At 40.8% G+C, this 826447-nt stretch overlaps 7 protein-coding genes, 5 long non-coding RNA genes, 1 other non-coding gene and 13 pseudogenes across 136 annotated transcripts, besides 42 other annotated features; 12 read left to right on the top strand and 14 right to left on the bottom strand.

Moving 5' to 3' along the window:
• Positions 30078–30278: a silencer, noted in NCBI's record as "peak4610 fragment used in MPRA reporter construct". NCBI's record gives its function as "represses an SCP1 promoter by STARR-seq MPRAs in K562 erythroleukemia cells {active_cell/tissue: K562}" and the evidence as "EXISTENCE:reporter gene assay evidence [ECO:0000049][PMID:32103011]".
• NBPF21P (NBPF member 21, pseudogene) lies at positions 67603–89391 on the bottom strand (annotated as a pseudogene).
• On the top strand, positions 136634–136964 carry RN7SKP227 (RN7SK pseudogene 227; annotated as a pseudogene).
• Positions 149663–150317: an enhancer, noted in NCBI's record as "NANOG hESC enhancer chr3:36739560-36740214 (GRCh37/hg19 assembly coordinates)". NCBI's record gives its function as "activates a minimal SCP1, AML or CMV promoter by ChIP-STARR-seq in naive H9 embryonic stem cells {active_cell/tissue: H9 hESC(naive)}" and the evidence as "EXISTENCE:reporter gene assay evidence [ECO:0000049][PMID:30033119]".
• Positions 152572–152866: an enhancer, noted in NCBI's record as "tiled region #13437; K562 Activating DNase matched - State 12:CtcfO". NCBI's record gives its function as "activates a minimal TATA promoter and a strong SV40 promoter by Sharpr-MPRA in K562 cells {active_cell/tissue: K562}" and the evidence as "EXISTENCE:reporter gene assay evidence [ECO:0000049][PMID:27701403]".
• On the bottom strand, positions 164015–216147 carry DCLK3 (doublecortin like kinase 3). 3 transcript variants are annotated; one of them, NM_001394672.2, is made up of 5 exons: positions 215776–216147; positions 188802–190678; positions 173121–173253; positions 169604–169771; positions 164015–167115 (listed from the first exon to the last, which is right to left on the bottom strand). In NM_001394672.2, exons 1-5 carry the CDS (start codon positions 215855–215857, stop codon positions 166922–166924), a joined length of 2454 nt encoding a protein of 817 aa, NP_001381601.1. In that variant the 5' UTR covers positions 215858–216147; the 3' UTR covers positions 164015–166921. The 3 variants fall into 3 exon arrangements, with proteins under 3 accessions (NP_001381601.1, XP_047305046.1, NP_208382.1); NM_033403.1 differs by lacking the exon at positions 215776–216147 and adding an exon at positions 191390–191455 and having other exon boundaries at positions 164016–167115; XM_047449090.1 differs by lacking the exon at positions 169604–169771.
• HSPD1P6 (heat shock protein family D (Hsp60) member 1 pseudogene 6) lies at positions 218240–220481 on the bottom strand (annotated as a pseudogene).
• LOC105377029 (uncharacterized) lies at positions 220582–224179 on the bottom strand. Of its 2 annotated transcripts, none has more exons than XR_940721.2 (3): positions 224140–224179; positions 223656–223764; positions 220582–220854 (listed from the first exon to the last, which is right to left on the bottom strand). It is a non-coding gene; the product is annotated as an uncharacterized LOC105377029 (long non-coding RNA). The 2 variants fall into 2 exon arrangements; XR_001740654.1 differs by having other exon boundaries at positions 223526–223764.
• Positions 224180–227420: 3241 nt separating this feature from the next.
• LOC105377030 (uncharacterized) lies at positions 227421–235879 on the bottom strand. Its single transcript, XR_940722.2, has 3 exons — positions 235727–235879; positions 229166–229373; positions 227421–227753 (listed from the first exon to the last, which is right to left on the bottom strand). It is a non-coding gene; the product is annotated as an uncharacterized LOC105377030 (long non-coding RNA).
• A 36264-nt stretch (positions 235880–272143) lies between these two features.
• LINC02033 (long intergenic non-protein coding RNA 2033) lies at positions 272144–274094 on the bottom strand. The gene is made up of 2 exons (NR_147141.1): positions 273990–274094; positions 272144–273011 (listed from the first exon to the last, which is right to left on the bottom strand). It is a non-coding gene; the product is annotated as a long intergenic non-protein coding RNA 2033 (long non-coding RNA).
• Positions 274091–274266: a silencer, noted in NCBI's record as "fragment chr3:36863988-36864163 (GRCh37/hg19 assembly coordinates)". NCBI's record gives its function as "represses an EF-1alpha promoter that drives an FKBP-Casp9 reporter gene in an ReSE screen in phorbol 12-myristate 13-acetate-treated (for megakaryocytic differentiation) K562 erythroleukemia cells {active_cell/tissue: K562(+PMA)}" and the evidence as "EXISTENCE:reporter gene assay evidence [ECO:0000049][PMID:32094911]".
• Positions 278413–397338, bottom strand: TRANK1 (tetratricopeptide repeat and ankyrin repeat containing 1). Of its 13 annotated transcripts, XM_047449325.1 has the most exons (25): positions 396381–396648; positions 381923–382066; positions 359917–360048; positions 354743–354869; positions 350703–350853; positions 347234–347352; positions 344495–344578; positions 343796–343934; positions 341423–341554; positions 325720–325890; positions 315913–316074; positions 312500–312754; positions 310312–310488; positions 306767–309643; positions 303740–303939; positions 303313–303450; positions 298794–298940; positions 297842–297998; positions 294216–294304; positions 290207–290310; positions 289966–290098; positions 286356–286501; positions 282467–285513; positions 281158–281256; positions 278413–279969 (listed from the first exon to the last, which is right to left on the bottom strand). In XM_047449325.1, the coding sequence occupies exons 2-25, from the start codon at positions 381946–381948 to the stop codon at positions 279869–279871; spliced, it is 8913 nt and encodes a 2970-aa protein (XP_047305281.1). In that variant the 5' UTR covers positions 381949–382066; positions 396381–396648; the 3' UTR covers positions 278413–279868. The 13 variants fall into 13 exon arrangements, with proteins under 13 accessions (XP_047305281.1, NP_001316927.1, XP_047305282.1 ...); NM_001329998.2 differs by lacking the exon at positions 381923–382066; XM_047449326.1 differs by lacking the exon at positions 381923–382066 and having other exon boundaries at positions 359917–360125.
• Positions 309395–309578: a silencer, noted in NCBI's record as "fragment chr3:36899292-36899475 (GRCh37/hg19 assembly coordinates)". NCBI's record gives its function as "represses an EF-1alpha promoter that drives an FKBP-Casp9 reporter gene in an ReSE screen in phorbol 12-myristate 13-acetate-treated (for megakaryocytic differentiation) K562 erythroleukemia cells {active_cell/tissue: K562(+PMA)}" and the evidence as "EXISTENCE:reporter gene assay evidence [ECO:0000049][PMID:32094911]".
• Positions 317290–317465: a silencer, noted in NCBI's record as "fragment chr3:36907187-36907362 (GRCh37/hg19 assembly coordinates)". NCBI's record gives its function as "represses an EF-1alpha promoter that drives an FKBP-Casp9 reporter gene in an ReSE screen in K562 erythroleukemia cells {active_cell/tissue: K562}" and the evidence as "EXISTENCE:reporter gene assay evidence [ECO:0000049][PMID:32094911]".
• Positions 320696–320755: an enhancer, noted in NCBI's record as "active region_19660". NCBI's record gives its function as "activates an Ori minimal core promoter by ATAC-STARR-seq in GM12878 lymphoblastoid cells {active_cell/tissue: GM12878}" and the evidence as "EXISTENCE:reporter gene assay evidence [ECO:0000049][PMID:35858748]".
• Positions 328203–328372: an enhancer, noted in NCBI's record as "active region_19661". NCBI's record gives its function as "activates an Ori minimal core promoter by ATAC-STARR-seq in GM12878 lymphoblastoid cells {active_cell/tissue: GM12878}" and the evidence as "EXISTENCE:reporter gene assay evidence [ECO:0000049][PMID:35858748]".
• On the bottom strand, positions 329991–332323 carry CBX3P10 (CBX3 pseudogene 10; annotated as a pseudogene).
• Positions 359488–359537: an enhancer, noted in NCBI's record as "active region_19662". NCBI's record gives its function as "activates an Ori minimal core promoter by ATAC-STARR-seq in GM12878 lymphoblastoid cells {active_cell/tissue: GM12878}" and the evidence as "EXISTENCE:reporter gene assay evidence [ECO:0000049][PMID:35858748]".
• Positions 359558–359877: an enhancer, noted in NCBI's record as "active region_19663". NCBI's record gives its function as "activates an Ori minimal core promoter by ATAC-STARR-seq in GM12878 lymphoblastoid cells {active_cell/tissue: GM12878}" and the evidence as "EXISTENCE:reporter gene assay evidence [ECO:0000049][PMID:35858748]".
• Positions 359888–360037: an enhancer, noted in NCBI's record as "active region_19664". NCBI's record gives its function as "activates an Ori minimal core promoter by ATAC-STARR-seq in GM12878 lymphoblastoid cells {active_cell/tissue: GM12878}" and the evidence as "EXISTENCE:reporter gene assay evidence [ECO:0000049][PMID:35858748]".
• Positions 362207–362375: a silencer, noted in NCBI's record as "fragment chr3:36952104-36952272 (GRCh37/hg19 assembly coordinates)". NCBI's record gives its function as "represses an EF-1alpha promoter that drives an FKBP-Casp9 reporter gene in an ReSE screen in phorbol 12-myristate 13-acetate-treated (for megakaryocytic differentiation) K562 erythroleukemia cells {active_cell/tissue: K562(+PMA)}" and the evidence as "EXISTENCE:reporter gene assay evidence [ECO:0000049][PMID:32094911]".
• Positions 364121–364170: an enhancer, noted in NCBI's record as "active region_19665". NCBI's record gives its function as "activates an Ori minimal core promoter by ATAC-STARR-seq in GM12878 lymphoblastoid cells {active_cell/tissue: GM12878}" and the evidence as "EXISTENCE:reporter gene assay evidence [ECO:0000049][PMID:35858748]".
• Positions 375092–375593: an enhancer, noted in NCBI's record as "H3K27ac hESC enhancer chr3:36964989-36965490 (GRCh37/hg19 assembly coordinates)". NCBI's record gives its function as "activates a minimal SCP1, AML or CMV promoter by ChIP-STARR-seq in primed H9 embryonic stem cells {active_cell/tissue: H9 hESC(primed)}" and the evidence as "EXISTENCE:reporter gene assay evidence [ECO:0000049][PMID:30033119]".
• Positions 375594–376093: an enhancer, noted in NCBI's record as "H3K27ac hESC enhancer chr3:36965491-36965990 (GRCh37/hg19 assembly coordinates)". NCBI's record gives its function as "activates a minimal SCP1, AML or CMV promoter by ChIP-STARR-seq in primed H9 embryonic stem cells {active_cell/tissue: H9 hESC(primed)}" and the evidence as "EXISTENCE:reporter gene assay evidence [ECO:0000049][PMID:30033119]".
• Positions 390052–390346: a silencer, noted in NCBI's record as "tiled region #3248; K562 Repressive non-DNase unmatched - State 8:EnhW". NCBI's record gives its function as "represses a minimal TATA promoter and a strong SV40 promoter by Sharpr-MPRA in K562 cells {active_cell/tissue: K562}" and the evidence as "EXISTENCE:reporter gene assay evidence [ECO:0000049][PMID:27701403]".
• Positions 396296–396515: a silencer, noted in NCBI's record as "silent region_14195". NCBI's record gives its function as "represses an Ori minimal core promoter by ATAC-STARR-seq in GM12878 lymphoblastoid cells {active_cell/tissue: GM12878}" and the evidence as "EXISTENCE:reporter gene assay evidence [ECO:0000049][PMID:35858748]".
• Positions 396746–396815: an enhancer, noted in NCBI's record as "active region_19666". NCBI's record gives its function as "activates an Ori minimal core promoter by ATAC-STARR-seq in GM12878 lymphoblastoid cells {active_cell/tissue: GM12878}" and the evidence as "EXISTENCE:reporter gene assay evidence [ECO:0000049][PMID:35858748]".
• Positions 406481–406690: a transcriptional cis regulatory region, noted in NCBI's record as "candidate enhancer chr3.1267 targeted for multiplex CRISPR interference". NCBI's record gives its function as "positively regulates TRANK1 gene expression with high confidence in K562 cells {active_cell/tissue: K562}" and the evidence as "EXISTENCE:mutant phenotype evidence [ECO:0000015][PMID:30612741]".
• Positions 419786–419910, bottom strand: RNU6ATAC4P (RNA, U6atac small nuclear 4, pseudogene; annotated as a pseudogene).
• Positions 421343–421392: an enhancer, noted in NCBI's record as "active region_19667". NCBI's record gives its function as "activates an Ori minimal core promoter by ATAC-STARR-seq in GM12878 lymphoblastoid cells {active_cell/tissue: GM12878}" and the evidence as "EXISTENCE:reporter gene assay evidence [ECO:0000049][PMID:35858748]".
• Positions 421483–421542: an enhancer, noted in NCBI's record as "active region_19668". NCBI's record gives its function as "activates an Ori minimal core promoter by ATAC-STARR-seq in GM12878 lymphoblastoid cells {active_cell/tissue: GM12878}" and the evidence as "EXISTENCE:reporter gene assay evidence [ECO:0000049][PMID:35858748]".
• On the top strand, positions 427816–428833 carry PRADC1P1 (protease associated domain containing 1 pseudogene 1; annotated as a pseudogene).
• Positions 436637–444725, bottom strand: EPM2AIP1 (EPM2A interacting protein 1). The gene has a single exon (NM_014805.4). The coding sequence runs from the start codon at positions 444669–444671 to the stop codon at positions 442848–442850; it is 1824 nt and encodes a 607-aa protein (NP_055620.1). The 5' UTR covers positions 444672–444725; the 3' UTR covers positions 436637–442847.
• Positions 442840–442889: a silencer, noted in NCBI's record as "silent region_14196". NCBI's record gives its function as "represses an Ori minimal core promoter by ATAC-STARR-seq in GM12878 lymphoblastoid cells {active_cell/tissue: GM12878}" and the evidence as "EXISTENCE:reporter gene assay evidence [ECO:0000049][PMID:35858748]".
• Positions 443896–443975: an enhancer, noted in NCBI's record as "active region_19669". NCBI's record gives its function as "activates an Ori minimal core promoter by ATAC-STARR-seq in GM12878 lymphoblastoid cells {active_cell/tissue: GM12878}" and the evidence as "EXISTENCE:reporter gene assay evidence [ECO:0000049][PMID:35858748]".
• Positions 444006–444325: an enhancer, noted in NCBI's record as "active region_19670". NCBI's record gives its function as "activates an Ori minimal core promoter by ATAC-STARR-seq in GM12878 lymphoblastoid cells {active_cell/tissue: GM12878}" and the evidence as "EXISTENCE:reporter gene assay evidence [ECO:0000049][PMID:35858748]".
• Positions 444446–444795: an enhancer, noted in NCBI's record as "active region_19671". NCBI's record gives its function as "activates an Ori minimal core promoter by ATAC-STARR-seq in GM12878 lymphoblastoid cells {active_cell/tissue: GM12878}" and the evidence as "EXISTENCE:reporter gene assay evidence [ECO:0000049][PMID:35858748]".
• MLH1 (mutL homolog 1) lies at positions 445060–502440 on the top strand. Of its 28 annotated transcripts, none has more exons than NM_001354619.2 (20): positions 445112–445484; positions 446424–446547; positions 448213–448303; positions 452549–452647; positions 455995–456068; positions 458585–458657; positions 460408–460499; positions 463414–463456; positions 463605–463693; positions 466026–466138; positions 469100–469193; positions 471904–472057; positions 477231–477601; positions 480378–480526; positions 491780–491888; positions 493862–493925; positions 499113–499277; positions 500111–500203; positions 500498–500611; positions 502080–502440. In NM_001354619.2, exons 10-20 carry the CDS (start codon positions 466072–466074, stop codon positions 502245–502247), a joined length of 1548 nt encoding a protein of 515 aa, NP_001341548.1. In that variant the 5' UTR covers positions 445112–445484; positions 446424–446547; positions 448213–448303; positions 452549–452647; positions 455995–456068; positions 458585–458657; positions 460408–460499; positions 463414–463456; positions 463605–463693; positions 466026–466071; the 3' UTR covers positions 502248–502440. The 28 variants fall into 28 exon arrangements, with proteins under 28 accessions (XP_047304111.1, NP_001341548.1, NP_001245203.1 ...); NM_001258274.3 differs by lacking the exon at positions 446424–446547 and adding an exon at positions 448750–448894; XM_047448155.1 differs by lacking the exons at positions 445112–445484; positions 446424–446547 and adding an exon at positions 445060–445078 and having other exon boundaries at positions 448218–448303.
• Positions 445166–445385: an enhancer, noted in NCBI's record as "active region_19672". NCBI's record gives its function as "activates an Ori minimal core promoter by ATAC-STARR-seq in GM12878 lymphoblastoid cells {active_cell/tissue: GM12878}" and the evidence as "EXISTENCE:reporter gene assay evidence [ECO:0000049][PMID:35858748]".
• Positions 445166–445813: a biological region, named in NCBI's record as "H3K27ac hESC enhancer GRCh37_chr3:37035199-37035710".
• Positions 445302–445813: an enhancer, noted in NCBI's record as "H3K27ac hESC enhancer chr3:37035199-37035710 (GRCh37/hg19 assembly coordinates)". NCBI's record gives its function as "activates a minimal SCP1, AML or CMV promoter by ChIP-STARR-seq in primed H9 embryonic stem cells {active_cell/tissue: H9 hESC(primed)}" and the evidence as "EXISTENCE:reporter gene assay evidence [ECO:0000049][PMID:30033119]".
• RPL29P11 (ribosomal protein L29 pseudogene 11) lies at positions 467995–468628 on the bottom strand (annotated as a pseudogene).
• On the bottom strand, positions 504220–627954 carry LRRFIP2 (LRR binding FLII interacting protein 2). 56 transcript variants are annotated; one of them, XM_011534218.2, is made up of 30 exons: positions 627654–627954; positions 626133–626199; positions 606208–606250; positions 600488–600632; positions 580657–580743; positions 579224–579274; positions 573229–573285; positions 573086–573130; positions 566648–566689; positions 564509–564574; positions 562585–562659; positions 561247–561297; positions 561121–561165; positions 560231–560278; positions 559667–559723; positions 557049–557117; positions 554518–554607; positions 548210–548254; positions 546386–546502; positions 543061–543132; positions 535230–535400; positions 526618–526710; positions 524384–524476; positions 517818–517919; positions 517404–517536; positions 515336–515385; positions 510384–510504; positions 506680–506759; positions 506005–506109; positions 504220–505555 (listed from the first exon to the last, which is right to left on the bottom strand). In XM_011534218.2, the coding sequence occupies exons 4-30, from the start codon at positions 600575–600577 to the stop codon at positions 505445–505447; spliced, it is 2166 nt and encodes a 721-aa protein (XP_011532520.1). In that variant the 5' UTR covers positions 600578–600632; positions 606208–606250; positions 626133–626199; positions 627654–627954; the 3' UTR covers positions 504220–505444. The 56 variants fall into 56 exon arrangements, 55 of the variants coding, with proteins under 55 accessions (XP_011532520.1, XP_011532521.1, XP_005265597.1 ...); XM_011534219.2 differs by having other exon boundaries at positions 606208–606318; XM_005265540.2 differs by having other exon boundaries at positions 627412–627954.
• On the top strand, positions 585945–586758 carry UBE2D3P2 (ubiquitin conjugating enzyme E2 D3 pseudogene 2; annotated as a pseudogene).
• Positions 588716–588869: a silencer, noted in NCBI's record as "fragment chr3:37178613-37178766 (GRCh37/hg19 assembly coordinates)". NCBI's record gives its function as "represses an EF-1alpha promoter that drives an FKBP-Casp9 reporter gene in an ReSE screen in HepG2 liver carcinoma cells {active_cell/tissue: HepG2}" and the evidence as "EXISTENCE:reporter gene assay evidence [ECO:0000049][PMID:32094911]".
• RNU6-1301P (RNA, U6 small nuclear 1301, pseudogene) lies at positions 591921–592024 on the top strand (annotated as a pseudogene).
• UBE2FP1 (UBE2F pseudogene 1) lies at positions 593139–595776 on the bottom strand (annotated as a pseudogene). The gene has a single exon (NR_168330.1). The product of NR_168330.1 is annotated as a UBE2F pseudogene 1 (transcript).
• Positions 627395–627984: a silencer, noted in NCBI's record as "silent region_14197". NCBI's record gives its function as "represses an Ori minimal core promoter by ATAC-STARR-seq in GM12878 lymphoblastoid cells {active_cell/tissue: GM12878}" and the evidence as "EXISTENCE:reporter gene assay evidence [ECO:0000049][PMID:35858748]".
• Positions 627436–627937: an enhancer, noted in NCBI's record as "H3K27ac hESC enhancer chr3:37217333-37217834 (GRCh37/hg19 assembly coordinates)". NCBI's record gives its function as "activates a minimal SCP1, AML or CMV promoter by ChIP-STARR-seq in naive H9 embryonic stem cells {active_cell/tissue: H9 hESC(naive)}" and the evidence as "EXISTENCE:reporter gene assay evidence [ECO:0000049][PMID:30033119]".
• Positions 627938–628437: an enhancer, noted in NCBI's record as "H3K27ac hESC enhancer chr3:37217835-37218334 (GRCh37/hg19 assembly coordinates)". NCBI's record gives its function as "activates a minimal SCP1, AML or CMV promoter by ChIP-STARR-seq in naive H9 embryonic stem cells {active_cell/tissue: H9 hESC(naive)}" and the evidence as "EXISTENCE:reporter gene assay evidence [ECO:0000049][PMID:30033119]".
• Positions 627971–661418, top strand: LOC105377642 (uncharacterized). Of its 4 annotated transcripts, none has more exons than XR_002959625.2 (4): positions 627971–628177; positions 656269–656356; positions 657422–657578; positions 661102–661141. It is a non-coding gene; the product is annotated as an uncharacterized LOC105377642 (long non-coding RNA). The 4 variants fall into 4 exon arrangements; XR_007095871.1 differs by having other exon boundaries at positions 627971–628080; XR_007095870.1 differs by having other exon boundaries at positions 661106–661139.
• Positions 628105–628324: a silencer, noted in NCBI's record as "silent region_14198". NCBI's record gives its function as "represses an Ori minimal core promoter by ATAC-STARR-seq in GM12878 lymphoblastoid cells {active_cell/tissue: GM12878}" and the evidence as "EXISTENCE:reporter gene assay evidence [ECO:0000049][PMID:35858748]".
• On the top strand, positions 647828–648263 carry RPS16P4 (ribosomal protein S16 pseudogene 4; annotated as a pseudogene).
• Positions 648335–648438, top strand: LOC124906354 (small nucleolar RNA U13). The gene has a single exon (XR_007096321.1). It is a non-coding gene; the product is annotated as a small nucleolar RNA U13 (small nucleolar RNA).
• A 6690-nt stretch (positions 661419–668108) lies between the features above and the next one.
• Positions 668109–669583, top strand: LOC124909483 (uncharacterized). The gene is made up of 2 exons (XM_047449431.1): positions 668109–668178; positions 668716–669583. The coding sequence occupies exons 1-2, from the start codon at positions 668109–668111 to the stop codon at positions 669405–669407; spliced, it is 762 nt and encodes a 253-aa protein (XP_047305387.1). The 3' UTR covers positions 669408–669583.
• Positions 681279–681734: a transcriptional cis regulatory region, noted in NCBI's record as "candidate enhancer chr3.1280 targeted for multiplex CRISPR interference". NCBI's record gives its function as "positively regulates GOLGA4 gene expression with high confidence in K562 cells {active_cell/tissue: K562}" and the evidence as "EXISTENCE:mutant phenotype evidence [ECO:0000015][PMID:30612741]".
• GOLGA4-AS1 (GOLGA4 antisense RNA 1) lies at positions 693385–695789 on the bottom strand. The gene has a single exon (NR_149029.1). It is a non-coding gene; the product is annotated as a GOLGA4 antisense RNA 1 (long non-coding RNA).
• Positions 694064–694683: an enhancer, noted in NCBI's record as "H3K27ac hESC enhancer chr3:37283961-37284580 (GRCh37/hg19 assembly coordinates)". NCBI's record gives its function as "activates a minimal SCP1, AML or CMV promoter by ChIP-STARR-seq in naive H9 embryonic stem cells {active_cell/tissue: H9 hESC(naive)}" and the evidence as "EXISTENCE:reporter gene assay evidence [ECO:0000049][PMID:30033119]".
• Positions 694064–695303: a biological region, named in NCBI's record as "H3K27ac hESC enhancers GRCh37_chr3:37283961-37284580 and GRCh37_chr3:37284581-37285200".
• Positions 694492–695286: a silencer, noted in NCBI's record as "fragment chr3:37284389-37285183 (GRCh37/hg19 assembly coordinates)". NCBI's record gives its function as "represses an EF-1alpha promoter that drives an FKBP-Casp9 reporter gene in an ReSE screen in K562 erythroleukemia cells {active_cell/tissue: K562}" and the evidence as "EXISTENCE:reporter gene assay evidence [ECO:0000049][PMID:32094911]".
• Positions 694595–694964: an enhancer, noted in NCBI's record as "active region_19673". NCBI's record gives its function as "activates an Ori minimal core promoter by ATAC-STARR-seq in GM12878 lymphoblastoid cells {active_cell/tissue: GM12878}" and the evidence as "EXISTENCE:reporter gene assay evidence [ECO:0000049][PMID:35858748]".
• Positions 694684–695303: an enhancer, noted in NCBI's record as "H3K27ac hESC enhancer chr3:37284581-37285200 (GRCh37/hg19 assembly coordinates)". NCBI's record gives its function as "activates a minimal SCP1, AML or CMV promoter by ChIP-STARR-seq in naive H9 embryonic stem cells {active_cell/tissue: H9 hESC(naive)}" and the evidence as "EXISTENCE:reporter gene assay evidence [ECO:0000049][PMID:30033119]".
• On the top strand, positions 694865–818473 carry GOLGA4 (golgin A4). Of its 23 annotated transcripts, XM_047447981.1 has the most exons (28): positions 694865–695216; positions 696897–697015; positions 701292–701336; positions 702989–703078; positions 718436–718534; positions 725130–725195; positions 733552–733866; positions 737608–737655; positions 740829–740885; positions 746573–746671; positions 747681–747813; positions 750427–750614; positions 750882–750965; positions 753779–753926; positions 767014–767192; positions 770657–770788; positions 773325–773480; positions 775182–779419; positions 780010–780131; positions 780557–780687; positions 786647–786760; positions 788737–788757; positions 789260–789328; positions 791718–791793; positions 798787–798890; positions 806695–806781; positions 812837–812899; positions 817674–818473. In XM_047447981.1, the coding sequence occupies exons 4-27, from the start codon at positions 703019–703021 to the stop codon at positions 812864–812866; spliced, it is 6756 nt and encodes a 2251-aa protein (XP_047303937.1). In that variant the 5' UTR covers positions 694865–695216; positions 696897–697015; positions 701292–701336; positions 702989–703018; the 3' UTR covers positions 812867–812899; positions 817674–818473. The 23 variants fall into 23 exon arrangements, with proteins under 23 accessions (XP_047303937.1, XP_047303936.1, XP_024309225.1 ...); XM_047447980.1 differs by lacking the exon at positions 696897–697015; XM_024453457.2 differs by lacking the exons at positions 696897–697015; positions 718436–718534 and adding an exon at positions 718822–718849.
• TCEA1P2 (transcription elongation factor A1 pseudogene 2) lies at positions 727131–729746 on the top strand (annotated as a pseudogene).
• Positions 749760–750959: an enhancer, noted in NCBI's record as "BRD4-independent group 4 enhancer chr3:37339657-37340856 (GRCh37/hg19 assembly coordinates)". NCBI's record gives its function as "activates an origin of replication core promoter dependent on BRD2, P300/CBP, MED14 and CDK7 cofactors, and independent of BRD4, by STARR-seq in HCT116 cells {active_cell/tissue: HCT116}" and the evidence as "EXISTENCE:reporter gene assay evidence [ECO:0000049][PMID:35650434]".
• Positions 753474–754135: an enhancer, noted in NCBI's record as "OCT4-NANOG hESC enhancer chr3:37343371-37344032 (GRCh37/hg19 assembly coordinates)". NCBI's record gives its function as "activates a minimal SCP1, AML or CMV promoter by ChIP-STARR-seq in naive and primed H9 embryonic stem cells {active_cell/tissue: H9 hESC(naive and primed)}" and the evidence as "EXISTENCE:reporter gene assay evidence [ECO:0000049][PMID:30033119]".
• Positions 778118–778318: a silencer, noted in NCBI's record as "peak4611 fragment used in MPRA reporter construct". NCBI's record gives its function as "represses an SCP1 promoter by STARR-seq MPRAs in K562 erythroleukemia cells {active_cell/tissue: K562}" and the evidence as "EXISTENCE:reporter gene assay evidence [ECO:0000049][PMID:32103011]".
• RNA5SP129 (RNA, 5S ribosomal pseudogene 129) lies at positions 793243–793360 on the top strand (annotated as a pseudogene).

Below are 826447 nucleotides of genomic sequence, written 5' to 3' on the forward strand. Positions count from 1 at the left end.
TTGGCTTCTGGTGGTGGCCATGTGCTGTATCATAACACGGCAGAGAAGCAGAATAGAAAGTAGGCATGTGCAAAGAAATAGAGAGAGACCAAACACAAGGAGCAGCCTTGATTTTTAACAACTCACTCTTGAAGTAACAAACCCAGTCCCAAGAGAGCAAGAACTCACTCACACCCGTGGGATAGCATTATCTATTCATTATGGATTCTCCCCATGACCCAAACACCTCCCATTCAGCCCACCTCCCAATATAGCCACAATGGCAATCAAATTTCAACATGAGTTTCAGAGGGGACAAACTATATTCAAAACATAGTAATGACCCCATCTCAAATTGCATCTGAGGTTAAGTTTTAAAAGCAGCTTTAGCCTTGATCTCTTGGAACACTCACTGTTGGAACCTTGAGATACCATAAGAATTTCAACTACCCTGAGGCCACCATGCAGGAAAGACCCTGTGGAAAGACTACATATTTCATCATCTGAGGTGGCAGACATCACAGAGCAGAGATGAGTCGTCCCTGCTGAGCCCTGCCCAAGTTACAGATTTATGAGCAAGATAACTATGTGGGGATTTTTTAAGTCACTATGTTTTGGAGTGATTTGTTATACAGAAACAGATAACAGAAGCAGGGGTTTTGTAATTTAAGTCAATGTTAGAAGAGAAAAATGCTCTTTCTACACAATCAGGCCCAAAAGCGTTGCAAACATCAAGTGTTAGCAGGCAATTATCCCTCTAAATACAAGATATGTAGTATTCCCTAAAGATCTGGAGTCATCCAGACCTAAGGGAAAAAGCAAGATGTTCCTCATAGTATAGATTTCCATGAGTGCTTACACAAACACAGAGATTTTAGGAGCCACAGCTTTTTTTTTCTTGCCTGTCTGCAGAAATTAAAAGCACAAGGATAGCTACGGCCTACCAAAGTCTTAAAGGTTTGCAAGACTCAGAAAATGGCTAAAAGAAGGACCATAATTTTTGAGTGGAGAAGAGATGAAGATCTCAGGAGATACTCTGGTGAGGAGACAGGGAAGGAGGGGAAGTGTCCATATGAAGAATAAAAAGGGGACCTGAGGGATATGCTTTGTAGTGTACGAAAACAGCCTTGTACCCCCTTACCTCTGCCCCTGCCTATAGCCAAGGGATGGTACATACCTAGCTGCACCAGGGAAGATATGCCCTATACTTCATCACTAGTGCCATAAGACTTTACTTCTATTATAGTAAATTTGAAATGAAGAACTGAGTGAACCTTCCTCAGGGCTCCAGAAGGTGGAGAATAGAACTCCCTTTACTTCCCATCACTAGCAGACATCTACAGCACCTCTCACATGGGCAGCAGGGTGGCAAAGAGAGCCCATGTGTAGATATCCAGATTGCTAGATTTCACAGACAGATACCCACATGGCTAGATTTCACAGATGGTTGATTTCACAGACCACTTTTCCTTCCCAAATACACAACAAACACCACCACCACCACGACCACCCATACACACACACTAATTCACTCCCATTAAGAGGAAGGGTCCAGCATTTGGGTTGCATATTTAGAGCAGGTAGTGGAGAGAATATGGCAGGATCTATTAGAGTTAGTGTTCTTTGCTATTAAAGAGAGAAAAAACCAGTGGGAAGATCACAACACCTTGGTGCCAAGTACTGTTAAAAGACAAAAGAGCCAGTTGTCCAGGAAATTGGCTACTCCAAGGAGGAGAGAGCCAAGAAGGAAATCTACTGGCCAGCCTAAGCCTAGAGCCAGGTCCAGTCAGAAATGCAGCTGTGAAAAAGTGGTGTGTGGGAGAAAAAAGCTGAGATTTAAATAAAGTGAACTTGACTTCTTTACTCAGGACTTCTCAGAGCCTTTAATTTGCTAATTCTCATAGTAAATCTCCAAAAAGGAGATTTAAAACTGTGGATCACCTATAAGACTCTCCTAAAACAACATTCCAAGGAACATACTTTGGGAAATTCTGCAGTAAAGCATTCTCATATCAGATCACCCAATAGCCCCTATGCTTCTACTATCCCCTCTCTTCCTACATCTCACTGAAATACTTACAAAGGGCAAAAGCACTCAATCCTAATGATAAGAATGAAGACAATCTATTCTGGGATCTGAGTTGGTAGGAGAATAAGCTAAAGTATGAATCTGTATACTCCAAGAGTGAAAAACTCCAGAGAAAGATTAGTTTTATCACACTGATAGCTGTAGCAAACACCAGCATGGAGTAGGCTGTATAAATCTGGGAATAAAAGAAAATTCATCATTGCCCAAAATAGCATCCCCAGGAAACTGAGTGAGCAGGTGTGCTCCACAGATTTATCACAAAACAGAAATTATTAAAAATAACTCAGACAGAAAATTAAAACTAGTTTAATGACATCCTGTAACTATCTCCTAGATTTTGCTAAGTTGCCACTCTGTTGTGTGTTTCATACAACACCTGGTGTTTTGACCCTTAGAGCATGTTTTTTCTTAGATTTCAATGAGAAGTTTTAAATAGTCTTTAATCTTCCTGTGGATAATACAAATTTATCCATACCTTGAAATTTTAACAAGATAATAGCCATTTATTTTAACAGTCCCCTTTTGCAAATGAAAAGATGGCAGGGTTTTTTTTGTCAGCTCATTGTCAAGCTTACACAATTATTGAACATCCTCCGTGTCTTCATGGAAGTAAGGACATACCAAAGTCCTGGAAACACACCTAGGAAAAGTACAAGACCTATTTCCAAGATCATGGATCATCTTTAGAATTCCTCCACTGGCATTATTTACTCAGGTTTTCAGGTTATTGCCTGAATCCATCTTTTTCTATACATGGCAAAATTTTTCTTTGTCTTTATCAGCTATTTGAAAATTATGTGCTTAGTTTATTTACTTTTACTCCTTCTTTAGGTAAGAAAAAGCATCCAAGGTTATAAATTTTCCTCTGAGTTCAGCTTCGACCACATTAGATAGCTGTTTCTATTTTCATTCACTTATAAATTATCTTTAACTGTAGTTTTTATTTTTTATTTGATTTTTAGTGTGTGTTAATTAAAACATTGTGCACTATAGTCGGAAAATATGGTACATATGATTTCTGCTTTGAGGAATTTATTGGCATGTTGTTTTGTGCTCTAATATATTATTCATCTTTATAAATGTTCAATGGATGCTGAGGGAAAAGTCATATCTTTAATATACAGAGTTCAACATGTATCTATTAAACAAATCCTTTAAGTATTCATATTCTTTTTTTTTTCTTTTCTTTTGATATAGAGTTTCACTCTGTCACCCAGGCTGGAGTGCAATCGTGTGATCTCGGCTCACTGCAACCTCCACCTCCTGGGTTCAAGAAATTCTCCTGCCTCAGCCTCCTGAGTAATTGGCATTACAGGCACCTACCACCACGCCTGGCTAACTTTTTTTAGTAGAGATGGGGTTTCACCATGTTGGTCAGGCTGGTCTTGAACTCCTGACCTCAGGTGATCCGCCCACCTCAGCCTCCCAAAGTGCTGGGATTACAGGTGTGAGCCACCGTGCCCAGCCTAAATATCTATATTCTTATTTATTTTTGCTCATGTGCTCCGTCAAAGACAAGGACAAGCAACAGTGGGGTTGCAATAAAAGATATTCTACAAGGCCCTCCAATCACTTCCTTAGAGCCAGCCTTGCAGGGAGGAAATAGCAGCCAGTTCTTTCTGCCACAGTCTCCCTTTCTATAATACATGTAGGATGAATCGCTCAGGTCATTTCCTAAGTAAATATTCTCTTTAGCTCCCTGGAGCAAACTGTAAAGGAACCACTTTTAAATGAAGATGTTCCAAAGATATTCTTAGAAAACTTCAATTTCAAATGAAGAGTATTTGGGTCATGGAATCTTTACAGAAAGATAAATTACAATGAAACCCACCATCACTATTGAAAAGCTGTTAAGGGTTTTTCTGATAAACTCAAAGAAACTTACAAGTTCCTAATTTTAAGGTATTGGGGTGCTTTTCTTTCCTTCATGTTAGGCATATAACAAATGAAGTACCGAAATATATCTTCTACTGGAGTGGTATTCCTAGAAGCACATAGCTAAAGAGTGCATAAAGTAGGTTTGGGATAATCAATCTTATCCTAATATAAATACTTGCTGCATCGTAAGAATTCATTTATTCCTGACAATAATCCTGATAGCTGAGTTTTATTGTCTCCATTTTTCAGATGGAGAAACTGAGACTCATAAATATTAGATCCCTTGCCCAAGGTCACACAACTGATAAAAGTTGGAATGAGGTTTTGCACCTGTAACAGCATCCCTAGTGCTCCTAAGTGGCTGGCTTCTGAGAGCATTTGGTTGCAAAATTAAATGTTGGAGTTGCAGAATAACACGCAGGCAATAATTATTATTGGTGCCATGCCTTACTATATAGTTTATTGTAATTATTTCCTTGATGATAATAATAGTTTCAAGTTAATGGATTTATAGATGATTATAGCAAAAAGCATACAATGATGTAGAGGTGGTGCCAGAAGAGTCTGCATTACACTTATGAATTTCCAAGGATCCATGAGACACACCCTCAGCCTTGCAGACTGAGGAAACTGAAGTGTTGGTGCATGGAGGAGAAATTCACTTCTCAGAGTAGGACTTACATTTACCAACCTCAAAAAGTCACATAGTCCCAAAAATAATAATTTATGAGCTCACATTGAAAATAATACAGTCACTATGTTGAGGGACAAACTTTACTGGCATATCTATACTACTTGGTCTCCCTGAGGGCAACTGCATTAAATCTCCTCTGTACTTGGAAGGGCACTCAATGACTATGGAGGTTAGAGATGTGTTTGGTAGCCTCCAACTGACATAACCTGAAAGAGCCACATGCATGATAAGAATAATCTTGACAATGGTACCCATCATATTGGATAATTGGATAAGAGTTCCTCTCTTCACCAAGTGCTTAAAATGGCCAATGCTCACTTTTGCATTAGTGATCTCACTTTGTCTATGCTTTCATAGCATAGAAATATGTCCCCTTCTCAGAGGCACATTTCTTACTTTCAGGTAAGTCTTGCCCTAACCAGGGAGTGCCTCTTTTCAAAGAGAGTTTTAATCTCTCCAATTTTATCTAGTCTGTGCTTAACTTTCTGAAATTTTAACTTTCAAAAGGCAAGTATGCCCTTATTTCCAGGTTCTCAAAGATTGAGTCTTTGGATGGGGTTCATATCACAGCTCCAATGCATGCCACCTACAAGACTGGTAAGGGTGAAAATCACATAATGAACTGATTAAATATATTCATACCTAAGAGTATCTAAATCTGGACATGGTGAATCACAAGCTGCTGGTTTCAAGACATGGACTTTTCTTTGGTCATGACAATGTATTATGGTTTGAATGTGTCTTCCAAAGTTCAAATGTTGGAAACTTGATCCCCAATGCAGTAGTGTTGGGAGGTGGGACCTAATAGGAAGTGTTTGGGTCACGGGGGCACTGCCTTCATGAATGGGTTAATGTCTTTATCTTGGGAGTGGATTCATTCTCTCTTTTGCCCTTTGTCCTTCTGCCTTTCATCATGGGATGATGCAGCAAGAAGTTCTTCACAAGATACTAACACCTTAATATTGGACTTCCCAGCCTCCAGGATTGTGAGCCAATAAATTTCTGTTTATTATAAATCATCCAGTCTGTGGTATTCTGTTATAGCAGCACAAAATGAACTAAGACACAATGGTTGTTCTTTTTGTGGTAAAATCAACAGGTATTTGTAGTTTACTGGGAAAGATGGTAATCAATCAAACAAGTAATACTAAAAATGTGTGATTAGTGCTACAATAGAGAAAGTACAGTGAACCATAAGAGCATGCTGGGATTTACTGGTTTCATTAGGAATAGGACCTACAAAGCTCAAAGCTCTCATGCTAAAAATGTTCTCACTTTCCAAAAAGGCAATTTTATATTGGAAGTATGGTAAGGCAGCCTTCTTTCAGCTCTTTCTCATATAATTTCCTAACACTTGAAGCACTTTAATTTCACTAGAACTTACGGATGATGAAGGAGGGTATTTTGTGGATATTGGGCAGAGTTAGATTTTGTGGGCTAAGGGTTTTTTTGTGGGTTTTTTTTTTTTTTTTTACTTTTTAACACAAATATTTCCAATTGTGTGGGCCCTTCATGCTGGAGTGTTTGAGTATTTGAGCAATATTAGCAGTATTACCAGAAGATTGGGAGAGGGATAGAGGAGCTGGTGAGGAAGAGGGGATGGGATTAGGTAGAGGCATGATGGAGGCCACAGGAGAAAGAGGCTGCTGACTTATGCAACATATAATTCCAAAGAGGGTTTAGGTTCATGTCTCATCTCTAGAGAAATGTCCTAAGAAGAATAATCCATCCAGGTAAGGCCCCATCCTTCCCACATCTGTCCTGATGTTTAGGACCCCAGAAGAAAATTATTTATAGAATAATAAGGGTTAAAACATCACCAAAATGGAAACAAATATATATGCTTCTTCACAACCAAGGGAACCAGGTTTGTCTGTTTTTTTAAATCACAGGCATCTTGTGATTTGGGCCAAATTCCTGTCATTCATGATGGATCTCACAAGAGCCTTCGTGGTATAGAGAGATCCCAAACATGAAACTGCTCACCCCTAGTGCTGCCAAAGTTGTTTTTCTCCCTTTCAATCACAGGCAGCTGGGGGATGGGGGGAGAGCCAAGACATTAAATACTAAGAAATTAGTTTACAACTTTTGCAGATGTGATATTAAAAACATAAAATTCAATGCAATGAAGCAGTGCAGGGCAAATTGTGTTGATCCAGTGCTGGGAATAAATCTATGAGCTTTCAAGACCAAGAAACATCTATTGCACTCACAGGAGAATCAGCCATCTGAGGAGTATAGTGTACTCTGCAGAAAAAGAGTGGAACAAGGAGGTTAGGCCGGGCATGATGGCATGCACCTGTAGTCCTAGCCACTTGGAAGGCTGAGGCAGGAGGGTCACTTGAGCCCAGGAGTTTGAGGCTGCAATGAGTTATGATTGGTCCACTGCATTCCAGCCTAGACAACATAGTGAGACCTTGCCTCTAAAGTAAAATAAAAAGAATGGGACAATGAGGGTCCAAGGACTCAGCCAAGAGGGCAGTAGCAGGATTCAGATGAGGTTCCAGATACAGCAAGCTGTCGTGTGGGGATGGGGCAGCACCAGGCAATGAAGAATCACCAAAAATGTAGCAAGACTGAGCAGATTGTACTCAGCTCTGTGTCTACTGAAGGAAGAAATACTTGAAGAGCCCTTGGTTTGAAGTGTGAGACCCTCAATGCACCAGCTGAAGTAACAGCAGATTGATGCTAACCTGACTTCTAGAAAGGGTAGTTCCTGTTACCTCTAGGGCTTTGGTTTTGCTGAGGAGCCTGCAAGCTGGACCACAGCTGAACTTTCTTGAAACTTTGAAGAGAGCCCCCTGTACCCCTAGTCCAATGAGACTCATTAAGGACCTCTGATCTCCATTGTTCTAAGATAACACACTTGGATTGTTTAAGCCACTAAGTTTGTAGTCATTTGTTACAGCACCAACAGGAAACATACAGCATTGCACTGCCACTTGGAAAGGTGGAGAGATAACAAGAGAAATTTAACTGAACCCCATTGTTATGCCTAAAGAATATTGAGCTCCCAAAGCTCAGAAAAAGCCAGCTAAGGAGAATGGAAAAAATCCAATAGCATGGTGGTAATGTGTAACCAGTGTAGGAAAGTTATCATCTCCTTGGCCAAGGTAGCCTCGGATGAGAGAAGTGGGGAAAGATTCCTCAGTTTGGCCACTAGGACTATATCCAAGGGCACACTGTCCCTGCCACCTTGGAGCCTACACTGAGGATGCTACTGCAGTGCATGTTCTAATCAGAAGGCAAGGAATTCCAGCATGTGTGTCTACACACATACATGCACACACGCGTACACGCACGCGCACACACACACACTCAGATGGAATTTATACTGCACTCTGATAAAGATTTAAGCAGTTATTTCTTCTTTGAGTCAGTTGATTGATTTCAAAGCCAGTCCCTACCTGTTTTTTACACAAGAAGCAGTCTCAGTGCCTAGGCCTCTCTTTTCTTACCTCTCTCTTTAACCCTTCTGTCCCCACCTCCACCACCATCCAGAGACTACCACACTCAGAAATATTCCACCTCCTTGAGGAAATAATACCTTTCTTATGTCTTGTAAACTTCATAGCCTCCAGAGATGAATATTAAAAATCTGTTTTTCTCCTCCCAGTTCTTGTTTTTCTCAGCAGGGAAGGCGTAAATTTTGGTCGCAGTGACCGCTGGCTTTGTGTGACCTGGGAAAGCAAAGCAGCGCCGAAGATAAGCTCTGGTCTGATGATAAGGAGATGATGACATATGAGCATTTCCACCTTAGCCTGTAATTTATTTCTCGAATACATTATATATTTATATCTCAACACAGATCAATCATTACCAGCAATGAGTAACTGATAAAGCATGAGAGAAAGAGGTCTCTAAGCAAGAGAAGACTGCGGGAAACAAGAATATAACATGCTTGGGGTGATATAGGTAGGTGAAGGAACCCAAGAAGAAGTTTATGGGACATCATGAAGTATAGGTGAAAGTGACATTCAGTAAGGGTTCTAACTGGTGTTGGGGGGAAGACAGAGTTGGTATTGGGAGAGCTGAAACAGAAGGGAAGACACTTTTAGGAACAAGAGAGGAGCAGGCTAGCAATGAGGGAGGCTGTGACTGAGTGGCAGTCTGTAGCCATATAGGGCAACAACAAGAGACCCATGGCAGCACAGCAAGGTCAGGCAGCCTGTTTGGCAGCAACCTGCTGGCACCGTGTGCTCATAGCTCCTCCACCATTGCAATGCCTTTTTTGGTGGTGGTTCTTCCCCAGAGCCAACCTCAAAGCCAGAATCATCCTCCTAAAGTATCACTTTGATCCTGTTGTCACCCTGTTAAAAACCCTCCAAGGGCTTCCCCAGGGATACAGAAGCAAGTCCAGCCTCTGCAGTGGAGGTTTCTCCAGAGGCCTCAGACCAAACTCAGCTCTTCTGAAACTGCATAGCCCTGCTCTGAACTGCTCAAGCGGCATCTATCACTTCCTGTTTGACTAGTGATGATTTTAAAAGTAGATTTCAGTGAGTAGACTTTTTGAGGGCAGAATGCTAGGCTTGATTGCCTTGCAGGTGGGAGTCAAGGGAAACTATCTCTGTGATCATTTCAGAATGCCATGGAGTATTGACATCATCAGAAAAATCCCTGTTACCAGTACACTCTCTCACCTCTTACATATCCAGGTCATGGTACTAGATGACCATGACTTTTGTCTATAGGAGGTTAAATCAGTCAACAAAGCCCACTAAGATAGAGATCAAATCCAAGACCCTGGGCTAGAGATATGATTATATTCTATTCCTTGGCAAGAAACTCCAGCTTTAGCCCCAGTCACAAGGTGTGGGTGTGATGTTGCAGATCCATCGCCACCTCCACAAAAGCAACTTAAAGAGCACTCGCTGACAGGCTGCTCCACAAGGTCCCCTTGTGCATCCACCCCCTCCAATCTCTAGTGCTCTTAGAGACAGCTCAGCTCAGGTAGGGATTGGGGGAAAAGGATAGGAATTATTTGCATGTTATGATTTTTAAGTCTCAAACTACAAGTAGTCTTAAAAGTAAAGAGCATTGAGCAAATCTGTGTCTTAGATTAACTGTAGGACTTTTGCGAGCACACAGAAGGAGGAACTGCAAGCTGTTTCTGAGCTGCGCTAGCTCAAGCTGGAAGCAAAACTCAGTCTTCTCACCATTGTTTACGAGAAATCCACTCCCATAAATCATGTGTTGAGTTTAGTAGACTTGACCTGATGATATCAACAAAGAGTCTCAGGAGGAGTCCTGGCACTTGGCTTTTCACTATCTCCCTGCCCTTCTTTCCTGATCCCTTCTGATTCCTCCCACCATGCTCCCAGGAGCTCCAAACTCCTCTCACTCTTTTAAACAATGTGTTTCTCTCCAGCTCCTTCCTTCCCTTTGCACAATCAAACACACTACAGTGCTCAACAGGACTAGAAATCTCCCTTTTGACAAGACTTACTCTCTGCAGAAGAACTTAGATTACAGTTAAAATTATACAAATACCATGTTTAATTACCAAGGAAAGCCTCCATTTAAAACTGACTTAGAGGAGCTCCAAGGGTTTCTCCCATCCAGACCCCTTCCCTGGTTCCTGCCCTAGAGGACACATCTCCATGCCGAGCATCTCAGTATACTTCTTCATACACTATCAATCTCTGTGACATGGCAAAACAACTGGGATTGTCTTTCACTGTATCCATGTCATGTTTCTGACACCTACTTCTGAAAGTTTCACTATTTCAACTCAGCTGTCTGCTCACGTGAATACAATGTGTGCTTATTTATTTATGCCTTCCCTTCATGCTGAACACAAAATGATTTTTATTGGGCTCATGGTTTGAGATTTGGATAATTAAAGCAAATAGATTTCTTTTGGAAAGTCACTTTTCCAACACATCACAGACGAGAAACAATGAGGGATTCTTAGTGATTGTTCACTCTTGGAAAAATAGAAATCATACCCCACACCAAACAGCAGAAACAGAATGACCCAAAATGCCATGATTTCACTGCACTAGTCAGTAGTTTTTTAATAATGCTTCTGCTTTCTCTGAAATATTCACCTGCTTCGGTTCCCTAGAGCTTCCCAGCACTGAATGCATTTGGCCTTCCCTTCGCATGATTTCAGCTGTTATTTGTTTCCCACTTACACAATCATTCTTTGAAGGAGTCTAATCTGTTTCCTAAGTGCACAAGAACAGTAACAACATTATTTGCTCTTGCATAAGTTTAGATATACTACAAATGTAATAGTGTGCTCTAAAATATAATAGCTATAGTATTTACAAGCTTATTTTATATTTATTTTACTTATATTGCCACTGCATCACAAGAAAGAACATAAATAGTAAATCTTAAATAATACAGCTGTTAAGCTAGAAAGCAACTATTAGCGTTTGATAAGATAGTGAGAAGAGCATAGTTTTTTTTTTTTTTTAATACAAGCAACCTAATTTAGTTCCTTACTAGCTGGTGGCCTCGGACAAATTATTTAACCTTTCTGATCCTCAGAGATAATAATATCCACCTGAAAAGATGTTGAGCAAATTAAAGGAGATATTTATGTGAAAGCGTATATTGTAATGTGTGGCACATAGAAGGGTCACTTTTTGTTTTTTTTTTTTTTTACTATTTTTGTCCCCCAAGAGTGGTATTATCCTATTAAGAGGCAGTTGCACTGTAGTAATTTTTTGAATATAAATAATAATAATAAAAATTCTTACTGCACAAGTAAGTAGTTTTTTGATAGTGACTTAGTCTCCTATGGTAAATATTTTCAGAATATCTTTTGTTCAGTATGTGAATAGTTAATAAACCAGCATAGTACATGCTGATCACCTCCAATTCCCCACTTAACTTGCCTGAGCACAGTGCAAAGCAGGGTAAACCAAGGATTGACCCATGCCTCTGTTGACTGACTGCCATCTCCTTCAAAAGCTATGGGCAAAATTCTTTATGCTTATATGGTCCCTGTGTCTGAAACACTCAAAGCATTTTTCCAGAGATTAAATTGGGGCTTTCATATGACCCTGGTTAATAAATGTCAAGTCTTCAATGTGAAGTCTCAGAATGTCCTTTTGAGGAAGGTGGTTGACAACCTTATCTTCCATACAAATAAACTGAGGCATGGAGCAGATAAATCAGAGGACTTGTTATGGATTCTTCATTCCTTATGTGTACACTTTTAGTTTATATATGAAGACCAATGTTTCACAGGGGTGCACAGAAAGCCAGCAGGAATCCCCAGAGAGAATGGCTGTGGTTTCTTGGAGAAGGCAGCCCACCATTCTAATGTAGCTGAGAGGATTACAGTACTGGGGTCGAGGGGTGCTGAGGCAGGGTCTGCCTGAACTGGGTAAACAGTCTGAGTCAGTGAGGTTAGGACAAGTAGATAAGCTGGAACTCCAAAGGTGTGCAGTGTGATACCTCTCATGGGAAACAAAAAGTTCCCGTTTTGGACCAAGTTTCCATGGCTACAGTAAACCTCTTGTCAGGAGGAAAGAATAGCTCCAGCAGGGCCTAAGAAGAAGGGCCTTTGTGCATGGGGAGGACTAGAGGGCTCTGATCAGCAGCTGTGAGAGGACAGAGCTCCAACCTACCAGCTTGAAACACTGTCGGTAACCGTGACAGGAAGAAGCAGAAAGATTTCCACCTCATGGCAACCACCTCCACCACAAACACAGTGGGCCTTGGGGACCATCACCCTCCTTTACACCATGACAACATAGCTAAGCTCAAAATGCTTTTCCCAGAATTCCCATCCCCAAATGATTCCATGTCAGTGAAGGTCACAAGATAAATATTGCATGAGATTTAAAAAGCAGAAAGGAAGCCCCAGGCATGTTTTTGATGCTCTGAAGATAAACAGGAGGCACGAGGCACTTTGACAGTTCACTCACGTTGTCACTGGCTGTTCTTCCAATTCCTGCTCTATCTCCTCCTTCAGCTTCTTCACACATGTACACAGCGTCTTGTTAAGGGGCACAGCTGCTCCTGCATGTTAGTCATGGCATCGAATTTGCTGGTGGGAAGAGACAGACTTGAGTTCCAGTTCATCCTCATGGGGTCCAGCTTGTCTTTGCTTTTTCTCATACCCACCTTTCTATCTAGCTGCCGGCCTGGGTACCCTCATGCTACTTTAGGCCCAACACCAGATGAAGAGATACACAGTCTGTGTAACATAGGCTCCTCCCCCAATCTCTACAAAATCACATCCTTATAATAAATTTTGTTTTCTTTATTATTTAGAGTAGCCTTGCTTTTCTGATGGAACCCCAAGTGATACACACATACTGTCTTATTTAATCCTCACAACAGTCCTAGAAGGCAGGCACTATTATTATCCTCGTTTCACAGGTGAAGAACTTGAGAAACAAGAAGATTATCCTATATTAATTAGCTGGTATGTGGTGATGCTGGGATTTAAACCCAGGCAGTCAGATTCCAGAGCCTGAGTTTCAGCTCTGTACTGATTTCTTCCTTAATTCCATGAAGTCTAGCTTTTGTTCTCACCAGTTTTCTTTTTTTCTTAAGAAAAGAATGCCCTTAATACTTTAAAAAATTATTCTCAGAAAACTTTCTTCCATCCTTCTTCTTCTAGACCTCCCTAAAGCCCCTGATATGTTTCCTTATTCCTTTCCTTTGGCTGTGCTGAAGTTTCTTTTCTGTTTTATTTCCCAGCTTTTCTGCTTTCCACTGTCTGCCATACACATATGCACATATACATGCATACATGCACACACATACATACACACACGCACACACAGGTTTGACCATGTCATTCTAGCTCCAAATTGCATGCTCTTTCTTTATACCACACTGTCTGCCTGACAGTGATTCATCATCAGTCTCCTTTGCTAACCCAGATCTCTGCCATCTCCCACTGGGGGCTGCCAGGGCTCTACGCCTGCTACCCTGTAATAGTAAAATAAGTGATCAAACTGATCAACTGTAAAGCACACAGAAGGACACAGGCCAGATGGGAAAGAAATAGGACAAGGGAGGGAAGCTGAGCAAACAAGCCAAAGTAAGTTTAACTGAGGAGCAGGGCAGAACCCAGTGAACGCTTATAAGGCAGAAATAAACTCCCACGGGGGGGAAATGCTTTTGTGACTTTTATACAGAGAGAAGAGAAAGGGCCAGGTCATAAAACAGGGAGATAAGAGAGGGAAAAAATATGGATTTCTTGGAGAAGAGGAACCAGAAGGACCAGAGCAGAGTTATTCGTTGAGTCAACTGAGCAGTAAAAACTGTTCCAATGCAAAGCTAATCAGCAGATATAGGACCAAGAGAGAAGTTCTTACACTTCCTGAAACCAGGATCTGAGGCTGAGGACAGCCAGAAGCCCAAGGGATATACCTAGTGTCAGGACCTGCAAACTCAAGAGAATTGTCCAGCCAGAAAGGAATTGATAAGTTTTTTGAAACTTTTCTAAATTAAGAAGCATAAATTGTGTGTATGAATGACCTTAACACTACCGACTTCTCCCCTTGCAGAGCACAGTCCAGGATGACTGACCCAGGGATCTGCCTTTTATTAGAGAATCTCCTGAGAATGAGAAATTGCAATTTTCCAAGAATGAGACAGTGTCTTGTCCCTATTTTTCCACATACATACTAACATGAGAAACCTGAACACCAAAAAGTAAAATAAAACTCAAACCAAATCCAGAAATAAAATTTGGCTTTTTGAACTCAGTAAATTTGGTAAACCTTTGCAGAGGAAAACTTAGCTGACAAACACATGAAGGTATCCAAAAAAAGAGACAAGACTTTAAAAAATGAAACTTGCAGGCCTTTTACCCAGTGGTCTTGGGCCCAGGAATTTGTTCTATTTCTGAATCTCATAATTGGAAAAATACTAAACTGAGAAACAGCTTTTTACCCAAACTTTAACTAAATGCTACTTATAGTAGCATAAAATTAGAAACAGTCTATATATGGGGCAAAAGGTAATGGTTCTATAGTAATATAAATAATCTGTGCAATACATCTCTACCATGGATATAATAGAAGCATTTCTTTAAAATGAAGTGTGTGTGTGTCTGTATGGGTAGAGACAGAGAGGCAGTGACAGAGAACAATAGAAATATTGGTAAGTGAAAGAGAAAGTTGTTCAATGTTATGTAGAGCACGCACTCATTTTGGTGAGTCTGCCTGTGGGGGCTCTTTATCTATGAATACATGTGTAGATGCCTAGGAAAAGTCTGAAAAGAAATACTGCAAACCCTAACAGTGGTGACCTCTGGGAGTAGAGAGAATGGAACAGGAAAGCCAGGGCATTTGTTTTCTTCTTTTTTATTCTTTCAAATTCCTTGAATTTTTTTAGATTTCAAGCAGAAATCTGTCCATTAAAATCTGTTCTCCCTGTTCATGGTTGTATCTCAGAAGCTGCTTTTTTGACAGGGACTACATTCACCAGTTTTCCTTGGAGCTAGATGTGGCCAAATTTCAACAAAATGTGCGCAGAAATATGAACCACTTTCAGGTCAAGGTTTCGCACACACGGAGGGCCAATCTACTCTTGTACTCTCTCCTTCTACCAGTGGGACCATGGATATGACATTGGAGCCTCAATCATTGATAGCAAGACTCTAGTGGATGTTGGAATCACACCCTTGTCTCTGAATTATCACATGGGGAAGAACCCACGACTTCCCTTGAACACTTACCTGGGATAGTTACATTAACAAGAAATTAACCTTGATGTCTTTAAGACATTACATTTAGGTCTGTATCCTTTCACTTTAGGTTAACCTGGTGAAAATTACATTATTGCTTTTTCATAAGGAATTTTTAAAACTATACGTATTTTGAGAAAATTATAGATTTACATGCACTTGTAAGAAATAGTAGAAAGAAATCACACATACTCTTTACCCAGTTTCCCCCAGTGGTAACATCTTGCAAAACCACAGCACAATGTCACAACAGAATATTGATATGGAGTCAAAATAAAAAACATTTCCATCACAACAAGCATCTCTCATGTTCCCCTTTATAACCACATCCAATTCCCTTCAGCCCAAATCCCCACCTTAACTCCTAGCAATCACTAATCCATTTCTAGAATTTGTCATCTAGGAAATGTTGTATAAATGAAATAATATAGTATATAACCTTTTAGAGTTGGTGTTCTTTCACTCAGCATAATCCTTTGGAGATTCATCCAGGTTGTGGCATGGATCAACAGTTGGTTCCTTTTTATTACTCAGTGGTATTTTATGGTCTGGATGTACCACAGTTTGTTTCACCATTCATCCATTGAAAGACGTTTGGTTTGTTTCCAGTTTTGTATTATTGCGAATAACACCTCTATAAACATTCATGTAAAGGCTTTCATGCAACCATAAGGTTTTATCTCTCAGATAGATGCCTAAGAGCATGATTACTGAATCATATGGTAGTTGTATTTTTAGTTTTTTAAGAAACTGATAAATTGTTTTTCACACTGATGGTACCATGCTACGTTCCCCCTAGTAATTAATAAGTGATGGGATTTCTCTGCATTCTTGTCAGTATTTGGTGTGAGCACTACTTTCTATTTTACCCATTTTTATACGTGTCTAGTGATTTTCTTTTATATTTACTTTTTTGATATATTATATTTGTACATATTTTTGGAGTACATGTGAAATTTCATTACATGCATAGAATGTAAAATGTTATATACACAATGTGACATTTCATTGTGGCTTTTATTGGCATTTCCCCAATAGCTAAAGATATTGAATATGTTTTCATGTGTTTGCTATCTGTGTATACTCTGATGAAATGTCTCTTCATGTCTTTTGCCCATGTTCTAATTGGATTGTTTGTTTTTTCATTGTTTGGTTTTGAGAGTTCTTTAAATATTTTAGATACTAGTCCTTTGTTGGATTTGTGATTTGCAAATATTTTGTGATTTGCTTGTCTTTTTATCCTCTTAACAGGGTCTTTCTCAGAGCAAAAGATTTTAAATTGTAGTAATGCCCAATTTGTCAACTTTTCCTTTTCTGGATCATGTTTTTCATGTCAAATCAAAAACTCTTTGTCCAGCCTCAGATCTCAAAGATTTTCTCTTGTGTTTTTCTAAAAATTTTATAGTTTAACATTGTACATTTAAGTTCGTGCTCCTTTTTCAGTCAATTTTTGTGTAAGATGTGAGATTTACGTTTTAAGGTTCATTTTTTTTTAACTTATGGATGTCTAAATGCTCCAGCACCATTTGTTGAAAAGGCTCTCTTTCTTCCATTGAATTTTGTGCCTTTTATACCTTTGTGAAAAAAACACTTGGGCATAATTTTAGATTATTTTTGTGGGTTATTTTGTTAATTGATCTATGTGTCTACACTTCTACCAATACTGCACTGCCTTGATTACTATAACTATATAATAAGTCTTACAACTGAGTAGACCAAGTTCCCTCATTTTATTCTGCTTTTTCAAAATCATTTTGGATACTCTAGCTTTATCTCATATAAGTTTTAGAATAATCTTGTCTATACTATATATCTGTAAAAATCTTTCTGGTGTTCTGATAAGAATAGCATTCAGCCTTTATATCAATTTGGGGAGAATTAACACCTTTACCATGTTGAGTCTTCCAAACCATAAACACAGTATGGCTTTCCATTTATTAGATCTCATTTGATTTCTTTAATCAATGTTGTATCTGATCCAAAAATTTTACATGTTTTGTGAGATTTCCACTAAATATTTTATTTGAAGTGGTTTTAAATAGTATCATATTTTTTAATTTTAGTGTCTTTGTGTTAATTGCTAGTATGTAGAAATACAAATGGTTTTTATATGTTTGTCTCTAATCCTGTAACCTTGCTGAACTTGTTTAGTATTAGAATCCATAGGGTTTTCTATGTAGAAAATCATGTTATTTACAAATATGGACAGTTTTATTTTTTCCTTTCTGATCTATATGCATTTGGTTTTCGTTTCTTACCATATTTTACTGGCAAGAACTTCCAGCTCTATGTTGAATAAGAGTACTTAGAGTAGATATCATTGCCTAGATAGAAAGCATTCAGTTTTTCACCATTAAGTATAAAGTTAGGTGTTTTTTGTGAATCTCTCTTTATGATGTAGCAAGTTCCCCTCTATTTCTACTTTTCTGAGAGTTTTTGTCATGAATGGATGTTGAATTTTTTCAAGTGCTTTTTCTGCATCAATTGATATTAGCATGTTAATATGGTGGATTATAATGATTGGTTTTCATGTATTTCAAATATTGAACCATCCTTGCATCCTTTGTATAAAACTACTTGGACATAGTGTATAATTATTTTACATATTGCTAAATCCTATTGATTTATCTAAAGATTTTTATAAAGATTTTTGCATCTATATTCACAAGGTATATTGGTCTGTAGTCTTCCTTCTTTGTACTACCTTTGTCTAGTTTTGGTATCAGGATAAGACTGGCTTCATAAAATTGCATTTGTTATTTTATTTTCTTTATTTTAGACATGGGGTCTCACTCTGTCACCCAACCTAGAGTACAGTGGAGTGATCATAGCTCACTGCAGTTTCAAGCTCCTGGGCTCAAGCAATCCTCTCTTCTCAGCCTCCCAAGTAGCTGGGACTAGAGACATGCACCATCATGCTTATTTTGTTTGTTTGTTTGTTTTTGTAGAGACGAGGTCTTGCTATGTTGCCCAGGCTGGGCTCAAGCAACCCTCCTGCCTCAGCCTCCCAAAGTGCTGGAATTATAGGCATCAGCCACCATACCTACTTTGCATTTGTGAGCTATTTTATGAAGCTAGGCTTATACAAAGGATGTAAGGATGATTCAATATTTGAACCATACCTTGGAAGGATGGAAGACACAAGCACTTCCATCCTTGGAAGGAGGGAAGACACAAATTTCTAATATCAGGAAAAAAACAAGGGATATCATTATAGACCTGGCAGACATCAAAAGGATATGATAACATTACAAATAACTCTATACACATAACTCTATACACAGAAGGATAAGAGAACATTACAAATAACCCTATACACATAAGTTTGACAAATTAGATAAAATGAACCAATTCCTCAAAAAGCACAAACTACCATCAAAGATTTATAGCCAATTCTACACAATCTCTTTCAGAATATGGAAGCAGAGAGAGCACTTCCCAATTCATTTTATTAAGCTAGTATTAACACATTATCTATTTCAAGTTGAGTGAGTTGTAGGAGCTTGTGCTTTTAGAGGAATTGGCTCATTGTGTATTCCCTCCTTTTCTCTGTCAATCTTTCCAGAATTTCATCAATTGTATTAATCTTCTCAAAAAATCAACTCTTTATTTTATTTATTTTCTTTATTATTATTATTATTATTATACTTTAAGTTCTGGGGTACATGTGCAGAACGTGCAGGTTTGTTACATAGGTATACATGTGCCATGGTGGTTTGCTACACTCATCAACCCGTCATCTACATTAGGTATTTCTCATAATGCTATCCCTCCCCCAGCCCCCCAGCCCCTGACAGGCCCCAGTGTGTGATGTTCCCCTCCCTGTGTCCACGTGTTCTCATTGTTCAACTCCCACTTATGAGTGAGAACATGCGGTGTTTGGTTTTCTGTTCTTGTGTTAGTTTGCTGAGAATGATGGTTTCCAGCTTCATCCATGTGCCTGCAAAGGACATGAACTCATCCTTTTTTGTGGCTGCATAGTATTCCATTGTGTATATGTGCCACATTTTCTTTATCCAGTCTATCATTGATGGGCATTTGGGTTACTTCCAAGTCTTTGATATTGTGAACAGTGCTGCAATAAGCACAAGTGCGCATGTGTCTTTAGAGTAGCATGATTTATAATCCTTTGGGCGTATACCCAGTAATGGGATCACTGGGTCAAATGGTATTTCTAGTTCTAGTTCCTTGAGGAATCACCACACTGTCTTCCACAATGGTTGAACTAATTTACACTCCCACCAACAGTATAAAAGTGTTCCTATTTCTCCACAACATCTCCAGCATATGTTGTTTCCTAACTTTTTAATAATTGCCATTCTAACTGGCATGAGATGGTATCTCATTGTGGTTTTGATTTGCATTTCTCTGATGACCGGTGATAATGAGCATTTTTTCATGTGTCTGTTGGCTGCATAAATGTCTTCTTTTGAGAACTGTTTGTTCTTCCACTTTTTGATGAGGTTGTTTGTTTTGTTCTTATTAATTTGTTTAACTTATTTGTAGATTCTGGATATTAGCCGTTTGTCAGATGGATAGATTGCAAAAATTTTCTTCCATTCTGTAGGTTGCCTGTTCACTCTGATGGTAGTTTCTTTTGCTGTGCAGAAACTCTTTAGTTTAACTAGATCCCATTTGTTAATTTTGACTTTTGTTGCCATTGCTTTTGGTATTTGAGTCCTGAAGTCTTTGCTCATACCTACGTCCTGAATGGTATTGCCTATGTTTTCTTCTAGGGTTTTTATGGTTTTAGGTCTTACATTTCAGTTTTTAATCCATCTTGAGTTAATTATTGTATAAGGTGTAAGGAAGGGATCCTGAAAGTGATGGAACCAAGTTGGAAAACACTCTTCAGGATATTATCCAGGAGAACTTCGCCAACCTAGCAAGGCAGGCCAACATTCAAATTCAAGAAATACAGAGAACACCAAAAAGATACTCCTCGAGAAGAGCAACCCCAAGACACATAATTGTCAGATTCACCAAGGTTGAAATGAAGGAAAAAATGTTAATGGCATCCAGAGAGAAAGGTTGGGTTACACACAAAGGGAAGTCCATCCGACTAATAGTGGATCTCTCTGCAGAAACCCTACAAGCCAGAAGAGAATGGGGGCCAATATTCAACATTCTTAAAGAAAAGAATTTTCAACCCAGAAATTCATATCCAGCCAAACTAAGCTTCATAAGTGAAGGTGAAATAAAATCCTTTACAGACAAGCAAATGCTGACAGATTTTGTCACCACCAGGCCTGCCTTACAAGAGCTCCTGAAAGAAGCACTGAACATGGAAAGGAACAACTGGTACCAGCCACTGCAAAAACACACCAAATTGTAAAGACCATCGATGCTATGAAGAAACTGCATCAACTAACAAGCAAAATAACCAGCTAACATCATAATGACAGGATCAAATTCACACATAACAATATTAACACATTCAGGAGACCCATCTCATGTGCAAAGACACACATAGGCTCAAAATAAAGGGATGGAGGAAGATCTACCAGGCAAATGGAAAGCAAAAAAAAGCAGGGGTTGCAATCCTAGTCTCTGATAAAACAGGCTTTACATCAACAATGATCAAGAGAGACAATGAATGGCATTACATAATGGTAAAGGGGTCAATGCAACGAGAAGAGCTAACTAGCCTAAATATATATGCACCCAATACAGGAGCACCCAGATTCATAAAGCAAGTTCTTAGAGACCTACAAAGAGACTTAGACTCTCATACAATAATACTGGGCGACTTTAACAACCCACTGTCAATATTAGACAGATCAACAAGACAGAAGATTAACAAGAACATTCAGGACTTGAACTCAGCTCTGGACCAAGCAGACCTAATAGACATCTGCAGAACTCTCCACCCCAAATCAACAGAATACACACTCTTCTCAGCACAACATCTCACTTATTCAATGATTGATCACATAATTGGAAGTGAAACACTCCTCAGAAAATGCAGAAGACTGGAAATGATTTTCCTTAATGTGTTTCTATTTTCAGTTTCATGAGTTTCTGCTCTTATCTTTATTATTTCCTTCCTTTTATTTGGGTTTATTTTTCTCTTCATTCTTTAGATTCTTGAGGCGAGAATTGGATTATTGACTTGAGATTTCCTTTTTTTTTTTTTCCTTTGAGACGGAGTCTCACTCTGTCACCAGGCTGGAGTGAAGTGGCATGATCTCGGCTCACTGCAACCTCCGCCTCCCAGGTTCAAGTGATTCTCCTGCCTCAGGCCCCAGAATAGGTAGGACTACAGGTGAGCACCACCACACCCAACTAATATTTGTATTTTTAGTAGAGACAGGGTTTCACCACCTTGGCCAGGATGGTCTTGATCTCTTGACCTCGTGATCCACCCCCACCTCAGCCTCTCAAAGTGCTGGGATTATAGGCATGACCCACCATGCCCACCTCTCCCCTTCTTTTTTTAAATAAATTTTGCATTTAGTGCCATAAATTTCCATCTGACATTGCTTTAGCTGTGTCCAACATTTGTTGCTGCATTGTGTTTTCATTTTCATTAGTTCAATGTATTTTGTTTTGTTTTCTTGAGACTTCTTTGGCCCATGGATGATTTAGAAATGTGCTGTTTAGTTTTCCAGTAATTGAAAATTTTCCTGTTATCTTAAAGTGATTAATTTCTAGTTTGATTCCATTATAGCTAGAGAACACATTCTGTATGATTTTAATTACTTTTAATTTGTTGAGGTTTGTTTTATAGTCTAGGATAGGGCCTACTTTGGTATATGTTGTATGGGCACTTGAAAAGAATGTTTATTCTGGTATTGTTGGGTGGAGTACTCTATAAATACCCATTTGATTCTGTTGGTTGATAATGATGTTGAGTTATTCTCTATTCTTGGTGATTTTCTGTATGTTTGTCCTATCAATTGTTGAGAGAGAGATTTGAAGTCCACAACTATAATTATATATATTTGATAGAGATAGATGGATAAAGGTAGAAACAGAGATATGTATACAGTTTATATATTTAGTTTATATGCATTTGGGGTTGCTGTATCTTCTTGATGGATTGATCATTTTATCATTGTATGATGTCCTTCTCTATTTCTGGTAATTTTCTTTGTTCTACAGTCTACTTTGTCCTATACTAATATAATCCAACTTTCCTTTGAATAATGTTTGCATGATATACCTTTTTCCATTCTTTTACTTTCAACTTCCCTGTATCATTATATTTGAAGTGAGTTTCTTGTAGACAACATATAGTTGAGTTATATCTTCTATTTCTGAGGTTTTTTCACTTCTTTGCTGAGTCTAATTTTTTGACTTGTTTCAATTATATTCATAATTGCTCATTGAAGAATTTTATCGTGGCTGTTTTAAAATATTTCTCAGATAATTCTAACATTTGTTTTCTTTGTGTTGGCATCTATTCATTGTCTTTTTTATTCAGTTTGAGATATTCCTGATTCTTGGTATGACAAAAGATTTTCAGTTGAAACCTGGACATTTTTGTATTACGTTATGAGACTCTAGATTTTATTTAAACCTCTGTTTAAGCTGTTTTCTTTCTGACCCTGGCAGGGGAAAATAGAGCATCACCTCATTGCTGACAAATGAAAGTAGAAAGCTGGGTTCCCCACTCAGCTTCCATTGGCTCCTTGTTATTTCTTGGCAAGGCTAAGTATTCCAACTCCCCACTTGATCCACTGATGCCACAGTGCTTGTGGTGTCTCTTTCTGGGTGATAGTTAAAGTCCTGACTCTTCACTAGGCTTCCTCTAACACCATCCCAGCAGGAAAAGGAAAAGACAAGTCATCATGGCCAGGTTAGGGTGGAAGTCCAGGATCCCCAATTAGTCTTAACTGATATTGTGATTGAAGGAATGGGCCTCATTACAGGCTAGAAGGAATGAAAGTCCCACCTCCATACTTGGTCTTCTCTTACACTACCCAGACAGGGGTATTGGAGTTCTTTATTACAGGCTCACATATGGAAAAGTATAGCCTACCCACTCAGCCTTTGCTGGTGGAAATGGAGGTTGAGCCACAGTTTTTTCTGTGAAATTTGGCTGGAGTATAACAGTTATTATCTAAAAAGTGCTCTATCTTGCTGGGATGCCTCTTGTCTTTTGGATATAGAGAGAAGACATTCATTTGGGTAAATATGAACCCATTGGTGTTTCCAGGTTGCCAGATTCTTCATCTCCAAGTTATAGATATGTGAGGCAAAAATGAGACCCAAATAACTTACTACAACATTGTTTCTCAGGTGCTGAGGTCTCTAGCTATTCTACCTTCTCCTATTTTCCAGTACCTTCTTATGTTTATTTTATATAAATGTGCAGTGTTTTATTTGTACTTGGTGAGAGCAACAGAGAGAAGTATGTCTACTTCATCTTCCCAGAAGCATAAATCTAGGGATTTTCATGGTATTATTAACATAGTATCAATTTTTTTAAAAGACCAATAAGAACATTTGTCACTTTGAGAGTATCTGATCCCCTACTTCATCTCAATCATTTTTCTAATTTTTTGAGTGTCTTTGTCCATTTTGGCTGCTATAACAAAATACCTTACACTAAGTAATTTAAAAGCAACAGGATTTGTTGCTTACAGTTCTGAAGGCTGGCAAGTCCAAGATTAATGCACAAGTAGATTCAGTATCTAGTGAGGGCCTGTTTCTTATAGATGGCACTTTCTTGTTGTGTCTTCACATGGTAGAGAAAGCAAATAGGCTCTCTCAAGTCTCTTTTATGAAATAAGTAATCCCACTTATGAGGACTCCACCCTCATGACCTAATTTCCTCCTTTTAACAGTTCTACCTCTTAAGACTATTGAACTGTGGATTGGGTATCAAAGTATAATTTTGTTTGGGGAGCACAAACATTCAGACCATACATTTATGTATTTCTCATGTGCAAAATACATCCATTACATCCTAAAAGTTCCCAAAGCACCAACTCAAAAGTCTAAAAGCCCAGAGTCTCATTTAAATATTATATAAATCTTATATGAGTGAGACTCAAGGGTGTGATTCATCCTGAGGCAAATTCCACTCCAGCTATGAGCCTGTGAAATCAAACAAGTTACGTCCTTCCAAAATACAATGGTGGGGCAGGCATAGGTTAGACATTGTCATTCCAAAATAGAGAAATAGGAAAGAAGAATGGAATACCAAGTATGGAGGTAGGACTTGTATTCCCTCCAACCTGTAATGAGGCCTACCACTCCAACCAATGTGTCAGTTAAGACTAAATGGGGAACTTGGACTTCTACCCACTACCTGACCAAATCTAAAGCCCACTAGGGAAAACATTTAATCCTAACCCTTGACAATAATCTTCTTTAATTCCATATTCTTCCTTCAGGACACAATAAAGAAAGGAGTGGGCTCCTGTGAACTATAGATGATCCCACTACCATGGTTTTGCCAGGTGACATCCACACTGCATCTATCACAGGTTGAAATCAAGTACTATATTAGTCTGTTCTCATGCTTCTAATAAAGACATACCTAAGACTGGGTAATTTATAAAGGAAAGAAGTTTAATTGACACACAGTTTCACATGGCTGGGGAGGCCTCACAATCATGGCAGAAGGTGACTGAGGAGCAAAGTCACGTTTTACATGGTGGCAGGCAAGAGAGCTTGTGCAGAGGAACTCCCATTTATAAAACCATCAGACCTCATGAGACTTATTCACTACCACAAGAATAGTACGAGATAAACTGCCTCCATTATTTAATTATCTCCACCTGGCCCCACCCTTGATATGTGGGGATTATTAGAATTCAAGGTGAGATTTGGGTAGGGACACAGCCAAACCATATCAAGTACCCATGATTCTCCCAGGCTGGAATCACACTTTAGTGGTTCTAACAGTCTGAGATATTGAAAGCTGCCACACCCTGACAGCGCCACAAGGCATTGCCCTAGTGGGAGCTTTCTTCAGTTGCCCCACCCTCATGTTCCAGTAGGTATTGCTCCAGTGGTGCAATGGTGTGGTGGCCCCATCCCAGCAGAAGTTCTCTGCCTGGGACCCAAGGCTCTCCCAAGCATTCTTTGAAATCTAGGTGGAGGAAGCCATGCCCCCACAGCTCATGCACTCTGCACACTTATGGAAATGGCACTGCTTGGACACCTATGGTAAACATAGATTTGCCACCTATGCCATCCAGAGGGGCAATCTGAGCCATATCTGGACCTGCTTGAGCCACACCTGGGGTGGTCAGAGTGCTGTGCCAAAATGTGGGGAGCAGAGACTTGAGGTTGCATAGGGCAGCAAGCTATGAGGTGCCTTGGGCACCTGAGATACCTCTTTTAACATCATTCTGTCCCCCAGGTTTTGGTAATCTGGGCCTGTGATGGGAGTAACAGGCCTGATGATCTTTGAAATGCCTTCATGGCCATCATTCCATTGAATTGATGAATAATATCTGACTTCCTTCTATTCATACTAATTTTAGCAAAGGGTAGCTTGGCCACATCCTTGGTGTTCTCTCCCAAGCATGTTTTTTATTCTTTAAAACATAGCCAGGCTAAGAAATTTCCAAATCTTTAAGTTCTACTTCCCTTAATTTTAAGTTCTGTCTTTAACTTGTTTCTCTCTTCTTGCGTTTTACTTGAAGAGGTCAAGAAAAGCCATGCCACACCCTCCACACTTAGTTTAGACATTTCTTCCACCAAATACCTTATTTTGTTTCTCTGAGGTTCTACCTTCCACAAAACACTAGGACATGAATACAGTTCAGCCAAGTTTTTTGCCACTTTATAACAAAGATCACCTTTCCTTCACTATCCAGTAACACATTCCTCATTTTTATCTGAAACTTCATTGGAATGGACTCTGTGTCCATATTTCTATGAACACTGTTTACAACATCTTACATAACCTCTAAGAAGATTAAGGCTTTCTCCACAGCTCTCCTCTCTTCTGAGCCCTCACCAGAATTGTTCTTTATGATCCATTCACAGGAATATAGGCTTTTTCTAGCATGCATCTCAGAACTCTTCCGGCATCTATCCATTAACATTTCTAAAGCTGCTTCCACATTTTTAGGTATTTGTTACAGAAGCACCTCACTCCTCAGCATCAATTTCTGTATTAGCATGTTCAGACTGCTATAACAAAATACCTTAGACTGGATAATTTATAAACAACGGAATTTATTGCTTATAGTTTTGGAGGCTGTGCAGCCTAAGACCAAAGCACCACTAGATTCAGTGTCTGGTGATGGGCCCATTCCTCACAGATGGCACCTTTTTGCTGTGTCCTCATGTGGTAGAAAGGGTAAACAGTCTCCCTCAAGCCTCTTTTATAAGGACACTCATTCCATTCATGAGGGAAGATCCCTCATGACCTAATTGACTCCTAAAGGCTCCACCTCTTAATATATTACATTGCGGATCAGGTATCACCATATGAATTTGAAGGAGATACAAACATTCAGACCATAGCCTTGAGTTTCAAATCTATTCATAGGCACAGACAGCTCGGTAATTACAAGGTTGAAGATCGGGCTGAGGAACTCATCACTTTTATGCCATGTTAGACATCCTCTGAAGAATGAGGTCAGCATGAAGGAGTGACTGTGAAGGGGCTATGGCTGATGAGAGAAAAAGCCCCCAGGCAGGCCCACTGGATATTGCTCAGTGGGCCTAGGCAATGTTTACAAGTGTTGGCAGGAGTGCTTACCCACCACCCAACATCGTTAGTCTCATACAGCTTTTTCCAGAAGGGAGGACTGCCAGGAGGCTAGGGCTCTGCCAACACCATTTCTGATCCTGGCAATGAAAACTCCAGAAATAAGCCTTTTGGATGCTGGGTTCTTAAATATAAAAAATCAGATCAGAACGAAGGAGGGAATATTGATGCAAGGGGAAGAAACTCTTTGTTCTCATTCACACATTTAATGACTCCAAAGTGAAATGGGGACATCAAAAATACCTTTCTTAGAAGGTTGATATGGGATAAATTAGGGCTATGATATGAATGTGTCCCCCAAGATTTATATGTTGAAACTTAAGTGTCAATGTGACAATATTATGAAATAGGCCTTTGAGAGCTGATTAAGCCATGAGGATAGAGCCTTCATTAATGGGATTAATGACCTTATAAAATGGCTGAAGGGAATCAGTCCTTTTGCCTTCTGCCTTCATGTAAGGACACAGCATTTGTCCCCTCCAGAGGATGTAACAACAAGGCAACATCTTGGAGACAAAGAGATCAGGCCCTCACCAGACACGGAATCTTCTGGTGCCATAATCTTGGACTTCCCAGCTCCTAAACTGTAAGAAAATAAATTTCTGTTCTTTATAAATTACTCAGTCTCCGATCTAGGGTATTTTGTTATAGCAGCACAAATGTACTAGAACAATTAGGATAATATATATTAAGTGCTTGACATAATACTGTACAATGGCAAGCTTTCTATAAATGGTGACTGCTAAAATTAATATTATTTATATTCACAGTTAGATACATCTTACCACACATGCAAATTTGCATGGCAGTATAAATTATAGCCATAAGGTTGTATAATACAAAGAAAAGCAGGGAAAATAGAATTGGGATTTGGAACCAATCCCAATTCCTGATGCTCACATCTCTAAGAGCAGCAGAGTAGCCAAGCAGACTAGAACACTTGTGCTTAGACAAAGCTTCCTCTCAGAACCCCTCTTCCAGACCTTGCAGATGCTTTCTAGCTCTCTGACTGCCTCTTTAGATGTGTTAATACTAGAAGATAGGCCAATGTTTAAGCTACTTTTTGTAGAGAGCTCATTACATTCATGCCCTTTAGATTTACTCTAATCCATCAGAGCATCCTAGTATTCAAGGGTTGTGAAGATTCCTCACTGATCTCCCAATACTGAGTCAACATAGCTTAGGGGTTATTTTTGTCCATAGCCATGTCCTCACTTCTCTATTTGATCAACCCACAATTTCATTAAAAATTAATCATCTTTCTGAAAAATAGTGCATAATAAAAAACAGGTGTTTTATAACTCATCCTCTGGTCTAAAGGAACACATCAGTTTACATTTGTGCTATGAATGATTTTATAACATTATAGAAGTATGAAGGTTTGTTTGCTCTGTAATGAAGATGAAAATTCAAGAGGCTTGGAATTCTTCTTTTCTTTTCTGTCTACATTTCTGAAGTATTCTTAACTATTCTTGGAAAAAACTGATTACCTGTTCCTTTGATGAGTAATAATATAAGCCAGATGCTTAGAAAACCAGGATGATTTCCTTTGTTTTATAACTAATGTAGCTAGTGAAAGAAAAGTGAATTTGTAAAATGAGAAAGAATATTTACAATAAAACCTAACTATTTGGAATCTCCCAAGAAAGCCTCTAAAACATAAAAGATGCAGCACAAGCTCAATAATTATAAACTGTTACAATTATTACTCTTTAAAAATGAGTCTTCTATAAGAATTTTGACAGGGATTAATACACAAAATTACAAATATACAGAATAAGTAAACTTTTAAGTCTTTATCTTTACAGTATATTTTTCAAATAAAGCTTTAAGAGAATTTCCAGCAATTCAGATAGAGCTCACCCACACTTATAGTACAATCTATTTGCTCCAAAACATATAATCATATGATAACCTGAGTAGCAAATGCAGAGAAAGGTCTGCCTTCTCAATACATTTTTGATTTACGACATTTTAAACTTACATTGGCTTTTAGAAGTTTATTTTTCAAAACAGTTTAAAGCTATATGGAAATTGAAACCTGGTAAACAGATCACATTTCTATTTTCTTTCCTAAAAGTTGTAATACACAATTTAAGAACATTTCATATGTGATAACTGATTATTTCTGTCTTCTTGCCTTTCAAAAAGGCTGTATCTATAGATGCAAAATCACTCTTATGTTCCCATTTATATGTATTTGCCTTCAAATTGACTTCTTGAAACAGAAGTTACTTCTATTTCTATAAGCAGAAATATAGTATCATGTTTAACTTTGCTTCAACATTGAACTAAAGTGATAAAACATCCAAGCTAGAAGAGAAAACACTCTGGGCTGTGAAGAAGAAGGAGGTGACTGAGGAGAAAAGGCAAAAAGATGGAGTTCTCTTTCCAGTTCTACCATTAACAAATGGACTCTCATTTACCGATACAAAGAGTCCCCAACTTCCAATAACTCAACTATGCAACTTTACAATGACATGAAAGTGATACACATTCAGTAGAGCCTGAACATTGAATTTGGAATTTTGCTATTTTCCCAGGCTGCAGTATAATATTTCCTGGTAATGTGGGGCAGCACCACTGACGCCAGTTAACCATGCTAAGGATGTAACGTTCTGAGCACATTTAAGGTAGGCTGGGCAGAGCTATGATATTCAGTAGGTTAGACATACTAAATACATTTTTGGCTTATGATATTTTCAAGTTATAAACTTATTGTGTATCGGGGGAAACCAGCCCCCAATATTCAAAGTGAGTCCTTTTCTATTTTCCCTAAGCGTCGGCTGGTCTGAGAAATAAAGGGAAAAGGTACAAAAGAGAGAAATTTTAAAGCTGGATGTCCAGGTCAGACATCACATGTCAGCAGGTTCCGTGATGCCCCCAAAGCCACAAAACCAGCAAGTTTTTATTAGTGATTTTCAAAAGGGGAGGGAGTGTACAAATAGGGTGTGGGTCACAGAGATCACATGCTTCACAAGGTAATAAAATATCACAAGGCAAATGGAGGCAGGACGAGATCACAGGACTGGGGCGAAATTAAAATTGCTAATGAAGTTTTGGGCATGCATTGTTATTGATAACATCTTATCAGGAGACAGGGTTTGAGAGCAGACAACCTGTCTGACCAAAATTTATTAGGAGAGAATTTCCTCGTCCTAATAAACCTGGGAGCACTCTGGGAGACCGGGGCTTATTTCATCCCTTATATCCCTTATCTACAACCATAAAAGACAGACGTTCCCAAAGCAGCCATTTTGGAGACCTCCCCTTGGGAAAGCATTCTCCTCAGGGATGTTCTTTGCTGAGAAAAAGAATTCAGTGATATTTCTCCTATTTGCTTTTGAAAGAAGAGATATATGGCTCTGTTCTGCCCAGCTCTCAGGCAGCCAGACCTAGTGGTTATCTCCTTTGTTCCCTGAACATCGCTGTTATCCTGTTCTTTTTTCAAGATGCCCAGATTTCATATTGCTTAAACAATTTGTACAGTTAATGCAATCATCACAGGATCCTGAGGTGACATACATCCTCCTCATCTTATGAAGATGACAGGATTAAGAGATTAAAGTAAAGACAGGCAGAGGAAATCATAAGAGTATTGATTGGGGAAGTGATAAATGTCCATGAAATCTTCACAATTTATGTTCAGAGATTGCAGTAAAGACAGGCATAAGAAATCATAAAAGTATTAATTTGGGGAACTAATAAATGTCCATGAAATCTTCACAATTTATGTTCTTCTGCCATGACTTCAGCCAGTCCCTCTGTTCAGGGTCCCTGACTTCCCACAACAATTGGATTTATAAGGACATAATCCCATCATAAGTCAAGGAGCATCTGAACATAAATAGGGTTTACTAGGGTTGCTTTTAACTCATTCTAATGGTCTATGACTCTAAATTATTTCTTAAAGGAGGTTCATACAAAACTGAGACCCTTGCCACAGTATGTTTTAGAGCAATCAAGACCACAGAAGAAAAAAAAAAGTTGCTATTTTCCCATAAACTGCATTTTTAGTGAAAGTCAGTTTTCTAGAAATTTCTACTTTCATTTGAGAGTTTACTATACTGGGAACCCTGGTCTGAAAGGCATAATGCCTGTCATTTAGTCCTTCTACCCAAGAGCCTTTTATTATTGGTAAATTCTATTTCATTCCTATTCATGATGTACTATAACACCAAGAGCATTGTCCTGAATGTTTACTTTGTGTTTTATGTGTGAGCTCATCTCACTTTGTAAAGCAATCAAGTCATTATTGGGCCAACTCTCTGAAGTTGAGTAGTTTTCTAGAATTAAAGGAATGGTAGGGTTTCCTGTGGTACCATATTGAAAATCTGTCTCATATTTCTGTTCCACTTTAGCTCCCAAGCTGTCCTTCATTGAAGGGAGTGAGATTGAATTGGGGATACCAGGAACCTGGTTTTGTTTTGGATGATTTTTAGTAAGTTATTTCTATTGAAGAAACTTCTTCAATAAGAAAATACAAACTACATAAGTGCCCATGATTTTCTAATTAAGCAAGTTCTGCTGTTACTGTGGGGTCACTGATGACTAACAATCTCATTCAGTCTCTGGGGCCCACAACTATTCTGATATTTCAACAACTAGAAGGAAAACCCGTAGCCTATGGACATGTGAATGCCAATTATTCTCTTGAACATGACCCAGAAAAACCTGCAGCACACCTGCCAACTCTCACAAGCAGGTGCTAGCCTTGTGTCTGTGTCCCTGTAGGACACTGATCCTTTTTCTTACCATTTACAGGGATTCTCAAACTTTCAACATTTCTGTGTGATTGAATTGCAATGTTACAAAAAAAGGAAAAGAAAGGATATATAGGCCAAAACTTGATGTTTAAAAAAACTGGCTTCCCCCAAAAAAATAGAAATTAAAATGCTTTAGTTCTAATACTTTTTCAGAAAATAAAATCAATACGCATTTGATGTAAAAGTTACATTCTAACAAAAATAAAAACCTCTAAGTGAATATATGTATATATATATTCATATATGTATTCGTATATGTATACATGTATATATATATATGAATATATAAAATACATATTCATATATGTATATATGCACATATATATGCATATATATATGCAAGAGTCTTCAATATGATAGAGGAGTAATTCTCTTTTGAACATTCACTCAAAACAACTCTAATTTAGGCTTTTCATCATGGATAAAAAGAGTTCCTGGAAATTTGTACAACTAATAAGTTGGTGCCTTAGACCTGATGTCTGTATCTTTATCAACATTTTTTGATAACTGGAAATTGTAGCTGTTCCATATTAAAATGGATTTAATATTCTATTTCAATTTTGTGGCAAGTGCCAAACTAGGAGAAACTGTTAACATTATGGGAAAGTTACGGGCTAAAGTTTCATTCAGCTTCTTGTACCAGCTGACACCTGGCTGAACCCAAGGACACTGCTTCTTTTCCTGTCCTCTCATGAGACTGCTGTTTTTATCCCACAGCTTAAGTGACTCTGTATGAGCAGAATGAGGTTGACACATGTCCTTCCAGATCCTCATTGCTATTTCCAGAACTTTTTCCTCTCTTCACTTCCAAAAACCTCAGCTCCTTTGAGATGCATGCTCAAAGCCTATGTCATCTGCTGTTCCCACATCCTACAGCCACCTCCTAACTCCTCAGACATCGTTCTTATTTCATTGTTTTCCTCTCAATTCTTGTCATTGTTCTTGGTTATTTCAACATGACTGAAAATCCGGTCAATGTCATAGACACACTGTTCCTTGCCTTACTTTCAATTATCTTTTCCTCTACCACTTTACCTCCCTCAGCAACTTATTTTTGCTCATCTCCAAAATATCAGTGTCAACCTTCTCATTCTTTATGCACCCTCTCACTAATTCTTATTGAAAATGACCACCTAAGATTGCTGGCCTAACCAGATTATAACACAAGAATGCCCTCAATAAGAAGGCATGTATTAGAGTCCTGGAAGTGAAGAAGAATGAAAGATAGTAGTGGCAATCAGAAGTTATTTCAAAATAAAAAGAGAAAACCCTAAGAGGAAAAAACAAAGATGGCAAATGCTACTAAAAAAAAATCAGATTCCCTCTACTGACATGCCCTATTTATCAATAGCATTCGTATGTGTGAACCTTGGTCAAGAGTTTATTAGGAAGAGGAAGTGGAGCAAGATGACCAAATAGAAGCCTTCACCAATCATGCTCCCCCATAGAAACACCAAATTTGACAACTATCTACACAAAAAAAGCACCTTCATAAGAATCAAAAATCATGTGAACAAGTACAGTACCTGGTTTTAACTTTATATTGCTGAAAGAGGTACTGAAAAGGATAGGAACGACAGTCTTGAATTGCTGATGCCACCCTTCTCCATCCCTCCAGCAGCAGCCGTGTGATGTGGAGAATCTATGTGCTTGGGGAAGGGAGAGTACAGTAATTGTGGGACCCTGCATTGAACTCAGTGCTGCCCTGTCACAACTATTAATAAAAGCAAAACCAGGCTAAACTCAGCTGACACCCATCCATGGTGGAAGTATTTAGACCAGCCCTAGCCAGAGGGGAATCACCCATCCCAGTGGTCAGAACTCAGAGTACCAGCAAGCCTCACCACTGTGGGCCACAGGGCTCTGGGGTCCTAAATAAACTTGAAAGGCAATCTAAGCCACAAGGACGAAAATTCCTATGCAAGTCTTTGTGCTGTGCTGGGCTCAGACCCAGTGGACTTGGAGGGCACATGACCTTCTGAGATACCAGCCAGATGGCTAATGGAGTGCTTGTGCCACCTCGCTCCCAATACCAGGGAGTGCAATTTGCAGCAATAAAAAAAGCAACTCCTTACTTCTGCTCGAAGAGAGGAGAGAAAAGAGTAAAGTGGACTTTGCCTTGCATCTTGGATATAGGGCACTAGACAGAGTTGTGAGGCCCTCATTCCAGGCCCAAGTTCCTGGATTACACATGTAAACACACCCTAGGCCAAAAGGAAACAGACGTCTTAAAGGGAGGACCTAGTCCTTGCAGGATTCACCACCTGCTGACTAAAGAAACCTTGGATAACCAGCAGCAATACCCAGGTAGTATGCCATAGGCCTTGGATGAGACTGAGAAGACCTGACTTCATGTGAGAACCAGCACACTCCCAGCTATGGTTGCTGCAGGGAGAGACTCCTTCTGTTTGACAAAAGTGGAAGGAAAAGTAAATAGGACTTTGTTTTGTACCTTAAGTACCAGCTCAATCATAGAGCAACCATTGGGCTCTTGAGGTCCCCAAATCAAAGCCTAGGGTCTTGAATGCTATTTCTGGACTTGTCCTGGACCAGAGGAGCAGACTTCCTGAAGGGTGACTCCCAGGCCAGGGAGCATTCACCACAAGCTGACTTAAGAGGTATTGGGCCTGAAGATAACATCAGCTGTAGTCTGGCAGTACTCCCCATGGGCCTGTGGTGGTGGCGGCCATGGGTTGAGGCTCCTCTGCCTATGGAAAAGGAAGGGAATAGTGGAAAGGACTTTGTCCCATGGTTACAGTGCCAGCTTAGCCACAATATAATAGAACATCAGGAATATTTTTAAGGTTTTTGACTCCAGTCGCTGGTTCCCAGATGGCAGCTCTGAACCCACCTAGAGGCTGGGAAAACTTGCTGCCCTGAAGGGAAGTGCAAAAATCTGACTGGCTTTGCCACCTCCTGATTGTAGAGCCTTAGAGCCTTAACCAAACAAAGGTTACAGTCAGATAGTTGTTACACTGGGCCTTGGGCAAAACCAAATGATGTGCTGGCCTCAGGTCTGAACCACTGAGGTCCCAGTGGTGGTGACCAAAGGAGTGCTTGGGTCCCCATGACCTCAGCTCCAGGCAGCTCAGCACAGAGAGAGAGAGACTCCATTTGTTTGAGAGAAAGTAGGGGAAGAGAACAAGAGTCTTTGCCCAGTAATTCATAGAATTTTTCTGTATCTTATTCAAGACCACCAAAGTGGTATCTCTACAACTTTGCAAGAACCACAGCATTACTGGGCTTCAAGTGTCCCTAAAGCAGAAACTGTTTAGATAAAACAACACGTAAGTCCATTCAAATATCTGAAAAGCCTTCCCAAGAAGGATGGGTACAAACAAGCCCAGACAGTGAAGACTACAATAAACACCTAACTCTTCAATGCCCACACACCAAAGAACATCTACTAGCACCAAGACCACCCAGAAAAACATGACCTCACCAAATGAACTAAATAAGGCACCAGGACCAGTCCTGGAGAAACCGAGATATGTGACCTTTCAGACAGATTATTCAAACCAGCTGTTTTGAAGAATCAAAGAAATTCAAGATAATATAGAGAAGAAAATCAGAATTTTATCAGATAAATTTTTAAAATAGATTGAAATAATTAAAAGGAATCAAACAGAAATTCTGGTGTTGAAAAATGTGATTGACATACTGAAGAATGCATCAGAGTCTCTGAATAGCAGAATTGATCAAGCAGAAGAATTACTGAGCTTGAAAAAATGCTATTTGAAAATACAGTCAGAGGAAACAAAAGAAAAACAATAAAAAACAAAAAAGCATGCCTACAAGATCTAGAAAATAGCCTCAAAAGGGCATATCTAAGAGTTATTAGGCTGAAAGTGGAGGCAGAGAAAGATATAGGGGGTAGAAAATTTATTCAAAGGGATAATAAAAGAGAACTTCCTAAACCTAGAGAATGATATCAATATTTGAGTTCAAGAAGGTTATAGAATACCAAGCAGATTTAACCCAAAGAAGACTACCTCAAGGTATTTGATGATCAAACTCCCAAATGTCAAAGATAAAAAAGGGATCTTAAAAGCACACAGAGAAATAAAACAAATAACATAAAATGGAGCTCTAATACATCTGGAAGCAGACTTTCAGTGGAAATATTACAGGCCAAGAGAGAGTGGCATGACATATTTAAAGTGCTGAAGAAAAAAACTTTTACACTGGAATACTATATCCAGCAAAAATATCCTTCAAGCATGAAGAAGAAATAAAAACTTTCCCAAACAAACAAAAGCTGAGGGATTTCATTAACACCAGACCTATCCTACACAAGAAGTGTTGAAGGAGTTCTTCAATCAGAAAGAAAAAGACATTAATGAGTAGTAAGAAATAATCTGAAGGCACAAAACTCACTGGTAATAGCAAGTACGCAGAAAACACAGAATATTATAACACTGTAACTGTGGCGTGTAAGCCACTCATTTTAAGCAGAAAGACTAAATGATGAACCAATGAAAAATAATGACTACAACAGCTTTTTAAGACAAAGAGAGTACAATGACTGGCTAGGCATGGTGGCTCATACCTGTATTCCCAGCACTTTGGTAGGCTGAGTCAGGTGGATCATGTGAGTCCAGAAGTTCAAGACTAGCCTGGGCAACATGGTGAAACCCTGTCCCTACCAAAAATACAAAAATTAGCCAGTCTTTTAACACAATCTCCAAATAAATAAATACATAAATAGATTAAAATTTTAAAGTAAAATTTAAAAAATTGGAAACAAAGAGTACAATGAGATATAAATTAAAAAATAAAAATTTAAAAATTGGGGGATAAAGTGCAGAATTTTTACCAGTTATCTTTTTGCTTGTTTATTTATACAATGAGTATTAAGTTGTCATTAATTTAAAATAATGGGTTATATGATAGTATTTGCAAGCCTCATGGTAACCTCAAATTTTAAAACATACAATGAATCCATAAAAATAATAATAAAAAATTAAATCATAACACAAGAGAAAGTCACTTTCACTAAAAAGAAGACAGGGGCCAGGAACAGTGGCTCACACCTCTAATCCCAGCATTTTGGGAGGCCGAGGCAGGTGGGATCACCTGAGGTCAGGATTTCGAGACCAGCCCGGTCTTTACTAAAAATACAAAAATTAGCTGGGTGCGGTGGCAGGCACCTGTAATCTCAGCTACTGAGGCTGAGGCAGTAGAATCGCTTGAACCTGGGAGACGGAGGTTGCAGTGAGCCGAGATTGCACCACTGCACTCCAGCCTGGGCACAAGAGCGAAACTCTGTCAAAAAAAAAAAAAAAAAAAAAAAAGACAGGAAGGGAAGAAATAAGGAAGAGAAGACCATAAAACAACCAGAAAACAAATAACAAAATGGTAGACGTCCTTACTTATCAATAATAACATTGAATATCAATGGACTAAACTCTCCAATCAATCAAAAGATATGGAGTGGCCAAATGGATTAAAATAATAAACAAAACCCAATGATTATTAAAAACACACTTCACTTATAAAGATACACACAGACTGAAAATAAAGGGATGGAATAAAGGGAAAAAAAAAAGAGCAGGAATAGCTATACTTATATCAGACAAAATACATTTCAAGATAAGAACTGTAAGAAGAGACAAAGAAGGTCGCTATATAATGATAAAGGAGTCAATCCAGCAAGAGGATATAACAATTTTAAATATATATCCCCTCAATACTGGAGCACTCAGGTATGTAAAGCAATATTATCAGAGCTAAAGAGAGAGAGAGAGATCCCAATACAGTAGTAGCTGGAGACTTCAACACCCTACTTTAAGCATTAAACAGATCTTCCAGACAGTAAATCAAAAAAGAAACCTCAAACTTAATCTGCACTATAGACCAAATAGATCTAATAGCTAGCTACAGAACATTTCATTCAGCAGCTTCAGAATACACATTATTTTCTCAGCATGTGGATCATTCTCAAGGACAGACTATATATTAGGTCACAAAACAAGTTTTAAAGTATTAAAAAAAATACCAAGCATCTTCTCCAACCACAAAGAAATAAACCTAGAAACCAATAACAATATACATTTTGGAAACTATACACGTAATCAAAATTAAACAATACGCTCCTGAATGACCAGTAGGTCAATAAAGAAATTAAGGAGAAAATGGAAAAGTTTATTGAAACAATGATAATGGAAACACAACATACCAACACCTATGGTATGCTGTGTTTGTGTATATTGAACCATCCTTGCATCCCAGGGATAAATTTATCCCAAGGATAAACACTCCCTTGCCAGTAATAAGAAGCAAATTTACAGCCATAAATACCTACATTAGAAAAGAAGGAAAACTTCAAATAAACAACCTAACAATGCATCTTAAAGAACTAGAAAAGCAAGAGCAAGCCAAACACAAAATTGAAGAAAATAGAGAATAAAGATCAGAGCAGAAATAAATGAAATTGAAATGAAGAAAACAATACAAAAAATCGATGAAACAAAAAGTTGGTTTTTTGAAAAGTTAAACAAAATTGACAGACCTTTAGCCTGACTAAGAAAAAAGGGAGAAGATACAAATAAAGAAAATCAGAGATGACAAAGGAGACATTACAACTGATACTTCAAAAATTCAAAGGATCATTAGTGGCTACAATGAGCAACTATGTGCCAATAAATTGGAAAATCTAGAGGAAATGGACAAACTCCTAGAAACATACAACCTAACAAGATTGAACCAGGAAGAAATCAAAAATCCGAACAGACCAATAACAAATAATGAGATTAAAGCTGTAACAAAAAGTCCTTGAGTACACAAAAGCCCAGGACCTGATGGCTTCACTGCTGAATTCTATTAAACATTTAAAGAAGTACTAACACCAATCCTACTCAAACTATTCAGAAAAATATCGTGAGGAGGGAATACTTCCAAACTCATCCTACAAGGCCAGTGTTACCCTACCACCAAAACCAGACAAAGACCCATCAAAAAAAGAAAACCACATTCCAATATCCCTGATGAATGTTGGTGCAAAAATCCTCAACAAAATATTCACAAACCAAATTCAACAATACATTTAAAAAACCATTCATCACAATCAAGTGAAATTTATCCCTGGGATGCAAGGATGGTTCAACATACACAAATCAATCAATGTGATACATTATATCAACAGAATGAAAGACCAAAAAAAGATTATCTCAATTGATGCTGAGAAAACATTTGAAAATATTCAACATCCCTTCATGATAAAACCCTCAAAACCTGAGTATAGAAGGAATATACCTCAACACAATAAAAGCTGCATATGACCTACTCACAGCTAGTATCATATTAAATGGGGAAAAAGCTGAAAGCCTTTCCTCTAAGATCTGGAGCATGACAAGGATTCCCATTTTCACCACTGTTATTCAATATAATACTTGAAGTCCTAGCTAGAGCAATCAGAAAAGATAAAGATAAAAAGAGCATCCAAACTGGAAAAGAAGAAGTCAAATTATCCTTGTTTGCAGATGATATAATCTTATATTTCGGAAAACCTAAAGACTCCACAAAAAACTCTTAGAACGGATAAACAAATTCAGTCAAGTTGCAGGATACAAAATCAACATACAAAAATCAGCAGCATTTCTATATGCCAATAGTGAACAATCTGAAAAACAAATCAAAAAACTAATACCATTCACAATAGCCACAAACAATTAAATAGCTAGGAATTAATCAAAAGAGTGAAAGATCTCTATAATGAAAACTACAAAACACTGACAAAAGAAAATGAAGAGGACACCAAAAATGGAAAAATATTCCATGATCATGGAATAGAAAAATCAATATTGTTAAAATGTCCATACTACCCAAAACGATCTACAAATTCAATGAAATCCCTATCAAAATACTAATGACATTCTTCACAGAAATACAAAAATACAATTCTGAAATTTATATAGAACCATAAAAGACTCAGGATAGCCAAAGCTATCCTAAGCAAAAAGAACAAAACTGGATGAATCACTTTACCTGACTTCAAAGTATACTGCAAAGATATAGTAACCAAAACAGCATGATACTGGCATAAAAATAGACACATAGACCAATGCAACGGAATAGAGAACCCAGAAACAAATCCACACACCTATAGTGAACTCATTTTTGACAAAGGTGCCAAGAACATACACTGGGAAAAAGACAGTCTCTTCAATAAATGGTACTTGGAAAACTGGATATCCATATGCAGAAGAATGAAACTAGACCCCTATGTCTCACCATATACAAAAAATCAAATCAATATGGATTAAGGACTTAAATATAAAACCTCAAACTATGAAGCTACTTCACAAAAACATTGGGGAAAATCTCCAGGACATTGGTCTGGGCAAAGATTTCTTGAGTAATACCCCATAAGCACAAGCAATCAAAGTAAAAATGGACACATGTGATCACAACAAGTCAAAAACTCCTGCACAGCAAAGGAAACAATCAATAAAATAAAGAGACAAACAATTTCTCCTATTCTTGGAGAAAATATTCACAAACTACACATCTGACAAGGGATTAATAACCAGACTACTATAAGAAGCTCAAACAACTCTATAGGAAAATATCTGATAATCCAATTTAAACAATGGATAAAACATTTGAACAGACATTTCTCAAAAGAATACATACCAATGGCAAAGAGACACATGAAAAGGTGCTCAACATCATTGATCATCATGGAAATGCGAATCAAAACTACAATGAGATATCATTTCACTCCAGTTAAAATGGCTTATATCCAAAAGACTGGCGATAATAAATGCTGATGAGGACATGAAGGAAAGAGAACCCTAGTACACTGCTGGGAATGTACATTTAATTATAACCACTATGAAGAACAGTTTGGAGGTTTCTCAAAAAACTAAAAATATGACGACCCAGCAATTCCCCTGCTAGGTATATACCCAAAAGAAAGGAAATCAGTATATCGAAGAGATATCTGCACTCCCATGTTTGTTGCAGCTCTGTCCACAATAGCCAAGTTTTGGGAGCAACTTGAGTGTCCATCAATAGATGAATGGATAAAGAAAATGTGGTACATATACACAATGGACTACTATTTAGCCATTAAAAAGAATGAGATTCAGTCATTTGCAACAACATGGATGGAACTGGGGGTCATTATGTTAAGTGAAATAAGCCAGACACAGAAAGACAAATATCACATGGTCTCATTTATTTGTGGGATCTAAAAATCAAAACAATTGCACTCATGGAGATAGAGAGTAGAAGGGGAGTTATCAGATACTGGGAAGGGTAGTGAGGGGGGTGGTGGACAGATGGGGATGGTTAAAGGGTACAACAAAAAGAGTTAGAATTGATGAGTAAGGTCCAGTATTTGATAGAACAGCAGCATAACTATAGTCATTATAATTTCATTGTACATTTTAAAATAACTAAGAATATAATTGGATTGTTTGTGACATAAGGATAAATGCTTAAGGGGATGGATATCCCATTTTCCATGATGTGATTATTACACATTGCATGCCTGTATCAAAACATCTCATGCACACCATAAATATGTACACTTACTATGTAACCATAAAAATAAAAATTTAAAAATAACAATACATTTTTAAAAGTTATACATAAACACATACATTAGCCTAGGCCTACACAGCATCAGGATCATCAATGTCATTGTCTTCTACCCCTATTCTTATTTCACCCTGAAATAAGGTCTTCTGGGGCAATAACATGCATGGAGCCATCATTCCCTTGGATAACAATGCCTTCTTCTGGAATACTTCTGAAGGACCTACCTGAGGCTGTTTTACACTTTTTTGGTAAGTAGAAAAAGTATACTTAATAATAATGATAAAATGTATAGTACAGTAAATATAGAAACCAGTAACATAGTCATTTATTATAATTATCAGTTATGTACTGTACATAATTGTATGTGCTATACCTTTATATGACTGCTAGCACAGTAGGTTTGTTTATACCAGCATCACCACAAACACATAAGTAATGTGTTGCTCTATGATGTTACAATGGCTACGATGTGGCTAGGCAATGAAAATTTTTCAGCTTCATTATAATCTCATGAGACCACCATCATATATTTGGTTAGAGAGAGAGAGAGGCAGAGAGAGAGAGATCCTGTTGGTTTGGTTTCTCTGGAGAACTTCTAATATATTCTTCCTTTTTCAAGAAAGGCTTCTATCCTACATCATGTAGTCTTTTATCTCCCAACAACAGACAGCTTCCCACCTAAGTCTTATACAAGCAGCTTCTGTTTCTCTCCCAGTTGTCTTTAGATCTATTTCATCTCACCTATTTCACATAACAGCATTTGAAGTCAACATCATTAGATTATAGATAATGAAGCTGAGGCTCAGAAAAGATCAGTAACTTCCCCAGGCTTCTACAATTAGTTATACTGCCAGATGTGAATCCGTAATAATGAAGTGTCAGACCCATACTCTTTCTAATTACTGTCGAACTATTCATTTTTGTAAGTATGCAATGTGTGGCACAATGCCTGACACCTATTAGACACTTTATATGTGTACCTTTTGGCTTTCAATTACAATAAAAATTGTACTGTTAATTCCTTCACTGGAAGATGTCATTCTAAAAACTTGTCTTTATAGTCTATTGGGCTTCTCAAGCTGCTGAATGAGTCTGAAAATTACCCTCAGGTAAATTCTATACTTTCCACTAGTGATCACATGCTGATTGCTGTCACACAATTTTCTGATTTTTTTTCATTATAAATAAACCAAGTGTTGAGGTCCAGGACTTGGTAATAACTATTCTACTTATTCACCTCCGAAGAAATGGAAATCCCTATGGTACGTCAGAAACTTCAGAAATGTTTTGAAAGTTAAACAAATAGATCGTTCATTCATATATTGACCCTTGTTCTAAGTTGTTTAATGAATTTGGACTTTGAATATATGCTCGTTTTCTTCCCTTAATGACGCAAACTCTTCTAGGATTTAGATTTAGTGGGGAAATATGTTCCCAATCTGGAAAGTTTTGCATGTTTATGGATATGTATTTAATAAAGATATAATTCATAATTAGTTTTCCATGAAAGGATCCAACTTAAGTTTTAAGCCCACTTTAATAAGGGGGTTTCCTTTTGAAAATAATTGTTTGCAATGGAAAATTTTTAAAAACAAAAATTCCCACAGGTAAATGAAAGGGTGTTTTTAGTGTTTCTAAGTCAAATGGAGCTTCACCTTCTTTCTCTCAATTTTAATTGTGAAACCATGTTTCATGCCTATGATTCTTTGAATTGTGCATTTCCACCTGGTTTTAAGTTAAGCACTCAAGAGAAGCTCCAAGAGGAGTTCTTAACTATCTGAAGAACAATGAAGCTGCCGGAGCCTATAGATATTATTTGTGTGGTACAAATCATTAATGGTTCATTATGACAAATACCTTCTGTGTGAGAAGCTAAGCTCTGTGGCTATAGAGAAGTAGATGGTCCACTTGCTCAGTGAATGTGCAATCTAGCTAGAGAGATAGATTATGTTTCTAAACGATAACTTTAAAAATTGTTATATGAACGGTATAAAACAAGTATGTCAAACATAGGGCCACTCCTACCATTGATATCTATGGGAGACATTCCCAATCAATCATACTTTTTGTCTTAGTTAGGACTGCTGTATCAGAAATACCATAGACTGGGCAGCTTAAACAACAGACATTTATTTCTCATAGTTCTGGAGGCTGGGAAGTCCAAGATCAAAGTGCCAGCAGATCCAGTGTCTCGGAAGGGTCATTTCCTGGCTTGTAAACAGGCTCTCCCCTGTCTCTTTTTATAAGAGCTCTAATCCCTTATGATCTAATTACCCGCCCCCACCCCCAAAAGCCCACTTCCTAACATCATCACATTGGGGATTAGGCTTCAACATACGAATTTGAGGTGGTCACAACCATTTAGTTTATACCACTTCCTTTTCCCAATGAGCCTGGATAGAGCCTGAGTTTAATATCTTCTCAACACAATATAGTTGGTAGCCACCAGGAGTCAGAGTATGCATATGCAATGACATCTATTTGCCATTCATGTACAAGTAATGCTTTAGGAGTTCAAAAGACAGTAAAGTCATGTAAGAATGGGACAGTACAGTTAAAAAAGACTTTTTAAGGACAGTGGGACATGATCTTGAAACACGAATGAAATGTAGCTTAGTAGACAGAAAGCTGAAAGCATTCAAGCAGAGGGAATGGTGTGAACAAAGGTATGCCAGTGAGTATCGGTTGAGTGGATATGGGATGGTGAAGAGACCTTGCAAATAAGAAGTTTTCCAACCTATTGCCTAACTCAATAATTGCTTTCCTATATCAAAAAGAAGATACAATAAATAGTAGTTTCTGATTCTACTCTTTTCCCCCTCCTTGAAGGATTTTAAGGCCCACTTTGTAAAACTCAGAACGACATATTCAGAAGGAAAACTGACTTAAAAACCTTTATGGGCAACATTATCAGAAACCACAAACTTCAAAGAATATATGTCAGACTAAATCATTTACTCAAAGTATATTGGACATGAAGTAACTCAACAGTTAGAGCCTCTAATCTGCAACAAGAGTGGATGTTTGGTGAGGTTACACAGGAATTGTCGTGGTGCCCTGATTCATCCCCAAAAGGGATTTGTTTTCAGCTCAGACACTGATCAGAATCATTTCAGGAAAAAGGCAGGGTATAATGAAGAGCAAAATAACAGAGTTGCAGCACACAGATGCAGGCCCTAGGCAGACAGCAAAAGACCTCAAAACAAAGAAGCATTTCCACAACATTAAATATTTAGGACTTAGCACTTAAAAATATTTAAAATAAGCTTCAAACAAGTATGTAAGGAGAGACTGAGACTCAGCATTCTGAAATGAAAACCCCACTTTCCTTGCATGCCAGCAAAAAATAAAAATAGTGTGAGACAAGAGTAGCAATTTACTCACAGCAAAACACAGACAAATGGAAGAAAAGAAAGTGCAGACTGGATGACAAGAGAGAATAAGCCCTTGGGGAAAATCTATCTGGTCAAGGGGGAAAATCTATCTAGTCAAGGGGGAAAAGGTCAGAAATTAGTACACGGACCCATTACATGGTATCCATAGTTGTTGGATTACTTATGTTTGAGTCAACTTTCTTGAAAAGTCTATACGGTTGTTACTTTATAAGTGGGTTCAGTTGTTCTCAAATAGCCTTTTTAGTGTCTCCAAAATCTATTAAATAACTCCTTCAAATACAATTAGGGATAGCTGTTGGAAATAAAATAGATCTTGCTTAGCTATCAAATTCAAGATTCTGTGCTGAGAGTAGACCAGACTGATATCAGCAGCCTATTTTAGGTCAACATCTCTAGAAGCAGAGCCTGAGACAAGAATCAAGTACATGTGGTTTGCTGGGAAAGCACTCTTATGAGAAACCTGTGAAGGAAGGATGGTAGGAAGAGCAAGAGGAAGATGCTGAGCAAGAATGTGGTCTCAGGCATAGTCTGGTCTAGCCCTGATATATAGAGGGGTCTGGAGAGAAATCCACACCTCAGAGGCATCCCTTCTGAAGGAAAAGAAGCTTATACCCCATAACTTTGCAGGCCAGATAGTTTCCCTCATTCCAGGGTAACTTTCCAGAAAAGATGGGTGTCTGTGAAACATGAGCAGCTGACGTTCACAGAAGCTGAGAAGATGGGTGCACAACACAGGGGAACTGGGGGAGGCACTAAAGTGTCTACTACGCAGTCTCTTTGCAGAGTATTGTCTTACTTGGCCTAATTTTTGTCTAGCAAAACTGTATAAGAACCAATGCTAGAAAAATCTTATTCCAGCACCTCCAGACCCTTGCAAGGCTCTTTGGGAATAGCTCCTCTACATGGAACTAACCTCCAAATCCTAATTTCAGAAATGCCGTCTAAAAAAGAAACAACAGCAGCAATGTAACATTATAAACAAACGCTGTCAGATCTGGGTTTGACATGCTAGAGGATCACATAGGACCTATCACTGAACGCTGGGGACAAGAGAAAATGAACCAAAAGAAAAATGGGACATGAAAAAAAAAGACCTTGGAAATTTCATAATGATGCAGGCTAGCCTTCTGATGTTATCAGAAAGATCACATGTTCCAGAGTCAGACATATCCAATTGCATTCTCAGGCCTGGGAATTTACTGGTACATTCAGATTCACAATCTCCTCATTGGTTAAAATGGAATAGTAATATGCATCTTTCCTATTTGTTGGAGGAGAAAATGTTTGAAGAGTCACTTATGCAGTGTTTGGCTCATTGTGTGCACAGCTCAATAAATAGTATGTTATTGCAGTGGCATATATTTCTAAGAATTAATCTATGCCGCCTACTTGCAGCCACTGAACTTCATTCCCCAAGTCCAAACAACTGGATTGGGCCTACGCACTACAGAACTTCCCCCAAAAAAACTATAAATACTCACATGTTAGCCAAAAAATCCATGCACCAGAGCACAGGTCAGAAAAGTGGGGTTGCATTCTTATAGAGGGCAACATTCTCTTCCTAAAAGACAATTTTAAAAGACACACAGCATTGGGGAAAGGAGGAGGAAGAAAACTTTTGGAATAGAGAGGATAAAATGGAGAATTTGTAAACCACAGCAAGCTATTGCTTGCATTACCAGCAAAGAAGAGCTTTGAGTAAACCAAGATGGTGCTAAGTTGTTATCCTTCCCATTGCCTTCTGATGAGGACCACAAATTACCTACAGCCAATCCATTACTCTTTGTCATCTGTGTGGAGTAATACTTGTCAGATCTTGGAAATTCTGTCCAGCCTCCATCCAAACAATTCTATGTGGACTACCACAATCTGATAGCCTGGGTTCCTTATAAGTCTTTTTCACCCCTGTCCCCATCATGGATGATAGGGATGAATATTGGGGACCATGGTGACATGAGTGGAAGGTATGAAATACACTCCCCCCACATGTTCTTCTGTCTTGCCTATGATCAGCCCGTTTGAATTCTACATTTACACAAGACTCCAAGAAACACTAGATGCTGTTTAGGACTGCACAAGTCCACCACCTAGAGGGAACTCAGCCAATGTGCCCACTCTACTCTGCCCACAGAGTTGTTTGGGAGACGAGCAGTGGGATGTAACAATTTATACTTGAATTTTTTCTTTATTTGTGTAGAATGTGGTGTCCCCTTCCCTTTCTCCTTCTCCTTTCACCCCAGCTCCAATTAGAAAATTTTATTGTACAAAATTCCACTCCAGAGGAATCTATTTCAAATTTAGGAAGCCATTGGTGCGTAAAGAACACTTATTCTAAGAGGGCAGGACAGAGTGTGCCATGTAATCAAAGGCAATTAAAGACATTCATGCAATTGTGAATATACATCCTCTGCATATACAATTGTTCAAAAAGCCTACATACTGTGGCACTGGATGGTTTTCAAAAGACATTTAAGGCACAATAAGCATTTATTTGGGGCTTGGGAACATGAGTTTTGTTTGTGTTCTTATGCATGTTTGGCAAATACAATGCAAGCTCTGCTTTCAGAACATTTGGCCCTAAATAAAAAGAAATGTGTCAGCAAATCCACCAAGGAGTACAGTAAACCCAAAACTTCTTCTGTTGGATCCAGAGAGAGACCGAGGTAAATTTTGTTTGTTTTCTAGCTAAAAGCAACATCTGGATGCAATTGCTAGGAGTTCTGGCTGCTTTGGCCACATCTAGCCAAGAAGCAGAAAAATCCTACCAAAGGTCCAGTATTCACTGCAACATTTGTAGCACACCCAAAGCACAGGTTCAAGGCAAATGTTTATGTGAGCTGACTGATCAATGACATCAAACGTTTACCATCTGCTCCAGTACATGCAAGATACCACCTACATGCCTATTGGATTTATTGGAGGTACAGGGTAGCGGGAGTGGGCGAAAGGAGGTGTTCCTATCACCTTTATCTAGTAAATAAGAAACAAATCAAGACTTTACAGTCCATCCACTAGGCTTAAATACCAACTTTGTCACTCACTTGCTCTATGACTAGGCAAGTTATATATTATCAGCCTCATTGTCCTCATTGCTAAAATAGAAATAATGACAGTACCTGCCTCATGAAGTTCTTGAAGACTGTTGACAAATGTAAAGTGACCACACAGAGTAATCTCTCAATGAATGTAGGCTAAAAGTATTAAGTTATTATATTCTCTCTTGTGGCTTCTCTTGCACCTCTGTGCAGAAAATTCTCCACTGGGGGAAAAATACGCCACTTTGATCTACCACCCTCACAATTTACCACAACTCCATTTCCTTAAGTGCCAAGTTATTTTAAAGTCTCCATGCGTTGTCCTGCCCTTACTCCCATTAACTCACACCTCCTGCTCCCTCCCCTGTAATGAATAATGACGATCACTCATCAACAACCTTTGCCACATGACATTGAGTGCTCCCAAGTTGGCAGGATACACTTCTTTACTCTACTTGCAGTCCTCCTGGGCCCCTCCCCTCATGTTGGCCACATGACTGCTGTGGGACAGTGGAATGTGGACAAACATGAGATTTGCCACATGTGAGCAGAAACTTTAAATGTGCTTATTCAGCCAGATTAGCCTCTTGCATTTTTGCCTTTTTCTACAAGAGCAGTATGAAAAATAGGGGCTACTCCTTTAGCCTGAGTCCTGGGATGAGAAGATGCCTGGAAGCCAGGAAAGGTCTCCACAATCACAGCCAATTTGTGGATTTCATGTAATGTCAGAAAGAAATAAGTGTTTAGTTTTATTCTGTTGATAATTGAGTTGTTTGTTACTGCAGCAAAAGATGACTAATATCTAGCACCTGTTTTCCTGCCAATCTAAAAGTTTATCACTATAATGATCAATAAGGGATGATCTGCCAAGGACCATCTCCCTTCTTCACAGAACTCCCCCCTTCTCCTCCCTCTCTCACATACATGATTCCCACGGGTATTGCCATATTTGAAACTGTCAGCTTCCCTGACCACCAACTACTGGCTCATAGGTGGATATCTAACCCAGTCTGCCATGGGGAAAAATAGCATGAAATGATCATACACAGAGTAGCAGGCGTGAAAGGGAGGATCCAAGGGAACTGGAGCCACTGGTTAAGGTTGTTCTATGTCTATAGCTGAACGTTTATGCCCAGGACAGAGTTCCCAGCTAAGAGGGGAAGGGCCAGGATGACCACAAGTGGACAGAAAGGCAAGAGGTCCTCTGTTCAGACAGGAGGGGCTTCCCACAAGTCATATGGTGGCTGGGGGGCAGCAGCTTGAAGGGACAAATCCAGGCCGAACAGGTCAGTGTTAAAGTGGTTTAAAGTAAGTTCAGACACGGGCTAGACCAAAAACTTGAGGCACTATCCAAATTCCTCCATGTTGTGAAGTTATGTCTAAAGGAAGAATAAATACAAGGGCTGTAGCAAAGCTGATCAAACAATGGCACTGGGAAGAGGATTACCAGGCGGACCTGAGCCACTAGAGGAGAGATTACATCATCAGTGTTCTGACAAGTCATCCCAGGAGAGTGAGTAAGAGACTTTTTCAACCCAAAGGGCACCTTGTTAAAGCCAGCCTGGGGCCAGCCCTCCATTTGTTTCCAGTGTAGCAAGCCTGATCACAACTAGAATTGCTGGGCCCCAACCCCAGACCCCCCAACTCTGATATTTCACAAGAAGAGATTCCAGAACAAACACAGGATTGTTCTGGGCTTTAAAGGTAAAATGGCCTTTCACTCCACACCCCAATTATGTTTTTTCAGTTGTGGCGAAAAAGAGAACTCTGTACCAATGAGAAAAGTATTCACAAACACACCGTATTTCTCCTTTTACAAAGAAAGAGGCTAATGCAAGCAAGGCACCCACCTAATACTTATCCTTCCAGGGTATAAGTTCGGAAATCTGTGGGTTGTTGGGTTGGGAAATGGAAAAATCATGATAGGGAACTGACTGGGGAGTTATCCTATTGGCTCAGTCTCTGTTGACTCTTGTGAGGCTGAGGTATGTCCCATAACAGTCACAACTTCCCCAGATCTCCCTCTTCAGGCCTCTGAAGACCTTGGACTTACTTGGACTTACACAGGACAAGGCTAAATTTGGCACAGAAAATGGCCTTGTGGGAGAGAGGGCCAGTGCAGCTGACCTGCTGCTGAAGAACCAGGTAAATCAAGAGAATGATGAGCACAGCCAGGCAGGATTACAAATTACGAAGTGTGGCAATAAAATAATAATCACCAACACCTCCTGAGTGATGAGTAAGTGCTAGGCAGTGATCTAAACATACACACAGAATACTTATTTGAACCCTCATTATCAGCTCTCTGAGAGAGATGCTATTAGAAGTTCCATTTTACAGTTGACAAAACTGAAGAATGACAAAGTTTAATTAATTTCCCCAAGATTTATCCTAAAGATGTTCTTAAGGACATATGTAAAGACCTAGCAACAGGAATGTTTATTATAGCCACTGTTTTTAACACTGGTAAGATTTTAATAGTCACAATGCAGGCAAATATTCAACACTATGGAATGAATTAAATAAATTACATCTAAACAATAATTAAAAATAATCTACTGGGTGTATGGTTTTGAAATAAAAACCTATCATAGATTATTCAGTGAAAAATCAGGACACAAAATAAAGTATAATCTCATATTTTGGTAATTATAAATATATATGTTTTTTAAATTTCTGAAAGAATTTGCATCAAAGTGTTAATGGTGATCTGCAAACGTAAGGTTGTAGGTTCTTTTTGACTACCCTTTTATTTATGCAAATTAGAAAATAAAAATGAATTGCTTTTCCATAAAAGAATAGCTATATTATTTTGTAAATAATAAAGTAGACGTAGGATTATCTACATATTGATATCATGTTTCTGGAGGGCTCTTAATTCCATGTACATAAAAGCAAGTGGAATTAGTGTAACCCAGCATTTCCCAAAAGCGTATTGCTAAGAAAAAGGGTGTTTCATGGTCAAATAAATTGGGACATTCTGCATGCTCCTCTTGAAGATTCACAATGCATAAATTCTGTTTAAAAAGAAAAAACAGTTTAATGGGTTTAACCCAGCATTTCCCAATCTTATTTAAATGAAACTCCTTTATTTATACTTACAAAGTATAAATAAATACTGATTTATAGTTCAAGAAATGCTCACACATTTTGGAAACCATAGTTTTATTCATCACTAATTCTTCTATCAAGCATACAACCCTTATACAGCAATGTATTACATATATATATAAAAACTCTAATAGAACATTATATATATAATGCTCTCTATATATAATTATAGATATATATAAGTTATATATTATACAATTAATATGTATAATTATAGTTAATTTTTATATAAATATACAATCCTTATAGAGCATTTATATATACATACACACATATGTATACATATATACATATATACACACATATGTATACATATATACATATATACACACATATGTATACATATATACATATATACACACATATGTATACATATATACATATATACACATATATATGTATAAAATGGGATTTGGAAATTTCACAGATTTTGAATCTTTCTTGCTCCAGTATTCACTGACTGTGTGACCCCTAAGCAACCTCCTTTTTAAAACGGAGCTCCCACTAAATACATTTCAAGCTCTGTAATAGAGTGTGACTCCATTTTTGATGTTTGACTACTGACTTTTTGTTAAGCGTCACCCACTCCTCCTTTTGCCCCACATATGGTCAGGCTGGTAAGAAAGCACCTGCATGCAACTCCTCCTATAGAATTGGCAGAAAATTTACCCCAGTCCCACCTGCTAGCCACTATAATGGCCCAATCCACTCTTACTTTTCTTAAGCCAGCCCAGACCTGCTTGTGCCTTTCAAGTTTCCTCTAGGAGTCCCCCATTTCTCTCAAGTGTTCTTGGTATTCCGTGTCATCAGCCTCAATATTCAAACCAAATTCCAGGTGAGAATTTATTCTGATTCTTCAAGGTGAACACAAAACAGCCTCCTTATGAGAACCAAGTTAATTGTTTTTGCCTCATAATAGGTGCTCAATAAATGTTTGTTATTTTCTTTCTCTAAAATTGTACTATCCTAGAAGACTAGCTGCTAATTGGGCACAGGAAATGCAATAAATACCTCTGACTGCTGCTGTTAGAAGAATGCTAATTTCAGAGTTTGTTTTCTAGTTGAGCCGCTAAAAGATTTTTTTAAAATATTAAGCATAAAATAAGTTTTTGAAATTACCCTTTTGCTGCAACTAACAACAGGGACTTCTGAAAACATAAGCCATTCTTATCCAAGTAAAAGCTAACTTCTCAGCCTAAAGTTTAAAATTTCAAAATTTTCCAAACATTACAACAACAATCAGGAATGTTTTCGAGCTAATGATGATGTTATTAATGGAGTAGGAAAGTGACATGTGAGTGGAGATCACATGACCTCAATTCTGTAATAAGAAAGAGGAGTCCCAGAAAGTTTCTCTAAGCATCATGCCACCCACTGGTCAGTCTAGAATACGAATTGAACACCTGAATACAGAGCAGTAAGACATATTAAATTGTTAGGTGGCGCTAAAATTTAGGTACCACATTGACCTACTCAATTCTCATTGGTGTGACAGCAAGCAAGAAAAAAAGAAGAGAAACTTGCTGATTATACCACTGCAGATAAGTCCTCCAATGTTTTTGTTCTGATTAAACAAGAACTTTGACATTCCTTCCTAGTCTTGATGGACTACTTGCAGCTATGCACTATAAATTGCTTATATAATCTGTATAAGCAGATTTATTTTGATAGACTGTAGAGGATTCTGTGGTACACTGTCAAGATCTCCCCTGTAGAACCAAGGTACATTCCCCACTCCCAACCCAACTGTCAGGAGTGTTGGCTGTTGACAGCTCATTTATGTCCCTTGAGAGGAACTGCCCTCAGCCACAGGGAATGACCACTCCCAAAGTTGTGCCAAAGTTCTTCCTTCCAAGAGAACCACCAGAAAACCTCCAGCACTCAAATTACCATCTCAGAGTCCATTCCAGACAGTGACATTTTAAAAAACTAAATAAAAGAAGCAAATGCACATAAGGCAAGTTAGAAAAAACAAGACTCATGCTTATTTATTATTCTCAAGTTCTTAGAAAAATCAAACTTTAGAAATTAATGTTTTTCTTTCTTTTTAGCAAGATAGAGCCTAGTTTCAAAATCTCATGAGGGGAAACATCACAAAATGATTACAGAACTGCATCAGGACCTATTTTCTTAAGCAGTCTTTAGTTTTCCCACAATTGAAGCTTTAGGTGACCTTATTAGGGTTCACTCTACTTTCTATATTTGTCATATCTATGGATTTCCAGAATCTTTTGAACACCCATCCTGTACTTTGGTAATTCTTCAGACTGTGAGACCCACCTGTGCAAGATAGAAACCAGAGAACTTGCTTCCCCCACCTCCCTTACAATCAGGGCACAAGGAGGCAAAACAGACACAGATTTCAATGAAGAAAACAAGACAAGAAAAGATGCAGCACTGAATCCATCTTATTGAAAAGGGAGAGAGAGCTTGGAAGAGAAAAAGTAAGCTTTCAGAATCCGGAATGCTGGGGGATTTCGAAGCCATGTAGGTCACTGTGCTCAGTGAAAACTATGGGGCGTGTGCCCATCATCACAGAAATTGTGCCTGAAGGAGTCCTAGAAAATACCATTTTGGTTTTTCTTCCTATTTATCCCCCAAGCCTGATTCTCTGAGCATTCAATAACTTTCTTTTCTCTAAACTAGCTTAAAGCATGAGCCATACATTGTTCAAGAGTAGAAGTTGTTTGGACACAATATAAAGTCTTTTAAATCCTTATCGCAACTGCTCTACCCTTCAGTCCAAAAACATGATGCTGCCTGTTCTCACAGGATGAATGACGAATTCTGGAAATAAGGCAGGTTAATTTTTTTCCTGCTATTCCAACATCAACTAGATGGCTGTTCACTTTATTCCAGCAAGCTTATGTTCAATTTTATATGTGGCTCAGTGAATTTGACTTACTCTAGCAAATCTATATTATCTAAATGGCTAATTTAATGATACACCTAAATGAATAAGAGTAGCCTTTAACAGAAACCTATTATAGAATCTTTTTCAGATTCCTTGAATCTTTGGAAAATCCTTTCTTGGATTCTGTAATATATCATCTCCTCATTTTCTTCCTACATTATTGGCTCCTTCTCTGCTTCTTTGTACACCCTTCCTCTTCTACCCCAAATCTAAATGTTGGCATTCCTCAGGACCAGATCTTTACTTCTCTCTTTATACCCTCCCCTGATAAACTCAAGTCTTGTTGTTTCTAGTAGGACCTACATATAGGTGACAACTACATTTACATCTCCAGCTTTGAACTCTTGTGAGCTTTAAACTTTAGATGGCACTAGAAGATTATCTAAGAGATATCAGGAATTTAACGTGTCCAAAATGGAATGTTCTAACGGCAAAACAGTCCACTAGATTACCCCCACCAAATACCTAGGAGCCATCTTTCATTCATCTTTTCCTCTATTACCTACATGATTCAGAAGCATAGCAAACACTTGGAAGAAGCTGATAAAAAATGTAAAAAAAAAATTTATATAAGTCTGATTTGTGCTTTAAAATATAAGAATGTATCAACTCTGTTTTAAAAGTGCAAAATCAACTTGAAAATTAATAGGCTAAAATATGGGCTGGAATTAAAAGCTAACTGGAAAAATGAAGAAGCCATTGTTTCATGTGAGAAAATAGGCCAAGGAACCAAAAACACAAAGTCAGAGTTGATTTCTGTTTTGATGTTCATAAAGAACAGGATCAAATCTATCGACAGTGTAATATTAAAATATGATTAAACAGTACTAATAGTCTGACTTATAATACCAAATTAGAGTGTCAAAAATCAGGAAATGGTATGATAAATGAGATAAATATAAGCAATTTTAATTCCAAGAATAACTTAGGAAAGACATAATCATTGAACTGATCTCAAATTTTAAAGAAAAAATAGAGATTAATGTGTCTTAGAAAAGATGAACTACAAAAGCAAAACTGAAAGCATGACATATTATTAACAAGTGATGGGGGAAATTAAAAGTAAAGAAAGTATGTAGATGAACAAGCAGATAAGAAAGCTGTTAAAAGACTAAATACTTTGATTAGAACAAAAATGGCCTGAGCTATCTTCTTCAACAAAAGTGCCAAAAACATGCACTGGGGCAAGGACAGTCTCTTCAGTCAATGGTGCTGGGAAAGCTGTATATCCATAAGCAGAAGAATGAAACTAGACCCCTATCTCTTGCCATATACAAAAATGAAAGAAAAATTGATTAAAGACTTAAATCTAAGACGTCAAACTATGAATCTACAAAAAGAAAACATTGGGGAAACTCTCCAGGACGTTGGTCTAGGCAAAGATTTATTGAGTAATACCCAACAAGCATAGGCAACCAAAGCAAAAATGGACATGTGGCATCATATCAAGTTAAAAAGTGTCTGCTCAGCAAAATCAACAAACGGAAGAGACAACCCACAGAATGGAAGAAAATATTTGCAAACTACCCATCTGATAAGGGATTAATAATCAGAATATATAAGGAGCTCAAACAAATCAATGGGAAAAAAAGAATCATCTGACTTTAAAATGAGGACAAAATTTGAGTAGACATTTCTCAAAAGAAGACATACAAATGGCAAACAAGCATATAAAAAGGTGTGCAACATCATTGATCATCAGCGAAGTGCAGATTAAAACTACAATGAGATATGATCTTATCCCAATTAAAATGACTGACTTTCATCCAGCAATAACAAATGCTGGCAAGGATGTAGAGAAAAGAGAATCTTCATACACCGTTGGTGGGAGTGTAAATTAGTACACCACTATGAAGAACAGTTTGGAGGTTGCTCAAAATATTAAAAATGGAACTACCATATGACCCAGCACTCTCACTACTGGGTATACACCCAAAAGAAAGGAAATCAGTAATTCAAAGAGCTATCTGCACTCTTCATGTTTATTGTAGCACTGTTTACAATAGCTAAGATTTTGAAGCAACCTAAGTGTCTGCCAACAGATGAATGGATAAAGAAAATCTGGTACATATACACAATGGAATACTATTCAGCCATAAAAAAGAATGAGATCCTGACATTGCAACAACATAGATGGAACTGGAGAAATAAGCCGAGCACAGAAAGACAAACTTCTCATGTTCTCACTTACTTGTGGGAGCTAGAAATTAAAACAATTGAACTCATGGAAATAGAGAGTAGAAGTATGGTAACCAGACACTGGGAAGGGTAGTTGAGGTGGGGGGAACAGAAATGGTTAATGGGTACAAAAATACAGTTAGATAGAATGAGTAAGATCTAGAGTTTGATAGTACAACAGGGTGACTGTAGTCGACAATAATTTATTGTACATTTTAAAGTAAGAGAGTATAAGTGGAATGTTTGTAACATAAAGAAAGAATAAGTACTTGAGGTGATGACAACCCATTTACCCTGATGGGATTATTATCATTGTATGCCTATATCAAAATATTTTATGTTCCACATAAATATATAGACCTACTAGGTACCTATAAAAATAAATAATAATTTTGAAAAATAAATTGCTGTGTTAAATTCCCCTATCAAAGGGGAAAAATTCTCGGATTGTTTTAGAAAGTAAACCCAACTATGTCCTACATATAAGGAAGAACACCTGAAACAAAATGGCACAAAGAGACTAAAAGTTAAACTATTGACAAAACAATAATAATAAAGAAAAATGTTGGTAATATAAACATCTAATTGAACAGAATTAAAGGCATGAAAGCGTCATTTTATGAAGCAGTCTCTATAATTAAAATTAAACCAAATTGGGAAACTTTATCTGTTAATAGCCTCAAAGTTTACAAAACAAAACTTCTGTTATTGCTGTAGCTGGTTTTGTGGCAATCAGGGTGCTGTACCCACCCACTCTCACAACTCCCACATCCCTCCGAATCTTTATTTCTATACCTAATTGCACCTGCAACTCCAAGAAAACAACCCTAGAGGAAAAGAGGGGGAAACTGACAGTCTGCAGAGAAAGGGTCCCCAAAAAGGAAGCCCTGTATGCTCTAATAGCAGTAGATAATGCAGACTAAAGATTGTTATGAACCCCATTTGTTTAAGAAAAAAAAAGACAGTGGAAGTTAAAAAAAAATATTCCATGATTCCATGTTTCCCCTGCCAAGGGACCCAGAATGAACCAGGCTGAGAATTATTCACATTCATCCACCTTCAAAGAAAATTCCAGCAGAACCTGCATGGACTTAGAACAGGACCAACGGCATCAGTTCCCACTCCAACAAGTGGCAAAGATCATATTCAGAAAGGGCTTTCCTTATTCCAGCAGCAAAAAGGAAAAAAAGAGGGGGGGTGCACTATAAAAAATAACCCTATAGATCTACATGAGAAGCCTAAGTGAATGCTATGAAAAAAAAACACCATGATATCCTTTTAAAAGGAAAAGAAAAAAAGCATATATATGTATATGAATGTGTGTGTATACTTTGTGTGTGTGTTTACATATACATACTTTATTTGTTTCAGAATATATATTTATAATATATGTTTATATGTGTACATACATATGTATATCCTCTGTGTGTGAGTGCGTATGTGTATGTGTATTTATATCTTGAAACAAATAAAGCCCTCACCTCATTCTGCCAACACTGAAGTGTATCACCTGGCATTCCATAGATTCTGTGGATTGAACTGAATTAAAGACAGCCCTGGAGCTGAAACTCAGCTTCCCAGCTCTTGAGCACAGGGCAGCAGGTGGGATGATTTGAAGATCATGATGCAGTTGCCTCCGATTTACCCTTGCTTATAAGAGCTTATATCAGAAGCCGGGTGAGCCTCTGGAATTACATACAAGAGTGAGTGTCCATTGGGAACAGGAAACAAGATTGGGAATGGGAGATGAAGGGACAATAAATAAAATAATACAAGAGAGACTGTGCAGTAAATAAGGATAACCATGTACTACAAACTGAGGAATGGGGATGATCATTCCCATTCTCCATACCTAGGTAGAAAAAATATTCTTCACTGAAAGCCAGGATATTATCTCTTTTAATCCTTACAAGACTGAGATATACATTATCCTCATTTTATTAGGGAGCAGAAAAGGTGAACTCAAGATAGGTACTTGTGTAAGTTCACTCCATTGACAAATAGGGATGAAAACCCATCCCTATTGGCTCCACAGCCTGTGTTTCCACCATAATACAACTTTCTTTTCTGAAGTTTATGCTGCATGTGGTTTTCTATTGATGTGCAATATTATGGTTATGTTGTAGTAAAGCGCTCTTCCCATGGGCCACATACATTTCATTTTTTCTCTGAATCTTACTTGAGTTTTCTTCATTCTAGAGGCAGACTGCAAACATGTGGCTTTTGAAGCTGGAAAGAGGCTACTTTTGGTGGTGTCTATGTAAACATATAGAAAAAATATATAACTAACATTCATATCCTTCAAAAAGAATATCTGGATAATTCAAGTGACTGTAATAAAACTTTCACATTCTACCACCATTTTGATACATAAAAAGAGCTGCAAAAACTCCAATCACAGAGTCTTTGTCAAATATCCTTACTATGTCTACAACTCACCAGCGTTCTTTAAAAAAAAAAAAAGACATTTGAAAAGTCTCCAGGTAAGCCACAATGAACGAGCCCCACTCCTTCTTCATAAATCACTCTATTGTGTAGCGATGCACCATCAAGACAGGCCACATTTATCTCCCCAAAGCAAGCCTGGCAAGAATGTGTTCAGAAAATATTGGTCATGTTATCTTTACAAAGGTTAAGAGAAGGATTTGCTTATCTATAATGATTTATGGAACTGACAAGTGGGTGTACAAATGTGGCCAGGAAATGCACAAGAGTAGACAGAATGGCTTAGAACAAAATTACAGTGTCAGGGCACAAAGCAGATAGCTCCATCCTATAATGGGACAAGAGATCTGGGATTCATAAATCACGTTTGTCAAGAATAAATAAAAAGAGAACCAGATGAGGCCAGTAGCCCTTGTTGTTTTCTATCTCTCTCATAATTTGTTGAACTGCCCTGCCAAGCTTCTGTCAGAGATAAGAGCCTCTATTGCTTCCTTGCTATCTCCAGATTAGGTCTAAACACCAATAAATAAGACACACTGGCTTCTGTTTGTGTGTCCTGTCCAGATTGGACTTTCCTTGTGACTGTTAAATGCTTTTCTGTGACTTGACAATTTAAGCAGTGAACAGGTGTATCTGTGCAAGACCCCGTGTCAAACCCATCCAATGAATAAATCCTCAGTGGCTACAACAGGAATGCCTGAATTCTAGTTCTAGTTCTGCCAATATCTATCTGAGTGACTTTGGACAAGTTTCTTGTTTTCATTTCTTCCGTTTTGCAACACCATTTAAAAAAGAAACATCATCCATCAGGTAGAAAAGCTGAGATAATAATACAGTCAGGCCAAGAAAAACTAAATGAAGTAATTCCCATGCCCTAGCCCCATGGCTATTTCATTACCAAGTATGTTGGAGGGTTTGGAGGATGAGGGGGGAGGACAAGTGGCAAATATTTATTAAATAGACTTAAAGACAAGTCTCATATATTTAGATGAAGAAATGGAATAGATGTGTGCTCAATTTGTCAGCCTTTTAATTCTGAAATTACATAATTGACCTTAGAAAGGATAGCTAACCATCTGCTGATTTAATTGACATTTTAACACCAACTGAACTGTTCTGGAATAAAAATACTTTCTGACTTCCTGGTTTTTGCAAAACATTCTCTTGCGTTTTATTCTGACCCTAACAAAATTCAAAGACAAACAAAGTTCAATACAACTCCCACTCCTGCCCCTTCTGCTATTTTAAGCTCTAACTGTACCATGGGTAGCAATTGATATAAGCACCTTGCCAGAAAACCTTTATTTTAATTCCCTAGAGAAGACAGCTAACCTCCAGGTGTTCCATTCAACGGATACTGTGCATGCTGTCATGAGCATACGCTTGTTTTTATAAATTTTGAAGTCTGAGCTTAGAACAAATATTGTTTCAAGACCATTTGCAGATTAAAATACGGAAGGTGTCACTGCTCAGGTGCTTGTCCCCTGCATCCTCTCCCAGCCTGCTCCCTGAATGGTCTGTGTACCTACAAGGAGGCAGAGTGAGTGCCTCAATCAATCCTCACCCTCATGCTTTACCCTTGTACTCAACCGCAGCTCTATCTGTTCTGGCTCCTGACTTGCTGGCTTCATTTCCCATGTTCAGATTAGTACCCACTCTTTATACCTGACTGAGCCACTCCAATTTGGAGTTTGTCGCTGTTTCTGCACAAAAATTGTACCTGCTCTGAAGATCTGTCTAATTTTCAATGAGTCCACCCAGTCAACTTCTGGCCCTATTATCCTAAACTACATGGCCCTCCCAGAGCTACTAGGAGGGAAGATGTGGCAGATCATCTGTATGGGGCTGCAGCATCCATACTCAGCCATCTCAGAGTGTGGACACAGAGCCCTCCACTTTCTCAGTTCCTTAAGCAGAAAACACAAGAGAGTAAGAGTCAAAAGAGTTGCAAAAGAAGGCTGATCTTCCCAGGACAGGGAAAATCCAACAGATATGGGAGCCCAGGATTTTTTCAAATGTTCTTTTTGTTGAACTATAGCATATGTATAGAAGAGTTCAAAATTACACACGTACAGGTTGATGGCTCATCACAGAAAAACACACCCATCTATCAACCACCCAGATTCAGAAATACAACATTACCAGCATTCCAGAAATCCCCCTCAAGTGCCCCCAATTAGCAGCCTTTCCTCCTCCTCGAAAGAAACCTGACTTCTTTCCCCAGGCATTAGTTTGTCTATGTTTGAATTCTATATAAATAAAATTACACAGAACATATTATTTTGGGTCACATTTCTCTAGCTCAACATTGTGAGACTTTTCCATATTGTCACATGTATCTCATTCATTTTTATTTCTGTATAGTATTCCATTTAATGAATGAATTAATAAATGAGTATTCCATAATTTATTTATTCATTCTAATGCCGATGGATTTTTGGTGTATTTGCAGTTTGGAACTACTATGAACAAAAATGCTACAAATATTATTGTACTGACTTTTAGCACATATATGTATACAGTTCTGTTGGGTAGATACCTAGAGTTGAATTTCTGTCACAGACTTCATTGGATGCTGCCAAAGAGTTTTCCAAAGTGTTTATATCAATTTACATACCAATTTACTATCAGCAGTGTTTGGAGTTCCAGAAGCCCTGCCTTATCACCCATACTTTATATTGTCAGTCTTTAACTCTTCCGATGTGTGGATGACAGTACTATCCTAGACCCAGGCAAAACAATAAGCTACTCTACGCCATAGGCTTTGGAAGGCCCTGGTCTGACCCTCCTACTGTACCACCCCACAAAATTCTTCTGGGCCAAAGACAAATGGAGCCAAAGAGGACTGACTGACAGAATTAACAAGATAGGCCTGACTGTGACAGATCTAACTCTATACTCTGAAGATAGAGAATATATTTAATAAAAATTATAAAAACTTTGTAAACATTTTTATTACAAAAATAGCTTTACCAAAAAAAAGAAATAAAAAAGGGTAAATAAACAAAGAAAGTGAAAAAATTTAAAGGATAACACTAGACTTCATTGCTTAACTCTATGAAACGATGAATGAAATATGTATTTTCCTAAGAGAGTATAATTTATAAAAACTGGTGTCAGGAAATGAAAAAATTCTATATAGACTGATTTTCAAAGAAAATTTTGGAAAAAAATAAACAACTAATTTACCAGCTCTGAAAAGAGTCCTAAGTCCAGGCCATTTACAGAGATTGTTTCAAAATATGAAAAAGATAAAAAACAAAAGAGAAAGAAATAATATATTCACATTTTTTTTAAATTATGTGATTATAATATTAATAGCAAAATTTGATACAGATCATAAAGATGGCCCAAAACAGAGAAACTTAGCTGGCTTTACTTATGTGTATCAGTATAAAAATTGTTATTAAAATATTAGGAAAGACAATCTAGCAGCACAAGGAACAATACATACTGACTATGTAGGTTTTTTCAAGGACGGTTCAGTATTAGGATCTGTTAGTATATTCTACCATATTTGTATAAGTAAAGAGAAAAAACATACGATTCTCTCTGTAGACAATGAAATGGCATTTGACAAAATTTGGCAACCATTCTTGATATGCATAAATGAATAAATAACAAAAATATTCCATACAAATGTCTAAATGTATACTACTCTAACATGATTAAAGATGTTCTTTTCAACCCACATGCCAGCCTCAAGCTTATAGAGAAACACCAAGTCAGAATGACGTGAGGACATTTACTATAACCACTAGCACATTACATCATACTCTAGGTCCTGCCCAGTGTGATCAAACAACAAAAGATACTGCAGGATTAAAATTGGAAAGAATGATGTAACACTTTCACTGTGTACAAATCATTTTATTGTATACCTGGAGTATCTTCTGCCTTAAATTGACTGAAAAACTATGACAATGAATTTTACTAAGTTAACAAGGAACAATTTAAAATATAGAAATCAATGGCTTTCAGGTACATAAATACTCAACAGTTAGAAGATATAATGAAAGACATTACTCCATTTACATGAGAAATAATATAAAATAGCTACTCATAGTCTTAGCAAGCAATATTCTATAACTACAATAAGAAAATCTTCAAATTCTAGTAACTAACCCAAAAGAAAATTTGAAAAAATTGAAAGGCATACCATTTTACTGTATGGGAAGATTCAACATCATAATGATGTCAAATCTCTCTGAATTAATTTGTAAATTTAACAGTATTTTTATAAAAATATCAATAGGTAGTTTTAGAAGTATATATGCTTATTTTAATTTTTATATAGAAAAAAGATATACAAGCAAACAAAATCCACTGCACATCAAAAAGTTAATTCACCCTGATCAACTAAAGTAGGCTTTATTCCTGGGATGCAAGTTTGGTTCAACATATGCAAATCAATAATTCACCACATAAACAAAATTAAAAACAAAAATCATATGATCATCTCAATTGACACAGAAAAAGCATTTGATAAAATCTAACATTCCTTCATGATAATAACTCACAACAAACTAGGCATCAAAGGAACATACCTCAAAATAATAAAAGCCATCTATGACAAACCCATAGCCAACATCATACTGAATGGGTAAAAGTTGCAAGCATTCCCCCTAAGAACTGGAACAAAACAAAGATGCACACATGGATGAAATTGGAAATCATCATTCTCAGTAAACTATCGCAAGAACAAAAAACCAAACACCGCATATTCTCACTCATAGGTGGGAATTGAACAATGAGAACACATGGACACAGGAAAGGGAACATCACACTCTGGGGACTGTTGTGGGGTGGGGAGAGGGGGAAGGGATAGCTTTAGGAGATATACCTAATGCTAAATGATGAGTTAATGGGTGCAGCACACCAGCATAGCACATGCATACATATGTAACTAACCTGCACATTGTGCACATGTACCCTAAAACTTAAAGTATAATAATAATAAAATTAAAAAAAACAAAGATGCACACTTTTATCATTCCTGTTCAACACAGCATTGGGAGTCCTAGCCAGAGTAATCAGGCAAGAGAAAGAAACAAAAGGCATCCAAATAGGAAAAAAGGAAGTCGAATTATCTCTCTTCACTGATAATATGACTCCACACCTAGAAAACCCTTAAGACTCTGTCAAAAGGCTCTTAGATCTGATAAACAACTTTAGTAAACTTTAAACAACTTTAGTAAAGTTTCAGGATACAAAATCAATGTACAAAATCAGTGGCATCTTTATATACCATGTTATATCTTTATAACATTGAAGCTGATAGCCAAATCAAGAACATAATTATATTTACAATAGCCACAAAAAACTAAAATACCTGGGATTTTAGTTTTTACCAAAAAGGTAAAAGATCTCTACAGGAAGAACTACAAAACACTGCTGAAAGAAATTAGAGACAACACAAACAAATAGAAAAACATTCCATTCTCAGATATTGGAAGAATCAATATTGTTAAAATGTCCATATTTCCAAAAGATATTTACAAATCCAACACTATTCCTATCAAACTGCCAACATCATTTTTCACATAATTAGAAAACACTATTCAAAAATTTATATGAAGATCCCCCAAAAATAAAGCAGTCCTAAGCAAAAAGAACAAATCTAGAGGCATCACATTACCCAACTTCAAACTATACCACAAGCCTACAGCAACCAAAACAGCATGGTACTGGTACAAAACTACACACATAGACCAACGGAACAGAATAGAGAACCCAGAAATAAAGCTACATACCTACAACCAACTGATCTTTGGCAAAGTTGACAAAAATCAGCAATGGGGAAAGGACTTCCGATTCAATAAATGGTGCTGTTATAACTGGCTAACCATATGCAGAAGAATGAAACTGGACCCCAGAGCTTTACAATACACAAAAATTAACTGGATAGAATGGCGATCATTAAAAAGTCAGGAAACAACAGGTGCTGGAGAGGATGTGGAGAAATAGGAAGACTTTTACACTGTTGGTGGGACTGTAAACTAGTTCAACCATTGTGGAAGTCTGTGTGGCAATTCCTCAGGGATCTAGAACTAGAAATACCATTTGACCCAGCCATCCCATTACTGAGTATATACCCAAAGGATTATAAATCATGCTGCTATAAAGACACATGCACACGTATGTTTACTGCGGCACTATTCACAATAGCAAAGACTTGGAACCAACCCAAATGTCCAACAGTGATAGACTGGATTAAGAGAATGTGGCACATATACACCATGGAATACTATGCAGCCATAAAAAATGATGAGTTCATGTCCTTTGTAGGGATACGGATGAAGCTGGAAACCATCATTCTCAGCAAACTATCGCAAGGACAAAAAACCAAACACTGCATGTTCTCACTCATAGGTGGGAATTGAACAATGAAAACACATGGACACAGGAAGGGAAACATCACACACCGGGGACTGTTGTGGGGTGGGGGGAGGGGGGAGGGATAGCCTTAGGAGATATACCTAATGCTAAATGACAAGTTAATGGGTGCAGCACACCAACATGGCACATGTATACATACATAACATACCTGCACATTGTGCACATGTACCCTAAAACTTAAAGTATAATAATAATAAAATTTTTTAAAAAAAAGATTATAGGGACCCTGCCCTCGCCCCACCAGCAGCTTGTAACATCAACCACTTTCCTCCTCATCCCTTTTGTCTGGAGCAAAGTGATGTCTTTTTACACCTCCCAGTGAGGATGTGCTCAGAATCAATCATGCACACTCAGGAACAGAGGGCTGCAGGAAGGAGAGGAGCCTCTACAGAGAAACCCACCCCCTTATAACTTATGTATCAGCCTTTTAGAGAGAAGTGGGTAGTCTATGAGAAGAGCCCTACATGTGAGAGCCAGCAGGGACCTCAGACAACATCTAAGTCCAGTTCTGCCTTTAACAATAAAGAAGCCACTGATGCCATGTGGCTAACATTTAACTAATGTGACATGACTTGCCTACTGACAAGCCTGGAACTAGAACCCAGGCCTCAGGTTCTTTTCATAAATTTTGGAGGAAGAGAGAGGAGATGCTTCAATCTAGAGGTCTCAACAGTCATTAGAGCCTGTTGGGTGACCTTGGCTAAGACAGGAATAAGGTTTAACAAAGAAATATTGTAAGTGTTATTCCAAAGGGGACAAGGAAAGAAAGGAAAAAGTAGAGACTCAAAGTGGAATTAACAAAGAGAGAGAGCAGGTATTGTAACCAAGGCCCAACTTATTTTCCCTAATTCTGGGAAACTGATTCCACACCTACTTACACCTTAAGACATTTCTAGAAATATTCTCAATATTTAGACCAATGAATTTCAAAAGCAGAAATTGAAAAGGATTATATTTTTACTACGTTCGCCTTCCCCTCCCAGTCTTTTTTTTCCCAATGTACTTTTTTGGGAAAGATTTCTTTTTAGTATTTTATGCCAGTTTCAAGAGTGGCATAAGGAAGTACATATATACAATCACTTCCTGAGTTTCAGTTTGGATTTATTATTATACTCTCTTCAGGGGAATAAGACTTAAGAGTTCTCTTTAAGGATTTTACTGAATTACAATAATTGACCAAAATAAAGTTTTCATATTGTAGTGCTAGACCAATTAGTGGACTGTGAAATCAATGTGGGGAAATATAAACTGCAAGTTTTATTTTACAAGTTAAAAGGAAAATACTAAGTTTCATTATGTGTGATAAAAGGAGAAATTGTTTTCTGCATGCTTCATTTAAATGTATTAATTATTTCTTACTTTATCTTGTATTCAAAAGAGTTTGAGCAAAAGTGCTTCAAGTAGAGAGGTCTAATTCATCCATTTTCTCTTGGGATTTTTTCTCATTTTTTTTTAACCACGTTATACAAATGGTATTATGGAGATGGGAACACAAATCTCATCAATGACTGATGGATTAGCCTTTTCTAAGAAGTAGTCACACATCTGGGGCACTTCCACATTGATAGCCTGAGATCATAGTAGACCAAAAGTCCTTGTCATCTTTAGCTGCATATTAGAATCACATGGGAGCTTTTGAAAGCTAGTGACACCCAAACCATGCTGCAGACCAGTTAAGTGAGAATCTCAAGGTGTGAGTTCAAGGATTTTATGTTAAATGAAATCTCACCAGGTGCTTATTGCATGGCAGCACGATTTAGAGATACCAAATGCACCAAACCAATTCCCCATCATTTTCTTTCCATTCTCCATTTCTCTCAAAATTGGCTTCACTCCCAGCAGCTCTATGGATTTTATTCTTCCTTCTAATGATTTCAGTTAAATTACTGTCTTGTCAACTGGGCTAGTCCAAGGCACAGATTGTCCTCTATTATTGTCTATCATCCTGGGTATTCATAAAGCTGGGCCCTAGACTCACTTTCCCAAAGTTAGATCATAAAATGCTCTTTTATGTTCTCTGGCCTCAAAATTCACCTGAGTTGAATTTAAATCAGAAATTTTTAAAGAGAGATTAGGATGCACCTCATGATCTGTGCAGTTCTGAAGTACTGCCCTCTGCATCTACTTTTGGACTGATTTCCCCTTAGGGTGCCATAAATGTCCTCCAGTTTATGTCAGGTCAAATGAGTCCATGAGGTGCAGACACTGAGTCCCTGAAAACTCCATCCACCTTGGCACTAGGCTGCACATCTGACTAAAGGGTGAAGACAAATGTGACTCCAGGCCAGTAGGGAATGCCCACCTGTCACCCAGGTTCTAATTTAATTTCTAATTGGACTTCCTTGTGCTCAGTTTTAACACTTCTCATTCACTTGTATAAGGTGAGGATTAAGGGTTGATTTTATTGGGTTGCTCAGAATCAGACCCAAGAGGAAAGTCTACATGTAAATGATGTATTAAGGCAATGCTCCCTCTAGAAAGAGGTAATGGAGTTTGGGGAAGGAAAAGCAAATACGCCAAAAAAAAAGAAATTTGTGATTTCAGGGAAAGAACTGCTGTTCAGGAGTTTAAAATATGCTCTTTGGGTCAGGAGAGTGGAGCCAGTCTCTCCTGTTGCCAGGAGAGGGACTATCAGGACAACAGTAGGAACAGAGTAGAGCTCAGAGAGCAAACAGGAGATGAGGATGGGAGGGCTTGGCAGGGTGGCAGCCCATGGGACACAGAAGTAAGACCAAAAAAATGTATTGGGAGAATGAGCTGTCATCATAGACAGAAATAAATAAGGAATTAGTGCATCTAAGAGCCATTGATGTGATTACCTCTGTACCTTAAGCTTGAAGGCAAGGAAATCTGCATGCCAGTCTGAACTTGCTCAACAGCAGTTTTCTTTTGATAATCTGTTTCAGAACACTTGAGGCATGAATGTGGCCAATGACTTGACACTCATGCATGTTGTCAGCTGGACCTTCAAGATCATCATCCTCCAGTTGGGGAGGGTTCTTCATTCTAAGGGAAGGCTCCAAACCCAGCTCTGAAAATAAAACCACAGCCATCAGGATCCACTATTATCCATGATCTTACTGTAACTTACTCTTTTACCCAAGAGTAATATCAAAGAAAGTGGCTTTAGATGTAAAAGTCCAAGAGGTGAGGTGAAGCCAGTAGGGACACTTTGATTTTTTATTTGTTGATTTTTCTTACATTAATGATAAGATTATTGGAAGACAAAAGTGCCCCCAACTGATAAAAATATTCAAGAAAAATTAAATTAGTGAACACAAATAGCTCCCAAGAGTATAAGGCAAAGGCAAGGAAATTATACTGGATATAGGCCGTGCTTTTTTAAAGGGGGGATTATAAAAATCAAGCAAAATCAAAACTGAAGGAACATCTCATGAAAGAAAAGAACTAGGGAAGACTAAACCTGGTGAATTTATAAAACTTGCAAAAATATATATTTCATATATATACACTCCATATAATATACAAACCAAATATATATAATGTATATGACAAATGATGTAAGTGTACATACCAATATATATTAATCTAATTGAATAATTACATAATTATGTTCAATATCTTAGGAGATATTGAACATAACATTATAATCATTATCCTGCTCTGTTGAAGTTGGAAAAACCAATTAGAAACATAAGAAGAATGAGATAGAAGGTGTGCTGAAAAACAAATGACCTGTTAGACAGCAAGAAGAAATCACCAGGTGAAGGAGAATAAAACAGAAAGCATTCATTCTATCTTCTTGCCTAGAGCTTGGTTCATGCTCAGGACTCTGGAAAAAAGTGAGCAGGAGAAACAGTGTCTGAAGCAGTAAGGTTAGTTCCGGTTGGAGCTGTTGGAATATATGGAGAAGTAAAAGAGAGACAGGAAGAAAGAAAAGAGGATTAAATACTACAAGTTATCATAGCACATGTCAGGAACTATGCACCCCTGACACTCACTGAGCACTTTCCATGAAACCTCTCCTTGGAGCCAGACTGGTACTCATCACTTCACATGACCCTCACCGGCTCCTGAGAACATGCATCTCCTGATGTCTCAGATGGGGGCATCACCTGACAGAGGAGCATCAGGCAGCCCCAGAGGCTCCAGAAGGAGAGAGTGAGAGGGACAGAGAGTGAGGATGCACATGACCCAGAATGATGAAAATCTGAGCAGAAGTGGATCCTCGTGAGAAGAAAACAGAGGACATAGCTGTGGAGATGGTGAATTAAATGGAGTATCATGAAAGAAACTGATTTGCACTCTTTACATATGAAAGTTACCCTTTATTTCAAAGAGAGTGTAAAAACAGAAAAAAAAATAAGCTGGATATGTCAGGAGACTGACTTGTGGGACCAGAATTTCTATTTTTATTAAATGTGGCTAATACATTGTTATTGAAAGTGCCTAATGGGGGGAAATTAGCTTAATAAGGGATGGTGAAGGAGAGGGAGGAAATTGGCAAATGAGACTTACTGAGAAAGCAAAGGAAGAGGGGTCCCTTAAAAGCAGAGATGTTAAAAATCGTTCTACCTCAGATGAAAAAACACATGTGAAGTCACATTCTAAGTGTTAATTTGCCAGAAAGATAAAAGAATTAGATAACATCTATTCATAGGTTTATGAGCAATTCTTATTGAACACAGCACTCTGGAAATTCTCATAATTAATTCTCTCAACAATGATTACAGGTAGATATAATTTCTGAGGAAACGAGATATAAATACCAAAAAGACAAATAACTTGGCCAAGGTGAACAACTGTAAGTGGCAAATCCAGGACCTGAGAGCAGATTTGTTCATAAATCCCAGGTCCTTACTCACTTCACTACATTAGAGCAATGTGGATTTCAAGTTGATCCTCAGTGAGCATGCAGAGGCCCCCTTGTCTCCTCCACCCACAACACCATGACAGCCAGCACCTGGATTAGAGTTTCCTATTCCCCTTTCCTTCCCTACCTTGGAAGGGCCATTGGTTCCCAGAATCAGATTTGGCTGTGAAGGTCCGGGTGGTGGAGGAAATGCACCACCTGACTATGCCATAGCCATAATCAAACCGTTGATCCAGCTGCAATTGCATACAACTGAGCACCAGGGTACTTGGCTCCAGCTGTGCATGTGAAGATTGCACCTCTGACAGGCGGTGGCTCAAGTCTCCACTCCAAGACCCTTGGGGACAGACCTCCTGCATGGGAACTGAAAGGAGAAGGGGGTTCAGTAGGAACAATTTCAGTTTCCCCTTTGCTAAGCATTCCCAAAATGCCCATCTCTGATGTCCCTGCCTCTCCATAAAACCACCCAGTACACCAGGCCACAAAGACAGACATGTAAACGAAGACGATGTCACCTTTCATGTCTGTGACTGGAGATGCTGAGACCACAGGTGCCCAGGCTAGAGTATCCATTTACTGAAAAACCCCCACTTGACCCCTGAGGGCTTGCATTGTCTAACAAGGTCATGCCTATTATTCATTATTATTTATCTTTTTCCTGTGTCCTACAGTGAAAGTTCTAGAGAGCCTCCAGAACACAGGAGAGGAAGAGTTGTTTATCTAAACACATAGGAGAATAAGAACAGGGGAAGATTTAGAGCCTCAAGGCTTTGGGAAGGAGTGGTGAAAAAGGGAGTTGGAATATTATAGACCAAATACTAAGTGAGGTGAACTTTTCAGGGTCCTAGGGCATTTTGAATTTCCTGTTGCCTATAATAGTTTTATCACCTCCCCACACATATACATTCTATTGTCATACAGTGGTTATTAGCAGCCTTAAGCAATGTAGTAGAGGAATCAGTCTCTTTATGAAAATTTAGGTGCCAGAAGTGCTACAGATCAGAATTTGTTGTCCTTTATGGAGGTAACACAAGGCTCAATCTTCATATTACCCACTCCTCCAGTGGGGTCTGGGCTGCATTCCCTAATAAAAATTATTTATATTTCCATAGGGAGAAAAACACACATTCTCAGAAGGTGACCTAATGAGAGACTTCGAATGGCCTCCGCCAATCCAAGGTCAGCTCAGGAAGGGGACGGAGCCTTCAGGACCTGCTCCACATTGCTGTGGAGCTCCTCCCTCTCCTCCCTCTACACATCCTCATTCTCACCAAGATTTCCTTAAGTTTTTCGTAAAATGTCTTTCACGTATCTACTCTACTTCACCTTCCTGAGAGCAGTTATATCAGACTCTCATCACTCATGCCTGGCTTCATACAGTCTCCCTAACTGCCTTCTCTGATTCTGCCATCTCTGTACTGGCAGTTGTCTCACCAGTTTTATCACCCTGTTCTTATCACATTCCCACTCACTTCTGAAAACTTTCTCTCCACTGCCCACTACATGACTCTCACCCCCCACCCTGCCTTTGTGCTCCTTCTAACTTCTGGCTGATATTCTCATCCAATACCCCTTCCTACCACTCCCTCATACAAATTATCTGCTGGAGTCAGGATGGCCCCTCACTGGCCCCAGCCCTGCACTGGGTGCCTTCCAGCCTCTGGTCTTTGTCCACAAGCCCTACTCTCGGCTTGGTGTGACCTCCATAGTTACTCAGGACACAGTTTACTAATCATCACCCATCAGTCACTGAGGACATCAGTAAGATTTAATGATAGTTTATATTGGGCTGACAGGGAAAACATCTTGAAACAGCAAATCTGGTTGGTAAAGACTGTTCAAACGCAGGTCTCCCCATTCTTGTCCTCTGCATTTGGACAAAAATCAAGCTCTAGGAATGTTATTAATCATCACTACTTAATTTCATCATGTCATTTTATCACTATTTTTCAGACTACTGAGTCTTATTAAACTTATACTTTGAATATTCCTAGAATTTGCACAAGAAAAGATAAAATATTTTCTCAAACTTCTGAAGTACTGTACATTTTATTAGTTGGGCAGGTAGGGAAAAGCCCCCAATAAAAGATCAAGTTATAATTTAGGTTGTCTTCTCACTGATTCTACCAATGTTTTCCCTGCCGAGAGAGGATGCGGCAGAGCTGACCTCCTGTGTCACTGCTGCTGGGGTCAAGGCTGTGCCCTATACACACTATTCACACATAGTGTGTGAACCCACACACAGGATACATCCTTGTACAGTCTGCATGGTGCATTCATTCATCCCAATCATCTGAAAAGAAGCATTTGGCCTCTCTAGCCCATGTTTCATGATGCCCTGGCAGGGCCGTCCCACACTGCACACATCACACTTCTGAGACATGTGTCTGAGCATTTCCCTTCCTCCTCAGAGGAGCCCCATCTTGGCTGCGGTGTTTCTGAGGCAGAGCCCCACAGCCTTACCAGAACAGCCCAATTCAGAGCAGAACCTCTGAGGACAGGGGGTGGAGGACAGCAGGACCTTTCTGCTCCTGACTTTCCAGGGAGAGCCTACTGGAGCTGGATTTCCCCGTGGAGGGACTGGAGGAGGTGCTGGCTCTGGGGACAGACAAAGTGCACAAGGTTTTCTTTTTGTTTGTTTTAATTATACTTTAAGTTATAGGGTACATGTGAACAACGTGCAGGTTTGTTACATATGTATACATGTGCCATGTTGGTGTGCTGCACCAATTAACTGGTCATTTACATTAGGTATATCTCCTAATGCTATCCGTCCCCCCTCTCCCCACCCCACGACCGACCCCAGTGTGTGATATTCCTCTTCCTGTGACCAGGTGTTCTCATTGTTCAATTCCCACCTATGAGTGAGAACATGCAGTGTTTGGTTTTTTTTTTTGTTTGTTTGTGTTTTTTTTAGTGCCATATTGTCTTTATTGTGGTGGTCTGGAATCCAACCTGCGATGTCTCCCAGGTTATGCCTGTAATGGAATGATCACCCTCAGAAACTGAGTCAAAGATTGGGAAGGCTACCTCTGATCATTTCTCGATGCAGTAAGTGAAGGTGATTCAAGATGAAGCTAGGAATTAAATTCCTCTTTCTTCTTATCCTGCACTTTCAGCTTCTTCTCCATGCAAAGCTGTCTTTAGGGGCCCAGTGCATAGAAGGCCACATAAGAGAGTTCACACAGGCCCCGGCACTGGATGAGGGTTCTCAGGTCAAGACAGGCAACAGATGCGGATAAGTCCATATTGGGGCAAGTGGATGGACGACCACTAAAGAGGGGTGAGTCAGTACCAAATGGCTGGGAATGAGTGGTTCACAGTGGGTCTCATTCCCTCCATGCGTCCTTTGCACACCATCGTGGGCTCCATGAGAACGCAAAGGAGCCTTTTGCACTCCCCAGGTCCGTCCTCCGTCCTTCCCTTGCTGTTGTCATGGTGTCCTCTTTTTTTTTCTTTATTTATTTTTATTATTATACTTTAAGTTTTAGGGTACATGTGCACATTGTGCAGGTTAGTTACATATGTATACATGTGCCATGCTGGTGCGCTGCACCCATTAACTCGTCATCTAGCATTAGGTATACCTCCCAATGCTATCCCTCCCCCCTCCCCCCACCCCACAACAGTCCCCAGAGTGTGATGTTCCCCTTCCTGTGTCCATGTGATCTCACTGTTCAATTCCCACCTATGAGTGAGAATATGTGGTGTTTGGTTTTTTGTTCTTGCGATAGTTTACTGCAGTGTTTGGTTTTTTGTCCCTGCAATAGTTTGCTGAGAATGATAGTTTCAAGCTTCATCCATGTCCCTACAAAGGACATGAACTCATCATTTTTTATGGCTGCATAGTATTCCATGGTGTATATGTGCCACATTCTCTTAATCCAGTCTATCATTGATGGACATTTGGGTTGGTTCCAAGTCTTTGCTATTGTGAATAGTGCTGCAATAAACATAAGTGTGCATGTGTCTTTATAGCAGCATGATTTATAATCCTTTGGGTATACACCCAGTAATGGGATGGCTGGGTCAAATGGTATTTCTAGTTCTAGATCCTTGAGGAATTGCCACACTATCTTCCACAATGGTTGAACCAGTTTACAGTCCCACCAACAGTGTAAAAGTCTTCCTATTTCTCCACATCCTCTCCAGCACCTGTTGTTTCCTCACTTTTTAATGATTGCCATTCTAACTGGTGTGAGATGGTATCTCATTGTGGTTTTGATTTGCATTTCTCTGATGGCCAGTGATGATGAGCATTTTTTCATGTGTCTGTTGGCTGCATAAATGTCTTCTTTTGAGAAGTATCTGTTCATATCCTTGGGCCACTTTTTGATGGGGTTGTTTTTTTCTTGTAAATTTGTTTGATTTCATTGTAGATTCTGGATATTAGCCCTTTGTCAGATGAGTAGATTGCAAAAATTTTCTCCCATTCTGTAGTTTGCCTGTTCACTCTGATGGTAGTTTCTTTTGCTGTGCAGAAGCTCTTTAGTTTAATTAGATCCCATTTGTCAATTTTGGCTTTTGTTGCCATTGCTTTTGGTGTTTTAGACATGAAGTCCTTACCCATGCCTATGTCCTGAATGGTATTGCCTAGGTTTTCTACTAGGGTTTTTATGGTTTTAGGTCTAACATTTAAGTCTTTAATCCATCTTGAAATAATTTTTGTATAAGGTGTAAGGAAGGGATCCAGTTTCAGCTTTCTACACATGGCTAGCCAGTTTTCCCAGCACCATTTATTAAATAGGGAATCCTTTCCCCATTTCTTGTTTTTGTCAGGTTTGTCAAAGACCAGATGTTTGTAGATGTGTGGCATTTCTGAGGGCTCTGTTCTTTTCCATTGGTCTACATCTCTGTTTTGGTACCAGTACCATGCTGTTTTGGTTACTATAGCATTGTAGTATTGTTTGAAGTCAGGTAGCATGATGCCTCCAGCTTTGTTCTTTTGGCTTAGTATTGTCTTGGCAATGCGGGCTCTTTTTTGGTTCCATATGAACTTTAGTTTTTTCCAATTCTGTGAAGAAAGTCATTGGTAGCTTGAAGGGGATGGCACGAATCTATAAATTACCTTAGGCAGTATGGCCATTTTCCGGTATTGATTCTTCCTATCCATGAGCATGGAATGTTCTTCCATTTGTTTGTGTCCTCTTTTATTTTGTTGAGCAGTAGTTTGTAGTTCTCCTTGAAGAGGTCCTTCACATCCCTTGTAAGTTGGATTCCTAGGTATTTTATTCTCTTTGAAGCAATTGTGAATGGGAGTTCACTCATGATTTGGCTCTCTGTTTGTCTGTTTTTGGTATATAAGAATGCTTGTGATTTTTGCACATTGATTTTGTATCCTGAGATTTTGCTGCAGGTGCTTATCAGCTTAAGGAGATTTTGGGCTGAGGCGATGGTGTTTTCTAAACATACAATCATGTCATCTGCAAACAGGGACAATTTGACTTCCTCTTTTCCTAATTGAATACCCTTTCTTTCTTTTTCCTGCCTGATTGCCCTGGCCAGAACTTCCAACACTATGTTGAATAGGAGTGGTGAGAGAGGGCATCCCTGTCTTGTGCCAGTTTTCAAAGGGAATGCTTCCAGTTTTTGCGCATTCAGTATGATACTGGCTGTGGGTTTGTCATAAATAGCTCTTATAATTTTGAGATATGTCCCATCAATACCTAATTTATTGAGAGTTTTTAGCATGAAGGGCTGTTGAATTTTGTCAAAGGCCTTTTCTGCATCTATTGAGATAATCATGTGGTTTTTGTCTTTGGTTCTGTTTATATGCTGGATTACACTTATTGATTTGTGTATGTTGAACCAGCCTTGCATCCCAGGGATGAAGCCCACTTGATCATGGTGGATAAGCTTTTTGATGTGCTGCTGGATTCGGTTTGCAATATTTTATTGAGGATTTTTGCATCGATGTTCATCAGGGATATCCGTCTAAAATTCTCTTTTTTTGTTGTGTCTCTGTCAGGCTTTGGTATCAGGATGATGCTGGCCTCATAAAATGAGTTAGGGAGGATTCCCTCTTTTTCTATTGATTGGAATAGTTTCAGAAGGAATGGTACCAGCTCCTCCTTGCACCTCTGGTAGAATTCGGCTGTGAATCCATCTGGTCCTGGACTTTTTTTGGTTGGTAGGCTATTAATTATTGCCTTAATTTCAGAGCCTGTTATTGGTCTATTCAGGGATTCAACTTCTTCCTGGTTTAGTCTTGGGAGGGTGTATGTGTCGAGGAATTTATCCATTTCTTCTAGATTTTCTAGTTCATTTGTGTAGAGGTGTTCTAGTGTTCTCTGATGGTAGTTTGTATTTCTGTGGGATCAGTGGCGATATCCCCTTTATCATTTTTTATTGCATCTATTTGATTCTTCTCTCTTTTCTTCTTTATTAGTCTTGCTAGCGGTCTATCAATTTTGTTGATCTTTTCAAAGACCCAGCTCCTGGATTCACTGATTTTTTGAAGGGTTTTTTGTGTCTCTATCTCCTTCGGTTCTGCTCTGATCTTAGTTATTTCTTGCCTTCTGCTAGCTTTTGAATTTGTTTGCTCTTGCTTCTCTAGTTCTTTTAATTGGATGTTAGGGTGTCAATTTTAGGTCTTTCCTGCTTTCTCTTGTGGGCATTTAGTGCTGTAAATTTCCCTCTACACACTGCTTTGAATGTGTCCCAGAGATTCTGGTATGTTGTGTCTTTGTTCTCATTGGTTGCAAAGAACATCTTTATTTCTGCCTTCATTTCGTTGTGTACCCAGTAGTCATTCAGAAGCAGGTTGTTCAGTTTCCATGTAGTTGAGTGGTTTTGAGTGAGTTTCTTACTCCCGAGTTCTAGTTTGTTGGCACTGTGGTCTGAGAGACAGTTGGTTATAATCTCTGTTCTTTCACATTTGCTGAGGAGTGCTTTACTTCCAACTATGTGGTCAATTTTGGAATAAGTGTGATGTGGTGCTGAGAAGAATGTATATTCTGTTGATTTGGGGTGGAGAGTTCTGTAGATGTCTATAGGTCCTCTTGGCGCAGAGGAGGAAGTTCGAACCCATTGCACGAGGTTTTCCTTCTTAGGGAATCTGTATCAGGGCTACAGGAGCTCTTTGTACCAGACTGGATGCTTTTCTGTTTAACTTGAAATTATTTCAAAATGATTTGAAATAATTTTGAAATCAGGAAAAGGAAAAAGGGTGAGCACCCATCCAAGCTCAGCCCCTGAAAGAAGCCACTGCAGAGAAGTAGATGGAGACCGCGCTGTGAGACCAATACTAGTCAGGCCATCACCTATGAGGCAAGTTAGGGATCTTGCTGAGCCTCAACACAGCCTTCAGCTCTAACATGGTGATGCCACCACCTACTTGGGAGTGTCCCTTGAGCACTGAATGGGCCAGAGACAAGCATAGACAGAGCTCACTTGGCAAGGGGCATGGCACACAACAGAGACAAGGTAAATGCGTATTTTCTCTGTATCATGAATCCCTGTGATCCTGAGAAAAGCCTTTGCTTCTTTGAACCTCAAGGAGAAACGGAAAACAGGAAACAGAATGATCCTAGCACAAAAGACACTTACCCACGAAAACACAATCCAGGACCAATATGTTAATTGCTAATTTCATTAGAACATAGTGAGATATATTGGAGAGCATGACAGAGTTACTTGCTCCTACCGCAAGATGATTTGATGGGTAAAATGCTCAAAAATCCACATGCAACTCTCAGAACTCAAAAATATCGAATGAGTGAGAAGAAATGAAAATTGGATTTTTTCTCCACACAACCTGTGAAGCTGCTGCCCCATAGGGTGCCCACTCAACAGGAAGGATCTTCTGGAGATCATGGGGATGGGAACCACATGGTTCCAACCACATGATGGGCTTTGCTCATCAGTTAGGCCAGCACCTCATCAGGGACACTCATTGGTGATGGTTTACGTGACACTATGACACTGAGACCAGATACATGATTGAAATTATAAACCCACACATGGAAAAAAATCACTGGTGCTCCACAGAGAATGAAAGCCGTGGCCATGCAGGCAGGATGGGACACTAGCCTGCTTCAGCTGGAGGGAAGTCACCTCAGAAGAAGTTAAGAATCTGGCCTGGGACATAGGAATCATGAAAACAGACCTCCAAAATAATTGGGCAAAACTGCCAGCACAACTGGATGACCAGAGAATAGTGGAGGGTACTGTCCAGGAAATGCAATTAGCAACATACTTTCATCAAAGAGAGATGTCTTATCTTAAAGAAGGAGGTCTTTCATACAAATGTCTTCAGCTGAGCTACAGGTGGCTGAACATTTGCAATTGCCCCTCACCATTCCCCCTCTCAGGCCTATCTTGATACCCACATCCCACTCTTGTGAGAAAGTGCCTGGTGACAACGGAGTCACCTAGGACAAGAGAAGAGGAAAGTTCCACCCATTGGATGTCTGTGTTTAAAACTGGATCCAAGAGCCAGACTCAAGACAATCTAAGTACAAGGATGTCATGTCTTAGCCTGCACAAATTGCAGGAAACAAAAAAATAAACAGGCTGCCTGGAAGGGAGACAAGTAGAGCTTTATGACCTTTGGGATGAAGTACTCACAGACTACATCCATAGCAAAGCAGGTGAGCTGTTCCTCCAATAAGCACAAGGTGCTACTTACTGTAAGCCTGGTGGCAGTCACATAGGTCATATTCAATTGAAGGAGTCAAGTAACTTTCATCCAGTGCGTCCTCTGAGACATCGAGTTCTTCCATCTCCAGCAGCTGCCTGCTGGGCCTGGTGGATGAAGAAGACTGAAGATAAACACCAGAGGGAAGCAAAACCACAGTGCTCAGCTGGCTCTAAAGGGAGGCCTACAGGAGGGGCCAGAGGAAGGAAAGGGCAGGCCTCTCAGGGAGATAGAACAATCCTTCCCCGTATGGGGCAGAAGAGAGAGAGCAGCAGGTGCTCGGTGCACTGAGCAGACAATGAGCTAAGGATGAAGGAGATGGAACGATCCCTGTACAAAACAGCCATGACACACAGTGCATGCAGAAGGACATCATGGTGCATTGAGCACTTTTGCATAAATTGTATTCATAGCAGCATGCAGTGGCCAAATGAACATGGGCTCTTGAGTCTTCCTAGACTCTTAGAGATATTGTATCCCCCACATCTCTTTTTCTCAATATTGTAGCAAGATATGAATTTTTTCATTCACTTTCATGCTATCAAATACTTGCACATATGGTAATGCCAAAGCACAGACATCAGATGTGCATTAAACAAAAATTATTCAAAACAACTCATGTCTATGATTCCTGGGCACATTGATGACATCTCTAAGCCCCACTCTGGGGCTCAGGGTGCAAGGATTATGAGGTCTACCTGAGACATCATTTGGATGTTTATCACATTCACAGTGGAGTACTCCTCCCCCATCAAGAGCCAAGCAAACTTGCTGTTTCTCAAATGAGTACAAGGTGCTTCTGTAAGACAGATGGGAGTCAGACAGGTCAGCAGGAATCAAAGGAGTCAAACAACATTCATCCCGTGGCTCTCAGGGGACTTCATGCTCTGCCACCTGTGGCACCTCCCAGCTGAGACTGGAGGGGTAGGAAGGTCTAAGGTTGATTCAAGGGGGTCAGGGACCACAGAGTCCTAGATGGATTTGACAGAAGGCATAAGGCAACGGTTGCAGAAAGCAAAAGGGCTGACCTAATAAAAGGTACAAATTATTCTCTTCTTGGTGGGACAGAGTGTGGCTGCCGTGAGATAGTGAGAGAAAGAGAAAGATAGAGAGATAGAGATGGCTCATGTTCAGCGAATTGCCCAGATTAGAAGTTCATGAGAAAAAAGAAGCAACATATTTTGACATAATATGGAGTTGGGGTTTTACTCAATTTTCTTCTCTTGTGGTCAAATACTTGCCAACATGCTGACACCTAACAGGTATCTCACCCTGGATTTAACCACACAGAAGAGGACAAGTGATATCAAAAAATCCATGAGTTTGGTGAGTTCACTTGGGTCAACTGATTGTAGGTTACTATGCTTGAGAGGGATTAAGCAATGGAAACCAGGCTAAGCAGGAGGATCACTTGAGCCAGGAAGGTCAAAGCTGCAGTGAACCATGATAGTAGCACTGTACTCCACCTGGATGACTGAGTGAAACCCTGTCAGGAAAGAAAGAAAAGAAAGGAAGGAGAAAAGAAAAGAAAAGAAAAGGAAGAAGGAAGGAAGGAGAAAGAAAGAAAGAGAGAGAGAGATTGAAATGCATATGAGTACCACAAGAAAAAAGAGATTGAAATGTATATGAGTACCACAAGAAAAAAGAAAACATTGTTCAAAAGAATAACTTGTAGTTAACTGAATGGATAAAATAGTCCTATTCATAAACTCCTATTTTTCCCTGATGTCATCCTAGAGATGTCACTATTGAACAACCAGCTCAAAAATCAGAGTTACCTGGGGGACACTGGCTGTTTCCCGTCCTCTTCCTCATTATCATTTTGATTTTCTGCAAATAAATTCAGAAGAGAGGATCACATTAAGCAAATCATACTCCACACATGACCAAATTAGTGTCCAATCATAACACAAGGGCATTAACATTCTCAGCATAAGAATATGGTATTCTTAGAGAAAAGGTCTAGGATGCCCTAGGTTAAGTCTTGGAAGAAGTAGATGAACCTGCTTTCCAGGCCCATGGGGCAGAATCTTCCTCTTCTGGTACATCATAATTGCATATTCTCTGGGCTGTGTCTGTTAAGCAGTTAAACAAAACATTTCCCCAAGATCTTCAGGAACTGGATTAACTACTTTCTAGAAGTGTTGCTACAATATTGACTTGTCTCTGTGGATGTCATGGTTGTTGAATGTTTAGAGGAATTTATACACAAGACTGAAATGAAGGATAAATTCTAAAAATCCTCGCATAATAAAAAATATTCTACAGTGTTACACAGAAAAATTGGCCATTAGTAGGGTGGAGAACTCAGGCCTCAGCTTGCTTTACGGGAACTTATAAGCAAGGCAAAGATAGAAGGGTTTATGTTCAGGTTTTGAGGTGAATGCTAAGCTAAGATTAGCCAATTTAAAGATAAGCCAACTTAAAGGAGAATGGAGACTGCAGCTGAGAGCAATAAAACCAAGGTAATGACGTCCCCAAATCTAAAGGCAAGGCTGCCAATGACCTTTGACAGGCATACTCCAAGGACATTGTTCAGGGACACAAATTACATCACTGCAGGAGACAAAAGACATTGGATCCAAGATAGGAGGTCTGACAGATGCCTCCTGTATACCTCCTGTACACAGGTGGGTATGAGTTTATCACACCTACTTGAGGTCCAATAACCTGATACTGGGGCCAGAGAGACTAAGGCATGACATGGGCTGAGGAGGAGAGGGAAGCCCCCTGACCCACCTGATATCTGTGTTTAATATTTAATCCTACACTTCCTGATTCAAACCAACATGTATCTATAGGCCCTGTCCTCAGAGTTGAACTTTCTTAGCCTAGGCAGAGGTACAAAGGACAAAGAATATAGAGGCTACATGGGAGAATGTTTAGCACTTCCTCCTCCCCTTCATAATGTGAAGATTCACTGCCTACATCCAGAGCAGAGTCGACTTTCTCTTCCTCAGGTGTGATTTTGGCACACCTCTGAGGCTGGTGGGAATCCGAAGAGTCATGGCAAATTGAGCAAGTGGCAGAATATTCCTCCAGTGAGTTCTAAGGGACTTCCTTTTCTTCAGCCTCCTGTACCTCCACCGATGAGCCAGGTGGGATAGAGATAACAGAGATGACAGAAGATTAAACCTGTTTTGACAGGAGGCATAAGTGAGTGGTCCCAAAAAGCAAAGGGGTGGTTCCCTTGAAGAGGGAACAGGCAATCCTCCTCTCTGCAACAGAGTGTGGCTGCCACAGGGGCCTGAGAAGAAGAGAGCAGCTGGAGCTCATTGCACTGGGCAGGTAGGATCTGAGGAGGGAGGAGACTCAGCTATCCCTGTATGGTGTAGATGTAACACACAGCACATGAAGAACCCTAACAGCTGCTACACCATGTGGCTCAGTTGGGTTGAATGTAACATACTATGGCCAAGAAAATACATGCTGAGCCATTGTAGACTCCAGAAATGGTGTGACTTCTAGGCCTTCTTCTTCTAATATTGTGATTTGAAAAGCGAGTACTTTTGGTCTAGGTACTTTTCTTGGTACTTAACTTTGCCAGTTACTTCCTAATTCCTGTCCTTGTTAACTCTTTGCTGTTTATCTTAACTAATAAGAACCTAATGACAACTATGTAGGAAGCAGATATGAAACTCCTCCTGGTTTTCACTACAGAAGAGAACGGGTCTCATCTGTGTGTGCAGGAAATCCCTAAGGCTGGTAAGTTCTCCTCAGGTCATGCTTCCAAGTACCACAAAGAAAACAGACAACCATGTCAACAGGGCTATTTCACTGTTGAGTGAGTGCACTAAATCAATACAATCTGCAATTTTTTCCTTGCATCTAGAATCCATGACAACCTACACCTCTCTTGTCTTCTTTCTGAGGCCTTTTCCATATTTTACCTACCCATTACCAGCTCCTGATTATTCATTGTTACCTGGAGGCAAGTGGTCCTTGGACTTTTTCAACTTTCTCATCTTTAGCATCTTCATTTCCAACTTCATCATTTTCTGCAAACAAATGCAGTAGTGTCCATTCAGATATTTCCCACTTCACCCACTGCAAACACAGTCAGATATATGAGCACTGAGACATGAACATCTATGTACAAGTCAGTGTTGCACTGAAAGCCCTCGTGTTTCATCCTTAGCTCTCACGTTTTTTGCCCTGGCAATGTGGTTCTAATCTGGAGAACCACCATCATGACATGGGAACAAATTAAAAAGGCCTTTTTCCCCTCATATCACTGGAGCCTTGTCCATCTTCTCTCTGGACTTCAGCAGCTGTCTTCCCCTTCTGGCCGCAGATCTGATTCCCAGGCACAGACTCCACATCCCCTCACAGCTCTCACTAAAACCTATTTCTTTCTCTTAGGAAATGACAAACAACCCTGTCACCCACCACTCCATACATCAGGGGACTTCAAAGACCCTTCAAGTAGCTTCTGCTGTGTTGTCCCGGAAAATTCTCTCTATGAAGAGTGTTCCAGTCTTAACAACTTTCCTAACACCACATGCTACCACATCAACTACCTTATCTAACATCACACAGTGAGGGTCTTTGCCTTATTCTGAAATTCATTCATGTGTGTTCCCACATTTGAATGCTGTATCTACCATGCAGGAGATAATTTGTCCCCATTTCCAGTTAGACACAGACATTCAGGAAGGATAAATCACTGGCCCACAGTTACTAAGACATTGCTGCGAATAGAGCCTGGGAACTTCCATTCTTAGTCCAGGGCTCGCTCCACTCTTACAAGCTGCTTCCTGTCACATCCTCCTTCCTGTCCTTTAAAACTGGATGGATGATGCTTCTTGCTCCAAAGGCCAGTTCCATCAAGGAGGAAGGAGGATTTTGCCATACTGTGACCTCCAACCCATGGGTTTCTCATCTCTCTTCCTACACAGGAAGTCCTGGTCATGTCATGGTACTAATGCCTAGTGGAAAGAAAGACCACCAATAAAATTGTCATTATGCAGGTGTGGAGGTCTGGAGTCTTCTCATAAGCCTAGGATTTTGCATCATCAGGGCCTGTGACTGCCTTACCTGGGCTGAGCTTGCGGACAAGGCACTCTGCCAGCCTGCGCCCCTCGCCCCTCAGCCAGCTGCTCTCGGAGGTCCTGCCCCTGGTGGTTGTCAGGGTCATCATCAGTGAGAAGGGCCTTCAGATGCTGATTGAGTAAGAGGGAGGCATCTCTCCCTTCCCATAACTTCTTCCTTAACTGGGTCAGCTCTCACACCTGAGAGTGAACTAGGGCTTTGTATCACCTAAGGTAGGATAGTAGAGAAAATATAAGAGTGGAGAGGGATCAGTGATCAGTTCTAAGAATTGCAACAGAGATTTATGTGAGAATATCCTCAAGAAGCCCTCCAAGCAGAATTTTAGCACAGTTTTGGGGAAATGGCTCTGACAAACAGAAAAAGTTTTTTTTGAGACAGATCTCACTCTGTCCCACAGGCTAGAGTACAGTGATGCAGTCTCGGCTCACTGCAACTTTGACTTCCCAGGTTCAAGATATCCTCCTGCCTCAGCCTCCCATGTAGCTAGGACTACAGGCACATGCCACCACGCCGGGCTAATTTTTGTATTTTTATTAGAGACAGGGTTTCTGACATGTTGGCCAGGCTGGTCTCGAAATCCTGACCTCAGGTGATCCACCCTCCTCAGCCTACCAAAGTGCCAGGATTACAGGGGTGAGCCACCACGCCCAGCCAAAATATAATTTTTTACTAAAAGCCCTCCTCTGTATTAGAGTGTTCCTATAAGATTCCTCAACATTCAACTTTTTCCTGTGTAAAGAAAACTAGATTTCTTCCCAAATTTGTTTCAGAAAATTGTCCCTTTAGTTCCTCATTACATGGACATTTCCATGTAAAAATAGCACACATAGCACAATATGCAGTGACTGGACACAAAGCCACACATAGAAATGTGGCCAAGTACAGCTGAGGTTATTCAGAGAGATGAAAGAATGAAAGAATGACAGGGTCAAGATAATAACATTCAAATGAATGAAAGAATGAGAAGCCAGTAAGTCAGGAGGTGATTCTAACTAAGGATAAAGAAAATATGGTACTTATTTACAATGGAGTGCTATGCAGCCATAAAAAAGAATAAGAGCCTGTTATTTGCAGCAACATGGATGAAACTGGAGGTCATTATGCAAAGTGAAATTAGCCAGGCAAAGAAAGACAAACATCGCATGGTGTCACTTATTTGTGGGATCTAAAAATCAAAACAATTGAACTCATGGTGATAGAGAGTAGAGGGATAGTCACCCGAGGCGGGGAAGCATAGTGGGAGCTGAGGTTATGGGGGTGGTTAATGTGTACAAAAAAAATAGAATGAATGAGACCTAGTATTTGATAGCACAACAGTGTGATGATAGCTAATAATATAATTGTACATTTAAAAATAACTAAGAGTATAATCAATTGTAACATAAACAACAAATTCTTGAGGGGATAGACACTCCATTTTATGCGATGTCATTATTATCCATTGTATGCCTATACCAAAATATCTCAGGCACTCCATAAATATGTACTCCTACTATGTACCCACAAACATTAAAATAAAACATTTAGAAAGAGAAAATGTAGTGGTGATTGCACAATATTTTGAATGTACTAAATGCTGCTGAGTTGTTCACTTTCCTTTGGTTAATTTTGTGTTTTACAAATTTTGCCTCGATAATTACTTGTTCCGAGTAACAACTGTAGCCCATAATTTACTAGCATTGTTGTTCTGTAATTGTTTTATAAATGTTTGCACGACATGTGCCTGCTACGTAAATTCCTGCCCTTCTCCTGGCCCAGGTTAGCTCTTATTTCTCCAGCTGAGCTGCCCCGCTTCCGAGACTCACACACCTTTCACCTGCCTGCCCCACCACACAGAGCCTCCCTCACCTGAGCTCCTCAGCTTGTGTCGACTTCTCTGCCAGCTTCTCCTCCTTGAACTGCATCTTCTCCCCCAGCTGAGATTCTGTGATGCCTTTGTGCTCCTCACACTCTAAGAAAAGACACACCTGTCTCGGTGGGAGGTTGGACATGCTGCTGCGGTCGTTGCCTACAGGGGAGTGAGAGGTGACAGCGTGCTGGCAGTCCTCACAGCCCTCGCTCGCTCTCTGCGCCTCCTCTGCCTGGGCTCCCACTTTGACGGCACTTGAGGAGCCCTTCAGCCCACCGCTGCACTGTGGGAGCCCCTTTCTGGGCTGGCCAAGGCCGGAGCCGGCTCCCTCAGCTTGCAGGGAGGTGTGGAGGGAGAGGCGCGAGCGGGAACCGGGTCTGTGCGCGGCGCTTGCGGGCCAGCTGGAGTTCCGGGTGGGCGTGGGCTTGGCGGGCCCCGCACTCGGAGCGGCCGGCCGGCCCTGCCGACCCCGGGCAATGAGGGGCTTAGCACCCCGGCCAGCGGCTGCGGAGGGTGTACTGGGTCCCCCAGCAGTGCTAGCCCACCAGCGCTGAGCTCGATTTCTCGCCGGGCCTTAGCTGCCTTCCCGCGGGGCAGGGCTCGGGACCTGCAGCCCGCCATGCCTGAGCCTCCCACCCCGTCCTTGGGCTCCTGTGCGGCCCAAGCCTCCCCGATGAGCGCCGCCCCCTGCTCCAGGGCGCCCGGTCCCATCGACCACCCAAGGGCTGAGGAGTGCGGGCGCAGGGCGCGGGACTGGCAGGCAGCTCCATCTGCAGCCCCGGTGCGGGATCCACTGGGTGAAGCCAGGTGGGCTCCTGAGTCTGGTGGGGGCCTGGAGAACCTTTATGGCGGCGCGTCTGGAGTTGTTCGTTCCTCCCGGTGGGTTCGTGGTCTCGCTGGCCTCAGGATTAAAGCTGCAGACCTTCGCGGTGAGTGTTACAGCTCACAAAGGCAGTGTGGACCCAAAGAGTGAGCAGCAGCAAGATTTATTGCAAAGAGTGAAAGAACAAAGCTTCCACAGTGTGGAAGGGGACCCGAGTGGGTTGCCACTGCTAGCTCAGGCAGCCTGCTTTTATTCTCTTATCTGGCCCCACCCACATCCTGCTGATTGTCCACACTCTGTATCTAGCTAATCTGGTGGGGATGTGGAGAACCTTTGTGTCTAGCTCAAGGTTTGTAAACATACCAATCAGCACCCTGTGACTAGCTCAGGGTTTGTGAATGCACCAATCGACACTCTGTATCTAGCTACTCTGGTGGGGCCTTGGAGAACCTTTATGTCTAGTTCAAGGATTGTAAATACACCAATCGGCACTCTGTATCTAGCTCAAGGTTTGTAAACACACCAATCAGCACCCTGTGTCTAGCTCAGGGTTTGTGAATGCACCAATCGACACTCTGTATCTAGCTACTCTGGTGGGGACTTGTAGAACCTTTGTGTCCACACTCTGTATCTAGCTAATCTGGTGGGGATGTGGAGAACCTTTGTGTCTAGCTCAGGGATTGTAAACACACCAATCAGCGCCCTGTCAAAACAGACCACTCGGCTCTACCAATCAGCAGGATGCGGCTAGGGCCAGATAAGAGAATAAAGCAGGCTGCCCGAGCTAGCAGTGGCAACCCACTCGGGTCTCCTTCCACACTGTGGAAGCTTTGTTCTTTCACTCTTTGCAATAAATCTTGCTGCTGCTCACTCTTTGGGTCCACACTGCCTTTGTGAGCTGTAACACTCACCACGAAGGTTTGCAGCTTCACTCCTGAAGCCAGCGACACCATGAACCCACCGGGAGGAACGAACAACTCCAGACGTGCCGCCTTAAGAGCTGTAACACTCACCGCGAAGGTCTGCAGCTTCACTCCTGAGCCGGCGAGACCGCGAACCCCACCAGAAGGAAGAAACTCCGAACACATCCGAACATCAGAAGGAACAAACTCCAGATGCGCCACCTTAAGAGCTGTAACACTCACCGCGAGGGTCCGAGGCTTCATTCTTGAAGTCAGTGAGACCAAGAACCCACCAATTCCGGACACAGGAGGAGTCAGGGTCCACCCCAAGGACACAAGGATCCCCAGTACCAAGCTCTCGGTGGCACTTGATGCCGTCACTTACGGGTACCACAGTTTCTGGCAGGAGCAGCCTCCTCTTTAGGCTCCTTTAAAGCAGGTGCTCTGTGCTACCATCACTTCTCCCAGTGCAGCTGGCACAGAGCTTTGCCTATTGGGCCTCCATATCTTTACCAACCTCCCAAATACAAGGCCGCTGATACTCCCCAATTTGTGAATGAGGAAAGAGAAACTCAAAGGCACATGAAATAACTAGAAAACATGACTCAATTGGAATGAGGCAGAGTCAGAATTCACATCCACTAAGGTGTGACTCAAAATCATGGGCCACTTTACCAAGCCTTGCAGCCTCCTGTAAAACACTAGGCTGGAACATAAAGCAGTGATTTCCTGTACAGTCAGGAAGGCCTCTAGAACTATGGGACTGGTGGTTCCCTTGTATTGGGAATTTCAAGCACAAATACCACAGAGATTTTTAAAATCATATCTGGACACAAGTAAAATATGAGGCATAAGACCATAAGGCCCTGAAAAAAATATGCCCAAATGCTAATAAAGTTTGTGTTAAATTAGAAATAGTAGCACAAATAACTAATAAATAGTTTTTACTCTGTGCCAAGGACTCTTCCAGGAGATTTACAAGAACAAGTTCCGGTAATTCATTGCAGCAATTTACAGAGGTAGGAATTATTATAGGACCCTATTAACAGATAAGGAAACTGAGACAAAGAGAAGACAAACAACTTGGATTGGAGCCCAGGAGACTAGCCCAGGGTCCCTCCTCTCCACACTGCACTGTTACCTCAGCAGAGTCTTGGGCACTCCCTTTCTTCCTCTTTAGGAATAAGAGCCTGTGCTCCAGGAAGCAGGACTTCCCTCTCATCAGGGTCGTCCCTGCTCCTGATGCTGTCACGTATGGATACCACAGGTTCTATTCAGAGCATACTCCTCATTAAGCTCCTGGAAAGCAGGGACTGTGAACTATCACCATCTTTCCCCCAGTGCGGACAGCACGGGGCTTTGCCTATTGGGCCTCAATAGACGCTTAAATTGAATAAAAGTTCATTAGTTCCAGACATTTACACCAACAGGCTAAACGTTATTTGCCTGCAGGATTTTATATGGTACAGAGAGGATCCTGGTAAAAATGGTTTAGGCTGTTACTGAGAAAAACAGGAAGTTTTGTGTCTGCATCAGGCATCAATAATTGGGATTTTAACTCTAACCCCACCCTACACTTCACTGCAAATGCGGAAACGTTGCTAAACACTTTGTGTCCAGTTTTTCAGTCCTCAGCAAAATGAGATTAAAATATCTACTTCTACCTTTCTGGGAGTAAGGGAAGGATGAAATTTATTTTGATGTAGAGAAGAGAGGAATCGGGTCTAAAGAGTGTTTAGTTTCTGAGAGAGAAGACAGTGATCACTCATCACTTTGGTGATAGTGAACCTGCAGAACTTACACGGTGAAACCCCATCTCTACTAAAAATACAAAAAATTAGCCCGGTGTGGTGGTGGGCGCCTGTAGTCCCAGCTACTCAGGAGGCTGAGAAAGGAGAATGGCATGAACCCAGGAGGTGGAGCTTGCAGTGAGCCGAGATCGCGCCACTGCACTCCAGCCTGGGCTACAGAGCGAGACTCCGTCTCAAAAAAAAAAAAAAAAAAAAAAAAAAAAAAAGAACTTACTGTATTTCTGTAGCTGGCAGAAGCTTCAGAGACAAGAAATTTCTCTTTGAGGTCTCGGAACTGCTGTTCGCTCATTTTCAGCTGTGAGAGCAATTCCTGGTTGATTTCTAGGATGTTCATTTCTGCTCTCTCACTGGACAAAGGGCTGACAGATTCTGCTATGCTGACATTTGTGGCAGAAGAGGTAGAGCCAGGGACTGGGGAGAAGAAACCCAACCCAAGATGGGTTAAAAACTAGTGAAATCAAACAGATTTGACCAAGACTGAGGGATGACTATAACTGGAATTCTTACCTTACTGTTCAGAAAAACTTGATCAGCACCCCACAACACCTGAAAGTCCTTAACCACAAAAACAAAGTTTAAGGAGCCAGAGCTTGGAGCAGAAGGCACTGCCTGTAGCTTAGACTCTGAAGGGAGTGAGGGAAGTAGTGCCCAGTGGGTCAGGTAACGGTCTGCCGTCGCTATTACAGAATTAGAAGGTGGGGATGTCATGGCATCTTGGAGCCCCTGCCTTCTACTTGCCTAGGCCATGCTGAAACACAAGGCCTCCTGATCTCCCCTGAGGGTCACCACCGATGGGGACCACTCCCTCAGCTGTCATTCTGGGTATTTGTGTACCCTTGTGACAGTACCGCAGACCTATCTCTTTCCCAATAAATCTAAGCATATTTCTCATTGTTCATCCTTTATGTGTATAAAATCATCATGGCAGAAATAATTTCCCAACAGGTTTTATTTTCAATTGTTGTGATGAAGTTGCCCCCCTTCTCTTTAAGTAAAAACAGATCTGAAGGCTTTTCTACAAGTGAAAGATGTGGAAGTTTTAGACTGCCATGATGTGCTTTTCTGGGTCTTCTGCAGTTTTTTCTGTGTCTTCTAAAAAGTGTAGGACTAAAAGCAGAATATAATACTATGTGAGTGAATAATTCATTTTCAAAATGTTTTCTTTATTGTCTCAATATTCTTCTTGCGGCATCCCATTGTTATGTTGATTTCTTTTCACTTACTGGGGCAGTATGTTGGCTTTTCACTACACTTACAACCAGTTTGACATCCTTATTGCTGAAGCTCTTCCACTATCTGTAGGCTGATTTGTATTTTAATGTCTCTAAATACTCCATTTCATACATCTCAGTTATGGATGTCATTCTAGATTCACAATTGCTGTTTTCAAGATTTCAAGTGATCAAAATCATTTACGCATACCTCCTGAAAATATGCAGAGACCACCTATCTTGGGAAATCTTATAAAACTGAGGCTATTTTGTTGTTTTCATTTAGTTCCCCTATATATTAAACAGAACAGGGCCCATGAGCAGTTTTTATGGAATATTGCTTGTTAGATGTTTTTTTGAGTTGGCCTAATACCATTGATCTGTGATTGTCTTCCACTAAAAGAACATGGTGAGATCAGTCATGGTCAGTGGTGGTTGGTGATCTGCTGGGTACATGTGTAATACCCTAGAGGAAGGTGCAGGTCATAATCCATTGTGGTTTTTATAGCACAATGTATGTTTTATGGAGTTTTTACTCTGTTCTGTTTACAAAGATTAAATTGAAGCTATGGTTTAGGGTTTTACACCTGAACTTAAAATTTTTCTGATTTCTTTCTTTTTTTGTTTTTATTGAGGCGGAGTTTCGCTCTTATTGCCCAGGCTGGAGTACAATGGCACAATCTCAGCTCACTGCAACATCTGCCTCCCGGGTTCAAGCAATTCTCCTGCCTCAGCCTCTAGAGTAGGTGGGATTACAGGCACGTGCCACCATGCCCAGCTAATTTTGTATTTTTGGTAGAGACAGGGTTTCTCCATGTTGGTCAAGCTGGTCTCGAACTCCCAACCTCAGGTGATCCTCCTGCTTCAGCCTCCCAAAGTGCTGGGCTTACAGGTGTGAGCCACCACGCCTGGACTTAAAGTTTTTCTGATTTCTACATTGCAACTAAATTCTCCTGTAAATAGAAAAATACTTTTTATTACTTATAAGAACAAATAATTGGTTTGAGTTTTAAAGATGAAGCACTAACTTTTGTTTTCATCGTGCACTTGTCCCTATTTGTGCTGCTCACTGTCTCTCAGCATGTCCTGGTCTTTCTCCTTGCACTTACCCTCCTCCTGCTGAACAATCTCCATGCACTGTCCAACACCACCAGCAATTCCAGCTCTCCCTTGGCCTCCCCAAAATGGGTGCAGGTGTCAGGATGTCAAACACATCCTAAATGCAAAAGCGACCCATGCTCTAGAGCAGGCAGCTGTGATCCCACCTGCCTGAAGTTGGAGATAATGTCCTAGTACAGGAAGGAATTACTTCTCTTTTACTAAGGGGTCTTTTCTTCATGTCTGAATGCCTCTGTTCTAGTGAGCACAACTGTCCGAAATATGAATGCACTTGCTAACTTTCTAGTTTCTTCTTAGGCAGCTAGATTATTTATAAGTCCTCTTTACTTACATATCTCTACTGAAGTTTGAATTCTTAGCCGAACGATTCCTTTTCTTGTAAGGTGAGAGGCTTGGAGAAGACCGGTCTTGTCACTGTGCAGAAAAGGTAAAAAAAAATTCTATTCAAAGCAAGTTTGAATTTGAAACTAGGGCTTTCACTGTTTCCAACGTGGAAGGTCAGTGTCTCAAGCACATGTCTCCAAGGGCTTGTGTCTCTGCTGTACTCCAGATAAAGCTAAAATGGGGCCGAAGGATCCAGGTCTCTTAGAGTCCCCCAGTTTCTCTGGGCTTTAGAGGCTGCAATGAACATATCCTGTTGTTCTGCTCTGGCTTACTTTTGTATTGTGGCTTTGGGATGATGTGATGCAGCTTAGTGGTTCCTACCCCCAAGCTGATCAGAGTAAGAAACAACACCTGGGAAAGTTAGTGCAACTACAAGTCCATCAACCCCATTGCAGTGATTCTGATTCAGTGGCCTTACCTGGTGCCTGGAATGCATTTGTCAATGTTACTCAGATGTGCAGGCAGTTTGGGCACCCACTGATATCATCAATCTTACAGTTTGTGAGATGATTTTTCTTACATATTATCACTTGTGATCTTCACAATCGACTTGTGAGGAAAGCTTTACTTTGCCCTGTTTTGTTGATGAAGTAACCAAGGCACAGAGTCTGTAACCTGTCCAAGTTCTCCTCACTGTAAGTACTGCAGCCAGATCTCAGGTAGTCCCCTCTCCCCCACACCCTTTTCCACATTTTCCAATTCAATTGTGTCAGTTCTTTCTGAGTAGGTGTTTCTCTCACCTATACCTTATTTCTGCAAAAACAAAAACAAAAAAAAAAAACGCTTTTTTTAATCTAATGTATTTCCTCACAACAGGCTGTCAGCATCATATTCTGGCCACTGACTGTGAAAGCGAGATGCAATTTTTCCATGAAAATACTGGGCAGAGAAACGTGGAAGGACAACTTGCGTTATTATGTTGTTATTATTATTACTAAAGTATAATTCATATATCATAAAAGTCACCATTTTTAGGCATACCATTCAGTGTCTGTTACTATATTTAAAAGGTTTTGCAATCATCACCACTACCTAATTCCAGAACATTTTTGTAACGTTAAAAAGAATGCCCGTACTTATTGGCAGTCATTCTCCATTCTCCACTTCTTGCAATCCATAACTTTATAGCAACCACTAATCTACTTTCTCTATATATAAATTTAATTGCTCTGGAAATTTCACATATATGGAATAATACATTATATGGCCTTTTGCATCTGGCTTCTTTCACTTAGCATAATGTTCTCAAGGTTCATCCTTGATGTGGCATGTGTCAGTACTTCCATCCTTTTCATGGCCAAATAATATTCCATTTTTTATGGACCATATACCACATTTTTTATCTATTCATCAAGTGATCATTGTTTGGGATGTTTCCCCTTTCTAACTATTATGAATAATGCTCCTTTGAATATTTTTACATGTTTTTGAGTGAGCATCTGTTTTCAATTCTCTTGGTTATATACCTAGGCATGTAATTGCTGCATCCTATACAACTTTATATTGAACTTTTTGAGGAACTAATGAACTGTATTCCAAGCTCAGTGGCCACACCATATTATATTCCTGCTAGCAATTACAGGAATTCCATTTTCTCCACAATCTCCCCAATGTGTGTTGTCTTTTTTTGTTTGTTTTAGTCATACTAGTGTGTATGAAGTGGTATCTTATTTTGGTTTAGCTTTACATTTTCCTACTGACAAATAACATTAAACATCTTTGCATGTGCTTATTGGCCATTTATATGTATCCTTTAGAGAAATGTCTATTCAAACCCCTTTTCCCAATGTTAAATTGAGTTATTTGGTTTTTTTGTTGCTCAGTTATAAGAATTCTTTGTATGTTCTGGATACAGGACCCTTGTCAGATATATGATTTGCAAATATTTCTCCCATTATGTGTATTATCTTTTCACTTCCTTGATAATGTCCCTTGAAGTATAAAATTTTTTAATCTTAATAAAGTTGAATTTATCTACTTCGGGTTGTTTGTGTATATCTAAGAAATCAGTGTCTAATCCAAAGTCATAAAGATTTATACCTGGGTTTTCTTTAAAATATCAGTTTTTGAATGAGAACTTTCCTGGGTTTTAGTGAAAGGTGGACATTATTTAATTATGCCTTGGGTCCATTGTCTGATGTTTCTTCTGATTGATATTCCTATGCCCACCACCCCCTCTCTGGAGCATCCAATGTCCTGCAACAGAGCTCTGGGGAATGGTACCCTTTCACTGACTTTGATTCAGGTGAGTGGCCTGGTCATGTAGTTCAGCCCGGCCTTCAACCAAACCAGTTTGACATATTCCTCCATACCTTCAGAGCTGAACAGTTGAGTGCGTCTCTGAGGAATGCTTGGAAACCCATGTTTTTCTAAGGCTAGAGTGGACTTCCTCAGTCAGTGCTAGACAAAGGGGACTGGAGGGGTTGGATCTAGTCAAGACTTTCATCTCTGGTGTTAGATAGAGATTACAGCTGCTTCAGGGTTTGAGGAAGGTTGCTCAGTAAAACTAGGTCCTCTCTAACTCTTTTTAGTGTATTGTGACTTTTTTCTAGAAATAATGGAAGAATATTTATTTTTGAACATTTTTCTGTTTTTCTTCCATTGTTTGTCTACATTTTTAAGTGGGTAAAAGAGAACTCAGAGTAAATATATTCTTACGCTTATTATTTTTTTCCTTTTTCTGGAGAACGGGGTCTCGCTATATTGCCCAGGCAGGTCTCGAACTCCTGGGCTCAAGCTATCCTCCCACCTCTTGCCTCCCTGAGAGCTGGGATTACAGGCGTGAGCCACCGTGCCCGGCCATATATTCTTAACTAATTATGGCTCATGTACACTGTCATGTGATCATATTTCTTTCTGTTATATAAACTATTTTATTACAGTTATTATCCTTCTCCTGATGAGGAAAAAACTCAGAAAAGTTACAAAATTTTCCTAGGTCACAAATTTAGCGAGTTGAGGAATAAGCATTAGAAACCAGTTCTGTTTGGCCTTCAAAACTAACCTTGTACCATTAGATCAAATTGAGTGACAGTACTTCTGTGGGAAGAAGTCTCAGTTTGTGGTTCTAGATTGATTTTCCCAGGGAAATAATGTGTCATTTTAATATTGTTTCAAACCTTCAAATTTCAAAATCTTTTTCCATTATGCTTTTTTGTGTTTCTTCTATTCCATTGCTTTTGGTTTCTTCTTAAGGAATCCCTGTTATTTATATACTGAATATTTGTTACCTAACTTCTCTCAATTGTCACTTTTCAAGAGTCTTTATCATCTTTTTTTTCTAAGAACAGTTCTTAATTGAGGTATAATTTGCATAAAACAAAATGCAAAAAGCTTAAGAATACAGCTTAATTAATTTTAACATAATTATGCATTGTGTAATACCACCGAGATCAAGGTAGAGAACATTTTCCACCATGCCCAAAAGTTCTGACATTCTCCTTGCTAGTCGATACTCATCCCCTGAATAAAGAATGTATTCTGAATTTTCCAAGTCTTTAATCCATTTGTGTTGCCGTAAAGGAACACCTGAGGTTGGGCAGTTTATAAAGAAAAGACGGTTAGTTGGCTCACCATTCTGCAGGTTGCGCAAGAAGTATGGAGCCAACATCTGCTTCCGATGAGGGCCGCAGGCTCCTTCCATTCATGGTGAAAAACAAAGGGGAGTTGGTATGGGCAGAGATCACACGGTGAGAGAGGAAGCATGAGGGAGACAGGAAGTACCAGGCTCTTTAACAACCAGTTTTCATGGGAACTAAAAGAGGAAGAACTTACTACCCCCTTCCAGGGAAGGCCTTAACCTATTCCTGCAGGATCCCCATGACCCAAAGACCTCCCATTGGGCCACCTCCAACATTGGGGATCAAACTTCAACACAAGATTTGGAGGGCACAAATATCTAAACTATAGCAGGGACCATAATTTTGTTTATTATGCATCATAAACATGGAATCATATCATATGCTCTCTTTTGTTTTGACTTCTCTTACTCAGCATCTGCAATTGAGATTCAATCTCTGGGGGGTTATGTATGCCATGAATTTGTTTGTTTGTGTTTTTCTTTTGTTTAATTTTATTTTGACAAAGTAATACTTTATTGTATGATTGGCACACAATTTTATTATCATTTTTTCAGATGGCAGACAGGTTTACTTTTTGGCTATTATGCACAAAATAACTTTGAATATTCTTGTATAATTCTTTTAGTGAAGATATGCACTCTTTTCTCCTGGGTATACACAGCTAAGAGTGGAATTGCTTGGTTGAAAGAATGAAAAGCTGAAACAGAGTTTTGCAGAGTAGTTTTACTATTTTACATTTCTATGAAAAATGTAGGTCATTTCTAGTTGGTCTGCATTCTCACACACTTACTATTTTTAGTCTTTTTCATTTTAGCCATTCTGCTACATATGTAGTAATATACCACTTTGGTTTTCATATGCCTATTGGTCATTTAAATATTTTTAAAGATTTTCTACTATTTTTCTTCTAGAAGGTTTAAAGTTTCAAGGTTTATACTTAAGTCTATTATCTAACTTGAGAGGTTTTGGGCTCTTTTATTTTTATTATATACATTTAAGGTATATGACATGATATTTTGATATCCATATACTAGTGAAATGATAACTACAGATAAACAATTTTGAATATACATCAACTCACATAGTTACCTTATGTGTGTATAGTAAGAGCACCTAAAATATACTCTCTTAAAAATTTCCTGGTATACAGTACACTATTATTAACTGTATTCCTCAAGCTGTACTTTATATCTTGAGGTTTAGTCATCCTACATAATAACTACTTTATACTCTTTAACCAACATCTCTTCATTTACCCCCCCCCACCCCATGTCTCCAATCTAGGCTCTGATAACTAGTCTTTTTATTCTCAGTTTCTATATATTTGACTTTTTATTTTCTTTTTTAGATTCCATACATAAGAGAGATTATTCAATATTTTTCTTTCTGTGTCTGGTTTATTTCACTTAACATAATGTCCTCCAGCTTCAATTTTGGTGCAAATTACAGGATCTTCTTCTTGTAAAAGTTGAATAACATTTCACTTTATATTCTACAATGTCTTTACCCAGTCATCTGTTGATGGGCATTTAGGTTGTTTCCATGTCTTCACTATTGTGAGTAATGCTGCAGTGAACATAGCAGTGAAGATATCTTTACTAGGTATTGATATCATTTCCTATGGATATATGCCCAGAAGAGGGATTGCTGGGTCATATTTTCAATATTTTGAGGATTTGCCTAGGCTGGTCTCAAACTCCTGGGCTCAAGTGATTCCTCAGCCTTGGCTTCCCAAAGTGCTGGGATTACAGACATGAGCCACAGTGCCCAGCCCATTGTGTTTTTCTTCTAGGAGCTAAGGATCCAATTTTATTATTTTGCATCTGGATATCCAGTTTCTTTACATCATTTATTAAAGAGATTATCTTTTCCCCATTGTGTGTTCTTGGGGACATGGTCAAAAAGTAGTTGACTGTATCTACTTGGGTTTATTTCTCGGCTCTTTGGTCCCCTGGTCTCTTTTAACGCCAATCCCACATAGTTTTGATTACTACAGCTCTGTAACATAAGTTTTAACTAGACAGTGTGATACCTTCAACTTCCTTTTTCTTTCTCGGGATTGCTGGGTCTATTCTGGGCTTTTGGTGGTTCCATTCTAATTTTAGAGTTGTTTTTTTCTGTTTCTGTGAAAAATGCTATTGAAATTTTGATAGGGACATATTGAATTTATAGACCATTTTGAGCAGCATAAATATTTTAACAATAATTATTCTTCCATTTATTAGATACAGGATATCTCTCCATTTATTTATGTCTTCAATTTCTTTCAATAACATTTTATAGTTTTCAATGGACAAGAATTTTTCCTTCTTGAATAAATTTATTTTGGGTATATTATTCTTATGGGTGCTATTGTAAATAAAATTGCTTTATTAATTTTATTTTCAGATTGTTCATTTCTAGTGTATAGTAATTTTGTCTGTTTATCTTGCATGCTGCAAATTTGCTGAATTAATTGATTGACTCTAGTAGTTTTTGTGTGTATGTGGATTATTTGGAATTTTCTATGTATAGAACCACGTCATCTGGAAATAAAGATAGTTTATATTCTTTCTTTACTATTTCCTTTTTAAATTTCCTCTTTCTCTCTCTGAATTGTGAATGTCAAAATTCCCCAGGTCAGTCCTAGATGTGCAAAAGAAATGAAGAACAAAGGTCAATACATGAAGTTAAGACATACATCTAAAACACACAGTGTTTTAGCCTATAATGCCCCCTGGAAAGTAGAGCCTGAAACACAGGCTTGCATGCAATTTATTTTCAGGGGAGGAGAGTAGGAGACTAGGGAGAGCAAAACAGGAAAGGAGAGAAAGCCAAAAGATGGATTCTTCTTGACCAGGTTTCTTCTGTGAAAAACTGTATCTCAATCTCACCAGGCTTTCTGAGAAGCGAAGTAAAATGAATGCACCACAGAATTGTGCAAGTGAAGGGCAGAAAACAGGAGTAATAATTCAGTAGCTTCTGTCCCTAAATGATCATTAGCCTCCTCACACTCATGCATTCAGACTATGAGTGCATGAGTGCTGAGCCGGTTCCCACAAGAAGGAGGTGAGAGGATTAAGAAAATGTGCAATGAGGGATGAGAAGTGTTCAATATTTCTTATAACACTATCAGTCAGGTAAGCAGAGTTAAAGTTTTCTCAGGTTCTTGTTTTTTCTGGAATAAGCTAACAGTATTGTTTAGAATTTGATAAAGTAATGATTTTTAGAGTGACCACCAAAAGAACAGAAACACTCTATCACTTTTAAGTAAGAGAAAATGGAATTTTAAATATTCTTAAAGAAAAAATAGGGGATAGGACAATGATTATAACAAATAAAAAATACAAAATATGATAGCACATTTAAACTCAGATACATCCGTACATATAGTAAATGTAAATGAATTAAATTTCCAGTTTAAAAACAAAGATTATCAATTTCAAGTATAAAATAAATAAGCAGAAAAATTGTATCATTAGATATAAAAGTGATCAATATGTCATGTTACTAAATTAAAACACTTATTGTGGTCAAGATGTCAATCCTTCCCAAATTAACATACAAATTTAACATACTCTAATGTAGAAACAAATATTTTGGAAAAATTAACCAAATAATTTCAAATTAATCTGGAGAATATTCAAGAAAATTTTTAAGTGGAATAATAAGGAATGTTAAAAATATCTATCTACCAGAATAGACAAATAATTATGTGTGAATACTCATGTGTGAATACTGTTTGAGATTTCCAAATGCTTTACATTTTGTATCTCATTTGATCCACGTAATCAACCCTATAAACCAAACAGTAATTGTATACAGGAAGAATCTGAGGCTCAGAAAGATTACCTTGTGAAAAGCTATGCAGCAAATGACTGTGTTAAAGCTCAATTCTAGCTAAAACTCACTCCTGGTACAGTACTCAGGTCACATCTTATTTATAGGAGAGCAAGACAAATTGAAATTGAAGTGTGGGAAGTAGCTTTGGTTTATTAAAAGATGGCTTTCTTTTGAGCATGGAAATAGCAAAATATTGACACAATGAAAATATCAGCAACAATCTCAGGCAGAATTATTCTTTGGGTTTTTTAAATGTGACATTAATCAGCTACTTAGCAAAAACTTTAAGAGTTGGTTTCCCCCACATAATATTATGAAACTGTCACCTTTCCTATCTCTGTTAGAACCCTGGGTTGTTTTTTGTTTTGTTTTGTTTTGTTTTTGTACATCTCGTGCTACTATGACTCTTGTTTGTTTGCTTGTATTTATCCGCTTATGTTTAGAAAGCATTTGAGCTGGCTCAAGACTTCTGCCTTGCGCCAATCATATTTCTCTTGGTGTGCTTGCAGAATTGCCTGACACTTTCATCATCCCTATGATGTCAGCAACTACTTAAAGCTGATTTTGTGACCAGTCAACATATATCACAAGACTACATCAATATATAAACATATGAGTAAACAAATCTGTCCAGTTTTTAAAATTATGAAGGTTGATGTTATGATCACAATAATGACAATGATGATGCCTCTCCCCACAACATCAGAGCAGAACAAGCAATTTACTGGCTTCCTACAGAAAGCAAAAAGAGGAAACTATATAATTTGAACCTTTCTTTAGGGAATATGGTTCATACTCTCCAAATTTAAGCCAGCCCTGAGAGAGGTGAGCTGGAAAGTCTGTACATCCAGCAGACGTCTCTTGCAGAGGAGAATGAAAGCTGTTTCAGGACCATCAAATATTTCTGCTCAATAAAGGTTACAGTGTTTATCCTGGAATCAGATGCTAGATTTCTAAAGAATGAAATGTGAAAACACAGAAAATTGTTCAGTTAGACATTCACAATGAGCATCAAGGAACTTATGTACAATTTTTTTTCATGCTTGTCTCAAAAAAAATCCCATTTTTAGTTAAATGAATCTTTTACATAAGACTTAGAAACAAAATATACTATTTTACGTAGTGTCATATACAGTATTTGAATGTTTATCTTACATCTAAAAAACTTCAGAATTCTCGCATCTTTTTGCATAGCCAGTTTTCTTATGTAATATTGAGAAATGCAATTATGAGACTTCAAAGGAATTTCACGAAATCATGAATTCCTAAGACTCTGACTGCCTACCTCATGCATCTCATTTTTTCTCATCATTAGTTGTCTAAATATGTTTTATGTTAAAAATTATAGCAATAAGGGATGGGAACTTAAAAAGGAACCCACATTTTTCTTCTTATTAAAAAAAAAGTGAAGAATTATCTACCTCCTTGAAAGATCAAGCCATTCTATGAACTATCAACATCTGAAAAATCCTAAACCCCTTTTCAAACTCATTCATTTGTGTGTGACTCATTCACAGTAAATCTATGCCCGAACAGTTTTAGTCTTAACCAAATGTTGACCAAGCTGAAAGTATGCTAAAAGCTCTGCCAACTCGCACATATTTTTGACAACACAGACAGCCACAAATGTCACTTATGAGTAATCTTTTTATTACTTCTTGGCTAGTGATTACTCTCAAACTCCTTTGCCTATAAGATTGTGCTCATGCTTTTAATATTGGTTCTCTCCTCTTCCCCTTTCTGTTGGCCCTCATTAGTCCTTGCACACAGCATCAGTTCCTGATCTCAGTCCTAATGCCATCCTGATTAGTTCTCCTAACATCAGACAAATCCAGAGGCTGTCAACAGCCAATGGAGTTGGGAAATCATCTTTTCCAGATCTTCATTTTAAAGTAGGAAACCCTGATTTTACACAAAAAATGGATGGTATCCCATCCTCCAGCAAAGGCCAGCCTGCCCATCTGGTCCCCTGTGTAAGGGTCTCCTGAGTGCTTCGGTTTTTCTATTCCATTGAGGTATCCAGAACCAAGAGAGAAATTCTTCTCTGGCCCCAAGTGACACACAGACTGAGCCCTGCTTTCTTACTGCCTTCAAGACAGCCCTACATACCTGGACTATGTCCTGTTTCTGCTCATTCCATATGTTATTACAGAAGTCCTGTTTCTCCTCATTCCATCTGTTATTACAGCCAGAATGGTGAACTGATCCTTACATATTATCTGTGCTGCACCCACCTCATTTCCCAGAATCAGATTCTCTTCCAAGGTCCATGCCTGGCTTCAGTGAGAGTGGCCATGTTCTTGCTATGGCAGAGCTGAGTAGGCTGGACCTCAACAGGACCCAGGCCACTGTGTGTATGACATGTTGCCTCCGTGCTCCTGAGAGCAACCCCCATCCTCCCTCTTCATCTCTTCATCTACTCTTGGGGGCTCCCCTTCACCTCCAAGGAAGCTGCATATCTGGCATTACCTCCTCATCAGGAGCTACCATTTCCTCAGGAATCATCAGAGCACCTATTTCTAAGATAAAGTGACAGAGAGTATGTCTAACAAAAGAGAAATTGCACCCAACTTCAGGTATTAAACTTTAAGGTAATAGGCTCCTTAAAGCCCAAAATAAACAGCAGAGTTTCTTGGGGCATCAAATTCACTTAAAAGCAGTAACTTCAAATTTCTTATATATTAGAATAAAGGATGGATTACTGTGGAGTAAAATACAGAATGTATATTAATATTTAAAGATAAAATCTAAGACCTCTAGGAAATCTTTAAATTCAGGTGGAAAATATCAGCTTGACTCTAGACCACCCTCACATTACCTCCTCAACACGTAGGTGTAGACATTTATTCTTGCAGTTATTACTGAGAACGTCAGAGAGACATGCCTCTATGGTTGTTTTCTATCATTAAAGGGGGTTACTATTGGGCCAGGAGTAACTTTCATACTCTATAGATGCAGCCCTTTCTCCTCTGCCCCTTCCACTGACCATTTTCATGAGGTATTCCAGATGTTGTGCCTGCCAGAAGTTTGCAGGGCTGATGTGGTTTCACAGGATTTTCTTCTAGACTGACAAGGAGAAGTGGAATAATTTTTCTTGCATAGGTTCCAAAGAGATTGATATCTCAATAACAATTATGCATAACTACAATCTTTGTTGTTGTTATTATAAACAGAGCTACAATGAACATATTTATCATACTATCTGTGCTGACATCATAGTTATTTCTCTAAGAATAACAGAGGAAGTGGCTCTTTCTAAAAATATCAATTGACCTAATATTTTTATAAACTCCAGAACTAGGTCATGACTATTAGACATTATCTTATGCTGGAATGAAAAGTATTCATGAATACTGAGGTCATACTAAAGTTTATTAAGTGTTATCTCCAAGCCAGGCATGGTGGCTCATGCCTGTAATCCCAACACTTTGGGAGGTTGAGGTTGGAGGATCACTTGAACTCAGGAGTTCAAGACCAGCCTGGGCAACATAGAAGACCTCATCTCTACAAAAACTTAAAAAATTAGCCAGGCATGGTGTTGCACGACTATAGTCCCAGCTACTTGGGAAGCTGAGGTGGGAGGATTGACTGAGCCTGGGAGGTTGAAGCTGCAGTGAACTATAATAGCGTCACTGCACTCCAGCCTGGGTGACAGAGAGATACCCTGTTTCAAAAAAAAAAAAATGCGTTATCTGCAGATCGCCTGGCCACATGTGATCCAGCCCAAATCACTCAAACATCCCCCAAATAGACAATTAGAGAATGGTGAGGCAGGTGTAGAAGAAACAGATTTGGTTTCCAGTGCCAAGCCTACCACCCCTATGAATTCTGGCTACCCACAGACAGCATCTTTAATACACACATCTTAGCTCTAATACTAAAATCTAGCAGAATCATATAGATAAAATGCAAAGAGCAGTGTACCTGAGGGCCATAAGAGTAGCTGAAATTCAACAGACAAAATTATAACTTTCTTCCTCAAAATGTGGATTTTTAAAGAATATGAAATATTAATAGAAAATGTGTACGTAACCCATACAACAATGATAGTCAGCTAATACTTGTCTGGTTCTGTTGATGCTCAATGTACAAGTTCACAGTCTTGGTTTGATTAAGTCTGGGCATCACCCCACACCCATAAAAACCAAGGGAGTCTCAGTTACATGCAGGACCCCTTCCCTGCCCTGAGAGGACCTGCCGGATATGTACAGTGATGGAAAGAAGGCACTCAAGCTGACAGTGACTAAGCATCAATGTGCTGGTGCTTCACACTTGCTGACCATTTAATCCTCATGACCACCGTAAGTATTAATACTATTATCATCGCCTTCCAAATAAAAACACCAAAGGTCATGGTAAACATGAATTTGTTAAATATATATTGACTTGTAAACCCAAACATAACACATACCTGTGATTATAAAGGCTGACACATGAGGGCTTTCTAAGGTGCTCAAAAAGGAATAAATAGCTTGTGAGCACAGTTAATGACCCACTGAAACAGAGATCAATGCAGCAAGAGTTCAGAGAGGGGTTGCATTCTACCATGAAAAGTGATAGAAAAACCTAGAGTTCATAGAAATCTCACAGACGCTCTGTCTGCAGTCTTATTTAGGGCCAAATTGTGGCTCTAGACTTAACCAATAAAAGGTAACTCAAGTAATTTTTCAAAGTCAGTGCAAGCAGTACACTCAAAGCCCTGGCTCTGTTGTCTCTGAATTGCAACAGAAAAATAATTGTACCACATCTGTCACATCTTTGCAAATTAACAAATTTATAATCAGCAAAACTGAAGAGTGTTGCCCCCTCTGTTTCTCAAATCCCTGAGGAAATGCTAAGGAACAGAGGAATATGACACTAACTAATATATTTTGCAGAACAGCAAAATAACTCAATAGTATAATTTTTATTTTTGGATTGATTAAAGACATTACTCTTGCCTCAACAAGTTTCAGAAACTGGCCAGATGGATCATTTTCTCTCATTGCTCATAAACTACACACATTGCTGAATCTGTAATTCATAGAAACATATCATGGTGACCATCTTGTAAATGCCAATGCCAAGCTACCAGTCCCTTTCATTACATGCCGTAATTATGGATTAAATGATTTCATAAACATATTGGTTGTTTCAAAGTTGGCATGAGGCTGTCTTAGAGCCCCTGCAATCTGTCATCACTGTTAATGAGATATCAACCTTCTTGTAACCCAAGCAAAAAAAAAAAAAAAATTCTCTTTGAATGTCAGCCAGGGGAGAAAAAACCCTCCAGAACTTCTGCAAACTCTGCAACCTCCTCTCAAACACCATATCCAGAAAGTCTTCAGGAAAAGGGCCAGTGACATGATCAAATGACAAGGGCAACATCTGTGCAATATAAAATGTAGGCATTGATGATGTCTGGGATTCTTTCTTTCCTCACAGCAGCAAGGACCACCTTAAACAGGTGAAGCTCTTTGAAGAGGCTTCTTAATTTTCACTGAAGACCTTCTAATAGTAAAGAATAAACTCATACACTCAAGGATCTTGGAGGCATGGCTTCTAGATCTTACTATGATTTCAAAATGTCCTAGAAATCTTGTATAATATCTTTTGATTTTTATTATACACCTTGCATCCTATTTTACAATATGTCTAGGCTTAATTTAGTATTTAGGAAGCTTTGGAGATCTATTGGAAGATGGCAGATAGGAGGAAGAACTAGCTTGCAGATCCCACTTGGACAGACAAAGCAGTGTGCGGAGACTCACATAGTGAACTTTTGCTCTAAGAATGACACCAACATACCAGGAAAACTGAGAGAACCCATAACCCTTTGAAGGAACTGTATCACCACTGCAGATTCCTTGAGACATTGAAAAATGGTGAGTTGGCTTGCTTTCTCAGTGGGGAGGCTGGTGGCCTGCAGCAAGTTCTCAGCCCTGGTCACTGGCTGCCCTACTAGACTCAGTGCTGTTGTGGGGGCATGGTGGGAGTGAGACTAGCCTTTAGGACTGCAGGACACATGGAAGCACAGCAAGGCCTGTGACTACCAGCTTTCTCCAACTTCCCTGGTGACCTGTGTGACTCAGCAGAGGCAGCCATAAATCCTGTGAGAACATAACTCCACTGGACTGGGAACCACACCCCCATCCCTCACAGCAGCTGCAGCAAGCCCTGCCCAAGGAGAAACTGAGCTCAGACACAACTATCCCTGCCCCCACCTGGTGGTCTTTCTCTAGCTGCCCTGGTAGCTGAAGACAAAGGACATAATAGAGCTCTCTTGGGAGCTCTATGGCCCTACCCACCACCTGAGAAACTTGAATACTTAACCAGGTGACCCTAGGGCAAGTTTACTTCCTTCCTATAGTACCACAGGTGCTGCACTCTTGAAAGTGCCACCTCCTGGCTGGAAGCCAACCAATACAAAACCAGCACACTAAACAAAAATACAACCAAGGACCCTCACAGAGTCCATCCACTTCACTCCCCTGCTACCTCCACCAGAGTAGATGCTGGTATCCACTGCTGCAAGACCTGAAGACAGCTCACATCACAGGACTCTTTGCAGACACTCTCCAGTACCAGCCCAGAGACCAGTAGCTCCATTGGATGGCTAGACCCAGAAGAACAAAAACAATCACTGCAATTCAGCTCTCAGGAAGCTCCATTCCAAGGGGAAGGAGGAGAACACCACATCAAGGGAGCACCCTGTGGGACTAAAGAATCTGAACAGCAGCCCTTGAGTCCCATAACCTCCCTCTGACATAGCCGACCTAAATGAGAAGGAACCAGAAAAACAATACTGGTAATATGACAAAACAAGGTGCTTCAACACCCCCAAAAGATCACACCAGTTCACCAGCAATGGATCCAAACCAAGATGAAATTTCTGAATTGCCAGAAAAAAAATTTAGAAGGTCAATTATTAAGCTAATCGAGAAGGCACCAGAGAGTTAACTCCAACTTAAAGAAATCAAAAGCATCATATAGGGTATGAAAGGAAAATTCTTCAGTGAAATACCATAAATAAAAAACAATCACAACTTCTGGAAGTAAAAGACATGCTTAGACAAATGCAAAATGCACTGGAAAGACTCAGCAATAGAAGTGAATAAGCAGAAGAAAGAACTTCAGAGCTGGAAGACGAGGCTTTTGAATTAGCCCAATTCATCAAAGACAAGGAAAAAAGAATTTTAAAAAATGAACAAAGGCTCCAAGAATTTTAGGACTATGTTAAGCATCCTACCTAAGAATAATTGGTGTTCCCAGGGAAGAAGAGAAATCCAAAAGTCTGGAAAACATATTTGAGGGAATAATTGAAGAGAACTTCCCTGGCCTCGCTAGATATCTAGACATCCAAATACAAGAATCTCAAAGAATGCCTGGGAAATTCACTGCAAAAAGATCATTGCCTAGGCACATAGTCATCGGGTTATCTAAAGTCAAAATGAAGAAAAGAATCTTAAGAGCTGTGAGGCAAAAGCATCAGGTAACCTATAAAGGAAAACCTATAAAGGTAACCTATAAAGGAAAACCTATAAAGGTAACCTATAAAGGAAAATCAGAGAAACAGAAGATTTCTCAGTTGAAACCCTACAGCTAGAAAGGTTTAGGGTCCTATTTTTAGCCTCCTTAAACAAAACAATTATCAGCCAAGAATTTTGTATCCAGCGAAACTAAGCTCCATAAATGAAGGGAAGACACAGTCTTTTCCAGACAAACAAATGCTGAGAGAATTTGTCACTACCAAGCCAGCACTATGAGAACTACTAAAAGAAGCTCTAAATCTTGAAACAACTCCTCAAAATACACCAAAATAGAACCTCCTTAAGGCATAAATCTCACAGGACCTACATAACAATAACACAATAAAAAAAAAGCCAAGGTATTCAGGTAACAAATAGCACATGAAAAGAATAGTACCTCATATCTCAATACTAACGTTGAATGTTAATGGCCTAAATGCCCCACCTTAAAAAATACAGTATGGCGGAATGGATAAGAATTCACCAACCAGTTTCTCCCGTCTTCAGGAGACTCACCTAACACACAAGAACTCACATAAATTTAAGGTAAAGGGGTGGAAAAAGATATCTCATGCAAATAGGCACCAAAGCAAACAGGAGTAGCTATTCTTATATCACACACAACAGACTTTAAAGCAACAGCAGTTTATAAAGACAAAGAGGGACATTATATATTGATAAAAGGACTAGTCCAACAGGAAAATATTACAATCCTAAATATGTATGCACCTAACACTGGAGCTCCCAAATTTATAAAACAATTAATACTATACCTAAGAAATGAGACAGTTGGCAACACAATAATAGTGGGGGACTGCAACACTCTACTGACAGCACTAAACAGGTCATCAAGACAGAAAGTCAACAAAGAAAGAATGGACTTAAACTATACCCTAGAACAAATGGACTTAATAGATATTTACAGAACATTCTACCCAACAACTGCAGGATATACATTCTATTCGTGACTACATGAAACATTCTCCAATATAGACTGTATTAGAGGTCACAAAACAAATCTCAGTAAATTTAAGAAAATCAAAATTATATCAAGTACTCTCACAGATCACAGTGGAATAAAATTGGAAGTTAACTCCAAAAGGAACCCTCAAAACTATGCCAATACATAGAAATTAAATAACCTGCTCCTGAATGATCATTGGGTCAACAATGAAATCAAGATGGAAATTAAAAAATTGTTTGAACTGAACAATAATAGTGACACAACTTAGCAAAACCTCTGGGATACAGCAAAAGCAGTGTTAAGAGGAAAGTTCATTGCATTAAATGCCTACATCAAAAAGTCTGAAAGAGCAAAAATAGACAACCTAAGGTCATACCTCACAGAAGTGAAGAAACAAGAACAATCTAAACCCAAACTCAGTGGAAGAAGAGAAATAACAAACATTAGAGCAGAACTAAATGAAACTGAAACAAAAAAATACAAAAGATAAATTAAACAAAAAGCTGATTCTTTGAAAAGATAAATAAAATTGATAGACCATTAGTGAGAAAAACAAGGAGAAGATCCAAATAACCTCAATTAGAAACAAAATGAGAGATGTTACTACTGATACCACAAAAATAAAAAGGATTATTCAAGGCTAATATGAACACCTTTATGTGCATAAACTAGAAAATCCAGAGAAGATGGTTAAATTCTTGGAAATATACAAACATCCTAGATTAAACCAGGGAGATATAGAATCTCTGAACAAATCAATAACAAGTAGCAAGATTGAAATGATAATTTAAAAATTGCCAACCCATCTCTACTAAAAGTACAAAAATTAGCTGGGCATGGTGGTGGGCACCTGTACCAGCTACTCAGAGGCTGAGGCAGGAGAATCACTTGAACCTGGAAGTGGAGGTTGCAGTGAGCCAAGATCGTGCCATTGCACTCCAGCCTGAATGACAAGAGTGAAACTCTGTCTCAAAAAAAATTAATTAATTAATTAAAATTAAATAAAAAATAAAATTTTCAAAAAAAAGAGTCTAGGGCCAGACAGATTCACAGCTGAATTCTATCAGACATTCAAAGAAGAATTGGTACCAATCCTATTGACACCATTCCACAGGATGGAGTAGGAGGGAATCCTCCCTAAATCATTCTGTGAAACCAGAATCACCCTAATACCCAAACCAGGAAAGGACATAACCAAAAAAGAAAACTACAGACCAATATCCCTGATAAAAACAGATGAAAAATTCTCAACAAAATACTTCCTAACTGAATCCAACAGCATATTGAAAAAATAATCCATCATGATCAACTGGGTTTCATGCCAGTGATGCAGGGATCTTTTAACATCCACAAGTCAATAAATGTGATACACCACATAAACAGGATTAAAAACAAAAATCACGTGATCATCCCAATAGATGAAGAAAAAGCATTTGACAAAATCCAGCATCCTTTATGATTAAAACCCTCAGCAAAATCGGCATAGAAGAGTCATAACTTAAGGTAATAAAACCCATCTATGAGAAAGCTACAGCCAACATTACACTGAACAGGGAAAAGTTGAAAGCATCTCCACTGAGAACTGGAACAAGACAAGGATGCCCACTTTCACCACTTCTATTCAACATAGTACTGGAAGTCCTAGCCAGAGCAATCAGACAAGTGAAAAAAAATCAAGTCCATCCCAATTGATAAAGAGGAAGACAAACTGTCACTGTTTGCTGATGATATGATTGTATACCTAGAAAATCCTAAAGACTCATCCACAAAGCTCCGAGAACTGGCGAATAAATTCAGCAAAGTTTGAGGATACAAAATTAATGTAAACAAATCAGAAGCTCTGCTATACACCAAAAGAAATCAACATGAGAATCAAATCAAGAACCCAACCCCTTTTATAATAGCTGCAAAAAAAAGTGAAATACTTAGGAATATACCTAACCAAAGAGGTGAAAGGCCTCTACAAGGAAAACTACACAACACTGCTGAAAGAAATCATAGATGACACAAACAAATGAAAACACATCTTATGCTCATGGATGGGTAGAATTAATATTGTGAAAATGACCATCCTGCCAAAAGCAATCTACAAATTCCATGCAATTCCCATCAAAATACCATCATTTTTCACAAAACTAGAAAAAAAATTCTAAAATTCATACGAAACCAAAAAGAGCCCTCACAGCCAAAGCAAGACTAAGCAAAAAGAACAAATCTAGAGGTATCACATTACCTGACTTCAAACTATACTAGAAGTCCATAGTCACCAAAACAGCATGGTACTGGTATAAAAATAGACACATCAATGAATGGAACAGAATACAGAACCCAGAAATAAAGCCAAACACTTACAGCCAACTGATCTTTGACAAAGCAAACAAAAACATAAACTGGGGAAATGACACCCTATTCAACAAATGATGCTGGGGTATATTAGCTAGCCACATGTAGAAGAATAAAACTGGACTGTCATCTCTCACCTTATACAAAAAATCAACTCAAGATGAATCAAAGACTTAAATTTAAGACCAGAAACCGTGAAAATTCTAGAAGATAACACTGGAAAAACCCTTCTAGATATTGCCTTCAGCAAAGATTTCATGACCAAGAACCCAAAAGCGAATGCAACAAAAACAAAGATAAGTGGATGGGACTTAATTAAACTAAAAAGCTTCTGCACAGCAAAATAAATAATCATCAGAGTTAACAGACAACCACAGAGTGGGAGAAATCTTCACAATCTATACATCTGACAAAGGACTAATATCCAGAATCTACAAAGAACTGAAACAAATCAGCAAGAAAGAACCAAATGAGCCCATTAACGAGTGAGCTAAGGACATGAATAGACAATTTTCAAAAGAAGATACGCAAATGGCCAACAATCATAAGGAAAAACGCTCCACATCACTCATTATCAGGGAAATGAAAATCAAAATCGCAATGTGATACCACCTCACTCCTGCAAGAATGGCCATAATAAAAAAGTAATAGATATTGGCATGGATGTGGTGAAAAGGGAACACTTTTACACTGTTGATGGTAATGTAAACTAGCACAACTACTGTGGAAAACAGTGTGGCAACCCTTAAAGAACTAAAAGCAGATCTACCATTTGATCCAGCAATCCCACTACTAGGTATCTACCCAGAGGAAAAGAAAACATTGTACAAAAAAGATACTTGCACACGCATGTTTATAGCAGCACAATTTGCAATTGCAAAAATATGGAACCAGCCCAAATGCCCATCAATCAATGAGTGGATAAAGAAAACGTGGTGTATATATATACCATGGAATAATATTCAGCCATAAAAAAATATTGAAATAATGGCATTTAGAGCAACATGGTTGGAATTGGAAACTATTCTTCTAAATGAAATATCTCAAGAATGGAAAACCAAACATTGTAGGTTCCCACTTATAATTGAGAGCTAAGTTATAAGGACGCAAAAGCACAAGAATGATTCAATGGACTTTGGGGACTCGGAGGGAAGGTGGGGAGGGAGGTGAGGGATAAAAGATGACATATTGGGGTATGGGGTACACTGCTTGGGTGATGGGTGCACCAAAATCTCAGAAATCACCACTAAATAACTTGTTCATGTAACCAAATAACACCTGTTCCCAAAAAACCTATTAAAATAAAAATTAATTTTAAAAGAAAGATCTTTTGATTTCATGTCCTGACTTCTCTGAAATAGGCATGCATTATTTGTGGTAAGTTGAAAAATAATGAAAAAATCGAGTTACTTATTAAACAAAATAAAAGTAAAGAGATTGAAGCATTAAAACAAAAACAGAAGCTTTGCGTCAAGTGAAATTGATACACCAGGAAGAAGAATCATATTTATCCTGGACATTGAGAAGCCCTAAGGGTTTATATGGCCAACTTTAACATTCTCAGTTTTAGGGAATTCTCTAAATAGAGACAGTTTCATTTAATCAAAAATGGGAGAAATTGATAAAATGTCTCCTTTCTTAGGTAAATTAAGCCATTCCCCTATATTCTTGCCAAGTTCCATAAGAAACGTTGCCTTTTTGTTACTGTTAGTAAATCATGGGTCAAATATGTAGATAATTGGAGTTTTATTTATATCTCTTTCTTAACAGTGGAACTAAAGGTTGGAAGGGACATTGTGGAGTAAGCCCAGAAAGTAGACCAGATGCCTCATATGTAGGACAAAATTTGGACTTGGGACTTTAGGGTCTTCAAGGGTCTTTTATTAACTGAAGGGTCTTTAAGATACCATCCGGCTGTATTTATATATGGTGATGGTCTTCAAACTTATTTTTCACATATACCTTAACAGAAATTTGAAAAACAACGTACCCAGTCATACATTTTTCTGCAGAAGTTTAAATAGTGCAAAAGATACAACATCCAGCATATAAGTATTGATATTTTTTAAAATCAGACTTGTTAACTATCACTCATTTAAATATTTATAAGGGAAATTAAGTATCATGGTAGTTTGATATCAACTATCATCTCATATTAAAAAAATATTGACCATTTGAATGGTATCATCCAATGGTCCATGCAAAATGTGAATTAACTTTTGGAAACCAAAGTTTTTTTGTAAATAAAATGGTGTTCCCAACTCCAAGGAGGATTAAAACCACAGACATTAACACTAAAGCTGATGTTTGCCCAGTTATTGAAACAGCTTGTGAGTAGAAAAACTTACATACTATTCCCAACAAAAGCCCAAAACAACTCATTGGTAGGACTGGGCATGTGCTGAGTAACCAAAAAGAATAACTCAAATCACACTGAGAAGAATCAGTGGCTCTATAAATGTAAAAATGGTATACAAGAATTTTGCTAAGCCTCCATTGGCAGTGTAAACCTCTGATTATCTTATAAATGTCTGACCAGAGATCAGCAAATTACTTTTTTTAATCCCCTCCCCTATCTTCATGGATCTTCAGCCTTCCAGAGTTCCAACTAAGAAAACAAAAAATGAAAATTAAACAGAATGATTGAAAGCTGGCAAGAAGGATGAGGAAGCAGACAGTTTAAAACTGAAGGAACTGAAAGGAGTGTGGCAAGAGAGACTGGGAGTCTTGAGGAGGAAAGCTCCTCTAGGGGCTGAGAAAAAGAAAGCTGGTAACAAGGGGGACGAAAGGAGGGAAAGCCAAAGCCCACCTCCTCTCCCAATTCTCCACTCCAGGAGGATTCTCTGTGGGGATTACAGAAGATGATTGAAGTTTGAAATAATTAAGTGCTTTGAACATTCTTCTGGAACTCCTGTATCACGGATGGACTAAGAAAAGTCTTCTTCCTCTATGCGACCTTGCTATCCTACCCATCACATATTAATGGCTTTGTAAATAGACTTGCATTTAGGTTCTGCTTCCAACATACATATGATTTGGAAAGAGACGAAAATTTTTAGTTAAGTCTGAAGTTTTCCCTTTTCCAGATGGAGGAGGGAGAAGGGCCTGCCACCCATAGAAACTGCCTGAGATCCAACAACAGTCCAGAGAGCCAGTCAGTTTCCTGGACTAGAGAAGACCCTGAGAGGAAATACAATATGCATCTGTTAAACACCTCAAACCACACGTCTTCCATCCTGCACAAGTGAGTGGATCCTTCACATCTCAGTCACATCTAAGTACCTACATCCTAGAGTGAGACAGGTCCTCAAGGTTGCTATCTTTAAGAAAGTGAACTACAATTATCTTCATGAACCAAATGAAGACCAGGCTGTCCAGGGTCTCTAAGTTCAGGTAAGAGCCAAGAGACCAGAGTTCAAGTTACCTGTCTCAGCTCAAAGAGGTAAGCACAAAGAGTACAAAGTAGACATGCATTATTTTTGTAAGCTCCAAGATCATAAAATTAATATAGAAAAATCACACATCAGAAGTTTATCACTCCTTCAGCAATTTTTTTTTCTTTGATCTTGCCTTTCTCTAGTTCTCTCTCTTATTCTATGGAGAGAATGTAATGGTGCCTTTCTACTTTATAAAAATTAAACATTTTATTCCTATTACCATATTCTGAACAGCTGATCTCTATACTCAAGAGATTTATTTCAATGCACAAGAAACTGATCATCATTTTTAATCATTATCACCAGCTGGGGCTGGCAGACTTCTAAGATGACCCTGCAATAACATTCGCCCTTCTATAAGCCCTGCCCTTTGGAAAGGGTGGAATTTGTGATATGATGAAATATTACTCTCACAATTAAGTTTTGTTATATGGCACAGTTAAGTTTAAGAAAAGGAGATGGTCCAGATGGGGCTAACTTAATCAGAATTTTCTCCAGCTGATGGGAGAAGAAGTCAGAGATTCAAACATAAGAAGGACTCAATGTACTGCCACTGCTGGCTTTGAAGGTAGAAGAGGTCATGTGAAAGGAAACTAAAAGCAACCTCTAGAAGCTGAGAGTGACCTCCAGCCGACAGCCAGTGAGAAAACAAGACCTCAGTCCTACTGCCACAGGGAACTGGATTCTACCAACAACTTGAATGAGCTTGGAAACCGATTCTTCCCAAAACATCCCAATAGGAAGGCACTTTAGACCCTGTGCAGAGAACCCAGCCATGCTTTGCTAGACTTTTGACCTACAGAACCACGAGCTAATTAATGGTGGTGTTTTAACCTTCTAAATTTGTGGAAATTTGTTACACAGCAATAGAAAATGAATATGCCAGTCTTGGATTTAAAATAAAAATATTCACAAACACTAAATAATAAGATTAAGGACAAATTTTGTTTCATCCCACAATTAAATGACTGGACACAAATTTATGTGTGCAGAACATGCTGTGATTGGCTTGGTGAAGGGTTTATCTATTGAGAAAACAAAGTTGCTTTCAAATAGTACATGTAGTTCATAGTCACCCCCATCTGACTCTTAAAGTTACAAATACTGAACTTTTGAATGGAGAATAAAAGTCTCAAAAAGGAGTAGTAAATGTTTCTAGAGCCAAAGAGAACAAAGGAAAGGGTTTTCTATATATCAAATTTGCATTTGAAAAATGGGTCATTAGGAGCATCCCTCTTGTCATGATTGCATCCAAAACTCATATAGTATCTCCTCTGGAAGACGCTCGCCTGCTAAAAGAGAAAGCTAAATATGTAAAAGCCAGAAACACAAGATGCCAAATGTAAATCTACAGTTTTAGCAGTTGGGCACGAATGACAGGAAGGATGAATATCCCCTGAAAAATATCTTTAACTGTCGCTGCTGGGATAATACATTCAACTAACTGTAAAAATGTGCCTCTTAAAGAAATGGCTTTATAAAATTATTCTCTAGGAAGTGTGAAACTTCATACACTTATTCCATTGGAGGAGAATTTAAAACCACTCATACATTACTAGCATACAGCTGATGAGAGAGATGAAGGTTCCTTATCAGTAACAACAGATATACTGCTATAGTCAAGATGCTTTCACAATGGCAATAGAAAAAGGAGCCTGTACCAGCTTCCCAGATCCAGAAACAGCATAACAAGAGCAAGCTTGCTGGATCACAGGCAGATAACCCAGCTGTGCCTTCCTCAAAGGCGGGGAAGAGGATATTTACCACTGAGGTTGAAGAACTTTCCAAAATTTTCATTCTAATCTTTCTTGGTTTTCACTTTCTTCTACTAGAGCTACTCAGTAATAAAACACCAGCAAAAAAAAATATGTCTTTGTACCACGTTGTTATATTTATATTTGAATTTGGCCCAAGAGCAAAGATGTATACCGACACATTGAATATGAAAAATTTATCCTGGCACAATGAATGAATATAAGTTTAACTTTTCTAAATATTTTCTGATTCATGTCCTCTTAGCAGTAAGCCAGTTTCTCTGCCTGCACTGTATTTATCACAGCCTGAGAAGAGACCAGGGCAAATGCTGTCTCAGCCAAGAGGAGAACATAATGGAGAGGAGTCTGTGCCCAACAAGAGAAAAAATAAGCCAACCCAATTAGCCCTGGAAGACCCAGGTATTTCTTAGTCCCTAGTAGGGGTGGAAGCTCTGGAGAAAAGTTGGATCTATTACTTTAGATAATAGGTAAGCAAAGTAAAGAAGTTAATTTTTCACATCTGAATCTGCTGGAGGTAAATTTGGAACCCGCTTGCACAAAGATTTCACAGTAGTTTGAACAGTGGAAAATGAGGAAAGAGTTGAGTCATCCACTGGCCCACAGCAGTGGAGTCAGAATGAATTCAGAAACCTGCCTCTTTGGCTTTGTGCTACAAATCAATGTACTGTGTAATCTGGTGTTGCCAACAAGTCCTGGTTTACCTGGGAATTTCCCAGTTTTAGCACTGAAAGTCTCAAGTCTAGGGAAACCCCTCAATCCTCCATCAATCCTGTCTTTGTATACATCAGCTTGCAACCATTCATTACAAGTAAGTGTAGGAGTAAACGTAAAGCAGAATAATTTAATTGGATTAGATATCCACTTAACACAGCTTTTAATATTGTGGCATAACTCATGTTATCTTCAAGGAAACACAATGATTTATAGTTATCAATGGACACATTTAAACTGCCTTTTGAGAATCACTTACTGGCAGAGTTTGGGCATGAGGTCTGATTTCTTGAAGAAGAAGAAAATGTTAAACTGATCCATAATGTCTTGGACAAGTACTTAAGAGAACAATCATTCTTTGCATTGAAATTACCCCAGGATATTATACACATATGTTAATTTGTGTTTGTTCTAGTTGCTGAAAAACACCTGAAGCATCCAAAATGATAGAAGCACTGATATAATTTGGCTCTGTGTCCCCACCCAAATCTCATGTTGAATTATAATCCCCAACGTTGGGGGAGGAACCTGGTGGGAGGTGATTGGATCATGGGGCGATTTCCCCCTTGATCTCATGATAGTGAGTGAATTCTCAAGACATCTAGCTGTTCGACAGTGTGTAGCACTTCCACATTTGCTCTCTCTCTCCTGCTCCACCATGTGAAAATGTGCCTGCTTCCCCTTCCCCTTCCGTCATGTTTGCAAGTTTCCTGAGGCCTCCCCAACCATGCTTCCTGTCAGCCTGCAGAACCATGAGCCAATTAAACCTCTTTTCTTTATAAATTACCCAGTCCTCTGGTGGTTCTTTATAGCAAGGTGAGAATGGACTAATACAGGCATAGTAGGCAGTAACATGGCAAAGACGGTGGCTACAAATGTATCACCAATATAAATTATGTTGAGCAGAAGTGGAGAGTGGAATTGATGGATCAGCCCAGCCCGCCCTGTCAACATCTTGCCTACCTGCAGGAGGGAAGAGCCGAAGGAGGCAAAAATGAGAGAAGGTCTGAAGGTCCTGCCACCTCCTTACCCTTACTCCCAACAGAAAAGGAGTCATTTGTCCACTCCCTTCAGCTACTAATTTTAGCTTCTAGAATTGATCAATAATGTGCTTTGGCTCTCATCATCCAAAATCAATAAGAAAATTGCTAATAACATCACTGCAAATTATAACTACTTTTAGGGAAATGTGTCCTGTAAAAATGAGTCATATTAATGCAAACACCATGGAGAAGGGGTCAACATATAATAATAAGGGGGCATTACTAACCTGGCTCATTGGAATTTTAGGTCCCTTTGAGTGTCAGCTTCTCACTTTTCACTTCCCAGTTTCCCTATGGATGAGATAATTAAAAGTAAAATGGTATCAAACTGCATGGATAATTGAAAAACTAAATCCTCACCTTCCAGTAAAAAGAGAAGTGGCTATATATTTTTGGAAATATGCTCACTTGCTACAACTTTGGGCTGTGATACAGTGAGTGTGCAGCCCTATGACCTTATAAAGAAAAGGAAGCAGGGTTCGAGTGCGGTCGCTCATGCCTGTAATCCCAGCACTTTGTGAGGCCGAGGAGGGAAGATCACTTGAAGCCAGGAGTTCAAGGCCAACCTAGGCAACATAACAAGACCTCGTCTCTACAAAAAATTTAAAGATCAGCCAAGACTGGTGGCACACACCTTCAGTCCCAGCTATACTGGAGGCTGAGGTGGGAGGATCACTTGAACCCAAAAGTTTGAGGCTGCAGTAAGCTATGATCACGCCACTGCACTTTAGTGCACTCCAGCCTCAATGACAGAGATAGATTCTGTCTCAAAAAAAAAAAAAAAGGAAATATGGACCGATGGTCTGTCTCCAGAGTAAACATGCAAAGGAACACATAGTAAACGTATCTTTTCTATATCAGACAATCGGAGGAGAAAGGCTGTGGGCACAGCCTCAGATCAGAAGGGAGAAATGAAAATGGAAAGGACTATCAAATGGCAAACCCTGTTTTAACTGCTCAACCCACCATGCACTCTCTATATGTAAGACTTAAAGGAGGCATTTGCTGTCAATGTTCTGCCCATATCCCCTGGATCTTCTCACTGATTAAGCATGCCCTGCCCCCAGCCTCTTCATTCCTCATTCCTAACAGCTCACACCTGCAATCTCTTCAGAGCAGTATATTTAGGCTTCTAGAGCTGCCAGAAGCTCCTAGGAGCTTACGTCCTCCTGAGGTGGTCCATGGCCAGTGATTGGCATGTGCAGGAGCATCAAAGTCTAGTTCTCTGTCTTCAGGCTGGATAAACTCTGCTGTGTGGTTTACACCCCAGAATTAGGCTTAAGTGAGGAGTTGCCCTGAAATCCCATCCTTGGTTGGCTTCCCCCACTCCCTCTCCTGCTTGACCTGGGAACAGTTTCTTCATAAATCACTTATACACAAATCCTTGTCTGGAGGTCTGTTTCTGGGGAACGTGACATAGCTCCCATTCCAATATTTTTTTGGAGAAAGAAATGTAAAGTTAAACTTTATGAACCAGCATAAATCTCAGTGTCACTTCTAGTGGAAAGCCACGCCAATTTTTTATGTGCAAAATGTGGGGTCTGAGAAAAGAACTCAGACATAGGCACTGAGCCAGCTGCTACCTTCCATGTAGTGCTAATGTTGTGTGTCACTGAGAAATGTTAACAAGAAAAAATATCTCTACAAGTGCAGATCACAAGGTGATAAGAGACCCAGTCCTCTGCAAAGGTGAACTCAAGGACCAAAGCCAAGCTGCCTTCCAAAAGCTTAGAGGAAGAGGGTGCCAGCCTTTCTCTTACTCTAATAGCATTGAAAATATCAAATGTTATTTTCGTATTTAAGAACATAGGGTCTTTTTCCTCCTGATGCTGTCCAGATATCAAGCTTCAATGGAAAAATCATGAGATGGGCTGAAATCAAAAGCTATGTTGCATACCAGAAATAAACAATTTGGAATTTAGAATAAATAAATAATACTATTTACATTGGCACCCAACAAAATTAAATACTTAAGTATAAGTCTAACAAAATATCTACTACACATGCAGGCTTATAAAACTGCTGAAAGAAATCAAGGAAGATTTAAATAAATGGAAAGAGATTCGTGTTCACGCACTGGAAGACTCAATATTGTTAAGAGGTCAATTCTTCTCAACTTGATATATAGATTAAATGAAACCCAATCAAAATCCCATCTCATTATTGGCCAGGCACAGTGGCTCACACCTGTAATCCCAGCACTTTGGGAGGCCGAGGTGGGTGGATCACTTGAGGTCAGGAGGTTGAAACCAGCCTAGCCAACATGGTGAAACTCTGTATCTACTAAAAATACAAAAATTATCTGGGTGTGGTGGCAGGTGCCTATAATCCCAGCTACTCGAGAGGCTGAGACACGAGAATCACTTGAACCCAGGGTGTGGAGGTTGCAGTGAGCCATTGTGCCACTGCACTCCAGCCTGGACAATGGAGCGAGACTATCTCAAAAAAAAAAATCCCAACTCATTATTTTGTAGATATCCACAAACTTATTCCAAAGTTTATATAGAAAAGCAAAATATCTAGAATAGCAATACAATTCTGAAGAAAAAAGTTGAAAAACTCACACTGCTAGACTCCAAGAAGTATTATAAAACTACAGTAATCAAGACAGCATGGTATTGGTAAAAGAATACAGACATTGAGAGTCCAAAAACAGACCCACATCGATTATACTGTGAGGAGACATGAATAGATAAAGTATAGGAGATTTTTAGGATGTCATCGACTATTCTGTACAATGCTGTCATGGTAGATGTATTAGTCCATTCTCACACTGCTAATAAAGACATACCCAAGGCTGGGTAATTTATAAAGGAAAGAGTTTTAATGGACTCACAGTTCCACATGGCTGGGGAGGCCTCACAATCATGGTGGAAGTCAAAGGAGGAGCAAAGGCATGTCTTACATGGTGGCGGGCTGAAAGAGCCTGTGCAGAGGAACTGCCCTGTATAAAACCATCAGATCTTGTGAGACTTATTCACTATCAAGAGAACAGCATGGGAAAACACAACCCCCATGACTCAATTACCTTCCACCAGGTCCCTCCCATGACATGTGGGGATTATGGGAGCTACGGTGGACATATAACACTATGCGTTTGTCAAAACCTATTGAACATTACAGCACAAAGAGCGGACTTTAATGTAAGCAAATTAAAAAAAAAGAAAAACAATCACTTAGGAAGTCAGGAAAATCCTAGGACAGAATGTAGAACATAGTTTTAAAATATATATATATATATGAAATAACCTTACTAAAGTGGATGCGAGGAAATAATATTGACCCAATATTTTTGCAAATGAATAGTGTCTATAAAACTAAAGGCAGAAAAAACTATACATAGGCACTGTACTGTGGTTTATAAAGTTGTTTCTCAATGAGGTAGCAAGTAAACAAACAAGGAAGTAGCAAATAAACAATTCTGGTACTGCTATACATGGGTGCTGGAATTAAACAATTAAGTAAACGGGTGGCAGATGATGGGAGCCAGGTTTCTCACTGTTGGAATGGAAAGTTACAGTTAAGTAAGGGAGGAGGTTAGAATGACTTATGTGGCAATAGATTAGAGCTGGAGACATCAATATGAGCTTAGGTTTAGCTTATATAGATACAGATGGTTACATATAGAAATATTTATAAATATGTGTATATACATGGGTTAGTATATAAACATATATGTTCTTGCTCTGTCAGCTGATAGGGCCTAGAAGCAATAATACCTCAGTAGCAACAAACATGCCCAGATCTTGGTTTATGTATTAGCCAGTGTTCTTCAGAGAAATAGATCCAACAGAAGATATATATGCGTGTGTACACATACACACACACACACACGAGATGATGTATTATGGGAATTGACTCATACAAACATGGAAGCCAAGAAGTCCCACAATATGCCCCCTGCAAGCTGAAGACCCAGGAAAGCCAGTTCAAGTCCAAAGGCCTGAGAACAGGAACTCTGATGTCCAAAGACAGAAGAAGATGTATGTCCCAGCTTAAAGACAGAGGGAGAATTAACCCTTCCTCTGCCTTTTTGTCCTATCCAGGCCCTCAATGGATTGGATGATGCCCATCCACACTGGTAAGGGTGGATCTTCTTCACTTAGCCTATTGACTCAAATGCTAATCTCTTCCAAAAACACCCTCACAGACACATCCAGAAATAATGTTTTATTAGCTATTGTGGCATCCCTTGACCAAATCAGGTTGACACATAAAATTAACCATCACAGTTCCTAATATCATTCTCCAATAATAGGAACCAGGACTCCTTGGGAAAATAGCTAATTGTAAGAATGAGGCAGGAAATATACATGATGAGCCTGGATCATCTTAAAGTGCCAGAATGTCAATACTCAAAATAAAAAAGCTCACAATGATGGGGGTGTGTCAAAGGGTTACAGGAGCCAACTGAAAGAGCTCCGAATATTCAAAGCAAAAACAATTTGAGCAACAAGAAATAAAGTAGCATTGGATTATAACCCAAAATATAAAATAAACATTCATGAATCCATACTATCAGTAAATGACTGACTAAATAAATAAATGAGTAAAAGGCGACAAATCTCCCATGCAGAAGTAGTCCAAAGAATTAATGTAGACTCTCCACCCTCAAGGAGGTGGAGCATAACATCCCACTCCTTAAGTGTAGGCTGCACATGATATTCTTACAAACAGTACAGTATAAAAGGAAGGGGGACAGTGGTGAGGAAGTGTAACTTTACAGGAGAGAAACCTGACAACAAACACTATCTCAGCCAGGTGCAAGGTCAGGTTGATCTCAGCCAGGTGATCAAGGATAAGTCAGGTTGATAGTAGGTATACCCCTATATAAAATGATGAAAATGGCACATTACTTCTGTGGACTTCCTTCCCAATCTATTCAAGAAAAAAAAAATCGGAGAAATCCCAATAGAGAGATATTCTACAAAACACTTGGACAGTACTCCTGTACTCCTCAAATTTGTCGAGATCATCAAAAATAAGAAAAGTCTGAGAAACTGTCTCAGCAAAGAGGAGACAAAGGAGACATGATGATTAAATGTTATGTGACATTTTGGAAGGGATCCTGGGACAAAATAATAACATTTGGTAAAAACTAAGAAAATCCAAATAAGATATGGCCTTTATTTAATAATAATATATCAATATTGATTCACAACACCATGATCGAGTGAGTTTTATTCCTGGGTTGCAAGGATGGTTCAACATATGCACATTCAATAGGTGTGATTTACCACATAAACAAAATTAAAAACTGAAATCATATGATCATCTCAACAGATGTGGAAAAAGCAATTGATAAAATTCAGCATCCCTTTGTAATAAAAACTCTCAACAAACTAGGCTTTGAAGGAACATACCTGAAAATAATAAATCCATGCATGACAAACTCACAGTCAACATCATACTGAATGGGGAAAAGCTGAAAGCATTACACTTAAGAACTGGAATAAGACAAGGATGCCCACTTTCACCGCTTTTATTCAACATAGTATTGGAAGTCCTAGCTAGAGCAATCAGACAGGAGAAAGAAATAAAAGGCATTCGAATTGGAAAAGAGGAAGTCAAATCATCTCTGCTGATAATATAATCTTGTACCTAGGAAACCCTAAAATCTCTATCAAAAGACTCCTAATTTTGAGAAATGAATACAGTAAAGTTTCAGGGTACAAAATCAACATACAAAAATCAATAGCATTTCTCTCTCTCTCTCTTTTTTTTTTTTTTTTTTTGAGATGGAGTTTCACTCTTGTTGCCCAGGCTGGAGTGCAATGGCACGATCTTGGCTCACTGCAACCTCCATCTCTCAGGCTCAAGTGATTCTCCTGCTTTAGCCTCCCGAGTAGCTGGGATTACAGGCATGCGCCACCACATCCCGCTAATTTTGTATTTTTAGTAGAGACGGGGTTTCTCCATGTTGGTCAGGCTGCTCTCAAACTCCTGACCTCAGGTGATCCGCCTGCCTTGGCCTCCCAAACTGTTGGGATTACAGGCATGAGTCACTGCACCCGTCAAAAATCAGTAGCATTTCTATACACCAACCAACAGTCAAGCTGAGGACAAAATCAAGAGGTGAATCTCATTTAGAATAGCTATAAAAAAAATTAGATACCTAAGAATATTTTTAACCAAGATAAAAGATCTCTGCAAGGAAAACTACAAACCACTGATGAAAGAAATTGTAGATGACAGAAACAAATGGAAAAATATCCTATGTTTGTGGATCAGAGGAGAAAAATATTGTTAAAATGACCATTCTTCCCAAAGTAAGCTATAGATTCAATGCAATTCCTATAAAAATACCAAAATCATATTTCACAGAGCTAGAAAAAAACTATCCTAAAGTTTATATGGAACTAAAAAAGAGCCTGACTAGCCAAAGCCATCTAAAGCAAAAAGGACAAAATTAGAGGCATTTGTACTTTAAATTGTACAACATGGCTATAGTAAACAAAATAACCTGGTGCTGGTATAAAAATAGACACACTCAATCAATGGAACAGAAGAGCGATGCAGAAAGAAAGCCACATACCTACTGATCTTCAACAAAGTTGACAGAAATATGCACTGAGGAAAGGACACCCTATTCAATAAATGATGCTGGAAAAATTGAATTACCATACACAGAACAATGAAACCAGACCCCTTTCTCCCAACATACACAAAAATTAACTCAAGATGTATTGAAACTGAAACTATAAAAATACTGGAAGAAAACCTAGGAAAAATTCTTCTGAACACTGGCCTATGCAAAGCGTTCATTACTAAGACCTTAAAAGCAAATGCAATAAAAACAAAAAAGGACAAAGTGACTTAATTAAACTAAAAATCTTCTGCACTGCAAAATAAATAAATAAAAATAATCAACAGAGTGAACAGATAACCTGCAGAATTCAGAAAAAATTTGCAAACTCTGCACTTGTTAAAGGACTAATATCCAGAATCTACAAGGAACTCAAACAACTCACCACCAACAACAAAAGCAACAACAAATAGCCCCACTAAAAAGTGGACAAATGACACGAACAGACATTTTTCAAAAGAATACATACAAATGTTCAACAAGCATATGAAAAAAATCTCAATGTCATTAATCATCAGAGAAACGCAAATTACCACCACAATGAGATACCATCCCATGTCAGAAAGAATGACTATTATTAAAAAGTCAAAAAGTAACAGATGTTGGTGGGGATGCAGAGAAAAGGCAATGCTTATACACCATTGGTGGCAATGTAAAGTAGTACAACCTCTATGGAAAACAGTATGGAGATTTCTCAAAGAAATAAAAATTGAACTACCATTAAATCCAGCAATCCCACTACTGGGTATCTACCTGAAGGAAAAGAAATCATTTTATTAAAAAGATACCTGAACTGGTATGTTTATTTCACCCCTATTCACGACAGCAAATATATGAAATCAACCTAAGTGTACATCAACAGATGACTGGATAAAGAAAATGTGATATACATATTTATGTGTCTATATACATACAATGAAATATATATAATTTCATTTATATATATATATACAAACACACACAATGAAATAGTACTAAGCCATAAAAAAACAATGAAATCATGTCTTTTGCAACAACATGGATGGATGGAACTGGACGCCATTATCTTAAGAAATAAAAATAATCAACAGGGTGAACAGATAACCTGCAGAATGGAGAAGATATTTGCAAACTCTGCATCTGTCAAAGGACTAATATCCAGAATCTACAAGTATAATCCCATTAAAAAGTGGACAAAGGACATGAAAAGATATTTTTCAAAAGAACAAATACAAATATCTTCTTTGCTTCTTCACTGGTAATTTTTGCTTAAATAACTCAGAAACAGAAAGTCAAATACTGCATATTCTCATGTATAAGTGGTAGCTAATAATGTGTACACATGGACATAGACAGTGAAATAATAGACCTTGGAGACCCAGAAAGTTAGCAGAGTAGGAGGAGGGTGAGGGATGAGAAATTACTTCATGGGTGATGGCTACACTAAAGCCTAGACTTCACCACTACACAAAATATAAAATTTTTAAAGTTTGTTTTTATAGATTTAGGGGGTACAAGTGCAGTAACAAGTAACAAAACTGCACTTGTACCCCCTAAATCTATAAAAACAAACTTTAGGCCTGGCGCAGTGGCTCACGACTGTAATCCCAGCACTTTGGGAGGCCGAGGTGGGCAGATCACCTGAGGTCAGGAGTTTGAGACCAGCCTGGCCAACATGGCGAAAACCCGTCTCTAATAAAAATACAAAAATTAGTGGGGCATGGTGGCAAGTGACTGTAATCACAGCTACTTGAGAGGCTGAGGCTGGAGAATCACTTGAACCTGGAAGGTGGTGGTTGCAGTGAGCCGAGATTGTGCCACTGCACTCCAGTCTGGGTGACAGAGCGAGACTCCGTCTCAAAAAAAAAACAAAAAACAAAACTTTAAAAATAAAAGAATGTGTTTCTTTCTCCCTTGGTTGGTACCTATTGGGAGAAGGTGAGAAACCCAGCAATAACAAGCAACTGTAATACTGTTTTTGTAGTTTTTCTGTAAATCTAAAACTGTTCTCAAACTTTTTTTTTTTTTAGAAAGCATGTATTCTGCTTCCAGCATCACTGATGAATCAAGTGATGTGGCAAGACCCAGGTAATTCTCTGGGTATTAGCTTCCCCCCTTCTATAAAATGATATTCTAGGTTCAGCCTTGGTTAATTAAGTCCATAAGGGGGTGAAAAAAAAGAAAAGAAAAGTTACTGTGTATAAAACAGTGCTGCAGATTCCTTTCCTCTGTGGTATTCTGGATCCTTGCTATTCAAAATACGTTCTGTGGACCAGCAGCATCCACACTTGGAGCTTGTTAGAGAGGTAGAATCTCAGGACCTGCTGCAGGCCTGCTGCAGAATCTGCATTTTAACAAGATCCCGGGTAAATAGTGTACAGGTAGGAAGCATTCTTCTAGATAGCAGTAAGGACATGGGCTCCATGCAAATGGGTCATATACCAAGAGTCCATTTGGGATCCCATTCAAAGCTGTGTATCCCCATTTAACTGCACTGGCCACTGCCATCCACCTTACAAACTTCTTTTACCCAACACCTCAAGTTCAAAATCCAAACAAGGGCCTTCATTTTTAGGTGAACTACTGTATACCACAGTTTTTGTAGCAGGAGAAATCATGTAGCTATAACTGAATTTATGCATCATCCCCACTAACCCAAAAAACACATGGTGTGACTGTAAGCACCCAACTTGTTCACTGTGCCCACAGCCTAGAAAGAAGCCGATTTATCAAGGTAGGGGAATTGCAAAGGAGAAAGATTAATTCATGCAGGACCAGCTACGTGGGAGACCAGAGTTTTATTATTACTCAAATTAGTTTCCCCAAGCATTAGGGGATCAGAGTTTTTAAGGACAACTTGGCGGATGGGGGAAAGCCAGTGAGCTGGGAGTACAGATTGGTCAGGTCAGAGAAGAAATCATAGGGAGTCAAAGTTATCTTCTTGCATTGAGTCAGTTCCTGGGTCGGGGCCACAAGATTAGAAGAGTCATTTTACCAATCTGGGTGGTGCAGGGTCTGCAAAATATCTCAAGCACTGATCTTAGGTTTTACAATAAGTGATTTTATCCCCAGGAGCAATTTGAGAAGGGTCAGAATCTTGTCACTTCTACCTTCATGACTTCTAAACCATAATTTCTAATCTTGTGGCTAATTTATTAGGCCTAGAAAGGTAATCTAGTCCCCAGGCAAGGAGGTTTGTTTTGAGTGAGGGAAGAGAGAGGCCCTCTCATATTGTTTTATATTGTTTTATACTCAGTACCTGTTTTAAAAAAACAACAAGGAAGTAAAACCAAAGACAGGCAGCCCGTCACTAGGCCCGAAACCAGGCCTGGGCCTGCCTGGTCTAAACCCAGTAGTTAAAAATCAACTCATAACTCAAAAACCAATGTGATTCATAGATTTCCAACATTGTATAGAAGAACATCGTGAAACTCCCTGCCCTGTTCTGTTTCTCTCTGACCACCGGTGCATGCAGCCGTTGTCACGTACCCCTTGCTTTCTCAAATCAATCACGACCCTTTCATGTGAAATCCTTGGAGTTGTGAGCCCTTAAAAGGGACAGGAATTGCTCACTCAGGGAGCTCGGATTTTAAAGCTGTAGCTTGCCGATGCTCCCAGCTGAATAAAGCCCTTCCTTCTGCAACTCGGCGTCTGAGAGGTTTTGTCTGCGGCTCATCCTGGTACATGGGGAAAGGCTGTTATTGTCTTTGTTTTAAACTATAAACTAAGTTCCTCCCATAGTTCAGCCTACTTTCAGGAATGAACAAGGACAGCTTGGAGGTTAGAAGCAAGTTGGAGTTGGTTAGGTCAGATCTCTTTCACTGTCTCAATTACAATTTTGTAATGGCAGTTTTATGACCAAATTTACAATATACAGACCAAAATGCCTTCATGAGAACTCCAGAAAGCAGTCCTCTAAGCTTTAAGACTGTTGTTTATTGACACCCAAAGGTCATCATAAAATGTATCTTGCTACAGCTGTTGCCACTTCACTAAAGCCTGCTGAGGTCTTGCCCAGGAACTTTCTTCTTAGCCCTGCAAGAGTATCAGGTCTGCTTCTATAAACTCATGCCATCAGCTGGCCTCTCCTGTGTCACCCAAGCTACACACTCCTTCCTGCTTTTACTTACTTGAAAAGCTGGCCTCCCATCAAAACTCACGGTCTTCTTATGTGTTACTACTCTATAAATCCAGAACCGACTTACCCTTTTCCAAGGGAGTCAAGCTTAAAAGTGTCCCAAGCCCACCAAGCAATCTCAGACTATTACATTACATTCACCAAAGACATAAGCTCTCATTAAGCATGTCATGGAATGCTGAACACACCAAGGGCAGGTTCAACCATGTATCCTGTCTGCTGTTTTGAAATGTTTTGTGTGTTCCTTAGATATTATTGAATGCTGTAGGAAGAAAAAGAAAAGGGTTTCCACAATCAAATAGGGTTGTGAAACTACTTGCTCTCTCGGAGAGTCACAGTGCTCATTAGCATATTAAAGGTTCTGGGTCTTCTTTCAAAATGGAAATCGATTTAACCATGTTTAAACCAGCATTTCCCAAATTTACTTGGTCATTTAACCTTCTTTGGTTAAAATAGCTCAAAAAACTAGTTCAGGGACAACTGGCTTAAAAGAAATTAAAGTATAGTATTATTTTAAAATACTCATCTGACAAAGGGCTAATATCCAGAATCTACAATGAACTCAAAGGAATTTACAAGAAAAAAACAAACCCCCATCAAAAAGTGGGCGAAGGACATGAACAGACACTTCTCAAAAGAAGACATTTATGCAGCCAAAAAACACATGAAAAAATGCTCACCATCACTGGCCATCAGAGAAATGCAAATCAAAACCACAATGAGATACCATCTCACACCAGTGAGAATGGCGATCATTAAAAAGTCAGGAAACAACAGGTGCTGGAGAGGATGTGCATAAATAGGAACATTTTTACACTGTTGGCGGGACTGTAAACTAGTTCAACCATTGTGGAAGTCAGTGTGGCGATTCCTCAGGGATCTAGAACTAGAAATACCATTTGACCCAGCCATCCCATTACTGGGTATATACCCAAAGGATTATAAATCATGCTGCTATAAAGACACATGCACACGTATGTTTATTGCGGCACTATTCACAATAGCAAAGACTTGGAACCATCCCAAATGTCCAACAATGACAGACTGGATTAAGAAAATGTGGCACATATACACCATGGAATACTATGCAGCCATAAAAAATGATGAGTTCATGTCCTTTGTAGGGACATGGATGAAATTGGAAATCATCATTCTCAGTAAACTATCGCAAGAACAAAAAACCAAACACTGCATATTCTCACTCATAGGTGGGAACTGAACAATGAGAACACATGGACACAGGAAGGGGAACATCACACTCTGGGGACTGTTGTGGGGTGGGGGAAGGGGGGAGGGATAGCATTAGGAGATATACCTAATGCTAAATGACGAGTTAATGGGTGCAGCACCCCAGCATGGCACATGTATACATATGTAACTAACCTGCACATTGTGCACATGTACCCTAAAACTTAAAGTATAATAATAATAAAATAAAATAAAATAAAGTCTCAAATTAAATAAAATCTTGGCATAAAAGTAGTTGTTTCAGAGACAAATGGCAGAATAGAAAGTCCCAGCCCTTATTCCCCAGGGAAAATACAATTTAACAATATGCAGACAAAAATGCTTTTATGAGAACTCCGGAAACCAATGAAGACATGCAGCAGCCCCAAGGGAGTGAAAGGCTTTGGATAATAAGAGCCTGTTTCACTTTATTCCTAATTTCCCCTCCCCGAAACCAACAAAGCTCAGCTTGTCTCACAGCTTCTGGGGAGTGGGTAAGAAGAGTAGAACGTGTATCCAATGTTCTAATATTTTCAGAGAGCTTCCTGAAGGACAGGTTTCAGTCTTGACTAACTTGGGGCACTAACAGAACTGACATAGTTTGCATGCCTGGGAGCCACTGAAGCAAGGAAAAGATGAGGCAGCTTGCTGCAGCACCAAAGAGCCTACATGACCACATAGAGAAGCTGAGTCATCTCAAAACAATCAGAAGAAGGCACCAAACTCATGGCTTCTCCCTAGGGATGTAGTGAGAAGAATGAGCATATGTTTGGCATTCCAACTTTGCAGAGAGCTACCTAAAAGATTAGTGTCTATCTCACCTGATTCTATGTGCATACAGGGAGCTGTCATACTTTGGATGCTTGGGGACCTGAGAACAAAGGAGAAGAGAGTGGCTCATTGCTGCACCACAGAACCTGCAGTACTGGAGACAGACACTAGAAAAAGTAAGAGATTACAAGCTCCTGAAAAACAAACTAGCAAACCTCTCTAATTGGGAAACTATGTGTACAAGCCCAGAAAAGTTGCATCCCCCCAAAAAAGTTTTCAGAGGTCCCCAGAATCTATAGCCAGGATGATTAGTGAGTTCTTCCCTCAATGAAGCCAGTCCATAAAGACTGGGAAGTGTCACTGTTTTTTCAAATGCATAAAAGTCAGCTCCCATGTCCCCCCCCCACCCCAAAAATCACAAGGCATACAAAGAAACAGGGAAACATAGCCAAATCAAGAAAAAAGATAAATTTTCAGGAACCAACCCAAAGGAAATAGAGATCTATTGATTACTTGACAAATAATACAAAATAACTGTCTTAAAGAGGCTCAATTATTTATAAGACAGCACAGATAAATACCTAAACAAAATCAGAAAAACAATTCATAAACAAAATGAAAATATCAACAAAGAAGTAGAAACTATACAAAACAACCAAGCAAAAATTATAGAGCTGAAAAGTACAATAACTGAATTGAAAAATATACTAGAGACATACAACAACAGACTTGATCAAGTAGGAAGAATTAGCAAATGTGAGAATAGATCATAAAAAATTATTGAGTCACAGAAGAAGAAAGAATAAAGAAAAATGAATAACTCCTAAGAAACTTATGGGACATCATCAAGCAGAACACCATCTGCATTATGGGAATTCAAGGAGAAGAGAAAGAGAGAAAAGAACAGAGTTTATTCAAAGAAATAACTGCTGAAAATCTCCAAAATCTAAGGTAGGAAATGGACATCCAAATGCAAGAAACATAAAGAAATAGGATCGTGACTAACATAAACCCAAAGAGGTCCCCACCAGGATGCATTATAATCACATTGTCAAAAGTCAAAGATAAAGAGAGATTCTTGAAAGCAGCAAGCGAAAAGTGACTCATGATGTTCAATGAAAATTCTATTAAGATTAGCAATGGATTTCTCAGCAGACACCTCACAGGAAAGCAGGGAGTGAGATAATATATTCAAAGAGCTGAAAGAAAAAAAATGCAGGCAATATACTATATCCAGCAAAACTGTCAAGTGGAAATGAAGAATAAAGATTTTTTCCAGATAAATAAAATGTGAGGAGGTTTATTATCCTAGATCTGCCTTAGAAGAAATGCTACAGGAAGTCCTACTAGTTTAAATATAAGATTTCTACAGTAGTCCCCCCTTTTCTGTGGGGAATACATTTCAAGACTCCCAGGGGACATGTGAAACCATAGATAGTAACAAATCTGATTGCTGTTGATCGAACACATTTCTGTTCATGTCCTCTACCTACAAATTTAATGCCTTATGCATCTCAATTAAGTACTTCTCATGAACTGTGGCTACGATTTTGGCAATTTAAGGTGCTACAGTAAAACTAGCACAGATTTGATTTTCCTTCTTCACAATTTCATGAATAGAAGTTTTGTTCTTACTATAGATCTTAGCAATCTCAGTGTACAATATTTTTCTTATTAAGTTGAGAACTTTCACCTTTTCACTTAAAGAAAGCATTTTACAGCTTTTTTGGCAAATCTGAATTGCCAGCATAACTACTCTTGTTCTTCAGGTGATTATTAAGTAAAATAAGAATTACTTGAACATAAGCACTGCAATACAACAGTCATTATCACAACTGAGACAGCTTCTAAATGACTAAGCAGTAGGGAGCATATACAGTGTAGATATGCTGAAAAAAGGAATGATTCATACCCCAAGCAGGACTGAACAAGATGACACAATATTTCATCATGCTACTCAAAACAGAGTGAAATTTAAAACTTATGAATTGTTCGTTTCTAAAATATTCCATTTAATATTTTGGGGCTGTGGTTGACTGCAGGTAACTAAAACTGTAGAGAGTGAAACTGTGGGTAATGGGGGACTACTGTAGAGAGCAACATGAAGGTATATTAAAATATAAAGCTTCTTGGTAAAGATAAATATATTTTAAAAATACAGAATGCTGTAATACTTTATTAGTGGTTGTATTAGTTCATTCTTGCACTGCTCTAAAGAAATACCTAAGACTGGCTAATTTATAAAGAAAACATGTTTAGTTGGCTCACAGTTCCACAGGCTCTACAGGAAGCATGGTTAGGGAGACTGCAGGAAACTCCACCATGGCAGAAGGCTAAGGGGAAGCAGGCAAATCTTACATGATGAGAACAAGAGGAAGAGAGAGATGGGGGAGGTGCCACACACTTTTAAATAACCAAATCTTATGAGCACTCACTCACTACTATGAGAGCAACACTGAGGGGAAACCAACACCCAGATCCAATCACCTCCCACAATGCCCCACCTCCCACATTGGGGATTACAATTTGACATGAGATTTGGGTGGGAACACAGACCAAACCTATATCTTTCTGCCCCTGACTCCTCCAAAATCTCAGGTCCTACTCACATTTGAAAATATAATCATGTCTTCCCAACAGTTCCCCAATGAGTTAATTCATTCCAGCATTAACTCAAAAGTCCAAAGTCTCATCTGAGACAAAACTAGTCCCTTCCTGTAAAATCAAAAACAAGTTAGTTATTTCCAAGATAGAATTAGGGTATAGATAGTTGGTAAATACTCCCTTTCCAAAAGGAAGAAATTGGAAAAAAGTCAGTCATTACAGGCCCCATGCAAGTCCAATTCAAAGCAGGGCAGTCATTAAATCTTAAAGCTCCAAAATAATCTCCTTTGACTCCATGTCTCACATCTAGGGCACACTGATGCAAGGGGTGGGCTCCCAAGGCCTTGGACAGCCCCTGTGGCTCTGCAGGGTACACCCCCCCATGGCTGCTTTCATGGGCTTCTGTTGAGTGCCTGCAGCTTTTCCAGGCACAGGGTGTAAGCTGTCAATGAATCTACCATTCTGGGGCCTGGAGGATAGCGGCCCTCTTCTCACAGATTCACCAGGCAGTATGCCCCCATGGGGACTCTGTGTGGGAACTCCCACCCCACATTTCCCCTCTGCACTTCTGTAGCAGAGATTCAAAATGAGGGCTCCACTCCTACAGGAGGCTTCTACCTGAACATCCAGGCTTTTCCATGCATCTTCTGAAATACAGGCAGAGGCTCCCAAGCCTCAACTCTTGGACTCTGAACAACTGCAGGCTTAAAACCACATGAAAGCCACCAAGGCTTATGTCATTCACCTTCTGAAGCAGCAGCCCAAGTACTTGGGCCCCCTTGAGCCACAGCTGGAGCTGGAGCAGCCAAGATGCAAAGAGCAATGTCCCAAGGCTGCTCAGGGCAGCAGGGCAGTGCCCTGGCTCACAAAATCATTCTCCCCACCGTAGGCCCCTGGGCCTGTGATGGCAGGCTGCCATGAAGTTCTCTGAAATGCCTCCAGGGCCTTTTTCCCATTGTCTTGGCTATTAGTACTTCCCTTCCTTTTAGTTATGCGAATTTCTACAGCCTGCTTCAATTCCACCTCTGAAAATGGGGTTTTTTTTCTACCGTATGGCTAGGCTACAAATTTTCCAAACTTTTACTCTCTTCTTCCCTTTTAAATATAATTTCCAGTTTCAGGTCATTTCTTTGTTCATGCATATGAGAATAGGCTTTTAGAAGCAGCCAGGCTACTGTTTGAACACTTTGCTGCTTAGAAATTTCTTCTGCCAAATACCCTAAATCATCTCTCTCAAGCTCAAAGTTCTGCACATCCGTAGAGCAGGGGCACAATGCTGCCAGGTTCTTTGTTAATGCATAACAAAAGAGACCTTTGCTCCAGTTCCCAATAAGTTCCTCATCTCCATCTGAGGCTCCATAAGCCTGGCCATCTCTGTTCATATCACTATCAGCATTTTGTTTGAAACCATTCAACAAGGTTCTAGGAAGTTCCAAACTTTCCCTCATCTTCCTGTCTTCTTCTGAGCCCTCCAAACTGTTCTGACTTCTGCCTGTTACCCAATTCCAAAGCTGCTTTCACATTTTCAGGTATCTTTATATCAATGCCCCTATCCTAGGTACCAATTTTCTGTATTAGCTTGTTCTCACACTGCTATAAAGAAATACCTGAGACTGGGTAATTTATAAAGAAAAAATATTTAATTGGCTCATGGTACCACAAGCTCTACAGGAAGCATGGCTGGGGAGACTTCAGGAAACTTACAATCATAGCAAAAGGGGAAGTAGGCGCATCTTAAATGGCCAGAGCAGGAGAAAAGAGAGAGGGGGAGGTGCTGCACACTTTTAAACAGCCAAATCTCATGAGCACTCACTCACTGTCACAACAGCAGCACTGAGGGGGAAATCCAGCCCCATGATCCAATCACCTCTCAATAGGCCCCACCTCTCACATGGAGACTACAACTTGACATGAGATTTGGGTGGGGACACAGACCCAAACCATATCAGTGATGCCTAAAGCACTTTTAATTCTGGTATAGAAGTTAAAAAACAATAACATTTTTTAAATTATGTTATAAAATTATATTAATGGGTACACAATACATAAAGATGTAATTTATGACATTAATTACATAAAGTGAGGGTAGAGAGATGTGAAAGAGTAGTTTTTGTACACAATTGGAGTTGTTACCAGCTTAAAATAAGAATGTTATAACTATAAGATGTTTTATTTAAAGCCCATGGTAACCACAGAGAAAATGCCTATAGAAAATACACAAAATAAAATGAAAAAGAAATCAAAGCATGACAATCAGAAAATCAACAAAACACAAAGTGTAGTATCAAGAGAGGAAAAGAGGAACAGAACAGCTACAAGACAGATAGAAACAATAGTAATAGTAAGTTTTACTTTCTCAATAGTTTCTTCAAATGTAAATTATTAAACTCCACAATCAAAAGACAGAATAACTGAATGAATTAAAGAAAAACAACAAGATCCATCTATATGCGGTCTACAAGAGACTTACCTTAAATGTAGACATAGGCTGAAAGTGAAAAGTCGAAAAATGATAGTCCATGCAAATAGTAACCACAAGAGAGCAAGGGTAATCATACTTATATCAGACAAAATAGAACTTAAGTCAAAAACTGTCACAAGAGACAATGAAGAACACTATATTATTATTTTATTATATAAGAATTAAAGTCTTTCAACAGGAAAATAAAACAATTATAAATATACAGACAACTAATATTACGACATCCAAATATATGAAGCAAAAATTGATGAAAATTTAAGGAAGAAATAGACAGCAACACAGTAATAGTAGGAAATTTCAATACCCCACAACTTTTGACAATGACTCAAATAATCAGGTGGATAATCAATAAGGAAACACAAGACTTAAATAAAACTACAGATCAATTGGACCTAACAGACATATATAGAACAGTCCATCCAGCAGCAGAAGAATATACATTCTTGTGAAGCACACATGGAATATTTTCCAGGTTAGATTATATGTCAGACCACAAAGCAAGTCTTAACAAATTAAAGAAGATTGATATCAAATTAAGTATCTTTTCTGACTACAACAAAATAAAACTAGAAATAAAAAGTAGTAGGAAAACTGGAAAATTTACAAATATGTGGAAATTAAGCAATATACTTTAACAACCAAAGGGTCAAAGAAATTACAAGAAAATATCTTGAGGCCAGTGACAACAAAAACACAACGTACAAAACAAGATACAGCAAAAGCGGCACTAAAAGGGAAGTTTATAACATGTCTACTTTAAACTAGAAAAAAATCTCAAATCAAAAATTTAACTTTACATCTCAAGAAACTAGAAAAAAAAGAACAAACTAAACCCAAAGTTAGCAAAAGAAAGAAAATGATAAAAATTAGAGCAGAAATAAAGGAGCAAACAGAAAAACAATAGGAAAGAACAAGAAAACTAAGAGTTGGACTTTTATAAGACCAAAAAATTGATAAGTCTTTAGCTAGATTAGCTAAGAAAAGCAGAGAGAGATTCAAATAACTAAAATTAGAAATAAAGAAGGAAACATTACAACTGATACCACAGCAATAAAAAAGATTATAAAGGCTTACTATCAATAATTATACACCAACAAATTGGATAACCTAGAAGAAATGAATAAATTTCTAGAATATACAATCTACCAGGACTGATTTATGAATAAATAAAAAATCTGAACAGAGCTATAACTAATAAGGAAATTTAATCAATAATCGAAAACCTCCAAACATAAAGCCCCGAACCAGATGGCTTCACTGGAAAATTCTATGAAACATTCAAAGAATCAATGTCAATTTTTTTCAAACTCTTCTTGAAAATAAGGAGAAGGGAAGATTTCCAAACTCATTTTATGAGACCAGCATTACCCTGATGCCAAAGTCAGACAAAGATACCACAAGAAAGAAAATTATAGAGCAATATTTCTGATGGATATTAATGCAGAAACTTCAGCAAAATACTAGCAAACTCATCACCTCAATTGATGAATAAAAAGCATTTAACAAAATTAAAAATTATTTCATGATAAAAAATAACCATCAAACTAGGAATAGAAGAAAATTACATCAACATAATAAAGATCATATATGAAAAGCCCACAGCTAACATCATATGCAATGGTGAAAAACATAGCTTTTCCTCTAAGATTAGGAACAAGGCAAGGATGCCCACTTTCACCACTTCTATTTAGCACAGTACTGGAAGTTCTAGCCAGAGCAATTAGACAGAAAAAAGAAATAAAAGACACAGAAATTGGAAAGAAAGAAGTAAATTATCTCTGTTCATAGATGACACGATCTTATATGCAGAAAATCCTAAAGATTCCACACAAAAATACTGTTAGAATTAAAAATAAAAAAATTCAGCAAAGTTGCAGGATACGAAATCAACACTCAATAATCAATTGTGTTTCTATACACTAAAAACGAGCAATTAAAAAAATAAATTTAAAAAGAAATTAGGAAATAAGCACTTCAAAAATGAAATTAGTAAACAGTGTGGACATTCCTCAAAAAATTACAAATAAAACTATCACACGACTAGCAATGCCACCTCTAGGGCACACATCCAAAATTTGATGCAATCAGGTGCAGCAAAATCTCACAAATCACCACTAAAGGACGTACTCATGCAACCAAATACCACCTGTACCCCAACAACTTATGAAAAAACTAAATAAATAAATAAATAAATTTTTTAAAAATCGATGCAATCCCATTTACAACAGCATCAAAAAGAAATAAAGTTAACAAGGAGACAAAAAGGATGTGAGGGTGATCTCACTGCAACATCTGTCACCCCATTGATTGCCAGCGTTGATTTGGCTGATCCAGCTGGATAGGCAGGTGTCTCTTTTCTCCCTCACTGCTCCATGTGCATCTCTCTTGAAGCTGCGCACTGGTCGAAGGGGACGACCATCACCCATAGAGAAGTACTGGTCTTCAGTCAAGGGTATACAAGAAGCTGCATTCTCCTGTTAGAACCTCCAAACAAGCTCTCAAGGTCCATTTGTAGGAGAATGTAGGGTAGTCAAGCTTCCAAGACTCCAGACACTTCCAAATGAGGTGCTGCATATAGCAGTCTGCCTTTCTTTTGAAAAAACAAAAAAACACAAGGAGACAAAAGACTTGCACAATGAAAACTATAAAACGATGCTAAAATAAATAAAAGAAGACATAAATAAATGGAAAGACATCCTATGTTCATGAATTGGAAGACTTCATTTTGTGAAAATGTCTGTACTGCCCAAAGTAATCTACAGATTCAATCCAATCCCTATTGAAAGCTTAATCACATTTTTTGCAGAAATAAAAGGAATATCCCAAAATTTCTATGGAATCTCAAAGGACCCCAAATAGCCAAAATAATCTTGAGAAAGAAGAACAAAGCTGAAGGCTTCACACTTCCTCACTTCAAAGCATATTACAAAGCTACAGTAATCAAATATTTACATAATATTTTAAGTGTATATTATCATAATAACATAATCAAATATTTACATAAAGCCAAACATATAGACCAATGGAACAGAAAAGAAAGCCCAAAAATAAATCCATAGGTCAAATCATAGCAAGGGTGCCAAGACAACACAACAGAGAAAGCATATTGTCTTCAACAAATAGTAGTTAAAAAATACTTAGTTAGCCAGGCTAACTAAGAAAAAAAAAAATGGAGTGAACACAAGTCACTAATAACAGAAATGAAAGAAAGACATTACTAAAAATCCTATGAACATTAAAATAATAATAAAAGAGTACTATTAATGACTCTATGTCCACAAATTTGATAACCTAATTGAAGTGGATCAATTCGTAGAAAGACACAATCTGTCAAAACTTACACAAGAAGAAATAGACCATTGGAATAGGCGTTTATCTATTAAAGAAATTAAATCAATAATTTATAACCTTCCAAAACAGAAAGAACCAGGCCTAGATGGGTTCACTGGTGAATTCTAGCAAGGATTTAGGAAGAAATACCAATTCTCTACAATCTCTTTCAGAAGACAGAAGCAGAGGGAATACTTCCTAGTTCATTTTATGAGGTCAGTGTTACCTTAATGCAAAAACCAAAGATATAAGAAAATAAAACTACAGACCAATATCTGTTATGAACATAGATGCAAAATTCCTCAACAAAATATTAAGAAATCAAACCTAACAATGTATGAAAAGAATTATACACCACAACCAAGTGAGATTTATTGTAAGTATGCAAACATTGTTTGGCAGTAGAAAACCAATTAATGCAATACATCATATCAACAGGCTAAAGAAGAAAAAACACACAATAGATGTAGAAAAAGCATTTGACAAAACCCAACACCCATTCATGATTTTTTGAAATCTCTCAGTGAATTAGGAATAGAACTTCCTCAAAAACTCTACAGCTAACATACTTAATGGTGAGAAAATGTCAGTTTTCTCACTAAGATCAGGAACAAGCCAAGGAAGTCCCCTCTCATCATTCTGTTTCAACATTGTACTTAAAGTCCTAACTAGTGTAATAAGAAAAGGAAATAACTAACTACAAATAGCAGTTTAAAAATTCAATTTCTATATTAAAAAGAATGAAGATGAACTCTTACCTTACACCAGGAAATAAAAGCTACACTGATTAAGAGTAAATAAATAAAACTGTCTTGCTGAAATAAATAAAAGAAGACATAAATTAATAGAAAGACATCATATGTTCATGAATTGGAAGACTTAATTTTGTTAAAATGTCCATACTACCCAAAGTAACCTACAGATTCAATGCAATCCCTATCAAAAGTTCAATCATAATTTTTGCAGGAAAAAAAAGGAATATCCTAAAATTAATATGAACTCTCAAAGGACCCCAAATATCCAAAATAATCTTGAGAAAGAAGAAAAGCTGGAGGCCTCACACTTCCTGTCTTCAAAGCATGTTACAAAGCTACAGTAGTCAAACCAGTTCACAGGTAACATGACTGTCTATGAAGAAAATCCAAAAAAACTCACAAAAAAAAAAAAAAACCCTGGAACCAAAAGGCAATTTTAACAAGGTGGCAGGATACAAGGTTAATACAAAAAAGTCAATCACTTTCCTTTATGTCAGCAATGAACAAGTAAAATTAAAAATTAAAAAATAATGCCATTTACATAAGCACCTCTTAAAAATAAAATACGTAGGTATAAATCTAATAAAATATGTATACGATCTATATGAGGAAAACTTCCAAACTCTGATCAAACAAATCAAAAGAGCTAAAGAAGTGAAGAGATATTTTTGTTTTGGAGGGTAGGAAGACCCAATAGTGTCATGATGTCAGTTCTTCTCAAGTTGATCTATAGATTTAATGAAATCACAGTCAAAATTCCAGCAAGTTATTTTGTAGCTATTAACAAACTTATTCTAAAGTTTACATATAGAGGCGAAAGGCACAGAATAACCAACACAATATTAAAGGAAGACTGATACTACCTGACCTCATGACATTATAAAGATTCTGTAATCAAGACAGTGTGGTACTGGTGACAGAATAGATAAATATATCAATTTAACAGAATGGAAAGCCTAGAAATAAGCCCACATAAATATAAGTAACTAATCTTTGACAAAGGAGAAAAGACAGTACAGTGGAGCAAAGATAGTCTTTTCAATAAATGGTGCTGGAAAAATTGAACATCCAAATGCAAAAAATAAAATAAAATGAATCTACAGACACACCTTACACCCGTCACAAAAATTAACTCAAGATGCCTCATAGACCTAGATTTAAAATGCAAAACTATAAAACTCCTACAAGATTATATAGGAGAAAATCTAGATAACCTTGGGTTTGGTGATGACTTTTTAGATACATCAAAGGCATGATCCATGAAAGGAAGAATTTATAAGCTGGACTTTATTAAAGTTAAAAAATTTTGATATGAAGGACACTGTCAAGAGAATGAAAAAACAAGCCAAAAGACTGGGAGAAATATTTACAAAAGACGTAGTTGATAAAGGACTGTCGTTCAAAACATAACAAAGATACTCAACAGTAAGAACACAAACAACCCAATTTAAAAATATTGCAAAGACTCTAATAGACACTTCACCAAAGAAGATGCACAGATGGCAAATAAGCATATGAAACGATCCACATCATAAGTCATCAGGGAAATAGAAATTAAAACAACAATGAGATATCCCAATTTAAAAAATAGTTGTTTCCCTGGTAATAGGGGAAGAGATGGTAAAGAGGTGGGGCCTTGAGAAGTTTAGATTCACAACTTATTCTTCCTTGAGTATTTTAATACTTAGTGGCTTTTAGGTAGAAAAATCCAGTTATTTATTTGAACTGAAAATATTTATCATAATCTTATAGCATGTACCAGAAAATAATAAGTTTATTTATTTTGACATCATTCTTTTTGTCCTTTAAAAAAAAAACAGGAAAATAAAATCCAGGAAAAAAATATACCACAACTTGATATTCCCTTAAATGATTGAGTAGGAGAAAACACTGGGGTGGGGGGTGGCACCTAATAAGTTTTTTTCACAGTTACATCGTATAGCTGCAAAATCAAACATCAGTGAGCACGTGGAAGATTTGATTCCACCTGGCTATTATACAAGACTACTGCATGTTTTCCTTTCACTACTGGCACATTTATTAGGCCTGATCTCCCACACATTCTTATCACCTTTATCCTGCTTATAATCTACTTTGTGCTGCTCCACTTACTCCTCTCCAGCTGTTGTCCACCCTTCTCTGTCCTGCTCTGGGCCCCAGCAGGCTGGACTTTGTGGAATGCATTTCCCAGGTTCGTTTGCCCTCTGGCTTCTGATTGGATTTGACAAATGGAGTTACCAGCAAGCAACTGAAGGGCAGAGGGAAGAAATTATGTGTTTATTCCCTGGCTCCATCCCCACTGGACAATAGTTAGACATGGTCTCTGTTTTTCTACCCAAGGTCACATTGCCTTTTGGGAAGGTCCTCTCCAGCAGCTATAGCTCTTGCCAACTTCACATCACCACTAACCCTTTGCCTGTCAGGAAAGGCAATGTCTTCCCACTGATTTTGATCCTATAGTGCCTTGCTACTCTTTGTTAGTGCCCTTCACCCTATCTACATCTTTGCAAACACCTCTTCGTTAAATTCTCCTAAATTATAATTGCTTGCACCATCTGTTCCCTGCAGGACTCTGACCAATCCACCACTGTTAAGATAAACTGAGCACAAAGCCACTTCAACAAAGTATTTGAGTAGCAAACAACAACTTTTTTCATATGTTCATGGAGCAAGCTCCAAGTTAGAATGAATATCTGTCTCCACATTGCATACTAGGCTTCCTAATTAATCTATCGCATCATTTCCAATTTGTATTATGAAAGCTTGTGCTAAACAGAAACTTTAAAGAGATCTGTGTTGTGAGATCCTGCCACAGACGGCAGAGTCTGCATAAAAGAAGAGCTATTCCAACATAAAAACAGAATAGGGGTGGCAGAGAGGCCCCACTGGAGGGAGCCAGCCTTCAGCAGGTGGTGTCAGGGAGGGTCAGAACCAATTGCGAGAGGTTAATTTGGGTTGCTCTGAATGGCCGACCCCAAGAAGATAGTTCAGGATAGGTGATGCCCACAAGTAATTGGGCAGAGGAGGATTCTCATGGTGATTAATTAAAGTCTTGGCCCCTGACTCCTGTAAACTCACAAGGAAAATTAAATTTCCCACTAGATTCCTCCCCTGCCTGGGGACAGAAAAGCCCGTTGTTCAGCCCCTCAGGATGCAGGCAGGCAAAAGAATTATTACAAAAAAATATTCAATTACCTGGGTTCCAAGGGCTGCCTCAACTTTCTCTCCAACTTCAGAGCCTCCGCTAGCCTGCAATAGAGGCAGGGGGAAGAGGGGTGACCTGCACCAAGCCTCCTGCCTCATGCTGGGCACTTTACACACCTTCTTTCGTGAAAGATGACACTCTATATTACCCCGAAGGATAGATATACACAGAGGGAGCCACTGACCTTCCTGATGAAACAGGCATCAAGAGGCAAAGCCATCCTGGTTAATATTCCAGGGTCATAGAAGGTTATCCTGCCTTACTTAATTTATTTAACAAAATACAGCAAGGAGGTTTGGGGGACGGAAGCGGGGAAAGGATAAATAGGTGAATAGGTGAAGCACAGGGGATATTAAGGGCAGTGAAACTATTCTCTATGAAACTGTAATGGGAGATACATGTCTTTATGCATTTGTCAAAACCCATAGAACTATACAACTCAAAGAGTCAACCTTAATGTAATCTATGGGTTATAGTCAATAGTAATGTATTAATAATGGTTTAATTGTAACATATGTACCACACTAATGCAAGGTGTTTCTAGTAGGGAAATTGTGTTCTTTGGGTGGAGGGGAGTGGAAGGATGAGTATATGGAACTCTCTATACTATCTGCTCAATTGTCCTGTAAATCTAAAACTGTACTTAAAAACAGCCTATTGGTTATAAAATATGATGATGGTGATGATAATGCCACCCACTGAGCACCTACCCATCTTTATTGCCTTGGAGTGCATCTTGCCCTTCTCCCATCGGAGGTATAGGAGGCATTGTAGCTAGGTCTATTTGGCTGATCTGGACATGCCAAGCATGGGGATGGCCCAATGTTAAAGTGTCCAGCTACAGTTCAGTGTCACAATATACTAAGAACTCAATGAAAAAGGGGGCAGTAAACCTCCTGATGAAACACCTCTAAATTAAGGGCAAAGGCCATGGTAGCAAGAAGACTCCTCCCTGACAATATCACTAGCAGTCAGCAGAAATTGGGAAGGGCTGTGACATGCTCACAGTTATTTTTTTTTTTTTGTCTTTTAATGTGTATGCGTATCATCATGAGTGAATACTTCTGAGGTAAGAAGGAGGTAACTATATCCAGACTTCCATGATGTAATGCTTATCACGGCATTCTAAAAATGCCTTAAGATACTAGGAACCTAAGATTTTCTACGCCATTCCAAGAACCCAAGGAATCAAGCTTCTGAAAAGGGTGTGGGATTACTGTGGGTTCTCAGGAGGGCAAAGCGTGAGACCTGGGAGCATAGTGTTTTAGGGAGGTGATCCCAGGAAGCAGAAGTGAGGGAGCGAGGGAGGCAGGAGAAGGAGGAAGGCCAACAGCAGCAGGGTAAAAGGGCCTGATAGCTGGCAACTGGTAGCTGATGACAATCTCCACGGAATATCAAAAATAATCAGACCAGCCACTTATAGTGGAACAAAATAAAAGGAAAGCACCCACAATCATGACTGAACACAAAGACAAGGACACCGAGGAGCCACAGAAATAATCAAATATCTCCTTCTTTCTAATATGAATGTGTTCGGCCTCTTTATCAACAACAACCCTAGCTCCACTTCATCAGTCCTGCCTCTTAGATAAAAATTATTAAAATATCCAGTCATCAAATTCCCCTAATACCCCATTCAGCACTCAATTCAGGGAATAAAAAAACTTACTGCCTACAATCCTCTTCAAAATCACCCAGCACAAGTCTACCTTAACTCTTTATTACAACTCCCCATGGTATGGTTCTCCCTCATTGCAGCAAACTGTAAACCCTTACCTTGTTTGACTTCAGATAGGTCCTGTGGCCTTTGGCTGATGGACGTTTATACTACTGTGTATTTGTGAGTATATTAGTGAGTTAATCACCAATGCGGGCAACTGGGGATCAATCCCATGTGGACCACGGAGAAACTGCCTAGAACACATCCCAGAATTGTGCTACCAGAAGATGGAGAGACTGAAGAATCCATCTGGGACTCCCATTCTCCTTTACTTGAAAGTTTCTCCTGGGGCATTAACTCCTCTACATTTTTGGATTGTGCCTGCCTGAGGCTGAGTGACCTTTCACAGCATCAGAGGACTCCCAGGGACAGGAACACAGAGAAACACCTTGAGTTGTGCTCCTAGTACACTCATTGTGGGTCTTATGAAGTGCATGGAATTGTCCACCAGACATGTCCCAATACTAGGTGGTCCAAGGGGGTATGGTGCCATGCAAACTTCTGCCACAGGTGTCCTGGTACTCATGATAATCATGATTTTACTGATACAAAAAACAAGACTCAAAGAGATTAGAAGTGTTGAACTAGGCCACATAGCTGTTTGCTCAATATTAAAAAAAACCAGCATTGCTGAGGTTAGGCATGGTGGCTCACACTTGTAATCCCAGCACATTGGGAGGCAGAAGCAGAAAGATCACTTCAGCCCAGGAGTTTGAGACCAGCCTGGGAAAGATGGCAAAACCCTGTCTCTACAAAAAACATAAAAATTAGCCAGGTGGCTACATGGTGGCATGCACCTGTAGTTCCAGCTACTCCAGAGGCTGAGTGGGGTGGATCACTTGAGCCTGAGAGGTAAAGTCTCCAGCAAGCCATAATCATGCCACTTCACTCCAACCTGGGCAACGGAGTGAAACCCTCTCTTGAAAAAAAAAATTATTTGCTAAAATTTTTCTGTCAGAGACACATTTTTGCTCTTTTTGTTAGATGCATTTCTATGATATTGTAAATAAGAGGGAATGTGTTAAGTCCCACTTCTCACCCTGTCAAGTAGTAGAATGGGGTTTGTGAGTTACCTGCTACTGCAAGCCATCTTAAGGAATATGCAGAATCACATGGAGCAATGGTTTGCAAACTCTTTTTTAGTCGCGGAACCCTTTTCTTCTTCAGGGGAAATCTTATGAGAAACACATAGCACAGATGAAAGTCCAGAGCTTCCCCTACTTGAGACGTACCCCATGGCCTCAGTCAGCTTCTGAGGCCCCTCCAGGAATGCCCAGGACTCTATAGAGCACAGAAGTAAATCAGGAGTAAATAACAGAATATTGGAGTTCTAGGCACCTACACCAGGCTGACCTCTATCAGCCTGTTACACTGAGCTATTCATGTCACCATTCAGGGTTTTGCTGCCTTATCTATGAGATGGTGCTCCTTTGGCGCTAGGATTCCAGTTTCTTTATTACATTGTAGAAATACTTCATATATCAACCTTTGATTGAAGGTTAGCCCCAACCCTGCTAACATGATTCACAGCTAATCCTACTCATCCTTCAAATACAAAACTCAACTGTTTCCATAGTCCCCATGCATCAGTAGCACCTGCTGTAACAACTACTCTCCTTTATTGTTTATTTGTTGAAACACATTTTCTTGTCCCCCTGCTACCAGCAGGGGTGCATGGTCCTTGATCCTGGGAGATTTGGGAGAAAGAATTCAGCCAAGAGACAATTAGTAATGCAAGCAAAAGGTTTATTAAAGACATAAGAGTACACTCCCAAAGAGGATTGGGCTGATGCAGCTGGAAAACAGCTTCAGGCTGGCCCAGCTGGAAAAATAACAGTAGCAGTGTCATCAAGAAAGTGTTTAAAGAGACAGTACGAGAAGAAGTCAGAGTGGGCTGCCTGAAAGAGAGACTGAGCCAGTAGCAGCTAGTGCCACAGGACTCTCTTTATGAGAATCCTACATGATTATTCATGTAAGGGCATGAGAGGGTGTCACTTGCAAGCACGTTTTAGGAAGTCCCCTTGGACATGCATGCTCTGTGGTTGTCCGTGCTAGTACACACATCGCATGTCTCTCCAGCATTTAAAATCTCCACCAAGGGGTGTGTTTTTACTACTCTAATGGGCAAAAGGGTACTCTATGTTGAGTTACTGGAGGAGTGTGCATGCTTGACAGCAGGGAAAGTCCCTACCATGGTTATCTCCAGCAAGGGCCAAATAAGTCCCCTTCGGGGTCAGAGGAGCCCAACCACAAGGCCAGAAGCAGCCAGTGTAGCCACTGTCTTTTTTTGCTGTCAGTGGGCAGCATCTCTAGGACTTATTTTCCCAGGGACTCCCTTGCCTGCTCATTTCTGGCTGTCTGCCTATTCTAACACCCCCATGACTCTTATCACATAGCTGAACATAAGGACAAGGCTAAGCAAAATCTTCTGCTCTTGCTTTCAATTTTCCTTGGGAAACAAAGGAAAATCATGGCAAAGCTACATGATTAATTGCTAAGTATACCGAGCAGAAACTAGAGAGCTTTAGGAGCCCAAAGACCCACGGACACTGGAAAATATAAGGGGAACATTTTTCAACAGTCTACTACATGGATTTAAGGGTAAAATGATATAATGTTTGGGGTTTGCTTAAAAACTCTCCAAAAACATAAAAAGCGGGAGGACTGATGTAACAAGATTGGCAAAATGTTGCTAGCTATTAAAGCTGGGTCTTAGGTACCTAGAAGTTTATAATGTTCTCTACTTTGGAATATATCTGAAATTTTTCATTATAAAAGGGTAGATTTTTACATACACTGTGTATGATGCCCATCTTAAACATTTGGCACGTTATATTGTTTAATCTTTAAAAATGAAGAATCCAAGAGTCAGAGTGATTAAGTAATTTACTTAAAGAGTGATGAAGATAGGATTTCCCTTGAGCTCTCTGACTCTAAAAAAGGCCCCAAGAGATGGAATTTGAATTTTTCTTTGACTTCTAGGAAGGTAAAAATATTCCAGGAGGATAGCAACATGAACAAACCCCAGGATAAGACCCACAAGATGGGACCAACAGTATAAGGAGATGGTTTCACAGCTCATAAATATATATATTTTATTATCCAGTTAATACAAGCCAATTGTCTCATCACCTAATCAACCCTGAATAAACTAATAGAGGCAGATCAATGAGGCTGAAAATCAGGTATTGGAATAGAAGAACAATCAGTTTGAGTATCCAGGGAAATGAAAGTAGGACTTGAAAATACCCCATGAATTGCTCTGTCTCAGCTGTGTCCTAACTCCAATGTGAGAATGACAGGGACAGGGTACCCTGAAGCTGGATGAGGCAGAGGCTCTGGATCCTCTTAACTTTCCTTTCTCCTTCCTTTTTCACTCCCAGCTCCTGGGCAAAAATAAAAATAAAAAATAACTTACTAAGCACTCGACAGCATGCTAGGTGCCAGGCTGGATGCCAGAGATTTGGAGGTACAATAGACCTGTCCAGCCCTCCAAGAGCTGCAAGGAGGAAGCAGACCCTACATTTCACTATGAAGCAAGAATGGAGCTTAGGTAAACAACTAGAGAGGGCTGCCCAAGGAAACGTAGGCATGTTTAAGATGTGTTTGGCTGGGAGGTGAAGGTGGGAGGTATTACTGAAAGGTGATAGAAAAGAAGGTTATAAAGGAAGGTAAAGGATTGCCTTTAGACTTCAGTGCCAGGCAAAGGGTATTGCAAAGCCATTGAGGTTTTTTGAGCAATACAGAGAAGTATCTCATATGCACTGTGGTAGATTACATTTTGAAGGCCAATTTTTTACACCTCCCTATGTCCACACCCTTTCCCACGTGATTTTCCAGTTCCCTGTGTTGACACCAGTGGAGTGTATTTCACCACCCCTTGATTTTGGGATCAGCTCTCAAAGTTACCAATGGGATCTGAGCAGATATGTCATGAAGCTGAGGCTTGAAATATGCTTTTGTAGTGGAGTATTCCTGTGTACTTCTGCCATTGCCATAATAAGGACATGCCCTGGATAGACTGCTGGCCCAGGAAGCATGAGAGACACTGCCCAAGAGACCTACAGACTTGCAGTGAGAAGTAGAGCTTCCCCAGCTATTGCAGTCAAAGCAGATCCACTCAGCTGTGTTACATCAGTCAATCCTCAGCCAACTCATGATACATGGGCAAACCCAGCTGAGATCAACAGACACATCCACTAACCTGCAGATGAATGTTCCTGTTGTATATTCCTGAGATTTTTGTGGTTGCTCATTACATGTAATAGCTGACTAACACACTACCATATTTCCCTCCAAAAAAATTTAAAAATACTTTGTCAAGGAAACTAATCACTCCGTGATCAACCGTGGGTACTTGTGAGGTTAAGGCTAGGAAGTATTTCCCTCCTTTTTTTGTGGAAGGAAGGGCAGGAGAGTGCTGGAAACAACTGTGGAGAAGTCATGGTTCTGGGTAAGACAATGTGCTCATACGCCTCCTATGTATCTGACCTAGCCTAACTCTCCCAAACCTTCTAGAAAAAAACAAATTCTTAGAAGTTAGGAGTATTCTAGAAGGTTCTAGGAAATGTTCAACCAATCCTGGAGAGTTGACAAGCAAACTGCCCTAGAAAAGTAAATATTGTAAGTCACCAAAACATTGACAACCTTCCACACAACTTTCAAACCTAAATATTGCTGAGGTTTTGCAGTTTGCATCCATAAAAAACACACTTTCATCATATCAATGGAAATTTGGTTTATAACAAATTGATCTTTTTCAGCATCTGAAAACCCACATATCTGAAGTCATAATCAACATGCCCAACATGTCCTGGGTATGTCTAACTCATTTTAGTTCTCTGATTTTAAAATGTTGGCTGACCTCAACTATTTTAAAAGGTTAAAATGGTATAGTCCTCACAACTGTCAGCAACTCTGTTATTAGAAAAAAAAATTGTACAATTTGAACATTTCAGTCCCAAGACCTTATCTTCTTTTCACGACAGCTAGTTCCAGGCAAGCTTGGGCAAAGCAGCCCTATGCATTTATTACTACCCTGATCGAGAAATTGAGGCTTTTAGCTGGTGAGAGAAAGAGAGAGAGAGAGAGAGAATTAGTTGTCCCCAGGACTGACATTCAAACCCTAACAAACTTTCTCTTTCTCACAGACAGAGATGGGGCAGAAATGTACCTTGAGTGCTTTGCAACCCTCAAGTGTGGCCACAGCCTCACAGCTGTCTCCAGGCCCCCAGGCCCTGTCCTTCCAGACATCCCTTTACAGCAGATGCAGCTCAGCTCAGCTCACATCCTGGTTAATCCCGGAAAACATGCTCTCCATGGCTGGCACTGTCCATAGGAAGAATCAGAAGATCTCAAAGCAGCAATTTAACAAACCCCTTCTGACTTTCAGGACTTTTAATCTAGCTTTTTATAGCATCTATAACAAAATAGACCTTATCAAAGTGTAAAAAGCACTCTTATGCTTTTTTGTAAATGTGCATAAGCCCCTCCCACAACCCCACAGCTTCCCCCAGCGTCACTCAGCTTCTGAGCCCTTTCCTATCAACAACCCCATCCTCTGACCCCCGACAGCCTCAGCTTATCCCTCTCCTGCTCCCTGTCAAAGCATCAGTCCATCCCTGAGCCTGGTCCACCCACACTCTCCCTCGCTGACCTCTGGGATGGAGGGAAGCTAAGCCAAGGAGATTGGGTGAGGATCAGGGACCAGGTCTGCACATTTAGAGTTTATCCATGAAGCTTGTCATTGCCATGAGCAAGAATATCTTGTTATGATGACATAACCCTTATCTCGTCAGACAGAAATATCCCATTTTGAGAGACTAAACGTAGCATGGCAGAAAATGAGAAAGATACCAAACACAGATTGTCAGGGAAAGCATTTATCAGAAGCCAATATAGTTCCAATCCCTCAGGTTTAGGGTCAGGGAGCAGGATGCAGGCCCAGGCATTGCTGCACCTAACTAAAGTCAGTCGCTCCCTGATCACAGCCAAGCTAGCTCCCCAGGCCAGACACACAGTGTCCCCTGGTGACAAGGATAGATTCTCTCCTCGCCTGGCGTAAAAGGAACATGATACTGCCCACAGCACCATATCCTGGTTCCTTGATGATGTGCCAAAATGCAGAGCCTGAAGACACCAGCAAAACCTAAACCAAAAGGGTATACCCTAAAAGTCAAAGCTTCACCCTGCTTTTAATTCTTTCTCTCACCTGCTCACTCTTGTTCAACTGCCAATATTTATCCAGTCCTGGTAATGAGTATAATAAGGAAAAACTCAGACATACCCAAGTTCAATTTGAAATAAAGCAATTTATTTATTTTCTTTGTTGGGTTGCATTAGACATCAAATCAGCCAGGACCACTGTTGGAATGTGCCAAGAGGTGTTCTTTCAGCCCAGCTGGGTACAGAAAATGACTATTTCCAGGTAAAAGTATCATGAAGTCCCTGCCATGATAACTCTTAGTCTTACAGGGGAACTCCAGCAGACAAAGGGGACACAGAATGTTCTGAAAGTGAGCAGGAAAGAGAACCGTGGAGCATCATAAGCAAAGCAGGCCATCAAGGTACTATAAACACTTGAAAGAGAATACTTCCTTTGAGATATTAACCTGTGTTCTGCTCAGCACTGTTTTCCTCTCATTGGATTTCATGCAAGCAGCCTTTGTAATTCTTTACCTCAGGGCATTTTTGCAGAGCCAGGGACAGAAGCTACTTGAGGTCAGAAACCTGTTCTGTTCTCTGTAACAACCCTCTGATGAGGAAATACTGGGTGTCCCATAAACAATGGAAAGAGGGCTCTTATGCTGGCAACGAGAGAGTGCAGGGCAGAACTCCTGATGGTAAAAATGTCTATGAGCCCCATGAGTTTATGGGGACAGTATTCCAAGTAGGTCCTAAGACCTCGAGGGGATACTGGGGTCAGGGGGCTGGACCAGTGACCCAAAGCACCAGGCCTCCTGGCCTCACCAAAGATTATGGTGTCTCAAGTGAAACATAAACAGGCCTCAGCACTAGCCAGTGTGGACCCATGGCTCATGACTGGAGAGGTTTTCCCCTTTGTGTATCTCCATGAAGGACCCCCAGGACCTTGGCACAACCCCAGGGTGAAGAGATGCCCACAGTTATACCAGAGGTGAAACTTCCTGTCAGCCTAGCAGCATGGGGCTTCTATATTACAACATAAAAAGGCTGGGCACGGTGGCTCATGCCTGTAATACCAGCATTTTGAGAGGCCAAGGCGGGTGGATCACCAGAGGTCAGGAGTTCAAGACCAGCCTGACCAATATGGTGAAACCCTGTCTCTACTAAAAATACAAAAAATTAGCTGGGCGTGATGGCACATGCCTGTAATCCCAGCTACTCGGGAGGCTGAGGCAGGAGCATCGCTCGAACCCAGGAGGCAAAAGTTGCAGTGAGCCAAAATTGTGCCATTGTACTCCAGTCTGGGCAACAAGAGCGAAACTCCATCACAAAAAAACAAAAAACAAAACAATATTACAACATAAAAGAGGTGATCCTTCCCGCCCACCCTACATTAAAGACTCAGGTTTATACCACCCCAAACACTTGGGCAGGACCAGACTTTGCAAAACCTGCTACTAGAATTATAGGGACCTAGGAGGAAATATAAGATGGAGACTGAGGACAAAGACTCAGAAGTAAGGAATTAAAATCCAAGCATTTAAAACCCATAGCCACACACAGTCCCCATAGTGGACCAAGACAAACCTAGTATTTGACCTGCATTAGTGAAGAGTGACTGGATCCTTAGTGAGGGGCACCTGGAAACACAAATCAGAGCCTCTGATTAGCAGCTACAGCTGTTGTGTGTGGTCACTTTGCCCTTTGAGTTCTAAATAAAATTGGCTCAGGCATATTTCTCACAAGGTATAGGAGGTTTGGTGAATTTCTGGGAATGCATAATCAGAATATTTTTCTTAAGAAGACCAGGAGAACTGGCAGGGTCTCTAAGATTTTTGTCTTCCTTTCCAGACAGGCCTTATGTGAGACTTAGATGTATAGTCAGTTTTGTTCTCAAAAGGCAATTACTCAATTGTCAAAACTCATCAAACTAAACACTTAAGATCAGTGTGTTTTATTATATGTTAATTAGCCCTCAACTTAAAAAAAAGCCACACTTGTTATGGGAGTCCCTAAAATCTGGAAGCATAGATATATGTATGTCATCAAAGATATCTTCAATCTGATGTTATAATGTCTACAAGTCCCACACTTGACGATGCCCTAGATTGAGTTACATTATTGGAGACTGAATGTATATAATATTGTCAGTCTACAGCATGAGTTCAATCTATTTCAACAATAGGGATTACCTGGGCCAGACAGACCCAGGTGAACAGCCCCTAGTACAATGCCAGCATGACAATGTACATAGGTTTTGCACTATGGTTGGGGGGAAATTCTGGTGTTTTTAAAAACTGGATTGGAAGAGAAAGACCTAAGCTGTGTTACTCATCCACTCGGCTCCCTTGAGCAAGTTTATTTCCCCTTCCTGGGCATTAGATATCCAGATGTAAGAGGAGTAAGGTGAACAAGATGATAGCTACATCTTAAACTTTATGACTCTATGTTGAATATCTCCAGAAAAACTCCGGGTGACTTTCATTATAAATCATATAAGTGAGACATCCTATAAATGAACATCCTTAAGAAGATGCTGTTATTCCAAGATTCCAAATAGAAAAACAAGCCTTAGCGTGGTTGAGGCCACATAGCAAATTGAAAACAAAGTGTCTTATGATCCCACACAATTGAAGAGAAATGTATACTGGGATTTTCATGTTGCTAAGGGTAAAATCACCAGATTTGCATTTTAAAGACCCTTTTGACTGTTTGCAGACTAGAGCAGAAAGGACTTATACCTCTGCCTTAGCATGAGAATTGACCAGCTAGCCTGCAAGTGTGGGGCTCTGGAGTGGACTAGCTTAGAAAGATCCAGTCTGCCTGTATCTAGGGAGGTACAAAGGTCTCCCCAGCAAACCACTGGCTATCAGGCTGGGGCCAGCATTGCTTTTACAGCCCAGGAAAAAAAAAAAAAAAAAAAAAAAAAAAAATATATATATATATATATATATATATGTGTATATATATATATATATATATGTATGTATATATATATAGAACATAGCCCAAGGACCAAACTGCAGCCCAGCAGTCACTTGCCTGTGCTTTATTAGGCTAAGCTTGGCTGACTCGGCCCAGATAAGGTCATCACATAGAGGGTATTTTTTAAAGATTAAAAAGCAACAAACCCACTGCAATGCAACACCAGTAAATTATATCTCATAGACGACCAACGCACCCAGGACTGCAGGCCCTGTGTGATTCCAATGTCAAGAGCACCACCTGCTGCCCAGGCTGTGCAAAGCCTGGTTTGTCTTTCCTTTCTCTTCAACATCAACAAAATGTGCTTCAATGGAGAGGGTCTCAAACTGAATGAGTATGCTATCAAAGTCCAAGATGTGTGATCTGTTGCATTATTTTTCACTTTTATAATAAATTTTTAAAGTTAATCCAAACATATGCCAGGTTGTCAGACTGATAAAGTAAAGGAAAATCATAAAACCAGATTCCAGACCTTTATTTTGCATTGTTAGGATATTGCTAGGAGGTCGTGGCAGGTGCTGTTATTTTAATTGTTGAAGGTTAATGAAACAGAACAGAAGTGGACTAACTCATTAAGGAAGCATTTATACTAACAAAAGCCAAAGGACTCAGCTGCAAGCTCCACAGTGATTACGGAAAAGTGATGTGAGACTTAAGTGATGCAGGGTTCACAAGGGTGTAAGCACACCTAACTCAAAAGAACCTGAGACAGAGCAGTTAGGAGCTTGTTTGTAGCATGAAAAATAAGAAAGAAAAGCATCATCTACCCCATTAAGTTGACATAGATTATTGATGTAGTTTTATTTTAACTTAATTTGCAATGTTATTTTGCTTTATGATTATTGATTACAAGGGTAAGAAATGTATACCTAGTATTGTTTGAAATATTTAAGTTTCATTGTATAAAATGATTTAATTACTTCTAACTGGTCTTCCTCTCTCTCTCTCTCTCTCTCTCTCTCTCTCTCTCTCTCTCTCTCTCTCTCTCGCTGTCTCTCTCTCTCACTCACACACACAGTATTATTTGTTAAATGAATTAGTAAGTAATATCAACACAGAGAGTTTGCCAGAATTTCTTTCCTCTAAAAAAGATCCATACGTGACTCAGTATTAGTCAGGTTTTGGCTGAGATAGTGCCATGCTGTGTAACAACCCCAATGTTTCAATGACTTACAGTAACAACGATTTGTTTTCCTCATTCACGTGTCTGCAGGTCACTTAGGGCCACTCTGCATCAGTCTACAGGCCAGGTTCATGTCTGCTCCATGTGTCTCTCATCTGTGAACCAGAAGTTCTCAGGACATGCAGACGGCAGAAGCACGAGAGGCCAAACAGGCAAATATATGTAAAGCCTCTGCTCATATCTCATTGGCCAAAGCCAGTCACATGGCTAACATCAATGGAGGAGAGAAGCACATTCCCTCCCACGAAGGTTGCCTAGGATGAGGGAGAGGTGGAAAGGTAGAATTATGGCTAAATAATACATCTATTGCAGATCCACATTTTAGAAGCACTGCTTTCAAGGAAAGGAATAATTTACTTTCCCACTACTTCCTTTAAAAAAATGTAGCACCTCCAATCCAAGTGGTAAATTAAGTCCATGTAATTTATTCTCTTCCCCCATCAAATCTCCATCAAAATAACAAAATAAACTTCAGGGTAAGAAATTCTAAGTCAGCCGGGCGCAGTGGCTCACGCCTGTAACCCCAGCACTTTGGGAGGCCGAGGCGGGAGGATCACAAGATCAGGAGATCGAGACCATCCTGGCTAACACCGTGAACCCCCGTCAGTACTAAAAATACAAAAAAATTAGCCCGGCGTGATGGCAGGCACCTGCAGTCCCAGCTACCCGGGAGGCTGAGGCAGGAGAATGGCGTGAACCCGGAAGGCGGAGCTTGCAGTGAGCCGAGATGGCACCAACGCACTCCAGCCTGGGCGACAGAGCGAGACTCTGTCTCAAAAAAAAAACAACGTTCTAAATCCTAACAGGTTTCTTAACAGGAAGCCAGAGAAGGGCTTTAAGCCTAAAACTTAAAAACTGAAATAGGGGTTAAACTGATAAAGGGAACCTGGAAGAAGTGCTGTCCTTTTCACCATCTGCTACATGGACGTCTAAGAAGGGCTCAACTGGGCATGAAGTGATGGGATGCCAGGAACCTGGCTTTCACCTGAGCTTGGGACCAAAGAAGTTAGAGATGGAGGTGGATGGTGCTTGCAGTCAGTGGAGAACAATGCCTTGCAGGAGTGGCCCTGTGGCCTGTTGCCAAGGTCCCAAGGAATGGAATTGAGGGTGACCTCAGCTCTCATTGGTGATCATCCTGCATACACTGTACATGGGGATAGTCAGCCCTAGGGTACATAGGCCCTGCTGGTAATGACTCCTGCCATTGGCCACTGGGCTGGGTGGTGAGAAGACCTTGCTCTTGGCAGCCTTGGGCTGCTGACATGGACATGGAAGAGAAAATGCTCAAAGGTGGCACTCCTATGGTAAGATGCCTCCCTCCATGGAGAGGAAGCCCTCCACTGACCCTCAATGGACCTGCCCGAGTGTCCAGTATTATGCAAATGAGACCAGTCTTGTCTATGAAAATAAACAATGGGAATAATCACAGGATGTGAGAAATGACTCCACAGTTTAAAAGAAGCAGCCCATCTGGGCACGGTGGCTCACTCCTATAATCCCAGCACTTTGAGAGGCTGAGGCAGGAGAATCACTTGAGCCCAGGAGTTTGAGCCCAGCCTGGGCAGTGTGGTGTAACCCCATCTCTACAAAAAATACAAAACTTAGCCGGGCATGATGGTGTGTACCTGTAGTCCCAGCTACTGGGGAGACCAAGGCGGGAGGATTGATTGAGTCCAGGTGGTCAGGGCTAGAGTGAGCAGTGATTGTGCCACTGTACTCCAGCCTGAGTGACAAAGTGAGACCCTGTTTCAAAAAAAAAAAAAGAAGAAGAAGCCCATACTAACTAAACTATTGCAACTCTGGCACATGGATTCGCAGGCTAATGAAACAGAATATGGCCTAGATATAGACTTAATGCATAAGAAAATGTAGTATATAATAAATGAGGTATTCTTGAAATTTTTTTTAAAAATGAATAGATAAATAAGAATTGTGTCAGAACAAGTGATTAGCTCCTGGAGGAGAAAAATAGAGCTGGATTCCCTATTTAACTCCTTGCACCAAAAAAAATTCTGGATGGATGAAATATTTACTGTTTAAATATTTAATAAGTGTATACACAGGAGGGTGTCTTAATATTTAATCTTGGTGTGAGGAAGACCTCTCTAAGCAATCTACCAACATCAGAACCCAAAACAGAAGGCCAGGGAGTGAGACTATCAGAAGATCATGTTTCCTTGAAAGGAAAGCTTACCGGGCTGTGCTCCAGAGTGATGGGCAGAAAGTAGGGAAGTAGCACTTAGGGATGGCACTAGACACTCTAACCATTTCCTACACACCCAAGACCCTCCTCTTCTTTGAAATCTACCCACACTCATTCTCCTCTAAAAAGGCCAGCCCATGTACCATGTGACCTGCCGCCACTAGCTGACACAGCTAATTGGACTGGAGGTGGACACCTGACCCAGGCTGAGTCAGTTTCTTCCCCAGGAATTCGGATATGGAACCCTGAGAATTTCTTTCCTCTAAAAAAGATCCATACATGACTCAGTATCAATCAGATTAGCTCTAAGGAGACAAGCTGTAAGGTAATGGAGGCTTGGGGGCCAGAGCGGGCTCCAAGACACCCATAAATGTGAGTGAGCAAGACCCAGGAAGCCGGTGTGAAGTGCACTGGAGTGCAGCAGAGAAAAGAGAGAACACCCTGTTCCAAGGCCTTGCCGAGAGCTCACTGAGCCTCAGAGGGACAGCAAGACTGGAGAAGCCAAGCAGGTGACTGTCTTATTCTCAGGAAGATCTTTTCCTGGAGATTCCCCCCACGACCCTTCAATAAGCCCTCTTTCCACCTGAGTTGTTTGGGCTGTTCATCTTCCTGGCAAATCCCTGATTCCCGATGAAGATGCAGCTCATAAGGCATGGATCCATTGTCAAGAACAGTGTAATAAGCAGGAAGGAACAAAGCAGAGGTAAGAGGAACCCATCTGCGAGGGACGAGACCCAGCTGCTGTCTCTGTTCTGTTTGAGAGGGATGTGAGCCAGCCATGAAAGCACAACCTGGGAAAACAGAACCATGGAAAACAACACTCAGTCACTCAGAGATTATGGAAGGGAAGAAGTCTGTGTTGGGAAGCCTGGTAAAGGAAAAAACCCTCAGAAGCAGCAAATGTGGGACAAAATGTCCCATGGTGCTTCTGTTTATTTTCAAGGGAGTAGACAAAGCGGAGAAACAGAGTGATGTTCAGCCCTTCAACGATTTTTATGAGGGCTGAACGAGTCAAGCCAGGTAGCTTGAAAGTGGCTGCCTCGCAGGTACAAAGACCCAGAATCCTCTGATTCCAGGAGGGAGAGCAGCTCCGCCGACTTTTCACAACCTTATATTGTTTCTCTGATTTTGATTTCTTCCTCCCTGAGGGGAAGTTTGAAGTGAGAAGCACAATAAAAGGAATCACCCTCACGTTTGAAGCCTCCTCTCTCCCTACTTAATGATAGTGCTGAGCTGGAGCTACTGGGCAGAAGTTGAGCCTTTTATAAAAATAGAATCCAACTTCACTGATCTCAATTTGGAGAATGGAGGCTCTTCTTGAAAAACTGTTTTTGGTTTTGTTTCTTAACAAGTCCAAAAGTACAAATCAGCCTAGGGCCACAGCCAGAAAGTGAAGAGTTGAGCCTCAAAGAAATAAGGAAAATTGAAACTAAGAGACATCAACAGGTCATGGGCCACCGTCATTTCTTTTTTCTTTTTTACTTTTTGGGATGGAGTCTCGCTCTGTCGCCTAGGCTGGAGTGCAGTGGCATGATCTCAAATCACTGCAACCTCCGCCTCCCAGGTTCAAGCAATTCTCCTGCCTCAATCTCCTGAGTAGCTGGGATTACAGGCACCTGCCACCACGCCCAGGTAATTTTTGTATTTTTAGTAGAGATGGGGTGTCACCATGCTGGCCAGGTTGGTCTCGAACTCCTGACCTTGTGATCTGCCCACCTCGGCCTCAAAGTGCTGGGATTACAGGCGTGAGCCACCACGCCTGGCCCCACTGTCATTTCTGTTGTAACTTTAGTAGTAGTGAGACTGTGTCAGTTGGTTATGTCTCCGCAGCCATGAATCTGAGCTGAAAAGCAACTTTAATTCCTGCTGATGATTGAGGTGAATGGGGGAGCAAGTGTCTTCCTTTTTACATACCTATCCAAGATATCAGACATGGCCTCGTCCTCCCCCTGGTATTAGAAGCATAGGCAGGAGAGCACTATATATATATATACTCTTGAGGAATGAGCTCTTGAGATAAAGCCCATCCCTCTAATTCTATTTGTGGCTAAATAACATCCCTAGATAGTAATTATACAGTTTTTCCACCTTAAATTTCCCCTCTTTCTCTCATTTCAAGCTGGTTCTTAGGATACATGGCAAGAGAGAAAGAAGACGTGTATTAGTCCATTTGCATTGCTATGAAGGAATACCTGACACTGAATAATTTATAAAGAAAAGAGGTTTACTTTGACTCACAGTTCTGCAGGCTATCCAGAAAATGTTGTGTGGGCATCTTCTTCTGGTGAGGCCTCAGGAAGATTACAATAATGGCAGAAGGCAAGGGGAAACAGCATATCACATGGTGAGAGAGGGAGCAAGAAAGAGAGAAAAAAAAAAACAAAAGAAGCAAGAGAGAGAGGCAGCGGATTCTTTTCAGCAACCAGATCTCACATGAACTCATTACCAAGTGGAGAGCACCAAGCCATTCATGAGGGATCCACCCCATTACCCAAACACCTCCCATCAGGCCCCATCTCCAACACCAGTAATCACATTTCAACATGAGATTTGGAAGGGACAAACATCCAAACTATATCAATACATAAGCCATAGGATCACTGTGTTTGTTCCCAAAATCCACAACCAGAATTAGGGTGAGGTGAGTGAGGCACTATCCTCAGTTGCAAATTTTTTTTTCAGACTGGATCAGGCTCTGTTGCCCAGGCTGGAGTGTAGTGGCATGATCTCAGCTCACTGCAACCTTCACCTCCCAGGGTCAAGCCATCCTCCCACCTCAGCCTCCCGAGTAGCTGGGACTATAGGCACATGCCACCATGCCTGGCTAATTTTTTACTTTTTTATAGAGATGAGGTCTCACTAAGTTTCCCAGGCTGGTCCCAAACTCCTGAGCTTAAGCAATCCTCCTGCCTCAGCCTCCCAAAGTGTTAGGATTACAGATGGGAGCCACTGCACCTAGCCTCCTCAGCTGCAAAATTTAAGGAGCTACCAAAACACTCAGTAATCAAGATAAGTAATTTTTTCATGCAATAGTTTAGAAAAACAAAATAGATACCAAAAGAAATCTGATTTTTGAGGCACAGACTTAAATGTAGCGGGTGAGGAGGATACCTGATCCACCTCACCTGATCCCAGCCCTGCCCAGAGTAGGATTTGGAGGTCTGTGGAGCATGTAGGAAGAGAGAAAGGGGTTTACAGACAGAAAAGAAGAAAAGGTTCTTCCGAAATCATACAAAGAGAGCCTTCCTAGCTCAAGGAAATTGAGAAAAAGAATTCTATAGGCTCTGGAAACCCCGGGAACCAAGTGGTGACACTGCAAGGGGTCAGGACGGCAAGGAGGAATCATCAGTGTGGCCATGGAAAGAGGGCCACGGGCAGTTGTACAGAGTATTCTTTGGCCCTAGAGTGACAAGGAAGCAGCAGGGAACCACTGGGCAGGGACGGTGAGTGAGTCAGTAGTAACCCCAGGGGAACTAGTGACTAAAGGATGCACCCCATGACTTAGCACTTCATAAGATGCAGGGACTGCAGTCCAATGTGAAGTGACAGCTAAGATCACCGCCTGCTGGCCAGCAGGATGGAGGTACACACTGAAAACATAATTAGATTTACAGAAAATAAAATTAGGCAATAATTGTTGCATACCTGTGGCTTCAGACAAATTTTAACACCTGCTGTATCCAGATAGGGAAACCAAGGTCAATGGGCTAATTAAGCAGCTTGAATTAAGACTGCATGAATCTATATTTGCTGGAAAAACATAAAAATTTAAACATGTCAGTTAAAAATGACATCCGAGGTTTAGGAAGAATTCCTATTTAAATCATACTTTCTGTTTCCAGAGTTACCTCCGTGATGCTCATGCATAAATCTCTCACTGTCAAATGCCTGGGAGCCTTGGTGATGACTGACAGGAAATGAGAGCAATCTGAGAGCCATCTGTCTTCCCCTAACCTCACCTCCCACCAAAGTTCTTTTGGGAAGTTAGAGTTGAGAATGTATAGAGCATGCTTCTTTCTATCAGATCAGGAGAGAGCCCAAGATCTCACAAGTGAAATTTACTTTCAGATCATGATGAAGTTATTGGCTTCCTGTTGACATAAATTACACAGGTACCACAATAGAAGACACATCATTTTCTCTTTGCTGAATGGCTTTTCTAATAGCAGCTGGATTTCTCAATGTAATTTTTCTTAAGGTCAAGTTTTCCTCTCTGAGTATATTCAGAGATATGAAACTTGTCAGAACAAATCTAGATATATCTTTATGTTCTTTTATTATTTGATTCCAAGATTCTATCAGGAAGATAGACATGGAAAAAAAATAATATACCATTAACAACAAAATAAATATCTGATGCTACTCTGTACAGTACCTGTGTAAACAGAAAGAATACAACCCAAGGGAAAGAGAGAAATTTCCACTATTTATCTCAACTACCATTGCTTTCTGGAAAATAACTACAGGGTTTTCACCACAATATATTTCCAGATTCTAGGATGTCGTCACTGTAAGATACACCCTAGGGTTAATACGGTCTTTCAAGGTGAAAAGGAAACAATATTAAGCATTCATCAACAGTAAAATGCACTCCAATTGAAGGAATTCTAAAATGTGAAAAAATATTCATTCAGTTAAGGAAAAACAGCAATGGAGATTCTATCTCAGAAACTCAGCCATTAGTATCTGCCATAGAGGAATGACCCTGGGGATTTTACATCGGGACTAATGGCAGGATGCTAAAACTTAGGATCAAGATACAGGAATGGAGAGACGTGAGTTTTCCAGGTTTCCTAGGCAGGGTGGCAAGGAGAGAAGATCCACAGCCTTTGATAATTATGAGTTCAGATCTCAGCTCTGCCAGTTATGACATGTGTGACTTAGAGCCTCAGTTCCCTCACTGATACATTGGGAATTGCTTCATGCATACAACAAATATTTATTGTGAGCCTACATTTTTCTAGGCATTGACAATACAAAAGGAACAAGACAGAGAAGATTCCTTCCTGTCCTCCTGAAGCTTACATTCTGAAAGGGGGTGGTGGGGAGCAAACAGGTAGACAAACAAAATAAACGAGATTATTTCAGAGGCTGAGGAGTGCACTGGAGGAAACGAAACAAGGGGATGGGACAGCATCTGAGGGAGGCCGCCTCTCAGGGGAGGCAGTATTTGTGCTGAGACCTCAAAGAGCTGGAGGAAAATCATTCTAGAGAAAGGAAATGATCAGTACAAAGGCCCCAAAAGGAGATGGCTGTGTTTGAGAAGCCACAGAAGCATCTGTGGGACTACAGCAGAGCTAGCATGTGGAGAGGGTTGGAGATGAAATCATTGAGGTAGGGAGAGCCAGGCCATTTTTCTCCTCTAGGCCACGGTGAGGAGGTAGCCTGAGTTCTAAAATGTAATGGAAAGCCATCTTAAGCTGAGGACGACATGATTAAATTTCTGTTTAAAATTCACTCTAATGATGGTCATTCATGCAAGAGATGCTGGGGTGGGATAATAACACCTATACAATGAGGTTGTTTGAGGATTCTCTGAGAAAATGTCAAGGACCTGGCATATACTGGAAGCTTGCCTGGCTTGAAACAGGACAGAAGTGGCAGGGAGTTCATACACCAAGAGAAACTCTCAAAGAACAAAGGACAGTAGTTGGTGGATACAACTCCAGTTTTCTTGCCCAGTATGAGACAGTTCTGAAGTGTGTTCAAGAGCGCTCTCAGTGGACGTGAGCTCCAGTTGCCCACAGCGGCCCTCACACGTGAATGCACTCTTTCTTGGCCTTCCTCTCTTCCTGGACTCATTTCCCCATTTCTTCTCCACACTTCTTGGTTTTGCCTCCCAAATAAACTATCCACCTATGTCCTTGTCTCAGGGTCTGCTTGGGAGAACCCCGTGTCCCCAGATTTCTCCAGGTAGGCTCAGCTTCCTCCCACTCTGGCCAGCAGCATCCAGCACCACCTGGGTGAGCTGCTCTCCACTCCTCAGCACAGCTATAGAGCTGGACCCTCGTTACTCACACAGGCCCAGCCAGTCTTGCTCACACACTGGAACTCATTCTAATCCCTCTTTTGAATAAAGAAAACCAGAATTATTTCTGCAAACCCTCTGAGTTTGCTGGTACCCTGGATTACATGGCTAAAAGCTTCCTCAAAGCCAGCAGGGTGCACTCACTCAGAGAGCCCTGGACCCAGAGCCGATCTGTGCCCTGGTCCTCTGGGATCAGCCTCAGTCTGGGCAGCCAAGCATTAGGCAGGTCCATTCCAGTCAAGAGGGGCTAGATGGTCCCCAAGCTCAGTGGCCTCCTGCTCATTCTCACTGGCTATGAGAAAGTCACAGGCTGGTTTCCCTGGGAAGCAGACACTGAAAGAGAGGCATGTGTGCAGGAAGTTTACTGGGGACTGTTCTGTGTCAGCACTTGCTGGGGAAGAAGGTATGAATAGCGTGGGACTGAGCAGAAGAAGGAGCTAACTGTGGTCTAGTTGAAACCAAGGCCATGTCTGATCCCACATGGAGCTACAGCATGGCCCTGTGAGCTGTCCTGAGTTGAAGCAAGGGGACTGGACCTTTTTAACCCAGATCAACCTGTTATCGGATGTGAGCTTCCCTGGAGAAAGATATGACTGAGTGAGGAGACTCAATTCAGCCCAGGGCAGGATCAGAATAGTGGGTGCTTCAGGGATCAATAAGGCAACCAGAGCCTCCACATCAGTGTCATGAGTTTTCAGGGGAAGAGAGAATCAGAAACTCCCGTGCCACCTGGAGCAGGTAAGAAACACAAAGCTGTTGCCTTATGATTGCCCAACTCAAGAGGCACTGGAGCCAAGCCCTAGAAAGAACACAAGTCACTTGACAGTCACCCCTGGGGCTTCTCCACTGGAAGTGTCCCCCTTGGAAGGACCAACCATGACTCCTAAGCCACCTCCACATTCACCATCAACTCCCAACAAATCTGTAGGTGATTGGGTTGCATGTGATGCCCCTGGCCCCACAGTACTGGCCACTGGTTTCAAACACAGCCTTCCAGGTCTCATGAAGTGGAAGGACTGGGGCTGGAGTTAAAGGAGCCTCTAGAAAAAGTACCTCTGTTGCAGAAAGGAGTCTTTTTAGTATTGCTTATCCATGGGTATTTGGGATCTGGCCTTGCAGGATCAGACACAGAGCAGAGGCCGGGAACGGAAGGGATGGTGCCACTCTGCACTGCAGGGCTTATCTGGCAGCTGGCATTTTTTGTAAACCAAGTGATGACAGGCAAGTCAGGTTATTTCTCTGAGCCTCAGTCTCCCCATCTGTAAAGCAGGGCTGAGAATCATAGCCAGTGGTGCCATTGTTCTGGGTGGAAATGAGATACACACTGGAATTCACTCCAAGAGCTATATATTAAGTGCTACACAATTGTCAAAGTTTTGAACACAGCTTTGTTGTAATAACAACACAGCTTCTGTGTTATTTCTCAATTATGTTCAAATATTATCATTTGAGTAATAAAAAGCAAAACCATGTGGTAAACCATGAGAGAAAAGAAGCTTTCATCACTCTTTATGGGAGGATAAATTAAAAAATCAAGTTGGCAATATCTGATCAAGTTGGAGATTTTCTATCTAAGAAAAGAAATTCTCCTACACATGTGCAAAGGATGCATATAGGATGGATGGTAAATACAGCATGTTTGTAAGAATAAATAATTACTGAGAAACAGCCTAAACGTCCAATGGAAGAGAAACTAAGAAAGTTTAGTGGACAGATCCAAGCAACACTGAGGAAGTAAATCAATGGGGAGGGACTGATTCAGGAGTCAGAGAGTGAGGTATCAAGGGTGATGCCTGTGTTTTGAACTTGCTGAACAACACCATTCCCTGAGATAGGGAGAAATAGAGGAAGGACAGGTTTGGAGGTGATAATTGTGCATTCTGCTGTAGAGGAACCTCTGATGGCTGTGCAGGGATATGTTCTGTAGGCAGTTGGAAAGGTGGGCCTAGAACTTAGAGAAGCCTTGGATGGAAACATAACTGGGGGCAGGGAAGGAGAAGCTCATCTGCAAATAGACAGTGAGTGTAAATGAAGTTGCCAGGTGAAATAGAGTGAAAATAGAGTCTAGGACTGAACTTTGAGGACCTGCAACTATATTTTTAACAACTTTATTGAGGTATAATTGACACACAATAAACTGCACATAACAAAAGTGTACAATTTGGTAAGTTTTGACATATATACCCCCATAAATCCATTATTACATTCAAGAAAATGAACACGTCCCTCTTCCCCAAAGTTACCAAGTGTTCCCTTGCAATCCTTCTGTCCCTCCTCTCCCCATTTCCATCTCCAGCAAACCCCCTGATCACTTTCTGTCACTATAGATTCACTTGTATTTTCTGGAATAGTATGTAAATGAAATAATCAAAATGTAGTCTTTTTTTTCTTCTTTCATTCAGCCTAATTCTTTGGCAGTCCATCCATGTTGTTCGTGTATGAATAGTTCATCCCTTTTTTGTGGCTGTTATTCATTGTGTGGATATACAATCTGTTTATCCATGCACCAAATCATGCCCATTCAAGATGTTTCCACTTTGGGGCTACTACAAATAAAGCACCTATAAATATTGTGAAGTCTTCATAGGACATATGCTTGAATTTCTGCTGGGTAAACATCTAGAAGTGGAATATCATATGGTAGGTACATGTTTAACTTTTAAAGGAACTACCAAACCATTCTCCAAAGGAGAAGTCCCATTTTATACTCCCAGCAGCAATGTACGGGAAGTTCCAGTCACTCTGCATCCTCGCTAGTAGTTGGTAAGGTCAGTCTTCTCATTTTAGCCATTTAATTTTAGCTATTCTAATGGGTGTATAGTGATATTTCATTGTGATTTTAATTTGCATTTCCCTAGCCACTAAGGATGCAACTACAGCTTTTAGCAACTGGAAGAAGACTGAATCTATACAAGAGATCCAAAGGTATAGGAGAAAAAAAAACCAGAAAAATGTGACATCATGGTAGTCAACAGGAGAAATTATTCAAAGAGAAAGTGGTCAATAGGGTCAAGTGATGCTAATTTGAGGATTGAAAATTCTCTTTTGGATTTAGTGAAATGAAGGTTACTGGTGTCTTTATCAAAATATGTTCTAGTAGCAACTGAATCCAGCTTCCAGCCTCTTTCACGTGTTCAGAATGAGTCCCATTACACTGCCTGCTGGGCAGCACCCACTCCTCAGGGGTCTGAGTCCCTGCTCCACAGGGCCCCTTCTCCAAGCTTCTGAGGTTAAAGCACCAGCTGGTACTTCTTTGATGTGGTTTCAAGTTTCTAGGGGGTGTCAACGGTTTGGTTTCCCGAGAAGCCAACTCTAAAATCCAGATTAGCATCCAAAAGGCTTATTAGGGAGTGGTCTCAGGATCATTACCTCTGGAAGGGAAAGGAAAGAAGCAGGATTGGGCAAGGGAGAAAGTGGGCTATGATGCAGTCTCAACCAACAGTTCAGCCAACCCCCATGGGCAGGTCCGTAGTTGGATGGCCCTTCAGTATTGTCCCTGTTTGGGACAAAGGAGCTGAGCCACCATACCCTACAGGGACTAGTCATTTGATATAGCCTGCTTCAGGAGGGAGCTGAAAGGTGTCTCTTCCAGTGGAGGGTAATTCCTGTAGAGGGCTGAAAGCTGAGAGCCATCATCCAGCAGCACCCCAAGGAGCTTATTCCCTTCAGTCTTGGAGGACCTGAGTGGCATACTACAGTGTCCACTACAAGAAATTTCTCCTTCAATAGGTTCTAATAACCCCAACTTCTTCCCTTGGTTCTCCAAAGAACAGGAGCCACTTCCTGCAGTTACTATCTCTAAATTATACCAGAGCCTCCTTTGTGCTTCTTCCATTTTCCAAAACCTGATTAAGCAATTCCTTATGTTGAATTCTCTAGTACTATTCCGGTTTTCCTAACTAACACACGCCTCCGCCCAGATGGCTCCAAAACTGTTAGGGAAGGTAGACGTGAAAAAGCCACACTCTTGACTAGATTTTGTGGCCTACTAACCAGGTCATTCATAATCTAGGAAGGTCAATTTGGGAAATATTAGGATATGTCTTGCTGTCAGCTCACACAGACTCCCAGAATCATCTGCAAAGACCAATATTTCAGCACAGAAATCTGGAATGTGTCCTGGGTGTATGCCCTGCAGGTAGGAATGTGCTTGAACTCTGAGCTCCTTCGAGCCCCAGTGTAATCCATTTACTGCATTTCTGACATATTAATGTACTAAATGGCTCCCTCGTGATCTGAAAATGTTAACACGGTCACAGCCTGAGCGCCTGACTTCACATAGAAATGACTCAGGCTCAGGGATAATTGGGGCTGAAAAGCAGTATAACGGTATTGCAGGAGCAAGAATGATTCAATGGTTTGTTTTTTTTCTTTCCATGTCTCAGACTGCACCAAAACTGATTTTTGGTAAGACTGAAATGCAAGAGACCAAGATTAGTGCATCCTAAATAAACAGGTCTTGTCAACTAATCAAGTGTCCTTCACATCTATATGTAGTCATATCAGCTTCAGGAGATATGCCTGAACTATAATTCATTTTTGAATTTTTGTGCTGTCATCACCAGCACAAAGAAGTAATCAGAATACAGGCCCACTTCTGTTATTCAGAGCACATTTTATTAACACAGAAAGACCACAATGCACCTTATTAATCTCACAGGGGGAGTTTAGACCCTGGTAAGCACCACTCCTGTAGTACAGAATAAACTTGGTTACAAAGGGGAAGCAAAACACATCATTATTACCAAAATTCCTCACTGATGACAATGCTTACCCCCCAAAAATGTATTAAAGGCTTTAAATATACAAATCTAAAAATATGTTGTGACATTTAACATTGACTTAATTTTTTTAATATGCTTTAAAATATACTCAGTGTCTCTCCCTCTGATTCACCAATTATGTGAAGAAGCCTCTTTCATTGTTTTTCTCTCAAACTTCTATCCTTTTCTCTGTCCTTGAGCAGAACTGGGGGCTGGACAGATTCCCAAGGTGGTGACTATGATACCTGCTCCACAACCCTCTTGTGCTGGCTCCGGAAGTGACCCTCGCTGCTGGGGGACACCTGCTTCTGTCGTTTCACTGTATTGGTCTTGCCAGCTGTTTCGATCCAGGGGTGCTGAAGAACCTGATGAGCTGTGTAGCGCTTTTTGGGGTCTACCACCAGCAACCGGCTCACCAGATCTTTAGCAGCTGTTGGAATGAGAGAAGGGGAAAATGTGATGAATGCAGGTGGTTCTGAATTTTTCTTCCCCACACATGAAATAAGAACATAAACATTCACGTCAGCACCACGGCTGGCTGAAAGCCTCCTTCATATTCTAGAGCAGCACAGTCCAATAGAAGACAGGAACATTCTCTATCTGCACTATCTACCTGCGATTATTGAGCATTTGAAATCTGGCGTGTGAAACTGAGGAAGTGAATATTTATATGATTTACTTTGAGTTAATTTACATTTGCATTTAAATAGCCACGTGTGGCAGCAGGGAGGGGGGTTACCATGTTGGACAGCACAGCTCGAGAGGACGTTCCTTCATTTCTCTGGAATCGCAGGGCCAGACCCACTCTTAACATCCCTGGCACTCAGGGCAAAGGAACAAATGGAGAACACATGCTATACATCTACATACTTTAAGGTTTCAAATCGAAACTAACACATTGTTAAATAAAATATGTTCAATCTTTCCAAGTCAATACATATGCCTTCACATTGACAAAACTGAAAACCGTGTAAAGAAATCTAAAAAGTAAATAGTGCAAATTCAAAAATAATTTTATTTTCTGCCCAAGACCATGACTGATTTTAGAGAAATGAGGGCCCAACTGGTGGGCCCAGCAGCAGGCAGAAAGCAGAAGAGATTTCCCCCTGGCTTGCTGGCTCTCCCAGCCTGGCTCATTGAGACTGCTCTTCCAATCACTCAAGATATGCACAAGAAGAAAACATCCACTTTTTGTTGTTGTTATTTTTTGCCTTTATTGAAGGCTGTCTCTTACTCAAGACCAGCTGCTTACCCACCAATCACCGCTCCCCTCCCCCGATGTCCAGCCACCTCCTGAGCACAGAAGGCCCAGATTCCTCCTACACCACCCAATTCAAGCTGGGAAAATTCTGCCCCAAAAAGCCCCAGCCCCACCACTGCCACATCACTCCCTCAGGGTCCTCAAATGACTCAGAGGCTGGAAGGCCAGATTTAAGTTGAGAATCCTCAGACTCTTGTGTACAAGTGTGGACAACCAGACACCCCAGGCAACATGTCCAAGCTCTGTCTAACCCCTCCAGATGGCCACTCCTTGGCCACTTTATGGCATAGTGGGAAGAGGCTGGAAAGAGGTCTCACAAACCTTGGATGTGGGCTTGGGCCATTTGGACAGGGAATTCAGGGGCCCTAAGGAAGTGATCTAGAAGAGGGGACCTGGGCTCTGGGGGCACATCCCCTAGGCCCCATACTCTCCTCACTCTGTAGAGAAGGGTGTGACTACAGCAGGGCCCAGGACAGGGGCCACCCATGCCCAAATCTAAGGAGTGCTGCATAGAACTTTCTAAAATGATTTTTAGTCCCTCAATTCCCAGTTGCCACTGCCTTGTCAGCTCAAGATCCTCATCTACTGTGACAAGCCACCCTCTCCCTACCTTATTTAAAGGGGGGAAAATGAAGATTTTCCCTTCCCTCATCCTCCAATCCCAGTGAGGAAATAGAGGCTAGGGATGGAGGCAGTTCAATAACTAAAATTCAATAGCATGTTTAGGGAAAATTGAAAAACAAAATGTTATCACTCCTATTCTACTTTATTTTTATTTTTATTTTGAACCAGGGTCTCTGTCACCCAGGCTGGAGTGTGGTGGCACAATCATAGCTCACTGCAGCCTCAAACTCCTGGGCTTAAGTGGTCCTCCTGCCTCAGCCTCCAGAGCAACTGGGACCACCCCTGGCTAATTTGTTTCATTTTTTGTAGAGAAGGGGTATCGCCAGTTGCCCAGGCTGGTCTCAAACTCCTGGTCTCAAGCAATCCTCCCACCTGGGCCTCCCAAAGTGCTAGGATTATAGGTATGAGCCACCACACCCAGCCTCCTATTCTACTTTTTAAGCTAAAGACTCAAAATCCCCAATTATCTAGTTCCCAGTTTTACAAGGACAGTGAGTAGTACAGACAAATCAGTAGAGACAAGGGGAAGGATTTCATTTGGAATCAAATGGAACAGAGGGCCAAAAGCAGGGAGGACCATGCATGCTCCAAGTCACTAAAAAATAACTGAGATCTTCATTGCAGAGCCCCTGTGCTTCAAGTGTGCTGCTATAGGACCCTTGATTATGCATGTGTAAAATAAGCATTTTCAGTCTGTTCCATTCACAAACACTTCTGCATATAAGATGGCCTTTCTCTTTCCAAAGGGGAGTTACAATGTTTCTGATATTTTTCTGTTCTGAGGTTCTTGAATTGCCTTAAGGAAAAGTACTTGGTGACTGTAACTGGTGGTTGGGCTTTTTCACTAAATCTGAAAGCAAGCCATGTTTTCAGAGTGCTACACAAACCTACATGAAGCTACTGAGGAAGTAAAGGCTGAGACATGACATGTTGACAGTCCAACTCTGCACCAGGCACAGTGGTGGGTCCTCTACACATCTGACCTGAAAAACCCATCCGCTCCTCTGCTGTGTGAGGAAGCCCCAAATCTCACCATCAGAGATATTGTCCCAGTAAGGGGGGAGGAACTCAAAGTGGCCCAGCTGGATGATGTTAAAGAGCTCGTCCTGGTCCCTCTCAGGGCTGCGGAATGGGGGAAAGCCACACAGCAGGATATAGAGGATCACGCCAGCAGCCCACATGTCCACCTCCAGTCCATAACCTGCGCAGACAGAGGCAGAGACACAAGCAAACCTGAGACCAGGCAGGGTCAAAGGTGATGAAATAAATGATGGAGTATTGTGGTTCTAAATAGATCTAAGTCATAGAGGATCCCAGCTCTCAGCAACCAAGAGCCACTTCCAAACACAGCTCCCTGCTAACTCCTATACATAAGGACTCTACACCATCATTACTCAAAGTGTGGTCCATGGATCACTGCCACTTTGCAATGCCTTATTACTGGTCTGTAATAGAATGAGCAGAGAAATTGAAAGCAAGTGTTTGGAAACTCTTATAGCAATTTAACAAGACTGTGACGCTCAGTTGCATGATTGAAGGGCACATCTTGTTGAACAGCACATACATCAGTTCAGGCGTTGTCAAACACATGTAGTGAGTCACATGTGGCATGAGATGTGTTCTAGTCACATGCAGCAGGACCGTGAGTCCACACTGTACTGGAAACTTTAAAACTTGACCCTTCACTGGAGGTAGTTAGAGAAGCCCCAGTCTACACTAGCAATCTCTGCTTCCTATATATCCATTGTCTTCTCTCTCACTTAAAAAATATCATTTACTGGCTTTTTAAATGATTTTTAAAAGACTGATGTTTACTAGCTGTATCCCCATGTGTGCACACACTGGTATACAACACACACACACACGCGCACACACCTATATAGAGACATGTATACTTTTCTAAATAAAATGTTTATTTACTTTTCTAAATAAAAATAGGATCACATTGCACCTATACTCTATTTTATTTACTGAATATTATACAATGACATTTCCAACATAAGAATTTCCTATGAAAAATACCAAAAATATTTTTTACAAAAATGATTTCTAATAACTATTAGTATCCCCTTTACATAATAAATCCCTATGTTGTAATTTAAGTTTTTACTAATTTTTTTACAGCTGTAAGGAATTTTCTGATGAGCATTTATTAAATATTTGTGCACATGTCTGATTATATTCCTAAAATAACCTTCCAGCAATGAAATAGACAAAGCAATATACAGTAAAGGTTTTTGATACATATTACACATTGTCCTCCCAAAACTTATCACAGCAATATAGACATTTTCAAACACTTTCTAACTAACTTTTTACAGTTAGAAAAAGAAAACACTTGACCACTGTAATTTAGAAGTTAGATATTCATAATTAAGCCCCAGAGTAAGTTTGTCAAAATACAAATCTGCAGGAAAATATTAAAAGAATAAGTCACTAATGACCTCTTTTGGTCTTTTCTCAGTTCTCAACCATCTCACTGTTGAGAGGGATTGATTTTCCTGGACCTCATCAATCCTAGAAATGTCCCTTGGCCTCTGTGACAATGCACTTTTCAGATCCTCTCTGGGCTGCTCAGCCTTTTCTCTGCTGATCCCTCCTTCCTTCTCTCATCCCTGAGCTCTTGGCCTCCTCAAGAATCTGTCCTTGGCTCTCATTCCTGGCATCACCAAGGAGCCCATTATCAACCATCTCTGTGTTGAGGAGTCTCAAAGCCACATGTTCAGCTCACAGCTTCACCTCCTTGCCAAGTGGACAACTCCATTATCCATCCTGATATCGCTACAAAGTCAGTGTATTCAAAATTAAACTCAGCCCATCCCCCTATCTCCCAAAAGAGCTATCCTTTCCAACACCCTGTTTTAGTTGGTGCTACCACCAATATGTGGTTTTCCCAAGAGTTTGTGTTGCCTATTTGCTTTCTTTTCTTCTCTTATCCAGTTCATCGATGCCACACCAAGTCTAAACATCTCTAACCAGTCTTCCCATTTGTGGAGAATTTAAGCTCAACCTACCCAACTGATACGGTTTGGATATTTGTCCCCTCCAAATCTCATGTTGAAATGTGATTCCCAATGTTGGAGGTGGGGCCTGGCGGGAAGTGATTAGATCATGGGGGTGGATCCTTCATGAATGGTTTAGTACCATCCCCTTGGTGACAAGTGAGTTCTCACTCAGGTAGTTCACTTAGGATCTGGTTGTTTAGAAGTCTGGGACCTCCCTCTCTCTCTCTTGCTCCCAGTCCCACCATGTAACATGCCGGTTCCCTGTCACCTTCCACCATGAGTGTAAGCTTCTTAAGCCCTTATCAGAAGCAGAGCAGATGGCTGGCACCATGCTTGTACAGCCTGCAGAACCCTGAACCAACTAAACCTCTTTTCTTTATAAATTACCCAGCCTTCGTTATTTCTATAGCAACAGAAAAACCTGACTAATATACCAACCAATTGTGTTTCTCTCTGGTCCATTGAGGCTAGTCTTCTCCATGTCTCTAACACCTGACCTCATGCATGTTGTCATCTCCTCATCTTTTTTTTTTTTTTTTTGAGATGAAGTTTCACTCTTGTTGCCCAGGCTGGAGTGCAATGGCACGATCTTGGCTCACTGCAAACTCCACCTCCCCGGTTCAAGCAATTCTCCTGCCTCAGCCTCCCGAGTAGCTCAGATTACAGGCATGTGCCACCACGCCCAGCTAATTTTTTTGTAGTTTTAGTACAGACAGGGTTTCACCATGTTGGCCAGGATGGTTTCAAATGCCTGACCTCAGGTGATCCACCTGCCTCAGCCTCCCAAAGAGCTGGGATTACAGGCATGAGCCACCATCCCTGGCCATCTCCTCATCTTAATTATCCTGATGCTTCTGCTGCTGGGAAACTATCCGTCCATCCCTTCTCCCTGTCACCAACCCTGCAACCCAATGAGAGTCTTCCCATCTTACCAATGGTGGGTAAATTGGTTTCTCCTGGAGTGCCACAGTAGTCAAATAGTCATTCATATATTTAGAGCCATATCATAACTATTATTTCCTTTTTAAATGTTTTAGAAAGTTTGTCACTAAAACAGCTCATTGGATCCTTGCATAATATACAAGTAGGTAATAAATATTCATAGAGTTCATGGAGGAAAATGGGATCCTTTTCCTTTAAATGCAAGGTTGGTGAAGAAATTTTTAAACCAAGTACCATAAGGACTGCTTCAATTCTCTCCTATTAGAGATAGCCTTGGGTCAAGTAGCCTTGCTTGCTTGAGTTCCCCACCCAATTCTCCATCATCTTTCATCTCACTGTCCTGCCTAAACACAATAAACACACACACACACACACACACATGCACACACACTGATCCATTGACTGTAACAAGGGCAGCCCTAATGAGGAGAAAGCTCTCATGCTTTGGTCAAGCCTACTTCAAATATTTTCATTGAAGTCCAAATCCAAGCCTAAGTGTCAGTTCTCTGAGATTTATTCCATATTGAAAACTAGTAAATATGACAAATGAAACATTTGTTAGTAAGGGAACTAGAGTCCCACAGATCGATGTGTAACACTTACCTTTCTCAGAAAGAATTTCGGGAGCTACGTAAGTTGGGGTCCCACACACAGTAAATATAGGTCTCACCACATGCTTTGCAAGTCCAAAATCAGCCAATTTCAAGGTAGTAGATTTGTCCTCATTTCGCTGAACCTGTAAGAAACCAAAATCCCCAAACCACCAAAATTGTGATTAGAACAAAGAAGGGATACTAATGAAACAACAGCCATGCAAGGTCAAGAAAAGCAAACCATAAACCTATATGAGATTACAGCTTAGCCCAACACTGACAAAGCTAACTTGACCTCAATGACAAGGGCTCACATTTTCAACTTAAGAACCAATGAGTTAGATTTACTAGGCCGTCCAATATGGTAGCACCATATTGTCACAAGTGGCTACTTAAGTTTATTAAGTAAAATTAAATTTAAAATTTAGCTTCTCAGCTGCATTAGGCACATTTCAAGTGCTCAAAAGCCACTTGTGGCTTGTGGCTACTATATTGGGAAACACAGATAGACACACTTCCATTGTTGCAGAAAGGGCTATTAGACAGCATTGACTTAGAACAAGGATCAAGGATACTTTGAGCACAGACTAGCTTTCATGAGCATTAGAAAATGCCTCTGGGCAATGCAGAGGCTGGGCAGAGGGAAAAAAGAAAGGAAAAAGACTGGGAATTAAAATGAAGAAGTATGGGGCAGGGGTGAGGGGGAGATAGGGACGGTTAATTGGTACAAAAAGAATACTTAGAAAGAATGAATATGACCTATTATTTGATAGAAAAACAGGGTGACTATAGTCAATGATAATTCAATTGTACATTTTTAAATAACTAAAAGGGTATAATTGGATTGCTTGTATTAGGTTGGTGCAAAAGTAATCACACAAGGATAAATGCTTGAGGGGATGAATACCCCATTCTCCATGATGTAATGATTATGCATTGCATGCCTGTATCAAAACATCTCATGTACCCCAAAAATATATGCACCTAGTATGTACCCTGATATGGTTTGGCTGTGTCCCTACCCAAATCTCATCTTGAATTGTAACTCCCACAATTCCCACATGTTGTGAGGGGAACCCGGTGGGCAGTAATTGAATCATGGGAGTGGGTCTTTCCCATGCTGTTCTCATGATAGTGAATCAATCTCATGAGATCTGACAGTTTTAAAAATGGGAGTTTGCCTGCACAAGCTCTCTCTTTGCCTGATGCCATCCATGTAAGATGTGACTTGCTCCTCCTTGCCTTCCACCATAATTGTGGGAAGGCCTCCCCAGCCATGTGGAACCATAGTCCATTAAACTCCTTTTTTTCCTGGTCTCAGGTATGTCTTTATCAGCAGCATGAAAATGGACTAATACAGTAAACTGGTACCAGTAGAGTGGGGCACTGCTGGAAAGATACCCAAAAATGTGGAAGTGACTTTGGAACTTGGTAACAGGCAGAGACTGGTACAGTTTGGAGGGCTCAGAAGAAGACAGAAAAATGTGGGAAAGTTTGTAACTTCCTAGAGACTTGTTGAATGGCTTTGCCCAAAATGCTGATAGTGATATGGACAATAAAGTCCAGACTGAGGTGGTCTCAGATGGAAATGAGGAACTTGTTGGGAACTGGGACAAAGGTGACTCTTGCTACATTTTAGCAGAGACTGGTGGCATTTTGCCCCTGCCCTAGAGATTTATGGAACTTTGAACTTGAGAGAGATGATTTAGGATATCTGGTGGAAGAAATTTCTAAGCAGTAAAGCATTCAAGAGGTGACTTGGGTGCTGTTAAAGACATTCAGTTTTATAAGGGAAACAGAGCACAAAAGTTTGGAAAATTTGCAGCCTGACAATGCAATAGAAAAGAAAATCCCATTTTCCAAGGATAAATTAAAGCCGGCTGCAGAAATTTGCCTAAGTAATGAGGACCCAAATGTTAATCCCCAAGACAATGGGGAAAATGTCTCCAGGGCATGTCAGAGGTCTTCATGGCACCCCATCCTATCACAGGTGTAGAGACCTACAAGGAAAAAGTGGTTTTGTGGACTGGGCCCAGGATCCCCATGCTGTGTGCAGCCTAGGGACTTGGTACCCTGCCTCCCAGCCGCTCCAGCCATGGCTGAAAGGGGCAAACGTAGAGCTCGAGTTGTGGCTTCAGAGGAAGCAAGCCTTGGTCAATTCCAAGTGGTAGTGAGCCTGCCATTGCACAGAAGTCAAGAATTGGGGTTTAGGAACCTCTGCCAGATTTCAGAGGATGTATGCAAACGCCTGGATGTCCAGGCAAAAGTTTGCTGCAGGGGAGGGGTTCTCATGGAGACTCTCTGCTAGGGCAGTGCAGAAGGGAAATGTGGGGTCGGATCCCCCAAACAGAGTCCCTACTGGGGCACTGCCTAATGGAGCTGTGAGAAGAAGGCCACTGTCCTCCAGCCTTCAGAATGGTAGACCAATGACAACTTGTACCATGCACCTAGAAAAGCCACAGACTTTCAATGCCAGCCTGTGAAAGAAGCCAGGAGAGAGGCTGTACCCTGCAAAACCACAGGAGCGGAGCTGCCCAAGACCATGGGAACCCACCTCTTGCATTAGCGTGACCTGGATGTGAGACCTGGAGTCAAAAGAGATCATTTTGGAGCTTTAAGATTTGACTGCCCCGCTAGATTTCAGACTTTCATGGGGCCTGTGGCCCCTTTGTTTTGGCCAATTCCTCCCAGTTGAAATGGCTGTATTTACCCAACACCTGTACCCCGACTGTATCTAGGAAGTAACTAACTTGCTTTTGATTCTACAGGCTCACAGGAGGAAGGGACTTTACTTGTCTTGGATGAGACTTTGGACTGTGGACTCTTAAGTTAATGCTGAAATGAGTTAAGACTTTGGGGAACTATTGAGAAGACATGATTGGTTTTGAAATGTGAGGACATGAGATTTGGGAGGGGCCAGGGCAGAATGATATGGTTTGGCTGTGTCCCCACCCAAATCTCATCTTGAATTGTAACTCCCACAATTCCCACATGTTGTGGGAGGAACCCAGTAGGAGGTAATTGAATTATGGGGGCGGGTCTTTCCTGTGCTGTTCTCATGATAGCGAATCAGTCTCACGAGATCTGACAGTTTCAAAAATGGGAGTTTGCCTGCACAAGCTCTCTATTTGCCTGCTGCCATCCATGTAAGATATGACTTGCTCCTCCTTGCCTTCCACCATGATTGTGGGAAGGCCTCCCCAGCCATGTGGAACCATAAGTCTATTAAACCTCTTTTTCTTCCCAGTCTCAGGTATCTCTTTATCAGCAGCATAAAAACAGACTAATACATACCCACAAAAATTAAAAATTATGAAAAATGAGGAAGTAAACTAATAAGCAGGAGAGAGATGTTAAATACAGGCCCTCATTTGGAGGGGTGGGGGATTAAGAATCAAACAGGCCAGGAGTCTTTGAACAATTCCAACTCCAAGACTTGAGGCTGGATGGTCTTGGACAAATTTCTTTACTCATCTGAGCCTCTGTTTTCTCATTTGTTAAAAAAAAAAAAAAATGGGCCGGGCTCGGTGGCTCATGCCTGTAATCCCAGCACTTTGGGAGGCCAAGACGGGCGGATCATGAGGTCAGGAGATCAAGACCATCCTGGCTAACACGGTGAAACCCATCTCTACTAAAAATACAAAAAATTAGCCAGCCTGATGGCGGGCGCCTGTAGTCCCAGCTACTCTGAAGGCTGAGGCAGAAGAATAGCGTGAACCCAGGAGGCGGAGCTTGAAGTGAGCTGAGCTCGCGCCACTGCACTCCAGCCTGGGCGACAGAGCGAGACTCCGTCTCAAAAAAAAAAAAAACGGGGGGTGGGGCAGGTGCAGTGGCTTACATCTGTAATCCCAGCTCTTTGGGAGGCCAAGGTGGAAGGATCACTTGAGGCCAGGAGTTCAAGACCAGCCTGGGCAACACGAGGAGACCCCACCTCTACAAATAGTAAAAATATTAGCCAGGCATGGTGGTGCATGCCTGTGGTCCCAGCTACTTGGGAGGCTGAGGTAGGAGGATCACTAGAGCCTGAGAAGTCGAGGCTGCAGTGTGCCATGATTGCACCACTGCACTCCATCCTGAGCAACAGAGTAAGACCCTGTCTCAAAATAAAAGAGGGGAGAATGGGAGTGACAGTTTCCAGCAAATAGGCTTATGTCACAAGTTTCATTCAATGTCTGTAATCTGCCTAGCAAAGTAATAGCTCTAGAGTGACCAAAAGGCCCAGTTTGCCTTGGACCTCCACCAGGTTTTAGAAAAGGGTAGAATTGGTCAATTTTTAAAATAGAGAAAAGGCACACTCACCTTCACTCTGAATGAATACAGAATCTCAAATGCTCCTTCCTTTTTCCCATTCAAAACTTATCCCACCTGTCTCACTCTTTCAAACAAGTCCAAGTGACTGGCTTTCTCATCTCTGGTAAGCCAAATCCCATTGCCAAGTTAGTATGTCCTGTCCTCCTCCCCCAACAAGGGATTTGATACAAGATTATGACTGTTGGATCTTAACCTAAAAGAAACTAATCACAAGAGGTAAGTGTGGCAAGTATTTAGGTCACTATGCTAGAAAAAATAAAACTAAATTTCACATGAAAAACCAAACCATGAGGGCGCAAACCCAGCATATCTTGCAGCAAGTAAAAGATGCATCGGTGCCGCCTGCCATTAAATAAGTTTTCCAGTTTGAGGGAAGGTTAAATAATCAGACACAAGTCAATACTCCAGCCTCCTTCCAAACTAGCTTGTACCCACACACGTAAGGCCCTGTTTCTCATGGTAGAAGCTGATTGCTCAGACCAAAGGTGAACTAAGCAGTTAATTAGACCACTGTGTGAAAACTTACTAGAATAAATTTGGGCAATCTTATCCAAGCAGGAGACTCATTAGTGCCACCACAGCTGTAGGAGAAATTATCAACTTGTCTGCAGGCATACACCCTCACATCTCTCCTGGAACTGGGGCAAAGGCTCTCAATGCTCCTACCAGTGCCTGGACAGGTGGGCAGTAGAGGAACTCTGCCTCTCCCTGGGACCCATCACAGCCATGGGCAACACCTAGAATGGCAGGGTGGAGCGGCCTTTCCCCTGTCTCTCCAGACCAGAATAAATTCTCCCCACTTGCTTTGGTTTCTGCCAGTGAGCTTACATCTCCATAAGCAGCATGTGTCTTAATTGCTGAGCCCCAGTCACCACCAGACAATCTAATCAATGTCTCCATAATTAACCTCACCAAATGGAAAGTCATAAATTTAGAACTAAAATGAAATTCTGCTCAGTCTGCATATAGAAACTGACATAGCCCAAAAGGAGACAACAGGGTAATTACCAGAATAATTTAAGAAAACCTTGTTTGGAAGGGAAGGAAAACAAAATAATGTGATACCAAAATGACCAGATGGATCATATACATTAATCGTAGTTGCTGGGTGACTGCTGGAAAAATATGTCTCTCACAAATATTTATAAATTAGTGGCATAAAAGCATTTGGCTGACTGGCCAGGCACAGTGGCTCATGTAATCCCAGTACTTTGGGAGGCTTAGGCATGTGGATCACTTGAGGTCAGGAGTTTGAGACCAGCCCGGCCAACATGGTGAAACCCCATCTCTACTAAAAATACAACAAAAAAAAACAGCTGGGCATGGTGGCGGGCCCCTGTAATCCCAGCTACTCAGGAGGCTGAGGCAGGAGAATCACTTGAACCCCGGAGATGGAGGTTGCAGTGAGCTGAGGTCGAGCCACTGCACTCCAGCCTGGGTGAAAGGATGAAGCTCCATCTTAAAATAATTAGTCTTAAAAACAAATAAAGCATTTGGCTGACTTAGTATACCAAAGTAAGAAGTGTGTTCCTATTGTGAAATAAGTGAAACATTACCTTCCTCATGGAAGCCCCCAATTCCAAAACCTGGCTCCACTGAGCTTGTAGCAGATTAAATGTTTTGGAAACTCACACTTTACTTTGAAAATTTATTATGTTAACTATCCAGAGACTGAAGGATATATTTTCAAAATGCCAAATCTGTTTTTAGAGTATGATATGGACCTATGTGAGATATATTATGCCTCTTCTAGTTTCTTCACACTAGAGCTTTTCTCTTTCAATCTCAGGATCATCCCCTGAGCATCAACAATTGCATAAGCAGAACTTGGTGGGGGGCAGCGGTTAAGATCAGTGGTGCCACTTGTCTCTTCCAGAAAGTGGCCCCAGATGGCCCGATGTTTTTAATTATTCTGTCTCCAGCTTCTGCTGTCAAGAGTTATTTAATATTCTTCAGTGTTGTCATTTATTTCCTCTACCTAAGCAGCTTAATTACATTTAAGGTCGCACACTGTCTGCAAGTTTTTTGGCTTATTTTTGCAACAAGCACCTCACATATTTGGCTTCAGAACAGTTCCTATCTTAAACCTTGAAATTAAATGAGTGATGTTGTCCTAGAATAATTCTTCTTCCCAGAATCTGTGGGACATCTGATACCATCAAACTCAAACCTCCACCCAAACAAAAAACGTGTCTCAAACATCCTCCCACCAGACTATCGTTCATGTCTGAATGAAATCTCAAAATGGAAAAGACTCCACAACTCTGTGCTGTAGTGCATCCCATTTATGGCAAGCTTAGCTTGTGAGGAGATTCACCCCTATGTTGATTCAGAATTCCTTTCCCACTCCTGTTTTCTAAATCTGCCCTCTCCAGTGATGCTGAATAAGAACGCATCCCTCCAAAGACGGGAAGCAAGTATCGTGATCCCCAGCTCGCCTCTGGCTTCTCCAAGCTAGCATCTGTGATGATTAATTTTAGATGACAACTTGACTGGATTAAGGAATACCTAGTACTGATAAAGTATCATTGGTGGGGGGTGGGGGGACGGTGTCTGTTAGGTATTTCCAGAGGAGATTGGTGTGTGAATCCAGGTGGACCAAGTGCAGAAGATCTGCCCTCAATATGGATGAGCAGCATCCAGCCGGCTGGGGGCTTGGATAGAACGAAAGTAGGGAAAAGGCAATTGGTGTCTCTCTGTCTCTCTCTCTCTGCACTCCCTCCTCCCCCTCCTCCTGGGACATCAGAACTGCAGGCTTTCTAGCCTTTGGGCTCCAAGACTTATACCAGTAACCCCTGGGTTCTCAGGCCTTCAGACTTGGGCTGAGCCACGCTACTGGTATCCCAGGGTCTCCAGCTTGTGGACAGCCAGTCATGGGACTCCTCAGTCTCCATAATCATGTGAGCCAAGTCCCCTAATAAATCCCCTCTCATACATCTCTATAAACATATATCCTATTGGTTCTGTCTCTCTAGAGAACTCTGGCTAATACAACAACCAAGGATGCTCTGGTGAATCCTTACAGGACCTGTTCTCCTGGTCACCCTCCCTCACTCATCCCTATTCCAAGTGCAGCCCCTGGACCCTGGACCAGCACCATCAGCATCTCCTGTGAGCTGGTTACAGCTCTCAGCTGCCCCAGAGCCCCTGAAACAGAATCTGCATTTCCTCACAACCTCAGAGAGGTCTGTGTCCACAGTAAAGTTCTGGATGGCCCCCATGATGCCTTTCTTAACCAAGAATGCCCAGCACCAAACGCCACACACCAGGTGTGATTCGATCAGAGCAGAGGACCTCAGGACTCTCGGCTGACCAGGCACTGGGTGGTCATCAAGACAGCCAAAGACCCCATCAAATGACCCACTTCAGTGTCCCTGCCTGAGAAAACCTTTCAGGGTTTTCCCGGGTTGTGTGTGTGTGTGGGGGGGGGGGGTACAAAAGCCCCCTTTACACACATCTCACTTTGCCCTCACCCCACATCTCCCTGTATCTCTTTTGCAGCCTAGCTAAACTCGCTGCTCTGGGCCATGTTCTTGCTGGGGCTCATTTTCGGTTGTTCCCTAACTGAAAGGGTGTAAGAGGTTGCTTTACATGGCACTGTAATGACTGTTATCTGTCTGCATCTATCATCCTTTTCCAGCCACACCAAAGTGTCATGCTTGGAATTCAAGTGGTCTACATTATTTACGTAGGCATTCAGATAGCATCTGGATAATCTGAAAGCTTCAAGAAGAATCTTTATTTTTCTGAACAATTAACTCTGCTCTCTCCTTCAATGGTACCTCAATTTAAATGTGATCTTGCAATTCTCATCTCTGAACAGAAGATGGAAGCAGAGTACAGACCAAACAACAAGTGGCTCCCTTAAGGATTAAGACATGGATAAAGTTTATTTATCTTTGCCACCTTCTTACTTGATCCTTCATGGTTTCTCGTACTTTTTCCCTCCAAGGTCCATTTTCAACTGGCTGTGAAGAATGAAATGATCTTAGAAACCAATTCACATTAAAATGCCAATACCTAAAATCCGTTTATATTTCAACGACAGCAAAATATACCATAACACAGGCCAGGTGCAGTGGCTCAGGCCTGTAATTCCAGCACTTTGGGAGGCCAAGGCAGGTGGATCACTTGAGTCCAGGAGTTTGAAGTGAGCCTACACAACATGGCGAAACCTCATCTCTACAAAAAATACCAAAATATTAGCCACGTGTGGTGGTTTATACCTGTGGTCCCAGCTACTTGGGAGGCTAAGGTGGGGGGAGTCTGGAAGGCGGAGGTTGCAGTGAGCTGAGATCACACCACTGCACCCAGCCTGGGTGACAGAGTCAGACTGTCTCAAAATATATGTACATACACCATATATACACACACACACACACACACACACACACACACACAAACACATAAACATACCATAATACAAAAGTATGACTGAAAAAAAAAATCAGTGAGGACAAAGTCTTCCCTGGGACTTGTCACATGGCATGCTCACAAGATAAGATGCTTTTGGTGTCTGTTTATTGCATCTGCTTATTTCTACTTAATTAAAATCTCATGTTCATTCAACAAATATTTACACACTTACCATCTGCCAGGCAGTGTTTGAAATATTAAGAATAAAGTAGTGAAGGAAACAGACAAAGTTCTTTTTCTTATGAAGCCTCCTTTCTATTAATGAACAATATTCAAATAAATATGTAATCTCAGGCAGTGATAAGCGTTATGAAAAAGTAAAAGTGGGATAAGGGCTGCGTTGTCTAGTACAGTATCCACTAAGTACACATGGCTATTGGTTTTTACATGAAACTTAAAATGCAGTTCCTTAGACAGGAGGAACTGCCCATGTGGCTAGAGACTACCACATTGGGCTATGCAGATACAGGAAATCTGTATCTCCATCATCACAGAAAATTCTACTGGCAATGCTGGCACAGTGGCAGGAGTTCTTTTTTTTTTAATAAGGTGGTTAAGGAAGGACTCACTGAGGAAGCAACATCTGAAAGAAGGCAAGGGTGAGCCATATTAAGATGTGAGGAGCAAGTTTTCAGGTAGAAGAAACAGCAAATGTGAAGGCCGAGGGGCATGCATGGTTTGATGTAGCAAGCAGGGGCAGGAGCAGGGCGAGTGAGGAGCTGAATGGCTGGAGAGTGGCTTTGAGAGGAAGATGGAGTCCACATCATATAAGACCTTCCAGGCCATGGAAATGACCTTGGCTTTTATTCTGAATGTGAATGCGAAGGGAAGCTAATGGCAGCTCTGAGCAAAGAAGTCACTGTAATGCACTGTCTTTTTAACCCAGTGTCTGGTCAGAGGTGGCCAGCCCAGCTGATGAAGGAATGGACTTTGGACTGTAGGTGTTTCCTGAACTTGATAGCCTCATATTTCACAGTACACTTTACTTCACCACCTAGTCATCCAATCAGATGATCATCTCAAATTCAACATGCCGGAAACTGATTTCACCTCGACCCTGCTTCTCTCCCACAGTTCCCCAACCCAGAGAATGGCTCCATCATCACATAAAGATGCTGTCATATCTCCCAACTTAAAAAAAAGACAACCCTTATTTTCTCTGCATCCCTCTTTAGCTACTGTCCATTCTATGATCTCCTTCGTGCGTGCACACACACACACACACACACACACACACACCCTTGAAAGAGGTGTCTATACACACTGTCTACAGTATTCCACCTTCCATTCTATCCTAACTCAGTCAGTCTCTTATCCCCATAACTACACAGAAACCACCCTCCTCCATTAGAAAGATGGGGCCACGACTGATCCAGCTTCAGGTCATAAACATCTGTTACCCTTGAGTCTTCTCTTTCCTCATCCACAGCATTCAATCCACTCACAAGTCTTGTCTTTACCCTTAGGATGACCACTTCTCCCCATCTTTACTGCGGTCCCCAAGACCAAGCCACCATCATCTCTTGCTGGGACCATGGCTGCGGACTCCTCACTCCTTCTTTTCTCCCTCCCCTCACATAAACCCTAACATGTGGGACTTCCACAAGATGAACCAGAACCTGAGGGTTTCTGTTGCAATTAGACAACTAGACCTGAGACCTCAGAAACTTGAGATTTACTAAGCTGTTTCCTTAGCTTAAGAGCATTTTCCGAATGCCCTTAAAGACTTTTAAGAAAGTTAATCTTAGACCCTCAAATGGCTCACAAGAATATACTCTTTTAGACAGGTGATAACATACATGAACACAGGGATTAAGCGGACTAAAGGAAGGTGCTGTTATGTTCATTTACCAAATGACCTGAACTTCAGGCCTCCTTGATGAAATGAGGTCACAGTTTTAGAAGATATCCACCAAGTTGATAAATAGGAACCATGCTTTAAAATTGTTTTTGTTGCTGAAAATTTACTACAGACAGTAACTTATTAGACGCCTATCCTTTTAGGTGGATGTTTCGAAAGTAACTTACAGAGGAAAGAAAACCTCAGTCCTCAAGATGATCCAGTATCTATAATTTTGAAGACTTTGAGAAATTTCCTGTAACCTCTGCCTATGTGGCCAAACCCTGGAAATACATAAGTTCACTGAGTGTACAGATACTATTATTGTCCTGGAAATTGCTGAAATGGATACTGAGAGCCTGTCTTACCAATGTAAACCTACAGTCATAACTGCAATGATTTCTGACAAGAATATACCCCGCAGTTCTCCAGAGGAGTTCAATCTCTTACATAACAGCATTCTCACTGACTCGATCAAAATTGGCCAATGACCTAAAGACTTGTGTCACTGTACTTTTTCTTTGGTAATTTCATGTTATTGCTGAAATTCACATTTATTTATTTTATTAAGTAGAGCTTAAGTATACTTCATAGTTGTTACTAGTTTTTTAAATTAATGTGATTGGGGTATAAATGCATTCATGAATACTTGGACTATTAATGAGAAGACATGAATACCTCTGTCTTGGAAGCTAAGGGAAAGGAGATTGAAAATGAAGCTGTTAGAAGAGAAATCTTGCTGATCAAGGAGAATTATGCATTGCAGAACCAGTGACTACCATAGCAATAATCAGTGACTCCTTCTTGTATAGCAAAATAGAAGAGAAAAAGAACTTACAGAATTCAGACCAAGAAAGTGATTGAACAGGTTCATGGTAAAGGGAGAATGAGCAGGAAGTGTGGCCGGCTACTCTTTATCCTTCTGGATTTTCCCTGCCACCCTTAGGGACACCAGTCACTGCCCTGTCCTAGTCATATTCACCAGTAAATATACAGACAAGCCCGTTTCTTCCTAGAACCAGCAGGAGGCCAGAAAGAGGGTACAACCTTTGTCCTTGACCAAGCTGAGACCTGTTCCCACCATCACCACCACCATCTCTCCTGGATTTCAGGGATCTCTGCTCCCAGCACTCCAGGGCTGTAACAGCTAGTCTGGGGGCAGTAGCAGAATTGGAGACATGAACATCCTATATGCTAGTGGAGGTGTAGCAGCATGCCCACCCTGCTCATTCCTTTCCACTCTGTTTCCAGTGCAGGAACACATCCTTCTCTTCCCCTTATTCTGGAAGAAATGTTCTCAAATGACCGTGCTCAATGTTCATGTCTGACACCTCTTCAGTCCCTTCCCCCATCCTGCTCACCCAGCTTTCTTTGCTGGATATAATCTCTCAGCCATCAGCTATAAATAACCTGGCCTTTGCCCTTCCACCCTCTGTGAGCTGGTCTAATCATCATCATCACTACTCCAGCTCCTGTTTGCTTCCCCACTTCCTTCCCCAGAGCCCAGCCAACACCACCCAGCATATTCCAACTCCTCCAAGGAGCACACACTGGCAGAAGCAGCAATTAACACTGGTATTTCTGCAAGCTGGAAATTCTTATAATTAAAACTTCTTTTGTAAGATCTCAGGAGTCTAAATAACCCTAAGGGAAGAAGAGCACCATCATCTTATCAGGAAATGTAATCAGTAGAAATAGATAAACTCAGGAATATAGGCCTAAAATTTTACTCTAGGGCACAATTATCAGATATAAATATTTCTGTTGATTAAAACATGAAAGCTTACTATATTCATTAGGAGCTTTTAGCACATACAGATAGTCTCTAAAAGCAGCAACACTTACAATCAGCCATGTAATCAAAAGTTAGTTCTGACATAATCACTTCCCGAAGCTTAACAAAGACAGGTCTTAATGGACACAGCAGCCATCCATTAAAGGAAGAAACAATTAGTTTGACAATATAAAGCTTATCACAAGTGTAAAACATTAAATTAAAGGCAACTGAAGAACACCAACTTATGGACAGCAGTCACCAATGTGATATTTATGAATATTTTAAATCTTAGAAGGCCAAACAAATTTGCAATGTAATTATATCAGCAACTTTAGAGATAACACCTTGCTAAACCCAGACAATGAGTCAACTGTCAATCCAACATTATCTCTACCTCTGTCTGAAAAACCAAAAAGCGCTGACATCAGATAGCATTTAGACTTCTGACATAACAATATGTTAAACTTTACTCACCCAGAAAAAGGATAAACATGTTTTATAAATGTGCCAGACCTGTCCACTTTGATAAATGCAAGCTGACAAATTATCCACAGGAAAACAAATATATTAACCTATTCCACATAAGATGGCTCAAATATGCAGCTTTCTACAGTTTCTGAAGAAGCCATACCACCACAAAAAAAGTTATTTTATTTGAAATATATATATATGGACTATATACATATATATGTATGTATACACATATACACATATATATATGGACTTTCTTCAAAATCACAAAAAAGAAAGGGTCTACATATCAATTGGGATCAATTCCAATAAACAAAAGCTCATGCATTTAGGCTGAAAAAATTATAACCACTCTGTAGTTTGCCTTCTCTCCCTCTCTTTCTCTCTCTGTCTCTCTCTCTCTCTCACACACACACAATTCCATTGCCCCAGAGCACTAAAACATGCATGTACTGACATTTAAACCATGAAGAACTACCCAGAGGCAAGTAGCTTGTCCATATTAAACATATTCCTTGCTGTTTTCCTACTTCCTCAAACCACCCTCCATGTGATCTATAACAGTGCTGACTTTCTCCATCTCAAAAATAACTGATAAATCCCTTCACACAAATGAGAGCTTCTATTGCCCAAGAGATGGGTGGACTCAACCAACTGGTTCCAGGATCTTGTTAGAAAATGCAAACTAAGCTAACTGTCTCCAAAAGAAAATCATCTCATTCCACATAGCTGAGAACTTGTATAACTGTTTTAATGCTATAGTAGGCACATGACTGAAATGTTCAGCTCGTGGGACCTCCTCAGGCCTCGAAAGGGATCTCTCCTGCTTAGACAATTCGGTGAAAGAAGCAGAGAGTTGTTAAAGAACACTGCTCTGTTGCAATTGCAAAGTGTCCATAATAAAGAGTGTACAGTACATTGCACATGGAAGACATCTGGGCTCAGACCCAAAAGACGGGAAGAATCAAAAAGCGAGTAGAGAAAGGAAAAAGACATCCAGCTAATGCAAAAAATGAAATTGTTCAAAGAGAGTTATTTGATGGTAATTCAGACCCCTCATCCAACCAGTCAAACTGCTTCTGTAATTCTATGAGTTAGGACAAAAACACAAAAACAAGGTTGCTCGACTTAGTGGTCAATGTAGACCTCATTTCACTGGATAATTAGCTTGACTCACTCAGTGTTTCACCTGCTTGTGAGACCAGTTTACAGACAGGCAAATGCAACTGGGATGGTGTCCCCAGGCTGAGTTTACAGCCATGGAAATTAAAGAAAACAGTGTAAATCCCTTCCCCCACCTTCCCAGCTTCCTGCCAAAATATGGCCCATCAAAATCACTGTGCTCATTCACTATTGCTTTGTCTGCAATGATGTGACTTTGAATGCTTACTCATGATACTCACCTTGATATCAGGGTTGTTTTTAATGTAATAATAGTGATAGTCTCTGCCACTGATGGAGTTCTTGCTGTTTCCCAGGCAGCATGGTATGGCCTTTAGGCATTCATACAACTCACATGTATTAAATGTCGACCAAGTGACAGAACTGTTCTAGGTTTGGGAGCACAATCTGAATGAAACAAAGTCCATGCTGTCATGGAACTTTCTCTCCAATAAGAGGAGGGAGACAGAAAGGCAAATATAGACTCTATCAAGTGGTGATTGGGGCGATAAAGAAGAAAGTGGGTGAACGTGCCAGAGGGTGACAGTGTCATCCTGACAAAGACCTCCTGGCACACACTTGTACTCAAACACACTAAGTTTACCGACTCATTGTCATAAGGGAGAACACGTACTGTTGGAATCTGGGAATCAAAGTAAGAGAGTGTTTAAAGGACTCATGATAATATGTGGGCTGTGTTAGATGATTTTGGGGGAGGATTCATGAAAGCAGGGTTTTGCTCTGGGCTGGATAGTGTCAGCACGTGGGGGTAATTCTATAATCAGGTATCTTAATAATTCTTACATGAAGGTAGGAAGGATGAAGCAACGCAGTCAGTCACTCACAGCAGCCACAAAGGGGACATGTGACCTTATATGTGGTTTGGACAATATTCTTATTTTTATCTGCATTTGGACATCAGTATAAAGGGGTTTTGCTTTTGTCTTGATCCATTATGGTCAGAGTGGCCTTATCTGATGTTGTGATCTGTGAAATTGCTTATGCTCAACAGAAGAATGGCATAGCTGAGATAAGGGTGTCAGGCCAGCTCCCAGCTGTCAAGGGTTGCTTTTCTTTTTCCCATACTCAAACTGCAGGCATCCTTCCAAAACAGGCACCATTACCATCTCTCTTTTACAAAATGATGAAACTAAGGTCCAGCAAGATAAAGGACTTATCTAAGAGCAAGCAACTAAGAAAGCCAGGATTCAAACCCAAGTTATCTGACCACAGAGCCAGCCTCATCGGCACTCCTTACACAGACCCTTACAGTGCTGCACCTTTTCACCTTTTGAGCTGCTTAGCAAAGCATTATCTTCAAAAAGACCAAAGTGGCATCTCAGTGGGAGGGTGGATGATGCACACAAAGCCTCGAGGGGAAGCTGCCATCAGTAGGCATCCCAGTACCTAAGTGCCAAGAAATTAAGTCCACGTAGTCACTATCAAGACAAAAGCATTTTTCTCCCAGAGATGAAGAGACATTTTCCATTTTATTTAAATTGGAAGGTTTCTTTTTCTGTAAGTTAATCAAAACTAATTTATCTCAGCAACTTATGACCTATAACCATAGTTTTAAATACTGGAACAAGTATGTTATAATAACATAAAAGTAAAATTCTAGTGTGTAAAGGTGACAGAGTATAAAACAATTAATATCAATTTTATCCCATATTCTAAAAACACCCTCTCCCATATCATCAAAAGTCAAGGCTTACCAAAAGGTTTTCCGGCTTGAGGTCCCGGTGGACAATGCTCTTGTCGTGCATGTGGACGAGGGCTTTGCATAAGTCCATGATCATGAGGGCAGCATCGGGCTCCGGGAACTTCACACTTTCTATGATGGCGTCAAAAAGGTCTCCTCCCTGCACGTACTCCAGGATCAGGTAGATTTCCATGTCTGTTTCGTAGACTTCATGCAATTTCACGATGTTGGGGTGAGAGAGGCTCTGGATGATCAAGATCTCACTGTCCACCATGTCCTCCTTGCCCTTGAGTCTGGACTTGTCAATGATCTTCATCGCATAGGCCTGCCTGGTCTCGCGGTGTCTGCACTCCTTCACGACAGCAAAGTTCCCATCCCCAATGACCCGGCCAGTCTCATAATGCTTTTCCACATTGGCGGCAATGATGCCCATGGGCCGTGGCTTCCGACCGCTGGGCCGCTCTGGCTTGTTCTCTTCTGGCCTCGTCTTGGGCTCCTTTTCTAGCTTTGCAGGTTGGTCATCTCTGAGAGTCATCCTTCTGCCTCCAGACATACATGGCTTTTTCTCCTTCTCTGCCTCCTTCTCTTCTCCTCGGGTCCTGCGGAGCTTCTCAAAGCCCGCCTGGTGCTCTCTCAGGAGCCAGCCACCATGTTTGCTCCTGCTCATGGGCCTGGTGTCCTTCTTCACCTCCCTCAGCCCCTCCTCTGTGACAGGAAGAACTTCCACAAGGTCCTTCTTGGCCTTGGCTGCTCCCTGAGCATGGCTTTCTTGATCCTCTGGGCCTCTGTCCTCTTTCTTGTCCATGCTCTTGCTGGGTCTCCTCAGCTCTTGAGTGGGATTCCTGGGGCTGCTCCTGTGGCTGTCACCCTTCCACCCTTCCTCCCCACTTGCAGGATTTGCCTCGGGAGACCTCCTGCAGCTTCTGGTCCTCACCAGCTTCTCCACATCATACATTGGGCCCTTCCCCATATCCAGCTCACTGGTCCCCAGAGAAAGCCTCTCACGCTCCAGGCTCTGCTGGAGCTCCCTCTCTCTCTTGCACTTCTCGCATCTGATAATTTCACCCGAGGTCTTTTCAATCTCCACCCCAAGATGCTTCTCTCCCCTTGCGTGCCTCTCTTCCAGAGTGGCTTCCCTGGGGGGCTTGCTACTGGGTTCTGGCTCCCATTTCCCCCTCCCCCACTTCTTCTGGGTCCTCGCTCTGTCATCTAGTGAAAGCTCCTCGGGGATCTTCCCCTGGTGCCTCATGGCTGCCTTGCATCCTGCAACTTCGCTGCAGCTCTTGGGGGTCTCGGTCTCCCCACAGCGGTGGTCTCCTTTCAGAGCCTTGCTAAACAGCCTGCTCCTCAGCCTTGGAGAAGGGGCACGGCTGTGCTGGGCCAGTGTCAGGGCCCGGGCTTTGTTGGGGTACAGTTCTTCTACAGCCACCTGAATGCTCTTCAGTGTCAGTGGTTCTTTGCCCATAGCTATGAAAGCATCCCCTTCCCTGAAGAAATCAGAGACGCTCCTGATTTCCCTGCCCTTGAGGTTAAACAGTTTCCTCACACGGTCATTCTTCCATCTGGGAGAGCCCAAGGCTTCTGAGATGTCAGCTAAGAGCTGCTCGAACGTCTGCACTGATCGCCTGTTGAGGAGCAGAGTGATCTTTCGGGGGCGCTGCCCACCCAGCTTCACTACGGTCACGACCCTGGGCTTCAGAGGGCTGTTCTCAGGATGTGCTGAGTGAAGGCCATTCCGAGGGCAGAACAAGGGCACGACGGGGCCACGCGGCCCCAGGAATGGTTTCTCCAGATTCCCTCGGCTGGCAGGCAGCCAGGAGCCTTGCAGCTTCCGCTCTGTGATTCTCGAGCTTAAATATTTTAGAGAATGGTCACATAGGCCTTGCTGTCCTGCAACAAGAAAAGGACAACAGAGTATTAGTTAAGATGGGTTCAGAGAGCCCTCAGCCTTCACCAAAACTTTACTAAAGATGACTGACTCTAGCATTACAGTTTATAAGTGTGGTTCCTGAGAGTCTGTTAGAAATGACAGAGCCTTTATACTTAGGTCTAATTCCCAGTCTCCTCTACACCAGGAGTGCAGAACAGAGTAAGCATTGGGCTTGCAGTGATTCCTGTAGGCCTCACAGGGGCCCCCAGGATGGGCCACACCTCAGGAGCTGATACAGTTTGGCTCTGTGTCCCCACCCAAATCTCATCTTGAATTGTACTCCCATAATTCCCATGTATTGTGGGAGAAACCTAGTGGGAGATAATTGAATCATGGGGGCAGTTTCCCCCATACTGTTCCATGGTAGTGAATAAATCTCATAAGATCTGATGGTTACATCAGGGGTTTCCGCTTTTGCATCTTCCTCATTCTCTCTTTGCCTGCTGCCATCCATGTAAGATGGGACTTGCCCTTCCTTGCCTTCCGCCATGATTGTGAGGCTTCCCCAGCCACGTGGAACTAACTGTAAGTCCAAGAAAACCTTTCTCTGCAAATTGCCCAGTCTCAGGTATGTCTCTATAAGCAGCATGAAAAGGGACTAATACAGGAGCCCTCTCACGGTGAGGCCTGACTCTGTAAACACAACTCCAGCTACCCCAAAGTGAACTGACCTTCAAGGATCTACAGCTGAGATAAAAAGGGCCAGTTTTGCTGCCCATGAAACACCAACAAGAGTCAGGAACATTCTAGAACTTTGAAGGGCCAGGTTTGCTGCCCATGAAACACCAACAAGAGGCAGGAACATTCCAGAATTTTGAAAAACCCAATCTTACCCATCTCTTTGCCAAGAACATTTTTTTTCAGCTTGACTTTGAACTCACTCAAGGTGGAGCAGTATGCGAAGAGGTTATGGTCACAGGATTTGAGACAGATCTGGATTTAAATCCTGGCATGGCCATGGACTGCTTGTGTGAACCTGGACAAATTATTTGCATTTCTTTTTTTTTTTTTTTTTTTTTCATTTATAAAGTAAGAATGCTACACCTCCCTCCCAGGGTTTTTGTGAAGAATAAATGATCAAATTACAACTTACCTAAGAGAGTGCCTGACACATAGTAAGGACATAATAGTTGCTAGTTATTAACACTGTCCTTGTGATCTTAATATCTATTTTATATTATAATTTCACTGTATTAGTAGTATAATCTATCAATAAGGTAGAAGTCTACTGTGCACAGCTTCTTCTGGCATCACAAGAACTCATGGACCCACATGATGTGGTAGGTATTTCTTAAAGCTCTGACTGAGATTCACTTGCATTAGAGTTAGTATAGGAAAATTGAAGAAGGTTTCAATCTAGGTGTAAAAACTTCCTTGTCCAGATGGTTTTCCCTCTTCTTATTTAAAAAATGTAAAGAAACCAAGGTTCAGAGCTTAAATAATGAGAATGTACATGAATAAAACAAGACTTTTGTATTTCCTAATTGACTATACCCAGCCAGAGTAAAACAGGTGAGGCAGGAGTGGTTTAATTTCCTCAATTTCTATCCAGGTCAGGAAGAGAAATTGGAAAAGAACAGAAAGTATAACTCAGTTAAGCCACAATGGTAGGATGACAATTATTAAAGTTACCCTGCAGGACCCATATGTCATATCCTACATGGAAGAATCTGCTGTTTATGCTTCCTTTAAAAAGAAATTTAAAATAATCATTTATACGTGTATTTGAATCAACTGTAGCAGAAACTCCAGTTGTGCCAGGATGAGATTTTGGCCCAGCAAATCTACACAGAATGTTTTTTGTTTTTTAATTATAATGTACAATCTGTTCTGAGATGATTTCCATCTAGACGCAGGTGTCAGATGAGATGACAAGGTAGTGGCTGATACTGATCTTCCCACACACCACAAATTTATGAGCTTAACAATCACATTTACAGTTAAACTACATATGGACATCTGTTATCCCTTTCTTCTCACAGCCTCTTTAATTAATCTGCCTCCATTTTTGTCTGAGATAGCTGATGTTGAGAGAAAGAAAGAGAGCTACAGAAGGAATACTAGTTTGTATTTCCTGCATTGGGGAACTGAGGAAGGGTGTCAGGAAGGTGACTGTCAAACGCATGTGCACAAAAGGGCTGGTGTTCTTGTTGGTTTTTCTTATGTGCTTCACACACAGTAGGATCCTTGATACATACTGTCAGACTAAGTAAATGAAGTCCTGATTATTTTCTCAGAAGACCCTGTATAGGGACAGAGAAAGAGATTTTAGCCTATATCCTGGACTGAGGCTTTTCCAAGCAGATGTGGGAAAAGGATAGGCAGGCCCAAAGGATCAACTGCTGGCTGTGGTCACAAGAGGGCAGACCTACCAGGAAAACCTAGAGGCATAAAGAGGATGTAATGAAATCCAATGGAAGTACCAGGAGAATGAGCAACCAAGAGTGCTAGGAAGACAAGATTTGAGTTGGGTTTTCAACACCTAATGAGGTAGAGGCCACCCAGTACATAGCAAAGGAACCATGACATAGGGCTGGACCAGTTGTCCACACGGCCGCTGAGGTCAGCACAGATGAAGGTAAGACTCAATGTGGAGAGGAAGACACTGGTAACATGGAGAAATGAATGGTCAGCCACTATATGACAGTGGCAAAGCAAGGGTGTATATTGTATCATGGGATGATATAAGCCTCAGCTAAGGAAAGGTGTTATAGGAGGGAAGAAAAATAATAGCTCTGAAGCAGACCTGGGGAGCTAAATTCTGAGCTCTACCTTCAAAATCTATAGTCCCTGGAAAGGAAGAATTATCCATTACAGGGAAGAAATAGGAGAGGGATCCTCAGGGGAGAACCAATAGGACAAAGGAACATTCAGTGAATACCTTAAGGATGTTTGAACATTTAGCATAGAAGGAGGTTCAGGAAAGCCCCTGAACCCTCCTAAAAGGTCCAAGATGGGATGTCAGGGAGGCATAAAGCAGTGTTCATGAAACAGGACTGACAGTAATGGGCTTTATGTATTGAGTGTTGACATAGAGTGACAAAGAGGCCCAAATTACAATAGGACCAGTGGCCTCAAGTTCCCAAACATTGGAACTGTAGAATCTGAGTGTGGTAATGGATGACTTGGCACAATGGTACCCAGAGCTGGGTAGGGAGAAGAGGGGATGTGTTCTCTGGGATTTCTGTGCTCAGCCAATTTCAGCAGACCCTACCTCAAAACTTGCCCTGATCCCTAGTGGTTAGGAGAACAATCTGGGAACATCCCATCCCTGAACAAAGAATAAGCTCCATAAGAACAGCCTCCATCCCAGGGCATGGCGTAAAAGGATGTAAAGAGAGAACAGCTCAGCCTCCATCACACCAACATCAGACATGCTCATTCCACTGCCTGGGCATTCACAAGCTTATTCAAAAGCTCCTTGGTCTGCAGCAAAAGTGACAATTCAGTCTCCACCTCCTCAGCATAACTGGGTCCTACTGAAATTGCACTTCTTCTAGCTATGACTGCTTCAAGCTACTGGGAAGCACCAGGAAAATGCAACCTTCGGATGCACTGATTTTTATCTTCTCTTCCACAAGACCTCTTTCCTCTTTTAAAGTAGTCTAGAGCAAAATTTTCTTCTTTACAGGTAAGAGGAAAAAAATAAGAAGACTATGAATGCCTGGTCCATGGGCAGGGAGAGCAAACAGCAGAAAGAGCACAGCATATCCTTTAGGCCTGGGGCTCAGTCTCCGGGAACGTGCTCATGCCCCAGGACAACTGCACACAGAGTACTTTCAGTCTCCCACTAAGCACCACTGTCCAGAACCTAACCCAATCAACCTTACTAGAAAGCCACAGGCCTGCCCGAGTCCACTCAGCTCCAGCAACACCTTTACTTACAAAATCAGTAAAATGGAACCATATGAAATTGCTGGTAGTTCTACCAATTTTGAACCATAAAAAAACAAATTTCATGTGGCTCACCCTCATACCGGTTGAGTATCCCAAAACCAAAAATACAAAATCTAAAATGCTCCAAAGCCTGCAAACTTTTTGAGCACTGACATTCCTACCAAAGGAAATGATCATTGGAGCATTTCAGACTTCAGATTTTCAGAGCTGGGATGCTCAACTGGTAAGTATAATGCAAATATCCCAAAATCCAAAAAAAAAAAAAAAAACTCCTTGAAATAAAAAAATAAAACAAAATAAAATAAAATAAAATAATAAAAAACCACTTTTGGTCCCAAGCATTTTGGATAAGGGAGACTCACTCAACCTGTATAATCTAGGATAATAATCCATATTCTGTCCCTATATCAACAGTAAATTGTTTATGAAGCCATAGATAGTAAAAATTAAACATGCTAATTCTGTCTTCAGCCACCAAGGCAACCATGTCCCAGGAAGTAACACAGGGAAAATATGTTCTTATTAACATCTTATTTTTTTCTTATTAACACCTTATTTTTCTGTTAACTTGCTACAGCAAAATAAATTGACCTGGACTTGACAAAACTGCTGCTTCTACTTCATTACACCAAAATACAAATGTTTACAGGGTCTCTCCTCAATGCCAATCTAACCCCACATATACAGAAGAGCAAGCACTACTTTTGATAAGCCATCCATCTGCTCAATAACCTACAGTAGCTCCTTATTAGCCTCCTTGAGTTCCAAACCCAAATTCCTCTGCTTGACACATAAGGCCCTTCACAATTCCAACCCACTCCACCTCCACTCCCCCACCAATCCAAGCCTCACCATCTTGTAAAGCCTAAGACCCATCTCTACTCCCAAACCTTCTCTGTCCTCGTAAGTTCGCAGTGATAGCTCCCTCCCCTGAAGACCTGCTCATTCATTAAAGCAAAATTTAGCACAAATGCCTGAGACCAATACCTAGCACAGAATGTGGAACATATGGTTTTGCCTGCTGCACATCTCAGCTAATTGTTACTTCATCTTAGTAGGTGTAAACATTCTCCCTCTCAACTAAACTGTAAGCTCTCCAAAAGCAGAGACCAGGGTTTATGCAAACCCCCCAACTCTGCCCCAGTACAGAGAGCAAGCACACAAGATTTGGAGAACAAATTCCCAACCCTAACATCAAACACAAATATCTAGCTTCAGTCTTCCAGCTCTCACTGTAAATAACTGAGCATTGCTAATTGCAGCTCCAGCAAACATCACACAAAAGACCTCCTGAATACATTAGATAAGTGAGGTGAAAAGAAAATATAATCACAAACATCCATCTGCGACAGGAAATTTGACAAAGTAGCATTTCTGAAGAACAACTCATAGAGGTAGGGGACAGCAGTACGTTGCTTCAGGTTGAGAAAGCTTTGTTTTAGCGCAAAGAACACTGACCATGGGTCAGAGGACTTCTGCCAAGCTGTTATTAGCTGTGTGACCATGGGAACATTAATTAATCCCTATGAACCTCAGTTTCACCACCTGCCAAATGGCATTAATGTCTTACTTATTGCTGAGGATGTCCAGTGCATTGCTCTGCCTAGAGTGAGCACTCAACTTGTGCTTATTTTTCACATGTTCATAAAGAAAATAAGTCCTGTAACCTTGAGTTTCCTCCAAGTACATGTACATCTCAAGGCCAAAGAGAATATGATGCTAAATGTGACCCAGCAGGATGCATTTGTCATTCACACAGTGATTGAAATAAAAAACCAGTAGGGACGGGATCATAAAAGAAACACTCCAGCAAACCTAAGCAAACAGGTCTGCTGGGGAGATAAACGGAATTTCTGCTCATCGACCCTAGGATGCTCTGATTCTGGGGTGAGCCAATAAACTCAGTAACTGCACCGGCATGGCATGCCGTTATTGCCTCTAATAGGTTTGATGCTCAGAAAGTGGGTCTCTTATCTGCTGCCACAATTCAGATAAAGTAACATAACCTGATTCCACGATGATCAGCTCTCCACCTTATTAGGCTGGAAAGGCTACCAGAGTGACTGTAAGTCACATTAACCAAGTTTCCTGTCTAATTTACTTATAATTACTTTTCTCTGTTATAAGATTAGCTGCTAATCAAGTTTAGCATCAAGAAAAAAATAAAAGATTTCTCTTTTATATTGTCTTTTTAAATCACAATTAAAGAGATTTTACCTTTTCCAAGTCATTTTAAAATAACTCACGTGTCTAATTAAAATGCAAAGAAACCTATGTCTGTGGTCAGTATTAACGTCAGAATTTTCATCTTGGCTCCTAGAAAGCTATAATAACACAAGAAAAATAATGACAGATAATCAAAATTGCTATAGGACTCAAGTAATACATACTTTCTCTATAAACATTTACAAATTATGTGTACTCAACAAAATGAATTCGGTGTTTTAAACTATCTGGTCATATTCAATACAACAAAAAGATGACTAAAAAAGAAAGGTCAATGCATCTAACACCACATTATTAACCCCCTCCTCCTAGCAGAAAGGTGCCCCTGAAAATATTTTCCTTTTTATCAACTTTTTATTTCTTTGTGGTTTCAGCAGATTAATCACTTGTGGCCTCAGTATGCAGTGCTGAGAGAGTATTCATGTCTATTCTTCTGTGGAAGATAGAGAAAGACTGGCTGAAATAATTTTACTTTTCACTGCATAATCATTTGTCCTGGGCATTTTCCAGGGGCTGTTTGGGAATAAACTCATTTTGCTCATATGCAGAGATGAGGCAGGAGAAACATTTGTGAACTTACATTTGATTATGCCAACACCCCAAGGAAGGTTTTGTAAACGAATAAAAAATTGGAATGAAGCCTCTCTCACTAAGCCTCAAAAATGCTACTGTTTCGTAACTCAGAAGCCTGGCCAATGTCTATATTGATCAGAGCTGTAGAAATTAATAAGAGCAAGGTAATAAAATGAAACTGCCATGCTGTTTATTGGCTGTCATCACTGATGACACTCCAATCTCTAATTAACATCCTCACTACCTATCCTCTTTATTACCAACATGACATTGACTGAGACATCAGAAACAAAGTAATTAAAGAGACTTTTTCCTGCTCTTATCTCAGAAGTGCCTCTGTCCAGGGTTGGCTTTTATCTGCTGACTTACCCATGACAATTTCCCTTAGTGCCTCCCAGCATACTGGCTCAGAACTCTGTATGGTCTCTGACTGAGAGATATTGGCCAGGCCTTGTTCTAACCCACCTAACAGATGCCTGATACTTTTTTCTAAGCTACTCGCAAATTTAAAGATGGGATTGACTGCTCCATCTCATGATAACTTTGGAGTTATCATGAGTTTTACGTACTGCATCAGTTGTTTACAAGAGTGTTTTTAAGTGGACATTCCTTTTCTCACTTTTAAAGCTTATCCCTGACCACACGATAATCCTCATCCCTCATCCCTCAGTTTTCCTACTTACCCTTGTCTAGTATATGCCACCCATCTCATCATTGTATCACAGTTCACACTTCCTCCACTGCTGGCTTTATTATGTCTGAAAAACCCTCATGCTTCATGCAAACCAGAGAGCATTTTCCTCTCTTTCCAGAGATCCCAGGACATTGGGTTATACCCTACAGACACCCCATGACAACAAAGAGGACTAACAGACAAGGTCTGAGTTTTTCCCTGCTGTCACTGACGTGTCTCCTTAGAGGATCCTGCTGAAGTGGTTAAACTGGAAGTCCCATTTCCAATTTACTATGTGCTACAGAGCAGAGCTTCTCAAATGTTCATGTGCACACAAATCACTTGTAAGTCCTGTTGAAGTGCGGGTCCTGATTCAGACAGTCTGGGTGGGGCCTGACAGTCTGTATTTCTAACCAGGTCCCAGATGATGCTGATGCTGATGCTGTTGGGCCCTGGATGCACTCTGAGCACCAAAGATATACAGTGAAATTCCAGAGTATCCTTTTGGGAGTGCAAGTTGCCTATAAGTAGTTATTTTCATAAAGTTAATAAGTAATTTGTGATATGTTATAAAAACATGGCATCAGTGCAGTGAAACACAAAGTCCAGCCACGGTTCCTTTGACAAAAGATTTTCTGTACAGTATATAGAAGTGGCAAAGGAAATGATCTAGAATTTGCCCACTGTTAGAGAGGGGAAAAACCTTTTTTCCTCTACTCTTTAGGTTAAATGATTGGGGTCCTGCAAAATAAATTGACAAAAGACAGATTGACAGGAGAAAAATGTTTCTTTCATATGCATATAAGGGCCTCACAGAAATGAAGTGAAAATCCCAAAAAGGTAGTCAGACTCAGAGACTTATATACCATTTTAACAAAGAATGATAAACTTGTAGAAGTAATAAAACAAAGGGAAAAGGTTTGAGCTTATATGGGGGAAAAAAGGTATATATATATATTTCTCATATATATATATTTCTCATATATGTATATATATGAGAAACTAGTGGAAGATAAAGATTATTTTAGTAAGGTTTGTTATGCATATTCCTCTCAGAGCCATCTCTGGGCTGATATGAGTCTAGAGTCCTCTCTGGTGATTAACGGTTGTTCAGCCCTTCCTGTTACAAGGCAAGTGAAAGGAACAACTTCACAAAGGGAAATTTATGTCCGCTTTTACATAAATAGGGGGAGGATAGAGATCTTTTCTTGCATCTGCTGTTCCTCAAATACCTTCAGCTTAAAATAATTCTTGTGACAAAGTGTCATATTTGGGGGTAGCATATTTTGATCCCCTTTACGACCCAAAGTGGACCAGCAGCATCAGTATCACCTGGGAGCATCTTAGAAATGCAGAATTTCAGGCCCCACCCCCAATTTACAAAAACAGATTCTGCATTTTAACAAGACCCTCAGGTGGTGTGATGCACGTTTGCTTGAAATGCACTGCCATAGAATATCTCTTGCTTTGCCAAAGTGGTTAGTGAAACCAAAATATGCAGCCCTCAGTGGGGGTGAGGGGATCATAAAGCCCTTGGACTTGTATGTATCTATTTCATTAGCCCTTAAAGTATGGCAGCATGACCCAACTAAACCCAAACTGAGACCCAGGATCACATTCAGCTCAGCAGTGGGTTTATTTTTCCAAGATCTGTTTATCTGTACAAGTTGCCAAATAGGCAGACAAGGGTGTGGGTGAATGGGGAAGGAGGTGTTTTGTGCACAGGCATTTGCAGCTCCCAAGGAGGAGATAACAGGCCTGGGGAGCAATGAGAAAGAGGGGACAGTATGGCCTCTCCCCCTGTGCTCCCAATCCCAGAACAGCTGGTTTAAGTGTTGTTGGAACACAGGGTTGAGTGAGAATGCTGAAGGAGCTGTGTTTCAAAGACTGTGTGAAGCTCTGGGACCCAGGTGACAAGGCACAGCAGAGTGAGAGGAGGACCAGCCACCTGCCTTCCCCAGAACAGGCCCCAGGACCCAGGGCAGCCTCAGCAGAGGAGGTTGATGAGGGGCCTTGGGGAGACAGCAACAGCAGGAGGGCCGCAGGGGCAGGGAACAGGAGGAAGGATTCAGAACAGGAGCCACAGTGCACATGAGCACAGATAACATCCTGCCCTGGGGACTCTGAGGACACTGGCGGAGGGCACACCAGGCATTAATATTAACATGGCCTCATTTGCTCCCAGGGTCCGTGAGGCCTCGGACCTGCCAGCGACCATAACACTAACCTTTCTCTCTAACCACCTGACCACTTTTCCTCCAGGTGAACCCTTCTGCTTTCCAGTCATTTTGTCACATTGTGCCTTTGGGCTTTTCTTTTCTTCCATAAATTCTGAAGCAGGTTGACCCTCTTTCCTTTTCCAACAGGATTCTCTTCACACGCAGCTCTTTGTGCCAATGCATGGGGAGCCTCTCCAGATGCTGCCACCCTGTCCCTGCGTTGTCTTTCTCTGAGACATCCGATGCTGGTTGGCTTTGACCAGACCTCCCCCTGGGGACAGCTTCTCTTTCAGTCTCACCCTAGGTTTCATGTTTCCTCCCAACTCTCCCAACTCACCCATGATCACATCCCTGGGGCTTCATCGCTCACTCAGTAAAATCCCAAGAGGGCATGGCTCCCAGGCCAGGCTGCTGTTTCCTACGGCCTGAATATTTAATCCCAATTGTCTGTTGCGGTGAGGAGATTCATAGTAACCTTGATTGGGGCTGAGTTTCGCTTTTCTCAGTGCTATATACAGGGCGGCTCTTCGGATGTGCTCATTTGGAAGGGGAGCCTTCAAGTACTCTGGGGCTACTTTCCCTTCAGCTGACTGGATGCTCACAAGACTTCATAGTTTCCTTTCCCTCCTTGGTTATCAAACCCTAGGGGCCCTCCCCGCCCCACTAATGTCCACTGACCTGTGTCATGCAATACTTTAAAACACACTAGGCTAGACAGACCCTCACCACATTCCATTCCTACTGGTGAGGTTGCAGAAATCATTCTAAAAGCATACTCCATCTCCTTTTTTCTAGAGATGAAGCAGATCGATCTCATTTCTACATCTTCATGCTTTGGCTTCAATGGATCTTAGATAGGTGTAAGGATACTTGGAATATCTAAACCATCTGTCAGTGCCTGGATCTGAAGACTCTCACACCTCGTTTACCAGATGAGGGGTCAGTCTAATAAATGAGATCTGAGGTGGAAACTTCCACGATCCATTCATCTACAGGAACGAGGAGGCAAACAGCCTGCAGATTCTTCAGAAAGTGGTTTTTAAATGATTTTGACTTCTTGATAAGACAACCTCCATGTCCAACACATAATTAAATGGCAAGCCAGTAAAATAATTTGAAAAGAAATGTTTTTTAAAATATATAGCCTTCATTCATATTCAGGAGAGATGATACAGTTGCAAAACACTGGAGCTGTTTATGTAAAATAATAATAAGGGAATAGTATGATTAATTTTATGCCATCAAAGGAGACAACTTAAATGAAATGGATGGATCCCATGAAAGACACATTACCCAAGTTTCTCAAGAAGAAATAAATTTCTTTTACTTCTTAATTTAATTATTTTAACGTTTAATTCTTCTTTGTTTCTTTTCATTTACTTATTTGAGACAGAGTCTTGATCTGTCACTCAGGCTGAAGTGCAGTGGCGCAATCTTGGCTCACTGCAACCTCTGCTTCCCGGGTTCAAGCGACTCTCCTGCCTCACCCTCCCGAGTAGCTAGGATTACAGGCATGTACTACCACGCCCAGTTAATTTTTTGTATTTTTAGTCAAGACAGGGTTCTGCTGTGTTGGCCAGCCTGGTCTCAAACTCCTGTCCTCAAGTGATCCACCCACCTGGGCCTCCCAAAGCGCTGGGATTACAGGCATGAGCCACCACACCCGGCCTTCTTAAGTTCTTTTCAATTTATTTCTCAAGAAGAAATAAATAAGCTAAATAGCTCCACTGTGCTGTTTATTGGAGGTTTACATCCACCAGACTAAGAAAGGACTTTCCATAAATAGTTAAGACATGATCATTTATACGATGATTAGACTTGCTGGTAAAAATTCTCACAAACTGCTTGTGTTGAAATATGCATCTTTTGTAAACAAAAGTAACACCACAGATCCAATCTAAAGAGGACATGTGTGTGGGATGCAAAAGCTGTGTGGGCGCAGATCTTTGCATTTTAGAACTGCAAGGATAGTAGCCCAGTTTCCGCAACTGTAAGATATAACTGTAGGCCAGAGAAGGTAAGTAACTAGCCCAAGGCCACACAGCTAGTTAGTAAGAACTGAAACAGACCTTCCGCAGATCGTGAATGTTTTTGAACAATGACATGGACAGATTTAGAGGTGTCATTTATAACATGGAATGTTAAACTCATGGAGTCATCCAGAGAAAACAGAGCAGCACTCAGAGGCGTCAACAGGCACCAACACTGAAGCAAAGCAGCCTCAGCTTAGTTCTGCCCTAGTTGTTAAGCCAGCCAACATCCAACTGGGCAAAATTAAGTCACACAGTGTTCCTGCAGCTGGCAATAAACAGATGAGCTTTTCCCTGATATCCCTGTAGACGGGATGATCTAAAAAAAAAAAAAAAAAAAAAAACTCCCCGAAGTGTATTAAGATTCCAAACGAAGAAGAGTGATGTTTGGGTAAAGCACATTAAAGTGAAAACTTTTCTTCTTTTTGGGAATTCAGACTGGGTTTGGTTTTCCCCTAATTCAAAAGAAGAGAAGGCATGGTACCAACACCCTGATGAAGCCAGGCATCCAATCGGACCCACAAAGCTTCAGCAGTGGCCCTAATACCCACCCTGAGTACAACACATCTCTGCTGGTGGAGCACCAAGCAGTCCTCACTGCTGTGGGAATCTGCATGGCCCCCACTAGCCCGTCCTCCCAGGATAGCTGTAAAGATTGTAATGAGATGACAGGCATAAGGTTGCCCACATATGGTCAGCACTCAGATTAAACCAGATTGACAGTGGTGGCACTAAAGCAGAACTGCTTCTCTGCTGAGAAGCCAACCTCCTGGGCAGAAACTGACACAGTTCCCTCTAACAGCCCAACTGCTGCATCTAAGCCTTTTGAAAGCATCAGACACAAATGTTTCAACACAGACTGTTGCCTTCAGAGGCTTTATAAGGATAAACCTTAGCAGCTTTTAGCTTCTGCAGGAGTTGTGGTTAAGCTTCTTTGGGATTTCTTATGATGTTATATCATGGCATTTGCCAAATATATACAATTTGTTGGGATGGAGTCTACTAAATAAATGGGCCTTGCGTGGCAAGATTCTAAACACAGAGCCCTAGTGCCAGGTATGTGGTAGGCTGGCAATGAACAGGTGTTGCACGGAAGAACCCAATAAATCCACAGTAGTGTTCAATGAAAACAGACTATTGGTTGGGTCATCAGAATGCGCTGGGTGATCATCCAAGCATGCAGTCAGGATTTTTCATCTATTTCTGCCCCCAAATTTATCTAAAGCTACACAGCTGTCAACATTCTGTAGGGCCAGCACACTGTCATGGATTCCATTGGTACCCACCCAGATTCCTTTACCAGGGCTGCCCCTCTCCTCCAGCTCTTACACGTGTTGGCAGCTGATCGCTGCCCAAGTCTCCCAAGAGTTACTTTGGCTGACTGGAGCCACTTTACCCAGGAGGTCACACATCCAACTCTGCCTTCACAAGGACAGCCCATAATCAATGACTGATGGACAGGGGTGTGGGGAGGGGTACCAAAGACCCAGCCTTTACCCCATGGTGGGACAATCCATGGTACAATGCATGTTCCAGAGCTTCTCATGGCTGGGGCTGAGATGTGACTCCAGCTGAGACCACTTCCTTGCTTGGCCGCACTCCCCACCCACCTGACTCCCTTCTCCTGAGAGCTGTCCCGGAATAATTACATGCACAAGAATCCACATCTCAGGTTCTGCTTCTAGGGAAACCAGACCCTCACCATTGCCCAAAATTATGAAAGGTCTTTATATTTTACAGTAAGAATGAGCACTGATGGTTTTGTGGAATTTTTAGAATTCATAAGTAGAAGACATTCCTTCTCTCCTGTTTCATTAAAAACAAAAGGCATATAATTACCCAGAGGTGGCTGGAGTGTCTTGAAACTATTTCCCTCATGAACATCCTTCCTGCCTTTGTTCAGGTCTGTGATGGATCTAATATCATTACTCCAAGAGGCCTTACCTGAAAGACCCTCAAATTGCTCCATCCCCCTCCCTCACCAGTCTGGTTTCTTTCTGCATAGCACATATCACCATTGATATGACAATTTACTTGAAGCTTTAACCTGTTTCCCCAACTCTCTAGAGCTCTGCAATGCTTAATACCATAACCACTAGACACATACGGCTATTTTCCATTTAAATTTAAATTAATTAAAAGTATTGAGCCTACCACAGTGGCATGTAGCAGACAACAAATATATGTGAGCCAATGAACAAATAGTTCATGGTAATCATCAGTGATGTCCCTGGTATCTAATTTTGTAGCTTTTATACTAAAAATTGATATTGTCAAGGGTAGGAAAAGAACTGTAAGAACATTTAAGAAAAACTTCTTAAGAAGCTATGAAAGGATATGACTATTACTGGCTGAATTTTTAGTGGATGGTAGTTAATTGTAGGTTAAAAAAACACAATGCCAACCTCCAGATGGAGACAGCTAGCTAGCCAGAAACTGCTGAGAGTTTTTTGACAGTTATTCAAGGCAGCATAGAAAATATAAAACTTTCCTTTTTTTCCCCTCTGAGATGGGCAGATATTTAAAGTCCCACTCCCTCCTCCCAATAGAATAAAAATCCAACATGTATGTTTTTTCTTTGATTGTTAACATGCTCACTTAAGACTAAAAGCCCACACATCGCGTTTGTGGCCAGGTGAACATGTTGGAAGCAAAATACAAAGACCCCAGTCTGTCTCCTTACCTAGCCCTCTGCACCTCAACACTAACACCACTTTCCTTTCTAAGGAAACAGCTTAATAAAGACATCACTTTGTACTCACGATGAAAAAAGAGCAAGAAAGGAAACATAAAGAGAACCAAGAAGCCTCTGCCGTTTTTGCCTTGTAATGCAGACAAAGCAATTGGAAAAAAGCAAGTAACTAACAAGCATTCCTGAGAACACAGGAATTCCAGAGGTCTTTCAGTTGATTCTCAGATGCTTTATTTTATTTTATTTATTTATTTATTTTGAGATAGGGTCTTCTGCCTAGACTGGAGTACAGTGGTGCCATCATGGCTCACTGCAGCTTCAAACTCTCCAGCTCAAGCAATTCTCCCACCTCTGCCTCCCAAGTGGCTGACACTACAGGCATGAGCCACCACACTCAGCTAATTTTTGTTGTTATTGTTGTTGTTAAAGAAATAGGGTCTCACTATGTTGCCCAGGGTGGTCTCAAGCTCCTGGGCTCAAGTGACCTCTCGCGCCTCGGCCTCCCAAATTGCTGGGATTATAGGTGTGAGTCACGATGCCCAGCCTGTTCCCCACTTCTTAATATGAGTATGTATTCCTGTCTTTCATTCATGTTACAGAATGTCTTTGGAAAATATAATCTTCAAAACCAGTAAAACATCTTCAGTTATGCAGTCTTTGTAGAAAATGGTCAGTTCTTTGGATTCTAAGTTAATATTATCAATGGCATTAAAGAAAAAGCACTAAAAGTTCCCAGCAGCCAATGCATGGCTTTTATGCTTATAGCAAACTTATATGCTAATACTAGGAGCTTCCTTATAAATCAGATGACTTGGAGATCTACAATCCTTGGACATCAGTTGACTCCAAGAAAAAGGAGCTTCAACCTAATGTATTTCATTTCTTTCTGTTTCTCTTTTCTTTTTAAATTAATAAGCCCACTGATTTTGGTTTTCTTAACTTGAACACAAGGTAAGACCCCTGTTAGGGACGTAGTCACCTTTTATTTTACATTAAACAGTCTGACCTGCCAGGCCTGTCTTTAACATTACTGAAGAGGTGGCATCCTCTGACATCATCTTTTCTTATCCAGACCGAAAACGTAAACACATTATTACTGACAAGTTTCAATCATCTAGGAGAAGACTTTGATTTGGTGCTAGTAGTGTCTAGGACCAGTCAGAGACACTTACAGGTAAGTTTTAAATGTGTGAGAGATTATATCTCAAAGAGAAAACCCACAATGAACCCAAGCTATTTGTTTTCATGGCTCCTGTAACTCTGCACATGTTCTGTGATGGAGAAAACCTATGATTGCTACCACATAGCCAACTCCTTCATGTATCTTTTCTCTCCATCTTTCCCTGTCTCCATGAACTTATTTCAATTCTAGGACATACCTATGTGTTTGTTCTGAGCCACCTGGAAAGGCAATTAGAGTACATGGACTCTCATGAAATAGTTTTTATATGTTTTTACTTCCAAATATAATTAGAAAGTAGTCAGCTATAAGGCAAAAAAAATCATTAATTACATATATTAACTATCTATGAATTTTCTATATGTATAGTGAAGCTTATATGTACATACAAGCTTTTGACATAACTGCAATAAATTGAAAAACACATGAAAAAATTTATACATTTATATGTCAACATATAGAAAATTGCTAGGAATAACTAACAAAAAATGTGTATGAGCAACATAAGGAAAACTACAAAACTGTGAGAGGAATTAGAAAAGCCGTTTAAATGACTGTCCATTCCAGAATGTAAAAGCCTAATAGACATATCAGTTCTTCCCATTTGTAATTTGTAGGTTTTGTGCAACTGAAACACTAATACAATTTTTGAGGGAGGACAGGAAGGAGATGAGTAGTGAGTAATGAAGATAGTAAAATATATTACAGAGCTACAATTACAATGTCTTGGTACTTGCACAAGAATTTAAGAAAAAAAACTATAGTTCCAAAATAGATACTACTTTATATGAGAATTTAACGTATAATGAAAGGTGATTACAAACTAGCCAGGAAGGTTAGAATGATTCTTATTCAATATTGGAACAACTGGTTAATAATTTGGAAATAAAATGAATTTAGATTCTTATTTTACAAATAATAACAAAATAACTTCCAGATGAATTAAAAACCATAGAGAAACATAAATTTTACTTTAATATTAATCAAACTACTGAAGAGGAGGGGAGTTTGGAAATGAGAAGCATTAAAGGAGGTCATGGGTAGCAGATCCCAAGAGTTCTTATGGACCAGTGTAGGATGGAGAAGTGGAGGATGGGCTGACATCAGTGGTGGCACCCAAAAAACGACAGTGTGACACTGTTTATCAGATAGATAGGTGCCCCAACTGATAAATATCAAAAAGCTCTAGGGCTACCACAATAAAAGACTCTTGCTTGTATGAATCCCAGTGTAAACCTAGCAGCTTTCTCCATCTCTGATCCTCCATTCAAAGCACATGGCCTCCAAGGTGGCCCCAGCAGCAGACGAGAAAGACAATAGTGGTATCCTGGCTTTCAACTGCCTGGAATGAGAAGTGACACATGGCACTTCCACCTACAGTCCAGTGGCCAGAGCTGGTCACATAACCCCAACCACCCCAAAAGATTCCTGGGTTGGTCTCTCTCAAAAGCACAGCCTAGGGCAAGGATATGGGTTGATTTGGGAGGTGATCTCAGACAGCACTAGAGGAGAGTGGAAAAGTGAAGTAGGACAGTGGCATGAAAGAGTAGGTTACTGCTATGGCCAACCTGGGCTCAGTTCTGCTGGGAACCTCTGGAGAGATTGAGTAGAACATGCCTCAGAGTTATCCTTCCAGAGGGGCAAGGAAACTGTGATATTCACCCATCCATTCCCTTCCATTGGTGGTTGAGGGCTGCTCCCAGGACATTAGCTGCCCAGCACTTCTGGGTGTGTGCACCAGATGGGGGCCAACCATGCCCCTGCAACCAAAGAAAGTCATCCAACAGTGTTGCAGTGGCTTGCAGTGGGAACCACCAGAACAGGAAAGATGTGTGCTCAGGGACCATGGACAGGGACTGATAGCATCTGCTAAAGAAGGGGAGCACATGGGTTATCTGGCAAGAACCACTGCCTCTGGCACAAATGGAGAGACCCAAGCTCCAGGGGACTTTGGTTGTAGCCCTCTGAAACCGAAACAACATCTGAACTAAAATGAATAACCAGCCTTGTCTAACCCATTCCTGGAAGAGACATTCCCAAAAAGTTATGGCTGTTATTGCTAGGAAATCTGCTGCTCCAACCAACCCTGAGACCCAAAGATACTTCCTGTAGGGTGCCTTGGACTAGCTTGTGGGTATGGAAACTGCTGTTAGGGGAAATGCCCTGCTAGTCTGGGGGGATTCTGGGATGAAAAAACATGGTGCCATCCTCAAGTGGCATGTGGTGTCTGGGGGTGACAGGTATGCCTTCGCTCACAGAACCTTTATCACAAGTTCCAGATAGACTCAGAGGCCCTCCAGGGGAGGCTACACATCTCCCTGGAGGGCCTCAGAGGCTCTGCTATGAAAACAATGCCTGAGACCAGGAGAGAGCATAAGTTTCTCAAGTGGGAACAGGAAAGTAAAAGCCACTTCTGGCAATCTGCTCATGTTGCTTCCCTCCATCAGTTGGTGCATTAGGTTAATTATTTATACAAAAAGTAAATACCAAGTTACATTTTAAAATATGTAATGCCAAAATTTTAATTAACATGAGATTTTACTCTAGAAACCACAGGGGTTTATTTTCGGTTTGTGAAATTTTTGTCTGTTTGTGTGGCTTTGTGTTCTCTGCCCTCCACTTCCCCAAAGTGCAGTGTTTCCATTTTACTTCTTATGTAATTACCTAGAGATCATTTAACCTCTACTCATTCCTCAAAGAATTTTCAGTATCTCCATCCAAAAACACAGAGTGGAAAGTTGATCGTTTGTGCTCTTAAAATAAAAACTGAAGGCAGAAAACTAATCTCACATTATATGGCATGACAGCTTCTAGCTCAGAACCATCCACAATTTTCTCAATTTTTTTCACCTCCTTTGAACATACAGAAAACAAAAAAAAAGTATGTGCTTAATCAGGTAATATTGCCAGAATCTGCTCCTACAGGACAGAAGCAGCAAGCACAATAGAAAAGCTAATAAAGCCATTCAAATCATCTTAATGAGCACTAATTAATGTCCCATAGAAGAAAAATAGACACTGCAAGATGTAGCAGTTTCTCAGAAACTGGTTCAGGAAAAGTCACATCAGTGAGAAAAGATGGGATGGTGAATACGGCAGAACACAGTTCTGGTCTTGAGCTCTTCTGTTCTTGCCATGGACATCTGACACCTGCGGTCCTCATCCTGGTCGGTGGTACCACCAACCACCCTCGACCTCCAAGACCAAGAGTCATCCCTGACTCCTCTTCCCTTCCATCCCCTCCCACATCGCAGTCAACCTCAAAGTCCTGTGGATTCCAGCTCCTGCGTGTCTCTCAAATCCATGCTTCCTCTCTCCCATTACCTTAACTACATCTGAGCACCTGCCCTCATCACATCTTAGCTCAGCTACCTGCAAGCCTCCCCAGATTCTGCTGTCTCAGCCTTCCTCTCTCCCCCTCAGCCACCCCATACACCCTGGGAAAAGTGATGTCTCTGAACCATAAAGCTGGTCATCTATGTCCCCTTCATTAAACACTCCAGTAGTTTTCCAGCTGTTTCTCAAATTCCAGGAGATCCTCAAACCTATCTTAGGAGGGTCCATGAGTTCTCAAAATTGTGTTTTGTTTAACTTTCTGTTTTCACTTTCATGATCACCTTTTTTTAAGAATCAATAGAAACATATTCTGGATCATCTGAATGGCCATGTTATGACTAAGTGCTACCACATAATTTCACCATATATACTCTTGCATTTATACTGTAGTTGATGCTATGGTCTGAATATCCCGGAAAATTCATATGTTAAAACTTAGTCCCCATTGTGGTGATATTGAAGGGTGGGGGCTTTGGGGAAGTGATTAAGTCACGAGGGCTCTACCTTAAAGAATGGATGAGTGACTGACAAAAGGGCTGAAAAGAAATAGCTTAGGCCCTTTGTTGGTTCCTGTTCCTTCCACTGTGTGAAGACACAAGGTCCATCCCCTTTGGAGTGTGTAGCAACAAGCAGAGAATAAGCCTTCACCACACATTAAGCTTGCAGGTGCCCTAATCATGGCCTGCCAGTCTCCAGAACTGTTGGGAAAGAATCTCTGTTCTTTACAAATTACCCAGGCTCAGGTGTTTTCCTATGGCAGCACAAACAGACTGAGACAGTTGGCATCAAGAAACATTATTTTAATTATCACAGGCCAATGAGAAAATAACAAATCAGGTTTAGTGTATAGAAAGGAAACTGATGAGAAAATTGAGCCATCATAAAACCTTGTGGCATGGCACACTGCACACCAAATTCATAAGAACCTGAACAACAGCTGTTATAACCAGAAATAGGGATTTCATTTTAGCAAAAATAACTTCATCCAGAACATTAAATTCATGAGGTTAATCCAAATGTATTTGACTTGTAGCTGTGTTGATATTTTATTTATATATTTGTTTTGGTTATGTGGTCATATGAAAGCTCTAAGTATAAAGAGTTTAGACCCATGTAAAACTACTACATATCTGAACTGCACTATAATAAAAATAATTTAAGCAACACTAGGAATCTACAAGAATTTTTTTCCTTTAAAGGAATTCCCATATTACTCTTATTTGAGAAACTGTGGCCTCAGAATGAGGCTTAAGCTTCATAACAAGACATATGTGGGAGAGTTGATATTCTCTGACTTTTTCTTCCATCCCAGCCGCCATCCCCTATTTCCCAGCCCCCTGCGCCCACAATTAGTTCTGACCAATGGGCTGTGGACAAAAGCAACATTGCATTCATTCCAGACGAGCCAGAGAGACACTCTCCCTCTATCTCTTCCTGCACTGGTGACTACAGTGGCCACATTTTCCAGATGGCAAGGCTGAAAACTGGGAGAAGCTCTGTCTACTTGGCTATCAATTGACCTGTGAGGGACACACATTGTGTGTGAGAAGTAACCTTCGTTGAGTTAAACTACCAAGATGATGAAGTTGATTTGTTACTGCAGCAAAGCTTAGAAAACCCTCCTGACTAATACACTTCATGAACTGAGCTCTGCTCCCTGATCAAGTCCTCCCCATCACACTCCATGCTCCAAACAACTCTTAGTTCAGTGACCTGAACACACCAAGCTGTTTCATCATGGCAGCCTACTTTTGCACATGCTGTTCCTCAGTCTTAGAATACTATTCCACACACTCTTCTGCCCTCCTCCAATCCCAGACACAGTGATTTATCCATCAAAACCCAGTTCAGATTTAATTACCACCAGGAAGGGTTCCTCCCTTTCTTAACTCTCTTACCTGCCTCTCCATTACCCTAACGCCACAGAGTGCTCATCTCACCATATCATAATCGTACATTTCTATGTCTCACACCTCCTCACCCACTCCCCGCAATCACACTGTGGCAGGGGCAGTGATGGGCCAATGGCTTATTCATCTCTACATCCTCAGGGCCAGCATGCAAGAGCAGGCAGTATTTGGCCATTTGGCCAGGAAGAATTTCCTCCAGGAGGCTGGTCCTAGGGCATTTGAAGGAAGCTGGGTTTGATCCATTATCTACCCAGTAGGAACATCCTACTCAACAGCAGCAATTCCTAGCTCTCTCTACCCCAGCTCCAGGCCAGACCTGCCTAGGAGGCCTGAACCCTCCCCATCATCTCTCCAAACACAGTGCTCTTCAGGTCCCACAAAGGACTCAGGCTTTACCCAAGAGGGAGTAGCCTAGGGCCTTGTACTCAAAATGTGGTCCCTAAAGAAACAACATCTACATAGTATTCCATGGTGTATATGTGCCACATTTTCATTCTCAGCAAACTATCGCAAGGACAAAAAACCAAACACCGCATTTTCTCACTCATAGGTGGGAATTGAACAATGAGAATACATGGACACAGGAAGGGGAACATCACACACCGGGACCTGTTGTGGGGTTGGGGGAGGGGGGAGGGATAGCATTAGGAGATATACCTAATGTTAAATAACGAGTTAATGGGTGCAGCACACCAACATGGCACATGTATACATATGTAACTAACCTGCATGTTGTGCACATGTACCCTAAAACTTAAAGTATAATTAAAAAAAGAAAGAAACAACATCTACAGAACTTAGGAGCTAGGGAGAAAAGCAGAATCTTAGGCCCCACCCTAGACCTCCTGAATCAGAATCTATATTTTAATAAGATCCCCAGATGATTCATATGTCCAGCAATATTCAAAAAGTACTGGCCCCAGGCAGCCAAACAGAATCCATTCAGCTAAAAGGTAACTTTAATAACAATACTTTTCATTTGTAATAATATCTGGTAATTGCTTTACATCACTAAATCCTCAGAGCAATTTGAATATGCCCATTTTACCAATAAGGAAACCGAGGCTCAGAGTAGTTGGGTATCTCGCTCAGGATCACATGGGTTTGAGGGGCCAGAGCCCAAATGTGAAAGCAATTCTGATGGACTCACCTCCATAACTACACACTACATGACACCCTGCCCTTTGCAAATTCTGTCAACATTTAGCCTTCAAAACCAGCCCAAGCAGCTCTGGAGACTTCCCTGTCCCTTCATGCAGCCACTGATCTGGTGATTATCTCTATTCTACCACTTGCTATCCACATCATGATGCCTCTACATACACCACTGTCCCCAAGAGATTGCCAGTTGTCTCTGTATAAAGATTTTATGGGCTTCCCCTATAATCACTGGATGAGTCCATGAAAATATTTCCCCTTTGACCATCAAAGAACACTCTGAGGCTGGCTGAACAATTGCTATTAAATGAATGGTGAAGATACTGAGGTTCCTAGAGAAGTTCAGTGACTTGCCCCAGGTCACCAGGAGGCTTCAGAACTCTGAGGATGGAGCCAAACTCCCCTCCCCAATTCCCAGTACAGATGTCTTCTTCCCACTCTTTCACTTTCCCTAGATTTCTCTCTTCTGACCTACATTACCAAGCAGTTAACAAAAACATTCTTTTCAAAGAACTCCCCCACGTATGCATCTTCAAAAGGGGCTCTGCTCCACCAGCAGACGGGCAAAATTTAGACATTATCAAGAGGCCACCAAAGGAAAAGGTGAGGAAACTCAGGATGCCAGATCAGATACAATGACCCTCCTGGATCCAAGGAAAGGAAAACGTCTTCAAGCAAGAGCCTCCAACTAAAGCAGCCCATCCAAGCCCCTACCCAGTAACCTCACCGTCAAGACAAGACCCCTCTGAGAACTTCTGGAGGCTGGTGGAGACCTACCCACCCTCCCTGACCAGGCACCACCACCCGCCTGCAGGCTGCAGGATTGAGATTCCACCAGCCAAAGCAGCCCTTTTCCTCCCCTTTGTTGGCTTTAGAAAGAAACTAAGACTGGCTTGTCCAAAGAAAACCAAAACATCTGCCTGAAATATTCAAATATTTAGGGGAAAAAAGGGGAAAATCCCTCTTTGGGGGATTTTTTCTTGGGAAAAAAGAGAAGCCAGAAATGAGATCCTGGGACAACTAAGCAACTCTGTTTTTTGCTTTTCTGAGCACCACGCCACCATGATCATTGAGTACTGTGTGCACTGCCAAAGAAGCACTGATCAGGGGGCTAGTGGACACTGAACACCTGTCTGCCAATCCGTTGCCTGGGCATGGGGATCCATCTGCCCAGAAGGGAACACCTTTTGTGAATTCATACAAAGGCACCCTACAGGTTAGCATGGGCTACCTATTACCGATGTTAGTCATGTTTGGATAACATAGGAAGAATAAAAACATTGACAGTGAGAAGGGTCCATGTTTTTATCTGGATTCCTTAGAATCAGATCCTGAGATAAGAATTCCTATGAAAGTGTATTAGGAGATATTCCTAGGAAAAAATGGTAGGGATGTGAAGAAGTAAAACAAGAAAAAGTAGCAAGCCAAGCGAGGGAAACAAGCCAAGCAAAGAACCATAGAGGTCAATTTGACACAACTCCACATTGGATCTCTGGAAACAAAGGATGTCATGCTTCAGAGTGTCCCAATCAAGGGCAAAGAAGCTGGACTATTTATACTCCAGCACCCATCAGTCATTGAGGAGGGGCTGCCCCAGGGGAGATGTAAATTCCCAGGCACTCCCTGTTCTGAGTCCCTACAAACATAGGCTCTGCCGCCCAAGGGTCATCCTCCAACAAAGAGATGGAGGGACTGGCAATTGGAAGTGAAGGCACCCAGGGTACCAATACGCACCAAGATGGCAAAGCTCACCATAAAAGAACATGACTCAAAAATCTTTCAAACCTAAATGAAAGGAGTTACAGAACATCTTTCAGAAAACACTTTCTGCCCCTCTTTGTTCTTTCTTCAGTGAAGCAATTTAAATATTAAATTGAAATGCTTTTCTAAAGTTGGGCTGTGAGGCAAACCCAATACTCTTTTCTTTTTTTTTTTCTTCCTGAGGGTCTTGCTTCTTGCTACTTTATCCTAAGGATAAGCACAATGCTTGCCTATTGCTGTAGATGCCTCATTGATCAAGATCATTAGCTCAACATCAGCCCAACAGATCTCCACTGTAAGCAGTTACACAGACACTTCACAGCTCCTAATACAATCATCAAAGTGCAGGGCCACCTAATTAATGCCAAGAGGTTTTATGACAGCCAATGATGAAGGTGGGACCCTGCTTCAATTTAACAGCTGTCATCTTGGACAATACATCAAGGAAAGGAAATGGAATCAACTAGGAGGGGGTGAGGTGGAGGAATGACTAACTGTTAGGATTGAATAACAACGGAGTTCCCTCCACAACTTCTCACACACTTCCCCCCTCCCAGCAGGCAGATACTCTGAAAAGGTGTCCCCAGACGCCTCTGCCAAGGACTGGCACAGCCTTCTCCCTTCCTCACCACACCTCGCCCCCAGGGCCAGACATGGAAAGGAGTGTAAATGTGATCCTATATTTGAAATTAATTGATAGGATATTTCACGAGCTCAGATTTTTTTATATTAATTCCCAAATGCTCTGCCTGTATCCTTTTTCCTAATCATCTTTGGTTCTTCTGTGTTTCTTTAGTTCTAAGGAGGGTTTCTTGTCATTTAGATGGGTCAGAGACCTCTAGAGACCTGGATCCAACTCCAGCTCCGCTGCTATGGAGCCGTGTGACCCTGGGCAAGGCACGAGCTCTGTGGGCCTCAGTTTTCTCATCTGAGAAATGGGGATAATTCCATTCTTTACAGATTTGTGGAGAGGATGAAATACGCTTAACTCTAGGTGAAGCGCTTGGCATGTTGAGTTGCACAATAAATGTCAGCTCCCTCCCTGCGCCTTCTCCCTTCTGCAGCCTCACCGCACCTGCACCTTGAAAGACACCCAGTGCGTTTCCCAGGAAGGGCCCCCCTGCTGGCGAGGGAAATAAAATCAGCTCCGGAGAGCGTTATTCCCCTAGAAAGCAGGTTTCAGGTGGTGTACACCCGCACGCGCGCGCGTTTACACACACGTACACACACATACACACGTACACACACATACACACACACAGTCCTCCGTACACCCACGCGGGGTCTGGCACTGCTGCTACATCCCGCACGGAGCGGGGTCCAGAGTTAGGGCGAATGAGTCCTCCCGCCCCCGCCAAGGTGGCGCCCAGAACGGGTCGGTGCCGGAGCGCACGGTACTCACCCGGGGCAGGCCGCGCCGGGCAGGCTGGGGCTGGCCGGGCCGGGGGCGGCGGCGGCTGCGGGGCTGGAGTGGCGGCGGGCATGGCGCGGCGGCGGGCTCGGGGAGAGCCTGGAGCAGAGGTGGCAGCGCGGGGACGCGGCTCGACGGTCGAGCAGGCGCGGGAAGGCGGGGCGAGACGAGCAGCCACGAGCCCGCGCCGACTCTCCCTCTTCTCTCCCTCCCGCCGCCCGCCGCCCGCCTGCCAGCCCCGCGCCGCGCAGCGCCCGGCGACAGCCACCGGGAACGTCTCCGGGGGCGCGGGACTTAGCAACCGCGCACCAGCTGCAGCCGCCCTCTCTGCGCCGGTCCCGCCATGCGCGCCGCTCCTGGCCCTGGAGGCCGGGCGGGGCCGGGCTTTGAACTTGCTCCCACACCCCCTGCTTCTCCAGTGAGCGCCCAAAGGCGGTCCCGCCTCTCCCCGGTCAGCGGAGTCCAGCCTTTCTGCTCTCCTTCCCCGCGCAGTTCCGCGGTGGAACCTGGCTGCGCTGGGTTTTGAACGTGCGCTTTGCCCCTGTTCTCTGTGGGTGGGTGGCAGCCCAAAGGCGACCCCAGGACCACCAGCCATCCTCGTGCCTCCCTGCAGGGCAGGGGCCAGACTTTCCACACCACTTCCTTCCTCCTATCCCATTCCCGCTCCTTGGATACACTGACCGTAGGTCCCAGGGCCGTTCTACTCTAACACCCTTGTTGCCCCCCAGATTCAGAGACCTGCTTACACTCTGGTCCACACCCATGGTCTCAAAGACTTAGGCTGCAAAACGTTCCTCCAGCCTAGTGGCTTCTTGGTACCATCTGAAGGCAGCTCGATGGCCCCTTGCTTTGTTGTACCTCTTCCCAGCACCACACACCTGTTCCTCATATTTGCAGGTCCCTCAGGTCTGCAGTGCGGGGTCTGGGGACCCATATTCCCGGGTACTGACTCCCAGATCTCTCCTGCGTCAGATAATAAATTCACTGGATCAGCCATACCCTTCTCTCCACAGGGCCGTTGACATGATTACAGAGTGGTCTGGCTTTTGCCTTTATCAATCAAGTCACAAAGTGGTCTTGTCTGTTGGGTCTGATGTTGCTGTTCTGTGAAATTGTTTATGCTCAACAGAACGCCAAGGCCGAGCTGATAGAACCAGACCAGCTCCCAGATGGCAGGGGCTGTCTTTCTCTTTATCACACATAACAAGAAGCCTGGAAGAAGGCTCCTCTGTGTGTGTTCAGCTGCTCAGGGATGACGTTAAGGACTCAGTCTCTTTCCATGATTCCACATGGCCACCTTCAACATCTTGCCTTTTCTCCTCAGACTTGTTGCCTCAAGGTTCCAAAATGGCTGCAACAGCCATGCCATGATGCTGCTGTGCAAAAAATAACTCCTGGTTCTAGCTGGTTTGTTGGCCAGGTACTCTGAAGTCATCATCAAGGACAGTTTTCAGCAATCCAGTTCACCAATGGTGAACACAACAAATGCCCTGCCTTCAAGTCACTCACCTTCTAGTAGGGGGAGACAGATAATAAAATACACAAGTATGGTGATAAATAGTATGAAGAAAAATGAACCAAGAAAAAGGGAATGTGATTATGTAAGTTGAGTGGTTGGGAAAGGTAACATTTGAGTAAAAACCCGAAGGAAGAACCTATTGGAAATCTCTCTGGGAGACAAGTGTCCTTGAGATACTTACACACTTTCTTTTTAAAATCACTTACTTTTCTCTTTAACAGCCACTCTTCCTGGCCCTATCACCTATATTTTAGGAGAAAATAAAAGTTAAATAAACTGAGTTTTAGTAAAAAGGTTTAAGCTTTGTAAAGGAGAGATCAGATGACTTGTGTTTTCTTCCTTGCAAAAGCAGCAATCTCACAGTGTTTAATTATTGGCTGGATTATCATGATTTAAATACGAACTAGATATACACATATCAAGCAATCACAATGAACACCTTAAGTTATCAGATTACTTCACAAGAGTGAGGGATATATCTTGTTGAATATTGGCAAAGAAATTGCTAATTGCCTACTCAACACCTATTTTCATTTCTGATCCGGTATTTTAAAAAAAATGTTTTTTAGCTAAGCATACTACCACCTGCAATTTAAAAAAAATACATTTTCTAGCCTCCCTTGCAGCAAGGAGTGATGATATGAAAAGTTTCTGGCCAATGAAATATAATTGTAAGTGTTGTATTGGATTTTCAGTAGATGCCTTAAAGATGCTGATTTGGCTGACAGATGCACTCCTTTGTCCCTTTTCCTTCGTCCTGGAATCCAGGTATAATGATGTGGTAGGTGAGATTATTAATTTCAGTTATTCACTCCATTCCTCAATTGAATTGGACAATCCACCCTTTATGGTACTTGGAGTGTGTTTCCCTGTACCTTGACTTTAGGCTTGGCCATCTTTCTTTTTCTTTCTTTTCTTTTTTGTTTTGTTTTGTTTTTAACTTTAAACAATTTTTTATTACACAAAGGTTGTCACATAATTGGATATTTCTCTACTTTGTACATAATTATTCTCACCCTCCACAGAAAGTCTGCTTAACTTCTCATCTGGTGGTGGCAAGCACTAAAATCCTGATTTTAACAGAATAGTAGTAAAAATGCCTCAGTTATTTAAGTTGAAGGCAGTACATTGGTACATGACTCTTGTACCCAATATCAGGAATGTACAAATGTCTTTTTATTCAAAAATACAAAATAAAGTATTGATAGGCATGGACAATGACAGCAGTAAACCATTATATATTTTGTCAACTGAACCAGTAACTGATGGTTATAATGATTTCTTAAACATCAGCCAGCCTTTTCTTCATTTTCTCCAACTGACTTCTCTGAAGTTATTGGTGAGGAACACTGCCTTGACTTCCTGTCACAGTTCATTAATAAAAGTAAAGCACTATTCTAGGAGTTACAACATGCCCCCTCCCATACCACATCCCATTCCACCCATTGCACCCATTCCAGGGTCCTTCTCTTCTTTAGGAATTTCTGTGACTACAACTTCTGCTGTAGTTAACAGAGAGGCCACACCAGCAGCATCCAATAAAGCAGTTCTCACAACCTTTCTTGGGTCAATAATTCCTTTTCCCACCATATTCACAAAATCTCCGACCCTAGTAGCATCATAACCAACTTCTGAGGAACGTTGCATAATTTTCTCAACTATCGAAGATCCTTCAACACCTGCATTCTTAGCAATGGTCATTGCTGGAATTTTGAGTGTTGTTTTGATTGTTTATATACCAATTAGTTTATCTTCATTAGCTGGAGTCAATGAGTCCAAGGCTGGAATGCACCAAAGCAGGGCACAACCCCCTCCCAAAACAATGCCTTCTTCAACAGCAGCTCTGGTAGCATTAAGGGCATCTGTAACTCTGTCTTTCTTTTCATTCGCTTCAACATCACTTGTCCCACCAACCTTTGGCATAGCTATCCCATCTGAAAGTTTTGCCAGTCATTCAGTTTTTCCTTTTCATATTCACTAGTTGTGACATCTAACTGCTCAATGATTTCTTGAATATGTTTTTCAATTTGAGCATTGCCACCTTTTCCTTTTAAGAGCATGGCATCATCTTTGGTCACAATGACCTCTCCAACTTTTCCTAAGTCATGAGGCTGAACATCTTCAAAATGTAGGATCAACCCCTCTTCTCCAAACACTGCACCAACAGTAGTAACAGCCATATCTTTGAGCTGGTTCTTTGTCACAAAACCCTGGAGCCTTGACTGCCACAACCTGAAAATCAATCTTTAGGCTGTTCAAGACAAGTGTACTTAGAGCTTCTCCACCAACATCTTCAGTGATTATGACCAAAGGCTTACGGTGAGCACTGGCAGTTTCAAGAGCAGGTACAATGGACTGGACACTAGAAATTTTCTTTTCACTCAACAGAACATATGCCTCCTGGAATTCACATTTCTGACCTTTTGATGTATTAATAAAGTATGGAGAAACATAGCCTCGATCAAACTTCAAGCTTTCAATAATTTCTAATCCATCATTCAGTGTTTTCCCATCCTTTACTGTTATGACACCCTTTCTTCCCACCTTTTTCACTGCATCAGAGAGGATATGGCCAATTTCTTTGTCTCCACTTGCAGAAATTGTAGCAACCTGCGCAATTTCTTCAGGGGTGGTCACAGGTTTAGACTGCTTTTTAGGTTCAGCTATTACAGCATCAACAGCTAACATCACACCTCTCCTGATTTCCACTGGATTAGCACCTTTGCTAATCTTCTCAAAGCCTTCCTTGGCAATAGAGCATGCCAGTACAGTAGCAGTGGTAGGGCCATCCCCAGCCTCTTCATTTGTGTTATTGGCAACATCTTGAACGAGTTTAGCTTCAATATTTTTATATTTATTCTTTAAGTCAATTGACTTTGCAACAGTCACACCATCTTTTGTTACTTTGGGACTTCCCCAGCTCTGCTCAATAATCACTGTTCTTCCCTTTGGCCCCATTGTAATGGCTACAGCATCGACTAAAAGGTCTACACCTTGAAGCATTAAGGCTCAGGCATCTGCACTGAATTTTACATCTTTGGCATAAGCCCGAGTGAGATGAGGAACCAATACCCTGGACAATGGTCTTATCTAAAGACAGTGGGGAACCGAAGCATTTCTGTGAGGTGGTGGCAGGGCATGCCCGGGGCGTGGCGAGGCAGGTCGGCAGTGAGTGAGGCCTTTTTTTTTTTAAGACTTAGTTTCGCTCTTGTTGCCCGGGCTGAAGTCCAATGGCGCAATCTCGGCTTGCTGCAACCTCTGCCTCCCAGGTTCAAGTGATTCTCCTGCCTCAGCCTCCTGAGTAGCTGGGACTACAGGCGCACACCACGACACCTGGCTAAGTGACCATCGTTCTTACTTAGGCCAGTAGGATGTTATTGAACATAATGTGAACAGGGGGTTAGAAAGTACTCCCATGGTTTGGTTTGCCCGGGTATGCTTCTGCCAATAGCCTAAATATCTGCTGGTCCGAGATAAATGTGGAGAAATATGATGCAGACCTAAACTTCAACAGGTAGCTAAGTTCGGCCAACCTGCAGCCTGAAGCAGACCTGTAGGAAGGAGACAAAAAAAAATGCCCATTATTGTAAGCTACTGAGTTTTGGGCTGGTTTGTTACTCAGGATTATTGCAGCAAAAGTTAGCTAACATGATGGTTGATGATGATTGAAGCCCCAGCAGCCTACTTAGGTCATGTGGTGGCCTTAAAAGTGGAAGCCAAGCCCTAAGGATCACTGAGCAGAAACGTAGAATAACCCGTAGTCCCTTGACATCATGAAGCCACCACACCACCCCAAAGTATTAAATTTGCACTTCCTTTTTAAGAGAGAATAAATCCCTATATGATTAAGCTGCTATAGTAGGAGTCATCCCTTGTTATTACCTGTCAAATGATGATTTGTATCAATTCACTCAAAAAAGAAAACACTTTGTTTCATATTAAGAGAAACATTGAACACACACAGTATCAACATTTAAATGTAAAATAGAAGAAGAAAAGGACCATCATGCTTACAGTAAGCCACTTAACTAGGAACTCATTTAGCATAGCTAAAAAGAATGGAACAATAGCCATTGTGGTCTAGCCAAGGTGTCAGGGCTATTTTGGTTGCAGGTGAGCAAAATTCACTCAAGCAGCTTATTTTAAGTGGCAGGGAGCACAGGGCATTTTAAAGATATCTGAAAAAATCTCAAACACATCCAAGAGCTGATTGGTGACCACCTCAGGACCTTACTCTCAAATGTCCCCCACAATAGCTGTTTCAGAATCCAGTTTCTCCAAGGAGAGAATATAGTTGGCCCAGACTATTTATTCTAACCAGGCCACTTAAATCATTAGCCAGCACTGGATTGGCTGCTTTGGGATGGGTGTTCATCCCTGGTCCAAACAATTGTGGCTCAGTGGGAAAGAAGATAGAGGAAGAAGCATTGAATGACAGTCATTCTGAAGCTCTGCATGGGACATTTTAAGCCAGGAGGGGAAGTTACATATGGCAGGCAAATTGACTGGCATATCCAAGACACCCAGCAAGCTTTGTTGAGGAAAGAAAGAAAACGTTTCCAGGAATTCAAGCCTGGGTAGGATACCATTGTGTTTGTAGGAGTGGTTGGAGGAGAGAGCTAGACAAGAGGCATGATGAAGCCTCTAAGAAAAATGTCCCTACCTCATGGCATCAGCCAGGATGACTCCAGATTGAAATTCAAGAAAAGAGAAAAATTCTTAATTTTCTATAAATTGATATTCTAACAAATTTGCAATGTGTTTCTTCACTCTTGTCATCATGTTGATAGAACATCTTTACGTGCCTCCCCACCCCAAGATGTCACCATCTCTTTCCTTCCCTCCCCAGGTAAACTTCTTGAGAGATTACTTTATGTTCCCCAACTATACTCCCTAACCTCTGTTGAGCTCCTCAGACCAGCTACAATGTGACAAATTTCCCTATCTCTCCACATTGCTGCGTTAACTGGATTGCTAAAGACCTTTCATCTGCCAAACTCAGTAAACACAATTCAGTCTTATTTTATTTCATCTCACTGCAGCTGTGACCAGTCTTGAAACTCTCTCCTGTCCTGATCTTTATAGCACCAGTCATTTTTGATTCTACCCCTTTTTCCCAAGGCAACCATTTTTCCTGCTTTGTGGTTCTTCCTCCATTTGTCCTTACATGTTACCTCTCAGTTTTATTCTTGACTTTGCTAGACTCAACCTGGGTGATCTTATCTAATCCCTCAGCTGTAAATTCAGAGGGATCTCATCTCATCTCTCCCAAATCCAATTCAGTTGCCTACTAGAAAATTCCCATAGATATCTCATAGCTACCCTTTACAATACAGCCAAAACAAAACTCATCATCTTTCCCCCATATCCGTCCCTCCTACTGGATTCTCAGTCTTATATAACTTAGTTTCCCAAGCCACAAATCCAGGAATTACTGTCAACCCCACATTCAGTCACCAAATCCTCTGTTTTCTACTCTTCCTTCCTACCTCCCCCCATTGCCTTGTTGAAACTCCCATTGCATCCCTCTAGACCACCCCAAGCATCTCCTCTCTTACATTGCTGCATCCTCTCCATCCTTTTTTCCAGATTATCAGCCCTACTAGAGTCAAGGAAATCTTTCTCCATACTGATCTATATAATTATATAATTTCCCTGTTTAAAAATCCTCCAGTGGCCTTATGTCTCCTGAGAGTTAAAAGCTAGACTCCTTAGTAGGATCTTCAAGGCTTTTCCACCTCGAGTCCTATCTACCACTCAACCTTCATCTCCTGCCATTTTCCCACAGATACTCTGGGCTCCAGCTAGTACAAATTCCTTGCTTGATCTTGGCCACTATCTCTTCCATACCCTGCTCCATACTCTGCCGCTGTGCAGCCCTCACTCAAGCATTACTTCCTCTAGGTAAGTAAACTGCCAAGCCATGATTCAAGCTCATGATCTTCACCATTAACTATTCTGTCCCCCTGCCCCACCACCACCACCAGCAGAAGGATGGGAAAATAGGGTGGGCCAATGTGCTTAAAATGTCTACATCATGGCCAATCTGATCTCTCCCCAATGCTGACAACTGACCCAGACAGTGGTACATTCTCTCCAGCAGTGATTCTTACCTACCTTGAAGTCAGCCAAAATCTCTCAGTCTGGTTTGGCAGACTCTTCATGTTTGACTTGAGTTTACTCTAGTGAAAGGTTTCAAAAGGAAAAAGTCAAATCTCCTACCTGAGATAAAATGTGGGATTTCCTGTGGATATCACTGATCCATGTAATCTCTCTTCTTACTTTTTTTTCAGATAACTGTGTGTCAGCCTGTGTGTAGATGTGGTTTATGAAATATATCTAAAAATGTTACCACTTTTCCTGGATGCAAGCTCCTGCTTTTAAACAAATCAGTTTATCTCCAGTGTCTGGTAAAGTTGCCATCTGGACCCTCCTGATGCCCACAAATATGGCACTCCATGCTGTAAAAGCAAGAGGCAGATAATTGTTTCTGTATTATAGCAATAAAAACAAAATCCTTTGCAAAACTACTGATCAATTTTCAAATGCAGAATAGTAATAAGAGGAAAGTCTGAAATATTCTCAAGTCCTTAAGTACAGTAATAGATTCAAGGCAAGATTTCAAGTATCATAGGATATTATAACACTTTAAAAACTGCATAAGCATTTCTCAAAACACTTCCTATACTTAGACATACAGTTAGAAAACTGAACTGGACTTAAATATGAAAAAGCTAGACCATAGTATAACAATATATGTGATCTCCATTGAATTACCAAGCCTGCCTTCAAAAAAAAAAAAAAAAAAGAAGAGGGCCAGGTATGGTGGCTGTCACCTGAAATCCTAGTGCTTTGAGAGGCCAAGGCAGGAGGATCACTTGAGGAGTTTGAGGCTACAGTGAGCTGTGATCCCGCCTGGGCAACAGAGGCTGTCTCTAAAACAAAACACAAAACAAAGAAGAGATAATAAGTAAACAATAAGAATAAGGCATGTGTGCATACAAAGTTAAGAGTCATGCATATGTACATGCCCATTTTCAAAATATATATGTATGGTTCATGACTATATATGGGACACACTGAAACTGAAAGTGCTATGAAGAAATGTTTATCTTAGGGGCTCAAATTCTCTTATATAAAAATTCAAAATAAATTTATCTATGATTCAGTTGGCCTTGGACAAATTCTTTCTGTTCATCTTAATGTCAAAGGATAGGAAGTCACCTCAGATATGGGTGGTGTTCTCAACAACAGAGAGAAAGTGAACAGAGCTTTCCTGGTTCTTGAATTTAGCTTTAGGACTTGCTGCTCTAGGGCAGGGGTCTGCAAACTGTATGACCCTTGCAGCCAAATCTGGCTCACTGACAATTTTGAGAAATAAAGTTTTATTGGAATACAGTGCTCCTTATTTGCTGGAATGCCCACGCTTCTTCTACCACACCTTGCTGCCTGATCAGTTATTCATTTATTCATCAAATAAATAATTATTGAGGGCTTCAGGAGCATCTTCTATGTTCTAGATGCTATGCCAGGCACCAAGGACATAAAGATCATTAAAAATAATGGAGACTGACACCAGAGTAAGATCAATTTTTTTTTTTTTTTTTTTTTGAGACAGGGTCTTACTCTGTCACCCAGGCTGGTAGCTCACTGCAACCTCGACCTTCTGGGCTCCAGCAATCCTTCCGCTTCAGCCTCCCAAGTAGCTTGTAGCACAGGTGCACACCACTGCACATAGCTAATTTTTGTATTTTTTGTAGATATAGGGTTCCATCACGGCGCTGCACAGGCCGGTCTTGGAATTCCTAGGCTCAAGCAATCTGCCTGCCTCCGCCTCCCAAAGTGCTGGGATTACAGGCATGAGCCACCATGCCCAGCCAGATAAATTTTAAATAAGATTGATGTGACCCCCACCCCAGAAATCCTTACTCACAAACTAATTAAAAAATTAAGAATAAGCTGGGCACGGTGGCTCATGCCTGTAATCCCAGAACTTTGGGAGGCTGAGGCGGACGGATCATGAGTTCAAGAGATAGAGACCATCCTAGCTAACATGGTGAAACCCCATCTCTACTAAAAATACAAAAATTAGATGGGCATGGTGGTGCGTGCCTGTAGTCCCAGCTACTCGGGAGGCTGAGGCAGGAGGATCACTTGAACCTGGGAGGCAGAGGCTGCAGTGAGCCGAGATTGTGCCACTGCAATCCAGCCTGGTGACAGAGCGAGACTCTGTCTCAAAAAAAAAAAAAATTAAGAATAACAGTATCTTTATGAAAGATTATTCTATGATTTTATTTTTCTAAAAGATGTAGTGTTGATTAATTAGACTATAACCTTAAAGTATATGTGTGATATATAGAATGTTGATATGATATCAGAGAAGTTACCTGGCTCATAAAATTTAAGGCAATTTCTCAAGCCAATTTAGTTTTTATTTTATCTTTATTATATTTTTAAATTCTGTTAGCCACCATACCAGACATAATTCCGGCGTCACATTGACGTGGAACCCACAGATTGTGATTAGTCACACTCAGTCACTATGCTGTAGTCTCTAACTTGGATGTTATGACTTTTTAATATAATCTTGAGTAATCTTTTTTGCCTAAGTTTTAAAAATTGGAAGTTTGCCATCTTGACAGAGCATCTCAAATTTCCAACAGAGCTCTGTTTATTTAAGGGATGATTATATTATTATTTCCACTAAATTTTCACAGCCACATGAAGTCTTTTCTAGAAACCTGAAAGTAGTAAAGAAAATAGTATTATAAACATTGCAACTCTAAATAATGTTTTAAATGTACATAGTGAAGAAGATTCCAGTAGAAGTAGTAAATATTAATCTGTCTGTGCCAGAACAAGTGAATAATGCTAGAACTAATGTGTGATTTCACATAGTTATAAGATTTTGTTTTTGTTTTTGTTTTTTTTTAAAGCCAACTGGAAGTTCAACAGATAAGAAATAAAATCTGACAATCCCTGGATCAGCAGTCTCCTAACCCTGATCCTCAAGAGCTGTCTATCTTGAAACTCTGTCAAAAACTTGCAGGAAATCACCTATACTTTTTGTCATTTTTCAAACTAAGCACATTGACACAGCCATAGTTATAGACAATCCAATGACTTCCCCAACCCCCAGAATAAAGCATGTGTTCCAGCATAAAACTGATAAATTAATAATTAATGGACAAAAAAAAAAAAGACTAAAGCAATGGGTGCATCACTCCAAGTTATACTCCTCACAGCAAAAACAGAAGAAAGTATCCCATAAAACCAGTCACAACCATCATGAAAGAATCACGCGTGGAGAGAAAGCAGAAAATGCTATTGGCAAAAGTCCCCTGTGACTTCCAATGACAATATGGAGAGTCACATAAAATCAGTGGAATACAATAGGAAAGAGCAATCTGTATTATGAGTGTGTGTGACAGAAGTGACTTCAGCTTAGATTTGAACGAAGCATTGCAAAATATAATCCTACACTTGACATGTATGCCACAGGTATAAGGGAGAAGTGCTGAATGACTTTTGTGCTCCACAAGAAAAGATTGGGGTGTTGTGTTGTAAACTGGAAAATAAGTGTTAACATCAGGGCTGATGGAACATCAGCCACACAAAAAGCAAAAAAGAATATTCCTATACAGTTAAGAGTCTGCTCCTGCAGGCCCACCCATATACAGCTTTAGTGACAGAGAACAGTCAGTGGTCAAAAGTGTGACCTCTTGGCCATAGTATAATATCAAAGGAGCCAGTGAAAATCCTGGATCAAATCACAGCAAGTGTCTGCCTTCTCAGTTGCTCCAAGAAGAAATGGGCAACAAGAATAGCTCTGGTTTCCCCACACTCGAGTATGATTACAGTCAGAAGTGTGTTTACATAAACTATGGAGACAAAGATGAGCTTATAAAAATGGTGTTCCCATGCCATAAGAAAAGACTTCTTTTATGATTCCAAGTGGCAAGTGTCAGTGATATATTCAGTATCTTAGAGAGGCTAAGCTTTTAACTTCAGGGCTAAAATATCACAGTTGTAAATATCAAAGATAAGTTATCAGAATTTCATAAGGAGGTTGAGCTGTGGTGCAAATGAATCTATCACTGAGTAGAATTTTTTTTCTAACACTTTATTTTCTCCATTCATCACAGAAAGAAGTCAATATCATATTATTGGGCATGTTTAAAAGTCACATTCAAACACCGTACCAGACCATGAAGAAATTCTTTCCCAGGCCAAATTAATCAAGTACAAGATAAGGGAAGCAAGTAGTATTCTCTTCCAAAATCAAACATTCACCCTTCTGAACTCTGAGTGCAATGCAACTGTCGATCTAACAGACTTTGAGTGAGTGTGGTCTTCAGCAAGAAATTGCTCCATAACTTCTATGTGATAGTGCAATTCCAATATCCAAACCAAATAGCAGAGCTAGATCCTGGACCTGTGTCCTGAGTGCCTAAAAAGAGTAGGAAGAAAACAGCTAGTCAGATAGCCTGATCTGTTGCTCAAGCTGACAGATATAGATAGCTTAGAAAACAAAAAACAAAAAAAAATATGTATACTCTTTTCCCTCTTGGTGCTGATCTATTTTATTTATTATCAGTCTTGATTTTAATATCATGCTTTGTAATATTTAAAAATTGTGATTATTTATTTAACTAAAGTTGGTAAATTGCTTGGTCCAAATCCCCATGAGTGGTTTAAATTGAAAAACAGAATAAATTCCTGAATAAGCATGTTAAAAAGAAAAACAACTGAAGCACAGCTCTTTTTGCAATCTGAGAGCAAGGCAGTCATGGCTCCGTCTTAATATCCATTGTCTTTTGTATGAGTCCTTGTCTTTGTCTTTTACACTTGCATAGAATCTTCCTAGTTTGAAATTTCAAAAATTCTGCAAGTGTTGCATGAATCTTTAGACCATCCCACTTACACTGAGAGTGGGTGGAGAACATGAGACCCAGGGAAATGAAACAGCCTCTTCTGTGTCAGAGAAGAGAATAAGGAAGAAAAAAAAATGTCCTAACTTTTTTCTGGTTCACTTTTAGTAATGTCGTTTTTCACAGTATTTTAGCAATAAGAAAATGTGGACAAACCCCCTTGAATTATACTTAAGTCAGAGAAGGTAGCAAATGTAGATTTTAAAGGGCTATTTTCAGGAAAGCATTTAAAAAGCACAATTATCTAACAAGCAAAACTGATAATTATGTAATTCCACAGCATTTGGCAAGATGATAACTTTTGTTTTAAAGAATGGGTAGGATTTACTTTATGCCTTTGTGCATACAGAACTTTGTGCCCCAGATCTCTAGAGATCTCTGGTGCAGAACAACAAGGTTATCGTCAATCAAATGTCTTGCAGAGATAGTCACTATTTATCTTAGTCTTTAGGAAAACAGAAGTTGAAGAGTGCAAAGTGAAATTGCTGGTAATGAAAATAGTCAAGGTATAGTTTAAAGAATATTTTCTCTGACAAATGAAAGCAAATGACACACAATCAGTGACAGAAGACTTGGTTCCCAGAAGAATGGTACCTCCTACACCTTGAATTTTAAGAAGGTATCACCTTGGTTCTTAGACAGAACCTCAATTATACAGCATCTATTATGTGCTAAGCTCTGTGTTGCTAGCTTTATTCGAATTGTCTTAGTTATTCTGATCTTTGTGTAGAAATTGTTATGCCCATTTCAAAAATGAATCAGATGGAGTGAGTCCCCCAAAGCACACAGCTAATAACAAAGGTAGGTCTGCTTGACACCAAAGTCTATGTTCATTTACTACACCATACTGTTGCAGGCTGGAATGCAAGTGTATTCGTTTTTGCTGTGTAATAACCCCAGAACTTAGTGACTTATAATCAAAACCACTTACTTAGGTAATGAGTTGGTGTTAATGATTTAGGCAGGGCTCAGATGGGCAGTTCTTCATGTCTTGACTGTGTTCACTCACGCACCTGCAGTCAGCTGATAGGTTGGCTGGGGGTTGTCTGGTCTAAGACAGCCTTGGCTGGCAGACTTGCCTCTGCTCCAAGCAGTCTCTAGTCATTTAACAGGTGAGCCCAAGCCTGAGCACATGGTAGCTGGGCAGTATCCCAAGAGAACAAGCAGCAGTGTGTAAGACCATTTGAGATCTAGGCTCTGAATTAACACAACATCCTTTCCATCACATTCTATTGTCCAAAGCAAGTCTCAATTCTAGCTCAGATTTAAGTAGAAGATACAGACTTCACTTCTTGAAGAGAGGAACTGCAAACCACATTGCAATTACCTCTGTGATTTTCTTCCTGAAACCCATGGTCTCTCTTTAACCATGAGAAAGCACCAGAGAAACCCAATTTGAGACATATTCTACAAGGTACCTGCCAGTGCTCTTCAAAAGTGTCAAGGTCATGAAAGACAAAGAAAGCCTGAGGAACTGTTACAGATTGAAGGGGAAAACCAAGCAGACATGACAACTAATGCAGCATAAGGTTATGAATTGAATCCTGAAACAGAAGGACACTGGTAGAAAGACTGGCTAAATCTAAACCAAGTCTATAGTTTTATTAAAAAATAAAGTGCCCTGGTTTGGATAAATTATAAGGTTACTTTACTCCTGTCTAACCGAAAGGAATGCTTTCCACATTACATTTTTAAGCATGATATTTGCTGTAGTTTTAATTGATGACATTTATTGAGGTTAAATAAATTCCTGTCTATTCTTAGTTTGCTAAGAGCTTTGCATAATACATTTATGTTGATTTTTAGTAAATTTTTTTCTTTATCTGCTGGAACAATCATATGGTTTTCATCCCTTGATATGGTAATAATTAACCATATGTCAATGTATGTAATTGGTTTTCTGGAATTAAAACAATCTTATGTTCTTAGAGTAACCGAACTGGATTATAATTTATTGTGGTTTTCATGCATTGCTGAATTTGGTTTGATAATATTTTCTTTAGGATGTTTGAATCTCTATTTATGAGTAAAAGTGGTCTATAATTTACCTTACTCATCCTCTCCTTTTATATTAAGTTTTTAATATGTTGAGATTTTTATATCAAATTTATGACAGGCTGCTTCTTAAAATAAACTATTACATTTTCTTATATTGTTTGGAACAGTAAATTTAAGATTAAAATTAGTTGTTCTATGTTTTATAAAACTTACCTGTAAAGCCGTCTGGGCCTAGTATTTTCTTAGTGGGAAGATTTCGAACACCTGATTCAATTTATTATGTCACTATAAGACTACTCAGTTCAAGCAATTTGGAAGGCTGAGGAGGGCGGATCACTTGAGGTCAGGAGTTCGAGACCAGCCTGACCAACATGGCAAAACCCCACCTCTACTAAAAATACAAAACTTAGCTGGGCATGGTGGTTCACGGCTGTAATCCCAGCTACTCGGGAGGCTGAGGCAGGAGAATCACTTGAACCCTGGAGGCATAGGTTGCAGATCAATGCAAGGTCACACCACCACACTCCAGCCTGGGCAACAGAGGGAGACTTCATCTCAAAACAAAACAAAAGAAAACAAACAAACAAACAAAAAACTATTCAGACTCTCTGGTTCTTCTAGAGTTGATTTTCACAAGCTATGTGTCTCCAAGAATTCTCTCATTCATCTAAATTTTAAATTTTATTGACGAAAAGTAATTCATAATGTCCTTTTAGTTTCTGTTTAATTTCTGCAGCACAATAATCTATTGATTATTGAGAGTTATATTTTTAATGTCTCACTGTAATAGATTTGCCTACTTTTCCTTATTGATCTGTCCATTTTTACTTTATATATTCTGATATCATGTTATTAGCTGCATACAAGTTTTTTTATTTATTTGTTTGTTTGTTTGTTTGTTTGTTTGTTTTGAGATGGAGTCTCGCACTGTCGCCCGGGCTGGAGTTCAGCGGCGCGATCTCGGCTCACTGCAACCTCTACCTCCCAGGTTCAAGCGATTCTCCTGCCTCAGCCTCCCAAGTAGCTGGAATTACAGGTGCCCACCACCATGCCCAGCTAATTTTTTGTATTTTTAGTAGAGACAGGGTTTCACTATGTTGGTCAGGCTGGTCTCAAACTCCTGACTTCGTGATCCACCCGCCTCGGCCTCCCAAAGTGCTGGAACTACAGGTGTGAGCCACTGTGCCTGGCCTAGCTGCATACAAGTTTTAAAGGATTGTTTTCCTAGTGAATTATACATTTTGCCATTACATAGTGGCTCCTTTTATCTGTGATAGTGCTTTTAATTTAAAGTGTATTTTTGCCTGATATTAACACACCTATTACAGCTTTCTTTTGATCAATATTTGCTTTTTACTATCCTTGACTTTAAATTTCTCTATGTTCCTATGTTTCAAAGTTTATTATAAATATCAGACAGCCAAGTTTTGAGATTTTTATTTGATCTGAAAATCTTTTAAACTATAAAATACACTGTGTTTCCTCTTATATTTAAATCTATTTCCACTTTCTCATTATGTGTTTTCTACTTGTCCCATTTTAAGTTTATTTTTCCCTCCTTTCTTGCTCTATTTGGATTGATGTCTTCTTTTTTTTCTTTTTCTTATTCCATTTTCTCTGTACTTGTTTGTGAGTTATGGGCTTTATGCTTACACTTAAAGCTTATACTTTAGTATTTTCAAGTTATCCTTATAACTTGAATATGCATGCATTTTTAACAGCCTAAATTTAATCAATACTTTACCTTTCTCCTGATTAATATAAAGAATTTAGACTGCTTTAACTCTGATCAACCGCTTTTGGCTTACATTGTTTTCCAGTATTTTAGTTATAGCCTATTGTCCCTATGATTTAGTCAATATTGTTATTTTACACGGTCACATCTAGATAGATAGATAGATAGATAGATAGATAGATAGATAGATAGATAGATAGATGATAGATAGACGATAGACAGATAGATGATAGATAGATAGATAGATAGATAGATAGATAGATAGATAGATAGATGATAGATAGATAGATGATAGATAGATGATAGATAGATAATAGATAGATAGATAGATAGATAGATGATAGATAGAAAATAGATAGATGATAGATAGATAGATAGATAGATGATAGATAGATAATAGGTAGATAGATGATAGATTGATAGATAGATAATAGATAGATAGATGATAGATAGATAGATAATAGATAGATGATAGATAGATAGATGACAGATGATAGATAATAGATAGATAGATAGATGATAGATAGATGATAGATGGATAGATAGATAGATAGATAGATAGATAGATAGATATACTAGTATCTTGGTTTACTTTTGTTGGGGTTATAGACCTTCTTTCTGGTTTTTTTTTTCTTTGGACCTTCTTTCTGAAGTACATCCTTTAGGATTTCCTTCAACAAACGTCTTTTAGTTACAAAGTCATCTGCTTTTGTTTTTCAGAAGTGTCATATTTTATTCTCATTTTGAATAATAGTTTCACTGGGTAAAATTTTAGGTTGATAGTTTTTCTCCCTCAGTATATTGAATACAAAGATATTAGTATGTTTGTTTGGTGTCTTCTGGCTTCATTGTTGCTACTGAAAAGTCAGTAGTCATACTAATTGCCATTATTTTAAGATAATTTACTTTCTTTCTCTGACTATAAGATCTATTTTTCTTCAATGTTCAGTAGTTTCACTATGATGGGTCTAGGCATGAATTTCTTTTTAATTGTCTTGCTTGAGATCCATTGGTCTTCTTAGAGAAGTAAAAGGAAGATGATATCCAGCCAACATACCCCTAAACCATAAGCTCTGAGTCAGGGCCATATCCAACCAAAGAAAATTATTATTTCTTGCACATAAATGTTTAATGAGCTGACCCAACTATGAGCTCTTGGGCTGCATCTGCTCAGTGTCTTCTTCTAATTCATCTTCTTAGAAGGAGGATCTTTTTGTAAACACACTAAGACATCGTAATGTTCCAAACTGCTAGAGGTGAGTATTCATCAATACGTATAGGGCACACAGCAGTGGTTTAGTGGTTTAGATGTCACTTTACCATTCTCTTTGCCACAAAGAATTTGTATGCAAAACTGGGTCTCTTTAGAAAGAAATAAATATGCATTTTTGACTTTCAGTTAAATTTGGCAAAATTAAGCCTTTTCTATCCCACTCTCTCTTCTGAAGCCAAAAAAAAAAAATAGTAAGTAAAATAGCTCTGCCTTTGGTGAAACTAGGAAACAATAAATATCAAAATTCTCAATCTAAAAAGATCAGCTGCCAAGTGCAACGAAAGCTGAACCAAAAAGAGGGGAGCTACTGGAAAATGACTTATGTCTTTGCAGACCCATAGCAGAAAACAGGGAAATGGTCTGAAAAACTAAACCATTATGCCCTTGCTTAGAGCAGAGGGGGCTGGGAACATCCCTGTGCTATACTCTTCACGGAGTGGTTGGAGAGGAAGGGAGCTGACAAGAAGGCTCACAGACCATTATCTTTGTAGGATCTTTGGAGTCAATGTGACAGGGTAAAAATTAGCTCTGCAAGTGCTGATATTCAACAGCTAAAATTGAAGGCAAATGCTAAATCTCTATACATGAGTTTCTAAATGAGCCAAGTAGGCCCGCTGCTCAGCCCTGGCGGAAGTATTTCCTTGGGGTATGGTAAGGTTTGTGAAAAAAATGTTCTAAGCCAGTATCTTCAATCTAAGGTGCATACAGTTTTAGTTCACTTCTCAAATCTCTTAGCCTTGCTCTTCTTTAGAGGGTAGAAACCAGAAAAGAACAGTCTACATTCACAGATGAGCAATAATGAGAAACAAACCACTTTAGGATCTAGCCTAGGTAATATAGGAGAAAAAGAAGAAGAAGCAGATGAAGAATAGGCATCAGAAGCTCACCATGAATTACAGGGAAATTTTGAACAAATGATTGTCCATCATATCAACCAAATTGAAGAATCTATGGTTTTTCTAAAGCAAATGCTCAGGGAATACATGATGATATAATAGAAAGAAGTAAAAGAGAAGCTGGCAGAACTCAGGAGATATGTGAAAGTGGAAACTAAATTTTTTATAAAAATAAAAGCCATATTAGAAGGAGCAAAACCACGAACAGACATTAATGGAAACATAGTTAAGCATGTAGAATTCAGACAGACTTGAGAAAGAAAGTTAAACCAAAAAATGTTAAAGAGTATTAGAAAAACGATAAATAATAAAAGCCATGCATAGGAAATCCATCATGAAAATAATTTACATCTCTGAAGTGAACTGAGCAAATGAAGCAAGAAGATAATATCCAGAGATACAATGGAAGGAAACGTTCCTATTTTTTAAAAACCTCAAATCTTTAGATTGAAAAAGTTCAGAAACACTAACACTGAGCCATATCTTGGTAAAGTTACTGGCCCTGAAATGTAAAGAAAGAATGGACATATGAAAGAAAATTAAATGACTCATAATGAAGGGAAGCAAATCAGATAACACTTTCCCACTGCAACATTCTAAGCTTGAGAAAGTGGAACAAAACTTCCAAAGTCTTCAGAGAAAGGAGACATGACCACTTGACAATGTTCACTCCAAATGACATTTACGCATATAGGCAATGACATTTTCAAACATGTAGGATCTCAAGAAATATATTAATAGTATCTATGAGCCCTTCTTGGTGGAGGTACATGGTGATAAATCCAACAACAGGACATGAATGAAAGACTTGTAATAAAAAAACTGATGGAAAACATTTAAACCATTTCAATACAAAGCCAAGGCTAGATAGCCATCCAAAATGTAGACTCTAAAGAATAATTGCCAAAGAGAATATAAACATTATGAACAATGCATATACTTAATCTGTCTCAGTAATTGGTTTCCATAGACATGGAAATAACACATCTTTGGATCTCACTGTTTAGATGTTTTTTGCTTTGAGTATGTGAGTATGTAATCCTTGTTTTTTTAATCAAAGTAAATATCTTTTTGTTGCTGTTGTTTATGGAAATACTACTTACTTGGCTCCTTCTCATTTTACTGTGAGCCTGGACTTAAGGAAACTGTTCACAAGAAATCAGAGATATTATTTGTGAGTCTACTCTTTACCTAGCAGCAGTAGAATTTCCAATCTAAAGGCAGAGAAAAATAAGTGAATCAGGTTAACATTCATACCTATCTTATTGACTTAAAGGAAATTTCTAAATGCAATGCCTGGAACCTAAAAAAATGGCACTGGAATGCAAAACGTGGGACTAATAAATTTAATTTGAGGCTTAAGAGTTTTCAAATAATTCACCAAATTTCACAGTCCAGTTGGTAATGATCTGAAGGTAAAGCCAGCCTCAGTCATGATTCTCATTTGAGGAGTCCTTCACAGAGCAAGTTCCCAGATCTTAGCTTATTTCATCCTCAAAGCAAACATGTAAAGCAGAGAGAGAAGTTATTATCACCATTTTACATGTTTAAAAAAAAAAATCAGACACTCCAAGTGGTTAAGTGACTTACCCAAGGTTATTCAGCTAAATCAGTCATAATGGCTATGAGAAGTTGAGTGGGAATTTGGGGCTTTAAGAGACACATCTTGAGCCCTCAGCTGAACAATACTGATTAAATTCCAAGCAAATGTCATCAGATGAAATTTGGTTATCTTTACATCTGGGAAATTGTTAGAGGAAAACATCTGGATCAGACAGGAAATTCCAAGAAAATCCCAAGAGTGTAAGTGTGGGAGTTTATTGTAAACTTCCCAATGCTCAATGAAATTTTTCTTCTTTAAGTGTGTTAGAGACAAAGTCAGTGCATCATGGGAATTGCCCAAAGGAAATCAGCTCCATGGAAAAAAACGTGTTCTAGAGACATAAAATTGATGCTGCTCTGTTAACAGACGCCAATGACTCTTCTGAGACTTAAATCATGGAACATTCAACATGACTCAGGGACATTCCGGGGACCAGCTAATGAGACTCCCAAGATACCTGCTTTCTGTTCAGCCTACACCACCCAGAGGAAGCTGGCTAATGTGAGTGAGAGTTGCTGAAGTGTTCTGGGTAGTTAGGCCAGGGTAACAAGGAGCTCCCTTAAAAAAAAAAGAACTCAAGAAAGAATTCATAGATGTGGCTGCTGTGCCACAGTCTCCATTCTAATATGGACTCTGTGGACAAGACCACCATGAATCACAGCTGATGCCTGCCATGCTGATCTAGAGATGAAGGCCCACGATCGCTTAGGTTCCTACTTCCCTTGTTGAAAGCCAGAGATAGGGCTTTCTGCCCTGGTTAAGAACTTGCTTTATGCCATGAAAAGAAACAGTAATTTTTGGCTTATTTAAAAGAATAAAAAATGTTAAAGAAATTGATGGCCACTCATGGCCATAGCCTCCTTGAGCTTTGGCCAGGAATTAGGCTGTAGCTCTCCTCTCCCTGGTTGCTCCTCAGGCCTCAAGAGATCTTTCAGAGGAATCCATCTCAGTCCCTGCCAGTTCTGGGGAGGGCTTTCTGAGCATGGGTCTAGTTAAGATCCTGGGTGACTCTTTTGATTTCCACAAGATTTGCATCCTTCCCAGAAGCTGCATGGAAATAAGCCACAGAAAGAGCAGGTCATAAAAAATGTCTCAAAACTCTTTACCTCACCAGCCAGACCAGCAGTCTCTAAAGGGCCCTATGCTTCTGAGAATTTTCTCACAACCAATATAATACTTACCTAGGTTCTTATGATTATTTCATTTCTGAGCCATCTGGAACAAGAATTCAGAAACCTGAGAGAATAAGAAAGAAATGTCAAATAAAAATGAATAATAAAAAGGTCATATTCAATTACCATATTCGATGTGTTTCTTTTTTCCAATTAAAATTTTCTTCTCCAGGCTTTTGAAAGTAACCAAAAAACCCTAAAGAAAATATATGAAATGATCTCAAACCTAAAATTCAGAATAGGAAGAAATGGTGTGTTAACCAGAAATTTTGCAGCCACAATTTTTATACCTTCTTCTCTCTCAGTCCCTGCATCTAATCCACCTTCAGGTCCTGACAATTTTACCTCCAAAACGGCCTTCAAATTCATCTACATCTTTCCAACTCAACTACCTCTGCCCTAGTCCAAGCTATCATCACATTTGGTCTTGACCACTGCCACAATCTCCTAACTCAAATCCCTGTTTGGATTCCTGCTGCATCCACAAATAGATATTCCACACCAAAAGCCAGAGAGGATTACTTAGAATGCAGATGTGATCATTTTATGCTCTTGGAAAAGTCTACAATGGCCAATAAAATTTTGAAAAGATGCTCCCCTGTTCACTCATTAGGAAAATGAAAATTAAAACCCCAGTGATATATCTCTACAAAACAACCAGAATAGCTAAAAAATTAAAATTTTTCAGTGCAGAATATCAAGTGTAGGTGAGTGTGAGAAGAGATTGGAACTCTCATACCTTGTTAGTGAGAATGTGAAATGGTATCATCATTTTGGAAAATGATTCTATAATATCTGCTAAAGCTGCATATACAACCATCCTGTGACCCTGCAATTATACCATTAAGCATATTCATCCAACAGAAATGCATATTTATCAAGACATGTTCATAAATGTTCAGAGCAGCACAATTCATAACAGCCCACAACTGAGAACATCCCAAATGCTTATTCACAACCCAATTGTGTATTCATATCATGAGAATGGACAATCTACAACTACTACAGACAAATTTCATAGACATTACTTTGAGTGAAAGAGGCCAGATAACAGATAATTCCATATACATAAAATAGAAAAACAGGCAAACAAATATATGTTGTGCAAAGTCAAAATAGTGCTTACTGGACGGGTGTGGACTGGCAGGGGGTACAAAGTGAGTCCTTCTTGGCTTCTGATAATATTCCGTTTCTTGGTCTGGGTGCTGTTTATGTGGATATTCAGTTTGTGGAAATTCAGTAAACTATGCACTTATCATATGTGCATTTTTCTGTATATGTTTATAGCTAAATTGAAAGTGTTTAAATTACTCAATGACTTCCCATTAAGGTAAAATACAAAATCATTAACATGGGCTACAAGACTGTAAAATCATCTAGCACCTGCCCTTAACTCCATACTTCTTCTGAGCTGCTAACCCCCTTGCTTAATAACTCCAGCCACATTGTCCATGAATCAGTTCCCTAAATATACCTCATTCCTTCCCATCTCAGGGCCTTTGTACCTGCTGTCCCCTGGCCTAAAACAGCAGCTGGCAAACTATGGCCCACAGGGCATTTCTGCCAATCCTGCCTGCCATTTGTTTCTGTAAGTAAAGTTTTACTGGAATCCAGCCATGTCCATTCACTTCTATATTGTCTACAGTTGCTTTGGTGCTATAACAGCCACAGAGATCATATGGTTCACAGAATGAAAATATTTGCTATCTGGCCCATTATAGAAAAGCCTTGCCAACCCCTGGCCTAGAACATTCTCACATGCCTGCTCTACCCCCATCTGTCTAACTCCTACTCACTTTTCAGAATTGAGAAAAAACAAACATGTCCTTTGTTGAAAGAAGCCTAAGTCTGTATGTTGATTGTACACTCCTGGACTTTTCTTCTAGGGCTCTCCCCTGCTTCAGATCAGCAGAGCAATGGCTTTCCTTGCTCTTCGAGTGAAATGCAAAATTCCCCACAGCCTACGAGCCTCTGCATGATTTGGTCTACTGTGTACCTCTTGGCCTTTTCTCCTACACTTGCTCTGATCTGATAACTATAGCCTCATTCTAAGACCTGGTTAAGTTCTTCTGAGCCTCAGAGACTTTGCCATGCTGCACCATATGCCTCAAATGCTCTTTCCCAGTTCCTCATCCAGCCAGCATTTGCTCACTCTTCACATGTCAGCTAAAAGATGGCTTAATAAAAAAGAGGCCACTCCCATAGAGGGTTACCACAGCCAAGTGCTGGAGGCTCCTCCCTCAGCTTGGGTTCCTGAGGCTGCTTCTTCTTTCAAAGAGAGACTCTTCTTGACCCTGCCCACACCCACCCCTGCATCTTGCTTCCACTTTTCCTTCCACAGAGGCTGCCCACTTCTCAGACACCACAACCCCCTCATAGAGCCCACCACAGGCTCCTCAGAATGGACCTCTCCCCTCACCGTCTCCCAGTTGATGACTGTTACAGACATAGCTCCCATAATATCCTGCCATCTGCCTTTTGCCCTCTGCCCTCTGCCCTACTCAGAACTGGTGCTGCCTCTCACTGGGAAGGGAATAGTCAGGTCCAGGAGAAGTCTCAAATCTTCATGGTGCTTCAGGCATAGAGATGAGTCACCCAGAGCCCCCACCAATGCAGGATTTGTTGCCTCCAGCTGCCAGTTCCTTCAGGATCAGGCTCAACTGCAGAAAGCCACCTTGGTGGAAGTCATGCCCTTCTGGGGGCAGCCCACATCAGAGACTGAGTGAGGTGGGGGCAGTAAGGCCCAGGCATTTCAGCACATGTGGAGATAGCTCTTCTTGCTCCAGAACACCCTGCCATGTAGGGCAAGGCCTTGTCAGGCCTGCATTGTAATTTTTTTGTTTTGTTTTGTTGAAATGGGGTCTCACTCCCATCTGGAGTGCAGTGGCGTAATCTCAGCTCACTGCAGGCTCAACTTCCTGGGCTCAGGTGATCCTCCCACCTCAGCCTCCAGAGTAGCTGAGACTACTAGTGATGGGGTTTCACCATGTTGCCCAAGCTGGTGTTGAACTTCTGGGCTCAAGCAATCTGCCTGTCTAGGCCTCCCAAAGTGCTGGGCTTACAAGCATGAGCACTGTGCCTAGCCTGCATTGCAGTTTGACTTCTCTGTCTTCCCAATCTTGTTTCCTGTCCCTTCCCTTTACATATTTTGACTCCTAATAAACACCATGAGCCCTGCATTCTGTCTCAGCATCTGCTTCTAGAGAACCCAACCTGCAACATTTATTTTGTATTATTATGGATTCAACACAGAATTTGGAGTCAGACAGGCCTGGGCTGGAATCCTAGCACTGGTGCTCACCAACCTGGTGGCCTTGGGAAAGTAATTTGAACTCCTAGCTTCCTAGCCTCTGGCTCAGGAAGTCTCCTCATCAAATGGAGATGAAAATATCTTTATTGCAGAGTTTTAGGATTAGTTGAAGTAATGTTATATGTCAGCATGTTAAAATGGAAGTTGGGAATGAGTGCCCAAGCTATGAAATGGAATTGAGGGACAGACCACCCCTTTCAAAGTAGATATCCCACAGTGGAACACATGACCTTTGTAAGTCCTCACCTACTTCAATTTATAAACAGTATGATTGAGGAGTATGTCTTAGAGAGTGGTTTTGAAACTCATATCTGGCTCCTGGAGGTAAAGGTGAATTGCAATTTTTACTTTGCTTCAAGACAAGAAAGAGGACTTCAGAAAGCTGACTATCCTAAAATTAGGGAGATACAATGGGCTCTTATCTGATTCCCACCAGGGAAATCAAAAGGGCAGGACACAGGCTGAATGGAGATGATTTAGCCATTCCACAATGTGTACATATATCAAAACATCATGTTGTACATCAGAAATATACATAACTTTTGCCCATTACAAATTAAAGAAAAAACACAATATTGAGCAAAATAAGTCAGATGCAAACTATTTTACACCATATGATTACATTTATATAAAGAACAAAAACAGGCAAAAGAAACATAAGTTAGAAGTCATGGTAGTATTTACCCTTGGGGACATTGTGACTAACAGAAGGCAAAAAGGTGGATTCTAGGTGCTTGTCACGTTCTGATTCTTGATCTGGGGTGCTGGTTACAGGAAGTGCTCAGTTTGTGGAACTTCACTGAGTTGTCCTCTTATGTTCACTTCTCTGTATGGTAAATTCAAAATAGCCCCATTTCTTTACATAAGCAAAAATCAATCAGATAATCTTGTAGGGGATAAAATACCATTCATACTAGCAACAGAAACACTCAAGAGTCAGAGTTAACAACAAGGAATGACCACGTTACCTGCAGAGAAAATTTTACACTGCTATGAAGAACATAAAAGAAGTATCTAAAAGGAGAGCTACGCAATCTTCATCGCTAGGGTAACTTAACATGGCAAAGCTGCCAATTCTTACCCAATAATGTATAAATCCAATAAAATACTTAGAAGAGTGATTCTCAAAGAGGGTTCCAGACCAGCAGTTCTCAAATTTTGGTGTACATCAGAATCATCAGGAGGGTTTATAAAAACAGATTCCTAGGTCTCCCCCAGAGTTCTGATGCAGAATTCCTCAGGATGAGGCTGAGGCTTGGCATTTACACCAAGTTTCCAGGTGATGTTGATGCTACTGGTTCAGCACTTAGACACTGTGAGAACCACTGCACTGGAATCAAGTCCCTCCTCCTCACCCTGTAGAAAACTCACCTCCCACAGACACACTGACACTTCATGCTTTATTACAGGACCTGCACTCCATGAACTTAAAGTAAAACAAGTTTTGCCCTTATCAAAATGTTAATTTGTCCAGGATGGTGAGAAGGATTAGCTGTTGCCAGCTTTTCATCAGTCCTTTGAAAGGAGTTGTTGACACTGCTCAGGGCCACCTTCTCTACTCCAAGTTACTCTTCAACCCAATGGCTTCTGCTCTTCTGCTAAAACAATTCCTGCTAAGTGTTTCAAGACCTTCTAACTGTTGAACCCAGTGGGAATGTTCCAATCACTGTGCCTCATACACTCCTACATTTGGCACAGGTGACCCCTCTCACCTCCTAAAATCCCTCCATACCCTTGACATTTGTAGGTACCTGCCTTTCTAGCCATTCTTTCTTCACCTCCTTCACAGAATTTATTTCCTTGTCCATCCTTTAAGTGCTGCTTGCTCCATGGCTCTATCCCGCAGTCATGCTCCTCAGGCCACCTTCTCATGCCCTTACCTGCATCCCATCCCTTCCCCCAAGCTGGATACTCATCCTTCAGCTTATCACCCATAGGGTCTCCATCTAGTTGTCACACAAGCATCTCAAATCTAACATGCTTCTTCTCCAGTGCTCCCTGGCTCAGTGAATGGAACCAATATCAACTCAATTGCCTAAATCAAAAATTTGGGAGTCAGTTTTGATGCCTCCCTCTTCCTTAGCCCCCATAGCCTATGAATTGCTCACTTGTGGGCCTTTGCTTATATGGTCCTCGATAAGGAATGCTCTTCCCGTTCGCCTCAGACTTCTCACAAGTCACTCTGACTCATTTTTTTTAAGAGACAGGATCTCACTATGTTGCCGAGGCTGGATTCAAACTCCTGTGCTCAAGTTATCCTCCCATCCCAGTCTCTCAAGTAGCTGGGACTGCAGGTGCATAGCACTGTGCCCAGCTCCACTCTGACTCATTCGTTAAGATTCAACCTAATCATCTCCTCCTCGTGAAGCCCTTCCTAACACCTCCTACTAGGCAGCCAGAATTCCATAATCCCCAATCCTTACAACGTCTGTGTATTTGCCACAGTGTGGCAGTTAGTGCAGAGTCCTAATTAGGGAAAAGGGAGCAGGGGAAAGGGAAAGGGAAAAGGGAGCAGGCTAGAGGGAGCAGGGGAAAGCAGGAAAGAGAAAGCAGATAAGGGGCAAGTCTGCCTTTCTTCAATGTCCTGGATATGCAGCCCTCCTGCACACAACTTGCCACCAGGCACCTGCAAATTATCCATTGCAACCTTGGCATCATCGGTACTGCACAAAGCCCTCTTCAGCACACAGCATAAACACTCTTCTAGAAAATCCCCAGCAAGCTTTTGTTTCCTGGCAGTCCACTCCTCTTCTGCTGATTCTGCCCATTGCCTCATCACAACAAAGTATTTTCTACTGTCTCTCACAAATCTGCCGTTCTTTATCCACAACTGTCTTGGTAAATTTTTTTACCCCCGCTCCACCAGCCCAAATAGTTGTTGCTCCCTTGCAACAGTTAGCTCTTTGTATATCTGTTTCCCATAGTTCTTTTATGTCTTTTCATTTAACAAATACTTATAGACCTCCTTCTATATGGCTGGCACTGATCTAGCCCCTTAGGAGTCATCAGTGAACAGAACAGTGAATATCTCTGCCTCCATGGACTGCAAAGCTGGCTCACTGTGCACTGGTTACCACTTTAGCCCACTGCATCTTGGGCTGCAATTTCTACTACTTGCTTGAGTCCAGTGAGACAGAACACTCATGCAAGTTAAGTGAAGCAACGTTTTTACTCACAGATAGACAGCAAGAAAGAGTAAAAGCCTAGAATTCATAGCAAGTCAGTTCCCAAGGCTCAGAAAAGCTGTCCTGAGTGGATGGAATCCTGTCTTCACGTGCCCCACTTGCCCAACAGCTGAAGGGCCGGGAAAGCAGTCCTCCTGGGTTTTATACCCTGGGAACAACATGATATGCTGGGCTAAGGCATTGAAGGACACCTTGTTCTAGGAGGGACAAGATCAGAGCCCAGAGTATTCTGGCCACTTCCTCCTTATTTCAAGATGTTATATTTCCAGCACATGCCAGTTATTCTTGAGAACTGCAAGTGAGAAAGGAGGAAGAACTAGATCAGTCCAAGGAGAACTGTACTGCATGGTCCTTACATTCTAGAGCATCTGTGTCCCCAGGATTTAGCCAGGGTATGGAATACATTCAATAAACACTCCTTGAATGAATATACTTACATTGCAGTGTGGATGAGACAATTATAGTCTTTTTCCAGAGCACACTTTAAAAAAGAGAAGTAAGAGCAAAAATGGAGGGAGGCAGAAGAGGGCAGATCCAGGGCATAGCCAGAGGAGGAAGGGAGATGGCTCCCACCTGGATCCAGACAACAGTTTCCAAACTAAAACCTGGAAAGCTTAAGAAATAACTCGCCTGCAGGCTCAGTTCCCTGCACCATCTGCATTGATTTGTAGAGGGGCCCTTCTAGATCAGCCTGGGAATCTTCTTCTCCCACAGGGGGAGCTCAAGACCTGCTGACCAAGAGGCATCTCCCCAGGCTACGGATGCCTTGGTACCCATAGGGATACCCATAGCTCAAGGGAGGGGGAGTGATAGGCAGACCCTGAGCACCACCACCCCCACCCCGCCAGCCAAGCAACAGGGCCGGTGTCAGTCCCCAGGAAGCAAGAGACCTATAAGGGGCCTAGGGATCCTAGGGGATGAGGATAATGGAGATGCACTTCTATTATTAAACAGCAAACGACTATATTGATCAGGATACTTCAATCTAAAAAGATGGCTCCTAGAAAGGGAAGATGTTGAAGCAAAGGAAGCAGCAGGGTCCTTTCTTAATGTCACTTTCTGACATGGTTTAGTGATTTCACAGCATTCAGGCCTACATATCAGTCCCTGACCATATTAATCTTCCTCAGCGGTGATCTCCCATAGCATGGGGAACACCTCTCCATCACTGTCTTGGTTCTGCCCAGCACCCCTTGTTAATAAGGCAGGCTGGGAATGGGGAGGTACATATGAGCGACAGCCAGGCTAGGCTCCACTAATGACTAGGTCTCAGTTTCTTCTTCTCTAATTTCATCAACATCGTCATCATTCAGTACTCGCTATGTGCCAGGCATTGTTGTAAGTACTCTATATATCTAACTCACTTAATCCTCACAACAACCCTAGGAAGTACACACTAGCACGATTCCCATTTTACAAAGAAGGAAGCACAGAGAGGCTAAGTAACTCACTCAACTCACATAGCTCACACAAGAGTGTGCAGTGAAGCCTGAATGTGAAATCAGAGCACTGGCCTCAAAGTCTGTGCTCTTAGCAAATGGATTCAATCTTGCTTGAAACACTGATTAACATGTGGTGCTACTGAGAAGGATTCTGAACCTTCTCAGGAGCACTCAGTAGGAAAAGTGCCATAGCTGATTAGCAATGTCTGCAATGGTGATGTAGATGCTGTCTTTTTTATTCTTGTATTATATAATGGCAAAGACACTCTCCCTCACCAAACTTTAGTTAGTCTCTTCTGAGACATCTTTTCAACTAGGCCCTTTGCCTTGGCCCCATCCTGTCTTTGGCCTGCCTAGCCCACTCTTAGGAATAATCAGCATTGGTTAAGTTATATGCTGTGATTTTTTTAAAAAATAAAAGAAAATCTCAAAATGTCAGTGGCTTACATCAGCAAAGGATTGTTACTTGTTCATATTACATGTGGGCCATGAGTCAACTACAGATCTGCTCCATGTGTCTTTTTTTTTTTTTTTTTTAGACGGAGTCTAGCTCTGTTGTCCAGGCTGGAGTGTAGTGGCGCAGTCTTGGCTCACTGCAACCTCTACTTCCTGGGTTCAAGTGATTCTCTTGCCTCAGCCTCCCGAGTAGCTGAGATTACAGGCATGTGCCACCATGCCCAGCTAATTTTTGTATTTTTAGTAGAGACAAGATTTCACCATGTTGGCCAGGCTGGTCTCAAACTCCCGACCTCAATTGATCTGCCCGCCTCAACATCCCAAAGTGCTGGGATTATAGGTGTGAGCCACCGCACCCGGCCCACATGTCTTCTTCATTCTGAGATCTAGGCTAAATGTGCAGCCCCTCTCTGAGATGAACACCAGTCTCATGGCAGAGGGGAAAGAGCAATGGTGGGCCTTCTGATGCACTTAGAGCTTATATTTACATATGGTAAATAGAACAGTGTATTGGCCAAAGCAAGTCAAAATGGCCAACCCTGACGTCCTTAGCAGAAATATAATCCATCCACAGACAGGGGCACCTGCGAGGGACACTGTGGCTATAAACCCAGTGGAGAGCAGCAGCCAACAGTTGGGAATGATCATCTGATTTACCACAATGGGTGTAAAGTTTTGGCTCAGCTCTTTCTTCTCTGGCCTCAGTTTCTCAGCTGTAAAGTGTGTGTGTGTGTGTTTGTGTGTGTGTGTGTGTGTCAGGGTGCAGGGCTAAAAGGAGTCAACCTCTAAGGCTCTTTCCAGTTTTATACAGTCCCACTCCAATACCTGAATTCTCCTCTTGCCTGTCCAGCTGGGTTTTAGAACCATAGATTTCAATCCCTCTTCACACACTAATCTGAACAGTTAACATACACCACCTATTTTCAGTTTTTTCCCCTTACACCTAAGACTGATAGTTTCCATGTACAACATATCCTGTAACCATTCCCAGCTTTACAAAGATAAGTCATTGGTTCTACATGTGACTTGAAATAGCAGAGTGCCCCCTGCTTGTCTCCCCATCTCTTACTGACTCAAAAGTAGTCCTGCTCACCTAAGGAGGCAACTAGGAAATTCAGGCTTACTGCCCCTCACACATCAGCATCTGCTAACACAACCAGCTCCTGGTTTCATCCATTGTTGCTAATAATTACTGGTGACTCCCCTTGAGATCCTCACAGCCATGAGGATATGACTAGGACAGATTCTATCCATCCTTCCTTAAGCCATCCAACTTTGCTAACCCCACCCAGACCAAACCACAGCATCACAACACACATGTAAGTTTCTGTACCAAATGGTCTGAACAACCTCAGAGTAATAGAAACTCGAGGGAGAAACAAAGGAGGAGCTCCATCTGAAAGGGTTTTTGGCCTTTTCAAGAGGAATGACCACTGTGGATGAACCTCCCTCCCTTCCTCACTCAGTCTCTTTTTCTAATGGATCCTCACTTTCCATATTCATTCACTTCAGTGTCTTTCAATTTGGTGCACCCAACTGCTACCTTATTCAAGTAACCCCACCCTTCCCACAGAAGGCGACAGTTCCTAATCTTTCAAACATCTACTGTGCCTTAAGCAGGTGACCATTGCAACAGTTTGTGAGCAAGGCTCCGGTTCCACGAGGGAGGGCGAATGTGGGAGCTCCTCACCTGGAAATGCTGTTCTCTTTGCTACCCAGCAAGAACGGCCCCAGCTTCCAAAAGAGCCTTTTGATTTCATTCTTCCCTGAAAGAGGAGATGGTAGTGTTAGCAGTTCCTGCCCTCACCTGCACAATTCCTCTACTTCCTTATCTTTCCTACTGATCCTGAAACCCCCATATTTTGTGATGGAGACTGTGATGCCCTGCCCAGAAGCCCCTCCAGGGAATAACTTGTTGCCCCAACTGCTGGGGGGGCCTGTCAGTGGATAGTCCTGAGCCCTCAGCCCCTTCAGATATTGCTTCAGCTTCAGAGTCCCCTCAACCAAGGTCACACTCTTCCCAGGATAGCCAACATTCAATGACTAATCAAGATAGGGTATAAAAGGCCTGGACTTCTTGACCCAACTTTGGACAACTTTGAAGCATCGTTCTAGTTAGAGAGCCATGGCTGTCATTGGACCTTCCTTTGGCTCACTTCTGCTTTCTGCCTCTCCCTTTCATAAGCATTGATCCCCAGGCCTCTACTTAATAAATATCCTGCAAGCTAAACTCTATCTCAGAGTCAGTTTCTCATGGAACCCAACCTGCAACAGAAACTAACTTGGAAAACCAGTGATACATGTATATAATAGAATTAATAGATGATTCCTCTTGATCTTACTGCCCCCTGTCACTCAAAACCAAGACTATCAAAAGGTTTTCTCAACCTGAACACTATTGACAATTTGAGCTGGACAATTCTTTGTTGTGGAGGCTGTCCTGTGCATTGCAGTATGTTTAACAGCATTGCTGGCCTCCACCCACAAGATTCCAGTAACGCCTTCCCAGTTATGACAACCAAAAATGTCTCCAGACATAGTCCTCCGTGGAGCAAATAAGCCCTCAGTGAAAACTACTGATTTATAAGAAGCATCCCAGCAGGCAGATTCAGTAAGTGTGTAAAAGCATTTGGACCCTGAACATAAATATTTTTTACTTAAAATGTAATGCCTCTTCTGAGGCACTTGCCAGAAAACTCTTTCTCCAATTGCCTTCTCAGACTTGCTTGTCAAAAGCACAGTTGAGACAACAGATGTTTGAGAAAACTGGCCCAAGGAACTTCTTAGCTCTCCATTTCTCTAAATATTTCTCATCTCTTTCTCTGTAATTATTTAGATCCAAGAAAACAGCATGCTTGGACTACATTCCTTTAATTAAAAATAATAATAGTAATTTTTTTAAAAAACCTCCCTGGAATGAGTTAAATAGTGGTTTTATCACGGGTAATTATAAAATGGCCCATGAACATGCCTGCATGTTTTATGATTGATGAAGGCATTACATTCAGCATGAACCACAGATTTTTCTAAGCCATATTCTTTCTTTCCTTCTATATTTTCTTTTGTGGGTCAAAAAGACTTTATTAAATATCCTCATTTCCTTTCACCATAGTGATGGGAGAGTCATACATTATGGCCATTAAGATAAAAATACTCTTATCAAAGTCATGTAATTGCTCAGGTCCTGGGAAGTGGAGAGAGAGAAGGGAAAAAGTGAATCTTCTTAGAAATCCCATACAGTATTGATATATTGTTTTAGTCCACCAACATCACTTCCTCTAGGGACACCCACCTTTCTCCACTGTAGTTGGTTCTTGTGAATTGCCAGTCACAGGACCTTGCCTTTATGACCATAGAACAGGGAAAATGACTCATGCTTGGACAACCAGATTCTCTCTCCTGGGTATTTGACTCTTAACTGGAAAAGCACAATGCCTGAAGCTTGTTGAAGCTGAATCATCTGATATTAATACCTCAAATAGTCCATGAATTCTTGCTGCTAAGATCCCTGGTGCTGCACAAGTTTCTGTCTCTCCTTTGAACTTTTCTGCATATATACCCCTAAAAGAATTTTGAAAAATTATATACATCTTCATACATTTTTAATGTCATCTAAAATTTTTCAACATGAGTCGGTTTTACTGTAAGGAATGTCATTTTTAGTGCATTATAGATACTGACTTTTAAAATAAAACTATCACATTGGTCTTTTAAATATCCAAAAGAGTGTAAGTACCAAAGCAATTTAAGACCCATCATCAACATTTAAAAATATATATATATGAACAAATGTCTTGTTAACAATTGGAAATTATATCATTCCTTTTTCTCCTTGAACTTATACTTCCATCTCATATCCCCAGAGAATTCCATTCTACCTTTATACTAGGAAACCTTTAACTGATCATTCCATCATAGTTTTCTGCAATAAAAATATATAATATGAAATCAGTCTTTTAAATTTAATTATGTTAATGATTCATGTAATATGTAACTAGTGATCTAATATGTAATTTAATGGTTAATATAATATTATTTTGCAATTTTATTATATTAGATAGTTACATTATATGGACACAGTTGTTTAAAACTGCATAAATGGTCCTATTAGTTTTGATAAGCAATTATTAAACTAAAAAATAAAACTTTTATTGAGAATGCATCTCTTAATGAGATTCAAGGGGAAATGGCGAATTAACCTTTTGTTTGATGCCCTAAACATATTTTTGTTTTTATATTTTTTTATTATACTTTAAGTTCTAGGGTACATGTGCACAACATGCAGGTTTGTTACACATGTATACATGTGCCATGTTGGTGTGCTGCACCCATTAACTCATCATTTACATTAGGTATATCTCCTAATGCTATCCCTCCCCCCTCCCTCCACCCCACAACAGGCCCTGGTGTGTGATGTCCCCCTTCCTCCAAGTGTTCCCATTGTTCAATTTCCACTTATGAGTGAGAACATGCAGTGTTTGGTTTTTTGTCCTTGCAATAGTTTGCTGAGAATGATGGTTTCCAGCTTCATCCATGTCCCTGCGAAGGACATGAACTCATCATTTTTTATGGCTGCATAGTATTCCATGGTGTATATATGCCACATTTTCTTAATCCAGTCTATCATTGTTGGACATTTGGATGGGTTCCAAGTCTTTGCTATTGTGAGCAGTACCGCAATAAACATACGTGTGCATGTGTCTTTATAGCAGCATGATTTATATTCCTTTGGGTATATATCCAGTAATGGGATGGCTGGGTCAAATGGTATTTCTAGTTCTAGATCCCTGAGGAATCGCCACACTGTCTTCCACAATGGTTGAACTAGTTTACAGTCCCACCAACAGTGTAAAAGTCTTCCTATTTCTCCACATCCTCTCCAGCACCTGTTGTTTCCTGACTTTTTAATGATCATCATTCTAACTGGTGTGAGATGATATCTCATTGTAGTTTTGATTTGCATTTCTCTGATGGCCAGTGATGATGAGCATTTTTTCATATGTCTGTTGGCTATATAAATGTCTTCTTTTGAGAAGTGTCTGTTCGTATCCTTTGCCCACTTTTTGATGGGGTTGTTTGTTTTTTTCTTGTAAATTTGTTGGAGTTCTTTGTAGATTCTGGATGTTAGCCCTTTGTCAGATGAGTAGATTGCAAAAATTTTCTCCCATTCTATAGGTTGCCTGTTCACTCTGATGGCAGTTTCTTTTGCTGTGCAGAAGCTCTTTAGTTTAATTAGATCCCATTTGTCAATTTTGGCTTTTGTTGCCATTGCTTTTGGTGTTTTAGACATGAAGTCCTTGCCCATGCCTATGTCCTGAATGGTATTGCCTAGGTTTTCTTCTAGGGTTTTTATGGTTTTAGGTCTAACGTTTAAGTCTTTAATCCATCTTGAATTAATTTTTGTATAAGGTGTAAGGAAGGGATCCAGTTTCAGCTTTCTACATATGGCTAGCCAGTTTTCCCAGCACCATTTGTTAAATAGGGAATCCTTCCCCCATTTATTGTTTTTGTCAGGTTTGTCAAAGATCAGATAGTTGTAGATGTGTTGTATTATTTCTGAGGGCTCTGTTCTGTTCCATTGGTCTATATCTCTGTTTTGGTACCAGCACCATGCTGTTTTGGTTACTGTAGCCTTGTAGTATAGTTTGAAATCAGGTAGCATGATGCCTCCAGCTTTGTTCTTCTGGCTTAGGATTGACTTGGCAATGTGGACTCTTTTTTGGTTCCATATGAACTTTAAAGTAGTTTTTTCCAATTCTGTGAAGAAAGTCATTGGTAGCTTGATGGGGATGGCATGAATCTATAAATTACCTTGGGCAGTATGGCCATTTTCACAATATTGATTCTTCCTATCCATGAGCATGGAATGTTCTTCCATTTGTTTGTGTCCTCTTTTATTTCGTTGAGCAATGGTTTGTAGTTCTCCTTGAAGAGGTCCTTCACATCCCTTGTAAGTTGGATTCCTAGGTATTTGATTCTCTTTGAAGCAATTGTGAATGGGAGTTCACTCATGATTTGGCTCTCTGTTGTCTGTTATTGGTGTATAAGAATGCTTGTGATTTTTGCACATTGATTTTGTATCCTGAGACTTTGCTGAATTTGCTTATCAGCTTAAGGAGATTTTGGGCTGAGACGAAGGGGTTTTCTAGATATACAATCATGTCATCTGCAAACAGGGACAATTTGACTTCCTCTTTTCCTAATTGAATACCCTTTATTTCTTTCTCCTGCCTGATTGCCCTGGCCAGAACTTCCAACACTATATTGAATAGGAGTAGTGAGAGAGGGCATCCTTGTCTTGTGCTGGTTTTCAAAGGGAATGCTTCCAGTTTTTGCCCATTCAGTATGATATTGTCTGTGGGTTTGTCATAAATAGCTCTTATTATTTTGAGATACGACCCATCAATACCTAATTTATTGAGAGTTTTTAGCACGAATGGCTGTTGAATTTTTCAAAGGCCTTTTCTGTATCTATTGAGATAATCATGTGATTTTTGTCTTTGGTTCTGTTTATATGCTGGATTACATTTATTGATTTGCATATGTTGAACCAGCGTTGCTTCCCAGGGATGAAGCTGACTTGATCGTCGTGGATAAGCTTTTTGATGTGCTGCTGGATTCAGTTTGCCAGTATTTTATTGAGGATTTTTGCATCGACGTTCATCAGGGATATTGGTCTAAAATTCTCTTTTTTTGTTGTGTCTCTGCCAGTGATGCCCTAAATATTTTTACACCTTAGGGCAATGCAGCAGAACAAGACACAGGATGAGTGAGAGGTAAGCTTTGTTAAAGTGGGAGAAGGACATGTTTTGATTATACCTGGGATTTAATTTATAAAAGTGACCAAGTGATAACCTGGAGAGGTCAATGTCATTGAAAGAAGTTTTATGGTTCCTACAAGACGAGGTCACACCATGCCATGCAGGGCCATATGGGGAAGCACCAGGATCAGTCAGGAGACAGGAGGAGAAAAGGGAAAAATGTGGCCCCAAGGCTTTACTGTTATGCCTGTGTGAAGGAATGGGAGCAGCTAGGGCAGGCAAGCTCGAACAAGTTTAGGATTAGATAGTATGAGTATTTCCAGGGTTCTGGGCTGTAGGGGCAGTCTCTAGTTGTATGGTACCTGGCCCAGAGGTGATTTAAGACGGGAGAAATATTGGCTTGGTGTATGAGAGTTAGATAAATGAGGTGCTGAGGATGTGGGCCTTGGACTGGTTGGTTTGCATATGAAAGGTGTGCTCACAGACAAGTTTTTTGCCATCTCTAGGAATTAGCAAGTCTTGGGAGGGGCAGTCTCTCTCCATTTAGCAAGGCCCTCAAGATGTCAAAGCACCATAAAATATAGGAAAAAAATTTAAATATGATTAACAAGGGCAATTATGAAAGAGACAGTGCCAGAGCAGTATTTTGAATTTTTATCATGTGCATATATTACTTTTTCAAAAATTAAAAATTGCTTTAAAGTCAAATGAGGGTTTCCTTTTCCACTTTTATTTCTCTTCCCATCACTTATCTTCCCTCTCTGAATAATTAAATACAAAAACCATTAGATGGAGCCAAGCAAGATGGGAGTTTGCATGTGTGTGTCAGGGTTGGGGGTAAGGCATGTTGACCCAGAAAGAAACCATGGAGGAAGCTGGGGCTGGGGGATCTGTCATGGAGCTCAAGCAGAGTGAAGAAAGTTGTCTGTGTAAGGGAGTAGGGAGCAGGTGCAGGAAGGGGTAACTCGGTGCCAGGGGTCAGCTGGGAGTAGGGTCTATCCACATTGGGAATAGTTCATTACAGGATTTCAGAGCTCAAACTGGCCAAGGAGAGTATCTGAATGGGTTGGTGGCAGCAGCATTTGGTGATTTGAATGAGATGAGAGGATTAGATGGTAGTAATGTATCAATTTAATTTTCTGATTTTGATGGCTATATTGAGGTCATGTAGGAAAATGTCCTCTTTGTGGTAGATACACGCTAAAGTTTTTGGAAAATGATGGGCAGTAGTCAGCAACTTATTCTCAAATGGTTCAGGAAAAGAAGTTCTTTACACAGTTGTTACAACTCTTCAGTGAATTTGAGGTTGTTCAAAATAAAAGTGTTAAAAATAAAACCAGAGTGAGGGAAGCTGGGAAAAAAATCTCAGCATGCTGATTTACAAAGGGGGTAAAAGAGGAACAAGATCTGCTTTTAGAGGTCATCTCTGTGTTCAATGGTTTGGCTAAAATAGATGTCTAAATGGATGACATTAATTCTTTCCTACAACAAATATTCACCATGTCCAAATATATGCCTGTAAAGGCTGTGCCCTGAGGATATAAGAGTGAGCAAAGTAGGCATGATCCCCAATCCACAGAAATCAATGGATGAGCTAAGGCTATAGACAAGTAAGAGGCAGTGACAGCATGTCTTATGGGCACAGACAAGTGCTCCAACCCAGACTTGAGTATGGAGTAGTCTTCCCAGAGGATGTAATATCCAGAGACTGAGCAAAATGTCAGAAAGGAGGGTGATTTAAAGTGTTCATAACTATGTATTTTATGTGTTGTCTGACTCAGGGATAGTTAATATTAAAATCTAAGCACCTTCTGGAGTCATCAATCTGATGTGGCAAGTATCTGACCAGAGCAACAATGTTTACTTTACAGATGTCCCTCCAGGTGCTGTAGATCAAATGTGCCCTCCACAAATGCATATGTTAAAATCCAATTCCCCATGTAATAGCATTTGGAATTGAGGCCTTTGGGAGATGACTAGGTGGTATATGGAGGTGGAGACTTTGGGATTACTGCCTTTATGAAAGAGGCCCCAGAGAGCTCCCTTGCCCTTTCTACCATATTAGAACACCATGAAATGACAGCAGTCTATGAACCAGGATGCAAACCCTCACCAGACAACAAATCTGCTAGCACCTTGATCTTGGACTTCCCAGCCTCCAGGACTGTAAGAAATACATTCCTGTTGTTTATAAGCCACCCAGTCTACAGTATTCTTGTCATAGCAGCCCAGGACACCAGGTATTGTTGGGTTTGGGGGAGGTTTTGTTGTTGTTGTTGTTGTTGTTGTTTGTTGTTGCTGCTGCTGCTGTTGTTGTTGTTGTTGTTGTTGTTGTTGTTGTTTTTGAGACACAGTCTCCATCTGTCGCCCAGGAGTGCAGTGGCGCTCTCTCTGCTCACTGCAACCTCTGCCTCCCAGGTTCAAGCGATTCTCCTGCCTCAGCCTCCTAAGTAGCTGGGACTATAGGCGCCCGCCACCACGCCCGGCTAATTTTTGTATTTTTAGTAGAGACGGGGTTTCACCATATTGGCCAGGCTGGTCTCAAACTCCTAACCTCAGGTGATCCGCCCACCTTGGCCTCCCAAAGTGCTGGGATTACAGGCAGGAGCCACCACACCCAGTTGACACCAGGTATTGTTTAATTATCAGTAAAGCAGACTCATTCTTCTTTCCCCATCCTATGGAGTGGGCACAGTTGTTAGGCTAAAAGCCATCTTCTAAAAGTAACAAAGTAATGCTCTGGGGATCTATCTGCGCTGTCTTACAAACAGTTGCTAAGACAACACTACAGGCATTTGCCAACCGCGTGCATCTCGGCAGGCTTTTCCAAAGCCGCTTGCTATGCACCCATGCTGTCCAGAATGTTGCCCCCATGGGGGCTGTGCTGGGACCAGACAACTGCAGAGGTCTGTGCTGAGGTGGTAGTTATGGAGACTTGATATGTCATGTGTGAGACAAGAAAAAGAGGAAGAGCCAGAGAATTTGGGAAAGAAACTTATAATATACAGGGATAAGCTTTTGTCTTAAATTAACAAGTTAAAGCTTAATGAGTCTAAGGAGTAATTGTGCATGAATCAGCATGAACTCAAGACTTTGAGGCTTCCTACATGTGAAATTGCTGCACAGCTTGTGCTTGGAGCCTACCCAGTGCAGTCTTGCAACCCAGGTTACATGGTTTCATTTAGCAAGAGGAGCAGAGTCAGCAGTTCTAACTCTTGGTCCATATAAGAAAAAGACAGAAACATTCTTTCCACAGCAACAATGTCTTCCCAGTTTTCTTGTTAGGAACAGCATGCCAGTCATGGGGCACTAAATTCTCTATGGGACCTTGTTCAGAAAAAAATGTAGACATGTGTCTATGATCATGGGGGCTATACCCAATCTATTCCAGTGGAAGGTAATTAGGAAGGGCATGAGGAGACCAAATAGAACTGGGAATGTTAGAAAAGTAAGCTGTGTGAGCAGCCAACACCGAGCTATTTGCTGGGACTGTCAACTGCCATCATTCTGACCCTTGTGCCTACTGGTCATCACATCCTGGCCAATCCAGACCCCTCTACCTGACCTGGCATCCTCTCCCCAGCTTCTGCCTCCTCCTCTTCTTTGATATGGCCTCTCATTCTTAAGCCTTGACAACCCAGCCTCTCTGCACACTTGGAAAAGGAGGAAGGGTCATCTAGACAGGCTCCAGGTGCTGAGGATGTGGAGGTAAATAAAATAGACAAAAGTCTAATGCCCACGGAATTTGCATTCCAGTGGAAGAATACAGACAATAAAGAATAAAACAAATAAATAATTTCTGATTGTAGTAAACGGTATAAGATTTGATAAAGCAGATTCTGTGACAGAGTGACTGAGGGACTAGGAAGCGGGAGCCCTTCAATTGCCCCTGGCCCAGCATGGTCTCAGCAGCTGAGGATGGTAATCCTCATCCTCCAAGGGAAGAAGAGAAATACCCTGGGGAAGTGGGGGTGGAGTGGGGGTGGATCCCTCTGTCATTTCAGCAGATTGTTGTCATCTGAGCCCTGTTGCCAGGCAACCCAGCCATGCCACAGGAAAAGCTGGTGGAGAGCTTAGAGCCCAGGTGAACAAAGCCAATTTCTGCTGAGCAGGAAAGTGCTCACCCAGAGGATCTTGGTGCCTAGGTGGTCTTGGCCAGTAGGTCCTTGAAGGAGAGAGAGGAGGAAAAGCACTTGTGAGTGGGCAGAGTCAGCTGTTCTAACTCTTGGTACCTGGAAGAAGACAAGACTAAAAGAAACAACGCCAACAGCAACTATGCTTAACACTAGACTAAGCAAATCTTAACCAGAAAAATAACTGGATGTCTCTTATTCATAGCCTGTCTTTCAGCTGATCAGCCCTTGTGTCTTCACTGAGCTCCCCAGCCCCACACCCTGCCTGACAAACTGACACACAGTCACAGAAGCACCTAGCAGCAGGGGCTCTCACTAGCTGTCTCTGTTTATTGGCCTGAGACATGGAGACCTGTTTTGAGTAAAGGGGATGCCTCTCCTGCCCCTTTTTAATTCTGACACACCCTCAACCACAAGCCTCTCAGGTAGCTTCTTCAGCTTCAGTAAAGGAACACATGAGAGGTGCTACTCAGAGAATCTCTTGCTACTGATGATAAATCAACATCCTAGACGCTGCCACCCTGGCCAGCCTAAGGGTGCGTTTGCCGACTGCCTGGGCCTTCTCAGAGATCAAGGGGCAACATTTCTTTATTTTCTTATTCAAGAGTTATAGTTCTGATGTCATGTGGCCATCAGCCTTAGATCTTTATGTAGAAAAAAATCTCTATCTATCCCTCCTGGTTGTCCAGAGCTGTTAAAGTATGAAAGCAGAAGGGAGCTAAGGAGTTAGTGGAGAATACTTGGCAAGAGACTAGAGAAAACAGAGGGGAACCCAGAATTTGGGACCGCTCTTCTTCTGGTAGCACATGCCAGTTCCAAAAGAGCCTATCAATAGGGTAAGCTGCACTTTGGCACCTTCATGGATGTAGGGGCACAAAATAGAGTCTAGAGCCCACCAAGGGTGAGGTCCCTGGTAAACTCCCACACTTTAAGTTGGGGCTCCAAAAGGTTAGATCCCAGGATTAAGAGTGAATCAGAAGTAAAACATTCATTGTGCAGAAGTCATCTGAGTGATCCAGAAAAATTCAATCCCTTATGGCAGATTAAGGTGATCTTGGATTTTTAGTGCCCCAGGCCAAAACAAATTAAAATCCACACTGGAGGAAACTTTCATTATTCTAGGCTTCACCTATTTCTACAAACAATTTTTCAAATGTTTTTTCTTGTATACAATCAAAGATAATCAGTCAGATGAGAAGATAAGAAAGCAAGGATGAGAACTAGCAGAAAGAACAAATAATAGAAATAGACCCACAGGAGTTCCAGATTCTGGAATATCAAACACAGACTTTAGAATGACTTTGCTTACTATGTTTACATTAAAAACAAGATGAAAATTCTGGGTGCTATAAAAAGCACCTGAGAACTTTTTCCAGGCAGGGAGCTGGGGCAATCATAGGGCTCACCTCATTTGTTTTTCATCTCTCAAGGATCACTCTCTTGATTTTTAGTATGGTATACCATTGTGTCTTTTACTTTGTTCATGTTTTTTGGTTAAAGTAGGAAAGTAAATTCAGTTCCTCTTACTCCATCCTGATCAGAAGCAGAAATCGTACCCTAAATACTCTTCATTATACCACCTTGTTTGTTTCTTCACAAACCACACCACACTCAAACCATTTTGCTCATTGTCTCTCTGCTTAGCTATTACTTATCTTATTCATCAGAATACAAACTACATGGAGCAGGAAACTTTTTCTCCTATATCTACTGGATGCACATATATTATCTGGCATATGTCTGGCACATAGTGAATTATCAATAAATATGTGTTGACTAAATAAATAAATGAGCTCATAGCACCCAATGTGTACCTTCCAACTAAGCCAACAGAAGTCCAGACACCTTCTATATATGGCTCTTTGGGAATGGAATACATCCCCTCACTAAAAGAGCCCCTCATCATCCCTCCCAACTTGAGCCAGCAAGCTTCCCTCTCTGTCTTCTTGCTGTCCTTCTCTTTCTCCCATAGGACAAAAGGCCAGATTCATCCCTCTGACATCTTTTGTCTGGAATGTACAATGAATTTTTTTCAATTAGTGCCAAGATTTTATAATTAAGAGATTTCACTGACAAATATGAATTTCTGGCTTCTTTCGATCAACCAGAGCTGGCAACACTGGTTACTACTTGGAAACAGATTGCCAGAACACAGCCATGGTTACTCTTCTTAGGAGGGTCACATGCGGTCCTGTTCACCACAATCCCCACTCAACCAGCCTCACTGACTCTACCTATACAGCTGGAATAGGCATTGAAACCTAGGACCTGTTTTGGCTTTTGAAAACACAACCTTTTCCAATCCAAAGGAGACCCTCAATTTCCAAGACAAAAGATCTACTTGCCTTCGTGGTAAGCCTGGAAGAAATAAAGATATTTAATTTTCCCATTAGATTCCCTGGTACATAATAATTGTGCCCTTCACAGAAGGACCTAGGAAGGAGACTGATAAAGGCTAAAAGTTTGATTCCAATATAATAATTAAGAGTAAGTTCAGCTGCAAATAACACATCACTCAAAAGCATATTTAAATTAACTAGACAGAAGTTTATTTCTCTCTTTCCTGGAAGTTCAGAAGCAGACAATCCAGAGCTGGTATGACACTCCTCATGGTGAGTCTCCAGTTTCCTTCTATCTAGAACTCTGCCATGCCACTTTATGATCCAAGATGTCCCCCTGTCTCTAGCAATCTTGTCCATATCCCAGACAGTAAGAAGGAGGAAAAGAAGAACATTAGGTTTTTATTTTCTTAAACGACTTCTAGAAGTTAAACAAACACACTAATCCTGTTTCCATCCAGTTCTGATCAGAACGTAACCACTTGGCTACCCTTAGATAAAAGGAAGGCATAAATATACTCTTTATTAGCAATGTTGACCAGGTTACTACTACTTGGAAATGGGCTGCCAGAACGTGGCCATAACTATCCTTCTTAGAAGGGTCACATGCTGTCCTGTTTATCACACTCCCCACCCAACCAGCTTCACTGACCTTACCTATGCAGCTGGAATAGGCATTTGAACTTAGGACACCAGAATGTTAAACACCAGGGATTCTTTTTTTTATTATTATTATTATACTTTAAGTTTTAGGGTACATGTTCACAACGTGCAGGTTAGTTACATATGTATACATGTGCCATGTTGGTGTGCTGCACCCATTAACTCGTCATTTAACATTAGGTATATCTCCTAATGCTATCCCTCCCCACTCCCCGCACTCCACGACAGGCCCCGGTGTGTGATGTTCCCCTTCCTGTGTCCATGTGTTCTCATTGTTCAGTTCCCATCTATAGTGAGAACATGCGTAAACACCAGGGATTCTATTGCTGTAACAGAAGGGGAAAATGAATACTGAGGAATCACTTGTACTCTCTAATGCTCCGGTATATAAAAATACAGAAGAAGAAGAAGACCTCAGAAGAATACAGCTTGCTTCATGGATGATTTTCACTTGCTCTAAAGTTTCTTCTCGCCACTCCACTCCTAGGACTCTTTCTAATAAGGATTGAGACTCAGTAAGTGTTGCTGGAGCATCTAACATCTGCATAACTCCAAACATTGACATAATCTCAGGAAAATGTGGAGAAACATGCAAAAAGAACTGAAGTTGAATTTTCCTACTAACTGGTTGGATAGGGGATTGTGCTGGCCATTAAATTACAATACAGAAAGTAAATGAAGTTCTATTTTTCTTACACCAGGAAGACACTGAGCAAAAACACCTGCTATTGCTTTCCCAGACAAATCCTGCAAAACAGAGATCTAATGCTGGTGGCATATCTCTGAAAGCAGAATCAACACTCTGTCCCTGGAACAGTGGGATCAGCTTATAGGCTGGCTATAGGAGATTCCCTGGGTTCTGTTTGGCATGGGAAATAGGCTGAAGACAAAGACAGGAATAAAGAGACACATTATCTTGCAGGAAGAGTTCTGTGGTTGAAGGTGGATACAGGAAAGACTGAATTATGAGCATCTCTGCAGCTGCCAGTCTCTATTAGCTTAACAAATTACACACACGCACACACACGCACATGCACTCATGCACACACACACACACACATGCACTCATGCACACACACACACACACACACACACACTGCTGTATAAGCAAGTTCACTATGAACCCATCAGCTGGGACCCACCATTTGATTCTCCTGACAACAGCTGCAAAGAAGAGCAAGAAATATGAGGAACAGGACAGGGCAAAAAACAACATACATCAGAAACATACTGCCATGGAGCAAATGAAAATTGTGACCAAATATTTGACCACAACCTAAGAAATTAATGAAATAATCACCTCTTTAAAACAAGAGCACTAAGCCAAATAAAATATTCAAGGAAGAAACAACACTAGAAGATGTTTCAACATAATATGAAAAAACATCAAAACTTAGGAAAGAGGAAATAAAGCAATTGCAGAAATATAAACCAATTTGGAAGGAGCAAAAAAGACAGAGAAGACTGAACAAAGAAGGGAGAAAAAAATAAAGAAAATTCTGCAAGGCAAATTAAAAACTAAACAGAGTCAAACTACAAACTATGAAGAAATATTTGCAAGACATGATGAGTAAGAAGCTAATTTTCCTTCATATAAAGAATGCTGGCCAGGCACGGAGGCTCACGCCTGTAATTCCAGCACTTTGGGAGGCCGAGGCCGAGGCGGACAGATCACCTGAGGTCAGGAGTCTGAGACCAGCCTGGCCAACAGGGTGAAACCCCGACTCTACTAAAAATACAAAAATTAGCCAGGCATGGTGGCAGGCACCTGTAATCCCAGCTACTCAGGAGGCTGAGGCAGGAGAATCGCTTGAACCCAGGAGGTGGAGGTTGCAGTGAGTGGAGATCATGCCACTGCACTCCAGCCTCAGTGACAACAGTAAGACTCCATCTCAAAACAAACAAACAAACAAAAAGAATGTTGTCTTAGTACTTTCAGGCTGTTATAACAAAATGCCATAGACTGAGTGAATCATTAACAACAGAAACTTACTTCTTATAGTTTGGTAGCCTGGAAGTCAGGATGCCAGCATGGTTAGGCTCTGGTGAGGGCCTTCTTCCGGGTCGCAGAAGGCCACATTGCTCACTCTGCTCACACATGGAGGAAAGGGGATGAGAGAGCCCTGGGGTCCCTTTTATAAGAGCACTAATTCCATTCTTGAGGGCTCCACCCTTATGACCTAATCACCTCCCAAAGGCCTCGTTTCCTAATACCATCACACTGGGGGTTATGAATTTGAGGGGACACAAACATTCAGTCCATGGCAAATATATACAGTAAATAAGAAAAAAAAACAGAAACCCAAAAGAAAAATCCTCAAAGAATATGAATAGACAGCTCACTGAAAAATAAACACAAATGGATTTTAAATGTCTGAAAAAGTTATCATAAACAAACTGATAGTATAAAAAGTGAATATTAAAACTCAGATTGCTAGATATAACTACTCCATTGGCAAAGGTCAAAAAGCAAAATAACACATTGGCAAGGAAATAGGAAAATATGTTTCTCATACATTGTACAAGGTAGCAGAAATTAACCATCGGTGGATGGTAATTTGCAAAACTTATCAAAATCTCAAATGCACATGTACCTTGACCTACCAATTCTATTTCTAAGAATATATCCTGTAGATTTGCTCTCATATGTATGCAGAGATGAATGCGCAAGGTTATTAACTACATCATTATTTGTGATAGGAATTGGAAACAATGTAAATGTCTATCAACATAAGATTTGTTACATATGTTGTAAATGTAGAAAAAATGAGGTAGATCATTATATACTCATACATATAGATAAGTTATTCAGTGAAAAATTCAAAGGTAATAGTGTTGAAAGGAAAATTAGGAAGTCAGCAGTGAGAAGAGGAAAGAAGACTTAATTTACATAGTATACTCTCTGGTGTTATTTTAATATTTTACCTTATGAGCATAATTGATATGTCTATAAATAAAAAGCCAGTCAAAAATAATTAATTTTAAAATATATTATCCAAAGTATCCACTTTAAGCTCAATGAAAAATAATAAGAGGAGGTTATTTGAGAACCAATCCAAACCAAGACCAGACCAAACTCTCCAAGTGCAGTAGCTATTGGGAAATATTGTATATTTGTAGTAATGACTCCAATTTTTCAGTCCTTGTATCCATGCCCTTTGTTGTTGTCAGGTAAATTTCAGTGGTTTCTCGCTGTAGCAGGGACATAATTCTACCCCTGACATCCACGTGACTTGCTTTGGCTAATACAATAAAATGGAAGTGATGAGATGTCAGTGGTAAGATTAGGCTTTCAGAGACTGTGTGTTTCAGCTTGTTCCTCATGCTTCTGCTATCTCCATGAGAAGGACATGCCTAAGGATCCCACTTGTCCCAGGAGAAGAATAAGAGTCATGTGGACCAGATTGATTGCAGCTAAGATTGCGTATCCATTCTCAGCCTGAGCCAACCCCAACCTTGAGCAGAACCTCCAGGGGACTTACAGACACATGAGCAAGTCCAGTTAAGATCAGCCAAGTTCAACCTCATAACCTGTGAGCTTTAATAATGAATTGTTGTTTTAAATAATTGTTAATCCAGAAGTCTCACTACTGGGTATCTACCCAAAGGAAAATAAGTCATTATATGAAAGACACTTACATACATATGTTTATAACAGCACAATTCATAATTGCAAAGATGTGGAACCAACCTAAGTGCCCATCAACTAACGAGTGGATAAAGAAAATGTGGTAGATAGACACCATGGAATATTACTCAGCCTTTAAAAGGAATGAAATAATGTCTTTTGCAGCAACTTGGATGGAGCTGGAGGCCATTATTCTAAGTGTAACACAGGAGTAGAAAACCAAAAACCATATGTTCTCACTTACAAGTGGGAGCTAAGCTGTGAGTACACAAAGGCATACTGAGTGGTATAATAGACTTTAGGGACTCAGAAGGTGGAGGGTGGGAGCAGGGTTAGGGATAAAAAACTACACATTAGGTACAATGTACACTACTGGAGTGATGGGTGCACTAAAATCTCAGAATTTACCACTATATAATTCATCCGTGTAACAAAAAAAAACTTGTACCCCAAAAGCTATTGAAATAAATTTTTTTAAAAAAGGAAGAGGGAAGAGGAATTGCCCTTTGAACAACCCAGTGTCAATCAAAAAATCCCAATGTGTTCCAAGGTGTACTCTATCTCAATTCTTTGTATTCTTATAGCCTAATTAAGCACACAGATTTTCAATAAATGCTTATTAGAATAATTGGATGATTCAGAAAGTTTAGGACTACCTGGGGGATTTTGGAAAACTGACTGTGGATACATAAATGAAACTATAGATCATGTAGTGGTCTTTTCCCTGACACCTTAACTCTTGCCTGTCAATCATTTTGACTTCTGGCCAGGAAGTTGTGCAGTGCAGCGAGAAAATGCAAATGGGCAGAGAAGCAAAGGAGCCTCAGTTTCTTTCTTTGTGAAATGGATAAGAATAAAATAAAGCTCGTCTGTTATTAAAAAATAAATAAATAATTGTTAAGGTGGTTTGTTACATGACAATTGCCAGCCAACAGGGATGGTGTCAAGGTGTTTTAACCATATTACCTTGAATGGAGTGTGGTAAGGCCAGAAGCAGATTACAAGAGAGAAACAGGAAAGAATTCAACAGTTATTGTACTCACAGGTCCCTGGGAGAACACAGCACACCATGCAGGGATGCTCAGGTGAAGCTCCAGGCTGATCATGAGGCAGAGGGAGAAAGGGCACCTGTGGGCAGGTGCCTTTATTATGGTTTCTGTGGGAAGGAATGCGTGAGGCAGGGTAAGCAAGCTAGTTTGACTAGTTTAAGCCATTCCAGAATTAGCTAGTTCAAATAATTTCTGGGGCATGGGGGTTGTCCCTAGTCACCTGATACCTGGCCCTGGGGTGATTAGGGCAGGGGTAGAGCAGTCCAGGTGTATGGTAGCCCTGAGTGTGAGAGCCTAGTAGAGGAGGTAGCTGAGGATGTGGATTTAATTGGATGCTCAAGACAGAGAACTGACCAGCGTCTAGCCAGGGCCTCAACCCTGGATTAAGACAGTATTTTTAGAAAACTATAATACTCAAGTTCATAGTCCCTGTGGCCTTATGGATTTTTTTTTTTTCTCACAGAATATGTAGTAAGAAGCAGCTAGAGGCAGGCATCCTGGGGAAAAAATCAGATACAGGGTATATCAATTATTAATTATCTGGATTAAAACTCCATTGAGGGTGTTCCAGTTGCTATGGCTGCATAACAAACTACCCCAAAATACACTGGTTTATTTTGCTTACAGATCTGCCATTTGGGTAGGGCTCAGTGAGAACAGCTTGTCTCCATTCTATTTGGCATCTATGAGGGGCAGCCTAAGGGCCAGGGGCTAGAGCCATCTGAAGTCCTGATCACTCACGTGTCTAGTGGTCAAAGCTGGCTGTGAGCTGACACCTTAGCTGGGGTTGTTGACTAAAACACCTACATGCGGCCTCTCCATTTGGCTACATGGGCTTCCTTATAACATGGCAGCTGTGTTCTCCAGACCCTTGTGATAGGAAATATTGTAAATAATCTAAATATCTAACAACATGAAATTTGTTACATATGATGTGGAAGCCATATCATTTTTTATGACCTAACCTTGGAAATAATGCAGTTTTTCTTCTGCTATATTCTGTTCCTTAGGTTAGTAACAAAGCCCCACTCAGGTTCAAGGAGGGGGAAATAGACTCCATCTCTTGATGAAGAGTGTAAAAGTGCTGGGACAGCATGTGGACTAGAAATATTGCTGTGTCTGTTTTTGGAAAATACAGTCTGCCTCAGGGGATGGGGGAGCACAGTAAAAATGAGGTAGGCGGTGTCTCTGAGGTGAGAGAAGCGAGTAGGGGCATGACTAAGCTTGGCTGCGAAGAGCCTGGGAGAAGCAGGCAAGCGATGCCTGCCTGTGGTAGAGAGTGAGCTGGAGACGCTGGTAAGCAGCAAGGAGCTTTCACGGCCTGCCTGACAGTTGTCACCTTTCTTTAGTGGCATCTCTGCTGGGTGCTGCTTAGGACTAATGATGCCAGGGTGTGGTGGGAGGTTAAAAGTGTGGCTGAAGTTGCAGGAGTCAGTGGGACCTGATGCTGCATCAGGAGTGTCCTGGGCTCAGGCTTGGCTAGCAGGAGGGGCAAATCTGAAAGCTATCATGGACACAGTGGGGGCAGCAAATAAAATCCCTGTTATTTGTACAGTGCTAGGGAGGCATGGAGCAGTGTACTAGAAGCTGGTGAGGAAAAGGCAGGTTGCTTAATGTCTTTGACCTCAGTTTCCACATCTGCAAAGTGGACATTGCCTACTTTTCAGGGTTACCAGGAAGATTAAGTACAAGGATACCTGAGACATTTGATTACAAACGCCAGTTAGTGGACACTCCACATAGAGGCCATTATTGCTATGCTTGGATTCTCATGAGCCTTCTCAAAGGAAAAGGAACTAAGTGCCAATATTTTGTCCAGAAATAGACTGACTCCCAGGCGTCAACATCATCTCGCAATATTAATTCCTGGGAGCATTTACGGGGAAGGCAACAGAGTCTGATAGGGGAAATGATCCACTTCTTGATTTGAGCCTGACAGCTCAGAGCCTCCCACTCACAGCAGAGGACCTGCAGACTGGGTTTCCCAGAGAAACCAGCTACTTCTTGCTGCAAGGGAGGTGCCTCTATTTGAAGCTAAGACTGACACACAGCCCCAGATTCAGGCTGGAAAAAGGCCGGGAGCCTTGCTCTTCCCTCCTCCCCATGGGCCTCCCCCTGTTCTCTTTGCTTTCCCCAGGTCCCCTCTCAGGGCTTAGCTCAGGTGGCCTGGCCCCTCACCCATCTTGCTCTCAGGGCAGAGGAGTTGCTGAGACAGGGAACAAAGGAGGCCGCACTCAAACGCTGACAGTCTCAGATGCACCCACTCAAGTGCACACTCTTGGCCCTGATTCTGTGTTAAGCTGTGAGCCAAAAATACATCTCATCTAGACGGGAAAATGTGTCTAGAATAGCATTGTCTGTACCCACACACACACACCCTACCAGCCCCACCAAACTTTGGACTGACTGTACACTAGGCCTAGCAAGCAGTAGGTGCTCCATTCCCAGCCTTCCCCTCTTTTTTCTCCTGCCTTCTGCCCCTCAGGGCCAGCTGTAAGTTCACTTTGGAAGTCTGCAGAACTGGTTCAAGGGCTCAAAAGAATTCTCTTTGACGATCCTCTGGTTCTCTTACTCCCTTGGAAACGAAAGTCCAATTCAATTCAACAAACATTGAAAAAAATTCAATAAACACTGAAAAAAAATTGAGCACCTACTGCAGGCCAGCCCCCTGCTTAATACCAGGACAGGCCACTAGGAGCTCTTCGCTAGAGCAGCACAGCCCCACAGAGCTTTCTGGGCAATGAGAATGTTCTAAACCTGGGCCATCCAATACAGTAACCACTAGCCACATATAGCTACACTGCACTTAAAATGTAGCTAATGCGACTGAGGAACCAAACTGTCCATTTAACTTCATTTTTAATTAAATTGTCACAGGTGGACAGTGATTGCTACGTTGGAGAATGCAGGCTAGAAAGAGGCAGGTGTGTGCATGAGAGCTCTCTTCTACCTTCCACTCCAAAGTCCTACAATACAGCAGGAGAGCATCAGGGTTAGGGAAGGCTTCTTGGAGGTGGTGTTCTGGCAGAAGAGGATTAAAGGAGGCAGAGGATTTCAACAGGGGAGTCTAGGTGGGAAACGGACTTCCAGGCAGACACTAGCACTGGGCAAAGGCGCAGAAGCCGGAAGTGGGGCATGTCTCCAGGGGGCTGTTAGGAAAGGGGGAGGCTGGTACATCAGTTCCTTAGGGGTAAAGGGAGTGAAATGGGACATGAGGCTGGACTAGCAGGCTGAGGAGAGCTTGACTGTCAGGCTACACGCTGCGGGCACCCTGCTGCCTTTGAGCAATGAAACGATACAGTCAAGGTAAGCTTAAAGAAGCAGGCAGCTGTGTCTAAGACAAATAAGAGGGCAAGCTGGGCAGCCCTGGGAGGTGGGTGCCGTTATCCAAGCAAGAGGGAATGAAGACCTGAGTCGGTACAGACGCAAGGATTTGGGAAAGGGGGAGTGTGAGTGTACCCTCGAAGCCACTCCTAGCACCTTCTCTGTCTTGCACCCCTAGCACCCAGCTAAGTTTCAGACTATAAAAGGAAGTCAAAGCACATAGTAAGTGGCCAATAAATGTTTGCAGGGGGGAAGGATGAAATCGAGCAATTTCTTAGGTATGATGATTGGTTAGAATGTATCCTTGGGGCTGAAACAGAGATATTGATTCATTCCCTTGAACTCCAGAGAGCTCTTGGGTGCTTACTAAGGGCTGCACACATAGGTATGGGGGATGTGGCATAAAAGAGCCCCAGCCCTGTCCTCGGGGAGGTCACAGCCTCACTGAGGGAGGCAATCAGCTTCTGAGGCTCCTGTCTGAATCGAGGATGGCCCTTAATGAAATTTGAGAAGTCAGGAAGAAAAGCTGGCAGGTCGGGCAGAGCATTATTGTTTGGGGCATGCTAAGTTCAGTGTGCCAGTGAGACAATCAGGGTGGAGAGGCCCAGCTGGTCCTTGGAATAGGTGTTGGGGCCACTATCTTTGCTTGTGCAGTCCTGAGCACAGTGGAGAAACTGAGGGAGCAGGAGGGGTAGAGGTGTCCAGGAAGTAGAATCAGAAATGGAGGCAGAAGGCAGTGCCCACAGAACAGGCTTCATGCTCCCCTGTCACATCACAGGTTCTGGTCTCTGTGATTGTGAAGCGGGACTAATGGACTCAACTAAACCTATTCTCCTTTAAGTGTTGCTCAAAAAAACCAACACCTTTACCAATGATATGGGCTAAACTGTGTTCCCAAAATTCATATGTTGGAGTCCTAACCCCCAGTACCTCAGAATGTGACTGTACTTGGAGACAGTCTCTAAAGAGGTAATTAAGTTAAATGAAGCCATTAGGGTGGGCCCTAATTCAATATGGCTGATGTCCTTATAACAGGAAATTAGGACACAGACAGGTTCAGAGGGAGCCCCTGTGAAAACAACGGGAGGAGACAGGCACCTCCCAGCCGAGGAGAAGGCCTTACAAGAAATTAAACCTGCCAATGTTCTGGTCTTGGACATCTAGCCTCACCACCATAAGAAAATAACTTTCTGCTGTTTAAGCCATCCAGTCTGCCTAGTGCACTGTATGGCAGCCCTAGCAAACTAAAACACCTGGCCATTGTTCAGTGGGTGACAGCTTTAGGCAAGAAGGCCTCTAATCCTCTTCTCCTTCTGCCAAACAGGCAGTGCCCTCCCCACTGAGCAGAACTTCCCTTCCCCTTCCCCTTTCCCACAGGACCCCACTCCCACACACCTACTCTCATCCCAACAAGGGTGATAAAAGGATTTTAGAGCCCTTCAGGTTGCAGTCTCTCACTTTTTTAAAATATCTCTTGTAATATACGTAGAAAAAGCAGTGTTTGTCCCTTGGCAAAGACTCCTCAGATATATTCCCAGACTGAAGTTCACATGCACTAAACAGCAGTTGCTTTAACTCCACCTGGACACCCCCAGGCAGCCTATGCATTTTTTTTTTTTTTGGCCTTTGAATTAAATGCAAAGAAGAAACAGAGGGATAAGAAATTCAGCCACATGCATCCTCTTCCTCTGTGCCTCAGCCCCCAAAACACACCACACACACACACACACACAGAGAGACAGGAGAGGGCATGCATCCCCTTTCCCTGGCAACTGTCCTCTCACTCAAAAGCTGTGCCCTTGGGACCAAGGCCACCTCCTACCTCCTCCAGCACATACAGCCTGACAGCCCAGCATCTGTCAGTTACAAGCCGAGGTCTCCCTGACAGCCCTGACCTGACTTGGGGTCCTAATAGCTGAGTTCTGACAAGTGAGGAGAGTTGGTGATCAAGGGCAGCAGTCCTGCGGGCAGCTCCAAGGACTCCAATGCTTGGCATCAGGCACGCCAAATCCCAGGGTGGCAGGGTGCATCTTCTGCCTTTCATCCAGCTGTTCTGACATCTCGACGCCCCGGCCAGAGGAGATCCATGTTTTACCCCTAGCCCTGACCAAGCTCTGAGCGAAGTTGAAAAAGTCACCAACCTGATCTGTAGTTCTGCCCACCTGCCTTGTGAAATTAGGAATATCCATGCAAGAGACTCCTTCCCTTCCTTGGATCTGACTAAGCCCTCTGTTGTCCCAGGGGTCCCTCTCTAAGGCCGACAAGATGGGACAGTGAGAAAGAATCCCTGACACTGGGTTCACCACCGTGGCTCTCACTCAGGAAAATGGACTTTGGGAGCAGCTCAGCCTGCAGCTGACAGGTAACAGCTGTGGGGCGGCTCCAGCTCCTTCCCATTGGCAAATTAGCACCTGCCAGACCTGCAGTCAAAACAGCCAAAGGACTCTGGATCATTGGAAGTAAGCTGACATCTGCTTGAAGGGAAACTGAAAGGAGGAAAGTGGTGGGGTAGAAGATAGAAAAAAGGTGTTCTCATCCTCAAGAAAACCTCTGTCCTCTCTATTTCTGTGCAGTTCAAACGAACTTACCAATGCCTGGGCTACTACTGGAATGGAGGTCCTGGGGGACAAAGCTAGACAGAGCTCTCAGGGCCTCAGTTTCCATCTGCATAATGGATGTACTCAGACATCTCTCTCATGGGAGTGTCGTGAGTATTCATGCAGGGCCAGTCCCTGTATGCACCAGTACCAAAGGACTCAACCCAGTACATGACAGCTGTTACTACTGAAAGAAGTCAGGGAAGGAAGCAGGAGGATGCCATCAGTCCCAAGACTCAAGGACAAGGATGCTCTCATGGAGTAAAATAGGAGGTGTAAAGCCAAGATTACGAAGAGCAGGACACCAAAGGATCTGATGATAATGTTCAAGTTGTACATAACAAACAGTTTAAGTGATTCCCTTTTAGTTACTGGTGGGTGGAGATGCATACCAGGTATGCCCTTGGGACCCAGGCCACGATCCACCTCCTCCAGCACATATAGCCTGACAGCCCAGCAACTCCAGAGTCTACATTTATTTTAGCAGGATTTCTGCTTCTTCAAAAATTTTGTTTCAAAGCTCTTCGAAATAAAGTTGATTCAGGTCAACTGGATGAGAAGCACAGGGCCAAGCCAGACCCAGGTGAGACCTCAAAGGACGTCTAGAGGAGGATCCTTTCCTGCCAGGCTACCACTGCTGTGGAACCCACAACACTGGCTCTCAATATTGCTTGGTAAACACCTGAGTGCAGACAGAGGGTTCTCTTCTGACCACCTCTTTGGGCCACAAATGTTTTCCCTCTCGAAACTCTCTATTTTGCTGTCTAAAAATTTCTTAGTTGTTTTTTGTGACCACAAACATAACCCAAACTATTTTAAAAAATCTAACTCTTACCAAATAATTAAGGACACCAGCAACAACAATTTGGCACTGAATTTTTGTTTCCATTTTACAAAGTAAAGAAATAAATTGAACCAAGAAGGTTTCTCTGTGGCTTGAGTTTTCAATGAGCAAGTGATCTTTGCCATATTTTTATACCAGCAAATTTAGGTAGAAACCAACCCATGTTCGTGGTATTCAGCCATGCCCCTGAGGAATACATGGATTTTCTCCCATCTTGCACTCTCCCAGACACTCCTGAAGTAAACGTTTATTTGGGAACTTGTAGAAATGTTTCTTTAATATAAATTCTTAAAAGTAGGAATGCTGGTTATATACATACAATGGAATATTATTCAGCCTTTAAAAGTTAGGAAATTCTGACCCCTGGTACAACAGGGACGGGCCTTGAGGGCATTATGGTAAGTGAAATAAACCAGTCACCAAAGGACAAACAACATATGATTCTACTTACATGAGGTAATAGAGTAGTTAATTCACAGAGACAAAGTAGAAGGGTGGCTTCCAGGGGCTGTGGGTAAGGGGAAATGGGACTGGTGTTCAGTGGGTGCCGTTTCCAGTTTGCAAGATGGAAAAGTTCTAGAGATCTGTGGCACAACAATGCAAACATACGTAACACTACTGAATTGTATACTTAAAAATGATTAAGATGGTCAACTTTATGTTATTTGTATTTTACCACAATCAAAACTAACAATAAAAAAGAGAAAAGGACTGCCCAAAACAAAAAATGGGAATGCTGGATCCAAGGGTGAGTGCATTTTCAGTTTTAACAGATATTGTTGAAGTGCACTCAAGAAAAGCTGGACTGATTTTTGTTCTCATTACAGTGTGTGAGGGCCTTTCTTGTCCACTTTTTCTCCATAATGATTTGGTAATAGCACATGGGAGAGAAAATGGGCAGAAACTGATACACTTTACTTGAAGTATAACAAAAGAATATTAGTCTGCTCAGCTATGTCCTGATCCTCAAGAGTGGCCACAAAGTAAATTGGGTTGCAGCTTTCTGCAGGGTAGGTGCAGATCTCTGCGATGCCTCCAGAAACTCCAGAGTTATTCTGGTTCTCTTCCCCCATCCCACTCCCTAACCTTAAAATGATGACTCCAAAAATCACAGACTGGCCTACATATTTCCCTTAAACAGCTGTCCTACAGAATCACTAAAACTTGGGTTAAAAATAGTCTCAGTCTCTAAAAGAAGGCTGGGTCCCTGGAACAAAGCCCTCTTAGAAATGCTCCCACCACCACAGAGGGAACACAAAAGCTGACCCATGTGGCCCCAGGGCTCCTCATCAATCCTGACCCTCCCTGCCACCGTGGAAACAGAGAACCTGCCTGAAATCTTTTCACATCCTTGGTCCATCTGTGAAACAGAAGTCGGAATACAGGGAGAATAATGCAATTACAACCAAGCTATGCGTTTGTGCCATTATTTCCATTTTATAAATTCCCAGAGCTCAGAGAATTTAAAATTTAAGTAAGGCGTCTGAATTCACACAGTCAGTATGAGAAGCCACATTTTAATCTTAGATCTTGCTCCAAAGATACTGTGATGACAGTACCCTGTTCCCCATTGCAGCCCATCCCCCTAAAATGTCCTGTCAGATATTCAGGTCACATCATCCATAAGAAGATACATTCTGAGTCTTAAACAGAGGACATAAAGTCCTGAACAGGGTTAGAATTCTGCAGCACCAGGAGGAAGGTTTCTAAACAACCCACCTCAAGAACACCTGGTACCTTGCTGATGGGTTATCCCTTCTTACTGAGCAGAGAAATGCATTTTCCTGGGTGGTGGGTGGGAGTAAGGATCAGCTGTCTGTTGATGGCAGGCCTGATTTATCTGCTACCAAAAGGAATTAAAGTCTATCGGGTTAAACAGAGTTTTCCAGTGAACTCTTCTTAAACTTTGCACCATTATGGTGGTTGTTGGGGGAGGGGAAGGTGGCTCCTCAAGCGCCCACCTGGGCTTTTGTTCTCCAATCAAAATCTCTGAAGCAGATTTAGAGTGACAAGATCAGGGGAAGCCAGTATCCATTGTCTAGGAGAGATATTTGTGGCAGAAAGGAGAGCAATTTCCTGCTGAATTGATTTACCCATCCTTCGAATCATGATCTTACAGATGACCCGGGACACAGGTTTCTACATGGTATTGTAGACCTGGGACACAACTACATGGTATTGATCCAGGAACATGTTTAAGGCATCCCAGATGCCAGATTAGGCTGCTGGAGAAGGCCAGGGAGAACTTACTATTTCATTTACTTTATGTGTGTGTGAGAGAAAGGGAGGCAGCATGGGAGAGAGACGTTGGGCATTGAGCAGATGATGATGGTTATGGCTGGAGAATCTCTGAAAGCTGGCTTCTTGTCCTGCAAGGACAAAAATGAAGGAGAAAAATGCACAAGGAGAAATGACCAAGAAGAGTAGCACAATGTTGCTTCGTTAGCTACATACCATGCCCCAGACCTGCAATAAAAGTACACATTCAAGGCCCCCGCCAATCATATTTCAGTACCCAGGAGCCCCGTGTCCAAATAGCCCTCAGCCGCTGATGTACTGGGCCCGAGCAGAGGCCAAGCATGGCTGGTTGGGGAAAAGGGGGTGCAGTCATGTAATGAGTTTAGATTTATGGCTGAAATGTTCACACACATGCCAGGGAGGTTGTTCATGGTATAGGATAAAGCAAAGGGTGGGAAGAGAAGGAGCGGGAAGAAGACACCATATCTTACCCCAGACCCCAAAAATGTTAGGGATGAGCCTGTCCGTCTGTGACAGCCAGAAGTGTTGGCTGCCAGTGGCCCAGGGGAACCAGAACCCAGGAGTTCAGTGGAAAGAACAACGTAACATTAATAAGAGGGACCCACCCCTCCTGCAGGTTGTCCCAGCAACCAAGTCTCAGCTGCTGGTGAAGGCCTGCACAACTAGGTAGTTGCCAAAGTGCACATGGGAGGTAAATGACAAACACTTGGTTCTAGGGGTGGGTTCCAGGATCCCTTCAGGGCACTAGGTTCCTAGGTACTGTGGTAATAAGATCCCACTCAGGCCCATGAATGAGGTGGATTAAGCCCTTTCTTCCAAGGCCAACTGTGTAATACATAGGATCCAGTAGTTCTGCTCTGCCACCTACCTGCTCACTGACCTCAGGAACACCCCTCACTTCACAATATATAAATGAGTAGTTCTCATTCTGTATTTTGGAGAATTGTTGTAAGATTGAAAGGTCACAGATGCAACATGCCTAAGAGTACCAGACATGCTGGAAGTCCTTGTTTTGGTTATCTTTTGCTGCATAACAAACCACCCCAAAATTTGGTAGCTTAAAACAATAATGATTTATTAATTCTCACAATTCTGGAGGTCAGAAATTTGGGCAGGTCTCAGCCGGTGGTTCTTCTGCTCCGTTTGGCCTTCGCTGGGGTCACTGACTCAGCCGCATCCTGCTGTCACCTAAGCCGAAATGTTCAGGAGGGCTTCACTTACATGAATGGTGCCTGGGGCTCCTCTATGTGGCCTCTGCACATGGCTAGCTCTGGCTTCTGCACAGCATGTTGGTCTCAGGGTATTCAAATTCTCATGTGGCAGCTGGATTACCCCAAAAGCTTCCAAGCCTCTCAAAGGCCAGATTTGGAAAGGGCACCATATCATCTCTGCTGCATTCTGTTGGCTAAAGCAAGTCTAGTCGTAGAGGAGACAGACTCCACCTCTGGATGGGCAAAGTGACACAGAGATGGGAAGGAATTGATAGTGGCCATCCCTGAAGTCTACCTAGCCCTCACCTTTTTTTTCTTTTTGAGACAGGGTCTTGCTCTGTCACCCAGGCTGGAGTGCAGTGGTACAGTCGCAGCTCACTGCAGCCTCAACCTCCTGGGCTCAGGCAATCCTTCAACCTCAGCCTCCCAAGTAGCTGGAACCATAGGCGCATGCCAGCACACATAGCTAGTTTTTTGTTTGTTTTTTTGGGTTTTGGGGGATTTTTGTTTTTTTTTGTTGTTGTTGTTGTTGTTGTTTGTAGACAGGGTCTCAACTACGTTGCCCAGGCTAGTTCAACTCTTTATTCAGTTATTAATTTGTGTTTGTTTGCTCTCTGTGTATTTTTCTACCCTTTTTTTTTTTTTCAAGAAAGTAGCTAGGACTTTAGGCTCTCTCTGTTCAGGGGTGAGGCAGCAAGGGATGTCATGACCAATAGGGACCTGTCCTTATCCTCATGGCAATACATTGGGGAGGTGAGAAAACTTCAGGGTGTGGCTCAATTGTTCATCTACAGAGGCCAGATCAGATACCTCACAGCTTCTAGTCTTGTCAAGCTTGGCTTGGAGGGAGAAGAATCACCCATCTTCTCAGATACCCTATCAGCTGGGACAGGAATGGGTTAGCAGCAGCCGTGATGAACTGAAGGAGAGAGGGCCTCCTTCATTTTCCCCATACCAGATTGGCCTCCTAATACTTCAGAGATTCCAAAGAAGCAGAGGGTCCTCCAATAATTACTTAGGCCACATTTCCCACCAAAGCAAGAATAGGGTCCAGAGTAGGATTTGAATTAAATAAAATGTGACATTTCTTACATGACTGAGATTAACATGTATTATATTACTGTTAGACCATTAAACCCCAACATTATTAAAACCATACTGAAATTAGAAGGAAACAGAGGAATATCCAATGCCACCAACATTTACAAATAAAATGGAATGCCTCACATGTGCATATAAGGTAAAACCTGGAAATTGCTTTGTTGAGATTTGAGATTGGATATTTATAGCCTTGGTCATTTTCTTAGGCCACAGGAGTGATCCTCCTGTCCAGGCCTGGAGGGCTCTTTCTGAGAGCTCCAAAGTGCAAAGTACAAGCCCTGTCCATCTGCCAGCCTCATCCCTCTCACATATCCATGAACTGTGAGCCCATCTGGCAGTACTAGACTCAGCCCCTTGGGAGGAGCCTAGAAAAGTCTCTTCGACAGCACTAGAGAGATTAATAGCTGATACACTCTGGCCACCAGTGGGAGACCTTGGTAACAACCAGAGCCTATTATGAACACCAATATTTCCTCTTTCCACACAACCTGAGAGCAGGTGCAACATAAGCTATAAGTTACACGGAGCTCGTTGGCAGTTGGTGCTGGCCAGGATGTGCAGCAAATCTGGGGCTCATTTTGAACTACAAGTGACCACTCCAGGGAAACAGAGGCAGGCTCCCCAGGAAAAGGTGAATTACAGCATCTTCATCCCTAGGCTTGGGAGTAGTGGTGCAGTGGATGGGACTCCTGTATGTAAACTACAATACTCAGGGCAGTGAAGGCTGAGGGTGCTGAAGAGACTAAAACTGGCCACTGTGGGAGCAGTGCACACTGTGCTGTGCCATCCACTGGGAATGACTCTGGGCAGCTGCTCTGTCCCGTTCTTGAGGGTCAGAGGCTAAGCTGCTCCAGATGGGTGACAGTAGAATGCACACAGTTTCCCTGCTGGGCCTTCCACTTTTCTGTAGGAAAACACTATTGCCAAAAGATGAGTGAGAGATTGAAGAGAATGAAGGGCTGGCACACTCTGCCAGTGAGAAGAGTGTGATAGGCTCGGAGAAAGAATTGCTGGCATTTGCTGTTGACCTTGGCGCCTGAGTCCTTAGTGGAAAGGGTGCTAGCTGGAATTGGAAATCCCAGGTCCATGTATCAGCCCTACCCCAAACCAACTATGTGACCCAGGGCAAGTTGTATCATCTGGGCCTCAGTTTCCCCACAAGTGATTTGCTAAAGTATTGAGGCGATAGCACAGAGCTTAGGGTGCTGCTAGCTCCCGTGTCAGTTTGTTCTTCCTGAAAGACTGGATTTTTGTTGCAGAGAGAATGTGAGGAGAACAAGAGTTTTTGGCTAAGAATGGTCAGGCCAAAGTGTGTGTGTGTGTGTGTGTGTGTGTGTGTGTGCGTGCGTGCGTGCGTGCGTGTGTGTGTGTGTGTTAGTAGAAGGAGGGAACACCAGAGGCTTATAGGGCCCTCTCCCTTTCCCCAGCAGGCCTCAAAGAACCGAAACATCATTCTGAATGCTTAACACTGATTGCAAGGAAATGAAGTCAATGTCTAAGGCACTCAGAAAAACAGTTTCTTTACCATGATGGATTTTTAGAAAATGAACTATCCCTGAAGATTCACTCCCTTGACTGGGGAGATAGACAGGAGGTACATAGGTGCTCATCCAGTGGCTGGATACATAGGGGTGGTTGTGAGGCAAGCTAGTGGGATGATCATGACAAAGCCCCAACTTGGGGGGACCCCTTGTGCAGAAAATGGCCCAGCAGGCCTAACTGCTGCCCTTTGAAAGGTCTGCTTACTGAGTCTTGGAACTTGGATTTCAAGATGGCTCCCTACACCCTCAGAACTGATCAACGTGGCTCACAGTGCCTAAGCGGTTTGTATAAACAATGTGGTTTATGCTGAACACTACTTTCCTTCTGAGACTCTGGAACTTTGGTATATGCTAGGCAGAAAATACTCATATGACCAGCTGCTAGTAGAAACCCTGAGCTCTGAGTCTCTGATGAGCTCCCCAGATTGGCATATTTCACCCAGCAAATTGTCACAACTCGTTGCTGGGAAATGAAGCCTATTGTGTGTGACTCTGGAAAGGAGCTCTGGAAGCTTACACCTGGTATCCCCTACACTTGACCCCATGGGCCTTTCCCTTTGCCAGTTGTGCTTGGTATGACTTTGCTATAATCAATCAGAGCCATGACTCCAACTACATGCTGAGTCCTGTGAGCCCTCTTAATGAATTACCAAGCCTGAGAGTGGTGGTCTTGGGGGATCCCAGATACACATCCCCCATCCTGGACTTCCAGGCAAGTCCAAGACACCAAAGCCACTGCTACTGAACTGGGCCCAGGATTCTGGTCATTAAGGGAAGTTACTGACTCTTCTGCTGAATTCCATTCTTCTCTCCCAACCTCCACGCCCCTACTCTAAGGAGCTTTATGAGTTGAGGAGTCAGATTTTTGGGGGTGGATCTCTCAGGTAGTTCTACTGGACAGTGCTAATAAAGATATGACAGCAGGATCACCTGTCCCATTTCTAACCTCTTTAATTTTAAAGGGTAAGATCAAGTGCTTTGCTTGCTAAGACTCAGAGCTGTCCAGCTCACCTGATGCAAGCAAACACAGGCATCCCAGCACCAAGACTGGAGGGTAGGTAAAACCATGGCAACAGCTTACAGAACCACTCTGCAGCAGGCAGGAAGGGACCTTACACCACTTTCCCAAAAGGGGAAACTGAGGCCCAGCTGGGTTATGTAAATGCATTTTCCACCCATGCAATACACATGTCTGTCACCACTCTTTTCTCACATTTCCATCTCTCTCCTACACCAGATCATGAGGCTCCTACGTAGTGCGGCATGAAGGTGCTCAGGGTTGAATAGACCTGACTCACCCGGCATTACACAGCTCGTTAGGAACAGGAGAGGAATTTGATTCCAGGTCTCCTGCCTTCCAGGGCAATGTTCCTTGTTGGGAAAGCCCCAGTACATGGTACAGACAAAACTCCTTACTGTCCAAACCGTGCATGCTTGGGAGCATCCAGATTGGAAAGAATGTGCACGAGGTGGGCCCTCGAGAACACCAACCAGCTGGGAGTCCTGGGCTGGGCTTTTTCTCTATCCCTTGATTTCTGAATCTCTGAAGGCACAGAAAGCTTCTGTCCTGGCCAGCATCAATCAGCTGACCAGGGGGAACCAGCTCCAAGATTTACCCCCTTACTCTGAGTAGAGACTGGAAATAAAACGGCAGCATGTAAGAGAAATGCTTTAACTTTATAAAAAATGTGATAATACAGCAAGATATTGTTGGGGTTTTCTTTTTTTCTGTCAAGTAAGAAAAAAAAACACCTGGAATAAAAATTAGAAACATAATCTAAGAAAAATTGGAAACAAGCATTTCAAGGAAACAATTTGGAAAGATAAGGAAGAGAAAACAACAAGCAGCATGAGCAGCAAAAGCAGCAGCAACATGGGGGGAAAGCTGGCTCTGCTGTGAGGACAGAACAATCAAAGACCAACGTGCACCTTGCTTTCCATACCAGGCTGAGCTGAGGGGTGGGGTAAGGGTGGGCAGTAACCATCAGAGAGGCATGAAGGTTTCCCAGGTGGGATCAGCTGATGGCTGCTGGCTCACTGTGGGGAGAGGGTAGGCAATGGCCTCCTGCAAACGGGCCCAGATCCGCCCTCTTATAAGGCCTGCCAGCCAAGTGGCAGTGACGGATTTGGCTTAGCTGGCTCCCTCCTCTGTCCACTTGCTCCAATCTGCAGCTCTGCAGGTCACCATCCCACAGTGATGAGCTCAGCAAGCAGAGACTCATCAGAACGTCAGCCTAAGCTAGGGTAGCGAACTTGCCAGGGAGAACCAAGAAAACTAGATGTACAGGGCTGTATACAAAACACTTTTTGGAATGTCTGCACCATAGCCAAGGCAGAGTTAGGACCACTTTGGAGAGGCAGCTGGGAATGCTCCCAGCAACATTCCCCAGCCTTTCCCCCTAGGGAAGGGACATCCAAAGAACACTGGGTGAATTCTTGACTACATTCTGAGGTAGTCTAACTGTGACTTGGCACAGGTAGCTAAGAATGATCACAAAAAACAGAAGAAGGGAAGGCAGAAAAGTCGCCACAGAGAGAAAAGGCTAACATCTCTAACAGAAGAAGCTACACTACAAGTGGGCTCAGAGATGACCAGAATGCGTCCTGGGCTCGGGGTGGCCAGTGGCAGGGCCCACCCCTGGGCACATACAGCTCTCATAGCACACTTGATGCTGCAGCAGTGTGGCAGGAGATGAGGGAATCCATAGAGAGATTTCCTGGCCCAGAGCAGCAGCAACTGAGGTGAGGAGAGTCTGTCCTAACACCTAGTCCTCTGCTACCAACTCATGTCATGATGGGGATGAGCCAGACACCCCAGGGACCATGCAGTGAGGAGTCCCAACATTCCCTTCGACTACAACTTCTCTACCTGAATTTGTTTGTGGGGGAAACTAATACTGCCAGACTCTACTTGGAAACACTTTAGAGGTGAGGGAGCAATCAGATCCTAAGCCACTGAAAGAGAAGTAATGAGAATAAAAAGCAATGGTGTTGTTAGACTCCCCTATTTTTAAAATGCTAATTCACATTCTTTTTGTCTTCTGCCCCAGCGCTCAGAATTCTAAGTCAGAATGGAATGTTCCGAAGGATGAGGAGGCTGCAGCTGTGTGGACATTAGTATTTTCTCTGCTTTCCACATTTCCGAGAACGCCTTCTAGGCCGAAGCTCACCAAAGTCTTCAACTTCATTTTCATAATCATCTTCCTGAACAATACCTGAAGAAAGAAAGAAGGAAGGAAGGAAGGAAGGAAAGAAGGGAGGGAGGGAGGGAAGGAAAGAAGGAAGGAAGGAAGGAAGGAAAGGAGGAAGGGAGGAAGGAAGAAAGGAAGGAAGGGCAGAATGGTGATTTTTTTTCCCAATCCACTGTAAAATATAGCATCCTAGTAAAACCTAGTGTCTCCGTAATCATTGGTTTAAATTAATGAAATAAAACTTTCTGCCAGGGTTCCAGAGAAAGAGAGATTTCCTTTGAGTACTGATGACTCCCAAAAAGAGTCAAAGTAAACACCCTTCTCCAGAATTAAGTTCCTTTATAGGCTGGTTCCTCTTGCCCTATTTTAGAGGCCTTTTAAATAACAAAGAAATCAAGCAAAAAATAAACTCAACCATACACTTGAATTGGTATACCAATTCTCTTCCCTTTGAAATACACATCACAAAATCCAAGACCCCAGAAGGGACTAAATGCTAAAGATTTTTTATTGGCACAGACATTTGTGCCAAGTCCCTTCAAGTTTTCCCCACCTCTGGGGTCTGGATTTTCCAGGGGCATCTGCGGTTGATGAAATACTCAGAGCAAGAAGGAATGTGGTCCTGTGGCTGGAATGGGCAAAAGAAAAAACATTCTGGATCACATATAACTTGGCAAGATCATTCTGACTGCCAGGAGAGAAAGTGCTTCATTCTACACAAACTTTTAACCCTCTGTAGGAAGAAGCATTTAAGTTTCCCCAGTGATTTTGTTTGTTTTATTCAGAAGTATATCCCCAGGCGCAGAACAACACTAATATGTACTAGAACCTCAATAACTATCCACTGACTTAAATGACTGATCGACACAGGAAAACATTTCTCAAGGGATAGCTTCACAATGCTTTGTCCATCCTTGGGAGTCACTGCATTGAGTATGTGCAGTGACTGAGCATTATCAGTAACAGCTCATGAGCAGCAAGAGGTTTATGGCAACTAACATGTGCCCAGAATAATGGCCCTCATAATCAGATAAGAAAACTCAGATATTATGTTGCTAGTAATTTGAGTCACTGGAGGTGATGCTCCTAGACAGTGAGAGTCCACTATTGACATCACTGGGCTGCCCCACTTCAGATTCCCCCCGGGAGCCAGCAGTAATAAGAACCACAGGACCCAAAGTGTTACCTGTCCCCACAATCAAGACTCCTTACCTTCCTTCTTTAAGCGGGTCTCTGTTTTCATCAACCAGTCTCGTGCATCCCTGACTGACAGGATCAGAATGTTGACCAGCCGAGTCATCGCCTCCTCCGCTTCAGAAACCAAAGAACATGGCTCTGAGTAAAGATGCCATTGCAGGAACTAGAACACCAATTACTAGACCCAGAGTCCCCACATCCCAAGAGCTGGTCTCTATGTTTTCCCTGAAAAGAGCCCTCCTTATCGGGTAAGGGACCCAAAGCTGCCTTCTGCTGCTACAAGCATAAACTACAACTAAAGGCTAGCCTGACACCATTACTGTCTGTCTATAGAGACTGCCACAACTGCAAACCTTTCTAAGACACTTGTGTCCAAAATGTCATTAAACCTTAAACTGGAAAGAGTATCTGAATTATGGAACATTTTAAAATATGCAATTTCACTAAGTTTATACATAACTTCTACATAGTGTTGATAAGAAGTAGCTAGTAAAAAAGCCAAGGAACTATAATCCCAGCACCTTGGGACACCAAGGCAGGCAGATTACCTGGGATCAGGAGTTTGAGACCAGCCTGGCCAACATGGTGAAACCACATCTTTACTAAAAATACAAAAATTAGCTGTGCATGGTGATAGTCACCTGTAATCCCAGCTACTTGGGAGGCTGAGGCAGGTGAATCATTTGAACCCAGGAAGCGGAGATTGCAGTGAGCCAAGATCACGCCACTGCACTCCAGCCTGGGCGACACAGTGAGACTCCATCTCTATTTAAAAAAAAAAAAAAACGGGAAATCTGATTCTAAAATAACATAAGAATTCTATTAAAGGCTCACACTGGGTATGACTTAAAGACCCTCCTAAAAGGAAGAGACCAGCTAGACCAGCTACACACTTCCAGATCTTAGTCAGGGGATGAATGGGTCAAGAGAACCTTAAAGAGTTTTCTTAACACCTTAAACATTTTCCCTGTATCTTCTCCACAGAAGATTATTCTGGCAAGAATCATTCTGACTGCCAGGAGAGAAAGCGATTCATTCTACACAAGCTTTTAACCCTCTGTAGGAAGAGGCATGCAAGTTTCTGGAGTACCTGGGGAAACCATCCCAAGCCAAGGATAATGACAAACTTTTAACTGGGGGAGGGGTAATCCAACCAATGAGGTTCGCTATAACTTGAGAATATATATTCCTCATTTGTATTTCTTCTAAGGCCAAGATTCCACCATCCCCAAGTCAGAAGCCACGACAAGGAATTTAACCCTGAGAAATGTCCTCAGAGCCCAGGTCTCACTCTGCCTGGGCCCCCATCTCTGCAGACCCTTACCGCCAGCCCAGGCCTTCCGCCTGTAGAGGTCCTCCACCATATCCGAAACCCTCTTGATGTGCTCCTGGACCTTCTGCAGCATGTGGCTGTGCTCCTTGGAGCCCACGTGACTGTGGATCCATACACTTTGCTCGATGTCCTGCACCACCAGCTTGCCTTCATCAATGGCCGGGTCCACCTTCTCGTGGAAAAATTCTGAGTATTTCTGGTAGGCCACTTGCTGCCTCTGGTGGTGTTCTAGATGGATATGCTGCTCGTAAGACTCGCTGTTCCTCTCCTGACACTCCTCCCTTTCCAGCTCAGCCCTGGAAAGGACTGCCACCTCGGAAGCTGCCCCCTCAAACGCTTTGCTGGGGCTGAAATAGTTCTCTGGGCCACGGGTAAACTTCACTCCACATAGGTCACACTGGGTCCTGTCCACGTCTGCCTTTTTGAAGTTCCCAGCCCTGGGCTCCCTGGCCTCCTCCCTGACACGCTCCATCTGGGTGCCCACTCTTCTCCTCCAACTGATGCACAGAGACACCACCAGGCATGCCCTCCTCAACTTCCGCTGTATGGAGGCCTTCCGTTGCTTTTGGGAAAGAATGGTGGCCAGGACGTGGTCTCGGTCTTCTAATGCCAGTTCATCCATCTCATCCTGGCCAAACTCACACTCAGGTTCAGCAAAGTAGTCCACAGGGTCCAAACAGAGCAGGCGGTTTAGTCTGACCTCCTCATAATAGAGGCCACGGACTATGGACCCTTTGGTGTGCACAGGGTCCCACCGCCAGTCACAGTCCATTAGGTACTCTTCATCCCGCTCAAAGAGCAGGTCCTGCAGTGCCTCAGCCACAGACTTCACATTGACTGCCACCAAGACCCGCTTCACCACCTTCAGGAGCCTCTCGGGAACCTGGCCAGGGCAGTCCATGCTCATGAGCTGCAGCCTTGACTCAATCTCCCGGAAGTGGCGATACAGGAGAGGCTTGCAGTATGGCTGCAGGATCTCCTCAGCATTCACTAGCATCACCAAGCACAGCACCAGTGTCCGCTCAGCCTCACCCGAGACCACATAGTCTATTTCACTGAAGGCATCAAGCAGGACGTTGAAGTTCACATTCTCATAGCCACATAGCACCTTGGCGAGGTAGGAGAGATGGAACCGGAAATCCTGAATGGCTCTTGTCACGTCCTTGGGTTTGTATTCCTGAATGATGGAGAACACATCCCCAAGCTCCTTGTCCTTCTTGCTAAACAGGAACTCCCAGTAGTGCAAGAGTGCAATGTAGCTCTTGGGGAGGCATAGAATGACATTCTTCCAGAGGCGGGCCAGCACCACCCCACAGTGGATGAACTGGAACTCCAGGAGGGCTACTGTGTTTCCAATGCTGGGGATGAGTGGTTCTTTGCACCTCTTGATGAGGACATTCATGAAACGGAAAAAGAGCCTCTTGTAGTCTTCTGGGTTCCTGTACACGTAGAATTGATCAATGCAATTCTCCAGAAGCCGGATGAAGCACAGGTGGGTCTTGTCCATATTTTCATCATCCCTGTTGGGTGCCAGCATGCCAAATTTCCCTTCTATTCCTTTTATCCTGCTGCCTCTCCCCCTGCCCCTTTCATCCTTTTCAGACTCTAGAGCTTTGAGTTCCCTGTTGTAGTTGTCCTCCTCCTGGTGGAGCAGCTTTTCAAACTCCTCCGGGTAGTTGGAAGAGAGAAGGAAAGCTTGCATGGCACTCAGCCACAGGTCTGTGGATTCCCGGCGGTTGCGTGCGCTTTCATTTTCAAACAGAAAGTGGATGTACTCCTTCAAAGCAAATCTGTAGAACCGGAAGGATTTGTAATTTGGTTTGAGGATTTCTTTGCATGCCATGGGGTTTTCTGACAACACTCTCTGATGGAAATGCTTAGGGAAAAGGACATCCAGAATGGACTTGCAAAGGCCATACATATCTGTAGACAAAATATAATCAATTTCTTTAAGTTCTTCTGCTAAGATTTTAGGGAATACTTTTTTGGCTTCCAAAAGCAACCCGTTGATTGCCACCAAGTTCATTTTCGACTGAACTAAACACTTGGCTTCACAACGCCGCAGAGGCCTGTGAAAATGTTCACAGTTTTCATCCTCACATTTTAAGCCTACAATAAACCTCATGCAGACTCCTCGGTAGGTCTTCCCAAGCAGGCTCCGTGTGATCTGACACAGCCTGCCCAAAAGGTGTTTGTTTAGGGCTAATTTCACTTGGTCAGTCATTATCAAAAAATGATCTTTTGTTTTTTTCTCTCTCAAGTTCAAATCCAGGTCAAAAATTATTCTTAATATGGGCCCAGGGTCATTCTGAGCTATCTGGCAATACTTGGCATCCACCTGGGAAATCCCAAAAAACTCAAAGCAAGATTTGACCATTTCCTTCTCAGCATTGTTGGTCACTCTTTTGAGAGCCCTGACCAGACTGAGGAGGATTTCCAAGCCCCCTGGAGCCAGGCCCAGAATCTTCTCAGGCTCGGCCTCACACTGGCTGGCTGCTTCGTAGAGTGCTTCCACCACTCCAGCTGAGTGGTTGAGCGTGTCAAACTTGAAGAAGGCATCCCTGAGCTTCTGAAAGTCTCTCAGGATTACCCCTTGCAGGAAGTGGGCCTCCGCAATGCCAGACAACTGGCCAGTTTGATAGCAGATATCAAGTGCTTCTCTCAGAATGTCCTTGGTGTGTTCTATGTCGGAATCCCTGGCCACATTGAGGCGGGCGGCCCCCAGCAGACATGAGGCCTGGAAGTCCTTGTCGGCAGTGAGCCTGGCAGCCTCCAGGAGGCAGCCATGTTGCTTCATCAGCAGGGCAGCCTCTTCTCTCCTACCTTCCCTGTTCAGCAGGTCTGCAGCTTCTGCTAAGCGTTTCCGAGACTTCAAGAACACCAGCTGGTCTTCTATGTCTAGCTTTGAGAGGACAGCCATCATTTCCTTCATCTTATTTGCACTCAGATACTTTGCTGCAGCTTCCAAGTAAAACTGACTGGCAGAATAGGAGAGCTTGGAAATGGGAAGGGTCTTAGTCTTTAGCATTTCTTCATACCTGCAAAGACAAAGGACACAAATGTCAACTTGCCATCACCCAATCAATAGAAAATTTCCTCCAAAATACAGTGCAGAGCAACTTAAATAAAACTCCCACATGTAGATATTACAAAATAAAACCTAAACTTGTCAAGCATTCAAGTATTTTTACAAAGGCCTTATTTTACACTGTTACCAGTATAATAATAATGAATAAATTCCTTATGCTTCAATCAGGAATTGGTGTGCTTAATTAATGAAATATAGTGGAGGTGTAACTCAAACAAGTGGGAGTGAAATCCAAAAGTCAATCTATAGGGCAAATGTTATGCATAGTCTAAATTATCCTTGAAAAACATCTCTTTGGTTCTCATAAAAGCATCATAATCATCTGGGTCTACAACTCTGTTCAGTTTGATAAAATGAGAAAGGATGAAATGGGGGCTGCACATGCATCAGCAATTACACCAGTCTTCCCCTTATTACCCAACTTGTGATTCTTCTCTTTTAGCAGGTGTGCATTAGTTGGGTTCCTGTGAGATTAATGAGGCTCTGAAGGACTCCCCTTTATTCTGCTGATGGAAGTCAGAATACGTCATTATATACACACTCATAACATACTCCCATCCCCCTCAGCCCCCTCTCTTTGTGACACTGCATCAAAGCTTATAAAGAGACTGGAAAATAGAGTCCTGCTCTCAAAGAGCTGCTGACCCAGCACTGAGGCCATCGCTTAAGTGGAAAGGGAGCAATGTGGTCAAACCATGTCAGAAGCAGCAGGATAGCACCACCCAGAGCAGGCTGCCCCCAGAGAGAAGTGGGAGGAAGAGAGGGAGAAAGGGAGAGAATAAAACCACCTACTTTTCCACTGCAATAGCAGCTTCTTCAAAAAGCTCCTCTTGGCAGTACATTTTGAGTGCTAGATCAAATTCCTGAATCTGCTCAAAGCATCTGAAAGCGTCTTTGTAGCACTGGCTTCGCTTATAGAAATAGGCAGCATCTCTTATCTAGGATGGAGTAAATTTTACTTTTATTTAGAGTACTCATGATTAACTTTCTAATCTTAAACCAATACCACAAGTAATAAAGAGGATAGTCATATGTCTGCTTTCTGTTAGAATCCAGTTAAAAACCCTAGGCCGGGCGTGGTGGCTCACGCCTGTAATCCCAGCACTTTGGGAGGCCGAGGCGGGCGGATCACGAGGTCAGGAGATTGAGACCATCCCGGCTAAAACGGTGAAACCCCGTCTCTACTAAAAATACAAAAAATTAGCCGGGCGTAGTGGCGGGCGCCTGTAGTCCCAGCTACTTGGGAGGCTGAGGCAGGAGAATGGCGTGAACCCGGGAGGCGGAGCTTGCAGTGAGCCGAGATCCCGCCACTGCACTCCAGCCTGGGCGACAGAGCGAGACTCCGTCTCAAAAAAAAAAAAAAAAAAAAAAAAAAACCCTGTAACATAGATAATGTTAGGAAAACCAATTATTTAAGGGGAGAAAAATAAAGTTAAATCCCAACCTCACAGCACACACAGAGGTAAGCCCCAGGTAGATTAAAGATCTAAATGTGGAAACTACTGTGGGAAAATATGTGAGAATATCTTTGTGACCTTGAGGTCACACTCAAGTGGAAGGAGTCTTCACGTAACTTCCAAAAATAACATAATCAACAAAACCCAAAACACAAATTTCAGGAGAAAAACTGATGGATCAAACTGATACATCAAAACTGCTCAACAAAAGACACATGAAATAAGCTAACTTTTAAAAAAATAACACCTAGATCAGTACTGTCCAATAGAAGTTTCTGTGAAGACGAAAATGTATTGTTTCTTTGCTATCCAATCTCACCACTAGTCACATCTGAATGTTGGGCCTTTAAAATGTGGGTAATGCAACCAAGGAACTGAACTTTTAAATTAATTTAATTTTAATTATTTTAAAGTTAAAGAGTCACACATGGCTAATGGCTACTGTACTAGACTGGGCCTGTCTAGACAAAAAGAACTCTTGCAACCACAAGAAAAAGACTTTCCTCGAGACACAACAGAAAGCTAGGCAAAGGATATAAGCTGGCAGTTTACAGTGGGGTAAACTTGAATGACTAACAAATAAATAAAAATGCTCAACTTTACTGACAATCAGAAGAATACAAATTAAAGCCACAGTGAAATACATCCACCAGGTTTGAAAAATTAGAAAATCACAATCTGCTGACTGTGGTCAAGAATGTGGGGAATGCAGAACCCTCATGCACAAAGTGGAATGGCTATCCCAGAAAGCGAAGGGACTGTACTTAGTGAAGTGAAGCATGTGCATACCCTAGGCCAGCAAGCCTGCTCCTGGCAATACATCTTGAAGAAGTATCTCACAGAACCCTAAAAAGACATACTGTGCCAAGGTGCTATGTGTGGGAGCCAGGAGCCAGTGGCAACCTGGAAGTGCCTCACAGGGAAATGAATTCATCAATGCAGTCAATGCCCACTCAGGAATACATGGCTGTCAGAAGCATGGCCAGACCTAACACTATATAGCAAGGGACGGAAAAGGTAAAACACAGAGAAAGATGTCTTCTAGATAAGCCTAAAGTATATATATATGTATAGAAGACACCACTATTCATTTTTCAATAATGCATGCATTTGAGCACATATAAAAATGTATTAGAATGACTACCAATGAGAAAAGAATGAGAATGGAAACTGGTTGTGAAGAAGAGGATAAACAAAATAACATGCAATGATTGGGCCCCATACCCACCAATGGTGGGCTTGCCATGAACAGAAGAGTCTACGAGACTCTTCTTCCTATCACAGCTCCCATCCAGTTCACCAGCTAATCCTGTCTGCTCGGTTTCCCTAACATTTCCCAGATATGCCACCATCCCACCACTTCCACCACCACCATGGTAGTCCAGGCCCTATCATTTCAGCCTAAGCTGATGCTAGACTCTAACTGGCCTTTCTGCTTCAGCTCTTGCTGCCCTATAGACCTCTTCACAGAGCATCCAGATAATTAGCTTCATGTCAGTCTTCCCATCAAAGTCTTCCACTGGCTTCCCATCATGCTTGAACAAAGCCCAGTCCTTGCCACAGTCACCAAGGCCCTACTGATCTGGCCCTGCCACTTTCTCTTACTCATTTACCATTTCTTGTGGTCATCTCACCCAAACTGACTAGCAAGGTTCAAATCAACCAACTTGGCAGCAGCCTTCTTCTGGATCCTCAGGATCCATCACCTGCCTTTTCCCAGTTCCCAAATGCATTCTATCCACGGAAAGAAATGTTTATGCAGGTGCCACAAGAGTGAAAGCTTTCCTTTCAGGGATTCCTGTGCCTTGCCTGCTTCTTGCCTCTAGAGAGCAGCGTTGTATCCCTGTTCCATTCCCTTCTCCCACATCTTAAGAAGTCACATCCCATAATAAACATGGAACAGGGTAGGCAGCATCTGGAGGGCCTTATCCTCTTCTTCGCATTGACTTGGGGCCACACTTCAAACTTCCCAGTAGGTCCCACTCCTACCCCTCTCAATGCCCAGGGTGCTCTGAGGATCCCATGAGTCACCATATTTCACATACAGACAAGAAAACCCCCTTTCCTACTGAAGGATATTGACACCTGATAGGGGAAAATGCAATGGCCCACAGCTCCTTAAGCACAGTTTCTCCAACTACCTGTGGTAAGGGACCAAATCATTTTAAATTTCCGATCCATCACAGTTGATATGTTAAAAAATGAATTGATGGGAAGATTATCACCACTTGGATGTCAAAGCAATGCCAAATGGCAATAAAAAAATTCTGCTTACTTTTATCTTCTGTGTTAATCTTGCTGCAGACAAATAATAGTTTGTAGCCTGCTGACCACTCTGTGAGTAGCTGTGTTCCAGACTAGCAGCTCTGTCCAACAGAGCTTTCTGCAATGATGGAAATGTTCTGTTAACAATGAGCACTTGCCATTGTGGCTAGTAAGACTGAGGATGTGAATTTTTAATATTATTATATTTTAATTAATTTAAATTGTAAATTAAATAGCTACATGTGACTGCTGAATTGGATAGTGCAGATCTAGAGTGATTACTAGGAACACAGCCGAGGAACCTCCATCTAAATGCCAGGCCACTCAGCCAAGGTGACTGAAGACTAGGAACACAGAGAAAGAAAAGGGGTATTCTAAAACCCTTCTGCCCTTTGGCTTGAGCATTTGGCTTCCCTGTGGTTAATATTAGGCCCTGAATATTAACACAGACATTAACACACAAACACACACACACACACGCACATGCATACTGTCTTCAGAGCCTCCTCAAAGTTTGCCCAAGTAGTGAAAGTAGGCTTCCCTTAGAGTCGCAGGGCCAGTGTCTCCCTCCTTGGAAGACTGCAGCCTCTTCCTGCTATGAGTAGAGGTCGAGCCTACCCCTCAATCTGCTCAAGTGAAGCCCAGTTTTCCCTGGAGCAGCAGCGGACTAGGAGCCATACCTTTCCCAGCCTCTCGCACAGCTGGGCAGAGAGCTGGAACTCCTTGGCATAGCTCAGACACTTAAGGGACAGTGTTGGCTCTTTGCACTCCAAATAGGTCTTAGCCAATTCCAAATATTCCAACTGCTTTTCCCTAGGGGAAGGAAAACAAAATAATATTTCCACGGAACATTGACCCTACACCAATATTTAACCTGCTACTCCCATCGGAGCAAACCAGAAGTGATCCCAAGACTCTTACTTGGGGCTGACTTTCTTGGATTTCATGCTCAGGGCAGTGTCATGGGCCAGGGCCAACTTCTCCTTCTCAAATGCACCTCCTTTCTGGTAACACTTGGCTGCAACCTGGAATAGGCAAAAAGTTTTATTCCCAGCAAGGTAATGGAGGTAACAGACAGAACAACGGTTAAAGCATGCATTATAAGTTTGTACTGACAAAACATGAAGTCTTGCTCCAGCCCAATCTGAGAAGGAGGAGCAGGAAGGTGCAGATATTCTAAAGAAAGTAGTCTTGGAGGATAAAACCCAACAGTATTCACATTCAGTGGTATCTTTTGGAAGCACCCGTCGAAAAGGTACAGAATATGTATTTTTTCAAGCTACCATAGTAACACCCTTATTTAATCTTCCAACAGCCACAGCAATAAGTATCATCCTTCTCATTGTATATAGTTGCTACTTCAGGTCAGAGCCATGGAGCAACTGGCCCAAAGTTACCCAGTGGCTCTTCTGGGCTTTGACCCAGTTGGTGAGTACAACAGCTACTTTGCAGTGTTGGCAGAACAGCTGGAGTACACGTACTGGAGGTAGAAATGGGGATAAAGATGGTATCACAACACATCCAGATCCCTGGGGCATGCAGATCTGTTACCAAATCCTCTGACTATAAGGTAGGCAAACAAATGTCACAGAGGAGTCAGGCTTCACTCTGATCTTTGCCAGCAGAAAGCTGCTTTTCTAAAACAGGGGTGCTGATGCTATGTCTCAAAGCACACAATACATGGGCAGGAAGTTCACATTCTGCCCAGCATGTACACATTAGGTCTCAGTGTGGGCAAGGGAGGGACTAAGTGGCACATGCTGATAAGGTGGACAGGATGATCACTCTCCCCTTCATGCTATCTGTGTGGGTCTCCTTTCATTCCCGTGACCTGTGCCATTTCCTTCCCATTGCAGGGCCTTTGCACACACTGTTCCTTCTAACTGAAATGCTCTTCGGTCCTTTCCCTGTCTTGTTAACTTCATTCATTCTACAGGTTTCAGTTCAAGGCTATGTTCCTCAAAGAAGGGTTCCCACGCCTCTATTTCCAGGACAGTTGGTTCTGGGAGCAGCTGGTCTCTCATCTGTGACACCTGCAACAGCTGCAGCTGTGCATTGGTCTATATGCCTGTTTTGCTTACCATCAGATTCCTGGGATCTAAATATAATGCTTGGCCCATAGCTGCTGAAGACTAGGAACATAGAGAAAGAAAAGGGGCATTCTAAAAACCCTTTTTGTTGAATGAATGAATCTTCTGTGGTGGTTCTGAAACATTTATTGACATGCAGCCAAAAACTCAATAAACCACCTGAGTCCTGAAGTCCTTTAGCAGGGTCAAAATAAAGTCAGGTGAAGAGAAGGCTTTTTATAACATTCTCATCTGTGCCAGTTCCCCTAAAAAGATTTTAGATTCAAATATTCAAAAGGTATTTTTAAAGCGATAAATAATTGGATATCCATGGGCAACACATATGGGTAACAGCAACAGTGTTCTGAAGGGAATAAAGGGTAAGATTTTATATAGTTTTCCAATTTCAGACCCATACCTGCTGCCCATATTATCCCTCCCTTCCCTCCCTAACACCTAACCCCTGCCCCACCAAAAAAAAAAAAAAAATTCTTGGTTTCATAACAACGGCCAAACATTCAGTGTTTCTTTCCAATTCTAACAAGGATGGGCAGTGAAGAAAATTGTGAGGCTTGGTCAACTTCTGCAGCTAAATACTACATACTTAGGAAAATACTTTCCAGACCTACCCAAACCTACAATAGCATAAATTGTACTTTTCACCCCATATAATACATTGCCAGGGTGGCCACAGTTCTTAACTCCTCCCTGTATCTGTCCACACCCCCTTACAGTGTAACTTTCCAGCTTCTCCCATCAAGAGTCCTGCCTATTTACCCTCCCGTCCAATCTAGGCTGAGACTTGCTTTGGCAACAGAATTCAGCAGAAGCGGCACTGGGCCAGTTCCAAGGCCAGGCCTCAAGGGGCCTTGTGTGCTTCTGTTCACGTTCTTTGAACCCTGCTCAGGCATCACGTGAACAAACCCAGACTAGCCTGCTGGAGGAGGAAAGAAATGTGATCCAGGAACCCCAGTCACCCCTGTCCCCCCGGTCCCCTGAGCCAAGAGCCAGCCAACCCCCAGAAGCAGACATGCCCAGCTGACTGCAGACACATGAGGTGCTCAGCTGAGCACAGAACCACTCAGATGAACTCAGCACTGCCAATCCTTAGAACTGTGAGCCACATAAATGACTTGTGTTAAGCCACTATGTTTCAGGATTGTTATGCAGCAAGAAGTAACTGATAAATCCCAGATGTAAGTTATATGCTACAGACTTAAAGCAATTTCCCTGAAACAATAGACAAAACTCTTCGAAGAACTGGAGCTGAGAAAACATTGGAAATTCCTTCTCCAGGCATGTCAGATCACAGATACCTCACACTGTGGCTTCTGTTAAGTCCTGAACTTGTGATTTCATTGTCCTCATCACTTCCCAGAACCTTTACTCAGGCCCAACTCCATGAAATTCCAATGAGAAGAAGGATCATTAGAGAAGCAGGACAAGCCCTCCATAGAAAACACTGTTGCAAAACATTTGTTCCAAAGCGGCAAGAGAAAGTGCAGATACTTTTCCTGTAACATTTGAGGAGCTGGAGCCTCCTAACATGAACACTGAGGTGTAGAAAGAAAGATGGTGATCTTTCCAAAACCCAGATCCAGTTGTTGTTTCAGAAAACATCATCTGCAGCTGCATGCATGCGGAACTCCAGGTGCCTGGGGTAGAGAAATCTTAGGGAAATGAGCATTTGGTATGGTCATGCCTGTGGTGTCAGACACTGCTGTTAGTTACCCACAGCAGTTCCTCCTCTCTTTCTTGCCTTTTGGCAGAACTTACCACCCACAAAAGGTTAAAACTGCCAGATGGGATTGCTCTCCCAGACTCTCTTGCAGCTAGGAAGGTGTATGTGACCTAGTACTGACCAATGAGATATAGAAGGAAGACCACTGAGGACTTCATGATAAAAAAAATAGAGAGATCAATGAGAAGAAAGTGCCTGCACTTCATTCCTGCTTGGAATTCTGCTGAGGGAACGGAGCACTTGGAACTGCCACAGGAGCCATTAGGCAACCAATGAAAGGGAACATCTCAGACAAGCTGCAGATGACACAGGGAAGAGATGGAATGAGACTGGGCCCATGTTGACTTTGTTGAACTGCAGAACCAACCCTAAGACCTGACTTGTTGTTATTAGATTAAAGCAAAAAAAAAAAAGCACTCTTTTAGTAGGGTGTTTAAAACTTGCAGGTGAAGTCATCACCACTATTTCAAGGGAGACACACATCCCAGCCATGGTGCCCCACCCAAAACCCTGTGATGTGCAGGAATGCTGACTTTGGGAAAAGCAACATGGCTCTTTAACCTGGTTTCAAAATGTAAAGAGGTCTGCTACAGAGATAACACTTCCTGGAAGAAAACTGCTCAGGACCACTAACACGGCTTGTAACTGGAAATTGGTCAGTGCAGTGTAATAAAAAGCCTTAACCTATCTTCACCAGACTCAGATTGGCAATGAAATCTGTTTGATCAATTTGAAAAAAATCAAATGAAAGATCAAATGAAAGATCTTTTACTGCTTTAAAATGCAGTATGATGATAGCAAAGCTTTTAGGCATAGAGTACAGGAGGGAAAGAAAATATATACAAGGATTCCTTGGTGGGGCAAAGGCCATAGCCCTTCATGATCTATCAGCACATGCTGGCACTTGGCCAAAATGAAGAGTTGTCATGCCTGCACTGACCAGAAAAGGAGCAGGACAGGAAGCTCTCCTCATCTTGAGGTGACCTGATGTTTCAGAACACGTGGCACAAGCACCATTACGCTCATCCTTTCCTGGTGACAAACACCATGATGTGAAACCTGCCTGTGAGGTCTGACGAGGGCACCAGTGACAAGGACCCCTCCTAGTCCAACCCCTTACCTTCCAGCACTGGTGCTTGGCGTAGTAATCTCCCTGTGCAATCCACTCCGCAGGAGTTGAGGTCTTAACGAACATGCTATCATCAAAGTCTAAAATGAGAAAGAAAAGTGTGTTTGCTTCTCTGGGCTTTCTTTCACTTAAAACTGTTGTTATGGGCTGAGTTGCATCTCCTCCGCCAGCCATCAAATTCACTTGTTAAAGTCCTAACTCCCGGTACCTCAGAATGTGGCTGCATTTGGAGAGAGATAGGGCCTTTACAGAGGTGACTAGGTTAAAATGAGGCCATTAGGATGGCCCCTCATCCAATCTCACTGGTGTCCTTAGAAGAAATTAGAACACGGGGCGACCCCAGGGGCAAGAGAGCACAGAGGAAAGACCACGTGAGGACACAGAGTGGCTGGCTGCAAACCAAGGAGAGAGGCCTCAGAAGAAACCAACCCTGCCAACACCTTGATCTTGGACTTCTAGCCTTCAGAACTGTGAGAAAATACATCTCTGTTGTTTAGGCCATCTAGTCTGTAGTATTCTGTTATGGCAGTCAGAGCAGACTGACCTGTGTTGTCTTTCTAGTATTCATGTAAGATATATTTTAACTTACCAAACCACATTTGTGAGGTTATTGAAAGGAGGAGGTAGAGGGGAGAAAGGATGTGGTTTGGTTTTTAAGTTTTGGTCTACTTTCCTATTCTATGGCTACAAATCAGAAGACAGAAATTAAAAATTCCTCCTTGAAAACCCAAAGTCAAGTGGCTCTTAGCAAGCTCCCAGGCCAGGGCTTCAGCAAGAAAAAAAAGGTGACAAATTTTACACTATTTCCAAATGTGCAAACTTTGCCCTCATCACAATAAGTAATCTGACACATTCCTATTGGTGGACAGAGACCATTGTCACCACCTGCTGTCCATCCCTTCTGTTATCCTCACTAGCCTGCTGGTGACTATTTCAGCACTGCACCCCACCCCCACCCTGCCACCTGCATCCCCCAGAGTATCACTAGACAATGGGTGACAATCCCTGCAAGTTCTGAGCCACAGATTCATGAAACACACAAAATACAGTGAATACCAGGGTAATACTGGCAGACAAATCAGAGCTGAAGGAATCAGAGACACCTAGGCCAATGGATATCAACAGGGGAGTGAGGCAGACAGGTCAGATTTGTTTAGAAGGTGCAAAAACACGTTAAGCATCACAACCTGATCCCTCCCTGCTCGCCCTCTGCTGGTGCTGTGTAGCAGTACAGTGATGACTTAGCATCTTGTTCTGACTCCGTATGTGCTGCTATGAGTGCCCCTGTGACATTTAATTCCCACGGCAAAACCCCATCCATATTATCTCAAAATAGGGCCAGTGAACTCTGCAGATGCCATGTAAAAGAAACACAAATTACATAATCACCATACTGAATCCAAACACAATGGGAACAGATGCTTTAGAAGACTTTACTATGTACAACTTAAAATTTGTAATTAAGACTGCACTTTTTCTTGCATTCTTAATGCTGCCAAAACATAAAATAAATTGTGATCTGTTTTCATTTTGAATTTTTAAATTTAAAAAAGTCACTTAGCTTCTATGATCTTTGGTTTTTTAGTTTGTTTTTTGTTTTTTGTTTTTTGTTTTAAGATGGAGTCTTGCTCTATCACCCAGGCTGGAGTGCAGTGGCACAATCTTGGGTTACTGCAACCTCCACCTCCCAGGTTCAAGCAATTCTCCTGCCTCAGTCTCCTGAGTAGCTGGGACTACAGGCATGCACCACCACACCGGGCTAATTTTTGTATTTTTAGTAGAGATGGGGTTTCACCATGTTGGTCAGGCTGGTCTTGAACTCCTGACGTCAGGTGATCCGCCCACCTTGGCCCCTCAAAGTGCTGGGATTACAGGCATGAGCCACCACGCCCAGCCATATGATCTCTTATAGTGGATGCCAGAACATACTTGGGGAATAAAGGGGGATGAGCTGAAGGAAAGATTGAGAATGCCCATGCTAGGCCAATCCACTCATTTTCCTTTGGGAGAGAAGGTGGGACCTGAACAAGGTCATGTCATTACACAGGTAGAAAGTTTTTATGAGAAGCTATGTTTTGTTTTTTTAACTCCTAGCCTTTGACTTTTCCCATCACAATAGTCAAGTCTTAGGATAAGAAATCTAATCCTAGTCGCCAACCGAGCCATCAGTAATAACCAGAAATAGCCTCCAAACTGGCTGAGGAATGCTCAGGACAAACCTCTCTCCAGCAGCCAAACTCTGCTCCTTGCTCTACCCTTATAGAAATGAACAATAGCCTTGAGGAGACGACTTGACAACTAACCCTCAAGAAAGACAACAATTTTCTCCTTCATGAAGGGCTGATTATTTCTCTTCTCAGTTATCGTATCAGGAGAACTTCACTTCGTTAGGTAGCCTTTGCAAATTATGAAAAAAAAATACACAATTAAAAAAAAACCCTGCAAATAGCACAGAGGTAAGAAGGTGAAAAGTAAAAAGTGTCCATATCTACTCGACAACCCCATACCCACCAATCCTAGCATGAGAGGTAATCACTATAAACAGTTTTGCAACAGAAATAATAGGTGTATACATGAATTTATATGCATGCTATCTCTCCAAACTCTTGCTATTTAAACCCTTGTTACCCATAATCAGGAACTGAATACAGATAAGTTTTCTGATTAATTCCTTACTATCTGAACTATCGGTTCTTACTATCTGAACTAAGAGTTCTTACTGTCTGAACTCTTAGTTTCCTTGTTTTGTGAAACTCGGAAACCAAACAGATTCAGACAACCTGTTAACTCAGTAGCTGAACCCTCACAAACCCAGTTCTTGTTAAACAAACTCAGGAAATGAATTGGGTTTGATGGTTAAAGACACTTCAGTAGGTATTTGTATATATACACATACATACATACGCATGCATAAACATTCTATTCTGATATATACTGATATGCATAAAGTTTTTATATTTGCATAATATAAAGTTACTTATAAATTATATCATTCTACCCATACTGTTTTAAATTTATCTTTCACCCAATACATCTTGAACATCTTTCCTTAGCAGTAAATGACAATCCACATCCTTTTTCTCTTTAATGGTTGCATAGTAGTCCCCTGAAAGAAATGAATTTAGCCTTTCCCTCATTGGTGGACACTTAGATTGTTTTTAGTTTCTTGTAACTACAAACAGGGTTGTGATGAGCATACTTACGCAGGTATCTTTGAGATTTTGAACACAAATATCTCAGATATATCCCTACAAGTGGAACTGTTGGGTCAAAGTATGTACCATCTTTATTTTGATAGATACTGTTAATCAGCTGTACAAACACTCATAGCACTTTGTATTCTCCCAAAAGGGCCTATTTCCTCTAGCCCTGTCCATAATCCCCACTTTTAAAGGACAAATAAAAGATCTTCCCTGAAGGAGTTAACCTTCCCAATCCCACTACAGCTACACTTTCCCATGCACCTTGGCAAATGTGTAACAACTTCCATTTCTCAGAAGATTGTGGAAAAGAAAGAAAGCACTTTCAAAATACCACACCTTTTATTCCTGACCATAAGAACAGTTGAGAGAAACACGATTCCTCCATCAGTTAAGAGTATTTTAACAGGATCTTACCTTTATTTTCATCTGTCTTTACAACTTGGACAAAATCTCTTCTAATGAAATATTTGAATGCGGGAGCCCGTTTCTCTCGGTTTTCATCAAAGATCCAGAGGTTGACCCGAGCCCGTGTGATGGCGGTGTACAGCTGCTTCAGCTCTCCGTTGAGGAGCTAAAGATAACATTGAGGACAAAGATGATGAGCCATTTGTCTATAGCTACAAAGTGACACACTTCAATGGGCTTACTCTAATTTTGGAAAAACACAAAAACTAAATTTTAGAGAAGCATAGCACAGCTGAGAACAGGATACCAGGAGCTCACTGTGGCCACAGCACAGGTAAGTGAGGCTCCAGTGAGGCTATGAGAAACTCCACCTCTTTCCCACCTAAGCAGGAAGTGAGCATGCCATCTGTATAGGATGACCTTTGAATCAGCCATAATTTTTTTTCCTGTTTTTGCTATAATTATTTTAAGAGTTAATTCTGAAGTAATTATAGACTCACTGAAAGTTACAGTGGAAGATTCACTGGAAGAGTACAGACAGACCCCGTGTACTCAGTTTATCCCAAAGATTACATCTTACACAATTGCTGTGATTTATTTTTAAAAATTAAACCAGTCATACACTTTTACTATAACTATCACTAGTACTGAATTACTCCAAACCTACCTTATGATTGCATCAAAATTTCTGAACAAAGCTGAGTTCCAGAGGTGAACTAGAAAGGACAACCCTTCTCCTTCCGTTTTCAGACAGTATCCACCCATCAAGCCCAGTTCTCTACTAAAAAAAATGGAATTTACCAAAACTGAGATCCCTGCCCCTTCCTTTCTTATCCTCAATTCCCCGTTGCTGAGGAAAACCAGCCAAGTGCAAGCTCCATTTTTCCTCTCATCTTCTCTTCCAAGCCTTTTTCACTACTTCCATGTCAAGTACATGTGTTGACAAATGGCAGAAATTCACCTTGTACATTTCTGGATTCACCATGAGAGATCGACCCTGAGAAGAGCCTGGTTTGTCCAGGGGTACTTCAACCAATGGCCGGTTTTCCTCTCTGGAGTCAGTTGAGGTAGGTGTGAATGAGGAAATGATCTTCCATTCCTTATAAGCCTGAACAACAACAAAAAAGTGAAGACCAACAGAATATGCTTTTGAACTACGCATACAGCCTCCCTGAGCTTCATGGAAAACTAAGCCTCATCGGGGGACCAGGCCTTCAACCCCAACTTTGAGAAAGATCCATCCTGTGATCTTAGAATGGATAGGAGGGAGATTAACTTGCACAAGCAGAGATCAGGGAAGTTGTGAAAATTCCCCACACACTACACCAAGAAGCTAAGAAGCCAGGCACACATGACCACTTCCAGGGAAGAATGCTAAGGGCTCAGGGAGTTATTCTCATTGAAAGAATTTCTACAATCAGTATGGACAGGGGAATCCCCACCCCTTCTCAAAACATGGTTAAGAGATGCACATAGGGTCAGCCGTTAAGATACATGTGGCAGAATTTTCTAACTAAATTATTTAACCGAGGATGAAGAAAATCCAGTGCTATGGTGTGCAAGGTAGACTCTGAGGTCAGACAGAACAAATTTGTATCTCAGTTCTTCCATTTATTAATTATGCAACCTCGAACACATTGTTTATTCTCCTGCTCTATAAAATGAGAATAATAATACTCAACTTTGTTGGGAAAATAAAAACAGATAATCAGTGTCAAATGTCTAGTACAATGTTTAATAGTTGACATTTTACCCATTTTTTTCCTTTACCCAAAAGCCAAAACCAAAGTGACTACAAACACCAGGGGTTGCTAAATTTTTTCTTTAAAATGTCAAATAATAAATATTGTTATCATTGCGGGTCACATGATCTCTCTTTGCAACTACTCAATTCTGTCATTTTGGTGCTAAACCAGCCACAGTCAACAAGTAAATGAATGAGTGTGTCATGTTCCAACAAAACTTTATTTGGGAACACTGAATCAAATTTAATATAATTTTTATATACCATAAAATATTATTCTCCTTTGGGTTTTTTTTCTGGCCATTTAAAAATGTGAAAATCCTTCTTGGCCCACATGCCATAAAAAAACTCCGGTAGTCTGGATTTGGCCAACAGGCTGTAGTTTACAGACCCCAGTAAAACTGAAGTGCCCAGATTACATGCAGAATTTAGAATTCAAAATTCTTAAGAAACTTCATATTTCATACTTTCCTGTGTCTTGTGAGAGTAGCTCTCCTAGCCTTTACTTTTCTTTTTATAAAATGGTGCTACTTGCCATCTATGTAACTTTTAAAGCATGCTGAAAAGGTGAAGTGGATAGAGTTTACTACCTGCCTTAAGTTACTCCATCACTTGAACTATGTAAACAAGGTTAAATGCCTTAAACACTGTCTATTAAATAGGAATGGTTATGCTACTAATCAATTATAGTACTAATCACCATGTTTTGAAATCATGAAATCACTTAGGTAGTTGGAAGGTTTAAAACAATCTTCAGGACATATTTGTGACTGTCCTTTTTGTGAAGCTATGCAGACAACAAAATTGTTTACCAAGGAAAGTAGGCAGAAGACACAAGTGTTTGACATTTGAGAGGATCCTCCTGGCAGGTAGCATGAGATACGGACTGGCTAATATTGAAAGGGCTAAGGAAGAACAGGGTATTTTAAAACAGCTGTAAGAGAAGCAAAAGCTGCTCAGATGGCACATGAATGGCCTGTTTCATGAATCAAACATATTTTATTTCCAAGGTGGGGCCTTTTAGGAGTGCGCTTATGTACTTGTAGCAAGGATACAGGCCTACAGCACTTGGGGGAATAAAAGCAGGAAAATTTAAAGTCTTCCAGTTTCTTTTCTTGGTACTATCAATTGTGAAGGAAAAGGCTTAGATTTTACTAGCAATCCTACCTTTGAGGGGCCTATTCTCTAGGTCAATTAGACAACCCATAAAGGTTGTAGTTTTCACAGTCCCTTCTGTCCCACCGCCATGAGTATGAAAGAAAGGAGGTCCCACTGGGGCAAGGTATAAATGGCAGTTACCCTTCTAAGTCCCCACAGAAGGATAGCTTGAGGGTGACTGGAAGAATGACTTCCTCTCCCCCAAAAAGAAGGCAACATCCTACAAAAAGCTTTGGGGTAGCCATTCTGTGGTCCCTTTCACATCTCAAGAGATGGCTCTGGTGACCATGTGGTTCAACAGGTAACAATAAACCCTCCAGAGAGAAGAATCACAAACCAGGCCAACAAGCCCCATACCCCTCAACCCACCCACATATAAGCCCAGATAACAGCTGCTTCAAAGACAGAGCTTGCCTGAAATATAAATGAGATGGAAGAAGAGGTCAAGGAGAGAGAGGAGCTCTCCACAGTTCCCCAAGTTCAAATAGCAATCACTGTTCAGCAGCCTTCAGTTACCTTGAAAGAAACCCCATGTAAGCAGCCAGACCACAGGAGGCTGGGGATATATGGGACCTGTCTTTCCTCTCCTTTTATGAAAGCGTTTCCTCTCATCTGCTGACTGACTCCCTTTGGCCTGGAGGTTGTAAATGATAAACTGAGAGTGTGCTTTGGGCCAGGGAATGCATGGTCACATTAACACTGGGAAGAACCCCAACCAAAGTATTTTCCAAAGTCTTACTGTGTACACAGGATGAAGTGGATGTTTACAAAAGATTCTGTTTGGGATTGTTTTAGTTTCAGGCAACTCCCTGAGCCATTGGTGGGAGCACCGGGTCAAGATACCTGAGCCTTGGCCACTTCCAGGATCAAGGTAAGACACATAACTGGATTTTTCTTTCACAAATAGAGCCAACCACAATTTACAGATCCTTAAGTCCAGAGCTCCTTGAGCTTCTTACTCGCACAAGCATACAACTGGTACTTAATAAAGAACAGAAACAACAAAGTCTTACCCTTCCTCTTTTAGGAGAGCCTCAGTCCAACCATGACCGATGGATGTATCATTAGAAAAAAAAGTTAGTCCTCAGAGGTAAAAATGGTTCCAGGGTTAATGAGTGTGCATCTGATTTTATTAGCAAAATTTAACAGGAAAGGAATGTACATAAGGAACAGCAATGATACACTAATTGTGGAAGGTTCTGGAATTCAATTCGCATGCGAGGCTTTAAAAGGAAGGAAAATGGAAAGAGATTTAGAACTCAAAGCATCTGAGTTCATCTCCAGGCTCTGCCATCTACATTACGACTATGAGAAATGTACTAATCTCAGTGACCTTCTGCTTTATCTACAGATAAAGGTGGCTCATGCTTATAATCTCAGCACTTCGGGAGGCCAAGGCAGGAAGATTACTTAAGGCCAGGAGTTTGAGACCAGCCTGGGCAACACAGCAAGACCATATCTCTATAAAAATAAAAATAAATTTTAAAAAATAGAATGAGAGTAATAAAAATACATATAACCTCAGAGGGTTGGTGGAGTGAGACAATGACTTCAAAAAGTACTCTGTAAACTGCAAAGCACCTATATCAATATTGTAATAGTTGTGCTATTAAGGCAAAATAACATTTAAAAAATGATAAGAAAAAAAGGAAGGACTCTATCTAAAGGGTCAGTTCTGGGGCAGATTTTTAAAGTGTTAAAGCCAACAGTGCTCTTGACTTGGGTATAACATAGCCCCTTCAAGCATGCATCATGTGCAAAGGAAGTCTGCAACAAGGACTGGGACACAGCCAGCTAAGTCCCCAGAGAAGACCCCACAGTACAGTCAGCAGCCAGCTTGAGTCTCCACCAAAAGATAGTGGGAAAGAGAAAACAGTGGCTAGAAAACCCAGGACAACGGCTGTGAGTTGGTAGCTCTACCCATAATGAACTAAGCTTGGGGAGAAAAACCCACAAGGACTCAGGAGCCAAGTGAAAGCAGTGGACCAATACAGAGGTCACTGGGGGTCAATGTGGGGACTCTTTGGCTGCCATCATCTGCATGAGCTGCAAGCAGTGGTAGTGAAGCCATGCTAGAGGGGTCTCTCATGCAAGGAAGCTGTTCTTGTCCCCCACATTACCTGATCCAGAGGGCAGGAACCAAGCCTCATTTGTCTTCCTGGAATTGTCTCTATCTATGAACTGACCTTACCCAGTTCTGTCATCACAGGGTGGACATTGCTAACCTTGGCTTCATCTGTAAGGCTCTCCTTAGAGCTTGCTCCAACTTGGGCATCCCTGGGAGCCAAGGATAACAGTGGCTAATGAGAACTGGACACTGGCACTTGGGTACTAGAGAGCCAAAGAAGGGCAGGGCACAGGGGGAACTAGCCCATGACACACTGTGAAACAACCCACAGCTAATGTCAAAACCCACATCTAAACACACAAAACCTCATACTGAATGAATGATGCTCTAAAACACAAACAGGAGCCTGTGATAAACTCTCTTACCCTCAACTCCAAATTCTCTTCCCCAGAGGGAAGTTCAGCTCATACATAAATATTCATTGTGTGAAAAGAATTAGGTGTGACATACCTCAGAATCAGTAAAAAAGTTGTAAAGGAGGACATCATCAAATTCTAAGCCTTTTGCTTCATAAATTGTTAGCACAAGTGCTAACCCCAGCTCTTCTGGAATTTTCTCCTTTGCCGTTTCATTGGCCACAAGGATTACCTGAAGAAAAACAAAAGAACATCAAATTCTACAGAGAAAACCCCAGTAAGCCTCAGTCTATTTCTATGGGAGATAGGTAATGTTTTTAAAGAGAAATGGCCAGCATAAACATGGTCAGGCAGGCCAGGGGAAAGATTGAAACACTTGGTCACTCAGCCATCTCTGGAACTCACCCACTGTGGGACAGGGACTATTTTTAATGCTACTTTGTGGTATAATTTAGCTTCTCAAACTTTTTTCAATTGCAAACTGTCTTTTATTTCAAAACATAAAATCCCAAGCAGCTCACCTGGTGGGCTCCAAATTCAATGGGCTGAGTTTTCCTTTTATTCCCTCGTAGCAAAATTGCCAAGTCGCTTACACTACAAGACTCCAGAACAGTTGGCTTAGGACCATCAAAGAGGCCAGAATCCCTTGGAAGGCGATCAAAAGATTCTGGGAAATAGAACTGAAGTAAATCCACCACTCCAGATGCCAGATTGAGGATTCCTGGAATGAAACAGAAAACCCAAGTTGGATAATTAACAACATGGCTGAGTTTTTTGGTTATTTGGGGTGGGGGACATGTTTTTCCTGAGAAGCAGGTTTGGCCCCTACAGTATGTATAATTGCAAGCCCGTTTTCAGTTCCCATTTGATTACCTCTGCAGCCCTGAGCTCTCTGGGTGCAGGGGATGAGAAGGCAGAGATATGTTGCTGTGCTGAGAGAGTTTTGTGGGATCTCATTCCCAACCTATATTCATATTAGAGAAAATTACCTCACAAAGAAGAGTCAAGGCAAAAATGTAATATAAACAATGAGACCTCAGGAGGCTGAGGCAGGAGAATCGCTTGAACCCAGGAAGCGGAGGTTGCAGTAAGCCAAGATCACACCTCAGCACACTCCAGCATGGGTGACAGAGCGAGACTCCATCTCAATTAAAAAAAAAAAAAAAAAAAAAAAACAATGAGAGCTGTTAGAATGCTCTCATAAGGGGCTGGTATTGACTTTGGTAAGAAAACCAGAATTGCCTTGTCCTCTCCCATTGGTGCTTACAGAACCAATATTACCATGGTAAAAACAGTGCTGCATGTGAGCTAAGGACAGCAACCAAGGCCTCCATCACCCTTTTCCCCCAGGTTTATACCCAGTTGAGAGAGGATTACACTAAGAAAAAATGTCAGAGCAGGAGAGAGGATTTTCCAAAGAGATTTATTCCTGGGTCCCATTTCTTCTCTAATATCTGAAGTGACGTTAATAGTGACATTGGCTTAATGCCTATCATACAGCAGGCACCTTCAAAAAAGTCATCCCATTTAATCCTCACAACAACAAATCCTCACAACAATGCAGTGAGACAGATGAGACAATTGCACTTTTACAAACAGGAACTCTGAGGTCTGAGAAGCTAATAGATATCTCCCAGTGATAGGATTTGAACATAGACCTTCCTGGGTGTCTCCACTACTCTTAGAAGCCAGGTGCCCTTTTCAAACACCAGATAGAATACAATGGTCTAGGTAGAACGTCATGAAATGGGCATATGTATCCCCATTGCTATTACCAAATAGTGAAGGGAAAATGTGACTATCCAATACTGTTGTTATTAAAAGTATATAATATAAAGCAATAAGCCTAAGTGGAAACTGCTGAATCTAAGCAAATAAGCTTCTACTGTGGTTCCCTTCCCATTAGGAGTTAGCAGGGGCCAAATATATATCTACATTAACAGGAGAATCAGAAAAGGGCACAAAAGTTGCAGTAGAATCCACTTAAATGGCCTTCTAGGGAACTAGACAAGTAATTTTTGATGTAACCATACTCAAAAAACAAAAGATGGTTCAACCATAGAAAGGAATAAAGTGCTGATACATACTATACATGGATAAACCTTAAAGACATTAAACTGAGTGAAAGAAACCAGACACAAAAGGCCATGTATTATATGATTACACTCATATGAAATGTCCACAATAGGCAGATCCGTAGAAACAGAAAGATGAGTTGTCACCGTGGAGTGGGAAGAAGGACACAATGAGTAGTAACTGCTATGATTATGGGTTTTGAGGGGTTTTTAATTTCTGAAAATGTTCTAGAATTAGATGATGGTGATAGTTACACAATTTGTGAATACATTAAAAAACACTAAACTGAACATTTCAAATGGGTGCCTTTTATGCTATGTGAACCTCAATGAATGCACTAGAACTCCACATTATCAACATGCAAAATTCTCAACAACAGGCTGGGCACGAGGGCTCACGCCTGTAATCCCAGCACTTTGGGAGCCTGAGGTGGGTGGATCACCTCAGGTCAGGAGTTCAAGACCAGCCTGACGAACATAGTGAAACCCCATCTCTACTAAAAATACAAAATTAGCTGGACATGGTGGCAGGCGCCTGTAGTCCCAGCTACTTGGGAGGCTGAGGCAGGAGAATTGCTTGAACCCAGGAGGTGGAGGTTGCAGTGAGCCGAGGTCACGCCACTGCACTCCGGCCTGAGCAACAGAGCAAGACTCTATCTGAAAAAAACAAAAAAAAAAGAAAGAAAGAAATCTCAACAACATAACATTAGGCAAAAATACCCAGTTACAGAAAGATATGTCCAGCATGATCCCATTACAGTTTTTAAACATGTAAAGCAATACTCCATATTGTTCACAGATATTTGTCGGCCAAAGGAGATAAATTTGTTAGTATCTATAAACCATAAAGGAAATATTCCAGCATTGGTACCCTGTTATTTAAACTTGTGTACCTTAGTTTCTCCTTTGTAAAATGGGTCTGATGCTTACCTCGCAGTGGTGTTATGAAGATTAAGCACTATACGTAAACTGTTTAGCATTGTGCCTGGCACAGAAAGAGGGAAAAACTAAGAAACAAATTAAAAGCACCCAAGTGTGTGTTAACTCCCACTGCCTACCACCCTCCCTTTTTTTTTTTTCCTTCTCTTTGGGAGAAAACCTGCTTCAAGGATTAATGACTTGTAACTGGTATATTACTTTATATAGAACGAGCAGGTACTTCCCAAGTACTTTAATGAAAGTTCTCAAACAGTTTAAATGTTCCCCTGAAATGTATTCATGTTATGGCAAACTCCTTGAGATATAATTACTTAAAGGTCAGTTGCCACCCAACCACAGCTTAAATTATTAACTTAAGGAGCAGTGGCCAAAATCATACTATCTCTTGTCCATGAGCGTATTTACTAACAAATTCCAAAATACTACCCTTACTTCAGCTGTAAAAACCTAACAAGAGCTAGTCTGCAGCTTCAAAGGCAGCCCAAAGTCTGTGCCTAAGCACCCCCAGTAGGCAAACCCAAGAGCTGGACTTACCTGAGTGGGACCTGTAATTCTGGTACAGCTGGTGGATCTTCTTGGGCTTCCGGACAGCACACTGCTTGTCTATGGTGTTTCTGCTGGCATAATGGAACAGAGAGCGCAGATCGCTGAAGCGGAAGGCCACGCCCTTCATGATGCTCTGGGCCGTGTCCCCCGTGAGGAACATAGAGTTGGGGTCATTGATGCATTTCATCAGCAGCGCCAGCTCGGCCTGGGTAAAGTCTTGAATCTCATCACCATAGAGCTCGTGGATGGACCATGGGAGCACCCTGAGCTTCGACAGCCTCCGGGATATGTTGTACAGAACATCCTCTTCATCAAAATAACCTTTCTGGGACCTGATTTGCTGATACAGACTGAAGAGGCTGTAGATCTCACTCCGGTCTTCCTTGAAATTGGGGCACCGTTTCCTCCCTAATTTCTTATATACTTCTTCAGTGAGTCTCCCATGGGGACAGCTGAGGGCCTCAAAAGAACCCTTTAGAAAAGATTTTATTTCTTTCCAAATCAGTGCAGGGTTGTAGGCAGTCCTCCCTTTGGTCATTTTGGGCCATATTTCATTTTTGAACACCTCAAACGTCACGTACACCCGGGGGTCACTGTCACCCGTACGCATTTCTACAGCTTTATCCTCCTCACTGTAGTCCCCATCCACCTCAGCCTCCTCTTCATCCTCTTGCCAACTAGGAATGGTTGACTCTTCCTGTGCAGACCATCCTATGATGGTTCTTTTCAAGCTTCCATCTTCGTTTCTCAGAAAAAATGGTTTGGGCAGAGAAGCATCAAGCAGAAGAAGCAGCTGCTTGGAAGTGACAAACAGAGGAAAGTTCTCGTCCCTCAGGTCCTGGAGTTTGTGAATGTTGGGGTCCAGTGGTTTGTAATGACTAGTGGCCTTGGTGGACTTGGAAAGCTCAATGAAATTCCTTTGTACCTCCTGGCACAGCACATGGTTCTTGGTCACAAAGATCTGATGTAAATGCTCCAGCTGGTGGGGATGTTCTGGTGCACATACTTCTGCAGCTTGGCCGTCCCCTGCTGGCTCCACACCGGCTCCTCCTGCGCAGGCTTCATACTCCTGCTCATCTATGCTTTCTACTGTTTCCACTTCAATAGAATCTTCCTCTTCCTCGTCCTCTTCCTCCTCCTCTTCCTCCCCACCTGGACTCTCTTTTCCGGGTTCCACTTCCAACCTTCTCTTCAGCCAGACCTGTTTGGCCAGCAATGGGCTTCCTGCCTGCTCAGCTTTTTCCCAGTAAACGTGGAATTTCTTCCACAATCTGTACAAGCAGCAGGTTGTCTTCCCAGTGCCACTTCGCCCAATAAGGATGATGGGCTCCAGTGGCCTGGGATTGAGGTCGATCACCGCGTACTCAAGCTCACCCACCCGGAAGGGGTACTCCACTGTGGCTGTCGTGTCATTGAGGATGTTAAAGGCCATGTTGGTGCTGAAGCTGTGGAACTTCATGATGTTATATTCTGTCTCCACTGCACTGGCTGGGGGAAAGTACTCAGGATTGACATGCTCCCTGCCCTTCTCGGCCTCTGTGTCCTCCACATAGCAGCGAGGTATACGCTTTTGAATTTTCATGTTAGCTGACACTTGGCCTTTATTGATACCTTTCAGCTTCTTCCGCAGGACACAGGACAAGCCCCGGTTGTAGGCATTGCAGATGGCCTTGATGGAATCAGCCAGTTTGCAGTGATCTAAGACGATGTCCCAAATCCGGATGATTTCCGTGTAGATCCGCCCTGATTTCTCCATTGCACACGTGTTCTGCTCCGTGGCAATGATCTTCTCAGGGTTCTCACTGCATCGAGGGGAGAAGTCAATGGCGAGCTCCCAGAGCATCCGGGCTCCTTTGTCCAGCTTAGCTTCGAAGAGCTGGATGCTTCCTTTCAGGTGCTTCAGTCGCTTCTGCAGGCCCTGGGTCCACTCGCCATTTCCCAGCTGCTGAATGGCAAGGATGATTTTCTTCTTGATGACCTTGGTCATTACCTTACTAGACAGCTTCTTCAGCATTTCTGAAGTGCACTCGATCTCCCAGGTCATGTTATCGAAGTCCTGGAGGCAGGCCTCAATCTCCTGCGTGCTCCAGTCATCCTGATCATCATTGCCCTCCTTCCCCCTGTTATCATCAGGCACAAGCTGCAAGGCCCCAAGGCCCACCTGAGCATGTCCTTCCCCCACCTCACTACAGTCAGGGGCCCCTGCACCCAGAGTCGGCTTGTCATCTTTCTTTCCTTCTTTGCCAGCTCCTGCCTCCAGAGGCTCAGAGCTCTGAAGACAGTCCTCTGGGAAAGACGGATCCACTTCAACCTGCTGAATCAAAACTGTGATGTCCTGCATAAGGCAGTCTCTCAGCGAGCAGGGCCTGAGAGCTCCAGGCTCCTTCCTGGTCACCTGGGTACCTGGGAGAGTCTCCCAGCTGTCAGGGACTGCACTTCCTTCAGGCAGTGTTCTGGCAGTGGCACCACATGGCACTGACTTGAATGAACCCTGGGACTTGAGCTGAGATGTGTGACCAGGGGCAGTGGACTTTGAGAGCTTCCCCAGGTGGGCAGCAGAGTCCTGCCGGCTCCTCCTCCTGTTCTCCATCAGAGCTTTGTTCCAGGCCAAGAGCAGAGAGTCGTTCTTCTTAATCCGGTGCCGTGCATCTTTGCCCTCTTTGTTCTTCAGATTGAAGTTGATGTCAAACTTCACCAGCAGGTCTAACAGCTTCTTCACGCGCTTTAGCATGCCCTTCTGGAAGAGGATGTGCATCAGCGTGTTCCCATTGCTGTCCTGGACATTGGGGTTGAGGTAGTCGAATTCAGTGGGGTTGGACCAAAACAGATCCAACAGATGGCTGAGGAAGCTAAAACCAATGTCAGCTGAAAGACACAAACAAAACCCTGTGAGCACTGAGCCACTCTTCTTAGGGGACAGCAGACCCTGGGGTTTGAGAGTGATGCCAGCCAGGGGCATCTCAGAATGCTGAACTCCCCCAAAAAATCTGAAATCCATTAAAGAGCTCAGTGGTTCTCAACCAATGGTGATTTACTCCCCAAGGGACATTTGGCAATGTATAGAGACATTTTTTATTGTCACAGCTAGGGGAGTGTCACTGGCAGCTAGCAGGTGGAAGCCAGGGATGCTGCTAAATATCCTACAACGCACAGAACAGTGCCTTACAACAAAGAACTACCCAGCCCAAATGTCATGGTAGTTCCTGAAATGACCATACAAGATTCTAGCAAGATCCTTCATACGCAGACCCTTGAAAATGATATAAATAAATGGAAAGTATTTTTCAGCTACCAACAGCCAACTCTGGAACTTTAGAATCCTCCATCAACCCTCCCTGACCACTCACCATGGTGGTCACTTCTTCCCATTATGCTACAAGTGAGGGGCCAGGTGACATGGGCAGGCCTGGCCAAGAAATGGGCCTTTTTCAGATCACTGGTTTACACAAAAGGAAAGACCAGAAAACATAGCATCAGTTCTAATATCCAGCTTCCTCCTCAAGGAGACGGCTGCTTAAAAAACAAGGGCTTACCTTTAATCTCTAGAAAGATGTGGAGTGCTGCATGCAAAGGAGTATCACCTTCCGTGAGAGAAATAGCACGGGGGTCTGCGCCCTTGGTCAAGAGAAGGAAAGCCAACTCGAAGTCCTCATGTTTCAGGCACGTGACAACTGGCCTCTCCTGGCTCTCCTGAAGACCATCAGGCAAGGCTGGGAGAGGAGAGAAGGGAAGCGCAATGTGAGCAGGCACAGCCTGGCTCGCCTGACGAGAGAAGGAATGCTTCAGTTATTCAGTTGCAAGGGAAGAGCTAATGTTTACCTAACTTCCAAGATCCTCCTACCAGCACCCATTCTGGGAGGCAAAGGCTTCTGCCAGTAGCCACAAAGTGAAAGCCCAGCTCCTTCAAGCACCCTGTCTGGGGGCCTCACCCCCGCCTCCTCTCCAGCTCCCCACCACAGGAGCATAGTTCCCACCATTCCCACTGTCCTGGCATGAGGACAGGGCATGAGAACTGAAACCCTAACACCCACCTAACATCATACCTGACACAGTCAGTGTGAGGACACTTTCTACATCCCTTGCTTCTTTTTTTTTTTTTTAATACTTTAAGTTCTGGGATACATGTGCAGAACGTGCAGGTTTGTTACATAGGTATACACGTGTCATGGTGGTTTGCTGCACCCATCAACCTGTCACCTACATTAGGTATTTCTCCTAATGCTATCCCTCCGCTAACCCCCCACCTCCTGACAGGCCCTGGTGTGTGACGTGCCCTCCCTTTGTCCATGTGTTTTCATTGTTCAACAGCCACTTATGAGTGAGAACATGCCACATCCCTTGCTTCTACTGAGCTCCTATTCTCAACTGCCATCTTCCCTGACATCTCTCCACCCGAAATCACCTTCTTTTTAGTTCAGTCCACACAGCTCCTCTGCATCAAAGTTCCCCAACCTCCACCAGAAGGCAGACCCACCCACTATAGATCTGCAGTCTCCTCCACACACTTCCAGCAGCTGCGCACTCACCTCTGTGGGCTTGGTTCCTAGCACCTGATCCTGAGATGTGCTCTATAAGTGCTTGCCGAATCAAGAAATAAAACAGGAATTCCATGACAGCTGTGGTTTCCAGGCAAAGAAAGTAACACTCCACTTAAGGAAGGAGTTTAAAAAAATAAATTATAGAAGCCACCCCACCTACCTCCTGAAAGCTGTGGATGGAGCCAACACCTAAAGGCTCTGCAAGGTGTGTGGCACTTTGAGGGCTAAGGATCAATGTGCTATTGATAACACACAATGTCTTGTGTGTTACTGTTATATCTTACATATTATGTGTTATTGATAACACACAATGTCTTGTGTGTCACTGTTATATCTTACATATTATGTGTTATTGATAACACATAATGTTTTTTCTCGTAAAAGACAATTCCTCATACAGCACGAAGCAAGCAGAGAACTACATAGCCAAGGTACTCTTCTAAAAGCCTGCACACATTAACTTATTTAATATCCAAAACAACCCTATAAAAGGGGGCCTATTTATTCCCATTTTACCAATGAGGAAATGAAGTCATAAATGGCATGTCCAATGCCACACAGTTAGTACTGGCATTAGTGGAGGTGTGAGGGACAGAGGTAGGAGGAGGTTGGTGTTTCTAAATCAGCTTGGAAATAAAAGCCAATTCAGCAAGATGTCTGCACACTCCAGACACACACCCAGCCACGCATGATAGTTCTCATTAAAGCAGCAGATGCTTCCACCCACCAATTACTTGACCGTTTCTTTAAAAACAAGCATCTTGAATCCCAATCTGTTGATCAGAAAAGAATGTCACAGGAGTAGATAAGGATCCACACAGTATATCCACTGCAAGTCAAAGTCTAGCCAGAGGTCAGGAGGAAATGACTGCTGTAGGCTAAACCAGAGCCAAGGACCCTTCACACACCTGATGTTTCCCATACAAAAGAGAACACCTGATGTTTCCCATACAAAAGAGAAAGGTAGTAACTGGAATTCACAAAAATGCAGAGATCCTCAAGGGCAACTCACTCACAGGGCAGTAACCTCCATCACTGTTTCAAAACAAGAATATACAGGGTAGGCAATGAGGGTGAACTTCATGGTGCCTCCAAAAGCAAGGGAAAGGCAGGCAGTGGCCTGGACTCCATCACGTGGAGAATGTGGACAAGTCTCCAACGCTTAGCATCCAGTCACTCTCACCTCCACTGTCTATCAGGCAGCCCAGAAGCTGTTTCTTCCGCTGGTCCCAGGTGCTGAGATGGGGGATGATGGTACAGATGTCGAGGTCTGAGAAGTTGCAGTCTTTGATGAGGCAATCCCCAAGCGGTGGTTCTCCACTTACTTTGCGGGTCAGCAGCAGAAGCACCTCAGGCCATCTCTGTTTTTCCAATAAGAATTTGAAGACGGTGGTGGCACAGTCTTGATTAATATCACAGACCAGGTCAGGAGGAATTTCTTTCAAAAATAAGAGTAAGACACATTCCAAAAATGTTCATATGATTTCTCTTCTTTCCCCAATCACAACCCAACATCCATATATAATTAACACGGATTATATAAACAAGTAGTTGATTATTTGGGCCATGTTGCTTAACCACTCATGAACATCAGTGTAATGACCTTGAGACTTCATGGGAAGATCAGAAATACCCTATGAAGAGTACAGACCCTGGCCCAGGAGACAGAAGAATGATGACTGTGTCTTAACGCAGAATACTTGAATTCAGAGTATTCTGCTGAGATCAGAAGGGCAAAAGCCTGACTTAAATTTTGCATGATATTAAGAGTGTCCTTTCCTAATAAATACTGAAATACAGAGAGATACTACAGAACAATTAAAACGTCAAGAGCCATAAGGTAACCATGAGAGGATGGCTTATCCCTTAATTCTTGATTTTTTATCATGATAAATAAATGTTTCCATCTGATCTTTGATGTCTAAAGACAGGATAAAAATTATCCCACTTCATACTGTTGGTGAATCTTAAGAGTAGAAAACTTTTTTTTTTTTTTTTTTTGAGATGGAGTCTCACTCTGTCGCCCAGGCTGGAATACAGTGGCGCGATCTCGGCTCACTGCAAGCTCCACCTCCTGGATTCACGCCATTCTCCTGCCTCAGCCTCCCGAGTAGCTGGGACTACAGGCGCCCGCCACAACACCCGGCTACTTTTTTGTATTTTTAGTAGATACAGGGTTTCACTATGTTAGCCAGGATGGTCTCGATCTCCTGACCTCGTGATCTGCCCACCTCAGCCTCCCAAAGTGCTGAGATTACAGGCGTGAGCCACTGCACCCGGCCAAGAGTAGAAAACATTTTAACAGATCTTCAGCAAGTAGATGGTCAGATTTAGCAAATAAAAACATAGGATGCCAATTAAATTTGAATTTTAGATGAACAACAAATAAATTTTTGTATAAGTATATATATGCAATATTTAGGGACATATTTATACTAAAAAATTATTCATTGCTTATCTGAAATTTAAATTCAACAGGGAATTCTGTATTTTGTCTGGCAACCCTACCACTAAGAAAGCAGGGAGGAAGAGCAGAAGGGGAGAAAAATCAAGGATTACCTAAATAAGAGCAACTTGATTTGCATTTGCTAGTTTCCGCTTCCCATCTTTTTCCAAGTTTTCTTAAAATGAATATTCATTTTAATATTTAAAATGTTCATTTTAAAATAAGAAGAAATTAAATATAGGCTAGTCTATCATCTTATTTTAATAGGAATCAGAATAAAAGTGTAAAAGGCAAACTATTTAAATCGGCATTTGCAATTTTTGTCCCCGGAATCTATTCACTCATCATCTGGTATCAGCCCTCTCCCACCTTCTGGCACTCTCTGTTGACATATGGATGAGATATGGTAGCATGTGATTTGGACCTAAGCCAATCAAGAATCTCCATCCTTCTGATCACATTCAGCTACAGAGGTATACATCATGATCCAAAGTGAAGCCTAGGACATTTGTTCGAACCACTGAAAGAGAGAGACAGACGGGTCCACAAGTCCAGAAATGTGGGACAAGTCAGAGATTAGAGACTTCAATGTCATCTCCACAGAGAGTCTGAGATGGAAGCCAACTAGCAGAGAGCTCAGTTGAAAGATGGGAGACAATGGGTCATAGTGACATTGGTGAGCTCCCTGAAGCCAGCTGTACTTGAAGCCAGCCTGGCACTTTTATTAGGAGAGTCAAAAAAAGTCACTTTTTTGCCAATTTTTAGCCCATTCGAGTCTGTCATTTTCAATAGGAAGAGCTATAAATAGCCTACCCTACGGCCAGTTAAGGATACAAAGAGGAAAAAAAAAGGAAAAGTGAAGACAGAAAAAAGTTAAAAAGGTTGGGTGGTTTAGAGACCCACTCAGCTCTGGAAGACAGTTGAGGGAGAGACCTTCAAGAAAGGTACAAAGAGTAAGGAATAAGAGGAAAGGGGAAAGTAACCAAGCCAAAGTGAGAGAAAGAAGAACCCACACCAACACTCACAATACCCTACAGAGAAAAAAAGGAGGCACAGGAACACAGGCCATAAGACACAAAGGACATTGGAAAAGCAGCATTCCCATCGAATGGGCTTTTATGAGATTTTTACCAAATACCATTAAATAAGGTTTTATTTTCACAACCCTAAGTAAAAATGAGGACAGTCTTCATGGGCCACAGATCAAATGACATTAAGTCCAAAAACCAAAGGCTCCCTAGATGTGGTTTGTACAGAATATCTACATCTAATAGATCCCATACAAAATGGCCCCATCCTAGAGTGTGTGTAACAGGTATGCTGGTTATCTTTGACTCACTGATACCTAAGAAAGAAAGGCTGACAACCTAGCCTCATCGCAACCCATCCTAACAGCTAACGAGTACTAGCATTTTATGTGCAGGACATTAGACTAATTGTTCTATATTCATTATCTCACGAGGTTAGTTCCCTACCCAAGGCAAGGGGATGAAGAAACTGAAGCTTAAAGAGGTTAATTAATTGGCCTAAGGTCACAGATCTGGTATGTTGGAAACAAGACTTGAATGCTAAACTCCAAGCCTTAAATACTATCATCTGCTGCACACCCTGAGTATTTTAGGTTTCTCTGGCCATGCCTTCTTGCACTCTTTGTAAAATGGAGACATCCCAGCCTTATGAAGTGTCCATTTTAAAAATATTATATTTTACCTACTTAGAATTTCTAGAATCTTCCCAAATTATTTAAATTTTTGTCATCTAAAGTTCTTTTCAGGAAGTTTCCTGATTTCCCCATAATGAAAAGGAAGAACATTCAATTCTACAATAACTTTATACTCCAACATTAGCCAGTATCTACAGAAGAGAGAAATATCTATAGTATTTTTTAAATGACTGTATATGCAAAGAGTAATTCTAGAAGGACACATAACAAGCTAGTAACAGGTTGTTTCTGGGGATGGGATTTAGGGGTTGAAGTTCAGGGGTATGTAATGGATTTTACACCAAAGAATGCTCTGTGCTGTCTGAATGTTTTACATGTAGATACATTATTTTTATTTTTTAAAATTAATTTCTGAACAGATATTAGAAAAGAATTTTAATGAACATAAATCATTTTTAACATCATTGAACGTTGTGGAAAAAATTACCTTGCAGAGTAGAAAGGAGACGCAAGAACCTCTGAACTACTTCCTGCTTCAGAAAGTTTTTATGCAATAACCGGTTTCCTGAGTTCATATACTTCACCAGCTGCTCCAAGACCTTCCTGAAAATGTCGTTTTCACTAGTGGGTCCATCACCATTGCTGAATCCTACAAAACAGCACCAGGTAATGCTTCTGAATACAGAAATTGCAGCTGTTACAGATTGCAAAAATAACCACAATTCTCCAACCCTCCACATACTCACATGCTGTGCAGTGTGACTTGCTGCTCCTCTCATCAAGAAGTGGAGCCTCTTTCCCCTCCACCCTCCCCTGATTCTGGACTAGCTTCATGACTTGCTATGACAAATAGAATGCAGTAGATGTGATTTTTGTGCCCTTTCTAAGCCTGGGCCTCAAGAAGCCTTGTATACTTCTGCTGACTTTCTTGAGGCTGTGGCCTTCATCATGTAAACAAGTCAGGCTAGCCTACTGAGAGATAAGAGACAACATAGAACAGGAAGGAATTGGCCTAGTTGTCCAAACTGAGACCCTATAGATGTGAAAGAAACCAGCCAACATCAGCAAAGACTGCAGACCCTTGAGTAAGTTCAATTAAGGCCATAAGAACAGCCCAGACTAAATTGCTGACCTGTAGGATCAGGAGCCAAATAAATGCTTGTTGGTTTTTGGGGGTTTTTTTGTTTTTTTGGTTTTTTTTTTTTTTTTTTTTTGAGACGGAGTCTTACTCTATCGCCCAGGCTGGAGTGCAGTGGCATGATCTCCACTCACTGCAACCTCTGCCGCCAAGGTTCAAGCAATTCTCCTGCCTCTGCCTCCCGAGTAGCTGGGATTACAGGCACTTGCCACCGCGCCTGGCTAATTTTTGTAATTTTAGTAGAGACGGGGTTTCACTATATTGGCCAGGCTGGTCTTGAACTCCTGACTTCATAATCCACTCGCCTCAGCCTCCCAAAGTGCTGGGATTACAGGCGTGAGCCATCACACCCAGCATGCTTCTTGTTTTAAGCCACGAAAATTGGAGTATTTTGTTATGCAGTAATAAATAACTGATATAACAATTCAGGGAGTGACAGCAGAAAGATGGCTTAGCACGATGGCAACATCCAACTACATGTCAGCCACCCAAACTTTTATGTCTTATTTGCAAGTGGAAAAGGCCAAGTAAGGAGCCATCTCTCTGGCCAAGGAAGGGAAGGCAATATCTTTTTCATTCAAGTTATTTGATAAAGTAGTCATGATGAGAAAACACCCACTGGCTGGGTGCGGTGGCTCACTCCTGTAATCCCAGCAGTTTGGGAGGCTGAAACGGGTGGATTGCTTGAGCTCAGGAGTTCAAGACCAGCCTGAGCAACATGGCAAAACCCAGTCTCTACAAAACATACACATGTACACACACACATACATATATATAGACATATTCATATATACAAATAAAATACAAAAATTAGCCAGGTGTAATGGCACATGCCTGTGGTCCCAGCTACTCAGGAGGCTGAGGCAGGAGGATTGCTTGAGCCCAGGAGGTTGAGGCGGCAATGAGTAATGATTACACCACTGCACTCCAGCCTGGGCAACAGAGCAAGACCCTGTCTCAAAAGAAAAAAAAGAGAGAGAGAGAGAGACAGAGAGAGACAGAGACAGAGAGAGAGAGAAAGAAAGAAAGAGAAAGAGAGAGAGACAGACAGAAAGAAAGAGAGAGAGAGACAGACAGAAAGAAAAAGAAAGAAAGAAAGAAAGAAAGAAAGAAAGAAAGAAAGAAAGAAAGAAAGAAAGAAAGAAAGAGTCACCGATGAAGTGTTGGAAAAAATGACAAATTTTTTTTATTAGGTATCAAAAAGTATTGTTAATTAAAATGGAATCTTACTGAACAGATAAGAGAGCAGAACTGGACATTTATTTTCACACCAAGTGAAAAGAGCCTGGCCCAGAGTAGCACTATCATGGTTGTGAAGAAATGAATGAATGTTCAATGTCATGTTCTACCAGAGTGGGAATACTTTAAAAGAGACAGCCTATTTGAAAACAGGAAAAAAATTAAAAGCATGCTTCAGTCAGGTTCCCTGGCAGCAGACACCAGATTTGTCCACAAGTAGTTTATTAAGGAGGAAGACCAGTAGGTGAGTGGGGGAAGCAGAGTAAGGGTGAGAGGGGAAGCCAAACCCAGGTATGCACTCAGGCAAAGTCCCACAGAGGGTGGTCTCAGCCTGATCCCACAGGAAGGCTCTGGAGTGTGAGTCACACTTCAGAGTGGTCCCTGTGCAAGGCAAAGGAAATGAGCTTTCATATTCTCGCATCTATCAGTCACTAGCTGCAGGCTGCCTTTGGACAATATAAATTCCCAGACATTTCTGGTTTAAAAAGAAGCAAGAGCAAAACAGCCGCTATAAGTCCAAAGACACTCCCTTGAAAACAAGCCTTGGGTGCTGACTTTTCAAACTGCACACACACCAATGTCAGGGGGTACTCAGAAATGGTGAAAGGGATCCAGGGGAATCCAGACAGAGCTCTCCAACATCTGCCACCCCTTCTGACACACATCTAAATCACACTTCAATAAATCAAGCCAGAACACCAGAAACATACACACATCCACTTCCGGGGCAAACACTCATTGCCCACTCTAATCAAGAGACGTTCAGGTGCCAGGCAGAAGGAAGATCCACTATAGCATCATCCTCCAGAGAACAGAAAATGATAATCATTTGGCAAAGAAAGACCCACATCACCCTGGCTGGAAGCTCACTGAGACTGAAATTATGTGTAGTAAAGCAATATCTGGCTAGCATCCCTGGACTTTCCCCTCCCATCTTCATCCTAAAATACCTATGAAGACAAACAAAAAAGGATGAAAACTCACAGTACAAAAAAAAAAATAGGACCTTTGGTAAAAGAGAAACTTCCTTCACTATCAAGCTGATGGAAACTTGCTGCTTGTCTGCCTGATAGAATCTTTGCAAAAACATCATTCTTCCCCCAGGAAAGTAAGTTTAGTAAAAAACTCACATGAAAATGAACAGAAACATACTAAGCTCAACAAAAGACACAATTAGATGCAGCTGCATAATAAATACATGATTACATGGTTCAGACTTGTTAAGAAGGCAGTTATAGATGAGCGAAAGATTCAAACATCAGGAAAGAAATCAGAGAATGATACAGATGGAAAGTTGCTAAATACTGACAAATGGTATCCCTTGGCAGGAGGGCTGTGGGTGACTTGTTTACTTCACTGATCTTTTCTGATTTTGTTTCTAAATTTCCTATAAGCTTAAAGAGTCAAAAGAAACATCAGGAAACAAAGTTGCTTATGCATTATAATCAAGAGTTTTTTAAAAGATGACTACGTAAGTACTGAACAACAAAAGACTGAATAAAAATGTGCTAACATGCAATTACAATAAATTTGCTTTTATATAAAACTATACTTTTACAAATTTTCAACAATGATCACATTTAGCAAATATAGCAGGTCCTCAAATAACATTCCTTTCAACAGAATTTCATTATAACATCGATGAGAAAACAAATTTGGTCCCCACCGGGGACACTGTGTGGAGTTTGCACGTTCTTCCCATCTTTGCATGGATTTTCTCTAAGTACTCAGGTTTCCTCCCACACCCCAAAGATGTGTACGATAGGTGAACTCACATGTCTCAGTTGTCCCAGTCTGAGTGAGTGCGGATGTGTGTGAGTGAGCCCTGCAATTGAATGGAATCCTGTGGAGGGCTGGCTCCCACTTGGCTCCCTAAGCTGCCGGAATAAACTGGCCACCTTCAACACTGAACTGGAATAACTCGGTAAATAATTATCTTACTTGTTTTTATTAACCTTTCTTAAATGTATATATAGCTCACATTTATTTCCATGTTTAATATTAGATCTTTATTTAGAAGTCTGGTGATGTTTTTGTGACCAAAACTATGCCTTAGGAACTTAACTCTTGTTTGTTATCAATTAACCTACCGTAAAACTGGTTTTGTTATACATCATTTTGCTTAAAGTCAGTTTCCAAGAACCTGTTAATAATGTTAAGTGATGACTTACTGTGTATATACACAGATTTGAAATTAAAAATTAAAAAGCTCTTCTGAAGTTGCAACCATAGTCAGAAGTAATAGAAAATAGAAATAAATTATTTCAAAAGGAGATTTCATTTTTGTCCAAAATCTTTTTATAAGGTTTAAAAAGCAAAAGTGTTAGGTTTTATTACATACATTTTTATCAATTTAAATTTACATTCTCATCACATTTTATAAAAGAAAATATAAATATATAACTAAAAATGCATGGAATAAGACTAAATGACCAAATCACAAACACATTAATTTTTTTCTGGCAGGTACAATTACAGATAATTAATAGTTTCTTTTCTACATTTCATAAATTTTCTAAGTATATAAAAAGATTGGTTTTATAAAAAGGAAGAAGTATGACAGACATCCTTTAAGTCAATACCCTATGCCTGCATATACTGAAAACAGGCACTGTCCTGGTGCTGAGCACAGCAGAAAGCAGCTGGCTCCCCACTGGAGGACCAGAAAGATAAGGATTCAGAGGCCTGATGTAAGCTGACTCGAAAAGGCCAAGAACTAGTAAATCAGAGAGAAGATCACAAACAACTGTGAGAAAAACAAAGGCTCCAATCTTGCGCTTCTTGGTCCCAAGGAAAGAGCTGAGCAGCAACATCAGGTAGAGAAAGTGGACATGCTGCCATCTGGTGGTGGCTATGAAAACTGGATAAAGACCATTCTGTAATCTTGACTATTTAGGACTAAAGCCTTGCTCCTCAAAGTGGTCCCTGGCTTGCCCTGGCAGCTAGTGAGAAATACAGAATCTCAGGTCCTGCCCTGAACCTGCTGAATCAAAACATGCATTTTAGCAGGCTCCCAAATAATTCATGTACATGTTAAGATGGAGAAACACTGGTTTAGAGAACAGCAGAAATCTTTAGCAAGACCCTTTATTTCTCACCTAGATGCCAAAAGCAGCCCCATCCTAAGAGATAAGGACCACTGTTATCAGCAAAATGGGGTACAGCAAACTTGAGGAAGAGTCAAGGGAGAAAGTATCTTTCATCATGGTCTGTAAATTGGAATGTTCATTCATCTGGATGTAAAACAACTCAAATCCTAATGTTATTGTGCTCAGGACCATAGATGCAAAAAACAAATGTTAGGCACAGATACAGCTCCCTAGCGGCAGCTCTTCCTAAAGACAATGCTTCCATCTGTCCCTTTAATGGATTAGGATGGGGAAGGATTAAGGTCCATAAAAACAAAGTAGATCCTCCTTCATTCCCATGGCCCTGGGCCTCCTCCTTTGATTCTCCCAGTCTCTTCAACTACTTTCTGGATAGAAACACCTTCTGGGAGCTAAAGTCTAAAGCTACATTATCCCATACATGGCCACTAACTTACATAAAATTACAGTTAATTAAATAAAATGAAATTTCTGGTTCTTCAGATGCATGAGCCACACACATTTCAACTGCTCAACAGTCACATGTGACGAGTGGCTATCATATCAGACAGAATAGGTGTAGGACATTTCCATCATCTAGGAAAATTATACTTCATGGACCTAGTCTAGAAAGATCCCCCAGCCCCACCTTAGGTTTTAAACTTTGTGCCATCAGTAAAATCTTAGAAACAAAATGTATGCATGTAACTCTATACAACTCTCTGGATGTATAAAGGAACAGTGATATTCAATATATAATTTCATTCAAAGATCATCACCTATAGAGTTCACATAGGCTTTATTTAGGCTTTTCCACAAGTTCTACTGCTGCGCCAGGAGTGGTGGCTCACGCCTATAATCACAGCACTTTAGGAGGCTGAAGGGAGTGGATCACCTGAGGTCAGGATTTGAAGACCAGTCTGACCAACAGAGTGAAACCCCATCTCTACAAAAAATACAAAATTAGCCGGGCATGGTGATGCATGCCTGTAATCCCAGCTACGTGGGAGGCTGAGGCAGGAGAATCGCTTGGACCCGGGAGATGGAGGTTGCAGTGAGCAGAGATTCTGCCATTGCACTCCAGCCTCGGCAACAAGGGCAAAACTCTGTTTCAAAAAAAAAAAAAAGAGAGAGAGAGAGAGAGAGTTCCACTGCCTAGAATACTTTGGGAAATATACAACTCCACCTTGCCAGCCCTTCCTGATTAACTTCTCCTCTTTACAGATTTTTTTTTACTAGTTCCTTTCACTCATGTTTCTCTATAGTCTTTCAATATTCCTCTAGCATGGCAAGAAAATCTTTGTGACCAGTGGCCTGGAAAACTTTACAGAAATCAAACGTCCAACAAGTTTACCATTGAGTACGGAAGGCTTTAGGCTTGACTGCATCCACTACCATCACAGGCTACCTGGTAAGCCAAATGGCAAGCTTGGAACGATGCACAGTCCTCTCATGCATGCTTTTCTGCCAAGCAAGTACAGGTGAATTCTAATGAGTGAAAAGGGGACACACTGAGATTCTACTGAGTCTCTTCTCTTGGTTCCAAACCCAGGTCACATTTAACTGGTGAAGGAAAGAGAAGAGAAGCGAGAGCAAGAACCTTGCCTCAGAAGACAAGGCATTTTTAGGATTAACAGATATTCAAGGATTGTATTATACAAGGAAACTAAAAAAAAAAAAAAAAAAAAAAAAACCTAAAACCTTAAAAACTAAACCAACATGAATGACTTAGGCCAAAGACTTTAACACTAAATAGAACATGCACAGTATTCTAAGAACTGAGATTAAAATTAATAAAATATAAAATTTGCAGGCTGAGTGCAGTGGCTCACATCTGTAATCCCAGCACTTTGGGAGGCGAAGGTGGGCGATCACCTGAGGTCAGCAGATCAAGACCAGCCTGGCCAACACGCTGAAACCCCGTCCCTACTAATAATACAAAAATTAGCTGGGTGTGGTGGTGCACGCCTGTAATCCCAGCTACTCAGGAGGCTGAGGCAGGAGAAACGCTTGAACCGGGGAGGCGGAGGTTGCAGTGAGCCAAGATCGTGCCACTGCACTCCAGCCTGGGTGACAAGAGTGAAACCCCGTCTCTTAAAAATATATATATCAAACAAGTCAGCCATTCTCTACCACTAACCAGTGGTTCTTCTTTTGCCATTATTTTAAAGCCTGAAAATTCACTGACCTGTTTGGCTACTTGGAGTTTCTCAAATCATGGAAACCATTCTGAAACTGAGATGATATGCACAAGCTCTCAAAAAGCATTCCACAATGACCTACTCATTATACAACCTCACGAAGAAATTAGTATTCCTAAAAACATGAGGTCATTTAAAAACTAAACATCATATGTCAAAGCTTTAAAAGAACACCCATGAAAAGGAAAAAAATAAAAAGAGGGCTCTACCCCTCTCTCCTTGTTCTCACAGTCTCATAGAAATGACATCTTTAAAATAAATAAATAAAAATTAAAACATAAATGGGGAAATGGAGTCAAGGGAGAAGTGTTTAAAAAGCAGCTTCAATCTCCCTCACATAAAACTTTTCTCACTCTGGCAATTGCAATAATCTGCAGCCTGACAGACTATCTCCCACCCCAACACATGCCCTCTACAGGTTGCCTGCAATTTGCTGCCCACTTGCACATTCAAGAGAGGGAGTGTTTCTAGGGAAGCACATTTAAATAACTGCAGGAAATAAATGCTTACCAACTATTAAGTATTAATCAATCTAGTCCTTCAGTCATACATACAAACCATCCAAAGATCAGAAGATAATTAGGGAAAAGGAATAGCACAAAAGAGAAGCAAGAAGTGAGTCAGGCTGGGCATGGTGGCTCATGCCTATAATCCCAGCACTTTGGGAGGCCAAGGCAGGTAGATCACTTGAAGTCAGGAGTTCGAGATCAGCCTGGCCAACATGATGAAATCCAGTCTCTACTAAAACTACAAAAAGTAGCCGAGTGTGGTGGTACATGCCTGTAATCCCAATGACTTGGGAGGCTGAGGCAGGAGAATCACTTGAACCTGGGAGATGGGAGGTTGCAATGAGCTGAGATCGCATCACTGCACCCCAGTCTGGGCAACAGAGCGAGACTTCGTCTCAAAAAAAAAGAAAATGAGTCAACTAACCCCAAAAGTAACATTAATAATTCAGAGAAGAAAGGAGAAACTTTTTTTAAAAAAAAAGTATTTGCTTTTTTAAATGCAATTCAAGAAGATGTGGCAAATATAAAACATGAATAAGCTGCTATAGATAAGAAACAATCAAAAGAGTTCTAGAAATTAAAACTATAATTTTCCAAATTAAAAAATGCAGCAATGGACAAGATAAATTATAAAAGGAGAAGTTTTAGATGAATTTAAAGATCTGGGAAGAGAAAAGGAGATAGAGACTAGTAGGGAAAGGTACAGAGACATATATTATAAATTCAAGAAGCTCATCCATTTAATAGCAGTGGCAAAGAGAAAAGAGACTTGGATGGGAACAAAATAATAGAGGATAATTCCCCTGAGCTAAGAAAACAGAATGCAAGGGGCCAACACGTGCCAAGCCAGAAGAATGAGGAAGGACCCATATCTAGATACATACTAGGGAAATTGCAGGACTCCGAGGACAGAGAAAATTCTAGAGGGGGAAAAAATGAGACTGACATCAGACTTCTGTCAGTAGCAATGGGAGCTAGAAGATAATGAAATAATTTATACATTGTGAGGAACAAGGTTTTACAGTACATTTCATAAAACTAAGATACCATAGATATCGATGAACATACCAGAAAAGACTGCCATTAAACTATGACATGTCACTGATTATAAAACACATTCCCATTTCAAAGATGTTAAAATTGCTGGGAGGCAGGGGGGAGTGTAACTTACTATTGAAGAAATACAATGCCTATATTCAGACAAATTATCCATCAATATGAGGGTAAAAGAAAGACATTTTCAAAAATTCTGTAAGTCTACTATCTATGCCTCCTCCATGAAAAACTTACTTGACCAAGTACTCCAACATATCAAGGAGGAAATCTATGTGGATAACAGTAGCCATAGGAGTCATGTATGAGTGCAAAAACTACAAGAAGTATAAAAATATATACATGTTTCATTAAACTGAGATGCTTAAAGAGTATCACATTTAAAGAGCAAAGTTTTCAGGACATTTGGCGATTCCTTTCTATAGGTCTGCCCATGTTACTAGTTGTAGAAAGAGTAACATTTACATAATTATACTACCATGCAAATGTCATTCACTAATTTGCAATTTTTAGAATCAATCTGTAGATGCAGCATGAAAAACTTAGAGTTAAGAAATAGAATATAAATGATACACGTAGCATTACTAAACAAAACCCAACAAATAGGACTGACACAGCCAAGCACTTCATCTTTTACGTGGTCTTGTCAGCAGATGCTGTCCAAAATTGATAAACCAAGAAATAGAGATGTACGTGTATTTTAAATTGTTGGCCATAATTGTTTCTAAGGAATAGACTTGATTTTGTTATCTCATATTCTGTCTAATTTTTTTCCTTTTTTTGCTGTGTACATGCATGGGAAAAAAAAAAAATCACCCACACTGTCAAAAGGTGGACTTGAAAAAGTTCCCAGAATGTCATAGCATCTCTCTAAATAAGAGCTATCTCATTCTACCTTTAAAAAAAAAAAAAAAAAGCAAACAAGTTTTCCAAAGATTGGTAGGTCTCACTTCCATATATATATGTGTGTGTATATATATATATACCAAAAAGAGATAAACTGATTTGTATCTAATGTCACAGAACCAGTTTTATGCCCCCCAAAAGTTAATACACTGGAAGCTGTACCTGATAGGTCCTTAGAACACGTAGCTAGCTTTTCTAAGTGACTGTTGATTTTCTCGATGGCTTTGAAGTTCTTATTCCTCTTCAGGACATCCACAACAGACCGAGACTGTCGATCCAGCAAAGTGGGATCTGCCCCAAAGCGCAGGAGCATCTGCACATCCTCTGTTTGTCCTAGGGCAGGCCAAAATGAGAAGGGGTGTTTGTCATGGTTCCTTCCATAAGATGTCCCCATGAGTGCTCTTCTTCTCAGTCTCCTCCCAAGCAGCCCAGGGCAAGAGGACTAGGGTCTTCTGTTTGTGGAGCCTGCACTGCTAGCCTCAGGTAGTCCACTCAACTCCCTGAAGCAAGGAGTTCTTTGTGGAGTGGGAAGGACAATAGCTTTCAAGAGGTTCAGAAGTGCGCTCCTCTCTACCTTTCTCCCCTCTCCTTGGTAACAAGCAAGGAGAGGGGGAATCTGGTTACTAAGCAACAGTTACAGCTGTAAGGATAACATCAAGCTGTGACTTCAGATTTCTTTATTCCCTAGAGAGGAAACAAAATATTCTTCCAGGAGAAAAGTCTGCCTGGAGACAGGACATGAAAGCGGTGATTGCTTTGGCATCAGGGGCTGTTTTGTTGTCACTGTTACCACCCTCCTAGCCCCAACTCCCTGGATGCCAACTCCATTTGCTGCTCTGATGTATCCATTTGCCAAGCATCAACGTATGTCTGTGGTCACAGATGCAACTGTTTGCGGAATGAAACAGGTATATCCCTGGGGGTACACAAAGACTTAAATGGGCACAGAGAGTTAAATGACTCAATGCCTAATCTCCAAATTCCATATGTAAGCTTTCCTAAAATTCACCTCCTGAGAAGGCAACTGCACTTCTCCCACTTTACCAAAAAAAAAAAAAAAGAATTAAGTCATATTTCCCACCCATCGAGAATCTCACTGTGGTAGGCAGAATTCTAAGCCCCCAAGATTTCTGACCTGCTGTGCATCCACACTTTTTCCCAGTTATTCAATCAAATACTAGCCTAGGTGCTGCTGTGATGAAATTTTGCAAATGAAACAAAGGTCCCAAATCAGTTTATCTTAATATAGGGAGATTATCCAGAGAGGCCTGACCTAATCACATGAGTCCTAACAGTCAAAGTTCTAGAGGTCAGAGATTCAGAGTATGAGAGGGATTTGATGCACAAGAAATTCTCCTCTGCTGGTTTTGAAGATACAAGAGGCAGGACAAGGAATGTGTGTGGCCTGCAGAAGTCAAGAGCAGCCTCTGGCTAATAACCGGCAGAGAAACTGGGATCTCAATCCAACAATGGCAAAGAACTGGATTCTTCCACAACCATGTGAGCTTAAAAGCAGGCCCAGAACTCCAGATGAGAACATAGCCAAAGCCAACACCTTCAGCCTTGCAAGACACTGAGCAGAAAACTCAGTCACATCATGTCACTCTACTGACGTATAATAAATGGGTGTTGTTTCAAGCCACTAAGTGTATGGTGACACAGCATAACTATAGTATACTGCCCCAAAGGGGGTAAAAACTCCTAACCTCCAGGGTATCAACCCAAAGGACAATTAAAACTAACTGATACCTGCAAAACGTCTTTTAAAAGGCACTACATAATCCATCCCCTACCTACTTCCCCCCAGAATTTTATTTTTATGTTTAACAATTATAGAAATTTCACTATATTTATGTTGTTTTGATAAGCTCCATATTGATAATTAGGAATAATTCAATCCAGAAAAAAAGTAACGCTTAGAGCCTTACAATCACAGAAATGTTGGGAGGACGTCATTTCCATTCTATTAAATACAAGTAAAGAAGTGAAATAACAGTTTTATTTTAAAATATCCATGTGTACAAAATTATACAAAATTCCAGATGTCAACTTAAATACATGCAGAGAGGTACACAGGTTTTCAAAATTCTTTAAGGGGGGATAAGGAAGCAAAATTTGAAAACCACCAACAAATAAGACTTATTTTTTTGTCTGGTCAGTATCCATTCTCCCTTTTTCTGAGAACCACCCAGTTTTCCTTTGAGACAGCACCTCCTCTCTCTCAGCCTTACCAGATTTGATGGTGTGAACACCAGACCGACTGACACACACCCCTGTGACAACCACATTCTCTACCATTTCACCAACGCCCAGGTCCAGGGGCTAACACTTAACCAGGATCTGGCCATTCAAATCATTCTGTTCTTCTAGCTCTGTCCCATACCCTCTTCCAGAGGCTAAATCCTGGCCAGGGCCTTGCCAATCAGATCATTCCATTCTTCTGGCTCTAGTGACTGATTGGTTCATAGGGAGGACATGTGACCAAAGTCAGGTCACTAAGACACACTAGGAGCTATTGGGAGGAGGTATCCTCTTTGACTGAGATTGACAAATTGGCAGAAAGTAAGCCTGAAGGTTCTGGTGGCCTTAACTGAAAGACAGCCTGTCTGAAAACGAAACTAACAGAAAGAAGAAATAACCACAAACCGCTACAGATGAAAACAAACAAACCTAACAACTCTCCCAACACCACTTTCAAAATGAACATATCAAACTTGATTTTCATTAGAACATAGTTATTTCTTCACACAACGGAGTAAAAGGCAAGACAGACTCATGAAGACAGCTTTGAAGCAAGCACCTGAACCAAACTCTGGAGTCTTCAGTCGCATGAGACAATAAATTCTCTTTCCTGCCTAAACCAGTTTGAGTGTAGCTTCTAACCAAGACAGATGTAATGATCCAACCTCACTCCTTCAATTTCAGGAGCTAACCATATCTAGACGGGTTCTGCTGCTGCCCAGCTCTGGTGAGTTCCTGAGCCTCTGAAATCTCTATGTACCAGAGCCAATGAGACCATTGTAACAACAAGCACCCACCAAATTACAAACAAAGCTGAAGATTTCTAAGGCCCAACTGACACTGCAATTTTTTCAAATGGGTTTAAAATTTAGGCCAACTTAAATAATCTGGAAAGTTCTTGATTCTCTATGTACCAAACAATACTTAAGAAGGAGATAATAAACCCAGTGTTCAGGCAACATTTCTGGGGTTTAAGTTAGCAATAGCTTTCAAAATCCAAATGCATACCAATAAGCTAGCACATCTTAAACATATACGCTTTTACTTGTACATCATAAAATATTTGCAGAAAAAAATGTAAGATATTAGTAACACTCATTCCTTGCTGCCTAATGGACAGAGTAGAATAGACTCTTGATGTATACATTTTGTACCTTTTGATTTTTTAATATATTTAAAATTTAAATAAAATTAAAATGTATCCAAATAAATAACATGTACAGTTCCTTCAAACAAGAAATTTCTTAACAAGGAAATCATCCTATAGATGCAACCCCACTGATTCACAAACATGTATGTAAAAGAATGGTCTCCAAGCCTTGTTTTCAATTGCAAAATGAACTAAAATACATTTAACCATCTATTAGTATGAGTTGTTAAAAAAATGAAACTGCCATGCAGATACTATTAGGGAAAGATGACTAAGATACATTGTTCAGTGAAGAAAGCAAGTTGCTGAACAGAATGTACAGTGTACCTACATTTATATTTAAAAGGGAAAAAACTGGCATTATACATATACATTACTAGCAAGACTGACAAAAAAAGTTTTAGTAGTTGATTTTGTAGAAAGAGATTTACTTTTTATCACATTCTTTGAAAGTGTCTGAATTTTTTAAAGGAATACAAAACTATTTATTGACCATCGTTCACCAGTATTTTAAATAATAAACAATATACAGTTGGATAACATTCTGATTAATACAAAGTTGTTTTTCCTGGCTTCTGCTGAACCAGTAAAACAAATACTGAAAAGACTAAGCCTACATGTAAGGAATAAGTTGAGGTAAAGAAAAAACATGCGAGTCAATAGTTTAGATCAGGGGTCCCCAACCCCCCAGGTGCTGGTCTGTGGCCTGTTAGGAAGCGGGCCTCACAGTAGGAGGTGTGCAGAGGACAGCGAGCATCACTGCCTGAGCTCCGCCTCCTGTCAGATAAGCAGCAGCATTAGATTCTTATAGGAGTGCAACCCTGTTGTGAACTACGCATGTGAGGGATCTAGGGTCTATGTTGCCACTCTTGAGAATCTAACTAATGCCTGGCAATCTCAGGTGGAACAGTTTCAGCCCAAAACCATCCTCTTCTCCCACCCCCAACTATACCCCACCATCTGTGGAAAAATCGTCTTGCACAAAACCAGTCCCTGGTGCCAAAAAGGTTGGGGACCACTGCTTTAGATTACAAGACTTGGTTCACTCATTTACAGCTGCAGGTCCTAAACTACCAACATCTCTAACCATCTGATTAGTTTCCGTGAGCAACGTCTTAGATAGTCCATGAATCATGACCTTTAGGTCAATGTAGCAACAGGGATTTCAACTTACATGTTCTTACCTGTAAGTGAGGGCTACACAGCTAGAATACTTGGACACCAGGAGGGAAACAACAGACACTAGGGCCTACTTGAGGATGGAGGGTGTAAGGAGGGAGAGGATCAGAAAAAACACTTATCAGGTACTATACGTATTACCCAGGTGATGAAATGATCTTCACACAAAACCCCTATGACATGCAGTTTACCTATATAATAAACCTGCAAAAGTACCCCCCCCGAACCTAAAATGAAAGTTCAAAAAAAAAAAAAAGAAAGAAAAGAAATGGCTCACTAAAAGAAATCTTTTTAAATGCCCATTTAACTGTCTTGTTTAATTAAAACGTACTAGGATTTTCCTAGTTTCCTCATCTGGATAGGGAGGCTGCTGGGTTGTTGGCAACAATAAAATTTTTCTTTAAGGAATTTTGCTAACAAACCATTGCATTTTTATATATAAATGCTTTTAAAATATCAATTTAAATTGTCTGATTAATTAGAATCATTTATTTCACTTGATACACATGGCTTCAGGAAAATTTTCAATTTATCTGGAAGTGATTTATCTCTTACATTGCTCAGAATGATGGCATATTAGAAACATGGGCTTACCTGGGACTTTGGTTTTGGCAATTGTTTAAAAAAAAAAAGAAAGAAAACTATTTACATATGCATTTTATATATACATACACAAAAACAAAACAACCAGAATGATCCTTAGGCTTATGAGAAGCCAAGTTATGATTAATGACTATGAGAATTTTCCCCAACATTTAGAAAATCTGTTCCCTACTGCAGAGGAAATAATATACCATGGTATTGAATGCTCTTTACTGATAAAGGAAGCAACTACAGAGAGCTTTTGTTTCTTTGTTCAAAGTAACCAGTTCTACTGATGAAAAAAAACAACAAACCCAACAACTCTCCCAATACCATTTCAAAATGAACATATCAAACTTGATTTTCATTAGAATGTAGTTATTTCTTCACACTAGCAAATAAAAAACCAAGACCCAGATTTTGTATAAATATATCTATATAAATATATAAATATATAAATATATATAAATATACAAATATATAAATATATATAAATATACAAATATATATAAATATATATAAATATACAAATATATATAAATATATAAATATATATAAATATATAAATATATAAATATATAAATATAAATATAAATATATAAATATATAAATATATATAAATATACAAATATATAAATATATATAAATATATATAAATATATATAAATATGTAAATATATAAATATACAAATATATGTAAATATACAAATATATGTAAATATACAAATATATGTAAATATACAAATATATGTAAACATACAAATATATGTAAACATGCAAATATATGTAAACATGCAAATATATGTAAACATGCAAATATATGTAAACATGCAAATATATGTAAACATGCAAATATATGTAAACATGCAAATATATGTAAACATGCAAATATATGTAAACATGCAAATATATGTAAACATGCAAATATATGTAAACATACAAATATATGTAAACATGCAAATATATATAAACATATATAAATATATATAAACATATATAAATATATATAAACATATAAATATATATAAACATAAATATATATATATATAAAACAATGTGAACAATTACATCATCTTCTGGACGAGAATGCCAAGTTAGTCTTTCTTCATAAAAAGCAATTACAATTTAAGGACCCTTCACACTTGTCTCTTTTGCCAGCATCAAGTTGGCCCCATTTGAGTCTTTCCACCTCATGAGAAACATCGATTCTCCACTGCTGTCTGTGGCACCAATTATTCTTTCAGGATTAAGACCTCTAGCCAGCCCTCTTGGTTTCTCAGCAGCATCTCTTTCCTTTGATTTGCTCTCATCAGATTTACTGTGAGATAAAGTATTTTGTAATTCCTTTTCTTTACTTAATTTGGGAATTAATAAATGCTTCAATTAACTCTGGAGAATCTAAATTTTCTTCAGGTAACCAAGCATTGTATCATGACGTTCTTCCATCTGTAGGTCTGTAGCATCTGTAAATCCCTTCCACTTGAGGAAATAATCCACTTTCCCTTTCACTACACATCAATCTACTACTTTTTCCACCACAAATTCTCCAACTTTTTTACTCTTTCCATTCTGTTTCTTTCCCCTTGTTTGCAATGTAGTTTAATTGGAGGCCATTTTCTTTTATTATTATTATTATTATTATACTTTCAGTTTTAGGGTACATGTGCACAGCGTGCAGGTTTGTTACATATGTATACATGTGCCATGTTGGTGTGCTGCACCCATTAACTCGTCATTTAGCATTAGGTATATCACCTAATGCTATCCCTCCCCCCTCCCCCCACCCCACAACAGTCCCCGGTGTGTGATGTTACCCTAATTGGAGGCCATTTTCTTATTGCAGACTTGAAGAGCCACTATTCACTGCCTCTCAGCTGTTCTGGGTCATGGGTCTGTGGCATCTACAACCCTGTGCACCTTAAATTCAAGCCACATCCAATGAACTTTTTTTTATCAAAAACATGAACTTTCAATATTTTTCCCCTTTAAAATATTTTTTCCATTGAGATACAGCTCATATAACATAAAATTCATTCTTTTAAAGTGTATTATTTGCCCGGGTGTGGTAGCTCACACCTGTAATCCCAGGACTTTGGGAGGCCGAGGAGGGCAGATCACCTGAGCTCAGGAGTTCAAGACCAAACTGGCCAACATGGTAAAACCCCATCTCTACTAAAAATACAAAAATTAGCCAGGCATGGTGGCATGCGCCTGTAGTCCCAGATACTGGGGAGGCTGAGGCAGAATGGCGTGAACCCAGGAGGCAGAGCTTGCAGTGAGCAGAGATCGCACCACTGCACTCCAGCCTGGGTGACAGAGCAAGACTCCGTCTCAAAAAAAAAACAAAATTAGCCAAGCATGGTGGCACATGCCTGTAGTCTCAGCTACTTGGGATGCTGAGGCAGGAGAATCGCTTGAACCCAGGAGGCAGAGGCTACAGTAAGCCGAGATCACATCACTGCACTCCAGCCTGGGCAACACAAGGAGAATCTCTCTCAAAAATAAATAAATAAATATAAACTATATAATTTAATTAGTTTTAGTATATTTATGAAGTTGTACAACCATCACCACTGTCCAATTCCAGAACATTTTCATCACCCCTAAAATAAATCTCATACACATTAAGTCATTCTCTACTCCCCTTCCCAAACCCCTGGCAACCAGTAATCTACTTTCTGTCTCTAGGGATTTCCTTATTCCGGACATTTCATATCAACGGAATCACACAACACATGGTCTTTTTTGTCTGCTTCTTTCACCTAGCATAACGCAATCTTCCTCCGTGTTGTAGCATGTATCAGTACTTCCTTTTTATGGTTGAATAATATTCCCTTGTATGGATATGGCATATTTTGTTTATCCATTCCTCAGTTGATAGAGATTTGGGTTGTTTCCACTTTTCTGGCTATTATGAATAATGCTGATATGAATAATCATGTACAAGTTCTTATTTGGGCATGTTTACCTTCTCCTGGTATATACCTATGAGTGACAGATTTGGTCTTCTGGTAACTGTTTAACTTTCTGAGCAACTGTCAAACTGTTTTCCAAAGCAGATGCACCATTTTTCTTACCCACCAGCAATGTATGAAGGATCCAAGTTTTCCACTTCCTTGTCAACATTTGTTGTTATCTTTTTTTATTTTAGTCATCCTGGTGGGTATAAAGTGTATCTAAAATTTTTAAACTGGTTTTTAGAAAGGTGATTCAAAGACTCCTACAACACATGAATAGGCAAAGAGATAAACAGAATAGAACAGGAAGTTCAGCATTAGTGACATCTCCAATTACTGAGGTTAAGACAGACTTTTAAATAAATAGTGCAGAGACAAATAGGTAATTATTTGGAAAAAAAAGTAAAGCTAGATTCTTATAATAAACTACAATGGACCAAGAATCTAAATGTAAAAAAATGAAACACTACAGGCACCTGAAGAAAATACAGGTGAATTCTTCTTTAACTTTGGTGTAAGGAAAGACTTTGTTAACTCCAAATCTGGGGGCAATAAACAATAGATTGATAAATCTGACTACATAAAAAGAAAACCAAATTGCATGACAAAAAACAACAAAGTCAGAAGACAACTGACAAACCGGGAGAAAATAATTGCAGTATATACCACAGACAAGAGCTAATGAGCGAAGAATTCTTAAAAATTGAGGACAAAGGACCAAAAACCATAAAGAAAAATGGGAAAGAGACATGAACATATAATTCATAGTAAAAGATATTAAAGTGATTCTTAAACACATTCTTAAAAGTTCAACCTCACACATAATTAGAGAAATGCAAATTAAAACGATACTGGAAGAACAATTCTCACCTATTGGACCAGAAAACCTTTTAAAATAAGACAACAAATTCTACTGGTGAGACTGTTGTGAGAGAAGCACCCTCATACATTGTCGGTGGTAACGCAAATTGGTACAACCCTCTCCTAGATGAAAAGTTGATAATATCTAACAAAACTACATAAGCATTTATACATATGAATTAATATGGAGTGATTTCCAGGACATACTCTCAGTGAAAAAAATCAGGCAAGGTGCAATGGCTCATGCCTGTAATCTCAGCATTTTGTGAGACCAAGGCAGGCAGATCACTTGAGCCCAGGAGTTTGAGACCAACCTGGAAAACATGGCAAAACTCTGTCTCTACCAACAACAACAGCAAAAAAAATAGTGGGGCATGGTAGCACATGTCTAGTCTTAGCTACTCAGGAGGCTGAGGTGGTAGGATCGCTTGAGCCCGGGTGGGTGAGGCTGCAGTGAGCCAAGACTGCACCACTGCATTCCAGACTGGGTGATAGAGTAAGACTCTGTCTCAAAAAAAAAAAAAAACGCAGAGAAAAGAAAAGAGAAGAAAGAAAAAAGAAAACGTGCCAAAGAGTATCTATATAATGTAACTCTTCATGCAAAAAAAAAAAAGGGAGCTATAAGAAAATAGCATGTGTGTGTTCATTGCTGCAAAAGAAATCCAGAAAGAATAGGCCTGAAATTAAAGAAACTGATTATCTATAAGGCTGGATGGGCAGGCGGCAGAAAGGAGGAGGAAATGGAAATGGCCAGGGTGCAAGGATGAGACGGAAGTGACATTTCTTTAAGCCTATCTTTTGTAAAGTTCTGACTCCTAGAACCATGGTAATATTTCACATGCCCTTCATATACCCAAAATATAAACAAAATCAAACAGGATGTGGGGCAAATCCTAAAATGGAATACAAACACTAAAAAAATGAGTTTGAGTGTCCTACAAATTACTAACAAAACCATGGTAAAGGGAGTGGGAAAGAAAAGAACTACCAGTATCTTAACAGGATGCTCTAAGGCTAAAGACAAAAAACACTGAATATAAATGAACATAAAGTGAATATAAATCTAGTCAGTAAATGTGTTTCTCACAGAGGTATTATGGGTTACCTAGTCTGAAATTCATAGACTGAATAAGTAAATATATTGTAGATGAACAATATTACAAATAAAAAGGGCTGAATGATCATGGTGTTTGGACTGGAATCAGAGATATCAGTATAAACTCATGGTTTTTAACATAGACATATGCAGAGAGATACAATAATACAGATGTAGTATCATCGGTTAGTGCACATACATGTATGTCCTAGCTCTTATCTGCCAAAAAGTCCTAGAAACAATGACACTCCGCTTCGCAATGGCATACCTAGTACCAGATCTTGTTTCCTCTAACATTCTCCAATAGGAACCAGGGATCCTTAGAGAAGTGGTTGATTCCAGGGCTGGGACAGGGACCACGCAATATGAACCTGGAACACCTTGTGGTGTCTGAAAGTAAGGAAGTGCTCAAGGGGACTTTTTGAAGGAACACAGGAGCCAGTCTGAAGGAGTGCCTTATGGCTAAAGCTGGAGCAACGTTAGCAACAAAATAAATAATCATACCATTGGATTTTATCCCATAGAATAAAATAAACATCCGAGTCCATACTGAAATCATTATATAATTGAATATACAGGGAGAAGGAACAGCTCTTCATTACATAAGAATTCCAAGCAATAGGCCAGGCGTAGTGGCTCACGCCTGTGATCACAGCACTTTGGGAGGCCCAGGCAGGTGAATCACGTGAGGCCAAGAGATTGAGACCACCCTGGCCAACATGGTGAAACCCTGTCTCTACTAAAAACACAAAAATTAGCTGAGCATGGTGGCACACACCTGTAATCCCAGCTACTCATGAGGCTGAGGCAGGAGAATCGCTTGAACCCGGGAGGCGGAGGCTGCAGTGAGCTGAGATCGCGCCACTGCACTCCAGCCTGGAGACAGAGCAAGACTCTGTCTCAGAAAAAAAAAAAAAAAAATTAAACAATAAATGTAGACAGAAGGAAGAAAAATTTTAAATTAATGTTAATCAAAGACCATAGTAATACCTGTAGCTGTCAAGATCTACCAATAGATACCAAAATTGGTGGGCAGAAGTTTGAGAAGAAACAGGGTATATGCAGTTTCAAAGTATCCCCTCCAAGATACTCATTAACTACAAAAGAAAAGATAGTAATTTTACAGTGGAGAAGCCCCACACATCACAAATAATCAAGGTTAACAAATAATCAAATAATCAAGGTTAACATGATAAGAAGTATTGACATCATGAACCCCTTGGTACGATTCACTGAGGATACAAAATCATTTCTGTAATATTCTCACCAAAAACACATAACTTCATTCCAGTCATAACAAAATATCAAACAAACCAAAATTGATAGATAGTCTACCAAATAACTGACTACTACTCTCTGAAAGGGTCAAGGTAACAAAAGGCAAGGAAAGACTGAGGAATGGTCACAGACTACAGAACACTAAGGAGACATGAAAACTAAATGCAATGTGGGATCCTGGAACAGAAAAGGTACGTTAGTGAAAAAGCTAGCGAAACTCATATGAGGTCTGTATATTATTTTTTAGAGACAGGGTCTCAGTCAACTGACTGGGCTGAATGCAGTAGCACGATCGTAGTTCACTGCAGGCTCAAACTCCTGGGCTCAAGCCATCCTCCCATCTCAGCCTCCTGAGTAGCTAGGACTACAGGCCTGTGCCACCACACCCAGCTAATTTTTTTATGTTTATTTTTATAGAGACAGGCTCTCACTATGTTGCCCAGGCTGGTCTCGAACTCCTGGGTTCAAGTGATCCTCCTATCTTGGCCTCCCATAGTGCTGGGATTACAGGCAGGAGGCACTGTGCTGGCCTAAACTTTGATTATACAGCATGCTAACTTTATGTGGAGGCTGGGTGAGGGGAGTACAGAAAATCTCTGAACCATTTTTGTAACTTTTCTATAAGTCTAAAATTAGTTCAAAATAAAACATTTTTAAAAATATTCCCTGATGAAAAAGAAGATGAAGAGGGTATGGGAGAAAGCAGAAGAAGAAGGAGCCTGTGAGAGTTGAGAAGCCTCATTCGTTGGAGGTCATAGTGGCAGCCTATGTTGACATCTCTAATTGAAGGAAGAAAAGGCCCTTCTTTTTTTGTTGTTGTTGTTTTTTTTTTTTTTTTTTTTTTTGAGACAAGTACTTGCTCTGTTGCCCAGGCTGGAATGCAGTGGCACAATCTTAGCTCACTTCAACCTCCGCCTCCCAAGTTCAAGCGATTCTCCTGCCTCAGCCTCCCAAGTAACTGGGACTACAGGTGCCCACCACCACTCCCAGTTAATTTTGCCATGTGGCCCAGGCTGGTCTCAAATTTCTGGTCTCAAGTGATCCACCCACCTTAGCCTCCCCCAAAGTGCTAGGATTACAGGCATGAGCCACCACACCCAGCCAGCCCTCTCTTTACGTTTTATCCTCCCAACTTTCAGAAAGTTGAAAGGGTTTCTGTGTTTATAAGAAATAGTATAAAATTGTTATTCTAAGCCACATACAGTTTAGAGTGTAAGCCACATATGGCTATAGAGCACTTGAAATGCATGATGAGGTGTGGTGAAAAGAGTGAAACATGCTGGATTTCAAAGACAGTACAAAACAAAAAATAAAGAGAAAAATGGCCTGGCACGGTGGCTCATGCCTGTAATCCCAGCACTTTGGGAGGCTGAGGCTGGCGGATCACAAGGTCAGGAGATCGAGACCATCCTGGCTAACGTGGTGAAACCCCATCTTTACTAAAAATACAATAAATTAGCCGGGCATAGTAGCACGCATCTGTACTCCCAGCTACTTGGGAGGCTGAGGTAGATCTTGAAAGCTACAGGTATTACTATGGTCTTTAATTAATGTTGATTTAAAATTTTTCTTCCTTCCACCTACATTTTTTGTTGGATTTTTTTTTTTTTTTTTTTTGAGACAGAGTCTCGCTCTGTTGCCCAGGCTGTTGTGCAGTGGCGCAATCTCAGCTCACTGGAAGTTCCGCTTCCTGGGTTCAAGCCATTCTCCTACCTCAGCCTCCCGAGTAGCTGGGACTACAGGCGCATGCTACTATGCCACATGGATGTCAGGATACCTGGAGATGTGTTTTTTGTAAATCAAAGAGTCAGACAGGAACTATTTTTTTATTGAAGATTTGCAAGGTAGAGATACGTAAAGAGGGCACAATGATTGATGTGGCACATTCTTTAACCATAAATTACTAGGCTAATGTTAGCTTTAGCACAGTGGTATGCTAAGACCCAGTTCATATCAGTTCACAAGAGCCAATTGTTTAATGTCCAGAAATGTTGCAAGCTGGTTGATAAAAATTCAAATAAAAAATTATATGACAAACAAAACCCATCACTTCCTAATAATTTTTACTACATTTTGCTATTATCTATGATGAGGTTTCTTTACATCTATCTTAAAATGTATCTGTATACTAAAAATAAAATATAATAACGTCCCACCACACATCTCTTCCCAACTCTGTGTTGCATGACATCACATTGGTACCATGAATTATGCCACCATGGGAGTATTTCCAAGCTGGTCCAACCCATGGCCCACACAAATTCGTAAATTTTCTTAAAACATTGTGAGATTTGTGCACGGACCTTCTTTTATTTTTAAGCTCATCAGCCATCGTTAGCGTTACTGTATTTTATGTGTGGCCCAAGACAATTCTTATTCCAATGTGGCCCAGGGAAGCCAAAAGATCAGACACCCCTGATTATACCAAGGAACTCAAGAAATGCTACAATTCTGAGCTTCTGTCTTGAAGAGCTAGTTGTTTGCCAGAATATCACTGTCTTTGAGAAGGGACTAAAACACAGAAAAATCAAAAGAACAGATAATAAATAACAAGGGTTAGGATGTGAAGAAGCTGGAATCGTCATACACTGCTGGTGGCACTGTAAAATGGTACAGCCACTTTGGGAAACAGTCTGGCAGTTCCTCAAAAGGTTAAACATAGTGTTACCATATGATCCGGCAATTCTACTCCTGGGTATCTAGCTGGGAAAAATGAAAACAAATGCCCTGTACACAAATATTTACAGCAGCATTATTCATAATAGCCAGAAAGTGGAAACAACCCAAACGCCCATCAACTGAAGAATGAATAAACAAAATGTGGTATATTTATACAATAGACTATTATTTGGCAATAAAAAGGAATTAAGTATTGATTCATTCTACAACACGGATAAACCTTGAAAATATGCTGGTGAAAGAAGCCAGTCACAAAAGGCCTTATATTCTATGATTCCAGTTACATGAAATATCCAGAATAGGCAAATCCATAGAGACAAAAAGTGGTGATTGCTTAGGGCTTGGAGATGGGAGAAACAGAATGACTGCTAATGGATGTGGGGTTTCTTTTTAGGATAAAAATGTTCTAAAATGTATTGTGATGTTACTTGCTCAACTCTGAATAGATCAAAAAGCATTTAACTGTACACTTTAAACAGGTAAATTATATAGTATATGAATAATATTTCAATAAAGCTCAAAAATCCATAGACCCCTTCTCCTTTGTTTCCCTAGATATAGGTTCCTAGGTCCCAGTTCAGTGGGAATGACATTAGAGAAACAAGCCTCGCTGGGCTCCTCCTGAGAGATGCTGAAGAGAGGAAACTGCAGTTTCCTACGAGTAACCCACCAGACCAGAAGTCCCCAAAAGGAGGCCTTCAGGCTGGTTCTAGTTAACAGGCATGTTTAAATCTGAGCAGACAGCTGAAAAATCACAAGATTCCACAGTTTTAAAAAATCCAGATTTCTGGCCAGGCATGGTAGCTCATGCCTGTATCCCAGTACTTTGGGAGGCCGAGGCAGGTGGATCACTTGAGGTCAGGAGTTCAAGAACAGCCTGGCCAACAGAGCTACTAAAGTTACAAAAATTAGCTGGGCATGGCGGTGTTTGCCTGTAATCCCAACTACTCAGGAGAGGCTGAGGCAGGAGAATCCCTTGAACCTGGGAAGCGGAGGTTGCAGTGAGCCAAGATTGTGCCACTGCACTCCAGCCTGGGCGACAGAGTGAGACTCCATCTCAAAAAAAATCCAGATGTCCAACATCTCTTGCCATGAGAAGATGACAGCCCAGCCTGGTTCCTATGATCAGCTCCAGGCTGCAGCAGCACGAGGCACAAGCTCCTCACCACTCCCTGTCACCTCCCTTCCACAGAGGCTGAGAGTCCACTGTATGTTCTTCTCTATCCCAAACAGAAAGCAAAAACTGAGGGGTCTGAGAGTTTCAAGAAAAATGAGTGACATCAGAGAGCTCTGAGAGAGTGAACACAGCCTTCCTGCTTCCCAGGCTAACATGGTGCACCGGTGTCAGAAGAACCAGCTTTTCCTTGCATGTGCAAGCCTCACTCGCTCATGTGCCTAGTCTGGCCCCAGCAGGTATGGGAAGATGCAATCCCTGTGTTAGATTCTAAGTGCCATGAAGGCAGAACCATGTGCAGTTCAGTTCACAATTCCTCTCTACCAGCTAACACAGATTTGGCATAAAATAAAATGAGTAACCATGTGATGAAGGAGGGAACAAAGGCAGCCAGGAGCCCATGTTCTTGAATGATTCAACCCCACAGAAGCCATTTCAAGGTGAAAGAGCTCCTGAAGCCCAGCAATTCTTCTTTCTCTCACCTCACCTTCTTTCTGCATTACAGCTTACCCACCCACCCACCAAAATCAAGTTTAGTTCAAGGGGAAGTTTAGCCCTCTGAGCCAGCTAGGGATAGAATGGGTAAAACAAGGCAGTCGGTGGTGTGGGTCCTCAAAGCCTGACACCAGCCAGCCACAGCGCACCCTCTGGGTAATGCCACTACTCACGCTTAACGAGGTATCCTGGGGAGTGGGCAGCGACGACGTGCAGGACAGTGCAGCCATCCCCATCCTTCTGGTTAATGCGGCCTTTCCACTCGGGCTTGTGATCCATTAACCACCGGAAAAGATGGTTTTCTCCTGAAGGGAATTAAAATGACTTACTAATGTTTTCCACATACAGAAAGTCAGCAAAGTTAATTTGTGCAGAAGCAATAGATTAAAAAGAAAGAAAGAAAATCAGCAAAGCAAGTCAGTGTGGACCACGCTAAGGTAACCAAATGAGGAATCCAACATACGTTTCCACTCACCACAAACAGGTGTGGGGAGATGCAGGCGTTTGTCAAGTGAGAGGATGAGTTATAGAAAGCTACCCATAATCATCGTAGGTCAGGTTCCCTAGAAGCCTGAGACAGGGATTCTTATACATGTGACTGAGCAAGAGATAGCATGAGAGAGAGCAAGGGAGGCAGGACAGGTAGGGGAAGCAGCTAAGCAAGGTTGTGATCCTAGTAGGGTCACTCCAGCCTGACCTCATGAGCAGCCCTGCAGCAGGAATGCACCACAGCCTGGAGCCACCTTGAGGCACTGGGGCTGGCCTTTTGAATCCCCATGTCAGTCAATCAAGAGCTACAGAATGCACTCAGGGAGAGGCAAGGTCCAGAGAGAACCTCTCTGGGAAGTGGTTTCTGTTGACAAAGAGCAACTCTCTGCCCAAGGGGCCAGCTGTGGGTTGTTAGCAGCTAACATTGACAACAGGTGGGGGTGAGGGGGTTGGTGGCAAAGAGGATCTGGGTGAGGCACAACAGCCTCCACTTTAATAATCAAGCCAGTATCTCTGATAAGATTACCCTACTACATTACTATCAATAAGACATATATATTGAATTCTTTTCCCAGACTCCTTCCTTGGAGTTCCTGAGATCTAGGAAAGCCACGCACCTCTGCCAACTCTTTGGATGCCAATTTGTCACCATGTCAGAGTTCTCTGAGAAACAAATCAATGATTAAAACGTACCACCTTGAAGGCTCAATCTTACTGATACCACCTATAATCACAGGAACTAACTTAAAAGTAGACACAATGGGGAATCATGACATTCATAACCAGAGCCACGCTTCTCTGCATTCCAGTTTCCTCACTTGAAACTGGGAGGATTAGATTGCGTAGCTTTCAATCAGGCTTTACTTTTAAATGTTTTATCTACCAATCTCTGTGTAAGAATAAAATCTCTTGGCCAGGCATGGTGGGGCTCACGCCTGTAATCCCAGCACTTTGGGAGGCTAAGGCGGGTGGATCACTTGAGATCAGGAGTTTGAGACCAGCCTGGCCAACATGGTGAAACCCCATGTCTACTAAAAACACAAAAATTAGCCAGGCGTGGTGGCGGGGGCCTGTAATCCCAGATACTCGGGGGGCTGACGCAGGGGAATCGCCTGAACCCAGGAGGCAAAGGCTGCAGTGAGCCAATATCACGTCACTGCACTCCCCCAGCCTGGGCAATGGAGTGAGACTCAGTCTCAAAAAAAAAATCTCTTATAAATTCCCCACTATATGAAATGAATAACACCAGGACAAATCTGGCTAAAGCAAAGACAGGGGTCCCAGGCCTCAAGCCCATGGCCACCTCCCACACCCCCATTCCTGGGGAGATGATACAGCCTACAAGAGGTAGACTAGACAAGTTCTCTCGGCCCTTTCTGGCACTAAACTGCTATGGGTGAATGTCCCACAGTGCTGCTACGTGTGCTTGGAAAGAAAAACAAACTTCTATCTAAAGTGTGAGTGTGTGCATATGTGTGTGTTAATGATAAAATAAAAATATTTTTAAAGTTAAAGCCTATAACCAGATGGCAAAGCTTAAAAAAGAATTTCATGAAAATAGCAGTCCTTTAAAAGAAGCACAGCCAAACTGTATCAGCAACAGCTCATGTCTCCCTTGGGATACCCCCAGCCAAGGGACTATGTTCTGTGTCCCACAACACAGCCGTCAACCCTAGAGTGAAAATGAACCGAGAGAAATAGACCAAAGCTGCCTATGCCGGAAGGAGGAAACTCTGCAGGTCTCCTGGGAGTGTTGCCCAGCAACAGCTGTCTGTCCTAAGTCCCTTCCATGGGTCCCAGGGCTCCATCCTCCTGCCAGGATCTGCCTAGAGTCACAGAATCCTTTCCGTTTGGACCTCCTGCAGCTACTAGGTGCCAGGAAAGATAAAAATGATACTATTTTCCTGCTGCTTCATTCATTTGAATAATCAGATCATTTGAATATTCAAATGGTCTGCATTCAAGTGGCTTAATTCTAGTTTCACTTGAGCTCAACAGAGTTCCAGAACTAGGCTAGAAGGGCAGCTTGGAGGGTGGAAAACTGGGAGAAGACTCACTGGCTTGGATACAGAGTCGCATGAGGGCATGAAGGGGATACGGTCCTATAGTCTCAACACTTGCACCAATGGAGATGAGCCACTGGACTAACTTGGGCACTTGTTCCATCTTCTCATAAAGTCCAATGAAAACGTATTTCTGGGGAAAAAAAACACACAGGACAAATTATGGAAGTCACTAATCAATATGAAGCTTCAAACTCCTTTACCCATAAAGTATGGAATCAGTAAAACTTGGATTAGCTGTGGTCCAAGCCTAGGATTATTATAAATAACAAATTTGTGGTAAGGCAGCTGAAGGAGAAAGTACAAGACACAAGGAAGTGTATGTTTCAAGAAATCGCCTTGCGAGGCGCAGTGATTCACGCCTATAATCCCAGCACTTTGGGAGGCCAAGGTGGCCGATCACCTGAGGTCAGGAGTTCAAGACCAGCCAGGCCAACATGGCGAAACCCCATCTTTACCAAAAAATACAACAATTAGCCGGGCACTGTGGTAGGCGCCTGTAATCCCAGCTATTCGGGAGGCTGAGGCAGGGAGAATTGCTTCAACCCAGGAGGAGGAGGTTACAGTGAGCTATCATGCCACTGCACTCCAGCCTGGGCGAAAGGGCGAGACTCAGTCTCAAAACAAAACAAAACAAAACAAAACATATATATATATATATATAGATATATATAGATATATATATCACCTTACCTCAAAGAGACTTTTCAGTGATAACTCTGGGACATGAATATTTCTTGGTAATCGGTCTTTTTTTGCTGACAGAAGCAGAAATGACTGGTGGGAGAAGACAGAAAAGGCTGGAATAATAATGTTCTCCACATAGGTTATTAAAGCAAAAAAGTTATTTTAAGCTTTAAAACAAGCAAATAAAAAAAAACCACTCTCTAGCCTTGTCTTTTTTTAAAGTGCTTGCCAAGTTTTTCAGCTATTTGCTGTGACAATTAAAGTCTCTGTCTAGCCAACTTCCTGTTCCTGCTGAGGACTAAGGCCCCTCCACACTTCCTCAAAGCCTGCTGAGGACAGGAGCAGATGATGTCATGTAGCATTTCACAGCATAGTTGCAATGAGATTACAAAAAAAAAAGAGTAATTCCCTGCCAAGTTCTTAAGGCTTAGCAAGTGGAAGACTCAAATCCTTTAGAAATATCCCATCCCAATCAATTATTCCTCACATCAGCGTTTTAAAAGCCCCAAGTACTTGGAGCCCATTAGACCCTGTCAATGGTGTGCTGCAGCCGGCTCCTATCAGCTACTGAGTTGATGATGCACATCTCCTCCTAACTCCAAGTCTTGTATGTCATATTAGTAGCTGGAAATTGGCCATGGTGAGAGTATTTATACTACCAAAGTTAGCAAATGCTACAAATCGGGACCTTTTCTTTTCAGAGACCCAGTTGTTAAACTACTGACCCTATCTAAAGTTGCTGAAGAGACTAAATCCCAGAGAAGTTAAGCCAGTTTTCACAGGTCTCACAGCACATCTTGAGAAGCCCCTACTGAGATCATTCAGGTATGCTAACAGATCTAAGAATTCCCGGCTCTGTTATGACCATGACTGGAGACCCAGTCTCAGCTCCAGCCTCTCTCATGTATGGCTTTTGCCAGTGGACTTAGGACCACAGGAACTGAGCCCATGGCCACATCTCACTTCTAGTTTCTTTCAGATTGATACCCATTCTTTTTTTTTTTTTGAGACAGAGTCTCACTCTTGTTGCCCTGGCTAGAGTGCAGTGGTGCAATCTCAGCTCACTGCAACCTCTGTGATGCCCATTCTTAACTTTTTGCCCTAAACAAGCCTCGCTGCCCACACTCAACCCCACATGATAAGTTCAGCATTCTAGTGGGCAGATTGCTGGCCTTTTAAAAGATGCTTCTGTCTGCAGTATTTGGGAATTACCAGAGCCTCACTGCAGGTAGGATGTTGGACCTGCCACTTGGGCTGGATTCCTGGGCCCTCCCTTGACTGGCTGGGATAATAATCTATTAGGAGTTGCCTGTCTCCCATTCTCTCATTCTCTGCCTAGGCCATGGAGCTCTATTCATATCCACCCCACACTGGGAAGAGAGGACAAGGTTCTTTCCCTGAGTGCAGTAAATTAAACTATCTTCCTGCTAATGAGGCCTAAGGCCTCCTGCTCACAGATCTACCCTAGCACTTGGAATCACAGAATTTCAAAACTTTTTAAAAAATAAAGCTGGAAGGATCCTTATAAATCTCTTAGGCCAGCTACCTTATCCCAGGAGAAAATATCTCAAATGTCTTTTAATGGGACCCTGGATTTCTGACTACTGGTTCCCCAAGAGTTCAGTCTGCCTTCCTCAACCCTGCTGCCTGCCCTCCCAAGATTTTTTAATACAGGGGTAAGCTTCAGGGAGCCCATGGCTGGACTCCAGGAGGTTTCCCATGAACCCCCTGAAACTATACACATAATTGTCAGTGCATGACAAGAGAGCCCCACAGATTTCATTCGATTTCCAACAGAATCCATTACCTTGCCCAAAATTTAAGAATTCTCTATTCTAAAGTCATCCAACCTGCTAGGATCAGGAGTCCTTAATAGGTTGCCCTTGTTTTTGGTGACTTTTCTGGACTGCCCAGCTTTTGAAAGCCCAGGAGGGCTGTTCTAACCAAATTCGTAGCTTGGCCAGCCCATTCTCATGAGCACTTATAGCCTATCACCAATGACGACTACTATTCACTGGGCACTTAGAATATGCCAGGTATTATAAAACCCCTCAGCTCAATGCCTGGCACTGTAAACCTTCCACAAACATTACCTGATAGGTGCTCTTGTCCATTATTTCTGATCTCACCAAAACTCTGAAGAAATAGGTTTATATAATGCAACTTACAAATGAGGAAATAAGACTCAAAGGGGAAGTAATTAGCCCAAAATAGTAAGTGGGGGATTCTGATTCAAGGACACATCTGTGTGACACTGAAGCCCAGACCTCCACAGTCCACTCACTCCTCCATTCCATGGATTCCTGGCCCTGGGTTCAGGTCCTACAACCTCACTTAGCCACTACCCAAATGTTAGCAGCCCCTCAAAACCACATGGGAACCCTTGTGAGCAGCCCAGATAGGTCATCCGGGAACACACTAGCTAAAGCAGTATAAAAAAGGATTGTGAAAATGAACACACAGCTTTGTTTTTCTCATTCCATATTACCATTAGCATCTGTACTTTACATTTCTTTGATGACAGTGGAGACACAGATCTAAGCGTTTTTCCCATTTTTAAAAATAAATGGAAACTGGCTAATTAATCTATCTCAAAGACTTTTCATCTTTAATGATATCCTAGTTAAAAATTTACCCTGGCATCAAGATCAACAAATAATAAATTACAATCCCTCAATGCCAATGGAAAGGAATCATTTCATCAAGAATGTACTCTCCCCGTGAGAGCCATCTCCTTTTACTTACATGCCATAATCCTTTCTTTGCCAACTTTTCTATTACAGATTGCCACACTTCTGTTGGGAATCCAGTTGTGAAAATATGATCAAAGCAAGGCAAGAAACTTTGCAAAACAATGGAGTCACCTAAAAGAAAGTTTCATAATTTAGGGATTTTAATGTGGGGAAAGTCTACAGCATTTGGGAAAAGGTCCTCCAATTAAGTTCACACATAGACAAATGGTAAATTAAAGATACCCTAAAGAAAGGCATTTTCAAAGTAGTATGAAGTCCTTTATAATTGGTTGAAGTGGCAATTATTTTCAGTTCATCATAAAATCAATCCCCTAAGAGTTAGGCAGGATAATTAACATTCGCTTTGCCTTTCTAGTTGCCAAGCCCAGTGATATGTGCTTATGTTCAATACCTCAAATAAACCACTAAGGAAGTGCCTATTATCTCCACTTATAGAGGAGGAAATGGAAGCTTAAGTTACAAAACTCACTTCCTTTAAGAAAAATGTGACAAATATTGTTACCCAAAACATTAGAAACTATGACAAATGAAGATAGGTTTCATGGCATATCATGCAGTTAGTTCATGACAAGAAACAAGACTGGAACCCAGATCTACCAACTCTTGTCATCAATACACATTCTTCTGACCTGGTGGCCCATCGACCTATTGCACCTGGTGATCCTCCAACCATATTTCTCAAATTCATGGATGAGAATGTCCAAGGGGACAGGTCAAGACTCAGAATAACTTGGCACCTCTTCCAAGGTTATTAATTTCAAAAAATAAGTAAATATCAAAACAAACGCATACTATATGAAATGACACAAAGTTTCCCATAAATATGTTTTTCAAAATTTAGAAACTGGGCGACGCCAATTTCTTTACCTTCCAAAAAGGAGTACTTTGGTAAAGTATTGGCTGCATCATCTTAAGAAGTCCTGTTAACTGCCCCCTTTCAGGTTGGGGGCAGAATGAAAACCACCCAGGTTATCTTAAGGGGCAGCCATCAAGAAGCAGTTGTTTGGAATTCCCATAACTCCGGCCTGGCTTCTGACAGAACAGTGACATTTAAAAGATGCAGAGGGCCGGGTGCAGTGGCTCACACCTGTAATCTGAGCACTTTGGGAGGCCAAGGCGGGCAGATCACCTGAGGTCAGGAATTTGAGACAAGCCTGGCCAACAGGGTGAAAGCCCTTCTCTACTAAAAAAACAAAAATCAGCTGGATGTGGTGGCAGTGCCTGTAATACCAGCTACTAGGGAGGCTGAGGCAGGAGAATCGCTTGAACCCAGGAGTCGGAGGTTGCAGTGAGCAGAGATCGCGCCATTGCACTTCAGCCTGGGCGAAAAGAGTGAAACTCCATCTCAAAAAAAATATAAAAGATGCAGAGAAACCGGGGGCAGTGGCTCAAGGCTGTAATCCCAGCACTTTGGGAGGCCAAGGCAGGTGGATCACCTGAGGTTAGGAGTTCGAGACCAGCCTGGCTAACATAGTGAAACTCCATCTCTACTAAAAATACAAAAATTAGCCGGACGTGGTGGTGGTGCACACCTGTAGTCCCAGCTACTCAGGAGGCTGAGGCAGGAGAACCGCTTGAACCTGGGAGTCAGAGGTTGCAGTGAGCCTAGATTGCGCCACTGCACTCCAGCCTGGCCCACAGAGCAAGACACCGTCTCAAAAAAAAGATGCAGAGAAGTGCAGGCCAAGTCATTGGGTTTGAAAGAAAATGAAGCCAGCCCTGGCTACTGTTGGCAAAAGACTGACTGAAGAGCTGTGACCCATCAGCACCTATCTAGAGACTTTCCACTTCCCTGTCTAGGGGACATGGCTGCACCTGCCTCTAACTCCTTCCCACTGCCTGCTACTACTCTAGTCCCCTCTCTGTACCAAACTTGTCAAAATCTGTGAGATTCCACCTACAGACCACAGAAGTTGCTTTCCCACAACTGCAATGGGAACAGTTTGATTGATAACAGTCTATCCATTGTCAGCTGTGGTTTCCCCATATTTAAAAACCAAAGACCATTTTTCAGAAATTCTAACATGTGCCATTTTTCATATTCTAACATCTCTGAAATCAGGATGTCTTACAATCAATGTTGTCTTTCACTGGCAGAGCATAAATTAATAGCACATCTTAGTGCAACTTAAATTTGATCAAACACCGTATTTAAAAACAACAGCCTAGGTATTGGCAGGACTTTAGACTGCACCATCACTGCCAAGGAGTGAAGTTTATTACACTGTGCTTTACCAGTTTCTGGTTTTGCCTGATCTGGGCCACCAACAAAGCTATGTCTTAGGCCAGGCCATTAGAGTAGTAACTTAATGCAGTGACACAAAAGCTTCCCCTCCCTGCTAGGCTGAACACTTGGGTCCTCCGCTGATTCTGCAGTGCCGGGTATTGAGCTTCACAACCCTGACATGGAGCACCCATTATCAGCTTTCACAGGACCCGCCATCGGCCCTTCCAGGTTATCTTCATAGCAAACAAATATTTTCTCAATAGACTGGAAAAATACATGTGAAAAAGTACAGGAAAGTCCAGGCATGGTGGCTTACGCCTGTAATCTCAGCACTTTAGGAGGCCAAGGCAGGTGGATTGAGGTCAGGAGTTTAAGACCAGCCTGGCCAACATGGTGAAGCCCCATTTCTACTAAAAATACAAAAAGTTAGCCGGGCGGGGTGGTAGGCGCCTGTAATCCCAGCTACTCAGGAGGCTGAGGCAGGAGACCCTTTGAACCTGGGAGACAGAGGTTGCAGTGAGCAAAGATCGTGCCATTGCACTCCAGCCTGGGCAACAAGACTGAAAATCCATCTCAAACAAAAAAAGAAAGAAAAAGAAAAATTACAGGAAAGAGCAAAAGTCACATCAGGCGAGTAGTATAAATACGGAAACCCCTATGAATAGCAACACAAAACACTTAAGAAGTCTGAAACCAGCCGGGCAGGGTGGCTCACACCTGTAATCCTAGCACTTTGGGAGGCCAAGGCGGGCGGATCACGAGGTCAAGAGATTAAGGCCATCCTGGCCAATATGGCGAAACCTCATCTCTACTAAAAATACAAAAAACTAGCCCGGTGTGGTGGCGTGTGCCTGTAATCCCAGCCGCTCGGGAGGCTGAGGCAGGAGGATCACTTGAACCCGGGAGGCAGAGCTTGCAGTGAGCCAAGATCGCATCACTGCACTCCGGCCTGGTGACAGAATAAGACTCTGTCTCAAAAAAAAAAAAAAAAAATCTGAAACCAAACTCTCAAAGTTTTAGTCATTTATGTGAAAAGGACTTCATTGTTTTCACAAAGGCAGAAGCCACCGAAGCATCCAAAATGCTTTCTAATGTGTGAACTAGATTCATTAAACTGCATAAATCAGCCACAAAGAAACACCCAGAAAGTATCTCCCCATGAGCCTGAGTCCCCAGGAGCTATTTCAATAAAATAGCAAGGACTTTACAAAAAGTCTCCCCAGTTCCAACTTACTGCTCATAGTGGTGAAGACTCCAACAAGGAAATCAGCAACCGGTGCCTGGTCTTGGCTTCTCTGCACAAGTCGCAGACCCTCAAAAAACATGCGAGCGGCTTCGTAAGGCTGGTGCAACCTCAGCAAGGAATAACCAGCTCGGTAGTATCCCTGGAACAGGATAAAAAGCAAAACTGTCATGTACCACATCTCCTTTAACCTGCTGGTGAAAGAAAAAGCAAAATTGGCAACATGGGAAATCCAACTCTAAAAGTCTGACTTCTGGCTGGGCACAGTGGCTCATGCCTGTAATCCTAACATTCCGAGAGATCAAGGCAGGAGGATCGCTTGAGCTCAAGAGTTGGAGGCCAGCCTAGGCAACATAGTGAGACCTTGTCTCTACTAAAAAGAAAATAAAAATTAGCTGGGTATAGTGGCACATACCTTGTAGTCCCAGCTACTCAGGAGGCTGAGGTGAGAGGATTACCTGAGCCCAGGAGATAGAGGCTACAGTGAGTTACAGTCATGCTACTGCACTCCAGCCTGGGCAACAGACTTATATCCTGTCTTACTTCTATGTAAACATGGATTTCTAACCAACACTGGATACAGGGTTTCCACATTATATTCTGTGCCACATTGCTCCTGTCATTTAACTGCCAAGAAAAGAATCACTTTCAAATCCATGACTTACATAGCATCTAACATATGACACAGAGAGAAGGAAGAAGGTCTGCTTTCAATTACGTCTCTGGTTGGTTGGTTTGTTATTGACTGATTGATTGATTGAGACAGGATCTTGCCCTATCACCCAGGCTGGAGTGTAGTGGCATGATCCTGGCTCACTGCTACCCTCTAACTCCTGGGCTCAAACTAACCTCTCATCATAGCCTCCCAAGTAGCTGGGACTACAGGTGTGCACCACCATGCCCAGATAATTTTTCCATTTTTTGTAGAGACGAAGTCTTGCTATATTGCCCAAACTGGTCTTGAACTCCTGGCCTCAAGCATCTTCCTGCCTCGGCCTCCCAAACTGCTGGGATTATGAAGCCGGGGTGCAGTGCAAGTGAGCCACTGCACCTGGCCTTATTTATTAATTCATACTTCAAGTCACAGCTTGGGCCGGAACAAAAGAATGAAAATAATCCTTTGATTAGTGTTCAGGAAAAGAATGAGATTGACATGAAAACAAAGGTGTTTTTCCTGCCCCTTTCAAAGTAAACACAATTTCCACTGGGTACGTAAGAAAACAAATTGTAATGACAAACATTGAGATTTACTGAGTTCTACATTATAAGCAATATTCACGAGAGGCCAAAGAAATATTTGATTTCTATAGAAAGAGGAAAATTACAATGATCAATAGAAGAAAATGGTCTAGTTTTGCCTATATACAAATAATATGACTCTTGAATGGGAATAAAATGATATTGCCTACCCCACGTTGATCACCTGAATCAGCATCAGGGATCTACCAAAACAATTTTCTGTCTCAGATAACAGAAAGCCGGGTGTAGTGACTCTAGCCTGTAATTCCAGCACTTTGGGAGGCCAAGGCAGGAGGACTGCTTGAGCCCAGGAGTTCAAGACCAGCCTGGGCAACATAGTGAGACCCTGTCTCTACAAAAAAAAAATTTGTTTTCATTAGCTGGGCATGGTGGTGCAAGCCTGTAGTCCCAGCTATTCCAGAGGCGGAGGGAGGAGGATCACATGAGCCCACGAGGTGAGGCTCCAGCCTGGGTGACAAAGCAAGACCCTGTCTCAAAAAAAAAAAAAAAAAAAAAAAAAGATAACAGGTGTTCACCAACTGGGTTCATAAAAAAGGAAGTACTTTAAAACTCCACGTAACACCAAATTTCTGGCTATTTAATGATTTGTTTTAACTTTCATTTTGAAAGTCTAAAGACCTCAGATAACAATCAAAGAGAGGAGGAAAAAAAAGTGTGTTTCGTTTTTTCTAACTAGGCAAGCTGATAATCTCCCATTTCTTTGCCTTCCTCAGATTCAAGGTTGTTTTTTTTTTTTTTTTTGAGGAAGATGAAGGGGATCAGAATATGCCACCCTAAAATATGCCACTTTGGCATAAGGATTATTTCGAGCTGAAGGTATCTGAGATTCAACAGATGCAAAAAGAAGCCTCCCCTGAGCTTCACTTAACTGATTAAAAAGCAGAAACTCTGAAGAAATGAGGACTGCCATAAATCTTCTCTCCCAGGGAAGTTTTATGGCCATGAAGAAGAGAGAAATTGAGCACCAAGACTGGCCTGAACAAACCTTGCTAAGATAGCCCCTTATCTTCCACTACGTTCCCACATATATACACCTTCCCACAGTTTGCAGCCCCTAGAGACCTAAAACTCTTTTCCTTTATCTTGTCGCATCCCCACAATTTATTATTCTTTATTAAAAATATCATAGAAGATCTCAGGCCTGTCCACATTTTTTGGAGCTTTACCTCTCTTCTAGAAAGATTCCTTTGACACATAAAAGTGAACATCAAATGAAATCTGTGTGCTTTTCTCTCGTTAATCTGTCTCTTGTCAATCTGATTTGCAAGGCCTCAGCCACTGAACCAAAAGAAGGTAGAGGGAAAATTTTTTGCCTTGCCTGTAGAGGACAATTGCGGTGGGGAAGGGGAGAGAGGATGGAGAGAGACTCCCAGGAGTTCTGGGTAAGAACTAGGAAGTGGCCCTGGTTGCTGTGCTGTCAGGGGCTGCTGCAGGTTTGGCCAATCAAGGAAGAAGCCCCTTGATGTAAGAGCATCAAGTCCCTTGGGCCACAGTCACAGCCTCCACTTCCGGGATTTGGGCAAAACCCAAATATTAATACTGTCCCAGCGAGAGGATTGGGAATATCCTAAAATACCTTTGGGAAGAAATTTCCCAGGAATGCACTCCCATTTTCAAAACTAGTCAATAAATTCTAAAGCAGAGGTATCCAATCTTTTGGCTTCCCTGGGCCATATTGGAAGAAGAATTGTCTTGGGCTACTTATAAGATCCACTGACACTAACAATAGCTGATAAGCTTTAAAAAAATAACCGCAAAAAAAAATCTCAATGTTTTAAGAAAGTTTATGAATTTGTGTTGGGCCACATTCAAAGCTGTCCTGGGCCAGGGGTTGGACGAGCTTGTTCTAAAATATTCATCTTCCAATAAGAAGTTTAAGAGTCAGTGTCTACTTATTATGTAAAATATCCAAATCCCTCTCTTAAAGTTAAAGTACTCTATAGGTCAAACCTCCACCACTCCCTTTCCATTGTATTTTGTTTCTAGCAGTCACACATTATGTGTTGCTTCAGATGCTCCAGAGTGGCTATTGAATTTAAGGCCTCTGAATGTAGTGCTCTTTTTCTCCCCAGATTGAATGCAAACTACTCAAGAGCTGGGATGAGTCTTCTGCTCCTTTTGTCTGCCTTGAGGCACCAAGAACAGTAAAGGTGCCATGAAGAGTGGCACTCAGGGCATTTCTGATGAAAAAACAATCAAATGATGTTTATTGACCTTTGTTAACAATCTTAAAGGGTCTTAGTGGCCTCTCAAACTCCATGATCTCTCTGAAGAGCTGGTTTCTACTATAAGAAATGCCTTCTGAAAAATTGGTTTTGTGTCACCCACCCAGCTTGCATTTGAAGTAAAGCTTTGCTCAGATGAAACTTGCGAACGGCAAAGAACATGCACAGATTATGAGTTTGGGTGTAACTATATCAGAACAAAACAAGTTCCTCTGTGATCTCCATTGTGCTCCATCCACTAGGAGGCCAAGCTCTGCTGTTCCTACAAAGTGCATTTCAACACTAGGCGATCCTTGTTTTTACTCTTCTCCAGATAATGATCACATGCCCCATGGGCATCTGTCTGAAGATGCAAAGAGATCTAGAAGAACTCCTAGCATTTCCACTTTTAAAAGGAATGGAAAGAGGCAGGCTAAAAGGAAGGAGGCAGCAGCTGCCACCCCCAGGTGCCACTGCCCCACACTTTCTCTCATCCTTTCATACCTTCATCCACCACCCCAATACTCTCAAGTCATCTCCCCACACCTTCACCCTCCCACCCCATACCTTCACGTAGGTTGGATCCCATTGGAGACATTCCTTGGCAGCAACAAATGCCTCATTCCACTTCCCAAGGCTGAAAAATGCATTTGATTTGTTGCACAGCAGCACAGCCAAGTCCCTCGGGGGAACCCTGTAAGAACAAACCGGTGGTCTGTCATGGTTCTGCAAATACAGAAAACAGTCTGTGAAGTCCCCCCATTCGGTGCTGGCTGCTGCCATCAGGAAGGGGGTTTCAGTAGGAAATGACTCATTCATGCTTATCAGATCAGTCTCCCAGACCCCAAACGAGCCTGGAACATTTACAATATATAAATCTGTCCTTCCTCACTCCCAAATACTCTGCTCCCGTCTTTTAATGACAATTGTTCTCAACAGGTTGGTTCCATCTCTCACTGATCTCCACGCATAATCATTTCATCTCCATTGCCAGCCCTCAGAAGAATCGGCTTCAGGTAAGAGGCCTGTGCAGGCCCTGGGAGCAGGGCCTATAAGGCAGGGAATTCCATAGTCTTGGTACCCACAGTGTAGACCAAAGGGGATGCAAGAACTCTGGGTGAGTACGGCCCTGGCCCCACAGACTCCTGCCTGTGAGGAGGGGCACAGCTGGAAGATGGCCAAAGGAGGGCCCTTTAAAGCGCAGCAGGGCAGGGATGGCTCTGGCCTTGGTCTAGAGGTAATATAGCTGCAAGTTAATGCTGAAACCAGGCCAGAAGAAAAAGGAAAATTCAAAGCAAACCACAATATGTCAAGAGAAGCCCAGCTACCAATGGAATATAAGACACACAAATAAAAAAAGCAAGCCTTATGACTTCTTTTTTATTTAATATCTTTGAGACAGAGTCTCACTCTGTCGCCCAAGCTGGAATGCAGTGGTGCAATCTCAGCTCACTGCAACCTCCACCTCCTGGGTTCAAGCACTTCTGCCTCAGCCTCCCGAGTAGCTGGGATTACAGGTGCACACCACCACACCCGGCTAATTTTTGTATTTCTAGTAGAGATGGGGTTTCACCATGTTGGCCAGGATGGTCTCGAATTCCTGACCTCGTGATCCGCCTGCCTCAGCTTCCCAAAGTGCTGGGATTACATAATTAAGATATTAAATAGGCCAGGCGCAGTGGCTCATGCCTGTAATCGCAGCACTTCGGGAGGCCGAGGCCGAGGCGAGGAGTTCGAGACCATCCTGGCCAACATGGTGAAACCCCATCTCTACTAAAATACAAAAAAATTATCTGGGTGTGGTGGGGTGCACCTGTAGTCCCAGCTACATGGCAGGCTGAGGCAGGAGAATCGTTTGAACCCAGGAGGAGGAGATTTCAGTGAGCCAAGATCGCACCACTGCACTCCAGCCTGGCAACACAGCAAGACTCCGTCTCAAAAAAAGAAAAAAAAAAATCTTAATCGTAAAAATAATACAAATCACTGTAGAATAATACAAAAATCACTGTAGATAATGCAGACAAGCACAAAAATATTAATAAACAAAGGAAAAATCACCTCCATTACTGTCCCCACCCTCGATGTTTTGTGTCTGGCTTCTTTCATGGCCCAACATTCCCTCTAGGTGAAGGGATGAGGCCCCAGAAGCACACAGGAGGCAGTGGGGTCAGGCAGTGAGGGATCAGCAAGGGAGCAGTGACCGCAAGTGTAAGAGATGCCATGGTGTCCATCCCAGACACTCTGGCCAGTGCAGCCATTCCCAGCTGCAATGTCTGTTGGCTGCAGCTAGAGGTTCTCAGCACCCTGTTCTCCAGAGATTTATCCTCAGCCTAATGAGAGCTACCCTCTCCCCAGGAAGTTACACCCATACTAGGGACTGAACTTCCCCCATCCCCAACTGCCAAAAAAAAAAAAATCCCTGGGTAGGCCGGGCACAGTGGCTCATGCCTGTAATCCCAGCACTTTAGGAGGCCGAGCGGGCGGATCACGAGGTCAGGAGATCGAGACCATCCCGGCTAACACGGTGAAACCCCATCTCTACTAAAAATACAAAAAATTAGCCGGGCGTGGTGGCAGGTGCCTGTAGTCCCAGCTACTCGGGAGGCTGAGGCAGGAGAATGGCGTGAACCCGGGAGGCGGCGGAGCTTGCAGTGAGCCGAGATCGTGCCGTTGCACTCTAGCCTGGGAGACAGAGCAAGACTCTGTCTCAAAAAAAAAAAAAAAAATCCCTGGGTTGAAGCCCTACCCCTCAATGTGACAATATTTGAACATGGAACCATTGGGAGGTAATTATGTTTAGCTGAGGTCATGAGGGTGGAGTCCTCACAATGGAATAAGAAGAGACGCTGGAGAGCTTGCTCTCTCCTCTTTGCACGTAACACAGTGAGAAGGCAACCATCTACAAGCCAGGAAGACAGCCCTCACAGGGGGCAGCTTGATCTTGGACTTCCCAGCCTGTAGAACTTTGAAAAATAAATTTCTGTTGTTTAAGCCACCCAGTCTGTGCTATTTTGTTATGGTAGCGCAAGCAGACTAATATAGCCCACTCCCTAGGATGACTGCCGGGAGCCAGACAGCCTAAAACCAGTGACTGACTGATATGAGAATCAAAAGGTTAACCTCCTTGCCTCAAGATGGAACCAGCTCTGCAGTATGATTCATGCTCCAGAGCTGCCTATGGGATCAGGCAAATCTTGCTTGGTTTAGACACCATCCCTGCTTAGAGCCTTCCTTGTGCCATCCTGCCTCCCTCAGTCCCCTTTCTCCTGCAAGTACGCTGTAAATCACATGCACCTGAGTCTCAGTGTTAGCTAGCTGTGGCAGGAAGGCCAGCAGCAGGTGATGGGCAAGGGGAACAGTGTCAGGAAGGTCCCACAAAAGGCAACATGAGGGTCCAGGCAGAAGTCCCAGTAGGGGTCACACAGTAAGTGGTGGAGCTGAGCTTTGAACACACATAGTGTGGGGTCAGTCTACAACCATAAACACTACACAATACTACCTCTTTCTAAGAAAGCTGAATGTTTGCCTTGATCGAGGATCTCTAGACCCAGCTCTGACACAATTCTGATATGTACCAGGACAAGGCAGAACTGCAGAAACTACAGACACAAGCTAATTACACTCAACTCAACCTCAACTAGAGTGTAGACATCAAGGAGATGGGAGGGGGAGGTGGAGCCGTGTTTCAGTAATTTAATTTGGTGCCATTTCCTAGCACAAGTTTAGGTTGTGTGCACCCTACAGATGCCAACATCTGCTCGCTCTACTGCAGCTGTTCCAAAAGGATGATCTGGGAACTTCTGGGGACCCTCAAGGCCACTGCAGGTGATCCACAAGGTGAAAATACTTTCACAGTTGTGGTAAGCTGAATAATGGCCCCCAAATACTGTTCTTTTTATGGAAAAAGACAAACTTTTGTGATTAACAAATGATGTAGCAGATGTGATCAATTTAAGGATTTTAGGAATAGGAGATTATCCTGAATTATGATAAAATCACAAGGGTCCCTATGATCGAGAGAGACAGAGGGAGACAGAAGCACAGCTGAGGAGAAGGCAAGGTGATGACAGAAGCAGAGATTGGAATGATAAGCTTTGAAGATAAAGGAAGGAGCCACAAGCCAAAGAATACACACCGCCACTCAAAGCTGAGAAAGGCAAGGAAGTGCCTTCTCCCCCTCAGAGCCTCCACAAAGAACCAGCCCTGCTAACACCTTGATTTTAGCCCCATTAGACTCATTTAGAACTTCTGATCTTCAGAATTGCAAGAGAAAAAATTTGTATTGCTTTAAGCCCTAAATTGGTGGTAACTTGCTACAGCAGCAACAGGAAACTAATACAATAATTAAGACATAATGTGCCTTGTTCATACTCATTCCCTCACACTCACACAGGGAGTTTTCCAGAAGCCATATGACATGTGATATTGCAACAGACTGAATACAGATGTAAGAAGCCAGCTGTCTTCTGTGGAGACAAGACATTAAGAAGGAGATTTACAAAAATGTACAAGTTTTTGTTTTGGAAAATATACTTTAAAAATACAACATGTAATAGATTTACTGATATATTTATTTATTTATTTTTGAGACAGAGTTTCACTCTTGTCACCGAGGCCAGAGTTCAATGGCACGATCTCGGCTCGCTGTAACATCTGCCTCCCACGATCAAGCGATTCTCCTGCCTCAGCCTCCCAAGTAGCTGGGATTACAGGCGTGCGCCACTACGCCCAGCTAATTTTGTATTTTTAGTAGAGATGGGGTTTCACCATGTTGGCCAGGCTGGTCTTGAACTCCTGAAGTCAGGTGATCTGACCGCCTCGGCCTCCCAAAGTGCTGGGATTACAGGTTTGAGCCACTCTACCCAGCAAATTTATTGATTTTTTTTTTTTTTTTTTTTTTTGAGACGGAGTCTGGCTCTGTCGCCCAGGATGGAGTGCAGTGGCGTAATCTCGGCTCACTGCAAGCTCCACCTCCCGGGTTCACGCTATTCTCCTGCCTCACCCTCCGGAGTAGCTGGGACTACAGGTGCCCACCACCACACCCGGCTAATCTGTTGTATTTTTAATAGAGATGGGGTTTCACCCTGTTAGCCAGGATGGTCTCGATCTCCTGACCTCGTGATCTGCCCACCTCGGCCTCCCAAAGTGCTGGGATTACAGGCATGAGCCACCGCACCCGGCCAATATTTTTAAATAAATACATATTTTATTTTTTTATCAGTTTTAAGTTCTACCATACTGTATTGACAGCTACAGCCTACATAAACAGAAGAAGCTCTTTAGGGTCCTCAGCAATGTTTAAGCATGTTGTGATACTACAATGTTTGAGAACAGGTCTGTAAGAAGCTGAAGGGGCAAGGAAAGAGAAAGTGAACCTTAGTGCCCGGCGGGGTGTGCGCTGTGGCCACGGAGTAAATGGCATAGATAATAAAGAAGATGAAATGAATGACAACGAAGAGGTTTGTTCGAAGACTTCAGCCATCCCATTAAATCTGACCCCTAGCCAGCCAGAACGGGAAGTTTTGTTATGTTTATCAACAGTCCTCTATGTTTCACTTTCTATTTCCCTTCTTACACAATCCCTGTTCACTTCTAAGCTGACAATGCAGAGAAGATAAATAGGAAGTGAGCAATAAAGAAAACAGAAACAGGGTGGAATGATAAGAAATGAAAAGAAATCATAAGGAACAGAGTCCCATGTACTGAAAAAGAAAAGATGAGGTGAAAATGCAAACACTTACCCCCACTGGTATAACTGCAGGAGAATCTGGATGGCTTCATCGTACTTTCTGATGGCCAAAGAGAAGTTCCCATTCTTAAGAACCTGGTTGCCGGATTCTTTCAGCAGCTCAGCGTAAGCTGTCAGGTCCATCCTGTGAGGAGACGGGGGAGACGCTTGCTGCCAGACCCGTGCAGGGCATGTTCACCTTCCGGTCTGCATTGCTGAAATCTGGAGAAGGAGTTCGCTCACTATGGCCCCACCCACCTTCAAAGGGCACATCTTGGCAACACCTCTCACCACCAGGAAACCAGGCAGAGTGTCTGACAAGACTATTTCTTTGTCAGTTCTTTTCTGTTCTCAAGGGTGGCCAGACCAATTCCATTTATTCAGCATTAATGATCTGGAGGAGGCTGCTTCCATGCATGAGACAACATAAACCTGGCAGGTAGTGAGTGCTATCCCTGTAACTGGCATTATTATTAATCTCATTTACCCATCATCACAGCCCACAGGAAGGCATTGTCCCCACTGTTCAGATGAGGAAACTGAGGCTCAGAGGTTCAAGTCACTTGCCTAAAAATCTGCTGATGGCATTTCCCATTTCTGACCCCAGATCTGACCAATTTCTAGTTTCTGCTCTTGACCACTGTACCACATCACGTATTGGTAAAAACTCAGCTGATAGTACTTCCACTCTCTTAGCAGATGGAACAGGGAGGGCAGGTGAAGGCCTCAGTATGCAAGTGGCTAGGACACAGAGACACAACCACTGTCTCTCCTGTCCCCCTCCTTTCTTAAAACACTATAAAATAAGCCTTGAAATATTTGTCCCTGAGACAGCCATTGCCTGCCTACTTGTCTGTGTCCCCCAAGGGTATTTGCCTCTTTCAGGTCAAACCCCTATTTTGTTAAGTTTTGTAGCCGTATGGCCTTGAACATAAGGGGTACTTAAATATCTGTGGTGTAACAATTGAATGCCAGACCCAGAGAAGACGCACATTACTGATTTTCTCCAGTGTGGCCTGGGTGGTTGGAGAGAACTGCCTGGCAGCCCTGACCACATGGGGGGCCTTGGTAAGTGTGCTGAACAAAGGCAGGAGAGGAGAGCACCCAGGAAGATCTTAAGAAGCAGCTGCCAAGGAGACAGGGAAAAGGTGGGGGTCAGAGAAGAGGTCCTTTAGTATTGCTTCCTCTCAAGATGGCAGAGGGAAAGGCAAATTGGTAGGGTAGGGTAGGTCTTAAATATGTGGACAGTTTCAGGTGTTCACAGATGACATGTACCTATGGGGTCATAAAATTTCTTAGGTGTCTTGATGACCAACACAATTCTTGGAGAGACAGTAATTATTAATTTTATCATTTTAAATCCAAGTAAGGGGTCAGAGGGGGAAACAGACCCAAGCACACATAAGTGGTGATTTATTTTAAACAATTTGACTTCTTGGGAATGGGGTTTTTGAACTGTACTCCACTTCTTAAGCAGAGCTTTAACAGAATGAGACACATGACTCTTAAGTCAGAATACTGAACTCTACCTATGCTTTTCATGTAGTAATCTCTAAATTATATGACTACTATTTACACAGAGATGACTAAGAAGAACATGAAAAAATGTAAAGAGCTATGTACTAGGGAATAAAGTATGCTTTTCTTTCAAATATTGTCGGCCATTTGTCCAATAAATATTCTTTAAGCTGGCCATGGTCAAACAACTGAAACAAGAAAATTGTTGCAATAACTGACAAAGAGTTCATATCCCTCCGTTATAAATAGCTTTCCACTGCAAGAAAAGACCAACATTCTCACCAAAATGTATAAGGGTCCTAAGAAACAATTCACAAAGAAACACCAAGTAATTGCTACTAAATATATGAAAAGTGGGTAAATAGGATCACCCTCACTAGTGCATAAGTAAATCAAAAATTGAACAACAAAATATCATTGGAAAATAATTAAAAGAATGACACGAAATGTTGGGGACACTGCTTACAGAGGAAATAGAATACATCATAAATAGGTTTAGCCTCATGGATGTTCACCACCTCGAAAACTTGGAAATAACTCTAAATGTTCCATAATATATAATGGGTTTAAATCAGTTATAGAAGATCCGTATGTTAGAACAACACACAGTTATTTTTAAAATCATGTTGTGGCTGGGCACAGTGGCTCACACCTGTAATCCCAGCACTTTGGGAGGCTGAGGCGGGCAGACCACCTGAGGTCAGGAGTTCGAGTCCAGCCTGGCCAACATGATGAAACGCCATGTCTTCTAAAAATACAAAAATCAGACAGGTGCGGTGGCACGCACCTGTAATCCCAGCTACTCGGGAGGCTGAGGCAGGAGAATCGCTTGAACCCAGGAGGGAGAGGTTGCAGTGAGCCAAGATCACACCACTACACTCCAGCCTGGGTGACAGAGTGAGACTCTATCTCCAAAAAATAAAATAAAATAAAATAAAATCATGTTGCAAAAGACCCAGTGCGCTGGCTCATGCCTGTAATCCCAGCACTTTAGGAGGCTGATCAGCTGAGGCGGGCGGATCACCTGAGGCCAGGAGTTCGAGACCAGCCCGGCCAACATGGTGAAACCCCGTCTTTACTAAAACTGCAGAAATTAGCCAGGCATAGTGGTGAGCACCTGTAATCGCAGCTTCTTGGGAGACTGAGGCAGGAGAATTGCTTGAACCCGGAAGGCAGAGGTTGCAGTGAGCCAAGATCACGCCACTGCACTCCAGCCTGGGTGACAAGCGCTAACTCCATCTGGAAAAAAAAAAATCGTGTTGTAAAAGAACATTTAATGACAGAGCAAGTTAGTAAATGAAAAATACAGGCCTATACGGTTGAAAAGGCATATTGTAAAAGAACATTTAATGACAGAGCAAGTTAGTAAATGAAAAATATAGGCCTATAAGGTTGAAAAGGCATATAATCCCAAATTGTTTTAAATACATAAAATGTATTGAAAATATGCCAAAATGTTAAAAGCCACGCCTTTGGGATTTGACAGAATTTTAATTTTCTTCCTTGATTTTCTGAATTTCCAATCACTCTACGATGTACCCTCTTACTAATCAGACCATAAATGTTATCAAACAGACTCTTTAAGGGTTTAACTGAAGAATTCAAACACAAGGTATTTCCATTGTATTTACAAATACAAAAAAAAAACTCTTCATTTCAATATTATTTTTCATAGTTCTCTAGAAACCAAGTCAGCTCTTAATGTTATGTGAGCAACAACAAATGTATTCACCCACCTATGTTTCTGCTTTTTATTGATACAATCACATCAAAGGTGAAAGAAGGAATGCCAACCATACAGAAGGCTTTTTTCTTCCTAATAGGATTCATTGAGAGTTACATTCTCATTACACGGAAGAATGCTTTATATCTCTACAATAGAATACAGATGGCTCCGTTGTTGGGTCTTTAAAAAAAAGAAAAAACTGACCAACTGATGATTTATTTATAAGATGAAATTATTAAATAAAAGTGGTAATAATTTACCATAATGACAATATTCTTCATAGCTAATATCTGCTAAGTACCTACTATGTGCTTTACATCATTGTGTCTTTTCATTCTTATAAGAAGCCTCGGCCAGGCACAGTGGCTCACGCCTGTAAACCCAACATTTTGGGAGGCCGAAGCAGGCAGATTAGCTGAGGTCAGGAGTTCGAGACCAGCCTGGCCAACATGGTGAAACCCCCATCTCTACTAAAAATATACAAAAATTAGCCAGGCATGGTAGTGCATGCCTATAGCCCCAGCTACTCAGGAAGCTGAGGCACGAGAATCACTTAAGCCCAGGAGATGCAGGTTGTAGTGAGCTGAGATCAAGCCACTGCATTCCAGCCTGGGCAACAGAGTGAGACTCTGTCAAAAAAAAAAAAAAGTGCTATAAGGTCAGCGTGACTCTATCTCTATTTTGCACATAAGGAAAGTGAAGCAAAGACAGGTTAAGCCACTTACCACTTGCCACAGTCACACTGAAATTGGTAATGTGAGAATTCCAACCTAGGTGGCCTCACTTTAAGAGCCAAACTACACTCTGAAGGGCCAAGACAGAGGCTAAAAGATCAGCACCCAGTAAAATCACTAGGGTATCTTATATTTTGGCTGGCACTGAGCACTCTACCCTGCACTTTCAGTTTCGTTAATGGTGTAAAAGCTACAAAATACTTAAGGACAATTGCACAGCTGCCTGGCTGGCTTTCAGAAATTTTCACTATGTCTCTATGAGAATTCAAACTCTAGTTGTTGGAAGCTGTCACAGGCTGCTGAGCTACATATGAGGAAGAAGATGCAAGAAAAATGCAAATGCACTGAGTAGATTTTGAAACAAGCAAGTCTGAAACAGAGCAGATCCAGGTGGTTGTGGGTTTTATGACTCATTGTGTATACGTATACACATGAAGTTCTGTAACTGACATACAGGATTACAGCAAAGACTGGCAACACAGATGGCCTATGGAGGGGTTATTACTGAAATGGGCAGAGAGGATGGCTTTCCCTTCATACATTATCTGGGTACTGCTTGAATTCTTGACAACAAATTTGTTTACTTTTTTATTTTATTTTTTTGGGGTTTTTTGTTTGCTTGCTTGCTTTTTTTGTTTAGGGTTGCCAAAAGAGCCCAAAAGCAGTCAATGATCCAAGATTAACTCGGGAATGCTGGCAGTAGCAGTAGATCCAAGTTGAAGCTAGAAAGAGTATGTCTCTTTTGTGTGTGTGTGTGTGTGTGTGTGTGTGTGTGATGGAGTCTCACTCTGTCACCCAGGCTGGAGTGCAGTGGCGCAATCTTGGCTCACTGCAACCTCCATCTCTCGAATTCAAGCCATTCTCCTGCTTCAGCTTCCTGAGTAGCTGGGATTACAGGCGTGCGCCCTGTAATCCCACCATGCCCAGCTAACTTTCTATATTTAGTAGAAATAGGGTTTCCCCATGTTGGCCAGACTGGTCTCGAACTCCTGACCTCAAGTGATCCGGCCGCCTCGTGTCCCAAAGTGCTGGGATTACAGGCTTGAGCCACCATGACCGTCCTTTTCCTTCTATCTTTCTATCTATCTTTCTTTCTTGCCTGTTTGCTTGCTTGCTTGCTTGCTTGCTCACTTACTTTCTTGCTTGCTTTCTTTTTCTTGCTTTGTTTCTCTCCTCTCCTCTCCTCTCCTCTCCTCTCTTTCTTTCTCTCCTCTCCTCTCCTCTCTTTCTTTCTCTCTCTCTTAAAAGTGACTCTTTCCTCTTCCCCGCAGGAAGGGTGCCACAGACAGTCAAGGATAAAAATCCAAAGTCAGAATATATCCTGGGGACTTCAATGTGTTTTGTTTTGTTTTTTTCTTTTTTTCTTGGGGAAAGGGGTACAAATGTGGGACAAGAAGAACAGGAATTTTCTTAAGAAACTCACTCAAAATATTTCATAAGGCCCCTGGAAAAGTATGTGGTGCTGCACCCAAGTCTTCCCTACCCAGGGCATTTAAATAGGACAAGACCGGAACACCTTGCCACCACCCCCCTCAGCTGTCTCACCATCCTGCCCCCGACCAAAGCCCAGTAAAGTGGCCTGCACTAAACCTAAGGCATTACCAGTGCAACTTATCCCCTTCGCCCATCAACTTTAAGTTATTCCTCATTTATTTACAGCCTCAATTACACCCAACTACATGCACACCAAAGATGGTATTTCTAAAGCCAGTTGACGAGACCAGCTCCGAACTGTTTTTGTAAAATTTATAACCTAAAAGTCATTCTCACAGCAAAAAGTAAACACCATAAATAATTATCTACCTCCCCAATATCTAGGGTCTCTTGACTGTTTTTGGGTTTGTTTTGTTTTTGTTTTTTTTTTGAGACTGAGTCTCACTCTGTCGCCCAGGCTGGAGTGCGGTGGTGCAATTTTGGCTCACTGCAAACTCCATCTCCCGGGTTCAAGCTATTCTCCTGCCTCAGCCTCCTAAGTAGCTGGGATTACAGGCGCACGCCACCATGCCAGGCTAATTTTTGTATTTTTAGTAGAGACAGGGTTTTCACCATGTTGGCCAGGCTGGTCTTGAACTCCTGAGCTCAAGTGAGCGCTCAGGTGATCCCTCGGTCTTCCAAAGTGCTGGGATTACAGACATGAGCCACTGCACCCAGCTGGTGTCTTCCTTTTTTTTTTTTTTTTAAGTAAATTTTATTGAGGTACAATTTACATATGATAAAATTCACCCATTTTAAGTGTTCAATTCATTTAACAAAATTTATGATCATGCAACCACAACCACAGTCATGATACAGAACACCCCCAATCCCCCATCCCCAGCTCCTGGGAACATTTTTCTAGATTATTTATTTATTTATTTATTTATTTCGAGAAGGAGTTTTCACTCTTGTCACCCAGGCTGGAGTGCAATGGCGCGATCTCGGCTCACTGCAACCTCTGCCTCGTGGATTCAAGCCATTCTCTTCCCTTAGCTTCCCTAGTAGCTGCTATTACAGGTGCCCACCACCATGCCCAGCTAATTTTTGTATTTTTAGTAGAGACGGGGTTTCACCATGTTGGCCAGGCTTGTCTCCAACTCCTGACTTCAGGTGATCCACCTGCCTCAGCCTCCCAAAATGCTGGGATTACAGGCGTGAGCCACCACACCAGGCCTATTTTATTTCTTTTTTGTTTTTTGTTTTTTGAGAAAGAGTCTCATCTCTGTCACCCAGGCTGGAGTGCAGTGGCCCGATCTCCACTCACTGCAAGCTCCGCCTCCCGGGTTCACGCCATTCTCCTGCCTCAGCCTCTTGAGGAGCTGGGACTACAGGCGCCGGCCACCACGCCCGGCTAATTTTTTGTATTTTTAGTAGAGATGGGGTTTCACTGTGTTAGCCAGGATGGTCTAAATCTCCTGACCTCGTGATCCACCCGCCTTGGCCTCCCAAAGTGCTGGGATTACAGGTGTGAGCCACCGCGCCAGGCCTACCTATTTTATTTCTTAAATTGACATATTGATAATGTACATATTCATAGTGATGTTTTGATGCATATAATGTATAAGTGATCAGATCAGGGTATGTAGCATATCCATCATCTCAAACATTTATTATTTCTTTGTGTTGGGAATGTTCAATATCCTCCTTCTAGCTATTTGAACTATATGTTATTGTTAACTACAGTCATCCTACAGTGATAAAGAACTGTTTTTAATTTTCACACACCCAACACACATGTGCCTTCCCACTGGATCTGAACTTTCAGCACACCCTAATCCTATTATTCATATAGCATCTACCCTATGCTGGGCACTGTGCTGGGGATCAGGAGTCTGATGGTGAAAGGATGGCCACTATCCCCACCTTCCAGAAGTTTACTGTCTGTTAGGGAGATGAACATTAAGTACATCAATAATCACACAAATATTATAGTTAAAATATTTTTCTTCTTATGAAGAAAAAGTAGAGGGTATAAGAAAGGCTGTAACAGGAGATCACAGCTTAGATTGCAGGGATCAAGGCAAGTCTGTTGGAATTGACATTTAAGACAAGATCTAAATAGTGAGCGGTTAGCCCAGTGACGAGGACAGTAGGTGTCCAGGCCACAGAAACAGCACATGCAAAAGCTCTGAGCTTCACAGTTCAAGAACTGTCAGGTGAGTAGGATGCAAAAGTGAAGCTGAAAGAGTAGGTAATTGCTGCAGTAAGTAGATGATGGATCTTGAAGGCCATCAGAGGGTCTTGGAATTCATCTAAATGCAACTGGGAAAGCAGCATTGTCTATGACAACTTTCTGTGATAATGCAAATGTTCAATTTTATACTATACAATACAGAAGGCACTAGCCACAACTGGCTACTGTACATTTGAAATATGACTAGTACAAATGAAGAACTGAATTTCAAATCTAACTTAATTTTAATTAACTTTGCAATACATAGCCACATGTGGCTAGTGGCTACCGTATTGAACAGTAAAACACTAGAGGGTTTTAGGTTGCAGATTAACAAGATCCAATTTGGCCTGGCACAGTGGCTCACATCTGTAATCCCAGCACTTTGGGAGGCCAAGGCGGGCAGATCACGAGGTCAGGAGTTCAAGACTAGCCTGACCAACATGGTGAAACTCCGTCTCTCCTAAAAAATACAAATTAGCTGGGCATGGTGGCACATCCCTGTAATCCCAGCTACTCAGGAGGCTGAGGCAGAATTGCTTGAACCTGGAAGGCAGAGGTTGCAGTGAGCCAAGATCGTGCCACTGCACTCCAGCCTGGGTGACAGAGCAAGACTCTGTCTCAAAAAATAAAAAAACCAAGATCCAATTGATACTTCCAGATCATCCTGGCTGAAGGCAAGATGGAGAGAAATAAGCCAATGTAAAATGGATGCAGGAAGAGCAGCCAATAAGAGTTCCTGATGAATTTCATGGGCTTGAGAGTGGAAGGCAAAAGAAATGAACTCCAAGGCTTTTAGCCAAATTTTACTTTGCATTACAGAAACAGGGGCTTTGGTTTCAAATATAAATGTATGGGTTTTTTTTGTTTTTTTTTTTGTTTTTTGTTTTTTTGAAGAGACCGGAGTCTTGCTCTGTCCCCCAGCCTGGAGTGCAGTGGTGCAATCTTGGCTCACTGCAGCTTCCACCTCCCAGGTTCAAGAGATTCTCCTGCCTCAGCCTCCCAGGTAGCTGGGATTACAGATGTACACCACCACGCCTGGCTAATTTTTTAATTTTTAGTAGAGACAGAGTTTCACCATGTTGGCCAGGCTGGTCTCGAACTCCTGACCTCAAATGACCTGTCCACCTCAGCCTCCCAAAGCACTGAGATTACAAATGTGAGCCACCGTGCCCGGCCAAATGCATGTAATATTGGATTTTCTTTTATACAAATACATACACTCACACCCACACACACACACAGCCTACCTCCCTGAGGATAACTATTGCAATACCACTGCATCTAATGGGGCAAAGTATATGCTCTATAAAGCACATAAATTTGGGAAATACACAAAAGCCTCGAATAGATAAACTTAAAACTGTCAAAGATGAACCAAATAGAAATATATTCTATATTTTTTTCATGAAATGGGAAAAAAGAAATATATTCTATAGGACAATATACATTATGAGCTAAATATGGTGTCATCAACCCATTAAAGTGTTTCAGCAACAACAGCAGGGGAAGGAGGAGGCAGGAGACACAGAGAACCATTCGCCCCTCTAAAAGAGAGGTCATCCCCGTACCAGGACCAGGAAAGATCAAGAGGTGAACTTCTTTCTTTCTTTTTGTGTATTTATCTGTTTGTTTAAGGGAGGGCAGGAGATGTTGGAAGTTTGGTGGGAGCAGAGAAGAGAGAGGCGAGTTTAAGATTTTCTCCAAGTACCATTTCTTTCATTACCAAGTATTTAGTAAACTTGGGGCTACCTCTGTATGTATTAATCTGGAGTTGGTTTTCCCTATAGCATGCATTCTCAATGGGGCAATATTGCCCCCAAAGGAAAGAAAATGGGATATTGGGGAGTAAAAATGTTTACTCTTTTCATGCACAAAGCACAGATATACATACAATACAAAAAAAAGGATATACAGTATTATCTGTGGTATTAAAATTTCATAGGGGGTGGGAAGCTAGATTAGCTAAAAGTCTGAAAAGGTTGGGAGGAGCTATAATGAAAAAATGCTTGAGTAACACTACCCTAGAGGAAATTGAGGGATGGAGGAAAGGGTGTTAAATGTAAACAAAAGATCTACTGATGAATATATAAACAAAATTTGGCATATACATACAGTGGAGTACTATTTAGCCTTAGAAAGGAAGGAAATCCTGACACAAGATACAACATGGATGAACCTTCAGGGCATCATGCTAAGTGAAATAAGCCAGTCACCAAAAAACAAGTATTTTACAATTCTACTTATATGAGCTACTTAAAATAGTCAATTTCATAGAAACAGAAAGTAGAACTGTGGTTACCAGGTACTATAAGGAAGGAGAAATGGGAAGTTGTTGTCAAATGAATATGGAGTTTCAGTTTTGCAAATAAAAAAGTTCCAGAAATCGTTTGTACAATATGAATGTGCTTAACACTGCCGAACTATACATTTAAAAAGTGTTAAGATGGCAAACTATGTTTTGTGTTTTTTACCACAGTTAAAATTTGTTTTAAGTAAAGAGAAAATAAAGCAAAAACCCAGAAAGAAAAGAAGAAAGAAAGAAAGAAAGAAAGAAAGAAAGAAAGAAAGAAAGAAAGAAAGAAAGAAAGAAAGAAGGAAGGAAGGAAGGAAGGAAGGAAGGAAGGTAGGAAGGAAGGAAGGAAGGAAGGAAGGAAGGAAGGAAGGAAGGAAAGAAAGAAAGAAAGAAAGAAAGAAAGAAAGAGAAAGAAAGAGAGAGAGAGAAAGAGAGAAAGAAAGAAAAAGAAAGAAACGCCAATGTAAACAAATATGTTCTGGACTTGTATTTCTACTCCAAGTCTGACAGAAACATTACTGATTTTCCTTACGCACACTATGTTACATCATGATACCCAAAAGATGGCAGGATATCAAAGTTTCCTCGGTTTTGTAGTAGTACTGATTTACATGCACATTCAGGAAAGTAAAAGCAGCCAAGATACTAATTACTTACAGAGCCATCCTAAGACCCTGGCCCCGCTGACAAGATGACAGTTAAAATATCCCCCAGCAGGCATCACAGGCAGGTGGGTTTGCAGTATTCAAAGTATAATTTATGTGCCCATAAAAAACTATATTATGCAATAAGGATATGTGGGGTTACAGTCAAATGGTCAAACAACATACAGCAACAATTACTGTGCAATATTAACAAAGACGTACAGTAGAGGTCTGTCATATCCCATTATCTTGATGGGCCCAATTTTTTTTAACATTTTTATTGAGGCAAAACCTAGTATAATGCGTGTAACATGCACTACTCTTCGGTGTTCAGCTATGATTTTTATACCCATCTACCCATCTAACTCCCACCTGGGTGAATATATAGAACATTTCCAGGTCTCCAGAAGGTTCCCTCTTGTCCATTCCTAGTCTAAACCCACCTTCTTCACCACTATTCTGATCTGTAAACTATAAATGAGTTTCACCTGTTCTTGAACCCCATAATAACATAGTGGGTTCCCTCTTTCCTTAAAGATTATCCATGTGAGACTCAACTATATTGTTGTATATATCAGTAACTCCTTTCTCTTATTGCTGTGTAGTGTTTGATTTTATTAATATACCACAATTTACTTATCCATTCTGTTGATGGGCATTTGAATTGTTTCCAGTTTGAGACAACTGTGAATAAAGCTGTTATAAATGATCCTGTATATGTCTTTCAGTGAGTTATTTGTCTGCCTTTCTTCCCAGGAGTGGATCTGCTGAGTGACAGGGAAGATGTGCTATTTACTTTTAGTAGAGACTGCCAGTTTTCCAAGTGGTTGAACCAATTTATACTCCCAAAAGCAGTGTTTTGTGTATATAAACTGCCAACATTTGTCAATTCTGCGCACTATCAGTCTTTTTAATTTTAGCCACTGTGGTATCTTATTGTGGTTTTAATTAGCATTTTCCTGATGACTAATAATGTTGTGTGCCTTTTATTGGCCATATGAGTGTCCTCTTTTGTGAAGCTCCAAATAGAACCAATCCTAGAAGAGTTGTTTGTTTTGTTTTTAATAATTAACCACTAGATGACAATATGCCAGGCCCATTGTAGCTCACGTTCTTGCAATATTGCTAATAGCAGAGGAAAGAATGGACTCTGACCTGCACACTGGACAGCCATCATTCTCCTATGCGGTACACAAACTATAATAAGTTCAGGAAATAAATTCTCTTAAAATGCTTTACCAATAAATGGCTAAGGATATTTCATTAGATTATAGTGACAGCGTGGTGCCAGGAAATATTCTTCTAAAAAACTAAAAACAGGTTAAACTTTTATGTCAGATACTTGAAAGTTGACCCTTAGTAACAGTTAATGATATTTATAATTTAGGAAGTTCTGACACTCTACCCATTTGGCTACAGTGAACCATTCTTGGGACCTTTGAAGTGGCCACTCCTTCCTCACTGAGTCCCAGATTTGTTTCTGTTATGTGCCTCTCTTCCCCAAGCTCCTTAGACTTAAGGGAAGCTGACTCCACCCTTACTTCCTAAGGGTCTGATGAGCAAATTTATCTCCCTGACAGAAACTGGTTCAGTATTGAGTGTAGGGCACAATTCTGGCCCCTGAAACTTAAAAAGATGTTTATTGGAGGATTCCAAGACAGTGTTTTATCATCATTCTGGATAAGCTTCTAGAAGAGAATCTCTCTATTACACAGAGCACTGTCCAGTGTGGAAGTGAAGCTGTGAATCCTGACACTGAGATGTGTAAATGTGTGGCCCTACGTTTCAGCTGCATTTTGCTTCCGGCGTAAGGATGAAATCAACACTCACAGGATGAAACCAACAGTGACAGAAAAGGACAGGGCCCAAGAAAATAAAGGAAAATAGTGGGGAGCCATCAATTTGGGGAGAATCCTGAGGCCTGCCCTATCTCTGGACTTCTACTTATATGGTGCATCAGTTAGGATGACTTTGGCAGCAAACGAGGAGTTGGGGGTTGTGTAATTTTCTTATTGGATACAATGAGTTCTAAATTTCTCTTCAAAGAATCAGTATGTCAGCATGTTCAGTTCTTTGTCCTCCATTTTAAAGTTTAACTTCCTCGTAGTTTCAGTAAACAACCTTTTCCACCAGTTTTAATCAGTAGTTCACATCTGTTCTCCTGGTCACCTGCTCCATCCTGACTCATCCTGGTTACCTGCTTTGACCTGAGTCACCCCCGGTCCCCTGTTCTGACCTAAGTCACCTTCGGTTACTTGTTCCATAACTGTCTTTCCTGCCAAACTGTTAACCCCACCACTCTGGCTCATACTCCTGCTCTCTTTAAAATAGCCAATTGGAATTAGCTTAGACTGTGCTGTCCAACCCTAGCCAATAGGGAAACAACACAGCAGTAGGGGCTACCTGCGACAGGAATAAGAATCCCTTCCCCTCCCCTGTCCAGGTGTGCTCTCACCATTACTCCATTCACGAGTCACATCCTCCTATAGAAGTAAAAATTGCCTTGCTGAGAAAATTAAATTTATGTTCCAGTGCTATTTCCTTGCGGCACCGAAAATTTATTTGTAACATTCTCACAGAATCAGAAGTAAGGGAGTAAGAGTACAGCTCTTTATCTCTCTGTAACACCATCCTAAGCACACTGGCTTTGTGCCCTCATGCTTGTCCCCTCAAGATTGAAGGTTGCTATAACTCCAGGCATCACATTAAAGACAGGAAGAAGGGGTCCCTGCAACCACTGGCTCCCTGGTACCACGTATCTCTTTCATAAAACTTTCCCAAAGCCCCCAAGTAGACTTCTCTACATTTCACTAGTCAGAAATAGGAATCTAGAAAAACATAAGTATGTGGCTCTATAATGGTAGGTGGCCAGGGAAGAGAATGTAGGTAGGAGCTGCTGGGTTTGCCAAACAACAGGGTGAGCTAGTACATATCCTTATTGTTTAAGTTAGGCTTTCTGTTACTTGTAACTAAAAGCACAGCAGGCCAGGTACGGTGGCTCACACCTTTAATCCCAAAACTTTAGAAGGCTGGGCTGGGAGGATTGCTTGAGCTTAGGAATTCCATACCAACCTAGGCAACACAGTGAGACCCCCATCTCTACAAAATAAAAATTAAAAAATTAGCCAAACATGGTGGCATGCACCTGTAGTTCCAGCTATTTGGGAAACTGAGGCTGAAGATCACTTGAGCCCTGAAGGTCAAGGCTGTGGTAAACCATGACTATGCCACTGCACTCCAGCCTGGGTGACAAAGTGAAACCCCATCTCAATAAAAATAATAATAATAATAAATAAAAAATGAAAGCAGGGCAATTAGCTCTGTGACAGTTACTATTCTATCTGGCTACTATTACTATTCTATCTGGAACATTCTGTCCAATGTGGTAACCACACATGGCTATTTACATTTTAATTTAACTAAAATTAAATACAATTAAAGGTTCAGGGCCGGGCGCAGTGGCTCACGCCTGTAATCCCAGCACTTTGGGAGGCCGAGGTGGGTGGATCACAAGGTCAGGAGTTGGAGACCAGCCTGGCCAATGTGGTGGAACCCTGTCTGTACCAAAAAATACAAAAATTAGCCGGGTGTGGTGGTGGGTGTCTGTAATCCCAGCTACTCAGGAGGCTGAGGCAGGAGAATCACTTGAAACCAGAAGGTGGAGGTTGCAGTGAGCCGAGATCATGCCACTGCACTGTAGCCTGGGTGAAAAAGTGAAACTCCATCTCAAAAAACAAAAATACAAAAAACATAGCTGGGTGTGGTGGCACACACCTGTAGTCCCAGCTACTCGGGAGGCTGAGGCAGGAGAATCGCTTAAACCCAGGAGGCAGAGGTTGCAGTGAGCCGAGATCACACCACTGCACTCCAGCCTGGGCGACAGAGCAAGACTCTGTCTCAAAAGAAAAAAAAAAAAAAATTAAAGGTTTAATTCCTCAATTCCTCAGTCACTCTAGCCACATTTCAAGTACTCCATAGTCATACGTGGCTAGTAGCTATCTTATCTGTGGAGTCCTAATTAGGAACAGGAAGTCACGCTGGCAGGGCCGAGGGAAAGCAACAACAGACATCAGATAAACTATAAGTCTGTCTTTCTTCATGGTCCAGGACACACAGTGCTCCTGTGCAAATAACTTACAATCTTCCATTGCCCAACTATCACCAGACACCTGCAAGTTAGCTCACTGCAACCTTAGTGTTTTATCAGCACTGCACGTAGCATTCTGCAGCCTAAGAACCATCCTATAAAATCCCCAGCAAGACTTTGTTTCCTGGCAGTCAGCTCCTCTTCTGCTGATTCTGACCGTTGCCCTCTTGTAACATATTTTCCTATTTTCTCTAATAAATCCACCCTTCTCCACCTACAACTGTCTTGGTAAATTTTTTTTTTTTTTTTGAGGTGGAGTCCCGCTCCAGTTGTGCAGGCTGGATTGCAGTGATACAATCTCGGCTCACTGCAACCTCCAACTCCCAGGTTCATGCAACTCTTCTGCCTCAGCCTCCCGAGTGGCTGGGATTACAGGCGTGCGCCACCACGCCCAGCTAATTGTTGTATTTTTAGTATAGACGGGGTTTCACCATGTTGCCCAGGCTGGTCTCGATCTCCTGACCTCAGGTGATCCACCTGCCTCGGCATCCCAAAGTGCTAGGATTACAGGTGTGAGCCACCGCGCCTGGCCTTGGTAAATTCTTTTACCCCCATGCCACCAGGATAGTCACTGCTCACCCACAACATTTTGGTGGCCTGTAGGGGGAACTCTCTCTGGACGGGAACTGTCCTCACAGGAAACTCTCTCCCCTCTCTCTTTCCCTTTCTCCAGTCAGCACCCTCCGAGAATAGCCTCTAAGCATGGAGGCAACTGCAGGTCTCCGGCAGGAGCTACACTCTGGTGGGACTGAAAGGTGACTGTGTGGAAGCATCTGACGGCCACTGCCCAGATTGGGTGAGGGACCTGGGTTCACTTACTCTTTTCAGTCTTTCAGCAGCTGGCTTCTTAACCATCCTGGTGCTCTCCAGTGCTGCCTGAAGGCCAAAGGGTGAACAGGGCTGGCTGCCTTGCCTGAAGGGAAGAAGACTCTCTCTCCTATCTGGCAGCAGAAGCTCATCCAGAGTGAATTCACACACGTTTGGGGTAACTCAGGTGCTCTCTTTCTCACTCTACATTCTCCTGTGGGGTCAGCCAGCCATCCTGTCTTGGACATTGCTAAATCAGGTGACCTCGGACAGCCTCAAAATGGTGAGGGTTCCCTTACCCACTCCCTCTCCTGGGCGGGCACCAGGTGAGATCACCCTTTACCCTTTTTTCCTCGTACCTGGGCTGATCACCCAGAGTGAGTACCTGGACTGGCCGTCCAGCGTTAAGGCCCCTAGCAGCCAAGTGCTCTTTTCTAATAGGTGGAACACCCCTTTGGAAAGTGCACCCAAAGTCCCTCAGCAGACACAAGTGGAACCCTCTTTTCATCTTGGCAGGATGTCCCAAGAGAAAGTGCAATTAGTGCCCTGAAGTGGCACCGCTCCCAAGCAGCATGTTTTCCAGTCCCACCATGGGACAAACCCCATCTATCCTTCAAACTCACCTCTGGGCTACATTCTAAAGCATTAAAACAAATTTAATTCTCAGACTCTCAAAAAAGAGAAATGTGTAATTTTCTTGTGTAACACAGCATAACCCTTATGCAAAAGAAATCATCAAATTAACTTCCTCAGTCTTTTATAACCAAGAGCAGAATAAGGAGAACAGGGCTAAAAAGAAAGACGCAGAGACAAAAACCAGGCTCAACTGTTGGCTGCTTCACAAGACCCCAGCCCCCTCCTCGTTGCCCTAAGGACACTCCTCCAGATAACTGCCACCGGTGCGAAAGGCCAGGCCACTAAAAGGCAAAGCACCTCAACTGAATAAATGAAAAAAAGTCCCACATGCTTGCCCCCTCTGCCACAAGCTTGGCCACTGGAAACAGGACTGCCCTGAGAGCCAAAGGAGCCCCCCCGGACAGAATCCCAAACCCCAGTGGCCTTAAGCTAAAGAGGCTCTCTGCTCCTGCTAAAAACAGCTCACCTTAACTGGTAACTTGCAGAGGTGAGGAAGAATTCATCTCACACCATAAAGGTCTGGGGTGCTAAGGCTCTCCCTGATGGGAGAGAAACAAGGGTGTTAGGGGTATTGGCCCCACACCATTCAGTGGCTGAAAGGGGGTAACCCAGGCACTCTCACACAAACTTTACAGGAGGCACACAAACTCTCCTGTAAAGTTTAACCTTTTCCTCTCTGTTCCTTTCTTTTTTCTTTTCCTGTTCAATCTAGGGGTCCAGATTGAAAAGATGGTTTCCAACATCCTAACCTCTGATTTTATTGTTCTTTTTAAAACTCCAGCTAGTTACATATTATGGCCTGTTTTGTGCACATTTTAAACTAATGGGCAAACTACAATAAGAAAAAGTCAGAGCTCAAATGGTTAACCTGCACCATAGGGTTAAGTAGAATCATCTAAAGTTCTCTATCTTCCTCTTTTTTTTCTGTCTGCTTTAAATTTACTGTTACCAAGTTGCTGGTGCTGAGATAAGACTCGTTATTTATGATCCAACTAGAATGTAAACATTGGAAACTCATTTAAAGTTAAAGAAAAAAAGGTAAAAGAAGTTTTGTTAAACAAAGAACCTAGAATTTTTTTAACCTTCCTTAAAAGTTAGTAAGTCCAATACCTCTTTTGAATCTTTCTTTTTTTTTTTTTTTTGAGACGGAGTCTCGCTCTGTCACCCAGGCTGGAGTGCAGTGGTGCAATCTCCGCTCACTGCAGCCTCTGCCTCTCGGGTTCAAGCAATTCTCCTGCCTCAGCCTCCCGAGTAGCTGGGACTACAGGCACACACCACCACACCCAGCTAATTTTTGTATTTTGAGATGGGGTTTCACCATGTTGGCCAGGATGGTCTTGATCTCCTGACCTCATGATCCACCCACCTTGGCCTCCCAAACTGTTGGGATTACAGACATGAGCCACTGTGCCCGGCCGTTGAATCTTATTCTTAAAGCTAACTCTTTTTATTCAGTTCTACTGCAGGCTCTCAGTAACTCTCCAACTACCTCTCTTAAGCAGCTTCACCCTCTTAATATTGATGCTTTTATAAGGGAAGTAGTATACAATTGCTATTTGCAAGGAAACTTCCAAGATTACTGCCCAGACAAAATTTCTTTATATTTGTCCCAGTAATGACATATACCCCCACACCACAACAACAATGTGCTGAGGTACTTTGCGTTTAACTGTTTTTCTTATACTCTTTACAGCCCTTCTTCTTTCCTGTCTTCCTGAGTTTCCTGTATATTGTCATTTTCCCTAAACATGGCTCTGTTTTTATTCGTCTATCATGGCTAACTATTGTCTCAATGGCTATACGCAGGCATCCACTCTACTCAGTAACATCACAGGTTGCTAACATAACACACAGCACTAACTGCTGGATGTGCCCTCGCAAACAAGCACTTGAGGATGACATTACACTCTTAGCAGTCCCATGATCTACAGAAGAAATTGTTAAGCCCAATACTCTGGATTAGACTATACCGTTTACATGCACACCAAAAACACAGGTCTAGGAGAGAGACCTGGGCCAATCGATCCCTCATGGCAATCATCCACCGTGACAAAGCAAATAGGGAAGGCACCAGAAATGGCCTGTAAGGCTCACCTCTGCATCAGAAACTCCAAGGGGTCTGGCCCTTTCCTAGGGGCTTTAACACAAGCCCATTATAGTTACATCATTAACTATAATCAAATGTACCAGGAATGGTAGCCAAACAACAACTCTAACGAGTTCACTGTGTACCTCTGCAGGTTTTCTCTATGGTTGGGAAACAACAAAGTTAATGCCAGCAAAATTTAGAGTGATTCCTTTATGCCTATAAATGGTTCAGCAAATGGGACAGAATACAGAGGAACAAGGGTCGAAACTGGGCAACTTCTTAACCTCACTAATATGTCTATATCTGTTCCTCAATTTTCCCTTATCCCATTAATATTTAAAAACCTTATTTGTCAGGCCAGGCCCCACTTCTCCTGCCTATAATAATGATTATACTAGTTTATTTGCACCTTGTATTGTTCATGAAATATCTTGTTTTGCGTCTTCTAGAATACAACTTCAAACCAAAATGTTACTGCAGCAAGGGTATCAGCCAGTAAAAGAACTAATGAATCCCCTTTGGAGCCAGCAGAACAAAATTTGAGGCTGCAAATGCTGTTCCCCTAAGGTCCCACAGCGACTCTGCCTAATTTAACTCCCAACCCAGGGACTGAGGCCCATGTAACCTCCTGACCGACTAACAATCCTAGGTAGGGCCAACTCTACGTCCCTGGTCAGCAAGAAGGTGAAGGTGAGACCTACACTCACATGCCAAAGATTTGTCATCGCTGCTCTGTCAGTGGAGGAATGTGGAGTCCTAATTGCAGAAAAGAAGTCAGGCTGGCAGGACCAAGGGAAAGCAAAAACAGACAACAGATAAGTTGTAAGTCTGCCTTTCTTCATGGTCCAGGACACATAGCCCTCCTGCACAAATAACTTACAATCTTCCTTCACCCAACTATCACCAGACACCTGCAAGTTAGCTCACTGCAACCTTGGTGTTTTATCAGAACTCCACGTAGCATTCTGCAGCCTAAGAACCATCCTATAAAATCCCCGGCAAGACTTTGTCTCCTGGCAGTCAGCTCCCATTTAGTTACTTGCTCTAATAAATCTGCCCTTCTTCACCTACAACTGTCTTGGGAAATTCTTTTCTCTGCACGCCACTGGCCCAGTGGTCGCTCACCCCCAACAATATTTGACAGTGCAGATCTAGAGAAAGTTTTGGAGAGTGCAGTTCCACATAGAATAATAAGCCAGATGCAACATCTCAAATATTATTTTTCTACTCAGTGGAAATTTAGCCTTCAATTCTTGTGTGTGAGAGTATGAGGGCTGTTTCCCCAAATTTTGGAGTGCCCCAGGAGTTGGGTATGTCCATGCTCCATCCTATTCCCACCTCAGAGAATCATGCTGTCTTTCTAGCCTGCACAAATCTAAGACATAAGATGAATATCTGCAGTCAGGAACTAAATTCTCGTGGAATTACTTCTGTGGTGCATTTTGATATAGAATGTGGGGTCACAGGTTGTGATGAGCAAACCCAGCCCATATCTCTCCAAGCATTCCCTGATTAGTGCCCACAGTATTACAACTGGAAACTAGTTTCTTGCCCCATAGCTCCCACATAAATACATTAATTTTAAGTTTCTATCTACTTGTTCCCTTGAAAACTAGAGCAAAGGCCTGCAAAACCAAGGTACGCCCAATAAAACCGCCGTTGACCTTGCAAAGCAAAAATGAAGAAAAATTTCTGACATGATTTCATGAAGCAACGTGGTTTTTTGTTTGTGAAGGGAATGGGGAAAAAGTCTTTTTTTCTACAGATCTGATCCCTATTTGACTAGCTGTTGAGAATTTTCAATACAGCCAACTTTAAAGTCCTGTTTCCCTTGATATTCATATTAGGACTTCACTCACCACACACTGACTCACTCTTGTCCCTTCACCAACCAGTACTTCAAAAGATGCTTTTCATTAAATTCTTCATTACACATGGAACATTTCACTATGGGAGAAAAGCAGAAGCAGGACTCCTGGGAAGTTTAATTACACTAATACTGCTTTATGACTTGATGTTTACAGGCTTAAATTAATACAGGACTAAAATAACTTGTATCTCTGTGACCTGAGGATATAGACACAGATTTTCAAAGAAAAACCAAGGTAATAAGAAGAACATTAATTTTGAAAAGTATACATGTAATTCTCATAGGAGCATTTTTTAAAAGCTCCTTACAAAATATGAACTAATGTCCTTATATTTTCAAGACTTATATGGAGAAAAAACAAAACTTTACTTAAAAAAAAAGTATTTTTAAAATACTAACATGTTTCTGGTTTGGGCAAATTCACTATTATAAAATGTCAAGTCCTCCCATGTTAATGAATTAATGTATATTTTCAGCAAAATTTCAATTTATAAAAAATAAAATGTTTAAAGAAATTAATGAAGCAGCTGTCAAGGTTATCTAAAAGAACACATAAGCCAGAATTGCAAAGATATTTTTAATAAAAAGAGAAGTATCAAGAGGGAATCTTCTTCCAGGTGAGGCTTAAAGGATAAAAGTAAATCAAATAAAACAAATAAATAAAAGAGTAGAAAAGGGAATCTTCTCTAACATTTTAAAATACATATTTATAAAACATTAATTTTTTTTTTTTTTTTGAGATGGAGTCTTACTCCATTGCCCAGGTTGGAGAGCAGTGGCAAGACCTTGGCTCACTGCAACCTCTGCCTCCTGGGCTCAAGCAATTCTGCCTCAGCCTCCTGAGTAGCTGGGATTACAGGCACGCACTGCCACACCTGGCTGGTCTCACCATGTTGGCCAGGCTGGTTTCAAACTCCTGATCTCAAGCAATCCACCTGCCTCGGCCTCCCAAAGTGCTGAGATTACAGGCGTGAGTGACCGCCACCGGGCCTATAAAACATTAAATTGTTAAAGTCAGGTACTAACATGAAAGTAAGCACATCAATGGAACAAAGTAGAATATCCAGCAATAAATATATATAGTATAAAAAGCAGAAACACATGCCATATGTAATAAAAGTGGCTTTTTAAGTAAATTGAAAAAGAGTGAATCATTTGGTACAACTCACTAAACATCTGGAAAATAAGTTAAATTCCTACTTCACCCCATGTGGCAGGCCAAGTAATGAATTCCCCCAAAGACATCCAGATCCCTATCCCCAGAAACTATGAATATATTACATTACATGGTAAAAGGAAGTTTACCGATGTAATTATCATTACAGACCATAAGCTAGGGATACTATCCCTGGATTATCAGGGTGAGCGCAATCTAATGACAAGAACTCTTTGACTGTGGCCCTGTGGCCAGAGTCAGACAGGCTCATGGAAAGACGAGGGCAAGGGAGATGCAGCAGATTGTTGTTGTTGTTGTTGTTGTTGTTGTTGTTGTTGTTTTGAGACGGAGTTTCACTCTTGTTGCCCAGGCTGGAGTGCAATGGCACAATCTCAGCTCACTACAACCTCAGCCTCCCAAGTAGCTGGGATTACAGGCATGTGCCACCACACCCGGCTAACTTTTTTTTGTATTTAGTAAAGACGGGGTTTCACCATGGTCAGGCTGGTCTCAAACTCCTGATGTCAGGTGATCCACCTGCCTCTGCCTCCCAAAGTGCTGGGATTATAGGCATGAACCACTTTGCCCAGCTGAGATGCAGCAGATTTGAAGCATGAAAAGGAGTGGGCCCATCACTGCAGGCCTTGAAGGCGGAGCGGGGAGGAGTGATGAGGAACGTGGGTCACCTTAAGGAACAGAGGCTCCCAGCTGACGGTAAGAAAATGGGGACCTGAGTCTTACACCTACCAGGAACTGGATCCTGCCAACAACATGAGTGAGTCTGGAAGCAGGGGGTCTTTGCAGACTTTCCCGGTAGGAACTCAGCCAGCCAACATCTTGGTTTTCGCCATGTGAAACCAGCCAAGCTAGCCCACACTTCTAACCTATGGACTGTGAGATAATAAATTCATGTTGTTTTAAGCCACTAAGTTTGTGGTCATTCATTATGGCAGCAATAGGAAACTAATATACATCATACACCAAAATTAGTTCCAAATGAATAAAAAAAGTCAGTGTGAAAATGATACCACAGCAATAAAAGGAACAAATTGCTGATAAAAACAGCAACATGAAGAATCTCAAAAAGTTTATGTTGAGCAAAAGAAGCCAGACAAAAGAACATAAACTGTGTGATTCCATTTACATGACATTCTATAACAGGCAAATCTAAGAAATCAGAACAGTGATTGCCAAAAAAAGAGAGGGGGACTGACTGGAAAGGGGTATCAGTGAACTTTCTGGAAGAATGGAAATGTGTATTTTGACATTGTGGTGGTGGCCACACAGGTGCATATGTTTGTTAAAACTCACTGAGCAGTAACTTAAAATCTGTGCTGTTTATTACATGCAAATATCTCATTTTTTAAAAAGCACCGAGAAAAAGAAAAGCACTAACAGAAAATATAGGTACAGATTTTAGATAATCTTCAACCACTCTAGGAAGACATTCAGCAATACCTAACAAAGTGACACATACATATGGCCTTTGAAGCAGCAACTGACTCTACTTCTGGGAATGGATCTTACAGACTGACTGCATACATTGGAAATGGCAAATGTGTAAGATTATTCACTATCATGTTGCTGTAATAATAAAAGACTAGGACCAACTTTAAGACCCATCAACAGGGGACTGATTCAATAAATTAAAGTGCAGCACCCCCCCAAAAAACAAAATATTAAGTGTTAAAAAAAAAAGAATGAAGACAGTTCTGTATATTGATCTAGGATAACCTCCAAAATATATTTGAAAAAGCAAATGCAGAACAGTGTTTATATTACATTCCCTTTTGTACAGAAAGGAAGAGAGGGGCTGAATAAGAATATCTATTAATATTTGCAACCAAGTACAGTGGCTCATGCTTGTAATCCCAGCACTCTGGGGAACCAAGGCAGGTGGATCACTTGAGCCCAGGAGTTCCAGACCAGCCTGGGCAACACAGTGAGACCTCATCTCTACAAAAAATGCAAAAATTAGCTGGGCATGGTGGCACGCACCTATAGTCCCAACTACTCAAGAGGCTGAGGCAGAAGGATCACTTGAGCCCAGGTCAAGGCTGCAGTTAGCCATGATCATGCCACTGCACTACAGGCTGGACAACACAGCAAGACCCTGTCACAAAAAGAAAGAAAGAAAGAAAGAATATACATTTGCATTTGCTTATATATGCATAAAGAAATTCTGGGCCAGGTGTGGTGGCTCACACTTGTAATCCCAGCACTCTGGGAGGCCAAGGTGGGAGGATCACTTAAGTTTAGGAGTTTGAGGTTACAGTGAGCTATGATTGCACCGCTGCACTGCAGCCTAGGTGACAGAGCAGGAAAATCTGTCTCTTAAAAAAAAATCTGGAAGGATCCCCTAGAAATAAAATTATTTACCCTTATTGGGAGGGTGGGGCAGAGAACACAGGAGAGAGACTTTTCTTCATAACCTTTTTATATATTGTTAGATTCTTGAATTACATAAATTCAAAAGAGCTTTAGTGCAGTTTTATGTAATCTTCACATTTGAGGTCATTCTAATGATACCAAAAGCAGAAATCATAAAAAAAGTAACAGACATGAATCCATGAAAATTACAAACTCCTATATATCGAAAGGCACTGAAAATACTTTAAATCAACATGGTTATGCGTAGAGATTCACTGACATACTGCCATGGCGGATAAAGCAGTACAGCATCTGTCTATAGAAATGTTAAATGCACAGCAGAGTGCAGTGGCTCACGCCTGTAATCCCAGCACTTTGGGAGGTGGAGGTGAGTGGATCACTTGAGATCAGGAGTTCGAGACCAGCCTGGCCAATGTGGTGAAACCCCGTCTCTACTAAAAATGCAAAACTAGCCAGGTGTGGTGCCTGTAATCCCAGCTACTCGGGAGCCTAAGGCAGGAGAATCGCTTGAACCTGGGAGGTGGAGGTCGCAGTGAGCCGAGATCGCACCACTGCACTCCAGCCTAGGCAACAGAGCGAAACTCCAACTCAAACAAACAAACACGCACACACAAAAAGTATGAGTTAGAGCTATCAGAGTGTCAAAATATGCAATTAAAGTGAATAAAGCAAACTGGAGAGCAATTTGGAGAGCAACTTAGAGAACGAGTTGAAGAGCTTAAGGATGTATGTGTGTGTGTACATTTCATCTATAGAGAGATTTCTGACTTAACAAACTAATAAGAGCAGTGATCTTTGGGGAGCAGATCTGGGAATGGGAAGATTGCTACTGAACTATGAGAGAGTACATTTTTCTGTTGTTTTAGGTCAGCTAATTTGTGGTAGTTTGTTTTTGCAGCCCTAAGAAACTAATACACCACCACTGAATATATTCACAGAATCATATAAATAGAAAAAATGCAATAAAGTGTGGGATATGATGAGGTTTCTCTTCAAATAGCTTGATCAATCCTTTATTCTTTAATTCATAGTACCCCCAAACCCCTTTTTCTCTTTTTTTCTTCCTTTCTGTCTTTGTTACATGTCCAGACATGCCACAGTACCAGGCGTTATCAGTACTAGCTCACATTCCTTTCCTTATTTGGAAATGCTCTCTAGCTCATTGCAGACACCCCTTCCCCTTTCCCCTCTCTCCCTTATGTGCCCACCTTATCTTTAAAAAGTTCAAATGTTTAGCCAACCGGGATTAGTTTAGAATTTACGGCCTGAACCCAGCCAATGGGGAAAGGGTACAGGCGCACTTGCTTCAGGAATAAAGGCTCTCGTGCCCCTTTGTTCAGGTGTGCTGTCATGGCGACTGGCCAAGGAGGCACCCCTCTGCGCAAAGTAAAATTGCTTTGCTAAGAATCCTCTGTTTGAGTGTTCAATCTCCTTAGGATTTTGAATGTTATTCCCAACAAAAGTGAGATGATTGGACTACAATTTCTAGAGCAAGGAACCCAAAGCTCAGAGATTAGGGGGCCTTGAGCCAGGCCACACAGCAGTGAGCACCAGAGGTGAAACCCAGGCTTATCTCCTAGCATCCACCCCAGCACCCTGGTCCACACTACCTGTCACCTGCCATTTCTGGGTGGGCAGGAAAGACAGGCCTAGATCCCAGGGCTTGCTTCTGGTTCATGATGTTTCAGGTTAATGGGATATGGGCCATGGTGATCCCTGCATGTTATTTGAGTGTAATCCCTGCAACATTTACAGAACCTTTGCTTTGTTTACCCAGTGAGGAGAAAATATTTGGTAAAAACATAGCCCTAGTATTTGTCTGTTTTTCAAAGGGGTTCCCTGAAATTACTAATCAATTAAGCAGCTACAGCTGAGAAAGTCTGTGGGACTCAAGACCTTGCCCCACTTCCCAAGCTAAGATAGGCTGTGAGGATGAGGCATGGGACAGGTCAGCACTGTGATGTCTGGAAATAGCCCCAACTCTTTCCACTGTGATTGTTCCTTTAGGAAACAGGGCACTTGCTCAGGGGCCCTAAGAAACCCTTTTCAGCTGGAGGGCAATGTCACCATGGTAGGCATGCTCTAGATGGCTGCTCAGCTCACTGCAAAGGCCTTCCAGGGGAGAGCCAAGGTACACAGAGGCAGGCCAGGGCCTTGTGTGTGCTCCATGGGCCAGACCTGCCAGGACAAGGCCCTTTCCTGGGAGTTTCTTAACTAGAACTTTGGGAAGAGTCCCCTTGTGTTGGAAACTGAGATAGGAGGCTCCAGAGGGTTGCAGCCTTACTTCCTACCCTGAGAAGAAGCCAATTTCTGGGGTAAAAGAATATAATGCCTGTGCCCAGAGAAAAGAAAGGCAGAAAGCGGGGCTCCTACAGCCCCCAAATTCCACATCCCATTGCCCTGAGGCCCAGCTGCTGCCTACCCCTTCCTTGGTTACTAAGCACCCTTCAGGAACTTTCCTCCTTCTGTCTAAATCGTTTGAGTTGTTTTTTCTCTCATTCATTAAAAACGAGGGAAGCAAGGAAAAGTGACCTGCCTGTTTCATCCTTCTCTACAGCTGCACATTAGACAAGGGTCTATAATACCAGGGGTGTCCTACCCTCACCCCGCCCTGGGTATCTCTGGTCACAGTATTCCTTCCTGTAGTACCTGACAAGGCCTCGGAATCCTTTGTGAAACATTCATTCCAGGTGGCCACAAGTTCACGCCCCAGATGAATCCTATGTGCCATTCCCAGTTTACATGACAACAAAGACTTGAGCCAAAAATCAACTTGTGCATTTAAGCACAAGCATCCAGAATGTCCTAACTAGAAAACAACAAGCCAAAGACACACAGTCAGCTGTTCTCGAGCTCATTCCCAGCTTGCCTCCCTTAGGAGGCATGCAGGCCCCAGAATAGCTATCCCTGAGTTGGGTTCACACACACCCTCCAGAGGTATCTTCCTTGCCAGGCTGGATTACTGCAAAATTGGCCTTTTCATTGCTCTCCCTGGCCCACCCTCACCCAGCTCCAGCATGGCCTCTTCACCACAATCTGTAAGACAGTCCCCAAGACCATCAGATCATGTGCTATGTGTCCAGATTAAAAAAGACCCCAAGATCACCCAGGCCCCCAACCCCATCTGCCTCCCAGCACAATTTCTATGAACATCAGCTCTTCCCCAAGGGACTTGCAGATTCTCTGGGCCTTTCTCCCTCCCTCCACTTTAACCCCCTCCAAACCTCATGGTCTCCCTGCATGCCCACCCCGGGAGGGTGAGGGGCCACAGTCACTGCTGCTGCTCTTAACACACCTCTATAAGGTCCTGTGTGTAGCTTTTATACCACTTAATCCCCTGAATTATGATTTACTCGTTCTTTTGCCATATATTTCCCACCCTGCCTCTATGTTTGGGGCACTGTGCTGGTCTCGACAGCTCTGTGCCAGACACTAATTTGTTTTACTGCTTTCCCTAGAAGATGCCTGAATTCTTTTTTTTTTTTTTTTTTTTTTGAGATGGAGTTTTGCTCTCGTTGCCCAGGCTGGAATGCAATGGCGCAATCTCAACTCACTGCAACCTCTGTCTCCCGGGTTCAAGTGATTCTCCTGTCTCAGCCTCCCGAGTAGCTGGGATTACAGGCACATGTCACCACACTCAGCTATTTTTGTATTTTTAGTAGAGATGTGGCTTCATGTTGGTCAGGCTGGTCTTGAACTCCTTACCTGAGGTGATCCGCCCATCTCGGCTTTCCAAAGGGCTGGGATTACAGGCGTGAGTCACCGCACACGGCCAAAGCCTGAATTCTTAAGGCAAAAACTAAGTCTTAGTAAGTCTTACTATTTCTGCAACCCAAGGGCTCAGCATTTGTTGCATGAATAAATGATTCTCTGGCCACTTCTTACTTATCAGAGGCAGATGATTAAGCTAGAGGACTAGAAAAGGAATAAAAGTTTGGGAGATTTAATTCAAACTAGATTATTTCACTGGTGGTATTGGATTTCTGGCCATTTCCCATAAAGCCAGGTGGTTTTGTTACTTGGGGAAAACAAAGGGAAAAGGTGTATACAAATTAATAAGCACCTGTTGAGAATCTAATGGTCAGCAAACAAGGTAACATATCCCCGTGAGCAATTCTAGTCCTGGAGATTCGAAAATGCTAAAAGCTAAGAACAATCCTGGAGGATCAGTAATTCCTAGCTTTTTGGAACTGGAAAACAGTAGCATTTGCACGCACAAAAAAAGAAAAGGGATAGGTGTGGTGGGCCACGCCTGTAATCCCAGCACTTCGGGAGGCCAAAGTGGAAGGATGGCTTGAGTCCAGGAATTCAATACCAGCCTGGGCAACATAGCGAGATCACATCTCTACAAAAAAATTAAAAGTTAGCCAGGCATGGTGGTGTATGCCTGTAGTCCCAGCTACTCAAGAGGCTTAGGTGAGAGGATCATTTGAGACGGAAGAGGTCAAGCCTGCAGTGAGCTGTGATCACACCACTGCACTCCAGCCTGGGTGACAGAGTGAGATCCTCTGTCTCAAAAAAAGAAAAAAAAAAAAGGAAATTGAAGGGAATCTAAGATAGGGTTGCCAACACTTAATTTTGCCAAAAAAGAACTTTTTTAAAAAGTACCAACTACGCCCCAATAATTTCACAAAAGGAGGAACATTTTAACTCCAAAAAAAAAGGATGAAGAGTGTAAACTCAGGCTAAAAACAGCCATTCTCGAGGAAGGATGAGCTGAGAGCCTCGCCCCACATTTTAGTCATGGACAGCGTGCAGATGAGATGGGCCTTGAAAGACAGATGATGGTTCCAACTCCCTAAAACCAAGCCAGGAAAATGCTCAAGAAATACTGCTAAAGGGCAGACAGGACGGCATGATGGCTCACGCCTGTAATCCCAGCACTTTGGGAGACTGAGGCGGGTGGATCACCTGAGGTCAGAAGTTCGAGACTGGCCTGGCCAACATGATGAAATCCTGTCTCTACTAAAAATACAAAAATTAGCCAGGCATGGGCACATGTCTGTAATCACAGCTACTCTGGAGGCTGAGGGAGAATTGCTTGAGCCCGGGAGGCGGAGGTTGCAGTGAGCCGAGATCATGCCACTGCACTCCAGCCTGGGTGACAGAGCTAGGTTCCGTCTCAAAAAATATATAAATAAATAAATGGCAAAGACAGATCAATTTCAACTTCTGGGTCTGAAATGGAGTCTCAGTCATTCAACCTCCAAAGAGGAGACCCTAAGCCATCCCTCCCTTTGTGTAGCTAGTGGTAGACACATGATTTCTCCTCAGTGTGCCACAGGCTATTGTTTTTCCAGATCATTATTTGGATGAATAGTTTAAGGCAGCTGCATGATAACAAGTAAAGTGTATTCAGCACTTACTATGTGCCCAGCCCTGTCCTAAACCCATCTCAAGCATCTTCTCACTGAATGTCTTTAAGAATGCCAGGAGGTACAAATATCCCAATTTCACAGATCAGGAAATAGATTTACACAAAATGAAGGGACTTCTCCAAGCAAGGAACAAACTTAAGTCTGATATAAAAATCTGTGTTAACAACCCATAGGACAGAAGAGGTGTACAAAGAGTAAAGATTATTGGGAAAATCAGAAAAGGGGCCTTTAAAACTAAAATCAAATTCCTGCAAAAGCCAGCCCAAAGAATAACCAATAAGTTAGCATTCCACAATGTCTCAAGACAAATGATTTAGTTAAGCATCAGCCAACCACAGATTACTCATAAATCTTGACTTAGGTATCTGTGCTAGGCCTAGGCTGCCCAATAACTGCCATTTTTCCTTCATGGCCCCCATTGTTTATGCAGAGTGTCCCAGGAACTATGAAGTTGGGAGCAGCCCCGAAAAGGGAGTACACCAGGCACTCCAGTGACAGCCATTAAACAAAGATGTTTTCTAATCAAAGGAGAACTTGGGCTTTGATAATAGCAGCCCAGGCATCTCCCCACCCAGAACCTTCTCCAAGCCTCTATGTAGCATTTAAATGCTAACTAATGCCCTTCATTCCACCTCCCAACCCCAAGACCACAGCAATTTGCTTCCTCCTCAATCTGAGGGGCAAGTCAAACCCAGCAGAGAGGTGAAAACACCGTTCACTGCTGCATGGGGAGGGTCTGGAGGTGTCCAGGAGCTCCCCGTAGACAAAACAATCTCCCATGGACAAGGACATCTGAAGGGTGGCCCCTTAACAGCACTGGGAGAATCGGAGTTCTAGCCTCTGGGTTTTTTTGTTTGTTTGTTTGTTTTGTTTTTTTTGTTTTTTTGAGAGGGAGTCTCTCTCTGTCACCCAGGCTGGAGTGCAGTGGCCTGGTCTCGGCTCACTGCAACCTCCGCCTCCTGGGTTCAAGCAATTCTCCAGCCTCAGCCTCCTGAGTAGCTGGGATTACAGGCGCCCGCCACCATGCCCAGCTAATTTTTGTATTTTTAGTAGAGACAGGGTTTCACCATGTTGGCCAGGCTGGTCTCAAACTCCTGACCTCATGATCCACCCACCTCAGCCTCCCAAAGTGCTGGGATTACAGGCGTGAGCCACCAGGCCCAGCCATTCTAGCCTCTGTTCTAACACTAGTTCATAGTTTCCTGACACATACATAGAGACTTGAACTTTACCTTGAAAAAACTGTGGACTTTGGCCAGGCTGAAAGATGTATTTATCCACACTCCCAGCCTCCAGAGTCAAAACTTCTAAATAAAACACAGAGCTGGCCGGGTGTGATAGCTCACACCTGTAATCCCAGCACTCTGGGAGGCCGAGGTGGGAGGATTGCCTGAGCTCAGCAGTTCGAGACCAGCCTGGAAAACATGGTGAAATCTGATTTCTACCAAAATACAAAAAATTTAGCGGAGGGTGGTGGCGCGTGCCTATAGTCCCAGCTACTCAGGAGGCTGAGGCAGGAGAATCACTTGAGCCCAGGAGGCAGAGGCTGCAGTGAGCCTAGATCGTGCCACCAAACTCCAGCCTGGGCAACAGAGCGAGAATCCGTCTCAAAAAAAAAAAATACAAAAATACAAAAATTAGTCGGGTGTTGTGACACATGCTGGTAATTGCAGCTTCTTGAGAGTCTGAGGCAGGAGAATCGCTGGAACCCAGGAGGTGGAGGATGCAGTGAGCTGAGACCGCACCACTGTACTCCAGCGTGGGCAACAGAGCGAAACCCTGTCTCATAAATAAATAAATAAATAAATAACACAGAGCTGTGTGTATACACAGGCACACAAACATATTTTCCATGGCCTCTACCCTCATGTAGAATAAAGCCTGAATAGTTCAGATTCCCATTCTAACATACACACACACACACACACACACACACACACACACACACGCCTCTACTTACCTTTCTAGTATTCTCTAACACTATGTGCCCACCATGTTTTAGCCACATGACCACAAATTCATGTGGCTCCCTCCCATTCACATGACTTTGCACAGCAGTGTTAACAGGGCTGGGACTAGTCCCAAAAGGAAGATACAAGGATATGAGTGTTTTCCTCATAGAAGAGAAAATCCAGAAATCTGGGATCAAGTCCCACTGTTCTCTCTTCCAGGCCTGGTGTCAGGTGGTAAATTCACTTAATTTCTAGGCCTCAGTTTCCTTACTGGAAAACAAGGACAGTATCACATACATGACTGGACTCCTTGTCTCCTCACACAGTCAACAAATATTGATTGGTGCCTACTGTGTACCAGGTACTCTGTCTGCCAGATGCTTGAGCTATGTGAAACAGCAATAACAAAAAACACTGCTGCCCCTTCATGAAGCTCACATTCCAGTACAGGTACATCTGTAAAATGGTACTTGCTCAAAATATTTATGTGGGAATTAAATATAATAATATATGAAACACAACTCAGAGGCTGGCACAGGGTAAACTATTATTATTATGTTGATGTTTAGTGTCCAAGCCCTTTTGTTCACTTTTTTTTTTTCTTTTGAGACGGAGTCTTGCTTTGTAGCCCAGGCTTGAGTGCAGTGGTGCAATCTTGGCTCACTGCAACCTCCACCTCCCGGGTTCAAGCGATTCTCCTGCCTCAGCCTCCCGAGTAGCTAGGACTACAGGTGTGCACCACCATGCCTGGCTAATTTTTTTATTTTTTAATGGAGACAGGGTTTCACCGTGTTGGCCAGGCTGGTCTCGAACCACAGGTGATCTACCCGCCTCAGCCTCCCAAACTGCTGGGATTACAGGCATGACCCACCGCGCCTGGCCCACCATTATTCTTAGTAAGAAGCTGCTCCTTGGCCGGGCGCAGTGGCTCAAGCCTGTAATCCCAGCACTTTGGGAGGCCGAGGCGGGTGGATCACGAGGTCAGGAGATCGAGACCATCCTGGCTAACATGGTGAAACCCTGTCTTTACTAAAAAAGTACAAAAAAATTAGCCGGGCGTGGTGGCAGGCGCCTGTAGTCCTAGCTACTTGGGAGGCTGAGGCAGGAGAATGGCGTGAACCTGGGAAGCAGAGCTGGCAGTGAGCTGAGATCGTGCCACTGCACTCCAGCCTGGGCGACAGAGCGAGAATCTGTTTCAAAAAAAAAAAAAAGAAGCTGCTCCTTTAATCTGGAGTGTCCCTCTCTTCCACCTGGCAATCCTAATCTGCCTGCTAGAAGTGCTCTCCACCTGTTTAGGTACAGCTCAAAACTGACCTCCCATACTTCTTCTGGGAAGGATTCAGGAGCTGGGAAGTCTCTTCGAGAGCTTGTCTGCACCTCCACTAATCCTTTTCCACAGGTCTACATGACATTAACTCCGTTCTATCACAATTAGCAGAGCCTATGTCTTATATATTTACATCCTCCATACCCAATATGGACCCTTGGATATATCTGAGGAGCAGAACTGACTTGAAAAACAAAAAGCAAGAAGGGGTGAGAAAAGGCAAGAAGAAAGACCATATTAGAGAAACAGTCTGGGGGCCAGATTATAGATGGCCTTAGTACCTGGCCAATGAGTTCAGGCCAATGAGTCCCTAGAAGTCATCAGTGATTGAGCCTCCAGGTAGAGTGGACCTTCATGGGCAGAAGATGAGCTAGTCTAAGGGTGAGCAAAAATGATTGCCCTGGTGGCCACAGCTGAACATGAAGGATGAGCCCATCCAATGTCAAGGCTGCTGTCTGAGCATTCTTGCCCCAGTGAATGAAGATCACCCAATATAGTGCTATAATTCTCTATATTTTATGTGTTGTGCACTACTGGCCTGGTTTCCTCCAAAATCCATCACTGATTTTTCGGACTGGGAATACTGCCCTCTTTCCAAGTGCTAGGAGGACCCAGTGCTTAAAAAATAAAAAATCCCAATCAAAATGTTGCTGGAACTTCAAAGACAGATATAGCTAAACCCAGAGTTGGCTTGGCTCCAAAAGACACACAGGGAGTCCCACCAGCCCACCAGGCTCACAGGAGCTCACACAAGCATGCTATGGTGAGCACAGGGCAGGTACTGTGAGGCTCAGCATCTAAGCAAAAGATGGAATTGATTCAGGTAAACGGAGTCCAGGGTATCTTAGGCAAAGGTCATTCACATTTCCAGATTTTCAACAAAAACAAACAAGGCAATACTTATGCAATTTTAGACCAAGAAAAATGTCTGCTCTGGCAGAATGAACCTTGCTAACCTAAGGAGTGACCAAAGGAGTAATCACTCTTGGCTGGGCACTGTGACATTTTTGTGTTCCAAAGATGCCTGTTTATCTGGCTCAATACTTTCTTTTTTAAAGGTTAAACTTAACCATTCTCCCCATCGCTGTAACCAGCCCGACTATCAGTCTTTGCTGTAACTGTTACAGTGTCATCTTTGCTGCCCCAAGTCTTTCTTTCCTGTAAAGATTTCTTAACAAGGGTGCTTTTGGCCTTGGGAACCTCAGGCAGCACTCCAAGGAAATTTGTTTTAAAAGCAATGAGCCTGCGGTCACTCTGAGGGCAAAGCACTGACATGTCAGCCCCACCTCCCCATCTGGAAATGCAGTGGAGGGTTCATTCCTTAAGGTCAAGAAAACCAACACCACATACTTGATAATGGCCAGAGAGGCCCACACCTCAACCTCCACTTCAGTTCTTAAAATCCTCCTCTTCAGATCACTTTACCTTCCCCAAACAGGAGGACTGCAGGCTCTACTTGGCTGCTAAAATAATCTTCATCCCCAAAAGCAAAGATAAAATAATGAGGGCATATACTATAGAAATGGGTCTTTGGTAGTAACTTCAGGAAAACAGAAGCAACCAGCAAATAGAAGTTTAATATTTCCACAAGGCCAGTCTCTATTTGGTTCCTGAGAGCCATGGACTGGGAAGTCAAGAGATAAGTTGTCTAATCCCAGATCTAACACTAACTCGTTGGTAATGACTAACAAGTGATGGCCTTTCTGGGCCTTAATTTCTTCATCTATAAAATGATCGTGGTCCAGCTCTTGATTGCAGCTGTGAAATTCTGAGACAAGACCCAAAGAATCCTTTTAGAAAACTATGAATCCAAGGCTGCAGTAGGGTTGCAGCATCTTCCCTTCTTCTTCCTCAAAAAAAAAAAAAAAAAAAAAAAAGAACAGGAGCTATTATGCCCCTACCTCCCTAGCATTTACACCAGGCCCCACTGGGATCCATGCAGGAGGCCAGCTCTCTGTGGACACATAGCCAGAACCAAAGTAACCAGAAGCATCTGCGGTCTGTCTTTGTAGATGGTACTGGCTTGAACCACACAGCCATGTCCTACAGTATTCTATCACTCAAGTATGAATTTCAGTCTACTTCATCACTCCTACACCAAGTCCTCACTTCCAAAGTCAACTCCCCTGTGAAATGCTGACGGTCTCCTCATACTCTGGGAGAGCGGCGGAAACAGAACCTGCAGTTGCCCCATAAAGCTGGTCAGTCGGTCATAAAGTGAAGTTAACAATTTATGACCCGCTTTAAAAAAAAAAAAAAAACATAGAATGGGCCGGCGTGGTGGCTCTGGCGTGTAATCCCAGCACTCTGGCAGGCAGAAGCGGGTGGATCACTTGAGATCAGGAGTTTGAGACCAGCATGGCCAACATGGCGAAACACCGTCTCCACTAAAAATACAAAAATTAGTCAGGCTTGGTGGCGCCCCACCCCCGGCCCCCCGTAATCCCAGCTATTTCGGAGGCTGCGGCAGGAGAATCGCTTGAACCCAGGAGGCGGAGGCTGCAGTGAGCCGAGATCGCCTCATTGCACTCCAGCCTGGGTGACAGAGCGAGAATCCCTCTGGTGGGGGGTGGGGGGAGGGAATAGAATGGAAAATATCATTGTGCCTCACCCTGTAGAAAGAATAACTATACCATGAAGCTCTTGCTGCAATTTTACATGTGTATGTGTGTGTGCGTATATATGTATATATAATATTACACACATATTATGCATATATACATTATATACATATAGGTGGGTGGGTGTGGGTCTTGATCGAAAAAAGACCTAGAAACCCATACATAGGCCAGTGGCAGTGGGATGCGACTCTGGGAGTGAATGCCACACACACCTATCCCACCTCTACCCACCCCCCCACCCCCCGCAGAGGATGCAAAAGCCAACAAAGAGCATATGAACTCAAGCACCTATCCTGCAATCCTACAAAACAGACCTGCCTGGAAAACAGTTGAAACAAACTCCTGACCACCGTCCCCGCCCTCCAACACACACACACCGTAGTACTTTTTTTTTTTTTCTATAAAGGACCAAACAGGATGCCATCCGGATAACAGCCTTATATCAAAAAGGATCCTGGAACCCAAAACGCTCAGCACGAGGGAGCAGGAGCGCATACCTACGCTGGGAACACAAGGCTTTAATCCCAGCTATTCCTTCCCGCATAAGGACTAACTGAGCCAGCAGCAACTGGGTTGGAGCAGATAGGGGAACTAGAGACCTCAGAGCCCCATTCTCTTTCTGCTTCTTAAATTTTTTTTTCTTTTATTTTCCAAATTGCACACTTCCATAAAAATTTTCCTAGGAAGCACCAAAGCTTTCAACTGCCCAGAAACACCCCGATCTGGGAGAAAAGGTGGCTTGAGCTGCACCTCAAAGATGGGCTCTATCTCAGCCGGGTTGCAAGTGCACAGGGCTCCCCGCGGGACGGAGACAGGGAGTTGGGAGGAAACGCAACGCGCCTCCCAGGCAACAGACTCCGAGCTCCGGTTCGGAAACGCTCCGAGGCAGAAGCAAGGGCTTCTAAGGGCTCCGCTTCCCAGCCTTGGGTCCCTACTACTACCTTCCCCCTAGACTCGGTGAGCCCAGGCTGATGGACCGTGCAGTCCAGTTTGAGCCAGCCCAGCAGCCCTCAATCGGGCGGGCAGGGAAGAAGGCCTCCTACTGCCGGGAAGAGGCCAGCGCGCTCCAAGTTCCCCGCAAATTCCGCCCTTCCCGCCTGGCACGGTTCCCTTGCACCGCTGTGCTCCGCTCCCAGGTTTCTGCCCGCCAAGAATGCTTGCCCCGGGGGCGCGCTCGCTGGTCAGGAACCTGTCGGCAGCCCCCGGGAACCCCTGAGGATGCGGAGGTGGGCCCGAGAGCTGCGGCTTCGATGCCGGGGTGGGAGCTAGGCAGGCCGCGCGCCGCCGCAGTCCTGTCGCAGCGCGTGCCCTGGTCCCTCCGGACCGAAAAGGCCGAAGCCGTCCCCCGCGACCGACCCCGCGCAACTGGCTCGGGTCTGCACCTAGATGGCTGTGGGCCCCACAGGGATGGCCGGGCGGGCCCGTTCGGCCGCTACCTCAGGGTCGCCAGTCCCCGCGCGCGGCCGCCTCCCGCCAGGAAGGGTGGCGGGCCCGGAAGGCCAGAGATGCCCCAGTGCTTCCCGCGCCGCTACGCACCTAGCTGCCCGCGGGTCCCACATGGCTGCGGCCGGAGGGTCCGCACCAGGACCGCCGCCGCCTGGGGAAGCGCTTCCCTGTGGGCAGGGCGCGGCGGGCAGTGCGGAAGCCCGAAAGCTACCGGAGCCCGGGGCAGGGGCGGCGCGATGCAGAGGCGGCGTTCGGGGGCCCCCAGCTGCCTGCGGCTCGGCTACCCAGCCGCGATCAGAGGGGGCGGGGGACGCAGGAACCCCGGCGTCCGGGCGGTGTGCAGCCGCAGACCTATTCCAAGTTTCCACGTAGTTGCGAGAGCCCAAAAACTGTCACGTGCACGTCGCTGCTGAGTGGGAGGAGGTGTTTGTCATCGCGTTCAAAAGGGGCGTTTCGGTGTCTCCCGTCATGCAAGCAAATGGTATGGCTCTCGGCCGCCTTTGAATAAACGAGTGCTTCGAACCCTTTACCAGGAGGGACTAGGCGCACAACCACCTCCGACACTCCTCGGGCATGCGAGAATTCGGCTTTCCTTAGTGGGGCCCATCAATGTTGTCCGGGAGGTAAAGAAAGTGATCGGCCAACGGCCTCAGCGTGGGTTTTCTCCTTCCCTCGTTCCTCCCTCCAACAAAGGACGTACGGAGAACAAGCCCCCTAGCTCCTACAGATGAGGAGCTCAGGAGTCGGGCGAATATCAAGTACTTACTGTGTGCTTGCCCCTCCACTCTGGGGAGGCTGGGGGTCCGGGAGTGAAGGGGGCAGCGAGACCGCGGGCTGCTCCACGCTCACCGTCGTGTCCATGGAGAGTAAGTGCGCACAGGCCTGAGCAGGCAACAAAATGAGGATCTTGCCTTGTCTTTCCACCTCCCCAGTGATGATCGACAGAGTAGTGGGTCGGAGAGGACCACCTCTGGCTGCTACCTCCCCAGCGGTTCTCGGCCTAGGGAGCCGGTTTGGTCTTCACAGCTTCTCTGGGCCTGGGAGTACTTTCCTACACACCAGAGAATCCACCCAATCAGAGAGCTAAGCCCGCCGCCCTCCCCTGGGGCAAGGTTCGGCCTACACTGCATCCCGGTGGTTCGCCCATCCTTCTGGGGGACCACCACACCAGGCTGCCTGGTGGCAGGGAGGACACCACCAGAGCTTTAGTGAGGGGGACCACACATTTCAGCGAAACAGAGAGGCTTTGGTAACACGTGGACACACCTAAGGCACACAGTATACTTCTCTCCACTGGTCATTCTGCGTTGTGAACTAGTCTCAGTCTAGCTAGTGGTCTCCTTGCTTCTAGAATCTCACAGAGATTTCTGTGCATTGATCTTCCCCAAACATCAGGATGAATCACGTACAGTTCAAAAGCCATCAGTGGCACTCCATTGTCTCCTAGAGATCAGGTTAGGTACCCGGGCATTTGAGATTCTTCTTCACAATCTTGCCCCACATTTCCAATCTTAGCTTCCTCATGCAAACTCTATACTGCAGTGCTTCCCAACCTTAGTTACACAATAGAATCACCTGGGGAGCTTAAAAACAAAAACAAGGCCGGGCGGGTGGCTCACACCCGTAATCCCAGCACTTTGGAAGCCTGAGGCAGGCGGATCACCTGAGGTCGGGAGTTTGAGACCAGCCAGACCAACATGGAGAAACCCCATCTCTACTAAAAATACAAAAAAAAAAAAAAAAACCCAAAAATATGCGTATGTTTGGCTTTTACTCCCAAATTGTCTAATTGACATGGGCGTCAGGAATTTTTGTTTTTGTTTTTGTTTTGAGACAGTCTCACTCTGTTGTTCAGGTGATTCTCCTGCCTCAGCCTCCTGAGTAACTGGGATTACAGGTGCCCGCCGCCTTGCCCGGCTGAATTTTTTAGATTTTTAGTAGAGGCGGGGTTTCACCATGTTAGACAGGCTGGTCTCAAACCCATGACCTCAAGTGATCCACCCACTTAGGCTTCCCCAAGTGCTGGAATTATAGGTGCAAGCCACCACACCCAGCCACATCAGGATTTTTAAAAGACTATAACATGCTGCAAAGTTTGAGAATCACTGCTAGCCACCAAATAGTTGGACTACTTGCTATTTCCCAGACATCATTGGTCCTTTCACTTTTAGGATACTTTCCATATCCTTCCTCCAATACTTTTCCCAACATCCCCCAATTCTATATTTAGGAAAGCACATGCCACCTCTTCTAGCATACCTCTTTCTGTTGGTGATTTTTGGGTTTGTTCAGTTTGGGTTTTGGTTTGGTTTGGTTTTGGTTTGGGGTTTTTTGGTTGCGGGGTATTTTTTGGTTTCGGAGATATTTTTGGTTTTGGGGTTTTTTGTTTTTCTTTTTGTTTTGGGGGGTTATTTTGTTTTGTTGTTGTTGTTGTTGTTATTTTTGCCAACTTCAAGGAGTCTACTTCCAGAAAGCCTAGCCAGGTTCTTACATCAAAGAGAGCAAGCCAAGGGATTGGTGAAGAGAGGAGGATTTAAAAAAACCAAAAAGTCCGTTTACACTTTGACCACTCTTTCACTAGTTTTCATAAGCATCTCAAAATCTTGTTGTCATACATCTTCTTTGGATATCTTCACCATAATCCTCAAAAGTCACGTCAGTATGTTATCTTTCTTTTTAAAACTGTTTCTTCTCTGTCTTCTATTTTTATATTTTTATCAGTTATACATTCACAGTTAAAAGAGCAGGCCTCAGCCAGGCGTGGTGGCTCATGCCTGTAATCCCAGTATTTTGGGAGTCCCAGGTAAGCAGATCCCCTGAGTCAGGAGTTCAAGACCAGCCTGACCACCATGGTAAAACCCCATTTCTACTAAAAATACAAAAATTAGCTGGGCATGGTGGCGCATGCCTGTAATCCCAGCTACTCTGGAGACTGAGGCAGGAGAATCGCTTGAACCTGGGAGGTGGAGGTTGCAGTGAGCCGAGATCATGCCACTGCACTCCAGCCTGGGTAACAGAGCGAGACTCCATCTCAATAAACAATCATAAAAATAAAATAAAAAATAAATAAATAAAAAGAGCAGGCCCCTTTTTCCCTTCCACCTGACTTCTTCCCTAGAAACAACCACTTTTACATCTTTCAGCTGATTATTTTGATGCCTATGCTCATGTCTCTAAATAACGTTTGTATTGCTACTTCTTGTTGTTGGGGCTTTTTTCCCCTCAGTTTTATGCATGATCAGGTAAAATTTTTGAGACTGTGCTTGTCTGAAAACCTTTATCCTTAATATAGTTTGGCTGGGTATAAAATTATCAGCTAGAAATCATTTTCTACCGGGCGTGGTGGCTCACACCTGTAATCCCAGCACTTTGGGAAGCTGAGACAGGCAGATCACCTGAGGTCAGGAGTTCAAGACCAGCTTGGCCAACATGGTGAAAACCTGTCTCTACCAAAAATACAAAAATTAGCCAGTCGTGGTGGTGGGCACTTGTAATCTCAGCTACTCCGGAGGCTGAGGCAGGAGAATCACTTGAACCCAGGAGGTGGAGGCTGCAGTGAGCCAAGATCATGCCACTGCACTCCAGCCTCAGCAACAGAGGGAGACTTTGTCTCAACAAAAAAAAAATAGAAATCATTTTCCTTCAGAATTCTGAAGCTATTACTTCAGTGACTTCTAGCTTCCAGTACTGCTGTTGGGAATTCTGAAAACATTCAATCATCAATCTTATCTATTTATTTAGAGACAGAGTCTCGCTCTGTCACCCAGGCTGGAGTGCAATGGTGCAGTCTCAGTTCACTACAACCTCTGCCTCCTGGGTTCAAGCATCAGTCATCAATCTTTTTATAGGACCTCTTCTTTTTTAAATCTCTGGAAGCATGAAGAATCTTCTTTTCCTCCCCAGTGTTTTGAAATTACACAATGATCTGCTTTGATGTGGGCCCATTCATTGATTCCACTGGGTACTGCGTGGGTTATTTCAGTCTCAACACTCAAGCTCTTCAGTCTGGGAAAATATCTTGAATTATTTTATTGATTTTTTTTTTCCATTTTCTTTCTCTCCCTCTCTCTTTTTAATCCTATTATTCAGGATATTGAACTTCCAGGACTGATCTCTGTGATACAGTTGCTTAATTTTCAAATCACTTCTCTCCTGTTTTCCATCTTTTTTTTTGTTTTGTTTTTGTTTTTGTTTTTGTTTTTGTTTTGAGATGGAGTCTCGCTCTTTCGCCCAGGCTGGACTGCAGTGGCACTATCTTGGCTCACTGCAAGCTCCACCTCCCGGGTTCACGCCATTCTCCTGCCTCAGCCTCCCGAGTAGCTGGGACTACAGGTGCCTGCTACCATGCCCAGCTAATTTTTTTTGTATTTTTAGTAGAGACGGGGTTTCACTGTGTTAGCCAGGTTGGTCTTGATCTCCTGACCTCGTGATCCGCCCACCTCGGCCTCCCAAAGTGCTGGGATTACAGGCGTGAGCCACCACGCCCGGCCCTGTTTTCCATCTTTTTTGGCCTTTTTTGCTGTAGTTTCTGGGAGAGTTTCTCAACTTTATCTTCCACTTCTTAATGAGTTTTTTGTTTCTGATATCATACTTTAACTTTTCCAAGAGGTCTTTTTTATTCTATGAGCATTCGTTTGTTGGAGTACCCCATTGCCTTTTCATGATTGCATATCTTTTATTATCTCCTTGCAGATGGTAATTGGGTTTTTTTTTCCTTTTGCATAGGCTCTATTCTCCATGATTCTTTTTCTGTTTCTGTGTTATGTTTTGTTCCCCTTGTTATGGATTTTCCTCAGATGCTTATCTACTCATTACTAACAGTGGGGAACAAGATATCCATCAACAAAGAACTGATTGAATAAACTATAGTACATCCACATTGTGGGAAACTATGGAGCTGTACTAAGAAATGAGAAGTATTTCTATATAAGACTGTGGGCTGAAGGCCAGGAAATATTGCTAAGTGAGAAAAATCTAGACGAGAACAGTGTTTATAGTATGCTACCTTTGAAGTAAGTAGAAGTGGGTATTTTTATGTATTTGCTTATGATTTCTGAAAGAAACAATGGAAAGAAAACTAAAAACTGAGATATGTGGTTGTAAGAAGGAAAGGGGTAGAGGAGACCAGGAGGGAAGCTAGGCTTCTTTAAATATGCCTTGTTTTATAGTTTCAGCTTCATAACCATATATGCATTTAACATAATTGAGAAGTTGTATTTAAGTTTTAAAAAGCAGTTCCTAAAATTGAAAACAAACTGAGACAAACTAAACTGTATATCAAGTAGATAGCATAACTACACAAAAATTATTTCTAGTGACATTAAGACATAATATTTTGACTACAGGGATGTATACCAAGGGAAAAAGATAACAAACAATAAAAATATTGAATTTAATAGTCATATTTTTACTAAGTAATACTGGTACTCTATTTTTAAAACATTTGTTTAAAAATATTGCTTAGTAATATTTTTATTACTTAATAATGAGTATAAATTAGAATAAGCAAATAATTAATTATGACAATGTGTCATTCAAAACCAAGATATTAAATATAAGAGAAAAATACAAACATAAAATAAAAGAAGTTGATGGAAAAATCTGTAATCTGAAAACTGAATTAGAAACACCAGTATGGACTCATGATTTATTTCCTATCTCTATTCATTCTGTCCATCTTTGATATGATGTGGTATTACTGGGATCATTAACAATGTGCACCTCTGGCACCCAGGAAGTGATCTCTAAACAACATTCTTCTCTACAAGAAACCAAGACTCTAAAGCAAATTAAAAAGATTCTAAGTCTGGGGCAGAAATGTACAAGTTGAGCTTGGGACATTTTGTTGTTCCAGAAAGCAAAGAAGCTACCAAAGAGTAATGGGGTTGTGTCCAAGGATCCTGCAAGCAACTTAAACGGGCTTCCACTGCTCAAACATGAGAAATTAAGCATTAAAAAGAAAAATCAGGCCTGGCATGGTGGTTTGACTACTCCCATGCCTGTAATCCCAGAACTTTGGGAGGCCAAGGTGGGGCGGGATCACCTGAGCCCAAGAGTTTGAGACCAGCCTGGGAAACATGGAGAAACCCTGTCTTTACAAAAAATACAAAAATTAGCCAGGCATGGTGGCATGAGCCTGCAGTCCCAGCCACTCAGGAGGCTGAGGTGGGAGGATAGCTTGAGCCTGGGAGTTCAAGGCTACAGTAAGCCATAATGGCGCCATTGCACTCCAGCCTGGGCAACAGAAAGAGACCCTGTCTCAAAAAAAGAGAAGAAAAAGAAAAATCATTTTTCTAATTATATCATTCTTTCTGCATTTATTAGCTGGAATTCTTTTATAAAAAACTGTCCATCTACAATCATTTGGTTGCCCTGAAAAATAGTTCATATAGGAAAAGTGGGATAAATGCTTTTCTCCCTTTATTTACCAGTTTCAGAATGAGTTGGTACCCTGGGATTCAGCAAATTTTGTAAATGACTCATGGATTTAAAAAAATACAGTCGGTGTACTTTAATCATTACAATATTTTTTTCTGAATGCTCTGATTTCCCATATTCAAAAAGTGGGAGCCCATGTAGTCAGTGATTATCGATGGAGCAAAAAAACACTAGGAGAAAGGATAGATCTGGCCAAGGTTTTTTTAAATCTCATTTACCAATCCCAACATCATTAAAAGTGGGACAGCCAGATTTTATGTGCCTCCTGATGTGATGCAAAAGGAAGTACACAGCAACACGAGTGAAGAACTTTTACCCAAAAATATTGAATCTGAATTTAAGCAAGCCTCTAAACTAGAAGTTCTTAACCAGAAATCCATACAGAGAATTTGGGAAGTCTGTGAATTTGAATAAGAACGTAATTATCATCTTTATCTGCACTATTCTTTAACTGAAATTTAGCATTGCCTTCGATTATGTATGTAGGCAAAAACAAAGAAAAAACTAAAACTACAGTAAAAGCAGTATCCAAAGCTTTGTCAACAATAGAAATCATGGATTCTTTCATATTCCATTACAGTGTTGTGGATACCCCAGAATATTGTTTTTGCTTATCTACTTTATAATTATGATTAGACCTACTGTTAGATCTTGTTGTTTAATGTATTAATAAAGAAGATATATTATATCACAAATGAGTTATTTTTAATATGTTGAGAATTATAGTTCAATATAAATAGTTTTCTCTGTAATCCTATACATTTCATTTTATGCATTTAAAAATATTATCCTGGCCGGGCGCGGTGGCTCATGCTCATAATCCCAGCACTTTGGGAGGCCGAGGCGGGCGGATCACCAGAGGTCAGGAGTTTGAGACCAACCTGGCCAACATGGTGAAACCCCATTTCTACTAAAAATACAAAAAATAAGTCAGGCACGGTGGCATGAGCCTGTAATCCCAGCTACATGGGAGGCTGAGGCAGGAGAATCTCTTGAACCTGGGAGGCGGAGGTTGCAATCAGCCAAGATCGCACCATTGCACTCCAGCTTGGGCAACAAGAGCGAAACGCCGTCTCAAAAATAAATAAATAAATAAATAATAAAAATAAAAATATTATCCTGAGCAGGGGTCTATGGATGTCATCAGATTGCTAAGAGGTGCATAACAAATTAAAGGTTAAGAATCCCTACTCTCGATCTACCAGTTCTAATTTTTGTATTTTTAGTAGAGATGGGGTTTCACCATGTTGGCCAGGCTGATCTCGAACTTCTGGCCTCAAGTCATCTGTCTGCCTCTGCCTCCCAAAATGCTGGAATTACAGTCATGAGCCATTGTGCCCGGCCCATTTCCCACTTTTCTAATAGCTTTCCAGCTTCCAGGCTTTTGTTGCTGTTGCCTTCTCTCGTGTTCTTCCTCTCCGTATGCCTTTTAACAATTTAGTGGGGTTTCAGGAGGGAGAAAAAACAAATACTTGTTTTCAATTCACCATAGTCCTACAATATTTTTTTAAATGGTTGAAAGTCCTGTCTTTTGGAGAATGTGCTCAATAATGCTTCTTCTCCCCATTCCACATCCCCCACTCCCATGCCTCCCTAGGCTTTTGCTCCATGGCACCTGATATCACTCCCTTAAGGCCTTAGACTGCAGAGACAGATCAAGGCGTGATTTGTCTGGGCAACTGCCTATGCTACTCACCTCCAACAAGCCCCAAAACATTCCTGGAAAGCTAACAAGATGAAGAGTTTTATCTACCAAAACTCTGGAGAGAGTTTTATATGGGATTGGAAAGAGCTTTTGGAAATACCAGTTGGTTTGGGGGCTGGAGGCAGGACTGATGGAGAACCAATCCAAAGGACAAGTTCACTAACAATAGAAGGTGACTCAACTGTTTTCCAACAGGAGTAGGTCCTATTAGATGCAGGGTTCTGCTTGTGCTAAGCAGTGTAAGGAGTCAGGTCCGAAATAAAATTTCCTGGACCACAGAGGAAAGGCTGATATTCCAGTAAAGTCTTTGTCCAATGCCTTTGCCCAGACACTGCTCAGTCTCTCCTCTGTAGACAGACTGAACACAAATTTTAAAGTATTAATTTCAAAGGATAAGAAAATCACCCAACTAGGGTGTCCACAGGTCTCTATCTTCTGAGTCTGTGGCTTATCCCTTACTATAATATCTTGAGGGCATGGCCTTGCCCCACCTATCTTTCTGCTTCTCACATGTGGTGGTTGGTTGAAAGAAAGGTAAGCTCTTCTCATCTGAAAGTATCCAAGGACCCATTTTAATAACACTGAATAACTGAAAGTTGTCAGATAATCTTCGGGATGTAGGCAGGGCAGAATCATCACTGTCAAAAACATCAGCAGGCTGGGCATGGTGGCTCACACCTGTAATCCCAGCACTTTGGGAGGCTGAGGTGGGCAGATTACCTGAGGTCGGGAGTTCAAGACCACCCTGACCAACATGGAGAAATCCCGTCTGTACTAAAAATGCAAAATTAACCAGGCGTGGTGGCACATGCCTGTAATCCCAGCTACTCAGGAGGCTGAGGCAGGAGAATCACTTGAACCCAGGAGGCAGAGGTTGCAGTGAGCCAAGATCCCACCATTGCACTCCAGCCTGAGCAACAAGAGCAAAACTCCATCTCAAAAAATAAAAAATTTAAAAAATTTTAAAAAAATTAGCCGGGTGTGATGGCAGGTTCCTGTAATCCCAGCTACTTGGGAGGCTGAGGCAGGAGAATCACTTGAACCCAGGAGGAGGAGGTTGCAGTGGGCCGAGGCCATGCCAGCCTGGGTAACAGAGCATGACTCTGTCAAAAAAAAAAAAAAAATCAACAGAAACAAATGACTATTGAGTTATGCCATGGTAGCCACTATACCAAGTGAAGACCACAGACCAAACTCTGTGTACCCAGATAGCTAACCAAGTAAAAAAGACAAATACTTAGATGACCAGGAGCATGCAGTACAGAAATAAATATCAGTTGATTTTTTTAAAAGAGAAAAACTTAAATAATGCAAGTACAGGAGGAAGGACGATTTATCTTCATTCAACATTTCTGTAACACTATTCTTTAAATTCCTTATGATAACGTAAGTTGTTCTTAAAATAGTCTTCTAAGAAGGGTATTAATATCTGCATTTTACAGAAAGGAAAACTAAAGAAATTAAAAGTTAAGCAATCTGCTATATAACCACTTGGTCAAAAGGCTAAGACTAGAAAACAGAGACAAGTTCAGAATAGGCTTGGCTGTGTGTCTCTTGGACCCTGAGCTTAGTCCTGGATTCTGATGCTCAAGGATAATGTCACTGGAGACCACTGGGAGCATTATCTATTACATATGCTTACAGACAGACAGGTTTATACAGCAACAACAACAATAACAACAACAACAACAAAAAACACTGCAGCAGAAGTTGTTTTCCATTTCACCTTCAGTGGAACTGATTCTTACCTTGTCTAAGGGTAAGAATCTGAGAATGCCAATGAGGTGTGTCATATATGACACTAATCTATCCTGATAACATAGGAGGGGCAGCATGGACTATTTACAGTCCAACCTTGGATACACACATATATATATGCCCTCACACAGATACCTTTGCCCACACAGGGAATTGCACATTCTCAAAAATGTATACATACACAAAGAGTAAACCAATAAATATGCTCACTCAAGTCCATGCAGCTGCAACACACACACACACACACACACACACACTACTCTGTCTTGATTTCCCCATTTTGAATGAGCACAGCCATTCATCTATGAACCCATCAATGCTCTATCTGACCCTTGCCCTTAGCAGAAGCTACTTCTCTCAGTCTCTGAGTCAGCCCTGAGAGGGTAGATATATAATCAGTAGCCTTCACATTCACAGTCCTGACTACCTACTACACCCACATGGATGGGCTAATTCTGGTATCTCCCATACCCTTAGAACAGTGGTTCTCAACCAAGGGTGATTTTTCCCCTAGGGAATATTTAGCAAAGTCTATAAACATTTTTGATTGTCACAATTCTGCAGGAAGGGAAAAGGGTTTTTCTGGCATCTGTTAGGTGGTGGCCAGGGATGCTGCTAAACAGTCTAGAACGGACAGGTCTGTACCCCACAACAATGAGTTATTCAGCCCAAAATGTCAGTAATGCCAAGGTTGGGAAACCTTGTCTTGGGGGGAGCAATGGGCAACTGTCCTGCCCTTAGCCACCTGCTAATAAACCACCTAGGCTGCTTCCTCTGAGATAACTGGCCATGGATACCAGGGACACAGCTACTTGGACCTGAGTGGGCAGGCACCTATTCCTAGGGCAGACAATATGCAGATTATCCATTTTCCCCTGAGGCAAACTGGTGAGAAAGCTATGCCAACAGGGACCACAGCAATTTTCTGGACCAGACCATCTCTCAGCAGTTTGAACTGGAAGTTAGGGGCAACTGATAGTGGGAGCAAAAGATGAAAAACAATGAAAGAGCAGCTACAGGGGCCACAGGGCCAGATTCAGCTGAAGTCATCAGGTCGAGAAAGAGATACACAGAGTGAAGGCAGTTGCTTGGGAAAGCAGCAGGAGTGACTGAAGCTGAAGAGGAGGGACTGGGGCGCCGTGCTATTAGATGATCAGTAAATCTATTAGTACAAGTCAATGAGCCAGCCTGGGCAACATGGTGAAACCCTGTCTCTAACAAAAAGACAAAAAATTAGCCAGGTGTGGTTGCATGCACCTGTGCTCCCAGCTACTCAGGAGGCTGAGGGGGGAGGATCGCTTGAGGTGGAGATTGTAGTGAACTGAGATCATGCCACTGCACTCCAGCCTGGGTGACAGAGTAAGAACACGTTTAAAAAAAAGAAAGAAAGAAAGAGTCAAGGAGAACCAAGCTGTCCTGGGGGATCATCCACCTTGTTCCCAAGCTGTAGGAGGCCTGGCTGCAAGGTGGTTTCTGCACACTTGTGAGTCCTACTTCCCTTGTCGGTGCCTGGGACTTGATGATAGACTCTCTTGTGGGCTGAACTGTGCCCCCCAGTAAGGATATGTTGAAGTCTTCACTCCCACTACTTCAGAATATGGCCTTATTTGCAAGTAGGGTTGTTGCAGGTATAATTAGTTAAAATGAGGTCATTCTGGAATAGGGGGAGCCCCTAATGTAATATGACTTGTATCCTTTTAAGAAAATGGCCATGTGCAGACACAGAGAAACAGAGAATGCCACATGAAGATGGAGGCAGAGATTAGAGTGATGTATCTGCAAGCCAACCGTTGCCAGCTGTCGCCAGAAGCCAGGAGAGAGGTGTGGAATAGATTCTCCCTCAGAGCCCTCAGAAAGAATGAATCCTGACAACACCTTAATTTTGGACGTCTAGCCTCCAGAACTGTGAGAGAATAAGTATCTGTTGTTTGAAGCCACCCATTTGTGGTACTCTGTTACAGTAGGCCTAGCACACTAATGCAGACCCCATTACCCATAGTAACCCAAGTGCATCCCTGTTCCTGACAATATTTCAGCCCTTGCCCTCGAATTTATAAGGCTCTAGGACTCTGGCTCTCTTCTGACTATGCCCCTCCATAGGGGATGAGGAGTCTACCAGCCCAAGGGGATGTGCCCATCTAGAGTCCACACCTAGCTTCTAGAACACATTTGGGGTACCTAGACCCCAAAATTTCCTGCCAAAACAGCTCTGAGACTTGTTTAAGAGTCTGGTCAGGCCTGGTTCTTGTGTCTATCTTTCTGAGAGTGGGCCACGTAGCAGTGCACATACCCCCAGGTTCAACGATTGACCAAGGGCCAGCTATTTGCCAGCAACTAGGGAAGCTGTGGACAGAACTTGGATTTATGGCCTCGGGTGTCCACACACATGTGTACTTTATTCTATGGGACAGAGGTGAGGATATGAAGAGAAAGGGAGCAGGCTATGGGCTCTGGATCTCCATTTGAACTCTTGCCCCAGCTCCCAGGACAGTCAGGGGTGGACCTATCACTCTTACCCCCACAGGTCAGGATTAATGTCCAAGGAATAGGTCCTGGGCATCTTCATGCATCACTCTGTTCCTCCTGTAGGCCCCAGCCACAGGGACTACTGCCTGTTTCTCTTTTTGTGCTCTGACCCATCCCCCTCTGGGTGGCGCTCTACACAACCAACCTCAGCAGCTGGGTCAACTCCTGCTCCCCCTTCCTTCTTCCCCTTCATTATCACCTCCACAAAGGGGATCTGCACCAGATTTCTTAAGAATCCTGACTTATGGGGGGAGGGAGGAGGGAAAGCATTAGGAGATATACTTAATGTAAATGACAAGTTAATGGGTGCAGCACACCAACATGGCACTTGTATACATATGTAACAAACCTGCACATTGTGCACATGCACCCTACAACTTAAAGTATAATAAGAAAAAAAAAAGAATCCTGGCTTACTCCTGTAACTGGGGCCCCCAGATGTCTCAAAACAGAGGTCACATTCAGCTGTCTACAGAGGTCAGGCAAATATCACAACTAAATGTGTCTGGCCAGGTAGGTATAAGTGCCCGGGAGAGGTAAGGTCTACAGCAAACTGGGACAGCCAGACTCCTTCTAAAGTGGCTCCAGCTAATTGTTGCCATGGAGATGGTGGGCTTGATGTCAAAAAACTTTTGATTTTCTGATAGAAACTGGAAAACTTGATTTAATTATGTGAAAGTTCCTGTTCAACTAATTCAAAATTTCGACACAGTGTCTACCAAATAAAACTCAGCCACAGACAAGCCAGAGAGTTTGGCAAGTTTATTACCACAAATAAAACCAACTACCTCTATCAGATCTAGTTGGCAAGCTGAGGAAGCCTGAAGCTATCCTACACCTGGTTTGCCCTGAACTTACTGAACTCCAGTTTGAAGAACTAGTGGTATTTTCATGAATTGTTATTTTTGTGGCCTGATATGACATTCCCACCTCCTTCTATCTGGCAAACTCCAAAACTTGTGATGAGACCTTCATGACTCATCTTTATCATCACCTCCCATGTGTAAACCTGGACTTTCCCAGATAGACAGCCCAGCCTCCCCATTTTCACCACTCCCTGCTCAATACTCCTTATTCATGCCTCTATTACAGCCCTTATCACATCATTTTATAACTGTCTGTCATCTGTCACTAGAGGGTGAGCACCTCAAAGTCTAGGATTTTATCTTGTTCATTCTGTGTTCCCAGCTCCCTGGCACTTTACTGACACAATGCTTGTGGAATGAATGAATAAACAGCACAGATCAGTAATTAAACCAATGTCAGGAAGCTACTAGATATAATTACAAATTAGTATTCATGACAATAAGTTTATCATCATAAGAGCTTAGGAGTGGAGGAAAACAATTTTCAGCAGGATGGCTAAGGAATTTGCATTTGAACTGGGAAACTAATTCTCATAGGTAAGGGGAGGAAAAAGGAAGAACAGTCTGGAAATGAAACTAAAGTCCCAAAGGTCAGAAAGCCTGCGGTGGTCTCTGACAGCGAGAACGGTAGGGGTGGCAAGTAAGACAACAAATGAAATAAAATAATTATAATAAAGTATTCTTAAAGGGGAACTGTGAGGAGACAGTTGTGTAGGGACAACTGAGGTGGTGGGATAAGAATAAGAAAGTGCTTCGAGGACTCTGCTGACAGCCATCTTGAACCACTGCCACACTTGTAAAGGTGTTTGTTTCCTATGGTGATATCACTGTTGCTTCTTTTCCCTAGCTTCAGTCCTGCAGAGACTTTACACTAGGAGCTGCTCCTTCCATTTAGGTATGCCGCCACCGTGCGGTGGGAGTGTGCAGCTACATGACTTACTGGCAGGCTCACATTTTACCTTAACATAAGTGGATGGAAATTGTTCTCAAGCTCAGCACGTTTACAGATCCAACTTTAATGACATCTAAATATCATACAGAGATTTATCTTTACATTAGCTGGGGTCAAGCAAAGAAGACCATACGCAACTCAGTTCACAATCAACCAGGCCCTCCCTCCTTCATGTGTATTCCTTCTGTGTTTTCCTCCTCTTTAGGAACAGAGGTTTATTCAACTTTGCTTCCTCCATAGGGCCTTACATACTGCAGGTGCTTTAAAAAAATCTCTGCTTAGTGGACTTATATAAAGATGATATAGCACGTTTGTTTTTTAAAGTTCCAAAAACATTTTATCACTTTTTCAGAAAAGTGAGAGTAGAAATTTTTCACCCATAATTCCACCGCCCTAAAACAGTGACTATTAATGATTAGCAAACAATTCAAAATAACTATCCTGGCCAGGTGCGATGGCTCACGCCTGTAATCCCAACACTTTGGGAGACCAAGGCGGGCGGATCACTTGAGGTCAGGAGTTCGAGACCAGCCTGGCCAACATGGCCAAACCTCGTCTCTACTAAAAATATAAAAATAGCCAGCAGTGGTGGTGCATGCCTATAATCCCAGCTACTCAGAAGGCAGAAGAATCACTTGAACCCAGGCAGCGGAGGTTGCAGTGAGCCAAGATTGCACTACTGCACTCCAGCCTGGGCGACAGAGCAAAACTCTGTTTTTTTGTTTTTTTGTTTTTTTTTTTTGAAAAAACAAAACAAAAGATCTGGCTTTGTTTTTACTCTCCATGGACCATTAGCCATAAGGAATTGTTGGACACTATCTGATATGGAAAGAGATGTATTTCAGGTTAAGTGAAGGAAATTTAAAGCAGGTTAAAATGCTTTTGGTTTTAAGTAAAAGAGAACTTGACTCAAATTAGCTTAAATGGAGATGTACTGGCTCATGTAATGAAAAGTGTGGGATTCAGACACAGTGTTTCCAGAGCTTCACTCAGGAAGATTCGGCCTTCATGGTGGCAATATGCCAGCTAGAAAAGAGGTATGTGCCGAGTAAAGCCCTTCTCTTTATGGCATTTGGCTCCCTCCCCATCTCCTTGCCAATTAAACCCATTCAACTAGCTTAATGTGTGCAGAGCCAGCTCATTCAGCCTCCCTGTCTCTTCATTGTTAGATATGATTAGTCAACCAAGGGACTCCACATATTTGAGGAAAAACTATTCATGAAAGACAAAGATAAATAAACATAAAAAATATGTCCCCAGAAGTAATAGAGATGGTCTTGGAAACAGAAAAAAATTACAAAAATTAGCCAGGCTTGGTGGCGGGCACCTGCAATCCCAGCTACTCTGGAGGCTGAGGCAGGAGAATCGCTTGAAACCGGAAGGAGGAGGTTGCACTAGTCGAGCTCATGCCACTGCACTCCAGCCTGGGCGAAAGAGTGAAACTCCGTCTCAAAAAAAAAAAAAAAAAGAAAAAAAAAACCCATACTTTCAAACACAGAACCACTGGTCCACAGAACCACTGGTCACGGTGGCTTACATCTATAATCCAAGCACTTTGGGAGGCCTAAGCAGGTGAAACACTTGAGGTCAGGAGTTCAACACTAGCCTGGGCAACATGACGAAACCCTGTCTCTACAAAAAATACAAAAATTCACTGGCATGGTGGCGTGTGCCTGTAGTTCCAGCTACTCAGAAGCCTGAGGTGAGAGGAGAGCTTGAGCCCAGGAAGTCGAGGCTGCAGTGGGCTAAGATTGTGCCACTGCACTCCAGCCTGGGCAACAGAGCAAGACCCTGTCTCAAAACAAAAACGAACAAACAAAAACAACAACAACAAAATGCAGTACCATTTACAACCACTCCAAGGAAAATAAGGTACTTGGATATTCATTTGATATGGTTTGAATGTTTGTGTCCCTCCAAAATTCATATTGAAAATCTCCAATGCAATAGTAGTAAGAGGCAGGGCCTTTACGAGGTGATTGGGTCATGACTAATCCCATCCATGAGGGATTAGCCTTATAGAAGGGTTTGAGGGAGTCTGTTAGTCCTCTTTGCCCTTCTACATTTCCACCATGTGAGGATGTAGCAAAGAGGTGCCATTGATGAAGCAGAGAGCAAGCCATCACCAGACACCAAACCTGCTGGTGCCTTGATCTTGGACTTCCCAACCTCCAGAACTGTGAGAAATCAATTTCTATTTATTTTTATGTATGTATGTATTGAGACGTAGTCTTGCTCTGTCATCCAGGCTGGAGTTCAGCGGTACAATCTCGGCTGACAGCAACCTCTGCCTCCCAGGCTTAGGTGATTCTCCTGCCTCAGCCTCCCGAGTAGCTGGAATTACAGGCATGCACCACCATACCCAGCTAATTTTGTATTTTTAGTAGGGACAGGGTTTTGTCATGTTGGCCAGGCTGGTCTCAAACTCCTGACCTCAGGTGATCCACCCGCCTCAGCCTCCCAAAGTGTTGGGATTACAGGCATGAGCCACCGTGCCCAGCCTTAAATTTCTATTATTTACAAATTACCCAGTCTACGGTATTTTGTTACAGCAGCCTTAATAGACCAAGATAAAATTTTATTATATTTCTTATTTTTATTTTTTGGAGACAGAGTCTTGTTCTATCCCCCAGGCTGTAGTGCGGTGGCACGATCTCGGCTCGCTGCAACCTCTGCCTCCCGGGTTCAAGCGATTCTCATGCCTCAGCCTCCTGGGTAGCTGGGACTACAAGCATACACCACCACACCCAGCTAATTTTTATACATATATATATATATATATATATATATTTTTTTTTTTTTTTTTTTTTAGACTGAGTTTCACTCTTGTTGCCCAGGCTGGAGTGCAATGGCGTGATCTTGGCTCACTGCAACTTTTGCCTCCTGGGTTCAAGCCATTCTCCTACCTCAGCCTCCCAAGGAGCTGGAATTGCAGGCATGTGCCACTACGCCCTGCTAATTTTGTATTTTTAGTAGAGATGGGGTTTCTTCATGTGGGTCAGGCTGGTCTTGAACTCCCGACCTCAGGTGTTCCGCCTGCCTCAGCCTCCCAAAATGCTGGGATTACAGGCGTGAGCCACTGTGCCTGGCCCTATTTTTTATATTTTTAGTACAGACAGGATTTTGCCATGTTGTCCAGGCTGGTCATGAACTCCTGACCTCAGGTGATCCACCTGCCTTGGCCTCCCAAAGTGCTGGGATTACAGGTGTGAGCCACTCCTCCTGACCTAAGATAATATTTTTAAAAATAATTTATTGGCTGGGCGCAGTGGCTCACGCCTGTAATCTCAGCACTTTAGGAGGCCGAGGTGGTCGGATCATGAGGTCAGGAGATCGAGACCAGCCTGGCCAACATGGTGAAACCCCATCTCTACTAAAAATTCAAACAAAATTAGCTGGGTGTGGTGGTATGTGCCTGTAATCCCAGCTACTCAGGAGGCTGAGGCAGGAGAATCGCTTGAATCAGGGAGTTGGAGGTTGCAGTGAGCCGAGATCACGCCACAGCACTCCAGCCTGGCGACAGAGCAAGACTCCATCTCAATAAATAAATAAGTAAATAAATAAATAAATAAATAAAATAATTTACCGAGGTGAAATTCACATAACTTAAAATTAACCATTTTATTTATTTATTTATTGTTTTGAGACAGAGGTCTTACTCTGTCGCCCAGGCTAGAGGGTGGTGGCGCAGTCCTGGTTCACTGTAGCCTCTGCCTCCTGGGTTCAAGTGATTCTCATGCCTCAGCCTCTGGAGTAGCTGGGATCACAGGTGCACATCACCATGCCTGGCTGATTTATTGTAATTTTAGTAGAGATGGGGTTTCACCATGTTGACTGGGCTGGTCTCGAACTTCTGACCTCAGGTGATCCACCCACCTCAGCCTCCCAAATTGCTGGGATTACAGGTGTGAGCCACCGTGCTGGCCTAACCATTTTATTTTATTTTATTTTTATTAATTTTTAAGATGGAGTCTTGCTCTGTTGCCCAGGCTGGAGTGCATTGGCTTGATGTCAGCTCACTGCAACCTCCACCTCCTGGGTTCAAGCAATTCTCCTGCCTCAGCCTCCTAAGTAACTGAGGCTACAGGGAGTCTAATATTTGTATTTTTAGTAGAGACAGGGTTTCACTGTGTTGGCGGGGCGGGTCTTGAACTCCTGACCTCAGGTGATCCACCCCTTCGGCCTCCCAAATTGCTGGGATTATAGGCATGAGCCACCACACGTGGCCCAGCCGAACCATTTTATTTTATTTATTTATTTATTTATTTATTTATTTATTTATTTATTTTTGAGACAGAGTCTTGCTCTGTTACCCAGGCTGGAGTGCAGTGGCATGATGTCAGCTCACTGCAACCTCTGCCTCCTGGGTTCAAGCAATTCCCTGCCTCAGCCTCCCAAGTAGCTGGGATTATAGTCGTGCGCCACTACACCCAGCTAAGTTTTTGTATTTTTAGTAGAGATGGGGTTTCGCCATACTGGCCAGGCTGGTCTGGAACTCCTGACCTCAAGTGATCTGCCCGCCTTGGCCTCCCAAAGTGCTGGGATTACAGGCGTGAGCCACCGCACCCGGCCCTAACCATTTTAAAATAAACAATTCAGTGGCATTCAATACATTCACCGTGTTAGGCAACCACTACCTCTACCTAGCTCTAAAGCATTTCCATCACTCTACGATAAACCCCTTAAGCTGTTCCTTCCATTCCCTCTCCCCTCCGCCATTGACAACCATCAATCTGCATTCTGTCTCTATGATTTTTTTTTTTTTTTTTGAGACAGGATCTCACTCTGTCACCCAGGCTGAAGTTCAGTGGCGTGATCTCGGCTCACTGCAACCTGTCTCCCAGGTTCAACCAATTGTCCTGCCTCAGCCTCCCAAGTAGCTGGGACTACAGGTGCCCGCCATCATGCCTGGCTAATTTTTGTATTTTTAGTAGACATGGGGTTTCACCATTTTGGCCAGGCTGGTCTCAAACTCCTGACCCCAGGCGATCAGCCCGCCGTGGCCTCCCAAAGTGCTGGGATTACAGGCATGAGCCACCAAGCCCGGCCCTGACTCTATGAATTTGTCTATTCTAGATATTTCAAGTATACAGAGTCATATAATATGTGACCTTTTTTGTCTGGATTCTTTCACAATGTAGCATAATGCTCTGGAGTTTCAGCCATGTTGCAGCATGCATCAGTACTTCATTTCTTTTTATAGCTGAATAATATTCCATAGTATTTATATATCAAAATTTGTTTATCCATTAACCTGTGGAGGGACATTTAGGCTGTTTCCACCTTTTGGCTATTGTGAATGGTGCTACTATAAACATGTGTACACATGCCTGTTTAAGTATATGTTTTCAGTTCTTTGGGGTATATACCTAGGAGTGGAATTGTAGAATCATGTGGTAATTTTGTTTAACTTTTTGGAAAAATATCAAGCTGTACCCAAAGTGGTTGCACCATTTTGCATTTCCACCAGCAAAATGTGAGAGTTCCAGTTTCTCCATATCCTTGCCAATACTTATTTTTCTTTTTAAAAAATAGCTATCCTAGTACATGGGAAGTGACATTCATTGTGGTTTTAATTTGCATTTCCCTAATGATTAGTGATGTTGAGCATCTTTTCATGTGTTTATTAGTCATCTGGATATCTTTGGAGAAATGGCTATTCAAGCCCTTTGTCCATTTTTAACTGGGTTGTTCGGTTTTGTTGTTGAGTTGTAGGAGTTCATTATGTATTCTGGATATTAATCACTTACCTGATACATGATTTGCAAATATTTTCTCCCATTCTGTGGGATGCCTTTTCATTCTCTTCATAGTGTCCTTTGATACACAAAAGTTTTTCATTTTGATGAAGTCCAATTCACCTGTTTTTTTCTTGACCAAAAAGTAGAAACAACTGAAATGTCCACCAACTCATGAACAGATAAACAAAATGTGTATATAATGGGATATATTCAGCCATAAAATGAATGAAGTACAAACACATACAACATGGATGAACCTTGGAAACTTTATGCTAAGTGAATACAGTCAGATACAAAAAGGGAACTATTGTATAATTCTATGCATGTGAGGTACACAGAATAGTCATTTTCATAAGGACAGGAAATGGAATAGTGGTTAGCAGGGGCTGAACAGAGGAGAAGATTGGCAGTTATTATTTAATGGACATAGAGTGTTTTTCTTTGAATGATTAATAAGTTATGGAACTAGATAGTGATAATCATGAATGTACTTAATACCACTGAATTGTACATTTTAAAATTGTTAAAATGGGGCTGGGAACAGTGGCTCATGCCTGTAATCTAATCCTAGCACTTTGGGAGGACAAGGAGGGAGGATGGCATGAGCCTTGGAGTTCGAAGTTACAGTGAACTCTGATTGTAACCACCCAATGTGTTCACCTTGCCCGCTGCCTAGACAGAGCCGATTTATCAAGACAGGATAACTGCAATGGAGAAAGAGTAATTCACACAGAGCTGGCTGTGCAGGAAACCGGAGTTTTATTATTACTCAAATCAGTCTCCCCAAGCATTCGGGGATCAGGGTTTTTAAAGATAATTTGGCAGGTAGGAGTTTGGGAAGTGGGGAGTGCTGATTGGTCAGGTTAGAGATGGAATCATAGGTGGTTGAAGTGAGTTTTTCTTGCTGTCTTCTGTTCTTGGGTGTGATGGCAGAACTGGTTGAGCCAGATTCCTGGTCTGAGTGGTGTCAGCTGATCCATTGAGTGTAGGGTCTGCAAATATCTCAAGCACTGATCTTAGGTTTTACAATAGTGATGTTATCCCCAGAAGCAATTAGGGGAAGTTCAGACTCTAGGCGCCAGAGGTGGCATGATCCCTAAACTGTAATTTCTAATCTTGTAGCTAATTTGTTAGTTCGCAAAGGCAGACTGGTCCCCAGGCAAGAAGGGGGTCTTTTCAGGAAAGGGCTGTTATTAATTTTGTTTCAGAGTCAAACCATGAACTGAATTCCTTCCCAAGGTTAGTTTGGCCTACTCGCAGGAATGAACAAAGACAGCTTAAAGGTTAGAAGCAAGATGGAGTTATTTAGGTCTGATTGCTTTCATTGTCATAATTTCCTCAGTCACAATTTTGCCAAGGCGGTTTCATGATCATGCAACTGCACTCCAGCCTGGGCAACAGAGCAAGACCTTGCCTCTAAAAAAAGTAAATAAAATGGTTAAAATGGAAATTTTTATATTATGTGTATTTTACCATGATAAAAAAAATGAAAGAAAACTGGTCTAGCTTTATTAATATGAGACAAAACAGAATTTAGGACAAAAAAATTAGAGAGGACCACTTAATTATGATAAAAGCTTCAAGTCATCAGGAATAATTAACATTGGTACAAAATATGTATGTACCAAATATTATTGCCTTGACATGTATAAAGCAAAAGCTGTCAGAATCACAGAGAAACTCACAATCCTTGCGGGAGATTTGAACAAAATTATCTCAGTAACTGATAGAACAAGCAGTCAAAAATTTTCTTTCGGCCGGGCGCGGTGGCTCACGCCTGTAATCCCAGCACTTTGGGAGGCCGAGGCGGGCAGTTCACGAAGTCAGGAGTTCGAGACCAGCCTGGCCAACACAGCGAAACCCTGTCTCTACTAAAAAATACAAAAAATTAGCTGGTCATGGTGGCGGGCACCTGTAATCCCAGCTACTCGGGAGGCTGAGGCAAGAGAATTGCTTGAACCCGGGAGGCAGAGGTTGCAAGGAGCCTAGATCACGCCATTACGCTACAGCCCAGGCGACAGTGCGAGACTCTGTCTCAAAAAAAAAAAAAATTTTCTTTCACATCAGGGTGAGAAAACTCATACAAAGATCTTCCTAGCAGCATTATTCATGACAGCCTCAAACTGGAACCGACCTATTAATAAATATCTATCACTAGTAGAAGAGATAAACACATTGTATTAGATTAATCCAATGTAATACTGAACAGCAATGGAAATGAAATGAACTGTAGGTACATCCAACAACATGGATGAATTTCAAAACATAATGCTAAGCAAATAAAGCCAGACTCAAAATAATATATGCTGTATTATTCCATTTACGTGAAGCTCAAAAATAAGCAAACTAAATTATATGTGTAGAGAAGCATATTTATTTGATAACATTATTTTTATAAAGCAAGAAAGTTATTTCCATAAAATTCAGAATTGTAGATTTTTTTTTTTTTTTTGAAACAGAGTCTCATTCTGTCGCCAGGCTGGAGTGCAGTGGCATGATCTCAGCTCACTGCAATCTCCGCCTCCAGGTTCGAGTGATTACCCTGCCTCAGCCTCCCTAGTAGCTGGGATTACAGGTGTGCACCACCACGCCCAGCTAATTTTTTGTATTTTAGTAGAGACAGGGTTTCACCATGTTGGCCAGGATGGTCTCGATCTCCTGACCTCGTGATCCGCCCACCTCGGCCTCCCAAAGTGCTGGGATTACAGGCATGAGCCACTGTGGCTGGCCTCTTTTTTTTTGAGACAGAGTCTCGTAATTGTGGATATTTCTAAGAGGAAAGAGGAACATTGGAATTGGAAAGAGACCAGTGGGCCAAAGGTGGAAAATGTTGATGTAGACTTCTAAGATTTTGACAAAATTTTGTTTTATGGCCTGGTGGTTATATAAATATTTACTGTATAACAATTCATTAAGATACACATTTGTGTTTTTTGTATATATGTGTTCTATTTCACAATCTTAAATGTTCCTTAATTAATTAATGGAGCACACCTTCAGAGTTGGGTGGGAAAATAATTCTGCCTAGAAATCCAAACTTAGACAAGCTAGCTATCAAGACTGAGGACAAACTAAAGCCATTCTTACACCTGTAAGGATTCAGGGTTTATCTACTATTTATGCTATCTGAAGGAGACAATTGAATATGTTGGCCAGGAAACCAAGTGTGAGGAGTATGTAGAAAACAGAAGATGATAGTACTAACCCTGTTAATCTAATAAAAAGAAACCCCAGGATGACTGCTTGCAGTGGGGTTTGAAAGAAATCTATTCAAATTAAAACAGGAGGTCCATGTGCTCCAAAAAGATATTCTTTTTTTTTAAATATATATATATCTTTTATTATACTTTAAGTTCTAGGGTACATGTACACAACGTGCAGGTTTGTTACATATGCATACATGTGCCATGTTGGTGTGCTGCACCCATTAACTCCTCATTTACATTAGGTATGTCTCCTAATGCTATCCCTCCCCCCTCCCCTACCCCATAACAGGCCCCAGTGTGTGAAAAAACGATAGTTAGATGCCACGAACTAGGTGGCAATGCCTTAACCGTATGTGTGTTGTCAGGCCTGAGGGCCTCTTCCATCCTTGTCAAGGGGAGTACTAACCTTCTCCCCTTTCATACAACACAAAGATATTCTTAAGACTTCTAGAATAGACCCTGAACAATTTTAGAGTAAGGAACTAATAGATATCAGTGCTTTCATGAAGAAGGCTTTTGCTTCTCCTGATGAGGGAAAAATTATAAAAATTCTAAGACAGGAAAGTTATGATCCAAACTTGAAATAAACAAATGTGGTATGAATTTGGGCAACTGTGGTTCTTTAAGAAAAGAGAATCCACCATGCAATTTTCTTTTTCTTTTTTTTTTTTTTTTTTTTTTGAGACAGGGTCTCACTCTGTCACCCAGGCTGGAGTGCAGTGGTGATCTCAGTTCACTGCAACCTCTGCTTCCCGGGGTCAAGTGATTCTCATGCCTCAGCGTCCCAAGCAGCTGGGATTACAGGTGCCCGCCACAACACCTGGCTAATTTTTGTATTTTTTAGTAGAGACAGGATTTCACCCTGTTTGTCAGGCTGGTCTTGAACTCCCGAACTCAAGTGATCTGCCAACCTCAGCCTCCCAAAGTGCTGGGATTATAGGCGTGAGCCACCGCGCCTGGCCCATCATAGAATTTTCTAGGAATATTGTCCTTTGAGAGGTCTAGGGTGATGACATAATTATACAAGAAAACATAATGTCATAACAATTTAATATTTTTAGTAATTTTAAATTTGTGTCATCAACCTACAGACAAAGGATGGGGGTTCAGGTTTCTGAACAGAATGTAAATTTTCAACCTCAACAATGTAAATATCAAAGTGAAGCTCACAGAAACCAGAAGGTAGAAGTAGGAAAAGAGATGGAGGCAAGGGTAGGGGAAAAAAGTCAAGAGACGTTAGTGAAAATTGACAGAATTAAAAACAAATAGTTTAAGAACAGAATCTAAATGTATAAAAGTAACCAATGGAAAGAAAACCAATGATACAACAAAAGTCATGGTAAAAAGAAGAAAAGGAGAAATGGGGTGGTATTAATTAGTTAAATCCTTATTAATCATAAGCAATAAGTAGACAATGCCTACAGTTGATAAATTAAGAATTAGCAATATACAGAAATATATATGAAACCAAAATAACTAATGAAAGAAAAGGAGGCTGGGCACGGTGGCTCAGGCCTGTAATCCCAGCACTTTGGGAGGCAGAGGCAGGCAGATCATTTGAGTCCCGGAGTTTGAGACCAGCCTAAGCAACGTAGTGAGACCTCATCGCTACAAAAAAACAGAAAAATTAGCTGGGTGTGGTGGTGTATGCCTGTATTCCCAGCTACTTCAGAGGCTGAGGCAGGAGAATCAGTTGAGCCCAGAAGGTGGAAGCTACAGTGAGCCAACAGAGTGAGACCATCTCAAAAAAAATTTAAAAAAATGAAGAAGGAAGGAAGGAAGAGAGGGAGGGAGGGAGCGTGGGCGGGGGGGGGGGGGTGGAGGAGGAGGAGAGAAGGAGTGGGAGGAGTGGAGAAGGAGGGGGAGGAGGAGAAGGATAAAAGGTTACAAGTGGTTGTTACTAGGAATGGGGGAGAAGAGAAGTGGGTAATGGCACTGAAGCTTTTTATTATGTCTTTCAGCATTCTCTGATTGTTCTTAAACCATCAACAGATCTCAGTATGTAGACTAAAAGGGAATATTTGGTGAAGAGATCTTCTTTCACTATTGTACACTTGCTATGGACATGTCCATGCCTGCTGCCTGGCAGGCACCATTCATTAAGTAGGCCCCTGTTGCCAAGGAAACCAGCTCTTCACTGATACCAAAGATAATGCAGAGGCCTGCCGCTCACCAAGCAACCTTCCTCATGAGCTATGCCCCCACCTTCCTGAACTGTCTCTTGCTCCTGTTTGATACTGTCATGCTGCACGAAGCTTACACTTGCTATCTCTCACTTCCCTCTTAGTCATCTGTGATGCTGGCTAAGGGAGCTAGGCCAGTCAGCAGTGACCTGTTGCCCTTGGTTTATTATAAGCAAACTGTTCACAAGAAATGAACTTCTGTTGTTTTATAAATGATATGCATCACAGAACACAGAATAATATCAAAACCACATTAGTTTTTTCATACTTGCTTCATTGACCCCAGGGGAAGAGGGGAGAGCAGGGAGAGGACTTTCTCTTTTTTTAAATACTAATTATATTGAGGTATAAAGAACATATAGTAAGTTCACAGACCTTAAGTATACAGTTTGATGAGTTTTGGCAAATATGTATACCTGTGGAACCAACACCTCAGTCAAGATATAAATACTTACATCAGCCGGGCGCAGTGGCTCATGCCCGTAATCCTAGCACTTTGGGAGGCCAAGGCAGGTGGATCATGAGGTCAGGAGATCGAGACCATCCTGGCTGTCCACTAAAAATACAAAAAATTAGCCAGGCATGGTGGCACATGCCTGTTGTCCCAGCTACTCAGGAGGTTGAGGCAGGAAAATCGCTTGAACCCGGGAGGCAGAGGTTGCATTGAGCCGAGATAGCACCACTGCACTCCAGCCTGGGCAACAGAGAGAGACTCCGTCTCAAAAAAACAAAAAACAACAAAAAAAACCATACATCGACCCAGAAAGTTCCTTCTGTCAGTAGCAGTTCACCCCCCCATGCCCCCAACCCTTGGCCTCCCTGCCTTCCCATCTCCACTCCCAACCCTCACTGCTCTGATTCTATCACCATTGTTTTGATTCTTCTGCTGTTGATCTTCATAAAACCAGTATATTTCCTTTTGTGTCTGGTTTATTTTCCTCAGAATAATGTTTTTAACATTTATCCATATTGTTATGTGTATCAGTCGTTTCTTCCAGATTAGTACTCTATTGTATGGATAGAGCCTATTTTGTTTACCCATTTCCTGTTGACAGACATTTGGTTTGTTCCCAGTTTTGGATTATAATGAATAAAGCTGCTATGAACATTCTTGAACGATGAACATTTTTGTGGACATATGTTTTGATTTTTTTGTGTAAATACCTAGGAGTGAAATTATTGAGGTATGGTATAGGTTTATGCTTAATTTTATAGAGTACTTAAACTTGATTCTTTTATTTAAAATTGTGATAAAATACACATAACATAAAATGAACCGTCTTAACTGTTTTTAACTGTACAGTGCAGTGGTACGAAGCACATTCACATTGTTGCACAACCATCACCACCATCCATCTGCAGAATTATTTTTATCTTGCAAAACTGGAACTCTGAACCAGGTGCGGTGGCTCACGACTGTAATCTCAGCACTTTGAGAGGCCGAAGCAGGAGGATCGCTTCAGCCCAGGAGTTTGAGACCAGCTGGGGCAATATAGTGAGACACCGTCTCTATAAAAACAAAATAAAAATAGACCAGGCGCGATGGCTCATGCCTGTAATCCCAGCACTTTGGGAGGCCATGGTGGGCAGATTGCCTGAGCTCAGGAGTTCAAGACCAGCCTGCCCAACATGGTGAAACCCCATCTGTACTAAAAATACAAAAAATTACCTGGGCATGGTGGCGCGCACCTGTAGTCCCGGTTACTCTGGAGGCTGCAGCAGGAGAATCGTTTGAACCTGGGAGGCGGAGGTTGCAGTGAGCCAAGATCGTGCCACTGCACTACAGCCTGGGCAACAGAGTGAGACTCTATCTCAGAAAAATAAAATAGCTGGGCGCGGTGGCTCATGCCTGTAATCCCAGCACTTTGGGAGGCTGAGGCGGGCGGATCACGAGGTCAGGAGATTGAGACCATCCTGGCTAACACGTGAAACCCCGTCTCTACTAAAAATACAAAAAAATTAGCTGGGAGTAGTGGCGGGCGCCTGTAGTCCCAGCTACTCAGGAGGCTGAGGCAGGTGAATGGCATGAACCCGTGAGGTGGAGCTTGCAGTGAGCCGAGATCATGCCACTGCACTCCAGCCTGGGCGACAGAGCGAGACTCCATCTCAAAATAAATAAATAAATAAATGAAATGAAATAAAATAAAATAAAATAAAAATAGCCAAGTATAGTGATACACATCTGTAGTCCCAGCTACTCAGGAAGCTGAGGTGGGAGGGTCACTTGAGCCCAGGAGTTCAAGGCTGCAGTGAGCTTTGAGCGTGCCATTGTACTCTCCCTGGGTGACAAAGCAAGGCCCTATCTAAAACAAACAAACAAGCAAACAAAAAACCCCAAAACTGGAACTCTGTATCTATTAAACAGTAATCTCTCATTGAGTGGTGTTAAGAGTAAAATTTTTTTTAACAAAAGAAAAAAGTAAAAAGTAAATTTTGAAAAAAGAATTAAAAACAAAAAATCTCCATTACCCCCTCCCCCAGCCCCTGGCAACCACCATTCTACTTTCTGTCTTTCTGAATTTGACTACTGCACATAACCTTATATAGGTGGAATCAAACAGTATTTGTCTTTTTGTGACTGACTTATTTCACTTAGGATAGTGCCCTCAGCTTTTAAAAGGAAAGACATTTTGATATATGCTACAACATAATATTCCATTGTATGTACATACCAAATTTTATTAACGATTTCATCTGTCAATGAACATTTGGGTTGCTTCCACCTTTTGTCTATTGTGAATAATGCTGCCGCGAACATGTTTAAGTCCTTGCTTTCACTTTTTTGTGTATACACCCAGAAGTTGAAATGCTGGATTATATGTAATTCTATTTTTAATATGAGTGACTGCCATACTGTTTTCTATAGTGGCTGTACCGTTTTACGTTCCCACTAAGAGAACATGAGTGTTCCAGTTTCACCATATCCTCACCAACACTTATTTTCTGTTTTGTTGGTGGTAGCCATCCTACTGGATGTAAACTTTATTCATTTTTCGAACCTTTTTAATATGGAATTTTCAAACACACACAAAAGATGAGAGATCTCCAGGTACCCACCACAAGCTTTAATAATGATTAACATTTGGTAGCAGGTGGACAAAGATATACCTTCTCTATAGCAGCTATAAGATCAGGGACAAACAAAGATCTATTTGGAACTCCAACTAAGAATGGTGTTTTGTAGGCTGCCTGATGAATAAGGTTAGATAACTAATGGCCAGTCTTTCAGCCTGTGCTCAAGGGATAGGATAACAATAAAGCATAGTTGGTGAAGGAGCAGCAGATAAAGGTCACAATAGATAGGCCATAAGAGAACCCTCACTATCACTTACCATTCAGACCATTCGCTTCATATTCTAACAAGTTATTTTCCTTTCATAAAAGGAAGCTGAAGCTTTTATTTGTGTTTGTGGTGCATGTGATCCATGAGAGGGGACTCAACCAGGTGCTATGTGTGAGTAGTACTTAATCCGACAGTATTAGTGGGCTGGTGGGCTTTCCTGGTTACATGGGAACCCTAGAAACCCAAGCCAAGCACAAAAGCCAAGACTGAATTCTCCAGTAAGTCACCTGGTAGCCTTGACATGCTCATGCTTAAAAAAGAGCCAGTGACCTATTAATAGGAAGCTCCTGAAATGAGTCCTCTGAACATCTGCAAGTATGGTCAGCTACACCTGAGCTGAGACTTGCCTGTTTCCCTGCCAGGAAATCATGGGCTCAGAAATGGCAGGTACCATGTGTATTAACTATATTTCCTTACTTTCTGTCTTCTTGATGTTCTAGCATCAGGTGCCTCTTTGACCTAAGAGACTTCCCCTCCTAGGACTAGCTAATTCCTAGAAATATCAAACCACTCCCCTGTAAGCATGCCATTCCTATGCAAACCAACCAATCCAGAGCCCATACTCGAAACCACTTCCTTTACCTGGCTCTTCCACACCAGAGGGCAATGTTCCTCTGTCCTAATCATTCTCAGGGCTAGATATCAGATAACTACAAATGCTCCTTGACTTATGGTGGGGTTACATCCTAATAAACCCATCATAAGTTGAAAATATCATAAGTCAAAAGTACATTTAAATCAGGTGTGGTGGCACATGCCTGTAGTCCCAGCTATCTTGGGAGGCTGAGACAGGAGGATCACTTGAGGCTGTGGTGCACTATGATCATGCCTGTGAATAGCCACTGCACCCCAGCCTGGGCAACAGAGTGAGACCTCATACCTTAAAAAAAAATTAAAAAACAAGCTCTCACCAGTCGAAGATGAGGCAACATAAGCAATAAGCACTAAAAAGAATAATGACTGCAAACCAAAATAAATAAGAAGATAAAAGTCCACAAGTTTATAAATAAAAGGTTTTATTTAAAAGCCCACAAGTAAAAAAGAGGAGAGAAACGCTAACTCCTAACTCTGAAAATTAGTAATTAAAGGGAAAGAAGCCTTCAACAATTTTTTTTTTTCTGAGACAGAGTCTTGCTCTGTCACTCAGGCTGAAGTACAGTGGCATAATCACAGCTCACTGCACCCTCAAACTCCTGGGCTTAAGCAATTCTCCTGCCTCAGCCTCCCAAGTGGCTTGGACTACAGGTGTGTGCCTCCACACTCGGCTGATTTTAAATGTTTTGTAGAGATGGGGTCTCACTATATTGCCCAGGCTGGTCTCCAACTCCTGAGCTCAAGCAAAACTCCCACCTCAGCCTCCCAAGTAGCCAGGGCCATAGGTGTGCACCACCATGCCCAGCTAATTTTCCTTTTTTCCATTTTGTAGAGATGGGCTCTCGCCATGTTGCCCAAGCTGTTCTCCAACTCCTGAGCTCAGACAATCCTCCCGCCTCGGCCTCCCAGGTGTGAGCCACTATGCCTGGCCAAAAATTTTTTAATGAAGTCCCCCTGGGTCCAGGCACTGGTTTGGGCACTGAAGATTCAGCAGTAAAGTAAAATAAATTTCCTCATTGATCTTGTCAGTGACTCCTTTGCATGCTTGCTTCACACTATATTTCAAGGTAACCAAATAGTTGTAGTTAGAAAAAGTTCCATCTTACAGAAAACTTTCAGCTAATAAATGTAGAGGGAATGATAAAGTTAGAAAAATAACTATATTTTAAGTCCTAATGAAACAACAGACCCACACAACAATGACCAACGGATGAAAAATATCAGGTGAAACACTTATACGGAACCTGTCAGTGGCAAGATTGGGCTGTAACCACCTGAAACCACTGACCAATCTCGGCATTACTAAAACAGGGCTGACCAGATAGTCTGTGATTCTGATGTAAAGCAATAAGGAGTACATAGCACCACCTTTTCAGTAGCCAAAACAGTTAAACCTGAATCTAATCAAGACTTTAGAATTACCTTTACGATTGGATGAAATATGGAGAGCAGAAGAACAAATTCAACAGCACAAAAAGGAAGAAAACAGATAAATCTAGAGTGGGCCACGTTCTACAAAACTGAGCTGGTTTCTTGGTCAAGACAATAGCATGGAAAAAAATGGGAAGTAGGCAAAGAGACTCCTCTGGATTGAATGAAATTTAAGAGACACAATAGCCAAGTATGATGTGTGGACCTTGTTTGGATCTAGATTTGAAGAAATCGATTGTAAAAAGTAATTTTTGAAAACAAATAGGGAAATCTGAATATGGGCTAGGCATTAGTTTTTACCAAAGAATTATTATTAGGTGTGATAATGGTACTGTAATTACGTAAGATTGTAATTATTTATATTGTTTTTAGAGATAAAAATAAGACCTTCAGTGCTGAAGAAGGGCACAGTGGCACATGGCACAGCACAGCATCTACATCATCAGTCAAATAAGAATTTTTTTTTTTTTTTTTGAGACAGAGTCTCGCTCTGTCGGCCAGGTTGGAGTGCAGTGGCAAGATCTCGACTCACTGCAACCCCTGCCTCCCGGGCTCAAGCAATTCTCCTGCCTCAGCCTCCCGAGTAGCTGGGATTACAGGGGTGTGCCACCATGCCCGGCTAATTTTTTTTGTGTTTTTAGTAGAGACGGGGTTTCACCATGTTGGCCAGGCTGGTCTTGAACTCCTGACCTCAGGTAATCCACCCGCCTCGGCCTCCCAAAGTGCTGGGATTATAGGCGTGAGCCACCGTGCCCGGCCCAGTCAAATAATTCAAGGCAGCTGTCAGGCTAAAGTTCGGCGAGCGACACGCGGCTGGGCGGCGGGAGGAAACGCGGGGCCGGGCCGGGCGCTGGAGATGGTCCCCGGCGCCGCGGGCTGGTGTTGTCTCGTGCTCTGGCTTCCCACGGCTTCCGTATCCATGATTATTTGTACTTTCAAGTGCTGAGTCCTGGGGACATTCGATACATCTTCACAGCCACACCTGCCAAGGACTTCGGTGGTATCTTTCACACAAGGTATGAGCAGATTCACCTTGTCCCTGCTGAACCTCCAGAGGCCTGCGGGGAACTCAGCAGGTTTCTTCATCCAGGACCAGATCGCTCTGGTGGAGAGTGGGGGCTGCTCCCTCCTCTCCAAGACTCGGGTGGTCCAAGAGCATGGCGGGCGGGCCGTGATCATCTCTGACAATGCGGTTGACAATGACAGCTTCTATGTGGCGATGATCCAGGACAGTACCCAGCGCACAGCTGACATCTCCGCCCTCTTTCTTCTCAGCCGAGAGGCTACATGATCCGCCGCTCCCTGGAACAGCCTGGGCTGCCATGGGCCATCATTTCCATCCCAGTCAATGTCACCAGTATCCCCACCTTTGAGCTGCAGCAACCGTCCTGGTCCTTCTGGTAGAAGAGTTTGTCCCACATTCCAGCCATAAGTGACTCTGAGATGGTAAGGGGAAACCCAGGAATTTTGCTATTTAGAATTTGGGAATAGCATTTGGGGACAAGTGGAGCCAGGTAGAGGAAAAGGATTTGGGCGTTGCTAGGCTGAAAGAGGGAAACCACACCACTGACCTTCCCTTCCCCAGGGCCCCCAAGGGTGTCCCAGAAGAGGTAAGAGACAGGCCCCAGGGCTTCTGGATAGAACCTGAAACAAAAGGTGCTGAAGGTAGGTGGCCTGAGAGCCATCTGTGACCTGTCACATCTCACCTGGCTCCAGCCTCCCCTACCCAGGGTCTCTGCACAGTGACCTTCACAGCAGTTGTTGGAGTGGTTTAAAGAGCCGGTGTTTGGGGACTCAATAAACCCTCATTGCCTTTTTAGCAATTAAAAAAAAAAGGCAATAAAAGGCATAATATAGGTTTTAGAAATTTATATTTATAATGGGTTTGATGTACAATAAAGATACATTAGTTATTAAACAAGGTATAAAAATACTCAATTCAAGGATATGGAAAAATAATGAAAAAAATAAGAAAATAGGAAGAATTAATTTTAAAAAGCAGAAGTCAATGAAATAGAAAATAATAATACTGATATATAGGCTGGGTGTGGTGGCTCATGCCTGTAATCCCAGCAATTTAGGAGGCCAAGGCAGGAGGATTGCTTGAGCCTAGGAGTTGGAGAACAGCCTGGGCAATATAGGAAGACCCCATCTCTACAAAAAATTTAAAATCAGCCAGACATGGAGGTGTGCGCCTGTAGACCCAGCTGCAGGGGAGGATCACTTGAGCCCAGGATCCTGAAGCTGCAGTGTGCCATGTTTGCACCACTGCACTCCAGCCTGGGTGACAGAGGGAGACCCTGTCAGGAAGGAAAGAAGAGAGGAAGGAAGGAAATAATAATAATAATATATAAATGCAGGAATAAATTCTTTTAAAAAGACAAAAATAATCTGTGGTGAGCCTAATTAAGAAAAAGAGAAAGCCCATGAGAGAGGGAGCATAACCTGAGATACAGAGAAAACAAAAATGCTAAAAATAACTCAATAAATTTGAAAACCTTAATGAAAAACTCCCTAGGAAAATTTGTTAAAATTGAAATTAATTCAATATGTGTAAGATAGAAGAAATGGAAAAGTTGTCAGAGAACTACCTAAAGTGAAGCTGGGTGCGGTGGCTGACACCTGTAATCCCAGCACTTTGGGAGGTTGGGGGCGAGAGGATCATTTGAGCTCAGGAGTTCAAGACCAGCCTGGGCAACAGGGCAAAAACCCCATCTCCACCAAAAAAAAACATTAAAATTAGCCGGGTGTGGTAGAGTGTGCCTGTAGTTCCAGCTACTAAGGAGGCTGTGGTGGGAGGATCACTTGAACCTGGAGGTCAAGGCTGCAGTGAGTTGTGATTATCCCACCGCACAGCCTGGGTGACAGAGTGAGACCCTGTCTCAAAAAAACCAAACCAAAATAAACCGAAAAAAAAAAAAAACCTAAAGTGACACCATCCTCATTCTTTCTTAAAAAATGAATTATTGGCCGGGTGCGGTGGCTCACGCCTGTAATCCCAGCACTTTGGGAGGCCAAGTCGGGTGGATCACGAGGTCAGGAGATCGAGACCATCCTGGCTAACACGGTGAAACCCCATCTCTACTAAAAATACAAAAAATTAGCTGGGCGTGGTGGTGGACACCTGTAGTCCCAGATACTCGGGAGGCTGAGACAGGAGAATGGCGTGAACCCGGGAGGCGGAGCTTGCAGTGAGCCAAGATCATGCCACTGCACTCCAGCCTGGGCGACAGAGCAAGACTCCGTCTCAAAAAAAAAAAAAAATTATTTTACTGATGTATAATAGGTACACATAGATTTGGAGTACATGGGATTAATAAAGTTCAAATTGGTGTACTTGGGACATCCATCACCTTAAATATTTGTCTTTTCTTTACACTGGAAACATCCAAGCTATTCTCTTCTAGCTACTTTGAAATGTACAAGATTACTGTAAACTATCAAACACTAGGTCATATTTCTTCTATAAAACCATATATTTGTATCAGTTGATCAACTTCTCTTCCTCGTCTCCTCCTGATACCTTTCCTGGCCTCTGGTAACCATAAATCTACTCTCTATCTTCATGAGATCCAATTTTTTAGTTTCCACATATGAGTAAGAGCATGTGATATTTGTCTTTCTGTGCTTGACTTATTTCATTTAGCATGATGACCTTTAATTCCATGTTGCTACAAATGACAGGATTTCATTTTTATGGCTGAATAATATTCTATTTTGTATATGTACCACATACACATTTTCTTTTTCCTTTTCTTTTTTTTTTTTTTTTTTTTTGAGATGGAGTCTCGCTCTGTTGCCCAGGCTGGAGTGCAGTGGTTCCATCTCGGCTCACTGCAAGCTCTGCCTCCTGGGTTCATGCCATTCTCCTGCCTTAGCCTCCCGAGTAGCTGGGACTACAGGCGCCCGCCACAACGCCCGGCTAGTTTTTTTTGTTTTGTTTTTGTTTTCTGTATTTTTAGTAGAGATGGGGTTTCACCGTGTTAGCCAGGATGGTCTCGATCTCCTGACCTTGTGATCTGCCCACCTTGGCCTCCCAAAGTGCTGGGATTACAGGCGTGAGCCACCGTGCCTGGCCCACATCCACATTTTCTTTACCTATTCATCCGTTGATGAGCACTTTGATTCCATATTTGAGCTATTGTGAGTAGTGCTGCAACAAACATGAGAGTGCAGATACCTCTTTCGTATACTGATTTTCTTTCTTTTGGATATACACTCAGTAGTGGAATTGCTGGATCATATGGTAGTTCTAGATTTATGAAGAAACGCCATACTGTTCTCCATAGTGACTGTACTAATTTACATTCCCACCAACAGTGTACAAGGGTTCCCCTTTCTCCACATCCTCACCAGCATCCGTTATTGCCTGTTGTTTTGATAAAAGCCATTTTAACTGGGGTAAGCTGACATCTCATTGTAGTTTTGATTTGCATTTATCTAATGATTAGTGATGTTGAGCACTTCTTCATGTACCTGTTGGCCATTTGTGTGTCTTCTTTTGAGAACTGTCTATTCAGATCTTTTGTCCATTTTTAAATCGGATTTTTTTTCTATTTGTTTGAGCTCCTTGTATATTCTGGTCACTAACTCCTTGTTAGATGGGTAGTTTGCAAATATTTTCTCCTATTCTGTGGGTTGTCTCTTTAGTCTGCTGATTGTTTCCTTTACTGTGCCGCTTCTTAGCTTGATGTAAGCTCACTTGTCTACTTTCGCTTTGGTTGCCTGTGCCGTTGAGGTCTTACACAAAAAATTTGCCCAGATCACTGTCCTGAAGAAGAAACTGTCTCCAGTTTCTTCTAACAGTTTCACATTAGAGTTAAGTCTTTTTTTTTTTTCTTTAAGACAGAATCTCGCCCTGTTGCCCAGGCTGGAGTCCAATGGTGCGATCTCGGCTCACTGCAACCACAGCCTGTGGGTTCACGCCATTCTCCTGCCTCAGCCTCCCGAGTAGCTGGGACTACAGGTGTACGCCATCATGCCTGGATAATTTTTTGTATTTTCAGTAGAGATGGGTTTTCACCATGCTGGCCAGGCTGGTCTCGAACTCCTGACATCGTGATCTGCCCGCCTCCGCGTCCCAAAGTGCTGGGATTACAGGTGTGAGCCACCGCGCCTAGCCCAGACTTAGGTCTTTAATCAATTTTGATGTGATTTTTTTTTTTGTATGGTGAGAGATAGTTTAGTTTATTTCTTCTGCATATAGTTATCCAGTTTTCCCAGTAACACTTACTGAAGAGACTGTCTTTTTCCCATTGTATATTCTTGGTACCTTTGTCAAAGATGAGTTGGCTGGGTGGATTTACATGAGTTCTCTATTCTGTTCCATTGGTCTATGTCTCTATTTTTATGCCAGTACCATGCTAATTTGGTTACTACAGCTTTGCAGTAAATTTTGAAGTCAGGTAGTGAAATGCCTTCAGCTTTATTCTTTTTGCTCAGGATTGTTTTGTCTATTAGGGGTCTTTTCTAGTTCCACATAAATTTAAGGATTTTTTTTCTATTTCTGTGAAGAATGTCGTTGGTATTTTCACAGGTTTTGCATTGAATTGGTAAGCTGCATTGAGTAGAATTGCCATTTTATTTGAGACGGGGTCTTCACTCTGTCACCCAGTCTAGAATGCAATGGTGTGATCATGGCTTACTGTATGATCATGGTTCACTGTAGCCTTGACCTTCACTGGGCTCAAGTGATCCTCCCACTTTCAGGCCCTCAAGTGGCTGGGACTGCACGTGCATACCACCACAACTAATTTTTTTTAATTTTTTTATAGAGACAGGGTCTCACTATGTTGCCCAGGCTGCTAGTGACCCTCCCACTTTGGCTTCCCAATGTGCTGGGATTACAGGTGCGAGCCATCGCATTCAGCTATCATTTTAACAATAGTAATTCTTCCAGTCCATGAACATGGAATCTCTTTTGTGTGTTTGTGACCTCCTCAACTTCTTTTATGCTTTATAGTTGTCCTTCTATAGATCTTTCACTTCTTTGGTTAAAATGATCCCAGGTATCTGCAGCTATTGTAATTGGGACTGCATTTTTTTTTCAAATTTTTCTCTCTTGGTGTATATAAATATTACTGTTTTTTGTATCTTGCAATTTTACTAAATTCATTTATCAGTTTTCTTTTTTTTTTTTTGGTGAGGTCTTTAGGTTTTTCTAAATATAAGATCATGTCATCTGTGAACAAGTCTAATTTGACTTCTTCCTTTTCCATTTTTTTCTTTTTTTGAGATGGAGTCTCGCTCTGTCACCCAGGCTGCAGTGCAGTGGCGCCATTTTGGTTTACTGCAACTTCTGCCTCCTGGATTCAAGTGATTCTCCTGACTCAGCCTCAGGAGTAGCTGGGATTACAGGCGCCCGCCACCATGCCTGGCTAACTTTTGTATTTTTAGTAGAGATGGGGTTTCACCATGATGGCCAGGCTGGTCTTGAACTCCCGACTTCAGGTGACCCACCTGCCTCAGCCTCCCAAAGTGCTGGTGTTACATGTGTGAGCCACCGTGCCCGGGCTTTCCTTTTCAATGTTGATGCCCTTTTTAAATTTTTCTTTTCTAATTGCTCTGGCCAGTCCCATTCCTTTAGAAATAAGGGTGTTGCTCTGTCACCCAGGCTGGTCTCGAACTCCTGGGCTTAAGTGATCCTCTCACCTCAGCCTCCTGAGTGGCTGGGATTACAGGCATGCACCACTGTGCCCAGCTAGTTCCATTCTTTTCAGATAAATTTTTTCAAATCCTCTAGAAACAGGTAATATTTGTGCTTTTTAAACAGTTCAGAATACACACAAAATATAAAATGTTTCTAATATTTATTATATATCTAACATATTGATAATCTAATAGAATTCCAGATTCCTAAAGGATTTCTGTATAAGCACTGAGAGATAACCTGTCTTAGCCATTGCTAGTCAGAACCAAAGAAAATACCATGAAGATTCTGAGGTCTTCCACCAAAAAAAGTTTCTTAAAAGAAATGGAGGCATGAAGGCAGTCAGGTAATGACAGCAATGACAGAATGAGAAAAGTACTGCAACAGTTCAAAAAACTGCTTTTTCTTCCTGGTTCTGCTACATAATTCAAGATAACTTTAACCACCTCTCTGGGGCCCAATTTCTTTACATTGCAAAGAAGTTATGGACCCTTTAATACTCAGTTCCACAAATTCTGACTCAGAGGGTTCAGTGAGAACTCCAATAATTGGGAGGCAATAAACTCACTGGATAGCTTTGAGTAAGACGACTTTTGGTGTGCCTGTCAGTTCATATCCTCCTATAAAGTCTCTAACCTCAACCCATCCCAACCACAGGCCTGGGGGCCTGTAGCTATGTATTATGGATCCTTTTAGGAAAAAGTATCTTGCTAGTCACAACTATGTTCTCCCTTGAAGAAAAATGAGCAGGTGAAGCTGCTGTTCAGACAGAATGAAGCGGATGTGCAAAGGGACCACAGACAACCATCACGGTAGGAAATACCGCTTGCTTTACTGCTGAATCTCCAGTGCCTAGATCAGTGCCTGGCCCTAGCAGGTTTTCATCAAATAATTATTGAAGGACCACTGAATTTCATTCCCTCATGTGGTTTCCATGAGATACTTCTGTATTTCTCTAATCATTCAATTATTCCTCCCCCTTAAGCTAGCACAAGTTTCTTTCTTACAACCAGAAAGCCCTTCCAAATACATTATGATATTCTCCCCTTCATAGCCACCACTTACTTCACTACAGGTATATGTCAGACCTCAGGAAAGACACCACCGAAGACTGGATCACATGTCCCCACTCAGGAATACAGAATTGGCACATGAGATTAGGTCAGTTGGTCAGCAGCACTAAAGGTGGTGATAGACACCAATGCAGCGCATAAAGGCTGGCCGGCAGGCGAAGTGATAAGAAAGCAGACACAAACAGGAAAGTAGACAATGGTGGTTCTGAGACATCCCTATATTTTCCTGCTATGGACTGAATGTTTGTGTCTCCCACACCCCCATTCATATGTTGAAATGCTAACATCCAACAGTATTTCGAGGTGGGGCCTTTGAGAGGCAACTAGTTCATAAATGTGGAGCCCTCATGATGGGATTAGCGCTCTTGATTGTGATGGTTTCACACATTTATGTCAAAACCAATCAAATTTTCTACTTTAAATACGTGCAGTTTCTTGTACTTCAATTGTATATGAAAGTTGTAAAAAATGTGGAGAGTTCAGTTATTAACTGATTTCAGTTAGAACAACCAATAATGTACCAATAATGGTACAACATTTAAGGAGGTCCCTTATGACTGTGCTATTTTGGACTTAATATCAGTACTTACTGATTTATTCCACTGCTTTCCCAACTCCCTTCACCCTCTGCTCCCATAAAAGTGAACAATTATGAATGTCATAACCAAATTGGTAAATTCGGGCCGGGCATGGTGGCTCATGCCTGGAATCCCAGCACTTTGGGAGGCCAAGGCGGGTAGATCACTTGAGATCAGGAGTTCAAGACCAGCCTGGCCAACATGGTGAAACTCCGTCTCTACTAAAAATACAAAAAATCAGTCAGGCGTGGTGGTGCTCGTCTGTAGTCCCAGCTACTTGGGAGGCTGAAGTAGAAGATGAACGCAGGAGGCAGAGGTTTCAGTGAGTCGAGATCTCGCCACTGAACTCCAGCCTGGGTGACAGAGCGAGACTCAAAAAAAACAAACAAAAATTGGTAAACTCTAATTTAGAATTAGTAGAATTAGGAGGTAAGATCTTACACATTCCTCAAATTTGTCAAGATTTTGCATTTTAATTTCTAAATCCCTTCCAGGAGTTAAACATCAGTATAAATTGGGGTAACTGATTTAACATAAACCAGTGTTATAGCTTATGTCAAAACTATCTACTTAGATTACAATCTCTTTTAAGGACAAGGCCACATCATTAATTTTGATTCCCAAGTTTACAAGCACTATGTCTAGTACAGAGGAGAGTGAGAAGGAACAGGGAAAGGGATAAAGGGTATGAGGTAAGATGGTAGGAAGAAAAAGGGTATGTGTGCAGAGTATGTGTGGGTGCAGAGTATGCAGGGTCTCGTAGGCCATGATAGACATTGGACTTTAGTCTGATTGTGATACAAAGCCATTGGTGATTTTGAGCAGACAAGTGGTATGGTCTGATTTATATGAATATACACACATACACACATATTTTGTTTTGCTTGAGACGGAGCCTTGCTCTGTCGCCCAGGCTGGAGTGCAGTGGCATGATCTCAGCCACTGCAACCTCTGCCTCCTGGGTTGGAGCGATTCTCCTGTCTCAGCCTCCTGAGTAGCTGGGATTACAGGCATGCACCACCACACCTGGCTAATTTTTGTATTTTTAGTAGAGATGGGGTTTCACCATATTGGCCAGGTTGGTCTCAAACTCCTGACCTTAGGTGATGCACCTGCTTCGGCTTCCCAAAGTGCTGGGATTACAGGTGTGAGCCACCGCGCCTGGCCTAATTTATATTTTAAAATAAGGATCACTCTGAATGCTATGTAGAGAATAAACTATATGAGGAAAATATAGAAGCAGGGTACATACCAAAGAGTATGCCAAGAATGGGTGCACATGCTCACTGAAAGACAGATGTGATCATTTTCATAGTAACTTTATTCATAATGACCACAAGCTGGAAACAACCTAAATTTCTATCAACGGTAGAATGGGTAAGTTGTGATGTAGTCACACAATGGAATACTACACAGAAGTAAAACATGAACTGCTACTACATATAACATGGATTACTCTCACAGATACAATGTTGAACAAGACACGGAAGAGTGCATATAATTATTTCACTTACATAAAGTTTTAAAACAGGCAAAACTAATCCGTGGTGATAAAAGGGGTTGGTGGGGGCCTGGGGAACATAAGGACACCTACTGAAGTGCTAGAAATATTCTATATTTTGACCTGGGTGGTGCATTCAAGGGCATATATAAAAACCCACTGAGGTGTACACTTAATATCGGTACACTTTTAAATTTTACCTCAGTAACAAGTTGAAAATATATTGGAAGAAAGCATATAAATGAAGATGTTAATCAGTGGTGTTGTCTTCCAAATATTTCTGGTTTTTCTCCCAGGTATATGCAAGGATCACACTCCTCCTAGAACTTTAATGTGGCTATGTGATTTGCTTTGGCCAATGAAAGTCCTTTAAGAGTCCTTAAGTGATTTGCCATACTCTTTTTTCATTTCCCAAAGTTAGCACCCACACTCCTGATGGTATCTGCTTTGTCAGCCTGAGACCCAGAATGAAGGCAACTTAGAGCACAAATTGGTGAACTTTCTCTGTAAAGGGCCACAGAATAAGTATTTTAGGTTTTGTGAGATGTACACACTCTGTAGCAACTACTCAGCTGTGCCATTGTAGAACCAAAGTAGCCACAGATAATAAATAAATGGACAAGGCTATATTCCAGTAAAACTTTATTTAGATAAATAAGGAGCTAGACAGATTTTGCCCATGGACCATAGTTTGATCATGGCCAACCTATGATCTAAACCAAAGTCCCTAGGCAAGTTGCAATAGAAAAGTTGTGTGAGACAGTGAGATTTTGCCTTTGTTATTCAATGGCAAGCTAGCCCATGCTGACACAGAAATTGGTCCCTTGTTTTTTAAAATGCTAAAATACTGAACACTGGCTTAATGGTTAGCTGGCAGGCATTCAGGAAATTGCTATCAGAAGATGGAAGAAATAACTTACACAAGGGTAATTTATATTATGGAAAGGTGAAACTGCCCCTTGAGATAACCTGAAAGGCAGATCATCTACCCTTTACTAAAGAAAAAGACAGAAAAACAAAATATTTTGTAGTTGCTGTTCACTGCACTTGACAAAACGTACAGAAGAGATGAACTCAGAAAAGACTGGTCAGTTTGCAGGCAAAAATGAAAAGGAAGAGAATTCAAATTCAAGTACTTACTGGGTAGGATGAGGCAACATTTTAATATCAAAAAGAAAGATAAAAATGGGAAATCCTTTTACAAATAAATAAAAAGAGAAATCCTTTAGCCAAAAGGTTGATTAAAAGCCAGTTTTGCCGCCGGGTGCAGAGGCTCACACGTATAACACCAACATTTTGGGAGCCCGAGGCGGGCGGACTGCTTGAGTCCAGGAATTCGAGACTAGCCTGGGGAATACAGCAAGACCCTGTCTCCACATAAAAATACAAAAATTAGCTGGGTGTACTCGTGTATACCTGTATTCCCAGCTACTTAGGAGGCTGCAGTGGGAGAATTGCTTGAGCCAGGAAGGCAGAGATTGCATTGAGCTGAGATTGTACCTCTGCACTCCAGCCTGGGTGACAAAGTGAGACCCCGCCTCAAAAAAAAAAAAAAAAAAAAAAGCCAGTTTTGCAGCAAGCACCAAATCACTGGATGACTATGACACCTACTGTTAAGATCTCTGAATGACTTAATATGCCTCAGACTAAAACTCCAACTAAGATTATACTAGTTAATCCCATAAATTGGTCAAAATGGCTTAAGGAAACAGACTAAGGGTGTGGCTTTCCCACCTAAGCCTGAAAAGCCTCAGTTACCCAGAAATTAAGTTCAGAGAGGCATGGGAACAAGAAGGCAAAGGAATACAGCAAACTTTAGAAGTATACATTAACTAGATGTCACTTTTGGGTCATCTCCCTTTGGGTGATAAGGACATTCTGCAGGTGTAAAAACAAGTGAACTGAATATATAGTGACCAGAAGGGCTGAGTCAGTCTTCTACTTTGTTAAATTTACTTACTTTTAAATCCCAGAAGAGCCAAAAATCATCTGTAAAGGAAAGTAGCAAGTAAATAGCATGCCATTTTCTCCTAGTGTTGATGCCTACAAAAGGAAAAATGATTATTAACTCTTAGGCGGCATTATCTTTTTCCAATACTAAATGTAACATTTAGTAAAAACATATTGTTTTAGTTCACTAAGTAGTTGTCTAATCTTTTCCCTCTATATGTAGGTTCCTTTGGAAATTTAAAAAAAAAAAAAAAATATATATATATATATGACACTGTTTACAAAGGGTAAAAAAAAATAAGATTCTATACATGGATATGCAAACTTAATATTACATAGTGGATTTGGTGTGTATATTTGGTTTTGAATCCTGAGTTTACTACTTACTGTGTTTACCAGGGAAAACCGCAATTTGTTATCCTTCTCTCCTTTCATACAACAGAGAAAACCACAATTTGTTTAACAGTCACATAATACATATTTAAGTCACATGCTAAGCACTACACTAAATTCTGAGAATACAACGAGGTCCCTAGTTACAAAGAACTTGTCTTCATTTTTCAATTAGTAATATGTGGATAAAAGTTACCCAATGGACAGTCTAAGGCAGAATGACTGTGAAGGTCAAATAAGACTGTGAAAGAGCTTCAAAAATTGTAAAACACTACACAAATATTCGTTTGTCCAAACATTTATTGAAATGCCAGGCATTGTGCTAAGCACTAGAGATATAACAGTGAACAAGGCTTATATGGTCCCTGCCCTTACAAAGCTTACAGTCTAGCAGTGATCAATAAGCAGTAACAATAAAGTGTGCCAAGTGTATGTCTGGGAAAGAACAGGGTGTATAGGGAATGGATAGTAAGGGCACCTAATCTAGAGGGCATCAATGAAGGTTTCCTAGATGAAGTGGCATACTGAGACCTTAAAGATGAAGATAAATTTGTATTGTACCCTAAGAGCAATGGTGAAAGCAATGCAGTGACATGATCAGTAAGTCTTTTGGAGCAATTTGGTTGTAGTGTAGAAAGGAATAAAAATAAAAAACAGGGAGACTAATAAGGAGGCTGTTGCTATAATTTAGGTAGGTTGATGGCCTGAATTAAAATGGCAGCATTGGAGAATTGGTAAAAAGGACAAATGAATGGTTGGTAGTGGTAATGCCATTTAGTCAAAGAGGAAACATGAGAGGAGGAGCAGGATTGGGGGCAAGATCAATGACATGTAGTGCCTGAGACAGCAAAGAGCATTTGTTAGCAATTAGATACATCAATTAGGGAAGATCTAGAAAGGAGATATGAATCTGACAGTCATTTGCATATAAATGGTAAGGAAACCATGGAAGGAAATGAGATCAGCTAGCGAGCTGACACAGAACAAGGCAGTCTAAAACAAATTTTTTTAAAAATACGAAGAACAGATATTGAAGGGAAGAGGTGCCTGCAAAGACTAAGAAAGCACACCTGGAGATGGTATCTCCTCAAAGCTAAAGTCATCAAGTGTTCAAGTGTTTCAAGGAGGGTAAGACTATTAACAAGGACTTAGCATAGTAGAGCAATTTGAGTGGCAATACGGGACACTGGGAATACAAATCTGTCAAGAAAACTAGTAGGAATGAGCTATAGGACAGTAACTGGTAAGGACCTAATAATTTTTTTTTTAATGTACGTATTTTAACTATATTCACTGCTACAACAGGACCAGTAACAACTATATTTATTTAAAAAAAAAAAGACTGCCATGCAGTTACAGAATTACTTAATACAGAAAACAGTAAAATACACTTTTTTCTTTTTCTTTTTTTTTTTTTTTTTTTACAAACAAGACTAGCTTATAGCAAATTCTCTATAGCTAAGGGTCAATTTAAAATCCTTGGCTTATATCTCCCCCTCACTCAATGACTACATGATGCAAACTAATTTTATTAACACCTTAAGCAAAACATACTGGAATTTCACAAAATGTACAAGATTTCAATATTTAAGGAACTGGGGTTAGAAAGCAGAAGTGGCTTTCAGGTCTTCCAGTCTTTCTCTCAAGTAATAAAGCTCTGCTGTGAATATTCAAAGCTATTGGGAAATTACCGGTAGATTTTTCTGTTTTTTTTTTTCGGTTTTCCACTATGTTGTTTCTCTAGATATGTAAGCTTACTCTATTAACCAAAATCTCAGCTTGACCATTCTTGATAAGTACCTAATCGACATGTAACTTTTTTTCTGCCTTAAATATGTATAACAGGACAGAGCCCTTAAATCTGATTCAATTATTAATTCCTGATTTACAAGTGCTATGGTGAGCTAACAGAACTTATCAATGCCTTTATTGCACTTTACTAGCCAAATTTAGAAGGTTGGAATTAGTCTCTCCTATCTAGTATTCTGTCAGTTTGCCCAGCTTGTACTTTTAATTTTGCTTCTAATGGTAATCTGCCCTATCCCTTGAAATAAAATAATCTACATTTTGGGAGGGCTAATTCTTCATTGTGCCAGGCTGTCCCATGCACTGCAGGGGTGAGTGTCTTTAGGCTTAAATGCCAACAGAAGCCCCTAGTAAATATGACAACCAAAAAAGTGCCCCTACACATTTCTCAGCATCCTCTGGAATGACAGGTTACTGCCTCTAGTTGAAAGCCACTGGCACAACTTTGGTTTTTAAGCTCTTATGCCATTTATTTTAATTGCCCAGACATCAATTCCACCTAAATTCTTAGTCATAGCCTGGTTCCTTGAATTTGCTGGATTAGTAACCACAGATTAAGGTGTTTCAATAGTTAAGACAGGACTTTGGAACAAGAGTTTTTAAATTGTATAATACTTGAGAGGATCTATGAATATAAATTGGGTCCTGTTTATAATTAGTTTTACATAATGAACTTTAAGATTGCCTTTTCATGGTGAACAGAAGTTTGGAAATTACTGTTTTGGCACAAAGCAGATTATCTTAGTAGAAATACAGAATTACTGCAATCTGTGAATAAGACTGCTTTTAAATATTTCTACTTGTGTGCTATCTTACATATAGAATGTGTACGACAGTTCCAAATTTTAGAATAAATCCATTTCTAGCATCTAACAAAATCTGATACTGTATCATTTTAAAACAAAGTGTTTACTTTAGGCAGGATTTTTTAAAATAAAGCAGCAATACCCACGCAGATAAGACAAAAAAGCTAAAATATCTCACACCTCCTAATCCTGGAGTGCAATCTTTTTTCCTCATCGTTTTTGATAGGGCCAAACTTGTGTCTACAGTAAAAAAAAAAAAAAAAAGAATTACTAACTGGCAACCATTAAGATTCTATACTTACCATAGTCCTTTAATAGGCAAGCTGATAAAATAGCCCCCAGTTATTAAAAAAAAAATCCAAGGAAAACCCCCAATAATTAGTCTTATCTCCAAATTGCATGAAGTCTCCTATATCTGAAACTTAAAAATGATTCTAATGACTTCCTCTATCAGTAATGTGTTATCACTGAGGTGGGTGATGGGGAGGGAAGAGGGAAGAAATCTGTCAGTATTACCTTCGAACTCAGAAATGTTTAAAAAAAAGTCTCAAACATTTTGATGGTTAGACAAAACACCTCCACTGTTATGTATGGGCTTCCTTTTTGGAAACTTATGAACTTGCTATGTGAGCTTCTGCAAATTGGTTCAAAAGCACATTTAAGGAGTTGATAATTTAAGACTATATGAATCAGAATTTTAACACTCCATTAAAATAAGAGCTGAAATTTTTGGCATTTATCTTCAGAACACCTAAAAAACAGACTGCAAATTCAACTCACATTAATACTAAATCTCTTTAAAATTAACTATATCATAAAAGACAATGACTTTGTCACTAAACTAAGTTTTAAAAAAGGTGGCATTCTCATGTTTCAGTCCCATGCTGCCATTTGAGATGAAAAAAAAGGCAACTGTCAGAATTTTAATTGTGATCAGTTTGGACGGCTGGTACTTGGTACTTTCTCACAATCCAAATTAGTAAACTTGAAAACTCAAACCAATTTTTGCTTTTAGAATTAAATTCTTGTTGAGTTTTTCAATCTTGTACTACAAAGCCTTATGGATTAGATTCATTTCTTTCTCTCACAAGGTCATCCCAACCGGGCTCCATTTCAGTTGTGGCAACCCGAAACAGGGCTTGGAGATGCTCATCTGTTAATGGCTGACTCAAAGTGTGTTGGTTTCGAGTCAAATATGAAAAAGCCTTTTCACAGATTTGGTTACTATCAAACAAGGATGCCACCTTACAGGCAACCCCTTTGATAATTGGGTAGGATTCAGCAGACAATCCAGCATAAAACTGCCCCAAGTCTTTGATTCTGTATTCATTCCAAAGATTAGTGTTTGCCTGAAGTTTTGTTAGCTCCACCCTCACTGAAATAGGTGCATATTCAGGTTTAAAGTTAAATGGATTTGAAAAAAGTTCTAAGTCCTTTTTAATGAACCTGAGGTCCTTAAAATGTCTCTCAAATTCTTTTTGGAGACGACAGATCACCATTTGATACCTATCAGGATCAAATATTTTTTCATCTTCCTTATTTTGCTGTTTTAGCTCATCAACAACTTCTCTGAGGGCAGGAAAGTCTGTTAGATTTTTTTCCTCAATATGTCTTTGAAATAAATTCAGCTTAACTTCGAAAGTACAAATATGGTCAAAGGCAGCAGCAGCAAAGACTTTACTAACTCGTAATTCTTCACTGAGTTCTCGAAGGTGTTCCATAATGTCCACCAAGAAGCCAAAGTCACAAAGCCATTGTTTGTCTGAGAAGTGGACTGTTGTTGCCCCTACTGAAACCAAGAACGCTTCCATTTCTTTTCTTAGAGAGAATATTAGTTTTAAAGTTTTCCCTCTCCTAAGCCAATTGTTCAGACATCGTCCATTAACCCTTTCACCATGCTCTGATTCAGATTCCGTTAGTAAAGTCTGAAATTCAGGTCGCCTAACGCCTCTGGTCTTAATCAAAACTATCCATTCGGATATGGTATTTATGATCTGATTAACATCTACATCATAGGAGCTCAACAGTTCCAAGTGAAGAAATCCTGAATAATGAATGACATTCCAACAGTTGGGGCTTACGGCCTTTTCTCTCATGTATGAGACGAGTCCTGAGTTCTCACCAATCATCCTCAAAGTATGGGTCGTGGTCAGTCCAACCATTCTCTGCAAGCTAAGCCCTGCTGTCTGCAGGGACTCTAGGATTGCCGACATGAGCGCACCAACACTGAAATGATGAGTCAGGTTGATTATGGTCAGAAGATCTTCTTGCACCTCCAACTCAGGGCCTACACCGCGGATAAAGACCAGGAGGTAGTTCTCATAGGCCACAAAAGCCTGGTCGTCCAAGGCAAGAGAATAGGCTTTAAAGTCCCTGGCTCGGTTAAAAAGCTGGTTGCGTAGATTCCTGTCAATGCTCAGGATCCTCTGCCTTGTGATATCTGGAGATAAGTCAACGCCTTGCAGGACGCTTACATGCTCGGGCAGTACCTCTCTCAGCAACACCTCCATGCACTGGTATACAAAGTCCCCCTCACCCCAGCCGCGACCCTTCAAGGCCAAGAGGCGGCAGAGCCCGAGGCCTGCACGAGCAGCTCTCTCTTCAGGAGTGAAGGAGGCCACGGGCAAGTCGCCCTGACGCAGACGCTCCACCAGGGCCGCGCGCTCGCCGTCCGCCACATACCGCTCGTAGTATTCGTGCTCAGCCTCGTAGTGGCGCCTGACGTCGCGTTCGCGGGTAGCTACGATGAGGCGGCGACAGACCAGGCACAGGGCCCCATCGCCCTCCGGAGGCTCCACCACCAAATAACGCTGGGTCCACTCGGGCCGGAAAACTAGAGCCTCGTCGACTTCCATCTTGCTTCTTTTGGGCGTCATCCACATTCTGCGGGAGGCCACAAGAGCAGGGCCAACGTTAGAAAGGCCGCAAGGGGAGAGGAGGAGCCTGAGAAGCGCCAAGCACCTCCTCCGCTCTGCGCCAGATCACCTCAGCAGAGGCACACAAGCCCGGTTCCGGCATCTCTGCTCCTATTGGCTGGATATTTCGTATTCCCCGAGCTCCTAAAAACGAACCAATAGGAAGAGCGGACAGCGATCTCTAACGCGCAAGCGCATATCCTTCTAGGTAGCGGGCAGTAGCCGCTTCAGGGAGGGACGAAGAGACCCAGCAACCCACAGAGTTGAGAAATTTGACTGGCATTCAAGCTGTCCAATCAATAGCTGCCGCTGAAGGGTGGGGCTGGATGGCGTAAGCTACAGCTGAAGGAAGAACGTGAGCACGAGGCACTGAGGTGATTGGCTGAAGGCACTTCCGTTGAGCATCTAGACGTTTCCTTGGCTCTTCTGGCGCCAAAATGTCGTTCGTGGCAGGGGTTATTCGGCGGCTGGACGAGACAGTGGTGAACCGCATCGCGGCGGGGGAAGTTATCCAGCGGCCAGCTAATGCTATCAAAGAGATGATTGAGAACTGGTACGGAGGGAGTCGAGCCGGGCTCACTTAAGGGCTACGACTTAACGGGCCGCGTCACTCAATGGCGCGGACACGCCTCTTTGCCCGGGCAGAGGCATGTACAGCGCATGCCCACAACGGCGGAGGCCGCCGGGTTCCCTGACGTGCCAGTCAGGCCTTCTCCTTTTCCGCAGACCGTGTGTTTCTTTACCGCTCTCCCCCGAGACCTTTTAAGGGTTGTTTGGAGTGTAAGTGGAGGAATATACGTAGTGTTGTCTTAATGGTACCGTTAACTAAGTAAGGAAGCCACTTAATTTAAAATTATGTATGCAGAACATGCGAAGTTAAAAGATGTATAAAAGCTTAAGATGGGGAGAAAAACCTTTTTTCAGAGGGTACTGTGTTACTGTTTTCTTGCTTTTCATTCATTCCAGAAATCATCTGTTCACATCCAAAGGCACAATTCATTTTGAGTTTCTTTCAAAACAAATCGTTTGTAGTTTTAGGACAGGCTGATGCACTTTGGGCTTGACTTCTGATTACCCTATTGTTAAATTAGTGACCCCTCTTAGTGTTTTCCTGTCCTTTATTTCGGAGGACGCACTTCGAAGATACCAGATTTTATGGGTCATCCTTGGATTTTGAAGCTTATAACTGTGACAAAAAATGTGAAGGGAAGAGATTTGAAACATGTGGAAGGAAAAGTGAGTGCAGACTATAAACTTCCAAAAAGACAAGCCCAAAATACACCTAAACGTTATGTCAGATTATTTTGTTAAAATCAGTTGTTAGTGACGTCCGTACGTTAATAGAAAAAAGAATGCTTCAGTTTGGAGTGGTAGGTTTCTAGAGGGATTTATTGTGAAAGTATAAACTATTCAGGGCAATGGGACTGAGAGAACAGTGGGTAGAAAGGACCACTGAAGGAAAGGAAGAGAATTGGAAGGTAGATGAAAGAAGGAGCAAGAACCTGGGGATGTTTTTTCCTTTTCACTTGTAATAGTAGTAACAGAAGCAATGGCAGACTGGCTTTTGTTTCTACTGTGTTAGAATGAATTGACAGGACAACTGGGCCTATTATTGTACTGTGCCAGAATACTGTAAAACAAAACTAAACATACTAGCTTGGTGGCTTGTAATTAATTACTTAAGTGGAGATTTTTATTTTTTTTTTATTTTTTTTTTAGACGGAGTCTCACTTTGTCACCCAGGCTGGAGTGCAGTGGCGCGATCTCAGCTGACTGCAACCTCCTCCTCACAGGTTCAAGGGAGATTCTCCTGCCTCAGCCTCCCGAGTAGCTAGGACTATAGGCATGTGCCACCACACCTGGCTAATTTTGTATTTTTAGTAGAGATGGGATTTCTCCATGTTGGTCAGGCTGGTGTCAAAACTCTCGATCTCAGGTGAACCGCCTGCCTCAGCCTTCCAAAGTGCTGGGATTACAGGCGTGAGCCACCGCGCCCTGCAGTTTTTTGTATTTTTAATAGAGACAGGGTTTCACCATGTTAGCCAGGATGGTCTCGATTTCCTGACCTCAGGTGATCTGCCCGCTTTGGCCTCCCAAAGTGCTGGGATTACAAGCATGAGCCACCGCGCCCGGCTCAAGTGGAGATTTTTATATGGAGTCCAGTTATACTCTTTTTAATATATAAGTTGAGATGACTAATACAACTTCAATACAGGGGCTCATGAGAAATGTCTGTAATATTTAAGTAACTTATTGTCTTCTTTCTTTTTTTTTTAAGATGAAGTCTTACTCTGTTGCCCAGGCGGAAGTGCAGTGGCGTGATCTTGGCTCAGGGCAACCTCTGCCTCCTGGTTTCAAGCGATCTTCCTGCCTCAGCCTCCCGAGTAGCTGGGAGTACAGGCGTGCATGACCACACCCGGCTAATTTTTTTATTTTTAGTAGAGACGGGGTTTCTCCATGTTGGCCGGGCTGGTCTTGAACTCCTGACCTCAGGTGATCCGCCCACCTCAGCCTCCCCAAGTGTTGGGATTACAGGTGTGAGCCCCCGTGCCCAGCCTATTATCTTATTTCTGAATAAAGAATTGTCTGTGTGGGGAATAGATAACTCTTTCTCATGCAGCCCCTGCTAGAAAATTTGTTTTCTCTAGCAGTTGGTCTGTGCTTATAGGCTACTCTTTGAAAGCACAAAAAATTTATTGACTTCTTTTTTTTGGGTTTTTTTTTTTTTTTGAGACAGAGTTTTGCCCTTGTTGCCCAGGTTGGAGTGCAATGGCGCGATCTCAGCTCACCGCAACCTCCACCTCCTGGGTTCAAGTGATTCTCCTGCCTTAGCCTCCTGAGTAGCTGGGATTACAGGCATGCGTCACCATGCCTGGCTAATTTTGTATTTTTAGTACAAATGGGGTTTCTCCATGTTGGTCAGGCTGGTCTCAAACTCCTGACCTCAGGTGATCCACCCGCCTTGGCCTCCCAAAGTGCTGGGATTATGGGTGTGAGCCATTGCGCCTGGCCAGAAAATTCATTGACTTCCTAAAGATTTATTAACTTTCTGCATTACTTTTTTTTTTCCCCTCCATCGTAAATATAAAAGGGAATAGTAGAGAAAATCATTCAGAATTTTATTTTTTAGTGACATTATTTAGTGACATTTTATTAGAGTCACTTAGGAACCTGAGGCTGAATAAAGTTCAGGTAAAAGTAAAATTAGTTGAGAAGAGACATCTGCCAAAAGAAATCTATTTTTAACTTCACTTGCTGTCTTTCCTAGAGGAACAGAAATAGTGCTGAATGTCCTATTAGAAATGATGGTTGCTCTGCCCGTCTCTTCCCTCTCTCTCACACAATATGTAAACTCATACAGTGTATGAGCCTGTAAGACAAAGGAAAAACACGTTAATGAGGCACTATTGTTTGTATTTGGAGTTTGTTATCATTGCTTGGCTCATATTAAAATATGTACATTAGAGTAGTTGCAGACTGATAAATTATTTTCTGTTTGATTTGCCAGTTTAGATGCAAAATCCACAAGTATTCAAGTGATTGTTAAAGAGGGAGGCCTGAAGTTGATTCAGATCCAAGACAATGGCACCGGGATCAGGGTAAGTAAAACCTCAAAGTAGCAGGATGTTTGTGCGCTTCATGGAAGAGTCAGGACCTTTCTCTGTTCTGGAAACTAGGCTTTTGCAGATGGGATTTTTTCACTGAAAAATTCAACACCAACAATAAATATTTATTGAGTACCTATTATTTGCTGGGCACTGTTCAGGGGATGTGTCAGTGAATAAAATAGATTAAAATCTATTCTCTTCTGATGCTTACATTATAGTGGTGGGAGACAAAATGGGTATAATAAATATTATATTAGATAGCATTAAGTGCTGTGGAGAAAACTAAAGCAGGGAGGAAGATAGGAGTGTGCAAGCCAGAAAGGTTGCAATTAAATTGAGTAGTTCAGGAAGGCTTCAATATGGATGTGATATTTGAGAGACCGGTGGAAGTCAAGGAGCAAGTTGTGAGGCTATTTAAAGGTATTCTTGGCTTACAGAACAATATACGCAAAGACTATTAAATGGAAGCATACCTGACATGTTAAAGGACTATCAAGGAGGCCAGTTTGTCTAGAGGCTGAAAAGGAAAGAGTAATAGGAGATGAGGTCTGAGTGAAAACACGTAAATCCTTGTGGGCCAAGGTAAAATCTTTAGCTTTTTTTCTGAATATGGTGGGATACTGTTAGAGGGTTTTAAGCAGAGGTTACGTGGTGTGGTGAGTTTTTTTTTTTTAATCCTTTGTCTTTCTGTGTGGAAAATAGCAGGACAGGGCAGAAGCAGTCTGTCCTGCAGACTGCTTGGTCGCAGTAGAGATGTAAGAAGCAGTGAGATTCTGGGTTAATTATGGAGGCAAAGTTCTCAGAATTTGCTGATATAGGGTATGAGAGAAAGAGGAATCAGGAATGATTTCAAGGTTTTGGTCTGCTAAATGGAAGGAGTTGCCATTTACTAAGATGGGAAAGACTATGAAAGAAGCAGATTTTCAGAGAGATCAGAAGTTCATTTTGGGGCATGTTCAATTTAAGATGCCTGTTAGTTGGATGTTTATGTGAGTTTGGAATGCAGGGTAGAGATTTAGGGATGAATATTTGGTAGTTGTCTGCATTTTAATGGTATTAAAAGCCACGAGAAGGATGGGCATGGTGGCTCACACCTGTAATCCCAGCACTTTGGGAGGCCAAGGCGGGCAGATCACCTGAGGTCGGGAGTTCGAGACCAGCCTGACCAACATGGAGAAACCCCATCTCTACTAAAAATATATAATTAGCCGGGCGTGGTGGCACATGCCTGTAATCCCAGCTACTCGGGAGGCTGAGGCAGGAGAATCGCTTGAACCTGGGAGGTGGAGGTTGCGATGAGCCGAGATCGCACCGTTGCACTCCAGCTTGGGCAACAAGAGCAAAACTCCATCAAAAAAAAAAAAAAAAAAAAAAAAAAGCCTTGAGACTCACCTGAAAAGATGCTCAACATTATTGGTCATTAGGAAAATGAATGAAAACCACAATGAGATACCACTTCACACCTATTAGGATGGCTATTATCAAAAACAAAAACAAGTGTTTGCAAGGATGTAGAGATTGGAATTCTTGTGTATTGCTAGAGGGAATGTAAAATAGTGCAGGGTGCTGTGGAAAATGCTGTGGTGATTCCTCAAAAAATTAAACATAATTATATAATCCAGTAATTCCACTTCTGAGTTATTCCCAAAAGAAGGGATGCAAGCAGATATTTGTACACTCATATTCATGGCAGCATTATTTACAGTAGCCAAAAGGTGAAAGCAACCTAAGTGTCCGTCAGTGGATGAATGGATAAACAAAATGGAATAATTTCAGCCTTAAATAGAAATAAAATGTTGACACATGTTGCAACATATACGAACCTTGAAGACATCATGTTAAGTTAAATAAGTTGGTCACTAAAGGACAAATATTGTATGATTCCCCTTATGAGGTTCCTAGAGTAGTCACATTCATAGAGACAGTAGAGTGGTGGTTGCCCAGGGCCGGGGGGAGCGAGGAGAATGGAAATTATTGTTTATTGGGTACAGAGTTTCTGTTTGGGGAAGATGAAAAAATTCTGGAGATGGATCATGATGATAGTTAACACAGCAGTGTGAATATAGTTAATGGCACAGAACTGTACATTTAAAAATGGTTAAGATGGAAAATTTTCTGTTACATATATTTTACTGCAATTTTTTTAAATTTTATTATTATACTTTAAGTTTTAGGGTACATGTGCACAACATGCAGGTTTGTTACATATGTATACATGTGCCATGTTGGTGTGCTGCACCCATTAAGTCATCATTTAGCATTAGGTATATCTCCTAATGCTATCCCTCCCCCCTCCCCCACCCCACAACAGTCCCCAGTGTGTGATGTTCCCCTTTCTGTGTCCATGTGTTCTCATTGTTCAATTCCCACCTATGAGTGAGCACATGCAGTGTTTGGTTTTTTGTCCTTGTGATAGTTTGCTGAGAATGATGGTTTCCAGCTTCATCCATGTCCCTGCAAAGGACATGAACTCATCATTTTTTGTGGCTGCATAGTATTCCATGGTGTATATGTGCCACCTTTTCTTAATCCAGTCTATCATTGTTGGACATTTGGGTTGGTTCCAAGTCTTTGCTGTTGCGAATAGTGCTGCAGTAAACATACGTGTGCATGTGTCTTTATAGCAGCATGATTTATAATCCTTTGGGTATATACCCAGTAATGGGATGGCTGGGTCAAATGGTATTTCTAGTTCTAGATCCCTGAGGAATTGCCACACTGACTTCCACAATGGTTGAACTAGTTTACAGTCCCACCAACAGTGTAAAAGTGTTCCTATTTCTCCACATCCTCTCCAGCACCTGTTGTTTCCTGACTTTTTAAGATCGCCATTCTAACTGGTGTGAGATGGTATCTCATTGTGGTTTTGATTTGCATTTCTCTGATGGCCAGTGATGATGAGCATTTCTTCATGTGTTTTTTGGCTGCATAAATGTCTTCTTTCGAGAAGTGTCTGTTCATATCCTTCACTCACTTTTTGATGGGGTTGTTTGTTTTTTTCTTGTAAATTTGAGTTCATTGAAAAATTAGAATTTTTTTTTTTTTCCCTTTTTTAGAGGCAAGGTCTCACTCTGTCGCCCACACTGGAGTGCAGTAGTGTAAGCATAGCTCACTGTAACCTTGAACTCCTGGGCTCAAGCAATTCTGTCATCTCAGCCAGCTGAAGTAGTAACTGTAGGTTCACACCACCATGCCTATTTTTGTTTTTGTAGAAATAGGGCCTTGCTTTGTTGCCAAGGCTGGTCTTGAACTCCTGACCTCAAGCAGTCCTCCTGTCTCAGCCTCCCAAAGTGCTGGGATTATAGGTGTGAGCCACTGCACCCAGCCTTGGAGATTTTTAATAAAGAAGCTTGTCAATTAAACAAACAACAAAAAGCCCTGAGACTGAATGAGATAATCAAGAGAGTATGTGTAGATAGAGAAGAGGTCCAAGGAAGGAGTCTTGGGTGACTCTGATGTCAAGTGAGGACATGAGGCAGAAACAGCAGTGACTGAGAAGGAGCCACCTAGTAAGAAAGGAGGAACACCAGGACAGTGTGGTATTCTGGATTCCAAACAAGGAAGTTACTGCTAATTTTAAAGCTCTTCTCAGGCTGGGCATGGTGGCTCACACCTGTAGTCCCAGCACTTCGGGAGGCTGAGGTAGGTAAATCACTTGAGCTCATGTGTTTGAGACCAGCTTGGGCAACATGGTGAAACCTCATCTCTACTAAAAATATAAGAAATTAAGGCCAGGTGTGGTAGTTCATGCCTGTAATCCCAGTGCTTTGGGAGGTCAAGGCAGCCAGATCATTTGAGATCAGGAGTTCGAGACCAGCATGGCCAGCATAGTGAAGCCCCATCTCTACTAAAAATACAAGAAAAAATTAACCAAGCATGGTGGCGCATACCTGTAATCCCAGCCACTCTGGAGGCTGAGACATGAAAATTGCTTGAACCCGGGAGGCGGAGGTTGCAGTGAGCTGAGATCTCGCCACTGCACTTCAGCCTGGGTGACAGAGCAAGACTCTGTCTCAAAGGAGGTTGCAGTGAGCTGAGATCTCGCCACTGCACTTCAGCCTGGGTGACAGAGCAAGACTCTGTCTCAAAAAAAAAAAAAACAAAAACCAAGAAAAGAAAAAAAAACTCTTCTAAGAGGATTTTTTTTTCCTGGATTAAATCAAGAAAATGGGAATTCAAAGAGATTTGGAAAAATGAGTAACATGATTATTTACTCATCTTTTTGGTATCTAACAGAAAGAAGATCTGGATATTGTATGTGAAAGGTTCACTACTAGTAAACTGCAGTCCTTTGAGGATTTAGCCAGTATTTCTACCTATGGCTTTCGAGGTGAGGTAAGCTAAAGATTCAAGAAATGTGTAAAATATCCTCCTGTGATGACATTGTCTGTCATTTGTTAGTATGTATTTCTCAACATAGATAAATAAGGTTTGGTACCTTTTACTTGTTAAATGTATGCAAATCTGAGCAAACTTAATGAACTTTAACTTTCAAAGACTGAGAATTGTTCATAAATAAACTATTTTACCTGCAGAGACCTCTGATATATGTTTCTTGATGGAAGTACCCAGTACCACCTATGAAGTTTTCTTGTCAAAAAATCAAATGTGAATCTGATCATTACTTAGATCTAAGTACCAATATATGAAAAATATAGGAGACAAGGAAGCATGGTAAATGATACTGAGATTGGGAGACTACATGGAAAAAGACTTGTTCCCTTCAACAGATAGACAGCAGGGAAAAAAGAATAGAGAAAGGAGTAAAGAACCTGTAGATTAAAAGACATTTAAGGGACATATGAACCAGGTCCAGTGTATAGATCTTACCTAAATCCTGATGGAGCAAACTATAAAAAAATTTTTTTGAGACAAATGTTTGAATACAGGTTGACTATTTGATGGCATTAAGGAGAAATTATGAATTATCTTGGTATAAGAATATTGTCATGGGTTTTTTTTTTTGAGTCCTTACCTGTTAAGATACATACTAAAATATTTGTGGGTAAAATTATATGACGTATAGGAGTATATGATTTAGAAAACGGATTAAAATATAAAAGGATAAAATAGGATCTTATATTTTGTGACTCACTTCCTGTTGGATATCTTTCTACCCAGTAAATATAGTCCTATCTAGGTTTTAATGGCTACATGTATGTACTGTAGTTTGTTTAAATGGTTTCCTATTGAACATTTATGCTCTTTGCCATTTTTTCCTGTTTAACGTTCTGTTTTTTTTTTTGTTTTTTTTTTTTTTTGAGACAGTCTTGCTCTGTTATCCAGACTGGAGTGCAGTGACATGATCTCAGCTCACTGCAACCTCTGCCTTCTGGGTTCAAGCTATTCTCCTGCCTCAGCCTCCTGAATAGCTGTGATTACAGGCGTGCACCACTATGCCCAGCTAATTTTTGTATTTTGGGTAGAGACAGGGTTTGGCCATGTTGGCCAGGCTGGTCTTGAACTCCTGACCTTGAATGATCTGCCCGCCTTGGCCTTGCAAAGTGCTGGGGTTACAGGCATGAGCCACCACGTCTGGCCTTGTTTAAGGTCCTGATGAGTATTCTTATAGGTACACTGTGTTTCGTTTAATTATTTCCTTAGGATAAATTTATAGAAATAACATTCCTTGGTAAAAGAATACATATTTTAAAAACTGTATTAGTTTCCTGTTGCTGTCAAAAAATTTCCAGAAACTTAGTGGCATTAAACAATACAAATTAATTATTCTACAGTTCTGGAGATCAGAAGATACGGGTCTTACTAGGCCTCACTAGGCTAAAATCAAGGTTTTGGCAGGGCTGTGTTCCTCTATGGAGGTTCCAAGGGACCAGAGAAACTACTTTACAGTAGTTATTTTAAGGGAATGAAAGTGAAGATGGGGTTGGGCAGTCAAAGAGGCTGTTACTTTTCATTTTTGGCCTTTCAGTAGTTTGAATTTTTTTATCATATACATGTATTACTTTAATTTTTAAAAAGTAAAAAGCAGCTGTGATTCAGTCTCTGTAATTTAGATCAATTTACATCAAACTAGGGTGGTCTCATGTGTTGTCTTGCTCACAGTGACCACTAGATTATTCCAAGAAGGGACAATTTCCAAGACTTGGTTTACACTGAGACGGCTCCTGATTTTAAGGATACCTTAGATCAAACTCTAGGAAGGCAGTTTCATTTTGGCCTTGCAGTTCCCTGGGTCATTTTCCAAGCCCATGGCCTCCTGGAGTCTTCGCCTAGCTGTAGGTTATCTTTGTGGCTATTATTTCACTGTAATTATACAGGAAGATTTATTGAGGGATTTCTGTGTACCAGCCGTGGTTCTCAGCACTTTGTATACTTTGTATTAACTCTGACTCCTGACAGTAACTCTACAGAGGTTCTGCTGTTACCCAGTTTTACATAGAAACATGGCCAGCGGACGCAGTTAGAAAATGGCAAAGTGGGGATTAGAAACTAGGCAGTTTGACTCCAGAGTCTGTGCCCCTGTCCACTTGGCTCCACTGCTGGGGAAGAGGCCTCTGAAGCAGCAGGACCATCTGCTGTGCCGTGTGTAGTGGTACTCTATCTTCCTGGTGTGATGTTGTGTTCTACTTTGCATTTTCATGTCTTTCCTTATACAGGTCTCAAAATCATTTACTTTTTTTTTTTTTTTTTTGAGACGGAGTCTCACTCTGTTGCCCAGGCTAGAGTGTAGTGGCATAGTCTCACTCACTGCAACCTCCGCCTCCGAGGTTCAAGTAATTCTCCTGCCTCAGCCTCCCAAGTAGCTCGGATTACAGGCACATGCCACCACAGCTAGCAAATTTTTGTATTTTTAGTAGAGATTGGTGTTTCACCATGTTGGCCAGGCTGTTCTTGAACTCCTGACCTCAGGTGATCCACCCACCTAGGCCTCCCAAAGTGCTGGGATTACAGGCGTGAGCCACCCCACCCAGCCTTATATTTTTTAATGATGCACATTAGCTCAATTACATAAACCAGGGAAATCCAGCTAGGACCTGGTGATTTCTGAGCCTGACCCATGTGACTTTCAATGAACTGAACTTGCCACAGCTGTATTTACTGTCTACTGAGATGCTGTCACACAGACCCCGTCATAGCACAGTTCCTGAGTTACATCTTTACATACTGTAGTATCCTTCTTGTGAAAAAAGATACAGATTCCAAAGGTCTGAGAAACCAATCTTGGTTATAAAGGGGAAAAATGGTCATGGGTTTTTAAAATTTGTTTTGTCTTAATTGCATTTCAAATTTACATTTCTAAATGAATAATTGCTTATATAAAGCAGTTTTGATTAACAATATAAAACACTATCTATTTGGAGTGATTCCTTTACCCATTTCTGAAGGCAAGTTTTAAAAATTACTAGAAGACACTTCATTGAGAATATTATTAAACATGCCTATAGTTCTACCACCTCAACACAATTGCTTATTAACACATTAATGTTTTGGTGTGTTTTGGACTTTTTAATATGTATTTTTCACTTGTTCTAGTAATTATGCTACAGATTGATCATTTCTTTTTCAACATGTCATCAAAGCAAGTGAGCAAAGTGCTCATCGTTGCCACATATTAATACAAAATGGAAGCAGCAGTTCAGATAACCTTTCCCTTTGGTGAGGTGACAGTGGGTGACCCAGCAGTGAGTTTTTCTTTCAGTCTATTTTCTTTTCTTCCTTAGGCTTTGGCCAGCATAAGCCATGTGGCTCATGTTACTATTACAACGAAAACAGCTGATGGAAAGTGTGCATACAGGTATAGTGCTGACTTCTTTTACTCATATATATTCATTCTGAAATGTATTTTTTGCCTAGGTCTCAGAGTAATCCTGTCTCAACACCAGTGTTATCTTTTTTGGCAGAGATCTTGAGTACGTTTTCTTTTCTCCTTATTGATAAATTGATAATCCTCAAGGATGATTATTAGGTGATACTCTTACTTCATGGATTCTTAAAAGATATGATTTAACATATTACAAGTGCCTAGCAAGGTGTCTGTTACACGTAGGTATTTTAAGTAAATGGTAGCTGCTGATGTAATTTCTGCCCCTTTGCCCTTCAGTTGGGGTATTGCTTTGGACCGATTAGAGGGCTGTGGCTGGGATGCTAAAGGTTCATGTTTCCTTAGCTGGCTCCTGAGCCACCAGCTCCCACCACCTGTGTATACCTGTGCTAGTTTGCCTTCCCACAAGTAGCTGCTGGCTATCTGTTATGCTGGTACAGTTTTCAGAAACTGATGAATGGCCTTTGAACAGAACAAAAATGAGATTCAGAATAACAAAATTGCACCTTTGTTTTTATAAGCACTGGCCATTCACTAGTTGAAGACTGGTAGGAATACCTAATTCATGCCAAAAGAAAGATAATTTTTAAAAATCACACAGGTTGTTTGTAGATTAAAAGGGAAAATAGGCTAGGTATAGTGGCTTTGCCTGTGAGTTTGGGAGGCTGAAGTGGGAGGATTGCTTGAAGTCAGGAGTTTGAGACCAGCCTGGGAAACAGAGCAAGACCCCGTCTCTACAGAAAATTTTTAAAAAATTAGCTGGGCATGGTGATGCATATCTGTAGTCTTAGCTACTCCGGAGGTGGGAAGATTGCTTGAGCCCAGCAGTTTGAGGCTGCAGTGAGCTGTGATTACACCACTGTACTCCAACCTTAAAATAAATAAATAAATAAGGGAAAATATCTTCAACAAAGGATAGTTCTGTCTGTTTCTCAGTCTTCCTCAACAGATAAATGTGTGAAGTAATGGAAGGTGGAGATTTCAGATTACACAACATTAATGCTAAGGGCGTTTGACTCTGTGTGAATTCTAATTGCCCTAGATCTAGACGGGCTGATACTATTAGAATCCCCTGTCACTAACTGAAGACAGAGTTGTAAGTTAATGCCTTCCTAGATAGCCTAGATTGTGGTATGCTGCTGCATGCTAAAATGGCTCCCCTTCCATAGCAGGATGAAATAGAGTCATTATCTTGGCAACCAGCCCCTGCCAATGTGCTCTCAGTCTGCCTTTCCAGCCCCTTCTCTCTACCTATTCCCAGCTGCCATGTATTCTAAAGCCTCTATGCTTTCATTTTTGTTTTTGCCTTCCTGGATGGTCTTTCCTGCTGTCTCCACCTGAAACTATTCCTCTCTAAAGAACAGATGAATTGCCATCTCTCTGGGATGCTTTTACCCACCCTCACTCCCACCTCAGGCTGAATGGACCCTTCTCTAGATCGCTTAGCATATTGTTCTACAGTTAGGTAAAAAGTCTACCTATCACTAGATCAAGAGCTTTGTTTTTTTTTATTAATTTAATTTTCTTTTTTTTTTTTCTTTTTTTTTTGAGACAGAGTCTCGCTCTGTCGCCCAGGCTGGAGTGCAGTGCACAATCTTGGCTCACTGCAAGCTCCGCCTCCCAGGTTCACACCATTCTCCTGCCTCAGCCTCCCGAGTAGCCGGGACTACAGGCGCCCACCACCACGCCCAGCTAATTTTTTGTATTTTTAGTAGAGACGGGGTTTCACCATGTTAGTTAGCCAGGATGGTCTCGATCTCCTGACCTCGTGATCCACCCACCTCGGCCTCCCAAAGCACTGGGATTACAGGCATGAGCCACCGCGCCGAGCCCCAAGACCTTTCTTTATTACCAGGGCTTCCACAGACCTGACACATGGTAGTTCCTCAATAAATAATTGCAGAATTACTGAAAAATTTTACTGTTAACTTAGGCAGTGGTAAAACCATTGTTTGGTAGCTCAGAACTCAGCAAGTAAATAGCAACATTTGCTGGAAGAACAGATAGTTTTTCAAATCCAATTCAAGGACTGGGTATGGTGGCTCATGCCTGTAATCCCAGCACTTTGGGAGGCCGAGGCAGGCGTATCCAGGAGTTCGAGACTAGCCTGACCAACATGGTGAAACTCCGTCTCTACTAAAAATACAAAATTAGCCAGGTGTGGTGGTGGGCACCTGTAATCTCAGCTACTTGGGAGGCTGAGGCAGGAGAATCGCTTGAACCTGGTAGGCGGAGGTTGTAGTGAGCTGAGATTGTGCCATTGCTCTCCAGCCTGGGAAACAAGAGCAAAACTCCGTCTCAAAAAAAAAAAAAATCCAATTCAAATGATTATGGAAGTAGTGGAGAAATAAACAGGAAAATGATAAATAATTAAGATAATATATAATATGGCTATATTTTAATCTATTGTTGATATGATTTTCTCTTTTCCCCTTGGGATTAGTATCTATCTCTCTACTGGATATTAATTTGTTATATTTTCTCATTAGAGCAAGTTACTCAGATGGAAAACTGAAAGCCCCTCCTAAACCATGTGCTGGCAATCAAGGGACCCAGATCACGGTAAGAATGGTACATGGGAGAGTAAATTGTTGAAGCTTTGTTTGTATAAATATTGGAATAAAAAATAAAATTGCTTCTAAGTTTTCAGGGTAATAATAAAATGAATTTGCACTAGTTAATGGAGGTCCCAAGATATCCTCTAAGCAAGATAAATGACTATTGGCTTTTGTGGCATGGCAGCCTGCCACGTCCTTGTCTTTTTTAAGGGCTAGGAGATTCTTTATTGGGATGGCAAAAGTCAATGGCAGGGTAGTTGTCATTGAAAGAAGATTAAGCTTGACCCCAGAAGGCATGGGTTAGAGCCCAGCCTTGTCACTCAATGGTTGTATGTCCAGAGGCAAGTCACTTAACATCCCTTAACCCCAGTTTTCTCATCTGTCAAATGAAGCAAAGAATACTTGCCCTCTTGACTTAAAGGGTGTCTGATGAGACATATGACTGTATCATTAGCTGGGAGAAAGTCCATCGTGCTGCCTATGTATAGTGCCTCAAGTTGGTCTCTTTCCCTTCTATGATTACACAAAGCACTCCGCTGTCATGTTATCCATCCCGCCCCTCCATTCCAAGTCCCATCTAGAGCACATCTTCTTGAAGTCCACTGTAACCTGCCTAATCCTGGATGTGACGAGCCAGGCAGGAGGCAGAAAAGAATGTGTGTTTTGCAATACATGTTAAGAGACATCTTGGGCTGGGCACGGTGGCTCACACCTGTAATCTCAGCACTTTGGGAGGCTGAGGAGGGCGGATCATCTGAGGTTGGGAGTTCGAGACCAGCCTGACCAACATGGAGAAACCCCATCTCTACTAAAAATACAAAATTAGCCAGGCGTGATGGCGCATGCCTGTAATCCCAGCTACTCAGGAAGGCTGAGGCAGGAGAATTGCTTGAACCCGGGAGGCAGAGGTTGTGGTGAGTTGAGATCATGCCACTGCACTCCAGCCTGGGCAACAAGAGTGAAACAGGGTCTCAAAAACAAAAACAAACAAACAAAAAAAATCTTTTACCACGGTGACCACCATGTGATTTCCAAGAACTTCAAATGATCTAAGAAATTTTGTGATTATTACTAGTTTGAAAAATACTTTTTTTTTTTTTGAGACAAAGTCTCACTCTGTTGCCCAGGCTGAAGTGCAGTGGTGTGATCTCAGCTCACTGCAATCACTACCTCTTGAGTTCAAGCAGTTGTCCTGCCTCAGCCTCTTGAGTACCTGGGATTACAGGCATGCGTCACCATGCCCGGCTAATTTTTGTATTTTTAGTAGAGACAGGGTTTCACCATGTTGGCCAGGCTGGTCTCGAACTCCTGACCTCAGGTGACCCACCCACCTTGGCCTCCCAAAGTTCTGGGATTACAGACGTGAGCCACTGCACCCAGCCTGAAAAATATCTTTGAATGCCATGTGATACTATACTTGTCAGTTTACATGTGTGTCCCACTAAATCATGTACTCTCCTGAGCAGGATCATGCTTTGTCTTCATATTTTCTGTACAAAGCAAAGACTCTGACACAAAGCTAGCCCCCAGTGCATAGTTGAGAAATCAGTGAATGAATGTGGGAGGCAGGAAAAATGTCCTTTAATTCTTCTGTTAATGCTGTCTTATCCCTGGCCCCAGTCAGTGCTTAGAACTGTGCTGTTGGTAAATATAATTGGATTCACTATCTTAAGACCTCGCTTTTGCCAGGACATCTTGGGTTTTATTTTCAAGTACTTCTATGAATTTACAAGAAAAATCAATCTTCTGTTCAGGTGGAGGACCTTTTTTACAACATAGCCACGAGGAGAAAAGCTTTAAAAAATCCAAGTGAAGAATATGGGAAAATTTTGGAAGTTGTTGGCAGGTACAGTCCAAAATCTGGGAGTGGGTCTCTGAGATTTGTCATCAAAGTAATGTGTTCTAGTGCTCATACATTGAACAGTTGCTGAGCTAGATGGTGAAAAGTAAAACTAGCTTACAGATAGTTTCTGGTCAAGGTTTAGCCACCAATTTTGCAGTTTCTCTCATCTCCCCAGGAAAGAGCAGTTGGTCTTTAGATCAATGAGAGCTCTTTTATGGCAGACAAAACAAAGTGACTCTAGCCAACTTGAGCTAAAAAGAAATTTAGTGGAAGGCTAGGAGTTACCACATGAAGTGTGTGCAGCTGCCCCTTGGAGAGAATAAGAACCAGGGTGCCTCTGGGACTTAACATCATTACTGTACTCCAGTTGTTTTCATTCTTTTCCTGACTTTGCTCTAGAGTCAGTTTCCTAACAGAGTACATTCGATGATCATGTGCCCATATCTGTGGGGAGAAGATTTCTTGATTGGCAGTCTTACTAAGGGTGCATATCAAGTAGAATGGAATAGAGGTAGTTTCCTAAAGGAAGATGAGAGGCTGTTACCAGGAGGAGGAGAAGGGATTCAGGACAGATGAAAACAACGTTATATCCATGATAGACTTACGCTGCTGGTACAGATGGTACAGGTGGCTTCAGTATAGGCTCTCCGAACCCACATATCATTGATTATGATAGGGATATGTTAACTATTTTTCAGTGTATATATGTATATGTGTGTGTGTATATATATGTATATGTATATATATATGTATGTGTATATATGTATATGTATATATTTATATATGTATATGTATATATTTATATATGTATATGTATATATTTATATATGTATATGTATATATATTTATATATGTATATGTGTGTATATATATATTTATATATATGTATATGTGTGTATATATATATATTTTTTTTTGAAACGGAATTTCGCTCTTGTTGCCCAGGCTGGAGTGCAATGGTGCGATCTCAGCTCACTGCAACCTCTGCCTCCTGGGTTCAAGCGATTCTCCTGTCTCAGCCTCCCGAGTAGCTGGGATTACAGGCACTTGCCACCATGCCCGGCAATTTTTTTTTTGTTTTTTTTTAGTAGAGAGGGGGTTTAATCATTTTGGCCAGGCTGGTCTTGAACTCCTGACCTCAGGTGATCTGCCTGCCTTGGCCTCCTAAAGTGCTGGGATTACAGGCGTGAGCCACCATGCCTGGCCATTTTTCAGTATTTCTTTTTTTTTTTTTTTTTTTTTTTTTTTTGAGACAGAGTTTCACTCTTGTTGCACAGGCTGGAGTACAATGGTGTGATCTCGGCTCACCGCAACCTCTACTTCCCAGGTTCAAGCAATTCGCCTGCCTCAGCCTTCTCAAGTAGCTGGGATTACAGGCATATGCCACCATGCCCGGCTAATTTTGTGTTTTTAGTAGAGATGGGGTTTCTCCATGTTGGTCAGGCTAGTCTCAAACTCCCGACCTCAGATGATCCTCCCGCCTTGGCCTCCCAGAGTGCTGGGATTACTGGCATGAGCCAGCGCTCCTGGCCCATTTTTCAGTATTTCTAAAAAAAATCTAAAGTGGGTCAAACATTTCACCTTAATAGAATGACAGGTTTGTACATCAAGTTTCTTTGCTTTTTCTTGGAATTTTATACTTTTTTTTTTTTTTTGGAGACAGAGTCTTGCTGTGTTACCCAGGCTGGAGTGCAGTGGTGCGATCTCAGCTCACCACAACCTCCACCTCCAGGTTGAAGCAATTCTCCTACCTCAGCCTCCTGAGTAGCTGGGATTACAGGCACATGCCACCACACCCGGCTAATTTTTTTTTTTTTTTTGTATTTTTAGTAGAGACAGGGTTTCACCATGTTGTCCAGGCTGGTCTCGAACTCCTGACCTCAGGTGATCCGCCCATCTCGGCCCACCAAAGTGCTGGGATTACAGGCGTGAGCCACTGCACCCGGCCTTTTTCTTGGAATTTTATCAATCAGTGTCAGAATATTCATTACCTCCTAAAAATAAAGGAGTTCTAGTTGGCTGTTTTGATTCTAGGTGTGGTAAAGTGAAATATTGTTACTTAATAAATGCATTTTGCTAGACACAATCCTTCGGTTCACGAGCTCTGTAGAGAAAAGAGAAATAACCGCCAACCAAGAAAAGATTGGGAGATACTAGAATAAGACCCAGGGGCAGGAAGAAGCCAGTGAGAAGGAGGGCATGTTGAGAGCTCTGAGAGAGAATAAAAGCAGGGGTTGTTGGAGCTAGCTTCTCAAGATGTCCTTGAGGCAAACCAGACCTTTGGGACACTCTGAAAATAAAACTGAAAGTGAAGAGATTGTGGGCCGAATGTGGTGGCTCACGCCTGTAATCCCAGCACTTTGGGAGGTCGAGGCGGGTGGATCACCTGAGATCAGGAGTTCGATACCAGCCTGGCCAACATGGCGAAACGCCATCTCTACTAAAAATACAAAAAAAATTAGCTGGGCCTGGTGGCAGGCGCCTATAATCCCAGCTACTCGGGAGGCTGAGGCGGGAGAATCGCTTGAGTCCAGGAGGCGGAGGTTGCAGTGAGCTGAGATCGTGCCATTGCACTCCAGCCTGGGCAACAAGAGCAAAACTCTGTCTCAAAAATAAATAAAAATAAATAAAAAAGAGATAGTGGCGTGATATCCTTGATTCTATCAGCAACCTATAAAAGTAGAGAGGAGTCTGTGTTTTGATTCAGTCACCTTTAGCATTTTTATTTCCATGAAGTTTCTGCTGGTTTATTTTTCTGTGGGTAAAATATTAATAGGCTGTATGGAGATATTTTTCTTTATATGTACCTTTGTTTAGATTACTCAACTCCACTAATTTATTTAACTAAAAGGGGGCTCTGACATCTAGTGTGTGTTTTTGGCAACTCTTTTCTTACTCTTTTGTTTTTCTTTTCCAGGTATTCAGTACACAATGCAGGCATTAGTTTCTCAGTTAAAAAAGTAAGTTCTTGGTTTATGGGGGATGGTTTTGTTTTATGAAAAGAAAAAAGGGGATTTTTAATAGTTTGCTGGTGGAGATAAGGTTATGATGTTTCAGTCTCAGCCATGAGACAATAAATCCTTGTGTCTTCTGCTGTTTGTTTATCAGCAAGGAGAGACAGTAGCTGATGTTAGGACACTACCCAATGCCTCAACCGTGGACAATATTCGCTCCATCTTTGGAAATGCTGTTAGTCGGTATGTCGATAACCTATATAAAAAAATCTTTTACATTTATTATCTTGGTTTATCATTCCATCACATTATTTTGGAACCTTTCAAGATATTATGTGTGTTAAGAGTTTGCTTTAGTCAAATACACAGGCTTGTTTTATGCTTCAGATTTGTTAATGGAGTTCTTATTTCACGTAATCAACACTTTCTAGGTGTATGTAATCTCCTAGATTCTGTGGCGTGAATCATGTGTTCTTTCAAGGTCTTAGTCTTGAAAATATTTATAGTGTAGTAGAACTATTTTATCCTCCAATGCTCCTTCTTTTCCTTGTATTTCCATTATCATCACTTTAGGATTTCACTTATTTATCATTCAACATTTATTAATTGCCTCTCATATTCCAGGCTTTGTGCTAGAAGTTAGGGATATAAAGACAAATAAGATATTTCCTGCCCTTAAAGACTAGATTCGTGTTGCTAAGTCTTCATTATCAAGAAAAGCATAAGTGGGGAAAAGTGCTTGCATTATGGATTCCTCATAGTTGCTCCCCTCTGCATGTAAAAATCACCATTTCCATCATAGATTCCTAGCGGTCTCAGGACTTTATAAAGCCCAAAGTGCCTATGTCATAATATGAGGAAAAATACTGAGACCCTTCCATATATGGGAGGTATATGGATGAGACAGCTCCTGACTTCACTTTTCCCAGAAATCTGAAAAGCAGCAGCAGTCATTCCAGAGCCCAGTTTCTACTTTGAAGGGCAGATTATTTATTCTTTGAGCTAACCTGACTGAGGAACAATTAGTTTGCTTTTAATTTACTATTTTCTTTTTCTTTTCTTTTCTTTTTTGAGACAGAGTCTCACTCTGTTGCCTAGGCTGGAGTGCAGTGGCTCAAACTTGGCTCACTGCAAGCTCCGCCTCCCGGGTTCACGCCATTCTCCTGCCTCAGCCTCCCGAGTAGCTGGGACTACAGGCGCCTGTCACCACACCCAGCTAATTTTTTGTATTTTTTAGTAGAGACGGGGTTTCATCGTGTTAGCCAGGATGATCTCGATCTCCAGACCTCGTGATCCACCCACCTCGGCCTCCCAAAGTGCTGGGATTACAGGCGTGAGCCACCGTGCCCAGCCACTATTTTCTTTCTAATTGTTAATGAATTAATTTTTTAAAACTGTGCTCCTAGAGCGAAGGGAGAGCTCTGTTTACAGTGTAACTTTTCAGAGCTTCTTTAACTAGATTTTAAGATCAGAATTAGTTGTTGTGAAATCTTAGGGACTGTACAAGATTAGAAATCCTCTATAGCAGCATTTCCCAAAGCAGGCTTCCAGAACACTAGCCTCATGAGGCATTTTGGGAAAAAAGAGTTTGCTGGTTCAGTGTGTATGGGCAGTGCCACAAGCCGTACCCTCCGTTGAAGACACTCATTCCACACATTACTGCATAAAAAGCTTCCACCAGCCATTCGGCAAACTTATTGAGTGTCTGCTATTTCCTGGGTATTGTGCTATATGGTAGGGTTATAGTAGTGAACAAAGAAGAAATGATGCCTGCTCTCAGCTGACTTTGCAGTTGGAAAGACACATGAAATAATTACGCCATTCATTAGCAGATTGTGCTAGATGCCTCACTGGAAAAATAAAGGACATGATGGAAAACTCTGTAGGGTCAGAGAAAGGGATCATTAGAGAAGGTTCTTTGAAGAAATATTTTTTGAAATATGAAGGATAAATAGGAATTAACTAGGTACCAATAGGTTAGGAGTAGAGCTTTCCAGACAGAGGGACTAGTTCTTGGGAAGGTCTCCAGACAGAAATAAGTGTGGCTTGTCTGAGGACCTCTTATTCGCCTATTAACCTTCCCTCCCCAGTAAACACTCCTGGGAACAACACACATTGTAGAACCACGTTGTGGTGCTGTTCAGTATAGCAAGTAATTCAGCAGAGATAAGTTCTTGGAATCTCATCTTTGGGATTTAGTTACTAAGATACATTCAAGTTTGAGCAAAATAAGGTCTCAGAGCTTGGATTCATTGTTCTGTTCCAGCAATTAGAGCAGTACCTGGCACATAGCACAAGTGCTTGAAAACACTGACTGAGTAGGGTAGGTGGGTGAGTGGGTGGGTGGGTGGGTGGGTGGATGGATGGATGGGAGGATGGGTGGGTGAATGGGTGAACAGACAAATGGATGGATGAATGGACAGGCACAGGAGGACCTCAAATGGACCAAGTCTTCGGGGCCCTCATTTCACAAAGTTAGTTTATGGGAAGGAACCTTGTGTTTTTAAATTCTGATTCTTTTGTAATGTTTGAGTTTTGAGTATTTTCAAAAGCTTCAGAATCTCTTTTCTAATAGAGAACTGATAGAAATTGGATGTGAGGATAAAACCCTAGCCTTCAAAATGAATGGTTACATATCCAATGCAAACTACTCAGTGAAGAAGTGCATCTTCTTACTCTTCATCAACCGTAAGTTAAAAAGAACCACATGGGAAATCCACTCACAGGAAACACCCACAGGGAATTTTATGGGACCATGGAAAAATTTCTGATCCATAGGTTTGATTAAACATGGAGAAACCTCATGGCAAAGTTTGGTTTTATTGGGAAGCATGTATAATTTTTGTCCTAAGTCTGTGCTCAGCCCTCCCACATGTGCTCATTGCTGGTTGACTGTTGGAGTCTGGTTCTTACCTCTAAGAGGAAGCCCAGGAGAGGGCATAAAGCCAGCACACTGTCCTCACCTGATGGTGTCAGAGTCCTTACGAGTAAGCCCTAGCCAGAACATTGCTGGAAGAGATCAAGGGCCACTGTTTGAAATTGCACAGCAGGATACGGAAAAGGGGTACCTTAGGTATAGGCATTGTCATTAAAGAAATTGCTAAGATACTTGAGATTTTCCTGTTTAAGGAATGAGCTTTATGATACAAAGAGCAGTTCTAAAAATTAGGGAGGGAATTAACTAAATTAATTAGGATATTTCTCAAATTCCTTTACAGTTTTTGTCTCTCTGCTGATATAGTGTTTACATGATTGTTATTTACTAAACAAATGCTATTTTGTATTGTGCTCCTTATAACTTAATTGTTTATTACAAGGTTTTGATGGTGACCTACCAACAACAAGTAATCCCAAACACAGTCTGAATTTTTTGTTTTCCATCCAGAAATAAGATGAATCTTTCCATTTCCGTGTTTTCAGTTTTCATCATTTTTATCCTATAGGTTACTTATCTTTATTTTAAAGCATTTCATAATAATTTTATAGTTTTTGTTTTGTTTGCTTGTTTGCTGTTGGAAATGGAATATTCCCTCCTTCCATTTAGACTGCTAACCAGCTGTAAATGTTTCAAAATATGCATGTTTTACAGCAGTTGTTCAAAGCAATACAGGAACAGTAAGGACAGAGCCAGTCATTTTACAACCACATTCTGTTAAACTGATGTCTATTAGCAGGGTTTTTCCTATTTTATTAGGAAGGACTTACACCTGATATATAACAAAGCTTGTTTTAATCAAGGCTCAGAAAATGTTTTTCATTAGTTTTTTTCCTAACCATGAAGAATAACTGCTTTGTAACACACATGCTGGCTATAAAGCAGACAAAAAATTCACTGTAGGTGCTGCCTGACTGGCCTCTGTCCGTGTTTCTGTTGGGGCTGCTTACCACAGCCTCTGCATTATCATTAGCTAGTGTGTTCACAATACCAAGTTCCCAGTAGCAAAGAAAGGTCAAGCTCTTACGCATGCCATTCATTTATCTACACTGTGCAGGCGCACTCAGGTGGCAGGGACAAAGACCACTCCTTTGGCGCATCTCAAGTTCAGAATTCTCAGTAGAGGGGCTCCAGCTGTCCTTTTGTCAGGTGCCCATGCCTGCTCCAGGCCTGTGTGGTCAGGACACGTGTTACAGAGTACAGTGACATTAATGATGGGGCCATGGATATGGTCAGCACTCAGAGGATGTTAGTCTCTTCATTGATAAAGTCACAACCACTTTTCCTGTTGGAAATAAAAAGATTTGACGTATCCTTGTCTACAGCAACACAGGACAACAGATAATCAGCAGGTCATCTAAATCTGTTCAGAGAGAAAGGAGAGCTGTTTCCTGAAAATACATCTTCCCCTGATTTTAGTCTTATTTTTTTCTGCCTTTATTGCTTTCTACCCTCTTCAAACCAGCCTCATTTCCTAAATTACCTTGAATATGCATTGACACTTGTACTGCCTGAAATTCTGGAAAACTCAGTATGGCTACTCCACCGTCAGAACTTCCTGAGCAAAGTTAGTTGCTCTCTCGGCTCACTGTTTTGTTTTGTTTTGTTTTCCTGCCTCAGGTTTATTTGTACAAATAGCACAGGAGGACCAGCCCCATGCAGATGGTAGCCCAGGGGCGGGGGTAGGGGGTCACACCAGTCCTTCTGTCCTCATGTTGGCAGAGATATCTACTCTGAAGCCTTTGTAGGGGCCTGGGCACCTTTGGGAGCCTGAGCTGGAACTGAAGGTGGAGCTGCAGCCTGGGCCTTGGTTTGATCCTTGGCCTTGGCCTTTGGCCGGCACAGCCTGAGCCCCTTGGCAATACGGGCACGAGCACGCTTCCCAAGCTTGGGATGGGCAATGTAGGCAAGTCGATCGAGCTTGCGGCTGACACCCTTTGGGATCTTGGGCTTAACCTCCTTGGGCTTTACGAGGGCCTTGATAGCCTCGGCACGTGCACTCATGGCCTTGGCATTGTTGGCCTGCATCTTCTTTAGGCCCTTCTTGTTGTGCTTCTTGGCAAAGTGCATGTTCCTCAGGAACTTGGGGTCCACCCCCTTAAGAGATTCGTATCTTTGTGATCGGGGTTTCTTGATACCATTTCTGTGCCATTTTCGGGACTGGTTGTGTGTGGTGTGGTTCTTGGACTTCGCCATGTCTACACCTTAAGCCGCGGCTCCCGAAGCACCTAGAACCGGAAGAGTTGGCTCACTATTTAGCACACACACACGTCTATAATAGTGCTGGCCACTTGGGGTTGGAATTAGTTTATTTATCAGCATGTTGTCTCCCAGCACTTGGTGTGTGTGATATGCAGTATGTATTTGCAGAATGAAAAGTCTGAGGGCTGACATCATATTTCCCACTGTGCCCAGAAAGAGCACAGTTAGTCCACATGAGCTAATGGGGGCAAAGGGAAGTGAGGAGGGAGAATGTACTGCCTTATCATGTTTTCTATTACTTGGCTGAAGTAAAACAGTCCCAAGCCGATAGTAAGATAGTGGGCTGGAAAGTGGCGACAGGTAAAGGTGCACCTTTCTTCCTGGGGATGTGATGTGCATATCACTACAGAAATGTCTTTCCTGAGGTGATTTCATGACTTTGTGTGAATGTACACCTGTGACCTCACCCCTCAGGACAGTTTTGAACTGGTTGCTTTCTTTTTATTGTTTAGATCGTCTGGTAGAATCAACTTCCTTGAGAAAAGCCATAGAAACAGTGTATGCAGCCTATTTGCCCAAAAACACACACCCATTCCTGTACCTCAGGTAATGTAGCACCAAACTCCTCAACCAAGACTCACAAGGAACAGATGTTCTATCAGGCTCTCCTCTTTGAAAGAGATGAGCATGCTAATAGTACAATCAGAGTGAATCCCATACACCACTGGCAAAAGGATGTTCTGTCCCTTCTTACAGGTACAAGGCACAGTTTTCCTTCATTTATTCACTAATTTAGCAGAACCTCACTAAGAGCCTCCTATATGCCAGGCTCTGCGTTAGCAATAAAAGGAATGCCATGCCTCACCCCATCAGGAGGTGCTGATAGCTTGTAGGCGGAGTGGAAACAGATGTGCTCTAGAGGCTCTAAATATTACTTCTGCTGGGGTCAGTTGGGAAGCCACAACAGCTACTGTTCATCTTCCATAAAAGACAATCAGCCGGGCACAGTGGCTCACACCTGTAAATCCCAGCACTTTGGGAGGCTGAGGTGGGTGGATCACAAGGTCAGGTGTTTGAGACCAGCCTGGCCAACGTGGCGAAACCCTGTCTCTACTAAAAATACAAAAATTAGCCAGGCATGGTGGCGGGCGCCTGTAGTCCCAGCTACTCGGGAGGCTGAGGCAGGAGAATCGCTTGAACCTAGGAGGTGGAGGTTGCAGTGAGCTGAGACTGTACCACTGCACTCCAGCCTGGGCGACAGAGCGAGACTCCATCTCAAAAAAAAAAAAAAAAAGACTGGGTTCTGTTCTGTGGAGGTTCTTGTCTTAACATATCCACTGTTGATTGCCCAGATGTTGATGTAATTAATTTAGCAGTCGTAAATAGTTTAGCACTTGCATTAAATAGACCAAACCCCATAGTAGGTATTTGAAATACAGAATAAATGTGAGGTACCCCTGCTCTAAAGGAGTTTATAGTCCAGAGCTGACTTATGGAGGATTTCTTTCTATTATTTCTGGGTCTGCTACTAATTTGTCTATTTCATATCCTAATTATCCTTGTTTTCATTTTGATTGAAAGGGGGAGAGCATAGAAATTGTGGTAAAAGGTAGTTTTATTTTTTATTTGAGATGGAGTCTTGCTCTGTCACCCAGGCTGGAGTGCAGTGGCACAATCTCATCTCATTGCAACCTCCACCTCCCGCGTTCAAGCAATTCTCCTGCCTCAGCCTCCCGAGTAGCTGGGATTACAGGTGTGCACCACCACGCCCAGCTAATTTTTGTATTTTTAGTAGAGATGGATTTTACCATGTTGGCCAGTCTGGTCTTGAACTCCCGACCTCAGGTGATCCTCTCACTTTGGCCTCCCAAAGTGTTAGGATTACAGGCCTCAGCCACTGCACCCAGCCTAAAGTTAGTTTTAGATTAAGTGTTTTCATGTTTTCCCTTGCAAAGTAATAAACTGGTCAAGTTATCACCTTGTTCCATCTCCATATTAATCAGGGTCCAAACAGGAGATAGAAACCATGCAACAATTTGAGTAGTTGAATAAAGAATTATAAACAGGAGATTAGAGTAATAGGGGATTAGATAGTAAGAGGTGAAGAGATAGGAACAGCAGATATAAAGAACAACCATTTCCTCCTATGGCTGAGATACCATCCCCTCACCACACTCCCCCACCTACTCACTGAGATGCAGACCTTATTGAAGAGAATGTAACTGGCTTGCTGCGAGGTAAAGTCAATGAGGCGCTCCCCAGTACCACTCTGAGGGGATGCTGGGGAAAACTGCCCATGAGAAGAGGGCACATGCTGCTGGCCACTTGTGCTAAAGAACTTGAAGTCTGATAGGAGTGCACCCTAACCTGGCATAGAAACCCTTTCTTCCTGCTGAGTCCCTCTAGCACCTTATACTGGCAAAGCTTTACATTGCAAACCTCCATTATCACAGAGCAAGCAATGAAAGATGGACTCAGAGCTGAGGCGATAAATTGATAGCTAGCATAGCCTCTAAACTGACTTTTATGACTACATTTTATGGATAGAAAGTGTTCTTATATATATTGTTTCTTTACATAATAGGGGACTTATTCATGGCTGCAGATGAGAAAACAGATCCTAAGAAGTTAAGTGACTTGCCCAAGGTCACACAAAGAATTCCACTAGTTCTAAAATGACAGTAATTACAGTTAACATACATTGTATGTGGCAGATACATATAAAGCACATGGCATTAATTTTTTTTTTTGAGATGGAGTCTTGCTCTGTCGCCAAGCTGGAGTGCAGTGGCACGATCTCGGCTTACTGCAACCTCTGACTCCCTGGTTGAAGGGATTCTCCTCCCTCAGCCTCCCGAGTACCTGGGATTACAGGCATGCGCCACCACGCCCAGCTAATTTTTGTATTTTTAGTAGAGACGTGGTTTCATCATGTTGGCCAGGATGGTCTCGATCTCCTGACCTTGTGATCCACCCGCCTCGGCCTCCCCAAATGCTGGGATTACAGGCGTGAGCCACCACGCCCGGCCACTTGGCATGAATTTAATTCCCGCCATAAACCTGTGAGATAGGTAATTCTGTTATATCCACTTTACAAATGAAGAGACTGAGGCAAAGAAAGATGATGTAACTTACGCAAAGCTACACAGCTCTTAAGTAGCAGTGCCAATATTTGAACACACTCAGACTCGATCCTGAGGTTTTGACCACTGTGTCATCTGGCCTCAAATCTTCTGGCCACCACATACACCATATGTGGGCTTTTTCTCCCCCTCCCACTATCTAAGGTAATTGTTCTCTCTTATTTTCCTGACAGTTTAGAAATCAGTCCCCAGAATGTGGATGTTAATGTGCACCCCACAAAGCATGAAGTTCACTTCCTGCACGAGGAGAGCATCCTGGAGCGGGTGCAGCAGCACATCGAGAGCAAGCTCCTGGGCTCCAATTCCTCCAGGATGTACTTCACCCAGGTCAGGGCGCTTCTCATCCAGCTACTTCTCTGGGGCCTTTGAAATGTGCCCGGCCAGACGTGAGAGCCCAGATTTTTGCCTGTTATTTAGGAACTTTCTTTGCAAGTATTACCTGGATAGTTTTAACATTTTCTTCTTTGAACCTAGTTATAAAGGTATTGTGCTGTTGTTCCTAGGCTTAGAGTCATAAGGCCTGAGCTCACTTCCTCACTTTGCCTCCATCTGGAACCTTAGACCAACTTCCTAGGAAAACGAGCTGTCTGAAAACAGAATAGGGTGCCTCTTCAATGTGCTCTTCACTGGAGATGTTCAGGAGGAGGCTACTCCCACCTACACAGGGTGCAGTGGAGGGTCTGGGCCCCAGGGAGGCAGCAGGAAGAGTGGAAAGAGCGGAGGCTCTACTGTTGGACAGACCTGGGTTACCAGCCGTGTGACTAGCCTTCCCTGGCCTCCATATCCCCCTCAGTAATGAAGGAATGTGTCATCCCCAAATCCAGGGACAGTTACAAGCAGTCAGTGAACAGAAAGTGTCTGGTACAGGTTCTAAGTGCTTATTATTCTAAGTCACTTCACTTACCTGAGTTCTCAGTTTTCCTATCTATAAGATAAGCAGGTTGGATAAAATGTTCTCCAATATACTCCTGGTCCTGAGATGATGTGATTGTGGGCAGCCCTTTAATCATGGTGAAGATGTTCATCATAAGCACACTGAAACTACAAAATAGGAATATAAATATTTTCTCCATTAAATTATGCTGGATCCTAGAAGCAAAAACTGGAACTGTGAAACCCTACTTCACAGAAAACTTAAAATTCCCAAGCAGATGAATGCTTCTCGGAAGGACACTGACAGTTACCTACCTGGAAAGAATCTAGATGGAGGTGGCATGGGCACTAAGCGGTGAGATTAAACCCAGTTAGGGCAGCCCCACCAGCCTTGGAACCCACACATCTGGAGATTGTTGATGCAGAGAGAAAGGTTCCTACTGGTGAGACCTGAAAGGGATATGTGGCAGGTGGGAGGAAGAAGTTCTGTCTGGAAACCAACCCTTGTTCCTCCGTTATTGATTGACTCCTGGTACCAACATGAGCCCTAGGTCTTATAGAGGCCATAAGTCCCTATGCCTTATAGTGCCCATGGATGAGATGAGGCCACACATGCCCCCAGTGGGTTAACATGTCTAGCGTGGGTAAGGCTCTTGGAGCACTATGATACACAGGAAATGCCCAGTAACTCTTAGTTGGTTTGATATCTGTTCCCATTGCTCACTTAAGCTCAGTGCCCCTTTACTGATCCTTTTATTCTGCCTCCCTCTGCACATGTGCATTGAGACTCCTATCTGAGACACACACTGTGTTGGGTGCCCAGGGATGCAGCATAGATGTTGCTGCCTTCCACAGAAGCGCTCATGGTCTGCTAGAGAATATATCCCATGGGAGAGAAAAACAGACTCGGGAGAATATAGCAGGGGCCCTTGTCCTGGACTTTGGCAGTTAGGAAAGGGAGGGAAGAGACATGGAGGCTGGGACCCAAAGGCTAAATAGGAATTTGCTGGGCCAAAGGGGAGGGGGAATGAAAAGAGTGTTTCTGGCAGAGGAAATGGCAAGGATAAAGGCCTGGAGGCGCAAGAGAATATGTGTTTGAGGATCTGAAAGTTGAGTGCAGTGGGTCCAGTGTTCTCTACCCTGGCTGCCATTAGAATTACCTGGGAAACTTTTAGAAAATTCCAGTGTCTGGGCCCTCCCTAAAACAATAAATCATTCTTGGGTGGTGGGGTCTGGGCATCAGGATTGTTTAAAACCCTCCCCAGGTACTGTCATGTGCAGCTGGGGTTAAGCTGTGCTGGGGTCTGAGTATGGATCTGTTAGGGCAAGTGGCGGTGATGGAGTTGAGGCTGCAGAATTCAGGCCAAATAGAGAGGTTTTCATCAGGATATTAAAGAGTTTAGATTTCAATTTGGTGGGAATGGATGGGATCTTATTTGCATTTTATGAAGAGCTCCCTGGTTGCAATATCAGAATGGATTGGAGAGGAGCAAGATGGAAGCCTACAGTGATTTGGGAGAAGTGGTGAGGGACTTGAGACACAGGAAGTAGCCCCATTCACTAATAGTTGAGTATGTAGATTTGCTAGGACCTGGAAATGGTTTGGCTGGTGGGGAGTGGGAAGAAAGGCCCAAAGTGTGAAATGAAGATGGAGAGCACATTGCCTAGCCCAGAGTGATTGCCATTTGCTCTGTCCCAGTTGAGGTCCAAGGGGTTGGCCAGAGATCATGGAGTCTGTGGCTCCATGGGGAGAAGAACCTCTCAGCATGCCTCCTTGTCTTATCCTGGGTTAGTCAGATTCATTTTGTTAGATTACATTTTTTTTCCAGTGGAACTCTGCTTAAGTCCTGACCAGTATGTTTTCAGAAGGATCAGAGGGCCTGCCCTTGTCCATTGGTGCATGACACCAGCTTGGTGGGTTCCTTGCTGCTCCCTGTTTTCATAGGGTTATCAGAATACCTTCTCTCCCTGCCACCAGCAGGTCACACTGGCTCCTGACTTTTTGGCCCATGGAACCACCATCTTTCTGCTTCTTAGATTGTGCCTTGTACTCCACTGATCATGGCCAGTACATCAGAAGCCCTGGTTTGCAGTGAATGCATTTGATATGGAAATCAGGAACCCTGGGGATACCACTCATCATATTTGGTTGCTGTGTTTTTCCTCCAATCTTTCACCATAACAACAATCAACTCAAAAGATTTCTATAACCACTTGTGTGGGGGTTTCTCCCCACACACTAAACAAGCAGTCAGTTCCAGAGTGGACAGCAGCTGGTCTCCTCCAATTTAATTCCAACACTGTCTACTTGGAGATAGCATTAGATCCCACAGGTTGAGGGTGCAGTCCCCTAGACTGCCCCCAGTCTCCTGCTTCAGACACCAGTCACAAGTCCAGGACTCTAGAAGTTCTGACCAGTTTCAAGTTGGGGTTCCCACAACCCCCCACTTTATTTTTGATTAATTTGCTGGAGTGGCTCATAGAACTCAGGGAAACACTTAGTTTTCTGGACTTATTACAAAGATTTAAAAAGATACCAATAAATAGCCAAATAAAGAGATATACAGGGCTAGATCTGGAAGGGTCTGGAGCGCAGGAGCTTCTGTCCCCATCTACTTGGCTCCCAGCAGATGGATGAGTTCTTATTCATTTTCTTGTCAGCTTCGACATGTTCAGCTCTCTGGAAGCCCGCAAACTCTTGTCTTCTTGGGCCTTTTATGGAGACGTCGTTAGGCAGGCATGATTGAAACATGGACAACTGTGTCGAAATATGATTGGACATAAAGGGGTCTAAACTCAGTGAGGCCTGTTTGTTCAGATTCTTCTTGGCCTCTCTGTGGCCATTCTTTCCTCCAGGATATGGGGCAGGACCCCTATGGAATGAGGGTCTTATGACCCACAATCAAATTAGAGTCCTGCCTTGGGCAAGTGAAAGGAAAGCAGGAGAAGGTAAGAGAAATTCTGTTGCCTAAGACCTTCTGAGGCCTAAAGCACCCCAACATTATAACAGAAGACGATAACAGGACTATGGGAGTTATGAGCTGGGAACCTTGGACAAAAATATATACATATTAAATAAATATTAAGTGTATATATATACTTACGTATATTAAGTGTATGTGTGTGTGTGTATATATATATTTTTTTAATTTACTGGTTGGTTTTGGGAAGCAGAAATTACCATAACTACTCTTAAAAATCTTTTAAGTCTCTTTGAAGTTAGAAAAGTCACTGTACCTTTTTGTTTCCATTGGCCCTGTACTTCTTATTATACCCCAGCAGGAGGAGCATAATGTGTTGTTATATCATTCTGGTGATAAGATTCATAAGTGGGTTCAGCTGGTGACAGCCTGATTCCCTCATTGTAAACTTATCCATCAACATGTAGCTTAATCGTTTCACCTTTTGTGATGACCATTACCTGAATCAGTTATTTCATTAGATTGCAAGATTATGCTTTTCTGATTTTATCATTTCTTCTGTATTGACTGTAATTCTTTGGTATAGAAGAACTTTCCCTTGTTAATAGCTATTTGGTTGTCCTGAAGTACAGTTCTTACTAGAAAGTAAGACCAAATGCTGAATTATATCCCTCTAGCTATCAATTTTCGAAGGAATGAATGGTGTCCTAGTAATTTCCAGTGGTGTTTAATTACGTTTTCCCTTCTCTTTCTCCTTCTCTTATTCCCTCCCTCTCCATCTCCTCCCTCCTCACTTTCAGTTTTTTGCTCTTTCAGTATTTTGTCATAGCTGTTAACAGAGCAACATATTTTAATCAATTGTAGTCATTTTTCTTTTTGGTGCTCAAATTATCCCGTCTTAGTCCCATGGAAGCAAGCCCTTGGAGCTAGGGCCCTCTACCTTTTGATGGATTTCCATTTGTCTTGATAATTTCCTTGTTTCTGACAAGACAAGATGTTGCAGGCACATTTTATACTTTCCCAGCCCAAACCCTGGAATAGGCCTTTTCTCCGAGGAGCTCTAGTTCATTTTAGTGGGAAATGGTATTTAGAGACTATAATCTGGGATCTGGGAGTCCTCATTGCTACTGAGTAGTCATTACTTTTAGGCTTTTCCAGTGGTCAGAGCTAGGAAATATGTATATTTAAAAATGGACAGTTGAATGGTTGTTGCCAGGAGCTGGGAGGAAGGGGAAGTGAGAAATTGTTTAATGGGCACAGAGTTTCAGTTTGGGGAAGATGAAAAAGTTCTAGAGATAGCTGGTGGTGATGGTTGCGCAACAATGTAAATGCCACTGAGCTCTCATTTAAAAATGGTTAAAATGGTAAATTTTATATATATTTTACCACAATAAAAAAAAGTCTTCTTCTGGGAGCACCCCCCCAAGACAAAAATATGAAAATTTTACACTGATACTTCCATTTCAAGATAATTTTAAGATTATAAGGATTTTGCTTAATTCTTGAATTTTATACCTGTAAACCTTTTATACTTCAAATTTCGGGCAGAATTGCTTCTATAACAATGATAATTATACCTCATACTAGCTTCTTTCTTAGTACTGCTCCATTTGGGGACCTGTATATCTATACTTCTTATTCTGAGTCTCTCCACTATATATATATATATATATATATATTTTTTTTTTTTTTTTTTTTTAATACAGACTTTGCTACCAGGACTTGCTGGCCCCTCTGGGGAGATGGTTAAATCCACAACAAGTCTGACCTCGTCTTCTACTTCTGGAAGTAGTGATAAGGTCTATGCCCACCAGATGGTTCGTACAGATTCCCGGGAACAGAAGCTTGATGCATTTCTGCAGCCTCTGAGCAAACCCCTGTCCAGTCAGCCCCAGGCCATTGTCACAGAGGATAAGACAGATATTTCTAGTGGCAGGGCTAGGCAGCAAGATGAGGAGATGCTTGAACTCCCAGCCCCTGCTGAAGTGGCTGCCAAAAATCAGAGCTTGGAGGGGGATACAACAAAGGGGACTTCAGAAATGTCAGAGAAGAGAGGACCTACTTCCAGCAACCCCAGGTATGGCCTTTTGGGAAAAGTACAGCCTACCTCCTTTATTCTGTAATAAAACTGCCTTCTAACTTTGGCTTTTCATGAATCACTTGCATCTTCTCTCTGCCTGACTTGCCCTCTGGAATGGTGCTGGAATGGTCCTGTGGCCTTGTCCACTGTCTGCCTTTGACCATAACTTGAAAGTCACCCACCATAGTGTCCTTTGAAATAACTTAAATGTCCACAGTTCCAAGCATGAGTTAAAAACACTTCAGAATGTAGAGTAGTTGTTCAATTGAATAAACACACACACCAGAAAAAAAAGCAAGTTTATCTTTTATTTTTAGTAAAGAATTTTGATAGAGCCTCAACACCAGAAATGGCTAGAGAGAGAAGCCTAACATATCTGGAGGATTATTTTTCATCCTACTTAAAGCTGCTTTCACTTTTTTCAGGAAAAAACACACGTTCTGAATCTAATTTATAAAACTCCCTGGCCGGGTGCTGTGGCTCACACCTATAATCCCAGCACTTTGGGAGGCTGAGGCAGGTGGATCACCTGAAATCAAGAGTTCAAGACCAGCCTGACCAACATGGTGAAACCCCATCTCTACTAAAAATACAAAATTAGCCAGACGTGGTGGCGCATGCCTGTAATCCCCGCTACTCGGGAGGCTGAGACAGGAGAATGACTTGAACCCGGGAGGCGGAGGTTGCAGTGAGCCGAGATCGCGCCATTGCACTCCAGCCTGGGCAACAAGAGCGAAACTCCGTCTCAAAACAAACGAACAAACAAAAACCCCAAAAATCCCTGAAGTACGTGAGCTAGTGGTGAAAGAAAGCTGGAGAAAAGGAGCAGGAATAATAATAATAATAATAATAATAATAAAGATTGTCATTTAATTTTGAGTACTTCCAGTGTACACTTTGCAGGTACTCTAAGACATTACCTCACTGAAATCTCTAAGGTAGATATTCTTTATTTAAAGTGTACTTGTATGAAACCTGGAGCTCAAGGTGAAGGAATTTGCCCAAGGCTGCACTTGCACTATCGTGGCACTAATTAGCCGTGTGAACTGGGACACGTTACTTCAGTTTGCTCATTTCTGAGTCAGCCTAGCAAGATGACTTCTAAGAATTTTTTCCAGCCGGGTACATTGGCCTGTAATCCCAGCACTTCGAGAGGCCAAGGTGGAAGGGTCACTTGAGTCTAGGAGTTACACACAACACACACACACACACACACACACACACTAGCCAGGCATGGTGGCAAATGCCTGTAGTCTCAGCTACTCCGGAGGCTCAGGTGGAAGGATCACTTGAGCCCAGGAGGTTGGGGCTGCAGTGAGCCATGATCACGCCACTGCACTCCAGCCTGGCTGACAGAGTGAGATCCTCTGTCTCAAAAAAAGAAAAAAAAAAAGATTTTTTTCCAGGGAATAATAAAGGAAGCTAATATTTATGGAGCATCTACGGTGTGCCAAATACTTTGCATACGTTATCTCATTTAATGCTCTTATCCCTGCAGGGAAAGTATTAACATTTGTTTATCACTTGCAGAACTAAGTGATATTTACCACAGAGTAGACAAATATTTTCAAGCCCAAAATCAAGTGGTATCACTTTTCTGCTGAGAATGTTTCAGTGGTTTCCTTTGCTCTTGGGATAAAACTTAAATCCCTCACCCTACCCTTGCTCCAACCCTCCACTTTCCTTCTCCCATGTGGTGATTTGGCCATACAGCTCTTGTGGCTGATCTGAACTGACTGAGCTTTTTACCCTTTTGCTCTTGCTGTTCTTACAGCCTGGGAACCCCCTGGTTACCTCTTGGCTTGGTGTGGTGGCTTACATCTGTAATCCCAGCACTCTGGGAGGCCAAGGCGGACGGATCACCTGAGGTTGGGAGTATGAGACCAGCAAGTCACCTCTTGCCAGTGGCCTTTGTCCATTGAGTCTGAAGTTCTTTCTCCTCTCATTTCCCCATCATTCTATTATGCTACCTTGTTTTATTTTCTTCATTGTGTTTATTGATACTTAAAATGATCTCTTTTCTGTTGCTGTTTGACTCTCCCACTAGAAAGTAAGCATTGTAGATCGGGCACTGTGGCTCACACCTGTAATCCCAGCACTTTGTGGGGCAGAGGCGGGTGGATCACCTGAGGTCAGGAGTTCGAGACCAGCCTGGCCAACACGGTGAAACCCCATCTCTACTAAAAATACAAAAAATAGCTGGGTATGGTGGCTCGTACCTGTAATCCCAGCTACTCAGGAGGCTGAGACATGAGACTCACTTGAACCTGGGAGGCAGAGGCTGCAGTGAGCTGAGATCACACCACAGCACTCCAGCCTGGAAGACATAGTGAGACTCTCTCTCAAAAAAAAAAAAAAAAAAAAAGGAAGTAAGCATTGTGAGGGCAGGTACCTTCTCTGTTTTGTTCATTGCTGGATGTAGTTAGTATACAGCAGTATCTGATGGATGGATAGATGGAGGAATGAATGAATGAGACTTCACAAATTCAGCTCACTTGCTCAAGGCCCTGCAGCTCTACGGGATGAAGCTATACTCCAGAGTCCTGCTACATTGGCTGTGTGGCCAGCTGCTGGGATCTGAGGGTTGTCAGATAAGCAGTCTACCAGAGAACAGACTGATCTTGTTGGCCTTCTGCCAGCACAGGGGTTCATTCACAGCTCTGTAGAACCAGCACAGAGAAGTTGCTTGCTCCTCCAAAATGCAACCCACAAAATTTGGCTAAGTTTAAAAACAAGAATAATAATGATCTGCACTTCCTTTTCTTCATTGCAGAAAGAGACATCGGGAAGATTCTGATGTGGAAATGGTGGAAGATGATTCCCGAAAGGAAATGACTGCAGCTTGTACCCCCCGGAGAAGGATCATTAACCTCACTAGTGTTTTGAGTCTCCAGGAAGAAATTAATGAGCAGGGACATGAGGGTACGTAAACGCTGTGGCCTGCCTGGGATGCATAGGGCCTCAACTGCCAAGGTTTTGGAAATGGAGAAAGCAGTCATGTTGTCAGAGTGGCCACTACAGTTTTGCTGGGCAAGCTCCTCTTCCTTTACTAACCCACAATAGCATCAGCTTAAAGACAATTTTTGATTGGGAGAAAAGGGAGAAAAATAATCTCTGTTTATTTTAATTAGCATTAATTGGTATTCTTGTTAAACCATAGGAGTCAGAGTAAATCAGCCATTTCACCAATTTTCAGTTTGTTTCTGTCTTAGCTAACAGCAGTGTAATGGTCAGCAAAATTCTTATCTTGTGTACTGAATGGCATGTCCTGTTGCTGAAAGTGCACAGGCTTGGGAGGTAGCCATGAGCTCAAATCCTGGCACTACCACCTCTCTTGTGTGACCTTAGACTCCTGACCTTTCTATGCCTCAGTTCTTTCTTACCTATAAAATGAAATTAATTTTACCCTTAAAGATCATCGTGCTGATTAGAGATAAAATATAAATAATAACACTTGTTACAGAGCAAGGAGTTGACACTTTTATATTCTGAAGACAAAGTGGTAAATCATTATCATCTATGTCAGAAATAGCTTTTGAGAATACCTGAGTATAGAACTATCTTGATCCCTGTTACTTCAAAACTAAAATAATGGTTTTAGGAATTAAAAGGTGAGGCTAGTCACCTCCAAGGGATGAACTGACTCAGGGATTGAGGTATATAACAGTGAACTGGTCCAAACAACAGTCCTGACCCCACTTTATGAGTGAGACTATGAGTAATGGTCTAAGTGTAGACATCATTGTCCAGGGCTCCAGTAGGCAGCTCTGTACTTGAGAATTTAGCAGTGACCCTTCTATTTTTCATCTATTATACCTTTTTTTTTTTTTTTTTTTGACACAGGGTCTCACTTTGTCACCCAGCTGGAGTGTGGTGGTGCAATCATGGCCCACTGCAGCCTCAACCTCCCTGGGCTTAGGTGATCCTCCCACCTCAGCTTCCTGAGTAGCTGTAATTACAGGCATGTGCCATCATGCCCAGCTAATTTTTCTTTTCTTAGAGGTGGGGTTTTGCCATGTTTCCCAGGCTGGTCTTGAACTCCTAGGCTCTCACCTCTGTCTTCCAAAGTGCTGGGATTACAGGTGTGAGCCACCACACCTGGCCTATTACACATTTCTTAATTAAAGTAGTCAAATTTGAAAACTGTTACAAAGTGTATCTTAAAATACGACGATCTGGTTTAATTTTTAAAAGATATGAGTAGCCAAGGAGCAATTCTGTGCCTTTCCCACTAGTCCCTAACCTTTTAAAGCAGCTGCTTCTTGGCTGGGCTCAGTGGTTCACCCCTGTAATCCCAGCACTTTGGGAGGCCAAGGCGGGTGGATCATGAGTCGAGATCATCCTGGCTAACACAGTGAAACCCTGTCTCTACTAAAAATAGAAAAAAATAGCTGGGCGGGGTGGCGGATGCCTATAGTCCCAGCTACTCGGGAGGCTGAGGCAGGAGAATGGCATGAACACGGGAGGCAGAGGTTGCAGTGAGTCGAGATTGTGGCACTGCACTCCAGCCTGGGCGACAGAGCGAGACTCCATCTCAAAAGGAAAAAAAAAAAAAAAACCCATCTGCTTTTGATTCAGTGGCTTCTTTAATTTTGTCGGTCTCAGTCACCATTTGTCTAAGCAAATTCAGGCAGGCTTCACCTTGCCTTTCTACATTTGTTCCCTTTTCTTAGCATTTTGGGCCTTTGTTTACACGTGGGAAAAGACCCACAGGTCGTCTCTCCCTTTGGGCAGGATACAGGCTTCCTGTGACTGAGGTTTTGCTAGCTGTAGAAGTGGCTGCCAATTGGCTTCTGGTTTTTATTTCCATGATTTGCTCCAGTGGCTCTTCCCTTCCATCATTGTTAGCTTTCAAGCTAGGAACTTTTAAAATGCTTTTAAATAAAAGTGAGCTGTTACTTGATGCATTTAGCAGTCTTCCTCACAGTGGTTTTGATAGACAGACTCCCTCAGTTTGGAATTTATGAGTTTTCTTTAAGGGTTTGTCTCCCTCATGTATAGCAGGCTGTTGAAAGTTACAATGTCAATAACTTTCTGAATAGTATCAAACTGTTTTCAGTGCAGTGTATTAACAAAACTAACCTGCCTCAAGTTTGGTCAGCTTTGGAGTCTTACTGAGGCTAAAATGATAAATCTAAATGATTTAAAATTGTGTATTCCTACACAGTATCTCACTTAATTATGTAATAGTCTTGTGAGTGAGGCAGAGCAGATGCCGTTTTCTCTATTTTAAAGATGAGGAAAATGGAATGGAAAATGGAAAGGACAGACTAATTGCAACATCCTCGCAATCAAAAACAGGCCCAGGTTCATGCCTTGTTGGCAGTGGGTTGCTACTGGCTGTGGCCTTCATGCAGGAAGGCTAGATGCATAACCAGGTCAACAGCCCGTGCAGGACAAGCACGCCATGTAATTCTGATTCCATCGACTGAGGCTGGTGTTTTCAAACGTGCTGGTGTAGGGTCTTACAGACAGAGTCATCTGTGCTATGGGGAATGGAATGTGCTCTTGCTTTGGAGCCAGAACTCCTCTGAAGCTCCCACCACCTACACCATTCAGAGGCCAGACAGAAATTTGTTCACCATTTTGGGCATGATTTTCGTGCTTTTGTAAAATGTGCTTCACTGCAGCCCTTACTGGGCTGTGGTGATGAACACTTAAGATACTGTGTGTGTGCTTTATAATCTGTAAGGCACTGTTCAAGGGGAGGGACCTCTGCCATGAGCCCCTACCCACTGGTATCTGGTTGACATCCAAAGCCCCAGCCTGGGAGAAGCTGATTCTCTAGTTGAATGCTGTATAGGGATTTGACTGAGGCTCAGATTTGGTGAGGAAGACCACTAACCTTAACAGACCAACAGGCTGGCTACTCCCTGATGAAGTTCCCCAGGCCATGAAAGAAGTAAGAGATACATTCCTTGTAACAGCTTTCTTAGTTGCACCTGTATGATTATTTGATCAGTGTGTTGTCTGTGCAGGGATCATGTCTGTGGAGCTCACCACCTCGTCCTCGGTGCTGAGCAGAGTGCCTGGCATGTGTACTCAGTAGATATTTGCTAAGGGAGCGAGTCAGTGATTGAGAGGAGCAGCCTGGGAGGTAAAGCCCTAGAATCTTTATTTTAAAGGGATATCAAAGTTGAACATTCAGTTAGACAGTTCTCTTGAGTCCAGGGATTTACCCATCCATGGTGGACACACTTTCAGTTAAAAAGTAAGGTTAATTTTGACAGGTTGCAGTATCCAGGCAAGCATTCTATGGAATAAGGCTCATCTCAGGGATTAGTAATGACTGAATTAACTTACTGCTAGTCCCATAATTTTGACGTTAATTAATGGGGTTAAGAAATGTCATAAGCTATTTGGTACCATTTAAAGTGAAAATACCCTTAACGTTTTTTGCCTCCAGATATCCACACTTAATTTCATTTTCTTGCTCTTTGGTGAACAGTCCTGGGTCTGAATGTATATATCCATGGTTTGTCACTAGGTGACAGGTTTTTTTGGAACAAGAAATCAGTTCAGTGAACATTTGTCAAGTATCTTCTCTGTAAAAAGTGTAATGTGCCAAGCTCAGAAGTAGGAAGTGAAATGGATAAACTATGACCCCTGCCTTAAAGAACACCATGGTGTTGTATGGGAATTGTTTAGGTAGAATGAAAGAAATCCTCTAATAGAGATATGAGGCCAGTTCAGCAGAAAGCCAGGGTGAGATCTCCTGAGAGGGATGGAAGGGTGTCTTGATCATCTCTGGTAGCAGCAAAGGCACTGGCATACAGTGGCCACTGGAAGACAACCAGCAGGGGATGGGGGCGTTTACCCTTGCAAGTGAGCATTAGGAACTAGAGGACTGATTGCCCTTTCTTCAGCTTTGGTTTCCCTTGCTGCAGAAAAAGATGCTGAGACTCATGGCCTCGGTTATGAACTCAGATATGTGGTTTGGCTTTGAAGCACAGATGGATTTTGTCCGATTTTGGCAGGGAAATGCCTACAGACAGCACTATGGGCATATTTAGGTTAGGGACGAAATGCAAGTTGATTAAGTCCTGATAAGAGGCTGTGAAGAGGTCCAAGAAGCCTCACAATGCCCAATGAAGAAAAGCCCTGTGCTTGGTGCTGCCGCCTCCCTTCCCCGTCCTGCTGGCAGGGCTGCGCTTCAGTAGCTCTGGATGCGTCAGAGCAGTCCATGAACATTCTGTGTGGAAAATCTCTGACTGTTTTAGTGGATTACACTGCTCTCCCTTTCCTCCAGTGCCTCGTTATTCAGTATTATTTGATGTTCTCCAGCTTTTAAAATAATCATTTTCCGCCTACGCAGAACATCCTGTAGAGACGTTGAGGTTCCAGTGGGAACAGAGAGGAATACTTATTCTAAAAATGAAGAAAATAAACCTTTTTTTATGGAGTGGGTGATAGTATTGCAGAACTTCTATAATAGTATGAGAATTCACTTGTGGTGCCAAAGCTTAAAAAAAAAGTATAGTAAAAACATAATGTATAGGCTTATTGCTGTGCTATGACCCATGCCCCGTTTTCTCCAACCTCTCTTGTCCTCACTCTTCCTTTTTGCTGGTGATATTTTTACTTATTTCATGAAAAAAAAGATAACATATACACACACATAGATATATGCACAAGTATATGTATATATGTGTGCATAACACACATAAACATATACATTGGTAAATTTAAAAACATATTTATGAAATATATGTAGCATCTACAGAAAAACATGAACACTTGTGAGAATAGCATCTGCCTAAAAAATAGGACATCACCATCACCTTTGAGGCTCTTATGTGCTGCTCCCCTGTGCCATTCCCTTCCCTTCTTCCTTAGAGGTGATTACTATTCTAAATTTTGGGATTATTATTTCCTTTTTTTATTATAGTGTTTTAATTACAGTTTTATTACCTGTATTTGTATTCCTAAAAATTTGTTTACTTTTGCAAGCTTTAGATTTTATAAAAGTAGAATTACACTGTAAGTTTAATTTTTCTGTAATTTATATATAGCTACACATATATTCCTAAGATTCATCCATCTTGTTACATATAGCTCTGGTTTACCTTTTCTGTATAATATAGATTCTGCTTCGTGAATTTACAGTTCATTCATTCTTCTGTTAAAGGACAGTTGGAGGACTCATATGGCCTCAGTCTCTGTGTCCCCACATGCCACCCTGCTTCCCAGCCTCATATGAGTTGATTGGTGGCCTGGCATACTGGATGAGAAGCTCTAGGTCATATATTTAAGAGAGTTATTGCTGGGTCATAAAATGACAGATTGTTTTCCAGAGGGGTCATATTGATTTAAATTATCACCAACAATTATATTGTCAGATTTTTACCAGTTTGGTGATTGTGAAACAGTGTCTGATGGTAGTTTTTATTTGCATTTTCTTGGTTGAAATAAAGTTGTGTATTTCAGCCAGGTGCGTTGGCTCATGCCTATAATCCCAGCACTTTAGGAGGCCAAGGTGGGCAGATCACTTGAGGCCAGGAGTTCAAGACCAGCCCAGCCAACGTGGCAAAACCCCATCTCTACTAAAAATACAAAAATTAGATGGGTATGGTGTCACATGCCTGTAATCCCAGCTACTCAGGAGGCTGAGGCACAAGACTTACTTGAACCCGGGAGATAGATGTTGCAGTGAGCCGAGATTGTACCACTGCACTCCAGCCTGGGCAACAGAGCAATAACTAAATAAATAAGTAATCAATTAATAAATAAGTATATTTCCTCAGCTGTTAAGTACCTGTTCAAGTTTTTTACCCAATATTTGATGGGCTCTTTTTTTGTCTTTTCTAATTAATTTTTGGAGTTTTTGATATATTCTAGATAGTAATGAGTTACATGAAAATATCCCTAGTTTAGGGATCCTCTAGTAACTTTTTAAAATGAATACTTGTTTTAGGAACAGAAATTCTTAGATTTAATGTAGGCAGATTTTATCAATTGTTCTTTACAGATTGGCTTTGTAGCTTAAGAAATCCTTCCTAACTTTGCAATAATTAAAGATATGCTCTTAGATTGTTTCCTAAAAGACTGATACTTAAGCCTCTAGCCCACCTGGAATTGATTTTCACAGATACTACATTTTTTACTAGTTATAGATTGGCCCCTTCGTAGAGCAAGTCCGATAGCTGCCATTTTTATGGCAGCATGTGCTCACTTAGTGTCTCTGTCAAATTTTGGTAATTCTCACAATATTTCCAACTTTTTCATTATTACTATATCTGTTATGGTGATCTGTGATCACTGATCTTTGGCATTACTATTGTAATTGTTTGGGGCACCATTAAGCTCACTGTCTTATGTGGGCATAAACCATGCCCACATAAGACAGTGAGCTTAATTAATAAATGTGTGTGCTCAGACCCCTCCACTGACTGGGTGTTCACATGTCTTCCTTACTCTCCTCAGGCCTCCTTATTCCTTGAGACGCAATAATATGGAAACTAGGCAAATTAATAACCCCACAGCGTCCACAAGTGTTTAAGTGAAAGGAAGAGGCTGGGCGCAATGGCTCACATTTGAGCTCACAAATGAGCCCATGCTCATTTGCCATTCCAAAAATCCCAGGGCCCTTAAGAATTATGCTAACTCTACTCTGCCTCTGCTCTATAAATGGAACAACAAAGCCTAGATGACAGCACATCTTTTTAGAACATGATTTACTGAATATTTTAAGCCCATTGTGGAGACCTACTGCTCAGAAAAAAAGATTCCTTTCAAAAGCCTGTAATCCCAGCACTTTGGGAGGCCAATGCAGGTCGATCACCTGAGGTCAAGAGTTCGAGACCAGCCTGGCCAACATGGTGAAACACGTCTTTATTAAAAATACAAAAATTAGCCAGGCCTGGTGGTAGATGCCTGTAGTCCTGGCTATTCAGGAGGCTGAGGCATGAGAATCACCTGAACCCAGGAGGTGGAGGTTGCAGTGAGCCGATATCATGCCATTGCACTCCAGCCTGGGCACCAGAGTGAGACTACGTCTCAAAAACAAAACAAAAAAAAAAAACTGAAAGGAAGAGCTTAATGAGAAAGGCATATTAAAAGCCAGTATAGGTTGAAAGCTAGGCCTCTTGTGCAAGTTAGCCAAGTTATACATGAATGGTAAAGCAAAACAGCTTTATTGCTGTAATAAAGAAAGTTTTAGTGGTCTGGATAGAAGATCAAATCAGTCACAGCATTCCCTTAAGCCAAAGCCTAATCCAGGGTAAAGCCCTAACTTGCTTCAATTCTTTGAAGACTGAGAGGGGTGAGGAAGCTACAGAAGAAAACTTGGAAGCCAGCAGAGATTGATGAGGTTTAAGGGAAGAAGCCACAAGTGCTGATGTAGAAGCTGTAGCAAGTTATCCAAAAGATCTAATTGATGAAGGTGGCTTACACTAAACAACAGATTTTCAATGTAGACAAAACAATCTTCTATTAGAAGGTGTCATCTATGACTTACATAGTTAAAGAGGAAAAGTCACTGCCTGGCTTCAAAGCTTCAAAAGACAGGTTGACTCTAATAGGTACTAATGCATCTGGTGACTTTAAGTTGAAGCCAGTGCTCATTTGCTATTCCAAAAATCCCAGGGCCCTTAAGAATTATGCTAACTCTACTCTGCCTGTGCTCTATAAATGGAACAACAAAGCCTAGATGACAGCATCTTTTTAGAACATGATTTACTGAATATTTTAAGCCCATTGTTGAGACCTACTGTTCAGAAAAAAAGATTCCTTTCAAAATATTACTGCTCATTAACAATGTACCTGGCCACCCTAGATCTGTAATGGAGATATATAAGGACATGAACACTAACACAGCATCCATTCTGCAACCCATGGATCAAGGAGTGATACTGACTTTCAAGTCTTATTTAAGAAATACATTTCATAGGGCTCTAGCTGCCATAGATAGTGATTCTTCTGATGGATCTGAGCCAAGTAAATTGAAAACCTCTGGAAAGAATTCATCATTTTAGATGTCCTGAGAAACATTCGAGATTCCTGGGAAGAAGTCAAAATATCAACATTAACAGGAGTTTGGAAGAAATTGCATCCAGCCCTCATGGATAACTTTGAGGGGTTCAAGACTTCAGTGGAGGAAGTAGCTGCAGATGTGGTGGAAATCACAAGAAAATTAGAATTAGAAGTGGAGCCTGAGGATATGACTGAATTGCTGCAATCCCATGATAAAATTTGAACAGATGAGGAGTTGCTTCTTATGGATGAGCATAGAAAGTAGTTTCTTGAGAAAGAACTTAATTCTGGTGAAGATGCTGTTAATATTGTTGAAATGGCAACAAAGGATTTAGAATATTATATAAACTTGGTAAAGCAGCAGCAGGGTTTGAGTGGATTGACACTAGTTTTGGAAGAATTTCTACTGTGAGTAAAATGCTATCAAACAACATGACAAGCTACAGAGAAATCTTTCATGAAAGGAAAAATCAATTGATGCAGCAAACTTCACTGTTGTCTTATTTCAAGAAATTGCAACAGCTTCCTCAGCCTTCAGCAATCACCACCCTGATCAGTCAACAGCCATCATCAGGGCTAGATCCTCCACCAGCAAAAAGATAACAATTCGCCGACAGCTCAGATGACTGTTACCATTTTTTAGCAAAAACCTTTTTAATTTTATTTATTTATTTATTGGAGACAGAGATTCACTCTGTCGCCCAGGCTGGAGTGCAGTGGCACAATCTCAGCTCACTGCAACCACCACCTCCCAGGTTCAAGTGACTCTTGTGCCTCAGCCTCCCAAGTAGCTGGGATTATAAGCATGTGCCACCACGCCTGGCCAATTTTTGTATTTTTAGTAGAGGCAGGATTTTACTATGTTGGCCAGGCTTGTCTCGAACTCATGATCTCTGGTGATCTGCCCACCTCGGGTTCCCAAAGTGCTGGTATTATTGGCATGAGCCACTGCGCCCGGCCAGCAAAAAAGTGTTTTTAAATTAAGCTACCTACGTTGATTTTAGACATAATGCTATTTGCACACTTAATAGATTACAGTGTGGTGTAAACATAAGTTTTATATGCACTGAAAAACAAAAAATTTCACATGACTTGCTTTATTGTGATATTGACTTTATTCCTGTAGTCTGGAACTGAACCTGCAATATCTCAGAGGTATGCCTGTATCTACTTGTTCTGTGATACTTGTTATTGTCAGTTTGTTTGGATTTACCACATATTATTTGATCATAATTCTTTCCTGTAGATGTTTTATGGTCTGCCTAAACCTTTAGTGGGGCCTTTGATGGCTTAGTCCTTTCAGGCTTAAGACAATAGAAGTTTATTTCTCAGAGTTCTAAAAGCTGGGAAGTCCAAGATCAAGGCACCGACAGATTTAGTGTCTAGTGAAGGCCCGCTTCCTCATACATGGCACCTTCTAGCTGTATCCTTACATAGTGGAAGGGAATAGCTAGCTCTCTGGAGTTTCTTTCATAAGGGCTAATCCCACTAATCCCAATTATGAGGGAAGACCTAATCACCTCCCAAAGGCCCCACCTCCTAATAGTATCACCTTGGGGGTTAGGATTTAACATATGAATTTTGTGGGGACACAGACATTCAAACAATAGCCATGGCAAACTTTTTTGCTTTGTCTAATTCACTCTTATTTTGAAAAGTATTTGTGTTGGGTTTAAAACTCCAGATTGGTAATTATTTTTTCTTAGTGCATTGAAGGTAATAGTGTATCATTTTCTGATTTCTACTCTTGCTCTTGAAAATTCAGCTATCAATCTTAAAATTTATTACCTGTTGAAAATCCAGCTACCAGTCTTATATTTTATTTACTTAGTGGGTAATCTCTCTTCTGAGTACCTTTAAGATCTCCTTTCAGAAATACCATGTAGTAACCCTGTGTGTCACGTGTGGATTTTGTTGGGCTTGCTAGCTGAGACTTGACAGTTTTCATCACTTCTGGGATATTCTCAGGTATTTTGTCTTCAAAGTCTTCAGATATTGTCCTCTTCCTGCCCTCTCTCCGACTCCTTCTGGAACATGAGTTATGTATTTATTATCTCCCATGTGCATAAGTTATCTTTACATATTTTCAATTTCTTTATCTTTCTGTGCTACATTCTGGATAATTTTGTTGATCTACCTTCCAGTTAATTAGCTTGTTAACTTTGTCAAATCTCTTTTTAAGTCTATCTTGATTTTTCTTTTCAATTATTGTATTTTTCATTTTTAAAAACTTTATGTGCTCTTTTGGAAATCTTGATCCCAGGAGATAGTGGATAGTGTCCTGCTGCTTACTCATGGTTTTAATAGTTCTTGAGCATGCTGAACATACTTATTTTATGTTATTTGCTAATCTTTCCAATTCCTGAAACCTTTACAGATCTCATTCTGTGGATTCTTCTGGATTCTAATTCATGGGGCATTTTTTTTGTTTTTTGTTAATTCCTCATACTTTATCTGTGGGGAATTACTTGAAGCCTGGGTTGACAATGAAATTCTGCAGAGAGAATTTGCATTTGATTCTACTGGAGGAACAGTCAGCCCCGATATCAGTTTAAATTAAAATCTCTGCTTAAGGTTTTCAGGCAACCTGCTTAGCATGAATCCTGGCTGGAAAAGCATGTGAGGACCAGTTTATGATTACACATTCACAGGGTGTCATGTTTTCTTCCAACACCAATGCTAGAGGTGGCAGTTTTGCTTACTGCCCTTGGAGGGACAGGGGAGTGGGCATGGGCATAGTAGTATGGTTTTCCTTTTCACTGGGGGTGCAGCCCTTGGAGTCTCAGCTTAATGTGTTGGGGAAGTGGTCTCCTATTAGACTCTCCATTTCAAACCATTCCATGATTTTGTCCTCCTTTTGCCACCTTCCGAGCCTGTAAAAACTAATGTTTGTGATTCCTGAGGTTTCTCTAATGTCTTTTAATAAAGTTGACCTCAGAGATCTCGTTACCTCTCTGAGTTCCTGCTTTGTCTTAGATTTTGATCCTTGAGTGTTCTTTAATCTTTTAGCAATTCCTTGTTGCATGTTAAAAGATTAGTTATATTTTATTCCTCATTTGTGTTCGTTTTCACCAGGAGGCTCAATTCAGGCTTCTTTGCTTACTTGGTGTCTCTAGTTCTGGTGCCTGGTGCTTTGGTCAATGAAGTGGGGTTGGTAGGATTCTATTACTTACCTGTTTTTTGGTTTTATTTTTTGTTTTGCAGTTCTCCGGGAGATGTTGCATAACCACTCCTTCGTGGGCTGTGTGAATCCTCAGTGGGCCTTGGCACAGCATCAAACCAAGTTATACCTTCTCAACACCACCAAGCTTAGGTAAATCAGCTGAGTGTGTGAACAAGCAGAGCTACTACAACAATGGTCCAGGGAGCACAGGCACAAAAGCTAAGGAGAGCAGCATGAGGTAGTTGGGAGGGCACAGGCTTTGGAGTCAGACACATGTGGTTTCAAATCCAAGTTCGACCATTTCCCATTTATTTGACTGTAGACAAGTTACATTCCTAAACTATGTCTCAGATTTCTCATCTGTAAGTTGTGGTATTACTAGTTAACATGCAGGGGTTTTGTTTGTTTGTTTGTTTGTTTGTTTGTGAGGGTAAGAAATAACCCAAGAAGCCTAGTCCTTGGTAGTTGCTCAGTGCCCTATAAATGTTGTGAACCAGGTGGTGAGGGTTTGGTGCTGCTAGAGAATTCTGGTATCTGCTCTGTGCAACAGAGTACTGTAGGTGATGCAAGAGAAAGAAGACCTGATGCCTTCTTTCCTCCCAGCTTTGAGAATGGAGCAAAGGCCTACCCCAGCCACCAAGTGAGCCAGTGGGCTTGATCAGCACAGGAAAGGTGACCCCGGCAGTTTCATTTGACTATTGCATGGCTGGCAACATTTCTATTGATTGTTTCCAGGGACCTTGGCGGATGAGCTCCTGTTGAGTCTAGCATCTCTGTTAAATCTGTTCTCAAATAGGTAATGCATATGGGAGGATGCTGCCACCTTGCATCTACTAGACATCACCTATCTACTGTGAGACTCTCCCTCTAAGCCCTGCTGTGGCCTCAGAGTGCTTATTGGCCCTGTGAGTGGGGCAGCCACTATACATTGCATGGAGTTGGTACATGAGATAGAAACCTATTCGCCATCCCTTGAAACTGCCCCAGTCCAGAAGCTTCCTGTTAGCACATGTACCTCCTTGTATGTATTCAGAACTCATTCCATTTAGGCTTGGAAACCCGTTTGGTGCAACTCTGTTCAAGTTCCATTGTCTGCTTTGAGAATGCTTGGGCTTGTATAGTGAGCTGTCACTTTTTAATTTGTTAGGAATTCTACTCGCCTTGCTTTTTCTTTTCCAGCATGTTTAAGGGAATGACCTCCAAGGCCCCAAATCACAGTTGTATTCATGTTCTTTCATTTCACAGATACAATCCAGGCCAGTCCCAGATTTGCAGCTGTTAATAAATGTGAATGGTTTTCCAGTAAGGGGGTAGAAAAACATAGGGAGAGAACCGGGTTCAGAGTTCAATATCTGGATTCAAGTCCTTCCTTTAGCACTTTACTAACTGATGTAGAATAAGTCAGCTACTCAATAGGTGCCTCAGTTTCCCCACCAAAATGCAGACATAGAAGGTGCTTTGTCTGCTTTGATGAGAAGTCTTTAAGCAAGTCTATGGGGTTCAATGTGTTTTAAGAACTATAAAGTACCATATAAATGTGGCCTTTATTCCCATTGTGTTCTTGGAAGTAATTCAATATAGTGTGTACTTCATAGCTGCTTTTGGACTATTGCCAGCCAGTGTATCATCCTAAACTACATGTCAGCATAGTATAATCCTGCCTTAGGTCTACTTTTGATTATTTAGGAAGACTCCCTGCCCTTCCTATACATTTCACATAATTTTTAATAAGTTGTAAAAAAGTGATTTATAGGATTCTTTGTAAGTGGGGGAAGTTAAGCAGACAAAAAGTTTTTAAATCTTACTGCAGAGTGTCAGGAACCTTTTATAGCACCAGACAGGTAGGGACAGAACATGAGTGGCAGCAAGCCAGACTTGGTCTTAGTGCTCTAACCTGTCTGTTAGAGGCTGGCCAGTCAGACCCCTGGTTGAAGACGTTGGGAATCCCAGCTCTTTGGAGGGGTAAGAGATTTTGTTAGACTGTTAACCAGATTCCACAGCCAGGCAGAACTATTTCTGTCTCATCCATGTTTCAGGGATTACTTCTCCCATTTTGTCCCAACTGGTTGTATCTCAAGCATGAATTCAGCTTTTCCTTAAAGTCACTTCATTTTTATTTTCAGTGAAGAACTGTTCTACCAGATACTCATTTATGATTTTGCCAATTTTGGTGTTCTCAGGTTATCGGTAAGTTTAGATCCTTTTCACTTCTGAAATTTCAACTGATCGTTTCTGAAAATAGTAGCTCTCCACTAATATCTTATTTGTAGTATGTTAAATTTTTCTAAAACTTCTAAGGATAGTTGCTGTATTGTATGATTTGCATATGGAGGTATCTATAAGAAGTTTTATACTTTTTAGCAAAATAGTCATTTGGTAGCCAACTTAAACAAATGTTTATTAATATAGAAGTTAATAATATCTACTGATACTCGGCCGGGTGCGGTGGCTCATGCCTGTAATCCCACCACTTTGGGAGGCTGAGGCGGGCAGATCATTTGAGGTCAGGAGTTCAAGACCAGCCTGACCAATATGATGAAACCCTGTCTCTACTAAATTACAAATATTAGCAGGGTATGGTGGTGGGCGCCTGTAATCCCAGCTACTCAGGAGGCTAAGGCAGGAGAATCATTTGAACCCAGGAGGCAGAGGTTGCAATGAGCTGAGATCACGCCACTGCACTCCAGCCTGGGCAACAGAGCAAGATTCCCTCAAAAAAATAAATATCTACTGACACTTAATACTTGGAAAGGGATAAAAATAAACATTGTCTAAAGCCGTGGTCCAAACACAACCCCTGCCAACAATTTTAGTCCATTTCTTCCAAGACTTTTTTTTTTCTATGCCTTTTGTGAAAACTGTCAAAAACTTTTTCAATGCTGAATTTTAGTTCTGAGTTAAAAATCATACTACCTGTTTATATGGTTTCATATCCACTTTTTTCATGTGATATACTCTACAAAAAGCCTGCTGAGATTTTGATTGGGATTATGTTGAATCTAGATCAATTTAGGGTGAAAAACTTTTGTTAGATAAATCCCTTAGTATTTCACATTTTTAAATGCTAAATGGCATTTTTCAAAAATTTTCTTTTTTCTTTTCTTTTTTGAGACAGAGTCTTGCTCTGTTGCCCAGGCTGGAGTGCAATGGCAAAATCTTGGTTCACTGCAACCTCCGCCTCCTGGGTTCAAGCGATTCTCAAACTGCCTCAGCCTCCCAAGTAGCTGGGATTACAGGCATGTGCCACCATGCCCGGCTAATTTTTTAAACTATTTATAGTAGAGAGGGGGTTTCACCATGTTGGCCAGGCTGGTCTTGAACTCCTGACCTCAGGTGATCTGCCCACCTTGGCTTCCCAAAGTGCTGGGATTACAGGTGTGAGCCACTGCACCTGGCCTCAAATTTTTTTTTTTTTTTTTTTTAAGAGACAGGGGTCTCACTCTTGCCTAGGCTGGAGTGCAGTGGCGTGATCATAGGTCACTGAAGCTTTGAACTCCTAGGCTCAAGTAGCTAGGAATACAAGTGTGTACCACTACACCTGGCTAATTTTTTTAAAAAAATTTTTTTCGTAGAAACGGGAGTCTTGTGTTACCAAGGCTAATCTCAAACTCATGGCCTCAAGTGATACTCTTGCCTCAGCCTCCCAGAGTGCTAGGATTGTAGGCATGAGTTACTTCACCCAGCCAAAAAACTTCAATTTCCTATTGTTTATTTGCTAGTATATAGAAATACATATAGTTTTGTACCTTGATGCTGTATCTTGCAACCTTGTTAAACTCACTTACTAGTTCTAGTATATTTTTTGTAGATTCTATCAGATTTTCTATATATGTATCATGTCTTCTGAGAATAAAGAAACTTTTACTTCTTGCTGTGCAAACTGAACACCTTTTCTTTCTTTCTTTCTTTTTTTAAGACGGAGTTTTGCTCTTGTCACCCAGGCTGGAGTGCAGTGGCTGGATCTCGGCTTACTGCAACCTCCACCTCCTGGGTTCAGGCAATTCTCCTGCCTCAGCCTCCTGAGTAGCTGGGATTACAGGCGCTCGCCACCACGCCCGGCTAATTTTTTTGTATTTTTAGTAGAGATGGGGTTTCACCATGTGGCCGAGCTGGTCTTGAACTCCTGACCTCAGGTAATCTGCTTGTCTCGGCCTCCCAAAGTGCTGGGATTACAGGCGTGAATTACTGCGCCCGGCTGCCTTTTATTTCTTTCTCTTGACTGACTGCACTGGCTAGAGCCTCCAATACAATGTTGAATAGAAGTGGTAAGAATGGGCCAGGCATGGTGGCTCATGCCTCTAATCCTAGCACTTTGGGAGAGTATGGTGGGCAGGTTACTTGAGGCCAGGAGTTTGAGATCAGCCTGGCGAACATGGTGAAACTCTGTCTCTATTAAAAATACAAAATATAGTTGGGTGTGGCAGTTCACGTCTGTAATCCCAGCTACTTGGGTGGCTGAGGCATGAGAATCACTTGAACCCAGGAGGCGGAGGTTGCAGTGAGCCAAGAATGCACCACTGCACTCCAGCCTGGGCAACACACACACACACGAAAAACGAAGTGGTAAGGATGGAAATCCTTCTCTTCTTCCTGATCTAAGGGGGAAAGGGGAAAGTTACAAAACATTCAGTATGCTGTTAGCCATATAGGTTTTTTTGTAGATGCCCATTATGAGGTTGAGGAAGTTCCCTCTGTTCCTTATTTGCTACAGATTTTATTTAGGATTGGATGTTGAATTTTTTTCAAATGCTTTTTTTGCATCTACTGAGATAATCATATGATTTTTCTTTTATAGTTTGTTAATATAGTGAATTACATTGATTTTCTTATGTTAAACCAATCTTTGCATTCCTGGGATGAACTCTGCTTGGTTATAATATATAATCCTTTTTATTTATTATGGGATTTGATTTGCTAAAATTTTTATTATAATTATTTTATCTGTGCTCATGATTGTTACTAGTTTATAGTTTTCTTTTAGTCTTTGGTTTTTGTATCAGGGTAATGCTGGCCTCATAGAATGAGTTGGTAAGTATCCCCTCCTTTTCCATTTTCTGAAAGAGTTTTGTGTAGAATTGATGTTAAAATTATTGCTTAATGTTTGGCAGAACTCAACAGTGAAGCCATCTGGGCTTGGAGATTTTCTTCATGGGAAGGTTTTTAACTGCAAATTCTATTTCTTTAATAGTATAGAGCTATTCAGGTTATCTGTTTCTTCTTAGGTAAGCTTTGGTATTTTGTTTCTTTGAAGAAATTTGTCGCATTTAATCTAAATTTTTAAATTTACTGACATAAAGTTATTTATAATATTTCTTATTCTTTTATTATCTATGGATCTCTTGGTGACATAACCTCTCTCATTCCTAATATTGGTAATTTCAGGCTTTTCTTTTTAACTTGGTCAGTCTGGCTAGAGGTTTATCAATTTTATTGATCTTCTCAAAGAACTAACTTTTGGTTTCATAGATTTTTCTATTTTCTATTTCATTGATATCTGCTCTGACTTTTAATCTTTCTTATACCTATTTTGGTTTAATTTGTCTTCTGTTTCACATTTCTTTTTTTTTTTTTTTTTTTTTTTTTGAGACAGAGTCTTGCTCTGTCGCCCAGGCTGGAGTGCAGTACAGTGGTGCGATCTTGGCTCACTGTAACCTCAGCCTTCCAGGTTCAAGCGATTCCTGTTTCTAAGCCTCCCAAGTAGCTGAGATTACAGGCATGCACCACCAGCTAATTTTTGTATTTTTAGTAGAGATGGGGTTTCACTGTGTTGGCCAGGCTGGTCTCAAACTCCTGACCTCAGGTGATCCACCTGCCTTGGCCTCCCAGAGTGCTGGGATTACAGGTGTGAGCCACTGTGGCTGGCCTGTTTCACATTTCTTAAGGTAGAAGCTGAGGTCACGGATTTGAGACCTTTCTTCTTTTCTAATACAGGTGTTAAGTGCTACAAATATCCCTTAAGCACTGCTTCAACAGCATCCCACAAATTTTGATAGTTTGTTTTCATTTTCATTCAGTTCAAAATACCTTCTAATTTCCCTTTTGATTTCGTCTTTGACCTACAGGTTTTTTAGAACTGTGTTATTTAGTTTCCAATCTCTTGAGGATTTTTAAAACAATATGTTATTGATTTCTAATTTATTTCCATCTCAGTCAAAGAACATACTTGCCTTTTTTTATACATTTATTGAAACTTTTTTTATGGCCCAGAATATGGTCTGTGTTGGTAAATGTTCCATGTGTACTTGAAAATAATTTGTATTCTGATCTCATTGAGTTGAATGTTCTAGGTATATCAAGTTGATAGTGATGCCCAAGTCTCCTGTATCTTTACTGATTTTCTGCCTGTTCTGTTATTGAGAAAGGGGTATTGAAACTTCCAACTATAATTATGATTTGTCTGTTCTCTTTGCAGTTCTCTTAGTTTTTGCCTTCATATATATATACATATATATGTATATATATATATATTTTTTTTTTTTTGAGATGGAGTCTTGCTCTGTTGCCCAGGCTGGAGTGCAGTGGTGTGATCTTGGCTCACTGCAAGCTCCGCCTCCCAGGTTCACGCCATTCTCCTGCCTCAGCCTCCCGAATAGCTGGGACTACAGGCGCCCACCACCACGCCCAGCTAATTTTTTGTATTTTTAGTAGAGACAGGGTTTCACCATGTTAGCAAGGATGGTCTCGATCTGACCTCGTGATCCGCCCAGCTTAGCCTCCCAAAGTGCTGGGATTACAGGCATGAGCCACTGCACCCAGCCCATATATTTTAAAGCTCTGTTATTGGGTACATAAACATTTAGGATTGTTATATCCTTTTGATAATGGACTCTTCTATTATGAAAAGATAATATACTGTGGGTTTATAACATATGTAAAAGTATGAGTAACATATTATCAGAAGGGGAGAAATGGAAGATAACTTAGGCATCTTATTTTTAAGCATAGTTTTCCCTTTGTTTCTGCATTAGATGATTTACCTGAAATGTCATTCAATTTAACTTACTCTCCATCCTCACCCGCCCAGCTTTGGTTATGAGGCAGTAGAAAGAAATGATCTGCCTGTGGTTTTCTAGAAATACGAAAGTTGAGTCCTTAAGGCTACACAGAAAGAAAGTACCTCCCCAGGGCTTCACCCTTCCCATCCTTTCAGCAGGCTTTTTGTCTGTCGTATCTTCTCTGTTGAAATGGCCATTGACAAGAGGAGGAAAGGGGTTTTGTTGTGGATTGTTCAGGCACTTCCTTTGGGGTATATGGGGGATGAGTGTTACATTTATGGTTTCTCACCTGCCATTCTGATAGTGGATTCTTGGGAATTCAGGCTTCATTTGGATGCTCCGTTAAAGCTTGCTCCTTCATGTTCTTGCTTCTTCCTAGGAGCCAGCACCGCTCTTTGACCTTGCCATGCTTGCCTTAGATAGTCCAGAGAGTGGCTGGACAGAGGAAGATGGTCCCAAAGAAGGACTTGCTGAATACATTGTTGAGTTTCTGAAGAAGAAGGCTGAGATGCTTGCAGACTATTTCTCTTTGGAAATTGATGAGGTGTGACAGCCATTCTTATACTTCTGTTGTATTCTTCAAATAAAATTTCCAGCCGGGTGCGGTGGCTCATGGCTGTAATCCCAGCACTTTGGGAGGCTGAGGTGGGCAGATAACTTGGGGTCAGGAGTTCAAAACCAGCTGGCCAACATGATGAAACCCCGTCTCTACTAAAAAAATAGAAAAATTAGCCAGGCGTGGTGGCGGGTACCTGTAATCCAAGCTGCTCAGGAGGCTGAGGCAGAAGAATCACTTAAACCCAAGAGGTAGAAGTTGCAGTGAGCCGAGATTGCACCACTGCACTCTAGCCTAGGCGACAGCGAGACTGCGTCTCAAAAAAAAAAAAAAAGAACGTTCCAAGGTCAGGACTAGGCCTCCCCTCAGAAGCAGCAAGTGACATATGTGACATCCTCTCCACTCCCTATTTGCATTTCTAGGTTATATAACTGTACTACTATCCATGCATGCCTACTCTTGTTCCCAGGGTGAAGGACCCAGACATGGAGAGCCGAATCCCTGCAGGCCATTATAAATGAGATTATGCCATTTGCTCCCATTTCTTCTTATTCTTTCATTTTTGGGGCTCTCCATCTTGATGTGTTCTTTGGATCGTGAACAGATCCAAAGAAAAGGTTGTTCTGCCGTGCTGTTTGTCAGGATGAAAAACTCTTTTTTAAGTGTTTAGGTCTGCCCCCAGTGCCCAGCCCAATCAAGTAACGTGGTCACCCAGAGTGGCAGATAGGAGCACAAGGCCTGGGAAAGCACTGGAGAAATGGGATTTGTTTAAACTATGACAGCATTATTTCTTGTTCCCTTGTCCTTTTTCCTGCAAGCAGGAAGGGAACCTGATTGGATTACCCCTTCTGATTGACAACTATGTGCCCCCTTTGGAGGGACTGCCTATCTTCATTCTTCGACTAGCCACTGAGGTCAGTGATCAAGCAGATACTAAGCATTTCGGTACATGCATGTGTGCTGGAGGGAAAGGGCAAATGACCACCCTTTGATCTGGAATGATAAAGATGATAAGGGTGGGATAGCTGAAGGCCTGCTCTCATCCCCACTAATATTCATTCCCAGCAATATTCAGCAGTCCCATTTACAGTTTTAACGCCTAAAGTATCACATTTCGTTTTTTAGCTTTAAGTAGTCTGTGATCTCCGTTTAGAATGAGAATGTTTAAATTCGTACCTATTTTGAGGTATTGAATTTCTTTGGACCAGGTGAATTGGGACGAAGAAAAGGAATGTTTTGAAAGCCTCAGTAAAGAATGCGCTATGTTCTATTCCATCCGGAAGCAGTACATATCTGAGGAGTCGACCCTCTCAGGCCAGCAGGTACAGTGGTGATGCACACTGGCACCCCAGGACTAGGACAGGACCTCATACAATCTTTAGGAGATGAAACTTGCCCATCTCTAAAATTTCGGGATTTCTTTGTACCCAACAAGGTTCAAACACAACAGTCAGCTTTTATTCATGATTTTTACTTCCATCTGCTGATGTAGAACATACCTCCAGAGTGACCTCAGAAATTGTCAAATGTGAAAACACAAGCCATCACAGTGAGAAATGGGAGGTTGAGTTAGATTGTCTAAGGCTGGAGAGTCCATATACTCCCACTGTTAGCTCTGAAGTGTGTAGCCAGTCTTCAGATTCTGGGTCAGTTGCCTCAGTCTCTCTTAGCTTTTGCCTTACTCTTTATCCGACCACTGCCCTGCCAGGAAAACAAGGCTCTATAACTCCTCTTACAGGTCAGCTTGACACAAAAAGGGTGCCTGGATTCCTAATGTTTCATTGTCACTTTTCCCAGTCAGATGATAATGCTTTTCAAATCAACATATATTTTGGGGGAGGTTGGAAGGGAGAGTTGAAATATTCTAAGAATCAAAGAGTAGCCCACTTTAATCAGAGTATGACCCCTGATTGCTCACAGTCATCTCCTGAGCAGTGTGAGCGAGTTTCAGATGAGGAGGCTGAAGGCCAGTCAGGCATGCTCGAGGATTCCAAGTCTGTAGGTGGGAGGGCAGAGATTTAGTCCTGTTGGCCAAAGCCTCTAGGGAATTTCTCACTCCAGTGGAGAAGGCAACACACTTACCAAACTGTGTGGAAACTATCTCATTTGATTAGAAATTTTACCTCAAGAAGAGGAAGGACAGTTGAGAAAGAACATTTTCTTACACATGAGACAGCTAAGGCTTACAAGAAGGAGAGGAATAATGAGGCAAAATAATCCTCATTAATATTTTCATTCCTCCCCTGGGGATTAGAACTACTTTCAGACCCGATTTTAATGGTAAGTTAGGTACTTCCTACAGTTGCCATCCAAATATCAGTCAGGATCAGACATGATGTTAGCTCCTGCTACAATAAAACCATTTTCTCCCTGAATGAAAACAAAGGTTCCACAGGAGACAGTCCCACAGAGCAGTGGCTTCTTTTCCTCCCTTTAAAACCTCATGTTGGCTGGACACAGTGGCTCACACCTGTAATCCCAGCATTTTAGGAGGCTGAGGTGGGAAGATGGCTTAAGCCCAGGAGTTTGAGGCTGTAGAGCTATGATCACACCACTGCCCTTCAGCCTGGGTGACAGAGCAAGACCTTGTCTCTAAATAAACAAACAAACAAAAAATCCTCTTGTGTTCAGGCCTGTGGGATCCCCTGAGAGGCTAGCCCACAAGATCCACTTCAAAAGCCCTAGATAACACCAAGTCTTTCCAGACCCAGTGCACATCCCATCAGCCAGGACACCAGTGTATGTTGGGATGCAAACAGGGAGGCTTATGACATCTAATGTGTTTTCCAGAGTGAAGTGCCTGGCTCCATTCCAAACTCCTGGAAGTGGACTGTGGAACACATTGTCTATAAAGCCTTGCGCTCACACATTCTGCCTCCTAAACATTTCACAGAAGATGGAAATATCCTGCAGCTTGCTAACCTGCCTGATCTATACAAAGTCTTTGAGAGGTGTTAAATATGGTTATTTATGCACTGTGGGATGTGTTCTTCTTTCTCTGTATTCCGATACAAAGTGTTGTATCAAAGTGTGATATACAAAGTGTACCAACATAAGTGTTGGTAGCACTTAAGACTTATACTTGCCTTCTGATAGTATTCCTTTATACACAGTGGATTGATTATAAATAAATAGATGTGTCTTAACATAATTTCTTATTTAATTTTATTATGTATATATTGTGTCAGTTCAGATGCCAAAAAGAGGTCTTGAACATGTCACAGGCTCTGATGGCACTGACCATGGAGAAAGCTTGATTTGATCATCTGGTGTCTACAATAACCAAAGCTAATTATTAAGGAAAAAAACTTGAAGAAAGAAAATAGTCCTTACTTCATCTATAATGAGGTTTTTGTTTTTTTGTTTTGAGACGGAGTCTTGCTTTGTTGCCCAGGCCGGAGTGCAGTGGCGCGATATTGGCTCACTGCAACCTCCGCTTACCGGGTTCAAGCAATTCTCCTGCCTCAGCTTCCTGAGTAGCTGGGATTACAGGCACCTGCCACCACGCCCGGCTAATTTTTGTATTTTTAGTAGAGATGTGGTTTCACGATGCTGGCCAAGCTGGTCTCAAACTCCTGACCTCAGGTGATCCTCCCACCTCAGCCTCCCAAAGTTAAGTGCTGGGATTACAGGCATGAGCCACTGCGGCCGGCATTAAGTATGAGTTTTTAAGTTAGCCCACTTTGTTAATGACTATGAGTACTAATAGCTTAAGATAAAGAAGTTTCTAGGTAATCTTGTTTGAAGGATGATGTAAAAATATAAATTTAAACTGTGAGTGACAAAATAAACTTCCTTAATATTTGCCTACATTTAGAGAAATGGAGCATTCAGCTCAGAAAGGAAGAATGTCTGTGGTTTTAAGGTAAAATCCATATTCCAAGACTCAGTGAAGAAAGTTCAGTGATAAAGAACAGACTACTCTCATCTTATGAAGAAATGGAGCAATTTCACTTGGAAAGACTAGGAAGACAAAATGTTACAGACGTATTTGTTGTGCCACAAAATAGGCAAGGTCAGTTTTGAACAATAAGAACTCCATAAAGTAGACCAGGGCATCTCAGAAGTGAGGTTCCATGAGCCCAGGTGGGGCACAGGCTGGGTGATCTTGAGTGGAGAGGAAGAGGGGTTTTCTGAGCTTCAAGAGCTGGGCCACACAGTGTGTTGGTTTTAGCTGGGATGGAGTTCTAGAACAAACCTGCACTTTAGAACACCTTTCTACCCACCCCCAACCACACAACTTGCTACTATTAGTAAATGTATAGGCTGAGGCACGGTGGCTCATGCCTGTAATCCCAACACTTTGGGAGGCTGAGGCAGGCAGATCACTTGTGGTCAGTAGTTCAAGACCAGCCTGGGCAACATGGTGAAACCCTAACTCTACTAAAAATACAAAAATTAGCAGGGTGTGGTGGCAGACACCTGTAATCCCACCTACTTGGGGGGCTGAGGCAGGAGAATCAAGCTTGAACCCGGAAGGCAGAGGTTGCAGTGAGCCAAGATCATACCACTGCACCCCAGCATGGGTGACAGCACGAGACTGTCTCTCAAAAAAAAAAAAGAGGCCAGGCACAGTGGCCCACACCTCTAATCCCAGCACTTTGGGAGGTTGAGGTGGGCAGATCACTTGAAGTCAGGAGTTCAAGACCAGCCTGGCCAACATGGTGAAACCCCATCTCTACTAAAAATACAAAAATCAGTCGGGTGTGGTGGTGCACACCTGTAGTCCCAGCTCCTCGGGAGGCTGAGGCAGAAGAATCACCTGAACCTGGGAGGCAGAGGTTGCAGTGAGCCGAGATCGTGCCACTGCACTCCAGCCTGGGTGACTGAGCGAAACTCTGTCTCAAAAAAAAAAGAAAGAAAATGTATAGAAAATCATCTCAATTCAGAAGATTGGTATCCATATTTTTTAAATGAAGGGCTAATTAAAAAAGGAACAAATATTAGAGATTTTATTCACTTTTGAGTTACCTTTTTAAAGTCTAGTTTTATTATCTTATGTGCCTTTAGTCACTAGATTTTCCCCCAATATATTTTCTGTGTAAGCACTTTAAAGATACAATAATCATTTCTATAAAACCACCTGGGTACTAAGAGCAAAAGAGAATCATAAATTCTGCAAAGTAGTTGCACTCCATGATTTTAAAAAAACCTCTTGGACAGGGTACCTCTAAAGGTGAAACTCAAGTCTTTAAAAGTTCTACATTCCAGATTGTTTTTCCTTGAGAAGGAGACAAAAGAAGAGGGATGTGGTTGCCATGATTTGTTTTAAAGTCTCCTATAACAAAATGAACATGTCAGTAGCCAATTGTGGTTGGCAAAAGGGTGTATTTAATAGAATCTGCAGGCAGATTTCCAATCTGCCTGCCCTGCCCTACCCTCCCCCTTTGGGTTTGTTTGAGGTTTCATTCCACAAATAAGCAGCAGATAAAATACTTTACAAGGTACAGCACAGTTGTATTGAAGAAAAAAAGGACCCAACTCTTACTTTAGGAGTATTAGGCCTGGACTTCCCCTGCCCCATGCAATAAAGCAAGTTTTATATACACTCCCCATATTTTTTTCTAACATTTTCTTATATAAATTTAAATATTTTACAAAAAAAGGCTTTTTTCCTCCAAACATATAAATCTGAGTGAAACATAGATTCCCCACCCGAGAACTTGTTTCTTCACTAAAATATAAATGTTGTCTGATATTAAGGGTAAATGTCTTTTGACCACTGGAGATCACTGAAGTCTGAATTGCACCGTGGAGAAGGCACTTGTGTTTTCTGAGGTCTCCAGCAAGTATCTCAGTGAGCACTCATAGAATTGCTGTCTGTCCTCCAGAACCCGTGCCAAGGCCTCCGAGTGCCCAGTTACTGAGGCAGCTGGGGAAAAACGTTGAGTAAACATGATTCTACAATTACGGAGATAAAAAATAAAAACAGCATGGACTGGTTCTACCCTAGAATCAAACTACAACAAAATCCAAAGTGTTCATTCATGTAGATTCAAAATGACTTCATTCTGTCATAAATTATAAAATACAAAGGTGGCTGTTTTAATGACAAAACTCAAAACAGTACTAAAAGGGGTTTGTGTCAATGGACAAAAGTCAGTCCCTCTAGGTAGGGCCCCAAGGAGCATCACCCAGGTTGAAGGGTGGTTTTCCTACTGCTGGGCCAGAAGTGCTGTCCTATTGGCCTTCATCTTCTCCAGCCGCTTGGCCAGGTGGCTGTTGGTCATCTCCATCTCCTCAATCTTGTCCAGTGCTGTTCGTAACTGGAGACAGGGAGAATGCAGTCACTACATGTGGTCAGAAACAACATCCAGTGCTACTCTATTTTCAACTTCCTGGGAAATGAAAGCACTGCTAACTGTGATGGCCTTGCACAGGACCCACAACCTCATTTTTTCTATCAGTTAGAGGTGTTAAATGATGATACTGAGGATTGTTTATTTGTTTTAATCACAGAAAGGATATATAGAAGTTGGAGAAATAGACCTGATCTGAAGCAAAAATACAAACTATCTTTTTACTTAGTATCTAATTGACCAAAACATAAAAGTAAATGGCAGTCACTATGCAGGTCAAAAACCAACACAAATTAGTTAAGTGACTCCACTGCTGTTTCCTTAAGTATCAAATTTCTTACACAGCTAAGAATTATTTCCAGAAGATTTTTTCTTTTTAGGAATGTATTCTCCAAGAAACATATTAAAAGAAGTACCTCTCGTTGTAGCTTCCGTTTTTCTGCTTTCAATTCATCTTCAACTTTCTCAGCATTCTCAGCAGCAGTTTTATATCTCAGAACCTGTCCCTCAAGCCGGCTAATCTGTAAGTATGAGAACATAGGCCTCTAGTACTGGGCACTAGAAGTCACCACTTTTTGGTAGCCAGGATGGAAATACAATGTCATTATAAATGCCAAGTAATCTACTAACAAGTCCCCTAAGGGTGACTCATAAGTCCTCTCAGAACTCAGTTGCTATTTATAAATCAAGTAATGTCCCCAGAGAGGATTACAGCTGTAGAGTCATTTTAGGGCCAATTTCCCATGCTAAGTTTTATTATGACCATATTGTTTAAGTGCCAAAGCAATATAGGAAGAGACACTAAATGGAAAAGTTCTTACACTTTTTGGAATGCGTAAGGGATTTTATTACAAATGATGATCTTGAATTCTCCTGAAATATCTACAAAAACTGATAGCTATAGTTTCCTATGGTTTTAGAGAAAACAGAAGGCTAAAATGTCCCAACAAGTGCTCTCTGCTGGCTTTTCTATTTTAATACAGAACTATTATTGATCCAACTGCAAAGGCAACCCAGGCACTCATGGGTTGTTAGCCACTTAGATGCAGGAAGGACATTTAAATAACTTAGTACCATATAGAAGTACTTACACTTTGCTCCAAGGTAGTTATATCCTGTTCTGCTTTTGAAAGCTTAAATTTGTATTCGCTAATTTGTCTATTGGCATCTCCTAGAACAGAAGAAGACAATGAATTATCTTCACCTGTCAGAGATGACAGTATGAGCCATCAGGCAGTACCTCTGTGGCACAGAGAGGACCATGCAGTCTTAAGATTACAAAATACAGGGCTGGGCGCGGTGACTCACGCCTGTAATCCCAGCATTTTGGGAGGCCGAGGTGGGTGGATCATGAGGTCAAGAGATAGAGGCGACCATCCTGGCCAACATGGTGAAACCCTGTCTCTACTAAAAATATAAAAATTAGCTGGGCGTGGTGGCACAGGCCTGTAGTCCCAGCTACTCGGGAAGCTGAGGCAGGAGAATCACTTGAACCCGGGAGGCAGAGGTTGCAGTGAGCTAAGATCGCGCCACTGCACTCCAGCCTGGCAACAGAGCGATACTCCGTCCCCCTGCCAAAAAAAAATTACAAAATACAAATGCACACACAACAACCACAGCATCTTCAGCAGCCCAGGTTCTGGACTGTATATACTACAAGATGCTCTAGCATATATGTTACTACAGTATCCCTTGCAGCAAGAGTTAGAAGAAAATTCTTTACCCTATGATATGTGTGAGCAGGGCTTGAGAAAGGAGCCCTGCCAATTCAGCAGCAGCCCCTACCAACCCTGTGTGTAACCTTGTGGAGCCTCCCTGCCCACGGGACTGGGCCCTCTAGTTCCCTGAACGCGGCCCCATGCCTTCCCATCTCCCAGGTTTTGCTTCTGCTGTCCAATACTGTAAGGGTCCTTTTCTCCCACCTCTGACTTGCTTCAAGGCCAAGCTCAATTTTCACCTCTTTCATGACTCCCCTTAATTATAAGTCCTTCCCTTGCTGTATTTTATTTGCATTTTTATGACATTTGTCATGCTTTTTAAACATCGTATGTGTAAGCAAGAAGAGGGGCCCTGTCTTGGCCTTCCTAAATCTACCTATGTACCTAGCCAAGTGCACACAGTGTATGCCTAAATAAATATATGTTGGAATAAATGCTGTTCAGTAATGTGATAATGTGTTATGGGTAGAGCTATAAGTTACTAGATGAACATCTGACCTAGGAAGTAAATCACTTAAAATGAAAAGTTTAGAAATGATGGCAGGGGACTTTTAAAATCCCTCCAAGAATCCAAGTTTAGCAAAAATCAGTCTCTGGCATGATTACAGTAATAAGATTTGCAAAAGATAAACCAAATCTAACATACCACAGGAAATATTCAGATTATCTAACTTAAGAACTTTTCTACATTTCCACATGACCAAGGTTACAATTACTTATACAGTCTTCAATGTGAGAGGTTTTTCTTTTTTTTTTTTTGAGATGGAGTCTCGCTCTGTCGCCCAGGCTAGAGTGCAGTGGCGCGATCTCGGCTCACTGCAAGCTCCATCACCCAGGTTCACGCCATTCTCCTGCCTCAGCCTCCTGAGTAGCTGGGACTACAGGCACCCGCCACCATGCCTGGCTAAATTTTTGTATTTTTAGTAGAGACGGGGTTTCACCATGTTAGCCAGGATGGTCTCGATCTCCTGACCTCGTGATCCACCCACCTCAGCCTCCTAAAGTGGTGAGAGGTTTTTCTAATTGGACAATTACTGTCACCTTAAAAGGAACAGGGTTACCATCTCCCCAAAAGCCATATCTGGTAGTGAAAGAGAAGTATTCCTATTTCTGAGCCCTAAAACAAGCTTCAGGATCTGATTTTTAAATTGTTATCCTCAGCAATCTATTGATTATCCAAATGTACTTCTTCCTTCTCACTCTCCAAACCACCTTTCCCTTCCTGTTTTCAAAAGTTTAAGTCTCTTATCTCAGTAACTTCATGTGTGTTTTGAAATCCCATTCCAAAACACTCTCATAATAGGCAAGGCACCATCCAGAACCAAGAGTTGCTCCACTCCTGGCCTTCTGGTCCAGGGAAGCTGCTTGCTTTTGTCTTTGCCAGCTTTCCCACAGTCCTGCAAAGCTCACTTTGTTCTACACCTCCTGCCTGGGTACTTTACCTTCTGCAAATACCAGCTATACAACAACCTACCTACTCTAGGAAGTATTCACACATAAATGCCAGCCCATTCCCCCTAAATCTGTTTCCTTTTAAATTTGCTGCTTAAGGACAATCTCTCAGATCTATTCCCTACCCTCTCTCTAAGACTGCTGACAGCTACTGAACTGGTTCAGGCTCACCACTGTAGTAGCTTCCTAACTAGTCAGCCTGCCTTTTCCCATGTCCCTGTTCTCATCTACCGCCAACACCAAAATGACATTCTTGAACAAAATATTCACCAGGAAATGTCACAAGTGTCCTAACTGATGTCCAACAGAAAAGATAATACCAATATCAAAAGTTAGTATTAATAAGCCTTAACCCAAAAAGTCTTTTCTCTTTTTTTTTTTTTTGAAGAGACGGGTTTTCACCACATTGCCCAGGCTGGTCTCAAACTTCTGAGCTCAAGCAATCCACCACCTCAGCCTCTCCAAATGCTGGGATTATGGGTGCGGGCCACCACGCCTGGCCCCAACATGTCTTTTCTTGGCAGCCTATCTCAGAAGGTTTAGATGAAAAGTCCATGGAATAAACAAGATTTTAATATTAGTTATCAGAAAAGTCACTATTCTTATTGGAAAAATGAAAATCTCCTCTGTCCGAGAATTACACATAATCACTAACAAAGGCTAACTACAAATTCCTGCTGAAATCTTCCTACTATGGGAATTAGTGTGACTGCAGTGATCATTTTATTATGAGGTCAGAAGTAGAAAAATGAGAAAAACTGGAATAATTCGGGTAAAATGAATAGAATAGACTTTATTTTGTGGACTTATTTTAAATTTCATCTAATAAAGATAAACTTGGATTAACAAAATACTTCTAGGAAAATTCTGAAACTACTCAATTTAGTGTGAAGTAGTTCCAAATAGATTCGTCCAATTATCCAAGACAAATTCCAGAGAAAAAACTTTAATGGGGAAGGGTGCTTGCTGTATGGGAGCTTAAAGATGACAAATGGATGTGGAAAAGGACAGTGCCAGGTTGTCAAAAGGCATTTCACTGTGTGCAAAAAGTTCCTAGAAATCACTTTATCCAGAAAGGGTAAGAGCAATAAACCTCATTATCCCCTGAAGCACACAGGCTAGTGGAGCCTCTATTCAGCTATATTGCTGACTAGGACTGTTTTTCTGGACTAGCCAAGGACTAACCAATTTTTGCAGCATAGCTCTTCTTAAGAAAAGCATATTAACGGCCAGGCGCGGTGGCTCACGCCTGTAATCCCAGCACTCTGGGAGGCTGAGGTGGGCAGATCACCTGAGGCCAGGAGTTCGAGACCAGCCTGGTAACTATGGTGAAACTCTGTCTCTGCTAAAAACATAAAAAACTAGCCGGGCATGGTGGCAGGCGCCTATAATCCCAGCTACTCAGGAGGCTGAGGCAGGAGAATTACTTGAACCCAGGAGGCAGAGGCTGCAGTGAACGGAGATTGCACCACTGCACTCTGACCTGGGTGACAGAGTGAGACTCCCATCTCAAAAAAAAAAAAAAAAGAAAAGTGTATTACAAGATACCAGCAACCTGCTGACAAACCCACCCCTGGGACACAGTCTATATACAGACTGGGACTGGCCTGTCCCCTGGTACCTACTCTGCATTTCGATGAACTGCAAGTCTGAGCCATTCTGCAGTCCTGCCAGGTCACCCACTGTGCCATCATTCCTGGAGCATTTCTGTCGTTCCTCCTCTAACTGAAGCTTCAGTTTTCTAATCTGAAATGAAAATAAAGGTTCATCAGCAAGATCCAATCTCTCAAATGAAGCCGATGCTTATTCTATGGTCACATCATAGAACAAAGCAGACCCTTATCGTATCAGCCACATTCATTCAAAACCTATTTTCTTGAGTGCCTAATAGGAGACACACATCGTCCTAGGTGCTAAAGATAAGCTACGAACAAACATCGAAAAGAGCAAGCCCCAGGACCAGGTGTCCCAGTAGAAAATAGCCATATTTTAAATTTGTGTCTGCTTATGGAACAGTACATCTTTGGGGTATTTTTTGTTACTTTTATTTAAAATGGAAAATTCTAGCCAGGCATAGTGGCATGTACCTATGTATCAGGCTACTTGGGAGGCTGAGGCATGAGGATCACATGAGCCCAGGAGTTTGAGACCGACCTGGGCAACACAGTGAGACCTCATCTCTAAAAAAAATAAAACAAAAATATAAACAGTTAACTGATAGGGTATATTCAAGAGATTATTTCTTAAAATGGAAGATTCCATGAGCAGTTTTTTGTTGTTTACTTTTAGACATAGGTTAAATTTTCTTACTTAGAAAACATCCTGTATGTAAAAATAATTGGGGCTGGGCACGGTGGCTCACGCCTGTAATCCCAGCACTTTGGGAAGCTGAGGCGGGCGGATCACAAGGTCAAGAGATCGAGGCCATCCTGGCCAACATGGTGAAACCCCATCTCTACTAAAACTACAAAAATTAGTGGGGCATGGTGGCACGCGCATGTAGTCCCAACTACTCCAGAGGCTGAGGCAGGAGAATCATTTGAACCTGGTAGGTGGAGGTTGCAGTGAGTGGAGATCACATCACTGCACTCCAGCCTGGTGACAGAGCGAGACTCTGTCTCAAAAAAAAAAAAAATAATAATAATAATAATTGGATACATAGAGATGGCTTCCCCAGCTGTCCTTAACTCCACCAACAGGGGTCAAAGGGAGGCCTCTGCACTAAGATTAAGTTTGCCACTCCCCAATGGGAAAAGGGTAAGCTCTATATTGGGACTAACTCTATACTTCCCAGGCACCTCTGCCCTTTCAACACACAGGGTCACCATCATTAGCTGCCTTGAGGGAACCAGGACAAATCTCAGTATCTCCATCATTCCTATTTATGTGCATCTCACAAAGGGTCATATCCTTCCTCTGCAGTCTTCCTCACAAGGGTCTGTACGACCACTAACCTTCATCTCCTAACCTTTCCCAATGCCTGAAACTTTTCCACTGGGCCCTCTAGAATTATCAGTCCATCATCAGCAAACACCCTCTGTCCTCAGTCTTTTCTGAGCATCCCCCCTTTACCCTCGTGCTCTGATAACCCTCTCCTGCTGCTTCTGCAGCTCTCTCAAACACTGTTTTTGTTTTGTTTTGTTTTGTTTTGTTTGTTTGTTTGAGACAGGGTCTCGCTCTGTGGCCCAGACTGGAGTGCAGTGGCATGATCTCAGCTCACTGCAACCTCCGCCTCCCGGGTTCAAGCGATTTTCCTGCCTCAGCCCCCCGAGTAGCTGGGATTCCAGGTGCATGCCACCACGTCCAATTTTTGTATTTTTAGTAGATGGGGTTTCGTCATGTTGGCCAGGCTGGTCTTGAACTCCTGACCTCAAGTCATCCACCCACCTTGGCCTCCCCAAGTGCTGGGATTACAGACATGAGCCACCATGCCCGGCCCTTTTTTTTTTTGTACTTCCACAGCTTCCTACCACTGAATCTAGAAATGGAATAGGTGTCCTCTTGCTTTCCTTGCTGGTATTTTCCCTCCATCTTCCCTAAAAGTCCCAGGTCTTAATCTCGTCTCTTCAAATTATATACACTAACTACTTATCATTGCCAAAATCCCATTCCTTCATCACCATTTATTAAATAGCTCCCAACTTGCACTCCCTCTAGACTATTCCTGTCTTAATTTTTGGCAATTTCAATGTACATCTAAGTAGAGGATCTCCCTTACAAATGATCTCTCAATTTCTGGTATATCTCCTCTTACGGTTTGGATGTCTGTCCCCTCCAAATCTCATGTTGAAATGTATTCCCCAGTGCTGAAGGTGGGGCCTGGCAGGAGGTATCTGGGTCATGGGGCAGATCCCTCATGAATAGCTTTGCACCATTCCCTTGGTGATGAGTGAGTTCTCGCTCTGGTAGTTCACACAAGATCTGGTTGTTTAAGAGTGTATGTTACCTCCCCACTCTCTCTGGCTTCCGCTCGAGATATGACGTGCCTGCTGCCCCTTCACCTTCCGCCGTGATGAGAAGTTTCCTGAGGCTGGCTGGGCGCGGTGGCTCATGCCTGTAATCCCAGCACTTTGGGAGGACGAGGTGGGTGGATCACCTAAGGTCAGGAGTTCAAGACCAGCCTGGCCTGAGGCCTCAGGAAACTGAGCTCAGAAGCTGAGCAGATGCTGACAACATACTTCCTCTACAGCTTGCAGAACCATGAGCCAGTTTAAACCTCTTTTCTTTTTCTTTTTCTTTTTTCCTTTTTTTTTTTTTTGAGACAAAGTCTCACTCTGCCACCCAAGGCTGGAGTGCAGTGGCGCAATCTTGGCTCACTGCAGCCTCCACCTCCCTCCTGCCTCAGCTTCCCAAGTAGCTGGGACTACAGGCACCCACCACCATGCCCGGCTAATTTTTGTATATTTTTAGTAGAGTTGGGGTTTCACCATGTTGGCCAGGCTGGTCTCAACTCCTGACCTCAACCACCTGCCTCAGCCTCCAAAAGTGCTGGGATTACAGGCATGAGCTGCTGTGCCCAGTCAAACATCTTTTCTTTATAAATTACCCAGCCTCAGGTATTCCTTTATAGCGAAGCAAAAAATGGACTAACCCACCTCCCTTCCAAGGATCTTGCTATCTATCCCTTCTTGCCCTCAGCTACTCACTCCCACAGTCATATACCAGATCTCATCATTAGACAATTGTAATCCCTACACAATTTAGTTCCATGTATCCTCTCTCTAACCACTATTCCTCATCTTTCCAGGTCATTCTCTCTAGACCCGAATTCCAACAACCCTTCAACCACACTGGTACCACTAATCTACAGATTACATCTTCTTTCTACTATACCTTGATGTGTTCCTGAATATCTCCCGAATCCTCTTCATCCAGTTTAATTTCAAGGTCCATCATTATAATCATTTTCTTACATACTCCCTCACCTCTCCTGCCCCATTAATACTGTCCTAGTAAAATCTAGCTCTCTACCCACTCCATGCCTGCCCCTATGCTGCTGTAAGTAGCCAGAGAAACACATATAATAAATGCATTCACACAAACCTTCTAACATATCATATAATATTGTCTGATGTCTTCCTACTAGAATGCCTCTCAGGCAGGAATTTTTTTTTTCTAAACTAATTTATTCACTGAAATATCCCAGTGCCTAGAATAGTGCATGTTAAATAGTAGAATCTCACTCAACATTTGTTGAATGACTGAATAGGAGTTCCAAAATAGAGAACACAGCATATGGGAGGGGAAAAAAATCAGTAACAAAATCATTCAAGAAATTTTCCCAGAACTAAAGGATGGGAGCTCCTAGAATTGACAGGGGCCCAGCATCACACATGAAAACTTCAAATCACATGACTATCTTCAAATTACACCAGAATGCTAGAGAGAAAGAGAATAGGATACAAGCTTCCACAAAGAGGAGAAAAATAGATCACAAATCAGAAAAGATCAGAACTCAAAATGTTCATGAAAACTCAACAGCCATGCTCGAAGTCACAGCACAATGAAGAAATGTCCTTTTAAAAAATCTTAAGGAGAACCATGGCAACTCAGGATTCTCTACCCAGCCAAACTATTTTAATCAAGTGAGAGGGTAGAATGAAGACATCTTCAGGCCTGCAAGGTCATGAAAAATTAACAATCCACAAACCCTCTTCTCAGGAAGCTACTGGAAGATGTACCAAAATAAGAGAATAAATAAGGAGAAAGGCATGAGACACCGGAAAAAGGGAACCCAACCTAAATCACATGCAAAGAAAATCTCCAGATGCCAATGAAGGGTGACCACATCTATGTACCGAGAGGGCAAGTCACTAGTTTAGAAAGGGACAAGTCAGATGCACCAAGATTCAACAAACTGGAACTGAAATAACACCAGATGCATCTGAAAATACTGAGTGGGATTAATCTACTCTTGGAGATTCTGTGGCTAAATTGATGATAGAAAACCAAGCAAATACAAAGAAAAACCATAACATTAACTTTAGAGGAAACTAATAGTTCTGAGGGAGATGATCCTAGAATGCAACCTGGCTCCACTGTGTGAGTAGTGTTTAGAGGGTCCTAATGACACAAGCAGGCTGGAATTACACTGTTCCTTTATTAGGAGGATATAAGAGTGGAAAATAAGTATGTGTGTGGCAGGGACAAAGGATGAAAAACAGCTAAATCCTCATCTTCCATAAAAGGATGTCAATATAGAATGCCTGAAGCAGAACAATCAAGATGCAACATAAGTATGTTATACAGAGATACAAGGACAGTACACAAGAATCAGCTAAAAGTATTTAACAGAAATGGTCAGGGGCGAGGTCAGAGGAGCCAGGGCAGGGGACTGCTGTGTTCATAACAAGCTTTGTAAAAAACTATATGACTCCTTAAACTATGTGTCCTTAAAAAAATGTTTTAAGAACAGAAAATAACAAAGAGGTAAAATATGAATTATCTATCCTTCATATCTCACTTGAGTACTGATGTTTGAAAGAAGCATATTTTTTTAATGAACATTTCAATTAGCCAGTATTTTACCATGTAACTTTGTTAAAATTATATTACACTCCAATAAGAATGCCTTTACCTGTGACAGTAGTTCTTCCTTCTCTCCAGCAAGTTTTCGTAGCCTTACATCTAAAACAAATGAAAAAGATCATAAACTAAATATGTGATGATATAGTACATAAACAATTAAAAATTTTTCAAACTCATAAACAGCTAATATTATCTGATAAATTACATTACTTACAGCTCTGAATATCTAAAGAAATAAAGGTGTTAATAGCATTACAGAAAAGTTCTTAACTATCTAAAAAGTATTTCCACACAACTGATATTTATCAGGGCACCAAATCCAACATTTGTTCCCCACAGCAGTGATTTGCCACTTAAAGACAAACAGAAGTACAAAGGAGGTCATTTCCTTGTTTCAAGCTTTCACTAGTAGACAGACAACTCAAATGTCAAGTGTGTTCCTAAAGGCTGAGCCCTTAGCGGGAGAGATCCAAATATGTGAAAGAAGATGGGGTAAGAGCAGGACTGGGCAAAGGAAGCTAGAGAAGAGAAAAGAGAGGAGCATAATGCTGGAAGAAGCAAAGTCCCCAAAAGCTAGTAGGGAGGGAAGGGGACCCACTCCAAGATGTGGGCAGCCAGGCCAGGTGTGGTGGCTCACGCCTGTAATCCCAGCACTTTGGGAGGCCTAGGTGGGTGGATCACTTGAGGTCAGGAGTTCAAGACCAGCCTGGCCAAAATGGTGAAACCACGTCTCTACTAAACAAATACAAAAATTAACCAAGCGTGGTGGCAGGCGCCTGTAATCCCAGCTACTCGGGAAGCCGTCTGAACCTGGGAGATAGAGGTTGTATGTTGCAGTGAACTGAGATCGCGCCACTACAATCCTGCCTGGGCGACCGAGTGAGACTTCGTCTCAAAAAAAAAAAAAAAAAAGATGTGGGCATCCATGGGTAGATCTGCGGCTTGGTGGCAGCACCATTAGGGCTCACTCCTAGCCTGTGGAGGTTTGACTCTTCCCAAGCCTGCATTAAAATAGGCCCCTTCAGCTGAGGAGATACCATGGTTCACTTAAAAAAGCAGCTGATACCTCGCCAACCACTACCCTCTGTAAACAGGGTCATAGCCAAATAAAGATTTTGGTTTCTTCTGCACCTTCCAAGCAGATCTGCCTGCTTGGACCTGCAGACGAGGGAAAAAACAGCAGGGAAACACTCTGGGCTGCCTATAGCCAGACTCTCGTTCCATTCTCCAGATCTCTCTTGCTCACCCAGCATCCTGTTTTATTCAAAGTGCCCTACAATCACATTTCTGGAATGCACATTAGAGAATGTGCTTACTAACTTTCAAAATGTTTTTCAGTTTGCTTCACACTTGTATCTCTCACTCCTCTAAGAAGCTTACACATATATGAAAACAAGATGAAAAACAAAAAAATTGTTTTTTTTTAAAATAAAAGTGAGCTAATGATACAGTATCTATCTGTGCCATTTTTCTTCCTCTAGAGTAGATTTCTTTGTGGGGTCAATGGATGGGTGACTTTGATTTCTCAGACAGAGGTGTCAGCAACTTTGTGGTTTCCTGGAGAGAGGTGTCAGATTCTCAAAGGGTTAAATTTAAGAGGTTTAGACTTTAAGAGTCTGGGAAGCCCTGCTCTGGAAGTCATACTTCTCTGATATCTTTTTGGTCATCTGTTTCTTGGCTTAAGAAATGTGGTGGAAAAGAGGTACAGAACCCTGGGGTAAGCAGTGGAACATAAAACCAGATGTTCCAAGGATGAGAAACTTATAACACACTTGAGAAGTCTCCTGCTAGCCTACTGCTCCCCTAGCACAGGTATACTAGACTATCTCTTTGCAGAACAGTTTGTAGTTAAGTAAAAACCGATGTGTATAGGCCCATAGTACTTCCATCCACAGGCCTTACAGTTACACTTATTGCCTTACAGTGACCCAGATGCTGATTTCCCAAGGTCAAGGATGTCTGAAGACAATGTGCCAATGTGCCCAGATTCTTCTAGTTAAGGATCTACTTGAGTCTCAGCCCTTATGCTGTTTTTGTTTTCCAAGCTGGGATATGAAAAAGCAGAAAACCCAATAGGGTAACATTAATCCAAGTCAACATAGCAACCAGTATCTTACCTAATGGCCCTTCTCCTGCTGACTCCAAGACCTGAGCAGCTTCCTGAGACACAACAGTGATGGCTCCAGCCACTGGTTCATGACTGACATCACCATTGGGAGTGCCATCGGGGATTATAACTAAGCCATGTTTCTGCAGGGGGGAAAAACCCACCATCACAAAAGGCCCGTATGGAAGCTGTAAGCTCTGTGAGGTCACTCTGCAACAATACATGTTTGCTACAGGTAAAACCTGGTTAGAATCAGTTACATGAAATATAGCTCTGTGTAAGAAATAGCTTCAACCTACCAAATCTGGATTAGAGAATAAACACTGTAGTTTGTATTTAGGCTAGGAAAGATGGCAGGATGAAAGGAAGGAAGATAGAGAGTAAAACAGTGAGGGACCTGAATTCCAGGCTAATGCTAACATACCTCTCCCGTCTTCACTGTCTCCTGCAGGTCAGCCAGCTCCTCTCTGAGCATATCTCGCTCATTCCTAAGGCAGGCAATGTATTCTTTCTGTTTCTCTAGGGCCTGGTTTTAGGTAAGGTAGCAAGGGAAACAATGGCACAGAAAAAGAGCAGGTGAAAGGTAGCAGAGAAGTACCTAATTCAAATAAGCAAAGATAAAGGCATAAAAAGCAAGAAAGCAGTCAAAAGATTGGAAACAAACAGTCAGATATGGGAGGAAATACAGAGTTACATGGATATACATCTCCAGAAGAGACTTCTCATAGAAACTGGTTCTCATGCATCAATTTGGCAAAACATGTTTAATCACATCAAGCAGGGAAATAAATCTTTTCCAGTCAATGAAAAAAATAAAACAGGAAAAGGAAGATAAAGAGAGAAGCCAGAGTAAAATAAAGCTTTCCTTACTGACTGCCTAAGTGCATTTTTATTTGGTGAACAAAAAAAACCCCACATTTCATGTTTAACTAAACTAGTTTATTCAAGAATACAGTTGATTTTTTAAAAAATAGTTCTGGAATAAAAATAACTATTATACATAGGTATTTTAATTTAATATTGGCTGTAGATTTTTCTCCAAGTAGTGTGGCAAAATACTCAAATACCACTTAATTCAAAATAGTTAACCTCCAAAAGGATTCAAAGATCAACTTCTGACAACTTAATTAAATATAACTGAGACTCATTTGGCTTTCTGTTATACTCCCAAAATGTGAAAAACAAAAATAAACACTGACAAAATAAATACAGCCAAGCTATGAAGAGTTACAGAATATGGATTTCAGAATCAGGCTTTTGGGTTCTGGCACATACTTGTCCTATGCCTCAGTTTCCTCACTGGAAAAACAGAAGGGATAATAGCACCCATCCCAAGGGCAGAGGCATAAATCAAGGTAAAGCATTGCCTGTAATGCCTAGATAGCAGGGACAGTTCAGGAGAATCAGGTTGGTGATTTCATTTGTAAATTCCCTGCCATTTCCTTAATCTCACAACTGTCAGCTGAGGACAATGCAGAAGCAGGAACATACTTTGGTCATCAATGAAAAATAAAATCTACTATGAAAAAATAAAATCTATTGTAAAAGAAAATAACCCAGAATTAAAAATACACCCAAGGTAAGTAGTCTATGCAGGAATCTGATTACTGGCCTATTTGAAAAAGCCTTTCCCCAAATATTTTTGTTCATATATTTAATGTCTTCTGTTAGCATTCCCATTAATCCAAGAAGTTAAACTATATCAGGTAACTTTCCTCTCAGTTCACTGGGTTTGGAAGTGGGACAGCGAATTGCTGAGAAATTGATAGCTGAATAGCTGGGCAATTCAAAAAATCATTATAATCCTGTTTTGCAACCAAATAGGGAGCAAGTAAATAAGGGATGATAGCAACTACGATTTGTATAGCACAAATTATATGGCAGGCACTATTTTATATAATTTCTCTCTTATACATTATTTTACATTTGAAACCTCTACATATCCTGTGAGGTACTTGTATTATCCCCATTTAACAGATCAGAAAATTGAGGCTCACAGTGGTTATATTTTTTCGCCCAAAGTCACAGTAAGTGGCAAAACCAGAAAATGAATCTGGTTGTTTTTGTTTCCAAAGCCCTTAAATAGTTTTTTAAATATCACAGCTCTATGAAGGCCACATTATATTCCCTTATTGTTAGCCCAGATGATGCTAGGAAAGGAGTCCATACGGCAAATCCTACTCTTTACTTATCCAAACTGCAATGTCAATATCTGACTTCTTTTCAACAATTTACATTCACACTATATGATGTGTCTCAAGTCTGCCTGTGAATTAACAATGTGCATTTCTAGCACCATCTAGCTAGTGTTAACACTCCATTATGTTAATAATTAATAATAACTGAAACATTGGGAAAACAAAGCACAACAATACTTTCCCATGTGTTGAGTGTCACTTTATGGATTAGGTATTTTTGGTTACTGGTATCTGCATGCATAGTTATGTCATGTATCACCACATATAAGTGGGTAAATGATCACTGTCACAACATGCTCTACATAAACAACAACACTGAATAAAAAAGACCTCTGAGGAACAGGCCAATTTGAAACTAGGAATTCTAGCAAATGATATACATGACATTTGCTCTTCTTCCACATCGTATTGCACTGGGTTTTATTTTTACCTTCGGACTTTTTAATTTCCTCTTCCCATAATTACAGATGAGAAAATAAAATACATCCTGTAAATTCACCCACTTCACCACAAAGTTTGAAGACTACTAAAATACCTTATAATTGGATCAAATGTATTCAAGCTGGATCTAAAACCCTCTGTATTACCTGACCATATAACCACTACCCTTGTGTTTGTGTGCAACAATAGCTCCTACAGTAGATTTTTTTTAGGGTAAAAAGTACACGCTTGTAGAGTTCAAAATAACTCTTTATCCCTGACCTAACCTCAAATCCTACCACCCGGAAGCCAAAAGGATGTGTATAATGGGCTGAACTTTTGGGCAAGGGGTTAATTCTCCACATAATTGTACTGGGGAACAAATATCTTTGGTCAGAATGGAAGTGAGTTTATGCTGGGCTATAGAGATACGCAAGTTCTTCATACGCACCTATTCTATACATGGGCTCCTGGTGTTTAGAACCGCAGTGGAGCTAGAGGCAAGACCACTAATGAACTGAACTTTAACCTGGGAATAATGGACATATTTCTTCATTAAGTTACTAAATGTAAATCTTAAAAATGAAGCTAGAGACAAGTAGTTACTGACCATACTGAAAATGTGTCTTAAAAGTCAAGGGAGGACCACTGCCCTTGTATTATAATGATAACAAATGTTGGCAAGGACATGGAGAAATTGGAACCCTTGTTCACTAGTGGTGGGAATGTAAAATGGTACATCTGCTACAGAACACAGTATAACTGTTACTCAAAAAAATTAAACACAGAATTACCATATGATCCAGCAATTCCACTTCTGGGTACATACCGAAAACAACTGAAGGCAGAGTCTTGAAGAGTTATTTGAATACCCATGTTCACAGCAGCATTATTCACAATGGCCAAAAGGTAGATGTGTTGATATATCAACAGAAGAATGTGGTATATACATACAATGGAATATGATTCAGCCTTAAAAGGGATGGACATTCTGACATATGCTGCAAAATGAACCTTGAGGGCATAATGCCAAGTGAAATAAATCAGATACTGTATGATTCCACTTACATGAAGTACCTAGAGCAGTCAAATTCACAGAGACAGAAGGTGGAATGGTAGTTGCCATTCCACCAGGGGTTTGGGAGAAGGGACTGAATGGGGAGTTGTTTAATGGGTACAGATTTCAGCTGGGGAAGACTAAAAAGTTCTATGGTGGTGACAGTAGCACAACAACATGAATGTACTCAATGCCACTGAACTGTACACTTAAAAATAGTTAAAATGGTAAATTTTATGTTATTTGTACTTTAGCACAATTTTTCAAATTAAAAAAGAGTCAACTCGTGATTCAATAACTTGGAAGAATCTTGAGGGACTTATACAGAGTGAAAAGGGATAATTCCAAAAGGTTAACATATACTATATAATTCCATTTTTATAACATTCTTAAAAGAGCAAAACTACACAAATGAAGAAAAGATTAGTGGTTCTTAGGGCTTGGGAGGGGAAGGGGAGATTAAGGCTATGACTATAAAAAGGCAAGAGGAGGAGAAATCCCTTATATTGATGGAAATGTTCTGTATCTTCACCATATCAAGGGCAATATCCTGGTTGTGATATTGTACTATAGTTTTGTAAGATGTTACATTTGGGGAAGATTGAGCAAAGAATATATAGGATCTCTGTTAAATTTCCTCTTTTTTTTTTTTTTTTTGAAACAGGGTTTTGGTCTGTTGCCCAGGCTGGACTGCAGTGACATGATCTCAGCTCACTGCAACCTTGGCCTCCCGGATTCAAGTGATTCTCATGCCTCAGCCTCCCAAGTAGCTGGGATTACAGGTGTGCACCACCATGCCTGGCTAATTTTTGTATTTTTAGTAGAGACAGCGTTTTACCATGTTGGTCAGGCTGGTCTCGAACTCTTGACCTCAAGGGATCCACCCTCTTTGGCCTCCCAAAGTGCTGGGATTAAAGGCATAAGCCACCATGCCCAGCCCTGTTTAATTTCTTACAACTGCATGTAAATCTAAAATTCTGGCCGGGCACAGTGGCTCATGCCTGTAGTACCACCACTTTGGAAGGCCGAGGTGGGTGGATCACTTGAGGTCAGGAGTTCGAGACCAGCCTGGCCAACATGGTGAAACCCCATCTCTACTAAAAATACAAAAATTAGCCGGACGTGGTGGTGCACACCTGTAGTCCCAGCTACTCAGGAGGCTGAGGCAGGAGAATTGCTTGAACCCAGGAGGTTGCAGTGAGCTGAGATCGTGCCACTATACTCCAGCCTTGGGGAGAGAGAGAGATTCCATCTCAAAAAAAGAATACTAAAATAAAATATTTTCCAATTAAAAGCCAAATAATTTATATTTTAAACTGAGACATCTGAGGGGTTTCTATGGCTGGTCCAAGATTATCAGTTTAAAATATTAAGGCACTCATACAAGCTAGAAATCCTGGGCCTACAGATCTGTGTTAAAGAAAATTATGTGAAGTCCTAAAAGAAGCCCATTCTAGACAGTGACCAGATTTTAACTAAAAATTTTAAATTACCTACTTTGCCCCACGTTTTTTCACCTCTTATATTTCCCAAGCAAAAATTTAAATCAAATCAATGGTTCAACAATCAAATTTCACTTTTCAATTTCAAATTTCAATTTTAAAATCATAGTTTCAAAACACCTAACAGAATTATTGATTTATTCCCCAGAAGGCTTTTCTAGGTTTAGATGGAATTTTTAATACTCAGCAATTTGAAAGTCAGAGAATTATCTATAAAGTAGCTTTTGTTCTTTAAATTTTTGGTCTACAAACTTTTTTAAAGAAAGGGTATCACTCTATTGCTTAGGCTGGAGTGCCATGGCACGATCATAGCTCACTGCAGCCTCCATCGTGTGGGCTCCAGTGATCCTCCCACCTCAGCCTCCTAAGTAGCTGGGGCAGGTGCATGCTCTGCAAATTTTAAAATTCTTTTGCAGAGACAGGGTGGGTCTCACTATGTTGCCCAAGCTGGTCTCAAGCTCCTGACCTCAAGCAATCCTCTGGCCTCAAGCGATCCTCCGTGCTAGGATTCCAGGCATGAGCCTACAAACTCTTAAGAGGTAATGTAATCTTCCCATGTGTATATTAATGAGAGAGGTCCTTGAAGTGATGAAAAAGACTGGATCCTGCTGACTACTGGTTGGGCTTCAGAATGTTCCTAACAACATTCTGAGGGTATAATCCACAGGATTTCATATCCAGGCCTGTCTCTCAAGAGATGTTCTCAGGGATCTTTAACAACTATTCCCTACTCCCCCTAACCTTAAGCAGAACAAGACTTTTCTTACATGTTCTATTTCCTCTGCCCTTCCCTGACAAGGTAAGCCTCTGGCAACTATGGCTAAGTGGTTCCCCTACTGTAGAACAGAGAGCTCAGCCAGGTGATGGGACTGCCAATCAAAGGCCACATGAGATGAACTGGAGGGAATTTTTTCCAGCTTTTGGTGTACATGGAATCTACCTGCAAGGCTTAGCAAAACAGCAATGAAGACATTTCGTTTATCTGGGCCCTTACTTGGGGGAGTTCTGTGGTTATAATTACAGACAGCCACCCTAGAAAGTCTTACATTCCTATCCATTTCTGTAATTGAATTGATTTTAATCTCTTCCTATTTTATACACCAAGGATTTATAGGATGCTAATAACTTTCTCCCCACCACTACCCTCTTCTTATCCAAATTCCTGTAACGTAAGGATATCAAGTTAACCACAGAGTTTGAATTGAATGCCTGTGGCTGTTTCTGGATAAGAATCTGAAGGGAGGCCAGGCATGGTGGCTCACGCCTATAATCCTAGCACTTTGGGAGGCCAAGGTGGGTGGATTACCTGAGGTCAGGAGTTGGAGACCAGCCTGGCTAACATGGTGAAACCCCGTCTCTAATAAAAAGACAAAAAATTAGCTGGGCATGGTTGTGTGTGCCTGTAATCCCAGCTACTCGGGAGGCTGAGGCAGGAGAATCACTTGAACCCAGGAGGCAGAGGTTGTAGTGAGCCGAGATCATGCCACTGCACTCCAGCCTGGGCAACAGAGTGAGACTCCGTCTCAAAAAAAAAAAAAAAAAAAAAAAAAGAATCCTAAGGGAATACAGAGAAACTTCCTTTAAAAGTTCCTACTTATACATTTTACAAGCCTAGTGTTTGCTGAAAAGAAGAGTTCTTCCAGGCACAACGTCAGGTTTTCCTATGGAAGTCTCTGTCTCCTACTGACTCATTTTTCATACTGTGTAAATGCTCAAGAAGAATCAAAAGGACAGGTTTTTTCAATCTCTAGGTTAAATTCTACTGTAGTCCTCATCAATGAGCTTCTAACCAAAGCCCAATTTCATTTCATACCCCAATTTTTTTATCTTTCCAAAGAAGTGTCTCCTGGAGGTCAAACACCTCTTTTGTCATGGTGTCTATTTTCTGCTGCATGCGCTGCTTCTCCTGCAGAGGAAGAGGGGAAGAGAAGTAATAAAAGAGCAGAAAGAAAAGGGAGAGGAGGTTTGAGGGAGGAAACAAAAATAAAGCCGATAAAGAAACTTAACCAAAAGGGAAAGTCTGTGATGAACAGGAAAAGCAAAATTGGTCTGCCAAAAGAAAAGATGACATTCACAGTCTTGGCCACAAGATTCTTATTGGCTTGCCCCTACAAAAGTAAGCAAAGGAACCAGGAATAATTGTTCCAACCACAGCTACGTGGCAGCAAGCCAGCTAGAATTTCTGTGTACATACAGCTCCATATGTATATTCTTTCTTTGATAACTGCCTTTTTACCAAACAAGAACTTACATTCCTAGAGAGGGAAATTTAGGTTTGCTTATGAACAAATGATCTTTCATCTTAGAGAACAAGCAGTTTTGAATTTTATTTTTTAAGCAGAACTGATCATTTTGAATTTCTGTTAGCAAAATCTATGACAGCAAGAACACCATGAATTTTGTATTATTTTAAAATTATATTATTTTGAAACATTTAAATTTAGCATTTAACAATCCTTAAATGACCTTTCTAATTAGGCAATGGTGCTTAACAGGTTTTCTTCTTATGCATTATTGGTAAATTATTATGTCCTCCTTTCCCTACTCATACATTAGGTACTTTACCATGGAATTTTCAATTCCAAAGACCAAAAAACATTATTTGTAATATTTAAAGTTTTTCAGCATAACCATAGATACTAACATCTAAAAGATGTTCATTCTAGATGTAAAAAACATCTAAAACTATAGTTCTCAAAGTTTGTATACCTAGCACCCTAAGCTTTTAAAGAAGCCACAGTGATGAACTATAGAAATCAAGCATTATATTCTTCTTAAATGCAATTACAATTAATTACTAGAACACTTTACCAGTCCTAACTTAAGCTATTGAATTTGAGAAGCAGCCCCCAAAGCAGGTTTATTATTTTATGTGGTTGGCATTTTGGCACAAAAAGATAAAAGAACAAAAAGGGAAAGAATTTCACATTATTTTAAAATACCAGCAGGATACAGATTCTGGAAAATATGCTTCCTACCTTATATGGAGAAAAACCAAGAAAATTAACTTCACATGTAATCTGATAGATCCAAAAGGTTATCTGTATCTGCACTTGAAATCCACAAATTCTGAGTATGTTCAATTATTCTTAATGATGACAAAAATTAACACGTCTTCAAATTTAAAGTCATTTCTTTTTCTCTATTAAATGGTTTTTAAAAATCATTTGTAGAGAGACATATTAAGAGGTAGGTCCGAGGGGAAAGAGAGAAAGAGGGAGAGAAAAAGAAAGGCTAAGGTCTGAGTAGCCAGGAATGTGGACAAGTGTGGTTGTGAGATCTCTCTCCTGGGATCATTAACAATCTATGCTTCCTGACATCTCTGGCGTGTCAACACTAACTTAACATTAGATGCCTTTGATAGCCACACCTAGATAGTGGGCAGGATCCCCCTTCAAACTTATTTCCATATTTATCTAAAAACATCGTCTCAGGAGGGAAAACCACATTTAAAGAAAAAAGATGCATGCAATGTAGCAGGCCTGCAAGGATGACTAATGTTTTCAAAGAGTTCTTGGTAGACTATGCTTCATTCCATTCCTAAGATGTTGCCAGCAATGTGGCAGAGTCCCTTCGCTTGCAGAAACCTGAACCTTCAGACTAACCATTCTTTACCTTTTTGTACAGAACGTATCTTGATGTTTCTTCTTTTTTCATTTAGCCACCTGAGAAATGTATTTACCTGAGTGAAAATCAAACTTATTCCCCAAGAATCATGTCCCAAAAGATGGCATTCACTAATTCCAAAGAATAATGTTATTCTATAATTTTTCCTTTTGCCCATTTCCTAAGATATCTGTAGGAAACAGTGTGCTTAGGAATAAAAGACACAAAAATTTCTGCTACCAAAGTGGGGTAATGTTTATAGGATTTATAGTATTAATTTTTAAGCATAATCTGGTTTATGTTTGAAAATTTGTAGTGTACAGTCAAATATAAAGAGACAAACTCTGATGCATCTTAACTCTCCTTCCCTCCCAACACATCCTCATCCCATTCAACTCATTTTTTTTCAAAATTAAGTATTCCCACAGTTCATGTACATACCTCAATAAGCTCATCTCTTTGCCGCAGGCCTTCTTTAAGTTCTTCCATCTTATGCTGCAGCACACTACACATATGTTTCTGCCTTTCTAACTCCTGTTATTAAACAAATAATATCATTTACACAGGTCATGGCACACAAGAAATTTGAACATACACAATACAACACAGAGGTTAAGTATGACCTCCAGAAACATGCCCAAACTCCTGATTCATAGTAACTTAGAAAAATTGTGTATTCTATAGAAAAGTTAAGAAAATTTTAAAATTCCATCTTGTATAATTATCAGGAAAACCTGAACTAATCAATGGCAAAATTATTAAAAACAAAAGATAATTTAGTAAAGTAACAGGTTATAAAATGAACATATACAATTCAATGACATTCATATACAAATAAAATTCAAAGAAGGAATAATAAATGCAATATCAAAATAAAATCAATATTAAATAAAAAACATACATGTAAACTTACAAAATATATCAAAAACCTATATGAGGAAAATTATATAAAGCATTCCCAAAAGACAGAGAAATAGGATTGAATAAATGGAAAGGCATACCGTCTTCTTGGATTAAAAGTCTCACAACATTATAAAAATGCCAGTTCTCCCTAAATTAATCTATACATTTAATGTAGTACAAATAAAAATACCATCAGGTTTTTCTTTTATCATCATCAGAGCAAGTTGATTTGAAAGAAAAACACAAGAAAAAGTAGCCAGAAAAATACATACTGAAAAAGAAGAAAGCCGGCCTTATTAGGTATTAAAACATATTATAAAGCTTCTATAATTAAAACAATGTTGTTATGGCACATGAATATAGACCAAGGGAGCAGAATAGAGAATTCAGGAAAAACCCACTTAAATATACAAATATATTTAAAAACAATAAAAATAAGAGCATCTCAAATCAATGAGAAGGAAAGACTTTTAAATTAGTAATGTTGGGATAACTGGATATCCATTTGGAAAAAGATAAAATTGGAACTATACCTCATACCACACACCAGGACAAATTCCAAATCAATCAGAGATTTACATAAGGAAAGAAAGCCAGGGAGTGAATGGGGGAAGAGGGAAGGGAAGGGAGAACAAACTGTACAGGAATAAAAGTAACCAAGGAGTGGGGCAATCTTTACTGAAAAAATGACTCAAAAATCCACAAGCAATGAGGTAATGGTACAATAAATTAGACTACATAAAAATAAAAATTTTGGGCTGGGCATGGTAGCTCATGCCTGTAATCCCAGCACTCTGGGAGGCTGAAGCAGGCAGATCCCTTGAGCCGAAGAATTCAAGACCCTGCCTGGGCAACATGGCAAAACCCCATCTCTATAAAAAAAATTCAAAAATTAGCCAGGGTTGGTGGCGTGTGCCTGTAGTCCCAGGTACTCTGGAGGCTGAGGTGGGAGGACCACCTGAGCCTGGGGAGGTCAAGGCTATAGTGAGCCATGATGGTGCCATTGCACTCCAGCCTGACGACGGAGTGAGACTCTGTCTCCAAAAAATAAATACATAAATAAATAAAACTTTTGAATGGCAGAGAATCTCTAAAACTAGGCCAGGCACGGTGGCTCACGCCTGTAATCCCAGCACTTTGGGAGGCCGAGGTGGGCGGATCACCTGAGGTCGGGAGTTCGAGACCAGCCTGACCAACATAGAGAAACCCTGTCTCTACTAAAAATACAAAATTAGTCAGGCGTGGTGGTGCATGCCTGTAATCCCAGCTACTCGGGAGGCTGAGGCAGGAGAATTGCTTGAACCTGGGAGGCGGAGATTGTGGTGAGCCGAGATTGCGCCATTGCACTCCAGCCTGGGCAACAGGAGCGAAACTCTGTCTTAAAAAACAAACAAACAAAAACTAGAAAGAAAGAAAACACTAACTGCATAGAATAATAAGCTACGGAAACGGACAGTTTACAGAAAAAGAAATAGAAATAGCTCTGAATATGAAAAGATACTCATACTAAGAGAAACGGAAACAAACAAAATACTAGCAAAAGTTCAAAAACTTGACAACATATTCCAGAACAGAACTATGGGGAAAGAAATAGGCCCTCATACATTTTGGTGAGAATGCAAATGGTATAATGCTTACAAAGGAGACTACAGCAGTATCTGCAAAACTACATACCTTTCGACCCAGCAATCTCACTCTTCATCATAGATACATTGGCAAAAATACAAAAAGACCTATGCAGTATGTTATTTCTACAGGACTATTTTTAACAGCAAAACATGACAAACTTGAATGTCTATTAATATAGGGAACTGGTAGAATAAAGTGTGGTACATCCATACTGTGGAATAATTATGCAGTGGTGAAAAAGAATGAGCAAGATATCTCTATACAACATTCATAAGGTGATAAAATCTACATGCACGACAGCATTTATATTAACAATATGCTACTATTTTCTAAGAAGAGTAAGAAATACATATATTTGTACATATATTTTGAATGATTATATATACATATATATCTTTTTAGATTAAAAATGGCTACCTAATTTATCTTCTTGGATTTAAAACATGGAAAGATAAACCATTAAAATTTAAAATTCCCTAAAGGAAGGAGAAAATAGAGACAGAGACAGGGATAGAAGATTAACTTCTTCAGATATATTCTTTGTTAACGTGACTCCAGATCTATGTAACTATTCTAGATAGTTACAAAATTGTAAAACAAAATTAAATTTAAAAAGCAATTCCTAGTGGAAACAATTCAAGTGGCCATTGATAGATGAATGCATAAGCAAAATGTGGTATATATACAGTGGAATATTATTCAGCTTTAAAAAAGAAACTCTTGTCACACGCTACAACATGGATGAGCCTTAGGACATTATGCTAAATGAAGTAAACCAGTCAAGAAAAGATATATTATTATATGATTCTACTTACTTATGAGTTTGGTACACAGAGTAGCCAAACTCACAGAGACAGAAAGTAGGATGGTAGTTGCCAAGGGCTGGTGGTAGGGAGAAATGGGTAATTGTTTAATGGGTACAGAGTTCTAGTTTTGAAAGATAAAAAATTTCTGGAGATCTGATGTACACTAATGTGAATATGCTTCACACTACTGAACTCTACACTTTAAAATGGTTAAGATAATAAATTTATCATGTTTTTTAATGATAATTAAATTTTTTAAAATAAAAATAATTTTAAAAGTAATTCCAAATATTGAAAATAAAATGCAGTGAACCTAACTATACATCCAGTTAGAAGCGCAGAAAGAAACTATTTCAAGTAACTTCTAAAAACAATAGTTTGGCCACACACAGACTAGTGGCAAAAATAACAGCCAAGCAAAACAAACAAAATAAAAATCTTTTAACTATTTTCAGTAATTAAATTGTTGGTGTTAATGTTGGTATTGCTATTCTAGGCAACTTCGGATAAAGCAAAGAGAACAGAACGTAACATAATTACTATCATCCCTAGAAACTTTGAGAACTAGGAATTGTAGTGTAGGGGAAACAAACAAAGATACAGATGTAAGACAGAAGAGGTTAAATAACCCTAGAGTCCTGCATGTGAACTGGAACTATCAGCAAGAACTCATAATGTATTTTGTTGTTAAAAACAAAAAAAAACTTCACACACATATTTCCCAAATTTATCCACTGAAAAGACCCATAAACACTGACCTACTTGGTGGCAATGAGCATCTCTAGCACTCATACTAAAACAGAACTAGGGCTCCTTGGACAAATGGCTGATTCCAGGTCTGGGGCAGAAAATGTACAAGATGAGACTGGGACATCTTCTGCCAGAAAGCAAAGAAGCTATCAAAAACAATTAGACTCACCAGAAGTACTTGAGAATCAACCTCAAGAGGTTCACATTAGCCAAAGATGGGACAATTTTATCATCAAAAAGAATAAAAGCTGCAATGCAACTGAAGATATCAAATGCTTGAATTTATGACTTCATATTGATATTTTAAGAGAAAAGTAATTGGTCACAACCAATTCCTTTTTTTGAAAACTCATAAAGGGAGAAAATATTTGCGAATAATATATCTGATAAAATTCTTATATCTAGAATATATAAACCTTACAAGTCAATAATAATAAGGCAAAATCCAATTTTAAAATGGACAAAGGATCTGAATAGACATTTTGCCAAGGAAGATATGCAAATAGCCAATAAGCCCATGAAAATATGTTCAAAATCATTAGTCACCAGGGAGATGCACATCAAAACCACACCTATTAGGATGGCTAGAATAAAAAGGACAGATAACAAGTGTTGGTGAGGATGTGGGGAAATCAAAACCTGCATACATTGCTGGTGTGAGAATATAAAATGGTGCAGCCACTTCGGAAAACAGTCTGGCACTGTTCAAATGGTTAAACACAGATTTATCGTATGAATCAGCAATTCCACTCCCAAGTATATACTTAAGAAAAAGGAAAGCATATATCCAGACCATGAGCAGTGGCTCATGCCTGTAATTCCAACACTTTGGGAGGCCAAGGCAGGAAGATTGCTTGAGGCCAGGAGTTACCAGCCTGGGCAACATAGCAAGGCCCCATCTCTTAGAATAAAAAAGAAAAAGAAAACTTACGTCCAAAAAACAACCTGTATACAAATGTTTATGGAAGCATTATTCTTAACAGGAAAAAGTATAAACAACCCAAATGTCAATCAATGCACAAATGGGTAAACAAAATGTAGCATACCCAAAAAAATGGAATATTAATAGGCTATAAAAAGGAATTAAGTATTGATACATGGTATAACATGGATGAACCTTGAAAACATCACGCTAAGCGAAAGAAGCCAGTCACAAAAGACCATGTATTATATGACTCCTTTCATATGAGTCTAGAATAGGGAACTCTATAGATAGAAAGTAGATCAGTGGTTACTTAAGACTGAGGGGTTTGGGGGAAAGGAAGATGATACTAAAGGGTATATGGTTTCTTTCTGAGGTAATGAAAACATACTAAAAGTAACTGTGATGAAGGTTACACATATATGTGAATATACTAAAAACCACTGAATTGTACACTTTAAATGGATGATTTGTATGTTATTTGAATTATATCTCAATAAAGCTGCTTAAAAATAACATTAAATAGGCCAGGCGCAGTGGCTCACACCTGTAATCCCAGCACTTTGGGAGGCCGAGGTGGGTGGATCACCTGAGGTCAGTTCGGGACCAGCCTGACCAACAAAGTGAAACCCCATCTCTACTAAAAATACAAAATTAGCCAGGCGTGGTGGTCCATGCCTGTAATCCCAGCTACTCAGAAGGCTGAGGCAGGAGAATCACTTGAACCCGGGAGGCAGAGGTTGCAGTGAGCCGAGATTGCGCCATTGCACTCCACCCTGGGCAACAAGAGCAAAACTCGTCTAAAAAAATAAAATAAATAAAATTTAAAAAAATAAATAAAATAACATAAAATAAAATAAATTGGTAATGATAAAATCAGAACATCCCATTTTGCAGCCCCTAGTCAATTAAAGGATCTAAGCACACACATACAGCCTAACAGTCAGCCACACATCTGGGCCTCCTGAAGGAAGACAACTGCATCATCTATGAAGCAGACTTTCAAAAAAAACTGAAGTTATATTTGATTAAGCCTCTGTGCCTAACTACCTATTTACAGAGAATACAGAGGAAAGGGAAACATGGTAAAGATACTATGGGGACGAAAACGGAAAAACTTGTAAGACTGGGAAATATTAAGCAACCCAGTTTCTTCAACATATATATTATAAGGAGAAAAAACATGAAAGAGGACCTATACATGAAAAGAGACTTAAAAGATTTATCAACTCATTCTAAGGTGTGAAACTTACCTGGATCCCGATTTTTTTAAGTGTAAAAAAGAAAAATCATTTATGACATTTTGAAACTACTGAAATTTTAACATTGATTAGATATATAATATGAATTATTGTTAATTTTACAGGTGTGAAATGGTCTTTTGATTATGCTTTAAAAGAGAAACAATGGGCTGGGCAAAGTGGCTCATGCCTGTAATCCCAACACTTTGGGAGGTCAAAGAAGGAGGATTGGGCAATACAGCAAGGCCCCATCTCCACAAAAAGATTTTTAAAAAACAGCCAGGCATGGTAGCATGTGCCTACAGTTCTAGCTACTCCAGATTACTTAAGCGTAGGAGATCAAAGTTACAGTGGGCTATGATCGTGCCACTGCACTCCAGCCTGGGGAGCAGAGCAAGACCCTGTCTGTAAAAACAATAAAATTAAATTAAATTAAAATATAAAACAAAATAGTTATTGTAATTCCAGGAGGAGGCACCAAAGACATTTTGAAAATTTTTATTAATACTGTATAATTATTATGGAATGGTCCTTCTCTACTCTCACTACCTGCTTCTGTAATGAAATACACCAGAATGCCTGACCTCTTTGTGTATCTCTGAATATAAACATTCTACTTTATAAAGCAATAGTTGTTTAGAACAAGAGAGCTCGGAGTAAAGGTATGTTAGAAAGAGATACTGTCACAAAGTGTTCTGCATCACAGTACGTGAAGCAAATTTCCAGGGTATTAAAAAAAACAATACATTTTAGGTTTGAAAAGTACAAGACCTGCCACGGTGGCTCACAACTGTAATCTCAGCACTGTGGGAAGCTGAGGTGGGTGGATTGCTTGAGCCCAGGAGTTCGAGACCAGCCTGGGCAACATGGTGAAACCGTTTCTATAAAAAAAAATTTGTCTTTAATTAGCCAGGCGTGGTGGTACGTGCCTGTAGTCCCAGCTACTCAGGAGGCTGAGGTGGGAGGATCACTTGAGCCTGGAGACAGAGGCTGCAGTGAGCTATACTTGCGCTACTCCACTCCAGCCTGGGCTACAGAGTGAGACCTTGTCTCCAAAAGAAAAAAAAAAAAAAAAAAAGGACAAGATTAAGAAAACAACTCTATGCATACTAAAATAACTCTATTACCTTCTAAAATGATGGAGGGAAAAACTAAGTTGGTTAAAATAGCTAATTATAAGGGTTTTCTTTATTTTTAAAAATGCTGAAGGATATTTGAGACGATGGAAAGATAATTCATTTTAGTAATGACCCTTAAATACTTAGCATGAGATTTTTACTCTAGTCTGCTAGAAGCAAAGAGCCAAAGACAGATAAGAAAAAATGTGTGGGACAGCAAAAAAAGGAGTCCAGAGGCTCTAGGAAAAGCATGATGGCTCAGAATCTCCAAAAATGGCCTATGGGATATATAAGAAGAATCAAAGATATACATATCTAGCATATATAATGCTCTTCAATGGGCCACTGTCAGTCCAATATGAAAACAACTAGAAGCCTCTTTTTCACCATCTAAATACCAATCCTAAATAAACAATTTTAGAGCAGTTTAAGATTCACAGTAAAATTATGTTTAAAGTACAGAGAGTTTTCATATACTCCCTGTCCCCACACACGCACAGTCTACCCTATTATAAACAACCCACAATAGAGTGGTACATTTCGTTCTATCACTGAACCAACATTGACAGATCACTATCACCCAAAGTCCAGAGTTTACATTAGGGTTCACTCTTGGTGGTGTACATTCTATGGTTTTGGACAAATGTATCCATACATGTATCCATAATAACATGTATCCACCATTATAATATGATACAGAATAGTATCACTGCCCTAAAAATCCTCTGTGCTCTGGTCTATTCATCCCTCTCCTCCAAACGCCTGGCAAACACTTTCTAACACTTTTTGAATGTGACCAAAACAGGCTGGAATGGGCATTTCTAGTCCTCAAGGAAAGAAATTCCTATAAAGACTACAGTAATAATGTTGGTCTCCTACAGGTTATATAAACAGCTTCTCTCCCTTTATTATGTGCAAATTCAGATTGCTGTTTCTAACAATTTATCAATATGCACTTCCTAAATTATTTTCTGGATTTTTTATATTGGCAATGTAGTAGCAATCCATTTCTGGCAATAATACCCATTTGACCTCTGCTTGAACTGACATCAACCCTTCAAAAAGTCTAAAACATATGCTTTTAAAAGAATCCAATTTGTTTTCTGCAGTTGTCAGAGAGCAAATCTGGGCCTTGGACAATGCGTTATATTCTCCATCTGTACATTTTAACATTACAACTTATAAACCTCTAAAGAAAACATCTTTCAATTTCTGACCCACATCTCCAAATTGCTGATTTTAAATAACTGATTAAAGACTTCTATCCAATTATTTAGAAAATGGATTCTCTTGAACCGTTCAGAAGTTCATAGAAAAAAAATGAATCATCCTATTGAGAGTCTTTGGAGCTTTGCGGGAGTTCCAGTCACTTGTAACCAGAAGAAATAAGTAACACTGTAATTACAGTCCCAATTAAGAGATAGAAAATGAAGCTAAAACTTGAGTTGTATTCTATTTTCAGAAACTTAACAGAAGACATAAGCTTTTCCTCAAGAAAATATTTTTTTAAATAAAAAAAGAGTCATCCAGGGCCTGATATCTCATGGTGTTCTGTCAATTTCCTTGGGCCATTCAGTTTTGACTGAAACATCATTCCTAAATAAGTATGCTGCAATCTTCCATCACTTTGTAAGTGGCAGGCTTTTATTTTCTGCCCCAAGAGAAAATACAAGATAAGCATTACCTTTGATTTTTCTTCATTTTCTCTATAAAATTCTGCCATCTGTTCCTCCTGCTCTTCAATAACATCCTTGAGTGTGTCTACTTGGTAGATCAAATTGTTCTTCTCATTGTCTAACTGTGCATTGGAAACCATGGCTTTCTTGTATTTTTCTTCCACTTCAGACAAAGATTCCTAAATGAGAGTTAAGTCATCAGTCTGATATCTAAAATGTTAATTGAATACATGCAATATAACAGGAAATTATAGCACTGCCACAAACACATAAAGATGCATTTTCATAAAATACAAGCGGTTTGGGGAACTCCTTGTTTAGTAACATGCATGTGAAACAGGAAGACAATAATAAGCCGATAATGCCTTTATAAGAACAATATGTGCTCTCTGTTCCCCAAGAAAACAAAATTAAGCAGCAACATAGCCTCTGAAAGATGAAAAGAATTGCAACAACATATATCTGTAAGGGTCATAAAATGAAGAATCATCAATATTTTCAGAAATTTTACTCTTATAATTTTAATAACAGACTGGTGTTCAGAACGCAGTGATACCACAGAATACAGCCTCTCTTTACACAGGTGAACTTCATACGCATTTGAATTTTGCCACTTTCTAGACAGTTGTTTTTAGTACTTTCCTGTTCTGCATAAAAATGCCAACATAAAGGTAAATATTTTTTCTAGCAATTATCCAAATTTCAATCATGTTTAAATAAGCAACACAAAAATGAATATTAAAAAAAGAGCTTGGCCAGGCACAGTGGCTCATCTCTGTAATCCCAGCACTTTGGGAGGCCAAGGGGGTAGACTGCTTGAGCCCAGGAGCTCAAGACAAGCCTGGGCAACATGACAAAAACCTGTCTCTGTAAAAAAAAAAGTACAAAAATTAGCCAGACACAGTGGCGCACACCTGTAGTCCCAGCTACTTGGGATGCTAGGTGGGAGGACCGATTGAGCCCAGGAGGTCAAGGCTACAGTAAGCAGAGATTGTGCCACCGCACTCCAGCCTGGGTGACAGAGCGAGACCCTATCTCTATCAATAAAACAAAACAAAATAAGAGAGTCTGATCTAGTGTCACAGTTTTGAAGTAAAAAAAAAAGGTACCACAAAATGCCTGGAACGTTACATATCTCAAAATTTTCTGCCTAAAATAGCTTACATGTTTTTTTGTGTGTAACTATATCTACTTTGGTAATTACTACTGCCTAATGACTTTTTTAAAGCTAAAAAAAATGTTTCACACAGGAAAAGTAATCATTTATGGAAATAAATTTAAAAAATACTAGCACAAATGTTTATCAATGAAATGGAACTAACAGCCCAGAACTTACATTTACAATCAGTTAATTTGGACAAAGGGGTCCATGTAACTCAATGGGAAAAGAATAAATGGTATTGGGACAAGTGGATACCCACAAACAAAAGAATGAAGTTGGACTCCCACCTCACACCATACACAAAAATTAACTCAGCATAAGCCATAGATGTAAATGTAAGAGCTAAAACAATAAAACGCTTCAAAGAAAATATGGACAAATCTTCATGAAGTTGGGATAGGCAATGGTTTTTCAGATACACCAAAAGCACTATAAACCAGCCGGGTGCGGTGCCTCATGCCTGTAATCCTGGTACTTTGGGAGGCTGAGGCAGGTGGATCACTTGAGGTCAGGAGTTCAAGACCAGCTTGACCAACATGGTAAAACCCTAAAACCCTATCTCTTGTACCAAAAATACAAAAATTAGCCGGGCATGGTGGTGGGTGCCTGTAATCCCAGCTACTCAGGAGGCTGAGGCAGGAGAATTGCTTGAACCCAGGAGGCAGAGGTTGCAGTGAGCCAAGATCATGCCACTGTACCCCAGCCTGGGTAACAGAGTGAGACCATGTCTCAAAAACAAACAAACAAACAAAAAGCATTATAAACCAAAAAAAAAGACTTCACTCAAATATAAAACTTTTTTTTTTTTTCGAGATGGAGTCTCACATTATTGCCCGGGCTGGAGTGCAATGGCGCGATCTTGGCTCACTGCAACCTCCACCTCCCGGGTTCACGCGATTCTCCTGCCTCAGCCTCCCGCGTAGCTGGAATTACAGGCACACATCACCACTCCCGGCTAATTTTTTGTATTTTTTAGTAGAGATGGGGTTTCACTATGTTGGCCAGACTGGTCTCGAACTCCTGACCTCATGATCTGCCCACCTCCGCCTCCCAAAGTGCTGGGATTACAGGTATGAGCCACTGCGCCTGGCCCAAATGTAAAACCTTTATGCTGCAAATGATATGATCAAGAAAGTAAAAAGACAACCCACAGAATGGGAGAAAATATTTATAAATCTTATATCTGATAAGGGACTTATATGCAGAATAATATATAAACAACTCTTACAACTCAACAATAAAGGACACACAAATCAATTTAAAAATGGGCAAGGACCTGGATATTTCTCCAAAGAGGATATGCAAATGGCAAATAAGCACATGAAAACACGCTCAACATCATTAGTCATTAGGAAAATGCACATCGAAACCACAATAAGATACCACCACACTCACTAGGATGGCTATAATCTATAATCAAAAATACAGAAGACAAGTGTTAGTAAGGATGTGGAGAAACTACATTTCCCATATATTGCTGGTAGGAACATAAAATGGTGCAGCTACTTTGGAAAACAGTTTGACAATTCCTCAAAATGTTAAATATAGTGTTACCACATGAGCCAGCAATTCTATTCCTAGCAATCTACCAAAGAGAATTGAAAAGATATGTCTACACAAAAACTTGCACACAAATGTTCACAGCAGCATTATTCATAATAGACAGAAAAGTATAAACAACCCAAATGCCTATCAACTGACAAATGGATTAACAAAATGCAGCAAATCCATACAGTAGAATACTATCTAGCCATTAAAAAAAGACTGACAGATAACATGACATGGGTGAATATTGAATATATTATGCTAAATGAAAGCCAATCACAAAAGACCACATATTGTATGATTCCATTTGTATAAAATCTCCAGAATAGGCGAATCTACAGAGACAGAAAGTTAGTGATTGGGGTTTCTTTTCTGGCTGATGAAAATGTTCTAAAGATGGGTTGTGGTGCTAGTTGCACAACTCTGTGAGTATGCTAAAAACTACTGAATTATATATTTTAAATGGGTAAATTCTTATGGAATGTGAATTATATCTAAATAAAAATACATACATACATACACACACTTTTTTTTTTTTTTCTTGGAGACAGGGTCTCACTCTGTCACCCAGGCTAGACCACTGTGGCACAATCTCAGCTAACTGCAGCTTCGACCTCCCCAGACTCAGGTGATCCTCCCATGTCAGCCTCCCGAGTAACTGGGACCACAGGCACGTACTACCACACCTGGCTAATTTTTTGTAGAGACAAGGTTTCACCATGTTGCCCGGGTTGATCTCAAACTCCTGGGCTCAAGTGATCCACCCACCTTGGCCTCCAAAACTGGATTGAAGGTATGAGTCACCACGCCTGGCCACACACACTTTTAATAATGCTTCATAAACCAGAATTAAGTTGTCAGGGAAGATTTAAACTACGATTAGAAACAAATTTAACCAAAACAAAGAATATAAGCAAAGTCAATTATACAGTGCTCTAAATGTATCTAAATGTATCTTACTATACTGCAGACTTTAAATAATTCTCATCCATCTGAGAGGCTAATAGCAGGAAAAAAGTCATCACAACTCAGTGCCATATAAAACCACATGAACACCAGAATTTAAGATAGCTCAAGTACTAGATGCATGCACAAAATATATAATACAATAAATAAGACATAAATGTATCCAATGTAATCTTCCTTTAAACACTAGACCACAAAAGACTGTTTTAAACAGAAGTGTCAGGTATTTTAGTGATCTTAATCTCACTCACATAGTGATACCCATTTGGAATTGGTTTTACTTAAATGCTTCTTTTTTTTTTTTTTGAGACGGAGTCTCACTGTGTCACCCAACCTGGAGTGCAATGGCACAATCTCAGCTCACTGCAACCTCAGCCTCCCGGGTTCAAGTGATTCTCCTGCCTCAGCCTCCTGAGAAGTTGGGATTATAGGCTCCCGCCACCATGCCTGGCTAGTTTTTGTATTTTTAGTAGAAACAGGGTTTCACCATGTTGGCCAGGCTGGTCTTGACCTCCTGACCTCAGGTGATCCACCCACCTCAGCCTCCCCATAGTGCTGTGATTATAGGCGTAAGCCACCGTGCCCAGCCTTGAATGCTTCTAAGTCACCGATTTTCAAAGTGTGGGTTCCAGATCAGCAGCAACAGCATCTCCTGGGAACTGGGTAAAAATGCAAATTTCCAATGCCATCCCAGACCCAATGAATAGAAAATCTGAGGGTAAAGTCTAGCAATCTGTATTTATTAAAAGCTCCAGGTGATTATGACACACACCAAAGTGCTGAAGCCACTGTGTTAATGTTTAAGCATTGATTACCTATGCCCATATACTTCTAGAACAAGCCTTCACAACCCTATGACCAAAATTGTCAACCAGATTGTGAGCTATCTGAATTCAGGGACATGATACCTTCATTGTTTTATTCTCAGTCACTTCATACATCAGTCAATTTACAGCTGATGGCAAGACTTACCCCTACAGTCTATTAACTCTTGACAGTTCTTTCTGGGATTACTGAAGTTAAAGCTATTTCTCTCCTTATTCTTACTGTCCTTCTAAGAATTAAAGGCATGGGCAATATTTAAAAAGAACATTGGCCAGGCATGGTGGCTCACACCTGTAATCCCAGCACTTTGGGAGGCAGAGGTGGGAGGATTGCTTGAGCCCAGGAGTTGTAGATGAGCCTGAGCAACATGGTGAGACTGCATTTAAAAAAAAAAAAAAGCGAAGGGGTCAAGCATGGTGGCTAATGTCTGTCATCCCAATGCTTTGAGAGGCCAAGCGGGAGAACTGCTTGAGCCCAGGAGTTCAAGACCATCCTGGGCAGCATAGCAAGACTCCGTATCTATAAAAAATTAAAACATCAGCCAGGCATGGTGGTGCACCCCTATAGTCCCAGCAGGCTTAGGATCGCTTGAGTCCAGGAGTTCAAGGTGGCAATGAGCTACGATTGTGTCACTACACTCCAGCTTGAGTGACAGAGCAAGAGACCTTGTCTCTAAAAAAAAATTTTAAATAAAAAAATAAAATTTTAATTTTAAAAAAAGTACCTAAGTAAAACATAAGATTTTCATTGGAGGTAAAAATAAATAATACAGATAAAGCAAAAGTCTTCCTTGACCACGCGCCCTCCAGAGGCACAAGTGCTATTGGTTTGGTAGATTATCTTTCAGGCCATTTCCTATTTGTTTACAGTATAAAATATATACCCTTGACTTCATATATATTTTTAATACAAATTATATACTCTACATTTTGTTCTATAGCTTGCCTTTTTTCAATACATCTTGGAAAGTTTTCAGTCACTATAGATTTACTATTGTTATTTATTGCTATAACTCTGTACTTAAATTTAATAAAGTATTAATTTTAATAGTTTTTAAAATGGGTTAATGGGTTTAGTCCTTTGACTTACAAAATCGTTAATCTTTCATGAAATAGATCACCTAAATTTTACAATTAATATTTTACTGCATTTTCTGGGTAATAGTACACATGAATATATATACACATATATACACATATATACTAGTACAGCATGGGCAAATGCTGTATTAGTAATAATAAACTTTCCTGATAAAAGGATGGAGGGGAGAGTGGTTGAGAGCATCCCAAAGGCAAACATAATAACAGTAATGTCACAAGCAATGAGCCAACATCCTTTTTCAATAGGATACATCATACCACCATGCTTGGTCACCAATCAGACAATCTTTTCTTTATTTTTATGGGTTTTTTTCCACTTCAAGTGTCAAGGATAAACGTAATCTGAAGTCAAGTTCAATTATATTCTGGCATGAATTAGGACAAGGGATCTCATCTGTTCAAATCTCAAATCTAATCTGTTCTTTTGTATTCTTCAAAGAATGCAATAAATGGTAGATCTAACATGAAAGGAAAAAACGTTTTAAATAAAATGCCAGTAAGAATGCCCCTGAATCACATGATTGCTTTCCTGATACACTGTTACACATGTGACTTTAATATATTTATTTAATGTACCGATTTGTTTGATCCAAGATAATTTCAAAAGTCGTATCTCTAAAACCTTAAAAGAGAGATTAAATCCTGAAGATTAAAGGAGTAAGATTAAATGAGAACATCAACTATTTCCGTAATTCTTCTGATATTTACTGACAAACTCATGCTGCCCTATCAGCAACTTGCAGGCTTCCCTCATGGGCACTTCCCATTGGACTTCTCACCTTTTTGGGTCCTGAGTCTTACTCTGTTTCTCATGGACCATATCACTTGCATGAAGAGTTTGGCTGATAGTGGCGCTACTTCAAATCATGCCAGGGAAGATGACAAAACCCTTGCCCATGAAATCTATGCTTTGTCCTTTGGATATATCCTGAGTCACCCTTCTAAATGTCTTGCTTTTTGCTTTTTTAGAGGTGTAGTGTGTATTTTACTTTTTTTGTTTGTTTGTTTGTTTGTTTGTTTTGAGACAGAGTCTCGCTCCGTCACCCAGGCTGGAGTGAAATGGCACCATCTCAGCTCACTGCAACCTCCACCTTCCAGGTTCAAGCAATTCTCCTGCCTCAGCCTCCCAAGTAGCTTGGATTACAGGCGCCTGCCACCATGCCTGGTGAATTTTTTGTATTTTTAGTAGAGACAGGGTTTCACCATGTTAGCCAGGCTGGTCTCAAACTCCTGACCTCAGGTCATCCGCCCACCTCGGCCTCCCAAAGTGCTGGGATTACAGGCATGAGCCACTGTGCCTGCCCTGTAGTGTGTATTTTGATTTCAAATCAGGACATACATGTGTTCAAATAAACTTCTGGTTTCTTCATAACAGGAGGCTTGAACTTCAGAATGACATGTGAGGAAAAGAAGAGCATGATAACCAAATGCTATGTACAACCAAACTGTCTGCCTCACACATTTATATTGAAAAATGTCAGTGATCCTTTCTGGGAAAAGATAAAGACCATTTACATTTACCTCCAAATTCTTTAAGGCACTAGATCTGTGTCATCTTTTTTGACCTATAGGTTAAAAAAATCCAAGCCAAAAGAAAATATAGGCCTCATGCCTTCATGTTCCTTCCTCCAGGGGGGATATTTATAATAATGGTGTCTCAGTTGCTACTTCCTCTCACATTTAATACTGACTGAGTTTGGTAACAGAAATATGCAACACTTTTTCATTTAGCGTGGAAGAAATTTTGAGGTCTAATTCTCAATAAAAATATTCTTAGTATTTTTTTAGGTGTTTGACCAATTTAATTTTGTATGGCTAAGACACCACGGATATGCATGTATTTTACAAGGTTTTAAAACTGTAAAGGAGGCTGGGCGAGGTGGCTCATGCCTGTAATCCCAGCACTTTGAGAGGCCAAGGCAGGAGGATGGCTTGAGCCCAGGAATTTGAGACCAGCCTGGGCAACACAGTAAGATCCTGTCTGTACAAGAAAAATAAAAAAGAAAAAAAAAAAACTGTAAATGATATCTTCTGCGGAATATTCAAAAACTGTACTACACATTTAAACATAAGCAGAGATTGAAAGTTCACCATTCCTATGCACTGCAGGTTAAGCACATGCTTGAAAGACAAACACTGTTAGTAAAGCTATGTGCAGTTGGTTAACAGAACTTGCAAAGCCACCATTGCCAACACTTCTGCATACAGAGCATGCTTGGGCTGCAGAATGGGCCCTGATACCTTTAGTTCTTTAAGCCCCTGCATGTATCTCCCTTCTACATCCTGTATCTGGTCCTTAAGGTCATAGATATCCTGCAGGACATAGGAATGAACCATTGCATAAAACCATGCACAAACGTATCTTAAATCGCAAAGGATTCAGATGAAATGTGACTCACTTTTGTATATTCCAGACTAAAAGCAGAGAAATCAAAGTACAAAAACATAACTCCCACTCCCAACCACTGAAAAGGGCAAATAGGTCAGGGGATAGTGGGACTGGGGGAAGGTCTAGAGTAATCAATCTAATGTTAAATATTTTCTTGGCATTAAATTCTGTTAATAACAGTGTAGCAAATGGGGACAGGGCTATATATGGAGGAAAAAGCTATATAAATTATAATATTTAAAATCATACAACTTTTAATATTTTATAAATCACTTAAAATTTTTTTAGCACAATGCTTCACCTAGAACTAGTAAAATATACAGTAAATTAATAAGAGGTGGCAAATTTTAATGATTCATGCAAAAGTTTTTTAAAAATATAATAAATGAATATGAACAAAGTTTTCTTTCAATGACTTGGTTACTGGCCACAATTAACTTGAGAGAAAGGGAGTAAAGGGAGGGAAGTTAAACATTTTGAACAGAATGTCAAATGAGATATTCTATCCTGAGGATACCATTTAAATGATGAGAAAAGCACTTGCTCCAAATGTTACTATAATCCTTATAAGAAAAGTGAAACAGGTCAAATTTTAAATGGAAAATACTGTTTCCCTGTGTCTGACCTTGTTATATAAGGTCTATTCTGAATGCTCGATTTATGTCCGAAATAACTGCACAGGGCCCTAAATACAATTCTGCAATTACAAGCAGGATCAATTATTAAAGGCTGATTATACACATTTTTGGTATTATATTTTCCCTGCCTCCTTCATTGCCTCTCCAGTAGGTTTGACTGTCTTTTACTTATCGATTCATTCAATACACATTTATGAAGGACCTATTTAGGAGGCAGATGGTAGGATACAAAAATAACACTTCCTTCAAGAAGGTCATTCTCTCAAGGAAGAAAAAACAAGCAACAAGTAGTATGACAAAAGAAAGCTAAGTCTAAGGCTGGAAGGCCTTGTCCTCTCATATCCTTTTGTCCCATTAGAATGCAGTAGCTAAAGGCAAGAGTTTATCTTATTCAACTTTCCACCCTGGCATTTATGTCTGGTACATAGTAAGAGCTGGTAAGAGCTCAATTAATACTGTCACCTTCAAACCAATGGCCATGCTGGCCTAGGTGCTCTCCTTCTCTGCCGCTGTTGCAAGCCTCTCTATCCTCCCCTAACCCCCCAACCCATTTTCACAAGTAAGACTCCTTTTCCAACCCTACCGACAATTTATTTTTTTTTTTGAGATGGATTCTCGCACTGTTGCCCAGGCTGGAGTGCAGAGGCACGATCTCGGCTCACTGCAACCTCTGCCTCCCGGGTTCAAGCAATTCTCCTGCCTCAGCCTCCCAAGTAGCTGTGATTACAGGTGGCTACCACCATGCCCAGCTAATTTTTTGTATTTTTAGTAGAGACGGGGTTTCACTATGTTGGCCAGGCTGGTCTCAAACTCCTGACCTCGTGATCCACCTGCCTTGGCCTCCCAAAGTCCTGGGATTACATGGGTGACAAATTTTTTTTTAAGGCTAGTCAAGTGAAGCAATGAAGGTGGAGAAGGAACAAATAAATCTGTAACCGCTTGTGATCAATTACTTGTAAACATTACTGCACTCAGACTAGCCCCTACCTACAATCTTAGTCACCGCCTGTCCTCTACCTCCCCTCCAGTGAAGAGGGGACCTCCAGTCCAGGCAAGCTCATCCATCTGAGTCCTGGACTCTCCTCTCACCCACGCAGGTATTTTGATCTGTCAGTTACCCCTCTCTCCTTCCTCAACCTTCCTCCTCTCTCTACTGGTTCAACCCAACCAAAGAAAATAATAATCACTCTCACCTTTAAAAGAAAGCTAAAAACCTTTTCTTAAATTTCTCTCTCCCTACCAATTGCCCAACCAATTCCCAGTCTCTCGTATTCACTCCAGAGCAAGTTTCTCATATTTTCTCCCCTTGCAGTTTTGACTTGCTCACCTCATCCTCACTGTTGAACCACAGGGTTACTGAACTTCTGGCCTGCAATGCTTCCTCTGACTGTGATCAAAGTTATTTTTTAAGAATGCAAAGCAGATAGTATTGCTCTCCTATTTAATATCCCACAGTTGTCAGGGTAAAACTGAATTCCTTTCAGGCTAGCATACAAGATGCTTTGTGATTTGGCCCCTCACTACTTTTCCAGCCTTCTCTCTTACACGCTACTATTCTTCACTTCTCATGCCACCCTCTGGCAACTTTGCTATACAGGTAGCTTTCTGGGTTGTCTGAATGCATCTCTTTGAGGAAGCCTTCCCCCTTCAATTACTTTCCTTGGTTAATTTTTATTTTTCCTTCAAACTTTAGCTCAGAGTTTGTCTTTTCTGAAAAGCCTTTTGTTACCTCTTCTCCTAGTCCAATTTAAATGATGCTTTCTTGAATTACCTTAACAGCCCCATTCTTGCTACTACCATTGTATAACACCACCTGGTTTTATTGGTTTGTATCAGTTTGTCTTCCCTATGAAAAAGGGAAATCCTGAAGGCCAGAACATATTTTGCCTCTTAAATCTCCAAGGCCAAGTGCTCAATAAATCTTGAATGAACAAATGTATGCAATTTCTCTCACTATCCCCTGCCTCACAAACAGCAGGTTCAGCAAATAAAATATATATTTTTTAAAGTTCTCTTTTTCCAAGTAAAGGGGTTAATAAGGATGGAGACTTAATGAGTCAAATAAGCTTTTCATTATCTCAGGTATTTCTGTTACCCAAATATTATTACACTTCTATTACTATGAAAAACTGAGAGATAACTATATTCAAGCAGCTGAATACCATCAAGGCTCAAAAGACTAATAATTCCCACAATCTAGTTCTTTGTACACTCACATATTTTCCATTTAAAACATGGCCAGTTGTTTCTGAGAGAATTACTTTTACATACATTACAAAGTGGGTTTTTTTTGGCATTTGTAAATTAGCAGAAATTCCAACACCATTAAATTTACAGGAAAGAGGACAGAAAAAAGAACTATCTAATCTCCTTCCTTTCAAGCTCTGAAACACTTGAGTCACACTTTTGTACAGTACTTATTTTTTAAAAAGAAATCATATTCCTTCTTTCTACTAAGTCACATTAAAGGTTAAAAGTTCCAGTATATTACCAAGTCAAAAAACTGCTTTTAAAAAGAAAACCAAAAACTTCAGTTTACCCGCAATTCACTTAATGAAGTGTCTGGATCTATTAAGCTGCTGGTGTCCCCACTTCCTCGTCTGGATGAGTTTCCACTTAGAGGGGTTGTTGCTGAGGCAGAATTTCGAGATGAAGGCTAGAAAGAGAAATATGACCCTTCTAAGTCTCATTTCTTTAAAAATATGTTTGCTGTGGAAACTAAAAACAGGGCAGGGTGGTTGGGGGAAGATGTGGGTTTCAGATGAAGAAGTTACCATGTGTAATCAATGGTCAATTTAGATTGGCTTTGCAGGTATCCAGGTATACAGAGAAGGGCCCAAGCATACTAAGCAAAATTTCATGACACAAATACCTTATCAAAATCTATAATTCGTAATAACCAAAAAGAAAATCGTTTTTATGAGGGTTATTTTCTAAGTTTATCTTTGCTATCCTGTAAACAATACTTAAGTGAGCACATCAGATTAACTTAAAGCAGTTTTAGAATTTTATAACTGATATGCTAATCAGCACTTCCCCTTTTTAATTTCTGAACTGCTTATCAATCTCTTCTTTCTCTAATACTCTGTTGAGTTGATAAAGGTGAAGATACTATTTGCAGCAGAGAGTAGCAACACTGGATATCACTATGAATGTAGACTGTTCTTCCCAAAATTCATTTAAACGTGAGATTATGCTATTGATTAATAAACTGCATGAATCTGTGCTGTCCAATATACTTGCGATTAGCCACATGCAGCTACTGAGCACTTGAAATGTGGTTAGTCCAAATTGAGAGTTGCATATAGGATACATACCAGATTTTGAAGGCTTAGTGTAGAAAAAAGAATGAAATATATCTCATTAATAATTTTATATTTATTATTTTTATTATTTTTTTTGAGGTGGAGTCTCGCTGTTGCCCAGGCTGGAGTGCAGTGGCACAATCTTGGCTCACTGCAACCTCTACCTCCTGGGTTCAGGCAATTTTAATGCCTCAGCCTCCCAGACTGAGGAGTAGCTGGGACAACAGGCACGCAAAACCATGACTGGCTAATATTTTTTTTGCATTTTTAGCAGAGACAGGGTTTTACCGTGTTGGTCAGACTGGTCTCGAACTCCTGACCTCAAGTGATCCACCTGCCTTGGCCTCCCAAAGTGTTGGGATTACAGGCATGAGCTACCTAGTCTGGCCTAGTAATTTTATATTGGTTATATGTTGAAATAGTTTGGATATTTGGATTAAATAAAATATATCACCTAAATTAATTTTACCTGCTTTTTACTTTTTAAATGTGGCTACCAGAAAATTTAAACTTACATATAAGTTCGCATTTGTGGCTCGCATTACATTTCTACTGGACAGAGTTAATTTATCTTTCTTGGGTATAGCATAAAATTAATCTTGATAAATCATCTCCCTGACTTTCTAATAATACTTTCAGAAGAAAGAGACTTTAACACAAAGCAAATTCTAGAAAGGAGTTATTTTACTTCAAGAAACAATTTATATATATAAAAGGAAAAAATATCTCAGAGTTTGTCACCACCATTCCTAAAGAAACTTCATTTTCAGTGTTTACTGGCTTCTTCTCAGGATCAATTTCTAGAGGAATGAAAATCAAAAGAGCAGCCAAAAGCTAAAGAGGTGACATTCAAGGAAATAAAATGCAGTGCCTCTTCTCTTCCCAGGGCCTCACATGATTTAACTCCGAAGGAATTTTGGAGGGTCAAGGACAGGAAATAGATGAAGGGAGGAAGAGCAGCTACATCAGACCAATTGTTGTAAAATAAATAATGAACAAGTTACAGATAGCAAGTTTAATTGACCTTGAGAATTTCCCTTAGGAATTTACATACTCACTCTTGTATAATTTTCAGCATACTGTTTGTCAGATTTTTCATCCAACTAGAAAAGAACAAAGATAAAAATCAGTAAAGATGCTTAGCAAGTTGACTTTTTTTGGGAGGAAAAAAGTGATCTTGAGTTTTCCAAGTTCAATGATGTTTGAAGCCTAAAAATAAACATATTAAAAATGAAATTAAAATTCCAGTTTAACATAAGATAAAATGTCAGCAACTTTAATTTTTATCCTAAGGGAGACACTGAGTAAGCAATCTATGTTTACTCAAAAGTTTAGAACTTTTGGGTAAATTTTCTGTTTAAGGTATTTAAAACACATTAAAGAAGGCTACATATAAAGTTTTAGCACTGCAAATGTTAATACAAAAAAAGCTTGTACATATCAAAAAGAAAAGTCTGATAAAACCAAAAGCGAAAAACTTTTATTTCTAAACATTATTAGGACACAGGACACACAGATAAAGACTAGTACACTCAGCCAAAAAAGTTCAGATTAGATTAAAGCATGTTAAATATGTCACCAAAATATTTTCCCCCACATCAAGGATTTTTTGTTTTCTCAGTAATACATGCACATGACCAAAAAAAAAAAAAAAATCAAACAGCACAAAAGAGTATGAGTAGGGCTCTCTCCCTACCATGCCATACCCTGACCACCAGTCTCTAATAGCAACCAACCACAAAGTCTTTAAAAAAATTCTAGTAAGTGTCCCATATATGTTCTACATCTTCTTTTTCCCCTTACCAAGTCTCAGAGATTTGAGAAATTACTTCATCTTTCTTCATAGCATTTATCACTCCCTGACACTACGGTATTTATCCATTTATTTATTGTCTGCTCTCTTTCTATAATGTAAGCTCTATATCAGTATGTTCTTTTCTGTACTCCTAGTATCAAGAATAGTGTCTGGCATAGAGAAGGGCTCAAAATTTGTTGGATGAATGAATAAATCATACCCCATCTATACTAATAGACTTCCCTCATTTATTTTAAACAGCTTCATAGTAGCCTGTTATCTCAACTTGCCACAATTAAATTAACCTATCTTCTGTAGATAGGCCTTAAGGTTGTTTCAGACAGTATTTCAAGAAGGGAGGTACCTTAAAAGTCTAGTCCAAACCCTGAGTTTTATAGCTAAGGAAAAAGAAATTCAGAGGTGACAGATTTTGCTGAAGGTTGCAGAGCTGAATCCAACCCTTAGTTTTGTAAATTTTCAATTCAGTGTTCATATTGTTTACCTGAATATATATGTTATTCCAATTATCACCAGGAGAAAAAAGGCACATAGGGATGTAACTAAATGAAAATAACTCCAACTCCTACACAAACCTTCTAGACCCAATCTAGAGAAGAGATCTGAAAACCTTCTCAGTTAATTATTAAAACATGAAACATCATTTCTGGCTCTACTCAGAACACTTCACCCTAACTTCCACATATCTGAAAGTTTTTAGTGTTCTTTTTATTACCCACACTTATGTTTATAAATATTCTTTATTATGATGATAGTATTACATCAGTAATATAAACACTATTTTTAGACATTTAACTCTTTGTTACTTCTTGCTGTAAAAACTCTGAAAAAGAAACTAATTTTAGTTCATTTTAATTTTTAAAACAACATATAAATGTTTCAAAGCAGGTAATGACAGCGATTGAAATGTTTTTTTTTTTACTATACTTTAAGTTCTAGGGTACATGTGTACAACGTGCAGGTTTGTTACATATGTATACATGTGCCATGCTGCTTTTTTTAACTTTAATTTTTTTTCTTTTTTTTCTTTTTTTTGAGACAGGGTCTCACTCTGTCACCCAGGCTGGAGTGCAATGGTGCGATCTTGGCTCACTGCACCCTCTGCCTCCCAGGTTCAAGCTAGTCTCCTTGCCTCAGCCTCCTAAGTAACTGGGATTACAGGCACCCGCCATCACGCCCGGCTAATTTTTTTTTGTATTTTTAGAAGAGATGGGGTTTCAACATGTTGGCCAGGCTGGTCTCGAACTCCTGACCTCAAGTGATCCGCCCACCTCAGCCTCCCAAAGTGCTGGGATTACAGGCATGAGCCACCATGCCTGGCCTGAAATTTGTTTTTAAATACTATATTGCCAATTATTGCCATAAAAAGGAATAATCCTTTTACACATCTATACTGCATTGCCCAATATTTAATGTATTATTCTTCAAGATGAAAGAAATATTATATTTGAATAAACTGCCTTATCTTCCTGAGTATTTTCCAACTCTTTTCTGCTAATGTGTTAAAGAGAAAAGCACACAGCATTCAAAATTAAAAGTCTTCTAAGCTTATTTGAAATCCTTCCTCATACCCACTTCTCACAAAAATGACCTCCAAAATCATCCAGTTTTTAATAGACTGTCCATGGAATAATCTTATATTTCAGAGGTTGCATCACTGAACTAATCCATCACAATGTTGACTCTATTGCTTTCACCATCTTCTGAGAGATCCCAATTGTCGCAACCCAAACTGATCATGCACCAAACCTCGGAGATTGTCAAGCCAGCAAAAATTACCCAAAGCAACCATGCCATAGTTCTCTTATTTTGGCTACACTAACTTGGCAAGTTCTCACTTCTTAGACTTGTACTATCTTGTGTGCTATCTTCCATTTAGACAAAAACCTAGCTGAAACTTGGTATTCTAAAAGCCCAATAGGATCCAACAGCCAAGAGTTCTACATGGCTGCAATGCAATAACAAGCTAATGTTCATAATGATGATCCAGAGTCTGCCAGATCCAGAAAAAAGCTTTTTAAACAGAATAAAATTTAATCATATTTAATATATTAAGCTGTAAAACTGTAGTTTAATAAAGTATTTACAGTGTAGTTTCTTCAATGCAGTCATTGGATCTTGATCTTTTGTTAATTTCTAATTTATATATATACTAACTTGATAATGCTACTCAAAAATTGTTTGAAAAAATATCTGATTTCCACAACCACAGAAGGGAAGACATCAATCAATTTTAACAATTTCCTAAAGCAAAACTGGCTAAGGATTCCATTTAGAAATGGGTTTAATTATTAACAATCAGCAAAATTTCAGTTTTGCTTAAAAAACATTTACATTTGTTTGCTTTATTGTAGCCTGACTTACAAAACAGAAATAAAGCCAATGTAGAAGAAAATAAGAGGCTAGAACCCCCAAAAATATTATATAGGCTTGCAGAAACATGACCTGGCACCCTTTCTCAGCACCTCCTAGCTCAGAAGTTATAAACTATTAGCCTACAAACATATTTAGTACACAACGAGGTAACCAGAAAATGTCTTTTAAAATTCTGAATTCGTTGCCAGCATTTAAAAATCATAATATTTCATGTTGAAATATTTCCAGGTCACCGTTTTTTGAAAGTGGGAGGGGAGGGAGGTCTATCAACATCAAGTCCCCTTTGTATTCCTCTACAAGATGAGTTGGACTACAGCATACCCTTAAAAAGAAATACTACTAGAGAAAGTTATTTGCTCCAGAGAGAGGCCCAGAAAATACTGTAGGCTTTTCCAGGAGGCAAAATTAAGGATAAGGTACTGATATGTAACCATTTAAAAATACACAAATCACCTGTAATCCCAGCGCTTTGAGAGACTGAGGCAGGAAGATCAGTTGAGCCCAAGAGTTTGAGGCTGCAGTGAGCTATGATGGCTCCACAGCACTCCAGCCTGCGAGACAGAGCGAGACCCTGTCTCTTTAAAAAAATATATGTATGTATGCGTATATATATACACATACATACATACATGTATACATACATACATACATGTGTATGTATATATACATATACATACATATATGTATACACATGTGTGTGTCTGTGTGTGTATACACAAATACATATAAATAAACCAGTAGCTTGCAGACTATAAAATAACAGGGGTTAGCCAGATTTGTAAATCCCTGTTCTAGAGAACTTTTTCCTTATGTTAAAGAGTTACAGTTAACTAGTAGGGGCAGGGGGAGATTTTTTAAACTGTCAGCACTTTCACTTATATGTAAGTACTAAAGTAAATCATCACAAAATAAATATAAGGAAGACATAACTATTAATTCAGATATTATAAATTAAGAGGCTGACAGAATTCAGTTTTTAAGAGAACAGATGTAAACAGTAAGTTTAATTGTCCATACTTATGGGGGAAAAACGGGGATTGCTAGGCAATTTAATATAAAGGGCAATATTTCAGGGGAATGACTTGGAAACCAGTCTTCTAACTTTGTATGCAGAGAGAGTTATTGATTAGACCCACACCAAGATGATACTGTTGCATAGCCAGATTTGAGAACCAATGATCTGGAATGCTTAAGAACCACACATAAAATTATCTTCTAGAATTAAAACAGTTCAGAAATAGTTATTTAAATACGATCAGTGAAATGCTAATTATAAATAATTATTTCTTCATTTAAAACTACTGTCTAACGTTTCTATTAAGAAATGTTGGCTGGGCGCGGTGGCTCATGTATGTAATCTCAGCACTTTGGGAGGCTGAGGTGGGTGGACCATGAGGTCAGGAGTTCAAGACCAACCTGGCCAAGATGGTGAAACCCCGTCTCTACTAAAAATAAAAAAAATTAGCCAGGCGTGGTGGCAGACGCCTGTAATCCCAGCTACTCGGGAGGCTGAGGCAGGAGAATCACTTGAACTCGGAGGGTGGGGGTTGCAGTAAGCCAAGATCGTGCCACTGCATGCCAGCCTAGGTGACAGAGTGAGACTCCGTCTCAAAAAAAAAAAAAAGAAAGAAATGTTGGCCAGAAGTGATGGCTCATGCCTGTAATCCCAACACTTTGGGAGGCTGAGGCAGGTAGATTGATTGAGGTCAGGAATTCGAGACCAGCCTGGACAAGACAGCAAAACCCTAGCTCTACAAAAAATACAAAAATTAGCTGGGCGTGATGACACACGCTTGTAGTCCCAGCTACTTGGGAGGTTGAGGTGGGAGGATCACTTGAGCCCAGGAGGTTGAAGTTGCAGTGAGCTGTGATCGCACTGCTGCACTCCGACCTGGACGATAGGTCTCAACCCTGTCACCAAGAAAAAAAAAAAAAAAAGAAGAAGAAGAAGAAAGAAAGAAAAATGCCACCTCTCACCCCCTCCAAAGTGCTTGACAATCAGTACAATCAGTATAGCCTTGGTCCATGGGCAAAACAACACTAATGCCAGCAAGAGAGGAGAAGCGTCAGAGAGATAATCAGGCTGTTATTTTGAGATGAGCAGGTAGATCCTAAGTTGTTGGCTGGAGTTCATTCATTAAGACAAATGCCCCAAGGACAATCCTTTCCTAAATTCAGTTCCTGATGAATGTGGGAGCAATGGATAGGCACACTTCTTCAGAACAATGCCATAATCCAAATATTTAAAATATATTCAGATTGTTCCTGGTTAGTACAAATTAGTGACACTTTACTAAGTGCTATATTTCATTATTCAACTTTCTAAGTCTACCTATCACTTTATAGATTCACTAAAATCAAAAAGGAAAATACTTTTTTTAACCAATAAGGAATGTCTGAATAAGGGCTAGGTATTAGATGATACTAAGGAATTACTTATTTCATTAGTGATGATAATGATATAAGAGATCTGAAAAAATGTTCAGTTACAGATACATATTGAACTATTTATTGGGAAATGACATGACATGGGATTTGCTTTAGAATAACTCAGGGAAAAAAAGGAGGGAAGGGGGAAGAAATCAATGAAACAAAATTGGCAAAATATTGATAATTGTTGCAGATGCTGATGGGTTCTATGCGGAGATTTTTCCACAGAGGGGGAAAAAGTTTTTTTTTAAAAAAGAACATATTAATAAATACATTCCAAAACAGAGCAAATGTGTTTGATTTTAACATGTTCAAACAATTCTTTTTTTTTTTTTTTTTTGAGATGGAGTCTCACTCTGTTGCCCAGGATACAGTGCAGTGGTGTGGTCTCGGCTCACTGCAACCTCCACCTCCTAGGTTCAAGCGATATTCCTGCCTCAGCCTCCAGAGTAGCTGGGATTACAGGTGTGCGCCCCCACACCCAGCTAATTTTTTTTGTATTTTTAATAGAGACAGAGTTTCACCACGTTGGCCAGGCTGGTCTCGAACTCCTGACCTCAGGTGATCTGCCTGTTCTGGTCTCTCAAAGTGCTGGGATTACAAGTGTGAGCCACCATGCCCGGCCCAAACAAATATTTCTTAAGACAATAAATCAAGTTCCCACTTTTATTATAAAATAGCTAACATATTAGCTGTTAGTCACAAGCCTGGGACAACATAACCAACCACCCCATGCAATACACTCACGCTGGACAAATCTGGGATACTGATATCATCCACCTCAGAGACAACACTTCCCCTACGATTGGAGCGACTGAAATAATCAGCGGCAGATACCTTTCGGTCAGAAAAAAAACAAGATGCTTTCAAGGTTAAGAAAAAAGAAAGAAAAAAATAAGAACATTGGCCAATTAGGGAAAAGTTTTTTAAAATTTTGATGGGTGATAAAGTACCAAGAAATAAAATGAGGAAACTGCTGCAATTAACCTACTCAAAAAAATAAAAAAGAAAAGGGGTTCCTAAATGAAATCACAGCTCTACAATCAGCTTTTTTACTCATCTTAACTAGAGTCCTATGCTACAGAGAACATTTACTTCCTGAGGACCAGCAAATCTCTCATGTTTAAGATATTTATCACCCTGAACAGAGGCATTTCTAGGTCAGTATATACCTCTACTATAATTCTCAAAATTTATAATTCATTATAGCTATCAACTCTGTTAAGAATATATATGCTGAATGCAGAATTATTTGCAGGGTGTTTACTGCACCTTTTCTCAGTTTACACAGTTCCCCTTTTTTTATATTCCCAAAGACCAGGAAATGTAAGACAAAATAATGAAGGAAATAAACTATACCGGCCTCTTTTTAGTTCCCCAAACACACCAGTTCTCCCTCACCTTAGGCCTTGGCACTGGCCTAGAACGCTCCCCTCCCAGCTCTTCAAGCAACTGGCTCCTCACATTTCAGGTCTCAGCTCAAAGGTCAGTTTCTCAGAGAAGCATCTCTAATCACCCCATCCAAAGGGTAACCCACACACATAGACCCCTCCAGGTTCCCTATCACATTATCTGTTCTCTTCACAGTCCCTGACATTTCTTTCTTTTTGTTTCTTTACTAGCTTATTTTCCATCTCTTTCACGAGGATATAAATTCCATAAAGTCAGAAATCTAGTCTGACTGGCTTAAAATAGTATTCCTAGCACTTAACACAGGGCTTTGAATACAACAGGTACTCCACAAACATTTATTTAATTTTAAAATAAGTGATTTTTTTTTAACCTCATTCATCATCTATTCCTTACTTCAGCTGACTGTTTGCCTTGCTTTAAAATACTTCTCAAGGAAGGGAATTCAGAAGCCCATCCACAGAGATAAAACAGGCTTACAAGTATGAAGTTTTGCTAAGGACTGATAAAATCAAGCAATGGTATTTTTATTCACAATAATAATAATAATGATTGCATTTATAGATATTAATATTTATTGGCACCTATTTGAGAATTTTGATAGGCATTTTCTATATAGTATTCCATTTAATCCATATATTAAACCTACCTACAAAGATAGTATTAACATCCCCAATGTACAAATAAAGACACTGCCATTTACACACTAACAGGTAGTAGAAGTGGATACAAGCCCAAGCATCATTATTTAAAGTCCCTGCCCTTTCCACTCCACTGCGTTCCAAGGTGTTTTTAGGTGTTGTGGCATATTATTTCTCCTTCAGTTGTGAGCGTGAGCATTAGTTGCTTTGCTAAGGAACTAAAACGGCTTTAATTAAATAAATGAATGTATGGTAACAAATCTCTCCAACATTTAATGTTCCCCTTCTCTATGAAAACTCGGGTTTATAATCTTTCACATAACTCATGTTAAATGGCCTATTTTTCTTAAAGGAATTACAGCCTCTTATGCTCTTTATTCTAGCTCTAAGCTGACATACCATCCGGAACAATGTATTTTCCAAATCAATTTCTTAAATATAACAAAAATGTCATCAGTTTTCTGTAAAATTTAAAGCTTCATTAAAGAATAACCTGAAATTATATTATTTGTATTCTAACATAGCTATTTGTTGCCTCTACAATTATTATCCAATTGAATGTCTAAGACTAGAATTTTTAAATTTTGTCATTAGCAATTCTTAAGTTCACAAGTCTTTTTTTTTTTTTCTTTTGAGAGGCACAGTCTCACTTTGCTACCCACACTGGAGTGCAGTGATGCAATCATAGCTCACTGCAGCCTCAAACTCCTGGGCTCAAGCAATCCTCCCACCTCAGTCTCCCAAGTAGCTGGGATTATAGGCATGAGCCACCCTGACTGGATTACAGGTCTTAACAGGTGGATAAACACTGGTTAAATCTAAATACAACAATATAGAAAGCAATTAATGGTAACATGATTTGTAATCCATAGTTATGAGTTTTATACAATATGGAAACATTAATTTTGCTGAAGAAATTTGTCTTTGGTGAACTGCACACACATGTATGTGCATAAAACAGCAACAAAGAAGAAAAAGTAAAAACTTTTCAAATAATGATTCACTCCTAAGAGATGTAAAAAGGCAAATTATTAATGAAAGCTTGCACAGCCCACAGAGAATATGTGTTCTCAACATGTTTTATAAGGCAAAATATTTATATAACTAAATTTGAGGAAAATGCTCTTTTTGTCAAATGCAAACTTCACTTTCCAACAGACTTCATGTGATCATGCATTGCTGTCATTTAAAACTCATCTTATTTCTTTGCATGCAAATCATGCTCACCACACTCTCCCTTCGTCCACGACTGGCACGATCAGAAGACACAATGCTTGCAGTGTCATCGTTGGTAAACTATAGATATTAAATGCAGATAATGAAAAAGATGCAATTTTGCTATGGTGTTACCTCATTATAAGTACATTAAGGAAGGTTTTGAGATGCATATGAATAACTATATAAGCAGCATAATTGGTATAATATAGTGGGCACCTTATATATTAATAAAAAAGCTGGTACAAGGCATAATAAACTGTTATTAAAAATCAGGAGACATTTCCAAAAAGCACAAATAAAGTAAAACCTTATATTTTATTTAAGTTACATTAAAGAAAGCCAGGAGCGGTGGCTCATGCCTGTAATCCCAGCACTTTGGGAGGCCAAGGTGGGTGGATTGCTTGAGGTCAGGAGTTCAAGATGAACCTGACCAACATGGTGAAACCCCGTCTCTACTAAAAATACAAAAATTAGCCGGGTATGGTGGCGGGTGCCTGTAATACCAGCTACTCGGGAGGCCGAGGCAGGAGAATTGCTGGAACCCAGGAGGCGGAGGTTGCAGTGAGCCAAGATCGTGCCATTGCACTCCAGTCTGGGTGGCAGAGCAAGACACCACCTCAAAAAATTAAAGAAGGGGAGGTGCATAAGTAAGCCAACCAAAACCAGCTAGGGATTTCATACTTTTTAAACCTCTGGGCCCTTTGGGATCCCATCAGGGGTCAACAAATATACTTAATGTTTTTGTTTGAGAGAGAAAATAAAAGAATATTTTAAAGCAAAACAATGTAAGTCAATGACAGAAATTCCTACAACAAGGACAACGAAGTGATGGTTCTTATTTCCTTTATTCATTCCTATGCAGCTAGTGGAGATGTTGCTAACATCACCCTACATGGCTCTGTCATCTTCTTGCTTTACCAGCCAAAGACTCATCTTCGATATGTGTAGTTTATCTCCATTCTAACATCACTAAGAAACCATTCTGGCATCACTAAAATAGTTATTCTAACCCCAACCTGCAAATGAAATACGATCTAGCCAGCCTATAAGGACAAGATCCTACATTTGACTGAAAATATAAGCTGGGTACAGTAATACACACCTGCAGTCCCAGCTACTCAGGAGGCTGAGGCAGGAGGATTACTTGAGCCCAAGAGTTCAAATCTAGCAGGGGCCACATAGAAAGCTACCCTCTCTAAATAAAAATTAAAATTAGGCCAGGCACAGTGGTTCACGCCTGTAATCCCAGCACTTTGGGAGGCCGAGGTGGGTGGACCACCTGAGGTCACAAGTTTGAGGTGGGTGGACCACCTGAGGTCACAAGTTTCATGATTCACAATTTACCTTGCAGATTTACCCATGTAAGTACACAAAAATATACTTGGATAAGAATGGTCATTGTATAAGTGTCTATAGTAGCAAAAATATGACAATCTAATGTCCATCACAGGGAAATGACTATTTTTTTTTTTTTTTGAGATGGAGTTTTGCTCTTGTTGCCCAGGCTGGAGTGCAATGGCGTGATCTTGGCTCACCGCAGCCTCCACCTCCCGGGTTCAAGCAATTCTCCTGCCTCAGCCTCCCGAGTAGCTGGGATTACAGGCATGTGCCACCACGCCAGGCTAATTGTGTATTTTTAGTAGAGGTGGGGTTTCACCATGTCGGTCAGGCTAGTCTCAAACTCCCGATCTCAGGTAATGTGCCCTCGGCCTCCCAAAGTGCTGGGATTACAGGCGTGAGCCACCATGCCCGGACAGGAAATGACTTTTAAAATGTATACTTACGCACTAACAGAATATATTGCCATTAAAAAGAATGTGCTAATATGAAACTACCTCTAAGAGACATGAAGTGGAAAAACTAAGGGACACAGCTTACTTGTTTAAAATTTTTATCAAAAAAAGAAAGAATGAAATAAATTTATAGGTGCTGATACAGAAAGCTACTTTAAATAAAGAAAATATATTGAGGAGCAGTATGTAATATGACCCATTTGCACTCAAAATAAAGAGCACTCATACGTGCATAAAATATCTCTGAAAGGTTATTGAAGAACAGAGATTACATTTGGGGAAGGAAAATGGGGAATTTTACTTTGAATTTTCCTTAACTAATATTATTTTTATAAACTTTTAAAAATACTCTAGAAAGATTAGGTAATTATAATTGTCCCAGTTTTGTCTTTCGTATAACAATTTTTTTTAATCAGCTTGTTTTATTTCTTCTCCTTTCACTGCACTGATAGAAGCGCTGGCAAGCAGGTGAAATGGCTCAATGTGCAGAATGTAAAGATAGAAAGGAGAAACACAGGATAGTCAACCTATACAATGAATTATCACCACTGAAAGACAAGAAGTTCTACACAAATGAAAATTAAATATAAAAACTTTAAAAATTCTAATGGCACTGGTTAGAGACTCATTTAAGAAATTACATGCTAAGTCACATTTATAGAGAAATCACCAATTATTAGGACAAATTAGTGCTTGAGTTTATGTACTAAGGGAACACCTAATCCATGCACAACAAAGTGAATCACACCATATCCTCAATATTCTAAACAGTGAGTACAGATTAACGCAACAATCAAAAATTTCTACAAAGCATGCAGAGACTAGACAGCTCACCCCTGGACTGCTTCGGGCTGAACTTATTCTTGATGAATAATAACTGCATTCAGATGGCTATAAAGTTTCCAAGAAGAAAGGTTTTACAACAATGATCACCTCATTATTCTAATGAGAATACATTAGGGACCATTTACCTAACTTGCCCCTGGTTCTCAAGATAAAGGTAACTGTTATTCAGTGGTGTAGAACTCTACCTCATCCCCACCCTCAAGATCCACCAGCCCTTGGCTAGAGGGAGCGAAGAGGAAGGGGATGCCCTGAGAAGTGCTGCTCAGAACTTCTTCAGGAGGAACTAATGAACAAGAAAAGTGGTTTTTCTATGCATTTCCCTAATACTTGAAATCATGATTTCCAGCAGGCATTTTATCACAGCTTGGGTGAGAGTCACAACTGGCTAGCTCAATGACTTGATCACAGCTTAGAGAGTAATTCCAGGTCAGATTAAATGACTTTTTCTTTGTATATTTTTCTTTTTTATTAATTTTTGACTTTTTCTTTGAAAGTAAACTGTGCCCACCCACATTTCCCTCCTCTTCACCACCTTCCCCTATTTAGACTTACAGTTCGAGGACCATAAGGGTTATATAATCCACCATTGTACAATGATGCCTAAGGAACAAAGGAAATATCACTTAGCTATTTAGCTTCAAGGTTGTTTTGAAAATGACTTAATGTTTTCACAATACTCAGTACCAAAAAAGTTTTGGAGAATGATATAAGTGTATAGCCTCCCAGAATGAAAACCCTGAAGGCGGTAATACTCATTTATATGCAAAAATTGCTATCAACCTTGCACTTCATTTTTTAAAAAACACCCCTGGTTACAGTATTTTCTTTCACCATCATGTTATGAAACTGGGAGAATTAACGTGTACACATTTATCTTCTCAAAAGAGGAAACAGAGCAGGAAAGGAAACTGAGGTACAAAGAGCATTTTGCCTACTACTACAATAAAATTAAGTTATAAAACCTCAGGATCCCAGTCCACTAGAACAGGCCACAACACAACAAACAGCTTGAAAGCAACAAATTCACAGCTCACACATTACACAGAGCTACTGCTTTTACTTTTCTAGTCAGCTTGCTTTATTAGATCCTAGTATCAGAGGCCAAGATCATAACTGTCCCAAAGAAAAACAATATCCTTTCCATAAGCAGCCATCTCACAAAAGTATGTGAGTGTGGTAGGACTCAAGCAAATCTATCTTCTCTAGATAAAAAAAAACTGATTCTAAGCAAGGGCTACCAACAGCCCTCTGTGAAAGGAATATGTTCATTTTTAATACCCTAAAGTTGTATATTTTAAGCACAGGCAGCACATTCTGCAGTATACATGACACTAAAATCATGTGTCCTTAACTATTTTGGAGAAAAGCTGTCAAGCCATAGAGTTAGCACCATGACATTGACCCCACCAGCACTGCACACACTGGAAGAGGAAAATACAAACCAGACTGGCACTTCTCAGCAGACCAGAATTTGCAGTAGGAGAGGCCTAAGAAAAAAGTGTATTATTAAACCCCAAAAAAAGCAACTGGTAGCTCTAAAGGCAGAACATTCCTCAGAAAGTACTAACCCTGTCACTCTTATATGTTGCCAGAGGGTCACTGTACAGGGAAGAAGACTGCTAAGAGACAAAAACAAAATAAATAAGCAAAAACAAAAACAAAGATGAATTGGTCTCACCATCATGAATGCAGAGGACTTAAGTTTATGATTTTATACTCCATAATTCATTAGCAATTCCTGAGTGCTTAAGGTAGTTAAGAAACACAAGAAATAAGAAAAACTTAAGTAATTAGAAATTGTTTTGAATATTAATTGTAAGGGATAAGAAACAGCTGGAACAGTTTTCTATGAATTATAAATATGTTTATGTCCCATTGGTCTTCGAGCATTATTGTTAGGATATGGAATGGCAAGTAAGAAAACACTGAGGGAAAGAGGGTCATGGTACCGGGAGTGTGGAAAACAGTGGCCACATCCCACTCACCCAGTTCTTATGATATTTTCAGTGATTTTATGACCAACTCCTAATTGGCTTAGACTGATTTTTGGAGAACCAGATAAATAAGCTCCAAGTTATCTCTACAAACACTCTTTTCCAAATAGATTAGAAAACCTGTTCTTCAAAACAAGCCATGGACAAAGTGCCTTAGTTGAATTAGATAAATTGTACTAGTCAATGAATCCATGCACTAAAAGAACACAGCATGTTTTTAAAGGAATTAAATCTTGCTTTTCCTGATGTCATCTGAGGACATACTTTTCAAGTTTTCACCAAACCCAATCAGAGATGAAAAATAAGAGTACTTAAGTTGCGTGTGCAGGTTTTTTAAACAAAATTATTTTAAATGTACTGTGTGCCATACACTTAATGTGTCTTAAATGTATGATGTGTCAAATGCCTTTAAAAAAACAAGAGATTCTAACATTAAATAATTACATTCTTCTCATGCCACGTGTTTACATTTTTATATGTAAGCTTTTTTAAAAGGGTACCCACTCTGAAGTATATGGATGCTTACAACTTATTTTGAAATGTATCAAAAACTAAGATGAATTGATGGTTAGAGGGTCAAATAGATAATTATGTGATAAAGGAAATATAATGAATTATATAATCTAAATGATAGGTATGTGATGTTCACTGTATTATTCCTTGAACTTTTTTTGTACATTTAAACATCTTTATTTAAAAATGTCTTTAATGGTACTGATTTATAAACATGATGACTGAATAGTTCCCGTTGTTTAAAGAGACTCCCACAGACTATATAAATTCAGTTACCAAAAACTAGTATATACGTAGCCATTTACAGATTAGTTACAGCTAGTCAAAATGCAAAATGGGGAGATTAGAAATATGTTAAAAGTGAATCAAACACATAAAGCCAAAAAAGTTTAGACAAACCCGAGTGTAGTAGGCAGAGGTGGGTTTGCTATGTCTAAGACTGCTATAGTTTCTCTGGTCAAAGTAGAGGCCACTCTGCAAAAAGCAAAATTAAACACATTTTTCTTAGGCTAAATGTTAATAACCTAACAACACACAAAGGCAAAACTGAACACAAAAAGGCAAAATATGATATTGCCAAATCCCTTCTTCTCCAAAATGTTTTTAAATCATCATATCACATTAAGTCAAAGTGACAATTATTTCAAGCCCCTAAAACAAAGACATTACTAAATTTTTAAATTTAAAAACAAGACAATAAACCCTCAGAGAAAATGGAATGAAAACAATTTATTCTCATGCCATACTTAAGAAAGTCCTTGAACACTCCTGGACAACTGAATAATTACCAGTTTTACAATCCATCTGGCAAAGCCACAGAAGTTATTAAAGAGCTATGTATTTGGTTCCAAACATTTCCTAGTCCCATTACTTGTCAAAATAAACTGACAAATTAAGTTACCAAAATGAAAGAGAGAGTACGATAAATATGGTTTGATCTAAAACACTTACGGCAGGTTCATTTATACAATGTACAAAATAAACAATAGTACACATTATAGCTAATTGAGGGAGAGAAAACCATCTATAAAATTCCCTTCCCAACTTCTCTAGCCAACTTTTTTACTCAAGGTTAAGCAAATTTAGGCAATCTCTGACTTAAAGACTCCATCAGTGTTGACAGTGGAGTTGAGGACATCCCTACTCCCACCCCATCCCTACCACCCCTAGCCCTGCCTTCCCACACCGCTCCTCACTCCCCACTCACACCCTCAACTAGGCACCTAAGGCTCACCTCTCCCCAGAGATCCCAAGACCCTACCTTCCAGGGCCTCTCGTTAATTTCCTCCCCATTACATTCTCCCTTCTCTCCTCCCTTGTACCAACCAAAGCCTTCCAACCCTCTCCCCGTTCAACCCATGGGAACCCTGAATTAGCAAGGAGTTGGGACTGCACTTCCTTTGCCAGTACTGTTGCAGCCTAACAGGAAATGGGTGTTTCCAATGTACCAAGTGGGCATTCTGGAGACATTATTTTCCTCACAGAAATTTGTTTAGCAGCCGGGCACTGTGGCTCATGCCTGTAATCCCAGAACTTCGGGAGGCAGAGGCGGGCAGATCACCTGGCAAAACCCCATCTCTACAAAAATACAAAAATTAGCCAGGAAGAGTGGCACATGCCTGTAATCCCAGCTACTTGGGAGGCTGAGGCAGGAGAATCGCTTGAACCTGGGAGGTGGAGGTTGCAGTGAGCCGAGATCGCGCCATGCACTCCAGCCTGGGAGACAGAGCGAGACTCCATCTCAAAAAAAGAAAAAAAAAAAGAAAAGAAAAAAAGAAAAAGAAAAAAGAAGTGTTGTTTCACAAAGTGACTAGAATAAAGAGTATATTAATTCTGCAGTTTAATTACATTATAGGTTAAAGAGTTTTCAGCAAGCTAGTATGGAAACTTTGCCATTACATATTTATTGAAGAAACTAGAAAATGCATTCCAAGTTCCCAAAACACAAACTTTTAGAATGAAACCTATTTGTGAGTTTAGTTACGGCCCATAATACCACAACTAAATCAATTCAAATTCCTAAAATAAGGATGAGAATCTTACTAAACCTATTCTTGAGGTATATTCCAAAGGACAATTAATAAATGAAAATACTTGTTAATGAGCTTCTTGTGATATAGTACTAACTCTGGCTGCTAGGGTTTGCATATGTTAATACTAAAACTTGCAAATGAAAACAAAATTATTTTTAAATTTCTGATAAATCATGTTTCAGCAGATTATCAAGTTTCAATAATGTCCTAGTAGCACACCAAAGCAATCATAATCCTTAAGTTCCTAACAGTACTTCGTGAATTGTGATATGAGAGACAACAGAACTAACCAGTAGGTCTTTATGAGAATCAGAAGACCTCTTCTTCATTCCATGAGAGTGACTGTAAGAATGATTCTGGAAGTAAATATTCCAAGTTAACTTCAATGATTGCATAGCGAAGTTATGAAAATAATAAAATTCATCTTCAAATTATATACACAAAGGTCTATATGAGATACACAATAGTTTACATGCAATTTATTTCCCAAAGGTTAGTAAACAATTCACTGCACTTTACTAGCTAGTCTACCTGGCCTCTCTACACATCTGCATTCCTCCCTCACCTCCCTCTGTGCCAAGCATCTGTGTGTCTGGCCAGCTAAAGAAAACTTGATTAGAACTAAGAACCAGGCAGAATATTTGTGGAGACCTTCACACCACACTTGAGTCCCTCTGACTTCTTTTTTTTCTTTTTCAATAGAAACAGGGTCTCACTCTGTCACCCAGACAGGGGTATAGTGGTACAATCATGGCTCACTGCAGCCTAGAACTCCTGGACTCCTGCCACAGTCTCCTGAGTAGGTAGGACCACAGGCATGTACCACTACACCCAGCTAATTTGGGGTTGGGGGAACAGGTAGAGACAATGTCTTGCTATGTTGTCCAGGATGGTCTTGAACTCTTGGCCTCAAGTGATCCTCCTGCCTCAACCTCCTGAAATGCTGGGATTACAGGCATGAGACACCACTCCTGGCTAAGGGTATAGGTAACAAGATAATTCATTTCCTTCTATAGTCTTCCTTACCTAAAGGTCAAAAAGCAATCTTTTGGAACAATTAAAACAGGACTGAGAGAACAAAGAACATGACATTAAACTGTCCCAGACAGTACTCTTAACCCAAATTAGTGAATCCACAGTATGTAATGCTCAGGAGGAAAACAACCAACATGGTATGGATTGCCCAGCATACCATAAATGGTCACCTTATAAAAGGGTCCCTTGAAGACAGGATTGTCTCAATACCTAACTTTTCCTAGGAGTACACAGCCAAGTACATATGGGGAAATTAAGGCTAGCAATACTACTAAATAGGTAAATTGGTAGATAAGAAATCTAATCTAGGTACGTACTACTTGCCTGAAATAAGAGAGTGTGGCTAGAAGTGCCCTACCTATCAAGAGCCAAAGGCAACAGACTGCTCTAGGTAAACCATCTCACATATATATAGCTGTATTCCCAATCAATGATTAAAAACTCATTTTACTTTTTTTTTTTTGAATATGCATCTTTTTATACATTACTCTGAATATTTTAAGAGATGTCTATGTAATTTAGAAACTCAGGCAACCTATTGACAAAATATTAACCCAAGAAAAACAAGCTATAACTTAAATTCCTTGGTTAATGACATACCATAAAAAACTAACCAAATCAAACCAAAATGTTTGGACATAACTGATGTCTTAGGTGTCCTCTAACACTACTGGATGTTTTCTATCTAGCAACTTCACACCTGCCAGCTTTGTGACATATGACATAAAACACAATTTGGGCTTGTGCTCAACATGAAGACAAGTTTCTAACAGTGTTAGAATGACAATGAGTATATGTTAGGTGGGTGGCTCATCATTTTAAGAAAAGATATATTACTACCAGCTGGGCATGATGGCTCACATATGTAATCCCATCACTTTGGGAGGCCAAGGTGGGAGGATCACTTGAGACCAAAAGTTCGAGACCAGCCTGGACAGCATAGCAAAACCCCATCTCTACAAAAAAAATAAAACAATTAGCTGGGCATGGTGGCACATGTTTATAGTACTCGCTACTCAGAAGGCTGAGGTGGGAGGATCCCTTGAATCCAGGAGTTCAAGGTTGCAGTCAGTAAGCTATGATTGCACCACTGCACTCCAGCCTGGTTGACAGAGAGGGACCCCATCTTTAAAATTAAAAAAAAAAAAAAGATATTACTACCAATCCTAGTCCTCAATAGATAAGAATAACTTGTGTCTAATTCTGAAATCCTAAAGAAAAAAATTACTATTCATGCCACAACCACAAAACATTAGCTTTTTGCTTTGTTAGTCACACATTTTCCCCAAAAGTTCATAACAAAGCCATGAAAGTTAGTCATATTCTATAATTAGCATCAACAGATGTTTATAAAGTAAAATTCCACATATAACACAAAGTCATGTGCTACATACTAATGATGAAAGTCTTGATGATCTATCCTTGAACATATCATACTGGGTTTCAGCAAAACATGAAAGTTGGTTTGTTTCCAAATTCAGAAATATAAAGAAGAGAAGAAGTAATATTTGAGGTTATTTTAAAAATCCAGCACTATTTTAAAATAAAAAATTATTAAACATGAAAGCTAATCCAGTTGAATTAAAAAATATTCTTCCTCCTACTTTTTCCTAGTATAAAGTATTGCTAAACTGTATGTATATTCAAAACTGTATGTTTATTTTTCTTTTAAACAACAAAATTCATAATCAGTAATAGTGATATGATTCAATCTCAGTACACTATAGCACAAAACATCCTAAGGGAGCCTTTAAATACAAGAATTAAGCATTCTAAAGTCAAAAATGCTTTTTAAGAAAATTATTATCACTTTTAACATCATTTCCTATTGTTTGAAAAATGGCAAAAGCAAAGGATGAACAGGCAATGAGGCAAGCTGACATAACAAGCATGGTCAAGCTTACAAAAGAACAATTGCAGCACCAAGATGGGGAACATTCCCTTGGATCTGCTTGTGAACAAACACCTAAGAATGTCCTTCCTCAAGAAAATGCCGATTTCTCATTTTGAGAAATCTGGTCAATGTGTGAACTGCACAGTATACATACAGGTGTGACACTGAATATAAATCAAAGAAAAATATACAAAACTCGTAAGACCAGAACACCCACATTTCATGTAGGATCCTTTTTAAAAGTAAGATATGTAATACCACATTTCAAATCCAGGGAAGAAAAACTAAATAGTAACTACATAGATTTATGGTTTTCACACATCGTTTCTTAAGCATTCTAGTTTATATTTTTAAGCTGTCTACCCAGAAAGTCATATACAAAACAAATAAAAGCAATGAACAAGTTCCTCAGGTAGTTTAAATACTAATTGTTTGATAAAAATATCTTTCTTTTCCAACTCTTATATTCATTTAAAATTTTAAGCAATACTATTCAAAAACCCAATCTAAAGTAACGTTTTCATAAGGATAGGTTGCAATTCATCAGTAGTTCATAAAATCAACTTAGTAGGGTCAACCAGCTTTTTTTGAGACAGGGTTTCACTCTTTTGCCCAGGTTGGAGTACAATAGCTTGATCATAGTTCACCGCAACATCGAACTCCTGGGTTCAAGTGATCCTCCCACTTCAGGCTCCCAAGTACCTGGAACTACAGAACTACAGGAACATGCCACCATACTTACCTAATTTTTTTTTTTTTAATTTTAGGAGATGGGGTCTTGCTATGTTGCCCAGGTTGGTCTTGAACTCCTGGGCTCAAGCAATTCTCCTACCTCAGCCTTCCAAAGGGCTGGGATTACAGGCAGAGGCCACCGTACCCTGCCCTCAACCAGCATTTTAAAAACTAAACTAGAAGAGAAAATATTAGAGGGTGTTGTGCAAAGTAAGTGCAAATATTATTTTGTGAAACTTTTGTTTCAATAATGTATTTTCTATACTTTTACATATATACAAATCCACATGCATGAATCTTCATGTGTATACTGACTTATGGTGTAAAATGTATTTCTTGTTGTAGAGATCACAATTTTTAAAAAGCTTAAAATATATTAGAAAATCAAAGTATATAATCTAGTTCTAATAAGACATTAAAATAATAGTTCAGTCAGAATAAAGCCCTTCCATTCATGCCTAATGAAATGGTCATTTACAAAAAACATTGCAGAAACCTCAAAAAATAAATTCCATAAGTATCAGACTAAGTGGTACCATTTTACCACTGGTATAAATTCATTGAAAATGTTATTGTAATAAATACCAATTTTATTGGAGCAAAATATCTGTACCGCATGCTTTTCTTATATTATCCTGAAACTAACAGAAAACACAATAAAAAATATTATTATTGCATGTGTAACAAAATCTTGTTACAAAATTTTCTAAAATGCGTAATAGTATGCATTTAAACTGTGTAGTAGTAAAATGTCACTTACCATGGAGAGACACTTCCCCAAAAATAAAGTTGCTTCTCTATAGAAATTTCTAAATTAAAAAAAATCTAACCCTTTTGTTTAAAAAAAAAAAAAAAACCTCCATGACCAAAACATATTACTCAAGTCACACATTCTAGCAGATAAGCTATTCCATCCTCCAAATAAGGTAAGTTCATGGAAAAGAGTAGCTGTCTTTCCTCTTATCATCCTCTCTATAGCACCAGTGGCATTTTACACAGGCATAGGATTTAACAAGCCAAACTGGAAATAACCTGTTTCAATTTTCCTTTTCCAAAATATAATGTAGAATTCAGCTGGTTTAAAAAAAAATGTTGAATCTATCTGGTAGGAAAATCCATAATTTGGGCATACCAATTTCTACTAGAACAATGGGCAAACAAAAAAAGTCACCCCAATAAGTAAAAGTTGGCCTTTATATTGTTGTAAAGAAAAGAAAGATTCATCAAAGGAGGTAAAAGTGAAAATAGTAAGGGCTCATTTCCAAATTTTTGATGCTATAACCATAGAGAAAAAAGAAAATTTTTTTTAACTTTAAAAGTTAAAAAAAAATCCAAAATTTGCTATTGTAATCTTTTAAAGAAATTTTAACTGTCAAACTTGCCTGAAAGTTTTCATTAGGAAACAAACTAGAAAGAAAGTACATACAGTGAACAAAGTTCAGCAAGTGTCAATCTCTATTAGAATGTACCTATTACTCAAATATCAAGGACACTGAAAGTCAAAAGTGAATGCATAACACTAATACCACACATTTTCCTGGGCTACACACCATAGTGTCTTTCCTTTTGGGTGTACTGGCTCTACTCCAAAGTGTCCCAGTTATATCCTTTGATGGGTTCTTCAATAGAATTAAACAGTGTAATAGTAAATAATAAAACACAAAATTGTAAGTATATTTTAAAAATTAAATTCATTAAAATTATACCAAGGCTACTGGTATATAAATAGTAACTAAATACATGCAACAGTAAAAATCTCCACCAATGAGAAAAGGCAATGTATCCCTACTGCTCTGATTCAATCAAGATCACTTTTTCTTCGTTTTTATGCTGTGGCACAATCAACGCTCACTGCAGCCTCGACTTCCCGGACAGCTCCCACCTCAGCCTCCCAACTGGCTGAGACCACAGGCATGCAGCACCACACCCAGCTAATTTATTTTATTTGTATTTATTTATTTTTAGTAGATACAAGGTCTCACTACTTTGCCCAGGCTGATCTCAAACTCCTGGGTGATTCTGCTGCATCAGCCTCCCAAAGTGCTGGGATGAAAGGCGTGAGCCACCGTGCCTGGCCAAGATCACTTCATTTTCTAATTTTGGATCTTTACCTTACTGTCTTCTTGTATTTCAATGTATAAAGCAATGACCAAGCAGCTACTAATGTTCTGCACTATTAATAATCCAATCATTATACAAAACTAATAGACACAGATTGTTTCAATTCTAAATTCCTAACTTTGATTTAATCTTCCCTCCCCCAATCCTACCATTCACAGTCTTGAACTACCTTTGCTGTTTTTATTTTTATACATAATGTCTATAGCACTGACACCAACATTTCCAGCCCATATAGCTTCTGGTAAGCCACCTTTCAAAAAGATAGTATATGAAAGTTAATTGGACAAAAGGAGAAACCTAAAGTCCTAAGAATGCAGCATAAGACCATAAATATATCCACCTCACATTCAGGTACTGCTAATGTTCAAACATCAAATACTACGTTCAAAAAGTATTAGACCTCTTAGTACACGGCCTTAAGTTTTTAAAAATAACTGGCTGAGAAATGCATAACTCCAAAATTATATAGCAAACCACAAGGAAATTTAGGTCAGTGTTTAGGCCATCTACAGAGGACAAAAGTTGTCTAACAATTCAGCTTAATGGAAAAATTATTTTAAAAGCAAATAATTTGATGAAAACTTAGAACTCACAATATTATTTGGGTAAAACAGAAAAAGTTTTATCTCAATTATATTTCTTTTAAATGAAATTAGTAGTGAGCCTTCAGACTTGTTTCCAGGAAAGTCTAAACATTTAAACTGTGTTAGATGTGCACTCACAGAGAGTAATGTACTAGAATCTCCTCTAGGATGTAAAACTTTTATTAATTTTTACATTTATACATTGACGTTTTTAAATACTGGGAGTTTTATTCTATCCCATAGTAACAAATTTTCAAAATCAACATAATGAAATTAAATACTGGAGTTATATCTTAAATTTGTTTAATGATACAAATGCCATAAAAATAAAATCATCCTGATTATATACATTCTGGTATATAGTTATTATCGGTTTAACTGCAGATTCCTTTTTTGTTTGCAGATTTGTTTTAAAGGCCCCCAAATGTTCAAATTTTGCTGGTTCTACCTTTAAGTTAAACAAATATATAATCAAATTTCCTAAGGCCACATACAAATTTATAAATAACCGGCTTAATAACAACTGTGTGAAAATACACACTGCGAACATTATAATGAAAAGCAAATGAAAAAGCCATAAATACAAGAAGAGGATTATTTTCACAGCCTTTGAGACTTAACTTTAAAGCTTTTATTGACTGACTCCCTGCATGATTCTTTACAAAATATTTATTTTAATTTTTATTTTGAGACAGAGTATCACTCTGTCACCCAGGCTGGAGTGCGGTGGCACGATCTCAGCTCACTGCAACCTCCGCCCACGGATCCAACTGATTCTCATGCCTCAGCCTCCCAAGTAGCTGGGATTACAGGCGTGAGCCACTACACCTGGCTAATTTTTGTATTTTTAGTAGAGACAGGGGTTTTTGCCATGTTGGCCAGGTTGGTCTGGAACTCTGAACCTCAGGTGATCTGCTCGCCTCAGTGTCCCAAAGTGCTGGGATTACAGATGTGAGCCACCGCTCCCGGCCTTTTCAAAATATTTAAAGAGAAAAAAACAAAGTACTATATCTCCAGGGAGAAGTATGATGAATTCACTATTAAAATTTTTCTACTGTAAAATCATTTATAAGCTGCCAATTATCTTAGATTTCTGTAAAGATCTGTTAATATTCTTTTTTTTTTTTTTTTTTTGAGATGGAGTTTTGCTCTTGTTGCCTAGGCTGGAGTGCAATGGCGAATCTTGGCTCACGGCAACCTCCGCCTTCCAGGTTCAAGCAATTCTCCTGTTTCAGCCTCCCAAGTAACTGGGATTACAGGCATGCGCCACCACACCCGGCTAATTTTGTATTTTCAGTAGAGACAGGTTTCACCATGTTAGCCAGGCTGGTCTTGAACTCCCGATCTCAGGTGATCCACCCGCCTTGGCCTCCCAACGTGCTGGGATTACAGGTGTGAGCCACCGTGCCTGGCCAATATTCTTAAAAATCTAAAGTTTTATAACTAAAATATTCCTGATTTAGTAACCAGCTTAGTAACTTACTCTAAAAAGACAGTACATTACATTCACCAAGAAAAATAACCAGCCTGGAGAACATTCACCAAGAAAAACAGCCAGCCTGGAGTTTATATTTGTGAATATAAACATGTCAATAACTAGTATGCCAGAGCACACTCAGTTTATTAGAGTCTATTTTTATCATTTATACAAGGTAGAAAGAAAATTACAGTCAGGGAAAACTAACAAATAGAGACTTTAACATGAAAGATCATTTTACTGATTAAGAAAACTACATGGAAGTATACATACAGCATTGTAACCAAAATGCAATTGTACCCTAAAAGCTATTAAAATAAAAAAAATTTTAAATAAAATAAAATGGAAAAAAAGAAAGTATACATACAGCATTATCAATGTGCAAAATAAAAGTGCTGCTTTAAGGTGTAAAGCATACTTTTTTAAGACAGAAATTAGGGTCTTGGCATAATACAAGGGTTTTTAAGGAGCAACTTCTCCTTCCTCCTGACTTATAACAATCCATGCAAAAAACAACCTGGGGCATTCTATAAAATGTTAATCAAAATGTCAAAGCATGATAATTCCTATACATATTCAGAGAACTTTTCAAATCAGTTGTTCAAATTTTCCACATAATAAAATTACAATTAATCATCCAAGCCCCAAAGCTATTTTGCATTTAATTGTCATTTTTTAAGATATGAAAGTAGGGAAAGTCTGAAAGTTAGAACCAAACAAATGTTATTCTACAAGATCAATCTTAATTATTTTGTGATACTTTTCCAAAATCAAAGGTCCTTCTATAGAAAAAGAGATTGGACCCATGTTAATAGATTAAAGTATTCATGATTTTAGAGTTGATTTACTTATGACAATAATTTGAAAGAAAGCATCATTTTCCAATGAAAGGTCTTTGCCAATATTTTATACTTCTTTTAAAAACGCAAAGAAATACAGGAACATTGTCAGATTGTTTAGGCAACATTATTGAAGAAAGCTCACACGTAAGCTTTGTATTGTGTAGACAAGTTAAAATACCAACCCTGTGACTGCCAACACTTCGAATGGACAATGCATCCTCAACTCCCTGATAAAAATGAAAATAAACACAGTAAAAGTTTGTGAGTGATTACATTAAGCTAATGAGGAAAAGTATTAGAGGCAAGTGTATAGGTTATTACAAACCAGATAAGGACGATGGTGACTGGACCGGTGGGAATACCTGGCCCTTTCCGAATCTTCCTGGGAAAGGAGAAAGTACATGGAGAGTTAATCACTGAATAGACAGTTGTTTATCAGAACAACTGAGCAAAGAGCAGTCAGTTAACAGCACAGCAACAACTCCTGAGAGCAGGCAGGTTTGGATAACTTATCTTAGGGGCAGCCACATTCGTGTGTGTGTGTGTGTGTGTGTGTGTGTGTGTGTGTGTGTGTGTGTAAGTTTCAATATAGCAGTACTAGTTTTCTTTCTTTTTTTTTTTAATTATACTTTAAGTTCTATGGTACATGTGCACAACGTGCAGGTTTGTAACATATGTATACATGTGCCATGTTGGTGTGCTGCACCCATTAACTCATTATTTACATTAGGTATATCTCCTAATGCTATCCCTCCCCCCTCCCCCCACCCCACAACAAGCCCTATGTGTGATGTTCCCCTTCCTGTGTCCAAGTGTTCTCATTGTTCAATTCCCACCTATGAGTGAGAACACGCGGCGTTTGGTTTTTTGTCCTTGCGACAGTTTGCTGAGAATGATGGTTTCCAGCTTCATCCATGTCCCTACAAAGGACATGAACTCATCCTTTTTTATGCCTGCATAGTATTCCATGGTGTGTATGTGTGGGGCGGTCACATTCTTTGGTTGGAAAGAAAGTAGAAATAATCTTGGCAATGTTCCTATTTTATCAGGCGTATGTATGTCAGACCACTTGGAATGGTCTGTATAAGACCAAGAGAGTTCAATATACCAAGATAAAAATGTGCAAGTATACTTAACAAAGAGAACTTGAGTTCAGCATTAAAAAAAGACATTAATCTATTTTTTCATTGTGATCATCAGTTTATGCAGGTAGGAAGAAGTGTTAACATTATCACTGATGTATTTTAAGACAGTATATGATTCTAAAAATACTTGGATTATAATTTTGCACTTACTGTAAAGATTTTTTTTCACCACTCTAAGAACTAACTGAAACAGAGCCTGATTGTGTTGTTAATATGAAAAACTACTTACATCTAGAAGTAATTACATATATATTTTAGAGTTGGTCAAGTTATCTCGAATAATGCCATAAGCAGATTTTTAAAAAAAAATGATTGCAGCCTAACAGTTGACTAAATTAAATGTAATTCTAAACTTTTCCACATTTAGCTATTAGCAATGGAGCATTAAGGCCTGAGTCATGTGAGATAAAATGGCTAGTCCCTAAAACCTAATCATCTCAAACAGTAAGGAATTTCTGATCTTTCAGAATTTCAAGTCCAAAGTGTTAAAGTAATGTGTGCTGACTGAAAATCTATACATTACTGACCAACTGGGTTCATAGCTTATCAATGCTGTATTTTTGCAAAATGAATCAATGCCTCAAAACTCCCTGGTTGACATCTGCTGTGACTGATGCCCTTGACCAAATGTATGCTGAAGTCTGTTTATAAGCACTACTATGATTCAATTTCTAATCAGGTATTCTGATCTTTAGGAATTCGTCACTGATTTACATTTGTTGTTGTTGTTGTTGTTGTTGTTGTTGTTTTTTGAGACGGAGTCTCGCTCTGTCGCCTAGGCTGGAATGCAGTGGCGCGACCTCAGTTCATGGCAACCTCAGCCTCCTGGATTCGAGCAATTCTCGTGCTTTGGCCCCCTACTAAGTAGCTGGGACCACAGGCACCCACCACCACACCCGGCTACTTTTTGTTTTAGCAGAGATGGGGTTTCGCCATGTTGGCCAGGCTGGTCTCGAATTCCTGACCTCAAGGGATCTGCCCGCCTCGGCCTTCCAAAGTGCTGGTATTACAGGCATGAGCCACCATGCCTGGCCACTGATTTACATTTTTTATTATGCAATAGACACATGTAGTCTGCAAGAAGCCAAGAAAATTTCTTCCCTTTCTTTATCAACCACGAAAGTTTTGGGGGCATGTGTGTTAGCCTAGAAGGGCAGGTACAGCTTAGTAAGTGGTAATCAGTTCTAGGCTACTTAGTTTGGTTAGTTCAAAAAGCCTTTACTATAAGGTGAGTTAACTCAACATGCCTCTTCCAATATTATTTGAGGTACTAGGGTAAATACGGTTTAATGTCTAATCTTCCCTTTATTCTAGCCTTTTTTCCATTCCATCTATCACACAGAGCATTTTCAAAAATCTCACCTAAAGAGCATATCCCATTAAAGATGCAGCAAAGACAGATGAAGTCATACTTTCAATTATGCCCCTTATATTAATAAAAACAATTATAAATTAAAATACCTTATTAAGTATTGATACATAGTACCTCTATATTTAAACAGCTTTTCTTGCTCCATTTGAAAAATTGGCCTAAAAAGACTTCTGAAAACTACAGAATAAAATATAAACCCCCATACAGGTCAGTTAATTTGGACAAAGAGTATAGTTTATTCCACAGTCACAAACTATACCTTAAATAAGCACTGTCCAATACAACTTTCTCTGACCATGGAAATATTCTATATTTGTGCTAATGTAGTACCCACTAGCCACACGTGGCTACTGAGCACTTGAAATGCAACTGAGAAACCAAATTTTAAATTTTATTTAATTTTAGTCAATTTAAATTTAAATTTAATTACCTACATGGGGCTACCATACTTGACAGCACTTCTCTAAACCTATTTGACAAATGTGTTTACGTAAAACTGTAAGGCAAGCTCAAGGCAAATTTTAATTATACCAAAAACGTTCAAAACACATATTCTACTAAGAGCCTGCTAAGTAGGACCACTCTCATATAGAAAGGCAAAACATTTGGGTCATTTTTAATTACTTCTACCTTGAATACTTTTGCACAGTGGCAAACATGAGGGAAACAGACCCTGGTAGCAACGATATAAAGTGACCCTGGTAGCAATTCTATTTTTAAGAGCTAGAAGAGTCCTTAGAGATCATCTAGTCTGACCCCTTCATTTTGCAGTAAGAAAGTTGCAGCACAGAAGGATTAAGTAAGAATCTATGAGATCATAAAGCTGAGACCAGCATTTAGACGTTTTTATTCACCAGACAACTGAACTGTAAAGATAACATCCTATACTGGCTAAATTTCCACCAATTACATAAGAAAAAAAGAAAGAAAGAAAATGGCAAGGTATTCTGGTTTTTACTCAGAGATTCTTCCTTCTCTGGAAGAACAAAAAGCTTCATTTGCCAGGTATTTCTAGAGCACTATTTATATTGCCAATAGGTTTCTCTTGAAGAAATTATACCAGTGGACAAAGATAACAGATTACAGCAAACTGTGTTCTTAGGTGCCAGTTACAAGGTGTATCCCTCTATTCCACAGTGAGGAAAATAATACATCGTCATTATCCCAAAAGTCCTTATTAGCACTAAAGCACTAAAGACTGGACAAACAGTACAACGCCTTAAAAAAAAAAAGACATGTATTTGTTCAAAATGCTGTTTTGATACATTTAATGAAAATGAAATATACTCTTTGTTTTTAAACGTTCACCTGAAGGGAGGATGAATGGTTCTATTAAAAGAAAACCACAGTCCCATGAATATACCTGGCCATCTTTTCTGTCAACAAATAGTATTTGTTACTAAGTTGACACCAAAGTCATTCCTTCAGTTTCAAATTAGAAGGAACTTCAAAAACCGTATTTACTCTTCAAGACATGCATTTACTCTTTCAGAATCACCACTGATTAAGAAAGACACCCAGTTTAAAAATAGAATCATTGGGTTCATGGAAAGTTGACTAAACTAACACTAATGGGAGGCCCAGGAAGGTGTGGGTCCTTTTCTTCCTGGTCCTTTCACCTTCCAGCACATTACCAGGTGTGGCACTCTCTCATACCTTCAAATACTGGTTCTGCCAATGACTATGCAAGTTATTTACTTCACCAATTCTTTATAAACATGTCTATAAAATTGAGACAGTAATACTGTCTTATAATGTGAAATAAAAACCTATGTAAAAAGCCCTAGCACAGTGCTGATATACAGTATGCACTCAAAGTTGGACTCATTTCTGAGCTTCCTTCCTTTTCATTCCCTATTCATGTCCCAACATCACACTCCCACCCAAAAAAAGGTATTATAATTAGGGGAAATTACAAATATAGGAAAATTTCCTTCCTTCTAGTAACTGACAATCCTATTGTGGATTGTGTGTGTATGCATCATTTATTTTACTATAAACATTAGCCATTTATATTTTGTATTGTAACTATTACATGCCAACTTCTCCTTATGGGCTCACAGATAAAGCAGCCAGAGAGACAAAGATAAATGAGCAGAAGAATCAGTTTAATTTTTTTCTTTTTTTCTTTTTCTTTTTATTTATTTTGTTTACCTTCAACCAACTCACACCAAAGAATCAGTTTTTTTGTTGTTGTTGTTGTTGTTTGTTTGTTTGTTTGAGACACAGTCTCACTCTGTTGCCCAGGCTAGAGTGCAGTGGCACAATCTTGGCTTACTGCAACCTCCACCTCCCAGGTTCAAGCGATTCTCCTGCCTCAGCCTCCCTGAGTAGCTGGGATTACAGGCGCCCGCCAGCGTGCCTGGCTAATTTTTGTATTTTTGGTAGAGACGGGGTTTCACCATGTTGGCCAGGCTGGTCTCAAACTCCTGACCTCAGGTAATCCACCTGCCTCGGCCTCCCAAAGTGCTGGGATTACAGGCATGGGCCACTATGCCCAGACCCAAAGAATCAGTTTTAACAGGGTAAAAGCAAGTGTCAGAACGGGTTAGAAGTGATAATTATTCCCATCTGAAAAGAAATGCCACTTTCTCTGCAGGTCCAAGTCCTGCCCATAAATCAAGACTTGGATTAGTCACTACCTGAATTTTAAAACTCTAGCCCAAAGGTCACCCCTTTCAATGAAAATCTAGCGTACTCACTGCCTAAACTATACAAATTTCACAGAGGTTTAAAAAAAAAAAAGATTTGGCTGGGCGCGGTGGCTCACACCTGTAATCCCAGCACTTTGAGAGGCCGAGGCGGGCGGATCACCTGAGGTCAGTAGTTCGAGACCAGCCTGGCCAACACGATGAAACCCTGTCTCCACTAAAAATACAAAAATCAGCTGGGCATGGTGGCGGGCGCCTGTAATCCCAGCTACTTGAGATGCTGAGGCAGGAGAATCGCTTGAACCCAGGAGACGGAGGTTGCAGTGAGCTGAGATTGTGCCACTGAACTCCAGCCTGGGCAACAAGCGCGAAACTCCATCTCAAAAAAAAAAAAGAAAGAAAGAAAGAAAGAAAGTTGCTTGTTTAGCAGCAATCAGACAGTGGTTCTTAACCCTTTAGGAATTACAGACTACTTTGAGAATCTGACAATAAAAATACCTGTGGGCATTTCCCATAAAAATAATTACATTTGAAAGTCTGCAGTAGAATTTAAGGCTTCATATCCCTCTCCCAAGCCTAGTCATATACCAAGTTAAGAAGCCCTGTAATAGGAGACAGTGGGGAACTTACCAAGCCTAAAAAAAAGTTCAAATTTAGGAATGATTCACATTATCTAACATTTTACTGATTCACAATTTGTTTTTATAGCTAACAAATTTGAGAGTAGTGGTAGAGAATTTAAAAAGGACCTGAAGGAGTTGATATAATAAGAGTAATTTTCAGAGGAAATGAAAAGAATTACTTGGGTCATCTTTCAATGAAGACCATGTGGACTTATTTTTTTAAAAAAAAAGGGGAGAGAGAAGGGGGGAAGAAAAGAACAAACCCATAAAAAGAAAACACACATTCATTTTCTCACTCTTTCTTGATCAGGAGCATTCATGAGATGAAGGTGAGGATACTGACTACAACATAAAATGGCAGGACTCCAAGTATACCTCTGGTCCACTATAGACAGAATAGACACTCTGACCTTTAGGTTCACACAGGCCAAACACTCCTACTTTGCAAACTATTAGTTAATGTTTTACTTCAAGACTGCATTATTTCAGCAATTGATCACAACATGCAGGACAGGCAATACTGGCCTACCAGCCACTTCTGAATCTGTCCCCACTTCCGATCAAAGGAATGAAGAGAGTACTAGAAATGCAAAAATTTCATAAACCAAATAGTTTCTAACATATTGCATTCTCCAAAAACCTTAAATTAATCATACACATTTTCCCTAAAAAACAATGATAGCTGACTCAAAGTTACACATTCAAAATACAGAAAATTAGTAAGCTAAATATGTTCAATAGTAAGAGATGCATGTTTCCCTGTAGTTCAGAGAACTGTAAATAGAACTTACATTTAATAACTGTCTCATTCACTTATTTATTTATTTATTTATTTTTTTGAGACAGGATCTCACTTAGTTGCCCAGGCTGGAATGCAGTGGTGCCATCATAGCTCACTACAACTTCAAACTCCCAGGCTCAAGTGATCCTCCACTTCAGCTTATCCACTTATTATTATATTTAGTATAATTTTAGGAGTAAAAAGACAACGGATTGCAACACTTCCTCTTCAAGAACTGCATTCCATATTTGAAACTATACATGAGGTTAAAAGAAAATTAGCAACATGTCAATTGTTAGTGTTTTTCTTGAGCTGTGACAATATAAAATATTTACATTGCTTTTTAACCTGCTCACAGAAAATTCACCACCAAAATCAAAAGAAAGTGTTTAATACTGTCCCATAGGCTTTTGCCCCTTCATACTACTACAACATCAAAAATATTTATTATGGGAATTTTCAGGACCAAGTCAATGTCAGAAAAGTAAAAGCATATTTATTTCATTTTAATCAGCCCAATTTCCATATGCCTATTCTTAAAAATTTTTTTCTTGTTTTCCTTTCTGATAAAAGTATACTGAAAGTTTGTAAATTATAGAAAAGTATAGAAAGAAAGAAAAACCAACAATAATTCCACCATAGACAAACTGCAGTATTAATAATCACTTCCTTCTAGTAGTTTTTTGATGCTATATATGGATACTGGTTTTTGTAATATAAAATTGGGGTCCTACAAATTTTATTGTTTTGGTTTGCTTTTATCTCATATTCTTACATATTTTCCTCTATTATTAAATATGTTTTAAAATTGTAAGTCTGAATGACTTTACAGTGTTTTACTATATAGATATCATAATATAATTAATCCAAATTTTAGGACAATTAAAGCTATACTACACTTTGTCATTGCTAAAGCTACCTTAGCTAATGTAAGTGAAGCACTCATAATACTAGTAACTTATAACAATGGACACGATAATAGCTATAAATGTGTTTGTTGTTACTACTTAAAACAAATATCACATTTAATTTGCTGGCACAGAATGGCTTGATAAAATACATACATCAGTTTATACTATTTTCAATGTTTCAAAGGAAACCAGATTCACATCAGAATAAACTAGCCAAGTACTGATTTTGGGGGAGACAAATATGAAATTAGGGTTATTCCCTCAAATTACCTCTTTTTGTTGTCGTTCCAGTTCTCTCATGCGTATATCTCTTGCTTCTGCCCGGGCAGCCCGTTTTGCTGCCAGCCTTGCCTCTGCCTGAAAAGTAATATAAAACTCAGCTTTATACAACAAAAACAAAAACAACCTGTACACCAGATTTGAAAATAAAGAATGGGACATTACCACGCAAAAGGGGTGGGCAGGAGAAGATATTATCTATCAGCAAGCAAGTTTGATTGATTGTTTTAATCAACTCTTATAAACTCATTTCTTTCTCTAGTTCCTAAGTCTTTCCTCAAATCCGGGCCTTTACCTTTAACTTCTTGTTTGATTACACACTCAACACATTTCATACAGTTTGTTATATGCCTCTCCAAACTTACTCTTTTTCCAGAATTTTTTCCCCATTGATTCAATCATATAAACTAGAAACTTCAGAGCCAACCTCTCTTTCATTTTGGACACTGCCAATAATCAGTCTCCAAGTACTGACAATTCTCTACCACTGAGTCTCTATCAAACCCATCTCAGCTTTCTTTATTCTCACTGTTCCTGCTCATTTCAGGAACTCTTCATCTCCCCACTCCCCACCTCTGTTTTAAAATTGAGACAGAATTCACATATCATCAAATTCACTATTTAAATGTATACAATTCCGACTGGATGCAGTGGCTCAGGCCTGTAATCCCAGCACTTTGGGAGGCCAAGGCAGGAGGATCATATGAGGCCAAGAGTTTGAGACCAGCTTAGGCAACATGATGAAACCCTGTCTCTACTAAAAATAAAAAAAATAGCCAGGTGTGGTGGTGCACACTTGTAATCCCAGCTACTTGGGTGGCTGAGACAGGAAAATTACTCGAACCTGGAAGGTGGAGGCTGCAGTGAGCTGAGATCATGCCACTGCACTGCAGCCTAGATGACAGAGTGAGACGCTGTCTCAAAAATAAATAAATAAATGTATACAATTCTGTGGTTTTTAGTATACTCACAGGATGTGCAATCATCATGACTAATTCCAGAACATTCTCACACCCCAAAATGAAACCTGGTACCCATTAGTAGTCATTCCCCATTAACCCTTTCTCCCAGCTCCTGGCAACCACTAATCTACTTTCTGTGTCCATGCATTCGCCTATTCTGGACATTTCATATACATGGAATCATACCATAGGAATTCTTCATCTCTTGCTTACAGTTACCTCCAAATCCATCTGCCTACTTCCAGAATCTGCCTTATAATTTATCTTCTACATGGTTATATGATGGACAAATCAGCCTTTCAAAATGTATTATTTCTGATCACATCATTCCACTGCATAAAATCCTCCACCAACTCCTTATTACTTATGGTTAAAGCAAAAATTCCACAGAACAGCACAAAGGGAGGAACAGAAAGAAGAAAGGTAAAACTGAAATAAGGCTCCTCACAGTCAGGTCCCCACCTTACTTCCAAGTCCAGTAGTTCCCCCCTTATCTGTTGTTTCAGTTACCCATGGTTAACCAAGGTACAAAAATATTAAGTGGAAAATTCCAGAAATAAACAATTCATAAGTTTTAAATTGTACGCCATTCTGAGTAGTATGATAAAATCTCTCAGGACGTCAATCATCCCTTTGTCGAGTATATCCATCCTGTCTATGCTACCCATTTGTTAGCTGTCTCAGTTATCAAATCACAGTGATTGTGTTGGAGTAATCCTCATTTTATTTAATAATGGCCCCAAAGAGCAAGAGTAATTCTGACAATTCAGGTATGCCAAAGAGAAGCCACACAGTGCTTCCTTTAAGTGAAAAGGTGAACGTTCTACCTTAATAGAAAAAAGAATCATGCACTGAGGTTGCTAAGATCTATGGTAAGAACAAATCTTCTATCCATGAAATTGTGAAGAAGGAAAAAGAAATTTGTGCTAGTTTTGCTGCCGCACCTCAAACGGCAAAAGTTACAGCCACAGTGCATGATAGTTAAGATGGAAAAGGCATTACATTTGTAGGTGGAAAACATGAATAGAAATGTGTTCTGATTGATGGCAATCAGGTTTGCTACTATCCACAGTTTCAGGCATCTGCTGGGGGGCTTGGAATGTATCTCCCATGGATTGGAGGGGTGGGGACTACTCTACTTGCTCCACGTGTACTGGGTGCATCCCATCTCTCTCCATTCCTGGACTCTATTGTGTTCTGTTACGCCTCTCTTCACAAACTGTTTGGCAGGAGCTGTTCTCCTTTCTCTTATTCAGTAAAATATTACCTTCTATGAAGATTCTCCCCAGTCCCTCTTTCATAAAGTAAGGCTCTATACCCATGTCTCTATTGCGGCTTTATTATGTTGTATTAAAATTCCATGCTTCTCTCACCCCACAACTTTTATGCCTCAAGGTCTGCTAAAAAAAAACAAATGAATTGCAGGGCATAGGTCACAGTATCAAGGAAATGAGATAAGGAAATAGCTTAATGTGCCACATGAAACTTAGAAATCTTCTGTCTGCTTTCTATATGGTAGTGGAATGGTTTCCTCTGTCCTTGGTCACATCCTAACTCTGATTCAGACTATCCCCTCTGATAACTATAGTTGTTGTCTTCCCATGTTGTTATATTCGTGCCCAAGTCTCATAGTAAGAATAAACTCAACCAATGTTTAAAAGGATCTACTACATTAAGCAATTATGCTAGGTGCTGAAAATACAGAGTAAAGTATGACATCTCTGCCCTAAAGCAGCTCACAAAGTTGAAGAATACAGAGACACAATGCTTATGGGAAGGAAGCATGTAGGAGGGAGAAATTAGTTTTGCCTGGCAAAGTCACAGCAGGCTTCTAAGAAGCAGAGAGAGTTAAATAGTTAACTGCTACTCAACTATTCCAATTGTGGCAATTTCCCAGTCTGTGTAACTGGTCTTTTAATAGAAAAACCCCTGCAAAGTAAATTGTAATCTACCAACCGTAAGCTGTAACCACTAACAATCTAGAGAAATTAGTTTTCTCCCATGAATTTTACACTGGCCTCCGTCTTTTCAAAACCTATGCTCTGCTTCAAGTTATCTGCCTTCTTCACCCCTCTATGAGTAGACACTAGTTTCTTATTAGAGTTTTTTTTTTTTAATAGGAAACACTTCAAGGCTTTTAAGCTTAAGTAGATAGCAAATGTATTTTAAAATCACAAAGCATCAAAACTTTCAAACCTTTTTAAGAAAGCCCTATCAATGTGTAGGAATTTTCATTTACATGTATATTAAATTGTACCTGAAGCCTCCTTTAGAAATTTAATTCAAGAATGCTAATTTTATCCTTCTAAGATTTGTCTGTGGCCAATTCTGTACAATCTATATATACTAAAATGAGACTTCCTTCATAAAACCCAACTTAGAGATAATTAAAATCTATTCTTTAATAAGACATTTTTAACTACAAAAAGGAAAGGAACAGAAAGAACATGGGCTTCAGAGACACACAAACACCCTTCCCTTTGTTACTTAGCCAACTCAGATGTTACCTCCCTTGGAGACTGTGTTGAAGAGAGGCCATTAAAACCACATGCTTTAAAAGAAATAAACAGGATTTAAAACTACTTTATCTGGTTCTTTCTATACATTATTACTAGATGCTTGAAGCAACATGGATAAGCAGGAGTAGCAAGGAGCCAACACTGATTCCAACCTAGTAGACGAAATATATGCTCTATAACTTATTGTGATATATTTTAAAATTATTTTTGAATAGACAATTATGGGTACATAAAACATACTTCTAGGTAGTTAACACTAGCATTTTTACCTCAGAATACAATCAGATAAAGAGCTGCTACAGATTCATTTTAATATACACCTCATACATACAAAATAAATGGGATATAACAATAAAGGACAACCAAGATTTAACTAAATTCACAGTAAAGGCTGGGCGTGGTGGCTCACGCCTGTAATCTCAGCACTTTAGGAGGACAAGGCGGGCAGATCACTTGAGACCAGGAGTTCAAGACCAGCCTGGTCAACATGGCGAAATCCCGTCTCTACTAAAAATGGAAAAAATTAGCTGGGCGTGGTGGTGCATGCCTGTAATCCCAGCTACTCCAGAGGCTGAGGCATGAGAATCACTTGAACCCTGGAGGCAGAGGTTACAGTGAGCCAAGATTGCACCACTGCACTCCAGCCTGGGCAACAGAGTGAAACTCTGTCTCAGAAAACAAACAAACAAAACAAAATAAAGTTGGCTAAAACACACAATTACCATTTGATCCAATAATTCCACCTATGGGTACATATACAAAAGAACTGGAAAGCAGAGACAACATATATTTATATACCAATGTTCATAGCAGCATTATTCACAACAGTCAAAATGCAGAAACAACCCAAATATCTATCAATGGACGAATGGATAGACAAATTATGGTATACACATACTTTGGATCATTCAGCCTTAAAAAGAAAATTTTGATACATGCTGCAACATGGATGAATCTTGAAGACATTATACTAAATGAAATAAGCCAGACAGAAAGGAGTAATATTGTATACTTCCACTTAATGAGAAACCTAAAATAGTCAAATTCATACAGACAGAAAGCACAATAGTGGTTGCCAGGGACTGAGGGTAGGGGGAAATGGGACTCACTATTTAATGAGTACAGAGTTCCAGTACTGGATGATGACAGAGTTCTTAAGGATAGTGGTGATGGCTGCATGACAATGCAAATGGATGTAATGCCACTAAACTATATACTTAAATATAGTTACCATGATAAATTTCATGTTACATATATTTTACCAAAAGAAGTTGGCTAATTTAAAAGTCAGAATAAGATATAAATTAGAAGTATTCAGAAGCCTAAATTATTTAAATACTTTTAGAGTCTTTCGGCTGATATGACCCCAACTGTTATAATAAAGTTAATATAAAAATTCAGAAAAATTCAGAAAAATTCAGGAGTTCAACACCAGCCTGGCCAATATGGTGAAACCCCATCTCTACTAAAAATACAAAAATTAGCCAGGCATGGTAGCGCTTGCCTGTAGTCCCAGCTACTTGGGAGGCTGAGGCAGAAGAATCGCTTGAACCTGGGAGACGAAGGTTGCAGTGAGCCGAGATGGCACCACTGCACTCTAGCCTGGGCAGCAGAGCAAGACTCTGTCTCAAAAAAAAAAAAAAAAAGACAGTGAAAATCATGGGCTTTGATCACTCCCAGAACAAATGCATTAGGTTGTATTTAAACTCACAGAACTTTTAAATTTGTAGAATATTCACTGTATCACTCAATGAATAATTAGGAATCACATAATGGACACTAAGAAAGAACTTCTCGGCCTGGCGGTGGCCTGCTCCAGTTCGAGCCGGTACCTCACTGCATCTCGCAAGAATTTGTGGATTTGGGGGTGGAACCCCATTCGGAAGAGCACAAAAAACTGCTCTTAAGTCATTGCAAAGCTACAGCTCTGGTTAGCCAGCCACAAAGTTGTCATGAGAGTCGTCTCCACAATACCAAGAGCTTGTGTCTGGCAGAGCCGGTATGAGATGAGACAATGCTGTCCCACCTCCGGGATAACCAGGAGTTTTGGCCAGACTTTTGAGCACATACCGAGAGAGTGAGGAGCCAGATGACAAGCACATACTATGGCACTAAGACAGATTAATAAGGAACTTAGTGATTTGGCCCATGACCCTCCAGCACAATGTTCTGCAGGTCCAGTTGAGGATGGTATGTTTCATTGGCAAGCCACAATTATGGGACCTAATGACAGCCCATATCAAAGCGGTGTATTCTTTTTGGCAATTCATTTTCCTACAGACTGCTCCTTCAAACCACCTAAGGTTGCATGTACAACAAGGATTTGTCATCCAAATATTAACAGTAATGGCAGCATTTGTCTCGATATTCTAAGATCACAGTGGTTGCCTGCTTTAAAACTATTTCTAAAGTTCTTTTATCCATTTGTTCACTGCTATGTGATCCAAACCCAGATGACCCCCTAGTGCCAGAGAGCACACGGATCCATAAAATAGACAGACGTAAAAGTACAACAGAATATCTCGGGAATGGACTCAGAAGAATGCCATATGATGCTACCTTAAAGTCAGAATAACCTGCATTATAGCTGGAATAAACTTTAAATTACTGTTTAAAAAAAAAAAAAGGCTGGGCACGTTGGCTCACACCTGTAATCCTAGCACTTTGGGAGTCCAAGGCGGGCTGATCACTAGGTCAGGAGTTCAAGACCAGCCTGGCCAATATGGTGAAATCCTGTCTCTACTAAAAATACACAAATTAGCTGGGCATGGTGGCGTGAACCTGTAATCCCAGCTACTCGCGAGCCTGAGGCAGGGGAATCGCTTCACCCAGGAGGCGGAGGCTGCAGTGAGCCGAGATTATGCCACTGCACTCCAGCCTGGGCAACAGAGCAAGACTCAGTCTCAAAAAAAAAAAAAAAGAACTTCCAGGAAAAGAGAACTAAACATGTACTATGGTTTATGTATTTCTACATTAGATACTTCCTTTACCATCATAATTTTGTATTATGTTCTTTTGGAATTTGAGAAAAGTAGATGAGATACAATAAAAATATAAATAATTTTAAAATGAGCAAAGGATTTAAATAGACATTTCTCCAAAGAAGATATAAAAATGACCAATAAGTACATAAAAAGATGCTCAACATCATTAGTCATTAAAGAAATGTAAATTAAAACCATATTGAGATACTTGATATCCACTAGGATTGCTATGATAAAAAATGTTTTTCAACTGAAAATAACTAAAATTGGCAAGGATGTGGAGAAATTAGAACCCTCATATATTACAGGGGTAAATGTAAAATGGCACAATTGCTGTGTGAACTGCTGAGGCAGTTCCTCAAAAGTTAAACACAGTGATACCATCCATCCACCTCTAAATATGTACCTAAGAGAAACGAGAACATATATCCACACAAAAACCTGTAAATGAATGTTCATAGCAGCATTATTGACAATAGCCAAAAAGTAGAAATAACCCAAATATCCATCAACTGATGAACGAATAAACCAGCGAGATTATCCATACAATGGAATATTATTCAGCCTTAAAAAGAAATCGAACACTGATACAGGATGCAACATGAATGAACCTTGAAAACATTTTGCTAAGTCAAAGAAGCCAGACACAAAAGGTCACATATTGCATGATTCAATTTATATGAAATGTCCAGAATAGGCAAAAACATAAAGACAGAAAGTAGATTACTGGTTGCCAGGGGCTGGGGAAGGGGAAGATGAGGAGTGACTGCTAAGTGGTATGAGGTTTCTTTTTGGGCTGATGAAATGTTATGCAATTAGGTAGGTGACAGTTGCACATCTTTGTGAATATATTAAAAACTACTGAATATTTTTAAATGGTGAATAGTTTTGATGGTATGTGAATTATATCTCAATTTAAATTTTTTAAATAGATGAGACTGAATGCATCAAAAATGCCTAAGCTAAATAAATACTAAAATATATAAAATTCTAATACATAAAACTTAATATATAAAATGGGATAAAGGGGAGCTTATAACCTATTAATAACAAGTTTGGAAAATGCTAAGTTAAACATTTTTTAAAATCAGAGTCCTTAATAATATGCATTATGAATCTCAAAGAAGAGGATAGAATATATAGTATTTCTCAGACTTGACCACATTACTAAATAAACCCTAAATGATACTTCAAGGGTCATGCTCCAAGAAACACAGTTTGGGAAATAATGATTAAGTAATATATCAGGATCCAATTACAACTGTACTAAATCTTACCTTTGCTCTTGATACTTATAAAATTAAACTAAATTATCTGAATAATCACCTCACAATAGAAAACCCAAACTATTCAGATAATATATCTACCATGGTTTGACCACTTACTTAGCAAGGATAGATCCTTATTTTCTTTCTTTTTTGGGGGGGGTGGGGGGGTGGGGGGGGGGCGGGGACAGGCTCTCACTCTGGCACCCAAGCTAGAGTGCAGTGGCATGATCTCAGCTCACTGCAGCCTTGACCTCCCAGGCTCAAGTGATCTTTCCCATCTCAGCCTCCTGATTAGCTGAGACTATAGGCATACACCACCACATCCAAACAATTTTTGTTTTTGTTTTTGTTTTTGTAGAGACAAGGTTTCACCATGTTGCCCAGGCTGGTCTCGAACTCCTGGACTCAAGCAATCTGCATGCCTCGGCCTCCCAAAGTGATGGGACTACAGGTGTGAGCCACCACACCTGGCCTTATTTTCTTTTCTTCCACAAAATAACCCATTGAAGTACAGAAGGGTTAAGTAACTTGCCTTCCCCAGACAAGCAAATACTGGAGCTGAGATCTACATCCTAAGAATCTTACTTCAGTTCACACTCTTAACCACATTGCCACCAACTTACATCTTTATAGTCCAAGTATAATTGCATATCCTTAGACAAATCATAAAAACTTACTTTGGATAATTATCCTAGGATTTTCAACTTAGCACAGATTCTCTCTTTTCTATGAAATAATACTATTCTAGTTCTCTGAATAGAGAACTAGATAGGTAAATAATCTTCTCCTTTTACCATACACAGTATCTAATAACCAAATGTAGATAATCTCCTTTTACTGTACACAGCCTTTACTCTCATTTTTTATTCCCAGTTTCAACTACCAGCCAATGAGAATGACTCAAATCTAGCATCTCAAGCTCTGACTTCTCTACCAAAATAAACACTTACATTTCTAACATCTATCTTGTCAGCACCAAAACCAGAGTGAATAAAATCAGTCTCATTTTCCCCCAGTCAACAGGCTTTGCTTCCTTATTTTCCAGTTTCCATTAATGGAATCTTGTCACTCTTGTTCAAACCCAAGGTCTGACGACCTCCTACTTCCTTAACAAATCTTCCTTTACAATATCCCTTGAATCCATCCTCTCCATCTACTCCAACAGACTCCCTCTACTTCCAAATAGGCTCTTTGTACTTTCACTTATAATACATCAAGTTTTCTAATCCTAACTTCAGTTTCTCCATCTCAACTCTATCCCCATCCGTACTATTCCATCGTGGAATTAATTTACCTGAAGCAATTTACCTGAAACAAGGAACAAGTGAGGTAAAAATGTCTCAAAGTAAAACGTGATTAGCTATATTCTGTGATGCCCAATACCCAAAGCATTCTTAAACTTTCTGATATTTAAATTTGGATTTTGTTACTGCTTCAGTTAAATAAACAGAGGGGAACAGGCTAAAATAAACTTGTTGTGGCTCATGGTGGCATTCCAAATCAGAGACTCATGTGAGGCCAATCAATCGTATTCTAAATTTTCCATCCATCCAATGGGTCTACAAGTAGGAGGAACCTATTCAATGGGCTAGGCAGTGCTGTTTCCCTAAAATAAAATCCATAAATTGAATTTCACTTGAGACTGCTATCTGAGAGGAGGAAAAGGGTATGTATATTTAAGTACTGTATCTAATGAACCACAAATAAGTGTATTTCTTCAGGATGTAGGTACTTTAAGTATATAGTAGTTCCCCCTTATCCAAGTAAGTTCCAAGTCCCCCCGGAGATGCCTGAAACTGCAGATAGTACCAAACCCTATCCCACTGTCATCAATCAGAACATGTTTCTGTTCATGTCTTCCACTCAGAAATCTAGTCTTTTCCATCATAATATACTTATCACACACACTGGCTATAACTTCTGTGGTTTGAGATGCAGTAGGAAAACTAACACAGATTTTTCTTTTCTTTCTTCACAATTTCATGAATAGAAGATGTGTTCATACCACAGATCTTAGCAACCTCAGCACACAATTTTTTTCCTTACTAAGTTGAGAACTTTCACCTTTTCACTTAAAGAAAGAATTTTATGGCTTCTCTTTGGCATATCCAAACTGCCAGAGTCACTCTTGCTCTTTGGGGTCATTATTAAATAAACTAAAGGTTACTCAAACACAAACAATGTGATACCATGACAGTCAACCTGATAACAGAGCCGGCTCCTGTGAGACTATCTAGCAGGTAGCATACACTGTGTGGATACACTAGACAAAGGGATGATTTATGTCCTGTGCAGGATGATGTGAGATTTAATCATGCTACTCAGAACACTGCACGATTTAAACAAAAATAAACAAACTGTTTATTTCTGAAATTTTCCATTTAATATTTTCAAACTGTGGTCAAACATAAGTAACTGAAACCTCAGAAAGCAAAATCACATGAAGGAGAGGCTCTGCACAATGAACCATACAAGGTTTTTAAAAACAAAATGGGTACCAATCAATGTGTAGCCTATTTAAAAAACAACAACAAAACAGGAAGGTATTTCCAAGATATATAATGTAAATGATCTGAATTATCAATGGAAAAAGTTTCTCTGCAAGACCTTATCAGTTCAGCACTTCTTTCATTATTCCAGTTCTGACACTTTTAGTATTTCCCCTCCTGTGCCAATGTTTTCATGACAGAAGGCATTTTAAGGTCTGAAGAAGGCATTCGCTTCACACCCTCCAAAGCCACTAACAGACTTCCCAGTCTTCCCTTCTTTCTTACTTTCCCTGTGGTTCTACTGAAGAGCTGCCTCTTCTGTTGTTGAAAGTCAAACCCTCCCAAGCCCCGTCACACACACTCACACACATACACACCCTCCATTTTATGATGTCCTCCCCAGGACTTTGTCCCAACTATCTGATCTCTCTTCTGGGTCTTTGCTCTCTACTTCTATTGGTTCACTCTCTTCATCATAACTAGGTTCAAAGTCTCTCTGATCTTTAAAAGGCAAGCAAAAAATCTCACCCTGGTCCAATTCTACCCTATCTTCTCTTTACAGCTAAGCTTTCTCACACCTCCCTCTTCACTTCTCACTCTCTTCAAATGACTGCAATCTGGCTTCTGCTCATATCACCTTATTGAAATTGTTCATCACAAAAGTCACTAATGACCTCTAACTACCAAACCCAATAGAATTTTTCTATTCTTATCTCATCTGTCTTTTCTGGACTTTCAATATCACTAAACACATATTCTTTCTTAAAACTCTCATCTCTTAGCTTTCTCCAATACTAGTGTCTCCTGGTTTTCCTCTTTATTCTCTCATCTCTCTCCTTCAGCATCCTTCATAAGCACATTTTTCCCTGCTAGCATCTTAAATGTTAATATAACCAAAGTTTTCAAGCTTCACCTCTTGCTCTTTTCATTCTATATTCTCTCCTGGGCCATACTGTTAGTCTGTAAATCTCTATGCCCAAGCTAGAATTTTCTCCCACAATCCTGATCCAACTTGCTATTAAAAATTGAAGCTGTGCTCGCTATGGCAGCACATATACTAAAATTGGAAAGATACAGAGATTAGCATGGCCTCTGTGCAAGGATGATATACAAATTTGTGAAGCATCTTTATTTATTTATTCATTCATGTATTTATTTATTGAGGCCGGACACAGTGGCTCATGCCTGTAGTCCTAGCACTTTGAGAGGCAGGCAGATGACTTGAGCTCAGGAGTTCAAGGCCAGCCTGGGCAACATGGGAAAACCCCGTCTCTACTAAAAACAAAAATTAGCCGGGCGTGGTAGCGCAAGATCATGCCACAGTGCTCTAATCTGGGAGACAGAATGAGATTCTGTCTCCAAAAAAAAAAAAAAACTGAGGCTCTCCCACTAGAACTCAGACTTAATACAACCTTAATTTAATTTATAATCATTCCCTTAATCTTCCTCTTCTTTTTTATATTCCCCATCAACTACCCCATTACCCAAAATATGAAACAAAGACTCATCATAAGGGTCCTTCCTCTTTTCTATCCTCCCTCCATATTCAGTTGCTAAGTCTCAACTACTTTGCTCCCATCAAGATTCTCTTTACTATTTCTTCTATCCAGACCTTCCTCTTTATTCCTATTGTCATTGTCTTATTTTAGGTTCTCATCATCTTTCACTAAGATAACTACAACAGCTTCGTGACCAGCCTAGGCAACAAAGCAAACCCCCATCTCTACAAAAAATACAAAAATTAGCTGGGTGTCGTGGTACATGCCTGTAGTCCCAAAACCCAAGAAGCAGAGGTTGCAGTGAGCTAAGATTGCACCACTGCACTATAGCCTGGGCAACAGAGCAAGACCCTGTTTCAAAAAATAAATGGAAAACTATAACAGCTTCCTGTTTTCTGCCTTCTACCTTCTACCACTCACTCTCCACTGGGTGGCTAAAGCAATTATACTGTAATTCAAATCTGAAAAAGGATTTACCCTTTAATGGCTCCCCACAGCTTTGAAAATCAAATGTAAATTCCTCAGCACACAAATCCTTTCATGATTGGTCCCTATTTCCTCCCTAACATCACCTCCTCCCATTCCCTAGCCCCTCTCCAGCTATACTGAACTACTTACTATTCTGGCAGTTTCCCACCATAGTGCTAGCTGTTTTACACCCCGGTGTCTATAGAGCTCTTAGAAGGCAATATACAAAAACCCATTAAACAAGGCTGTTTATGGTGATACATATTAAACCTTTTTTTTGAAACCAAACATTTATTTCGCATTTGATTTCATTGGTTCAAATGTTTAAAAGCTGGAGTAAATCCACCTGTCTTTCTTCTGGGCTCTTCCTCCAATGTGTGTTAATCTGGCCAAGTATGGCATATGCTGTTGCTGAATCCTGGTCCTCTAAGGCCTAAGAGGCTCATCCCCAGGCAGGGCCCGGAGTCAAAGCAAATGCAGAAGGCGGCCACAGGTACAGTCTCAGTAGCATCAGACATTGTTTGGGCTGATTCCTGAGTATCTATCCTGTCCCTCAGGACAGCCAGGGTTTGGCACTCTAAGTAGCTACTGGCTCACGATCATAAGATCACTGCAAGAACACCAACCCCAGCAGGTCCCAGCTCCAGCCAGTTTCCTCTGGGCAGCATGTGAGAATGGGCTTCCTGCCTTTTTGTTTGTTTGTTTTTATTTTTATCATCCAGATCTAGTTTCAAAGAGCTCCAAAATGTCCTTGCCACATGTGGACCTGAGAGCAAGAGATGACTTTTCAGAGCCATATTCTTGTTGCATTTGGACAAAATGAATAATGCCTTTCATAGTTTCTTTGTATTTCTCTTCAATAGGTGGTTGACCCAACATTTTTCCTACTTTTTTTTTTTTTTTTTTTTGAGACAGGGTCTCACTCTGTTGCCCAGGGCATGATCCCAGCTCATCACAGCCTCAACCTCCCTGGGCTCAGGCAATCCTCCCACCTCAGCCTCCTGAGTAGCTGGAACTACAAGCACGTGTCACCATGCCTGGCTAATTTTTGTATTTTTTGTAGAGACAGGGTTTCACCATGTTGCCCCAGCCAGCTGGTCTCAACTCCGGGGCTCACACAATCCGCCCACCTCGGCCTCTGGTCCCAAAGTGCTAGAATTACAAGCGTGAGCTACCATGCTCGGCCAACCCAACGTCTTTGCCCTATACAATGAAAATACAAAATACAAAATGAGAACACAAAAAATAAAGCATTACATTGTAAAAATTTAATTTAATTGGTCCAAAATATACTTAAATAAAATATGCATTTCAATAAAAATGTCTACAGTGAAAGACTTTATGCATTCTGGGAAACTTCATAACATGTAGATAGGGCCAACATTCACAGAGGATAAGGGCATTTGTATCCAATCACAATTTGTAGCAGGTTTCTTATTCCAATCTGCAAGTTACACTGAACACATCATGAGCATCACTTCGGGAGAAAACCAATTTTGTTGGGGAAAAGAATAAGAAAGCTCCAGCCTCAATTTTGAGTTCATTACAACTTCTCAAGAGTATCACCAACAGCCTAAACAGTACGAGTTCAAAAAAGTAAACATGTTAAGGTGATATAGTTTAGATGTCTCTTCCAAATATCATGTTGAGATGTAATCCCCAGTGTTGGAGGTGAGGCCTGGTGGGAGGTATTTGGGTCATCGGGGTGGATCCCTCACGACGTGGTGCTTTCAACACAACAGTAAGTTCTCGTGAGATCTGGCTGTCCCCCTTGCGCTCTCGTTTCCACTCTCGCCATATGATGTGCCTGCTCCTGCTTCACCTTCCACCATGAGTAAAAGCTCCCTGAGGCCTCCCCAGAAGCCAAGTAGATGCCAGTGCCATGCTTCTACAGCCTGCCAAACCATAAGCCAATTAAACCTCTTTTCTTTATAAATCACCCAGTCTTGGGCATTTATAGCAATGCAAGAACAGCCTAAAACATAAGACAAGCAGATAACTCTTTAGAAACCTAAATACGTTTTCTTGCTGTCTTTATGTTGAATTCTCCATCTACAACGGGCAGTCATGAAGATGGTCTTCGTCAGGACAACATGGTCACAGGACTGGGACAATCCAGGGGAATGAGAGGGAGAGTCAGGGGACAGGGGAGAGAAGGCAATGCCTCTTGCTGCTTTTTCACATTAGAGACAAACTGTAACACACAGTCCATGGGCCTGCAATCTTCTCCTTTTATCATCTGGCATTAACACTTGATGTAGTCATCGACTTTATTCAAGAAGTCCTCCTTGTCCTACAAATGATGTTCTGCAGCTTCAACATTCAGTGGATCGTCAAAATTCAGAAGATTAGTAAACAAATAATTTAATCTCCAAATAACATCCTTTAATGATCTCGTGGGAGCCCAGCCAGTGCTGTCAATCGAATGTCCTCAGTAAACTTTAGACATATTTCCCCTATCTCTGATGTTAGGGTACCAGATCCTGGTCAGGCATTTCACTTTGGAAGGCACCACATTGTATGCATCAGGAAGTCCAGTTTCGAGCTGAAATTTTCCACCCTAGTAGTAACCCTCGTCTGGGGTTACAGTCAGCAGAAAGCAATGAAGCTTTTTAGATCAGGAAATACTCTTGACATGTACAAGGTAAATAAGCTCAAGCTCTGCAACCTCTTTAACAATCAACTTGTCTCTCACAGAACCCTCTGACTGGGGCCGGATGCTATGGCTGACGTCCCAGACCCTTCGAGACTGTCATCGCACTTCAGTTTGCTTACAGGTGTCAGCGCTACTCCTGCCTTTACCCTGGGCACCCCAAGACAGGTGAGGCAGGCCTGGCGCCCAACACCATGCCTGGCCTGGGCAGTGGTGGTGAGACACGGCCCCTCATAGCTACATCGACTCCAGGTGGCAGGTTCAGAAGTTATTAGAACTTTTAATACATGAACAAGAAGGACACATTTTTATTTTATCACACTGATTCCTTAATAGGAGGAAGGAGAGGGATAGGCCTGGGGAATGAAACAAAGGACCTTAAACTTGGTTTATATCTCTTTCTCCCTTCCTTTCTTCCTAACATTTTAAAGAAAAGATCTGAAACAACTGTGACAACATGTTAACATTTGTTAATGCTGGGTGTTGGACTCATGGATACTTATATTATTGCCAAAATCTTTCTGTATTTAATGTTTTTCAAAAACAAGCCAGGCATGGTAGTGGTGCCTGTAATCCCAGCTACTCGGGAGGCAAGGTGGGAGAATCACTTGAGCCTTGGAGTTCGAGTCCAGCTTGGGCAACCTAGCAAGACCTCATCTCAAAAACAAAACAAAACAAAATACTACAGTAGTACACGAAAACACACTCAAATGACTTTAAAAGAAGAAAATCCTCTAGCTTTAAAACTTTAGTATCACAGTGTTGATGGTGCTAAAACTGCTATTTTAAAGGAGGCAAATTTACAATTCATAATTTGACAGAAATGCACTGAACTGAGCCAATGAGGTCTGGAATTGCCAGCCACACATATGTTCCATAACATAAAACCTATGCAACTGGCATGGACAAAAGAGAGATAATGTACAATTTGGGCCTTTACAGACTATGCTTTAATTTCAAGAAATTTGAAATACAAAATTTGAGAAAGTAAAACATTCAAAGAAAATGACTAACTCAGGTAGCAAAGACTCAGAGTTCACTGTGTTTAATTTTGTTTACTCTTCCATGACACTCATGCCAAAAAAACACTGAAAGACAAATTAAGAGACATAATATTTACTGTGTTGCCATGGTTTCCAAATTAACAAAAATTACTGCTCTATTTCCTAGCAACTTCCCTTTAGTACAAAAATTTTTAATTAAATCTTACAATATGATTATGTTTAACCACTTTAAGTTTTTGGTAGTTGAGGACAAATATTTAAATTTTTCTGAGCATAAACACCAACATGTAGTAGATAAACTCTAGGAATTTTAACTCATCTTTTTCTGATGTCAAACAACTATATCTTCCATTTACTCGGAGACCTTTTGACAGCAAAAATATTCTTTTGGAATGAGAGAGGACTTTATACAACCCAATAAACAGTATACAAAAAGTAAAACTTTGGATCTGCAATGATACATTTAACCAAAAATACTAATTTGGGGACTAATATAAATACTTGTGAGAGGGGGAAAAAAAGGTGTTGCTAGTACTGTCTTCAAATTTAGGTTAATGATATTGTGCCATCTGAATTTTTTTCTCCAAATCCCTGTAAGTCTCCAAAGCCCACCTCTCCTGGAACATGAACAATGACTTCAAATGGGTGAATGTTAGCCTTGCTTCTGATACATTTTAGAGAGCTATCTGAACATCATCTGTTTCCTCAGCTGTAAACATGGCTAGTAATAATATCTATCCTACTTAGCTCAAGACTTTTGTGAGAATCAAGATGTGAAACTGCTTTCAAAGTCATGAAAAGTTACTGAAAAACAAAAAATAAGCTATTAATGGTGGAATTAGAGAAGACTGATTGAGAAACAATCTGGCATAGTAAGAGGTTAAATGCACAGACTCTGGAGCCAAGCTTCAGAGTCTGAATCCTGGCTCTACTATTTCCTAGCTACGTAACCTTGGGGAAGTTACTTAACTTTTCTGTGCAATGGTTTCCGCATCTGCAAAATGCAGATAAAAAAACTGACTGCAGATTTTATAAGGATTAAATGAATTAATGCATGTAAAATGCTTAGAATAGTGTTTGCTACACAGCACTCAGCAAGTGCTGGATGTTAGAATCCTATACAATTTTTTAAAGAAAGCATCACATTAAAAAAAAAAGTTCAAATACTTAGTGACAACACAAAAGGAGACTAGAAGGTGGTGGCATTTTCCTCCCTTACAGAAATCTGGGTAAATCCCTCCAATTTTGAAAGGAAACATTCTGGGTAGTTTCAAATTTCAACTACAATTATGTTGTTTCCAAAATGCTTCATTTGTGCAAATAGTTAAGATCACTCACTGTAGAGTCGTATCTACGTTTTCATTTTTAAATCTTTTAACTGAAAAATATCTCACTGATTTTTAAGTTCTGGGATACATGTGCAGGACCTGCAGGTTTGTTACATAGGTAAACACGTGTCATGATGGTTTGCTGTACCTATCAACCTATCACCTAGGTATTTAGCCCCACATGCATTAGCTATTTATCCTGATGCTCTCCCTCACCCCACTGTGCTCCCTCTCCACAGGCCCCAGTGTGTGTTGTTCCTCTTCCTGTGTCCATGTGTTCTCATTGTTCAGCTCCCACTTATAAGTGAGAACATGCAGTGTTTGGTTTTCTGTTCCTGTGTTAGTCTGTTGAGGATAATGGCTTCCAGCTCCATCCATGTCCCTGCAAAGGATATGATATAGTTCCTTTTTATGGCTGCACAATATTCCGTGGTGTATATGTACCACATTTTCTTTATCCAGTCTATCACTGATGGGCATTTGAGTTGATGTAACTCAAATGTAACCCAAAACTATAAAAACCCTAGAAGAAAATCTAGGCAATGTCATTAAGGACATAAGCACAGGCAAAAAATTTCATGTTCAAAAGCAATCGCAACAAAAGTAAGAATTGACAAATGGGATCTAATTAAACTAAAGAGCTTCTGTAAGGCAAAAGAAACTATCATCAGAGTGAACAGACAAGCTACAAAATGGGAGAAAATTTTTGCAATCTATCCATTTGACAAAGGTCTAATATCCAGAATCTACAAGGAACTTAAAGAAATTTACAAGAAAAAAAAAACTCCATTAAAAAGTGGGCAAAGGACATGAACAGACACTTCTCAAAAGAAGCAATGTATGCAGCCAACAAACATGAAAAAAAGCTCAACATCACTGATTAGAGAAATGCAAATCAAAACCACAATGAGAAACCATCTCACGCCAGTCAGAATGGTGATTATTAAAAAGTCAAGAAACAACAGATGCTGACGAGGCTGTGGAGAAACAGGAGCACTTCTACACTGTTGGTGAGAATGTTAGTTAGTTCAACCATTGTAGAAGACAGTGTGGTGATTCCTCAAAGACCTAGAACCAGAAATACCATTTGACCCAGCAATCCCATTACTTGAAGGAATATAAATCATTCTATTATAAAAATACCTGCACATGTACGTTCACTGGAGCACTATTCACAACAGCAAAGACATGGAATCAACCCAAACGCTCTCATTGATTTTTAATGTATTTTTGTTATAGTAATATCACAATTTCTTATCAGGTTTTAGGTAATAACTTTCCTTTGCTACAAATAGCCTCCTACAGCATTTGACTTCTAATTCAAAAGCTAACTGAGCAGCTTCCAAAAGGAAAATCATAACAATGAGCTGGATCAAAAAAGTGTGTAATGTGTCAAAAGGAAATACACTATTCCTAAATAAGTTATTTACTAATAACAAAGAGGAAGTGATATGGTAATAATTCTCACCAAAAGAATATAATTTAATGATGCTCTAAGCAATTCTTATACCATATTAGTTTGTGGTCAGTCTGCAGTTGCAGATAGAGTCTGAAACAAAGTTGGCAATTAAGTAAGAAATCCCAGCTGGCAGTCATCTTAAATTTCCAATATACGGCAGGAAATGTTGCCAGCGATTCAATAGGTGACGCCCCTTCCCTTTTTCTTTTTTCTGAGTTACAACAAACTGAAACAAAATTGCCCCAGAAGTTCTGTTACCAGCTAACAGAATTAAACATAAAAATTCCACTGCAATGTTTCAAAAAATAAAACACTGAATCTGAACCGACATGAAATATTGTTTCCATCAACATTTACATACCACGTCTGAAGCATATTAACTGCATAGCCCAATGAGTATTTCTATAATATAGTCATCATATCTTCAACATTCTAATTATCCTAAGTTTACATTCGAAAGATTAATTATAAACTTCAATACATTATAACAAGTACATGGAACTCAAGTAACCCATAAAAATATAAAGAAAAATTAATTTTGGATGCATTGGATATTGTGAAAATTGATTATATAAATTGGAATTATCTTGTCATACCCAATTAAATTACAGTCATGAGATGAGGGAGGAAGAAAAGGAAAAGAAAAGCACTTAGGGCACAAGCACCTGCCCAGGGATTATCTGGCAAGCCAGCTGCTGAAATGACCTGCTATAACCTTAAGATCAGTTTTACCTAGTAGCTGCGGAAACGAACTGCTATAACTCTAAGACTAGTTTTACCTACCACAGTCACTCACAAATCAGAGCATGCCAGCTCCCAAAAACTTCGCTAGTGCCAATGCATTTTCTTTCAAAACAATGCATAACATTTCTCTAATAAAAACCTCAATCTTTTCTTTGTTCTTTGGACATACCAAAGACCAATGCAGTCTGTGTGTATGCCCAAATTACAATTCTACTGTCTCAAATAAAATGTGTTGTTCAGAGATTCATCTCTATATTTGATTTCTGTTGATAATATCCAACTATATTTTATTCTAACACACTATTTTAGAGACTAGCTATAACATCTTGCTCATAATAAACATCTGAAACTAGTTCAATGAGTAAACGTCTATATCTCTGTCAAATCGGCATTTTTACAATACATCTGTGCAACTCAGTGTTGAGAGGGGATTTACCAAACATACCTCTCTGGCAATGTTACTCAAAGCTTCATCTTCTGCAGAAAATCGGTCTTTCACAGGTGTTCTTTTCCTTCCAGAAGCAGGAGTCCCCATCTTGTGTTCTTAATAGTCTTTTAACTTTGAAAGTGATTTAACTGTGTTTTCAGCCCTGAAGTAAACAAAAACATAATAACTTAAGGTATTTCTTTGTGCAATTTTCATGCTCATTTATATATTCACTTTTAACAGAGAAATTAGTCACCAAATACCTCTTCCCACTACCAAATTATTCCAATAAATTTTAGAATATTTAATTTTATACTAATTACTAAAACTCCTACTTCTTTTCACTATGCTACCCACAGCAATCTGTGTGTATTATAATATTAGCCTCAGAAAGCTGCCATCAGCAGAAATTCTACTTAACCATTTAAAATTACTATAGCTGGGCAGCCTGGCCAACATGGTGAAACCCTGTCTCTATCAAAAATACAAAAATTAGCCGAGCAGGGTGGTGCATGTCTGTAATCCCAGCTACTCTAGAGGCTGAGGCAGGAAAATCACTTGAACCTAGGAGGCGGAGGTTGTAGTGAGCCAAGATTGCGCCACAGCACTCCAGCTTGGGAGACGGAGCAAGACTCTGTCTCAAAATAAATAAATAAATAAATAAATAACTATAGTTATTTCTAAAACCAATTTCCATCCCAGAATGAAAAACATTTCAGAAGTTATTCAGCCTAAACTTTTAGAAGAAAATGTTCAAGAGGTTTTACTACTAAGCCTTATAGTTACAAAAGTAACTTTGCTTTTTAGTGTAATTTAAGAAAAATTCCAATTAAACCATGACAACGTCAGGCACGGTGGCTCTCACCTGTAATCCCAGCACTTGGGGAGGCTGAGGTGGGCAGATCACTTGAAGCCAGGAGTTCGAGACCAGCCTGGCCAACATGGTAAAACCCCATCTCCACTAAAAATTCAAAAATTAGCCAGGCATGGTGGCGCATGCCTATAATCCCAGCTACTATGGTGGCTGAGGCACAAGAGTCACCTAAACCCAGGAGATGGAGGTTGCAGTCAGCCAAGATCACGCCACTGGACTCCAGCCTGGGTGACAGAGAGAGACTCCACCTCAAAAAAAAACAAAAACAAACAGACAAAAAAAACCCACAACCATATAAAAGAAAAAATGAAGGTTTATTACTCTGCAATTAACAATAACCAACACTGTCCATGTTGTTACCAGGTACTATAGGAGGTGCTAAAGGTACGGTGATGAAGAAAACTGATATAGTCAAATGATTAAGAATATATCGCCAGGCGCGGTGGCTCACGCCTGTAATCCCAGCACTTTGGAAGGCCAAAGCAGGTGGATCACCTGGGATCAGGAGTTCAAGACCAGCCTGACCAACATGGTGAAACCCCATCTCTACTAAAAATACAAAATTAGCAGGACATGGTGGTGCATGCCTGTAATCCCAGCTACTTGGGAGGCTGGGGCAGGAGAATCGCTTGAACCTGGGAGACAGAGGTTTCAGTGAGCCGAGGTTGCACCACTGCACTCCAGCCTGGGCAACAAGAGAGAAACTCCTTCTCGAAATATAAAAAAAAGAATATATCTATGAACCTGTTACTATTACTTATTAGACCTATTTTAACAAAAGGAAGAAGAAAAACCCATCCACCAGGATTAAATAATAAGGATGAAAAAGACCATCTAACCTTTGGTTAGATGGTATTTGAGATTAAAGATTACCATGAAAGAATGCAACCCAAATTTCATGCCCTCTTTTCTTCTATACACATTGCTAAGAAGTATAGCTCATTTAGCTAAATATTCCATAACTTAAAAAATTTTTGACTTGCTTTAACAAAATAAACCAGCAAAATTTCATTACAGTATGAATCACAAAGAAATTCTCAAGTAAGTCTGTCCTAACACAATTGGCTATACTGAAATTCTAAGTGACTTTAATGTACTGGAATTTAGTTGATTCCGGCTAAATAAAGCAGAACTATTCCACCAAAAAGTTTTCTCCAATAAAGATTCAGGACATTCCCAACTTATCTGACACCATTTCTCATTCATCAGAGCTAGCTTGTTATTCTGTCCACCAGAATAAAGACTGATGATGGTTTATTACTTTTACTTCACTAGAGAAGATATATCTGGATATGATTATTAAGAACTCATTTAAAAATGGAAACACCAGCTGGGCATGGTGGCTCATGCCTGTAATACAACACTTTGGGAGGCCAAGGCGGGCAAATCACAGGAGATCAGGAGTTCAAGACCAGTCTGGCCAACATGGCGAAACCCCATCTCTACTAAAAATACAAAAATTAGCTGGGCGAGGTGGCACATGTCTGTAATCCCAGGTACTCGGGAGGCTGAGGGAGGAGAATCGCTTGAATCCAGGAGGTGGAGATTGCAGTGAACCGAGATCGTGCCACTGCACTCCAACCTGGGCAACAGAGCAAGACTCCATCTCAAAAAAAAAAAAGGGAACATGACAAAAGGTACTTCTTAATGTAGCAGCTGATATATCCCAGATACAAATCAGAACAACTCCTGATAAGGACAGAAAACTTTTCTCAGAGTTCTCTAATCATCTTCAGCATAATTTTAAAGATTATTCACTTACCTAATAGTAACAGTGTATACATTGCTGGTGGAAATGTAAACTAGTACAACCACTATGGAAAACAATATGAAGATTTCTTTTTTTTTTCTTTTTTTTTTTTTGTTGAGATGGAGTCTCGCTCTGTCACTCAGGCTAGAGTGCAGTGGTACAATCTCAGCTCACTGCAACCTCCGCCTCCCGGGTTCAAGCAATTCTCCTGCCTCAGCTTTCCAAGTAGCTGGAACTACAGGCGTATGCCACCATGCCCAGCGAATTTATGTATTTTTAGTAGAAACGGGGTTTCGCCATGTTGGCCAGGCTGGTCTTGAACTCCTGACCTCAGGAGGCGGGTGATCTGCCTGCCTCGGCCTCCCAAAGTGCTGGGATTACAGGCATGAGCCACCAGGCCTGGCCGGAAGATTTCTTAAAGAACTAAAAGTAGAACTACCATTTGATTCAGCAATCCCACTACTAGGTCTCTACCAAGGAAAAGAAGTTATTATATGAAAAAGACACATACACACACACGTTTATAGCAAAACAATTCACAATTGCAAAGATACGGAAAAAACACAAGTGCTCATCAACCAACAAGAAGATAAAGAAAATGTGATATATATACACCATGTAATACTACTCAGCCATAAAAATGAATGAAATAATGTCTCTTGCAGTGACTTGGATGGAGCTGGAGGCCATTACTGTAAGTGAAGTAACATATGATCTCACTTATAATTGGGAGCTAAAATATACAGACACAAAGGCATAAGAATGATATAATAGACTTTGGGGACTTGGTGGTGGGGGCAAGGACGGCTGGGTAAGGAGTAAAATACTACACAGTGGGTACACCATAAACTGCTTGGGTGACAGGTGCACTAAAATCTCAGAAATCACCACTAAAGAACTTACCCACATAACCAAAAACCATCTGTACTCCAAAAACTATTGAAATAATTTTTTTTTTTTGAGACGGAGTCTCGCTCTTTCTTGCCCAGGCTGGACTGCAGTGACATGATCTTGGCTCACTGCAGTCTTTGCCTCCCGGGTTCAAGTGATTCTCCTGTCTCAGCCTCCCGAGTAGCTGGGACTACATGTGTGTGCCACCATACCTGGCTAATTTTGTAATTTTAGTAGAGACGGGGTTTCACCATGTTGGCCAGACTGGTCTCAAACTCCTGACCTCAGGTGATCCGCCCGCCTCAGCCTTCCAAAGTGCTAGGATTACAGGCATGAGCCACATGACCGAAATGAAATTTTTAAAAAAATGGTAGTGGTGCATGCAAATATTAGCCATCTACTAAAAATAAGCAACATGCAATGCAATGTTCCTTTTCAGACTAGATTGACAATTTAGTGAATGCACTATGGTATCATCCAATATTTGTCCATCAGTCAGCTTTCCAAGGACACAATGAAAGATATTTCACAGAAGCAGGAAACAAAAATGTAAGCATTTTCTAATTCCAGACACATAAAAATCATTAGAGAATAAAAATAGATTTGGCTGGAAGTATATCAATAGTTTAACAGTGGTTTTTTTAGGAAGATAGGATTATGGATGCATTTTTTCTTAATTCTCTAAAATTTCAATAGCATTAAGGAAAAAGAGATGCATTTTAAAACCAGGCGTGGTGGCTCACATCTAATAATCCCAGCACTTTGGGAGGCTGAATCAGGAGAACTGCTTGAGCATAGGAGTTTGAGACCAGCCTGGGCAAAACCCTGTCTCTAGAAAAATTTTAAAAAAATTAGCCAGGCATGGTGGCACACGCCTGTAGTTCCAGCTACTTGGGAGGCTGAGGTGCAAGAACTGACTGACCCTGGGAGGTCAACGCTGCAGTGAGCCATGATCACTGCACTCCAGCCTGGGTGACAGAGTGAGACCCTATCTCAAAAAATAAATAAATAAAAATAAAAACATTCCAATCTAAGGCTCAAAAAATAAACTAGTCCCCAACTGGATCACATCAAAATTAAACATAATATGCCATACTACTGAGACACTAATCTGAAACCACTTCTGGTAGCATTCTTTTGAATGTACTTCTTTCTTTTCTTTCTCCTCTACCCCCATGATCCATTTTCTTTCCTTCTCAACTAACAATGCCTATGCCTTAGACCTGCCAGAGTATTCCTGGACCACAGATTTATGTAAAAAATTATTCTTTCTTAAAATTGCTTCCAAACAAAATGGTTTCAACAAGCTCCAGAATAGACAGCCCTGAGAAAGAGATGACAGGAAAAAGCAGCACAGGATAAGCAGGAAATAGGAAGAACTTCCTGTCTATCTTCCTTATTCTTCTTGTCATATCTACAGAGAACACCTAGGTTTTTATATGACTGATTGGCCAGGTCCAGTTACCTTTTTCAGTTCACATGATGCAGATCAAGGACTACCTAGTTCAAAGGATAACCTAGTACTTTTAAAAGAACTGTATTATTTGGACCCTGTAGGCAGATTTCCTTACCAATATTAGAAAAATGACCAGACTAGGCAACATGGTGAAATTCTGTCTTTACAAAAAAAAAAAATTATCCAGACATGTTGACGAACACCTGTAGTCCCAGCTACTTGGGAGGCTGAGGTGGGAGGACTATGTGAGCCAAGGGAGGTCAAGGTTACGGTGAGCCGTGATAATACCACTGCACTCCAGCCTGGGTGACAGAGGGAGACCCTGTCTCAAAAAAGAAAAAAAAGAAGGAAAGATGAAAGGTTTTTCCGTTCTCATGCAATCTATTTTCTAGTAACTCCAGGTCATTCTGTATCAGTGATGGAGGAAACCTTGAAAGGAATACGATTCTTAACATAGCCAGTGGGAAACTTTTCAACAAAATGACAAAACTGAGAATGTAGACTCAAAGGAAACCTTAAATAATTTTGTTTCTGATCCTAAAGGACTTGCAGTAAATTTCTACCCTAAGGTTTCCTCAAGAACCCTTTTCTTCAGGAGCACATTAACTCCTTCCAGTGTTTCCTTGGTGGTATCAAACAACTTAAAGAACTAAACCTTTTCCTCAATTGGTAAGAACAAAACTGCCTGTATTTTTGTCAAGTCCTTTACCCACATAGTGTCAAGTTGATTTTCCCCAGATGGTTTTGTCATGACATATTTTACTTACAGAAAAGAAGGAAAGTATCTTCAGGATCTTGCAGAATATAAACCTTCCAAAACAGACAGATATTTCAATAAGGCTTTGTCTTCTCCAATGAGCTTCTCATATAATATACGTCTGAAACAATAGGCATTTTGCCACAGTAAAAGTGGCACTTCAATCATGATATTGTCCACTTTTGTAAGAACAGAATGTGCATGTAGCATCAGTATGTCACATTCTAAATACAGGACACTTAGAAAGTTCTGTGCCTAATCTGGATCCTGATAGATAGTTCTTTTATATCTAAGTATTGCATCATGGAGAATTCAAAATATTGTCCTAGTATGTCTTTGCATCACAGCTGCCATTACAGTGAACGCTAGTCTGCACAAGAAAACATTTCATAGTTATTCATAAACAAATCCCAGTATATGGAATTGTCCCTGAACTAAAGACTTAGTGTGACTGCAGTTGTTGCCACTTGACAAAACTTAAAATGAGAAGATCCAAGTTCAACTGATTGCACTACCACTTCCTGTGTTACCCTCCCCACTTTCTAAGCCTCCATCTCTTTATCAGTTTCACTGATATAACATGGTTAATGTGAAGCTCAAATGAATTAAGAAAAATCCAAGCACTTAATAAACTATAAAGCACTCCATAAATATTTAAAGCATTTTGAATTAACTACCTATTTTGCATATTTAGCTTGTGAAATTGACAAAAAAAAAGCAATCCTTTTCATACTTTTAACTAAACAAAAATATCCTCGATTTCCTCCAGCATGCACTGTCTAATAGCATTAAACCATGCTAAGAGTTTCTGCTATAGTATAGAACAATTTGGAAAAAATAAATGCCTTGACTATAATCATTTTGCTGTCTAGCACATGTATACAATAAAAACAAAAAAGGAGAAATTTTTAAGGTACTTTGTATTCAAAGTTTACTTCTAAAACTGCCAAGTTTTGGGAGTGCAGCCTTACAATGGTTATGCTAGTCCTCTTAGTAGAACACAAGTGACTTGAAACAGAAGATAGAGATCATTAAATGTTCTATTTAAAATATTTGCATATTGTTCTATGTAAATTTTACCTCAAAAGAAAAAAGTCCTCTACACAAATATTAAACTCTAGCCAATCATGTGCATGCTAAAATATTTAGGGTTGAAGTGTACTGAGATCTGCTACTTTAAACTGCAACAACAAAAGATAAAATGATGAAATCCAGATGGTAGGTACATGAGTGTTCACAGCACAACTCTTTCAATTTTTCTGTATGTTTAAAAAAAGTTTTTTTTTGGAGACAGGGTCTCCCACTCTGTCTCCCAGGCTGGAGTGCAATAGTGCGACCTTGGCTCACTGCAACCTCGGCCTCCCAGGCTCAGGCGATTCTCCTGCCTCAGCCTCCCAAGTACCTGGTACAACAGGCGTACACCACTGCATTTGGCGAATTTTTGTATTTTTGGTAGACACAGGGCTACACCATGTTAGCCAGGCTCATCTTGAACCCCTGGGCTCGAGCAATCCACCTGCCTCAGCTTCCCAAAGTGCTAGGATTACAGACGAAAGCCACCATGCTCGGGCTATGCTTAAAATTTTTTATCATCAGCCAAGCATGGTGGCTCACACCTGTAATCCCAGCACTCTGCGAGGCCGAGGCAGGCAAGTTGCTTGAGCCCAGGAGTTTGAGACCAGCCTAGAAAGCAAAGTGAAACTCTATCTTTAAAAAAAATTTTTTTTTTAATTTTTTATAATAAAATGTTGGGGAAAGAGTAACTGCTTAAGAAATGTGGATGACTAGGGCCAGGCACGGTGGCTCATGCCTGTAATCCCAGCACTTTGGGAGGCTGAGGCTGGCAGATCATGAGGTCAGGAGATCGAGACCATCCTGGCTAACACAGTGAAACCCCCGTCTCTACTAAAAATACAAAAAATTAGCCGGGCGTGGTGGCAGGCGCCTGTAGTCCCAGCTACTCGGGAGGCTGAGGCAGGAGAATGGCGTGAACCTGGGAGGCGGAGCTTGCAGTGAACCTAGATTGCGCCACTGCACTCCAGCCTGGGCGACAGAGCGAGACTCAGTATCAAAAAAAAAAAAAAAAAAAAAAAAAAAAAAGAAGTGTGGATGACTAGGTGAAAAAAAGGCATGGGAATTAGGAATTGCAATTAAAAATCTAGAGTGGAAAAGAAAAGGAAGGCAGAGGTAATCATAGCACTGAAGAATACCTAGTAGTTACATACACATTAAAAATAAAGATTATGCGGGGTGTGGTGGCTCATGTCTGTAATCCCAGCACTCTGGGAGGCCAAGGCAGGCGCATCACCTGAGGTTGGGAGTTCAAGACCAGCCTGACCAACATGGAGAAACCCTATCTCTACTAAAAATACAAAATTAGCTGGGCGTGGTGGCACATGCCTGTAATCCCAGCTACTTGGGAGGCTGAGGCAGGAGAATTCCTGGAACCTGGAAGGCAGAGGTTGCAGTGAGCCAAGATTGCACCATTGGACTCCAGCCTGGGCAACAAGAGTGCAACCCCGTCTCAAAACAAACAAACAAACAAAATAAAGATTATGGCAGGTCACTGTGGCTCATGCCTGTAATCCCAGTACTTTGGGAGGCTGAGGCAGGCGGATCACTTGAGCCCAAGGGTTCAAGACCAGCCTGGGCAACATGGAGAAACCCTGTCTCTACAAAAAACACAAAAATTAACCAGGCATGGTGGCACACACCTATAGTCCCAACTACTTGGAAGGCTGAGGTGGAAGGATTGCTTGAACCCAGGAGGTAGAGGATGCAGTATGCCTTGATCACACCACTGCACTCCAGCCTGGATGACAGAGTGAGACCTTGTCTCAAAAAAGTAAGATAAAATAAAGATTATGGGCAGGCAGAAAATGGCTCCAACCAGAAGAGGAAAACAAGGAAAGTAAAGGGAGAGGAAGACAATTAAGAAGGAGAGGGAGGAGAGAGAGGGGAAAAGAGGAAGGAGGGAGGGATTACAGTTAAAGACATCAATCCTGCAAATATCTAAATGAGATCGTTACATAAAATGAATAAATCATTAGCAAAACCTACAGAAAGAATATAGAAGGTACATTCAGAAATTGAGGCAAAGTACAAAATGAAAAAAATATATACAGGCAAAACTGGAGAACTTGGCAAAACAAGGAAAGGCAAATGCTAAACACAAACTAAATGTCAGAAGAACATTAGAAACTATAATGGTTAACTTACAACTCATACTTTATAAAGAGAAATGCTTACAAAGGAAGAGAACCTATATAATTATTTCTCCTACTTTTATAGTCATTTGTCCTAAGAATTATCAAAAATATTTTTAAAGTATCATATTTTGACTACCCACTATCCTCATGTCTCCAACACAACTGATAATCTTTCCATTTCCTCCCTTCATATAACATGCCAGTGGTTGCATTTCTTTACTTGGTAGTTATGTTATTCTATAAATGAACATTAATGGGCTATATGTTGGACATAAATCTTTATACTATTTCATCAACTGTGCAGAACCCAAATTAGGAAGATAGACTAAACAATTCACTTATCCGTATTTTCTGAGAAGCAAACCACTTTCTAGTACCATTCAAATAGCCTCCTTTCTTGATACCTTTTAAAGTATCTCAGAGATGTATGGACATACAATCAGAGTATAAAAGAAAGGGAGACCAACAATTACATATTGCTGAGAGTAGGAAAGACTTAAAAGTGTGAAACAGGCCAGGCACGGTGGCTCATGCCTGTAATCCCAGCACTTTGGGAGGTCAAGGCAGGTGGATCGCTTGAGGTCAGGAGTTTGAGACCAGCTTGGCCAACATGGTGGAACCCCATCTCTACTAAAAATACAAAAAATAGCCAGGCATGGTGGCACATGCCTGTAATCCCAGTTACTTGGGAGGCTGAGGCAGGAGAATTGCTTGATCCTGGGAGGCAGAGGTTGCAGTGAGCCAAGGTCGCATCACTGCACTCCAGCCTGGGTAACAGAGCAAGACTCCTCTCAAAAAAAAAAAAAAGTATGAAATAAAGCAGAAAACAGGAAAAGACTAGAAGTATTAGAAAGAACAATATAAGCCTAGGTAGCAAAGAACCAAAGAATCAAGATGAAACAAAAAGTAAGGGAAATGGGAACACATGTAACAAGGATATAATTTTTCAATATTAAAAAAATGCAATTAATATGAAGGAGGCTCTAAAGCTAGAAATTTTCATAAAGTAAAACCTATCACATACCTTTAATTTTTCCCTTTTCAACAAATATTTACTGAGAATTTGCAAGGCACTATTTATATAGCACTGTCACTGCCTTCTCAGTAGGCAAAAGAGAATACTGGGAAAATAAAAGTAAAGAGACCAGAGAGAAGGTACTCTGAAGCACAAAAGTTTTTATTTTGAAGAAGTCCAATTTATCCATTTTTTTCTTTTGTTGCTTCTTTTGATGTCATATCCAAGAAACCTACCTCAAGGCCATGAAGATTTATTTTTACATTTTCTTCTAAGAGTTTCAGTTTTACCTCTTATATTTAGGTCCATGATCCATTTTCAGTTCATTTTCATATATGGTATAAGACAGGGATCCAACTTCACACTTTTGCACATGGATATCTATTTGTCCCAGCATCATTTGTTGAAAAGACCATTGTTTCTCCCACTGAATTACCTTGCCACCCTTGTCAAAAATCAACTGACCATAAAAGTAAGGGTTTACTTTCTGGATACTTAATTCTATTTCATTGAGCTAAATGTCTATCCTATGCCAGTATCACACCATCTTGATTCACATAGCTTTGCAGTAAATTTTTTAATTGGAAAAAGTGAGTCCTCCAAATTTTTTGTTCTTTAACACTGTTTGGCTATTCTGGGCCCTTTACATTCCCATATAAATTTTAGAATGAGTTTGTTACTTTCTCTTTTTTGTTTTTTTTGACAGAGTCTCGCTGCTGGCCAGGTTGGAGTGCAGTGGTGCGATCTCAGCTCAGTGTAACCTCCTTCTCCCTGACTCAAGCAATTCTCCTACCTCAGCCTCCTGAATACCTGGGATTACAGGCATGTGCCACCACGCCTGGCTAATTTTTGTATTTTTAATAGAGATGGGGTTTCACCACGTTGGCCAGGCTGTTCTCAAACTCCTGACATCAGGTGATCCACCTGCCTCCACCTCCCAAAGTGCTGGGATTACAGGCGTGAGCCACTGCACCCAGCCTGAGTTTCTCAATTTCTGGAAGAAAAAAAAAAAAAAGGAAAGAAAAAGAAGGGGAGGAAAAAAAGGCAGCTGGGGTTTTGACACAAAAATTAGCCAGGTATAGTGGCTCACACCTGTAGTCCCAGCTACTTGCAGGGCTGAGGCAGGAGGATTGCTTGAGCCCAATGAGTAAGCCCTATGCGCAAAAAAAAAAAAAAAAAAAAAAAAAAAAAAATTCACTTAAAAGTCTTTAATTAAGTAGTTAGACCTCCAGGTCCCCTTTCCATTGCTAGGCTATTACCTCAGCTTCAACTTCATCTCCTATTCTCCAGGATACCAGAAGTTCTAGAAGACAAAGGGGCTCTGGGGAAGGGAAGGGTAAGCAATGGGAACAGGGAGGGAGTAGGAAGTGTGGGCTTAGGTGAAAGTATGCATTTTGAAATGTGGGACTGCTTCAGCCCCCTTTAAATCACCCATCCTGCTACCAAAATATATACCCCTTTTCGAGGGAGGTCAAAATTGACCAACCCCACCTACTTTCAAACCAAGAAGTCTGTGAAAACCCACTAACTCAGAAGAATAACTTAGTGAAAATAAACTACGCAGGGAGAAGAAAACTTCAAAAATAACCATCATTAATATCTTCAGAAAATTAAGGCAAATTATAGCCATGAAACAAGAACAAGGGGCTATTAAAATATTCAGAGAACAGGGTCGGGCGCAGTGTCTCACACCTGTAATCCCAACACTTTGGGAGGCTGACGCAGGCGGATCACCTGAGGTCAGGAGTTCAAGACCAGCCTGACCAACATGGTGAAACCCTATCTCTACTAAAAATACAAAATTAGCTGGGCGTGGTGGTACATGCCTGTAATCCCAGCTACTCAGGAGGCTGAGGCAGTAGAATCACTTTAACCCAGGAGGCAGAGGTTACAGTGAGCCGAGATCACGCCATTGCACTCAAGCCTGGGCAACAGGAGTGAAACTCTGTCTCAAAAAAAAAAAGAAAAAAAAATTCAGAGAATACAAGATCTTGGAAATTAAAACATGACAGTAGAAATTAAAAACACAACAGAAATAATCAATTCCACTCTATACTCAAGAGAATTGAAAACTTATGCCCACACAAAAACTTGTAACGGAATATTCACAGTAGCACTACTCCTAACAGCCAAAAGTGAAAACAATTCCAATGTCCATCAGCTGATGAATGGATAAGCAAATGCGGCATATCCATAAAATGGAATATTACCTAGCCATAAAAACAAATATATTGGGCCTGACATGATGGCTCACGCCTGTAATCCCAGCACTTTGGAAGGCCAAAGCAGGTGGATCACTTGAGGTCAAGAATTGGAGACCAGCCTGGTCAACATGGTGAAACCCCATCTACTAAAAAAAAAAAAAAAAAAAAGCAAAGATTAGCCAGGCACGGTGGGACACATCTGTAATCCCAGTTACTTGGAGGCTGAGGCATGAGAATCACTTGAACCCAGGAGGCAGAGGTTACAGTGAGCCAAGATCGCATCACTGCACTCCGTCCAGCCTGGGCAAAAAGCAAGACTGTTTCAAGAAAGAAAGAAAAAAAAAGGAATAAAGTATTGACTCGTGCTACATACAACAAGGTTGAATCATGAAAACATGAGAAGTGATAAAAGCCAGACACAAAGATTACATATTGAATAACTTCATTTATGTAAAATGTCCAGAATAGGTAAATCCATAGGGACAGAAAGTATAACAGACTAGTGCTTTCCACAAAGTCTCGGGTAAAGAGGAAATGGAGAGTGACTGCTATGGTATGAAGTTTCCTTGTAGGGGTAATGAAAACCTTCTGGAATTAGGGCTGATGGCTGCACAACTTTGTGACTACACTAAAAAACCACTGAAAAGGTCACTACTTTAAAGGGGTAAATTTTATGACACACGAGTAGTACCTCAATAAAAAAATTAGTTTTACAAAACTCAGGTTGGGAAATAAAGTTCAAGAAGTCTTACAGAAAACAGAAAAAAAAAAAAAAGAGAGAGAGGTAGAAAATAAGAAAGAAAAATATATAAGGTTAAAGTATCAGTCCATAGGGACTAACGTTCAAATAACTGGAGAAAGAGAAAACAGGCTGGGTGCGGTGGTTCATGTCTGTAATCCCAACATTTTGGGAGACCAAGGCAGGTGGATCCCTTGAGCTCAGGAGTTCGAGCCTGGACAACATGGCAAAACCTCCTCTCATCTCTATCAAAAACTACAAATATTAGCTAGGCGTGGTGGGGACTGAGGCAGGAGCATCGCTTGAGCCCAGGAGGTCGAGGTTGTAGTGAGTCATGTTGATGCTACTGTACTCCAGCCTGGGTGACAAAGTGAGACCCTGTCTCAAAAAAAAAAAAAAAAAAAAAAGAAGAGAGAGAGAGAGAAAACAAAAATAAATTATTAATAAAATAACTTCCCAGAAGTTAAGAACATGAGGTGCCAGACTAAAAGGGCCCAGAGTGTTCAACACAAGTCCTGAGTTCACACCAAGGTATATCTTAGTGAATTTTAAACAATGAGAACAAAGATGACTTTACAAGCTTCCACAGGGTAGGAAAGTCAGGCCACACATAAAAGATTAAGAATGGCTTCAAGACTTTCAAAAGTAATTCTGGAAACAAGAAGATGATAAGAGTGATGCCTTCAAACTCTTGAAGGAAAATTATAGACAATCTATAAGTAGCCTATACCAGTCAAATCCCTCTTTTTCATACTTGATTATTAAAGGCATTTTCAGACATGAAAGGTCTCAAAAATTTACCTCTTTTACACTCTTTGTCAATAAGCTACTAGAAGATAGGCTTCAGCAAGTAAAACTGAAAAACCAACAGAGAGGGAAACTTAGCATACAGGAAATAAATCAAACACAGAAGAGGGGCAAAAGGGAACCTCCAGAAGAATGATAGGTGTATCTCAGAAAGAAAGCTACAGATTGGAGCAATATGACTCAAGAGACATAATGAAGGACTGTCATTACCAAAATCCCCACAGCCTTTGGGGCACATCCATTTAACATGAGATGTGCCTGGTCCAGGTTTTCATTGGAATTTAGTTTGTCTTGACCCCGTGTTGATAAAGTTCCTGGAGCCTAGATGGGCTGAAGACTTATTTCACAGCACAGACATGTTTTGCTTTTCCTTATTCTTGAGAGCTAAAGCGTGATAAGCTTAGCTTAGAAGCAAAACCACATAGAGCAATCTACTCTCCCAATCACATTTCTTCTAGATATTTACCGTAGTATCTTGTAAACACTTTAGTTTTGCCAGATTCCCTGACTGTGGGGAGCCTGTGTTTCTCCAGACTCAATAACAAACTTTCCCAATGACTTATCCAAAAAAGATCAAGGAAGACTCTTTTCAGCTTATCTTCTGAGAGCTTTCATCTAATAGCAGCAGTATGTACCTTTCCTTTCACAGCCTCAGTTGATGCTTGCTATTCAGTTTTCCAAAACAAAATGATATATTTCTTAGGGATACATACCATGGCAGAGATTGGCTCATTGTTGACCAAGGCGTTTTCCCTTTCCTTCCTTGCAGTTAAGTGTAGCCATTTGACTCAGTTCTAGCCAGTGGAATGCGGACAAAACTGATGTATACCACATCCTGGCCTGGCCCATCAAACTTTCCATGCAATCTACCACAGTCCCTCTCTTTGTCCTCGCATCTGCCAGCCAGATGCAGGAAATTCAAAGTCTCTGAGGCCCCAGTGGGTGGCAGAATCACTAGCTGAAAGCAGCCTGAGTCCCTCAATGACTCTGTGGAACAGACCACCACTCTGTCACTGCTTTTCAACTCACAGCAAAGATGTGAGTGAGAAATAAATTTTGTGTTAAAAACCACTGATTTGGTAATTATTCATTAAAGTAGTTCAGCCTATCCTGACTAACAGACTTAGAGAGGTAGTAGAGCTTTTTGGTTTTTCAAAATTAAAAATTTTGGCCAAAAATACATGTATGGACATGGAGGATATTGCAGGCTTGAGCAGAGAATGGTCCCAAGAGAATGACTAATATGTTAAAATAGGCTTGTGATTTCCTGGAAGGGAGGGGGTGCCATTAAAGGATATCTTGAGGAAACTTCTAGGATAAATGTAACATGTAATTTCTTGACCTAGGTAGTGAGACCACAGGTGTTCATGTATTCTTCTTCCTAAAACTGTATTTTTGTTTTATATTTCTCTATAGTTCACAACTAATTTTATGCAAAATAAATTCGTTTTATAGCTTATAAATTGATGTTATAAGCTAGAATGGATGGATGGATAGATACATAGATAGATGAAGACTCTTGAAAAATCTGTTGGCGCATTTAGGGGGAAAGCAACAGGTAAACAGAAAATTATGTAAATGTAAAAGGCAAATTTTAACTCCCTGAAAAAACAAAGTTAAACAAGAAAGGAAACAAGTATGATATACCACATGGCTGATCAGTAAACAATATTTATTTCATTATAATGAAAACACCAACTATTGATTTAAAATTTCAAAATTGGAATGTTGCAGGGAGGGAAAGTGGGATGAAATAGTGAAGAAATACAAAATAACAATAAAACCACCAGTAAGTCCCACCATCCGAAGATACTCCTATTTTAATAACATTATTTTTTAAACAAAAATTGGTTAATATGGCAGGGCATGGCGGCTCATGCCTGTAATTCCAGCACTTTGGAAGGCTGAAGTGGGCAGATCACCTGAGGTCAGGAGTTCGAGATCAGCCTGACCAACATGGTGAAACCCATCTCTACTAAAAATACAAAAATTAGCCAGGCATGCATGGTGGCAGGCGCCTGTAATCTCAGCCACATGGGAGGCAGAGGCGGGAAAATTGCTTGAATGTGGGAGGCAGAGGTTGCAGTGAGCCAAGATCATGCCACTGCACTCCAGCCTGGATGACAGAAAAAGACTCCGTCTCAAAAAAAAAAAAAAAAGTTCCTAAAACATGCTATTTTGTAATCAGTTATGGTAGACAAATTCTAAGGTGGTTCCCCACCCTAATCGCCCTTCCTACTGTTCACACCTTTGTGTAATTACTTCCCCCATGAATGTAGGTGGGTCCTGTGACTTACTTCTAACCAACAGAATATGGCAAAGGTTATACAGGATGCTACTCCCATAACTATGTTACATTATATAAGACTGTCTTCCAGCCTGGTGCGGTGGCTGACGCCTGTAATCCCAGCACTTTGGGAGGCCGAGGCTGGCAGATCACGAGGTCGGGAGATCGAGACCATCCTGGCTAACATGGTGAAACCCCATCTCTACTAAAAATACAAAAAATTAGCCAGGCGTGGTGGTGAGCGCCTATAGTTCCAGCTACTTGGGAGGCTGAGGCAGGAGAATGGCGTGAACCTGGGAGGCGGAGCTTCCAGTGAGCCGAGACTGCACCACTGCACTCCAGCCTGGGTGACAGAGCGAGACTCTGTCTCAAAAAAAAAAACAAAAAAACAAAAAAAAATGAACTGTGCATGTGAGGGATCTAGGTTGTGCGTTCCTTATGAGAATCTAATGCCTGATGATCATCTGAGATGAAATGGTTTCATCCCGAAACCAACCCCCCCACCCACCCCACCCCCGTCCATGGAAAAATTGCTTTCCACAAAACTGAATCCTGGTGCCAAAAAGGTTGGGGACCACTGCCTTATACCATATAGAAAAGTTAACTCAGGGGTCAGGCATGGTGGCTAACGCCTATAATCCCAGCACTTTGGGAGGCCAAGGCAGGCGGATCACCTGAGGTCAAGAGTTCAAGACCAGCCTGACCAGTGAAACCCTGTCTCTACTAAAAATACAAAAATTAGCTGGGCGTGGTGGCAGGTGCCTGTAATCCCATCTACTCGGGAGGCTGAGGCCAGAGAATTGCTCGAACCCAGGAGGTGGTGGAGGTTGCAGTGAGCCCGAGATTACACCATTGCACTCTAGCCCGGGCAACAAGAGAGAAACTCTGTCACAAAAAAAAGAAAAGAAAAGAAAAGAAAAGAGAAAGAAAGAGAAAGAAAGAAAGAAAGAAAGAAAGAAAGAAAGAAAGAAAGAAAGAAAGAAAGAAAGAAAGAGAAAGAAAGAAAGAAGAAAAAACTCAAAATGGATCAAAGACCTAAACAAATGAGCTAAAACCATAAAACTCGTAGGAGAAAATATATGGGAAAAACTTCATGATATTGAATTTGGCAATGATTTCTTGGACATAATACCAAAAGCAGAAGCAACAAAAGAAAAGGTAAGTTGGATTTCATCAAAATTAAAAACTCTGGGCAGGGCGCGGTGGCTCACATCTGGAATCCCAGCACTTTGGAAGGCAGGCAGATCACGAGGTCAGGAGTTCAAGGCCAGCCTGGCCAACATGGTGAAAACCCGTCTCTACTAAAAATACAAAAATTAGCCAGGCATGGTGGCGCATGCCTGTAATCCCAGCTATTCAGGAGACTGAGGCAGGAGAATAGCTTGAACCCAGGAGGCGGAGGTTGCAGTGAGCCGAGATTGGGCCACTGCACTCCAGCCTGGGCAGAGCAAGACTCCATCTTAAAATAACATAACATAAAATAAAATAAAATAAAATAAAAACAAAACTGTGTACATCAAAGCACACTATCAAAAAGTAAAAAGGCAAACCACGGAATAAAAAAAAATTTGCAAATCACATAGCTGATAAAGGATTGATATAAAGAACTCCTACAACTAAGCAACAACAAAAACCCAATTAAAAAGATAAAAGACATAAGTAGACATTTCTTCAAAGAAGATACAAAAATGGTCACATGAAAAGATGCTCAGCCGGGCATGATGGCTCAACATACGTAATCCCAGCACTTTGGGAGGCTGAGGCAGGAGTATTGCTCGAGCCCAGGAGTTGGAGACCAGCCTGGACGTTGCTTGAACCCAGAGTTGGAGACCAGCCTGGGCAACATGTCTCTACAAAATATAAAAAAAAAGAGGCAAGGCACAGTGGCTCATGCCTGTAATCCCAGCACTTTGGGAGGCTGAGGTGGGCGGATCACCTGAGGTTGGGAGTTCGAGACCAGCCTGGTCAACATGGAGAAACCCCATCTCTACTGTAAATACAAAATTAGCTGGACATGGTGGCGCATGCCTGTAATCCCAGCTACTTGGGAGGCTGAGGCAGAATCGCTTCAACCTGGGAGGCAGAGGTTGCAGTGAGCAGAGATAGCGCCATTGCACTCCAGCCTGGGCAACAAGGGCGAAACTCTGTCTCAAAAAAAAAAGAAACAGAAGGAGAAAAGAAAATCAGCTGAACATGGTGGTACATGCCTGTGGTCCCAGCTACTGGAGAGGCTGAGGTGGGAGGATCATTTTAGCCCAGGAGGTCGAGGCTGCAGTGAGGCATGATTGTGACACTACACTCCAGCCTGGGTGCCAAAGCAAAATCTTGTCTCCAAAAAAAAAAAAAAAAGAAAGAAAGAAAGAAAAGAAGAGAAAAAGAAAAGATGCACAATGTCACCCATCACCAGGGAAATACAAATCAAAACCACAGTGAAATACCACCCTATTAGAGATTTTATTTTAAAAATAATCGATTTTTTTGTGTTAGAAAACAGGGCCAGGCACAAGCAGGCCGGGTGCAGTGGCTCACGCCTGTAATCCCAGCACTTTGGGAGGCCGAGGCGGGCAGATCACAAAGTCAGGAGTTCGAGACCAGCCTGGCCAATAGGGCGAAACCCCGTCTCTACTGAAAATACGAAAATTAGCCGGGCGTGGTGGCGGGTGCCCATAGTCCCAGCTACTTGGGAGGCTAAGGCAGGAGAATCGCTTAAACCCAGGAGGGAGAGGTTGCAGTGAGCCGAGATCGCGCCACTGCACTCTAGCCTAGGCAACAGAGCAACACTCTGTCTCAAAAAAAAAAAAAAGAAAGAAAGAAAAAAGAAAAAAAAAAGAAAACGGGACCAGGAACAATGGCTCACACCTGTAATCCCAGCACTTTGGGAGGCCAAGGCTGGCGGAGCTCAGGAGTTTGAGACCCTCCTGGGCTAATGGAGAGACCTCATCTCTACAAAATATACAAAAATTAGCCAGGCATGGCAGTGCACACCTGTACTCCCAGCTACTCGAGAGACTGAGGTGGGAAGGAACACTTAAGCCCGGGAGGTCAAGGCTACAGTGAGCTGTGGTCGGGCCATTGCATTCCAGTCTTGGTGACAGAGTGAGACCCTGGCTCAACATAAATAAAAATCAATCAATAAGAAAACAGAAAATAGTAAATGTTGGCAAGGATGTGGAGAAACTGGAACCCTTGTGCATTGCTGGTGGTAATGTAAAATGGTATAGCCACTGTGGAAAATAGTATGGTGGTTTCTCAAAATATTAAGCATAGAATTACCAAATGAAATTTGGTAATTATCAAATTACTAGCAATTCCACTTCTGGGTACATACACAAAAGAATTGAATGTGGCACTCAAACAGACATTTGCATACTCATATTCATGGTGGCACTATTCCCAAAAGCAGAAAGATGGAAACAACCCATCTATCAAAAGATGATTAAACAATATGGTATAAACATACGAAGGAATATTTTTCAGCCTTAAAACAAATGAAATTCTGATACATGCTATGACATGGATGAATCTTGAAGACATCATGCTAAGAGAAATGAGCCAGACACAAAGACAAATATTACATAATTCCATTTATACGAGGTACCTGGAGTACACAAATTCATAGAGTCAAAAAGTAGAACAATGGTTACCAAGGGCTATGGGCATGAGGTGATATTGTTTAATGGGCAGAGCTTGTTTAGGATGATGAAAAAGTTAGGGAGATGGATAGAGGTGATAGTTACACAATAATGTAAATGTACTTTATACCACCGAATTGTACACTTAAAAATGGTTTAAATGATAAATTTTAAGTTATGTACACAGTCATGTGCTGCATAAGGATGTTCCAGTCAACAATGGATTACACATATTACAGTGGTCCCATAAGATTATAATGGAGCTGTCCTATACACGTGTGCCCTTTTAAGAGATGGGGCCTCACTATGTTGCCCAGGCTGGAACGCAGTGCCTATTCATAGATGTGCTCATAGCACACTACAGCCTAGAACTCCTGATCTCAAGTGATCCTCCTACCTCAGCCTGAGTACCTGGAATTACAGGTGCACACCACCATGCCTGGCCTATTTTCTAATCTTTTATATCATATTTTAACTGTATCTTTTCTATGTTTAGATACACGAAAATTTACCACTGTGTTATAATTGTCTACAGTTATAGTATTCAGTACAGTGACATGCTGCACAAGTTTATGGCCCAGGAACCACAGACTATACCATATAGTCTAGGTGTGTAGTAGGCTATACTGTCCAGGTTAGTGTAAGTATACTCTATGATGTTTGCTTGACAAAATTACCTAATGATGCATTTCCCAGAACATATTCCTGTCATTAAGCAACAAATGACTGTATTTTACCATAATAAAAATATTTTTAAAAAAGGTCAACAGAGTAAATTTTATGTTATCTATATTGTACCACAATTTTAAAAACAAAACAAACTTTATTTGATTGCAAAGGATGAATCTGGCAAGACAAGAACAATGCCCTCTCATTTCCTTGACTGTTCACCTAGATACAGCATTATCTGTGACAAGGGAAAAAACATCTAATCTAAAGCTGAATTTTTTTCTACATTTAGTCCTATAATCCTTAGGTCACTTAACTGGGATACTCACTTTTTAAAAAAAGCAATGCTATATATTCAGTTTGTTCATGATTTAAGCCATTTAACAGGGAAATAAATATTTTAACATCCTAATCCTCTGCATACAGTACGGTATACTCTAACTTACAAAACAGAAAGCCAAAAGATTTCTTCTAGCTGTTAATATATTTCTACTTAGGAAAGTGGGCATGTAAGGAACAACATGCTCAGAACAGTAACATAAAAATTAAATTTGCTTCCCTAAAGCAGTAAAGATATCTGTTATATCAAAAGTAGTTAAAATGTGGTAATGAAGGAACACTAAGATATACAGGGTTCAAAATGAAAACAATGGAAAAAGATAATCCATGATTCTTTAATGAAGGTGTTTATATTCCACCTCTGAGAAAGCACCCTGGTATGTATTCCAAGGCTTTTCCCAGCTCTTTACCACTTTCTTTCACTGCTGCTTTTTATTTCTTTTCTTTTTCTTTTTTTTCCCGAGGAGGAAAGGAAGGCAGAGACAGAGAAGGGAAAATAAGATAATGGGAATAAACTGATAAGGAAGAAAGAAAAACTAGTTTATTTTTTCTCCTCACACTGAATCCTAAATACATTATCATCATCATCATTCTCATCATCATAAATGTGAACAGCTGCAAATAACTGAAGGCAAAGGAAAACTAAATTTCCTCCAGTCACAACCTAATCTAAAGCAAAAAAGTGGGGGTGGGGAGGTCCATCTGCAGGCTTGCATCTGTAAATTAAGTTTGTATGCTGAATTCTTCAAACAATCTTGACCGTAATACAAAGCTGCTGTTAAATATGGTGACATGAACCTTGGTCTAAGGGTGGAACACTAAGTTCTTTCAACAGCTTTCTAGCCTAAGAAGTGACATCAGTTAAAGAACTTTAAACCCAAGTGTTTCATTCACTAAGTATAAACAAATCAAGGTTTTCATAAGACACCACATAGTACAAACTAAGAGTTTAAAGATATAACTTCATGATACTATATAGTACCACAGGAAAAGCAGAATGAGAATTTGGGAAGAAGCTAATTTATCTATCTGAACTTAAAATAATCCTGTAGCATAGTCCATTATTCCAAGAGTCCTTTTGATCTTAACGACAAATACGAAGGTCTCTGAATTGGACTGCTATTTTAACTGGGGCCCTCCCTATGCCAGTAACAATAATGCTTTTTCCCTAATGTAAAACATTTGACCGATTCTTGGCAAACACTCTCATATAACCAGAAGATAACATCAATGCTGGCACAATCCTATGCTCTTTCTTGTGCACCTTTTTCTAAAAACTTTCCTCCTGGACGGGCGCAGTGGCTCATGCTTGTAATCCCAGCAATTTGGGAGGCCAAGGTGGGTGAACGATGTGAGCCCAGGAGTTAGAGACCAGCGTGGGCAACATGCGGACACCCCGTTTCTACAAAAAATACAAAAATTGGCCCTGTGTGATGATGTATGCATGTAGTCTCAGCTACTTGGGAGGCTGAGGTGGGAGAATCACCCGAGCCCAGGAAGTCGAGGCTGCAGTGATCTGTGTTCATACCACTGGACTCCAGCGTGGGCATCAGAGTGAGACCCTGTCTCAAAACAAACACACAAACAAACAAAACCTTTATTCCTTAGCTTTCCTTAATAAGAGGAAGAAGCAGGGGAGGAGGAGGTAGCACTAAAAACTTGGATCCTCGGATATACGGGCTAAGTAGTTGTTCACCCCAAAACCTAGCCTTAATCTTCTGAAGGCAAAATGTCCTTTATAACTCCCCCTTCTGTGCTTGCCACTGATCCTAAACCGCAGGCCTTCCTGACTTGCAAGAGGACCAGGCCAGATTATGGTTATGTGGTAGGTTCTGTCAGGCAAGCTTTGACAAGGTCTCAAAATAGACCCTGGGCACAAGCCAGGGAAGCTGCCACTCATGAGTTCCGACTTCATCAAACTATAGCCCTTCAGTATGTAATTTTTTTTTTTTCTCTCTAGTGTCTCTCTCATTTCAAAAAGGCAAAGAATCCTGAACCTCCTCCTGGCCACAAGTAACCTATATAACATCAAACCTAAGCCTCCTTTATTCTGTTTACAAAAACTTTGCAGAATAAAGATTGAATCTGTACCTCCTTCCTGCCTTGAGAAAGTAATCCATCAAATAGCACTCTAGTTTGCAAAAGGATTTTTGGATCTCAAACTCCATAGAGGTTTATTTTATTATGTATAGATTAGGATGTGGAAGGTAAAGGAAAAAAGGAGGTAGATTATTTACTTCTTTCCTGACTAATAATATAGTAGCCGACTTATGCAGGGCAAGAATTTAAACTATACACAATGCTTTTAATTGATACTGGTCATAAAATTCTGAAACAATCAACCTACTTAAGATGTAGCCATTTAACTATTATCAAATATAAATGCTTCTATATGACAGTACCAGTCTTCAAACCACAATATTTCTACTTTTACCAATACAAATAAAATTAATCACCTGACACTCAAATGTTTTTAAGTACCTTATAAAATAATTTGCAATATTTTTTAAATGGAGAGATGGATAAAGAATACAAAGTAATTAAGAGCTCCTTTCCCCTTCCACAAGCCCAAGAAATAAGTTAAATTCTATTATAAATAAAGCCAACATGGGATTGAAATAGTTTTAACTTTTCATAACTTCAGTCTCAATCTTACAGTCACACTTTGAAAATACATTCTGTATAGATACTAACTAATGCAAAGACTTATATATGTATTGTTCATTACAGCAGTGTTTGTAGAAGGCTAAAAACAACCTAAATATCTGTCAATAGAAAATGGTAAAATAAATTACGGAAAATGAATAAATTATGGTTCATCTACACTAGCAAGGCATGCGGTCTTTTTTAAAAAAGTAAGAAATATGTGCTAAATACAAAAAGATCTTCATATGCCAAAGATAAGAATGAAAGATACAATATATTTCTCCTAGACATATGTGATTGAATATGGTTGCTTGGATTGGGGGGTTGGGGTAAGGAAAGGCTGGGAGTTTGTGGTGGAAAGCAGACTTTCTTTTCATCATATACCACCTTTTAAAATGTTTTATCAATTTTTAAAAGTCCCATAAACATCTACTGAACCCATGAAATAAGCATTCTCCTTCTATAATGCCATTTCTTCCCCTTCCCTAATTATCTCTACTTTTATCTACTGCTCTCCCTACCACTAGGCTAAAACAAATGCATACATATGTTCCCTATGAAGTGGAATTATCTCTTGACCTCCCCATCAAAATAAATGAATAATGAACTAATGAAGAAGTATAACACATGATCAACCCAGTTTTTAGCCTAGTTGTTTGACTCCTTTGAAGTCCAGCATAATTTATTATAAGCCAAAAAGTTCACAAGGCAAGTTTTGTTCAATTCCTTCCTTCTGAAGTTTTAAAAGTTGAGTTTTATTGGCCGGGCGTGGTGGCTCATCCCTGTAATCCCAGCACTTTGGGAGGCCAAGGCGGGCAGATCACGAGGTCAGGAGATCGAAGCCATCCTGGCTAACAGGGTGAAACCCCGTCTCTACTAAAAAATAAAAAATAAAAAATTAGCTGGGCATGGTGGCGGGCGCCTGTAGTCAAAGCTACTGGGTAGGCTGAGGCAGGAGAATGGCATGAACCCAGAAGGCGGAGCTTGCAGTGAGCCGAGATTGCGCCACTGCACTCCAGCCTGGGCGACAGAGCGAGACTCCACCTAAAAAAAAAAAAAGTTGAGTTTCATTTATTTATTCTTGAGACAGGGTCTCACCCTGTCTCCCTGGCTGGAGTGCAGTGGTGTTTTCAGGGCTCACTGCAGAACTCATGTGGTCTTCCCATCTCAGCCTCACAAGCAGCTGGGACTGCAGGGACACACCACCAGCTAATTTTTTTGTAGAGACAGGGTCTCACTATGTTGCCCAGACTGGTCTTAAACTCCTGGGCTCAAGCAATCCTTCTGCCTTGGCTTCCAAAAGTTGAGTTTTAAATGATGATCACAGATTATATTCTTTATTTGCAGACTGAACAAAGTAGTACATTTTCCCTATTAAAGGACCATCTCTCAATTTAGATGTTCCACATAGAAAGCAACTACCTAAAAGGAAAAAGCTACGAAACAGCCTGTATTTTGCAGGTGCAATGGATGATGATCCTAAGATAAAGACAGAAGAATTTTATTTCCTTCTGAATGATCCTCATCAACATTCCCAGCACACTGCAAGAATTATTTTTTTCTATATATCATCAACTCTGTTGCTTCTCACACTAGGAACAGGGTAAACAATCCACAAAGAGTTCTTCAAGAAATTGCTCCCTCCCTCTTGCTAAATTCATTTCTAATAAAGATTTGTTTTTGTTTTGAGAGACAGAGATACTTTGCCAAATATATTCTCCATATTACCTTTTCCTTTCGTTAACGGAGATACTTAAATCCTGACCTAGGAAGGTTTCCCTTGCATATTTACCTATCAAGACTGTCAGTTACGGTGATTTCCAAAAGGGATTTTCCAAAAGGGAATCTGTGTTCACAGGGAACTGAAACTCTTAAGTCACTATTTAAATTAGCTGGACAAAAATCAAAAGCAACATTAGGGAACACTCTGAATATAATGGATATCCAAAGTAAAAAAAAGATGCCAAAATTTAGTGAAAGAAGTAAAGGAATTTAGTAAGCTAGACCAACAGGATAGACTTGCCATTATTTTTTAACTAAAGTTCTTTATAAATGAAAATCAAGGTAAAAATCAGCTGAACTCTAACAGAAGGAAAAGAAAAACAAGGGTAAGGGTATTAAGAACTCTGTGATTTCAACCTTATTTTACTTAACATTTTTAAAGTCAAAAATGAGCAAATTACATTTCAGCAATAAAAAGCTATTTCTAGTTTAAAGTGAATCCATTCCAATCACAACTTCAATACACACTTTCTTCTAGAACAGAACTTAATAACTCATGTAGTTTCATTCTACATTTTTAAAGACAGAATCACAAAAATGGGTGATGCTTTCCACTCAAAAGACTATTTTGTATAGTGCAAATTCTTTCAGTGAACATTTTCATACCTTAGTGATGGTAGCTCTCCTTTCCACTGACATTTACATCTAGACCCCTTCATTTATCTTCCCACATCTGGCAAAAAAAAAAGGGGGGGAAGGAGTAAAATCAAAGCAATCACTTATAAACCAACAAACTATTCTAAATTCCAGCATTCTGCAAATACTTCAACTTTTATTTCATTACCATTCTTCACGATGATAAATATCCAGCAACAGACCTAACAAAACATAATACAACACTTCCTATAAAATGAGTAAAGAATGCCATCTCATTAGGCAGATACGAACTTAGGTTTCCTCTATTTCAATTTTCAGATTCATAGCAATGATTCACAAAGTGAGTGATCTACCTTCGAAATGAATCACACTTTCTGAAATTCTTATTCTACATATTATAATACTAGGTCATTATCTCTGCATCTGTTAAACAGAGCATGACGTTGGTTAAACAGGGTTAGTGCTGCAAGATATTCAAACCACAACAACCGTGGAGTCCCTGCCAACTAATTCTATTTGCAACACTGCATTCTCCAATAACTGCACTTTTTCATATAGATTTATCCTCAAAATAAAATGTTATCTTGAAAAAATATTATTTTAAACACTGATTAAGAACTTATACATCCATACCCCGCTCTCCTTCTCTCTTGTTTCATTACTACATCCACATTCTCTTCCCATTATGACAACATAAAAAAATTAAGTCACCTTTATCCTTACATATCATTTTTAGTCAATCAATCCACTCTACAATTTTTCTGTTTATAGTAGAAACGCTGAGTCACTAAATGGAAACTCAAAGAAAACCAGCTACTAACAGTTAAGGTTTAGGATACAATATTTATCTAGCCATGTCTCAGCAGCCTGTATTTGTATCTCCCACGGTGAAAAAAGTAAAGCAAACACTTGAACTTTTTTCCCTCTAAGAAAGAAAAAGAAGTGGGTTTCCTTAGGTCCTCCTGCATGCTGCTGGTTACTCACAGGCAGGGCTGACTGGAGTTCTGTAACTTAACAATCTGGGTGTCAATAACGCCTCGTATTAGTCAAGTATTAACCCAGCTAGCGCCTGTTAAACCCGCGCGATCCAGCTCAGGTCAAGGAGGAAGAAGTAAAATTCCCAAAAAATGCTACGCCCTACACCGTCCTGACACCGTTCCCTGGGGGTGCTCGTCCTGGGACAGAACCGTAGTGTGGCGTCTAAGGAGGAAGAGAAGGCGCCTAGGGCACCCGAAACGGAGGGACAGCTGCCCAATTTAATTTCTCCCACAGTGGGAATAACACGTACCTTTTCCCCAGCGCGGTGGAAGGGTGAGCGTTAGAAATCAGACGGGATGTCTGAGAACGCCGCAGGCAGGGGGCGACCCCAGCCCGGGAGCCCGCCGCGGGCCGGCCAGTCCCCAGGGAAGCCCGGCCCCCTAGCCGAGGTCGGAGGCGGCGCGGATCCCACGGGACTGCGGAGGCCGGGAAAAAGGTTCCCAACTCCCCGCTCCCTGCTCCCACCGGGCTGGCGGGAGGAGCGGCCCTTACCTGTGTTAGGGCGCGCGCTGCGACTGCGTCGCTGTCCGGGAAGGGCCGAAGAGCTGCTCGCCCGCCCGGCGCCCGCTGGGGCTATGGGCGAGGGGCGCAGCTGGACGACTCAGTCCTGGGTCCCCGGCCAGGCGGGCGGGGATGGACGCGGCGGCTCCCGGCACTGGCAGCCGGCTAGTCGGTCAGGCCGATGTGCCCTCTGCGCCGCGGCTGAGACAGCGGGAACCGGCCCCGGGAGGAGCCGCAGCCTGAGCGGCCGACTGAGGAGGCGAAGGATGGGCGGGGCCACAGGGTCGACGACCCACTCACCCGGAAGCAGTTGTGGCCGCGACTGCCCGGGAGTGGCGCTTGCCGCGGTCCGGGCTTGCACCCCGCTGGGCAAAGTACCCGGGGCTGTCACACGGCGAGCTGAGCCCTGGGCCGGCGGGTGAGGTTCCCCAAGCGGCGATGCCCCTGGCTCCCTGTTCCGCCATTGCGAGCCGTTAGGGCCAAGCTGGAGGGAGGGCGGCGAGGCGCGGCTGCCGGTAGGGCGGGGCCCTGGGCTGCTGGCGGGGCGGAGGCCGGAGGCGGCCTTGGGCGGGTGGCTTCTCTGGGTCCCACGGTTCCTGCCCAGGCTCTTCGAACCAGGACCAGTGCGGGTAATGTGAATTGACACTTGTTCCGGTTCAGGGCTGCCCCACCCCTGGTTGCCCCAAACCCTGCGGCCTGGTGGGCTTGGGCAAGTGGGCTGGAGTAGCGCTCTGTTAGGAAACGAGTATGCGAGGGAGGGAGGGTGGGTGTGGTCGAAATGCCCAAGCCTCGTTTCAAAAATGAAGACGCATGACCTTAAAATTATTTCTGGAGAAGAATGCTTGCGCGAGAGGTGTGGGGGGGGGGGCGGGGAGCGGGATGGAGGGAGGAGTATAGAGTCTGTTAAAAATCTGATAGACACGGACTTGTTATTTATTCCGGAAATATCTAACGAGGCCCACCAGGTTCAAGGCACTGGGGAAGGACCAGGGTCGTGCATTTGAAAAGCTTACCTTAGTGGAATAGACTGGCTGAAGCAAACAAACAAGGTAATGACAGGTGTAGTATGGCTTTGCAGGAAACACACAGAGTGATGAAAAAGATTTTGTAGACGAAGCCTCTGGCTGGATAGGATGGCTAAAAAAGACCTCTAGGAGGAAGTGATAGTTGAGGAGCCTCCTGACAAAAAAGGCACGAAATACACCTAACCACGACTTTACATACAGGGACTGCAGATTCCAGAACCCCCTGAATAAGCCCACTAATTCCATGTTGAGCACCTGTCTCTAAAGCCTTCTAAGGGCTGTTTCTGTGCTGCCCACTTCCCCTGCAATTTCAGAAGGCTTGATCACCCTTACAGTTTATGGGGGCTGGCACTGTGGCACTAATGGGGGAGGTTCGAGAGACAGGGAGAATTATACCCATCAGCTTTGAGAGACAAATTCTTTACCTTTTCACTGTTTCTATGTCACTATATTTCTCAGAGTCATGAGTAAACATTAAAACTATGATTTTTACGTTGGCATGTTGTGATCTGAATAAAATGATTAATGACATCTTTTGCCAAATTTGTTGAAGACAAAGTGAGAGGATCTATTCAGATGCAGTACCTGAATAATACCAAAAACCCAACACGTATTAAATATTAACGACATAATTAATAGATTGTCTGGATAATACATTAGATTCTCTTGCCCTTTTAATTTTTCTCCTTAGCCACTTGTTTTGATTCATGCAAACCAGCAGAAATATTTTGCATTGTGTTTCTGGGAAAAGGGACTGGGAGGTAGCTAACACTTAATCACCTTCTATTTACACAGCATTGTGCTTCCAGTATTAGGACTAACCTTGAGATATGGGTATCATTATACCCACTTTAGTAACAAAGACATTGAGATTCAGAGAGATTGTGACATACCTAAGGTAGCAAAACTAGTAGCTGGAAGAGCCAAAATTTGAACTCAGATCTCTCTGGCCCTACTAAATGCATCACCATAAATTATTTCATGGGCAATCTTTCCCTGCACCTTAATTGATTTATTTCTGCCAAATGTATGTGTTCCTAGATCTTTATGGAATATTCTGACATGGGAATGCCCCCAGGTCTGTGAGGACTGGCTTCTCTGGGGTTGTATCAATAGATGAAGGAAAATTTTGCAGTTGTTTATACAGTTTGGGGGGTTGAGGTGGTACAATTTGTACATTTTTGTTCCTTTCATAGCAAATTCTTCAGTTTTCTTTGATGAGGCCAAGCAATAAATTTTTTCCTTTCTTAAGAGCAAATACTTATTTTTGTGGTTTTCACAAAAGTTGTCTTTCACAAACACGGTAATACTGTGTTTCACACTGCACATCTCTAAGATGTGAAAGATCATTAGTTCAAACATTAAAAGTAGGATACCACTTTTGAAAGCCTAATATTTGTATTGGTAAAGTGTGTCTGGTCCAGGCACAATGGCTCACACCTGTAATCCCACTACTTTGGGATGCCAAGACAGGTGAATTGCATAAGCTTAGGAGTTCATGACCAGCCTGGGGAACATGGTGAAACCTTGTCTCTACAGAAAATTAGCTGGGCATGGTGGCATGTGCCTGTTAGTCTCAGCTACTTGGGAGACCCAGGTGGGAGGATTGCTTGGGCCCAGGAGGTCAAGGCTGCAGTAAGATGTGATCGTACCACTGTCCTCCAGCCTGCATGACAGAGCAGGACCCTGTCTCCAAAAAAAAAAGTGTGTCTGTGTGTGTGTTAGAAACATTTTTCTAATTTTATTTAACTCCTTACAAGCCTATGGAAACCTGGCAATGTAATTGTCTTTTACTGTGTATATTTGTTTTAAGTTCTCCTTCTAAGAATTCCTATCTAGATTTATTTTTTCATGTTGTTATTTTTTTCTTTTTTACTTTTTATTTGGATATAATTATTAAAAAGTTGCAAAAATAGTATAGCGGGCATGTGTAGTATTTGCCCAGTTTACCCTATTGATATCTTACATATCTATAATACCTTATTAAAACCAGGAAATTGACATACTACAGTCTTTAGGTTTTTAATTTATTTTTATGTTTCATATCAAAAAGTTTCCATTTTGCAGTAATTCATTTTTATTATATTTGACTTGGCCCTTCCTCTCCTAAATTAGCAAATGTTAATAAGCTTGTCCTAGTGCTCATCTTGAATTACAAGTTTATTTTTAAAATTATCTGGGTCAACACAATTGAAAGTGATTTATTTGTAAGGTGGTTGCTTTCTCTGGTCATACTGTTCCATGTCATCCTGCCCTAATAAACCTGCAACATTATACAACTTGTGTGTGTATATTTTAACACATCTTCTGACCACTGCAGTTTTTTCACAGATTGTTATCAAAGGAAAACAGAGGAATACAAGACTCGTCATTTGACTGGATTTTTTAAAAAAGTTTCTAAACATCTAACTGTCAAAACAAGAATACTGGGTGGGCATGGTGGCTAACGCCTTGTAATCCAGCACTTTGAGGGGCCAAGGTGGGCAGATACCTTGAGCAAGAGTTCTAGACCAACCTGGGCAACATGGTGAAATCCTGTCTCTACAAAAAAAAAAAAATATAGCTGGTTGTGGTGGTCCACACCTGTAGTCCCAGCTACTCCAGAGGCTGAGGTGGGTGGAGCACTTGAGTCCTGGAGGTCAAAGCTGCAGTGAGCCATGACTACACCACTGCAAGCCAGCCTGGGTGACAGAGCAAGATCCTACCTCAAAAAAAAAAAAAAAAAAAAAAAAAAAGAATGCTGTGGTTTGTTGGTTAGTGTGCAAAATCTCACTTATGGCTAATTCTGGTTCTACATGGATTCTCCTACCCAGGGCACTCACCCTTTACTCCACCAGAGAATAAACAGGGAAAAAATGAAGGCTAAATTACTTTGTTCAATCTTAGTCTTGAGGAAAGGTTGATGAAAGGGGAAAATTTGGGACTTTGTGTAGGTATCAATTATGTTATGAGCACCTAATCACTGATTATCAAGTGACGGTTTTTCTGCATTATGTACTTACTATAAATGAGTAAAAAACATCCTTCATATTATAGCTTATTTAACAAACTATTATTTATCTGCTGTGTATCAGCAGATAAATCAAGCACCCAATTAGGTACTTGACACAGGGACAAAACAATCTCTGCTCTTAAGGAGCTAGAATTCCAGAGTTTCTGTTGATATATATTTTTTTAATGTTAAGCTCTCACTATGTGCTAGATAATTTGCAAATGCTAGACATCCGACGGGAAGCAAAAACAAAAATGTTTCTTTTTCTTATGAAACTGGTAAGTTAGACAATCTCACAAAAGTACCTTTAAAATCTAACAGGTATTACAAAGGGTAGGTATGTGCTGCCATGAGGGCATAAAAGCATTGGGACTTGACCTAACCTGAGGTATCAGAAATGCCTTCTCCTGGGAATAGATGTTTCAAGCCGAGATTTAAAAGTGCCTCAGAGTATAAACTACATGCAGAGGTGGGGGAAAGCAAGAAAGCACAAATAGACCTCATGATAGAAGCAACAGAGTCCCAGGGACTGAAATGAGAGAATGTGAGATGAGTCTGGAGAGTTAAGGGTCCACCATTCAGGGTCTTAGAGGCTGTGGTAAAGATTCTAATCTTTGTTCCGAAATCTGCAAACCAATCGAGTTTTTAGTGAGAGCAACATGATCAGATTTGTATTTTCAAAAGACCACTCTGACTTCAATGTTAAGAATTCATTCATGCATAGTGTCATGCACCTGTGGTCCCAGCTACTCGGGAGGCTGAGGCACAAGAATCGCTTGAACCGGGGAGGCGTAGGCTGCAGTGAGTCGAGATCATGGCACTGCACTCCAGCCTGGGCCACAGAGTAAGACTTTGCTTCAAAAAAGAAAAATTTTTTAAAAAGAATTCATTTTTGGCCAGGTGTGGTAGCTCACAACTGTAAGCCCAGCACTTTGGGAGGCCAAGGTGAGAGGATTGCTTGCGCCCAGGAGTTTGAGACCAGCCTAAGCAATATAGTGGGACCCCATCTCTACAAAATATAAAAAAATGAAAACATTAGCCAAGTGTGGTGGTGCGCACCTGTAGTCTCAGCTACTCATTCTTTAAATAAATGCATCCTGAAGGCCTGCTATAGACCAAATCCTACTCTGCACACAGAGCACACGGCAGTGGACAACAGACAAATTCCCTATCTGTGAGGATCTTACATACAATATACAAATCATAAATAAGATAATAGTGCTGTAAGAATATTGGAACAGGGTGAGAATGAAAGGGTAGGGTGGAGTTGCTATTTTATAAGCTTGAATCCTATGAAATTACTGATTTTTAAAAATAATTTTTGACCTGAGAATGACATTACACCTTAGGTTTGAATGGTTCAATCCAGTTGTGTGACATTAGGGTCATATGGTTCAACTTAATACTTGGAAGAGTCAGAACTAATGAGGTGATCGAAAGAAAGAGAAGCAAGCCATGTAAATACCTGGGAGAAGAGCATTTGAAGCAAAGGAACAGCAAGTGCAAAGGCCCTAAAACAAAAATGTGCCTGCCATGTTTAAGGAGCAGTAACAAGGCTGAAGAGTAAAGGACAAGTGGGAAGAATGGTAACAGAGGCCAGATCATACTGGTGACCATGGTAACAAATTGGCTTTTCTCCTTTTTTTTTTCCCCCTTAAGACAGGGTCTCACTTTGTCACTCAGGCTGGAGTGCAATGGCGTGCTCATAGCTCACTGCAGTCCTGAACTTCTGGGCTCAAGTGATCTTCCTGCCTTAGCTTCCTTAGTAACTGGGACTACAGGCATCCAGCACCACGCCCAGCTAAGTTTTTTTTTTTAAGAGATGGTATTTCATTATGTTGCCCAGGCTGGTCTTAAACTCCCGCCCGCAAGTGATCCTCCCACCTCAGCCTCCTAAAGTCTTCCAAAATGCTGGGATTACAGACGTGAGCTATCACGCCCAGCCTGGTTTTTCCTCTTTGAGTAAGCTAAGCCGTGGGAGGGTTTTGAGCAGAGGAACTACACATCTGCCATTATTTAAAGGAGTATTCTGTTAATGGTAGAATATAAGTGGTGGATGCAGAAGTGATTGCTGTAAAATTCTTTCAACTTTGCTGTGTGTTTGAAATTTTTCCTAATAAAATAATAGTTTAAACTGGTTATTGTGAATAGACTTTAGGGGAGCAAAGGTGAGAGCAGGAAGACCAGTTAGGCTATAACAATAATTCAGGTAGCAGTGGAAGTGGTAGGAAGTGGTTGGGAGCAGATGTGGTGTTTGAATTACAAGTCAGTAATTCAGAGGAAATACCAGGTAGGAAATACAAATGTATGAATCCACCTAAAGATTAGGAAAACAAGGACAAATGTCTTGAGAATTAAAAGAAAATGCTCAGAAGTGTACCCTAAAGCCTCTTACTCATGCTTTTGTTCTAGGCTGGTTTTGGTTGTAGATAGTTATCAGTTATTATATACTGCCATTCAGATTATTTATATGTATTACTGTCCACAACTCACTTGTGTTCTAAAGGGTTTTTTTTAATAATGTTCTTGTCTTCCCAAGCAGATTACATGCTTTTTGAGAAAAGATCTATTTTTTTGTATACACCCCGCAATGCCATATTCCTAGAAGGCATTTTCAATGTTCACAGAATAAAAATATTTGAATACAGAGCTTTTCATGTCTTTTGTTTTTATAAAACATCAATTTTCTTATAAATGTTTAATTTAGACACTTCTGAAAATGAAGGTAGAGTTAGAATTTTCAATCTGTTGCAACTTATGCCCATTTCAGGTCAGACAAATAAAGAGAGAGCCTTCTGGGGGGTAAAAAAAAAAAAAAAAAAAGGCCCAGGTTTGTGCCTGTAGTAGTAATGTCAGCTACCTCAGGAAGCTTGAGCCCAGGAGTCCAAGGCTTATATGGCACCACAATTGTGCCTGTGAATAGCCACTGCACTCCAGCCTGGGCAACACAGCAAGATCCTGTTTCTTTTAAAAACAAAACAAAACAAAAAAAACCCCAATCAGCTTTTCTCCATATTGGCTTATACTCAGACTTCATCATGTGGCAACAAGACAGTTCTCAAAAACTTTAGTTCTATATTCACTCCAGTCCAAGTCCAGCAAGAGATCCCTTCCAGTAGCTCCTAGATTCACTGAACCAATTACCTTGCTACAGTAATTTGTTAAAGGATAGAGAGTTACCTTCCCATCCTTTAACAAATTACTGTAGCAAGGAAAACTCTTGTGCTATGATTAGCCAAATTTGAGTCATATGCTTTACCTCTGGTCCACCCAAAGATCATGGACTATAGGAGAGGAGTGGTTCCCGGAAGAACAAAATGGAGTACTGTCACCAAAATATAGAAATGGATACTGATGGTGAAAACACAATGCTTACTACACCAACTAACTCAAAGGCCTATGCATTGTTTCTTCCTTAAGCTTTTGAAAGAAGTTAGTCACTGCCATGGCACTCACTTTGAATCTCTTCCAATTCCACACACAATACTGCATTTTTTCCCCTGAATCATCAGGCAGTCATATATTCAGTTGCCATTGAAAAGTAAATGCATGATTATGAAAGTTAACCAGCTGGAAGGGTCAGTATTTCAGTACATCACTTTTCAGGACACTCCCAACTGGTATTGCAGGTAGTTTCTTGTCCTTAAAATTCTTTCCTGTTGTCAAGCTACCTGAAACGTATTTGTCCTCGATACCCTAGGGGCAGGGTGGCTGATAACTAAGGTGCCTGGGAAACACTTCAGAAGCAAGTGACAATGAATTGGCTTAAGAAGCCAATTCATCTTTTAGATGGATATTTATACTGTAGAATCTTGAAAGGAAAATTTATCTACAGATATGTCTGTTTTCAGTTTCTTTTCCTTTTTGCACTAACAAGTTATTTTCCCCACATGACGTTTAATCTACCTTACAAAACATTTTTAACATTTTAGTTCAAAATTTGCTTCAGAAAATGGATGACTTTGGTGTGAAACGATTGTTGACTCTATTATTCTAGAATTTGGGATGGCGCCTCTAGTTTGCTGCTTCCTTGGACACCAAACATAACATTCTCTGTTCTAGGACGTGCTTCAAGTCGGTCATGAGACTGGCAGAAAATCAAACCAAACTAAATGAATGGTTGTTGAAGTTAATCTCCCATCCTGGAGCTGTGCATGCCATGGAGTAGCCAGCTTTTAACAGGCACAATCCTGATCAAAATCACTGCTCTGTGGTCCTGCTCATCAGAATATTATGGAAACTAGATTTAGGCCTGGTTTCCTTAAAAATAGATGTGATAATGAAATAATCATGTATTATAGCCATTACAATTTCTATTGTAGGAGAAAGTGGATAATGTTTTAACGTAAAACAGTAGGTTACTAAACAATATGTTCTAGATGAACATTTAACATTTTTGTTTTAATTAGCCAGGCATGTGTGATGACCTACGCCTGTAGTCCTAGCTACTCAGGAGGCTGAGACGGCAGGATTTGCTTGAGCCCAGGATTTCAAGGTTACAGTGAGCTTTGATCACATCACTGCACTCCAGCCTGGGTGACAGAGCAAGACCCCGTCTCACAAATAATAATACAAATACAGAAAAAATACTAGAAAACACACCCAAATGTTAAGTTTAAGGAATGGAACTATCAGTTATTTTATTTTATTTTTATTTTCAAAAATACTCAAACGTGAAATATACCACATCTGCGGCCGGGCACGGTGGCTCACGCCTGTAATCCCAGCACTTTCGGAGACTGAGCCGGGCAGATCACCCAAGTTAAGGAGTTTGAGACTAGCCTGGCCAACATGGTGAAACGCCGTTTCTACTAAAAATACAAAATTAGCCAGGCGTAGTGGTGCACGCCGGTAATCCCAGCTACTTGGGAGGCTGAGACAGGAGAATCATTTGAACCAAGGAGGCAGAGGTTGCAGTGAGCCGAGATCGAGCCATTGTACTCCAGCCTGGGCGACAAGAACGAAAGTCTGTCTCCAAAAAAAAAAAAAATTGTCTGTTACTGCTATGGTCTGAATGTTGTGTCCTGCCAAAACTCATATGTTGAACTCCTAACCCCCAAGGTGATGGTATTAGAAGGTGGGGCCTTCCTGAGGTGATTAGGCCATGACAGCAGAGCACTCATGAACAGGATTAGTGCCCTTATAAAACAGGCCTAAGAGACACCCCTCCCTGGTCCATAATGTGATAGTAGAATGAGAAAACAGCTGTCTATGAGGAAGCAGATCCTCACCAGACACTGAATCTGCTGGCACCTTGATCTTGGCCTTCTCAGCCTTCAGAATTTTGAGAAATAAATTTCAGTTGTTTATAAGCCACAAAAGCTATATTTTGTTATAGCAGTCCAAATGGACTAAGACAAATACCAATATGACAGAATCAAAATAAAAAACTAAAAATTAAATCTAGGCTGGGCTGTAATCCTGTAATTCCAATGATTTGGGAGGCCAAAGTGGGAGGATCACTTGAACCCAGGAATTTGAGATCAGCCTGGGCAACATAAGGAGACCTCGTTTTTACAAAAAAATGTTTAAAAATTATGCGCGTATGGTGGCACGTGCCTGTAGTTCTAGCTACCTGGGAGGCTGAGGCAGGAGGATCACTAGAGCTAAGGAATTTGAGATTACAGTAAGCTATGATCGTGTCACTCCAGCCTGAGTGACTAAGCAAGACCCTGTCTCAAAAAAAAAAGTCTAATTATGCTTCTTACTGCTCAAAACCATGGTAGATTTCTCTCTTGTCTTGCATACATTTTATTTTATTTTATTTTATTTTTTTTGAGACGGAGTCGCTCTGTCGCCCAGGCTGGAGTGCAGTGGCGCGATCTCGGCTCGCTGCAACCTCTGCCTCCCGGGTTCACGCCATTCTCCTGCCTCAGCTTCCCGAGTAGCTGGGACTACAGGTGCTTGTCACCACACCTGGCTAATTTTATTTTGTATTTTTAGTAGAGACGGGGTTTCACCATGTTACGCAGGATGGTCTCTATCTCCTGACCTCATGATCCTCCCCCCTCGACCTTCCAAAGTGCTGGGATTACAGGCGTGAGCCACGGCGCCCAGCCTTTGCATACATCATTTATTCTTCCATTTAAAAAAAAAAAAGCATGTACAGGGCTGGGTGTGGTGGCTCACCCCTGTAATCCCAGCACTTTGGGAAGCTGAGGCGGGCAGATCACCTGAGGCCAGGAGTTTGAGACCAGCCTGATCAACAGGCTGTAGTAGAAACCCCGTCTCTACTACAAATACAAAATTAGCCAGGTGTGGTGCATGCCCATAATTCCAGCTACTCGGGAGGCTGAGGCAGGAGAATCGCTTGAACCCAGGAGGCAGAGGTTGCATTGAGCCGAGATTGCGCCATTGCACTCCAGCCTGGGCAACAAGAGCAAAACTCCATCTTAAAAAAAAAACAACAGCATGTACAGATTGTACAGATGCTAGGAGTAAAATAAGTATACAGATACAGATGTGGTTACTGTTCCCCCAGAACTAACTGTCTAGAGGAGATATAACAAGTAAGCTAACAGAAACAATCCAGTATGTCACAGTCAATAACAGGGTTTCATGCATCCTCCATCAAAATACCTAAACCTTCTTTTACACATCAAATGCTGGCTTTGATAGCTAAGCTACCAAGCAAGTGAAACTCACACGCAGTGGTAGTGACTGTCAGTCATTGCTTCAGTTTAAGCAGCATCCCTGTGGTTGTCCACATGGTATGGGAGTGTTCAGTTATTTGAGTAGTGTTCAATTATTGGAATATTTATTTGCTCTTATTTTATGAAAATGCAGATGCAAATACTAGTTATAGGAAAAGTAGGTCTTATAAATGTAATCTGAATGACATAAAAATGGAAATCACTAGTAGGGGTGCCAGAGCAGTCAATCTTTAGCCTCAATCAGACACCAAAAATTCATTAAATAAAAGCCAGTAAACTGAGTAAAGGAAAAGGAGAAAATCAGAGAACAGGTAGAAAATCCTGGAAATATTGTTAAGTATGTTTAGAGATTTTGGTCTTACATTTTGGTTCTTCAGGAAAATATTTCTCTTTAAAGCAAAGGAAGTTTATTGTTCAATTTTTTTTTTTTTTTTTTTTTTTTTTGAGGCAGAGCCTTGCTCTGTCACCCAGGATGGAGTGCAAAGGCGCGATCTTACTGCAACTTCAGCCTCCTGGGTTCAATAGATTCTCCTTTCTCCTGCCTCAGCCTCCCAAGTAGCTGGGATTGCAGGTGTGCACCATCACACCCAGCTAATTTTTTTTTTTTTTTTTTAAGACGGAGTCTTGCTCTGTTGACCAGGCTGGAACACAGTGGCGCGATCTTGGCTCACTGCAAGCTCCACCTCCTGGGTTCCCGCCATTCTCCTGCCTCAGCCTCCTGAGTAGCTGGGACTAGGGGCGCCCACCACCACGCCCGGCTAATTTTTTTTTATTTTCAGTAGAGGCTGGGTTTCACCGTGTTAGCCAGGATGGTGTCTATCTCCTGACCTCGTGATCCACCCACCTCGGCCTCCCAAAGTGTTGGGATTACAGGCGTGAGCCACTGTGCCCAGCCAATACCCAGCTAATTTTTGTATTTTTAGTAGAGATGGGGTTTCATTATGTTGGCCAGGCTGGTCTTGAACTCCTGACCTCAGGTGATTCACGTGCCTCGGCCTCCCAAAATGCTGAGATTACAGATGTGAGCCACCATGCCTGGCCTATTGATAGATTTTTATTTTATTATTAATTTTTTAATAGAGACTGGGTCTTGCCATGTTACCCAGGCTGGTCTTGTACTCCTGAGCTCAAGCAATCTTTCCACGTTGGCCTCCCAAAGCACAGAATGTATTTTAAATCACTTATCACACCAATGATGTTAAAATTGACAAGTTCATAATGATACTAAGAAAATAAATTCAGGCCAGGTGCGGTAGCTCACCTGTAATCTGAGCACTTTGGGAGGCCAAAGTGGGGGGATTGCTTGAGCCCAAGAGTTCAAGACCAACCTGGGCAACATAATGAGACTCTGTCTCTACAAAAATTTTTTAAAAAGGAAAGAAATTCACTACTTGCCTATAGAAGTTGCCATGGCAAGTTGCTAATTATATGGTAATGGTAATTGGTAAATAAAGGGAAATAGGCCAGGCGCGGTGGCTCACGCCTGTAATCCCAGCACTTTGGGAGGCCAAGGCGGGCGGATCGCCTGAGGTCAAGAGTTCAAGACCAGCCTGGCCAACATGGTGAAACCCCGTCTCTACTAAAAATACAAAAATTAGCTGGGCATGGTGGCAGGTGCCTGTAATCCCAGCTACTCGGGAGGCTGAGGCAGGAGAATCGCTTGAACCCAGGAGGCAGAGGTTGCAGTGAGCCGAGATCGCGCCATTTGCACTCCAGCCTGGGGGACAAGAGTGAGACTTAGTCTGAAAAAAATAAAATAAAATAAAATAAAATAAAAAAGGGAAATAACCAAACATTTGTTCTGCCTTTGTTGTACAAATTGTATTTCAGGGTAGCCAATGAGTTTTAAAGGAAAAGTCCTTTTGTATAAAATATTTTCAACTAATAAATGTAAAAGAAATGATAGGCCGGGCGCGGTGGCTCACGCCTGTAATCCCAGCACTTTGGGAGGCTGAGGTGGGCAGATCACGAGGTCAAGAGATTGAGACCATCCTGGCCAACATGGTGAAACCCCGTCTCTACTAAAAGTACAAAAATTAGCTGGGCATGGTGGTGCACGCCTGTAGTCCCAGCTACTTGGGAGGCTGAGGCAAGAGACTTGCTTGAACCCGGGAGGCGGAGATTGCAGTGAGCCGAGATCGTGCCACTACACTCCAGCCTGGGTGACAGAGCAAGACTCTGTCTCAAAAAAAAAAAAAAAAGAAAGAAACATAACAATTGAATATAGTATGTGGATCTTTATTTCATAATCCAATTATTTAAAAATAAATTTCTGAGACAATGGGCAAATTTGACTATAGGCTGGATATTAAATTATATTAAGGAATTAATATTAATTACAGATTAATATTTCTGTCAGTGTCTTAATGATACTGTGGTTGTGTTTTTGAAAACAGTTGGCCTGGTGTGGTGGCTCATGCCTATATCCCAGCAATTTGGGAGGCTAAAGCAGGCTGATTGCTTGAGCCCAGGAGGAATTCAAGACTAGCCTAGGTGTCATAGCGAAACCCCATCTCTACAAAAAAATACAAAAATTAGCTGGTCGTGGTGGTGCACATCTGTAGTCTTAGCTACACGGAAGCCTGAGATGGGAGGATCTCTTGAGGCTGGGAGGTGGAGGTTGCAGTAGCCCAGATGGAGTCACAGAGCAATAGAGTGAGTCCCTGTCTCAAACAAGAAAATGGAAAAAAAAAAAAAAAGTCTTTTTCTGTTAGAGACATATACTGAATTATTTAAGGATGAAATTATACGGTCTCCAGTATTTCCTTCAAAATACTTCAGAGGAGAGGAAGTGGCAGCACAGAAGATTAGGAGAGAGTCAATAAATTTTTTTTATTATTTTTTTTTGAGACTGAGTCTCGCTCTGTCGCCCAGGCTGGAGTGCAGTGGTGCGATCTTGGCTCACTGCAAGTTCCGCCTCCCGGGCTCACGCCATTCTCCTGCCTCAGCCTCCCAAGTAGCTGGGACTACAGACGCACGCCACTACGTGCAGCTAATTTTTTTGTATTTTTAGTAGAGACAGGGTTTCACTGTGTTAGCCAGGATGGTCTTGGTCTCCTGACCTCGTGATCCGCCCGCCTCGGCCTCCCAAAGTGCTGGGATTACAGGCGTGAGCCACCGCGCCCGGCCAGTCAATAAATATTAAGGCTTAGTGATGGGTACGCGGGAGCAGGGGAGGAGCATAATACCATTTTTTTTTTTTTTTTTTTTTTTTTTTGAGACAGAGTTTCACTCTGTCGCCCAGGCTGGAGTGCAGTGGCGCAATCTCGGTTCACTGCAACCTCTGCCTCCCAGGTTCAAGCTATTCTCCTGCCTCAGCCTCCCCAGTAGCTGAGATTACAGGTGCGCACCACCACACCCGGCTAATTTTTTTGTATTTTTTAGTAGAGACGGGTTTCACCACGCTGGCCAGGCTGGTCTCAAACTCCTGAGTGATCCGCCCACTTCAGCCTCCCAAAGTGCTGGGATTACATGGGATTACAGGCATAAGTCACTGTGTCTGGCCTTTTTTTTTTTTTTTTTTTTTGTATGTTTGGACATTTTCGTAACAAGAAGTTAAATTTTAAATAAGTAAATAAATAAAGGCTTTAATGCAATTTATGTCTGCACTTGGCTTATGCCCTGGGGAAGAGACTGAATGAATGAATCCAAAGAACTGTAATATCGGGATCCCTGTACCACTTGGTTTTGAGTGCTCTTGTCTAAATGTGTAATCCTGAGGAAAAAGGCATCTCCCTTCCTTTTTTAGTGGAAGGCTTGAAGGAAGGTGTACCAGTATCAGCCCCAGCGAGGACACAAATCTCAATCCAAGTCATTTCTTTCAGATGGCCTATGTGTTAGCAAGAGATCACAGTATTGGTAGCTGGAACTTGGGTTTGAGATGGGCTGCAATTATTTCTGACTGGGGCTTTAGTAGACATAAGGATACTGTGCTGAAATCCTGTGGTCAGCAGTGGAAGTTGACAAAAGGCATGGCTTTTCAAGGGTATAACTTTGACAAAGATATTGCTTTAAAACATTTCAGAATCAGCAGTGACACCGGGCTCTCAGCTTCTGCAGCAGCTAGGGTGATACCTTCCAGAGCAATCAGCTGTGGTTGTGACCACTGTGACTCCTAAGCTTATCAGGGGAAGGAGGTTGAGCTAAGAGGGGAGAAGGAAAGGTCTAGATTTTCCACTAATCTAGGCACATGCAGCTTGAGTTGACAAATGAAAGGCATCCTTATGGTGAGATGTCTTATGTTCCTCAGCTGATGAAGCAGGATTTACTCATTACCTGTTCTTGAATTGTATGATTTTAGTATTATATTTTATGGAAACAACTTTTGACTATGATTCAGAGATGTGACTAGAGTATCTCTGCCACTCCCTTGTCACTTGTGTCATCTTGGGCAGGTTGATCTTCTTTAAATTAAGATAATAAGACCTTGCCTGTCTACCTCCATGGTTGTTGTGAGGATCATAAGAGATAATATATAAAACTATAATTTTTGTAAACTAGCTGTATAAATCTAGGCATCATTATTATTGTAAGTGACTAAGTGATTTACATCTTAAAGCCCCTTATTTTCCTTGATTCTATGTTAACAATAAATGTTTAATTGGTGTGCTATAAAATTAGATAGTTCCAAAACAACTACAAAGAAATTTAGTGTATAGTATGATCTTTCTACGTTCTGCAGTGTTACATAGGAATTCCTGGGAATAAGAAAAATTTTATCCAGTTGCTATTTTATAGTTATATCCTTGACTGTATTCTCATCAATTTAGGAGACAAATAAGTTACTTATTTATTCCATAAATAGTGCCAATTATTTTATAATCTCAATTTAAGAAGTCAATATTTATTATGTTCAATAATGTATAATCAGGCCAGGCACAGTGGCTCATGCCTATAATCCTAGCACTTTGGGAGGCTGAGGCGGGTGGATCATTTGAGGTGAGGAGTTTGAGACCGGCCTGACCAACATGGTGAAACCCCGTCTCTACTAAAAATACAAAAATTAGCTGGCATGGTGGCACTTGCCTGTAGTCCCAGCTACTCAGGAGGCTGAGCCGAGATCGTGCCACTACACTCAAGTCTGGGCAACAGAGCAAGATTCCATCTCAAAAATAAATAAATAAATAAATAAATAAATAAAATACAAAAGTAAACATACAAAAATTAGCTGGGAGTGGTGGTGTGTGCCTGTAATCCCAGCCACTTGGGAGGCTGAGGCAGGAGAATCACTTAAACCCAGGAGGTGGAGGCAAGATCGAACACTGCACTCCAGCCTGGGCAACAGAGCAAGACTCCGTCTCAAATAATAACAATAATAATAATGTATAATCAATCAGAAGATTAGAGCGGAAGTTGGTAAAGTGTGCCCCATAGAATGAATCTGGCCACTGTGGCCTGAAAACTAAGAATCATTTCGACATTTTTTAAATGGTCTTTTTAAAAAAATCAAAGAAGACTATATTATGACATGACACCTGAAAATTATGTAAAATTCAAATTGCAGTATCAGCCAGGTGCAGTGGCTCACACCTGTAATCCCAGCACTTTAGGAGGCCGAGGCAGGTGGATCACCTGAGGTCAGGAGTTCGAGACTAGCCTGACCAACCCCGTCTCTACTAAAAATACAAAAATTAGCCAGGCGTAGTGGCATGTGCCTGTAATCCCAGCTACTCAGGAGGCTGAGGCAGGAGAATCGCTTGAACCTGGGAGGCAGAGGTTGCAGTGAGCTGAGATCCCGCCATTGCACTCCAGCCTGGGCAACAAGAGTGAAACTCTATCTCAGAAAAAAAAAAAAAAAAAAAAAAAAGGGCCGGGTCGGGTGGCTCACACCTGTAATCCCAGCACTTTGGGAGGCCGAGGCCGGTGGATCACCTGAGGTCGGGAGTTCGAGACCAGCCTGACCAACATGGAGAAACCCCATATCTACTAAAAGTACAAAATTAGCCAGATGTGGTGGCACATGCCTGTAATCCCAGCTACTCTGGAGGCTGAGGCAGGAGAATCGCTTCAACCCACAAGGTGGAAGTTGCAATAAGCCGAGATCGCACCATTGCACCGCAGCCTGGACAACAAGAGCAAAACTCCATCTCAAAAACAAAAACAAAAATTGCAGTGTCTATTTATTAAGACATGGCCACACCCATTCATTTATGTACCATCTGTGGCTACAACAGCAGTTGAGTAGTTATGAAAGAAACCATGTGGTCCACAAAGACGAAAATATTTACTACCTGGCTCTTTATAGAAAAGTTTGCCTCCCCTTAGACTAGACGATTCAAAGGGATAGAAATAAAAATGTTTTTCTAAGTTGCTAGCTCCCTGTTAGTATAAATAAACCTGGGATACAGGTACTCAAATGACGCATATTTCAAAAACTCAGTTATGGTTTTTTAAATGAAATTACATTTAATTTTTTTTTTTTTTTTTTTTTTTTTGAGATAGAGTCTCACTCTGTCTCCCAGGCCAAGCTGGAGTGCAGTGGCATAATCTCAGCTCACAGCAACCTCCGCCTCCTGAGTTCAAGGGATTTTCCTGCCTCAGCCTCCCAAGTAGCTGGGGTTACAGGCATGCACCACTACACCTGGCTAATTTTTGTATTTTTAGTAAAGATGGGGTTTCACCATGTTGGCCAGGCTGGTCTCAAACACCCCACCTCAGGTGATCCACCCGCCTCAGCCTCCCAAAGCGCTGGGATTACAGGCATGAGCTACCGTGCCCGGCCAATTTTTTTTTTTTTTTTTTTTTTGAGACAGGACCTCACTCTTGTTAACCAGAGTGCAGTGCTGCGATCTTGGCTCACTGCAACCACTCCTTCCTGGGCTCAAGGGATACTCCAGCCTCAGCCTCCTGAGTAGCTGCAGATATGGTTTTAACATGCAATGACCAACTAAGCCAATTTTAAGAAATTAAAAGCCAATTTTGTTTTTGAGACAGTCTCACTTTATTGCCCAGGCTGGAGTGCAGTGGCACAATCTCAGTTCACTGCAACCTCCATCTCCTGGTTCAAGCGATTCTCCTGCCTCAGCCCCCCAGGTTTCTAGGACTACAGGTGCACACCACCATGCCCAGCTAATTTTTATATTTTTTTAGAGACAGGGTTTCACCATGTTGGCCAGGCTGATCTCGAACTCCTGACCTCAGATGATCCGCCCACCTCAGCCTCCCAAAGTGCTGGGATTACAGGCATGAGCCATGGCACCCGGCCACGAAAATCTTATTTACAAAATGTAATAAATAAAATATGAATAAGTATAATGCAATTAAATAATTTAAAAATTTCCCATTTTGCTCATTGATGGTGGCAGAAAAAAAGAGAATTGGGATTATATTAGTTCTCTGACTAACACACAATAGAAACTGACTCTGACTAAGGGAAGAAGGGGTTTATTGGAAAAAGGATTCTTGAGTAGTTCCAGAACTGAGGGAAGAGATAGAGATCATGACCTTTGGAAGGACAGGAAACTGGGAAGCTCCAGGTCCTTACCAGCAGGTGACCCTGGGCCTGCTCTCAGGGCACATCTATGAGACTTCAAGAGGCTTTCATTGGAGTTTCAAGTTTTATGGAGAAATAAATTGATGGGCCCAGTTTATGGCCACGTAGCCAAAGGGAGGGAATAATGTGATTGGTAACCTCCCTGGAGTCCCATGGTTGAAATGGAGAAGGAAGAAAGGAGAGGTAAGTAGGATTAAGGGATGCCAGGCCGAGGAGAACCAACAGATGTGTGCACAGCTTGTCAGGAAACATGGGCTATAATCTCAACTTCACCAAACGGGTGAATATACTGGGCTTCAGTATTATGTTCAATATGTAATAATTATATATTAGTATAAAACGAGGGGCAAAAGACCCATCTGCCATAAAATTATTCATTGGCCACAGTGCAGAGGATTTGGTTTTTTTGAGTTAAAGAATTTTTTTTTTTTCTTAAGAGACAAGGTCTCGCTCTGTCACACCGGCTGGAGTGCAGTAGCACTATCATAGCTTACTGTAACCTCGAATTCCTGGCCTCAAGCCATTGTCCCGAATCAGCCTCCCAAAGTGTTGGGATTATAGGCATGAGCCACCATACCAGGCCAAGAGCTTTGTATATTCATATACAGAATTCATAAACAGTTCACCTGATATACAGAATTCATAAACAGTTTACCTGAACCAACAAGAAAAGACATCAAATAGTGCTTGACTTCATTACTTATTAGGCAGATGCCAAATACTTTTCTTTCTTTTTTTTTTTTTTTTTTTTTGAGACAGGGTCTCACTCTGTCACCCAAGTTGGAGTGCAGTGGCAAGATCATGGCTCATTGCAGCCTCCACCTCCCATGCTCAAGTGATTCTCCCACCTCAGCCTCCCAGGTAGCTAGAACTACAGGCATGTGCCACTGTAGCCAGCTAATTTCCTTTTATTTTTAGGAGAGATAGGTTTTCGCCATGTTGCCCAGGCTGGTCTCAAACTCCTAGTGATCCATCTGCCTCAGCCTCCCAGAGTGCTGAGATTACAGGTGTGAACCACCATGCCCGGCCTAGAGATACAAATTAAAACCACCATGAGATAATACTGCGTATCTACTAGAATAGGTAAAATGAAAAAGACAGACAATACCAAGTTCTGGTAAGGATGTGGGGCAAGTGGAAATTTCATACATTGTTTGTTTGTTTGTTTTGGGACAGTCTCTTGCTCTGTTGCCCAGGCTGGAATGCAGTGGCATGATCTTGGCTAACTGCAACCTCTGTCTCCCAGGATCTAGCAATTCTCCTGCCTCAGCCTCCCAAATAGCTGGGATTACAGGCATGCACCACCACGCCTGGCTAATTTTTGTATTTTTTTAGTAGAGATGGGGTTTCATCACGTTGACCAGGCTGGTCTTGAACTCCTGACTTCAGGTGATCTGCCCGCCTCAGCCTCCTACAGTGCTGGGATTACAGGCATGAGCCACTGTGCCCAGCCTACTTTCATACATTGTTAAAAGCAGTATCAAATGATACAACCATGTTGGAGAACTCTTCAGCAATATACACTAAAGCTGAACACATTCATGCCCCAGAATCCATAAATTCCACTTCTACTTATGTACCCAGGCACCTAAAATACTCTTCCTTAATGGGTTTAGGCCTGGGGCCACAAACTCAAATGCACACAGAAAGATTCTATCATATGATCAATTGTGGTAGACAGTAGGGAGTGTCAAGGACTGTGGTTAAACTGGAGAGCTCCCTATTAAGATTATGTTAAAAAAAAAAAAAAAAAAAAGACAGCCTGGCCAACATGGTGAAACCCCATCTCTACCAAAAATACAAAAATTAGCTGGGCTTCCTGGCAGGCACCTGTAATCCCAGCTACTCGGGGGCCAAGGTAGGAGAATTCGTTGAACACAGGAGGCAGAGGTTGTAGTGAGCTGAGATTGCCCCACTGCATTCCAGCCTGGGCAACAAAGCAAGACCCTGTCTCAAAAAGAAAAAAAAGAGAGGAGTTCTTATCTATACCTGTAGCCATTCTTTCCAAGGGCTCATTGCACTTTGTGCAGGTCTTCAGATGCAAGAAGACAGCCACAGCTGTGGCACACTGCAAACGCAGCAATCAAGGTGAACAGGCGGCCCCTGGAGATGATCGAGCTATACATACCAATATATGAGCTGCTGGAACCAGTTCTGCTTCCAGACAAGGAGTGATTTGCTGGCATGGACGTGTCCATGTGAAGGGTGGTGATCACATGGCCTAGATATATGCTATCCATCAGTCCAGCCTCAAAGCCCTGGTGTCCTATTACCAGAAGTATATGGATGAGTTTTCCAAGGAGGAGATCAAAGACAAAGATCAAAGACATCCTCATACAGTACGACCAGATCCTGCTGGTGGCTGACCTCCACCACCACTAATCCAAAAAATTAAGAGACGCTGGTACCCATGCTTGCTACCAGAAATCCTACCAATAAGCCCATCATGAGAATTGGGGTTTACTTGTATAATAAACAATGTTTGAGAGATTTTTAAAAAAACAGAGATGATCCTTTTGTAGTTCATGAGCATGATGATTGGGTGTTCCTGCCCACGTGTGAGATGAGCCACCCTCGAACCTTGTTACCATGTTGACATATTACCTGACTGACGTGAGAAAAACAAAAAAAAAGGAGATTATGTTAAGTGCCTGGGAAATACTCTTCTTACTGAGGAAGAAACACCTGGCCAGTTGTACATACTGGCCAGGAGAGCATTTTCAGTAGAAGTTATTCAAGTGGGTACTATGGACACCATTTGGTATAACTTCCCATCACTCTTGTACACTTTCCTCTGGAAATAGCCCTGCTGCCATGTCTAGACTTCAAGGTTTTGCCTCTCTCTCAATGGCTAATTGCTCTTGAGTGGACACCTTACCCAAGCCAGGAGCAGTGGATTCTGTTGGTGCTCTACCCAGATCTCCTTGACTAGGCAGTGCACCATCCCCCAGCTGCTGTGAATGTTGGCTATGAACACCTCACAGGTGGCTTTGCTATTGAATCATCTTCCCAAAAATGCTTGAGAAAGTATGTTCTCCCCCTCGAGGGAGAGGAACACCATTGCTTCAAAGTGGGATAACTCAGTCATGTCATTCACTCTCCAGGTCCCACCACCGGATCAGGCTGAGGCTAGGCTTGCTTAGCTCTGTCTCCTGTACCACCCTGCTTCCCTCACTCCCTTAATGGATTTCTCCTGAGAGCACTCTCCCCGTACATCACAACAGAATCCCTCTGCCTTTGGGGAACCCAAGCTAAGTCATAGGGCCCATGAGATCCTTTTATCCCAAAGAACCAGAGAGCCTGGGCACACTGAAACAGAATCATATCAATGGCAACACAACCATGAACTCCTGGTGCTCAGTTTCTTCCCTTGCTGAGCTGTGGTTATCCAGCTTTCTTTTTGATTTCATCAAAGCCCACAGGAGCTTCCCAATAATCCTCCTTTTTGTTTAAGTCAGCCAAAGTTTCCTTTTCTTCCCTGAAACCAATATAACCTTAACTAATGTGATGGGTAACCAAGGCCTGACCTAACGTGGCTTTGGAAATATGACCCAATACTTTATGGGACAACCTCAGTTGGAATCCTGAGGGAAAAATTAATTGATTGCCCTTCCTATCCCTAGGCATTAGTAACTAGAAATGTTGCTGGGATCACTCCCTGTCTTTAATCCTCCAGGAATTTGCCTTGCTGGGGAGCTAATTTGTTACTCATGGCTGTTTTCCTGAGACCTTGTGATTCCCTGGAGGCACAGGAGTTAAATTACTTCCACTGGCCGTCACACCCTTGCATCTTTTGTTGTTTCCAGTACTGTCAGGAAGGCTCTAACATCTCTCTGAGCCTTCTTGTTTCTGAAAAATGCTTTTCTTCATCTTTGTATTTCTCTGTGTGTGTATACATGTGGTACATTTGCACACATGTTAGGAAAGTAGAAGGAGGTCGGGGGAAGTCAGAGGAGGAGTGGTCAGATTTCAGATCACTGAACCATGGGTTATAAATAAAGGGTGACACAACACAAGCCTGATTAGTTCCACTCAGAATTGCTCACTGATTCATCAGAAAATTGATCCTTCTGACCTAGACACTCCTCTCTCAATAGTCAAAGGCAGCTTTTGTTTGAGTCAGTAATTGTGCCTCTATAGGAATTTTATGGAGTTTAGCCCAAGAAAACGTTCTATCCAAGCCAAATGTGGGTATGGTAGAATACTATTGAAGATATTAACCTACATTCTCCGATTGGCATGTCCTCCTCTTCTTTCCCTCCATTCAAGCAGCCATGTGGTCTCAGGGAGACATGCCGCAGAGAGAAGAATGAAAAGTTGACAAGTTTTTCTGGCTTGTTTCTAATAATAGATGCCATAAACTGATAGTTCACTGATCTTCGAACACCCACACATGAGTGCCACTGTTTTGGCCCACACAGTACTTTTTTAAAGTATGATGCTGTTCACATGAGGCTCAGCTCTCCAGGTCACCACAGTCCCCAGCATTCCTTATTGTCTGTCACAATTGACATTACCTGCCTGGCCTCTTTCTGTGTGCACTTGATTCTGTGACCCCAGGCTTAAACCCATTAAGGGAGTTTATATTAGGTGCCTAGGAAGCAAACATTCTTTCCTCTTAGGAAGACCCGGAAGATTAAGAGAGGGAAGGTTTCCCTCTTAAGAGGAAAAACCCTAGGGTTATAGTCAATAATGAGCCAGGGCCTCTTCTTTGTATCACAGAGAGTGGAAATTCTGGACTCTCAGGCCCGGAACGCTGGGGTCCAAATGCCTGAGGAGATGGGGGAGTTACGGAAGGAGCAGTACTCCCAAGACAGGATAGAGGCAAAGAGGCACATGTGAGGGTCTCGAGTCACAGTGAGGAAATTCTCCCTGCAGCCACCCATTAAGTCCCCTTCTTTTTCCCACATGATTCATCCACCAAACAGATACTTAGTAAGAGTTCACTGTGTTCACTGTGTGCCAGCAATGAACCAACATTTGTGGGCTTTTCATTATGTAATCTCTCTCTCTCCATCCATCCAGATTCTGAACTATTTCCAAGAAAATGTCACCACTTGCTTTACCTCCTGAGGCACCTTGAATACCCCTTTGCCTTGAATGAGAGAGAGAAAATTGTTTTTCCTTCATTCATATAATTCTGGAATGATAGCTCTGAAAAAGCCATGAGAGCTGATAAAGGCCTCCTATCTCCGAGAAAGAAAAGAAATTAAGAAGATTTGGTATCTTTGGTTCACCACTGTATCCCTAGCAGTGTCTTGAACAATGCCTGACACATAGTAGGTTCTCAGTGTTTATTTGTTGACTGAATGAGCAGCTAAGCAGTTAAGGGCAGAGTGGGTCCCAGTTGCCACATGTCCTCAATCTTTATCCAGGCTCTTTCCCAAACTGCAGGTTAGCAGAGGGAAAGCCAATGTTTTTTTATAAGAGCCTTCTTTTTTTTCTGTTTGTTTTTGTTGTTTGTTTTTAGAGACAGGGTCTCACTCTTTTGCCCAGGCTGGAGTGCAGTGGCATGATCATAGCTTACTGCAGCCTCAAACTCCCGGGCTCAAGCAATCCTTGTGCTGCTAAATTAAAAAAAAATTTATATATATATATACATATATATGTGTATATATGTATATATATATATAATATATATAAATGGAGTCTCACTATGTTGCCCAGGCTGGTCTCAAACTCCTAGCCTCAAGTATTCCTCCCACCTTGGCCTCCCAAAGCACTGGGATTACAGGTGTGAGCCACGGCACACAGCCCCCATAAAGGCTCTTAATAAGAAACTAAGAGGGAAAAAAGAATCGTAACGGGAGATTTAATGGCAGTGACAGTTTTCAGAAGTGTATATGACCATGGTGGAAGTCTAGAAGAACCTGGCCTAATGGAGCCAGTCTTGAGCTGCAATTCTTTTAACTAATTCTCCCAGAACCTCTTGACTTAGTTGCTTTCACTGGAAAATAGGTGTATTCTGGGGGTTAAAAAGTTCTCCAGGGAAAGCTTCCCACTTACCTCACTGTCTTGGTATCCCGCTCTTCCACCCAACATACAAACATGCAGCTGGTCACTCAGCCAGTCCCTAAAACCTGTTAATTGGCCCATAGTTTGGCTCCGAGCAAACCTGTGGACTTAGGAGCCTCAGCTCTTGCCTCCCAGGAGTTTCTCAACTTTGGGGGAAGGTAACATATGTGCTCTGAAGCAAGCACAATGATGGCTATGACAGGCATTTCGCAGCACACGTTTAAATAACAACCCTAGGTGAGGCAGGTCAGTGAGAGGCCATCAATAGGGAAAATAGCAGTGTGAATCTAAGGCTTGAGAGAAGGGAGAGAAGGCTGTGGCCTTAGTGTCCAGCCTGCTCAGCATCCCTTCTCCCCTCTTCTGGTAGCAGCACTTTTTTTTTTTTTTTTTTTTTTGAGGGAAGGTCTCACTCTGTTACCCAGGCTGGAGTGTGGTGGCACGATCTTGGCTGACTGCAACCTCCACCTCCTGGGTTCAAGCGATTCTCGTGTCCCAGCCTCCCAAGTAGCTGGGATTACAGGTGTGCACCACCATTCCTGGCTAATTTTTGTATTTTTAGTAGAGACGGGGTTTTACCATATTGGCCAGGCTGGTCTCAAACTCCTGACATCAAGTAATCTGCCCTCCTTGGCCTCCCAAAGTGCTGGGATTACAGGTTTGAACCACTGCGCCCAGCCTTGTTGCAGCACTGTAATTATCCTTTAAGAAACTGTCCCCAACTAGTTGCATGTGGGTGGACTTGGCGGAACTATGCATTTTTTTTTTTTTTTTTTTTTTTTTTGAGACCGAGTCTCGCTGTCTTCCAGGCTGGAGTGCAGTGCGCGATCTCGGCTCACTGCAAGCTCCGCCTCCCGGGTTCACGCCATTCTCCTGCCTCAGCCTCCAGAGTACCTGGGACTACAGGCGCCGGCCACCACGCCCGGCTAATTTTTTGTATTTTTAGTGCAGACGGGGTTTCACCGTGTTAGCCAGGATGGTCTCGATCTCCTGACCTTGTGATCCACCCGTCTCGGCCTCCCAAAGTGCTGGGATTACAGGCGTGAGCCACCGTGCCTGGCCGGGACTATGAATTAAAGTGCTGTGGTCGATGGGTATGTGTGGCCCAGAGACCCAAACTAGGCCATTCACACTCTCTCTTCCAAGGATTTGAATCTTTTTTTTTTTTTTTTTTTTTGAGACGGTGTCTCGCTCTGTCATCGTCCGGGCTGGAGTGCAGCGGCATGATCTTGGCTCACTGCAACCTCCGCCTCCCGGGTTCGTGATTCTCCTGCCTCAGCCTCCGGAGTAGCTGGGACTACAGGCGCGCGCCCCGACCCTGGCTAATTTTTGTATTTTTAGTAGAGACTGAGTTTTACCATGTTGGCCAGGCTGGTTTCAAACTCCTGACCTCACGTGATCCTCCTGCCTCGGCCTCCCAAAGTGCTGGGATTACAAGCGTGAGCCACCCCACCCGGCCGGGATTTGAATCTTGAGTACAGGAACATAAGGGTGGAAAATCTATCCCGGATGGAAGCTCTCTGAAGGGACCTCCCATTAACTCCTGCTACTTGGACACCTCAGGTCCCCTAACTGCTCTTCCTGGGGCCTGCCGGCTCAGATTCTGTAAATTCTGTGAGCTTTCCCATATCATTCCAATAAGGTCTTTTAAGGGTCTGCTTCTGTGATTGGCAACCTGAGAACCCTGCTTGGTACAACAAGGGTTCCTGGAAAATGTAGGAACGTGAACTGGCATGAGTAGCTGAAAAGGATGCAGAACTTATCCCAGTCCAGGAGAACATCATCTGTAAGGCCTCTCCAGAACTCTGCTTGGCCTAACTCAAGGGGAGATTCCAAAGGGGGAGGTATGAGAAGTTAGGAGGGGGATGTGGAGTGGAGCCAGAGTGGACTGGAGGGTATGGCCTTTCTCCTAGAGCAGAGGTTCACACAATGTTGTTGGATACACTGCTGGGCCGTAGTCGTGAGAGCTGCAGATGGAGGTAGAGCCAGCCAACAGACAAGTTGGCAGGATGCACTAAAAATTGGAGCTGGGCCTCAGAAGTGGGTTATGCTGGCCAAATATCATCTGTCTAGTGTGTCCAGGCAGCAAAGAGTTGGGAACCATTACTGAAGAAAAACAAGAGCCGTGGAGGAGGGGATTGTTTGAGGATGCAGTAATTGCAAAGAATAGAGTGAACTCTTTGGTCAGCCTGGGTTTGAATCCTAGCTCCATCACTGATGTTGTGTGGTTGATTTTCTTACCCTTAAATGGTCCCTACCTCAAATTAATATGGTGGCTGGCACATAATAAGCACTCAATAAATGATGGCTGCTGCTATTATTTTCATCAATAACATTTTATATAAATCCACATTGTTAATTAGTAATTATTATTATTTCCAGTTAAACTTCAGATTTAAAGCCATAGATTATCCCTGCATGCATACCCACCCACACACAAAACACACAGTTATATTCAGAAATACCCCTGGGGCCCAATCTGAAATTACAGACTAATAAATCCTAGACAAAGCTAACAAGATATAAAAGCAATGATCCAACAGGCATAAACTTCTACCACTAGGTTAAAAGAGAAATGGTGATCTATGACTCAGAGCTGTGGAATAGTCAGGGACCCAAGTGACTGGCAAAATTGGGACAATAACCTGGGTTTACCTCCTGTTCTGACAAGACCCTTGGAAACTGGATGCAGATGCAGCCCAGATGCTCAAACAGGAGTGTGATGGTCCATGAAGTACCCAGTGAGTCTGAGGAAATGGACCTGAAAATGTCACTGTATTATGAAAACAACTTCATTTATCACTCTTCGAGAAGACAGTGATGGGGAAAGTGCTGGCCTGGGACTTGAAAATCCTAGAGTCCACCAAGGGTCTATTAGGACTTCTGGAAAGTGGTTAATCCTCTCAATGCCTGGGTTTCCCCTATCAGTAGCCCCTGACCATGGCATGAACGTTCCTCCTCCACCTTGTGAATATTGCCCATTCTGTCTGTAATACCATAATCTCACGCTTTCTCCACCTCATCCTGATGCTCTCAGGATCTCTGAATTTTAAACACAAATATATCCTCCCCCACAGCTGACATTTTATCTTCAAGGCCAATTGGCACAAATATAGACATAGCCATTGTGTTATCATAAACTGCAGGTGGGTCTTTTCCTTAGGATATTGAAGCATAGGGATTTATTTATTTATTTATTTATTTATTTATTTATTTATTTATTGGGGATGGAGTCTTGCTCTGTTACCCAGACTGGAGTGCAGTGGCTGGATCTTGGCTCACTGCAACCTCTGCCTCCTGGGTTCAAGCGATTCTCCTGACTCAGCCTCCCGAGTAGCTGGGATTACAGGCACCCACCACAACACCTGGCTAATTTTTGTAATTTTAGTAGAAAAAGGGTTTCACCATGTTGACCAGGCTGGTCTCAAACTCCTGACCTCAGGTGATCCACCCACCTGGGCCTCTGAAAGCGCTGGGATTACAGGTGTGAGCCATCGAGCCCTGCTAAAGCATAGGGATTTAAACTAAAAGGCCACACTTCCACCACACACTGCAAGGTAGGAGGGACAAATATTAACCTCATTTCACAGGCAAAGAAATTGAATCTCAGTGAGGTGGGGTGACTTGCCCAAGATCACAAAGCTGGGAAATGTTCAGTCAACTCCACATCCACCTTATCTGCTTAAATTCCAGGGTTCTCTCCTTCATAATCAGCTATGTCTTAGGCAACTTTATGATCTCCAGGTTATATGGTCTCTGAGGGATCTTCTGGGCTCAGGGACTTGGGAACAGTCCCCTCCAGGTAGAGGGGAATCCTTGGGGAAAGCCTCAGGATGTAGCTGGAAACATCCTAAGAGATATTTGGATCGTATCAGTGAACAAGACACCAAGAGCTCCATCTCTGTGGAATTTACAACCTAGTGGGAGTAAGAGTCAATAAGCTATAAAAATAACAAATACAGAGATTATATAAGATGTTAAAAGGTTATAAGGGCTACAAAGAAAGAAAGAAAAGGGAATGGGAAATGGGTATCAGAAGTGTCAGGCTAGAAGGAAATGTTGCAATTTTAAATGGGGCAGTCAGGAAAAGTCTCATTGAGAAGGCGACATTTGAACAGAGACTTGAAGATCAGGGATGGAACCACAGGATATCTGGGCAAAGAGGATTCTGGGCAGACAGATGAGCCAGCACAAAGGCCCTGAGGTGGAAGCATTCCTGGTGTGTACAGAAGACAGTAAGCAGGACAGGGTGGCTGCAGCAGAGTGAGCTGGTGGTGGAGAGAAAAGTGAGACCAATCATGTAGGGACTCGGGGACCACTGTAAGAACTTTGACTTTTACTCTGAGTAGAACAGCAAGCCATTGGAGAGTCCTGAGCAGAGAAAGGACTGACCTGCCTCATGTTTTAAATCTGGCTGCCGTATTGGAAGTAGATTGGAGGAAAAAAAAGTGGAAGCCCTGGGACCCACCATCATGAACAATCGGGGAGAAGACAAGAGGCCAGCAAAGGAATGAACACAGGTAGTAGGACAAAAACTGTAGTGTATGTTTTCCTGGAAGCCAAAATGACGAAAGTCTCTCAAAGGAGGGAGTGGGTCTATTTAGCCCCCTTCCAAGACTACAACTGCAGTGAGTGTTCCACAAAGCATATCAAGTCCTTTAAAATCCTTGAAAAACTTCCTACTACCCTCAGGAATAGCCCGAAGCAATTATCAGGACTTGTCAAGCCTTTCTGAGCTGACCTTGCTTGTCTCATACCAAGCGCATCTCTACCTGAAGCATTTGCAGCTCCCCAAACATGGGGTGCTTGTTCTTAACACTGAGCCTTTCTGTAGTTCTTCCTTTGCCTGGAAACTTCCTGTCAATCCTTCAGGTCTTGGCTGAGATGAGACACCCCCTTTCAAGTCTTCCCCTGCTCTGTGCTCCATGAACATCTAGTGCTTACTCCAGCTGGAGCATCTAGTGCATCTACAGCTGGAACATCTAGTGCTTACTCCAGCTGGAGCTAACTGAAAAGATATATTCTCCCCCACCTTTAAGAAGGTACTTTGTAATATTCTCCCACACCCTTAAGAAGGTACTTTGTAATATTTTCCCCCTGCCCTTAAGAAGGTACTTTGTATGCCTATCCCAAACCTATAAGAACTAATGATAATCCCGGCCGGGTGCGGTGGTTCACACCTCTAATCTCAGCACTTTGGGAGGCCCCGAGGCGGGTGGATCGTGAGGTCAGGAGATCGAGACCATCCTGGCTAACAGGGTAAAAACCCATCTCCACTAAAAAAATACAAAAAATTAGCCAGGTGTGGTGGCAGGCGCCTGTAGTCCCAGCTACTCTGGAGGCTGAGGCAGGAGAATGGCAGGAGAACCTGGGAGGCAGAGCTTGCAGTGAGCCGAGATTGTGCCACTGCACTCCAGCCTGGGTGACAGAGCAAGACTCTGTCCCAAAAAAAAAAAAAAAAAAAAGCACTAATGCTAATCCCACCACCCTTTGCTGACTCCTTTTTTGGACTCAGCCCGCCTACACCCAGGTAAAATAAACAGCCTTGTTGCTCACACAAAGCCTGTTTGGTGGTCTCTTCATAGGGACGCATGAGACATTTGGTGCCGAAGACCTGGGTCAGCGGGACTCCTTTGGGAGACCAGTCCCCCATCCTCACCCTCACTCTGTGAAGAGATCCACCTACGACCTTGGGTCCTCAGACCAACCAGCCTAAGGAACATCTCACCTATTTTAAATCGGGTAAGCGGCCTCTTTCTACTCTCTTCTCCAACCTCTCTCACTATCCCTCAACCTCTTTTCCTTTCAATCTTGGCACCACCCTTCAGTCTCTCCCTTCTCTTAATTTCAATTCCTTTCATTTTCTGGTAGAGACAAAGGAGACACATTTTATCTGTGGACCCAAAACTCCGGCACAGGTCACAGACTCAGGAACACAGCCTTCCCTTGGTGTTTAATCATTGTGGGGATGCCTGCCTGATTATTCACCCACATTCCGTTGGTGTCTGATCTCCGTGGGGATGCCTAACTTGGTCATTCACCCACATTCCCTTGGTGGCAAGTTAATTGTAGGGACAATTGCTTTGGCTGCTCACCCACATTGCAGCCCAGGGCTGCTCATGTCACCCCTTCTCTCCGTGTCTCTACCCTCTCTTTTCTCTCCACTTTCCTGGGGGGCAAGCACCCCCCACCCCTTCTCTCTGTGTCTCTGCCCCTTTTCCACTTTCCTGGGGGGCAAGAACCTCCCACCCCTTCTCTCCGTGTCTCTGCCCCTTTTCCATTTTCCTAGGGGGGCAAGTACCCCCCACCCCTTCTCTCCATGTCTCTGCCCCTTTTCCACTTTCCTGGGGGGCAAGCACCTCCCACCCCTTTTCCACTTTCCTGGGGGGCAAGCACCTCCCACCCCATTTCCACTTTCCTGCGGGGGCAAGCACCTTCTTTTCAAGGGCCTGTTTCCCTTGCCTCCATAACTGTTGTGAGTATTGACAGCCAGGCTTCTAAACCTCTTAAAACTCCCCAACTCTGGTGCCAACTTGGACAACATTCTTTAATGAACTCCTTTTTAGTTATCCCACCTGCCCAGCTCGCTTATTAGTTCAAAACATTGTAACTAAATTATCTGCTTCCCTGACTATTCCTGGGTTAAAGCCACACCTCACTACTGCCTTTTGCCCCAGTTCAATGCCTCCTGCACATCCTCTCCTTGTATCTCCCCACCTTAATCCACAAGTGTAGGACACCTCTACTCCCTCCTTGGCGATGGATGATGCACCCCTTACCATCCTATTAAAATCTAATCACCCTTACCCTGCTCAGTGCCAATATCCCATCCCACAGCACGCTTTAAAAGGATTAAAGCCTGTTATCACTTGCCTGTTACAGCATGGCCTTTTAAAGCCTATAAACTCTCCTTACAATTCCCCCATTTTACCTGTCCAAAAACTGGACAAGTCTCACAGGTTAGTTCAGGATCTGCGTTTATCAACCAAATTGTCTTGCCTATCCACCCCATGGTGCCAAAGCCATATACTCTCCTATCCTCAGTACCTCCCTCCACAACCCCTCCATAACCCATTATTCTGTTCTGGATCTCAAACATGCTTTCTTTACTATTCCTTGCACCCTTCATCCCAGCCTCTCTTTGCTTTCACTTGGACTGACCCTGACACCCATCAGGCTCAGCAAATTACCTGGGCTGTACTGCCACAAGGCTTCACGGACAGCCCCCATTACTTCAGTCAAGCCCAAATTTCTTCCTCATCCATTACCTATCTCGACATAGTTCTTCATGAAAACACACGTGCTCTCCCTGCTGATTGTGTCTGGCTAATCTCCCAAACCCCAACCCCTTCTACAAAACAACAACTCCTTTCCTTCCTAGGCATGGTTGGATACTTTCACCTTTAGATACCTGGTTTTGCCATCCTAATAAAACCATTATATAAACTCACAAAACCAAACCTAGCTGACCCCATAGATCCTAAATCCTTTCACCACTCCTCTTTCTGTTCCTTAAAAACAGCCCTAGAAGCTGCCCCCACACTAGCTCTCCCTAACTCATCCCAACCCTTTTCATTACACACAGCCAAAGTACAGGGCTGTGCAGTCAAAATTCTTACACAAGAGCTGGGACTGCACCCTGTAGCCTTTCTGTCCAAACAACTTGACCTTACTCTTTTTGGCTGGCCCCCACCCCCATGACTGTATCTCTCTGATCCACCTGACATTCACTCCATTTCCCCGTATTTCCTTCTTTCATGTTCCTCACCCTGATCACACTTGGTTTATTGATGGCAGTTCCACCAGGCCTAACCGCCACTCACCAGCAAAGGCAGGCTATGCTATAGTATCTTCCATATCTATCACTGAGGCTACCACTCTGCCCTCCTCCACTACCTCTCAGCAAGCCAAATTCATTGCCTTAACTCGAACACTCACTCTTGCAAAGGAATTATGCATCAATATTTATACAGACTGTAAATATGCCTTCCATATCCTGCACCACCATGCTGTTATATGGGCTGAAAGAGGTTTCCTCACTATGCAAGGGTCCTCCATCATTAATGCCTCTTTAATAAAAACTCTTCTCAAGGCCGCTTTACTTCCCAAGAAAGCTGGAGTCATACACTGCAAGGGCCACTAAAAGACATCAGATCCCATTGCTCAGGGCAACGCTTATGCTGATAAGGTAGCTAAAGAAGCACCTAGTGTTCCAACTTCTGTCCCTCATGGCCAGTTTTTCTCCTTCTAATTGGTCACTCCTATTTACTCTCCTACTGAAGTTTCCACCTATCAATCTCTTCCCGCACAAGGCAAATTGTTCTTGGACCAAGGAAAATATCTCCTTCCAGCCTCACATGCCCATTCTATTCTGTTGTCATTTCATAACCTCTTCCACGGTAGGTTACAAGCCGTTAGTCTGCCTCTTCAAACCTCTCATTTCCTTTCCATCGTGAATATCTATCCCCAGTCCTCCACTCTTGACTCCCTCTTGGAGTGGATAGATGATCTTTGCTGACAGGACACATTCCAACACTTTCACCCTGATGAAGTCCTATTCTTTACTTTTATACTCACTCTTATTCTTGTTCCCATTCTTATTGCCACCCTCTACCTCTCCCCAGCTATCTCCACCACACTATCAATTTCACTCACTCTCTCCTAGCTATTTCTAATCCTTCTTTAACAAACAATTGCTGGCTTTGCATTTCTCTTTCCTCCAAAATCACCAAGGCCTCAATTTACTCACTGCTGAAAAGGGAGGACTCTGTATATTTTTAAATGAAGAGTGTTGTTTTTACCTTAATCAATCTGGCCTGGTATATGACAACATAAAAAAACTCAAGGATAGAGCCCCAAAACTCGTCAACTAAGAATATAATTATGCTGAACCCCCTTGGGCACTCTCTAATTGGATGTCCTGGGTTCTCCCAATTCTTAGTCCTTTAATACTTGTTTTTCTCCTTCTCTTATTCAGAAGTTGTGTCTGTCATTTAGTTTCTCAATTCATACAAAACCACATTCAGGCCATCACCAATAATTCTATATGACAAATGCTCCTTCTAACAACTCCACAATATCACCCCTTACCCCAAAATATTTCTTCAGTTTAATCTCTCCCACTCTAGGTTCTCACACCACCCCAATCCCACTTGGAGCAGCCCTGAGAAACATTGCCCATTATCTCTCCATACCACCCCAAAAATTTTTGCCACACCAACACTTCACCACTATTTTGTTTTGTTTTTCTTATTAATACATGAAGACAGGAATGTCAGGCCTCTGAACCCAAGCTAAGCCATCATATCCCCTGTGACCTGCATTTATACATCCAGATGGCCTGAAGCAAATGAAGATCCACAAAAGAAGTAAAAATAGCCTTAACTGATGACATTCCACCATTGTCATCTGCCCTACCCTAACTGAGAAGATATATTCTCCCCCGCCCTTAAGAAGGTACTTTGTATGCCTATCCCAAACCTATAAGAACTAATGATAATCCCAGCGCCCTTTGATGACTCTTTTTTCTGACTCAGCCCACCTGTACCCAGGTGAAATAAACAGCCTTGTTGCTCACACAAAGCCTGTTTGGTGGTCTCTTCGCAAGGACGCATGAGACAGCATTTACTATGCTATTGAGATTGCCTGTTGAACCTTTCTGCCTCCTCCAACAGAGAATAAGTTTATTGAAGGCAGAGAATATTTATCCTTCACGCAGAACTTGAAAAAACAGTTATAATTTTTTATTTTTTGAGACAGAGTCTTGCTCTGTTGCCCAGGCTGGAGTGCAATGGCACCACCTCAGCTCACTGCAACCTCTGCCTCCCGGATTCAAGCAATTTTCCTGCCTCAGCCTCCCAAATATCTTGGATTACAGGCACCTGCCTTCATGCCCGGCTGATTTTTGTATTTTTGTAGAGACAAGATTTCACCGTGTTGGCCAGGCTGGTCTTGAAGTCCTGACCTCAGGTGATTCACCTGCCTCAGCCTCCTAAAGTGTTGGGATTACAGGCGTGAGCCAACACGCTCAGCCAGTATTTTTGAATGAATGAGAAAATACATTTTGGGACATGCTTGGGACATGTTGAATTGAGGTATTTATGGGACACAGAAGGCAGAAGCATCTGGTAAGAGCAGTGGTGTGCTGGTAAATGTTTATCAACTGGCTCTCAGTGGAAAAAGTTCCGATTTGCAGCATTTGTTGAATTCCACAACATCAACACTCCCACCGTTGGTATTCAAGCTGCCAATGTGGCATTGCTAAATATAGAGTTGAGAAGAGATGTGCACTGTTGGCTCTCACAAGTTGGTGTGAGCAGGCTCCAGCACACCACTGCCTGTGGGTAGGTGGATTTAAGGGTATGAGGTTCAGGAGTGCAATGTGGGCTGGAGAGATGGATTTGGTGGTCATCTTCGAAGTGATGGTCATTGGAGCTAGGGGAACAGCAAGATAACCCAAGGAGTTGGTTCAGGGTCAAAAGGAGAGAACAGGAATCGAATTTGATGCAAGGCCAACATTTTAGGTAGCATGTGGAAGAGGAGCATCTTTGAAGGAGAAAGACGTGAATGAAAAAATCATTCAGGAGAACAATTCAGGAGAAAACCTGAATGATTTTCTCATTCAGACAGGAAGACCTGAATGAGAAAATCAGGAGAGCCAGGTCAGAACAGTGTCAAGGAAGTCAGAGAATAGGAATTTTCAAGAAGATTCTTCCCATCGTAAAAATTATGCAGAGAGATGCAGTAATGCAAGGTCTGGAAAATATCTATTAAGTTTCAAAGTTAGCAGGTTATTATTACTTAACCAGAATAGTAAGGAGAGTGGCCAGAGTATAGAGAGGAAAGTGAGAAGAGAGTGTATATGGTCAGGGATGGTGGCATTTTGGGTGTTGTATTAGTTACCTATTGCTGCATATCAAATTACTTTAAAACTTAGTAGCTTAAGCCGGGCCCAGTGGCTCACACCTGTAAATCCCAGTACTTTGGGAGGCCGAGGCAGATAGATGACTTGAGGGCAGGAGTTCAAGACCAGCCTGGCCAACATAGCAAAACCACATCTCTATTAAAAATACAAAAAATTTAGCTGTGTGTGGTGACAAGTGCCTGTAATCCCAGCTCACTGGGAGGCTGAGGCATGAGAATCACTTGAACCCAGGAGGTGGAGGTTGCAGTGAGCCGAGACTGTGCCACTGCACTCTAGCCTGGAGCAAGACCCTGTCTCAAAAACAAACAAAACAAAACAACATAGTAGCTTAAAACAAAAATAAACATTAACTCAGATTCAGTGCGTCAGGAATTCAGGAGAAGCAGATCTGGGCAGTTTAGACCTGGGGTCTCTTATGATGTTACTTGGGGCTGTGGCCATCTGAAGGCTTGAATGGGGCTAGAGGACCTCATGTGGTTGGCAAACTGCTGGCCATTGGCAGGAAGCCTCAGTTCTTCCCCATGAGGACCTCTCCATAGGGCTGCTTGAGTGTCCTCACAATATGGCAGCTGGTTTCCTCCACAGTGAATGATCCAAGAGAGAATGGCAGAAGAAGCTGCAAGTGTCTTTAATGGCCTAGTCTTAGAAGAAATGCACCATTACTTCTACATATCTTGTCATTCACACAGACTAGCCATGATTCAGTGTGATGGGGATGATACAAGGGCATAGATATCAGGAGGAAAAGATCATAGGGGGCCATCTTGGAGGCTGGCTACCACAGATGGAGGCAAGGGCTGGTAGGATTGACTGGCCTCAGGGTTGCAAACAGAACTCTGATATTAATCTGCTTCATTGAATCACTGGTATATTTCGGTTCCCCAGTAGAGGTGTTATTCAAGCTCCCAGTGCTGGGACATCTTTCTGTAGACTTTGAGGTTGGTGCAGGAAGAAGACTAGCAGTGTGGATAATTTTTTCTGTGAGAACCATAAGCCAACATAGGCTGAGCCTAATGTGTGGCCTCATTATTGAGGCTATTTCAAATACAGACTCCCTCTCTTGGAAGGTACACAATGATTGGGCCTGGAAATTGTGCAGTCAGATGGAAGTAGCATCATGATCAGAATGTAAGAAGCACATTTTCTCTGAATCAGGATAAACCTCACTGATCAGGGCTTACCTCTTTCTACCTCTGAGATTCTTTTTTTTTTTTTTTTTTTTTTTGAGACAGAGTCTTGCTCTGTTGCCCAAGTGCAGTGGTATAATATTGGCTCACTGCAACCTCCGCCTCCTGGGTTCAAGCGATTTTCCTGCCTCAGCCCCCTGAGTAGCTGGGATTACAGGTGTGCACCACCATGCCTGGCTAATTTTTGTATTTTTAGTAGAGAGACGGTTTTGCCATGTTGCCCAGGCTGGTCTGGAACTCCTGACCTCAGGTGATCCACCTGCCTCAGCCTCCCAAAGTGATGGGATTACAGGCATGATCCACCTCACCCGGCCTTCAGTTTCCTTTTTTTCTAATAGTAAGATACAAATTTGGGGGAAATGTTTTTACTTTCTCAGTTTTGTGTATCATAAATCTATAAGGGCTTATAATAATGGACATAACACCTATCATCATGGTTAGAGTTTGGAATCAAATTTGTGGAAACGGCTGGGCGTAGTGGCTCATGCCTGTAATCCCAGCACTTTGGGAAGCTGAGGCGGGTGGATCACCTGAGGCCAGGAGTTCGAGGCCAGCCTGGCCAACATAGTGAAACCCCATCTCTACTAAAAATACAAAAATTAGCGGGGCATGGTCGTGGGCGCCTGTAATCCCAGCCACTCGGGAGGCTGAGGCAGGAGAATCGCTTGAACCCAGGAGGTGGAGGTTGCAGTGAGCCGAGGCTGTGCCACTGCACTCCAGCCTGGGCAACAGAGTGAGACTCTGTCTCAAAAAAAAAAAAAAAAAAAAAATTCTGGAAACTAGAATTTTCTACTTAATCACCTGTGGGACGTTCTCTGCTGCTGCCATCTTGTGGCCACTTGGAGTAATAACATTCACAGTGTGCCTTTGGTCAGTCCAGTGACTCACCAGATGATGTAGGAAGGTCCTCTGGATTCTGTGTAAATATTTCCGATGACAGGTTTCCAATTATTCTACAAGACAGGCTATACCTATGGTGTAAAGCTTTGCTTATTAGAAAGTTCTTTCTGAAACTGAGTCAAATTCTGCTTTTATTCCATTTCTATACAATTCTTTTTCTACTTTCTAATTTTTTTTGGGGGGGGGTGGGGACAGGATCTTGGTCTGTTGCCTAGGCTGGAGTGCAATGGCGTGATCATAGTTCACTGCAGCTTCAAACTCCTGGGCTAGCTCCTAGCTAGCCTCTCAAGTAGTTAGGACCATGGGTGTGTGCCACCACGCCTGGCTAATTTATTATTATTATTATTATTTTTGAGACAGAGTCTCACTCTGTCACCCAGGCTAGAGTACAGTGGCACAATATTGGCTCACTGCAACCTCCAGCTCCCAGGTTCAAGTGATTCTCCTGTCTCAGCTTCCCAAGCAGCTGCGATTACAAGCGTGCACCAACACGCTGGCTAATTTTCGTATTTTTAGTAGAGATGAGGTTTCGCCATGTTGCCCAGGCTATTCTTGAACTCCTGACCTTAAGTAATCCATCTGCCTCAGTCTTCCAAAGTGCTGGGATTGCAGATGTAAGCCACCATACCTGTCCTGCCTGGCTGATTTTTAAAATTATTTTTTGTAGAGAGAGGGTCTAGCTATGTTGCCCAAACTGGTCTTAAACTCCTGGGCTCAAGCAATCCTCCTGCCTTGGTCTCCCAAAGTGTTGGGATTACTGGTGTGAGCCACTGCACCCAGCCCTCTAATTCTAAAAAAAAAAAAAAAATTGAAGGCAGCTGCTTATCATATTTCCCTAAATCTTTTTTCCTAAATATTTTAGCTTCTTTATCTCTCCCTGAATGATTCCCAGAGCCTTCATTCATCATCCAGGATCTGAGACAGGGATGCTGGTGCAAGTGATTTACTGGGGAGTGGCCACAGGGGAAACCTGTAGGGAAGCCAGGGAAACAGGATGGGCAAGAGGGCGGAGCTAAGCAAGGATGCAGTTTAGCCAGAGACCAGCCCAGCCTGATGCCACGGGGAGCTCTGGATCCTGAGTGGTGCTACAGAGTGAGTCTCACCTTGAGGCAAGGGGTTCAGTCTTGTATACTGTGACACTCAGTCATTGGCTCTGGGGGTGAGGGGTGTTCGAGGAAACCTTCCTGAGTGAAGTGGTTCCCATTTGGGCAAGGGCAGTTCTCAGGAGGGTTAGCAGCTGACGCTCAACAGCATGTGGGAAATGGGTGACCAGGAAAGAGGATCTGTATACCTTCTGCTCATATCTCATCTCAGTCATTATAGTCAGACCAGGACCCAAATATCCCAGGTGTAGTCTGAAGTGTAGTATTCAAGGAATCCAGGCCGAGCACAGTGGCTCATGCTTATAATCCCAGCACTTTGGGAGGCCGAGGCAGGCAGATCCCTTGAGCCTGGGAAGTCAAGGCTGCAGTGAGCCAAGATCGGGCCACTGCACTCCAGCCTGGGTAACAGAGTGAGACCCTGTCTGGAAAAAAAAACAAAAAAGAGTTCAAGAGATTCATTATATCCCATTCTCCTTAGTCCTGTATTAACAGTCCAGGCTTACATTTGGGTTGTCTGATCGAAACCCCAAGATATTTTTCACATAAAATTGCTCCCAGGCCAAGTGTCTTCCATCAATGCCTATGGCATGGTGATACCAAAAGCAAAAGCAGGTAAAATTGTATTCCTTTAAATTTTCCTCTTGTCAGTTTGGACTCACATTCTAGCTAACTGAGCCCTCATTGAATCTGGATTCTATCATCTAATCCAGGACTCTACGCTCTGTCTTCTGCAGACTTGATCCGTGTGTCTCTTTGGTAACTTTCAACTCCCTTGTCTGTTCATTACCTTTGGGCTGGTCATCTCTGTTTGTTTGTTTGTTTGTTTGTTTGTTTTTTAAGATGGAGCCTCGTTCTCTTGCCTAGGCTGGAGTGCAGTGACACAATCTCAGCTCACTGCAACCTCCGCCTTCCAGGTTCAAGCAATTCTCCTGCCTCAGCCTTCTGAGCAGCTGGGACTACAGGTGCATGCCACCACATCTGGCTAATTTTTGTATTTTTAGTAGGGATGGTGTTTCACCATGTTGGCCAGGCTGGTCTCGAACTCCTGACCTCAGGTGATCCACCTGCCTTGGCCTCCCAAAATGTTAGGATTCCAGGTGTGAGCCACAGCGCCCAGCCAGGGCTGGTCATCTCTTAATATCTGGCTGTCACTGCCCCTGCCTGATGATATCTGTTCTGTTGCTGTCCGCAGAACAGCACTACAGAGGGAACTTTGGTTGAAAATGGCCAGCAGCAAGCCTGAGGCCAGGGCCATAGAAAGAGAGCCATGTTTATTTCAGAAACATGAGTCTGAAATAAGTAGACAGCCCGGAACCTAGGTGGTTAAGTAGTTAATGTTATGTGACCAATATAGAAAACTTGAGACTATCAGCTCAGTAGCCCTGAGCCTTCTCATAACTTGACAGGTTCTGGGAAGGTATCTGAAAATAATTTAAGAAATGTATTCTGGCCAGACGCGGTGGCTCACGCCTGTAATCGCAGCACTTTGGGAGACTGAGGCGGATGGATCACCTGAAGTCAGGAGTTTGAGACCAGCCTGGCCAACATAATGAAACCCTGTCTCTACTAAAAATACAAAAATTAGCCAGGAGTGGTGGCACATGCCTGTAGTCCCAGCTACTTGGGAGGCTGAGGCAGGAGAATCGCTTGAACCCAGGAGGCGGAGGTTACAGTGAGCTGAGATCGTGCCACTGCACTCCAGCCTGGGTGACAGAGCAAAACTCTGTCTCAAAAAAAAAAAGAGAAAAAGAAATGTATTCAACCAATATTCAACTCATTTAAATGAGTTGTAGAGTGGTATATGATTACCTTAAGCTTTATAATTTGCAGAGAATTATACATCATCTAGGATAACATTTTCCACATATCCAACTGCACCATCACTTGCAGCATCAGACCCAGAGGAGGCAGGTAGCATGATGCCTTCTCCCTCCCTCCATCAGCTCCAAGGCTCACACATCGAACTGGCCCTGGGGCAGGGAAGGTCACTCCTCCGCTGACCCTGACTGAGGTGTTGAGACAGTCTTTTCTCACCAGGCCTCCATTAGCAGAAGAAGCCACCATTCTGAGTAGTCCTGCAAGCATGTTTCTCTCTGCTGGCCTTGTCCAGAACTGGCAAGCCCTTTCCCCTAAAGGGCAGTAGAGGAAAAGGGTCACCATGAAAGGCAGATCATACTTAGGAAATGCCAAGGAGCACCTAAAATCCCCTTATGTAACCCCAGAGATATGTATGTCCCACTGACATTTGGGACACACCAACTTGCAGCATCTATTCTGGAGTGGAGAATCATCTAATTATTCCGTCCTCCCATCCCTATCCTCCCAGACCAAAGACCTAAAAATCATGAGAGCAGTAAGACTGCATAGTGGAAACCACATTAGAAACTTATTGCATTTGTCACCTCTGAACCACAAAGTAGATTTTTTTCTTTCCTAGTTAGAGGCATGGAGCTTTACATATGACAAGTGTTCTCTCATTTGTTACCCTGCCCACTAAGTTCAATAAGTCTCTACATGATTGGATTCTCTTTACAAAGCAACTTAAACGAATTGCAGTTATGATATCAAGGAAAGATTCCAGTGCTGAAGAACAGCCTGTTTTGGAATTTACTCCCCCAAATGCAGGCACAAGGCGAATTTCATACTGGGATGGCTTAACTAACCTGTCTTGATTTTAGAGTCACTATATCTGTCTACATTTAAAATAGATAATTATCTTTTAACTAGGCCAAAGCATTCAGGTTACAAAAAGTCACAGTGAAAAGTTAAGTTCTTGTCTCTGCAGGAAGCAGGCAAGAGCCCCACCCTCCTGGGCGCAGCCGCAGCTGCCCAAACTGCAGCTGCAGACCCAGGCATCTCTGCACTCTCTGGGGCCAGGAAGGGCCCCCCTGCCCCTGCAGACTCAGAGGTGTCTGTTCCCACTTCCTGGACTCTCTCTGCTCCTGGCACCCACTCCGATCTTGGAGCAAGGTTGGGGTCAAGCCTGGGTGCTGTCACAGCCCAGCCAGGTTGTGACACAGCAGCCCCCTGCTGCCTTGGCCCCCTCTGGACTTTGGGCACTGATCAGTACGAGAGGGAGGCTGAGGTGGGGGCTGAGGGCAGCTCATTGCTGGTCTGCAGGCGCCCTTCCGCACAAACAGCCTGGCATGCCATGAGCTGCAGCAAGAGGCAGAGAGGCTCCTGGGCGGAAGAGGGCAGGTCTCCAGTGAAGCTCCACCTTCAAGCTGGGGAGAGCCTGAAGCCTGATGGCCAGGCTGTTGGTCCCATGGACCAGAGTGGAAACTTGTGGTGCTTTTCCTGGGCCTGCCCATGGCTGCCCATGGACCAATCAGCATGCACGTCCTCTGCTCTGAAGCCCATAAAAACCCCAGACTCAGGCAGACTTGGGGAGATGACAGGACTACCAGTGGTGGAGAGGAGCTACCGACCCCAGGGACTCCTGTTGGCTGAGAGCTGAAGATACAATGGGACGACTAGCTGCAGAGAGGAGCTACCCACTCCAGGTTCTCCTCTCTGCTGTGAGCTGAATGCTCATCAGGACATCTTGCCTGTGGAGAGGAGCTACCCAATGCCGGTCTCCTCTGAGCTATACTGTCACTCAATAAAGCTCCTTTTTGCCTTGCTCACCCTCCATTTGTCTGCATACCTCATTCTTTCTGGACACAGGACAAGAACTTGGGACCCACCAAATGGCAGGGCTAAAAGAGCTGTAACACAAACAGGGCTGAAACATGCCTCTTGCTTGCCACATTGCAGGTGACAAGAAGGAGAGAAGAGAGAGGGAGAGAAGAGCTGTGGCCCATTGGGGAGCCCAGACCTAGGAGCTCCCTGAGCCAGGGCTGTGACACCCTCTTTGGAACTCTGGGGTTCCTGGCATCTCCAAGCTTCAGGGCACCACTGTGTTCCCTGGTGCCAGCCATGGAAGCTGCTTGCAGTATGCCTGGCCCAGCTGCAGCCTCCCAGGGAGCTGGGACCCATGCCAGCACCTGGAGCTGCCCACTCTGCCATAGCTGGTGTGCCTGATTGTGCGCAATGGCCAGACCCTACAGTTGCTCACACACCCCTTGCTGCTCCATGCCTGGCTTGCCATTGGCAGGCAGTGGGCTCCAGGCCAATAGTGCAATATGAGTACAGCCTGCCAGGCTGAGCAGCCAGAATAAGCCCAGTGGGCCTGAGCAAAACTCAGGCAAAAAAAGCCACTGGCCTCAGAAGTTTCCAGCTGGTGAAGTGACACCCCAAGAATCCCATGATACAGGCCGGGTGTGGTGACTCACGCCTGTAATCCCAGCACATTGGGAGGCCGAGGCAAGTGGATCACGAAGACAGGAGGTCGAGACCAGCCTGACCAATATGGTGAAACCCCATCTCTACTGCAGATACAAAAATTAGCCAGGTGTGGTGGCATGCGCCTGTAATCCCAGCTACTGAGGCAGGAGAATCTCTTGAACCCAGGAGGTTGCAGTGAGCCAAGATCGTGCCATTGCACTCCAGCCTGGGGGACAGAGTGAGACTCCGTCTCAAAAAAAAAAAAAAAAAAGAAAAAAAGAAAAAAAAAGAATCCCATGATACTATAAATACAAAAAATTAGCTGGACATGTTAGCACATGGCTGTAATCCCAGCTACTTGGGAGGCTGAGGCATGAGAATCACTTGAACCCAGGAGGCAGAAGTTGCGGTGAGACGAGATGGCACCCCTGTACTCCAACCTCGGTGACAGAGTGAGACTCTGCCTCAAAACAAAACAAAACAAAACAAAAAAAGCTAGTTCCTCCCTTCTCAAGCTCCCTTTCCCCTGGCAATTAATGTTAGTTAACTGGAGAGTGAGCATTCTATCAGACTCCATTTAGAGTCCAGAAGATAAACAGCTAGGCTTTCCTGTTGGTGACAGCTGCTTTTTATATGCCAAAATCACCTCCAAGATCTTTTATTGCATTAAAAAAAAATGATCCCAGATGCTGCTTTTCACAAACTTCTTAGATGGTTTTTCAATATATTACTCCACAAAGTGGAAGCCATTATCACATTCATTTATTTTTCATGAGGTGCTGTAACAGGAATCCTGGATTCAGCAAGTAAAGCTGAAAGCCATATAAATAATGTATGTTAAGTACAACTGATAAGCACCCTTGTCATCTTGACATCACTGAGAGTTTTAGAGCAAAGCAGCATACGTGTGGCAACATGATCACATTCTTCATCCCTTCTGCCAAGAGACTGGTAATGAAGGGACTGAAGGTGAATTTTTAGTTTTCAGCTTAAGTGAGTGGTTCTCCAGCATTACTGAGTAGAAAAACCATCTGCAGGTGATTCTTTTTTTTTTTTTTTTTTTTTTTTGAGACAGAGTCTCAGGCTAGAGTGCAGGAGCGTGATCTTGGCTCACTGCAACCTCTGCCTCCTGGGTTCAAGCAATTCTCTTTCATCAGCCTCCTGAGTAGCTGGATTACAGGCGTGCACCCACACCCAGCTAATTTTTTTATACTTTTAGTAGAGATAGGGTTTCGCCATATTGGCCAGGCTGGTCTCGAACCCCTGACCTCAAGGGATCTGCTCACCTTGGCCTCCCAAGTGCTAGGATTACAGGCATGAGCCAATGTGCCTGGCCAGGTGATTCTAACTCAAAAGGTCTCTCTCTTTCCTTCCCTTCCTTCCTTCCGAAAAATCTCTTTTATTTTTATTTTTATTTTTATTTTTGGCTTCCCAGAAAGTATTTCACCAACAAGTATCTTTTAAGCTCCTGACATGTATCAGACAATGCTTTGGGCCTCAGAATCTGCATGTTAACAAGCCCCCTAAATGATCTTCGGGTAGGTGGTTCAAAGAACACATTGTACAAGCTGGCCTAAAGAAACGTGTAATTGATACTGTGGTTATCTTTTAATTTTTTTTTAATTTTCTTTTTTTATAAAATAGAGGTGAGGTTTTACCATACTGCCCAGGATGGTCTTGAACTCCTGGGTTCAAGCAATCCGCCCGCCTTAGCCTCCCAAAGTGCTGGGATTACAGGCATGAGAAACTGTGACCAGCCGATACTGTGGTTACCAAACACTCATTTTATCCAGCTTCCCAACCCCTACAACAGATGGTATGTTGTGTTTAGGTACCCACCCTTCTCTGCTCAACCATGTGCTTCAGGAGAGGCTGGCCACAGACCCAGGGAGTAGATCCTGATTGTTCAAAGGCAATCATGGTCTTCCCATTTCCCTTTGCAGGGACTGGTTTAGACAAGGCCATGCGATGCAGCTCTGACCAGTAAATGGAGGATAAATCTGCAGGGGGTTTCTGGGAAAGATTTTCTTGCTCCTAATAAAAGACATACAAGAAAAGATGGTCTTTTCTTATTCTGAGTATGGTTGTATCCAGATATGAAGGCTGGCACTAGGGCAGTCACCTTGCAACAAGAAGGGGAAAGCTAGCCCCCAAATGAAGCCTGCCCAGCAGAATGACAGAGCAGCAAGATGGAAAGAACTTGGTTCTTGAAAGTGTCATTGAGCCATGGAATTACCCAACCCTGGAGCTGTCCTATTCTTGGACTCGTAGGTGCAGAATAACACATTTCTTTGTTTAAGACAGTTGGGCTTGGGACTCTTTTATACCTTCTGCTAAAAACATTCTGACTGGCATTGAATTTTTATGTGCACTTTTGATTCAAGGTTTAAGCTTTCTGTAATTCACTGTTAAATAATTGTAACACAGTGTCTCAGGTGGGTTCCCTAGAAGTTGAGTCTGAGACAGGGATTTGAGTGCACATGATTTATTGAGGTCATGCTCTCAGGAGATTAGTAAAGCAGGAGGTGAAATAGAGAAGGAAAAAGGAAAGAGATGAGCAAGGATGTGGTTGCATGCAAAGTCTAGCTTTGGACTGATCCATGGGCGGTTCTGGAGCTGTATTGTTCAGTATGGCAGCCATTAGCCACATGTAGCTATTTAAATTTAAATTAATTAAAAGGAGTTAAAATTTAAAGCTCAGTTCTTTAGTCACATGCCAAGTGCTCAGTGACTACAGAAGCTCATAGGTAAAGTCGTTAGCCACATCAGTCATAGCAGCCCCAAACTCACCATCAGGTAAAGGTATCTGGAGAGAGTACCAATTGTGACTACTACCCATGGTATGTAAGTAGACATGAGCTGCATGCAATGCTATTGGCAGAGAGGTTAGATAACACTCCTTTTTTGCTAATCCACGTTGGGAATTTAGAATCTCCTGAGATTGCTCCTAAGGAGCACCTTTATTTCTTAACAATCCCTAGAGTTCAGACACATACCAACTATATAAACATATCTGATAGGTGAGTCACTCCAGTGATGCTCAGATTGCAGACAATGGAGGCTCAGAGAGCAGGCTCAAAGGGAGAAAGGGACTTGGTGCAATGAGTAAGAACTAGAAAAAAGTGCCTGAATGTCAAAGAGAACTGGTGGGGACAGAGGTCTGACTCTGGACAGAACTTGAAGCTGCCACTGGAACTGTCTCATCCAGCCACTGTGTCATACAAAAAAGAAAGAAGAGGGTTTATATTTTCACTTTTTCACTACGTTCATCTCACTTTTTTTTTTTTTTTTTTTTGAGTCAAGGTCTTACTCTGTCACCCAGGCTGGAGTGCAGTGGTGCAGTCTCAGAATCCAGATCGCTGCAACCTCCCTATCCCAGGCTCAAGCGATTCTCCTGCCTCAGCCTCCCGAGTAGCTAGAACCACAGACACGTACCACCACACCAGGCTAATTTTTTGTATTTTTTGTAGAGGGGGGGCGTCTCACCATGTTGCCCAGGGTGGTCTCAAACTCCTGGACTCAAGTGGTCTACTTGCCTTGGCCTCCCAAAGTGCTGGGATTACAGGCGTGAACCACTGTGCCCGGGGTGGCCTGTAATCTGGCACGGTTTGAAATCCAACCACCTTGCCCATCTCACTTCTATAATATGTTTTCCTATGTTTTATGTCTGTCTACTCTTTGGTTATCTCTTCATATGACACCAACTTTGTAACGCCATCTTCTAGAAAGAGAATAGAAGGTAATTCAGTCTTTCCTCTTACATGGTTGACCACAATTTGTTTTTGGTTATTGCTACTTTATTTTAATTTTATTTATTTTTTTATGACTTCAAAAAATTTTTGTGGGTACATCGTAGCTGTATATATTTATGGGGTACATGAGATGTTTTGATACAGGCGTGCGATGTGAAATAAGCACATCATGGGGAATGGGGTATCCATTCCCTCAAGCATTTATCCTTTGAGTTACAAACAATCCAATTATAGTCTTAAAATATACAATTAAGTTATTATTGACTATAGTCACCTTATTGTGCTATCAATAGTATTTATTTTTATTTTTTTGAGACAGGGTCTTGCTCTGTTGCCCAGGCTAGAGTGCAGTGATGCAATCATAGGTGCAACCTTGACCTCCTGGGCTCAAGTGATCCTCTTGCCTCAGCCTTCCAAGTAGCTGGGACTACAAGTGTGCACCATCACGGCCATCTAATTTTTTTATTTTTTGTAGAGATGGGGTCTCGCTTTGTTGCCCAGGCTGGTCTCAAACTCCTGGGTTCAACTGATCCTCCCACTTTGCCTTCCAAAGTGCTGGGATTACAGGCTTGAGCCACTGCGCCCTGTCTATTATTGCTACTTTAGAAATATTTCCTTTTGCTTCACAACTTACTATGGGAAATGCCTAATCTTTACCTTCCTTCTCAGTCCTTTGATCAGGACTTCCCTCAGTCCCTTCTTGTCTGGAGGGAAGTCCTCAGATTTCATAGCCATGGCCTCCCAGTAGCTGCTACCAGAGCAACAGCTGCTGGTTCAGCTCAGGTCAGGTCCTCACTGCCCTGTTCCATCACTGGTTTGGTCCTGGGGGGTAAGCAGGAGGGGGTTGGGGGTGCAGGAGAAGTAACTATGAGCCTGAGTCATAGTCACCCTTGAGCAGGAAGCAGAGGAGCTTCTCATTCAGATTCTTCTCCTTGAGGTCAAAGATAGAATCCAGAGGCTAAACCACATAACCCCTCAGGGCACACCAGCCCAACTTCCAACTGCTGACACCTGCAACTTTGGCTAAGGGCTGTTCTCTGGTCACTGAAGCCCACTTTGCTCACCTGTGTGGCAAGCTGCAGATGTCCAGGAATTACTGTTCCTCCCCACAGCTCCCAGTAGACTTCAGCTAATGATTAATGGAAGTTAGTGTATAAATACCAAAGCTCCTCATTCCTTGGGTGGGATACCTGAGCACGAGTCTACACTGGCTCCCAGAGTTTCCTATCATGATTGAGCTCCATTTGTCCTCATGGTGATTGGCTGGGTAATGCCCATGCCTCCTTTATTTGGCTGCCTTTCCTATACTTTCTCAATTCCCCTCCTTCTTTGTCTCTCAAATGAACTCCTTGCACTCTCAGCATCTGCTTCTGGGGTTACCCAACTAAGGCATTAGATGACCACAAGGGCAGTTGTCACTGGGGGCTGGGTGATTTGGACATAGTGCTGGCAGCCTGCTGCTTAGCCTAAGCCCGAGGACCATCATCAGGACACAGATACTGGGACAGCACACTCTGCCTCCACATCTTCTGCATGGTTAGTTTAAGTCTGGAATGAAGATTACTAGCAAATATATGGACCATACAACAAGCTGCTTACTCCCACATCATTCTTACTTATTTATTTATTTTTTAATTTTTATTTTTTTGAGACAGGGTCTCACTTTGTTACCCAGGCTGGCGTGCAGTGGTATGATCTCGGCTCACTGCAGCCTTGATCTCCCAGGTTCAAGTGATCCTCCTGCCTCAGCCCCCAAGTAGCTGGGATTACAGGTGCATGCCACCATGCCCGGCTGATTTTTGTATTTTTTGTAGAGATGGGGTTTTGTCATGTTGCCCAGGCTGGTCTTGAATTACTGAGCCCAAGTGATTCTCCCACCTCAGCCTCCCAAAGTGCTGGGATTACAGGTGTGAACCACTGCGCCTGGCCTTCCATATAATTCTTGTCAGTTCTAAAACTGTTACTTTGTTCGCCATCTGTTTGACTTCTGTGTTTCTCTCTCAATTGGTTCAGAACTTGAAAGTAGAAGGTCATTAATTGAGCCTCCTGAAACTGTTAAAAATAAGCATGGTTAGGCTGGGTATGGTGGCTCACGACCGTAATCCCAGCACTTTGGGAGGCTGAAGTGGGCGAATCATGAGGTCAGGAGTTCGGGACCAGCTTGACCAATATGGTGAAACCCTGTCTCTACTAAAAATACAAAATTTATCTGGGTGTGGTGACGCATGCCTATAATCCCAGCTACTAGGGAGGCTGAGGCAGGAGAATTGCTTGAACCCAGGAGGCGGAGGTTGCAGTGAGCCGAGAACATGCCATTGCACTCTAGCCTGGGCGACAGAGCAAGACTCCGTATCAAAAAAAAAATAATAAATAAATAAGCATGGTAGAAAGATAGGACTTCAGGATGAGCACAATCCAGGGAGATTGGAAAGAGGGTGGCTAGATGCTGGCCCCTGGCCTGAGGGAAGGAGCAAATCTATAGTCCATAAAGGAGGAGGCAGAATGAGGTACTAGGCAGAGTATGAGAATAAGAATTTAGAAATAAAGAGAAGGCAGAAGCCAAGTAATTGGAACACATGGGGATGCTGGATGTGATCCTGTTGAGACTAGAGCTCAATTATCAGAACTGGGTCACTGCAACTAGAATAGAGTAATCCATGCTGATGCATAGCTTGTGAGGTAAGAGCTAGTCAAATGCTTTCTTAACAGGCTATGATTGGGCCTGGGGGTGGGAGGCTGGGGCGCAGCTGAGAACATGGTAAACCCAGGTGTGGACAGACACTGAGGAAACAGGCTGGCAGGCTGGTACTAACTGGTTCTGCAATCAAACGTTTAAAAGACTGGCACAATTCTATCCTTCTTATTTGTTTTATTTTTGAAACGGAGTCTCGCTCTGTCGCCCAGTCTGGAGTGCAGTGGCACGATCTTGGCTCACTGCAACCTCTGCCTCCTGGGTTCAAGCAATTCTCCCTGCCTCAGCCTCCCAAGTAGCTGGGATTATAGGCACCCGCCACCATGCCCAGCTAATTTTTGTATTTTTTAGTAGAGATGGGGTTTCACCATGTTGACCAGGCTGGTCTTGAACTCCTGACCTCAGGTGATCCCCCTGCCTCAGTCTCCCAAAGTGCTGGGTTTACAGGCATGAGCCAACGTGCCCAGCCTTATTCTTCTATTTGTAAAGGGGCAACACTGTGCTTTATAAAGCCACAAAGGAAAATGCCATTCTTTAGTCCTTTTTCTCAGATTTTGCAGACGTTAGACTTAAAAGCCTCCCTGCCTAACCTGTCTCTTTCATCTTCTTTGTTGAGGTTCACGCATCATGAGGAAATACCAGCTGCTCTAAATGACTTCAAATTTGCTTGATCCAAACAAGTTGCATGTCAGGTATAGAAGTTGGGACTTTGTCAGTTACAAACGACAGAAACCTGAGTAAAACCAGCTTACGCAGAAAGAGATTTTTTTGATTCAGATAACTGGGAAGGATCCTGGGCTAGTTTAGAGGGTGGAAGGAAGAGCCCAAGAATCTAGGGTCTCAGAGACTTGAACTCTGGACTCATGGTCAACCAGACTCTCTCTCCATTCAGTTCCCAAACCAGTTTGTCACAACTTTTTTTTGGTATATTCACCTTTTCTTCTCTTACTGCAGACAGAACTTTACACCACCTTTAATTTCCCTAGCAGCCTGAGTCACATGCTATCATGCAGCTCGGGCAGCTCAGGTCAGGTCCTCACTGCCCCGTTCCATCACTGGTTTGGTCCTGGGGGGTGATGGGAGGGGAATGCCAGCAGGAAGAGATTTGTGTATCGCATCCCTGGAGGACACTGATTAGTGCTGCCTGCATCTTATACCCATTTCATGGCCCAGCATGTAATTGACAATCAATAAATACTCCTGAATGCATGAGTAAGGCTACCATAAATAATGTGACAGAGGTAGCTCTCATTGTTGTAAATTAATAAATTTTAGTTTATGTCTCTATCTGGAGATGCTGGTCCATGTGCACTTACTTCTGAGAGATGTCTGCTGTCAGTGTTTTGAGGAAACAGCTTCTGAGTCTGCAAGCTTTGGTAAATTCAGAAGGTGATTAAATGCCACCCTTGGAGGTTTCCCAGATAACAGTCTGTTCTAGATGACCACCTAGACTATAAATGTTGATGGAAATTGCTTTTCCTTACTTGAATCTCTACACTGAGAACTTATTAATGAAATGTATATGTTTTTCAAACTTATGTTTACAACATCACAATGAAGTAATTATAGTCAGATAAGATCTTATTGTCTCCATTTAATAGCTAGGAAAGTCCAGGCATATATTGGGTAAGTCAGTGTTTTTCAAGGAATGTCTTCCAGAAAACAAGACCCCTAGGTGATTCATGAAAAGGGGTTCTGTGGTCAGTTATGATTGGGAAGACTCTGAATGATTTCCAATATATGTTAGTATACTAAAGATTCTGAAGGAAGCAGTTAAGAACTCTATAAGGGGCAGGTGCAGTGGCTCATGCCTATAATCCCAGCACTTTTGGAGGCCCAGGTGGGAGGATCACCTGAGCCCAGAAGTTCAAGGCCAGCCTGGGCTTGTAGAGACCTGGTCTCTACAAAAATTAAAATGTTGGTTGGGCATGGTGGTGCGCACCTATAGTCCCAGCTACTCAGGAGGCTGAAGTGGGAGGATCACCTGAGCCCAAAATTCAAGGCTGCAGTGAGCCAAGATCACGTTACTGCACTCCAGCCTGGGCAACAGAGCGAGATGCTGTCTTTTTTTTTTTTTTTTTTTTTTTTTTTTTGAGATGGAGTCTCGCTCTGTCACCCAGGCTGGAGTGCAGTGCCGCAATCTTGGCTCACTGCAAGCTCCACTTCCCGGGTTCATGCCATTCTCCTCCCTCAGCCTCCCGAGTAGCTGGGACTACAGGTGCCCACCACCACGCCCGGCTAATTTTTTGTATTTTTAGTAGAGATGGGGTTTCACCAATGTTAGCCAGGATGGTCTCGATCTCCTGACCTCGTGATCCACCCACCTTGGCCTCCCAAAGTGCTGGGATTACAGGCGTGAGCCACTGCGCCCAGCCAAGATGCTGTCTTTTAAAAAAAAAGCATCAGCAGAAGAAAGCTATATGAAGTAAAATCTGTTTAACGTTGATCAAAAGGATTTAGCAAAATTATTGGACCTTAAACTTCCTGTTTCTGCATATATCTTCTCTTATTCCCTCCTGTTTTCATAGAGGATCTGTCTCTTTCCACCTAAGGCCAATCTCTCCATCTATACCTAGGACTCTATTTTCCTTTCCCTCCATTCCTAGGAATCTTCTATTTCTCAAGTATTCTTTCTCCCTCCTCATCCTAGGGGTGGTAGCAGCTCCCTGCTCTTGCTAATCATCCGTTTGATTTTCCAATACCAATTTAATTAGTTCCCCTTACCTGGTATGAGTTATGTTTTCCTGATTTGACCCTAACTGATGATGATACATGGAAATATCAGAAAATAGGGAACAGGGGGAAGGAGAGCATTTGAGAAACAGGCAAATTCTACTTGACTTGGTGGATTACCTTGAAGTCAAGGTAGCTCGGGGAAAGTAGAGGAGACCGGGAGGCAATGGCAGTAGATTGATGTCTATGAGCTCTTACCTAGGCATCATTCAGTTTCCTGTGAAAGCAGATGTCCTCCACACTAGGGGTTGTGGGGAAATTGTATGAGTAGAGAAAAGGGCAGGTTACAGAGGACAGCCCATCTCCCTGTATATGAGCGATTATCTCTGGTTGTCAGTAAGTCACAAATAAGTCAGTGCTGTCCTCTAGTTGCCTGGGGTGGGGGTCAGAGGACTTGCCCCACAGCAGAAACCTCTTCATCTGGGAACTAGTTGGGCACAGCTTCTTTTGGCTGCATCTGTAACCTGTCCTGGGTTGGCCCAGCTGCTGAGTTGTCACAGTTTGTGGTTGGCACCTATTGTTAAATGTCAATATTTTCACAGTCATCCCACACTGCTATGCTATGGCATTTGTCCCTTGGCCTTGGGAGGACAGGCAATTCTTTCATACATAATAGGAAAAGATAGAAGAGAGACTGTCTTTTTCTCTCAAAGACTGTTCAAGCCAGTAGCAGGTCATTGTACTCTGAATAATGCCCTTTCAAATGGAGAAAGAATATAATTCTGAAATCACACACTTCTGGGACCATTAGAGACACCAGTTTACTGAGCGTGACTTTTGCAAGATGATTCTGTAATGAAATGTAATCCTCAAAGTCTGAAATAAGTAAAATGTATTTATTCAGAAAATGCATGAGTGTTTGTGTATATGTATTAAAATCTATTACCCTTAAAGTGCCCCATGATCAAGACAGGAGATGAGAATTATATTGTGCTTGAAGTATAGACAATACTGAGTCTGAGAGTGTTGGGCAGACGTGAAGTTCCACATGTAACAATGTCTATCAATCGAGGTGTCTCTGGAGTTTTCTGGAGGTTGAATCTGGAATGAACAGTTCTTGGGTGTGCCCTGTTGAGGAGCTAACTGGTGCAGGAGCTATCTGGGGTGAAATCACTACCCATGAGAAGAAAAGCCTCTCCTCCACCTTTCCCAGGCTGAAAAGACAGTTTGGCTTGGGGATGGCATGGGTGGAGCTTTCAGCTGAGACTAAAGGCCCAACTCTCCTCCCAGTGTGAGGAGAGGTTGACCCTACACTCTTCCTGCTGCCACAGGAACTGTGGAGGCAGCTGTTGAGGAATTACCCCTGATTGAAGGAGGGCATAAATGCTGATTCTCCTCTGAAGGTCTGTAAAGTGCAGCCATAAACATCCCAGTCTCTCAAATGTGAAACACTTGTCCTTTCGCACCTGGGTTGAAAAGTCAAGCCTAATTCTTTTAATAATGCCCCAATGCCTTGAACTTCATCCATTCCTATAAGAGCTTAGCACCCCAGCAGAAGGAAACCTAGCACCCCAGAAACTCTGCTTAAGACAAATAATCCTCAGCTGGATTTTGCGGCTAATGCCTGTAATCCCAGCACTTTGGGAGGCAGAGGTGGGAGGATCACTTGAGGCCAGGGATTCAAGACCAGCCTGGGCAATATAATGAGATCCCATCTCAAGAAAGAAAGAAAAGAAGAAAGAAAGAAAGTAAGAGAGAGAGATAAAGAGGGAAGAGAAAGAAAGAAGGAAAGAAAGAAAGAAAAAAAAGAAAGAGTATTGTAAAAATCCTTAGTGTTGAAAATAAAGTTCCATGGTTAGGAAAATGTCAGTAAAAGGACTTTATTTTTTAAGATTTAATTTTCTTAAATTTTAAGTGCTACCCTTTAAAAATTATTGATGACAGAAAAAAAAAATTCCTTCCTTCTTCCTCAGGAGGCAATTCCTAGTTAGTAATAAGAGGATTTTTTTTTCCTTTTTTTCTAAGTGCAAAATCTTCCTTGTAACTTCCTCATAACAATTGCCTTTCCTGAACATGAGGACAGGGTTCAGTGATAAGTGCAGGAACGCAGGAGAGGTAGGGCGGAGAAAACTCTGCTTCAGGAAGGGAGAGATAAAGATGGCCAAAGTCCCTGTACTGGGTAGAGAAAGCTGAGCCAAACAAGGCCAAAGTCTGCATGGGGAAGATTAAGACAGCAACCCAGAGGGCAGCAGGGAGAGTTGTTCGGGGAGAAAAGATACTTTTAATAAGATTATTTGCAGTAAATACTGTGCACTATACAATGTAGACTATGCCCTTTGTTCCTTATAGAAAACCTAGACTGTAGAAATTCTACATTCAAGAGTAAAATATCTATTTTTTAATAGTGTGTGGAAGAGTCTGTTTTCTTTTGGAGATTTCATTCGAAGATTGCGACAAGAAGGGTATAGCTCCTGCCCTTGGGGCTCAGCTACATGTTGGCTACACAAAAGTATTAAATTCTCATGGTAAATTTTCTTCTTTTTTTTTTTTTTTTTTTTTTTTTGAGACAGAGTCTTGCTCTGTCGCCTAGGCTAGAGTGCAGTGGTGCGATCTCAGCTCACTGCCAGCTCCATCTCCCAGGTTCACACCATTCTCCTGCCTCAGCCTCCCGAGTAGCTGGGACTACAGGTGCCCACCACCACGCCCGGCTAATTTTTTGTATTTTTAGTAGAGACGGGGGTTTCACCGTTAGCCAGGATGGTCTCGATCTCCTGACCTCGTGATCCACCCGCCTCAGCCTCCCAAAGTGCTGGGATTACAGGCGTGAGCCACCGTGCCCAGCCAAGGTAAATTTTCAAAACATACAAAAACACACAAAGTGAAAAGTGAAATTTTCACTCCCCCCTGCCCCCCGATTCTGATTAATTACATTGTTCAGAGTTAACCTATCCACAACTAATCATTTGGTGCTTTAATGTTTTTCCTAAGCATTTATGGACATGTATGATTGAATATTTGGCTCAAAAAGTATTCAAGGTTGAAAATAATTTTCCTTTAAAGTTTTGATGGTATCGGTCCATTGCCTAGTTCTTCTTTAGCATGTTAAAATTAATTTTTGAATTACATGCTTGGGCTATGAATTCAAAAGGTAAAAAGTATATAAAATAAGTCTCTTCACCACTGATCCTGCCATCTGCTTAGTTCCATCACTGGTTGTAACTACTGTTACTGGTTTCTTTTTCTTTTCTTTTCTTTTCTTTTTCTTTCTTTTTTTTTTTTTTAATGAGACTGCGTCTTGCTCTGTCGCCCAGGCTGGAGTGCAGTGGTATGATCTTCGCTCACTGAAACCTCCACCTCCGAGGTTCAAGCAATTCTCCTGCCTCAGCCTCCCGAGGGGTTGGGGCTACAGGCATGCGCCACCACACCCAGCTAATTTTTGTATTTTTAGTAGAGACGGGGTTTCACCATGTTGGCCAGGCTGGTCTCGAGCTCCTGACCTCGTGATCCGCCCACCTCGGCCTCCCAAAGTGCTGGGATTACAGGCGTGCGCCACTATGCCCAGACTTTTTTTTTTTTTTTTTTTTTGAGACAGGGTCTCACTCTGTCACCCAGGATAGGGTGCAGTGGCGTGATCTCAGCTCACTGCAGCCTCTACCTCTCTGGAGCAACGATCCTCCTATCTCGGCCTCCAGAATAGCTGTGACTACAGGTGCACACCACAAACCCAGCTAAATTAAATATTTTTTTGCAGAGACAAGGTTCTGCTACATTGGCCAGGCTCAAACTCTTGGGCTCCAGTGATCCACCCATTTTGGCTGCCCAAAGTGCTGGAATTACAGGTGTGAGCTACCGCGTCTGACCAAAATTGCCATTTTTGAAGTTAAAAAAAATCAGCAATTCCATGAGATTCAATCTAACATATGTGTATAGCATATGCTTATGCACATAATTTTTAATCACACTGATGATAGCATGCTATATACACAATAGATTTCTCACTTAACAATTAATCCTGAGATCTCCCCATATCAATATATATAGAGCTGCCTCATTCTTTTTTTTATTTTGTGCCTATTTATTAGTTTTCTTGGCTAAATATTGTTATTCTAAAATTTACATGCAGAAAAATTGAGCTCCATTTTTGATTTACAGCTCTATGAGTTGTAATGCATGCATAAATTTGTGTACCCATTACAATCGGGAAACAGAAATAAGTCAAATATATCAGTGTAACCTCCAACAATGACCAAAACAAAATATTATCAGTGCTCGAAAATCTCCTCTGAAACCCTCATCTCCATTGCTATGCCTTTCCTATACCCCAAGACAATATTTTCCTTTACTTCTAACACAATAAATTAATTCTGGCTTATATGGAATTGTATAGGGAATCATGTACACTAAAACATCCTTTCGTTTGTCTTTTTTCTGTTCACCATGATGTAAGATTTATCTATATTGTCTTATGATTACTATAGAGCAATGAATTGCACCATATTTCATTATATTATAGTATTTTTGATAAGCAGAATTCAAAATAAACTTTTGCATAGATTGACAAACTATTTTTATTTATGGTTTCTGGATCTTGTGTTACACTTAGGCCTTTAGCACTCCAAGATTATAAAATTCTCTTACATTTTCTCCTAGTACTTTAATAATTTCTTTCTTTCTTTCTTTCTTTCTTTTTTGAGACAGTCTCACTCTGTCGCCCAGGCTGGAGTGCAGTGGCGCGATCTCGGCTCACTGCAAGCTCCGCCTCCCGGGTTCACGCCATTCTCTCGCCTCAGCTTCCCGAGTAGCTGGGACTACAGGCTCCCGCCATCATGCCCGGCTCATTTTTTGTATATTTAGTAGAGACGGGATTTCACCGTGTTAGCCAGGATGGTCTCGATCTAGTGACCTTGTGATCCGCCCTCCTTGGCCTCTCAATGTGCTGGGATTACAGGCGTGAGCCACTGCGCCCAGCCAATAATTTCATTTTTTTCAAACTTAATTCCCACCCCTACCCCGCCACCAAAAGATATCAACCTATTACCCAAATACTCATTTAATCCTTACAGGAATTATAGTGGATACAATTGAGAGGTGACAGCGTGCTGGCAGTCCTCACAGCCCTCGCTCGCTCTTGGCACCTCCTCTGCCTGGGCTCCCACTTTGGTGGCACTTGAGGAGCCCTTCAGCCCACTGCTGCACTGTGGGAGCCCCTTTCTGGTCTGGCCAAGGCCGGAGCCGGCTCCCTCAGCTTGCAGGGAGGTGTGGAGGGAGAGGCGCGAGCGGGAACCGGGGCTCCGCGCCGTGCTTGCGGGTCAGCCGGAGTTCCGGGTGGGCGTGGGCTTGGCGGCCCCGCACTCGGAGCAGCCTGCCGGCCCTGCCGGCCCCGGGCAATAAGGGGCTTAGCACCCGGGCCAGCAGCTGCGGAGGGTATACTGGGTCCCCCAGCAGTGCCAGCTCAAGAGCGCTGCGCTCGATTTCTCACCGGGCCTTAGCTGCCTTCTCGCGGGGCAGGGCTTGGGACCTGCAGCCTGCCCTGCCTGAGCCTCCCACCCTCTCCATGGGCTCCTGTGCGGCCCGAGCCTCCCCGATGAGCGCCTCCCCGATGAGCGCCGCCCCCTGCTCCACGGCGCCCAGTCCCATCGACCACCCAAGGGCTGAGGAGTGCGGGCGCAAGGCGAGGGACTGGCAGGCAGCTCCACCTGCAGCCCCAGTGCGGGACCCACTGGGTGAAGTCAGCTGGGCTCCTGAGTCTGGTGGGGACGTGGAGAATCTTTATGTCTAGCTCAGGGATTGTAAATACACCAATCGGCACTTTGTATCTAGCTCAAGGTTTGTAAACACACCAATCAACACCCTGTGTCTAGCTCAGGGTTTGTGAATGCACCAATCGACACTCTGTATCTAGCTACTCTGGTGGGGCCTTGGAGAACCTTTGTGTTGACAGTCTGTATCTAGCTAATTTAGTGGGGACGTGGAGAACCTTTGTGTCTAGCTCAGGAATTGTAAACGCACCAATCAGTGCCCTGTCAAAACAGACCACTCCACTCTACCAATCAGCAGGATGTGGGTGGGGCCAGATAAGAGAATAAAAGCAGGCTGCCTGAGCCAGCAGTGGCAACCTGCGGGGGTCCCCTTCCATACTGTGGAAGTGTTGTTCTTTTGCTCTTTGCAATAAATCTTGCTACTGCTCACTCTTTGGGTCCACACTGCTTTTATGAGCTGTAACACTCACAGCGAAGGTCTGCAGCTTCACTCCTGAAGCCAGCGAGCCCACGAGCCCACCGGGAGGAACGAACAACTCCAGATGCACCGCCTTAAGAGCTGTAACACTCACCGCGAAGGTCTGCAGCTTCACTCCTGAGCCAGCGAGACCAGGAACCCCCCAGAAAGAAGAAACTCCGAACACATCTAAACATCAGAAGGAACGAACAACTCCAGATGCCCCACCTTAAGAGCTGTAACACTCACCATGAGGGTCTGCGGCTTCATTCTTGAAGTCAGTGAGACCAAGAACCCACCAATTCCGGACCCACAATTACATGTCTTAATTTTAGAGATGAAGACACTGAAACATACAGAAGTTATTTTCCCCAATCACAAATAATAAATGGCAAAGCTGGCATCTGAACACAATCAGTTGACTTTAATGTTAATCTGCTTATTCATTACTCTATCCAGCCTTTCCATGGGAACTCATCACCATTATCAACATTACTGGCAAGCACCTCTTTTTTTTTAAACTACAACGGAAACACAGTATTTAAATGTTTGCAAGAGTGAATTAGGTTACTTAGGAGTCTAATTAGCAAGTAGTTACTTAGTAAGGAGTAGGGAATTTGACACCTTCTCATTTCTATCTCATGAACAGTTCTGTCTCTTACCAAGGGACCTCATTCTTGAAATAAGATTTACTTCTGAGCCCAGTGTTGTTTTCTCTTCAAATGATTGCTCTGATTCCATTTTTGAGTCATCAGCCATGTAAATATCTCTGGAACGTGTCATGTAAACAAATGCAGAACTGTTAAAAATTAAGTTGGGCCGGGCGCAGTGGCTCACGCCTGTAATCTCAGCACTTTGGGAGGCCGAGGCGGGCGGATCACGAGGTTAGGAGATCGAGACCATCCTGGCTAACACAATGAAACCCTGTCTCTATTAAAAATACAAAAAATTAGCCGGGCGCAGTGGCCAGTGCCTGTAGTCCCAGCTACTTGGGAGGCTGAGGCAGGAGAATGGCGAGAACCCAGGAGGCGGAGCTTGCAGTGATCCGAGATCGCGCCACTGCACTCCGGCCTGGGTGAAAGAGCAAGACTCCGTCTCAAAAAAAAAAAAAAAAAATTAAGTTGAACAGCTTAAAAATATTAGCAAACTGTGACTCAGAGAAGTGAAGGAAGTGTTAAACACAGCTGGAGACCAGGAAAGAGGGCAAGAAGTCCTGGAGTCACTTTCTAGTTCTATCACTGAGATCATATTACTATGGACAAGTCATTTTTTGGTTCTTTGTGTCTATTTGTCAAACAGAGCCAATAAGAGTAAGAAGTAGCTCTTCACTTTTCCATAGTTTATTTACTTTATGCCAGTAATGGGCATTAAATTAACAACAAACATTTGTTTAAATTTTTAAATTTTAAATTAAAAAAAAATTTTTTTTTGAGACGGAGTCTTGCTCTGTCACCCAGGCTGGAGAGCAGTGGTGCGATCTCAACTCACTGCAACCTCTGTGTCCCAGGTTCAAGCAATTCCCCTGCCCCAGCCTCCCAAGTAGCTGGGATTACAGGCATGTGACACCACGCCCGGCTAAGTTTTATATTTTCAGTAGAGATGGGGTTTCACCATGTTGGTCAGGATGGTCTTGAACTTCTGACCTCATGATCTGCCCACCTCAGCCTCCCAAAGTGCTAGGATTACAGGCGTGAGCCTGTAACAACAAACATTTTTAAAAACCCTCTAAAGATAAGTTATACCAGGCTGAAAAGTTGGCTAAATTCCAGAGAGTCTAAGTTTAGACTCTGATGTGTAGAACTTTCTTCCATGAGAGGTTTTCCAACTGTTTTATAATTAAAATTTACATAGCCTTACAATATTCTCCTGTAAAAGTAAATATTAACAACATAACATTTCGAAGCTTTCTAATGAAGTATATTAAAACAATATAGTAATACAAATATTTCAATTTCTACATCTTTGTTACTTGTTACAACAAAAGTCTCTCTTCTCCCACCTCCATATCTTGAGTAGAACTGTAATGAAAGGAAGTAAGAGCTGGGGTCATAAAATATGTGACACCTACCCTAAATTCAACTCATTCCCCCCTCTCCCCCAACTCCCATCCCGTAAAACCCCTTGGAAGCATAAGCATCAAGATCCCCAGGGAACTGCAGTCATGCTGTCCAGGCTGAGACCAGTAACAAATGGAGAAGTGTCCCATAGCAGAGAGGTGATTTAGCAAAAGTAAAGAGACAGTGAGAAGAACACATAACTTGGAAGATGAAGGACTATTTTACTTCCCTAAATATACTTAGAGGGAATTGTCCCTTAGGGGAAAAGGAAGAGCAAATATCTGGGTTACATGAATTGTGTAATACAATGTGAAAGAACTATGATAACATACACACTTAAGATGACGTTTTAACATTGCTTATAATTAAATAAATGGAAACTACAACAAAAGTAAAATACGATTCACCATCTTTTTGACTGACAAAAAATTAAAAACATATTCATAAGGGCATTTCCCACACTATCAGTAGAAATATAAATTGCTATACATTTTGGAGATCAAGTTGGCATTAATCATGCTCATTGGATGGAACTCTCAATTATACTTCTAGAAATCCATTATTTTCTTTTTTCTTTTTTCTTTTTTTTTTTTTTTTGAGACGGAGTCTCGCTCTGTCGCCAGGCTGGAGTGCAGTGGCACCATCTCGGCTCACTGAAACCTTGGACTCCCTGGTTCAGGTGATTCTCCAGCCTCAGCCTCCCGAGTAGCTGGGACTACAGGGGCGCACCACCATGCCAGGTTAATTTTTGTATTTTTAGTACAGACGGGGTTTCACCACGTTGGCCAGGAGGGTCTCAATCTCCTGACCTCGTGATCCACCTGCCTTGGCCTCCCAAAGTGCTAGGATTACAGACGTGAGCCACCACTCCCGGCCAGAAATCCATTATTTTCTACAGAAACATACACACTAGTATACAAACATTTATTTATAAAGTTGCTCACTTTAATAGTTTTTTATTAGCAAAAAACAGGAGAGAAGCTAAATGCCTACCAATTAGAAATCTTAAATTATAATTCATACATAGTATAAAATACTATGCAGCCATTAAAGGGATTGAAATACATATACTGATTAGAAATGATATTCATGGCATATTAATTGAAGAAAGCAAGATATGGATTTTGTATAATCAATTTTTCATAAAACAAAACTAAATATATTTATGTATAATTAAATGTATATATTTCATATATTTTATGTATAGATAATTAAATGTATATATTTTATAAATACAGAAAAATTAAAAAAACGAAAAATGAATTACTAATAGAGGTTATTTGCAGGAACCAGATTACATTTGTTACAGTGAGCATATTACTTTTGTAACAAAAGAAGATAAAAATTCAGTGTGATACATACATTAACAGCATGTAAGACTGAGGCTGTATAGAGGAGAGCATGATTAACTCCACTGATATGTGTGTGTCGGGGGTGGTTTGGGGAGTGGTATTAGAGAATGCTTGAAAGAGATTATGAAATATGAGCACAGCATTGTCCAGGGTAGAGAGGCAAAGTGGAAAAGGAAGAAAGGTACAGTCAAGGAGGACAATGAGTACACTGCCGTACTCATGATTTTCACAACTGCTCTATATAATTTGTAGACCAAAAAAAAGAAAGGCAAGCACGTATATAAAAGCAGGTTGTGGGCCAGGTGTGGTGGCTCACGCCTGTAATCCCAGCACTTTGGGAGGCTGAGGCAGGCGGATCACCTGAGGTCAGGAGTTCGAGACCAGCCTGGCCAACATGGCAAAACCGTCTCTACTGAAAATACAAAAATTAGCGGGGCGTAGTGGCATATGCCTATAATCCCAGCTACTAGGGAGGCTGAGGCAGGAGAATCGCCTGAATCCAGGAAGTAGAGGTTGCAGTGAGCCGAGATCATGTCACTGCACTCTGGCCTGAGTGACAGACTGAGACACCATCTCAAAAAAAAATAAAATAAAATAAAAGCAGGATGTGGCTAGGTGTGGCGGCTCACACCTGTAATCTCAGAACATCAGGGAGGCTGAGGCATGTGGAACACCTGAGCCCAGGTGTTGGAGACTAGCCTGGGCAACACAGTGAGACCCTGTCTCTCTCTCTCTCTCTTAAAAAAAGAAAAAGCAGAATGTGCCAAGGGAACCCTGAGTTAATTTGACATTTCTGGAACTTTGAAGTGTGAAGAGTGGCCAGGGTTTAGTAAGAGGGAAAGCAGGAGCCAGGCTGCTGAGGGCTTCTTGTACTGCCTGGTAGCACGAACACTGTTATGTAGGACAAGGTGACCACTGATGGGGTTGCAGCAGGAGAGTAACATCAGCTATGTGGAAGATGGATTGGAAAGAAGCAAAACTGGAAACTGGGGGGCCATTTAAATGATAAGCTATAATGAAGACTGAAACTAGTGGCGGGGTAAATTAGGAAAGCAGATGGATTTCAGAAGTATTTCAGAGGAAAATACACAAGACTTAGTGATTCTCTGGATATGGGTGATGTATAGAGAGAGATGTCTTGATTGACTTCCAAACTTTTGGCTTTGGTAACTGGGAAGATGGAGATTACACCAGCCAAGGTAGAAAATATAGATGAAAAAACAAGCTTATGAAAAGGAGAAGCAGCAAGAGGGTAAGAGGAAACACAGAAGGGACAAGCCTGATGGTGATGGTAGAGGGGTAGTAGCAGATGATTTTGTTTTTGGAGATGTTGAAGGTGAGATGCCTGTGGGCCATTAAGGAGGGCCATTAAGGGAAGTTGCCCAGTTGGCCATTAAGGCAAGTGGATGTATTAAGATTAATTGTTTTTTTTTCCCCCATTGGTAGTGTATTTAAAAAAACAAAACCCTGGCATAGTGGCTCACTCCTGTAATCCCAGCAATTTGGGAGGCGGAGGTGGACGAATCACTTGAGGTCAGAAGTTTGAGACCAGTCTGGCCAACGTGGTGAAATCCCGTCTTTACTAAAAATACAAAAATTAGTTGGCTTGGTGGCACAGGCCTGTAGTCCCAGCTACTCATGAGGCTGAGGCAGGAGAATTGCTTGAACCCAGGTGGCGGAGGTTGCAGTGAGCCGAGATCGCGTCACTGCACTCCAGCCTGGGCAACAGAGTAAGACTCTGTTTAAAAAAAAAAACAAAAAATACTAACTCTGTAGAAATGTAGTGTCAGGCCCTGTACTAGCACTGACTGGGATGCATGACAGACATAGTTCTTGGCCCTGCTCAACCTGAGAGCCCAGTGGAGATGCTATAGTCTAGAGCAGGGGTGTCTAATCTTTTTGCTTCCCTGGACCACACTGGAAGAATTGGCTTGGGCCACACATAAAATACACTAACAATAGCTGATAGCCCCCCCCAAAAAAATCACAAAAAAATCTCATAATGTTTTCAGAAAGTTTATGAATTTGTATTGGGCCACATTCAAAGCCATCCTGTGCCACATGCAGCCTATGGGGCCGTGGGTTGGACAAGCTTGATCTAGAGCTCAGGGGAAAGGTGTAGGCTGGAGTTCTCAACATACAGAGGGAGAGCGTTATGAGTGAGAATTAAACTCTTAGAATTGATAAGTTTCATTTACTGTGAATTGTACGCTTTACGCATATCATCTCATTTGAACTTCACAACAATCCTATGAAATAGTATTAAATTATTAAAGATGAGGAAAATGAAATGCAGAGAGCTAAGACTCAGAGGTCACAATCTGGCCTTTGGGCTGAATTTTATTCTAAGAGTTGTTTTGTTGCGTTGATTTAAAAATGCCTCTAGATGTGTTCACACTGTCATTTGTTACCTTCCTACATTTTCCATTGTCTTAAATCCTATGTATATGTGCTTTACTCATAACCTCTTGTTCCCTTTAGGCATTTGATTTTGTATACTGTGGTTTGCTTAAGTGCCAAAGGTTAAAGAACTAGAAAATGGATGACTTTTTTTATTTTTTATTTTTTGAGACAGAGTTTCGCTCTTGTTGCCCAGGCTGGAGTGCAGTGGCACGATCTCAGCTCACTGCCACCTCTGCCTCCCAGGTCCAAGCGATTCTCCTGCCTCAGCCTCCTGAGTAGCTGGGATTACAGGCATCTGCCACCATGCCTTGTTAATTTTTTTTGTATTTTTAGTAGAGACGGGGTTTTGCCATGTTGGCCAGGCTGGTCTTGAACTCCTGACCTCAGGTGATCCACCCGCCTCGGCCTCCCAAAGGGTTGGGATTACAGGCATGAACCACCGCACCCTGCCTAAAAATTGATGACTTTTGTGTAAACCAAAGACTGTGCTCTTAACCATTATACTATACTGTTGTGGTTGGCAGGTACAAGGATTCTTGATAAGGGTTAAGAAAATGCATTGTGTGGTGACGCAAAAGGACTGATGATACGTTTCTGGTCAGAAAGTAGGAAATCAGTTGAAGGTTTCAGATGTGTATTGGTTCTTGACTAGAAGCATTTTCTGACATGCTATTTTGTTAAATCTAAGGCTTGGAAAGCAATCTGAACCCCTAGCAATTATGTTATTCTGAAAATTTTCTGAAACATGGAGATAGTATTTGCATTTTGTGCAATTGGAAGGGGTGGAAGAATGACAGTTGGTCTATAACTACTAGAATTGCTTCTTTGTGTTGAAAAAGGTGGGTACTAGTTCCACTGGGAAAATAAATTCATGAGGCCTTTGATCATTATGACTGAAATGCAAGCCTGTTTTAAATATCCTGCTCTGCGGTGAGGTGTGCTAATCCTTGAGCAGCTAGATAGGAAATGAGTTCAAATTACTAACAGAAAACGGGGGCAGGCCGTGTGCTTCAGCTGGATTGGTGCAGAATTCTGAGAAGTGGGCCAAAGCCTGAGACTACAAAAGGTGATTTGCATCCAAATTTGTGCCACCCAGAGGAGCTGAAGAATTGAGTAATTTCTAGGTTTAAGAGCAGTCAGAAAGACTGCTCTTTCCGACTGAAAGAATGTTAATTTGCAGAGACCTGAAGCAGAATGTGGCTGTGAGGAGGTTTAATGTTTTAACAACATTGTGTTACATGTGATGAAGGGTTTCAACCCTGTCTCCTTTTTTGTGTCCTGGCAAAGCTATCCCTTTTCACATAATTAGCACTCTTCTGATGTCTTTCTCTAAGTGATATCTTGGATCCTTTTTATTTATTATTTAGAATAGTTGGCTTTGATAGGGCCCACATATATGTACAAACACAGATATATGCATATATATGTATACATATAAAATTGACAAACTTTGATGCAAAATTGTGAAAATTGGGGGGAAGATGTATATTGGGCATCTGGAGCTGAAAGCAGTTGAAGGCCTATTGAACTTCCGTCAGTTGAGAGTTAAGTACTCTTTTTATTTTTATTTTGAGATGGAGTCTCACTCTGTCTCCCAGGTTGGAGGGTAGTGGCACGACCTCAGCTCACTGCAGCCTCCGCCTCCTGGGTTCAAGCAATTCTCCTGCCTCAATCTCCCGATTAGCTTGGATTACAGGCATGTACCACCAGACCCAGCTAATTTTTGTATTTTTAGTGGAGACCGGGTTTCACCACGATGGCCAGGCTGGTCTCGAACTCCTGACCTCAAATGATCTGTCCGCCTCGGCCTCCTAAAGTGCTGGGATTACAGATATGAGCCACTGTACCCGGCTGAGAGTTAAGTACTCCTGAAAAACAAAACAAAACAAAACAAAAAAGCCCAGAAAAAACTCTCAGTAACTATATAAGGCAGTGGTCCCCAATCTTTTGGGTGCCAGGGACCTGTTTCATGGAAGACAATTTTTTCCTGGGGGTGGGGGCTAGGTGGATGGGGAAGGATGGTTTTGGACGATTCAAGTGCATTATATTTATTGTGCCCTTTATTTCTATTATTATTGCATTGTAATATATAATGAAACAATTACACAACTCACCATAATGTAGAATCGGTGGGAGCCCTGAGCTTATTTTCCTGCAACTAGATGGTCCCATCTGGGGGTGATGGGAGACAGTGACAGATCATCAGGCATTAGATTCTCATAAGGAGCATAACCTAGATCCCTCTCATGCCTAGTTCACAGTAGTTCCAGCTCCTATGAGAATCTCATGCCACAGCTGATCTGACAGGAGGTGGAGCTCAGACGATAATGTGAACCATGGGGAGCAGCTGTAAATACAGATTAAGCTTCCCTGGCTTGCCAGAGATTCACTTCTTGCTGTGTAGCCCGGTTCCTAACAGGCCATGGGCTGGTACCCGTTTGTGGCCCGGGGGCTGGGGACACCTTACATACATAAGGTGTTCACTACGAGATATAAGAGGACTTAGCCCAGGTGTTAAGGCAGTGTTCCAGGCCCCACTGTGGCTCTAATACATTTAGGGATCAGAATATGGACTCTCGAGAGCAGGTTGCTCCTATTATTGCTGGTAAACAAAATTTGCTAGAACGTGGAGATCAGCATATACTGTTAGATTCTGATACCGGAGACAATGTAAGCAGTTTCAGATGATATCAAAGGTACAGCATGCAAAAGTGGGTTGCTGAAATGGACCTGAGGATTCACAGGCAGCCAAAGTTCAGGGTTTTAGATAAATGAGGCACATAAACATTAAGATCTTGTAGGATGATTGCAGGTGTTAGGAGTAAATTTGGACTAATTAGGAATCTGTGTCTTCCACTAGGCTGTAAATTCTTTTAACATCTCCAAGGCCTGATAAAGGTTTTTGAATGAATTCGTGAAATACACGATTTCGGTGAAGAAAAGAATAAAGCAGGTGTCCAAACACTTGAGGTTTTACAGTATTGGCATAAAACATTTGGACCCCTGGCGCCTGGTATCAGGGACTTCCCGACGCTGGAAGAGTTCAGGGAAGGGAAGCGGGCCCCTCTGGCACCGAAGACACAGAATCCTAGCTACAGCTACTAAAGAAAAGAACACTATCAATTAGGGCCCGCGTCAGGTTCTCTGGATCTCCCCTTCTCCCATCCTTGACGCTCATCCCTGTGTTCTTTGCGGTGGGCCCGTCGGCCCTGCTGCCATCGATAGAAGCAGCACTCTCCCCGTCTGATTTCGCAGGGCCAAAGCCCAGGTGAGAGTCAGGGTAGTGTTCAGACTAGCCCACGCTCCGGTTCTGAGCCGCGACGGCGGTCTCCGCACGCAACGAAATCAGGCAGGACCGAACCTTGCGTCCTCCAGTGCAGCGAGTTCGGAAGCGACCGGCCGAGCGCGCATGTGCGGGACCCGACATTGTGCTTGTCCCATCCGGTGCTCCGTAGTTAGCCTCTGTGAGCTCCACGTAGGCCGCGCAAGCGCCCTTGGCGCACAGTTCACCTGCTGCCGTTGTCGTCGCCGCCGCGGCTCCCGGGGCTGGATGGGGGGCCGAGGCCAGCCAGTGGCACCCGGAAGAAAGAGACGCGGCGGCGGCGACGCCGACACCCTCAGGACGAGTGTCCGGACTTGCCCACAGCCTCAAGGAGGAGACGGCGAGGCCCGGCCCCCGCTGTCCCTGGTGTAAAGAAGTCGCCGTAGCCGTCGCGGCCGGGACTCCCCGGGCTCTCGCCCTTCAGGTTTCGTTGACACTCAGGACCGTACGTACGCTGCGCCATGTTCAAGAAACTGAAGCAAAAGATCAGCGAGGAGCAGCAGCAGCTCCAGCAGGCGCTGGCTCCTGCTCAGGTACGATGGCCGCCGCTCTCCTCCCCTGGTTCCGAATACCTCTTGAACCGGCCCGCGGACGAAAGAGGCGGGGGGAGTGGGGAAGTTCTTCCGTGACCTTTAACCCCTAACCCGCACTTTTCCCAAACTCCGGACCCAGAAGGAGCTCCGGGCGGTGCAGGTCGTCCGTAACTCCTGACCTGGATTTTCCCATCGCAAAACTTCATCCAGTCAATGAGTGGATGGGGGTGGCTGGATCCCTCGTGACATTCCATCTCCGTTAAGAGTTTTCTCCTAAGGCCAGAGTCCGAACTTGCATGATTTCTGATCCATATTTGAGGTTTTCCCACTCATCTGAGACCCCACGCTGGGAATGAGGGCGGGGTGGAAAAACCCGGGTCCCTTGTGATATCTGACCTCTGCTCGAGGGGTCCCCCTCTCTTTTGCCAGTCGTGAGATTTTGTATGGAATGGCCAGGATCCCGCACAATTGACCCTCGACGGAAGTCTCCTAATTCCAAACCCAGGTCCAGGGATTGAAGGCTGGGGAGTAGAGCCATCCTGGGTCAGGCTGCTGGTAGGAGCGGTGGGACCTGAAAGACGTGGCGGCGTGGCCGGCGTCCAGCGCCCGAGGCTGTCACGAGTTAGTCACTTCGCATAACTTGGTTAATCCGGGACTGGCGGGCGGAGGGGCAGACACTCTGCCTGTCCGGAGCTCTGCTCTGCTTTTTAAGTCTTGCTGCTCTGCGGACAGGGTTATGCTTGTTTTTCAGGAATGCTGTTGCTTTAGGAAATGCGTTTCCAGGGAAAAGGAGGCGTGTTAAGTAGTATTAATTTAAAGAAACAATTTCCTAAGCGTTCACTGGAGATGTTTCGATGCTGGCAGCACAGGGTCTTAACAGCGAAGACGTCGGTTTCTGCTTAATTTCTTCCCAGCCTTTTTGAATTTCAACAGACTGAGCAGATCTGTCCCTTAATTTTAGGGTTTTTGGTCTTTGCTTGCGGTTGCAAGAAAAGCTGAGTTTTGACTAACTTGGAGGCATTTCTAAATTCTTAACATACAACGATTGCATTAGGTTTATTCTGAAACTATAAATTGAAGTTGTTCTTTTTAAATGTAAAGCTCATGTGTAGTAAAACAGTGCTTGAGAAAAACATCAGAACACAACACTGAAGGGTTGCTTCTTTTCTCAAGTGCAAATGGTAATTAAAATTTAAATGGTAAAGATTGTCCTTTTCATACCATCTATTGCAGTCATTTACAATTTTACAAAACACTGTTAATTAAGAAACAAAGATAAACTTTAAAAGTGAGGTAGAGATGAGGAATGTGAGGAAATGGGCATGTTAGTGAATGTAAGGCACTTCCACTTGGGAATGTATAAAATGTAATTGAGCCAGGATTCCATTTCTAGAAATTTATTCTAAGAAAATTTAGGTTGTATTAAAGATTTAGCTCTATGGATTTTCACGTCAATGTTGTTTTAATAGGTTAAAAACTAGCCAAAAATGTCCAACAATAGAGAATTGGTTAAATTTTATCAGGCAATTAGTTATGCTTCATAGGTTATTATGCAGCCATAAAAAGTCAACATTTACTGTGTCATTAGTATGTACCAGACATTTTGCTTAGTATTTACACAGATTATTTAATCTCACATAAACCTGTGAGGTAGATAATACTATAATTCCTCTTTTATAGATGAAGGAGTGAGGCTCGAAGAGGTGAAGTAACTTGCCTAATGTTACGCAGCTAGTGTTAGAGTCTTCAGAAAAGTATTAACACAGAAGGATATTTGTGTTAAAAGACAGAAGCAGCAGGTAAAATGTGATCCCAGTTTTGGGAAAAAGAATCTGTATGTAAGTGTATTTATATACACACATAGTAAAACTAGTTTAAGAAGAATATACTTTAAGGTGCTGGTGAATTATTGAGTGTGCTTTTTCTTATTTGTAGTGTTTAGCTTTTCTTCGTGAAAATGAATTGTTTTTGTTCATTAACAAAGAGGTTTTTAGTAATAATAAGCTAGTCACAAACTAAGATATAAGAGCTCTGTTTCTATAGCTTAATGCTTCTGGTGAGACAGGGCATCTGGATCAAATAAAATCACTTTGTGTACGAAAGGTTTAAAATAATCCTTTTGGATTATATGTATATTCACTATGTTGGCCAGGCTGGTCTCCAACTCCGGACCTCTGGTGATCCGCCAGCCCCGGCCTCCCAAAATGCTGGGATTACAGGTGTGAGCCACTGCGCCTGGCCATTCGTGGTCTACTTTTGATAATTATTTTGTAACCTTTCTTTCTGCCTGCCATATATTTTTCTCCTTGCTTGTGAATTGTTGTGATCTTAGAAACAAAAAATGTGGCCTGGTATGGTGGCCTTACGCCTGTAATCCCAGCACTTTGAATCGCTTGAACTCAGTAGTTCAAGACCAGCCTGGCCAAGATGGCAAAATCCCATTTCTGGCCTGGCACCGTGGCTCATGCCTGTAATCCCAGCACTTTGGGAGGCCAAGGCGGGCGGATCACCTGAGGTCTACTAAAAATACAAAAATTAGTGGGGCGTGGTGGCGCACACCTGTAATCCTGGCTACTCCAGAGGCTGAGGCAGGAGAATTGCTTGACCCTGGGAGGCAGAGGTTGCAATGAACTGAGATCGTGCCACTGCACTCCAGCCTGGGAGACAGAGCGAGACTCCGTCTCAAAAAAAAAAAAAAAAATATGTTTTAACAACAAATACCTATTTTGGATTTTTAAACTCCTTAAAGAACTAAGTCAATAAAAGAAACATCAAGAAGTAATACAGACATTGTAATTTCTTGGGATATATGTAGTACATGAATACAAATATTTTAAAACATTTTTAGCCTTTTCAAGTACTTCTAAAACTTAAAAATTATAGAAGTATAGATACAAAAGGATGAATACATGACTCCACTTAATTGAGGTACCTAGAGTAGTCAAATTCTTAGAGACAAAATAGAATGGTTGTTGCCAAAGGCTGGAGAGAGGAGAGAATGGGGAGTTACTGTGTAGTGGGTACAGAGTTTTAGTTTGGAAAGATGAAAACGTACTGGTGATGGATGGTGGTGATTCCACAACAGTGTGAATGTAGTTCATGCCACTGAATTGTACAGCTACAAATGTTTAAAATGGTAAATTTTATGTTATGTATATTTTTAAAAAATCAACATATACGCCCCTCCTTATGCCTGCAGAATCATCCCTTATTTTTTTCCCTCAGCTCAGAGATGGCAGCTGACCTCACTCTTTTAGAGTGAGACCCCAAAATAATAGTTTATGTGATATAAATTTAAAAAATAAAAACAAAAAAACCAGCAAACAGTTCCACAGATAACAGGGAAAAGAGTCCTTTCTGAAGGGACATAGCCTTATTGTAAATCCAAGTTTACTAAATAGTTTCAGTCTTGAAATTGGGGAAAGCATGAGTCCCAGAGAAAACATTTAGATCAGAAGGTAGTTTATTAAGAACATGATGAAAGGCTTTAATAAGTTTGGTACCTAAAATATAAAGGTTTATTTGAAGAATTAACCCCAAGTTACTTTGACTGCTCTTTTAGAACTGGGATGTCAAATTGATTTGGCAGTGACTTACAACAGTGCTGTGATGAGGATTCAATGGCTGTGTCTCTGCTGTGACTAATCCATAGGTGTTGTAGGGAGAGTGAAATGAACCAGATGTTAGTTATGAACAGTGAATGCCTAGGTCCTCTGCTGGATGTTGCATTTGCTTTGAAGGGTCTATGTAGTCCCTACACAATGGAGTTGAGAGACAAGTACTTTCAGTGTAATAGTGATATATACAGGGTGTTGTAGTTGTGCAAAATAAGGCATTTCTGGAGAAGATCAGGGTGACATCTGAGTAGAGCCTTGATGGATAATGAAAAGTCATGGTATAGGGACAAGGGATTCAAGGCTTATTCCTAAGGATGACTGGATTAGTTTTCTAATATTGCATAACAAGTTACCACAACCTTAGTGCCTAATAACCCAGTTATTATTTTATAGTTCTGTAGGTCAGAAGTCTGGCATGGCATGACTGGGTTCTCTGCTCAGGGTCTTGCAAGGCTAAAATCAATATGTTGTCCAAGCTGCTTTCTCATCTGGAGCTCAGGATCTTTTTGTATGCCCATGTGGTTGTGGTAGAATTCAGTCCTTTCTGGTTATAGGACTGGGGCCTTCATTTCTTGCTGACCACTTTCGGCTTAGAGGCTACCAGCAGCTCCTTGCCACGTGCCCCTGTAGGCATTTTGCTTTCTTTCAGGACAGCAGAAGTACGTCCCTCTGCCCTCTAGACCCATATTTGAAGGGCTTATGTAATTAGTTTAGACCCATCCAGGTAATCTTTTGATGAACTCATGGTCAACTGATTAGTAACCTAGTAACCTTAAATATGCCTTTAAAATCCCTTTGCCCTGTAATATAACAATTATGAGAGTGATAGCTCATTATATTCACAGGGCAGGGGTCATTTGGGGTCATCTTACAGTTTTGCTTATCACAATGACTAAAATGGTTTTTCTTAAGTTTTTGTAGAGTCAGGGTCTTACTGTGTTACTCAGGCAGTCTTGAACTCCTGGCCTCAAGTGATCGTCTTGCCTTGGCCTCTCAAAGTGTTGGGATTACAGGCATGAGCCACTGTGCACAGCTAAAATGGTTTTTCTTACACTGAAATTGAGTATAACTGTGGTCAGTTAATAATTAGGCAGTGGGCAATAAAATATTAATTGTGGGTCTGGATGTAGCTGTCAGGTTTTTTGGTTAACAGCTTAGAAAGCTGACTCAGATTTCTTATGGCTATTGCAATTAATCAGCTCAAGTTTGGTTTGAAGGAACCTAAATCCCTTTATATCTTGAAGTGAGGATAGCCCATTAAGGAACCAGGCACCTGGGACAAATGCTGAAGTACAGTTAGTTCTTTATGCACTGTTATATACTTTATACTCACATCCATTTTCTCATATAATTCTTACTCTTGTAACTCCAGAGGAAGATCCAGAGGAAGATCAACAAGTCATCAGGCCACGTTTTGCCAGATAGTACTACTTTTCTAGGGAGAGTATGTTTTAGAATCTGTTAAACTTTGTAAACCCCGTTATTTGATTTTTTTGTCAGTTTCTCCAGAGCTGATGAGGCTCTCAGTTACTGATTAGACCATATGAGGCCAAGGTGTAAGACGTAATGCCAATTTTTCAGATTTGCAGTGAGGTATACTTTTTAAGCAGTTGGAAGGTCACTGTCTAAGGTAGCCCTTTCCTGGCATCTGGATATTTGGAAAGCTGAATTAATAACCCAGAGATTTCTTAGACATGATAGAATCACAACAGAGAGAGTTGATTAGTCAAGAGGTATTTCCTGTGGTCTAGTAGTACTTTTCTAACTTTTTACCACCCAGTGACCATTTTATTAAAGGAGTTCTTAGATATAATCATTTATAAATACATAGATACAAAAGGCTGCCCCCATAGTGGCAGCCTTTGAGGCACCTACAGCCTTTGAAGCTGGCACTGGCATGGTTTGCAAATTATGGCTCTAGGTGTGGGAAGGGTTTATTGAATTTATCTCAACTTTAATGAAAGCTATTTCTGATGTTCTTTGAACATTTGTAATTTGAACGTGGTGTTCAAGGTAGGCTCAAACTTATTCCAAGACTGAGACTAATACTACACAGTGACTGTGCTTTCCCTTGCCATTTTCTAAGTACAATGTTGACTTTTAGTCACATATTTTCTAGACATTTAAACCATTGCTAAGGCTTCAACTTTATTTCACATTGATTGATTTTCTTGTTTATATGCTTTTTTTTTTGAGACGGAGTCTTGCTCTGTCACCCAGGCTGGAGTGTAGTGGTGCAATCTTGGCTCACTGCAACCTCTGCAGTTGAAGCAATTCTCCTGCCTCAGCCTCCTGAGTACCTGGGATTACAGGCGCACAACACTACTCTTGTTCATGTTTTTAAGTCCTTATTCTTCCTGTTTTGTCTTTGGTGGGAGAGGATATGTCATCCCTTAAGGTGACTTCTGCACATAGCTAATTTCATCTGTTGTATTGATTTTTCTGGTTCATCTTTTAGAAGGTGTTGGAGTTCTTGGTTGTAAGCAACAAAAAGTCAATCTAGGTAAGCAGAAAAATAATTTATTGAAGACTCTTTACCCTACAGAATTTCCCTGAGGTCCCAAAAGTCTGAGCTGATTGCTACGTCCAGTTATACTGGGGAGACTACTCTGTGTTGCAGCTGCTTCAGCTTGGCACCAGCATTGCATCTGTCACTTCACAGCTTATATTTGTGTGGATGCATGAAGTTCTGTCTCCATTGTCATCAGATGATGAACTTTATTTGTATGTCTGTTTTTTCACATCACTCACTTATGACTCGAAGTCTCATGTGTTTCATTGATGGAGCTCAGGTTACCCTGTCTCAGATAAAAAGAAGATTGGGTTAGTAAGTTTTCTGAGTTCTAACTTACGGACTTATAAGAGCTGTTTATAGAAAAAAGGTTATTAAACTTTTGTCATATTTGTAGATGCTTTTCCTCACCTCCCAATTAAACTGCTGCTTTGATTTGTTTTTCACATAAAAATCTCTTTCCCATTCAGAGATTGTAGAAATAGACTCTTGAATTTTTTGTATTTCAATAAAAAAAATTAAATCTTTAATATAGCTTAAGTATGAAGGATCTGATTTGTGTGTCTTGCCCCATATGGATGGCCAGTTGTCCCAACATTTATTGAATGTCTATCCTGATGCAAAATGTTACTTTTATCATAAGCTAAATATGTATATGTCTGTCTGGATGTATATATGTGTATATAGAGTATGTGTATATTTGTATACTATTCCTCACGACCTCTCAGTTCCACCCTAACCACAGCAGTTTGTGCACGGATACCACAGACCAGAGTTCCATTTGTTTATTCATTCATTCATTTATTTGACAAATATTTATTAACTGCCTTTTGTAAAGTGCAGACTACAAAAAGAGGTAAGATATCATGACTCATTCATTTCTCAAAATAGATCTGAGTTCAGATCTATTTTGCTGTGGGTGTAGGGGGATTTCAAAATTTTGGTTTTATACTTTTAGGGTTGTTTTTAGCTCACCTTAGAGTAGACCCCAGACCTCTAGTTTAAATTTTGAGCCCTTTCTCCTGAGTTTTTTTGCGCTGAGGGTTATAGGAGTCAGGCTGTCAATTACAGAGCTAAATGGAATAGCATCTCAGTATTTAGCAGTGGTATTCAAGGTAGGCTCAAAGCAAGGCCATTAATTAGGTGGGCAAGTGCTGTTTATCTGTGCATTTCATACTATTGAATGTTAGAGCTAGAAGGTAGAAGGGATCTTAAAGATTGAATTGCCAGCCTTTTTTTTTTAAATGAACTTCTAATTTTGGAATAATTTTGGTTTATAGAAAAGTTCTAAAGATAGTGCAGAGAGTTTTTATATACCCCTCACCTGGCTTCAGTTTTCTCTAATATTATCATCTTACACTAGTATCGCAACTTTATTTTATATATGGAGACACATAGTCCTCAAAAAGTTCATGTAGCTAAGATCATAGTTCTAGTTGGTGGCAGAGTTAGGCCAGGGACCTAGTAGGTAGCCTGGGTTTTCTAGTTGATTATATTTGTTATCCTTTTCTGCTTTTCGTGTTTTTGCTCTTTTCCTTTCTTTCACTGAATTCTTTGGGCATGGACTGAGAGAAGGACTACCTAGTTCATAGTTCACTAGTCAATATAGTCTTGCTAATTTGTGCAATAATTTTTAAATCTAGGCGTCCTCCAATTCTTCAACACCAACAAGAATGAGGAGCAGGACATCTTCATTTACAGAGCAACTTGATGAAGGTACACCCAATAGAGAGGTAAGTTTGGAATTCCTTTTCTAGTATACCTCTCAAAAGAAACTAATCTAAAATGTATGCTGTTGATAACAAAATGGGAAACTTTTGACAGGTCAGCTATTTAATTCCTAGGTAGAGTTTTTATTAGTAACACAATTGGTCTTTTTTTTTTTTTTTTCACAAATAGCAGTTATGATTTATGTCTGTCTGTCTGTCTGTATGTATGTATGTATGTTTTTGAGACAGGGTCTGGTTCTGTCACCCAGGCTAGAGTGTGGTGGCACGATCACTGCACATTGCAGCCTTGACCTTCTGGATTCAAGTGATCCTCTAACTTCAGCCTCCTGAGTAGCTGGGACTATAGGCGCACGCCACCTGCCTGGCTAACGTTTAAATTTTTCGTAGACGGGGTCCCACTATGTTGCTCAGGCTGGTCTTGAACTCCTGGGCTCAAGTGATTCTCCCAATTATGCTTTATAAAGTATGGTTGTTGAGAACCTTAATTTGAGAGGATAATATGTTCTGGATTTAATAGTTGAAGTTTTCAGAATAATTTGATAAATTTGTTCAACATAGCATCATTTTTTCAAGCTGGTGAGTGGAAACTGAGAAGTAACTTATTTAACTTATTCCATGTAACCAGCAGCTGGCATTAAAACTCATTATTTCCCACTTTTTTTCTGTGAAGTGTAACACACATACAAAAAGAAGGTAAAACATAAATGCACGGGTCAGCAAATTATCATGAAGTGAATCCTCCCAGGTCAAGCAAAGGAACACTGTTAGCACTGTCGTGCTCCCTTTCCCCCTGAAGGATTACCACCATCCTGAATTTTTGGTATTTGCTTGCTTCCTTTTTTTTTTTTTTTTTAATAGTTTTACCTCTTAAATATGCTTTCTAAATGTAAACATTGTAGTTAAACATTTGGGTTGTCTACAGGTTTTGGCTACTATGAATTATGTTGCCATCAACATTATTGTACTTTTTTTTGGTGTACATGTACCTGCATTTCTGTTGGTATGTACTTTGGAGTAGAATCACTGCTCCATTTTAACACATAAGAAGATAATGCTGATGGTTTTCCAGAGTGGTTGTAGAAATTTAAATTCTCACCAGGAGCTTATGAAAGTTGCTTTTGCCCTATATTTTTGAGAGTCTTTATTTTTCTACTCTGTGTAAATATGCTGGAAAACAGTCTTTTTCATTTCAGCTGTTCTGGTGGTGGTCTTTCATTTTGGTTTTAATTTACATTCTCTGATAACTAACGAGATTGAGCATTTACATCTGTTTATTGCCCATTTGATGTCTTTTGTGAGTGCTTAAGTCCCTTGCCCATTTTCTATTGGATTATCTTTTTTTAAAACTGATTTGTAGGAGTTTTTTAAAAAATATAGAATACTAAGGAGTTTTTTGTTGAATATATATCTTGCAGCTATCTTCCACTCAGTGGCTTGCCATTCATTTTAATGATGTCCTTTGATGAACAGAAGTTCTTAGTTTTAGGCCAAGTATGGTGGCTCATGCCTGTAATCCCAGCGCTTTGGAAGGCCAAGGCAGGAGGATTGCTTGAGTCCAGGAGTTTGAGACCAGCCTGGGCAACAGAGTGAGACCCTGTTTCTGCAAAAATAAAATAAAATAAAATTAGCTAGGTATGGTGGCATGCACCTGTGTGGTCCCAGCTACTCAGGAGGCTAAGGCAGGGGCATTACTTGAGCCTCGGAGGTCGAAGCTGCAGTGAACCATGATTGCACCAGCCTAGGTGACACAGTAAGACCCTGTCTTTCAAAAAAAAAAAAAAGCCTGGTTCCCATCCATTTCCCATCCCTGACAGTACCTTCTATCTTAGAAGTTTAACAAAATGAGAAACCGCATAGGGTACAGGGAAATGATGAAAAAATTAATTTAATGTCCTTTTAACCAAAAACTTAATTATATAATTGAAAAATCCTTTATTTATTATAAAATAAGTTGAAGTAAGGTTTAGATTGCACTCTGTGGTCAAAGTACCTGTTAAAGTTGTCAAAAAAGCTTAAAAAGCAAGGAGATGAAGTGATGACAATGCTTTGTCATTCTATCCGAAACCATCTCTTAGCTAGGATTGTTAATATTAAAATTTAGAAAGAAATAAATAAACTTTAGCTGACTTGGTCGATTGTAAAAGAGTGCTAAAACCAAATCTTTCAGAAATAATTATTTTGTAAAGGTATATTCAATTAAATTATTTTAAAGCATCCTAGATTTTTAAAAAGTATTTTAAAAAAGCAATGGTAGCAGTCAGCCGGGCATGGTGGCTCACGCCTGTAATCCCAGCACTTTGGGAGGCCGAGGTGGGCAGATCACTTGAGGCCAGGAGTTCGAGACCAGCCTGATCAATATGGTGAAACCCTAAAAAAATACAAAAATTAGCCAGACGTGGTGACACGTCCCTGTAATCCCAGCTATTTGGGAGGCTGAGGCAGGAGAATCAATTGAACTCAGGAGGTGGAGGTTGTAGTGAGCTGAGATCGTGCCACTGCACTCTAGCCTGGGCGACAGAGCGAGACACAGTCTCAAAAAAAAAAAAAAAATGGTAGCAATCAACATAATTCTGCACTATTTTCAGTGTTTCACTTTATTGTATGCAAACTAATATACTATAATGTCAATCAATATACTGAGTATAGAAATGATGCCATTAATACTGATTGCAAAAACATTACAACTCAGTACTGCAGCTTTCATTCAAATAGGTTATATGTATAAACTGAGTTCAACAATATTGTATTTGAGATGGTAAAGTTAAAGAAATGCAATAATGTAAATAATACTTAAGAAAATAAGATCTCAGGAAACTGTATATACTCTGTACTTTTATGCAACTTTATCAGATCATTTCAGTATATGCATCAAGGATATAGTGTATATGACATGAACTTTGAGTGCAAAAACTGTACTATGTACCTTTTGTTTATTTTGCTGTCAACATCTAAATAAAGGTTTTTTTGTTTGTTTTTTGTTTTTTTAATTGTTTTGTTTTAAAGATTGTTTTAATTAATTAAAAAATTAATTGTTTTAATTAAACAATTGTTTAATTGTTTTAAAGTCGCCAGGCTGGAGTTCAGGGGTGCAGTCTTGGCTCACTGCAACCTCCGCCTCCTGGGTTCAAGTGGCTCTCCTGCCTCAGCCTCCCTAGTAGTTGAGACTATTCGCCACCATGCCCAGCTAATTTTTTGTGTTTTTACTTGAGACGGAGTTTCACCATGTTGCTGAGAATGGTCTCAATCTCTTGACTTCGCGATCTGCCTGCCTCGGCCTCCCAAAGTGCTGGGATTACGGGCGCGAGCCACTGTGCCGGGCCGTATTTTTACAATTTTTAAATTAGCTTATATATTATATATATTAGCTTATTATATTATTATTAGCTATTATATATAATATACATTATATAAATTAGCTTATATATTATATATATAGCTTATATATATTTTAAATTAACTTATACCCTATTATCTAGAAATCCCATTTCTAGAAATCTGTCCTATAGAACAATAGCATTTTAAATGTATATCCACAAGGCTTACTGTAGAAAGCTATTTATAATACTAAAAAAATGATAAAGTTTGATTTGCAATATTAAGGCTTTTTCCAAACTTATCTTTAGACTCAGTGCAATCCCAGTCAAAATCCTTATAGGTTTGTTTTGTTGTCATCATTATTATTATTATTATTATTTTTGAGGCAAAGTCTCACTCTGTCACCCAGGCTGGAGTGCAGTGGTGCGATCTCAGCTCACTGCAACCTCCACCTCCCGGGTTCAAGCAATTCTCCCTGCCTCAACCTCCCGAGTAACTGGGATTACAGGCACCCACCACCATGCCTGGCTAACTTTTTATATTTTTAGTAGAGACAGAGTTTCACCATGTTGGCCAGGCTGGTCTTGAACTCCCGACCTCAGGTGATCCATCCGCCTCGGCCTCCCAAAGTGCTGGGATTACAGGCATGAGTCACCACGCCTGACCTTTATATGTCCCTTTTATAAAGAAGCCTGAGGCACTCCAAACAAAGACAGATTTATTTGGGTTTATATACAGTATTTACCAACACAGGAAAGTAGACATATTAGTATTTTCAGCAATAGATAAAAAGGCAAAACCTTTTTTTAACTTAATGAAATCAGGAAATTAACTTAATGAAACCATTCTACCACCTAAGCATTCCAGATACGTAGACTTTACTGTGTCTACTGTTGCGGTGGACAAATATTTATGTTTTGAGCTAAATTTCCACATTTTCTTTTAAAAAAAAGCATTTTTTTTTTTTGTTTTTTGAGACAGGGTCTCACTCTGTTGCCCAGGTTGAAGCATAGTGGCACAATCTCAGCACTACGCAGCTTCAACCTCCTGAGCTCAAGTGATCCATCCACCTTGGCCTCGTAAAGTGCTGGGATTACAGGCATGAGTCACCGCACAGGGCCAAACAAACAAACAAACAAACAAAAAAACACTTAACACTTAAAATAAATCCAAGCCAGTCACAGTGGTGTGCACCTGTAGTCCCAGCTACTCAGGAGGCTGAGGCAAGAGGATCCCTTGAGCCCAGGAAATGGTTTTTCAATATGGTGTGAAGTAGGGATCAAGTTTCATCCCCTCCAGTATGTGTATCCGGTTGTCTCATCTTTTTCACACTGCTCTACTGTTCTACATTTTTTCATTAATTGGGTCCATATGTCCATATTTGAGTGGCTGAGTTCTCTATTCTGTTCCATTGTTCTCTTTGATACCACACTGTCTTAATGAGTATCGTTTTACATTCATGCTTTATATTCATGTCCATATTTGAGTGGCTTTGTTTCTGAGCTTTATATATTCCGTTCCACTGTTCTCTTTGTCTTTGATTCAATACCATACTCCCAGCTATTCAGGAGGCTAAGGCAGGAGAATCGCTTGAACCCAGGAGGCGGAGGTTGCAGTGAGCCGAGGTCGTGCCATTGCACTCCAGCCTGGGCAATAAAAGCAAAACTCCATCTCAAAAAAAAAAAGGGACATAAAAAAAATCTATATTATTATAAACATTGAAGGCAGAGGAGAGTAGACTGAATTTGCATTGACTCTGAAGTCTACATTAAGTCTACTCTGGGTACTCTCCTATCCTGCGCAAATGGCAGATCTGTCTATTTGATCATAGCACTCTCTCCTGGTGATCCTAGGCATAGCCCCACTATCCTCAGAGTAGGGCTTCCTGTCCTTGTTGTTGCTTGAGGTTAATCTTTTTTGCTTCCCTAGTTCTGGGTTGCTTTAGAGCAACATGTGATGTAGGATCCTGTAAGGGATTAACTAGGGCAAATGAAGCTAACATCCTCCTATCCTCTGCCCCACTCCAGATTGGACCTGGACTTTTTCAGCGATAGGGTATCACTATGTTGCTCTGGCTGGCCTCCAACTCCTGGGCTCAAGGGACCCTGATTTTTTTTTTTTAATTGAGTTTAAATTCATATAACATAAATTAACCATTTAAAGCAAACAATTAAGTAGCGTTCAGTACATTCCCAGTGTTGTACATTCATCACATCTATCTAGTTCCATAACATTTCCATCACCCCAAAATGAAACCCCATGCTGATTAAGCAGTCATTCCCACTCCTTCCTCCAACCCCTAGCAACCATTAATTTGCTTTCTGTCTTAATGGATTTACCTTTTCTGGATATTTCATATAAATGGAATCATTCGATATGTTACCTTTTGTGTCTGACCACTTTTACTTAGCTTAATGTTTTCAAGATTCATTTGTGTTGTAGCATGTATCTACTTTCTTTTTATAACTGAGTCTAATGATTTTTTTTAAGGGAGTAAAAATCTATGTACTGTATTAGTACCTGGAATAAGACCTGGAATAGACTGGTGAGGAAAGGATGGTTTTTGGTGTTACCTGGATCAGCCCAAGTTTACATCCTGTCTTTGCTGTTTGCTGACTGAAAGATCTATTAAAGTTAACTTTTCAGTCTCAGGTTTTCTCATTTGTAAAATGAGAAATTTTTGAAGTTTTGGGGATTACCAGTAAGAAGGCATGTACATCTCTAGTGTGGTACCTTGCACGTAGTAGGTGCTAACTAAGTTATTAGGGACAGGCTTGGAAGAGGGGAGGGGCTGCTCCCCTTCCTCTTTTTAGGTCTTTGTGTGAGGGGAGGGGAACAGATGTACTATTATGTGGATTAGGGTCCTAGGGATGTTATCTCTGTGTCACTTTGCCTATTGAATTTATGAAGGAAGGATTGATAGCTTCATTTTGCCTCCTATCCTGCTCTCTCTGGTTTGCTGTCTTCCTGAGACACTTCCTTATTTATTAGAGGCCATAGTAACCATGTCCATTGTTATCCTGGGGCCTTATCCACAAACAACTTTCATATTGTTTTTAAATTAAATTCCAGAATTAGGTGTGTTTTCATATATATACATATATATATATATATATATGTATGTATATATGTATATATACATACATATATATGTATGTATATATGTATATATACATACATATATATATGTATGTATATATGTATATATACATACATATATATATGTATGTATATATGTATATATACATACATATATATATGTATGTATATATGTATATATATATGTGTGTATATATATATGCTCTGTATATATATATGTGTGTATATATATATGCTCTGTATATATATATGTTCTGTATATGTATGCTATATATATAGCATATATATGCTCTGTATATGTATGATATATATAGCATATATATATGCTCTGTATATGTATGAGATATATAGCATATATAGAGAGCATATATATAGAGCATATATATGATATATATAGAGCATATATATATATAGAGAGCATATATATATGCTGTCTGTATATATATATGCTCTGTATATATATGCTCTGTTGCTCAGGCTGGAGTGCAGTGGCATGATCTCAGCTCACTGCAACCTCTACCTCCCAGGTTCAAGTGATTCTCCTGCCTCAGCCTCCTGAATAGCTGGGATTACAGGCATGTGCCACCACACCCAGCTAATACTTGTGTTTTTAGTAGAGATGAGGTTTCACCATGTTGGCCACGCTGGCCTGGAATGCCTGACCTCAAGTGATCTGCCCACCTTGGACTCCTAAAGTGCTGGGATTACAGGCATGAACCACCACACCTGGCCCCAGTTGTTGAGAATTCTTAAGCACATTTTAGAGATTTATTTTATGTTTCAAGGCTTATATGGCTTAAAGGCATCGTTTTAGGGATTACTGGGAAGTATCTTCAAAGTAATACATGAGAAACATTCCTTCCTAAATCCTTTATTATATTGAATATCGTATTAATTGGTTTTCAGAGGTTAAATTAACCATGTATTCCTGCAATAAATGTCACTTGTTTCTTGTATATAATCTTTTTTATATATTACCGGATTGATTCATTAGTATTTTGTTGAGGATTTTTGTGTCTATATTCATAAGAGATGCTGGTCTGCAGTTTTCTTTTTTTGTGATAATCTGGTTTTTGTATCAGTAATACAGCCCCCATGAAACGAGTTGGGAAGTGTTCACCTCTCTTGTATTTTTTCAAGAGTTTGTGAAGAATTGCTATTAATTCTTTAAATGTTTGGTAGAATCTACCATTGAAATCATGTGTCCTGGGCTTTTTTTTGAGGGAAGTGTTCTGATAACTAATTCAGTATCTACTTTTTATAGCTCTGTTCAGATTTTGCTTCTTCCTGAGTTAGTTTTGGTAATTTGTGTATCTCTAGGAGTTTGTCCATTTCATTTATCTCATTTGTTGGCATAAATTAAACTAAATTTGGCCTGAGCCTACCTGTATATCTTGAGTCCCTCTGTAAGGAACTGTAGCCTAACTTGTACATAAACAAACTGAAATCCTAAATTAGGAATGTAGTTTTTGTAACAGCTCCTGAGTCTCAGGCAGTCACAGCAGTCAAGTCTGTCAATTGCAGGCTGCTAACTAAGCAGCCCATGCTCAAATGAGGCAAAAACCTTTGCTTTTAACACATAGTATAGCTTTGTAATCCTTTTCTGCACACTCGGGTAATTTCTTCTTTTTCATTCCTGATTTTCATGATATGAGTCTTCTTTTTTCCCCTCTGTCAGTCTAGCTAATGGTTTGTCAATTTTGTTGATCTTTTGAAGAACAAACCTTTGGTTCCACTTTCTTGTTGCATATGCTGAGTATTCTCATAATTGGAGTGGAAAGCTGATCTTTGATTACTTATTTTACTTAGGGCTGAGGAGTTCATGGACTTCGCAAAACCTCCTTGAATCTAAATTGCATCTTCTTTCCTGGTTTCTGGGCTGATACATGTTTTTTCCCATCTTATATACCCTTGGTCTTTTCATTGGCGATTAAGACTAGAGAAAGTTAGATACCTTGTCCTTTTATGCTGTCATTTTGTTTAAAGGCTTTCTATGTAGTAAAACTATCTATATAGACAAAATAGAGCCTTGAGTTGTGGTCTTGAATTTGATCAACATGATTTACCACATTCTGTACTGGATATTTCTTCACCTGCTGCTACTGTAAACCATTTTATTCTTGGATCTTCTGTAGAGTATATTATCACAGGTACTTTTTACAGGGGTGTCTAATCTTTTGGCTTCCCTGGGCACATTGAAAGAAGAAGAATTGTCTTGGGCCACACATCAAATACGCTAACACTAATAATAGTTGATGAGCTAAAAAAAAAAAAAAAAAGCAAAAAAGTCTCATAATGTTTTAAGAAAGTTTATGAACTTGTGTTGGGCCTCATTCGAAGCCATCCTGGGCCACAGGTTGGATGAATTTAATTGACCCAAAATCATAAGGGTTCTACTAACAGTTGTACTTAACAGTATCTGGGAAGATAGAAACAGGGCCATCTGCCAGGTGTGGTGGCTCATGCCTGTAATCCCAGCACCTAGGAAGGCCGAGTAGGGTGGATTACTTGAGGTCAGGAGTTCGAGACCAGCCTGGCCAACATGGTGAAACCCACCCCACCCCCGCTGTCTCTACTAAAAATATAAAAACTTAGCTAGGTATGTTGGCGGGCACCTGTAATCCCAGCTACTCAGGAGGCTGAGGCGGGAGAATCGCTTGAACCTGGGAGGTAGAGAGGTTCCAGTGAGCCAAGATTATGCCACTGCACTCCAGCCTGGGCAACAAGAGTGAAACTCCGTCTCAAAAAAAAAAAAAGAAACAGGGCCATCTGTCTTTGAGGCAGAGGGATTTACACCCTTGCTAAGACACTAAAGTTTTTTGCTAAGGCACTAAACTTTTTAGGCCCTTCCCCCAGTATTACACATGAGAGATGATAATCAAGCCTTTGTTGCCTATGAGTGAAAAGGAATCTAAAAATCACTGAAATAAATAATAATAGTTTTTCAAGGAATTTCAAAGAAGTTTTTTCACATGGGAAAGGACTGCTAGGCTGGATGTGGTGGCTCACACCTGTAATCCCGGCAATTTGGGAGGCTGCAGCAGGAGGAATGCTTGAACCCAGGAGTTGGAGACCAGTGTGGGCAACATAGTGAGACCCTGTCTCTACCAAAAAAAAAAAAAAAATTAGCCAGGTGTGGTGGTGTGCACCTGTGGTCCCAAGCTACTTAAGAGGCTTAAGTAGGAAGATTTTTTGATCCCAGGAGGTCGAGGTTGCAGTGAGCCATGACTGCGCCACCGCACTCCACCCTTGGTGACAGAGCAAGACCCTATCTCAAAAAAAAAAGAAAAAAGTCTGCTGGTTGTTGTTGGAAATAATCAGTCACAGTGGCATGCTGCCTAACATGCTAAATCCTCACCTGGAAGACTTTAGGACTTTCGGTCAAATCATGCTGTGATTTGACCCTTGAGGCACCCTTGCTGTTTCAGTCATGGAAGTAGTAGATAAAACTTAAAAAACATTGAGACATGTATCTGAGTTCACAAACAAGGTAAACATCTCCTTGGGCTGAGAGGGAATGAATCCTTGGTCCTAGAGGGTTTGGGGTTGGGACAAAGGCAGCCATTTTCAACTAGGGTTTTGTGAGAGAATTAAGCCCTATGGAAAATGATTTGAGTAACTGCAGTTTTTAATTCTTCCAAGTATGGTATGAAACTAGTACCATGCTATATATACACAGTAGATACATTAATTCATTGTATACAGGCATTTGGATTTAATTTTCTCTTTGAACTCTGGTTGAGAAGGACTGGAAATGTTCTATACAGAGGAGATTTTGTGTTACAAGCTGAGAGCTAATGTGGGGCTCCTAGCACTGGTGAAAGGAAGTTGAAAAAAGCTGTCACTAACTGCTGCCTAGAGCTCTCAGTGGTCCATTATGGGAAACTGCTGTCCTTAGGGAGGCCTCATGACCAAGAATCGAATCCAGCCTCACATTATCTTAGTGATTGAGTTTGTGATAACCCCTATATTGCCATAAGGTAAGAAACCTGAACCAAGGCCTTGGGTATCAGATTGGCTGGATAAGGAGGGATGAGCACAGAAGGAAGGACAAAGATAATACCTTTTTCAAGATGAGCCTGTAAATGAAAATTCTAAAATAAATGCTAAGAAGGCCACCAGTAAAAACAGAGATTAAGACATATTTACTCCAGATGAAATTAAAGTAATACAACAGTCTGGAAATTACTTTAAAACAACTTTCTTCCATAAGAAAAAGGAAGTAATAATTTTCTTAAAAAGAACAGAAAATTGTAGAAGAAAAAGAGGCCAAAACAAAACTAGACTAGATGGATACGAAAAATAACTAATTAGAAATCCTGGAAATTGGCCGGGCGTGGTGGCTCACGCCTGTAATCTCAGCACTTTGGGAGGCCAAGGCGGGCAGATCACTTGAGGCCAGGAGTTCAAGACCAGCCTGGCCAACATGGCAAAACCCCATCTCTACTAATAATACAAAAATTAGCTGGGTGTGGTGGCACATACCTGTTATCCCAGCTACTCGGGAGGCTGAATGAGGCAGGAGAATTAGTTGAACGCGGGAGGTGGAGGTTGCAGTGAGCTGAGATGGCACCACTTCCTGGGTGACAGAGTGAGACTCCCATCTCAAAAAAAAGAAAAAAATCCTGGAAATGAAAAAAAAATTGATGTAAACATGTAAATCACAATAAAACTCAGACTGATGCCAGTTAAAGAGAAAATTATAGAATTCAGAAAGAACACTGTGGCTAGGCCTGATGGCTCATGCCTGTAATCCCAGCAGTTTGGGAGGCGGAGGCAGGTGGATTGCTAGAGCCCAGGAGTTCAAGATTATTCTGGGCAACATGGCAAAACCCTGTCCCTATTTATTTTTATTTAAAAAACAAAAACAAACAGACAAAAAATACTGAGTAATCCTACCAAAACCACCGAGATTAAGGAAAAATATATGATGTGCCTCATAATGATGTTTTGTTCAGTGATGGACTGCATATATGACAGTAGTCCCATAAGATTATAATGGAGTTGAAAAAATCCTATTGCCTGGTGACATGTAGTTGTTGTAATGTGTTTGTGGTGATGCCAGTGGTATAAAAGCTCACAGTAATGTCCTAGGACTTCACCTTCACTCACCACTCACTCACTGACTCACCCAGAACAATTTCTAGTCCTGCCAATCTTCATTCATGATAAATGAGTGCCCTATAGAGTTGTGTCATTTTTTCTTTTATTCTGTAGTTTTACTATGCTTATTCTATGTTTACATAGATAAATACTTACCATTGTATTACAGCCACCTACGATGTTCAGTACAGTAACAGGATGGACTAGTTTGTAGCGTAGGAGCAATAGGCTCTACCATGTATCCTAGGTATGTAGTATGCTATGCCATCTAGGTTTGTGTAAGTATGCTTGTCCAACCCAGCTTATTTTGCTGTTGTTCTTGTTCTGTGTTTTGTTTTAGTCTTTTAGCAGCCTAAAGGCATGGTTTTTAGTTTCTGTCTCTAGTGATAAGCGGGAAAGAGGGATGAGGAAGGGTCCTTACTGATCCAACCAGGAACAGAAACTAAGAACCGATGGCTGTATTCTCTCCCTTGGACACCCCTCCATGATGTTCACATGACAAAATGGCCTAACAACACATTTCTCAGCATGTATCCCCTCCCTATTGTTAAGCAGTGCAAGACTGTATATCCTCCACGTCTCACACTCTCATATATGTATGTGTGTTTATTTAGGAAGGAAATAACAAGGTCAACAAAGACTCCTTAGGCTTTAAGGTGGCTGCCAATGGACACTAATTTTGATATACTTTGATATACACACGCATATATATATGAGAGTATGAGACATAGATTGAAAGCCTTCGACGCATATCTGCTGAGAGTTTCAAATAGTCTTCATGAATGTTCAGACACATATAACTTCAGTGTTGATTCAACTGATGGCTTCACTGGGGAACCACACAGAAGAGGTGAATTAAATCCTTAGCAGAATTGCAGCAGAATTGGTTTTCAATTTGAACAGAGTTTGAGTGATGGAGTTGAGACAGAATCTTAGTGAGAATATTAGAGAACTGTTGCTTGCGAGACTTTCTCAGGCATAAGAAGGAAATAACAAGGTCAACAAAGATTTCTTAGGCTTTGAGATGACTGTCAGTGGACACTAATTTTGATATACTTTGCTTTTGCTAGGGTTAGAGGTCATAGTGTACATTTTTGTTTGGCAGCACATCTTGAAATGGTGGACATTTTTCTGTGCTGGGCATTAGCCTTTGTGTTTTTCTTTTAAAATTTCAAATATACTCCTCTGAAGTTTTGAATTATTTTCTAATGTGGGCAAGAGCGACTTCATTACAAAAATTAACTTTGGAAGTCTAAGAAAAGTGAATTTTTTATAGCCTTTAACTTAAATTTAACATCCATTCAAAGGATGATCTGAGTTCCTGGGAGAGTAAGATTTTCAGCAGGAGTAGAAACTTGGATATGATGATACCCTAGAGCCAAAGAGGCATTTAGCATATTTTAGTATACTACTAATACTAAAATTGAGAATTTAGTGTAAAGTTAATTGCTGAATCCTGTCTAAGAAGTACTAGTTATTACATAATATAAAAGACTTTGAAATGTTTTTCCTATTTATAATTATGATGGTCTCTAATGTAGGACCAAATGAACAGTTAGTTAAGGCTCTAGTTAGTATTCATAACTCTGCAGTACTGAGTGAAAAGTTTATATTCTTAAGCTTTTGCAGACTTTTTTTTTCAGATGTTATTATATATGGTATATGTAATTTATCACCATGTTAGATAATATATTAACTGCTAAATTCATGTTTCAAAAATTTTTTTTGGAGGCAGGATCTCACTCTTTTGCTCAGGCTGGAGTGCTGTGGTGTGATCACAGCTCACTGCTGGGCTTAGGCGAGCCTCCTACCTCAGCCTCCCAGGTAGCTGGGACTACAGGTCTGTGTCACCATGCCTGGCAAATTTTTTGTATTTTTTGTAGAGTGGGTTTTGTTATGTTGTCCAGGCTGGTTTTAGTTTTTATTTAGAAATAATTATAGATTCATAGGAGGTTCTAACATCTTTTGTGGGGGAGGCCCTATATACCCATCACCCATTTCTCCCCAGTAGTAACACCTTATATAACCATAGTACACTGTCCAAACAAGGAAACTGACATTGGTAATCTGTGACATCCACAGAACTTATTCAGATTTTACCAGTTTTACATGCTCATATTGTGTGTGTGTGTGTGTGTGTGTGTGTGTGTATAATTCTATACAATTTTATTATGTGTAGATTTGTGTAACCTCCCTCATCAAAAAATTCATTCTGATTATAATTTATTGTACATCTAATTAATGTTTGTCAGTATTTTGGTGTGTAGTATACAGTTTCTGAAAGAAAACTAAAGCACAGAAGATAATATATACCAGAAGCACTAGTGTAACAGAAAATGTCTTTAAACTTATAGAGTTTCAAATGTTTCTTCTGTACATACTTTAGAGAAAAATAATGTGGTATGTAAGTACAAATAAATGATTAAAGTTTTTTATGTTTTATCTTCTCCATGTGTTCTCATGCTATTTTTTGAATATGTAAAAATGGGTCAGTATTTATAAATGTTATTCTTAAGACTTTGTGTTCTTTACTATGCATTTTTAAGCCCACTTTACTGAGGTATGATTGACATGTAAAAAGCTGTACATACTTAATGTATACAATTTGATGAATTTGGTGTTAAGTATACACCTGTGAAACCATCACCACCATCAAGGCCATAGACATATCTATTACCTCCCAAAGTTTCCTCCTACCCCCACTGTTACTATTTGTGGTAAGAAGTAACATAAGATCTACTTTTCTAGAAAATTTTAGGCCGGTTGTGCTGGCTTATGCCTGTAATCCTAGTACTTGGGAGGCTGAGGCAGGTGGATCGCTTGAGCTCAGGAGTTCGAGACCAGCCTGGGTAATGTGGTGAAACCCCGTCTCTACAAAAATTAGCAGGCATAGTGATGTGCGCCTGTAGTCCCAGCTACTCAGGAGGCTGAGGTGGAAGATGGCTTGAGTCCAGGAGGTGGAGGGTACAGTGATCCGAGATTGCATTACTGTGCTCCAGCCTGGGTGATGGAGCTAGACCTTGTCTCAAAAAAAAAAAAAAAAAAAAAAATTTTAACGTTATAATACGGTATTGTTAACTGTAGGCACTATGCTATAGAGAAGATCTCGATAACTTACGTAGCTTGCGTGTCTGAAACTATGTCCTGTCATGTATTTTTTTATTGTTTGTTTTGTTTTGTTTTTTTGAGATAGAGTCTCACTCTGTCACCCAGGCTGGAGTGCAATGGTCTCACTCTGTCACCCAGGCTGGAGTGCAATGGCACGATCTCGGCTCACTGCAACCTCCGCCTCCCAGGTTCAAGCGATTCTCCTGCCTCAGCCTCCTGAGTGGCTGGGACTACAGGTGCGCACCACTATGCCTGGCTAATTTTTGTATTTTTAGTGGATAAAGGGTTTCACCATATTGGTCAGGCTGATCTTGAATTCCTGACCTCGTGATCTGCCCACCTCACTCTCCCAAAGTGCTGGGATTACAGGCCTGAGCCACTGCGCCCGGCCCATGTATTGTTGTTAATTGGTATTGATTTTTATAACAGAGTGCCAGGCACTCTGTGTGCGGTGGTTCCTATTGCCTATATCATTTGTATGCCAATAAGCAAGTTGTTCATAGATTGGATTTTGAGATCCTAAACTGATCACGCATCTCCATTCCTGATATTTTCCAGCAGCTTATTATTTCTGTGGGTGAGATGGTGGTGGTGGTGGTGGTGATGGTGGTACTGAAGGCCATTATAGTGTTATGCATGCTGCGTGGTGAGAACACTTTGCAACATGCCATTATGATTTGTTTTTCATCATTTGTTTTATTTTTGTACTTTTGCTTATTACACTGAATGAGACAGCTACTAGCCGGGATGATAGCAGAGCCTGCTTTTCTCTCTGAGTATACTATCTTTGCTTTGGATTCCTCCAAACATCCTAAAACACAGAGTGACAGTGTGGTGAGTCCTTCCACCGCTTTCTGCATTCCCTTTGTGGGGAAGCAAAGTAATTTGGCAATTGTAGAAGCAAATCTCATGTTACTTGCCACTTACCATCTCTCAAAGTATCTTCAGTGTCCTGTTGCTAACCCTGCTCTAAAAAAATCAGAGAGTAAATTGCTGAATTCTGATGGCTGGTGTGCTTCCTGGTAGCTTTGTAACTGCAACAAAAATAACACTGTTTTCGCTAATGTAGCTACTTCAGTAATGAAGCTACCTTCGCTTACTCTAACCTCTTTTTTTCCTAGGGAATGTTTGTTCATTAACTAAAAAAAGGTATGCAGTGCTACAAATCTCTGTTCTACTATTGATGGGCGGTTAAGAATATTTTGAGATATGACTTACATTTTTAGGGGAAAAATTCGTTGTTATGTAAATCCATAATTAAACAGCATTGAATAGGTAGGTAGATTCTACTGTATTAGATAATTGCATCTTATTTTGCAGTTACCTGTTTTTTATATATTAAACATCTGAAAGAGAATTGTCTCATTTGTTTTTAAGTGACTGGCGTCATACGGTTTTGAATCTTGTATGTAATTTCATTTTGGGAAAGTGGACATTTTCCTATTGAAAGTATCTGGTAAGCTCATAATTTAGCAAATTAAAGTTTAGAGATGTTTGTCCAGTAAGGATAGCCTTTGGTGTTAAACACTGACTCTACTGGGATTGAGGTTTTTCTTTCTTTTTTTAAAAAATTGTTCCACAAATCTATTTATTAATTACAAAAACAAAAGAAAAGTTTACAATGGAGAAATGTGGCAAACACCATTGGATTGAGGTTTTTCTAAACAATAAGAATTGATTTAACTTATTAGGTAGCTGGTGATGGAAGTAGAACATTTCGGTACTTGAACCATGTAGCCAGTGAAGACTTGGTATGCATATGGCCAGTAGCAGTCTTAAATTACATTGTAAACTCAGTTTTAGAAAAGAAAGCAGCTAGGGAGATAATGGGATTTCTAGTGATGGCTTAGCTTGGGTCTCAGGGAAAAGTGGTCTCTCCTTGGCTCTGGCTACAAGTAATATCTCATTGTTTTAAAAACTGATTTGGGAGGGAATCAGAAGTCCCAATTAGAGAGACTTGTTTACTGTTTTTATTTATTTATTTATATTTGTTTGAGTGGGGTCTCATTCTGTTGTTCAGGCTGGAATGCAGTGGTACAATCACGGCTCACTACACCCTCAAATCCCTGGGCTCAAGCAGTCCTTCTTCCTCAGCCTCCCAAGTATGTGGGACCACAGACATATGCCACCATGCCCAGCTCATCTTATTTTAGTCTTTTTAGAGAGAGAGTCTCAGAATATTGCTCAGACTCATCTTGAATTCCTGGCCTCAGGTGATCCTCTTGCCTCAGCCTCACAAAGTGCTTGGATTACAGACATGAGCCACTATGTCTGGCCCAATTTACTTTGAAAAGCATAAAATAATATTGCTTTATATTTTCATGTAGTAGTAATAGAAGCTATTAAAAAAAAAACCGTAAAGGTTCTCCTAGGGCCACTTCCATAAGTACATTAAAGTCATTTGTATTGAGTACTTATTCTGTTGTTGAAAATGCTAATAATGTTAAAGTGGGGCTTTAAAACCTTTTTTTTCTTTTGAGAGAGAACTTTTTTTTTCTTTTGATACCCAGGCTGGAGTGCAGTGGCACGATCTCGGCTCACTGCGACCTCTACCTCCTAAGCTCAGGTGATCCGCCCACTTCAGCCTCCCAAGTAGCTGGGACCACAGATGCGCACCACCATACCTGGCTAACTTTTCTATTTTTAGTAGAGATGGGGTTTCGCCATTTTGGCCAGGCTGGTCTGGAACTCAGGCTCAAGTGATCCACCTGCCTCGGCCTCCTGAAGTGCTGGAATTACAGGCCTGAGCCACTACGCCCAGCCTAGTCAGAAACTTATTTCTCCCAATGGAACAAGGGAAACCATAGCATATCCCATATTAGAATAAAAATTTAGTGAGGGTCTAATCCATTACAAGTTCAGTAGGTACTGACTTTTGCTTAGTTAAGTTTTTTGAAAAATGCAGCTGTTTACCCCAAATTCTAAAATTACCGTAACCTTGGTGCTCAGCAGTCAATGCAATGGTTGTTGAAAGATTGAAACAATATGTAATTGAAGACAAGTCTGTCAGGGAACCTGTGTGTGCTTTTAAGTTGAATATACTTTAAAAGAGTTTTTATCTAATTTTCCCCTGTAGAAAGTATTGGTGAGTTTTGAGTATTGACATGTATTGAGCTAGTTCTACAGGCACCTCGCTAGGGGAAAGCCTTCAGAGGAAGCAACTGCATAAGGATTTAATAAGCATTTATTGAGCCCTTACTACTAGTCAGGCAAAATATTAGGTCATGGGGACTAAGATGAAAATGGTAGCATTCTCACCATGGGACACGTTTACCTATGTAACAGACTTGCACATCCTGAACATGTACCCCTGAACTTAAAAGTTGAAGGGAGAAAAAAAGAGAAGAAAATGTAGGGCTCTGTCCTCTTGAGAGTTTATAGTTTACTTTGGAGACAAACATGTCAACATACACTTAAAGTACAAAGGAATTAAGGCTTCACAGAAAAAAAAAATAGGCATAAGGAATGTGTTAGCCTTCCAGGAACCGTATAAAACTTCACATACAGAGCTTCACAAAATTTGAAAGCTGAAAGATGTACAAAAGTTTGGCACAAATGGAGAAGGCATTACAAATAGTGACAGATCTCTAATTTTACTTCTAAATATTCGTAATGTAAATTCACAGGGCAACTTAGGCCAGTACTTTTCATAAGCTATCCTGCATTTATTTAGATATGTGGTTTAGTACATAAATTGAAATATATATATGAGGAGAAGTTTTTAAATGTTGTTCTCTGTGTGCTTAATGGGGTGATATTTCAAACAATTGTAGGGTAGCTTTTTTTTTTTTTTTTTTTTTTTTTTGAGGCAGAGTCTCGCTCTGTCACCCAGGCTGAAGTGCAGTGTTGTGATCTCAGCTCACTGCAATCTCTGCCTCCCAGGTACCAGTGATTCTCCTGCCTCAGGCTCCCAAGCAGCTGGTATTACAGGTGCTCGCCACCATGCCTGGCTAACTTTTTTATTTTTAGTAGAGATGGGGTTTCACCATGTTGGCCAGGCTGGTCTTGAACTCCTGACCTCAGGTGATCTGCCTGCCTCGGTCTCCCAAAGTGTTGGGTTTATAGGCATGAGCCACTGAGCCCGGCCAGTTGTAGCTTTTTTTTTTTTTTTTTTTTTGAGGTGGAGTCTCACTTTGTTGCCCGGGCTGGAGTGCAGTGACACCATCTTGGCGCACTGCAGCCTCTGCCTCCAGGATTAAAGCGATTCTCCTGCCTCAGCCTCCCGAGTAGCTGGGACTACAGGTGCCTGCCACCACGACGTTTTTATAGAAAATATAATTTTTATATTTTTAGTAGAGATGGGGTTTCACCATATTGGCCAGGCTGGTCTCGAACTCCTTACCTCAGGTGATCCACCTGCTTCGGCCTCCCAAAGTGCTGGGATTACAGGCATGAGCCACAACACCAGCCCAGTGTAGCTTTTTTGTATGGACCACAATCATGTGTCAAGTCATTTACTTAAAACAGAATATGGACTCTTGCTGTTCTTCCTCTTAAGCTAAATATTTTATGGAGCCCCTTCATTTCCTTTCTCCATAATTTGTTTATTAATTTTCAGTATATTAACTGGCCAAGAGAATTGTTGATCTCTGTAAAGTATATTTTGTATTTTATGCAATTGTCCCCAACCTTTTTGGGACCAGGGACTGGTTTCATGGAAGACAGTTTTTCCATGAACTGGGGGCACAGGGATGGTTTTGGGATGATTCGAGCGCATTACATTTACTGTGTACTTTATTTCTGTTATTATTACATTGTAATACGTAATGAAGTAATTATATAACTCGTGACAATGTAGAATCAGTGGGAGCCCTGAGCTTGTTTTCCTGCAACTAGATGGTCCCTTCTGAGGGTGATGGGAGACAGTGACAGATCATCAGGCATTACATTCTCATTAAGACCACGCAACCTAGATCCTTCATATGCACAGTTCACAGCAGAGTTCGCACTTCTATGAATATCTAATGTCACCACTGATCTGACAGTAGACAGAGCTCAGGTGGTAATGCGAGTGACGGGGAGCAGGTGTAAATGCACATGAAGTTTCGCTTGCTCACCCACCGCTCTCCTGCTGTGTGGCCCCGTTCCTAACAGGCTATGAGTTGATACTGGACTGTGGCCCAGAGATTTGTGACCCTTGCTTTATAGTATGTAGTATATTATATTTTTAGACCTAGAAGGCATTCATTGTAATGTCACACAGGTAGATGCCATGTAGGCAACTGGAAGATAAAAGTTAATTCCTATGTTCTCCCAACCTTTCTTCCCCATCTAACTTTAAGGAAATGTCTTAGACTGATGAAATTTGATAGCTTTTTATTAGAGGGAAGAGGAGGTACTTAAAGTTTGTCTTTATTAGGGAAAAGTTGAAACATATTACAAAAGTGGAAATAGTAGTAGTATTGGTACAAGAACCCCTCCCCATATCTATTACCCAATGCCAATAATTAATAACTCATGGCCATCTTGTTTTATCTATTAGCCTACCCCTACACTTCCCTGACCGTACCACTACCATTTTGCCTACTTGTGCAGCTCCCCCTGGCTTCCCCACTCCCACCCCATTGGATATTTGAAGCAAATTTCAGAAGTTCTGTTCCATCAGTAAATATTTTGGTATATATCTCTAAAACAGTGCTTCCCAACCTCCAGGCACAGGTCCGTGGCCCTTTAGGAACTGGGCTGCACAGCAGGAGGTAAGAGGCAGGCAAGCAAGTGAAACTTCATCTGCATTTACAGCTGGTCTCCATCACCCGCATTACCACTTGAGCTCTGCCTCCTGTTAGATCAGTGGTGACATTAGATTGTCATAGGAGCGTGAACCCTGTGGAGAACTGTGCATACGGGGGATCTAGGTTGCATGCTCCTTATGAGAATATAATGCCTGATGATCTGTCACTGTCTCCCATCACCCCCAGATGGGACTGTCTAGTTGTAGGAAAACAAGCTCAGGGCTCCCACTGATTCTATATTATGGTGAGTTGAATAATTATTTATTATATATTACAGTGTAATAATAGAAATTAAGTGCACAATAAATGTAATGCATTTGAATCATCCCAAAACCATCCCTGCACCCCCGGTCTGTAGAAAAATTGTCTTTCATGAAACCCGTCCCTGGTGCCAAAAAGGTTGGAGACCACTACTCTAAAAGATAAAGATGGTTGGGCATGGTGGCTCACACTTGTAATCCCAGCATTTTGGGAAGCTGAGGAGGGCAGATCACCTGAGACCAGCCTGGGCAACATGGGGAAACCCTGTTTCTACAAAAAGTACAAAAATTAGCTGGACCTGGTAATGCACACCTGTAGTCCCAGCTACTGAGGAGGCTGAGGTGAGAGGATCCCTTGAGACTGGGAGCTTGAGGCTGTAGTCAGCTGTGAGCATGTCATTGCACTCCATCTTGGGCAATGGAGCAAGACCCTGTCTCAGAAAAAAAGGATTAAAAAATTTTAGCCACAATATTATTTATCACACCTAAAAATTAATAATTTCCTACCATCAAACTACTTAATCAATGTTCAAAAAGTAGAAAACACGTTTGCAAAACTGAGCACCTTTTTCACTTAAGAATAAGTTAGGTCAGATATTTGCCTTTCCTTGGTCAGCTCTAGACCAAGGGGAAATGCAAGATGTAACTACTGAAACATAGTGGTTGGCATTTGGTGGAATATTTTTGTTTAAAACATGGAAGTTATTTTATCATGAGTTACTTCTATAGTTCTAACTAATTTTAGTTAGACAATGTATTATAAATGCAGTGTAGAATTTTGAACCTCAAAGAATCTCATCTAGTATCATGAAATCTATGCCAGTATGATGTAATCAGTAGAATGTTGCTTAACTGGGAGCCTTTGGCATACCAACAGAACAGAACAAAACAAAAATCTTTCGCGTGTGGAAGAAGAGGTTTTTAAGTTCTTCTGAAAATTATCATTTCATTTAGATTGCTAACTTCAAATGAATGAGACATTACCGTTTCTTGCTATCAAGATATTTTTCAGAGCTTAGCCCAAATAATTTTGAGTATTATTTTATTGTAGGAAAAAATTGAAATTACTTCCTTTTCTGGATAGTTTTCTGTTTGAGTGAGATTTGTGCATTGATTCCCTGATGTTGATTTTTGTTATGGGGGAAAAACTGGGGACATAATGGGAAGAGGTATGTGACTAGCTTGAAATAGGTTTTTCTACATACTAATCTTTGCTATTGAGTTCTGTGTATTACAGCAAAATGAATTTTCTAAAATACTTACCATACTACAATAGTTTTGCCTTGCATGAAAACATTCTAATAAATGAACAATTACTAATTTTGTTTAATAGATAAATGTATCTGATAGGTCTTGGCACATGGGCTTTATTCTTAACAGTTTTAAACCTTTAGTTTTTTGTTCTTTTGCTTTACAATGTTTCTTTCTTTTTCTTAGAATGCATCTACTCATGCCTCGAAATCTCCTGACAGTGTTAATGGAAGTGAACCAAGCATTCCTCAGGTCTGTTACTAATTGTTATTTTAGAAAATAACAAGTCATTTCAGAGTGTTGGTCAGTCTGTGTTAATTATTAGCATCTGACTTTACATTGAAATGGTGATGTCCAAATATTCAGTACAGTATATATGGTAAACACAGGTTTGCTCATGGTTTCTTGGAAAAAGTTTTAAATGAAAGCAAGACTGTATTATTTCTCATTTTAAAAATTAATGCAAGGCCAGGCACTGTGGCTCCCGCCTGTCTGTAATCCCAGCACTTTGGGAGGCTGAGGTGGGCGGATCGCTTGAGGCCAAGAGTTCGAGACTAGCTTGGCCAACATGGCAAAACTCTGTCTCTACTAAAAATAGAAAAAGTCAGCCAGGAGTGGCGCATGCCTGAAATCCCAGCTACTTAGTTGGCTGAAGCGTGAGAATCGCTTGAACCCAGGAGGCATACGTTGTCATGAGCTGAGTTTGTGCCACTGCACTCCAGCCTGAGCAACAGAGTGAGGCTCTGTCTCAAAAAAAAAAAAAAAAAGATAATAATAATAATTATGAGAAAGTGAAAACTTTTTGAAAAACTGTGATCTGAGTTTATAGTTATAAAAGATCATGGAGGTAGCCATATTGAGAGACATACTGAGTTATATAAGGTGGAAGGGGAATATGAAGGAATGAGATCTTTTAAAGTATTCTCTACTTTAAAGTGTATTTTACTACTAGAGTTTAGGTTGTCCTTGATTTTAAAAAGTTATTTATAAAGAGGGGCTCAAGTCATTTTTTGTTTGAACCCCTCCAAAAAAGGAAGAAAAAAAAATCATTATGATAGCAGGCTGGGCGCAGTGGCTCATGCCTGTTATCCCAGCACTTTAGGAGGCTGAGGTAGGTGGATCGCTTGAGACCAGGAGTTCGAGACCAGCCCAGCCAACATAGTGAAACCCTGTCTCTACTAAAAAAATACAAAAATTAGCTGGGTGTGGTGGTGTGTGCCTGTAATCCCAGCTATTCAGGGGACTGAGGCATGTGAATTGCTTGAGCCTGGGAGTGGAGGCTGCAGTGAGCTGAGATTGTACCACTGCACTCCAGCTTGGATGACAGAGTGAGACCCTGTCTCAAGGAAAAAAAAAAAATTGTGATAGCAGTGTTGGAGATGAACATTTGCTGACTTTGGTTTTAGTGATGACTATTATCATCATCCTGGTTGTTCTTAGTAGTCCCTAATGTAAAATAGTATTATTTCTAATTCTGTGAACCCAGGGCATGAGTCTAGACAAGTTGATTTATGAGCTGAATGATTTGTGAACTAAATTACATAGACAAAACATTCGGAAGTATTGTCTAACAAATGTTTAGGGCCGGGTGCGGTGGCTCATGCCTGTAATCCCAGCACTTTGGGAGGCCGAGGTGGGTGGATCACAAGGTGAGGGGTTCGAGACCAGCCTAACCAACATGGTGAAACCCCGTCTCTACTAAAAATACAAAAAAAAATTAGCTGGGCGTGGTGGCGGGTACCTGTAATTCCAGCTACTCAGGAGGTTGAGGCAGGAGAATTGCTTGAACCCGGGAGGCGGAGGTTGCAGTGGGCCGAGATCACGCCACTGCACTCCAGCCTGGGCGACAGAGCGAGACTCCGTCTCAAAAAAAAAAAAAAAAAAAAAAAAAAGAAAAAAAAAACCCCAAAAAAACAAATGTTTAAATGAGCTTCCCAAACTCTGTGGACAGGTGTCTTGTGAGCTTAGATCCTCATAACTGTCAGTGAGGCTGGTCAGGTTGTGGGAACAGCCCAAGTCCCTGGGTCTGTTGACTCTAGTCTTGAGCAGCCACTCCAGTTAATCCCAAATTCTCTAGAAATACATAATTTTCTATAAGTGCCATGAAGTAGGGGTAAAATATTGGGAGGCATCAGTCTAAACAGCACTGTACAGAACATATCCAGTGATCTTTAAAGAATATCATTGGCCGCGGGCTTCGTTTGTGAGGAAGGGGGCCTAGGCCCGGGCCTGCGGTGGTGGGGGTTGCTGCGCGCCGGGGGTCGCTCCTGCTGTGTCTTCCGCTCCAGCTTCGCCCACTTCCCCTTGCCAGCGGGGTGGGCGCGGAGAAGACCTGCCGGAGCCATGGAGGACGAAGTGGTCCGCTTTGCCAAGAAGATGGACAAGATGGTGCAGAAGAAGAACGCGGCTGGAGCATTGGATTTGCTAAAGGAGCTTAAGAATATTCCTATGACCCTGGAATTACTGCAGTCCACAAGAATCGGAATGTCAGTTAATGCTATTCGCAAGCAGAGTACAGATGAGGAAGTTACATCTTTGGCAAAGTCTCTCATCAAATCCTGGAAAAAATTATTAGATGGGCCATCAACTGAGAAAGACCTTGACGAAAAGAAGAAAGAACCTGCAATTACATCGCAGAACAGCCCTGAGGCAAGAGAAGAAAGTACTTCCAGCGGCAATGTAAGCAACAGAAAGGATGAGACAAATGCTCGAGATACTTATGTTTCATCCTTTCCTCGGGCACCAAGCACTTCTGATTCTGTGCAGTTGAAGTGTAGGGAGATGCTTGCTGCAGCTCTTCGAACAGGGGATGACTACATTGCAATTGGAGCTGATGAGGAAGAATTAGGATCTCAAATTGAAGAAGCTATATATCAAGAAATAAGGAATACAGACATGAAATACAAAAATAGAGTACGAAGTAGGATATCAAATCTTAAAGATGCAAAAAATCCAAATTTAAGGAAAAATGTCCTCTGTGGGAATATTCCTCCTGACTTATTTGCTAGAATGACAGCAGAGGAAATGGCTAGTGATGAGCTGAAAGAGATGTGGAAAAACTTGACCAAAGAAGCCATCAGAGAGCATCAGATGGCCAAGACTGGTGGGACCCAGACTGACTTGTTCACATGTGGCAAATGTAAAAAGAAGAATTGCACTTACACACAGGTACAAACCCGTAGTGCTGATGAACCAGTGACAACATTTGTTGTCTGTAATGAATGTGGAAATCGATGGAAGTTCTGTTGAGTTGGAAGAATTGGCAAAATATCTGGACCATTAAGAAAACGGATTTTGTAACTAGCTTTAAACTAGGCCAAGCAACTAGTTTTCCTGCAAATCAAATTTTTAAAGCAACTTGAGTTAGACTTTGTTTTTGACCTAACATCCCTTCCTTAAATGCCTTCTGTAGTTTCAGATCAGTAGGGAGACCATATAATAATTGTATGGTACCTGTTTCAAAACATATTTTTTCTGTTTTTATAAGTAAGTTGATATTAATTAAACTCTTGGCAATATTTCTTCTTTCTTAAAGGAAAATACACCTTAACTTTTTTTCTTTTACACTGTGAAACATACACAGTAGAAATTCTGTTACTCTCTGTTATTAATACATAAATGAAAATACTTTTTTTTCCATATTGGCATGTAGCTACAAATATTAAAGGAGGAGAAAAGGTAATATAATTTTAGGTTTACCAAATATGGTGTGTATTCAAATAATACTTGACCAGCTTATCTAAAATGTACATAATTTTGAGGTAGCTTATGAATTTGATTTTAATTATTATGTTCACAAGCTTGGAATATTAGATATTATTTTGCATCTGTAACTAACCGTGATCATCATCTCTTGTAATTTCTTGTACATGTATATTACTTGTTCTTAATAGATTTTTGGAAACAAGACTTTATTGAGATCAGTTTGGTTTTCCTGTTAATTTACCTGTTTGACTTTATAATGTGTTTTAGTTTTGCAGAAGAACACTGTTGTAGTTTAGAAGGCTTTTCATAAATCCCCTCATAGGCAAAGATGAGAACTTCCCACTATTTTTTTCCCCTCTTAGGAAGACATACTGGAAAGAAAATGTTTAGCATCTTAGTGTAGTATAGCTATTGTAAACAGTTCATGACTAGATTTTGATTCGGAAATCTATACTGACCAAGGATTAATCTTAAGGACTGTATAATTCATTAAAGCGGTGGTCTTTCCATGTGGAGACTGATAGAAAATAATTTTGTCCCAAGTCTTATTTGCTGACTTTTTCTGTCAATGAGTGAGATTGTTGAACAAACTGAATATATGGGCTATAGCAAGTAGCTTTACAGTACAGATCTTACAATTAAGTTTTGCTTTTGTTAAAGTGTGTACCATTTTTTCTGTTTGGAGTAAGACAAAAATTGTTTTGACATAGGTTCCCTAGGGTACACTTGCTCTAGCATACTTTAAAGGCCACTGTTGCAAAGTCTACATTTTATGCTGAATCTGCATTCTGTCAGGCACCCGTAGAAAGACCTCAGTACATGCTTTGCACTCTCCTTTGCTCCCTTTTTCCAATTTCTTATTGCATATCATTTTGTTGTAATACAGAAAGCAGCATTTTTAAATGTCCATGTTAAGAATTGGCCCACTGGTACCGACTCACCTCTATTTTGTCAGTTCATAGTTGAAGATTTTGTTTTATTTCAAAAACAAAGTACATTTTTGAAATAATGTTTCAGAATAAAATAATCTCACTTTTAAATTAAGTGATCCATTTTAAAATTTGTAATTCAATAAAGTTTTTTTTGTTGTTAAACATAAAAAAAAAGAATATTATTAAAGAGTATGATTTAAAATGCATATTTTCTTTTCTTTTTTTTTTTTGAGACAGAGTTTTGCTCTTTTTGCCCAGGCTGGAGCGTAATGGCGTGATCTCAGCTCACTGCAACCTCTGCCTCCCAGATTCAAACGATTTTCATGCCTCAGCCTCCTGAGTAGCTGGGATTGCAGGCACCTGACACCACGCCTGGCTAATTTTTTGTATTTTTATAGTAGAGACAGAGTTTCACCATGTTGGCCAGTCTGGTCTTGAACTCCTGACCTCAGGTGATCCACCCGCCTTGGCCTCCCAGAGTGCTGGGATTACAGGGATGAGCCACCACACCTGGCCTAAAATCCATATTTTCTTCTGTCACAGAATAGTCCAAAAAGACTAAATATAGTTATGGATACAAAAACTTGAATGAGTCAACTTTATAACAAATTCAGAATTTTAATTAAGGTAAAGAATGAATGTAGGTGATATTCAGGAAATAAGCTCACTGAGGGCTTTGCACTTTCTTAAATATTACAGATATTTTCTTAAAAAGTGATAAAAATGGTATTTATTGTGTACTGTGTATTAGACATATATGAAACATTTTACATATATGATCTCATTAATTCTCATAACAAAAAGATGCCTTCACTCAGTTTGTTTACTTTTTTTTTTTTTTTTTGAGACAGAGTCTCTCTGTGTCACCCAGGCTGTAGTGCAGTGGTGCAGTCATAGCTTACTGCAGCCTCAAACTCCTGGGCTCAAGCAGTCCTCCCACCTCAGCCTTCCAAGTGACTGGGATTACAGATGTCAGCCATCACGTCTGGCTTGTTTACCTTTATTTTAAACAAATTTCTGAAAAGTTGATTGTTGAGTTTAGCAAATTAAAAACAATGTATATACACAAAGACGGGGGGATGCTTACTATGTTTGAGCATATTGACAGCAGCAGGAAACCATAGTTGACAGCAAGGTTGAAGACATGGTAAAAAGCACATCCTAGAGTTCTTAAAACATAGCAGCCTGTGGACCCTCTTATTACTGGGGCAAAGTATCCTATAAAGATTGAACATCCCTAATCCAGAAATCTGAAATCCATGTGCTCCAAAGTCTGAAACTTTTTGAGTACCCATATGATGCCACAAGTGGAAAACTTCACACCTCACCTCGTGATGAGTTGGAGTCAAAACACTGGTGTACAACATAGTTTATTCAGTGTTCCTAAGAGAAGAAAGCTTCCCCCCGCCCTCTAGCTGTAAGATGATCTTTTCCAGGCATACCCAGATTCTCTCATGCGAGCATGCCCACAAAGCGTAATACAGTGGCACATGTGCAGGCCAGATGGCGCCAAGGGCAGGTTCCCCATGATGCTCCACGTGGGGCCAAGACTCATGTGCTTTACTTGCTGTGTTTTTTTTCCTTCTTTTCTGCTCTGTTATATGAAGATTTGTTGAAAATGTTAAAAAGTCCTGCAGAGGCCCAGCGTGTTGGCTCACACCTGTAATACTGGCACTTTCGGAGGCTGAGGTCGGCAGATCACCTGAGGTCAGGAGTTCGAGACCAGCCGGGCCAACGTGGTGAAATCTCCTCTCTACCGAAAATATAAAAATTAGTCTGGTGTGGTGGCACATGCCTGTATTCCCAGCTACTTGGAAGGCTGAGGCACGGGAATCACTTGAACCCGGGAGTTGGAGGTTGCAGTGAGCTGAGATCACGCCACTGCACTGCAGCCTGGGCAACAGAGAAAGACTATTGTCTCAAAAAAAAAAAAAAATTAAAAAGCCATCCTGCAGAATGCCTCCTCCTTCCTAGTGGATCCATTTCCTGGTCCCTCAATTGCTTCCGGTGTTTCTTCTTACCTAAAAAAAGAAAATACAGTGTAGAGTAACCGTTCAATCAAAACACAGCATCGTAGATAGAGACTGAAAGCTTACCATTGTTTGTTGTTGCTGTTGCTTAACAGCTATTACAGATATTCTGGTGATACTACTGTGCTGCTTAGTTACCCTGAACACATTTTGTTTTACTGTATTAATGGTATGTCATATATATATATTTCTTTCACTGTGAAGTACTTATGGGTGAATAAGCATAAGAAAATTATTGCTTATCAGTAGCATGTAAGTTCAGAGTCAGGAATGATGGTGGTGCCAGACAACCATAGATTGTATTGGTGGCTGAAATTGTGACACCTTTGCTTTCTGACGGTTCAGTGTACACACTTTGTTTCATGTACAGAAATGGTGAAAAATATGATATAAAATTACCTTCAGGCTATCTGTATAAGGTGTATATGAAACATAAATGAATTTCGTGTTTAGACTTGGGTCTCATCCCCATGATGTCTCACTATCTATATGCAGATACTCCAAAATCTGAAAAAAATCTGAAATCCAAAATACCTGGTTCCAAGCTTTTTGAATAAGGAGTACTTAGTCAAAATGAGTTCACAATATACATATTGTTTTATAATTTGACCTTTCCCATTTAATAGTATATCTTGAACTTCTTTCCATATGTTATTGTTTATTTTTAAATTTTTTTTGAAAATACTTTATAGACCAGGACATACTTTTCAAGTTGCCTTGGGGAGTGCTCTCCATATACTATAATTTATAAACTGTATCCTCTAGTGATAAACATTTGGGTTGTTTCCAGTTTTTACTCTTTTAAACCACCTGTGATAAATTTGTGTGTATGAAGGTATGGGACATATTATCTCCTCTTACTCCTACCTTGCCCAATATTATTAAATCTCTAGAATCCGTGAGCAAAACATTTCTGTTTTGATTTTTCAAACTCTAGACTGAAGAGAATCTTTTTATTTTCCTGTATTTTTTGCCTACACATGACCTCAGTTTCCCTGGAGTATTTCACTCCTGGCACCTTTGAGATCTTAGTGACCCGGTTGTTAACTAATGAGAATGAGCTTCTAGGAGACATCAGTAAATATTGACTGCTGTGACCTGAACAAAATAATACTGCTTAGAACAGTTAGTTGAATTAGGTCATATTATTTTTCATTGTGACTAAATTAATTTGTTATTCCAATTAATTAGGAGAACAGGTCTTCCTTATCACTGTCTAACATTGGAGTTACTGATTTGTGCAGAGGGACTCTAACTCAGACCTTTCAACTGTCCTCCATGATTTGTTAATGCTTATTTTTATTCCTAGTAGACAAATGGTAAGTAGAGCAGAGTTGGCTGTTACTAGTCAACTCTGCCTCACATTCCCTTATTAAACAAAGTGGGTTCATTACACATTACCCTCCCCCCATCCCAATTCCCCTCTTTTCTTGGGAATGATCAAGAATTACCATGTCCATAAAGACCCTCCAGATAAAGCCCACTTGAGTTCAGTTACACACTTCACATTTCATGGTATATACCTACATTTTAGACACTGGGTATGCACTGTTACAGATGGTGTATGGAGATGGTCACTACCTTCAAGGATCTCACAGTTTAGTGGATGAATCCTCACAATACACCTGTGAGGTCGGCTGGGAAAGTACTGTGTTTTTCTTTCTTCCAGATGTGCAAACTGAAGGAAAGTGACTTACTGAAGGGCATTCTACCTCTAGGTGACAGACCTGGGACCTGCACCCCAGTCCTCTGACTCCAGGTCCAACACTGTTTCAGCAATAACCAAGTGTTTTGTTTTTCAGAAAACAATGTATTATGTAAAATGTCAGGAATATAAATTCAACTTGTTAGAACTTTTATTAGATTATTGCTGGTGATGGGGTAATGGAAGTCTAAATGTATGTATTTTAATCCACACATTCTGTTGGGTTTTGGTTGCAGTCAGGTGACACACAGTCTTTTGCACAGAAGCTCCAGCTCCGGGTGCCCTCCGTGGAGTCTTTGTTTCGAAGTCCGATAAAGGAATCTCTATTCCGGTCTTCTTCTAAAGAGTCTTTGGTACGAACATCTTCCAGAGAATCCCTGAATCGACTTGACCTGGACAGTTCTACTGCCAGTTTTGATCCACCCTCTGATATGGATAGCGAGGCTGAAGACTTGGTAGGGAATTCAGACAGTCTCAACAAAGAACAGTTGATTCAGCGGTTGCGAAGAATGGAACGAAGCTTAAGTAGCTACAGGGGAAAATATTCTGAGGTAGGAGCATGACCTTTTTGCCTGTACAAAAATTTCTTCCCCTTGTTCTCTCATTCATATTACTGTATTGCTTTACTCCTGTGATTGGCTAAACTGTTAATTCTCTGGATATATCCTGGTTACTAATGGTATGTAGTCTGTGGCATTATCTAGTTAAAGACTCTCAATATCTAGTTAAGTAAAGACAGAGGCCCTTTGGCAAGACTCAGTAAAATTTTGGAGAAGATTGTTGTCTGTAGCCTTCTGGTTCTTATATTCTGTTCCCCTCTCCTTTCGTAGTCCCTCTGTTCAAGGTCACTTGGACACCCAGTGTGGAGTTCATCTTCTGGCTCATATCCTCTCCTTTATTCCTCTCTAACTGATGCGGCTCCAAAATGACCTCATCTGCCAGTGAGAGTCCCATTATTACTGATTCTAAAATTGTTTTAGGTAGCCTGATTATTTGACAGATTTGGTTCATTCTCATTGTACCTACATTTAAACCTTTGCCTTGGATGAATCTTTTCATTGCTAAACCCTTGAGAATGACACTCCCTGTTTGGTCTAAGGGAGGAAGGAAGTCAATGCTAGTCCATTTCACTTTTCAATCCTTTAGGAATGTAGCACCTTCCTTTCAGGCTAAATTTTATTTGTTGCCCTCCCTCAATTCCCTCTGCATCCTATGCAGTTAAAACAGTTCTTTCTCAGGAAAGCTTTTTTGGAGTAAGTTGTCCATATTTTTTTGTTTGTTTATCTTAAAATGTGTAATGTTTTATTGTCTTATGGTTTGCAAATCACCATTGTAGTTAATTTTAATTAATGAATACTAAAGTTCAGAGTCAGTATATTAAAGATAGTTGTAACTTCTGTTTCCAATTATGACTACAATATGAGTAATTTTATCCTACAACCAAAAACAAAACAAAACAACCCAAATGAAATATACAAGATAAGATATCTTTTTAAACTGTGAAGTGCTGACAAAATAGGAAGCAATTATCAGGCTTAAATATATAGGCTGGCTGGAACCCACCCAGAGATATAAACAAGGCACTAAAGCCATGTATGTCATGAGGCACTTGTAGAATCAAGCACCTTTTTCCTTTAAATTTTTTTAACTTTTATTTTTAAATTTCTACCAAAGTTAATAATCGTTATGAATCTTTGTCTGTTACTTCACTAACTTAACCATGGCTTTTAAGTTTGAAGCTGGGGTAGTGGTATAAGTAGTATTTACGTATGCTAGATACTGTGTATTTTATATTTAATTTTTGTTGTTGTTTTTGAGACAGGGTCTCACTTTGTTGCCCAGACTGGAGTGCAGTGGCTCAAACATGGCTCATTGGAGCTTCAACTTCCTGGGCCCAAGCGATCCTTCAGCCTCAGCCCCAGCTCCCTCAAGTAGCTGGGACTACAGGCGCACACCACCACACCCATCTGATTTTTGTATTTTTTCGTAGAGTTGAGGTTTTGCTATGTTGCCCAGCCTGGTCTTGAACTCCTGAAGTCAAGTGATCCTCCCACCTCAGCCTCCCAAAGGGCTGTTCTTATAGGCATGAGCCACTACACCTGTCCTGTGTATTTTATATTTATAATGTCATGTAATATTGTACCATTCCCGTAGATGTTAATTAGCTCAGTTTTGTAGAAGAAGGATTGGAGACTCATAGTAACTTGCTTATGTTGCCTGGTAACTAACTTGCTTATGGTTGGACAGGTTGTAGTTGCAGTGTCTGGATTTGATTTTAGGTCTTTCTGGTTGTTTCTAGTATTCTGTCTCAGAGTCAGGCAGCTTATCGGGATCAAAAGAACTCATAGACTTTGTCTCTACCTCTCTCTGGCATTGTTAGTACCTAGGATGAAATAATGTTGTAAATGACCTCTGATTCTTGGGTTACTCTTCCACACACAACCCCCCTCCACCCCTTTTTTGAGCACAATTTTTCTTTTATTTTTAGTTCAGGGATACATGTTCAGGATGTGCAGGGTTGTTACACTGGTAAATGTGAACACCATTTTTCTTTTTTTTGTGAGACGGAGTCTCACTCTGTAGCCCAGGGTGGAGTTCAGTGGCGTGATCTCGGCTCACTGCAACCTCCGCCTACTGGGTCCTGGGCCAAGCAGTTCTCCTGCCTCACTCTACAGGCATGCGCCACCATGCTCAGCTAATGTTTGCGTTTTTAGTAGAGACAGGGTTTCACCATGTTGGCCAGGCTGGTCTTGAACTCTTGACCTTGTCATCTGCCCACCTTGGCCTCCCAGAGTGCTGAGATTACAGGCGTGAGCCACCACACCCGGCTGTGAACACCATTTTTCTATCTGGTGTTATGATAATAATAAGGGGAGATTCCTGGTCTTAGGCAGAATTTCGTTTTTTATATTCTTTGTTGCTAGACTCACCTTCCATTGCTGCTTTTTTTTTTTTTTTTTGAGATAAGGTCTTACTCCCTCACCCAGGCTGGAGTGCAGTGGCATCATCACGGCTCACCTTGTAGCCTTGAGTTCCCAGGCTTAGGTGATTCTCCCACCTCAATCTCCTGAGTAGCTGGGACCACAGGCACACACCACCACACCTGGCTAATTTTTTGTATTTTTGGTAGACATGGCGTTGCCATTTTGCCCAGGCTGGTCTCCAGCTCCTGGGCTCAAGCAATCCTCCTGTCCTGGCCTCCCAAAGTGCTGGGATTACAGGTGTGAGCCACCATGCCTGGCTGTATTGCTGCCTGTCTTTTGATTCAGGATATCACTAGTGGCATTTGGGACACAGCAGCCTTCTAAGGTAAATGGCAAAGCTCAAATAGGGGATGCTTCCTCTTAAACCTGCAGCTTATCTCTTTAGCACTTCCAAAGTAGGGTCCAAAGAATTCACTGGAGCCATGTACTTAGCCTTCAGATGAGTAACTTTTTTTTTTTTTTTTTTTTAAATTATAATAGAGACAAGGTCTCACTAAATTGCCCAGGCTGGTCTCGAACTCTTGGGCTCAAGTGATCCTTCTACCTCGGCCTCTCAAAATGTTGGGATTACAGGCATGAGCCACTGCACCTGGTCCTAGATGAGTAATGTTATGTAACTTCCAGGCTGAAAAGATTTGTTAATCCATAATTTCATTAGGGTGTGCTAGAATGTTTAAATATCCTGTTTAGGTTAAATGGTTAAATATCTCTTTAAGGACTTGAATTACCAGTTTTCATCTGTTGATTATGAGGTTCTTTGCTCAGATTTTTGCAGAGCTGTAGTCACAGACCCTATAACCAGAAGGAACTTTTAGAAATCAATTACATGATCTCTTATAGTCCAAAGCAGAAAAATTGCCTGGTGAGCTCATTAAAACATAGTTTCCTGTCTCTCCACACCCTTCCCAAGTCTCAAATTCAGTTAGATTGGGGTGGGGCCCAAGAATTTCTGTTTCAAGCAAACTTGCAAGTGATGCTGTTGCTGATTTAGTCTGTAACTATAGTTTGAGTAGCCTCCTGCCTTTAGGCAAGTTGGCTTGAATCCCCACCTGTGAATTAGGTACTGAAATTTAGAGGTGTATCTCTAAGATGAAGTCATATGGAGATTTAACGTCTGTCAAATTTACATTTTATTTTTTAGAAATGTATGTCCTATGTTAGTTTTGACCGTCATGCATCTAATTAGGTTATCCTATTAAGGACTCTTCTAATTTATTTTTTGACTTTCATAAAGAGAATTTTTTAGTGGACTTTAGAATAATTGCATTTATTTAGGAATGACTAATGTTGTTGATGACTATATTTTAGCTTGTTACAGCTTATCAGATGCTTCAGAGAGAGAAGAAAAAGCTACAAGTAAGTGATTTGTCAACTGCATTACTGAGTCATAATTTTTAAATCAGAAAGATCTTATATAGTAAGATATTTCTTTCTTTTTTTTTTTTTTTTTTTTTTTTTTGAGACGGAGTCTCGCTCTGTCGCCCAGGCTGGACTGCGGACTGCAGTGGCGCAATCTCGGCTCACTGCAAGCTCCGCCTCCCGGGTTCACGCCATTCTCCTGCCTCAGCCTCCCGAGTAGCTGGGACTACAGGCGCCCGCCACCGCGCCCGGCTAATTTTTTGTATTTTTAGTAGAGACGGGGTTTCACCTTGTTAGCCAGGATGGTCTCGATCTCCTGACCTCATGATCCACCCGCCTCGGCCTCCCAAAGTGCTGGGATTACAGGCGTGAGCCACCGCGCCCGGCCTATAGTAAGATATTTCTAAGCCTTCCTTTTAAATAATTCTGCATATGAACAAAATATTAAGCTTGTTTTACCATTATTGGAGGTTTTGATAAAGAGAAAGTGAATGAGATCCCAGAGATTTTACCTCTGTTAAGGATGAGCTTCCTTGAGTTACAGATCTCGGTAGTGTTTAAGAAGTTAGGATTTACAGCATGCCTCTCTCAAGCATGTTTTCTAGTGTCTCAGTCTACAGGTTGCTTCCTTGTTTTAGTGGTAAAGACATATCTAACCTTCTATGCTTTCCTTCTGCTTTTTAAATACCTGCAGACATCTGTTTCTTATCATTATATCAGGGTCCAAATGCAAGCATCCTCTCTTCTATAATAACTATTTCCTGTGGCTGCTGCTTGTGAAGCTTTTGATTAAGTATGTAGGGATAAGAAACTATTATATTCAGGGTGACCCACCTTGGCCCCACTATGTCATCCTGTTTGCTTGTGTTTCTATGCATTGGCTATGGAAATTTCCCACTAGGTATTCCAGGTGATAATTCAGAGCTAAGGAGAAATATCCATTCCCTTTCAAATGGTGCCATCAGTTTGCTGTGTTTTAAAATAAAATATAGTTGGCCAGGCGTGGTGGCTCACGCCTGTAATCCCAGCACTTTGGGAGGCCAAGGCGGGTGGATCACCTGAGGTCAGGAGTTCGAGATGAGCCTGGCCAACATGATGAAACCCTGTCTCTACTAAAAATACAAAAATCAGCCGGGTGTGGTGACGGGCACCTGTAATCCCAGCTACTCGGGAGGCTGAGGCAGGAGAATTGCTTGAACCTGGGAGGCAGAGGTTGCATTAAGCCAAGATCGTGCCATTGCACTCCAGCCTGGGTGACAGAGCAAGACTCCGTCTCAAAAAAGAAAAGATAAAATTCAATGCTTTGCTCTCTTTTCTACATGTGTACCTGCCTAGAAACCTTTTAAAATAGGCAAATATCTTTTCAATAGAGCCAATGAAATTAAAATAGTAGGTATTGCCAACACTCTTACCTATGCTGCTTATACTAGCTAACATTTATTGAGCTCCTACTGTGTGCCAGGCATTTTGGTATATTTAGTTCTAGCCTCTTTCCTGTGAAGAAACTGAGGGAGAGTGACTCGTTCATTGTTGCACAGCTTGTAAGAGGTAAGGAGGAGAGCCAGGGTCTTTTTCCTAGCAGTTAGACTGCAGAGCATGTGCTTATAACTACTGCACTACAGTTTTTCATCATTCTCAGCATGGCATGTTCCTGCATTTAAAATTTTATATTTGAAACTGAACAAACAAAACCTGTGTTCATGGCTTTTTTGGGGAAAAGAACTTTGGTTTTTGTTTTATTCACTTACAAGTCCCCACAATACAATCCAGTCATACTCCCTTGGTCATAGGTAAGCCATTTGCCTGTCTGTATCCCCTTGTTTTGCTTGTTAGTCCACACAAACCAGTGAAGCTCCAGATTACCCTATTCCTTTACCTCTGTATTTATGTTGTACAGGAATATGTGGTTACTTTGTTTCCATAGGTCATAACTTACCAAGTTTAATTTCCTTTACTAGAGAAAAGTACCTTCCTTACCCCACCCCAGGAAAGGGTGAGTCATTTCATCTCACAATATTACTCTTTTATTAGCTTCTTGATTTTTTTTTTTTTTTTTTTGAGAAGTCTTGCTTTGTTGCCTAAGCTAGACTGCAGTGGTGCGATCTTGGCTCACTGCAACCTCCACCTCCCGGGTTCAAGCGATTCTCCTGCCTCAGCCTCCTGAGTAGCTGGGACTACAGGCACGCATCACCATGCCCGGCTAATTTTTGAATTTTTTTTTTTTTAAGTAGAGATGGGGTTTCACTATGTTGAACAGGCTGGTCTCAAACTCCTGACCTGGTGATCCGCCTGCCTCGGCCTCCCAAAGTGCTGGGATTACAGGCGTGAGCCACCATGCCCGGCCAGCTTCTTGATTTTTTTTAGTGTATGGTTACTAATTTAGCCATCTGATGTTCTTTGTGAATTTTTCTGGATGGTTTTTTTTTTTTTGAGATGGAGTCTTGCTCTTTCGCCCAGGCTGGAGTGCAGTGGTGCGATCTCGGCTCACTGCAAGCTCTGCCTCCTGGGTTCACGCCATTCTCCTGCCTCAGCCTCCTGAGTAGCTGGGACTACAGGCGCCTGCCACCACGCCTGGCTGATTTTTTTTGTATTTTTAGTAGAGAAGGGGTTTCACCATATTAGCCAGGATGGTCTCGATCTCCTGACCTCGTGATCCACCTGCCTCGGCCTCCCAAAGTGCTGGGATTACAGGTGTGAGCCACTGCGCCCGGCTGGTTTTGTTTTTTTAAATATAGACAATTATTTTGTTTCTAAGCCACAAAAACCTTTAGAACAGGCTGTTAATTGATGTGTTCCACACATTATAAGTTTCAATGAAATAAACTGCAGTTGGAATTTGATTTAATTTTAAAACATTTTATTTTTTAAATTGAACAGACAGTAAAATTGACTTTTTGTTTGGTTTACATGTCCATGCATTTTAACAAATGTATAGATTTTGAACCACTGCCACTGCCAGGATGCAGAACAGTTCTATAACATCATGATCTAACTTAACAGATTTTTCAATATGGTCACATCTTTAACATTTTAGGCTTGTCCTCTATCTTCAGGTTATTTTTGGATAAACGGTTGTAATATTTTAAAAATAATTATTTTTGACTTGCTTTGTATTTACTATGTCATACAGTTAGCTGTTTAACCAGCTTTTTTTTCTCTCTCAATTAAAGGGTATATTAAGTCAGAGTCAGGATAAATCACTTCGGAGAATAGCAGAATTAAGAGAGGTAAGTTTCAGTGATGAGTACTTTGAAAATAGTAATTAAATCTCATATTTATCAGAACTGTTGTATGTGCTAGGGTAGTTTCATATGCATCTCATTAGTTATACTAATAACTAACCAGTCCAGCCTACAAGACCAGGGGTCAGTTCTTGAAGTTTTTATTTGTATGGTTTTTCTAAGATACATTGTTGGAATTAATGAAATGAGGTGTTAGCAACAGAATATCAATTGTCTGCATGAACAGTCAGCGTCAACTTCCAAGGGTTAACTGGGTTCTTCTGTTATGTATTTCAGGCTTCTTTTTGTTTTTCCTAACCCTAAGTCTTTTTTATAAAATAAATTATGTTTACTGTAATTTTGAGGGGGGTGGGTAATTTTTCATAGCACTTAGACTGTTTGAATTCCTTTATGTCTTCCTGAGGGCCATGTGTACCCACTTGCCATCGGAGTAGGCAAGACCACTCCTGGTTTGACCTGCTGTCTCAAATTATTTTGTAATGAGTACCTGTTGACTTTTGGGGTTCTCCTGCTGTCAGGTCCATCTGATACCTTGTCGCTTCCCTCTGCTTTCTCCTATACAGATCCCAACAATTGCATATTTTACTGCTATTGGTGTTTTCTCTCCACTCATTTGTATTGTTTGTTGAAGAATATCTTGTTACCTATTTTTGTTATGAGTGTTCTTCATGGGTTTTTGTTACTTTCTGTTAATTTATTAACAAAACTAGTGTTATTTTGAGAAGTTTGAAATAGGTAGCTTTAGGACAAATCAAAGTAAGTTTAATGTTTTAGGTATTCTAACTGTGTAATTTATCAGTCCAAGATACAGATTTAAAAAGTATAGATAGCCTTAAAAGGGTCAGGTAAATTAATAAATCTATAAATAGTAATTGAGAAAAACTAGTATAATTGTGGGAGGAGGCAAAGAAGAAAAACAAGGGAGTATAGATTAGGATGATATCATCAATATAGCCGTATTGTCCCATAGAATATTCTTTGTTGTTATTGTCAATGACAGACTATTGCGTGAATTAACAATCAGAATTAATCATATAGGAATTTCCTGTATTATATTACTAAAGTTTTATTCTTATTGCTATCATGTTTGATTTCTAGTCTCTCGCAATTTTTTTATATAGCCAAATTACTGAATTTTTGTGGTATGAAAGAAAGATTATATCATTTACCACAATTCCCAAATAAATTCTTTAAAACATTTCTAAACATGACTTTGAAAACCAGGCTAATTTACTTTTGTTATACTGACAAGACCAAGCATTGGCCTCAATAATACAAATAATTACAGATGTCCTTTATTAATGAAAATTTGTACAACTTCTTTTGGATTAATAACGTAGAAAAATGTATACCCACTTTGGAAGTTATAGAGAAGGAACAAAACCTTAACTCCTGGTCTGCCCAAGATTCTGCTTTCCTAGTTGGACTGGGAATGTGTTAGTACTCAGAAAAGTATGCATGGGGATTAGGCGTATGCAACAAAGGGGTTGTAGGAAGTGAGAGAATGATAGCTAGGGTATCCTCTTTTGTTTCTCCTGCCTTATATTAATAGAAAGAAAGTGCTTTTAGCAGCTAAAAGCACCTTTGCTTTTGCTAGAGGGGCAAATAATACGGCATTTCTACCCAAAAGATTTTTCTGTTAAGCTAATATCTTTTTGCTTAACATTTCTTTTTTACTTGTCTTGTGTTTTGGGAATAAATGAAGGGTGTTGATAGGTATCTTGTATTTCTGGTGAGAAATTAAATGCCCATGTTTTATACAGTTAATGATTAGATATACATAGTAATGGAGAGCAGGCATGTTTAAAATTCAGAGAGTGCACATTAGAGGTTAGGCATCAGGTTTTAATGCCTAAAACCTGATGAATCCTCTTTAAAACATTCGCATTATTTAAATATGCATTGAATAAAGACACAGGAATACCTCTTTATAATGTTATTATATCTGGAAACACAGGAATACCTGTTTTTTTTTCCTTCCTATGCTCAGCCCTTCTCCACTAAGAGCCCTTGTCTGAGGGAGTTATACTCAAGAAAATACAGCTGAATGGGAAACACATCTACTTTACTCATAGATGAGTAAGCACCCATGTGATTGCCGGCTGTTAGTAAAGATAGGCCTCCTATCTATCTATTCTCTAATTTAAATTATAGAACCAGCATTCCCTGGCAATATCAAATGGGGAAAGAAAAAGAATTGACTTAGCTAGCAGGCCCCAGCCTTACTCATCTACTCAGTTGCAGCTGTTGAGGGACTTAGAAAACTGTGAGAGAGCTCACTGGCTGAAAAGCATGCCTTGTCATGCTTGTCTGTGGTAAAATGCATTTGTGTTGACCTTTCAAAGAGGGTGGAGCTCTGTGAAAACTCTGGATGCTGCCAATTAGATTTGCAACTCTACCTAAATTTTTTAGGAGCTGGTGAAATGTTGGGGGCAAAGACCAGAGGTAAGGGAATATGGAACTAAAGGGCCTAATTTAACTTTCCTGCCTAAATCCATAATTTTATGCATTAACTTTATCTTCCTCTATTAGGAAATATTAATACTTATCAGAGTCACAGATTGATGAATTTGTTGGTTTTTTTTTTTAATCCACCTACATGTATTAGTTTTCTCTTGCTGCTGCAACAAATTACCACCAACTTAATGGCTTAACACAACACGAATAATTATCTTAGAAGTTTGACACAAGCCTCACTGGGCTAACATGCTGGCAGAATAGTGTATAGGTAGCCGGGAGAGGGAGAAGGGTACATGATTAAAAGATGCTCCCTTGTAACCAAGGACTTTTTGTCTAGATGAGGAAATGAAAACTTGCAAAATCTGAAAACTATAGTATAAATCGAGGAGTGTTTTTTGGTTTGTTTTTTTTGTTTTGGTGGGCTGTTAGGACTGCTATGTAACAGAGTCCAGCATGGAAGGTTGTAGGTTGTAGGAAATTATTTGGAAGAAATGAAGTTTACCTTCCAGTTCCTTCCAGAAGTGGGGGAGAAGGGAGTTGTCATAGGGCCACTAACTGTTGTATTTCGGAATAAAGACATCAGGAATAAGTACCCAGATTCTTTTATTGCCATTATTTCATTAAAGTAGTTGTGGCCGGGCACAGTGGCTCATGCCTACGCCTGTAATCCCAGCACTTTGGGAGGCTGAGGCAGGCAGATCACGAGGTCAAGAGATCGAGACCATCCTGGCCAACATGGTGAAACCCCGTCTCTAGTAAAAATACAAAAATTAGCTGGGTGTGGTGGCACGCACCTGTAGTCCCAGCTACTCGGTAGGCTGAGGCAGGAGAATCACTTGAACCCGGGAGGTGGAGTTTGGCAGTGAGCCTAGATCGCACCACTGCACTTCAGCCTGGTGACAGCGAGACTCCGTCTCAAAAAAAAAAAAGGTTTTAGTACCAAAACAATTAGGAAGGACATATTCCCAGGATAAAGTAACAGCTACTTATATGAAAGGAATTTAGATCTAAGAAAATCTCTCCACATTGGCTTTTGTTTCTTATTTCACGATGGATCTCTGAAAACATTATTTAGGGCATGACCAGCATTTGGAGACCACTGCTGTGGGAATGTAAAGTCAGGAGACATTTGTGAGAGGAAAAGTAAAAAATATGCTCAGAGATGTTGGGGCAATGTGGGTGTTGGGCAGAATAGAGGACACTTATGAGTGTACCAGATAGTGCCTCAGTGTTTTGCTCGGGCAATTCTTAGTGTTTTGAGAATTAATAAGTTTGAAACAATGTAAGAAGAGGGAGTTGCTTATAATTCTTTGAAAATATTGTTTGAGGAAAATTATTCTAGCAAATGTGTGAGGGATGGATAAAATTAGAGGAGGACTTGAGGTAAGAAATCTGTCTAGAAGGCTATTGAAGGAAATTAACTGTCACAAGCTTGTCTAACCTGCAGCCCGTGGCCTGCATGCAGCCCAGGACGGCTTTGAATGTGGCCCAGCACAAATTTTTAAACTTCCTTAAAACATTGTGAGATTTTTCTTGTGATTTTTTTTTTTAAATGCTCATCAGCTATTGTTAATGTATTTTATATGTGGCCCAAGACAATTCTTTTTCTTCCAGTGTGGACTAGGGAAGCTAAAAGATTGGACATCCCTGATCTAAAGTTTGAGAGACCTGGGCTGTGGTTATAGTTGTGGTAAAAGATAGGATCTAAACATTCTAGAAAAAGTAATAAAAAATATTGATTATATGCAGGGATTAACAAAGATAAGTAAAATGTGACTTTGAATATTTTGAGTTTAGGGAACTAGTGAAGTATAGGAATCCCAGAACGATAAAGAGCTGTCTAATACTTCCATGTGCTAACCTCCGGCATTCTAAGGGAGAAACACAGAAGACACAAGATTGAACCCAAGAGGGCTAGAAGGAATCAGTGAAGGACAAAGAGGAAACTGTAATTGACAGGAGTGTAGCCAGGAGCCCTAAAGCCATGGTCAGCAGGTATAGCTGAGAAAAGCTTCCATAGGTCATTTTGTCATTGTGCAAATACCAGAGTGTTCTTTCAGAAACCTAGATGCTATAACCTGCTATATACCTAGGCAATATTGTATTGTTTATTGTTCCTACACTACAAGCCTGTACAGCATGTTACTGTACTGAACTCTGTAGACAGTTGTAACACAATGGTAAGTATTTGCATATCCAAGTCTATCTAAACATAGAAAAAGCCCTGTAAAAATACGTTATTATAATCTTATGAAACCACCGTCATATGTGTGGTCCGTCATCTTCCAGAACATTGTTATGTGATATGTGACTATACCTAAAATGAACGGGTAATTACTGGTGGCTGGTTTTGCAGAGAGACAAAAATCAATGGATTTGGTTAGGAAGGCTCATTAATGACCTAAAGAAAGCAGCATTTTAACTAATTGCAGGAACTAGAAATTTCATTTTACAGATGAGAAAGCGTTTGGTTTCGACTATCAGACACTTTCATATGTTGGGAGGAGGAAGACTACTGGCTATCTGTTTGGTATATAATAATTTGGTGTTAGATCAGATGAATATAATATAACACAAGTAGTAAGAGTCTCAAAGTTTTTCTTTTATCTTAAGTAATTTTTTTTTTTTTTTTTTTGGGAGACCAAGCCTCACTCTATTACCCAGGCTGGAGTGCAGTGGCAAGCCTCAACTCACTGCAACCTCTTCCTCCCGGGTTCAAGTGATTCCCCTGCCTCAGCTTCCCAAGTAGCTGGGACCACAGATGCCTGCCACCACGCCTGGCTCATTTTTGTATATTTAGTAGAGACGGGGTTTCACCATTTGTTGGCCAGGCTGGTCTCGAACTCCTGACCTCAAGTGATCCACCCTCCTCGGCCTCCCACAGTGTGGGATTACAGGTGTGAGCCACCGCACCCGGCCTGTCTTAAGTGATTATTTATTTTCTCCACATTATTATCAGTGCAGCCATCATTACAGCTCTGGAAAGTACACTTTTTTCTTCTTGGATCTTCATATTCTTTAAGGAACAAAATCATTTGTTGATGCAAATGTTTTAAATAATGTTAATGTTTTACATACTAATTATTCTCTAATTATTGTTGCTGATACCTTAAGGGGAATGCAAATCTGTATTCAACATGTTTTTAAATTTTGAAAACTTTGTATTTTTTGTTTTATACTGAAAATTACCTGTAAATCATTTTATGTTTTAGGAGCTCCAAATGGACCAGCAGGCAAAGAAACATCTGCAAGAGGAGTTTGATGCATCTTTAGAGGAGAAAGATCAGTATATCAGTGTTCTCCAAACTCAGGTAAAAGAGTAAAAGAAAAAGTGTGGAATTTTTTGGATAAAGAAAAATAGAGGGGGTTTGATTTGGATATCTGCAAGGTTGCAAAAGTTTTTTCTTTTTTAAGACCTATTTTTAAAACTTTTTGCTTTCCTCAATTTTTTTTATTTTTAATTTTTTTTGAGACAGAGTCTTGCTCTTTCACCCTGGCTATAGTGCAGTGGCGTGATCATAGCTTAACTGCAATCTCAAATTCCTGGGCTCTAGCAATCCTCCAGCCTCTGCCTCCAGAGTGGCTGGGAATACAGGCATATGCCACCACGCCCAGCTAATTTTTAAATTTTTTGTAGAGATGGGGTCTCACTATGTCGCCCAGGCTGGTCTCAAACCCCTGGGCTCAAGCGATCCTTCCGCCTTGGCCTCCCAAAGTGTTGGGATTATAGGCATGAGCCACCACTCCTAGCTCTTCAGTTAATGTTAAGGATACTTTTTTATTTATTGTATCTTTTGACTAACTGCATAATAATAATAGCAAATATAAAAACCAGCTGTATTGGGAGTAAACTTTTTATTTTGATTATTTTCCCCCACTTTAGTAAGAAGAATATCATTTAATCCGTCCTCTCTCTGTTTTAAATAAAGTACAATAAGCCATCCACATTGATGTGTTTTTGTATGTGTGGATTCAACCAACTGGATCAGAAATATTTAGGGGGTGAAAACCATGTGTAGTGAACATGTAGACTTTTTTTCTTCTCATTATTTTCTAAAATATATGTAGTACAACAACTACTTGCATAGCATTTTCATTATTTAGGTAGTTTATGTAATCTAGGGATGATTTAAATTATACTGGAGGATGTGTGTAGGCTATATGCAAATACTACACCATTTTATATAATGGACTTGAGCTCCTGCGGATTTTGGTATTAACAGGGAATCCTGGAACCAATCCCCCACAGATACCAAGGGACAATTGTACTACTCCCATAGTTTTTTTTGACTTTTTTCTAATGAAGCACATTTATATTAGGTTTCTCTACTGAAACAACGATTACGAAATGGCCCGATGAATGTTGATGTACTGAAACCACTTCCTCAGCTGGAACCACAGGCTGAAGTCTTCACTAAAGAAGAGAATCCAGAAAGTGATGGAGAGCCAGTAGGTAAGCTTCATTTTGTCAAAAGGTTAATTTAAAAACTAGAGGAGAGCCAGGCTCCTTGGCTTACACCTTTAATCCCAACACTTTGGGAGGCCAGTGTGGGAGGATCGCTTGAGTTCAGGAGTTTGAGACCAGCCTGGGCAACATAGAGAAAACCCTTCTCCACAAGAAAAACAAAAACAAAAATGAAACCCCAAGAAAACCTAGAGGAGGATTTTGAGAGATTCCAGGATGTGAGCTGATAGATATGGGCTGAGGTAGAAGTGTCCGTGGTCCTAATAGTTTCAGAAAGATGCAAGGGTTTGTTTTGTTTTTTTGGTTCTTTGTTGTTATTTAGGAGAAAATAAGTGTTTTTTGTTTGCTTGTTAGTTTGAGATGGTGTCTCACTCTATTGCCTAGGCTGGAGTGCAGTAGCATGATCTCGGCTCACTGCAACCTCCATCTCCTGGGTTCAAGCGATTCTCCTGCCTCAGCCTCCCGAGTAGCTGGGATTACAGGCACACACCACCATGCCCGGCTAATTTTTGTATTTTCAGTAGAGACGGGCTTTCACTATGTTGGCCAGGCTGGTCTCGAACTCCTAATCTCAAGTAATCTACCTGCCTCAGCCTCCCAAAGTATTGGGATTACAGGTGTGAGTCACTGTGCCCAACCAAAAAAGTTGTTTTAATATGCAAAAATTTCATAGTCTGTAACACCACATTTTCATTGTAATTGAAATTCATTTATTATGCTACACTGTTTTATTAATAGCAGTAGCTAGATTTCATATGAACAGGTCAGTTCTGCTTACATGCTAATAAGTGGGCTATTTGTAATTGTTTGGATATTTTAGTTTTTAAATATTGCTTAAATAGTTCTATATTCATAGATATTTGTATTTGTCCTATTAATTGCTTTTTAACTGGAAAAAGAAGAAATAGCTATATTTTGTCTTAAAATTCAGTTACAGCCTTCTTTGCTTTGAGGCTTGAGGTATATACGCAATAAAATTCCCGTCTTTTATTTCCTAGCTTTTTCTTTCAAAGGGACTTATGATAAACTTGGAGTAAGTAGTTGAGCAGTTAACTATCTGAGCAACCAGACTATGGTGGGGTGGTGGGGCGGCGGGGCCAGTCCCGAAATTCCCAGACATGTGGAAACTTCAGACTCATAAATGTAAAGAGATGGAGAAAGTTGCACTTACCAGAACTCCTCTCAGAAAGAGATTAGAATGTGGTTGGAAAGAATACCGTACTTTATTAATCCTTTTGGGAGGTGAGCTAAGACACATAATTTTGAATAACAAAAGATGATTATCAAACTGTCATTTTAAGGAGGGTGGATTCAGTTAATGTTAGTTAACTACTGTGCCATTCTGAATGGGGTTGAACCTCAAAGAGGTGAATTACTACTAAGCTTCTTCAGATAAAGATTAAACAACTAATACTAAGTAGAGGTTTGGAAGGGTGCCAGTTTATTAGCTGACTAGGGTTGTCCCTTCTTCATCTAAGAGTATAGCAGAATATTGGTGTAAGAATACACTCCTGGTGGGGCGTGGTGGCTCTCACCTGTAATCCCAACACTTTGGGAGGCTGAAGCAGGCGGATTGCCTGAGGTCAGGAGTTCGAGACTAGTCTGGCCAACATGGTGAAACCCCACCTCTACTAAAAATACAAACAAGTTAGCGAGACGTGGTGGTGTGCGCCTGTAATCCCAGCTACTTGGGAGGTTGAGGCAGGGGAATTGCTTGAACCAGGGAGGTGGAGGTTGCAGTGAGCCGAGATCATGCCACTGCACTCCAGTCTGGGCGGCAAAGCGAGGCTCCGTCTCAAAAAAAAAAAGAGGGAATACACACCTGTGTAGTAACAGACTGTTCCTGGAAGTGTCCTTATATTTGTAACCGCCCAAAGGGTTCACCTTGCCCACTGCCTAGACAGAGCTGATTTATCAAGATAGGGGAATTGCAGTAGAGAAAGAGTAATTCACGCAGAGCCGAGTGTGCACGTGACCAGAGTTTTATTTTACTCAAATCAGTCTCGCCAAGCATTCACGGATCCGAGTTTTTAAGAACAATTTAGTGGGTGGGAGGAAGCCAGTGAGCCAGGAGTGCTGATTGGTCAGGTCAGAGATGATATCATAGGGAATCAAAGCTGTCTTCTTGTGCTGAGTCACTTCCTGGGTGGGAGCCACAAGATCAGATGAGCCAATTTATCGATCTGGGTGTTGCCAGCTGATCCATCAAGTGCAGGGTCTGCAAAATATCTCAAGCAGTGATATTAGGAGCAGTTTAGTGGTGGTCAGAATCTTGTAGCCTTCAGCTGCATGACTCCTAAATGATAATTTCTAATCTTTTGGCTAATTTGTTAGTCCTACAAAGGCAATCTAGTCTCCAGGCAAGAAGGGGGTTTGTTTGGGAAATGGCTTTTATTGTCTTTGTTTTAGACTATAAACTATAAACTAAGTTCTCCCAAAGTTAGTTCAGCCTACACCCAGGAACGAACAATGACAGCTTAAAGGTTAGAACCAAGATGGAGTCGGTTAGATTAGATCTCTTTGACTGTCTCAGTCATAATTTTCCAAAGGCAGTTTCATATTCCTTACTGATGGGCCCTTCTTATGTTGCTTTATTGTTAGTGGAAGATGGAACTTCTGTAAAAACACTGGAAACACTCCAGCAAAGAGTGAAGCGTCAAGAGAACCTACTTAAGCGTTGTAAGGAAACAATTCAGTCACATAAGGAACAATGTACACTATTAACTAGTGAAAAAGAAGCTCTGCAAGAACAACTGGATGAAAGACTTCAAGAACTAGAAAAGATAAAGGTAAAAGAGCAGATGAGTTTTGTTCTAATTTAATCTATAAAGTTAGATCCACAGGCTCCACAGCATGGCTTGTACCTCCGGGAGAGGAGAGTGGATGGAAAGGGCATTTTTGTTTGCCCTGGCCTACATAACACCAAACCTTGAGACTTACTGTGTACTTTTTTCCTTCTGCACTGTAACATGTATATAAATTAGATAAATGTTTAGAGTTCTCAAATGAGAAGAAGCTTTATTAGAGATGGAAATGAATTTAAAAATTTTTTTTAGGACCTTCATATGGCCGAGAAGACTAAACTTATCACTCAGTTGCGTGATGCAAAGAACTTAATTGAACAGCTTGAACAAGATAAGGTAAAACAACAAAACCTATGATACTAAAATTTGTCAAGAGGCCCCAACATTTACTTTTGGAAACAGTTGGAAACATTCATGCTTGTTTCTGTTTTCTAAAAATTATTGCAGCTTTTTCCATGAAAAATCTTTAATTTCTAGATTTTTGTAACTACTAGCATTAGTTTTGTGTCATGTAAAACTGATTCTCTGATTTCTTGATCCCAGTCAGCATTATGATTTGTAGACTAGAATAACTGTTGCAAAGGAAGTTTATATTTATAGTACATAACTACTTTACAGAGAAAAGTTATTTATAGTTAAGGCATTATAAATGTGAATGATATCAGTATGTTCTTTCAGATAATATGGAAACAGATTAATCTCTCAGATAAGTTGCCTAACAAATAAATAAGGGGCTGGGCACAGTGGCTCATGCCTTTAATCTCAGCACTTTGGGAGGCTGAGGCGGGAGGATTGCTTGAAGCCAGAAGTTCAAGATCAACCTGGGCAGTAAAGCAAGACCTCCTCTCTACAAAAAAAAAAAAAAATTAGCTGGGTATGTTGGTATATGCCTGTGGTCCCAGCTACTCGGGAGGCTGAGGCAGGAGGATTGCTTGAGCCCAGGAGTTAGAGGCTACAGTGAGCTATGGTCACACTAGTGTACTGCAGCCTGGGTGACAGGGTGAGACCCTGTCTCTTAAAAAAACAACAAACAAAAATAAGTGATAATGTATATATTAGCATAAATAAAAATGTCTACAAATGAATTTTAGAATGTGTAGATGAGATTAGAGGATTGAGGAAGGAATGAGTCTTACCTTTGGTAGTTTGGAGTTGGAGCAGCAGCTAAAGCTACGCAGCAAAGACAACCAGAAAATTCATGGGTAAACAGTTTTGACCTGTCTTTCAGCTCCAAGTTCTTGGGTCCTTTTTCTAAGCAGCTCCCAGTTTGTTCCATAGCATCCACCATTTTCTTTAATATGCCGGGTTATCACTAGAGTATTTTAAGTGGTCACGTAATTAAGAACATGTCAGAGCTGTCCTGCTGTTAAAATGTATTGGCAATCTTTTTCATCCTTTTGATAATACTGCTTTGCTAGATTATACACTTCTTGAGGGCCTACTTAAATTGTTTTTTTTTTTAAATATTATAATGAAGAACTTAAAACATTTACAAAAGAAAAGCTGCTAAAATGAATTTCTTTGAACCCACCACCCCGCTTCAACAGTTAACATCTCATGACTAATCTTGTTTCATCTGTACCTTCTCAACTGTCATTGTCCTACTCACCCAGAATTGTTTTAGAGCAAATCCAAGAAATTTTATCATTTTTTTCCAAAAGTATTTTAATATATCTTTAAAATAAAAGACATTATTTTTACAATACTATAACCACATTATCATGATCACATCTAAAAATTTAATAATTTTAAAATATGACCTGCTATCTAGTCAGTTTCAGATTTTCTCTAGTTTCTCATATATTTTTTGCTCTTTTATGAATCAGGGTCCAAATAAAGTTTTTTCATTGCAATTGGTTGATATGACTCTTAAGATTTCTTTTAATTTACTGGTTTGATTATCTTCTCTCCTTCTCTTTCCACTATATTTTGGTTTTTGAAGAAACTGAAAGCCCATGATTTTGTTTTGAGATTTCATATAGCAGTGCCTCACTTACGTGGTTGTTATCTCTCTGTCTCTCCATTAATATTAGCCATCTGGAAGAGTCATATTCTAAAGCAAGGGTTGGCAAACCCTGTGGAGAGGGTGCTAATCTTAAGACCATGAAATTGTTGTCACAAAGTCTGAACATTTTTTCAAGAGACAAGTGAACCACCTCATTTTTTGTTAGTCCTAAATGACTTTTTTACTGTATACCATTTAGTTGTCTTTTTCCCCTGCCGACCTCCATTTCTAGTGTAGATTATCCAGAAAGAGGGAACAGAAGTAACTAGCAAGTTGGAGGAATGGAGATGCCTTACAAAGTAAGGAATAGTGGTGGTACCAGAGACAGTCACAGGAAGAAAGAGAAGAACCAGGTAGATGTGTCCTGGGATTTTGCTTTATCCAGTGTGGCAGCAGGCACCTTCCATTCTCAAGTGTCTGGGGTTATCCCCATGTTATAGTACAGATCAATACTTGTAGTTTATTGTAGTGCCAAGCCAGGTTCAGAAGACTATATTTTGTTCATTATAAACTGTTTACTAAGACAGATAGCACATTTGTAGAAAGGCTATAAAATAAATCTTTTAAGTAATAATGTTTTAATGCTTTAAGGATTAAACTATTAAAATTTTTAATGTAAAAAATACTGTTATGCTAGGTAATAGGATTAGAGCAGAAAACAGACCTCAGTTTGTGAAGTATTGAAATAATTGTTATGCTGTACTTAGCAAGAAATATCATTTTTTCTGCCTTTTATTTTTTGTTTTTTAATTTTTAATTTTTTTTTGAGACGGAGTCTCACTCTGTCACCCAGGCTGGAGTGCAATGGCGTGATCTCAGCTCACTTCAACCTCTGCCCCCTGGGTTCAAGCAATTCTCCTGCCTCAGCCTCCTGAGTAGCTGGGATTACAGGCATATACCACCATGCCTGGCTAATTTTTGTATTTTTAGTAGAGACAGGGTTTCGCCATGTTGGCCAGGCTGGTCTCGAACTCCTGATCTCAGGTGATCCACCCTCCTTGGCCTCCCAAAGTGCTGGGATTATGGACATGAGTCACCATGCACCATGCCCGGCCTTTTTCTGCCTTTTAAATTAAGTTTTATCTGTGCTGTTGATGATGCAGTTTTGTTATGCAAATGTTTTAGAGTCTTCACTTCTATTCAGGGAATGGTAATCGCAGAGACAAAACGTCAGATGCATGAAACCCTGGAAATGAAAGAAGAAGAAATTGCTCAACTCCGTAGTCGCATCAAACAGATGACTACCCAGGGAGAGGAATTACGGGAACAGAAAGAAAAGTCCGAAAGAGCTGGTAAGAACTTGAGGGTTACTTGTTTTATGTTGGAACTCAAAAGTTATTTAAAGTGCTTGACCAGTATTTTTAAAAATGAGTTAAATATTGATAAAAATTCTTAACTATAGAGGCTCCTAATAAGACACCCATCTGCTCATTAGAGGAGGCAGAGGTTGGCAAACTGTGGCCTGTGGGCCAGATCCAGCCCACAGCCTATTTATGTACAGCCCTTAGGCTAAGGATGATTTTTACATTTTTAAATACTTGAACAAAAGAAAAATATATGACAGAGACCATATGTGGTCTACAAAACCTAAAATATTTATCATCTGGCCCCTTACAGAAAATGTGTGCTGACAGAGTATCAAAATTCAGATTTAAAATTGTAGAACTTCCCAGTAGGTACAGCATGGTACTTATTAAATAATTGCTACCTTATAGATGCTTTAGGGTAAACAAAAAGTCTAAGTTATAGTCTGCTTTTAAAGAGAATAATGAACACTTCAGTGTTAATAGCATGTTTTGACACAATAAATGCTGGGCTATAAAGTATAGAAACCAGCATAGTATTCAACAAGGTACAAAATCGACTAAAGCTAGGAAAGGAGGGATGTTTGAAAGAGGAGAGAGCAGGATGAACTGTGCCTTCACATCAGTGAAGATGTGAGTTTTGAATTGGACCTCAAATAATCAATAGAATGGGCCTAACAAGAGAGGTGTGGGCAGCACACATTTCAGATGCTACAATGCCGTAAACAGGCACAGTGATCATAGTGGGTGTGTGAATCAGCTGAAAACCATTCTTGCTGAAGTGGGAAATGCAGTTGGATTGTAAAGGAACTGACTATTGAAATCTTAAAAGGTAGGTAGCTGAGTTTAGACTTTGATATACAGAGTAACAGGAAACCAGTAATAGGAAGGCATAATGTGATGGGAGCTAGGGTTTTATGTAGAAAAGAAATGAAATAGGAAGTCAAACTTAGAAGCAAAGACAGAAATCCAGTTTGAGGGACTGTGAGCTTTAGCCGCCTTGCTAGGATGGTGGTTCTGGGAAGGAGAAGAAAGGTAGAATCTGTAGAATTTGGTATCTGATCAACTCAGGGAGGCAGAAGAAAAGTAAGGACTCTAAATTGACTCCAAAGTTTTAAGCTTAGGACACTTAATGAATAGTAGTGTGGAATTAGAATAGGAAATCTAAATGGGGAAGTTGAGAATTGGAGTGAAATGATGGGTTTTTTAGATACACTGAATTTGACCCAGTCATGAGCTTTTCAAATGGAATTGAGTTGCAGGAATTTGGAAATAAGAAATTGGAACATCTTTCAGGAGTCATCAGCCTAGGATCGAAGCCTGTGGTTAAATCTGTAGGAGAGGCGGATTTCTACAAAAGATTAAGTTTTACAGTAGTAGTAATAGTCATAGTGGTAACAGCAGCAGCTGCTTCTGCTGACGCTTATTTAGCACTTGTTGCTGCTACTACTACTGCTGCTACTATTGTTAATACTACTGCTAGCCATTACTTACTTTAGTAATGCTCTGCTCTAAGGGCTTTGCTTGTATTTACTTGTATTGCATCCTCACAAGTGTATGAAATAATACTATTATCTTCATTTTACAAATAAGCAAACCTAAGAACATAGAAGTTAAGTAATTTACCTACATTTATGCACAGAGAATAAGTATATACTCAAGATTTAATCCAGGCATTGTGACTCAGAGTCTGTGCTCTTAACCATATAGAGGTCTTGAGTTTGGCAATGAGACATAAATGAGAAAAAAAAAGTTACCTCATGAAGTCATAGGAATTGTGGATAGTTTTTTGGGGGAATATAAGATATGTTTCAAGAAATGGAGAAGGTAAGATGAAGACTTTGAAAAGGTCCTTGAATTTGGCAAGGATTTGATTTGGAGGATGCAGTTTTGAGAAATGATTTTATAAACCAGATTTTAAGGTGTTAAGGAGGGGACTGGGTCTCTAGACAGAGAAATAGTTGACTATTTCATAAGTATCTCCCCATCTTCTTGGACTTATTTTATGGATAAAGTGACTGGGGAATTTAGTTAATGAATTTGTTCTCATCAAACCTAAGAAAACTTCCCTTTAGAGAGAGTAGATGGCATCTTTCAGAATATAATCTTTGAAGACTGACTTGAAGCAGTTTGAGTGTTGTAAGACATTGGTTCAACAGGTTTGCTTTCAGTGAACAGAAAATCTAATGCATAGCCTCAGCTTCTCATATCAAGCCTTTCCATTTTTAGAACTGCTTTCTGTTGACTGTTGTAGCCAGTAGAGAGAAAATGTTGGTCAGGGGATTACATTTCTTTTAAAATTCAGTGTACTTAATGAGGAGATAGAAACTGATTAATAAATATCAAGTTGAAAAGGGTAAATGATGAAAAGGTAGACAAAATATATAGTTCATTTACATGCGGATAAAATTTTCTGGTATATGTTCCAGTTAAACCTTTAGTAGAACAGCTTTCCTTCCCTTGCTTGCTTCTCCAAAACACAGGTATATTTTGTCTTTCAGTGTGATTTTCATAAACCATATTTTTTTAATATTTGATAGCGTAAAGGTTTAAAATTTTTTCTATTAATACTGTCAAAAATAAAAAATAAATACTAAAAGAATTAAGATTTAAATTATTATTACTTTTTTTGGGCACAATCTCGGCTCACTGCAACCTCCGCCTCCTGGGTCCAAGTGATTCTCGTGCCTCAGGCTCCTGAGTAGCTGGGTTTACAGATGTGTGCCACCACACTTGGCTAATTTTTGTATTTTTAATAGAGACCGGGTTTCACTGTGTTGGCCAGGCTGGTCTCGAACTCCCAACCTCAGGTAATCCACCCTCCTTGGCCTTTCAAAGTGCTGGGATGACAGGTGTGAGCCACTGCGCCCTGCCAGATTTAAATTATTAATGGATACATTTATTTTGGAAAGTCTTTAGATAACAAAGTTGTAAGTGCTTTTATAGATTTCTTAAAAATTATATTTGTAGTCATAATAATTGAGGGCTATGATGCAAAGTTGTAACAAACTGTCTCTACATTGAAGATAATGCCTTTTACATCTATAATGAAAGCTAGTTTTGCACACAAACTGTATTTCATTTAATAGTCTTAGTTGAGTCTAAACAGAACTGTTCAAGTAGGAAGTGATTCTTAGTTCAAATGTAAAGGTATATGCCAATTGAAAGAAAACTTCCAATTAAGTACTAAACATAAGAAAAGGTCAATGTAAAGGAAGTAGGATTTCTATAAATAGTCTGGCTATTGGAAAATTCAATTGCTCTATTAAATATTTGTTTTATTCTTTGTTAGATTTAAAATTCAAAGGCTAAATATAAGAACTGGCCATGTGAAGGAAACATTAATATCATTACAGCTTGCTATTAGGATTTTAGAAGTAGATATGTCTACATAAAACTCTTATCTAGAAAATAAACTCTCCAAATGCATTTTCAACTGTGAAGAAATTTAATTCTGATATTGCTGGTAATTCTTGATGTGAATATTAGTAGACAAATCACTAATTCCTTTGGCTCACTTATTCTGGATGTCAAAATCAGCTCAAGAACGTTCCCCACTACTTTTCTTGGGAAACAGTCTCTTAAGCTGCTCCTCATATTTTTTTCTAGATGAATTGTGGTGCCTTTCATATGTTGGAGGACAGAGGAAATCTGAATGTCTTTGATTTTAAACAGAATGATTGTTTATTTTCTTTGTTTTATTTTTCTGTTTTTGCATGCTGGCATAAAAAGAATAATTCTGTTATAAAATACTGAGACTGTGAATACAGTGGTGTACCGATTTCAGGATGGTGTATCAACCTGCAGTTCTTAAATAGTCTCCTCTCTAGTAGAAATGTTAGGCATAGTTTTTGACGTATGAGAGCATAGCATTCTTGTTTTGTTAAAAATATGTATTTTAGTGGATAAAGAAAACAAAAAATAAGTTTATTGGTTATAAGCGCTTCTGTAATTGTTGATAGTGTTTCTTTCTAGTTGTTACTTAAGAACAGATGGTCATATCTTCTATTAACCAGATTTTAAACTTGGAAAAGTTTGGTGGTTCAGCTTAAGTACATAATGCTGTATTTTAACTCTCCAGGAAATTATATCCTCAGTGTAGCACCAGTGTAGAATGTTAATGCTACCGAAGTTCACACTAGTTCTTGGCTGTTCTCTGTGTGTGTGTGTGTGTGTGTGTGTGTGTGTGTGTGTGTGTGTATCAGGATAGGAGATAGGGGTAGCTAATTATTAATGCAGTGTATTACCAAAAAATTGGAAAATAGAGAAAATCACATCACTGTTGTTTTAGTAAATTTCCATTTAGTGTTTTCTCTAATTTTTTTTAATTATTGTAATAATACGGCACATTCAATTTTGTATGTTCTTCTCCCCCATTTAGCATTATGTTATTGACACTTTTACGTGTTGCTAAAGTTAATATATTTTAATGGCTGTGTCAAAGTGCATGTACATCATTTACTTGGTTATCATTTCCTTATTGTTTATCATCTAGATTATTATATATTTTTGTTATACTATTGTGACAATTTTGAGATATAGCTTATTAGATCTTTGAATTTTATCTTAGGATAAATTCTTAACCATAGACTTTTAGTCTTTTTTGTTAGCTACTTTTAAGTGATTTAAATATATATAGCCATTAAAAAAGTAACCCATGCCACAATGTTAATCCTCCCTCCCATTAAAATGTTTTTTCCTACAATTATGCAACATGAATAAAGTATTTTGCTTAGATTAGGGAAGTTTCTAGAGTATAGTAACTTTTGTAAACCCCGTTTCCCTTTCATGTACCTTGTCTTTGCTGAAGTTACTTGTTTTATATGATTGGTGGCATTTAAAAACTTGGACTAACTCATAACATTCTTTGCTTTTTTATTGTCATGTTGTGTTTGTGCAGGAAATATGTTTTTTATTCATTTGTATAGTATAGGTCTGATACACCAAAAGAAATTCATTAGAACATATTTATTTGATGTTTGAAGGACTCTTTAAAATAGTTTATCTGTTTAAATAATGTGTAAGATTTATGCATTTTTATATAACAAACCAAAATCACATGTGTATTTAACTGCTTTGTTAGTTGCTGATAATTTATGTAACAAAATTTTCTTGGAGTCTTAAGTCTCACAAAACATCTTATTTTTGTGCATCCACACATGCCAATAAGTGAATCATGGTGCCTTTCCCAAGCCTTGTATGAACAGGACTGGGGTAAGGGCTATTTTTTTTCTTATCATGGGTACTTAGAATAAGCTTTACAAAGAAAATTCCATGTTTCTCAGGCAAAAAAAAAAAAGTATGAATGAAAGTAGATTTTAAGTATGCCATGTTAGATAAATAATACGTACGTATTTTGGCACTAAATGAATAACTGCTGGAAAAATTTATTTTAAGTGGCTTTTAAAATGCAATTATTTATGTCTCCAACAATGTCACTATTACTTGAAACCATCAGTAATTTAAAAACACGTTTCTTTGGTGCGGGATTATATTTCTAATTTAATCAATGTACTTAGCTTTAGCTTAATATTTTTCAACATTAGCCTGATGTTTTCAAGGTATTTGATAGATAAATATGTATGTAAAGTGTACATGAAAATTTGGGGCTGGGCGCGGTGGCTCACGCCCGAAATCCCAGCACTTTGGGAGACTGAGGCGGGTGGATTACCTGAGGTCAGGAGTTCAAGACCAGCCTGGCCAACATGGTAAACCCCATCTCTACTAAAAATATAAAAATTAGCCGGGCATGGTGGCGTGTGCCTGTAATCCCAGCTACTCTGGAGGCTGAGGCAGGAGAATCACTTGAACCTGGGAGGCAGAGGTTGCAGTGAGCCGAGATCCTGCCATTGCACTCCAGCCTGGGCGACAAGAACGAAACTCTGTCTCAAAAAAAAAAAACGAACAAAAAGAAAAAGAAAATTCGGATAAATTGGTAAATTTTTTGAAAGTCAAAGCATAGTCAGTTTATAGAATGAATCTTGTTATATATTTTGTAGTATGGCTTAAAATGTAGTTTTCCATTGCAAAAGTGATATTTATTAAATCTCTGTGAAGGCCCTAATTTATAGATAAGCATTGCACTATCTAATTTATGCCACCGGGTGGTAGTATTTTATTTTCATTTATGTAAGCTCTAGACTAGTAGCTTTCAGACTTTTTGATCTCAGGGACCTCTTAACACTCTTAAAACTTATTGGTGATTCCAAAGAGCTTTATTTATGTGGGTTATATGTATTGATATTTACTGTATTAATAATTAAAAGTAAATATATATATATATTTTTTTGAGACAGAGTCTCACTCTGTCGCCCAGGCTGGAGTGCAGTGGTGTGATCTCGGCTCACTGCAACGTCCGCCTCCTGGGTTCAAGCAATTCTCCTGCCTCAGCCTGCCAAGTAGCTGGGACTACAGGCGTGTGCCACTACGCCCAGCTAATTTTTTGTATTTTTAGTAGAGACGGAGTTTCACCGTGTTAGCCAGGATGGTCTCAAACTCTGACCTCGTGATCTGCCCGCCTCGGCCTCCCAAAGGGCTGGGATTTCAGGCGTGAGCCACTGCGCCTGGCTAAAAGTAAAAATTTTAACAATATTTGTTTAATTCATTTTTAAAATAACAATTATAGGCCGGGTGTGGTGGCTCATGCCTGTAATCCCAGTACTTTGGGAGGCCGAGGTGGGTGGATCACTTGAGAGCCAGGGGTTTGAGAATAGCCTGGCCAACATGGTGAAACCCTGTCTCTACTAAAAATACAAAAATTAGCTGGATATGGTGGCGCGTGCTTGTAGTCCCAGCTACTCGGGAAGTTGAGGCAGGAGAATCGCTTGAACCTGGGAGGTGGAGGTTGCAGTGAGCCAAGATCACGCCACTGCACTCCAGCCTGGGCGACAGAGCGAGACTCTGTTTCAAAAATAAAAATAACAATTATAGGCCGGGCGTGATGGCTCATGCCTGTAATGCCAGCACTTTGGGAGGCCGAGGCGGGCGGATTACCTGAGGTCAGGAGTTTGAGACCAGCCTGGCCAACATGGTGAACCCCGTCTCTACTAAAAATACAAAAATTAGCTGGGCATGGTGGCACACGCCTGTAATCCCAGCTATTCTGGAGGCTGAGGCAGGAGAATTGCTTGAGCCTGGGAGGCGGAGGTTGCAGTGAGCCAAGATTGTGCCATTGCACTCCAGCCTGGCTGACAGAGCGAGACTCTTGTCTCAAAACAAACAAACAACAACAACAAAAAACAAACAAAAAAAACCAGTTATAAATCCATTACATGTTAGCATAAATACTTTTTCATTCTACCTATATTTTCCAAAATAAGGTTTAGTGTGAAGAATGGCCTTGTTTTACATTTTTGTTATCTCATTGCTTGGCTTAATAAAATGCAGCTGGATTTTCATGCCTGTTTCTGCATTTAATCCGTTGTGATGTATTATTTTGGTTGAAATATGGGAAGAAAATCTACTCTTACATAGACACGTATTTGGAAAAGGGAGAATCTCACAGATCCTCTGAAAGGGTCTCAAGACCCCAGGATCTTTGGACCACATATTGAGAACTGCTGCTGTAGACTTTGATTTTATTTGCCAAAGAGGCTTGATGATTCAGTGGGAATTCTGATAAAATTCTTTTTGTTGCTTTTTCTGTTAATTTGCATTTCATTCATTTTGTAGTGCATTTCATTCACTCATTTTGTTTGTTTGTTTTTGCTGGGATAAAGACAGGCATTGGCTTACTTACTCATTCTTCATGTCATTAACCAGCTTGTTAGGATCATCAGTTAATCTAGAGGTTAACAGCCTTTTCACACTTCTGCATTTTTGTTTATTTCCTACACTGGGAGTAGAAGTGGGTCTTGTTAACCATATAGTGAAGTGTTCTCTGGGGCAGTGTAACAAAATAGTAATGCTGCATGAAACCTCAGAATTCTGGCATTTCTTATTATAATTGATTAGGATACTCAGGATGAGGAGTATCCTAAGAAGTGCTGGAGTAGCAAAAACAATGCCACATTCTTCCTAGCTGTATCTAAGGATTAGTTATTTTATTCCCTTTTCTTACTACTTCAGCTATCTTTTTGTGAAATATTTTCTTTGTCACTTAATACCTAGCATATGCTTGGCAGTTGGTAAACAGCTGCTAAGTATGTATTTGATGACTGAATGGTTGGATTATTGAGCTACAGATTGTCAACCTTTCTCATTTAACCCTTATAGAGAGCATTTGTCCATTTTTATAATTCCCATGGATGTGAGTGAACCTCATCTGAACTGGAAAGTGAGGAGCTAGCAATAAAGGGTCTGCCCTGCATTTTACTTAACTGACAGAGGATCATACTTACAGTTCATTAAAGATTGACCTAAAAGTATTTTTAAAGTGTGTGTGTGTGTGTGTTTTTTTTTTTAAATAAAAATTGCCTGAGATACATTGAATTTTGCTTTGGAAGAACACAGTGTGTTCTTGCAACATTCTGCGGCAGTTCGTGCTTAGCCTTCCTATTGATGTGTGCCGTGACTGTGGTTTTCCCATGCACTCTTGCATGTTGGCAGAAGACTTGTCAGCTGTGACTGATGCACGCTTTATTTCTCCCCACTCACTTATCTTTTGTTGGGAATTTGAAAGATAAATTGTCTAGACATTTTGAACATACTTTTTTAGTACTTACATTAAAATCCTAGTTTCACTTTGGAAAGGGTAGGGAATTCACTTTTAGAATATTAGTAGGCTGTGGGCACCATTTCTAGGGGTTACAAGGTCAGGTGAGATGTTTCTGGGTAGTAAGTAAACTCTCAGTATATCCTCTTTAAACATAGTGATGAGACTCAGTGTTGGAGGCAGATTTCCTGTGAGGAAGTGGCTTCATTTGTGATACAGTGTAGAATCCATAATGGGTTTGAAATACGTTTTCTGTGTTTGGATATTATAAATATATAAAATATAAATGCCTTTCCCCACCACTGTTTTTGGCCAGTTAACATTTCCTTAAAGCACGATGGGGAGGCAGAAAGCAGTGAGTTTTGTGTCAGAAAGAAGTATAACATACTGCATTTTGTTGAGAGTTAAAAGCCATTAGTAATTGATTGGCTCAGAAATTCTGCTTTAGTAAGAAACATTATTGCCCAATGGAGCTCGATCCATTTCAGCATTCTTAGTTTTTAAAAATATGGCAAGGTATGGATCGTTGCTTAAAGCCAATTTTAAAGTTCTATCATCAGGCTTATATATTCAAGTTGATTTAACATCTGAAGGAAAATTTGGATGCTTCAGTTACCATATGTCAATGAAAGATTTCAATGGTTTCTTTCTAGGTGTGAAATTATTTGGTTCCCTGACATGGTACTGGAAAGTGGGAGAGAGGGTTAAATTTAGATGAAAAGAACTGTGAAACCAAATCCATCCTACTTTCATTGTTGTATGATGGATAATAAATTGACTTGGACAAACTTTTAGTGGATTAAACACTAAAATTCGACTGTATATAGAAGAATATCCTGAAATTTACTGACTAGATTAGAAAACTTAATTAGCAGAAAATTATATCTAAACAGGAACTTGTGGCATGGATTTTTTGTTGTTTGAAAAGGTGAGAACATTACATTTATTTTTTTATACTGTGCTGGATTCTGGAATTTAAAAAATGAAAACAGAAAATTCACTAGTATTGACTACATAGTTTTGTTTTATTTTACTTAATTGACAAAAGGTTTTCATTTAAACTCTTATTTTGCTGAAAGGGTATCAAAACTGTCTTCAGTTTCTCCAGAGCCTGATTGAAGATATTTCTGTGAATTACTCAGAAATGCTGAGATGCAATTTTATATGCTGGATAATAATGAAAAGGGGCTGATGACACCTAAGCATTAAAAGACATTGTCATAACCTTTTTTCATTCCTCCAGCGTTTAAACCTTCAACACAAACTAATTAGGCAGTAAGCACTTTGTTTCAGAATCTTTCCCATAATTAGTCACTTTACTTGACTGATTTTTTTAAGTGAGGGAACTAATTTCTTGTTAGTAGTAAGCGTTCATTATTTCCGTATTTTCTGTATGCTTAACGTTAGAATTTATAGTAAAAGAATATGTAAAACAAAGATACCATTTTTGTTTCCAACATATTTGTATCTAAGGATTATCATCTTGGGGTTTGCAGGCAAATGCCAGTAAAGTTAGAATAGGAATCTTTTTTTTTTTTTTTTGAGAGACAGGGTCTCACTTGTCACCTAGGCTGGAGTGCAGTGGCACAATCACTGCTCACTGAAGCCTTGACCTCCCAGACTTAAGTGATCCTCCCACCTCAGCTGCTCAGAGTAGCTCAGACTACAGGTACAAGCCACGGCTCCTGGCTAATTTTTAATTTTTTTGTAGAGATGGGATTTCACTGTGTTGCCTAGGCTGGTCTTGAACTCCTAGGCTCAGGCAATCCTCCCACCTTGGCCTCCCGAAGTGCTAGAATTATAGGCATGAGCCCCCCACTGCATCTGGCAATAGGAATCTTTATAAATGATTTCAGCTAATTAATATTCCTTTGAAATTTAGACCTTATTTGAGTATCAGTTTTATACTTTGGACATATAAAATAAATTGGATAGATTTGCTTTTCATATAAAAGATAATCACTTTGGGAGGCCAGCGCGACGGATCACGAGGTCAGGAGTTTGAGACCAGCTTGGCCAATATGGTGAAACCCTGTCTCTACTAAAAATACAGAAATTAGCCCGGTCTGGTGGCGGGCACCTGTAGTCCCAGCTACTCTGGAGGCCGAGGCAGGATAATCGCTTGAACCTGGGAGGCGGAGGTTGCAGGGAGGGGAGATCGCGCCACTGCACTCTAGCTTGGGTGACAGAATGAGACTCCATCTCAAAAGAAAAAAAAAGATATATGGTTGCCAGATAAATTATTTTTTAAACTATTGAGCAAACTAAGTTGCATTTCTCTGTTGTTACCAGAATTCACCCTTCTCTTGGCAATTTGCCTTTAATAAAATGCTTTAGAATAGATGTTTGTCTTCAAGTTTGCAATTCCTGTGCCCAAACCACTGTGTTAAACCAAATTGTTAATGAAAGACCTTTTTTTCTGAGCTGCCATAGGTTGAAGTTCCCACATTTCTTATACCACTGGAAGTGAAAATATTATATATGTCGGTGAACAACTGTCTCCCTGGGACATACGTTTCTTGGTAGGATTACACACCCATCTTGAAAACTGAGTTTTGTTTATAGTCTATCTCAATGGTAGAGGGAAGGCTGGAGACTTCTGTGAGGACTAAAGGAAACAATCTAGGATGACAGTAGCAGTAGGATTTTCCTAGGGTATCATTATGCAAATAATGCATGTGTGTGTGTGCATGCATACATACATATACAACCCACATATATGTACACATATACACAGGCATATACAGATCCTCCTTGACTTATGATGGGGTTAGAATTTGATAAATTCATTGTAAGTTGAAAATACCAATATCAACTTGTGAAGGGCTTATCCAGACATAACTTTATTATTAAGTGGAGGAGTGTACTGAATGAGTATTGCTTTTGCACCATTGTGAAGTTGACAAATCTAAGACCATCATAAGTCAGGGACCATCTGTATACACAAATACACGTAAACACACATGTATTTTTTTTTTTTTTTTGAGACAAAAGTCTTGCTCTGTCGGCCAGGCTGGAGTGCAGTGGCACCATCTTAAGAAGCTTGCTGCAGCCTCTGTCTCCCAGACTCAAGTGATTCTACTGCCTCAGACTTCCAAGTAGCTGGGATTACAGGCATGTGCTACCACACCAGGCTAATTTTTAGTAGAGATGGGGTTTCACCATGTTGGCCAGGCTGGTCTTGAACTCCTGACCTCAGGTAATTCACCTACCTCAGCCTCCAAAAGTGCTGGGATTACAGGTATGAGCCAATGTGCTGGGTCACATGTATGTATTTTTGGTGCCAAGTTACACACCTGTTGCACCCGTCCTATCTGATTTTGTTTGATAATGTTGAGCTGTTTGGCTTCCTTAAAGACCTGGCCAGATGCAGTGTCTCATGCCTGTAATTCCAGAACTTTGGGAGGACAAGGTGGGTGGATCACTTGAGGTCAGGAGTTTGAGACCAGCCTGAACAATATGGTGAAACCCAATCTCTACTAAAAATACAAAAATTAGCCAGGCATGGTGGTGCATGCCTGTGGTCCCAGCTACTTGGGAGGCTGAGGCAGGAGTATTGCTTGAACCCGCGAGGCAGAGGTTGCAGTGAGCTGAGATCGCACCACTGCACTCCATCCTGGGTGACGGAGCAAGACTCCGTCTCAAACACACACACACACACACACACACACACACACACACACACGAAAAAAACCTTACTACTCTAGCCAAGATGATTATTTTTGCAGAGCCTGAATTCTTCCTTATCTTACCCAAAAACTCCCTGCTGTGGTAGTGCCTTTCTGTAATACTGTTGAATCAGGTAAAGATTTCTTTCTGGTCACCTGGAAACAACTCTGGTTTGAAACTTATACAAATAGTAAGTTTCATTTCAAAATATTCAGCCAGTAAATGTTTAAAAAAGAAACAAAAATCTCTGCTCTTTTATTATATAGTTAAGAAGTTTTTAAAAATAAAATATGCCTAAGAATAGTTTTTCCATTCTTAAAAGTGTCATAGTGAGTATATAATAGTGTTACATAATTATTGATGATAAGAACTTTAGAGCAAACGAAAAACAATTGAAATTATACAGTACAGAAATAGGGACATATCTTCATTTCTTTAAATGTACTATCCATAAGGAAACTGGTAGAGAATGGAGAGCCTTCAGTAATTTATTTTTTCCAAACTTCTAAGCTTAGGCTCATATAAACAAGTCTTAATATCCTAATCCAGAACTCAGTGACAAGTTGGTTTTGGTGACCGAACGTTTCTTGTGGCTTTGTTCAACAACTCCAGTATCTCTTGGCTTAGAACAGTGATGAGTTTTTTAACCTATCCTGCTACTGCTGCTCTTAGTTCTCAAAAATTGAATGTAAAACACTTTAGCTCAATGATAATATTTCTTGAGATACTTGTTTTCTGTTGTTTTCATTATAGCTTTTGAGGAACTTGAAAAAGCTTTGAGTACAGCCCAAAAAACAGAGGAAGCACGGAGAAAACTGAAGGCAGAAATGGATGAACAAATAAAAACTATCGAAAAAACAAGTGAGGAGGAACGCATCAGTCTTCAACAGGAATTAAGTCGGGTGAAACAGGAGGTTGTTGATGTAATGAAAGTAAGAATAATTCTGTAATGAAATGGGCTACAACAAATTTGAAATTTAAGTGTATTTTTCCTTACACTCTTTGACTGTAAAGAAGAGTTTGTTTGTATTTTAGACATTGACTGTTTTCTGATATTCAGGTTGTAAAATTTTTGATAGATAAATGCATTTAATACTTAGGTAATTCTTTGGAACCTTTTAAGCTTTGCTTTCTCTCCAGTGGACTATGTTATAAACTGAGATGTGCCTTAACTGTTCTGTGGCTCCCCGACTCTTAGGCACCTTGAAGATAGGCTACTTAGCTGCTTCAGTAGTATATCCTCCAGAGAACTTGGCCAAGAAGGTACTTGCCTAATGTGTGTTGAGGGAATGAGGGAGTAAGTGACTGAGGGGCTAGATTGTTTAAATGTTTTAAAGGATCATTGTTACTTAATGTTCTGATTACTCTTAATATAGATAGACCTCACTTTAAAAGTTAGCTTTTTGGAAAGATCTCTTAGAAATTAATGAATTTTTAAAATCCCATAGATTTTCAATTTTTCAGAAATATGAACATGTCATCATCATGGCCCCTCCCTGCTCCCAGCTTCCTTCCTCACCCATTTTTTTCTGCTTTTTTTTTTTTTTGCTTGTTTTTCCTCCTGTCATGTTTGCCTTTCTTGCCACTTTGCTCATTTTATCCTATTTCTTTACTGACTCCCCATTTATATTCTTGATATTTGATTATGGCCACTAAAATGGCTTAAGATAAATTATAGATCTGAATAGATGAGGCTTGGATTTCAGAGTTTCAATATGCATTTCTATAACTCATGGTAAGGTTTCTGTGCTTTTACTTATGAGTGCATAACAGGCATTGAGGGGGGCAAATTATATTTCTTTCATTTTCTTCTTCCTGCTGAACTATAGGTAATTTGCAAAGCAGAAATTATTTGTGGCCAATTATTGGATATATAAGACCTTAACTATAACTGCCTGACTATATTTTAAGTTTTAAAATAGTCATATGATGTGATAAGTAATGTTATCATGGACTCCAACAACTTAAAAATAATGTATTATTTTGAAAGGTGATAATATAGACATATGGTATAAAAATCAGAAGATATGAAGTATGTAGTGAAAAGATTCCCATTTTCCCAAAGAAAAGTGGTATTTTCCTTTTTGAGTATATTTCCCAGAGATAGCCTGTGTATATAATTTCTCTTCTCTGATTTTTTTTTCTTTTCCTTATAGATGGATTTATTAGGCTTTCCTTTAAATGGTATCTGAATTTTTTTTTTTTAACTTAAAAACCACATGGACAATCCTGACATCGTTTTTAAAAATTCAGTTTTTTCTTTTTTTAAACACAAAAGACAGCATGTTATATAGAATGTTCTATATTTTGCTTTTCCACTTAATAATCTTTCTAGGAGATTGTTCCTTAGCCATTGGTAGTTGATAATTCATAGTGATACCCCATTTATTTTAAAGGCTGCTCAAGATTCTATTGTATGAATGTCCTGTAATTTAATCAGTTTCCTATTGATAGATATTTAGATTGTTTTCAGTTTTTGCTATTGCAAGTTATGAATTTTTTTTCTTTTTCTTTCTTTTTTTGAGACAGAGTCTTGCTCTGTCACCAGGCTGGAGTGCAATCTTGTGATCTCGGTTCACTGCATCCTCCGCCCCCCACGTTCAAGCAATTCTCCTGCCTCAGCCTCCTGAGTAGCTGGGATTACAGGCGTGTGCCATCACGCCTGGCTAGTTTTTGTATTTTTAGTAGAGATGGGGTTTCTCCATGTTGGCCAGGCTGGTCTTGAACTCCTGATCTCAGGTGATCCACCTGCCTTGGCCTCCCAAATTGTTGGGATTACAGGCGTGAGCCACTGTGCCTGGCCTGTGAATATTCTTATCCATACTTGTTCACATTTGTATTTATTTAGGGTAGATGCCTAGAAGTGGAATATTAACTCAAGCAAAGATTACATGTATTTTTAATTGTTGCCTAGTTGCTGTGAGGTCTGTGGAAGACAATTTATACCCTGACAAGCAATGTATTAGAATATATTTCCCCCCAATAAAGATGGCATTATCTAACTTTATCTTTCCAAGTTTATGTTAAAAAAATTAATATATATAACTCTTAGCAGTATGATAAATATTTTTTTCTATTTATTTGGCGAAATCCTTGACTCACTTTTCTATTGGGCTGTTGGTCTTTTATGGATTTGTAGAAGCTCTTTGTTTATAGTGAGAATTAGGCCTTTGCACATACGTCCTTTTAGCCAAATAATTTTCTCAGTTTGTTATTTGTTGACTTTATTTACAACTTGTTTTCGTAGAAAATTTTTTTTTTCCTTGTAGTTGAATTTATAAGGCTTTTCTTTAAATGCTATGTGGATTTTTTTTTTTAATTTAAAAACACATGTTCGGTCCTGAGATCAGTTTTTAAAAATTTGATTTTTTCTTCTGGCACTTTTATGGTTTCATTTTTTTTTTACTGTTAACATCTTTGATCCAACTGAAACTTATTTAGTGTAAGGAGTGAGGTAAGGATTCAACTTAAATTTTTCCCAGATGGCTACCAAATGGTCTCCAAATCATTTATTTAGTAATCCACATTTCTCCTTCTGATATGCCATATTATCTTTTTTTTGTAGAGACGGGGTCTGCCTGTTTTGTCCAGGCCAGTCTTGAACTCCTGGGCTCAAGCAATCCTCCTGCCTTGGCCTCCCAAAGTGCTGGGATTACAGGCATAAGCCACCATGCCCCACCCATATTATCTTTAATACACACTAAATTATTAAAGTATTAAATGTGAGTTTTTCTTTCTGCATTCTCTGTGCTGTTCTATTGCTTTGTCTGACCATGTGCAGCTGTTTAATTTTATAATATGCTGTTTGGTAGCTTCTTATTATTACTCTTATTTTTTGAAATAGTGTTGGTTATTCTTGCATGTTTATTTTGTCCAGTGGGCTCCCCCATTCTGTTTTTTTTTAATATATATTAACTTTTTAGATTTATATAATGAGATTTGACATTTTTATGAGATTGAGGTTTCCTATCCAAAAAAAGAACAAGGCCTGTACCTTTTAATAAATAGTACATGCCTGGAAAGCTGGCCATAATTTGATTGGTGCAGCGAGGGCGCACCTTCACCAGTGTAGTGCCCTCTCTGAGAGCATCCTTATTCCCCAGCTGTGCTCCCCTATCCTGACTTGTAGGGAACATCCCTGCAAGATGTGGAAATGGAGTCTATTGTAGCAGTAGCAGCACTTGTCTTAAAATAAGAAGAAAACTACTGGTTATTCTTTTAACTATCATGGCTTTGATGACTTTGATCTATGCAGGAAATGTGTTTTCTCTTAGGAATGTGATTTTTTCTTCTTAAAAACTTATTAGTTTGAGTAAATTATAATAGTATTATTTAGTTGTGGAGTTACATATTTTATTCTGGGTGTCCTTATATTATCTATTTGGCTCATTTTCAGAAATCCTCAGAAGAACAAATTGCTAAGCTACAGAAGCTTCATGAAAAGGAGCTGGCCAGAAAAGAGCAGGAACTGACCAAGAAGCTTCAGACCCGAGAAAGGGAATTTCAGGAACAAATGAAAGTAGCTCTTGTAAGTGACTATTTTTTTTTTTCTGCTATAGGTATACTTCTCAGAGTTACAAAGTTATCATCCTCTCACTGTTGCATTCCAGTTGGAAGTCAGACTACTGGCAGTCTTGACGTTTGGGTATAAAGAGAGGATAGAGAGTAGGCAAGCTGTCAGAGCTTATTAGCTTGGTATTGTGTGAAAATTAAATTTACTGATCTAACACACTTTCTTTTTTTTATGAGAGAGAGTCTCGCTCTGTTGCCTAGGCTAGAGTGCAGTGGTGAGATCTTGGCTCGCTGTAACCTCCATAATCTCCATCTCCGCGGTTCAAGTGATTCCCCTGCCTCAGCTTCCCAAGTAGCTGGGACTACAGGTGCACACCACCAAGCTCGGCTAATTTTTATTTTTTTATTTTTGTATTTTTAGTAGAGATGGGGTTTCACCATGTTGGCCAGGCTGGTCTTGAACTCCTGACCTCAAGTGATCCACCCACATTGGTCTCCCAAAGTGTTGGGATTACAGGCGTAAGCCACCGCGCTTGGCCACACTTTCTTTTTAAAACATTTAAAAAATTTTAACAATTTCTTTCAATATTTATATTTCTCTTTCATTGTTGATGTTCAGTATAACCAACACACTTTCATTAAGCAGTTTGTTTATCCATCCCTCCCACCTGGCAGTAGGCTATGATTAGGGACAAAAAAAGGAAAAGATAGATTAATTGAAGCAGTGACTGCATAATTCAAGAAGAGAGTGCATAATTCAAGAAGAATGTCGAAAATCTCATCAGACTGAGTGTACCCAGAGCTCAAGGCTGAGAAAATTTTGGCTGACTTGCATTTTACAGAAGAAGAAATAAAAATGGCCAAGTAATTTTTATTTTAAGTGGAATAATTTCAGTACTAATTTTCAGTCCATACGATGGCTTAAAAAAGAGTTAAATTAAAAAACTTCCTGAGCTAACAAAAACAACCAGAAAGCAGATTGAGATTTTTGTTGAAAGATTTTTTAAAATAGCATAATTTGAAAGTTTAAAACAAAAAATATTTTTCTTCACTTATGAAAGCCTTTTATATAAGTTGCCATAAAAAAGTGTTAGTGACAAAAATGTAATTTGTTTTTGTATGAAATTATTATCCGTAAGATAATATGTGTAACTCAAAAATGCTTTCCGTGTAAAAGGATAATAAATAGTATTTTAGATTTTAATCTTCTTTCTTACGTGTATTGTTGTTTTCACTCTTAGTTGCATCTGGGGCCCCGAGAATTTCTAGCAGCAGTGATTCTTGAAATGAGTTAACAAGTTCTCTACCCAGCTCTGTGGGGGCACATGGATTTACAGTATGATTGGGTGTCTGTGGTCATGAAATTTACACATATATGGGCACATATTTGTTTTCTTTGTTGATCCAGAAAAGAATTAAAGCATTTTACAAGAATTCTTAAACTGTAACAGTACAACATAAATTAAAAATGGGGGCAAGAAAGTTAAGGAACAAAGTGGGAAATAAATAGTGCTAAAAATGCCTGTCATAAGGACCTACTCTGAGTTTTCATGCTGGGGTAACTGACCTTTGGGGACACTGAGCTAGCCTTAATATACACATGCGTGGGTACCTGTGCCTGCCCTTTTCTTAATTCAGTGGACTATTAAAATTTCCTCCTTTATGGGCATATAGAGATATATTTAAAATATAGTTTACATTAAATAATATAGTATATTTAAATGGATATTTTAAAATTAATGCTATGGAAACTAGTATTTTCTTATCAACCTACTCATAACATGGTACAAAATCTTTCCTTAATTTAAGTAGTGCACTTGAGTATAGTGAACTGAAAGTATTGCAGTTGGCAATATCTGCTCTAAGCAATAGGTATGGATAAGTACACTTGTCTTAATTGGAGTTCAATTAAGAAATTAACATTTAATATGTTAATTGACTGTTAGAAGTACTGTCTAGAGCTTCTCTTCTTAAAACACTAAACACTTTAAATTGAATATTGATACATGAAAGGACAATCAGAGAAGCTTTTCAGGATTGATGGGGTGGTAGAGCCAATGTAGCTTTGTTTTATAGATATTGTCTTGATCTTCCCCATATATTAACAAGTAATCTTCTGATTTCAGTTTGATTTTCCTTGTGGGGTCTCTTTCTAAATGAGATATTCTCACAAACTGTATAAACTTAAAATCTAGTTTCTAGACTTAGAGTAGAAATATCAAACTCTGGAGTGTAGAGATGAGGTAGTAGCAATTGTATGACCTTTCACATTCAGCAGTGTTTCGTAAAACAAGTAGTGGAAAAATAGCAGACATAGTGGGGTTATTGGAACAAAATTTTTCATATCAGTAGTAATTGTGGCAATTACCCCACTGGAAAAGCCATAGTGCCTTGTTTCTGCAGACTAGAGCATGGGAGGAGAGAGATGATGACGTTACCTATCCAACAGGGCTGGGTGCAGATCAAAAGAAATGAATGATTCCTGGGGAAGTACTTTGCGAATGCTGAAGATTTATGTGCGTTTAAGGTGGTATTAATTATTTTTGGCACAGGAAAAGAGTCAATCAGAATATTTGAAGATCAGCCAAGAAAAAGAACAGCAAGAATCTTTGGCCCTAGAAGAGTTAGAGTTGCAGAAAAAAGCAATCCTCACAGAAAGTGAAAATAAACTTCGGGACCTTCAGCAAGAAGCAGAGACTTACAGAACTGTAAGTTTTAATAATATTCAGATTCTGGAGTTGTGAAATTATTTGCATATGAAAATTTGTTGTCTCTAGTCAGTATAAAGTTTCGAAGATTACTGGATTAGATTTATGTATACATGCCCTTCATTTTTAGGTAGTGTGAGCTATGCATGGGAGTGGATTTGGCTTTAGGCTCTGTGTTTATTACATGGTGCTCCTGGTTCTGCCTTTAGCTGGCTGTATTTCTGTCAGCCACTCAGTCTGCTGCTTTTCACTGACCCTGCAGCATCTCCATTGCATACTCACCCTTGATGTCTAGGAAGTGGGCTCATTTTGTAGGCAATACTTGCCCTGGCACCTTTCTGCTTGTCCAGGTTTATCTTATGCCATGTCCTGAACGTAATCCAGCCTCTGCTTATATCACAGTTTAATTACACTAGTGTGTGGCTTTTGCATTTGGTTTCCCCAGTTTTTCCATACTAAACATAGTCCCGTAATGAACATATTTGTGTGTATGTCCCAGAGTGTACGTTTTTTTAAAGGCCCTGTCTGATCCTTTCCTTAGCAGTATTTGAAATGTACAACCTATTTTGAAAACTAACTGATGTTTAGACTTGTTAGCTTTTTTGCTCTGATTTAGATAGTAAAACAGTCATACTTCTTACTCATAGTTCTAAACCATGCTTAATTTTTCCATCACTAACACTTGCAAAAGGTTCCATGGTGGGTGAAATGGACACTTAGGAGGCCTAGATCTTCCACTTGTTAGATTTTTAAATTAATTGTACTTTAATTTCGTCACCTGTCACATGAAGAGATTAGATTCAGTAATTCCTTAGGACCCTAGGACCTTTCCAGCTCTGACATTCTGTGGCTCTGCCTTATTTAACTCCTTCAGAGTCAAAATTACATTTTCATGAGATAATAATAATCTTTGTTAAAATTCATATAAGTTCCTTCTTTATGAAAAAAAAAAGAACCTTCCAAATGATAATTTTGAAGGTGGAAAAATCATACATTCTTTTTCTTCTAAAATTATGAGAATAATAAAATACTATGTAGGCCTTAAAAATTGGAAAAAACCCCAATCTTCCTACCAGAAGTTACTGTTATGAATTTTATGGTTTATTTCTTTTTACTATCCAGTTAAAGTATTATTGAAAATGTAGGTAGCTGAAAAGGTTCCCCAAGTAAATAGAAAGAATCTGAAAGTATGAGTTGGGTTAAACATGTAATCTTTTCTTTCCTTTTGTCTTTTTTTTTTTTTTTTTTTTTTTCCAAGACAGAGGAGTCTCGCTTTGTTGCCCAGGCTGGAGTGTAGTGGCATGATCTCGGCTCACTGCAGCCTCTGCCTCCTGGGTTCAAGGGATTCCCCAACCTCAGCCTCCCGAGTAGCTGGGACTACAGCCGCATGCTACCATGCCCGGCTAATTTTTGTATGTTTTGGTAGAGACAGGGCTTTGCCATGTTGGTCAGGCTGGGTCTCAAACTCCCGGCTTCAAGTGATCTGCTCACCTCGGCCTCCCAAACTGTTGGACTGTGCCTTGCCATAATCTTTTCTTTGTTATATGATTCCTTTAGTAATTGAGCATAGATTCTTTGTCTTTTCTAGTGTTTGGTATGATAATTTTGATCTTCAGGTAGGTGGTAGACATCATGTCTGTGTATCATTGTTAGTAGACAAGTACGTACTTTAATAAAAATGCATCTGTTTTTAATTAACAGAGAATTCTTGAATTGGAAAGTTCTTTGGAAAAAAGCTTACAAGAAAACAAAAATCAGTCAAAAGATTTGGCTGTTCATCTGGAAGCTGAAAAAAATAAGCACAATAAGGAGATTACAGTCATGGTTGAAAAACACAAGACAGAATTGGAAAGCCTTAAGCATCAGCAGGATGCCCTTTGGACTGAAAAACTCCAAGTCTTAAAGCAACAATATCAGACTGAAATGGAAAAACTTAGGGAAAAGTGTGAACAAGAAAAAGAAACATTGTTGAAAGACAAAGAGATTATCTTCCAGGCCCACATAGAAGAAATGAATGAAAAGACTTTAGAAAAGCTTGATGTGAAGCAAACAGAACTAGAATCATTATCTTCTGAACTGTCAGAAGTATTAAAAGCCCGTCACAAACTAGAAGAGGAACTTTCTGTTCTGAAAGATCAAACAGATAAAATGAAGCAGGAATTAGAGGCCAAGATGGATGAACAGAAAAATCATCACCAGCAGCAAGTTGACAGTATCATTAAAGAACACGAGGTATCTATCCAGAGGACTGAGAAGGCATTAAAAGATCAAATTAATCAACTTGAGCTTCTCTTGAAGGAAAGGGACAAGCATTTGAAAGAGCATCAGGCTCATGTAGAAAATTTAGAGGCAGATATTAAAAGGTCTGAAGGGGAACTCCAGCAGGCATCTGCTAAGCTGGACGTTTTTCAGTCTTACCAGAGTGCCACACATGAGCAGACAAAAGCATATGAGGAACAGTTGGCCCAATTGCAGCAGAAGTTGTTGGATTTGGAAACAGAAAGAATTCTTCTTACCAAACAGGTTGCTGAAGTTGAAGCACAAAAGAAAGATGTTTGTACTGAGTTAGATGCTCACAAAATCCAGGTGCAGGACTTAATGCAGCAACTTGAAAAACAAAATAGTGAAATGGAGCAAAAAGTAAAATCTTTAACCCAAGTCTATGAGTCCAAACTTGAAGATGGTAACAAAGAACAGGAACAGACAAAGCAAATCTTGGTGGAAAAGGAAAATATGATTTTACAAATGAGAGAAGGACAGAAGAAAGAAATTGAGATACTCACACAGAAATTGTCAGCCAAGGAGGACAGTATTCATATTTTGAATGAGGAATATGAAACCAAATTTAAAAACCAAGAAAAAAAGATGGAAAAAGTTAAGCAGAAAGCAAAGGAGATGCAAGAAACGTTAAAGAAAAAATTACTGGATCAGGAAGCCAAACTTAAGAAAGAGCTTGAAAATACTGCTCTAGAGCTTAGTCAGAAAGAAAAACAGTTTAATGCCAAAATGCTGGAAATGGCACAGGCTAACTCAGCTGGAATCAGTGATGCAGTGTCAAGACTGGAAACAAACCAAAAAGAACAAATAGAAAGTCTTACTGAGGTTCATCGACGAGAACTCAATGATGTCATATCAATCTGGGAAAAGAAACTTAATCAGCAAGCTGAAGAACTTCAGGAAATACATGAAATCCAATTACAGGAAAAAGAACAAGAGGTAGCAGAACTGAAACAAAAGATCCTCCTATTTGGGTGTGAAAAAGAAGAGATGAACAAGGAAATAACATGGCTGAAGGAAGAAGGTGTTAAGCAGGATACAACATTAAATGAATTACAGGAACAGTTAAAGCAGAAGTCTGCCCATGTGAATTCTCTTGCACAAGATGAAACTAAACTGAAAGCTCATCTTGAAAAGCTAGAGGTTGACTTGAATAAGTCTCTGAAGGAAAATACTTTTCTTCAAGAGCAGCTAGTTGAACTGAAGATGCTGGCAGAAGAAGATAAGCGGAAGGTTTCTGAGTTGACTAGCAAGTTGAAAACCACAGATGAAGAATTCCAGAGTTTGAAATCTTCACATGAAAAAAGTAACAAAAGCCTAGAGGACAAGAGCTTGGAATTTAAAAAACTGTCTGAGGAACTAGCGATTCAGCTAGATATTTGCTGTAAGAAAACCGAAGCCTTATTAGAAGCTAAAACAAATGAGCTAATCAACATTAGTAGTAGTAAAACTAATGCCATTCTTTCTAGGATTTCTCATTGTCAGCACCGTACAACTAAAGTTAAGGAGGCACTGTTAATTAAAACTTGCACAGTTTCTGAATTAGAAGCACAACTTAGACAGTTGACAGAGGAGCAAAATACACTAAATATTTCTTTTCAACAGGCTACTCATCAGTTAGAAGAAAAAGAAAATCAAATTAAGAGCATGAAGGCTGATATTGAAAGTCTTGTAACAGAAAAAGAAGCCTTACAGAAGGAAGGAGGCAATCAGCAACAGGCTGCTTCTGAAAAGGAGTCTTGTATAACACAGTTGAAGAAAGAGTTATCTGAAAACATCAATGCTGTCACATTGATGAAAGAAGAGCTTAAAGAAAAAAAAGTTGAGATTAGCAGTCTTAGTAAACAACTAACTGATTTGAATGTTCAGCTTCAAAATAGCATCAGCCTATCCGAAAAAGAAGCAGCCATTTCATCACTAAGAAAGCAGTATGATGAAGAAAAATGTGAATTGCTGGATCAGGTGCAAGATTTATCTTTTAAAGTTGACACTCTGAGTAAAGAGAAAATTTCTGCTCTTGAGCAGGTAGATGACTGGTCCAATAAATTCTCAGAATGGAAGAAGAAAGCACAGTCAAGATTTACACAGCATCAAAACACTGTTAAAGAATTGCAGATCCAGCTTGAGTTAAAATCAAAGGAAGCTTATGAAAAGGATGAGCAGATAAATTTATTGAAGGAAGAGCTTGATCAGCAAAATAAAAGATTTGATTGTTTAAAGGGTGAAATGGAAGACGACAAGAGCAAGATGGAGAAAAAGGAGTCTAATTTAGAAACAGAGTTAAAGTCTCAAACAGCAAGAATTATGGAATTAGAGGACCATATTACCCAGAAAACTATTGAAATAGAGTCCTTAAATGAAGTTCTTAAAAATTACAATCAACAAAAGGATATTGAACACAAAGAATTGGTTCAGAAACTTCAACATTTTCAAGAGTTAGGAGAAGAAAAGGACAACAGGGTTAAAGAAGCTGAAGAAAAAATCTTAACACTTGAAAACCAAGTTTATTCCATGAAAGCTGAACTTGAAACTAAGAAGAAAGAATTAGAACATGTGAATTTAAGTGTGAAAAGCAAAGAGGAGGAGTTAAAGGCATTGGAAGATAGGCTTGAGTCAGAAAGTGCTGCAAAATTAGCAGAGTTGAAGAGAAAAGCTGAACAAAAAATTGCTGCCATTAAGAAGCAGTTGTTATCTCAAATGGAAGAGAAAGAAGAACAGTATAAAAAAGGTACAGAAAGCCATTTGAGTGAGCTAAATACAAAATTGCAGGAAAGAGAAAGGGAAGTTCACATCTTGGAAGAAAAACTTAAGTCAGTGGAAAGTTCACAGTCAGAAACATTAATTGTACCCAGATCAGCAAAAAATGTGGCAGCATATACTGAACAAGAAGAAGCAGATTCCCAAGGCTGTGTGCAGAAGACATATGAAGAAAAAATCAGTGTTTTACAAAGAAACTTAACTGAAAAAGAAAAGCTATTGCAGAGGGTAGGGCAGGAAAAAGAAGAGACAGTTTCTTCTCATTTTGAAATGCGATGCCAATACCAGGAGCGCTTAATAAAGCTAGAACATGCTGAGGCAAAGCAACATGAAGATCAAAGTATGATAGGTCATCTTCAAGAGGAGCTTGAAGAAAAAAACAAGAAATATTCCTTGATAGTAGCCCAGCATGTGGAAAAAGAAGGAGGTAAAAATAACATACAGGCAAAGCAAAACTTGGAAAATGTGTTTGACGACGTCCAGAAAACCCTCCAGGAGAAGGAACTAACCTGTCAGATTTTGGAGCAAAAGATAAAAGAGCTGGATTCCTGCTTAGTAAGACAGAAAGAAGTACATAGAGTTGAAATGGAAGAGTTGACCTCAAAATATGAAAAATTACAGGCTTTACAACAGATGGATGGAAGAAATAAACCCACAGAACTTTTGGAAGAAAACACTGAAGAAAAGTCCAAATCACATTTGGTCCAACCCAAATTGCTTAGTAACATGGAAGCCCAGCACAATGATCTGGAGTTTAAATTAGCCGGGGCAGAACGGGAGAAACAGAAACTGGGCAAGGAGATTGTTAGATTGCAGAAAGACCTTCGAATGTTGAGAAAGGAGCATCAGCAAGAATTGGAAATACTAAAGAAAGAATATGATCAAGAAAGGGAAGAGAAAATCAAGTAAGTTTTATTTCAGCTTGAATATTTTTATGGCAGTCCTTCTTAATTAAGTCTCCTTTTTTTGTGCCTAATACAGTTATTTTAAATTATTTGGATAAGTTTCACCAACCCAAAATATTAAACATAAATCCAATATGTTAAATATGAGGAGAAATAAAAACAATTTAGGGCAAGTGGCAGTGTTATTCCATGTCCATTTAGGAGAGAAAAACCTTTTCTTGCATATAAGATTCTGGTTATTAGGGACATATCCAAGTAATTATTTTCTTTTTGTTTTGTTGTTTTTAGTATTAGCATTATTATTATATAACATAGATGTGTTTTGAAAAAAAAATTAAAGTGGAAAACAAAAATTCTCTGGTCCCCAGGACCACTACTTAGAGGTAATCATAGTTGATATGTACCTGGACACACACACACACACACACACACACACACACACACTCACTCTCACACTCTCTCTCTCTCTCTCTCTCAAAAATGTTTTCATACAATGAACTCATACTGTATGCACTGTTTTAAAGACCAGGTAGCTCCTTGCAGCTTGTTCTTTGTGTGGCAGCAGTTAACGGTACATTTTTATTACTCAGACAGGAGCAGGAAGATCTTGAACTGAAGCACAATTCCACATTAAAACAGCTGATGAGGGAGTTTAATACACAGCTGGCACAAAAGGAACAAGAGCTGGAAATGACCATAAAAGAAACTATCAGTAAGTAAAATTAAGTTCCATAAGGAACAATTATATCAGCAGAGGCTATAATTTAAGCTTATCATTTTTGCAGTGGTGGTAAGTGCATTAAGTCATTAAACTGGGGAAGAAATAATCCTTGCCCAATAACATTCTCTAATGGGAACCTGCCCTGCTTGGCAATGACTTACCTTAAGGAGAGAGGGAGCAGGTAAAACAATCTGAAAGTATTAGCTAATTAATTACCTTGTAAAGACACTTTTGCTCAGGGAGAGGATACATTTGATCACTGTTGAGCTAGATGTCTCATTAAACATCTTAAAATGCTTATATAAAATTAAATTTCATCAAAATTAATTGGAATGAGAGTTGTTACTGAAATTGAGATACAAATATTAACTCTTGACTAATGTGTTTTCTTGTGTGTGTTCATTTTTATTTATTAGATAAGGCCCAGGAGGTGGAGGCTGAACTTTTAGAAAGCCATCAAGAAGAGACAAATCAGTTACTTAAAAAAATTGCTGAGAAAGATGATGATCTAAAACGAACAGCCAAAAGATATGAAGAAATCCTTGATGTTTGTACCTTATTTCTTCTCTCTCACTTTTGAAATTTAGCTGTAATAGATTTCATGGTAGTGCCAAAGATTTCCTTTTCAAATGTGTTTTTTGAACGAAAAGGGTTTTTTTTTTTGACTCAATATTATTCAAATTAGTACTGTTATATGCAGATTTATAAAGTTGAGTTGATTTCTGCCAGGATTGTAGTTTCCTGATGAGATTCTGCTAACTAGGCAGCACAGTCCCCTTGCTAGTATTGAAGCAACAGTAGATACTAAAAGGAAGAATAGATTCTTTCCCATCTGCCTCACAGATTCTGACTGAACTGTGAGGGGAACCAGACTAAGAATCAAGACCCTGTGCTTCGGTGAAGTCTAAGTAATGGGATAGTGAGTGTGTATTTAAATGTGGCTGCTTAACTTAGCTGGAATCTTTCTGGGAGGGACAATCAACTTTACTCTTATCTCTACCCAGTGTGTGGAGGTTGATTGGTCTCAAGAGAAGAAAGCTGGGAAAAAATGGAATGCATAAGCCAAATCTTTTATATTTAGTGGAAGGTTATTTCAAAATACTTACTCTACTAATGCCATGTTGCAATTCACAGAATATGCCACTAATGCATTGCCATTAGCAAAATAAGATAAGCCATGAAGATACACCATGAAGATAAATCATAAATGCTAGTTAGTACTTTGGACTAACATTTGAAAATGTTTTCAAATGTAATACAATATAAATTGTTCTTGGTTGGGTTACAGATTCTGTAGTTGCTCTAAGCCTTATTTCACTATATGCTAAGAATCTTTTGGTGATTAAGAATTCATAAATCAAAGAATCATACCTCAGCTGACTATGTCAGCAGAAGTCTGAGTCGGGAACAGATTCTAATAATTATTTTAAATGTAATTGAAATGGCTAGAATTCCAAGATATAACACATGCCTATAAATGCCACCTTTTATAATTCTTGAGCTTTATATGTCATTATGAAAAGATTTAAATAATTTCACATTTTCTTATACTTCCATAGAGGATATATGTGCTAAATGAAAAAAAAAAAGTATTATTTCTTGAATGCCTAGAGAGTGTTGGAAGATACAGTAAAGCTAGTTTAGTTCTACTTTTTTTTTTTCTGTTTTTGTTTTTCAGAAGGAAAAGCCAGTTCAGTGTAGTTAAGTAATTTCCCTAAAACTACATAGTGGTAGAGCAGTGATTCTTCATTAGCTTTACACATTTTATAAAAAAAGACTTCTTCCTAAGAAAGGAACTTAGAGAAGGCAGTTATTTATCATGGATAATTAAGTCAGGGAGATTCATTTGCAGGGAGTAAATTGTGCCATAGCTCTAGAATTCCCTTTTGTGAACTATTTCTTTGTCTCGGGATGTGTGGGGTAGCAGATGGTAGACTTTTCTAGACTCATGACAGACCTTTTAGGTAGAAGGGTGAGGGAACAGAGAGACAGGTTACCGTATACCCTTTGACATGGTTCCTCCTTAAAAATCTGCTGTATTTTAGGGAAGTTAATGAAATTGTCCTTCAAGCTTCAGGCTTTGAGTAGTACAGCAAGTGGACAGGAAGTGGAGGGTGGGCAAGGGAGTGGCATGGACTCTTTTCCAAGTTCCTTCCTGTGCCTTGGACCAGCACTGCCACTGGAAATATAATGCAAGCCGGCCAGGCACGGTGGCTCATGCCTGTAATTCCAGCACTTTGGGAGGCCAAGGCGGGTGGATCACCTGAAGTCAGGAGTTCAAGACCAGCCTGGCCAACATGGTGAAACTCCATCTCTACTAAAAATAAAAAAAATTAGCCAGGTGTGGTGGCATGTGCTTGTAATCCCAGCTACTCAGAGGAGGATGAGGCAGGAGAATCGCTTGAACCTGGAAGGTGGAAGTTGCAGTGAGCCGAGATTGTGCCACTGCACTCCAGCCTGGGCGACAGAGTGAGACTCCGTCTCAAAAAAAAAAAAAAAAAAATGCAAGCCACAAATATGAGCCATATTGTAATTTAAAGTTTTCTAGTAGCCACATTTAAAAAAAAAGGAAACAGGTGAACTTAATTTTAATAATATATGCTACCAATGCGATATAACCAAAATACTATCATTTCAACATGTAGTCAATATTAAAAATATATACATACATATAAATTCTTTGAAATTCACTGTGTTTTTTACATTTCATCTCAATTTGGAATAGCAACATTTCAAGTTCTCACTAGCCACAGTTTTAGGGTAGCTAGTGCCTGCTGTATTGAATAGTGTAGCCTTAGACTTTCAACTGCTAGGACTAGGGCTGACTTTGTAATTAAATAGCCAGTCCCCATCCAGACATCCCCAGATATACTTTATCCCAAAGAAATTTTTTAAAAAATGCAAATACTACTAAAAAGGGCTATTAGCAATTCTCAGCAAACACCATATTGCTTTGATTCAAATCCATATTCTCTATGATTCTCCCATTTAAAAATTTCTGGGATTGGAGTTTCATATGGGATTTGTATGTATTATGTAGTAGTGTTTTTTACCCTTTCTTAAAAGCTATTATCAGATTTATGATTTGTCTCAGTGATGACATTGTAGAATGCTGCATTTTTGTCACCTATTAAAATAATTATGTGATTTGTTAATAGCAAGTTTGAGCACAGGGACACTTTCATTTTTCTACCTTGAATGACATTCTTACCATTCCTCCATTTGAAGAAGCTGGAAACTTTTGACATCTTTAATTCCCACTTCCTGTGTCTCTAAACACCATACACATATATATTAATGTACCTATTTTGTCATTAAATCTGCTTCTCTCCCCAGCACAATTACCTGACATATAACGGGCTCACAGGATATGGTTTGAAACATCCTGAGAATCATGTTGCTTGTTCCTCTCCTCTGAACTCCACTGCTGCCACCACAGTCTGTGCTACCATTTTTTCATCTGGCCCGATCTGTTGTATTAATGTCCTACCTAGTCCCCTTACTGCAGTCCTTTTTCCCTAACATAGTCATCTGTCTGTCAGAGTTATTTTCTGTCTGGAAACAAAGGTGTGATTTATTACTTCTCCTCCTAAATATGTGCAGTGGTTTCCCATTGTCACAGTGATACCTCGTCTAGTTTGGTCTGTGTTCCAGCCAAACTCAACCATAGCTTGTTCTTCACTGTGTGTTTCCTTTGTACATGCTTTTCTGTGTGCCTAAAGTCACATTCTCAAGCTTCATAAGTTAATGCAAGCGTTACCATCTCTCTTTTGGCTAAAAAAAGATCGGGGCAGCGGGGGTGGTGTGGTGCATGGCCACGCCCAGTGGCTTATGCCTGTCATCCCAACACTTTGGGAGGCTGAGGCAGGAGGATTGCTTGAGCTTGGGAGGTCAATGCTGCACTGAGCTATGAACGTGCCTCTGCATTCCAGCCTGGGTGGCAGAGTGAGGCCCTGTCTCAAAAGAAAAACAACAAAAAAAATTAAATAAAATTTTTAAATTTAATTTTTATTTAGAAAAATTTTGAATCAAATGTATTCACATGGCTTAAAGATTAAAATAATATTAAAAAGTATTCTTGGAGGCGGTATACATGTATAATGAAAATTGTACCCATTCCTCCTGTGTTCTGTGTCCTCTCCCTCTTCTCCCTCCACCGGCAACCATTAGTTTCTTATACTCCAGTGTTTCATTATGTAAACAAGCAAAAATGAAATATATTCTTATTTTTTATTTTTTTCCCCTTTCCTACTCAAAAGGTAGCTTTTTGAATATACTTTTCTATGTCGTTTTTTCACTTGTTCTTTTTTTTGAAACCTCTTAAATGTAATTAATTGCATCTGTGTTCCTTGTTACTCATATATATTTGTTACTTATGTGATTTTTGTCATATACACATGCGTGTAGGAGTGTATTAATGAATCTGTCCTCTCCCTTAGACTATAAGCATCACTCTGGAGATTTTGTTCTTCTCTAGTCGTGAGAATCTGGCCCAGTGCCTGGCACATACGAGCACTTGATAAATTTGAAGGAGGCAACACATGGTAGGCAGGGAAGAATTCATTTGGGAGAAGGGCATGGTGACTTGCAAGTTGGAGACTCACAAGTAGGGGTGCTTACCAAATAGCCTAATCCCAATCTCAGAGCAGTCTCACTTGCAGAGTAGCTCGTAAGGCTATATTAGATACAAAATTGGTTTCTTTTTAACATTGACTGTATTTTAGTGATTTTGTTTTGGCATAATAACTAGTCTTCAAAACATAACCTGTTATGTATATACATAAAGATTCAACTTAGTTTTTCTTAGTGTTTTTACTTCAAAGCAACAATATACTTTTTTTTTAAATCTTAAAATAAGACTAGAAGGCTTTTATAAAGGAAATTACATAACTGTTCCTTAAATTAGAAATGACACATCAAAGATTCTTTTCTAATTATTGGGGGGGCTTGCTTTAGATTAGTATCCCACAGATGTCAAAGGAAATGTCAGACATAGCTAATTGTCATATTAGAAACTGAGCCTGACTAAATAAGTAGCTATAGAGGTTATTCTTTCAAACAAGGCTAAACCACATTGACACAGCCATACAAGAAATGTCAACAAACCAAGACAGAGAACAGTGATGCATTTACAACAATTTTCGGTTGATGGTGTTTTAGAGGTGGAGGCCAAATTCACGTGTGCCTCGGTGGGAAGATATCTAAGATATCTAAGGATATCTAGTAGAGATCTCTGCTGTACTTATGTTGAGAAAAGGGATTTGTTTTTGCAATTAAGTCTAAGAAAATTTCATGACAAGTGGTATTTAAAATTAGATTTTCTAAATGTCGTATGATTCATTGCCTTATTTTGTGCCATAGGGCCTAACTATGTTTGCATTTGTTTTTGAGAATGGTGTTTCTGTTTTTGGTAAGTCAATGTCTATTAAATCAGATACCTGTTTGTGGTTATTTTTCCTGTTAAGTCTCTTGCTCAGCAAACACTTGCCCTCATTACTCAAATCAGATCAATATTCCAATTCCAAATATTATTTTAGCACAAAGGTTATTGCAGGGTTTATAAGAATAAAGAGAAGTCTGGGTTGCCCTGTACAATAAATCATGGCAATGACCAAGACAAATGAGGGAATGTAAGGATGGAAAACAGCCTTTTACCAGGGCAGTCAAGACAAGAGAGGACAATTTGTATGCCAAATTTTATAAGTAGGAATATTGGATCAGTAAGTCACATATTGCTCTTTCTAATTCAGCCTCGTCTGTTTTTTGCAGTTTGAGACAAAGGAAGTCATTACATTGATTACCAGCACGTTGGACAGTAACTCATTTTTTTTTTCAAAAATAGATTTTAGTAGAACATTTTACCTCAGAGAACAACTGGTGGGGGTAAATACATAGGAGATGTGCAGCCTTGTCAAATTAGGACAAAGGACCATCTGTTGATTTACACAGCCTAACTAAAGAGGGTGAGAAAAACTGAAAACCCCGTAACTTCTGTGATCAGTAAATTGCCATCTGGTTGGGTAGTGCTCTGTATAAAAATACCTACTACTTTATTTTAATGACTATTTTCTAGAAATCAAATTCCAATATAGAAAATGCTGAAGTCTTAAAACACAGGATACGTATTGTAGTTCTATCACAATTCTGTTATATATCTAATTGTTGCTTAAACCTGGGAACCCTAGTTTAAGGGGAAATAAACAGCTTGATGAGCTTTTTGGGATGAGGAGAGAGGGAGTGAGGGTGAGAAAAATGATATCCTAGGAATAATGAGCATTGGAAAGGGCTTGGAGTTTAAAGTGAGGCATGAAGGAAAGTGTTTAGAGCACAATAATGAATTAAAATAAAAACAGTAGTGTGTGTCTCAAAAACTTAAATGTTTATTTCCCTACAGAGGTAGTTTTCTCTATACCATGTTGCCTCTCCAGAGTGCTTTTTTGATGTGTTTGTTTACTAATGCTTCTTTTTTTTCTTTTCCTTTTTTTCTTTTTTTTTAAATCCTAAAGGCTCGTGAAGAAGAAATGACTGCAAAAGTAAGGGACCTGCAGACTCAACTTGAGGAGCTGCAGAAGAAATACCAGCAAAAGCTAGAGCAGGAGGAGAACCCTGGCAATGATAATGTGAGAGGAGTTTGAGTTTGCTGCACATGTTTCTTGAAAACATTGTCATTTCTGTGATTTGACTAGCCTACTAACATACATACATATTTATCTCATTTAATCCTAATGAAAACCCTTTGAGATTTTTACCTCCGTTTTATAGACAGATAAACTAAATGTTCAAAGAGATTAAATAAAATGTTCAAGCTCACACAATAAGTGTTGTGGTGAGGATTTAAGCCAAATCTACTAGACCTCAAAGCCTAGGCATTTTGTTATTACCAGTGCTTCTCCATCTTTTCCATGGAAACAATAGCAGAGGAAAGTGAATCTTATAACCCTGGAGCATAGCTAAAAATGGTCCATTGTAAATGTGATACTTTTAGATTTTTGGATTTTTGTGCTAAAAATTCACGTTAATTTTATATCCTACTCTATAATACATCCTTAGTTGTAGTCACATAAAAGTGGTGTTTTTAGTTGTATATCATTAAGAAAAACAATTTCTATCTTTGTTTTGGCCAGTGGACCAGATGCAAATACAATGCAATGATTTGGGAAAATTGGACTGAATTCAAAGAGAACTGGCCTGAAGATCTAAGCTTTTTTTTTTTTTTTTCTTTTTAAGTCCTAATCCTTAAGTAAAATTGACACTATGAAAGGTAGACCATGTTTACTCCATGGCTTCTTGTCCTGCTGTGCACCTCAGCAGCACACACCCACAGTTGGGGAAGGCTGGCACTGTACGTTTCTACTGCCTAAAATGTTCTCACTCATCCAGGATGGTCTTTTCATAGCCCAGTCATGGGGGTAATGGGAAAGTGGGTGGTCACTATGACTTTATCCTGGAGAGGATTCGTTACAGAATGTCAGTTACCAGGTAACAATTTTTTACACCACCAGTTACATGGATGACTTACCCGCAGTGCAGAGAAAGAGCCTCTATAAAGAGCTTTGCTACTCTGTGTCACTTGGTAGGCATATGTCAGGTGTAAGCACTGAGCAAGCTGAGAGGACCATTTTCTGTTTCTTTAATAGCTAAGTTAGTTCTGTTTAAATTTTCTTTACTTTCTTTTTTTCTTTTTTTGCCATTTAGTCATGTAGTCATGACTTGAGTATTCCAGGTGCTATTATATATTACTTCTTTTGAGAAAATACATGTATTTAACTGTCTAACATGAGCGTTTCCTTAGTATCAAAGTATTAATATTGCATATAGTAACATTTTAACTTGTGTCAGGATGCCATAGAATATTGAAACATTATGAAATAAGAAGGACTTCTGAGTCCTTTACCTTGTGTCCTAAGAAAGGTAAGAAAATAGCCTTAATTTGGCCGGGAGAGGTAGCTCATGCCTGTAATCCCAGCACTTTGGGAGGCCGAGGTGGGCAGATCACCTGAGGTCGGGAGTTCGAGACCAGCCTGACCAACATGGAGAAACCCCATCTCTGCTAAAAATACAAAAAAAAAAAAAAATTAGCTGGGCATGGTGGCGCATGCCTGTGGTCCCAGCTACTTGGGAGGCTGAGGCAGGAGAATCGCTTGAACCCGGGAAGGAGGTTGCAGTGAGCCGAGATCGTGCCATTGCACTCCACCCTGGGCAACAAGAAGAGCAAAAGAAAGAGAGAAAGAGAGAGAGAGAGAAAGAGAAAGAGAAAGAAAGAGAGAAAGAGAGAGAAAGAAAACTTAATTTTTATTTCTACTCAACATTTTTTTTTCTCCTTTATTCTTCATAAATTTGTATCCTTCTGGAGCATCTTCTGGTGCTTCTGTATATCTTAAATTGCAATATGTATTTAGAGTATAATATTTTGTAAAACAAAACAGAACATTTGTTTAGAAGCACATATTTAAAGTTGCCTTACCTCAAGTCTGACCACTCCCTTGAGACTCTTAACCCTGACTTCCTTTTTCCTTATATCTTTATATTGCTTTGTTTTACTGTTTCTTATAGCTATTATTGTATACACTCATGTTTTTTCTTTCCATTTTTTCAGGTAACAATTATGGAGCTACAGGTAAGGCTAGTTCTTCTTTTTTTTTTTTTCTTTTTTTTCTTTGAGACAGATTCTCACTCTGTTGCCCAGGCTGTTGCCCAGGCTGGAGTGCAGTGATGCAATCTTGGCTCACTGCAACCTCTGCCTCCTGAGTTCAGGTATTCTCATGCCTTAGTCTCCCAAATAGCTGGGACTACAGGTATGTGCCACCACGCCCGGCCAATTTTTTTTTTAATTTTTGTATTTTTAGTAGAGATGGGGTTTTGCCATGTTGGCCAGGCTGGTCTCAAACTCCTGAGCTCAGGCAGTTCCCCTGCCTCGGCTTTCCAAAGTGCTAGGATTACAGGCCCCAGCCAAGACTAGTTATTCTTTGAATTTGTCTGAAAGTCATGCATTTTAGGGGTATTCAGTGTTATAAGTTAAAACTTAAAAAGACTAACAAAAATTTCCAAGCAGTGCAGAAATGTGTCTGGGCAATAATGAAACCTATGTGCATTTCAGATCTGACTTTTTGTTCTTTCAGACACAGCTAGCACAGAAGACGACTTTAATCAGTGATTCGAAATTGAAAGAGCAAGAGTTCAGAGAACAGGTACAGGCCTAATTGGTACCTTTTATTTTGAACTAAAGTTTCGTTAATATGTACTTGGATCTCAGCTACTTTTTAAATAGTTGGCTTTGAAATTTTTCAGTCTTACACCCAGGAAATTTTATTTCCAAATCCAAAGGTACTAGAGGTTTTCTCTCTAAATTCATGATCATATATATTTAAGCAAGAACATTTGTATCATATTATTTTTAATGCTTAACATTTTTTATAACAATTTGTGATCGTATAATGTATAGTAATTTATGTTCTACAAAGAAGTTATTTTTTGCTTTTATCGGAGAGAAAATAGTCATCTATCTTTGGTACTTTTTCCAAGTGGTTTAATTGTCCTAATTTAATTTTCCCATATATTATTGATGGACAATATATGTAAGTCAGTTTAAATAGGACCATGTGTGTACACCTTCAAGGATGCACAGTACACCCATACCAGGATATGTGGTATATGATCTTTAGTAAAGTCTTTTTCTAAACTCTGGGAGAAATAGTGGCTCAAATCAGCAGGCTAAGTTTGAAGGCTAAATCTCCTGGGATTTTCCCAGTTCTTTTAAAATTCATACAGACAAAAATCTTGATAATTGTTAGAACTGAGTGATGGATGGGTATATGAGCATTAATTGTACTATATTTTCTTGGAATATGTTTGAAATTTTTCATAATATTTCTAAAATTTCATAAAGATAGGTCCCAATGTGACTTTATTTTTTTGTTTCACTAGTGATTTAGCTTTTCCCATCTATTCTCAAGATTACTGCTTTAAAATTCTTAAGATCAAATCTTGAAAACTGCCCTAGCATAACAGTTTTTGTATTAGTTATTTTTACTGTGGGAATATACACATTAAAAGTTAACATTTTAATCATTTTAGAGTACACAGTTCATTGACATTTAGTTCATTTACAGTGTTGTGAAACCATCACTGTTACCCAGTTCCAGAATATTTCATCACCCCAAGAGGAAACTCCATACCCATTAAGCAGTCACTCCCCATTACCTCCTCCCCGTAACACCTAGCAACCACTAATCTGCTTCCTGTCTCTATGGATTTGCCTATTCTGGGTATTTCATATAAATGGAATAATAACAATACTTGACCTTTTATGTTAGGCTTTTTTTTTTTTTTTTTTGAGTTGGAGTCTGTCTCTGTCATCCAGGCTGGAGTGTAGTGGCACGATCTAGGCTCACTGCAAGCTCCGCCTCCCGGATTCACACCATTCTCCTGCCTCAGCCTGCTGAGTAGCTGGGACTACAGGTGCCTGCCACCACGCCCGGCTAATTTTTTTGTATTTTTAGTAGAGACGGGGTTTCACCATGTTAGCCAGGATGGTTTCGATCTCCTGACCTCATGATCTGCCTGCCTCAGCCTCCCAAAGTGCTGGGATTACAGGCATGAGCCACCGTGCCCGGCCTGTGTCGGGCTTTTTTTCAGCTTAGCGTGATGTTTCAAGATTCATCCATCTTAATAGCATATATCAGTATTTAATTTCTTGTTATGGCTGAATAATATACCATCGTATGGATATACTACATTTTGTTTATCCATTCATCAGTTAATGGACATTTGGGTTGTTTCCTTTTGCCTATAGTGAACAGTGCTACTAAAAACATTGATATACAGGTTTTTGTTTAAACACCTGTTTCCAGTTCTTTTGGGTATATACACAGGAGTGGAATTACTGGATCATACAGTAATTCTATGTTTAACTTTTTGAGGAACTGCCAAACTTTTCTACAGTGGCTGTACTATTTTACATTACCATCAACAAAGTATAAGAGTTCCAGTGTCTCCATATCCTCACCAACAAGTTTTTTGATTATTGCCATCCTAGTCAATATGAAGTGATACCTCGTTGTGGTTTTAATTTGCATTTCTCCAGTGACTAGTGATGTGAAACATCTTTTCATTGGCTTGTTGGCCATTTATATGTCTTCTTTAGAGCAATGTCTACTCAAGTCCTTTGTCCATTTTTTAGTTGGATTGTCTTGTTGAGTTGTAAATGCTCTTTATATGTACTAGAGACAAGTCCCTTATCAGATATTTGATTTGCAAATATTTTCTCCCATTCTGTAGCTTGTCTTTTTACTTCATTGATAGTGTCTGTTGATGTACAAAAGTTTCTAATTTTAGCAAAGTGTAATTTATGTATTTTTTTCTTTTATTCTGTGTTCTTTTGGTATCATATCTAAGAAATCTTTAGTTTTAGTTTTTTTTTTCGCAGAAACAATTCTTGCTCTAAACCATTTGTCTTAATTTTATTTGCCTATATTCTGTCTTCAGCATTAAAAAACCTTGTGGTGACAGCAATCTTTCTTTTTCTTACATACAGTTTCCCTGTGAATCTTATATGGTCTGATTATTTGTTATTTTTAGATTCACAATTTAGAAGACCGTTTGAAGAAATATGAAAAGAATGTATATGCAACAACTGTGGGGACACCTTACAAAGGTAAGGATGATCTCGTGTCATGTTATTAACTGTTATCTTTTATTGGTGGATTTGTGCATGATTTTTATTTTTGTTTTTGCTAATTTATATTTTTTTCTCATTTTAAAATTTTTAATGATTTTATTTTTTCTTAATTGACAAATGCATATATGTATAGTGTGCAACATGCTATTTTGAGTTATAGATTCATTGTGGAATGGTTAAACTAAGTGCATTACCTGACATACTACCTTTTTTGTGTGTGTGTGATGAGAACACTTTAAAATCTACTCTTTTCACAGTTTTCAAGAATACAATAAATTGGGTGGGGAATAATACAATACATTAACTGTAGTCAACCGTATTTTACAATAGATCTCTTGAACTTATTCTTCCTTATTGAACTGAAATTTTGTATCCTTTGGACAGCATCTCCCACCCCCCACAGTCCCTTATAACCACCAGTTTACCCGGCTTGAGTTCAGCTTTTTAGATTCCACATGTAAGTGAGATTATGTGGTATTTGCCTTTCTTCACCTAGCTTATTCCACTTAATATAATGTCCTCCAGGTTCATCCATGTTGTTCCAATGGCAGAGTTTTCTTCTGTTTGGAGGCTGAATAGTATTCCATGTGGTTAATCTGTTTTTTACAATGAATATATTTTACCTTTTAACAGCTGACTTTAAGGAAAGAAAGATAGTAACCTGGCGGGCGTGGTGGCTCACGCCTGTAATCCCAGCACTTTGGGGGGCTGAGGCAGGTGGATCATGAGGTCAGGAGATCAAGACCATCCTGGCCAACATGGTGAAACCCCATCTCTACTAAAAATAAAAAACATTATCTGGGCATGGTGGCATGCGCCTGTAGTCCCAGCTACATGGGAGGCTGAGGCAGGGGAATCTCTTGAACCCAGGAGGTGGAGGTTGCAGTGAGCCAAGATCATGCCATTGCACTAAAAAAAAAAATGATCCACCTGCCTCCCAAAGTGCAGGGATTACAGGCATGAGCTACTGCACCTGGCCCAAAGGATTTTAAAGATGAGCTTGAGTCTTTATGTGGTAATTCCCTTGAGATAATCAAGATCATTGAATAATCTTATATAACACTTATCCATTCTCTAAAGTTCAATTTCATTACCTCACTGTATTAAGAATAGTTTTATTTTGCTACATGTTTTGTAAACCTTTCTGCTTTCCTATGGGAAGCATGAGGACATAAAAACCATTTGGCATTCTCTTCTTTTGTGTTTTTGAAAGCTCTCATTACTATCAAATAATGTAAAATACTACACAAATTTTAACTAAATTAAAGGACTTGCTGTGGATCCTGTCCAAACTGGAGCTCCTCAAAAAGAAGTAAAAACCAGCCTGGAAATTTCCTATGCTCACTGCGGAGATGATTCTTGCTGCAAAGATTATTTACTATAGCTAAGTCACTGAATATCTCAGCATAGAACTAGACTGAATCAGCCTACAGCCATACCACCGTGAATGCTCCCAATCTCATCTGATCTCAGAAGTTAAGCAGGGTCAGGCCTGGTTACTACTTGGATGGGAGAACTATACTAAATCAATACTCAGCAGTGCATAGAGAATAGTGTCAATTCCTTTTGTTATTTTCCATGTAAGAATTTCCTACATAATTAATTTTTTCTCATATTTATGAACACATATATACAATTTATTTAATAGCTAACTCATAATACTAAGCGCTAAACACTTACAAACACGTTTTTGTCTTTTTTAAAACATTATTTTTCTCAGATTTCTCAAGGATAATATAGCTTATCTGCTCATTTAATCCTCTTAAAAACCCAAGCATTGTGGTGCAGTATGTACATTAATCTCTTCGTCATGCTGCCTCTTTAAAGAGTAAAATGAGGCCGGGTGGGGTGGCTCATGCCTGTAATCCCAGCACTTTGGGAGGCCAAAGTGGGTGGATCACTTGAGGCCGGGAGTTTGAGACCAGCTTGGACAACATGGCAAAACCCCATCTCCACTAAAAATACAAAAAATTAGCCGCGTATGGTGGCGTACACCTGTAATCTCAGCTACTCGGGAAGCTGAGGCAGGAGAATCGCTTGAACCTGGGAGGCTGGGGTTGCAGTGAGCCAAGATCACACCACTGGACTCCAGCCTGGGCAACAGAGTGCAACTCTGTCTCAAAAATAAATAAAGAGTAAATTGAGCACCTATCTTGCAGTACAAAATAAAACATTCCTAGTTCTTTAGAAGCCCCTGTGTGTCTGCCTTTACAATATCTTTATCCCTCTCATCATTTTTACTGTTTCCCCTGACTTTTCTTAATCATTATCTTGTTCTTTATCATTTACCACCTGTATTTATATTTTCAAGCAATATTTTGTTTAGATTTTGTTTGCTTTGTGAATTTATGTAATTCAGTCATACCATAAGCATTCTTGTATGACCTGTTTCTTTTGCTTAATATAAGGTTTGAGAGTTATCCAGATTGTGTGTAGTTGTTCATTTCCATTATATTAATTTTGTACATTCTTTTTCATTTTTCCTAGGACATGTGGAAATTTTTCTCTAGAATATATAAGAATGGAATTGCTAAGTCATAGGATATGAATATTTTTGTGCATATCCCATATTAGGTTAAGCCAAAATGTTTGCTATATTTTTTGTAGTAATTTCCACTTCCATCAGCAGTGGGTGAGATTTCTCACCACTCTAGCACCTCATCAGTGCTGGATATATAATTTTTTTTCTTTTTTGAGATGAAGTCTCGCTCTGTTGCCCAGGCTGAAGTGCAGTGGCATGATCTCAGCTCTCTGCAACCTCCACTTCCTGGGTTCAAGCGATTCTTCTGCCTCAGTTTCCCAACTAGCTGGGAGTACAGGGTTCCACACCCAGCTAATTTTTGTATTTTTGGGAGAGATGGGGTTTCACCATGTTGGCCAGGCTGGGTTTTTTGTTTGTTTGTTTGTTTGTTTTCAAGACAGAGTTTTGTTCTTGTTGCCCATGCTGGAGCGCAATGGCGCGATCTCAGCTCACCGCAACCTCCACCTCCCGGGTTCAAGCAATTCTCCTGCCTCAGCCTCCCGAGTAGCTGGGATTATAGGCATGCGCCTCCACGCCTGGCTAATTTTGTATTTCTAGTAGAGATGGGGTTTCTCCATGTTGGTCAGGCTGGTCTCAAACTCCTGACCTCGGGTGATCCGCCTGCCTCGGCCTCCCAAAGTGCTGGGATTACAGACGTGAGCCACCGTGCCCAGCCTGGCCAGGCTGGTTTTGAACTCCTGAACTCAGGTATCTGCCCACCTCGGCCTCCCAAAGTGCTGGGATTACAGACGTTAGCTGCTGCGCGCGGCCTGGCCAGGCTGGTTTTGAACTCCTGAGCCAAACAGTGCCCATACATTGCATTTGATTGATAAATTACTTAAGTCTCTTTTGAACTCCAGGTCCTTCTCCACCTTTGCTTTTATCATTTATTTGATGAGAAAACCAACTTACTTGTCATATAGAGTGGACCACATTCTTAATTTTCTGGATTCTGTCTCCCTGGAGTCCTCTGTTCCCTGGTAGGTAGAACTAGAGGCTTGAGCAGAGTTAGGTTTGATTAGATTTAGCTTTGCATGGACAATAGTACTTCATAAAGGAAGTTGTGTAATTCTTGTCTTACATCAAACGTTCATGACATATTTACGATTTTAAGATCTGTCACCCAGTTCCAGGTGTGATCCATCACTTTTCGCCAGATTTTAGCATCCATTGGTAAATTCCCTGATCTGTTACTTCAGTAGTGATTGCATAATGGTGTTAGTAAAATTCCACCATTTCTTGTGCATATATTAATTGGAATTCTTCTATAAATAGGAACTTTTCCACATTATCTATATGGTTACCTTGAGGTACAACTCAAACAAGAAAAGCAGGATAAATTCTGTCTGTTTACCCATTTCAGACTAACTGAAACTGGTCAGTGTCTCACTCTGTCATTCAGGCTGGAGTGTAGTGGCGTAGCCTTGGCTCACTGGGACCTCTGCCTCCTGGGTTCAAGCGATTGTCATGTTTCAGCCTCTAAAGTAGCTGGGATTACAGGCGCACACCATCACACCTGGCTAATTTTTGTATTTTTAGTAGAGATGGGGTTTCGCCATGTTGGCCAGGCTGGTCTCGAACTCCTGACCTCATGTGATCCACCCGCCTTGGCCTCCCAAAGTGCTGGGTCTATAGGCATGAGCCACTGTGCCTGGCCAGTTAGTCTGTATTTTTGAAGATCTGTTTCTGCTACCTCTAGTGTGTTTCATTGATCCGTTTGTCTATGCCTGCTCTAATACCTCACTGTCTTTTTTTTTTTTTTTTTTTTGGTAGAGATGAGGTCTTTCTATGTTGCCCAGTCTAGTCTTGAACTCCTGGCCTCAAGTGATCCTCCTGCCTTGGCTTCCCAAAGTGCTGAGATTTCAGGAGTGAGCCACCATGCCTAACCTTCACTATCTTAATAACTGTCACTTCATAATAAGTCTTGATGTCTGGCTGGGGAAGCTGTCCCACTTTTTCTTTAAGAATTGTTTATTCTTAACTCTTTGAATGTCCATAGAAATTTTAAAGTCATCTTGTTAAGTTACTTAATGCATACATACACATTCCTGGGAGGATTTTGATTAGGCTTGCATTTAATTTATAGAAAAAGAGAATTGGCATTTATATGGTATTGATTCTCCAACCCATAATCACAATATACCTCAACATTTATGTAGGTATTTAATGTCTGTCAGTAATGTTTCTTGGCTGGGCACAGTGACTCATGCCAATAGTCTGAACACTTTGGGAGGCCAAGGTGGGAGGATCACTTGAGCCCAGGAGTTTGAGACTAACCTGGACAATGTAGTGGGACCCTGTCTCTAGACAAAAACGTTAGCTAGGCATGGTGACATGTACCTGTAGTCCCAGCTACTTGGGAGGCTGAGGTGGGAGGATCACTTGAATCCAGGAGGTTGAAGCTGCAGTGAGCTGTGATTGCACCATTGCATTCTATCCTGGGTGACAGTGAGACCCTGTCTCAAAATAATAATAATGTTGATTGTTCTCAGTAGTAATCTTGCACCCCTTTTATTACGTTTATTCTTAGATGTGATTGTAAATGTAATATTTATTTTCTAACTAAATGCATATTTTAAAGGCATTATGCATTATTTGAGGAAACTCCAAGCAAGCTTATGTTATAAAATTATCTGTAACACACAATTAAAATTGTGTTAAATGTCAAGTGGATTTTTCAGTTATACACTTTGGAATTTGGCCCAGATAAAGTGTGGGTTTTAAAATGCTGAGTGATACCTAGACGAAGTTATTTGGGAAGACCCATTAGAGGCAACGAGTAGACAATTTGGAAAGCCTCTTTATTTGAACAATAGCTAATTTCCTCGCATAATTGCTTAAAACCAGAAATAAGAGCTATAAAGTCTTCTGTACCCACTGTTTGGGAGAAGTCAAGAAGAGACACAAGTATTGAAAAATAATATTAATTCTGTCTCCTGGAAAATAGCTATCCCAGCACTTTGGGAGGCCAAGGCAGGCGAATCATGAGGTCCGGAGTTCAAGACCAGCCTGACCAACATGGTGGAACCCTGTCTCTACTAAAAATACAAAAATTAGCCAGGCATGGTGGTGCACACCTGTAATCTCAGCTGCTCGGTAGGCTGAGGCAGGACAATCACTTGAACCTGGGAGGCGGGGGTTGCAGTGAGCCACCATCGCGCCACTGCACTCCAGCCTGGGCGACAGAGCGAGACTCCATCTCAAAAAAAAAAAAAAGTAATCTGCCTATTTAATAAAATTGCTTATTTTCTGAAAAGTGAAAAAGAGGTGCGTTTTGTATAGATCTAGAGGAATAAAATACTCAAATATGATATATAGAAGGATATATTACTCAGGGGAAATAATGTGTTTTCATTATTTAGTTCTTAAGAACTCTATACTTGCAAAGTATAATTTGAGTGAGTTGAGTCTTCTAAAAGTATGCACTTAAAAAAATATTCCAAATGTGAGTGCATGTAATGTACATGTAATGTATGGAGGCTATTTAACACCTCAGAATCCACCATCCAGAACATTGCCATTTCTTTTGAGGCTTCTTGTGCTGCTCTGTAGTCCTTATATCTCTGTTGTTTCCCAGTAGTAACTGCTGTTATTATATTACAACATAACTAGTTCCTTTAAAAAAAATCGATTTTAATGTTTTATATGTTTTGGGCTGTATAGAAATGACATCATACTGTATGTGTCCTATGTAAATTACTTTTTTTATCTAATATTATTTTGAGATTCATTCTAATGTGTGAAGCTATAATTTGACCATTTTCAATGCTGAATTTAATAATAATACATTATATCTTTATGTCACAGTATATTCTCTTGTTGGTGGGCATTTTAGTTGTTGCGATTTTGCTTTTATAAACAGTGTAAGTAAACATCGACTCCTACTGTACATATGAAGTGTTTCTCTAGGTTATATTGCTAATAATTGAATTTCTGTGTCATATAATATGCTTGTTTTCTATGTTACAAAGTTTTAAAAGCAGTGCCAAATTGTCATCTGTAGTGCTTGTTTTCAGTTTCCTCTCCTAGTAGTACACGAGTCTCCATTGTTTCACATCCTCACCAGTGCTTTGTATTGTCTGACTTTTAAGATTCTGCTCATCAGACATATGTAAATGACACATAACACAGTTTGTTTTCACAGAACAAATGGTTATTTAAATTCTAAACCCAAAGTAATGTACAATTACAATAAAAGGCCAGAAGAAAGAGGAGGAAGGAAAAAGATGTGAGAAATAAAATTGTTATAGTAATTCTTGTTTTCGCTTCCAAGCATAAAATAGTAATTGGAATGTTTAGTGTGCATGTGTGTATACAATGCAATATGATACAATATAAAAGCATGCCTCTCTTTGTTCCATTGGTTGTTTTTTAAATCTATTTTTATAAGTAATAAGTAGTTTACCTGGTTTTGTCTTTACAGTTTGATCTATTTTTTTATTTGGCAGGTGGCAATTTGTACCATACGGATGTCTCACTCTTTGGAGAACCTACCGAATTTGAGTATTTGCGAAAAGTGCTTTTTGAGTATATGATGGGTCGTGAGACTAAGGTATAAATCATGTCTCGTGATTTGGTGTGTGGCTTAATTTTAAAAGAAATATGTTCCACTTTTAATACACATGTGAATGCCATATGTTTACTATTAGCAAATCAGACATGCTAATAGTAGGTAATAGATAATTATTTTATTGCTCTTAGTTTACAAAGTGAATTGGTGGATCTTGCTTATATTTATTACATTTATAAAACATTAATTTTGAAAATACTATTGGGTAACACTGAACGCTAAACATTAAAATTTCATTAACATAAGAATAATTTGTGAACCATGTGGCTTTTTTTCTTCTTCATATCTTTAAGTTAGAAGAATAGATTTCATTTTCAAGGAGACTTTAGGATATTATGGATAATATTGGAAATAGTCATAATTATTAGCTACCTAGAGAGATTTAGAAACATTATGCTTTATAGTTACTGTAAGAAAATCCTTCTGCACTTGTGGAATATCGATCATTTAAAAATTACCCCATGTAAGTAATAATGCTTGGCTAATTTGTTTTCTAGAATGTTGCATTTATTGTAAGGTTCTTAAATGTAGAGTCTTGTCTTATTCTTATTTGTATCCCTTGCAGTGTTTTAAAAAGAGCCTTATTGGACATTTGGTAAATATATATTGAATTGAGTTAAATGCTTCTAGGGAAATTCATGAGCCTTTCTTCAAACAAAATTTTTCATTTAAAGCAGTTTCTGTTTTTTTGACATTTTTTACCTTCATGGAATTTTAATTGTCTGTGTGCCGTGGCTGAGAATGGGATAATGAATTTTCTATGCTCGAAAGCAATCAGTGTTTTAATGTATGGGTGTGTGGGAGTTGCTGAGTCATAGGATACTAAGCAGGTTCAAGCACTGATTTGGCAAATATATTTAAAACCTAAAAAGCAAATATCTTAAAATAATATTATAAAAGGAAATATCTTAAAAGAATATGATAAATGTATAGATTGGAGATTCAGCTAAATACCAGGAGTGGGTTAGAAGTCATTTGAATCCTTAATATCTGTAGAAATCACATTTCATTATATCAAGTTAAAGTAATATCTAATATTGTGAACAGGTATCACAGAAGGGAGATATTAAATCACAGCAATTCAGTGTCTTTTTTTTTCCTCAATGCCATTTTTCAAAAAGTTCAAGGGTAGCTAAAACTAATTTTCTCCTTATCTTTTAAAAACAAAACTAACGAAATACAGCTTTCTCTTATTATGTCCCTATGGGACATACACTATCTCACCTCAAATACAGGGTATATTATGTCCCTGTGGGGGGATATTTGAGGTGGGATAGATAGTTTAAAGTTACCTTGTTATTGTATTGGGGGTGGGGAGGAGAGGCATATCTTTAAAAAACAAAAAGCTTCTCAGAACTTTAGCTACCTTGGCTCATTAGTGAATCTAAAGCTATGATGCAAGGTTGTTACTAAATAATTTATTTAGCTTTTTCTTGATCTGTAAAATGGAGAGACAGACTGCCTTAACCTGTTTCTTCTGAAGGTTATGAATGTATGTGAGATGAGATAGCTACGGAGCTTAACTACCCTGAAGAAAGACCTAGCATAAGCATAAGCATAAGAGGCTTATGGGGCAGTACCAGTTCATCCAAGTCTAAGCTTGTGCTTCAGGGCTCTGCAGTTAATCTTAGAGTGTGACTTGGGAAGTAGCTGAAAGGGATGTCCCATGGCACAAGCAGCCCCATCTAATAAGCTGGCTGGGAATTTGTGTTGAGGAGTAGTGCTCTCTCTCCTCTTTATCTTCAGCGTCGATTCTCCTTTTCTGGCTCTAAAAATGAAGAGTAGTCTATCATTCTGCCATCACATTTTATAGGCAAATAGAAAATTGGTACTAGGTATTTACTTTTAAGTTGCTGCACATTTATTGAGCATGGCCCTTTATCACCATGGTAGATAGCAAGATGACATTTGATACCATCTCTAACTTTAAGGCGTTCACTGTGCAGTAAGGAAGGGAACTGTTCTCATTAACCATAATGTGATGATGAATGCAGTAAGTGCTGTAAGACAGAAACAGAGTCCTCATATTTACCTGTGAGAAGATCAAGGAGAACATCATGGAGGAGGTGGTGTGTATACTGGGATTTAAGAGGAGATGTTAGATTTTGATAGATAAGCCCAGATGGTGGAGGGGTAGCCCAGACAGGTTTCAGGCAGGAAACATAGTGTGGGTTTTTGAAATCACAAGTAGCCTGGTCCAACTAAAACGCTGGATTGATGAAGGGGAAGTAATTTAACTTAAGGCTGCACAGAGAATGCAGGGCCTTGAATGTTTTCAGAGTTTTACCTGTAGGTATTGGGAGGGGGTAGCCCTGAAAATTTTCAAGTAGGGATTTACAAGATCAGAGCTGTTTTTAGACATGTCTTTTGTGGGTTTGCCCAATTTCTATACATTAACAAAGAATTTGAAATGGAGACCAGGTTGCGGTTTTAGAATAAGTCGGAGTATGTTGTGCTCTTTGTGATTTGATTACCATCTGCAGTTGTTTCTTGTCTAGCAGGATTCATATGTCTTCTCACCTGTGTTTCTTCGTCTGCTTTTGTACACAGTGTTCTTTATTTTATGAGGCAGATGACTTTTTAAAAGAAGACTATATATAGTACATACGTTCTTGTAGTATGGAGTTAAGTAAGTTCCCTTCCTTCCTTCTGTCCGTATACTTTCTTTTTCTTGGGTTTTGATCCTCCATGCTAATGCTGAACCTGAAATTCAGCCTGTTCTCCTTTTCAACATAAAGTGTTTCTCATCCTAAGCTTTATTGAAGATGCCTCTCCCTAAGGAATACCTGGCAGGAGAGATCACTTGTAAATCAGGTGGCTCATTTGAACTTTTCCTTACTTCCCAGGGCCTGAGGATATTGTATGTAGAGTAGACAGTCTGATATCTTTTCCAAGGTGTGGCAAAGAGCCTGGGCTTCTCCATTAAAGTGTTTTCTGGCAAGCCAGGGATGAGCTTTAACTCTTCACTGGGTAATGAGCTGCAGATTCACTGATGAATTTAGAGGTGGGTTTACCATTTAATGTTGTCTAGAAACACGAAGAGACAACTAGCCACAGCTATATTTTTTCCCCAAACATGCTTGTGCATGCATGTATATGTTGTTTCTTAGTAAATATAAATGGACTTTTTGGTACTTGGAGCTTTATGTGGTGTTGATATTAGAGAAATGCTTCCTATAATTCTGAATCCCTGAATTTTAGATTTTTTGGTACTTATAAAAAAACCTTTATAGATAGTATACCAGAAACTGCTTCAGGTTATTATTAAAAAGAAAAAACTGAAATGGTTACTACTTCATATTTCTCTTTCCATTTCATGCCACATGTTTACAGGCATACCTTGGAGGTATTACGGGTTCAGTTCTAGACCACTGCAATAAATGAATATCACAATAAAGCAAATCACACAAATTATTTTGGTTTCCCAGTGCATATAAAGTTACATTTATACTATACTGTAGCCTATTAAGTGTTCAATAGGCATTTTGTCTCAAAAAAGTATATACCTTAATTTAAAAATACTTTATTGCTAAAAAAAAATGCTAACATTCATCTGAGCCTTCAGCAAGTCATAATATTTTTGCTAGTGGAGGATATTACCTCTATGTTGATGGCTCTTGACTAATCAGAGTGGTGGTTGCTGAAGGTTGGGGTGTCTGTGGCATTTTCCTAAGACAGCAATGACATTTGCCATATCAGTTGACACTTCCTTTCATGAGCATGTTTGATAGTATTTTACCCACCATAGAACTTCTTTCAAAATTGCGGTCAGTTCTCTCAAAATTGCAGTCAGTTCTCTGCTGTGGCTTTATCAACTAAGTTTATTTAATATTCTAAATACTTTGATGTCATTTCAACAATGTTCACAGCATCTTCACCAGGAGTAGATTCCATCTCAAGAAACCACTTCTTTGTTCATCCATACGAAGCAACTCCTCATCCATTAAAGTTTTATCATGAGATTGCAGCAATCCAGTCATGTCTTCAGGCTCTGCTTCTAATTCTGGTTCTCTTGATAGCTGCACTATATCTACAGCTACTTCCTCCACTGAGGTCTTGAATCCCTCCAAATCATCCATGAAAGTTGGAATCTTCTTCCAAACCCCTGTTAATGTTGACATTTTGATCTCTTCCCATGAATTACCAATGTTCTTAGTGGCATCTCGAACAGGGAATCCTTTTCAGAAGTTCTTCACTTTGCCCACTGTCATGAGAGGAATCATTACCTATGGCCACTATAGCCTTATAAAATATATTCCTTAAATAAGAAAACTTGAAAGTTGGAATTACTTCTTGATCCATGGACTGCAAAATGGATGTTGTGTTAGGCATAAAACAATTTAATCTTGCTATCTCCATCAGAGTTTCTGGGTGACCAGGTGTATTATCAATGAGCAGTAATATTTGAAGGGAATCTTTTTTTCTGAGCAGTAGGTCTCAACAGTGGGCTTCAGATATTCAGAAAACCATGCTGTTAACAGGTGTGCTATCATCCAGGCCTTGTTTCATTTCTAGAGCACAGGCAGAGTAGAGTTAGCATAACTCTGAAGGGCCCTAGGATCTTTGGGATGGTAAATGAGCATTGCCTTCAACTGAGAGTCACAGGCTGCACTAGCCTCTAACAAGAGAGCCAGCCTATGTATTAAAGCTTTGAAGCTTTTGAACTTCTCCTCTCTAGCTATGTAAGTCCTAGGTGGCATTTTCTTCAAATAGAAGGCTGTTTCATCTACACAGAAAATCTGTTGTTTAGTGTAAACATCTTCATCAGTTTTCTTAGCTAGATCTTCTGGGTAATTTGCTGTACCTTCTCCATCAGCACTTACTGCTTGTATTAGTCCCTTCTCACGGCTGCTAATAAAGACATACCTGAGAATGGGTAATTTATAAAGGCAAGAGGTTTAATTGACTCACAGTTCTGCAGGGCTGAACTAATGACATGAGGAAGGCCTCAGGAAACTTATAATCATGGTGGAAGGGGATGTAAACACATCCTTCTTCACATGATGGCAGAAAGAAGTGCCCAGCAAAAGGGAGAAAAGCCCATTATAAAACCATCAGATCTCATGAGAATTCACTCACTATCACAAGAACAGCAGCATGGGGGTAACTGCGCCCATGATTCAGTTACCTCCCATTGGGTCCTTCCCACAACACATGGGGATTGTGGGAACTACAATTCAAGATGAGATTTGAGGTGGGGACAGAGCCAAATCATGTCGCTGCTTTACCTTGCAATTTTATGATATGGAGATGTCTTCTCTCCTTAAATCTCATGAACCGGTCTTTTAGCTTTAAACTTTTCTTCTACGGCTTTGTCACTTCCCTCAGCCTTCATAGAATTGAAGGGAATTAGGGCCTTGCTCTGGATTAGGGTTTGGCTAAGGGAATGTTGTTACTGGTTTGTTCTTCAGACCACTAAAACTTTCTCCAAACTTCTATCCAGACCACTAAATGAAATAAGGCTATTTCATTCTGATTCGTGTGTTCACTGAAGTAGCACTTTTAATTTCCTTTCAAGAACTTGTTTTACGTTTACAACTTGGCTAACTGGCATACAAGGCCTAGCTTTCAGTCTCTCTTGGCTGTCAAAATGCCTTTCTCACTAAACTTAATTGTTTCTATCTTTTGATTCAGAGTGAGAGGCATGCGAGTCTTCCTTTTACTTGCATACTTACAGACCATTGTAGGGTTATTAATTGGCCTAATTTCAACATTACTGTGACTCAGGGAATAGAGAATCCCAAGGAAAAGGAAAGAGATGGGGGCTCAGCAGAACACAAGCAACATTTTTGGATTAAGTCCACTATCTTATATGGGCATGGTTTGTGGTGCCCCAATACAGTGACCATCATAACATCAAAGGTCACAGAGTACAGTAACAGATATTATAATAATGAAAAGGTTTGAAATACTGCAAGTATTATCAAAATGTGACACAGAGATATAAAGTGATCACATGTTAGAAAAATGGCACCAATAGACTTGCTTGACAAAGAATTCCCACACACCTTCAATCTGCAAAATAAAAACAAAGCCAAAAACCAAGAAACAGTTTCTGTGAAGCTCAGTAAAGTGAAGCGCAATAGAATGAGGTTTGCCTGTACTTGGTTTCTAGACTTCAGTTTAACACACAGATTCTGTTCTGTCTAGGCAGTACAGTTTAAATGATGAGGGTTTTTGTAAAATGCCTTTGGAATTTTCCAAGAGCTGAGTTGTCTTATGTATGTTATTGTTGTTGTATTTTTAACAACAGGGTCTTACTCTGTCACCTGAGTGATAGCGGTGCGATCGTAGTTCACTGCAACCTCAAATTCCTGGATTCAAGCAATTCTCCCACCTCTCCCAAGTAGCTTGTAATACAGACATGAGCCATAACACCTGACTAATTTTTAAGATTTTTTGTAGAGACGGCCATAAATAAAATAGCCATAATCCTGGCTAATTTTTAAAATTTTTTGTAGAGATGGGGGTCTCACTATGTTTCCCAGGCTAGTCTCTAAACTTTAGGACTCAAGCGATCCTCCCACCTCAGTCTCCCAAAGTGTTGGGATTACAGTTGTTAGCCACCATGCCCGACTGAACTTTTTTTACTACCAAAATAGCAGAAGATGAAAGATAAACGGAAGAAGAGGTCTGAAACTAAAGTCTTGCCATGTGTGGGATTTGTGAGTGGGGAGCAGTATTAGTTTATCTGTTAGTAGAAATAAGTATTGGAAATATGTGAAGTGTCTTGCCTAGACTTAGTGTATATAATAGGAGCTTTAAAAAAGTTAGTTCCTTTCCTTCCTGGAAATAATTGTGATACTTTTTTTCCTAATGACGTGAGTCTCCAAAATTTTTGGTTAACTATATTATCTTTTCCTTAATGACCTTCCCCAGATCACTTCCACTCTTCTCCCTTCCCCCATATGCAAAGTCTATGTAACTATGATCAAGGAATGTTAGAGTCAGTTTTCTGGGCTACCCTCCCATCCACGGTAGGAATCTTTAGAATACTACCACCTGATTTTGTATGTAAGCACTGAAGTTGTTATCCTACTTATTTCATAAGTGGTATCTTCTTTCCTCTCTGTCTCCCTCAAAACATCTCATCTTGATACAAAATAGGGAGTTTCAACCTTTGAGGAGAATTTTCCAGGAGCTTATGGGTGACAGTCTGACTTACGGTATATTTATTTAGATGTGCACAATTTATGATCTTGTTTTGCAAGCCATGTGTAATGTTTCGATTCATCATGTTTTCTACCAAATAAAACATCTTGTGTTTATTTAAAATGTAATTTGTATTTCTATTAGGTTGATGTGCTGCATGTCTTGAAAAATACCTACTGAGCATGTTCATGTTCATGCAGTAGCCGTGTTTATGAGATATATGATGTGATTTAGTTAAAGCTGAACATGGGGGGTATTTAAAATCTGATTATTTAGAACATATGTTTTGGCAATACATCACTTACTAGATAGATTTCTGCAAATAAGCCTTTTAAAATGAATATGTAATAAAGTTTTATTTAAATAAAGGGGCCAAGAGCATTAGAATTTTATATAGCTTCATGCTATTGTAAATGCATCTTGTTAAAATAATATGTGTAGACATTGTAAGGAGTCCTTTTAAATTGAAATTCTAGTGTTGTTATTTCCTTGACTAATACCTTCACATCATACTTCTTTGTTCGTGGCTTTCATTGAGAGCACTAAAGAATCCCACCAGCAGAACATGTCAGAATGGGTTGAGACTTTATATGCTTCACTGTCTGTTAGTGATCATCTCTTGTTTTTCTTGTAGACCATGGCAAAAGTTATAACCACCGTACTGAAGTTCCCTGATGATCAGACTCAGAAAATTTTGGAAAGAGAAGATGCTCGGCTGATGGTAAGTTCTGGAAGTGGGCTCTAGATAGAAGATGATTTCCCATCTGTTTATATTCTGTCTCATTTATAAGGACTTTTGAGTTGGTAAAATAAATTTTAAGATTTCAAATCTTTATTATATCACAGCCTGAAAAATGAGAGTGAATTTACACTAAGAAATTTAACCAAGGGTAAATGTGAATGGATGCCCTCAAGGGAAGGAAGAGTCTAATTTAATACCATATAAGAGCTTGACACCCGTATGTATGCTATATGACATTTCCAGAACTTGGGCTGTTTATGGAAAGGATGGAAAAGACATTTGTTCTGGTATATCCAGTAATAATTTTTTAAACCAAATTATATCATCATGTTAGATGATTTATATATTACAGTTCTTTATTGCATTCCAGTTGATTTCCAAATACATTAATTCTGGGTGAAAGAATTTAAGCATTCTTGAGCTTTTGATACCTTATGGGGGCAATCAGACAAACAATGAATTATTTTTAAAAACATAGTGTGAAGTCAGCTGTAATTGAAAAATGAAAGAAACACACACTTTGTAAATTATAAAAAATTCTCCATGCCAAAGTTATTTTTGCCCTGGGCCAGTAATTTAATAAGATCCATTCTAGGCAGAGTATGAAACTTGAAAAATTTGGGTCCTGCCTTCAGCTCTCTCTTTCTGCTTCTTTTCCTTGTCTTGATAGTAGCCTGTAGAGCCCTCCGTGAATACCCTTCTCCTCCCAATCTCTTTACCTATTTCATCATACCAGCACTGGTTTTATTCTCTCTCTCCTCACTAAAGCAAGCCAACATCTTTTCCTTAATGGTGGGTTAGCGTGTGTCTGAGCATCTCCAATAAAGAGCATAAGCCAGTAAGTCCCAAAGTATCTCATCGTATCCTAACAGATTGTTTTCTTACAAAAGTTCTTGATTCTCTTGAGCCCACATCTCCTTCTCTACATGATCACCTATTTGTTCTGGTTCTAACTCATAGAATTCAACCAAAAATCTGGGGATGGCCTAGATGGAGGGGTTTTCCTCCTCCCGGCTAAATAATACCTCTTGCACTTACAGCCTTTTATGAAGTTCCTCTGACTCTCTGCACAAGGTCAGCCCTGAAGGGACCCCAATATCTCAGGCACATTCTGACCACTTCTTCTTGGTCTCCTCTAAGCTCATCCTAGCATTCCCTGACCTTTGTCCCAATGCTTCATTGTATATTGTATTGTATTATATACTTATTGCCTATTTTCTGAGGCATTTGCTATTATTTTGGTTAGCATTTAATTGTTTTTTGTAAAAATCCCTCCTCTGCCACTCCCTGGCATTTAGTAACCTGAAAAGCAGTGCTTTAGTTATTTCTGCTTATAAATATTTTTGATAAAGAAATATGTCACTATAATGTATACCATTCATCAACAGAGAGAATGTTGTTTTAAATTATAATGAACATCTAATTCTACAAGCATGAAATTTTGTATTCATGAGTAGAAATTTTTCCTTTACTGAGTAAAATATCTTTATGAAGATAAAAATTTCTAATGCAGTTTGAGCCTGTTGACATAATTTTGTCATTATGGTCCAGTTTAAGAAAATAATTTTAAATGATATAAAAGGGCTTTTATTTAGTTATCTTTATTCATTCTTTCATAGCTGCTTTATCATCTTGATAAACATCTTGATGTTGGAATATGGCAAACTTTACTTCTACTGCATTTTCTCAGGATTTGCTATATAGTGTAGGCTCATCCTAAGTCGCTGCTCTAGCAAATGTGGTAGGAAACATTCCCCTTCATTCCATATACACATGTAGTCTTTGGTTGATTTGCTTTGATGAAAAACAAATCGAATTGGTAAATGTAGGTAGTGAATCGATAAAACTCTTAAAGCAGACAAAAAAGGTTTGTTTTTGTTAAGTTTAACTTAAAAAAAAAGAGTCTTTGAAAAACAGACTGTTTTCTTCCTGAATACAGTGGTATTCATTCTAGGTAGGGATGAAATGGTAGCTGATTTATTCTTCCTGAAAGAATCTTCCTTTATCCCAGAGGTTGACCTGCCCAGAAACAATGTTCTACTTTTCTACTATTCCTTTAAGCAAAGTCTCATCCATCATTATCTCTTGCTTAATGAATAAGTTCAGTCAACAGTCATCTACTCTTCTAGTTGTTATGGGAAATATAGGAAAATAGAAGATATGGAAGACATTGGTTGTTGACCTTGTGGAACTTTTAATTTTAGGGGGAAGGGGTAATATCCATTCATACATGAATAAAAAGATATGCTTAAGTAATATGATTCAAATAATAAAAATGGTGCTTAGGAAATATGAAATTTTATGATGAACATGAAATGAGGAAGTCCCCAAAATACGATATGAGATGACATGAATTAATCAATTTGAGTCAACTTTTGTCAATTTAAGGAGATTCTTGATACTTGATAATGTGACTCATGATTGTTTCACGAGTATAAGAAAGTTGAAGCAAGAGTTACCTTTGTCAGAGATTTCCATCATTCATAAAATGAGCAATAAGAATCACTGTCTTTGAACAAGTCTCTTGAAGAAATTTCAGCTAATTTCATATCCCTGTCCATTGAGCTGTAGCTCGCTAGAACAAAACACAGGTATGAAAATGATTTTTCTTTTTCCAATAGAAAGTGCACATGATGAAATGTGTAGAAAACAAAACTTTAGGAGTTTATTAAATAATCATTTTTAAATGATTTAATCACATTAATTTTAAATGTATGCTTCAAATGGATCTTTTCTGTAAGTTTTTGTAACTGTGCAGCTATGGTTTCACTTCTATTAAAATCAGCAACCCTAAGTGTTTTGTTATTTTTGCCTAAGGACTGAAAAGCTGGTATAAGAAAACCAAAACAAACCTAAAACATTTTGCCGAGCTGCCCCCTCTTCAAATTAGTATTTGGGATGCTTGCAAGAGTGTGGATTGTACTTTGTGTTGACAGCGTGCAGCCCATGTTAGTTTTTACATTATTTATTGGGTATTATCAGAGGAATACATTCTAAAATTTTTGCTTTTTGACCATGATGATTATACATTTACTTTGTAGCACTAATCAAAAGCTTTCTATGACTGCTGGTGAGGTACTTTTCAATATATCTTATCTTTACTATACTTCTCTCTCTTCAGTGAGTTTTATACTCTTTATTTAAAAAACCTCATTACAGGATACAAGTTATTACTGTTTTCAGAGTTTAACCTAGTCTCGAGTAGATTTTATAGATGAGAAATCACTATCTGTTAAGTAAGGTTAAATTACAGAGCATAATTACAGTCTGGTTTATTTGAGGGTCTTGGTGTATAGGGAAGGAATCTTAGTCCTTTGTTGACTTGCTGTGGAAACTCAGGCAATTCTCAGAGCCTCTTTTCTTCACAAGACTAACATAATCTTGTTAGGATTGTCCAGGAACCAGAGTACAGTTGCCTGCGCTGAGTGATAATGTAGGGATGGTGGTGATAATTATTTAGCCTCCTTTTAGCAATGTGTAGAACTAGTCTTTTCTGGAAAAAGAGACTGGAAAGGTAAATCATTGATGTGTATAAGAAAAACCATTAAAGACCTCAGTAGGAGGGTCAAGTCACACGGTGATACCAGCCCACAAAATGCCCCCATCTCCAACTTCGGTACCTTAGAGTGCCAGCGACATGCGACATTGCTGGGATGAGAGCCTAGATCTCAATGGTTTGACTGCTGTATAACTTAGCGCAAACTGTTTTCATATTTTTGACCCTCATTGGTAAAATGAGATTGTTGGATTATACTATCTCTAAGGTTTCTTTCCCCACAAAGTATAAAATCTTGTTTTATATTTGTTTCAAGTAGGAAAAAGAATTGCCTTCTAAACAGCAGGCAGAAGTTAAAACAAAATGCACATACCAAATGCACATATCTCTGTTTTTCCTAGAACAGCTTTTTTTCCCTCCTCTCAATTTTTAGTTTACTATACCTTGCTACTTCATTTTATGATGGTTTAGGTAGCTTAGATGGCCAGAGTAGACTGGATATTCGAGTAGCACAATATGGGCAAGAGTGAATACATAAGTTCTTGGCTCATCTAATTGTTAGTGTTTTTATTGAATAAAACTGCCCTAGAAGTACACCCTGATTTTTTTTAAAATGAGAGTATTATTACATTATTTAAGATAATTTCATTAGGAAAGTTTATTGTAATTGGGTAACAAGCATCTCAGAATTGAGATTCCTTTGTTATATGGAAACCCCTCTTTAAAAGTTTTCTTAGACATTTTTCTCTTTAGAGTGCTAGCAAAATGTAATGACATAAATGGACATCACTGTTTTCTTGATGACTCCATTAAAGAAAATTTCTCTTTGATGGAGAAGGTTGGCTTGTTTGTGTTCTCTGTCCATTCTAGTCATCTTTTTCAATTGCTCTTCTGTTGACTCTCCTTCAACTTTGCTTTCACACTGATTCTTGGTGGTGTATATAGTTCTTCATCAGTCCTTGCCCTGGACCAGTCTTGTGTTCTCTTAACGTCTCATTTTCTTCCCCTGTTGGAATTTTCAAAATTTCCTCCGAATTAATAAAATCAGAACTTTTCAGCATTGCTAGGTACAAAAGTTTTCCATTCCCACACGAGGTTTACCCTTTCCCTCTGCATGGGCTCAGAAGATGCATGCAAGGTGGGTTCAGGAAACACATACAAATAAAACTGACACATTATAGAAAATATTGCACATGTCAAATACATATTTGTTTTCTTGAGATTGGTTTTGATTCTGGTGTTGGTAGAATAAGGTAATACGTGATCACTGGAAAAAATATTATAAGCCAGAAACATAGAAAGGGAGTCCCTCATGATCTTCAGCCTCCAGACTACTTCTGCTATGCCAGTATCATCTCTGTGAACAGTTTGGGGAATATCTCCATGTTTTCTAAGCCATGTAATTACATATTTATAGTTACTCCTTTATCATTCATTTTATTTTATAAAAATGAGAGTATGCAATGGCTTGCTTTTTTCACTTAATATATTTTTATATTATTCCACCTTATTACAAATTGGTCTCATTCTTTTCAATGGCTGATTGTATGATTATATGGATGTCCTACAGTTTAGTTCACCAGTTTCCTCCTCATTCCATTTACTTATGTTTTCAAGATTTTCAGTACTTTACAAGCATAGACATAGGGAACATCCATATACATGGATTTTGTATACTTCTGCCAGAGAGGATATTAACCTCATTGTGTTGTGTGTGTTGCACATATTATTTTCTAGCTTGTCTTTTGGTTTTGCTGCTTTTTACTAACTTTAAATATGAAAGATAAATAAAATGATGTTTCTGAGGTTGGCCACACTATCCAAGAATAGACTCAGATTTTATAAGCAATCTTTGTTTTTAATGCTGCCATTTTAAATCACCGTGAAGGTAATTAATGATTTTGGACAATGACCATCTTAAAATGGGGCATAGAATTTATTTAAGGTTTGTCACAGTAAAAACTATATTTGAGATTGAGTTTCCTTAAATTGAAATTTCAGTTTGGGTCACCATTCCTGAAACCATTTCTGATACATTGTTGAATTACAAGAGAGTTATTCAGTGATCAAATTGACACATTAGGAATGAGAATTCAACATATAGACACATGGCTCTTCAAATTCATCATCATTTTCCCGAAAACTTTTTAGGGTAAATTGAGATTATGTAAATCAAATTTTAATGTGTACTTTCATGGAATTATGAAAGAGATCCTTTTGTAAAGCAAATAATTGCCCCGTAATTCAGCTGGTAAATATGTACTTAAAATATGCAGTACACCTTTCATTACGTTGTTTAAGTCTTCAAATGAAAGTTGCAAGTAAAATCTCAGCTACATAATATTATATTTACCTAGGATATGGGGGGAGGTATTACAGATTCCTTATTCCTTGCCTGTACACCCTTGATTTGGGGAGATTTGAGAAAAATTTAAGTACAGTCTGTAATCCTATGAACTTCATATACACATACAATCTATGTGTTATATTAAGTCTTAAAACTAACCCAATAAGCTTTTTTTCTTCCTGGCTTTGTAGTTTACTTCACCTCGCAGTGGTATCTTCTGAGTAAACCATCAGTCTGTGCTTAGTTAACATGTGGTGAGTGAAGAACAATGTCTTGTGTCTTTTGTGCAAAAATCAAATGTGTTGCCTGATACTAACCATTTTGCTGGAATTCTTTTGCTCTTGTTTAATAAATATATGATTATGCTATGGGTTAATATAAGTATTTTCTGTTCATTCTGTTATATGGATCGATAATAGTTAAAAATTACTACCACCAGTAAGAGTTATATAATTTTAGGAAATTTCATTTCTTTAAAGAGTAATTGAAAGTTTGAAAATTGCTCTTTGAAATTTTGTTAAAGAATCCAAAAAAGTATTTATGTAACTTATTTTCCCTTTTGTTTTTAATTTTCCAAGAATGATCTTTGAAATTATGATTGTGAGAGAGAAATGAAAAATCATTTTCTAGATAAAAATGAAGTGGTATATTCCGTGAGAATTCAAAATCCTGTAAAGCCTGAGTCAAGGCCAGTCAGAAATAATGAAAACTAGTAAGATCAATTTTAAAATATAGCTTCATTACTTCCTGAAATCAGACAGTTTAACACAAGACAACACATTTGTCCTGAGGAGACCGTTAGGCAGCCTACTTTAATTGAATGTGATTCTTCCTGATTAACATATTACAGTGAAATGCAGGCATATGAAATGTTTCAACGCAGTTGACTGTCTTCATCATTTAAACCCTCTCCCCTCATCTCTATGTATTTTTCATGCTATTAGGTTGATTTAGCACCCTCTGAAAATGTACCATACATCTTTACCTCAGCCTTTGCTAGAATTTTCACAAAATCAAAAACAGATCACAATTAGTAGGGCTTCACTATAATTAAAATAAATACTCTCAGTGATTGTTAATATCCAGCTAATAATAGTATCAAGGTTTAAAATGGCAAGATACAACATTTCTCCGTTCTTTTAAGCTTTTATTTATTTATTTATTTATTTATTTATTTATTTATTTATTATTTTTTTTTTTTTTGAGACGGAGTCTCGCTCTGTCGCCCAGGCTGGAGTGCAGTGGCGGGATCTCGGCTCACTGCAAGCTCCGCCTCCCGGGTTCACGCCATTCTCCTGCCTCAGCCTCCCAAGTAGCTGGGACTACAGGCGCCCGCCACTACGCCCGGCTAATTTTTTGTATTTTTTTTTAGTAGAGACGGGGTTTCACCGTTTTAGCCAGGATGGTCTCGATCTCCTGACCTCGTGATCCGCCCGCCTCGGCCTCCCAAAGTGCTGGGATTACAGGCGTGAGCCGCGCCCGGCCTTATTTATTTTTTTTTAAAAAATAAGTAAAGCCTTTATCACCCTGGCTGGAGGGCAGTAGTGTGATCATAGTTCATTCCTGTGTCAGCTCCTGGGCTCAAGGGATCCTCCCACCTCAGCCTCCCAAATAACTGGGACTCTAAGGCACCTATTTTTTTATTTTATTTTATTTTGTAGTGATGGTCTTGCATAGGCTGGTCTCGAACTCCTGGGCTCAAGCGATCTTCCTACCTCAGCCTCTAAGCTTTTTTTTTTTTTTTTTTTTGAGACGGAGTCTCGCTCTGTCACCCAGGCTAGAGTGCAGTGGCGTGTTTTTGGCTCACTGCAAGCCCCGCCTCCTGGGTTCACACCATTCTCCTCCCTCAGCCTCCTGAGTAGCTGGGACTACAGGTACCCGCCACCATGCCCAGCTAATTTTTTGTATTTTTAGTAGAGACAGGGTTTCACCGTGTTATTCAGGATAGTCTCGATCTCCTGACCTCATGATCTGCCCACCTTGGCCTCCCAAAGTGCTGGGATTACAGGCGTGAGCCACTGTGCCTGGCCCTCTAAGCTTTTATCTTTAAAAATCTTCTGTGCCTTCATTTGAGCCTCCTTTTGATTTTAATATATATTATTTGATTTGCCTTAGCGATTATCCAGAACTGTCTTATTTTTGTCATCCACATTACAATGGCTGGCAGTACAATGCATGGTTTTATTAGGTTACTTTGATAATAAATGTGAACATTGAAAAACTGTAAATTCTATAGCTAACCCATTAAGTCTTAATGTTTTCCTTTTAAAATAATACTGCATTGTACTTGTTATTATTGCAGCTGAATATCAATTATCACTGGAAATGTATATTGTGCAGCATTTCTATTAATTGATTAATTGATTGTCTCCTCAACTTTTAGTTTGAAACATTTCAGACATAAGATTTGCAAAAATAGTACAATGAACACCCATATACCCTTCACCTAGTAATGTTTGGCCAGATTTTCTGACTTGCTGTCACTCTTGTTCTCTCTCCATTTATATTATTCCCCATTTGTAACATTTGGCAATTACTTGCCGACATGCTTGCAAGCATTTGACAATTGTAAACATAAACTAAGTACTTTAGCATGTATCTTTAAGAACAAGGACATTTTTCTACATACAGTACAGTTATTACACTCAGGAAGTTTAATATTAGCTAATACTAATATATAGTACATAATACTCAGTTTTTTACAGTTTTCCAAATAATGTCTCCCATAATTTTTTAGAATCCAGGATCCACTTGAGATTTCACATTGCATTTAGTGGTCATATTTTCCTAGTCTTTTTTAAACTAGAAAACGTCTAGCTTTTTTGTTTTTAATGATGCAGCATTGTTGAACTGATCTTGAATTTTGTTTCCCACAACAGATCAAGCTACGGTTTCAAAATAAAAACTGACAAGGAATTTACGTATAACAGAAGATCTTGTTGGTGTCTTCTTTAGGTTCCTAGGACCAACATGATTATTGAACTAGTTTTATAAATAATATACTATTAGTAGTACATTATGAGTAGTGAAATATTTGTTCATTTACAAATTCAGAAGACTAAAACTCCCCCTATCCACTTAATATATATGGAAAGTTTGCCTCTATTAATCTTACTTGGTAATTTATTTTTATGGGATTTTAAACTCATATCTTGATGTGACTACTGGTTTTAGCATTTTCTTTTCCTTTTCTTTTTTTTATATTTGAGACGGAGTTTCACTCTTGTTGCCCAGGCTAGAGTGCAGTGGCGCAATCTCGGCTCACTGCAACCTCCACCTCCCAGGCTCAAGTGATTCTCCTGCCTCAGCCTCCTGAGTAGCTGGGGTTACAGGTGCCCGCCACCACACCCAGCTTATTTTTTGTATTTTTAGTAGAGACCGGGTTTCACCATGTTGGCCAGGCTGGTCTCGAACTCCTGACCTCAGGTGATCCACCTGCCTTGGCCTCCCATAGTGCTGGGATTACAGGCGTGAGCCACTGCTCCTGGCCAGCATTTTCATTTGAGAAACATTATGAGGAAGACTTTGGCTATGTCATAGCTTTTTTTTTTTTTTTTGCCCCCCAGCATGGTCACACCAGCCTAGAGTGCAGTGGCGTGAACACAGTTCACTGCAGCCTTGACCTCCTGGGCTCAAGGAATCCTCCCGCCTCAGCCTTCTGAGTAGCTGGGACCACAGACACATGCCACCACACCTAGCTATTTTTTTTAAAAAAAAGTTTGTAGATACAGGGTCTTGCCATGTTGCCCAGGCTGGTCTTGAACTCCTGGGCTCAAGCAGTCCTCTGACCCTGGTCTCCCAAAAGTGCTGGGATTATAGGCATAAGCCACCATGCCCAGCCAGCATTTCTAATTAATTTATTTTTTGAGACAAGGTGTCACTGTCGCCAAGCCTGGAGTGCAGTGGTACAGTCAGCTCACTGCAGCCTTGACTTCCCAGGCTCAAGCGATCCTCCTGCCTCAACCTCCTGAGTAGCTGGGACTACAGACACACACCATCATGCCTGTCTAATTTTTTCTATTTTTTGTAGCAATGGGATCTCACTATGTTGCCCAGGCTGTTTTTAATTTTTAAATTAAATTTCTTAATTCCAGATGAGACATAAATTTCCACACCAAAATGCTGTTTGTCTTTTGCTATTATGTCATGCTGGGAGAATTGCAATTTGTAGAATAATCAGCACACTGGATAAGAGGAAAGAGCTCTTTCTCATCTTTATTTTTTATTGTTTTTTTGAGGCAGTCTCTCACTCTGTTGCCCAGGCTGGAGAGCGATGGCATGATCTCGGCTTACTGCAACCTCCGCCTCCTGAGTTCAAGTGATTTCTCCTGCCTCAGCCTCCCGAGTAGCTGGGGTTACAAGCACCACCACGGCCGGCTAATTTTTTTGTATTTTTAGTAGAGACAGGGTTTTGCCATGTTGGCCAGGCTGGTCTCAAACTCCTGGCCTCAAGTGATCTTTCCACCTTGGCCTTCCAAAGTGCTAGGATTATAGGCATGAGCCACTGGGTCCAGCCTGTCATCTTTAATTCCAGTCCAATATTTGTGAGATTCAGCCAAGTCAGCGTGTTTACTCCTGGGTTACTGTATAAACTGGTAGCATTCGATATATGGTAAATGGTTGCAGTTCCAAATTTCACTTAGAAATGCCATTTTCCAGGATTGCTGACTATAGGTTGGTTTGCATCATTGCAAGAATGTTAATTTTTAGAAGATACCTTTAAGATTTAGTGTTTAGACAATTTCTACTTTTTTTTTTTTTTTTCAGAATGGGGTCTTGCTGTGTTGACCAGGCTGGTCTCGAACTCCTGGCCTCAAGTGATTCTCCCATCTTGGCCTCTCAAAGTGCTGGGATTACAGTCATGAGCTACCACACCCAGCCTTATTTCTGCCTCTTTACTGCAGTCTCTAGACCATGGAATAGAATTTTATTTCAAACTTGAAAAAACAAATATCCCAAAAAGTCAACCTAAATGTTTTGGATTTTTTTGCCCCCTTTCTTTATTCTCTTTTCCTTTTTCTTTTCCAGTCATGGCTCCGATCTTCATCTTGAAGAAGAGTGACATTGGGTGACTGCTGCTTGGAAAACTGTCCACACTTGCTACTCTTTGAGAATGAAGTTGTCATTCAGGGCCCCTCATGTAGCCAAAAGACCAAGAAAAATCTGGCCCACAGATAAGTTGCAGACTGCCTTTAAAATAGATTTTATCAGTGGAGAAATGGTGATAGTTTTTTCTTCAGTTTTCTCTTGGGAAGAGTTTTATGTTGTTTAAAAGATATTTTGATAACTTAACCTGCTTTATGGGCTTACATAATATTCCTTTCATCCATTCTTTTTAAAGAACGGCTTACCTTTCCTATTTATTTTTAGGGTGATTTTTTAAAAAGACTTGTGCAATACATTTTGAGGTGAAACTTAGTGGATTTTTTCTGATAAATTAGAGCATTTAATTGACTATTTTATTCAGGTTGATCTGTTGAATATTTGCTAAAGACCAGTTCTTTAAGCTAAGACATGTAAAAAATCCCAAATGGCAGTACCTCATTGTTTACTTAGCTTTTGTACTTATATTTTTCAGAGGAAAAAACACTACTGTAAATTGTGAATAGCCAATACATAACTGTATTGTATGCAAATCTGTGATTGTTGGCAGTGTCATCTCTGAGAAACAGATAAATAAAGTTTATTTACTATATAACATTTGTTTATTGTACTTGTTCCTCAGTTGAAATCTATTTTAAAATGTTTAAGAATGCATATTCTATTTGGATGAATTTAGTGAGGAATTATTTGTCAATATAACTAAATGCTGAGCATTTGAAAAGAATTTTCACGTTCAAATTTGGTATGACCAAGTTAGAAGGAGCATGGAAATAAATACTCCATGATGTCTGCTTTAGGATTCTGACAACTTGGGAATGCCTCCTCTCTCTGGAATAGACCATACTTGAATTATTTTTTAACTTGGTGAAAGAGAAATTTCTGCACACTGAGAGATGGGTACTGTTCAGAGGGCTTCACACACCCTTCATATTCTAGGAAATACAATACTCAATATCTAGGTATTATCTAATCTCTGCCTCAAGGTAGAATCTCAGTTTTCCAGCCAGTCTGGACCTTAGCTCCTGATGTATCTTACATTGTGATAGAGTGGGGAGTTCTGGGGGATAGATAAACAAGGGGTCTGCCCATAACCCACAGCTGACTCATTTACTGTTCCAGTAAGAGAAGAGGGTCTTCTTAGCACACACCCACCCCACTCCCCCAGCCTCGTTTTTAAAATCATGGTTTACTTAAATTGGCAAAATTTTGTCCCACCGAAGGGTTTCTGACAACAGATATGACTTCTTATCCTTATCTTTTTCTAGGGTAGAAATGGTGGACTCTCAGTGAAATGCATATGCAACTTTCTCTCTTTAACCCTTTTATAGAGACACACATGTCTAAAAGAGGAAGGAGCAAACAGAGTAGCAAACTTTTTCTATAAAGGCCAGAAAGTACATATTATAGGCTATATAGTTTCTGTTGCAACCTTTCAACTCTCAGCTCTCATAGTGCAAAAGCAGCCATAGATAATGCATGAAAGCATAGCTTTGTTCCAACAAAACTTTATAAAAGCAAGTCTCAGGCTAGATTTGGCTTGCAGGCTGTAGTTTGCCAACCCCTTAGAAAGCAAACAAGCTGGATTTTAAATATTTATTTAGGGGGCAGGGGTGGCGATCATTTAATATATAGGAGTTGCTCATTTTTCTTTAGTACAGCTATGCAGCCCTTGTTTCAGAAAGGGGTGCAGTAAACTCACTTCACCTTGATTAAGAATAATGGTGACATTCTTTCAATGTTACTTGTTCCAGTGAGCACATAAATCCAGACCCTGAGGTTCAGAAACTAAGGCTGTCTCCAAGACCTCATGACTGCAGCACACAAAAAGATTGATGCTGTAAATATATTGCCAAAAAACAAGCATTTCACTTTGAAAGGTGTTCAGATATTACTTTAGCAAGAATTTTTGGCAGAAAATTCACTTGAAGTTGCTAGAATTCATAGCCACTTTGTTCAGGTCATGTGCATGTACGACCTTAGTCGTAGAACTACCTTAGTAGAACGACCTTAGTGTTGACTGTCATTGAAAATTGTTGAATTAGGTGTTCCTGAATTAAAGGAGTGGAACATTATTTCTGATTTTCCGACATATAAGTGTTGACTTTTTTTCTTTCAAAAATCCATTGGCTATAAAAACTCATGTCTGTAGAGTAAGTAACACACATAGGCTATTAGGGTGCTCATGCATTTTACCTGCTGCATGCCCAGAAAATGGACATGGCTCAGTTGGAGCTTCCTTATCCTCTGCAGCAAACTAGAGCCACAAAGGTATAGGCTAAAATACTGTGCCCAGACTGAATCTTTTCCTTATGTCTGAAAAAGCAAAACAGGGAAGATTTACTGCCTTTTTTTTTTTTTTTTTCTGATTATGAAAGAAATTTAGGCTAATTTTAGACTAAATTTCTATGAAACTCTGTCCCATATGGAGAGTTTCGGCCACTTTTACATCCTAGTTCTTCCCATGAAGTGACCAGCAGTCGCCAGCTTGACCACCCAGTAGATAAGGTACCAAAGCAAGTTATGTGACCCCCGAGCTGCCCACTTCCCTGCGTGCCATTCATGCCAAGCTCCCTTTCAAAAGTGCCTGCTTTCTGCTTCAAAAGTGAAGTGGTACCCTTAAGGGAGGAAGCCTATATTTTTTTCCCTAAGCTAACTTTGGAATAAAAAGTCACTTTCTTAACAGCAAGCGACTGAACCTGTATTTTGGTTCCAATTTTGGTGGCCCATGTGGGCTGCCCACCCGGGCTACTGAGGCTCTGCCTGAGGGAAGATAAACTAGAATGGTGGAGGTGGCGACTGTACCATGTGTAGTGGCTGGAAGGCTCCCGCTTTACCTTTTTTTTGTTCTCCTTCTTTCTTTCTCACACCCTACTTGTAAAACCTGGCTCCTAGGCAGAGGCCTACCAGGCTACGTCTTCCTTTCTCTTCTTTTCTGCCTGCTTTACATCTGCTGTTACTAAGTTGCTGGTGCTAAGATAGGATTCCTTATTTGTGGTCTAACTAGAATGTAGACGTTGGAAACTCATTTGAAACTGAAGAAGAAAAGAGTAGAAGAGTTTTTTTTTTTTTTTTAACCCATTCTGTGATTTAAAAAACAAAAACCATACCACCATAGAGACTGCTTTACCCAAATTTTAATTCATAGCTTTTGTTGGATTATATATTGGAGCTAAGAAAGTTTAGCCATGTAAACAGGTTCCAGTTTCACCAAAGAATAGTGTGGATCCAGCCATCTTTCATAAAGTGGTGAGTATATATATATATATATGAATGAGACTTATTAGTTCAATGAAAACAGCTAAATCTTCTGAGCTATCAACAAAATGCGCATATGTGTTCTTAAACACTTAATAAGCACAGGCTTTAATAATGGTTAGTAGGGAAATAAAGTTCTGTAATATTTCCATTTTCAGAAGTAATCTAAATAAACTGCCAAAAATGGGAAAATTGGGTACATATAAATGAGATAAATGCTTGTAAGTAAACTTTGTATGATTTAAAATCTTAAAATCATTTTGGTTCTTGTTTGATGTGTGGGTCATTTTCATGAAGAGTAGGGGTTATTATATGGGAAGCATGTTCCAGAAATTGTAGAATGGTTCTCATACATAAAATGCTAATATCTGATAGGCAGTTCAGAATTTCTTGCTTCCTAGGTTTATATAAAATGTGCCAAAGAAGATGTGTTCTTATTGAGAAAAAGAATAATTTTGTCTAATTCTAAAGTTATCTAGAAGTTAATTCAAATTATGGACTTGAAAAGGCTATTGCTTCCACATAACTTTCTATATTGCTTTTAAACTCCTTGTGCTGCTGAGTTACAAGGCTTTGGGCTGGGTGCGGTGGCTCACACCTGTAATCCCAGCACTTTGGAAGGCCAAGGTGGGCAGATCACCTGATGTCAGGTGGGCAGATCACCTGATGTCAGGAGTTCAAGACCAGCCTGGTGAAACCCTGTCTCTACTGAAAATACAAAAATTAGCCGGGCTTGGTGGCACACTCTTGTAATCCCAGCAATTTGGGAGGCTGAGGCAAGAGGATTGCATGAACTTGGGAGGCGGAGGTTACAGTGAGCCGAGATGGTGCCATTGCACTCCAGCCTAGGCGGCAGAGTGAGACTCCATCTCAAAAAAAAAAAAAAAAAAATTACACAGCTTTGACTCTTGGGTCTAAAAAGATCACATGATAATGCTGTGTCTAGCCTTAATTCTTGTGAGCAGTTAAAATTCTTTGTAAGTTCAACAGTGACTGCTCTAGGACCTTATGGGAAGAGCAGTGGCACCTGTCCCATGCTGTAGCTCAGTAGCTGAGGCTTTGCTATTTTTTTTTTTTTTCGAGACAGTCTCACTCTGTCACCCACGCTGGAGTGCAGTGGCGCGATCTCAGCTCATTGCAAGCTCAGCCTTCCGGGTTCACGCCATTCTCCTGCCTCAGCCTCTCAAGTAGCTGGGACTGCAGGCGCCTGCCGCCACGCCCGGCTAATTTTTGTATTTTTAGTAGAGACAAGGTTTCACCCTGTTAGCCAGGATGGTCTCGATCTCCTGACCTTGTGATCCACCTACCTTGGCCTCCCAAAGTGCTGGGATTACAGGCGTGAGCCACTGCGCCTGGCCAAGGCTTTGCTTTTTTACAGTGGAGGCTTGGGTTCAACTTCTGGCTTAGGGAATGAGTCCTTTCTGCTTTGTTATTTCTGTGACCATTTGCCATTTATTAATACTTTTTCTCTCCATGAACAGCTTCTGATTTCCTGTCTTAAAATTTTCCTTTCTTTGAGCTATATTTCGGGGGCAGTTCCAGGTAAAAACCATTTGCCATCCCTTTGAAAATACCTTGTGCACCTGTGGTTGTTGTACCCTCAAGGCTTATTGATTTCACATAGGAGGTTACCTTTAGTTAAGTTAAAAAAAAAAAAAAAAAGGCAAGTACATATATTTTCAAAAGCCAGAAATATCAGCTGTTTGTCCTGGCTAAAATCTGGTAATAATAGATTTCTTTTTCTTTTTTTTTTTCTTTTTTTGAGACAGGATCTCACTCTGTCACCCAGGTTGGAGTGCAGTGGCATAATCATGGCATACCACAGCCTCAACCTCCTGGGCTCACATGATCCTCCCACCTCAGCCTCCTGAGTGACTGGGACTACAGATGTCCACCACCATGCCTGGCTAATTTTTGTATTTTTTGTAGAGACGGAGATTTGCCATGTTGGCCAGGCTGGTCTCAAACTCCTGACCTCAAGTGATCTGCCCACCTCAGCCTCTCTAAGTGTTGGGATTACAGGCGTGAGCCAACACGCCCTGCCGAGGTTTTTAAAATATTTTTCTTTTGAGAGTTCCGTAGTTAGAAATAAACTTAATTTAGACTGGTGTTTGCGTTTTATGTGTACGGATAATGTCTTAAGGCCCCTGCTTTCCCTCTAAAAACTTCTTAGTCAACAGAATTCTGTCTGATTCTTTATTTACTCTTGTCTGGTCTTGTATCTAACCTTTTATCACCCTACCAGATCTGCTTCTGTATGTCTATGTGTGTCTATTCATTATGTGTCATGTGCAATGTTTCACTACCAAAACTTATGAAAGGGTTTTTTTTTTTTATACTTTAAGTTCTAGGGTACATGTGCATAACGTGCAGGTTTGTTACATACATACACATGTGCCATGTTGGTGTGCTGCACCCATTAACTTGTCATTTACATTAGGTATATCTCCTGATGCTGTCCCTCCCCCATAACTGGCCCCGGTGTGTGATGTTCCCCTTCCTGTGACCAAATGTTCTCATTATTCAATTCCCACCTATGAGTAAGAACATGCGGTGTTTGGTTTTTTGTCCTTGTGATAGTTTGCTGAGAATGATGGTTTCCAGCTTCATCCATGCCCTACAAAGGACATGAACTCATCCTTTTTTATGGCTACATAGTATTCCGTGGTGTATATATGCCACATTTTCTTAATCCAGTCTATCATTGATGGACATTTGTGTTGGTTCCAAGTCTTTGCTATTGTGAATAGTGCTGCAGTGAACATACGTGTGCATGTGTCTTTATAGCAGCATGATTTATAATCCTTTAGGTATATAACCAGTAATGGGATGGCTGGGTCAAATGGTATTTCTAGTTCTAGATCCTTGAGGAATCGCCACACTGTCTTCCACAATGGTTGAACTAGTTTACAGTCCCACCAACAGTGTAAAAGTTTTCCTATTTCTCCACATCTTCTCCAGCACCTGTTGTTTCCTGACTTTTTAATGCTCGCCATTCTAACTGGTGTGAGATGGTATCTCATTGTGGTTTTGATTTGCATTTCTCTGATGGCCAGTGATGATGAGCATTTTTTCATGTGTCTGTTGGCTGCATAAATGCCTTCTTTTGAGAAGTGTCTGTTTATATCCTTTGCCCACTTTTTGATGGGGTTGTTTTTTTCTTGTAAATTTGTTTGAGTTCATTGTAGATTCTGGATATTAGCCCTTCGTCAGATGAGTAGATTGCAAAAATTTTCTCCCATTCTGTTTTAATTAATGGGCTTAAAAATAATAAGAGCTTAACTCAAATATGTTGTCAGAAAAATAGCAAATTTAATGCTCATGTGACTTTAATCTTTGGTAAATACAGTTTGAAGATTATCAATAAAGTAAAAAAGTCTTCAAAATTTAGACATTTGGTCTAAATTAGGCAGGTCAGATACTGTTTGCTAGATGCTTTAGGGTCATAAATTGCTTACATGACTTAATTATTTGACTTGTCTCTTTTATGGCCAAGAGATTCTAAATAAAGCCTAGGGACATACAGAGTTAGCCCCTCAGCCTAGTCTGGGAAGAGTCACACACTGCCTGCAGCTCTGTCCTTGTCCTGGACTTTACAATCTGGTGCATGGTTAAATTTGCTTACTTACCAGGTTTTTCACCAAAAATAAAAGTTGCTGAGAGTTGACATTGTAACATGTAACTGAGGCTACTGGTGAGACAGTTTTACATGCAAGGTGTATAAGGAAAGTCGAATGTGTTTTTGATAAAATGTTATAAGAAGGCATGGAAGCATGGTTTTCATTAAAGGGAATGTAATTTTGTTTAGTTCAGAAGTTTTTAAGGATTGTCTTAACCTAGAAGAGTAATAGGACAAAACTGAAGGTTTAAACAAGTTTAAAAATATTTGTGAAAGATTGATCTTGTAAAAGAAGTTCTGTGAGTATGAGCCAGTTGGCTAAAATTTGAAGGGGATTATTTAGTTTTTCTGTAAATTAAACATTAAAAGCACAATGATGCAGTGCCAGAATCTTGGCCCATCTGTCTGGATAACAGATTTTCTTAGAGCATTGATCTGTTCTTTAAAAGAAAATTGCAAAAGGGTTATAAAACATTTATGGAAATTTTACCTTATGGTCAAATTAAGATTGGATAGATTTATTAATGAGGTTTTATCAAGAATTGGGTTTAACATTAGTAGGACACTAATGCAAAGGTGAAATTTTGCTTTCTTTTTTCAACAAGATTTCTGTGTAATATTGAAAGATAATGAAAGATTTTTCTTTGCTTTTTAGATAAGTGACGGGAAAGAAAAGAGATTCAGTTGGTCTCATGCTGTCTTTATTGGGTCTTGTTTAGAAGGCTGAATCTCTCTTTTATCAACAAGTAAAGATTTTTGCCTTTAAAAATTTTTCGAATTATCATTTTGGCTAAATAAATGACTTACAGTGGACCTGGGATTCTATTTTAAAATATTAAATGTTTAAAACTCTGATATTTGACAAGCATCTTAAAGTCAAATTCTAAATTAAGCCTTTTAAAAAATCTGGTTAACTCTTTTAGATATTAGGTACCCTATAGTCCAAAAGAGACATATTTGTCTTATTTGGTGTATTAAAACCATACAGGAAAAGTTGTCAAATATAAATGGTGTTTGACTTTCTTTGTGTTGTAATCATGTAAATATGTTACTAACATGTGTTCCAAAATTGTATAAGATTCCTATAATTCTGGTATGTCTCAGTATATGTTTTCAGTAATATGATTATGTTAAATTATTTACTTTTTAACACATAAAGAAAAGAGGTTTAATTGGCTGATGGTTCTGCAGGCTGTACAGGAAGCATAGCTCTGGCATGAGCTTCTGGAGAGGCCTCAAGAAGCTTACAATCATGGCAGAAAGTGAAGTGGGAGCAGGCACTTCATATGGCAAAAACAAAAGGAAGTGACAGAGAGTGGAGGGGGAGGTGTCAGACACTTTTAATCGACCAGATCTCACTATCATGACAACAGCACCAAGGGGATGGTGTTAAACCATTCATGAGAAATCTGCCCCCTTGACCCAGTCACCTCCCACCATGTCCCACCTCCAACACTGGAGATTACAATTCAACATGGGATTTGGATGGGGACAAATATCCAAACTATATCATTCCACCCCTGGTCCCTCCCAAATCTCATGTCCTTTTCACATTTCAAAATAAAATTGTTCCTTCTCAATAGTCCCCTCAAAGTCTTAATTCATTCTAGCAGTAACTCAGAAGTCCCAAGTCCAATCCAGAGTCTCATTTGAGACTCATCTCCTTCCCACTATGGGCCTGTAAAATCAAAACAAGTTATTTAGTTCCAAGATACAAGGTGGGGTAGAGGCATTGGGTAAACATTCCCATTCCCAAAGGCAGAAATCAGCCAATAGAAAGGGGCTCCAGGCCCCATGCAGGTTAAAAACCCAGCAGGGAAGTCAT

The sequence above is a fragment of the Homo sapiens genome, chromosome 3, assembly GCF_000001405.40.
Source record: "Homo sapiens chromosome 3, GRCh38.p14 Primary Assembly".
NCBI classification, from domain to species: Eukaryota; Metazoa; Chordata; class Mammalia; order Primates; family Hominidae; genus Homo; species Homo sapiens.

Bases quoted from the DNA above. Each gene is read 5' to 3' on its own strand.
- MLH1 (NM_000249.4), top strand. From the start codon at position 445,142: ATGTCGTTCGTGGCAGGGGTTATTCGGCGGCTGGACGAGACAGTGGTG. The intron at 469,194-471,903 runs GTAATGTAGCAC...TTTTCCTGACAG, and splicing joins CACCCATTCCTGTACCTCAG to TTTAGAAATCAGTCCCCAGA. The intron at 480,527-491,779 runs GTACGTAAACGC...TTTGTTTTGCAG, and splicing joins TAATGAGCAGGGACATGAGG to TTCTCCGGGAGATGTTGCAT.
- GOLGA4 (XM_005265069.4), top strand. From the start codon at position 695,145: ATGTTCAAGAAACTGAAGCAAAAGATCAGCGAGGAGCAGCAGCAGCTC. The intron at 703,079-718,435 runs GTAAGTTTGGAA...TGAATGAGACAG, and splicing joins AAGGTACACCCAATAGAGAG to CTACTAGCCGGGATGATAGC. The intron at 725,196-733,551 runs GTCTGTTACTAA...TTTTGGTTGCAG, and splicing joins GTGAACCAAGCATTCCTCAG to TCAGGTGACACACAGTCTTT.
- LOC124909483 (XM_047449431.1), top strand. From the start codon at position 668,109: ATGAAAGGCAGATCATACTTAGGAAATGCCAAGGAGCACCTAAAATCC. The intron at 668,179-668,715 runs GTATGTCCCACT...CACAGTGAAAAG, and splicing joins TTATGTAACCCCAGAGATAT to TTAAGTTCTTGTCTCTGCAG.
- TRANK1 (XM_047449325.1), bottom strand. From the start codon at position 381,948: ATGTTGTTGGCAGGATCCAGTTCCTG. The intron at 344,579-347,233 runs GTAAGTAAAAGG...TTCTCCCACCAG, and splicing joins CAAAGAAAGGATTATGGCAT to TCATTTCTGCTTCTGTCAGC. The intron at 309,644-310,311 runs GTAAGCCCTTGT...TGTGTCTTTCAG, and splicing joins CATCTTTCTAGAGATTAAAG to CTGACATTGGTTTTAGCTTC.
- DCLK3 (NM_001394672.2), bottom strand. From the start codon at position 215,857: ATGCCCGCCGCCACTCCAGCCCCGCAGCCGCCGCCGCCCCCGGCCCGG. The intron at 173,254-188,801 runs GTAAGCCTTGAC...GGTTTCTTACAG, and splicing joins TCAAGCCGGAAAACCTTTTG to GTTCAGCGAAATGAGGACAA. The intron at 167,116-169,603 runs GTGAGATTTGGG...TCATTCCAACAG, and splicing joins CTGGGACAATATCTCTGATG to CTGCTAAAGATCTGGTGAGC.
- EPM2AIP1 (NM_014805.4), bottom strand. From the start codon at position 444,671: ATGTGGATGACGCCCAAAAGAAGCAAGATGGAAGTCGACGAGGCTCTA.
- LRRFIP2 (XM_011534217.2), bottom strand. From the start codon at position 600,577: ATGGGGACTCCTGCTTCTGGAAGGAAAAGAACACCTGTGAAAGACCGA. The intron at 573,286-579,223 runs GTAGGCCAGTAT...CTCCTTTCCCAG, and splicing joins GACAGATTCAGAAGTGGCTG to GAAGATTCGGAAAGGGCCAG. The intron at 517,920-524,383 runs GTATGAAATGAA...ACCTAAAACCAG, and splicing joins GGAAAGATAAAAAAATTGGG to GCCCTAGAGAAACAGAAAGA.